The following is a 1,153,433-nucleotide window of genomic DNA, read 5'->3' on the forward strand; positions in this document are numbered from 1 at the left end:
GTCAGTGTTAACTCTTGTCCCATGGGACTTGCACTCCAAAACTCAACTCACATGAAGCAAACTAAATTTGCAGGCACTCAGGCCAGCCTCTCTATTAAGTTAGTTTACTGGTTAAGAAGTAGACAGATGACTTGTTTTCTGCTTTGACTTTGTCATCATGTCCTCATTATCATATTCAATTAATTAGCATATAAAGGTTATATTCCAGCATGCACACCTCCCTTGGAAACACTACTGAGCTCCACTAAATAAAGTAGACTTGCAACAGATTAGGGGGATTAAAAAAGAAAGATTTAGGGGCTTGTATTCACACAAAATGGCACTCTTAGGAAAAGGGTATTATATAGTAAAATTATACTAGTTTTCTTTAAGTGAACTAGAAAGAAAAGAGGAAAAGAAGATAAAAAACCTGAAAACAGATAAAACCGAGGAAAGCTACATACCTACTGAAAAGTGCAGTTGTTTTTGCTTCACCTTGACCTCATTATAAATAAAAAGATCAGGGAAATAGGAAATGAGCATGTATTAAAGCCATATATTCCTTTCCCCTGTCTCAAAGAAACAAACAAATGTTTTTGTCACAATTTTGGGGGATAGTCAGGGATTAACTGCTGTATTACTTTTAATCAAAAGTCTCAAATCTATTCATAAGGGGAAAACAGACAGTAAAAACAAGAGACACTGCATTAGTTCTAAGAATAAGCCAAATTAGATGGCTTGTACCTATAGCTTCTCTAGCTTGGTTGAAGGATGCTTTTTGAAAAAAAACCTGATTGACTCCATTTTCTGTATTTTGGTTTTCTCTCTGAAATGGTTTCAAAGCACATGATTTGGGAACCTTCCATATTAAAAAAAAAAAAAAAACAAAACCTACACCAAAAAACAAACAAACAACAAACAAAACCACAAAAAAAACCCCACCCAGAACAAAAACAAAACTACCCAAAACAAAAACAAACTAAAACCAAACAAGCAAGTAAATATATAAATGTAAGAGTGATTGGTGTGGATATTGAGTCCCCAGCAAAACTGACAAAACTGTTTTCTAAAGATCATGTCCTGTTAATGTGTACTACTTGGCAGTGTATTTGGAATGGAACAGAGTATTTTTAATTGGAAGATGCCTCTAATCATCTAGTCCAAGCGCCTGACCACTCTGGAGTGACCAGAAGCTAAAAGCATGCCTTTAAGGCCATTGTCCAAATGCCTTAAGCAATGTCAGACTTGAGGCATTGAAGAAACAAAATTCTGCTCATATTGCACAACATGAAGGGAACTGCAAAGACATAAATCTTCTTTTAGACAGTGATATAAACCCAACAGACTGAACAGGGTGATGTTTAGCACATGCTCTTACCAGCTTCTGAGTTCAAAAGTCTCCAGATCTCTGTGTTTTAAGTTTTACCATGATGATTTTCAGTGGTGTTTTGCACAGTAGGTGACTAAATTGCTTTTCTCTTAGTTGGTTTCCTCATTCTAGTGGTAAAGAGGATGATTTTGGTTTTCATCAGTAAACAGTCTCAGCCCTTTTTCTTACATATTTTTCAAATTAAGTGAAATATATATGATGCCACTCTTTTACATTAAGCACTTCCAAATCTCATTAACTGCAGCATAATAAATGTAATCCTGCTACTGGTACTATTTGCTTTCAGGGAGGTAAAAAATTATATGTTTCTAATGCAGACAAATTGCTTTCAGATACAACATATGACCCAGCATACTCAGGATACAGAATAATCACTAAAAAGCTATTTGCTCTGCTTTTCCCTACAATCTTTTACCAGAATATCAATGTTGTACTGGAAGTAATAGAAATACAGCACAACACATTGATCTCATTGGGGTTTGCTGCTGCAAAGAAGTTATACATATATTTCCTAAGGGTTCTTCTAAAATTCTTTTTCTCACTCTTCCTCTGTCAGAAGACCTTGTTTCAACATTGTTGCAAGAATTATCACTACATGAAGCTTGGCCTGATATTACAAATACATTTCCAGTTCCTCGGTTGGGAAAGTATTCAAAACTTTAGTAGCTCACATTAAAAAAAAGGCTCAAGTGCTCAGAAAGAAAAAAATACTGTACATACTCATATAAGGCATTTGGACAACTACAGATATTTCTCTTAACAGCATATTCCCTGAACTGAAGCACTAAATTCTACTTGTACCTAAACCCATTTATTTTATGCTCTGCTCAGTTGCAGGTGCATTTATTACATTAATATTAATGGCAGTATTGATTCTGCGCTTGGACAGATCCATCACAAATGAAAGTTTCTGTCACTAATATCCAATAATCCCAGAAGCTGTGGTCCTATCTGAGCTACCAGATGCCAAAGTAATGCACACACCCCAAACACATCAGAGTTGTCATGCACATCTGTAACAGTGAACGGTATCTTCCAAAAATGACCAGTTGCTGAGTTTAGAAAACAGCAACTGTCAATAGAAAATAGTCACCAAGAGGCACCACTTTTTCAGTTAAAAGCTGTGGATTTATCTAATTTTTTGCTCTTCTTTGTACCACAAATATTCACCTATTTGATTTTTCACAAAAAATGTTGAGTGTGGAATCAGAATTTCTGGATTTTATAGATATATTTATAGATTTTAAGTTGGACACTGATCACTTTCACTGGGATGAATAAATAAATTAGCCTGCATTGTGCACCTTCTTTTTCTCCTAGCTAAGCTACCTGTGCTTGCTGCAGTTGCCTGATTAAAAGACGTGTCAAACATCAGCTGAGAGTTGATCACACGAGGTCTGTCAGCCGCTTTCATTGTTACTACTTGGAGCTAACATTAAGAGATGTTTATCTTAGAGATTAGTCTTTCTTTGCAACTCATTTCTTGCAATCCTATTCTGCTCATTTTAAGTATCATACTTCTGACACCATCTTCTCACTAACTTTGCCTTTTACTTTCATCAGAAGGTGACAGTTTTGTACGGCTTGATTTTCTAGTACTGATAGTTCTAGAAGATCAAGGATATTTGATATATTGCTCAGGCAGAAAAAAAAATCATGTTAGGCATTTGTTTATCTATCTCTTGTTTGAATAGACAACATTGCATTTCCAGTCTTTATCACAATTTCTTCTTTTGGGAAGAAAAATAAAATTATGATCTTCTAAATGAACTCATCTTCTTGAAAATAATTCAGTTATCATCCTTTAAGGCTTGCAAAGAAAATTTCTTCCTTATATACTTAGACTGGCTTATCAACAGCAACTCGAGCTGTACCGCTGCTAAATGTCTGCTGCTGGTTGGTAGTAAATCAAGTTTGCATTTTACAGCTGACATAAATGTTCTTTTATTTTTCTGAAATAAAACTTACAGCTATACTTTCACTGACAAGCATGCAAGATTTTCACTTCAGCTTCACCGTGTGAAATTTGAAGTTATTTTAGATAACTTCATATGTCAAGGTAGCACAAGCTGAGGGCCAAAATGGATTGCTCCACAGGCACTAATTGTCTTACCAAGACGAAGCAATATAGTGCTTTACTGTAGTGAATTGTTGTCCTGAAACACATTTTTATGCATTATGTTCAAGGTTTCTTTTAACTTTAGAGATTAGAGACAAAAAAAAGGAAAAAAATCTCGTTATTGTTACATTTTAAAACAAAACTGAGATTTTTTTTATATGTTGTGATGATAAAAATCAATGTAGTATAATTGCACTTTTAGTGCAATTTTAACAATAAGTATACTTCAGTATATAATAGCAACTAGAAGACAATTTATAAACACCATGAAGCAGAAATCCTCTTCTTAGATTTGTATTCCAATCTGTCAAGACCTTTCCATACCTCAAAAGTAAATAAATGAATATCTTATAAACAGCTTCAGACACACTAGTTTAATAAAACTAACAACGGAGATTATATTGATTGAAATCATTGGAATGCAACAAAATAAATTCAAAATAGTTTGTAGACTAATTTCCATGCCTCAGAATACTTTAATATTGTTCCTATCGAAAATAAAAATTTCTGATGAAAAGCTCTAAATACGCAAAGGAAATATATATATAGGCATTATGAAAACAAACTGGAAATATGTAGATGTATAAACAATACTTTTTTCAGAGATAAGATTTAAAAGATATGGTAGTTACTCCAGTAAAAAGACTGTTCAAGAACACTTGATAAAACAGAGTATACAGTCTTACTACCTGTCAATTGACAGCAAGTGTTAATGATAATTGTGAAACTAAAATGTAAAGTAATTGAAATACAGAATTAAGGCCTAACAGATTTTCACTTCTCTGTGGTTCAATTCAAAGCAGTTCTGAACTTGCATTAGACATAAAAATAAAATTAGTCTAAACCCTAAAAAAACTGATCAAATATCAGTAATGGATATAATGAATAAGCAAATAAGTAAAACAAGAACCTTTCAAATATCTGTTTTAGCCAACTATTAAAAAATAATTCAGCTGAAGAGTAACCTGTTGAATGCTAGTGCCTGAAAATGGCAAATAAAATAGATGCCTCTGGTACTATAAAACTTATAACCTCTGACTGTGTGCTACTTCCTGTTATGAGGCGTCTAAATCATTGGAGACAAATCCTTCTCCAATAAAGTTAAAAAACTTCCAACACATTAATAAAAAATAAAACAAAAAAACATACCACTCCCCTGCTGTTGCCACAGTTCTCATTTTGAATTCACACTATTTTCACCAACAGAAAAGCTAAACTTATTTCCCTTCCTGAAATACATAAAGAACCACCAACAAAATGCTGAAATTGGATTCAAAAGGGCAACACCTTGCATGTAACAAGGAAGTTTTCCTTTAACTAATTCTCAGCATAAGTTGATTTTTCTATACAGGACATATTGCTCCACTAGACAGGCAAAATGTGAAAATTTTTTCAGCAGATTGAAAGGCCACTGAGTAATATCTCTCTGGTTAAAAAAAAAAAAAAAAAAACACACCAAACATCATCATAAACTGAAATGGTCACGCAAGCTCTATCTTAATATCTCCATTTGTTAGCAACCTCAAGCTTTGTAATTTAGCAAGGAAAGTCTTAACTTCTGGTAAAACATAGTACGTCTGTTGTGACAACAACTTTAGAAATAAATTTTTTAATAATCTAAGTACAAAAGTAGAAAATCACTTAAAGTGGTGGGAATTAATAAATCCATAAGGGTTGGTACAAATCACTTTTCAGAAAGTGCAATTTAGTTAAAAACAATGCCGGCTTTTTATTTTGAATAAACTATTAAGCTGTCCTTCACAGCTTTCTCAGATTTGAATGCAGCTTTGCAAATAAAGAATTCTTACCAAAAGAAAAATGTGAATTAAATTTGGTCTTCATATTAATTGCACAGATTAAAGTACAGAAATACAAAAAGTTTGCATTGTTATGTTTATGTACTTGGCTTGTAAAGCTTTTATTTTCTCAAGAAAATGGCTTTTCTACTTTTAGTATTGTTGCCAATTTAAATTTTGTCTGAGGCAAAAACTAAATCAAATTTTGTCTCCAGCCTAACTAGCTAGAAAACAAAACTGCTGCCAACTTGCATGGTTTTATAAAAGCTGCAGAACAAATGGTGGATTTCCTCCAAGGTGAGGATCAGAGACTTATGTGAGTTCCCACTTTCCCTAAAGTGCCAAAGACAAAACCATCAGAGCAAAACACAAGGGTTTGAAAAGCCACATGATTTTCCAGTGCTTGGGAGTCAGCAATGCTCATGTGAAGTTTTATGAAACAGGAAAACATAGACAACAGTTGTTGTCTATTTCTGGAAATAGAAATTACTCCTTTTAGGAAAATCATAGTATTATACAGCAGCTAAACAAATTCCCTGTGCAGATGAACCATTTACCAGTTTTTCCTTGCCTTGTATTATTATAAACCACCACTAAAGCTGAATGATTTAATATAAGGTTTATGTTAGACCATCTAAAAGTATCACTTGGCCTTCTTGAGTGTCAAGCATTATCACACTTATTTTTCTTGTTTCTCTCCGCAAATATAAGTTAAATTAAGTTGCATCTGCAAATTTAAGATGCATTTGTAATGAACATAAACCAAGAAATTGGAACCAAGTTAATTTTCCTCATTGTACACCTAGCACCTCCTTCCTCACTCTGTGTTCCTGATTTTATGGCTCAGAGTTGTCTCATTTATGCATGTCATTGAATGGCACCTCCTCAGCCCCAGAATCCTGCTGTGCATGCACAACAATATTTACTGCACTTGACCTACTAGGCATTCTTTAACTGATAAAAAGATAATTCAGATCTATCTTGCATTTGTGAAGAAACAATTTTTGTTAATCCTATTAGAAGAGACTTCAAAGGCCCATGAGAAAAAGAGAAAAATCAATGGAATCCGCATTCTCAGCACACCTTGATTTCTTGGAAAAAAATTCCCCTAGTGTTATCTTTACTTAAATAATTATTTCCATCTATATTTATTATAAATATTTATTTGTTTTATATTTATGAAGTAATCTAGACTACAGGAATTCACTATTCCTTACTTCCTTCTCAAAGATGTTGCACACAGCCCTGTAGCTGAGGTCCGGTTTGAGGTTCCTCATTAACACATCCTTAGTTGTCTCATAATGCCACCATATATTTCAAATACTTGTACTCATTTAAAGCAGAGACAGACGTCTTCATTGCTATTTCAAAGGAATCTTTCTCTATTCAGTTCTATTGCACTGAATTACTAAACTACAGTTTGAGTGTTTGCAGGTTTGCTGAGAATATTTCTCTCCGTTCTCACCTAAAATGAGATGAAGAAACCTTTTGGGGTTTTTTTGGTCCAGTCCTCTCAAGGCCTGTATTCAAAGCAGTTGGCTATTTCTTGCTTTACACTGATACTGAATGTAAGTGATACTAAATATATTATATATTGGCTTAGACTATCCTTCCCCAGGGTGTCCCTGCTTGTTTCTTCCATAATGTGTCCTATGCTTTCCTTAGGCTCCATTTCTTCCCTCTTAAGTGTTAGTTTTCTTTGCCAAGATTCTTTAATCTTCAGCCTTGTAATTCTCTTTCAGTCTTGAGAAGGGTGTTTAATGTTTACGAAACTTGATGGATTTTTTTTCTCTGACTTCAGAGAGGTTTAGAGACAGCAGCTTTTTTAGTAGTGTGAGAGTTGCCAGGTACCTCAAGCACAAAAAAAACCCAAAAAATTGTTTGCACTTTAGAAGGGTTTACAGATGTACTTCAAATTCAGTAATGCACATTAGATGTCAGAAATTACCAGAAATTGTCCTCTAACACCTTTGCAGCCGAGTGCAAGAAGTATAAAATCATAAAGGTGTGGGCCTACTGGAATTAAACTTTTTCCACATCTCAGGTCCATCAGAAGAACATAGTCAAATTATCATTCATCATTTTGTGATGAAGTTATGAAAGTAACTAAATAAGTATTTCTAATAATTCAGAGTTATATCATCTTATTTCCATTCAGTTATTTGCTTTCAGTGGAATTCAACAGTACTTAAGATATCAGTATTAGCTACCTGAACCCAGCCTCACAAAAAATTACCAAACTTATAATTCCATGGCAGTCAGCACTATTAAGAGATTGGTGAAAGGCTCTTTTTTTTTTTTTTTAAGTGCTACTAAAATACGAATAACTTAAACATGAATATAAACAGTACAGATACCACATTCCCTGTCTCAAAAGGATAATATTCATATGACAGAACTGGGTTAAAAACCTAGAGTTTACTCAAGAAAAAATAATAACACATCAGCAATCTCTTCACTGACTCTCAGTATTCACATTTTAGACAAGAAATACTATTTCTTCACTTATGTCATGCTTGAAAACAATGTACAAAATATGCATGAACAACAGTGAAAAATAAAATAACAAAATATTCTATGCCACACATCTCTTTCCTCTCCTTTACACATCACATGGAAATAATATATTTATTAGAGAACTTTAGAAGCATCATAGTTTATACCTCGATTTTCAGATCCTTTAAAGACTTTTGAAATATCTAGTTCTAAATCACATGGATATTATTCTGTTAGCTGATATGAATGCAAGTGGAAAATGTAATATTTTTTGGTGGCTGGTTTTATCATATTCTGCTGTATAGAAACTGTGGGAGTGTGTCATTTCCAGACATGTTTACAGTGTCTTCAAGACATGAAGATAATCTTAATATCACAGATAAATGCTTACTGAGTGAACCAGGGGAAATTTAATTCTTCAATACCAACAGTGGTAAGGTATTAATTGTTCCTTGGGTTAGAGGTCTTGATTAACAGATTTGGTTTCCTAGATGAAAGTATTACTGCATTCAGTCTATTTCTTTGAAATATCCAATTTTCACTGATCCCAGAAAAAAAGCATTTTTCTAGCCACCGCTCCTTCTCCAGATGCCTTCCAATTTCTCTTTCCTCTGTACTTGAGCAGCTTTTTTATTTGCACGAGTACCTATGCACACATTAATTCCTGAAGTCCCAATTTTACTCCTCTGTTCCTACCCTCTCATTTTATCTAGTCCATTTGACAGAGTGGAAAATTTCATTCTCGAACTTTTTATCTTCCTTGAACACCTTCCTGGGCGTTCTTTAAGATGATTAAATTTCTTCTCCTTTCCTCCAAGTTGCTCTCATCCTTTTTTATTTTTTTCAACATATGATCTCATTCACTTTGAAAACTGCATCAGCATCAGAAGTCCTACTCACAAATGCTCTTTCATTGGTAATCTGCCTTCTAATATTGTTTTTCTTTTTGCCCTTAGTTGCTAAATTTAGCAACAGCAACAAGTCAAATACATTAAATCAACATGTTCCTTTCTTCGTAAAAAACTTTGATAAATCCAGATGAGTTACCTTCTTTCATACTTTTAAGTTTACCAACTATATATCTCCACATATATTGTCCATACTTTAGTGCAAAATTCATGTATTTGCTCTGAAGAGGTAGTTTTAACTCTAGTTTTGACATTTTTATGCTCTTGTTTTCTCCTGGTTTTGCAGTGTCAAAAAGTTGCAAGCAATCAATAAACATTGCTGCTCCTTGTATCATGCTTTGCTCAGATCTAAGAGATTCGCGCTTCAGCTTACACTCTTTGTCTAAATGTCTGTGGGTGGGAGTGGAAGACAGAGAAAGCTATGTGAGCATTAAACAGGCAAAGAAATGTACTGTATAGCATAAGATAACCCTTATTTATGCCTAACAAGGGCCTAATCACCATGCATCACTGAAATTAGTTCTTATTCTTTACATGCTAAATATGCAATGTATTTAAGGGAAAACCAAAGTCGTGTAACAAGTGCACGTCGAGTTACACCAATTCAGCATACGGTAGACACTTTAAATTGGGTATACAGCAACTGCCACTGATTTGAGATCCTGTCAGGCTGTTAGGAATAGCAGAAACAGGCACTAAACAGGGAAGTTTCTGTTTTATTATTATGCCTTCCTGATGTCTGCCTTCGCTACTCTATCCATTTTTCAGACCTACTGTATGCTAAACAAATATAAGCTGTATTTCTGTATGTGCCCACTTTTATGATCAGCTTAAGCCATTCTTTATGCAATGGCTGAATTTGACCTGAGGCTTTCAGGGGAATTTCAACCTATTCCATGAGGTAACTGGACAAAATTGTCAGTGCTTTGAGCTTCAGGATTGAACGACGTCATTATTGCTCATTCCAACTGGTTCCAACTACTTCTGCTACAAATCCCTAGTTTTTACATGTAGCTTACTTGAGGGCCTATAATTTCTTTAAAAATATGGTAGCATTACAGAATTATGTCCAACTATTTATTCTGATATGCTTACAGTACTGTCTGAGAAGACATTCTGGAACAGATATTTATCACTCCAGTGATGACAGTTTCATTAAGTCTTTAATACTTTAGGCTATGTATAACATTTTTTGGTAGAACTTCCATATAATTAGCCAACAGTCACAAAGTTATTACTGTTTCCATGGCTGTCCCATCAAATTCTGGAGCCACAACAGGCACATTTTTCTGTTCAAATGAACATTATATACTGATCTCTCATTGTTGAAAATCTTACGTCACTTTGTTTTCCTTTATCTATATTAACTTTTGGGGTGGTTTTGACACCTTTAACTCACTTTGTTGCCAATATTAGAAACACAAATGTACCTTCCACTTCCAAAACACTGCAGTACAATTTATTTTTGTTTGCTCTTTAAGGTTTTTATAATTTCTTTCTTTTTAACCAAATAGGAAGCTAGGAAGCACTACACTAACCAAAGCATCCTGAGCAAGAATTCAAGAATAATAATAACAATAATAATAAAAAATCCAATATGATCAGTTCCAAACAAATACCAGTAGAGGAAAAAAAAAAAGTTTCTGAATATTTCATTCTGTCCCATATCTGTGATCTCAACCAAAGCTCAACCAAAAACTGTGAGCAACCCACAGAACCACAGAAAATAATGTTTGCAGAGATGGGCTGCACAGAAACACAGAAAAGTCAGAATCCATGCACTGGTTAACCCTACTGCTACAGCACAGACACTGCCTACCAATTTTATTTGAAACAAACAAACAAAAAAAATTAAGGCTAATCTTACAAACCACAAATATTAGGGATTCTCTATGAGGGAATATCAGATGTTACAGCTGAAAACAACAGAATGACAATGTGAAAAAGAAAAGAGTCACAACCATAGTATTTTGAAACACTTTCAGTAGTATCTTGTAGCAAAACCAAAAATTGTTACTATGCTTACAAGCCCTTGACTCTTGTCCTTCATTTCAGACCCTCATTGTCTAAGTGAGATTACTCTGCAGTTTGGTGGACGTAGTTGAGAAGGCAGAGTCAAACCACAGCAAGACATCTGAACAATGTGTGTCATATCCTTTTCATTTCAGGTGTTTGCTTAATGGAAGTCCTGACAACTGGATTTATCCAGCTGTTGTGGTTTTGAAAACAAACCAAGTGAGAGGCTCTAAGTCAGAAATAAAATTTAATGAGAAGAAAAGGAAAATAAAATAGAATAAAATAAAATAAATACAAAAAGAAAAACCACTGACAGAGTCAGAATACAACCTGATCAGGGTGATGGAAACAGTCCAGACGAGGTGGTCTTCCTGAAACAGAAATCTTGTAGAAAGGTCTGGTAGCTCCGGTCCTCTGGGAATCCAGTAGGTGAGGGCTGCTTCTACTGTCCCAAATCCCAGCTTATATCCAGGTGAGAATGCTTGGCTCTTCCCCATGGGCGGAGCATCTCACAATGGGATGATGAGTCATGGAAGAGAGCCTTAATGGCCCATTAAAGAGAGAGATAACTCCCAGAGGGAGTCATGCAGAAGGCATTGATGGGCCATTAACTGAAGATGGTGATAGAATACATCCTAAACTACAACCCAGGACACCAGCTTATGGAGCATATTTTAAATTATATCAAGATGATACACAAGAAAGGTATGAGAGGAGAAATAGATTTTTCTTGTAAGTAACTGAACAACTAGAAATTGAAGTTTCATGGGAAATCAATGCAACTTCAAGTCTTCAGTGAACTTCCATAGGAAGGCTGAGAAACTTACTTTTCAAAATTTTGTCTGCTATGTTCAGTCTATCCAGATTATTACAAAATAGGTCTGCAGTTTGAATCACTGTAGTGGGTATAGTTTTTGTCTAAAATGCATATGGAGAACATTACTGTTAAAAGAAATCATCATTTTACAGGCAGTATAACAACAACAACAACAACAAAAAAAAAACCTCTTGAAATTATTCCTTTCCTATGACCTGAATATGAGACATACAAATTTGCCTGTTTTCTCAAGCTTTTATCTTGAAGAAATATTGCCTCACATTGCATGATAGAATCACTCTAGTTCTGTTGTTTTAGAAATCTTATGTAGTCCTTTGAAGAGAGAAAGTAGGGGGAAAAAAAAGCCTTATGGTTATGGAACATGTACTGCATGAGCTTAAGTGTGATAGATGTACAACACCTGCTATGTCTAATCATCTCACATCATCTGTGTGACCCTGGTCCTTCTCTCCCATCTCATTTTGAGACAAGAACATTGGACTTTACATCTCAGCAGTGCTGAACATGGCATCATCTAAACCAAGGAAAGAAATACATTTTGTCAATGTGGCAGAAAATGTCACTTAGAATGTTCCTGTCTCAATGCAATAAATCCTTCCAACAAGATGAATAAAGTATAATCTCTTAACTTCTTTGATGAAGGACAACAAAACTTCCACCTTTTTGCTAGATTTTCAATAGTACTATAAATAGAATACTAATAAAATAAACTAGCTATCCACCTGCATTTTTAAACTAATCACTCCAGGCTTCCTTCTCAAGTGGAGAAGAAGTGAGGAGATGGAAGAAGGGTACCTGGAGTGATTGAGTTTCATAAACTAAAAGGATTTTTCTATGGCTACCAAATTACTACAATGACAAATTTCTTGAACTTTGTTCATAAGTTTTACAAATTTAACTAATTTACAAATTTAACTATCCACTCTACGCTACCTATTGCCTTCTTCCCAATGCAGACACTTTGGCCTTCATCACTAGAAATGTGTTGGTAGTACTACCCACAAAAATAAAACGCTGTATTAGTCTGGACACAAAGTCCTGCTGAACAAAACACCAGCCAACTGAACCTATCCCTATCTTCAAAATGTTTTCTGTCATAAATTTAGTATTTGAAAACACCCTTCATAACAGCAATCCTGCTGTGGAAAGCAATTTTGTTAGTGATTGGAGTTTGTAACCTATAAAGAAATTCTGACAGTTTGTATTCTGACTCTGACATGCTCTGAAAGATCTTTCACTTTTAAAACATTTTTTTCAATACAATGTCTAAGGAAACTTAAAAACAACTGTTAAACATTTCACAGCCCCTAATTTCTCCAAGAATTGGATTCAGTTGAGCCTTAAAAATTCTATAAGACACAATAGGAGAAAACTATTTTCTTCTGTTATTTTATGGGAAAGAAAAAACTTCAATGCATCCAGTACTTCTGTTTTTGCTATGGGGACAACTCCTATAATCCACTTTTTGTCATCTGAGAACAGCAGAAGACTTTTTAAAAGGTAGATTTTGGGGGGGGGGGGCTTATATTTTATTTTGCTTAGATAATTTAAAAAAAGGAAGTTATTCTTGCTTGGCTCTGTAGATTATATAACAGTTTTATATAAAGTAGCTTTTAATATTTAGTAAGTCCTACATAATAGCTTTTAGTACTTTTTAATGAGAGAATAGATATTGGTCTCTTTTACTGTCATTCCAGCAGCATTGGTGATTTCTTGTGTATCTCTGAAATGTGTCAACAGAATTAAGAGAGAGAGCTGCTATACACAGTATGCTCTATTATTAAAATGTAGTGATGTTCAAAAGCTTACCGCTTTATAAAAATACTGCAAGAATTTCTGCAGTATATTTTCTATCTTGTTGCTTTTCAATGAGATGCTCATACTTTATAAAAGTGTTAAAGCTGTTGTAGATATTTATGCATCCCTTGAGTTTTGTCTGATGTATTTATAAATAAATTTATTAATAAATAAATTTGAAAACGGATGGAGTTCATTTCAATTGCTCTAATCTATATTATTTGCCAAGGGTCTAACAGGTATTCTCAAGTATATTCATGATTAAGTAGTTAACAGAATTAGAACCGGATTCTTTTGAGTGCAGACCTGTGCATAGAACAAATCATCATATACAAAAAAAAAAATCCATGGAAAAAATCATATTCTCTTGTGACAAAAAGCAGATGAGCTTAGTAGATATCACTCTTTGATATGTTTGTCCCAAGATCTTTCCTGTATATCAGGTTTTTATGGTATTGGGCCTTCAGACTGCTGAAATGTGGCAAAGCTATCTCTTAAGTACCTGAAGCTGTTGACAACTGTAGCTAAATATTTCCTTCCTTTTATTTCACCTACATCAAGTCCTCAGGCTTTATCAGCTTCTGTATGGCAGCTAATGAAATATTCCAAACTGTGACAGGCTACAGAAAGCTCTACAGAACCACTTACATGCCTATGCCATGGAAATACCAGTGTTCTCATCTTCATTTCCTGACCACACTTCACATGGGGAAGGTTTAACCAGGAAGATTTCTTGGGAAGGTCCCTGTAGCCCTGGTTCCGTGCCTGAGATGTTTTTGCCTGAGATTCTTTTCTCAGAGAATTTTCTGTAAACTAGAGAAGTGTTTTTGTAACTGTACTATGTTATTCATTCCTTTTCCTAGGACTTCTTGATGTCCCTCTGGTCTGACCAATGTGAGTGAAGAGGTTTGCCTTCTTGTCACCAATCGAACTTGTGTGTGTAAAATAGTATATAAGGGAGACACATCCCAAAAATAAAGGAGCAATTTACAGCCTTCTGAAGCTTGGAGTTTGTGTCATTGTGGGGTAAAACAGTCAGGTCTCCTTACTGACACAACTAGAATCAGGTAGGTTTTCATGGTTCTGAGCAAACTGGCACTGAGGAGGATTCCTGAGATAAGGTTTTGGTTCTCCCTGATGAGCCTCTGAGTCACTTTGCAGGGCACCCCTGAGGGGCAATCAGCACAATAGCATGCCCTCTTAAATATTCCTTGAAGAGATTGTGACAGGCTGCTCACTTTTCACTGAAGCACTGAGTTGGAAGAGACCTTTAAGATCATCCAGTCCAAGGCAGCCCTAACACCTCAAACTATGGCACCGAGTGCCACGTCCAGTCTTTTTTAAAACACATCCAGGGATGATGACTCCACCAACTCCCTGGCCAGACCATTCCAGTACTTTATCACTCTTACTATAAAAAACTTTTCACTAATATCCAACCTAAATTTCCCTTGGTGCAGCTTAAGACTGTGTCATCTCATTCTGTCTGCTGCTGCCTCAGAAAGAGACCAACCCTCACCTGACCACAATCAATTTTCAGGAAGTTGTAGAGAGTGACAAGGTCACCTCTGAGTCTCCTTTTCTCCAGGCTAAACAACCTTAGCTCCCTCAGTCGTTCCTACAGGGCTTGTGTTCCAAGCCCCTCACCAGCCTTCTTGCCTTCCTTTTTCCCCAAAGGACCCAGTGGTGAAAACCTGTCTCCTCTATGCTATCTATGCTAAACTCTCTCACTTCCCACCAGCATCCCAGTCATTAACTTACAAGGGTTTTATTTGTTTAATTATTCGGGGTTTTTTTCCCTGTTTTTAACAACAGTCATTGGAGAACAAGATCTCAGTCCTCTCCCTCCCATGTGAGTATACCAAAATCACATATCTGCCACATCAGCCATGGTATTAGCTTCAGGTCATGCAGAGCTCTTTTATTAGACTCCACTTCATCAATCATGAGCAATGCTGCTTGAATATTTCCTGTTTCCTACACAAAAATCACAGAGTTAAGATCAAGATCTGCTCTGCGTCAGGGAAATTCATATCAATTTGCACTCCCAAGGTGTTCAGAGAGCCTGAACAACAAGAAGTCAGGAAAACACGTGGCCTCAATATTGTGCCATAAAGCTCTAGTGATTAATTTTTCCCTTGCCTTACTGCCTGTGTTTCTCAAAGCCTTTTCTGATGATCCAGTGTTTTTAGTAAAGAGAAGACCTCTGGGGTAATTCTCACATCCAATTTTCACCTTTAGTGCAAAAAGGCACACTCTAGATGGAGTAAACTGATCCTGAGTCATCCGCAGATGGCTTCAGCTGCCTGACATGCTGTTTCAATAGGGCATCCCATAATACTCACCTCTTAATAACAGCACCTATTAGCAGTTATCATTTCAGATAGCCATGATAATTTCAAAACCAAGTGGTTTCTCTCTGTTAAAAGCTGTTTGTAATGGTTCCAGGAACGGGCTTTCTCAATTTCTGAGACTGTTCAAAAGCTACACTACTTTTAAGAAGTTTATATGATAGTCACTGAATCATTCTGAGTAGCAGTCTTCCAGAATTCCTTATTAACTGTGCTCCTCTTGAAGCTGGACATATGTCCATTCCTTTGTAAGGAAATCGAGTTGTTTCTGTCACAGCAGGCAGTTCTCAGCAAGCTTTAGATGCTCTTCCCCACCCTCACTGTATGCTAGACAATTTAACATGTTTCTCTCACAGCGACTGTACACAAGGATAATAAATGACTAGCCAGTCCAAATCCTGCCGTGCCTCTGGCATTTTGCTCTCGATGATCTCAAGAGCACTATTAGCACCAAATACACACCTGTGGCTAAAAGATAAAAGAGCAAAGTACCTTCTCTTCTCTTGGAAGAATGCCTTGCAGCATAAGACTCATTAATCTCCCAACTATTTTGTTTGGGTGCTCCCAACCACACATTTAAGAACTACTCTACACTTCATCTGAGCACAGAGCAACACTCAGTGTGAACTGGTTCTCTGTGCAACTGCCCCCCTCCCTTTCTAAATCTTCTGGACCTGCATTATAAAACATTTAGTTAATCTTAATCCAGCTTCAACCAAGGTATGACAGGAGCACCATTTCCCTGAGATCACCAAGACCAGCACTTCCCAAGTCCCGTTTGAGAGAAGTGCCAAGTTATAAATTTCTTGGTATGGCCAGGCAGTCCCAGATCATCCCCGACCCCCCTCAGCACTGACAAAGTACCAGGTATCAACTTTGCTATTTTCTTGTTACAGGGAATGCTTTTGCACTTCTAGCATGCTGGGCAACATCTGCTGAAGCTGCTTCTGACTCTCTCATGTGCCACAATAATCTGCTTCCTATGGAAAAGTTAATGCCAAACAGAGTGAAAGCAGGACAGATCAAAAGGGTGAAAATGGGGAAAATTTGTGTAATGGGCTCAAATTGAACACAAGTGAAGATGAAAAAACAGGCAAGCAGATGAGCACCTCTGTTATGGGTCTTACCAATGCTGTTTGTGTCTCTGCCAACTTGCTCAACTAATCTTCCCTCCATTCTGCAGGCTTACACCAAACACAAATAACAGCAGCTGCAAAGTAGGCATAAAAATTCTGGAATTCAAATCTCTAGATGATGATTCAGTACAGTGGCATGGTCTTGATTTTTCCTCTTGTCTATTTATTGTGGCAAGGCTAGCAAGAAACCATTCCAAGCAGACAGACTTGGAGGGCAGAGTTAAATAAAATTTAATAAACTGAGCCAGTTAGAAAAAAACCCAGAAGGATGAAGGTGAAAGGCAGCAATTTTTGATGACGATTAGAATCAATCAGAAAAAACCCTGCTATCGTTTGGAAAGCAGTTGAGAAAAACTAAGGTAATTCAGTCAGGTGAGGACTTCTGTTTCACCCTGCTGTTCAGGTCTGCAAATTTCTTCACAGAACTTGCCAGTGTCCTTTATAGTTTGCTTTCACAATTCAAATATGCTTTTACAGTTCCAGTCTAAAAAATACTGCCAGAACTGTGACCATTCAACCAGTTTACCTCTCAGTGACCCAGGTGAAGTGTGAAGCTAGGAAAGGGAGATAAATGCAAATACAGTAAAATATACTGTAGTTTATAGAACTGCATCTCTCACATGGCATGCTGCATACCTGTACCCAGCCTTAACTCAAAAAAACTTTCTTCCAATTCATTAAATTTCAAACAACATGTAAATTATCTTCTTTTGTGTCTATGTCAAGCAGATTAAATCCCTCTTTTGCTGTATATTGGTCCTTCAACTGGCTATAGTCAGCTTGACTCTGCTCAGTTTGGATCAGTGCCAACAATTGCTCACAATGCCAACTTTGCCTGCAAACACAACAATTTCACCAGCCTCAGTGCAGCTCCCAGCATGGCACTGCCTCCCATGACTCTGCTCTGCCCCTGGTCATACGTCAAGTTTCCTCCCCTTGACTAAGCAGCTCCAGCACCACTATTCATTCTTGAAGGAATTGTATTGCAGATCTTTATCACCTGTCCCAGGAGTCTATCTTTACTATTTCATCCCAACATTTCTCCCCATGAGACCAAATACACTTAGGGATTCCATCCTGGCAAGTTCAGTTACATTATATTCTGATTAATATTTAGTCCCTTTAGCCCATTTGAAGACTAATCCTTTGGGCACCTCTCTATAATGAAACCATGTTACAGATAGAGGTGGAATGATAAAGGTGGAACGATAACTTGCAGATTTGGACCAAGAGTGAAGTCACATGCAATTAAAGAGTTTATTTGGTTAAAAAACATCACCACACACACAAATCTTCTACTCTCAGTTCCTGTATCAAACAAAAATTAGACACCACTATGCTCATTAGCATATAAAATTTAATTCAGCTCCACTTACTAGCAGAAGTAACAATCAATTCACAGAGGTTTTTCAAACTACAGTCATTTTTCCCAATTTCATTCACTTTCATATGGCTAATAACTACAAAATATGCTACTGTAAAACTTGTTGAATTTGGGTCTCTCCATGTACATTTTTCTCAGCACACTTGATGACCTTGATGCTGATTATTATTTCACTCCTCTGTAAAAGACAAAGATTTAAAAATACTGTATGTATTTGTGATTATTTATTCCATGTCTTCTCCGTTCTTATCAAGTATACTTAATGATTTATTCCCCCTTGATTAACTTGAAAACTATTATTAGCTAGCTATATTAGCTACCTATCTCATTACATGTTAGGAAGGTTTAGCACTGAAGAAAACAGGGACTCAATTGTCCTTGATGCACTCCTGTTTATCATTCTCAGATTTGTAATAATTCCTGCCAGACCAGCCTTTCTTGGTTCCCTGAGCTTTTAGCTTTTTAGTACAAAGTGTTCTCACCAATTTTGCTTCATCTGGGGATAAAATATTCATCAAACTATCAAACCATTACTATTTCACAGCAATTTACACTATCTCCACATTTAAATGCTAAGGTTTAAAGGGTTTTTTGTTTGGTTGGGGTTTTTTGTGTCTGTCCCTCTTGACATACCTATCTGCCTTTTCAGTCCCTGTGTTTTTTGCTATGTGAACATGTACCAAGCAGATCAAACATTCCCAGTAGAGCAAGCTCCTGAACGGTCAAACACAAATCCTTCTCAATGATCCATTTCTTCTTTCATACTAGATATAAACTTACATCCTTGTTTTGCAAACCAATTCATTTTGGACATACATATGACTTGGTAACTAACATTTCAGCTTACAAAACCTCCAGGTTCCACAGATGCACTTTCTCATTGAATTCTACTGAAGTGGAAAATACTCATTGCCACTGCATTGTCCTTATAGGGGGAAAATACCCAAACAAAACACCATTCTGCTTAAACTCAAATAATTAGTTAACTAAAAAAAACAAAACAAAACAAAAAGCCTATACATTCACACAAACACACACCAAAAACATTTCCATGGAGTGCTGTTTGTCTGTCTGGAAGTGTCTAGCTAGTTAACTGACTGTCTCAGTCGTAAAATTTTCATAAGGAACAAATCCCACTCTAAAACTCAGAGCTTTCTCAGCTCTATCAATGATGCTTCTTCACAATGGTACTTCAGAACCACCACTTTAGCAGTCACAAAAATTCATTTCATGAGTTCTTCACTGCTTCTACACATATATGTCTTAATTTATCTAAAAGAGAACTTAGCTCATGCAAGAGTGGCCTCTTTTAAGGCTCTAGTAAATTATGCTTAGCCTTTCTGTAGATAATTTGACTAGATTCAAATGTCCTTTCCAAGAAACCAAACAGACCCTCATTCATTCATGAACTGAGATTCAGCATGCACTTTTTGGCAGATAAGCACAGATGAAACAAATGGAGATTAAAAAAAAAAAAAAAAAAAAAAAAAAAAAAAAAAAAAAAAAAAGGAAGCTTGACTTTGTATTTCTCCAGGAACCTGTTCAACCAGATTTTTGTGGATTTCCTCACAGTTGTTTTGCTGAGATACTATTGTCCACAACCATTGAGAGTAGTCAAAATAATCCTCATCCATAATAGGCTTAATGTCTGAGCCAAAACGTGACTCCTCTAAGTGGTAGTTAATATCACTGAGCAGCAGAATAATTCAGGATACAACTTGCTGGGGTTGTACTTCGATGAGCACAGGTGATTATTTCTCTGTGTGTGCTCACACAAACCCATGCTCACAAACAGAGTCCTAGACACAGAAATCCTTCTTTCCCTTCCCAATCCACAATACATTCCTCCTTCCTCTCTCTGTCTGCTTCAAGTTTTAAAATTTCATCTTGGCCAAGATGAGAGACACAAGGGTGCACACCAAATGGGCACAAAGCAACACGCCCTTACTTGACTCTCTCTGTATATAATTTTCAAGCTGGCAGTCATGTGAATTGGTAGCACACTGACACAGAGGCTCTGCCCCATGAACAGCATCTGCTCTTAGGTATTTGAAGATGGGTGTCTCACTCAGCAGCAGAGCTCACTGTGTTCCTGCACGAACAATGAAAAAGGTGTCACTTTATCGTGCCTGAAAGAGGCGTGGATGGGAGAACATGGGAGAACAATGCACAAATATGCATTGGATTTCCAAGTCTTTTTGGATGTACAGGGAAAAAAGTTTCAATTTTCTTTGAATCCTAGAACACTTACTGTGCTCCATTTGCTGGTCTTCTTCCTTGCAACAGTGATGCATAAAAATATTATCATAAGAATACACTACAGTATGTAGCTGCTCTTACAATACAAAATGAGTACCAAACACCGAAAATTCATACATCCAAAACAATTTTTTAAAAGTTCTTTTAGTTCAAGGGATAACTCGAAAGAAGCCATAGGATCTACAAAGTAAAACTCTAAAGGAAAAACTAAGGGCACTCGATACTTTTTTTATTAACTTTTCATCCTTCTCACAAAAAATATTAAGGTATTATTGCACTTACAAAGTGAATTTAAATTTGCAACACCACTTAAACCCAAATCTGATCTTCTTCTATCCCAAAAGATTTCTTCCTTAAAGGTTTTGTCGTTGGAGGGCAGGGAGGGGAATGTTTGTTTATTTGGGGGGTTTAGAGGGCTCTTTTTAACAATATTTGGCTTGTGCTGTGAAAGTGAAATAAAATCAATTCTAGGTATACATCGAAAAATACTTTCAAACATATGTGGATGTGTGTTTCCCCTTCTGCAAGTTCAGGAATGCTTAATTTTCAATTTTCCCATCAGTGCAATAAAAATACAGTTAGTGGCTAAAGCCACAAATATTTTACTTTTTTACACAGTGTCAACAATTTTCTTTTTCTTTTTTTTTTTTTTTCTTTTTTTTAAACACTGTAGGTTTCATGTGTAAGAAAAAATTATACAAACCCATCAGGTGTATCACATACTTCAGTTCAACTTAAAAACAGTCTCACTTCTAATGTCCTATATCATATGAAAAATGCTGAACTGTATAGTTTTGCCAAGGTTATTCTACTGTGAAAAGCTAATTAATTCAGAAGATTGACAAAAACCCACTTGGTTTTCTTCTAACAAGGTAATTGATAACAATTCATTTACAGATTTAGACTTACAACTTACCAGATGTTTAAAAAGAAAAGTATCAGAAAATGTACTTCAAGAGAGGAACAATCTTGAAGAATAAAATAATAAAAAAAATTAAAAAAAAGAAAGAAAGAAAGAAAAGGAGAATAGATGAAGGATAAGAAGAGTATTGGCTTTGACTGGAAGAACTTATGTTCATCATCACCTGTATTTTATCTACTAGTCAGCCCAGGGGTTTGATTCCCAGAGGTATGTCTGTCTCTCTCAACATCATGCTACAAGGCAGTAGATAATACAAAGTAGAACTGTAGTTAAAATTCTTATTATGTGCTGGTTTCCCTACTGTTGCCTCTAAGGCAAAAAGAGACCACTGAGCCCTATAGTATTGAAGCTTTCAAATGCAATTTCAGCCTAATGCTTTGCATTAATATGTGGCATCTCTGAGTGCTCTGCTCTACGGCTGAAGGAAAGAATGACTCAGGTACTGTGAGAGGCACATCTATGATTAAAAATGGCAGTGGTATTTATGCTGCAAAGCCACTGGCAAAACAGCTTAAATATTAATGAGAAGAAGGTTCCACCACAAAAATTGGTGGAGCCAATTTATGGAGACAGATTGACAGTACCCCAAAGAAAGAGAAAACAGAAATTAGTCTACCACACATACCTCTGCACATATTGCTAAGTTGTCCTTAATAAATAGAGATGTACACAGACTTTAATCTCTACCATGAACATACAGCTTACTTATTCAGCTATGTTGTGCTATATAACTTGGAGAGGATGAGATCTCCCAAACAGATATTGAACTGGTTTAGACCTACATGTCTTCCAGCAGCTGATTATACTATTTGTGAGTACAAACTTATAAATTTGTCTCCAGAGTAGAAAATGTTCTATTTTCTTTTTCCTTCCCACAAATTTAAAATTTTTAGGTTAGCCTTTATGACTAACTAAATTTAGTATTACTGAATGTGAGGGCTCTCCTAAAGCTATCCCACTACACAAATGCAGACATAGACATACTTGTTGCTAAAAATGCTGTATATTAAAAGAGAGAGTGCTAAGACAGCAATAAGAATGATGTAAAGAAAATTGCAGCTCTTTATCCTAAAAGCCTAGCTAATGTAGTTTAAAAGTTATAAAATGGGAATTAAAAGACACTCAGAGTTTAATATTTTTGACAACTTTTTTTCTAAAGTGTTACCAATCCCCTACCAATAATAACACTTACACAAAACACTACAGCTGTTTCCAGAACAGCATTTTCTTTACTGTTACCAGCTTCCTTTTCATGAATTACACTAGGGAAATTTAGAAGATTTTTAGTACAAAACATAAAAAACTATTTTTAAGTTATACAACTTTAATTTAAAAAGAACTGCACTCCAGAGTTTGAATTTTGGTACCAGAGAACCATAGCAAAATAAAAGATTACTTGATGGCTAAGAATGATTTCTTGTATAAACTATTCAATATTCCTATGCATATACATCACTTTGGGCCCCATTTCTAAAACCCATCTTATGGCAGAAATCCAGATGGAAAGAGTATTAAATGCTGATCCGAATTAAGATAAAAGCCAAATTTCCATTCAAAACTTCACCAGTGAGATTTGGGGTTATTTTTATTATCTTGTACCCTATCTTATCCTTCAAAATCCATTAAAGACAAACTTGGTTTTCGCATATATATATATATATATATAATCCAAGCTGAGACTGAAAGACTCTAAACTTAGCATTCATATTTTGGTTCACAGAGAGTAGATGTACATCTGTCATTCTTTGCATCAATCTCTGTGCTCCTCTGCAATGACCCTTCACATAGATCTCTTCTGATCAAATTAAGTTACTACTTCTACTTCTCCTCCCCATCCCAGCCCAGCCTCACCATGGTTCTCCAGGCTCATGTGGAAAGGCACACAAACGTGGTGAAGGAGTGTGTGTTTGTTTTTCAGAAGGTGAAAAGGTAAGGGTTCATATCAATTGGACAAGATGCCTGTTAGAATTGTCACAGGCTCTCTATACCAATCAGAGTGCGTTAAAATTGTCAGGCAAGTGGGCAATTAGCACAATATACCACCCTCCTCATCTGGTAGGGCACAAGATTGTCACTTTACACCTCATTGTTAACCTGGTCAGACAAAAGCCTTCCCAATTTTTTTTTTTTTTTTTCTTGAACAAAACCAAAACTGGGTTATGAACCACTAATTATCTTGGTTTAAAAACTGCTGAAACTGAAATGGCCCCTCAGCTTCTGAGCAAGCCTGTTTGCTCCTGCACCAATATTTAATGAGAAAAAGAAAGGAGAGGTGCATTATTTATTTGGGATTGTAAGGGGTTTGTTTGTTTCTTTCTTTGTTTTTGGTTTTGGGTTTTTTTGGTTTTTTGGGAGGGTGGTTCTTTTTGTAGTTTTGGGGTTTGTTTTGTTTTGTTTTTTAATTCTGGCCACCTTTGTTACAGATCTCAAGAAAAGGGTCTGTGAGCTCAGGGCCACAGTGAACAGATATCACAGATGAGTAGGCTGGAGTGGTCAGGCAGCCAAGGCACAGCTGTGGGGAACAGGACACTTGTATTCCTGCCTCTGGTCTTGCAGACACTTCAGGAAAGATAAAAGGCCAGGGTAAACGAATTCGGCTTTATACTGAATCAGCTCTATTCTCAAAGCACATAAAAAGGGCCAAATCAGCAGCAGAAAAGAAAATGCATTGTTTATTAGGAACTATGTGATATGCTAATAACCTTGAAAAAGTAGCTGGGGATATGGGAAACAGCCTCCTCAGGCTCCTGTAAGATGTGTATGTCAGGTCTATTCCACATAAATGAGCAGGGAACACAGAAATAGCTCTTTTTTGGTTTGTTTTAATAAGATGAGCTTTCTCAGCTCTATTTTTGCCCAATGAGGTTAGTTTATAATCTTGCAGCAGAATTTCCCACAAATTTGAGCAAATAGGAACCCAAAATCTGGTCCTATTTGAAACAACAGAGTCACTTTTCCTGTTAGAGCAGGTTGGATTTACTTTTCAGTTGAATGCTACATAAGGATGCTGGTATTTTGAAAGAGATACTCATTCATTCAGTCCCTGCCAGATTAGAATAAAACAAAGCATTTCAGATGTAAGGGACCTACAGTGATCACCTGGTACAAGTCAGGGGACCAGAAGTTAGAGCACATTATTAAGGGTGTTGTCCAAATCCTCCTAAACATTGACAGAGATGGGGCCACCATCTACTGCCTCTCCAGGAAGTCTGTTTCAAAGTCTGACCACTCTCTCGGTAAAAAAAAAAAAAAAAAAAAAAATATTTAACAAAACTAGGGAATGCACTGTGCATAATAAAACAAAACAGCAAATGATTAAACACAAAAACCAAATCATTAAATCTTGATGCTACAGTATGGACTTGTATCATCATTTGGCCTGCTCAGTTTTTTCCTGACCTATGTAAACGTGGTCGAAAGTGCCTGCAGATCTGTTTGCAGATTGCTTTTCAATGAAAATTATTGAGCCCCTGTATCATATGAAATAAGATTTTTGGCATTTGCTGAGTTTTTAATTAATTTTTACTTCTAGCTCCAGGAAGGAGCTGTCTTGCACAGTAACTCATAGATAGAGATGAAGATATTAATATTCACTTCTCAAAAGCATCAATATTTCACTCATGCTTACAAGACTGGAGGAATTCTGCAAACTAAAGCATTATATTTGTTGTTTTAAAGACTCCTTTCAGCTGCTTCTAGTACAGAAATACTTCTGAATTTTGTAGGTATGAGATGTCAAAGATGAAGTGTTATACCTATTCATGTCAATGTGCACATCATATTATCCTCTATAACCATTCCAAGGATTCATGCCAAGAATTATATATAAGAATATGTAACTCACTATAAACTGCAGTTGCAAACACCCTGTTCTCCAATACACTGCTCAGAATGGGAATGACTCCCTGTATTAGGGTACTGCTTTGTTATTATCATTTTTATTTTTATTCCGGCAAATTCACAGCCCTTAATGATTTGAGCTTGCAGCACAAACTTGCCTCAAGCATTTTGTAGCTGGGATGGGAAAAACTGGACAGAACCCGCTGTATTCATTATTTTCAATTTATTTTAAGGCGAGGGCATTAGAATTTCACTGAGAAGTAAGAAGGGTTTTCCAACAAATGGGGCTGACTATGCAATTCCAGCCTTTTCCTGCGGTGTTTTCTTTATTAGCAGTGGGCAAACATGTTATTTTAAATGATTTGTTACATGGCTCAAGTTGCAACTCACCTTTACAGGAGAAGCAAAATGCCACAAACCAAGGGCAGAGGCGGAGTGTGATTTAATTTCCTAAGTGTTTTCTGGATGTGAGTTATAGCACTAGAGAGGAACTCGAAAAATCCTTCGGTTCCTTCACTTGTAGTAAGGCAACTTCATCTACCTTTATCCTAACCAAGCTGGTTTTATGTAACTGCATAAACTTCAGTTTGCCAGGAAACCTGTGCAGAATTCCAGTCCCCTTTCCATGACTTATTTATTTTTCCCATAGTATTCAATGCTCAGTCTTTATTGTAATTTAAACCTAGATTTCTTGGGTCCCCTACATGCACAAAGAGAAAATAAACAAATAAACAAATAAATAAAGCCACAACCAAAAGAACTGCATTTACCGTGCAGTAAAAATACAGTCTGGCATAGCTCAGGAGTTTTCACTAAGAATTACCAGATCTCTTATCACACCTGAATATGCTGCAACCTTCTTTCTCAAGGCGAGGCTGCAGCTGTTGGAAATTGCACAAAGTCTAATTTTTTTTTCATGTAATTTTAGTTTGTTTTATTGCTTTTGTCTCTGGGGAGGGAATTAAAGTTTCTTACAGGGGACCAGGCAAGGTCTAAGGAGCTCAACATGCCAACAGACTGGGAGTAGCACAGAAGATACACAAAAGATAACGACCATTAATGACCATGAACAAACATCAGCTCCAAGCATCACCCCTGGCATGGTCAGAGACAACTGGTCTGGGAAAAGAGAGATAAGAATGAGCACCTAATTAGCATCGGAGGCAAAGAAATCCCCAACCAGTAGGAACCCAAATACTAAAGAACTGTGCAACTTGGGACCAATGAACACCGAACCAATGAATTTCTATGTGTTTTGACTGTAAAAAACATGTGAAAAATCGAGTTAAATTTATCTATGATGAAATGATTTTCACTGCACAGCTTGGGCAACGTGTGGATGAAATTGTTTCTGTTGCACATCTTGGCCAGAATGAAGTAATGCCTTGAATTCTCAAACACTATAACTGTTGTTGGAGGGGGTTTTTTTGTTTTTCCCACACTTTTGGTTACACAGCCAAACTCTTTAATCATTGCTAGAATTACTGTCAGCAAACGGTCTCTCTAACAAAGATGCCATGAAGAGTTGCTGCAACCTTCAGCTTTTGCTGAACCACCAGCCAGGAATTTTCCCTCTTTAGAGTAGTGGACCACCACACAACTCAGGTTACACAGACACTAAGTTAAAGACAATTACTTAAAACTTAGAAGAGGACTATCCCAGCAACTAACTCACTTACTGGCTTTTATGAAGAAATTATGTTTTATTAAAAAAAAAAAAAAAAAAAAAAAAAAAAAAAAAAAACAAAAAAAAAAAAAAAAAACCCAAACTTGACAAGCAGACAAATTTGGAGTGAAATATAAAGGGAGTGTAGAAGAAAACTTGCTGCTCCTGGCTGCTTCCTAGCTTTGCATAACTGCTGGAGGTGCACAGTGAAAAGGAGCATTACATATCCAATCACCCAGACTGTTCCCAGATCTAAAATATTAGGGGTGCTGTTCTGCTTGTCACACAGCCAGACGCCCACAAAAGAGTCCCATATTCACCAGGGGCTAAGATAACATGAAACACTAGGCTAGAGCTCCTTAAATGTAATTTTGACGTTACAATGACAGGGTGAGTTTATGAACTCAGACAGGGAGGACTTAATCCCCTCCTTAGGGCATTAAATAGTAAAAATGTTACCCTTAATTGCATCCCGGAGCATTTGTGTGTTGCAGAAAGATGACTGATATTTTAGCTTTTGAAAGATGTAAAATACTTGGGAGTTCTTGCCCTTTTTGGAGGTGTTAGCCTCAGAGTAGTTAGCCATGAGGCACTCTGCATTCAAATCACAGGGACAGCAGAAATGCCTTGATCTTGGGTAGAGAAAAGGAGGCTGCCTGCAACTTGACCTGCTCTTTTCCACTTAATCGTGGGCGAAGCCTCATGCTGGCAGCCCATCAGATACTGACAGTAGCTCAGTGTTTTAGTCAGCAAGAAGGAAAATAAAGTAAGGAAAAAAAAAATCAAGACGTTTGGAGCTCTTATTCCGTGCACACTAACAAGTGCTAGCATTTGCATAGGACAGGTTTTACCCTGGCTGATCAGTCCTCGGAGCCCAAGTGATCCTGCAGGAGCCAGGAGGGCAGCCTAGGGAGCAGGGCTGTGCTTCCCCATGGATCTTGTCGTTACAGATTATTTCACACTCCATGTCATACATGGGAGTCGGGAGCAAGCTTAATGAACACGGGCCCCGACAACCAGGATTAGCAGCAGGAAGTTATAGAACATTAGATTAATGAGCTAGAGCTACCAGGCCCAGAACAGGAACAATTGGTAAGAATCCAAGATTCACAGCCAAGCGTCAGAGTCCTACAGAACCAGCTGCCAGAAATAAATGCTTATTGTACCAACACAAAGGGAATAGAGAAGAAGTTAGGTTTCAAGGCACATGACTGGAGGTCTAAAGAAAAAAAAAAAAAAAAAAAAAAAAAAAAAAAAAAGGCAACATAGAAACAAAAATAAGCAAACCAAGAAAAGAAAAAAGTAGGAATCACAGCCTCTCGCTCAGAAACAACAGTAAATAAGACACTAATGCACAAGCAAGAAGAATTTACTGAAGCTTTTTTAAAAAAAAAAAAAAAAAAAGAAAATAGTGCCGATTCCAGCTGAGGGATACCCACAGAGCCATAAAATAAAGTTGATAGAAGTTCCCAATATTTTTTCTTTTATTCTGACAAAACTCTTTCTCCTGCTTAAAGCTGCTGATGTAGATACCTTTTGAAAGTGGCACTCTGGCATTGCCTCAAACAGGGCCTGGGTAAGATCTGGATGCAGAGAAGTAAACAGACATTTTAGTGCATTTGTTTCCTGTTGCTTGCACAAATCTAAACAGCTCTCTTTTCTGTTTCACTGTTAAACTTTGATTCCAGTAAGGGATTATCACGGGGGGAGGGGAGGATATATTTTTTGCTTATTAGTTTGTTTTTACAGGACAGTAGTTTCAAAGAGGGGCATATGGGTAAAAAAAAAATCAAATTTAAAAAACATGCTAGATTTTCCATGGCTGTGGATAATTTTATTATCCGAGGTTTTTGATACTAAAACAGTAAAAGGTGTCTTGCACAAGGTGAAATCCACCTCAAGCCAGGAGTCAAAATTTCAATTTCTTCTCAATTCATCAAAAAATTAAAAAGCTCCAAAGCAACAGTACCAAACATATCCAGAAAAAAGTATCTTCAACATTCCATCATGGATACAAAGAATTTCAACGTAAGCAAGAAAAGGTGGTAGGATTATCATTCCTTGCAGAGGTCTCACATTTCCAGCTCTACTTTAGTTTTTCCTTTATGCATGAAATTTTGGGGTTTCTTACACAAACTTATGAAACAATAAGCATTCTTGTTTATTTAGTAAGTCTTGGTGTATTATATGCACAACTGTAAGAGATGACCAGAGCACAAGACATTTGTCTGTGTCTATATTTTTTTTTAACTGCAAATAAAACAGAAGAGACAGATTGTTAAAACTGAGGGTCTAGAAGACAGACCTATAAAGATGATTCATTATTTGGTAATTCTTCAGAAATATAAGTGCCCACAAGTGAACCTATCCTCTCCTGTAGAACTTAATATAACACAGAATTCCTACAAGGAATCTACTCATAGATTAAAATGTGGAAGACAGGAGCAGCTCATTGTGCCATCCTCATGACAGATACTCTGAACGGTCTCCTTTTTCTGGAGATGGGATACTGGAGGGAACACTCTGTCTCAGTACGTTACTGGTGTACATCTGCCATGCACACAAGCCATGAGAAAGGAAAGAGAAGCAAGAAAGATTAAAAAGTAAAAGGATGAAATAGTTTCTTTGCTGTGCAGCAGATTCCCTTTAAAATGACTCGCCTTCCAGATGCTCCCCAACTACAGCAATTGGCAGATGGCAATGACTGCAGATGGATGGGCACAGCTGAGACACAGATACAGCTGCAAATAGCTGGCTCTGCAGTGTTTGCTTTTCCTCCTGCCAGCCACAGTCACAGCACTTCTAGAGAGTGGGTGGCAAAATAGGGAGAGGATTTCCCAAATTCATGGCAGAGGAAAAAGCCTTCTGTTAACATCACTGTCTTTCTTATTATCCTGAGTGCATGATATTATAAAGCATTTTTTCTTATTCATTACCAAGAAAAGATATACTTTGCCATCTATTAATTAATGCCTATGATTAATATGGAGAATATTTATTCAATGCAAATCTGATGTTAATTTACCCTCTTTCTTATAGCTTACGTTCTTATGAGGCCACAAATTGTTACACATTTTATCCTACTTCTGCACTAACTGCTTTATTAAGAGCAAATAGCAAGCTGTAAAACAAAAATCCACTAAAATCAACTTTACCTTCGTGGTCACATACTAAGTTACACTGTGGAAAACAATAACAAAGAGATCAGAACTGTAAACCATATAAATGCCTGTGCAAATCTATTTTCTTAATCCATAAAAACTTGCTGCAGAATTTTTTTATCCCTCTGATTTCTAATTTATTGCAGCTCTTGTGTCAGTTTTGTCTTTATAATCAATTTTACTGAATTCTCTGCATCATCAAGATATTTTAGTCTAGGGAAGGCCTCAGCCTAGCAGGCTAATGATTCTCCAGTAAGAGAGACATTAACAACCATTTCTACCTGGAGTACTAATGCATTGAATATCATTTAAAAGCCAAACAGTAATTAAGATCTATAGCATAAGAAAATATTTTAATAGCATAAGAAAATGGCCCAGCACATTATCTCATGTTTTGAAAGAGCATTCTGAGTAATGACCATAGGAGAGTACTCTTACAGACTGGTAATTTAAGGTTAAGGGTTCTTATTTGCATGGTTAGCTTACACAGACAAACTTCAATCCTCAAGTGTATGTATGTGCTGATAGACATGTGCCCCCTTCACCTGCCTTCCTAATTATGGTGACTGCAAATATGGGTAGTAAAAATGTGTAATTTACATTCATTCTGTTACAATGGCTACAGTCATCTATCCTACAAAAAAGTGCAGCTGATAGAGCTTGTTAATGTCCAGGCTACTTCAAGAGCTGTTTTCTTCATCTTTTTCCCTACCTCCTTCAATAACATCCAACTGCTGGAGTCTCAGTCTGTCATAACTGAGAGCACTTTCCCCTCCCTCTTTAATAAAATCTCATTTAGACAGAAATGTTCTGTTGGTGGACATGACTACTAATGCCACATTTAAAAAGGCAGGATATCCCCTTTCAGAAAAGGGATGGCAAGGTTTTTTTTGGTGCCAGCCTAAGTGCAGAGAGGCAATTTTCATTAAATTGGGGTCATTCATTAAGATGGGAAAAGGCTACATGATAGAGAGGGCCACATATGTCCATCTGCAAATTGCAATACTAGCCTGTTTGTTCTATGTATCAGAAGGCATAGGGAGCAATTTCAGAGGAAAAATGGAACAACATTAATATAACCCTTAAAGATTAAGCTCTTTTTCTTGGTAATAAATACACATTTCTAAGGCTGTTATAATCCCTAAGATGTTCTCTAAGAACCATATCCAAAACAAAATGCTCAGGGAAGATGCTATAGCACACAATTATCATGTTCAGCGCTCTACATAAAGAATGAGGGAATGGGAGGAGTGGAATCTGTTGATATCTTTAGTTATAATTTAGTGACACACACTCATAGTGGTGTTTTAAACATACAGAGAATATCTCTAACAAGTTCCAATGAACAAGTCTATAAACTGTTAAATTGGTTTGGTTAATAAATGAGATTACTAAACAAGCTTGCCAGACAGATTTGTCAGTGATTTATGCACCTCTGAGAGTATATAAAACTTTGTCTCTGGGGATGTTCTTATATAAAAGGCTTTTATTGGTATCCTGTAAATCCATCCATGGTGCTATTTCCACCTCTTTGAGTATGGAGTCACATTTGTGACAAATTTTTTTCAGGTAGTTCATGGGAGATTCCACTGATGTTCGGTTTTTGACTGCTCATTTGAATATTTTTATATAAAAGGGAAAATTAGTCAGAACTTAAAAATCTAGAGAAAACTAAACAGATGACTTAACTAAACCAATTCAAATACAGACAAAACACTTCCATGAAGTCAATGTATGCACTATTCTGGAATCATATTTGGCCTTATAAATTCAGATGAAATAATCTTGTGATTTTACCAAGGGTGTATTTCATAAAACCAGCTAAAACATATTTGATGACCTACACCAATATATTTAATGAGGCAAAAGTAAAGCATAAACAAGAACTGTAAGCTTGCTCAATGAAACACTTAAAAATTCTTCAGTATGAACCTATTACTTCCTCCTCCCTTCGGTAGGCTTCTTCATTCTTTCCTTCCTTTTCAAAGTGATCCTTTAAAAAACAACACAGTGGTTTTATGATGCTTTTAGCTCCCTTCCCCACAAAACTCTCAAGTCAGAATGAGTTGTAAATTAGTTTTTGGAAATTGTCTGTTCATGGTGGCTCTGTTAAGCCACTTAATTAGATGGGGACAAATTCAGACTATGAGAAACAAGATAATTTCTGTCTGTTGGAAACATATTTTGATATTGTTCTCTACAGAGACGCAATCAGCATACTATTGGCAGCATCATATCCAGGCTGTTTTCCTTTCCTTGCACAACTGGGCACCCATTCTGACATTTAACAACCCTTTTCATGGAGACATTCCTTCCAAGGTCCAACCTAAACCTCCCCAGGCACAACTTGAAGCCATTTTCTCATCCTGTCTCTGGCTGCCTGGGAGAAGAGCTAGATGCCCACCTAGCTACAATTTCCTTTCAGGTAATTGTAGAAAGCAGTGTCCACTGAGGCTCCTTTTCTCCAGCCCCAACACCCCCAGCTCCTCCTCACTGGATTTGTGCTCCAAATCCTTCCCCAGTTCTGTTGTCCACCTCTGGCCATCCATAATTTTTTTAAAGGTACTTAAAGGGAGGTAGGTATTTTATGTCAGGACGTTGAACAAGCACAGGAGAGTTAAGAAAACCCAAACAAAAAAACAAAAAACCCTCAACAAATACCCCTATAATAGTTTCTTTCAAGTAAGATTTTTTTTTTTAACTGCATATATTTGGTACTCATGCTTTTGTTCAAAACTCAAGTCTACATTAAAGCAGAGCTGAGCAGTTGGAATTATACAGGTTGCATCTCCTATTTCCATACTTCTTTTTTCTTCTCAAACTAAACAATCACACTGTCCTGTATTTCAACTTGAACTTGTTCAACAAGTTCAACTTGAACAACTTCAACTTCAACTTAGTCTTGAACTTTTGAGCAAACAATGGTTGTATGTTCTTATAACTCAATTCTGCAGCTCTTTGCAAGCGAGAAACTCAGCTCGTTGGAGAAATATTTGTGATGCCCTGAGCCCATGTGCACACAGGCAGACGGTATGGATGTTTACAAATAGTCAGCTTCCCAAATAAATGCCTCTTTTTTTTTCTTTCCTTCAAAATCGCCTTTCTTCACCTTTTCATATTTACATTCCCAGCACACATTTGCCCCAACACAGCCCTTGGGTAAGTATTCCATGGGTAAGGAATGCTTAATTTACATCTCCATTCAGGATCTGTGAAGGATTTTTAGCATAATCTCATTATGTCTAACAAGTTCCATATGATCCAGGGGACTGAAGTGACTACCCTGACCTTTTTCACCAAGAGAAAAGCTAAGGGATATTCCATACCATATGATGGCAGCTCAGGTATAAAAACAAGGAAAAGGAGGAGGAAGAGAGGACATTTCTTATGTACAATAATTCCCTCCAGCCTTGTTTCCCAGGAAGTGGCTACATATTTCTTGCTGATGGGAAGCCAAGGATAAAATCTTCCTTTGCTGGTGCATGCATAAACTCAGCTTTTGTTTCAGTAGATGGCCTTATCTCAGTCTATAATTGTTTACCAGCTTATCTTCACTCCCTGGCCAGCTGGCACTGGGGAGGGACAGCATGGCTTGGCAGCCTGGAGCTGAATCTGACTCCACTTGACCTGACCCAGGCACAGGGAGAGACGTAGACCTGGACATGGACCTGCCTTCACTTGACCTGATCTGCCTTACCTGGGCTCAGGGGCAGACCTAGACCTGGACCCGACAGGCCTGGACTTACTTGGACACAGACCAGACTTGACTGATCTGGACTCAACTGCACTTGGGTTCTAGGAGGAAAAAACAAACCAAAAGTCCACCAGACCAAGCTGATGTTTATCAGGAATTACACTTCTCCACAACAAGTCCCATGGATAGTCTGTACCAGAGCCAGCAGACAGACACTGAGCACTGTTACAATGCTTGAGTAGAATTTGGTTCTCACGGACTACAGTTATCTTCCTAATCTCTCTTGTTGTATTCACAGAACTTGAATTCTTCAGTCATTTCTGTAGCACGGTCCTTTTGTTTCACTAATTTTTTGTTTTGTTTTCTATATAAAATTCCCTCTTTTTTGCCAACAGATCTGAATTTACCCAGAAAATATGACTCAATTCAAATTTGCCTTAAGACTAAAAAGAAAGCATTCCAGGTCTGGAAGTCCTCCAATCCTCCCACAATTTTCAAGAAAAAGCATAGGAGAATAAAACCAGAAGAGATATGGACCACATATCACTTTTATCTTTCATTTCGTGATGCAGTCATGCATTATGCTCTTAACTGATTGTGAAGAGGGTGGAGCAGATGGTGAAGGCCATGTTTAAAATAATGCACCCATTAAAATCATCGTGATCGTTCACAGAACAGGTTATTTTCACATCTAGAGGAGTTTGGCTCTAATGAAATACTCTGCTTGCGAGATGGTTGGAGTTCAAAATCTGCTTGTTATAACATCACAACAATGAAACTTTGTGGTAACTCTAAAGATAATTTACCTGTTTTGAGTGTGTGTGTGTGAGTGTTTGTATACACATGCTTCTTTGGAATGCTTGCAGATTTAGAGAGGTGAGGCTATGGTTAAAATTAGATATAATGGCAAAAGCTACTCCTGCTCCTGGCTGCTTTATTTTGTGCACCTACAGTAGGAAAAAAATGTCCTTTTTTTGTATTTTCTTTTTTCTTCAGCATAGGATTATAGTACTAGGAGGCTTGCAAAAACACCTCTCCCATCCTCTTCCAGCATTAACATCATCCCAGCCCCAAACCACATCCTCTGTTTAAATGTGACAGATAGTGATAGAAGCTGCTACAACAAAATACACTAGAGTCACACAACAACTGACACAGAGAGTCAGAAGATTTAAGCCAACTGCTGCTGAAGAGAGATTTTATTTTTCCTGGTCCATTTTTGGCAACATGATTTTAAGGCTTGCAACAAAAATCATGGGCTCCATGGCATCTGAGGTCCTAGTTCAAGTCAGCAACTGGTTTATTTCCTAAGTGTAAAATATCTTACTCAATTAGGATGACATAATGACTCTTAGGGTCCCTTTAAATTTTTAAGCTCCTGAGCTGAAAACACACTGATGGAAGAGTCAAGTATTCCAGGGTTAAGTAGCCTGAGGTCTATTTAATATATGACAAACCTTTAAGGCAAAGCAGTTGCATCTGATCTTTGACAGCAATAATACAGAAAAACTTTATAGAAGAAACAAAGGAGATGGCACCTGATGTTTTGCTTCAAGACTGGAAGAAGGAGCTGTTTCAGTTTTGAGGCAGAAATATTCATTGCTCCCTTAGGCAAGAAAATATTCAACTGGAGTTCTGAAGAGAATTTTGCACTTCAGTTATAGTTTCTATTATCTCAACCTAACAAAAACAACAAAGGACAATAAAAAAAACCAATAAAAAATATTGAGTGCCCAGTAGTTCAACAAAAACTAATTTTTAGAATGTCATAATTTATATAAAAATGGCTATATGTGGAAATAGTGATCTGAACCAACTTGGAATTTAACTGTTGATAGAATGTATTGGTAGAAATTTATTTTTTCAGGCTTAGAGTATGAATTAGGAGATTTTTTAATATTTTTTTTTTTTTTTTACATAGCCCTCTCAACGTAACTGAAAATTTGCTGAGATTGTAAACACAAACCCAGGAGGATCAAATACAGCATATAGACACAGAACAGGGTCCTAAAATCAAACCTTGCCCAAATATTGCTTTTTTAAAAGCAGAGAGCAAAGGTACCTTTCCAAAAAGTATTTCTGGCTCTATCACATTCACAGAAAAGTAGATTTTACACTTCAGGAAAGAAAGTAGATAACATCAATCCTATTCTTGCTTTCTAATAAAGCTTCAAATGTAAAACATGCTACATTTGTGTAAGTTAATAATCATGAGTTTCAGAAGGAAATTCCATATTTTAAAGATTAATACACTATAAAGTTAAGACAAAAGTCTGTTATGAGACCCTGGATGCTGCTAAAGAGGAATGCTTTTTCATAAGCATCTCACTAAAAACCACAAACTTGGAATAATAGTATCTTACAAGCACACTGCCAATAATTTTGCAACCATCTTGTGGAAGATTAATCCTATAATCTAGGCATCTTTAAGAAAATAAGTATTCTCCATTGCTAAATGGAGAAGAAACAGAAACTAAAATGATGAAACAGGTAGGTTGCAGCAGGTCAAGTAGTCCAGTTTTACTATTAACTATCATCTTTACACATGAAAGCAACAGGAGGTTTTCTTATTAGCTGTAATACATAAATACATTTATTTCCATGTCCTTTTCTCCACTTTTCCACTTGCAGGTTTCAAACTGATGTAATGCTTAAAAGAGGAGAACAATACACAACTGAAATAATCTGGGAGATGCCAGAGAAATCACTCATTTTGCTAAACAAAAAAATCTATCCCAGGTTTGCTCCAAATGGCATTTTGTCACCTTGAGGTTGTGAGAAAGAAGTGATTTATCTCCACTTTTAGGATGAGGAAAATTTAGTTGACGCAGGTGACAAAACACTTGGTTTCCACACTCATGCTCTGACCACGCTTCTATGGCCTTTAAAAAAATTATTGTCTCATCAGTCATTGCTCAGCCAATTTTGTTTGAATCATTCTGCTCTGCTGGTGATCTCACCAGGACAGCAGCCAGACCTGCTCTGCCCACAGGTCCCCCAGTAGTCCTCTCGCTGGGAGTGCAGCATAATGCACCTCCACAATGGATGGCTGAATCAAAAAAACACCCCAGCTATTTTTTGGAAACGTTCATCTTAATGATTTCAGGGGCTTGCATAGGAGGCCTCTTACGGGGTTGTTGGAGATCCAAGGTAGGCAAGGCCAACAAATGCTCCTACAAACAAATGTCCCCACATGCATGTGGGCCTTAGGATGAGAAAGCCAGAAAGAAAAGCTAAAAAGGTTCTGTGTTCCAAGCATCCTCAAAGCAAAACGAGAATCCTTAACCCAAGATTCCTGATGTTATATAAAAATAATTTGTTTGCAAGACAGTAAGATAAAATCTTGCAAGCTTAAGTGTCTGGAGTTCAAAATTTCTCTGATGGTTGTACAAAAGAAATTATTTCCACGATATCCACACAAAAAATAATATATGAAACGAACTCCCAGATACGATGATTAAAAGCTACATCCTAAGAATTAGACTTTTTCACAAAAAAAAAAAAAAAAAAAAAAAAAAAAAGATTTACACTGTGCACTGTGCCAATCTGTTGTGGCAATGGGAATAAGACTAGCTGGTTCAAAGCACCCATGTATTTTCCTCAAAGAATATCAACCTCTTGATTTCAATCAAAGCGTTGGTGAGCACAAGTACTGCAACAATAAATAGAAAATACCTAAAAATGCTGTTTAATAAGCACAACATCCTTCAGTGTTTGTACACACTGGAACACACACACATACATAGAGCTGTCAGAAGATTTGTCCCAAGATGTTTGGGCAACTGCGGAGTTAATTGCATATCACAAAATGCTCATTATGTTGATTAGATACATGAAAAAGACTTTCAGTCATTGAGTAAATAACCTCACTAACATTTCTGGAGCTAAACAGAGGCCAAGTAGTGATTTCCTGCAAATCTATATGTCTTTTGTCCATAATATACCTTCACTGAGTTCGATCCCATAGATTATATCCACCAAGGTGTTTACAGTTTTGACTTCTTGGGGACTACAGAGTAGCAACCTCTTACTTTCTGGTGACTTGTCTCCTCTGGTGAATGATTTTAAGGGCTTGTGTGTCCTGGAAGGATATTGAAGGACAGTGCAGGGTTTGAATTTCCAGCACAGCACTAGGCAACAGAAAGCTATGGCAAATCAAAATTATATTAACGAACAAGAGTGTCCACATGGAAAATTAGCATGGAATTAGCAGCATGTTGTAAATTCACAGATATACTTATGTATAGTGTGCACTAACACTCTTGCCTCCTCATAAACAAGCTCTTCAGCTTGGTGAGAACAGTCCTAATTTTCTAGGGAAAGGAACAAGTACACACAGAATAAAGAGGCTTTAGGAATGGAAGTCAGAGTAAAGTACATGCACGAAATGAAGGTAGGATTTTAAGTCAGCATATTCAGATTGACTGGAGTTGTTTGAGGAGTCAATGAGAGCTGTCATCTCTTTTTCATGGTTAATTCTACCAAAAGTACAATATTTCTAATCCTTATCAAACATTGTATTTCAGCATAATATTAAATCAATATTCTCAGAAACAAAAATATGTTTTTGATCAATAAAGTGTTGTTTATTGAATCAATAAGAGAAAACTATATTTCACATTTTTATGTTATTTTATGGCACCAGACCTTTGAAATTAAAATCTAAAAGTTACTTTGATAATATAAAAGTGTTTGAAAAAGAAAAATCAATATAATGGGGCTTTGTTTTTTCCTCTAATCTTTTCATTTCAGTGGAAGCAATAGCCATCAACACTCAGCTTGAGACCTACTCTGCAGTAGACCTAAAAGCCTGACAGACACCTGACAGAGAAATTTGGCTGCATGAACATCATCACAAGAGAGTCTGCTGGATGGGCAGCGTCACACAGGCTTCAAATCCCTCTCTCCACCAGCCCAGCAGCAATAAAAGAGAAAATAGATCATTGGATCAAGCATCTCAACATCAGAGCAATACATAAAGGTATTTATCCGCATAAAGACAGGGCATGATGTCCCTTTCCCCCACTTGCAATTTCATGACGATAATCATTTGATTCATGAGTTTGTCTGCAGATTGTGCACTTCTCTGTCTGTACGCACCCACCCCGCCATATTTTCATGGCAATTCTGAACACCTTATACTTTCCCTAAAGTAAAAAGGAACAGTAATAATAATAAATTCTGATTCACAAGTGGAAAGGGTGCAGAGTACTACTGTTAGGAGAAAAGGCACTTACTACAGTGGGAAAAGGGCCTTAACTTAGTTCATGTAAAATAAAAGGCAAAAAAAACAGAAAGAAAAAAAAAAGGAGAAAAAGTTCTATGAAATTTGGAAAAGGCAGTGGAGATCTGTAAGAGCTCAAGTCAGAGTTTCAGCTTTGAAAATAGCTGATATTGCTAGCATTAACAACTGGCAGGAGAGTCATATTTGAGGGAATGATTTGTTCATTTTGGGAAGGAAATCAGCAACTCAGTAGAAATATTGATGTTATATTTTGAATTTAATGCAATGTAGCAATTCTATGATTACTTGCATATTAATAAGTGTATCTTATTTTATAGGCTAGTTTTGAATCATGCATTTAAGTATACAGCATATCCAGGAGAAAATGAGACATTATTACTCACACTCAGTATCCTGCTGGGGAAATACATGCTAGATACTCTATCAGAATTTACTGCAAGCTATCAAGACAAAAAGGCATTCAAATCAGTGGTAGCTTCAATCTGTACACAGTAGGCCTAAATCTAGACCAGTGCCTTTCACAATTAAGGGTGACTGGCTTGAATAGAAAATGCAGATGCTTTCTTAAATTTTGTCTCTATTTTTTTTTTTTTTTTTGTAATGAGATGAATTCTAATTGTTTAATGAAAGATCATTGCTGTAAATATATAACTAGAAAAAAAAGTTGTGCTTGTGGCAAATAAGATTTGTAATAATGTTTATGAAAACATCTTACAAAAATATCGTGCTTACTGAAAACAACTCTACCTAAACAAAGTGAAGGGTTTTTTGGATGGCTCGCAAGTGATGTGACAATGCCAGAACAAACTGGGAGATCTTTATCATTAAATCAGCTAAGCTTCTGAAGACTTTAGAAGTCCCATCAACTAGTAAATTCCAATGTGCCGAAAGCACATCAAATCCATGCAACCTCATAGCATTAAACAAGAAACCTAATGTCAAATTCACCAAGAACTTCCTTTCTTAAGGAGAAAAAAACCCAAAAAACCAGCTGACCAAAAACCCACATTTTCCAATCAGCTTGATGCTTGTCTTGGTGCTATTACCAAGTTCAGGTTCTTTCACATTAAGACAGCTAGTCTAATACCTAATTAAATTTTGCTCAGTGTGAACAGTGATTAACTGATTTATACATGAAGTATTTTAGTTTCCTGATCATCACCAACTCCAGCAAAAAAAAAAAAAAGGAAAAAAAAAAGAAAAAAAAATCAGCTTCCGAAATATGCAGGTTAAATTCTGAATGGTTTTTTCCTAATATGCATATTACTATAATTAAGACACATTTTATCAACTAAAAATAGAACTGCATTTTAGATTTCCCCATCTCCCTTTTGTTTGCCCAAGAGGTTTAAAAGACAGTCGTGTACACATGCACATAATCACAGAGTTACACAAGGTTTCCAAGTCCTTTCAGGTGGGCATTTTAAACACCTCCAGCTATGATGCACAGCTGATCAGATGAGCTCTGGGGCAGAGGAGTAGGTGGAGGCTATGACATAACTCAACCAGACCAAGCAAACCATAGTTATAATCTAACCTGAAGAAATAAATCAGCAGCACCAGTCTTATGCTGAGAAGCATCAGATGTGATGCTCTGCTAGCAAGCCCAAGTGAAAAGGCAACTTTTCAATACTTGTAAGATCGACAGAAGTGCAATCCACATGCAAAAACCAAACACCAGAGGAGAAAGTTCCTGCTTCTTCCAGCACTGAATGCCATTTCCTGCATCTGAAGAGGGATGGCTGGAAAGACAAGAGAAGCCAGGCAGCAGTGAGCTCTGGAGAGTCCAGTGCCTCTTGGGGAGCTTTCCAGGCAGGCACACCACACTGCGGTGCCCCAGGGGCACTTTTATCAGCCTCTAGGCAGGTTAGACAGGTAACTGCTAGGAGGTTTGAGTCCTCCTTGAAAGCATAATTGTAGTGCAATAATATCCCCATTATCTCTGAGAACTGAGGAGCCAGTCTGGTCCATTCACGGTGGCAATGGAGCAGAGAAAGGGCAGATCCAACATCCATTGGAATGCTGCCATTAGCAGTTGGGTGCAAAGCAAACACCGGGAAAGATGCACAGAGTGTTTTGCAACAGAGGACATCCTCTAAAATTAGTTCTCTAGCATGAAGTGCTTCTCCGGAGTTGATTTCATAGCCGGGCTTGAATTGCTTGTAACAAATGTTGTAACAGTGTTCTGAAATATTAAACATGTACTCACTTGAAGAACAAGATTATTCATGAACTTAAATGCTTGTTCCTACATTAACTTGAGTTATTCCGTGGATAACTGACTGAAGTTATTTACAATAAAAATAACAGCCAAGGCACTAAACTGTGTCCTGGGATAAGCATTAATGAAATGTAAACACCAGCCATATGAGATATAGGCTAACATTTAAGTATCAGCTAGGTTTAATAAAACTATTTAAAAGTCCAAACACAGAATTAACAAGCACAAGCATAAAAAGGCTATACTGAAATAAAATAGAAGATGTCTCATCATTATCTTGAAGATTTTAGCTCCTACTAAAACTAATTATATGAATAGAACCTAATTCATTCTCCCAGGATTTTTGTCTGAAAAAAAACCCCAAAAACCAAAACACACAACAAACAAAGAAACAAACCCCAGCACTGTGAGAGGTCATCATAGAGTCTATGAATATGCAAATAATAAATTTAAATAAAATTTCCTGCATCTACATTGTTCCCCTTAAAAGTAAAATTTATTTTATAAATGGTATTCAAAAAAGTAAATTAAAAAGAGGGATCTAATTTTGTGTCTGGGTAAAATACTGATAATTATTATTGGTCAAAATTTCCATAATTTTCTTCAGGAAATTCAGAACTACTTTGTGCTCAGATACCAAAAATAAAAAATCATGTGCTAAAAATGCAATTTTCACCAAATCTATGACCAAATTACTAAAACTGATATCAAAAACAATCTAGAAAAAACAAATTATTTTTTTTTAAAACTTCCTTATATTACAGAACTAACATAATTAGCAATTTGGAGAAAAAATAAAATAATCACTTAAAATATATAGCAGTGGTATCTCTGAAATAGTGCACTAAAGTCTAAGATTGTTTTACCTTTTTTTCTGAAAAAAGAAAAGAAAACATGCATACATGAAGTTATTTTCCCTCCTGAGTCTCATTTTGCTGGATATGTCCATTCTTTAGCTTTGTCTGCCTTCCTGACTTTTGAACAACCTCACCTGTCAACCTGACTTTTGAACAGAGCTGCTTTGTTGGAGATCGTTCACACTGGGACCATTTTAAGTTGCCTTCAGTGATGAGAAAGAAAAATCAGGACATGATTTCATTGAGCAGATGAAGTCTCAGAGTTGTGATTTATAGTCCAGCTTAAATTATATCACTTTTCAATAATACAAGGGCACTACATGCTAAAAAACACAGAACAAGTAAATCAGTACCTATTTAAGAGAGAACTGAAAAATTTCTCTTCACAACTACTTTGTGCAAAGATGTGACAAACAGAGGATTAAGTCACCTTTAAGATGTCACAAAAGCTTATTTTTTTGTAAAATATCTGCCTATCACAGAATATGCAAGTGAATTAGACTTTTGAGTCATCACAGTAGCCCAAGTTTAGTTCTTATGATGTGCTTATTTTATGCTGTTTTAATTGTTGCCAATAGTAGATTTAAGAAAAAGTCCTTGTTTAAGGTTTTGGATTTTTTTGTTTGGGGTTTTTCAGCAGCATTTCGGTTTAATCCTGTTACATGTTTGCATACACGTTTTCTCTGAGTAAAGGCAATATATAAATATAATGAAAATACATGGAAAACACATTACAAAAATATCAATGAAAAGCATTTCGTTAAAAACAGTTTGTTAGGTAAATAGCTCTGAAGTGCTGGTCTGGAAACTAATATGATACTCAAATCAAGTTTGCACTTAATTTCAGTATCTTTGTCCTGGCATATCGATTTCTGTTCCAACAGATAGCAAAAGGCTCTAAAATTGTTTAAGTAATGATTTTCTGTTAAAAGCGTATTGTCTTTAAAGGACTTCTTCTGAGATAAAAATACATCACTATCCAATATTCCAAGGACAAACCCTTCCCAAACTCTCACGTAAATATATTAAGTGGGAGAGAGGTGAATGAAATATCTGCCACAGCTTTTGAAGAAAATCACAAGTTCTAACTGGCCAAAGCAACACCTGTCTAGTTCAGTCTATTACATGAACGTCCTTACAAAAGTCTGCAAAGAGTTGCAATACAATGCCTAAATCACTACATCTATTTATATGTGCCACTCCTGGACAGTGTTGCAAGCTATCCAAGAAAATAAGTATTGGAATAGAAATCAATAGCTCTGGTGTGTTAGGAATTAGGTCTGACCAGTTAATCAAATAATCTGAGAGCAACAGTATCCAATATAGGTTCAAATATCCTTCTTTGGAATTGGATTCATTATTGAATATGTCTGGATAACCACAAGTAAGTGCTCCCAACATCTGGTAACAGATGGCCAGGTGTTTAACTGCCAAATTCTCTTCTTAATTGTTCAATGTACTCTATATCTTAGGACTATTATGTTAAAAAGACAACACCTACTGCCCTTGTTTCCTCTACACCTCTTCAAGAACAACATACTTAACTCATCATCTTTGTTGTGCCTGTCCGAAATGAGCCATTCTTCAGATAGGTTGAAAATGGAGATAACTATTTCTTTACAAAGATCTTTCTTTAAAAAAATTAAATTAAATTAAATTTAAAAAAAAAAAAAAAAAAAAAAAAGAAAAAGAGAAGCAGCAGCAGCAGTTCCCTGTCTCATCTATTTATTTTGTTCTTTTCAGAGGAATTTTCTTTTTCAATAGAGGTGTAATTTACACATGGAAGGGCAGCATGGCCAAGAAGAAAGTTTTGCTACATTGCCAGGTAGCAGCACAAATTGAGTCCCCACAACCAAGTTCACATATCGTGTTATCTAAATAAATAACCACTATATTGCACTTTCAATGCTTAAGTTAAAGAAATGTCTCACTGGGTGAATGGAACGCTGCCTTCCTTCATCACCCCACACTGCAGACCTGCCTCTGTGCAGAACGAGGTGACAAACCAAGTGTTTATAGCCACTTCCAAGCCAGCAAAATCCTCTCCCCATAATTTTGAGAAGTTCCTGAGGCACTTTGTAATTCCAGGTGACAAAACACTCAGCATAAGAAGGACTCAACTGATAATCCCTCAGTTATTTCAAGGATCTGGTCCACCGAAACAATTCACTCGCCAACAATTATCCACCTTCACTACTGCAAGAGCCCAAAAAACCCTCATCAGCTTCTTTCAGCTATTCCATGTTTGAAAGGTGCAACTTTTACTATTCCCAGTGTCTCCAGGAAGGAATATATGGGTGAAGCTAGTTCAAACCTGCAGCTCTAATAATTATCCAGTTTTCATACTCTATTAGGTGGAAGAAGTATTTACAGACCTCCTGCCGGTCTGGCTGACTCAGGGAGACATTTGCATCACAAGGTGATCCATTCAGGTGTTGATAGCTGTTTGTCTAAAACAAAGGCCACCCTCTGGTCTCCTTGTTGTTGGGATACTCAGCTTCTTAACCTTACTCCCTGAGTTTAGTGGGCACTTTACCCTGTCCCTCTTCGCTAAGCTTTCTCCCATTGTAGGGTTTATTTAGTGAGTCACAACCCACACTTTTGGATTTAGACAGGCACAAGTACAAGGCAGGTCAGTGGTCACCATGCCATTTGTGTCTTTTTTTTTTTTTTTTCCCCCCCAAGAGAAGGCAGGAGGCTTTACACAATAAATTAGTGAGAAAAATCCAGGTTTCCATGGGTGGCAGTAGCTGTTCCAGTGCAGAAAATCATTAATATGAGGACTTGATTGAATCTCACTACTAATCCATGATTCTGAGGACAGTGTACACGAGTCCTTAGCAGTGTTACTGAGGGAAATGAAATATATGCACAGCTACCAGATGGGTTTAGAGAAAAAAGGGGGGGAAATGCCTGTTGCTCAATATTGCCACAGAGTCACTCCTAACTGAAGAAGCCCAACAAAACACCTCTCCCTAAGACCCTGGTTTCAAGCTGTACAAGTCACCATCTGATGAGAGGTGTTTATAAACTCTAGCTCTTCAGGATTCTTTGTCAGGATTCTTACGCCAGGATAAACTTCTGCTGCCAAATTCATTTGGTTTCTGAATCAGTACTTTGCTACTGCTTGGATGTCAAAGGAGTCTCCTTGAGGTGAGGGGCTTTTCATCAGTTCACAAACACTTTGTGATTTTTCTGACAGTGCTAAACTTACTTCTCCTTACAGAGAAGCAGTAGCCAATAATCACCTTCCCAAGTATGACTAAAGGAATAACAGGTTTTGATGTCGAAATGGGAGAAAGGAGGAAATACAAACCCCTGGCAACACTAATGTTTGATTATTCTTAGCTGATAACTGGTGTAGACTTTTCACAAGCTTCTGTATATGAGGAAGTTGAGTTTTTTGGTTTGTTGTTTTTGTGGGTTTTGTTTGTTTGTTTTTTAATCAGACTTTCTCCTAAAGAAAGAAGCGACTTTCTTCTAAAGCAGCAACTGTAATCTAATTAATCTTCCTCTCCTCCAGGTGAGAGATCTTACCACACACCTCCTTCTTACTCACTCTCTTATGTATTCTGTACAGTGAAAGATTGCCTGAAGCTATATTTAAAAGGCCCTCTAGGAGCAGGTGATCAGAAAGTCTCCAAATCACGGGTAGAAGTTTGAGGTCCTCTCAATCAGTCCTCTCTGAAGTTTGTCAGAGAGGACTGATTTATTTAATGAGTGTCTCATTTCATCAATAGGTTAGCAACAGAAATTAAAGCTGCAGGGTTATTTGGGTGGTTTTTGTTGTTTCTGTTCCCCCCACACCCTTACTTTGTGGGTTTTTTAAATGTAGACCTTATTTTTATAAGGCTAAAGTTATTATGCCTTCCAAAAGTCATAATAACATTAAAATTTTAGATTTTAAAAATTCATTTTCCAGTTGTAAAAAGCTTGGAAATGTTTTAGCATAATTTTCTTTAATATCAAGATTGGATCTCATTCTAAACTTAGCATAGATTTGTTCACCACAGTGAAGACTGAAATGAAGACTGAAAAAAATTCCATTTTCACATGCTAAGGAGATGTCATTTATTGAGCTTAGCAGAAAATAACCCAAGTCACTTTAAATCCTGTCAGATTTTCTATCTGTTCTATCCCAGATCTGTAGGATTTCAGTAGGACTACCTCTCAAATTAAAAGAGACTGATGCTGTGACTTCTGTAACACCTGCACTGGCACTAAACAAGAAAGCCATCTCTGTTATTCTTCACGTGTGCTTTTCCCCTCATTCCACTGCACCACTCTGTCTTTTGGAAACTGTCACCTTTGCAGAAGGAAGATGCAGAGCACAGGTCACAAGAGCACATTCTCAGAGCAAGTCGGAACGAAACCCAAATTCTTGAGTTTTATCATCTTCCTGTTACAAATATTTTGCCAATAGGTTTCAGAGGTTTATCTTGCACCCTTATTACAGCAGCTGGTCTTTGCAAAGGCCTGAGTGCTACTATCATCAGTCAGTTGGAACATACTGTAGGTGACAGAAATAAGTATGATTGGTTTCCACAGTTACAAAATTGCTGTTGACTTGTATCGGTAGCAATACAGTTCCACATAATAGAATTTCTAGGAGGGATTAGTTTGCTTTCCTAAGCAATGAAATAACACATATTTGAGTGTCCAAAGAAAGTCTTGCACTTGGAGCTCAAAGCTACTTTTCCCTCCTATATGTGTACTTGTCTGTCAATACAGATTTTTTTTTTTTTTTTTTCCTTTTTTAAGCCACTGTTCGAAAACTGGCAAAAACTGAAGACAACTTACAGAAAGTTTCAATACTATGTAAGATCAGTTACATACTTTTCTATATTCCTACCAATGAGAGTTGCTACAGACCAACTCCACATATTCAACAATACAAACTCATAATGAAATTTCACAAATTTTTATTTCTAGATTGCAATCTTATTTGCCATAGAGCTTGGCTTGCCAACAAGTTACTATGAAATGATAAATTATCATCAGATTCCTCAGCCGTTCCCTAAAATAAAGAAAGCAGACAATACCAAAGTACCATAAAGTAACCATCCATACTACAGACAGATTTCAGCAGCCAAGAGCTAATAATCAACACCATGATTTCCACATGCAAATGAAAGTTAGGATTCACTCAGTCAAAGTTGGAGGAGCAACAGCTCCTTTTCTATTTCTTTCATGTCTGGAAGCCAGCGTGGTAAAATGTAGTACTTAAAATTATAAAGATCCAAAAGATCTCCCCAAGTCCAACAAATTAGTCTGATTTTCATAAATCAGGGGACTTCATAGGCACAACAGCCAGGGCAACCATGGCAACAGTGAGTTACATATTTCCATATTTGTATTTCCATATTGTCTCAAGGTGTCATAAGGTGTCCAATCATTTGGGCCTTTTTCTTATAGAAATGTTTATATGGAAGCCAGTTAGAAGAAATTCAACCTGTTATTTAATCATTTATATTTAACAGTACTTGAAGTTAAGTAGACAGAAGTAGCTGTGTTGTATCCCTCACAAATGAAATGGTTAGACATCATGACCAGTTCTTGGAAAAAAAACCAAAAAAAACAAACCTCACCAAACTCCTGATGCCATATGCCATACTTCTTCTGCCAGGAGGAATACTGTGCTTTCTAAAAATTAATATTTCGGTTGGGCATCAACACAACATACCCTGCACTTCTGTAGAAGGTTTGAGTTTTTTAACCCTAATTTTTATAGCCTAATTCCATTCTTTTCTCTTCTTCTTTCCATTATCTTCAACCAAGTTTTCAGTGTATTTTTGTTTTTCTCTTTAGAGCAAGTGAACAAGCAAAGCCTGCCAGAGAGCCTGCCCTTTGAAATGGGCAGTGCTGTAAGTCTAATTTGGATTAGTCATGCATCCATTCCAAACTAAAAGCAATGTACATGCTCTTTTTTTTTTTTTTTTTTTAATCATGCTTTGGCTCTCCAGGAAGTTCCATATTCATTAACACAAGCTGACAGACTGGAATTTTGGCTGGTGTGGGATTTATTCAGGAAACAGACGCCGTATGAGCATGAGGGAACATTTATTTCTTGTAAATGTTGTGCACACCTTCTCATGTGGATTTGTGAGACATTTTATTTGCATAAACAGCTGTCTTCTTACCTCATTTCTGCAGCAACAAATAGTGTCATTCAAGAAAGCTACCATAAGATATCCTGCTCTTATTCTTCAAAGTATTCCTTCCACTTCCCTTTGCAGCTGGATCTTCAGACTTTAAAAAAAAAACAAAAACAAAAAAAAAACAAAAACACACCACCCAAAAATAAAACAACAACCAACACCCGCACAACCAAGAATTACATTATTTTTCAATTCTATTATAGCCTGTATTGCAAGAATGAGGTATTGGTATGTAATTCCAGCAGATATTTTGAAGCCAAACATGAGTATATTTTTAATTTTTGGTCATGCCAAAAGATACTGTGTCAACTGTAATTGAGAAACTAGAATAGCTTGCTAATAATCATCAGGGAGAGATCCTATTAGTTAAACAGGTGAATTCTAGAAGATCAAAATACTACAGAACACTTTGAGATTTCAAAGAGATATAAAAATAGGAAGTGTAGGTTAGTACTCCATCTCTGTAAAGAACATTTCAGAGGAAAATAAAATAGATGTATGGTAGTATATTTCAGAGAATAGAAGAGAATGGAAAAATCTTCCAGGCCAACAAAAGGCAACAATAATAAATTTACTCTGTTTCTCTAAAATATTTTAATTAATTTGCCTCCCCAAATTTTCTTTCATCTCAGGAACTAAGATAAACAATCTTCATGAGTGTTGTTATAAAACTCACTTCTACAGAGCACAGATCAAATATTCCTGAAAAAAAAAAATCCTCATTCTTGTATCTCAGTATGTGAGTATCTCAGTCTTTGATGGGAAACAGCCAATGGCATCTAACACTTCAGCTGACATGAGCCATAGAATCCCAGTTTATGTTCAGAGGGACATTAAAAGTCATCTGGTTCTAATGCCCCTGCCATGGGCAGGAATTAAATCACTTTGCACCATTCACTGCTAAGAGTCCTGAAAAAAAAAAAAAAAATCTGTTTTAAAAAAGCAGACTAAAAAGTCCTCAAGGAGGAGAAGAAAGAAGTGCTCATTCATGCATTGATGAATCAAAATCAGCAAAGCACCCCTAATATCACAGAATACTGAAGGTGGCTTAAATTGAGATCAAGTCAGAAGGAATGTTAAAAATACAGATTTCTTTTTCCAATTATAAAGTAAACTCCAAATATTTTCACATGAAAACAAAAATAAATTTGTTATCTTTCCTGAAAATTTTCTTATGACAATTGATATTTTTTTACATTTCAGATGTTAAATGACTATAAGAGCACCCAAGAGACTAAGGTACATAGACTCCAATGAACTACTGGCATGTTCAAACTAGTTCTCTCCTTTTACAGACAAGAGAAACAATATTTAACAATTTCATCAGCATCTTACCTGAATGTAAGATAATCGCAAATACCTTGTTTAGGCAGAGGCAAAATCCCAAAATATATAAAAGCAGGTATGTGTACTAACATTCTGATGGAAGTAATACTTACAAAGCAGCCTCAAAGACAAGCATGTATGTCAAATTTCTAAAACACAACTGTGAAAGTCCTTCAGTTAAAAAAAAATAATCCCACAACTTCCTATGAAGGTCTCTTGTATTTCTGGTTCTGTGCCCACTCCTACATTGTGTAGCTATTGGCTGGGACTAAAAATGGCATTTTAGGTATGCTCTGTATTCAGGACAAGCCTCACGAGACAGTTGCAGGTGCCAAAGGAGCACAACAATTCTCTTTTGAGGCAAAGAGCTTGGACTTAGCCAGTTACCCTGGAGCTTCCAGACTGGTACTACACACCAAAGCTGAGCTATTTGATTTGCTTTCAGTCACAAAGAGTTCCACCCCATATAATTTGTCAATGGCTTCACCCCCCACCCCCCCCCCACTCCTCCCCCCCCCCCCCCAAATCGGAGTGGATATCTTAAGACCTGTTCAATTTCAGACAAGTGTTATTTGTGAATTAGACAGCCTTAAAAGTTTATTTGCCTCAATTCAAAGTCACATTTCCTCTCTTGCAGCCAGTCCAACTTGGTGTGAACATCTCAAACAGAAGGTAGTTGCTTCATTCATTTTTAGCTGTATTGGAAACCATCATATCCTAGGCATGGGCAAGAAACCCAGGCAAGACTGTCACAGCCCAAAAGTCTCCTTCAGAAGTGCTCTCTGTGGCATTAAAGTGGTGTGACATTAAAGACACACTGAAGGGAAGCCAGTTGAAAGTGTCATCCAAAAAAGGTAATAAACAGATAACAACACATTCTGCCGCAAAGGGGAGCTACCAGGAAGCCTGCTGAAACCTTAGAGTTGCAGATCTGTCTTTCCTGACAGACCTCATTGACTCTTGCAAAAAAACCCACAAAAAGATCCACAGCAGCAATTATTTTTTTCATCAAGTATCGATAGTGTAACATCCACATAAGATCTTTGGAAATAACCCAGTATCCTCTATTCCATTAGATTTTCTTTTTTATCCTTCCCCCTCTTCCAAAGACAGAGGAAGAAGCTCGAAGAAACAGGACTTACAGATGACAACCTTCATGCCTCACCAGGAAAATTTCTCATGCTTTATTTCACTGACATTCAGATTTCTCTGCCACCTGCCATAGACTCTAATGACATTTTCAACAGAGATGGATGAATGATCTTTCATATTCTGAACAAAATGGGCACAAATGTTCTAAGTTATTCGCTGTCAAACTTTCTCTGATCTTCATAGAATCAGGTGTCGAAATTACAGTGTCTACTGTTCCAATATTTCTTATTGCTACCCAATTTTTTCTCTAATAGATTACTGTTTAAGGACTGAGATCTGGTTATGATTAACTTCTAGAAGACTTAATGTCATTTAACTATAATACTCTTTCTATCATCTCCTGCATCTTGAATCTTAACACTGATGTTAAATTATGACATCTGGTTTAAGCTTCCACAAGTTTTCTGTCCTTCCCTCTTATTATTTCTTCCCTCTCTCATTCAACATTTGTACACTACCCTTGGGATACAGATTTGATCTGGCTTCTCCTTTCATGTTAGTATTTTTACTCATTACTGCATCTGAATTGTTTGATAAACACATCACTGGCACAGAGATAATTTTAAATCAACTCACTTTTTTGAGCCTCACATTTGCCGTGGCTTTTGTTAGTGCAGTACCTAATTCTAATTGAAACCGCTGATAAACATGAATCTCTTCTGCTAAGAGCTATCCTCTTATTAGCTTTTCTTTCAACATTCTATGTTTGCAATGCTCAGCAAAGCTGAACTGCAGCAATAAAGCCTTCAGCTGTTTCCCCTTTTTCCCAAGATCTGTGAAATCCACTCCAGATTTCTTGTACATTCATCTATATACATAACTGCAGACATATAGATCTGGATATACAATAATTTGTCTATGATAAATTATTAGAACTCGCTTTCATTTACATCTTTTGGCCTTTTTTTCTCTCCACAGGAAGGGGGAAAAAACACACTTCAGCCTATCATTTCCTGAAGTTCCTCTGCGTAACTTCAACCCAAATGGACAGTTAATAACCACTCCCTGTTTGTACAACATTCAAACAACCTAAAAGGAACTTAAAGGGACATCTTGGGGTAAATTAGGTGCAATTTGAAGACTTGAAAGTAATTCCTTTCACACTGAGTCTACAAAGAAAAATATTCTCATTTCCATATTAGAAAGAGTAGCCCAAACAATCTAAGGGATTTTTGTGTATGTGTATATGCACACACAGAGGGAAAAGATATACATAGGGTGGCACTCTGCTCTATAAGTTTAGTGAGTTATTTTTTAAGTGTTCTCAGTGATTCAGTCTGGTAATGCATGAGTGAGTTCCTTTATTCAAGGAGTTTCTCTTTTCTCGGTATCTTTTTGTTCTTGGAGGGCTGCAGCACAGAGAGCAGCAGCACTCAACAGAGTAGTGAATTGTTCTATTAAAAAGGAGCTTTCAGAGCCAAATGGCTGTTTTGTTAACGTTTTAGACCAGCACATTGACCTTGCAATATAAAAAGATTAAAACAGACAAATATTTTTAAACATTTTGTTTTATGAGTTTCAGCACCAAAATAACCACTCTTCATGAAGTCCACATCTGAATGAGTCAGTCAGTATTCCCACAGTGCTTTCAAATTTGCTGGAATGTTACATTTCATACTGCTTAGTTTTTAATGCCTCATTCTGCTCCCAAGTCCAATGACAGAAGTCACTTGGATCCATGTAATGATTTTATTATAGGCACCTCTGTTCTTGCATTTCTCATTATTCCTCTTATTTGTTTGTTACAGTCAATTGTTACACATTGCTTCAAATTAAATTGTAAGCAATTTGGGGAAGTACCACAGTGGATATTCACAGAATGAATTAACATAAGGAAACTAAACCCTCTGTATTTCCCCTGTTGTCAGTGAAAAGGTAGAAATGGTTTCAATTTCCTTCCCTCTCTGGAACTAACACCAAACTTCACCACAGCTGTAGCCTCTCCTTTCACTGGCAATAGGAGAAGCCTGTGGAAATAAATTGCCTCAGAGTGAGATTACTAAAATGCAAATAAGAAAATAAATACACACGGGAATAGCCAAAAGAGTCAGTTCAAAAACCTATCCAGCACAGTATGCTGCCTCTCATGTAAAATCGTAGAGACTAGACAGGGAAGCAAAAAACAAAACAAAACAAAAAAAAACCCCACAAAAACAAACAAACAAAAACAAACAAACAAACAAACAACAGTTGTAGGAAAATATTTTCTTCAAGTATTCCCTGAGCTTGGAACAGAGACACCTCCACAATGGAATGTGGCATCTCTGTATTCAGGGCCTTTGATGGATTCTTTCATCCCAGGAATTTCCCGTTTCTCCTACTTGGCTCATTGCTAACTTTAGCATTCAGAGCGCTCTGTGCTCCTTGCTACCTTTGCCTGAAGAACCACCTCCACTCCTTTGGCTGAGCATGCCATGTATCTGGTCCATGTAACATTCTATCTCTAGTCCCCTCAAATTTGCAAATTTCCATAAGTACATCTTTAGGCTAGAGGCAAATTTTCAGATACTTCATGTTTACTTCAGAACCATGATTTAGGTGTTTTACAAAGAGGGTATTCTGCATAGGCAAAAGCACAACTCTGAGAAACTTGACACTAATTCAAAGAAAAGAGGATGGAGAGAAGAGCTTAGCCAACTAAGCAGACAGAGTTTTCCTTGACCAAGTAGAAAATCAACAAATGGCAAACAGCACTGCTTATGATGGAAAAATTGATAAGCCAAGTCAGAAGCATAAGTTTCTCTACTACCACTGAAAAAAACCTCAGTACTTTTAGTACTGTGTTAAACCAGTGTTATGACACCCAGCTCCTTCTTGTGACAGTTTCTTGTGTTTCTTGTGACAGTCAAAATTGCTTTGATCTGATCATAATGAACTCAATACTTTTTAACATTGGATAGAAAAAGTCAGCAAGCAGGTGGTTTTGGAATAAAAGCAAACAACTAGCTCTTAAGTAAAGAGCACCAACAGTTTTCTGCTCCTCAGCATCCCCTAAAATATGTCAGTTTGGTATTTGATGCTTAAAAACTATTCCAAAATACTTACTCACCAACCGTTTTGGATAAGAGCATTTGTTGATTTTATTTCCAGGAAGAGGAGCCTAACATCCATGACAAAAGAGTATAAATAACACAATGCAAATATAAAGCAGGAATTTTGGTATTACTACAGCATTTTTTCATGCTTAGCGATGGAAAAATAGTACCAAAATGTTCCTGAAAGTAGAAAAAGGAAAATAGTTCCCAGCTGTTGACAATATTTTCTGATGCTAGTATAAGACAGAGGGAGTAGAACAAAGACTTGAAGGAGTGATAGACAAAGATGATCTGGGAAAAAAAAAAAAAAAAAAAAAAGAAAAGTAGATGTCCTAAGAAAACTATTTATTACCACTTTTTACTTTGTCATTAGTATCAGTCATATGAAGAAAGTAGTTTTATACTCTATTAATGAAACAAATGAGCGCATAGATTAATGCTCATGGAACACTAGAAGAGTGCACCAGAGGAGTGCTCTTTATTTCCAGTTACCGATGTGCAGACAGAGAAATCTTTCCTGACCCAATAAATATGTCTCAAAACCTGAAGGACATCTAAAATGACACCAGCACAACTTGGCTGAACTTAGTAATTTCCTAGAAAAATCCTTCAATTTATGCAATTTCTTGTGTGTCTGGGGATTTTTTTTATTGTGAATAATTAGAAAAGGTCAGACAAGTTCTTTCAAGAAAAACTTGAAGGCTCCTGACCCTGAAAACACTGTATGTATGCCCAACATCAGCATGTCAGTGCTGATTCAAACCAGTGGTACTACTATGATGCTTTAATTACAGACTGGAAAGAGATATCTGCAACGTCAGAGCCTCAGCTTCTAAAAAGTTTCTTCTTTATACAGGCTCGATTTTCTCTTCTAGCAATTGTGAGAGACAATGTTTAGGAACAGTGAACAAAGTTCATGATCGTTTTGGTGCTTTTTTGGGGGGGTTTTGTGGGGTTTTTTGATTTTTTTTAAATAGCAGAATCAGAAAAGTGTCAACACTGTAACAAGGGAGCTGATGTGGAACCAAGGATAAAATAATGTGAAAGAAAGCCCAACTCCTCCCTCCTGAAAAATGTAAAACAGGCAAAGAAAGAAAAAAAGTCAGCTTAAAGGGAATTCACAGACCAGAAGAAATACCTCATGACAAACTGCCTGAGGAGGAAGTGGAGATTCTTAAAGAGATGCTGATGTTTTCAGAGATAGAAGAAAAAAGGGTTGAAAGTTGTGCATCTGAATCCCTGAAGGGAACATTAAGCTAAAAAAGTCTATTCAAGCACATTAAGGCAGAGCGTATTTGTACATTCTGCAGCTGAAGCAAATATTCAGAATCAAGGAAGATTGCTACTATTTAAAATGTTATAAAGACAACCTCATATGGACTTGTCAAGTAAGACAAGAAAAGACAAGACCAAGAAAATGAGGATTTTATTGATCAAAATTTCAAGCTAATGTTCTAATCACCAACTCCCCCTTCAATTCCTTCCTCTTCCGTAGAGCAATTGGCTAAGTGATAGAATGAGGCAAGTTTCCCAAACGGTCACACTTTTACCTGAAGGAACATTCCATTGACTGTATGTTTTATGTTAAGTACAAGTGGTTTTATGTTAAAAGGATCCTCTAGGGCTTCTGTGATGAAAGACTCCAAGATTACCTGCTACTTCTCTCCCTCGCCCCCAAGCACTTATCTAAGAATACTCTGAGACATACAGGTGCACGAACTCCTGCCAAACAGTGCACAGGAGAGTCAATCTCGAGGCAGAGGGAAAAAGAAAGAAAAACACTACTACCTCCAAGTACCAATATCAAGCCTGCCTCTAAGGAATGTACTATGAAATTATAAATTCACTCCCATCCATATCCCTTATCCCAGAATCAAATAAGTAGACAAGGTCTGTGTGCACTGTACTAAAAAGCAGGACACCCTGTTGGCAAGGGTGAAAGATGGGGTGCCCAGATGGGACAGTTCTCAACCTTGTTGTTGAACAAAAGCAATCATTCAGTGCTCCAGGTAAATACCAGACTAATAACCAAGAAGGAGGGGCAGATAAAACCTTCCTAGGGCAGCTGGGAAAAGTCTCACCATCTCAGGAGCTGTCTCTCCTGAGCCTCTGTTGAGCATCTGGGTTAGAGGAAACCCAGATGCTCAAGATACCAAGAGGAATGAGTAGGATCAACAGCATTGCAGCCCTGGAATGCAAAGAGAAGATTTTCAGCCTCTGCAGGGACTTGCTTGGAAGGATCTCATGGGAAACTGCCTGCCAGGGCAAAGGGACCCAGGAGAGCTGGCTGAAGTTCAAGGTCAGCTTTATCAGAGCAAGAGAACAGTTCATCCCACTTTGCAGAAATCCAGCAAGGCCAGCACAGATGAAAAGGAGAGGTCCTGGATGAGTTCAGGCACAAAACAAAAGGACACAACCCAAAAGCAGGGACAGCTGCTTGGGAGAAATAGACACTAGCTCATGGGTGGGAGTAGAATCAGCAATGCATAGCTGGAGTTCAAAGTAGCAAAAGAGAAGATGGGCAAGAAGAAGAGTTTCTGCATGTACACTGCAAACAAAAGGAAAGCTAAGGAGAGGGCTGGCCCTGCTCAGTGAGGCTGCAATCCCAGTAACAAGCAACAATATTGCAGAACTCAGTGCCTTTTTTACTTTTAACAAGTCTCAACCACAGGACAGGTACTAATATACAAACCAATTCCTTCTGGAGTTCTTCACAGAGGAAATATTTTCATCCATTTTCTGTCATTTACCACATGCCAACACATGGCACAGAGCCTTGTCATCAACACTTAAAAATAACCTCTCCTCATTAATGCTACCACATAAAATTTGTTTGCAAAGTCATGGCCATTGACTTAACAGATGCCTTCTGGTCACATCAAAGCATGCCCAGAGTTGTTTTCTGTATTAAAAAACTCCCAAATTTATTAAAAAGCATTTCACAGTTCTAATTAGGTGGTCTGTATCTGCCAACCTATTGCTCAAGAGACAGATGTAATTCAGTAATTTGAATTACTTACTAAGCTGATCTCCCACCACACGACCAGAAGGAGAGCCATGCTTGGACTGGCAATTCACTGGTGCAGTGGTCTGCTCAAGACACCCAGAAAGGCCAGACAGGACTGATAACAAAGGCATCTAGGGATCAGTTTTGTTTCCTCTTTGATCATGTGGTAGTGACATTAGGAGGCCGTTGCCACCTCTGTTTAACAAGGGCAAATCAGTCCCACGGCTCTCAGCAGCCATTTTACTAATTTGGTATTGAAATTTTGGAATTGCGTTCAATCCTTTTCCTCTACCATTTCTATACTGATTATACATATATATATATATACTTATATATATATAATTATATATATATATTTAGTATCACTGTAATTATTTGTTTATTTACATATATATATTAAAAAAAAAAAAAAAAACAAAACCCAACACGTTTAAAACCAAAAGGCCCAAATCCTTCTGATTTTAATACATTCTTGCCTGTTTTGTGTTCCAAAACTCAGTTTCAGCACCCAAGAAGCACACCAGCTGTAGCAGCATAGGGTCTGACGGGAAGCACTGACAACGACTAGCAAGATTTTCCAAGTGGACAAGTTCATCCTGTGTTCAATATCCCAGCTCCTGACATTTCTTTTCAGAACTAATACACCATACAAGCTATACATAGCAGAGAGAAGTCATATCAACATAGCCAGATATGCAAATCAAAATTTTATACCAACACACATTTCTGACAACAGCCCAAATACTTTGTGGACCTGGGGAGAAAGACAAATGTTTTAACTTCTTTCTGATTCAGAAAGATCACTCGTGAAATGTATTCTCTCTCACTCATCTGTAGATATAAGTAGCTTTTTTTGGTTGCTTGCCTCTTTTTTATTGACACATTTTGATACTGATTCAAGTCTAGAAGAATGCAATGGAAAAAACTAGTACTGTGAGAGTGTCTCACGGTTCCTTCCCTTCTTTTCTGGGAATAAAGCATTATATCACAGAGAAGGCTTAAAATGACAGAGGTTGAACTTGAAATGGAGGAAAAATTACACATTGGCCTTCTGAACATGGATGGATTTCAGCTCTACAATTTGCTTTAAGTGTTTTCATTCACACATATGACTGATCCTTAAAGTATCAGTTCTGTTCTATTGCTGGATGTCTCTGACCCATAGGAAGTGCACAAAGTAATACTTCCTGAAAATTACTGACACTGATAACATTTTCACTGTGAATATAACCTTTCATGGGTGAGAAAGGTGCAGTGCGTTACCAAATGTAAAAAAAAAAAAAAAAAAAAAAAACCCAAAAAAAAAAAAAACCAACAAAAAAAAAAAAAAACAATAACAAACCACATATCCCAAGGATAATATGATAATATAATCCCTCAAATATTAACAAGAGAAATTCATAGCCATGAGACCTAAAATATCCTACAGCACAGTTTTTTCTGTTTCCTGTAGGGAAACCTCTATCATAGTTTGAGGTCTCCACACCAACTGACATGTGAATAAAACAAACATTTACTGTTTTCCTTTGAGAAATGTTTATCACTATTAAGAATTAAATTAACATTAAGTACATTTAAAAGTTCTTTGAGGCTAGATCAGAGTACAAAAGTATTCTTGAATCAATTTTACACAAATGTTATTGTAGGGATACAGCACAGTCTTACATGTGTAAGAAATCCAGCATCAAATATAGTCTGACACATCTACTTGAAATAATCGTGAATTTCTGATTTTAGTGAAATTAAAACCTAGGGTCTTTTTATTGCTAAGTACCTGACTGCACTATGACTCCCCATTTTTCATTTCACCAACCTACAGAATCTTCTGGGCTTCATTGCTTCAGCAACAGTTTCTGCATCTCCTCTTAAAGGATATTTTTTTTTTTTTCACTTCCCCCAACTGAAAACACCAACCATACTACAAACAGGAGACCTGTAATTACTCTGCTTCTGAAACCTGTATTCTACTCATAGATAGTCCTCTGCTTAGCACAATCATCTTATTTACAGACATTCTTGGTGAATATTAAGTTTAGGCACCAGCTCTTTATTTGGTTTCTGTTTGGCATGAAGCAGTCGACATTTGAGATCCAGGCACTCCAGAGATGGAATAATATCCAGCTAAGCTCTGCAAACCCCATACTTTTGCACTGATAAACCCTAATATCTTCCTAGTTAAGGAAAAGAATAAATAAATAAATAAATAAATATGGTATATCTCTTTTGTGGTTTGAAAATGGTGGAGGATAAAATGAGAGCAATAATATCCATTTAACTTCACAAATGAAATAAACTATACAGCATTAAGTGTCATTATTTTAATTAATTAGCAGAGTGATTAATCTTCCTCTAGATACCAGTTCCTGCGAGACAGATATTCATTCCCTCCTAAACAAATATGATGCTCTCACTGTGGACATACAGAACATTAGATCTGGCAAGAAACAAGAACGGATTGTTTTGTAATTAATTAACATATACACTTAGATTTGATGTATAAGAGCCAGAACTACTCAGCTGTTCCTCAAGCATATCTCATAGGACCATCCTTTTGTACCATCCAAGTGTGTCTTATGGTAAGCATTAATTTATATTGGCAGGAAATGCTGGAAGAGAGCCATGTGTCAGCTTTTCAAATGCAGGCTTGCACCTCTGATATTACAGCAGCAGCTACATAAAAAGAGCAACTTGGGTGTTAGAATGAAGGAATATTTCTGGAGTCTTTGCCTCCCCTTTCTAACAGACACCCAATGGCAACAATCATGACTGCTTAGGGATCTCATCAATATTTAAACTAAATTCCCTTATACTTTAAGATATAACTATTTAGCATTAAGTTATATATTTTCCTGATCCTGAAATATAACTCCAAGTTAATTTCTTTTTTTATGAAAGAAGGACTAAATTCATATAGGAAACACTCAAGAGCTGTAATCAATCTAGGGAGAAGTGCAAATTACCTTGCTTAGCAAAACTCTAAATTTTTATTCTATAGATTTGCCTAAAGGCAACAATAAGTGTTAATGTCTTGTTGATGGTAGTGCATTCTTTTGTCAGTGTATGAGTACTCAGAACTTAGGAGACAATTACTTTAGAAAAACCTGGCATTCCACAGTTAGATATAGTTGCCAAATTTCTATTTAATCACCTTTGAATAGCGAGTTTTTCTCTTGGTTTGCTTATTTATGTTTTCTAGGGGTTTGTCTAGCTTAGAAAACACTAAATTTTCACTCAACAACCAGGAAGCCCAGAGAGTCCCACATTAAGACCCTAATAGTGCCACAAAAATGAAAGATTTACTTTAGCAGCTAACAATCATTCTTTCTTTGGGATCCATAGATGCAGAATTCATGAGAGGGAAACGGAATTAAAACCGTGAATTAGATCAACTGAGATGGAAGCATCACAGGGGTAGATTTAAGGCAGCGATATGCAAGATACTATATTGATGAGGGACCTTGTTCAAGAGGTCCCTAAATACAGATCAGCTTCAATTCAGTTTGCCAGTAATTCCCCTAATTTAATTAGGGACCAATAAGAATTTTAAGTTCATGAAGATTTAATTGAGTGAAGCTTTTGAATAATGCTGGGCTTTTCATTTATACATAATGAATGTGAAATATAATTAACCCATTTTAGCTGTTCGTAATTTTCCCCATTCCTAGCCAATTTTATTTAAGGCAAGAAATCATACTATGCATTAATACACAGATATGTGCTTTTATAATTTCGCCAGTAATATTCTGTCCTTTTGACAATTGTGCTGCCAGCCTCTAGCGGGGACAAACATGTGTTTTTGACTTGGGACTTACTACCCAGTCAGGCAATGGCACAGCTTCAGATTCTCAAGCAACAGCAATCTTGCAGCCTCAAAATTATTAGCTTATGGTATAGGCTGTGGCCACTTCTACCATCACACAGAAGGAAAATAATATATAGTAGAAGGTCTGCAAAAGAAAACATGCTGCTGTCCCTTGCAGCAAGAAAGAAAAAGGACCAATGAAGTTCAAAGATAACAAATCAAGATTAACATTTTAAAATAAGTTGCAATTCCTGATTATATTAACACATTCCCCTCTTTTCCTGCTCTTCTTCCTCCACAGCTATAGAGGCAAAAGCAGTGGAGGTCTTTGATAATTATTAATTTTCTAATGCTAAAGCTTTGAATCTTGAGGCTAACACTGGATTTACTATTAGCCTAAATTTCCAGTCTCAGAGAGGAACAATTCTTTTTCAAAAGACTACCAGCTTCATACAGGGAATACTTATCTTGTGTCCTAGATAATAATCTAACATTTCAAAAATGGGACTTTGAAGTGAAATAAGATTTTAGAGCACACTGAGGATGATTTAGCAGTTCTCTGAGGAACAAACATTATACTTATGACTGTTTAACACAGTGTGAAATAATGAAATTAGAAAAGGAGAATTCAAATGTGAATTATAAGACATCTATTAAAAATACCTACATCTAGCTCTTTACTCAATACAGGGAATGTGTTTCAACTTGAGCCCAAAATTAGCTTATAATATAGTGGCAGAGCTCCCCTACAGGCAGCTTATGTAATCAAGTATGGAAAAGTGGGAAGTTTATTAATAGTCCAATTCCCAAATCTGGAACAGGAATTGGAATTCCCAAATTCCCATACAGTATCATGGACTATCTTCAGATCAAACCCAAAGGAGTGAAGAATAAAACAAAGTTTTCAAGACTGATCATTATTCTGCCTTATTAATTGCTTAATGCAAGCAAACTTTTTCAGAATGCAACAACAGGGGGTGAGAAGAACTCAGTCTTTAAAAGGAAAACAAAACAAAACAAAAACAAAAATAAAAAAAAAACAAACAAAAAAAAAAAAAAAAAAAAAACAAAAAAAAAAAAAACAAAAAACAGGTGCATTCATCCACAACTACAGAAAACATCACCAAGTCAGCTCAGACAAAGCAACAAATTAGTTTGTAAGATACATTAGCATTGAAAAATAAGTGAAGTTACACAGTAATGCAACAGTGTGACCAGGCAACGCTGCTTGGGATGACATAAAAAAACCCCTCTGTTCTGCCCTTTCTAAAAGCTGTGCTGTGAAAAGGAAGCCCAGGGTGCCTGTTCATTCTCCAAGGGAGCTATCTTGTTTGAGTAATAAAAGGCATTAAGTTCAAACTAGAAGCAGCTGCTAGCCAAAATGCTCAAGCATTAATGGTAGCTTGCAAGTGGAAGCTCAGAAACATGCTGCTATTTTACCTCAGTGCTACATTATTGCAACCACGTCAAACATATCAACATTACATTTTATCTCATGGTAAAATTGACCAGGCTTCTCCAGTTCTGCAGGTGCTTTTTAAAGGCTACTCCATCTCTTTAAAGTCGTCTTCAAAGCCGTGGTGGGAAATTGTCCCTCCTCCATTCTGTATTCATCCTTTCTTTGTGCAACACCGCTGGCTGTGCCATTAGACATTGTTGGGAGGAAAGGATGAAAAAGCAGAAGTCTGGTCAGGAGGATTGTAAATGGCTCAAGTGACCTTGCAGCTGGGAATAACCCTGGACAAACCTGTGGGAACAGCAGGACAGGCACCTTCCAGCAAGGATGAAGTGCAACAGTACCTGTGTCTCTGCTGATGTGCCTCTGACCAGGTGTTGCCTCAGGGATGTCCCTGCTAACAAGGTGACAGAAATAAATTTACTGTTTGTGTTCTTGCTATGGGTTTGTGGGTGTTCTGGCTGCCTATGTTGACTCAGAGACACCAGCAGAGAAACAGGCCAAAATCTTGTCCTGATCTGAGTAATGAGGTTATAAGGCTCAACGCTGCACGACTCAAGACTTAAACAGAAAGAAAACCAAACCCCAACATACAAAATATATGGAAGCCCAGCTGGTTTGTCACAATGTTCATTCACATTCAGCTTATTGAATGAAATGTAGCAGCCAAAACAGGTTTACAGGGCAAAGACTACAGCTCTCTAAGGCAGGGCAGGCATTTCTCATTCATGCTGTGATATGGTCAGACTTATTAGCCAGTTTGGTGACAGCTTTAGCAATTTCCAAGTGACAAAGATAAGAGCTCAGTATGCCACCCCAATTCTTGCTAAGTCTATGTAAGAGCTGGCATTAAACATTCAATGTTACATATTAAAAGGAAATTTGTAAGCAGGAGGCAACGATATTTTTTCATTTTACATATGAATACACTTGTTATTTTTAATAGCTGGGGTACCCAGATCGAAATTTACCTTCTGAGGAGGTCTGTGATATGTTTCTGAAGAGGCCTTTGAATTTTGTCTCCATTTTCTCCTATCAACTTGGGTATGCTGAACACCCTCCTTGAAATCCACTTCTTGTACTGTCTTCTTCAGCAAACAGTTGGTAATAAGAGATGCCACACTTCCCTTTCATACTACACCTGAAAGTGTTACTAGAAGTACTGAACAAATAGAGAGGAATAAATATTGATGGAAGGCTTTTTTCTCTGTTTAACCAGACTTACAACCTTTTGTCCCTTGCGTCATGAAAACAAATTCAGTCTACCCATAACAGAGCTTTCTTTTGTTGAGAAAGGTGAAGAGTAACACTTTTTCCCAGTGTGATAATAAAAGGCAACACACACACACAAAAATTCTTTCATCTTGAACTGTTGAATTACTTGATTAATTACATGAACATCTTTGGTGGGCGAGTTTCAAGCCAAATAATATATTACTATACTCAGAATATATCTGATCAAGTTCCAATTCTGTTTCATACTGTTCTGCAATACAAAAAATTAATTTATTAATCTTTCATCATTCCAGAACTTTCCTGCAGGGGCAGGAACACATTCAACTCTGTTGAAGGATTTTCCCACACCCAGATGCTGTCACCTCCGGCACAGAGACACTGTGGATTTTGTACGGAGTGTCCTGGGGAACCGTGGGGCTGAACAAGGCCGGGGGTACGTGATGTAGTGCAGGCTATCAAGGGCCCATTCACTGGCAGCACAGCAGAGCACAAGGCAGCTGCTCCTTTTTTGTGTGCAGGCTTCAGAGAAAATACTGCAAAGCACACAGCAAAACCAGGCTAAGGACAGAATGCTACTTCAGGACAGCCACTTATTAAACTGGCGGTCATTCCCCTTCTGTCTTCTCCTTTTAAAATAGAGAGTAAAGGGGAAAAAAAAAGAAAACTAAATAAAAATTAATTAAAATGTACTTTCATGACTTCAGGTGCTCTAGAAATGCAAGGATAGCAAATTTGTCATGCTTTAAATACAGTAATATCTTTTCAAAGTGATGCGGTGAGTACTACAGGGGATAGAGGCATGTGAAACTCTAAACTAAAGAGCTTTAAAGGATTCTGAGAGATTGATTAAAAGATATAGCTATTTACAGAAGAGACTATTTAAGAAACTGGAATAAAATGTGAGAATTCAAATGAATAGCAGAAATGCAAACACAAATCTATGGAACTTAAATCTGAATATATTTACCCGATATCAAGTAAGAGGCTAACCAATTATGGTTTTTTTTTTTTTTGATTGTTTTTCTCTGTGTGGGTTTTTTTTTTGTTGTTTTTTTAATAACACTTAACAGAATAAGGAGTCAAGGTTGAAGTTTCAAAGTTAGTAGAAAAAGTGGACCAAATATTTAAGTCACATGATATAACCTCATCACAAAAATTAATGTAGTCCTGACATCTAGAGCAAACCACTGTTTCAAGCAATAAGGAAAAAAAATTCGAATTACTAACAAAAATTGAGACCATTCAGCCATACTAATGGCAGGAGGAGGAGAAGGAAGAAAAATATTTGAAGTTTGGCAATAAATGAGGTAGAAATGAGTATGAACAAAATAGAAATACTTGCAGAGAGCAAGCAAAAAAATAGTCAAAAAAGCACAATAAGGTATCATGATATTAAAACAAAATGTCAGATAGCATGTTGTTTCCCAAATAATATCACCTTTTGTTCATCATTGTTATTCTTTTAAATAAACCTTGAAACCTGTCTCCTCTTCCTTCTTTCTAACTGTTGTACATTTACAACTTAACAATTTTGATTTTTTTAGATAATGAATTTTTTTCCCCACTTACACTTGTCTCAGATGGTAAAGGTCTTTCAAATATCTGTTTAGCCATCAAACCTTCTGGTCTGTTTAGCCATCTCCTGAGCAACAGCCTGCTAAGGCACTGCGGAGTAGACCAACATTTAGGAACTTGCCCTAATATTACAGAGTCAGAAGTTTTGTTTGACTTCCAATTCTCTTGCTCTCTGTGCTGTGGTTATGGCACTGCCCACAGATGTTTCCCTCTAACAGATGTATATGATGGGAATGCAATGGCAAAGGGAAAAAAAGAAACCAGTTTAAAATGTACTGTGCCTCTCTGATTATAATTAGATTTGCACATGTAGAAATCTAAATATGATGCATATGTCTCTGCATCTCTACTCCCACGTGTGTGCCTATGATAGCAGGCAACCTTCACAGAATGTGTGTGTAATGAGAATGTGTAGCATCTGTCAGATGCTCCAGAGTTTCACTAAAGGAATAGTCCTAAGAGCAGGCCCAAAAAGAAGCTCTGTAGGATTTTCAGGATGCTTGCCTGATGTACCTAGATCTTCTCAGCTAAACATGGTTTGGTTTTCAGTCTTCTGTTGACTGAACAGCAGGAAAACGGTTCAGAACAAAGCAGATATGAGCTTGAAGCTCTACCAGTGAAAGATCAGATAGAGCAGCCACAAGTTCCCTGCATCGATCCCTTCAGTTTCTGTTAAAAGGCCTTTCCAACTTTCACCATCTGTTTTGCTGCTTTTTTATTTTAACCTCCCATTTCAGACTATAAATCAGTCTACAAGCATATATTTTGAAGCTAAAGAAGCACTGAAACGTGCACAAAAAGATAAATAAAAACAATAATTTCATCTAAGTATTCCTGTATCATTCCACACATTTATCTCCCTAGCAAGCTATTCTTGAAGTTAACAATTTTTCCGTGTAGACATCCCCTGTTAAAGACACCTGAATTATATTCTTACAGCCACAATCAGCTTTACACGCATAAATGTGCCTCTGACATACTTACACCCAAACTGAAGACTGGATCAAATACTTGAAGAAGTTACTTCTTCTTTTCCTCATTATTATTTTATCCTAAGGCCTAGTCACACCAGAAGCATTTGTATAGAAGAGTTCATTTGAGGTTTACTTGTGTGAAAGGGGCCAGCAGCCCAACTGCATGCCCATGGAAAACCTGACATTCCAATCCTAAAAAAGCTCCACACTGGCATCTCAATGTAACCATCATATCAATTCCACTATCTACCTGACAGCAGTGCACAATCATTCTTTCAAATTGAACCAAACAGTAATATTCTGGTATTCATAGGTGGTAAGATTAAAAAAAAAAAAAAAAAGGCACTTCAGAGGTTTAAAGTGAAAACTATGCTACACTAACAGTAGCTTTTAAACTGTCAGAGAAATTAAAAAAAAAGGAAAATAATATCTGTTTATATTAGATATTTTGGTGTTAAGCCTATTCCTAGAATTTTTTTTTTCCTTTTCTAATATGCATTTCATAAACTAACTGTGCAAACACACACAAGGTAAAAAGAATTAGATTTTGTGGTTTCTGTTATGCAAGAGAGAAACATCCTTGCAAATACAGGTAAGTACTGACATTCATACTGTATTTTCCTGAGAGTAACACACCAAATAGACAGTGGTCTGCATAAGAAAATCCTGTCACATTTAGCTCAGCCACAGTAGAAACGAAAATAAAATTTTCTGAAGGTTACATATTAGAATAAAGGTCTGGAAAATTTGATAACATTTTTCACTTGAATAGGATAATAGAGGTCTTAAGCGAATGCAAAATTGAATTACATACACACTAGAATAAGTTCTGGTAGGAAGAGCGGCAGAACCAAATAAATGCAGCCTCTCTATCCCCCACTTGTAACTTTATCAGTCACCATAGCCAAAATACATCCTTCTTCCCCCTTGAGCTGCATTCATTGACTGATCCAATGTGAATAATGACACAAGAAAACCTTCCCTCCTCTTCCTCACATCTCTGACATTTACCACTCAATCATTGTGACATTTGGACCTTGGTCGACACAAAGTCTTTTTAGTTCTTTTTAGACATAAATTTTGTTTCCATTTTGATTTCAACTCATCTGAAAATCTCCAGATGTCTTACTGATAGTGCATGCAAACAAGTACAGAAAGAAGGACTCTCTTTTGGCTCTTTCCAGCAACTTTCTGAGTTTAAAGCCAACAAAGACCCTTGGAAACCAAGGGCATACAATAAATTACAACAGGATAGCATGGACTAGACCTGATTAGGTAATAGGATAAGATAGGTTTGTTATGTTATTGCTTACTGGAAACAATTCAAATATTATTGAATTCAGATACTATATCGCTACATTGCAGAGAAGTTTGGTATGGATTCATTTGTTGCTCCCCATTGTATGTTTGGCTGTTGAAAAGAGGCCTATCTTTCTTATTTGGTCTTCAGTCAACTGAATATTGCACTGAAAATGGAGGCTCTTTTTTTTCTGATTAATGAACTTTAACTACTATCCTGAATAGGGAAGCAAAAGAGAGACGAAAGGCAAGTCACAATAAGGCTTCTGTGACCCAAAAATGAACATTGGATAAGGGAGCACATTCTTCTAGCCAGAGTGGGAAAATTAGTAGTTTCCATCAGCATCAGAAATGCTTGAAGATGCTAAATGGCAGATTACTGAAGTACAACCAGAATACAGGGACAAATACAAGTCCTCCTTTCGTGGATTAAGAGTTTCTTTGAGTATCTAATTGTACTTCAAGCAACAGGGATACACTGTTTATAGAAAAGGGTGGGATAGGAGGCACACAGGCCAGTTCATTTAATCAAGCTAGACCACAGAACACAAAAGAATCCGTGCCTGACACATAGAGAGTATTTTAGTCATAGAGGCTGGCCCTGCCTTTTACAGGGACTTGATTTAATTAAAACACATTTCCATTTTTGAGGAACTTCCTTCTTGTTTTTTACTACCACAGTTACCAAAATAGATGAGGCAAGAGTGGTGTCTTAAACATTCCAAGGAAAATGGGGAAAATATTTGGAGTTACATACAGAGCCTACCCTATCTGACAAGCCAGACTTGCCCACCACATAGGGGTTTTCCACATCACCACGGTATTATTTATCCTGCAGTAACCACTGAAGGCTTTACCTATGGATTGGGTCATTGTTATGTAGTACACTGGGCAATGTCCCACATGGAATTCCTGCTACAAAGTGCTTTCCATCGTTTTATAAAAGATGCAAAAGGCAAGCACTAAGCTATGGAAGTATACCTAAGTAACGTATTAAAAACTATTCATAATTGAAACAGATAATCCTGCTCTCAAACCACAAAATTCCCCACAGTGACAATATTTTAGCCTAATAGATGCATCAATAAATAACAAAGCACCCTGCCTCCACTTCCTCAATCAGCACAGAATCCCCAAGAACCACATTCACCTCTACCTGCTGGCTTGGAAGAGGAGCACTACTTCACCTGCTACTGTTAAAAAGGATCAAAATTAATAAACTTCTCAGTGGAGAATGCTTTTTATCACCAAAAAAGAACAATTTAGTACATGAGGGATGGGGACAGGTGGTGGTGCAACAATAGTTAATGCAATGCCTCTAGAACAATGCATTTCCTAGCTATTTCAAATGCAAAAGATGATCCCCCTCAGAAGAGTTAATAAAGACTTGCAGTTGGGTTGGCAATAGGAGAGATCAAACCCACCTTTGAAAGTGCCTCCTGAAATTCAAAAATATGCTGTGGTTACTGGCAAAGCATTTTCACTGTCTGTGTGTGGGTAGCAGCATGTGTGCACTCTCTCAAAATTTCAGCAAAGAAACATTTTAGGATTTTAGACCATCTCAGATGTACCATCAGCCATACCAGTCCCATTAATAAAAGTATTGAAAACAAGCACTAGATTAAATTTGTTCTCTCTTATTATAGGAAAATTTAAATATATATATTTTTATTATTATTATGAATGCAAAAAACCCTTTGACCATGAATGTATTTCGAGTCAGGGTGAGTAGACTTAGTAAGATCTTAAATCAAGGAAACATACAAATTACTACCTACTACTCTTAATTTATCTGCTTATTCTCTCACCTTTTCCTGCTACACCCTGTACTCTCACAGCCTTAAAAACAGATCCCAACAGACACATAAAATTTCTTCCACTTCAAAACTTTCTCCCAATTCCTGAAAAGTAGTGGGGAAAAAAAAAAATCTGCTCTTGCTCCATGATATTTCACTAGTTCTCACAATTAGTGTTACCAATATGAAGGACACTCATTATACATATTTATTTTGTGGTGTTTTACTGAGGCTATAATAAAGCTTGGCTTATATCTTCCTTAACCAAATTGAATGCTCAAGTTCTCTTTAATGGTTTATTTGGTACCTGAGCTCACATAAGTACTTCATTAGAATATAGGATGAAAAGCATTTTGACAATTCTCTTTAAAATATGGTAACTGTCAGGTGAGGAAGGGGAAAAAAAAAACAAACAAAAAAACAAAAACACCACCCTTGCAGTAATCTCAGATGTTTCAGAATTCTACTTGGAAACACATAATACATTTCTTAAACCACTGTTGTTTCTTCTTACTGTAAGTTTTTAGGATCACCCACTGTACCAAATAAATATGTCTCAAGAGCCATCACTAATATCTTCATGTTATGATAGCCTTTGAATTTTCTACTACCAGGCAAAGCATTTTGGATTATTGCCTTGCCTTATTCAAGACAGACACTTTAATCTCTAAGGCCTGTTTTAAACCAGATTTTTTTTACTCATAGTAACTTTCCAGCAAGAGCTTTGTACTGACTTTGGAGCTTTCAAGCTCCAAATTTTGACATATCAAAAAGTCATTTTTAGGTCAAAAAATTTTCAGCAGAGAACTTTGTGCCTAATCATAGCTATTTTTAGGTCTAGTTATTTGTTCCTTTGAACTACCTCAATAATTACCCCATAAGCAAAATAATGCAGGCTGCTTAGTCACTGCTGCCATATCATACTTTGCTGTTATTCCCAATTATCCCAGCGTAGAGCTTGATTAACTTACTTCTCCCTGAGTTCCAAACGAAAGTAAAGATATAGAAAGTCAACTCAAAACAGCCATAAGCTTGCCTAATTTATGTGAATACAACAGACATTCTCCCATCTACAGGCAGGAGAGAGATGAGAAACTAAAGAGCATCTTACTTGACTTCAGTATTTCAGAAAGTGAAGTTATTTACCTTTTTCTGCAAATAATACCTCACAAAAATATTTCCCACTTTTAATATAGCACTCAGTCTCTTAAAAGAAAAAAATCAAGTGGTGAAGCAGACAAGACAAAAAGTAATTGTTTAATTTGGTTAATTATCAAACTGAAATTTACTGAAGGAGCAAGGTTAAGTTTTCCAAAATACCCATTCCATAACCAGAAGTGAAGTTTTAGGTAAGACAACTCTGTATAGCTGAAATCATCACAAATATTTAGGCAAACAAAGTCTCTGTCTCCAACTAGTACAGAAATTGTACAAAATTTGTGAGCTAAGTAATGCAATCCAAGGTTATTGTCTCATTTAACTCCCTTTCTTTCTTAATGATACAAGTGAAGAATTGTTATTTATGTAGTCTATTGCTATTCAGGAATCCATGCAGAGCAATAGAGTCACATTAAAACAGAGGAAAGCTGACAAACTTGAGAAGTTTTTTTATTCTGAGGCATTTTATTGTGAAGGTTTGAGAATTGGACCATGATCTCTGGGTAATATTTCAGGAAAAATGGCATTCCATAGTAAATAGCATTGGTAGATAACAAACATTTAAGATTTCCATCCCTACAATTACCTTTCTAAACTAAGTTTTGAGGCCGTGTGTTAGGACTTCAGAGTGGATTCTCCAGTCAGTCACAGGACAGTTTAATGTCATATTAACCTGCTTGTCTAAGCTGAAAGCAACTCAGCTCTGCCCAACAACAACTGAGTGCACTTCTTGTCCTTCATTCCCAGCTTTAAAGACCTGTTGGATTCTAGAGGTGTGTGAGTGTAATGTTGAGTGCTCCCAAGGAGACACAAGAAACAAAAACAGAAGTGGTAGACTAAACTTGCTTCTGTCTGCTGAGAAGCAGCAGGTTCATGTCATAAACTTAAAGAAAGATGCCAGACATTTGCTTTAAAGCTCATGATGTATAATCATGATGTATAATCCTCTCCCTTTTTTCTTTCCTATATTAAAAGTTTTGACAATTAATTTTGATCCTCACAAAGAATTTTACACCAAAATTTGCAAAGAAGCAGGCCTGCCTTAAATACTTGAAAAAGGAAAGAATTTCATTTAACTTTTCTACATAGCTTAACATAAAAATCACAAAAGCAGACGAAAATATGACAGAACTCATGAGATTTTATCTGCTGATGGAAAACTAACTTTTTCCATCAGTACTCACATAATTTTCCATTACAATAAATAATAAGTCGAAGTAGACCATCCATTTTCAGAATGAAACAAGAACATCTTAATTGCAGTTCTTCAATTTAACATCCACACTTTTGAATACTTCTGTAACTATTAGGCATTTTTGTTTCTTAAGTGACCTGAGATAAGAGTCAAACCGCAAGATAAAACATTTAATCTGCTGACCAAGTTTCCAATTCTGTTGAATACATAAAGGAATCAAAGAGAAAGTCCAAGAAGTCAAAATGTTTAACCATTAGCATGTATTGTGGGCAAAATTATTTCAGCTGGGGATTTTTTACAATATCTAATTTGTCCACCCCATCTCCCTGAAGCCTCTCCAACCATGATGCTTGGCACAAACACCCCAAGCAAAATTTGGTTTTCCCCTTACTTAAGTCTGAGGGTAGGGGGAAAAAAGCGTATTTCACTGTCTAACAGAAAAAAGGTAGTTTTAATTTTTATGAGCTGAATTAAGTGTTGGGAGAGAGCAGGTATCTGCTGTCTTCACACAGCAGTTTTTTTGACTGTGGCCACAGTATGAATATTTTATAACTGAAAGGAAAAGTCTGCTTGGTATTTTGTTATTTTACCCTATAGTTCCCAACAGTTGAAATATCTCGTCTTGCTAGTTAGGATCCAAACCTTGTTTATTTTCTTATTGTTGTTATGTCATACCCAGAAAATACAGTGTACATGATAGTATTTTCTTTTGTAAATGGCTGTGTACCAGGAAGCCTACAAAATATCTCTGCACATATTGAGACAATTTTTAGAAGCCATTATCCTAGCCAGTAGGTCCTCACCACTGCAGACATACCAGTAGGTCATCTCTTTTCTGGCATAGCTGAAACAGTTCTAGTGATTTCAGTATTTAAAGGAAAAGCTATATATTTTTTGTGAAATAATTAGATATAGAAAAACATGCACCTATTCCTATAGATTTATATCACTTTGGTGAAAATTTAGCTATGCAGGTATACAGAAGTAAAAATTTAAAATTAATATTAATGTTACTCATTCTTAAGAGAAATAACATACAAGAAATAAGCTAATATTATCACAGATAACATTATCAAGTCAGGGTATTAAATTTATCAATTTCAAGAAACCAGTTCATCTGTTTAGATAACTCCAATCACACCCAAAGAAGAGTCCAAACCCTGTTTCTCATATCAGGATGGAATTTGAAAAACAGGTTTCTGATCTGTTCTTGTTGAGACCGACAGTACTATTTAGCACGCCATGATTTAAGTTAAATTGCAATCTGTAAAGAGGATTATTTTCCCACTGTTCCTGCCATGGATCCTTAACGGCCACTCTACAGACTTCAAGGCTCATCCAAGATAAGAGAATAACTTGATAAATAAATTTACTCTGAGTAAATACTACTCTCAGTTCAGCTGCAGTCTCATCTCTTCCATCTCCAGTGTTTGTTTTTGTGGTTTTGGTTGTTGGGGTTGCTTTTTTTTTTTTTTTTTTCCTAATATGGCTGTAGACAATTTTGACCTCACCAGTACCTTAAACCTTCACTTCCCACACTGGTCCCTCACAACATGCAAAAGTCTCACTGAACAGCAGAGACCAGTGAGGGCATTCACAGCTCCATGTGAAAACATGCTGCCTTTAGAAGAAGTAAAAGGTCAGGCATAGCCCTAGGACCCCAAAAGTGGCATTACAGCATAACAGAACAAATTTCTGCCTGTTCCAGAGCTGCTCTGGACCTTTTGAAACAGAAAACAAAGCAAACCTGTGGGCCTGTGGAGCTGTCTGAACGTGACAGATTGTGAGTGTCCAACACTACCTCCTGAACCTGGTGCAGGTGAGGAGCTGCAAGAAAGCAAACAGGGTGTGCTGCCAGCAGAGGAGCAGAGTTGCTGGGTGACAGGGCTTTGAGAGGAAAGAGATGAGCTGTATGGGAGAGTCCCACATCCAGCAGAGCATCCAGGAACCCTGCTGCCATCTCCAGAAATCACAGGAGGATTCCAGAGCTTTGATTACATGAGATCAGGAATAAAATCAGAGCCAAAGCTTTCCTTTCAGCTCTGCTAACTTCTTGGTCTTATGGGCCAGAACCAACAAGCCCAAAATGCTACAGAGACACTGATGCCATGGGTAAGGCAGTAAGGGTTATTGTGTAAGGAAGTGAGGCAGATAACCTAGAGCAGAACAGATCTATATCTCTTATCTATTCATAAAACGACATGAAATCAATCCCATTCAATGATTAATCTTTCTGCTCCGAGGCTGTTATTGCCCCTGCATCCTTTTGATTAGACAAGTCATTTATAGGGAATCTTATAGCCAAGGTATAGCATTTGTTTTCAGTTGTTAAACCAAATTAAATAAGACTGTTCAAAATATTTGAATTCAATGTTTCTTTGTACTTTCTGAAATGAAGACATACTTTTTTATTTGAAAATATATTTGCTTCCTTCCAATATTTGTTAATGATTTTTACTTGCCTTTGACTGTTCAGTCTACTTCTAGAGAAATATCTCATTGGAGCAGGTGCTAGATTCATCATCTAAAAATAGGATCCTCGCTTTGTTTTCCAGCAAACTTCTGAGAGCAAAAGAGGAGCAAGCCTGCAAACACCATCTCATTTGGACACTATTGCTAGTGACAAATACAGATTTTGAGCACAGCTTCATCAGGTAGGAAAGAAACACCTTTTCTCCTCATGAAATATTCATTCCTATATGGTGGTCAAAGTAAAAAAAGGAAAGCCTTTAGTAAAGTTAGACCAACCTTACAGTTCTTAGACTTGGTACATCATGAAAGGAGGGTAAGAAAAGCTTAAATTCAGAGAGTTATTAAAAGATCTAAGAAATCCTGCTGGCTCAACTTCTATAGCACTATTAATAAAGATGCTTTTGTAGGTAAAATAAAGAAAAAAGATTAAAAGGCGCAATGGATGAGGGGATGATTTTAAACTGTATGAAATGTAAGAGGTGAAACTTATTCTCTGAATACTAGCATATTAAAGGGCATTTTGCTAATATTAGATGTGATGACAAAATCTGATTTTCTGATTGTCAGAAAGTGACTTCTGGTATATATTTAATTTTCTTCTTAAAGATGGATTTGCTTTACACTGTCAGATGCACAGTTAATCAAACATAAAATGTGAAAACCATTTCCCCAGTTTCCCAATTTCTTTATCAGGTCTGGATAAATTTGGTTTGCTAATGTTTTAAGCACACGCAAGATAAATCCTGAGCTGTTATTTTCAAATCAATCTAAATGTCAAGGCTCTCTGCTTGTTCGTGAATGAGTGGAATATATTTTTAGTGTTGTTATATGTCCAATCTAAACTCTTCAGATGAATACCTACAATTTTTTTTTTTTTTTTAATATTAGATGGGTGAGTGATCAGAGCCCTATTTTAGTCCTATAGGGTCTTTGTCATCTGCCTTTGCTTGAAAGGTGTCTGTTGTCCCATGTTCTTTGATCAGATAAGTCTTCCTTCTTTGCTCATTTTCTTGTTTTCCAAGGAGATTTTTTAAAAAAAAACATGAAGACTAAATCATCCTCAGCTTACAAAACCACACTTCAGTTATGATTTTTATTGTGCACTACTGCAAAGAAACTAGAGAGAATGGAAAGCAATATGTTACATTTCTGCAGAGACTTTCTCCTGCCCCATTTTTTTTATAACTTACAAGAAATCTTCTACAACAGAAAGGATAAGGGACATAAATAAGCCAATGCTGAGTAACAGAGAAACCATGACTCAGGGACAAGTTTCCACAAAACAATAAGATCAGAGAGAAGAAGGAAAAAAAAAAGGTAGCTACAGAGTGAAACAACAAAGCCAAAACTTATGCGCATTTAGCCAGAAGCCTCAATTTACTGCAGTCATCTCACACTGTCCTGCAAGCAGAGAGAAGCATCCAATTCACCTAAAACTGACCTTTTACTGCAGATGGTTTGATTAACTCTGGCTGAGTTGATAAGTGCCTCACTCAGGGCCTATAGCTGCTTGTATCTCCTGGCTCACACTCTCAGTGTCTCCATTGGGTGAATTTGGAGGACCAGGACACACCAGCTCCCTGCCTCAAGCACTCCACCAGCACATGACAGAAGGGTGTCACCATCTTAGGGACAGAGAATAAAACCACTGAGGAAAGGAACACCCTCCAAACCATGCCAGTAGTGGTGCCAAAGTCAAATCTGCAAGTGGAAAAACAAAACTAGTTATAAATAGGTATTTACTAATAGAATTAGGACGGAGACATCAGTGTGAAAATTAGGAAAGCACTGTGACATAAGTAATACATATTTGTCCTGATTTGGAAGCTATTTTCAGCATCCAATATAATAAAAATCCGACTTTTTCTGTTATTGAGTTGACATCTGTTTTGCTGGTCTGGGCTGTGTCTGAGTTAGTTTTCTTCACAGTGGTTGGCACAAGGCTGTGTTTCTGATTCATGCTGAACACAGGATTGATAATATAGGGATGATTTTGTTATTGCTGAGCAGGGCTTATACTGAGCCAAAGTCTTTTTCTGCTTTTCATACAGCCATGCTGGCAGAGAGCATGGGGGTTCTTGTCAGGAGACAGAGCCAGGACAGGTGATCCAAACTGGCCAAAGGCATATTCCAGACCATATGACATCCTGCTCACTGTATAAAGTGGGGGGAATGGGGGAGGTTTGTGTGATGGCATTTGCCTTCCAAAGTAACCATTACATGAGATAGGTGCCTGCTCTCCTGGGGGTGGGGATGCCCATGGGAAGCAGAGAACTCATTCCCTGCTTTGCTTGTATGCATGACTTTTGTTTTCCGTATTAAACTATCTCAAATCACCAGTTTTCCAGTTTTTAGCCTTTCAATTTTTTCTCTGTTCCCCTTGGTGTGGAAGTGAATGAGCTGCTGCCTGGGGCTTAACCACACCACCTGTCCAGGGTCTTGGTATATCCTTAAATTTCCCCTTCTACTACCTGCAGTAAATCTGAGTGAGACATAAGGGAATGCAGGACAGACTACTGTCATCTTCAACATATTGATTTACCAAAGGAAAAAAGAAAGACCAAATATGAAACAAGATTCCATTTTTTAGAGTAACTAAACTGAAAATGCAGGTTAGATGAGGCTTTCTCTTAAACCTGTGGAGAATGAAGGCAAACAAGCATTCCTTCTCTGGCATCTCCCATAATGTTTCTACTGTTTTGCCTTCAAAGCATCATGGTATAACTTATAACTTTGGGCAAGTCCTCAGTCATTACAAGAAATGGTTGTACCCAAAGGTCAGAAAAAACAAAGTTCCCACATTAGCAGTTCTAGCCAAGTACTTTGAAGAAGCAGCTGTTGGAGAATGGGGGAGCAGTGATCAGTAGGGCAGGGAAATTTAGGCAGGACTTTCTTTGCCACTGAGGTATTAGTGAGTCTTGCAGGCCCACTCTCCAAAGCATCATCATGTTACCAGCTCCAACTTACTTTACCTGTTAACTGCAGAGAAGCAACACACCCACATGCACACATCCAGGTCAGGAATCAAAGAATCATTAATGTTGGAAAAGACCTGTAAGCTTATTGAGACCAACCATTAACCCAACACTGCCATGCCCACCACTAAACTACGACTCCGAGCAAAACATTTCAACTTTGCTGAAGATCTTATGTGACTATCACCAAGGAGATCCAAACCTGGCAGCTGCTAGAGCTCCATGCTTCAGTTTCATCCATGCAGTTCTCAGCCTGACAAGGAGTTTTCCTTCACTACCTGCTACTGCCACACTAAAGGCAGTGGAAGGGAGAGCCCATTAACTCCATCAATGTCCTGACCAGTTCTGATATTTTTTAGAAGACTTGGTAGGGTTTTCTTTTTTGTTTCTTTTATTAAAATTTATTTCCATTAAATAAATATTAGGCAGTATTTTTGAATGTCAATTCAATTTTTTTTTTCAAGAAATAATGCAGTCATACAAATTCACAGAGAGGAATAGTACAGCACACCTCTGTTTCCACGTGTACAAAAGCCCCACTTCAGATTAGACTTTCCCAAGCTCAGCAATCTGAAACAGCTCCCACATTTGTCTTCTGCTTTATGGTTTATTCCTCTGCTATACTGCAGAATTATTCTGAAAGAACCAAGAGAGATTAATCAGTATGTTATGAATATTGATTTTCAAAGTATGCTACCTCATGATTCTACAAGCCTAGCAGATCTATTCCTAACTTCTTCCTGAGTAACCATCCTTAATTTAAAAGGATTTTAAAATTTAAAATCTAAACAGAAGTTTCATTCATTTGAAATATTGTCAGAACTTTGGCGTTCTTACCTGCCAGCTTCTTTCAGCTGTTTAATAGCCTGAGACCCTCTGAAACCACAGCTGTCATTAAATGCTAAATAAGTGTTGTGTTTGGTTTGGTTTTTCCCTCCACTCTCCCTGCCCATGCACTGACATTTGTCCTGTTCTTAGGCCACAGAGTGAAAGCAAATCTATTAAGCTGTAACAAAGAAAATATAAGGGGAAAAAAAATCTCATACAGAATCGGCCCTGAAAAGTGGAATAAAAATATTTTTTCTTCTGAGATTATATAAAGTCATTACTAAATATTTTTGGGAGGAAGATTTGTAAAAAGCATTCACAAATGTACATCTCCTTTTTAATTAATCTCATGTTTTAAAAGATGTCCTTCAGATATAGGTATGTGATAGCTTGTCACTTATTTTATCAGCTAGATTCTTCAGTCAGACTCTTGTTCTGTTGCATGTTGTAAAAGGGGGTATGTTCTTGCTGGATTTTCAAGACCAGAGTAATAGCAATAAGTAAATAAATACACACAATAGAAACAGAAGGAGGAACATCCATAAAAACCCCAAAGCTTACTTCTACTATGCCAACTTGCCAAATATGAATCATCTGGTTAGTCTTGAATAGAAAATGTAGTTTAGGACTAAGACTAACTGCAAATGTCAGAACAGCACAGATGAAAATATTTTGATAGACCAATAAACACATTTAGGACCTTATGCTGTGGTTAATTTTAGCAATTTTGCCTCAATCAGAAGCAGCACTTGGTTTACAAATATTTAGTAGGTCAAGCATGAAGTGTCCTTTGGAAAATTCTGTGTAGAACATTGTAATAATAAACTAGATATTTTGTGGTAATCTTATTCTAAATAAACACACGAAGACAACATAATCCTTCAGAATTAACCTTTGATCAATTACAAATACTCAGTAAAAAAGGAATGGCTCTTTCTCAGCTCATTTTCTTTGCCTTAGGGTATTACTTAGCAGAGTTTTTTTAAATTTAGTTTAGACTCAAAAGATGCATTCAATTCCAAGTTCTTCTCGATCAAAACATACCAGGGAGTTGCCCCCATTCTTCAGCATGAAAACAGAAGAAGAAACAGATGTGTGCCCTAAAAACCGTAGGTGCCAAAAGTTGTTCCTAATATACCACCCCAGATGTCTCCATGCCTGACTTGAGTCATCACAATGAATATTTCTGAATGGAAATCATTCTGTTTGGAAGGAACAAGTTCTGAGTAAGGACCACACAGAAGTCACTTAAATTGGAAGGAAAAAGAAGTTATTAAAGTGGCACTAATTAGGTGTTTTTTTTTCCCAGAGATGCCAGGGACAAGGTTCCTTAAGTAAACACAGAACAAAAGCCAAGCACTAAATAGTGGTACTACAAAGCTCTTCCAAGATGATTATGAATCGCCTTTCTTCTTAGACAGTGACAGAATAAATTCAGATAAGCCTGAAAATTTCCTCTTTTCTCAACTTCCCATTCTATTTTCTAATTTCCTTGTACTAATATGGCCATGGAGATCCGCCTTTCCAAGAAACAGATAATAGGGGCTCAACTGAAATGCCACCTCCCTTCCCATTGCTGCTGAAGCTGGGGGTGTGTGCACATTATCCCATTACCCAAGCAGATGGGAGGCTTATTCCAGTTCTTGCAAGCCTATTACATAGGTGGCATGCAGGGAAAGCCAATCAGAGGATGCTTTCTGCTAAGTGAATCCTGGCTCATGGTTGACAATAGAGTGAAATCAGCAGCACAGAGATGGACTTCCAGAAGCTTGTTCTACTAATAATGACAATCTGTGGGTTATAAAGCAGAACTGTACTAAAAATGCCCAAGAGATTAACTGAAAGAGAGGAAATATTAGCTATGAACTCCATGGCTTTTTTCAATAAGTGTCAAAACCTCAAAGCTATTGAAACATTGATTTTTGCATTTAATATTTACAATGCTGTCATAGTAGCAATGAGATAATTATAGCACTTCTGCTACCAAGGCATTCACCAAAGCCAAACATCAAGTCATTATTTCTGTCATTCCACTAGAAGGGGTGAGGAGGGCTAAAGGGAAGAGAAGAGCAATGTAGGCATTTTCCTTTGAGATACTGCTTATAGAAGCAGAATATTTGTTTCCAGCACAAAGCACTTTGCATCTTGTGCAACCGAATCACTGAGGATTTTTTGTTATCTCCATCCTACCTTTATTTTTTTCCTCCCAACATCTTGTTAATGATCAACTCAAAAGACCAGTGCAATGAGAAAGAAGGCACAAGAAGGGCACAGTCAAGATGTCGATTTGTGAGGTGCCCTGGTTTTTCCACCTGGAATACTGCAGGCTCTGTGGGATTATTTGGCTATTTCGCAATGCTAAAGCACAGTATAACATATCATGTGGTGAAGCTAATAATGACATAGCTTTGGGAATTTTTATGGGGCATCTGTGATACCTATGTAGTTATAGGGGAACCTTGCTTTCCAAACATCATCCATGCCTTTCAGAGATGTGGCATTTTAGACTACCCTGAAAACCCCTTAAGTAAGGATTGTGGTCTGGGATCTCTCAAGTATTTTTGCTCAAGACAAATCAAGCAGTTTCTCGGCAGCATCATAAATTAAACGGATACATTCCGTTGATCACAATTGTCCAAAAATTTAGCAACAATCTGGAATAATCTATTTTTCAGAAAGCATTTTCTCAAGTTAATTGGAAACAAACTCTTCCCTTCCATATTATCTGAATGATGTTCCAGAAAACAGATAGGCAACTTTACTATTTGTTAGTCCAAGGCAATCAAATCTCTCTCCTCTTTTCTATTGCTATGCTTGCAAAATATAAAGTACAGTTATAGACTGTAAGAGACATGAAGAAATTTTTTAGTGGCATCACTTGCTGGTAAAGCTCCAAAGCAATCACCATTCTGTGTTTGGGCACCAAGGAAAATACTAAACAGCTGGGATCAGAGGGGAGAAAAATTTTAAGAGGAGTAGCAAGCATGATCAAGGTTGAAAAGAAATTATATCACTTAGTCTAACAACAACTGAAGGGAGATGCATGCAACAACTTCTTTATCTTTTGCACTTTAAATCATTAATTAGTAAAAAATAAACATTTCTTCACATCTGATGAAGATAAGGAAAGTAGTAGTGGGTTTAATAGCAGCAAGAGACTTGCAGGTGAAGTGCATAGCACTACAGATGGCTAAGTACTGGAAGAGAGTGCCTAGGGAGACAGAAAAATTTTCATTATTATATTTAGAACAAACTAGATAAATATGCATCAAAAATAACATAGGAAGACCCAATTCTACCTTGGGGCTGAAAGTGAAAAATGACCTCTTCAAAATTTCTTCCAACAAGTTTATTTTACAGGATTTATGCTAGGATTCTTTGCTATCTGCCCTTCTCAGACCCCAGAAAGCTCCCTGCTTGAATGCACGACAGGTTTTTGCTGTTATCCAGATGAGAAACTAGCAATTGACTCAGGTCCTGCCATGCTGAGATGCCAGGAGTTTGCTGGAAAGTCAGCACTATTAGTGAAAAAAATCCTTTGAGAGTTCTGAAGTAATATAAGATTTAAAAGCTTGAATTTACGGACAGTGCTGTCCAGTTGTAGATGTGGACTTGCTGTGTTTACAACACTTCAACGTGTTTTTTGTCAAAGTACATAAGGCCCATTTCAGGCCACTAATCCTCATTACATAAGGCAATTTAATTCAAAACAATTAGTAATATGCATCCCATGTGTTCAGCTGGATGGGATTTTTTTTTAATATTTGGTTTGTTTGTAATCATATAGATGGAAGTAACTGGGTCACACACGAAAGTAACACTATGCCACACTGGATCACAAACAGAACCTAAGTAGGGCTTGCATAATATTCTTTACTACTTTTGTTATCTTCTCATAGGTATTCTATGCAGAAAATCCATAATTATTTCAAAACCTGTTTTTATAGTCATAGTCCTTCATTGCCTGAACTAGTAGACAGCTTTCTCATGAGCAAATATGAAAAAGCAATATAACCCTTTCTTAAGAAACCAGAACATCACAAATCCCACTGTTCTTCAAGTGCAAACTTCATCTCCTCACTTAGTAATTAAGTACATAAATCAGTATTAATACATTAAAAAAAGTAATAACCTGAAATGTTACTGAAGAGACACTTTTTGTATTTTCCAGCTGTGAAGAGAATGGCCAAATTACACTGTTCCAAATACTTGTGCTGCTTAATGCCTTGATTGAAAAAAGCAGTAATAGATAGTAGCTAAGCAGGCTGGGGAACATAAAGAATTTTCTAAAATCCTGGTCACAATTTTGAATTCTATTGGGCGCATTCTTGACTCCAAAGGGATTAATTCATCCAAGTATGCTCCAAATTCCTGAAAAAAAGCCTGGGGGAAATGGTACTAGTATTTCCACAAAAAGGGCTAACTCTGAAAAGGAATCTCACCTCAAAGAAGCCAAACACATGAAAGGCTTAAGAGCTTTAGCCTCTGGTTGAAAGAATGTCTGCCTTGAACTTTAATCTCCAGCAGGAAAATGGGCTTAGAAGAACCTTCCAGTATATTGAAAGTTGTTGATTAAGTTCAAGACAAAAGCTAGCAAATTTGAACAAGTTACGAGAAGGTCAACTCAAAGATATGCAGAGCATTGACAAATACAGACCAACAAGGATATCTTAAGGTATGAACTGCTATGACTCATAAAGGTGGCTATATTAGCTAAAAGAAATAATTACTCTGTGGAGTAATTCAGCTTGGATAGAACATTACAGTGTTGTGGCAAACAGTTCCAATACCCCAAACTAGCTCACAGCAATCAAACCATATCTACATGGTACAATTTTATGCCATAGGAATGTGTCTTAAATGACCTTGAGTCTTGTAGCCTAGCAACAGGAAACAAGAAAGGATACTTCTCTTTAGCATGGAAGATGTAGGAGGACTAATTACAACAACAACAACAACAACAAAAAAATTCCAACATGACCAACCTACAGAAGACAAAAGAAGAGGACAGAACAAAAAAAAATATCTGGGAGCACATTGCCTGCGAAAAAGTCACAAGTTTAACTGTATTTAGAAGACTGGAATGAGAATTAAAACAGCCTTTCAGCAAGGATGAAGGGGAGCAGACAGTAATGCTAGTTTCTTTAGCAGGTTACTCCAAATGAAGAACTTTAATGCTGACTACATACTGCTGACACCTTTGCTTGGATAGGCCAAGCAGTGATGGGATCCCCAAATGATATTATTATGATTATTTTTCTAGACTATTCTTTGAATTCTTAGAAGCAATTTTGAGCTACCCTCCACCTACTTCATACAAAACCCTGCAGGGTAATTGAAATTGGAGTGGCCACACTCCCTAAGGAATCAACCTGTATAAAAGTTCCATAATTTCTGTGTCAAAAAAAATAAAGACTGGCTTAAGCAAATTACTTTTAATTCCAGTCTCACTACTTCACTTCACTTTATATCCCCTTCACTTTGAGAAACAGTGGTTTAACTCTTCCATCACAGAAAGAAGCTGAGGTGATAAAGACGGGGAAAGAAAGTTCTGACAAATAGCATCTTTCCAGATGGAGAAAACACCGCATTGAACTGAGAAGAAAAATAAGAAACTGCCTTCAATTAGCAGCCTCAGCTTGAGAAACACTGACTTACACTAAGCAATGTGAATAGATTCTAACTAAAAGGCCTGAAGTTACCAATTGCTTACATCTTTACTATTTTCCCTAAGCTAAGGAAGATTTTTGGTTGAGTTCACAAGAGACACTACAAACCAGACATCTCTTCAAAATGGTTGGTTTGTTATTAGAATAGAATATGGTAACTTATCTTTTTTTTCAGTGAAGATCACAACTTGTCATTTTCAGATTCAACCATGATATTTACGTTAAAAAAGCACGATTTCACAGCTTTGTATATCAAGTGTAAAATAAATAATAATGATTAAAAAACCCTAAAAAAAAAAAAAAAAGGCAAAAAGAACCAACCAACCAACAACAACAACAACAACAAAAAAAAAAAACAAAAACAAAAAAAAAAAAAAAAAAAAAAAAAAAAAAAAAAACACAAAGCAACAAGAAAAGCCACACAAAACAGTATAATATATTTGATACATCACTAAGTGGTGAACTTTATACAGGTAAAAAAAAATTATCTGCCATAGCGGTGAGTGCATTTTCAGGGAATTTACTAATTTTAATGGAAGTTCATGCTATTTACTACACTGCAGAAGTCAACCAAACTGAATGTCACCACTAGATTTTCTCATCTTTATTTTCACTATGTTAACTGATAAATGTTTGTGATCATTTTCACTTGAGCAGAGTCCATCAATAATTTAAGAAGAAATAACTTGCTGTTAAAAATTAACTTCATTCTCAGAGACTTTTCCCTTCATCTCCTCCATGATAAAACTGGCATATCACAAAGTGACAGATGAATTTTATGAGGATTGATTCATGCCAGTCTCTGAAAAGTAATTAAGTTCAATAAAGGCCTGTCAATATCATTTGGTATCAGTTGTCACTTTATATCACACATAAAAGTACAGATGCACACAGAGATGGACAAAAACTGCAAGGACAGAAAGTACAATTCAGCTAGGACAGGGAGGTGGTAAATATTACACACTTACTAGGACTGAAATCAGTGCCTCACCTTAAAAACTGTTGTGAACTACCCCTAAAGGCCAGTCCTCAGTCAAAAGCACAAATACTCCCAAAATGAAAAGTCAAAACTCATTATGTTCCTCTCTTCAAAGGACATACAATCCATGCTTGCCCATCTGCAGATCCAAGCCTCATGGAACTTCTTAAGGTATTGGAAGAGGATAAGAGAAAGAAAACACATAAAAGGAATAATCGTCCTCTTTTCCCTCAAGTAAGCATATGCTTTCATGCATAACACAGGCACCTACACAGTGAGAGCTGTAAACCCAAATTCACACTCATTCACAAATTCACAAGCTTTAGGGTAGTTATCTTATCTCCTGGATGAAGGGTTTCACATAAGAAACCGGCAGATGAAAAGAATCCAAGGCAACAGTCTTTTTAAAACTGTTTTGAAAACAAGAAGAGCATCCTATTCCATCAGCAAGCCAGAGATTCTATGCAGTTAAAAAGGACATAAACACTTACATCAAGATGAAGCAGTGCTGCAAGCCACTAGTAGCAGAACTCCATGTGCTTTAATCCCAGCAAGAACACCAAGCAAAGAGAGATAAAACTCAACCTCCATCCTTTGCTCCATAGCACTTGCCCATTAACCAATCCCAGCGAGATGGAGTCAGAGACTTTTCTGGAGAAAGCTGCTTGTGAACATGCTCCACCCTTCCCCTGAGTTTTAATTCACACTCTCTGATTAATACATCTGCACCAGAGGCTGAGGACTACATGGCCTAGTGGGGAGCAGCTGCCCTTTCAAGGTTAAATCAGTTAAAGTTAATTGAACATAAGAAACTCAAACTGCAAGTGGATGGCTCATGCAGGGATGTTAAGAAAAGAGAGGATATGTTAAGTTTTTTTTTTTTTTAAAAAAAAAAGGCTTTACATAAGGAAACATAGTGTCCTCTATAGGACACATAGACCTGAACATTTAACAAAATAGTAGGTGCCCAAGGATGAATTTAGGGGAAGATTGTTACATTTGAAGTTTCAGAGCAGGAGCAGTGGGTGCTGATAAAGAATAGCTGATAGCTAAGAGACTTTGGTATGTGGCAGGTGATCCAAGAGAAAATGAGAGTAGGTTTCAGCTTTTGGAGAAAGAGTGATGGGTCTGTGAAATACAGTGGAATCTGGGTATTTCATGGGCTGCTAGGTGGCTCAGTCATACTGTCATGACAGACAGGAGCTAAACACTCTTAAAATCCTGATGTTAAGTGCCTGACTCCCTTATGTCCTTTTTTTTTCCTTTCCTACCTAAGAACAGATCTTCTGGCGAAATTGTGATTGGGCCCAGATGAACAATCTGAATTGGAATTACTTTATTATGTAGGATATTCATCTCATAATGAACCATTACTCACCATTTTACATTCTCATATTCCTATCAATGATCTAGAAAAGAAAGGTTTATCTACAGCCTGTCCATTTCATCTAGGATGTAGTTGTCAAGCTTCCATTTGCAGATCACTGGAGGCACAGAGCATAGTTCTTTGTTTTTTTAAGGGAATCATTGTTCTGCACATACTGAGGTTTTCTAAGAGTCATACTTCATAATGACTTTTAGAAGTTTTTAGGTGATTTCATGACCAATTAATCTGAAATCCCTGTACAGTTTCTTTTTTCCTGGGCTTGGAATAGCAGCTCCACATCTGTTGCTGGTAACTTTACAGTGATTATTCACCTTTGACCACAACTTAAAAAACTGTAGGAAATAAAATAACAGAGCCCAAAGTGAAATAAAAAGGAATAGTTTGGTCTGTGACATTTTCAGGCAACAGGGGAGATTCCATACTAGTAAATGAAAAACTTGATGGTCAAGAAAATGGAAGAATACATACAGAAAGAAGCAAGCATCATAATCAAAGTAAATTAAAACACAGCAAGGAAATTTCTTTTCTTTTCTTTTCTTTTTTTTATGGCAGAAAGAGTTTAAATCCAATAGGTTTTCAAAAATTGTTGGTTCTTTGGAAGATTCTTCTGCCTGTTATAGAACCTACAGGGGTAAATTCTACACAAAATCTTAATGTCTTCATTAAGGCATTTTCGATTCTAAGAACATTCTCAATTATCATGATCATCATTAGCATGTTTTATAGCATGTTCATTTGTTTTTCCTCCTTCTTAAATGTTAATCAAAAATTAAATTTACTGTAAATCAGTCAAAGATATTTTCTTCATTTTAATTTTAATCACAAAGTGTTGTAGTGTTTAATAAATGAAATACAAAAATACTGAGTCATTGTTTTTGGTCCTTTTAGTAATAATAATGTGAAAAACCTTGGCCTTTATTGCACTACTAATTTGAGCATAACTCTAAGTTACTTTTATATTTTTTAACTAATATATTTTGTAAAAATATTACTTCTTTAAAACTTTCTACCTCACCAACTTAATAATATACCTGAAAGCTTAAAACCTTGTATATTAGAAGTTTTTCCTAACCACAAAAGATATACTAAAAGACCACTGAATTAAAATGAGCAGGCTAGTTCGTGGACAGTTTCCCTAAAGGAAGAAACTAATCTAAAAATCAACTTTAAACAAAATTCATTTCAGTTACTCTTCTGACTGCAAAGTTAGAAGTATTTGGTAAAATATCATAATATTATTCTTCCACTTGGAAAAAAAAAACCAACCTTTTACATAAATCAGGCACAAATTTCCTGATACCCAAGTATTCTGAACACTCCTCAGATTCCAATGTTGTCATGCATATAAACATTTAGCCAGAGTGTGCACAGAGAAGACTCGAATCCAACTTCAATAATATTGCCACAGTTTTGGAAAGTGAAAGTGTTCTTTAGATTAATTTCATGACAACAACGTTAAGTTTATGGCCTCAGAAGGAGAGAGCAGATTCTGAGTGACAGTAAATTTTAATTGCCTTTGAAAGTGTGGTGAGCTGACCTTGTCTGACCGGCAGATGCCCACCCAGCCAGCACAGGAGGAGAAAATATGGAAATGCTCATAGGTGAAGATGAAAACAGGAAAGATTGCTTACGAGTTACCACTATAAGCAAAACACACTTCATTTGGAGGAAATTAATTTAATGTATCACTTATGGGATAACAAATGGACTAGGAGAAATAAACTCAAAACCACATCACCTCTACCATTATCTCTTCCTCCTTCCTTGGCTCGGCTTCATTCCTTTGTGGAATCTTCTGTCTCTTCATTCCTTTGTGGAATCTCCTGTCTCCTCCTCCTCTCTCTGAGTGATGCAGGGAGACAGGACAAGGAGAATTGTGGTTAATTCATAACAATTTGACTCTGCTGCTCCTTTTTTCCTCATTTAGGTCCCATGCTCCTCCCACTGGAGCCAGACCTTCACAAACTACTCCAAGGTTCAACAGGCTGCAGCTCTTCAAGAACTGCTTCAGCATGGATCCTCTCACAGGGGAAAAATCAATCAGGCAAAGAGAACCTCAGCGTGGTTCTCTCACGGGCTGCAAGAAAACCAACTCCTGTATGGGCTCCTTCTGTGCCAGGAGCTTGCTCCAGAGTGGGGTACTCTGTGGCCTTTTATCTACTCTCCAGTGGTTACAGGGAATCACTAGGCTCTCAAAGGCTGCATGGACATCTGCAGCACCTCCTGCCCCTGCTCATTCTCTCATCACAGAGCTCAGAGAGCTGCTTCTCACACTTTCCCCTCAGCTCTCGCTGATGGGCATCACTTTGTCCTTCCTTACTCTCTGCCCTGTCTCGGGGCTTTCCCTGAGGCACCACTGGTGTGACTGCAGGACTCAGCTGTGCCCTGGAGTCACTCTGGAGCCCTGTGTGTCTGGGGCACAGAAAGCATTTCCCTCTGTAGTCCTTGAATACACAGCACTCTAAGCCTTAACTTTCAGCCTTTTGATAGAATGGTAGAATGTTGTCAAATTAGACAGTTTCCTGGTAGTATAAAAATTATAAAAGAATTTTCCCACTCTATTTTTATCATATTGGTTTTTGTCGATGCTCATTTCAGCATAAAAGTGTTTCCTTTGTGCTACACTTTAGCTCCAAATTACCATCCAGCTTCAGCTAAGGAATTGGTAATCAATGCCTAAAACATTATATTGATGACAAATAAATGATAGGCAATTCACAACAAGCAAACTGAAAACTTTTGGACAGAAAATCAACATAAATGTTTGTGTATATAGCAATGGAAAATAAGCTACATTCTATGCTTCCTGAATTATATGCAGATTCTTATTTCAGAGTACAGAATAATTTGTGCAGGGAATACTTATTCTATTCCTACTAGGTGGATCAAGTGGCATAAAAATGTGAGATAACCTTGATTCAGACGCCTGATAAGTGGTTAGCACAAAATATAGATCTGAGAAAATCCTGTGTGGATGTTTGTTATCTTTTATGTCTTGGATCTGTTGATATGCTGAAATACAGACTGTGTTGGAAGACAATGAGCAAACAAAGAATTGTTTGTTGAACATGCTGATAGTATGATAAACAGATCAGTTATATACTAAAAATACTCTTACATAGGATATGCACAAAGCTCCTAAAAGGTAGAGGTGGAAGGAAAATACTTTTCCTGTTGTTTCCGTATTAAAATTTTCTACTCTCTGGATTTTTTTATATAGTTTAAGAAAGATGATGGGAAATATCTCTATTAATGAAAATATCAGAAAAATATCAGAGTAAATGTTACCCCTAGGTTTTGCCCATTGCCAGACATCCAGGCTGCAGAGGAAAAGTTAATGTACAAATAATATAATTGGCTGGACCTTGAGAACTGAGAACATTTTCTAGAGACAGAATTGTAGCTCCCCAAAGTTCATATCTAAGAGTCCAAGCAATGAAAGTACTGAGTGCTTGGTACATTAAAATATGGAAAGGGAATTATGTACCAAAAATTATATATCTGAAAAACTTCATAGCTGGAATTCACTTTTTCTTACCTGAAAAAGAGGTTTTGAAATAACAGAATGAGAAAAAAATTCAGTGTTTCCTTTTGTAAAATACTAATGAAGACAAAAAGCCTTAGTCATAAATACAAAGTTTGACCTGCTCTGCACAAGTCCTTTTTTTTTTTTTTTTTTCCCTCAGCAATGGAACAACACTTAGAACAAAAAGTTTCCACAGCCAATTGCCGAATTTGAGTGATCTGAAGAGTTCCTATAATACAGTTTGCATTTCTTCACACTTCAGTGTCTCATCATTTGTCAGTGAACACAATGAGCAGAGAGCAAAAGACAGCCAAGGCAGCAACATGCTCTGGCAGAGGAAAGGAGAGGTACAATTAGGTGGGATCCAGAGGCTGTTAGTAGAGGCAGCAAGGCAAATTAGTAGTGTGAAAAGGTGATCTATTATTCCTTAGTGAACAGTGCTGCAATTATTTTCTCTCTCTGTATGGCAGGTCTTCCCCACCACCCCTCACGGCTTTTTAATTTTGGCATAGCATTAACTGAGTGAAAGCTTTGTCACAGTTGCACCTAACATGGCTGGTGAACTTCTGTCCTATATTTCACAGACAGAAATTTGCTTTGCACTTGCTGTACATTGTTTGTGGAGACTTTCAGACATTTAGAATCAGTGAGTCCCGTTAGCAGAGTAGTAGGAGGCGCTGCCCCACCAGGTCACTGCAGTCAGAAAGATTCTCTAGGTCACAAAAAGTTTGCATGTATTTCTCTTTTCCTATGCAGACAAAGCTTGTGGGCAGAAAAAATATGAAAAATATTTTTGGTCCATTACTTCTATGACTTAAAAATAGGGTGGAAATGAAAGGAGTACTTGCTGGTAGGTTATCCTCTCCATTTTGCCATAAAGTTCAGTATCTGGGGACTTCTCCTGTGACAATGTAAATCACTTAGCAAATGCATGTTTCTAAAACTGCATGTTGCAATAAAAATAACAATACTCCTTAGGGGGTAGCAGGGAAAAAGAAAGATGGGAAGTCAATTTTTAACTATTTCTAGATGGAAAATGCAAAGTCACTGCAATATGACAAAATTAATGAGTTCCACTTAACTTGAGATAGCTGAGTGAGCCTGCTGCCTGACAGCCATTACTGAGTCTGGGCTGAAAATCCTTAGCTGGAGAAAACCATCTGGTAAGCACAAACAAAACTGAATGCCTTGGAGCACTTGGAGCACGTAGGCAACAGCAAGCAAGAGGCAAAACTGGTGTTTGGGAAATAGGCAGCATTTCAAGCCGAGTTATTTAGACTGAGTGACTCATTTCTATACACGCTTCAGCCTGGTAGAAACACCAGCACAGCCTTTCCTCAGGGATTTCTGGATAAAGAAAAAGTAAAGGAAGATAGGTCCTGTGTCCTGTAATCATACTGAGAAATGTAGTTCTCTATGAATAATTTAGGGAGTGAGATACTCGGTGAGAATCAGAGCAATGAACCTGACCTTAAGACAATCCTGAAACTGAATTAATCTCTTAAACATATCCAAAGGAAAATCAAAATATCAGATATGTTTATCAAATATTTCTAATCAGAGGATCTTACTTTGAGATATTTCCTATAATCTTCAATGGGTTACTCATGATAGCGATGAATATAGTAATAAATACGATAATAAATATGGTTTATTTTGATTTTTTTATTGATATGTTAAAGGGATGGGATAAGATCCCACTATCAAGCTGCACAGCTATGTATTATCTATTTTTAGTATCTTTGTATTTCTTAAGAGATTGTCACATGTAGAGCTTCACAATTCAAAGGATTATAAGCATAAATCCCCCAAAACTGGGGAAAAAAAAATTAAAAAAGAGAACAATTTCTTATTGCTAGATTATGTTTTATTTGCTTGGGTGTTTTAGGATTTTTTTTTTTTTTGTGATAAGGCTTTTCCAAGAAATGGAGGTAATACTTTCAAAATTATGCTACGGCCCAGGCTAAAGCTGACAAAGAGAAGTCTTTCTGAAAGGATTTAGACATAAAATCAACGGTTCTATATCTGTTAAGTTATTTGGTTTCTAGATTTATAAGTTTACTTATTTATATAATGCTTTACACATTCTTTCGTAAGTGACATCATCCAAAGTTAATGTTAAATGTTAAGTAAAACATATTACATGGGTTTTTTTGAGAATATTACATTTTTTTTTCCCCTGCATGAATAAACTCCCTTTCATAACTGCCAAACATTGCAGAAAGAATTCTACTCAAAATCATTTTTGGACAAAAGATACCACAGATGTGGCTATAATGATTTACTGTTATTCCAATTAACATTTTAACAGTCTAACGGTCCAAATAATTAACTAATATTTTTAAAAACTCCCTTTGGTAATAAAACTTCCTCATATTTGCCCTCTTGGTTTTTTTTTGATGATAAACCTGTTTTTCTTTGGAAAGGCTTCATTCTTGATCAACAACATTGGGAAAGGCAGGGACATAGAACAGTTTATCAGCAGCATCCAGAAGAAATGCCATGTCCATACTGTCAGTTTTTCCAGAAGGGAAGGAAAATACATATTATACCTACTTATTTCAGGACAGAAAACATGGAATCATCTAGGCCTTTGAAAGAGAATAATTGAGTAACCAAATTTTCTAATACTTGTTCAGCCAAAGTATATTTAATGGATTTTGTTTAGGATGTCACAGTAAAGTAAAGACACACTGGAGCAAGATGCAGATTTCACTACAGATCCACTCCATGGTCATTAAAATTTGCTTTACAACACACCATGATTTGCAAATTTTTTAAATGCTATTTATTCCATCTTCCAGATCAGGCCAGAATGCATTGAATAAAATGAATTTTAATGCACATGGTTTGAGTATCTGTCTACACTTCACCCCACATTAAAGTTCACTTTGTTCATTGTCTTTCATCCAGTTCTTCCTCCATGTAATAGCAATCATATTCAAGTGAATGTGGATCCTTTTTTTAAGATTTTCAAAGGCATGATCATACTTACTAAAATGCAAATATATCTGCTTCATATCCTTCACTCACTAATTTTGTAAGTCTATCAAAAAAGCAATCAAATTTGAATGGCATGACATGTTTTTTTCTTTTCTTTTTGTTTATACTCATACTGATTTAAAAAAATTAATGGTTTTCATTATAGCACTAAGATAATTCAATATAATGAAATAAGTATCCTATAATAGTGAAATACAGAATAAATACAGAATGTAAGAACTGGAAATTCATTTTAAGACTGTGGGTAGCATTCAAATATTTCTTTATACTTTAGGAAAGCAAATTAAATAAGGCCATGCATAAAGATATTTCCAACTAACAAAGAAGAAATGAGCTGGTGGATGCATTTTAGCCTCATGGTAGGGTTCATCTGTTCTCCCACGCTAAGCCTGTTTGTCAAAATTCTTTTGAACAAAAATTATTCTGACAATGTCATGTGACATATGAAGGTGCTCAAGGTCAGGCTGGATGGACCTCTGAGCGCCCTGCTTTAGTGGAAGGTGAAAAAGTGTCCTCACCCATGGCAGAGAGGTTGGAATTAACTTATATTTAAGAACTCAGATTCACAGACTATTCTAAGTTGTACTCATCTGACCTAGACACTTCCAAGATTCTATACCAAATGAAAGCATAGTCCAGGCAAAATGAATACCTTGCATGCATTTTCTAAGATTTTTTAATATATATTCTGTTACTTTTGGCTGCTTAGTACCACAAAGATTTTAAAGTCAGGAGTAAATATAAAGCAGGCCAGAGTTTTTTTCAAAGGCTCTTTCCGAGAATTAAGGTTTCTTCTCCCTGCGTAATGATGACACAAAGTTCAGTAAGTTGCAGGTAAACTAAACTGTGCCCTCTCAAGGCATCTGTGATTTTAACTGTCAACCAACAGATTAATCGCTCCCTTGGCAAGTTGCTTCACTGGAATATAACCCTAATTTTGTACAACTGAATATTTCCCAAATTTGATTATTTTCAAACTTCAGTTTTTCAACTCTGTGTCTGTGGTTTTTTGTCTGTCAGTTTATGTGGCTTCCACTGGTCAATATCTTATTTCATGGTGGATATCTACTATCCATGATCAAATCCTCCCTTAACCTTCTCTGCACGAAGCAGAAACTACTGAAGTCTTTCAGTGAGAGGCAAATATTCCAAACTCCACCTACAGTTCTTTTGAACATTTTCCTATAACTGGCAGTGCTTTTAACTTAATGAATTAATCATCTGCTACAGATATTCCTGACCAGGTACTGAAGTCTGAGGAGGAAGTTAAAACAACTATAAGAATATGTAATATCATTTTGTGAAGCTTCGACTTCATGAACTGCTTCAGAGGGCTTCTAGCTCACATGTCACACATGCTGCAGCATCCAAAACATGAATGGGAATGCTCTCAGGATATTTCTTGTCCTTGTGAGACTGTCCTGAGTTGTAGTTTAGGATGTATTCTATCACCATCTTCAGTTAATGGCCCATCAGTGCCTTTTGCATGACTCAGAGATAACTCCCAGAGGGAGTTATCTCTCTCTTTAATGGGCCATCAAGGCCCTCTTCCATGACTCATCATCCCATTGTGAGATGCTCTGCCCATGGGGAAGAGCCAAGCATTCTCACCTGGATATAAGCTGGGATTTGGGACAGTAGAAGCAGCCCTCACCCACTGGATTCCCAGAGGACTGGAGCTACCAGACCTTTCTACAAGATTTCTGTTTCAGGAAGACCACCTCGTCTGGACTGTTTCCATCACCCTTATCAGGTTGTATTCTGACTCTGTCAGTGGTTTTTCTTTTTGTATTTATTTTATTTTATTTTATTCTATTTTATTTTCCTTCTCATTAAATTTTATTTCTGACTTAGAGCCTCTCACTTGGTTTGTTTTCAAAACCACAACAGAGACCTTGTGAGACCCCAAGCTGCAAAAAGATCTTTATCTTTTGATTGGCTGAAGATGAACAGACTAGTTGGAAGACAGAATTGTGTAGGAGATGAAATGGAAACAAAAGTATTAGTAATTTGCAGTTGTCATCCATAGCAATGAGATGAGCTGACAGTGCCAGGGCTGCAGCTGATCTCTTCTTTCATTGATGAGGAGTAACAGAGCTGCTTAAAAGTCAGGCATAAACAAAGAATTAACACTACCTCAGTACCTACTGCCTCAACTCTGCAGGCTCAGTTCAGCATCTCTGTATTTGTTACATTTCAGGATTGTCAACAGACAGGAAATGAGTGACATAATTCTTGCATACTCTGACCTTTCTGTAGTAATTTAATGTGTGGAAATCTTCATAATGGAGTTTGACTGCAATTTTCTGCTTTGGATTGTATTCTGAGGTCTGTTGTGGTAAAGGTCCTTGGTGGATCAGGCTGTGAGGGAAGTGTAGACAGCCATTGCTGCTCTCACATTGCAAAGAACATCCCATGAAAGATTGAAAACTGCAGTTTGCTTTTTATTTATTTATTTTCTTTCTTTCTGACTTGTGGAATAATACATGTAGTATTTATTAAGAATGTACCAGAAGAAGGAAATCAGACTGGAAAAAAACAGAAAAAGCTTAGCTGCAAAATCCATTGTAAGTTAGGTAGTGACCTCAGGAGCCTCAAAGTAAATCCCTTTTATTCGAAAATATCTAAATGAGGTTTCTACATATACATCTTGGTTTAGATTTAATTTTGTTTTTTAACAGATTGTAGAATAGGACAAGTTCCAAATTGAGATGAAGCATTCCTTTTTTGGATTTTGGGGAGAATATCTGTTCCAGCATGGATGGACAACTGTTCAATTGCTGCAGCTAACTATGAACTGAAGCCTTAACCTAAGAGTTCTTCTGAGTCAAAACAAGCAACTGGATTAATGAACACAAGATGTTGGACAACTACACAACCTTGAGACCCTTTCCAACCTAAATTATCATTACTATAAAATAAGATATACTACAGACATTAAATAAGACCCTTAACACTAGCTAGTCTAGGGAAGTGTACTCACAGATGTAGACACTGAATATTATACAGTTTTATTATACTTGCTTTATATTTTGAAATACTGAAAATTCATATTACAGTACAGAGTGTGATTTTTATTTCAAAATAAATTCTGTATTTGGGACCCCAAATTCACACATACAGAAAACTAGATTTACTCAAATATTATATATGAGGTATGAAGATCTCTTTTCCTACATAAAATACACACAGAAATCTCTGGAAGTTCACATTAGACCACCATGACAAAGAAAAAAGCCTTCAAAAGAACAGTGATGGTGTTTGCATTTATTTAGCCCATGCATTCCTCATATGAGATTCTGAGTCTTATTTCTTCCTTTAGACCAAATCAAAGAAAAATGAGAGTTTTGATGAAGTCTCGAAATCTCACTGATTTTTTTTAGACCAGATTAAAGAAGATGGTAGGGAATCACCTCTTAATTGTTACGAGTCTCTTAATTGACCAATTGAGCAAGAGTGTTCCCTTGTTTAAAAGTGTTCATTAGCCAGGAACCTTGAAGGAACAAAGGGTGTGTACAACAGCCCTGCTGGGAACATCAGCCTGGCTTTGCTTCAACAGATAGGATATCCATGATCATCTAACTCAATCAGTCACCAAAAAATGGAACACTCTAAACTTCCCCTTAAAGGCTGGATTTTGTTAATTGACCGCAAGTGATTGCAAAAGTTGAGGTAAGTAGGTCTTCCTGAAGAAAATAAAACATGAATAAAGGTGTAATGCAGTTAATTAGACAGCTAAGGTTGTTTCTTTGTGTTGACTTGATAACTGAAAACAGAACAATGTTCACTGGACTACCAAAGTTTCTCTCAGTTCTGCTGCTGAACTCCCCTGCCCTCTCTAGCTGGAGATTTTCTGGTCACTTTGGGCAGGAGAGTCTGCTTTAATGGGTTACACTGACCAACCCACAGGGTTTCGTGTTTGCACCAAAAGGAACCTAATTTCTTACAAAAGCCATGTGAAATCCCTTTTCTTCAGAGCAGAAAGAGTGAAGACAAGAAAAATGAAAACACACACTCTTTTTCAAAAACTTGTGTCCCTCTTACAGTATTTTTTATGCTAAAATAGCATTTTGGTTTGTGTCTATTTATCCTAATGTTTTCAAATATTGTCCTGATGGTCAAGGAATCCAAGTTGTACTGTATTTTAATTTTGAAAAAATAAATAAATTGTTCATTTATAATTTTGAAGAACATGAAGCAACAGAGTATTATATATAAATTCTAAATAGGAAACATAGAAAGGAATATTGAAATATTAATTCACTTTAAGCATTTTGCATCCCTGCTTTTAGCAAAAAAAACTTAAATTTACCTTGAATTTTAAAGACTTTAGACTTAAAATCTTTAAGATTTAGTGATAAATAGTCTTTTGCAGTCTATAAATGAAGCTTTTCCTGAATACATAATAGTGACAGGAGCCAAAGAGAGAATCTGAATTTGTGTGGGAATCCCAGTGGCAAGTGGAACTCAGATCCCCACATATACAGTTAAATAAATAAATAAATAAATAAAATGACATCTCATTATTCTGGACTACAAAGCAATAATGAAGAACACGAAATTCGGATAGTCTTGTGTATACCTGAAGAGCTATAAATATGTTCAAATTTAACTCTCAGCGGGATATTAATTAGCAATTCTGCTTTTTCTGTTTTTTGTATAGACAACAGTGTTTCTATACACTCCACCTTCAAGCAAGTACTTGTTCAAGCAGTACTAAATACTTCATATCAAAGAAACAAGTTTATTTTCAACGTATTGACACACTGTATTTTGAAAGCTTTGAAAATCTTTGCTGCACTGAAGGCTGCTCAGCACAAACACAGAACCCTTGAAAATCGAGCTGTAATTTTGGGTGCTCAGCCTTTGAAAAATCAATCAATGTTCCTCTCCAAAAAGATAGGTCTAAATAATCTATTCTAAATAATCTATACACTGAATGAGAAACAATCAACCAAAAAAAAACCCCAAAAAAGCAACACCAAAACCCACAGGAGAATAACCACCCTGCATATTAAATATCCATTCATCAGTCACTTCAAATGTGAAAAGCAACAATGACTCCTTTCTCATATTAAAACTGGGAAATTTTAAACTGGAAGTAAAAAGAACAGGTGGTAAAATATAATGGAGTAAAATAAATAGCTATTCTAAATAGCTAAAGCTATTCTAGTCACTAATTAACCTTGTCTCACTTGATAACAAGCTCAAGAACTGCTTTCCTGTACACATACATATCAGAATTACACTGCAGAGAGTTTGAATGAGTTTGGGCTAATTTCACAAGTTCATTATGTTCCAGACTTAAAGGTCTTTTCTTGCAAAATAGAAGGAAATAATGTCAAATTAAGGGTTATATTTCCTTCCTAATGGGAATGTCACATGCCTTGACTAGTCCAAGATGTACCACACGAATGCCATGGGTTTGAACATTTTTCTTCAGTATAGATTTCTGCCTAGCAAGCATGCAAAATAAAAATAAACCCTTTCCCAAAGCTGCCATTAGACTGCTTCGCTTCAAACACATCACAAAGAGATGATGATAAGACATGTCTTAGTAGTCCTGCTCATCTCCCCCTATATTTAAATACATATGACAGTATAGAACAGACACGTATTGAACTAAAAATTATCTTACTACAATTAAAATTTAGCTGTCATGTATACCCCAAAGAAACTGGAGGGCTGGAGGCATTGAACAAAGTTGTACAAAACCCTACTTCAAATTCTATTCTTAAACTTCTCAGGAGCAAGTTATAATTTGCCAAAATTATTTTTAATTAAAGAAATTTACAGATTAATTCCTGTAATTATTACTAGCTCTGTAAATTGTTTAGAAGCTTTAATTAAGAACATTTAATATTCAAAATTCAAGCTGAATTGTGATTAAATGTAGTCCTATTTCTGCTTCTCTGCTGGATGAAAATAACTCTTGGAATGAATGATTTCAGAGTATTAAAAATACACATTTAACAGTTAAAAAGTGTGAAACTGCCTGATATCTACCTAAAGTTCAATTTCTTCTTGTTTAACATTTTCTTACAGCTAAGAAATACTACTGGCAGAGGGCAAAAACTTCAGAAATTTGGAAAGAACTGAAAAGAGTTGCATAAGAAGGGCACGTGAAGATGAGAGATTTTTAGACTGAAAATCAAATGCATGGAAAGGGGTGTGTGAGCAAGTTTGTCTGTTCTATATCTTTGTGTTTCTACAAATCTTTACATAAAACACATAACTGCACACCAAATTTTGGTCAGGTATTAGCTGTGTACTCTTTAAGCTATTTTTTACTGTTATATAATAGCTAGAGTCCTTAAGTGATTTTGTATTTTCATGGTTTTCATTATGTTTGAAACAGATGTGTCCCAGGTAGGTGACACATGGATTACCTGATCCATGGGTTACCTGATCCAGACTTCAGATGATCAGTAACATCTCCTGAGGAGCAATCAGAAAAGTCCACGATTTGCTGCCACACATTCCTACCAAACAAGTTTAGAGAAGTTTACCAAGAGAGTAACAGGACTTTTCTCTTAAAAAAAAACCCAGGAAACAAAACAATAAAACTCACACTAATGACTATTGAAGCCAGTAATATTCTATAGAAAAATGAAATTCATTTCTTTCTCTCTATATGTATGAGTCAAGACAGTACAGTTCACTAAGGAATGTCCAATTACACAGGCACCTTTACCCTCTCTGAGTGTATATTCTAGAAAAAGACTGGGAGACGGGCAGTAAAAGGAAGACTTAATACTGTCTCATTCCTGATAGTTTTCTGTATTGCATTTCCCAACTAATTAACCTTTTGCTGCAGAAAATTCTGTATTAAGAAGCACGGCATAACAATCAAACCACTCATCATCATTGAAAGACTAGTTCTAATTTAAAATATTTCTATTCTTCAGAAAAACCACTAGATTTCACAAAAATCTTCTATTCTCTCCTCCCCTAAAAAAAATAAATCATACAGGTATGCAGAATATAAACTTAGATTTTATTTTTCTTTCTGTTTCCTGTTGTTAATGTCAAAAAATTATTGCCGCTCAGCAATACAGAAAGACAGCATTTTTCATACCACAAATTGCAAATAATATACGAAGGAAGTTTATTATGTTCAGACATGTCATAGGTTTAACCATGCATAACCTGCACTCCAAAGAAATAGTACTCAAAATGTACAGAAAGCATATGCACACACATGGGGTCTCCTTTTCTATAGGCACCCACACACCTTGTTTATGTATGAATGCACATGTGTGTGTGCGTGTGTATAAATATATTTTTTACAAGTATACATCCCTTCTTTGTGTATGAGATCAAACAGTAGATATAAAATGTGATATGCAGTGTTTTTATTGACTGAACAAAGTGAATGAGGTGAAGTTCCTCATCTCTCTCAGCCACAGACTGCCCAGAAATCTTTGTACACGGCAATCATCTCTGCCTTAGTAGAACACTAGGAGAGCTGACTCCAAATATATTTTAATTTAAAGAACACATAAGCTAAGACACTCTCAGAACTCGCCTCTCCTCAACATACTTCAAAACCAGCTACTCATAAAAGAGAAATATCTCCTTGGTGAGATGCTTTACTGCTGCTTTAATTTACCTGACAATCTATTTTGATTACTTCCTTAGTGACAGATATTCAAAAACTCCTCAATATGAATACACTTAATTTAAAATCAGTGAGCTAAAAATCTATAAAATGCATAATTTTAATAGTTTGAAAATCATAGTCAGTATTATATAGGAAGTTGGTATAACTAGACATGTTTGTTAAATGGATAACACATTATGGTTGAAAGATTCAAACAGGCTCATTATGCTGAAAACATTTCTGGAAATAGATTTCCCCCCCCTACACTTCTGCATTTTTATAAATGATATTTTTTTTCCACATTTCAAATGTTAGCTCTAACAGACAAGTGTATTTATGTGGAAATTTCAAAATTATTGAAATTGCCACTTCACAGCCAAGGAACCCTATTTGTGGCAAGTACTCTAACAACTTGTTCCCCATAGCTTTTTTTGCTATGTTCCTAAAGCCCAGCTCCTGGGTACATCCCATTGCCCATTTCCTTGCTGTCAAGGGCACAACCTATGCACTACCAATTTAGGTAAGAAAGAAGTGAAATTAGAGTATCTGATGCTGTTATTATGCAATACATTTGTCATCATCTGTAGATGCTTCCTCAACTCCTGATGAAGTCACCACAAGGACTTTCCTGGCTTTGAGAGCTGAATCAGGTCCTGCAGTTGCCTTCAGGCTGTAAAGACCTGCACAGTTTTATGAGGGGGGACAACTTTAAACAAAGTTCTCTAGAAAATCCCTTTCCTTATTGCCAGAGCTCAAGCCTACCAGGAGACATTTATCAGGCAAAAGCTTGGAGATGAGAGCAGGCACACAGAAGATGCAGCATCATAGAGGCTGTGAGACACAGTGAGAGCCTGGATTGACCATTCAATCCATGACAGATATGCCACAAGAAAAGAAAAAAGGGAAAAAAGGCAGGAATTCTCTAGTCCTTGTGCTGTGCCAGAGTACAGTGACATTGGGACAGCACCAGTTAGTGGCAGATGATACTGCTACAGTTCCTCATGTTCCTTGTCCTTAGCCATCTAAGAGATCACTAGAATCTCCTTCATAATTCATTTTGTTCCGTGCCACTGCCTAGGAATCTCCTGAAAATTCTACTTTATGATCCAATCCAGTTGTTTTTGGTGGGGTGGTTTTTTTTTTGTTGGTTTGGTTTGGTTGGTTGGGTTTTTTTATTATTATTATTATTTTATGGGTTACATTCAGCATCCTGGAAGATATGAACTCCATAGTCTGAAGGCAGGGTACGTATATATTCCATCTTACAAGCAGTGTAGCTCTCTCAGTATCTAATGAAACCAGCAGGGACTTAAGCATCCTTCAGGATACAGCTCTGTCCCTTCTTGCTGAAAAAAATGAGATGTAAGATGACTGCAAGGAAATAATTTATGCTACTCCTCCAGAAATCTCTGTAAGGATACTGAGGGAATACACTGACCACAGAATCTGAGTCTGCTACACTGAAACGCCATAAATGAAAGATTTTACACCAGTACAGTCAATTCCCAGGTAATATTATCAAGCTTTATTTTTTTTTAATAACTCATGCTTGCTGTTTTTTTAATAACTTATGCTTAATGTGTGTTAATGAAGAGAACATGTTTCTTCTTCTATTAGAGGACTCCGAGATCTAGTTTGGAAAGACATCAAAAGGGTAAATTTTATTTTAAAAAATATTAAAAAATGAGAGATTACTTTCTAAATTATTGTGTTCTACCTTCCTTTAATTGATTCTCTTACTCAGACTTGTTTGAAGTTTGACATCAGAGCCCCAGTAGAAACATAGCCATGGATTAAGCACCACTTTGACCTAAGTGCTACTGAACAAAATCTTTGCTGACTTGAAATACATACATAAGGTCTAAAATTCTGATTATAAAGAAAAAATTGAGTGTAGTGAGTGCCATAAAAATAGTGAATTGATTAATGAGCAATTTTTAAATTATAAGTTGAAGTGAATGAGTGCATACAGACTAATGTTTCTCTTGACAGCAAGGATTTGCCTGGATGAATGTGGTCAAATGTAGTAGGTTTTCTTGCTGCCCTTAGGAGGCAACATTCTCAACAGTGTCAAAGGATTACAAACTAACTTTCAAAGTACAGTGGTCTTGCAAACATTATCTTCAGTATTAATTGCAAACGTAACTTGTCTTTTGTTAGAAGCTCTTGTGTGTTTGCCAAGACACTTTGGAAAGCACACCCAAAATGGTATTTCTGCAAATAATAATTTTAAACAAAAAAGTTGGTTTCTTCCAACCTACAATAAAATAGGTTTTGTCTTTTGTAAGTTTAGAGCAATGTTCACACAGGTTCACACAATACCTAGCTCTTAATTAATAAATGACTTAAAAATTTCTGAGTAACATTTTTTAGGAAATTTATATACCAGAACCCCTTGGCTAAAAAACAAAACAAAATTAAAACAAACAAACAAACATAAAGCACCAACCAGGAGCAAAAGTCAACCAACAAACAACACCCACACAATCAATTAATTCTAGCAAAGCACATAAAATTATTAGTTCTGTTATGGATTAGGTCTTAAGCATGACTTAAAATGTACATTTCTGGATAATATATTTGTCTTTTCCCTTCCCAAAAGGATGGAGTGCATCTCGTCTAACAGGTGAATTTTCATAATGTAAAATGCAATGTGATCTTGTGGTTCCTCGAGATTCCTCAGAGGAAACACAAAATCTGATTCAGCTTTCTGCCACACATTTAAGGAAGCACTGAAAAGGATTCAAAAATCATAAACAGCAAATCCATTTTCCTTCCTGTGTTCTTTTCTCCCTGAGTTGATGTTCTACATCATCTGCTGGGAGACAAATGGCTCAAGTGGCCTGAAGTCTCACCCAGTAAACACTGACACTAATGAGAAAAAGAACCTGTTATTTCCATGAACTGGACTGAACCTTTAGCCATGGCTAGAGGAAAGCACTTGAGCTTATCCCTTAACGATGCTCAAAAGAGCACATTGTCATAAGCACTGCTAACACAAGTACACCCAGATAGTAAATTGACTTTCTGATTAAGGCAAGATTGCGGAAAAACAATGAAAACAGAAGAGATGAGGAAAAGGAAACTGCTAGAAGGTCAGGAGTTAGTGCTTTAAAGTCAGTTTTCCACAGAAGTGCTAAATAACATTAACACAGAAGAGAAGAGGCAGGCAAATGGAGAGCAGAAATCAAAAATAGATTCAATTCTTACACAACATTTAGAAAAGAGGTGTTTTTCTTCCCTACAGCTTCTGGGATTGTTTGCTTCTTCCAAATTCTATGGTAACTTAGAGCTCTGTATAAGTATTAATGTTTAGGGAGATTATAGCTCTCTCTCTCAGAGACTTGGTTATAAAATTATATAAACTGCAAATATGCAGTGCTCCTCGCACTGTGTATTTGTGGTATTAAAATATCAGTCTATGTTCAGTTCAAGCTTTCAGTGTAAGGCTCTAGAGAAAAAAATTCACCCTGTGCTGCGTCTTTATTTGAAGATAGCTCATGGAACCAGTCAGATTTGGCAGTGCCTTACAAATGCCCAGATCTCTTCCCCCTGCTGCTAGCTTAGTGTGTTTCCTTGGGAATCCCATGCCAGAGAGACAGCAAAGGCAAGGAGTGTAGGGACACAGGGAAAAGGGTTGCAGCCTGCAAGCCCAAAGCTCAGCAATCAAACTAACTCCTCCATCATGCCCTTGGGGCTTTGATAGATGATTAATAATAGTGGAAAATTCTAAATAAATCTGACTATATAGGACTTTGTGAAAGTTACATACTTGAAAAGTGTTCACAATTTGCAGAAGGTCAGACCCTGCTAATTATATCTTGTCTCCAAATGTTCTTCAAATCTTCTGTCAAAATGCTTGGAACTCTTTTTTTCCCTTGCTTGTTTTGTTCATCTGTTTAGAGTAGGTAATCATCTAGAAAGCATTTTTCATGTTGTGAATTTCAGACAGCATCCTCCCAAGAAATTGCTTTGAGTCATGGAAAGGTCACCTATGGGAATACAGAAATATAAATTAGTAAGAAAATTACTGGACTTTATATTTACTCTGATATTGACTTTTAACACATACTTTAAAGTTGAAGGAATTTTGTGCACAGAGATGAACTCAAATCAAGTGTTCTGATAGTGAGTTTTAAATTCCTACATGCATCTTACTGATCAGCACTCCAAATTAATTAATTGTAGATACAGTAATAGTTGTCCACAGGTCTATGTGCAAATCCACTCCATATTTTATTACCACAGTTTTTAAGGTCAATATAGCTCTTATTTAATTGAAAATATGAGTAAAAACAATAGTTAAATAACTAGAAATGTATTTAAATTTCAAGTCTAGTATGCAATTTGCAACAACCTCATCAAATAATTTAGAACCTGAAATAAAATAAAATAAAATTAAATAAATAAATAAATAAATTTAAAAAAAGGACTTGGTAGGACTATAGTGTGTTCAGATCTGGCCCAATATTTGTGATTATCTTATAGCTGCTCCCTTTTCCAAACTGATGGGGCACTTTTCTTTACAAATAGGTAGCTTGAATTATAAGGTCCTGTGCCCAACAGTTCTGAATTAGATCTGGTTTAAAAACAGTTTGGTAAACTTCTACTCCAACATAGCCATGGAGAGATTGAATTGCACATGTATACACTTAATTAGACTTTTCATCCATTAGGAATATGAGGAACAAGTGTGTCAGATAACTGCAAATTCTCTAGCGAGGCCAGCAAATAATATAGGACAAAGTCATGTCAGCTTTTAATGAGAGAAACAGTCCTGTAAAAGCTCTTTTGCCTCCAGGGAAACAGAACGCTAACACATTGCCTGTTCTTCTTTTGAATAGTTATCAAGTTTAAATTTCTCTTACCTCAATGAAATCACATTGACTTCATTACATCTAATTTCCTGATCCAGAACCACTTAAATTAATGCTGGTACTATGCATATACTTCATTGTGTCTACATTTTTCTTTTATTGAAAAACCAAAGGGTGATCTGGCATTGTAAGCTGCATATCAAATGCAAATCCACTACCTGACATTGTTTTCTCTCTACTATTTTTTTTTTTGAGCCACAAGGTTTTCATACCTTCTTAAGTAGAAATTTGTTGTTCCTGAAACACAGGGGTTCATGCTTTTTCCCCATACCTCTTACTCCACATGCATTATGCTGTATATACCTCTCAACAGTTTGTTGTTGGGTTTTTTTCTAGAGAACCAGAGTTCTCTAGGCTGCACAAAATCTCAGCACCTTTGATCTTTGATATCTTTGATGAATGCATCACTAAATAGATTGAAAAGGAAATTATAAGCTGATGTGGATTGCAAAGTCATACGGAATTCCTTGGAGAGGATTTTTCCTACATGGCAAACCTTTGTAAAATACTGCAAAACATTAGTTTTTTTAGGAATGATTTTGCAAATATGAGCACTATGAAAACAGTTTCCTTTTTTGTAGCTTTCCAAGATATGCTTTTTCCTTCAGTAACCATCTCACCTTCAATCACTGCTGTGAATTTTTTGGCCCTGTTTTTCTGTTGAATGTATATCTGAAAAAGGGGCTGGATTCTGACCTGGTTTAAGAAGGAATTTTTAAAGCAACCCCACTAAAATCAATGGAGTTTGTCATCACGTGTCTGGAAGTCAATCTGTTCCTTTCAAACCCTTCCTTAGGGGATGATGGGAATATTCCTATTTCTGGTGAGGTTTTATTTATTTATTTTAATGCATATCACTTGGTTATGTCTGGTATAATGAAAGACATCTGAATTAGATTATATATTTCATTTTTTTTTTTTTTTTTTAATGCTGCTGTTGTTTATGGAGTAGCACGGATGTCTCTCTGCCTTAAAAACCATGGCAAAATGCTTCATGCTGCTCTGTCCTAAGCTGTTTCCCCTAAGGGTGAACAGGGATTAAAGTTGGCTCAGGTAGCACCTCACTGTATTCAGTCACTGTCGTGTAGGTACAACGTGTGACAGCTTCCCTGGTTTTAATTTTGTCACCTACAGAGCTGCAGGAGCTGTTAAAATCTTCCCAGGATTTGCAGAGCTCTGTGTAGGATCTCTCTCATGCATACCGTCGGTGTGGGTGTTTACTGAGCATAACACAGCTCCAAACCACCAGTGCCTTTCACCCCCCACGCAGTCTGAAGGCGTCTGACAATGCCTTCCTCTTGCAAATGTGAGAAAAGAGAGATTTCTCTGTCTTCCCCATATCTTTAGCCACAGATTACTCACCCCAGTACAGAAACAACTATAATATTCTTACAAGTATGTTTTACTTTATCCTACAGTAAAACAAACAAACAAACAATTCAGCTACTCATACTAATCCAAGGAGTAGTTTCTACAAAAGGTAGTTGGTTTCAAGATCTGAGTCTGGTCTCATATTCATCCCAAAGTAATCAGAATATTTGTTTTAAATTACTTCCAAAACTAAATCCAAGACCAGCTAGTAACTTTGTCTTTCCTACGTTATAAATTAATTCTTGCCTATCAGGTTAAGCAATATTAGAACTCCATAACTTGATGTTGTCTCCCTCTCTTATCTTTTGGGATCAGAGGGTATGTGAACCACATTGTGAAGCCCCCATTTGCACCTGTAATGCCACAGTGTTTGAGGATCTGACTGTGGGGTGAGAATCTCCTTAGCACAATTTGCATACTCCTGCCCCTACACCAAGAGCTTTTATTCAGTCACAGACTTCCTGATATCTTTTACACCAGCTTAAAATTTATATTAATTTGCACAGTTTAATCTTTGAACAGATGTCTATATATGTGTGTATGTATGCCTGGAAAGTGTTGTATGGTGTTCCAGCTCTCAGAACCTCTTTCTTAGACAAAAGTTACATCCTGCTTGAAAGCTTCCTTGGAAATGCTGGAATTAATCGTATTATAAAAGTGTACAGTTTTGTTAGGATGCAAGGATTTCTGGCTGCATATTAATTTTGCTGTAAAGTGCACTGAGATGATAAGCTTCCAGCAACTCTGTCCAACACAATTATCTGCATCCTTCCAGGTGGAGACATCAGGACTTTATGCCATTTTTTGTCATTTCACTATTTTACAGTGAAACTTTTACATGGAGCCAGAGCAATCTAAAATTTTAAATGTCTATTAAACTTCCCACCCCTCTGGCAAACAATATGGCAGCTGCTCTACTGCATTTAGGACAAGCTTGCCCTCTTTTAGAAAATGGATTAATCCTTTTATACAATAACTTGCTTTAAACATGAGATAGAATGACCTAAGTTTTGATCTGTGCATGTTTGGTCTAGTCATGCAGCCTCATATCACTTTCACCTTTACTCAAAGGCTAGACAAATGACGATGGAACTTCTTCCTCTGAAAAAAACCTTTGTGCTTTAACTGTATTTCCCTCATGGAGGACTCCAGGAGGCAAAAATAATCCGAGGAGCAGAGTTTCCAGCTCAAGATCAAATAAGTGGAGAATGAGACATCTTTTGTGGAGACAACTTCATTCAAGTCTTTCCTCTGATGTTGATGCTACCAGAGCTCTGTGCCTTGGGATATGCTAACAGAAGCTGACATATGAAAGGGTGGAATCAATACCAAAATAAACCCTAATACCACAAATTTCAGTAGCATTCACTATTTTCTTAAAAAAATTAAATTTCAGGATGGTAAGGTTTTAACCACGGCATCAAAACTAACAACAAGAATAACAACAACAAACAACAACAATAATAATAACAACAACAAAATAAAAGTTCTCTTACCATGTACATAATGTCATAGGTACAGAATTTTATATAGAGAAATGCTAAGAGAGTTTGTGCATTACTAAAGTTTTGTAATTTAAAATAACTTCATGTTATCTTAAGAGACAGAGCTTAAACCTTAGAAGAGCAGTGACTCACGTGATCCATCTCACTTTTTGCACAGCTTGGGTGAAAACTATGCCTTTAGACATCTTGTGATATGACAAGTGCAATGTACATTTTCTTCCTTGAGACTCCTTTAAAGGAAAATTAGAGAGGGATATTTTTAGAAGTTTATTTTCATGAATGATCAGATAGTAATCTTTACTCCACTCTTCCTTTTCTTTATATATACTGTTCTCTAAAAGTGAAATATACTGTAAGAACCACCTAATATTTCAGTGTAAAATATAACTATTAACAGATATACTGAGAGAAAAAAACACTGGTTGCATAAGAACATTTTAAAGAATTTTGAAAATTTCAGAAACTTTTGCATTCCAGTCTCAAAATTGCCCCTACTTCCAAAGATATAAAACCTAAGTTTTATTTCCAAAGACACTTGCCAGTTTATGAACTAGGTAATAATTTTATTTCCAGTAAATATAATTGGAGAATGAAAATTGAGATTCAGGATCTACAATCAGTTGTCCAATAAATCTGAGGCATTGACGTAGGAAAGATTTTCATCTAATGTTCACTTCTTTTTATTCCTATTTTCTCGAATATATTGTCAGTTTTAAATATTATAGAAGCCTCTAATGGGAGGAATGTACTAGTACTATTTCTAGAAATTGGATATCTGAGGCCAGGAGAAAAAAAAAATCAGTTTTCATCTATGATAAGTACCAGGTTTCGTTCTAATGTTATTGTAATTTATAGAGTAATATCTCAGCAAGGTAATTAATTGATCAAAGATATTTTCCTAGAAAGGTAAAATAATTAATACACTTCAGCACCAAAGTGCTACATTCACTACAATATGATACAAATTAATGCTTCTGGGTCCCATTTGTCCCAGACTCCAGCAATACGTAAACATTAGGCCAAACTTACAGTGTGTCTATAATAAACAAACCTTATTAAGGAGGATAAATTCGAACCTCACTTTCAGTTGTTCGTCCTGTCAAAATTCTAATGCTTATTTTATTGTATCTATTGCTTTGACAAATGGTGAGGTTTCAGTGGTAGAGACAGCCCAGGAAACCCCTCCTTGCAGCTGCTCTTGTCCCACACGGTCACAGCATTTGCACATCCGTGCCTTTAGGCAAGTTCCTGACTGCACTTATCAGCATTTCCTAAGGCACTTATGTTTGTAAGACAAAGTAGGGACTTGAAGAATCACTGTAAAGGGTCCTTCAAAGAGGCACAGGAAACTCGATTGTCACTTTAGGAAATTATGTTTTCTTTAGAATACACAAGGTCACATGAGAAATTCTTCAAGGCTAGCAAAAGTCTTTGAAAACCTGGTTACACTGCATTAATGCTGATCAAATAGTTCTTAACAAGCACAGTGCAAAATCCAGCTCAGCTCTGGCAGGTGGCAAGGTGCTAGGAAAAGAGTTTTGCTGAAGGGCCCTTCTGGCATACAGGGTTAGGTGGAAAAAACTTCAAAAAACGGTGGGAAAGGTAGTAAAGGAGATTTGGGCACCTTAGGCAAGGTAGAAAGCAGACAAACTGCTAGAGATAAGGGTTAGAAAACTAGAATGTGCACAGAGGAAAAAAACTGTTAGAAAAAGAAAAAGGGTTAGAAAACCAGAATGGGAAACAGGAGGGCAAAAACTCTCAGTGGTGGAGTTCTCAGTAAAGTAGTAGATTTCACAGCTAGCTGTCAGAAGTTTAGAAGTGACTCATGGGAGAAGAGCACAATTTGTGTTTTAATTGCTAGAAAAGAAAATAATCATTATCTTGAAAGATGTTTTGTGGGGTGGTCAGATACAGACCAAAAAATACAGACAACGTCTCCCATGTAAAGTAACACCAACAAGGTGACCCACTTAGTTTATGGAGGCAAGGCTGCGCATGTCATCTCTCTGGACTTCAGTAAACCCTTTGACACCATTTTCCATGGCATTCTCTGGAGAAAATGGCATTTTATGACTTGGAAAAGTGCACTGCTCACTGTCTAAAACACTGTCTGGATGGTCAGAATGGCAGAGTTGTGGAAAATGAAGTTACATCCACCTGGCTGCTGGACATAAGTGATGTTCCCAAGGCTCAGTTTAGGGGTCAGTTGTGTTCGGTATGTTTATCCATGGTCTGAAACGAGGTCAGCAAGTGCACCCTCAGTCAGTTTGTAGATGACACCAAACTGGGTGGGAGTCTTGATCTGCAGGATGGTAGGAAGGCTCTTCAGAGGGATCTGGACAGGCTGGATTGATGGGTCAAGGTCAATCGTATGAGGTTCAACAAGTTAAAGTGCCAGGTCCCTCTCCTAAGTGACAGCAACCCCATGCAGCGCTCCAGACTGGGACAGAGTGGCTGGAAAGTTGCCCAGTAGAAAAAATCCTGGAGGTCCTGGTGGACAGCAGTTGAACAAGAGGCAGAGAGGCCAGGAAGGCCAGTGGCACCTGGCCTGGATCAGCAATAGTGTGGCCAGCAGGAGCAGGGCAGTGATTGTCCCCCTGTACCTCCAACATGGAAATTGAGGTGCTGGAGCATGTCCAGAGAAGGGCAATGGAGCTGGGAAAGGATCTAGAGCACAAATTGCTGGGGGAACTGGAGTTTAGAGAAAATGTGGCTCAGGGGGACCTTACCCTTCCCTACAACCCCCTGAAAGTAGATTGTAACAAGCTGGAGGTCAGTATTTTCTCCCATGTAGCAAGTGATAGGACGAGAGGAAATGGCCTCAAGTTGTGCCAGGGAATGTTCAGACTCAATATTATGAGAAATTTCTTCATGTAAAGAGTGACCAAGCAGTGGATCAGGGTGCCTAAGCAAGTGGTTGACTCACCAACCCTAGAGGTATTCAAAATACAAGTAGATATGGTGTTAGGGTCATGGTTCAGTGGTGAACCATGGTAGTGCTGGGTTCATGGTTGGACTGCAGAATCTTCAGAGCATTTTCCAACCTCAAAAATCCCATGAATCCATGACAGGATGCTTGAAATGGCTTAAGGACTCATAAGGGAACACGTTGGAATGTTTTTGAAAGTTGAAATGTTTTATCTAGTCAAGTCTTGGCTAAATTAAATTTTAAAATTCTATAGACTACAGAAAACGATAATTTCAAGTCACCAGGAACATGAAGAGGTGATGGTTTCGGGCACTGTAAACAGTTGATAAGAGAGAGGGCAAAAAATGTGCAGAGAAAATAGGTGACATGCAGGAGAAACAGACATCTCAGTTTTGCAGTGAAGGAAACTAAAACCATATAACCTACTGGCAAAGCACTTCAAAACTTGAAATATTTTTGTTTCTATTAAATTTAAGTATGTATTTATAAGTTATAATGATTTGTGTGAAGAAAGCAGAAACTTTGGTGTGCACCTCTAGCTAACAGAAGCCCAGATAGGAGGGGGAAGAATTCTCCTTCTTTCAGAGATTATCTGTGGTGCAACTCTTCCCAAAAAAGATATCAAAAACCCATAAATGGCAATATCTTTGCTGCAACAATGACCCCATAATTTTGTTGTTCTTGTTGTTTGGGGTTTTTTTTATGAAGGAGACTAGCTAGACTTAATACACTTACAAATCTGGTAGTTACATTAGAAAAAAAAAATTTAAAAATTACTCCCATCCTGAAATAGGAATATCCACATGGAAAACATAGTATTGAATAATTATTTCATGTAGACTGCTTCCATAATCGTACACAGATCAACAGTTATAGTCTGTGCATGCAGTATCTCAGGGAGAGGACTACTTTTCAGTTAAAAAAAATTTTCCTGGCAGTAAAGGTGTCAAAATTCTCCTGGCAGTAAACGTGTCAAAGAAGAAAAGATCTAAAAAAATTAATTAGAAAATTATATAAAAATTTTTTGAAATACAAAAATATATGGCTAAAAAGATGTATTCACTCAGATATCAGGTGATTTTAAAGTTTCAGCAATCATTCCTTATATTAGAATCTCCCTTAAACTGGAGTACTGACTTACAGGATGATTTGAGTGTGTCAGTATCATAAATGACATCTTAGCTAGCCTTTGTTGGAAATAAAAGGGACTCGTAAGCTAAATATTTTTCTTTGAAAGCAAATGATTTAAAATTAAACACTTAATCACATAATTTTTACTTAGTTACCTTCACTTAGTTACCTTAGTTACACCTTCACTTTTGTTATCTGTTACCCCACATGTAAACATATATAACAAAACATTTAAAATTCCATTCTGAAAGGCAGAACTTAGATATTCAGTAGTAAAACAATGGAACTGCAACAAATACAGAGTGAGCTTTTCTGTAATGTATCAAAATATAAATATTCTCACATTATTGTACTGTTTCATTGAATGTGCACTCAAAGAAAAAAAATGCACTTTGGTCAAAAAGATATCTAGTGTAATAAAACTTGCCACTTTAGGCTATGTCCAGTAACAATAAGAAACAAAATTACCTATTTATAATGATTATCTATGCTCATGTATTTTTAAATATCTTTTATTTTCTCAGGGAAATCTAATATTTTCTAGATAATATGCCACTTGAGCAATGAAATATTTAAGACAACAGATTATTTCCTGCTCAGGACAGAAATTGCTGTCGTTCAGAGAAGCTTCAAGTATTTGAAATCAAAAGCTTTTATTAACAAGTGCGGGTTGGAATTTTGTGATTGTTCATTATTTGTGAATTTCACAATTATACACTTGGAATTGGAAAAACACAGAAGGAGCTGATTTCTTTAGATTGTCTGATAAGCAGCAAAAATACCTAAAACTGAATGAAGAACTGTGGAGGCTCCCAAAGGCTATGCAGAAAGAGCAACGCTCCCAGCTCTCCCATGGAGGGTGACTAGCCCTTGAATTTCTCTAACCTAGTTGTCTAACCCCTTGCTGTTTGAAGTTGGCAGTTAAAGTTACTTGCTGATATGTTAATTACCCTACCCCTGATTGGTTGTTGTGTCTTCCCCTCAGTTCTGTATCCTGATTGGTTCTTTTTGGATCCCTTCTCCGATTGGCTAACTTTTCAATCTGTGCCACTATTGGTTGCTTTAGTAAACCCCACCCCCTGAGTTAAGAATAAAAATCCGGCTCCCAGGACCTTTGGGGTCCTTCCTTGGAGAGTCGTCGGAGAATAAAGAAGGCTCCTGAAGAAGACCCCCGGCTCCTGTAGTTTCTCCTGCGCCACCTGGGTAAACTCCTGCCTGGAAGGAAGCTGCTTCGGGCAGCTACAGCCTGGCGAGAGCTGACAGGCTTGATCGCTTCTGCGATCTCACAACTGAGCTGGTCACTCTAGAGGAGTGCCTGTGCCGCCTGGGTTGAGGCCGTCTCTCATTGGGCGACTCACTTGGGAAGGTTGCGGCACCCAGAAGACCCCTGCCAGGGAACTGGGTGGGCAGTGACAACTGGCGCCCAACGTGGGACTCCTTTTGGGTTCCCCTGGTGAGCCGTTCCCACTTGTGGGAAGAAGAAACGGCCTTGGGTTGTCCAGTTGCTCCGAGGGACCCTCCTGCGTTCTAGTAGAAGGTACCAAGGAGGCATCGATCGGGAACTGCCAGGAGCATCGGATGACAGCTGACCGAGCCAGGCGGCCACCCCCCTTTGGTTTTCTGTTGGCCCGTGCCATCAGGCGAAGAAAAGTCTTGAGTTTGTTGGGCCTTTTGATCCTTGTTTTTCCTTTTACCGTAGGGGAGGGAGTGGAGACAAAATGGGAAATAAGCTGAGCCGTCCATCGCTCACCCCATCGGAGTGGGAGTTTTATAACAAAGTTAAAGACACCCTTTTTGGGGCGGGTCTTAAGTTTCAAAAGGGAGGTTTGAAGGGTTTTGTTCGATGGATTTTTCAATCTTTTCCTGATCTTAAGTTGACATCGTTTAAGTCCAATCAGTTTTGGGATGCAGTGGGAACTAAGTTGACTGTTGCTCAGTTGGAAGGGAACATTTCGGTAGCGAGGTTTTTCCTTTATTTAAGTTAATAATAAAAGCAATTGAGGGAATTAGTTTGGGAGGAAATTCAGGGAATGTTCAGGAACCCCAGTTGAAAACCCATACCCCATTTCCCTCACCCCATGTCCCTCATTCCTCTTCCCTATCTGAGGGTGGGTCGGCGAGCGTGTCCTGCAGTACTGCACCGGGTAGCCACCCTCTCTCGGGCTCTCCCCAACCCGCTCTCTACCCTTCTCAGGACAGTGTTTGCCACACTGCCCTGGGCCTTCCCTGTAACCTCCTTCCTACACCTATCTATCCAGTTTAACCCTCTCCACAAATTTCAAGTTCACAGTTATCAGGTTCTATTAAGGCTCAAGATGGCACCGGTGAAGTGGCCAGCCCCGCCATTTCACCTCCTCCATTCCCAAGTTTTCCCGCCCTTAATCCACAAAATGGCCACCCACCTGTGTCGTCATCTCCTGTTCCTATTGTCGACTCCACCCCTAAGTACACTCCCCTCACAGATCCCACCTCCAACCACACCCCTGAAAAGTCCCCACCCCTTGTCATGCCCACAACACAGGCCACGCACACATCAAAGACCACACCCCCTGGACAGAGACACACCCCCATGCCTCCTCGGCGGAAAACCGGAAGGGAGGGTAGAAATGGCCGGAAGGAAGCCATCTTGGCTTCAGATACTACCCATGGTAAGGCTTCCCTTTCAGGCATTGTAAAAAGGCGATGCCATTGATACATTAAACCCCCTCCCTCCTCCTCAAAGGATGAAAGCAGCGAGTCTTCATTATCGGACATCGAATATGAGGACCGTTGGGCAAAAACTAGGGAAGAGGCAATAAAAGACAAGGACTGGGACATTGCTAATAAGATAACAGCTTTCCCAATAATGGTTAGGTAGGGCAAAAGACAAGCCCAAAAGGTAACCTGGCAAGCAATGCCTTTTAATGAGTTAAAAGAACTTAATAAAGCGGCAAAGGAACATGGTCGCGGTTCTCACTACTTCAGGCACCTGCTGGAAGCCACTTTTGCTGCGCATACGCTGTTGCCACATGACATCAGAAATATAATTGGATGTCTATTAACCCCAGTAGAATACCTATTTTTGGAGAGAAATTGGAAAAAACAATTGGCTACACTGGTGTCAGCGTTTCAAAATGACCTTGATAAACCAAATTTGATATTAGAACAAATTGCTGGGGAAGGAAATTATTTAAAACCTACTGAACAATTCAGCATTCCTGATTCAGCCTTGAGGGAAATTGCCAGTGCAGCAAAAGCATCTCTTCTTTTGGTGCCTGATGAAAATGTGCCTGTGCAAAGTTTCACCATCATCAAACAAGGGGTAGATGAATCATTTACCAAATTCGTAGACAGATTAAAGGCAGCTTTAGAAAAACAGCTGGAAAGTGCTGCTGCCAGAAAAGAAATGTTGGTAAGGATGGCTCTACTAAATGCTTATCCAGCTACAAAACCCATCCTCCAAGCCTTACCTCTTGATCCTGAACCAACCATAGATCAGATGATTGCAGCATGTGTAAAACATAATTCTACCGAAAATACTGTTGCACAGGCAGTCGCACCAGGCATTGCACAGGGCATGTCGGGGCTTTTGCGGTTATCATGTCTAAAGATAACCAATGATGTTTTAATTGTGGACAATTTGGACACTTTATTGCGGACTGTCCCGAGAAAGAGACAGTAGAGGACCACCGACATAATACTCATTGGATAAAAAGCAATCCTAATAAGTGGTGGAAGTCGGGAAACGCCAGGTTGAGCGCAGATCGGCGCCGCGCGACGACAACAAATTTTCAGCCGGCTCCACTGGGTCACAGTCCTCGTCTACTGGAAGAGGATGGCAAGGACCAGTTTCCTCACAGAAAGTAGACACCAGCTTCAGAGGTTCCCTCACAGATGAAGATCAATCGGTTTACACCAAGATACAGGTGGGAATCTGGCATGAGCTGGTAAGCGACCTATCAATTCAATTTGACTGTGACTCTATATATAGGATTGCTACGGCCATGAGGGCACCTCTGAGAGGACCAGTTGATATTTTGATCATAGGCGATCCTATTCATAAACCAGCTGAGTTAGCAATAATCCCAGAGGTGTGGACTCTAAAGCCGGGGGAGGAGATTTTTATTTCTGTTATGCGTCTGGACTATCCTTATTTCTTGCCAGCGGGAGTCCCTCTTGCTCAAGCATTCCTACTGCCAGAGGATTTATCAGATACTGTGCCACAGAACCCAGCTGTTTTATGGGTTCACTTAATGGGGGCAAGAAAACCTATAGTTAAATGTACTTTGTTCTCCAGAGGAGAAAAGATCAGAAGGTTGGGAATGACGGACACTGGGGCAGATGTAACCCTCATAGCAAAATCTGAATGGCCTTCCGATCGTGAGCTGGAACCAGTTTCAGGATTTATTTCTGGTATCGGAGGGGTGGCAACATCGTGGAGGGCTAAGAAGAATGTAGTCGTTAGTGGCCTGGAAGGTAAAGTGGCAAAGGTAAGACCTTTTGTAGTCAGAGCTCCAATTACTTTATGGGGGAGAGATGTCTTGTCGCAATGGGGGGGCTACCCTTACTATGAATTCCAGGGATTTTTAGTAGGGGCCACTGAAGAGCACGCCTTAGATATCCCCTGGCTCAACTGGAAGCAAGATCATCCAGTTTGGGTCGATCAGTGGCCCTTACCTGAAGAAAAATTGCGCGCACTGGAAATCTTAGTAGAGGAACAGCTGTCCAAAGGGCACATTGTTCCCTCAAATAGTCCCTGGAATACCCCCGTCTTTGTAATTATAAAACCTGGGAAAGATAAAGGGACACTGCTACAAGACCTTAGGAGGGTTAATGAGGTAATTGAAGACTTCGGGCCCTTACAGTCAGGAATGCCCTCCCCCATGATGTTGCCCAGGAACTGGCCACTTGCGGTCATTGACATCAAAAACTGCTTTTTTATCATCCTGCTTCATCCAGCGGATGCTCCCCAGTTTGGATTTTCTGTTCCGTCCTTAAACCGGCAAGCTCCCTTGAAGCATTATCATTGGCTGGTTCTCCCTCAGGGGATGAAGAATAGTCCATCCATATGTCAGTGGTATGTCGCTTCAATACTATCCCCAATAAGGGAAAGATTCCCAGACAGTATTATTCTGCACTATATGGATGATGTACTTTTATGTGCTAAGGATCAGACAGACTTAGAAGATGTTCTTAAAGCTACCATGAATGCCATCGAGGAAGCGGGCTTTGAAATCCAGCCAGAAAAGATCCAGCTCACCAGCCCCTGGAACTACTTGGGCCTCTGAGTACGTGAGAGGACAGTAACACCACAGCAAGTAGTCATTAATACTAACCCCCGGACACTCAAGGAGGTGCAGCAATTTTGTGGATACATCAACTGGGTAAGACCTCTTCTGGGAATCTCCTCTGAAGACCTAGTCCCACTGTTCAACCTGCTTAGAGGAGACAGCGTGCTCAGTTCACCCAGAGACATGACGCCGGAGGCACGAGATGCTGTTATCCGAGTGCAAGAGGCCCTGTCTGCTCGGAAAGCACACAGGTATGAGCCAAGTTTGCCATTTTTCTTGGCTATTCTAGGTAATACCCCTCATTTTTATGGACTGCTTTTCCAATGGGACCCTGAGCTGAAAGACCCCTTGCTGATCCTTGAATGGATTTTCCTCCACTCCCAACCCCAAAAGACTGTAACTATCCCCCACAAGCCATAGCTTCAGTCATCCACAAAGGTAGATCACGCGTTTGCTCTCTTGCAGGGTGTGATTTCACATGCATATATGTCCCATTGGCAAATACCAAAGAACTGGAGTTTCTGCTCCAAAGAAATGATAATCTCCAGTTCTCTCTCGATAACTACTCCAGTAAAATCTCAATTCATTATCCTGGACACAAATTGTTCAAAACCAATTTTTATCTCATTCCAAATTTTGTTCAAAGTAGATTCCCTCTTCAAGCTGTGACAGTCTTTACTGACAGCTCAGGATCTTCCCATAAGTCAGTGATGACCTGGAAAGATCCGAGGACTTAGAAGTGGGAGTCTGATGTCCGAGTGGTGGAAGGATCCCCACAAATTGCAGAACTCGCAGCCGTCGTCAGAGCTTTTGAAAAGTTCAAAGACCAACCTCTTAATCTGGTTACTGATTTAGCCTATGTAGCCGGAGTGATAATGAGAGCAGAGCACGCTTTTCTGAAGGAGGTATCCAACAAAATTTTATATTCCTTGCTTTCTAAATTGATTTTTCTTATCTCCCACAGAAAGCAACCATATCATATCATGCATGTTAGATCACACACTGACCTCCCCGGAGCTATCGTTGAAGGCAATAGAAGAGCAGATGCCTTGGCAATGGCAGCACAGACTCCTAATTTGCCGGATACCTTCCAACAGGCAAAGCTTTCACATCAATTCTACAACCAAAATATACATGCTTTGGTTAAAATGTTCCATCTGTCACAAGAACAAGCCAAGGCAATTGTGGGATCATGCCCACAGTGTCAGTCCTACCAAGTCCCATTCCTCGAAAGAGGAGTCAATCCAAGGGGACTGAATAGTAATGAACTATGGCAGACTGATGTTACCCATGTCCCATCTTTTGGACGACTTAAGTATGTACATGTGTCTGTGGATACCTTTTCAGGGGCAGTCTTTGCGTCAGCACATACAGGAGAAAATATTTCTTTTGTTAAGAGACATTTCTTACTGGCATTTGCAACTCTGGGACAAAAATTAAGACTGATAATGGGCCCGCCTATCTATCCAGGCAGCTGAAAACCTTGCAGGAATGGGGAATCCAACATGACACGGGCATACCATATTCTCCAACAGGACAATCCGTTGTTGAAAGGACTCATCAAACGATCAAACGGGTTCTTCATCAACAGCGGGGGGGAACAGAGACGTTATCTCCCATTGAGACACTCTGTAAAGCTCTATAAGTAATTAATTTCCTAAATTGTTCTAGTGCAGAGCCCAATCCCCCCGTGAGCAAAGCTTGATGAGAAACTGCCTGTGTTGATCAAGGACCCAGAGTCCCATCAGATATCTGGGCCTCATCAACTGATTACTTGGGGGATAGGGTATGCATGTGTATCGACCCCTTCAGGTCCGAGATGGCTCCCAGCCAAAAACATCAAACCAAAACATCAAAGAAAGACAGTAGTGTGACTGATACTACTAGAGACACTACATTTTAAAATTTTATGAAAGACCATGATATCTGGTCCCTTTGTTCTTGATCCTAATCCCTTGTACCTCTTCCTTGTCCCCAGGTTAAAAGAGTTTGTAAATGTCAAAATTATTTCAAAAGGATGGATGCTAACCTTAAATTTCTATTTGTGAAATATCCTAGGGCCAAGATGAGTCATTGAATAATCGTTGCATGGATGCTTTTTGTAATCCGGACGCTCTTCCTGGTCATGCTGAATCAGACCTGGATCATCAAACAGCCGCAGGAGAATGTTTGGGTTACCCTCGCAAAGTCCCTCCAACAGCAGAGTATGTGCCTATCCATGGGCAATGCTCACAATCCACTGTCAACCTGCCTTGTAGGAGTCCCACTGCAGCCATATGAATACCGCTTTACGGGAAAAACACCAAACCTGGTGGACACCTGGGATGAGTGGACAGGAATCCTACCGCATGCACCAGAAGAACCCCAAGAATAGGACCTTTTGGGGTCTTCCCCAGCCACTTATTGTATAAATTTTTACTACAGACAAAATAGAAGAGATTGGGTAATGAGAGAGCAGTCTAGATCAGTGTTTCGAAAAGATGTGTCCCCAAATAACAAAATTTATAAAAGAAAAGATTGGTGCAATTATACCGCGAACATACCTTCTATGTCCACTCGACACCCCAAAGTGTGTTACCAAAAGGAGTATTCCTGATCTGTGGGGATAGGGTGTGGGCAGGGATCCCTGCTCGTCTTCAAGGAGGACCCTGCACTCTAGGTAAGCTCACCATTTTGGCCCCAAAAATTACACTATTACATGATTGGCAAAATAAGAAAAAAGATTCGGGTTGAGGAAAAAGAGATTTGGGAACCCTTCAGGAGGATTGTGACAGCCAAATCACTGACTGGTCTCAACAAAAGCAGATACTCATGTCAATATTTCTGCCATGGGTAGCTGCAGCAAAAGCATTAGGTGAACTATCACACCTGGAGTGCTGGATGGGCAAGCAAGCGAATTTGACATCTGCTGTGCTCAGTGATCTCCTTGAGGATGAAGAAACAATCCGAAAAGCCACCCTCCAGAATAGATTGATCTTTTGCTGCTAGCCCATGGACACGGATGTGAAGAATTTGAAGGACTGTGTTGTTTCAACCTATCATCCCATGGAGAAAGCATCCAGGAAAAGATTAAAGTGATCCAGGACACTGTTAAGGAACTTAAGGTGGAAAGGGCTGTGGAATGGTCGGACAATCTTTTCAAAAACTGAGGACTGAAGGGATGGGTTGCATCCTTCCTCAATGGGTTTATATGGGTTCTGGTTATTATCTTGATTGTTTTAGTTACTTTTGCAAGTGCATTGAAGTGTTTGAAAAAATTTTCAAAAAAGGTTTTCATATTAAATAAAGAAGGGGGTGTTGTGAAGGCTCCCAAAGACTATGCAGAAAGAGCAACGCTCCCAGCTCTCCCATGGAGGGTGACTAGCCCTTGAATTTCTCTAACCTAGTTGTCTAACCCCTTGCTGTTTGAAGTTGGCAGTTAAAGTTACTTGCTGATATGTTAATTACCCTACCCCTGATTGGTTGTTGTGTCTTCCCCTCAGTTCTGTATCCTGATTGGTTCTTTTTGGATCCCTTCTCCGATTGGCTAACTTTTCAATCTGTGCCACTATTGGTTGCTTTAGTAAACCCCACCCCCTGAGTTAAGAATAAAAATCCGGCTCCCAGGACCTTTGGGGTCCTTCCTTGGAGAGTCGTCGGAGAATAAAGAAGGCTCCTGAAGAAGACCCCCGGCTCCTGTAGTTTCTCCTGCGCCACCTGGGTAAACTCCTGCCTGGAAGGAAGCTGCTTCGGGCAGCTACAGCCTGGCGAGAGCTGACAGGCTTGATCGCTTCTGCGATCTCACAACTGAGCTGGTCACTCTAGAGGAGTGCCTGTGCCGCCTGGGTTGAGGCCGTCTCTCATTGGGCGACTCACTTGGGAAGGTCGTGGCACCCAGAAGACCCCTGCCAGGGAACTGGGCGGGCGACGACAACGAACTTATGCTGAAAAAATACCAGCTTGGTGTTTGGCAAACTTAACGTGTATTTTCTGCTACAATTTTCTTTTGCTTGCATGAAAAAATAATTTAGGGCAGAAGCCTTACTGCACTGAAATCAATGGCAAACTCTTATTGACCTACTCCATTTAAACTTGTTGTTTGATTTTTGTTAGCAAAATCGAGAGAGAGTTTCACACCCCTTCTATTCCTGATTTAAATTGTAAGGACCTTAGTGCCTGGACTGTCTTTTGGACACAACACAATCTTAAGTATTTTAAATGTAATTTTTTACTTTATTCTTTTTATCTTCTTGATTTGCATGGGTTTTTTTTAGAACACATATATTTATGCAGTGTTGAGTTAATAAAGATATAGCTGCATGTGCAACATTCATTTCCCACACACAGGTTTTGATATGTCTACTCTTTGATGCACATGTGTTATCAGTACCCAGTCACATGGATCCAGACCCTCATTTTAACTTTTAAAATCCACTAAAATGTGAAGGTGCTAACAGATCTGAGATGGTGTGCCTATAGACCAGGCCAGAAATGAGGTACCACAGCAGAAAGCTGCCAGAGCATATCCAAACAAATTACCCAAACTGAACAAATATGTTCAGTTTACAGCTGCATGTTCTCTGAATCAGCTTCTCTCTGTCTCCAAACACATCCACCTACCTCTAAATTCTTTCTTATAGCCATGATCTTCAGTATTGCTATAAATTATAATAATCGAGTCCATTAGCATACTATCATATTCACATATTTCCTGAATCACATTTTTTCCCTTCTCTTTGACATTATTAAAAAATAACATAGATTTATTGCATTTTCCTATGCAGCGAAAAGGAAGATTTTCCCAACAGTTTAAACTGAGAATCAAATCCAATATTACTGTGAAGTTTTCCTATGTGCTCTCTTGTTATTTTATTCTTGCATAATCTTTACAATTAAATGCTTAATAATTTTTATTTTATTTTTTCATATTTTCTTTCCTCACCAAAATTAGGGACTAGTCTTTTCCTGTTTTTCCTCCTTTAAGTAAAGAGGAGGTAGGTAAGACCTATGGGATTGATTTCTTCAACAGGTCTGCAGAGATTATTTTATCATTTTGTTCTGTTTGAAGGTTTGAGGAAGTAAAGCATAATGACCACAAAACCACTCTGTAGTCTTAATGTATGTCATCTCCCTAATGCCCCCCAGGAAAAAGACATCATGTGTTATATATTTAAACCTCCTTCTCCAATGAGGTTGCTGTTTCGTTGTTCTAAATTCTGAAAAATCACAGGAGGTATGTTCACAAAGCCCATTAACAAATAAGATTTGTGCTCACACTTCCTGCACACTGTTTTGAAAATTGATCCCTGAAGGCTTAATTAGCCATTATGCGCTTTTCCTACTGGAAAAGAAGAAGGAACTTTTATGCTTAAAATAACTTAGCAACCAAAATCTTCCAGAAGATGGATTCCAGAGATTATCTCTTAGTCAGTATCTCTCCTCCAAATTCAGGGAATCCCACAGGGCTCCATCCCAGCCCCCAGTGAAAGGACCACACAGAACTACCACACTGGATATCAGCATTTGCATGAAAAGCAACCAACAGGGCTTCGTGTTTGCACCAAAAGAAACCTAATTTCTTACAAAAGCCATGTGAAATCCCTTTTCTTCAGAGCAGAAAGAGTGAAGACAAGAAAAATGAAAACACTCTTTTTCACAAACTTGTGTCCCTCTTACAGTATTTTTTATGCTAAAATAGCATTTTGGTTTGTGTCTATTTATCCTAATGTTTTCAAATATTGTCCTGATGGTCAAGAAATCCAAGCTGTACTGTATTTTAATTTTGAAAAAATAAATAAATTGTTCATTTATAATTTTGAAAAGCAGGAGCATTGTCATATCTTAATTCTGACAGACTCTAAGTTCTCCTGACTTGCAAGGAAATTCAAGATGTGAAAGAAGCAGCTGCAGCCCTCAAAAGAATGAGCTGAAAGTGTGGATGGTTGTGTAGAACACTGGGATACAAGGGGATGCCAGAGCAGAAAATGAGTGCAGAGAAGTGTGCTATGATTATAAAGACTTGGATGCTTCACTTTGAGACCTTCACGAGTGCAGCAATGGGCATCTTAATTATTTCCTTCTCTCAAGCATGCCACTAATTTGTCCACAGCATTTAGCAATCAAGTGGCATTTAGCAAACAAATGCTCAGCACTACATAAAATAAACAATGTCCCTCACTGAAATGTTTACATGTGGGGAGAGTCTGGTTAGAAAATTACTCATTATGCTTGGGACAGTATTTTTCCTGGTCTCCAATATTCTTTTACTCCCACTGGCTTGCACTTCTGATTTATGCTGTAGAACCATGAAGTGACCTGCACAACTGAGTTCTGCCACAAATGGCAGAATTCTTGCCCTTCAGAGATCCATCAAAAATTTTGCAGACAGAATCCTCCAATTTGGAATTGCTTTAAGTCAGCTATCTTCATAAAATTAAATTTTACCACACTATCTTAGAATCCAATTATCTGTTCGACAAATGCTGGACTTTGTGATGTTTACTGCCCAGTCAGAAGAAAAACAAAATTAAAAACATCTTATTTAAAAAGTAAGAATAAGACTAATTCAGTGCTTAATTCTGATATGATACTTTTTAGAAAATGAATAGACAGCAATTTTTTATTGTGATACAGACTTCACAGATAATATTATACCATTTTAAAACTACTGCAGAATGAAAATGATTACAAACATACAAACATATTGTTCTTCAAAGAAAAAAAAAATCCATTCCAAAAAAGTTCAAATTGAGTGTCTTGGCCTTAGGAATATTAAAAAAAAATCTGAAAAAAACTCTGCCAGAATGTGTATATTTCTTAGCTTGGTTTTGTTGTTGTTGTTGTTGTTGTTTTTACTTTCAACAAATCATTATTTTCCATAAAGACTATTTTTGGGAAAATTTAAATGATCAAAATTGGATGAAGCACATCTAGTGTTATACTAAGAAATATTAACATATACCTTTATCTGAATGTGAGTGTTCCTAAGGATGGATAAAAAAGAAAACCCTATATAAAGCAGCATAGTGTTTTCCATTTTCAAGGCTAAACCTTTGTTTTGATCAAGAAGTCAACCAGCAAAATTTTAGAGAAAGAGACCAATGAAAGTAATTATTTTGAGTGGCTTAATTAGGAAGTCAACAGTAGCTGAAATGGTAGATGAATTATATGTTTTCTAGAATGGTTCTAGTTAAACAGAAGACTTGCCAAATACAGATGCTTAGTGACATCTAAAGACACAAAATGATTAATTACTGTTAATAGCAATGGAAATGTTCAAAGACTAAATGACTGGGGTTTTTTAAATTTCCATAATCACACAGAAAAAATTCTAAGAGTAGCACTGAAGTAGCATAACTACAAAATGCTAATGCGTTATGTGTGATCATCCCAATTTGACTATCTCACTCTCAGCATTTCAGCATGATTTACTTTTTTGATTAAATCACATTAAAATGAAGAACAGCCATTCTGAGTGCAAGTATTTTTGAAGTAAAGTTAAAAGATTATGACAAAACAGAATTGAAGCATAATCCATTACCAATTCGTTTCTATTGTTGACTCATCCACAATAGACATAAATTTGGTATTTTGCAATAATGGTTGCAAAAGGCACTCTGTGTTAATTTGTAAAGCACATTGTGAAAAAAAAAAAATCAGCAATAAAGAAATTTTTAATGTGGTTTCCTGATATTAATGTTTCTTCTACAAATCTCCCAAGCTAAATTAATACCTTGGTATTTCCACCAATTTCAACAGACTTCAGACATGAAGAACTTCAGTATTTTTCTTTTCTTTTTTCTTTTTTTTTCACAAGGAATTTTGTTCTAATGCCAATGCTGTATGATATTATTGCTATGAGAAAAAGCAAAGCAGTGGGAGAGATGACTCCACCATACTGCGGAATCACATGTCCTATAAGCACTAGGGGACCAAAGGGCAGTCTGGTTTTCGTAATAGAAATTCAGATAACATAAAATATATAGAACAGCATTTTACTAGAGCTTACGTAGTTTTCCATTTAATTTCAGACTAACTTCACATTTTATATTCTATAACTAACAAGGATTTTAAATAACTTGCACTTGTTTTGTGTTTTGCAATTATAATAAGGTTAGGTAATTATACAGAGAGCATTTTTGCCATTTATTTCTAATTTGAAACTTCCCCGAAAACATGGAATCCAAAAAAAGTATTTGCAATTCCAAAAGAAATAGCTATTTATAAATAGGCAAAAATTACCAAGGTCTCTTATCAAGCTGCCGTCATTTTAAGAAAGGACCATGCTGGCATAAAACAGTAAAAAAGCTCAATAAATGCCAGCAGTATTCAACAAAACAAAACAAAAAAGATTAAATTATGTTAAATATCTATAGCATACATATTTATAGTGGCAGCGAAAGTGGCTAAAGAGTTGACAACTTGAACCCCTTTTCTTTACTCCTTCCCTCATTCCTAAAATAAATAAAATAATTATTTGATCAAAAAGACTCAGAGAATGGAGAAGGGATGTCAGTAATTCAAAAAACTTTATATGTGTGATGGTACAAACAATACATGGGCAGTAATCAAAGGACGGGTGCAGTTATTTGTACTTTGGCATAGAGTTCTTATTTTGAAAATTGGAAAGTACAAGTCAGATAAATTATATTCTTTTATTAAAGAATATACTTTACACTAAAATACTTGGATCGTTAGGAGACCTAATTTGAAAAAGTTCTATAAAATTAATCACATATGTCTGCTGGATTTTTGGATGTAGATTTTTTTTCTTTAATTTTAACTATTTATAGGAGTTGTCTTTAAGACTTTAATAGTTTTGTCTACCATGACCAAACAGTATTTCCTGAGATTTACAGAATTTAAAAATACTGTGTTTCTATCTAAAGCTTTGGATAGTTGCCTCATTTTTTTGCTATAACAATGTGGATAAATGAATAATGAACTTGCTCTGTAATGATTAAAAAAACATGTTTAAGATGGAAAATTAATTATGAAGGTACTTTCTAAAATAAATTTTAAAAAAATTAAAATCCAGCTGTTTGCAATATATTGCAGCAGCGCCAAGCTCCTGGCTGTGAAACATCCATCAGGCTGTAAATTAACAGGTAAGAAAACTGCTGTCCATTTTCTTCTTTAATTTTTCCCACTATTTGACTTGCCTTTGGGAAATTTTTATGGATGGAGCACAAAGAATAAAGGTGCACAGCATGTTTTTGGCTCACAGGATTTAGAAAATGGATATTCACTTTTCTGATGGAGTAACTCAGACTCAGGAGAAAAATAAACCTCTAAAGAGAGCAGAGCCACTGTTTCTGGCTATGGCAAAACAGTATGAAAATTTAACTGGAAAGATCTCTTTTTTTGTGAGCTGTTGATAAGGGAGGGTTGATTTTCTTTGGGGATGGTGGTTTTTTCATATATTTATCTGATTATGTCATAAGTTTCGTCTAGATTGTGCAAAGAACTTGGGCACTGTGAAGAAAGGTTACTCAGTTCTAAATGTACCCTTACTTAATATGTTATGATTGTATTACAAATTCTATAGCACCCAGAGCCTGAATTCTAGAAGAAAGTACAAATTCAAACAAATTAGTTTTATTTCTTGAAAATCTAGAAGCAAGGTTTAACTGCATTCAAATTAGGCACTTACACTGGTAGACATCATCTCCAAGGACTCAAAACTGATTCCGGTACTTACTAAACAGTAAGCATAATTGGCAACTTCCAGAGTTTGCCTTATCATTTTGAGGTAAACCTTGACAAACAAAAAGCACTCGAAAAACAAGGGAAAAAAAAAAAAAAGCAGTTAGCACCTTGACCTGCTCAGCATCCTCCCAGAAGTCAGGATGCAATATGAGCTATAGGAAGATCACACAGTTCTCCTCTTACCCTTTTAGTGATGCAAGAAGTGTGCTGAAGGCTGCATTCAGAGTTGCCATCCACAGTGAGACAAGGTCTTTAACACATGACATCTGGCCTCCTGCCTCATTTCCTATGCTCCCTGAATAGCAGACGGACCTCAGTGCCACAAGTGTGACCAAGTTACTGGATCAAGCAACACCCCCTTCAAAATTTTGCAGTGGTTAGCACATGCCCTCCAAAAGTGAAGCTGAAGAAGCCTCCTGCAGAGTGGAGGGGAATATTATTTGTAGTTCTAGACCTGAGCATTAATCACAACAAGGTCAGACACATGAACAAACCCTATACATTTAAATGATTCGAAGCTATTAATCTGAGCTTGTAATACTACATTTTCACCACAGCTATCCATGCTTTCCCTCTCACAGTTTGTAACACTTGCAGACTTGTTTTATCTTTGAGTACCAGCCCTTGCTAGCAGTAATAGGTTTTTCCTATATGATTGTACACCATCTCCCACAAGGAATTTCTAATGCTTACTGGGCAGGTGGGTCACTACCTGTAAATTTGGTTTGCATAGCACAGAATGTTGAAGGAAATGAAAATAAAAGCAACAAACATTCTCAGTAAAGGTCATCCGAAAACTCATGCAAAGGATTCAAAGTAAAACTTTACAAAAAGTAAAATCAGATTTTGATAGAAATCTTTTATTCTCACAAAATATTTGCTCAACTCAGATGAAAGCAGATTTTTTTCCTCACCAAATGTCCATTAAAATATCAATCGCTTACTTAAAACAAGCTCAGATGGAATTGTTTGAGTAGCTCCAGCCAATCTTCTTTACATTTTACCATGTACGAACAAAGTACATACCTCACGCACTTCAGAGTGGTACAGAAAGGGAGAATTGAACAATCTCGAAATTTGGAAACATAGAATCTCACAAACATGGCCATCTATCGATATTGAACAAATAATTTGAACATGGTGAGTAAAAAATGCATTAATATGTCACCAGAATGAGTTCTCAGTCTGTAGGAAAAAAGGTCATTTTTGATGCTGAAGGACTGAGTGATTGAGGGGATTAGTGAGCATTAAAAGCAACAAAAACCAGTTCATTTGATTATTCTGAACATCAGATAAGGTTAATAAATGGTCTTAGCATAGTTCTCAAAGTGCAAGGACCACACCATAAAACTGTTAACATTAACTGATACTTTTTACGGGTAGTCTCAGCTGAAAGGTCACACGACGGGAACACTTCCAGATCAAAAGCACATCACAGAGGCCTGAAGCTTATACACATTCTGCCTTTCTGTGCCCCCAGAGCTAGAGGTTTTATGCTCAAGGACTGCTCATTTGGATCTTTCTGTGAGCACTAAAACTTAAAAATATTTGCTAGCCTCTTCTACCTATAAATCTAAAAATGGAAGCTTGGAAGGAAAAAGTCATTAAAATTTACAGTTGCCTTCCACTTTTAAGGGAAAGTATTACCAACAGAGAGTGGGAGGAGGATGAGTAATCCTGGCACCTATTCTATATTTCAGCTTTCTACATCCTTTATTGTTTGCCTAGCTGTTGCATAAATTCAGAAACTTACTATTTTCAAAAGTATATATCAACACAATATATATAGTGCAGTACATGCTAACCACTGAATTGTGTGAGCAACATAAACAAAAGGCCAGGTTCTTCTCTGGTGCCCCTGAACACAACCTGGTATGCTCTCAGAACTCTGAATGCCACCTCACATCAGACTTGGAGTCAGAGAAGTATCAGTTATTCAAAATATTTCCCCTAAAAGAGGCAGCCTGGGAGCAGTGCCTGTAGGAACTGAATACAGATTTCAGCCTCCTCGCTCTCGTGCCCGTGGGAGGCTGCAGGCTGCACACACACAGTGTGTTCTCTCCATGTGGGCAGCAATCCCACACATGGAGCAGCAATCCCATCCCTTCACACACCAACCCACCCTCCCATTTTAATCCCTCTCCCAAGCACTGCCATCCTGGAGAAGAGGTGAAGGGGGAGAGGACAGGCACAGCTCAGTCTGGCTGCTGTGCTGAGTACTGTGAGGGGAAAGAAATGACAGTATAAAGAATGTTCTTCTGTTTGGAGTGAAAGGTGCTAGGCGGAGTGGAAGACAAGGCTACCACTGAGCTGAGCCTGTTCTGCTCAGCCCAGCTCGGGCTTCCCACCAGGAGTGGCAGCAGCAGCAAACAAACCCAAACTGTGCCTGTGCAGCCAATCTTTGTGCACTCTGTACATTTCATTCTGTTTGATAGGTTGAAGGGTTTCCCTCTGGGCCTACTAAGCATTATATCCATCTGTGCACTCACCCAAGTCCTCTAGGGGGACAGGATTGCATTTGGTTCTTCTTACCCATCATGGCTTAACCCCAGCCGTCAGCTAAGCCCCACATGGGCACTTGTTCAAACCAACCCCTCACCCTGCCAGCTGGGAGGAGAACTGAAGTGAAGAAAAGGCAAACCTTTTGCGCTGAGATAAGGACTGCTTAAAAACTGAAACAAAATAAGGTAGAAAAATAATTATAGTAATGAAAGGGAATGAGAGGTAACACTTGAGAAAGAAGTGCTCAATACAACCTCTTCACCACCCACTGACTGGTGCTACATCCCTGGGCAGCAATCACCCCCTCCAGGCAACTCCACCCAGTTTGCACACCATCTTTTATGGAATAAAATCAAGGAATATTCCTTTGGCCAGTTCAGGTCAGTTGTCCTTGCCATGCTCCCCTTCCAGGCTCTTGTGCCCCTCTTCACAAGCAGAGCGTGACACACTGAAGAGTCGTTGACTTAGGGCAAACACTGTTCAGCACCAAAACATCAGTGTGTTTTCAACATCAGTTTTCACACTGAATCCAAAACTCAGCACTGCACCGGCTATCCCAGAGAAAATTAATTCTATCCCACCAAAACCAGGATACCTACTGAAACAGATTGTTCTGCCTCTTCCCTAGACAAGGACAATACCTGGCGATGGTACTTAGAGAAATGTTTATGAAAAAAACAGATTAGACACCAGGAGCACTGAGGAAAAAACTTCTGAGAGCAGAACACAAACTAGATACTAATTCTCAAACCCTGTTGTTAAGGTTCTCCTGCACAAAGTAGACATCAATCTGAAATGTGACAAACAGTTGTGTGACGTGGGTATTGAAAGATGCTTTCTTGCAAAAATGGAGCAGGTGGTAATTCATAGTACATGAGGCTGTTTATTAGCTCTGAATTGTCATATGAATTGTTCATAAATGACCTTCAGATGCCATCATTTAAAAAATTCAGAGGACTATGTTTGGAAAAGTGAGTAGTATTCGAAAGATAATTAACATGTTCTGTATGTTATGTACTGATTGTTATTTTCAAAACTTCAGAGGCATTAAAATGTTAATTACTCTTAGGATAATTCTGAGTATAAACAAGCATTTGTCAGTCCATTTCTGACCTCTTAAAAAAAAAAGTAGAATTGATGAATTGAAATCAATGTTTACATCAAGCAAGAAATTCACTCTCCCTCTGTGCATTGTCAATTTATTGACAATTTTCATTTTACTATTTCTATTTGATATTATGCTAGTCCAGTTCCTGTGCATGACACAGCCATGAAATATTTCTTCTACTGTTTAGAAATAGATAAGGGACATGGATTTCTGTCTAAATGGCAGTGACACCTTGACAGCACACAACATTCCAGCCTTACAAACAAATACTAGCTTGATTAGAGATACCAAAATCCAGGTACCATATTTTTGGTCATATCATTTGACATTATCTTCCTCCAACTCCTAAAAAAATATTCCTTTAAGAAACTCATCCTAAAGTGAGTTAGGATGAAGTTAGAATAAGAGCTCTTCAATTCTGGAAGAAGTAATAAGCAACAGAATGAAAGAAGCTTTACTACAGCTTAAATACCCCCAGTTTCCTTAATCCATATCATGAAGATTTTCTTTTCCCTGTAGTCTTCAAGAGAGTCATGGAGTAACCTATACAGGTTTTCTAAACCTATCAAATTTTAACCACTGAAAAGTAAGGTTTTGAATTTAGGATAGGTTGGGGGGTTTTTTTTGGTTTGCTTTGGGGTTTTAAGTGGGGATTTTTTAGTGATGGATTTTTTTCCTTTTTTTTTTAAATTGGGAAGCACATATAATGGTCTTGCAATAAAAGGCCTACAGTTTAATACATATCAGCATCAGTTTTCACCAGGGGTATGAATATATCTGCATGTGAAACTGTTTTCTATAGATTGATTACAGCTTCATTTTACTGCTTTGTTTTAGGATAATAGTCATAACTTCTATAACTACAAGGACAGGAATTGTTTTATTAAAGTAAATGCGCTTTTCTGTAAATGCCAGTGTCACACCAGCAACGTCTGCATAAAATACAAAACTGCTGACAAGAAGGGTTAAGCATCCAAAATATATCAATGCTAAGTCTCAACATAATTGTCTAAATGTCAGCTGAACCTTAGAGGACTACCTTTCCAAATCTTAAAACTAAATATGATTAATAGAAAAAAAGTTAAATATCAATCTCTAGACACAGAATAATGTTTTAAAAGGCTGGGTTTAGAGATAATTAACTAAGGATCCATTTGAGAAAGGTTATAAGTCTCAAGTAGCACAGTCAACATTTTGAATGTTATTAATCCTAAGATTTTAAGCTATTTAAACATTTAGATCTCATTTAAATACCTCTCTTACATGTGATTTGCCATATTAGCAAGGCCATTTGACAACAGTTTTGCACAATTGATGTAAATTACATTACAGATTAAACTCCACTACCAGCAATGTGATTAAAGTCAAAAATGAATAACAAGAAAGGTCCAAATACTGTACAAGCCAAAGCTTGATAATATCTTGATACCTCTGAAACATGTAACAATGCCTTAGAGTTGAAAAAAGTATTAACGGATAGGTGGGTATGATTTGTAACTGCATCTGTCAACATATGTGCGTAGGCACGAATGCCTATGTACATACCCATAAAACAATGTTAAAAGTAATATTGGCTTACATTGCAAATTATTTGAAGACCACATATGAGCCATTGAAATTTAGTCCTCATGCTTATGGTACTCTTCAGACATAAGATCACAAGCATGAAAAGCTAATGAATCTCCTATCTCCTCGTGCAATGCACAGCTTGGATGAAAATCATTTATGAAAAGCTTTTCCATTTTTTTATTCCTCCTCATTTTTTATGTGTAGTTCCAGCTATTATTAGTGGCACACTCTTACAACACTGTTCTAAAAACAGAAACTTAATTCACACATTTCTACTATGTGATGGCTTCCCAAATACCAATTTATTTCCCCAACCTCTCACCCCTCCAAAATGACAGGGATGTATTCATTATTATATTCATTTTAAAGAGGGTTTCTGCATCACAGGGAGTTTAAGGTCAAAAGCATCAAGTGATTTTGCATGTGAAGTTTGAGAGGTGGTTAGAAACTGATTTTTCAGCATTCCTAATGTTAGATAGCACTTTTTATGTTTATGGATTTATTGACTACAATTTTAGTTCTGGTTTATAAACATTTGTCCCAAGCCAGGCAGGATTAATTTTTGCAGACAAGGAGGCACAGGCAGGACCTGGAGGTTGTTCTATACCACCTGACAGCATTGCCAGAAGTGTGGGGAAGGGAGTCTTTCCAGAGGAAAGTCTCTCTTGCTATTGCAGAGGCTGCAGTCGAGTCATGGGCTCCATGGTGAACATTTTGGCATGTGAATCATTTTGTACATTTTTGCTACTAGTGTTGCTGTTCATGTTTGTTTTCTTATCTCACTGCTGTTTCCAGCAAACTGTTCTCATCTCAGCCCTTGAGGGGTGAGTGGCTCATGGTTTTAGTGGGAATACTTATTTGGAAAACACCGTTCCTAATATATGACAACACTTTTGCACATAAGACGCAAGGGAAATGAAGAATCTTGTTTACGACTGAGAAAAGTCAGGTTGAAGTTATTTGATAGAATAAAATAACTTTCCTTGTCATAGACAGGAGTAAACTTCAGTTTCTCAAAAAGATCCAGCTACTTTCATTGTCAGACCTTCCTTCACTTCACTGCAATCACTTGCCTCATTCAAAATTCCCCAGTAACACCTCAGCATGGGTCTCAGGGTGAGCAATGGCCTTCTCACCCTGATTAACCCATAGAACAGTTCTGCTCTAGGCACTGGCTGGGATGGAATCCTGAGAAAAAAGCTGGTTGTGTTCATTGACTTTTGTCAGGGTCATCATACCTAGGCACAAGAAATAAGTCAAGAATTTACTCCTCCTAAACAACTCACCTGGCCTACTGCCTTGCCCTTTCCACTACAGATACAGACTGCCTGCTCTTCCAACAAACCCTGAAGTCCCTCCCCTCCTGCAGTACATGATGCAAATTAAACCTGAAAAAAACTGGCAAGTACCAGGCCACTCAGATCACCAGAGAGGCTGGGTTAAAATAAAGTAGTTTTAAAGCACCTTACAGCTAGCAATAAGAAACAGAATTCAAAGAGAAGAAAAAAAAATAAAAAAGAGTGGAAGAGAAACAAATGTAGGAAAGCCTTAGTTGTAGTTTGGGGAATATCAAGAGAAATGGTTGGGGCTATTTACAGTTTGATTATAAGAGCACTGGAGAAAAAATTCAGAGGGTAATGAAGTTAAAATGAGGGAATGGAAAACTAGCAGCCTATATCAGAGATTTACTCACAAAACTTTAATACCCCTCACACCTTAAAATCAAACCGAAGTGCTAATACATAAAGTAGATAGTATGCCATACAGTTCCACTTCTTCAAAAGAATGGTAGACTTATCAATGCTTCACACCAAACTTGATGGGAAATGTGCTGTTTGAATTATAACTCTGGTCGTGGTGCAAGCTGGGAGTAAATGGTGATGAATGGTGGTCAAATAAAAATTAAAGAAAATTGCAGTACAATGTAGTGGGCATGTTTGTCAGGAAAAAAAAAAAAAAAAAAAAGTCTGTGAACTCCTCTCTTTGCAAATCACAGCAAAACCACCATGGAGTAGCTGAACCACGAAGCTTTCCCTTGATTAATCAACCAGAGAAACAGCTTTCTCACTTAAATACACACTGCATTCCTACAACTGCTTAGTCAGAGCTTCTAATCAGACAGTGAGCTTTACTCAAACAAACTGTAAAGTCCTCAATTTTATTTTTCTTTTAATTGGCTTCAAGTGAGCTAGTGGAAGAAACCCTCTAAGACAGAATCATAAGGTTCTTCTTTTTAGATTCAGTTACTTTTCAGAGATGTAGGTCAAATCTTTCCAATTTTTTTTTTGTTCCTTTGATTGCATGCCACACAAGCATAAAGAACTATCAAGGTGAGATAGAAAGGTTGACATTCACCCAAATACAGACCCAAGCTTCTTTTCAAGTAAATCATCAAAACATGATGTGTAATCCTCATTCTGTCACCTGCAAAAGAGTGAACCCCAGGCGTTTCAAGACATTAAATGGACTAAAATGCACCACTTCATCTGATAAAATATCACAGACAGAAATTCAGGCTTTTGTCTCAGTTCTATCTGTATATACTCCAGGAGGCAAGAAAACTAAGATATAAAAATTAGAGAAGTATCCAAGAGGAATGTGGGTAAGGAAGAAAGAAAGGTGATGCATTCCAATATCAGTGCAATATTTTTTTAATCATCCTAGAAGCCAGATCTAATCACAGCACGAGCCTTCATAGAATGTGATCCAGTACTGCTCTCACAGTGCTTTCACTTGAGTCTATGAAATTAAAACGATTGTTTTATTTATGGGCAGTAGTGGATCATTTACTGCAGAGTGTAGTCATTGAATAAGAGGTGAAAAGAATCAATTGCTTGTGAAGTCTTCACCTCTTATCACTACAGCTGAGCATCTAAAATAATTTAGGTGATATTAATAATGATATTCTGACTTTTGCCTACAAAACCACATAAATTTCATTGGATTTGACCAGGCAACCTTAAATGTAGATGGTGTGATATATCACCAAGGAGTAACCATTATGAATCAAAGCTTTGGAACTTTCAAGTAACTGGATTCTTTTGTTCTCTCTGTGTAGTACAACCTAGTACAATGTTTCCAAAAATCACATCATGTTGATTTATTCCTAAATACAAAAGTTCTCAGGTATTCATTCCCTGATCATATGCAGGCTGGAAAACTCCACTCAGAATCACTGAAGCAAAGATTTTCAAGACAGTTATTCCTCATTCCTTGACTTGGCAAAGGAACTACAAAGGAAATAAAGGTCCTACCTGTAGCCACTTAGGGTTCTCCACACATGTTCCAAATCTTAGCTGCCTCTCTGCTGATGGACAGAAAGATGCTTGAAATGCCAGTAGATAGATTGGTATCAATGATATTTTTCTTTCTTTCCAAAAATCCAAATACCTCTTATCTTGTAGGGACACACCCTTAATTTGTTCAACATGTAGCTGAACAAATTAAGAGGGAGGGAACTATCTGGCTACCACTTAAAGCAAGACAAAAAAAAGTGAGAAATTCTCACTCTCACCATTCTATCACAGGTTCACAGTCTCTGGGCACCTTGCCAGTGTGCAGGACCATACTTATATGTGAGACAGCCTTGTGTTTCAAACAGATTAGTAGCCAGAATCAAAGCATCTGGTGTTGGCTGTGCAGAACCACTCTTCATAATTAGTTTAATATTTTACACCAGAACATATTTCATGTCTCTTAGCCTACTAATCCACTATTATGCTCCATGATCCTACTGATCTGTGTTCCTCATTCATCCATTCACTGTGACTGAAGGACATCAGTTTTATTGTTTTAGTGTTCACAGCCTTTGCCTGATGGAGATGGAGGAATGTAGGCTGACCATGTGACATGATAAATCCATAGGGATTAGTGATGATGTATATCACTTTCATGCTTGTGAGAGCACTGACACTGTGATATTACTCACTGATAATGATCCAGCATCTGCACCTCGTTTCTGTGGAATATTTCTCTACATCAGCTTTTTCCACTAACTAGAACAACTGTTTGGGGAGGCGTGTTTCCAGTTTTCTCCTGGTATTTTCAAAGTTACGCACAGTTTGGGGATTGCTGCAGCCAGCAGCTTCAGCATATTGACCAATATTTCTTTGGCTTCACATTTGCTGTATCACAGCTTTCATTTTACACTTGATGTGCTGTGAATCTCCCTCTGCATATGTGACCATGTGGGCTTTGATGATAGCACTTTGCCAATTACTGCTCACAGCTGCAGATCTTTCCCAATGGCGTTTTCTTGATGCACAGCATCTTAGGCTCTTTTTCAGGGCTTGCCTCACGCCAGTTTTGTTCCAAACATGTTATTGGAAGAACTAATGGACACATCCCAATTTTGGCTAATGTTTCTGTAAGTCTTTGCCAATTGCATCACTTTTTTTAATTATTAATTACAATGGTCAGGCATTCCCTAAGGGTCAAGAAGAGGTATGAGAAAGGTATTACATATAATTCCTGTCTAAGTGTTTAACTAGAATTGCCAGTGCTGCCTTTACAGTGAGAAATCATGGAGAGGGGCAGAAGAGCTTTTAAGAATGATCCAGCTTTCTATTTTTATAGTCAACTGCAAGGCTTTTCCAAAGCCATGAGATGAAGCATAGAGGGGAAGATGAGGAGCTTGTTTTCAGTGATTTCTGCCAAAGAATTCATAGTATTTGAGAACCTTGAGGGCAAATCTTCAGTGACTGTGAAGAGGTAGCACCCCGCAGCCTGTTCCCAGATTGATTCTTCTCCCAGTCTTTAGTGCAAAGACAGTTCCTTACTTCAGACTGGGAGACCTTGACTCCCTGATTCCAAGCAGATTCATGTTAACTGTTTTCAGCTATTGCTTTAAGTGTAGCCAGAGGTTTAACACATGGGATACGATTTATGTTCCTGATCTTTCAGCCGACCTGGGTACAAGACAGGGAAAGCCATGGCGTGGTTTTATCTCCTTCCAGGAGTCAGATATCCTCACGTATTTACATCTGCAAATCTGAGGTTTTCTCCTGCCAGAGGAACACTGATTGTCTCAAAGCAGGTTATAGAGGTATGTTTGGAAGAGCTCTCTGAATATGCATGGTGAGAGAGCAAATATGAAATGCATGTGAATGGCCTGAATTTTCATAAGGGAGCAGTAAGATTGCAGGTTGTGGTGTAGTGCATAAATTCACAAAGAAGAAAAGTCATTGTTAGAGAAAATATGTATATGCAAAAATAAAATTGACAAGTTTTATTCTGTCAGTTACAGACGACCATTGACAGATTATGTTATGGAAGAAAATGCTTCACTAATGCAGTTAATGTGGTATTATCCCAGATGTATCTAAATTGCTTTCATTATTCTACACCACAGAGCCTGAATGCTCCTATTTTGTCATGTTCTTTGTTGCTGGGCTGTTTTTAACTTGCATCCAGAGAGACCAAGAACTAGCAATGAAATTCTCTAACACTAGTAGATGGTGTATAAGCAGGTGCCTCCATTTTCTCCTGCTTACAAATGGGAATATTTTCATATTAGCTGGATTTGAAGAATTATTTAGGCAGGTATTTGCAGTCCTTTGAAGGTAGCTGGTAGCTTGTTCAGTATCTGAGTTTTTCTAAGATGTATTTATCTTATAATGTCAGGGAAAGTAATGAGTCTCGATGAATTCTTTTTTAAATGCATTGCACAAGTTGAAACATGTAACACCTACAAGTGGAATAAAAATCTTCTGTCCTGTTTATATCAACTCTGGTTCCATTTTCAGAGGATTTTTTTTTTTCAGTTGGAGCTATTGCCTTCCAAACTACACCAGAGGATGGTACAAAAGCTCCAACAGAGATTGGATAGAAGGAAGAGCTCATAGCTTAGAAAACAAGTAGAAGCATCAGCACTTCAGCCTCTAAATACTGAATGGCCAAGGAATCTATTACATTGGCATATTACAAATCCTATCTGCTTCTCGGCTATTTTAACCTAAAATAATAAATCTGCTCTGGGTCTGAAGCAATAGAAGGACACACTAAAAATACAATAATTTCAGAATTGAAATAACTTAGAGTGTAGAACTGAATCTTTATAAACATTCATGGCCAATATTTTGCAAAAGCAAACAATCCTTTATCACTCTTACCTTTCCATAATCCAGCTCCTGAGATGCACAAAAGAGTTGTGTAAGGAAGCCTCTAGCTGAGAGGGGAGCTGGTGGTGGGAAAAGTGCTCCTTCTCTTCCCTGTCTGCCCAGCTGCTGCACACGCAGCCCTGCCAGCAGGGAGGCAAGACTGAGAATGGCTCCAGGTGTGTGGAGGTGAAAAGAACACACTTTGCTGTTCTGTTTCTCTTCAAAGTCGTGAACAGGAAAAGAAGCAGCAAGAGCCATAGAAACCCCCTAGGCTGCTTTTTCCTAGCAGTTTTTAAATTCCTTTTAGCATCTAAACCCAACAAAGCAATTCCCTGATGCATTGCATTTGAGGTTGTCTCTTGCTACAGCATGGCTCACATCATAGTGCACTGGCTAAGTCACTTACTTATCAGTGTCAATCACTTTCCCCACCTATTAAATAGAGCTTCTTCACCTGTTTTGCAGAGGAAATGGTGATTGTGTTGAAAAGGACAAAAGAAACAAAACCAACAAACTCAGAGTCACTATAGTATATTTATTTAGAAACAGAAACAAATATTGTCTAGTTACAGTACACTTTTTTACCAAGAACACTGTAGCCTCAGCTCAGTTGTTTGTGTTATTCATCTTTGTGTACTCATTAAAGTGAAATATGGGTAAATGGATGTAATGGCAGCCCATAATGACAGCTGATGTGTGAGGAAGGGTAATAGACCCTTTTACCCTTTATGCCTCAATCCCTCATATGCGCATTTAGGGGGGATAGAGTGTTTAATTGTCTCCCTAGATACTGAATAATCCATCATATGGCTCCTTATCACCCCATTCTGAGGATTTTGCTCTTCTGAAATCTTCTTCACCTGTAGAATCATCAGCTCTCCCTTTCTCCTTGAGATAATAACATTTACCCCTAAACCACCATGGTTTCATTTCTCTATTTGCTCTTTATCTCACAGGACTTCTTTTTTTCCTTTTCTTTTCTTTTTGTTTTTAAAATCCTTCTATTTAGAAATAGATATTAACCAGTAAATTAACAGAACATTAAACCAATCTAAGGATTTTGAAGATACCAATAAAATAATTTATTTATAATTTAAGTCCTATATATTTTTTCTTTGCTCACTTCTCTTTTATAAAAATTCTGTTCTGTGAAATTAATTTCTGTTCTAAACTTATGTACAACCAGTGTAAATAATTTTTGTAGTTGCAGAGATTTGTACACGATAGCACAACTCTAAATTTTTAACCTTTTCAAGCTATATACAGGTCATAATAAAGCCTTGGTTTTTTAGTCACTGGATAATAATTTAAACTTGTAAAGAGTGTTACTTTTACTGTGGAGTTTATAGGAAATATTCAAAAAATAAATCTTTTTGACTTTTGGGTTTTTACAAACATTTAGTTGGAAAATCAACAAGCCCCTATTACAGGAGAAAGTAAATTACTGACAGAATTGGAGGACAAAAATCTTGTAACTGAAAAAACTTATTTAAACCTACCACCCCAAATGAAATTATTATAATGTTCCAGTCCTGAGAACTGGTAGTCTTGTGCTTAATGACAGATTTGCATTAGTTTGTTGGTCTGGGTTTGACCCATAGAGTAATTTGATAGTCCTCCACTTTTTGTTTCAGAAATGTTATGAGTGTAGGATGAAAGGGTATCAGATATTGGCATTAATTCCTCTGGTGGTTTGGGATCTATTTTAAAAGACTCTGACTACTGACATTACTAGTGAATTAATTGTTTCTACTGTGTCTCTTCATAGACAATTATGTAGGATTGCCTCTCAGAAGTCTGTAATGAAAGCAGTGCTGAAACCCCAGCACTGCTAAAAGCATTTTACTGGTTTTGCCCCAAAACACAGAGCATTTTAAATGTAAAGGAAGAGCTTTTTAAGGCTTACCTTTAAATTTAGAAAATTTTATATTGCATCTATAAAGAAATATGTTGGAGCTAAACCAAGCAATTTAAAATTCAGTTTATTTGTTTCAGGTGTTGCATGCACACACATGCATATATATTTTACAGATTTTATGAGATACTGTCTGTATTTATGAATATTCCATACATTTATTGGAATTAATACAATAGTTTTTCTACAGTTATAAAAAATAATAATTATGAATTGGACCATCTTTTAATTACTAATCAAAAGGCATAGAGATTATTTCTAGTAGGAGGGTACCTACAATGAACATAACCCAACAATATCTACTCTTCCTAATGTGGCAGCTCACTTCATTAATGTGCCAAAACTAGATGAATCATAGGTCTATAATTATGCTATTGAAGACAACTAGAAGTGGATAGATCATATATGCCTCAAAGACTCCATCTTTTAAAACAAAGAGGAAAAAAAAAATAATACAGGAAGATCAGAGTATGAGACAGAGATATAATAATAACAGTATTATAGTTATATATTAACAATAACTGTATTATTATTATTATTATCATTAACTGTATTATAATTAATAATACAGTAATATCAGAGTTAGATACAGGATAGTCTTAATGTGCAAATATCCATGGCTGAAGGAAATTGAGCAAAGGCAAGTATCTGCCCTTATTTCATCATGGATCCTGGAACCTTCATAATATTATGTACGGTGCTAGTAAAATAACGCAAAAAATTTTTTAAATGTATCAAAGATTTTATTTATTTATGTATCTTTAAGTTGGAAGAGGGAGTAAAAGAAAGCACAGGGGAAAGAAGCACAAAAGAAAGAAGCACAGAGGAAAGTATAGGCAGCAAAATTTGATATCCACCATAGCAACAGGATTGAAGATTGTGAAAAATGAAATTAACAAAGGCAACTTCTAAATGAGAAATTAAAAAACTGCAGACTTGATTCATAAATATCTAGTTTCTGAAATCAAAATTATTTAGCAGCATAGTTTAGTTTAATGTTGATATTCATTTAAGAAAACTCCTGATTCAGGGTCTCACTAAGGATAATAAATAGGACTAGAAAGAAACCATGATTAGCCAAATAAGTATTCTTGAAAGGAAGCAAAAGGTGTACTGAAATAACACAGTAAGAAGATTGTGGATGAAACAAATGAGAATTTAAAAAATATAGTATGTACAAGTTCAGCAAAAAGGCCTTATGCTGTGCTTGGAATTACCCACTAGCAAAATGTTTGGCTATACTGCTCCCCTGATGCTGAAAAATTACTTTGCATGGGAGAAAAAAAAGTTTAAAATAAGAGAAAAATCAATCCCAGATAGCAGAGGAACAATAATAAATTGAAAATAGGACCGTCTCTTATGTTAAGAAACCTCTGTAGAGCTGTGAAGGAATAAAGAAGCTTTAGTCCTAATAAGGATAAAGCTTTTTAAGAAAAAGCTGATGACTGAGAAAATGCGGAGAAGATGCTTGCCTCTCCAGCTTCTCTGAAAACCCAGTCAAACAAAATAAACCTTGATAAAATGTTATATGTCACGAGGGATGTTTACACACCAGAAAACAGGACACAGCTTGTGTCTCACATATGACAGATCCCTGAGAGCACACGTGTGTTTCCTGTGTATCTCCAAAACACAGCAGGTTGGATGGAAACAATAGCATCTGGAAACTTTGCTGGCTCCAGCAAAACTTGGTGTAAGTATGAACAGCTTGGATGGCTTCAGATGACAAATAAATTCCTCAGGCAAGGCAACAATAGGTACCAGGATTATCCAACTAAAGTTTTGGGACACCACTGTCATGGTCCAACTCCAACCAGCCACTCTCTCTCTCTCTCTCTCTCTCTCCCCCCTGGTGGGAAGCGGGAGAGAATCAGGAGAGTGAAAGTGAGAAGACTTGTGGGTGAATTTTAATAGTTAAAGCAAAAGTCAGGCATGTAAGTAAAACAAAAGGGGGAATTCATTCCCATGGTTCAGCTATCCCTAGGAGAGCTGGGCTCTCACATGTATAATAGTGACTTAGGAAAAGGAATATGATCACTCCAAACATCCCAACCTTCCTCCTTCCTTATGTGCTAAGTGTCATGACATATGATCTGGGACATCCCTTGTGACAGATCAGGTCAGCAGTCCTGGCTGACACCCTTCCCAATTCCTTGTGGACCCCCAGTGCCTTCACGCTGGGATGGTGTGAGAAGCAGAAAAGTCCTTGGCTCTGTGTAGGCACTGCTCAGCAGTAGGGAAAGCATCTCTGTATTATCAGTACAAATCCAAATCACAGCCTCATGCTGCCTGCTGAGAAGAAGCTGAACTCTATCCCACCCCCAAACCAGTACAATTGTACATTGCAAATGGAAGTACTGCTTCCAATGTATTCCTTTAGATTCTCTGTTCACATCTTGACAAAAAAATCCTGAATCATTTGCTAAACGGCAGTGTATACATGATGTAGGTCATTCAGGAGAATCTAAGTGGAATTTTCAGAATCATAGAAATTTATTGTTTAAAAATAAGTCATTTGGGCCACTCCTGTTAAAAACACTCATGATTAAGACACAGAGATGGACTCAACTGAATACCTAATGTGGTTATTCTAGTAGAGAAGTGACCATATGAAAGGTTATTAACAGGAGTAGCAAATACTTGTCAACTACTCAAAGAGCCACATATATGGATAATGATTAATAATCATATAGTATAAAACAGAGAAATACATAACAGAGCTAGATGACTAATCAGTTTTTCCACCACATCAATAAAACTAGGTCAAATTTTGCAGAGTATTCTGAGATGAAGTTAGGGTGTAAGGTTAAAAGAAATCAAGAAACATTAGATGAGATAATGCAAATGGTTAGAGCAGAATAATTTAATATTATGTCTTTGCCAAATAGCTCAAATTATCTCATTGCCTTTCTCAGAAGGATTTCTGGTAAGTCTGCAGATTTTAAAAAGGAACAAAATAAGAACTCTGAAAATCCATACAATTTCCAAGTGACAGAGAACCTTTCTGAAGTTTTTCTTTTTAATCATCCTGTTAGATGTTACAGAGGACACATTTTTCCTGTGTTACATTTTGTGGGATACAGATTAAAAATTGGCAGGAGAGAGCTTTGTGCAAAGAGCACTGCTCTTGCTTCCATGCACCTCGCCTTTAAGGTTGCCCTTTTGCTTGGCTGAAGAACCACTCCTGAAAACTGGTCATCTCAACATCAGCACCAGTTTTCAGCATAAAGCAATGGGCAACTGCAGAGACTCCTCCTAGTCTGGGGAAGGTGGAAAGAATCACAGTTTTATTATTTAATAAATATTAATGTTATTAATATTAGTGCTAACATTATTATATATGTTATTTTAAGAAATAAATGTACAGCCAGCTATCAAACAATTGGGTGATTAAATATACATATATGTGAAGCCTGGAACGAATATGGTTTTTTAAAAGACAGTAAGAAATAAAAGCATTGATCATGTTACACTGCCAGCAGTCTCAAGTCTGTGTGATTAGAAGGTCAGTATGTCTGTAGCAGCAAAAAAGTATATATTGTGAGAAATTATAGAAGGTGCATTGTCATGTCAATCCCCTTCATGCAGTGAAAGGTCAGTGCTCCACTGTGGAAGAAAGATGACAATTTCTTTGTAAGACTGAGTGACAGCACAGGTGCTGTTGGACATCGTGTCTGGTGTCAGAAGACCAGTGGAAAATAAAGCAGTTTTAGCTTTATTTTAAATTTTAGAGCCAAGAGCAAAGTAAAGTCATGTCTGACTTCCATGAAAAATGGCACCTGAAACACCTCATTATATATTTATGACCCCTAATAACCCTTGGAATTAACTGTGTCAATAACCCTTTCAGAGAAAACGGACAGGGTTGATTTCTGTACACAGTTTAGGCCCTGTAGCTTTCAGTGTAGCCATTGACAGGCTCGAAGAAAACCCCTGGCTGTCAGAGCAGTTTACACTGGCCAACTGGAACAGAAAAGAATAATTGTGAGCAACATAATGAACCATACTATGTCCTGCTTTACCTCACTTTCTATGGGATTGGGGTGGAAGGATTTGATTTCACCTGTAAATTTCTGAAGAGTTTGCTCTCCCAAACACAAAAGTCCTGATTCTCTTTAGATATATGTTACATGACAAGTAACTCCACTGATGCAAAATAGGTTTAAGCAGAATCAACTCCTTGCTTTCCAGCTATCCCTGGCACTTGGATAAAACGCAGTTCATAATTTTCTTTTTACCTGAGAATGAACCTCATAAACAAAGTGCCTTGCTACTGTCCTTGAGGAATGTTCTAGAGCTCCATCAGGCTTATTCAAACAATGCATAAGAGTCCTCAAGCAGATCTCAATTACTGTTCAAGAGGAAGAATAGGTAATTGGACAACACTCATCAGTTTTGGAATAGATGATATTAGGTGCCAGATCTGAAAACTAAACCTTTGGGTTATAATAGAAAAGGGAGATTAATTTAATGCAAGACAAAAAATTCCAGTTCTCACAGGTTAGAAATAATGAAACAAAAACTTTTCACTGTATTTCAGGTAGTAGTAAAAGAGAAGGTGCATGTACACTTGGCATTTTAAATTATCTAAGCTCAATTCAAACGAGAAAAGGAAACATGGTTAGAAGTTTCTCAAATTATTCTTGTATCAAAAAGGTTTCATCCGTATGTAACCTTTATCAAGCTGTGACTCAGAAGTATTACTATGAAGTTTTATGAGTGCAGATGGGAAACTGAAATCTATTCACTAATTTTATTCTACTTTAAATTAATTTCTAAATTGAAGTATTGATACAAACATACACGAATGAAGATGTGTGCATATATTTTCTTAAATGTACTTTTTTAGGGGGTAACTTTTCCATAAGTATCATTAGAATGTCTAAAAGTAATATGGACAACTGATTTTTAAAAGAAGTAATAGGGGACAAATAGGGATTCCTAAACTGTTTGTAGAAAGAAGAGACAAAGTTATAAGAGAAATTTAGTCTGTATTTCCATATTTAATCAATAGATAACACATAGTTACTAAAATAGAAGGGATATAGTGTGTGATTTTTTTTTCTTTTATATATACTAAAGCTGAAATGTTAATCAAATCCCCCAAAATCTAGAATATGGTACCTGAATTAACCTGAAGTTCACATACTGAAATACAGAAATAAAATATTTCCAAGGAAGCCAAAGTCAATGAAAAGTAGTGGTGATATGCAGAAGGTCACAGCTAATTTTTGTGAAAATAATATTCAGAATAAAGACAAGATTCATTGTGCAACTAAAATGGCCCTATAATTAAGTATATTTGACCCTGCATTTTTTTTATTCAGAAATAATGCAGCTTCTGAGACAACCAATTTACTTTTTAATGAATTCAGAGTCCTAGTGGAGCCATGTTGCCAAGACTATATACTGTGCATATATATAAAATATATATAATCAAACTGTATAGATAAATGTTTGATATAGATTTCCAGGTTTAAATAATGACACTGATAATTAAAGAAAATATAAAAGCTACAGGTAATTGAAACATATACATTTTACAATAATCAGTTTAGGAGCATAACATTAATATGGTCAAATTTTTTTGAAAAAAAAAAAAAACAAAACAACAACAACACATGAATTTAAAGAATTTTAGAGTCAACGTAGTGCAGGCTGCTTTTTGCTGTTGCAGATGCTGTTACATTTTTGCATGATACAGTGAAATATTCATTGCCTGTACTGAGGACTGGATCTGACCTTGGAGTCTAATGGCTTGTGCAGTTACCCAGGCTGAGGAAAAATGGGGTTTCAGTTCCTGCACTAATGAATCCTCGTGTTCTATATTCAACAATAATTGTTCAAAATGCATAAATATTCATAGGTGTTGAGACTCTCTCTCCTTGCAGATGAGTGTTCTCATGCTCAGGTGAAAGCCAGGCTCGATTTTCTTGTCAATGTGTGACTTGACCTCACTGTTTCTCTGGTGACGAGGTGGGAGAGGTCAGCGCTTTGGCCACTCTTCAGTTCACTGCTCATTTAGATTGGGCTTTGTCAGAGGAGAAAATGCACATAGATTTACATGTGCCCTCTTCCTTAATATGTCTTTAGCTATTCCACCTTAGAAGGATGTTTCATTTCCAACACCCTATTGATCCTACAAGACTTCGGGCCTTTGAAGGTATGGATCAAATTTTAAGAGAGATCTAAATAAAGAAAAGGAAGACACATCAGAGAAAATATGTTCATGTGAGTGAGATGAAGACCAAATCACAGTGTTCACAGTCACCAAGTATATCTTGCATTTAATCTATTTTTCACAGTCCACAGCTCATTTTGCAAATTGCGAGAAAATTAATCTGGTTTTACTGGAAGCAAAACTGAAGTAAAAGTTCTTAACTTTTTAAAGTTTATAAACCATTTTCCCCTATACAACTACTGAGAAAGCAAGTTACAGCTTAGCTTTTACCCCCTTCATAAGAGAGGTTTCTGAGTTAACAAAGTTAACTTTTAAGTTGCTAAGCTAACTTTAGCAGCAGGGTCAGTAACATTGCTATATTGATCAATAACAGTGTCTCGCTTCTTTTTATTCCTTTTTCTATGATCATTCAGAAGTGTCACTCCCCATCCATTACATTTTTCACAAAAATTGTTTGCTGACTCTAGAAAAACACACATTTGTGCATCATTTATCAGTACAGTTCCTAGAAGATGTTGCAAAGGCTGTGAGAAGCAAGACACTGACCCTTCTTGAGCTCTTCATTTTAGCCTATTTTCTAACTTCCTTTTCTAAGAATCATCTACTAGAGTTGCTCTCTTAACTGGTATCAACTTCATCTACTTCTTGTATTCGGTTTAATCTGTCCCCAATCTTTGTTGGCAGCTGTAAAATGTTCCACGTTTTTTGAGGATAGCAAGTTTAAAAGGGGGATGGAGAAGGTTAATTACAACAGCATAATTAATATAATTCCTATTGAAGTAAATAGCAGTTCTGTCATTTTCTGTAACACAAGCAGGATTACACTAATTATAATTTCATAATCTCCCCATTAGAGAAGCACAACAGCAGCTCCATTAAAACATGTTGCTTAACATTACATTCCCCGCTGATAGGATCCATAAAATTGAACTTTAGATGTTCAAAACATGAGATATGTAATGTGATGTTATGTCAGGCAGTAGCCATGCTCTTTTGGAGCTATTTTCATCATTTCCATTATGTAAAATTCTTTTTTTTTTTCCCTGTTTTGATCTCAAAAAACTCCCCACACCCTATCTCAACCCTTTTCTCAAATATACTGAATGGAGTGCTCAGCTTGATTTTTTCCATTTGGAATGCAGGAATTTCAGCCTAGAAAAAAAAGAAAGAGCTCAGCATTAATTTGGCACATGAAAATTTGAAACTGTGAGGATAAACAGACTACTGAAAAGTGCAGTCTTCTAAACCATTACCAATTATTTAAAAAAAATTAACCTCTATTTCACATAAATAAAGAAAGAAATTAATGTATTATCATGGCATTGAAAAAAACCTTACTTCCAAAACTAGACTTTGTATTACTGATCCACAAGGAGGCCTGTGATGCCCTTCTAAAGCACTGAAGAGCTGTGATTTCTACATGTTTGAGGAGCTACATTTTCACTGAAGTTAACAACACTAACTCAGCACAAAACCTGATGACAGATTCCGAACACCTGTGGGAAGTAGGTCAGAACTAGAACTCACATTAAAAAAAAATCACCCAACCAACCAACAAGCAAATGCTCCTCTCTGCAAACCTAATTTAATTATGTCAGCTACCAAAGTGATGCCAAAAGTAGGACAGTTTTTGTAACGTTTTTTAAATTAAAAAAGATGCTGAGGAAAGATTTTCAGGAGATGGATCAGCCCATCTACAGCACTTTCACTTCAATGAAAATTTGCCAGGATCTATAGACTTGGAAGGAATCACATCTTTTCTGATGTATAGCCATATAAAGATTTCTCCTATTCTGCTAGTCCTTCACATTAATTCATTAATGTGGATATTTTTACACAGATTTTATTCCTTCTTTAGCTACAGTATCAGTAACACCTTTTATATTTTCCCTTCTAACCTGGATTTAGCAATTTCATTCTTTCTTTTCAGAATCACAAGGTTTTACAAACAAAATAGGTAATTTAAAAATAAAAACTGTCAGGAGTTTTGTAGGTAGCCACTGTTTAAGTATTTCTTCTTGCTTACATTCAAGCCACTGTTTTTTTTTCTGTGTGTTTACTTTGTAATTTCTCCCTGTAAATGTATGGATCCTATGATGAGTACTCCTGGAAAGCTGCAGCTCTTTAGAAGTCCTATAACACTGCAGAAACATAAAACCAAGGGACCTCTTCCTCTCCATTGCCAAAATATGCAATTCTCGGTAATTAAAAACCAGCAAATCTGTTTATTGTTAATTGCCCAAAAGGAACCAAGAAGCCTGCAAGAGCATGGGCAGGAACTAAAAAGCCTGCAAGAGCTTTCACATTGGTGCCTGGCAGAAGGAGATTGCCAATGATAGAAGTTACCTGTCCTTCAGAAACACAAAGTCAGATAGGTTTTAGTGAAAGCTGAACATTTAGATAACGGGGAAAGTCGGCAAGGCAGCCCTGGGGGATTGCTGTTATTCAAATCCACCCATCCATCCACCTGTCCATCCATCTATCCTTTAAATACCCTCCCTAAGCAAGTCACTTAGCAATAATCTCCTAAATTCTGCCAGATTACAGTAAAAGTAAATTGATGTCTTACTACAGCTCCCCAACAAGCAAAGGAAATACTTCTCTGAGACTACACCTTACAAAAAATTCCATGTTTAGAGTCTGGCATGCTCAGAAAACTTATTAATGAAGATTCCTTTCATTAAAAGTTCTCAAAGTATCATGGGAGAGTAGGAGAAAGAGTTTGAAAAACAAATGACATCATATCTTGATCACATATTTAAACCAGAAGACAAAGTTTCATTTCTTGTGTTGAGTGATGGAAAAAAGGTCTTGGAACAGGGTCTTTGACATCTCTGGTAATATCTATGGTGACTCCCTCTTTTGCTTACCCCAATTATCTTCAAAAAGTGAAATCAGAATTAGCTTGTTGGGTTGGTTTTTTTGGTTGGTTGGTTCTTGTTTGTTTGTTTGTTTTGAAGACACAAATATATATCATCTAACCTTATCAGTAGCTCAGTGGAATTTCAGAGAGGCTAAACTTAAACCGACCAATAGAGCTGTGGAAAACACAAAATCATAGTAATCTGTCCCAAAAATGTTATCTGTTACCCATTACAGCTCTCACCATGACAGTCCTGTGAGTATTGCCTTCAGGATGTTTTCTGCCTGGCCAAATATATTTCATTTTTTTCTGTTGGTGTTGAAGATATATTATGAGCATCTGGTGGTATTTATATGTCTAATTTTTCTAACATATTAATTGCATTTAAAAATAAAGAGACTACCATGACTAGAAAAGTTCCTTTTAAATACTTCCAGTTATCTCTCATCTTTCCCCATGACTCTCAACATGCTTTTGTAGTGGGCTTTAGATCTAAAACATTTAAGTCTTGGAAGGCAAATTTATGTGCATTCATAATACTAAGCAGTGCATAATTAGATTTAAAGAATGCAACTGATAAAGCACATCTACTTTCTGTGTTGTTGCTGATACATAAGGCTGGCACATGGAATTTAACATGGATCATTACTTTCTTGGGATTTTACACATTAGCTATGGTTATGGCATTACACCAGTACTTCATGATGTTGAATATTTTTGAGTTGAACACATTAGAAAAACTCTTTTCATCACATTTGTCTTACCTTAATAGAAGAAGACGAAGTTTTACATCACCATAGCAATGCATTAATTTCTGTGCTGTACTTATCTGTCTTTCAATATGATTCTAATATCAGGCACAATGCATCATTTCTATTGAGCCAACCATCTCCAGTATGGAAACATCTGCAAATCATTCATAGGTTTTAAATAGCAGCCCATTTGTGTTTATTGCTTCGTAACATTTCATGCCATCACTTATTTAAAAGCAAGCCCTCAAGTAGAATTAAAATATTATTTCATTTAAAAAAGAATTCAAACTCAACCCCCTCCACTGACACTGTTTGCATTACTTGTAGGCCCTTGAATTTTAAAAAATACTTAATCTAGCCAAGCTAAACCAATATGCTACATCTTTCAGATCTCATCTTTGATAAATTTCATAATTTTTACTGTAATTTCTCAGAGATTTGTGCCCATCTCTTAGAATTTTAAATATAAAACATATTACCAAAGTCATTGGAAATAGTAACATTGATTAATAAAAGATAGCAAATAATTTTTGATAGAAATGTTCACATGGATGTAGCAAGATTGCTATACTCATAAAAATATAACCGCTCCCAAAATACTTATAACATCTTAGAATTTAAATATGTCCTTCAAAATGTTTCTTTAGTACACTCTCTAACCCATTGTTGGAGATATATATAAAAATTTTTTAACTTATCTGAGTAACTAAGGATTCTTCTTTCTCTAGGACTCATTTAAAAGGGGGGCTTCATCTTTTCCATAATCACACAAAATTTTATGTTAATTATTCTATGTGGTGACAATTTTTATTTTTTCTTTGTTACAACTAGATATATTTTACAGTATGAAAAATTATGGGAGAACAGGGTGCAGAAATCTTCCTGCCTGATAGAGTCCTCAAAGTTGCATATAAAATAAGGAGGGGGAAAAAAAAAAAAAAGAGAGAGAGAATAAAAGCCTTCAACTCCTTCAGGCTTAATGATATATGTGCTACACTAAGGACTTTTCTTTAACATGTTTTCTTTTCAATATGCAGCACTGAATAATACTTTCCACTATTTAAACATCTAAGCATTGTGAAAATTGTTGAAAGAAGAAAATACACAAAGCTAACTAAGCAGATAAGGCTGTGATGACTGAAAGTATTCATAGAGAGGAAAAACACCCATCTTAGTAGCATGCTTTATAAACACCATGCATTTTTTTCCAGATGGGCTCCTTCCTTTTAACTAGAAAATTGTACATAACTTGCACTCATCTTCCTCCTAGTCAGACTTGCTCATGACAGAAATATTCAACTTGCACTACATGCACTAGTCCTGAAACTGAAATAAATAAATATATTTTTAAAAAAGGTTAAAAAATTTATTTGCAATCTCCAATAAAATCTATATAAACATCAGTGATGACTCAAATAAATTGTTGTGAATAGCGTTCTTGAAAGCAGAACAAAGAAGTTTGAGGGCTGTTAATATTAGATGCTAACAACTCTTCCAAGCTGTGAACGTATAGTAGTGACAGAAATTAAAAAGCAGATGTCCTCCCACATTGAAATTCCCCCCAACTCACTTCAAGATTAGGTGGTTGATGAAAGTACAGCAAGTTCGAATTTCTAGAGGGAGTAATGACTTGTAGTTGCCATTACAATTTGAATTTATATTCATTTTGAAGGAGACTTATTTAATATTGTGCATTGATCATGATTAATGCCTTTGGAACTGCCAAAAACTATTAGGGGTGTTTACAGTCTTTTGAAGCCACCAAAAGTCAATTATGCCACTGACTAGTGATTCTCAGCAATTCCTTCCTTTTGAAGCGGTGGTTTGGCCAGTGCAAATTGTTTAACCATGCAAAAGTTAATATCAGTTTGGCCATATATTTTAATACTTATCTTTTTCATATTGAATGAAAGTAGGAAATATTTCTTCTGCCTATTGTGCATAGCTTTTTATTTATAGAATGTCATTGCAAATTAAGGAGTAAATTAATTGGAATACTTTGGCTAACTTAGCCACTGAGCATCACTGAATGATTATATTTTTATTAAACAAAATTTTCACTTAAATGCCAATAATTTGTCCACATCTTATGTGAGCTAACGGAACAAGGAGAAGCTTTAGTAAGAGGAGAAAATTCTTTTTTGTTGTAAGACTGCAGGTAATCTATTTCAAAATGAAGGATTGTATGGAATAGCCCAGAGAGCCCACAGACAAAAAATTGTGGCATGGGAGAAAAAAACACAGAAGAGGAAACCTGGCTCCTAAATAATGCATGAATCAAAGTTTCCAAAGGTAAAATTATGGTCAGTGTAATCCTTCAAATTTCTATTCACACTTTGGACTTGATGATGCTGTCTGCCTCCACAGCCTCCTAGGACAGGGAGTCCCAATGTCATTGCTTAAAGGACAGCCACTAAAAAATGTGGTTTATTGTGATTTCCTACTGAATAGCCTTACTTGCCTAAGCATAAAGACTCAGCATCTTTGGGATGCCCTGTGGTGTGGTCTCTGGACTTAAGTTTCCTCTCCTGAGGGGTCCTCACCATTCCAGTGCAGATATTTGCCAGCCACCCATGGATTTCTTAGATATCATAGTGGATCTAATACAGCAGAAGATGCCTTTATTTAGATAATGGCTTTAAGCCAAAACGTTTACATGTGTCAGAGAACCTGCCATAAAATGTATTTCCCCGGAGATGACAGTGTGTCAATTTCTGAAATTCCTAGTGCTGAGTAGCTGATTTGATTTACACTTCTGAACAGAAAACATGTCAGGGTAACCTCGGCTCCTCTTTACAACAATATATTCCAAGTAGAGGATTTATTTGTAATTTGTTAAGATCAGATACAGATAGAAATAAGTCACATACAAATCCTACTCAAAGACTTTTGGCCAATTTCTAAGATGATGGTAGAGCAAATTGATCTTTAACGCCAAAAACAAGACAGCATAGTAATCAGTTACATGGCACTTTTGAGCAAGATAAATATATGTTCTACACTCTGAGCTAAAAAAGCATCATTAAAATGTAAGAAAAACATGCAGTGTTGTTTGCTTCAAGCACAGCAATTCCATTTGGCTTTTGGAAGGAAATTTTCTCAAACCCAGGGCCCAATTCTAAAGGTTTCCTTTGGAAAACCACAGTATGAAAACGCTCTGATTCTTGCATGGACCACTAAAAGTCAAACTAGACATCAAGTTTTCACGTGATATGTGAAGAAATGACCCTTGGCATTTGATGTTTTGAATACTGAGGACTCAACATAGGGTGGCAGAACAAATGAAAAGAAGAAAAATTCAATCAGGATGCTGGCAGAGAAAATCCCAGAGTCAAAAATTTTTGGAGACTGAGAAAAAGTTCTTGGGTTTAATGCTACAGGGGTGTGTTATCCTTACAGACTTCCCTTGGCATTTGGTCTTGGACAAAGTCATATGAACTCTTTGTCAGCAATAAACTAAGAGAGGTGCTGCCAGTGTTCCCTTTCCCACAATAAATGTTAAACTCTGGCTTTTCTTCCTGAGATGGGTTGAATTTTTTTTTTTATTTTCCACATGTAACATTTGCAATTAATGCCAAATTGCTCATATGTTCCATCCTTACGTGGAATCCAGCACAACTCAGCACTCCCAGTGCTCCTTTAGAACTATTTCATCAGCTTCCCTGAAAAATTCTTCAAATTCATGAACAATTCAAGTTCTTCAAAAACAGACAATGTCAAAAATAACAGCCTTCTGAATGTTTTCCTTCCTATTAACAGCAAATTTTGAGAGAAAAACTGTTTGAACTTGCCCAGGTTGCTGTCTTTAATTAGGAGTTCCAACAATGGAGGAGTTTTTAATTGCTTGAATCCATTTCTCAGGATAAATAAATAAATAATAATATCTTTGTACTCCTGATAGTGTATGGTCCTAAGCTGTACTCCAAGAAAAGGCGTCCTCAGGAGGTATCTGCTTCCTTCTGTACTTCACTTTTTATTGATGTGGAGTAAAAAAATGCATTGTAATGGCCATTTCTAGATGTGCTTTCTCAGAAATTAGGGCAGGAAGCATAGAATTCCAGATACATAGGTACAATCACAAACAACCAATTAAAAATTTATCTAGCAAAAGAAGTGTTCTGCTGCAAACAGAAGAATCTGTTCCCTAGCTTGCATGATCATTGCTTCTGTGATCAATCAGTGAAAAATAGCAATGTGTTCTGAAACACAGAAAAGTGTATAAAATTTTAAAAGATTTATATCCACCCAGATGTAAGGAGAATTTTTTCTTCCTCCCTCTAAGCACAATAAAATATTGGAGCAACTGCCCTGAGATGCTGCAGGAAGCTTCTCTGGAGGTTTTCAAAATCCGTCTGAATCAAACCCTGAGCAGCATAAACTGACCCCAAAGCTACTAAGGCATAAGCACAAGATTGGACAAGAGACTTCCTGAGGTCCCTTTATCCTATGAAAGTATATGTGTATGTCTTAGGTTGCTGTAAATTCATATGTAAATAAATAAATGAATGGAGCAAAAGCCATTTCAAAAATTTTTTGAAGTTTTTTTCCCAGTAGTCCTCAGATAGAATCTTTTTTTTTTTCCTTTGTTGAGAATACAACAGGGAGTGGCTTTGGCAAATTATTACAGCCCTGAACTATATTTACCAAGACCTTGCTTTGTCAGCAATTTTCTTATCTTAGCTTCCCTGCTGTACATCAAAATTGAAAATAAAGATATTGGCAAAAGGGTAATTGCTGTGTATTTCCTGAAATTTTTTCCATTTTTGAAATTTTATTCCTGCAAATAAAAGGAATAAAAGATAAAGAAATATGAAAATTGATAAATTGGAACAGTATATTGTTAGTATTTTCTTAGTCAGCTGATGACTATGGATGTTTATTACAATGGACTAAAAAGTTGCTAGCTTACAACAAACAACAAAATAATTGGACATTTTTGTACAGGTCCCTTGATGAATCTCCTGACTTATTTTCTAATTTTGGATGTTGAATTATTTGCCTGCAAAGCTTGATATATTTTGAGTAATTATTCTCAAAGTGGAAGCAACAAGTTTCCACAAGAGTTCTGTAAAATTTTAACCTTAATATCTCTGAAATCCTTTCATGCATTCCATAAGAACATTGACAAGGTTAAACACATAGTAAGGGGAATATTTTTAGGTAAACAGGAGCCTTTCTGTAGATCTAGCTGAGACTTATAGGTCAAAAGGAGGGTATTCTTAATTGGTAATGATTCTTTTTCCCTCACATAAAACCACATATGAAAAATGCACTATGGGAGGTCTTCTGAGGAAAGAGGCAATTTGTGTGTAAGTATATAAATGTGAATAGACATGCATATATGTGTATAGCTATGTAAATATAGCTGCACACAGTGGGCCAATAAAAACAAAGTATGATGTAGTGACATTCTGTATGATGAAAAAGACCATTAAATTCACGAAGGAATAATGGACATGGTAAATCTTTGCTACAAAGGATTCACAAAAAAAAGGAAAGAGTGGTGTGAGAAGATATCTTTGTTATACCTCTTTTTAATAAAAATTTTCAAGATTTCTAGTTAATTGATCTCTGGAGAATACAGAGTAAATTGTTTTATACTTCCCATTTATTTCAGCTTACTCTAATTGAGCATAAATTGAGAGAAAACACTTTCCCTCTCTCACACTCTGCTATTTATTTCAAAGGGCCACCACCACAGATGAAGGACCTTTGGATCTCTCCAACGGCTCACTCTTCTCAGGGCATCCTCAGAACCTGCTTGTACAGATATAGACACGTCTCGATTCATTGATGAACTCAATCTGCAATAGATCCTGCTGGTATCTCCTGTACTCTGTGTAGCTCACTAGTTCAACACTATTCATAAAATTCCTATTAAAGGACACACGTTTGGAGTTCCTGCCTGCCCAGTACATCAGCACTGGCCATGTGCCCCCTTTGCTGTCACCAAAACACTCCCAGGCCCAGCAGAGCAGGGTGATCAGCAGCACAGCTCTGCAGCAAGCAGTGAAACCAAATATTAGCCCCTAACAAGCAGCAAACTCTCATAATCAGGCAAAGGAGCCCCATGGCAAGCACAGAAGCTGCCCATTAATCGCTGAACTGCATTAACAGCTATGGGTTCTATCCAGCACATTCCAATCAGACCTGTCATTGCCTTGAACCCCTTGTCCCACACTGAGTGCCCAAAAGGGCTCTCATGGTTTAACCCCGGTCAGTAGCTCAGCCTTGCCCAGCTGTGCACCCTCTCCCCAAGAGGGTAAGAGCTGGAAAACTCATGGGTTGGGATAAAGAAAGTTTATCAGGGAAAGCAAAAGTTCTGCACCCAAGCAAAGCAAAGCAAAACAAGGAATTCACTCCCCACTTCCCATGGGCAGGCAGGTGTTCAGCCATCCCAAGGAGAGCAGCGTTCCTTCACGTCTAGTGGTGACTTAGAGTCACAAATCACTCTGAAGGTCACCCTGCTCCTGCTTCTTCCCCCAGCTTTATATGCTGAGTAGGGTGCTACACAGTCTGGGATGTCCCTTGAGGTCCCTGTCCTGGCTGTGCTCTCTCCCAACTCCTTGTGCCCCCTACCCCAAGCCCACTTGCTGATGAGGTGGGAAGCAGAAAAGGCCTCGTCAGTGTGCAACTGCTGTTCAGCAGTAATGAGAACATCCCTGAATTACCAACACTGTTTCCAGCAAATCCATAATACAGCCAGTTATAAGCCACTGTAAAGGAAATTAGCTCTCCCCCACCCAAAACTAGCACAATATCTCATGTAAATATTTAATCCATCTCTAAAAATATTAGTAGAAGAACTGTAATCCCAACTGAGTGAACAAAACAGTCATTAACATGCACAAGGAGAGAATTACCTTAAGGAGATCTACAGTTTCATTTAGAAACACATGAAACTACAGTTCAGAAAACTCTTCCTACATATTACTAGATTCCCTTTTTGGAAGGGTCAGGTATTTGAGATGACAGTGATTCAAAAGGAAGACCTCAGATACATATTCCCTAGCAAAACATACAGATCACTGAGTTACTGATTTAAAAAAAACCCAAACAAATCCTGCCTTTACACTTGGAAGAGACCTCTATTTTTTCATTAAGTGCTTTCTAGAATACCCAGGAACTTCTTTTCCCTGGAGTCTGAGTGTAATGAAGTCTAAAGTGTCCAAGGAGGTGTTGGTACAAAAACATATAAACTACAATTAATTTTTCAGATGCAGCTTTCTCAACTGTCATGTTCTATTTTCTTTATTTGTGAATGAATTACAATTTCCTCTTTTTTTTTTTTTTTTCTTTTGATTGTTTGTTTGCTTGTTTGCCTTGTATTATGAAACTGTTTCCTAACTAAAAAAATATAGGGTTTTTTTATGGGAATGAATTTTCTGAGGTTTCTTATAGTTTGAAATAATATCCCAGATTCAGGGAAGAAACATTTGCACCCTCTAAAACTGCTTAATATAAGACAGTGCCTCATGACCTAATAGATATATACTTTAACTCTTACAACTGCCTTTTTTTTTTTTTTTCCCTTGCCTTAGCTTTTTCCTCTTATTCCCCCATAGCAATATCAACTCAGAGTATGACACTCTTATAATTTCCCTTTAGATTTGAATCCAATGGCTGGACAGATCTATTAGTACAGAAAGCAAATTTGCCCACCTTTCAGATTAATCTTTTTAAAGGCTTTTTATTGACAGCATCATTAGATATTACATAAACAAATTTTATGTAAGGATTTCACCAGTGACACTCCTGGAACAAAATCTTACTAAAAGTTTATTTCTTTCCTTGTTCCATATAATCAATATTTCTGATAATCAGACTGATTCAGGACACTGAACTCATTCCTTGTTGCCCTGCATATCCTCAGGTTTTGGGACACTAAAAAAGCTTATATTCTCTGACACATACAAAAGTGAAAGAACAGAATATGTCTTTTCCTCCACTCCATCCAGCCTCCCATTAATTACATATCACTCCAACTATTTGGGTTTTTGTGATTTTCCCAAACTGCGTAGGGAACACAGTACTTACAAATGTGGGCTCATGCTAGCCAGGAAAGGCAGGTGATAGATGATCCCTCCACCAATGACTAGACTGAGAAAATGCATATTTTCTTCTCAGAGAAAACTAAAAATGAAACAGAAAATAACGTTAAAAAGTTTATGATTTTTCACAAAGCTTCCCAAGCCTTCCAGTTTTCAATAAAACTGATGTCCTTGTCAGGTTCATTGTTAAGAGCACTGGATATTTGCTCAGCTGTAGAAATCTGGAGCAAAAGATTGTGGGTTCGCTGAAATGGCATTTTCCAATTAAACTGTGTTTTGCTGGAAGTTCCCCAAGCTCTACCAAACACCATGGTTATACATCCTATGTAAACTACAGATTTGCATCATTTTTGCATAACAGATTTTTGAATACCTAACTCTTGGGGGAACAAAGCTTTGCAAGGTGAATATTACAAAATGCCCAGTGATTTTTCCCTTCTCCCACAGGCTTTTCTGCAGGCATGCATAATAGGGACATTAGTTATTAAATTGGCACTGGGTCTTTCTCTATCATTTTCAAACAGGTTAATTCAAGCTCATTTATATGCCAGTTAAATAGAAGGTAACTTGAGACAGAGGAAACATCGGGACACATTTTATCATAAATCCTTCTGAACTTATAAATTAATTCAACGACTTTCAATATCTGCCTCATCTTCGTTTTTTTGTGGTTTTTTTTGGTTTTTTGTTTTTTTGTTTTTTTGTTGTTTTTTTTTTTTTTTTTTTTTAAAAACCAAAGCAAATTCTTTTGTTGTTTTTGTTTTTGTGGGGTTTTGTTTGTTTGTTTGTTTTTGTTTTGTTTTGTGGTGGGTTTTTTGGTTTTTGGTTTTGGTTTGGTTTAGGTTTTTGGAGGGGTTTGGGGTTTTGTTTGTTTGTTTGTTTGTTTGCATTTGGGTTTGGGTTTTTTTTTGTTTTATGTGAGACTTCCTTTCACAGAATCCTGCATTGTAACTGTAACAATCCTGCATTGTCAATAGGCTCAAAGGAAGAAATCATATCGCAGTTACCATTCATGAAGAATGAGAAGGAAAAATAAAATATTCTCCTGAGATGAAAAACAAAGTAACAGCTTACCACGTAGTTCATTGGCTGACATGGAAATGCACCAGCATTGGGCACTTCAATACAGGAACTTAGGCACTTTTTATAGGCAATATACCTAAATATAGACACTCAATATAGGCACTGAGTGAGATGCAGGTAAACAAAGCCAGCATTTCATCCTCATCCTCTCAGTTCCTTTGGAGACAGATGTTGACACAGTTGCAAGCACAATTTCTCTGTACAGATCTATCAGTGACGGAAAGCCCCAGGTACTGCTGGCATACAAAAAATGTAATTAGTCACAAAACTTGGTCGTATCTGTTTGTGCTGCTCAAGGCTCAAACCCAGAATGTTAGGGCTCACTTGTATCAAGGTACAATTTCTGTTTCCTTTGTGTGTGCTCCTCACCAACAGCAGAACATGACAGAACCATGTGCCTCAATCTTCTCTCACAGTGTCAAGCTAGCAGATAATGTTTTAATGTGAGTGTGTACATAGGTATTTTGGAGCATCAGGAGCAAGGGGTATTAACTTGCCAGGTAGGGTGCTTGCAAACCCTCTTACAGTCATAAAACTCTTAAATTCTACAGATTTGGTTATATACATTTTCTTAGATTTTTCTTTTCCCTTTAATCTGCTAAGCTCCATGAAACTCTCTCACTGAAAAATCATAAAAACAATGTGTCTGTGAAGCTAATACACAGAATTGCTTTTTTCTATTGTATCCCCAAAGATTGTCATAGAATATTCTAGAATAAAGCAACTTGGATCATATGTAACCATTGATTTTTAGTCATAGTTCCTCATTGATTTCAGTGGGGAGTTCTTATTAGGCATCCCTGGCATGAAACAGCCACTTGTATTAGATTTTGCAGGAAAAAAAAAAAAAAAAAAAAAAAAAAAAAAAAAAAAAAAAAAAAAAAAAAAAAAACCATAGTTGGCTAAAATAATCAAAACAGGCATCAAGACATTTGCCCCATATTGTGAGCAATGGCAATAACAAAGTTATCTATCCTACACCACAGAATAATTGCAGCATAAAAAAAAACCCAAAACTTTTTTTTCCCTTTTTTTTTAATAAACATCAATCCTCAGGAGCTAAGAGTAGACAGATTAGACCATATGATTTGGGATTAGTTTCTGAAGAATTAAAAAAAGAAATCTTCAGAGCCTGGAGTTTCTCACTGTGGGAGCTATCTTGTAGAGGGAAATTATTTTCCCTGTGATAGCATAAAAGCAGATTTGCTTTCCTCTAATTGGAAAAATATAGATGGGATGTAAAAGGCACACAGTACTAAGTATATCTCCCTTTCACAGCTTTAAGAGAAAAAAAATAGACAGATGACTCAGGGAAATGTTTTTTGGGGTTTTTTTTTTACACTCATTATGTAATGTCCATTCCCTAAACGTTTCTCTACATGATCCCAGATATACTCGAGGGACGTTTTTAAATTCTGAGATTATTTTTTTTTTTTCAAAAAAATATAATGTTTAAGTCTTTAGAATTTGGATAGGAATGTTTCTTATGCCATATTGTAAAAAATCTTATGAAATGCAGTTCATGACTTTCATCACTGTCTTATTTTCTGAAGAGTTATTATACCTAATAGACATTTTTACTTGCATGTGGCAAGTTATTACCTTATTACTTGTCCCTATTTCCTAGATAGCAAAGAGGATCAAAATAGGGCATATAAGAAATTTGTGGAAAATGCTGGAGTCAACCTGGACAAGTTTTCCCACTTCTTACACCACGAGCTGAAATGTTGAGCTGAGCTGTTTTTAACATCAGCAATTACAATGTTTATGCAATTACTCAATCTGTTATTCCCTCAACAATTCCCCCAACAATATAGCTCAAAAATCCATGAGAAATACACTTGATCTGACTGGCAGTTCTGGCTGCAGGACTTTACAAGCTCCTTTTCTTTCACAGCAGGACTTGGAGTTGTTTGGTTTTTTTTTCCCAGTCAGTCAAGCATCACTGGAAAGCATCGTGTCAGTCCTGGTTGCCTTTGCTCCAGCAAAAGTGTGCATTTGATCTGAACCTCTTTCCTCTTGATCCCTCCCTTTTGCTGGTAAGTGCTTTGCTTCTTCAGTGAGCTTATTCCAGCTGCAGTTTCCACGGGTCATGTTGGGATCTGAGGTTGTTATTCAGTCTTGGTGAGCTGGAATCCACTCCTGCAGAAAAGACAGCCCTAGTGTCTCACTTCTGTCCTGCCAAGTTCATTTCTTTAATAACATTGGCCTTCATTTCTGCCTCTGCAGGCTGACCTGGAGCCTCACTCCTGCTGCCTGAGGAGAGAGAGAGGGTCCTGCTGCTTCTGGAAGGAGCTGGGTAAGGATGGCCACTCTGTTAGGAAAACAGCTTTCTCTTCCTGACAGATTATTCTTTTATCCTGGGTGCATTTATCCCATCTCTCTCACCTTGCAGACACAGGCTTTCCATGGGAAATTTTGCCAAGAATTGTGAAGCATTGCTCTTTGGGCTACTCTACTGTCTCTGACATCATCTTTCTAGAACACCCAAAAAGTTTTAGAATCCCTTTCATCTCCAGATTTTGTTCAGTGTTGTCAATAGACTTGAATTTTTTAAGTGGAAAATATAACACCAGAAGTCATAAAATTCAACTGATTTCCCATGGGGCAATGTTAGGTAGCACTTCATTTTTGAAAATTATCAGCAAAAAAAAGAATCATTGGAAAGTTTTACAAAACTATGAAATAATATTAAAAATTAGTTCAGTAATGTTCCAGAGAATTGAGTTTTGGATTTTTCTAAGTTTTGTCAAGTGTTTTGTGCTTGGTTCAACATCTGTTTTCTTTTTTATATTATACCATCAAAGCAAGTCAATTTCACAATATCTTCTTTACTCTTTTGCTCTGTCACTGACTTTGATATTCTCATTGTAGGGTCAGCCCTAAGAACTCAGAGCTTTCCCCAAAGGCAAAATTTTGTCATTTCTTCTAGGTTTCCTGACCCAGAAAAATTCTAAAACAGCAAGTAATATGAACAAAGCAGACATTTAGTCCACAGGAAATAAAAAAGTACAGATCTCAAGACAGAAATGCAGTCAAGGACAGACACATTGCTAAGGAACAAGGAGAAATGAATTGCTGGGAAAAAAAATTATGTCCCAAACAGTCAAGGCCTGCAGATTAAGCAGGAGGTGAAGTAAAAGAAGAGATATTTTTGGAAAGATTTCATCCCTGCATCTCCCACCCACGCTGTTCTGTAATGTTGCAAAATAGAATGTAGTAACAAATACACATTAATCTTTCATTAAAAAAAATCTCTGACCAAGCAGAAAAGTCTTTCAATAAAGTTTATGTTCTTGAGATTATAAAGTGTTAAAAATCTCTTCCCAAAGCCTGTAATTTCTGCTTCATGGATAAAAGTGGCACTGATGTTTTCACTTTTCCTGTTAACATACTCAGTTTGAGACAGCTTTCTGTCCACTTGACTTCTTTCAAAGTCTTTTATTTCATTTAAACAGGCAAGAGAACCCAGGCACTTCTTACAGATTTAGTTACTTAATATATGATACTTCATCATCTTAAGCAGGCTACTCACTGTAGTTAAAGAATGTTGTTGATTTTTCAGTGTTTGTGCAGCCACAGTAGATCTGACCTAAAACTCATTTAGATGAAAGACATCTATGGAATCCATGGGCTTCAGGGCATAAACCAGTCAGCCTTTCACTGACTCAGTGAAATGCTGTAGTCAGATTTATGACTGATGTCTCCTTCCAATGCCTTGGACTTGAATGTGGTTGTTCAAGGGGTTAGTAATCACCAGGCCTACGTTTTATAAGCTATGAATGTTATAAGAATGCAGATATATCAACCCAGTACTGTTCTTTCTGAAAAAGATGGGTTTTTTTCACAGTTCAACACAGATTCAAAAAGAAATGTAAGGAAAAAAATCAGAAGGACAGGTAAAAGCTGTGTTAAACTTGCTGTTCAAAATGGGAATTTCCAAGTGGTCCCTTTCACAACAATTGATATTAGGAAAACAAGAAAGGTAGAAAAGGTGTTTGCTTGCAAAAAGTGTCAAAGGGATTTAAATAGAGAAGAAATCTATGGACCACGTTTTTTATTAAATTGGTGTTTACTGACCCGACCACTAGGATTTACTTGCTAGATTTGTAAAAAAGTGACAGCAGATCTGGTAATTGTGGGTATAGATTATTTTCAAAAGGGTATACTAATAGGATATGTAGGGAAAAAACAACCACAAACCACAAAGATGAAAATCCCAATTGTATAAAAACTGTCATTAATTTTAACAAATAAATGGATAGTTTATCTAGTTATGGTTATATGAAGACAAATATCAATGAAGGAACAGACATCTACTTGCCTTTTATTGATTTGTAACACTCTCTCTCCAGCTTACTAGAAAAATATTTTTTCTTAGTTATTGTTCATTAATATACCTTTATGCATTGATTAACTGAATTGCTAAATTTAGCAAGTAATTCAATCCCTAATTAAAAAAAAAATCCTGCCTTTAAATAAGGACAATATATTTTAGAAAATGGCTAAATTTTTCATTTTTTCAGCCTGAGTCTGTGTTTATCAGAAGTTGCTTCAACAGCATCATTCAAGAGTTTTATGTTGTTAAACTAAACTCTAGTGCTGAAAGGATTGGTGGAGTTGCATAATGCGTGTGACAAGCATTTCCCTGAGAATTATTACAGAACACAAGAAGATCTTTCCTCTCTTACTTGGCTTTCAGGAATTTCACTCGGGTCCCCTTAACTCTGTAGAAGGAAAAGAAAGTTGAATTACAGCAGCAGATAAAGAGGTCTTCAAGTTTATAGAGCAGATTTCACTCCTTCCTTGCTAGACAGCTAATGTGAGGAATGATTGCCATCTGTGAAACCTCTAATCTGCCCCACCAAGATAAATAAAATGTGAAGCAATCAAAATTTTCAGGATACCCTTCACACTGTATCACCCATGGCCAAATTACCTGTTCTCATGAGATTAAACCACACTTTAGGATATTTCTGAAAGGATGTGATAGAAACACACTGTCCAGCCAGGGTACGAGGCACTGGTATTTTTGACTTCTATAGAGTAAAGCTTTAAACTGACATTTTTTTCCCTGTCAGAGGAAGGAAATGATGAACCAAGAAATCTGTCTCTGCAATGTGTCAAAAGGTGATCCCAAGGGGGAGAAGTATTAGGAGAATAAGGAGCTCTGCCTTGGTTTCTTAAATATATACAAGTAGCATTGCTGGAGGACAATTTCATACCCCTGTGAAGAAACCTGAGTAGAAAACTCATGTCACAATTAGCAGCAGAGTTTCTGTGAACTGCTCAAGTTGCAGCAAAAGGAACTAAACTTGGGTGCACTCTCTTTCCACTGGAAATAAAAAGGAGTCTTTGAATCTATTTTCCTTGGAAACCTTGCAAACAAATTTTTCAACACCAGCTTGAGCTTTCTGTGTGTGACAATGATTTCCTTGTTTCAAGGCCACTGAATGATGGCTTGGCTTCTTCTGTCACTGTCACACACTTGACCATCATTCTTACACCTTGTTTTTAAGCATGTAACATCATGGAAGGCCAAATCCATCCCCAGTTGAAGGTGTGTGTCACAGAAAGCCCCTCCTTCCTAATCAGCCAGAATGGCACTGTTGGATATTTTCCCTCAAGTTCCAGATGTGCCTAAAATTCCTTCCAGAAAAGGGGTTGCCAATTAGGAGAGGAAAGGGCTGGTGCATTCCCAGATCTCACTTCAAGAAGGAGTCAGGATGTAGTTAGGGCATGGGGTTTGACATGAAGGCTCAGAAATGTAGAGGTGGACAGTTAAGATATAGTCCCACAGTCTGCAGGATAGTGACCTGAACATTGTAAATCACTTAATCCTTAAAAATAGGAAAAAATAGGATGTTTTCATTTTCTGCCATATTAATGGATCATAAATACCCTTTCTGTCAATTCTCCATGCTCACTACAACTGCAAATTGTATTTTTTTTAAATATATTGGAGATTTTTTGAAATCAATTATTGCTACTAATGAAGCAGAAGCTAAAGATTTCAACTGTCTTATTTTGCTATTCACTTTCTTGCAAAACTATGTAGTTTGAATAAGATAAACTGAGTATTTGTGTAGATATATATATATATATATATAAAATACACATCAAAGATAGATATTTCTTCTTTTTGTTGAGTAATTGTAGGACAGAGACTTGACACCTAGCCAGAGTGTACATACAAAAATCACAATATTACCCTTCTCAGTTCCAAGAGTCCACCTGTTGATGCTCTCTAAAATATGCAAGAGCACATTATTGTCCCGTATGAATCACTACTTGTTCCCCACAGGAATTTGCTGTGTCCCTTCCCCACCAGTCAGCATGCAGGTCATTACGTACTGGTTTTTTGTTGTTTTTTTGTTTTGTTTTGTTTTGTTTGTTTTTTTGGTTTTTTTTTTTTTTCTTTTTTCTCTTTTTTTTTTTTTTTTTAACTCTGAAGTAAGATGGAGAATTTCAATGCAGAAAAAGTAACAGACTAAAATGGCTGAAATGGTTTTATGAGCAGTTACCTGGCAGTTTTTCTTTCAGCAGGCTAGGCAAAGAGTATGAAGGTTAGAGAGGAGGACAGAAAGAATATTAACAGGAAAACTAATAATTTTATGAGTTTTGCAGGACTTGGGCTGTAGTGCTGTAGTGCTGGTGCACACTGAGATGTGCGGTACCTACCGAAAGTCATAGTCAATGGTTAGGAGTAGATAATATTTAACATTTATATAGTGTTACACAGCTTCAAAGAACTATGCAAATATAAATTAATTAATCCTCAGGATTTTAAGATCTCTATTTAGATAGGTAGATTCCACTCAGAAAGTTCTGTGTAACACAGATGATTACATCTACTTACAAAATAGGACAAACAACAGCAATAATATCACTGGCTTTGTGATTCAGTTAAGCACTGTTATCCCTCTTTTGCTGGTGGAAAAGCTGAGGTTTAGCTATCAGGACATTTCTGTGAGGCATGTCAATGAGAGAGCTGAAATTAAATTTTTGGAATGGCCTATCTTTTGACTCTTATTTTCTGCCTCCTGAGTAAATCTAGTGAACAATATAGTTTAGTGATGTGAGGCAGATAAATAAATTTAAATTAAAAAGTTTAGAGTTATGATTTCTTTTCTCATAAGATTTCCATCCCAATAGTGCAGTTTCATGATTTTTCTTTTTTTAACTTACATCAAAATTAATGTTGAGGTATGGGAAAAGATATAGGAAAAACATTCATCATGATATGGTCAGATTCTGACCACTGCAAAGAACAGACTTGTATTCGAGGGCCCTATTAATTTATCTGTTTGATGGCTTTGAAAATTTCTTTCTTTATTGTCCATTGTTCCAGATTTTCAAATACAGCTAACACACAAATGTTCAGTAAAGTCTGATGTGATGCAGAAATGTCCACCAGAGTCTGCAGAGATCCTGTAATAACACTGATCCCACTTAGGAGTTAACTCAGAGGCCTGACAATAATTAAAAATGTCAACATCATTAAATATTTCATTTCTCAAATATGAAAGAAGAGGCTGAGTCTCGTATTTGCATAATTTACATAACAGCCGCCTAATTTTGGTGATTGAATTGATGACACCTGAGAGGTCTAATCTTTTGGGTCTTAAGTCCTCAAAGTGTCATACTCAGAGAACTTCTTCAATCCTGTCAGTGTATTCAAGTTCCACCACAGGTATTGAAATCAAAAAAATCTGAGGAACACAATCTTATTAGGGCTGTTCACATAATTTGTTTTAAGTATGATGTCAGCTGATATGGATGGAGCACAGAGAGCTTTTCTTGCTTTATTGTTCTCACTTGGCTCCTGCTAGGAAGATAAATGGCAACGTTGTCAGTCAATATTTTAATATTAAGTTTTCTCTCTCAAGTGGGACCAAACGGCATTATATCTTTGCATCAATTATCTTACTATCAGCTTTTAGGAACTGTAAATTGTGTTTTCCAAAATGAACTCAGTTCTACAGAACCAACCGATAATATCGCAGCTGGTAACTTCCTGTCTTACTTTAATTTGTCTCTAATTTACAGAAAAATATCCCACTGGTAAACCAAAAATAACCCAGGAGTACATCCAAGAAGACCCTTCATGATATAGGTAACTAACTTAGATTCCCTTTTGAACCTTTGCCATATAATTTAAAATGCTAAATCGTTCAAGGTTTATATTATAAATGTTTTCTGGTGTTATCAGCTGGTGTTTGGGGGAGGGAGGTGGCTGCTTTTTATTTTTACATTAATATTGTAATACATAGGCTGAGAATTTTGATATTAAGAACTAAATTGTTTTGTTAGGGTTGCTGTAAAGAATTTAAAACCACTGTGGCCTAGGATAATATCTCAACTCACAGAAAATTCAGCTGTGATGGGATGAGAGGGGAGGTCTTCTCATGAATTAATAAATAGCTTAAATAGTAGGATTAAGTGATCAGCTTCAACAAAAGTAGAGGTTTAACAGCAGAGTCCCTCAGGGAGCTCTGCTGGGATATCTACTGCTTAACATAAATGATCTAGAAAAAGAAAGGAATAATGAGGTGACTAAGTGTCCTGATGATATAAAATTCTTCAAAATAATAGTGATGAAAACTGACTGCCAGGAGCTGCAGGTGGATTTCAAGGTATCAATCAACTATGGGACAAGGAGCAAATGAACATCACTGTAGATAGGAGTAAGATAATGTAAAAGAAAGGGGGGAAATCTCTCTATTACAAACATAGAATGACGGTCACTAACCAAGCTATCATTCAGAAGAGGTATTTAATTGTCATTGCCCATAATCCTCGGAAAACATTAATACCCTCACACTCAGTGACAGGCAAAGGCTAAGTAGAATAAGAGAAAAGCAGCTAAGGGAAAGAACAGAGAGTAAAAGAGATCATCATTATGTCATCATGTACAGTCATGGCACAGTCATATCCTGAATTACAGATTCATTTCAGTCTCCTCAGCTAAAAGCCAAGACTGTCAAAAAGGCAGGGATAAAAAAGCCCCAAAAGTATGGATTGCTCTCAATACTCACCAACCCTGACATACTGGCTTGGCAAAGTGAACTCTTAGATATTTAAAATCATGGATAGAGAACAAAGAATGATTGTTTATATTATTTTCACATCAAAATTGAGAAAACCAAAGTTAGCAGACAGAAGCATTAATACCAAAATACATTCTTTTTTCAGTATAATTGCAGAGTTTGTTGCCATTTGTTGCAATGCTTTGGATCTGCAATGGGCTTAAAATCTTCATCATGGAAAAGGGGTCCTGACAGGCTATTCTTGCAATGCTCAAATACAGTCTCTACCTCAAATGCAGGGTGAGAAAAGGCATAAGAAACAACCAGAGAGGTCCCACTCTGTCCTTTCTCATGCATCAGAAGCAAAAAGGTCTGCTAGATGAAAATTTCAGTCAAAGTGGTTTTATTATCTTGTGTGGTTTCTTTCTAATTACAGAATGTCTGCTTCTCATCTGTGAAATTGGGCTAAAAATACATGCTTACTTTGGAAACATGTTAAGATTTGAGATTTTCTGTGACGTCCTTAAAGGTATGTGAGGTACAGAAGTGACGGGTTTTGTTTGATTGCAAAAATGCCCTGACATTTGCTTGTAATTAAATGATTTTAAACATCTTCTAAATAGCTTGGAGACAGCCTAATCTAGTTATAGTGACTTCTAAGGAGAAATGACTTTGAATAAAAGTTGTATTGGCATGCTCATTCTACACTCCATCATTTGTGTTTATTGAGGTGAGGGCTGTTAATGTTCTCTTTGGGCCGACTTCTGCCTACATATGCAGAAATCTATAAAATCACGATTAAACTGCGTTTTGGTATAAATAAATGGCAAGCATTCTGCTGTTCCCAGGACACTTTAACTCAAGCGTTTTTCAGACTCCTGTTTTTCCCGTGTCCTTAGCGCAGAGGTAATGGACCTGAAGAAACGCCCTCTGCAGCTGGAACAACTGCAGAATTTTCCAGGGCTTCTTTTTGCAGTAGTTGTTCAAATATCTGCTTGGTGAGTTCTTTTCTAACTCACCTGTTAATGAAGGAGGTGGAGGAAGAAGCCACCATGTCTATTACTCAGCATGCAAGCATCACTTTCAAGGAAGTGATGCCTTGACCTGCGGAAGTAAGATGTCCATATTCCCTCTAAAATGTGGCTGCTGCAGCCGTGTTCAGAGGTATTCACCTCTGATAAAAGCTTCTGGAATTTACTCTCTAGGCAGCTTGAAGGCTATTGAACAACGAGATTTTCTAATACATCATCATTACACAAACACCTGTGCTGAGCAACCTTGTGCTGAGATACCCAAATTTTTTTTCAGCTCTTCACTAATGCTCGACACTCCTCATCAGCAATTTGGTGGTCTAATGGCCGAGCATAGGAGACAGTGAAGTACAGATGGGAATTCCTGATCAAAGACATTTTAAAAAAGTGCCCAGATATACCTGTTCACATTATTGATTTTGATATAATTTTGTAAGATGCTGTGTAACCTAAAACTGCTTAATTTCAATGTAAGGGCAGAACTAGAACTAGACATCATGTCATTTACAGCTGTTCTCTTCATATTTTGTAAAAAAACCTTCACAGATTATTTGTTTGACTCAGTATATGAATGCCATCTTCTACAGTACTGTATGCAGAGTGTCTTTTTAAAGGTTTTGTTTACTTTTCCAACCTGTTCAGATGGCTTTTAGAGTCAAACAAATTCTAGAGTTTCCAAATCTCAAAGCTATTCTTTACCAAAGATATTCCTGGTATCTCATTCTGTTGTGAAGTCATCTTTAAAAATATAGATATTCAACACTGGATTTGAAATCTGAAATGGTTTTGGAGAATGTATTTAATGACCCATTGTCTCTTCAGCCACCAACTAGAATCCATTATTAGATAACTCTTTCCCTAGGTTTGAACTTCTTTCTAAAGCTTACTAAGAACAGCAACTTCTTAACAAATTACTATAGTCTCAGTTTTTATCACATTAACATTATCTGGTATCATCAACATAGGTTAATCAAACACTTTTAATGAAATTAACACGGGAGATGTCCTTCTCTTCACACCAACTTCCAGTATAAGTTTTTCATTTTTTACTGTGGTTCAAATTGTTTGAAAATCTAAGCCTATCCCTGAGTTTAAACATTGGGATTATTCAAAGAGCAGGATCTTTCAATTCAGCATTAATTTCATTTTCTTTTAAGAACAACATCAGTACGAGAAGTCAGAACGTTCAAAATTCTCACAACATTAAAACAATTAAATATCTAAGTATTGACATAAAGTTTCTGACCTGAAGCTGGTGTGAAATTGGAGAGATTACTTCAAATCATGTCAGAATTTGTGACAACATATCTAAGAGAAATTATAGGAATAAAAGGAAACAGACCATCCTGCCCAGATTTCTCTCTACACCAGTATATTCCTCCAGAATAAAAGGCCAAAACCAGATTGATAATTTTCCAGGATACTCTTACAACCTCCTACACCACAAAGTATTTCCAATGCTAAGGTGGTCCCTTTGTACTTAGCTTGCTTCATTTGATGTTTTCCACCCAGATTTGCCCAGGTTCTTTTTGAATCCAATGAAAACATTTTAGAAAATTATGTGTAATCACAAATCCTAGATGTTTGGCTCAATTTTCTCTGTCTCAGTTTTTAATCTGTTTAGTAAACAATCTGCCTACTACGAACCATGGGGATAGAGAATATCATTACAAAAACCCAAGCTGTTATACCATGAGGCTGACAAGGGATTAATTCTTAAAAATTGCCTAAGGCTTGCGGAGGAATTTAACAGTTTGGAATTAAAGACTGATGGAGTGGTTGCAGCTCAGCCATGATGTGTTTTGTCCCAGAATGTGACTTGTACCAAACTGCAGTCAGAGAAGGGTGACACTAAGCTAAAGAAGAGGAAGTTTCCTTAAGTTTTCTTCCAGAGTTTCAGATCTCACAGAAAGTCAACCTTCCTGTTCAGGTCAGAAAAAATAAGCAAAATATTTCCATGTTGTACTCATTGTACTTAACAAAGACATGTTTTTTAATGCATGTGGAAGAAACTGGAAACACTCTTTGTCTTGTTCTCACAATTCCTTTTAGTTTTAGGATCCTGCATTCAGATTTACTGTTCTCTGCACCCTTTATTATTCAATGAAATATTCAATGACTATTTTAGACCACCATATAGACACAAATCTTCTAGAATGCCTTTCATAATTCTTAAAAACGTGTTCTGAAAACCCACACACCTATTAAGACAAAAGTCTAGAATAAATAACATCAGTCACAGCACTATGCAACAATAAGACAAAGCAATACTCAATATTGGACTATGGGGGTTTGCATTGTTGGGGTTTCTTTAAAATACAAGTCTGCACTCAAAAGTGTTATGATTTCAAATGCATGTTTGCAAAGCATAGAATCACTGTGCACGAGAAATACTATGACATTGACCTAAGGGTTATGTTATTTAAATTAAAATAGCAGTTACAAAATCTATCTTCCTTGGTTTTTGGGTTTTTTCATGTGGGATTTTTACTTACTTTATTCTCATATTATCTTTCTTAACATCACATGGAAAATACATTTTTCTCCTGGTAGAATTCTAGGCTAGATACTTGATTTCCAGTTTAACAGTACTCTGCAGTAAGATAGCAACACCTGCGAACTTCCACTTGAGTTGTATATATTTTTCCTTTAAATGCTAAATCTCTTTGAGCAGATCTGCAGATTTTGCAGAAAATCTTGCAGATTTTCTCTTCCTCTCAGCTTGCTACTACTTGACTCTTGAACTGAATAAGTTTGAAGAATTTGCATATGCTGTAAAAAGACTTTGTGATTGATATTTAATTCAGAATCATGTGTAGCATTCAGAAACAGAATTATTTTGCAATTTGATAACTGTCCAAATGAGATTTTTAAATACCATTAATTAATTTTCTTACTTTATTTAACCTACATTATGAATTATCTTATCTCAGTACCAGCATTATATGTACACATAATACACTAAAGAAATTTTATTTCCTTTTGACAGCAAAACTTTTTTGTTTTGGGTATTGGAAGGGTATTATTTTTTAATTATTATTTTAAACAATAATATATCTAATAAACAAACAAACAAACAAAATCTATTAAACTTTGACACTTCATTTCACCAGCTTGGATTTGACTGGAAGACAAGTTTTGAAATAGACATCTCCTTTCATTAAGAGTGTCCGTAAGTTAATTCATGTGTAACCCTGTAATTAGGCTATAAAAGATGCTTGTGCTCACAACAGAGTAAGCTTTTCTGAGCAAGAATCCTTCATTTTGTCACTGATAGTTTTCTAGGTTTTAGGGACCAGCACTTTGGGCTGCTTACCTGTAGGAAAAAAATAAAAATACTCATAAAGAAGAACAGCAGAATTAACTCATGTTTATGACACTCTGAAATTTTCAAATGGAAGGAGATATCAAAAAATGAAGATGTTCTAGATATAAGAACACTGGTGGACATTGTTCCTTTTTTGACTTTAAATAGTAGGTCTTTCTAATCTGAAGGGAAGTGATGATGCTTTTAGCAGCAGATGGGAAAAGACGGACAGTAGTATTTCAGAGCAGTACAGCTTGTGCTGCGTGCTTGCAGCACAGCTTGTTCCACAGCACTGGGGGCAAAATTGTTCTACGTCCTAAAGATCTTCAGCCCTTTAGGAACAACATGCCAGATCTCCAAGAAAAAGAGATTGCCTAAGAAGAAATATACTGGGGTGTTGGGAAAGCAGATACAGGTCAGATAGTCAAAGATGAGGAGGAAATCTGGGTGATTTAACTCTTCTGTAGTGAGAATATCCCAAAGACACCAGCTAACTACTCTTTGGTAATTTGTATTTATATATTTTGTCGAAACAAAACATTTCTGACCCCCTTGAAAAACAGCATAAATGTTACAAATAATACAAAAGTCACTATAGGGTTACAAAACTGTAGAAGTGAGTAAAAAAATTGTATCACAAGTTTTCTGTCCATAAAAATATCCTTTGATCATAATTATCTTCTGAATCATCAACATGGGCTTATATCTAGCAACAATTTTACAAAATACAATCAGCCTTCAAAATCTCAAATTTCATACCAAGAGACCTTGTCTATCAAAAAATAAAGTACTAGAGGGAACAAATAGTATGTACCTCACTTGGAGTCTATCACAACTTGACAGACGTTTCTGTAAGACAGATATATTAAACACAAACCTAGATTCATTTCTCATGAGGACATAGAAATTAAATTAAACAATTTGATCTCATTAAAAGTTCTATGCCACAATAAATATATGCAACCACATCATATTTAAAAAGGTAACAAAATCCTCCTCACAGAGTCTGCTCTGAAACTAGATGAAAATTAGTAACTTAAGTTTTTTTATAACAATCCTTGCTGAATCATTGTTAAACCATTGCTTACTCTCATTAAAGGGTTCAAACATATTCTGTCAAAAGCACTTTCTCCTCTGTGTCATTTGAGGTCATAACACATTAATTTATGCTACTTCTGTAAGCAATACTCAGGCTAGGAGAATTAAAGCTAAGAGAAGTCATGTCTCATAAGATACTTTTGAGGAGATTGGGGAACAGGAACAGATCTGACCGTCTAGGAAAAAAAACAGGAGACTTGCTTCTTTTAAGTAAAATTTAGCCAGCAAACTACAGTTAACAATTTTGCATAAGTCAAATTTTCTACAGAGATTCCTTGTATTTAAAGAGTAGACTCAAGCTGTACAATGAATTTATACGTATAAGCTGTGTTTTCAGTGCCCTTTGATTGACCGACACATTTGACCTCTAGATTATCCTGACTTGGAAGGAACCCATCAGGATCACTGAGTCCAGTTCCTGGTCCTACACAGGACACCCCAGGAGTCACATTGCGTGCTTGAGAGTGTTGTCCAAACGCTTGAGCTCTGTCAGGCTGGTGCTGTGATCACTGCCCTGGGGAGCCTCTTCCAGTGCCCAACCACCCTCAGGGTGAAGAACCTTTACCCAATATCCAACCTAAACCTGCCCTGAAACAGCCTCATGCCACTGCTTAGGCAACCAGGATGCAGATCAATTAATTTTAGAGGGGCTGTATAATTATGAAACAGCTACATCTACTTTTATATTTTTTTCTTATTTTCTTTCAATTGTTATACAAATGTATAAAATATCTGAGAAAAGAACTCGGGGAAAAACTCAGTCTCTACAACAATGACATTAACAGCTCCTGTATTTCTAATGTGTAGGCTATAAATATTAGAGTTATAATTCCTCTATTCATCATTAATTGCTGTTAAATCAATTTCAATTAATAAACAACTATTTTTAATAATTATCATTAATAAGTAAAGTACCAAATATTGATAATATTGTGGCTTGCCTCTTTTCCACACCTTTGCAAGACTATCACAGTGAAGTAATTGCTTGCAAAGGACCCAATTACAAGTTCTGAAGCAGATGTAATAATTTTGAGGAAAAATCAAATAACATATGTTTGCATTTCTTGAATTTGAATTTGTAGAACAATTTAACATTTGGATGTTTAAAAAAAATATTCTGAAATACCTAATTAATATGCCCTGGGTTTCACTCATGAAGTTCAAAACACTAAGGAAAACATAATTGCCTTTCTAGAAGTGAGAAAAGTGTGGGATGGCATAGGAAATACATACTGAACACCTCCCATAGCTTGGAAGGGGAAACAACCAAATATAACCATAAGTACTAGTTCAGAATTTTGTACTTCAGAGCACATTGCCTTTTTCTTTTAAGGAAGAGGAAATATTACTATTACTAAAATTACTATTCCCTCTTCAATAGAAGATTTGTATGGGATATCTGCATTATATCTTACTGGACTGAGACTCTGGCTTGAATTGGTTAAAAGAGTCTTGTTGCACTGAAAGAGACAAAAATGCAATTTTCAGTTTTGAGAAGTTTTTTGCTGTTGCTGTTTGGGTGTTTCAAGGTCTAAAAATTCATTAGAAACAAATACTTGTTTCAATGACTAAGATAGTTCTGCCCTCAATAACAGCAAAGGAAGAAACTTTGCCAGCTAGAAGTGATGATGAATAAGTTTGTAACAATGACATTTGAATCTCTTGTGAGTGAATGGTATCTCTAGCAGTTAATAAGGGGTAGATCATGGAGAAAGTTTGTTAGTATTAAGTTATGGATGAAAAAGATTTATGAATGTGGTTCCTATCCCTGTATTTAGGCACCACAGTCACAATAAATTTAGTTTAAAATTCTTTAATAAATGACCTGTAAAACACAGTTTTGTGTATTCTGCCTCTATGAACAAGAAGGGGAAAAGTAGAAACTAAACTGTTTGAAACAACTAGACTTATCTTTCCTATAAATGTAAGCACAATAAACAGCCATTATAGCCCTTCATTAAAACATTAATATTATTTATTTCAATGTATCTACACAAAAATATAGTTTGTTTTATATTGTTTTGTCAGTGCAATGTTTATTCCCTGTATCTTGAGTTACAAATTATAAATGTATTTTAGCAGTACATTGTATTTTATCTATGCAGTAGAGGCATTTTATTGAAGGCATATATAAACTTTTTTTTCTTTTGTTGGTTATGACTTTAAAAATAGTTGCTATAAAACTTGGAACCTGAATTTTAGGTGCATGGGCTAGTCCTTCCATTACTTTCCTTTCTAGTTAAACATTTTCTATTTTTCAATGTACTACAGGAGACAGATGAAATGAGACAATGCCAAGGTAAAAAGAAAGGAAGGAAATTAAAATTAATTGAGCAACAATTCATTGTCTGTTTAAGTAGCCACAAATGGGTATATTTTATTTCAAAGCAAAGGTAAAAATATATTTGCATTGAGTTTCTGCATTCAAGAGCAGGAAATTAACAGAGGCACCTGGATGCACCTCTGAAGATTTAAATTGTTCTTCCTGTGTTTATACCTGCACTTGAAAATTGTCTTGCTGAAGTTCATGAGGAGTCACAGGATGAAAATGTAAACCTTCAAGTGTGTCAGGCACACTAAGTAATGCTGTAACAACAGATAGCATTTTCATTCTAAAGATTTTTCTTTAACCATCGCAAGTTAAACCTACCAGAGGTATGTGATTTCATAAGAGTACAAAAAAGAAATTCAGTTTGGCAATTAGATTCATACAGAATTGTGGTGGTGTGTCTATTTATGTTTAATGTTCATGATCTGTTGAATATGATTTTCTGTAAGGGTTCGTTCTTTGTAACCCCCCATGTTCCTCCCAATGTGGTTTTCCCCAGTCTCGGTCATATGTCCATCATTGGTTATGTAACCTCCTGGTCCTGTCTGTCACTCTGGGGCCTCTCTCTGCATCCAGAAAGTTCCAGGGAAGGCGTCGAGTGATTGGGCTGGATCCAGGCTTCCCCCTCCTATTGTCCCCTGTGTGGTTGTTTCACCTGTCTTTTATGTTAAGAGCCATACCATTACTGTACCCCATTGGACCCTGGCTGAACCCTCCCCTGTGTCACACCCCCTGTTAAAAGTTGCTGCACAGAGACCCTCGGGGTCTCTCTGAGGCTGGTGTCCCGAGGTGAGGACTCCACGTCCGTGCCTCCAATAAACTCGTTTGGATCTACCCCTCGAGAGTCCCTCCTTTCGTTCCTCCTGCCACAGCCACGCTTCACTCCTGGCAAGCCAAGACCACTGTGTTGCTGTGGTGCCAGGGCTGGCCGGACTGGCGACACAGGCACCGCCGCACAGAAAAGTATTTAATTCTGTTGAAACATATTGACACCACGCAGTTTAACTTCTCATATACCTTTGCTGATTCAGGAATAAGATACTGCAGAAGTTATCATTTATGATTAAGGTTTTCATAGCTGCTGAGGACATTTAGTCACATTTATTTCCCTTCACTGAAATGTATGGCTGAAGTCCCTTAACTAGCATTAAAAACATTTTTAAAAAACTATCAATACCTAATTTATACCTATGCAATAGTCCAAACAAGAAAATGCAAATAGATGAAAATAGCACTTTATCATTTGCACTATCATGCCGACATGTATATTTGTATAAACGCAGTCTTCTTCTCTGCAACTGTATTTATTTTATTGTATAAAGGTTATGTATTAACCACTATAATATAATGAGAGATTCCTGAAGACCTGGGTTATTTTTCAATTAAATCTCCTAATGATATGCACAAAGCAAGCAGAAATGCTGGTTATGTTACTGTAGGGAGATTGAGAAAGCTGATTCTCCCCCTCTATTCAGCCCTAGTGAGGTCATGCCTCAAATGCTGTGTCTAGTTCTGGTCTCTACAGTTCAAGAGAGGCAAGGAGCTACTGGGGAGAGTCCAGCAGAAGCCACAAAATGATTAAAAGGACTGGAACACCTCTCTTATGAGGAGAGACTGTGGGAACTGTTCAGTCTGGAGAAGACAAGCCTGAGAGGGGATCTCATCAGTGCACATAAATGTCTCAAAGGCAGGGGCCAAGCGGGTTGTGCCAGACTTCTCACTGGTGCCCAGCAACAGGACAGGGGGCAACAGGCATAAAACATGACTCACGATGTTTCACATCAACATGAGGAAGAACTTCTTTATATTGGGATTTGAAAAGCACAGGAATTTGCTTCCCAGGGAAGCCATGGCATCTCCCTGTCTGGAGACTTTCAAATCCACCTGGACACATTCCTGTGTCACCTGTTCCAGATGATCCTGCCTTGGCAGCAGGAGGATCTCCAGAGGTCGCTTCCAACTTGAACTTTCCTGTGATTCAGTTTCTGAGTGTTAAAATGAAACAGAGATGGACCCAATTGGGAAGGCACAAACCAGAATTACTAAAATCAGTAGAGTTTTACCAACAATTCTGAAGCTGTGAGTCCTCAGGTAGCACCACATCGCAATTGCACCTTTGGAGTACCAACTCGTGAATTACTCTGAACAGAGCATCATCATAACAGAGTTTAACTCTCGTGCGGATAAGTGGCATCTGTAGTAAAATCAAGAAGAACACAACGAGTTTCATTTTACATGAGGTGCTTTTGCAGTGCTGTTAGCAATTGTTTAAGCACTCCGGTTTCCAGAAGGGCCACTTACAGGAAGGACAACTGTGAGCAAAGGGAGAGTGCATTTGACTTTTCAACTTAAAAGCAATTTGTCTAATGAATTATTCTAAATGGGAAACAATGAAGTTACACAAAATGAAGAGAATAAACAGAAAATTAATGTGACTTGAAATCTGCTGTTGCAAAACAGAGGATATGACTGATAAAATATATACAATTTTACATGTAAATGACATGTAATCTTGCTATGTGCACAAAATGTGTATAAATTTATAATATTCCATATTATTAAAAATTAGTTTAATAACATTTTACTTGTTCTTCATATACTTTCAAAGTTAAAAAATTTATCTCATACCTAACCAGGATAACGACAAGACATTTTCACAAATAAAATGTGCAGAGAATCCCATCCTAAATTTACTTCAAATTTAACATATCACCAAAAATATATATAACTGACTGAAACAGTGATGTTCATTTTTCCTAACTTTAACAAACAATATAAAATGTACAGTATAAGCTACTTGGCCAGAATTCAGGTTATCAGCAGAAAGACTGTGTGTGCACAATTCTCCCCATCCTTCAGAACTGAAGAAATACCTTTCTCCTCTGAATAAAAAAGAAACTCAAATTTAGCCATTTTAGTTCTTAGAGAAGTTTTACTTATTAAGATTCCTTATTTACATTTTTCCTCATCATGAATTTCAGAGACATTCCTCAAATTTTAATTATTGTAAACCGAGCTTTATATGTCATTAAAAATAATATCTCTGAAAAAATTGTTTCTGGACCTCTCAGATAAGCCAGAGGAATCAATGATTCTCGCTCTGAGTATGGAATGTGCTACTGGATCCTCATTTTTGTACATATCTTCAATTCTCACTCTCCATGTTTCCATTAATGAGCGAAGACCTGTCATGTTAGCCAGAAAATGGAGCTACATTTCATGCATTGCTCTGAAATCTTTGAAATTACAATCACAGACTGATATTATATACAGGTTTGGAGAATTAAATCTGCCCATTTCTTGGTACCATCCCTGCATTTCAGTTTAGTTTTAGTTTTCAGGTATTACTGTGTGGAGGTGGGCGGACCCCCGGCTGCTCTGCCCTGGAGGGAGCCAAGCTGAGGAGTCAAGGAAGAATTTCGCAACTTCACCCTGAGCCCCTAGGACAGACAGGCCTCCTAGCTACGGCGACCTGTCCGGAGACCCACAAGCCCCCTCGAGATTTTATGTAGATCTGTTACAATTGATTGGTTCTGTACCCTTTTCCTCCCACCCTGGTGTCCCATAAAAACCCCTGAGTTTCCTCTGGTCGGCAGAGGTTCCTCGTCCCTGGACCGCTTTCGCTGGTACCCTCTCAATAAAGTACCACCTGCGGAAATTCCATACGAGACCTCTCTCTCTCTCACTACGGCCGGCTAAAAGAGGGGCTAACTCACAAGGGCATGAGCTAAGAGCACTGAGCTGAAATCACTGAAAGCTGAAATCACTGAGCTGAAAAATCACTGCTCTGCCCGATGCTGAGAGGCCCCTCTGTCCAGCTGAGGAGTGCCCTGACCCCCCAAGGAGCAGTTTCTAGCGAGACATCCTTTGGGGTGGCTGTGGCTCTCTGGGTCCCAAGCGGCGGACCCCATCCTCCAGCTGGCATATTACTGCTTATCTCATAACATTTTTTAGATGCATTAATCACTATAGAAACTATTTTCTTCAGCATTGTTTCAAATGTTTTTCTTTTTCCTAAATTAATTGACAATGAAATGACCATGGGTGTGCAAAGCCATGTTTCAAGAAAATAATAAAAACTGAAGCTTCAATAATAATCCTACAACAAATTTCCAATCAATAAACCACTTTTCTTCCAAGTAAGCATTAGCACTAAACTAGCAGAGCCTTTATAGTTTATGATAGCTATAACCCTTTTAACTAAGACTTATTATTTGTTCTTAGCTGACCATTTCTTCCTCCATATCAGTTGAGACAACTTTTAGTGTAACCAGAAAATGTCTCATGTACAAGAAATATTGAATAAGAGAAGCTTTAGACACAGCTTTGTTTCATTTAAAAATGTTCAGCTTTCCAGCTTAACAGATTCACTGCTATAATTGACATAGTAGGAAAAAAAACCTCAAAAACTGTCATGTCTGGGGCACTGGCCACCTCTCTCTCTCTGCTGGGAGCCTGTCCTAGTGTTTGACCATTTTCTCTCTAAATAAATGTTTCCTCTTGTCCAGTCTGAGCCTCCCTTAAAGCAACTCAGAAGTTCAGCACCTAAGGCCTCTAATACAGAACATACCAGGAGACACTGAAGTCCGAAGTTTTCTCTGCATGGTTGATTGACTGTCAATGGGGTGTGGGAAGAGAGGGAGTGCTGGGGACAATTTTTTTGGGGGGGGGAGATTTTTTGTTTTTTTAAAGGTGGCCATTAACAAAATTGTAGGGCAGACTTACTTGGCCTGGAATAAATGTGAAGGGATAGCACTTCTGTGTACAAGACTTTCAGCTAACACATATTATTTGCCTTTGAACATGTGTTCAGTTAAATAAAAATCAGAAGGTGGATAATAATGTGTCCTTGGTATTATTCAATAACCTTATTACTGGCCTGTAGTACATTAAAATAAAAAAAAAGGCAAACAAAAACAAGGAATATGTCAGTCTTTTTCATAACAGTGATCTTTAATCCTCTGTGGGCCAATTTCCCTATCTTCCCCTCTCTGTCCTTCCCCAAAAGGGATATTACGAAAGAAATTATAATACTGTAGTTTTATTCCAAGTACGCCTTTTTTTCTTTAGCACTTCTATGTGCTTAGCCTAAGGGGTGCCTTCACACATGCCATGACAAGCAAATTCTACAAGGACAGTAACAAAAATACTGCTCCTTTTGAGGGTTTAATCTCCTTCATCTTAAAAGACAAAACTCCTACCCAAATATCAGTCACGTATCCACACACCATTCTGAGAAGCCCCACAAAATTAATTCGAAAAATCCACTACAAATGTTATGCTAGCACAGTGCAGTTCTATGCCACATCATTTACATCGCCCCAAATCAATTACAAGTAATAGAAAAGCAAAAAAGTGCAACATAAATCTTAAGCTGTCTAAGGTTAAACCTACATGCTTTTTCATGAAAAAAATATAAATGGACACAAATTTTACTATCTCATGCTAGGGCAGATGTGATTTCCCATAAGTAACACTGCTTGTCAGTTTTTCTTACTTAAAAAGATAAATATATATTTCCTCTACTGAGTTACTATTAAAAAATCATGACCACCTAACAAACAGCTATTCATGTTAAGCTGAATCTGTGCAATCATTTATTTATGAAAGAATTCATAATCATTTCATTCTCTAGCTGGATTTTATAACTTGTTCCCAAGGTTTTGAAATAAAAAGAAGGAAACAGTTATGAGCAAACTAAACAGCAATAGCAATGTCTTCCACAACTACCAATTTGTCAAAAATATTGTAAATCTCAAAAGGTGTCCACTTTTTACTGTCAAAATCATCAAAATACTTCTGATTTCAAGTGGATTTTGGTTTGGTTTTTAATTCTAAGAAAAACATTTCCTTTATTTGAAGATTTGAGCTCATTTTCAAAGATGACAAGGTTGGTAGAGACAATAGGCTCTAATTCTCTGAATCCAGGATCACTTGAAAGAATGGGCACTAAGTACAGAAATATTGTTTTGCTGTACTTCAGTCCAAAAACCCCATAACAGCACAACCACATTTACTTTTTATGACTGAAAATGTTTTCAAATGAGGTCCACGCTTCAATACCCTTGCACTACTCCAAGGAAAGGAGAATTGGATGTTAAAGATGCACCTGGAGTTCAGGATGCTCACCTTCTTGGAAGGAAGGAATTTATTAATTATTATTATTATTTATTTAATATTCCATTTTAAAAGGGAAGAAAGCCTGATAGCATAGCTAATCACATATTATACACCCTAGATAAATTTGATACAGAGATGCACACCTTGCTAAGACCACTTTCCCATTCATTATCCAATCCATTATGGCTTTATAGTTTCATCATGAGTCAGGGAGTCACTTATTGCCAGTTCTGGAGGAACACACTGAGTGATACTCCCTGGCTAAAGCAGGGAGTAAATGTCCAAGATACTTCAGGTGTATAAAGCAATTAGAACTTTCCAGGAGTAAATTGTGGTTCAAATGGTGGTTTAAACATTTTCATTAAGGTTAGAGGAGCTGTGTTCAATCACTGGAATTTTAAGAAGTAGAAAGCTGGAGTGCACCAGTCAACTAGCCAAAATAACGTGAGCAAAAGTCCCTGCACATTCAGAATTCTTCATTCAGCATAACTTTCATTATACAATTTAAAAAAATTATAGTAGTGAGAGGCTCAAAAGACACAGTCCTTCTTCTCATTTTTTTTGCAAGAAAAATTTCACCAAAATAAGAGAAGCTTCATGATATTTAAAATTATTGAAAGAATTTTTCTATTAGTATTAACATTGAAAAACTTTTAAATATTTCCTTTTTTTGAAAGCTTGCCACAGAGCAGAAAGTGGAACAAATATTTTAGAAGAAAGAAGCTTGTAGGAATTTACATGAGCTCCTGGACTGTGTAAGTTATAACAAGTTCTAGCAAAGTGAAGCCTGAGGGAATCTCCTCAGAAGGAAAAAACAAAACAAAACAAAACAAAAACAAACAAACAAAAAAAAAAAAAAAAAAAAAAAAAAAAAAAACAACAAAACAAACAAAAAAAAAAAAAACCACGAAAAAATAACAACAACAACCAAAACCCCAGAAACATAATTAATTTAACATACAGTGAGGAAAAATCTCCAGTTTATACAAACAAAAGGTATGGTCTTTTTAGTTAATAGGAATGCGGAAATCTTGGGTTTGGATGCACTGCTCTTAAAGCTTGTTTACAAGAACTTTCAGTCTTGACAAGGAGCATGATCCCTTTGCAGCAACTGCTACTCCTTATGTACTCCAGGTGCTGTAAAGAACTGACTGCACAGGACCAGACTAGGCATAAACTCTCCAGTAATTCCACGCCTCATAGCTGGAAGCAGTTTCATTCCTCTCTTCTCCCTCTTCTTTCCACTGAGTGGAAAGGCAAATGACAGAAACTGTGTAAATCATTTTTTGTTGAGTTCTCTGCACTAAATCTTTTTTAAATGCTAGAGTACTGAAGCTCTTTGTTGTCTCTTGTCATGCACACCAAATTAGCAAACTTCCTTTCTCAAAAGTTGTTATCATAGCCATACTCTGACTTTGGAAATTAAAGGAATGAAATACTCATTATAAAAATGAGCTTCCTACATGTGTTACTCATTTTTACTGTAATCTTGGTATCGGAGCTGACAAAGTTGCCTGACTTCAGATTACCAGCCCTGCTAATGCTCAATCTCTTGTAAACAATTATAAAACTTATTATTAATAATGAAATAGTACACTAGATGTAGATTTGATATCAGCATCGTAGTTCCATTAGGAAGTACTCAAAAAATAGCCCTTTCTAGAAAAACCAGCTTACAAAAAGCCAAAAACATGAAGATCTGTTTTTAAGTCAGACTTCTGTCAAACAGCTGAAGGATAGCTCCTATAATAAATTCCCAGCTATATCCCTGCTGACGTTTTTAAAATTGAGCGCCAGGAATTCACCTACAAAAAAATTAATGTGTTGTTCATTAACCTAGGTATCAACAAGCAATGGTTTTAGAAAAAAACATCTTAGGAACCTCAGTAGAACTTCTGTCAGTATCATAGCTCCCTGCAATCCTAGTGATAGAGGGGAAAAAAAATTGAAAGACATTCTGTCTAACCATGAAGCAATTTGATCTAATATAGAAGTGCTTGGGTACAACTGAAGAACAATTCCATTCATCCTGCTAATAGAAACAGACTAGATTTTCATCCACATCTGTGGTAAAGACATGAAATAGATGAAAAAATCTTAGAGAAGGTCATAGTCATGAACAGAGAATAAAGCAAAACTGCTTTTTTCTCAGGGCTAAGGCTTTCTGTAATAATGAAAAACTGGCAGCTGGACTGGTGCTATGAGAGACAACAGGTTTTGTGGGGATAGCAAATAAAAGTGGGGAAAGAAGGCACGAAAGCAAAAGTTTGCTGAATGCTGATTTAAAAGAAACTGATCACTTTCATTGTTACCTCAAGACTCTCTACCTGCAACACAACCAGTATTTACTGAATCCATAAATCTCTACCTGCAACACAACCAAGAATGAAGCAAGAATGTTTACCACAGGAGCCATTAATTCACAAACTCTCTTAAAAAAAGAAGAAGGAATCCAATGGTCAGCTGTTCAGGTGCGCTGGAAAGTATTTATCCCTTCCTCATATGAAATAAGAGGAGTGTCTAGAGCCGTCTAATTTTTTTTTTTTTCAGTATTTTCAGAGAACTCGAACTCTAATTTTGTGGTGGCTGAGTCCTATTGGAAAAATGTGCAATATTGCACTGGTCAATAAAACAGTTGGTTACAGAACAGAATCTAAACTAACACACAAAAGATAGTGAGCTTTGAATTTTATCAATATAAATCAATATATATATATTAATACCTGCTACCCTGAGAGGAGAAAAAAATAAAGGAAGTTTATTTATTTATGGGTGAGGACAAAATGAAGTAATACAGAATTAAAAATAAATTAATAATAAATGATGAAATAATACTGGTTATAGAAAAGACAAAAGTGAATAGAATGTAATTATTTTGTTGAAAGCAAGCTGAAGAGGTTTGATTCACAGCAAGTAAGCAATATGCAGGAAGAGGTGATAAAGAGGAAATGGAAGTCCTTGATGAGAAAGAATAAAAGAAATAGTGAAAAGAAAGAAACAGAGTGGTCTTTTCTTCTCTTATTTCTTGAGGATATTTTGTACTCTCAGTTTACATCTTCTGCTGCATATTTTTACCTTCAAATGCAAAGCCCTGAATTAAAGAAGAATGATATTTCAACACTTAAATTATTCATAATCAAGGTGAAGAGAGGATAAGTACAATAGGCGTGGGTGATATTTTGGTTGACAGATGATAAAAAACTTAGAACAAACAGCTCTAATTCAGTGAATCTGGTAGGCACATATTTATTAAATTCTTTCAGAGTGGAAGAAAACTCTTCCATATTTATTTATAATTGCTGCATAATTTGTGTATGTTGGCACATACTTCAGGAAGTTCAGAATGAAGGTTGAATTCTTAAATGATGTAGACTATTGAAAAACCCTCTGGTGGATTTGACACTTTTAGATTTGCAGAGATGTCTATAAAAGTTCCAGAAATGAGAGAAATCTTAGAAGCACAGATATAAGGAAATTGAGGGAGGTACATTTTGTGCATGCCATAGGGACAGAAGTTCCAACTTTGTTTCTTTTTATAACATATAACGAACCAATATTTAAATAATTACTTTATAATACCATCTCAAGTCCATGACTTTCCTTGAGCCTTGAGAACCTTCAACCATGTTACCAATTTGACCTTTATGTAATAGCTGGAAAAAAAAAAATTGCAGGATCACAAAGTAAGGGAAGGGAGGAAAAATGCCAATAAGGAAACTGCAAGATAATTAATTTTTAAAAAATATCCACATTGAGTATTTGGAATATTATACTTTAGGAGAAAATCCACACCTACACACTGGATTCCAAAAATCTGTATTTGCAGCCAGGCCTAGAATATTATATAACAAATGTTCTTAAAAATCACCGAAGAAATCCAACAAATGGCACACAAGACTGATGACATGCCAAAATTGCCAATACACAATTTTAAAGACAATAGAGAATACTTTAAATAATGCATAGGATATGCTGCCTTGCACAAGTAGTCTGATAACTGTTAGGGTGTAAAAGTTTGGGGTTTTTTTAATACTATTAATTCCTCTTTTTTGTTTGCTTCACTTTGAAGAAATTTGGTCTGCAATAGCAAAATATACTTCTCACAGAGACTGAGCTGGTTAAAATGGACTTATCAACATCCAGATAGAACAGGGAGAGCCTACAAACTGATACAGCCCATCTATGGGGGGGACTGGCTACTCAAATGCATGCCAAAAAGGAGTAATCAGGAGAACAAGCATCAGCTGCTGTCAGGAAACCACCAATCCTCAGCCAGCGTTTATTAAACATGCCAGGTCAAAGTTTAGACCGAGTAAAAGAGTTCTGATCAGAAAAAAGGGCATTCACTATTAACTTGGTTTTCAATAAGAAAAGAACTTTCAGAGCTCAGTAACACATGAAGGTTTATGAAAATTAGGATTGGGACATGGCAGACAGATTGAATTTCATGTACAGAAAATGTGTTTTATTCCTACCATTGTATATCATCCTCAAAACTGGACACTGGGGGCATGAGTACCATGCACAGATAATGTTGTTTTTTTTTTTTTCTTCTCTTCCCATTTATAAATATGCAAGTACTTCTGCTTCAAAAGAAACTGAATATTAAGTATTAAGTAGATAAACAGTAACAAAAAATATTAAGGAGATGTCTATAGAGAAAACCGTATCTAAAATGCTCTACTTAATCATGAACTCAGAAATAAACCCAAAATTAATATTATTTAACAAGTTATCATTCCAAGGCAACCTTGAGTATCTTTGGCATGAGTTTGGATAAAGCTTTCCTTATTGCTTTGGGACAATATTTACATATAGGAGTTCCTTGTCCAGAGTTGATTCAAACAAATCTCCAGGATATTTTAATGACTATTAATCAGCTATTCTGGGACTTTTGTAATCAGGGGATTTTTCTGTGTTCAAAAAAGTTGCATAAATCCATCAAATGTGCTAAGATAAAATGCATAACTTTGGAGTGTTAAATCCCTGTCTAAGGTTGCTAAGCAGAAAATAATTTAGTTCACAATGCACACATTTGTTCTCTTGTCTCAACTTGCACATATTTTCAGCTTCTACTCCTTACTGAAGAGGTAAAAGAGCAGTAACATCTACTATTATAAATACATTTTTAAGGCAAAGCAGTCTAAACCTTTCCCTTAATGAAGAAAAGAAATAATGCTTGCAACTTATCACATATCTGTGATATGTATTCCAGGATTTGAATGAATACAGGAACTGTGAAACAAAAATCACCACATTTTTAAATTTATTTGATATTACCACCAGAATAAGTCTTGAAACTGTTACTTTAACCTTTTTTTTAAAAAAAATGACATTTCTGAACCTTTTGTCCCTGTAAGCCAACAAAACATAGTTTGGGGTGGAGGGGGGATAACAAAAACCCAAAAAGGGAGGGGGCAAGGGGGACATGTAGTTCAAGGAGAAATATTGGAAATTCAGCTTTCACATTGTTTCACTCTCTGGAAACCAGTTGTTTCACACTGAATCTGCAGATGTATTTAAAAAATATATATCACAGGTAAGGATGAATGGCACTAGGCATTTTTTTGCCGATATAGGCTCTTCTAAATTGAATGCATTATATTTTAAAGTGAAATTTCTCCAGATCTCTACAGAATTTCACCTGCTTCTGAACACTTTTGTAGATAGACTTAGATGAAGAAATAGAAAATTAACCACTATGCCTAATGCTCACACAAAAGAAAAAAATTCAGGGAGGTAGGGAGAAAAAATTCACCTTCATTCCTCACACTGAGCTTATGAATGATACGGATGCCTTATATAGTTGACAAAGTAAAAGAAAAGTAGAAGAAAACAGAAAGAAAAGAAAAAAGCAGAATAAATTCTAAGGAAGCTCTAATGTTTAAAATCCATAAATCAGTTAGAGATCCATTGGTTCTGTGCAGAGCCCATCACATGCCCCTCCACATCCTCTGGACTGATACAAGATTTAGATAACAGCTTGATGTTTCACCCCACCATTGAGGAGTCTTAAGCTGTAAAAATTCTTAGTTTCCTTCAAGTCATTAGGTTTGTTTAAACCCTACTGGAAACCCATCTACTGTTCTTCCACATAACAGTTGTAATATTAAACAGAGAAGGTTTCTACCACCAATTGTAAGGGGAAATGGGCTTTAGGTCACTAATTCCTTTGAGTCTGTCCACAGTTTTAATATGTTGAACAAATTTGTACCAACTAATAGAAAAAAACACTCAAATTATGTGAACATAGGCCACGTCTTCTATTTCAAGCATTGGTGCTTCCTCGGTTTGTCTTAAGCCAAAGAAGATAAGAGCAAATAAATAAAGTCTGATGAGTTGCAAGTCTCATAATATACAGAGTTGGGTTTTTATTATTTCTAAGTATTTTTAAAAGACTTAATTCCAGAAATCACTCTGCTCAAAATGTCTCACCTTTTCCATGACACTGGCTTACTGAGGGCTGCAGGCACATGTGAGTGATTAGAGACCAACACTGCTGCACCTCAGGTAAGACATCCACCCTCTCAAAGGGAGTGTCATAAAAACAACAAAAAAATCACAGGAAGTCTGTGCTAAGTGCCACCTTTTCAAAGCCGATGTTTTTTCAAATTCTTTATGGCATTATGAATAAAAACGAAGACTGAAAAACAAAGACTGAAAATTAGAAATGAAAATTTTGCTGAAATATATTAGGCAGGACAGATCTCCAATAAAGGCCTACAGCTATGTGGTATTGAGGCTCTGATTTGATAACATTTTACATGATTAACATACAAAACTGTGAGAAATTATAAAGTGTTTATTTGTAGGCAAAAGTCTTCACTTTTCTATTAACATTGTGGACATATTCAGGAAGTGCAGTAACATTAACACAAAAGGATATTTTTTTCTTATTCCAAAAAAGAGTAACTGCAACAGATTTTCAAAACACAAACTGCAGACAAGCATCTTCTATAATAAATAATCATATATTGTCTGAGATCTACAGTTAACTAGATTTAAGACACTTGGTACAAAACGTGAATTTTTACAAGCAAAAATATTTTGATAACTGGCGTATTTAAATGTAAATTAATTCTGTTTAAAATGCACAGTCTGTTCCTCTGCTTGGTTTTAGAGTTGCACTAAAGAAACAATAACCTTGAAACACAAAATGTGAGCATCAGAGATGGCCTTCATGGCCCTGTTATCCTTTCCTGACATTACAAATAAAAACATAACATATTTGCATTTCTTTGTCTTGCCATGCTTCTGAAGAGTAAATGTACACTCAGGCAAAAAACTAAATGCAGAAAAAATCCATTGGAAACACTGCTGAAACAAGTCAAGCTGAAGAGATTAGACACTTTGCTTAAGGAGGGTTCTGACTTTGCATTTTAAACTGGCCTAAAACTTCAGGCTTTCTAGAGCACTGTTGACAGGGTTACCTGAAAATGATACCTTGAAGGAAAAACAGTGCCACAATATCCATGAGAAGTAAGAATTCGTTTTTGAAAAATATTGAATACCATAGACACGAGCAGTTTAGCATTCAATTTCCATGCTTCAAGGTCCATTTTATTAATTGGAAGAAATAGTTTGCAAACATTTGAGTTTTAGAAGAGGAAGGTAAAGAAAACATTATTTTTCTTTTTCTGTTTCCACCAGATTTTTTGTGAAGCACCCCAAGTGCTGTTACACAGGTGCTGAGTGTGATCAAGCATTTGACATAACTTAAGGAAATTGTGTTATGGGTGACAGAGAGCTGGTTTGCCTCCTCTGAAGGAACAAGGGTGTGGCTTTATTGATAGCAAGACATTTCTAGGTGTTTCTAAGACATAAATGCATTAAAAATATGCTGGTACTCACCTGAGTGTGATTTATGGTCAAACTATAGTGAAGTACTGAAATACTCACACAGATGATACTCCAGAAATGCAAATGAGTGAGTGTATCTGCATTTATATATTTATATAAATAATGAATAGGTGGATATATTTCAAACAAAATACATTTCCCTTTTAATCAAGACATTTTTACTTCCTCCAATATGTGTTCTACAAGGCTTTTGGTGCTTTTTTCTCTCGTGGTTGTTGTTGGCCCTTTGGCCATCAAAACAATTCCCCACAGCCTCCAAACACAGACTAATTGTACTAGTCAGTGTTACAAAATGGGCATAGGCTAACTAACAAATATCTTTACTTTTAAGTTCTTGTTCCCAAATGGGTGTAACTTCTTGGTATTCCAGGGGAAATGCTAAAAGCTTCATGTCCTTGATAGCCAGCCAGTTCCTCTTCTATTGTACTGAAGCATAAAGAAATTCACACTGCTGGGAGGCAAATCGCTGCAGAGTCACTATACTTTTTTCCCTTTTAGAAGCTTTTTTCCTAAATGTTTCATGCATGTAGCATTTGTGAATGGCAGTCTGATGAAGAAGATGCATTTTATTTATTGAAACAGTTTCAATCGTCGAAGTACTCTCTCTCCCTCTAAGCTGTTTTTATGCACCAGTCCTGGTGGCCTGAGGAATTAGTTTTATCTCCAAAATCTGTTCAGTTGTTTTGCCTGATGTTGCCATCTCAGGTCCTGTACAGTGCCCCTTGTGCTGTTGAAAAAATTATGCCCTGACATTTCCTAGAACTAAGCCTACTTTATTTTTAAGTGTGAATAGTAAATGTTCAAAAGGCATCTGAACATGGCACTTGGCTATGTGGGTTGGACTTGAAGATTGTGCCCTTCTAATAAACTTTTTTATTACTAATAGTTGTTGCTTACTACTTTGTGATCAATCATATCCAAAGCAACCACAGTACTGACCCCCTTATAGAGACTCTACACACGCTCACCAGATAAAGAGCAGCCAGCTCCAAAAAACAACCTTTCCACAGAATTTTGGCCAGCAGATAAACAGAGAAGTGTCTGCAAGACACCTGGTACTCCAGTATTTCACCAGTTTTATTTTACCAATCTCAGCCCTATGGACTGAAACTGATTATGCCAGTGACAGCTTCAGACTGTGGACTTTTGGAACATATAATTCAAAGCAGTTTGGCAGTTCCTCAAAAGAAGAAACCACACCCTTCTGCATATGTTAAATAATTCACTGTCTGTTCATTTTCCCCATAAATTCAGTAGGAAGTGTTTCCATGCTGGAGAAATAGACTCTACAGTTTAAACAGAAGACTGTGGTTTGCACTTCACCCATCCACTTAAATATTTTACCATAACAAGAGTTTCTGAAGCATCTCTCCCTATCACCCATGTACTGTGCCTCGTGTCACTCTGTGGAGAGGCCTAGGAGTAAGCAAACTGGATTCCTTTTCAGGAAAAAAAAATTTGAAGATATCTTCCATGAAAACATCAGATACACTCCAAATGTTAATAGTCCCTCAGTTCACAATCCTGACTACAGCTGGTTTGAAGTAAGACTCCTGAAATGTACATGGGATTGGCATTAAGTGCAGCTCCCCAGTAAATCTGCCATCCTGCTCTGTACAACCAGGAATCAAGTATTTGTTTTTCTAAGTTATCAACATGAGCTGGAGCTGGCTAAGAACACAATGTGGAAGTACCTGGAGAGAGACTTGCAGAGAAGAAAATAAATATGATAATGGGTCTTGTTCCCCTTAGAGCTTCAGCAAGCTAAAATAACTTCCCAAGGAAAAGAGGAGGGTACCCTTATTTCTGTTCCCCATGATGTGACAATGATGTCCAAAAGGTAAGAAAGAAACATTCATTTTAGTCAGGCCCACCACAGCAAAAAAGAAAACAAAAAGGAGAAAGCATTCTTGGCATCCTGCAGGAAGCTTGCTGTCTCTCCAAAAAGCTACTCATTTCTGAAATGGCAGAATTCAGCCAGTCACAAGGCATGGAAACAGTTGTTATTGCCCACACTGTAAAGCTTTGTTTGCTTTGCTTTGTTTTTATTTGAACAGACTGTTTTAACCAAAATCCTATATACATGAGGATGGCTGCTCAGGCACCATGGACTAAAACACAGAATAAACAAAAAATAAAATTTAGCCAACATTGTCCAGCCAGCTCCATAAGTGAACTGAGGATTTTGCAGAGGGAAGGGATTCCTGGAAGAAAGAAATTACCACTGAAAAACTGTATTCAAAATTTTTTTGAACCAGAAAACAAAATTTAATTATGTAGGCAATCTCAGTTTTGGCTTACAATATTAAATAAGAATTTCAAATAGACACTTCTTTTAATAGATGTGGTGTCCTGACCATAGAAAACCCCTTGATCACTTCAGTCTGCATGACTGCTTTTCCTTCACTTGATGAACTGCTAAAGAATACCTTTCTTAGAGTTTTCGTTACACCTTCTTCTAAAGTGTGTTTAAAATATTGCCAGGTATTTTGTAATAAGGCTTTTTAACTTGCTCAGATCCTTACAATACTCAATATTTCTCAGTACAGAGCCTCTACTGAAGCCAGCTGAACCTGTTATTCCCCCACATAATTTTACTGGTCTTTTTCTCTACTTTTGCAGCACACTAAAAATCAATGATTTCTATAAATGCTCAGCTTAGATTTGCAATGGCAGCAAGTAGTCTGTTTCCTTGTTAATTCTTTTTTTCTTTTAACACTTAAGTGAAGGATAGTATGTATTTACACATTTCTTAATTTGTGTTAGGTTTTCTACCCCTCCTGTCTCTCATATCATCTTGCTCCCTAAGGAAGGGAGAATAAATGAGTAAATTAAAACCCTTCAGTAGGGTAAAACACATCCATGCCAAGAATCATTCAGATTTTCACATCTGTCAGAAAAGTTGACAGGACTTTTAACACATTTGTTCATTATGAATAGAAAAAACAGTTTTATCACTCAAAAATAAGAAAAGAAGGGGGGGAAACCCCATATAAGCTGTTTTCTGACAGGCTTTGACAACTACAAAGAGATTAAAAAAAACTTAAAAAGTGAGAAGAGCATTCAGCAACAAAAAAAACCATATCAGTTTGTGAAACTTCACATAAAACTTGAAATTTAGGAAAAAAGTGAAAAGGTAAGTTATTACTTAAACTGGAAAGCAAAAAGTAAAAAGAAAAGCAGAATGCAATTTGTAAACCTTCCCACAAACAATTACAGAAATAATCATCAAAATAAACCTAGTGCTAAGAACAAATCTACTTCCCACTGGAAGGAAAAGATCATCTTCTATTTTATCATGTTCATGTGCTAAGGCATTATCATCTCAATTAATTATGACAGTTCTGAACACCAACCAGTTTAAAATCAAGGAGCCTTCAAGTTCTTCATATTTCCAAGGTCTCTACTTTTTATGTCAGTGCCTATCCAAAAGATCAGCTGCAAGTTGTCATCTCTGAGCTTCTCCTAAATTGCATCATTTCATTCCCTGAATCAAACACACATAGGTGTGAAAAAATTAACGTCAGGACAAAGGGAGCCTCACACTCCAAAGATAAAAAATGCCACGTGTCAGTTTGTCAGTTTTCTTCCTATCCCACTTCTCTTTCTGTTCCTCTTGTTACTTTCACAAAAGACTGTCATGAAACCTTTTTTTAAAATACTTCATACATCTGGGACTAAAGTTTTTAATATGAAGTTAAAGTGCGTTCATATGCACTTATATATTTTATATGCATTATATATAAATATATAATAGAAAACATGTATATTATGCATAAATTAATACATAAAGTGCATAATTAAAAAAAAAACTTTTTTAAAAGAAAAAAAAGCCACATAGGCCTTTGCAACAACTTAAGACATTCAAGAGGCTTTCTCACAACAGAGTTTTTGGAGATATTTTTGTCTAATTCTACCCATGAAGGAAGGTTTCTATGGTGTTTCTTATCGTGTTTCTTCTATTGTGTTTCTTAAAAGATCAATTAATATTTTTTGCTAAATATTAAAAAAGCTTGTGGTTGCAATATTTTACTCTTTTCTCAGGTTAACATAAAAAGTAGAAATTTCAAAATATGAACAAATTTCAAGCAGTTATTCTAAATTTACCTTTGTTATGTTGCTCAAACAAGATTTTTTTCACATTGGGAAAAGCAGGTTATCAATTTTGGGATCCCTAAACCGTTATTCAGTGCTGTAACTGTAAAATATGTCATTGGTTTGGTTATTTAGTTTATAGGGGGTTATTTTTCAGGGCTGAAATGGGTCTCTCATCATGCACACTGCAAGAAAATTGAAATTATAAAGTTCATGTAAAAACTTACTCCTTCCTTTCTTCTGTCGCTATTCTCTCCCTTTTAGAGTGCTCCTAATAAAGATGCTGCTTTTCCTTTTAGCTTTGATTACTTGGTTTGCTTGTGCTGTACTTGTAGAACTACTTGTGCTATGACCTCAGCTTGTCAAATGATTGAAAGACTTCTATAACAACCTAAACTGCCCATTTCAAACCACCTCTGAAGATATCAATATTATCCATTCTTTGATCAATGATACCAATTAAATCCCAAACACAAAAGCCATAGGGGAAATAATTTCTTCACTGGGAGACATTAAGTTCCTGCAGGCATTATTCCTGTTGCTGACACTATCGGGGTGCATAGGAAAGGAAATGAGAAATAGCTGCTCCTGTAGCCATTACAAGACGCCTAATTGTTCCTCAACACTTCATTTGCAGCTTATATCCCAAACCATCATTCTCACAAAAGCTGTTTTCATCCTCATTTTGATCTATTTAACAGTAAAATATTGTCTAAGATATTAGACATTGTCATTTTTACTACATTCCTGTTGCACCTAGTTCCAGTTGGCCTAATTCTATTTACATTTAGTAGTCAGGCAGGCTTATTCTCCTCTCTGTAATCTTTTCTTTGAGAAATTTAACGAATTGCACCTCTTTCAAATCTTTTCAAAAGGCTTTGACATTTCTTTTACAACATTTGACCCTGAAATAGAGAATACTTTTCATCTCTTCTGACAAAACCGACTTTTGCATGTTGCAAAGATAGGTATAACAAAGTGATGTTTGGTTTTTTGATTCAATCCTATTTTTCTAATTAGCACCAAAAAGGGGAAGACAGTCCTTTCACTCAGCCTAAAGACCCAAAAAGCAACAACATGTCAAAGCTACAGTGGAAAAGAAGTGAGAAAGTAAGTGACATCTAATTAAAGCCAAATCCAATCATAACGCAGGTCTCTAACAAAACCTTTCATCAGTAAAATGAAGCTGAGTGAAGAACACATTTAAATGGTGCTTACAGTGGTTGCAGCAAAAAATATAGAGAGCTTTCACAGCTAGCAAGGCAAAGGAGACTACTTGGGAGTTTATGAGATAATCTGCCACTATTGTGGGGCACATGAGGAATGCCAGGAAAGTGGCTGTCCAGGGGCCTAGCAGGGAAGTGATGGCAAATATTGTTACTTACCAGCTGGGACCAAAAGTGATTTCTTAGAACCAGAAAACAAGTTTATAGGAAGAGGAGAAAGAGTCTGAGGGAATCTTGAAAGTGGAATCAAAACAGTCATGTTAAAAAGGCAGAGGTAGTGGAAGAGACATAAAAGTTCTCAAAACTAATCCAAGCAAAATGACAAAGCAGGAAAGAGATCCTTGCTGTTGAAGTCAGGATGAATGTGAGTGAGGCAAAGGCGCCCTTTACAAGGTCAAAAGGAATAGAATTACTAAAGTCATTTACATTGCTTTAGTGGATGCCTCTGTTACTGTGTAAACATTAATTGTTAGACACATTGAAAAGTCACTCCTGTGAGTGCAGGTAAAGGAGGGTTTGAAGCCAAAGGCAGAAAATAAATAATTCCAATTTCCTGTGCTTGGCTCTGCTCCTGTTTCAGAGCAGACACAACCCGTGCCTGTTACTGTGCTCACCTCCTGCTTTCCAACCAGAGCATCCAGCTCCTGGGGCTGCTGCACTGCAAAGCTCCCTCTTGGTACTCAGAACCTCTTCCCACGCCTCAGCCTTCTGCCTTCTTGGGTGGCACAGACAAAGGCACCCCTCAGTTCGGATCCTGCAGCCGTCAGTTTCCATTGGTTGCTATTTTTTCACTTCTGCTCTAAAAACGGTATTAGCCTTTTTCTTTTTTTTTCCCCCACTGGGTGGTTTGGTTAATGTTTATGCATGAGTTTGTGCATAGCCACATATGCTGAGCTAAAAAAGTTAACTCGGTGCTTGTCACTCCCTAATTGAAGCTCAGCAAGTAATGCTAGAATTGGAATATCTGAAAGCAGAATACATCTGAAATAAAAATGCATGTACAAAAAAGGACAATAAATGGATGCAGGAGAGCAATTACTCTGCTGTTCCATTAACTTACTCAAAATTCCTTTTCCTTTTTTTTTTCCTGTGACACAAATGTCGAAAACTTCTAACACTTTTTCTTAAATCTTGAGGTGATGGAGAGGTGTTTTTCTCATTCTGCAACAACTAAGGGACTATAAAATATTTATTGCCCAGATGGAAAAATTTATCTTCAGTCCATTTCTTGACTCACTGGGAGCAAAATCAATGTTTAAGCTTCATAAAAAATGTTAGCGCTAAATTTACACCCCCCACCCCCCAAAAAAAAAAAAAAAAAAAAAAAAGGAAAATAGGTATTGTCTTGAAGATATCAAGCCAAAATGGTGAATTAGGAGAAAGGAAACTTTTCACAACTGTGTTACACAACTTATAAAAACCACCCAATGCATATGAAGTTGAGGTTGAGCACCAGTCTTGAATTAGAATGAAGAAAATCCTCTAACAGTGCATACTAATTTCTCTTTGGAATTAATTCAGATCAATTATATTTACTTACTAAGGTGTACAGGCCACAGAAAGAGAATTCAGGAAGCTCTGCTCTAGAAACCTCTTAGGCTGGGCAGTGCAATGTCCACTTGAACTTTCAAGGACTAAGTCATTATCCCAGACTTGCTCAGTACTGCAATACCTCTGTCTGCTTCTCTACCATTATCAGAGCAGAAGTTCCCTCTCAAATGTAAGAAACCACCACTACTTACATTTTATCTGTACTAATATTTTTCTACAAAAGCATCTCTGCATTCATTAAATAACATTTCTCATAAAAAGAAAGATAACATTGTGAAGGACAAAAATCATCTTTTCTTTATGTAGAACACATAAAAGGGCTGAGAATATATCAAGTGTGGTTGTAAGGTAGATCTAACTCTTGAAACAAGGGTTATTTTTGTCCTATTTGTCTTGCATAAAATCCACAATACCTTTGTTGCATAGTACCAAATTATGTGTTTCATATGCTAGAAGAATCACTAGAGCTGTAAGGATCAGATAATTTGCAACTACTATCTCTGCTACCAAGAACACTAACTGCTGCCTGTATCCAAACGGACATGACATCCAATGATCCTTATGGGTTCAATTTTATATTTGCCTTCAATCTTAAAAAAAAAAAAAAAAAAAAAAAAGCTCCATACCCAGTTGTTTTCTCCTCTCCTCTGTCATTTTATTTCTGCATCTTCAAATCATTCTTTAGAAATGAAGACATTTCAAGGAAAAGCTCTGAAGGTATTTTCCCACATGCAAGACTTGTCATAACCTCGCCATTAACAGAGGCTATAAAAAGAGATTTAAGTGAGCAAACGTTCAGGAAACAAGTGGAAAAAACATCCAGAGATCCCACTGGTATTAAGGATGAAGGGAAAGGGTTGGAAGCAAGTATCACGTACTGTTCTGGCCATGTTTTGCAGCAAACATGACAGCTGCCTTGGTGTTTTGTGAGAGCTGTGCCCTTGTCGTGGTATGTTCTACATACTCTGACTGCACCTCCAGGATTCCAACCCTCAGGGGAAGCTCATGCAAGAAATGCAATATTGTGGAGTCTCGTGATGTCTGACCGTGAGACAGCAGTCTGTCTCAGCTGGGCATTTGATTCCCCAGGCTCAGATATTTCTGAGATGCTGTCTTTACATCTCGTGTACAGAGAAAAGGGTATGAGCTTGTGCTGACATACAGATGAAAGCCCAAACATCTAAATTCCGCTTTGGGGCCTTGATAAGTTAATGCAGCACTTAAAGACATGCATTTAATGCAAGCAATACCCATGTCAAAAATGAGGGCAAATGGCAGGAAAGCAAAAAAGATATGTGGAGCTGTCTAGGGGATGTTTAAAGAACTGCACAATGCTGATTCCATCAGGGCAATATGGAAGAGGTTGAGGATAGCATAAAGAAAGTTGGGACTGCATTCTCCAGGATTACACCCTCTGGAAGAAGAGGAATGGGGAAAGTTTTAAAGGAAACACATTTTTCCTGTTTCCATTTCTTCTCTTTTGCATCCTGTTTCATGGAAGTGTAGCTGCATAGTGCCATCTTTGTATCATGCCACCTGTCCCAGTGCAATAATATTTCCTGAAAAAGAAATGTCCTTTTTGAAATTTTGAAATTCCAGGGATTTTATTTTAGTAGTTTGTGTTTCGATTATGAAACACACAGCAAATTATTTTCAGTCTTTTCACCCAACGTATACCTGTCCTGCAAATAGAAATTCCAGACTGCTTGTGGATTTTGTGAATTCAGAACAAGGGTTGAGTTCTTCTGGTGGACTCATTACTTTTTTTAACTTCTTTTTTAAAATATAAATCTTCCAGCAAAAATCAACTTTTATAACAGATACTCAGCATTTGTCAGAGTTTAACATTCCACACGAAAAGTCAGGAACTGAGATTTGACTGTCAGACTAAAAAACTATGTCTGGAAGAATATTTCACAGACAAGTTTGCTTTTACCTTTAGGGCTAGCTGTATCATGAATTTATAATTAGGACATGCTAGAAAACTTCAGAAATCTTATTCTGTGGTCAAATATTAAAAAAATAATAATTAAGAATCTGTACCCTTGATGGCAGCCAACCCACCACAGTTTTCTTAGTGGTAATGTTCCTCCTGCTCTGGCCATTGTCACAGGCACTGTTTCTCTCATTTGAAATGAGAAATAAAAATTATTCCCCACCTGTTACATCTTCAGCTCCCTTGGCCAGCTGGAGAGGCATGGTGGTGGTTTAGCAGCTCCCACACCAGGAACTTCTCCCACATTTTGTACTGGCTGGATGAGTGTTTTGAGGAGCATTGAAAAACATCATAGTTCTAGGTGTTTTGCTAACTTCACATTCTTGGTTTAACATTTGAGTAGGAATATTTATGGGGTAGGAAATAAAACCCTGAAGATCTCTAAGCACTTACCACAAAAATTATTTCACGCAGGAATGCTTGCTCTAGCAGGATTGCCTACTGCTAAGGCTGGCCTGAATAATGGTGCTCAAAATACTTGGGGTTTTGCTTAAGCTGAAGTCACAAAGGCCAAGAAAATATGAAATATCAATTAATTCTTTTTTTGTATGTCTTCCATTGCTAGCATATCAGTCAACAACTATCTTCACTATGCACGAAGTGAAATATTTCCCCATACATCTTGGCATCATCATATTCTATTTTATTACCATCAGATTTGTGCTGTGCCACAATATAATCAATAAATGCAACAATAAAATAATGCATCACCACCTGTGTGCTCAAAACAATTTATAGTAGATTTACTGCCTAGATCTGGGTTGAGGAATTTTGCTGGAATATCCAAACATATTTTAGGTGTATTATTACTATACATGACAATTACAGGCTATGTTACTTAACTACATACTATTTATGAAGTATTACACAGGAACTATAAATTACATAGGTAGGTATATAGTTCAGTCTATATTATTATATAAAAATCGATTTTTTTTTCATATTTTCAAGACTCAAGAAATTTCTCTTTTGATGACCTAAGTTTTGCACGTATGCTCAAAAAACAGACCTTGTCAGTGAGAAAAAACTTATACACACGACCAAGCAGGTAAAACATTTTTAAATTAATTTCAATCTTAGCATCCTTAGACTTATGATCAATATATTAATTAGAATTACCTAAATATTATTTTCTCTTACGTGTACCCTTCCAAAGATTACCAGAAATTACTATAATAACTAATATGAAGAATCCTAACATAATTTTAACAGGAAGTTATTGCCAATTTGTTTGTGATTTTTGCCAGGTGTTTGCAGTCCATTTTCTATCTGAGCTGGCTACTCAGGAAAAAATAGTCTTATCTTTTGAGGGGCTGTTTGATTAACTGGAATTATTAAGCTAATTACTGTAATTTTGGTCACTGCTTTTTTTTTTTTTAAATCCTATCTTATTTCTTTATTTCAAAGAGAAATAAACTCTCTTTGGGCATTAAACTGTATTTGCTTTGATGTAAATGTGTTTATAAAGAAAATAGAAGACATTTCTAGCATGTATGGTGCTATAACAATATTTTGTGTGTTGTTTTGAAATATACATAATACTAAAGATCACATTAATTTTTATTAAATATTTTACATGGAATCTTTAAATGAAAACGGTAAATGGTATAAATAATAGCATGCAATAGTAAAAGCCTTTTATGAAAAGAGAAAGAGATTCACCACTTAGGTTATCTTTAACTAATAAAAAATACTATTTTGTTATTATATTTATTCAGTAGTTCTATGGCAAGTAAAAAAATTGTTCAATTTCAAGCAGATTTTAGTATGGATAATTTAGAGAAATATAAAATTCAGGGAATATTCTAACAAAGGCTATAAACGTTACTGTAAAAGCAGGGCATTTTCACCCTATATACCAACAAAAAATAGTTTAAAACAATTATATGAATAATTATATTTTAGAGAATTTCTTATATAAAGGCTTTGTAAAGCATCCACCTATTTAACATTAAATGGTTATTTTAACTTTGGAAGATGTTTAGGTTATTGCAAATGTGTTCTTTCTTAATGGTGAAAAAAATGCAAATATTTAAATATTCAAAGCATAAACCTCTCAAATGGTACACTTAATAACATTTTGTTTGTAAATTCAGATAACTGGTAATAACATCTTAATATTGCTGCTATGCAAACAATAAAATACTTTATATTCCAGTATGTAGGACAGTGGCTGCATTACAACTTGTTATGAGTTTAAAGAAGCCATTTGAGTATAAAGCATTTATCTTAATTATTAAGTTAATTAGGTATTTAGAAATGTGTAAGTAGCTTAGTGCAAAAGCAAAAAGAACAGAGGACAATGATCTAAAAATTATTAAGGAAAAGAAGGGCTTCCTGGGTGACTCTGTGAAGTCTATAACTTGTTTTCTAAGTTCAAAAAGTTTATTCTCAGATCAGGTAAACTTTTCTAGTTAATAAAATTTTCCTGAGTTCTGACAAATACTGAAAGATTTTCTCATTAAATGTGTCTACCAAGGTTATAAAACAAACTAAATATTAGAGAAGTTCCTGCAGTTCTATCTCCAAAAAAGAAAAAGAATACTGATAGTTTATCTATTCTGATCCTTCTAATGCCATACTCCACACCCTCATTTTATTGCATTTTTCATTTCTTTTTTTCTTTTTAAGTAGCTTTCTCCTTCCAAACCTAATCCAAAGTAATTTCTTAGTGACGTTTTGCAAGTGTGCATTAAATAAATTATTCTGGTTTTATTTATTTCATGGTTTTTGGTCTAAAATGGTCGTTTTTGTTGAGTTTGGTGAGAGGAGAGGGAGAGGCAGAGGTGCATTACTGGTTTTCTGGACTAAGGCAATGCCATTCTATGCAAAAAACAATATTCCCACCTAATAACCCTCACACTGTACACAAAAAGAGAACCTCAAGGGCTCAATGGCAATAACCTTTAAATCTGATCCAAACTTTTATTAAGAATCATACCAAAGTCACACAACAGCAAATTACAAATACTGCAGAAAAGTGCCACTTGCATAAGTCATCACATGAGGTCAATATTCACAAAATTAAAATGTCTCTAATGTTCAACATTGGCTCTGAAGAAATAAGTTTCAGATTTCACTTCTCACCTGTGACAAAATCACCTGGACTAGAGCACCCATCAGTGAAACAAAAAACTACTAAAGCATAGCTAAAGAAAAGGAATGTCTTTTATTCTTATAACAAAATTAATTCAATAGAAAATTTCAGTTCTGTCGTGATTAGAAATTTAGGATGATAATTGTGTCTTGCACAACAGCAGCAAATTACAAATGTTAAGTTAGGTTATGATGGCAAGGAGGCATTAATTAATTTTGGTAAACCGAGAGAAACAGTTTAACTTAACTACATTTCAAGGCCATTTTCTACTCCATAATTGTTTGTTGCAAGAATACACCTTTAATGACTTCTTTTAAATAACTGGTCTAAATTCTTAATTTGGTTACATGGACTAGATAAGATGGCTCACTAGTCCACCTACATATACATTTTTTAGGCTATTCATTACAAATTGAAGAGAATTCTCCAACCATTAAGCAAAACTCTTTAGCCTGTGAACAACTTGCACTAAATTGCCTGAGGCATAAGAAGAGAGGACATATTGATTTCAGAGAAAAATTTTGTTTAAATTTAATTTACTTACAAAGGAGATACTCGATTCAGTGCATTCTTGCCTCTAAATATGATATATCCATGTTGATAAAGAAACACACAGGTGAAGAAACCAGCATTTATTCTATGTGGTCCCTGTTGCTTTCCTTTTTCCTGCATTTATTTTAAGTCATTACAGCTATTTTGCTTGTCTTCAATTAGATTGTTCTCTAAGACAGCAAACATTAATCTAATGTGAATAAAGTACTGAGAGCCAACCTCTGTGTGACTAAAGGACACTATTGTTGAGCTTTACCCTGTGTATTTACTGGTTTTTTAGGACCACGCATATTACTAACGTCAGAACAAATCCTTGGGGGAAAAAAAAAACTGCCTGTAATGGATTTGACAATGTATCCACAGCCTCTTTGCAACTTTCTGTTTCAGTGTTCTTATATTTTTTCCTGCTGCAGCACAAAAACAAAAATATGTGAATATTTTGTTCAGTTCCTGAAGAGGAATCTTTAGAACAGCTTCAGGGGATTTCATATTGTTTACAGGAGGCAGAACAAGTGTTGGAAAAGAGCAACTCTAAACATCATTCAAGAAAGAGTTCAAAGCGCTCATTCTAAATTGAAGAAGAGTCAGATCTACACACTTGGAAGCAGGATTATTGTGTGCTCTTCTGCCACAGTTCACACACGAGGCAGTTTTTCACAGGGATGTTATTTTTTGGTAGCAAAATCTTTCCACCATACCTTCACTAACTGATGGGAATTTGTAAAATCTCTCATTCTCACCAAACTGGGTGTTGTGGTGGTGAACAGGATTAGTATTTCTGTGTACAGTTCACTTTCAATACCTCAGTAAAGTGCATAGTTTGAATTTTACTTTACTTATTATATCATGTCCCAGTACAGCTAATGCTGAACAAGGCTCAAGAACTTGGTCTTTTGAAAAGAATAAGGTCTTCAGCTCCTTCATTAGTGTAAAAGAGCAAGGTTTGCTGATTCCAAAATGGTAAAAATAACTTCGTAAATGTCACTTGCACTGGGTCTGGGTCACCCCCTTCTTGTGGCTCTTATCCAAAATATTTCTCCTTTCTGTTTCAATACCCAACTTTTCTTCTTAAATTTGTACAGAGTAGAGTACAGACTGTACTCATTATACTGCAAATAATATATTACCAAAAGAACCCCCCACCCAAAACCACAAAAGAAACTCCCAAAAAACCCAAACTAAAAAACCACCAGCACCACAACCAAACAAAAAAAAAACAGACAAACAAAAATCCAACCCACATATGCACAGTCCAGTTCCCAATGCTTGCTTGCCACTCTGTAAAAATACCAGGAATTACTGATAGCAATACTACAAATTTAGTGAAAAACAAGTTTAATTTCCTGTCTTTCAAAGGTCATTATATTTAATGTTTATTCTATGAAAAAATCTCCCGTGTAAAAACAAATGTACTCCAAAATTCAAATCCTGTGGTATTAACTGATACTTTCATTTACCATACATAATTGTGTATAACTGTTTTTAGGATCATTCATATGCAAGAGAAAAAATTAAAATTAAATTAAAATAAAAAAGGTTTTCAAATCAAGAGTTTTCCTCATAGCTTTTTTCTTAGTATCTGGTCTGGTGGGCAAGGGCTTAAAATGTAACAGAATTCATTTTTCACATTTTTAAAGTTGTCTCCATGCTTGAAATGTCATATCCCATATTTTTTGCCTGAATTAGGAAAAAAACAAAGGAGAGAACTCAGACATTTATTATAATTAGCATGGGACACGTTAAAAATACATGACAACCAATTGTGGAGATGATACCTTGAAATTCTATCCTGCTGCATTGTAACTTAGCACAAACATGAGAAATTCACTACGTGTGAAAACTAGAATTACTTTCTAAACAATATTTCATTCTTTTTATATTAAAATGAAGTTTATCATTATAGAAGGTATTCTATGTCACTTGAAAGCTCTCACTGACAAGTATTAGAAAGAAGCAAGTAAAAATTGAATGCAAGCAGGAGATGACAAAATATTTTCACAAAGCACTTTTTAAAGATTTGAAAGTTCAAAAGCAAAACAAAATTTGTGTTGAAAATGGCTAAGAGTAAATGGATATATGGTAAATTAAAAAATTAAACCTAAGTTAAATAAATAAAATCAGATTAGTTTTGTGGTAAAGACCAAAAAATAAAACCAACAATAAATAGATTATGTTGGAAAAAGGTAAAGAGGGAAATAAGCAGTCTTTAGGAAGCATTTTTGAGAAGAAAAGCAGTTAAAAAATATAACAAACAATGGGAAAAAATCAGCAGTACTTTTACAGTAACAATGTTGAATGGATAACCAAGAAAAAAACATCTTTTTAGCAGTCATCCAGGATTTTATGCCAGTTTTCATCTTAATCATCCCTATGAAGAAATCTTTCACCCTCTGCTTGCAAAGAAGTGTTCCCAGATTTCTAATAGTCTATCCCAAAGTCATCTTTATTTTAGAAGTAGAGAAAATAGAAATTACAGAGCATCACGTCTGCACACCAAGTGTTCATGATAGAATTATAACACTGTTATTTTCTACGCTATTTTTAAAAACATTCTGACGATTGTATATATTTTTTTAATGTGATAGCGTCACCATACACCAAGGAGAGGTTTTCACTGAGGTAAATTTCACTGAGGTAAATAATTTCCTTATCTGCTTGCTGTTTGTGGGGTTTTTTCCACTCAGTATCCCTAAGCTATTTTTATAATAAAACTCAAACTTGTATGAATAGATGAAATTATTGATGTGGTTGGATATTTTCCTGCTTGCATCAAAATCCAATTGACAATTATTTTTAGTTAACATTTCAGTTATGTTCATGATTCTTCAAACAGCACACAAAATTTCTTCTGATTTCACTTATCTAAAATTTTATCACATTTTCTAGTCCTTCATATTATTGATCTTGAAATATGCATTAAATTACCTCAAATTTTAAATATTGGGCAACTTTCTATCATCAGGCCATATTTATAAGCAAACAAAACTACACACACACAAAAAAAAATCAGATTTTTTATTATTTCAATTTTTGCAATATTTTGTATATTTAGTTTCTTTGGTCTTAAACATCAGTTAACTCTTATTTTAAAAATAGAGACCAAATTTCACATCTGCATAATTTATCACCTATCAATGCCACAGTGATAGATTCACAATAGAGAACATTAAAAACAGCCTTTGAAGGATAAGAAGTTAAGTTCCCATGATGGATTTTTGTGGAGGGTTTTGCCAGAGTCTTTCATCTGTGTGGACTGCTATTAATACCTTTGAATATACCAATTAACATTTTGTTGATATAATCACAACATTGTGTTGCATTGAGGGTACCTCTTCACTTTTAGATAGAAACACTGTTTCATTTATTCACTGATTCATTCCTATAAAATTTCTCTGGAACAAATCAAACCAACTTTCCTTTTCCTAGTAAGTAATTTTATACTTTGATTAGGGCTAAATAGCCCGAAGTTACCCAAGTGTCAAGCATGACAATTAATTAGAAATATTGATTATATAGCAAATTTCTTTAGATCTGAGGGAAGGCTTTTGTTCTGATAAAACACTTTGAGAATCTTTTTGAAAAAGTTAGTTGAAACATCATGTCCTGCATAGCCAAGACTTACCTGTGTGAGCATTGTGCCACATGTGACATACACACACCTGGGGGGAACCAGGAGTTTTCATGGTATGAAATAAAAGCTTGACAGTCTCCATTTGTGTTTACATAAGTTAAGCATTTTAACTCCTCTTATGGTTTAGTCAAACTATTGCAAAAATACCTTATTGCCCTGGATGCAGTCAGAAAGGTAATTTCTGACCCAGAACAAGGACACTTGGCTTGCCAATTTCACAAACAGCTGCCACTGCAAGAATGTGTGTCATCCAAAAATCTACAGCAAGATATTTTGGAAGAAAAAAAAAAATCAAACATACAAAATGTTTCCTCCTGGTTTACTGTCTTGACAGCAGGCTCTGAAGATTCATGTTTTCACAGCACAGAATGGGGCACAATTGCACGGCCAAGGGTGAGGAGTGGGGAGCAGAATCCCTCCTTCCAGCAGCTGTTAGCCAACATTTTAGCTGGTGAAATCAAACAGCACTATAAATTAATTCCGATAGTGAATCATTTCACCATTCAGATTGATTTCCTATTGCTTCCATCTGGAAAGCCTTTTATTTTATGCAAAACAGGTGATAAATGCTACCAAATGCAATCCTACTGTTACACTCATTATTAAATGGAATAGGCACCTATACAGAGTACAAGGAAGTGGAGATTTAAATTAATTTAAATTAATGGTATGGGAACAGAATGTATCCTGTATTCACGTCTTCAGCTCATCTTTACAAAACACCACCACACTCTTCCAAGTGTGCCAAAGTTTGTTTTTTGGTTTTCTTTTTACTCATGTGAAAAGCTCTTTTAAAATAAAGCTCTCCTTTAGAAGCGTGAGCAGTTCTTAGATATTTACTGCAATTCGCTGCAATATTCAGGAGCCCAGGGGTTTTCTGCTGTTATCTGTTTCATGGTAGTGACTACTACTTCTGTACTGCTTTGCTGCAATTATTGTGGATGACAACCATGTAAAGGTTGTTCAGACTGAAAGCATTGCACTGGACATGTCCACTGCTTAGATATGCTGCCTTGGAAGAAAAAGGGACCTACATTGTTTTCTTGCTGACAGTAAAAACTACCACACTAACTTTTTCATTAACATTGTGACCTCGTTGCAAAATTGTTTTGCTTTGTATTTCTTCCAACAGTTATATTCCATACCAGAGAAATGAAATAAATATGAGAGGGGAAAAAAAAAAAAAAAAGTTGAGAAATTAAATGTTAGCAAGGAACAGCTCAATGTTTGTGTTAAAAACAGTTAAGGCTTAAAAAAACATTTGTTAATTTTCTGTTGATGTTTTCTGGTAAAATGTTCATTTTCCTCTAAAACTGAATTTTTCTGTGGACTTAAAAACCAGAATGCATGGAAATTCCAGGAATTATACACATGCACTAAACACAAGAAATGAGAGGCAACCACTCTGCACCAGTACGAAGTTTGAGCTGTGAGAGAAGCTTGATTCTGCTCTGTGAGAGCAAATAGCAAATTCTGTCACAGCCCTCCTCTTCCACCACCTCACAAGAGAGAAGCTGCTCCTCCTGGATGCTCCCCTGTGCACAGCCACAACCACCAGTTCCATGCAGACTTTTGGATCTACAAGGCAGAGACGCACCATACAACAAATTCGCTCTGAGGACACATTTAGCCTTTGTTTTCAGAAACCCTCTAAGCAACACAGCATATTGCCAAACACTGATACCAAGTTTGCTGATTTGCATGATACATGTAGCATAAAGGATGTTTCTCAGAAGAGACTTGACTCTCTGGTAGTGGAGCTGTCATAACAAGGCTGAAACACAAGTCTGGATACAACACTTGTCTTCTCCAGCATTGCAAAAAACACACTCAAGGTTCATACATACCCATCTGTGTCTGATTCCAGACCAGATGCCCTGATTCTTCTTGGATATGGTACTGCAGTTTTTCCCACATGTAATTGCATGGAAGTTCATTACACACTGTAAATGGAAACAGCAGCAGGAATTAAAACTAATCTTAGTACAACCACTGAAATGTAAAATGTGTTTCTGATTCTGTAACATTGTCTGAAGACACAGACACATCTGAGAACAGAACTAAACTCCAAAAAAGATGGAGCTAATCCTCAGTTACCTTTTTAGGAGAAAAAAGTAACTCTCCTAACTGTTAGGAGAAATGATTTTCTGGAGCATCCATATGAGATATGTGTGAAAGAACATTAGACATTTCTAAAGTCTCATGGACTAAAGCATCTTATGGTAGATATATTGTAACTAACAGCACTTATTTTGGACTGCGAATTAATCTTTATGGTGAACCTAGTCAAGAAAGTGTTTGAATTCTAATACAAGAAAGAAATGCAGTTTTACTGTTTAGGAAGCTATAGTCTGCAAACCAAGAAACACAATTTTAAAACTTAAAAAAATTCAAGCAAAAAGTGATTGACAAAAATATAATTTAATACTCTCTTTAAATGCATAAACAGCTGAATGATGAGCAGAAAATCTAGCAATTTTATCTTCATTAAGAGTGGTGGTGAAAGTGACAATGGAAGATTACATCCAGCTGCACGTGCCTGGATTTTAAAATGGCCATTTAAAACATGGAGTGTGTGTCACATAAATGACAAGTGAAAAAAAAAAAAAAAAAAAAAAAAAAAAAAACAAACAAAAAAAAACAAACAAAAAAACAAACCCTTGCATACAGTACAAAACTTTACACTTCTTGTGAAATAAAATAGTGATGACAACTTTAAAAACTTGGGACTGGTCATAAATATTTACTGAGGAAAAATGATGCATCACCATGAACTTTTTACTCCAGCAAAGAGTCATGCCAAGAAGCTGTGGATATTAGGGTTAGGCACATATCACTGATGTTGAGACAATTATTCATCAGAACAAGCTGCTCTGCAATATTAAGGATTTTCCCTGTTGTGATGAGGTGCACTTAAGCTTAGAAGTCCTTCTAGAAATCTTGGGTCTGCTGTGTACAAACGGTTGAACCTAATGTGTTAATTACATGAAAACAGATGGCTTTAGCCTACAGTCACACTATACAACCCTCATTTTTTATGGATTTAAAAGAGAAATAATAAAGTGACCAAAGAATGCTATATGAGGGATTATTTGCATTGAGACTGAGAAAGAAGTGCTATCTGGGTAATTAATATTATTAAAATTCTTTCTTTGGCTAATTGCTTTCCCTATAAAGGATGCAATAAGACATAGTAAGTGCAACTGCTGAGTTATTTTTCAAGTTTAAATATGTCTTCATTTGAATTGGACAAACGATTCCAGGTAGAAGATATTAAAATTCTAGAACTACTATCTCTCTGTATGATATCTGAAATCATATTTTATAGCATCTCTCTCAAACAGGTCTAATCTATCTCTGTGTAGTTGTTTCAAGCCGACACTATATTTCTTACAGGCCAAAATAACTGATGTTGTTAAAATTGCCACCTAAACAATATTTTGCCATCTAAATCCATATTTTTCATTCTGCATTTTAACACTTTTTAAATAATTAGAGGTTGCAACTACTCCTTCTTTTAATAAAGGGGATATTTAGTATTATTAACAAAGGGGACTAACTAAAAAAAGAATATTTCAGTCCTCTATTAAATGCATGATTGCTGCAACCTCTTCTGACAACACATATCACAATTCTGCTAAAACCCCACATGATTTACATGGAGTTTCTATCATTAAACTTGCTGTTGGCTTCATTTCTAATCCTATATCTTCTGCCAGTCACCACAATTTAAATTGATCAGCTAGATGATGGGGATTTTTTTATTGGAGCAGGATAGGAAGGTTAATGACACATGGAGTTTTATTCTCTAAGGTACTGTGCCAGGTACCAAGTCTGGATTTTAAAAGCACATAAGGCCATGCTTGAATCCACTCCTATGCAGAACATTAAGCAAATGCTTTAAGAGTTGTTCCAGTTGGAAATGTTTTCATGTGTCAGTGCCCAGGCCATTTATTTTACAGGGAAGGGTGTTATCTACAAGGAAAAAATCTCAGACATGTCATATTAAGTCAAAAATACAGTATGTCTGGAAAGAGGCCTCCCAGTGCTCTGCAAGCAAAAACTTAAAGATTAAGAAACCTTAAAAAGTAAAGGATAACAAATTAGACATTTTTACTGATGCTATCAGAAAGGTCCTGTGCTACCAAATAATTTATTTGGATGTGTATAAGTAGGATTTTTTTTTAAAGTTGAATTGTATAGCTAGAGTTCAAATTAAACTCTTCTAGTTAAAGGACTAGCAAAATACATTACCACAGCCCTTCTCCCTTAGGCTGGCTCTTCTGCCCAAAGTCAAAGTGAATTTCAAAGAGGTTAATTCAGGCTACATTCAGAGATCCCCCTGATTCCTGGGGCATCAATTACTACTTTGCTTATTATTTTGTTTTTCAAACAAAAAATACTACATCTATGTGCTCACAGTTCCTGGGAGCAGACTATACCCCACACTAGGGTGATATTGAAGGAAAGGAGTTGGTTAGACACTAGTTACTGTGGAAATTTTACAAATTAATGGACAATATTACTGCAGTTATGTAAGTATAGAATCAGTATTTTATTCTGCAATCAGCAGAATAAATACCTGTCACATTTTTTTCCTGATAAATATTAAATGACTACTGTAACAGGCTGAATTTTAACTTTACTATGTTATTCTATTAGGCACTGGGCTCTAACAGATACAGTTCATAGAGCAAAACTATGTACAATTTTAGAATTGTCTGCTCAAAGTTTTTTGGTTTTTTAGGTTTTTTAACTGAAAAATACCTTTTAAGTAGGCTAAATAATTTATTATGTGTTTACAATCCAATGAAGATACTTGAAAATTGTATTCTTCAATATTTATCAAGATTAAATTCATTGGGACTCTGAGCCTTTTCTGAGTTTTAGGGAAATATTTACAATCTATAAGAGTCTAAAGTTTTATAAAAGCCTAGATTCACCTACTTGGCATTTCTTAATCCCTAATCCATACAATTTTCTTAATATTAGCCAAAGGTGCTTTTTTACACTTCTTACTTAATTCATATTCCCTTATATATTTATCCTAGTTATCATAAAATATTTGTTCTCTATTTTAGATGCCAGAAGTGGTCTTCTCTAATTTCCAGAGGGAGTGATTCAAAAATATTCAGGTTTTTTTTAGTAGCACCTCTGTTCATTTGATTGGCCTCATGAGAGGCTTTGGGCTTTGCTCTTCCTACAACCTGCAGTTCTACCAAGGAAAAAAAAAATTTCTTGTATGGCTGTATAAACACTAAATTCAGAAGAAATTTGACATACATGCTCTAATTCCCCTGTTCAGGGCTGTGTTCTTTTACAAACTATCTGATTTCAGAGCTTTCTGACTTGATAGATGCACAAGTGACCTCATGGTCAAAGATATTTGCCTGATCTGGCATAATATGGGGGTGATATGGTGCCCATATCCAGGATTATCTGCAATCATTAATTTCCTGAGAGCCAGAGTTAGAATCAGGCTTTTTATGTGGTGCTATTCTTAAAAATCCTGTTACCCTACTTGAGAAAATGAAGAATAATAATTTTGATAACATATAAGAAGAAAGGCCCATTCCAGTTTTCAGTGTCTGAACTCACTGAATGCATGGGTGTAAATTTGTGCAGCAGTTATATTAGAAATGTCTGTGTAGGAATCCTGTTATTACTTAACACCCACATTTCTTGTAAACTAATAACAGGATTTGTGTTGTCTTTTGTACACTATTCAGAAAATTTACCCTACATCCTCCAGTTTACCCTTTAAAAATTTAATCACGGATCTGTCATTTCATACCCTGCTCAAAACCCTCTATGTTGCTGCAAAGCATCCAGATTATTCTGTGATTATTAGGAGGAACAGGTTGCATCACAGTTTAGTTTGCCTCAACATGAAGAATCTCTCAGCTAACATCTGAAAATACAATAAATGCACCATGTGTATATATGTGTAAGGGGGTAAGTGAAAAGGAGCGAGAAGAGATAAAAAACCATACAAATCTTTCTGCAACAACTCTTTATGCCTTTTTCCCCCCTGTGTATGCAACAAGCATCATCAGAACCTGGATTCACTTTTTCTCTCTACTGGGTAAGCCTGGATATGCTTGATCATGTGACTAAACATTACCTAGATGAGTGATCTGAAGTCATTTTCTTGCACAATCAAGAGGATTTTCACACTTCCCTTCCAAAATGCTCTCCACCTTTTCAGAAGTCAGTCATGCCTGAGTTCATATGGCTCCCATTCCTACTATATTGGATATATCCATAAGTCCTCTCCATGCATATTTCCAGTGTTCTAAAAATCAAAGTCACATGAGAAAGGGCTTCCACTTCTCGACACACTGTGGAGAGGATGTGGGAAAATTATCTGCTGAAAACCATGATGATAATTTAGGAGTCAATGAGACTTAAGTAGAAGCAGCTGTACTACTATGGTGGGTGACAGGATCCAGAGAGATGAGCAAACACCTGCTACCCACCTCACAAGATATTGTTAGACTTAATTAGTCAGTGTTGAAAAGTACTTTAAAATCTACTGAAAAAAGGGCAAGTATTATTAATTATTATTGTAATTACCGTTATTATCTTTATTATTGTTATGTGAAATGCACTGTGTGAGAAGGCACATGATTACAACAAGCGCCTTTCATAGAAGATACAAAATATTGGTTTCAAAATTCTCTAAATTATAGCCACGACTATGCTGTCAATTTGGCTAATGTCTCATTTTAGTCTTTGGTCCCACTTTTCTGACACTCTCATGGATGAGAGTTTGCTCCTGGGCTGATGTTTGAAGAAAATCTTGTGAAAACACGTTGCCAGCCACATCAGCTCAAACCACAGAAGTGCCTGAAGATGAGATCATTGATCAGAGGTCTGGAGCAGCCTGGCAGACACACCAGAGCAGGACCTTGGGCACCATCACGGAAAAAGATTTTGCGGCAAATGCTCAGCCTTGCTTATGTCTGACTGAGGACAGAGAGCAACGAGGGAAGAGGCAGGGGGCACTGATTGTGTTTGGGGGCAGACAAGGTATGACAGGGGGCAGGGTAAAACAGGCAGGGCACAGGTGACACAAAGGAACAACAGCTTCTGTACCTGGTAACCTCCCATCACCTGCTCACCTGACAGCAAGTCTGGGTGACAGAAAGATGCATCACAGCCTTGGCCAGGAACAGAGAGGGAGGCTGATAAATCACAGCCATACACATTCATGAACATCAAGAACAGACAGGCATCTACAAACAGTGGAAAAACACAAACTGCCAGGCATCCCCTCTGCACAGGTCAGGAAACAAGTGCAAATTTCACATCAACACTCAGATAGAAAAAAAAAAAAAAAAAAAAAAAAAAAAAAAAAAAAAAAAAGCATTCACTGAATTTTGAATTTTATCCTGCCTTAGACTGTGCTCACTGGTTTCACAGAGCCCCATCCTGTGAGGGAAATATACACAACCCTATCATCTGCTTTACATGACCTTTACTCTCTCCCTATTTCCCCTGGTGATACATCCTCCACCACAGGCTAAGATGTCATATTCTGACATCTCTTCTGTGTCCCCCCACCTCATAAACAACACATGGAGGTTCAGGTTCACCTCTGTGGCTACCCCTCTCAGAGATTTGAATAGTTGATACATGGTCACAGAAGCATCTCTGATTTGCCAAAATGGAGGGGAAATGGTATTTTGAGGCACCCAAGCATCCAATACCAGGGCAGCCACTTATTCACTCATGACTCTTCCATGGAAGTCTCTGACTTCTTGCTTGATATACAGGGAGGGTAGGGTATTTGAGCTCTTTATATGGATGCCATGTGGGAATCTAAATCCCATAGATGGCCACAGTTCTCCAAAGCCCTGAAAGGCACCTGGAGAAATTGCTGAAGAATTCTACTCATGGAGCAGGCAGTCTGGTAGAGCTTTCCAGACCTCTACTCTGCTCACACCTGTGGATGAATGGTTTCACAAGTAGCCAGTAAAAGCTGTGCTCGAAAAGCATCAGAGGTTCAGCAGTGAGCCTTTGTCCAGCTGTCACTGGGGCCTAAGAGAAGGATGCACTCCCAGCTTGATTGTGATGCTAATCTTGACATAGAGTCTTGAATGTGATCCTCTGAGTATAAAAGATGCACACACAACATCATTCTCCCTAGGGTTATGTCCCAGTGTCTTGTAAGGAGGATCCCCTCCCATATTGGAAAGTCTCCTGGGCAGAGGAGGAAGCAGCACACCCAGCAATGTGGTCAAGATGGTGCCCTGACCCCCAGAACAGCAACAGCAGCAAATACAACAGTAGAGAGGGAGCACAGATTAACATGCAAATACAGGCCTGTAAATGAAACGGGTTTGGGAAGGGTTCTGATTTCTCTTGTAGATCCTGACAATGCAGAGTGGGAGGAAGAAGAGTGCTGAGTGCTGTTATCCCACACTGGGGCATCCATAGTGAGCTGCAAAGAGCTTAGAGCAGCTGCTGAGCCAGGCAGGATTAGGGAGAAGAGGCCAGGCCTGCCTGTCAGAGCATTTGTCCTGAGCAGTGTGAACACAAGCTGTCTCATATCTATCACTACAGCAAGGGAAATCTCTCTTGTATAAATTCCATCCCTATGGCCTGAATCCCCTTAAACATGACTGATTTTCACCTCATCCAATGCCTCTGTTCCCTCGGATTTTAATACTATTTGATAAAGTTATCAAATAATCAAACAGCTAGCATATTGTAACTTCATGGCTCATGCATAAAATTTTCTAGCAACCATAAGTGAGAGTTTCAGAAAAAAAATTATTTGTTTTCTAAAAATGAATCAAAAATACCTCTCTGCAGAAGTCTGGATCTGTTACTGGGCTAGTTAATGAACAGCAACATATAGATGCACAATATATGTATTTATTTACTGTAGGAGGATCTACCACAGATCCATCAATCAAAATGTTAAGTACCCACTGTACCTAAATGGAATGGTTGTTAAAATCTACCTGTCATTTCCTCCCCCATCTGAATGAGAACAGATGCCTCTAGGAAGTTCTCCTAATTATTATTTTTTTAATGTACCTATTGGCTTTCATTAGCCAATTAGTGAAATTCCCAAATCTCACCCTATATGCCCCATTACAGTTTAACTCTTATTTAAGATAAAGGTAAACCAAATACTGCAAATTTCGTTATATTATTCTTCTAAACAAGTAGCTAGTCAGGTTTACTAGTAGGCTAGTAGTCCTTGCCAGCTAAGGCTAATCCTTACTAGCAGGTTTCCCATATGATTTCATTCCCTTAGGGACTATGATCTCAAGATGCTAGTGTTCCAGGCTCCCATAGTGGGATTGTCTCCTGCCTGATAAAGCTTTGATTTTTTTTTTTTTTCTCCTTGTTGTGGTTTGAAAACAAACCAAGTGAGAGGCTCTAAGTCAGAAATAAAATTTTATGAGAAGAAAAGGAAAAAAATAAAATAAAATAAATGCAACAATACAAAAAGAAAAACCACTGACAGAGTCAGAATACAACCTGATCAGGGTGATGGAAGCAGTCCAGATGAGGTGGTCTTCCTGAAGCAGTGATATCGTAGAAAGGTCTGGTAGCTCCGGTCGTCTGGGAATCCAGTGGGTGAAGGCTGCTTCTACTGTCCCAAATCCCAGCTTATATCCAGGTGAGAATGCTTGTCTCCTCCCCATGGGCGGAGCATCTCACAATGGGATGATGAGTCGTGGAATAGGGCCTTGATGGCCCATTAAAGAGAGATAACTCCCAGAGGGAGTTATCCGTGAGTGATGCACAAGACACTGATGGGATATTAACTGAAGATGGTGATAGAATACATCCTAAACTACAACCCAGGACAATCCACCTCTTATTCTATTACCATCTACAACATGCCTAAATCAATACATTCTTACAGAGGAATGCATATATACATACAGAATGAAACCTTACACACTGCTCTCACTTAAAATTATGTCTCCCTGTGGTACACAACGGGTTTCTCCATCTTTCTGCATTACCCACCAAGTGTAGCCAGGTCCTTGAGCAAAGACAATCCCATGGACAGGTCTGCCTTTCCCTGAAGTGGGATTAATCCAAACACTCTTTCCTAAAATGCCCTTCATGTGCACCACAGGTACTTTGTCTCCATCCACTGTGTGTAAGGGTTCAGACTGGGCAGGACCACCTCGATTAATAGACCCTCAGGTGTTAACCATCCATGTGGCTTTGGCCAAGTTTAGTTCCCAATTCTTGAAGGTCCCCCCACCAAGTGCCTTCAGGGCAGTCTTTAATAGTCCGTTGCACCGTTCAACTTTCCCGGCAGCTGGTGCATGATAAAGAATGTGGTATATCCATTCAATACCATGTTCTCTAGCCCAGGTGTTTATAAGGCTGTTCTTGAAATGGGTCCCATTGTCCGACTCAATTCTCTCAGGGGTGCCGTGTCTCCACAGGATTTGTTTTTCAAGGCCCAGGATGGTGTTCCGGGCAGTGGCATGAGGCACAGGATGGGTTTCCAGCCATCCAGTGGTGACTTCCACCACGGTCAGCACGTACCTCTTTCCTTGGCGTGTTTGGGGAAGGGTGACATAGTCAATTTGCCAGGCTTCCCCATAACCTGTACTTCAGCCATCGTCCACCATACCACAGAAGCTTCATTTGCTTGGCCTGTTTGATTGCAGCGCAGGTCTCACAGTTGTGGATGACCTGTGAGATGCTGTCCATAGTGAGGTCCACCCCTCGGTCACGGGCACATCGATATGTTGCATCTCTTCCCTGATGACCAGAGGCATCATGGGCCAAACGAGCTAGGAATAATTCTCCCTTGTTCTGCCAGTCTAGATCCACTTGTGATACTTTCACCTTGGCAGCTTTGTCTACCTGCTCATTGTTGCGATGCTCCTCATTAGCCCAGCTCTTGGGTATATGCGCATCCACGTGTTGAACGTTCACGGTCAGCCTCTCTACTCGGGCGGCGATGTCTTGCCAAATGTCAGCGGCCCAGATGGGTTTTCCTCTGCGCTGGCAATTGACCTTTTTCCAGCGATTCAGTCATCCCCACAGAGCATTAGCTACCATCCATGAGTCAGTGAAGAGATAAAGCCTCAGCCACTTTTCTCGTTCAGCAATTTCTAAAGCCAGCTGGACAGCTTTAAGCTCTGCAACTTGACTCGATCCACCTTGTCCCTCGGTAGCCTGTGCAACTTGTCGTGTGGGGCTCCATGCTGCAGCTTTCCATTTCCGGTTAGCTCCTACAGTTCGGCAGAAGCCGTCAGTGAATAGAGCGTATCATCTTTCAGTCTCCGGTAGCTCATTATATGGTGGGGCTTCCTCAGCACGTGTTACTTGCTTGTCTTCTTCTTCTTCTTCAGATGATAATCCAAAAGTCTCACCTTCCGGCCAGTTTGTTATAACTTCCAGAATCCCAGGGCGATTTGGGTTTCTAAAGCGGGCGGGCTGTGTAATGAGGGCAATCCATTTGCTCCATGTGGTATCGGTGGCATGATGCGTGGAAGGAACCTTTCCCTTAAACATCCACCCCAGCACTGGTAGTCGGGGTGCCAAAAGCAGCTGTGTTTCAGTGCCAATCACTTCTGAGGTGGCTTGAACTCCATAGGTGCCCAAGATGTCATTCTCTGTGGGAGTGTAGTTGGCCTCGGAGCCTCTGTAACTTCTGCTCCAGAATCCCAATGGTCGGCCTCGAGTCTCCCCAGGCACTTTCTGCCAGAGGCTCCAAGACAAACCATTGTTCCCAGCTGCGGACTAAAGCACATTCCTCACATCTAGTCCCGTCCTGACTGGACCCAGGGCTCCTGCATGAGCAATCTCCTGCTTGATCTGAACAAAAGCTTGTTGCTGTTCAGGGCCCCAGTGGAAATTGTTCTTCTTGCAGGTCACCAAGTAGAGAGGGCTCACAATCCGACTGTACTCAGAAATGTGCATCCTCCAAAAGCCTATGGCGCCTAGGAAAGCTTGTGTTTCCTTTTTGTTGGTAGGTGGGGACATGGCAGTGATCTTGTTGATTATCTCTGTGGGGATTTGGAGATGACCATCTTGCCATTTGACTCCCAGGAACTGGATTTCTTGAGCTGGTCCCTTAGCCCTGCTTCTTTTAATGGCAAAACCAGCTTTCAGCAGAATTTGGATAATCTTCTCTCCTTTCTTGAAGGCCTCCTCTGGTGTATTCCCCCATATGATGATGTCATCAATGTACTGCAGATGCTCTGGAGCCTCACCCTTTTCCAGTGCAGATTGGATCAGTCTATGGCAGATGGTGGGGCTGTGTTTCCACCCCTGGGGCAGTCAATTCCAGGTGTACTGCACGCCCCTCCAGGTGAAGGCAAACTGAGGTCTGCACTCCGCTGCCAAAAGAATGGAGAAGAAGGCATTGGCGATATCAATGGTTGCATACCACTTTGCTGCTTTGGACTCCAGCTCGTACTGAAGCTCTAACATGTCTGGCACAGCAGCACTCAGTGGTGGTGTGACTTCATTCAGACCACAATAATCCACTGTCAGTCTCCATTCTCCACTGGACTTACACACCGGCCAAACTGGGCTGTTGGAAGGTGAACGGGCCTTACTGACCACTCCTTGGCTTTCCAGTTTACAGATCATCTCATGTATGGGAATCACAGAGTCTCTGTCAGTGTGGTATTGCCGACAGTGTACTGTTGCTGTGGCAATTGGTACCTGTTGTTCTTCAACTTTCAGCAGTCCCACAGCAGAGGGTTCATCTGAGAGACCAGGCAAAGTATTCAACTGTCTGATGTCTTCTTTCACCACTGCGGCTATCCCAAAAGCCCAACGATATCCTTTTGGATCTTTGAAATATCCGTTCCTGAGATAGTCTATGCCGAGGATGCATGGGGCCTCTGGGTCAGTTGCGATGGGGTGTTTTTGCCGCTCGTTCCTGGTTAAACTCACTTCAGCCTCTAATACAGTCAGTTCCTGGGACCCACCTGTTACTCCTGTAATAGAAATGGGTTCTGTTCCTATATATCTTGATGACATCATGGAACATTGGGCCCCAGCGTCAACCAATGCCATATATTTTTGTGGGTCAGATGTGCCAGGCCATCGGATCCACACAGTCCAGTAGATCCAATGGTTCCTTTCCTCTTCCTGGCTAGATGCAGGGCCCCCCTATTCCTGGTCATTGCATACGTTGTTCTCCTCCTGTAAATGTGTTGCTGAGGTCCCTTCAAGAGGATCAGTCATATCATCATTCCTATACCGTCTGGAGTCCTGTGCATGAGAGACCAGAGCCACACTGATTCTAGATGAGCCTTTTGTGGTAGGTGTTTCTCTTTTCAGTTCACGTACCCGGGCTGCTAAGGAGGAGGTGGGTTTTCCATCCCACTTCTTCATATCTTCTCCATGCTCCCGAAGAAAAGACCAAAGGTTACCTCGGGGTGTGTATCCTCTCTCCCTGGCTGGGGGACGCCTGCTCCTAATCGCAGAGACTCTCGTCGGCTCTGGTGAGATATCGTAAATTTCTCCCTTAAGTTCTTTTTTCAGTTTCTGATGGCCTTCTTCAATTAAGTTCCTGACTTGCTCAGCCAGTCTTGTTTCCACAGACAAGACATGGGTATGAACTGGGGCGGTGACAGTCTCCTCGTAAATCCTTAGTTTGTTAGCCAGGACACCCACCTTGTCCTCACCTTCTCTCCATTGCAGTGTTGCCAGGTAACATGAGTATATCTGTGGTCCAAGCCGTGCAAATCTCAGCCACATCTGTGATGTGCACTGGACATCATCTGGGCTCTTAGGAAATCTCTCGTCTTCTGCAAAAACGATCTCCAGCACAGCCAATTCCCTTAGGCATCGGATACCTTGTTCTATTGTGTTCCATTTTCCTTGGTGCACTAGGAGGTCTTCTTTACAAAAGGTATCTGTCTTTCACACTTGTTAGCAGTCGCTGCCAGAGGCTGAGAGTTTCTTGGGTTTTTCCAATTCCCTGGTCAATGACCACATCCCGAGACAGTGATCCCAGTTGTCTGGCCTCAGTTCCATCCATAATGGTGTCATTGGCTGCAGCGTCCCAGATGTGGAGCAGCCAGGTGAGGATGGACTCGTTGGTCTGGCGGGTGAATTCCCTTCGCAGGTCCCGCAGCTCACCCAGAGATAGAGAGCGGGTGATGATCTCTGTCTCTGTCTCTTCAGCTGAGTGCGAAGGTCCTGCTCCATCCTTGTCAGTCGCTATGCGGACTGATTTGGTCCTTGATTTCTTCTTCTGAGTGGTGGCAACTGCTACTGGTTTAGGCTGTTCCAGTTCAGTGACAGTTTGTGTGGAGATGCTGACAGCACTTTTGGTTCTTTTCTCCTCTATAAGGGTCTGCATAGATGTGGACACTGTTACCTCACTTTCGGCTTCTTTCTCTTCTGTGACAGTCTGTGTGGAAGTTGATGCTGTTGCTTTGCTTCTTTGTACCTCTTCTACTTCTTTATGTAGTGTTTTGATTCTAAGCATGGTGCGGGCCGTACAGAGAAAACAAAACAGGACTAACAAGAACATCATGCTGTCCTTGGCATCCAGAGGGTACTCAACATTTTCAAAAACTGCTGTGTCATTCCTGAAAAGCTAGAAAAAAATCATTCTTTACTCCTCCCCACAGGGGCTGGGTGAGATTGTTGAGGCCCCAGACGTAGCATCCTAGACTAGAACAAGAATACAAAACTGGGTATATATTCTGAATGATGTTCATTGCCTCTGGGTTTGTCAAGCAATGGACATAATAGACCAGTAAAGCAATTTTAGTACCATATCCTGGTCTACGCAGGAGTATTAAGGCTGGCAGATAGTACCCCACATTCAGAAAAATAGAGAGATAGGTATAAGACACATGTAAGCATGTTGAGCATCATAATAGACAGGTGTCTTCTTCAATAAAATTGTAATTCTGACTTTTCTTATTGCCTCTGCCTCACGTTGGGCGCCAAAAAATAAGTTGTGGTTTGAAAACAAACCAAGTGAGAGGATCTAAGTCAGAAATAAAATTTAATGAGAAGAAAAGGAAAAAATAAAATAAAATAAATGCAACAATACAAAAAGAAAAAACCACTGACAGAGTCAGAATACAACCTGATCAGGGTGATGGAAGCAGTCCAGACGAGGTGGTCTTCCTGAAGCAGTGATATCGTAGAAAGGTCTGGTAGCTCCAGTCCTCTGGGAATCCAGTGGGTGAAGGCTGCTTCTACTGTCCCAAATCCCAGCTTATATCCAGGTGAGAATGCTTGACTCCTCCCTGTGGGCGGAGCATCTCACAATGGGATGATGAATCATGGAAGAGGGCCTTGATGGCCCATTAAACGGCACAAGGCATTGATGGGCCATTAACTGAAGATGGTGATAGAATACATCCTAAACTACAACCCAGGACATTCCTGTCTAAAGACAGATATAGGATTATGAAAATTTACTTACAAGTCAAACAGTGACAAAATATTTAGGCCTGAAATACACAGACTCAAAATTCACTGTTGGAATAAGCTGAGAAAACACATAGAAACACATCATCATCATCTTAGGTCTACCTGCAATAACACACTGTAGAGCACACTGGACTCCAGGTGTGAGCTTCCACTTGGACAGTTTGGGGCACGAAACGCAGCACAAGCCAGTCTAACTGCTAGTTGCTGATTGAAAATGTGATGCGTCCTTTAGCATCCATAGAGCTGAAACAAGGAAATACACCTTTTTTAATAGAACAGCCAGGAAATCCAAACTATCTGGTGCTTCTGTGGTGGTAAGTGAATCTTTTCCATATTCATATCTGAAACGAATCCCCCGCAGCCCCCCTGGGGCTAGCTCAGTTTCTTGGGAGGCTTTGGGGGAATATTTTAAGGATTGGGCAAAAGATCCAAAAGAGGCTCTTACCCCCAGGGTTGATCCAAGACATTTATTCCAAGAGGGGAAATGAGGGTGGGAGGCCCAGAGGGCAAGGGAGGTCCAGAAGGATGGAAAGAGGGCTGGAGCCTTGGAGAGCCGGAGGGCAAGAGGAAGAAAGAGGAAGAACAGACCCTTATCAAGGCTTCTGCCCAGGGCGGATGGCTGGATCTCAGCCAATTGGGTCAAGAAAGGAAGGAAGGGTAAAACTACATGGTTACAGGCTTCAGGGGTCCTGGGGAAAAACCATTCCCCAGAGAAATACAACACATATCTAGACAGAGTTACCAAGCAAGGACACTTGTGGCTGAATTTGTTCAGATTAAAGGTCCATTTATTCTATGATACTGTCTCTGGAAATGACTAGCAGTGATGAATTAATCAATTAAGATTATTTAATTAGAGAATAAAAACAGGATAGAGAGATATTTACTGTATTGGCAGCCTTTCACCCCAGCTACCTGAAGTGAGGATTTTTTCTGAGCTAGAAGAACATCTTGACCATATGTTTGAACTTTCAAAAACTATTCTATTGCATTAGTTAATTTCATCATTTTTAAAGTGCACTTTGACATTTATTACATTCTGGGGCAAATGTTCTGGGAAGAATTCTTACATTAAGCAAAAAAAATTATTATCTTAATTCTGTTTTAATAAAATTATAGAAATTGCAAAGAATTGTCTTTTCTCAAGACTTGGATTCCAGCTATTTTGACTCTGATGTTACAACAGCTGCATATTAATTTAGTAAATTAAAGTAATTTAATAAAACATTAGTGGGATGTGTCATGTCATATATACATATTATAAACAGGTCGCACTTTGATAATGCTTTAAAACAACATTATCGAGTTGACAATTAAGAGGTTTTGAAAGGAAAAAATATTTCCAAAACCATCACATGTACAACTAGCTTCATTATTTGAAGTACTTTCTGACAAGACAAAGCCAGTATAGATGTAATTTCTGTAGAATTTTGCAACATTAAAAAAAAAACCCAAGATGGTCATAAATGGCTTGTAACAATTTTTCACATTCCCTCCAGACCTGTTCTGCAAAGTGAAACTTCAAGGCTCTTCGTCCTGAGATGAGGCTTTAAAGTGATAGGATGTCACACGTGCTGGTGAATGAAGGTAGGAAAAGCCAGTGTGCACCCTGATGCTCTGAACTCCTCATCCCACCTGTCCCATATCAGAGCCCTGCCAGCCAGGGCAATTGACAACCCTCATCCTAAAGTCTTTTCTTGTGGAATTATGCAGCTGCTTTTCTTCCTGGATGGAAATCTGTGAAAACCAAAACCCCCTGGCTGTGCAGATACTCCTGCTGTGTCAGTCCTGTTTGCACCAGAAGGAAAATAGAAGAGTGAAACAGCATCTCTGAAGAACTGCTCCACCACACATCTGGAGAGAACCATAAAGAGAAGCAAGACATTTCCATCTTTGAGCTATGTATATCAATGCTTGACATATATCTTAGAGCTTGATAATACCCATGTAATATTTAGGAAATTTGTTCATACCTTTCCTTATTGCAAAGTTCAGTCTATCCTAGAGTACTCTATTAGACTTTGATTTTTACCCACCTGCTTTTGTGTACCCACACAAATGCAAGAAAGGCTGCTTATAATAAAATTCTGGAAGCACAGGTAGGAAAACTTGATGTTACTAAGATCTTCCTACTTAAACGTATGCTTTGAATTCCATGTTTTCTACTACATGGCTGCATAGTCTAATTTCTGGCTTGTACTTTGTAAAAATACTAATTTTGCCTTTTTAGGTACTGATCTCATGATCTGTGACTTCAAAAAAATAAAAAAAAAATGTATAATGCATTTTTAATGGAGAGAAAAGGGAATTTTTTTTCAATTTAAACTTCCAGTGCTTCAAATTAATTATTCCAGTTGCCTATACTAAACTAGAAAAATAGTCTGTAATCCTTCAAGGTAATAAAGGAAATCCACACTCTAAACGCTGAACTGAATAGATTACTAAAAATCAAAACCAATCAAAGCTGACTACTCATCAGAGCTGATGCTCATGAAGTATTAGCTGCTCCTTCTCTTGTAAGGTTCACAAACATGTTGTGATGTCTAGGAACATCTTTCAGATCCAAGGCTTTGGGTTTAATCTCACCACACTTTGAAGAAATTCAGATTTTTCAAAGCTCGCCACTTTTATGGTTATGTGACCTAGTTATGCTCAAGTGACAAAAAACATGCTGCTCATGAAGAATTTAGATGCCTCTGTTGTAAGACTCACTGGAACTCTTGGCTTTGCCCCTAATTTTATTTGCTACAGGGGATCATAACTCCCAACTCCAGCTGTATCTGCATACACAGCTCTCTGCCTCGGAAGGGGGCTAAAAATTGTGAATATAACAGCTGACATCCTTGGAGGTTGATTAAGACTTTGGGTTCTCATGGTGAGTTAATTCAGGCCACCTGGAAAGAAGTTTCTAGTGCTTATATCAGCTTTTGGCATATGTGACATGTGCTGTTGTACAGCAATCTCAAAAAAAAAAAAAAAATTATGGCCACTTTTAAGAACAGGTCATAGAGACATTGTTCTACGAGAGTCATTTTTTGCCACAACTTTTGGACAGCTTCAAAATGATCACCAGTATGAAGGTAGACAGGGGGTTGTTTTATTACTGCTATTATGATTCTTTTTTAATTTTAAATGCATTCCAGAATAATTTCCTTCTCTAGGATTCCATTTCTTGCATTGTTGATTCAAGTCACAGGGTTATTGTTAGTTTTTGGTGCAGGGTTTTCTGGGTTTGGGGTCTTTTTTCAAGAATTCAAAACTGTCAATTACCATTTGGTGGCTAATCCATTTCTGTCTCCAGAAATGGAAGGTAATGTATTTGTTGCAATATGGACCTTTTTGTTAGAAAAAGAAAAGCCAAGTAAATCATGTAAAGAAATCAACTTCTGAAACATGGGGTTAGAAACTAGAGGATATTAATCATAAAAATTAGAAGAATACTAATTAAAGGATAGGCATTCAGATGGTGTGTATTGCTGCTCTTCAAAAGAGGAGACAGGGCTGTGTGCAAGAACAGAAAGAGGAATACAAAGATGCCTTATAAAAGGGGGATTGTTTACCAGAACAAAAGACAAGAATGCAAGATTACCAGAGACACTGAGATAGTAAAGTGCCTTGAGCCCTCAGGACCAGATAAACCTGGCCTTAGAGCCTGGACTATAACCAGAGGATTAGTGGGCATGCGCAAGGCAGCAGAGTCAGTTCATCTCTGAGGAAGATTATCCTTCTTCATCTCTGAGATCCCCAGGACAACCACCAGAGACACCTGCGCAGGTGCAAAGGATGGATAAGACAATTAACATGCGAAGCAGAGAGAGGAGGAGCCAAGGAATGTATAGGTGTATTGCAAAACTTGATGCATATGTAACATTCTAGAGGTTAAAAGAGAATGGGAGTGAGTGAGGGGCACGGATGCCTTTAGGAGCTATCCCGCATCGTGCCCAGAGCTGAATAAATCACATACCTACTTTAAAATTCACGTTGTCTCTGAGTTTTAGAGTCTTTCCACGTGTCACTTCACCCTTTCTTAAACTGATTTTACAGTTGAATGGCTTCAAACGTAGTGTAAACAAAGCTCCATGACAAATCTATCATCTGCTATAATGCTTTATACAAGTCAATGTACAGTAAATGTAAGCTATGTGGGAAAATTTGGTAGTAACTATTTTTCTCTGGAGAAATTACAGGTGCAGATTTTAAAATTAACAAATTTATAAGAAAGGACATTCTCTGTTTCCTTCGATTCATCAATAAACATCAAAAATTAATACCTGATATTGGTACTTAAACAGAACATGACTAAGTCCTTGTGCAGAAGACTTTAAGCTTCTAGCCTGCCCTTCACGAAGCTGCATCATGACAAAGATGTGCATTTTGTGATGCTGCTTCAGTAAAAAGTTTTTAATATTCCAAAGAACAAACAAAAAAATATATATTTGAAAGAACAAACTTGAAATTAATACAAATAAATAAATAAAATGAGATTATATAGTATGAAAAGGATAAAAATCACTTAATAGGTATTTCCCCTTCTTAAATTTACAGTTAGACCCCAAGATCCTTCAAACCTTATTTAATTTGCATATCATTCATTGCCCATCTGCTGTATTTCCAATTTCTTCTTTGCCATCTGGTTTTCTAATGCTGCATCTACCACATAAATTTTTCTGGATGTATGGCCTCTAAATTGTTGCTGATTGATTAAAACATATTACAAAATAAATATGTTTAGGCTTCTTCTAAGGTCTAGCTCGCTGTTTAGAATTAATTACACACCCTAAATCACCCTTGGTAGCTGATAAGGTGAAAAATGACTGCAGAGTTGACTTCTACAAAGAATGGAAAAAAGAAGCAGCTAAAGCAAAAGACATAACCAGAGAAATCAAAGGAGAGGTCCCAGAAAGGTTATGAAAAGAAAAGATAAATCCCAAAGCAGTCCAGCAGAATGGAGGTGCTGATGAGAATACATGGCTGGGAGGAAATGTGACAGTCCCAAAATGTGCCACACAGTGTGATAAGGGAAGCAGCAGCAGCTGGTGCATGTTAAACAGCACTTAACTCTGCAATTGGTCCCACTAATTTTAATAGGATAGATTCCTATTCACTGACGTCTCATAATCTGTCCTTTGTGATGCAGCCAACATTTTTGTTTCTTCATACACCCCAGGACTCAGACTGTTCTGGTTGTCTGTTTCAGCTGCTGTAATATTTGTATAACTGTTGCACACTTTCCCCAGCAGACTCTCCAATTCCTTCAATCCAACAGCTGCCACAAACACTTCTATTTTTGGCACAGCAGCCCAACAATTTCAAGAGGTTTACTCGAGGAGTAGCTGGGTTAGGATCTATATTTCTGTAAAGCGTGAGACACATCTGATCTGACACAATATTTGGGGTGGGACACAAAAGACTGTTCTGTTTCGTAAGGGTCCTGAAAGCACCCTAATTTTGATATATATTTTTCATTTCTATGGAGGAACTCATCCAAAGATGGGTAAGTCATTGCAAAGTGGCATAAATACATTATTTGCGTGACTGGGCATGTAAATAGGCAGTGGGATAGTGAACAGACTGTCAGCTTGCTTTCTAGGAGTGTTAAATGAAAATAAAGCTCTGAATTGAGAGAAACAGTACCGCACCAGTAGTAAGCCATTGTAAAGATACTTTGGAAGGAAGTAAAGGAGCATTATCAAGGTTAAAGAGTCCAGAAATTACATAGAAAGTCTTTTAAGAGAGACATTCAGAAAGAACACTTAGTGTAAACATCAGCAAAGGTTTTTTTCAGAATTAGAAAGGTATATTCAGATCTCTAATTTCTACCTCTACCACTTGAAAAGTACTAAAACAAAACCCTAAACTGCCTCCTGTTCCTTATTCCAACATCTCACTAAAAAAATTCCATTTAGCTGTCTCAAAAATGAAGTTAAAACTGCCCATTTCTAACAATTTATTAGGACTTTCTGGCAAGAAATGCTAATTACAGAGCAACTCCATTCAGCTACCTTTTCTCATGTTGCATAACACTTTGTCAATAATCCCTGCTGCAAGTTTTTTCATGGAGAGTTTGAAGACTGTTTTTAAGAGCTTTTATTTCCTCCTGATTTCTGTGATAAAAAATACATATAGCTTACAGCAATGCATAAGTCCACATGAAACATTTAAAATTTTTTTTTCAGTAAATCTTGGCAAATTTAAGATATTTTCTTGCAGATACTAAAAAGAAAAAAAAAAAAAAAACAAAACAAAAAAAAAAAAAAAAAAAAAAAAAACAAACAAACAAACAAACAAACACCAACCACACTCTAAATTGCTCCAGGAAAACAGCAATCATCATATGACACCTACTGTACTCATTGTAAAGTACTTTTTCTACAACAATCCCCTCATATAAGGATGCTGACATCAGAAGGAATGCTTGTTTACACCAGAACAGCAGTCTAAGACAGATACATTAAAAACACAGTAATTCTGGATTGGAATAGGAAAATTAGTCAAAAAAAGGAAGGAAATATTTCTGCTCAATGATGGCATAAATTTGCATCATGATGCAACAGAGCTCAGTATTTCTGGTGTCAACTTATACAGCTGAGACTTAGACTGGAGATCATCCTGTTTTAGGGAATGGAAAAGAAAGGGGCAAACTAAAATACCTCAAGGATGATAAGCCGTATCCTTCAGATAGAATTACATCTGATATTAGGAGACCTTTCTAAAAACATTAATCATGTCAAGATATGTTTTCATTAACACACACAGAGCTGAAAGTTTCTTTTAATTGTCCCTTGAAATGCAAATATTCAGTCACAACATAATTTACTATGAAGATTATATTAAAATATTTTCAGAGAAATAACATGTAAAAGTTACCAGACTACTCCATAATCCATGGATTACAAACCAGCAGCAATTATTGTTTTTCTTCGCAAAGAAACACGTTGCTTGCAGAGATGCTATTTATACACGCTTAGTAAGGGCTTCTTTCAAAGCATATTTACAAGGCAAATTGTACAACACAATTGCAGTGTTAGCTACACAACACTTTCCTGTTGGGCTGGGGAGAGACTGATCCTTTTTGATGTCAATTAACTCCAGTTTAATGAATTGGCATTTGCCAAACATTCACCAAATACATTCAGGAGTGGAAGAAAGCAATAAACCTTAAAATTCAGAGAAAAAAGATGCATAATTCCATTGGAATTTCATGCCTCAGGGACCTGATGTAATAAATATACTTCTGGATTACATTATTGATTAAATAAATTAAGCGTCCCAAACTTTCATGCACATACATGAAAATGATATGCTTTCCCACACAGCACTTGTTTTCTTATTCCAAATCATTTGCCCAAAACACAGGACCTCTCAGTACATGTTCATCATAAAATCACACACAAATTCACTTTCATATTCATGTTCCAGATTATGTGTGTCCTGATTAACAAACAAATAGAAAGAGCTGCAAGTACAAAAACTAGAATATTATATGTATTTCTAGAGACTTCTACTGCCATTTCCGAAAACAATGGCAGTAGAACAACAACATCTTTCAACAACATTGTCTTTTCCAATTTCTATAATAAAATAGATTGCTATGGACTGGAAAACTAAACTTCACTGTCCCACTGGCTCACAGTCTATGATAAAGTGTTCCTAGGACACTAGTTAATTCTCAGACGAATCTGATTAGTGCAGCCTCTGGACTGCAAAGCCTTGTCTTGTACAAGTTACAACTGAAAGCACAAAGTATTGGATGGGGGAATAAAATGCCTCCTTTGGTTTCTCCTCCATTCAAAGATATGGATGTGTCATCCAGAACAATATGCCACTAACTTACCTCTGCTTATGTCTTGATACAGATCTACTGCAACTTCTACAGGCCAATGACATGTAAGCTAATTTATAAATAATAAATCATATTAAAATACACTCAAGTAGTAAATGTGCATGCTTACATAGAAAACATTTGCTTAAAAACACTAAATATTGGCAACAAAATAGTATTTTCTCCTTTTTTGACAATATCTCGATCAAAGAAAATACACACTACGACTAAGCTCTTGATTTTGAAGGCTAAAATGGATTTGACAGTAAGGGTCAATGACACCTGGCACTTGTTTAGTCTTGAAATCTCTTTAACAAGATGCAATCTCTGTCTGCTAACTTCTTCGCTATTAGAAATTAGCAGAACTCCTGCACTGCCACAGTGACTGCAACATGTTCATAGTTTGTGGGGACCTAAAACCTCTCAGCTTTCCTCTCCCCCCCCCCCCCCCCCACACACACACACAATATTCATGGCTTTTTCTCCCCAAATCTTTGATATCTGTCCTCTCAGTATAAAAAATTTTCTTCTGTCCTAAAGTCTGGGTGATGTTTTAAATGGCCAGATTCAAAGGGGGATGAAAATTCCACTCCTACCTATCACCAAAATTCAGAAAACAGTTTTCCTGACTCCCTTCCACTGCCTATAACTTCATTGTTATTGATTAGTCAGAATCCTCACGGCAAAGGTTAATTTAACAAGGACACAGAGAGCAGAACTGCACCTTCATTGCCTAGACTAGAAATTAACTGAAATTTCCTGGTTATCACAATTGGATGACACTGGCAGAAGCTGTTTTAAACTGGCTTTATTATCAAGACAAAAAGAGGGAGGATGATAGCATGAAAACAGGGGAAAAAATCAGAACTTGCTGAACTCAATGTAAACAGAGTGCAGTTCAGATCAACTCCCTGGCTAGAGGTGCTGAGGGACAGATGTCTGAATTTGGCTGATCAGAATGAAAAAAACTGGCACAAAGAGAAAAATGTCTAAAAGTATCTAAGAGAAGAATTCTTTGCTTTAAAGGCATCCATTGGAAGTTATCAAGACACTTTCTTCCTGTCATTATTCCACCTTATAATCCCAGCTGATAGAAAGCAAAGTGCTATATTTAAAAATTAATTCATTTATTCTGAACACATTCCTTCCTTCACCTTTGTCTTCAACTTTGCTATTAAAAGCTTTAACATACTTTTTTCACTTGACATTAAGCTTCCATTTTTTCCCTCCAGGGTTATGGCAGCTCCCCATGTGATACACAGATATGTTCAAGTCAGTGCATGTTTTGAATCTGCAAATCACAGAATGCCATGCTCTTAGCACATGCTTTCCCTGAGACTTTGCTCTTGCATGTGCACCAGAAAGCAACCAGGGCCCATTTTGCCATTGAATACCAAAAAAGGTTACTGCTGTGACAGGGAAAAAAGAAAAAGTAAATTGTTAAGTTACAGGCAACATAAAACACGCAACACAGCATCAAATGCCATGGAATGATGATCACAGCTTGTGTGGGACAACTGTCAAAGCCAAGACTTTACTGATGATTTCAGTACATTTCATATTAAATTTCAAATTTCAAGCAATATTTAGTTCTTTAAAGGATACGTTCAAAAGGAAATAATTCAGTAGCTACAAAGACAAAATTATACAGTTTTCACTGAATAATGACTTTCCTTGGATGTTTTTTACTAACTTTTAGATCTTAATTTTTTTAAAAAAAATATATGGAAATAAAATTTAAAACCCTCTCAAATACCTCTGAAATCCAATACCTAAATATTTAGATATATCTGTGCTCTTCCACATAAAACATTGTTCAAATTTACTTGCTACTATAATTGAGTTACGTCATACTTCATAAAATGTTGCAATCACTTCAATAACTTTTTCATTTTATTTTAGAAGCATTGAAACAGAATCCCTGTTGTACAAAAATTCGGGTTTCACTTTCATGCAGAGGATCCAATACAAAGACAATTAGAAAATTAGCATATTAACAAATTAGCTACTTTGCAGAGTGATTGCACAAACCCCTAGAGGATCAAGTTCTATTCAACAATTCATTTTGATGACAAATCATGATCTACAATTCCTTTTATTTCACATTTTGATTTCAATTTACCTACACGCATGGAGAAACAGTCTTGCTAGGAATATATAGGATGAAGGTCAATATGTTCGTATTGGTATAGGAACAATTTGATGCCTGTCTTTATTAGAGGGGAAAATGCATATGTTTGCAATAATTATGGCAAACAATGTGCTTTTGTAGAAAATTCTTGCCATCTGGAAGGGTGCTAAATGAACACTTTGTTAGGTTATTGTTTTGTTTTGTTGATAGCCAGAGCACTTATTTTCTATCTTTGGCATTTATTGTTCTTTGCAAATTGCTTTCCTCAGCCCCTATAACAATACAATTTAACACTACTTAAAACATACCCTGACTTGTGATTGGAAAACATTGACAAAGAAATGAATAAATTAATAATCACAGATTCCTCAAAGTCATTAGGATGGAACTTACTCTCCTATATCAGGGCTCACTTGTCTGCTAGAAATACAGCAAGAAAAATTTAGCACAAGCAACTTTAAATGTTTATCCTTTGCTCTGTAGTTGTCTTCAGGCCAGATGACACACTGTTAACATGGTAAGTGGGCCATTGTATTGATTACAAAATAAAGCACAAGAAAATTTTATACACTTATATAGATTTGACCTGTATTTACACTCACTATTAAATGCTTTCTGCCAAAAAGAAGAAACTATAAGGGAAAAAAAAAACCCCTATTAAAGTGAAATAAATAACTTAGATAAAAGCCAGGTTATGATAGATGGGACACATACCGAAGTTTTTCACATGGGCAGATCTATTACTCAGCACTTCAGACCTGAATGTGAGCTTTGGCCCAGCACAGCTTGGTAGAACACCAGGCTAAATTTGGGATCTCAAGCTAAGAAACAACCAGCTATATTTTCATTCTTTATTTTCTGTACAGGGAGTACCAACTATGCTGCTTTAACATTTTTCCTTAGGGATAAGCATGGGTGTTTAGCTCTTTGCAGAGTGATACAACTTCAACAGAAGCACCTTACCAAGCAGTTCATTTTAACCACAGCATTAATCTAATTGGAGCCAAATGAGTATCAGCACATTTCAGCTTAAATGGTTTAATAAATCCTTTGTTACAAGCTGAGAGTTTCTGCAATTAAGTGGACTAGCAGGAAAAGAACAATGTAAGTTTACATCTACTCATCTGCAGGTTTAGTCCAAAATAAGTTGCAAGAGCTGGATTTAGTTTTCCACCCAACCTGTCACATTTTTCACTCAAGGAGTTCGGATATCTCAAACCTCAATGTCATAAATCAGATTTGCAGTTTGATTCCAGTAAGTGGCTTCAAATATAATAAATTATATCACAATTAACAGAATTAAAGAAACTTGGTGTGTATTCTGTCTAAATTCATCTGTCTATGGATAGGCATTCTCATCTCAGGGATTCACAATAACATCAGACTCACAGTTCACATGCAATTCTTTGTTTTATTGTTAGACTAAAAACATGTGTGCCATGTAGAGTTGCAGCTTCTGTACATTCAGGATTTAGCATAAATTATGTTCTCCTTCAATGACAAGTAATCATTTTCTAGTCCTCTTTCCTACTCTGAAATGAAAAAGCTCTAAAATACAGTTGGACCAATAAAACCTGATGATACAGCACCTACTGCATGTTTCCAGGTGGAGCAGCATATGCAATTATCAGGAGTAAAAATATCTGTAATTCTACTATGCAATACTCTCATATGTATATCAGTATATAAACACAGTGTCCTACAAATCTCTTTAAAATAAGAAAAATTGTTGCATGTTCTAAAAAAATACTTCCAGACTGCCAAAACTTATAAAGTTTTACAATTAAAAATGGGGGTTTATGAAATTATTTTACATATTTTTAATTATATTCTGAAATGGTATAACACTTACTTTGAGAAAAAGGAAAATCTGCAATGCAGCAAAAATAATTTTTTATCTGTCACTAAGTGTAAGATGAGCTATTCAAATCTTTCCTGGAAAAAAAACATATACCTTTTGGCTAAAGTACTCACTCTGCTCTATTCCTATTCATGCTGTGAAATACATGAGGAAGTAGAACCAGACAAGAAATTAAAAAACTAACCACACTACTTTGTATTCTGAAGTTCTTGGTCACTGTTGTGTCTCTATAATTCACACCTTGAATTTCTCAAAAATCTACACTCAAAACACCTGTAACAAAGTATATATATATACTGAAATAAATTCTGAAATATTTTTTCTTAAAAAGACCTCTTGGCTAGCATGGGTTTGAGGAGCTAAAAAATTTGTCTATAAACAGTCGGTAATTTTTTCAATATAAAATATATAATATGCTCAAATCTTATTACTATTAGAAAATATTGCTCATATAAATAAATACTAACTCTATTGAATATTAATTTTTCTGCCCCAAGATCGTAAACACTGATTAACCAATACTACTTGAGATACTTGATTTTTTTTCCCCTCTTTCAAGCATCTAAACCAGTTTTGAGTCTTCTGTGTTTCCAAGTTGAGTATTGGACTTTCAGCCTGGCCATGTAAAAATGGAGCATATTTTAGTCCGTGACGAAATCAATATGGCTGTTCTAACATGAAAGGAAAATTGCTCTATCAGCAAGGACTGAGAAAGAGGCCAGCCCTGCACATATCCAGAAGAATGGAGGATGTGGTTTCAAGTCACTGCTGTGACTTACCTTTGCAGAAATTGAAATCCATTTGAGGCATCCCAAGCTAAACACATGGTCATCATCCTATTGTTAGTTACCTGATTTTCTATAAACCTTGCTTTTTTGGACCAGAAATTCCAACCTGAAGTGAAACACTCACTGTTTTCTTGTTGAATTTCTTTAGAGTTCTGATGTCATGAATTTACACATGAGAACAGACATGTGAGCATGAGCATTTTCTGTTAAAATTGTAGAGTAAATCCATTGCAGGAAAATTTCACTAACTCGTAAACCTGAAACCAAATTTTAAGTTAACTTAACCTGAAAACCAGCTTGATGTCAGCAATTGAGGCACCAGATTCTGCTCAGACTCCCAGTAAATCAGCACCAATGCAAGTTCCAACTTTTCCATGCTGTTTCAAGGTAGTTGAATGTCTATTGCAACATTTTGTGAGTTAGTAGAAATGACCACCACAATAGGCATGTGCTAGAGACTTACACATTTGAGTTGCAGAAAAATCTCTTTCAAAGCATTGAATTTTCATGTCCTGTTAAAAACAAAATTTCTGGACATAAAAATCAGTGACAGAAGTTTTATTTAAATTAGGCAGCTGAAGAATTGGGAGTTACTTCCCTATCTCTTACTGTGGCTGATACAAGAGGCTCCAAATACCTGATAAGAAGAGAATCTGTTTGTGCAGTTTTGTTTTCACTCAGTTGTTTAAACTTCAGTGCCAATGGGATTCATTTCCTCAGTGGTTATAATTACTTTTTGCTGCCAGAGGTATGAAAAAGTCTCATCACTCCTTCCAGTTAGGATTTCCTTGCATCTGTTAGGAGTGAATTACATTACCTGTCCAACTGCCTATTCATCTAACCTTGCTATTACTTCAGAATGTTTTCAGGCTTCATTATACTTGACTACTCTCAATAATTTAGTGTCAACTCTAAATTTTTTTCTTATCTGAGGTCCTTTCTTCAATTTTCACATCATATAATTATCGAGAGAAAAATTGACATGGGAAATATCCTAACAACTGTTAGCCTTTATACAAACTAAATATATGATTTACACTCACATTTTCTGGTGTCTGCTTTCAATTTCTCATTTGTAATCATTACCATTAATTTACTTCTCACTATTTGACAGTCTTTCCCAACTAAAACCATGGAAAGGATTAGCTTTGAAACAGTTAAATAATAAATTATTTGATTTTTAAAGACAAATACATGGTCATGATGAAAGAGTTTTAAAGAGTATATCTATATCTAAACCCAAACATAAGCTGTAATTTTTATGTTTTAAAAATGACAGCTTTACCTCCTCTTCCTTGAAAGCTGCTCACCATTCGTGTGTGTACAAGTATACATGTGTACATACATACAAAAATTCAGCTTTGCATACTTCAGGTCAAGCTCACACAGTATCTCTGTGCTTGTCCGGTGAATCATGCAAGTCTCATCCTGTCCCAAGTTTTTTAAGACAAACCAAAATTATATTACCCAATAGGAACCCCTGACCATCTCCAATTTAATATGCAATATTTTACTTATCCATATTGCTATGGACTCAAATATTCCTGTCCAACAATGAATAAGGCAGATTTAATTATTATAGCCATAGAGAGGACTGAAACATGAAGTATTGATGACAATTTAATAACTACCCTCAGAAGTTCAGTATGCACCAAAGCATTGGATCACCTTGTGAGACAAGGTTGTTTTATTTAAACTTTTTTTCAGTTTGGTCACAATTTTCTTGGCTTTCCGCTTTGCCATAACATGTTAAAATTTTGTTATGTATGAATAGTTCCTACTTAAGTTTTCCTGTAATGGAACTACAATTCCTGCCCAACCCTTTGCTAGATATTTTTGTACAATATTTCTGAAGGAATTTATCTTTTGAAACTTGCAATTTAACCACACTAAATATTTGGTCTTTCTCAAGTTTTAATCAAATCTTTATACTTTTGCTGATGATAAACTGAACCTTCCCAAATCTAAGGATTTCTAGTTTTACACTTGGCTTTGAAGCTTACGTATTAAGAGTTGGACTTAGCCTGTTATTTACCCATTTTTTTCTCCTTAAGCATCCAGTGTTGTATTTCTAGGTTGTTTTTTATACATGCACATTTTAGCCACTAGTAAGATAAAATTAATTCTATTGTGGCCATCTCAACTGCTACAAGCAAGTGTTATTTGAACTTTCAGGAGCATTTCTTTACAATGCTATAAAATCTAAGGAGTTGCTTTCTTATATAACTTGATAAGAAAACAATGGATAATTTTATTTTAGTCTGAGCTTCCTATGAATGATAATCAAGTGACATTTGAAGCATTTTTTAATATTTTTTCAACTTCCCTATGGATCTTAACCTGTATTTTCTCTAGCAAAATTCAACTGTTAGACAGCCTCCTCCATGCTCTGAGTGTTTTCAAAACTTTGGAAGCTACCCAATAGGCAATACACAGAGGGAAATACTAGAAAATTTACCATACAATGCTCTAGACTGAAAGACTTAAGTAATACAGGCTTCAGATTGCAGTGGAAAAAAGCAAAACTTGAAACACCTAATTTTGTTTGTATTGCTGGTACAATGGGCAAAGTTATGAAAGTCCCTCTTTGTTTACAATCACAGAAAAAAAGAAAAAAAAAAAAAAAAAAAGGATGTTTCTATAAATTTTATAATATAGTGAAATAAGATTTGTTATCGGTATGTGAAGAGCCTTGGAGGCCACCGTACACTCAGACCTTGACAAAAATAAGCAGTTTCACACATCCTGAACTCTGATGGATCTCTGAGCTCACCCAAAGTAGTACACATACAAATACCCACACATTGACACTGCAGGATATGTCACACAGATATCTCTGGGTGCCACAGAACTCTCTTCTTATTACAAAAACACGGCAGGGTACATAACACAAATACCTATAGGTGCCACAGAATCCTGTTCTCATTACAAAAAGTTCTTTGGACTGTTTCACCATGGCTGCACTAAGGGAGCACTTCAGAGCCAATTTGAAAAAAGCAGGGCTCACAGTACATTAACAAAGATCAGCCTCATGAGGTTATTATCTTTTTTTTTTTGAACTGCAGCCTAACAGGGCAGACACGAAGCTTAGATCCCATTTCATAATGAAATAACAAGGTTGTGTTATAGCTGCTCAGAGGGAACACTTCAAATGTGACCAAACTGCTAATTCTGCTATAACTGTCCAAAGTGCCTAAAGGGCCATTTATTAAAAATAAAAAAATAAATTGCTTCTGCCACTGAATAAATCCCCAAATGTACAAGGTCTGAGGGCAGCATTTTGAAGGAGAAATACTTAAATGTTTGAAGCAAAATTTGCTTAATAAGAGACATTGGATTTTCATTTGTTTGTAACAGAGCTACACGTGCCCATCTCAAATTATGCTAATATGCAGTTGAAGTCAAAAATGAGTATCATAAAAGATAAAATCCACAGTACATCTGAACAGTACGTAGACACACTCCATTTGGAAATCACTTTATTTATTACAGCTAGTAATCATCCCAGTTGCCAAGGGGGAAAAGATGCTTTTTATTGAAAAATTTCATTCTCTCAGCTCCACATTGCAGCTAAAGCAGATAATAAGATCCTTTCCTTGGAAATTCAAACAATTAATTCAAGTTGGTTAATTAATTAGTTAATTGAAGACTGGAAAACTACAAAACTTTCTAGTGGTCATTTCACTGCTGTCATCCAGCATAACTTCTTACATTGTAAAAGGCTACTTCATGCAGGACCAGTGTAGGCCAGACTTTGCTTGAATTATAAATTAATGCAATTTTAAAGTACTTCCATGTAACTAATGAAACATGTACAATATTTGTGCTAAAAAATTGCAGAATTTTATAAATTAATCCTTGTCCTTCTCTGGAGCTGTGTTGACATTTATCAAAACACATGACACTAATATGTTAAAAACCTGGTGATAAACATCTTGCAAGTGTCTATAAAGAAAGCAGTAAATAAAAAACATTTTAAATATGGAACAGCATCACTAGTCTCATGAAATATACACAAATGTGTTCAGCCCTGCCTCTTATTTGCAGTGTCAAAAATATCATGCAGTGGTATTTTATTATGTTATAGCAGCACTTCTGGTTTTGACAAAAGAGATTATATGTTGTGAATATATGTGGAAAGACAGCACCCACTCCGAAATAACCTCATATTTTAAAAGCCATGGTAGAAAACTTATTATCCACTGATTCTCAAGTCTCAGTTCAGTCCTCAAGCAATAATATTTGCTTTTTTATTCCCCTTAGACAGACTGTTCTAATTATAAAGTTGTTACAAATACACTCATAAAAATATTCGCAATTACATTCCCTTCCCAAACAAAAGGAAATGTGATTAATATGAGAACACAGGGAAGAGGAAAACACTGACTAAAGCCTCTTTTGCTGTAGCAGTCCTAGGGGCTGTACACTGCATGCTGAAGAGTTCTTTAACTCAAAGGAAAAAATACCATTCTATTTGTCAAAGACTTCTATAAACCACATTTTGCCCTCTCTCAGTTCCTTCCCTTTTACTGCTTCATCCTACAGAAAAAAAAAAAATTATGCTGGATTTGTGACATAATTTTCAGGACTGCAATGCTACGCATAGGATTACGACTTAACCGAAGGATCAGGCAGAAAGTAGGCTGTGAGGAGAGGCTGTGAGCTTTTCTGCTGCATTAAAGCACAAATCTTCAACAGTAGTGCAAAGAACATAGATATTGCTAACCAAGGACATTGCTTTTGCTGTGAACATTCTCACCCAAACTTGCTCCACTGTGACAGCTCACTTGATCACCATCCAGACAGACAAAACTGGAAATGCCACAGACAGCCTGACTATACCCATGGGTTTTTTCTCTTGTTATGTTGTTTTGGTCCATCTGACAAAGGGTAGTTCTCGCTCTCCAGGCCAGAGACACTCCTTCACCTGCTAGTTCTTCCTTTACCTTGAAATTAGTGTATATTTGGGATCTTCAAGCACCTCCCATCCTTGTACTTCACCAAAGATTAAAACCTGGACTTCAGCACTGGATAACTAATAAAGAAACCATAACAAATTACCTGCCTGCCTGTATCATTTGTCAAAAAGTACCATCCACAGAGATTTAAATGTTTACCTCCATCTTTAAAAAAAAAGAAAAAAATAATCTGAAGTCTTCATTTGAAAGTGAAAGCAAACTGTGCTCACAGTTAAGGATGTTCTATGTTATGAATACCTGTGCAAGTAGTTAGCCAGACTTTACACACCTATTATTCTCTTTCACAGGAGCAAGAACAGAAGAGCTGTGGGTCCAGAGACACTCTCCCAGGCTGTTACAAGTAAGAATAGGTGCTGACGTTGAAAATAGGTGCTTTACAGACTACAGCATTTAGGTTTAGTATGAGTTCCCAGAACCTCCTTTGTTAGTGTCAGAAAGGACAGCACAGTCCCATTTCTAATGGTAAAATCTTCGTGTGCAAGTGGCTGCTTATCACATTGTGAAAAAGTCTGTATACTGAGAATTTAAAAGGAGGCATCCAATAGCAAGCTGAGGTTTTTTGCTATGTAGGATTACAGGTGCATTGGGATAGAGGAGGCTGAGCAGGGTGATAAAAAGGAGAAAAGAACCTACAGAGAAAAATGGAGGTAAAATGTTTGATTTTATAATATATATTCTGAAGGTTCCACTGTGATCCCAAAACATTTCTGCAGTGTCAAGTCAACAGCTAAAGGACATTTGTTTGGGTTTTGGGGTGTTTTATTAGATTTAGGAGGGAAAATTTAAGGGAGATGAATGATAAACTTTTAAGACTCCAAATTACCCAAAGAAGGTAGTAAGAACACGGCAAAAAACTGTCTGTTTTTCACTAAACAGCATTAAACTACTATGGAAGACTTATTTAGGCAAGTCACTATTAGGCAGAGCAGAAGTACCATAAATTAACAGCCCTATTGTTAAATTCACATTTGGAAGAAATTCTAGTTCTGAGCTAATAGAGTCAGTTGGAAGTCATCAAAAACTGTGAATTGCTGCAGAGGAGAAGAGTTTTTTGTACCCCTTACCTAGTACCAAGGAAAGTGAGGTCTCCCCAATGAGATATTTATAGATTACTACTGTGATATGAGTCTTATTTGCAAGGAAGGAAACTGCTGTTAGAGCTCCTAGGGTCATTCTAAAAATCTCAGATGAAAAACTCACAGTCAATTCTAAAGGAGCCACCAGTAGAAATACCGAACTCATTTTAAGTATCATGCAGTGCATGAGTAAGTAGGAAGGAAAAACAGAGAAAGAGTAAATTATTACCCATTGAAAACTATACAAAACAAGAGGCATAAGTTGACCACATCTAAAAAATGAATTGCTTCTAAATGGTGACAGATATTAAAACAACAGTCCTGAGTTTATGCACCTCAGAATTTCAATATTTTAAAAATCTACTAAAGAAAACCAAACAAACAGCAATAACAGCAACAAGACACAAGGATTAAAAACTTCCCTGTGAATAGAAATATGCACTTTATGGGAGTTTTTAGTTTTGGTTTCAAAGATTTTACTTACTCCCAAATGAAGAGTCCACAGCAGCTTTCATCCGGAAAGAATCTCCAGGAGCAGTCCAAGTTATCCTTGTAAACTTTTAACCACAAGGGGTTCTGAAAGCCCAGTTACAGTAACTCAAAACAGCAGCTCATTTGCGCTAACCATGACCTTTTCTATCCTATTGTACACCGATACAACATAAATGCACAGCCTAAAGTCTTTCACTGCATCCTCCCCTTCCCAAAGGTTTTGGCCGCCCCAGCTCATGAAAAATAAAAAAAGAGACAAGAGAAGGTAACTAAATACTAAGGAAAATCCACAGCCTTTCCCTGGGATCTGCTTTTAAACTCAGGCTCTCAAGATTGGCTTCAGCTGTAGACAATAGGCTACATCTGTGCAGCAGACTTGCTGCACGCTAGCACTGCTCCATCCATGCATCCATCCATCTGACTCTGCCCCTGACCCACAGAGTGGCTTGTCCTTGACTCTGTCTTATCACTCTAACCTTGCTCCCCACCCTGGAAATGTGTCTGACCATTCCCTCCCCTGATGCTGTCCCAGCCCAGGGGCTTCTCTCATGGTTCAGCTCAGGGCCATCAGCACCCCTGGCCCAGCCTAGGTCCCCTCCCTTCACTGGGGGCTGTCTGGGGAGGGTGGTCTCTGCACTGTCCCCAGGCTTGGCACAGCAGCCCATGGTGTGGACCCTGGCACAGTGGGTCAAATTCTGAGCACTTCTCATCTCCAAATCATCTTTTGTCATGGTCTGAAACTGCACCTAAACATAAAAACTGAAAATAAGAATCTTGCAAAGGTTTCAGATTTATCCCTTATAACGAGGAAATGTCCCAAAAGAATTGCTCCTTAAGTCCCTGTGAATACATATTTGCCTCATCCAGCAGCTGGACTGACAGGAAACCATTTTTCCACTTTCTTCAGCAAAGAAAGAGTGCCACTGTCATAAAACTGATAAACCAGGATTTCCCTGGGTTTTTTTAATACTGAACCACAACTGCAGACCTAATAAAAGCCACACAGATGTACTTGACAGCATGATAGTGAGTTAGTGCACCATTGTCCTATCTCCAGAAACTTCAGGGAATGCCACAAGGCTTATGATGCAAGTTAAATGAGGACAGTGAATTCATCCTTGTCTGCTCTAACTCACATGATGCATTTCTCCTTGTACATCTATTTAAACTCATGTACCTCCATTGGCTTCAGTAGATTTCCTCCAGAATCAGAACAGTGGATGTCCAGGCTGCAGGACTGAATAGAAATGTCAACAAACGCAGTCATCGTAGCCAGTATATTATGAGAGCGCTCCCAATGACAGTGTTCAAAAACGAGCTACAGTGGTTCATCTCATTGTGGTATAAACTAGAGGGCATTCAGCTTGCATTAGAGTTGAATTTGTCTGTCAGATTTATAAAAATATTCAAAGAAAGATGACATGCAGTTGCTGAAAGACATTGCTTGTAACTCCTGAGAAACTGAGTGATGCTGATCTCACAACAATTTATCTGAAAGAAGAATTTGATCTGTAACTTCCACAGTTAATAAGAAAAGCATCACCAGTAGCTATTATATTGCAGCATTTATTCCCATTAATTTGATGAAACAATTCATTATAGCACATCAAATAAAAAAATCCAAAAGTTCATATTTTAAAGCTTAAATACTTTAAAATAGACTTCCAATTTATTTCATAGGAAGAAATTTTAGGCAGATTTGAAGTGCTAGTTAAAGGTAATTCCATGCAGAAGCCTTTTGGTACTAATATGCCATTTAAAACATATGCTCTATAAGCTTCAGTAAGACTGGGTTTTGAAACAGAGCACAGGCATTTTGTTTTTCTTCCAATTAACCTTTTATGTAGGTATTTGGTTGCAAAGCTCAATATGTTAGAAGAGTTTTGTGTCTAGAAGAGGATAAAATAAAATGGCAGCAATGTAAATTCATATATTTAGATATTAGTTTGGGTGATTCCTATGTCAAATGAGTTGAGGAAATTATTGTATTGCTTTTGGGGCTAATAAGATCAATTCCAGGCAATCATGTCTTCTGTTCCATTGTAGAATGAGTTGTTTTTCCATGCTGAGTCTTTGCACAAGGTGTGAGAGATGCTGACACAATCAATAGTCTGTTCTCTACAAAAAAATAGTTCAAAGGCTCTATGTGAATAACATTATCCTATTTTCTCAAAATCCTTCCTAGCATCAAATAGTATGGCCATAGAAAGGGATTCCATCTGATTTATAAGATTAGGAAAAAAAAAAAAAGAATAAAAATTATGAGGCCTCAGCAGACCAGCAGATAGCAGAGAATTATGCACTCTTTCCTGAAACTAAGTTGAATAAAGTCAATAATCTCAGAAAATTTAGGATAACTAAGCCCTAACTTCTTAGCAATTCTTCTTGAAGAGGTCTTCACTCCTAAAAAACCACATAATGTCTGTCATTGCTGAAAAAATGAGAAGGAATGAAAACTGTTTCTTTTTGTTTGCTTTAATATGGTTGTAGAGGGTGTTTTTTGTTTGTTTTCTAATGGAAAAATAAATCATAAAAAAATCATAAAAATAAATCTCCTCTGATTGTTTTTTAAATGTAGGCACTCAACTTTCCTGTCAATAATTTATATTTAATATTTTATTTTGCTGTAGGTTATTTTAATTATTGTTTTGCTATAATTTTTAATTAGATATGTTGTAGAGCAAATTTTTATTCTGAAGCGAACAAGTGCTTGCTGCTATACCCCTGTGTGCATCTGGACTTAAGTGCTTTGTGAAAGTACATGGGCTGATATTCCAAGTTAAATAGGTCAATATTTAGTTTAAGTCTAAATCTATATGTTCTTTTAATTGAAAATGTTTGCCATATTCATTGCTAAAGCATGACATGATTTGTCCAATGAAATTTTTTATTGATTTCATTAAAAAAAGTCATAAAGAGTCATCCAAAGTAAGTTTCAAAGCTACTTAAAACACAATAGGGGTTTTTGGGAAGAAAAGGAAAGACAGAAATTTCTACCTATGGAAGATTTTATTTGGTTTGAATTTTTTCCCCCCCAAAAGAAATTTGTCATGTTTCCAGTTCAGCAGAAACATAAAATTAGATACGTAAGTTCATTTTAAGACATAGAAAATGTGCAACTTTCCACTGCACACAGTGACAATTTTCAGTAACAAATGACAATTATGCCTACAACTAAAACTATTTTAATGCTCATGGGATGGATACCGTATTTGGGAGTTTATTTTGTGCACAGGTATGGCTATTCCTTCTGTATTCTCATATTTCTCTAAATAAATAACAAGACAACCTGGACAGAGATGCTCAGGGGGAGAATATTTCAGAGAGCAAATGGCTGAGCAGGCTCACATCAAGATGCTTGTACTAACAGGGCCTTGAAAGGGACATGAAGAGCTTCTTAGGAATGAAAGGGAATTAGGAGCTCCTTGTTGGAGCTTGAAAATCATTGATTTTCTGAGAGTAAGGATTCATTGGGTAGGGCAAACTATGCATTATTACCCTATATCCATTATTACTCTAGTTTTCTCTTCCCGAATAGATGAGCATTTTCTGTTTGAAAAGCTTAAATACTCAACCTAATTTTCTAGTATAAATTTTTAAAGTATTTAGCAAGCCTTTGCTCATCAGTGATTCATTTTCCAGAGGACTGTAAACACAACTAGACATATCTTTCTCAAAGCTTTGACCAACTTAGGTATTAACAGGAGCTACAAAATCACATTAGAAAAAAGATCGTTAACATTTTAGTAGCTCTTTCCAAATGAATTCCAAGGCCCCAAACAAACCCCAAGGTCCCAGGATAGTTTCAAACCTAAAGTAAGGTTTCTCAGTGTGTGATGTCATGGTTTAGCCCCAGCCAGTAAGTAAACCCCTTTGCTCCTCCCTGGTGGCGTGGGGGAGAGAATAAGAGCTAAAGTGAGAAAACTTGTGTGTTGAGATAAAGACAGCTCAATAGAGATAGCAAAAATCTATAGGTGCAAAGTAAAGGAAAGCAAGGAATTCATTCACCACTTACCATGGGCATGCACCTGTTCAAGCATCCCCATGACTGGGAAGACAAATGCCATCACTCTGAGCCTCTCCTCTGCTTTCCTCTTGTTCCCCAGCTCTATACCCTGAACACAATGCCACATGGTCTGGGATATCCCTGGGGTCAGTTGGAGTCACCTGTCCCTTCTGTGTCCCCTCTGAAGTCCTTGTGCTCCCTCAGCCACTCGCTGGTGGCCTTGGCTCTGTGTAAGTGCTCCTCAGCAGAAACAAAAATATCCCTGAATTATTCATGCTATTTCCATTAAAAAACAAAAAGCACAGCCCCACACTAGCTACTGTGAAGGAAATTAACTCTATCCCAACAAAACCAGCACAGATGATAAATTCTAGAGTTAACATGCAGTTTAAAAAAATGTTCCATCAAAACTCAAACAAACAACAAAAAAAAGACCAGAGTTAACACTACTTTTCATATCCAAGCTACAAAAGCTGTGTCACTTCACTTTCAAAAAACAAAATTACACAAGACAGCTTGAGCCAATCTAACACCTTGTCATTGCTCCCTACTGCATGCTGTCTCTGTTTACCTTGCTTTAGCTGCAACATATATCAGGCCTCCCCATGTGGCGATTTCAGATGGTTTTCTGCTGGGATAGTGCAATCGGTCTTTTGAGCAATGATCTGGGGTAGAGCCTGAAAAGGAGCAGAATGACACCATGTGAAGGGAGGAGGAAGAGCTGCTCCTGCAGCCATAGAAGAGGAAACCTCCCTATCTAGCAGTGGTCAGTTGTGGGACCGACTCGGGGTCTCACATAATTCCAGCTGGAGAGGAACCAGGTTAAAATTATTTGGGCATCTTTAGTGCTTAGAATTTACAAGCTTGAGAAAGACTAAAACAGGTATAATGATGTTGATATAAATAGTGACATAATGATATAGATATGATGGATATAGTGTTCATTCTGATGACTAAATTAGGTAGGATTTGTCATTTTACTGGTTGATCATAGCATACCAAAAGACCATCAGATGTCAGGTTTCATTGCCAAAATTTCAAGAACTTGCGAAGACTGCTGTTGGTTAGGAGTAATATGATCTCAGAAGAGCAAAAAGTTAATTTTTATGAGAGCATAGTAGAAATTGTGCTGCCTCTATCATCTGCAGCTCTCAAAGGGCAAAAGGATCCTCTGTTTTTTAACCATCAGACTGTCTCATGTGCACAAACAGTAGGTTGAACTGCATTCTTGCAATGCCACAATGTACAACCTCTGTCATCTTCCTACAGTTCTATACAGAGACCCAGCTGTGGAGAAATCATGAGAGGAATTAAATTTAAAAAATGTGCTAGTAGAAAAAAAAAATCGAAGAAAGGAGTATCTATCTGTATATATTTATGTCTAGGTATGCCTTTCATTGCTAAATTGCCAACATTATTTTTTAAGATTATCTAGATTTTTTTGTAAGTGAAAATGAAAATAATTCGTTTGATGTTATGCAAATGCTGTATTTATTATTAGTGAAATCACAGTTTTATTAGAGTTCTATTGGTACAGGGAAGGCAAACTCACTAAATTCATATGACATTATTTAAAAGCTCTTAAAGGATTCATGATAGATTTCAGAGGAGTTTAGCTTCAGAATTTTAAAATGTTCTTACAGTGTAGAAAAGCTGCAACAAGCAAAGATAGAAGATTATACTGAAATGGATTTCACTGAAGAGGTTAAATCACAGATTCCCATACTAATATATTTACCTCATATCAGCACAGCTGAGGGTATACCTCTTTAGATTATGTCAGATCATGCATATCTCAAAAGCAAAGCTTCTCTCACAGACCAGAGGACTGATCTTTTCAAAAATGCAAAATAAAATAATATGAATATGTCTGGGCATAGAGTGGGATAAAGAAGGCCAGTAACTGATGCTGGAAATAGTAATTGTAACTATGCATTTTATTCACTTTCTCAGTGGTTACTTATTAAGATATTTACACACTGAAAAGAAAGTAATGGGAACAAAGACACGGAAAGTCAGATTCTTTAATATGTCCTTGTTTTCTGAATCTCATGTTTATTGGGATACATACACAACATTCCAAAAAAAAAAAAAAACAACAGCCCAAACACTTGATTTATAGGAAAAAAAAATCTCATTTTCTTTATGCATTATGGTCTTGATCCCATATAAATCCAAATAACATCTGCTGGAGTATAGTGCAGAAATATTTCATAGGGAAGGTCACCTTTCGTACGTGACTCTTGGAGATACACATAAAAAAAAAGACACAAAGAAATCTCAAAATCCACTGCTTAATCAACCATTTTGCTTCACAGGAACAATCAAATCTGAAAATCACCATGTCTATTTCAATCACCAGGTGGATGTAGCAGTTGCCAAAGGCAGAGTCAGTCCTCTTTCTCTCTCCATGGAACTCCATAACATGCAACAGTTTCCTGGCATAAAGCTCCAGAACATTCTGACACTGACATATTTGTAAAAAATGAAGTAACCCCCACTTCCCAGCTGGGAAACACAATTTCAAGGTTTTCAGAATTCTACAAAGGCTTATTTTCTCATTTAAAGCTGTGAATAGCTAAGTAACATGCATCTTGGCAAGTGGAGACTTTTGCATTTTTTTAACACCACCTGCAAAAAGAAAGAGAAAAATGACAAACTAAAGTATGTGTGGGTTGATCAGATGTTAGAGGAATGGGTTTACATCCACTGTATGATTTTTCAGAAATGAATTCATTTTGATTTAAAGTGGTAAAAACTTCTTTCAAAGAAAATTTTGGCAGAAAATATCATTTAGATTTCCATGTTCCAAAGTTATTTTACTCGGAGCTACTTCTCTGCAAAGTTACTGCAAACAGCATATTACAGTAACCTGAACTAAAATATTTATTATGTACAGCTGATAGTTTGTGACCTATTTCTATATAGGTCTTCACTTTGTTCACCTATCACCTTAAGATAAATCAAGAATTTTTTTCCTTTTATCTTTCACTGAACATGCCTTAAACCAAAAGGCAGTTATATAAATCAGAATAATCAAGAAATATGTTTGAAGTTCGACATTTTTAGCATCTCTGACATAGTTTGTCCGTATTAATATTAAAATGAAACAATCTCAGTGAAGTACAGTTCAATTTATGGAATAATTATACTCTATAAATATTTCAGCAAACACATTATTAGGTCCCATATGTAGCTTATGTGTGTGTGTGATTTAATTAAGTATAATGCTCTGGAAAAATCTGTGGCCTCCTGAAATGAATGATTGGTCCTGTTTAATGAAATATTGTATATTATGGAAATATAACCACCTCTATTTTTTCCCTTAAAAAGAAGGCAAGGATTCACTGCCAGTATGCAATTGCTTTGCTATGTCAGTAACCTAAATCTGAAACATAAATTGTTCCAGATGTTTAGTCCACAAGTTGCTCTAAATCTAGAGCACAGAGTATTAAATATGCAGGTGGAAAATTTCTGATGTACTAGACTAGGAGTCGAGAGATTCAGGTTCTGCCTGTTTCTGGGTCATTTCAGAGGTTTTCCTGATTTGTCATGTCACTTTCCTGACATGTCTTCTTCATGTATATGACAAGAATCATGCTAGCTCATCAGGAAGGAACCTTGATGTCATTTATTATTGCTGATTCCAAAATAGGAATGTTACACAAGCATCTCAGATACCAAAAAACCCAAAAAAATCCCCCAAACATTCAAAAAAATCCTACAACTGTAAATCAAAATGTGATATCTGTTTAGACAGCATGTTTTATTTGACACTGTCATATTTACCTTTCTTCCATAACTCATCAGGCAATCAATAATTAAAGAGATACATAAATCAGTACGTTCTTCTCAGTGAAGCATTAGCCCATTACCCTTTTTTTTAAACTTAATTTCATTTATCTCCACTTGGAAGACCTTTTTCTTTCTGTCACTAACTTTAGGCTCCTGAAAGTGATGTTTCTTTCATTTACTAATCTGATATATGGACAAATAGATGCTATGATAATTGCTAGGATGCTCCAAGGAAAGCGCATGAATTCTGAAACAAAACAACAGGGTAAAAGAACTCCTAAATGTCTGTCTGCTTAATATCCTTGGCAATAAAAAGGACACATTACAAACCAGAAAATTTTGATATGAGAATTGTTTTTGCACAATGCTTTTGGTTCTACTTGTGTTCCATATCCTTTCCTAAAGCTATCAGCTATTTAACACTTAGAAGTGTCACAGTCCAGTTCCAGACAGCCTGCAGAGTCATAAAAATGTGGAATGGTTTGGGTTGGAAAGAATTTTAGAGATCATCCTCTCCCAATCCCCCTGCCATGGGCAGGGACACCTTCCACTAGCCCAGGCTGCTCAGAGCCCCACCCAACCCAACCCTGAACTCTTCCACGGATGGAAAAGCCACAGCTTCCCTGGACAGCTTGTTGCAGTGCCTCACTGCCCTCACTCTAAATATCTTTTTCCTAATATCTAATCTAAACCAACCCTCTTTCTCTTTAAAACTGTTCCCCCCTTCCCCTACCACTGCAGGACCTTATAAAAAGTCCCTCTCCAGCCCCCTTTAAAGCCCACTTCAGATACTGGAATGCCATAAGGTCTCCTCTGAGCCTTCTCTTCTCCAGGATGAAGAGCACCAAGTGTTTCAGCCTTTCCTCACAGGAGAGATTCTCAATCCCTCTGTGACTTCCTCTGAACTCACTCCATCAGGTCCACATCTGTCCTGTGCCAAAGATCTCAGAGTTGGATGCTACTAGTACTCCAGCCAGGCTGCTCATGAGAGCAGAGGGACAAAGAACTACTGCTCACACTTCTTTTAATGCCATAAAAAAGCCTCTTTTAAACTGGAAAACCATCAGCAGTGACAACCATCAGAAATATATCATCTTCAGATGAAACTTCAAGGGCAGAAGGAGGGACAGTTGCAGTTCTAGCATTCCTTCAATCATCGTGGAAGATTCTCCTCACCTAATTTACAGTCATTCCAAACCTCCCTTGACTTATTACCTTTGTGGAGTTTTTCTCAGGGGCTGCCTGGGAAAGGTCAGTCCCTGCATCTGACAACCAGCTGTTCAGCAACAGAGAACAAATGAGATGGGCTTAGCTGGTGCTTGAATGAGTTATCCTGAAAGTAAACTGGAAGGGAAGAAAAATGTCACTCACTGGTGTGCATAAACCACTTCTGCCCATCCATCCCAAGTGGTGAAAAAGGAAGGAGGAAAACTCTATCTCTCCTCCAAGGTTCAGTGGTTCCCCCACCTCCTTTGCCCAGCTGAGGAGAATGTCAGTGCTGCCAGTGCTACTACACTGTAGATGGCAAGCGGAATAATAAAGCTGCCCACTTCTCCTCCACATGCCAGATAGTGAACTTAAGCCTAGATCACCTCAAAGTACCTCAGCAAGGCTGTGTGTTACACCCATTGCTATAACCTCCCTCAGAATGGATTTTAGCAAAAAATGCTGCAGCTACTGCTGAACTACCACCTTGGAAGTAGTCTTCCTGGATCCATGGGAGTGAGAGGTTTTTCATAAACTCTAACAGTAGTTTTCTTTTTGTACAGCAGCTGATGGCTCACCTAATCAATTCCCTGTCAAACACAGCTCTGTGAATGGGATCTTACTTCTAAAGTCACCAGGAAAAATCTCTCTTAGCTTTAGACTTTCTCTGACAGTGAAGGTTTTTCTCTTCACAGTATCTGCAGCACTTGTTACACAAACAGAAAGTCACTGATTGATAAGACTTGACTTATTAATTGTGCATAGGGACCAATTATAACAGATTATTAGGATGAACCTTTGTCCCTGAAGATGTTGAGACTAGAATCACAGGAAGTCAAATATTATGACAACTACTCTTTTGGGGTTAGATAGGAGCTTGAAAGTTATTGAAATAAAATATCAATGGCTAGACATGCATATAATGTAATTAAATGTATTAAAATAATGCAGAAGTTCCCAAAATATGACTCATACTTCCGAGCTACCAACAAAAGAAAAGATCTGCTGCTGCTGGAAGGAGCAGTCTGCAAAAAGAGTCAGTATACAAAAACAACCCAAATAAACAGATAATCTTCTCAAACAAGAAAGCATGCAGCTGGATTCTTCTATCATTTCATGACTAAGTAGCATAATAGGGATGAGAAATGTGATACAGAATTCTTTGGCTTATACTTCAAAATCCAAGGAAGGATTTCAAATACTTAAGAGATATTGCTGAGATGAAAGAAGCCTGTACTCTGTATTATCATAATGCATCAAATAAAAAAGCCATAGGTTATTACATGTCATAATTAAAGTCAAAACCAATCCCACAGCTCACCTGACTCCTTGTAATTGGATAAAATATCACAAACATAAACTGATTTTTCTAATGTAAATCTTAAGTGTGTGGAATCAAAAACCAGTGTGGTTCCAGAAGGCATGTTCAGTCTGTAACACCATGACCACCTAATGCCAAGCAATACACAAAACATTACTCCCAGTACAGTTTTATTTTGATACAGAGTGTGCATTCATGCCTTTCTTTAATTAATGAAATATTTTCAGTACAAAGACTTTACCAATACTTGTGTTTCAATGGCTCAATATGCATTTTTCTTCCTTTGTGGTTGCCTTGCTTCCATTTAAGTGACATTTCATGGTTACACAAGTCCAAAAAGCAAAGATTTCTATGTAAAACTCTGTGATGGAAAAAGAAAAAAAAAAAGAAAAAAAATACTATCTCTATGGTAAAATAGACAAGGAAAGCTAGAAAGATGTAAATATAACCAGAATGTGGCATAAATTTATTGGACCCTGCCATGTAATTCCTGTCAACAGTTTGAACATACATTCCAATGTCATAAAAGGTCCAGTAGCAGCATCTGCTTTCAACTGTTTTACTCAACAGACCTATAAATGCATTTCTGAATAGGAAGCTACTATTTTTTTTGCTATTACTTTTTCTCATATGCAAATATTTCTGAGAAACAGGCTGCATTCTGAAAATAACATTTGTTTAGTGCCTTGTAAAAATTATCTCTAAAATGCAAAGGAAGAATCTGATTAATCTTAAGACTATTTATGAATATTTTCTTAAGTATTTTTCTTTCTTATTGCTAACTGTAAGCTTTAGTGGCCATTAATTATTCATCTAAAAGTAAGGCCTTAAAGTTGCAGCTTTACTCTGACTTAAAATTTTATCAAAATTGAATTTGAGGATTTCTGAAGAAACTGCATGGATAAATGTAGCACAATCTTTTATTAGGAAATGATAATGAATATAGTATAATCTTTTCTCATTCATCTTGATGTTCTTGTACCTTTTTTCTGCTCCCATGTATGTGACAATTACCTTTTGTTATTGCTGTTGCTGTGGGTAAGACAATAGAGGTCACTGCTGATGGTGTAAGTTGAGAGCTGGCCTGAGGTTCCCTTCTGGAGGAGACACTATCATCTGTCCTTTTCAGAAAAAAGGAAATGCTGACATTTTGTAAACAAAATCAACTGGCTAAGCTGACAGGCCCTACAGCGCTCTGTATTCAAAGATGCTTAAAAGCTGTTATCTGATGAACATTTGTGAGAAAATAAATATGACGTTATGTAACATTGTGTTACCGTTTCAGTGAGGGCATTTGCATGTGGCGGAGATGGGGAGGTTTGTACACAATGTGAAGCTGGCATGTTGGCATCCCTGAAAAGATAGGGACTAGTCACTTTTGAAAGGTCATTCTTCAAAGGAAATTATTTTTCTCTGTTATCTCACACGCAATTGTTTAGTTTTCAAACTTTCCAAAGGCATTCAGATTTCAGTGTAATCACAATAGTGCATTCCATTAACTATGAAAAAGATTAAGAATGACCTTTCATCAGGCAAAAGAAACAGCAAAACTGGCAGCTTTATGTATTTATTTTCAATTAGATATAAAAATGCATCAATGTTCCAATTTTCAGCTATGTTCTTGCACAAAGGTGAGCATTTCAGACTATGCAGGTACTAAGAAAGTGTGAACATTGAATGATAAACAAATGTATATGAATAAGTGAAGAATATTTAGAGAAAAAGCAAAACTTGGTTGCAGCAGCAGTGGGAAGATACAGTGTACTTAAGCAAAGAAAGCAAAAATGTGAACATTTCTTTATGGTCATTGACTACAGAACTTTCCTGTTTTTGTCAAGATGTTTCCTTTTTTACATCTTTTTAGGTACATGTATCATTCAAGTAGGAAAAGCCTAGCCTGACCAACGAATACCCTTTATTTGTGCTCCATCAGAACACACGCTTGATTAGTCATGGTATACAAGCAAAGTTTATCAGCTGCTCCTAAAATACAGATTTGGTGAGGCATGGGCTGAGGGTTCCCATTTTGGCACCTTGATCTACATGACCTCTTCTTGCCCCCTAGGGTTTCTTTATGGTTGATACCTGTCTGGGAGAGGTTAGCAACCCAGTGGGGAAATGGAGGAAATGGTTTACACCCAGCTCTTGTCACACAGGTGGCCAGTCACAGCTTCCAGTTTCAGGTTATATCTGCAGAGCAACAGCTGCTCCCAGCCTTCTCCAAAACCTCTCAGATAACACTGAGTACTCAGACAATCATCTGTGGTGGCATGACATTCCTCTTTGGCAATACTCAAAATTTCATTGATCTTTGCTCTATAATCAGCTATCATGGCAGCCAAGACATACTAAAGGGTTTGGCTATGAAATTCTTCTGGAGCCCATCAGATTCATCTCATCCAGCCCTCTCTCCAGTTCTCAGCTTTGTCTTCCTTATTGAAGAGTTCAGCCATAGACAGTGTAGGGAGATTACTCGGTTAATATAATTTGGGTTAGTCTGTAGCTCCAACCTTTTCTGGAAGAGACTCTACAGCCATTCAAAGAAGTGAATATTATTAGTAAATAAATCTCAATGAAATAGTGGCCAAATTGAATCTTGAGGCACAAAAAGGCCATGTACCATGACCTACACAGCAAGAATGACTCTAAACCTGCTGCACTTATTTGATTAATACCCCCCTGAAGACCATCAATGGCCTCTGCAAGGAGTTCTGCTCATTTTTTGGGTCTGCTCATTGTCTTTGGGTTCACGCAGAGTGATGAGCACATTCTGTGACATGGGGAGCCAACACCAGCCAGGTAGGACTTGTCACTGCTTCCTGCATTAATCTTGCAACATACTGAGATGTTCCTTGTGATATAATCATTCATCTGAAGTCATTATTCTTATCAAATTCTAAAAAAATCAACTGTGATATATTGTGAGTATTTCACATTATTACTATCGTAATACCTGTTTGGGCAGAATTATAGGATTACAGCTGATTCAAAAAAGGAGGAAAAATTCATCTCAGCTTGGGGGATTTGTTTCATAATAACTTCCTTTCTTTTCTGACAGATATCCAACAGAGAGGAATTCAAGTACTTTTTAAAGGATCTCTGTCAAAAATAAACTGATAAAAGCATACCATTTCCTGGATGACCTAACTTTAATTTTTCTTTTGTGAACTCTGCCTGTTTGCAGAGCTCTAAAAAGCTGTTCTGACACTTAGGTGGAGTGAGGACTGTTAGACTCATGCAAAAATACGTGCATCCTAGCTCCAAGGACTGGAATTCAAGCTGTTTGTAGAAGACAAAATTCTAAAAGTATTTTAATCACTGTAGTATTATGCCCAATGTCAATATCCTTATTATGTTATCATCCAGCACTAGCACAAATTAATTGTTATTTATCAGAAAAAAACCCCACAGATACCCAGCTCCTATATCAGACTATGGAAAACTTGGTTTTTTGCAAATAACCGTAGAAGGCAGTTTCAGAACTCGTATTCTAAGAGTTTCTACATAAACAAATTTAGTCGGTAAAAAAGAATGGCTCAAAAAGAACACAAATATTTAAAAAAATAATTTAAAAAAATTCCTAGTATCACTATCCCAGCAGTAGCCAGACATCTTCCATATAAAAGCAACCGCTGAAACAGATGCTGGCTTTCAGTCTGGCTTCTCACAATTAAACATTTACTTTACTTCAAGCAAGCTTTTGCTAAAAACCTTTTCTTTTTTTCTTTTTTTAATTTAGTCAACTTATTTGGTGGAGAAAGAGGGGAAAAATTGCTTGAAATTTGCAGGTTGAAGTGACAGTACTTGCAGTAGCAAGGCCTTATAGAAGGCTTTGTGTTTGCTCCCAAAACAAGTCAGAGTGGATTCATGTAGGGGCCTGGCAGAGTGTGTTCCCTGGCAACTTCTCTTTGTCTACAAAATAAATAAAGAAAAGAAAGTGCAGTGAAAGCCTTTATACTTTTAAATTTCAAATAATTTTTAAACTAATTTTGTTGTTGTTGTTGTTATATTAGTCTGTTTTCTATCTCTGCATATTTTCTATCTCTGCATATAGGAGCATTAGGCATACTCTTTAGTCAAGATAAACAAAATAGTGTATTTAGCCATTTTAGAAGATCTATAGAAAACTTTTTTGGTTAAAACTACAGGTAATAATGAATGGACTCTAATGTCCCCTAGAGACGAATTCCTTGCCTTGTGCCAGACCTTTTGTTGTAGCAGTTTGATATTTCGTCCAGTGGCACAAAGTTGGCAGGGTTGGATGGCTCTTTGCCCTGGACTGTGCATTTTGGGGCACAGTAACCAGGACAGCACAAAAGTCTGCTCTGCCAAGGCAGCCTTGGTGAAGAGTGAAACATACCCACTGAGGGTCTCACTGGCCTGGGAGTGTCAATAATATTAATATTAATAATAGTAACAGCTATATTCTATATGAAAATGCAGTGGAAATGGAGGTGTAACAGCCAGCTTCTTGCATGCCTACTGTCTCTTCCCAGACAAGAAATTATATCATGACACCGTTCTCAGCGTTGGAACATTTTTATGTTTATTTGTAAAAGTGTAGCATAAAATGCTCTTGCAGCACTGTCTAATATTTTGTGTATGTGTTAAGGCACAGAGACTTCTGCCCAGACATTCATCAGTTCCCGTTTCCTCCTGTTTTCTTTTCTTTCTTTGTCAAATTGAACTGGAATTTGATCATTCTTTAGGAATCCAAGTCCCCAATCAGGATTTTAGAAATATGACTTATTCCTATCATAACACCAAAATGATTATGTTTGTGTCCTTGAAATACACTTTTTCAGTATTACTAATAGTAGGACTCCTAGTTAATTCCATATTGTGCTCCATCAAATTATTCTGGTAATATTACAATTTCTACATATGTAATATTTTCATTTATATTTATGCAATATTACCATTTCTACTTCTATAAAATTTCCCAATATTCTGAAATCTTTTCCTCTCCTAACCACGGTTTCTTTTCTATTAAAACAGGACTGAAGGGCCAAATTTCCCTCAAAATGCAGTTAGTTTACACATCTGTGCAAAATAAGTAATGAGTAGTATTGGCATATACTGATTTTCATACAAATAGATGCACACACACGTAAGCAAAAAGGGAGGGTCAAACCCACAACACTTACAAAAAATGCAGGAAAATGTTACCAGGGACACAGCCACCTTATCTAGACTGATATGAAAAGACTCATCAGAATTAGCCAACAAACACTTTTATAACAGTAATCCCAGTCTAGACAAGGTCTTATAATTTAAAAGAAGATTTTCAGAAGCATCTAAGAGTTATTAGTCCTCTAGGTCTCAAGATGGGATCCCGGATGAAGCAGTTTCAGGCAAGAGCAAAACATGACAAAGCAGTTTAAAGAGGTCAGTTGCAGAAGACACAAAGTGGATTCATGTTCTAGACTCAAAAACACAAAAAGCCACCCAAAAACAAGCCAAAACCTGAAAGATTTAAGTATCATTAGAAAACTGGATTTTTAGAAAATCCTTGATATGTGTAAACATTTGAACCTATACTGAAGACATTTGAAAACAAAACCCCTGAAAATTCCTATAGGAGATTTAGTTTCCTAAAACAGATTAAAGAAAAAAAAAAAACAAAACAAAAAAAAAAAAAAAAAAAAAAAAACAAACCTGTATAAATCAAATTAAGACTAAAGAAATTATGAAAGACAATTTTTTCCCCCAAATAAGTTGCCAGTGCCTGACAGCTTTCCTATTGATTTTTATTTTAGAAACTGCTTAATTCCCCTCTAGCAGTCACAAGCAGAGAGATCTTATTCTCAGCATGTTTCCTAGATGCTTTTTGCTTCTGCTCTATTTTTTAAAAAGGCAAATCTACCAAGGAAAGCAATTCCTATAGGCTGATGTCCACAGTTAAAAGAAAATCTACATTCTTGCTAAAGTAAATTATACCATCAGAGACTTCTGTTTCTGGCAAGACCAGGAGAGATAAAAATAACTTTATTTAAAAAGAGAATACTTATATTAGATGGACATAGAAGATGATTCAATCTCCCTTCTACAAATGCATCCCTAGACACACTTGATTTAAATCTTACAGAGGATAAAAGAGTTATTGAAAATCATATTAACAATGAGATTTTCTTCAACATCTGCACTAAACTGCTTCAGAACAAAGCACTGATGAGTTTCAGAAAATCTGGTAATTTTTAATACAAACTGAGACTAACAAGTGCTGTGGTTAAGGATGGGTACAAACAATGTGCAAAAAGAAGGAACCAAGACAGAGTGTGGTCACGGTTTGTATCTCATCTTTTTGCTGCTCTTATGAAAAATGAGCATACTAGACCATTTTTTTCTGTCAGAAGTTTCTTGCTGCCACCTTGCTTTATAAAAGTACATTTATTTAGTCAGGCAGCTGACCTCAGGAGAAAGAGAAAAGACTTGTATAAATCCAAGCGTGAGGCAAATATTCCTTTTCTCACATTCCACAAAATATTTTCAATGAAATATTACTCTCAAATTATATTTTGGATAGCAAATTAATGTCATTGTGGTGCCCTTCACATTCCATCAGTTTATGCTATGTTGAATAGTAAAGCATTAAGCACAGGTCATTTATTTCAACAATAATCATCTGTGGAGCAGTTAAAGAGAATGTTACTTCTCTAACAATAGCAACAGGATAACACCTCCCACTTCCCTTTCATTTGGCTACTGAATTGTTGCACTGCACTAAAAGGATTAAGCATTGCATAAGAATCACAATATCAAGATAAATGTGGCTAAGGCAGAGCACATTAAGGCCGTTTCAAGGCACACTTTCTCATTTAATCTTTATACAGAGACTCAGCAGATCAGCTCTTGTAACACAGACAAAACTGGGAAAGTTTTTGATACACATAATAGAAAATATATAAATGTAAAATTTACATTATGCCATGTTAATTCCAGACATGCAAACAGCCTAAAAATTATTTCTGAAAAAAAAAAAAGTATTAATTAAAAATATATATATGTATAAATGTATAATTTTAATATACTACCTGATTTGATAGAACTGGAATATTTATTGCAAGCTTTTTGATCAGTGATCAATCCCGAGAGAAGCACTAGCAAAGTCAGAGGCTGAGTAACCTCTTTCACAAAACACTTTCCAATGGTTATTATTTCTCAAAAAAACAGGCTTTTGAATTTTAATTAAGTTCTTACGTGAGCAAAAAATACGCCTGCTTCTGAGATTTTCAGTAAGGTCAGTATAATGATTATATCATTGGCATGTTATTGCATTTCCTTTCAAACACCTCTTTACCTAAAAATCCAAATTTTCTCATGTTATCCCAATAGCTACATAATGCATTGTTGAAAAAATTGATCATTGTGTTTTTGTGACAGAAAACCCTACCTTTTTCTTGCAATCACATCATGTAAATAGAAAACAAAAAAGTGAGAAACCTGTTGAATCAGAATTTTTATGATTCGATATAAGAGGTTTGATTCAAATTTTCTTTAATTAAAATTACTATAATCTTATTATACTTAATCCAGTATATGCTTTGAATGGAACTATGAGCCAAAAATGTAGTTAAAATTGTGAAATTAATGATACATTAATGAGGGAATACTAACAAATTATAACCTTGTAAAAATCACTATCAGTCTATATTTTTATAATTATTTATTTCAAATTCTAGATTAAAACTTTTAAAATCTGCCATATAGGAATACAACATGTGGGAATATTGTTCTTTTTTTACCTGTTAACTATTTTATTTTATACACTCCTTAATATTGGGGTTTTGTTGCCTTTTTTTTTTTTTCTGAAGAGGGAGAATTCTTCAGGAGCCAGGGAACTTCATTGATGTAAAATTACAAATCTGGTATGACTGTGGAGCTATGATAAAATCCAATAGAAACCAATCCTTTGGTTAGCTAAGAACTTTTAAGGTTTGATATTGTTGTCATATTTTTGAAAAATATCTTTGTATAAGATCAAAAATACCTCTTCCTGTAAATTTTTAAGACAACAGCATTGAATATTTTCACTTAAAAGATTTGCCAGTTGCTTCAAATATAGCCATGAGCCTTTTGCTTTCAATGCCTCTGCAATACCAAAACCTTCCACAGTCAGTGCTGCATAATTTATTTCTATGTATGTGAGTTCTAAAGAAAAAAAAAATTATAGCAAACATTAGCAAACAGCTAAGTCTCCTGTAGGAATTTTAGGGGGTTCTTAGGAGGTTGTGGTGTGGAGAAATGGAGAGTCAGAGGGCAAAGGCAGCACCTGATGAGAAGGCCGTGGTGAGGAGCCCAGCACCAGCAGTGGTACCCAGGAAGGACTGGCCTCCAAGAGTACATGTGGACACTGGGGAGTTTGCTACAATGCAGAAAACAACAGCACTGAAGGACTAAAATGAGGCACAAGACACACAGGTAGACACAGTGGGTAGAAGGAGAGGAGTGTCTGAGCCCATTTTACTCTGATCTGGGCAATTTTCAATTTGAAATCTTACTTACTTTTATAAGAACAGCTGAGTTCCTGATTTTAAAAGTTCTTTGGTCTTCCTTGCAGATCCAGGACATTTAGTTCTCTTCATCTCAAAACAGGGACAAATTTCCCATCTCACCAGGCTGCATGTTTGACAATTTTTGGTGTTTTCTTTCTATAATATTTTAGCTTTACTTTCCATTTTGTCGGGGAGACTATTTCCTTCGTAATATAAATCCAGGAAGCAAAACACTCTTAAGCTATTAGCCAAGACTTTCAGAAAACTGTCCTAATGGTGCAGGACAGCACAGAGATATTCTTCTGTTAATTATTAACTGTAAATTCTTTGGGGAGGTGGGAAGGAAGATACTAATATTAAACTATAACCATCTATGAAATTTCAATATGTGTGCTGAATTTGGGCTAGACTTTTATTCGGTGTGATCAGCATAATTCTTCTGACTTCCCTCCAATCCATCCAGCATGTACAAGTTGATTAGTTTGTTCATTAGTTCTTTTATCCATGATTACATCTGCCAAGGACAGACTCCAACCACAGGCTCCATGCACTCCATGCTGGGTTATTTCCTATTCTCCAGGACTGGCCATTAAACCTCTAAGCTTATAAATCCATCAGTTTTGATGAGAAGTCACACAGGCATAGGGGACCATGTGCCCAAGTGTCTTTCTGGACCTGGAAGAGATTGTATGTTTATTCTTTTCAAAGTCAATACTTATCAAACTCTACAGATTGAGACTGTTTTGTTTTTCAGGGCAGCCCTTGTCACATTCGTCAAAGTAACTGACTACTTCTTCACTCTTTCATTCATCTTTTTCTGTTTTCCAGACTTTTCATTCCATTGTAGCAGTTGCAGTGGATCAGAGCCATATGGCTCTAACTTTTAACTGCTGCAGCAAGCTGCTCTACCACCTGGCAAAGGAGTGATACAGACTCTGCTCCTTATTTCCAGAATTTCCGTGTCTCCTTTCACAGTGACTAGGCTTTTCACAAAGCAGTGAAAGGAAAGAATTAATCTGAACGTACTTAACAGACAACATACAAATTTTTTATATTGATATTTATTGAAAATATGTATCTTTGAAGACTCCCTGCAATATGGGAATTAATTTCTTTTTAACTTCCTAACAGTGCAGAAGTCAAGGATAAACGTAATGATGACCAGAATGTGCTTTGTAGATTTTTCAAGTAATCTTGCATCCAAAAGCAGATGTGGCATTTGATCTTCAAATACCACATAATTCAAAAGATCAATGGCAACCTCTTAAGAAAAAAAAAGTCCTCTTCATTTCTTTTTTTCTTTATTTCTAAGACAGTGTAATAGAACCAATGTTTATCCCTTCACCTTAGCTACCTTTCCATATAACATGCAAAGGTTTTCCCATGTGGTCTGTCTCAAAATATTCAGTAATGTTTACACATTTTTCCCTTTAAAACTTCTAAGTGAAAACCGTGTGTCATTAGCATTTGTACTGTAACTTAGGACCAGCTTGAAGATCCACATGAATAAAAAACCCACCAAAAAACACCACAAGAGCACTTTAAAAAATAAGAATTAAATATAGGCTCAGTGTCCTTACCTGAGGGTGCACTTTGCTGCACATGGATCAGTGGTAAGCTTTACAAACAGCTTAAAATACATAAAGTGTGTCTACATGTATTGTGTTGCCAAAGCTTCACATTCATCAACACCAGCATTTTGTGGAAGTGCATTTTCACCCTTGGAAAATCTGGCTGATCTTTAATTTTATATTATGCAGATTCCTTGGGGCTTATTTTGTTTGCCATTCATTGGTCATAACCTAAAATAACTAAGTAACAATCTTACTGATTGAAATGCATGCCACATGAAGAGGAACTATTTGTTTGTTCTCCAAGATTCAACAAAACTGTCATTCCTTGTGAATAAGAGAATACTTGGTGAGGACACCTTCAAGGAGTTGTTGTTGAAGGTGAGGGTGAAAGAGTTCAATAAGATAAATCCTCACATTAGACCATAAATCACTGACTGCACATGTTTTATAACGAGCCATTTGGGGAAAGTAAAAAAAAAAGATGAAACATGGAAAGACAGAAAAAGCACTATGGAACAGAAGGAGTGTGAGGATAAATAAGGAAGGCAGGAAGGAAAGACTACACTTTCAAGAAATGGAGAGTATTGGCTTGCCCGTCCAAAAGGGAACTGTATATGTTCTAGAGTCTTGGTGAAGGAACAGAATATGGACTCTGGCATGAGCAATTTCGTGTAACCACACAAAAATGACATTACAGTGCCTTCTAACATCTCCAAGAAACTTCAGGTGTCTAAAAGAAAACATCATAAGATTGGAGAGGGGATGCAGGGGAAGTTAAACTTCTAAGAAAATTATGAGCCCCAATGATTCTGATTAACAACCCATCTTTCACTACTGCTTTGTCATGTGCTACTAAAGACCCTCTTAAATTTCAGCTCATTGGATTGCTACCAAGTTATGGCATGTTTTAAAGGGAACTTTGGCTTCAGTGAGGCCAAACAAACTCGGAAAGGTAGAACCCTCTCTAAGATACTGGGGAGATACATTACATGCTGCACAGTGAATTTCATCAGCTCCCCACTGTGTGCTGTTAAAAGACACAAAAAGAACTCAGGGTGCTTTTATACTCTGGAATCCAAGCTAAAATCCAGTATCTTTGTGAAACAAAATAGAATTAATCCAGTAGCATTGGGAAGTGAATACTTTTGTCTGCTATTCTGACACCTTCTGGTCATAAGTAGCCTTGACTTTCAGTCCTTGTCGATTTAAAGGGGTTAGATGTTATTTCTACTGTGACAGAGGATGAGTTTTTTAGAACTTGGTTTTAGTCTTCAGCACTGCAAAATGCCTATTTTAATGATGTCCCAATAGAATGAACTAGGCAATTAAAAGTTTTTGCTGAAAATCCTGCTATTAAATTATTAACACATGGAATTCTCAAGGAACAGTGTCATAAATTACCCTGCCCAGCGCCTGTCACTGACTTCACATGCACAACAAGTCGTTGTTGTTGTTCTGTATCATTCTTGGCTCTGATGGTCTCATTGCTAAGGAAGATGACTCACAAAACAAAGATTTCCCTCTTCTGCTCCACTTCCAATTTATTCCTTCCCACCATCCCACTGTCCTTTCCGGAAGCATCCAATTGATCCAGTGTGCAAATGCAACACACAAAAGATGAAGAGAGCTCAGGAGGAAAGGACTGCATTTCTGACTCATTTACACTCACTCATTAGCTATTTAATTGGCAATTTAAGAACTTTTTAGCTAATTTCAGTATTCGTGAGTTCTGTTGTGAAGCACATTATTGTGATGGGTACCATGCAGTTGATACCCCACACATACACCTCAATTTTTTACAAATTTTTGCCACATCTGGGAAAGAATATCAACAATAACAGATTGTTGTTCCAATCCAAAATACAGAAAATCCCTCAATACAGAAATGTTTCTCAGGTGAATTGTCTTCTAGCATCTGGTGACTACCCCACTTGTCGCAGTCAGTAAACAAATTATACATAACAGATGCTTCTTCAGAGTGTGAAATAGGTCCCTCCAAGTATATAGGTCACAGAGACTTTTGAAAATAATGGGCAAAAAATGCAGTAGGCCCAAACAACAGAAGAGACTATTTGTAAGTTGAAAGGCAAGAATATGGTGCTTGTGTAAAGCAAATGAAAGTCCTGCCATAACTGGGAGAAAGTGGGAAATGATAAACTAAGGGTTTTTTTTGTAAAGTCTCGACACTGTTATCAGGAGGAAAAAGATGCAGTAACATAAATTAGGGATTCATGATTATCACTGAGCTCTAATTAGGCCATGCATTTTCCCTCCTTTTTTTCCCTACTTTAGGCAGAGAGAAACACACATTGCAGTGTGAGAAGAATATACATTTAGAGGATAGAAGTTGCAAAATGTATGTCTAAATTTGCTGATGCAGGCAAAATACTAGGTGCTCATGCATCTCTCAGTTAGCAAAAGAGTTTGTTTTGGATTTTAAGAACACATTAGTGCGAGTATTTTAAAGGAGATATACAATATTTACTCAACTCATCTACAGCTTTAAATTGTAGCACATGAAAGCCAAATGATTTTTTAACATCTCGATGTCACTATAGCACTGAATTATGGTAGCAACCTGACAGATGAAAAATATACACACTTGCCTGAGTCAGTGAAATAAGGATATGATAAATATTAAAAATTATAGCAACTTCACATAAGCATGGGTTTATGGGTCGTTGATCAGAAGGGAGGAGAGGAAGCCAAATCCCCCATTTGATTATTAATAGGATAATAATTAATACACATTTTGAAACATAAAAGGAATAAAATCTCTCACCTTCAGAGATGGCTTCAAAGTGAACCTTATTCTTGTGTGTCCAATAAAAAGCAGATGCAATATAATTTAAAAACATAAGCATGTGATCTTGCATTGTTATCATAATCTGCTGCCTTAAGAGACAGTGAGGAGTTTTAATCATCCAACATGAAGCAAATTTGCTACTTTATTTTCTTGCTGATCAGTGCTTTTCCTTATACTGTCACTACCTCGTGCTTTAACTCCTCCTTCCTATTGCTTAGATTAGTGCACCAACCAAAAAAACAAACTATCCCATTCTGGGATAGAAATGCTGGTTTATGAGTTCCAGGTTCATACTTTGGTATAAGGAAAAGCGTCATTTTCTAGAGGTATGCCACTCTTTTTTTCCTGGTATCACTGTTGGGCTGTGAATGCAGTTAAAGAAAATTTTTTACCTTCTCATCAGACAGCAAAAATTTACTTCAGTACAGGTAGTGTCTTGTTCTTTTTTGTGAATTTTTCATCATTTCTTCATACTATATTGTGTCTAAGCTATGATTTGGGTTTGTGGCCTGTGTTCTCATAGCAGAAAAGCTCTGACCTGAAACTCAGAGAAGGTTCATAGATGGAAGATATGCCTGTCTTCTCAGATAACTTTTATATCCTTCATTCATGTCTGCAAAGATCCCAACACTATTTTGTTGGATGGTCATATCCTCAATCTTCTTTTTTTTTTTTCCTTAAATTTTCTTAGAGTTGCCTCCTCTGAGGCGTGGCGACCTGGTTCAGGAACAGCTCGGCGGTCAACCCCAGACCGCTTGGGCCATCAGCTCACAGACACCAGTGTGGTGGACGGCAAATGGCGTTTATTAGTGCGTTACCTGGGTCTATAAAACTTGTGTTAACTGCATCACTTCCTTCTGCTTACATTATAAACTAGGTGTTATTGACTAATTAGGGGTCAAGTGACCTTTGCTGAGGAGGAAAGGGGGGTTTTGCCTGCCTGTACAGCGCGACATCTTCCGATCGCCTATCCCTAATTATCTCGAACTCCCACACTTAGTGTTTTCAACTCTGTTCTTTACTGGGTCTTTGCTGAGTTACCTCTCCAAAATCTTGAGCTAGAATTTTACAAAATAATCCATTGGGCAGTTTCATCCAGAGTGTGCTTTTTTCCCCAATCTTTCTTTGAATCTACTGATTACTCAAGGATTAAAAGTTCCAAAACATCTTTATTTTTGAGAAAACTACTACCGGCTTGCCACACCCAACATTAAACAGTCCTTTGCCGTAATATCTAGCTTATCTCACAGAGCTTTGCTTTTGAAAAGAGTAGAAGACAGACCCGAGGACCATGTGGAGATTGATCTTATCTTTATTTTAAGGGCGCATAAAGTAAACCTAATTTGCTTTATAGTCTGGAATACAGTCTTCTGAATACCATGGAATTCTGCATGAAAATTTCTACATGGAGAAGCAAGGAATTCTATCAACAACTTTTTTTTTTTAAATCTTTTTAAACCAAGATCGTGTTAAAAATTCTCATAGAATTTTTTATATTGAATATACATCATCTATTAATAAAAATACCTTCTGAATGTAGGATGAGGCAAAGTTTTTGGTGAAAATGCTCTTGTATGTGCATATTTAGTATCTCAGCACAACCACATTCTCTCTTACTACCAGTTAGTGGTATGACAGTTTGAAGAATGTCAAACATGTTTAGAGAAGAGGGAATTTACCAGCTTTACAAAAGTGAAAGCTTGTTTTGCCAAAGGTCCGCACAAACAGGCATGAATTTACCAGCTTCGTTAAAAAAACTCATCCAATCAATCAGATATGAGCAGATCAATGATTCTTCTTCCCTTTTTGATAGAAGTCCAAGCTGCCACCTCTGCCAGGCTGGCTCCTACCTAAGCAATCTGCCAACCAGGACTAGGAAGAGGATGCAATTACAGCAAGTGAGAGGGTAAGGAAGATCTTGTTTTCGAGGCAAAATTATGGCTTATGTTTTCCTCACAGGCCAAAGTGCTATGAAAAGGTGAAATACACGGTACAACAATTGCGATATGCACTGAAAGAGAGCTGATGGACAGCAAACAATTCCTGCAGTAACCTCTTGAAGATTATATGTGAATGTAACCAACTCTTTCTCAGATTGCTCATTCTTCATTAATACAGCTATTCAATAATTTGATATATATTACAATTTGAATATTACCCCTATGAATCTTACCTATCTCTCTGATCTGCACAATGCAGAAGCTGAACTACTGTTTGAACAAGAACAGGTCTGGTTTTGAAGAAGTCCTACATTGGTGCCTTTCCATGTTTTCCAACTTCTCTTCATTGCAAGAGTACTTACATAAATAATAGAATCGTAATCAGCTCATGGACCATATCAAGAATACATTTTAAATACAATCAGCTAAAATTTTGCTTTCTCCTGCCTGTCAAGGCTTTTCTTTTCAAAATGAAAGCATTCACATGTGTTGGAACATCTGATTATCTTTCATAATTTAATTTGATGGGAACTTTCTCCAATCAATTATTATCCACAGAAAAGTCCTGTTTCTTCTCCCTCCACTTCTCACCCTAAGTATGGACAGTATGACAGATAGAGAGACGAGGATTTCGTCTACATCTAGAATAAAATACAGTACTTACAATTTATTGCTCCTAAAATTGTTTTGATTAGTGTGTTGATTATACTTGTTCTGGGTTGACCCTGCCCCCTATCCCATCATCTTGGACTACATTGTTATGTCTGGCAGCTGCCTTCTCCCTCCTTGGCAGGGCCTGCCGCTTTTTCTGCTTTCTCTCTCTGGCTCGGCTGCGCGCTTGCTGCTTCTGCTTCTCTCTCTCTCTCTCTGCCTCCCTGCCCCTGCCGCTGGCTTTTGCCACTTCTGTTTGTTTTTTTTCTTTCCTTTCTTTTCTTTTCCCTTCCCCCCCGCACCCCCCCCCGAGAAGATTTTGGACCGGCTCCAGACCTGACCTGACCTGAGAAGTCAGAGAACCTCCGGGGCCCGCGGAAGAAGCGCTGCACCCTCCCCCTCACAGGAACTCAAGTATTGTTTTCCTTTTCCTTGGTCTTGAGGAGTGGGTTTTTTTTTTTTCCATTAATCAATAAACCGGTTTTTTCCACTTTTCCTCCAAGGCATTTTCCTTCCCGAACCCAGAGCTGGGACGGGGGGAAGGGGTGATGGAGGTTCGTTTTTAGGGGACTCCTTTTAGAGGTTCTCCTCTAAATTATTCCAAACCAGGACAATACTAAACCTCCTCAATGCTTAATGTAATAAATAGACATCTTTTCTTCCAGTCTAGGGGGATATCTTAGCAAGCTGGTCTTTTTGCAAAACCTCATGGACCATGCTCAGCTTCCAAAACAGCTACCTAAGATACTGAAAACAGACACACAAATCCTAATCTAAATTTGCCTCTTAACAATAATCATGTCAAAGAGCACTTTTTGTAAATAACCTAGTTAGACTCACAACTACTCCAGTCAATACTACCTGATGGAACAGTCCTTTTAAGACACATGGAGAAGTAATTATTTGAGCCAAACAAATTAAAGGGAGTTAGACATCTTTAAGATCACTAGGAATTAGTGTTCGTACCATTACTGTTCTGTTGTGGTTTTTTTCCTTCAAGTGTTCTACATTCAATGGAAAAGGGGATTTATTTGTCAGCCTATAGCATCAAGGTTCCTCAGTCTATGAATATCTAACAGAAGATTGATTGCAGCTGGATGTACAGACTCATTACAGAGTGATGTTTAAAGAGGATCTTGATGAAAAAAGTCACTCAAAACAAACAGCAAAGTGAGGGAAAGAAGGATGTTAACAAGATAACCCACAGAACGCAACTATATGGGCACAAAATTAGAGGATCACAAATGCAGAAACGACTTTCATGTGTTGACACTCTTTTAAACACCAGTCGAATTAACCCCTACTTTCCAACTAACTGTGGAGCTTATTGACACCCGCTGACTCTGTGTAAGTACAGGTGGTTTTGCCTGGCCAAACAGAGGTTGAATATCCTGGTGCTGAAACTCCTACAAGCACAGTAAGGCTTTTAAAATCATACGAAATAAATTATGCAGAAAACCTGAGTAAAAAACAAAGGGTAGAAAAAAAACCAACTAATGTTTTCAATACATTAAGTACACTGAATTTCAGTAGATGATGACCAGAAAAGCTAAAGAAGGGGTTTTTAAAAATCACTCAAGATTTGAATGTCATGTATGTTCTGCATCTTTACCACTGTTAAAAGGCTGAAAAGTACCAAGGGTACTCTACAGCTATTTTCTCTACTTAACAGAGTGAATTGTTTATGTCTCATACCCTTTATCTTAGCATTATATTCTGGAAGTAATACTTTGAATTCATAAGACCTTTTTGGTACAAGGTCTCTCTCAATAGGAGTATGTCAAAGACCAGTCCTTACTTAATCAACACTGAATTACTAAAACTTTGTCCAGTATTGGAAACTACCATTTCTGCAATCAGAATAGACAGTGAAGGAAGGGACACTTGGTGTCTCAGAAAAACTAGCATTTGTCATGACCGATTTTTCAAAACAAATAATAAATGCAAGCTTTGGCAAGATTGGATGTCATTACATTTGCATAAACCAAGGATCTATGAACTAGATGGGCCAGTGTAAAAGTTTCTAGTTATGCAGATAAAACCTGTTAAAACAGCCAAACAAATCTTACAATGAAAGAGTATTTGTTAATTTAATTTAATGATATTTGGTCTTGTGAATACAGGAATTACATAGTGGGGTTTTTTTTAAGTAAGGTGTCTGAAATAATTTGCACATCATGGCTGCCTGTATCATCTAGGAACCTGAACTTGAAAATACAAAAGATTCTCTTCTGCCATAAAGTCCTTGGTATAATACTGTAGAATCCATGCCTTTACTGTGTCCGTTATGATCGTCTGTTTAAAACAACATCAATATAACTGTAACCATTTGGAGAACTGCAGGAGACCAAGTTTTACTGAATGTCCTTTATTTACACATTCTGAGAAGGTAATTATAGTCAAATTTCATATTAAAACTACCTCACATTCCCCACTTAAAAGTAGAAGGGTTCAGAACACACATATAAGCATGTCAACAGCTATAAACATATGGAAAACTGTTTCTCCTCAAAGATAAATCAGGTAATAGCTCTTAGAAAAATACATTTTTTCCCTCACTAGATATTAAACAATTGTGAGCCATTGTCTTGTACAGCAATGCCTTTCATGTGGTCAGCTGTGTACTACCTAGAATTGTTGGGAGCTCACACTGAGGTAATTATCCAGGATTACCCATATATCCATCAGTGAACCACTGAAGCTCCCAAAACAGACTATTCCATCCTCTTAGATTAACTGTGTCAGGTGCAAATGGCTAAATTATGGATGATTTCTTATATTTGGTCTTCTATCCATGTGACAGATTTCCCTGGCTTTCTACTATGTTTTATCCCACAGTTCTTTACTACCGCTGACCATCACAAACAGGATTGTGTAGCATCATATGGATCATTGAAAAAAAATCACACAGCAGACAAGCTCTGATTTCTGTGAACCCTACTTGTTAGGATTCTGTACATCCTCCTCAACAGCTACATCATGCTATCTGTCCAGTATTTAATCCATCTGACCCATTGCCTATGTATATATATGTAAATTCATGAACTTTCACATTACGTAGTATCAAGCTGCAAGTCAGGAGAGTCAAATACTGGATTAATACATTTTCTTTTTTAAATCAGACCTCATCTCAGTGGAAAACTTCAGACAATTCTATCTAACATTAATTATAATTTGGCTACTCTTTATTTTGTTTATAGACCTCAAAATTATGTTTTCGTGATTTTATGTGTCAGGATAATCTTTCTTGGTTGTCTACATTCTGTTTAAGAACTATTACAAGAGTTAATAATTTTCCAATTTTTAAAAAGTAGCTTCAGATGTTATTAATTCAGACTGTTTTGCAGGTGATTCTTTTGGTGAAATTTTTGTAAGCCAATTTATTTGGAATTTTAATGGTTTTGTCTTGAAACTTGAACAGTTATTAAGAAAACTTTTTAATTGACTCTAGAAAAAAACAAAAAGGAAAATAAAAATGAAGTTTTATGCTACCATCTCTATTCCTCATCAACCACATCTGAGCTACATGTATCTAATTTCAACCTGTAAGGAGAAGCTGGTCTCCCATTTAAGCCCATAATTCAATTGCGTCAAAAAAGTTTATAAGAAATTTATAAAAAATTGTGCATTTACTCCTTTTTCCATCATTACTTGGGAGGAAGAAATGGCAGCATTCCCAGCTTCTTTCATAGTGGCAATATTAAGAATACATTGAAGATACTGAAGACACTGTAAAATAACAGAATGTATTTAAGTCCTTCACTCCTCACCACCGTAAAAGAGCTTTATAACTTCTTATTCCATGTCTTTTGATCTAATAAGTCTTTCCTGTTCTTCTCCTAACCAAAATGCCTTACTCAGTGAAAATAGAAAGTGTCTTCTTTGTCTCTCCCATGCAGACACAAAACAAAGTATAAACTGATGATTAGATCACTGCCTAGAAGGAAAAATTTGAGTTTGGACACTACATCTTCTAGAGAAACTAAACTTCTACACACATGTGATGTCTATTCTGACTAGGTGAGACCTCTTGAGGGGTTCAGAGGGTCAAACATCTCTTTTCAGGAGCAGATTTAACTACTATCTAGCTCATCACTAAAAAGACTGAAGTAGTTTTAGGTCTGAAATTAAACTCTGTCTAAATCTCACTTTATGTAAAAAAGGTATATTATGTATCTATCTTATCTCCTCATTTTTAATTTTTTAATTCACTTTAGGCTGTAGCTTTACTTGCTTTGAAATCAGTACTAAAATCCTTAGATTGTACTACTAACCTGCTAAAATTAAACTAGGCCAGTAGAAGACAGCAATTTAGGCCTGATTTTCTGATCCTACATTATCAAGAAATCCTACTGTACTAAAAATGTTCTTTTGTCTAAGCATCAAGTGTTTTTAGATATGTATTCCACCTTGTAATCTGAAATCAGACGAAAAACATTGGTTATGATGCCTCAAGAATAAGGATCACATTTATCTCAGGTATAAATTCAGCCATTTATATTTGGCTTCATATGTTCTGTCTCAAGAGTTATTTAAAGAACCACTCCACTTTCTTCCATATTCCCAAAGAAAAGCATCATTTTGTGAGCAGGGGGTAGATTGCTTCCACATGGAAAAACTAGTGAAGCCTCTTGAAATTGCTGATTTACAAATTGTAGTGATTGAAAGTTAATCTCAATTATAGTACTAAGGTGTATTGTTACACAGTGTGATAATGGTATTTGCTACCTTGACGGGATTTTGAATCAAACATCAGCTTCAAATAAAGAAAAGAGGAGAGAGAAAAAAAAAAAAAAAAAAAAAAAAAAAAAAAAAAAAAAAAAAAAAAAAGAAGCAGACATTTATTATATGCTCATTGTAAACCTAGTAGACAGGGGGGTTTTATATTTACAGAAGGTGCAAGGATACCTGCATAGAAAGCAAGAACTTTTTTAATTTTTCAGGATATTTTATTAAACAACAAATTTAAATATTTTTAAGGAGGTCATGTTGTCATACTAAATTGAAACTAGTTTGTAGTCATATAAGAGCTATGTCTCAGTTAATTATTTGAAGAAACAGAAAATAATCTACTGATAGCTTGACTGTTGTTCACAGGGGTCATATAGAGGAAATAAAAATAAAAAAAGACTATGTCCTAGTCTAAGCTAAATGTAATTTCTAACTCTAACAGAAAAAGTTTTCAAAAGGAGAAACCTCAAGTGCAGTCCAGTAGCATTTCCAAAATAAGTGTTAAAATAAACGAGTGTTGAAAAGGGAGAACCTGGAAATGATGTTGTACTATAAAGTTTACTACAAGAGGAAATGTAGGAAATACTGCAGCAATCCAGATTACTACTTAATTTACAAATCCCCAGAGTAAATGGTCAAATAACCTACTACATAGAACAAGCATTCACCTATTTTTGGCCTTTTTCCCAGAGATTTTCTTTTGCAGTCACTGTCAGAGAAATAACATGGTTCTTGACATGTTTTTGGTTAAAATAATTATTTTACCAGAATATTTTAAACTGAGTGTAAAATCAAGTGTAGCTTTGCTTTTTGACACTCATTAGAGCATATTATACTATTCATCTTAAGCTCTGCCAGCAGACCCTCCTCTTGTCTTCTAAAGCACACCTGTCTTTTCTCTTTCTGACTGAATTTTTCCTCCTCATGAAGCGATATTTGGTATTTTTGAACCCGGTCCCAGACAGTGACAAGATGACTTGTTTAGACCCACAGAATCTCTCTGTAGCACTACTGCCACCATCAATGCTCTCATGCATTAACAGGTTTTAAAAGAGGAACACAGAGTAAGTGAATTAATTGAAATTTCACAACATGGATTTGTCTTCAGATGAGCAACCAGCGTATGAAACACACTCTGAATTTCTCTGCAAGTGTGAGTTAAGCAAGAGAATGGAAAAAGAACATTTTCAACCAGATTAATTCTGCTGGATACTGAGGTAGCTCCCAGCAATCCATCAAATGAGGCTTTGTTTCACCACATGAGGATCCATCCCCACAAATACAAAATTAAGGTACTTTAAATGTTACAACAAGGAGAATAAATTTGCAAAGGACAAAAGGGCAAATCATGGTCAGGAGAGAGAAGTGAGCCAGGTGTTTGAATTCCTGCAAAGGAGGCCTAATTATCCAGAGCAAGGAGTTTGTCTTAAATGTCAGCATTCATGAACCTGGAAATTCTGTGACTGAGGAACTCTTCAGAAGCCCTGTGGTTGAAACATAACCGGAGAAATGTGTCTGGAGAAGCAGATGTCATTTTATACAGAACTATATAGTTGGGGAAAGGAAATGCTGTTTATAGGAAATTAAATGCTAGAAAGTCTATCTCTAATATGTTTTTTGGTCTGCTTTGATTTATTCATTTTAATGCCATTATTCTATTTCTAAGGAATAGCAAACAAAATATTAAGTCACTAAACTCCATTGTTCTTAACAGAGAAGGATATAAAATTGATATTCCTCACTGAATTGAACATATTGTAGCTGATTATCACTGCCAGGCTGAAGTTTGCATTATTGTTCTAAGCAGATATATATTACCTTACCACCTTCACAGAAATTGCAGACAAAGAAATCCTATTTTACTAATTTTTTAAATAAAGCAGCATAAGAATCTAATATAAATGGTGTAACAAATATCAGAATTAAGTACAGTGATGCAGCCTTCACTTGCCCTGCTTTGCAAAGCCAAGACATTGTTGGGAATTGAGTCACATTCACAGTTAGAATCAAAACAGGCAAGGTCAGAGATCCAAAATTTTGATGCAAAATGTCAGTGGAATTGCTTGGAGAAGTCCTGACATATCAGAATCCTGCTTCTTGTCATGGGTAACTTCATCACATTTTAACTTTATCAGTGAGATAGGGCAGCACTAGGCTGGATCTTCCCAATTCCTTAATTGCAATTATAAGACTAACACAAGGCCATTTTCTTAACCAAGAAAATGGACAACATTTGGACAACAGCTAGAGGGACAGAATGCTCTTTCTGAACATTTAGCTGTGCATGGACTACATAGAAAACCTAGAGGAGTTTGGCAGAATTTTCTCTGAATCTGGCCTGTACCAAAGCGTTTGGTACTGGAGCAGCTTTACTGAGGATACAATGCTCAAAAAGGTCTTATCAGCTCCTGATAATGCTCTACTGAGCATGATAATTCTGATTTTTCAGAGGTTTATATCCCAGCCAAATTGAAAGGAATTTTCTTAGAGATAGCAAAAGTCTCATTCACCCAATAACTATTCTCCTGACAAATTTTGGGTACCTACTGCAAAGCCAAAGAGTCACACTTCAAATTTTTTTACAAAAATCTGATACTGGCAAAAGGGTCTACTTGGCTTAAGCTAATGGGCAAAGTACAATTGTAAACTATAATGACACAAGGCAGGCACACATTTTTACATCAGTTAAAGATTCACTGAAAATGGAAAGTTTTAAGGTGCAAAACCATCCACAATTTTATGTTTGACTTCTTAAACAAAAAAAAAAAAAAAAAGCCTGAGGAAAAATTAAACTCCAGTAATTTTAGTATTTCCTTTTCCCTTTTGATTGATAGCTTTACATTGCTATTTTGGGAATGTTTAAGTACAATCCATGTTTAACATCAAACTTTACAAGTAGGTTGAACAATATTAAATAATACCAACACAGAATTAAATAGTTGCTTCTTAGTTGTATTAAAAATCAGTTTAAAAAAAAAAAAAAAAAAAAAAAAAAAAAAAAAAAAAAAAAAAAAAACCACAAATTTTAATTTCTAAGAAAGAAAAAAGCTTCAATTTATTCTCTTGTGGTTTTTTTCCTTATATATTCAGATTATAAAGGAAGCTCACAATCTACTTTCCTGGCACCTGTACTAATGCTTTGGTACATAATTTCACTAGGCACTGAAAATTACCTTCTCTTGAAACTGGCAAAAAGTTGAGATCTTTTCCCTTTTCTTAAGCACATTGTTTACCTTTTGTTAGCCCTGGTCTTTGCCAGATTGCTGCACTACTCCATACACTTCATTAAAATGACATAATACAAACACATTGGGGGTGGGGAGAGGTGGGGAAAAATAGTGGTTTCCTACTCATTTAATGTGTAAAATAAACCATCACAGCAGCTGAGCGTGTAAGTTTAGGTTTTTATATTTTTTTCTGAACTAATTAAATTATAAGTTAAATTACATACATTCACTTGCAGATAAGTAAATTTATAGAACAAAATATGAAATTCCAGGTAAAAACAGGGTTATATTTTCCAAAAAATGTTTCCCAGAAAAGCAAGAAGCAAGTACTTATTTCTACACTTTGCCAGAAAATGCTTTCATATCTACTTAAAACATTCAAGTTACATATTGTGCTAAATTACAGCTCCTAAGAACTTTTTATATTTCTCACATTCTCATTGCAAATTTTCCCAAAATGAAGGGTGGCAAGCCTTTTTACTTCAGTAGGTCATAATTTCAGACACTTTATTTGCCGTGATTCAAATCTAAAGGATTTGAATTTGACGTGAATATCAGGCAGTGTATGCAAACCATCATATGTTCATCTGCCTGAACCAATAGTATCAGGCACTGTGTTGTGAATTTACCAGCTTCTGCAGTCTCAAATGAAAGATCTCTGTGCTGAAGTTGAGATTATACACTGTAAGGAGCACTAGGGATGATGAATGCTCAAGTGAGTACTTGCTGCTGGCTTTGGACTGTGAAGCTGCAAGAAACATTGATATGAACAAAGCTAATGCAATTTCTGCTACTTTAGGAGCATTCAGCTGTCTACTGATGTGAGCAGAAAGTTGATGGACACAACAATCTCTAGCTACTTGCTCCCAAGAGGCAAATAAACTTTATTTTCAGTTCTTTATTGTCCTAAATTTTTAATCTGAGAATAGTGGTATAGTCCAAGGATCCCCTGGAGGATAATGATTGAAAGCAAAAAAAGTGCAGCAAGTTTATTAATTGTTCAGCTGAGCTGGGATAGTTTTTGTTGTTACTGTTTTCTTACATCAAGAGTTTCCAATGAGTAGGAAAGTGACAGATGTTTACAGGAGCTGAACAACACCTCTTGCAATAGTTTAAAATTAAAGAATTCATCATGAAGTTGTTCCCACCTGAAGTACAGCAGCATTCTCTGTGTCTTTACTTATGGCTCATAATCCTGACAGCTAGAGGTTCACGATTTAGAGGATTAGTCCCCTGTCAAAGTCTTAAGGGAGTTTGCTCCTTTCAGCAGCCTTAGAGATTCTGAAAAAGCCCAAAGCCTAATTGCATTTAGGACCACAGCATCGTTATCTCCTTTCTGAGGAAAGAATAACTGTCTCAGCCTCCCACAGGTGAGCCACTAACAATAGTACCACAGATAGCACAAAATCCATGCTGCAAAATGCACAGAAACCATTCAGGCTTTCCCTTCCAGAAGGGAGCCATAGGGAGTCAAGTTCTCACCGTTTCTAGCATCAGCAGAGCCTGGATTATCCTTTTTACAGTCTCCCAGCAGTCTTTATTTGTTATAGGAATGGTTCACGAAAGTGAATTGAATGCAGAAATATATTAACCTCCATATGACTGAAAAATGTACATACATTATTAGAAATATTTTTGAAAATATTAATTTTCTCAGTTACTGTTTTGTAGGTGCTTGGGTGTGTTGCTGGTGTCTATCTGATGTAAGTGAGCAACTCATAAACAAATTATTTGATTTTACCATTTTCCCCTATAGAAAGTTTGTCTTGCACTGTGTTAAGTTTTAGCTATTGAACAGAAGTGTGGGGATTATTTTTTCACATGGTTTAATTATTACTCACAAATTATAGGTATGAGCCGTGGACCAATATAGTCAAAAAGATGACAATGCCTATTTTATGAAAGAGGAGATTAATTGGTGGCTGGTCATGTAGCTTTATCAAAGTCCAGTTATTCTTAGGATTTCAGAAGAGGATTTTGTGTGCCTTGGTTTGGAGATTTTTATTCAACCAAACTATGAACACTGAGCTCTTGTGTACCTCTTGCTACTTTTACCATTTTTCATTTGTTTGTTTGTTTTCCCCTTCTTTCTTGCTTTCTTTCTTAACTATATGGGTGATGTTGAAGCCGGAAGGACAGAAGACAAACACAAAGACACAATAAACTGCAAAGTGACCAAAACAGAGTGGAGAAAGACCATCTGCAAGCAAGGAAAAAATTTGGCCTTAGTAACTGTAAAACATACTGAGAGAAAATAAATAGCAGAGATACTGAATGAAAGAATATGAACAAGCTGCAGGAACAAGTGGATTTTCATTTACTTTCTTTGCTTAATTCTGTTTTAGTAATGCTTTTTTATGTCATCAAACACTACAAATCAGAGGTAAAAGTAGTTGCTGTTCATAAAAAGTTTTGCTCTTTACTTTCTATGAGAACAAAATACAGAAATAACAGAAGAGTTCACAGATCTTAGTACGGTTGAAATCTAGAAATTCATTCTTAATCCTGCAATATTATTTGTAGAAAACCAAGGTGCATAGTTAGGCCATTTTCATCAATGTGTTATTTTTTAGATATAAATAGCTTTCAGAAATGTACTGAATTTGTAAAAGTATTCAGAAGTTACACATAAAAGGAGGTTAGGCATTTCCAACATTATTCCATCTGTACATCCCGGGTCAGCAGGAAGAGTGTTCGGCTGCCAAGTTCATCAATTTTGTGCCTATTATACATCCTTGACAACCTTTCTGCGATTTCTGTGGTGTTGTGATAAAATGAATATACTTCCAGTAGGCAATATATTTATCTCAAATTTATTTACAGCATGGAGACTGGCAAACAGCTTTCTGATGATAGCAACATTTTATTCAATATAGCCTTGTGAAAAAGGTTAACAGCTTCCAGATAACTCAATGGCATTACTCCTGCAGATCTTGCATCCCAGGGGGTTATGAGTGAGTTTAGTAGATTTAAACTAGTACTTTTTCTTGGCCTTTCGAATATGTGCCTTATCACACAGATGCCTTTCCTAGATGTCTTCACTTACATGCCCTTAGTCATTTAGGCACTGCATTGTAGTCCCTGGAAGTAAAGACCCTAAATAACTGCATGATGGTGGTTTCTCTTAATGCCACTTTATACCCTTCTAATAGCAACAGAGCCATAAAAATAAGGTAGATATAAATTACTCCCATTTTAATACCTTTTTGTATAACCAGAGTGATGTGAAGGGCCCATTTTACAAATGAGAACAAGGCCTAAAGGAGGCTGAATTGATGTAACTCACATGCTGATTGATGAAACAATGGGAACGAGACGAGTCAATTTAAATCTCTCTATTTTGCTCAGGACTGGTTTAATGGGCACCTTCTCGTACTTTCCTTTGGCTTCTTGGGCAGTGCCTCAGGTGCCCTCATGCTCAGGCAGCTGCCCAAGGGGATGAGCCCTTCCCTCAGCCTCACCACCTAAACATGGCTGTGGTTGCAGCCCAGGCACCTCTTCCCCTGGTGCCAGAGGTACCAGGAGTAAAGCTGGCCATGAGAAAGTGCAAATTTCTCCGTGTTGAACCCAGTGTTTGCCTTTCCAGGGGCTGCAGAATGGGGAGGCTAGGCTGGGAGAGCAGGGTCCCCAAGCTCTCCTGATGGTGAGCTGTGATTTATCCCCTGAGGGATAAATCTGTCATCTTTTTCAGAAATGTGGTATATTTTGAGGAATTAGTTCATGTTTTATTGTAAAATGTGGTATAAAATCATTCATGTGTAAGAAATAAAGATGTTCGGGAACCATGCCGCCTCTGCTGGGAACAGGGGAAGCAGCCCATTTGCGATAGAAAGAAGGATGGCTCCAAAAGGAGATGGGTCTCCTCCAAAGATGGGACTGTCAATGATCCAGTGATCAACACCTGACAGAAATCTTATCTACATCGGCCTGGGTGTGCATCCCAATAGCGGGTTCCCGTAAATGCAATCAAGTGTCCATCCCTGACTGGAAAACTGCTCATCTGACCAGCAGCTAGGAGGAAAAGAAATGTGAATATGCAACGATGACAAGAAGGACAAAAGGATAAGGCAACCTACTATCCAGTTTAAAAACTGTATAAAAACCAACCCTGTACAGGGAGATTTGGTGCAATAGAGGCCGGATCTGAGGTTCACCCAGTACCGACCCCAGGCTCCATGCTGACCTTTGTTTGTGGTGTTCTCGGACTTTCATTTTGCAATTTTTCAATAAATTTCTTTATTGATAAAATTGGCTGATCATTTATTACAAGAAACTATTCTATTGTTACTTTCATTGAGAGAAATTGATTTCTTTTTCACTAAGAGCAACACTGAATATGTGTGTTCCAATACTCATTTTGCCAACATTCACCCTTTGTGTTTGCTTCTTGTTTAAGCATTTCAAAGACAGACAATATCTTTGGTCAAAAGTGCATTATATATTGATATTATATATTGATATTATAACAATATTAAAGGATGGCTGAGTGACTATCGAGCTGTAAACAAAAAAATGCAAGTATTTTAACTAGATAATTGAAGATTTTATTTCATGTAAAACTTTCCATTACAAATACAAGTTGCTATTAAATGTTTAATAAAACCAACCACAAACTCACAGGAAAACAGAAAATTTTGACACTTCTGCAAGTAGTAAAACATTTTTTTTTCCAAATCTCATAAATTTCAAAAGTATGGTACTTGTAAGTGTTGGTGAAATATCAACACATATTTTGATTGTCAAGTCCACTTGTGCAGTGTAAATATGCATCATTTACTATATATTAGTATTAGCCATCATTATAATCCCTTAAGAGATAAAAGCCCAGATAAATCAAGTCTGGCAAAGTAATGAACAGATAACATCACTTTTTCTGTTCAAACAGAATAAAGAATGATATCACATCAGTCTAATGCTAGAGAAATTTTGTTTCCTCTGAAATTGCCTGTCATAATCATTCTTTGAAACTCTTTCTTTTTCATAGAAATACCCTATGGTGTCACCACAATCTGCCTGGCATGCAGAGAGCAGCTCAGGAATCAGTGAATTTCTGTGCTTTTACCACATTCCACAGCTTTTACACAACAGCTTCAATATTGCAAATTAAACATGGCCTGTTTAAGCACTGAAAAACTTGGTTTCATACCATTAAGTAACTGTTCTCTTATCGCTCTTCTTTTAAGCAGTCACAAATCAAGAGACAACTATTCCAGCACATCATTTAGGAAAAGAAGACCTCCTATCTAAAAACGGTTGGTCTCAGTTCAATAATTTTAAAATATTGTTTCCATAAATCAAAAGTTATCTTTTATTTTTTAAAAATGTGGTGCTTTTAGTGCAAAGTACAGAAAGTTAATTTTTTTAAAGCATTTTCCAAGGGGCTGCAGTTCTGCCACTGTATTATGCAAAATATACTGGAGTTAAATGGAGTGTGTTCCTATGGATAAGTGAGTGTTTAATTAAATCAAGATATGAGGTACAGTGTTGCAGTCTGCAATGCTGGGCCTCATAGACATGGTAGGAATTCTGTGTTCATCTTATTTGACTATTTAGGCAAAATTCTAGTAGCCTATTAACAGTGGTATCCTAACATTATCAGATTCATGGAAGGGGAACAACAGTATTTCCTGTGCTCAGTCAAAAATTAGAGCAGACTTGGGTCAATCTCATTTTTTCATATTGTTTTCAGTGTCCGAAAAACTTGTAAAACATGCTTGGTTTTGTATCTTTGTGAAGACCAGAAAAGAAAGGCCACATTTCTCTTTTGTGACTGTTGTGTCTTCAGTCTGATCCAGAGAATAATGTGATGAAGCCTTTGGATTGCTGTAAGAGATATTTTTATAACAAAAAGTAAAATTCAATATAAATCAAATGTGTTCTGAGATTCTAAATTGTCTGTGTCTCTCAAATGCTTTTGTTTGTAAAATACCTTGAGCATGAAATGTTTCACTTTCAGTTTTGGAGATAGTATGTAAAATATTTAGGATGTCAAATGAAGACTAATTCTGGTTACTAACTATGGTACTTAATTTATTATCTGATGTGAGTTCTTAATTGGTCTCTAGACATGTCAGCCTGTAAAATTATATGGCAAAAACAGGAAAGTGTCAAACATGGAGAGCTCATCTTGAGATGTTTCAGGTCTAAGGCCTTGACAATGCAAACTTGTGCATTAGTAATTTATGAATCTTTGAAACTGCTCCTTGTCATCAAGGCCAGTTGGAATGGAGTAGACACTGCAGCACATTTTAAAGACTCTCACTCTCCACAGTAGCCTGGATGCCTCCAAAGTGTCATCTGAGAACATTCCTTGGTCCAGGCTAATGCCTGGGCTGTGCCTGGGGATCACTCAAGAGAGTGCTACATGGACAGAACCAAAACCTTGTTAGGGACAGGTTACAAATAGCATTGGCAGCTGAGATTCCCATGGTCAAGAAGGTTCCTTGCCATTTTTTAAAGTGCTCATATAACAATAAAAATTTATGCCAATAGCTTTACTTAAATCCTCGAAGAGAACAAAGAAGGTACATTTTGTATGACCATGTCTAAATCAATTGTTTAATAAAATTGCCATTTAACTTCTCTTTCATAAAATATGTGAATTATATTCCTTGGTACATTCATTTTAAGATACATTTTCCACTTCTGTATTCAATGCCTTAGCTTTTTCTGAAATTTCCTCAGGCTACTGGCTTTTTTTTTTTTTTTTTTTTTTTTCTGGAATCAATGAGAAACAAAAATTTATTCCTGAAGAATTACTTCAGTGTCAAATACAAACAAACAAACAAACAAACAGAAAAAAAAAAAAAAGCAAAGGAAGTCCAGATGGCTTTCATACAACTTGATGTCTCTTTCAGACTTCTAAGATACTGCGTTTGGCCCTTGAGTTGAGTTCAACTCATTATTTATCAAAAATGCAGAATTTTTTTGCAGTTTCCATCCTCCAGAAACTGTTACATTATTTATTCTTAAAGATATGGTTTTACACTTTGGATTACTAAAAAACTTATTGCTCCTTTGCAGCCATTTTACTAACAATGACACATTTGTGCCTTTTACTGCATGCTAGTCCTCTGACCCTTGTCCCATTCAGAGACGTCATCAAGAATGATATTTCCTTCTAATTTGCTGTTCAAATTTTAGATTGTGAAAATAAATGGACACACCCTTTTGGATCTTCTAGAAGTTTGCCTGGAAATTTTATTAAAAATTATAAAAACCGAGGGATATAGCTTATCTTTTCTGGATACAACGTGACCTTGGATATAGCTGTTTATTTCCTTTGACAGAAACTCTTTGTTGAAAATGGAAAAGTTATATGTATTAAAATATTAAAAAAAGTTAAAATACTATTAATATAAAAATATGTTTTAAAATGTTTATGCATAAAAACTATATGTAAAGCTTCTCTATCTTCAGTTTCTACATGTTGAAGACATAGTATTGATACCAGCTAGAAAGCTCACAAGAAAATTGTGGGTTATATTTTACAAAGTAAAGGAGAAAGTTCTATCATGTATTCAACTTAATTTCCATATGCAGAATAAATTGAGGACGTTTTTCAGATTACTTTCAAACAGGAAAAGCATAAAATCTACACTGAAATCTGATATTTATTTTAATAGTGTGTTGCTAAGAAAATTACCTGCTGGCATTATTTTTATGAGATATTATGGAAAATAAATTGAAGTTAGGTTGAGGAGTTTTGTGCAAATTGCAAAGCAAAACTAAGAAAACCAGAGGTTTTGAAGGTGTAAATAAGGGCTGTAATTTCACCACGTGTGCCACACCAGCTGCTCTGTAGGGGAAGGGCAGCCAGGGGACAATCAGGACAGGAGTGTGAATATCCAGTGATGCCTTGAGAAGGCTGACCTGGAACAGAGGATAGACAGAGCCTAAGAGAATAAAGTGGATATTTATTAAAAGGCTTGTAAGGATCCACCTTGGGCAGCATGGGAGCGTGGCCAGGGCTACACTCAAGACGGTCTTAAAATGGTCATAAAATGGAGGACCAGTCACAAGGTTTCACACTTTTATAAGTTTTGGTCCATTTGCATACTGGGTTTAATTGTCCAGTTACAGCTTCAGATTATGAAGTCCCATCCATTTGTTTGCTCTCTTCAGTTCCCCATTGTTTATACTTTTGGGCCTGAAACTTGTAACAGTAACACTTATTATGAAGATAGGGGCTACACACCTAGGCAGCACAAAATCTAAGAAACACGAAAGCTAAAATTTAAGGCATCACCAGGGCCAGCCAAGAGATCAGCGTGGGTCAGACAAAGCCCATGGGGATGAGGAAGAGCTCAGGGCAAGACAGCTGAGGGGGAAAGGGGCAGAAATGGAAAGAGGGAAGAGGGGGCACATCTCTTTCACACACCACTGAACCAAGGCTGAGGAGACATGGGCCAGCACTGACCTTGGGCAGGCAGCAGTGGAGCAGACATGACCTTGACTCAGGCAGCAGAGCCTTTGGGGTGTATTTGGGATCTTCCTGGGCAGTATAGACAAGACAGCCCTATTTTAGGAGGGAAAAAGGCTGTGGGGATGCAAGCTGTTGTCATGTCACTTGCCCTCTGGTGCAGCAATTGGTCACATGTTACTTACTGGCACAGACAGAGCCTCCAGTAGTTGTTTGCTGAAAAACTTATACAACAGAGCTCATGCTTAGCCTGTATCACAAAATGTACCTCCTGCCAATTAAAACAAGGTCTGTCCAGGTACTTGCTACAATTTCAGTATGCAGAGCACCTGTCTGATCTATTGAGCAGATTTAATTCTAGCACACAGTCAGGAGAAAATCTGCAAAAAGATGAGGTAATCATTTCACAGATTTCTTGCAGTTTGTTGCTAGTAGGATTTTCTAAAGAAATGCCTTCCAAACTGTGTGCCTTGCTATCCAGATGGACACAACTGCACTGTTCGTTTCATATACACTTGGCAGCTTACCTAAGGTGGAAATAGATATCTCAAGATATCTCACACACCTCAAGAGATGGATGTGTTGACAAAGAGAAGATGTTGAAAGGTACAATACCTTTTCATACCTTCACAATCTGTGATTTGTCTGTTTTTGTCTTTGGTTTTGATCTTCATTGTCATGTACCATATTGAGCAAGAAGATCAGCAAAGAGAAAGTGTGCATGGCTTTCATCAGCACATACCTGCAATTTGTCAGTGTTGGCATTTCAGGACTCATCTCTGCTCCAGGTTAATCTGATTAGACTGGGTGTCAAAGCTTCCTGTAAGTCAGCTTGCTGCTAATAGAGTCCAGCTGAGGAAGACTTCATTCCTGCAAAATGTTCGGCTTCTCTTTCAGCTGGAGCTTCAGTGTGTCATCATTGACATCAAATCAGTTTTCTTCTCCTCTGGATGAAAGTCAATAATGTGCATAAATAAGCACAAAAGACTTGCCAGTTTCTGAAGCAGAGTTTCAGTCTTTGACAAAACTTGGAATGGTTTTGAGCACACAATTATTTGAACATTTCCATGCTTTATGTTTTTCCAATTATACAGCTATTGTGATTGGTTTTGAGCAGATTGAGTGACCTGTGTAACACTCAGCTGAATCACAGCAGAAATTTAAAAGTCCCTCCCATGGGTGATAAGCAGGCACAATACAGATCTTCCCAATCCCTTTTTGTCTTGGCTGGCTGTTGGAACGTGATGCTGATGATGCTGGGCCACAGCTCGTATGGAAGATGATGAGGCAGATAACGCTGTCATCAGCACAATCTGCTCCTTATCTGCTCAGAAGGCAGAAGGCTCAGTTCCCCATATGCCCACTGAACTCTACCAGAATGAGAAACCCCTTATATATGAAGATATCCATCTCTTGTTATACAGACTTTCTCTTTTCTCTTCCAGGGGTAACATACTGCATAAATCACACTCAAATTCAGGAGGCACCTTGCAAAAAAAAAAAAAAAAAAAAAAAATCACATACATTCAATGGTGATTTAAACCTCAACATATTTTTATGGTGAAGTTTTACTTCCAATAATTAATTATATTCCATTTTAGAAAGCCAGACATGGGAAGATTATGTTCTTTAGAAGTGACTACCTCCACAAGAATTGCATGCTTATTCAACAAGTTTATTTTCCATCAGTACAGTAATGTTTATTACACTTGAAACTTGCTGTTTGCTAGGGAGATATAGAGATAGAGCTGGCTTTGGGCTAACCAGTACTCCTTAGGCATTCTAAGTCATGCCAGTTACTTCCTTTGGTCACCCTTGCAACATTTTAAATTTGGTTAAATCACATCATTATGTACATAGTGCACTATCCTCTTACTTCAAGTACGGTAAAATATCTTTTTTTAAAAAAATTAAGCCTACAATTCATTTTAACTGTTATGTCATACATGAAATCCTTAAAGTACCTAAAGAAGCAATAACATTATGTAGAATCATATCATTTCATGAAAAAAAAAAGAATGATAATGAGTGATAGATATAGAAAAGCTAAGAAATCACTTTGAAATGTAAGATAGAATAGAGTTCTAGAAACTATTGTTAATTTTTGGTGATTAATTGCTAAATTTATACCAAATTATAAAGCAAGAAGTAATTACTTTTCTACATTAGCTATTCTATATATATGTGTGTGTGTCATTTTTCCTAGTGTGTGGCTGATCCCATTCTCATCCTCATCCAGATCAATAGTAATTTTTCAACTTAGTTCAATGGGTGTTAGATAAGCTTTTCTGGGAAAAGTACCTTCCGCAAACCTACTGAAAACAAAGACATTTTCCATATTAAAAGACATCTACATAATTATCCATTAAAGTAACAATGAAATTCTAATGCTACAGGTCACAGTTCTAAGGACTTAACACCCAGAGTAGCTGCATTCTCCTGAGATATATCCTTTGCTTTTTTGCAATGCCCTTTTCTAACATTTCCTTGGTCTAAATGTACAAAAAATTTAGCAGCAGGAGTCACAGTGCTAGAAGTGTAGTGAACACGTTGTAGGGTTCTAATGGTAAAGTACCATTTTGCTTCTCAGTGGAGAAGCCACTTCAGTATATTCCATTATTAATTTTAAAATTAATTCAGATCAAGACATCTTCTCTGAAGGACTCTTAGTTGAAGCTATAAATTGGGGACTTGTTACATCTGTTAAAAAAAAACATTACTTCACTTTCATCAATTGCATCTTTCATAAAGTATATTTTTAGACTTAAAGAAAGAGAAAGGGAACTTATCTCTATGCATCCATCATCTCTTAGCATAACGTCTAGTATGTGGATTTCTAAAGCAGCATTTATCATAGAGCTGTGGAATGGTTTGAGTTGAAAGGGACCTTAAAAATTACCCAGTTCCAAACCCCCTGCCCTGGGTAGGCACAGCTTTCACCAGATCAGGTTGTTCAGAGACCCATCCAGAGTGGTCTTCAAAACTTCCAGAGATGGAGCATCCACAACTTCTCTGGGTTACCCCAACTCTTTCAGCCTGTCAAGTTCTTCCATCTACCTTTATTCCATGCTATTAGATTTATGTTTATATCTAACCATAGACCCACATTTTCTGCTGACTATCACTAACTTGGTGGACTTTAATATAAGACTTTGGTAAAATCACTGCCTTAAAATGAATATGTAAGAGTCAAGAGACTGACAGAGTCTTTGTGATGTTCATATAACAGCATTTGTAGTTGGATTTAATCGTAATATAATACCAGTCGCTGAAGCCTTAGGAAATTTTTTATCCAATACCAGGTGGGCAATGTGGTTTTGTTTTCTTTGATTTAAAAACTGAAACACTCCAGTATGTCTCCCCAGATGAAGAGGGAGGGTGATAATAAAATTACTTTGGCAGGCACCTGGTGTCCAGGTAAAGTCAACCCAACACATTGTTTTAAAATTGGAAGGCTATTTGGAACAGTCTGTCCAAATTCCTCTAGGCCCCAAACACACTCTTGAGCTCATCCTACTGTGAACCACAAGTCTGAGCAAAGTTATTCTCAGATTACTGTACCACTTTTTATCCAAAAAGAAGGAGAAATACAGTTTTCTTCAAGTGTCTGCAATCATATTTTCAACTAGATTCAGTAATACTGAAGCTTCTATTCAATTTTATCGTTAGCACCCTGAGTCAGAGGGGTAGGTTCAGTTGTTAGATCAGGAGACTGTGAAACCTAGGATTATAGCTTTGTTTATGGATTAAGTACTCCTGTACTTAGGGTGACATGAAAAAGGCCTTTGTGAAGTTAATGATTCATCCAGTGATTTCTGAAGCACAGAACACCACTGATAAGCACCTAAGAAAGGACAGTTCCAGACGATGAGGGAGTATTCATTGTGTAATAAAAAGCAAAGTGCAGTCTGGGGGGTTGTGTGGTGATATTTCTGTTGATATCACCTCTTCAGTGCCAAAATCCAGCTCCATAATCTACAGTGCTTTGAAGAAGCATTTTTTTATTTGGCATTTCAGTTTTGCATTCAATTAACAGGCCGTTTTACCCTGAAAGCCAGACAAAGCCGAGACATTGTCTCTGGAACCTGTAGGTTTTGATGTGATATATTTGATCCAAACTCCATTCCCCAAGCAGCATTATCGGTCTGAAAACAAAACAATCCAAAGTCACATACATGACAGAGAGATGTTTTCCTCTTATAATAAAGTGCACATCTTAAAACTTGCTGAGATGTTATTTGGTATTGTGAAAAAAAAAAAAGAAAACCAGAAAGCCAACACTGCAGCACAGTAGGCATCTCAAAGAGAAAAGGGACATTGAAGGGAAGAGAAAACTGTCTACAAAATCAATGAGACAAAAAGACAAACACTCCACCGAAGCACTGAATGTTCAGTGTGTCTTATACAATTCTTTTAATATAAAAACAGAAACTGACATTTGATTTAACTGAGGAATTAGATAATTCTGACTTCAAAGGAGGAGAAAAAAATTGAACTGACAGATGAAATCAGCTACAAAAGGGTGTTCTTTACCCATCATCAGTAGAAAAGGAACTGAGAATTGCAGTCTCTTCCCAGATATCACTGATGGCCAGAAAAACCCGGTTTATTAAGAACATTCTGATTTTGAAAGTGCCCTAGTGTAATGCTTAATCTCATTTAATTTTTTTTTTTCCTAAATCAGGACTGACACCACCACAGCTGTATGTTCTTGTCTGTTTCCAATCCAATCTCCCTGTTCATTTCTCTAATTTTCCAAAAAGCATTCAGCACCTAGCAGGTATCTACCTCAAGCTTTCTTTACCTGTCTCTGAAAAATGAAGAGTTGAAATTCATGAAGGTAACTCAGTGAGCTGTTACATTATCAGAATAATTATAAGAAAGTCAGCATAAGAATCAGATTTCTTCAATGCATGGAAGTAAGGAAAACTTAAATTCCCTGAGACATTTGATTTGCTGCAGCTGTAATGATTCTTAGCTAGGAAGAAAAAAGGACAGGATTTTTGTGTTTGGCAGCTATTTAGAAAACAATAATTCTACTTCAATTTTTTTTTAATGTTATTTAATTTCCAAGTCCTATATGAGCAGAAACAGACAGGAGGAAAGACAGTTAAAACTTTTTATTTATTCTGACTTCTGGCTTTATTGATTTTATTTTTATTTAAACACATGTACTTTCTTTTGATGCTAAAAAACTTCAACATAATCTTGGGAACTGATGCAGTGATTCAAAAAGAGCTATATTTTAACACATGCAAGAAGTAATCATATCTTAATTTTTCAGGTTGATGGTTAGTTGGCTTATATTTTCTATTTCCATAGCAAGCAGAGAAGATATTTTTCTCCACAGTTTCACTGACATCTGCTTTGTATGCATCACCTCCATGCATCTTTTTGATGTGTCATCTTTCTCCTCCTTGTCAGAGGTGAATAAAGGACCTGACCATAAACCTAACCTTAATATTAAATATTTGTACCAAGAGTCTGTGCTCTGTTTCCTGAGCACTGGAGTGACTAGTCGGCATCTAGGTCTTTTGAAAAGCAGTGTTGATTCTTCCCAGGCTGCAGAGTGTCAGGGCTGTTTGCCTACCTGGCTTTAAACAGCAGTTATATTTTCTTCTTCTTTTACTAAAAATTAAGCAGATCAGAAAGATGTAAAAAGCTCTGTTGTTCTAAATTGCTTCTAAAATATTTCCAGAAAGCAGTATGTGAGAAAGCCTTTTAGCAGCAGAAATATTGCTGTTTGAGAACCTAGAACCCACTTTCCAGAGGTGGTAATCACATTTCCCAGGAGAAAGAGAGAAAATGTTTGAGGAAATGTTCCTAATCAGATGATAGAAAATATGCACAAATGATCTGTAGATGATTTGTGTGATAAAGAGAATGAGAGAGGAGAGAACAATCCAGAGTAGGTACAGAGTAATACAGATAAAGCATTTCCTCCAAAGACTGGCAGCATTCAGAATTTGCGATCTTGTATAGACTATGTCATAGAGGAGGTTGCCCACAGCTCTTTCTTGATGGAAAACAGTTGGGGAGGATTTCATATCTCCTCCTATAAAGAAAGGTTTACTTCTTGGCATGAATTTTGACCACTAGAGAAGAAGAATGGAGTGCCTAACTTTACTGATTAGGAACAGTTTTATTAGTTACACTTGGAATTATTTTCAGTGGGTTTACAAAAAATATCCAACAAAGAAGATAGATGTTATACTGGAGATGAATGTGTTCTGTAATAAAAATCATATGATTTTTACATATGATAATAATTCAGGTTTCTTTATCCCTTAATTTCACACTAAATAGATGAGAGCATTTCTTTGTTTGGCACTGAGTAGTTTTATCAACAGCAACAATGAAAACTGTTCAGAATTTCCTTTGTGTTAAACTGTCAAATCAAAACAACTCTGGTCCATCACCAGGTCTAATCCATCCAGTGAAATTAATATACAGTATTTACTCACAGCAGTTCTGAATTTTTTATATTAATTTTAATTAGAAAATCAAATGTGAAGGCAGAGTCTTCATGATGCAAAGTAAACTGACCACAGTAATTAAGAAAACTGACATTTTATGCCCCATGTACAAGTCACAGAGGATAGGACAGAGAAATCCTCCTTAAAATAAAACTGAGAAAAGATGCTGTAAGAGAATGTAAGGAAGAGCCAGGAAACAATGTAAGAGCACTGTGCATCCTTCCCAACAGAAAGAAGCTAATTCCTGCAGATCTTCAATTATATCTCAAAACACAGTTCTTCAAGGAGAAGCACACTTTGAAAGATCCACAGAGGATGTTTCTGGGAGAAAAGATATCTAAGATCAAAGTTTTATCTTCATAAGGACACAGATAAGAATCTACAGGCAGAACACACAATTAGAAACAAACCTAAAGGTAAGCAAGCTGCTGTTTTTTGTTATGGGTGTTAATGACAAAGGAACTAGGATGGTTTAAAAATGTTTACAGATGAAAACCAAGTATCATGGTTTGCTGCACTGTTTCTGGTCTTCCTGAAAGTCTGATGGGGTTGGAAAAATCTAAATCATATTCATGTTCTTCCATGTTGAAGAAAACAAACTCCTGGTTTAAAAAAAAAAAAAAAAAAAAAAAAAGTTACATAGATAGATAGATAGATGGATAGCTCTTCAAATTACTGTTAATTGGATGTTTTCTTTGATGATAATGAATGACCAGGTTACATACAAAAGATATTGCCCCCATATTTAGCTTCAACATTTTACCACCAGAACAGGCAGCATTGACTTATACAAAAGATACCAAAGCAGTGCTTGGCTCCAACAACCCTGACCACTACTGAGATTTCTAAACATTAAATAAGAGCATGGTTTCTGTTCACAGGATGAAAAGTGCAACTTTTTCTTTTTTGCCTGGTTGATGACTTCGATTTTGCCTCCACACAAACATGAGCATTTTCATGATGTCTTGTCTTGCTTTTTCTGTGCTTAGAATTCAGAAAAAAGAAATACGAATTTTTAAGGAAATACAATCACAGAATAGTTTGATTTGGAAGAGACCTGTGGAGATCACCCTGCCAAGGAAGAGTCACCTCAAGTAAATGACATATGTCCATGTGGGTTTGGAATATTTCCAGAGAGGGAGAACCTTCAGGACCTCCCTGGGCAGGTGTTTCAGTGCTCTGCCACCATTCTTCCTCTTGCTGAGAGGATACTTCTTGTGTTTTATTTTTACAGTCATTGCTGCTCCTTCTGTCACTGGGCACCACCAAAAAGAGTCTGAAACCAACTTCTTGGCACCCACCTTGGAGATATTTATGTTCATTGGCGGGATCCCCTCTCAAGCTTCTCTTCTCCCAACTAAACAAGCCCAGTTTCCACATTCTCTCTGCATAAGAGAGACACTCAGGACAAGGATGAGTTTATTAATTTCTGTTAACTAATTGCAAAGCTTATGATATTAGGGAAATTTCTGTATTTTTTTCAAAGTTGAATTCTCACAGAAGAGCCTATTTTTATCAAAACTCAAACTTTCCATGGGAGAAAGCAATTTTAGGCTTCTTTTCCTTCCTGTGTTCCAAAATGACAGTTCAAAATTTTTTCCATCTTGATACATCAAAATGAAACAAAAAATGTCATAGGATTTTAAAGTGTATAATTTTGTTTCTTGTGGGGGAAAAAATCATATTTTGGTATTTTTAATTTGCATCCTGAAGGGAACAATGAAAAGGCAGCTACATTGAAGGAATTTACTGGACAAAGATTTCCAGGGGATTTTGAAGGAGCTCTGCAAGTGGCTCCAAATGAAGTTAGGATTTAGAAATCTTGGGGCTGGCACCTTCCAAAGAGGTTGGGTCAATAAGAGATTCAGGAAACTTGTAGTTCCTTTTTTAAACTGCATTAATTCAAATACAGGAACAAATACTTCAAACTAATTTCATAGAGCTCCATCAAGGAATGCTATCTTCAGACAGATTTATTTGGGCATTTAATAACACCAGAACCACCGTTGGTAAATCAATGATAATGGCAATTACACTGTCTTGACTCTTGTCACAGTTCAGTACCTTTCGTACAACCGCAATATGTCAGTCTCCTCACTAGAACAACTGTCACTGTTCTGTGCCTTACTGACTACAACTGTACTAAATATGGAATGAAAGCAGAGTCCATGTGGAAGTAAACAAGTGGCTGTGGAAGAACTCCAAACTGTTTAGCAGTTACTAAACAAATGACATTTTCATATGGAGTAAAAACCGAACAATAGCTCAGGATTAAGCTGTGTGAAAGTTTGTTACTATGCTGATATTATGTATCTACAGGATTTAAAACAAATTCAGTGTTGCAGAATGGCCAGTGAAATCCTTTGTTCCATGCTCTCATGACAGGATGGGAAACATTATCTATTCAGTTGCATAAATATATCTTACATACCCAACCAGATCCCAACATGGGAACAAAATGGTCTTTCCTGTTTCATTTATAAGTTTCTTTGTTTCATTTTCAGCACTAAGAATCCAATTTGAAGTATACATACTGTTCCTAACACCAGAAAATGTCTGCAGCAGCAGGCACAATTATAGAAACGTATTAAGAAAATTGTGTTTCAGAGCCAAAGTCACTGTTTCTTAAAAATTTCAGATTTTTATTTATTTTTTTCTTGAAAGTAAAACCTTGCTGGATCAAGGTTTTATTGAATGCATCTCTCCTAAGTATTGAATTTGGGACAGAGTAACCTATAAAAATAATGATCAAATATAGTTTACCCATTAAACGCATAAGACTAACTAACCAGAAAGGAATTTCCAGGTTGCTAATTTATTCTGAACTGGCAGTTCCAGGACAGCTGAAGTCATGGCACGTTCTGTGCTGTTCCACAGACCTGATGCATTTAAATAACCATAACGACACGTCAGATGTACCACTGTTGCACAAGGAGTGGTGCAACATTCTGCATCACACTCAGCTGCCTACATTCTCCTAAAACCAGGAACATTTGGTCTCAAGCATCTGAAAATGGCAAAAATCTACACAACAGGTTATGGCAGAGTGAAAAAGGTACCCAAAGATACAAATGAGCTGCTCCAAAACCTTTGGCAGCCTGGCTGCAGTGCTCAGTAGATCGCCGTAACTGAAGTTATCCTTTTTGTTTCCAGACAGCTCCTCTGAAAGCTCATAGAAAATCAAAGTGTCTCGGAGACATTTGCTTCAAAACAAGCCGTCTCCTCATACAAAGATCAATATAACATAAAGGAAGGAATGAAAACTTGTTTATAGGTATCAAAGATAGAATACGTATTTGTGTCTTTGCTGTATTTAAGGCACTCTTGCCAAGGTCTGAAAATCAGTTTCCTTCATTAATGGTTTGGGACTGAGGACTAATAATTGCAGGTTTTGTGCTTCTAGCTGGCAGGATCCTCTCTAGGCATCATGGGTCCAGATATTTTATTGTTCTTGTTCATACCTACTTCACCAAAATGTGAAAGCCTTTGAAAATAATTCAAAAAAATATTCAGTGTGATAGTTGTAGTACTGTTTTATTTGTATTTACTTTTGTTACAGTTTGAAAGGCCAAATAACATTTGAGGGTTTCCATATTAACAAATTCAACATATTTGGCCTGGATAACAAGGAACAAAAAACAAGGTAACACTGATTATGGCCTGGTGGATGAAAATGCCTTTGGCTGCCTTCAGCTAGAATAGCAAATGGTTGAATAGCCCCAGGCTCCGTTAAACAAATGACCAGCAAAACCTGTCATCACAAGTAGGTTGACTTTTGTTTTCAAATAATTAAGTATAGCAAAATAAAAATCAGTGGGCAGGTGGGCAACACTGTTTTCCTGATATCTTCAAAGGACCCAATTAAAAAGGATTGAAGAGAAGGAAGAAGAAACAAACAATGTATACCTCTTCAAAAACATTCAGTAGTAAAACCAAAATTTTTGGAAAAGAATGAAAGTGAGAGTGAAAAGTGGATTTTGCCCAAATGTCAGTCATATGTTAAGAGAAAATATAAGAACAACTGTGCAAACTTCAGGTTTCTTTTAACTTCAAGTCTGTGAAGGGGGGAGAACACAATGTGAGATAAAATTGTTTGCTAGGAAAAAGTTAACAATCAATCTGCAATAATAGTTTTCATGGGCTACAACTGAGAAACTGCAATCCCATTTGCAGCTTGTTTTCAAAAAAACAATCTCATTATGTCCTTCAGACAGAAGTACTGAACTTAAAACCCAAGACTGAACTCTTGGAGTGTATCAGGAAAAGTGCAGAAAGGAGAGTAGCATAAAAGTGGATGGATTAACAGATACACATCTTTCCTTTTGGTCTTTCATGTGTATCCTTCTATGTAAAGTATGTACTTTCAGACCAAATGGGATTTCAGTCTTCAGTCTTTCTATCCAGTGAATAGTTCACAAGCTGCTGGTTTTTGTTTTAAGGGAGAGTAAACAAATGAACAGACACAGAGCAGAATGATGAAGTTTTATTCACCGAGGATAGTGGTCAGCTTAAGATAAGTAATTTTGCATGAGAAAGATCTTGTGTTGCTCTGTGTATCCTAATACTTGAAAACTGTCAAACACAAGAACGGATCTTCTACTGTAACCTTGTTTCTTTCATTTTGAATTACCTGTCTGGATGAGGAAAAGCCACTTATTACAGATGTTGGTTCTTTGTGTGGGAACCCATGAAGTATTTTTGAAAGAACTAATTAATACTTACTGAGGGCAACATATAATTTGTATCATAATACTAATAATAGAGAAATAGAAAAAGAAACTAGAAATTAAAAATAAAGTAATTATTTTAGTGCACATTATTCCATTGAAAACCTTCATGATATTTCTAGACAGTGTGTTCATGTGTCATCAAAGAAAGTGTTTAAAACAGCTAATAAAAAATATGTTAATTTCCTTTAATACCCCAACAGCTTTTACATTGACTTTTTTTCTTGCCACCATACATTTCACTGTTTATGCCTCTCAGGAGTGATGCCTCAAGGTCAAAGTAGTGCAAATTCATACTCACTTCACTGCCAGTTTCGCTCCTCCAAGCAGTTCAGAGTAAGCTCCAATTCCATTTCCAATTTGTCTCTTGTGGGAAGGATGTTGAGTGTCATTTTTTTTCTCAGTACTGTGATGTGAAATAGATATGTGCTGTCATGCTTCTGAGAGATTTGAGGAAAGGAAGCAACTGATTTCTAAACCATCAACATGAAAGTCAGGGAAAAAATAAAAAGGAAATTAAAAGATATTGTTCTCCTTCAAAAACGCTGAAAATTCAACACACTCATCACAAGAATTTTGTGGTTTCCCAGTTAGTTAGTGTTTTATGAATTTCTTACCTTTTTTATTTAATAGCTATTTGGGGCAGGTACTGTTTTGCTCATTTTTGTGTGAAGGCAGTTGTTCAGTTTGAGTCTCTAAGAACTTTTCCTCAGAGCATTGTTCATTTATCAGATGTTTAAATGTTGGAACTATCAGCAGCCATATGCATTAGGATGATGGGTACTTTCTCTTTTGCTTTTAACTAGCTCCCCTCTTTTTCCAGTACATGTTTTTAGGCATTTTGCTCTTCAATGACCTCTGCCTGTCTTCTCCAGGAGGCAGCACAAACAGGATTTCCTAATAAATGGAAAACTCACAGAAATTATGTGAATATGCCCCAACAATTCACTTAGTCCAACAGGTAGGAAAATCACCGTTCCCCAGGGTAATAGAAAGCTGTCTTTGTCTTCGGTGTCAGATAATGAATGACTCCAAAAAATTGGTGTCAGGAAGGAATGTCATGGGATATTCAGGAATACTGATCTCAGTGGTCTCTTTTTTTGACTGATTCCTTTTAACAGCACAGCCTGATGTTCCTTCAAATGTTTTGGACAGAATTTACTCCAAATCATGGCACCTAAAAAGCTAAAAAAGCATAGAAAAGGGGACTTTAGGGTATTGGTAGACAGCAAGTTCAGCATGAGCCAACAGCATGCCCTGGCAGCCGAAAAGGCCTCCAGCACCCTAAGCAGCATTAACAGGAGCACAGCCAGCACAACACTGCCTGGAAAGAACCCCAAGCATTTATTACTATGGGGGAAAGAGGAGGGTTGGCAATAGCACAAGACAGTACATTCCCCCCGCAATTTGCTTTCTCAAAAAGCCTCCTGGATGTAAATCCCTGTTGTCATGCAAGACACATCCATGGATCTTGTCCTGCCCTGGTGCTCTGCTTTGCTGTTTCACCTGGTGCAACCTCTGTAGTTCTGATGGCATTTACATTCAAGAGTTAAATAACAAGTCATGTTTACATGGCCATTCTCACACATGTTCTTTACCAACTGAGAAACAAGAGGCTTTATGATACAAAGGCACTCATTTCTGCTGTTAGCATACGTAGGCAACAAAGAGGGTCAGAGTATCAGATCTTACAGATTTTATTTTAACTAGATCAGCTTGGATACAATCAGAAGAGAAATTTGAATAGGTAGAAGGCATAGCAACTGTAATTTGTATGTATATTTTCAAAAGCATTATAATGTATTTCTCAGAAATAGAGTATTACATAAAAATGGTATGAGATGATAACAGACAAAAAAGCTTTATCCTAAGATAAGAGATTCAGATAGAAATATCATCTTCCTCTGGTTACCAACACTGGCTTTTCCAGGTAGGATGCATGACTCAGACCCAAAAGGGGCCAAGAAGTACCTACACAAGCCAGTGGCGAGCTCAAAAGCCATAGTCTAACCTCCTAAAAAGATGTTAGGATATACCAATAAGAGTTCCTGCCTAGAAAATATTTTATAGCTTACATTCAATTCAACCTAAAAGTTCCAAGGACTGTTTGGGGCCAACTCTTCAACCCTCACTGGTAGCCATTTCTGATCATCTGGCTAATTATGCTGATAGTACCAAAAGCCCCTGCTTTTTAAATCAAGTTTAACTTTTAAAACTCACAGTACTTTGCAGACATAATTTTCTGGAAAGAAAAGGAAGCACAGTCAGCAGTGATTGCCATTCAAATTAAAGGTGAAATATGGCAGGAAATATTCTGGACATTACAAAACATCCTGACAGCAAAGATATCTGAAATTGTAGTAAATCCAGACATGCCATTAAACATATCTTTGTGATAAACAGAGTGAAACAATTACAATTTTCCATTTTAAAAGTGTCAGTATAAATTATTTTTTCTTTTCTGCATTGTCAGATTACCAAGTTCATCTCCTCAAACTACTACTTTAAAGTCTAGTTTTGGAGTTAAATCAGAATCTAGCCACAGTGACAATCTCACCGCATGAAAAATTTAAAGGCCATTTTAGCAAAGGATCTTGAGCAAATATTTAGCTTGAAAAAATACCAGAAATCATCATTCTTTCCAAGAAGCTGTATATTGTAAAGTGGTTTTAAGGAATATATTCTTGCAGACTGACTTCTGCCTCCTAAAGAAGATATGCACATATGGAATGTCTTATACAAATACCAGATTTGTGTGCACAGATGCAGCCACGAGTGTGTCTGCAAGCTCAGATCAGTCTTCAGCTTTCAAAATTCCAGCACTGGAAGTTGAGCATCTGATGGAACCTTTCCCATTTCTGCCATGCAGGGCTTCATTTCAGAAGTGGTTTTTTCTGTACCATTGTCCTGGTTTGGAATAATTTAGGGAGAACCTCTAAAAGGAATCCCCTAAAAACGAACCTCCACCACCCCTTCCCCCCCAGCCCTGGGCTCAGGAAGGAAAATGCCTTGGAGGAAAAGTGGAAAAAACCGGTTTATTGGCAAATGAAAAAGAGCAGTCCCCAACACAAAGAAAGAAAGGCAATTTACTGTGGGGGAGGGTGCAGCGCTTCTTTTCCGCGGGCCCCGGAGATTCTCCGACTTCTCAGGTCAGTTCGGGTCCGGAGCTGGTCCAAAATCTTCGGGGGGAGGGGGATGAAGGGAAAAGAAAAGGAAGGAAAGAAAAAAAAACAAACAGTAGCCGCGAAAGCCAGCGGCAGGGGCAGGCAGCAGGCAGGCAGAGAGAGAGAAGTAGCAGCAAGCAGCAGCAGGCCAAGCACGCAGCCAAGCCAGAGAGAGAGCGAGCAAGCAGCAAAAGCAGCAGGCCTCGCCAGAGAGGGAGGGGGCAGCTGCCAGACACAACAATGTAGTCCAAGATACGGGATAGGGGACAGCGTCAACCCAGAACAACCATTGTTCCTCTGACAGGTGTAGTGCTGACATAAATTAACTTTTTGCTCAGGTAATTTATGTCAGCACATTTGCTTCTTAGGAATAATTCATGGATGCAGTGTCTACTTTCCCCACTTGAATCACTGGTACTGCAATTAACATCTTGTTCTGAGAGAGTGTGGAATGGAATATTGTTTCTGGAAGAGCTGTCAGCAGCCCAGAGCACTTGAGAAAGACTCTGAAAAGATTACCCACAAGCTACAGTTTCATCCCAGGATACAAAGACCACTTCCAGTTCACACCCATTATGTGTCCTGGTGCTTCTTGACCTCTTCCTTTCAGCTCAGCTGTTCTGATCGATATGTTTCCATGGGTAGAGAGTTGGCTTGTCCATTCCCTTATGGATGGAAGAAAGAATGATTCCATTACTTACACCTGCCTGACAGGGCTGGTGATAAGATAGTCCCTGCACAGTCAGGTAAACAAAGATTCTTATTCTTCTATAGGGATTCCTATATCCCTTTGTGCAGATGATCAAGACAAATCTATTTTATTTAGCTTTCTATAAAATAAGTTCATATAAACTTTGGCAGAAAGGTTTCTTATTTTTCCCGTTTTCCTTTACCTTTGCACTTTTCAGTTTCCTAAATCCTAAATAGCACATCATAACACGAAGGGAGCTACAAATGTCATACATGCATGATCAGCTGGTGTATTTCTAAGCTAAAAACAGGTGATGCTATTAAATAGAATTGAAAGTTGTTTTATAACAGCTTCAGGCAAGCAAAGACATGGGGCATTAAGGAAATTCAGTGGACAGGGATCGAACCTTGCAGCTGGATGAGCAGGATAAATGGTAACAGCTTTAGTGAAAGCAAGACTAAACAGCAGCCTTCACCAAGGAAAAAATGTTCTGTATGTTATATGTCAGCAATACACAAAGTCACAGAACAGATTATCCAGGAGTTTAACAACAATAAAATTAGCTTTAGAACTCCAGAGCTTTACAAACAACATTATAATAAAAATAATAATAAAAAAAATCACAGATAAGGCATTTCTGCCTGTATATAAACAAGCAATGTTATATTACTCCTTTCTTAATTTAGAAGTTATGAATTATTGTAAAATAAGACAGAATCCATATTCATGGCAGTGGAAAGACTGCTATGCATATTATGAGAGAGAATTGTTTATTTAAATGGTGAAAAAAAGAAACAATCAAAGCTTATCCATGTAAGACATAATGCACACTGATAACTACTCAATATATCACATGCACCCAATACATCTGAACCATACAGAATAGTCTCTGCTGGTCAACCCTTCTTCTTTGTGGAAAGATATTTTTTAGTATCAGAGCCTGTTGATTCTCATTACAATGGCATTTCAGATAAACTAACTCAAATTAAACCACAAAGACATCAACCAGGACAGTCTTCTAATTCCTCTTTTGTGGTCTACATTAAATCTTTGTTGATCTAAAAACATATATAAAAGACAAAAGCTGTGACCAACTTGCATTTCCATTGATGAAGCCAAAGACTGTCAGGCAGTTTATTTTCACTCACACGATATTTTGCCTTCAAAAGCAAAGTACAGGTTGATTAAAACTTATACAAACCCCCCCTTAATTCTTGAGATATAGGTAATTACTCCAGAGCAGACTTAAGACTCATCAGTAGAACAGTGTACAAAAAAACCCCAGAATGTCATTACTTGAGTTCAGTGTACTAATTAAATAGAGAATTATGCTTTCCACATCTGTTACTGCAGTGCCTTTTCAATAGAACATTCAGCTCAGGTCTCTTAGGAGAAATAGCTACATTCACAAAGTATGATACTTAATTTCAGGAAAAAAAGTGATTCAAATATGTAAAAAAAATTAACTGTCCATTTGTATGATTCTTATCACAGTCCTTAAATAACAAAACCCAAGATTATCAGCAGAAGCTTGACTCTAGCTTTGAATTATTTTTTTAAATAGTAATCAGATAAAATTTCCAATTTTTCTACCTTTTAATTTGTAATCTGATTTCTTAGCTATGAGGTGGCATTTAAAGTTTTGCCTTTCACCTAGGCCACTAGTGTTAGTAGGTTTAGAGTGTTAAAAAATATATATATATATTTTCAGTGGAAAATGCAGGGGTTTTGCACAGTCATTGTCCTTATTTGCTAGACAATCTCATTGTGATACGATCACATCTTCTCTCTGAACTTTTCAGGGCATGAGATCATGTTGTAAATGCTTCCCATTTCAGTGTTGCAAAACCAAGTCAAAGGGATAAAGAATTTGTGGAAGCATAATAACACTCTCAACACACTAACAAGAACAGGATAAGAGATCTTAGAGTATGAACTATTTTTCTTCAACCCAGCAGCAATATTTTTTAAAGGAGCCATGTTCTAAAAATATACATCTTGAGAGGTTTCTGGTCTAGTTTCTAGTCTTCTTTTTTTCTCACAAACATTCTTACAAAAAGAATATTTTCTAGGTCACAAAAGAGATTTTAGGACTAAAAACTGAGTCATTTGTTTAACACTGCAGAAATCTTGCATTACTTTTCCAGAAAACATGCTTTGTAGGAGGTTTTCACTTACCTCATTACATACATAGAAAGAGCATCTTTGTTCTGATTTTCATTTGTATCTGAAAATATAGTTTGTAATTTCTAGCAAAACAACCTCTCCTCATCAAATCAGAGACATCACTTGTGGTTCTCCAGTTATTTGCCTAAAATAAAAGTTTGAAAATTATTACAGGAAGGTTGTAGCTGAAGATGTGTCCACAGAAAAAATGAAAAAGCAGAAACTGAAACAAGCAAAACTAAGTAGAGTAAGTAGTTGCAGTCACAGTGAGTTTTTCAGTTCTAGACTGAAAAAATAAGTATTAATATTAACGTAGATATTGATCTAGACTTAAAGGCAATTTTATTTTTTTATTTGCATAAAAATGGAGATTAGAAGAAATCAGAAGAAGGGAAGGGAAAATAGTCACAAAAGTAGGTTTACAGTTACTGATGGTATCCTCTCATAGGCTAAAGAATTCATTAGATATGAAAATACTATGGTGAAAAGACCAGAGTTCAAGTGTAATGAAAAACAAAATGTAATGTCCTAAGAACTTTGGAACACAAGTTCTGAAAAGTAGTGCTGCTTAAATGTTTCACCACTAGTTTCATTCCCACTACTACAAAATTATATCTAGAGATGTCCTTTATGAATTTAAGTCACATAATGCTATTAATAAAGTCATTTTACTTTCTTTTATATACTTGTTGTGCTTTGAAAACAAACCAAGTATGAGGATCTAAGTCAGAAATAAAATTTAATGAGAAGAAAAGGAAAATAAAATAAAATAAAATAAATGCAACAATACAAAAAGAAAAAAAAACCACTGACAGGGTCAGAATACAACCTGGTCAGGGTGATGGAATCAGTCCAGACAGGTGGTCTTCCTGAAGCAGTGATATCATAGAAAGGTCTGGGAGCTCCAGTCCTCTGGGAATCCAGTGGGTGGAGGCTGCCTCTACTGTCCAAAATCCCAGCTTATATCCAGGTGAGAATGCTTGACTCCTCCCCATGGGCGGAGCATCTCACAATGGGATGATGAGTCATAAAGGAGGTCCTTGATGGCCTATGAAAGAGAGATAGCTCCTAGAGGGAGTTATCCATGAGTCATGCACAAGGCATTGATGGGCCATTAACTGAAGATGGTGATAGAATACATCCTAAACCACAACACAGGACAATACTTTAAATAGCAACAGAAGGAAACATCTTGCTAATGGAGGAAAATAAATTATTTAAACGAGTAAGATTTTTTGTGTGTAAAAAACTCATAAAAATATAAATTTGTTTTAAAAAGAAAAAAAATCATTGATTTGAACTTTACAGGCAAGAAATCATACATAGCTTTCAGGGCTTAAACTGTTACCCTGTCTGGGGGTGTTACGGTGATCCCCACCTCCTTCCTGAGGTGATTCATGTCACAAAGCCTGGAGTCTTCCAAGCATCCTTGGGTACACCCTAAACTCTCACAGGAAAGCCCTGAGGAGCATTCACCTGTTTAGGAAAAGTTATATACAGCATGGGAATGTTCTCCGAGAAAGAGGCTCCATTTGGGATTATAAAAAGCTCCATTTGGGATAAAATTAAGTCTTTCTTATAACTCAAAGAGAGTGCAGGAGGCACCACTTTGAGCAGTCAAAAGATGCTGATAATTTTGGTTTTTCACCAGTTATAAGCCAACATTTGATTATGTTCTCTGTTATTTCAGAGCAATTTGATATTCCAGGCTATTTACCACTTGCTCAGATGATAAATTGTTCTAGCAGTTCCTTGTTTATGCACCTCTGGCGGTATCTCAGGGTGCCTCTGGCATCTAGATTCCCCATACTTGTCATTCCAAGTTCCAGATGTACTTTTCAAGAAGTTTCTGGTTCACAGAGCTACTTCCAGGCTCCAGGTTCCAAGCTGAGAGGCCTCCCTCTGGCACTGTTTTTTCAGGAGATCTTTTCCTCAAGATTTTTCCCTATTTAACCAGGCCACCTTATTGCTGCTCACATCAACCTGTCCTGGAGGGTTCAAGGATTTTTCTTTCAGTAAAGGCTTCAACCCTCAGCACTTGATACAGAATTTTCACAAACTTGGAATCCCACTGAACAAGACAATAGCCTATCAGATAAAATCTGCGTCAGCAAGTTTGAAAGAACGAAACTCTTCTGTAATCGTCTGAGAGTGAACAGATGCACGTTTGACAATTTGCAGACAGAATAAAGGACTAAGGAAATGGAGAAACAATTGGTCTACCATGCGTCATTTACCCAAGCAAGCTATTCCATTTAAATCAAAAAAAGCGTTGCTTACCTGAGCAAGTATTTCCCACCTACATAACAACTTGCAAAAATGGAGCAAAGTCATCCCAGTAAGTATTACTTCTGACAAAGGGAAAACAGGTGAATAATCTTTCAATGAGATTAGCAAAATTTTAACCAAATTTTATATTTGACAATATATTAAATGTATCACAGAGTGATCCTCCTGAGGAATCACATTTGAAATAATCTCTAGGCAATAGAGCACTTTCCCCTGCTGTAGTTATTGTAATGTCTAGGTTATGAGTTGTAGGTTTTTTGTTTGGACAATTAAATTAAAGAGCTGAGCTTGAAACAAACTTTTTTCCATTGTGAATTCTGTAGAGGATAAGATAAGTACTTTCTTGCCTTGAAAAGTCTATTTAGGAGCATAGCTGGAAAAAATATCTATATACCTTTTCAAGTTTATCTAAGCATATAGATGTTGACCTACTGAAGAGTCTCTAATGCTTCATGAAAACCATTTGTGTTAAAACAGTGAGGTAAGTGGGAATGTAACTCTGGCTTCTGGCAATGGTGTATTCTGGCAAGAAGTTTCATTTAATAGTATTCCCACAATACTTACATGATTAATAGTTAGCTTGAGACAAAAGATACTAATATTGAAAATATGGAATCTTGGGAGTTTCAGGCATAGGAACATTATGATATACTAACATTGAGGGATGAAAGTATGTTCTTTTCCCTGTCTTAGTTTCAAGAGGTTGAGGAAACCTGAAGGCTGCTTCTGGCAATTCACCTGGATGCCCTTTTTCCCTTTTATCAGTTCCACTGTGTTTACAGAATATACAATGGCCTGTGGGGCATAAGATCCCCCCACAGCACCTAAATCTGAGACCAGCAGTGCACAGCATACACATAGCAAGGCATCAATCTCAGGAGGGACAGGAAATAACTTCTTCAGAATTAGAAGTAGAAAGGCAGATTGTGACATTGGCCTACATTGGATAGGTGGTAGGAAATGGTACCTGCTTGTGGGAAAACACTCCAAGCCTTCCTGATTTCCACAGGGGGTTCCCAGTTCTTTTTAGATGGTGTGCTTATACCATCATGCTCTGGTATTTAGTCAGCTCTTCCCTAGATATCAAACCAACCACACATCACAAGGGAAACAAGAACAAAGAACAGCCTGAAGTGGTGTCACACACACAGGGTGGCAGAAGATCCCTTTTTGCCTTCTTCATTCCTGTAAGTATTCATCAGGCCAGGAACAATCTGTTGTTTCTCAGGTTCAGTTACAGTCTTAAAAAACAAAAAAAACAAAAAACAAACCCCAAAAAAACCCTACCTGCTAGAAATAAACCTCAGCAAACTAAGTCAACCTGAACTTTTTGCATCTGTTTGATATATAATAATGAAGTGCAGGGTGATGGAATTCCCTGATTTTGCCAAGTCATTAGTTACACTGGCAAAGATGATTCAGGGAAAGGCAATGGTGCTGGACTGAAGACAATATTTACTCTCTAGTTGTGTTACAATACTTTATTATTACCAAAGTAGTTCCTAAGCCTCTGATTTCTGTTGTCAGAAAACATACACGGACAAGTGGGATGGAGGTTGTTGTTCCTTGGGAAAAGTAGGGTTTGCTTCCACTGCAGAATGAAAGCATTGAGAGGAAAATCAAGGCAAATATATAACACCATAGAACTTCATGCTAGCAAATTTAGGAGGTTTAAAAGTAAACATAGATATCTTAACAGCTGTGTCTTTCTGATGAAAATTCTTGACTTCACTATGGTGATTCCTACTCAGCAAATCACAAAACTTGTGATTTTGTGGTTAAAAAAACCTCACGTGTTTTCATTTAGAACAAAAAAAGACAACCAAAAATGCTGATAAACAACAAAGAGATGAGAAAGTATGTACAAAGCAAAGTGCAGAACAAGGAAGCATGCAAAAAAATTCAATGGATTCCACATCTATTCAAAAACAGAGTAGGAATCCATTAAAAAACAGCTCTGAAGGGCAGAGGAGCTAAAAAATTGGCAGGTCTTTAAAAGACAACCTTCTATAAGTACAGGAAGAGTCCATTCAAACTAGCAATATGAATAGTGGGGCATTATGGGTTGTCATTGATCTGTAAATCAGTTCTAACAGAATGGATCATAATTACCTTTGTATTGTGTAAATAACCAATCTAATCAAGGGAATGACAGAAATATGGACAAGAATATACAATCTCTAAATCTAAATAATGAACAATTTCTTGCCATTCTACAAGGCAAGAATGTGGACACTGGATAATGTTACACTCTGGTCCTTTTCTCTACAATATTCCCCACAGAAACAGAGCTAAACTCTTCCAGCAATAGCTCTCCCACCTTTTCCCCCCAAAGTTTGCTCTCACTGTTGTGTTCTCCACCACCCCCATGCCCACAACCTGAGCTTGTCCACTCTTCCTGTGGTTGCCGTGACCCTGGGTGCTGTACCAGCTGCTTGTCCTGCCTCAGATCATTGACCATGGCTCCACAGTGTTACACTGACATGCTTGCAGGCAGAGCGTGTCTCCTCATTCCAGAGCCCTTCTTGCACCCATCACTTTCTTCTTAACTTCAAACAAGTTATTTGCAACCTTCAAACTGACTAAAATGAATTGTGTTCATCTTTGAAATCCAAATATGATGAAATATCTCAGAGTGAATCTTGATTTTCATTTGCAAGCTCCTAGACATGATGCCTTTTTTCAAGTGCCTTGCAAAACCTTGGGGTTTTTGGGGTTTGATTAATTGGACTTTTTGGTATCTAGTTTAACACTGACAGCTGAGACTTTTTTTTTTAGCACTGGACCTGAGAAAGTCCAGAGTTGTATAAGACCTGCTAATATTATGTTTTAAATGACTTTTGTCACTTGTATGTGCTCTAGGATTTTACAAAAGCAGACTTAAATGAGCACAAGATAAAAATTTCTTTATATGATGGCAATTAGAGTATATTAATAAAATGACATATTCCTATATTGAAGTTCCAGGAAGAGCACTCTGTTCCCCTCTATATTCTATATATAATACATGTTTAGATGAAATATATTCATATTTCTATAGGTTCAGAATTAAAATGTGTCCTCCATCTGAGGAAATTCACTCTAAGGGAATTTATCAATCAAAATAAAAAAGCCACACAGGAAGCCAGCCACAGCAAAACTTATACACCATTTGAAGCTGTTGTCTTTAGATAACAGTAACTTACGTGGATTAACATTTAGAGTTTGATTTTTAACAAGAAGAATTTTGGAAGAAATTGTTCAACTATTAAAAAAATCACTAATAAAAAAATCCCTATCACAGAACTCAAGGGGGGAATCAGCACAGAAATTTTGTAAGATGGTTTACACTGTGGGGAGGCAAGGGGCTAAGAAGTTAAAGACAGAAGAATAAGCTACTGTGACTCATAGACCTCTTCCTCCAAATCCATGTTTGATTCATTCAGTTCCCTCTCATCCAGGGAGAAGATAATGTCCCATATTATGCAAGCACTATGAGACCAATAAAAACATCCATTTTCCTAACCAAACTATCAAGACAGATGATGACAGCAGGAGCAGGAATGGAACAGCACTGTAAACAACCCAAGACTAGCAGAGAAAATAAATTACTGGGGGATTTGTTGCAAATCCTGTGCACTGACTTCTCTCTCAGTAAGGAAAGGATGAAAGCCAGGGTCTTGGAACTGGTTCTGATATTACTGGAAAGGGCAAGAGAGATAGTTACAAGGCAAGAAACAAGGTGCTGCAGAAGTTCCATCAAGGGAGGAACAAGCTTCAAGGAGTAACAAGAAACAAAAAAAGCTATAAGAAGAAATTAAACTATTCTATGTATAGCATGATAGCTAGAGAGTTTAACAAAGTGTTGGAAGAATAAATGTTTTTCCCTAAAGCAGAAATGTCAGTGTATCCTCTAGCACACACTAGACCTAGCTGTGTGCCAAGAGCTTCAGCAGTTCCAAGAAAGTGCACGACAGTATACAGTCTATCGTTTTAAATATAAGAAGGGATTTTCAATCACTGAGGCCAAATATTATAATCTGAAGGCCAAAAGATTAAAATTAAAAAAAAGGAACATACACTACTGCAAGTAAGAAGTCTGAAAAGGAAACAGGGAACGCAGAGAGAAAGGAACAGCACTATATTGATTGTTATGAATTTTCAGTATGAAATTACCAGTAAAGAAACAGCAAATTTATCTTGAGAAATTTTCTGTGACAGTAGTTCTCTCCAAGGCAGCAAATAGAAGGAAGGTGCACTTGTTGTGAAAAAGTTTACAGCCTAAATATTAACACTGTATTGTGTCAAAATCAAACATTGTACAAGTTATATGAGTTAACAGGAAAGACCACAGATAATTAATTTACTCTGGATATTAATAAAAGACTAAATATTCATGTATGCAAATGATTAATATTTAAAAACATGTTATTACCTGCTTAATTATCATAGATTAATCAATGATAATTAACAAGTGATTAATCAATGGATCTCTAAAGAATTAAAAGAAAACAGTTCCTGCCTGAAAACAAGAATGTAGATAGGCAAACTTCCCAGAAACAACTGAATGTACAGAGCTGTTGTTTGTCAAGAAATATAATTCAGCCCCAATCCACAGGGAAGTGTGAAGACTGACATCTTTCCAGAGACCTGTGGAGTGGAGAGGGCATGGCAGAGGCACTGTCAGAGTACCAGGCAGGGCTGAGATTGCACAGACTTTTATCAGTGGGTAGGTGGGAGCAGGACAGTAGAGACACAGGCAAAACTTAGTGCCTTTCAATGTGAAACTCAAATTGCATCACCCAATGGATGTCAAGTGTGCTCAGTGGGATGGTACAGTGGTGACTGTGACTCATTTCTCAAAAAAGGCACAAAGTGATCAATTTCCAGACAAATTTCTATTAAAAAGGAGTATTCAGGTTAAGCCATAATATCTGCGGAAGCAGCAAAACGGCTTCAGATATTCGAAATAGGTGCAGGTGTACAATTCAACAGCTTTCCTTTGAGGTGATACAGATGGTGGTTGGCAAAAACTCTGGCACGGTAGGCAAGGGGTCAGGTGAGACCAGATGTGAGCACACAGCAGCCCCAGGATGCAGGGGACACGTGCATAATGCCAACACCAGCTGGCAGGGAAAGCACTGAGTGCTGGAAAGGGGCAGCAGCTAACCAAAATTGCAATTGCTCTGGGGAAGCACACTGTGTGAAAGCACAGAGGACCCTAGGAGTCACTGCCAAATCAACAGCAGCCAGCTTACACTGCACCCCCTCCTTCTGACCAAAAGGAACAAACAAAAAAATTTCCTATGTAAAATCCAAATCAGGCAGAGAAAGCTGAGTGGGTCAAAATCAGTCATCTCAGTGATGGCCATAGCAAACAAATATAGAAAAGAAATTACATTTTTACAGATCCGAGTGTTTTAATAATAAACTGCTGTATGAATACAGCAGCCACCACTCAGGGCTGCTTGGTAGGACATTCAAGTTGCTTTCAGTGTCTAAGCTGAACAGGTGATGCACTGGCAAATGATACTGGATTAGAGATGCAGCCTGCTAACCTGCAGCACATCATTTGGCAGCTGCTGATCCTTCTAAATGCCCTTTGCATCTCATCTGCAGAATTCCCATTTCTTCTTGCTTTTCCAGAAGGAGGAAGTGAGGTGCTTAAAGGACTGCACAGAGCGAAAGTCATAACCGACAAAATTCCCAAGTATAAACTCACAAGTCAACAGTAGACAAAAAAATCATAGTACTGCCTAAAAATCTTGTATTTTGCTATGTACAGCTGAATCTGCAGTCATAAAAAGCAAAAGAGAATCACACACTTCAATAACATTTTAGGAAAGAAATCAGAGATGAAGCAGAAAATAATTGGCAGATTTCCCAGCACATTTATAGTTTTTCAGATATTTTGGGAGTAAAAATGCCCAGTGACATGAATTTGTCATGTAGAACTTACATTTGCCACAGCATCAATACTCAATTAATGAAAATGACTAGAACTTGAGCAGTTTGTGTGTCCTGTGGTCTGATGAACGTCATTCTCTCTCCAGGTGTGTGCTCCTTGCTTTTTGTTACTGCTATTCTACACATTGTATACAAGCAAGGTTTGAAGGCAGAAATGGCACTTCCACCTGTGCACTGCTATAACAGTGCCTTCAAAATACCTGGTATATTTTGGGGTAAAAAAAATCCCAACAAGTTATTTTTGTTAGGCTCCTCCTGCAGAAAAGACTACTACAACTCTGTTTTTCAAAGGTATAGAAGCTTAAAACATTTCAAAAGTCAGGAAATTTACAGAATTGGGATTCTGCCATTGCACAATTACTTTTCAGAGTCTTCATCTCAACTGTATTTTAAACTTAACCCTTATGCTTCCTAGATTAAATAAAATAGATTAATATGTCAGCCTTAGAGAAGATTTTTGAGCTTGTAAATCCCTTTAAATTAAACAATCTTTTTCAATGTATAACACAGTATTAGTGACTACAAAAAGAAGTATCAGTTGCTATGCAATAGATTTAAAATCATTTCAGAGGCTATAAAAATTAGCATAATCTTTCACTACTGAGCAAATCCATCATTGAAGGTAGCCTTAAAAACATGGTTGTAAATAAAAACTGGAAAAAATAGTGATTTTCAGTGAAATTCAGTTTTAAAAAAATAAAACCAGAAAAAAGATTTTTAAGAGAATTTGCATTTTCCTAAAGGAAAGGCATGAATTCATAATCAACATTTTCTGGGAAGATGGGGAAGTTAAAGGAATAATCGTCATTTACAGCAAAGACATACACAGGACATCAGGAGAAATATTTCCTAACAAGACCTGTTGGAATACAAAAGGGAGTGCATAGCTCGGGAAAAAAAACAAACCCACAGAGATCGGTTAGATAAGTTTTTATCATTGAATAGGCTAAGATAATCTCTTGAAGCAATTTTGAATCCTATGTTACTGTAATTCCCAGAAGAAATTCCAAGTTTGCTACATTTCCTTTCATTTTATAATTAAGTTTTAATAAGGCATTTCTTACTATATATTTGGGGATTTTTCCCTGCTTCTGATTAATGTGTCCCCTTTTTAGCTATATATTGAAACACAGATTATATTAGAGTTAAAATATATTTTTTGTGAATTTTCATGGTTTTTACCATCAAATTACTAATAAGTAATGCTACTTACTAAGTTTGTGACATTTCTTTCTGAAAAGGCCTCATATTTCTGAATAAAGTTTGCAAGTTCATCCACTTCTTATGACCTTTTACCTCCAAGGGCATTATTTCTAACTGTCTGAATATATTTTCTGTAAATCAGTTGCATATCCCTCAGGTTTTGGTTTCCTTTTTTGACAATTTAAATTATCATTTGTTTACTGGGAAAGAGAGAAAAAATATTTAATTGCCAGCCAAATCTTAATCTACTGCTGCACCTTTGTTAGACTGCGTAATAATGTGTGTACAGATTATATTTACTTGTCTTTTGAGTGCTTCTCAAATTCAGTATTCCAGTCATTCACTCAGAGTGTAAAATTATTTTAATGAATTTATTTTAGTGATACAAGTGTATATCTGGTCACAGAGCCTTGCTATTGCTGATCTTTTTTGTTGACATGCCACAGTACTTTGCAGAGATCTGGCACAGAAGAGAAATTTACAGAGGCAATTTTGTCTTCTTTATTTTCTTTTCGTATGTAAAACTAGTAAAACAGAGTAATCTCACTTGCAATAAAACTCTGTGTAGGAAGGTACAGCCACAAAATAAAAACTTTTTTGGAGTATCTAAGTAAGATCTTGCCTCCAGAGGAAAACAGAGAGCAAACACATCCTGTGCAGAGAATGGATGACACCAAAACAACAAATTCAGCAAGAACAGCTGCTATCCAGAGTGAACAGCAGAGTCAACACACAGTCTAAATCCAAAGAAAACAAAATGATAAAAGAAACAAAGTGTTTGTAGAGCCAAGGCTATTTTCAGGACTGTAAAAGAAAAGAAATGGATTAATAGTAGGTTTACTACAGTCATACTTAATGCTTTATTCTTGTCTATATAGAAGATTCTCTGGAATATGATGATCAAGCAATTGAATGAAGGATCATGTTATCTGTGTATTATGTTGAAAGTCAAATTCAATGTTCTGTGAACTTGTAAGATTCTTACCAATAGAATATATTGTGTGCTTAGAGCAAGTACAACCAGTACTGGGGCATGAACAGCTTCTGTGCTAGTCACAGGGGTTTTATCAGCCACAAATAGCTGCCAAACCTCAAATAACATCTGAACCACACTCAAAAACATGCAATAGGGCCATGCTGGTTTCAACAGCCCAAGGATATTAAAATTTTACAAATTCCCAAACGCTTCTGCAATTAGCCCGGAGAAGAAGGGAGACATAAAAAGAAACATTTCATGTAATACCTAAAATTACGATAACTTCAAACAATGTGTTACAGAATGGCAAATCCTTCAAGATTTATGCCTAATGAAATCAAAGATCCATAGGCTTAAAACCACTATTCACATTCAGTCAGCCATACAATTAACTTGGCTGGATTTTTCATGTTGAATAGATTCTACTCATAAATGTCACCACAGGGATATTTGTTCACCAGAACGCGTGTTAGCAATTTCAAACCTTTGAGCAAAGATCCCCTGTTGTGGCACTTCTGCTGCCATCAGGATGTCAGTGGGTTTGGGGATTGCAGCTAAAATCCTGGGTGGAGGTGAAGACTCATTTACCAGCTTTTAATAACTCAGAAAGGAAGGATGAAAAGACAGACTGACAGAAAGAAAGAGCAACTAGCTTTCTTCACCCAGCAATAAGGTATTCCATGAACCAGCAGATACATCTCAGCAGAATATACCAAAACCTCATGCATCTTTCATTTTGAAGCCAAATGACCCAGATATCCCATCATAAATAGGAATTGTCATTCAATTAATAATAGGTATAAAGAAACACAAGACTGTATAACAGTTACTACAATGCTTGATTTGTCTGATTTATTCTTTCTGTTTTCTAGTCAGTGTGGAATGATGAATGCTTTTTTCATTATTGTCTGCCTGAAGTTATGCTTCTAATTTTCTCTCTCGACAAAAGGTGAGGATTTGTGTTTGGCACAACTGAATTATCAAAAAAAAAATCAAACATGATTTTTAACTATAGATGAATGCATTATTCTTTTTTATTCCTACCTTCTTTCCTCCTGTGAATCCTTGCCAGCCTTCCCCCACAATGACAGCACCTTTTATGCATGAGCAAAATACAATAGAATGAGTTACAGTCTTTTTAATTTAGGGGCATTTCTAGTTACAGAAATACTTAAACCAGCTGTTTTAGATTAAGGTTTCATCTACTGTGAAGTTTATGTATTAAAGATTCTAACATGAAAGAAAAGGTTGATGCTTGGTCTTTTGGTCTATCTTTTCTGGTGATTTCACTGGATTATAAATTCTCTCACAAAGATGATATTTTTTATTCAAGTGACCCAGTTATTTGGAAACTTTTGTAGTCTTACAAATAATTTTACTTCCTGTCTATGTGTGGTTTCACAGGGCAGGCTTCATGCAAATTAGGTCAGTTTCCAAATTCTTCAAGTCAGCTTAACTAAAGATTTTAGTCTTGATCTTTTGATAAGCTTCATGCAATGAATTCTCTGCATATGCCAAGCCCCAGCAGCATTAGCCCTGGCTTTGGGGCTGTAGTTGTTCTTCAAACTGTTGTGCACTGCTTCCAATGAAATTCACTGAACTGAAATCAAGATGACATTTTGGGAAGTAGGTATGGTTTTCTGTGCTTCAGAAACCAAGTGAGAAATTCTGAGAAGGGTAAACAAATGAACAAAACACAGTGTGAGCAGCAGCAGTATTCATGATCTCCTCCTTCAGTTTTTCTCTTGGTGTTTCTACAGCGTGTCCAAACTCCCACATAATCCCTCTTTGACTTCAACGTTTCTGCCAACTGTCCCTGACCATGACATCTTTTATTTTATCAGCTCAGTCTCCAATTTTTGAAACAGAATATAATGCTGGAGTTGTAGCTTCAGTTTTAAAGGAAACCAAGGGAAATTATTCCTGCCTTCCTAGAACAACCTCAGTTGCCTCTTTAAAAAAAAGCAGAGTTAGGATTTGTCTGCCTAATGTCAAGGTGGCTTTGGTTCTGCTGAAAGCTGCTTACAGAAGAGGCAACATTCTGTGACTGTACCTCTCGACGTGGCTGCCAGCTTTGTGGGTGAGGTTGCCAGGGCTGCCTTGCAGTAAAGCTGGAGGAAAAAATCATGTAGATGTCAAAAGTTTAGGGGACATTTTCACTCCAGTTTCTTGAAATGGAATCCTTTACGCTTTTCCTTGATTCTTCTGCCACAGTCTCCACACCAGCACAGAAGGGCTGAAAGACCCCTATACATTTCCTGAGGTGTCCCATATGCAAAAAATACACTGATAACTCCATGTAGCCAATTTCACTGTCCGCCTCAAACACATACATACAATTAAAAAGTAGAAAATGTATATTTATAGCTAACTAAAAAAAAATATGTAGCAAGAATTCATTGTGTTTTTCTAATATCCATATCCATCCCAGCTGTTTTCCAATTACCCATGTCCACTATAATCTTTCTTAGTCTCATTTGCTCAGCCCTAGGCACATTATTACAGCATAAGTTACTTTTAATTTCTGCTTGTAGGACAGCTAGATAGTTACTGCTTTTTAAACTACTTTTACTCACTACTTCTAGTTCCCTTTTTGAAACACAACAGAAGTGAAAGCTTCCATCTTTGGTAAGGTTTAAACATCTGTAACTGCTGTGACTGCATTAAGACGTGTGACTGGCCCTGCTATTCCCTATCTTTTGTCCAGGACTATCATCTCTCCACCAGAGAGTGATCCCAAAAGACATGCTGCTGACAACAGGCCCATATTTAAGCATTTATGTATTAAATTACTGGTCTTAGAGGAGGCACAAATACAAACAGCATTATTTTATTAGAAAGATTAGCATTATTTGAAAGATGGATCTCAAGAAATTTCTTCCTGTCTGGATATAATAAGTCTGTCTCGGAATATAATGGCCAGGTGCATGGTTAAGAAACCAGAAGCAGTCATATAAATGGATGACAGCCACCTTGTGAGCATCTGTGATGTCCTACCTTTAAGGGAAATGGAGCACTCAAGATTCATAGAAGCTCAGGGTTGAAAGGAAAAAAAGAAGTCTGAGAGTCGCCCAGTAACTCACGAAGTTTTGTTTGCATGTTTAAATACACACTTGGCATGAAAATTGGTAGGTTAGCCCTGATGTGCAATATAAGGGGTTCGGATAAAGGGGTAGGGCAAAAGGGAAGAGAGTAAGGAAGGAAGAAAAACTTCAGGGGGTGGTCTTGTTACCTCCATACAGTTCATGCCTACTTCTTGATCTCATTCCTGTGCCTGTGCTGTTCTGTTCTGTGCTTATCTGTAGGAAGTAGAACAAGGGTGTTTGTCCTAGAAAAATGCTGCCTTACCTCCCCATCGCTCCTTTCTCCAGCCACATCCTGCTCTTTCTCACAGCATGCTACTACCAACAATCCTTGGCTGTTGATGCCAAAAATTCTTGTTTGGCTTCACAGCCATCCGGCTACTGCTGTTTGAGACATGCACAAAAGTCCCTTATCTTCTGTGCTTCTACAACATCTTTACAAGTTACATTGGTATTGAATACCAAAGACAGTGATCATGCTGCCACAAGAATTGTCAGTCTTGACTTTTCATATGATGAATCTCCCAGGCAGGTAATGTGTTTACATACACACTCCCACACAGTGAGCACACCATGCATGTAATGCAGTCCTGGAATTTAACTGAGGTTATATGCCAGCTTTTTAGCGATGCACACTATCACTATGAAAGCCATCTGTTAAAACCATGGTAAGATTATAGGCAGTTAAAGTGCTAAATGTTATTCCTCCGTCTTTTTTAGTCCCCCTTCTGTTCGCTGAGACTCACTGGAGCATGTGCAGGTGCTGTAACTCCCTGAGATAGGAGTAACTGCAATCAGACTACTTCTAGCAGGGAAACACTATTACTGTGTCATTTCCCCTAAGAATTTTCCATAAGTCTCAGAAAAAAATGATGCTACCTGGAGATCGCTTGACTCTCCAGCAATGGCCAGATCAGAATTTGAGAACTTATATGGCATTACCATTCCAAAGGTATGTTTGCCCTTGAGATATGAAGAAAGGGTTCCGTTAGCAAAGAAGAGCTGGTTCAAAACAAATCTGAACATTTGGATATCAATTCTGCTCATCTTATCAACATTTTATTCATATGGGGGTTCTCTAGAAAGATTGATATCATCTCCTTCAAGGAGGATATCCTTCAAGGTGACCATCTACTAATTAATCAAGGTAGCTTAACAAAACCAAACCAAGCTGGAAGGAAAGTAGCATTTCAAAAGGAAGGGAGAGCAATTCAAAACCAGCTCATTGTGAGTTTTCTTCTCTGTATTTCAAAGGAAAACTCTAAAACATAGAGAATAAAAGTTATGCAAAGAAGTGGTAACTCTAAGACTAAACTGAGTGATATCTCTAAAAACCAAGGGTACTTATGGAAATTATGCGGCCTTCTCACGTAAGAAACTTTAGGAGATTTTATTTATAGCCCATATAAATTACACTTGCAAGAAGTCATCACTCTTAAATGCCCATACTCCTTCTTGAATTCTTCTACAAGTCATGTGAAACATCCTTAAAAAACTGAAACCTCACTCTCTTTCAAGATATCAGCCAACCAATCTATAAGCCTAACACAGAATTCATAGTTTGTAGGTGAGATATCAAATGCTATGTGCCCAGGACAGGTTGTAAAATATAGAGCCCCACATTTTGAGTGTCATAATTAAAGTAAGCACTTTTAACATTACTAGCAAGTTGTTTTGGTTTTTGGGTTTTTTTTTGGTTTTTTTTTTTTTCAAAAACTTGCTATTCATGACATCCAGAACTGAAGGTTAGTGCAAGCCTGCACAAAATGCACTGAAATTAGTGCATTTTGTTTCTAACTGAGATTTAAAACCAAAAAAAGTTGCTTGCATTCATTTTCCTTTTAACTATGGAAAGAAAACAAATAATGTGAAATAAACATGGCTTCTTAAACTAATTTCAGATTGCTCTAGCTACCTCTTCAGGCATTGCAAACACCAGCCTTGCTTTAAATGTAGTCTGCAGACTACTTCTTACAATTAGGTCTTCAAACTGAAGCCGCTTCCACTGGAAACAAAAACCCATAAAATCATAGAGTATCTCAAGTAGGAAAAGACCTGCAAGGATCATGAGTCCAACACAATGTTCCTTACAGAACCCCTCAAAACTGAATCATAAACTAAGAGCATCATCCAGATGGTTCTTGAACTCTGACAGGTTAGTCCTGTGATGGCTTCCCTGTAGAGCCTGTAGTAAAATTATCGTGAGGTAAGTGTCACAAGGTAAACAAATGTGTCATTTAACTGACACAAACTTCAATATCTCAGAACATCTATCACAATATTAAGCAGAACATCAAACATATGGCCTGGGAAAAGAGCTGGGGGTTTTGAAATGAATAAGATACTGTTTACAAGAAGAAATACAGACAAATATACCATGAAAAAAAAATCAGATAAATGACAGTAGAGGGCAGAAAACAATTCCCCAAACAATAATATTGTAGCAGAAACAGACTCAGAAAGTAGGATACTCCAGGACTAACTGGAAGCAGAACATGGATATGATTTGCTTATGGAGGATAGGATGGGGGAATGATGTGGCAAAGCCCTTGCTGTTTCAAAATAGTCAGAAGAGGCAAAGCTAGAACAGATTCCTGACATTTACTGCAGTCTTACTGCCTACCTGATTCTCAAGCTACTTCCAGACATTTTAGCATCACTGCCCAGAGGGTGACTCTTAAAGCTGCTAAGGATGATTCTGTTAAATGTTAATTAAGGAACCTCAGTGTCATCTTAACGCTCTCCTATGAAGTTTCCAGCTCTGATATGACCAGAGAAAACAAGATGTTTTAGGAAAAGCAGGGAGGAAAAATGGAAAAGGAAAATATCTTGCAGTTCTCATTAGGGCTTTGTCTAACAAAATCAAGTAGAAAGCAGTAAAATGTATAGAAGTCATTGATCTGCTCTAAAACAGAACAAATCAGTAATCACATCTTGTAATTAGCCAAGTTTCTGGATGGTCTCTGGATATTACCTTGTATAAACTATGCAATCTTGAAAAACCCAAACAAATCCTATGCTGGCTTTGTTTTCTTCCTCTCTGGACATCCAGACACTGGAATTATTTGCTTTCATCCTTTAAGTGACCTCTGATTATGCAATGCAAATGAGAAAGTTTGGTCATAAATTCCTCTAGTTTGGAATTCAGCACTACAAATTATCTTTATTTCCACAGAAGACAAAATTAATTCAAATTGTTTATTTTGACTTAACCTATATAGTCACTTTTCATCATCTGGTTTTTTGGGGTTTTTTGAACGAAATTAAAATTCTGTTTGAGACAACTCCTATGAAAATACTAAGCAGGATGAAATTAAACAGTAGCTGTAACACTCATGCAAAATTTAATCTGCAAAGAGTTGAAGAATCTGATCTTTCCATTTCAATTTCTATCCCAAAAAATAAGCACAGTGGTTGAATGATGAAGTAATTGGGCTTTTGTGGTTTGATATGGAAAAAGTAAACATTTTTCCCTGTTTCTCTTGACTATTCCATATAACTAGTTGGGAAAGTAGGAAAAAGTTACTGAGAATGTATTATTTTATCTCATTTTCTCTCTATTACCTTTTGTCAGAACCTTGTTTGAAGGAATTAGGAGTATGGTCTCTCTGTTACACTAATTTATTTTTTGAGAAAGAGAAGTTTTGGTTGACTCAGAGACAGTGTAAAATATTTATGCCAGATTCTCTGCACAACCAGTGCCAGTGGTTACCTAGAGCCCCCATTCAGATTAACACAGGCTACATACTGGATTTCTGGCTGCAAAAAAGTTAATACCATCAATATTGAAAACAGTCCACAGCCAGCCCATATCTGTAGCATTTTCCTTTTCTGACTGAATTTCCCATGTACATCCCCATCCACACCAGGACTTAAATGTTTTTTAAATCCATACCCCATTTCTGACCACTGCTTGATCTTTAACTGGAGCAAAGGAAAACTCTCCTCAGAGGTGCAAGATGGAAAAGTAGCAACAATTGTGGCACTCACCTTTCCCTGGCTCTGGTTTCCCTTTTCCCACTAAATTCCAATACCAGCCTGGGGTTTGGTTTGGTGCCTTTTCCCCAGTCCCTGGCTCAGAGCTTGTGAAAGAATCACTCACAAACTGCTCCAGGTGTCTTGGGAGAAAGCTTTAGTGTTTTGCCATTTCTCAGAAATGCACCACTTGGCACCTGTGCCCCAGGCTCATCCCTGACATTGAGGCAAAGGGCTTGAACTCCACCTAAGCGGGATGAGGATTAAGACTCCAAAGAAACACGCATGGCTACAGAAATCAGCATTCATTCTTTTTTCCTGCCACTTACGGCCCTGGAAGCTCTGCTCTTCTGCAAAACCTTTGTCTCATCATCAGCCCCACCTCACCCTGAGCCCAGGGACATCTCTCAGAGCAGGTCTCAGCACTGGCCCATGTCCCTAAGTGCCGCATCCATGTGGTAGTTAACCCTCTTTCAGAACACTATTCTATGAGTGAAAAAAAATGTACTGAATTATGTACTACATCCACAGATGCATCACAGATAACACAGAAGAAATTCCTCTGCAATAGTATAATTTCAAAACTGAACCTGAATATTTTATATAGCCCTTGTCCCTTTTGCCAGAACTAAGAAATTCTGAAGGAAACAACTGGGATGCAGCGAATCAAAAATATTTTTCATTCAAATAGGTAAGAAATTTACATCTTCCTTAGGAAAAACCCCTAAAAATCAAGAAAAGAAGAGGCATCAGCTAGTGTATTAGTAAACCAGATGAATTTTCTTTTAATAATCCCCTTTCTGCCATGTACCACTGCATGACAGTGGCTCTAATTTTTAGACAATGCTTACTAATGAAGAGTCCTTCAGACTTGTAGGGGTCCTAAATAAGAAATCCTGCATGCCTGGTTTAGGAATGCATAATTTGCCCCAGTTTTATTATTCTCAGCTTTGGAAAGTACCAAAATCAACAGGAACTTTCACCAGTGAACACTAAAATAATTAGTTTCCTGGCACAGAATTTTTCGACTACAATACTATTTTGCATCATCTGTAGGGCTGGAATTTAAACACAACACATTCCTTCCACATGCTGAGATCCTCGGATGGGGAGCAGAGAAATTCTCCAGAAACATAAAAGAGCAATTTCATACGAAAAAAGTAAAATACTCAAAACCAGATGGGAAAAAAGCTGGTAAATCGAAATGACAGCTTGATCATGGACAAATGTATACCAAAAGAAGAGAGCATAGCAATTTCAGAGAAATTTCTGATTGTTTAAGCATGAACCTCAGTGAAATCGTGTGGAAGGTGAATGATACATCTGTGCATCGCTGACTACACATTGCTAAGCCTTTTTCAAGTGGGACAGATACTAAATGTCAGTTGTGTGATACAACAGCGCATTCAGGACATGCTTTAACAACCCTCTTGCATAACAGAAGGTCACAGAGACATAATTTCAAAAGGGAGGCTCTTCTTAAAACATTGTAGAGAAAAATCTACTCTGTCAATACAATAGACAAGCAACTGAGTTGCACGGTCCAGTGTGAAATAATGGCGCCTTATGCACCTGAGAATGCACATGTTAAACATTTAAACCCAGAAGTACATTTCCATAGCAATTGTTTCCTTCAACAAAACAAACAAACAAACAAAACCAACACTAATTCATATAGACTGGGAGTATCACCAGGAATATCATCACAGAACAACTAAATTGCTCAGTTGTGGACTATTTTTGTATCATATTCAATAAATGTTTCTCACTGTTTTTGTTACTGAATTAAAATATCTCAAATGTAATTTTAGTACTTCAATGTGAGGGAAGTTTATCAGTCTTAAGTTCTCAGTACAAATTACATACTGCCCTGAGGTCAATATATTTCAAGGCAATGGATTTACTTCATTTTATTCTATGAGCACATTCATGTCAATATTCATGCTTTCAAAAATTTGAAAAGTAGAAAGAAACAAAATTATATATACTAAAGGCTAGATTTTCTTAAGAAAAATCAGTATTTAACTACAGTAGTAACTACTAGTATGTAACTACTAGTTAACTACTAGTATCTAACTACAGACAGTTGGTTACTATTTAAGAATTAGTATACAGATAAAGCCTTGGTTCTTCTTTCTTTTTGCAATATCTAGGGTTAGTTGAATGGCTTTCAGTTCAGTAAATTGACTGGATTAACTTATTTTTCAGTGGTTTTTATGACCTGTTGTGTGGGGTTCCATACAGCTGCTTTTTATCTCTGATTTATCTTTATGATGCGGCAGGAACTGTCAGTGAATAAAACGTAACATGCTTTTTCTGCCGGCAGTTGGTTGTATGGTGGAGTTTCCTCAACCCGGGTCACTGGTTTTTGTTTTTCATCTGGAAAATCAAAACTTTTATCTTTGGGTTAGTTTGTAATTACTTCTGTAGTCTATAATTAGTTGGTTAGTCCGTCTTTGACAATTCAGGATGGCACTACAATTCTGGATGGCACTGAAGCAAAACATTTAGGCTCCCTGTCACATAATCCAGTTATTAACCAAGAAATAATGCAGGAGGTTACCCCTTGCAGTCTCTAGGAACAAATCCTGGGAAGCGTGGCACAAAAATATCTGTATGCAGACAATCTCTACATGCAGCAAACCCAGTAAAAACCATAAAACAAAAGATTCAATGCTTAAAAAAGATGGGAGTAGCAGAAATCATCTTCTCAAATGACCCAAACACTAAGAACCCAAACTCGATACCATGTACACCGTTAATGTAACAAAAACTTGTACAACTTGGGCCATCTGAATACGCTTCTGCTCTAGCAATAATAAAGCAGAAAAAAACATATAAAACTGTACTCGATATGGCAAAAAAGCTTCAAGCATATACTAATGCTGTACATAACCCAACTCATACCAGAACTGCAGCCATAGAAACACGACTGCAAAATTAGAAAACAAAATTAAATTAAAAAATCATAAAAAAACTCAAAGAAAAGATTAAGAAAAACTTCCTCCAAATCTTGGCTGTGGAAATTAAAAGCCCTGATATTCAACGCAGGAGCTCCTTTATTAGAAAAAGAAAATACACCCCACAAGCTGAGTTGTAGTTCTTTCTGCGTGAATCTAAAAAAACACATAAAAAAATAGAATAAAAAAACCACTACTGCTCTAGCACAACAGGTACGTAATTTGAAAAAAAAAATAAAATTCAAAGAAAAAGTCTCACTAAACAAAAGCAGCTCCAGTTGTTCACAGCCAAGATGTTAAGTATAATGACAATGATGACATATCCAATCCCCTTGAAAAAACCTCTAAACATATACCCCCAAAAAATAAGAATAATCATGCTTAGAGGGGCCCTGCCTCTAGCCAGGTAGAGGTTAGGGAAAATCATGTTTTTTGGACTGTGTGGGTTTGTTAGCCTAGCACATTAAAACCACAAAACTATAAAGCTTTGGTTAACACTGGCTCACAGTGTACATTAATCCCATTGAAATATGTAAAAGCAAAATCAGTTTCTATTACTAGTGTAACTGGAAAACCACAGAACCATACATTAGTAAAGGCAGATGTGAGCCTGACTAGAAATAAGTCAAAAAAACACCATATTGCAACTAGCCCAAAAGCCCCATCCATCTTGGGCATAGATTACCTACGAAGTGAATATTCTAAAAACCCAAAAAGGTTCAGGTGAACCTTCAAAATAACAACTGTGATAGCAAAAGCATTCAGCAATTGAACTCCTTACCTAAACTGTCCAAAAAAACAGATCACAGTAGAACTTTTAAAAAAAACTAAACAAATGATACCAATTGCTACTTCAATAGTGCATCGTCAACAATATAGAACAACTCAAAATGCCGTGATCCCCATCCACAAAATGATTCAAAAGCTAAAAAGCCAAAAAGTGATCAACAAAACCCACTCACCCTTCAACAGTGCCATCTGGCCAGTGCATAAATCTAAGGGAAAATAAAATTGACTGTAAATTATCATACGTTAAATGAAATAACTCCACCTCTGAGCACAGCCGTACCAAACATGCTAAAACTGCAATACAAGCTAGAATGCAAAGCAGCAAAGTGGTACACCACTATCAACATCGCCAATACATTTTTCTCTATTTCTCTGGCAATAAAATACCAGCCTCAGTTTACCTTTACATAAAAGAAAGTACAGTACACGTGAAACAAACTACCCCAAGGGTAAAAACACAGTCCTACCATATATCATTGTCGCGGTCGGCAGGAGAAATGCTGCAAATCGATATGACTGAACAGCAAGACTCAGTTTATTAGAAGTGTTTACAGAATTTATAGCACACCTAATAAGTTCATGCTTAGTACTAAAAGTAAGCATACTATTGGTTAAATGAAGAAGGCGAAACTAACTCCCACCTCTGCATTCCTATGGCTTCTGCTACACATTTGATGTTATCCATAATTTACACCCTCAAGGACACAGTGCCCCTGACTATATAGATAAGGGCTGACCAGCATCCTGTTGCTATCTAGCTGCAGATTGTTTACATGACCTCTCGCATTCTCCTACATATCACCTGTTTTTCTGTTGGGCATGGTTAAATGATTGGCTGGTAATTTTTATAAGTATTTTGCAAACATGATATCAAGTAAGGCAGTAACAGCAATATAAGTCAAATTATAAGCAAAATTAATAATTTCGCCTGTAATATTCCCTTCAGTCAACCGGTTATTCCCCATTGACCAAATTTTATTCTAAAAACCCATCATCTTGTTTCAAAAGCTGTACATGTTGTTGTAGATCTTGCAGCTTCCGGTGAATGGATTCTGATTGGGTTATCTATCAAAGGAATTATAATAATAGCACATATGAAGTTGGATGTTGTCAATTACCAAAATATTATCCCATTGTCCCAGATTCTGCAACAGCTGAAAAACTCCTTTTTAGGGAGGGCTTAGGTAGCCTCCTCGAGTAAGGCTCTCTAAGTTTACCTCAAAAGTCTATTCAGCTGTCATATGTATAATGTCAGATTGTCAAGTCCAAGTGACTTGTATTTAGGTTTTTGTTGTGCAGAAAACATCTGGATTTGCTGATGAAAACATCTTCTCTACTTAAAGTCAAAATGTGGCCAGGACTTTGGCTTTATCTTAGAGTGATATCTCTTAAAACATTTTTTAAAACAAAGCTCTAACAGTAGCAACAAAAATACTCAATCAATCAATAAGTCATGTCTTTTAACCAATTATTAAACTTAACGTACTTAACTTACTTCTTATCTTAAAACACAAAAACCTTACAAATAACTATAAATCTATTATCACTTAAACTTTAAAAACCTTAATCCTAAGTTATGCTTATCAAAGCCTAAACTTAAAATAAACTTTTTTTATTACTTAAGCTTAAATGTAATTTATACTTAACAAGCCTTAAACTAAAAACTTAAAAACCTTAAACCTTAAACCTAAAAGCCTTAAACCTAAAACAAACTACATAAAAATAATTTTTAATACCAATAAAATACTAAAACACAATCTAATTTGGATTTAAGTACATCAAATTATTACAATTAAAACTTCACTTTTATTTCAACAAAAATAAATGATTACTACATTTTCTTTTGTGTACTTTGCTTGTGATCATGGCACCTGCTCTGCAAGCATTTAGTGGTTTTCACATTTCTCCCTCTTCTGTATGAGGAGTGGGGGCTCAACGCTTGTGGTGCTGAAGCTGAAGAGCTGGAATTCTTCCATTCCACTGATCATAGTGGAGGAGGGAACACCATTTGCTGTTGCCTCTCTCGCTGCCGCCTCTCTCCCCCACTTTTGTCATGGTGCGGGGCTGTGCTGTGATTGAGGGGGTCGCGCCGCCGCCTCTCTCGCTGCCGCTGCTGTGGGAGATGCAGCCGCCACCTCTCCCCCTCCCGCGCTTCACCGCCTCTCTCGGTCTCCGCCTCCTGTGTTGTCCCCGCTGCCAGTCCCCCTTGTCGCTCTCAGCTCTGCCTGACGTCTCGTGTTTCACCATGCCCTCAGGGTCTGGTGGCTGTGCCACTTCCTGATCAGTCTGTTCATTCTCGGAGCTGGTGAGAGAACTTCCACTCCTAAAGCCACGAGGTCTATTGTCTAGCAAAATGCGGTAGGCATTGTGCCTTTCTCGGGACAGAGGTTAAAAAGACTGAAAAAGTTTGCAGTTTTGGAGGACTTTTGCATCTCTCTGCGTCATTCTTCGTTCCCTTAAAAGCCTGAATGACAATTTTAGCAGTCAGGCAGTCTCGGCAGCCTTTGTTTTTGGCCGAGAAAGTCCCCAGGTAATTAAACTTTTTTCCCAAACCACACCGAACCCCGAGCCGCTTTTCTGTCTTTTCCGCCTCCAAATGATACAGTCCCACAGTATTTCTCCTAGTTTCTCCACTCTGATTCACTACACATGAGCGATGGTCTGGATACTTTTCCTCTTTTGTTTTGTTAGCCCATAGGGCTAGTCATTGTTAATTGTTTCACCTCTCTTAGAGAGAATATTTGAGATGAGCCACGTAGCTGCCTGAAACTTTTTACCCATATCTTTCCCTTCTGTTTCTTTGTTTCACAAGCTCAGCTTACCACAGCCGTCTTCTCCACTCAATGCAAACTCCCGCAGCTCCACTTTTCAAACCGGGCGGTCCCGCCTCCAAACTCCAAACTCTCTGCTGTCCTTGTGTTGGCGCGCAGCGGCTGGATGCACTGGGCTTCCCGAACTTATCACCAAACCTGCACCACTCAGCTCATGGATTGTATGAGGATTCAGAAAGAACCCCTGTGCATCTCCGTAGGTTAGCACCTGGGAGCTCCTTACGGAGATCTATGTCCTTAATATGATACTATTCTAAAAAGCAAGAGAATAAATTATGTGCTGCTTGCCTCTCCATCCTTTTTGTCAGCACTGTTGCAGCTTTGCAAGGTTTTCGGCAGCACTTAACGGCCAAACCCTCCTCTGAGGTCGTCTGGGGCACGGCACCTTGATGCTTTTCACCGTCTTTGCTGCTAAAAGATCCGTCTCCCATCCGCCAACCAGCTGCGGTCCATGCATTTTTATCTCGTCAAGGTCACATTATGTCGTGGTCGGCGGGAGAAATGCCGCAAATCGATATGACTGAACAGCAAGACTCAGTTTATTAGAAGTGTTTACAGAATTTATAGCACACCTAATAAGTTCATGCTTAGTACTAAAAGTAAGCATACTATTGGTTAAATGAAGAAGGCGAAACTAACTCCCACCTCTGCATTCCTATGGCTTCTGCTACACATTTGATGTTATCCAGAATTTACACCCTCAAGAACACAGTGCCCCTGACTATATAGATAAGGGCTGACCAGCATCCTGTTGCTATCTAGCTGCAGATTGTTTACGTGACCTCTCGCATTCTCCTACATGTCATAAACTAATTCAAACCACACTAAAAAAGAATAAAGCTCCAAAACATTTACAATATATTAATAATATCATTGTGTGAAAAAACACAGCAACAGAAGTGTTTGAAACAAAAAAAGAAAATCATCCAAATTCTCCTAAAAGCCGGCTTTGCAATTAAAAAAATAAAGTTAAGGGACCTGCTAGAAAGATCCAGTTCCTAAAAGTGAAGTGGCAAGATAGACAGCATCAAATTCCTACAAATGTCATTAACAAAATCTCAGCTATGTCCCCCCCAACTGAAAAAAACCCACAAACTTTCTTAAATACCATAAGTTTCTGAAAAATGCACACTCCTAAGTACAATCAAATTGTAAACCCCCTTTATCTAGTTACCGCAAAAAGAATGATTTCTATTAAAACCCTGAGCAACAACAAACTTTCACTCAAATCAAGCAAGAAATTGCTCATACTGTAACCATCAGCCCAGTCAAGACAGAATCAAATATAAAGAACGTACTCTACTCTGCAGCCGGGAGCCATAATCTATCCTATAGCCTTTGAAAAAAATACCTAAAAACCTGAAACCGACCACTGGGATTCTAGAGTCGAAGCTACAAAGAATCTGAAAATAATTACACCCCAACAAAAAATAAAAAATCTTAGCCACCTATGAGAGAATCCAAACTGCTTCAAAAGTAATTGGTACAGAAACACAACTCCTCCTAATACCCCAACTACCAGTGCTAAAGTAAATATTTAAAAAAAAAATTCCCTCCACCCACCACACCACCAGTGCTACCTGGAACAAATAAATTGCCCTCATTGTACAACGCGCTCAAGTTAAAAAATTAAATCGCCCTAAAATTTTAAAAATAATTACAAACTAGCCCAAAAATAAAAGTTTTGATTTTCCAGATGAAAAACAAAAACCAGTGACCCGGGTTGAGGAAGCTCCACCATACAACCAACTGCCGGCAGAAAAAGCGTGTTACACTTTATTCACTGACAGTTCCTGCCGCATCATAAAGATAAATCAGAGATAAAAAGCAGCTGTATAGAACCCACACAACAGGTTATAAAAACCACTGAAAAATAAGTAAATCCCGTCAATTTACTGAACTCAAAGCCATTCAACTAACCCTAGATATTGCAAAAAGAAAGAAGTAGCCAAGGCTCGATATGTGTACTAATTCTTAAATAGTAACCAACGCTCTGTAAAAATAGCTAAAAGAATAAAAAAAAACAAACTAGCAATGTAGAGAAAAAAAAATTTAAACTACTGAAAAATAAAAAAATATCACTGCCCAGTTAAAAAACCTACCTATAAAAATTCACCATAAATACCCATATCCCCAAGAATAAAGCTAATGAAAAGCAGCAAAATAATCAACAAATAAATCAAGCTACAAAAATAAGAAAGTTGAAAATAAATCTTGACTAGGAAGACAAAAAAAAAGTTGTTCCTAGCACGATAAACCCATGATACTTCAAGTCACCAAAATAAAAATGCCACCTATAAGTGGGCACAAAACCAAAAAATGAATCTAACCATAAACAACATTACTCAAGTTATCCGTGACTATGAGACGTGCACTACCATTAAACAAACCAAGCAGATGAAATCCCTCTAGTACGGAGGGCAGTAGTCTAAGTACAAGTATAAGAAAACCTAGCAAATTGATTACATCACACTACCTCAAACCCACCAAAGCAAGCAACATGTGCTAACCATAGTAGAAGCCACCACGAGATGGTTAAAAACCTACCCTATTTCTTATGCTACAGCCCACAACACCATCCCGAACCTTAAAAAGTAAGTCCTTTGGAGGCACGGGACTCCCGAAAGAATTGAATCAAACAATAAAATTCATTTTAAAAATAATCTTATTAAAACCTGGGCTAGGGAACATAGCATTAAATAAGTATATCATCCCCTACCATGCACCAGCTGCAGATAAAATGAAAAAAATACAATAAATTATTAAAAACCACCCTAAAAGCATTAGGTGGGGGATCCTTAAAAAACTAGAAGCAGCATTTAGCAAAAACCACCTAGTTAATTAACACCCAAAATTCCAACAACCGAGCAAGTCCTGCTCAATCCCAGCTCCTTAATAACCAATGAAAATAACCCCCCAGTAACCCATGTTAAAAATTTGTTAAAAAAAGATATAAATCAACCCTACCTCAAATACAACCCACAAACTACTCCCATCTGTGTAATTATCTACTGTACTCAAAAAATCAAAATTTGAAATAAATTCATATGTACTAAATGTTACTACCATTGTCTGTATGTTAAATCAGTCAAACATAAAACAAAAAACCCCATACAAATATCAAGATCTAAACAAATAAAATGAACAAAAATGTATAAGAGTCAAAAGTCTAAATAAAATAAAAGTTTTTATTATGTATCCACAATATGGAATAAGGAGTAAATGTTCTAAGTTAACAGTATCTCCTATCCTATATCGTAGACTACATTGTTATGTCTAATAGCTACCCCCCCACCTTTGGCAGAAGCTGCAGCTTTGCTGCTCGCTCTCTGGCTCAACTGCTTCGCTCACTGCTGCTTAACTGCTGTTTTCTCTCTCTCTCTGCCTGCCTGCTGCCGCTCCTGCCTGATGGCTTTTGCCGCTTCTGTTTGTTTTTTCTTTTTTTTTCCCTCCCTTTTCTTTTCCCTTCCCCTTTCCACCCCTTCCCGAAAATTTTAAACCAGCTCTAAACCTAACCTAACTGAAAAGTCAAAAAAATCTCTAAAACCAATGAAAAAAGCTCTGCACCCTCCCCCTCACAGCAACTTGAGCATTTTTTTTCCTTTTCCTTTGTCTTAAAAAGTTTTTTTTCATTTATCAATAAACTGGTATTTTCACTTTTCCTCCAAAAAATTTTCCTTCCCAACCCAGAGCTGAAAAAAAAAGAAGTAGTAAAAATTTGTTTTTAAAAAACTCCTTTTAAAAGTTCTCCCCATATTTATTCCAAACCAAAACACCCACAACAAAGGAAAAAGCATTCCAAATCTTGACTTATTAAAACTGTTCTTAAAATTACAATCCAAGAAGGTTTGTTCTATTGCTGATTTAATGAGGCTTGTTTGAATTTGATAGAAATACTTACAGGCATATCAGCTGGTCCACTAAATGGACACAAGTATGTGGCAATATCTTGAGTATCTGAGAAAGAGAAATGAATTTAGGAGCAGAGAGAAAATGAGTACCCTAACAAGCATTTTGTAAATTCCTCAGTGGAGTGGCAGTCAGTCCCTGCTGTGAGGACTGTCACAATTTCTGCAGCAATGAGAGAAAGAGAGATGAGAGACACAGAAGGAGAGACAGCTGCCACCTGAGCTACAGGTCCTGTTAGATAATGTTTTCAGGAAATAAATGAGATTCCAAGCCATACGATCACAAAATTCCCAGTGTAACTGAAAGGGGGCTTTTCTAGATTCAAAGCCAAACTAAAGAAAAAGAGTTTTGCTTAAACTGCTCAGTGCCACAATATCAAAGCTCCTACCCCACAACAATCATCCAGGGTCATCCCACTCCCTGTGGGAAGATGCCAAGGTGAAAGACAGCATCAAGTAATGTGTTTTTCTTACAAATATTCAGTACTTTCACTTTAGCTTTAAATTCTTCCTCTATTGAGCTATTATGAGCATACATTTATTATCTGTTTGCTCTAAGTGATATTTATTAAAATTCTGTGTATTAGTCTTAATACCCCGGCCAGTTTGCAGGATTTTAATCAGTTTTCCAAGATGCTCTGCGTCTGGTCAAGTGATGGTTTTCCCCAAACAGAGTCCCAAGTAGAACTTAGTCACGACTTGGTCATGTAAAGAAAGAAAACTTTCCAACTTGTGATGATTCAAGCAGCACAGTGAGAAGAGGGCAAAAGCTTAGGTTAATTTCACTAGGTGAAGTAGCAAACTCTTTTCCTATTGAGACTGAAATGAATTTCAGCTGCTAAATGGAAAAATCCAGGATCTGATAATTCTTAATTTTCCTGTGCTGAAAATAAGGAAGAATGGAACTCTTTTACAAAGTCCCGTGGTCTGTGAAAAATAATAAACCACGGAAAAAACATTTTTGAAAAGAAATTTGTTTAGTACAAGTAACCTTGTGAAGGAAAAGTTCAATTCACAGTGAAGAAAGAAAATTTCCTACTAGGTCCCACAAAAATCTTTGCAAACCTAATGGGCTTTTTTGTTCCCCTCTGAATTTCTAAAAAGCACCAAAACCCCATTATGCTTTCAATTATAAAATTTATACAATTCAATTAATTTAAAGAAATCCTTGTTAGTAAGGATAGGGTTATGTCACCAAACAAGAAAACACAATAAGAATGGCTCTGCAGAACAAAACCATTCATTCTGAAAATGTCATAAGCACATGAATGCAGGGCGTGTTCCTTAGAATAACTGTGGTCTGGTTTTGTGTATTAAAAAACCCATGAGGCAGTGAAGTGTGTAAACTCTATTCTCAAGCTTGCATGTGATTTAGTTTCATAAAGATCCAGCTTTCATAATTCCAAAACCACTCTCGGAAGCTGCACAGAAGACAGTGACTGTGGATAATCTAGAAGTACACATAGGGTCAAAAATAAACCAAGGTAGAGCACACTCTAACATTTCCAGTCAGAATTTAGAAAGGAGTCTGCATGGTTTTAAGTACACAAATGGTCTCCATGGTCTTAGAAGTGCTTGGCTAGTTTATATCTATATGTTTAGTTGAAATACAGATTCAGTTGGATAAAATGGTTTTTACATTGCAAATCCATGTAGAATTTGAATCTAAATTATAGCTTTTGAGATTCAGAAACAACCTGCCCTTCTTAATACTATGTAGAACATTCATTTACTAGCTATTTGTTTCCCTTACAGTTCAGAAGTACTTTCAGGACAGAAGCCTTAATAAAAACCAGTATGGCAACACTCCTCATCTGCCCTCGAAATTGTTAAAAGCACAGAACAAAATATTTCAAGACGCTCAGGGAATGAGATAAGTTCCTTTTACTTCTCATTTTTCATCATCTATAGACTCATGCAGACTAGCACAGCCATCAGGGAGTATAGTCAGGTAATTCATCCAGTGCAGTTAGTTTCAAAATGGTAATATTCTGCTGGTGAATGTCTGTAGGCACAGAATATAGGTCTCCAGCTTTGTTACACCAAAAAAAGAGTGTTATTTTATACTAGTGGTCCATATAGCCAGACAATGAGATTATGGCAACACTACAAAATGAAAATAAAGACTGAGGGCGAGCCATTTCATGGTCACACTTGGAAGTGCAAATTATCATCTTTGAAGACAAACAAAACACTTTATTGGCACAATTCAAAGTGTCAGACACTTGATTTCCATATGATACGACACAATAAAAATTGTAAATCCTCAGCATTACTCATAACTGTAACCAACAGTGAGTGACTAATGCTAACACATTAACACCACAGTTTCAACTAAACTGACTTTATATGATAATTTATGTAGCTCAGATAAATGCATTGGCTAAATGTAAATCAAATGTTGCATGGCATTTGTCAAAGACCTAATGTTCACTGGAGCTTGCAAAGTTTTATCTGGGTCTCTTTTCAGAATACTGTCAAAAGGATTGTCAGAAGACCTTACAATTTTTATCAAATTAGACTGTATAACCTCTCAAAGAAGTGGTGGAGTCCCAACAGTCACAGGCTAGAAAGGTTAAACAGATTCCTAAACAGTATGAACTGCAAAATCTCACACAGAAAACATTTCCCTAAAATCCCTGGAGAAAACCAGACCAAAATATACCAGTGAGCATAGCCCTCATAAGGCCAAACCCCTGGAAACTCCTTTGCCTTTCTAATTTTCTTACTGTTCTCAATGTAAAAGAATAGTGAACAATGTACTTAAACTATCTAAAACTGCTGGATGTGGTAGCCTACACAAAAACTTAGATCAAAAGTTATGCTTTTGTAAGTATTCAGCTGTGAAGTCCAGGAAATTCATGAACATGCTTAAGACTGGAGAGAAAACTGGACTTAGCAGCTATAGGAAAATATATTTGCTTAGCAGCTGTCCCAGATTGTTCTGGTGCCTTCACTTGCAGAGTCTTTAGGGCATCTTGAAACAACAGAGATTTGAGTCTTGGTCTGTTACTCTATTTTGTTAACATCCTCAGAGTATGCCGGCAAACAGGAGTCACAAAAGGAAAGTATTGCATAATCCCAGATTCTGATGAGTCATTCAGTAAACTTCATTCCCATTCAATCCATCATCTCTCTTGGAAATGTATGTGAAAGCATTATGAAAAACAAAGAGAATCCCTTCTCCGCCAGTTTAATCTTCGTTAAATATCTGAAATAAAAATAATTACTTTTAAAAAAGATAAGCCTCACTCATAATGTTATAGTGATTCAATGAAGCATTTTCATATATAAAGCTATAACTGGAGTATGAATACTGGAAAAGTATCCAGTCTTACCTTCTATTTTGCACATATGAAAGATGCCTTAACAGCACATAAGACCTGAACATAAAGTTTCTTATTTTTCTTCTTCAACTTACCTTTTATATAGTAAATAGTTATTGTACACTGTTAAAGTGAAATATTGAAATTATTTAATTAACCTTTTTTGACCTCTGTAAAATGCAAAAGCTATAAATACGGAGCAAATCAAATTGAGTTGCTGTAGGCAAGAAACCAGCCTCCAGTGGATTGCCTGCTGCTCAGATAGCATTTGCTAATTTCAGTCTTTATATTTCCACAGGAAAAACTGAGGGTACACAGGCAGAATAGTTGTGTTCAGTGATTTTCCATAGTTTGGTGTTACAAAAATCATTCTGATCTTAAAAAATGAGACATAGCTTAATCCAATTAATTCAGGCACAGTTAAATTTCTGCTAAAAGTGAAAAGTTTCAGATAACTAAAATCCAGAAGAAGAAATTTTAAATGGCATTTTGTATGTGTCGCTACTTACCACCATTTCCATACACAGCCTCTAGAAAGGGATAATTTTCACTTCATTCTAATCTTATCATCTATCACTGAAAAAATTACTGGCAATGGCCTACAACACAGTCCTGATATTAAAAAAAAAACCTCAGGTCCCATAATTTAGAGCCATAAGAATCAAAAATCTTGCTTTACATGTCAGTAAAATTAGTACCATCCTAAAACAACTCAAATATTAATGGCAACTCAATGCACTTGCCAAAAACCAATTTTGTGATTATCAGAGAAATTAGACTTGCTTTAACAAGTACAAGCACCTTGAAAACCTTTTCATAGTTTTTCTGCTCCTCTGTCATAAATATGTTCCTTTATAACTCTTGAATCTCACTGCTTTGGAAACTTGAATTTTGGATGCTAATCCATCAAATATTCTGTATTATAGTTTTTATGGCCACAAGTAGTGTAAAATTCACTTTCTAAAAATTTTTAATTCTGTTTTTCACCTAGGAGCAAACTCTGATTTGTCCTGTATCAAAATGGCAAGAGATAGAATAAAACAATTTACTGCATTGGTATGTTTTAAAAGCATCCAAAACTATTCTGTGTTCACTTCTCAATATGCCATATCCATTAAACAACATATTAGGAGGTCTAGAACCACATTTCACAAAAAATAAATCTAGAAAACTTATAAATGTTTGTAATCCATAGATTTCTGTGATGCACATGCATTTCAATATGATAATGAATAACAATGTTTTGCTTTAAACAAAAAATAAAAGGTTTATTTACATGCAAAATAATGTAGCAATTACAGCAATAAACACCTCTCACCTACTCTGATACAACAGTTCAACAGACTGACAAGTTGTTGCATTTTGCATAATTCTTTCTGGTTTACTTCTTTTCCAATAGATTTGCACTATTTTTCTTCCAAAGACGGGTGAAGTCAGTTCCATAGTTTGAGCCAGAACCAAGTTGCAATGTAAGTCATTATTTTTCTTAGTAGTCATAATGTCTGTGTTCATTTGTGATTTATTGGCTTAATACAAGAGAGTCACACTCTTCAGGAGTGGAACTTTCACTGACTTCATTCATGATGACTACGCTTCTGAGATATAACAGATTTAAAGTGTTAGGCAAATATTTCTGAAGAGTAACTAAATCAAAGCTAGTAAGCTAATTAAAAAAAAGTAAATAACTGAATCCTAATAAATGACCACCAGATATAGAAAGCCATATTAACAGCACCAAAATTGAAAAAACAAAGACTTAAGAAACACCAAGATTCAGAATTGCCTATGCAACTTTAATTTGTCCTCGTTCTGCAGATACATTATAATGAAGTATTTAATTAAGATTAATGTCAAAGGTAGCCACTAATTCCAAGTGGACAATTTTCATTATACAGCCCTGCGTGTTCTTAGTCCAGTTCACACCGGCTTTAGGATGTCTGCAGTACTTCACATTTCTGCAGATTACACTCTGATGTGAAGTTGGGAACTGAGAAAATGAGCATTAATATCAATTTATTAGCACTGTAAAAACATTTGGTCTGAGTGACTTACCTAACCTCAGAGAGGAACTCTGAGGCATAGTGAAACATAATCCAATTCTCAAAGGCCTCATTTAGTTACTCAGAGACTGTCTTTTCCTCTTCTTTCAGACCTCTGCCATACTGAATACATATTTTCTGTTTTGCTTCAATTAATGAACTAGATATTCTATCTATCAGTGTCTTCCTTCTCCCCACACCCACAAATCACCCTCAGAGACTCTTCTTGGGCTGACTGAGCTCAAGGCGTTGTGTTATGTGGAGGAGGGGTAGAACAGGACAACAGATGGACAAGGCATGGGAGAAAACAGAAGGAAGAGCTGCCAGGCAGTTTTAGTTCATTATATAAAAATGCAAAAGCAACATAAAGTTTGTATAAGTAACAAGTTAATTTCTTTCATTATGACCATCTCCTAAAGTAAATCCTTGTGTACTGTTAATGTATGTATTTCCCTAAAATTTATAGAAGTGAATAAAGGAAAAAAATGGTACCACAGTGATATCTATGCAGATCACCAGAGGACATAGAGCCTTTACATCCACTTGACATCTTTTCATTTGAGCTCATCAGCTAGGGAGTGGTATAGAAAATTACGGTTTCCTAGAGGAGACAGTAAATTCATAAATATTTTATCATGAATCTCAGATATTTATGAAGATCAGATGCATTATGAAAGTGAGATACAATAAATTTCAAAACAGTTTGGGTACATTTCTTCCTTTTGTTTAAAGCCTGAAGTTTTGTTATTCTCCTCATTGGTCTCACCTATCAGGAGCTAGTTTTATCATTCCCCTTTCCATTCCTCTGGCTTCTCAGCTCATGCTGTGTAATTAATTTGTAGTATTTAAATATTGATTTTTTTTTTTTTTTTTATACTTTGAATCTTCTTTTTTATGCTCTCATCTTTTTTTACTGTTGGACTTTATTTTCTGGTTTTTCATCACAACACAGTTTCCCTTTGTTACCTATTTTCTGGTCTTGACTCATGCTCCCCATCCTGTAGTTCCTCAGTCCATTTTCTGGATTCAAGGATTCTATGTTCCTCTTTGAAGCTTTAGTCTGTCTTCAGATTTATCTCATCCTTCTTATTTCCCAGATAATCTGTTGGTCCTAAACTCATCACCTGGATGACCACAAACTCCTTCAATTCTAGGGTCTCAACATGTTCTCATCACTTTGGTTTTCCCTACTAACAATTTATCCTCCCTCAGATTTCAACCTCAGTGTTATGCCAGACTTTTTCATACATTCAACCTATAATTTTAAGTCCTTATTTTACCCTGACTTTCCATCACACCTGTACTTTTTCTAGAGCTAGTCTCCCAAAATAATTTGTCTGAATATTTGACCTCCCTCGTGGATTTTTCTCTGGTTCTCTTTTTTTTTTTTTTTTTTTTTTTTTTTTTTTTTTTTTTACCACATGACATCCTTTTGATTCTGCCTAGCATCAGCAGATCAAAAGATGACACAAATCTCTGAAGCCAAAGACCTGGATCTGTTTCAAACTCCTTGGGAACTGTGGTCTCTCAGACTACATCTGCTAGGAATTAACAAGGGCAGGGCTGCTTCCTAAGGAACACAGGGACACCCAGCCCATGAGGACAGAGGCCTCAGCAGTCTCACAGTGCTAAAACAAAGACAGACCCAGAGGTCATAGCAAAGTCCAGCCAGGAGTCCAGGCCATAAGGCAACATCCCAGTGCTGGAGCAGGTCAGAGATCACACTGCAAAGGCTAAGGTTAGGATCTGTGGTCACAGAATCAAGCAATCGAGTATTGGCTCAAAGTATTCCATAACCAAATAGGAGTAGGACCAAGCTAGAGACAGGCACTCTCCTAACACAGCTCAGCTTAAAGAGAGCTCCTGAGCCCATGGGGGTGTGTGGAGACCCAAGGTGAGCAGGATCCTTAGGGGTTAATAATGCCCTCAGCATCCTGACTGAACAGAAGAGCAAAAACTGGAGCACACAGTTTCTCATATTCCTTGGTTTCTTTGGTGTGCATGCCAGCACACAATACAGCAGGTCTTCAATAAGGATGATTGTGGCATCAGAACCGGTGAGAAACAGGTCAAGCAGAGTCTGCTCTTCCTGCATCTAGTTGTGGTATGTAACACCATCCATCTGACAGAATTACAATCATTCCCATTGCTGGAAAGAGCACTGCTGAACCAGTATAGTTGTACTTCACTGCTAGATCATCTCATTCTTAGGAGACTGTTGAGCAGAGACAGAATACATAGAAATCATAAAGGCTATAATCTTTAAAGTAGGTTGTGTGCTTTTTTATTTCCCTGAGGCATATGCTGTGGGCCAATTTTCATAGAGACAGCAAAAGAAATGCACTTTTCAGAAAAGTCCTCTGAATTCTCAGGGCCTTGTTTTAAAAATCATGGATGTGCCTGAACAAATATTTTAGGAGTCTTTAGTATGGGCAAACTGATGTATTTGTGCAATTCTATGAGTCTTACTCTGGATCAGTCCAAATACTTGGACTTGTATTTGAAAACATTATCAATATATGATGCACTAACGTGAAAATCTAAGTCTGAAAAATCCCGAATGTCGGATCTTAATGTTGAGACCTTCCTTTATATTATCAGAACATATGAGAAAATCATTGTACTGAGGCAGTAATCGAAGCCGTTCTTCAGAAACTAAAATGGATGACATGATGATCTACAGAAGGAATAACTCCCTTCTTACTGAGTTTTTGAATACTTTTTTGTCACTTCAGCTGAGTGGAAGACAGGTTTTGTGCAACACATCACATAATCTCTGCATAAGTAATAAAAGGCAAACCAATTAAAATTTACAAAATATTGGAAATATTAAAAAAATTTAGATAATTGTATAAATACATATCACACAGATGTTAGCTGGGATGTATTCTACGTAAATCTGTTCAAACACATTTAAAACACAATTAGTGTGATTTAATTCTACATATTAATATGTTTTTATAGACAACTGTAACATGCACGGCATAGAATCATAGGATTCTGCATTGGAAGGGCCCTGCAAGGATCACAGAATCAGAAAACCAGGGACTATCCTGAGTTGGAAGGGTGCCATCAGGGTCATTGAGTCCAGCTGCTGACCCTGAACAGGACACCCAAAGAGTCACACCATGTTCCCGAGAGACTTGTCCAAATGCTTCTTGAGTTCTGCCAGGCTTGGTGCTGTGACCACTGCCCTGGGCTTCCAGTGCCCAACCACCCTCTGGATTCCACAGTATGGCTGGAATATTTTAAAAATCATAAGGAAATTTTGTTTAAAAAGCTGCATAACTCCCCAATTCTGTAATTTTGGGTAGGGAACTGACATTTCTTCAAGTAGTTGCTTCTTGGCTGAGGGTTAGAAGGCGTAGGAAAGCACACACTTCTACTAATTATCAAACACTCTAGGAAGTGGGAGACCTAACTAGAATATATGGTGAATCATGTTAGCAGCACCATTTTTCTGTGTCTTCATTCCACAAATTACATGGATGAGAGGTCAGGTAATGAATAAGATAATTCTGCTTCCACTCATCATTGGTAATTCTCTTCTGTAATTATATTCACCAACTCAAAATGTAGATTAGGTTTTTCAATGAGAATGATACCAGTGAGGTTTGACCTTGGTTTACTTTGTATTAGCATTGACAGGGTTGTGTTATAGAATTTTTCTTCTCCAAAAGTCTGTGAAATATCTCACATTTATAATTGCTTTATAAATGGGACTTCATCCCACACATATTTATATGTAGTATTCACAGCATGCAATTCCTCTTACTTGCTTCATCTTACTAACTAACACAGAACAAAATTTCACTGAATTCATAATATTGCTCTGGAACTGATACATTCTGTATAATTACACACCAATATGTTTTATGGAAATGAACACATTTCTTCTCTGGAGCATATTTTCAAACTTCAATTGCTCTTTACTGAAGCCAATTTTCTTTTTTTCAAACAAAAAAAAAAGTGCAATGCGTTTCATGTCTATATATTTTTATTCACGCCAATATATTTCACAGTTGGATAGATTTAACTAAATTAGTAGTTACAGTATTTGTTCAAAGCATTGCATTTTTGCTGGCATCTGGTAAGTAAATGTTATCTGGGTTCTTTTTTTTTTCTAGTCATCAGCTTTCACCAAACCCAAACCACTAAAAAACAACAGTGACTTACCTCAACCACTCAAAACTTCTCACCTCAAAGAGCAACAAAAGCAAACAAAACCCCAGCTCTTCTGCTGCAGCTGCTGAAACACGGCAAAGGGCAGTGCAAAAGGGAAATGCACAGACTCCAGTGATGAACTCTGGTGCTGTCATTTCCACACAGGCCAGGAATGGTGCACTGGGCAGGGAAATCCACTTTCTGTGATCCCTCCTGGATCTAGGGATCCCCCACATGAGGGAAGCCATGGTGTCACTGTCAGGTGTGCTGGGGCATAGAGAAGTGTTAGGCACTCATTAAAGGACCAGTACAGGAGGCTGCTACACAGCCCCAGAGATTTCTTCAAAGCTAGGGGACAGCTGCACTGGAGTTTTCTCACAAGATTTTTTTTTTTTGTTTTAACTGAGTCATATAAATAAATCTCACTTTCCAAACTGCTGCTTTAAATGTCATCATGAGTGATTAGCAGTTTTGCAACTCCGGGTAGAATCTGTCTCTAACTTCTGTCACTAGCAGCTTGCCCTCCCTTGTTTCCTGTGGGACTTTTTTTAGTTGGTTTTGGTACTCTGCAACCATATTTTGACTACTTCTTCATTACCCTCTAGATTAAACAAAATTTATTTTAAAGGACATAGCACAGAACAATTGTTTCTAGAACTATGTTTCCCAGCTTGTAACAGTGGAAGTTTCTCCCTCAAAAAACTTTCTATGCATCTTCCACCCTTTGATGAATCCAACAAAACCATAATATTTTGCCAAATATATGTTTTCCTTGGGTTTCCCCTCCCTAACCACTGACCACTGAGGCTATCAAGGAGCATCATTAAAAAACATGATTATCCCTTCAGATTTTGCTTGTCTTTCAGGCCAAACTCTAGAGGTACCCAAACTCAGATGGCTCTGTTTAGATGAGGTGGAGATTAGCTGTTGTCTTGGGGTGATTTGATGGTAAACTGGAGAACTTGTAATTTACCAATTCAGTAAGAGGAAATACCTAAGGACTCTTTCTGAATCATGTTTTGGGATTAAATTATTTTGCTTTGTTTAGCATTAGGAATATGTGCACACAGGAATATTTGCATGTCACTTTCGTGAATAATGGGATTATGCAGAAGAAAATGTTTTGTGGTTCTGATAAAATGTTTGCCTTCTGCATTTGATTTTCAGCATTATCTCTTGTTGGTACTTTAGGGTATTGCTCTTTCCTCTTTTCTGAAATGTGTTTTTGAAGAATCCCTGCTGTCCTTTTGGTCTGGAAGCAACAAAGCTTCTGGCCATGCTGCTCATGAGCTCCAGCTCCACAAACCAATTGCAAAGTTCTGTGCTTGGTTTAGATATCAGCTGAATGTCACAGTGTCACAGCTACTATGTCTACAGAAATCACCAAATTAACACAGCTGAGTTCATCAGGAGAAGTATGACATCATATCTGGCAGTTGTAATGATTTTAATTACACATTTTTCAGATATATAGTTGATAAAAACGTTTTTTGTTGAGGACTTTTGTTGGGGACTTTTTCTTTTTTCTCTATCAACATGTTGCTAGCTCATTTCAGACCCACCTGAGCCAGAAAAGAATGGCAAGAACCAGTATTTTTGGTTCTGCTCCTGACATGGGGCATGACATGATGTCCATGTCACTGAATTCTGGGAAGAAAAGGCCAGCTGGTGTTTCTAAACACTCAGATCAGCTTTTCCGAGTGTGGCAAAGACTTGAAAATCCCACGATGGCTGTCAAAGACAGGCACTTCATTCCTACACCTGCCAGAGGACCTCTTTCCACAGCTTTTAATCACTGATCTAGGAAGACTCTCGTATCTTTACTAATATGTTTCCTGGAACAAGACTACAGCCAAAGTATATCTTGTCAAAAGTACGGAGCTATCAGCTGTCATAATTAATGCAAAAGCACTTCAGGATGGATTACAGTCCTGCCTTAGTGAAGGCTTTGTGGGAATTGCTTTTTTAATTTCCTCCAACAACAACCAAAAAATACCCCCACCAACATTTGTTGACATTTATAGGACTGCCTTAAAAATGATGACTTGATCCTTTCTGTAATTCTTCTAAAATACTTTGATAATCATTCCTCATTCATTACTGCTGCACCTGCACTGAACCCTAAGAGAACAGCCTTAGAGACACAACCTAGTCTCTTAGCCCTAAGAGACACAACCTTTTGCCTGTTGTGTTTTTTTTTCTAATAATAATAATAAAAAGGTAAAGCAAATATCTACTCATGCATTAAAGACAGACTGCAAATGTCCCCTGTCCTAGGGGACACTGTAGTGTGACATCCTCTGTAGTGTTAACATAACCCTCCTTTGGTGGTCCTTTGCTACCAAACCACACAAATGTCAGAACTCTAAAAGGTGATTCTTTAATTTCATTCTGTATTTTATGTGAACATCATTTGGAGATTGGGGATATTCAGTATAAATCCCGATGCAGTATAACTACTGCCAGGCATAATCATCACTTGCTAATTAGCAAAGTGAAGGCTGTGACTACAGAATGCATAACTTCCCTGATTCCACTCCTGTGCAAACTCTTCAAGGTGAAGTGGACAACTGATTGCACTTCCTTGATGATCTGAGACCGTGCCCACTCCAGAGAAATGAGTTTTTAAAGAGCTTCCCTCTCCTGCAGGTAAGACTATTTCACTTCTTATCTCCTCAAAGCTCTTTGCTGTCAAACACTTAAACATCAAGGTGGAAATTCAGAGTTACTGTGGGAAACATGATGTTGGAGAGAAAACTCCAACAGGAAGAGGATGGAACCAGAACTGGAGAAACACCTAGTCATTATGGGCATTTGAGTGCAGGGAAATCCTGCTTTCTACAGGATAAGGCAACAAAAATCCTCCACAGACTTTACAGACAGATCCAGCAACTCCAAGCCCAGGCATTCTGATTTCACTGAGAGGCTCATGCAAAAGGTGGCCCATACTGTGCTAAACACCAAACACACAAAGGTGAAGTGGCTGCCTGCCTTCTTGCATTTTCTCATGACGTTCAGTGCTCTATCCCAGAACACAAGCAATTCCGGACCATGAGCTCAGTGCTACCAACCCTCCCAAGAAACCCTCCAAGAAAAGAAAAAAAAAAAGAAAAAACTTTCTTCACGCCAACGCAGAGTCCGGACAACACCGCGAAAAGTCCAGGAGACGCTCTTTATCGCCATTGTCCGGGGGCCGATCTCATCGCCGCCGCGGTGAAGACGCCTGCAGGGGATTCGTTCCCACGAGCACGGAGACGCAGCCAGCCACTCTTTTATTCGCTGTATTCGGGGAGGAAAAGCAGAAGGAGGAGAGGGGGCTTTAGGCAAGGGCCAACCGAAGGGCTCGTGTCCTCCTCAGAGCCCGGCGCGGCCGCCGCTTCAGCACCGGCCCTGGACAGCGCCCGGCCCCGCCCCGCCGCTCTCGCCGCCCATTGGCTGCGGCGCCGCCGCGCGGCCGCTGCTCCCCGCGATTGCCTGGACCGGCTGTCACTCAGCGGCGCGCGAGGCGGGCCTGGCCCCGAGGCGCACCCCTTTGCTTTGAAACGCGGCTTCTTATTGGCCGCCCGGCCTACTGGCAACGGCTATTGGGCAGCACCCCGCGCCAGTCACGCGCCCGCCTGAAGGGCCGGGCCAGGGCTCCGAGGCGGAGCCAAAGGGACCGCTGGGGCGTGGCCACGGCGCAGGGAGGGCCGGGGTGTGGCGGGCGGGCGGTTCCGGGGGCGGGGCCAAACGCAGAAAGGGGCGGAGCGAGGGCGGGGGCGGGGCCGGGCCAGGGGAGCTTGGCGAGCGGAGGTTGCCCTTGTGTGTCGCGCCGGGAAGCGGCTGGAGCGGAGCGGCAGCGGAGTCCGTGTGCATCGCCCCTCCCCGCCTCCGCCGCCCGCGGCGGCACGGCACGGGCCAGCCCGGCGCAGGCGAGCGGAGAGACGGACGGACGGAACGCCGGCAGGGGCAAGGGGAGCCAGCGGGGGCACCTGGTACCGCTCCGCGGTGGGAACCTGAACCTGCCCAGCAGCGCCGGAGCCGGCGGAAAGAGCCGCTCTTTCCTCCTCCTCCTCCTCCTCCCTCCCCAGTCCACCCCCGCGACCCTGGTCCTCCTCCCCTCCTCCTCACCCCACTGGATACAGCGAGGGAGACACTGCGGCGGAGGCGGCGGCGGCGGCTCCTGCGGGGGGAAGGAAGCGCCCGGAGAGCGGAGCGGCGGGAGGCTGCGGATCTGCGTGCCTGGCGCCCACCCAGCCCGAGGGGAGCCCCCAGGATGCGGCTGAAGCCCGGCGCGCTCCTGCGCCTCTACAGTCTCTGCGGGATCCTCGTACAAGGTACCGCCTCCTCCCCACCCCTGCCCCACGCGTGGGGAGGGAGGGACGCCGGGGGGGCACCGCCGCCGCCCGAGGCATCCCAGATTTCCCCCCAAGCCCCACTCCTGACCCGCTCCCTCCCTCGCGCTTCTCCCGGCTTCCCCCCCTCGCTGTGCGCCCCCAGCCTCCCGCTCGGGTAGCGCTATCCAGCGCTGAAGCGCCGCACGGCTGTTAACCCTTCCTGCTCTTCCCTCGTCAGCCTCTTCCCCTCCTTCGCCCTCCGCGCTCCTTCCTCCACCTACCCCCCACCAGCCGCTCGCCGACCCCCGCAGCCGTCCCCCGACTCGCCGTCAGCTTCAGGCTCGCCCGCCGGGAACGTGCCCCGGAAAGTGCGAGTGCAGCCGCAGCAGCGGCGTGTGCGCTGCAACATCCCGGGGAAACGTGCGGGCTCCAGCCGGGCCCCCCCGGCGGGATGGGGGCTGCCCGCGCCTGGCTGCGCCGCCGCCGGGAGTGCCGTGTCTGTGTGTGAGGCATCGAATGTGCACGTAGGGTAATCGGATGAGCAGGGGGTTCAGCGGCGGATCCCTTCGCCATCCTGCTCCAGGCGGCTCATCCTGCAGCTAGTTTCCAGACTGAATGTATTCCCCTCTCCCTCTCCCCGCCGCCGCTCCCCCTCGTTCCCTTTATCCGGCCAAGTGGGATGGAGCGGCCGCCGCGCAGGGAAAGCCCCGCGACGCGCTGCGAGGTGACCGCCCGCCGCGGCTGCCTGCGGGGGAGCTTCCCCAGACCCCTCCCGCTCCAGCGGGAGCCGAGCCGGCAGCCCAGCCCTCTGCGCTGCGCTGCCGCCGGGAGTTTGCCCCCTCGCTCCCGGAGCGGCGGCGGGGACCCCACGGTGGGAGGCGGCGGTCGGGGAGCGGGCGGCGGCCCCGGACCGGCGGGTGCGGAGGGGCCGGGACCCACCCGGCTGCAACTCGCCGGCGGCCCCCGGTCCTCCGGGAGGATGCGCGGCATCTCCCTGCCCTTCCCTCGCTCGGCGTGCGGGGTGTTTCGGTGTGGGAGGAAGAAGCGAAGAGTCGATTAAACTAAGTGGCCTTGTAGATTTTTTTTTTTTCCGCCCGCTCGCCTCCGTCATGCCATTTCACGTCAAGTTTAATATATTTCGCGTTTCACATGGCTGCGTCATGTGTCGGGCGATCTCTCCGGAGGGAGCCGCGGCTGGCAGCCCCGAGCGGGGGCACAGGCAGCCACCCGAGCTCCCGAAACACGAGAGCCTCACCCCCCGATCTCCCATCGTCCAGAGCCCCCCGAGTGCCCCCGCTCCGCCTCGCGGGGAAGATCGCGGCCGAGGACGCGAGAAGGAATAGGAAGGGAAGGAAGTGCGCTGGGCAACTGCGAAGGACGGGTCCGTCGGGCGGATTATTTGTATTCTTGCCCGATGTGTATGGGTTGCCCGGTACGTCAGCGCACAAGGAGCTGCTGTGTTGGTGCTATACAGGATTATTTATGGGGGCATGTGCGGCGCGCTGCACCTGGGGGCTGGCTTCTCTCTGCCTTTTACATTTCCCCGTGAATTGTCAATTCATTGCCCTGCAACGGAGCTGGGGGTGGGAAGCTTCTGGACTGACTTTCTGTCACCAATAAAATCGGGGTTGCTGCTGGAGGGGGAGGATTTGCTCTTTCCTAAGATGCAATCAGCCGCATTCAGCGCGGCGCAGCTTTGAGAGTAAACCAGTGATTAAAAACAGTGATGTCTTTCACTGCAGTTTAGAGAGCGTGCCAGGCAGAATGTAACTCTGTGAACTGCAGAAGGTAAAAAACGTGTTGCAAGAAATGGGATGTAGTACAAATCTGACTGTGACTGTGTGAAAATAACCACACTGGGCCTATCCTTGCAGATGGGGAAAAGTGATGCTTAACACATTACCTAGCTTGCCCTCTGCGTGTGTAAAACATCTCCCCTCTCTTCAGTTTCTCACGCAATTATTTTTTTAGCTCCTGATTAAAACTTCAATCAGAAATGCTGAGGCTCTCTGTGCAACACAGTTCAGCAGAGTGTTCTTTCAAGGGGATATAAAGAACCTGTAACATTCAGGCAGAAGTGAGAGGAAGTAATTTCTCCAACCCTTGTGTCCTAAGGTAAAGGAGAATGGAGGAGATGAGAAACTGCATTCCCTAAAGACTGTCCTCAATGGCAGCTGTATTCAGCAGAATATCAAATTCTTTCAGTCCATCTTAAAGTGCAACTTCGTAAATCTTGTTTCTTAGTTTCAGCCATTCATTTTGACAGAAGCAGCAGACACTGTTACTATTAGACACATTTCTTGTTGATAGCTTAAGAACTGCATTTGAAAGTAGTTTTGCCTTTTGGCTTGATTTACTTCCCCAAACTATTGTGAAGTGACTCAATGGATTTATTAGATTCCTCCAATTTTCTGTTTGTGGCCTATGGGACGTGCAAGGTTTGTCTGTCAGCTCTGATGGGGATAACATCTTTGTTCTGAGGATTTGAAGCACTTCTGAACTGTAATTACCAATGGTTTCTGTTGGTGAAACTGAAATAATTAAAGACAAGGTGACGAAGAGTCAAGCTGACATGTGTCCTGTATGGAAGTTTGCCTTTCTGGCAAGATCTGTGAAGAGACTTGCTGAAGAATTCTGTCCTGAGTATTGATGAAGCATCAGCTGAGGGAAGAGGACACAGAATAATGTTTCTCAGCTTGTGCGTGGAATAGCATTAGCAGCAAGCAGTCCCTTCAGAGAGGAGGCAAACAAGAAGTAAAAGAGCCCAGTGTCAACTGCTTGCTGTGAAAGGGGGGCGAGGGAGGTGGGAGGGAGTATAACATGTGGAGCTGGGAAGCGGTTTGTCAGCTGAGTTCAGGGACAGTATTCATCTACTCTGCCCTCTTCAGCGTTTGCTGTGAAAATAGTGGGATCTCTGGCTGCTGTTGTTGTTAACTTGTGCGTTGTAATGAGCCTGGAGTACTTAAATGGTGTTCCGGGGGTTAACCTGTTACTTCTGTTTACAGCTAGCCTAATGTTTGTTTGTTGTTTTGTTTTGCTTTTTTTTCCATTCTGATTGTCTTTTGACTTCGTGAGTGTAGTCTTAGACAAAATGTAACAGTTGTAGGGGGGCATGCTTTTAGAATAAACTCAAGTGCTTCATACAGATACAGGTTAGGATTATCCTGGAATTGTAGCTGCTGTAGCCCCCTGCTGTGTGATAATGCAAATGGCATCTAATGCCTTAATGTGCATGGCTCCGAGGAGGCATTGGATAGTGCCATGAGTGGGAGCAAACGATGCACTTCCAAGATTTTGCCAACCCCGGGCAAATGTTCCCAGTGCAGTTGCTTCAGACACATCAAATTCATGTAAAACACATCAAGTATGTGCTTCAGACACATACTTGCAGCCTGTCTAATAATGCAAATAATGTGGGGACTCTTTAATTTGTCAGAAAGTGTGGTCACTGATGCAACAGATCAGCCAAGACAGGTAATTGTTTCTTGCGGGTAGGACTTTTCGTTAGCCCAGATCTCTTACAAGCAGAATTAAAGAAAAAACCACCTGCAAACAAACCTGGACAAACATGGATATGACTACTTATGTGATTATTGAAGCTGATTTAGGATGAAGTTGTTATGCATTGCTCATATCTTGTGTATTTAGACTTTGTTTTGAATTTTCAGTTGCATTTCTGTTAGCAAAACCTTGGCAACCCAAGGCTGCACAGGGGTTGTCTTGACAGCTGAGTGTTCATATGCTAATACAGTGTACAGAGAGTCAATGCATGTAGTTTTTAATTCTGCAGGTACTGTGAGGGCATACCCAATTACATAATAAAAGGCAATAGCTTTAGTACAGTCTCTATGTGGATTATTTTAGACACAAGTTGAAACATAACATTTTTCACTCTACTTGGTGGTGTCTGTCTTTATAGGACTTCCATCAGTCTAACCGAGCCTTGGTAGGCTTATTAGCTGCTTAGTTCTCTGGCTAGTTCATATTTTATGTATTATTTTGCTTGATTTCTTCATGATTTTTTTATTGATAGTCATCCTATAGCAGTTCAGGTTTTGAACAAGAAGTAACTAAACAATCCAGATTCCCATCGATGATGTCCTACAACTTCCCTATGGAGTACATGAATAGGGATCACTCACTCAAATATTTATCACTCCTGCACTCAAAGTATTTATCAAGTTTCTACCATCAAATCAACAGTAAACAGTTTTGAAGTTTGTAACCAAAGAGTAACTCCATGGAAATGCTGATCAACAGAAGCACCTGTTTTGAAGCAAATACATTTTTCTTGTCTACTTTCCTGTTAGTTTTATTCTTCTTTTTTATTTTTTATTTTATTTTAGAAATGTAGAATAGTCAATCTGCGTCTGCTTTTAAATTTACTTGTTAGTTGCAATTGCATGATAACATACTGTAAATGTCTCTTAAGTTACGGTTTATTATTATGGAACCCTTAGTTCTCATAATTAGCTTTCTCATCCCTCTGGCCTCATCCTGCTATTGACAAAATGTGTTGAGTGAGATTACCCTTACTCTTTCCACCAAAGAATTATTCTCTTAATAGGAGTTATTATTTTAATATTGCAATGTAAATTGAAGCTTGGATTTTGTGGTGGTTTTTTTGGTTTTTTCCCCTTTTTCTCTCTTGTGCATTACAAATGTTGATTGAATAACTGGTAACAGCAGTGATGTACATTATGGACGTGGACATCAGGTGCTTGCCAAAAAACAACTATATAAACAACCAGAGTGTGGTTGACTGAGCTAGAACAGTGACTGCCTCTACATCCAGCACTTAAAAATGTGTGAATAGGAGATGTTGTCACTGTCCTCTTAATGCCTTCTCCAGGAGAAAGAAGAATTACTCCAGTTTTGTTTTGACTGAGCTGAACAGCAGGCAGAAACTCTCAAAAGTTAGGCCCTCTCAAAATAATGCAGGGTCTTCTGTAGAGAGGGTGCCACTGACATCCTTACTTTTTAAAATACACATCCTAAAACAAGTGCAGAATAGTAAAACTGTTAGACGCAGTTTAGTGTGTGTATCCTCTGGGATTGCATCGATATTAAGTACAATCTTAATGAGCATATCCCTTCTTCCCAAGGAGTTTTTGAGGTGTGTTGAAAGGAAGAAAGGCAAATACCATGTTCCAGTGCCAAGGATAAATTGTAAAATCATGATTTCTCTCAGGAATTTGCCCTCTTCTACGTAATGAAAACATTTTGGAAAGAACAGAGTATTTTCAAAAATGAATGTGGGTGTCTTTGCAGGGGTTCCTAATGTTGTGTGTTTTTCCTCTCTCTCTCTCTCTCTCTCTCTCTCCTTTTTTTTTTTTTTCTTTTTTTTTTTTTTCCTCTGAAACTCTTTCAGAATCTTTCCCCTTCATTTTATAAATGAAAATTAAAGACAAAGCCCAAATGTTTGTGGTTTCTCTTATTATTCTCTTATGCTACTGAGCTCAGGATGGATGCTTTAAATACCAGTGCATAAGGCACTGTTGTAATTGCATCCTAAGGGGGTTGAAAGAAGGAGAGAACATTTATTTCAGTGACGAAACACTGGGGGCTGTGTAGCTGTTCTCCCAGTGCTCTCCTTTAATGCTGGAGTTTGGTGTGTAGGACTTTTTAGCATGTGGTACTTGGAACAGGCAACAGAGGGTTTAGTGAACAATGGAACAATGTAGGTGGCCTACCTGTTGTTCCATCTCCTTTTTCTTTAATCTGTAAATGTGAAAAATAAAATCATACTTGCATTCTTTGCTATCCTTTTATTTGAAAAATAGAGATCTTTTGTAAATCTTAGGAATGCTTTTGCTGTCTTGACGAGTTTGGGATTTCTGAGGGAAAGACAATTTCCTCCTAACAGTGAGTTGAGCTGTGTTTATTGCATTCTAGTTTAATCAAATGGCTCTTGGACAATGTGAGTGCTTTTGTAACTTTCATGTTTCAGGTAGCAGCAAATCAATTTTAATATAGTTTTACATTACTATAAATTAATGCATTTTTTGTTTTTTCCCTTTTGTAATACTGAATTTAAACTTATATTTTTTTTTCTTAAATAGATGATAAAGATTACTAACTGTCCATAGGCAGCTGCTCTTCAGTTTCAGAAAAACAATTATGGTGTATGTTCTTCAATTCAAACTCCTAAAGTTCTTTCAGAGCTGAAAATTTTGCTGTGTAAGTTTTGTTCATGTGGAGATACATTTCTGAACCACTCTACAGCTTTCTCTTTGTTCCATTCAAGCCCATATGAATGGACTTGTCAAGGTTCAGGTTTTTTTTGTAAAACAGTGAGTATCATCACATATTCATGTGTGGTGGTTGTTTAAATAACTTTGATACTTGATATTCCCTCTAACATCATCTTTGGGTAAAGAGTTTGGAAGGATAGTGCAGGAGAGACTGTTTTCTTCTGTTAGAGGTAAAAAATACCTGGTGATATTTTAAACCTCGTACATGCCACAGTACTAATTAAACAATGGTTCTAATCATGGTAATTCAATTACTAAAACTTAGGTGAAGGAACCAGAGTCTACTGCTACATGCAAAAATAATCTGTGGCCACTTATGAAGATGCAGTTACACCTTTACCATCAATAAATGATGCACTGCATATTGCTGGTTCTTCTGGCAGAAGCTGAACAGACAGCACAGCTGTACAGACCCATTGGTGCCTTAAAACTCTGTTTTGTCCAAAGTTCAGCACTGGAGATTCAAGAACTGCCACTGACTGACAGCTCTGAAGAGAGTAAGACCAAATTACTTCACAGCGGCACTTGTAGTAGGCATGGGCACTGTGGTATTTTCTGTCTGTTCTGATATTTATCCCAAACTGACCTACATCTGCTGGATTAACAGTGTAACCTGACCTGCTTTTATTCCTGCTATGCTATAAGGCAGGAAGGCTGTTCTGATTAGTCCCTAACCAGGGAAACGCTGTACTAGTTGAAGCAGAAGCAATCAGATTTCTTTTAATTAAAAGGTTGTAAAAAGTATCTCTCCTAGCATCAAGTTCATTTTATATTTGTCGCTTTTAAAGCATTTTTCTTTTTCTCTCTCTGAGTGTTAATGCGTTTTTAAATGAGAGGTCTAAATCTTGACATGCTAGTTGGTGCTTTATTGTGGTACACTGGAGAACAGTGAAGAATTCTCCATTGATTTACACAGTATTTGCACAGTTTATACAGAGAAAGTAAAACCTCATTTGATAAATAAAAAAAAATATATTTTCACTCTTGGATTTCTTTCAGTTGAATGACTTTTTTTTTTATGTTTTCAAATACATAAAAACATTGAACTGCAGCCATTTGCAAATTGGAGAATAAATGCAGTGTCTAGAAATATTACTAAACTGATTACTAATCAAGGATTAACAAAGTATCCCAAATCTGTGGCAGGTCATCAAATGGTATAATATACTGAAATATTCCATTTATATGAATTCTTTTGTTAACAACTCAAATAATAGTAGTGAGAATGAAGGAACTTCTTGTCTTGGGAGGAAACCTTAAACTAACATGCCAATTCTTAAATGACATGTGAAACATCTTTTGGCATTGCAGTTTTCTCTTAACTTTACAATTATTTTTTGGGTTTTCCATTACAGGTTTCTAATAATGTTACTGATGTCTTGAGGCTTGTATCATGTAGCCTTGTAATACTATGAAAAATACGTGAGATTTGGACTGATAGGGAGGAAGGTAGAAGTGATGATTTTGGTTAATGATAAATTATATGTGTGCAGACAAAATGGAATCCCTTCAATTTGAACTTAAAACCAGTTGTAGCAAAAGTGGCAACCCCTAGTACTGAGGAGCTTTTCAGAACTTAAATATCAAGTCAGACAATTGACAGGACATTGTGTATTTAAAAAGTATGTCTCATCTTTTGGTATAAAACCCAATTAACAGTGAATTAGCTTTAAATAGGTTGTGTTTTCTTTGAAGGCTGGAGTCTTCAGTCTAACATGTCCTAGGGCATGTCTTGACTGCTGCTTAAATAAACACAGTCAGGATGGTGTGGTTTTGAACACAGGCAGAGTATAAGTAATTTAAGTATGGGTTAGAACCTTGACTAGTTGCCCATCTTCAGAACTATTTGCTGTTCTTATTATATGGGGTTTTTTTGTCAATTATGTGGCATATCTCTCCTCAGTAAATGTAAAGTTTGTGGTTTACAAACTTATGGAAAATACTTCTTTCAAAAGAATACAAATTCAAAATTCATACAATTCTTAGACTGAATAAATCTCATTCCCTGCTTAAAGAATGGTCCAAAGCTCACATAATTTCAGTACTTTTCCCATAAAATAAGCTTGGATTTTAGAATTGGACCAGGATAAAATTAAAATGTTTCTGGCTTCCTAAGCCATCTTTGTTTTGCAAATTGTAAATCATTACTGCTTTGCTGTATTCTGTATGGTGAATTTGGGAGCCACTGGGAAAGCATATAATCAATAGAAATATATGGGCCATTTGTTTTTATTTATGATAGATAAAAAACCCTCACTGGCTTGTAGACTTATTTATGGGATTTTCACATATGCTTAACACATACGATTAATGTAATTTCAAAATAGCTTGGAATATAACATTGGTTTAAGTGACTAGGCTTTTATATATTTTGTGGAAGCCATATCTGGGGGTGAAGGGAGAAGTTTTTGAAAACAATGGAGTTGTAGAATTTCCCAAGCTGTCTTTGGATTTTGAGAAAAAGAGGTAAGCCAGATTTTGTACAGATCTGCTTTTGTCTGTTAGAAGAAAAAGTGATACTTCTGTTCTGCAAAAGGACAATTTCTTCCTGATCTGATGCAAAAGGGAGTAACAGGATATCTGGATAAAGAAGGCAGTGGAACATGTGCTATAACAGATAGTCTTCATTTACTGTGATATCTGTAGCACAGGATTTGCAAGTGCAGATGCACTTAGTGTTCATTAGACTATGTCTATTGCAAACTGAAATATACCATAAATCCCAACAGGAAAACAGAATCTACTAGTCTTTATCATTGCAAGTAATTTTCCTTTTAATTGGTCATTTAAAACCTATTATTTGAACTTTCTTTCAGAATGTAAATATGTTCAGAAATGAATTTCAAAATCTGTGACTAGCTGGTCACAGCTAAATGCAGAGTAATCTCCCTCTAGGCCTTGTCTACCCAGGATATTTACCAAGAGAAGAAAAAAAAAAGCACTTATTTTTTTTTTCCTTCTGCTCGCTGCCTCAAGGCTTATGGTGGGGAAACAGCAGTAGCCCTGCTCTGTATGCATGAGGGATTTGCTTTCTTAAGATTGTGAGGATAAAGGCCTCAAATTTGGATCCTGTCTAATCTGTTTATGTTGATGTGTCAATTCTGCAAGGAGTGAGCTGTGCCAGGACAGTGCCTGAGTGGCCTTCATGGATGGTAGCGATGTGGCTAGATGGAGGATGGGGCGTGTGGACAGATCATTTTCTCTGGGAATAAAACATCCCTTCTGGAGTTACCATTGAAGCCTTTGCTGTGGAAGACCAAGACATCTGTGAAGATCAGGCTGGAAACCCCTGTAAGACTGCGGTTTTGCAGGATGCAGTGGGACATTGTTTTCACCTGTCTCCTGCTGTGAACTTTCCACCTCGTGCTCTCCATAGCAAATGGAATGAAAGAAGTCAAGAGTTTAGGGGAAGTGCATTCTGTAGGAGCTGTGAGAGGACATCCTTCTTCCTACTTTGAGGAGAAAAATACCTGAGATAGATGTTATTAGAATTGTACCTTAGAATTATTTCCTTCTCCAAGTTTTTGTTTTTTTTTGGGGTGGGGGGAGGGGGTTTGGTTTACTTTTGGTTTATTTTTAATTATTAATTATTAGCATTTTCTTCCCACTACTTCTCTGCCTTCCTCAAATGTGCACTGACAGAGGTGAGGAGGAGAGCCAGTGGGAGTCAATTCCTGGAGCCTGCCTCCTGCCAGGGACACCAGCTTCAAATGGTTTTTACAGTGGTGGTCATAAAAGTGCCAGTCTCTTACGTCCATTCACCTGATTTTTTTGTGCCAGTAAAGCATGGAAGACTTCCCACAGGCATAAGCAGGACAGGGCAATTATGAGAGCTGAAAATACTTCAGAAGTCACCATAGGAAAAGCAGGACTTGAGATGAATTTCCACAGATTGGTACAAATGTACTGCATGAGAGCTTTCAGCGTGGCCCCATTTAATTTTCCTCATTTGGAGTTAAGAGAAATCAGTTGTTTGATTTGAGCATTTCATTCAAATGCAGCTAAAGCACGTTGTAGGTGCAGTTAACTCCCATTTTCTCTGTAATGCTACAAGACAGCCATTTCACTGCAGAATGCAATACTACCCAGAATACTCAAAGTATCAATGTCACTTGTGCTGTTTCAATTAAGAGGCTTACAGAAAAGATACAGTGAAATGTATATTAGTATGAGAAATTGGAGTTGACTCCTGAATATCACTGTCAAAACAGAAGATGCCTTTGGAAATACAGTTCCACTTCTATTATTATGTCCTCTTGATCTGAGTGGAAACTTAGGAAATCTGGCTTGTCTGGCAAAATGGAATAAAGGCTCTGCACGTGTTGCAGTGTGCTTACCAAAATTTAAACACTGGCAGCCATGCTGCTACAGCTTGGGTAAGATGTTTGCACAGTAGGGATAAGCAGCTTCTTAGGCTCTGCTCTTGCCTCCTGGTAAACCTCTGGATTGCCCCAATGCACACCTCTCATTCTCTAAAAGGGGAATTCTTCACGTGGGAACTTTCAGTCCAGCTGACACCTGAAATATCTACCCCATTTCTGAAAGCCTTCTGCTGCTTGCAGAATAGAAAAGTAACTGTGAAACAACTGGCTACAAGTTTTCTAAACACATTACTGAGGCTCCGAGGATGTCTGTATGGTGATATATTTTTCTTTGTATCTGGAACGTGTCAGGCTGTTGTAGAGGGGAATCAATATAAATACAGTGTTTTGGCTAAATTAGGGAAACAGTCCCAAGAGTGGAATTAAGAAAGACGAGCAATCCATCCAGTGTTCCTGGTGCTTCAGGACAAGATTTGTGTTATTGCAAGTCTCTGCCATTTTTGCATGTGCAAGTTGTTTTGATGTTTTTTTGTTTTGGTTCAGTTTTATTTCACAATATACCCTTGTAAAGCATCTACATCAGATGCTTTAATAGCTCCTGACAAACTTGTTAGTATTGTTTCCTGTGGCAATGTGACAGATTTTATTGCCAAATACACACGCATATGTGAATTTAGATTGCAAAAATAAATCAATGGATGATGATATTTGAAAACTTTTAAATAGAGAACTAGGTGGTGCTGTTCTTTCATCTTTGTTGCTTAGCTGAATTCTTAAGTATGGACTGAGAACACCAGGCTACTACTTTTCAAAACTGAATTTAGCTGTCTTAGAAGTTATAGTTTCAGATTTCATTGAGAGTGCTACTTTAACTGCTAATAATTGCACGATATGATATTTTATAGTCTATGGGAAAGAACTTTTTTCATTGAACACATAGTGTAGTTTTATTCAGTATGTTGATATAATTCCTTTATTTTCAGTTTGAATGACTTCAGAGTTAATTCAAATAACTTTTAGACTCTATGCTTTGTGTTCTATTTAGGATTATTTGTTGTAATCAGTTTAGCTTGCTTAGATGTGTGAACCTTTTAAATCCTTTTCCATTGTTGGTTTCTTCAGCACTTTGGGACTAATTTGCTAACAGCACAATGAGATCATCAATAATTGCTGGATGAAATTTGTTGTAATTCTGTAGTAGCAGTATATAAACCACAATTAATTAAACCAGAAAACCAATTTATTAAGTTTCATTCCACTTACAAAAATTATAAATTTTTAATCACTGTCTCGTCTCAATGCCATTAATGCTGCAATGAGAAATAGTGAAACTAGATTATAATGAACTGCCTAGGATCGAGATAGATTTGTTTTATTAGTGTTCAGTGTTGCAGCAGAATAATAAATGTCTAATTAGAATCCAACTCCAGTATGTAGCACTTCGGTAGAGAGTGGCTCTCATTGACCACTGCTTAAACAGAAATGTTGAAAGAACAGATGGAAGATAAAGAAATAAGGGGAAAATGTACTTCTGCCCTGAAAAAGAAATGAAAATGTGCTCTGGCTAGGTCAAAGTTATAAATCTGTTTGCTCTAAGTATGTAATTGCTTATTCAAAAAATAAGCTGCAGCTGTTAATGAAGGAGTGTGAAAACACTTTTTCAGGGAATTTGTTTCCCCTGTTCTTTCAGAAGTGCTGCAATACAGAGTGGAATCTGAAACAGAAAGTTGGGCTTGTACTTTATGCTTAATAATGCACAATCAAAAAATGCTTTTAATTGACACAAATTAGAGACCCAGTCAAATATCCAAATAATACCCATGCAACTGCAAATTTGTATCTAAAACTGTTAAAAGCAATAATTCAGTTTATGTTGATTTTCTGAGATTTCAGTATCACAGAAGTAGCTATTCCAGTGTTTGAAAAGCAGCAAAAGATATTTCAATTTTTTTGGAAACAGGAAAGAAACCCAAAACAACTTCAATTCACAAAGAATTTTTAAAAATCCCATTTTATTCCTGACAAGCAAATATTCTCAGCTCTGAAGCAGGAGTCACATTTTATTCTGCTCTATGTGGTAATGGACTTTGTACAGTGTTTTTGGTTTGTACCATTAAAAACTGTTAATAAAAACTCACTGCCAGAGTTACTTCAGTGCTTAGCACTTGCTTATTGCAGAATTTCATCTCAGAGACAGTGGTTCAGTTTGCATGGGTTAACACTATTTACTTTTAAAAGGGGTGTGTTGATAGATTGTTAATTGGGTACAAGTGTGCAGAAGATTTCTGCACGCATATTATAAATTGAAAATAATCAAACCAGCTACATTCAGAAGTTTCCACTTTCTCCCACAGCCCATAGTTTGGCCTGTGGATTAACAAATTCTCACCATTATTGCAAGTACTTAATTTTTGCAGCATTTTCCTCTTTTTCTCTGGAAGTATTGGACCCCTGAATTGAGTCCTTCTATGTGCAAGTGTCCTCCTAAAGAAATATTTGACTGGAAAGACAGAGAATTTATTACAAGTAGTTACTTATTTTCAAGTGTTGTGATTCAAAACCACTAAAAATGATCATTTATGTGTGGAGGTGGGCTGTCAATAAATAAATGAAGGACCACTTACAAGTCTTTCTGCACCAGCCCACTCCTTTCAGAACAGCTAAGCAGGAACATGTGAAGGAGGGAGCTGTTAGAACCAGAGCTGCTGTTGTTTTACTGATTTTTCTAAGTTACAGTTGCTATTTAAGAATCTAATTTAAGCCTGGTGCACTGCGAATGTCCTGTGATTTCTACAACGTTCTGCAGCGCTCCAAAATAACTTCTAGAAGATGCATGCTACTGGATCTTTAGATCTGAGGAAGAGAGAGAGGTGTTATTATTTCAAAACAGAGGAAATATGATAAAATTATCTTTATTTCTTTTGTTCTGCTTAGGTTCTGGGAAACACTGATTCCAAAAGCATGAAAGGTGTCCTTGCCCATGGCAGGGAGGTTGGAAACAGATGATCTTTCAAGTCACTTCCAACCCAGGCCATTCTCTGTTTCTGTCATTCTGTGATCACTAAAACTCAGATTTGCTTTCTTAGTACATTAAAAGTAATACTAAGTTCTTGATTTGTTTTCCCCCCCTACTGAGTATTACCAGTATCTGAATAAGGTACTGAGTTTTAGGTAACTTCTGTTAGAAATAATTTAGATTGGCACAGTAGGTTTTTCCCCTTGGCTTGCATTGCAATGAATAATTATACATGAAATGCAAGATGACACCATATATAAGGTTACTTTCTAATCCAGGAAAATGCCACAATGTAAAGGAGCCATAAAATACTTTGCATTTCTATTTGTGAGAAAATTATTTTTTCCCCAACCTTCTTTGATTTAGGCTTTGTAAAACACTTTCAGGTTTATTCTCTTTTAATCTGCAAATTCATTCATTTATTCTTTCTCCATTGTCTGGATTTTTATGTTTTTTTTTTTTTGTTCTTATGTCTGTGTGTTGCCCTAAGTCCTGACATTTGAAATTTATTAAATCAGCTGAAAAATAATTTTGAATAAGCAAGAAATTGTCTGTTTTGGACCAAAAGCATGAAGAACCTCTTGTCACCTGTCACCAGTTGGGTTTTGTTTTTTTTTTTTTTTTTTTTTTTGGTTGTAGGTGGTTGTTGTGGGGTTTTTCTGGGGGGTTGGGGTTTTTTGGGTGGGTTTTTTGGTTTGGTTTGGTTTGTGTGTTTTTTGGATTTTTTTCCTTTTGTTTGGATTGGGTAAGGATAATGGTAAACATTAGTGTGATTTAGTAAAAAAAGACAGCTACACCCAACTTAACTTCCATGGTATTTATGGAAGGGCTGTGAGAAGGGGGCAATAGAGAACTACCTTGTTTTCCATAGGAGTATCTCAGCTTTTGCTGCTGCAACACTTTTAAGTTCTTAGATAGTCTTTTTTTTTTTTAATATTTACAAGTAATTTCTATTTGCTTTCAACATATTTCAGTTACCACAGTTACAGTAACTGTTTATTTTCAAATATAGTCAAAGTAAGACTCTCTGGTATCATTTCAGTGTAGGGTGTGGCTTTGGTTTGTTTCTTCAGCACACCTTTAGACACCTCACACTTTAGAGCTCAGATGAAAACTAAACAGACGTGTACATGGAGAGAATTTAACCTGAAGTCTTCCTTCAAGTATGGAATTAAAGGAAATAACTAATATTTAGAGTAAACAGTGCTTGCTCCTCTTTTTCCCTGATAGTGGTATCTCAGAACCTAGAATTTAAATTTTTAAGTTACACCAACTAAATAAGCTCTAAGCTACTCAGGCTCATGATAATGAAACAAGGTTTTTTTGACAATTGTTTCGTAGTGTTGGTCAAGATTAATTCATCTTGAAGACCTCTATCTGTGTAACATTGCCAACATACCATAATTAAATGGAAATTATGAGATAGGCAAAGAACGTTTGTGTACATCTGTTTATAGCAGTACTGAAAATAAATGATCAGAAGATAGGCATTTTTACATGACATTTGATGAACCTAATTCAGTTAGTTACCTGACTCTATACAAATATTCCAAGTACCAGGAGAGCAGATTTCTGGTCTTTATTTTTTTTTTTTTTGCCAGCCACCCCTTCTGTCTCCCCACTTCCCTGAAGAATTTGAAGTGTGCATGAAACTTCGCTGGCAACACTTAAAAATACAAATGAAATTCCGAAGTCCAGCTCTTCTACCTTGAAACCTGTTACTTAAGCTGAAGCAAAGATGTTTGTGTTTTTTCATCTCTCTGGGACTGTATTATTTTGAATTTGTTTATTTTCATTGTGAAACACATAGGTAATTGGTTTCAATGTTCAGATAATATGAGGTGATTTTGTTACTGTAAGTTGTGTGCTCTCTTTGATTTTTTGCATTTGGAATTGTAGCATGCTCTGTACCTGCTTGTGAAAGTTCAAAGGTGCAGTCACAGCATGTGAAAAATCATTCAATCTCATAAGAGTGTTGGGTTTTTCTCAACTTGCTGAGTGCATAAGCTGTAAATTTTAAGTAATTTCCATGTAGAAACCTCGTGCATATAACAGGACCATTTTATCTCTCCCTATTTGTCAGCATCAGAATGTCAGAATGGATTTCTTAAGTAAGTACCACTGTTCTGCAGTCTGCACTTCTACGTGCCTTTAAGCTGTCTGATAATCTCAGCAAATCAAAAACTCTTCCCCCACCCCATCAAACAGTCTTCTGAGATTGTGGAAGTACTGAAATTTGTTCAGAAAGCTGATACAATAAATAAGACTTCCAGCCACCCAGAGGGTTGACTAAATTTTTGACTGTTGATTCATTAAATGTTTTGTCTTGTTGCTGGGTCTGATGGCAAATATCTTTCAAACATTTCATTTGGGGACTTTCTCATCATTACGTGCCAGTGAGAGACAAAATGTCAAGTAAAGGTGGTCTCTCTTCTGCAATTACCCTTTGAGTTGAGCCTGTCTTATTCCATATGAAGTGCATCTTCTGAGCAGTTGGAGTCCATCAGCTTATAGCAAGGCTAAGGGGGGTGAAAATGGAGTTCTCCAAAGTCCTTGAGCTGGAAACATCATGGGGCTGTGGCTGGGTTAATTAGCCTTGTGTAATTCATCTTCAATACACTGCTTTTCTTTACCCTTCTCTTTGCAAACACAACCATTTCACTTTTTTTAATACACGTCCCCCTTTTCTCAGTGAGAGTTTTTTAGTGTCATCTCATCCTAGCACTGTACAAAACCAGATCTAGTCATTGGTCTTGGTGTACACTGCTAAAAGTGCATGTTGAAATAGGGAGTTTGAGTTTTGATGAGAGTGTCACTTAAAAATATAACATCCACTGTGGTCAGTAGAAATTCATGTGCAGAAGTTTATGTGTATTTTTGCTCTCTGTAAATAGAAGCCACATCAAAAATGTGTTGTTTTTTGTTGTTTTATTTTTTTTTAAAGTGTTGATGTCAATGCAGCTGAGTTATGGAAGGCCTGGTAATGGCTGGTTCAACAGTCAGAATTACGCTGTTCCAGGTCATGTGGGTCATCTGGTTAATGCTGGATGTGAAAGGCTGTGCTACATTCCAGCCTTTGTCCCACTTTCATGAAACAGATGCTCTTTGCTGAGGAGACGTAATTAGTTTCTATGAAATGGGTTGGTGTCCCCTTGCCATTCCTTAAATGCAACCATTTCTGTTAGTTTGAGTTAAATTCTGTCTGGTTTGTGGCTGCATGTTTTGAGGTTGTGAATTTCTTAGACTCCAAAGACAAGCTGAACAAATGGAAATACAAACGCCTAATATAAATACGTTCAGTGTTTTTAAGCTTTTTGTTTATTTTGCAAGCATTTGAACTTACTAACCCTAAAAAAAAAAAATCTGAAGTGGTAACAAGTATAAGTGTTAATGCAACCTCCTCTTTCAGAAAAAGAACATGAAATTTGCAATGCCAGGTCATTTAAAAGACTCTAGATTCCCACTGAATGTGGGTTTAATGAAAATTTTCTTTCTTTCTTTGAGGGTTTTTTGTTAAGCAGTAATTCTCCTGTGGAAGATTAGGCTACTTACTAGCAGGACTAAAAAGCAATGCATCTAAGAAACATAGCATGGATTTCATTATGCATGTGAAGTACACTCACTAAATTTTCAGTGGCAGATGTGTTGCTTTTATTGTTGGGTTCCACAGCCTGTGGTGAGGGGAGCTGCCAAACCAGATCTTCTGGAGGCACCACCTTGCTGATCTCCATCACCTGCAGGCCTGAGTGTGGACTTTTGGATGGAGGGAAGGATCCAGGCAGGATTTGCAAGGCTGGGAGACACCGGTGCACTCATGTGGAAGAGGTTTCAGATGGGATCCAGACTTGGATTAGTTTTTGTAGCCCTTGTTTCTTGCCTAAGATGTTTTTGTTTTCTGAAATTCTTTTCCCAGGGAATTTTCTGTAAACAAGGGACATGTTTTTGTAACTGTAACTTTGTTTTCACTCCTTTTCCTAGGAGGGACCACTTCTTGATGTCCCTCTGGTCTGACCAATGTGAAGAGGTTGCCTTTGTTTCACCAATCAAATTGGTCTTGTGTAAAATGGTATGGAAGGGAGACTCATCCCAAAAATAAAGGAGTCATTTTCAGCCTTCTGAAGTCAGAGTCTGTCGTTGTGGTGTACAACAGCATCAGATGTTCTCTCTCCTGGGCAGCACAAAGCTGCATTCACATGGCAGCATAGGATGTTATAGTGAGCAGGGAAATGGGAGAGAGATCTGAAATGCTGGATAGAAAGGCGAGGGATAGGACTGATGGACAGTAATATGGCAGAAGGGAGAGATACAGGGCATGTGATTTAAGGCATGAAGGGTGGACTGCCTGCTGTAAAGCAGAGGAAAATAAGACAATTTCAGATGAATACAAAGATCTCTGGTTCAGCCTCACTACACAGTTTAATCCTAATCAAATTGCGACTTAAAATGTGTTCTGCATACTTTCTATAATAAGAGAATACAATGCCTATCAGGGCGAAACATTAAATACCAGTGTATGGTTATAAATTGATTTTCTTTAAAAATATTGTGCAAATTTACGTTATTTCATTTGTCCTTTTTTTTTTTGCCCTCTGTGGGATCTCTTTTATAATGATATTCTTGTTCCTGTGGTTGGTTCTTCCTGTGTCTGATTTCAGAAGAACAGCTTGAGTGACTTCCTCAATTCAGTTTTTTATATAGTGACAAGTATCTCATGCTTCTAATCCAAATGCTGTGTGCTTGACTAGCCTCAATCCAGAGGGTGATATCCCTCCTTGAACAAAGCCTATTCTAATAGTTTTCAGAATATATATCAGCGTTATTCTGCTATTCTGAGCTGCCACATGCTATAGTCCCTTTCATGAACCAAGAATTCATTTATAAATAAGAATTAGGAATTTAATGTTACTAATCCTTCCTTATTTTTAATGTCCACTGCTGCTGGATTACTCTGCTTGTCATTTAGAAGAACTGTAATGTTTGGAGCTCACATTTTTGATTTCTTGTTTGTTTATTTATTTTTAATTTCTTTTCTTTGCTTCCAAGTCTTAAACCAGAAACTAAAACCAGGGAACTCTCCATAACATGAAGAAGGAATGAATGGCTACCATTTCTCATTCAGGCTGCTGTACTGTGTTGCCTCAAAGTTGCCTGCTTTTCACTGTTTGCATTTTGTTCTCACGCAGCTTCAAGTAAACTATGTATATTATTAGAATTGTTTACATTCTTCCTCTCTAGGAGGAGAAGATGATTGATGGTGATGTTCACCACGAGGTCAAAGAGGTGGCTACCTGTGTAGCCAATCTTGGCCTGTCTGTAAAATTGTGTATAATATGGAGTCAGAGAAATAAAGTAGAAGCTTTCCTGCTTGATCTCCTGCTGCCTGTCTCATCCTTTCGTGCCCTTAACAGCAGCCGCACATGTGACCCTCTGTCACAGTACTGGTGCAGTGTTCTAAGTCATTAGGGTTTTTTAGCAGTTAAATTGTGCTTTTTCCCACACTGATAGTTCTTCCCAAGTCTATCATCAGTAAATTTGATTAGCACAGTCCTACTGATGTGGTAATTGTTGGTTATGGGAATGTTTAATGAATTTTGTCCAAAGATCAATCTGAGGGTGTCCAGAAATAAGCAGAAACAAGTAGAGTTTGATTTTCATTTTATATATGAAATATTTGTTGTCTTAGGAAGATCTGAGAATATTGATTTCTATTTGATATTCTATTTCTATTTGATAGTCTGAGAATATTCTATTTCTATTATCTTCTATTTGTGTAAAAAAAATCATAGGGGTGTGGTTTTTTTTTTTTTTTTAAATATGTCCAGTGTGGTATTTATTACAGTAAAAATACTTGTCTTCTGGTACAGAACTTGAAATTTGCCTTACTTTTTAATCAAAATCCCATTCATGTTTTCATTAGAAAAGAAATTATACAGGTGGAAATATGTTTCCTCCTTCAGCCTTCCTATATATTCATTGCCAGACCTTACTTGTTAACTGTTCTTTTCATCTTCCTTGTAAGCATTAATTTATTCTTGCCTTGTTTCATTTTTATGATTACATTTTTGGTAATGTTTCAACAGGTTTAGGTGAAAATTGATCAAAGAGGTCTCTTGATGTAGCTGTCTGTTCATTTAAGTCAGAAGCTTCTCAACAGCTTTTGGGTTTCTGCCCACGGATTAAGATTGGCTTTCCAGACAAACTCTTGTGAAAGTGCTGACTCTGAGTATTTGCTGCATTTCATTGTAGATGCTTCAAGTCTTCATTTTGTCTTTCTGAAATGAAAAGTTTGATTTTTTTTTTTCTATTTCATCAGAAATGTTTTTTTTTTTTAGTTGTGCAGTCCAAGGTTATATATTCTGGCCTCTGATTTAGCTACTTTGACAAAGCAGTGTTTTGAGATTATATGAAGTCTAGTTGATGCTTTGTGGCCAAAAAACCAGTAAATGCCATCTCAATCAGATTTCTGTGCTCACAATACTGGTACTCAATGTTCTGGAATGTATATCTGGAGAGTTGAAAATGTATTAATTTCTTGTGGTATCTGCTGATAGAGCAGACCCACGAAGCAGTCAAAAGAGATTGAACTTGAAAAGGAAACTTGATTGAACTTGAAAAGTTTTCCTACTGGACTTGCAGAGTTCTTCTCTGGGTTGAAGTCACAAAAGAGAGAAAACAGTTTGTGTTTTATTTTTAACTCTTCAATCAACTACAAACATGTATTTCTGCCTTTAAATAACGTTTTTAAATACAGCTTTTGCTGCCCTGCAAAATTATCACTTCGGAGCAACATGTAAAGTAATTTCACTGTAGAATGTAAAGTTATTTCACTGTAGAATAAAGAAATGACTGCTTAATATAATGTTAATCTTTTTACTAAACCAAACCACTTAGCCTGAAACATCACTTTGGCATTTCATTCATTTAACAAGACTTCACTGATTCTCCGTACACATAGTTTTGAGATTGATTCTTGACTGTCTATAGTTGTTCTGTGTAAAAAGAGTTGAGTGGTAAATTTTCTAAGCTTATGACAGAAATTGCATTAATGTGGTGCATATATGTGTGTGTGGTTAGGAATATGTGGTGTATTGAATGACACCTTTTTCATTTTCACTCTTCTTAAAAAGGAAAATATGGCCTTGCATCTCTTTACTCACAACAGTTTCATGAAATGTGACTGAGGCTGAAGTTATTTTGGCTTACACCTCTTCCCCTAAAAGTTCCCAACATTTCATTAAAAGTAACTTTTAGATAGCGAGTAGTGGACTTAAATAAATAACTCTGAAGGGCTTGTGTATCTTCGTAGCATACAGATATGCTGTAGAAGTGTGCATACGTATGTAAACTCTCTTAGGCTATTATGCAGGCATGTTATTGAACATTTAATTTAATAGGTATTCAGGAACAATCTTCTGTTTCTGCTTTGCGTAGTCATACTCTTAAAGTGCTTCCTCTGCAGAGCATACTACAGCAGATCTTTTGAAGTGTTTCATCAGAAGCTGCAGGTGCCTAAGACAAGTGAGACTCACAAATAGCCGCCTTATGAAATCTACTCATCATGTGGTATTCACACAGATTCATGTTTGTTTCCAAGTCAATTTAAAATTCAGTTCTTGTAGGAAGCTTGGAGACAATGGTTAAAGATTTCCTTCCCTCATAGTTACCAAATAAAGAGAAACCAATAGGATCAGCTAACTGATCTCTTTCCACTACACTGTTTTCAAAGATTCATTTTACTGTTGGAGCAGATGAGGAAGCAATAGCTAAAAAAAGGCTCCAAGTTGTCATTATTTGCTGTGTTTACCACAAAGGGCACATGCTAAAATCTCACTAAATCCAGGGGCACATTTAAGGAGTCACTTCGCTTAACCAATTCGTTGTTTATTTTCGCAGCATCAGTTGCCAGTGAAATTGCTATCCTCCTACGATGTTTCTAAACATTTTTCCTTGGGAGACTGACCAAATTTTTCATCATTTCTGACTTTGCCAGGATGCATTTGTTCTGCACCTTAAAGCTGTTAGATATGCTCTAAATACTCGGAGAATTATGGATCGCTTGGATGGGTGGCACTGTTAGTCAGCATCCTCAGCTGCCGTGGCTCCCAGGAGCTGTGTCAGGGTGATGGGTGGAGCACACAGCCATGCTCAGCTCTTGGCTTCGTTTGGCCCTGTGCCTCGATGGGGCTTTTCCTCCTGGCATCATCTTCTGTGTTGGCTGGCAGCTCTGATAAACACGGAGCTGTTTCTCGCTGTCCTGAGCGAGCAGCTTGCTCCATCTCTACAGGGGGAAGGTGATGGCACAGCCACCTTTGGGGAGTTGGGAAGGGTGGGAGAGGAGGTGTAACACCGTGGTGCCTTGCAGTAGTCAGAAATGATGAAAGATTGAGTCACTCTCCCATGAAAAGATGTTTAGAAACAATGTAGGAGGATAGCAATTTTTTTGGCAAATGATGCTGTGAAAATAAACAAGTCAGTTAAGTGCCTTCTTAAATGTGCCCCTAGATTTCGTAAGATTTTAGCATGTGCCCTTTGTGGTAAATACAGCAAATAATCACAACTTTGGGCCTTTTTTAGCTCACCATGGTGAGCAGTAGAAGAAAATGGAAGGACACCATGCTACCTGCAGTAGAGGAAAATGGAAGAGGAGAGGATATGGGAGGATGGGAGGAGAGCAAGAGGGAACAGGGTGTGGTGATGAGAGTCTGTGAGTGTAAGGAGGAGGAGGAAGCAATGGCCATGGGCCTCTTTAGAGAAAAGCAGAACAAATCACTCAAACACTGTCCTTAGAACAGTGTTAGAACCCTGTTCCTCTTGTGTGTTTCTTTACTGTTGCTGTCATCAGCATTTAAAGTCGTTCGTGCAAGAGCATACACAAAAATGATGATGTCTCTCTCCTTTGTCTATTCTGATGATGTAGCAACACAACCAGATAACCCCAGCATTGTTGAAAGTTGAATCCCTGAGTTTGGAGTTCAGGACACAGCCAGCCTGCTGTTGCCCTCTGTGTGTGTGTATGTGTGTGTCTTTGCACCTGGAGTGTTCTGGGATGGTTTTGCTCCAAGTTTAGGACATTTTAAATTGTCTCTTTTCCTTACAGCTGCCAACATTTGCATGCTAGACTGTGGGAAAACGGAGATAGTGCTAAAGACAATCCTGCCTCTGATATATCTGATATATTGCAGCTGTGTTAATTACCAAAGAGTGGGACCAGTCTTGACCTCGCAGCTGGGTGTAATAAAGGGTGAGTTAGTTGGTGGAGAGTTAGTTGGAGTCTGCTGGTTCTGCTGTGAGGAGGAAGGGGCAGGAGGTTGTGCAAGGAACAGATGTAGGTTAAGTAGCTGTATGAGGGACAGACAGGGTTAAGTGGTCGTGCTGGGAACAGGAGGTAGTGAGCTGGGACTGCAGAAGGAAGAGAGAAGAAGGAGAGAAAGAGCCAGAGCTGTGGGGAGCTGCCCATGGGAGGCTACATAGAAAAGGTATGAAAGACTCCTAGATAACATGGTGCTGGTACTTGAAGCCCCCTGAAGTTTTTGTTGAAGCACTGAGTGCAGTGGCCTCCTCAACTACGACAGGACAGCGTCATAGAATTTGTTTCACATGTGCATTAACCTCTAAAGTGTATCCTAACTAGAAATGCTAAAAGTTAGCATGTCTGTATGCCCTTCCTTTTTCGTTGTTTTGAATTGTGTTGCTTAGACTGTTCCAGACATTGCAAAAGAATCAATGCAAATGAGAAGTATAGTTGAATTGAGACTTTGGCAGTGTGCCAAATATGATTGAGTTGAAAAAGTATCAAACGTGTTTCAAATATGAATATTGTATTTATTTGAAAGAATATAATCCATAAAATAAAACAATATTCTTGTTTCACTAATGTATGCATAGAAATAGATTAATTGTATAAATATGTATTTATATAAGATTCTGAGACCCTATGTTTTTCTAAACCATGCAGTAAACACAGTCGTCCTGCAAAAATCAGGAATAATTTCTGTCTAGCTCTTTTTTCATCTTCATGTCTGGCTTTTGCCTCAGCTAAGGGTACTCTTCAGTTGGAAGCCTGTCTGAAATTGTCAATTTTAAAAGTTAAAAAACCTCAAAACATCCAAAGCTTACACTACTCTCTCCTTCCTTTTTTTGCATGTGTTAGATCATTTAGGTGAAAGTGAAAAATATAATGGTAGAAGACACAGCAAACTCCCATCACTGATTTTTCCCTCATTTATCAGTGTGATATTTGGGAAGGGACAGAGGGGAGCTTAATGTATCCTTCTGTGAATGCAGCTTCCTCATGGCTTATGAGAGCTATTTTTCCAGTTTTATTTCTTCTTTTAGCTGCCTCCAAGTTTATGGCCCATCTGTTGGCCATAAACAAGCCAGCAAGTTGTCTTGGGTTGCAAGAACTGCCTGATTCAGTGGCAGTTTGAAGCAGAGCCCACTGTTGGATGGAGGGAGGATGTTGTGTGCAAGGATTAGACATGTGCAGCATTGCAGAGGCTTTTGTAATGCAACAGCTATTGGGGAGTAGCAAATTTGAGTGACTTGTGGCTGGAAAAAAGGAGGAGTGACAGATCCTGCTGAGAGCTTATTCTTTCTTGCCATGGTCAGTTGTCAGAATCTCTAAATCAGCCATATGCACGCGTCCTTGCAAATGATTACTTATCTTGAAGGTCCTGCATGGAAATAATTGAAATATTTTATTCAGTTTAAGGACCTCAGAATTCAGCAGGTCCATAAGTTCAACAAAATCAAAGGGTTTTTTGCCATCACTTCCCAGTGTAAGGAATTGCATGGATTATCTGGAATTTAGCTGCAGCTCCAAGGCCCTGTCCTTCCCCATGCTGGCCTTGCAGACAGTGCTGAAACTGTTGGTGCTCCTTCTGCTGCATCTGTTGTCAGCTCCATGTCCCAGCACATTATTGGGCTGTAGTGCAAGGCCTGGAGGGTTTCATATATGAAATTTCAAGTCAACTTTGATAAGCTCAAGAACTAAGCTTATTAAGAAATTAAGCTCAATTTTAATGTCGGTGCTTACTTGATTCTCAAATTGTCTTCTTTTCATAATGATGGTTTTTTGTATAGTAAAGCTGCAGAGTAGTTTTATGTAGGAATATACTCCTTATTTGTAAGGATAAATTTATTCAGTATATCGATAATGACCACTATTAGCTTTGATAATGAACACTTTCAGCTTTGTTGCTGGACCACAGTGGTTGTAGTAAATGATCTTTTTGGACATTAGGCTCTTGTGTTTTGGGGTTTTAAGAAGCTTTCAAGGTTTTCTGATGACCTTAAAAAGTGCTTTGACATGCTATCAGTTGGTGAAATAAAATACAAAATACAAGTGAGTAAATTTAGTGCAAGTCTGGAACTTGCATGCCTTGGAGAGAGAGGTGAGTGTTTACATAATGTAAGAAATACCAGCTGCCTAAAGAAATGTGTCAAAGACTTGCTCTTGTATACTAGAATATGCACTGATTTCTCATAATTGTGGCTGAATTTGTAAATCTTCATTTGATGAAAAATGTTCAAGAACTATTTGCTTTTTCATACAAAGATGAGCTGCTGTTAGTGCAGTCTAGAAAAATCATTGGTTTAGGCTGATGTGCTCATTTTATCTACAGGTTTGAGGCAAATTCTGTGTTTCAGAAATTCCCTTATTTTCATTGGTTTTTTTTAGTTTGTTTGTTTGGTTGCTTAATTAGTTTCCTTCTTTTGAGGAATTTCTTCCTGTATAGCTGTAGTATTTAAGCAGATAAAAACTAACAAACAGGGACACTGTGGAATCTCAAGTTTTCTGTGTAAACCAGTTTCTTTGACCCACTTCCCAAGTAGTTAGATCTCTTACTTCTAGTGGGTTTGGGGGTTGTTTTTTTTTTGGTTTTTTGTTTTTTTTTAGTTTTAAAACTTGGCTTTACTATTCTGTACTATCACTTGCTTCTCAGCTACACTGGGAATCTTTTTAAACTACACTGTGCCAAAACAGAAGATCATGTTGATGGTATAAGTACAGAAGTAGTCTCTAATCTATACTTGCCACTGTCAAACTGGTGTCTGTAATGGTGTATTAATTCTCCTTCCCAGCTTTTGATATGGAGTTGACTGTGTAGCATGTTGAGTTGCTTTCTTCCATTTGCTTCTGTTTTCAATAATCCATTTAATTACTAGGCTTAGACTAATACATGGTTTTGTTCTTACATCCAGAAAGTATAGTTTTACTTTAATTGTTATATCTGATTTCACATTAGTGTGCAGTATCCTAGCAACTTAATTCTGTGGTAATTTTTCTTCGTTATTATTTCTGCAGCTTGACCAACCTTTTCTTTTCATTCTATTGCAATGTGAATCTAAATATGGTTCTGTCTAATCTGCCATTTGCTTTTTCAATAAAATGGAGAATATCCAGCTATAAGAAATGGAGTCTAGATTAGTCAAGGCTACTGAAAACTGATGCAATGTGGATCTTCTTGCTGTGTTAATGGATTTCTCTTCTTTATTGTTTATTCAGATAAGGTAAATGCAGCTTTTTGCCCTGACATCGCTCTTTGACCCTGAAAAATTGTTTTTTAATCTTGGGTGCATGCAGAATTATGTTTTGCAGAGTTGGCATTCACACCGGGGAGGTTGTCCTGACAAGTGTGTGTTTATATCTCCAAGGCTGTTAGTTTGGGAAACTAAATGGAAAGAACTCTTATTTCTGCATATACCTGATGGCGTAGCAAATAGGCTTTGTTTATTTGGTATCTAAATAGTTTTCTGTTGGACTCTGTGGGTTTTTTTTGTTTTGTTTTTGGTGTTTTTTTTTTTTTTTTTGTTTTTTTTTTTTTTTTTTTTTTTTTTCTTCTAGATTTTACGTGTTTGTGGTGATTGGATGTCTCTACTGCTAAAGTTAAATATAAATTATAATTTATTTAGCATCACTTTCCTTCTGGGCAGTCCCTTTATCAGAGCACATTTTGGGAAGAAGTTTGTTTACATTTTGGGGCCTTGCAATGGAAAGCAAACACCATCCTGGATGCAAGATTAGCATCAAGCTTGGAGAAAATAGGATTGGAGTGCTGTGCTGTTGGAATTATTTGAAAGTGTACTGGGCTGAGGAATTAAAGGACAGCTGTTCTTCCATGTAAGCTAATATGGATATATTAAATATGAGAGTAGTGTTGACATTTATAAAAATAAAAAGTACGCTTTATGTGTATCTTTATACTGAGCAGAATTTTGAACCTTTTCTGACATTACAAAGTTAAACACTAAAATGAATAAAATTTGTCAAACCTATGCATAATACTTGGTTACCAAAGTGCTCCCTAACATGGGGATCAGCTTCACAGCTGCAGCTTGATTTATTGAATCTCACTCTTTGGCTGTAAGGAATTTGTAAATGACAGAGGGGACAAAGCTATTGCTGGGAACAGGGAGAATGCCTATGCTACTTGATAATTTTGCTAAATAAAATTCAGAATATCTTTAGGGAAAAGAATGCCTTGTTGGAAAAAGCACGGTTGTAAATACCTGTTACCTCAGCTTACTTGTCGTGGAGGCTGTAAAGTCAGGAGACACAAGAAGACTGGAGTTGTTGAGAATCCCTATGGTCAGAAGTAGATGTACAGAGAGCCCAACTGCATCTTCTGGCTGCTGCAGGGCATTGGGAGTTCTTGGGAAAAGCAGTAAAGCAGATTTAAATCTCATCTCACAAATCTGCTGTGGAAGGGATAAGCCAGTGCTTCAGCTTGAGCTCTGCAATTTTGTGCTCTGGAAACTTACACATGACTATAGTTTGCCTTCCCTATGTCCCCACTTCTCTGAGATTCTGGATTTTTGTCTTTGTGTATAATATTTACTCAGTAATTCATCTTTTCAGTTGATGGATTGAATGCTTGTGCCAGTTAATGAGCAAAGTAACATTTTTTTAATCTCTCCAATGGAAGACTCCTCACCAGTCCCATCTCCTTATGCTTTCAGTACTAAGAGTATTAAGAAAATGTGTAGTTATTATTAGAAGTCCCAGGAAGAGCAAGAAAAGTTGATCTGCATATTAGATTAAGGATAGAAAATATTCAATAAAAATAATAGTAATCAGGATATTCAGCACATCCTAAATTGTGCCTTTTACTAATGAAATTTAATGTCATGTATCAACGTATTTTTCTAGGCACAAATGAAGAAAAATAGAGATCCAGTTTGTTTTAATCAATTTTTATTAATTCTGTCCTGAAGCTCCTCATGATTTCAGCATGGAACACAAGCATGCAGAGCAGCAGGCAGAGGGGAAATCTGTCTCATTAATCTCTTGGGCAGAGCATGGTGGAGAGTCATTTAGGATGCAGACAGGTTTTATGGATAACATGCTGTCTGTGTTTCCACCCAGGCCAGAAAGGCTCCTGTGTCCTGGTCCAAAAAGGTGCCAAGCTGTGAGTACAGAGAGTGCAGTCAGGGAAGGGGTAAGCAAAGTTTCCTGTCTTCAGCTTGGGAGGTTGGGGGAAAAGGCCAAAGTCTCAAGGTTTTTCTTCTATGAAGGAGTTAGTGATGTTAAACCACATAACTGGGTCTTATCAGAGGCCTTCAGTGCTGGTTTCAGGCATCTTTATTTCTAATTCATGAGAAATGTTTGTAAAATTGTAAATAGCTGATTTTAAAAGGTGGTGTGGGTGGGTTTTTTTTGTGGTTTTTTTTTTTTTTTTTTTTTTTTTTTTTTTTTTTTTTTTTTTTTTTTTAAAGTTTTGATTTTCCAGTTTAAAGAGATTAAACATTTTTCCTGGATTTGATTTTAGGATTAAAAACTCCAACAATAATTGAAAAAGAAAATATTATGGGAAATACCTTTAAAAGGACAGAGAATCAAACTCCATACAAACCCCCCATCCTGGAGGAGACAGCAGTCAGTGTTTTGATGAATAGCAGATTTTAATGTGCAGCAGATGGGAAGAACATGATGTACTGAATCAAGGCAGTTTGCTCAGAGTTATCTACAAACTCGAAGTCTCCCAATTCTTCAGCCAGGAGCTGGAAGTCTTCATATACCAGGCACCAGCTCTGAGCTTTCATGTGCTCTTGAGCAGAGGCAGTCTCAGATTTCTGTGCTCCGAAGTGCATTCAGGCTCCTTGTTCTGGAGAAAAGGGGCACGGGAACTTGGGTACAGAAGGGCTGTTGCCTGCCACTTCACACAAGCTGATAAATAATTGCTGATGTGATGGCACCATGGCCCGGAATTGCCAGCAGGGGAAGGCAGCCTCCCCAGCTCGTGTGCCCTGGTGTTTCTGATTTCATAAAAGGTTAATCACTTTTGAGATTTTTTTAATAGTATTTAGTGTTTTCGAGAAATCTATTAGAAAATAACCAGCTCTGTTTAGAATCAGTGTTGAAATGCAGCATATTACAGCTGTGCAAAATGAGGCACTAGCCTGTCTCTCTGATGTGGAATACAATTTAAATGACATTTTATAAGTTATTTTCTGAAAGAAACTAATACATGATGTAGCTACAGAAAGCGTATGTTCTGTAAGAGATGACAAAACTACTCCTGTTCTTACAAGGAAGTACAAATTGAAGCTTTGTGTAATGCAGTCTGTATGCCTAATCTCTCTCAAACCAAGAAAGTTTTGCTTCATTGAGTGTTAAGTGTTATTTTTTGGTAACTGCAGTGGCCATTCACTTTTCCTAATGATTCATATTTTAGAATCTGAAAGGGCTAATCTTTCCAAGAGAACAGGTTAGGAGAGGGAGAATCACATCTAGACAGCTAGCTCCCTTTGAGTTTGGCTTGATAAAGTGGCTCTAAAGTATCTGTCTGTTTCCCTCCTCTGGTGTTACTGAGTTAATTTTTATTGATGTGTGGGAGAAAAGAACCATAAGCAAAATAACATTACCTGGTTTGATAGAGGGCAACTGAGGTATGAAACACTGAGGATTTGCATGGAATTTGCATTTTCTTTTTTATATCCTCTGTGTTACACTTGCATTTTGGCTTTGGAGACTGAGAGTTTGCTGTCATAATCAGTCTTTTTTCTTTGTAATGTGTCTGTGTGCTAAGTCACCATTGTAAACCCTATTTTCTGCTACTCTTCCAAAAAGTTAATGTAAAGGAGGATTACAGCCATCATCTTTTGATGTTTCATGACATAATATTATAGAAATTCTTGGCTGAGTTCCCTAGATGTCTTTCCTGCCAGAGGAAAGTTATCAGGGAAGTTATGAGTACATTTTTGGTCTAATCTGCTGCCATCTCCTTCTGCGCAAGAAGCTTAAGCCTAGATTGGCAGAACAACGCTGTGTGGAAGGAAATATCTGAGGGATGATCTATAGTTACTTGTCCAGGAGTCTAGGTACAAAGGAAAATCAGTGTGCAGTAAACGAGCTTCCAAGACATTTCCTTTTGTATAAGAGAAAGGACCACCACTTTGTTCTCTGATCTGGCGTGAAAGAGATGATCAGATATCAAAGTCCCCCTTCAGCCATCAGGGGCTCCTGGCAGGTGTCACCAGGCTCAGATAAGTGCTTTAACCAGAGGGCTTGGAGGATGCTGCTCCATGAATTCCCTCTCTGGAACAGCAGGTTATAGAGTGTTAGCTACTCGGTGTTACAATTCTGATAAGAGTGTGAAGTAAAATAACTTGCTTCACTTGCTAAAAAAGTCTAATGTTCCCTTGGTGAGACAGGATGGATTCAAACTCTTCTGTCTGAGTAGTGGCTCTGTATTTCACCATTTTTTTTTACTTATTTAAACCACTGCACTTTTGGGATTCCATACATCCCACTTAAATGGTAGTGGATCAGCAATACTCTTTTACCTTTGGCTTTCTGGGATGGTGTTTTGAAATACAAAAAGCTTCCTCATTTTAAATTCCATCTCTATTGATGGCAAATTTTAGACCTGTTTATTTGACAATGTTAGATTCTCAAGATAGATGCTTAAATCTCCGAGACCTGAGGAATGAAATGAAGTGTTTGCTGTCATCCAACTTGTATATTTTCCTCCAAATTGCATCTTCTGCTCTTAAATTGCTCTTTTCTCTGAATGCTCTGTGCAAATTCGACCCTTCCTGTTGACTTGGATATGACAAGTAATTGCAGTGTAAATGCTGAGTAACTTTACTCTCAAGTACCATAGTTACTGGATTCTATTAAAGATGGATTTTGCTAGAATTAAGTTTTTAACCATTTGCTTTCGTTTGAACTTGAAAAATTCTTTGTAATGTCTTCATGCTCTTCTCAAAATCATACATTTTTCAGTTTTGTTTTATTTTTTTCCTGAAAAAGCTGATACCTGCAAAATGGAGTGGTGTGATTACTCATCACTCCTAGGGAAAAGACTTGTCTCAGTTCAGTGCAAACTCCAGGTAATATTTGTGCAAAGAGAGAAGCAACAAGAAAAATTAGGAGTTAAGATAATGGCAGTTCTGAATGGCGTTTGAAAATTTGGTCCACAGCTGTGATGTATTGGGAAAAACAAATCAATTTTCCATAGAGCCTGCTGTAAGGATATAGGTCTTTTCTTCTGACCAGCAAAGTGAATGTTCTGGGCTTATGTTGCAGCATGGATTCACTGGAATATAATTTTGCTTCTAGAGGTATTTTTTAATATTATTTAATAATTTTAATGCTTGCAGCCTAAAACTTACAAGCCAGTTCTAAGTGAGATTTCTGTGAAATTTTTCATTGTTCAGTACCTGCATTCTGCACAGGTTAGGTGTCCACCATGGTTTGTGCACAATGGAAGAACATTGAGCTGAAATCGCTTAAATGAGGGAGAAAGAAAAGCTCATGTGATTCTTCTTTGAGAGGAAGAAATTCCTATCCTTTGGAATTATTCTCCCTTTTCTTATGAGGCTCCTGATTACAAAAAACCCTTTCTCTAGCCAAAGAAGCAGTCAGTCAAGTTCTGAACTAAACTCAGAAGGCTTATTCCAATTTTCATTATTGTTCTCATTCTTATGTTTTCAGCAATGAATATTTGTCAGTAAGTATGTTTCAATAGAAATAATTTAACTGACTGTTAACTCTAGTCTTTTTTAGGTGTTCTAAAAACTAACTTACTGCACTAACTTACTGATGTGGCTTTAGAATTATATTTATTTTGTAATTCCATTTGATCTTGATGTATTCAGAACCCTCATAAACAATATCTTGGTATCCCAGTTGGCTGATTAAAAATAAATATGAATGAATATTGTCACTCTTCTCATATCCTTAATTCATACAACATTCTGAAACCATTCACCTGCTAAATATTTTTTAATTAGTTGGAACTTGCAAATTGTGTGTTAAGTTTATGCAACAAAGTCTTTTATATTAGAAATGCTCTATAATTATGTTTTTTCAGTCATGAAAAATGAATTAGTGCTGCATTTTATGCGATGACAAATTTTGCTGTTTGTTCTAATTTTACTGAATGGCATGCTGTAACTTCTTGGCACAGCCTAGAATAACTCTATTTAGCCATGAAAGTAGGAACTCTGTTTGGTACCAGAAAAGGCCAATATTGTGTGTAAACAATTAACTTATATGAAAGCAAAGCAAAAAAAGGATGACATGGGGAATTGGCCAGCAGACACCAGTACACTGGTTTGTCCAGATAACTGAAGCTTCAGCAGGACTGCTGGGCAAGTGGTGCTGAAATTTTCTCTTCTGGGAATATCAGTTTATCCCTGTCTAACTTTGTTTTGATAGTGTGGAAGTAGGCGATGGAAGACATCAGGGCTTTTTTTTTTTTTTTTTTTTCCTTCATTGCTGAAAAGTCTGATTAGACACATAACCAAGCTTAAGTTTTATTTTGTCCTATGGGAAAGTGTTGTTTTTGTTTTGGCCATTCTAGATGAAAATGGAAAACACCCGAGAGACAAACTCTCAAAAGAAAACACATTTTGGGTCTGTCAAAACACTTGGTTTTGATGAGTGTGCTCTCCTTTCTCGTATTGTTTTTAACCTTTATTAAAGATTGGTAATCAGGTTGCCTACTATTTGATATTTGATGTAGTTGGCTCTCTAGCCATTGTTTTCCCTGACGCTTCCTTGGTTCTTGTGAAGTGTCAGATGGAACCAACCAACCATGTTCTTGCTGAACTCCAGAGAATTAGGAAACACATCAAACAAACAAACAAACCTGGCAGCCTGGGTCCACCAAATCACCTCAGATTCGTGCAGCTTTCTGAACTAGATCTGGCTAATAAGTGAAAAGAAGGGTTTTATACACATGCCATGCCTGTGTATATTACTTGTAATGCCAGATGAATCTCTTGAGTCACTTAATTCAGCGTTTTTACTTGTCAACTGGAAGGCTTCCTTAGCTTCTAAATCTGAATGCTGTGTCAGATGTTCAAAAGCTTTCCAAAAGTCAATGTACATTGCATTCACAGTGCTTTCCTTATCTGCATAGACAGTCACTTTGTCACAGGGGGAAATTAGGTTGGTGATTTGCTTTTTGTAAATCCATGTTGACTGCTCCTGATTGACCTTTTTTAAACCTGTTTTGAAATGAATTGTGAGGATTTACGATCTGAGGCTTATGCCTTTCCTGTTATCTCAGGTGGTTGCCTGATTTCGTTTTAAAACACAACAAACCCAAACCCCATAATGAATGATTTTGGCTTTGTTTAAAAAGCCTTTGAAAATCTTTGTAAATTCCTTAGATGGAACATCATTAACCTTGTGCTGTTGTTCCTCACAGAACGGCATTATGTTTCCAGGCTTTTCTTCAAAGACTCACGTTGACTCTTCCAATATGAATCACGTTTATCCACACATTTTACTAACTCTGCTTTGTTTGTATTCCTTGCTGTTTTTGACTGATGTAGCCATCAGGAGCCTGGACCTACAGCTCCCTTAATAAGCTATGGAACTATTTATTTATTTATTTATTTATAATGATTTTTTAAACAACTGTCATTTCCACTTTATAGCTAGGAAGGTAATTTTAAATGTGATTTTATTGTGCAAGCTGTGATGTATTGCACACCAAGCAATACACTGTGCTAGATGGGTGGTTCTCTACCAACTTCAGTATTTGTGGGAGTATCTTTGTTGGGTTTTTAGAACTTTTAAACTGAAAACTATAGTTTGGACTGCCTTGAGGATCCATTATTAGTATCGTGCTGATGAAGATATTCATTTGATCCTGGCTAAATATGATTCCTAAAAAGCAGTTTCCATCTTAATTTAGCAGTTTCAGGCTGTTCCAGCATGCTGAAGGTAAAATATGTGATGCAGTTATCTAATATTTGTGACCAGCTGAGGACAAAAAGTGCTTTGGACAGGAAAGTTTATGATGTCCTGACTTCTCACAGATCAGGAGAGGTTGTCAACACATCAAACATCTCAAGCACTACAGAAGCAGAAATCTGTAGTACAGTACAAAACTTCTCACAAAATAATGCAGCAGGAGCAGTTTTGTAAATATACTAGCTAAAATAGCTGTTATTCTAATATTCTCCATTATTCTAATGTGTCCTCTCTACTAATATATACAGCTTAAACTGAGTCTAAATGAATTAGATAAGTAAGTAAATGATACAAGCTATTTGAAATTCCTTAAGTGTGGCAAAAGCAGTGTCTCACTGCAATAGGTGCCTGCCTCGCCCAAAGTAATTTTTTTTTATTATTTTTAAATGCCTTTTTTTTTTTTTTTTTTTAACAGTATGCATATTTCTAGCTGACTTTAATGGTTGGCCGCTTGGGAATTCGTGCTGCTTCAGCTGATGTGAATTCCGAGTCAGACTCTGTAAGGTGGTTTTTCCACCTGGAATGTAAGACTGGTTGTGCCCACAACAGAAGTAAGAAAAATGATGGTGAAAGAAAGTAAAAGTAAGGTGAACCTCTTTGGTGAAACTTCTTTGGAATATTATCCTAATCTCCAATAAAATATGATTAGGATAATACCTGTGTTACAGGTGATATTTCCTCTTTAATTAGGTGTTTGGTTCATGTTCAGTCATCTTATCTTCAATAGCTGACTTTTATCAGCAAACTTGATTACTTTCCTATTCATCACTTCTTTGAGATAATTTAATAATGGACTATCCAGTCCCCATCTTAGAGCACTTAATTGAATGTCTCCAATTTCAGTAACAATCCCTGCAGAGCTCCACCAGTGACTCCTCCTTGCTATGAACTGTGGCCATGTGCTACTGCACTGTTCCTTAGCCAGGAATTTCCTCCTGCTGGGTTTTACACCTGGTGGCAGCTTTGTTCCTTTAAGCACCTGGGGAAGGGGCATTTTTGAAAGCCTTTTGCACAAGTACACCCCTGTCCACGGCTTTTGGACACCTTGGCAAGACCCCAAAAACTTTCTGAACTATCAGTCCCCATTACAAAAGACAAGAATGTCAATTTTTAATCCTTAAAACTGTTTGGAATTACAGCTTCTATTAGTCTGCTCAAAACCACATCAGATTGATTGAGATAGTAGTGTTTGTTTGCCTCTCTACTGTCTGCAAAAATGAACTCTTTTGAGCCTCCTTTGAGCTGCCTTTTTTTTTTTTTTTTTTTTTTTTTTTTTTTTTTTTTTTTTTTTTTTTTTTTGTCAAGTGTCCTTGCTCCTTGAAAATAAACCCAACTGGAATATTGTTGATAAAAACCTAAGAAAAATACATAAACCCATAAACCACTCTTTTGGTGCTAATACTCGTAGTTCATCTGCTTAATACGTGTGGTGTTTAAATGGCATTTTATTTAAATAGTAATTAAACTCTGATGGACAGAAAGGTCCTTGTTTAAACAAATTTTGTCAAGACTGACTTTAATTTGTGGTGCGTGGAACAAGCCGGAAAAAGAAAAAAGTCTGTCAGGGCCCCAAGGACACTTACTTGCCCTTAACTGCCCTGACCAGCGTCACCTGGCACTGGAGCCACACTGGCCTTGGGTCATGGAGCTCTGTTTAAGCTCAGGCCAGGCAGCTGATCCTGCCCTGGGTCTGTTTCCAGCTTTGCTCCTGAGCATCTGTGAGTCTTTCCTGCGTGTTCCTGGCTCTTTCCTTTCCCTGCTGCTCCTAGGGATGTGTTGGTGGCACTTGTGACCAACACTTTGTGTCCCTGCTCGCCCTGTTCGGGGTCTTTCTCTGCCCAGGAGGCACCTTCTGTGCTGGGGTCACCCCCAGCTCCTTGCCTGGGAAGTAGCCCAGCTCTTGCTGCTTTCTGCCAGTGAGTTTGGGGAGTTTCATAGATTTTAAGTTTTATGGATTTTTATAGTTTTGAATTTAAAATAATTGAACTGCCCTTAGAGGTAGATTTTTTGGTTTTTTTTTTAATTATCAAGGAAGATAAAAAGCAATGATGTAGTGCGTGCTGGAAAAAAGCAGCAGTGGTAGAGTATCTGTGTCCTGTGGTTTGATTAGTCTCTTTTCATCTATTTCTCACCCTCAAGCTGTACGTTCTGAAGCTTTTTGGATTTGCCTTAGCACTGTTACAGTTTTGGTTTGGGCTTTTTTTTCCAGAAGTTTAACTGAAAGCGTATCATAAGTGTATCATTTTCAACGACTGCTATCAAGAGCTTCTGGTTTTGTTCTCTGCTTTTTCTTCCTTTTGTTGTCTGTGTTTACAGCTTCTGTAGATGAATGAAAAAGATCTTGTGCTATTCTCACACACACAGGCAATTGAATTCTGGGTTGTTCAGGTAACAAGCCATTGGACAAGACGAAACAGCCTCCAGTTGCACTAGGGAATTTAGATTGAATATTAGGAAAGCTTTTCACTGAAAGGTTGGTCAGACATGGGAACAGACTGCTCAGGGAAATAGGGATGATCCTTGTCCTTGGAAGTGTTCAGAAAATTGATGATGCTACACTTAAGGGCATGGGTCAGTGATGTATTTGGCAGTGTTAGGTTATGGTCAGGCTGGATCATCCTGGAGCTCTTTTCCAACCTAAATATTTATATGGTAATTTTTTTTTTTTAAACGTCTTTGCATTACACCTCTGGAGGGTTAGTGGTTACACAAAAGCCTCTGGACATCACTGAGAGTCCTATCTGATGTGGGAAAAGCAGGAGTGTGATATCTGTGGAGTCCTGTTAGCTGAACAGTGAGAGCAAGAGGCTCAACACTATGCCTTACTGAGAACAGGTGAGCAGAGGTGCTGATTCAGTCTGCATGTTACCTCCAGGCCTCTGCTGATAGTGCAGTGCAAGGACTGTTTCCCTCTTCATAAACACACCTTAGAAAAGCTTTCAGTTATGTAAAACTCACTACTAGTATTTCTGATTAGTATCTCTTAACATACCTTTTTCTTAGGCAACACTGTATAAATTGAGTTCCTGTGTTATGTATGTGATACTGGGTTGTGTATAATGACATTAATTAATGTCATGATGTATAGTTAGTTAATGACATGGTTGTATATTGAGGGCAGGGATGAGAGAGACTTTCCCTGCTCTTATAGTCAGCTGTGAGCAATGGATGTCTGAACTGATGTATCCTGTGTTTCAGCATGAATTACTGCTTTTGGTCTGACGTTATCCACGTGCTCAGTGGGCAAAGCTAACGCTGCCAGAGGAAGTAGGCTCATATCTGCCCACAAAAATCCGTTCTAGGCTGGACTGTTGGAATTGTGTTGTAAAAGTTGACAATGAGTTGAGAATAACTTTCTGTATTTTGCAGTAATTAAAAAAAAACCAAAAACAAAAGGCCCTTGGTTCTGTCATGATTGGTACATGGTCAGAAAATGCTGGAAAGAGTATACAGCTGCAAAAAATAAAGCTGCTGCTGTTAAAAACATGCAGGTGTGCTGCTTTGAGCAGCTTGGATGCACAGACATATCTGAAATTGAATTAAAAGGAGCGGAAGATAATGACACTGAAAAATTATGTTTCTCTTTACCTTTTTCCTTCTATTCCTTAGCTTTTAGCTCTGCAGATTTTTTTTGTCGAAGTTCTCTGACTTAACTAGGTCTCCTTCAATTTGGGAAGAATCTGCTCCTTTCTCTTAGTCCCAAGCTTCTTCCCTGGCTGCCTGTGGTGCTGCTCTGTGTGCTGGGTGAGAGCTGTGTCTGTGCACACTGAGGTCTCACAGCTGTTCCAGCTGAATGTGAGCAGTGCTGGCCTTGCCTGTGGGATTGTGTTTGCAGCAGCTCCCCACAGAGGGACATTGCACAGGCAGCAGCAGAGGAGTTTCTGGGAAACTTTTGCTGTGAATAATGCAGAATAGTCCTAACTGAATGTCCAGGCTGAAGCTGGTGAAGTTGCAAGCTGAAAATACCTTGATCTTTCATTGTAAACTGAACAATCTCCTTAGGTTGTTCTCAATAGTAATGAATTGGTCTGGGTTGCTGTAACCCTATAGTGATGCTATTTTTTGGGTCGATGTGTTTGTAAATTAAGTCTTACTGTTGATATTTTTGAAAAGAACACATCTTGGAAGAGTGTCACAAAATTGCCACAAGAATGGACTACAGAAGAGTTCACTTTGTTTCAAAAATTCTGTCATATGTTTGTGAGAAGTTAAGGAGTAAATCACTCTGAGAATAAATTTAAGGTGAAAATAAAAGTATCAAAGCAAATACACAATTAAAGAAATACAATAAAAAACAGTGCAACTTTAAATGAAGTTTGTTTCTATTTGTCGGAACTACTATGAATAGAACATACTTGTTCATACATGTTCTACTGTGTTAGAAAACATGAATAATTCTGCTTTTGAGGGCTTTAGACACTTACTGCAATTCACATTGCTTTCTCACTATGGCTCTGTCAAACTCTAAGTGGGATTACTTAAAATGGATTACTCAGAATAGCAGGGTACTTTTCATTTGTTTTCCTTCCACATGTAGTTGTCAGAGCTTCTCTTTGCATTGCAACCTCTGCTGCTTAGAGTTAATCTGTGCCAATTATTAAGGATTCAGTTGCCAGCAGGAACTGAAGTCAAACTGGTATTGCTCCAGATTCTTCACCACACTAGGGTTTGACATTCTGATAAAAGGCCAGCGGAAAATTCAAAGAAATTCAGTAGAAAATATAAGTGATTTCATGTACTAAGATGTGAAGAACTCTCTTAATTTATTCTAGCATCACCTTTTTTTTTTACTATCACCTACATTCTTCTCCACTTCCTTACAGCTCTAGAGAAATCCCTTCTTAAGCAAACTCTTTCTTTTTTTTTTTTTTAATTCAGGAGAGGTAGGGATTTTGAAAATACTGTATTATATTGCAAAATACTTTCTCTCTACAAACCCTTTAGGTTTTAGTCCTTATTTCAGCTAATGAGTGGAGTATTTACTGTCAGTACTCAGTGATGCTGTATCTGTTTACATATTTTTTAATGCAGGAGCTATTTATTAGGAGGGATTTTTTTGTTTTTCTCTGAGTCTGTTAAACTTCCCTGTTTAATAGGGGGGGCATTTCAGTACACATGAAGTAAAACCTTGTAGAACTCATGCTTTGTTTCTGTAGTGAGGGCCACAGATCGTGCTTATCTCAGAACCTTCAGGTGTGCTGATACTGTAGCTATGCAATTTTGACATCTGTGGTTTTGGAGGCTCATTTAGATGCCTATTTGAATTTGATTCATGATTCAGGGTTTTAAATGCAGAAGTTGAGAATCTGGAAGCCTTTGCTTCAAAGGCAGATTATTATGAAGTGATTTCATGTTTATTAGCAATTGTTTTTTGGCTGTCACTGTTGTGTTGTGGTATATAACACTGTCTTTGAAGATTATTTAATTTAATTGAACAGTTCTTCCCCTTCTCTTGAGTAGGTTTTTGGAGGTCTTTAAACCTATCATTGCTGCTTGTTTCAGTGGTTTATTTAATTTAAAGATGCTTGGTTTAGATCTGTTAGTGTATACAAGCAGGATGACTGAATATTCTAAGCATCAAATGCTGGGTGAGAAAATTTACTACTTTGTATGTGTACTTCAGGTTTTAAATGTGGGGGGAAAAAAAAATCTTGTTCCTTGTTGTCTTAGATTCATTGGAGGAGCAAATGCCATCCAAACGAATAGAGTTAGGACATGAAAACTTGCAAAATGTTATCTATGAAGCTGACTTTTTCCTCCCCCACTGCGTTCACAGACAATTGTTTTTGTTTTTTTAAGTAGAGTAGGTTTTTTTTAGGAAACATTTTTGGTTAGTGGTCCAACAGCAAGGCCAGAAAAAGTGTCTCTAATGTGATGGCGCAGGTTCTGAGAACTTGCAGATTAAAGCTGATCATTCTGCCAGGTTATTTTGTGTCTGGATCCTTTCCACAGTCCAGAAGCCAGCAGTCAGAGTGTAGGTGGCACAGCAACAGGAATGAACAAAATGGAATTACAGCGAGAGATGGAATTCTTTACAGTGTCTAAGTTGATGTGGAGTTACAAAGTAATGGAGACAGAGGAGCTCATCTGAAAGGGGATTACCTGCCAAGTCAATACTTTTGAAATATGACAATGGCTTACATTTCACCTTATTTTATTTTTTCTGCTTTTGAAGATTTTTGAAGAAATATTTAGTTTTTTCTTTGTTAGGGGCAGCTGGCAGCTTTGAATTTCAAACATCAGCTGAAGGTGTATTTCAGCACCTAATACTTTCAGTTAAATTAGGTTTTCATTTGGACAAGCATAAGTAAAGAGTTGGACATGTTCTCCTCTGATTACTGGTTGGTGTATTTTTTTTTTAGTTTATTATTTCTACTTCTTTATTTAAACAATGCAGCTGCATTTGAATTGTAAATACCCTGGAAAACATCCAGTTGAAGCAGATGTTTCTACTGTAATCTGTTTAATTACAAAAAAAAAAAAAAAAAGAGTTTAATTGATTTTTAAATTTGGGAATTCTGAAGTTTAAATTGGCCCGGTCATAGTTATTTACAAATACTTTGATTCAAAAAACAAACAAACATATCTAAAACAAGAAACAAAACACAAAAGTTTGGAAATATAAAAAAGAGCCACTGGAATATTTCTTGTTCATTTTCAACTACTTTAATGAGACTAGCCAAGAGAGGATGTCACTTCCTCCAGTTAGTCAGCAATTTCAATACTTGTAAATAAGAAATCACTATATTTAGTCATACTTAAAATGTCCTGCTCCTCAGGTATTGCAAGGTAATGGATAGATGACATTCAGTTGAGGGAAAAAAATGCATACAATTTCTAGTATGCTAGCACAGAAAAGGATACTTCTCATTGGAAGATTGCTTTGGAGAATTCTAACCCATTGTCCTGCTTTCAAAGCAGCTGTGATGTCTGGGCAGGTTACTCAGCTCTTGATCCAGTTGGAGCTTGAAAGCCTTCAAGGACTGAGATTGCACAGGTTTTTGGGCAACCTGCATTGCTGCCTGCCTGCCATCATGGGGAGGGAGATTCTCACTGTAGCCACTGTGGACCTTGTTGGAGTACTCCTTTTTCTGACTCAGGATGGGGCAACTGAAGGGCATTTTAAAACTTTTATCCCATTTTTCAGTCTCTTGAAGACAATACAGATGTTGAAATTTGTGCCATCACAATCAGGAGCCAAACTATATCCTAATTGCAATACATTGTGTTTCTTGGCCTGTCAGCATTTGCCACATAATGGTGTTAATGCCTTAAAGCCAATCATCCTCGTGACTCCTACTACAATGCATCTTTCATAGTTCTGTTTCTCCAAATAATCTAGTCTATTTGCAAGGCCATAATTTGAAACTTGTTTCTAGTTCCATTTCTCTCTCAACAATCTGTCCTATTCCATGGCGTTTCTAAGTCAGCATTTTCTATCTCAAAGTTTGCCTAGAGATACGTATTATGTGAGCCTTCTGTCAGGCTTTTGAGAATTCTCTACAAATCCATTTCCCACAGGACCTCCTTTATTTCAGCTTGTTCCCACCAGGCAGCACTGCCTGCTTTGGGCACCTGCCTGCTCTGGTGTGGGATCTTCCCTGGGCTGTGGGGGAATCTCTGCATCCCCATGACCCTCCTGGACTGTGGATGGCTCTCTGCATCCCCATGACCCTCCTGGGCTGTGGGTGGCTCTCTGCATCTCCATGACCCTCCTGGACTGTAGGTGGCTCTCTGCATCTCCATGATCCTCTCTGGGCTGTGGATGGATCTCTGCATCCCCATGACCCTCCTGGGCTGCAGGAGCACAGCTGCCTCACCATGGTCTCACCAGGGGCTGCAGGAGGATCTCAGCTCTGGCACCTTGGAGCAGCTCCTTCCCTTGGTGTCTGCAGGATCAGACCTGAGGTGTCCTCACCACCAGTTTCTTGTTGTCACTCCTCTCTCCCAGTTCTGATTGTATTGTGTAGGTTTTCCCCGCCTTCTCAGATCTGTTGCCTCAGAGCTGTCATTCCTGACTGGCTCAGCCTTGGAGCTGCCTGCCATTGGTTCTGTCACACCTTGGAAAAGAAGCTTCTGGCAGCTCCTCACAGCAGCCACACCTGTAGCGCACCAGGCTACCAAAACCTTGCCATGCAAACCCAGCACAGGCAGGTATTTGTTCAGGCCTGGTGGGTTGCTTTCCAAAAGGGGGCAGCTTGATAAAACTGCTGAACTCATTTTGTGTTGCTAGTTTAGAATGTACATCAGGAAAGGTGGTTTGTTGTTTTTCTAAGCATGTTTGGTGGTATCTGGGATTCTCTACCAGAGTTCTGTGAGGATAAGAACAAGAAAAAAAAACCTGCTCTGACTGTAATAATGGGGTAAAGTCTTGAAATACAAAACAAAATGAGGGTAACAATTACCCAAAAGAGGCACTGAAAACCAGGTTTGTCTAAAAGCTTGTCACAGCCTCTGGACAGGAGCTGCATCTCCCGTGGAGCGTATCTGGTGAACACTGCCTGTTAGAAAACAGTTGTTGTGTTGGAACTCCAGATAGGAATACCTGAATCTGTACTGTGAAGGATGATCATAAGTAGGCTCACTGTTCCCACAGCTGCTGCTTGGAAGATCAAGTGGCCCTATGAAGGTGGATTAATGGGGATGTTTGCTCTGGTTCTCCATTCCTTTTGCCTAGTGAGACAGCTTCATAATAGGACATTTGCCTGTAGCACTGTGGCCCCATGTCTATGTGATGGCAATGGCTCTCTGTGTTTGTCAGCCTTTTGGAAAACATCTATTTCTAAAATATCATGAAAAGTGATTTAAACAAGCTTTTTCAAGAAGCTGTGCTGCCCATTGCAAAAAAAAAAAAAAAAAAAAAAAAAAAAAAAAATAGTGACAAATGATTGTTTGGATTTCACACAAAACTGTTGAGATTTGTCTTGTGTGTTACCTCTTCTGAAAAGCAGAACTCTAACCTAAAATACAAGCAGTCAAATGTGGTTATATTTCATACTGCTTCATTTTCAAACTCAGTGAAAAATTTTATATCTGGTTCTCTTTATAAGAAGTTAGGTTTAGTGTGTGTGGATTATTATTTTTTTTTCTTCATAGTGTTTTACCACTTCACACTTTTTTTTACAATCACTTTTTTCCCCTCGCTCTTCCATATATGCAAAATTGCGTTGCCTTCATTGTTCCACACAAGTTTTCTCAATGAAAGTGATCTCTGAAGAGTTGATGAGGCAAAAAATGGCAAGGTTAGTTGTGAAACAGATGTGTTTATTGAAGTTTAAGGTCTTTTTTAGTTTCCCTGCCTTTTCAGTGGATGGATGTATTATTGGTTATCTTTCAGTATTATTGGATGGTGTGGGGGCAAGTTATGTTTCAGTCCCAGAGACACATTTTGCATAATTTATTTGATATTGAACAGTTGCTTTTGATCATAGAGAGGTAATTTGCTTTCTTTGACATAAACCAAAAAAACCCCTCTTTGTCAGTTTTCTCAGCTAGTTCCCAGTGGGCAGTTTTTCAACCATTTTGCACTGGATGCATGGTTCTGGGGTTTGATTTTTATTTTTTTAATTTGCTTCTGACAGTTCTTGAAGTGGTGTCTTAGTTTTCAACATGCTGAAATCACTGAGAAATAACTTTTTAAGGAATAAGAGGAGATAAGAAGGGCAAAAGGCAACCAGGGAAGGAGAGTCCTATCTCATTGCAGCGCTTGTCCAGATCTGGAAGTGCATGGAAGTGGTTGTGTTTTCCTAAAAGCCCTACCTCTGCTTTTGCTGCCAGCATCTGTGGATTTATGGCATTTGGATCTGTCAGCCTTCTTTATCAGTACTTCAGATCTCTGCCAGCAGAAAAGAAAGAAGGCTGTGTGGAGTTAAACCCTCTGCCAGTGGAGTATTTAGTTCAGATGAGCTCTGTGCCTGTCAGACATGCCCCGGAATCCTTTTGCCTGCTTGTGACCCCGGGTGCTTTTGGGCCAGGCTGGGTGCCCAGTCCCTCTCCACAGGGCTGGGGACAGCCTGGTCTGTCTGCCAGCTGAGAGAATAGCACAGCAGTCTGCACCTCAGACTTCTTCAGACTTAGTGCTGGCATTACCACAGAGAATTTGCTCCCATCCATGGAACAAGCTGCCAGTGGTGAACTGCTGTGGAAGCCTGAGGAGAAATGAAAAGCGGGGAAAGGGGAACAATGAGCGCTGCATTTTGGTGTCACTTCATTGTTATTGGGATGAGTTTTAAATTTCATAGAAATGCTGAAAGAAATTAAGTCAGGGTTGGGCTGGTGACATGAGAGGTAGGAGTCTGAAGGGTGTCAAGGCCACCTGCTTGCTGGCCGGGTTTGCCCTGTGCTGGACACAGCTGGTCCCAGCTGAGCTCACAGCCACAGTGGTCATTCCTCATGGACAGCTGGAGTAAGGGAGGGCAGCACTGCCTGGTGGTGAAGGGAAAAATGTGAGGAACAGCCCTGAGAGCCCCAAATGGACAGGGGGAACAGGAGATCCAGCTGCAGGAGCAGGGATTCCTCTGCAGCTCTCAGGCAAATGTTCCCTGGCAGCCTGTGACAGAACCATAGCAGAGCAAATCCCCCCACTGCATCCATGGAGGGCCCCCACAGGAATATTTTTATCCCAAAGGACTGCAGCCAGTGGGAGGGTCCCATGCTGGAGCAAGGAAAAAGTTCGAGGAGGAGGAAGCAGCAAAGAGGAGCTGGGGACTCAGGGAGGGTGGAGGAGATAGAGGAACCAGGAATGAGGGAGCAGAGGAGAGCAATGAGGAGGGGAAGATGTTTAGTTGTGTTCTTTTTTTCTCATTTTGTAACTCTAGTTTATTTGTTAGTAAATTAATTTTCCCCAGTCTATTTTTTATGACACTAATTTGCAAATGATCTCTCTGTCTTTATCTCAACCCATGGGCTTTTCCATCTTCTCCACTGGTGAGAAAGGAAAATGAAAGCAGCTGGGTGGGTGCCTGGCAGCTGGTCAGGGTCACATCATCAGGAAGTTCAAACCCATATGTGCTCTTGAGGGTATTTAGCACAAGGGTTTAATTTCAGTTGCTTTCCTGTGAACATATTTTCAGAATCTGTGTGTTCAAATGTAGGCACATCTGTGAGATCATCAAAATGTAAGTGATGTTTTATTTACAATTTGAAGAAGCTCTTTAACAATACATACTTTTTCATCTCAGGCATGGAAAAAGGCCATTCAGTTCTAGGGTGCCATGCCAGTTAAGTTGCTTCATTTGAACAAACTTTCTGGGTTCTCATAGCTAATTCCAACAAGATAAATTAATATTTGGCAAATGGAGAGAACTTGATGTGGTAAATAGTAAGCTTCTGGAGAGGTTTGAAATAAATATTGTAATAAAAAATATGTTGAGGCTCGTCCTAGAGTGTCTCCATTTACAGAGAACAGATGGCATGGAGATTATTAATGGCATACAAAGCTTTTTGCCTCTTGGTCGTGAGTTTGAGGCTGGACATGATTGAAAGTTGTGGCCATCTGTCTAATGGCCTCCCTGAAATGAGTTAGTTGTCTAAATCCAGTTACTAAAGAATATCACCTTTATCATCATGCAGATATCACAAATAATACCCATTTTTTGTCTTTAATCAGTTTGCCTTTTGAAAAGGAAACAGCTTTTCAAGAATAGCCAAATCTCCTATGGTTTGCAAATTGATTTTTGCCACAATGTAAATTTGCTTCGTTTTTCCGCAGATATGTGACTGAATGCATTAATTTAAAATATCCTGGTTTTAAGGAAATATTTTGATGTGCTGATTTATTATGTTGAAAGAAGCATTTTATTTCTGTTGGCAGCTGCCAAGAATCATAATATGACTCTGATCCCATAGTTAGGGCACTGCAGCACCTTTGCTGTGCTCTGTCTCCACACAGATGAAATGTTCCAAAGGTTTTAAGGCCAGTTTTATTAATTTTCAACTTAACTTTCTGACTCTCTGAAATTCAGAATGATATTAGCAAACTCTGTACTTGTTCACCTTGCAAAGCAAGTGTTGTTGTTTTTCTTTTAAACACTTGAATGATGTCGAACAAATAAAACCTTTTTTTCCAAGCAGATGTTTGTAAGAAAGCCTTATATAAAAATCTGAGCCCTTTGATTCTTTAGCATTTAGATCATAGACTTAATTTGCAGACAGGAAGAATTCATAAATGGGGAAAAAATACTGCCTTGGCAAGAAAACAAAAAAACCTTTGCACCCTCAAGTGTTGCCTTTGATGTGCCTACTGTATGCACTATTGAGAAATTTTACAGAGATGGAAAATTTATTAGGATATTTGACATATTTCATTATAAACAGCTTTTGGAAATGCTTGAAATGCTGACTGCTTTCTTTTAGAGTATTATAAAAACACAGCAGGTCATGCTGAGGATTCTGTGTTCTATCTGGAATCCTAATAAGCATGTGAAAGGAATCAATGGACTTCACTGCTCCTGTGCATCAGTCCTTGTGTGTTTTTCCTGTTCTTTTAGTGAGCAGCTTCTTGGTAGGTTACCACATAGTGAAGGGAAGAGAAATTATAAGGGGATAGTAAGATTAATCTGAATCCACTTTATCATAGCCAGATGCCTTTATTTCACTGAAAATATTTGAGAGTACTTGTTTTAATTCTGTTACATTAATGAGTAAAAAACACAGCTGAACTCAATAGATACAATCCCAAATAATTTGTTCTTTTTCAGTTTGATACTAACTAACTTGTGCTTTTTCACTCTCATTATGATTTTTCTGTAAAATACTTGTAGCATATTGAGTTTGGTTCAATAGGTTGATGTATGCATTGGCTGTGCATAGATGGAAGGAATTCTGAAATGACCAGACATTCTGCACCCTCAGTGTCTTCCCTTATTTAGAGATTAACTTGTACCATATCAAGTGAAAGGGAAGCTTTTCTGGTGTGCTGAATAACACCTCAGATAATATTGTAACTTTTGTAGCCACTCTGCATTATGGAACTGGGGATGAATTTGCTTTAATCATCAAAACTAAAATTGTTGCTGGACAAGACATGGTGAAGCAAGGGGTAATTGTGTTTTCCCCTGAAAGGTTGAAATACCTATTTCAAGGTTAACATTGCTCCAAGTGGGAAAGAACACTGATTAAAACCTAGGGAGAGGGATAGCTTTTTGTAGTCTGAAACCCTTTTTCTCTATTTTTTGTTTGGTCATAAGTCAGTCAAAAAACCTCCAAAATCAATGAAAGAGGAATTTGCTGAAGTTATAAAGCAATGCTGCTAAAATGCTGTTAGTTATATCCATTCACTTCTTCTTCTGAAACCATTCTGAATATTCAAATATTGCCAGGGCGAGGCAAAATGCTAGCTATTTTTTCTTTCGTAATAGATTTGGTAGCTGCAGCACCCTGGAAAGGAAACAAACAAAATAGTTGATTTTTGTACTGAGTGAAAGCCTGCGATGTCATTATCTTCTTTCTCTGCCATGATCCTCATGGTCAGACATGACGGTGGCAGATGCTTCCCTAGTTTTCCTTCAAGTTTTACTCTGGAATGGACATGAGAGGCACATGTTCCTCTCAACTCCAGAAGCATCAGTGAAATTGCCACAAACAGGACACTTCTCCCCTAGTCCATAACAGAATAAATCCTGTGTTAACTGCCTGGATTTAATATTGTTAGTACATTTAGTTTTAATGATCTGTTGGCAGATCAAGTCTACATGCTTTTCAAATGTTTGTTTTTAGTGGTTATTGATGGAACTACAGGCTGTTAGGGACTCTAGTGGAATTTTGGTATGTTGTGCTGAAGTGGAACACTCTGAGGAAAGGCAAATCTTAAAGGCTTCCTTCGGTTTGAGCATGGTGCTAATAACGCCAGGGTTGTGGGTTTGATCTCTGTATAGGCCATTCACTTAACAGCTGGACTTGATGATCCTTGTGGGTCTTTTCCAGCTGGGAACATTCTGTGATTTGTGGCAGGTAAACCCAACTGTGTGTGTGTTCTCTTCTTTGTTTACTCCTCCTGACTAGAATGGTGAAAGCAGAGTTTCCCTGTGATCACGGGCAGGATTTCTTTGACTTGGCTCTGACAGAGCTGTTGTGTCAGTGAGAAGCAGCTGTTGGAGTTTGCAGGAAGAAAATGTGTGTCATTATCTGGGAATGTTTGATGAGGCTTGTGGAGCAGCATTCAGCAGTGCCAGTCAGCGCTGTTCCTTGGTGCTGCTCTGCAGCTGCTGGGATTGTCAGCCTTTAAGCACACTCTAACTTCATATCTGCTGCTGGGGTTGCAGTAGCATGGCTTGGTTTTTGCAGATTGGCCATTAATATGCAAGCAGATACCCAGTTGTTATTTCTCCTGCTGTTTCGGATTCAGGCAGGCTGTCAGTGCTGGGGTGGGGAACAAGCTCCGTGGTGTGAAAGGTCTCTCTGGTTTCTGAGCAGCTCTGACATGCACACTGACTTTCTAAAGCTTCTTCAGTCATTAGGCAGTGTTAAATGTATTGCTTTTTTGGGTAATTTTCAGGATTTGAAATAATAGAGCTAATTTCCTTGAAGATACTTGATGTGTTGCTGTTTTTTTCAGTGACTTATTAAAGTATGCTGATAAAATTAATATAAACTAGGAACAATATAAGCTTCACAGGTAGCTGAAAAATGCAGTTGGGTTTTGGCTGAGTCTAAAAGCTACTTAATTAGAAGTAATGCAAGTTAATATTTTACTGTTCCATGTGAGCTGTGTCTACAGAATTATCAGCTTCTGTAAAAATGACAAACTTGGTGGTGGCAGGAAATACGGGTTAGCTTTTTAGAAACTGCTAGTGGGGAAAAAATAATCTGATGCAAAGCAAAACTACTTAGGCTGTAAAAAGGTGTAAAAAGCACATGTGAAAGGTTTCCATGTTATGCTGCCTCATTTCCAGTCTTGAGCTGAACTAGATGCATGTGGATTTTTTTTCATGTTTTTTCCTTTTTTCAGTGTTTTCACTGATGTTAAAACTTGTTTCCTTCATGCCAGCAACAGATTTACTGGGTAACAGAACCGGCCTTGTAGGTCTGTAAACATAGAGCTGACTATGTCCCTGTTAGAGGACGTTAGGCAAAGATAATTCTTTTCATTTTAAGTTCTTCAAGTAACTTTTTTTAAAAAATATTACTTAAAATGGATATTTGATTTTTTTTCTTTTTTTTTTTTTTTTTTTTTTTTTTTTTTTTTTTTTTTTTCCTTTTTTTTTTTGGTGAAGGATAAGAGCTATAGCTAATAAGAATGTTTGTTGCTCTTCTGTCAGCCCTTGTCTTGGACAGAAATGGCAGCCTGAGAGGATTTTCAGGGTCTGGAATATTCTCTGCATAAATGCACTGCCAGATGTGGATTTTACTTCTTGAGGAAAAGGTTGTAAATATATTTTATTTGGAAAGGAAGCTGATATGGCACTGGTAGTCATTTCAATTCAATGTATTCTTCTAGAGAGGAATCCTAGTATCACTCCTCTGACTGATTAATTTTGTCTTGGAAGAGTAGTTTTGTGGGAGAAGTTTGTCATGGTTTATTATCACACTTGCACGGAAGCTTTGGAGGGTATTTGGTGTATTTTGGGTTGATCCTGGATAATGACTGAAGCATCTGTCTCAGTGATTAAGCTTGCCAGACCTTCCTGCGAAAAGTGTATTTGTATTATCTTGCTCTGCTGAGGAGATGTACTTGTTGGGATCTTCCAAGTTTTTTTGAAATTTGAGATCCAATAGATTGATAGATAATTTTGGAGCTGAGGCTCTGCTGGGTTTTCTGCAGCCCTTAATGAATTAATGGGATCTCTGTTGATTTTGAATTCCATGGAAGCAGGTAGGCTGCTATTTGAGAAGGAACTCTGCTGTTTGGCAAGTACTCTCAAATGTGTCTAATGTTTTATTTTGAATAGTGTGGAGCGTCATCTGCTGTAAGAATGCATTCAGGTGGCAGGCTTTCACAATTCATGATGCTGTTTATGGTCCCCAGGTAGATCCTTAAAGAAATTTATTTTAAAGCGAAAGTAGATAATGTAATTTCCTTTCCCCTTGATGACTTTGATTCTTGTTAGAGCTGTGAAATGTAACCCTCTGCTACGAGATGTTTGATGTTAATCTGCACTCTTGATCACAGTATTTACAGCATTCCCAAACTATTTATAGTAGCAGATCTATTTATCACATTTTAAAGTATTTTTTTTTCCTTATCAAAGAGGTTCTTGAGGTTTTGCTGAAATGATCTGCAAGTGAAGCACTGGGAAGAACATTAAGTTCTCTCCTACCAAATGTGTTAAGGTGTTACCTCATGTATATAAAATGCTGTTAAGCAGATTTGGCTTACCATGTTGGGGTTGGCCCCATTTATTCTTCTTACAGGTTTCAGATTCAGAAGAAGCAGAATGTTAAATGTAACAGTGAATATCTTCTGAAATATGATAAAATTCAAGTGATAAAAGGCACTTTTTTGTGCCTTTTTGTGGTTACATTCCTTTTAAGCAGAATGTCCTCTAATTTATGTTATTTTTAAGCAAAAGTCTAAAATATACCACCACACAAACTCATGAATGAGATGATTTCTTGTTTTGTTGACATGGAGTGTTTTTGTGGGTTTTTGTGGTGTGTGGTGTTTTTTTGTTGTTGTTGTGGGTTTTGTTTGTTTGTTTGTTTGTTTTTTTCTTTGTAATAATGCTTTTTTTTCTTAATTACTTCAGAAACTTAGTTTTGTTCATAGAATGCAGGTCTAACTCAGATGCTGAAGGCTGTCTGATAATCTAATTCGATTTCTTCAGTTCCTCTCACAGTACTTAGTTTAATGGATATTTTTTTCTAATTTTGTTTTGAAAACAACAGAACAAAACTCAAAGTAATTATATCATTGCAGCTTTCTAGTTTAGAGAACTCATGAGTGGTGGTCTTATATAGTTCATAAATCTATAAAATATTACATTTGTCTAAATTTCATATCCCGAGATGGCATTGGGACAGAAGGTACACCGGTCTCTCTAGGCTGTTTCTGGGTAACCACATTTCTACCTCCAGTCCTCTGTGGTGAAAACCTTTCTATGACTGTCCTGTTTCAAGCCTTGCAATGAACAGCAGGCATCCTTAAATATCACCTTTGTATGGCTGGCATGTTTATCTTTGGTGTTTTTCCCCTGAAATTCCCCTGAAATCAATTCCAAATCAATTTCAAAAGGAGCTAAAATCACGTTGAAATTGGAAAGGATTTATTTTTCCTACTTCTCTTGTGCTGTCTCTTCTTCTGGGCAAAGAGGAATTCACCATGAGTATACAGGGCCAAGAATTTACTGTTAGTCCTGATAATATTTTTAACAGTTTAATTATCCAAATGACCTAATTAATACAGGAAGATTTAAAAAATAAATGCTGTCTTTATCTGTATCCATGTAACCAGTAGCCTACATGTATCAGAAAAGCAGCAGTGGATTTGGTTTTGGTGTGGTAAATGAATCTTCATCTTGCAGCTCTTTCAATGAGATTATTTTTACAGTTTGTATGCTGCTCTTGTGGGCTGAGGCAGAGAGGATTGAGAAGTTTGTGAACACTGGAAATTTACGAACGTTACAAATGATAGCTTGTGCCCCACTGTATGTAGCAGCAGCCTGAGAGCTGCAGCTCAGTGCAGCAAATATCCATATTCGAGGTGAAGAGGAGAGAATGATGGAAATAAAAGACATTCAGACACAAATTGGGTGGCTGGTCAGGTTCAGTCAGTCTGCAACCACAGAACATAATTTGGCAGGATTTCAGAGTGTGACTTGTTAAGCAGATGTTATTTCATAGGAGCACACCTTGTTTGGATGCTCTTGGGTCAGTTTAAAGTAGAATGTTTCAGTTTGGATTTAGGTCAAAATTAGTAAAATTTCTGTAATTTTTTCTGTTATGAAACTCCTAAACTTAACAAGGTTTGTGTATGATGAAGAAATACTGTTCTGTCAACTGTAGAGTGACATATCAATATAAAAAGGATAAAGTGGGTTTTTTTGGTTTGTGTGGTTGGTTTTTTGTTGTTGTGGTTTTGTTGTTGTTGTTTTGTCTTTTGTTTGTTTGTTTGTTTTTGTTTTTGTGGGGTTTTTTTGTTTTTGTTCTTTGAGCCATCCAAAATATAATTGAAACCTGTGCCAATGTATATTTCTCTTTCTTCCTTGAAAGAGTTTTGGCACAATAGGTTTAAATTATTTGGGGTGTAGGGTTCTAAGCTTTCTAGTTATGTGAAATTATTCAAACTTTGTCTAATGAATCCCTTGACAGCTGTAGAAGCTCTTTCTTTCAAGAAAGAATTAATATAAGAGTGGGATCTGAATGTTGTTCTACTTCCATTATTTAAGAGAATGAGTTAATAACCTTGTGGCAGGCCTTTCAAAAGCTTCATGTTTCCTGTCAGTTGTGATCCAAATGGATCTGAATTTCTCTGTAGCTCATCAGGATATAAAGGAACTTTTGAAAAGTATTAGATCTTGATAGTTCCTGAATGTTTTTGTTCTAATATAAAAGAAGAAAGAGGAATATTAGGTTAATTTCAGTTTGGGCTCTTTTTTCTTTTGAGTCTTTGGGACTTAGTCCTATGGTGTTTTTTTTACTTTCCACACCTGCATTTTATATTATGACCATTCCCCAAAACCACTAATACTCATGTGTTTATGTGCAATAGTTGTGTTTTCAGCCAATGATTAAAAAAAAAAAAAAAAAAAGTTCAATTTTAGTTATGGGCAAAGAATTATTAGTGAGAAAAGAAGAAAAAGTAGGAAATATCAAAATTTATTTCAGTAGTTATTGGAACTCATTTTCAAAGGGAATAAAATAGTCTGAAATAGAGGGATCAAATGACTGGAGCAGGTTTGTGACTTGGGGAAGAAAAGAGTTAAAATGTGTTGAATTGTGTGTATTTCAGAAAAACAGTCTACAGATGCATAGGTTGCAGCTTCAATTTCTGAAGTAAAGATGTATTATGCAAACTGAAATAACAGAGATCAGCAGAGGAAATACTAGGATTTTTGAGCTATAAAGAGTTCTCAAAGGCTTGTGTATGAACTTTCCTGCAAGGGAAATATTGTTAAGGGTGGCGTTATGCTGATTTGGAATTTATTTTTATGAAGCAGTGAGAAATACTTGCTGGGATCTGGACTTGTGAAGGAATTTATAATGACCAGTATCTACCCAGGCAGTGGCATCACACTCTGAATCTTAGCACATAACAGTATCAGTGCATGTGGGTACTGAGTTCGTAAAGGAGAGCTGGCAGAGTGTTCAATCTATAATTATTAGCTCCACTTCCTGAAGCTCAGGGACACACTGGTTTTGTTGGCTGTTAGCCTGCAGCCATAGTTAAGCTGACAGGAAGTACTCAGGGTAGTTGAGAAAGGCAGAGAAACTTGGTTTGTTCATCAGATAACACACTTTGTGTAATCTGTGCCACCGTGCTGCACTGAAAATCAGATCAGTGCTGCTGGCACCACTCTGTCAGGCAAGCACAGAGAACACTGACAGAGCTGGCACTTGGAGGCAGCTGGTGACTTGCTGCTTCATCTGAAATTTAAGTGAGTCACACACCAAGGAAAGTGTTGAGCATGTAGTTCTGTAAAACAGCCTCTGATGATGGGCTGCAGCATGCTGGGGAGCAGCTTCACAATAGCAGGTTCATCACTGTTTTACTGAACTAAAAATGCTAAGAAACATCAATCAGTCCAATTGCCTAAAGTTAGCTTTCGCAGCAAAGGTTGATGTCTTAAAATCTGCGTAGAAGATTTTAGGCCATTTACTATATAAGGTTATAGACTTAGTTGGCAGAGGATGCTCACATGAAAGCAGAAGACATTCAGTTTGGCTGTGTTCTGTCTCATCAGGCTTGTTCCTAATATTTGGAGATGCCAAGTTTCAGTCTGAATAATTCAGTGACTAACTCTTCAAATGCATCCCTGATGGGTTTATTTGTTTTATTGATTAAAAATATAAATGTTGGCTGAATCCAGTTAGCAAAAATTCTAAGATACTTTACATATAACAAACAATTACTGTCTTCTGATGATTGTTGCACAGCAAAAGTGATGATGTGCTTAAGGCTTAAAGCCAAAGTTGGAGTAAGGAACTTGTTTGTCTCAGCTGGAAAAGGTATGAAAGAGGTCATACTCTTCCTTTTTGGTGTGTGTGATTAGGTCGTAATGAAAAGATCACAGCTGAGATCTGGGGGGGGCTCCTCACAAACTAACCATGCTGCTCAATATTAGATCTTGAATTATATCAAGACATTCTAAGCAGAAAGAAAGGAAAGCTCATTTGATGTAATTAGTGACTACTAGGGAATGCTCACTGGAAAAGTTACTGTAGTACTACACCTACAGAAACTGTCTGGAACATTTGCCAAGCTTGCAGATGTTTTGCTGTGAAAGAAATGAGCCTAATGAGAGACTGTCTCAGCTGACTGAAAAAAAGGAAACTTCCCAGCAGGTAGCAATTGAGGCAAATAACAGGGTTAATGTGTGAGAAGTGTTTAGTAATGTTTGGTGGGTGAAATGAACCAGTGCAGTCTATTTCCGATTTTTCTGTTTTGCAAATTTTAAGCTGTGGTAGAAAAATACTGGGTTTTGCTTACCCGCCAGAAGTAGTATTTGTATGAATACAGTGAAGCTATAAGTACTGAAAGTAGTTTCTAAATTTAAAGAACATGGAGTTCTTAGGTATATGCTTTTTTTTTTTCCTGAATTGGTGTGGCCACAATACCAGCTAAATTAGGAATATAATGTTACAGAGTTGTCAAAAAATGCTATTATTCATTTTGTTTTTGAGTGTCTGTATATTATATTGAGCTAATTGTGGGAAACTTTAACAGAGGGTGTCTTTAGTTCGAGTTATGTTACCAGGTTACACAAAAATACAGCAAAAAAGGAAAGAGAAATGCAGAGATTCAATTCAACCTGCAGTGTTCCTTCAGCAACTCATCCCAGAACTCCTACAGAAGAAGAATCCAGATGACCTACATTTATTTGGAAGATGGAAAAGTAGGGCTTGTTAAATACCTTTTTGACCTAAATAGATTATAATATTGTCAAAGGAATCTTATACATTCTGGTTTGTTTGGTTGTTGTTGTTATTGGTGTTTTTTTTTTTTTTTTTCAGAGAACCTACACGACAGGTCTGAAGTAGTCAGGATGACACAAGTCTCCAAGGCCATATGTGGGAACTGGAAAAGCAGAGGACTTTGACAGTGTTGGAATAAGCTTACATAGATAGAAATTTGAAACAGAGTTGAATTTTAGGCCTTGAAATATTTGGAGCTTTTTCTGAGCTGCAAAAAATATAGAACAAGCAACTATTGTATGCTGTAAGGTGTATGTGTAGTGTTTAGTGATTGGCTTAAGTAGATGCTTATAATCTTTTAGCATTAGCCTATTGGCTAAAAAACTTTTAAAAGACCTTGTTACAAAGAGAATTTTGGCTTCTGTGTTGTTGTGGCAAGAGTTTTACCATCTGTTGTCTCCACCTTCACTAATACTGAAAATGAAATAAACTTCTAGAGACTCTCAGTTGCCTGGTCCCATTATTAGGAATACATCCAACAGTCATACCTAAATGTTTAAGGAAGAGAACTTGCTGGGCTATTCTTTCAACCAACATGTTTTGGAATACTTCTGCACTTGCTTCAAAAAAAGAGCTTCTAAAACAGAAGGCAAGCAAACTGACAAACTCTGTTTTCATGTGGTTCAAAAAGAGTTATTAGGGTTTTTTAGATAGATCAGACAAAGCTCTTTGGCCTGAAAATTGTGTGGATTTTTTTCAAATAAGGACAAATGGTTCTGTTTGTTGACAAGGACTCAGAAAGCAGCTATTTGGTGTACAGGGATGCTTTTGCTTGGTGATTTGTAAATACCAGCAAACTACAGAAGCTGAAAATTGTTTACTTTTCTGATTTTTTTACCTCATGTAGGAAAGTTTGTGGTTGAGGTGGCACATCAGTCTGCATTTCACTTGAGACAGGAGCTGATGCTGACTTACAGCTTAAATTTTTCATTGTGCTTTGAGTTCCTGGTTACCAAAGCACAGAATAGCTTTGGTATTGTAGCCCACATACAGAACAACATGTCTGGACTGAATCAGGTTTAAGGACCATACATCATTCTCCTGTTTCCACCGGTGAGCACAGTAGCCCAAGTGTTTTTGGTACTGCCCTTAACATCCCTATCTTAATTTTGTGAACTTCTGGAGCCAGATGTGGGGATTGTAGCATAATTGGCTACCCACATTTGATTGTTATTGTATGAGCTTGCCTAGCCCCTGGTGTAACATTGAGCTTTTACTTATCTTTTGGCAAGGAGGACAGCAGGTTTATCTCCCATTGCAAGCAAACTGCTTCCTTTTGTTTTAAATTACAAATTCATTTTGGTAAATACTGGCTAACATATTGCAGTGTACAGTGATACTTAACTGTGCTCTGTGCCACGGGTGACTGTGGAGAGTTGTAGTTATGGCCTTTAAATGAATTAGCTACTGCTGCATGATTCTGTCACTTCTGTTGTTCATGGAGTTTTTTTCCCAATATTTTTTTTCCCTCCGGTATCCTTGTAGATGAGGTGATCAGAACTTAAACTCAGTATTCAAGATGCAGACAAATTGGGTTTTTCTTATGGTTCAATTATGGCTTCTGTTTTGTTTAGTTTTCCTAATAATTACTACCATTTCATTTTTTTTGGGAAAAAAAGCCAAAACCAAACAAACCAACAAAATAATGGCTTGATTTTTATAGCATCATGTAGTATTCAGAGCATACTTAGCTTTTGGTTGAACTGAAAAACAAACTGGGATTAGAATTGTCAAGATAGAAATTTACAAACTGTTTATGGCATGGATCTCTGCCCATGGTGTCAAATAAAATATATTCCCTTTTGTTTAAGTCCCTGAGGTTGTTTTTCCTGGATGTTGCTGCTCAATATCAGGATTTCTCTTTGTCCTTTATACTAAGCCAGCTCCATTTCCTGGTTGTTTGCACTTCTAAACTTTTTCCCTCACTGTTCCTCAAGCGTGTGAGCAGCTCTCCACCAACATAAGCCAGCTGCTTCACAGCACTACTATCAGCTGCAGATAAGTGCAGTCCTTTTCCAGTGACTCTTGGGAAAACGGTCTTTGACTTGTTTCAAGTCATTACATCTTTATTCAGCTTCTGTGAAATTGCACTGAAGCCTCTGCCTGATGTTCTGTCCCTTTCTCCTCAGGCACAGTCTCTTTTCTGGTTTGTTGTTTTCTTTCTTTCCTTGGAGATGTGTTAAATTAGTAGGCATCGTAGTAGGAGCCTGGTCTGTGTATTATGAACTCTACTGCCACACGTAAATGAAGTTATACAGAAAGCAGCAGCTGCTACTGAATGTAGGGGAAGCCTTTCTCTATTCATGTGAATCAATAAGGATGCTTACTGTAGTTATGGGAAGTGAAATTTTTATTTTATCTCTGTTATGCCATTAGGCTTTCAGGTAAAGTTAAAAAAAAAAAACAAACCACCAAACTCTAAGTATTTCTTTTCTTTTTCTTCTAATTATTTCCGAGGAGATTGTAATGTGAGTTATGAGCAGTAAGCATAGCAGGAGATGGGTTTTATTTTCCTGCTCTCTCTTGTTTTTGGTTGGCTTTTTACTTGATCTGTATGCTTAAATGTTAATAGGATTCCTCAAAAGTTCCACATTCATTTGTAAAGAAATTCATCCATTTATGATCTGTATGTTGAACAGAGGAAGCAGGTGGACTGGAGTGAGGCTGCATTGATGTCTGAAGTCAGATCAGGTGATGGGGTGCTCTGCATTTGGGTGAGGAAATGGGCCTGTTGTGCTTAGCTGAAGTGGGAATTAGGGAACATAACGCAGAAGGGAGCAAGCCACTAGGAATTGAACCAAGATTATTTGGGAGGGATAATCTTCATTGAGAGAGGCAGGTGCAAAAGGTCTTGAACTGCTTGAAGAATCTGGAAGTGAATCCAGAATTCCTGAGTCTCAGACTTGGTCAGGTGTTGGGAAGTAGCCATGAAATCCACTAACAGCAAACACATGCTCCATTTTTCTCTTGCTGGTTCACACAGCTGCTGTAGGTTATAATCTTTTGTCAGGACTTGCAGCATTTATGTGACTTCTTCAATTTTAATTTGCTCCCCATTCTCCCTCTGAGTGTGTATTATAATTGTCTTTAATTACGTGTTCACATGCCGTCTTTCATTGGTTTCTTACATAATTTAATGGGTGATATTTGGAGAATGAGAGCTGTAGAGTTAATGAAACTGTTGTCTCCAGAACTTCTGCTGTAGCTTGCTGCAGAAATAAAGTCATGTAGCGAATGAAAGAGATGAATTAGGGAGAAGAAAAATAAATCTTCTAATGTAAATGATTCCAGAATATCACTCTTCTCATGGCTTCCAATTCTGAAGTTACTTAAACCAGTTTTTCATATGTCTCCAAAGCATTGCTCATAAAAATGAACTTAATATCTTGTCACTTCCGTGAAAGGTGTCTTGGAGTGGCTGTCCAGACACACCAGCACAGGAAGGAGGATGTGAGTTACCTTGTTGGATATCTGAAGGAAGAATATTCTTTGAATTTGCCACTGCAGGTGTTGCTATGTTGTGCCAGGGATCACAAACTTGTGGGATGCTGTTGAAACCATATCCTGCTTCAAGAAGGAAGAGGTCTTAAGAGATTCCTAAGCCAGAATTGTGTGAATACTGCTCTGTGGTGGTATTTTTTTTCCTATCGGTTTTGAGGAAAGCTTGGCAAAGTACCCCATCTGGTACCAGGCTGGTTTGTCTCACTGTCCTTGAGCTGGTTTTTCATATAAATCCAGTGGAAGGAAATGGCACACCTGTTGAGTACCCAGTTTATTCAATAATAGAGGGTATTTGTTGCCTTTATACTCCTTGTGAAATTAGTATATCTATAAGAGAATGGCACGAAAGCTAAATGGGGGATAGAATGACTCTTCTTGTCAGTGACAGCAGACTTAGCTATGCATGATAATAACATATTTCAGTACATATTTATGTACTGAAAATATTACATTTCAGTACATATTTATGTACTGAAAATAGATTCCTTAATATACCTTTGGCATTTTGTAGTAATTGTGCTTTTCTTCCAGAATGTTAGGTTTAGAAGTTCACAAGGCTAGCCAGAACTAATCCTTAGTTCTGTCCCTAGGTCCAAAACACTCATGGTCTGTAGCCTGGGTTCTTAGCATGGATCCAGCCCCTCTGGGCCTTTCTGGCTGTAGGACACTTGTTACTCTGGCCTGAAGGCATGCCATGCCTAGGGGAAACACAATTCCCTTCCTCACCATTCATATCTGATATTGGCTGAATTAAACTGAGCTGTGACTTGGCTGATATCCCAGCATAAGAAGGAACATAAAGTAAGAGTGGACTGTAAACTTCACCATGTTGTGAAATGATGCTGCATTTAAACTAGTCAGAGTGGTTGGGGTTTTTTTCCCTCACTCTTTGTGAATTATTTTTTTTAAACAATGTGTGGAAAAGTACCTTGCAACCAACCAAGCAGTCGTTAAGTCTCCCTGAAATGACCTTCAGAAAAGCCTTTTCTCTGGCAAATTTTTAATCACCAAACATTGTTAGAAATGGTAGCACATTTGTACCAATGCATTCTGAGTGTTCGTAACTTTAAAAAAGTTTAATCCAGGAAGAGGTTTGCTATGAACACAGAAAATAGGTTCTCTGCAGTGTTTCCATGTGAGGGATAGTTTGTGGTTGTGAGGTTACAGGAATTTTGAAGGGCCTCTGTAAACATCTTCTCCAGTATTCACTGTGATGTTTTATTTTCCCAATCTTTGAAGAAAGTTATAGCAACATACACCTTTACCTAATGGGAATTTTTTGGTAAAAAAAAATCCTAAATAAATGAAATTTTATAGAGTGCTGAGATACATTGATGAAGATGGATAAACACAAGTGCTTAATTCAGAGAAAGATATTTTTCAGTAAATGATTTATAGAAATGCATTTGAGGATGAGGAGAATTCTGAGGTAATAGTTCATCTACTTTATGGTCTGAACTTTCAAGGCTTTCCTATGTAATTGTCTTCTATTTTTAATAGTCTTCTTTTAATGTGTTATATGTAACACATGTAGGTGTTTGCCTTTTTGAGAGCTTTTTCTCTAAATTTGAGCTGAAAAAGTAACATTTTTGACTGTGGGTAGTTAGGCTTGATGGCATGCCATGATTGTAAAAGGAACATTAACAGAATGTATGCTTCTTAATGGTACTGTATATTATTCTTTTTGATATAATTTAGCAAATAATTTCGCCTCTTGTAGATGAAAAACTGGGGAAATTTTGCTTGCACATTTGCTTGTAAATTATTTTTCTCTATATAAAATTCTCAACTCTTTTTAACAAAGTTGGAACTTTTTTTTTTAGAATCATCCAGTCCCATGTTATTATCAGATAGACAATAGCCCATGAAGAATAAAAGCAATACAACAGAATGTGAATTTTAAAATATTTTCACAGACTTCAACTGCTCAATTATTAGGTGGCTTAGAATTCTTGAGGATGACCTTTAGTTGAGTTGTTAACCAGTTCTGTGGAGTTTTCTTTGAATTGAATGAAGAGCACTTGCAACCTGATATTTCGAAGTGTGAAAAAATATCAAAGCTAACCTTTTACCTTGTTTTAGGCTTTTTTTTTTTATCATTAATGATTTTTGCTTTTCTCAAATTGCCTTCTGAATCACTGGCTGTATTTTGAAGTGATAATACCATTGTGTATTGACAAACTGATTTCAACAGAGTTGGTGTTAACCTACTCTTTGTTAAAAGTTTGAAGAAAATGAATGGAGTAAAGGAAGTGGCTGTGGTATTTTGTGAAATGGAGCTTATTTTATGGAAGGAGCTGTACTTTTGGTAGGCTTTCCCTATTTCCCCCCAACAACCAGCAATGTGTTTGCATGCCCTGTCAAATACATGTGCAGCAAACATGGCTGTGCCTTTGCTGAAAAAATCATCTGTATAAAAGAATCCTCAAGGATTGCTTGATAATTTATCTTTTTTTTTAGCACAATCCACTTCAGTTCAAGTAACTGGAAGCTCTGGGCACAATAACCAAGCTGTACCTGCAGGTCCCCTGTGAAGTTGGTGGCGGGGGGCACCAGCAGTCCTTTGCCTGCATGAGCATTTCCAACAGGAGTTTTCAAACATCTTCATCCTCATAAGCCTTTACTGTTTACTACATCCTCTTACCTTTACTATTTCCCACAGCACAGGACTCTCTGATGCAGTTCCTGGGGAGATGGAAAGGGATATGTGTGATTTTTCTCAGTCACACGTGTATATTAGGCGCTGTATTTTAATTTTTCTGCAAGGCTCTCCCAGAGAAGAAGCACTTTGCATTTTGTAGCTGTCAAAGGATGCCTCATCTGAAGGTATGCTGGTTTTCCAAACCCTAGATCTTTATGGGGAGAAAGAAAGTGTTATTTATTCTTAAACTCAGAATCATGTGGTGGCCTTTTTGGTTTGTCATGGTTTTTTTCCGGCTGAAAGGTCAGTTATTTCTTCTACAGAAATAATTTGGTACTTTGTTAATCTTAAATATATTTCCAGTGCAGCTGCTGGAAGAACAAACTCTCATTTACTCTGCATCTTTGGTGGTCCAGATTTCAAGTACAAGTAGGGGGAAATGAGATTTAAGGCTTACCAATGCCTTTTAGCTCCAGGTGAAATCATCCATCATAACAATATATTTACCATTTCTTTTTCTTTCACACATCCCATTCAGGATATCACTGTGGATTCTGATCTAAGTCTTATCCACTGTGAACCAGATCCTGATGTGGTAAGACTGAATCTTTAGAGTTTGACTTGACCACAGTAATAGATTGGAAACAACACAGTAATTTTTGATCTGGAACTTAGTTTAACTCTGTTGCTTTTTCCACCTGTGAAAGACTGAATTTGCCACTCAGTACATTTTCCTTCCTGGGTTAAAGGCTTTTGAGATCAACATATGTTGTTCAGAGCCCTCCACAGAAGTGACTATCTAATAACCAGTGAAGCCCATAACAATCAGTATTTTTTTCCTGAAAAGTTACTACTGTACTTAAATGTATGATAGCATTTTGATTTGTGATGTTTTAGGAGAAATTGGAGGACAAAATATGAGACTGAAACGCTTTGTGATTCTGAAAAGAAGGTATACATAGACACTATACTGCTTCTGCTTTTGGAGTAGCAAGTAAACAGAAGGGAGGTCAAGGCAGTAAAGATGTCACCACATTTTGTGCTTTAAATATCAGTGTAATTGCTAGGTTTTTTTTGTTTGTTTGTTTTTTGTTTGATTTTTTTTCTGTACAATTGCAAGATGAAATTTAAGAGAAGATTTCTGAAACTATTCTTAATCTCTGCACTACCATCATTGTCATGTTGCTTTCCATTTCATAGTTTGCATTAGGACCAACAATTTGTAGAAGTAAACCATTTCCAATTTCACCATTTGCAAGGTCTCTGAACTGCTAGAAAATCAGATAAATGCAGTCTAACAGGACTAAAAAGAGGTTTTAAGCTTCCATGCAAGGTTCAGCTTTCTGGCTCTCCTGTATTGTATTAACATTTTAGTATCCAAATATTTGGGAGAGGTTAAATGTTCAGCGGGGGGGGGGGGGGGGGGGGTGTCTCATATCCATGTAGCATGTGTCAAACTATGAGGTTGTATCTCTTCTCAGCCACCTTCCTTCTAAACATCAGTGTAAAGATTGATTCTGGGAAGATTTACGAGCAAAACAAAATTTATGTAACACTAGGAATCAACTCTGAGGCAGGCTGGTAATTTTCATTAATCAATTTTCTTTTAAAAATCAAACTGCAATGTTTCTTCTATTAAAATTCTTTGGTTTTGTTTCATTTTTATCATGACTGTTATGCTCTGAAATAATTTCAATGTTCAAAATAATTTTAGTGAATCTGCAATTGAGCAAGTCAAATTTATCTCTTGTCCTGCAAACCAATTATAGTAAATTACAGTCATTCAGAACCTGAAAACTGTAATAACTCTGACAGAATTATGAGCAAACTAATGGGTCATTTATTATCAGATAAGTTTGCTTTCATTGAAAATGAATATATACTCGGCTATTTTTCCTTCTAACTCAAGAATGGCTATTAAACCAAAAAAAATTGAAAGATAGCCTGCTATATTGCTGTAATACAGTTCTACCTCATACTGTGCTAACAAAGATCTACTAGATTTGAATAATATTTCACCACTAGCAGAACTGACCAAGTTAATTTTTATTTCAATGGAGCACTTGTTAATACTTTATAGTTTTCTGTCAGCCTGGATAATAATACCCAGGGGAAAAAAAAAATATGATCCAGTTTTACTGTTGTTAAAAAGAGTATTAAAGACTGTTCTCACCATTTAAAGTTGTCTTCCTCACCAGAAAGGAGAGCACAATTTTCTGTGGGGTGAGCTATCAACAACAAACAGTCCTTATGGAGATACTAGGTAATTTCATTCACCAAATTTTAGGGGAATAACCATCATTGTGTTTGCAGATAAATTTAAAAATACGTATATTGATATCAGATATGAATGATTCATTGTTTTTATACAGCAACCATAGTAATATCCTGCAAGTCTGGATATGCATTCTCTAGCACTGGTTTGGTTTCTGTACAGAAAGCTAAAAGACTTTAGCTTTTTAGATTTAAAAAAGTTAAATTTTTTAAAAAAAGACTTTTTTTTAAATTTAGGTTTAGGTCTGAGTAATGTCAGTGTTTTTATACATGCTGCTTTTTGGGTTGTGGACTTTCCTAGATGCATATTAGTCTGTTACTTGCTATAAAATTCAAAAGTCTTTCTTAAATCTGTGATGCCTTCAGATACATGTCAGAGAAACCTGATGCTTCTTTGATCAATATATCTGGTCTAATTTGAAACTTAGTTTTGAGCGTTGTGTTTGTGTGCCTAGGAGGGGAAGAATATCAGTTGTCTATATCTAGAGGCTAGCGTTTTGAGAAATGTTTTAATAGGATGATTGATGGGATCAACCAGCCTAATCTATAAAATCTCAGGGAGATGGAAGAGGCTGTTTTAGTAAAGGATAGTTAACAGAAGGGTTCAAAAAGATCAGCCATCCTGATTAATATCAGTAAGTGCCAGGAGAATCTAAGCTGAGGAAATAGGTTGCTGAAGGCTGGTACTTCTGCTGAATTTAATCCAAGGGGACTTCAGGCAGAATGATAGAATTTGGAGTTGCTAATATTTTATGAGACAGCTGGAAACTAAATAGAGAATAGAGGGAGAAATTACCATGAAAGTATCAAAATACTTTTTATTCTTCAGAATTATTTGAAGAAATAAAATGCTTGGAAGCCCCAGACTATTGGGTATGGAATAATATCCAAACAGTGCTCAAAACTAAGGTGTCTCACCATGTCTCACTTCTGTCTAAGAGCAGGTGCGGAGGAAATGCAAGGCCTGCTTATTATTAATTGTGGCATTGAGACATCCAGTTTGGGAATGGGGTATGGTGCTGGACTTGGCAATGCAGGGTTAATGGTTGGGCTGCATCCTTAAAGGTCTTTTCCGATGTCATAATTCTGTGTATTGTGGATAAAAAGCTCAGTGAGACACTGTCAGTTTGCCAAGAGGAGGGAAGGAAAAACACCTCTGAGGAAAAGTAAATTTTATGAGATGCAAGGCCTGTGGTGAAATGGTTGTATTTGTCAGCTGGGCTCTTTTTGATGCTGTCTCACCTGACCTCATTTAACTTAGGCAGAGCAATTCTCTGGTACAGGTGTATCTGTAGTTCAGTTTTACTCAAAGTTCTTTCTCTCTTTTTTTTTTTTTTTCTTTGTTTTGGGTTTTTGTTGCTTTCTCGTTGTTGATTTTTATTTTCTTTTTATCTTCTATTGCACTTTAACAACTACAGTGTGTGGAAATGAATGCATATTTGATGTGCTCTGATTTGTGGGTAATAACTTTTTTCTTCCTCTTAGTTTTGTGTGACAGTGACCTATATCAGTGTCACATGGTGGTAAAGCTTTTTATATCATTCAGCATTTTTTTAATCACACTTTTTTTATTAGCATCATTAGCTGTTAATGATGTTGGTGGAAGAAACAAATCAGGAAAATTAGAGTTTAGATGGTAGTGATATTTAAGTATTTTTCATGAAAGTGTGGTAAAAAATCGTGTTACAGACCACTTTCATAAGAGATTTTATTTTTGAAAGAGAAAACGAAGTGGACAAAGTTTCAGAATTGATAAATCCCATCTTCAAATAAGTATAAAACACCAAACTTATCTGGTTAAATTCTTTCTTGCTGATAATTGGATATTTGCAATGGCTTGCTGATGACGCTTGAAAATTAATTTGACTGTAACTTTCTAATAACCCTGTAACTTTTTGTTACAATGATGATGAAACACTACCTTAGTCATCATTTAGTCATTCCATTAATTATGGACAATATAAAAAAGCAGAAAGGTAAGGCCAGATGAAGGCTATTTGAAAAATTTGTTATGCATGTATATATATTCTGTATAAAAAATTAAAATTAATAATTTAGCTTATAATGAAGGAACTGAGGTTGTGGGTTTTTTTTCTTTTTGCTCTTTGTTTCCATTCTTCAAGTTTTCATATAATTCACTGCTTAAAATACCTTAAAACCTCATTTCTGGCTATTACAGCTTTTTTTTTTTTTTTTTGGAATTTAGGTTTCCTTCACAAAAAACCCCAAATACTAAATACTATGCTCAGTTGCTAAATGGGTCTTGAATTTCATTGGCAAATCCTTTACTGAAATGTCTGCAAAAAATTTAGTCCTCAAATGCAGTGTAAGCCACAGGAGAGTATAAGCTTTGTGTCTTTTTCTGTGTTTTAAAGGAAGGCAGGAGGAATCTATTGCTACAGACAGGTTTTTAAAATACTGAATAGACAAACTGACAAGAATTCTGCTAGTGTAGGGACAATGGGTTAGAATGAAAAGATATCAATATATTAAATAGGTGATAGCAGATGTAAAGAGAAAATTAGGCTTTAAAGGAGAGCAAGGGCTCTTGCCCACTCAGACTCTTAGATTTTGCTGTTCAGAATTGTGCAAGCGTGTGTTATTTAATGATGAAAATGCTGCGTGGCTGAAAGGCAATTGAAGAAGATGAAGATACAAGAAATAATAATATAAGAAGTATTAACGGGATAGGAAGAATTAAAATTTTTACTAAGGGCTTAGGGTTTTTTGATGGAAATGGTTTCAAGTTTTTGAGAAGAACAAAAATAAAAGTGTCCAAAAGTCTCCACATGGGATCAATGTTATGCATATGTTTTGTGTTCATTCAATTGCTAAATTAATTGTCTTTTAAGTTTTTTGGGAGACTGGGTTAAGGATTCTACATACTGTAACTATTTCTCCACTCTTATTATTATATTTATTTTATTCTATCTATATACATATATAGCTAAATAAACATTAAATTGACCATTTTCTGTATGGGGAAGAAGCTAAGACATTATTCCAAGCTTGAAGCTAGTGTGTGGCTGCCTAAATTCAAAGTCCATGGACCAAACATTGGTGGTCATTGCCATCCTTGTCAGTGTTTGAGGCTTTTGGAAAATGCCCTTAATGTGTTTTAATCTTTGGTCAACCTGATGTGTTCAGGCAGTTGGACTAGGAGCTCACTTTCAGCTAAAGTATTCTTTTCTGTTCTAATTAACACTGGTGCTACCTAACTCATAGGTTGAGAACAACATTATGAGCCATGAATTACCTCTGAAAATAGAAGGGCATGCCCAAAGATCCTGACATGCCCCCAAAAGCCCCAGGCTTGCTTAGTTTTCTTTTTTACCTCATTCACAGTCAGTAATAATGTAATTGTGGTTGACTTAAGATGACAAACAATGTTCCTACTGAAGTGTTTTTTTCACTCAGGACTGCTTGCAGTGTTAATATAACTTTTGGTCACTCAAACTGTCTTTTTGCCGGAATCTAAAAATCCTTAATTGCAGGTTTTGTGCATAACAAAAGGCTTGCTTAAAAATGGAAGACTCTCACTGAGAGCAGGTATCAAATGCAAATTTTGTTTTCTGTGCTTTTGGTTTAAAATAGAAAGTGAACAAGTCCAGGACTTCTATAGACAAAACTTATTTTAGAGCAGAAGTGTAGAACTTTCTGCCCACACTAGATCAATACATACAATCAGAATCTCTGTTACGCCCCACTACAAACTAAATGTGAAATATTCTTTTTTTTATTAGTCTCTTCTGTTTGACTGTAAGCTGTTTTACTTTTTATACATGGCTGTTCTTCAGCAAATCTTTCTGCTATCAGGGACCCAGTTACATTTTCCTAGATGACTTGTACTCTTGTTTCTTTTTCAGAAATCTTTTTCCTTCATATTTATAGAGATAAAGTAGCATTAAATTTAAGTTATTATTTTGATGACAGTTTTATTTAGTTGAAGAATTTCTATTTTAAATATTCCCTTGCTGCTCTTGCTATTACTGAGAACACTATGCAGCCTGTCAGTAACTGATTATTTCTTGTCTCACATTGAAATAAGTATTACCCTTTTTGTGTGATTGAGTAATGAGTTGGGGCATTTTGTAGTCAAAGGCAAAAAGGAAAAGGTTTTCAGCAATGTTGAGTGTTGTTTTGTAGTAATTTGCTGAAGTTTGGCAAGACTTCTGTATTTCAAGTTCCTGGCACCATTCTCCTCTTTCTAGGTGTGTGCCATTGACTGGGTAAATATTTCCAATAAAGTTTTGGTGTGTGGATATATCTTTCTCTTTACGTAAAATATTTTCAGTTCATAAAATGGTGTTAAGAGCTTCAAACTAACTTTCTTTGGTCAGATCTGCTATGAAGGAGAAACATTGATGGACCTCAAATGGATGCTTCAGTGAGAGTTTAAAGCAATTATGCAAGACATTAAGCTCTAGATTACACCAAAATGCTGGTCATAACGTTGTAAGACATGTTCTGATTGCCAAAATAAAACCAGCTTCTGTTAGTCAACCACGAAATATTTTTAGAGAAAAGAAAGATGCACATTTAAACAAAGCCAAAGTCCCAGGAGAGATTGTGTGCATATAGAAAGGAGATCTGATATTTTTCTTTAAGAGCAGTAGATATGGTGTTTTGCAGTAACACTTATGCTTTTCTTAGTTGATTTACAATAGGTTAAAAAACTGCAGAAAAATATCGTGCTGTGGGGGTTTTTTGGTTTTTTTATGGTATCTTGTTTAATTCTAAGAACTGAGGTATTGTTCTGTGAACATGGGAAATACTGTATTCATTGTTTGGGTTCTTTTCTCCTCACCTAAACAACTTGCCTTTTTTTTTTTTTTTTTTTTTTTTTTTTTTTTTTTTAACAAGTCATCTACTCAAGTAGCCTTTTAGTTCTCCAGAAGATGGCAAAAAATTCAAGGGCTCATGGCGAAGTACTCTAGTGGTGAGAAAGAAAGGCTGCTGCTAATTGGCTGCATGAAACAGTTTTAGTGAAAGACATTTCTGTGAAAAAGCTGATGCCTTCTCCTGTGAGCATTTGGTTACCTGGATAAATGCCTGTTCTTTGCACTTAAGGCTGCAAAAGCTGGAAGTATATTTAATTACCCATTGACAGCGTCTAATGGCTATGCTAATATAATTAGGGAGAATTTGAAATTTTTAGTGGATTTTTAAATTTTTTTTGGCAGGGTTTTTGGGTTGGTGACTCACATGCTGTGACTGCATTACTTTTCTTTGGTTCCTTTGGTTTGGATTCCTTGAGAGGTCTCTGGCATTCACAGATTCAGTGCTGTTTGATTTTGCAGATCCCCTTTCCACCTTTCCACGTGTGTTTTTCACAGTTAACAGTGTAATGTGACCTTTACGTTCCTGCACATGCTGTTGCTGACACTGTTTGGGTTTCTCCTAGGCTGATCTTGAATTTCAAGGATTCTGCATAGGTAGCAATTCTCTCTGGAGTATGAAGTTGTGTATTATTAGCCAACAGAGCATGTTTGTCTGCAAAGTCCTGACACTTTTGCACAGTCAGCTGTTGTATTTTTTCCTCTGACCTGTCTCTCCACTATGCCTTAAAAAAAGAAGAGGTTAGAACACAAAACTGCTGGGTAGCACTCCCTTTGTGAAACCTGCTTTGTAAGTTTATTTTTTGCACTGTTTTGTTGCCTTTTGTATTGGCTTGCTTTTAGATCAGTTTGGATGCACACAGACTATTGTTTGTAGCCTGCTAACCATTCCCATGGAGCCCAAGTCCTGGGTGGAAGCTGCTCACATCATGTCAGCACAGCATTGGTGTGTATTTACTGCCCCATGGAGGCAGATATCTGGGACATTGCATTTGCCATGAGATTTTTCTGGTCTGAATTGTCTTAATGTCTTAACCTGGATGTGATTAAGTGATAAGCAGGTGCAGAACGAGTCCTGCTAAGAGGCACATTTAAAAGACTATTCTGATTCAGAAGCAACTAAGATATTTTGGTAGTTTTTTAAGGGCTACTTGTGTATTTTTGTCTGGTATATGTGTTACAGAAGGTCTTCAGCTCAGGCCTATTGTTTCCTTTAATCCAAATGCTTATTATAACTTCTGTGCTCTGTCCTGAATTTCTGGTTGGTTTTACATGGAAAGTATAATATTACAGGGAAAACATGCTGAAAAAAGGGCCATGTTAGTCTGATGCACAGTCTTCCTCCTCCTAAATTACTGGTTTTTGCTCCAAAGAAACTCTTACCATAAGATAACTCTTAGTTAATCTTACATAAACTCATGTCTCTTATTCAGAGACCTGTTTCTCATGTCCATATAGCCACTGAGGTGTCTTTAAGAGCAATTGTGAGACTTGTTAGAACAAAAGGCAAAGCAAGTACAAGCCATGTAGGCCATATTTTGGTAGGTCTGTCAGCTGCTGTTGTGCTTCAAAACAGATGCTGCTTCAGCAGGCAGCTCTTCTGAAAGAAATGCTTTTTAAAATGAAAGTAAAATGATGTGCTTGAAGTGAAAAAAAAAATAGAAGAAACACTAAGCATAATGCAGTTATGATGAAATTGCCTGAGAGCACTGGGAGAAAGCCAGGCATAAAAATTAAATGCCTATCTGCTTTTTGTCTTGGAGAAATACCTTAAAAGGTGATGTGCTAGAAATGACCAGAAAAATGATACAGGACCTCATTACCGACTTCCTACGAAAGAGCTGCTTTTCTCAAGCTCTGTTAAATTGTATCTTCTGTCATGCCTCAGCTGAAGTTCTAAATGAGTCAAGTCTGTGTGGCTTCTTTGGTTCTCAGCCTCCCACAAATGTTCCCTGCCTGGTGCAGAACAGTGACTTCTCCAGAGAAACAAGATTTTCTGGGTGACTTTGTACAGACCTCAAGCTGATATCATTTAGTTACATATAAATCTAACTCACAAAGAACCTTCAGTACTTCAGGAACATCTATCAAGCTGATTTGTAGAACATTACTGTAGTTTCGTGGGTACAAAGAAATCAGTTGTTGCACATCTATGATATACCTCAAAAAAATCATCTTGTAAAATGGCTTTACACTGTATGTCCAAGTGAACAGACTTTAAATTTCTTCTTGGTCTAGAGCAAATGTAAACACTTTTCAGATTCTTGCAACTATACCTATCTGTTTAATAAATAATAACTATGAATTCTCATTCGTAGTCCTGTGCTTCTCTATATGCTAACTTTTAGTTGTTCTTTTCTGCAATGAACTCTGCAGGCAATGTACAGCAGAGATGAACATTGTAGTTAAGGAATTTCTACATCCAGACTGAATATAACTCAGTTTTTCTGCCTAAGATGTATGCTGGGTAAGAGTACTACCAGAGTGTTTTAGGTTCCTAATTCTTAGTTGGACTTTTATTATTCATGATGTGTGAGTTGGAATTTGCCAGTGAGATCACAGTGTGGGGAATGTATCCAGATTACTTAAATAAAAAAAAAAAAAAAAAAAAAAAAGGACCAAACTTGTACAAAACATGTTCCACGCATTACACTGAAATCCAAGGTAATAGTTATCACAAAGGCTTTGCTTCAACTGAAACTACAAAAAAGGAAAAAAACCAAATCCTAAAACAAGATTAAAAAAACCACCCAAATCCCAAAAAGCCTGGGTAGATTAGTGTGGGTTTTGGTTAGTGGGTTTTTTGGTTGTTGTTGGTGGTTTTTTTGGGTTTTTTTTTTTGAGTTTTGATTTTGTCCTGTTTCGGGAGTATCATTTTGCTAGTGCTTTTTTTTTAAAACTTGAGGAGTTATTTGGTGGTGAGTGTTTTAATTTTCTTTTTTTTCCACCTTTGAAAGGCACACTTCAAGTTTAGTTCTTGCTTCTCTAATGAGCTGTGGTTCATGAGAAGGAAATTAATGCAAGGGTAATGTCCCAGCATTGAAGAGATGGGGGAAGACCCAGTCTAAACAAAACAAACCCAAAAAAAACCAACCAACAACAACAAAAAACCCCAAAAAACCCACAGCCAAACAAACAAAAAAACCCCTTTTAATTGTTGCATATACTCCAAAAGTTTGTTATAACCCTCTGTTTAAACATGCTTGTATTTGCCTGAGAAACATCAGATGTGGTGTGCTCTGAGATGGAGGGAGTCCTTAAAGGTTCTTCTCTTTAAAAAGTGGAGGAGAGGGAAGAAAGTAGCAGAGTGATGGAAAGGGTTTTCATTGACTCAGTCTGTGCAGTACTACCCCAGAATAATGTGATTTATGGTGGTAGAATTAAGGCTAAAGAAGATCACTTTTAGGTAGCTGAGGAGGAAAGTACAAAGGAAAATGTACAAAACTGTAGTGAAGACCAGCTCTAAACAGAGATCAAATGGAAATTCTGTCTCCAGTTGAGATGCTTTTGTAAATATTGGATTTTATAATCCCATGAAAATTTGTAGTAAAAATTAATTGGGAGAAGACATCATCAGCTGCTTCTGTTGGTAATGGTTGGCCATGATGTCTGCCTGAGTAAATGTATGCAAATTGTTTCATTCAGGGACTACTTAGTATTGTAAAATGTCCTCAAATGTGAACATGTATAAGAATATTTCTCCCTCACTTTGATGACTGATGAATTTTTTTTTTTTTTTTTTTTTTTTTTTTTTTTTTTTTTTTTATTACTGTGTGAAGTGTGTGATAGTGGCTGCTAAGATGTATCCAGTGCTCAGCATGAATGCTGAATTGGTCAATTACACTGTAAAATTTTCTGTGCTAATGACATTTTGAGGTTCTTACTCCATAAATTAGGGTATAAGAACACTGAAAACGGTAATTTTTTTTTCTCTTTCTTGAAAATAGGCAGAAGTCTAGTGTATTTCCTTTGCCAATTTTTATTGATTTTTTTTTTGTTATTTTTAGCAAGATCTACAAAATCAGTTATCTTTCTACAGTGGACTCAAACACCACTTTAGGCACTGAGAGGATTCCTATGTGTTGTGTGGACAACTTTGACTCAATAAGTGGAAAACAGCTTAAACATTTTTGAGTAAGAAAATGCAAAGCTTATTCTAAAGGAAACAAGTCTAAGGAGATTTCCATTTAGAATATTATAGTGGGTGATTGGTTTTGGATGATGGTGTGTTGTGGGGTTTTTTGCTGTTGGCTTTTTTGGGGGAGGGTTGGAGGTTTTTTGCTTCTTGTTTTCTGTTGGTTTCTTGTTTGATTGGTTTGGTTTTTTAGTTTGAATCATATTACATTTTTCCAATTCTATGTATACTGCAAGCCCTAGATTATCTCTTCTGGCCAAACTAGACATTACAATGAGCAAGGAGAAATAAAGAAATAGAGACACTCTCTTGTCTCTTTATCCTGCTGAAAAGTGGGCCTGGCAGTTTTTAAGTCATTTCCCAGCAGAGTTAGACTGTCCTTGCTTCTATCCCTTCTCAGCCTTTATTTTTATTTTTTCAGCTTTCAAAATCTGGTACATTCTGAGGTTTTTTTTTTTCTGTTTCAATAATGAAGTAATCAAGTGAATTCTTTAACGTATTGTAGATGCTGACTAAAATTAGCAATATTTGAGAAGTGTTACGCTGTTTAAACTAAAAAATATTAGTATAATGCTTGTAAATTTTAAATTATTATCCCTCACACAAATTTTCACATGAAGAGACTTAGTCTTTCAGTTTTTAAGTTTGGAGAATCAGCAAAAGACCCTAGAAGCACTGTAGTAAATGTGTGAATAAACATGTGAAGCATTTTGAATAGATGCTTAATTAAACTCTGTTACTTTATATCCATGGAGAGGATTTGTCAGCATTAATTAGTTCATTTGCATGACATTCATATTGGCAAATTATTCCTTTCTTTTTTATAGAGTCAGATGTTAAAATAGAAATAGGTGGGGAAGCCTAAGACTGTAGCAGTAGTTGAGCAGACCTGGTGTCAGACATGGTTTTGTGCATTTGCTGTTAGACCATAGCCCTGTGCATTGTTTTGGTAGTGAACTAATGATTGGAAAACTTTCCCTTTTTTCCAAGTAAGATGTAGAAAACAGAATTTAGTTCTGATGTGCTGAAAACATGAGCAGCACAGTTTTCTCATTCAGCACACACTTTATGGAACATCTGTACCAAATTCCTGGCATCAGATTAAGAAGCCTTGGGTATAAGTTTATAATAAAATAGGAGGAAACTGTTTCTTAGCTCATATTTGTAAGTCATTCATAGACTGCTAGAGGGAAATGAATCTGCTTTCTAATTTGGTGTTGTTGTTTGTTTGTTTGTTTGTGTTGTTTTGTTTTCCCCATCACATGATGTTTTAAAAGTAGGGTAGAATTCTAGGAGAAAGAAGAAACAGATTGCCTCTTCCTTCATTTATGGCTTAGCACATTTTTCCTTTAAATTCATTTGATATCTATTAATGTGTGTGTTAGTACACAAGTTAATGTGTGATGTAATTTGCCTTCCTACTTTTCACTGAGCCAACATGAGGTGTTCAGGTCAGAAGAAGCAGACTTCAGTTTGCCTTGAGCTCCTGAGTGCGTGGCTTCAGTCTGAATCTGATAACCTAAACCAACCTTTTCCATGTCGGCTCTTGCACATTGCTGCTTTGCAGTGGTAGTTTTTGGATTTGGGGCAGCAAACACCAAACACAAACACTTCCTTTCTCACTATCTTTATTACTTTTTCTTGTTGTCTTGTTTTCTTGTTCTCAAACATATCTCTTCCCTCCCCCCATAAATGCAGTATTATGTAAATAGCATAAGCACATGTAAAAGGAATGTTGTGTTGCAGCTGATTCTTCTTACTCGTTGCCTTTTTGATGTTGCTATTTCAGACCAGAGAAAATGAGATTAGTTAAGCAACACTGTGCTTTCATGATCAGATCTGTTTTAATTTTGAATATGATGGTTATTTGTCAGCATCCATTTTTTTTAAATAATAAAACCATGTTGGTTTTTTTTTTCCTTTTCTTTTCTTTTTTTCTTTTTTTTTTTTTTTGGGGGGGGGGGGGGGTTTGTTTTTTTTTTTTTTTTTTCTCTTTTCAGGCTTGCTGAGAGTCTAAATTTGTTTATAAACACTTGCCAAAATATTCACAAATTTTGGCACAAGGGGGAGATTAAGTGACTTGACCCAAGCGTCAGGCTAAGTATCTGCTAACAGCAAGCTCCACTCTTGGACACTATATGCCATTTCTTCATTTAATGCATACAAATACCAATTTATTACTAGAGACAACCTCAGACTGCTGGGAAAGAAAAATCCCCTATACAGAAAATGGAAGATGGATACATTTTTGTGCTGCCAGTGCTTTAAAGGGAGGGATGAAAGAAGCAGTGCATGCTAAGATCTGACAGCAGATGGTGTTTTTAAGCACAGCTGTAAAGGTTTTTTTCCCCTGTTGAAGTGTCAGTGGTAGGTTTGCTTTTCCGAGCTCAAACCTGCATGGCGCAGTGACTTGTAGAGCCAGGGCTGTGGAGTGCCACCACTCAGAGCTGTTCAGTCTTGGGAAAGCCTTTTCTTGCCTGGCACCTCAGAGTGGATGTAGCTGTTAACTAGTTAAATATAAGGTAACTATCAGGTTTTCTGTCCGCTGCAAGGCAGAAAATGGAAGTGGCCGGTAGCAGGTTACACAACATCAGCAAAAGCAAGTTAAAAGCCAATTAAATGAAATTTTGACCTTGAGGTAGGTCAAAAGTAAGGTGGGAAAAGAGGAGCCAGAATGAGCAAGAGAAAAATGGATGGGCTGCCATGTGGTCACTGGGCTCTCAGACTGAGGGGAGAAGTGTATGATGGAGCATTGCTCTGCTCTGAGATTGGCCTGTAATAAAGGTGTAATTAGCCAAGAACCTATTTTCTTTGTTCCTTCCATCATTTTGGCCTGGATTGACATTCTTCATGTGAAACTATTTCCTGTCATCTGCAGGAGTTCCTAGTGACCAGATCTGGTGGTCCTTTCCGGACTTCTAATTATAAAATATCTTACATCTAATGTGAATGTACATAAAGCAAATTAAGGGGCCTCAGTGGGATCGAAGAGTGCACTGGTGGTTATAGTAAGTATCAGACGTGAATGTTTGGGCTCCTTGAAATGTGATCTGTTGTGGCTTTAGCACTGCCATCTTCATGCACTCTGGTTCTGAATTCAGAAGGGTCACACAAGCATTCTCAAAATAATCGCAGCATCTCAGAATAATTTCGGGTCCCAAAGACCTGAAAACATCCCACTGTCAGTGTGTGTTTGGGAAGACTGAGCCCCTTCCCTGGTGTGCTGCTGGGGAATGCAGCGAGGGTTGCACCTCAAGGTTTTTGTGCGGTGCAGCTGCCACTCTTCCCTGGACTGCTGTTGGCAATGCTGGCTGTACCTCAGGGTTCCCTGCCTGGGGATGTCTGGGTGAGCAGGCTTGACTGACAACTTGCACAAGGTCATTCCAGGTAGAGGCTGGGAAAGAAGCCAAGCTGCATGCTGGCAGTGTGGCTGTGCATTCGCCCTCGGCAACTGCGCTGCCTATCAGCGTGTGACAGTGCTGCTGTTCCCCTGCAAGGGGATTTGTTTACTCCTTGGGCCCACGTCCACTCCTTCACTTGCCTTCAGCAGAGCTGCCGTTTTACGTAGCTGTGACAACTGAACCATGGGTCCTTCCAAGAGCTGAGGGAGATCCTGGAGTATACATTATTTAGGGTTTAGTTGTTGTGTTTGTTTGGCACCCTTTCATATAAGTTGGTGTTTCTCGTGCTCTCCAAAAGAAGAGCAGGACAAGTCCTTGTTGCTGCCTGGTATTACACCTGTAAATAAAATGATGTGTTTACACATGGAAGTTTCAACTTTCATGCTATAGCTTTAATATACTCTGTTTTATCTTGTAGCATTTTGTTAGTGTTGTGAGCTTGTGTTTCTTGGTTTTGTTTGTTTGGTCTAGGTTGTTTCGGAGGTTGTTTGTTTTGGTTATTTTCCCTTTTTTTGTTTTTCTTAAGTCAAGTACAAATGATGTTTCACTCTCTTGGGTCCCTTACCATGAAATTTCTCAGCTATAGCCAAAGTGATTTTACTTAACTTTCCTAAGACGGCAAAATTGTTGTCTAATGTACTTAACTAAGGATGGGGGAAAAAATTTTGTTTGCCACAGAAATAATACACCAGTAATTTAGTTTTGGGCATATTGAAGTCTTTTTGCCTAACTGATGATCAATCATTTCCATTTGGTTTTGAAAAAAATCAAACCATTCTAGATTAAAATACATAAAAATTCAAACAGAAAAAGAGAAATACAAAGTTTTAGCAAAATAATAAAGGCTAGTCGAGTGTTTGAAACTTAGTGTTTTCAAACTGTACTTGAACAAAACCAGTTTTGATAAAAATACCTTTTTTGATGAGAAAGTATGTCACTTTCTCTTACTCTTTTAAAGTCCTGAAGGCTGTATCACACAGAGATGAAAATGAGGTAGTTTAAACTGTTATCAGACACTTGTAGCTAGAAAGCAGTTGTAAAGGTGGGAGGCTGAAATGGCATTCTGCTTCTGCCACATTTCCATGTTGCTGCTGAGCATCAGAGTACCCATTTAAACAGGTCCAGCAGTTCTTGTGTGGCTCACAATAGACATCAGCTCCATGTTTTAAAGGACCTGACTTACAGCGTTGAACTGAAATTTTCCTGTCACAGCAAGAGATTCAATGGATGGCAATCAGGCTGCTTGTAGAGAAGTACACGCAGTTAAGAGTTTGTGTTTACATTTGTCTAAAACAGCTCGAGGTGAGGGAGTGCTTTTTTTGCCTAAGCAGCTTTCAAGGGATTAATGTAAGGAGATCTCCTGCAAAGCTGACTGCAGAAATGGCACAGAAACAATCAGTTCTCTGTTTGTATACTTTAGCATGGAGTTGTACTGTCAACAAAAGCAATAAAGCAGACTTTTCTGAATCTCAGAGAAACATGCAGAAATCGTACAGTGCTGGTGATAGACTTAATGAAATAGGTGAATACACGAATTAGAAGAGCAGGTTTTGTATACTTGCTGTAGATATAGCAAAAAAAAAGAAAAAAAATAAATCCAGGCAAGACCAAGAATTCCTGCCTCTTGTTTCAAAACAAGGTTTTTTGTAATAGAAGATATCTTTAGGCAACAGGAAAGAAAAATACTTTAGAACCTTTCATAACAGTTCAAACTTTAATTTTTAGAGTAGCGCTTCAGAATATGTCTTGGGTTTTTTTGTACTTGTTTGTGTTGGGTTTTTTTTTGCCAAGATCCTTAACAGAACACGCTGGTGGGAAATAAACCATCAGGTTTATTGTTGATCTGTGTTAATCTCTCCATTCCAGTGAGGTTTCATTAATGTTTCTGTGCTTAAATTTTAGGGTACAATTTTTGGTAACTGTTGTTATAATTTGTAGTTTAAAGTTAAGACGACATTATATCTACTGATAATATCTACTTGTGTATAATCAGTGTGTGTGATTTCAGCCTATGTAACAGCAATCAGATACAAATTAAAGAAATTAAAATGCCCACAAATATTGACTTCCTTGTAACTTTGCTGTAGGTATTGTCTAAGCAAACAAATAACATCAGATAATGTTGATAGATGAGTGCTGGTGATGTCCTTTAGTCTTACCTAAGAGAAAAATTAGGCTGGTAGAGCCTTATTTCCCTTGTTTGAGAACACATCAATTGTTCTGAGTCATTGCCATGTTTATGAAGTAGTAAGCCTTATCAAAAATAGCATCAAATGCCAATAGTTGAAATATATTTCAAACATTGGAATGTACCCTAAAAATTAACATGGAGTCTTTATTGTGATTCAATTCCATATCAGGCTTTTTGGTGTGTTGGTTTCTGGGCAGGGAGAGATTCATGGTAAATTGATAAATTCTGTAGTTGGATTTCTAGAGAGCTTGTACTGTGGGTAAGGTGAGTAGTATTAAGGTGATGAATGATGTTTGTTTATATTCTTCTCTAATTTCTCCTGACTTTAATAAATTAATATGTTCACCTAACAAACAAGGCAAGCTGCCGATCCTTACCATGAACGCAGAGATGCAGTGTTCATAATGTTTTTATCAATTTCAAAAGATAGGTAAAGGTCAAAAAAATTGTTTTGCCCTGGGAGATACCTTTATTTATTATGTGGTAGGCAACATTACAGTTCAGTTCTTTCAAGAATCTGTCTTTGATTATTGTTGTGGAGTTCTTAGAGAGCAAGGACATGATTTATACTTGGAGTGAAGGTTGAGCAATTCCTGGCTGGGCCCTTTGGCGTGCAGGGCCTGTGTGCCTCTGGGGCCCGTGGAGCCTGCAGGCCTCGATGGCACAGCAAGAATTCACATTTCACATTAAGGTGTCCCAGGGAACAACAGGTTTCTAAATGTAGAATTGTAGCACTGACAACTTAGCCATCTTAAGACTAAGATAAATAAGGCTAACTTGCATTCTTTGTATACCCTGTAATTGTAAACTATGTTGTGAATCTATATAACTCACTGTCTGAAAACAATAAATCAGAGAACGTCATGGTAGCCAAATCAGTTGGGATGTGTCATTGCTCTGTCCAGCCTCCTATTAATTAGGGTCCCTTGCAACAGATTTTAGTAGTGATTATACTCATTTCAGGAAGAAAATACACTATTGAAGAAGACATTTATATAATACATATAAAAGAAGTGGTGCTTTACTGTGTTTTCTCAATAATTAACCAGTTTTCTCAGAATGTTACTGAATCTTTCCCAGAACACTAAAACATATAAACTCAGTGTAAGTTCATTTATAGAGCTCTTGTTCATTCAGGGACAATCTCTTAAGATTTAATTGCTGTCAAATAATTATAAAAAATTATCAGTTGATGATTTATAAGTAAAGACAGCATTTATTCCTGAGTTTATTTATATTTTTAGGCATCTTAGGAAGGTTTTTAAAAGACAGCAATTATTTTAAAGTTAGCGTCTGTGGTTGTAGATTCCCTAAAGAGGAGGGTATATTAATCTCAGTCTCTTTGACTGTTTTATTTTTCTGTTCAGAAATTCAAGTTTTGAGAGCCTGTTTCTCCTGAAACATTCAGGTAATTCTGCAGAGATAGTTTAGTGATAATCCAAGTCCTCTTCCTAGCTGACTTCTTTTTTTTCTTTCATTGTGAAAACCTTGATTCTGAGTGGAGGTTTAACCTTCCAACATGGGAGATGTTAAGTGATTCAGCCACAGTCTGACTTTTATTTTCTCAATAGAAGTAAAACCCTTAAGTAAATAGTAGGAATAGTATTAATATATTGGAAAGCCCACTAATACTTTTGGATTTTTCTGAACCTTAATATTTTGAATAGCCTGGCCTTCAAACAGTTTTCATACTCTGTCGAGCCATTATGAAATTCAAGAGTGTTTATTCTGTGTATATAATTTTGCATAGGAATAGCTAAAATTTTTCGGTGTGATCGTCACACTTCTTAAGTAAATTGGACTTTTAATTGAAGCTCTTTTTCACTGCCAATGCTGTTCTTCCCAAGAGATGTAGAGATAGAGGAGATAAAAGTTTGTACTAGATCTTTTACTCTCTAGGATAGGTTGTATCAAAAGTGTTGTTTTAGATGTATTTTGCGAGTAAATGCTTTTAGTTTATTAGCTTTCATGCATTTTGCTTGTTCCACAGTCACACCTGTACTACCACAATCATACTGAACATGTGGAAAGCACTGATATTTTGTGTGGTTTGGTTTTCATTCTTTTGATTGTTTGTTTACTGAGTCCCACTGCAAAATTGAGCAGGGCCATGAAATTGTAGTAGTTAGGGTGTGACACATTTGTGGCCTTGTTGATGATGCTGCCGAGGACACTGCACTGCTTGAGAAGTCAGACTGATGTGTTGTGATTCTGTTTGATGGTGACCCATGAAGGATGGAGGTGGTTGGACTGTGAGCAGACAGGAGTAAACATACTGTTTCCGCTTTACCTAAATTACAGTATTATATGTATTTATTGCTATTATTGTTACATTATAATGTCTGAAAGTGGTAAATATGTCATAGCTGGGTCCTTATCATGGAGGAAGGGACACTCACTCTGAAAAATGTGATTTTTGCAGCATCTTTGGAAGGAAGATTGTATTTTACAGTGATTTCTTTTTTCTTATGCTACGTTAGCAACTGGGCTTCCTGTTAACCACAGAAACCTTAGATGTTTTTCTCCTGCTTTACTAAAATGTACTTGTGTGCTGGGAGGTTGAGGTTAACTTGATTTCTGACTTGAATTGAAAATCAATTCGACTACCTCTTAGTCATAATGCTATAAACTACATTTGAGAAGCTGATCTAGTGTTGAATTATATGTGAGTTTATGCTGGGAATTGAGTCCTAGCTTCCTGAAATGACAGGCTTTTTTTTTTTTTTTTTTTCCTTTTTTGTTTCAATAGCATCTCTTTTAATGAGAAGTAACTATAAATTATATTTTTCTGGAAGATGGAGGAGGTAGAATTCTGCTGGCTGTGCTTAGTTGTAGTTTGTGGGATTTTAGTTGTTTTTTGGTTTTGCTTGTATGGGTTTTGCTTGTATGGATTTTGCTTGCATGGATACAGCATAATGCATTTTTTTAAATATATGTGTGTGAGACTTCCGAGGGTCTTTTCATTAAGTGCTTGTGGTCAGGTTGCAGTCATGAAGACAAATTCAGTAAACAAGCAGAAATTCTACATGGAAGAATAATACTTAGTTGTCTATAATACAGACATTTTTAGTTTTGAGGGGGTTCCTTGTTTTTATTATGCTCAGACTTCGTTAAGGTGAATTCGTCAGATGATGAATTTTTTTGTTACTTGTAGAACAAATCTAAAAACATCCATTAGTTCTGTTAGTTTTTGTTCTTTCTTTAGTCTCATCTACCAATAACTCTGGAAGTGAAGTTTATGCAATTCAACCATTTGAGTCCTTTCTCCTTCATGCCTTGGTTGGTGGTGTTTTTTGGGGTTTTTTCTCATTTTGTGAACTGGTGTAAATTTGAAAGAAATTAAATACTCCCCTTAGTTTTAGCAGAGATCATACTTGTTGGCTGTGTTTGCTGCTGGCTAATTGCATCCATGATTCAACATGATTCTGCACATCTGTTTTTTGAAGTTAACTGTGGCAGGCAGCTGGTCCTGTAGTTCAGGGTGTGATGGTGAGTGGTGGAACAGACATGGAAGCTGGTGGAAATGAAGGTGTTTTGAGGTGGAAGAGTTCATAGAAGTTGTCAGGTTTTTGAGTGGAAATACAGGGTTCAAATCCAGAGAGACTGAATTACTTCAGTTTGATGGCTCAGCTGGATATTTTGTGCTTTACACTGGGATGGAACTGCGCAGTACCTCTGGAGAAGTTACCAAGTCTGTGTGATAGCAGACATCTTATGGTTTGGGTACTCTGCAGAAAGTCTAATTTTTTATAAATATGTGGCAGTGAGAAGCATGGAGAACTTAAAAGGGAACAGTATATTCAATTTGCTTTTTAATGACGTCATGCTTACATTAATATAAATGCATCACAAGTTTATTGAAGAAATGTGAGTTTCATGACAGTCTTTAAGGATATATTCTGTTTTTTGCTTAAGTGCATTCATAGTCAGCTATGATATAGAATATTATTTTCTGCTGATTTTTTTTTTTATTAATTTGGGGAGAAGAGAACAAAAATTTAAAGCAGTGAAGTTTGCAGCCAAGTGTTTGGGTGTGACCTGTTTTTTTTCACTTGATTTCTTTAAACTGTGGCCTAGAAACTTCAATGTTACCTCATAGACCACAGTGAACTCACACTATTAAAAAAGAAATGAATGTCAGTATTATCATTACATTTTTCTGCTGTTGAATGAATCTGTTTTTCTCTAATATTGTAGCTGTGGCAGCCAAGAATTTGGTTTTGTTAAATATGGATCTCATTACCAGAGACCCAAGCAGGTTTGAAGGCACTAGAAGTTATGCAAGCATATAAACTACAGGTTTAGCATTTCTTTCCCAAAAAATCCCCAAAATCTACCAAACTGGCGAAAGCAAAAGACCAAGTGATTATTTTAATTTTCTAATGGCTGTTTTGTCCATGTTAAATTTTTACTGAATCTCTTTTATGGTCAGTTCTGTTCTATTGTTTGTGAATTTAATAGCAAGTAGTAAAAAAAAAAAAAAAAGTTTAAAAAAATTGCTACCCCAGATACATTAAGATTTGCTTTGATCTGTTGTAAATGAGGACAGTTTAGTCTCTGATTAGGAAAAAAACATTTGATCTTTTTTGGTTTCCCATCTGTTAAGGGGACATCGCTGCCTTTTATCACCTGCAGGACAGTAATACTTGAAATATGCCCTAAAACATGTGCCTTTAAAGTATTCTATGAACTGCTGTGTTTTGTGATTTCAAGCACCATCAAAATGAAACTCAGTTATAGTACTTATAAGAATGAGAAGTAAATAGATTTATAATATCTGCAGCATATGATTAATTTAGAGCAGTGAGTAGCTTCAGTTTTTTAAATAGATTGCAATACTCACTTGGCATAAACTATGTAATATCCACCACTTTCATGGATAATCTTTATCCAGCTGCATGAAATACCAATATTAAGGGTAATTATTTCATCTTGCCCTTTCATGATTTTGTTCATATTAATAAAAACCATAACCACATCTCAGTATGCTTTTCAGAGTGAGAAAAACCTTCAAGTAGTTTTAGGGTTTTTTTGTCTTTGTAGGTTAGTCAGGACTTTTTGGTTGCTGTTTCCATTGTCTTTGCTGAGTAATCTTCAATGCAGCTCTGAGGTTTTGTGGGCCTTAAAATTTTTTGTGTACACAGTTTTGATTGGAAAGCCCCTTCCGTTCATGAAATAAGAATAAAAAAAAGACAACTGATATGTTACTGTATATGCTTGCCTGTTAAAAAGAGATTGTATTGGTAAACAACCAGTGTAATGATTTTCTGCTTTATTACCCGTTTTGGCTCAGTAATGTTGATTCTATCCCCATGCAATCTTCTTGATTACCTTTTTAGGACATATAATAAACACAGAAAGCTATTTGCTATAGAATTTTATAAGGAAACACTTGTGGTAGTGGTATGTAATACCACTTCAAGTACTGTTTACTGCATAAAGCATGAGATTGATTCTTTTAAATCTCATAGTAAGTAGAAAATGTAAGTGATAACAAAACTGCATCTTTATCATACATCAGAAAGTGACAAGTTCTAAAAAGACCAAATTTTAGGATTTTATTTTTCTGAAATTTAAAAGTAGTTTGTGTGCAGTATCTTGGTTTAAGCCTTCTTGGTAGAACTGAAATAACTGGCAATGTTAGAATTTTCTCAGGTTTACATGCTTTTAGAGGAGTTATGTGAAATATCTCTTTTACTTTTGTTAATGAAAAAATTAATCTTACTCGTTTTTTTTTTTTTTTTTTTAAAGAATGGTGTTCTCCTCTTTCCCAAAGGAGAACAGAGCCTACTAGGAATTGGAAGGAAGAAAGCAATTGAGCCAAAGTAACCTTCTTTCATATGGTTCACGTGAATTCTGATTCTTTTGTCCCAATTATCAGTGACAATCAATGACAACAGTAGTCAAGTTAGATTACCTTTTGGAAAGTGGTGGGGGGTTTTGGTGGTTTTCATTCGGTTGTGGGGTTTGGTTTTTTTTTTTTTTCCTAGAAGAAAATGTAGGCCATATTTATTTTTAGGAATATTAAAAAAATAATGCAAAATGCTGTTGAGCACAATGTGCAGTTGTGTCCTCTTAATTTTAAGAAGGAACTGGTGAAATTAGAGGAAATGAGGAGAAGCTGATAATATTATCAAGGGTGTGAAGTAGCTGCCAATGAAGAGAGGACTCTTAATATTTTAGTGTGGAGTGAGCGACAGATAGGACTGAAGATACTAAAAAAAAAAAAAAAAACTAGTGATAAGTCAAATGCAGAACTGATTGGGAAATAACGATGAAATGAGCAGAGATATGTAAGACAGATAAAAAAAAAGTATTTGTTTACACTGGTTAGTGACCTTCTAGAAGCTGCTGCCACAGGATGTTGGTGGGAAATGGTACCAGTGTGTTCAAAAATGATTAGAGAATTTGTGGGCAATGGGCAAAGAGGGATACCAAAAGACTTGGGCAGGGGGATGTACCTCCTACTACACCACAGAATCATTAAGTTTGGAAAAGACCTCACCATGCACATTGAGAATGTTGTGGAGTGCTGTGTTTATTTGGTTTTTGAACACTTCCAGGTGAGGAGCTGAGTATAAAAGACAGGGTTGAGGTCAAGTTGGTGTGCTTTCACTGGTGTCCCCCTTTGCTGACAGAACAGGGTTAGCTGAGCTGTTGCCTTGATCCAAGAGAGGATGTCATAGGTAATCATGAATTCATAACAAAACTTTGAGAATGAGCCCAAATTCTTCTATCTGTAATGATATACAGAAGGCTTTTCAGCATGAGACTGACTATTCTGTCATATTGAATATTAAGACATAAATATAATACTAAGACATAAATAAGGCCTTAAAGGAAAATTGCTAATGTTTGGGACAGAAGGCTCTGAAACAAACCAAACCTGCTGTTGATTCAGTAGGAGACTTTTTAAACCTTTTTTCTAACAATCCTGCTTGGTGAGATGGAGGGACACTAGTTTGGGATTTTACAGTAGGCCTCATTGAAGTTCAAGTGTTGGGAGGTGAAATTACTTCTCCCTCTTTCCTTCTCCTATTTTGAGGCTTTGATGTGTGAAAGTCTTGACCTTGGAACCCTGTGAGCTTCTATTTACTAGTTCGGTAAACTAACCAGTGGGGAAAGAAGAGTGCTCTTCATAACTCCAAACTGCAGTCTTCTTACAGTACACAACATTTCCTCCTTTTGGGTGATTGGCTCTTACAGAGGTGGTGTGGTTTATTTCCTCCTTTTGGGTGGTTGGTTCTTACAGAGGTGGTGTGGTTTTACCCAGGCAGCCACTTGCTTCTTCCCCCACCAGTGGGATCAATCTTAAGGGTAAAAACTGGAAAACTCACGGGTTGAGATGAGGGCAGTTTAATGGAGCGAGCCACAGCTTCTCACACCAGAAGAACAAAACAAAGAATTGATTCCTCATTTCCCATGGCTGGGTAGGTGTTCAGCCATCTCCAGAAGAGCAGATCCCATCACACATGAGGGTAACTTGGGCAGACAAATGTCATCATTCCAAATGTCCCCCACTTCCTCTTTCTTTCCCCTGCTTATATACTGAACATGATGTCACATGGTCTGGAATATCCTTGTGGGTCATCTCTCCTGGCTGTGTCTCCTCCCAGGCACCCCAGATGGCTGGATGAGGAACAGAAAAGGCCTTGGCTGTGTGCAAGCTCTGCACAGCAACAACAAAACCCATCTCTACATTATCAACCCTGTGCTCAGCACAAAATCAAAACACAGCCCCATACAGCCACTGTGAAGAAATCTAACTCTACCCAAGCTGAAGCCAGCACATGAGGCCCTTTTTATGGGTATAATGAGGACAACAGCCCCTTATTGTGTGTCCCTTGCCTGTCAGATTAATTTTGGATGTATTAAAGCAGACCTATTAGTTTCTCCATTAAAGTGGAGCCCAGGAGCTGCAGAGAAGGATAGAAAGAATTCTTGCTAAGATGGATTAGCAGTAGGCTATTTATTGATTGATGCTTCTGTGTGGTACCTTATTTAAGTTAAACTGCATCCATACTATTGTCTGCCAATGTGGTGTTCAAGACAATGGCTAAATTGAACCACTTGCAAATATGTGGTTTGAATTTATTAGTAGTACTTTGCTTGAATATAAAAGGATTCCTGACTCAAATAGGCTTTGTTTGAGAAACTGTGTAACTGTTTTGTTCGTAGAACAGTACATCCTATTTGACTTTATTTCCTTTCAGTGTCTTTTGAAAACCTTTTCAGGTGCTCAGTAGGAACACAGCCAAATCCCACCAGACAGGAACAGTAGTTGAGTGCACTTCTACTTGTTGTTGTGTGCAGTACATCAAATATAATGGGAACATGACAATACACTGTTGTATACAGTCTTGTGGTTTTTTTTGGTTTTTTTTTTTTAGTCAGCTTCTTTAATAATAACTTTTAATGTTGTGGTTTTCATAACTCATAGTTTGCTGTACTATTCTTTTTATAAGTCTAATACTTGGTTCCCCTGTAATTTCAAGAATCTGAAATTGCATGCTGTGTTCCTTTTTCTTTCCCTTACTTGTTTCCCTCAAGTAATAACAGCAGCTAATTTAGAGACTCTGATTACTATAGAATTTTGTTATTAAGCTTACTTTTAACATCATTTGGTGTTACTTTTTTTTTTTTTTTTAACAAAACCTTTTTGTGTGAACAAGTTATTAAAGTTATGGAGGTAGGTGTGACGTATTAGTGTTGTCCCTATTTGATTATTTTTTGTATTCCAAGTGCCCTAATGAAAGTGATAAAGGAGAAATACTCATTTTGAAAGAGGGGTTAATAATGCCAAATGTGGCCTCCATTCTTCTGTCACAGCCATGAGCCATTGGGAGCAGAATTGATATCAGAACTGTGGCAGTTGGCTGCTTACATGGAGATCACTGAAGAAATGGAGCCATGATGTTTATTCAGTCTTCTCACTTTTTCTTGTTTTATATGGGTTTATTATTTATTTTAAGTCAAATGTGGTTCTTCAATGTTTTGTGTCATGCGTTGTCAAAATCTGTTGTACATTACTGTAACGTTTTGCTCACTTAAAAGCAGCTTGCTTTGGGGACTAGATTTTTTTTTTTAATCGCATTAAATCATTCTAGAATGCTGCCACTACAACACTAATGTGAGCATTGACTTTCCATAGGTTTTTTTTTTAAACTTCAATTGATTTTGGATGACTTTTCTTGCTGCTTCTTAATTAATGTTTCCTTTATGTTTCAGATTATATTTTTCCTCATTTTGAGATTGTTAATTTTCTATGAGTTGGTTTTGTAACAGAGGCATTCAAAAGCATTTCTAATCATCTTTCTTCAGATTTACCAGAGGAACCCTTAGTTGTGAAGGGAAGTCACAAATAGGAAGCTGTTTATTTCAGCCTGGATTTTAAGGCTTGGTTTCATGCAAAACAGAGAAGTATGATTGCTTATATCCATTCCTGCATTAAGCATGCTCCAATATTTAACTCAGCTAAAAGACCCAGATGTGTTTGTGTGACTGAGCAGGGGGTAATTTAGGCTGTTTATGTGGGAGGTAACCTGCATGTGCCAGAGATCCCAAAATGGGATTCTGGCTGTGGCCTTGGAAGCGGGTTTTCTGTCTCTTCCAGAGGCACGCACTTTCAAACTGTGTGAATTGTAAACTTCAAGGGAGTGGTCAATTACAGACAGAGCTGCTTTGATCTTTTTAACTGGAGTTTTTTTCTCTGAATGCCACAGTTCTGAAGGCAACGGGGAAAACTGTTTCATTGTGTGATAAAGTAAATTCTATTAGTGTTGAGACCTTGGGTAGTTAAGCCTTAAGGCTGGATCATGAAAAAAAATGGACATGACTGAGAACTTGAAAGAAAAATTCATTTTTGGTGTTTTATAATTTTTATTCTAATGGTGAAGTTAAACTGCTGGGAAAACTGCAAAGTTATTAGACTATGGGAACATTAAAATGTTACATTACTAATGCAGAAGCAATTCACATGTGCTCAGTGGGGTTTTTTTGAGTCATACAACAGTTAGGCCTGATTTTAGAGGTGGCTCCAAGATGGACCTGCTGCTGGCCAAGGTCGTGTCCATCGGTGAGGGTGGCAGTGTCTCTAGGATAACATATTTGAGAAAGGAGAGGTAAAAAAAAACATGTTAAAAGTAAGCTTGATAATAAAATACTGTAGTATATACTATATTTTCTAAGTGAGCTACTCCTACTGCTTGAGGGAAACAAAAAACACCTTCACAGAGACGTTATAGATAGTTGTCCAAAAACATCAACATAGTGTTTAGCTCCTCTTACTCGATTTCAGACAGGAAATGGAATCAAGAACAAGGAAGGAAAGATGAGTATGTCATTGGAAATTCATGAATTGGAAATTCCAACACTATCTTGGAAAGTCATAAATTAAAAATAGGGAAGTTGCACAGCAGGGTAATGAAGATGATAATTTTGGGAAGGTTTCCATTTCAGGTGAGATTAAATGTACCTGGCAGAGAGGCAACTGAGAAGAGTGTAACGGTAGCATGCAACTATGAAGTACATGAAAAAGAGGAACAAAGAAATTTTATTCACAAAATAATACCTTAGCTATAATAGAAATAGAATCTCAGGAACCTGGCTTAAGTTTACAAGTGCCTATTCACAAATTATGCAATTACTGTGAGCATGACAGAATACTGTGGTTTCCCAAACACAAACTCAAAAGCTGTTACAGAAATCAACACACACATCCTCTTTATGAGTGTTCATACCAATTACATGTGTGTAACTCCAAGCACTTGAGCTGAAAGTTGTTGTTAGTGGGGATAATATGGAGCCCTCTATCACAAAAGAAGCCTGTGTTTTAGTTTATTTCTTCTTTGGGCACCTGTCAAGGCATGGTTGAGAATATGGAGATTGGTTTTCAGCTGGCTGTATGTTCCTTATAGAGGAAATTATGCCACTTAAGAAGAATAACTGTTGCTTTGAATTCCCACTTCACCCATACTTTGACCACTTAGTCTAGATTGGTAGCTATTCAAAAGCAAAATCTATCCATTATTATACATTTGCAGTTTTTTGTAGGACTGTGATGCTTGAATTTTCTGTGCAGGAAAGCCAAGAAAGCTGAAGAAAATTTACTAAAGTCAAAATAGTATATGAACAGCGTAATTCAGTTGTAACCTGGTGAGCAGGACTGTCAGTCTTCAAAGAATTGCTTAATGAGTCTTAAAAGAGGCTGTTTTTCTTGTGCTAGATAAGTCTTTAGTAGGTTTTGTAGTTCTAAAGCATGCTGAAGTAAAAATAAAAATTGAAAATTTAATTTAGTAAGCAGAGAAAACAGTCATTTGCATGAAGTTTGTCTCAAAAAATTGTCTACTGGGTGAAAAAAGGTGGTTGGTTTCTATACTTGTTTAGTTGACTGATCCACAGTTGAAGTTTTATGCAATATAGTGTAAGATTAACTACTCTATCAGTTTTACTTCTTCATAATTGTCTCTGCATCTTTCTCTTCATGAATTCAGCTCTACAAAGTATTTTCACAGTTGAACGGTCACCCTGTTATCCATGCAGCAACTTTGCTTTCTCAAGTGCTAAGAAAATAAAATCAGAGAGCCCTTCAGTGTAAATACAATCCTGCTGTTGTGTGCTGGTACAGAACACAGCTATCAGAAGCAACAAGCTTCCTTCCTGAGTGGCAACCTGAAGTATTGGCAGAGCATGGATATCTATAATCACTCTTAAAAAAAAAAAAAAAAAAAATTAGTTATTATTTATTTTTTTATAAAGCTTCTAGAGATCCTGAGAAGCCTCTTTCTGAATATAGAAGAATATCTTTTCTTTGTTCCTTTATTGTTTCTTTTTATTGGTATGAACATGTTTATGAAATGTGAATATGAAAATCTGAATAACATTTGCCCTACTGAGTGATCAGAAAAAGCCTAATAGAATGCAGGAACATTTTAAGGCTAGGAGTGAGGCATTAAGAAGTAGTAGGTGGAGTGCTTTTTAAAATGTTTTAGCATCTGTCTTGTTAGCCTGGGTTACTATGATAATGGTAAGAAAATAGAAATAGAAGTATGACTTTTTGAGTTCTTGCAGCTCTGAGAGCAACTCTCCCTGTAAAGACGAAAACTTTTTATTGTTGCAAATACTTTAAAATGTATTTGCCTTGTTGTTGAAGGGAACTTACGCAACTCAGTAGGATTCATGAGAATAAAATAAAACTTGCAGCCAAGTTCTTAGAATGGAGGAAGGAATAAATAAAAGTATTAGAAAATCTAACTGATTTTCAAGGTCTTCAAAGACCTTAAAAATGATCTTCCCAGTTTCAGTTGGCTTCAGATTTCATCTTCAGCCCTTATGATGGTGGCTATGTTCTAATAAATCAAGCTTATATTTGTATTGATTAACTTTATTTTGTATTTTCAATATAATGAAGCCCCCAATGATTGCATACCTACCGCTGGTAGCAGATGTGATATGATAAGACTATAGACAAATTTGGTTTTGGTCTCTTAAGTGGAAAATGGGAGAAAATTTAATAGGCTTATCAGAATGAAGGAATTATGTGACTGCATTTTGGTATGCATACAAATTCTCACTTATCACCGATAAGACTTTGTAGGTATTTTTAATGTTCCTGCATTTCTGAAGATAAAGTGTTGTGGGGTTTTTGTACTTGATAATTGGAATGTAAAATGTGTTCCTGTTTTAAAAAAATACAAAATTAATTCATTTGTGTTACGTAAACTTGCAGTTGGAATGTATGTTTTCAAATTTGTTTTATAAATTTTTAATATGTTGTAATTTGCAAAAGGTGGTCTGTAAAGGTTTTTTCCAGATGATGCAAACAAAAATTATTCTTTCGGATTTAAATATTTAGCTTAGTAGAAATTGCATCGTGGATAGTGGCAGAGGATTAAAACATTAGAGGCTAAAGTCTGTCAGATTTGGTTAATCAACAAACTCATTTATTGAACCATGAAAACATGTTTATTTTCCATGACAGCATCGCTCATTAAAATTAACATTGTACATAAATAGACATGTCACACAGGAAGCTGTAAAATGTTTGTTCAATATGTAATGTTTTGTTCATAATTGTAGCATTCAGTCAAATATCATGTCACAATATAATTCCAAAAGAAGCACTGCTCCAAAATTTCTTACATCCAATGGGCCTTCCCACTTGTTTACAAAAAGGCTGTAAAATGAGTTCTCTTTCATTATATATGCATGCAGACATACTTACATATAATTTTCAAGAAAATAGAATGCAAAATGCTAGGCAATATAATAAATTAATATAAAATTTTCAATCACTGTCTTTTGAAATCATATCAACTTGTTTTTATGCCCAAGATTAATAGGTATATAGAAGTGCCAGAATATATTTAATTTGGCAGAAAAGAAGCTAATAATTAAAGATCATGTCCCCTAGTTTGCCAAGGGTAATTAAGGCAATCCAGATAATATCAACTTCTTGAAAAAGAAGTGCCAAACAAAACACCAAAAAAACCAAAGCGAAGCGGGGAGAAGGTCAACAAAACCCAAAGCCTTGCATAACTGAGAAACCAGTCTCCAGAAAATACCTTGTTCTATTCTGGTCAGTATCTGAGTGTTAATCAAGTTATATTTAACAAACTGCTTTGGTAAAACTACTCTTAATGATTTATGAAAGTGAATGACAAATTGTTCTGATTTTTGTTGTTGTTGGGTGGGTTGGGATTTTTGTTTGTTTGTTTTTGTTCTTGTTGTGTTTTGGTTGTGTTGTTGGTGGTGGTTTTTTTGTTGTGGTTTGGTTTGGTTTTTTTGGGTTTTTTGTCTTCTCAGAGTTTGCCATCACAGATCATTCCAGGGCGTTCTGGAAACATTTGTTCATAACTCCTCTTCATTAAGTTCTTTAAGAAGATTATTTTGCAGTGGGGACTTCGGGCTACCAGGAGCTGCTTTTGTTACCTAAGCATTTCATCTTTTCTCTCATGGGTTTTTTCTGGTGTCATCTCTGAAGTTCAGCTGTTACTGTGCAGGGAGTCCTGGGTCATTTTTGGATGCTGATTCAAAATGCCTTTTTCTTTGTTGCTGGGCAAACTGAAGAGGGGAAGAGCCCTTCAGTTTGGGAGTTCTGGGTGCTTCTCTCTTTTTCTCTGCAGAGGGATATGTGGGAAGTTGGAGATGTGGATTGGAAAGGGTTGGAGTGTGAGGCTCTAGGGAAGGGAGGTGAGGAGGGCACTTTGAGTGATGGATGCCTGGATAGGGGATTATTTTTAGGGCCTGCCTTTCTTGTCTGCTCACCAGACTCCTGTGGGTCTAATGGTGTACTGTCATTCTTCTGATTAGATCCCTCAGTGTGTGCATCCACCAGGACCATGTTGCTAATATTCGTGGAGCCAGGGGGCTTCAATTATCCTCATTTATTTCTATTCATTGCTTCACTGTGTTGGAATTTCAGGTGCCAGACTCTAATCTTGATTCAAATCAAGACTTCTCCAGAAGTTATAAGGCAAAAAAAGTTTTTCATAACATAAAATTGTATTTTTATTGGATTTTTTTTCTCATGGAAGGTGGCAAAATAGCACATTTCTGAAAAGCAAGTGCCTTGGGAGTTGTGGCATTCATTCATCATCACTAATGCCAACATTACAAGTAGGAACCATGAAACTGATATTAAAATAACCTTGATAATTCCTTTTTGTTAAAAACTACCGGGTTTTTCTCTATCTTAGAAATTATATGGCTTTTAACCTTTAAAAAGTAAAAGAAAAACTGGCTCTTAAGACAAATACTAAATAAAATCTCTATGGATTTGTGTTACCAGTATTGGTAACATTCTGTTAACTGAACTATGGCAGTGAGTTGAAAAATGTCCATTGTAATTTTGTGCATCTTGACTGTCAGGCACCCCTGTAGAGATCTGTTCACTTCCTGTTTGATTCCTTGGAGTTGGGTGTTTTAATCTTTTAGAACATTACATGCATGTAATAAAGAATAAATTATAAGAATGCTTGGGGAAGGTGTGACTAATTGTCTGTGGAGAAGATAAAAGATGACAAAATCCCACAACAAAAGAAATTAGGGGTGAATTTTCCTTTACACACATAAGACCTGGTAAAACAAGAGCCATCCAAGTGAGCAACTTGACACCTCTTTAGTAGTTCAAGTAAAACTACAAAACCGAAATGTGTTACTTATTAAAATATTAATCAGTAGAAATAATTCAGTATCACAATGTGCATGATTTTGGTGACAATGAGCAATCAGTTGTGTTATCAACATATATATATATGAGAAATCTGCACATGGGAGAAAATACCTTTTCCTTTACAAGTTACGTGATTTTATAACAGTAACACTATGGATGACCTTGAATACCAAATTACGTAATATTGTTCTGCCCGACCTATTAATGGATTTTGCTTCTCTAACATTTTGAGCCCCATGAACTAAGCCAGCGGCTTGTTGTAAAATGAAGTGTGATCCTTTTTCAGTACCACAAATCTGGAAGAGGTAGCAAGAAGAAAGTTAAATGAGCTGATTTTAAATTTCTAGAAAACCCCATAACCCAACAACAAAACATAACCAATGAAAAAGCCCCAAACAAACAAAAAAACCAATCCACAAAACAAAATTAAATGGCTATACAAGTAAAAGCCACTATTTAGAAGTATTTCAGGTCAGTTACAGATAGAAATTTTAAGTGATTAGTTAGTAGTCCAAACACAAAAGATATTATTATTTTTTCAGACTCATTAAAAAAATAGTAATGCCTGCTTTAATATAAGTGTTTATGTAATTTAGTAAAAAACCAACAGAGAATTTATAAAACTTAAGTTCAGCTTTTTTTCCTTAACTGTCCTAAGAAATCAGTTTATAGCACGTTGTGATTTGAAGTGATATGTGTTGTCTGATTTAGTTTAGAAAATCTCAGATGGTACTTTTAACTTTGTGTGTTAAAATCACTTATTATACATGGTTTTACTTCTGTGCATTGGTGTGTACTTATGGCTTGCAGGTGCACTATAGGAATTGAAGATTTAGTATTTTGGTAGCACATTTTTTCCCTCTCTCTGTAAACCATAAATACGTAGTAGTTGGAATAATTCATCATGGAATTTATCATAGAACGGGTTTTTTTGGTGTGGTTTTGTGGTGTTTTGTTTGTTTGTTTGTTTTTGGGGTTTTTTTGGTGGGGTTTTTTTTTTGGTTGGGTTTTTGTTTTGTTTTTGATTGTGATTGTTTTGTGGTTTTTTGTGTTTGTTTTTTAAATCTCAGGACTCTAAAGGAATGTGAATTCAGTTTTAGGCATGATGAGCCTTTGAATTATCTCTGTCATATCAGCATGTTAATGCAGTTAAACTTCTAATTTGAAGGCAAACAAATGTGTTTACTGGAGCTTGTTCTCACCTGTTGTAGTTACCAAACTGGAAATACATGGAATGCTTGCATGCTAAATGGCATAAAGACTTTGTGATAATTGAGATGCATAGAGTTTAACCCTTGAGCATGGTGAGTGCTTTGCAGGAAAGGCACAGATGCACAGAGGGTGTGTGCAACATCAGCTTTGCTTTGTCACAGTTGCTGTACACTGTCTTTTTAACAAAGTGAAAAAAAAAACAAGGTGGAGCTGGTGACATAGCTAGAAGTCTATATCTGGAATATTATGAAGGAAAAAAGCTCAGCTTACATTTTTGGGATGAGAAAAATCACTTTCAAGCCTAGAATATTAGAGGGAAGTTTTTAGGGACTTGGTATTTCTGCAGTTCCTGTTAAGAATAAAGAATAGCATCTAAGTTCAGATATGCAGATGTGTAATTTTAGACACAAAAAAGCCTGTGAACGAGTGAACCTCTTCCACTGAAAGTCAAATTTAGAGGAACATGGGAAAATACAGTTAAGAAAACAGAAGCAGAAATGTAGATTTGATCTAATACATGTAAAAGTATTTTTGCATTTTTTTTTATTTCTCCATTCTTGTAATTTTCCTCAAATACCATTGAATTAAGAAAGAGTGTGTATGCCTTCCTTTCTGCAGATATTTTGTGCATAAAATGTTGACTTCTTTTGGCAGAGATCTCATTATTCATAGAATCAAAGCATGATGTTTATTGCCTTTGAGTCATAGAGTATCTTAATGACTTATAGAAGTATTAAACAGAAAAATTATCAAAATTGAGAGTAATATATATTTAAAATCTATGTTTAATTTTTTATTTAATTTGACATGGCTTGACCATTAAAGGGCAGTGAATTTCTGTTGGTCCACTTGAATTAATTTGTTGGTATTCAGTGATTCAGACCCATTCAGTCTTAAAGTGCCTCTTCCCCTATGGCCTTTACTTCTATGACTTCACCTTTCAAATGGTGGAAGGAAATGAGAATTGGACAGGCAGTGATTAGTTTATTGCTTTACTTCATGGTTGAGTTGTTGGGGATTATAGATAGTTGGCATCCATGCTTATTTTCCTTGAACTGTGGATGGTTACTAATTTAGTAATTTTTTTGTGTGCGTATATGTATTGTGAAGGAATTTTTGATTCAGATTTGTCAGAATTTTCAATGAATTTGGCACAGAGCTAACAGTGTTTCATGGTGCTTCACTTGTACAGTTCCAACTTGATTTGGAGACTTTTTTGAAAAAGATTGTCCTCTTTGATTTTTAAATATACTTTATCTCTGTCTTTGGAATCTGTGTAGATATTTCAGAATGAAATCTTGTCATTCTTGCCTTTTTTTTTTTTTTAATCTTTTTAAACATACAAACATAGAATTGCACTCTGAAGATTCCTTTAGTTTTTAGTCACTGTTTATTGAAATTACAGACTCTCAGTTCTTGACAGAGGTGGTGTTTTTTTGGTGGTTTGTTTTGTTTGTTTGGATTTGGTTTGGTTTGGTTGTTTTTTGTGGGTTTTTTTTCGGGGGAGGGATGTTTGGGTTTTTTTGTGGGAGACACAATGTCATAAATAGCTTGAAATGAAAGTAACCATTGGAGAGTCAATTGTTTCTAAATGGCTGCCCTTATTGTGTTCTGAATATCATCCTGTAACTGCCCCAGGAACAAAGTGTGTTTTATTAGTGGCTCTCTGGTCTCCTGAGGGTCTTAAACGATGAGGCATTCCCTGCCTGAGCATGGGATCATGTTGTTCTTGCATGCCAAGGTGGAACCCTTATCCAATTTCTGCAGTGGTGGTTCTGATGTCCTGATTTAACTGCTGATGCTGAAGTTTTCCTTCTGCCTTTATCAAGATGTTTTTTGAATGGTCAGTCACATCAAGGTTTTAGTGATTTAGATGAGGAAAACCTCTGTTTACCAGAACTAGTAAAAATGCTTGAGCTCTGCCCTTGGAATTCTAAGCTACAGGAGTTGTGAATGCCTGGATTTTCCCCTCTGTTGGCTTGGTTCTTGTCAGAGCACCACACAGATGACCTTCTGGCCAACTGTGGGCAGTTGGCTCCGTTTTTCTCCTATTCCAGAGTGCTTTCTTTAATCCAGATTTGTACTTTGCTTGGTTCTTAGTGTGATATCTCAGGGGTGGACTTAAATATCCTTGTCTATAGTCATTACTTAGTCAGTAGATGGAAAAAAATCAAACCTCCTGTTATCAGTATATTTCTCCTTGCTGATTGACTCTTCATAAAACAGATTTGTAAATCCAGGGATTTTAGAAGCTTTCTACTGATAGTTATTGAGGCAATGAGATCTGCTCCAATATATTAAGAATTCTTGTTTTTTTAGAAATTCACCCCAAAGACCTAGATTCTCTTTTCCCATTTGGTGGGATTTTTTTTGTTTGTTTTGGTTTTTTTGTGGTTTTGATTTGATAAATTGACATATGAAGTCATAATCATGTTTCAGTTTGGACTGAGTTTCCAGCCTGAACCGACCCTATAGCTTTTAGTCCTGTTGTGTTTCACCCAAAATAAAATATAAATTAACCCTCCCCAAAAAATACCTTCAAAAACCCAAAAAAGAAGAAAAAAAAATCCCTCTAGAAAATCCCCAGGACTCAAACCCACTTGAATAATTTTTGAATGCCTAGAACTCTTGAAATATCGTAAAGAAAAAAAAAATTAAATGTGATGAAATTCTGAAAGCAATTTATCAACTCATCATACATTATTCAGTAACAATAAATAGAAGGAAGAGCTAATAAACATTTTCTTCATTAATGAAGGAGTAGCTCATGAGGCTCTGTGTTGAATAATGGACATTTAATTTAAATATCTGCATGTGCAGCAATGGCTTCAGAATATGAGATCAGCTGTGCTGTTTTTACATGTGCAGGGTGGTGTAGCCTGCCTGCTGTGAGTTCAACCACTGACTGATTGTACTTCAAGCCTCAATATGTCTACAGTAATTGTTTTAAATTCATCTTACGTTTTTTTGACTGTATTTTGCCATTTAGTGAGACAATCATCCTGCCAGGCAGCCTCTCCACATGGATATTTTAGTGACCCTTTTCAGCACTTTTGATGTGAAAATGCCCAGGATCTTAAGCTTAGAAAATGTGCGTACTCTTTTGTTATTTTTTTGATACCTCTCACAATGAGGGTTTTTTTTCTATGCCAAATAGAAGCCTGCAGAATTGACTTCAGCCCTTTTTTCTTGGTTTGGCATGGCAGAAACTTGAAGGTTATGTCAAGTTGCATTTTATCTGTGATAAATAAGTTCTTAAAAGTTTTCTGTTTGGATTTAGTACAGGAGACTTTCCAACTGGACACGTGGATCATGCAGGGTGGTTTTTGGACAGCATTTGTTGGACTTGTTATGAGGATAAAGTTCTTCTTGAATTCTTCTCCTGTGTGTGTGCTACTAAAAAAAAAATAAAAATTAATCAATTCTCTAGCCTAGAAACTCTCTAGCATTAAAACCTACCATCCCCAACCCCACAACAATTTGTCCTGCCTAAAGGAAGTTCTAGAGGAATAAACAAACCACAAGTAAAGACATCTGGGAGAGAGGCCAGAAGCAGTGTAGCAGGTTTATACATTTAATCTAAGGTTTCCAAGTCTCTCACGTGACTCTTGAACTTTTGCTGTTATTTTTTTCCCTACAATAATGGCTTTTAAGAGTTTATTAAAAAAGCTGGAGACTCTGTGTTTTATGGATCCAGATGAAGCGAGTTGTTCTATTTTTGAAGGCAATATGCTGTGGCAGAAATGAAATAAAACAATCAGCCTGGCTGCTTTTTGTGAGAGGCAGATGTGGGACAGGGAATAAACAAGGTGTTTGGTCCAATAGTCACTGCAGATGCAGTGGAAGAAAAGGTGGAGTTTTTACAGTAATTTTATGAGAGTGCAGGTAAGCATGATGGTAGCATCAAACAAGGCTGAAGTAATTAAAATTGCAGAAGAAAATACCAAATTTTAGATTGCTATTAAATTTGCATGTAAGCGAAGAGAACTAAAAGAAAAAGGATGATGTACTGCTTGTACATGGTGTGTTTCAGCTGTGACAGGCAGTGAGGGGAGAGAACCTCCTTCCTGAGTAGATTTTGCAATTCTCTTTCTCTAGTAGCTTTGGTTTGTTTTCTGGGAATTCTCTTGCTTGAGTTTTTCGGATAGAGATTTTATTTCAGCCTGTGATCTTCTTATAGAATGTTAATTCCCTTAGATTGAACATAGAGACTCGTAAACATATCAAGAAGAGCAAAAATAATGCCAACTAAATCTGTGTTAGGTCAACTCATCCATTGCAACAAATTTATTTTGGAAAATTCACAGGATATGTAAAGGTTATTTCCAAGTCGTCATATAGAGTCTATGGTGGTTCTTATTGAAGATCTGTTTTTATTTATGTTTACATTTCAGCCATTAAGATCTTCAATTCAAAAAGATCTTAAAATTAACCTGGCCAGTGATTGGAACCCAATTTTAACAATAGGAGGGGTGAGGAGGAGGGGTAGTTGCAGATATGTCAAGAATTTGGACAACAGAAAAGTGCAAAAATGTTTTAAATTGGAAAATAAGGAGTAAAATGTTAAGTGACAGGCATAAAGACAAAACTACCTTTTTTACTAGCTGGCTCACCAAAATGTTCACAAAGTAGAAAATTAATTCAGCAGAAAGGTAGGTTGGGTTTGTTTTTTTTGTTTTGGTTTGTTTTTTTTTTGTTTTGTTCTTCCTTTTCCATCTTGTTTTAAAATTAGGTTTGGACCCATTTAGTCATGTCTTCTCAACAATTTATACTTAACTGAAATGTTCATATGTGAAACCATTTGAAAGAAAGGACCTCAAATTTTAAGTTTATCTGTTGGAGCTATTTAACTGTATTAAAAAATTGTACAATTTGTTGGGGGTTTTTTTAGCCCTTGTGGTTTCACATTAGAACGTTTGAAAAGGTGTGAACTTTATAAAATGAGAACCAAACACAAGCAGAAGAGCAGCCAGCATATCTGGGCCTGCCGTGCTGTGGAAATGGTCAACAAGGAAATTGGGGCTGGTCTATGTAAAAAGGCATCAAACCAACAGCAGTAAAACCCAGGGTTGGCAGCAGAATGACATGAGCAAACAGGAGCAGTGTGATGTCTGTGAAGATATTGCTAGATTAATAATAAATAGCTATACACAAATAATTGCAGTTTTTGACAGTTTCAATGACAAGTCATCCAAGGGAAAAAAAAATCTGCATATTTGGAATGGAAAAATGACAAGTTGGAGATGACAGAGGGAAATAGGTGGTTTGGAACAGACAGGCAGCTTGTCTAAATATGTGTAATGCTAAATGCAGGTGATAATTTATTTGAAATCAAAAATAAGCCTTTGATTCAGTTATTTTTAAATTGTTAGGCCTTCTCAGCTGCAAATTTTGCCAGGTGCTAGAAGTTGCAACACCAAGCGCGTAACTTATTACTTAAAAGTGACATTTCTAGACATCCGTGGATCTTTCTATTAAAGAAATTCTGTTATTGTGGCGAAAAGCAAATTTCCCCTTTTTTCCCCATGTAATTTGAGATAATTTGTGGAACTCTGTGATTCAGAAGCAACAGCAAAGATTTTAAAATGTTGCCTTTTTCCAGTTAATATATTGATCAATTGGGTAACTTGTATGTGCTATGGAGATATATAAATATATATATATGTTTGTGGATATCTGAAGTTGAATGAAGAAATACCATTTTTAGCTTGCAGACAATGCAATTTTTAAAGCTTATAAATACCACAACAGCACAGAATATCCAGAGTTGGAAGGGGCCCACAAGGATCGTCAAGTCCATCTCCTGGCCCTGCCCAGGACCATCCCCAAGAGTCACGTCATGTGCCCAAGAGTATTGTCCAAGTGCTTCTGGAACTCTGCCAGGTTTGGTGCTCTGCCCACTTCCTTGGGGAGCCTGGGAATCTCACATAAATTTGTAAATAGGAATTTGTTTCCCATTATTTACCTCTGCATTCTCACTCATTTCACTGAAGCTAAAAGTACTATGAAAATCAATAGGCAAAACTAGAAACCTAATACCTAGTGTTGACACATTACTCCTAAAAGATATTAAATCTCAGTATGTACAGAACACTCTAAATATGTAAACCCTGCTTTGTTATTCCGTTGTTGGCTGTACCAGTGGGATAAATTGATCATTGATAGAAAGTTAAGCCAAGAAAGCCTCAGGAATCTGGCAGGAGATGCAGTTGTGCAGATCTAATGTCCATCATGGAGCCAGAAAAAGGCAGGTGGAGCAGTGGTAGTGGTTGTAGTTGCATCTGCCCCTCCTTAATTAACACTAATTAAGTATTATTACTTAATAATGCAAGGGGTGCCCAACTTTGCTGAGCCTAATGTGAGTCTGACAAAAAAAGGAGGAAGATTTTATTGTTGCCTGGAAGATTATCATACCACCTCTTGTTGCAGAAGGTGATGGTAAGAATCCTCTTCCAAATTATGTTTGAATCTTGGTATTGAAAAGGTAGAAGGCTTGTTAGGTCTATACTGAAATGAATAAAGAATATCTTAGAAATACTTAGATACTTACAAACTTGAAAAAGGTAGCTTTTAGGTAACGATGGGTGAATTTATCACAGTATGATGCAGTATTTCAGCATCTCATTATCTTAAGATGCTGGCCTCAGTTTTGATTGGCAGCAAGTATAAAGGTCTAATATACCATTTGTAAGCTATTTATCTGTTGTAATTTTTAGTAATGACTAGGCAAAGCTCAGCTCAGATAAGCTTGTTTAATTGTCATACATGTCAGGCCTCCAGTTATCTGAGGATTACTTAAAGAGGTTTGTTGTTTTACTTAGAGATGTGTCAAAAAATAAACCTGTGAAGATGATACTTCAAGAGCCACCACCCATAAACTTTAACGTGTTCTATTTTTGTCTTGATTTGAAATGTTACATGGTAAATACTAAGCTTAGGAAGAAAACCTGGGCTCCCTTTTAATATTTGACTTTAAATGCTGTCGACTTTCAGAGAGCAAAACCCATTGAATCTCTGTGTGTGTTTTGGTGTGGCACTGATCTCGCTGTGGTTGTCACTAGACTAAAGGTTTTATTCAGTGATACAGAGATCTTTTAGCTATCATATCTGGTGTGTTTTGAAGAGTCCCTCTGTAGCACTGGGTGTGTGTTCATCTTACTGTGTCTGATTATACATGAGCTCTTTTATATTTTTATATTTTTATATTGTAGAGTGTGTTTCCAAATAGATTTGAAAAAAATGTGAAAGCTTTGATCAATGCTTTAATTTTATCATATATTTGATCTTTTGATAATTGCAATTGCTTTCTAGTATACTCATATCCATATTCTGTAATGGATGAAAGAAGCACATTGTGTTTAGAAAAGACAGCACAAAAATACTCTTGAATCTATGAAGATTATAATTCAAAATATAAGGAGCTAATTAGTCCCAAAATTGTATTTCTTAATGGTTCTATTGCTTTTAACCAGTTCTTGGAAGGAGTTTTAATGTTTAGACAGTGAGTTAATGTAACTCAAATGCAAAACTTTCAACTTGGAATGGGTTTCTACTAGAGTTAAGTTAGTGTCTTTTATCTTAGATTTGTGTTGGTTTGTCCTACCACCTTGTAAACACTAGATGAACTGTCCACAGAATGAGTTAATTTTTTGATTCTGTCATTGATCACTAGCTTCTTGTGTCATAGCCAGCTCACCAAAGTGAAGCTTGTTTGTCATGGGCCACAGCAGGATCTGGCTTTTAATTCCTGGTTTTCACCTCAGCCCTGCTTGAGGAGGTTTCCTGCTTCCTAGGGTAGTGATCTGACATTACTACTGATGCTGTATTTCATGGATTCTGAATATCATATCAAACATGACGGCAGTTTCATTGTGTATCTTTACTGGTGATTTACCATGTTTCTTGTTTGAGTGAAAGAGGCACTACATCTGTAAGGCACTCACCACACCTGCTCTTTACTCAAAATTCCATGTTTGGTGTTTGATAGAAAATACTTAGTAGTTAATGAAAAAATCCCATCCTTGCTACTTGTTGCCATAAAAATTAGTATTACAAGCAGGTGAAATCAATAATTAAATTATGCTTGACCCAAGATGACATGCCAAGAGATATTATCCATTTTGGGAGAGCATTGGTGTGTGGAAGTTGTGTGAAGAATGTCACTGCTCAGCCTTTTGTGAAGGATATATGTTATCTGGGACAACTAAAATGATGCTCATTTGCCTTTAAATCATTAAAGTTTTCATTAAGCTTAATTGCACTGGAAGTTTGAAGAGTCTGTACAAAGATAATTAGAAAAGAAATGTACCTCAACAATTTTTCGCAGTCTTATAAAGAACTTACTTCAATTAGTTAAATGATTTCTTAAATATCTAATTGACTAGAAAGTTTTTGGGAATTAACCTTTGCCATTAATAAGCAACTGTCACATCATTTTTCATATACAGACAGCTGAATTCTGGCTTTAGGTGTGCACCTCAATCTAAATTCTGGATTTTTCTACAACTGAAGGCCACATAACACAGAATATTTTCTGTTTGAATTTCCACATAGGTTACATTGTCTGTTGAGTAGGTGACTTTTCTGGTTTTTGCACCAAGCAGATGTTTAGAGAAGGTACCCTAGTGCTTTAATGACTTCTTTAACTGCCACTGTACTTTATGTGAACCTAAAGTTTACAGATTGGTACCTGTAAAAAACCCAAAAAACCAAAAAACTGTCTGGTTCTGATCTACGTTACAGCAGAGAGGGAATACTATCTGCCTTGCTCTGACATGCTCAGGTTTTACTCGTAGTGTGATGCTTGTCTTGTCTGGCCTGGATTTTGAGCAAGAAAATGTAGCTAGAAGATGGTTAGATGCAAATAAAACCCCACCCCCAAACCGCACCCTAAATATCGTACACTTTAAGATGATGCTATTCTTAATTTTTTTTTTAATAATTTTTTTTAATTATTTATTTTCGGTTTTTTGAGATCAAAACTTGAAGTGTTGTTCTTTAACACTGCATACATTTACTTCTGGAAAAAAGTATTAATGTAAAACTTAAAGGGACTGTGTCATTAGAATTAAATAGAATGTTTCTTTACTGTTTGATTTAAATGCTCAATAATTATGAATACTGACCTTTAAAAAAAAATCTTAATTTCGTTTTAAGGAAATAGATGTTTTTGGCTTAAGCTGATTCAAGTATACTTTCGTTTGAAAGCTAATTGTAGATCTCTGGAACTGGAATTTATCATGATGGCAGTAAGATCAGCTGTAGATATGTGTATCTTCCTTCAGTGAACTTAGACAAGTAATACTTACTTACACACAGGAACACAGAGAAAAGTGCTAGATTGTCCAACCAAAAAAAAAAAAAAGTTTTCAGAGAATTCACGAAATGCATCTCTCCTCTCTGAAAAGTAACACAGACACAATTTTGTACTATCACAATTGTTTTTATTCATTTGCCCGTTTTCCTACTTGCCAAAGAAGGAAAGAAATAGTATTAGTCATTTGTGTAATGTTGTGTCCTCCTTTCCCCCCATCACATTCATCCACACAATGAATTAAAATTTTGATTAAGAAGACTGAAGTTCGGCCAGCTCTCTGGAATTTTTCCTTCCTGATAAGCGCTTTTGGAATTACAAGTCTTTTATATAGTATTCCAGTTAAAAATTGTATGAACAGTTGAAATTTTAAGGTATAATTATCCCATACTACAGCAATGCAATTGCTGTGTCTGTATACCAGTAGCATGGTCAATTTTCTTGACGATCTTTAAGTTTTCTGACTATTTTTCCCTGGCTACACATAAGTTCAGATTTCATATATAGTCCCACATACATTGGAAAGTAACAAGTGAGTATAGAATTAAACAATAAATTTGAGGTGTAATTTAGTTATTAAATTGAAGTATGATTTGATTTATTCAGGAGCAGTCATGAAACAGCAATTGTTTTGGCTATCAATATTGTACAAGACAGTCTCAAGGTCACTTTAAGCATGTAAACCATTTTATTCATTTTTTTTGACTAATGATTACAATTTGCTGTCACATTAATAGCCTGACACTGGGAAATCACAAAAGCATAACACTGGAAAATGCAGTTGCTTAGAAGATTTTTCACTGTTGCACTGATATAATTTGAAGGACTTTATGAAAAGTTAGGGAGTTTTGTCTCTAAATTACACTTCTGTATAGCAGTTGATTTTAAAAGAGTGATTTTTTTTATTTATTTAAAGCAATAAAAAAGTGTCTGTTCTTAATAATATTGCATCAACAAAAGCAATATTGCATGTATTAGAACCTCACAAACCCTTTCTTTGCTGGTGAATGACTTTATTTGCCCTTATGGAAACTCTTCATGATTTGTCTTTATAGTAGAAATTTGATGTATAACATTAAACCATGTGGTAATGGTGAAGAAATATTTTAAATGCCATTTGCATTGATTTTCAATTGCTTGTTTAGGAAAAAGCTTTTTCTCATTAGTGCTTTATACAGCTGCCATGAGTTTTTTTAGTGTTCTGAAGTTAAGTTATCATTATCTTTGCAGACTTAGATTACAAATATTGCTACTTTGGAATATAGACTGGAGGAGTCCACAATTATGCTGGAACTGACAGCATTTGAAGGATTTTTTTTACACATCGTATTAAACAAGTTACAAGGCGTAAATAAGTGGTTTATGGGTTACCTGATAAACTTGGGAGTTCCACAACCATCGGCAGAAATTAATCCTCTCTGCATGAACAACGCCAAGTTTTGTGCTCCATTGGATTGCCTGAGTATCCTGAGATACTCAGGACTTTATTCCCTGCACATTTTAAATCTGCTTAATAATTGCTTCAAGTTCTGCCTGGTGAGTTTCAGGTTGGATATTTGGAAAAATCGCTTCACTGAAAGAGTGGTTAAGCATTGGGACAGACCACCAAGGGAGGTGGTGGAGTCACCATCCTATGAAGTGTTCAAACAATGAGTGGATGCAGCACTTCAGGATGTGGTTTAGTGGCCATGGTGGTATTCAGCTGAGGGCTGGACTTGATGATTTTGGAGCTTTTTTCCCAACCATATTTCCATGATTCTCTCTTGGACCTTTACTCATGCATTTTTTTTCTGCAGTCTCTTCCTAAATGTTGGAATGGTGTGGACCTGATCTCATTCTAGACCTAACTTATGTACTTAGGTTTTGGAACTTGAGATGCATCATTATGAACCTCATTAAAGATTATCTGTTGCCCTGCAGGAGTATTTAAAATTTCTGTTGTGAAACATGCTGTGTATTTTTCCGTATGTTTACTACACTACTCCACTCAGCAGTTATGCTCTATAACAATGTAATATAAAAAAGAAACTGCTTTTCCTAAACCTTAGATACTTAAGAGCCTACAGTGACATCTAAGAGCTGCTATGATGTAAAATTTTGTGAAGTTATCCACAGTAAGATAGTCTAACCTTCTATTCATAATATTTGCAAGTGGTTTTTTTTCTGAAGAATTTGTTCAAGAGAACTGTGTTTGTACAATGAAGGGTGGCAGGGGTGTAGCAGGACCAGTTGTAACAGTCCTCTCCACACCACTGGAATTTCTTGTGGGTTATGGTAAGCCACAAGTAATCCACTTAGTCTTGATGGCTTTGCACCTCAGTCACTTCAGCAGTGTGGGTGCTAAAGTGAGATATGTGAGTGGCTTTTTATGCACTGAAATTTGTAACTGTGTCGCTAGTGTCACCTGAGAGGGCAGCTGGGATACTTTGGGGCTCTGTGAGTGACATTCTGAAGGACTGCATTTTAGATTGCCTATGGTTATGACTACACATTCCACTAATGTGGAGCAGTTAGGTTTCTCAGCTATGCTCAGTTTCCAGCAACTTTCATTTTATTACATCCTTTGAAGTTTAATTCATTGGCAAATCTCACAAATTGGAAGGCACAGCCTTTCCTGAAGCTCATGCAATCTTATGTAACACAGGAACATAAGATTTTTACTGTTTATTTTTTTTTTCCTACCTGTTGTAAACATTTGAGCTCTCAGACTTTTTTAGCACATGTAGCTTATGTGTATACACTGATGAGGAAGACTTTCATTCTGATATTCATAATTGTTTTCCATTCATGCTATTCATTTATAAATGCTGAATTCATTAAATCTCTAGAAAACATATCATCATTAATACTCATTTGGCATTACCTAAAACACAGTGTGATTGCTATTCTGCTAAAGAGAGGATATAATAAAATATATAAACGTGCCAGTTCAGAAAAGTTGTCTGATTTTATCAGGTAGAACTTCAGATCTTCCACTGGCTTCGCTGAAAACCTTGCAAGTGATCATGGTAGTCACAAAAGTTAATGACTTTTGAAACTGTGTTCTGTTAAAATGTTGCTTTAGGCAGTATATTCTGAGCTCAAAATCTTCATCCATTTTGGTTTTCAAAGTTTTTTACACTCCTCTTGTTGTAGGAGAACAGAATTGTGTCTGTCCTCCAGCTGAATGAGCTGCTTGGATTTTACACAAAAGTGACTTCTACCAAATTGTTGTTTTGTTTGATCCACTTTGCTGAGAAACATTTCCATCTCCATCGTTTTAGCCTGAATTTGAAGATATTTTGATTCAAAAATCTCATGAACATGGAAGCTAATGCACTTTACAAATTAACCCTGTTGTGTTCTTCCCCCCACTAAGTGTGCTTATCCCTTTCTCTTCGTTTTCCTAGGTGAGTAACTGAAGGTTAACAGAATTCCTGCTTGTCAAGTTTGCTTATTGCTTTTCTGTAGTACGTGGTGGGTAAGTAAGAAAGATGCTGTTTATAATTTGGTTGTGTTTTTTTTTTTTTTTTTTTTTTTTTATGAGCACACAAGCAAAAATGAATAGTTTATAATAATTCCTGCAATGGTGTTTTAATCCTCATTGGCGTGTGCCACAATTGGCTGCTGTATTAGCATACTATAAAAATGTGCAAAAGATTTCAAAATATGTTTTATATGGGGATACTTGGCTTGGATACTTAGTTTCATGGAATTGTTTGACTGTTGTGTCCTGTTGTTGTTTAACATATGTGTATGGGGCAGACTTGCAAACTTTTAGAATTGTAGATGTGAAAATGGTTTGTGTAGGAACAAGTGTTCCATGAAAGACTAAAATTCACAGTCATACAAACTAATTCAAAAAATGATTTCATAGATTTAGATAACTGTTTTGGGCATGTGGCTGCAAAACTTAAGAATAAATGTGTTGTATTTTGAATTTAATTAATGTACAGCATTATGCTTTGGTGTTATATTTCCTATGCAAAAGTTGCTAGGGAAAAAAATTGTTTATGGGTTAATACTTAACTTATATATTTCTTAGTTGGGATTTGCATCATTTACATTTGTTACAGCTGGAAAAAAAAAAGTACTTTTTTTCTGGAAGACTTTTAAAGCAAGGTGGCTTGCTTATGCTGGATTTACTTCTTATCGGCCACCAAGTGTATGATGGGAAGAACTGGCAGTCAAGACTTTTGCTGTAATCCAGCCGTACTGGAATGCTTTGCACAACATTACCAGCAATTCCAGTGGCAGCAGTTGTTTTCATTGGAAATATCTGTTCTATCAGTCAGAAAATAGAATTAACAGAAACATATCTGTACCAAAAAAACCCACTAAAACACTTCAAACTCATAAAAATAGTTCTGACTTCACATAAATTGGTGTTAATTTGAATGGTAGTTAAAATACTTTTGCAAAATTTAAAATTTGTCATGCTAATTTAGTGGTTCTTTTTTGTCTGAAAGTGTATTGTCAACGTGGATGCTTAAATTGTCAAATGCCCAGTTGGCTTAAATGATGGAAGAAGAAAGGAAGTGTTTAAAATAAGCCTCAGACATGGTTCTAGATTCTCTAGGAAGCCTGATATGTGTTCTACCAGTAATGGTTCTGGTAAAACTGTAAAGGGTTTTTTCTGTATATATCTGTTATATCTGTACATTGGCATTCAGGAAACATGAGAAGAGCATGTGTCAAGGAAATGAGAATTTTGAGGGGTGTGTTTAAACCTGGGAAACTTAGAAGCTTATTTTAAAAATGCTGAGTAGTCCCATGTGATGCCTATCATGTGTATAGAAGGATATGTGAGCAGAGCAAAGAGCACAGAAACACTCCATAATCATGAATTCAAAGCCTCAAGTCAGAAAATTTGTATTAAAAATGTAGTGAATGGGATAAATTCAGGATACCAGGGCCATTTTGTTCTGGCTTTCTTATTTGGGCTCTACCACTTTTTGTCACAGACATGACTTACTTGATTGTTACCCTGTTAAAATTTTCCTTTAAATGTTTAAAAAAACTTTTACAAAAGGTGGAAGAAAAGCTTTAGAGATGTTTTGTATCTGGTTTTAAATTCTTAGGTAGCTTAGGTTAACTTTTCAAGAATTGCTTAAACAGCCTCCAAGTTCAGATATCTTGCAGAAACAGTAAGCAGTGTTTTCCTGTAACTTGAAAACTCTTTTTTGTACAACTTATGCTACCAAATCTTAAATTGATGACTTCAATTGAAATACAGAGAAGCCAGTGATAAGCTTTATGCAACTGAATGGAAATCCTGATTTTGTGGGTCACTAATTCATCCCATATAAAAGTATTCAGTGGTTTTCACTATTAATTTCTTTATTTTTTCATTTGTTGATTCCTTAATAGCTACAAATGTATAGACTATGGATAGAACCAAAATTGATTCAAAGGTGATAGTAGTTTATAGACTTTAAAGGTATTTTTGAATAATTTCCATCTGCCTGGATATCTAATTCTACCAGATGAAGTAACTGAAGTGTAATTCATTGTCTGCTGTCTTATCAGTTCTGTTGGGAGCTAGTCACAGTTGCATGGCTCTTATGAACAAAATTAAAGCAAGTTCACAAAAGGAAATATTAAGGCCGTGGATTTATGTTCTCGGTTGAATTCTATTTGGAAGCTTTGAATATGGTAGTCTTGGAATAAGAAAATTAGTAAGGAACTAAAAGCTTCCTTGTTCTATGAGTAATTGCTAACCTAAAAGCAGGGCTTCAGATAACTTGGAGTTTTTATGTCAGCATTCATTAGCTGCTGGAGAAGCCTTTGAGAGTATAAGAATAGATCCAAATCTTGGTGACTTACAGCTCTTGAATGAAGAATAAACTGTACTGATCTTATATGCTGTCTAAAATAATGTGAATTGCATTAAATAAAGTGGAAAAGCTAGGCAAAATACATTGAAACTTTACCATAGATATGTTAATACACAGTATTAGGAACAGTCCTAGTTGGTGCAGAACACCAATGCCATTTTCATTTTAAGTAACTACTAAATGTGGATGGATACAGTGTGTCATACAAATATAGAATTTTGTACATAAGCTGAGATGCATTTTAAAATAATTGCTGCCTTAAAAAGTTTTTACAGGAATATTTCCTGACATCTTGATTAATTACATCAGCTTTGCTTACATACTAAAATAATTTTTGTTATCTTTCTTTGAGTGGGCTTGTGTTACTAATTATGGCAGTAATGGATTTTTTAAGTATTGGAGACACTTTATTGCACTATTTAAAAAAGAAAAAAAAGCTTTAACTCCCAGTTTTTGTAGCCAGGTTGCTATTTCTTTCTGTTTTACATAAAGCTTGATGTGAACACTTCATTGGTTTGTAGCTAAAGCTCTTAGGTCTTTGTTTCTACGAACCAGAGCATATCCATCCTTCCACCCGTGGTTCCTCTTCACCCTCCTCCGCCAGACCTTTAGGCTTGGCTTGTGGTATTAATTAAGCCATAAAATGCCTGAACGTGGGAATAACTGATGAATACAGGAGCATCTTCCTAAACCTCTTGATGAGCAGATTTAAAATTCAGCTGACACAGAAGCAGGCATAGCACTTGCTATCAAAATCCAGAGGCATTGCATTCATGCTGGATTTCCTGCAACTACAAAATCAAGGTGCAGACAAACTGCACAGTTCCCGAAGTACCTCAACAGTTTGAGCACTCAGGACCACGTCTAATGAAAGAGGTGTGTTTCAAATATACCTTGATATAAAGGATTTTGTCATCTCCAGGTAACTTTAATACTTCATTATTTGCCCTAGTCTGAGATGAAATTTGAATTTAATAGGCTTTTGAATGCTATGACTGCGCTTTGGTTTATTCTGACTGAAGGTAAAAGAAACTGAAGAAATAATGTTTTGATAAACTGTTACTTGTTCTTTTCCTCTTGGAGCTAGCTTTTTGTTGATTTTTATTTTGTTTGGGGGATGTTTTTTTGTATGTTGGTTGGAGGTTTTATTTTTCTCCCCCTTGGGCAAACAGCTTCTTTAGAATGCCTGCATTGTACTTTCAAGTGAAATAATAGAATAGGAAGTCTAACACTTCAGATTTGATAGTGGTTTTTCTGTATATGCAAGTGCTACTTGTGGAGCATTTTAGAGATCTCAGCAATTACCAAACAAATTATTTATTCAATAGTATCTGCAAGTCCTGTGAAACAAAGAACATTTTGAAGCTTCTCTATTTCATAAACACCGTAAGAGACAACTTTCATACAATTATGTTTGGGTATCACTAAATAAAAGTTGTTCTTTGGTTGTATTCTTTAAATGTTTTTTTGTTAGTTCATACATATACAGAAGAGGGGGTTTGTAGAGTGCTTAAAATCAGATTTTCTTCAGTTGTTACTTAGTGTGGTTTTCTTTTATTTTTTTTGTTTGTTTATTACCTTGATATGTTTTGTGTATACACTAGGTCGAATATGGTAATTCACTCACACACCTCAGCCTGCAGGTGGTTTTGTAGCTTTCTGCTGAAAGGTGAAAAAAATCAGTCTTAAACAGTGCTAAGTTTAAGATGAGTTGTTTGTGTAGTATTCCTTATTTGAAGTTGGCTCTGTCTGGGGTTTCATGGGTGTGATGTAAATAACCTAGGGGCAGTCCTGCTGGCCCCGGAAACACGAGATGAAAGAGCTGAGTGCAGCAGACTGTGCTGAACAACAAACTAAACAACCATTCAGTCCAACTGAAGGGCTGAAATTGTGGCAGTCACAAATGAAAATGAGTCAGCTGATGGAGGAGTGTGAGTCTGGAAAGCTGGGACATCCAGAATGAGGAATGGAAACAAGGCTTGGAGCAGCTGGTTAGGAGCAGGGCAGGGCACTGGGGTGGATGAGACAGAACTGAGGATCAAAATGCAGAAGGAGAAACTCAAACCAAGGTATGAACTGTCCTCTGCAAAATGGGGAATGAGGCAGCATCACATACCTGAGAGGCTGGGAATGCCTCCAAGGTTGAATTGTGATCAGCAGCACGGGATGACCTCCAGCTTGTTCCCAAGTGGGCCAGGTGGGGCAAAGAACGTGGAGTTCAAGTTTGAAGAGAAAAATACAGCTTGGTGTTTATAGTAGCTCTACTGAGAGAATCCATCATTGTTGGTGCAGCTTTTTGCATAGGTATGTATGACACTAAATATTTTTCCATATCAAAGCTGTGCTGTAATGAATTAAGCAGGGTAATTACTAAGAGAAACTTCACCAAGGTTTGTCATGACTGCAGCACTTTTCTCTGCACTGTATGGGAGGCGTTGCTCGTACTTTGTCTATGATCTGCGTCTTAATTGAACATCTTGTTATGTTTTTGTTTGATTACCTACAGTGCAGAAAATATGTTGTGTGACCTCTAATATAAATAAAATAATTATCCTTCCTTCAGCTTGCAAGATGCAGTGTAGGGCAGGAGTAAGGTGATAAAAAGAAGCCAGGGAAGGTAATATAGTGAAGCAGTATTCATTGGAAACTGAAAGTGTGTGTTGATAGAACTCTTGATTTGATGTTAAGTAAGTAAAAATCCTTGAGGTTTTTTTGGGTTTCAGAAGTTACATGTCTTCCAGAAGACAGATATTAACCTGGTCCATGTGTTAGCTCAGGAAAGGCAGCAGAGCAATTAAGCTGCCACAGAATATCTTGAATTGAAGTCGCTCCTTGTTCTTGCAGGTAACTTTAGTCCAGTTCATGCTATTTATCTGGATAGAATGAAAACTACTGATTAATGAAGTTACCAGAGGGTTTCTCTGGCTACCTGGATGCTCTTTTGCATGGTACTCATACATATTTTTGCAATGGAGACAGGTACAAAGACAAACTGTCTGACTGGTAAGACTGTGATAGTTAGGTGTCTGCTCAGTGATGGGGATTGAGTTATTTGCTCACATTCCTCACTCCAGCCTCTTCTAATTCTGTTTTAGCTTTCATCTAGTAAAACCCATGTTATGCCTTCTCTGCCTCCCATGCCTTATACATGCATTATTTAGTTGGCTTAGTTTGTTCTTAAGGGTTTTTTTTAAAGGAAGGTAGCATAAATTAATCTTTTCTGCAAGGAATGAGACAAGACTTCATTTTTGTCCAGAAATTTCATTCTCCGCTCTTTCTGTATAGTTAAAAACATGTGAGGCCACATAGGAATATGGATCAGATAAACAGTTTAGTAGTTTCCTTGTGTGTGTAAACTTGGAGATAAACACAGTTTTTCAGGAAGTGCCAGGTGCTTCAACAGGAATGAAAAAGGATTTTCAGAGAATAGTCAGCAGTTCCAGGTAACCTGTGTGTATATGGAGACCTGAGATCTTAATGCTCTTGTGCCCCTCAGAAGAGGAGCCAAGCATGGTTTTCCTAAATGCAAGATCAAGATCCTGAGCAATGTGCTGTTAATGCTGGTGTGAAGTAGTTCCGTTTGTGCTTTTGATCAGAGATTGACCAAATCTACTTTTAATTAGAGAAATATTTTTCAAACTGCTATATTTTATGAATAATAACAGCAGTAAAAATTATTAAATTTCAATAAGCTAGGTTTTTTTAATGAAAAATTCATGATTGATTCAATTCTCATGTTGCAACAGTGGTAGTAAAATTCTGCATGGAATTTATCTTCCTATTCTACTATACTATAGATATAGTATGTGGAATATTCTACACCTTTTGGCTTTTTAACATTAGAACACTTCTTAAATGTTTTTACTCTAAAATATTTTAGATTTTTCATGCCATTTTCAGTTGCTTACATTGATTTTTGTGTGTGTGTGTGTGTTTTTTGGTAGCGTGGTTTTTTTGGTGTTTGTTTTTGTTTGTTTGCTTGGGTTGTTTGTTTGTTTGTTTTAAGGCTTGCAACCATGATTTAAAAGTAGAAAACTATAAGTAACTTAATTCTGTCCCATCCAGGTCCCTGGTTTGTTACGTATAATCTTTGCTAAAAAGCAATTAGATATTGTCTTGTTCAAAATACTTAAAATGTATCTAGTAAGCATGACTGTAAAACCATAGTCAATGAGATGAGCTTTAATTTATTGGCAAATCAGTGACATATTTATGTTATGTAAGTTACTATTTAGGTTTATACATCTTCCAGGAAAAAAGAGTAATGAAAATCACTATCCAATATTTGAAAGAAAGAGACCTATGCTTTTACTTATGTGCAACAGACTTGTTTAAGGTCATTTTTTTTTCTCTGATACAGGTCTGCTTGGGTTTGTTGGTGGGTGGTTGTTTTTTTTTTTTTTTTTTTTTTTTTTTTCCTACTTCTATGTGTCAGGTGGCTTTTCTGACTCTTTTTGTCCCTGCTTAATAACCTAGATGAATGGCATGGTTTCACTTACTGCTATTTTAGGGAAGTAATAACAGGTTTCAGATGGGATTGTGGTCTCTTGAATATAGCCCATTAAACAGAATGAAAACCAGAACCCTTTCTGATAATATTATGAATGGTTTATTAATAAAATGTCACCCCTTTATTGTGAATATATTCAGGAAAATTGTTTTGAGCTCCATCTGGTTGAATAAAAGCGCCGACATAGCTTCAGATGCATTTACTGGACCGGATTTATCCTAATGAAATCCTCTGGTTTCATGGAACAGATGGGTAAAAAAACCTGAGTGACTTCATGTCAATCCAGGTTGTAATTAATTTGTATTCTTATACTTGATAGACTTATAATTCTTACTGGTTGGAGGAGGTCCTTTTGGAAGTGAATTATTACTCCTTCTTGTAAGGTAAATGATTCTAGACATTTTCTGGCTCTTCATTCAGACATGCACTATTTTGTTTTTGGCTTTGACATGACTGCACTTGATGCAGTGTTATAAATTTATGTATTGAAATCGTATTTTCTTGTGACATGTTGTAGCTTCTTAATCCAGTGTCTATATTCTTTTTTCTCTGTACAAATTCTGACATGTGCTTTCCTAGTTTTCTGAGTTCCTTCTTTTATGCTTTGTAACAATGATCTTTCTACTATTTGTTCATCATTGCTCCAACAGCAAATTTTCATTTTCCTTTCTCCTCTTCTATACATGGTGGCTTGATTTTTCTAAACTGCTTTGCAGATTCAGAGACTGTGAGGAAAATTAATTGAGACTTTGATCCTACAGTAAGCAATGCTCTTCTTCTTTGAGGGAATAAGTGACTCAGTACAGGATAAAGCTGTATAATATTGCATTTATTTCATGGATTAAGTACTGCTAAAATGTTAACTGCGGTAATACTAAAGATCGCTTTTAAATTCTTAGTTATTAGCTTGCTTGGTCCAATGTCAGCTGTCTATTTTTTAAAAATTATTTCAGTGGCAACAGTAATATTGAGACAGTTGGGAAGTCAAGTCTATCTTAAAATGTTTCTCATCACATTTTTGAGGCAGAGGTGATAATTTTCTGGTTTTGATTGTTGTATAATGTAAGACAAGTCTTTTGGAGTTCGTCTGGGTAGAAAAAAGTTAGTCACCATGAGGTATTTTTTTTTTCTGATCAATGATTGTTTCCTTGAAAGTAGAATAAGGCAAATTCATAAATATAAGATGATGTAGTTTTTATTTATGCCTATTGGCAGATTTATTTGTAACCTATTGGCAGATTCGCTTGGGTAGAGAAAGCTTAACACATGATTTTTACTACTCACTAAAAGCCAAGGCAGGCAGTTGCCAAGCTCAATCCATTTTAGAGTGCAGACTGATTATTTCCCTAGAAGTTAAATGGAGTTCTTTAAAATGTCTGCCACCTTACTCATGATTAGCACCTTTGCAGCTGAATTAACAGGTTGTCTGAATTTTGTTCCTCAAATCAGAGTACAGCTCCTAACAGGTCCAAATCACTTTGTCCTGAAGTGACCAGACTTGGTGATGAGCATCTGATGCAGTAAATTTTCAATCATCCCAGCTGGTTGTGCCAGAATTCATCTTTCTGTGCCCTTAGTCATTGATTTTGCTGGGCTTTTTGCTCATTGACTCATGGCAGCATTGCGATAGAAAGTCTTGACTGGCTAAATCAAAACTCTTTTTCAGAAAGCTAGTCATGGAATGAAAAGATGAAGAAAAGGAAAAAGAAAAAAGAGAAGAGATAAATGAAGGGGAATCTGAAAGAGGGCAGAAATGCTGGTGTTAAACTCCAAATCAGTTTCAGAAAGGAGCAGAAATCAATACGAGTTTCAAGTACTTTGAAAACCTCTGCATCCCTGTCTGGTTTGTTTGATCTGGACTAGCACAAAAGTGCCAAAGACAGAACAATTCTTCCTCAAATCCCAAAAGATGACTGGGTGGCAAGAAGTATCCTCTTTCTTCCTCATTTTAGGTATATTTCCTCAGTGCCAGCCTGGAGTAATTTTTCCTGTTTTACATCTAGGACAAAATGCCACATTCACAGGATGCAAAACCTATCCTACTCTTTCATCCCTTGACTCACTGCTTATTTTTTGCACACTTGTATCATGGATTTTTGCTATTATGCTGGTTTTGTTACAACACTTTTGTGTTAACTCAAACACAATGGTTTCATTAGGAAAAAAATTAATCTATCATTATTTTATTCTGATTGCTAATGGAGAATTTTGAGAAATGCAAAACTGATTTAGCACAGGTTAAGATCTGTGCAAGATCTCTGTGGAGTGACTTTTTCTACCAGCTTTGACAAGATTGTGCTGTGCATTCACCTCACGTGGTATCTCAGAGGTAAATGATGCCTTTCTCTTGCCTTCCTTTTCTTTGAAATGAAGATATACTCTACAAATCAAGTCAAAGGAGGCTGGTGCTTTCCATGCCATAGTGAAGTCTTTAAGCAGATTATTCTCTTACGATGTGATAATCTGTTTAGGATGAGATATTCAGTAAATAGTCTCTAATGCATCATACAGTTGGCAATGTCAAGTGTATTTTCAGCAGTTTGGGTTTTCTTTTGTTGTTAGATTTTTTTGTTTGTTTTCTATTGGAGTGTTTTTCTAATAATAGGTGACTGTTTCTAAGATCATGAATATGTTCTGTATAATCAAGAGCTGATTCAATCTTAAATTTTGTATAAATGCCTGCTATTGATTTGAATACTCCTGTATTCTGTTCTGAATGCACTGTCTGCCCTCACTGGAAAAATCTTGGTTCTCTGGGATATTCTTACTAAGGAATTGTCCTAAAATTGGAAATGTGAGGGAAACTAATGTTCTTAAATCAGGCAATTACCAAATTTGTCTATCACTGATGGAATAATCCTGAGATGTGTATTTTTTGCTTTTGTTTTTTACTTATGTAACAATGTCAGTGTGGTGTATATGTATGCATAGTGAGTTATACAAAGCATATTTTTTAAGGAGGCTCTTTATTCTCCTCTTTTTCACTCTTCATTTGGTGTACAGTAACAGCTACTAAAACACCTCTTCTATTCTTCGAAGTTGGTTTTGTTTTGTTTTTAGTAAATGAGAGAGAGAAGGAAGCTGGATGGTTTTGCAAATGCTGTGTTGACAAGATTAAAAAAAAAAAAAACACACGAAAAAACCCCACCCAAAGTTCTAAGTTTTTGTAACTTAAGCATTGCAAAAATAGCAGTTGTGCTTCCACTCCATTGTGTGAAAGAATTGCTGTCCAACACATGGATAGACTTCTCAGTTTCTTAAAAATCTGAGAAAACAAGTACTGAGTGGCTTCTTCCTGTAAGTACCTCCATGCATTCCACCCAGGAATATTGTTCAGCACACAGTGAGTGCTGCACTTCCTTTCAGGTGTCTTCATTTAACATCCAGCCCCCCAGAAATCAAGCAGTTTGACACATCCATCTAGAATTAAACTTTTATATACTTTTATATACAAACTTTTATATAACAATAGATGGCTGAGACTTCTTTGATGACTTCAGGGTACATTTAGTTTTGGATGAGTTGGTGCTATTATGGGCTAAAAGTTGCATTATTTGCTATGTCCATGAGAGGATGTATATGTTGATGGCTACACACTGAACCTCTTTTTCACTAATCATCTGAAAGGAATTTGCTTCCAAGACAGATGATCCCTCTGATTTACAGATTCTAAATGGCTAGAGAGTCCTTAAGTGTCATGGTCAGTATACCTCAGTGGCCTGTGGTTCAGTTTGTGAAAATAAAGGGGATATTAGGACAGCCTGAGGTCTCTTACTCTCCTGCATAGGCTTTGTTGTTGTATTTGAGAGACAAAATTGTATGGAAAAATGCCTCGTAAAATGTCTAAGGTGCACTGAAAGGATTCATCTGAAAACTGATCTGGCCCCAAGACTTGCTTGTCCTCCCAAGATGGGAAAGAAGCCAAATTATATATTGTTCTTGCAGAGTAATTTATTTAAGAAGAGCAGAGCTCCAGTATGTGGGGAAATTAATTTTCTGATGAGAAACTTCTCAATAAATATTTACATCTGATGGCTACTGAAAGTAGTTTTAGGTTCCTAAAATGTGCTATATTGTAAGTAATTGTTCAAAAGGAAGAGAGTATAAAAGTATGACTTAGAATTTTCAGTACTAAAGCTGCTGAGAGCCCTCTTCCTAAAGAGTAATACTGTTTTTATTGAGCAATGAATATTATTTCTGTATGCAGGACTTTATCTGCTCATTTTATCCTTCTTGGAGACCAGGTGTTCTTGATGGTCTTCTTTTTAGCAGTCCACATTTCCGTTAAGGAAAGCAAAGGAAAACTTCCTGTCATTCTGTTACCATGGTCAGTACTTGAGGCAAACAATGCTTTTATAAGCAGTAGAAAATCTGGCTGAGGGCTATTTGCCTGTGGGATTTAAAGGCTACTCCAGAGTGGATTGGCAGAGAACACAGGGAGCAATAACTGGAGTTGTAGAGGGAATTAGCTTGAAGACCACTCATCCTCTTGCTCAGCCAAGGTGTTTCTGCAGCTATTCCAGGTGAAGGAGTTTTATTCAGAAAAGTCCCTGAAACACTCGCAGTTCCTGAATCATCTAACATTGGCTTCACTCTGGTAACCCCTTGGGAAATCTAATTGCTAGCAGTTTCTTAGAGGTCAATATTATAGATTGCTTTTTACAGAAAGATCAAGGAAAAGATCAAGCTGTACTTCTTGTTTGAAGATGGGAGGGAGGAAGGACAGGTAGGAAAGGGCAGGGAGCTCAATAAGAGAATGTGATCTGTGCACTGGGGCACTGAAACAGCTTTTCATTGTAACCTTGTATTTGATTATGGTGCTTTAGAAGTAAAGCCCAGGGGTGAAAACAGGATGGAATGATAAAGCACCAGCTCTGTTAAACAAATAATTTCCCATGGAGAAAGAGTTTAATGGTAAAACTTTTATTATTATTATTATTATTATTATTATTATGCAAACAATTTTATTTTTATTTTCTGCATCCAAACTGTATTTTCAAGTTCAGTTACTATACGTTTTTAAATTAAAAGCAGTTAGGTCTTGTTAGTTTTTGAGGAAAGGACTCAACCATATAAATTCTGTTTGATGTGGCAAACATGGGACATACGTAGATGTATTGAACACTTTGAGTTCATTTTTGTTTTTATAATTTTCAATCTCCTTCTTGTTCTAAAATTATGAGAAATATCTTTCCCCGTAAGTTGAACATGGACTTTGTGTCTTATTTTCCTGTGTGTGATGTTTTGTTTTGTTTTTTTTTTTTAATCATCTTATCTGAGTTTTTCAGTCCATGTATTGTGGGAGTGCTTTAAGTAACCATGTTAGTTGAGCACACAGTATTGAGCAGTAGTGGCAAGCAGATAAAGTGAGTATGCTGCACAAATAAATAAGGCCACAGGATAGTGTTTTTTAAACCTACATTGTTAATGAGTGCCTTTACTTCTTAGCTGAGGCTGTATTAAAAGGTAAACCAAGTAGCAAACTGAAGCTATGAAAGTGGTTGCTTTGCACAATCTGTTGGCTGATTAAGTATTTCAAGAGTAAAGTATTAGATGAATATTTCAATTTATATAACCAAAATGCCAATATAATCTTCTGCTTAATAGAACAATAGAGCAGTTATGATACCAAGAGCAAAGTCTTTGAGTTCTTGCAGAATGACCAACTGCAGAGGTGAATCTGTTCTGCCAGAACCACAGGGTGATGGATGAAGGCAGGAGACCCCAGTTTTTGTACAGTTGTAATTTCAAAGGCTTCTCTGGATGTTTGCTATGCTTTGCTTTCACAGTTAGCACTGTGCTGTCTTGCCATTCCAAGCTTGATAAAATCTTTACTTGGGTGAACATTTTCCTATTTGCCATTTTGTTCCAATTATCTTTGAACAGTGCACCTTAAATGCTTCTCTGTAAGACAGATATTTTTCAGGTACAGTGATCTGTCAAAAAATGTTAGGATATCATAGTGTAAATTTTATCACAGGTGTCTTATATCCTGGCTTAACTAGTTTAGCATTTATTGTGCTGTAATGATTTCCATTTTCTGTTTGTTCAAATAAGCTTTGATATTTCATGCACCTAAGTTTTGACTGACACTGGATATTTACTCTAATATGCATTTTGATAAAGTATAGAGCAATTAGAAGGAAGATGACACTTATGAGGAAGACAAGTAGTTTTCACTAGACAATATAATTTATCATGCTTTTATTAGAAAAAGATAGAAAAGTTGTGTACAGTTCAGGACTGGGGGCAGTGGAGTGTAGAACCATGTGCCCCTGTCAAATTGATAGAGTAAAGATGTTGAGGGAGATAATGGAAACTTTTTATTCAGTGAGGAGTGGAATAAAGAAACCATTTCTAGTCATTCTTCAGCTTTGACTGCCTTCGTGCTTTAGGCTTAGATCAGAATTTGCACATAATAAAGAGGAAGTTGAACAAATATGGAGATCCCGTTTGGAAAATATGGTTAGATGAAGCTGATCCTTTGGTGTAGAGACATCAGGAAAATATTTAACATGGAAATTTAATGCAGATGATAACTACAGTGGTGATAATGCAAAGGAATAAGCTGCAGGCAGTTGCACTGATAAAAAGTAAAACAGTGTGTAGTGGAATAAATGGTCCAGTGCAAAACATATGGTTCCATATTTCTGGTTTGACCGTGTTGCAAGGAAACAAAGCTACAAAATAAACCTACACTTCAGCTGTAGCAATTCCTGGTGGTTCTTTATTTGCGTGTGTCAGGATTCACTTCAGTTTTCTTCACACCTGGCTGTAGCAGGCAAACAAACACTTGCATATTCTACACCTGCTTGTACCTTGCCTCTGCAATCACTTTGGCAGCAATAGGTATATTAAATTAAATCACTTAGCAATTTTATTGTGCAACCTTCTGAAGCTTTAGCGTGCTGTAATTTTAAAGCAGTGTCATTATGGTTACCTGCTGGGGCATTTTATGTTCTGTTTTTATGATGCCTTGATGTTCATTATTTGTAGTTTAGAGTTGTCCAGAAGACTGGATTTTGCAAGGCTTTATGGAGGAACAGAGGAGCATAGAGACTTGGGAGTCAGAACATGTGAAAGCAAATGACAGAAAAATAAGCAATCAGAACAGCTGCTGCTGTAACATGTACAAGAATTTGCTGTTCCTGCATTACACTTATGTTATTTGCAAAATATTAAGTCGCTATTAATTGATGCTGGTTTTATTAGTCTGGGGTCAGGAATGTTCATTACAACAAGAAGTGGTGATTGCTGTAGCTGAGAATAACCGAAAATGTCTGTTAGTCACACAGAGCAGATATTCATCAGTTTGGGATGCATTCTTCTACAGAAAAAAAATATTGGTGTATAAATGGAATAGGAAACCACCTTAGTGGTTTGTGAAAAAAACACCTTAATATTATGAAAAATGGTGTTGTTTTTTTTTTTTTTTTCACTAAAGAGTGGGGGGCTTGAAGCAGGATTAGAAGACAAAATTGCAGGTAGTGGGAAAAGAGTTTTTCAATAAAACTTGTTCCTAAATGGAGAAGGTTGTAAACTATAAAAAAAAAAAAGAGAAAAAAAAAAAGTAAAAAAAGTAATAAAAAAGGAAGTTTTCATCAGCAAATGATAATAATCTAGGAGTGAAATAAAAGTTGAATTATTCAAGTTGTGGTAATTCTTCTGAACTATTGGGGTTTTTCAGTGGAAACAACTCACCTGTTTTTTTGTGATCTTTCTTTTCGTTTTCTGGCAATATCCTCCTCTTACACACAAAAAGATTTTTTTAAATATTGTAGGAGATTACAAAATTATCCGTATCTGGTTATCCATAATTCAGTTTGTTAGTATGTTCACTAATAGATCCATTTTTATGTTGTTTATTTCAATCTGACATTGGAGGAAGGAAGGTAGAGAGGTGGATGGTCAGAGGAGTTTCCAGAATATCTGTTCTTCTTTAGCCTATGATTTAATGAGAAAACACATCATTTGCGTCAATCTGATTTTCTCAGCACACTTCCAATGGTTATTACTCATCAAAAGTTGAAGTTTAAAGTGTCTATTTCCCTCATTTTAGGAGCAACTATCTTTATTCCTGGCTTCAAGTCAGAATTGGGCCCTATCTCACTTGTATACTGGTATTTTTCTGAATTAATTTCAATATTTCCTCTTCGGCTTTGCAACATTTTTTTCCCATGTTTTCACATTTTGAATTTTAGGGTTTCTTCTCTAAATTTTAATTGAAAATTATCATGCTTCTAATAAGAGTCAGGCTACTGCAAACAAGCAGCATTTACAACATGCTTGTAAATGCAAATATCAGAAGGAAGGAATTTTCTCTTAAAATCTCTCATAACACAGCATGTTATATTATGGTAAAAACTGTTTCCTAACACTCTTTTATGTCTTGTTATGTATTCCCATTAATTAGTATTTTGTCATATGCTAGGGTTTTTCTGTATATATATATATGTTTGTGAAATGAAAGAAATTAGTAGCCTAAATCTAGTTAGTTCCTGTATCTGATATCTACTTGAGAAGAAATTATTTTAGGTTTAAAACAAGCGCTGAGAATCACAAGCCTTTTAAGTGTTATTGTGAATCGTGGCAATGAGACAAAATATTTGCTGAAGCTGTGATGCAAATTCTAAGCAAGTGGCAATATAGTAATGGCATCCAGTATGTTAGCCAGCAATATCCACTTCTTTGTACATTATAAAATTATTTTTTCTTAAGTACCTTTTGAATTTCAGCCATGTGTTTTTGTTTATCTGTTGCTTTGGTAGCATGCCCCTTCTACACTAAAGGTTAATCTGCAAGAGATTCGTAAGGTTAACCTTTATATAAGCCAAATTTGTGGAAAAGGTATTAATCTCTCATTAAAACAATCAAAATATATTAAGGAATAATACTTCACATTTCAGGTGTTTTCACTGAATAACTTCCTTGGAATGTTTCTTAATGTTTCCATCAGTGATGGCACTTGGTATTGTTGGAGTACTACTATATATTGAAGAGTAAAGTATAATAGAAAATTGATGTTTTATGAGATATTTGATGTGATTTTTGGTGTACTTACGATACAAAGAATCAGCTTCCTGTAATTTTTCAGCATGCAAGAAGGGGGGAATTTCAGTGTGCAACTAGGGGGACTTGTTATTTTTAATAGCCATTCAAGAATTAATTCAGTTACTAACAGTAAGAAAACAGCCAGAAACAGAAAAACAGAAAAACAGAAGGAGAAACAGGGAGGAAGAAGTAATACAATCTTGTCTTGTAGTAAGACTAGCTTTTTCATCAGTTTAATGGCTTTTATTGGCAGGCGTTATGTGTTGTGATAGTCTGAATACAGCATGTCTGTTGCTTGTAATGCCCATTACACCTGTCACAGTCTTAAATCTGAGTTGGTAAACTAGATAAAATATCCTTTACATAGGTATAAAGGAAAATTATATAGGTGTAAAAAGTTTAGAGCATGGGAAAAGGAAGGCAGATATACTGAACTGTGTTTTGTTTAGTTTTGCCCAGAGGAGGGGAGTACTGAGTTGTTAACAGTAGATTCTGTAAGAGTTTTAACAACTTAATACTAACAGTGTTTCTGACTATTAGAACATCTCCATTTCCTTGATTTGAGGGAAGGTCACTGTGACTATCATTTTGTTCTCTGGGATTTCTGAACTTTATCTGTTTCTAAGAAATTTGGTGAAAAATGTATTTGCTGATCTCCACTAAGATGTCATTTGCCTTTTTCTTTTCAATTTTGATGGGTTTTTAAAACTACCAAATGTATTTTATTGGACTCTCCTCTTCTGCTTACCTTATATTCTCTTACCGGACCTTTACTAGCCTGCCATGATCTTTATTGGATTACATTATTTTTAGCTTGAAAGTTTTTCTCTTGCTAAGGAAGCTGGGGAGATGGCAAGGGGGAACAACATTTTTAGCAGGATGAAGATGTGTCTGTCCTTGCATGTTGGGCTCTCCTGGAGCAGTAGATGAAAAGGACTTTACTCTTTATGTAAATTTAGTAATTTCCAGAAAAATAATGAGAAGTTATCTCTGATGTTCAGCAGAGCACATTGTCTAGTCCTGAGCTGCTTGTGACTTGAATGAGTCACAAATGCTGCTTGCCACCAGTCTTGGTGTGAGTTTAATGTCTTTTTCTGAGGCAACATGTCAGTGTATTCCACCTAATTGTCATTTGGAACTTAGACTAACAGAATACTTCATAAGACTCAAACTGTTAATTTATTAGTTTACATAAAGACTGATTACCTAAAGTTTGCTGTTCTGTATTTTTGAGACTTGTATTTGTGGAGATGACTAGATAGAGCCCTCTTAAAATAACTGGGAAGATGCTGGTAGCAGTGTGCAATTGTGAGAGACATCTGTCTTGAGGTTTTTCTGTCTTTATTCCACCAGTATCTGAATTTGTTAACCTGCTAGAACACAAGTTCACTCTCTCCCTTCCCTTGTCCCCATTTTCTCCTGCCCAGCACATGTAAATACTCTTTTCATGTGTTGTTGAGGAACAAGTTGCTTGAGAATATTCTTTGTTGTAGCTAAATTGCTTTGTGTCTCTACTTGTTTAATATAGTACCGACATGTCTTTAATGGCCATTTTTAATGGATTTGGGTAGCAACACAAACTTCTGAAGAAGGGAAAGGGCTGACTCCTTTCAATGTGAGGAACTGATTGTCTGGATTTGAGGAGGAGAAAAGAAGTGGCTTTCATATCTCTGCTGTCAATCTGATCACATTTTCAGTGGGTAATGAGTGACAGTTGTTACCCAGCTGATGGCTGTGTGGTGACCTGTGTGAAAGCAATTGCAATCGTGTTTGATTCCAGAGTCTACAAGTGCCTACACTGCAGAATAAACCAATAAAACTGACAGTAATTGGCATTGGGTTCAGCAGGCTCTGCAAAAGGTCAAGGACAATCCAGCATTCCAGGACATTACTGGGGCAGCTTGGAGCAGTTGTCTGAGAAAATTTCTGTGGTTTTCCCAAGCTGTAGCTGCAATTTGGATCATCAAGAGAGTTTTGGTTTCCAGTTCCAGAGTCTTCAGAAGGACTGTCTTTTATTAAAAAAAGCCATAAACAGTGTAAGGGAGGAGGGCAAAAGAATGATCTCATTATGAGAGTATTAATTCAAGAAGTACCCTATTGGAAGAGTATCTTTCCCTTTCCATTAAATGAAATTGGAAATTAGCTTCTACTAGTGGTTTTGATTTCCATCTTAATTAAGAAAAATGAGGAATAATAACTGTTTTTGTGAATGTGTGTATGTATGCATGTGTATATGTGCAAACACACGTGGGTTTTATGTACACCGATTAAGCTCAGCATATTGTGTGTAATTGATGAGTTACAACCGAAAGCAGCACAATTAATAACCATTAAATGCCAATAAATGCTTAATTGCGCCTTATGTTCTATATAATTGCTCAGTAGTTTCTTTTTGTATTTACTGAAGATTCAGCTATCAAGAAAACTTCTAAAATCCATGAACGTGTATTTTGTGGGTATAAAGTGATTTTGGGGATTTTCTTAATTTCTCTTGGGTTGGAGGGCCCTTGCTTTGAGTTTCTTTTCTGAAAGATGGTATCTTGGTTATTTTGATTAGAGAACAGCTTAGTGGATTTTAGCCTCTCCTTGGTTATCTTATTTAGTGATAGTTCAAGAAGTAGTAGCAGACGTTTGCCATTTTCATATTTAAATGTTGGACTTGTGGCAAGGACAGCTGGAAGAGACTCCTCTGGAGTCTAATATATCATTCTGGCTTCAAATATTTTCGTTCTTTGGAGAGAAAGACCGACAGTGGAAAGAGAAGTGAGGAATTTGCTCCTCTCCAGTATAAACCAAAGAGTTTCAATGAATGATTATATCAGGGTGCTGCTGGGTCGTATCTACTAACCCAAGTTCTTGCACAACCATAAAGCCTGGCATCTTTTCAGGCTGGGAAAATCATCCTCTTTTCCATATGTTTGGATTAGGGTTGAGCCTAATGGTTGCATCCCTCCCTCTTTGTGCAAGACTGTTATGGGTGCATTCCTTGCTCCCAGAATTTTTCTCTGATAAAATGGATGTGACATTTTAATAGCATCAGCAAAACAGATATATTAATTCAGATATATTAATTATTTCATTAGGCATTTATATTTTTTCTTTTTAGTGCTGAGTACCACAAATATTTAATCAGCTAACTGTAAGTACTCTTTAAATCAAAACTTGTGACAACTCTTAGAAATCAAAACATACTTTCAGTAAATAAAAAAAAAAAAAAAAACAAACAAAAAACCCAAAACGAAACCACTTTTGGAAATATAAGTTATATCTGTCATAACCATTAGCTTTTTTGGTTTACCTTTCCTCCGCAATTTAAAATCCCAGAGGTTATTGCTAGGTTGGCAGGGCTTTTTTAAATCCTTCTATGCTTTCTACTGTCAGAAATGTTTGGTGCATTTTCCCATCACATAAGTTGAAGATTTTAACTTGTAAATTTAGCATATAATTATGTATTTGTAAATAAAAGTATCAATACATAGTGCTAAAAAAGTAAGCTTTTTCTAAACCAGCATGTTACTCTGAAGAGAGTTTGATGCTTTGAGTCCTTCAGGGGCCTTACATAAATCTTAATGTAGCCATGTATTAATTTGGAAGCAGTAACTTCAATTTTCTTCCTCTTTCTTCCTTCTCGCAGATCCTTTCTGTCTTTGTCTTCTTTTTTTTCCCTTTGCACTTCTAACTGGAACATAGAAACATTGGTGGGCTTTTGTCATGAAAGGGCATCATTAGAAGGGATTTTATTAATTTCTAGTCCCATGGCATAGGAAACAGATATTTGTGCTAGATTGCAGTTGAGGCAATAAAGAAATTTTGGCACAGTCTGGATGCTTACTCAACTTTCCAGACCTGGCATGAACTTTATTTGTTGTTAGTTTAGTCAACTTAGGATGGTAACACAGTGCATCCAGGTTCTTCTCTCTATCGAAGTATTCACTGAAGAAGTACAAATAGCTATGGGTTGTCACTGTTGTTAAACTGTTGATGCATCTAATTAAAGTGATTCACATCAATGTTATCTCTCCCTTTGTGTCTCAGTGCTGAGCAACCTCTTATTTTCATTACTGTGCATTTACACAGAACCAATGAATGCCTTTTAGAAGTATATTAATGCTATGGTTTTGAAAGCTATTTTAAGAATTTATCCTCCTATGAACAGCTTATAAACAAAACAAAAAAGGTGCATGATAGAGAAGTGTTTTTTTGGGGGGGGGTTGTTTTGTTTTGTATTGTATTGTATTGTATTGTTTTTCTTTTTCTTGGTGTTACTACCTGTAGGAGATCTATTTTAAGATATTTGAGATTGACCCTGGGGGATAAAAGGAAAAAAGCAATGTATTGATGAATGAGAACAGAGATATTTCTGGAAATGTAAGGCAATGCTCTCAAGGCAAAAATAAGTAAGGAAAATGAAATATTTGGGAAATGCATAAAAAAAGTCATTGAAAGATAGCTGCTTTGGATGCACTTCCAGTCTGGTTTGTGTGCAGAACCAAGGTGATAAAGAAACTCTATTTCAGGGCTCAAGAGGAGGTTTGGGAAGCTAGGACAGACTGCAGGGTTTGGATAGTAGAATAGAATTCCATTCAATGGCAGTCCATTCAAAAAAAGCATTTTGAGAAGAGAGCAAGGAAGACTTTGTTAAATTGTTTTACTTAAAATTATGCATTTAGAAATCTGTTCCAAGCCTGAGTAGCTCACCCAAGAAGAGAACCTAAGGCATGCTAATCTTTTACTGGGGCTATTGGAGGAGAAAGTGGTATGAACATCCTTTGATTTCTACAGTTCAAGTAACCAGGCTCTCATTATGTGTGGATTAAAAAGGAATAGTTTTTCACGTAGGTTTGGAGCAAGGCTGATGCATGACTGACTTCATGGTGAGATGCATTAACTGCATATTACTTAATATGGAAAGTGAATTTAAAAGTAACCCAAATTTATTGCTGCCCATTTCTAATTGAACCATGTTTGCAGAAATTTCAGTCACAAAAGATGCAACACTCTTCTGATTATGAAGTGGCATATTATGAGCATATCATGGATCAGTAAAAAGTAATATACAATATAATTTGTAAATATGTGCTCTATCGTATTAAAAGGGAGCATCTCATTGCCTCATCTTTGCTGCCTCCTTTTTTGTCTTGAAAGTTAAAAAAAATAAATAAATTGTGTAACCTCTTTGCTTTGTAACTGGTTTTTTCTTTTTTTCAAGTTTTCTATATTTCTGTGTTACTTCACTCTTGAGTATTTTCCTGGTTTTTATTTTGCCAATTTCTTTTATGTTTCTGACCAGCTGATTTGATATGTGGCTTGTATTTCTATGTATTTCACTTGGGTTGGAGGAAACCCAGGTGAAACTCATTTTACTGCTCGCATGCAAAGGCATTTTGATTCTTTCTAAATTCCTTGAAATGAGTTGTATGTTTTTTCTCTGTTTGAATTTGATGCTACTTTTTACTGTAATATTTATAGATTACCTGAGAAATCTTTGATCAGTATCAATTTTGCTCCCTTGTGGAGTGCATTCTCTCTGAATGTACCACAAAATCAAACATTAAATGGAAAAGTCTTCTTGGTTTATATTTTCTGATGGTGGAAACTTTGACTGACTTTGTCACAATTGAGACAGACCTGATGACATTGTAAACTTGATTATGTTTATCCCCTTCTATTCATATGGAAAAATGTTGTTATTGTATGAAAAGTAGAATCCAAGTTTAAGACTAACGAGTTTATAACTTTGTTATGTTTCTAAATCTCTCTCTTATTATGGTAGAAATTAGGCATTCAGAGTTATATCTGTAGATGAAGAGATTTTGATTCAGTTGCAGCAGTCCAGTCTTTATTACCAGTCACCCACACTTTTGTGGTCTCTAGAGGGAGGTAACCCTTGTTTTAGAACAGAACAAGAGCTGCTGAACAGACCAGTAGATTTTTGAAGCAATTTAGGGTTTTAGTAACTGGATTTTTTTCCTGTGCTATGCCAATTTAGAAATTGGCTGCTACTTAGTTTTGTTTTACACAAGTGGTTTGATTTACATGGGTCTGTAGGGCTGGAGGGAAGAGTCAATACTGCCTTTTCTCTGTTAGGCAGCATCCTTAGAGGAAAAGCCAGTCTTCTGAAATCCATTTGAGTTTGTGTTCGAGGTTTTCCTTTTAATTTTATAAACCTGTACTGTTCATTATTTTACTTTGGATGAAATATCATGTGAGAAACATATGACAATTCCTCTTTTTTTTTTTTTTTTTTAATTTTAATTACATTGTGTGAAATTTCAAGTTGATTTACAGCAAGAAAATTAATCTAAGCTACAGAGGTTTATTCAGTTTCTTCATGCAGTATTCAAAGGAAAGTTTAACAGCTCCTTGTGCTGTTTGTGCATCTGAGTGTATGCAAATATTTTTATAAATATACATATTGTGTCCTACTGCCCAAATAGCTGGGAGGCTATAGAAGAAAGTATTTTTTGTAACCTCAAGTAAGATATGTCTTTAGACCATATGAAGATGATTCCTTATATTTTATTTATGCTCTTGACTGTAGCATTTTATGTGTAAGGCCCTTGATCATCCTCAGTTATATAAGATATAAGTGTAGGAATTAACTCTCCTCAAGCTGTGCCAGTTAAACATGAAGTGTACTGCAGATATTGCTAATTAGTCATTATTATTCTCAGATGTTACTGTCTTTTAATTATAGCAATACTTTGAAAAATTATGATTTCCCCAGTACAGTCATCCATCACTTTTTATGTATCATCTTCTTTCAGTGCAGTTGATTGTGACATGTTTACTGGGGTGTCTTAGTGTTGATTGGTGTTGTGCCCTACTTGTGAGATGATATATTTTATTGCACTGAAGATTCTTAGATTGCATGTTATAAATTACTAGCTTCTATTGAAATATTTCTTCTTTTAATTTCCATTTTTAATGTGAGTGCTCTGAAGGCTAGAAACAGCTGTTTGCAGGAAAGGACTGTGCACTTTGGTTTATTTCAAGACACGGCCCTCTAACTTCCTGACATGACTGCAGTCACCTCTGTGAGTGTGGCTTTGGACCAGATAACTTCTAAGTATCCCTTCCAGTTTAGTCTATCACCTTCTCCATGGTCAGAGAGTTGCCTAAATCCTTAGGGAATTTAAGCTCATAGAAACTCCTGTCAGTAAAAGTAAGGGGCAAAAGTTGGAATATTTCATCTAGTCCAGGTCAGTGCTCAATTGTTCTTGCTTCTAGACACTTTCCAAATTCTATGGAACAGTATTGTTTAATGTAGGAAATGTTTACATGCAAGTTTTTTTTTTTTTTTTTTACCATTCTTTGATATATTTGTCAGGATGCCCCAAATTTTTTGGGGGGGAGTGTTGTTTCAGCACTTTGATTTCTCTTTCATTGCTTGTTGTTTGTCATGTCATTGCTGTGATTGTGTATGGGACTCTGAGGAAAAGTTCAAATACATGAAATAATGCTTGTCTTTTAGCATGTGCTTTTTTCCTCCCTGCTAATAATTTTTGAAGTTTGAAATACAAGTTTCCTGCCCAAAATTTTAATTGATGACACTTAATATTTTATATGTGTTTTTAACTTGTTATCTGTATTTTATTTAGAGAGTGGTTAGTATAGCTACTGTAATATGCTAGGCTAACTGATTGAGAATATTTGAAATCTAAGATTTCCTTCATGGCCCATTTTAGAATAAAAACTGTTGGTGATAAGATATGATGGTCACTGCAATTTTCTTTTGACAAATAATACTTACTATAATGAGCCTGGAGGTCACTGTGTGTGAGGTACAATACTGTATAAATGTCTGCTATTATTTTTTATTACCGAGTAATTTACAATTCCCTTGTCAGTCAGTTACCCATGTATGAACATTTCTGTATACCAGTCAAAGCAGATTTTTCTTTCACAGGAAAAAAAAAAAATCCAGTGTCCTTGTTGCCTTACAATATTCTCTGACAAAAGACATTATCATGAAATAATTGATTGTGCTTGAGAATTACAAATGTTGCAGCACCACCAAGGTCATCTAACCCTCAGCAATGTGGGTTACTCAGTGATAAGAGAGCTTTGTTCAGAGATATTGCTATTGCAAAATGGTTTAATAGTAGCACAAAGAGGATGTTCAGAATTTGAAAAAGCTGTGTTTTGAGAGAATTGCTGCCCGGAAGCAAAACCCATGCTGACAGTGGTAATGCTTTAGTGGGACACTATGAGTGATAAAAATGTTAATGACTAGAAGTTAAGTATCCTATAGCAAGTCCATGCAGTTTGCACTATGATCTTTTTTTTTTTTAAACAACTTGGATTTATGAGGAACCGAAGCTGTATACCAAGGTGTTCTAGGAGCAGAACACATGCTTAAGCCTTCTAAATCTCAAATATTTAAATCCAGTGTGTCAATGATTCTAATAATAGTCTGATGACACTTAAGAGGTCAGAATAACTTTGTTTAATTGGCAGGATTTCTGTCATTCCTGAGTAGATAATTTACCCTAAGTATATTGTAATAGCAGTTCAAGCTGTGGCAGATTTATCTCTCTATCTATGGCAACAGAGAGCACAATGATTGATTTTAGTTGTGTCATTAGAATGTAGAGGTAAAAGAAAGTATTATAAACAGGACAAACTTTGTGTGGGAAGGCATGTGCCACAGGAAACCGGAGGACAGGTGCTGCAATTCATTTGTTTCTCTGTTCAAAGACAATTTGTCTACATTGCATATACTTACACTTGCAAATTAATTTAGATTGGAAAGAATATCCTTCTGTGTAACTAATACTGCTACTGCAATGAGCATCTCTAGTGGGATCCTGATTAATGCAAAAATGCATTAGCATCGAGAAGCTTATGCTGATAGCTGGAACTTGCATTCCATACTTTCTGCAGCAGGTGCTTCAGCAGTTTTGAAATCAAGTATTTATATTTAATATTTTTTAGGGTCCTTATTTATGCCCTTAGGACTCCAACACATTGATCTTGTATCCAGCAACCAATCATTTTCATTGAGCAGTTTTCAAAGCTGAGTGCTGAATTTGTTTCAGAGCATGTGTTTTCACTTTTAATGATCTGAAACCAGTACGTTTTTAGTAGTACATAATCTGCAGAATCTTTCCTAACAGAAATTATATCACTATTTAGTCCTCATATAAGACAATGTGTAGGTTTCCTGATGTTCCTTCACTGATTCAGTTTAGGATGTTGTGGGTAATCTCTCAGCCAATCCTGTGGAGACCTTTCTCGTTTGGTTGCTGTCCTGGAGGGTGTGGAGAAGAAGAAATTTATAGCATTGGGAAGTTTGTCTCATTGTGGGGGAAAAAAAAAAAAAAGAGAAAAGATGAACAGATCAAGCCAAGGAAAAATGACCAGACTGTGAAGCTAAGGTATAAACCATACATATATTAGCTTGTTTTTTAGTATAATTACTTAGTTTTGATTGTAAAGGCCATTTAAAGAGTTGTCTTTTTTTGTAAGCACTGTGGAACCATCTTTAAAAAAACTCAACCTTATCAGCATGTAGGTTGAATTTCTGTTATGAGAGATTTGATAAAAATAGTGGATTTACGTGGCAAAAAAAGTAGTCTCAGGCTTGAGGCCTCTGAGATGATTTCTGACAGAAGTAATGTTTGTGATGCACAGCCAAGTAGCGTTGCTGAGAGAGTGGTGACACACGACCTCAGAATTACAGCAGTTACTGTTGAGTCTGAGACCACTAATTTTTCTTGATGAGAACACTCATTTGGGTTACTCTCCATTCCCATTGTAGAAGCCTCCATTCCTCCTGATTTTCTACCTTGTAGGCTGTGGTTTGAAATTATTAATTTCATTAGTAAAATATTTTGATTAGCAAAATCTTGAAAACTATGATTAGTAGTAAAAAGTTATGAGTATTTGGTTCAGAGGATTTCTAGTAGTATTTTTAAAAACTGCTGCTTACTGAACTACTGTGGCACATCTACTCATATCAAACAATTTCTGGAGGTTTTTACAGATCCTTATTTGAACAATTCAAATTCTGTGCTGGGGGGAATTACACAACCAATATTGAAAACTGAAGTACAGAAGGGTCAAAAGACACTATTGTGATTAAGGACAGATCAAAGAATCACAGAATGGTTTGACTTGGAAAGAATCCTAAAGGTCATCTTGTTTTGACTCACCTGCCATCATCAAGGACCCCTTTCTCTAGACCAGGTCACTCCAAGTCCCGTCCAGTCTGGCCTTGGACACTTCCAGGAATGGGTCAGCTGCAGCTTCTCTGGGCAACTTCTCCAGAGCCTCACAGTAAAGAATTTCCTCCTAATATCTAATCCAAACCTACTCTCTTCCAGTTTAAAGCCCTTTCTCCTTGTCCTTGCAAAAAGTCCATCCCTAAACTCTCTTGTAGGTCCCTTGAGGAAATGGAAGGTGCTTTGAGGCCTCCCTGAACATCTCCAGGCTAAACAGCCCCAACTCTCTCGTCTTCAGATGAGAGCAACTCCAGCCCTCTGATTAATTCAGGCTGTGTTTGAACACTAGGCTGGTTTTATGCCTGAGAGAATATGGCAAGTGTTGTTTTTATTCCTCACAACAAGAAGTGTTCACTAGATCACAGTATTTTGAGGTAACCACTAATACTGTGCTTCTTCACTATGGCATTTTAAATGTCAGTCATTTCAGTCAGTTTTAGTTCCTCACTGCCATGAACGAGTTTTCATTTTATCTGAATATTTGGCACTGTGCAGGGTAGCTTCAAAGAAATAAAATTCATAGGAGGTTTTTTTGGTTTTGATTTTTTGGGGCTTGTTGGTTTTGGTTTTGGGATTTTTGGGGGATTTGGTTTGTTTTTTGTTTGTTAGTTTGTTTTCTTAATATGCATAACAGGATATGAATCTCTATCAGTGTGGGAATGTCAAAGGGTCACTGCCATGTGCTGATAGATGCAAGGGTTACATTGCTTATGTATAATCAGATGTCAGATGATAACTTGAGTTTGCAATGAATGACAGGAGTTTAGAAGTCATTTCACTGACTGGAATCTGAAGGATAAACTGGCATTATTTTGTTCCTTGTCATCTTTAATTTACTTTTTTAATGCTGTTCTCCCTCATATATCATTCTTGCACCGTTACAGAGGTACTCAAGTTGAATTCTCTTGTTTCTCAAATTTTAATTACAATAGAAAACTGAGGATTTTGTTGTTGTTAATTATAAAAACACCCTTTTGATATTACTTGGGGTTTATTTATTTTCTCTTGTTAGGCTCAGTTTTGCTCTTCTGGCTGTTCGTCTTCCTCTAAATAATCATTAGCGTTGCTTCACCAAAATGATTAACTTTATCTAACTTCTTGAATATATGTTCACCTTTACTTTCACTTAGTTTAATTTTGGTCTTTTTTTAGTTTGAGTTGAGGGCTCAGGTTTGAAGTTAAGGATAGGGGTGGTCTGCTCTGTTGGAGCAGGGTTGGAGTCTCATTCTCATTGCCATTTACCCTGCTAGGGTGAGATGCATTTCTGTCAGGTCTGTATTTAGTAAACAGGTGAGTGGGTTTTGGTCAGCTGACCCTATAGCCAGTCCTGCATCCTTCCCATTTGAAGGGAGGGTGTAGGAGATCGTGGATTTCAGTTTCTCTGTCAGAACTGCTGCTTGCAAAGCTGATACCAATGCTAGCTAGCTGTGTATTGCTCTGTAGGCCAGGACACACTTATCATTTAATGCTAGAATTTCTGGTCTGGTTCCCAGTATTACGTGGATTTTTGGATTTTGGTAAACCTTTTGCTTCTGTCTGTCACAGGATCCTTCTGGACACCATGTCCATCTCCCAGCTGGACAGCAATTGGCTCATGGATTGTGCACAAAGAGTTGCAGTGGCCGGGGTGACATCAGACTGGTTGCCTGCCACCAGTGGGGTCCCACAGGGCTGCATCCTCTGCCTTGAGCTCTTCAAGATTTCGTAAACAACTTGGACACACACAGGCTTCAAAGATATTGTAAGAAGCTTTGCTGATAATACTGAATTGGCAGGAGCTGCTGCCTCCCTAGAGGACAGGAGTGCCCTGCAGAGAGACAAATCACGTGACTGGGCCATCACCAGCCTTAGGAAATGTAACCAGGGCAAGTGCTGGATTCTGCACCTGAGATGGGACAACCCTGGGTGTGTGAATATCCTGGGGAATGAGAGGCTGGGGAGTCAGCAGTGCCGTGGCAGCCAGGAGGGACATTCCTGTTCTGGGGGACAAAGGAGAGGATTGTCCTGGGACAGCCTCCCATCCAGTCCTGGGGGGCAGTTTTGGCTGCCACAATATAAGGATATAAATCTATTGGAGAGTGTCCAAGGAGAGCAACAAAGATGGTGAAGGGTCTAGAGGGGAGGCAGTATGAGAAGCACCTGAGGTCGCTTGTTCTGTTTATCCTGGAGGAGACTAAGGAGAGACCTCACTGCGGTTACAGCTTCCTTGTGAAGGGAAGAGGAGGGGCAGGCACTGATCTCTGCTCTCTGCTGACTAGTGACAGGGCACGTGAGAATAGTGTGAATCTGGGTCAGGAGGGGTCTAGGTGGCATGTTAGGACAAGGCTCTTTATCCAGAGGGTGACTGGGCTCTGGAGCAGGCTCCACAGGGCACTGGTCATCAGCCTGTCTGAGTTCAAGAAGTGTTTGGGACAATGCCCTCAATGGTGTCCTGTGCAGAGCCAGGAACTGGACTTTGATCCCTGTGGGTCCCTTCCAACTCAGGATATTCTATGATTCTATAATGATGTTGATCTTCTCTCTCCCTGTTTCACAGGTAAAATTTGGACTGTCTCATATCCATATTATTTCCTGCTTTCATTTTTCTAGAAAACCTTTACTTACTCTTGGAAAGTCTTACTCTGAATTTTTAACAGAATAACATTTTTTTTTACAGTTATTATAGATATATTTCTTTAAACATCTTGACCATGTAAGTTGAATCTTCATATCTGTTTTAACTTTGATGTTTAATCTTACTTGATTATCCCAAATATTGTGAATCCTTTTAAAGATATTTCCTACTCTCGTTTTTCTGATGGGCAGAAGTTGCTAGAAGATAAATCTCCAGAGATTATTCTACTTAGTTACTATACATGTTGCCTGATATATTATTTTCTTTATTCTTATTCATGGCAGTGCTTGACATCACTTACTGCAGACACCAAGGGAGCTAAGCCTGTCTTTTAAAAGATGACCCAATATAACATATGTCTTCATATGTAGTGATCCACTGGAGTGGAATTTCATCCTCTAATATTCTATGATTACACAGTACTTCCCAGAGCACTTTCTATCTGGAGAGTTCAGTGGGAATCCAGCCATGCTCATTGCCCTCTTGCTAGAAAAGCTTTCAAGTGAAGATGGCTTTTCACAACAACTAACAGAAAGCAATATTGCTTTTGCCCTCAATATTACTGAACCTTTGGCAGAGAATCAACACTTCTGAGAAGAGCTGCTAAACGTGCTTTATCTTCTGCCAGAAGAGGAAGGGAAAGGGTAGGAAGTTGTCCAGATTGATTGAAGCTCCTTAGAAATGACATGCACATCAATAAGACTGGGAAGTCTCCTGCCAGCTAGCCAGGTGGTCAGAGTCTGTGCCAAGCCATCCAGATGACCACATGGATCCACCTTTACCAATGCCAAGTCAGTGTGAGTTTTGTGGAATTAATCCTCTGGTTTTTTCTGCAGTTCTTGAGGGACAGCAGCCTTTGCTGAGTCGGACTGGAGGTTTCTGAATAGCAGCCTTTGTGACCTCTGTCAGTCAGTCTAACATAAACACCTGGGGGCTTCTGCCTTCCTGTGCTCTGACTCCCCAATCTTACCACATCAAAGTAAAGCTGTCCTTTATGGGGAAAAATAGTCCTGAATCTACTTACTTAAACAGGATTTCTTTTCTCCAAACACTTTGAGGCTACAAATAAATGCCTTTTCAGTAGCTGAAATCTGCTGCTATTGTGCAACAAAGCTTTAGCCTTTATTGTGACTTTCCTCTCGTTTTTCTCCACAAGCTGGAGAAAACCAGGTGAGTTTGCAGGGCTACTATCTCGTGATGGGCCACCATCATTCCTTGTGGAGGACGTAAGGCTCTCACTGCAAACCTGTCACTTATCATGTTCTCCTAAGCTTGTGGTAAGTTATCAAAACACAACATAGCTCCTAGCCTTGAGATTAATTCTTTTGCCCACAAAGTGTTTTAGAGCAAAAAAACCCTTTTAAAATAGACTACTAACAGTTTACTTTTCTTATTGAAGCTTATCCTTCCCTTTTGCAGGGACAGGGAAATGTTTAAAAATATTTGTAGACTGCCACAAGAAGCAATGTTAAAAATGCTTCTCAAAACTTGAAAAGAACCTTAAATACTGTCATTCAATGATATAAAGCAGAGAGTGACTTTTAGTACAGACAGTTTCCCAGAAGTGGTGGTATATCTGTTGTTCATGTTTGCTGTTTTGTTAATGTGAGAACTATCAACTTGTCTTAGATTCTTCCTTTTCCTTAATGAAAGTGAGCAAAGAGTCACAAATGTATTGTTGCATTGATTCTCATGTGTACTCTACCTAGAGGGCAGCAATTCATCCTAGAAAGAGAAGTTCTTTTTTATAGAATGTTTTACTCAGTAATTGATACTGTATTTTTAGAAACTGAGAAATGTAACAAATACTGAAATTAAAAATATAGAACTCAGTTTAAAGTCAAATTTCAATGTTAATCAAAAATAACTTTTATTTTGGCAATATACTTAATGTCAGTGAATGTGGGAAAAGATGTGTTTGACCCATTCAAGGATTTTTTTTATTACACACATTCAAATAGTAATCTCTCTAAGCAAAGATTAGGTTCTCAAATAAACATCATGTTATATGGATATAATAGCTTTCATTCAAAGCAAATTATCACTTGTCTAGAGAGGAGGACAAGAAAATGAGACAAAAGAAAACCTGAGATGCAGGCAAAAATAGCATTTAGACCATTTTAGCTGATTAAGAGACTATGAGAACCTATTTCCTGAGCTGAAATCTGCCATCAGTGAAATAACACCCCTACACATGAACTAGACTTGCATTCCCATGTTAAGATACGGTTAAGAATTTCTGTGGCCACAAAGCTGGGAATAGAACCTCAGCTTCACTGCAACCAGGACGTTGCTTCCATTGTTCCAACCAAATCAAGTGTAACTTTGCCTGGGTAATCGGGAGGAGGGGGTGGGGGTGGGGGGGAGGAAAGATTGGGATAATTTGTACTTAGAAATAAAGCTATCCTTTACTAGGTTGGGTGAAACTGTACCTAATCATCATAAGATAGATGATATAATTGTAACGATTGTTAGTAGTTGAGCGTGATTATTATCTTAAACTAGAATCATGAGACTCACAAGGGAAGATATTTACCAAAATTCATGCTTGGGTGAATACAATAGAACAATGGAGTTTAATGATTAACATAGAGTTGTGTAATGGAGGGGTATAATATTGGAGCCTTCTTGGACCCTTGTCGGAGTTGGATTTGGGTTTGTACCCCGGCTCCCAGAGCTCTTATCAATAAAGCACCCGTGTAATCATTTCCCTGATTGTGTGTTTTCCTCGCTAACACCCAGAACTGTCAGATCAGATGTAACAGGTGCTTCCAGATACCTGGTTCTCAGGGAGCAGAGGGGAAAGCATTTATTCCAGCTTTGCAGGACAGAAGTCAGCATAGATCATTATTAAATTTAGAGGGCAACACATAATGAAAACCTACTGATTCAGAAATCCTTAAGACTAGGAGGCAAATGAAGCATTTTTTCTTGTGTAAGTTTCACTCCAGACAGGTTTTATTCCCTTGTTCTTGAAAAATGGATGTCTCATGTGTCACCTTTCTCTCTTCTGTCTCGTAGTTTTGCTTATTTAACAAAAAAGAATCTGAAGTTGCCAGTCTTTTTGCCTTGTTTTTGTTGCTTCAGCTTTGGATCCGCTAAGTATTTTCTTCATCCTCAAAATATCTGTAGTTTGCACAGAGGGACAAGTTCTTCCTTTCTCAGTGTATTAGTAAATGAAGCCCGTGAGAGGACATGATTCACTGTAAGAAAGGGCCTTTGGATTCTGAGAGAAATTACCCTTCATCTTGAATTTCTATTGGATTGTGCTGCTGCTCCCTAGGAGCAATGTGGGAGCACCTAGAAAATGCTTGTGTAGTGTAGTTAAGGACTTCATTCTTAAGCCAGTTTGGGTCCCTTTGTTCTATTTGATTTGTCCCAGATCTCAGCCTGAAAACAGCAGGAGTTGCTCATGGGAGACACTCATCCAGATAAATGCCTGTTTGAGAAAAGCAAAATCCCCACAAATCACTCCTACACCAACCATCCCTCGTTGCTGCTAGAAATAAAGTTGTATTTTGCAGCTCTTGGAAGTCGTTTTGCATGGAGCAAATGCAATGAAGTTCATCCATAATTTAAAATTTCTCCTATTACTTCCATCACAAAGTCAGAATCAAAAAGAAGCAGCCTTTGGATTAGGATTAGTGAGCATAAAAAGGAACAGAAATGAATCTGCAAGTAATATCAGGATAACAGTAAAGCTTCCCTTTTTTACTGGAGTTGGAAATACAGCTGTAACTTTTCACATTTATTTGAATTATAGCTGGATTCTGTATTATGTAGCTGCAGAATTGTAATTCTCCTAGCTCCAAAACAGTAACTTCAAAAGTTTGGTTGTCTGTATTATCATATGATATCATGGACAGTTTTTAAGGAATAAAGTATAATTGAGACAGATTCTCTGATGCAACATGTATCAGTTGATGAAAATATTTTTTGTGCATGGATGCTTTGCATGAACCACGCAGAGGACTAATAAATCTTTTTTTTTATTTTCCTCATTATTTGAGTGATATATATATATGTATCCATACTGAAAAAAATATTATGGAGAGTTTCAGGGTTGTTTTTTCTCTAATTTTTTCCCCCCCTCCAGAAAATGGCTGGCATTTAGCCTACCATATGAAACATTAAAGCTAGAAAAAATACCTAAGGGAAGAAAAAAACCTGGGATTTTTTAACATACTTTAATTATTGAATTTTGTAGCCAATATACTGTCACAGGATGAAATCTTTAGAATATAAAGGCATTACAACAAAGTGGTGTAATATGCATTATGTTGATGTTCATACGCCTTCGTATAACAGACACTTAATTTTCATTCTATTTCTCCATGCATCTCAATTCAGAGTTTCACATATTTTTTATATCAGGATAAATTGCCCAAAATAGTGATTTACAGCCTTTACTAGCTATGATTTATTTCCCTTAAATTTAATTTCAGTGGAATGATGTGCTGTAATGTGGCATTTAGTGTTATCTAAAAGATCTGCTTTATTTGGGTTGGAGAAATAACATTTTCTCTATATGAAGTTGGTTTGGTTTGGTTTGGTTTTTTTGTTGTGGTTTTTTTGTTTTTGTTTTGTTTTTTTGTTTTGGTTTGGTTTGGTTTTTTTTGTGGGTTTTTTTTTTTTTTTTTAGTAGCTTAAGTGTTAAAGCCTGAAAGGATTTAGAAAGCTGCAGTGAATGTGTTAAGACTGTTAATGAAGCCTCTGAATCTAAGGGACAAAATTAGCTCTCACACCCACACTGCGCAAAGTACAGCAACTGTCTGATAGAAATGCATCATGACTTTTACCTGGGGACACGGGTATTGTTTTCACTTAAAATGATGACATTGGGAAGACAGATGTCCCCAACGGATACTTTAAGGAGTTTGTACCTACATAAATTGCTCGACAAAAATCCCTGAAATTTGAACATGAAACCTATGTAAAAATGCTTAGCGAGTGTGAGCAGTGGATAATACTTCGTGCAGTACCTGCTTTTAAGTGTGTACAGGAATATATTTATGATGCAGAATAACCTGAGAAGAAAGAGAACAAAAAAAAAAACTTTTGACAGCAAGGACTTAGAACTACTTAAGTTTGGAGGGAAAGATAGATCTGCACATTCAGATTTATCAGAATCGATCTCTGGAGAATGAAGAAGGGGAAGCTTCTCGTTTCCTCCATTTCAGTGGGTGGCTGTAGTCATGGAGAAGGAGAATCTCCAAGATCTAGAATAACCTGTTCTTCTCACCTCTCAGCTCACACAAGTTCCTTCTTTCAGGTGTAGCACAACCATCAGGCCCAGGAGATTTGTGGAAAACAAGACCAGGAGAACTGGTATTCCGTTGAGAGCACAATGCTGGTCCTATGGTGCTGATTTATCTATTTGTTCTTGATTGTATAGGAAATGTTTGTGCAAGATCATGACTGAATAGCAGGTGGCATGATCCTGCAATGTAGGCTTGGAATAGGATGAGAAAATGAGACGTGCTCTACAGGAGGAAGCAAGAGAGAGCAGGGAGGAAGGGATAGGATCAGATTCCCACAGAGAGCACTGAAATCAAAATATTTTGGATAGAGGTCAGTGATGGAAAATGTATGTGGGCGTGCCAGTGGATGTAGCTGGCAGTATAAACGCACAAAAAGCAAAAAATTACAATTGCAATGTGTTTGTACCATACATTCTTTTGCAGTAAGTGGAGTGGTCTCTTTTCATCCACCTAACCCAGAAATAAAGGAAATGATCTGCAGATCAGATGCTTGCCAGCAACACATTGGTGCATGTTGTCCAGCAGAAGCTCACTGATACTCAGAAGTTGTAAACTCATTTTTCCCTTCTTTTAACAGAAAACTTCTTAGAATAGGAGTCTTAAGCAGGCAGTAATTGAGAAAAACCTTAGTATCAATTTAAAAAAAAAAAAAAAAAAAAGGGATATTTGTAGGCACTTAATAATATTAAGCGAGTAAGCTTGGAATCTTCAGCCTTCAAGATTAAGTATAATTTTTTCATAACTTTTGAGGGTTACTAAGTATGCTGATGACAAGAAGGGAGCACTTGATAAAGGGTTTACATATTTCTTCAAGAAGCGTGTTGACTCCAATAGCACAGAACTAAACATTACTGTATCACTCCTCCTCAACATATCTTTAACTTCCACAGCACTGAAAAATCCACTGGATGCTTCCTCCTTGAAAGAGAAAATATGTTGCTTTTAATAAAACTAGCTGTATTTTGTGTCCATTCTTTTGTTAATTCTTATAGAGTCTTATGTGTATCAAGATAATATCAGCCATTTGCTTTATTAAAGTGAATCTTATTAAAGCCACATAGCCCATCGTGATAAGACTGGAGTTTTATATCTGATTCTTGTGCCTCTTCTTAAAACCCTGTATAAAATTAAAATGTGTTTGGAGCTACTGAATGCTGTCTGTTTGCAGCCATCAAAATTCAGGGTGATTTTTCATAATGCAATAATACAAGGACATCAAAGTTTAGAAATTTAGTTTTGAAGGATTTTAGAAATAAGGATTTTTAGGGCATGAGAGAAGAGTAAAACTCTTACATTCTTGAAGAAGCTGATAAATTGACTGTTATCACTGCTTTTTGGATGTAGTGCTTGATAAACATGACAATAAGGTGAAGTCAACTAAAAATCTTTAAAGATCCATTTTACAACTGTGGGTTAAGGTATGTGCACACAAAATAACCAGACAAGTTATTAAATGTAGGAGATCAGTTGCCTGGGATACTGAAATCAATTTTAAGTAGGACTCTTTGACAAGGCAAATTGAGGAAAAGCATTTATTATTAGAAAATTAGTAAGTTTAAATCCTGTAAAATAATTCATAATTACAGATAAAAAAAGCAAGAAATTATATAACTTCAAAGTGTCTTTAACTACATGAACTACACAGGAAGGTTCAGATATTCCTTATTTACTATTTACTCAGCAATTGACATATGACTTTTGATGTTTATGAAGGCTGCATCTTGTTTATGTTGAAAGTGGATTAGTTTGGTCTTAACTCCATTTCTATAGAACTGCAGTATTCTACAGCTTATTCAGAAATCCTGTCAATGGTCGTACAGATTAATTTCCTAGATAAACCTATTTTTGCTTTCTTTGTAGAGCCTGAGGCTATACTCCTTGCCACGTTTTAGTCATCAGATCAGTACTTGGCAAGGCAGTGTCTACTACAGCACTGCCTATCACTTCTGGAATATGAGAAACTATGAAGGAAATGTAAAATACAAAAAAAAAAAAAGCAGATGTAGTACTAAAAATTGTATAAAATTTTCGAAGGATATGATCAAATACTTAGCATATAGCTGTCAATTAATTTGGTAAATAAAGCTTACTCTTTTAGTTGATTCAAATCCTACAAAACTTGGGAGAGGGGAATGTGGAAGAAATCAGTGTAGTAATTTTGTATTTTTGCAAACGGGTTGGCTGTTGCTTTGCTTAGCCTGACTTGCAAAATTAATTCAAATTGGCTTTGATGAGAGCACTGTCATGTGGATTAAAAGCTGGCTGAAACACTACAAACAAAGGGTGTCTTGAGGGTACCACAGGGATCACTGCTAGAACCAGTCATTTTTAATGTCTTTATTAATGATCTAGGAGAGAATGTTAAACAACATGCTCCTAAAATTTATGTGTAATACTAAACTATGAGGAGATGGAAATACTTGAAAGTTTAGAAAAAAGAAAAACATGCAAGGTCCAAAGAGAGATTAGAAACACTGCAGCAGTGTCCCAGTGAGCTTCAGCTTCAAGGAAATGGAGTCCAATTAGATCTCACAAGGAGAATTTGGAAGATGGATAACATACTTAAAGAAACTTGGAAGCAGTTAGGTAGGGGGAAACACAAAAGGCTTGAAAGGAAAAGTGATAATCAACAGCAAACCAAATGTGCATAAACTGTATAAGAGGGTGGCAAAGGAGGGTGAGGGCAGCTGGAGCAGCCCAGGAGCCCATGGGGATGTGGGTTGGGCTCTCAGCCCAACTAAGTTGGAAATTTTTGTTAGAGCAGGCAACTGGTAAATGCTGCTGTGGGGAATAACCATAAAATGACAGGTTAGTTGTTTATGTGTTTTCTTCCGGATTTCTTCAGATCTGGCATGATGTTCTAAGGGGCACATTGCTTAAGTATTGCAGCTTTAAATATGAGCATTTGAGCTAATGCTGAATAGTGATGGAGCTAAATTATTACTCCTAAAGTACCCATGGTAAGTATTTGGCAGAATCTTCAAGTAATAAATCCAATCACAAATAAATAATGGAAAATAAAATAGTGTGGAATACCCCTGGGAGTGAAACCAATTTTGTGCACATAGAGCAGCAACTAAACAATCTTCAGATCTCAAGAATTTGATACTTCTCTAAGTGAAATGTAAACACTTCTTATATCGGAATAAATGCTGACTGAGGGTTACATGGCATACTTAGTGCTAAATTCTTGAAGAAATAGATCGGCTTTCTTAATATGTTATTCAGATCACCTCAACTACTAATGGATTGCTTTTGAAAATCTTCATTTCCAGTTTACAAATGTATAAGTCTTAAAAATTGTATTGTAAAAATATCTCCCCCCACTTCAACTGTGTTAATGTGATCAGGCAGCTTTTGTTCTATTTTAGTACATATTTCTAAAATTTGTCTTTAGAATTGGGTAAAATAACTTGGTGTTTTGGAGGCTTAACTATCTATCATATAAAGATGTATCATATAAATTATTGTATCTGCATTGATCATTTAACTAATAATGACTTTGAGACCTTAATTTTTATTTAAGTGCAATTCTGCTTTGTTTTCAGCTGGAATAACTTGCCCACGCATTGACAATGTGCTTTGCTTGATGGAAGCAGGTGCTTCTTGCTGGTTGTTTCCTTAGTTAGGTTTAAGGAAAGTTTTCCAAACTGGTTGTTTTCTCTCACGGAACTCCACAAAAGTTTGAGCATTCTGGGTTCTCCTTATTTGTAGCCATTTTAAATCAGAGAATCAACCCATCTATGTTAGGAATCTATCACATGTTTTAAAAATAATCATTTTCTTATTTCTATTTGAAAGAATCTTTCTAACAAGTTGTAGAGTTGCAAGTTGTAGAGTAACAAGAATCTGTATAATCCTTTAGCAATGTTCAGTGTGGCTTTTTAACTTCCAGTAGCTGATGAGAGGCAAGATTTGCTTTTTTTTCTATTTTGTGGAAATGTGTTAGACACAGGTAGCAGATCTTCTTTGCCAGTTGTTTCTTCTTATATATCTGCTTCCAGTTGGGCCACACTTCTTGTTCTGGACATCACCAAACAGCCCACATTGCTAGAAAAGCATTTGCATTGATTTTTGAAGCTGTTCATTCAGGAAGAATGTTTGAAGCAGCAGTGATATGCTGGGAAACCTTTACTGCCGTAATTGTTTGTGGAACTAAAGATGAAATACATTGGAAAATTGATCTGTCTGAACAGTAACCATTTTTTATTTTATTTTAAAGCTGCTTATGTAGCATGATTATATGTGAGATATGGCTTCAGAAAGAGAGCATCTCTTGTAGCTCTGTTGCTCTGATTGAGAAGGAGCTGGAAAGGTCTCTGTCATCTCTGATGGGATCTATATATGTAGCATCCAATGAGGCTTTTTGGGCTACAGGGATGTAATTCTAAGGATTTTGTTACACATGGATTACTGTGAAATATCTAACAGAACCTAGAGAAGAAAATGCTAGGGACAAACATGAATGCTAACTTATTTATCAGCTCTTTGTGAAATAACACAAGTTCCCATCTTGTACAACACCCTGAGAATGAGGTCGGCACTGCTTGTGAGTGGTGTTGGTTGTGGTTCCAGTAATCTGTTTAGTATTCTGCTGAACCCTGGGGCTGTCTGAGTGCTCTCTATCAATAACAAAGGTTCAGTTGTTTTATTTGCTTAGCAGTTTGCGCCAGCTTTAGTCAGCATATTGAAATCTACATTTTGAGTGCTTTTTTGAAACATTTGTGAAATAGATTTTTGCCTTCTGTTGTTGATTAAAGTAACATGGTACAGTTCCAGACTGCAAAAAAATGCAGTGGGTTTTATTTGTGATTAAATAGATGCAAATCTGCATATATACTTTATTCCCTTATTTTTTATCTTCAAACTGTGAGGCTACTTGGTCTGTGGGCATATTTATTCCACTGTAGTACCGGTATAAGCAAATAAAAAGCTCGGCATGAAATTAGATTTTGATCAGAAAATTGAGTTCTGGTTATGTATTTTTTATATGTGCAGTAGTATTATAGATTTACAATATTTGAGGGGACAAATATAATATGCATCCTAATTTTCAAAGACTGAAGTATATCTTTGTCACACCTGTAAACATAAACAAATTGAGTTCATGAAGTGAAGTTTGTAAACAACTCAAACTTGCAAGGTCACTTTGCAAGGCTTTTAGAAGTTTTTTAATCTTTTAAAGGTTTTAAAATATCAGCTATCTAATCCTTTCAAAAGCTCAGTGAGGAAAGCAGTGAGTACAGTCACACTGCTGAGCTCCAGGCAGCCTGAGTGAGGTTCCACCACAGCACACAGGACTTGCTTGGTTCTGGATTGAAGCCCTGACTCTGAGTTGGTCCAGGCTCACTTTGGCATGGCATGGTTTTGAGGAGATTTCTTGGGTTTGAGTCTTGCCTGACTCAGGATTCAAGCCTGTGCCCTGATTCTGCGTTTGGTCTAGGCCCACTTTGGTTTTGAGGAGGACCAACACTCCTCTCAGTTGGCAAAGGCTGTGGAACATCCTCCAGAGAGCACCACAAGCTCTTCCTGCCCTGGAGCCTCATTCTGGCTTAATCCTTACACAGAGCAGACCAGAGACAGCCAGCAAAATCATGTGCCATTATCCCTGTTCCAGTGGAGGGGCTTTTTTATCCAAATGTTTAAGCAAGGAAGCAGTCATTAGAATGTTCTGCTTGTTAGCAGCAGTGATTGCTCTTTCTTGAGGACTGTGTATTGCTCATATTTATTGACATACTCTAGAAGTATGACCTGGCATTAATGAAAAGACACTCAGCAGAATCAATTAACACATATGTTTGTTTGATTTATTATTGTTGCTCTTTGTCATTCTATCAGTTATTCACTGAACGTGGTTGATTAGCCTGTTCTCCTTTGTTTCCATTTACAGTGGTGAAATCTTCTGAAGAGTTTGCTTAAACCTTTCACTTTGACGCATAAAGCTAATAAAACTAAGAACATGCACTGTGCAAGATCTCTTCAGAAAACTCTCAGCAGTGCTGTAGTACAGAGTTGAACAAGGCAGGTTAAACCATCTGATTTTGCATTTAGTTCACAAAGGAGTGTGCCAGACATTGGTGGTTGTCTGGAGAACTGATGATAAAAATAGGATGATATTGCAACTAATGTGCCAGATAAAATAAAACATAGGAAGACTAAGACTGGCATCTCTAGAAGGGAATATAGATTACCTAGTTTATCACTGGAAAAGACACCATCTGTTTTCTCTTTTCCCTGCAAAGCGGTGGGAACATTGTAGTTGTGGATTGTATTTTTATAGTTTTATATATGTGAAAAGCTTTTTTTTTTTTTTTTTTAAACGAGGTAATATCAAGCCTCAATAAGGGAAGAGAAAAAAATTACCATTGCTTTAGCTGAAATTGGTAATAGAGCACTGCTTTGATCATTTCTGTAATGTGAAGACTTGTACTGTGGGTACACACGTGCCAGAATGTTTGGATTTAGGGAATCTCAATAACTTATCCACTGTGTGCAAGGTATGTTGTTGCTCTTAACAAGTTTTCATAGTTTTCAATTTGTTGTTTGAAAGCATTTGCTAGTCATTTCTTATGGTTTAAAAAGCTGTGTAGCATAAAAGCACTTCATATTGTAGCCTTTAATTGACTATAACCAACAATTTACTACACATTGTTTGAAAGGGACTATTGTATCCTTTAATTGACTATAACCAACAATTTACTACACATTGTTTGAAAGGGACTAAGCTAAGAATATTGCTTATAGGATGAAGCTCCTGCACAGATTGCTTTCTCAAACAAAAAATGTAATTGGTTTTAAATACCTACAACAAATTTTATGAAATTATGTGATGTTGTGCTCACTGCATTATAACAGCAAGCGCCTTATTTAAATGAGTGGGATATTTGAATGTTGATAACACCTCGTGGGGAACTTTATTGCAGAGTAGTTGAGAACTTAAGGGGTAAGTGGAATTTCAAATAATAATTAAGATACTGTCAAAAAATGATGGCTATGTTTGAAAAACAATCAAAGTTATCCACATGGATAACTTGTGGACAGCCCTGTTATCCATAAGCTGCTCAGGCTATGGTTCATGTGGGAGAGACTGGAAAATTTTACTTTTTAGTATCTAACCTGTGTTTGGTACCTCCTGGATGCTGCTGGGTGGGGACCAGGGGGCACCGGGCCTGTCCCGCCATCCCTCCAGGTTCTGTGCTGTGCCAGAGGTGGCTGCTCCCAGGGGTGAACAAATTGTAGGAGAACAAAATGTCTTAAATACTCCTAAGCTTAAAATAACGAAATGCAACAGGATTTAACCAGGGCAATCTCAGCATTTTGTGCTTCATTCACTTTACAGGGCTGCTGAATTCTTTTTATGAGGGTGGGTGGTTATAAAACAAAAGGTAATGTCTTCAAACTTAAGGGAGGTGGGCTTATATATTAGGTATTAAGAAGAAATTCTTCACTGTGAGAGTGGTAAGGCACTGGAATAGGTTGCCCAGAGAAGCTGTGGATTCCCAGTCCCTGAAGGTGTTACATGGAGTTCTGAGCAGCCTGGTCTAGTGGAAGGTGTCCCTGCCCATGGCAGGGGGTTTTGGAACGAGATGATCTTTAAAGTCCCTTCCAGCCCAAACCATTCTGTGATTGTGTAATTTGTGTCCTGTTTGGATGAGGGCTGCTCTTTAGCCCTTGGTGGTCAGTACCAGCATAATTTTGTAAGCAGTGCACTGTAAATAAGAAGAGGAAATAATTTCATTTCCTTCAGGTCTTTGTTTTATGGATTCTGTTGGTCCTATCATGCCACAGCAGGCAGTTCCATGAATTTATGTGTGTTCCTCTCATGCATGTCTTGGAATAAGATAAATAACACTCTAAATCCTGGATGGGAAATTACTCATTGCTCCTTGCCACTTCCAGCAGCCTTTGGTAGAAGTGTCATGTTGCCTCCTCCATCCACTGTATTGCTCCTTGCTGCTGCATTCAGTCACAACAGATTCACCAGTGACTTTTTCCTTCTGTCATGTTCAGCAGCGGAACAATTAATGCTGACTTTAAAATCGTTATCATTTTGCATTTTCGTTAGCACCTGCTTTGACAAACAGGATCGGTTCACACCTCAGAGTGGCCGTGTCAGCCTGTCTGCAGCCCTCTGCAGGTACCACTGTAAACCAAGCCCTGGGATTGTTGCTGCCTCTGGTGTACAGACGGGAGAATTTGGGATTGGTGCATCCAAGAGCAGTGGAGTTATGAAGGAACCTAAACTGGAAAGGATAATTAAGCAGGGCTTTTCTGCAGCTGCTTAATTGCTCTGTACAGCAGGTCATGACTGTGCTGCAGTAATTAATTGTAATGTTGTCCATGCTTTTTAAAATGTTATCTTTGCTTTTGCATGCGAGGAAATAACAAATAAGATGCATTCAAATTTGCAGGTAATCCAGCTCATTTAATTCTAGTTTGCATACATCACATTTTAGTTGAATTTATCACTGCTACCAAAATCAACTCTTAGAAGGCAAAGTCTGAGTAATTCTGACTAATCTTGGCAATGCAAGCAATGCTTTTGTTTGCATTTGGTTTTGTTGCCATGTCTAACTTCTCAATTTTTAACATAAATATTTATTCAAGATGATTTATTTATATATTTCTGCAGCTTACAGAATCAATCACCGATTCACAATAAACCCTGTTTTCTTAGAACTGTTGTTTTTAGGATGTTTGGAGCAGTTCATTAACAGAATGTTAAAAGCAAAAACCCATAAGGTTCCATGCCACCCATGACAGCATAATTTTAGATGTAAAAAATTCACTGTAATTTGAATTATTTTAATACGTATTTTAGAATAGTCTTACCGATCACTTCTGTGATATTTTTCTTTTCTAAAAGTGAAATTGTTCCTTTTATTTTAATGGAATTTTAACTGTTTATCAAATGCTTTTTCAGATCTTATTACTGAACATTTGATTCAAAGCTTTGCTTTAGTCTCAAAGTTAATAAAGCTCTGAAAGAACTGAATTTAAATATGAAATGAAATTTCTTAATACATGACTGTTCAGTTTTCACTGAAGAACCAAACACTGGAAAAGTAAAGTATGTTGGATTATCATGTGTAATTTAAAGCCAAATCTATCTCTAAATCTTGTCTTGTGGCATTTAATCAGAGCTAATGTCTGTGCACTTCCCTTGACAAACTGTATCAGAAGAACCAACAGGGATTTCAGTCGAAGCATGCAGGAAATGTTTCTGCTGAGGGGGGCAAAAATAGGGTTTTGTTTGGGTTTTATTTGTGTGTTGGATCTTTTTCTCTTTGGTTGGTTTTTTTGTTTGTTTGTTTTGTTTGTTTGTTTGCTTTATTGTTGTTATTTTGGTGTTGGTTTTTTTTGTTTTGTTCTTGTTTTGTATTTTGGGTTTTTTTTTGTTTTTTGGTTGGTTGTGTTTGGCTTGGGTTTGTTTTTTTTGTTTTTGGTTTTGGGTTTTTTTTTGTAATTTTGGGGTATTTTTTTGTTTTGTTGGTTTCATGTACATGTCATCACTCTTTTCTGTCATCTCATTAGTAATTTCAAGTATTTAGTTAAAATTTTTCTGTTATTAGGTTACAATAAGCTTTTCCCATATCAATGGAACCTCAAACCTTTATTGGAGTGAAGCAAAGACTATGTTTGGTTAAGACTATGTTTGGTTAAAAACTAAGAAATGAACCCCCCCAAACTGAAATGCAAGTCTTTCTAAATGGATAAACAATTGCCCTGGGGTAAATGCCAAGTTTTTTTTTGCCTAAATACTGAGCACTGTGTGGTAACAAATAGTGATAATTTCTGCAATTCTATAGCGTGAGTAGACTTATGATTGTGTAGATGTAAATGTGCCACTGTCTTATCTTTCTTCCTGTACCTATGCTAAGTCTTATCTCTCTCTTACCAATTAAATAAAACAATAACCCAAGTTACTTTTCTTGGACTTAAAAGAAGCTCTGTCCTTTCTTCTTGTCTCCTTAGTATCTGATGTTAATGTTTTAAGTTTGCATGTTTCCACTAATCAAGTGAAAAGCAAATTTAATGTGAAAACATGAGATTTTTTTTTGTCCATTCTTGAAGTACTTAATGGATTTAGTAACTCTGCTCTAAACACACTGCCCGTTTTCCAGGGGCTTTCAACTTTCTTTCCCCCTTGAAGGGCAAACACAAACTTTCCTCCCTCCCTTGGCAAAGACTCAAGTGTAAGTGCTTAGATTCAAACTGTTTTATTTGTTATTTTGTTGTTGTTTTTTGGGTTTTTTTCCCTGCAGTTTTAATAAAAGTCATGAAAGTTTGAGGTCTTCTGCCCTGCTGTAGTCTCCAGGTTTTCCCAAAACGTGGCAGACCAACCTCTTGCCAAAGATACGCGCATCTATGAAATTGATTGTTAATTTGCTTGCTTTGCCACAATTGTCTTAGAAAAAGCCTCATCTTTGCAGAACTGTCATTTCTGTGGGTGAAGGTCAAATCAAATTGCACTTCTACATGTAAAATCATCAGTTTATCTGCAGCTTAAATTTTGTTCAGCTGTAATGCCAGGAAGCCAGAACTGTGGAAGAAAGCAACTTTTTTTTTTGTCCTCCTCTTATTACTAAATTTTCTGTTCTTCTATCTATTCACTACACTATTTCAGATGCTGAATATAGGAGACTATCTTCCTTCACACTAAGAAATAAACAATTAATTTTTTGCAGTTTATATAGTGGCTTTGTCACTGAGTAATTGAATCTGAATTATTCATATGCCAACTAGTGACATGAAGTGTGTTACAAGTTTTCCAAGTACGTATAAAATATTTTTTCCAAGCTGTATTGTATTAATTTGTGGTGAAGGTAACAAATTCAATTTGCCTCACCGAGAAAACAAACCAGAAAGTTAATTCCGTTTTCAGTTAGCATGTGAAATCAGTGGAATAATAAAACACAGGAAGGAGAAGCAAATCTAAAAACTTGATTCAGAACTAGAGAAAATGCCTGAGGGAGCACAACTTTGGGGTTACATGGCTAGAGAAAGTATGACATTAAAATGTATGACATATAATATGACATAAAATAAAAAGTGAGGGGATTTTGGTCAAGGCACTTGATGCCCATGGTGTTGGGGTTGCAGTATTGATGCTTGTGGAGCAGTGACAGCAGCCCAGCCCATCTGTGTGGCTGCTGGGCCACGTGTGTGGTGGCCAAGGGATGCTGAAACAACACTTGACAGTCCTGAATTGTGATCAGCAGAAATCAAGGACTGAAGCCAGAGAAAGAAACTGTCTTGTCCAGAAGAGATTCCAGAAATGCTGATTTGGAGACAACTGATGTAAATAAATGTTCTTTCAGAAATTTGGTATAAACTCCATTGTTGTTGCTCAGAAGTCCTCTTTCTCTCCTTGATAAGACCTTATAGGGGTTGATAAAGATTCATCTCTTTCATAGAGGAAAAAAATGCACAGCTTTGTTGATCCTAGGATTTTTGTTGTCTTGCTTAGTTTCTTGGACAAAGTGAAAGAAAGGGATAGTTAACAATGTGCAAGAGTGGAATGGACTTTCTGAACTAACAGAATTGATACTGTAACATACCCTGAGCATGGGGAAAAGGGAATCTCAGTCAAAAGCAGTGAAAGCCTGACAAAGAATCAATGCATGTGCAAGGTACTTCAGGGACTAAATGGATCTGCATAAAGGGATCCATTCTTTCGACTAAAGAACAAGACAGAATTTTGGAAGGCCTGTAAGGCCAGCTCTAAGAACAAATGGTAGTTTATATCCAGATTGTTTCTCCTTCAGATTTCCCTCTTGAAAAATGCTGGGAAAAAAATGTTAATTTAAGCTATGCTAGGATCTCTCACAATGATTAAAGAAGAGAAATTCCCAGAGTTAAGAACCTCTGGTCAAAATTTATAGCTTTAAATGAGGTTTTACACTTATATCTAAGGAAAGGTTTGCTTTTGATAAATGCAGAGCAGGCTGTTAGGAGAGACAGCTATTTATAAGTAGAAAGTTGGAAATGTTCTAAAATGGAGAAAATAAGTGCTTTTATTGTCAATGAAATCTAAAATGTAAATCGTTGCAAGAATTCCCTTATTTTTTTTTCCTGATTTTCATGTTTGGACCTGAAACTTTACAAGTGTTGCCGTTTTCCTGTCCTTCTAGGCAGGTAGATGTTTAACAGAAGTAAGAAATTAAGCAAACTAAACTCATTCAATACTGGATTGAACGCTTTTGTGCCTGTCTCCTCTGCAGCAGCTAAAGTAAAACAAATGAAGTGTTCCTGATCCCACTCAGTTTGTCAAGCATAACAAACTTGTATTTCAAGTAAAATAAAGCTGGCACCAGAACACTGTAAGCCAGGATGATGCTTGTCTTGAGCTCCATGACATTAATTCTAGTTCAGAGGCATTGTCAGTTCAGAGGTCCTTAAAATAACCTCTTTGCTTGTGTCTTTGACTAGATAAAGCTGCATCTGCTTATTAGTTTCAGCACAGCAAAACAAACAAAAGCTAGGCCAGAATTTGTTTCGGCAGTTAGCTGTCAAACACTTCAACTGTATTCTGTCTTCCCTCCACCATAAGCACTGCTGGAAGCTGAGGCATCTTGATTGCAAAACTCCTGAGAGGGCAGCAGAGGTCAGGTAGATCATCACATCAAAATCAAGGGAATTAGAATTCAAGAGCTAATAATTTTTGTAAGTGCACAGACCATTTATTTGTTTTGTCCATGGTGGTATGAGGTGTACCAGGTATTTAAGCCATCCTAGAAATTGGATGTGATTGACTTGACCTTATTCTACCCTGGTGGTTTAAATAGAACTTCAGTTGTGTACTTGACAGGCGGTGACTGTTGGGACACACAGGCTTGTCTAAGTACAAGCAATCTGCCCATAATACTCTAGGCAAAGTAATTGGCATTTCCCTCTGTCTGCTCAGGCTTGTTACTGCTGGGCCCAAAGATCCATCAGCACAAGCAGCAATTATGTGAATGCCTGGAATCCTTCCTGCCCAAAGTATTTTTAATCAGCATGCAAATGGTGTAACTAAATGCAAACGTGAACCACTCAAGAAAAGAAGCCTCGCCTCACTTTTTTTTTTTTTCCCATTAATTTATTATGCCTGTGTTTATGCCATTATGTATCCGTATCATAACATTCCTTTATTCTTTTTGATTTTGAATGCTTTAAATTTGGCAAGACAACTTTGTGCACAAATTGCAAAACCAGTATGACCTGAACTAATAAATTTTCTATGAGCTGGACTCACTTTCTTATTTAGCTGTAAGAAATCTACTCAAAATATGCTTTTTTGTGTGTGCGTGTTGTGCTTAAGTAAGCCTTTGATCAGACAGTACATGAATAAGGAATGCTGTTTTTCTGAATTAAGTGGAAATGAGGCCTAAGGCAGCCCGCTGTTAGGATTGTAACTACTAAATAAAATATAAACTAGTTAAACTTTGCAACCTTCCAAGGACAGGCATAATTTCATATATTGAAAGAAATATTATATAATGAATTATAAGTTTAATCTTAGAAGTATTAAAAATATTTCATTCTTAGTACAAAACTTTCAAACTAATAAGTAGAAACTGGTGCAGTTGCTCCATCTCACTGGAGATAAGTCTAACTTTTGTCCTGTTTTTATTCTGTGCACCATTTAGATAAATTGTTATTCCACCCCTTATACGTGTGTTATTTTAAAAGATCAGTAAATATGTGCAATATTTTCTTGTGCTGCATTATTAGTTCATAGAAAGTGTTTCCCATTTTGTATTGGAGCTTTTAAAGTTTCAGTCTCCATGAAAACATAGCCCATACTGTTGTAGCACATAGCAAGTTTAGTATTTTTCGAATGACAGAGATGTTAAAAGGTTTTAATTTGCTTAGAAGCTTTGCTTGCTTAATCTAATAATCCCACCTTAATAAAATACAAAACCATTTGAGACAGGGCTTCATCACATAAAAGAAAATAAGATAGCTTAGTATTGAATAATTTTCCTGTGTAGCTGTCAATAATGCCACAAAAGGACTACAAACTAGCTTACCATCTTTAGGTGTAACTGCCATTTATTATGATCTCTGAAATGGCTATCACAGCTATTTTATTTTATTTCAACATTATTACAGTCATTATACTCTGGGAGATTTTCTGTGTGTAGAGAATAAAACACATGTGGTTGCAAAGATGGTGACAGTGACAGGGCTGCCTGACCTTCCTGCCCAGGATTTCTTCTGCTGCTGCTCCTCTGTGGAGTTTCGTACTGTGGTGGCAGAACAGTGTGGGGCAGGAGACCAAAACCTCTGCAGATTTTCATGAAAACCTAAAATACTGCCTTTATTTATTGTTTTGATCTTGTTCAAACCAGTACAAATTGATTTAAACAAGTTCAAACTGGTTTGAACAGTTGGATCTGGTCAAAAGCTGTTCAAACTGATTGGATCTGGTTGAAACTGGATTGAACCATTCAGAACTGGTTGGATGTGGTCTAAACTGGCTGGATCTGGATCAGGTCAAAACCTGTAGAACTGGATGGATCAGGTCAAAACCATTTTGAACCTGTTAGAACTGTTTCAAATCAGCTGAAAGCTGTCTGAAGCAGTCAGAAACGTCAGATGGAGTTCAAACTGGTTTCAACCAGTCAGAACCAATTTGTTCTGGGCTGAACTGGTTCAGTAGTGTTCAGACCACTCTGAACCATTTTGAACTTGTTGGCACTGGTTGGAACCAATGGGATCCAGTTGAAACTGTTCAGTTTTTCTTTACTAAATCTGTCAAGGAAGAGAGACATAGTTTTTTGGTCACTGTTACTGATGTGTCTCTCAAGGAAGGTGTTCTGGAGAGCAGCCATCAGCTTTTTGTTCTAATTGATTAATTTGTAGTCAAAAAGATAAATAAATATGCAAGTGAGACTTCTAGGCAAGTTTATCTTACCTCAAGCCACAACTCTGAATCTTTTAACTACAATGTTTAAGGGCAGGGTACATGTCAAGCACTTTGTGTTAGTGTGGCCTAAACAAACACACTGTATATGCAAAACCAGCATTTGTTCTTAATCTCATTAAAGTCTTGAGTCTACTCAGAGAATTACTTGTGTTGGTATAATGATATTAATTCTTACAGACCAAATTATGCAACTATTACAAGTCATTTCCAATAATGGGCCAATGAGAACTGATAGAAACAAACATTCTATGTGTACTTTCTCTAGTGTTAACCTTACCCTTTGTAAAAAAAGTCTCAGCGCTAAGACTGATGGTGATAACTCACTAGAAAAGCAGTATAGGGTTATGGGGAGTGGTCAGCACCTCGCCTTCTACACCAGAAATCACTGATATTAATCATTCTTTCTTCTCTTGGTTGGGAAAAGTGGGATGTTGACTTAGAGTGTTTCTTCCTCCACAGTTGGAGGCTGCTTCAGTTCATTTTTATTGTTTGGCAAACACAGTTTACTAACTTAATCTTTATTAACTTCTAAAACCATTCTTTCTTTTCTTCTGCTCACAAACCTGAGCTCACTTAGTGAGTATAATTGACCATTTCTGATTTGTGTTTGTAGCCCTCCCAGCTTTGTTATCATCCTTGTGCTCCCTCTCTCATGGCTTTTGCTGTCCATCTGGTGTTTGTAACTTTGGGAAACCTGTGCTTAAATATTCTGCTTTTCTTCAAGGCATGGTTTTCTGACAGCCTGAATAAGGTGTCATTGTCACAGACTAATCACATGTACATCTTTTGTTCTAACACCATGGGAGGAACCAATCTATTTATGCCTCAGCATATGTTTAAAAAAAACGTTTGAAGCTCTGACGTGACTTTGAGATACATTGATATATAAGAAAACTATGAACAGTGAGAAGTAAACTAGAACAGCAAGAAATACAATGTGAGAATAATTTTTCTTTTTTTGTTTTTTAGTGGCAAAAGGATAATTTTGCATGTTTACTTTTTGTTCTTTTTCTAGGTCCATGTATTCCTTTATGCTATGAGGTAAAGCTGTACTGAGTTTTATAGGTATTGTGTTTTCTTTCACACTGAACCTCAAGTAGATGTGGAACAGAAATTCTTGTGTGTTGCTAGGAATAAGGTCAACACTGGTCTTGGAGGCCTAAAACAGTTTTACTTTTGGACTGTTTTCCTGTCGAATATTAATAGGCAGATGTCACAGCCAGGAAATACGCCAAGAGGCTCAGGGACTGAACAGGGGGACAGCTTAATATAGTAATCTTGCCCACTGTGAGACAGCTTTGGAGTTGGAGGCATTGTAGCTTCAGGAGTTTTATCTTCAGACGAAATTATGGCTGTGCAGCCTGAACTAAGTAGCCTTGCTGGCAGCAGGGCTTACTGGCTTCTCAGAGCACTGGAAGGCCACATTGTGCTGTGGCCTGGCCATTCCTGCAGGACTTGTGTGGGAATTGAACTTGAACTGGCAGGAAGGCACACACTCAGTGCCTGCAGTCTGCAGAAACTTCAGCAGTTGTGTGTATCAGACATTGCACTGGAGCAGCTCATCCATCTGCTTTTTGTGTTAAAAGGAGAAAAGGAAACAAATGAAGGTCTTGTTTGGTTCTGCTCAGCATTTTTCTTCCAGCTTGTACAGGTTCAGGCAGATGTGACTGCAACAGTGCAGTTGCACTGTGTCTTCAACCAGCTCTACGTTAGCTTTATTTGTGACCAAGGAACCTTTGAACATGTTTGCAGTGTTTGTTTTTGCTGAGGAATATATTTGATGCTAGTAACTTGATTTGTAACCTGCAGATTGAGGTGCAGTTTGAGCTCTGGCTGTGAGAGCTCAAGACAAAAGGCTTGAAAACAGAGGGCATGAAGATGGGTGTCACCAGCCAGGTGGTTGGACACTGGGAGACAGAACAGGAGGGGGCAACTTGGGAAGAAGAGTGAGACCTTGGCATTCTTGGACTGTGATGAGATAAAAGCCCAGAGGTTCCTTTGGAATCTCTCCTCAGAGGAATCAGCTCAGGCTGTTTCTGTCTTACTGCAGCTTTATGGAATGAGACATGTGAGACTCTGCTTTGGGAAACCTGGGATAGAGCTGGTGAAGAAACCTGGCCTATGTGAGTGGGGAGTCCAGTGGGAACCTGCCAGTGGGGACCTGACCTCTGGGGTCACCACTGTGAAGGGGCTTTGGTCCCAGCATTGAAAATCTGTGGCCCTGGGAGTGTGAGTGTCAGAGAGTCTTGTGAATGGTCACACTGGGAACTTTCCTTTACAGTTTTGTTGTGTTTTCTGGTGTTTTTTTTTTTTGTGGTTTTTTGGTTGGTTGTTTTTTTTCCCAAAAGCAGGATTTTTAGCATTTTTCAATGTCTATGTAATCTGAAAGTTTTTCTAAAACCTGCTCCTACATCAAAATTCACACACACGTGTGTATGAAGTGTGTCACTTTGAACAGCCAGTTTGTGGCTGTCCCTGTGGGACAGAACCACTTCTCCCCACTTGCTGCTTTGAACCACAGCAACACCAGTAACTACAGGTCACAGTGTGGAGACCTAACATCATAGCTGTCTTTGCATGTAGAGTGATTATAACTAAATCACAGGTAATGCTGGGAATATGCTTGAATACTTTCTGGAGAAAATTACAAAAAAACAATCTGAGGAATATATAAAAAACTTTTTGGTTTTTGCTTTGGTAAATTCTTCCACATTCTTCTTTTTCTTTCTCAGAAATTTCAATTAGCTGATGTTAAATGGGACACAGTATTATTTTTTGTGCTCATTCAGTATCTTTCAGGCAAAGATTTTAAAGTGCATCACACATTTGTGGTGTAACCCATGACTAAAACTCAAATTTCCTGGCACATTTAGCATCTAATTAGTGACCTTGATTTCAAGTGGATGCATGTGGACAGGTCAAAACATGTGTGTTAAACTCTGTAGAGCAAAACAGAACTGAGCTGAGTATTTGTATATGCAGGAGCAGGTTCCAAATTTGCTTTTATTTTCTCAAATATTGTATGACAGCCACTGAGAATGGGAGAAGTGATTCGATATGATTAACCTGTCATTGTGTTAATTATATACGGTGCAAGGTTGGGATGGCAGCAACAACTCATCGGTTTTGTTTCAAACACAGGTCTTCCTGGCAAGTGAGGATTTAGTAAGTTTTAATTCCATCACGTATGCTGAGGTTAAGCTCAGTTGGAAGAACTTTATCCCTGAAATTTTTAGTCAAAGCTTAATCACTCGATTAACTTCCTGAAACTAGAGGATTGACCTCAAATCCTCATCCTTAATAAGAACTTTGCAGTAGATAAGATTCAGTAGAAAACACTTCTCTATCTCCAGAAAGGCTTTTCTTTACATTTTTTAATGAAACTGGAAGGATGCAGTTACCCTTCCCTTATCAAATCAACCTTCACTGGAATTCAAACTTCGTGACTGGTACCACTGAAATTGAATTCCACTTGTTATTTGACTTTTCAGACTTCTTACTTCTTCTCAGTGTTAAAAATATAATTACTTTTTACCAGTTAATGGCTGCCTACCTCAGTTCAGTTAAATGCATGCAGCATCCACACTGCTGTTAGTCACTAATCTCTTATTGAGACTGAAACATTGCTATAAATGTTCTTGTGGTGCCCCACAATAATCATCATTACTAGACATTATTGGGATGCTTTTTTGTGGAAAAAAAAATTCCAAACTATTAGCCACCTTCAAACAAAGTGTCAGAATAGGTATTTGCATGTATTTTGTATTGTTATTTCCTCAACTGAACTGATTCTCCAGGGTCAGATGAGGCTTTATTCAACTGAAGCTTTCTCAGATTTGATGGCATGGCTGGGGATGCTCCTTCATATTGAGATTCGCAGAGTGGCATCTTGGAATTCATTTGACAGTTTGGTAAATAATTACTTTGTTTACAAAATAGCAGAAGGGTCGCTTGACTTGAGTTGCCAGTCAGATAGTTTTGTAGTATTATCCAGATTTCCATTTGCCTTGTTGGTTTTTGTTGGTGTTTTGGTTTTTGGTGGGGTTTTTTTGTGGCATTTGTTGGTTTTGTTTTGTTTTGTTTTTTGGTTTTTGTTCAGAATATTCTTGCTATTTTACCTGAAGTTAAAACTTAGTCTTAAAAGTACTTAGTTTGCAATTAGGTTTAAGTGCACTTACATTCTCTTCTTTCCTCTCTCTATAACAGTTCTACTGAATCTTTCTGGTTTGATGATCTGTTACTTCTAAAATGCAGAAAGGGAGAGCAAGATCTCTCTCCTTTGTTTACTTATCCTTCTTTGGAGTTACACTGGCAGCTTTTTCCTGCCACCCTATGCAATGAGGTGTAACATTTGGAATGATCAAAAATCCTGAACTGTTAGGTACTTGGATTCCACTTAATTACAGTGAGATTTATATTCCTAAATCACATAGTACAGATTGCCATATTCCCAGTCAGCAGTCAGCGTACCTGAAGGAGCATCTACTGGGCAAGAAATTGGACTTTTTCCAGCCAATTACCAAATGCTAATTAGAAGATGAAGTAGGTCAAATGAGAATGAATAACTTCTCCTGCTCGTCTTTGCTCAAGTTCTTCGAGTGAGCTCATAGGTAAGGCTTGGGAGGTATGGCAGCTTCCACAGGCAGATGTTTTATGTGCCGTGGCTCATTTCACTTCAGCTCTTCTGTACCATGTGCTTCCTGTCACTGGAGCTTGCCTGATTTTTGTGTGATGGATAGTTCCTCCTGGGGGCCCTTAATTCACACTTCCTTTTAGTGTGGCACTGGTATTTCTATAGGTCATTCCTAAATGCCTCCCAAAAGTTGAGCCAGACTAGAACTGCTATTGGAAACCAAATTTAGATAATTTTAGAAAATAATATGTAAACTTATGTGGTAGTAAATGAGACAAAGCACACTTCTGTGGTTTGTGGGCTATGTATAGTTTTAGGAAAATCTTCTTGATACATCCAGTTGAATGATATTCAACAGTACAATTTGAAGTGTGTAATGCTGAGGTTGCCATAGAATTTAGGGTATTTAAATATTTTTATGTTTGCAGGTAGTCTGGTTGTATAAAAATGTTTGAATTTCACTCATCTGTATTTACGGAGAGAAGGAGTGCAGAAGGTGTCAGAGTTCTGTAAACAACAGAAGTTTTCAAGATGTTGTCTAGAAAGTATGATAAAAAATTAGAATATGTTTTTAAGCTTTAGTTTAGATTCCAGTATCTGAATTTTATTTTCATAGTACTATGGGTGTTTTCTGCTAATTGTTACTATGTGATGCCATTTCAATAAATTACACAATTTCTACAGTGTTGTCCCACTTTTATTTATGGTAACTCCTCAGAGAGGCAAGACCTCCCAGAAGGAATACAAAAATGTAGATTCTTTCTTTTTCCTTCTGCTGTTCTTAAATCCTGATCTTTTGAATTCTTTTGAGGGTTGTGTTTTGTTGTTTGTTTGGTTTTTTGTGTGGTTTTGTTTGTTTTTTTGGTTTTTTTTTTCATTTTAAATGTAGTAGTTCTAACATAGAATTTAAATTTGATCAACTTTATAGTAATATTCTAAAAGAATGGTTTTGAAGGGCAAATGAAACAGACAAGAACATGTTAAATTTCAAAAATGAGATAATTGAACTCTAATTTTTTTTAAGAGAAAGAATGACATCTGCTAGGTGCCTGGAGTTGGGAAGAAATCTCCCCTTGAGACTTTCTTATGTCTTCTGAAGCACCTTATTATGTCAGTGTCACAGATGGAGCATCCTATTAGGCTACTTATACTGTAATTTTTATATTTTATCTGTGAAGTGCTACTGTAAAGGAATCATGGCAGGAGAAAAAAAAAAGCACGTCTTGAAATACAATGAGCTCATCAGTGAGTAAGCCTTTAATAAGATTAGAAATATGCATAAATAACTTCCTAAATCAAGTCCCTGGTATGTAGAATAATGAAAAAATCCTATTGAAATCCTTCCTTCATGCACAGAGAATATTTTTTTATTTAGCACTTGACTTTTTTTTTTTGGTTGGCACTGTTGAAATATCTCTGGTTTTTAATTTGAGCACTTTTGAAGGGGTATTTTGGAGCATTTTGGAGCATTTTATTGTGTTAAAGTAGGTGGGGAAATTAGTCTTCCTACAAGTTCTGTCATAACAAAATTACAAAATTACTACATTTTTTACATCTGGATGTCTAAAAGAAAGGACTGAAGCTTTCTGCTTTTATGATGAAAGGCAAATGAGTTGTTTTCTAATTATAAATTTAAAATATCAATAGAAGTACTAAGTAGCAATAAACATCTCTCTTTAAATTTCCTGTTATATCGATTGTATCTCATATGATAATGCATTAACTGATTGCTGTTGATCAGCAAAATGAAGTGAGATTGTATTTATTACTTTTTACTGATGGCTCTCATAATAGATTATTATGGTAAACATGAAAGGCAAAAAAGAGTAATTGCTGCTTCATTTACATTAAGTATTCATTTTTTAATATCAAGCTTTTAAAACATATACATGGAATAAATAAAACCTCCAGTTTATTGTTGTACAATTAAAATGCAACAATCGTTTGCTTGTTTGAGGATTTGAAAACAACTGATTTTTTCAGTGATTTTGCTTCTTCCAGTTCTGCAGCTCTCACATTACAGGATAGTTTAACTTTCTTCCTATGTGAACAAACAAATACAGAAAATGGTAGTGCAGATGCTGTGCATATGTGTAATTGTTGGCTTTGGTGACACTTTAGTTTTGCATTGACAATCCCAGCTTAGAAGGTCAGCAGGCTAATTTCCAACACGAATAGAGCATAAACTTACTCTGAGCTTTCTCAACTACTTTATTAGCAGGCTGATTTGTGGAAGAGGCTCTGTTGCCTTGATGGATCCCTTTTTCTGTTTTGCTCAGTCTATTTTATGTGCCATTGCTGTCGTTGCAGTCTGCAAAGATCCTTATATTACCCTCACCTCTGTCACCTGAATGTCACCAGTCACATTGCCAGAGTAGCCTGTTTTCCAGGCACTGAACTCTAATGCAAATGCAAAATACTAAAGTATTTTCTTGGCTTTTTGTATTCAGGTCAACGTCCTGCAATTGGCAACAGGAAAATACATGACCAGGCCAGAGTGAATTTAACTTGTAATTTCAGTGTTGTGCATTCATCCTTGCCTGATGTATCAAAAATCATTTTGGGTACTGCAAATTACCATATTAATAAGATCTTTTAGAATGGAAACCAGTGGCTAGGTCTTCCTTGTCATCTGACCTGGTTCTGAAGCTTTTCACAGTGAGCACTAAAACTGTTATTTATGTCTTTATCTTCTATTGGAACTAGATGATCTTTAATGCCCCTTGAGTTGTGTGTAAAAGTGAAGCATAATTCCTATATTTCACAATGTAACCAGTGTGCCTGTACCTTTCTGACAAACAGAACAAACAAATAAAACCATCACTTATGTTGAATTAGCACTTACCCCAGTGGCAGCCAAAGGTAAGCATAGTTTTATGTCAGCTCTAGGAAATCCCTCTCTGTGTGAACAGCAGTACACAATGGGCTGTAATGGGAGTTTTACAAATCCCTCCCTGCAGGGATTTGCATTGTCCGTATGTCTCCCACATATAATATGCTGTAATTGAAAGTCCATTTTCCCCCTCCTAATTATACAATAACATTGTTTTACATCTCATGTAAAAGTATGTATTTTCTTAGTTTTATGTATATCTACTTTCAGCAAATCAGAAACATGGTAATTTCTTTTTTTTTTCTTTTTTTTTGGATGATAAGTATGGTTTGCTGCTTTTTTAAAACAATGTTTCATGCTAGGAGGTTGTTTCCCATAGCCTAGTGGCATTCTAGCTGAGTCAGAAACAGGTATAGCGCTGAAACCAATGTTGGCTGGACTGAAAAGAATGGACTATCACACAGCAAAATTTTAGTGAAGTGTGGGTAAAGGTCTTTATTTCTGGCAGAAATGGATATTTCAGAGGCACTGATGTAATAGCTGGATTTCTTAAGTAGCCTGTATTACATATACTCACAGATTATAAAGGTATCTTAACAAACTGGGTAAACCAAAACAAGAATAAAAATTCCAAGAAATTACTGTAGAGGTTGGAAACCTTGACATTTGTGGTGATCACAGAGATCGAAGTCTTGGGTTGGCCAGTCGAGGCAAAATAATTTTGCGACTTTAATAACATGTCCTGAAAATCGAATTAGTGTTGGGCCACGTGGCCCTTTGGTTTGTCATCAGTAATTTCATTAACAGTTTTTTCTGCTGCTGAAACCCCAGGAAATAATGTGAAATTTGCTCAGCTTCCAATGAGGAAGAAAATCTCCATGGTGCAATCTACCCACACACCTCTGAGGACCAAAAGTTGAGACCTAAGCACTGGGAAGTCATCTCCAGCAAGCTGTGGTGGTCTGCAAGTGTGAAGGTTTGGAGGACACAGGTTACAACTGTCCTGCAGGAATATGAGCTGGACGGATGCTCCACAGTTCTGGGAAAACCCTCTGGTGCCAGATGTGGCTTGAAACAGTAGAGTTAGGAGAGGTAATGTTGATATGATGCGATTCTAGTGTGAACCCCCTCAAGGGCAGCTGAAAGGGGTTTGGGAGAAAAGAGACACAGAAGATCTGAGCAGAAATCTAAAGTTTTGATCTTGGCATTTTTCTAAAAATTCCTAAGAAAAAAATTAGGCCAGATCTTGGATTTTCTCCTGGCTTGTGAATAAAGGGTATAGATGATGGCAATAAAGGAAACAAACTTCTCAGATGTCTGAGTTTTAGCTGTTTGAAGTTTCATCAGGGGTCCCCATCCAATGAGGCAGATTGTTATTGTTCTGCTGGATAGCCCACTGTGAGCCTCTGACACAGCTTTAATTATATGATATACAAGCTGAAGGCTGGTAGATGGAAATTAGGAAGGTAGCGTTGATTTTGCAGGTAACTGCTAAAGCACCTGTTGTAATAGACCTGTATTTCAGTATCTACTCTTAAAAGCCTAAAGAAATTGGAAAGGTGTCAGAACCGAGTTACGGGGAATGTTTCAAGAATGGAATTCAGTCAACTGCAGTCTAAGAAAACTCCATACTCACAATTTATCAAGGGAGAGGACAAAACATCCCTTTCATAACAATTGTTCTGTGTATTCTGTGGCACTGTCTGCATAGACTGCAGTTGTCTTCCATGGATTTAAGATTTTATGAATTTCATTTAAGTCAAAAAGACCTTATGGCAGAAAGCAGAGTTTGTATAAAACTACCTGTGGGAGTATTTCCTGACTTTTAAGGTGAGCTTTTCCTTGTGTATTGAAATTGCCTGTTGAAGGCTGAGTGGAGGTGCTTATGAGTGTATTAATGAAATAACTTTGGAGTAAGAATCATGCTAACAGAGGGCTGGAAGCTGCAAGGTTTGCTCTGTCATTTCTCATCTGCTTCCCTGGCCTTCTGCAGAGCAACATTTCAGTTTTTGCACATAAATGGTCATATTTTCTTCAGCAGTTTATAAGTTGATATTACTTTCTTAATTTGCTGGCTTTGCATATGATATTCATTTTAATGCAACACTCAAGGCAAAGAAAATACAACTTTTTTAAGCCTTAGGAGTTCAGTTTTGTTGAATTTTAGCTTCAAGTTTGTGATTCATGGAAGGGAGACCTTTCAAAAAGTCTTCAGTCAAAATGGGTATTGCATATGCTGTTAATTTCTATAGCACTTCTCCGCAGGGTCTCGTTTTTAGATTGCATTAGTCTCCTTTCCAAATAGGGAATCAGAAAACCATAGAATCATTTGGGGTGACAAAAATCATTGAGTCCAGCCATTAATTCAGCATTTCCATGTCCACCAATAAACCATGTCCATATATGACTTGTTTATACATCTTTTAAATATCTTCAGGAATGGTGTTTAAGACTTCAGGACTCACTCCCCTCCCTTGGCAGCCTGTTCCAACTCTTGACAACCTTTTCTGGTGAAGAAGTTTCTCCTCATGGCAAATCTAAATTTTCTCTGGCACAGTTTGACACCATTTAGTCTTGTTACCAAAGCCCCATCTTATGATGAAAATAGGAGTGTTGAGCAGTGAAGTATGCAGTACAATAATTCCATATTGGGGAAAAAGTATAAAATTGAACTCAGCTGCATATGACTTCCAAAAGCAATATATCTGTTCTAAAATGTATTGTAAGAATAATTGGATTTCCAGGCATTAATTAGATAAACTTCGCCATAAAACAAACAAAAAAAAAAGTTTATAGCTCAGATGGAGGCTTATAAGATTTAGAAGATGAGTTGTCATATCTTGTGCGCTTACCTCAAGATCTGTACTCCAGTAAAGGAAACCCACTATTTTTGCCCCAAAGTAAAAATAAAGCAGAAGTTGTGGCAGGTTTTTAACAGTATTTTATAATCTTAGAAATGAGAGGATTGTGATACATTTTCTACAAAATCTCTATTTCCTCACAGTAAAGTTTTTTTAATTCACCAGAGCATATTTTGTATAAACTCATTTAACATAGGGATTACTTTAAGTAAAAATAAAATGAAAATGCCGTTTGTACTTTTCAAACACTGGAGTATTTTACTTTTAAAATGGTAATAAGTGTATGCTACAGGCAGAAGCAACTTTCAAAATGCTGATATGCAGTCACAGAAAAAAAAGAAAAAGCTTTTTTTTTTTTAATGTCCAAATCTTTCTTCCTTAATGCCAGGAGCAGCCAAATTATATGTGTGGGAGACCTTTCCATATTTCTCCCCTACAGTTTGCTGTTTTAGGGTCAGACTAATGTGGTGGCATGCCAGGCAGTCAGCAAGAAAACAGTGGATAATGGAAAAAAAAAAACCCTTAAAAATGCCCACACTGTTGGGATGTGCAGCACAGCCCAGCACGAAAGCTGTCATATGGGCCCAGCTTATTAGTGCTGGCTGCCTTCCATGCCAGCAAGACCTAGGCTGGCTCCTGCTGGCTCGTCCCCCTGTTCCCTCGGTGTCTTGCATCCAGAAGGAGCTTATTAGCTCAGGTGCATCGCCTTGCAGGGCCAGGTTTTGCCTGGGATTAAGGGGAGGCTAATAGGAGCCCGGAGCTCCCCGGGGTCAGCTGAAGCCTTGCCAGGAGCAGCTGTGCTGCTGACCTGGCCCAGGCACCTGCTCAGAGCTGTGCTGAGGCATCCTCCTCCTGCGCAGGGGCTGCCTCTGCACGCTGCCAGCTTGGGGATCTCAGCATCTGTGCTGCACTGCATCCTCAGCCCAGATCAACTGGGTATTTCTGGGCTGAAGGTGTATTGGTTTCAGTTTTTTTTAAAGACTGACCCCGCCACTAAAGCATCCCTGGCTCTTTGGTACCTTATCCATTCCCTCTGTTTGCAGTGCTGGGAGGGAAGTGAAGGTTGAGCTGGGGATCAAGCGGGCCTTGGTCAGCTCCTAATTACCAGGTAGTTCATAATTACTCCAGACCTGTCTCTAGCTGGGAGCACTTTTTCATGTTTGAAGGCTAAAATTCATGTCTAATCTGGATATTGCCATGGGCTGTCTGCTTCAAACCATTTTAAAATCAATAAAGTTAAAGGTGTATTCAGGTGCAATCTGCTAAATCACCGTGTGTGAATTAATGTGTCTACATATCTTTCTGATACATTGTAGTAGTTTAATTACTTCAGTAAATCTGTGGTTCAGAAATTAAGCCTATCTCAGTTAAATTAATAGTCTTGTCCTGCCACTTTGGTAAACTCGTCAGCTCTCAAATTTGGATGTTAATAGAGAGAAGAGCAAATAACAGTGTTCCATGACTTCAGTAATGAAAAGATTGGGAAACTGGATGTCTTCTACTCTTTCAATAATTTAGGATCGTCCTGTCATAACATTATGTATTATTATTGGCATACAATAATAATATTGTATATTATTATAGAGGCCTAATAATAATTACTAAAACCAAGGTAAGTTACAGAAGACTAAAAATAGCTTATAATAATGTTAAAAAATATTTTTGTTTTTTTTTAAAGCGCTATGAAAATCAGCTGAAATTTACTAGTTAAAAGTACGAACAACCATTTTTACTTTCCTCAGCTTGTCTTCCAGATACCATTATCCTGCTGCCTTTAGGGAACATTAGCTTTGAGAGTGATTTGCTCATTTTTCTCTGCTTTCTGTGCTTTTGAGAGTACCATGAGACATTAAACACAGGGCTGATCACAGCAGTTAACGTTTATATTGGTGGTTTCTGTTGTCCTGCCAAGTCTTGCTGAATCCACAGGTGGCCTGCAAGTTTGGACAGTTTTCATTTTTTTTAACAAATTAAATGTATTATACTAATGAATGCATAAAATAATGTGATTTATTATCAGCATCCTGCTAATTATTTCTGTTTCCTCTAAAGATACTTAAATTTTCCAAGGCATGCCTAAAAATAGACGTGCCCAAAAAACATATTGAGGGAAGCCAAGTCGTTATTTTCCTTTGATGTGGAGATTTGCTCTATACAAAGTGTTTTCTGTTTCTGGTCATAGCTGTGGGATTCTTACAAGGGAAATCATCTATTTCAGAGAAGACAGTAAAAAAACCTGTCCCTTGTTTTCAAAATTAAATGTTATTACCCTAGACATCAGTACAACTCTCATTAGCAGATTTTCAAGCCAATTTGCCCATTTTTGTTTTGTGGAACCTGTACATCCTCGTTGTCATTATCAGTAATTTTGGAAGAGAGTCCTTTGAAAAGGAGGGAGGAAAAAGCAATTTTATTTTAAAGTGTGATTCCTAGTAACATTTCTGCAGGATTTTTTTCTTTTTTTTTTGATATCTTCTGATGTTATACATTTATTGTAATCTGAGTGCCTGTTACTGCTTCATTCTCTTTTCTCTTCCTTCCACCCTTCATTATCTAGTCTGCTTTTGTGAACATAAATTTCCCTCTCTGCAAAAGCAGTCATGTCAAAACACTTCCTACTAGCCACTGATCTGTGGTGGGATTCTATTACAATCCAAGGGATTGATCTTTTAAGAATCTCATTAAAGTCTGAACAAACAATATGAAATGAAAAATCTTTCCCCAAGGCACAGAGGCTATAGACAATACTGCATTGCAAAGCTAGATAGGTGAGATGATATTAGACAGGCGATAATGAAAATATCAGAAAGATTTCATAGCTAAAAATGTGTAACAATTAAGGTCAAGAAAGTGGCCCATTTTCTGATTTTAAAACTTAAATATAATTCACAGATGAGAGAGCATAAACACACAAAATCTTTCCTCATAGGACATTGGTCAGAGGGGATGTTTCTCATAGACTTTTTGTACATCTACTCAAAATTTTAGTCATCTTTACTTTAAAGATCCCCACCAAAAAACATACCAATTTTTTAATATGTTTTTAAAAGGAAAATAGTTTGAGGCAAAAAATGTAATTATACCAGTATGCTTTAAAGTTAACATTCTATAAATATTAATTATTAATGCATTAGTACTAATTTTCTAAGGCATGGACATACTATAGGAGATCTTGCCAATCTGTGGGTAACTTCTGTTACTTTTTGAAATATTTGTACTTAAACACATAGAGACTGGTCTATAACTGAGTATAATAATAAATAATATTTTAATCTGGATCAGGGTTTAACTCAATTTGTCTTTCCAAAGAGTTTTCCTTATGATGGCTGAGCAGTTTGTTACTGTAGTTGTCTCCTGAGAAGGAAAGAAGAGCTTGAAAGCTCTTATTCCTGGAACGGTGATGGGATTAGAGGGATGCTCCAGAGACAGTGGAGCAAAAAAAAGAAAAGTGTTTTCTAAATTAGACCCTTTGAAAATCTTTGTATTCTCTTGGTACTGAGACTGTTAGCTGTGGGGTTCATGGCAATTTCTGAACTCTCCTGGGTGGCCAGGATCTTGCACTGTTCAGAGCAGACTTGAGTTGTGCATTTTTCTTCTGTCTGCGTTTTTTTGGGTGGAAGGCTGAGCGGTTTTCTTTTAGATACAGTCCTCATTATGAGTATTCATTGCCTCTATCATCTCCATGTACAATATGCTCTTGGTTCGGTAGCTGTATATTTGCCACGAAGACCCGAAGGGAAGGTAATCCAATGTAATTGTCCCTAAATTAACACTTGAAAAACGAGGTAATTAATGTAAAAATCCATATCTTTTGAATAGGGGTACATGCAGCTTGCTTTTGTGTGCTTTGGACAGTTAGGATTTTTATTTTGGGGTAGGGTGCTGTTTGTCTCCATATCCCACTAAGGTGTAATTTTTAGATTTACTCTAAAGACCTTAACAAAGGGTTTATGAACAGAATTCATTCATCTGAAGAAGAAGGTTCAGCTGTTTGAGGATTATACACTGTCAATTAAGATAAATAGTTATTGGCTGGTGGGAAGCTTGTGAGCAAGTAATTACAAGAGATGTTCCCTGTTGAACCACCAGATATAATCCATCAGATTTCACCTGATGTGGATTAGGCTGATAAATTTAGTTGCATCATTTGTACTTTTCTCCATCAAGGGCTCTTGCACGTTTTAAATTTTGTTTGCTTTTGCAGGTGGGGAAGAAATTTATTTAAAAAAAAAAAAAAAAGTCATTTAAGTCATTATGAACTGAGCTGAGAAAATGATACGGAATCCAAGTTCCTACTTAACTACTTAACACCTGGTTGGAGGCTGGGCTGCCCACCTGTGGCTGGGAAATGTCATTTGCTCCCATCTCCTGTAGACCAGAGCAAGGGCTGCAGAATAATCAAGATGTGGTAATTGCCTCCTTCTTTAATTACTTACCAAGTAGCACAAGGCAGGCAGTCCAGGGAAGGCAATTCCAAGAGGGAGGCCATAGGTGGCAGTGACTTGTTCAAAATCCCTGTGAAAGTGGTGGGGTGGGTTTTTTTGGGTTTTGTTTGTTTGTTTCTGCTATTCAGGGAGAAAAGGTGCAAGTAGAGTTTTGAATCTGCACTGTTAAGAGACAAGCTTTCACACCACACATCCATGTTTCCACAACCACATACATTAAAATTATTCTCTATATTTTAAATAAAAAAGTAAGGGAAATATTGGAAATATTGAAGACATACAGATCAGAAAAGTCACTGAAAGTGCGGAATTGTGATTTTTTTTCTATGCTCTGACACAATTTTTTTCTATTTAGATAGAAATCACTGGCCATATAGAATTTGGACATAAGCATATCAACAAACATTATCAATCCGATAGGAAAGAGAAGATACAATGGCATTAAATGCTTTAGCACAAAGGTTATTTCTTTAGTGTTCATTGTTGTAGCTATAAATGGAAGTAAAAATAAACTTATGTTCATTCATGTTGTGGAATAAATGGAGTAAATATTAAAAACTAGAATTTTAAAAAGCAGAGGACAAAAAAAATCAAGTGACAGTATATGGACACATCTGGGCCCTAATGGGTTAGAAGTAATTTATTTTTGTTTGCAGTTCCTAGTTAAAACCCAGACACTACCAGGCACTCTTCTAAGTGACTGTTCCTTCTCCACATCTCACACCACATGTGAACACAACATACAGGAAAAGGAAATGTACAATTATATGGTCAGGATAAGAAGTCTTAGGCCAGACTGGAGCCTTTGTACCTTTTTTTTTCTTTTTAATTAGTGTCTAGAGCTATGGGGACAATATAGAGAAGAGAAACACAGGCAGAAACTTGTAGCACACCTCTTGGCTTCAAAGGGCTGTTGTATTTTCCATAGATAACTTGGGTTTGATTCAGGGTGCATTCACCCAAATTGTTGGGGCTGTTAATCTTTAATGGCCTAATCATAAAGTTTTAATTATTGTTTCTGACTACTAACTACTTTCTCTGTGGGTTGTTTGTTTGTTTCTTTCTTTCTTGGGTTGTTTTGTTTTGTTTTGTTTTGAAGGGTAAGTTTGTACTCAGGCTGTTATGATGCCAGCTCAAGCTGTGGTGTCTTGTTAGATGCAGATTTGTTTGCATATGCCTGATTAGGAACACATGAGTAAGGACAAATACAGAATTTCCTTTCTATTCTTCCTTTTCTATTTCTTCCTTTCTATTAAGTAGATGCTTTTGTTATAAATCTGTTTCAGGAACATTATTCTGAACTCTGTGGACCATATAATACTGGATTATTTGCATGGTATACAAAATATCTGGATTTTTCAGGCAGAAATCCTGTAGGCGTTTGATTTAAAGGGGTGATTTTCTAGAAAGAAAACTCACAGAAGGATCCATCTGCGCAGGCATATTTTGTGCCTAATAATGCAGTACAGTATCAATATATCTGATTTTTAGTGAGGATGAGCTGTACTTTGTGTTTAGGCCAATCTCTAAACATATATATCTTTCCTCTCTGAGCAGTCCTGTTTACTACGGGAAGTTGGGTTTCATAAATGCAATGCAGTGGATCCACCAGCAAGCCATACTGAAGCAGTTTGTAGCTTCTGGTTTGTTTGGGTTTTTTAATTTCTGATATTTTATTGCCTAGATAAACTGATGCAATTTGGTTGAGTTAGAAACACCCAGAACTAAAAGGTAGCACATGTTGGATAACTGAGAAATGAGGCTGTTCCTACTTCTTGAGTGAGATTTATTAAAGTTTCACTGCAGCATTCCTGGGGCTTTTCCTGTGGTTTTGGGAGCCTTGGCTGATTTTAGTTCTGGAGGAGCTGAAACCAGAGCCTTGTTACAAAAAACAGAGCCTTCTAAATCATCTGCCACACTGATAATTAAATTTAAGGCACTCTGATGCTGTCCTAGGGTGCTGAGCCACCCCAGCACTTTTCCCTCCCCATGTTTTTTGAGTACATTAAAAGATAACAAAAAACATTTTCTCAACATGTGATAGCAATAGCATCTCTCCATTTACTGTAGATACTTACATTTTAAAAGTATTTTTATCTATCAAGTGAGTTTTCTTCCCTGCCACCCCTAGAAGTTATATTGTAAAGTGAATTTGTGTATGAGTACATCATCAGCATGATGTTTAGGGGTTTTTTTAATTAAAACCTTAGTCAGTCAGATCTCATTAGGCATCTTACCTGTCATTAATTTATAAATAAAATACCAAATGTAATTCTGCTTAATGCATAACAACTAAAATTATTAATGATTTTTTCTGATAGTTGTTACTTTTCAAACCTCTTTCTCTATGGAAATCTGCAGCAGCTGAAGCACAATATCAATCAGAAATTACTGAGGGCGTGCCACAACAATGACAAACATTTGTGATAAAGCTCCACCATCTCTGTTTCTGCTTCAGCAATGCAGGCAAACATCTGTACAGTGCTTTTGGTGCATTTATTTGGATGTGTATGAGAGCAGAGTGCTTTGCACACGGCTAGATACAAATGCATTTAGGAAAATACAGATGAAACTTGGGACTGCAGTTTGGTGGAAAATAGGCTGATGGAGAAGTATGCAGATGAGGAAGAAAATTATTCTATTCGAGAGTGTTACCATCATAGTTCACTCTCTGAGGTGTAAATTCAGTTTAGATTAAAGCTAAGATACATAGATATAAAAAGATACAGAAATAAACCCAGCTTCTTCCAGGCTGCATTCCACAAGTAAAATACAGAATATCCTGTCCTCTTTGTGCAACCCCTTGAATTGTTTCAAAATTTTTAACTTCAACCAGGCTCTGTTCTGTAGTTCCTGGTGGAGTTGTTCCTAACACCAGCACTGACTTCAGCAGTCCAAGTGACATCTCCTGCCTCCTGTCTGGAGATAAAACGTTGTTCCAGCTGCTCACTTGGAACCAGGAGATTACTCCTGCAAAAACAGGCTATCAGCACTTATTAGCATGACTTTCTTCACAAGCCTAAGACAAATGAAACATTTAGAAGGAGTGGAGCATGTTGGATTGTTGGTCCCCGTTTCTCCTGAGAGGGAGGGGATGTTTTTCTCTTTGACTTGTGCAGACATATGTGCTTCCATGTACATGCAGACCATGAAAAACTTCATGTTTACAAACTGAGATTTTCTTGTTGGTGGGTTTAACTAAGTCAGAATTGTAACATTGTTACATTTAAACACTTTGAGGTTGACAGTAGTTTTGAAATTAACAGTGCATAACTTCTGGTAAGGAAGCAAAGGGAGTTTATTGCCATAATTGCAGTGTAATGTTCATATTAAATATATTTATATTTTAAAATTCCAGTCTTAAGGAGATTTTAATAGAAACTGGAGCTGATGAGGCAAAGCAATGCAAAAAGGCTGTTCCAGATGGCATTCATCCATAGGGACACATTTGTGTATTGACAATGGTGGAAATATATGAAAAGAGAAATAAGCAGCGAGTATGAGACTAGTGAAGAGAATCTGAGTGAGAATAGTCCAGGACTCAATCTGTTGTTGCAAGGAAAGGAGTAGCACTATTCTCTACATGCTGTAATGTCATCGCAGGGAAAGACCCTGAAAATAGTATTTCAGTCAAGCAGCAGGGGAGTTGAGGAGTGAGTCAGCAGGACAACCATAGCTGAAATTCCAGAGTGGGAGAATAAAGTTTTGCAAACATGGGAGAAAAGAGGTAAGATGTATTTATAGTGAAGGCCAGTCTTGAGGTAATGATAGAACTGTAAGGATCATTTTTATGGATTAAAAACTGAAAGGATACATTGTATAGGGCTTTAGTTACTCTCATGGGTTATTTGGTGAACCAGGGATCTAATCGGGCATAATGGTGATTCTTCCTTGTGTCAGAGGATACTTTTTTTCAAGGGAACCTCTCTGCGAAAAAAAATGTTTACATTTGACTAACTGCGTGTAGTTCCAAAATTAATTGAAAGAAATACAAAAAATATATTCAGTGTTTAAAGTCTTTCCCATTCGTTTTTAATGTTGTTTAGAGTGACACCATCAATTCTAGGAAATACCTTATAACTAGCTCAGGCAAAGGTTAGAACTAAATATTGTGTCAAGAAATGCAGGCTTTTTAGTTAAAAGCAAATTCCATCTGCTGCCTTTGATTTTAGAGGAGAGCTTTTCTTGCTAAATGCCTCATTATAGTGTTGTGTATCTGCTCCCCTTCCATGCAACATTTGTTCAGGCTCCTTATTCTGAAGTTCCTTTAGAATTTATTATTTAGTTTTTAGCCCAGTTCTGTTTGGATATTTTGCTTTAGGTATCCATTTATTCCTCATGTCCTTATTTCCCTCTGCTGTAGACAGTCTTCAGTGTCATGCCATAGGCACAGTGCACTAAGGAAGGCTTTTTTTTCACCTCCCCAGATACCAGCCAAGCAAATGCTCCCTGGGAGGACTCCTGGGAACATGGAGAGTTTTATAAATTGCAAATTAATTAAGAATTGGGAAAATAGATGTGCTGTCTTGTACTTCATAGCTTCCATCTGCTGTCTCCTATCCAGCAGGGCAGCATCCTCACGTTGACTCCGCTGCCCAGAATATTGGGCTCTGCTTGGCTGACCAATTGTCCTTTCCAATTCAGATTAAAAGGAGAACATGGAGTTTTTGTAGCCACCTTCTGCAAGTATTAGAGGTTTTAGTTCTGCAGTGGAAAGCAGGTTCACTTTGTTAAGTTGAATATTTGAAAGAGTAAATGCAGTGAATTAAAGTCTGCTGTTTGTAACTTGGAAATTAAAAATGACTGGAGCTTCTTTTTCTCTGCCAGAAAGAGTAACAGTTATGTCCTTTATGAAGTTAAAGCAAGTCTGTTTTATGATGAAGCTTGTGTGAGATGGTAGGGACATGGCTCAGTGGCTGTATCATTGCCATCTTACCAACTTTCTGAAGGTGCCATACATCCGTCAGCTGCTAATTCATTTTTCCATTATTAAAATCACACACAAGACAAAAAAGAGAATTATATCTTAAACAGAAAATCTGCTGCGCTTTTTTTAATCAGAAAATGTTGATTTTGTGTTTAGAGTTTTTGTGGTATATTTATTGTAGTATATGTTATATAGTATTCCTGAGTTTTTTAGCACGTATTTTTAGTACAAGAAATATGAAATGCAGCAAGACTTAGTTGCCAGGGTTTTTGCAGAGAACGGCAGAGAGCTGTTTGAGGAACCATTCTGAGCTGTGAGGCAATGCATGAACTTAATGCATTGAGATTTTGAAGGGGAAATGATTCAAGGGCACAAAGGGAAGGGAAGGTGCCCGTCTGCTCTGCCATCAAAGAGGTCTGGTTGAATGGTTGTGGGAGGGTTGCAGGTACTGCCCCAAGTCCTGAAATTGTTTCAGCTCCACTTGGGAGCCCCAGGGATGCTGGTGGAGCAGACATGGGAAGGAAAAAGGAGGGACAGAAACAGTATGAGTGAAGAAAAAACCTAAAGGAAAATATTTTTGTTGATACTTGCTTAAACAGAGCTATTTCTTAGAGGACGATGTCTTCAGTGTCATGGCATGTTGGATATGACTTTTGGTTTACACTGGTGTAAGCTGCAGGGTCTAAATTATTATTGCTTTGTCGTACAACAAAGATGGAACTGCCCTCCAAAAAGAACCTGCTAATGCAAGCTTGTAATTTCAATTTTTCACACATTTTTCATTCTATGTTTCACTAAAAATCAAATCTACCCAATTGCTGCTTTAGGCTAATAGCCTATAATACAGTATAGTGCCACAAATGTCAAACTTAATGAAAAAAAAAGGGAGGAATCATGAATGTTTACTGAAACCACTTCTTTGAGTACTTTTTTCCAGAAGATCTGGGTTTTGTGGAATATGTACTAATCAAATCTGAAATAAAAAATGGAAAGCTGTACAGCCATGAGACTCCTCCATGGCTAAGGTATGAATTAAAGCTATAAATCTATTAAATATATTTTTGAGAAATCATTGGCATAAAGCCTAGTAGAAGGTTTTATGGTGTGCATGTCAGGTATATTTTGCTGTATCCCCATTGAGACTTCTACTTGACCTTATTAAAACAAAAACCTTAAATTTTTTGCTATCTGTTGGGCAAGGGGGTCAAATTCTTTGCTTTTAAAACACTTAAAAATTTCTGTTGGAAATTTAGAAGGGGAGAAGGAGTAGATTCTAGAGTATTCATGCTATTTAATTGCAACAAATAGTTTAATTACACGACTCAGCCGTGTATGACAAACCCCTGAAGTCTCCGAGGTGCTGTGATGGTCCGTGTGAGATGAAACACCTGCATGCCAATAGTTGAGTCAATTTGCATAACTCCCTTAAACAGGGAGGCCATGGAAAATCAGCAGCAGTGATTTAGCAAGTCTTTGTGTTCATTGCTGTCCTTCCATCTCTCACATTAATATTTGTTTTGTTTTTCTCCTTCATGCTACAGCAGTAATGCTGATGATGCAACCCCAGACAGTCATTTGTATAATAGCTTTGGGCATGAAATGCTTGATTTGCACTCCTGAGCAGCGACCACGAGCTCTGCTCTCCAGGTTTGGATGGATGAGGCATCAAGGAAATGAGGAATTTTCATAAACTTAAGGGTGGAGGATGTAATGCACAGAATAAAAAAAGGAATAGAGCAAATGAGTAATGCCACCACAGTACAACTGAAAACAGGAGTAAGAAACTTTTTGCTCAAACTAAGAGATTTATTTGATTCTACTCTTGGAGAAAAATAAGCAGGAATGTGATACAAAAAAAAAAAAAAAAAAAAAAAGAAACAGAATATTCTTAGTCTACCCTGCTATATCTAAACTCGTAAAAAACCAAAACAAAAAAAACACTAGACTGTACAGATAAATAAAGAATAAATTTTTATCTTCTGGAGAAGGACTGTCTGGACACATCAGCTTTCTCCTTAGTTATTTAGGTAGCAAATGCAGAAGAGACTATTATATGCCAATATATTAAATATTTTACTTTTGAAAACTCCCAGAAAGGTCAAGAATTATAGCATTGACACTTCTGGCTTTTCTTTCATTTAGAATTTCACAACTTCCTCCCCTTTCCCCCTTCTGCATATGTGTTCAAGAGATTTTAAAACTTTCCTTTAAATCCTCTGTAATGGTCTTAGCTAATACAATATATGTCAAGTATCTTTGAAAAAATTCTGAAAAACTTGTGTCACAAAATGAATCTGGGACTGAGCAGTTTGAATCTTTTTTGTTTGTATAACTGAAACTTCAGTGGAAAAAAATTCCATAAATAAAAATTAAATTTGCTGTTGCAATACACAAAGTCATTTGACCTTGGTGAAAAATAGTCCATGTGCAGAGGAAAGAACACCTGTCATTTTCCTTGTGGGTCAGAAATAAGGCATAATAACTCAGAGTGTGCTAGTAAAATATGTTACTGCCCTTATGCCACTCTACTTCAATACTAATAGCTTACAAATACAGCTTTGCTGTATTCCCAAAATGCCCAAATCAGCATTCAGCAAAATTTAGTTAGATTTGCCCTAGTGTTTTCAGGTTTGGGGTTTTTTTGTTTTTTTTTTTTTTTTTGTTTTTTTTTGGTTTTTTTTTTTTTTTTTTTTTTTTTTTTTTTTTTTTTTGCCAAAAAGTAAAGAGTAGTATTTTGAAGCACATAAATAAGTGAAAATGTTCAGTATATAGAGTCAAGCCATGGGAGTAATACAGTATACAGACACCAGTAATGCCAATATTCTCCACTGTTGGCATTTCCAAATGCACTTTGTGTTGGTGTTTGTTTGTTTGGTTTTTGTTTGTTTGTTTGTTTTTGTTTTTTGGTTTTTTGTTTGGTTTTTTGGTTTTTTTGTTTTTTGGGTTTTTTTAATGAGCTTATCTCCAGTCCCCATCCCCATCATTAGTTCATCACTAATTGGAAGAGTTGTGAAAGAGTCAGTGATGAGGTTATTCTTAACCATCTGCCCAAAGTGTCTCTTCCCTGGAAGTTCATATGTGCATGCACCAACACACACACCACAGGGTCACTGTCCTTTTATAACAAGCTACTTAGGCACAACTGATTGAACAGGATTAACTGCATTTCTCTGCAGACATTTATTCATGCTTGAAGTTAGATGCAAACTCAACTCGTGTCTTTATGAATTTAGTTCAGTACTGCTGGGTTTCCACAGTGAAAAGTTTTTGTTTGCTTTAAAATAGACCTGACAGCATTTTCTGTAATTTTAAAAAAATGTTTTTATTTGGGTAAAGGACACACTTTTGAGTAGGAGTTTTTTGGGGGGACTATTGTTCCAACAGTGTTGCTTCATCATTTGAAGGTATCCCACCTTCTTACCCAACAGGCATTCACCTGTTAAATAAGTAAGTTGATGGTCACTAGACTACCAAGTAAATTGCCTGGTTTGTGGTTTTAATGACAGATTTCCCTTTGGCCTTTGCTGAAAAGGGTGGGGTTGACGGAATAATTTCTACATCTTTTTCTTTCAGTATATTCAGTTGTTAGCTGATACTCAGATACCACTTTACAGCATTGCTTACAGCAGTATCAAAAGGTTATATTAATTAAGAAGTGCTTAATAAATTCCTTTGACTTCAGGGAAAGTCAGGGTGACTTTGCATCTGTGGCAAACTGGCTCTAAAATGTGTTTATGGCTGTGTATTTATGTATGGCATGTGAAAAACCCAGTCCATGCCAAATCCATGAATCATTAGATGATGGTATTTTAACCTATTTTCTACTAATCAGGACATGAGCATTTCTACATGAAATGCATCTTTGAGGTGAAATCAATATACCAGAGTCTATTATAGAACACCAAAGAAGAAAGAAAAAAAACAAAGGTTACTGTGGGGTTTTTAACTTGTGGTTTTTTGTTTGCTTGTTTGAGAAATTGAGGTCAAAAATGAAGAGCCTCTTTCCAGTATAGTTCTTAATAGCAGGAATGGGGGGAAAAAAAAAATGAAAGAACTGGGAGGTTCATGTTTTGACTGAGCCAAAAGCTTCACGTTTTTCTTAACAACAACAACAACAACAACTCAAACTAGTGTGAATAAAAATTAATTTGATCCTAAATCAAAATTTTAATATTATACTTTGAAGGTTTAAAATTTAAGAAAACTTAAAAAAACCCCTTAATTTTTAAAATTTAAGAAAACTTAAAAAGGAATTTTTATTTTAAAAAGATATTTGTCATTTTTCTTACATTGGTTTGAAGAGTTGATATGACGGGTTAAAAGCAAGGGGTAACTTTCTGTTTATTAAGGATAACTTAATTCTCATCAGAATTATCTTAGTCTCATGAGACAATTATAATTATCACTGAATTCCTGTCCATACATTTCTTGAAGAATGTTGATGCTTTTCAGTCTATTCATAGTCCTTTCTAGTTCTTCATGGAATTTCTTTCAAGTATAATCACATATATATGATGACACCATACATAACTCTGTTGCAACGTAGAAAAACCTGAGAATAGAAATAACTAATTCTTCAAATTTTCCCCAGCTGTGAACAGCGGTAACAAAACAATTAAACTATGATATCAATAGCGTGTCCAGCAAAAGAATCAATCAAAGGTTGATCAGCACTGATATGTTTGTATGTATATTGTCAGTGTTTCAATAGAAAAATGAAACTTTGTGTATTTATACATATCCTTACTCTAGGAGGACGTTTTTGTGCTGCAACCATTGCGTTGTTGGGAAGAACATCTGAAATTAAGTTTGCAGGTATGGATGTATTCAAAACCTGAGCTAAGAATATAATTTTCCTTCTCAACCTAAAAATAAAAAACAAACAACAAAACGAACCCCAAACAAACAAAACCACCAAAAAACAAGTAAAGAAAAGGTCGGAACAGTTGGTGTTATGGATTATAAAGTACTAATTAAGTTTACTGTTAAAGATGGACTCAAATGCAGCTTGAGAATGTCTTCAGTCATTTTTCTGAAATCACTGTTGCAAAGACATGGATGTTTCCTACTGGTTCTTCTGTTCAAAAATATTTTTGAGTTAAGTTTTGAATTAAGTTTCGGCCTTAGACGAGGGAAGTTAGTTTACTATCTAAAGTACAAGATGCAGAGTATAGGCTCTGGTGGGGTTTTTTTATAACAACTTGCATGATATGGTTTGACTTGATAGTCATTCCAACAAGATGCCATTTATAGTTATTTAGAAGTCACTTTACAATACTAAAATCTTGGTACAGAACCACATAATTTCAAGAAGAAAGGCTCAGAAGTGCTGTGGCATGTTCTTTTCACTATGTGTGATACATAAAATGTCAAATAAATTCTTATGTATAATAAAGTATGTTATGGAGTACAAATTGTATTTGCAATTTGGTGTATAAGTATCATGATGTGGGTCTGTTCTGGAGAATAGGAGTGATGAATTTTTTTTTATTTGGTTCAGTCATGATCCCTGAGTGGGAGACTTGAGGTGAGGATAAGATGCTGCAATGCCTTTGTGTGTTTTGGGGTATTGGAGACTTGGTTGAGGTGTTCTCAGCCTTGGATCAATTGAGTAATTCTCCTGCAAAAGTGTTGGCAGAATATGAGCTTAAAGGCAGGCTGAGATATGTTACATGAAATTGCAAGTAATTTTACCACTAATTAAATCAATTATCACATCCAGCGATTTTGAAATCCTATTGTTCTATTGATTTCAAGGACATTGATGGAATACTGTGTTCAAAAAACAACACCCTGGGAACAAACCTACAATATATTCAGGTGCTTTTCACTTTTAAGGATAAACTATTTTGTAAACTGAGGGATTAAGGCAAAAAATTTCTTTATTTCTCTCAGGTCTTCATTTGTATCATCTAAAAGAGAGAGCATTATAAATTTATTGTAACTGTTAAGATGCATTAAATTAACCAGTAATTTCTCTCTTGATCACAATAATTTTATTTATCTCGTTCAACTGTGATTAAACCTGAAATTTAATTTTTTAATAAGTAAATAAACATAGTTTTTTAAGATTTGTAATTTTTTGGGTACTGTTGTGTTTGATGCAACGTATTTCAAGCTGTTTTAAAAGGCTTGGTGTTTTTAAATTTTCATTTTTCAGACAGTGCTTTCAAAAATACATGTTACATGCCCAAATGCACATAAGAAATGGATGAGAAATATTTTTACTTTTTCATGAGGATGGGCTCTGAAATATTTATAATTGAAGTTTTTATACCAGACATGCACAATGTGGTTTATTTGTTTTTTTTTTTTTTTTACTCTTATGAAATATGTAATGCACTAAATTTTTGGTGTCAGAAATTATAAAAGACCAGACATCATTAGATTGACAAAAATGGCAAACCACAGGTTTTGGGAAGTCTTCAGTTCTGGGAAAAATGATCTTCTTTGCGTAGAACTGGAACTCATTCTGGGAAGAATGATCCAATTGTTTCTTCTCTTCTGAACTTCCACTGTTTGATATTTTGAATGATATTAAGAAATTAGTCTCTGTATACAGCATTAGAATTAGGGATAAAAAATATAGTAGAACAACATTAGAAAGCCAGGTGATAGGGGCTTGTGTGTGAGGGAGAGTCTTAGATGAAGTGAGGAAACTCAGGATTTTTGTCACATTCTTGATTTTATTCAGTCATCTTCCCAATTCTGGTATTTTATGGCTTCTATGGTGTTACTATTTATTTATATATTGTTTTATAAGCATAAGGGCTACCTGAAAGTTGCCTGAAGATGAGCATAGAGACATGCAGTGAAAGCATAATTAGGCTATAGGATAAATAAAATTTTACATGCTCTTACATTACATATGAATAAACAAAATCTGTGTTTCTGTAACACATCTATGAACCTGAATAGTCCGCACAGTGTTGAATCATTGAGGTCGATTTTTTTCCTCATAACAGTACCCTGTTTTGTATGAATTCTCATTCTCTCTGTGACCAATGCATGCATTGGTCATTCTTTTTTTGAGATTTTGCAGAGATAAAAAGGGTATTGCTGAGATAGACAAAAATGAAAAGTGTTAGAAAAATTTGTGGAATTTCAGGGCTCTAGAACAGCCTCTCGAAACTCCAGGAAGATTGAAGTTGAAAAAAAAATATAAATCGTAATCTGGTTTCATCCCAACATTTCCTGTGGTAAAGCACTGAGAAGCATTTCAAAATAATGTTTGAGTCTTGTGGCTGCCCTCTAGTCTCCTAAAGATGAATCATGAACATTTGTGGCTCTTGCTAAAATTAAAGAATTGGTGCTATTTTGTTCAACAAAGAAATAGTTTGGGCATTTTCTTCTGGTCGTAGATAGTTTAGAAATAGCATATTCGGGCTCCATTTTTCCTATACCTCAAGTTTGCTTATAAAAAAAGAGTACAGAGCAAATGACGAATTCATAAAATCTGTTGGATGCTTTTTATACCCTGTCTTCTCTGCCTCCTGTTTTCTTTTTTGTGTGTTTGCTCTTTTCCTCCTACAGGTATCCTACATGTCAAGCTACATTAGAGTGTCTGCTAGGAAACATCAGAAGAACAATCCTGAATGCTTGTTGAGCCAGGTTAAAAATTGTTTCAGTGGGGCTGCAGTAGCCTCAGGTCAGCTCCTCCTGATGAGATTTCAGGGATGGTTCTGAGCTCGCTGCATGCTCCCTGCATGCTCACTGCATGCTCCCCGGCTTCTCAATTTCTCTGAAAACAAAGAATTGCAGGCAAAGTCTTTGAGATAAGACAGAATAACTGTTTGGGTGAAGTGATGCCAGATAAGGCCAAAAGTGTCTTTCTTCAGGCTAGCAGTATTGATTAGCATTTTTAGAGTTGGACAGATAATAGTTAAGCTTTTTTTTTTTTTTTTTTTTTTTTTTTTTTTTTTTTTTTTTTTTTTTAGCACAAATCCTCGGATTTAACATGACAGCCACATTGTTAATTAACAGAAATTGGAATGAGTGACTTCAACTAACTGCTAGATGCCTAATTTATTAATTTATATACAGTATAAATAGTTCTGGGTGTATGCCAAAAGAATTAATAATCATAGGAATAATATCACGGAACATTCATATCAAGGAGACATGGTAATACTTCATTACAGCATTTGAATTAATGTGAAAAATGAACATCCTCATTGTATGCTATGTTTATTATAATTTAGAGAGAAACTGATAGCGTTACAGACCTGGAATCAGGAGACTGCAAGTCTGGAAAACACACACAGATTTAAAGGTTGCCTTTCACTTTGCAATTGTGGAATATTTGTAGTGGAAGGAAGCCTTTGGTTGGATGCCTGATGATTAAAAAAGAAATAAAACCTAAACCCAAACCCAAACCTGCAATGAATGACCTGTATTTTCCCTTTTTGAGCTCCTAGATATCTCATAACTTTGAGTATAAGGGAAGAAAGTTAATATTTTGCCACATGTGCTTAGCTGATAATTATGCTAATAATATTTGTTATTTAACGGGGGGAGATCAGCATATTTTTGTTGTGTTTTGCATTCTCTGATGTTTGAATTTGTGACACTTGAATATTCTAATGAGTTCTGGTTGTTCATTTCTGCTGTCCAGATTCAAATACCTCACTTTGACTGTTTAATTATTACTTCTCCAAGTCGACTATATGTAGAAACAGGGCATGTTGAAGGCAGACATCACCTGGGCTTCTACTCTCTGTTTTCTTATATTAAATCATTATTTTGCTCTCTTTTGATGATGCACAACTTTTCACATTCTGATATTGTCTGCTCTGCCTCTGGGCTCTCTAATTTCGGCCACACCAGAGGCCACACAATAGGGCTGATACCATATGTTAAAGTTGTGTTTCATCAGCATCAGAAATAATGGCAAATAGTGGCTGCCAGGGCAGTCCTAGGAGGGTTATAGACTATCTGTGGTCAGAACAAAGTCAGTATATGATGGTCTAATGAAAATCTACTTTTCAGAAGTCACCTGCATGTTCCTTTTCCAGCTGTTATCTAATGGATGGGTGAGGTTTCTTTGGAAGAAAGGATTTCTAAGTTTTTATATTGAGTTTCTAAGAAAATCCTGTTATGAGGTATCTATGCAATCTTTTTCTTTGTCAAAGACTTGAGAAATCTACCCTTATTAGGTGGATTTTCATTTTCAAATGCCATTTCTTCTGTAGAGCGTGACTTTTACCTTTTCTCCTATTATGCTGTGGTTTTACTGTGCTTTTTTATAAATTTTAGTTTTTCTCTATAGATTAATTACTTTTGTTTCAGCCATGTTTAGTGCTGTATTTTAACTGTACTATTTCCTTAATATTGATTGAATCCTTGTGTGAAGTGTAATTGTGGCAATATTATTTGAAGTTTGTGGGTTTCCAAGAGTAGCAAATAAAATAGCTTTTGTTAGTTGACCGTCTTTTAAATTCCCTCAGACTGACAACATTAGAATTCATGTAAAGCACCAAAGTCCTGCCATTTTAAAGAAGATTTTTTTTAAAAAATACAGAATTCTTAATAAAGAATCAGGTACGTCTTTTTTGTTCAGAGGTCTGGTGCTTCTGAAGCTGATAGAAATAAAGAGAGAGGCAGGGGCATTCAGAAGACATCAATCTATTGCTCAGCCAGGGCAGCACACAGTGATGCTCCTCTGCATGGCTCACTCAAACCTAATTATTAAATCACCAACAGCTTTGCAATTAAAAAGACTTCTAATAGACCCTTTGCTTAGTTAATCCTCATCTAGTAAAGAACAATGCTGAAGTTTGCACAGTCCTTCTAACCTTCCTCTTATGGTTGATTTGTTTGGCTTATTCCTTCTGATAATCATGGAACACCATCCTTGGAGCATCATCTGCTCCAGTGTTTCTTGGCAAAAGCTCTGTCTAGACAACTTTGGCTCAGCCCCTTGTCCAGCTGGATTTGGAGGCTTTGGCGCAGGGGAAATCCAGCATTTCCCTGGGGAGATTTTTGCCGTAGCTGATTGGACTCTTTTTGAATAATTGGCCTCTTGTGCCCAACTGGAAGTCTCCCCAGAAGTAACTTGCACCCATTACCCTTCATCTTCTCCGTGGGACTCCCTGTAAAAAGGATTTCTATCTTTTCAGGCACTCTTTGAACATGGTGCCAAGGTCTCCTCTAAGCCCTCTTATCTCAAGGCTGATCAAACCCAGTTCTCTCACTCTCTCACATGCCAGGCTTCCCAGCCATTGCTCATCCTTGTAATTATTCTTTTATCTTTGTGATAATGTTGTTTTATTATGATCAGGAAGATGATTTTATTTTTGCTCTATAGCAATGGTTTTGACTGAGCCTTCAGCAAAAATGTGTTTTCCATGGCTTTATGTTACATTGCAATTACTCATTTTGTTCTGATGAGTATTTTGAAGCTGTGAATATCAGGTTTATAAGTGAACATTGCAATTAGGTTTATAATTTCCAAGGGAAAATGGAAATGTTTACAGTACTACTTCAGTCTTCTTTTAAGATAAGAATATTTAGTCTCAAAGTTAAGAAGCTATGCTTTTGAAGTTGAAATTTCAAACTAAACACCAAAGGTTCAAGGAAAATAGCACTTGGGTAGGGAGCAAAACACTCTCAAAATGCTTATAAAATACAGTGTATTGTAGAAATAAGTATTATTTTGGGGTTTCTCTCTGGTTCTTTTTTTCAGTTGTAAAGAACTTGTAATTGTAACCTGAACTTTACCTCTTCTTCAGTGTGTTCTGTGCTACTTTTAGACAGGTAATCACAGAAACAATTAGGATGTTGTCCTGAGGCTCCTGTACTGCAGGTGCAACTGTGTGATTGCTGTTTTGTAATTACTGTATAATTCTAACCATGCATATGCATCAGATAAATTGTACAGTGTACTTCAAATAAGTGAAAGCCCCTTTTCAAGCTCAAGTACTTAATAATTTAGGTTACTCTGTTATTAAGTCTCAGATCTACTGCTTGGTACGTTATTTCATTTGTGAGTCTCAGCTAATGGAGAATTTGTCATGCAATTGGTTAAATTGTTGCAGAAAACTGTTGAATAACAGTGCTGATTAAAACATTGAAATTAAAATTCCTTGAAATATGCAAAAAAGCTTTAAGTTATTACAGAGACAATGCCAACTTTAGTATTTTTGTTTTTGAAGTCTTTGAAGTCTGACTTTGCAAAACAGATTGTGAATCCCTGGCCCATTACACACCTGAAGAGATTTTGGTGTTTTATTTCTCTTGGGTGAAACAGCAGAAGCCCAAACCGTGTTAATCACTGTCAGAACCAGTTGTATAAAATGCCAAAATGCAATGAACCAGGAACTTTATAATAAATATGACAATACAGTTTAAAGTGTTGTTTTGTTAGGCTTGCAATTTATTGTAATTTATCACCTATGATAGTGCTGGAAGGGGAAAATATCTGGGACTTTCAAGTGAGCCTTTCCTGTATCTCAACGCTGTTTTAAAGATGAAGGAAAAAGGAAGAGCAGCTTAGAGATATTAACACATATACTTAAAGTAGATAAAATTAAAATGCACTACAATTACCTGTTAATATCTACTTAACACATGGGTTCTATTTGAGATAGGATAGATAAATTGCATCTTGTTTATTGAAAGAGACCTATATTCTGTTATCCTTTTAAACAATCAGCAGCTTTACCATATGAGAATGTTGGATTTTATATTACAGAAATGACACTACTAAAAGCTGAAGAGAGGAATGGTTCTCAGCTACGTGAACAGAATCTGCTATCTTTTGTAGTTTCAGTATCTGTACTTCTCTGTATGACTTCTCTGTTAAGTCAATAATTTTAACAAAAGCTACTTCCTAATGTACTTTTTGAGCAAATTTATAAAATTCTTTTCAGAAGATTTTCTGGAAAAGAAATTGCTCCATTTCAGCTGCCTTGACAGGGAGTGACAGTGTTGTTCTAGAACAGAACAGGATTGTTTTCTATTACACTGCCATACATACAAGTATAGTTCTTATCCTCTGGCCTGGTGGGTTCCTGAGTTGCCCAGGGGTTTACCCAGGGTTTACTCAGGGGTAAGTTATCCAGGGGTGACACATCCCTCTAAAACAGATTTAATTGAAAGTACAGATGCATTATGGCTGATTCTAACAATTGAGATTTGGATTCTGATCTTTAACATGCACAAGTTTATGCAGATGTTTAACCTAAAGCACAAGAGTGAGCAGGTTTACTTCACTGGAACTATATCTGCTTAGGTAAAACTTTGCCAGATTAAATTTCTGACACCCTTTTACCCATGCCTTTGCTATTGTCTGTTGGCTGCACATTCCAAAGGTACCTTGTAGGCAGTTGTTGAAGAGGGTTCTTGCTTTTTTGCTACAGGAAATTCTCGCTGCTTCTGGCATAATTCTAGTGGAACTGCTGACCACAGAAGAATTGCCTCTGACTATGTCTCTGTTTGTTGTTCCTCCTGCTGTGACAGCTTTTTCCATCGTGTGTTATGCTCCTGCTGAATCCCTCTGATGCCTCTTGGCATCACTGTAGCCCCTGCACCACATCCCTGGCAGTTTACACACTGGGGTATGACTTAATTTCAGAGGTACTTGTGGCTCCTGCTCTCAAATAAGTGATCAATTACATGTTTTTAAAGTAATTTTCAGTAGGGAATCCTGATACAATAAGAATAGGGTAAACATGTCTTGAGGAAGAGCACACATGATCGCCCTGGAAGGGAATCAGAAGAGGAAAAATCACCCAAAACCTACCCTTGAAATATCAAGTTGGATGATTTTCCTGGGTTTGGTTTGGATTTAGTTTTTTTGTTGTTGTTTTTTGCCTGAGAGGGTTTTCCCAATTAGAGGTAAATCAACTGATACGTTTCTCTGCAAGGCAAATAAGAAGATTTTTTAAAATTGTTAGAATTAATTTTTAGTTTTCATACTGGTCATTTCCACAGACTATATCCCAGACAGAACTTTGAAATAGATATAATGATTTATTGCCTCCTGAGTTGGCTAGGAAGGATATGTCCCTTGGAAAGGTGGTGAAGTAAGTTCCCATATCTATCATACTTCCCAGTGGATCTGTATTCGTCATGCAGCAGAATCCATCATGCTTCAAAACCTCATGCCAGTATTATAGCCATAATACTATTTATGATACTTAACAGAGTTTCTTTCCTGGAACTCTCCTGAAATCACTGGTACTTGATGACAATATGGATAAGAGTTTGCACTGTGAGCATTCTTGCCAAGTCCTAATTCAGAGTTTTAGGTCAAAAAACAATGCAGATTGAACAGTTGACCTCACTTAACTACATTTGATATCTACCACTTTTTCCAATATATCTCTGTAGTAGAATAATCTATTTGGGTTGCTGTCTAACAGCTCTGGCTTTTAATGCAAGAGATTGGCAAGAAATTTGTCACACTCCGTTCTTGAAAAAATTTTCTCCTCATGAGAAACTTTGTTGGTTTTCGCATGTTGCTAACTTAAAAACTTTCTTTTCCCACAAGAATAGTTTGGAACAGTGCTGGATTTTCTCTCTGTCAGGCCCTAGAAGAACCAGCCTGTCTTCTCTAAGGAGTGGTCCAAGAAATTCCCCCTAAGGAAGGCATTGCTAGTGATCTGACTCTGTCTGAGGCACGTGGCTTTTATCCAGTTGCCTCTATTAGTGTCACCCATCATGATTTTTTAATAGTTTCCTTCCTTGAGAAATAAGTTTTTTCTAAACCTATAATTTATGACCAAAAGTATCTGAATTTACTCTGAACAGGCAAAATTTTGATTGTATAAAGATTCCACATTCACATTCATTTTCTCCGTTTTCCTACAAGGGTGGGATCTACCCTTACTTCATTCAGTCTGGTGAAAGTAAAATGTGTTTCTGTTGTTTCTCAGAAATTCTTAACAGAATAATAGGGCAGACCATTCACATCTTTCCTGAACATCTGTTTTGGTATGGCAGGTTCTTTGTGATTTCTCCTGAAAGCCAGAGAAGATTTTGCTGTGAAGTAGATCTCTGCTGAAGGGATCTGAGTTGTAACAAGGTCTCAAGATAGTGACTTTAATCTGTTCCCTGTTTGCTTCTTGTTATCTACTTTTATCTCCCATTTTGTCAGAGGTGTGATTTTTCCCCCCTTTTTTCTGTTACATCTGCTGCACCTGTGTGATAAGGTCTCTTATGTTTGTTTATCTTTTGATGAATGAGTTCTAAAAGCCTTTTGCTTGAAAGTCAAACAACAGTCTTGTTTGAAAGTGTCTTGTCTGAAATGCCATTTTGGGATCCTGCTGTTCTCTTTGAATTTGGCTTTAAATGAACTCAGGAAAGGATTGCATATCTATGTGAATGGCTGACTGAGTTTTTACTTGCTTTTTCTGAATCTTTCACTGTTTAAATCCCTCACTTCACAGGGGGGTAAAAAATCGCTCTGTGTGATATGCTTATGAAGTATGCATGCAGTCTAGGATTTACATGTTTAGAAAGTATACCTGTATGACAGAAAGCATGAACCTCTTTGGCTCTGTAACCAGGAAGATGAAAAGGGAAATGGGCATAAGGTCGTGGACTTGTCTAACTTGGGCTCCTCTTCAGGAATCTCCCTCTTTTCAGAGGGTTCTCTCCTCAGCATGGGCTATCAAAGTGAAGCTGAATTGCAACTCTGCAGCAGAAATCTGTCTTTAAATAAGCAGACCACAGGTGTGAGGAACTGCTTGCTGCAGGATTTTGTAGATGCTGAAAAGTTTGTGCAAACTAAAAATGCAGCAATTGAGTCAGGAGATGGGAAAAGATTCTCAGAGCCATTAGATTGAAAGATGCAAGCACCAGCACAGCATATCCTTGAGTGACACCTTTCTGTAGGACGCCTGAAAATTCTGGGAAAGCTTAAAAATTTTAATTCTTATTCAAACAAAAAGCATTGTTTTCATTCTCAGGTGTGTATCCCTGTGTACCTCTAGAAATCTGCAATGATGGTGGGAGTGCTCATGCTTCATTTTGAATGATAAGTTTTAAACATGTGACCAATTCATACCACTATAAAGTCTGCCTTGTGTTCCCTGCTTTCCAATAATAAATCAGTAACAAATAATATAAAAATGTAATTATTTACTGTATGGTATGTAAAAATGGATTTGATTTAATTTAATTTATTCTGAATGAATTAATACATATGAAAGAATCATCCAACTGAAGATCAATTTGAATGTATCCCTAAATGCATTTGCATCTTAATTCTGACTTTCTAATACAATGTTGAAGTGATTATTTAAATACAACTTTTCATTTCAACCACATGTCTTGAATACTGTTAATGTTCAGGTTTCTCACCTGCACTCAAGTTAGGGGGTTATAAATCCACTGTTGAGCTATGACAGGACTATTGTGCCCTTCACAGGCCACTAGCTCCTGATAATCTCATTTTATCTTCAGTGCTTGTGTACAAGAAGAATCACATTAATGTGGTGCTGTTGAGTGATTGTTGGGAAGAACGTGTTTGGACCCAGGCTGGTGTTCCAGCAGAAGAGTGGGAAATGCTCCTGTGGAAGGAGGGCTGAGGTGGAGGTTTTCCAATTGCTTTTTCAGACTTGATTGTCTCAGGCTGTTCTCCCAGCACACCCAAAGGGCTTCACATACATGGCCTCTCTAGTAAAGCTTCACCACAGCCTCTTTTGGAGGCAGCCTGTGCACCTTTCCTGCACAGTGACAATGGTGGAGTGTCTGGTCACGTTAGCCTGACATTACTGTTCTCCTTTCCCAAAGAAGAGCAGGGAGTTGTAGCCAGGCTTTGGTACAGAGAGGGCTGATGAATGGGGGGAAAGTGACAACAGCTTGTCCAAGCATAGGCAAGGGTTTAAGGCAACTAAAGGTGAAAAAGGCAGTTTACTTGGGTGTAAAACTATATTTAGATTAGTTATAGCATGTTTTGAGAGAGTGGAGTTCTCTCACTCAAATGTTTTTGTTCTTTTTTTTCTTTCTAATCCTTTGCCAAGTATTTGTGTAACAAAAGTATTGCTGGTATACTTGAGTTTTTAGACCTAAGCACATGTCCCCATAGACATTGAAACACTGGTGGCAGGTTAAGTCCATTTAATAATCTGGTTTTAAAGGAATATTTGACAGTTTATGGTAGGGATGATTTCATCTAGTTCTTGAAAAAAACAAAACAAAACAAACCCAACAAAACCAAACCAAAACAAACAAACAAACAAAAAAACCCACCACCACCAACAACAACAAAAAAACCCCACAAAAAACATTACTGTGGGTCTGGGGTCAAAAAGAAACAGGACAGAGTATCCTGATATGCCCTCAACCTAGAGGAAAAATAATTTAAAAAAAAAAAAAAAAGCTTAGGTGAGGGAAAAAAAAAAAAAGGAATAAAAATACAACCAATAAGGGTAAATATAGACCAAAACCAAATTTTACCCATCAATTTCTGGGTAAAACAAAAAGCTGAACAACATATAGGCTATAAAATTGTTGATGTAAACATCTTTCAACCTTGAACTAAAAACAGGGCAAACAAAAATCCCTATTCTGTAAATATTAAATGCTGAGTACATAATATATTAAACCTCTCAATCAGGGATTTTTTTTAATGTGTTTTCTCCCTTACGCCCCCTTGACACTATAATAATGAGCAAGTTATTCAGTTAATGAAGAAAGAATCTTGTATTTAAAGATCTACATATTAATGTGACCTTCCTTTGTTCATAGCTGTTAATATTTATTGCCTTTTCTCATTGAGATTTTATTTGGTGTTCTGTGACAAACAAGAGTATGATTAGTGAAGCTGTAAAGTTCTCATGGTGGTTGCCTGTGTTCCCAAGATAGCAGCATTAGTGTCTGCAGATGCAGTTAATGCTGTTTATCATTAGTGACAGAGGCTGGGAAGGGCCTTCTGTAGCTTTTATCTTTCACCTTGCCAACAGAAGTTGATGAGCTCTGTGATTTAAATTCATAGGTGATGTTGTAATATTTATTTTCATTTCACATAGACAAGAGCACAGGTAAACTGGTCTTGTTGATGGAGATTAATTAAAACCATGTTGCTGTACAACTGGACAGGCTACAAATTGATATACTTGGGAAAAAATACCCATCAGCACTTTATTTGCCTTTTTTATTATTATTATTAAGCTATTGTTTTCAGAATTTGTAAAAAAGACATGCAGATTTGGATTTTATACCTGTTTTTTCTATTGGTTTTGAGTTTAGAACCTTGAACTCTACATCTCCCATCCCCAATTTAGAACAAAAGAATTTTAGCAACTTGTTGGAATGGACTCTACTTTGGAAAATAGACAAAATGTCATGCAAAATTCTGTGCCTTATGAACATTCATATTCAGAGTTTCTATTGTATGTACATATTCGGGGACCTTGCATTTCCTCTATTTCCAGCTCTCCATACAGGATCTTTCAATGTTCACCTTGTCCAATATTTAATTGTGAATATCTGGGAAATAGGTGATAAACACTGCTATTGTGCCAGAGTCTCATCATATAATTCTGCTTAAAGAAAAAGTTGACGTTTACTAGCCTTATATTTTACTCCTGAAATTCCACTTCAAAGTAGAGTAAGTTTGCTGTCTACATTTTGTAGGATATAATTTTCAAAGGAAAACTTGTAATAAAAAATAAACAGAAACAAAACAAAAACAGCAACAACAACAACAAAACAAAACCAAACCTTGGATAACAGAAATAGTTGCATTATTTGTATACATGTCAATGTAGACTTTAAAATAATCCTCTAGCTCTAAGCATTTCAAAAATGCTTATTTGGAGAGGAAAATTCAAGAGGTAGTCTTTCTTAGGCTGCCCAAAGGAGGTACAGACTGCTAACTTTGCTGTGATCCTTATTCGGATGTTGGGAAGAGTAGGAGATTTTATTGGTTCCACAGTAATGTAAAAAGATAAAAGGTGATACAGAAGTGATAAAAGGTAACATCATCCATAGGAAATGTTCTGAGCTCAGCTCCTTACCAAAAGCTAAGCATAAACAAGTATGAAGTACTTGGGCCTTTCCTATCAGCTCAGAGAATATGCCAGGGTATGAGACCCCTTTTATACAAAGTACCTTTTTCTGGTGATAGTTATCCTTCTTTTTCTGGATGCAAGTGCTTAAAACATGGATGATTTACAAGTATTTATAGTTTGGTGATTATAATATGAATAATAGGGTATGTCTTGTGTTCTTTTCCCTAATTATTTTAAACAGATTACAGATGAATTATTTAGCCACATAAATAATGTATAGCTGCCTATAAAATTTTTGTGTCTAGCTGGCTGTAGCTGCTTTGATGGTCAAGGTGAAAAGGAATGAAAGGGAAGCATGGGGTGGAGGATTTAGTGATATATGAAGCAGCAGCTACTTAAAAATTAAAATTAGTACTAATGTTTCTTGCCAGTTTACATTATTACAATATTTCTGAATTTGTGTGAAGGACAAATTTTAAGGGCCAAATAGTACATCTGTTTGTAGCAGCTCACTAGGCAAAGTATAACAAAAATGAGAGAGGTATGAGGTGAAATACACACCTAAATATGCTTGCTTATGTAATGTATTATTACAGATACTTTATACTCATTTGTTCTTGCTTCAAAGTGTTAGTATTTTAAGAGGTAATGTTTTAATTGCCTGTTCTGTGGCTTTCACAAGGTAGAAATAAGGCTGGCTTATCTACTACATCCCTGTAGCTGCAGAAGCAATGCAAGATTCCCAGCTTGACATCCATAAATCAGAGTCTGATCTTTGCTTAAATGATATAATTCTTATGTTTTGGCGGGGAGGAAACAAAATTTTCTACTTTCCTCCTTCTTCTGTTAAATATCCTTGATTCTACACAGACTTCCAAGTTTTGCATTTCTTGTAAGGGTAGATTAGGCAAGAAGCAAAATGTGTTTGCAGAAGCTCATTTCCACCAAGAATGCCACTTCCTGCACTCCTCTTGCAGTCGGTGGTGAAGTGGAAGCTTCTCCATTGAACTACTTAAAATATTTGAGTTATGCCATCACCTGGACATTATCTGGGTGGTTTTTTTTTTTTTTTCTCTTTGGGGAAGACAGCTCAGTTAACCTGTCACCATATTCAAAACTCAGAGGCAAGAAGAGAATGATGCTTACTTATCTTAAATATGTTGATAAAGCATGTAAAGGCTGATAAAATACATGTAAAACCAAGACTGCGCTTACAGTAATAGTAATCTATCACTACAAAGGCAGTCACAAAGATTTGAAATGTTATATTCTAAGCTTTGAAACTTACCTGGATGCCAGATGACCATTCTTTTAAGGGAAGAAGTGATACTGACCTCACCTGAACATACAAATTAAATTGCAAAGTAGGTCATAAAGTATTTGCAGGTGGAAACCTTTGCGTTAATCTATCTTTGATATAGGAGGAGCAGAATATCAAGGGAAAGCCTATTTAAATGATCATGTCACTAGTATTAAATTGTCAAAATTTTATACACAGGGCAACCCAATGTTACTATGAGAAGCTTTCACAATGAGCATCTTGGCTCAGTCAGCTTTCCTGTTTTCATATTTTCATTTTGGTTTTTTTGATTTCTGAGATTTATTTTTTTTTCCAAGCCATCATCTGTATTCCTTTTAATCTTTTTCCAGTGTTATTTTATGCTGTCTAATAAGCCAAGGATAAAAGATTAAGGTTAAGAAAGTTCCGTGCTGCTCTGCAGTTTGGTTTTTCACACTGAATCTTCTTCTAGACAGAAGAGGGGAAAAATCTCAGTCAGTTATCTTTTTTTGAGTATCCCCACTTGTGGACTCATACTGTCATGAATCCATTAGCTGCAAAAAAAAAAAAAAAGTAAATTCTTTCCAAGTGGTAGAAGACCTTTGATCATCCCAGCCACTTCCTTCAGCTTGCAAGAAAAGACCAGTAGTGATGGAGGATGTTTTGTTCTTTGTTTGATATAAAGAGGACTGAGGATTCCTAATAGCTAAGAATTAAAAGACCATTGTGATAATTTATTGAGGTTTAACTGGAAAATGAATTATTGGCATTTGCAAGTTTAGATAATGTTTGAGTTTACTGAGGATAAATAAATGTAATAAATTTGCTCCATAACTCATATAACTAATAACAGCTAATTTATCTGATAACTAATATAAAATACCCATCTGGAAGAAAAAATATCATGGTCTTACTGCATTTTCTCACAAATGTTTTTCATTAGGCTAAAGATAAAAGTCTGTGCCCATATGCCACAATACATTTAGCTGCCAAAGATTCCAGGTATTTTGCCATCCAGAGCAGAGGCAAATCAAAAAGGACATTACTCTCTGTTTTCAATTTTTTTTCCCTGTTGTAACATGGAAACATTTGATTCTGTCTCTGCCAGTGAACTGTATTAATAAGGGTAATTATTTCATAAAGCATTTCCATGATCTGTGTAATTCACCTCCCTATTCCACACAAAGAAATCTTTGTTTCTTTCCAACATACGAAATCACCTAAGTTGTTGCTGGTGGAGCACAGAGAAGGACTTCCTAAACTTTGCTCAGTCATATGACTGAAGAGTTTAGGGAAAAAAAGTTAGTCATTTGGTCTTCATGTAGAACTCTTTAATCACTTTATATTCCATTGTTGTAACATGGATTTAAGATCTTTAATTATATCAACATTTTTTAATAAATTGCCTCTGCTCTAATCTAATTTAATAGACTTTATGTGGTATGTGGGGGATTTGTAGATAACAATTAGTCTAGGTAACATCAAATTTAATGGTAAGAGGAATGGAATTCTTTAAGGTCAGTGCTAATGCTGCATTAGTTATGCCTGAAATTGATACATAAGGGGAAAACATTAAATGAAATTTTAATGTCGGTTATCACCAGTAATAGATTGATTGTTGATGCTTAGTGCAAGTAACACTGAAAAGCTGAGAAGTCTGGGCTAAAATAATTTATCAATTAATATTTCAGCCTGTTGTATTTGTTTATGACTTGAGAACATTTTAAACCCTAGACCAAACATAAGCAAATTTTAATTCAGCAAGGAGAAGGAAGGGAGTTGATGCTTGAGCTTCTCAGTGTACATTTATTTAACTATTTTTAATACAATCAGGATTATAAATAATGGTTTAAAGACACATTTCTACATCATATGGGAAAAGTCAATGCTCTGAAGGTGATACGTTTTTATTTAAGTACTAGCCTACTGCTTCTCCACAAAGAAATCAAGATGTAGCTAATGTTGCTTTGTTCGAAATTATCTCATTTCTTCATCTGGCAGTGACTTTGGCAGTACATTGTAGGATGAATTTCATCTCACTTCTGTTTGTATTGTGAACCCCTCTGTCACTTTTCCTTTTTTGACAATCTCTAAAGCCATGCTAGAGTCCATAGCATTTTTTTAAAAAAATATGGCTATATGGTGCTTTTATTGTTCTTTCTACATCTCTCCTTTGTATGAGATGTTATAAATAACAGCCTGCTGCTCCTTGGCTGTTTTAAGGAAGGCTCTGTGGAAGCCTCCACCATCTCATCACCTGGAAGAGCTTGTGCTCACTTCCCTGGTGTATTTGCTCAGGACACTGACCTGCTATGGAGGAGATGGCAAAGCTCCTCTGTCCTAAAAAGCTGCTATTGATGTAAATGATTTCTTAGCTAAAATGCAAAAGGGTGCTGGTAGATAGAGGAGCATTTGTGGTCTGGAGTCTAAGGAAGTTTCTCGTCAGTTCTATCAGGATTTGTTTTTCACTCGTGTTTTCATGGGAGTTGACTGTAGCACTTATTTAAGGAATTAGAGAGGAAGGAGGAAAAGAACTGTTAATTTTCAGATATTAATAAGTTTCTTTAGAAATATTTTTTAAAAAAAATAAATGGGAGAGGATGATGATGTCTCAGTGAGAAAAATGCGTTTTATATGTGAACATTTAAAGTTACCAAATTGTTGCTGTTTATGGTAGGATGTACTCTCTTTAAGAGGAAGCTTTCTTCCATATTAAACCAGTGTCTTACGTTTTTTCTGCTAATTCTCCGCAGGATACTCTTGGAACAATGTTGAACTTCATATTTTCCATTAAGTAAACAATTTCCTTTGTGCACAGGATTAGTAGAATGCCAATTAGGAAGAGTTCTTCAGTGGGAATCTTTTTTTTTTCCCTCTGCATCTTTTTGAACCTGTCATTGCCTAAACACAGCTGCTTTTTGATGTAAATAACTTTTGTTTAAAATGATTGTATAAAACTGCCAGTCAGCAACATTGTGATCAAAGAATAAGCCTGAGCTCTGGGTTTTATTCCTGTCATCTCTTTAAATGGCAGATATGAGTAGCTCCAAGCAGTTCTGGATGCTGATTTTTGTTTGTGCAATCTCCTTCAAAAATCAAATACTTCTTAATTTTAAAAATTGTGCGTTAGAGGAGGCCTTGTATTAGCACATGTTAAATTAAGTAATTCGTGGTATAGTTAAATTTCATTTGGTTATGTCATGTTAAGAAACAAAAAGTTTTCAGAACCATATGAACCACTTGATGAAAAGAGACTGTAGAGTTGGGTGCAGAGTAAGATGAAGACTTATAAATTATTGTAATCCTCTTGTCTGCATGGAGTATAACTCCTTTTAGGCATGAGACTGTTTTGGGAATGCCTGTAATTGATATATATAACCAAAGCTGACTTCTTGGTTTGTATTTTGAAAGTGAAATAATTTTTTAGCAACATACAGTTCTTCAGAAGCTGATACCAATACATTATTTGATGTTTTATCCAATAATTATTTTAATGCAGAATTATAGAGCAATATCAGTTGGATAGGGGAGACCTCAGGAAGTTTCCAGTTAAATCTCCTACTCAGGCAGGGTTGGTCATGGAGTCAGATCAGGCTGCTCAGGGGGTTCTTCAGTCTGGACTTGAAAATCTCAGGCTGAAGGTTGTACAGCCTCTTTGGATAACTGCCTTCACTGTCTGATTGTCCTCATAAGCGGTTTGTTGTGGGTTTTTTTTCACCTCGCTTCTAGTTGGAATTCCTCAATTAAATTTATGCCTGTGGGGAAAAACAAAACAAAACAAAAACCCTGAAAACAAAACTCAGACATAATTTAAAAATCTCATGTTGAAAGTGTTTCTATTTAATTGTAGATGTGAAGAATGCAGGAATCAGTTCTAGGGATATGTGGGGTTTGTTTGAGATTTTTCTTTTTGCCGTGTGGTGTTTGGGGCTTTGGTGTTTTTTTGGGGTTTGATTGTTTTGTTTTGCTAGTTGTGTGTTTTTATGGAAAGGCAATATTGTACTATGCTCTTCTAATGTTTGGTAAGACTGTATTGAGTACAAACACATGGATGTAGATTTCTGTTTGCTAAATGGAATGACATTTTGGGACTGTTTCCTCAAGTTTCTTGTTGACCACAAACCCTCTAGAACCATTTAGTGATGTCTTTCAATATATGTTATTTTGTATTGGTACAGCTGAGAGCTTTACAGATTCATTAGAGTTCATAGGCTGGTCCTTCCATGTTGGAAAGCTTTGGTGTATGTGGCAGAAATGATTATTTTAAAGACAATAAAAAAAAAATTCAGGGATCTCAGTATATTTTAGGATTCCTGGTGGAAATAAAATAGTGAATAGAATTTAATGAGATTAGGCTGTCAAAAAAATATTTTACAAACTCATGAATGAAACTGCTGTTTATTTGCTAAATGCTAGGGAAAGAGTTTATCATGATCATATTAGACACAGAGTTGTTGGTTGTTTGGGGTTTTTTTTCCAATTTTTTGTGGCAATTTTTTATTGGTTGTCCTATGTTTTATTGTTTGTGAACATTTCTTTGACTTAATATCTTAAGCAAAATGCATCTCTCATATAATTAGAATTTGGGTTTTTACTGTGGAGTGTGAGGAAGTTGAAACAAATCCAGACTTGCATTTGTTTTCTTTCCTAATAAAAGGGTCATGATAAATCTTGGGTGAAGCTAACAGCTATAATTTTCTGACATTAGTTCATTCATTTGAAGCCTAAATACTGTCCTAGTTTTTCATGATGATCTATTAGCTGTCTATACCATATTTTATTTCAGTGTGTATTTTTTCTCAATTAGATTCAGATCATTTGATCTTGAATAATATTTATGGATCTATGGTACCTATTGCTGTCTGTTTCCTGGAATGCATGTCTGAAGACAAACCAAAGCAATTAAAACCACAAAAGAAAAATACTAGCAGTCCCTCTGAATTTGAGAATAATTGTTCAAGGGAGCCTCACATTTAAAAATGTTCTCTTCAGGAGAGAAAAATGTTAAAGCTTCTAAGTAAAAATAAGTGGATTCAATTATTACATATTACCAACTAAAAAGGATGCTGAGCGTTTGCCCTCACCTCCCAAATGTGCAGGATCTACCTACACCTGTTATGGTAAAATCTCTTTTTTACTATAGCCAAATGTAGAGGATGCTTAGAAAATACCAGGGGAAAACAGCCAAATGACATCTGTTTACAAGCTCAGATTCCTGGGATGCTGCACTTTAGGTAGAAGACATTTGCCTGCCTTGGAGAGGTTTTTATGCCATGACCTTAAATCAATTCTCTTATGGAATCTGTGTCTGTGGTTTGTCATCCAGACCTGTGTGAATGATAAAGACTTACCGAGTTTGGCTACACATTGTGCAGAAAAAGGACTCACTCCCACCCTCCATTCCTTGTTGATTTCTTATAATGGTTTCCAGTTTTGCATTGTGAGCAATAGTGAGTTGCTTATTTACTCATTCAGTAATAAAGATGATATACTCTTCCATATTCAGCATTAAAAATATGAAAAAAAAAGAAAAAAAAAAAAAAAAAAGAGGCTATGTTAAGCATACCAGGCTTTGAAATGAAAAGACCTTCATCATATGAAGGCTAAGTGTAAAGTAAGTATGCTTGATTATTTTTGAAAAACCAATTCATCTAGTTTATTATTATTATGCATTGTTTTTAGACAATGGTGAACTCAGCAAAATGTGTGATTAACTTGGAGCTGACAGCCATTATTTATATGAAAATCTACTTGTATTCAGGAGTGGTATCATCTCTCATTGTTACTGGGATAAATGCTGCTTCAGCAAGACTCAGCAAATGAGAATTGCCAAAATTTTGCAGAGCACCGAGTGCCCATTGTCGTGGTTGTGCTTTTGTTTCTGCTAGCTCTAAGTGTTGAATTAAATGAGTTTACATTTGGAACAGGATGAGATCTTTTACCCCCATCAGTTGCAGAGCTCCAGGTGACAGGTGGTAATTTCTGAAGCAATAGGAAGTTGTATGCCTTTGATCCATAACCTTTGCCTCCCTAACTGCTGTGGTCCTTGTTAGAGTCCTCACAATTTCAGATGCCTGTAAAGCACCCATTTCTCACCCTCAAATCACAGTCTGCCTTTCCCTGTCCAGCTGTGCATGGACTGTAAGTCCTTATGTACTATGCAAAACTTATTCAGAAAGTCTAATTTTGGTTCAGGACTGCTTCTTTCTGGAGGATTGTGTTAACTCAAAAACTGTTGCAAAGACTAAACCATGTATTAGGAAGACAGATTATTTTGGAGAAAACATAGCTTGAAAAACCAAGAAACTAAATTATTCTGTACAGACACCAACACCTAGACAATGACCTGTTCTGCATGAAGAAACTGGAGAAATTGAAATACAGGGATATAGGGATAGTAGGGTATTTAATATATCTAAAATTAAGAGACACATCTTGTCTCATGATGTCTTAACTTTTTATAAGCTTTTCTTCAGTGTTTTCCCAGTTCAGCTCTTCTTTCTCAAAATTGACAAAAATGCCCTAGAAAGATAATTCCCCTTCCTTGGCAAGGATTTGTGTAATTGAACGTTTCTCCATCCTTATGCTTTTTAATCTAACAAAAACCTTACTGGTTTAATGCATAGCTAAGAAAAATGATGTTGTCTTTCAAATCTGTGCTTGTCAGTTGTTTTCTGGGAAGAGGTGGCAGTGTCTTCCTGAGCAGATTGCATTCTTTTTAAGAATTATAGGCATATGGTGAGCATCCCAACTGTTTTAGCATAACATATTTAAACCGAAAGTGTTGCTGCCTCATCACAGTCACATAATTATCTCACGAACTACATTCGTAAAATTGTTATATTTCAGTATTCATAATGCTGCTACAATGTTCATGTCTATTATCTTTCTATATAATACAGTTTACAAGAATCCTGTTTTCTATATCAGTGGAGAGGCTTTTAATGTTTCTGATAAAAGTATAAAGGTAAAATGAAAGTCTAGAGATTTATCTTCATGGAACTATGCAAGACAGCCAAAAAACCTCAACAAAACTAAGACTGCAGTTGTTTTTTCTTTTCAATGAGAGGGAAATTTCTGAACATTTACACATGCCATTTTGGAGAGGGAGACAGTAAAAACAACAAGCTGTATTTGTTTTTAGAAACTGGTTTTAGTTCTGTTTCTCAGGGGGGTGTTTCTGGTTTGAATGAAGCTTTCATTGCAGTATCACATGGCCTATGGCTGCTTCTCTGGAAGGGTTGGAAGGCTTAAGAGTTCGCTACAGTCCTTTTATCATGGACAACAGAGGGCAAATCCCAGGCTGGTGTCAGCAAAGGGAGGTTGATGCCTACAGTTCAGGCAGCTGAATTCCAGCTCTAGCACTGCTTCAGGCTGTTTGTCAGCAATTCATCTCAAGAACATTACCTGTAAACGTTTGGGTTTTTTTAAATTATTTTTTTCACGTTGGGTGTTACAACGGAACACAGTCCCTCCATCCTAATTCACTGCAGGAAAATTGAGAATATTTCAGCAAGTTACTCAGTTGTGACAAATGTACACAGCAGATGTTGTGTGAATTCTCACAGAACAAAAGGAGGTTGTCATGTTTATAAAATCATAGTATCTTGTAGATGACCTGTAGATGCATGAGTTCAGTTTTAGAAGTGTGTATCAATTTTAAATATCCCATTTCTTCGTTGTAGAATAATCCAATAATTCTGTTCTACATTAATTACCTGTGTATTTATCCAGTAGTTTCTATATTAACAACCTACAACTTCTCAGCCATTAGGAAAAAAAAAAAAAAAAAAGGCAGGAAAGACTTTTGTAATTTTAAGTCTGGTGAAGAGTACACAAACTTTGGTATAGTCAAAATTCTGAGCTACAATATTTGGAATTCTTTCAGCACAGGGGCCACCTCTGACTGATTGGGTGATTTAAAGGAGTCAAGAGCAGGGATTCAACATGTAGAACAAATTGCAGTACTCTAGTGCTGGGGCAGAGAAGAAAACTTCAAGTGTCAAGATTTGCTGTGGAAACAAGTATCTAAAGAACCAAGAAGCTTTGTTTCAGGACAGCTGCCCAGCACAAGAGATGATTTCTCAAGTTGTGTCTCATCATGTAAAACATGATTGTTGATTATGTTTTTAGGCCCTGTAAAAATAAGAACAGTTATTGCTAGGTATTCACCCAGAAGTGGATCACAACAGTGTTGAACCTGAAAAGCAGGCAGACTGTTTCATGAGTTCTTGTTTCTCTGCCTCTTTGAAAAGCAAAACAGTGCACGAGTCTTAAACAAATTGAATCTGACATTGCTATCCATCCTCCTTTTTCTCCTTAAGTCTAGTTCATGTGAACTATTGATGTTCAGCAGCTTTATGAATTCAGAAATTTGTAAAACCCCTGCAGAGTGCTTTCTCTTTAATTCACCGACAATCTTCCAACAGTAATGCAAAGGTTATTTGAAACCTGGAGCATCAGAATTGAATTAAAGTTCTGAATCAGGCTGTGGTTGCTTTCCCTCCTCCTTCATCACTGGGACATCACCACTTCATTTGTGACTGAGAGCAGAAGTTACCAGCATCCTTCTGGAATTAGAGCAGAGCTGTTTGCAGAGCCCTCTGAAATGCACAGTTTCCACAGGTCTCTCAGGAATGTGTTCAAGAGAAGGTTTTGTTGGCAGTACTAACTGCATTAATATTCTATTCCTTTAACGTTTTCCAAAGGCAGGAGACCAAATCACTGAACTTTCTTCATTAGTGAGGGGAGCCATTGAGCTAAATGGAAGAAATGAGGCAAAAATTGTTCCCAAAGGATTTCTAAATGGGAGAGGGTTTAGAAAAATAACAAAGCGTAAGTTCACACCCCAGTGTCCTCAACTGACCCCAGTGGTGTGAATTAACAACATTCAGTTAACATGAACATAGACGCTTGGTTACTTATTTCGAAGTTCTCTTCTTTTAATCCCCATCACTGGCATTTTGTAACACAGGGAAGTTTAAATGAAGTTTAGAATCAAAGTTTCTGTGAGTATATAAATCTAGATCCTACAGGATTCCTTAGAGGCCTGCAACTATTCCCCTCTGGAGTCCTGCTGCTCCTGTGACTCCACATGACAGTAGCATATCTACCCCCCCAGCTGGTGGGGATGAAGCCTTATTCCATTCCAAGAGGGAATTTTTAAAGTGAGACAGGACTATTAACCTTTTACTCCTGCTGTGCTGAGCCACCCTCCCCTCTCACCATGACTCCTTTTTCCATTTCTCGTTTTCTTGTTCTCTAGTCCCAAGGAACTCATCACCTTCAGCTTCCTCCTCTGTGTGCAGGAAAACAAAAAATCCTAAATCAATCAATCTACAACCAAAACAAAATCAACCCAAAGCAATCAATGTGGACTCTGAGCGGGGAAAGGGAGAGAGAAAAGGATAGTAAAGGGTAAGAATTAAAAAGGAATATGGAGGATTCTCCTGTTGAGTCACAAAGTTCAGAGTAGACCACTGGGCTAAACTGGCCCCACGCTTGACCAACAGTTTATGCCTGAAGTCCCAACAGCACTTAAAACTTACCAGGAATGCGGAGGTGTCAGCCCAGGATCCATGAGAGTCAAAGGAAGGTAATGCCTCATTTATGGAATTTGATTATTTCTGCAAAGCTCTTCCTGGGCTGCTGTTCACAACTTCCACTTAGCTGATCAAAATTCCTTCTGACATGCTAGTTTTAAGAAAATGGCTTTAAAATTCTATTTGTAAGTTGTAATCTCTTCTGGTCTTTCTTGGAAGTCTAGTCTTAGCAGCTCATTTGAAGAGACCCTGATAGGCAGAGGGTGCTTTGAAACTGAGAGCAGGAGAGTTTTCAGATACACTATTTAGTGTGACAGGAATTCATTTCATTATGTCAGAAAAATAAAACTTTGAAAAGAATACATTGCAAGAGGCATACTTATGAATTCACAAATTGATGAATTATTGATTATGCCTATCAATGCAGAAAACAAATTAAAGATAAGAGGAAAAATATTTGGAAAGCATATTCATTCCAAATGCATTATAATCATGGTGTAAATACTTAGAGAAAACCTCAAATAATTTTTAAAGGCAAAACAGTCACACTGCTTCAGATCCATCTTTCTGGCAGTTGTTAAAACAGCTGCTCTACATGAAAATGCATTTTGAAATGGTGCATGGTTATTTGACAGGAGAAAAGGCTTAATGTTAAAAAACAGAATACAAGGCTACGGGAGTATAAAATTAATTAAAAGTGCTAAAAAAGGTGGCTCTTTCTAAACAGGCATGCATGAGAACAAAGTGTGTCTGCAGCTTTCAGTCCCCAAAGAATTTGGTTATGGAAAGAGGCAGGCTATGAACATTTGAAAAGTGAACTCTGGAAGTGATTTAAGTGTTCAGTGCAGTGTGATTGGGGCCCACTCAGGAATAAAATTATTACAGTGGGAAACTACACCAGTCCAAAGAAAAAAGGTAACCTCATCTATTATTTGTAATAATTTCCTAAAGTTCCATCATTATCACTTTTTTAAACCAAATATTTTAAGTGAAATACTTTTAATATAGCTGACATAGCTTCATTTTAGTACTATGTGTTAACTAGAAATGTCATTTATAATTAATATATTTGGAACAAATCCTTCTTTTCACAGTCAAAATGTGCTTTTAAATATGTCCATTTGTCTAACAAAGTCTTTCTAAGCAATGTTAACTAAACTGATTGGAAATCTTGTCAAAAAAGAAAATACCTTATATTAGTCTGTATTTAATTTAATTCTATTTGCACAGAAGCTGCTAGATCATGTGATGGTTTTAAGAGTGGAAAGTTTATGACACATCTGCAAATTATTATGCATAAAATCCATCTCTTAACTAATTAGCAGTCTCAACATGTTTCCTGAAGTATAAATGAATTATTAGATGTTGACTCTGATGAGGAGTGATTGAAGAGAGAGAATTATTTCTTTAGCCATTATGGATGAGGATCAGAAAAAAGGGAAGCTAATTCTACATCAATAAATAAATAAAAGGAGAAGTGTAGATCAGTTTGATTTTCTTGATTTCCAGCTGTGCTCTGCAAAAGATGCATCCTACACCTGTTCCTTTGACAATTCTGTCCAAAGAAATGACAGAATTTCCACAGAAATAAAATTACAAAATTCTGAGTTCATACCATACCAATCAAACTCATCTTTACATATTTTCTCTTAGAAAAGGAACTTTTCATAATGGTCAAGAGGTGTTTCAGGTATAAAAAGTAATAATTTGACCCCTGCTATTTTTTTTGCCCATCTTTGGGAAGCAAAAACATGTAAAACCCCATAGCTTTGGATTTTGACTTTGTGGTTGTGCTGTGCAAGGCTGTGCTTCACATTTTGTGCTTATTTGGTCACAGGAGCATATTTTTCTCAGTGAAAGGCTGAGCTCTGGCATAAAATGATACTTTTTATTAAAGTCATAAAATGAAGGGCCAGACTGTGGCCGGGAAACAATGTCAGGACAAATTATGCCTCTACACTTTGAGCCTGGTATCTCACCAGAGGTTGTTGTTAGGGCCAAGTTCACCTCAAAAGGCACACTGGCTTTGAAGTAACATCACTTGATGTCCTCACCTGTGCCAGTGGCTCTGATCAAAAATCTCTTTGTCACTGTGTATTTGGTGAAACAATCAAGCTGAATCCCTTGAGGGGTGATCTTTTGGAAGAAACAGTGTTCCATCACTAGTAAAGGGTGCTGTAAATGGATGTTTACAAATGGATGGTGTTCTAGGGCAAAGAGAAAGATTCACCCTTAAAAATTATCCATGCTGAAAAATACATTTCAGGAGAGAAAGATGTGTTTGGAGGCATAGTTTCAGCTTTGTTATAATTTCAGATAAATACTATATATTTTAAGGTAATGACTATAAGTGGCACTACCTATTTTAGTTCCTTATCCTTGTTTTTACTAAACTTACTTGATATTTCGTATTGATTTGGTCATTTATTCTCACCCTCTTTAGTCTGCATCCTTATGCTGTTTATCAGTATTGCTTTTACATATGATTTGCTTTAAGAGGAAGCGGTGGAAACAACACAGTTCCTCTAAAGTAATTCTTAATTCATTATGCATCTTAAGGAACTCAAGGCTGTGCATTTTTAAAATTTTTGTTACCTATGTACTTCCATGCAAACCATATGTGAACTGTGTTCATTTTGCAGAGGTTCTGGATTGCCTAAGGATGATAGGAAATAATCTTACTTGCACTAGAGACTTGTAGAGAGTTTCTCTCAACTTAATATGGAGATACTAAAAGTTTAGGGGGATGTTGATATAAATCATGAAGTTTAATTTTCTTCTTGACTTGATAAAAGGATGTATTTTATATTTTGGCAACTTTATTAAAGGTGCAAGAGGTCTCTAAAAATAATGTAGTAAATGTTATTTTATTTCGCTCTTATTTCCAGTCAGTTCTGTCATAATCTGTGTGAATCAGGAATAGTTATCTAATGCCACTTAAGCACCTAGGCTTAGTTAAGAAGGACATTGTGTGAAATAGAAATTCAGCATAGCTGTTACAACGATCATGTGAAAATTGAAAATTGAAATTTTTGGATTGTTTAATGTTTTTGGTGATTTTCCTTTCTAATAAATCTAAGCAGTAGATGCAAAGTATTTTTATTTGTTCTCATTTATTAGTCAAACACTTTCAATACAGTTTTTCAGTTCATAGGTTCTAGCAAACATTTAGCTTAATTTTATACTATTGTGAATGAGGATTATTAAATATGCTGTTGGGTCATGGTAGAAATTTATTTAAAATACTCATATACATTTCAAGCACACATCTAAGTTTCAGAGTACTTTTTTTGTTTTGTTGTTTTTACTTTTTTCCTATTAATAATTATATTTGGAGTCATAGTATATATATTTTTATATAATAATTATATATGGATTTTGCATTTAATCCTAGTTTGATTACTTGGATACTGTTACAACAGCACGGTTGCTTGTATAGAAGAGTAATTTTGTCAGTCCTGAGCACATTTATAGGGAATTATTGAATTCAGCATCATCAATTTGAGATTGATACATGGCTGTGGATGGGGTTGTGCTGTTCACAGATGAACAAAATAGAGCGGAGTATCCACTTTGGCCTATGGAAATCCTTGATGTACACCCCACAAAATATGTACAAAAGGTACCACAGACAACAAAGAGGTTCTGTCTGTAGTTCTGTTATTCACATGAACTTCTTATTCAAGGAAAGTAATCAAAATGGAAAGAAAAAAAAAAAAAAAGAAATGAGTAGTCCTCATTATCACAGACGGGGGCATGTTTTCATGTTCTTCTTCAAAGGTTTTGCATTGAGTGCTTTATCTTGGTGAGCTGAGGTGAGGTGTTTGTAGGGCCATGGGAAAAGCATGTGTTCAAGTAGCAGAGAAGAAGTGTGCAGCATTTTCTGTATTTTGTCCATTCACAGAGTAATTTGGCTTTTGACCACCTTGTGAGGGCTGTTTTTTGTGGGGTTTTTTGACATTTGAAAATAAATTTTCAGCCTTAAGATTTTGGGGTTTTTTTGTTTGGTTTTTAGAAACTGAAGGTTGCTTTAATTTTTAAACTTTCTAACGTTTTTACATTTTTGTACTAAAGTGCTCACGCTTGTAACAAAAACAAAACCTGATATTTTGTAAATAATACATTCCTTCCAAAAGGAAGGACAAATTGATAAACTTCTAAGTCGACCACTGGGTCAGAGAGGCGTTAACCTCGTCCCCCAATCCTTGATCAAATTCCAAAGACTATATAAGTCAAAGTCTCCAAATAAACCTTCCTTCTCATCTCACATCCTGACGGGTGAGTGTAGTTGTTTTTGTGTCCTCTAGTAACAAAAGAAGATAAACTGATGACAAGGAAATCATATCTTGCTTTCTCACCACCTGATAAACATTGTCATATTTGGGAACTTCAGGACAAAGTGTAATTTTCTTTTAGCTTTTGAGGTATTACTATTTCTCCATAAGCAGTATAAACACCAAAAGGCAAAATATCTTTTTAGATTCTCTTAGCTGTTAATGACCAAGGGATTATAAAATATAAATACACCCTCTATTTAAATTGTAGAGTTTGATTTGGGAACAGTAATAATCTCTTAACCAGATTACATAATATTTATTTTTACATTAAGGATTTTTTGTTTGGTTAGTTTGTTTTTAATTACATTAGGAAGGAAAATTCTGTAAAATCTGAGCTAGAATCTTAGTTCTTTATACGTTTTCATTTCAAACGTGAATGCTTTCTATCTATGGAAATTAATTATATTCTTTTTTAGCTTGTGCATGATCAGCAACTCTGTTCTTATTCAGTCTTTTTTTATTGTAAGCCCTGCTTAAATGAGAAAGATAAAAACTTGTTTTCAAATCATTTGTCAATGAATTAAAATAAAAAAAACAGACAAAACCCCGAAGGACAAATCAACACAAAATGAACACTACACCACCAGCAATCTGCTCACCTGGGTTTACTTTGAGTAGAGAAATAAACCATCCACTCCCTCAGATGGGAGACATCTATTGATGTCTCTGCATTTGGGTCCAGAGTGAATTAGACCCTCAGAAACCCATGGGTAAAAAAAAAAAAAAAAAAAGAAAAAAAAAAGAAAAAAGAAAAAAGTATTTGAGGAAATCCTTCTCTTATTGAGCTCATTAATTTATCTTTGGCTTTCTTTGGCAGCCCCTGCCTCTGTCCCCAGCCACTATGGGAGTGGTGAGGCTGGTCTCAGCTTAGGACATTCAGGTGAAACTATGCTTCCCTGAGAATTTAGTAATTACAGCAGGAAAAAGAAAGCTACGGTAGAAGAAAATAATTAAGAAAAAAAAAAAAAAGCAAAACCAAATAACAACACAAAGTTTTATACGTATTTTCAGAATTTCTTCTATGATAATTTTATACACTAAAATTAGAGTAATTTTGTGGCTCGTGGATCTTTCCTATTGTAAATGATGTAGTGAATCAGGATAGATTTATGTGCTTTATCAGCACACTCCTATCTTTAGTGGGAATTTATGATGCAGCTGTTAAGCCTCAGACTGCTTGCAAATTTCCTGTGAATAAAGGATTAGTTTTTGTGGTGGAAGTTATTCCATCCCAATACAAGCAAACCTTTATTCAGTGATTCTGTTTGTGGAGCCCTGCATAAAAGATTAAAAAATGTTTACAGTGAGATCTTTTTTGGAGAATTTGCATTTTTTTGTCTTCTCAAAAAACTGTTAAGCTCCTGACTGGTGAGGCAACACCCCCAAAGCAAAAGAAGTTTTCTGATTATTGGTTTGTCTCTGTGCAACCGTTTCAGGGATGGGGTGGCAATCAGCCTGCTGCAAGAAGTTGTTGTTCTTTTGAACCATTGCTTAATGTGACACTGTATCACACCATCTGTTTTATGGGCAGGAGCTCCAGTAGAGCAGACTGTGAAGGTACTGAGTGGTTAGGGTTGTTCAGAGATGGTAAAAAAAAAAAAAAAAAAAAAAAACAAAACAAAACTTAAGTTTTGATCTCTTGGGGGTTAATCTGCAGGTGCTGTGAAATCTGTTTATTCTTTGGACTTTAGTGGAGCTCTGAGGATGTCTATCAGTTCAGGATCTTGCTCCCTTCCCCGTCTGTATTTTGACCAAGTCAAGTGAGGAATAAATGGTTGCTGAAGAAGCGAGCAATTCCCTTTTGCTCATCTCTTGATTTGGATAAGATCTGGCACTTTGAAGAGTTTGTTAGATTTACAATGTCCTTTGGTTCTCTTTTTATGTATGGCAAGAAAGGCATCATTTCACCTCTGCTCCCGTTTCTGTCATTTTTTTTTCCTTATTATAAAGGATCTGTGTACTTATTACTAGATTAAATTTAACCTGAGATGAATATTTTCTTGCCAGTGTGTTCTGTTGTTTGACCGGTGTTGAAAAACAGAAAAATCCTCATCTAACCTCCAACTTCAGAAAGAGGAAATAGTGTATAAAGAATTGCATCAAGCAGAAAGCCTACTTTGACAACAAATTATTCCTAACTGCAAGAGTGTTATAAAAGAAGATTTTTCACACTGTAAAATATATTCACAATTAAAATTATGTGGTTGGTCAAAGTCAAAAACTAACCTTTGCATTCAGGGAGGAAAATTATAGACAAAATGCTTAAAGACAAAACAAACTGCATTTTTAAGGGAAGTATATAGTAAGTGTTTATATCTTCTGTCATTAAAAACAAAACAAGCAAAGAAAAAAAAGAAAGAAATGTGGAATTTTCTATTGGCAGTATCCATTTAAACATTTTTAAGTTGCTTAAAATAGGGTATCTAAGTCCGCATAGGATGCTTTACTGTAGCCAAGAGATGTGCCTGGAGTAGATTAACATGACACAACATCTTTGTGAGCCTTGAGACTGTCTGGGTCTGTTGTATGGCTCAGGACACTTGTGTTTGAGCAGCAGAACCACTCCCAGCATAACCAAACAACTGGATCCCTGTTGTTTTTATTAGTTTTCATTATAAAGAAATTACTGTTATAAGCCATTGAATGAGGAGTAGCCCTTTGTTATCTCTGTAATTTAATTTCCAGAATATTAAATAGTAATTTGTGTGGTTTTTAACACATTCGACTTTTATCATGTATTCTGACTTTGACTTTCTTGTAGTCTCAGAGTTCAAAAAGCTTTGGAAGTCTCTGGATTTCTCAGAAACCCGGCTATTGAGGAAGCTGTTTAGATAAAAGAAAACACACAGTTAAAAACAATGCTATCAGAACAGAAAGGCACAGCAAACATTGTATCAATCTTGAATGAGCTGATAATAGTGCTCCCTGTGACGGGGATGACTCATTTGCAAAATAAAATAATTAAAAAAAAAAAAAATAGAGGGATGAGCCCAAAGATGTGTTCTTCTGCTATCAGACAACGGTTCCTCAATATCTCTGTGAAGATACAGCTTTTGAAAAAATCATAGCCCACTTAACAAATTTTGAGGTTTGCAGGCAATTTTCATGCTAAATGGTGCCTAAATGGTGTTGTTCATTCATTAATGGACATTGTGAAAACCAAACAATTGCACTTTCATATGAGGGATTTTTTCCCAATCCAGATTTCCTAATGTCCTAGAAAGCATCATAAAGTTTCCTGGAAGTTTAGACACATGAAAAGTGTCTATTTACATGGGAAGTGATACATCATCTGCATTAGCTGTAGTCGAGCAATAGGTAAAAAAAAAAAAAAAAAAAAAAAGCTGATGTCAGAGCAGTTTCTCACCACTAAAAATCAGTATATGAATTACAGCTGCGTGATGACATGTAATTGGGTCTGGACACACATTGTAGAAGTAGTCATATATCTCTCTCCTAGAAAAGAGGTTCTCCTACAATGCAGCTCTTCCTTTCTCAAAACTTGGCAATGTTAGGCCCCCTCTACAGGTAATATATTCTAAATCTGTTTTTCAATTCCACAAAGCATAATTCTTATGAAACCTGGCACTTTCTTCCCCCAAAACATTTTCTTCTAAAGTATTGTTGTACTTCTAATAACTGTCATTTGTTTCTCATGTAAAATCTTCTTTTTCCTTTATATTACATTGAAATATTGATGAAATAGCATTAACTGGAAGGATAACATTTCTCCTTACAATAGTTTTAAGTTTTCATGTTCAGTCAGAACTTACTGTGTCCTCCCCTAATTTTTTTTTGTTTTCAGAAGAAAGAAGTAAGACTTAAGTCTGGTTTAAAGCAATGCTTTTCTGTAAATGCATTATACTTTTTCTAACTTGTTTTAAGATAAACCAGGTAATACTTTTGCTTCCTTGGTCATAAAGAAATGTGTGTATTTGTGTCAAACTGGTATTTGTGTCTAAGTGTGAATGTGGGAGCCAGCATGTATGTCCGTGAGCAACAGGAATTGTGCCTAGTCTCTCTATCCTGGTATCCTGTTTTGTTGATTCTTCAATCATTATGTGCAGTCAAATAACCAGAGAAGTTAATTAACTAACTGTCTGTAGAGAGTGATTATAACAGTGATCAGGAAAAAGAAATAGAAAAGTGTATTTTTTTTATTCTTTAATTACTGCTTTGCCTAGTTTACCATTCCTTTACAAAATGGTTTTATTTTCTGTTTTAATTTCAAGTGTTATGTTTCTGCAGAAAATGTTTTTGGATTGCTTGATGTGTCGTGGTTATTATCCACCTGTCTCTTTCCTGCCTGAGCAGGGAGATTCCAGAAACATACTTGACTCTAAACTTTTTCCTACAAAACCCTTCACTCTTAATGGTAACCAGGCCCAGGAGCTTTCATTTTCGAGCTTTCATTTTCATTCTCTTGGAGACCCCTTTTTTACTTTGGGTTGACTTGGTCTTACTTTATTTCCTCTGCTGGAATGTTTTATAGATGACATCAGACTACATCACAGAATCAATTAGGCTGGAATAAAGCTCTGAGATCAGTCCCACCCATGGCCAAACACCCCATGTCAATGAAACCAAGGCACTGAGTGCCACATCCAGTCTTTCCTTAAACATCCCCTGGGACAGTGACTTCAACACTCCCTGGGCAGCTTATTCCAATATCTGATCGCCTTTTCTCTGAACAAATTCTTCCTAGTGTCCAGCCAAAACCTCCCCTGCCATAGCTGGGCGTGATATCCTCTCATCCTGATTTTCTGACAAATGATCAATTCTGCTTTGGGAAAATATTTGAGTAGCAAGCACAATAGATTCCTCATGCAGAGTGAAAAGAAATGAGGAGAATAAACTGAATTTGTGGCACCTTCTGGTATGATTCTGAAGGTTCACGTGCAAGCCTGGAGAAATATGTAGGGAGCAGTCGATTGTCTGAGCATCACTCTCAGGAAGCCACTGAGACAGACAACCAGCAAAGAGTATAAACCCAAGGGAGTGCCAGAGACTGCTCATCCCTTGATGATTTGTATTTCAAAAATGAACATTCTATCTCTGCTTGGCATCTTTAGTCAATTCAGTGCAAATAGCCCATGAATATGAGTATGCAAGACTGTATATATATCTACATAAAGCCTTACGAAAATGTGCCCTGCTCTTTCCTTTTTTTCTTTTTAATGATACAGTTTATGCCTTTAACAGAATAGAGGAAAAGGTTCTTTATGTATCTTTATTATGCCTTCCATTTTAATGTAGCACTTACAACATTAATCCTTCTTTCTGGAAAAAAAATACAAACCTATGCAAATCTTTTTTTCTCTGTGTCTCTCTTCAGATCTTTCTGGTTTTAGGGCTAACAGGTCCATTTCTTAGCCTTGTACTTTATTTTCATAAGCTATTACTTTTGTCTTGATTATTACGTTATTGTAAACTAATGTACCCTTATCATCAACAGGACGTATCAATAATTCCTCTGTCACTTTGGCCTTGGAGACACTAGTGCCAGGATCTGTAGTCACAAACTGACTGACTTTCTCCTGGGGTCAGCACCTCTGGTCTCCATAACGTGCTGTCACAACTGGGCCCTGAAAAATTATTTGGAGCACCCTATAGCAATGATTTCATAAGAATTATGCTTGAAAGATGCTCTTCCTGAGCATTGTTGTTGTTTACAAAGAAGATTGTGTTCAGAACTGAGGGAATCACCACAGGAGGAAATATAATTTAGGTGTGAGGGACAAAGGCATCTCTCCTATCTGTTCCACCTATCTTTGGAAGGGTGGAGAGATGTTTCTCATAAAGTTTCTATTGTTTTTTGGTGGCTTTTTTTCCCTCTGGACCAAGCTGATTGTTAGCCTGATAACAGTTCTATGATCTGATTTTTAGAGTTTATATCTCCCCTTCATACCACCAGCCTTTTCAGAGTTTATCCGCACATGTGTGCACGCCCCACAACCCCTAGGGCTGACACCAGAAAATCCTCTTGTCGCCGGAGTTCAATTTCCAAAAAAAAGAGCATCTCAGACTGCAAGGCCAGTGAAGTCCATCTCCCTCCTTCCTCAGGCTGCAGAAAGGCCATGAAAATGATAGGAAGGAAATACTGCCCCACAGCTCTGTCAGCTGTTACAAGGGAGGGCTTGTTGATGTTGACAGGTCTTGGAGGAGCTGATAGATTTGATGCAGGTCATTTCCCAGCTCAGGCTTCAAAGTTCTCTACACACCAGCACTGCTTGATGGAGCAGCCTGAAAGAATTCAGCTCAAAAAGAAATCAACCAAAACAACATTTCAACCTAAAAAAAAGGAAAAAAAAAAAAAAGGGTAAATATCGAGAGCACTCTCTGGAATGCTCTTGATTATTTCAGAAATATAAAGGAATGCTATCACTATTTCAGCTTCTGCTTTTCAAAGGCAATTCAAAATTATGCTGCAATTTGGAGGATGGATTTATTAGGTAAATTGAAAAATAAACATAAAGTTTAACGCGTTGAGCAGGGGGAAGTCTTTATCAACTCCTTCAAAGCTAAAGAAATATGTGTAAGTTTGGCCTGAGTAATTAATAAACATTATTTTTAGGCATTATGAAAAGTGAATTTAAGGCAGTGAATACAGTGAATTTAAAATTGGGTCTCCAACAAAGCAAATTAATCAGTCTTTTTAGTCTAGCTCTAGAATTCAGATTGTTACAATGCTACACAGAGGGTCCAGCTGCGGGAAGCTTTTGTTGAATACATTTTCTTTAAATTGTAATCCTATATGAACTCCCTGTAAACTGTAACGAGAGTAGATTCAATCATCAATTATTTGGGGGGTGTGGGGGGGGGAGGCACCTTTTACTGGTTGTCTGCAGGTCATTATTTTGTCAAAATGAGCAGACATGAAGGAAAAGGGGGTAATTTTGATGCCTTCCGGTAGTGCTGCAGCCTGTCTTGCTGTGCGTGGCTGTGAGCTGAAGAGGTTAACATGAAAAGCAAATTACTGTGCCTTTCTGTAGTCTTCATTAATGATGTACTTCACCAGAAAAAAAGAAAAGAGACAACAAGTGGGAATGGTAGCAGCTTTGCAGTCTGAATTGGTATTCTGCTGTGCACAGTGCTTTTTACTCACTGGCAGCAAGAGGACTTTTTTTTTCCAATTTTTGGTGGTAAAGGGTCAGGAAACAGTATTAACTAAGGCAAGTGATTAGAAAGAATTAAATGGAAAACTTTTTCTCTGCCCAGCAGAAGTCAGCTTGAAAACTTTCTTACTTTGCTTAAGAGTGATTTATCATTTCTTCCTCTCCCCTACCCCCACGATGATAAAACCCAAATGCCACATGCACAAAGAATCTAATTTGATCCTCAACTTTTTGCTTTTTATTCAGGTAGGAAAATATTTCTTAAAGCTTTTTTTGAGGTGTTTCAAGTGTTTATTTTCATATGTGCAATAAGCTTTGCTCTAGCCTTTATAATTTTTAAGGAATGGATTTAGATACACGAGGAATGATAAAGTATATTTTTTGTGACCTCTATATTGTCCAACAACTTAGCATTCTGAAGACTATTTTGGGAAGTCAGTATGACAGCAGATACAGAAGAATAGCAGCATTGGCTTTCTTACTACAATACTGTTTCTTTTCTGTCCTCAGCTTGCCAAGACTGATACAAAATTTTGTTTCTGTCCTCCTGACAGTACTTGATATCAGACATTTTCAAGTTTCCATTGTCCCAGATCCTCTTTAATGATGGTCTTATTAAAGAAAAACTCCAGGAATTTTGATTATTTATTTTTTCAGTCAATGTCAGTATTTTGGTCCTCTCTTTAAGGTGTAAAATGCACAGGTGATTTACATTTTGGCTTTTCCAAACTTCTCTCTTCTTGTATAATGAATGGCAAGGTTATTAAGAAATATTGAATTAATGCCAGTGAATCCTTTTGAAGTCTTTATGTGACAGGTTGTATTGGGGTGCGAATTTCACCTTTACAAATTACAATATTTTGATTTCTCTGTTTTCTAGGAAAATACTGTTAATGAAATTACTTTTTTTCATGTAATTTCAGTAATTTCAGCTCTTCTAAAATGCAGTATAGAAACAACTAATCTGCTTGTTGTTTTTAACTGAATACACTATCTAGTTTTTAAAATTATTTTATTGGCACCCACCTCCAACACACATGCCCCAAATGCGCATTTTACAAAATTAAAGCATACAATGGAGGAAGAAATAGTTAATCCTGTCAGTCTTAACACTTTTAAGAACATGAAATTTTAAGGAACATTTGTGCTATCAAATAGAGACTTTTTCAGTAACCATGGGAACTAGAACTGTGCAGTATTCCCCTTAATGCATTTGGGGGTGTCCACTATGGGCAAAGAATAGATCAATAATTATGTACATGAGTTGTTCTTGTAAAATAAAATATATTGCTATTGTTTTGTTCAGAAGAGTCCTCAAGACATTTACTTCTCCAGTGATTTTGCAAATCAAAATTTTCATTTTCATTCTATAGTCAAAAATTTTAACAGGATTTTAGGGAGGAATGCATGACTGGAAAAAAAGAAAAAGTTTTCAATTGATGATGAATGCTTGTTTAGAAAAAAAATAGTCTGTCCTCTTTCTTTGGATTATATGGGTGCTTTGGAAGCATATTGCTGTAAAAACATTTATTTACTTTTAAAATTTACATTTATAGATTACTGAAGATGCTGTTTCCTCATCAGTTTTCCTGTATAATTGACCAGAACTTGAAACTTGAAAGATGATTTTATCAAAAACTGGTCAAAGAAACATTTTGACAGACTGTGTAAAACAAAAACATGGGTACATTCTTTAGAAAATAAGATTTCACCAGCTTCTCTTTTTAATGCTTTTTGTCACAGATTTGTTTTTAAAATGCAGAACTGTTTTGCTGGCTTGTCTCTTTATAAACACGTTGCTTTTAAAAATTCAAAGCTGAGGAACTTCATCTCCTTACTTCTGTTTTATCCCCAAATATAACCTACAATGGATTCTGTAAAAAGAAAGTTTTCCAAGCAGCCCACGTCACCTCATGGATCGTGAGCTCACAGCAGATCTTTGTGCTGCCAGTGGAAATGAGGCTTGTTTACTTGCTATTTATACTTTGCTTTCACATTTAGTGCTGCTTACTAAGGGGTTCCTGAACACCTCACAGGCACAAATATATAAAGATAAATAGAGAGGGGAGTTAGTTAATGCTAAGTTCCATTTAAGTAGTTTCCGCCTGTTAAAATTAGTATCAAGTGGTAAAATAAATTCAGCAGAGTCCTTCTGGAGCATTACATCTTGCAATTAAACCGTGAGGTTTGTTAAGACTTGCAAATACAATCGATTTTCTTTTACTAGCACGTATTAAGGACTTTTCTATTATATTGCATTTATTAATAATCCATTTGACACATTTCTAATAAGAATTTGCATCCTTTAGCCTTAAGCTCTCCTCACTGTGGTTAAGCAAACTACCTCTAAATAGGAAAAGCACTCAAGTGTCAGGAGAGAATGCTGAACCCAAATTTGCTCCATTTCCCCCTCTGTCTCTTGAGACCCTTGATGACTGTTCTCAGGCACTTAAGCCATTTTTCTTTCACTGTTTTGCCCTATTTAAGGAAATAAATCACCTTGCACAGCCTATGCAGACATACCATTTTAACTTGGGATTCTTTTTTTCTCATCCAACGTTTCAGAATTTAATAGAATTATCTACTGAGTGTTTTCCCAAGAAAATTAAATTCTGGGAAGGCTTCCAGTTCTCGTCACCTTCTACTTGTGGTGGCTACCACTACTGAGAAGAAGGGTAACATTACTAATTTTGTGCCGGTCTTGGCAAGCTTCCATTAGTTCTAATGTAGTCATGAGATTGTTGTGGATACATGAGCTGGTTTGTACTTCCCTTTGTAGTCTTTTGCTCTTTGTGTCTCTTTCCTTCCTCCTTTCCTTCTTTCCCACCCTCTCCTCCCCCCTCTCCTCTCCCCTTTTTGCCAGGTAAATTCAAATTACAGCTATTATGATATTCAAGCTGTGCTTTTCAGGTGGCTGTGTCTATTAAACTGTTTCATTCAAAACTGCCACATACAAATCCCTTCACAGTAAAATTCATGCCTTTCCCCATTATGGAAATATTTTTTTGCCCAGATTACTTTATCTAAGGATGTGAAGATACTAGAGAGTTGACATGTTTGTTTTGGCAGTCTAACTCTGTGATGCAAGTTTTCACTCATGAGGTGCAGATGTAAAAAACATTAGTCAAACTAAGTATTCTCTCTATGTTGTCAGTACAAACACTGTTTTTTTCAGGCATTCTTGTTTTCCAGAAGCTGTATTACTTGTGAGTTTGGTTTGATACATAATGCCTGTATTTTCAACCCATATTTGTTGTTAGTGAAAAAAATAATACAATAGTCTTCCTTATATATACGGCTTTTGTCATGCAAACTGTAAATATTATCAGATAGTGCAGAAGATACAGAGAAATGAGTTTTGTAATGAGGTTGTGGAATTTCTTGCAGTAAACCTGAGTTTTGAATTCATATTTGTAATTTTAAAATATTGTAACTGGAATGTACAGAACTAAATTTTGAAGCAAAGTTTTAGCCTGCCTCTTTTCCAGTGTGTTCTGTATGACTTCCACATCTTCTGCATAAGACTGAGGGACATGAAAAGAAATTCTTAGCCAACAAGGTATCATTTTTGTGTGACTTGAGAGCTCACAGGGACAGATGTCATGTGTGATTTCAAACACATGCAGGCTTTTAGGGAAACTTAGCAAAAAAATATATAAATATTTATTTTGAAGGAAAACCTAGTGGATTTTGGAAAAAAGCTTTTCCATTTCTGCTGCAGCAAGATAATACATCATGTTATTTTAGAGAATCTGGGAAAATTTATGATTTAAAAATAGTCACATTTTGACCGTTCTGCTGATCCATTTTCATCTCTTTTTAAAATCAGTTCAATGAATTGGATATGAACACTCTCTACTACTATTGTGCAGAAACTGCAATGTCAGGAAAGTTATCAAACAGGTGGAGTCTGTGGTTAGAGGTGGAGATTCTCTTCCAAAACCAGATCTGGATCACTAAGGTGATAAAAGAAGCTGAAACACAAAATGTTGAAGTTACCCTAAAATCAAAGTAAGAATCCACTGTACTTTTATCTGGTGTGCTGAGAAGTGAAAGAAGAGATTTAAGGCTTCTGGACGAATGTGATTGCACTTTATCACCTGCTGGTCCTAAAGACAGAGTTCAACATGTAATTAACACTTAGTACCACAGAATGAGCTTTTGGAACTGTGTTTGGGGTGGTAGGAGCTGAATTAACACAGAAGTGACAAACGAGTAGATTGCAGTTAAGTTTTAAACTCTGACAGTAAATTTATGTCTCTTTAGATTTTCTCAAATATGCTTGAGCATGAGGTTTACCCACCTAGTAATAATATGTATGTAAGAAGAATAAGGTAAATTAAACCTTTTTCTTTTCCCGCAGCTACTCTTCCAGGTAGCTTTATTTTAACAGTACAGTGACTATAAACTTGCATAGAGTAAAGTAAGTTCTGTCTCCTCAGAGGTGTCAGCTCTTCATCTCCTCTTGGCAGAGAACTTCTCTTCCCCTCTTCAAACTTGTCACTATGTCAAGCACTCTTTTAATATTTAGATGTCTTCACTTCATACATCACCAAAATTTTTGCCCCAAATGTATCAAAGGTCTGCAATGCTATGTAGAAGAGACCAAAAAAAAACCAAAACAAAAAGACAACAACAAAAAAATCAAAACAACAAAAATAATGTAAACAAACAGTGCATGTTTATGTTACTCCATTTTTTGTCAGGTGGAGTACAGATGTGTAAAAATGAAATGTTTTGGGTTTTTTCCTAAACCTAGAGTGTACAAAGAACATCCTGGAGATAATCTCATGAATAAAGGCGATTCATATATATTTTTGTTACACCCTTAGGAAAATGCATTGCACAGGCATCCTTCTAGAAGGAAAACTGCAGCACTGCTTAATGAGACTTTTGAATATACAGACACAGCATTAAAATAAAATAGGACTGTTAGCATTCCCTGTTTTACTTCAGAGACAGAATAATGGTACACTTTAAGCCATCATCAAATACGCATTTTCTGCTTGGCAGCTGGAGATACCAGGCTGTGTAGAGTTGGTGAGGTGCACTTGGGAATGATTTGTCTGGATGCAGAAGCCAGCTACACAGCCAAGGGTAGTAAGCCAGCTACACAGCCAAGGGGAGTTTGTGGCTGGATAAAAGAGGGAGCTGGGGGACAGGACCAAAAGCCTGGGGAGGAGGAAGGCAGGGGGAGATGGAGGAATAGCTCAGCAACTTAACAGAGGGAAGATGCAAATGTGATGATAAAATTCATACCCCAAAAAGAGTGGGTGAAAAGTTGTTGCTGTCCCTGAAAGTTAAAAAGCAAAACAAAAACGTAAATGATGCAATTTCTTCAGATATTTCTAGTAACAAATAAAACTATTAAGGTTCCAGAATCAAATTACTGTGCTTGTTTGTGGAACTGAATTATGCCATATAATTGTGTTTTGGTTTGCATATGTTTTTGAACAAGAGTAAAGTGCATAGCAAAAGTCTTGTCCTGGCCAGCAGAGTAGATAATATCCTTCTCTTGAACAATCCTCATGAAGCCTAGCTTACTTTCTCCTTAAGAGTTCTTTGGGTTTTTCAGTAACTCTCATATTTATAATTTTCCTGCCCTTTGGAAGATATATAAAACCTTTCTTAGAGGACAGTTATGAGAGAATGTTTCCTATTCATGTTCTCAGTCACAGACTGAGAGGCACAGTTATCTAAAATAATGTTCAGCCTCTGGACAGCTCCAGATTTTTGTCTGCAATGGCAAATTACCTATCATTATAGATGTCTCTCTCTTAAAATTGTTGGGGGAATACTTTTATTTGCAGCATTATGAAAGTATTGGTTATAACGTGCAAGTTAAACTGTGATTTTGGCACAGATTAAAGTTTGTCACTGACATTATGCCAGAGTTGCTTTTGTTCTGTTTTTCCAGTATAGCCATGCTAGATTAAGCAGTTCCTCATTTCGCAAATGGTACTAGGTGAAGATAAAGCATATCTGTTCCAGCTTCTACAAAACTTGAATATTTGCACCCAGTGAAAATTGTTGATAGTTTCAGCAAACAGAATTTAATACATTATTAATTTGCTGTAATTACCTGGCTGATATCCAGTGATGAAAGCAAGAGATCAGATAGCTTACAATGTTAAAATTTTGCTTTATTTCAGTTAATAACTTTGGTAAACAAGCATTTTATACAGCAGTTTAGGACTCAAAATATTTCCCTTACTTTTTGGTGCTTCACAGCCTAACAGGAGATTCATAAGGTTACTTCCTTTCTCTAAAAGAATAACAGCTCTTCTTGGCCCTGCTTTCTGGATACTGCCAAAATCTGATATATAACAGTTTTGATGTACTTGCATTCCATTACTCCCTGAACGTGCAATCCCTTTCAAGACTCTGTTGGGAAATATTGGAACTGGATTAAGTTAAATGGTCAAGTGTATCATCACATGTTTTTAGTAACATCTCTTGACTGGCACCAAAAATTGGTATGGGCAAACAAAGTTCTAGAGATAAAGGATGAAATAAAACAGTATGGGATTGTGATCTATTCGTGACCCAGAACTGTGTTCTTGTCTCTGAAGCAGGAGATCATTGCATTTATGTTATGATTTGTATTAGGGTGCTTTCTTGAAGTCACAGAGATAAAATTGAAGAAGTACTTCAAAGAGTTCATAGCAACAGAAATTAGATTTGTTTTCTGTAGGACAGAATAGAGACCTGTCCGTACCAGCTGGAAAATAGGAATATTCCCAACCTTCACCTACAGTGGGTGATATGGGATTAGGACATGTGTGCCTTGCAAATCACTGTCATCTCCTGTGGCAGGCACCTCTGTCCCTTTGCTTAAGTAGATCTTCAGCAGCAGATTTCTCTGAGCTGCCTGCTATTCCTTGCAGCTTTTTCTACAGCTGCAGCAAGAATAAGAGGTATTGAATTGTCCCTTTGTTCTTCCTCTTGTCATACCCTCTATATCAAATGTCTGGGGTAATGCCTGCCTGACTTCCTTTGCTGCTAAAGAATCCCTCCTGTGGGAGATCTTATTTTCATTATACAATATCTTCTTAAAGCAAGCAGCATGCATACTAACCCCTCCACTTTCCCTAAAACCTGGAAGTTGTTAACAAACTGTTCTTTCCTAAAAAGAAAATGAGACTGCATTGCAGAGGAAAAACCAACCCAACTTTGATGCAGTGATATATGGGATATTTTTGTTTTAATTATGTGTTGTCATGGAAAAAACGAACAGTCCTAATGATATTCAGGCCTCCAAAATGCAAGATCAGCCCCACATTTCATCTCAGTTATGCCAATTCTGTTTTCAGTACCTCTGTCTGAACCCTGCAACAGAGATTTTGGAAATCCCAGGTCAAGCAGGCTGCAGAAAGCACTGGCATAATTGTGACAAGATTTTTGTGACCATGTCTGATGAACTCTCTGCAGAGTGCCTGTGAGGAAGTCCCACCCTGGCCTACCAGGTATGGAGATCTGATAGTGAGAGCACAAACCAAGGCTACACATGATTCCAGTATACACACAATTCCAATATTAGGAGATTGATTTCCCGACATGGTATTTGCCTTTCAGACTTCTGCCTATTTTGTCTAAATTAAAATGCATTTAATATCCAAATAATTAGAATACAAGAAAACTCTGGAAGTCTGAGCTTTTTGCTTTAGCTTCAGATTACTAAGCAGTGACCTTGAAAGGAAATAAATCTGGCTTATCTGTTCTCCTCAGTATTCCATAAATATGTGAAGGAATAAAATGGCTGTCAGAGTTACAAGATTCTACCAGCAGTATTAAATGCACATAGAAAGCAAGGAAAGAGGTTTTGCAGCTTTGTTTTTGCTCTCTCCTTGGCTTTTTGAGGGAGTGAGGGTTCAGAGTTGGATCTTAGTGATGTTATAGTTCCTTTTGTTGGACAGTCTTGCCCAATGCCTATATAAATTATGGTTTTTAATGACTAATAGAAAGAATAGTATTTATACGATTTAAATGTTTTTTTACTCTGATGTAGATTTTAAATGATTAATGCTACTTTAACTGTATCTCCACATAGTGGGATGAATACGGAATGAGCAAGGAGGTGAATTTAAGGTTCAACATCTATGCTGCATTTACAGGGTAGATTAACCCAAAGGAGATAAAGCGCTTCTGAGTCAGAGTAGGAGCTTTGAGCCATGAGCTCTGTTGATTCCTGCTGAGCAGATGAAGAGGATCTGGCTGGTGTCTGTCCTTCTTGTCCCACAGCTGAGAGTTCTTTCCCAGGAGTGGGGTTGAGGGAACAGTGACATTTCTGCTCCAGAGCCATGGTAGCATTAAGGTAAACCAATGGACATTTCAGTTTATATGTGAGATGTTGAGCCATGGCACCTGAGAGGGCTGATTCATAGTCCCTGCAGGATTTAGCTGCAACAAGGTAAGAAATTAAGTTCTGCATACTCTTCATTTATTTTAATTGCCTGATTGGGATGGGACAGCAACCTCTTCAACTGCTGCAACTTAATCAGGCATGAGTCGTGAATCAAAACCACAGAGCTGCTCTCCTGGGAATTAGGGAAGTGGGGTACATTTACATTCTGTTTCATTCACCCAGACTTTTTGTTTGACACCCTTGGGTGGACTTGCCCCAGATCCACAGTACCAAGTTGCTGGCTCAGGAAGCAGGAGCTCCCTCATGAAGCAAAACTTGCTAGCCTGTCATCCATGCCAGATTCCAGTCCTGCAGGAGAAGAGGGATGCAAGTTGTACCAGCTTCAGTGGGCCAGGAGCAGGCACACAGGGGGAAGTGCACACTTTCTGTCTCCCATGGTTTTGAGTGCTCTGGGTTCTCCTGGAGGGGCCCTGTGGTTTTGTCTGAGCTTTGTGGAAGATCAATCGTACAACCACCTCTGAAATCAGTGAGTCCAGCCAGAACCAAGCACTGCCATGTTTACCTCTAACTCACATCCCCTTGCACCACATCTACACATCTGTTCAACCCCTCCAGGGATGGTGATCCCACCACTTCCCAGGGCAGCCTGCTCCAGTGCCTGATCACCCTCAAGTGTCCAGTGAAGATATTTTTCTCAATACCTAACCTGAACATCCCCTAGTGCAACTTGAGGCCATTTCCTCAATGACAAGGCCATTTTCAGTTCTGACTGGGCTATTGACTGCCTGCCAGAGTTGAGTGAGACCTGTTTCAGTGAAGCAGTTCAATCAAGAATCCTTAAAGAATAGTCTTCTATCTACTGTAGAATGCCTTAAGCCTACAAAGTGGTTTTCTTATTCTGTACATGCATGCTGAGTGTGTCTGAAAGAAAGATTTGTTTAGAAATTAAATGTTTGGGGGTTGTTTTAAATGATTTTGTTTGTATCATACAAAGACAGTATAGACTCAGGTGCTGTAAATTTCACATCAAATGATTCTGAGGTTGACTCTCTTCTGTATCATACAATCTTTATTTTTTTTTAGTGTGTTTAGATGGGTTCTTGACATGGCATTAAGGAAATGTCAAAGTAGACATCTACTCCTAGTCTATAAGTCATTATTTAACAACTTCAAAGGTTTGACAACTACAAAGAAATGAAGCACAAACACCTTGGTATTGATTTTGTCTTTTGCTTTGTATCTACTCCATTAAATTCTATTGGCATTGACAACTGCTGAACTCTTCTTCAAAATTCTGTGAGCTTTCAGTCTTTAAGGACAGCTTTATTTCATTTTCAACACCTTTTTCCTTCTGAAAGCTCTCTGTCATTAAACTATTACTGCAATCTCAAGAAGAACTCCTTGACATGAAAACTCTTGAAGTTTATCCTTCCCTTATGTCTGTGCCAAAAGATAATGCTATGGTAACATGTCATTGATGAGTTTAAGGGTGCTTGCTATCAATGGAGTTTTGATATTAGATTTAGTTACCCAATGTAAGGACTAATCATCTGTCACAAATGTCTGGTTTTATTTAAAGTAGATGATATAAGAATAGTTCCTTAAGAGAGATGTATTCCAAAGTGCATATAGATATACTAGCTGGGGGAAAAAATGTTATACTTAACTAGAAATCATTACAGTAGTTTATAGATTGCTAGCTGGAATGATATGTAATTTTAAAATGAAGATTAAAGACATATCAGTAAGCACTTTCAGAAATGTATCATCTCTCAGTGCAAAATAAGATGACCATCAAAAACTAGCAAAGGCCTTGTACACGCTGCAAGTCACTTTGGTCTGCGTCTCCTCCACAATTTACAGTGTCTGAATCCAGAGAGAGAGCTGGTTTTTTTCCTGCTTAAGGTCCTACTGCATAAAATATCAGGTCTCTTTTGCACTGACCAACCTTTTTATTATGTAGTATGAATATCAAAGTATGTGATGCTCTGTGCTGTGGCTGGAGTCAGAATGCAAAATGTGCCAAGTTGGTTTTGAGAGATTCTCTTGGGTGATGGGAGGCAGTTGCTTGTGATGTTGCCTGTGCTGTGTGCTGAGAGCAGAGCTGGGAATAAATTGTCTGAAAACATGGACAGAGGTTTTGCTTTGTGAATAGCTGGGCTGTTTGTTCCAGAATAGAGTCTGGGATAAAAGTAACAAGCAGTGTGAATGACCAGGGATGATTCAGTGCTCAGTGTCAGTTCTAGACATGTTTTATGTTCAGTGCAGATGGCCCTTCAGGGAAGTCTAGAAATAATTTTGATGTGGAGGAACTCAGAGATTGCTGCAAACTACTGCTAAAACAAGCGTAAACTAGGGAGAGTCTGGAAGCTGTGGTTGTATTTTATTTCTTCTTGTTTTAGGAGAAACTAGACATGGTTTTGCATTAAGCATGAGTCCCATAATATACATGTTATTTCAGAAACCTTGAGCTCCATGAACAGGAAACCCCACGCCAGTCTCACTGAGTTGTTCTCACACTGTCCACTTTTGGAATAAGGAGTATGGTGCAGAGCCAGAAGGAAAACCAGAGATTTTTCATTCTGAGAGGGAAAGAGAGATGAGATGTATGTTAAGGTGAGCAAAAGTAATGTTTCATCTTGGGGGGTGAGAAGAAAAGAAATAGCAGGAGCTGGTATTTGCAGGTTATATTTTAACTGCCAAGTTCAAGAACTGTGTCTGATTTTAATTTTCCCAGCCCTGGAGATACTTCAAATAATCTTTCTCTAGTTTTGTGAATCCAGACCCTTACTGCCTTTGCTTCCATTTTTCATATTTAATTTCGTATCAACTGGAACATATTAGGAAGGGATAAGCCTTTACTTTGGAAAGGTTAGGATGAGAAGAAAGAAATTAGAACTTTTAAACCTAAGTTTGATCTGATCAAAAATTATAATTGAAGTTTTTTATTTGGTTGCAGATGAAAAAGTAATAAACAGAGATCTTCTTAGAGCTGTAGTTTCAAAATGCCTTCCAAGTTTCTTTTGGGTCAAGATTTAAGTTCTGCTTATGAATTTTATCTGTATGTTTATTTTCTGAAACGAAGTTGGAGTCACTGAGGAAACACTGTAGAATAGCACCGTAAGCTGTGTTTTGAATTACAAACTAATTTTTAAGGGGGTTGTTTTTGTGATAGTAATATTGATGTGCAATAAGAAACACTTGAATTTCAGCCAAGCACTGACTGAATTTCAACACTCTCCGGCCGTAAGGAATGTAGTAAGTATTATCATTCCTGTTTTAGGTGAGGTTTCTGTGAGCATGGATAAAAAAGCAATGCCTTTTTTTAACTGTGTATTGCCTGCATTCCAGCCAGAATGAAGCAAAGTAATGGAATGAAGACTATAATGTCTATTTTATATACCTACTTATATAATTAAAACACTATGAATGAAAATAAAGACCTTATTTATTTATTTGTATGGAAATGACCATCATTTTCCAGTTCCTGATGATCTTTTTCTGATGATAATCTGTAAGGGCTCAATAGATTTCTTAGCAGACATTTCTGAGAGGAAGTTTGCATTGGATATTGAGGTGTCAAAAACTGTTTGAAATGCTTCTAGTAGTTTAGGACCTAGGCACTTCTGTGTGCATTTTAATTACATCAAATTGAGTAAGACAAGTAGTTTTGAATCTAACTGAAGCCATTGGGTTATCTCAGATTTTATTCTTTTTATTTATTTCTGAAAAGAGCAGCTAGCTAACATAATGCAATTTCTGGTATTGGCAGCTATATGGAGAGTGTAAGTTATTTCAATGATTTTTTTTTTTTTTTAATTTTAGAGGAGAATCTGACAATCTTTCCTTATTTTGCCTATTATTTTAATTATTCTTCAATTTAATAATTGATGAGGTGACAAAATCTAATTTGGATGTTGTCATAAAGTAGTAAGCAGTTCAATGATTCTGCCCAATTCGTGTGTCCTTTCAGAAGGTGCCATATTTTGGATTGCCAGAAAGGAGGGAACTGTAAGCTGAGAAGCAGAAGTTTTTTCAGCTGTCAAATTGAAACCCTAAACGTAAAATCTCTTTGACCAGATTCACAATAATTTAGGTTGAAAAAAACCTCTGAGATCACCAAATCCAAGTAAATCTAACACTGATGAGTCTGCTGCTAAACTGCATCCCTAAAAGCATCACTTGAGAAACATTAGTGTGAAGATAAAAGACAGACTTTCATGAAAGATGTATCAAAGTTTAAAAAGAGAACTATGAGACCTGAAAGTAACCTAAACTTGATTTTGTGATTTCAGATAGTTAATTTGAAACGAACCTGTAGGAATTAAATGCTCCCCAGGTGAGAGTTATTGTCAAGTTGGTTGACAGGGTGCTTGTTTTGGGAGGCAGGAAGGAAGAACCAAACACAAAGTTTTTAGGGAGGGCTCGTTCTGATTTGCTCCCAGTGGCTTGCCTAGAAGGACAGGCACTTCTGTGTTGATCTGGCTTGAGTTGCTGCTTTCTACTTACACCTCAAACCCCTGCCTGTATCTCATTCTGCTGGAAAGATGCAGAATTTGCTTGCAAGCAATGAGCAGCATGAAATTGCCTCTTAAAGCAATGTTGTTCTGGCATTTACTTTTTAGGGACCTGGGGGACAAATACTAATACATGTCACACCATCTAGAAAGCAGTTCACACACCACTTGATAGACTGCCTCATTAACAGGGACTTTTGCTGCTGTTCCACTAATGAGAAACGTCATCTCTTCTTAGACCCAAAATCTAAACCAACAGCAGGGCTTGTTTCCTTTAAAACATGTAGCTTTGCACTTGCTTCTCTGCTGTACAATGTTCACAATCAAAGAGATGCTTTTTTTCACCCTAAACAAATTTGTTCTAATTGTGTATGAATATTTTCTGCTTATGGAGTCTGAAAGAATAGCATTAAATGTTACTGTGCTTTATTTTGGTATCACACTTTTGTTAAAAGTGACTCTACTACCTATAAGAATTAAAAAGGGATAGTCTTAATTAAGCTGCTAAAAATATCAGCCTCAGTTTTAACATCGAAAAGCTTCCTTCAGTTTTCTAGTAGAGAAAGCAACCTGATGATATTACAGAAAGTCAGTAAATCCAGGCTAGGGAGCTAAAGGGACATTCAATTTTCGAGTCAAGGGGCTTTGACAGTGAATGCCCTTTTAGGAGGTCCCTAAAATTGACAGAACTTCTGCACAAATTTCTCTGCACAACCACACAACAGAGAAAATGTCCCTCAAGTATCCTTTTTGTAGTCATTTAAAGGTCAAAACTAACTCCTTTGGTTTCATTTGAAAGCCCACAGGTGTGGTAAGCAGCTTAGGTTACAAAGCTAATGACTGATAAAGTTGATTCTGCATGACAGAAGGAATACAGAGATTTCTCAAACAAGATTTAGTTTGTTATCTCTATTGCTAGCCCCGCTATTTTGACCTCTGGTAATTATGTGACAGCCGTCCAGATTTGCTAACAGATGTGTGGAAGTAAAGCAACTTCATGCACTTAAGGCTTGGCAATTCAAACGAGGTGGGGGCGTGGGGAGGATTAGGGAAAGAGATACCACTTTCTTTCTAGCCCTAAATAGGAGTCATACAAAGCTGTGCAAGGCAGATAGTTTTCCTCTCCTCCATCTGGGCTTCTCTGTTTTCTGTTATGGTTGGATTGCCACAGGGCCACTCACCATGGTTTTGTACTTAAAAAAAATAAAAAGGGAAAGCCTGAAGGAGAAGAGAAATCTTTCTGTAAAAATGAAGTGATTCCTGCTCCTGACTCCTCTGGTGAGGCTGGGACACCTGGGGACCTCACCTCTGTGCTGCCATAGGAGGCTCAGAGCTTGGGAGCTGACCACTTCCACTCTGTGACTGTCAGCAGAGCTGAGGGATTTTTATAAGACTGGGAACTGAAATTCCTCAGGGGCTGGATAGACACACTGTCAAAGGAGCAGAGAGGATAACTGTCAGGAATGGCCCAACACAGTATTTCATCTTGACAACTGAGTACCTTGGCTCAGTTGTGAGTGACCTGCAGGGTCTGGCAGGGAAACTCTCTGGTGGAAAATTCATGACCGGTTCCAGCAGAGATAAATAGGTGGGGAGCGTTCCCCACTTGTAGAAGTGGTAACTCTGCAAAGCCTCTCCTCTCTCTCTAGCTACGGTAGTGTTGTAGGGGTGGTCTGGAAAGCTAAGATCTCACTAAAATTCACTGAGTCACGGCTAGGCAGGAAGGGTACCATGAAATTTCACCAGGTAAGCAAGTTCACTTCTTAATTAGGGATTGTGATGGAAGAGATTTGTTAAAAGCAGTCTAAGACAAAGGCAAAAAGAGGCAGAAGTTGCTTGGTGAATGGATGAAAACAGGAGCAGAAAACTGGAAGAGGGAGGGCCAAGCTGCAGGTAAGGAGGCAATCTGAGTCTCCTCTTGTCTCTTTGTATTTGCATAAAAAAAGTACTTCTTTGTCCTTTAAAAGTTGTTCCCTTATTTTTTTTCTAGAGTACTACGGCCACTAAAATGGCATGCCGCACAATGAATACAGAAACTAATCTTTCTAGTAATTTTCCATTTTGTTAATGCTTTAAGTGATTAGCAGACTACTTTGTTTTCTGGAGACAGTATTTTAAGTTGAATTTATTTGTATTTGAACAAAGCTGATTTTTTTTTTTTAATATTAAATCCTTTTGTTGTTGGTGGTGATTGGACATTTGAGATTAGGAAACTGCAATAACAGTGTCACTTTTTTTTTAGTTAGCATCATTGTTTTTTTCTTCATTGCAATGCAATTTCATTGAGGGCACTTGCTTAGAATTGTGACCATCTCAGATGATCAATAACCAGAAGTGGTGACTGATCAAATTAACATGTAGAAAATCACTATATTGTAAATACATTGAAGTATTCTTATCATGGGAGGTTTTTAAACATAATAAAATGACTCACAAGGCAACAGCCAAAAGCACTATAGTAAATTAAAATGTAGCATTAACAAGAAAGTGTACCCTAGAGCTGTCTGTATGGAAAATCAAGACTCACTAGAGCAACACTAACCACTTAAATTACTCCTCACAGATTTCAAGCATTCAGATATGACAACCAAATTGTTTTCATCATGTTGTATTTTTGAGTAGAGTTCATGGTTTATCCGTATCTGAGAAGCATGAGGCTGAGAGGGAATCGCCATCTTTATAGCTGCCTTTACCTAGTGTGAAGGCTTGAAATCCATAATGCTGGGCTTTAATGCATATGTGTATTTCCTACTTTTTTTATATACATTTTATTGGTTGGGGTTTGTTCTGGGTTGGTTTGTTTGGTTGATTGGTTGTTTTTTTTTAATATTCTGATAATTCTTCTTTGATTCTGAAAGAGAAGCGTGAGGAGCATGAAGAATTTGTACCCTTATATTTAATTTATTTAATTCAAAGGGCTATAGTCTATTGGAGATGTTCTGATGATGAGAACATCAGAAGTTCTTTAAGTAATGGCTGGGAATCCCATATGAAATAGAACACAGTGGCCTAGCATTCTTACATTTGCACATAACTTAGATTTTTGTTGAAGATTGCAGTCTAAGTAGAATGATGTGAAAGATAAGAATGAATGTCAGCTGAAGCCAAGAAAATGAATAACTCTTGGTCAAGATCATGGAATAACACAATTCTTCATATGCTACTCTAATGCATATATGTGTGCATAAAATGTTTGTGTGCACTGTATTAATGTGTATCAGAAATGGATTAAATGCACATAGAAATGCAAGAGTTTTATTTTTATAATGACATTAAAAGTAGTATGGAAGAGGGATCAGTCAACCTTTATAAAGATTTGTGTCTCTAGGCTGAGTATTCTTTCTGTTCTATTTCTGAATTAAGACAAGGGGAATGTTTCAGCTTTTTTAATTTCCTCTCCTCCTTCCCTTACCGTTGTTTGCACTGATGTACAGCAATCAATTTTCCCTGTTTAGGAAAATCCTGTGTGGTCTGTGTGGTCATGACACTTGTTCCCAGATGATTCAGTGGTGCCTTTCCATGAGGAATATCTTCACATCTCTTATTTAGCAACACTGGCTATCCCACATTGCCTTTCCTAAAAAGTTCTGACTTCTGAGGTAAAACCAGCCATTTGTTGACCTCTCACCTCTCATTCTCCATGTCAAGGACTGGGAAGCTGTCTAGAGCCATGGTGATTAATTGAGGTGGACGAGATTGGATGGGAATATTCCGAGGGAATTTTTTCAAGGGAATGTGGGTTTGCTGGATAGCAAAGCATGAGAATTAAACAAGAAACTCTGGAAGCATTGAAGAAGCCAGAAACAGAGCTCATCAGCATGCTGCTCATCAGGGGGAGCAGGGGTGGCCCTGCAGCTCTTGGCCAATGCCAGGGCTGCCAAGAAAGGTGATAATTGTGATGTTTTCCTCGATGGCATGGACTGTCCACCAACACCAGTGGACAAGCAGCTGCCACACAGGAAGGCTTTTAGGTAACTTACACCTGTGGCCCATTTGAAATTACAGTTAGCTGCGTCGTTGGAAAGTGCTTCCCAATTCCAAGGGATATCTACTTCTTTTTCTTTTTTTCTCCTACAATTTCTGACATGGTTTTATCACGTAATTTTTCTGAAATTTGTTTTTGTTTATCAGTGCATGATACTCATTTACTAGGTATGCTTTAGAGGGGCTAGGAAACTTTTTTCTCTGGCTGTTGAACTTGGGTTTGATTTTTCAGTGGCCTCTGTGATTAGCATGAATTCAGATGTATTTTTTTGTTGTTAGCCCGCTTGAATCCTCTTTTCTCAGGCCATGAAGCATGAACACTTGTGACAGAATTGTTCCATTTCAGAGAATTAACACATGATTAAAATATGATAAGTACATACAATGAACTATAGGCAGGCTATAGACTTTCTGTTTTTCTCACTGCAACATCTACAAAAGGAAAAAAGGAGGGAAGAGAAAAGCAGTATTTTCTCCCCTGCAATGTGTACTCTTTAAATAAGGGCTAAAAATGAAGGCACAGTAGCTGAAATGTCCACAATTCTGGCACTGAAGGAAACAGGTGGGTTTGATAAACTGTAATGAGGGAGTTTCCCAGTTAGACCAATTGACTTAGCAATATGTTTGTTTGGTTTTGAGTTGTTGCTGGCACATTTCCACTTGATGTCTAGTGATTTGTTAAGATGCAAAGAATTTTCCAGCAAGTAAGCATTTCGCCAGGTGGTGGGATTGTCTTCTAATGGAGGGAAAACTTGAAGGTACTGTCAAGCAGCTGAAAGCAACAGCTACTCTGAGATGAAGTCTGCTCTCATATTTCTTCATCAGCTTCTGAAATTAACTTAGAGCTACTTCAGAGTTCCCATGCAATTTCTTGTGCGTTCCTGAGTGAGCTGTGGCAGGCTCTGTACCTGGGCTGAACTCAGTGGGACCTTGGAGCTCCAAAGGCTCCTAATGGGTGAGGAGCTGCAAGGAACCATGGAATAAAATGGAGAAGTCCTCACTCTGGAACTTACTGAGCTTCCAAAAAGATTGGGTTTTTTCCCCTCACTGGGGCAAATGATGCCTTTTCATGTGTGTGAGTTTATGGGTGGAAATGTCGTTTCTAGTTCTGTTTTGATATGAAGCAAGAAAATAAAGGAAATCCCCTGCTTGAACTGTGAATTCATACAGCAGAAGTGGTAACAAATGTTTAACCAAGTTCTATCTTAAACACAGTTTGCTTCCGATTAGATGTGGGTCTCCCCTTTTGAATTTGAGCTTCTTAATCATTTGGAGATAGTAAGTAAGAAATTAGTCTTTAGAAAATCAGAGGTATTAAATAACATAATTGTTTCTATAGTAGCAGCCCTATTTTAAAAAGTGTGGTATTTATCCAGACTTAATAATGGTGTGGAGCGTGAGAAGTTCTTTAAAATGAAACTTTTGTGATTTGAAACAAATACAAAGCAGTTTTGATGTTGTTTTTATCTCTGTGCTCTGTCTTTGGGAAAAGAAAGTGGAAAACAAACATGACAGTACCTTAATTCATTGTTTCAGTAAAATATCAGATACATTCAAAATGCACATTTGTTTTCCTTCTTTGATTTTAGTCAGTGCAATGGAGGAAAAGACCAGCTTTCTGGTAGTAGATGAATGTTGCAAGTACATAATAAACCCAGATCTCTAAACACATCAGTCATGTGTCATCTGAAATATGCATTGTGTCTCACATTGCAATTACTTCCCCAATATTCATGAAATATTCATGGTGAATATATGCAGTACGTGCCACATGGATGGATGTGACACGAAGCAGCAACAATAATCAAGGCTTCCATAGAAGGAGGCCAAAGTAGCAGCAGAACAGCTTCCTCCATTTCACCTTTGCATAAGGTATGAGGAAGAAAATAGGCTAGGAATGAAGTATGGAAGGCTTCTCTTCTCACACCTGTGTGTGCACACACGAGCATACAGGTAGAGGTGCACAGAGGTGCCTCTGCACACCAGGGCTCTCTCTTCTCTATCAATCAGTCAAGTCAGTGAAGAGTTCAGTGTCTAGCAAGCATTTTCTTCCCCTTACTAAAAGGGGATGATTTGGCTCTTTAATCATGGAGCAATCTTGATTATTAATGGTGAGTTTAGCTTCTTAAGCTCCTGGAGCAATTGGATGTAGAAGAACATTCACACCTTAAGACCACTATTTGAATTACAACTCTCTTTTTCCTGTTCACTTAGTCTGTGCTGTTTATTTTGCTTGGGAGCTGAAAAGAGAAATGAGCCTGTGCTATGTTTTGTCATCACCCATAAATCCTGGGGAGGATGGAGTAATAAATTTCATTTCATAGGTAGATGCTGGAGTTTGTTTTTATTTAAATTATTTTCATATAGCTTCATGCCTAGATGCTGGGCAGATTTGGATGACCTGAAAGAATTTCCAGACCTCAAGGTCTGGTCAGATTCTATAGAAAGATCCCAGGGGAGCTTGACTCAGCCCAGAGGGGTTGCAATCTTTGCAGGTGTTTTCAGTTATAAATTTCTTGTTTTGTTTTAGAAAACCAGAAAATAAATCCTAACACTGAAGAAGAGCTCTGAGTCATGGCATTTTATTATCCATAGCGCTGTTGCCTTCCTTGAGTGTTCAAATATTTTCTCTGGTTTTATCAAGTGATCCAGGAACTAGAACTCTGAGCTACTTGTGAAGTACTTGAAATGATTACATCCCATTTTAATCCTTTTTGCAGCTAAAATAGTGAAATGGGATAGGATTGGAAATGTCTCTAACAGTGACAGCTGATGGGCACAAAACATGACCGTCTTAAAAGGGGCTTTGGAACCATCACGGGTGACCTTCCAGAAGAGAAATGCAACACTTCCTAACCAAACTTTTCTTGGTGGCACATGGCATTTTGAATGCCAGGTGACATGGAGGGCCACCCAAGGTTTCAGCTGTTCAGTTGTCTGCATTGTGCAGTCCTTATCCTCACAGCACAGGTAATGCTAAGTGTAGGCTTTTAGCACAGTCTATAATCTAATCCCCAAATCCACATTTAATAAGAATTATTACAGATTTTACCTTGCAGCCATGAATAACAAAATAACAAATAATAGAATACTTGCAAGGCATTACTGCAACAACAGAATTTTTTTTTTTTTTTCCAAGAGAGAAGTGTTAATATGGCTTTTTCAGATTTATTTGGTTAACCCAGCCACTGATTTTTACTCCCACAGTGGACAAGCAAAAGAGATGTTTGCTCATTCATACCACTGAATTCATAGTAAGGGTCTTCCTTCTCTGTGGAAAAAAAGTTTTCTAAATGGTGAGTGCTTGTCAGTCCTTAACTGACTTAGAGAAGGCATTATTTTGAAAATTACCGTGTCAATTTAACTGTGACAGTAACAGAGGCAGGTACCAGCAGTTTTCTTCTGATTATGTTAAAATCTCATCTATTATTTAGTTTTAAACTGACAGCATATATTAAGGCTTAATGAAGGCTTTCAGTAATTTAAAAGATGAGATTTATCTTTGCAGATTTGGGGATGTTTCTGTTATTTATGAGCTCTAGGATTCTAACAAAACCTAATCTTAGGAGGAGTTTCAGCCAAATTATTTTTATTTTGAAATAAGGAACTTTGAATTTACTATCAAAAAAAAAAAAAGAAAAACAACAAAAAAACCCCAACCAAAACCCAACATTTTTTGAAAACTACTACCTCTAGTCTGGTTTAAAAAGCCATCAGAATGGTGGGATTTTTAATCTTTTTTTTTTTTTCTTTCTCTTTTTAAGGAATATATTAAAATGGCATTAAAAAGTAATAGAACATCATGAGCAAAAGTTGGAAGTTCAGACTGGTTTATGAAAATGAATCTTCTACAGACACTTTTCATAGTGCTCATTAAAATTGACTGAATTTAAATGGATCTGTCTCCTGTAGCAAGGAGAATTTTTGAATTTCTTACTTCTGAAGCATATCTTAGAGGCAAGACAGTTTTCATTTTATTTGTTAAGGTAACATTGGTTTTGTTTACTTTGTTGGTTTGGAGTTTTTTAGTGGGGTTTTGGTTTTCAAAGGAAGAGTTGTACAGCTTTTCAGTGTTTGTAATTTTGCATGGCTCTCTCTGCCTCTGAAAATATCTAAAGCTTTTGGTTGGTTTCAGCCAAATTTGACAGAAGGCTGCAGGTCCCCAAGGTAATTACGTTTATTTCGATTTCATAAAGACAGTCAGAAAAAAGAATGAGCTTTGAACTGTAATAAATTTGCCTCAAGAACTTTTGTTCTTGTTTTGGGAGAGCAATTTTAGGGAAATAGGAAGTAATTATATTGGGAAAAGGAATGAAATGTATAAGCATATGCAAAATTGATGAAAAATCTTTACACGATAAAGTGAAAATGAAAATCAAACAGAAGTCATAAAGTGTTAGGAAAGCAGGGTGGGGTTTTTTTCTCATTCTACTGCATTGCCTTATTTTAGCAAAGGGAAGGGAAAAGTTAGTGCAGCTGCCATAAAACATCATTAACTCATCTTATGAGAGAGATAAGAACTGAGATATAGAGAGGATGACTTTTTATGAGCTACATTTCTAAACTAACACAGTACTTGACAGAAAAATAAATTCCGCTTTTGAAGAGTGTTACCTTTCTTCAAACACTCAGAATTCGATATTTTTTCTAATTGCATACTTTGTATGATGGCAGACATATGTATTAATCTTTAAAATTGAGCAAGAATTACAATTCGTATTTAATTTTTGCTGTCAGCTGGGGAGAAAAGGAGCCACAAATGGTTATGAATCTTTAAGTACATTTTATAAATAAGCAATTTCGAGATTAATATCTGGGAAGAAGTGAAATTTGCATTTATGTTGTATTTCTGTATATATTTCTGGCATTAGCACTTCTCCTTTTGCAGAGCAACACGCAACTGAATTTCAGCCTTCCAGACACTGATGAATCATCAGTATTGACCTTGCAGGACAGGTTGAGTGTTGTAATTAATGTGTGGCCAGCACACTATTTTTTTAATTTTTTTTTTTCCTTTCCTTCTTCTTTTTTTTTTTTTTTTTTTCTTTTGTTTTGTTTTCTTTTGTTTTGTTTTTTTGTAAGCAAAGCAGAAATTCCTTGGGAGTTTGTGGAGTCTCAAACCTTGGAAACAGTCAAAAAGCCATCTGAACAGAGTCCTGAGCAATTAGCCCTAAGTGGTGCTGTTTGAGAGAAGGGGTTGGACCAGATGACCTCCAAAGATCAAAGAAATTCTGTGATTCTGTAAAACTTATGGTTTTTTTTTTTCTTCTCTTGCAACAGTTTCATTTTTGCTATTAGTCAATGAAGGAATCTGCCATCAAATGCCTGTAATATTGGAGATTTGAAAGGGAAGTAGTAGCAGCCAAGAGGAGCTGCGGCTTATTATGTGGATTGTGTAAGGTCATTTGTTAATCCTGCTGGTAGCAGGTATCTGGCAAGTAAATATGGGTTAAATATGCTGAAATATCTGTAGAATGAATGCAGAAACAATGAATTTCACTCACATGGTAAGAAAGTATGTAGGGCAGATATTGCATTGATCTATTTTATCTTATTTACTGTACACAGTAAAACTGTGAAGTTCAATGTTTCATTTGTTTTGTGAAATGAGAGAGATGGTTAATAATTGAGTTCTATAGTGGAACTTCTTAATGAAAGGGCAGCCCCTCTCCCAGAACTGGGAACATCAGCTACTCACAGGTAGCATTCACACCATGCCAAGCCTCAGTGAGATGGCAGCTCTCTTTCCCAAAGGCTCCCTGTGTCTTCTGAGGGATTAGGAGAAATAAAAAGGATATCATCCTCTGGTAGGGAGCAGTTAATCCCTGCCAAAATTGCCTGTGGACAAGCTACTGCCTTCCTTGATCGCAGACAGGAGTGGCATAACTATTATTTCAAGAAAGTCAAAATTCTGGCTGTAATAAGGGAAAAATATTTTTAATTTTATTTTTCCTAAGTTCATAAGTTATTTCAAATTATGCAGAACACTGGAAAACTAGCAATTAGTTATTGAAAGAAATAAGGCAGAAGTGAGCAGGCGCAGAACCACAATTCTTATGAGACCCTATGTTTAATTATTTTTAATTCATAAGCTAAGTGACAGATTTAGTTAAAATCCTGAGAAAATTCAATCTTTAATTACAGTGTGTCCTTTGAGCAGGGAAGGTGTTATAATATATCCTTCAAATAAAACAAAGAGGATAATTCCTTTTTTTTTTTTTTTTTTTTTTTTAATACAAATGTCTGAAGTCAGCCTTTATACAGGGGTTGTTTATATAATATGACATTAGAAGGAATGCAAATTAACATATGCCAAGGCTACTTCAAGGTGGCAAGGCAAGCTCTGGCAGCCTAGGAAACATTGATGAGGATTGCCCATGCAACCCTGATTTGTCCCCTGCAGGCAGGGACACTAATACAGGCTTTAATTACCTGCTCACAGGCTGGTGTCACCTCACAAACGTTTAACTTCTGCTGAGGACTGCGTGAACTGCTACTCAGAATTTCCTTCCAGCTTCCCCATTCCCTTCCTGCATGTAATATTTACAGCACACAGTCCAGCCTTCCCACTGAACACAGACGGAATTATTGATTTTCTCATGTGCGGTTTTTTTTTTCCCCAAGTATTTCAGCTTTTATGTCTTACGACTAGAACCTCACAGGGACAGAGGTATTTTGCCTAATTTGTAGGTGTCTGGCTCTCAGCTTAGCTTGTACAACCCCGACTTAAATTCCCTTTTCAGCACACGGACGCCTCAGGGTATTGCTGCTACAGGCTTTTCCACAGAGCAGGGAATCCTCGGCTTGACTGAGGTGACAGGAATACTTGCACTGGTGCAGGCTCATCAGCACACATCCAGCTTCTTCTGGCATCCTTAGATTTAGCTCCTGGTGCCCAGTGAGGGGTTGGGAGGCAATCTGTCACTGTATAGGTTGACCATTGGTGTTTGTACGTGTAAGGGGTGGTAATGTGTCGGGTCTGAACCCAGGTGTCTTTAGCTACTCCTGGCTCACTGAGACATAACACATGCAGGGCTGATTGCCTAAAGTCTTTATCTGTATTACAGATTGCCCAGGGAGGTTGTGGATCCCCCAGCCTTGGCAGTGTTCAGGACCAAGTTGTTTAAGGCCTTGAGCAAACTGGTCTGGTGAAAGGCTATGGCAAAGAGGGCTGGGACTAGATGATCTTTAAGGTTATCCTTAACATTTTGTGATTCCATTTCTGCAGGAAGGAAGGGTGATTCTGGCTCTTTTCCTGTGGGGATGTTAAAACCTCTGTCCTCTTGCTCGCCCCTAACATGATGGCTCCTAGTTAGACACTCAAACTGCAGGACCCCAAGATTTACTTCTCACCTTTTTTGGATGAGCTTTCCTATCTGCAAATACAGCCCTTTTGGAATAACCTTGGAGTGAGAACCCTGCCAACACCTCCTGCCAGGTGCCACCAGAGATCACTGCTAGACCTGAATGGAGTTGGGTGTCACTTGCAACCTGGGATGGGGTAGGTGTAGTAGTTGAGGGACAGCAACCAAAAGCTGGAGGGAACTGGGGAGTAGGGTCTGGGGGGGATGCTTGGGGTCCAGCCTGGTGGTTCTGGGGTTGAGGGATGCTCCTGGGTCACAGCCCAGGACTGGGGGCAGCACAGCAGGCAGGGCAGTGCTCTCAGCAGCTGCAGCCCTATCCCACAGCAGCCATCTGGGCAAGCCAGGCAGGCCTAGGGATGGTGAGAACATCCAGCCAAGGGTCCTGAACATGTGCTGTGGCTGTAGGAACCAGGAGGGCCAGGGCTGGGTCAGGGTTCAGCTCAGCAGGAATCATGGCCAGGCACTTGGTACAGCTCAGACAGAGATCTTGGATAAGAGGCTTGGTATAAAAGCAGCTCCCAGGGGAATGGGGAGCAGTCCCAGCTGAGGTTTATTCTCTATTCACAATGGCTGTCTCCAGGGTCACCAGCTGTGCTTTGTGTTGGCTTTCAGTCCAGCTAGACAAAGCCCATGAAGGTGAGATGGCCTTGGGGTTCTGACAGCTTTGTTCCCCCTGAAAAGCTTCAAAGGGTCAGAAGGGAGAGGAGAGATCATAAGCACCTCATTGCTTGCAGGGAAACAAACCTGAGCTTTCCTGTTGCAAGTGAATTTTGTTGTAAAATACATATCCATATGACATATGCAGTTTTAAGCCACCTCTGTGATTTAAAGCCATATTAATATTATTAAACTGTGTAGGGAAAACACAGGCATGTACAATGTATGTCCAGCAATTTAAAAGCATGACTTGGGTCTTCATTTGGACACTCCCAGCCTATGCATAGAGTTTTATGTGCTGACAGCAGCATTCTCCTTGTTTGTGGTGGTGTTGTGAGTGCTTGCTTCTGCAGATTGTCCCAGGTGTCTCAGATTAATTGCCCTCAAATACAGAATGGACAATTAGTAGCCACGAGGAGGACTTTGATTTAATATTTTTGATTGCAGTGTAGAGGTATGTTGTGGTCGGCAGTAGAATAGACTGCTGCTTTCAGCCATAAGATGATTCTTTTGTGGTTATGGCTTCTGTCCTCCTCACTGGACAGCTTTGAGCTCCCATATAGATGTGAGGTGGATGGTAGAGGTTCAGTTGTTCCCAGGTCATAGTTCTGCTATAAATGGGCAGAATTCCATGTAGGGAATGGATGACTTGAACAGAGACAGTCCCGCTCTTGAGGGAGCTGACCCGTGACTGTGCAAAGGAGCATAATGCTGATTTTTAAGTCAATAACCACATGTTGTTTAAAAATAGTTGTTTTACATGACAGTAGGCACTGTCTTCTGTGTATAACAGCAATCTGTTTCTGTTTCATTACTGATATCCTTTTGGGGGGCAATTGTATAAAGAGACTTACATACTTCAACATAGATATATATAGAGAGAGACAGAGACATATAAAGAAGAAAGTTTCAGAGGTGCAAATAGAAGATTCACTCATCACGAAGACTTACACACCCCCACCTGCATTTTACAGGCTAAAAACATAACTGCTCTGTCGAGACCTACAGGTCTGTCGAGCGCTGTCTGTAAAAGTCTGAGATGATGTAAAAACAAGGATTTTCAGAGGGGTTAAAATGTTAATTGCATTACAATAAGAAGGGAGAGTGGGAGAATTGGAAATGCCCTAGGCAGGTATAACGAGCGAGTAATGGGAAAGACTGAAATGCATTAATATTAAACCTTCACTATAGAACTCATCCTTATTGGACACAGCTGTCGATAAAATATGCCCTTACTCTTGACAAGTAGCTCCTGTGTTTTGCTTGTAGATTAGCTTGCAGTCCTGCTCTGTATTCTTAATCTTCATCACTGCACCAGTCCTTTAATTAGGCAGTGAAATCTTCTGCATAGTGATTAGGAAATCACAGTTAAGAAGGTGTTACAAAGAGAGGCTCTGGAAGCTGCTCAAAATAGCTTTCAGGTTTGGAAATTCCTCCATCTACTGTGGGAAGGAAGTGTATGTAGGATCCAGAATGGTGTGAAGACTAACCTTTGCTTGGCTGCTGCAGAAATTTGTTGGCCTTTAGTATAAGATAATTTTATATAAAATTATCTTCATGTGAGAAGCTAACAGTTTCTCACTCAGAATTTAATAATCTTGGAAATTTTACTGAGGTTGCATATAGGAATTAAAGATGTGTTTAACAGCTTCATGCTGATGAAGATTTTTTGATTTCAAGAGAAATTTTCTGGCATTCTGTCCAGATGTATTCAGAACTTCAGCTGGTGGTACTTACGTAAAATCTAGATTTGTTTTTCATAGCACTGCTTTTCGTAATGCAACCCACTGTTATTGGTTGGGTTTATTTTTTTTGCTTTTGGTAACATTTGTACTTCAGCTCCTGACAATTGGCTTTTGTTAGCTTTCTCATTCCCCAGCCTAAATCATTGCCTGCTGCATATGAAAATTTACATGGAGAAGCAAAAGCAAAGGAGTGGGATTTAAAAAAAAAAAAGAAGAATAATATTATAAAACGTCTTTCCTGTTGAGCTTCATGCTCATGTTTTGAAGAAAAAGGCTTTCTAACACACCTGTGTGGAGGCAGAAGATGATGGAGATCATCTGTTGAGGGAGAGATTGATGTTCTTGCTATAAATATATGTGCAGAAAAGGAGGAAACCACCATTTTACAAGGCATCTCCTATCTTACTTTGTCTCATGTTCTTATATTTACATGTTCCCTGTGATAAGGAACATATACATGTCTGACTTTACACTTACTCCTATTCTATGCCAGTATATCTTAAATCAGAAACTAGAATGCTAAAATGCATACTTATCGGTAGAGAATTCTGGGATCCTCTGGCTTAATCATATCTGGGATTAAACATATACTTTGCCACATAAAGATATTCTAAATTCTGTCACATTAAATGGGGAAGTTGGACAATACAGAGTCAAATTCAAAGAAAGCAACATGCTGAGCAATAAAGTGCAGCTCAGAGCCAGTGCATAAGAGGGATATTTCTGTGCTGAAGAGGAAAATATGAAAAAGAGGTGAGTGAAATAGGACAAAAGAAAATGGAGAAGGTTCTGATATTTTTCTCCATTCCTGGGATAAGTGCCAATTTCAAGATTCCCTCCCTCCCTTCTTTCCTTCCTCCCTTCCTACTTCCCTCCCTCTTTTTTTCTTTTCCTTCCTTCCCATTCCCTGCATTATTAGAGCTATAGTAAGTAAGTTGCATTTCAAAGGAAGTGCTCATTTCTATGATTTTCCATAGAACATGCTATTTTTTTTTCAAAAATACTACCAGTAGAATACATTACAATGTAGCTACCAGGAGTTATGAACTGAAACTTTATATTTAGGTTTCTGAATAATAGTGATTGCATCCTCCAGAAAATGTTGATTTCTGGTATTTGCATTTACTTAACACAGTGTGTGTTGCAAAACTTCAAAAATTCTTAAGAAAAGGAGAAAAAAAATCCGATTTTTGAGGCCATTGTTAAAACTTTGACTTTTTCTCTGAAGTTGCACAATAACTTGTGGCAATTCTACATTTTGTTTTTGCTAACCTCTTGACCAGGAATGTTAAACACCTGAAATATCTTTGTGTGGGCATAGGGGTGTAAATGATGTTCTGTTGTTTTACAGCTTGAAAACATAAGATGTTGAGATATGATGGCTTCACCAAGAACTGGTTTTTCACACTGGCATTTTAGGATGGTGGTTTCTTTTTGAAAAGAGGACAATCAGTGCCAGACTGCCTCAAAGCTTGATTGCCTATATGGAGTCTGTTGCAGGAAGTGTAGGGCAAATAGGGCAGAGTAATTCTGCATACACTTCATGACAACACTTATAAGTTTTTCCTTTGGAATAATGCATTAGTTGGACAACCTGGAAGTATCTTTTTTGTGTTGCTGCTTTCCTTTGGAGAAACATTAGAAAACAAATTAAGGAATAGTTCATGGCAATGTATGTTTCTTTGTTGAATTAATTTCACTTTCTCTCTGAGACTGAAAAGAAGATAGTGGTAGTGTAGCCTTGTAACAGACATATATATTAGCAAAGAGGAAACTGTGAGAAATTCAATATTCCTAAAAAACCCCCTTCCTTGTACTGTCTGTCCTTGAATTAATGCACAGATTTTCTTAGACATAGCATTCACACTCATATATTCACAAATATGCTGTAGGGCTGTGGGTTTTTTCCACCTTTCCTATCAATATTACTCCTTTTGAAGCTTGTCCCACCTGCTGTTTTCTCTTGTAGGTACATATGTGGGGTGAGAAGGAAAGAGCCTGATCTTCTCATCTTCCTTTTACGATGCACATTAGACCTCAATCACATTAGTCAAACTTGATCACATTTCTAAGACAGCCTAATAAAAACATTTTTTGCTACTTGTTCGGCTTGATAAAATTTGACCCTTCAAATATATTAAAACCACATTGTGTACAATAGATCCTCCATGTAAAAGATTCAGTTGTCTTGTCATACTCACCTGCAGCAGTATTTTATTTTAGAATTTACGGGGCTTTTTGAACGCACTGTATGAAACAAAATAAATGTCTCTTAATTGGGCTTTGCAAAGTTCGGATTTTCCCAATGACAGAAAAATAACTTCATTTGCACTCTAAAAAATACTAAATTGTAGCAGCCAACTGCTCTGCTGAGTTATAAAAAATGATGTGAAAATGAATTTTGACTGTGTGGCCTCTAGCAGGCAACACTGGAAAATGGATTTGTAACTCAGTGAATTAAGACTTTTTGCCTAAAGGCACAGCTATTAGGTGTGCATTTTGCCTGCGTCTAAGGGTGGGTACCCTGTCACTCTGCTCCTTTCTTTACTAATGGCTGGGGTGTACAACTTCAAGTTTACTTTTTAAAGTTTTGTTTCCAATAGTTGTTGATTGTCCAGTTTTATTTGCCTGGTTTAATTTTTCCAGCTATTTCAATAATATAATTTTAACTCTTTTGTCCCTACATGTCTTGACAAAATAAACGTAGCAGAAAAAAAAGACATTTTTCTTAAAAACTTTGGAAAACTAATTAAAAATAAGCCTTTTTTTTTTTTTTTTTTTTTTTTTTTTTTTTTTTTTTTTTTAATTGCAGTGTGCCAGTCACTGCTGTTTCTCATTGCTCTATAGCTCTTCTAGATAAAAGATCCACATGGAGTAGTCATTGGGCAAGAGTACATTGAGTTTCTAGCACTGCAGGATGCACTGAATGGCTTAATAGCTTCTGGAGAATGCTTTAGGGGCACTTTCAATAGTGCCATTAAAAGAATTTTATGTTTAAAGTGAATTGCACTCCACACATCAGATTTTAACCCTGAGTTATTCCCACATTTGGAATGCAAGCCTGTTTTGAAAGCCTGAAGCTGGACAGCAGAGATTTTTCCTGGATCAAGTAAAAAGTGTTGGTGATAAAGCCAAGTCATTGTGGAGGAATTATTTTCAGTAGATCATGAGAAAGATGTGGACATTATTGTAAAAAGAAAGGGTGGTGAAGGAGAATAGATGATGCCATGACTATTCTTAGTCCTAGTTCATAGTCCTGGTGCACAGTTGACATAATTGGCAGAACAAATCGCTAAAATGGCTTCCTGGTGGATTCAACTCCTTATCCTAAATCTGGAGGTGAAGATGTTGCATTAATGAGGAGAATAGATAATTTATTTGCATATTTTTAGCAAAGTGGTTTTGACAATTAAGACTGGAACTAAGTGCAGCTGAAATTAAATATTCATGTACATTTAATGGCTTGATCATTATTGTTACAGAAATTATTTAACCCTTGGGACTTCAGGTATTTCTGGCATTTCCATTACCAGCCAACAGCAGCAGTCAGCTTCCACTGCAAAATAGTTGTGTGTGCCAGAGACAGGATTTATTTGGTGCAGACATAAATATCTGGAAGTCACTTCCTGGGCTTTTTAGGTAGGTGGAGACTTCTCTGACCACTGAGATACAAAAATGCAAGCCTAAGTTATTTTACTTCCTCCTTTCCCCCTCCCTAAAGGTACTGGTTCCCTATTGAGCACTGCAGGATGAATTCAGATATTTTGAATAATGCTCATTTTTTTAACAATAAGCAGAGAACCTTGGCTGTACAGAGATATGTAATAAGCATTTGCTCCTGGAAGAGGCTTAGCTCCAATGGTTGATGGTAAAGCATCTTGTGCGGTGCCCTAAAATCTTGCTTTTTATTCTAGGTGTGGTGGATATATGTGTCCAAGTCATCGGCAAATTAGAAGCAGATTGCCTTGAAAACTTGTTAGGGTACATTTAATGTGATGTACCTGTTAGTGTCTATTCCATGCTCCTAAATCACCCCAGAAGCCATTTAGGGTTTTCTGGGGGGAAAAGCACTGCACTATTAGGTGGTGGATGTGTCTATGCCGTGCTGGAGGTTTTGTGCTGCCAGTTATTCCTTCTCAAAACCTGGTGACTCCTGTTACAACCTCAACTGCTGCCTCCATGAGCAGTTTGCTGTCAACATAAGGGCCAGAATGGAGAGAGAAGCGACAATTGAAACAGGTATTTGCTCCCAAAAGCCACCACGTTTCTTAACAATTAAGCCCATAAATCCATATCTAAGTACTTGTGCAGATGCATTTACAAAAGAAGTATTTAAAGAAACTAGCATGTGTCGTGAGGAAAACAAACTTTTAACAATGGAGAGAGAAGAAGAAGAAAGAAGAAGAAATTCACTGCACTAATTTTGTATCCTGAATATAATTATAATTCATTAAAGTGTTCTCATGGTGTATCATGGTGGCATTACATGTGAATCCCAAATATCAAAACTCTAAACTGTAAAACCCACAATCTGTGTTCATAAAGACACAATTCCACAATCTGGAAGGAGGGGAGGGGCAGGGAAGAGACAAGATCCGTCATCATGGTAGGATTCTTGGTATGTCTTGCATGAGGCCAGGAGTTGGACTTCATGACCCTGATGGGTCCCTTCAAACTCACTGTATTCTATGTTTCTGTGTTTTGTTGTTGTTTTTTTTTTAAGTCTGGGCCAGTGAAAAGAAATAAAATTAGTTGCTGAACTAGAGAGAAAAAGGAGTTTTTTGCTAAAGGCGATATATCCAAAGCTAGCCATGGTGAAAAATTTATAGAGAAAATCTTTAACCAGCAGCCAGCAAGGACAGTCGAGAAGGAGTTTAAATATATTAGTAGCAAAAGGAATCTTAATGATTTTTATTATAAATAGTAACCTGTTAAGAAGGATATGGAAGTGATACGAGAACTAGATAATGTATTTGCATTTGGGGAAGAAAAGCAGACAGCTAATGCAGTCGCATTACATAATGCTGAAATACTTCGTATTCTAGAAGGAAAGGAATGCCAATGACTGTTCCTGTAAAACCATACTGGGTATTGCTTCAGCATGCCTTAAGACAAGATGGAGGTTGGTCATGTATTCATGAAGCCAGCATCTCTCCATTTCCTTCATTCCTGTGCTGCTTTGCTCAGGTAATTCTTCCCAAGACCTCCTGGTCTCTGGAAAGAAACAGACAGAAATCTCTCTGCCTCTCTCTCTTCTGCTCTTTCTCTCTCCTGCACACTCGTTTTATCCACCTCTGTGCGAGTTCATCCAGCTTCTCCAGTCCCAGCCCGGGTCTCTAATTGACAATTAGTTTGCATCTATCAATCTCATTGTTAGGAAGATTGGCAGTTGAGACAGATGTCCGAGCTTAGTCAATTAAAGCTCCAGTTGTATCCATTGCCAACCTTATGTCAGGTCAGTCCCTTCAAATGCAATTTGCAAGGCTTCAAGCAGAAGCTTTTTACATGCACTCCCAAACCTGTTCTGTAAAAATGTTTTTTACAATTTTCCCTTAATTTTTCTGAGTGTGGTTGGAATCTAATTTTATATTTGTCTTCATTCTGTTCTGTGCTGGTCTAAAGCATAGACTCATATTTTTACAGCATGAACTCATTTAAGTGTGCCAGGTTAATGCTTCATGATTCAGTAGTCAATATCCATAGATGGCATTTCTAAAGGTATTATTACCTACTGCAGGTAAACAATTCCTTTTATTTATTTTTAAATTGAAGTCCTTTATATGAGTTCCACAAAAGAGATTAGTTTCTCATTGAAATAAATTAATCTCTAGCCAGATAAAATCTACTTGCAGTGTGACTATTAAGGTGGTGAGTAAATGCCTTTTGTACATAAGAAGGATTTCATTAACAGGTCAGAAAGGGCATTTTGATTTGTTTCCAGTTTGCTGAAAGTCTTTTTCATTCTCACTGATCAACACAAAGACAAGCAAGAGATTTTTCTTCATAGTGTTGAGAAAGCGACAATGAAAAGATGTGTGTGTGTGGTGGTGTTTGTTTGTGGGGTTTTTTTATTATTATTATTAATTACATTAGAAGAGAAGTGGAAGATGAATCTAGTTCAGTTTTGTCTCCTGAAAAAATCTTAGTTATTTCAAAAGCACTGGAATTCTTTTGCAAAGGTTTTGTTACAAGTGCCCTCATGAGCAGTCTATTGATGTCATTAGCCCTCTTTGTGAGCTGGAAGGAAGCTATACCTCAAAAGAAGCTGAAAAGGATTAAAAATGCCAAAAGAAAAATAAGTAGAGATTAGATCACCTATGATTCTTCTTTCTTTGTAGAATGCTGGAGTGCTACAATTGATGAAAGTAAAAGGTGCAGCATAACATTTCATAACTCTGAGGGAAGTGATCTAGCAGGTAGCTGAACTGAGAATAATCATTCCATCCAGAGGCATTCATATCACCATTTTAATTTTTCTTTCTGTGTTCACTGTAGCACCATCACATTGTTATATTACCAGAAACAACAAAAAGCCACATTTTGATTCATTCTTTTTGCCTTCTTTACTACTGCCCTTTCTTCACTCAGAGGGGCTGCATATAAGCAGAGTGCCTGCATATGTAATTTATTTTAAGGGCTTGAGTCCCCAAAAGAGGGAAAAGGAGTTGAGAGAGATATGTAATTTCATCATTATACTAGTACCAGGCAGTTCAGCTGTGTCTGTAGTCACTGGCACGTCTATGTTGGATAATTGAAATGCTCAGTGTAAAATCTTCTGCACAATGTATTTGCAGGTATTTCATTTGCCTTTATCACAGTTCCTTGAAAATCCAGTTTCATTTTGTGTTGGTATTCTAGTTTGGGTTTATGGGTATATCTGCTTTTTCTTTTATGTGATACAAGTGTTCTATTTTTGGAGACTCATTTTTCCTTAGACTGAGCTGGAGCTCTAATTGGTTCCATAGCTCATATCTAGGAACATCTTTCAAAACTACCACAGAAGTTATGGCTATAGCCTAAAATGCTACATGCTGGACTTTAATCAAACTAATTTTAAATGTATTAAAAATACAATATGTATCATGCCTTAGCCTATTTAGCTTTTTAAGTTGTATCAGTAATAGTGTCTGGATGAGTTTAAAAAACCCAAACCAACAAGAATCACTTCATTGTTGACGCGAATGAGTCTTTTTCCTCATGAGAAGAAGGGTTTTGGTTTGTTTTTTTTTTTTTTTTGTTCTTCACTTTCAAAATAACCTTGAAAATTTATAGGCTGAACAAATAGGGCATACTTAGTTCAGGGTCAGAAACTGAAAACTCATTGTTTTATAGCGTCCCAGGAGTTTATGTAGAAGTTTCATGTCTTCATTTATTTCAGGCACACAAGGCTGCCTGAGTTTTCTGTAACAGAATAACAGCATCAGATTTTTGTCATTTTTTTTAATCCTTGTGCACAAACAAAGCCTCAAAAGCGAAGGAGATTTCTTTGGATTAGTTTTATGAAACACCATGAATTGGTTTATCTGGTCATTTTGTGCACATGTGCTTCTAACCTTTTCCTATGATGTTCACTATTTGCATGGGCATTGTTTATGACAGGCACTACCTGGATAGGGACAGTGAAGAGGTTAAAAAAGCTCTTTGGCATTTGAATAGGTCCGCATGGGCACTATAGTGGATATAGGGAAGAAGCTGGCCAAGCAAGGCAACAGTTTTGCCAAGTGGGCTGGTGACCAGCTGAGGGTTCATCTAGTGTGTTTTGACAAGAAGCATTCTAACAAACTGACTGCCAGGTTATTTGACAGGGACTGGACACCCACAGTTTGGGGAGGGCAGAATGCTGGACACACGCAGAGGTGCTAAGAGAGCCTTCTTCTTAGAAGAGAAGCCAGGATCTGCACCAAAATGAGGAGAGTGAGCACATTTACTGATTTTGACCACGTACTGCACTGCAGTCAAGAGTAATGAGTGACACCAAGGAAGCACTTGTAGGTGTGATATGGTTTGACCACATCTGAGCAGTGGGGCTGCATTAAATACGACTGAAATGAGAAAATATGAAAATTACTCTCTTTAGCTTTAATAGAGGCTTAGAAAATTTAGCTTCAAACTCAGAACTCTTATTTGTGGTGCTTAAGTTGCTAGGGTGTGTAAGTAAACACAGAAGAGTCTAGAAAAGCTATAGCTGTGTTAGCTGTGTGGTTCTTTTTTTTTTTTTTTTTTTTTTTTTTTTTTTTTTTTTTCGTTTGTTTGGGTGGTTTTTTTTTTTTTTTTTTTTTTTTTTTTTTGTGGTATTCTTTTCTGAGAGAATTTCTTCGTAAAAAATTTTCTGGAAATCCTGAAAATCCTGAAGTCAGAGAGCTAGAGACTGCATCTGATCTCTTTTCACACTGAGGAAGCTTAGCAAAAACTGGATTCTGTCAGGGGCATAGGCATAGCAGCACAGCCAGATTCAATCACAGGAAAGCTTTACTAGAACTAATGTCCAGCAGAGGCAGAATTAAGCTGCTTGTTTCTGCCCTGGAACAGAACATTCCAAAACACAAGATTTAAGACTTGTCAATTTCTGACCCAAGTTGAGTCACTTATTTTATCCAGTTACACTCAGGGCATTCTAATTTCAAAAGGTTTATTGGCACAGCAGAACAGCATGCTAATGAGGCTAGACTGCTTCCAGAACAGGACAGATCATTTCCAGCAGTGCTGTGTGGACTTGCTATTCTGAGACCTCTTTCTTGATCTTCCTTCCATGCTCTAATTACATAGCCACTAATTCATCTGCATCCTTCATTCCGAGAAGAGCTTTGTCATGCCACTAATTTAATAATATACACTGCCTCCTTATAATGTTTAAGGTGCTTCAGTCACTACTTCAGGATATAAGTAACTGAAATTAATCATTGTAACTAGAAACGTGATCATTTTTATTGGTTTATTTGGGGTTTGTTCAGGCTGGGGCTAGGAAGGAGAACCTGAGGTGCTGGTCAGGTTGCATGTCAGCAAACTAGAGCTGCAGGTGGTCAGTCTGTTGATACACAGGTGACAGCATAAAGGTCTAGGAGTTTAGCTCTAGGCCCTGTATTTTGTATTTCTCTGTGTCACTATTTTCTGTGTCAGTTCTAAATGAGAACACAATGACATAATTCCCTGGAATATTAATGCCAAATTCAGGGATGCTTTTCAGTGACAGTGACAAGTAGCAAGGACAGTGAAGTGTCTAAGTAAATATATATAACTTTTGAGCACTGTCTGCTCTTCTAGAACAAGAGGGCACTTCCATTACATGAACTTGTGTTATAGCTGACACTATGTACAACTAAAGTTCAAGATGGTTCCAGTCACCACTGACTGAGTGGTTAATGGCCACATGAAAAAATAGCATTAATTTCTCTCAAAGAAATCATCAGCTTAGACTTTAAGTATGTTTTTAGTTCAAGTCAGGGAGGGTACATGTATTAGAAATAAGGTCTAATTTCTTTTGTAAGCAAATTGAGTTTTTCTCCTTTTTTCTTCAGACTGCTTGAGTTCTTGTAATATCTTGCCACCAATGAAATCTTTCATTTAAAAAAAACCCACATGGATGCAAGAGTGGAATTCTATAGGACGGTGCCAAGATAATTTTGTTATTTATATGTTTTTGCACTGCACGTATGATAGAGTTCACAACTAAGAAGTGAAGCATTTCACCTGTGGTAAAAATCTAGTAAGACTGAACTGTGAGTTTCTGGGTTTCTGTGACTGAGCTGGGCCAGAGCCAAAGAAAGAGCTTGTTTTGCATTTATGTCTTCCTACTGTTCATAATGCCAGCTTCACAGATCCTCTGAAGAGAACTGTGTAAATGGTAAAATGCTAATGGTATGGTGGTAAAACAGGCTCTTGTATCTGAAAATTGCTCACACTTTTTATAGTGGAGATTTCCAGATGTATAAGATCACACAGGTTTGAAACAAAGATTTATGATGGTACTGTTTTTAAAAGAACAGTATTTTGAGGGGGAAATGTATTTTTCCCTATTAAACCCAGCACCTCTTGCTGCATGGAAGTTCTCATTTATTTTTGGTCCATGATTTACACACAGCCAGGTATAAGGCAAAAAAAAATGCATAGCTTCCTCTAAAGGTGATTGTGGATAGGTCCACGAATCTCATTATGGTAATTTTCTATTTAATAGACCATTTTCAGCAAGCTTGTATTGTGAATAATAGGTAGAAGTGGCAACTGCTGAATGTCTGTTGTCACTTCTGCTTCAGTCCTGAAGAAGGTGCAGTCTATGCCAGCTTTATTGGATACCAGAGGAGGTTTGACTTTAGAGTTTCTGGCTCTTTTCCAGATCACTGCACACCCACTCGTTCTCTATATTCATGCCCCATGGAAAGTGGTTGCTGCCTCAGGCACTCCAGCCCTGCATAACGACTTGCCTTGAGGTAGAGGGAGTGTTTATGAGGTAAGGCTGTGAACGGAATGCAAGGTTGCTGTGCAGCTGAATTAGTCCCCTAGTATTCGTCTGCAGCCACACAAGTGCTCGTTTTGATGCAGAGTAAGTGGTGCTATGGGGGCAAGAAGAAACAGGAACAGCAACTCCTTTTGAAGAGTTAATTGGGAAAAGAGCAGTTTCAGCTATCACACTAGAAGGGTTATTACTATAGTAATTAGTTTACTGTTAGCATTTCCTTTTCTTCTGTCTTCTTAAAACAGCGCTGAAACTGTTCTTGTTCTGTGGTCTGGCAATGTGGTACTGGTGGTTATCCACGAATCCTCGTCGTCCGCTGCCCAAACCACCTCCACATCTGTCTAATGTGTTTGGCTTCTGCCTAATTACTCAACACTTCTAGTGGTCCTCCTCCAGCACCTCCAGAAATCCAGCTTCTTACCATAAGCTCCTGCTTTACCTTAGTATGTCCAGACCCTCTCAAGAAACAAAAAATACCTTGCTTCTGCTTCTTTTTCTCATTTTGCCTGCAGAATTTCAGCCTTTCCTGAAAGCTGCTCTTCATTATGCAAGTTCACTGTGCTCATTGCCTCAGCCTCTCACCTCATCTAACAAGCTGGCATCCATTTACTCCTTAGACACCTGCAGCTTCCACTTGCTACATCCAGCACAGCTTGAAGCACTTTGTTTTGCTATAAATTGGAGTTTTATGGTAACATACAATGCATTTCTAAATGTCACAATATTTAAATAACAAACTTCTAACTCATAAATAACTAAAATAACTATAAGCAGTGGTAACAATAGGACTCTGTTTCTGCAGCCTTAATGATTTACATAGGTCTTTGTAACTGAAATCTCTTTAGGAAACCATAAATTTTGGATTTATATCTTAGGTCTTAGATCAGGCCATATGGTTTTAGACAGGCTTCCAGACCACCCACTATCATCCATCTTCATCTCCTATTTATTTGTATTGTGACAACTTCAAATTACATTTTTCCTATTTTTTTTCCTCAGAATTTACTTTCCAACAATCTCTTTAGACAAAGTATTTGCAAGGAAACAACAGATGGTGATCTTATTTTCTGTGCTGTGGAAGGACAGCATTTCTCAGTTTAGTGAGCAGAATGAGATCCTTGTGCATTTAGAAGGATAAATCCCTGGAAGTGTTCAAGGCCAGGCTGGGTGGGGCTCTGAGCAACTCTGGGACAGTGGAAGGTGTCCCTGCCCATGGCAAGGGGTTGAAACAAGATGTTCTTTAATGTCTCTTCCAACCCAGGCAATTCCATGATGATTTATTACTCTTCTATTTCCTATGCTGGGAGCACAAAGCATAAAATACCAGTTTACCATTGGGTAAAGCACCTTGTGTTGTATAGTATCTTTACAGATGACTGGGTTATTTCTGATAATTTCTGATGTTTTCTTTATCTTAAATTGCATCTAGGAGAATAAGGATCTCTCTGATTTTGAAATATAGCTCAATAAGAATGCTATTTCTGAAAGTCTGTTCTGTAAGAGGAAGGTCTAGGGAGATACTTGATCCTTTTTTTCCAATCAAATCACTTAGATGTTTACTCATACTAAATAAACTATGTTGCAGGGTTTCTTTCTGCTCTTATTAACTGCTATTCCACATCTTGAGGTGATATACTTCATAATAACTAGGACATGGTGGTTTTTTTATTCTTGCTTTCTTCTGAAGAGTCCCCCTCTTAATCATAAATCTCAAAGATGAAAAGACCTAACACTCTTCATGTTTTGACACATATATAATGGTATATGAAAGCCTAACATGTCTATTTTTTTGTCAGATTACGTGTTTTAGAAGTCACACCAAGGGCAGCTTGTTAAGTAAAGTGCAGTTCCCAAGTGTCTGAAATTTAAAAAGAAAACTTAGGAAAAGGTCTTTCTTTATAAAAAGAAATATTTAAAACCAGTTTAAAGTTAAGCATGAGCTTCTGTGATTGTGAATGTGAAGTTTAGTAACTGCAGGTGATAAAAATAATAACTGTTTTGCATAGTTATATGTGATGAGAGATGTAATAAATATCCCAGCACATTCAATAACAACAGTACATGTTATCCTTGAAATAGTTGCTCCTTCTTTCTTCAAGGTGAGATTTAAGAGCAGTGTAAATATGAGTTAGTGCAACAAAGAACTGTGTTTGCTAACCCAGAAGATGTGTTTGTGTCAGTGTAAAGTCAGTAAGATTTTGTATTTTGTTTTAGTAAAGATCATGAAAGGGAAATTTTGCAAAATCATGGCTTATGACTGTAGCAGTTCTGACTACTGTTACCTATCTGATGAGTACTGCAACAATTGCTAAACATGATATTAAATTGAAATACATTCACAGTGGTTTATTTCCTTCCTGTTTGCAGATCTTTTATTATATATATATGTGTGTCTTTTTTGCTGTAATTCAAGACTACTGCAAGGCAACAGATACATTTTAGAATAAACATCTGATTTTTGTGCTTATGTGCCCACGTGTTATTACTGAGTATGGTTCTTCTGCTGAATGTGGCTGACGAAGTTATAGGCTTGTTTTTTTCCCATAGTCAGAACTATTTATACAGACCAAATCCTTTTGTGCATGTCTAGTTTTATAGTAAAATTACAGTGATCTGCTGCCCCTCTACCTGAGAATTTGCAGAAAAACTCCTCTGAAATTATTTTTTAAGGTGTGTGGGGTTTTTGGTTTTTTGGGGTGGTTTGTTGTTTTTTTTTTGGTGGATGTTGTAGTTTCAGTTTGGTTTTCCCAGCCAATGCACCATTTGTATCGTGGTTTGACATTTGTCAAATTTCGTTTATCAGCTGGGAGATAGGACTTTGGGAGAAAAAGGCAAAACAGGCACAACTTAAAAGTAAAAGCAGATAGATTTTATTAATATACACTAAAGAAAAAGAGAGGAGAAAAAAAAAAGAGACCTGCTGAGACATTCAAACACCTTTTCCCCCCCCAGCTGTTCACTTTCCCACTCACCACAGAGAGAAAACTATGATTTTTCAGTCAGTCACCACCATCTAAACACGATCCTACATCACCTTGGGAGAGGAGCCTCTCTAGGGTTATGGAGAACACTCCACAAGAAAAAAAAAATATCTAGTGGCTTTCACAGTCTGCAACCACCCGGAGTTTCTGCAGATTCTGTGCAGTCTCACCCATATAACAGTTTTTCACACTGTTTATGGGCTTCCACATGTTTGGGGTATCATTTTAAGAATGCTTTTCTAGTACAAAACAGGGATTCTCTTCCATCTCTAAATTCACTTCTATCTCAAAAGAAATCGAAACCTCCTTATTCTTTCCCAGGAGCTGGGGACATATTCTAATGAAAATTCTTAATTAAAACCCATGTATATCAATACACACAACCCTTTGGCTAGAACTTGCATTCCCTCCAGCAGCATTAGGATATTACAAAACCAGTCCATTTCCCCATAATTCACATCTACAGAAGTCTGGTCAGAAATGTCCACTTCCTCCATCTCATCTTCTAAATAGTCTTTTTTAGTTCTTTCACTGACTTTGTCTCAATGCTCTCTCTCTACATTTCAACACTTTGTCCTCCCCGGAGGAGGGAAAAGGGTTAAAGTCTTCGCCCAGAGTTTTTTTTTTTTTTTCTCTCCAGCGGCTTCTCGGTGCCTCAAGGCCACAGGTGATGGTGGGGGGAGGAAAGGCGGGGGGAGAGAGAGAGAGCACAGGCTCAGGAACGCTGATGGACGAAATCTCCTCCACCCCTGGTCACATCTAAAGCGAATCAAACCTGGATCCCTTTAGCTCCAGAGATAAGTTCTTAAAAGTCTCTCGCCCTTCGGCCCAGCGGCTCTGACAGCCAAGGCCCAGCGCACGGCCACCGTGTCCTGGCGCAGGGCCAGACTCTGGTCTGCACTCCTCCTCCTCTGCCATCGGAGGGGCCGGGAGGGGACAGAGGGGACACGGCCAGCCTCAATCGCTCTCCCACAGGCAGGGCCCACCCCCGAGGCCAGCAGGTCTGTCCCCGAGGGACCAGCCTGACCCCGACTCACAAGAGATGTTACCTTCTCCATGACCGGAAAAGGAAGGGGCAGAGTCACCTAAAAACTTGTGATTTAAGACTGTATTTCCAGAGACGTAGAAACAGTCCCATTCCTCAGCCACCCTGTCAATCACAATCCATGCTAAAACATCACAGTGGGTGTGTGTGTGTATGTGTGTGTGTGTGTGTTGTTTGTTTGTTTGGGTTTTTGTATTTGGGGTTTTTTTGTGCGTAGTTATGGACTCTGTATAGACTTCTATAAACTGCTGCCAGTAATGGCTGGATAATTATTTCTGAGCATTTAGTTCAAATGTCGATTGACAACATAAGGGAATAAGAAAAGAAGGTATAAAATAGCTTGGAATTTTATTTCATGTTTGTCTACATGGTATTAATTATTCATCTAAATATGTTGACACGTTATGTTTTATGTCTGACAGCAGAAATGAAACTTATCTCAGAATAGGGCTGGGTACCGAGAGACCTGCAGCCACAATTCGCACGTGAAGGCAGCACTGTTCTGCTGCCTGTATTGAGCTGCCTGGTATTGTAATTCATTTTATGAAAGCATGTCAAATAACACTTAATGCAAAGTCCGGCAATGACAAAGTGGCAACATAATCACCTCGTTACAATATATGGTGTAGCTGGTGGCCCCAGGAGAAATGTAACCAGTTAATTTTGCTTAATGTGTTTTTCTGACAAAAAGATCCGCGGGAGTTCTGCTGAAGAAATTTAGGGGTGGTAAAAGGTGCTAAAAGATCGCAGAAAATGAACTCAGTGCTCTTGGCATGCTGAAGCTTTTGTCAGCTGGAAGTATGATGATATTTACTGTAACATTTTATTTCTTGACCATCTTTTACATTTCTGGAGCAAGACTGGACTTGATTTGCCAGTCAGTAAAACTGCTCAAAATGTTACCTCGAGATGTCTGTATATGCAGCTTAGAAAAGAGGTATTGTATGAATATTGCCAAAAGAAGGTAGACAATTTACTTCAAACAGTAGAAAATTCAGTACTGATTTGCTTATTTTATGCTACTTTATATTTATACAGATGGGTGCATATATCTACAGCATTGCTTAGTAAATGCATTATGTGTAGAAATAGGGAGAAAACAGACTATTTTAATGTATCAGTGGGGATTTTTTGTAAAATGTGCTGATACATTAGTAGTTCATAAGACAGTATTTCTCCGAGGAAAGTGGTTTACATTTTTTTTTGCACTCTTCTGCTTTTACCCACTGAGTTGTAGTTTTGAATATAATAATAAATTATCTTGTACTTATTTTGTAGAATATGAAAATATAATTTATAATCTTCTGCCAATTAGCTTTTCTCCTTAGTTATATTTCAGAGGCATTCATGGCTGTTCTAAAATTCTATTAAGATAAAACAATACAGACTGTTGGACTCCTTTGCTTAGTTTTCCTTAAGACTATCACACAGTGCTTCTCCCAGTAAGCCAGAAGGAGAGAGAATGTAATTTGTACTTTCCAATGCTTTTGATTTGAGCTGATTGGTATATTCTTTGCAAAAAAGCTGAGTAAGTTTTATTACAGTACAAACACGACCTTCAGGGGAAAGTTAAGTATAACTTTATCAAACTTCTTTTCCAAGCACTCATAAAGAAACAGTTGAGAAATGACTGTGCTCAGCTCCTCAGTAAGTACCCCTCCTTGGTTGGCTGGTACTGGCATGATCATTCTTATTGGACAGTTGCTGTTTTCAAATCTGGAACAAGAGCACACTATCAACTAATGAAACTGAAATGCCAGAATTAAGATGTTGCTAGTTAGTTTTTATAGCTAATGAGGAGATTTTTGTGGTCGCACTGGTAGTTGCAAGTGGTTTAATGGGATCCTTTCTGGGGTTTTATAGTTATAAGATCATGTGGTTAATTTATTTTAAGCATGTTAATGCAATCTTTGTTCTTTTCACCTTTCACACAAGGAAACTCAATACGTTTCTCCAGGGATCCAGTATGATAGACAAAATGTCAGAAATAATTAAAACTGATGATTGCCACAGACAGAGAAATGTTGAGTAGGAATTCAGTCTATCTGGTGTCAAGAATTCTCCCTGGAAATTTGAAACTAAATTCTTCCCAGTTGAATTTGGATACTTTCATCAGCCTCATGGTTTCATCAGTTTGATTGTGTTATGCTTCTTTGGCACCCTGATTTATTGTCTTGTGGGAAAGAGGTCAAACACTTCATGCCCTTGCACTGTTTAGGCTGTTTTTATAACTCCCTGGACAGAATGATTGTTTTGTGAAAGGAGTGCCTCCAGTTTAAAATCCAGCATCCTGAAATTTGCTGTCATGGTCCCCAGGTCCCTTTGGCAATAAGAACTATGCTTCTCTGTGCTGTAACTTTGAAAGGGCATTTATATAAAAAATTAATATTATTTTAAAACATAAAGTGGGATTATTGGCAATTCTGACTTGTATGTACTGCAGCAGTTTTACCTTCATTAAGACTCTGGGCAGATTTTCATAACAGCCATATAAGCAATAAGGTTTTCTCTAATAGTAAGTAGTTACATCATAGCACTCCACATACACAAAATTTTGACTCTAGATTTTCTATTCCAAATATGAAGGAGCTGTAATCAGATATTGTCTTCAAGTGGAATATGAACACGCGGCCCTTAGACTTTAGAAATCTTTCCCTGAAATTACTGATTCTGTTTCTTAGCACTGCTTGTAACTCAGGCAAACTGTGATTGTTAAGGGCTACTAGATTAATAAAACCAACCAAAAAAACCCCTATGAATTGAAAATGAGAGGCTCTGCCATTTTTAGGTGGATATGTTGGGCAAAGGCCATTCACACACAGCCAGGCACTGCTTTCATTTGCACCTCTGAACTTTTTCCTCACCTGTGAGGGGCATATGATATTTCATTTGGTCATGGGATAGGGAAGAGCTGCCAAGGTTTTCAGAACATCTGCTTATCTGCCACATCTGTTTGCTTCAGATGGAACCACAGTGTGGGCAAGGAGTGATCCAGCTGTGTAACTAGGAGTGGGAGAACAGAAATATCCAGTTCTGCTGAAACTCTGAGATAAATTGTGTCCCTCAAATTGTAAATGCTGGATGGTGTAGTTAGATCGATTTGGAATTAATATTAACAATATGAGCTGCATTCTTCAATGCATAATTGTTTCAGGATCTTCACTGGAAATCTTGTTTCTGTAAAATTTTAGCCGATGTGAAAAGTCTACGGAAAAGAATTAAGCATGATACTACTTCAGTATTGGTTTTGAAAATAATGTTTGCTTTAGCTTCTGAATCTCCCGTTTCAGGGACCAAAGTTGAGAAACTCTCAATCCAGGTGAAATGGTTACAAATGTTCTTATTTCCAAATGCATGAGAATCTCTGAGTGCGTAAGTCTACTTCTGTCTTTTTAAAATCCATTTCTCCTGTTTCATATGAGACGCATGCAAACAAAGCTTGGAAGGTGGGGTGTTTTGAAGACTGAAATATTACTGACTTGGTTCCTTGCATACTTAGACTTCTTATTTGTATTATATGTCATTTTTATTGAAGACTTGCTAATACAAGTGAAGTGAGCATTAAGAATGCTCCTTGCTTCACCTGAGATATCAGGGCTCCTTCCCTTTTCCAGTATTAGGAGTAGTACTCATTTATCTTGTGGGCTGAATCCCCATCTTTCACACTTGGTGAAGCCTTGGTTCAGGATAGATCTTGTGTCACGCTATTTCGTCTCATAAATGAAATGCTGTTAATAAACCAAGTGCACACAGATTGCAGGGCATTGCTAGCAATCTACCCTGTGTACCTGTGGGTTTAACTGATGTTACTTTTAATTTTGCTTATCAGATCTCACTTCTCTCCCTATCTTTCTGATGGCTGTGACTGCAGTGGAAATTGATTCTAGCTTTTAAGATCACTTTGTCATTAGGCTTGTGTTGCTATATTGAAAAGCCACAGATAAAAGGGGCTGATGGACGAGGTGCAAGGATTAAAACTATGCCCTGTTTGTGTCTGTGTGTGAGGCAATAGATCTGCAAGATTGAGTTTATTTTCTCCTTTATTTTCTCCTATTCTAAACGCTGTTCTGGAAGATGAAAATAGAACTGACTTCTTTCTCAGTAGATTTTTTTCTTCAGTGCATTTCCATTTGTGAGATTGTTCACCAGTGCTAAAATTTCATGCCCTATTTTTTTATTTTTTATGGTGAACAAAAAGCAGACTTTTTTTTTTATTTTTTTTTTTTTAAATATTTTTATCCACAGAGCACTACTAGAGAAATGTAAGAGAAAATACAGGATGAGTACATGAAGTTTAACACTCAACATGGAGGTGAAGTGCCAAGCTTGCAAAAAAAAAAAAAAAGAAAATTAATTTTTGACTAGAGAATATACAAAAGCATTAAGCATTTGGAAACCTTTTCTTCCATTTGGAAGAAAACCATTCTTCCATTTGGAAACCTAAAATCTTAGCTCGCTTTGCCTTCAAGTAAATCTTTTGCCACTGCAGTGCTGAAGAACAGATTGTGAGATGTGGTTGAGTTCAGACCTTGAAAAGAAAACAAAATTGTTCAATTAGACCCCCCAGAACAGGTTCATTTGTTATAGTGAATTACACTGGTTACTGGCTATGGTCAGGAAAGGAAAGGGGAAGGAAGAAGGGATCACACGTTTAGAGCAGGTCAGATTAAACCGGGCAGAAAGGTTCATGGTGTCATAAACATTGCAGAGAGTGAAAAAAAGGCACTGATAGCTGATAACTTAATTATCTGCCACTATCAGTTTGGAAGGGCTTTTAAACATGTCCAAAGTGTCTACCAAAATTTCCAGCAGGAGTGACAGTAGATTTTTAAGTAAGGATAAAAATGCAGCAGTCTTCCTGGAATAAGAGTCTGGCAGACTATGATGAATTACCTTATTATAGTTGTTCGCATGACAAATGTACTTGATCAGTGTTTCTTCATGGGAATAGCTGAGCTTATCCAGAGGCAAAAGTTGAAAGGAAATGGAAACTAACTAATAATCCTAAGTGTAATACATCAGAATTTCTAGCAACAGAAGCTGAGAAACCTAATCAATTATTGTGTATGTCAATAACAAAACAATCTTCATGTCCCCCACGGTGTTACTTCTTCCTTCATCTGTTTGGTATTATTGAGAGGAATTTCACATGCACATACTTTTATAATTGACTCAGAGGTCTACTTAAAGCAAAATGCTGGATAAGTAGCAAGATTTAGCCTTTTTCTCAGCTGCAGGAGCAGTCACAGCACTAACTCAGAGTACCTACCTTGTGCACAGAGGCTGACAGAGAAATTAAGATGGGGCACATCTGCCTAATGACAAATTACAGCTGACTGTGTTGCCCAGCTTCCCCAGAAAATTTACAGCCTTGAGAACCCTGGTTATGATGACAGTTTGGGGGTTCTGCAGGGGTGCAGGTGCCCAGGCTGTGGCAGCCAGAGCCGCTCCTTGCTGGACACAGTAGGATCAGGCTGAGCCCACAGCCAGGATTGCGAGGAAAATGGCAGAAAGAGTCCTGAGACCCCCAAGGGGAGAGCAGGAGGAGGTGATCCAGGTTCCCATGCAGAGCCCCCCATGCTGGAGCCAGGGAAAAACCTGAGGAGGAAAGAGTGGCAGAGAGGAATTGTAGACTGACCACAGCTCCCATTCCCCAGCTTTGCTCCGGTGGCCGATGCAGAGGATTTGGGATTGACAAAGTGAAAGTGTTTTGTGGGTTTTGTTTCTTGCCATCCAACTCTGTTTTTAAAGGCAATAAATTAAATTAATTTTCCCCGAGTTTTTGTTTGTGGGGAAAAAAACCTGAGCATTTTCATCTTATCCTTTCCTCCTTGTCCTGTTTAGGACATTGTCAGCTGGATGGGCATCTGGCAGCCAGCCAAGGTCACCTCACCACAGCTTCTCTGTGTTTTTTATGTCTTGGTATAGCATCTCCAGGCCTGTATCTAGCACACACACATTTCTTCTTATTTTTTTCTAGGTGTTTCTACATTAACATATGGCATAGTGTGTAGTCTAGAATCATATTCAGACTTTATAGCTACCATTTTGCAAAATAACTTAAGTTTTAGAAATGAGACACAGTAGTTGCCACTGTTTAAATTTCTACATCATTTCAGAAGAAACTCATGGCATAGGACCCAATAAGATTATTTACCCAGTGTATTAGAGTTATCCTAAACTGTAGTTTTACAATTTGCCTACCTCACAATTTAAGCAATGATGTAATGGAGAACCTACTCCTGATTTTAGAGTTTGCAAACAAGCTTTTCATCACTGATTTCTCTAAAGGTATATAAATTAGGTTGTTACCCCAAATTACAGTTGAGAGCCTACATCTGGCCCATCTGCCTTTGAGAAACAAGGCTACAATCATGTCTGTCAGGAAACAGAATCTATGTAACAGAAGTCTGAAGTTCACACAGAGAGAAATCCCAGTATTTTGGACAAACTAGGTATTTTGGGTTGATTCTACAGGTTTTTTTTCTTTGTTGGTTTTTTTTTTTTGGTTTTTTGGTTGGTTGGTTGGTGTTTTTTTTGAGGTTTTTTTGGGGGGTGGTTTTTGTTTTGTTTTGGGGTTTTTGGGGGGTTGTTTGTTTTTGGGTTTTGTTGTTGGTTTGGTTTGGTTTTTTGGTTTGTGGGTGGGGTTTTTTCTTTTTTTGGTTGGGATTTGTAGCTTGACATATGCATTTAAAACACTCTCAACTTTTTTGTTTGGTTAGTCCTTAAGCAAAGAATATCTGGTTCTGATATCTCCTAACACATCTTACAAGATCAATGTAATGGAACTTAGACACAAGTAAAACTGAAGGTACATTTTTTGTGATGCTTATATCTTTGATGTTTGGGATTTTTCTTAATATATTATTACTATTCTTCTGAATTAGTCATTGGCAATGTTTTTCCTGATAGCTTCTAGCCAGGGGACATTTTCCTATGTTTCTAGTTACATATAATTATTAGTTTGTTCGAAGGCATGATTTGAAAATCAACCATGCATTCATGCAAAAAACCCCAAAAAAACCAACAAAAGCCTGCACTGTGGTTTATCTTGGCTTTAGAGGACAGATAAGTGTATCTGCATCCAAGCTTTCAAAACTCGTCAGAAAATAGTTTCATAAAGAAGAATTACTTCTGTTAATGCTTACATGGAAATTGTGGAAAACAGGAGTTTGTTATTGTATGTGCTTTGTAATACTGCTTACATAAAGTGCTCAGCACACTTTATTGTCCTTGATTACATTAAAATAATGTAGTTAATGGGAGATGTAGTCAGCTGTTTTGAGAGTAACACTGATGATATAACATTATTTTTCTCATTGTTTACTTTGACTTGTTCTAGTGTTTCTGGGATTTAGAAGACAGGAGTGGAACAGTATTTGGATCAAAAGACGTATTTTTTAAAAGCCCATGAGTATCTGTCCAGATTTTGCATGAATATGATGCCTCTGAGAAAATTAGCACCTGTCACCTTTTTCAGGAATTGACCAGCTATAGGTTTTACTAAGTTAGCTTGATTACTGGAAGAATCTCTCCACAACCATAAGGAATTCTGTGGGAATATAAGTAGAAAGTGTTTACTTAAAGCACACTGTGTTTTTTCCTTATGGGGAGGGTCAAAAACAAAGAAGCAGAGAGCAAAGTACATTTGTCTCCACAGGACCCCAGACTGATCAGCACCCTTCTATATAAACATACTCCTAAAGGCTTATTGATCATCTTCTTTAGACTTACCCAACATGTTTTGTCTTAATGCTTTTCCTCTTACTCTAGTAGCTTTGTGAAATGAGAAGTGGGTTCTTGCATTCTTTGGTTAGAAAAGCACAGTTGCAGTAGCTATCATCTCTACTGAGAACTTACATATCCATAACAATTTTTAAAAAATCTATATGAAAATTAAAATGTTCTGTAGTTTCTATACCTACATTTTATTGGTGTTCTTTTTGTCTGTTTTTTTTTTTTTTTGATCCGTCTGTATATCAAGCAGAATTTAAGGTGGAAAACTGGATTGAAAGGTTGAGAAGGCAGACAGGGGTTTCTTGAAGTAGCTAAGGACAAAGCTGCAGCACTTTACTCTGTTTAGGACTGATTTCATCTTATTTGAGTTCACGTTATTTGGATTGAATTCTACCAGAGTACAACAACAACAACAACAACAAGAGTTGTTAGTTTCCTGCAAGGTCTCCCATGCCTTTTTCCCAGGAAGACTTTTATAATTTATGCATTTGCTCTTTCTTTTAATTCTTGAATATTTTCCTGTCTCTTTATGAGAGTTTTATTCCTATATTCACAAAATAACTTTTAAAATTGCCAGTAAAGAGCAAATGCATACATTTAAAAGTAAACTAGAAAAATATTGAATAAGTTGGTTTGTTTTGGTGTTTTGGGTTTTTTACTAGGTCTTGTTATGCAGAATTATTTATTTTGTCCTTTATTTCAGATATTTATCTTACTGATGTGTGTAGCATAAATTCAGTCATGTGGTGCTTCTGTCAAAATTTTGACAAAGCAGTTAAACAGAAGAGTGGATAAAACTGCAAATTAATTGAATGGATAGACTTAGGTCTAATGCGTCTTTAGCTGTCATTTGCTTGTTTTGTTCTGCTTAATTTAGCTGCTTTTCAGCTCATAAACTTCAAAGTCAACTCAAAGTTGAGCTCAAGGAGAATTCATATGATGCAAGCAGGCCTGTTCAGCCTGAGAGCTGTGAGCAAGGCTTGTATCTGTGCAGTTTGCATAACTGTGGGGAAGATATAAATTTGTTTTCTTTTTGTTTTGTGTGTTTAAGCACAAAGAATTAATTTACAGAATGAAATTAAGGAGGTTGCTAAGATTGACTATATAAAATCACTAGTTTTAAGATTTTAAATGTCATCCGTTTTAAGGGAAGGTAATTTAGTAGTTTGACTCATCAGTAGTGATTATGACTTAATATCGTGAGTTTTTTCCATTACTGTGGATTATTTCATAATGGATTTTCCCAGCTGGGATTTTAGAATAATGTATCTGTTTATTCAAGGCTACTCTTATACTCTGCTCTTGGTGTAGTACTGGTGTTGATTTCTAAGTGGTCAGATATTTGTTGTACTCAGATTATTCCTGGATCATTGATCATAAAATTTGTAACTTTCAAATTACACCTCAGTTGTAAATTTGTAAACCTCTTTAAATCATTCAGAAATGAACTATAAACCTTTATAAAAATCTCTGGTGATGCTTTTTCCTTATGCCATTCCCTGTTTCTTCAGTGTACATGGCACAGAATTCTTCTTTGGTCTACTTTTGTCTGTTCCCTTTGTGTCAAACCAGAGCGTGTCAGTGCCATTTTGCTATCCCACTCTGAACCAACTTTCTTTACTAATTATTACATTTAAATCTCTTGTAGCTCATGAACATCTGCTGCTCAGTTTCACAACTTAAAATACAGGATATAATATTATACCCTTTTTTTTTTTTTTTTTCTTTAACATGTGTTCCAGCTACTGAAACCTGATGACAGCGATAAATCCCTGTATATGCCCTTAGAATCTGTTTCTCTTTTCCAGAGACCATTTTAAGTTTTCTCTCACATGACATGAAAGAGGCTGTGCTGGTGGCTGCAGTTGTGAAACAGTATAGAAACAGAATAATACACATAAATCCTAAGTTAAACACATTTTGGTTCTGCACATTGATAAGAGGAGTAGAAAGGAACAAGTAGAGAAATGCAACAGAAAGAGTCCAGCTCTGGAGCTCCTCTTTTTCTGTCCTAGACAAATGGCATGAGCACTGAATAGGGAGGATTTTTACAACTGTGATTATGCTGGTAGTAGTAGGACTTCCACATGGCAAAGTCTTCCTTTCTCAGAAACTGCTTGGCTTGCCCTGATGGAAGCAAATTTTTTTTTTTTTGGTGGTTGTTTTGTTTTGTTTTTTTTTTTTAAATCTTGAAATATTTTCAATTACAGTACTTTTGCATCCTTCTTCAAAGTGTTTCACAATCTCAAATAAAATACATTAACCTTTGAAGATCTAAATACTTTGTTGTGTAACAAAACCTAAGAGTTGATATTCTTACCTGAATATTCTATAATTCTTCAAGTGTAATAAAATCTTTACTGGAAGTTGTGACGATGAAGCCAAGCAGCTTTTCTCCAGAATAAAATCTGATGGACACTAGAAACCATTTACCATTGGGAATGTTACCTTTTTTTTTCCCCATCCTCTCTACACCAAGATCATCACTTAGCCCAACTGAGTCATAAATATCAAAGAAAGTCTACAAAAATAGCCAAGTTAAAGTTAGTTAAAAAGATAATGAGCTCAATAGAGGGAACTGGAAAATAATTGGTTTTAAAGAAAGCTCTGTTCCACAGGATTCAATAATAGGGGAGAAGAAAAAGTTAGTTTTGCCATCCCATAACTGTTCACTGAGAAAATCACTTAGGTTGCCTAATGGATAAACAGAATTAGGTTAAAGGAAAGGTTGGGATCCTTTGCCAGCAAAGCTTTCTCCACTGAGAGTTATCACACTCTCTGTTGTGCCATTTCAAGCATTTCTATTACCAGAAACTAACCCAGACCTGTCTGAATGATCTAGTTTAAAAAGTAAACAGAAAACTGTTTTTCAAGTTTAAATGGTTTGAAGTTTAGAAGTGGGGAATGTCACCAAGAAGTTTTGGGTCAGTGCATGGCTACACAAACAGAGCATGAAGAAACTGCAGCATCTAGGAGGAGAAAGAAAAAAGCAGATCCACAGTTGTTTGTGCTGGAAAAAAAAATGTACCCAACGTGTGCTTGCTGGATGTGTCAGTGATACTGGGCCAGGTCCACTGAGAGATATTGTACTGGTGGATTTCAAGTTAGCTGAAAACCTTTGTGCATTGAGAACATACTAAGTGGATTTGTGTTCATTTTTGCTGTGTTGCTCATAAAAAGTTAAACTAAATTTCAAAGCTAACATTTAAAGTCATAAATATGATAGCTAATGGTTTATGGCTCCAAACTGAGACATATTTTGTTTCCTTTTTGTCATAAGGAAAACTTTGGTGAAAAGTGAACAGTTCTGTAGTCTTGTCTGAGACTTCAATAATCCACAAAAGTGTTAATAAACAGCTTGAAGGAACAAACTTTCAGTTGTCCCAGGAATTCATTTATTCCATAGCTCAAGCAGTTGACAGAACTTGTAATTTCTTTTTTGTTGTTGGCATAATTAAGGTGAAGTTATTTTGCTTAAAGGATTGTATATCATTTAAATGTTAGATTGTTTGAAAACATGCATATTTACTAGTTTATAAACATTTTATAAACAGAAGGTACCACTCCAAAGTCAGACATTACTTGAGCAAAAAAAGTGTGTATGTGTGTATATTTGTACCAGCGGTGCACACTGGACAAAGCTTGAAAGTTGAGAACCTGTATCAGACCAAGATAAATGCAAACATGAAACTTGGAGTTTTGCATGGGTTTTTAAACCTTCCTTGACTGAAAAGACAGAGTTTTTAGTCATCTAAGGAGAGAAAATGATAAATCTGTGAAAGAAGGTTATACCAAATCTTTTGGATTGATTTAATACTGAAGACTATTTACCACTAAATAGTCTAAACCGAATTTGTTGGCAGTATGTAGTTCTTCTTTAATTTGCAAAATGTGTGATTTCAACAATGCTATGAATTAATCTCAAACAATTACTCTTCTGTGTTCTAGGTAAGAGAATACCAGGTTTCTCACACTATAATCAGACTACAGCAAGGTAACTTATTTAAGGTATCTGAAGCCTATGATGGGACTATAATTTGTGTGTGTGTGAACATCAGATTCCCTTCCATATGAAAAGTGTCTGAATCAGTAAAATATTTGGTTGCCAAAGTAGAGGTAGCCAACCTTAGCAGATCTTTAACAAACCTTGAAAATGTAATAGAAAAAATTATATTCTGAGCTACTATTCTGCTTTTCCTCTGTGAAAACTATTTAATTCATGTTGTTACTGTACTGGATGTATTTTGTATGTCTGTATATTTACATAGCAAGGCTCAGACAACAAGATTGACACTTTGTGAAGGGATTTTAAAAATTTAAAGGAAAAAAAGAAGAAAAAAGTAGTTTGATGCAAATTGTAACAAAGTGTGGAGTTGCACATATAGTTCACTATATCAAGATTAATCTCCAAAGATCCTGAAATACCATTGTACCATAAGGATACTTCATACTAATTTCTGCTTGTAGATAGTATTTATAAGCTAAGATTTGCTAAGAGGTGGGATTGACACAGCTTGGCTGTGCTGCATAGACTGATGTGCTCAAGCAGCCAAAATATTTTTTATTTGATTATAAGTTAATATTGGATATGGACAACTCTAAAAATAAACCAAACGAGCTTGTTTTCCCTTTACATCCTTGGTGTTAATCAAGATTTATGGATATTACTTCTATAAGAGTCTTGTATTTTAAATAGACAACTGAATGATATTTATTAATTAACCTGTGATTGTTGACACAAAATACGATGTGTTACATTAGCTTCAGCCAAGATCCAGTACTAGATACTAGAATGCCTGTCATCTACAGATTTCTAAGAGTCTCCTGGACAATTTAATTAAAATTGTTTCATGGTTTTCCCCTCACCAATAACCTGTGTTTTTGTGGTCCTTGATGTGGCTGTTTTCCAGCAAGAGTAGAGTGTAGCCTCTTGAAAACCACTTGAACATTTTAGAGGCCTTTGTTTCCTTGATTGCATCCTGCCTTTAAAAATGCAACTTTGAAATGAATTATAGTCTGGGGTATCCTTAATAATGTTGCAGCCACATTTGAGAACTAATTTTTTTGTTGCTGCCAGTATCTGCACTGTTGGATACTGGGATACATAAAGTCCTGCAGCTACACAGAAACAAGTAAACAACATAAATCCTTTACTGCTGGACAGAACGGTGTGATGAATTTAAATGGCTTTTTAAAGGTAAGGTTTGCTGAGATGTCCAGAGATTTCAAGATTATTTTGCTAAATCACCCAAAGTTCTGTGAATAACTTTGTGATAAGAGGGCCTTGCCTTGTCCAGCTGCATTTTGGATGCCTTGTCAGTGCCACTGGATCAGCATAAGATTGATAGTGATTTGGCATGGTACTATCTGTTGTTCTGCAGTGTACCTCCAGCAGATGCTGTTGCTTTAAATGTAATATGCTATTTACTTTCCTCTTGGAGCAAGTTACCTGTAACAGATGGATGGTACTAAAGTTGAGGTGCAGGTTTCGAAACCATGGATTGTGTATGTCAGGTCAGATTGGTACCTGTGAATTGTGCAGAGCATCATTAAGTTTGATAAGGATGACAATTGGGACAATTTCTGATTTATTCCTCAAACTGCCAAACGGTATTCTTTGGACTGTGGGGCAATTTGTGCTTTTATCCTTTTTTAATTCTTTTACTTCTCTCCCTTCCATCTCACCCTGCCTCTAGTAGCCATCCTTTTTTTGTTCCTAGTGAATTCATGAAACTGCATAGGCACAAATTTGTCACTGTTTTTCCCTCTCACATTGTATGAAGGGTTTTAATGAGAGAAATGTTAAGTGCTCAAATCTGTAACGTAACTGACTTTGCATGTATAGCATGCTGGCAAGTGGTCTAGACTAAGATCATTTTAAGATAATCAGTGTTTCCTACTTTATGTAAATACATGATAGTGCATATGTATTTAAGATAAAATGGGGATGATGCCAAGCATTTCTGTAGTAAAAGGAAAATTTTTGGTTTAAAAAAATGACCCTTTTCCAGCAGGAACACTTCAGGTAGAATATTTTACAATGCAGTGCTCTTAAATAAGTTTGCACAGCAGGCATCCCATATTTCTGGGTGTTAACAAGTCCACTTGGAAGTACCATTTCCTTTTTCCGAGGAGTGGCTTGCTATTACTTGTATGCAAATCTTGTTTTCTGTTGCAGAGTTACAGCAATCAAGAGATTCTCACATAATGATGGCATCTGCTGAATGTTGTTAGAATTCTTCTTACAAGCACAGACAAAAAAAATTGGGTTGCTGTAGATGTTTCTTTGCATGTTGCTGGCTATTTCACCATTGAGCAACCTGAAGTTACTTTCCTGTTTAATTTTTTTCTAGTGACTGAAAAATTATTAGCTATAATAACTACATGATTGTGTTTTACCCAAAGAGAATGTACAAAGTTGTCTAAGGCAATTTAGCAGTTCCTTTTCCCATGTCTTTCTCCACCCTGAAATTTTTGCCCAGTACATTTGCAAGACCTGTTTTGAAAATTTGGTCTCCTTTAGGGCTCTGTGGGGAAGGAGAAAACTCTAGAATTTCTTGGACTGTAGGTATCTCAGTGCAGGCTTTATATGGGGTTTGCTTTGGGTTTCGTCTTTTGTGGTTTGTTTGTTTGTTTTTGTTTTTGACAAATATTACCTCTGCTTCTCTGTCAAGTAGATATTAATATTATAAATACATATGATCCTATATTATAAGATCTGTCTTCTTGGGCTAAATAGCCATCTGCTATGTTGTAGTGTAACCCCAGCCAGCATCTAAACACCAAGCAATCATTCATACACTCCTTCCTTCCCTCTCAGCAAGATGGAGGGAGAGAATCAAAAGGGTAAAAGTGGGGAAACTCATGGGAGTTGAGAAAAAAAGAGTTTAACAATTGAAATTATATAAAAATAATAATCAGATCATCTGTAAATTAAAGGGGAATAACAAACTCAGATAAATAAAGCCCAAAGAAGATACGTGATGCAAATAAGAGTAGTTGTTCACCTCTACCTGACTGGTGTATCCTCTCCCAATTTCTTGTGCACCTCACCCAGCCAGCTCCCTGGAGTGGGAAGCAGAAAAGGCCTTGGCTCTGTGCAAGCCCAGCAGTAAGAAAAAACATATCTGCATTATCAGGACTGCTTCCAGCACAAATCCAAAACACAGCCCTGTAATAGCTACTGTGAAGAAAATTAACTCTATTCCAGCCACAACCAACACACCTATACCAGAAGTGGTGTTATCAAAGTTCTGAGGAGATCTATTTCTTAGGCTCCATTAAAATTAATAGAGGTTTTTGAGCAGTTTGATGAAATAGCATATTAATGCAGTATAATGTTATATAAAGCTACATGATGCTTAACCAAAACTACTCAGGATAATTTGTGACAAAGACTATTATAATCTTTAACCATAATTTCCAAGGCAATTTTCAGTCACTTTAAAGTTATGACAACAATGTGTGCTGTAAATTGTTATCTGAAATGTAAAGATTCTTGGGTTTTTTATCATTTTCACAAATAACTGTGCTGTAACCACTGTTTTTATAGGTGAGGTTACCTTAGGGCAACTTGGATTTTTGTCTCTCCACCTATTGTGAATGGAGGTATAGTCTCTTTGTGATAAAAATGGGTAGGGATAATAGATAATCCCTCCTTTTAAGCTGCATCTCCAGTTTAGGAAAAAGTCGTTAAATATAAGGCTTGAATTCACAAGTAAAATAAAATACCTTCAGTCTATAAGACTTCTTGCCAGTGCAGGGCTTAAATGAAATTTAGGACCATGAATAGATTTATAGATTTATGAGGTTAAAAGCACACTGAATTTCCACCCTCCCATCCCCCCCCCCCCCCCCCCACCCCCCCCCCCAGTAAACTGCCTTTGCCATGAATGAAGAGGGAGTTGTGCAGAAACACTAAGATAAGATTAAATTGTTAAAGCACACACCTGTATTAAATATGCATGTGGTACCACAGGAAAGATTATGGGGAAATTGTAGGGCTTCTTTTTGCAAACTTTCTTTTTGTGCTTGATTTTTCAACATTTAACATTTTGCATGATGGTTTCTGTGCACGTTGCTTAAATTGATCTCCAAGGTTTTCTTACAGAAGATGAGCAATTTAAAAGGAAAAGAACAAAGTTCTAAACTGCCTGTGATATCATTTACAGGAAAAAAAAAATCCTTAAAAGTGTATTTCATTGGATCACAGAATAGCTGGGGTTGGAAGGGACCTGTGGAGATCATCCAGCCCAAACCTCCTGCCAAGGCAGGGTCACCTCAAGTGGGTGACACAGGAACGTTTCCAGCTGGCTTTAATGTCTCCAGAGAGGGAGAATCCATACACTCCCTGGGTAGCTGTTCCAGTCCCCTGCCACCCTCAATATAAAAAAGTTCTTCCTCCTGTTGAAGGGAACTTCTGGTGTTTTATTTTATGGTCATTGTTCCTCCCCCTGTTGCTGGGCACCACCAAAAAGGGTCTGGCACCATCCTCCTGATGGGCAATAATCTGGAATGGTTTGTCTGCTCTTTAGATTGCTGGCAGGGTAACCAAAAATCCTCTGCCAGAATGTCTCCAAAAGCAATGCCCCATTGCATTGTCCTTGACACGGGAAACATCACTGTATTACATTTTAGCTTTTAGTGAAAGACCATAAAAACCTAATGCGTGTACACACAAATCAAAAGCAAGCTGATGTAAAGCTCATTTCTATAGTGATCAAATTATTCAGTAGAAAAGCTGGCAAAATTACTGTGCTGTTGTGATAATAAATTAAAGAAAAATATATTACTTTTCAAATTCTAGAGTTTTGGTAGAAACAAAGCTAGAAAGCTAAATCAAAACTGTTTCCCTATCAATCGAGCAGCAGTTAGTTTTTAACAAGATTATTTAAGAAGAAAACTTCACAATTAAGCTGCTATTAATGCATTAAAAAGTAAATGCAAATATGTTGCTTTCCAGATCATAGGGTTTCAAACCAGAAAGCAAATTCTAGTGGAATGCAGTCAACTAATTTTTCCTCATCTGAGTCACTCAACTTTTCATCAGCATTCTTTTTGTTCCCCTTGATTTGACTATTCAAAAATTCTGTTGCTGTCACCCAGGCATAATTTTTTTTTCTTTTTCCTCTTTTTTTAAAATTTGTTTGAAGAAGTTCAGTGTTGTAAAGAGCAATGCCATGTTGTGTTTTGTCATGCCTGCTGGATGTTCCCACGCAGGTGACACTGGAATTGAAGGCACAGATCTCTGATGAAACTTCTCAAGCCAAAATTCTCGTGCAATGTGGGTAGGGATTTTTTGGTTTAGATCAGTACAAAATTATTTGTGAATGAATACATAAAGTATCTTAGCAGTCTTGTCTAAGGATGTTTTCTTGTACAATTATTGCTACTCATGTGGAGGATGAGTTAGACAGTAAAATGACCTACAAACAAAAAGGTGAATTAAATGCTCTAAGAGACCCAACCCATAATTTTTTTATGTTATATTTCAGTATCTAAATCTGTATACCCAGACTTTCTGTTCCAGAATGTTGCTAATTTTTTTTGTTGAAAAATTGTCCAAATATTTCAGTTATTGAACAGAAATGTATCAGGCTCCAGGGAAACCTACCAATAATTCTTGTATTGGTAGAAGAAAATCTGATGAGTTGCTCACTATTACCACTTGACTAAGTAAAAGGAATTATTTTTCTTTTCTTTACTTTATTTTTCTCCTTTTTTTTTTTCTCTTATGTTCTACTCTGAAAATTCCAGGACAACTCTGCTGAAAGCTCTTTTGTGAAATGCTGTTCGTTTCTTCAGTTCTCTTTGGAAGGAAATCATCTACAAAGAGTTGAGTTGTGGCATAATATGAAATATAAGGAATTGAAACTTGGAAGATGCCTACTGCTCCCTGAGATGTAAAATTTGCATTGGGAACTAATAGCAATTGTTCCACATTATGGTGCAAAACTCCTCAAATAGTTCTACTCTCCTCCAGTTACCTTTCTTCATGAAGTATTCTTCGTTAGTATTTGCAGAGCAGAATGATCCTGGCCCTGTGCTTCAGCGAAGGAGCGAATGACAGCTCCTCAATGATTTTCAGTTAATCAGTCTAATTACCTTTCACTCCATTGCAGTGACAACATCGAGCTCATGAAGGAAAACTCTTCAAGAAATATCCAGGTTTCTCCTGTTGTGTTTTCTTCATGCAGGCTCTGTTGGAACAATTCATTTTAGCATTTACTTCACCCCATTAAAGTAACTCCTCGAGGTCACAGGACGTAGCAGCCTGTTTTGATGTCCTCTGAAAGAATGGAGCTGTGTACTGAAGAGCTTCCCTGAACTGCAGTCTAGTAGTGAGGAGGAATTAAAACCTTTGCTTTACAAGTCAAAAGCTTCTGTGGGTCAGTACAGGATCAGGGAATTGTAGAACATCTCAAGTTGGAAGGAACTCATGAGGATTATTCAGTCCAAGCCCCTGCTTCTCACTGGTGTCATCTTGTCCTAATGTCCCCTTATCTTCACAGAGGATGAGTCTGAGGCAGTCTGGTACTGACCTGGCACTTCTTAAATTCAACCACCAGTAATTTAAGTCCACATTTTTACATTAGACTTCCCCAGAGGTGATGAGAGAGAGTTTTTTGAGTCTGAGCTGTCTGTTCTGGCTTTGGCCACGTTTTGTTTTTATGGATGCACACAGTGAAGCCTCCTCACATGGCAGCCATTGGTTAATATGTCTGTAGATGTATTATCTACGTTTTATCTTTTTTCATATAACTCTACAACCTTAATTGGTATCTCCTGGTTCAGGGACAGCTCATAACATTTTATTTCATCCTTTTTTACTTCTGTGGCCCTCACTGTTCTTTCACGAATCCAGCAGATTGTGTATTGCTCCCTTATATCTGTCTTTTTCTGTCATTTTAATTTTGCTGTAATTCAATTCAGTGAAAATAGGCAGAAAGGAAGTAAATTTTTTGATAACAGTTCAAACCATCATAGGATTAAAGCTGGCCACAGTAAACACAATTACATAATTTGTGATTTCAGACAAAAGTTGGAAGATTAGTGTATAAGCCTGCAATCAGAGATCCTTCTCTTTATCATCACCTGGCCTTATCCAGATTATTAATTATTTTTAACATTTATTTTTGAAAGTTGGTTTTCTAGATGACTAAAAAAGCCTAGGCCAGAAACCAAATTATTTGTTTTCTCCCAAGTGATGTATTAGATTGTCCCCATTTGTAAAGTCTTTGCTTTGACCCATTTATTCTGATTCTCTTCTCAGCATGTTTTCACAGGCACATAAACAATTCAAATAGCAATAACATGTGTAAAGAAAGTGCACCAAGATATCTCAGGTGCTCTGTTTAGATAGAATATGCATCTAAATTGATTCAGGAGTAATATGCACTTTGGCAAAGTGCCATGACTTTCAGACTTATCTGTAGGAAGAATCAGAAATGAAAAATAACCAAGACAAAGAGAAGACAAAGAAGTCCAGGTTGTCTTTTTGTGCATGCTGAATTAAAAAAAAAAAAAAAAAAAAAAAAAAAAAAAAAAAAAAAAAAAAACAACAACAACAAACAAACACCCAACACTCAGTATTGTGGAATTTTATTGGAAATGCAGAATGTTGCAAACCAGCATATTCTGTTAACCATCAGCATTATTAATTCAGGCTTTTTGTGTGATGCCTTCTGTTCTCTGGATTTGAGTCAGTGGTGGCCAGTTTGAACATGTAGATGCAGGGAAATACCCATCTATATGTAGATGTGTGTTTGGGAATATCCCACCCAGCGTGCAGGTTGTGCGTCACACTGGACCTGGCACTTCTGCCCTTAACATCCCATAATTTCCAATTAGAAACTAAGGATGGTGCCAGTCCCAGAGTCACCATGGGAGAACAGTTCTGCAGCAGCATTGCCCCTGTGCCTGTTTATAAACTGATGTCTGAGACCACATTCTTCCAAAGCTGTTCAACACCCCATGGGATGGACAACTATCTGTCTTTCCTCAGAGACCCTCAGATTCCCATTCCTTCTGTTTTTTACCTCTTTGGCTTCCTTGGGAGTAGAATATAAACCTCTGCCAAAACCTGGAGGATTTACCAACTCTGCCACTGACTTAAAAGAGGGAGTGAGTCCTTGGGAGCAGGAGGAAACCTGAGAATAAAAATCTGTCAAAAGAATAATGTTCTTTTTAAAGAGTTCTATGCACATGACAATGTGATAACTTGCTCTGTCGTGCACATTTGTGTATATTGTCTGTCATATTTGTTATACACTTTAAATGTTGCAGAATATTCTTGTTTCCCAAGGAGCTCTTTAAAATGCTAACAATATTTTTAATTTAAATTTTTGAGCTAAAACATCATCGTTTAGGTACTATATTAAATGATAATTGTCTTAGCTTTGTGAGGCCTCTTAATTCAGAATAGAATCATAAACATTATTTTTTTTTCCCAGTTCATATATTTGTGTAATTCTGCAAAAAAATCCTGGTAGTTTTTTTGAATGCTGTTGGATCTGCCAGACATATGCATCATAAACAATGCAGAAGGACAAAAATCTCATTTTTTTATTGATTTTTATTGATTGTCACGGCTTAAGTGAAGCTAGAGAAGGAAGTGGCAGCATGAGGTGTGGCCCAACCATTCTAACAAAGCAGCTTGTATTTCAATGATCTGTATAAAAATGGATGGATCACTTCTCTTACTCTATAGTCAATATTGCTGATGTTTTAAAGCTTTACTTGAAAATAAAGTTGGGTAGAATGTACTTCAGGCACTGATCAGTAGACAAAAATAAAGCCCCCTAATTTTTTGCCTTCAAATTGAAGCATGCAAAGGATTCTTTTGATGCTCTTACTTTTTCTTTTTTTTTTAACTCAGTGAACAGTGAAAAAATTATTACAGTCTGTAAAAGTGCAGTATTCACTGAGAGAATATCTGTATCTTGAAGTGTTTCTCAGTTGAGATTATTACCTCTAATTTGTGATTTTTTGCAGTAGTTGTCAACTACAAGATAATCATATATTAACATAAAACTAGGCTATAATTTCTAAGAAATTGTAAAGGATTTAGGTCATTCTTGTTTGCAGATGTCTAATTCTGAAGAAATTAACTTAGACATCCTGCTTACTGGTGTTTGCAGTACCTCGTGTCTTCAGTGCATGTGGTGAAGCATTTTTCTCCTCCCCTAAAGGTAAAGCTTGATATAAAATGGAGTGGAGTTCATTAAACTTCTATAATGAATTGTTTCTCTTGAAAACAAGAGAAAATTGGTGTGTCCTGAATACAAATTACATCTTACATACCTAGAAACAAGCTTAGGTTCAATCAGAGGTTTCACTCGAGTAATTTTTTTCATTATTCAAGCTAAGGAAGATTTAAAGGGTCGATTTTTTAGTAAGTACCTTGATTTGGCTTTAACAGAGGTCAGCTGTCTTGTCATTCTGTTTTCCAGATTTGTTTGTTGTTCATGCTGCTTTCCCTGTATTACCTAAGCGACACCCCTCCATTTCTAGAAATACTGAAGAAATCAATTCCTCACATGCAGAGCATTTAATGTATCACAAGTCCCTGCTTTAGCAGCAGAACTCTTGTTATTTATAAAGAAAATGAGTTTTATATTTTGCAACTTTTACTGCCATTCTTTTAGGTTATAAAGTGCCCACGTGCACATGGAGAAGGACATGCACATTCCCTATTATGTGTTTTATTGGCCAGACTCTGCTCCTTTGACCCTTTTAACGCTGAAAAATTGGTACTGTGGGAGAAGCTGGATATTCTGAAGCATGCATGGACATTCAAGAACACATTTTTATCACAACTGAATCATTTGCCTTTTATATAGCATTCAGCTCTCATTCATTAGGTCATTTGTTTCCGTGTTAAGCCTGGCACCAGGCATTAGTGATAAAAACAAACTGAAGGTGAGCAATCAAAGAAACATAGGTGCATGTAGCTAAAGCAGCAACTTTGCTCTCTGAAAAAAGTGATGTGACTTTGTAATGGCAGATTTAGCGTGTCTGCTCAGTAAAACAAAGTGACTCCTGCAGTGAGAAGTCCTCTGTTGGTAATGAATGGTGTTTGCTTTTGAGGGCTCTTTGTTTTCACTGTGGGGCTGGACTGCTTGTTGAGGTACCCAGGATGGCTGAGCACCTTGTGAGTGCATGCCTGCTCCTGGGGGAAGGAAACAGGAGTCTGCTTAACGGGAATGTTTACTTCATTTTCTCAGTCAGACACTTCTGTGGAAGAAAGTGTTGGAGGTTGAGCTGTTCAGACCTTGACAGGTTATATATCCCCTCAGCTCCCATTTAATTAACAGAAAAGAACTCCCAACAATATTTTGGTTTGAGAACATTGACAAGAAGAGGTGTCTGAAGCGAAGCCTATTATCCACCTTATCTCCTCTCTAATCTTCTGTCTCCCCTGCCCATCAAGCACAGATTCAGTGCCTCATCATTGCCTTTGGTGCATCCTTCTGACCCACAGGGTCTGCTTCCATCCTGATATGGGTCAATCAGTCATGGATGGATTGCTGACTGCGCTGCAGGAGGTTAAAATGTTTCCCAGGGTTCAGTGGTGGGATGAGAGAGAGGAGGCAGGGGAAGTCTCAGGTAACATACATTAGTGCAGAATTTCACTCAAAGGGGTGTTTTAATTTAAATACTTCTATTAAGAGTTTAATAGAGTTGTAGCTTCTCTCCCCACTGTGCTGACACATAACTATTTTTCTCCCCCTGTCTCTTCACAGAGACACTGTTTACACTCACTTCTTCTCATAAAACCTCTTTTTCCTTGGATTAATAGAGATATACTTGAGTTGCTGTATAACTCTTATAAGAATTAAAATCATAATAAGAAATATTTTTGCTTTCAGAAACAAGCATGTGGAAGAGTGATGCTTAAAAATGAAAGAGAAATTTGTAGTCTTCAAGGACAACTCTGTGAGGGCAAGCAGTATGCAAAATTGTGTCAACTGGAAGGAATAGAATGAAAAATATTAAAGACAAAGATAAAGAATAAACATTCCTCAGAGCTCCCTGAAAATAGAGTCAGTTACCTCTCATTCAAAAGAAGCCTGAAATTAAATTGAGCTTTGCTGTAAAGAAAATAGCTGAAATGATAAGTAGGTACTGCAGAAAACATGACTTGGAGGTAGCAGTGAGATAGTATGGAAATGCAGAGGAAAATACTGGCAGAGAAATATAAATTGTAGAAAGAAGTAGTAAGAACCTAGTAAAGAAGCCAGTCAAAGTGTCGCAGAAACACTTGTACCATTACTGTAAGCATATTGAAACAATTCTGCCAATTAACATTTCCTGGTATATACATGTTTTCTCTTAACCAAATCTGAGATTCCTGTTTTTCATAGGCTCCCTTTGCATAGCAATGGCCTCTGTAGAAGTTACAAAGAAATAGTGACTGGATCCTCAGCTTCTCCTCCAAGCATGAACTGTCTGAAAGATCCCAAGTGTCCCCTAACAGTCTGGCTCAGATGGATCAGCAAATTCCCAACCACTTGTACATTCAGTTGCTGTTTTCGAAGTTTGTTTTTGCTGTTGGATAATCTCCTCCACAAACATTATGCTGATACTTACACCCATACAGTACCCTTAAAAAGAAGGTGTGTGAGAGAGACTAAGTTTGTTCCTGTTCCTGTAACAATTCTGAAGCAAGCAGGGAATTCAACTTCCAAGTGCCTTGCCTAGTGTATCTGGCCAAATTCTGAACAATTATAAGGCACAACAATTATAAGGCTGACATGGGGCATTTAAATTCATTTGCTTTGTGTCCCTGTGATGTTTCAGTGTGATCAGGTAGATTATAGAATGAAGTTTTTTCAGTCTTCTGCCCTGTTTGACAGAGGTTATCAAATGTATATCCTTAAGGAGAATTTGTTTATGGTATAAATTTGGTGAGTATTCATTCTACTAAACCAGTAGTGTCCCTGGCATGCTGAGAAATAGGAATTACAGGCCAAAGTCCTCTTCTGCCACCAGGGGGAAAATGAGGGCTGCTCATTTTGAAGCAGAGGAATAGTGGGGCAAATTGTCATATAGACTTGGGTCTTTTAAGCAGACTGTTAACACAGAATCTGTGCAGAAGGAGTTGTGCATGCAGTTGAGAAGAAAATGTGGAATTTTTTTAAAGATCTACAAGTGATGTTAGAACACCAGGTTTCCTGCAGGTAGCCTGTGGTTGCAGGCACTGCCTACTATTTTGCAACCTAAAACTTGCCTTTGTTTTTCTTTTTGTACTTCCCTGTAATATTTGTTACCTCTTTGCTCATTTTTTCTTCTTTTTGACAGCACTATTATGACTTGTAAAGAAGTTATGTGTGTATCATGTGAATGGCCACGTGCACTTGAACAAAAATGCTGGTAACTCTTGAACCCCCCGTGCAAAGCCAAACCCATGCAGTTAGCACTGTAGCTCAGCTCCATCTGGCTAAAATGTCTGTATTTATGTGAATTCGTAGTGCATGCTAGAGTTCCTATTTCCTAGCTTTATGTTGCATTTTTAATTAGTCCTAGCTGTCTTCAATTCATAAATTAAAGGCTGTTCTTTCTTCTGCCGACAGGAGCACCAGTTACAAATTTCAGTAGCTGAATCCTGTTGTACTGTAAATCAACTTTAAGCAAATAGATTTTTCAATTCTTGTCTGACCAAATCAGTATTTTGCTTTGCTGTATTGTTTCACACACTGGCAGCATCATTAAATTGGAATGAGCTGGTAGCCTTGAAACTCTTACTGCTTAATTTGTAAATGTGTTTCCTGTGGTATATTTCAACAGAGCAGTGTTTTTATTCTTTATTCTTGGTAGATATGTTAATTTGCTGTCTTTTTTATATGGAGACCCATGCCATGTTTGCCTTCCTTTCAGTATGACTGCAAAGTGGTCAAATGGTAAGATCCTGTCCTCTCTACCAGCTTTTCAGTGATCTCCATGGAATTCCATGTGTCATAGGGATATTGTCTCACTCCTTTTACACAATCAGACCTGCATTCACCCTTGGAAAATACTTTGGGCATTGTAAGAGCATTTCTCTCTTCTCAAGGGCAGATCAGGGGCTGCCTTTGCAACTGATACATAAGGAGCTCTGTAGGTCCCCTACAGAATGCTGCAGTCTGGTATCTCATGTGCCGTGATCCATGGAGGAGGAAATCATTATCTCTTGCTCAATGTAAACTGCTGCATAAAATAGCAAGAATTTCAGGGATTTAAAATCTTTCTCTGCAGTATGTGTATACATATATATATTTATATGTGTGTATATATATATATATATACACATAAAAGAAATGGAGTCTATGATGTCCTCAAGAATTTGGAGTTCATTTTATATTTACAGACTCTTACATTTTATATGCAAATGACTCATTATTTAGAAAATGAATATATTAATTTGATTAATTTCTTATCTTATTTAAATCTTTGGAAATGCCAGCTGCCATTCAATCTACATGGCAGTTATGACAAAACAACAAATCTTACAAAGAGGTGAAGCATTAAATTTCTCCTAATCACAAGACAGACATGACAGGTCTCAGTTTATGCACACAGACATTGCTGAGTGTGCTGAAAATATGGAGATATTTTGCTCCTTTTACAAAACTCATTAGAATAAAACCTTTGGTTTTAAATCTGTAACTGAAAATGCTTTTTTTCCTGTGTCATAGAGAACAAACACAGAGTTCTATAAACTTTCTGGTGAGACTGTCAACTACATTTGCGGGGTTTTTAGATAAAGCAAAATATAAACAAACTACTGAATTATCTGGAAAGCTGGGGAGAGGATTGTGTGGTTTGGAGTTTTTTTAAGTGGATGCTTTGCTGTGGGCTCTTAGAAATTTTGTGTCTGAAGTTTGTTCTGTTCTAAGAAGAAATAAATTCCTCCATGCCTTTATTACATAGTAAAATACTGTATCCTTGTAACTTTCCTGGGGTATCCAGTGGGTAGCCTGTCAGTTCCATTATTGCAAGAAGGCTTAGCCCAGCAGTCATTAGCTGTCCCTCATGCTTTGCTGTAGAATTCTGTTTAAAACCACTTGAATTCCACAGCATCTTCTCTGTAAGGAAACCATATTTTTAATTGGTAGTCCAGTATTTGGAGGTTTAACATCTAGATGCAGTTTAGCACGCTGGTTTGACATAGGGCAGATCCACTCTTCTATTCCAAAGCTTTACTTACTAGGGCATAAATTACTGCAGCCTTTCTAGGACTTTTGTGAGACATAATGACTTTTAATGTTTTCAAATTAGTTTGCTTTCTTCTAATGCAAGTGATGCACAATTCTAGTGTGATAATAGTATTATTGTGATGAGTTCTTTACTCCACTGGAGACTTGCAAATAGATGCTTGTGGTGCTAAACCTCACTGCAATATTCTGTTCAAGACATTTGCATCACCAAATGTTTCTTTAGACTGGCAAAACCCAACATGAACTTGCATTTAAGCTTCATATGTGCATATAGAGATTTCTAACCACATATAAAACACAGCTGCTGACTGGAACAATCTCAGATTTTTTTAAGGAAGTGATTCTAGGTTTTAGTGTTTTATGCATTATTTTCTTTCTTGAACAACTTGCTTCCAACCCTGAAAATATGAGAAGGTAAAATGACCTTGAGTAGAAAACATGCAATGTCTTCTTAGTTAAATATGCATTTGAAAAAGTTTACTTCAAAAACTACTCCATGTGAAAGTAATGTCTACCTACATTAATAATTTTATTATTAATGGCTTTGGACTATATTATATAATTTAATTGGTGTTTATAAATAGCTTCCTTCCCTGTGGTTATGAAATATAACATTTACCAAACTTCTTCTTTGATGGAATTTACATATGGCACATCATGATGATTAAAAGCCAGCCGTCTTTTCACAGCATGGCAAGAAATAGGATTTGATTTATCTGCGTTGCTTGCCTACCACTTGCTGTGACTGTACTTTTGAAATTTTAATATTCTCATTTCTCAAAAGGAGCTTGTTATGTAAAGTATTATGTAAATATTTTTTAGGCTTTGTTTTTGCCTTTCTATGTAAAAAAAAAAAAAAAAAAAAAAAAAAAATAGAAATTTTAATGTGATGAGCAAACAAAGCATGAAGGTGGGAATGAAAAGTCTCAGCCAAAGAGATTTTGTGTCAAAAGAGGGAGATTTATTTATACTTTGAAATCTGAAATAATTTAAGTACAGTATAATCTGAGCCATTTTGAATCCCTTTCATATGAACTGTTGATAGGTAATCATTTGAAATGTGTCACTTCCAGATTCCACATCCTTTTATAGCTCAGTACAGGCACACTGTGGTTTTCCAAGACAAACAAGGGAGTACAAACCTGCTGTTGACAGATCCCTTTTCCTGCCCTCCTTCCTCATGCTCCCTTCTCACAAATGACTATCCAGCAGCAAATCTGTGAGGTGCAGACTCAGGCTGGTCAGGCAGTGGTGATAGGATCTTTATGGGATGGAGATGCAGCAGCTCCATCTGCATCTGCTACAGGAAAGCACATTCAGAAGTGTAGGGACTGTGTATTCCTGTTGCATCTGCTCAGATTTTAACACCCTCTCTTTTAATGTTGACCTTCCCAGCATAAGAGATTTGATCAAGGTGTTCTCCAAAATTCAGCAGCACACTGGGAAAATCTAGTATAAACCTATTGTCTGTCACCTCCTAATTCTTTTTAAGCAATTAAGCACCTGCTGATTCTCTGAGGTTACACCAGGATTTTTACTTTGATTTTTCTTCATATTTTAGCTCAGTTTTTTTTTCTGCTGTTCAGTTCAGCAAAGGAGCTAAAACAACTTTGACTCTCCTTTCCATTTCTTCTGAGGCAGCCTGTGCCTACTAAACATCTGTTCCTTAGAAAAATTAAAATAGGGATAAATTAAATGTACTCAGTACTCCAGTTTAGAAAAGTGAATACAGAACTTTGTACCCAATTCAAATAGAATGTTGTCTAAAACTGCACACAAGAAAGAGAATTAACCAATGCCTGCACCAAAGGTTTGAAACAGGAGGTGCACAGTGGGTGGTTCATATTAAATGCAACCCACTGAGAAATTTGGTTTATTTTTTTTTTTCAATGGGTGGGATTTTTTCAGGGTTTTGGGTTTGGTCTTTTTTGGTTTTGTTTGTGCAGGGGTTTTTTTGGTGGTTTTCTTTTTGTTGTTGTTGTTGGGGTTTCATTTTATTTTATTTTTTTTTAAGACAATCTCCTAAAAACTTTCAAGGTATTTAATGTGCCAAGGAAGAAGGAATAAGTAGACCAAGGGCAAATTATATATATATATATATATATATATATATATATATATATATATATATATATACACTGACACTTTGAACTGGTGAAGCTGAAGAAATACTGTCCTCTGTAGAAAACAGTCCTACTCTGATACACTACTAGAAAAGAAGAGGAAGCAATCATATCTCTCTCCTGATTTTTAATAGAATATTTCACATACTTGTCAGTTTTATTTGCCAGTTTTGAGAAATTAGTATGTCAGAATGAATAATTATCAGTTCTAAAAATAACAGATAAAATCATCCCAGAAGTGGAGCCCTGCTGGGGCTGCAAAGCTGGTTAAGATGGGGTTTGTCTTGGAATGCTCTCAGGCCCTGCCCCATGAGATGTTGTACGTCCTTAAATCCTGTTGGATCCGAATGGTAAAAAAGGATTAAATGTTCTGCAAAGCAGAGTAAATGACTTCACATCTCAGGAAAAATAAACATATAAAACTAGTGCAAAATGTATTTTTCTTGCTCTGTGCATTGTTATAAATGCTATTTGTTGTGATAAACAATATATACAAATAGATTGTAACCACATTACCTTGACTGAGATTTGTTTGATAGCTATAGAAGAAAAAAAAAAAAGAGGATTAGGTAGGACTCCTTGGGATTTAGTTTATAGACTGTAAACTGTAGCAAATCTCCATTTTAATAATTCTTGAAGAAAGCATGACACTCAAGAATTTCAAATTCAGAAGTTTCTCACTTGCTAGCTGGGTTTGCAGTAGAATACTAAAGGCTTCCAATCTCTAATATGCTAATTTCAGACACTTCAGGTTTGGTTTTTTCTGTATCTTTTCAATTAAATAATGGTGTATAAGACTGTAATTAAGCAAGTACCCATGAGCTGAACTGTTTACTAATTAAGCTAATAAATAGATTGTCATTTCTTGTCTTCAATACACACTTTCATATCGTGGTGAAGACTTCCAAGGGGTTGGTTGTGTAATGGTAACTTACAAGGCAAATAAATAATTTTCTGTGTCCAAAGGGTATGCTATGATGGAAATAAAACGGTATGAATGATCTGTGGTTGATGTTTTGTAGCCTTTAAAGAGTATTGTGACAAATAAGAAAAGCCTTTCTTTTGTCTCCATTGTAGTTTTATAAGATGACTGTTAGGATGCTGAACTGGAAAACATTCAATTTCCGTGCCAGCATTTCAAAAGTTGTTATATAATCCTAACATTCCTAACATTTAACCTGGGATAAATATCTTTTTATGCCAATCATACTTTTTTTATTATTATTATTTTTTAAACATAAAAATGAACTTATCTTTTTCTTGCAGAACAGAATAATTTGTATTTACCAGTATTGAGGAGGGCTGTAATTATACTTGTGCAGATTAAGACCCTGATGAAGAATGAAGGGCCTTTTCATTGCACATGCCAGGTAGGGCATAGACTGCACAAACTGTGTTCCACTCCTGATCTCAGACATGCTCTGTTCCAACAGAGGATTTCTTCTTTCTACAGAAGGGAAAAAAAAGGTGCTGCAGCATGTCTGATAATTCTGTGCTTTGTACGTGGGAAACAATGAAGTGTCTGTGGTCTCACAGTGGCAGGAATAGTAACAAACAGATGGCTTTAGTTTACCCCTGCAGTGGCTACCCTGTGAGCAGAAGTGAGTTATACTTTGCATTGTTTTCATAAATCTGTTTCGCTGCACTTATTCAAGATGTGAGTGGGCTCAGAATAGCAGTAACAATAAGTGTATAAACAAAGCTAAGAACAAAACAAAACAATCAAAGAACAGTCCTCCAGACTTATTATTTCTAACTTTGGATTGTTAAATGGTTGTAAAGAAGTGGACAGTGCTTCTCAGGACATCTGTACAGTGCTATTGAAAAAAAAAAAAAAAAAAAAAAAAAGTATTGCCTGGCTTAGTCATGGGGTCTGGATTCATCGCAGCCATGAGCTATGCTGACACTTGAATGTATCCCTTGGGTGTAGCAAAGCATGTTTATATTTCATTGCTTTGCTTTGGGATTGAAGCATTGAGTGTTCTGACCTTACAGACACGTGTTTCAATCTGAGATGTTTAGCTACAATGAAAATGGTTTATCCTATGGCTCAGCTTACAGGCAAATGCATGCCCCAAGAGAGCTCAGAATTGTTTAAAAGGCAGAGAGAGGAAGGAGGAAAAATACTTCCCCTACTCTTGGAAGCCTGTGAGACACAGGTAGTGTCTAACAGTTGTCTCTAAATCAAGATTATCTCTGGCAATTTGTTGTAAGAGTTTTGCATTGCAGTCTCAGCAGTCATATGTGTTAAATGGTGACACTTCCTACACCTTCTGCTGTACTCTGATGGGACATTTGCCATCCGCTTTCTCTCTGGGGATGTGACAGGTTCAGGCAGGAGTGGAGGGAAGAGTGAGCTGCAGTGAGTCACCAATATTCTGTGCCCTTTACTAGGACAAGTGTACTATATATGCTTTATTTCCCCTCTCTAGAGATCATTGAGGCTGATTCAACTTCTTGCTGCAACATGCTGTACACCTTATTCCTTTTTCCACTGGTTTACAGTCCCCTGGTACATCCTAGCTGATATGTTTTACAAATGTGGGTTTGGTTTTTTTGGTGGTTTTGTTTTGGTTTGGTTGGTTTTGGTTTGTTGTTGTTGTTGTGTTTTGGTATTGGGGGGGGGGGGTGTTTGTTTTGGGGTTTTTTGGGGGGGTTTTTTGGGATGTGGGGGGGGGTTCGTGTGTGTGTGTGTTTTGGTGTTTTTTTCTCTTATCCTCCAGATCTCAAGGTTGCATCCATTAGTGACCAGTAATTGACTACCAATTTTTTTTTTCTAAAGTTTTGGCTGTTCTGTCTACTTTGAAAGCCTCTGCACTCACTTCATAACTTCACTCTTCTATCTGGATTTTTATGCTAGGTTCATAAGTAGCTTGCTAGATGAGGACTAACAACTAGCTACTGTTTTGCATTATTACTAAAAATATTTCAAGGTATCAGTAACGGCGAGGTTTACATGCTACCACTGTACAAAGCTAAATCAAATCAAGTGGGAGTTACCTGATAATTAGAGGGCTGCTGTCGCTGTTTGTTATGCTAAAATAATACTCTAGGTGAGCCTAAAACAAGCTTAGACAAAAGCTGTGAGTCCCTGTCTTGAGTCCTTGCAGAGTCACCCAGCAGTGGTGACAGCTTCACTGTGTTAGAGAGCTGCACAGCAGCTTCATGACTTGAAGCCAATGTTGCCATTCTGTACTTCTATTCATTATTTCATCATGAAATCACATAATGAGAGTCTTCCTTCTCTCCCTTTCTAATTTTTTCGTGTTGCGTTTCTATATTTGGAATTTCAGATTGTATTATGTTTGTTCTCATCTTATTCTGAAAACACTAGATAGCAAGTCAACCTAGAAATATCTCTGCTGTGCCTTAAATATTTTGGGGGATATGTTTGGTTTTGTTTTACTTCAAATTGGTGTATTACAAGCTAAATCAAGGTAGTAATACCTTGAAAAGGTAGTGCCTCCATGGAATGTCAAAAAAACTGTGATTGGGGGTTGCCTTCTCAGGTGTTTTCAGTTACCTCAAGCTGAGTGGTAATTGAGCTACAGCTCTTCTCCTTTCCCCCCAAACAGGCCAAAAACTTCCCCTGTGGAAATTCTCTTAAAATGTTGGTCAGAAAATACCCAGACAAAAATCCTAACTTCAGCTTTCACCAAGACAGCGTCTAAGTTGCCTGATTTCCTTACACAGTTTCTCAGGATGTAGGTCAGTAAAAACTCAACATCAGGAAGAAATAAAAGGGCAAAAGCAGAAAAGAAAACCCACAAAAAAAAAACCCACAAAAAAACAACTTTTAACAGTTGTCTCTTGAAGATTATAGGATGCACCTGTGAGCAATCCAGCCTGGTATGTGTAGGGGATTCCAGTCCACCATTCCAGGGGGGAATTAGAACACCTTGGCAAATCAGGATGTGATAGGAAACCTGAGAGAATGGTGCCCTAGTGTATGGTCACCCCAAACACCTCTTTGCCCCCAAGACAGATTCATTAGCTCTTTTGCACACCTGCTTTGTGTGTGTTCGGCCATGGGCTCAGCCTGTTGTCACCTTAAGAGCTTTCCAGCAATTAATCTGTGCATTCTGGAGGTTTAATGCTTGGTAAGTGAAATTATAGCTTTACATGGATTATGTGCTTATGGCCAAGGGAGATGTAGAATGGGGAAAAAATACTTGGAAAATATCATTTGTGTGGGCTGGAGTGGGCTGGAAATGAAAGATGACTGAGGGAGGAGCTGTAACACAGAGGACTATTAAAATAGCAAGTCCTTAAGAAAACGTAATGATGTTAGAATGAAATTTTATGGTTTACTTCAGGTGCTGAATAATGGTTATTTAGGAAATAAGTAAATTAGGAAAAAAAAAACAAAAACAAAAGAGAGTACTTTTTTCAGATTTAAGTAAAATTCTTACAACTTGTTGCTATAGAGCATTGAGGATGGTCAAAATCTGGCTGTATTGAAAAAAAATAAATATGGAAAAAAGATAATGGAAAAGGTAATTACTTTGGAAAGGTAATGGAAAAGAAACCCTAACAACTCACCAGGGATTTCTTGACAGAAAAAAACTGTCCTTTGTTCTGGAGAATCCTTAGACCTCAGGCTGTGTAAAAGGTACTAAAAGCTGTGCTATTCTTACAGTCCTCCCCTTCTTGTTACTTGTGGGTATCAAAGACTGACAGCTCCTTGTTCACATGGGGAAAACTGAGATGCAGCCAGCTATTCTGAAAGGGGCCTGTATCTCTGTCCACCAAGGAGAGGGAAATGTAGGTCTTAAGATCCCCCACTCTTTATTTTTTAACCTTTATTTATCCTCTCTTTCCAGATTCATTCTTTATTCCCTAGTCCCTCTCCACAGAAGCCACGTTCACCTATAATCTTCTCTCTCATTGCAGCTTTCTAAGTGCCCTTCCTTTTTTGCCTGCCTGTGTCCAACTCCTGATTAATGCCTGTACAAATGAGAGCTATTTCCTTGCAAGTAACCTAATGAAAATTAGCTATGGTTTCTTTGAAAGAAACTGTGTGGACCTCTTACTTTAACGGGGAAAAAAAAAAAACAAAAAAAAAAAAAAAAAAAAAAAAAAAAAAAACCATACAAAACATTTGTGGAGTAGGGCCCGCACTTATCCCCAAACCAAGAATTCTTTCATCAAGACTTCCAGAGTATTTTCATAGGGGCTGAAATCTGTACAAGCAGGTTTTCAATCTTTGGCACCTGTTGCAAGATTTATGAAGTAGGTTTCCATTTCCTTTTAGAAATGACTGCCAAAGGTAAGGCTTGGGTAGAAACTTTTTTTTTTTTTTCCTGAAGTAAGCTGGGACACATCAATGTGTGTGGGTGAAGCAATTTATACTATTAAACTTTTACAGAACAGCATTGAAAGCAGAAGAATTTTGAGACACACAGTTTATTTTTTATTCTGCCCTGGGCCTCCTTCTTTTGGTAATTAGCTGAATCTCTCTGCTGTAATCAATAGACTTGTTAAAGAATAATTATCCACATCCATGTTAATGTACTTTGAGCTACTTGTGTATTTGTTATAGGTGCCACAGTATTGATGTCTCTACTATATTAAACACAGGAAAACTAAAAGCATGAACTAGCCTTTATTAATAAATAGGCAGTGTTTTAACAGGAATTGGGATTTCGCTGACATCAGGAGAGCAGAAAAATCCTCCAATACAGTGCTAAAGTAACAAGGCCTCATTACTGTGTATTTGAGTGCTGACAGTTATTGTTTAGACAATTATTATTAGAGGAGTACATTATATACTGTAGGATTAACTTGTCAGTTGCATGTACAGCATATTACTTTTGCTTATTACTTATGCCAAAAATAAAGACAGAAGCAGCATTAAATATCAAGTTAGGATTTTTTTTTTTCAAATATAAATTGCTTTATATTTGGAGATATATGCAGAGATTTTGTGTGTTCAGCTTAGGCACAAAGGTAGTCTGCTTAACCCACTTCTACAGGTGATGTATGTGGACAATCAAATGGTTGGCTCTAAGAGAAAATACTAATCCATCAAATAAAAGGCCTAATTTTTTGAACAATAAACTTTTTTTTTATTATCTCCCCTTGCTGGCTGTCATTCAGAGAATTCACAGATAGGCATGGCTGCTTGCAGAGACTGTGTGGAAAAAGTGAGAGGAAGGGCTCTAGTACCTGTATGGTTTTGCAAAGTGATTCTTCAGTGTTTCTCCTTCATACAAGGCTGCAAACAAGCAAGGTTTATAACTCTTGAAATGTTGTAGCTGTTGAGAAGTTGTATCAAGCTTGACAAGTAACTCTGAGTCTTTTGTTTGTGAAATGAGCTGTTAATTAAAAGTGCTGTTTCAAGGTATATGTAAATAGAGGAATGCACCTTTTCCAAATCAAAAATAGGAACTAATCTTCTAGTATATACTTGATTACCAGTCTTACAAGTTTGAACCTGGAGTTGGAGCTGAGTAAAAATTGCTTGTGTTACTCTGTGATGTTTCTGAGATTTTGGAGCTTGCAGAGCCTGTTCTCTCACGCTAAGTGAGGAAGGCTGTCAGGCCATTAAAAACAATTTCTCTGTCTAGCTATTGTTATCATTGATTTGGGTTTTTATTTTGGGCTCCCTTTTTAGAAAGAAAGCTGGAAGAGCTCCTTATGATGTAGTGGACAAAGTCACTGGAGGTTCTAAGTGTGTCTTTATTTGTTATGATAGTTAAGCATAATCTTTAACGATGGGGTTAGTATGTTGTCATGCCTTTTTCTTGTAGCTCACACTTAGGTTTAAATGATTTTTTTTTAATTAATAATTTTTTTTCATTAAGTGTTTACTGACAAAGATAGGTCTGAGTAATGGCTGTGATATCCTTTATCTGGGGGGCACATACATGATTTGGAATCAAGGTATCTGCTACCTGCTGGCTTATGCTATCCCCAGGAACTCATTATGAAGATTTCAACAAGATGCCAAAAAATGTCAGGTCTTGGTGAGCAGCAGAGTTCACCAATGCAACTGAAATTTGGCTGAAATAGGAGTTTCTTCCCAACCTAACAAATCAGGAAAAATTTTGGGCATGATCCTTGAGCCGCTGCTTCTATTTGGATATGTCTGGTTCCCCAGAGCTCTCTCATTGCTTCTCTGCTCAGCAGTGAAGTTTTTGACTGGGTCAGTTTTGTCTCATTTCTGCAGCCTCTTCACCCAGGTTTTTCTGGCCTGGTTGCCAGTTTACACATCTTGGCATCATTTCACACGTGAACACATCATCCCAACTTCTGAACATCCCTCTCTCCCTCTTCTCTCTCCCACCTACTTCTGACTGCAGCAATGTTGTACAAAACTTAGGATGGTAAATTCCACAAAGGGGATTTCTAACGTGTATTAGTTTTCACTGTCTTCTAATCCTAGAGGACTAGCAGAAAAATGACTTTTTGTGCCGTCATCTGTGCAAATATGTACTTACTGCATCTCCTTCCTGTGCTTGCTCCCTCAGTTCTGAATTCCCTGGGTTCATTTATGACCATGTGCTCTGTGCTGCTGTTACAACACATCCTAGGCCCTTCAAGGGATCAGCCTGTGTTTGAACATCTGTTGGCACAACCAGGATCTAGACCTGATCAGAACTTTGTGCACTTGCAGAATGTAATCTGGTAGGCAGGTTTTTTTAGGCCATTTTTCTCAGCAAAATGTTGAGTGAATAAGTCAATTATTTTTTGTTTCCCTCCATGTATTTTTCAACTTTTCATGTCTTTAACTGTATAAAGAAAAAATGGAGGGGATAAAGCCATGCTGATATTGAATGTGTCTTGCACTCTGAGATTTTGATAGTACTGTACACAGAAGAGTATTTTAGTAAACCAAATCTCAGATCTATTGCATGGTGGGTGGTGAAAAAAACAAACAAACAAAACCCAAAAAAACCACAAAACAAAACAGAAAAACTCCACAAACATTTAACCTGTTTGTTATGTTGAAGAATTTCAAGGCATATTAAAACAAAACATTTACTTCTATTAGGCAGCAACTAAAACCTGCATAGTATATACATGTATAGTGTTAAATGTTAAAAAATGGAAGTTGTAATAAGTTTAAATTCTTTTTAAAATAAAAACCCAAGGCCTAGTCTCATTGAGATGTTACTAATGACTTGACCAATTGTTCTTATCAGTTCAGTAAATATTTTTTTACTCTCTGACTGTCTGAAGTTATTTGCTACACTTCAGTGCCCAGCATCAGAATAGTGCAGCTCCAGATAGCACTGATAGGAGCTGAAAATTGGTTTCAATGAGTTTCATCAATTTAAGGACACTGGTGTGTTGTCTGACAACACAGGAACATAAATTGACAGCTATCATTTCAGCTATAGCCCATCCTGCTGCTGAACTGTGAAATCCTGCAGAATATTAGTTGCTGTTTTGTTTTTCCAACTGGCTTTGCTTACAGCTTTGAGTATTATGAGAGTGGAATATATTTCTCCAACTCTAATTCAGCAGAAGAACAGCATAAAACCAGTCTCTGTTACACTGATAAGTGAAGTTACCAGCTAAAATCATTATGTGGAAAGGCAGCAGACGTGCAGTTCTAGCAGGGCTCATATCTGTTTAAAAGGTTTGGTTATTTTTTTGTTGTTTTGGGTTGGTTTGTTTGTTTGTTTTTGTGCTTGGAATTTTTGGGAAGGTTATTTGGTTGGTTTGGAGCTTTTTTTTTAGTATTTGGGTTTTTATTTGCTGTAACTTTTTCCACCTGGAATGTCAGGAAAGAGAGAGATCACCTGAATCTTATTTTTCTTATGTGTTCTGTGCTAAGGCTTTGTTATGAATGAGTAGATCTACACGGCTTTACAGAATACACCTGCCACTGAACATAAATATGAATATTGCATGGTAGATATTCCAGAATGCAAATGACACTTTAATGCAATGAACATAGATCATGCTGATATAGTCCCTCATATTTTATTAAAATCTTAGACAAATTGATATAATGAGTACTTCTTTTAAAATTATCAAAGTGTGCACTATTAAAACCAGGAAGTTCTTCTAGAGAGAATTCAATACTAAATTGGCTTTCATCAAAACTCTGCAAAAAAAGAAAATCAATTAAAGCAATCATATTAGCTTTTAAGTATGTCCAATAAAGTCAGTTAATGGATATAATTTATTCTTTATGGAATTACTCTTTAAATGTACTGGAAAGCACTTAAACACAGGAAACACTAAGGCTATTAAGATTTCACTTTGTATGAAATTCTCAGTTTATGAATGCGTAAACAGCCTAAACTGGATTTAAGAGTTCTAACAAAGAAACTTTTTTCAGAACAAAAAAAGCCCCACAAAAACAAAACAATACAAAAAAACCCCAACCAACCAAAAAAAAAAAAAAAAACCAACAAAAAAACCCCAACCCCCCCCAAAAAACAAACACCAAGCATGCCCCCCCCCCCAAAAAAAACCAAAACCAAAAAAAAAAAACAACAAAAAAAACCCACCAAAAAACCCACACCAATACAATATGTAGCTACCACTTCATTTGCTTGATTAAATATCTTTAATTATTATATATTGCCTGAGGTAATAGATTTTGACGGTTTTTCCCACTTGCACTCTTCTCAGTCTTCCTTTTTTTTCTGAAATAATGCAGTAGACATGTATTTATCCAAGTATGTCAGCCAGTAAACTACTTAAATCTTTTGCAGATTTCTCCTTTTTCTGCCCCACACCTCTTTTTCCAGGTAAACTGGGAATAAAATGAAATTAGGTACTCTCTTGTACCAATCAGGTTTGTATTGGAAGGTAGGAAGTGGATGAAAGTCCGGCATACTCTCTGCTTTTCTGGGGGGAATGTGTTCGAACTGATTCTTTGCTTATCTCACTTGAAATATTTTCTAGATAGTATAACAGTTGTTTTCAGGAAGTGTGCAAAATTACGATTTAACATGAAGTGACCACTCTTGAAATGTGATATTCTCTTGTGTGAACAATAAAGTCAGACAGTTGAAAGGCAAAGCTTCAGCGAGGAAAATAATATTGAGAACAGGATAGGGGTTATTGAGAAATAGTAGGAGGAAAGGTGAGAAATGAGACAAGCTCATCAGGCTGTAAGCAGGAGTACAATGTTGCAACCTCCACCTTAGCTTCCTGTTTTTATGTTCATTCTTAAAAACATATATATTCATAATTATAAACAGGTAATAATAAATGTTCTCAAGCAATGAAGTCCAAATTTAATGAAAATATTATTTTTTCTTATTGTTTTATACTCTGTTGACAATATATGCCTCACATGGTCCCTTGTGTAGAAGGTAAAGTGGCGAACACACATAGCAGAAATGCGTTAGTTTAAATTTTTCATTCTTCTGCTGGAACATATCACTGATTCTGCTCAAATCCTGGGAGCTTTGCAGTTCACAGAGAGGCCTTGATACCTGTTTATGCACGGAAGTTTGCCTGGAGATTTACAAATCAAGATAGGCATTGACATTTCCAGCCTTAGAAAATTGCTGCTCTGTGTCCATGTGAATAAATTTTGACCTACTTTCCAAGAACAAACTTAGTCCAATGAAGCAAGGTTTTTATTCATGAATACACTTCATCACTGCTCAAGAAATATGCCTATTTGGTTGAAATATGGGCAACTTGGTTGGTATTTCAGCTTTCTTATCCTCATGTAGTTCTATAATGTGCTGCTGACTGCACAAATCATGTAACTCTCAAGGGGCAGGAAGAGAAAAAAATTCCAGTAAATAAGTGGCGGGGGTTTGGGTTGTTTTGGGGGGTTTGTTTTTGGAGTTTTTTTATCTATATAAAAGTTGTGGGGTTTTATTATTAATTTTTTTTCTATCCATGTTCTGCAGTACAGATTACTTGTTGAATAAATTTATATTACCTGTCCAGACTGTTAAGCAACAAGAGTGTATAGGGACAAAAAGTCATTGAAGTTGGTAATCTGCCCCATGGTTTGGTTTTGCTTCACAGTAGAGTATTACTATCACATGGTCCTAGCATTAAATATAAGAATTTAAAAATGAAGGATATATAGTCTCAATTATAGCTTTTGAGTGGGATATTTTGGTTAGTTTGTTTGTTTCAGTGGGTTTTTAAAAATCTTATAGGGGACAATAGTTTGTATGAGCATTTCTGGAGAAATAAAAGCAAAACATGTAAAAGATACAATTGGACAAAGTAGAATTGCTCTTCTGTTTCAGTAGGCTTAGTATTCTGTATAAGGCCTTCGTTTTTAGTATTTGCAGTGAAATATACCATTAAACAGAAAGATGTTTACAGTGTCTCATGTAGTGTAAAGATGGCATCTTTACCCCGATCTGTATGCCTTGTTCTTTCAAGGATATCCCTCTAGGTGCATTGCCTTCATAGAAACCAATTCATTTCTGGAAAGAGGTGGTCTTTAAAATTTAATTTTAATCAAAATAAATTGGATCACTTGAATGCAAACTGTCTGCCAGAAACGAGTTTTATTCATTTTTCATTCAATTTGGGTTTTTTTATTATTTTTCATTTTGTGGCCAGGCCTGTTTGTAAAGGCCAAGTAAACAATTGCTAACTGTTCATGATATAAGAGTTGGATGGAAGTACCATTCCTGTTTTGGCTGTGGAGTGTTTTGGCCCTAATCCTCCCATGAATTCCAAATAGATGGACAGCTATTTCCTCACAGTAGAAAATGAGCCTGGGGGAAAGTGAGGTCAAGTTACTTACAGTTCATTTCTGTGTCATGGTTTGTTTTTTGGGTTTTCTTTTTTGCATGTGTGGCTTGGCGAAGTTGGGTTTGCTTTCTTTCCCTTTTATTATCCTGTCATGATGTGGTAATAGATTTCAATGCTTTGAGATTCCAATATGCTAAGGTTATTCTCAACTGTTTTTAGCAGGATGCAGGTCTGTAAATTTTACTTCAGTTAAGTGAGGAAATAGGATACAACAGGAGAAGCAGGCAACTTCTCTATTTAATAGGCAAATATTGAGTACCTAGAGCTCTTTCATCCTTAGAAGAAATAACTTTTGAGATGTATTCTGGTCTGGTGCTGGTTAAAGTGACAGAGAAGACCAAAAAATGACTTTATAAAAGGGATTAACTCTTACCTGCAGTATTTTGAGTTCAGGACTGCTTAAGGTGCAAAGACACACAATGGCAAAAAGGCTATGAAGTATCATGGACTTCTGGGACTGTGAGGACTTGTTTGGACCAGTGATGAAATGCTAAACAAGAGAAATTTTTGTCAAGGAAGGACCAGCAGACCTACAGTGTTGAGGTTTGCGGGAAGAATCTTATGGCTACCAAATGTATCACATTCCTGCTTGCCCCAGTAAAAGTAAAGTAAAAGACCAAGAACCATATGTGGGAGTACTGAAGGTGAAATGATCCAAGCCATGAATATAAGGAAGTGGGGTCAAATAAGTGGTGATTTTTAATTTTTTTTTTCAAAGAAGCATCTTTTTTTTTTTTTAATTTCTGCCTCAAGCTCTCCTCAGCAATTCAGCTTTATTTACTGAACTATGTTTCCATTTCTGAAAATGTCGCTGGTGAAGAAAATGCAGTTGCTCTCAGATGCTTTTTTCTTGATACTGAATACATGTGTAACAATCAGTGTACTCTTAGAAAAGAAGCATGTAGCTTCCATTTTCTGGAACAATGTTCTCTAACCTTGTTGGAGGTGCAGTTGCTGCTGATGCAGGAATAGAGCTCGTACACTATATATTCTTTTGCCCTCCTGAATAATTTAATTTTTCATTAAGTAGAGTTTGTTAAATCAACTTCGCTTTTTATGTGAAGGACAGTAAAGTCCTATTTGATGAAAATTAGCCTCTTTATGCTGAAAGAAATTTTAGTGCTAGGAGGTGAAATAATAAATCCACAAACGCCACATGAATGCTTATGTTTGTGCATAACCATAGCACTGCAAAACTATTGAAAAAATGCTTTGTAGGAGAACAGATTTCTCCCACTATGATTTTATGTATGTTACAGGAGTTTAGTTATTCAGATGTAAAGGCACAAAAAACACTAATAAATCTATTCGGCTTTTCTTCTTTTGGAACTGTTCTGCTCTCAGTTCTTAGAGAGAATGGGCTTCAAATTGAAAGGAAACTTAGCATCAAAAGCTGTGGACTGGACTAAACTCTTGGGGTTACTGTCCTTCATGGCTGGGAAAAGTGAAAGGCTTACTGTGGGCTTGGTCATTTCTTTCTCTAGAGAATTAATATGCTAAAAATAAATTTTCCATGCCAGGAAATACAGAGAATCTGGGATGGGCTTTAGTAAAACTCTTGTGTCTGCACTTATTTCTTTGCTTAGTGCTGCTCTGAACTATCCCACAACCTTGGCATAGGTGCTTGCCTTTGTTACTCTTCTGTGTCTCACATACTGAGACCATATTATAAGGTTGTGGTGTTTTTTTTGTTGCTAATGCTTGTTTGGTTTGGTTTTGTGTTTGTTGGTTTGGGGTGGTTTCTTGGGGTATTTTTTGGGGTTGTTTTGTTTGTTTAACTGCATTATCAAATTATAGGATGTGGCTTAGTTTTTTTCTTCTTAGTCAAAATTTGCACTTTTACAATATAAATGACAATAAAAAATTACAATATAAATTTGTATAATTTATATTTTTAATTTTTTAAAATATTATTAATTAAATATTATTTTAAAATAATTTTACAATATATATTTACAATATAGATCTTTACACATTTAGTGTTTGTACCATATATGCAATGTGTGGGCGGTTTTGCATTTGACATATTATATTGAAAAATTGTTTTGGATGGAAAAACTCACACAGAAAAATGTGTCAAAAAGGGGCTGGAGTTTCAGGCCCTGTGGCTGCAGAATATGTCAGTACAGTAAGCATTTGTAAATTTATAATGCTTCTGTTTTCAGCATAGGTTATTTAATTGACTTTTTTTAATATACAGGTGCCAAAAAAATTATTTTGACACTCCTGGTGTTAGACAGCAGAAGTGAGTTTTCTGTACAGTGCAGCAAAGGCCAATGGTGCCTCTCTTGTCTTGCTATCCCCCTGCAATCTTCCTGCACAGCAGTTCTGGGATCAGTACCTAGCACACCCTAACACAAAAAGGGATTAGGACCTGCTACTGCTTCTCTTTCTTGACAGCCTTGGAGTAAAAGTTAGTTTATCCAAAAAAAGTTCCTTCTGAGAACTGTAAACTGCACTGATTTTACACTCAAACCAGCTCTGTTTTGCTTAAGATAGGAATAAGTAGCACTCCTGGATGGAAGGAGGGTGGGGGAAAGATTAAATGTGTTTTATCTCCACTTTTAACTGACAAAATGCAGAGGCGGTGTAGGTGCAGCTGGAGATCAAGTGCCCATTCCCTGGTAGGATCCTGTTCACTGGTCTAAAGAATTATTTTTGGTCTCTGGTAAAATGCGAAGACTCCCATCAGAGTCCTGTTTCTCATTATGTTTTGCTAAACTTTCTACCAAAAGAAAGTACCAAATTCAGGGTCTACTTCTGGGAGAAATCAGATTCCAGGTTGTCTGCTACCCATCAGGCGTGTCTCTTCATTATTGGTCCATAGGACATTCAAAGTTGAATCCTCTTTCATTCCTGTTCATCTTCTGCTTTTCTCCATCCTCAACTGGCTTACAGTTACAGTGTTCTCAGTAAACAGAGAGACTGAGTCTCTTATCAATTTGGAATCACTTTTAAAATGTGGGTACAGAAGAGGAAAAATTCTGGTGTCTTTCCAAGGCTTCATAAAATTACACAAGTGAATGTAGATGTTTTAAGGTCTCAGGAGTGAGTTCTGTGGTGGTGACCCTGAGAGAATGCTGTAGTGTTCTGGGTGTGTTTTAAGCCGTAACACTTAATGCAGTTTTCATTATTGCCAAACAAAATGGCTTTTTCTGTCCTTGACAATCAAATGTCAGCTATAAAATAAAAATAACCACTTCTAGGGAAGGCCTTCTATCTGCCACACTTTATCTACAGTCCAGAAATTGAAATAATAGGGCCATAATGGCTAGTTTGGGAGGGAGTGAAAATATGAAGAGTAAAGTTATATATACAGAGCAAGTGGGGGTCTGGGGCCTCCCTTGTTTTTCTAGTGCCAGTATGGTTCAGTATCTTGGAAAATTTTTAGCAGATATGACTTTACAGCAGGAAGAAATACTCCTCCTGCTAGAATCTCCTGTAAAGTTGTTCAATTGTTTGCTACTTTTACTGTCAAATATGGCGGCCAAATGATGTATACGCTATAAGGCTATTAGTTTGATCCATCCTTCTGACTGCTTGTTACAGGCTTTTGGAAAGAGTAGTATTTACTCTTTACTGCTTGGTAAATGGAAGCAGTCAATGGATAATGTTTCTAGATGTGAGGGGATAGATGTTTGTATCAGGAAGGCAAATCTAGGAAAAATCAACAATGCACAGTGAAGTTATTATTTTTTATATATGGAAAATACATAGACTCTCTGAGACAAATATTTAAACCTGCCCAGGCTATGGGTTTTCTTTCTTTCCATAGTAAGTATGAAAATGCAGATAATTAATTCTTCTTTATTTAGCCATGTTTTCCAAAGAGGCCAGATGAGCTCAATCACTGGAAGGCAGTGCTTGTAATTTCTGTCAAGATGTTGCCTGAAACCTGTGGAATGTTGAATTATTCTTTGCTGGCTGAAATGCTTTCTTCCTTTGCTTGAAATGATAGCAACAAAGGTCAAATGATGAGCTGCAAGTAACCATCTCTTTGTGTATCATATGAAAAACCAAATGCAGGTTTGTTTTTAATGAAGGCATGGTTGTCAACTCTGCTATGTCTGCTCTGTGTTTGTCCATCTAATTGCAAATTTGTTTTTACTTCAGACTGTTGCAAAACACTTTGGTCTGAGGTCTTTGGTCTGAGGTTTATATGTGGTAAGAAAAGAGAGAAGATAATACCCTCTAGAGAACCTGCCCATAAAAATAAAATGTTACTGAATTTTATTTAATTCCTCTTCTATCTTTGTATGCAAAGCCAATTATAAGAGAATTACAATCGGTTTATTATAAAATAATAAATAATGAACGTATCCATATGATCAATGAAAAATCAGTAATAATTGCTAATGCAAATATACATGAGAATGTAACAAATACCAGTAGCAGAGCATGGGAGGAAGAATGATTCAGATTTGCTTTCTTATGCTCTTAAATACAAATGATACATTCAGTCTTATAATGCAAGGGTAGGATTTTTTTTGTTTGTTTCTTTTTCCTTCATAGCTGTTCACTCTTTCTTTCTTAGAGAGCTTGAAAAATTAATTTTTAATCACTTCCACTGCTACCTAGGTCAGGTAGCTTGACCTTCTTAGTAACTTCCTAGTGGAATGCGTGTTAGCAGTACACCAATTTCCACATAGTTATTTTGGTGTCATGATGGACATGGTTTGATGCAAGGCCACCTCAAGTACAAAAAGGTCTTGTCATGAACTGCAGACAATGAAAGTGTTTTTTTGTTGTTGTTTTTTGTTTTTTGGGGTTTTTTTTAAGATGAATCATTTCAGGAGCTTGTCTCTTGGCAACAGTTGTAATGGATCTTCCTGGAAAAAAAGGGTAGAATTTTCTTAGGTTGTAACTGGCATAAATAGTTTAAAGCAGTCATTTGGGTGAAGTTGAGGGGGCTGCGAGAATTTAAGATATTTGACAGTTTCCTAAAACTTCCAAATGAACTTAAATAATTTGTTTTGTATTTGTGTGTTTTGATGCATATTAGTTGGAATTCCTTTTCACAACTTGTCCTGTGTTCTATTTAGCAATGAAATTGTATGGAATGCATCATGAGAAAAATGCCTGGACAGAAATAAAAACAATCCTCTTAATATAAGCAAAGGTGAATTAGTTGTATTAAGTTCATATTGGCCAATGTCCTAGTTTTTTTGGGAAAATGGCTCTTCCTTGGTGATCACCAAGCGTTGGTTTCCATTTTTCCAGCGCTATGTACTTTAGGAACTCCAATGCACAGGACATATATTTTAAGTGAGGAGGTGGAAATTGGAAAGCTTTTCTCTCGCATTGTATAGGGAAGACCAAACTAAAAATACGTGTACATTATTGCTGTGAAATCAAAGGCCATCTCTGCCTTATCAAGTGGCATTAGAGGAAGGGGGCAGTTGATTGGAAGGGTCGGTACTGAGAACCTGATTTGTGCCTTTTTGAAAGCTTTTGTGTGGGCTGGAGCATCTCTTAGAGGCTGGAGAGCACTACAGGTGTTGATGGAGTATATCCAGTTTAAATTCATCTTCAGGCAATCTATTTGCGCCTCTCAGGACTGTTGATAGATGTGAACCAAAACAGTGAGTGATCAGATTTGTCCTGAGAAAGTGTTGCTCACATAAACTAACACAGTTGCATAGGACTCATTCAGAGACAGGCACGTATGAAATCTGGTTCTAATCCAATTCTGTATTCAAATTACGAGCAACTTCTTGCAAACAGGTGAACAAATATCTGAGCTTGAATTTCTGCCTGGAGGAAGCAGCTTGCTAGCCAGGACATTTTCTCAGCCCATCCAGATAAAGACCACTTCTAGAAGAATTGTCCTAATTATTTTTGTGCTTTCAGTGAGCAGAAGCTTCAGAACAAAGGATGTGTTGTGCTTGACTTTGCCCAAGTCAGCTGTGAACTATTGTTGACTTGAGAGGCTTGTTCTGGGAGATGAGTTCTGCCCTTTCCCCATCTGCTGTGGTTTCAACTGCCAGGAAACAGTCTTGGTGGCTGACTGGCCCCATTTCAGATGTTCTGGGGGCTTTGCTTTCACAGTCCTGATGGAATTACGGAACCATTCCTCTTGTCTACTAGAATCTAAGATTTATCCTTCCCCTTGCATTTCTAAACTTTAAATAATTTGAATTTACTTGCTGTTGTTTCTACCATTTTTCATTTTGAGTCTTGGCTTTCTTTTTTCTCTCCCTTCTTTTTCTCTCATATTATAATGAAAGTTTTTTGCTAAGGGGAATATGCTGTGGTCTTGGGCTTTTTTTTTCCTTGGGTTTTTGGGGGGGTTTTTTGTGGTTTATTTTTGTTGTCGGGTTTTTTACACCTGGAACAGGTATCAAATCTCAAAGGCAGTGTAACTAGATAAAGACAAAATGCTGCCCCTGCACTCCATGTCAGTTTACATAATACAAGAGTAGATGATTAGAGGGAAGAGGCTTTTGGCTTCTTTACCACTTCCTATATTTTGCATCCAATTTTGGCTACATCAAGACTTGTGGAAGAATCGAATCCAAGATAATGGAGAAGAATCTGCTCCCAGTTTCCCAGGGGCAGAAACTGAGCTCAGGCAGGATTGTTCCAAGTAATGTTTGACCCAGGGATCCGATGATGTAAGGGATATTTCTCAGGGCCTCAGTATGATGGGAAATAGTTTCCTCTGATTATAGGACTCAGTCACTGATGTGTGACATGACAGTATCATTGGATCAGGCTTCTTTTTCAGAGGAGATAATATTAGGAAAGTTCAAAATCAATCTTCTTTAGTGCATTGTCCATAAGCATTTAGGAAGAATGGGCTTTCTTCCAATTGCATCTTCAAATACGAGAAGTTTCTATAAATTGTGAATGTAAAATTTGTATTTCTGAATGAATACAGAACACAGGCAGTTGTCAGCCTGAGCATGCTTCAGGGAGGCCTTGTATTCACATTTTGGTTCTAAGGATTGGAGGAGCTTGCAGAAAGTCAGTCTCACTGGGTGCTAATAATAAACAGTGGAGCCTACAAGGACACTGATCTCTGAAGACAACCTGAAACCCAGAGGGAATACACCCATGTTAGCTGCATGGCAGTGCCAGCAGGATCTCTGTCATGAGAAAACTGAAACTTCCCAGATGTTTGTATATGAAACACACACTTAAAGCATCAGAATGATTATTGTGTCAGAGCAAACGCCTTTGCAGTACATGAAATATGCTTTTTCCGTACAGGTAGAGGTATTTCAAGAAAGTGTAACTAATTCAAGTGGGGTCAAGTTGCATTTTCTCACCTTGTAGGAAGGATGGCAGTAGAAATGGATGCCCTCTAGAATCAGACTCACCAACTAAAAGCTGACCTTCCATGTATTCTGAGGTGTGTGCTGCTAGGACACACAGTTGGTGATGTGGAGACTAAACGGAGACTGGTACCAAACACTTGGATTGCATATGCTGACTTTTACAAGTTAAAGGATTTCTGTGCCTTGCAGGAGAAGAGGTGGTATGGTAGAGTTGTGCATGTCAGCAGAAGGATTTTACCCAGAGTATGCTCAGCCTGACTTCAGGGCTTCAGGGTCCCCTGGGCCATACCCATTTGCTTTTTCTCTTTCAGAGTCCCTTTTGTTCTTGCTGTGTACCCTGGGAATCTTAGCTATCCCAAGTTTAGCTGAAGTTGTTCCCTCTGTGTGTCTCCAGGAATATTTTCCAGAGTGCCTACCCAGTTTTTCTCCTCGGGAACCTCTTTCCTCCATCTGTTTCCCCTGTGGTGGCTGCTGTCACTTGCCCATCTGGGTCCTGTGGTACCATGACAGTCCTTTTCTGGTTTTGATATCATGACTAAAAACTGGGAACAGTGCTGGCTTTGGCAGTGGTGATGAGATGCCCTGGCAGCAGCTGGCTCTTTCCTTGGGGCTCCTGTTGCAAGGGATCATGGTGGCTGATTCAGTTTGAGAATCAGATTCACATCCCCTCCTGCTTCACTTGTGACAGTCATGCTCCTCCAGGTTTTCTATGAGGTAGTTGTAAGCAAGAGCACTTTGAGTCACACAAGTGAAATGGCTCAGGATCTGTATGGAACCTGAGAGCATTTTCAGGAAGAGGGAAGCTAATGGAAGATAAGAGTGCCTCTCACTGAATTCATTGTGCATTGAAAAGGAATGCTATTCAGTTTATTTTTTTTATGTATGTAAAACATCTGTGAAGGCATAATGCTACTAGCAGGTATTAAAGTGCTATCAATAGCCAAGGTTCAGTTATTTAATCCCCTTTATGGAATTTTCAGTAATTTAGTTCAGAACTGTTGACCGTTTTCCATCAGTGACTGACTTGTTACAATGTACCCATAAGTGTGCATTTTTTTGTTGATACATGAGCGAAATAAAAGCTCTTTAATAAAACAATTTCACATGTTAGGCCTCTTTAAAATTATTAGGCCTCTTTAAATTATTAGACCTCTTTAAAAATATAAAATTAATTATTATTAAATTATTACAGTTACTTAGTTGAAAAATGGTAGGAAAATTAACAAACTGAAGTACAGGCTGAAGGTGGTTCTGCTTGGTCCTGGTCTTCTGTCAGTATAGCAACAGTTGCATTGCAAATGCAAGTGACTGAAGCGAAGTGTGAAAGTAATACCAGTTACAATGGTATGATTTAGAAACTGATAGTGTGTGTTTATGCCTCTTTTATCTTTGGTTCAAAGGGTCATACACTATCTCTGTAGTTGTGTCTTGAACAGTTTCGAAATATATTTCAAAACTCTTGGAAAAGGGGGTCCTTTGAATTTATATGAAAGTCTTGTTATTTATTGTGACTGATACAGTGGGGGTTTTTTTCACTATCCAAAATAGAACTTCAAGAGAGCTCTGCCGTAAAACTTATTTTTCAGTGTTGTGTATTTTGAAATTATTTTGTTTTCTGCCATTTGATTTAAAACAAGATTAAATCATCCATGATATTGCAATTAAATAATGAGACAGAGAAAGAATAAAGGCAAAATGAGGTAATCAACATGTATAAACAGTTAATCATGCAGGTGTCTTATAGGCACTGACATGGAGGATTTCTGCTTTGGGTGGCTGTGGCTCACAAAGAAGGTTTCCAGGGTTGAATTGGTGTGGTATTGTGTATGTTGCATTCAGGTGAATTTCCCACTGTAGTGCTTTGATCACAGCCCAGCAGCCAAATACCTCAAAGCCACTTATTCCTCCCTACAAGACAGCTGAGCTGTGCTGGTGGTGCTCCCTTCCAGCTCCTTCTGTCCTTTCTCACTGGCAGAGCCTGGGAAACTGAAAAGTCCTGACTTAGGTTAAGCGCTGCTTACTAACGACTAAAACGTCAGCATGCTATCAACATTATTCTAAATTCAATATGCAGCACTGTACCAGCTACTAGGATGAAAATTAACTCTATCCAGGTGAAACCAGGACACCCCACATATGTTCCATGTGGCTGCCAGACACTGGGACTCAGAGCACAGTTGTAACACAGATTCAAGAAAGCTTAACTCTGTAAAGACATTTTTTGAATGTGAATTTATGAGGTTTGTAAAGTTCTTAAATACATCAGCAAGCATGGTAGAAATGTTCCTAAGGAATATGTTTCTTTTTATGTACCAGATAATAGATACAGGTTTGTGTTATCAGGCACAGGACTGTACAGTTAAGCATAAGGATGAAAGTAAGCTTGTGATGATCTCTTTCATTGCAACATGCAGGAGTCCTGGTGGTGAAAGGTAATATTTGACTCCTCAAATAAGAATGATATACAAGAACTATAGTATACGAGGATTTTTCAGGCTACCTTGAGTCTGGCATTTCCTCCTTTTGTATACTTTCCTTAGCAACCATTTCTTTATATGATTTTGTGGAGGTGATTTAATATTTATGTAATGATGGTGCCCATGGGCTTGATCATGATCAAAGACTTCTTGTAGTAACATGCATATAGACACAATTTCTTTGCTGTTAACTGTTTCTCAACTGGAACTTCTAATTCACTGTCATCATGTTAAAGCTCCAGGGAAAATATGTCACATTACAGCTGTTGTTTAAGTTAGAAAAACTGCATTATGACTTTTTAGAGAGTAATGTTTACATTCTGTAGAAGAGACTTGGGACACATGAACTTCCCTGAAGGTGAAATAAAGGAGTGTTGGAAATGAAGGTTCCGCATAAGAATAAAAATTACTTTTTTTCCCCAGAGTTGAATAGGGACAATTATGGATAAATATCTGCTTTAAAATCTTTCTTTCCTATAAGATAGTTAACTGGGAGGTAATGGGCTGCAGATTTTCAACAAAATGGCTGTGAGTTTGGGTTTTTTCTTTTCTTTGCCCACTTGGTGTACAGCATGAGATCTGTATAAAGAACCATATTATTGCAAGTAGAGAGAAAAAGGGCGTTTGAGCATTATCCACATTCAAAAGATCGAATTCTTAGCTTTTTGGGTGCAATGTTTAGACCAAATCCCATGCTGAAGTTTTCTTCAATCTGATTCTTAGATAATTTCTCTTCAGTAATCAAATAGAAGAAACAAAAAATTATACCAGGCTTCAAAGATTTAATTTATGAAGAAAGATTAAGAGGCTGACTGAAAAAGAATATATTTTATGGGGATTTTTGTGAAATTCATGTGTTTGAGGGGAGGATGGCTAATGTGAAATGAATTCTTTATTGATGCAGAAAGAAAAAGGGGAGGAATCAAAAGAGATTAGGAAAGCTGAGAAAAAGCTTAAGCGGCACATTTTTACTCATAGAGGAATAAATGTATGGAAAAATACTGGAAGATTTATTGAAGTTTAAAGCATTGATGGATTCTGAAGGTGTTTAGTTTCTGTGGATAAGAATATATGGAAGTGAAACAGTTGAATAGAAGTGAGGAAAGCATAAATACAATGCCACTTTAGTTGTGTTGGGTCTTTTGTGTGTTTTGTTTGGTTGTGTTTTTTTCCCATATATTCTTGAAATTTGCTTGAGAAGTATTTGAGGTAAAAGGAATGTATTTTAAAGCAAATTCTTCTGTTTGTCTCTCTTTCAAATGCCCTTTTAAAGATGAAAGCAAGATTCGAACATCTTGTTCAAATTAAGGTTCTTTGAACCATACTTCTAAATCTTCATAACTACCATAAAATATTATGAGAAATTACAACACAAAATCTAATGCAGTACAATTTAGAGTATATTTTAAATTAGCTAAATGTGTTTAGTGGCTTTCAAGCTCTATGTGAATGGAGTCCAGTCAAAGTTTTCTATATTGTAATAACACATGTAGGCCCATTACACCGAGAACCTGAAAATGCAAAGAACCACAAAATGCTTAAAAATGTGCTGCAATCAAAACAAAGGAACATACTGAAGCAAGTAGTGGCATTTCTATGTGAAATATTAGCACTTGAAAATACTTTTGTTGAAACAAGATACATCAGTGCAAGATTTTAATCATTGGAGGTTTTCTTGCTTCTCTTTTTGTTTGTAGCAACACCGATTTCAAAAACGTGATGCTTTCTTTTCCACTTGGTAGACCAACAGGGTGATGTAGATCTCAGTTCATAGTCAGATGCTTTGTTAGTCAGGAAGTGCTTTTTGTTTGGAATGGGGTGTGTCTGAACAGCAGAGCATGTTTGAGGTCACACCTTGTGAGGAAACTCATTACATTTTTGAACTTGCTGCCTGACTTGTGTCTTCCAGGGGCTTGTGTAATAAGGCTCTTTTTTTCCTATGGAGAATTCCCAGATTACAATCTCATGGTTTTAGACTTTTGAAGGGCCCTCCAAGTGTTTTGCCAGCTATTCAGATGTACTGGAAATCCGTACTTAAACCAGCATCTTCTAGTCACGGTGTGAATTTTGGACCAGACTTTACCTTTCCTGCACATAGTGCTGAGGTAATCCATCATCACACTAAAGCCAGGGAATTTCAATCCATCACTGCTGGATTCTGATACAGGGCTGTAAGGGGGATGCAAGTCATCTTCCCAGTAGTAATCAAACAGCTGTGATACATGCCACTTTAAGCTTGTATCATCCCATAATAGATGGGTTTCTTCTACATGGGAGCCTGCTGCAAAATCTTCTGACAGATGGACTGTCTTGCAGAGGTTTCTTTTTTGCAGAATTTAAGGCTGTGAACTAGTTATTGACAAATACTACATCATCAGTTCCAGCTGAAGACACAGACTAATAAGTAGAACATTGGCACTAATCCTTATTTAATCAGCCTTAAAATGGTAATTTTAAATTGATGAGGGCATAGGGAATAGATTTTATACTTTTGAAGTGTTTCTAAAAATACCAGGAATGTGTGTATACAACCCCAAGGATGAAATTAAAGTGCATTCTGCATGTGCAAAAAAACTTCTTGTTTTAAAGACAATGCATTACCACTCCAGATTTCGCGGAGTGTCTGAGGGAGCACTGTTGGTTTCTTTTTGTTCTGTGGCTTTGTTAATTTACTCAAGACCTTTCAGAACCTGTTAAAGCATGCTAAATCATTAACAAACTTCAATATAAAAAACCCCCAATTTGCAACAAGCTAAATCATCAGAACTCATTAATCTGAATTTAGTTATCTATCTAATCTAGCCTCAGTATTGACAATATTGACATTAATTTCCCAGTTGTCTTTAGTGTATATTTAGAGAACCTGAGGCTGATAGCTAAACCTTAGATTTTTACAACATAACACACTGATTTCTACAATGTTTTTTGTTGTTTAATAGTGGCTATTATTATTAAATATGACCATTAATTATTCATATGAAAGCAGAAATAATTTGTAGCCATTTTGAGAGTTTCAACACAAAGAAACACAGTAGTGCAGCAGGAGAAGATTTGCTGTTCAGGTGGAGTAATACAAATATTTAATATGCCTTCCTGAGTGAATTACTCTGCAAACATCAATCTCAGTCTATTTTGGAACTAAGGAAGGTAAGCCTGGGAACATGTATCAAGCATGCAAATGCTTTGGTTGTTTTTTGGAGTTTACTAACTTGACTGTTTTTCAGATGTGAGATTTATCAAAGTACAGTTAACTAATCATCAAATGATGGAAAGTAGCTTTGTGAAAACTGAGACCAGGAATGTTAACAGGCACCAAATAAAAGGTGTCCACAAGCTATTTAAAGTATGATATTTGTCATGGTATGAGCCTGAGCTATTTGAGTGCAAGTATTCACCTAACTAGAGCAGAAAAACACTCTGGGCTGACTTGCTCTGGGGTCAATTCATCCAGTGCTGAGGTCTATGCCCCTTAAAGACTGCTCTTGGCACTTGCATTCTTTAATCTAGGCTAGAAGAGCTTGTTACACTGCAGCCCAGAGTCATTCTGGGGCAAGGATGGAGAATGCAGTGTCTAGAAATTACCTCAGTGTTTTTATTGGGTATAGTTATATGGATAATAGATCATATTGCTGTGGACAGTGTTTTGCCTGTTTTGTAAGAAAATCAGACTAAATCAGTAGAAACTTTTGCAACCTTTATATTTAGCTGCAGTTCAAAACAAAGAATTAAGGAAAATAATTTGAAAAAGCAGCAAAGAAATGTGGTTGTATTAATGAACTGGACCCTCTGTTTTCCATTTTAGTTCTTGCTCCAAACCAGCAAGCAGAGTTAGAGCATTTTTCTAAAGCTTCTGGTAGTTGGTACAGAAAATCTGTTAGAGATCATACTGCACTCTTCAAATATATTTAAACTATGCCTCTCTTCTTCAGTGAAATAACCAGTAGATTTACTTGCATAGATTTTTATCTATTTGATAATCTCTTCATCCAGCACTTCTGGAGTTACCTTATAGACACAATTACAAAAAGAAAGAGCAAGAAGTACACCTGAAGCTTATTTTCAAACGATTATACAAGCAATACTGGGAGATATAGAAAGCCTAAAGCAATTGGTGTGACACCTGGACTACTGAAGATAACCAAAGAAGATAGAGAGGAATGGGTTATGCCCCTTGGTAAGCAGTAGAATTTTGAAGGCCTGTTATAAGCTTATGATCTGCTTTTCTCCCTTTCTCTTTTGAAAATACTTCAAACCTAACAAACATCCAGTATGCATGTAAAACAAGATCAAACCACAAAAACTCTTGGGATGTACTGGATATGTACATCCATACATGTAGTGTGTTGTGTGAGTAAAACCAGATAAATGCTGGCTAGAAACAAATATAAAACCTCTTTGTTGTTGTGATTGTATATTTTAAAAGTATTTTAGAAGTACAGCCCTTGTGTAGCCATTTAGACCATTACCATGCACAGCAATTTCACCCCTACCTCTGATGTCACCTCATGACAGGCAACTTGAGGCACTATGTAGTATTATCCTGCTTAGGGTATTATCCTTGTAGAAAACAGGAATTTATACTTGATAATTGCTTTCAAATCTTTGAGGTGAAAATTGATTGTGTGTCCTTCCAAATACTAAATAGATCAGATAGCTTATGGAAGCAGAGAGAAAGGGCAAGGAAGTAAAAATGTGATATATCAACCTTGTGTTTTACAGAATATTTACCACTTTAGTAGTGGTTCTGGTAGAACATCAGAAATAGAGTGGCAAACAATTCTGAAAATGTTTCAGTACATAGTGGATAACAAAAAACAGAATAAACAGAAGATGGTTTGTAAGAGCAGATTCAGACTTAAAGTGAGAGCAATTTAGGCAAAATATTCATATTGAGTAAGCCTCCAGAACTAACAAATATAAACTATGGAATATCTTTATCAATAGTACAGTTAGGTAAGAGATATGCAGTATTTCATATTCATAGGTTGGAGTTCAGGAGTCCTGGAAATCATACTTTTCCACACTGAAAAAAATTAAACAAGTGTGTGAGCCATTTCTTCTGGGGCTTTTCTGAAATATGTTGATTGATGAAAGCTAAGGCTTTATAGTATATTATGCAATATTAATGATTTTTATTTTCAAGGGACAGTTTTCATTAATATTTTTCATCAGTTGTCATTGCATTTTTCCCAACACAGATTTATAAAATAGTAACTAAAAGTATTGTGTAATAAACATGATAGAGCAGTTCTAGTTCTTTTTTTTCTAGCTCTGTTTGTTTAAGCCCGAGGACCAAAATTTTAGTGAATTGGTTAGATACAGGAAAGTGTGGTAAGGGGCTTTATTTTGATGTGGTCCAGCATGAGTTTATATGAGCACTGTAGAGGTTGGCATTTATCCATCTTCTGTCCAAAACACTTGAAGTCACATGATGTGGAACACTAAACAAAGAGACCTTGTTGCTTCATACGACACTTCAAGGATGTTATGAAGATTGATTTGTTCATACCAGTCTCCAGTTCCAAGTATTTGTGTATTAAAAGGTTGGTTTCAGCACAGAAAAGGGCAAATTAGCTTTTTATCAGAGGAAATATGCCAGAAGCTGTAACAATTTGCTCACAGAAAGGTAGACCTAGGCTTGGCCCTGATCCTACTTTGTTGTTTTGGGTTTTGTGGTCAACAAGTAAAAACTGTTTCCAAAGGTAGGTTGTTAAAGGTCTGTGGTCCTCAGAGGACACATTTGAATTCAGTGACAATTTTTAAGATCTTGTGTTTTATTTTTTGAGGGCATCTTTGAGGTAGGAAGTCAAGTTGTGTGGCAAAAAATATTTGGGCTTTGTGTTGAAAATAAAAGTATGTATTTTTGTCCTTTGCTGCAACACCTTTTTGTAACCATTCCAGGTTGTGAAGTCAGTTGATCACATTTTTTTGTGTATGTGTCCAGACACTTAAAAGGCACTGTCTCTCTAATAAAAAAGACAGGAAAGCTTCTTCCAGAGTCTTTTGAGTTACTCTGACATGTCATTTATAAACATTAAGCCTTATTTAGTAGGTCTAAAAGTTCAAGCTTTTGAGAAAGCTTCCAAATTGCTTCCATGCCTAACTCACGAAAGACTTCTTATAATCTAGAACAGATAAAACAGCCGCAGGAAGGGCAGCACAGAGCCTGCCAGTAAGGGGAAGGGTTTTGTTCCAGATAATGTACTTTATGGGAGCTGCCACAGATCTGGCTCCCCTCCATCAGGAAAGATCTCGATCAAGAAAAGATCGTGATAGTCAGTCTTTGAGCCTGCCAGGGGAAGGTTACTGGCTCTGCTTATTCATCTTTAGAAGGAATAACTTCCAAGAGCTGCAAATGTTTCAGATTAGCTATAATGGAGCAGTAGTGTGCTCTTGCTGCAATTTCCCTGTTATCGCTGTGTAAGTCAGCAATCAAATTCATTTAAAATTTCCATGTCTTCATAGTGGAAGCAAAGAAGCTGGAGAGGTTCTTTACCTACTTCGGTGGGGGTGTGTTTACAATCTTAAAAGTAAATTCATAGAAGCTACTAATATCTTCAGTAGGAATCCTTTAATATTAGCAAAGTTTGTTCTTGCTTCCTCTAATCTCTTAGTGTTTGGCTCAACTGTGTTTTGAGAACTTTCCTATGGTAAATCTAGACAAGGGAGTCTGAAAAATACTAATGAGCCCTGCTTATCTGTACTAAAGATAGGTTGAATTTAGATGAAAATATCAGCACAAAGTTTGAGTGGTAAATAAATTCACTTTTCCTAAGCAAACTCACTTCCAGCTGCTGTTTGATGAAGGAGAGATTGGATAACAGATGAAATATAAGTGCAGAGATGGCTTGTTAGGAGCAGCATTCATTTCAGGTGTCAGTGTAACTAATGCTCTAAAGCTTTTGCTTTCATGTAAGACATGCATGTCTTCAGCTGATACCTTAGCTCTAATGGCACAAAGAACCCTCAGTAATTAGAGGGGGTGAAACTTGAGCATTCTGAAAAATGAATTTGGTTTATATAGAAACTCTGGTCTCTTACTGAGAGTTGTTTTCTATGCTAATTCATATAAGCACGTGTTCCTGTTGCAAAAGGTGAAGATAGTAATTGTTGATGGGGAGAAGATTGGTTAATTTGTTTCACTGATGCTTAAAAGTACTCATCATCTTTCTCAGGAGCACCAGTACAGTATTTATATAACCAGATGTCTTACAAGAGCCTGACTGTCAGTCCTGTATTATTGAACAGATAATTTAAATATTAACTGGGATTGTTTGGGGTTTTTTTTTTTTAATCCAAGTTGCTCAGTATAAAACTGGAAACTATCTAGGTGGGATCTCAAATAGGCAATATGGTTTTGCAGAATTTCCATTTAGAGCTTCTAATTTTCTTTGGGAGGTCCTGCCCAAAATCTCCTCAGGCCCTCCGACATTTGGGCTGTTTACACCACTGCAACTGTATTGAGATTGTGCAGGAAGTGCCAATAGTTGCACTGTAACTAAACCTGCATAAAAAGTAAGAAAAGGTTGGAGAGGGGAGAGAGAAATTTTAGATGAGAATTCAAATGGAAAAAAAGTTATTTGTAATATTTTTACTTCACTTAATATCAATATTAATATTTTTTACTTCACTTATTTATACATTCTGTGAAATAAACGAGGAAGAGGGAACTAACTTCCACAGTATGCTATTTGATGAGCTGATATTTCAGTGCTGGATTCCCTTTCTGACCCTTTCCCCTGGTCACACAGCAAATCTCTGACTACTGCATGTTCCTTCAGACTTGCATACCAAATTGGTGATGACATTTTATCTGAATGATGGAAGTCAGGAGAAACAAATCACAGAGGAAACTGATGATTGTGTCTGTCACACAACCACTGACTTTTCTTTCCTAGTATTGGGTTTTCTTTACACTTCTGAACTAAAGCAGCTTTCTGAGCTGAAAGGCCGAGGACTGGGATCAGCTGCCAGGTATCTGACAGCTCTTGAGGTAGAAAATGAGAACTGCAAAAGAGGAGGAGGAGGAGGAGGAGGAGGAGGAGGAGGATCTAACTTAGCATGATCTATAAGTCTTCTGGAAATACAAGTTTAAAATTACGTATTCTTGCTCCATACTGACTGATACCCAGTTTGGATTTTAGAAAATTAATATCCTAATTTTAAGATCATTTGGAGCAATATGGAGACATATGGAGAAACTTCAGGCACTGGAAATCTCTTGAGCAGCAATCTATTGGTAGCTTAGTGCTTGGTTACTTCTCACTGGCTTTCACTGGATGTAGAAAATGTGCACGGTGGAAATTACATTACAAAAAGGGATAGCCATTTATTAAGTGCCTGTTTTAAATAAGTTTACGCACTCAAACAAAGGAAAACTGTCTTCATTTAAACAAAGGAAAATTATATAGTATAGTTATATTAATCCTTAGCTTTTTTATTAAGCCACTGCTTTGAAGGTCTAAAGAGCTGTCACGTCCATTTTCTTAATTAGCAAAATTTTTGGCCTTTAACAGTCTTAGAAATGTTTAGTATATGTATATGAATAATATTGTGTGTATATATTGATTATGCACACGAGTTTTAGAAAGTCTAAAGCCAAGAGGAAATATCTGCTACCAGTAAAATGCACAAACCCCAACATTATTTCTACTGGGAAATGTATCTTAGTTTATTAAGTTGTTGGGGTCTGTCAACTCATTTTTTTTACCTCCTTTGAGAGTCAAGTTCGAGGGGGGACACTGTGTTCATCCATGTGGGATTAGAGTCCTTCATTAAATCAGAAGTGTGTAGGATGATCTTCAAAGCAGAACAGCAAAAAGACAAGAAAATGAGATGTAGTTAACCAAAGGTACAGTGGTAAAAGTCTTGTTCTGTATGCTCCAGCTAAGGATATATCTTAACTCCAAAGGGTTCCTTTCCCTTTCTCCTCCCCTGAAACTGCTTTTTTGTGTTATCTCTGCCTCAAACCTCTTATCTCTGCTCCTTAAGCTTCAGCATGAAAATCATAAAAAAGGCAGAAAGCTGTGGTTGGAGAAGCTTCAAAAGAAGTGTAAGAGAATGAGACTAATGCTGTCATAGGGACAGAAAGAAATTATTTCTTGGGGGGCTGTGAGCCTTGCCCCATGTTTATTCTTCAGTTTTAGATGATGCAATAACTTACTGGTAACAGTTTTATTACCTAAGACTTAAAAATGAATATTTATTACTTTCAATAATGTTCTATTAGAGATTGTGGTTGGGTTTTTTTGATAGGGGGTGCATTTCTTTTTCCCCAGATAAAAAAGATGTGGCATCTCTGTGTGCTCTTTTTATTAAGAACTTGTTGACAGTTAAAAGTCAGAAAATCCAGATCCAGAGGGTTGTTTTGATTTTTATCTTGTTTCTCTGGGGAAAATAAAACATTTAAAAAAAAACTTTACTTAGTTTCTTTATGTGCAGATCATCACTGCACAACTTAGTTATCCTCCTGCAATGCAGCAGAAGCAAATATGACCCTGTGTGTAGTCCATGGTGTTAAAACACTCATTTGCATCTTTTGAGAACAGCACAAATATTACCAGAAATTAATGTGTAGGATGAGCTGAATTACAAAGTAAAAAATTGTTTCCATTTTAGTTTGAGGGTTTTGTTCAATCCTGTTTTTAATGCAGTTTTTAATGCAACTTCTAAAATAATCATTTGCTTTTAGGTAACTCAAGTTGTAAATTTGTAAAGGTATAATGACTATAAACAGATTACCTGATATTTACTGTTAGATTTATCTAACAGTAGTAGTTCAAAAGGAATAATCTGATTTGTTAAAAGTGCTGTTTAATATAACTAGTTTGTGATTGTTTGTTGACCCAACTCTTCCATATAATGATCATGGGAAAAGCTTTAACCATTTTTTCCCATCTACCTAGTTCCAGGAAAGGAGAGGTTTTGCTAAATGAAAATTTTCTGTAGTCTAAAACCACCCTTAGATTATGTGTGTTACATTTATATGTATATGTCTACATTATATGTAGAGATCTGAATACGAAGACTATAACAACAACATAAAGAAGATTGCATAACAGTAACATAAAGAGGATTTTGATAACTCTCCTTAAAAAAATAGATTAAAAAATAGAGAGAAACCAAAAATTGCAAGCAGTTAGAGCTGGAAATGAAAACTTATTAGTCTCACTGCCTTTCAGCATTCTTAATAATGAATGGTAAATTGTGCTTTTCCATTAATTTCCAAATAAAGCTGATTTAAACAGCTGTTCCAGGAGGTAAATTTGCAATTTGTGGTGCATGATGTCATCATTCAAAAAAAAAAAATTGCCACGTGGAATCTTCTTTCTTGAATCATCTTCACCAGGCAATCCCAACTCAATATTACTTGTTTATTTTGCTGACACATTATTTTGAGAGGGAGCAAATATCAACACAGAGATAAAGTGCTTGCTTCAGTCTGTGTTCTGCAATAGCTAAAACCCAAATTTTGTGTTTTAGAAATTAAAATTAAGATTTTCTTTAGTGGATAGATCTCAGTGAATGACAGAATATATTTCAACAACAAAAGTACCTCAAAGAATTTTTAATCAGATAATATTAGAAGATCTTGGTAGTTCTCCAGTCATTAAAGAAAATTGAAAACACAAAACCAGCATTTAAAGTATTTTTGGTACTAAAAAACAATCTGGCAAGAGAAATATGGCCCTGTATACAAATTTTGAGCTTGCTCAGCAAATGACCTATTATACAATTTCTTTCAACGAGATCAAGGAAATTAAGTGTGAAGTGATTAGAACAGCACACACTGTGGGTATAAAACAGGTACAATAACCAATATTAATGTGCTGACTTAGATCAAAACAAAAATATGGCAAATTTAAAAGTTTTTCATTTTGACACATGAAAGCTTTTTCATTCCCAGTAAGTGTTGTTTCCTGTTTTGCACTAATCATCACTTCCACAGCATTTTAAAATTTATTATTATTTCTTTTGAAAAAAGCTTAAAATAATAGTAGCCAACAGATATTCATATAATTGCAAGTGTCAGTCATGTTGTTATGTGTATCAAATGCATTTTGAATCCAGAAAACTGTTTTGAAGTTTTAGATTTAATTCTCCTGTGTCTTTTTCTCTTACTGCAGTTCTGCTGAACCCAGCTACAATATACAGGATTCAGAATTTGTGTGTTGTTGAATCCACAATGTGCTTAAAAACAAAAAAACTTTTGCAGATAAAAACTGTTATTGAGCAAGTAGTAACTTTGGCAGATTATTAGTATATCAAAAATGTAGCAGATGTTAATTACTGACCTGGCCTACTTCTCAATTTCAGCCCCCAAAAAAGGAAGAGTAGCTTGTAAATAGGGAAAAAATTTAAAATCTGCATTTTCTTTTTAAGCTTTAAAATTGCATGAAAGAAAAAAAAAATAGTTGTTCTAGTCAGTTTAATCTACTTTCTTTCATGTTTGCTTAGGAAGGTTTCTGTTTCTGCAGATTGTAAGGGATCGCAGTGCGACTAGGAAACAAACCTAGAGAAACTGGTGGGCAGAGGTAAATACAGATTAATAAGAATAAATATATGTAAAAAAGGGTAATTTTAGAATCATTGTGCATGCCTCTGATATTGTGTCAGGAAAATTGAGATTTGTTAAAAAATTTATGCTTGTATTTTTTTCAGATATGGTGCTCAGACTTTGTCCATTTTTTTTATATTTTGTCTTTCTTTTAAGGGTTTTATGAAATAAAATAATAATAGATAGTGGTTATTTCTGAAATGGCAATTTTCATTGTGTGAAAATTAAATATATTCATTTAGCCTGATGATAAAGTGTCTGTACAGCACACTGCCCATAGGGAGACCAGCTGCCACATGAATTATCTGTCTCTCTTTCCCTCTTCTGGGGAAAGCAAAGCAAAGCTGTTCTATGACTGGCCAAGGAGTCTGAAAAGATTTCATCTCCAGTTCAGTGAACACTTCTCAGTCTTGAAATGGCAATCAGAGATATAAGTGAGGATCTTGAAACGCTGGGGAAAGGTTTATGTAAATTTTTCCTGAAAATTATTATTTTTTATATTGGGAATCCAGAGAATTGTGCCAGTAGTGCAGGGAGCAACAGAAATGCAAGGCAAACATTAAAAGCAAAAAAAAAAAATCTGTATTTCTCTCAGTAAGTGTCCCTCTTTCCTGATGGAGATTAGTTCCAAAGAAAAAGGGTTTTATGAGCTTTCAAAATGCTGAAGAGATAATCTGCTCTCTAGCCAAGGACTGTCATGTAACAGTGCCACATATAGATGGAAAATGGAAAAAATATATCTATATAGGACTTCTTTTAGTAAACCTTAATATATATAAATTTTATATGTATATATATAATGCATATATGTATTAAATAGCATTGTGTGCTAGAGGAAGAACAGAGACTTTCCCCATGCCTATCCGTTTGGATCTACAGCAAGCTGATTCACTTGTGTTTGCTCAATCCTCTGGTAATCCTGGAGATTATCACAGCCTCCATTATGGAAAAGTGATTTTCTTTAAGTTAGTGATGTAATGTGATGTGATTTAAATGGGTGCTGGTTTTTAAAACAGTCTGGGAATGCATGAGCCAGAAGATTCATAACTGTTGGACAAAAAAGGTTAGAGGTCTTCAAAATAGTGCCCAGAATGCCATGAAAGCAGCCAAGGCACAAAAATTGTGGTACCTGACTGTGGCTGAGGAGAAAAAAATCCTTCTTTGTATTGTGTTTGAAAGCAGCTGCCTCACTGGTCAGTACAAATATCCCAGGTAGAAAATCAGCTCCTGTCTAACCAGGGCATGTGTTGGACCTCTCTTCCAGCAGGTATTCCATGGATGTAGAAATTTCTACATCAGAGGAAGGAGATTTAGTAAGACAAAAACAATTCTGTAGGAATACAGTTAGTTTCTCTCCCCCCAAAAAAACTTTATTTAAATCCTTAGTGTATTGGAACCCTCTGGAAAATTGTATTTTGATGATGTTTTAGGAGAAGGGTAGAGTCATAATTTAATTTGGAAGGAACTCCCAATGGCCATGAAGTCAAGTGCCTGTTCCCAGTATCTCATTAGGTCAGGTTGCTTGGGGTCATGATCAGGGGCAGCCTTGTGGCCCAGCACTGATGTTCATTGCAGTGTGACAGCATTTTCTTATGCTGGGAGACTTAAGGAGCATCTTTGTTTGGCCTCACATAGGGAAGCAGGCTCACTGCATTTAGAATTCTCTAGATGTTAAAAAAAATAGCCCATGCTATATTTAAACAAGAAATAATAGAAAATGGAAGTCAGTTCTCTTTTTTTTTAAATTAGGTGAAGAGGAGCTTGGACAGATTTTGTATTTCTTGTTTTTAATTCTGCACATTTGACTTGTTTAAATTAAATTTCTGATAAATTTCACCCTATCAGTTTGTTGGTGGAATATAGTTTGTATTCTAGAATGATCACCTGCGGGCATGTGGGAGATTTTTAATTTTTTTTTTTTTTAATATTCTTTCACCCCAGTGTGGGATGTAAGAACATTACAGTGTGTTCTGTTTTAGATCACAGGAGCAGTAAATTACTTTTAAGTTCATGCTGGACACTAGTTTGTTTTTTAACCTAAAAATTGCTTACTTTATTTGCTTAAGAAAATCAGAAAATACTTCCAGTGAAATCATGTTCTATGTCTGATGATATTTTTTTCTTTTTTTCTTTTCTCATTATTTTTACCTATTCATTAAAATCACCAGCTGGGTAGCTTCTTTAATTTACTTCTGAATCTCTTCAGAAAGCTCTTCTAACAGTAATACTTCACCTCATGCATATATAAAACCAGCTGCTGACCAGAGAGCAGCTTATGGCTGACAGAGTGTCAGCCTTATGTGCAACACCTGCCTCAGCTTTTTATGTGCTGTAAACAACAAGGTGAGAAATAAGCACACTATGGAGCAATTGGAATGCAGAAGGAATTCTAATGCAGTGCCAACATGCTTAACTCAGTTTGGGGAAAATAAAAAAAAATCAGAACGCAAAGGTGCGAAATAAAGCAAAAGGAATGTTTTGTGCATTCTCCACCTGCATTTTCCACTGTAATGGCCAAGTTAGTTTATTACATCTGTTAATCCTGATATATAGATAGAAGACTAATTAAAATTCATTTTTCTAACAACAAATGTTACTGCTGTTTGTCGGTATTATTTGATTTTTTTTTTTTTCCAAACGTGGATACTCTTCCTGAATCACAAAAAGAAAGGGTTGGATGGGGCTTAAGTGTTTACTTGTCTTAACCCCCTACATAAACATGAAACCTCTGCGTTGGTTGTCAAGAACATTCAGTAAGAGAGATTGTGCAGTGGGTTGAGATCATCTCTTTGATTGCTTTAGTTATTTTATAAATAGATTTTCCTTCTCATGTCTACCAGACAGTCAAAAGGGAATCTTTCATTGCAAACAAAGTCCATCTCCTTGTGCCCTCCAAAACATGAAAGGGCAAAGAATTGAATAACTGTTCTCACAACTATTTGTGTATCAGGAACCTTTAAGTACAAAAAGCAAACATATTATGAGACACACACACACACAAAAATGTTTCCTTTACGTTTCCTGAAAATCATACATTCTGAACATGTAATTTGAAAGCTTTTTCCTATGAAAATTTGCATTTGAGTTTAGATAGTGTTATGTGTTCTTCAAGGAAATCCATGTAGAATAAGTATCTGTTCTGTGTTGGTCAAAATATGGTAAAATTGATGATGGTTTTTTACATGTTGTGCTCCACATGGTAATGAACTGTTAGGAAACTACAAATAAAGAATATTTAAGGCTGACTGCTACCTTGAGAATCCAGATCAGATTCAGAAGTTTTGTTGTGATTGGTGCAAGTGCCAGCCTGTTGAATTTGAAATTTCTTGCTTGAAGAAATGTTTGTTGATGTTTCAGTCTGCTCAATTCCAAACTTACACTGCCTGATTAAAAGTGCCCTGTTTGTGTAGCATGGATATGTAACTGAAGCACTCCCCCGCAGCCCCCCGGGGCTAGCTCTGTTTCTTGGGAGGCTTTGGGGGAAATGCTTCGAGGGGACCAGGGCAAAAGATTCCAAAAGAGGCTCTTACCCCCAGGGTTGATCCAAGACGTTTATTCCATGCGGGGAGGCGAAGGCAGGAGGGCCAAGAGGCAAGGGCCCAAAGGGTAGGAGGCAAGAGAAGGCCCCAGGAGGTAAGAGAGGACCCCAGGAAGTAAGAGCGCGAGAAGAGGAAGAGCAGGACCTTATCAAGGCTCCTGCCAAGGGGGATGGCTGGAACTCAGCCAATTAGGTCCAGAAAGGAAGGAAGGGTCAAACTAGAGGGTTGCAAGCTCCAGGGGCTCTGGGGAAAAAACCATTCCCCAGAGAAATACAACATGTAACCACAAATATCTTGCCTGGTTTTTCTTTCACCAGTTTAAATTATTGTAGTTCTTTTGTTTTCTTTCTGTCTTTAAAGCATTTTGTCTGAATATGCTTTTTTGGAGGCAGTGCTGGGGGTTGTTCTTTTTCTATATGCAGGTGCTACCTCTGTTTAAAAGTAATTCTAGTAAAATTCCTAGTTCTAAAAGCCTACTTGAAAAAATATAATTTCTTATAAACTTTTTCTTCATGTATATGTGTAACTTGTGCCATTGAGCCAGACTTCTCTTTTGAATTAATTTCCATATCAGAATCATCATTCAGGCTTTCAGTGTAATGGGGACAACACCAAAATCAGTGATGCATTGCTAGTCAGAAGGTAGTGTGACCTATCCAGCTGCTGCATATCTAAGCTGTTAAAATTAGCTCCTGTCTAGCCATTTTGGCAGGTGTGTGGAAATAACAAAACAAGTTCTGACTCCTTCTGGGTCTGTGGTACAACTTCCCTTCTTGTGACAGTATTGCAGACTGTCACTGATGCTTATGTTTCTCTCTGTTTCACTGGAGATGCCATGTTAAAGAGTATAGGTTATTAATTTAAGGAATTTATTTATGTGCAGTCTAATTAGCCATTATTTCTTGCAGAAATCTCTGTACCTCAAATAAACCTGATTAGAGAGGCATTTAAGAAAGCCTGTAAGATTTCTTAGTGCCTCTGCTCAAGTCTGAAAACTCTGATCAGTGTGAAATTTACCTTATTTCTGCCAAAAATCAGGTATTTCACATTTTACTGTTACTATTATATTCATTTTTCCACTAAAACATTTTGTGTCAGTACCAGCTTAAGTGTTTCTAGGAAACAAAAACACATGAAGAACTTGAGAAGCACAGGGTTTTCAGAACTTTCACTGATTCTTTTTTTTCATGTCATTCGTGTTATCTCCAGATATTTGCTAATGGAAGTTCTCCAAGAGCTCGTGAGGGCCTGAAAAGCTCTTAGGATTTTTCTGTGTTCTCAATTATTATTTCAAGGTTAAGAAATATACAATGGCAAAATTTTTTTACAAAATACACTCAAAGCCTTTTCCTTTCACTGCTAGGATAATTACAACATTTTGCATGCTGATTCATATTTTAGCAAAATATGTCATTATATGTCTTCTATAAAATGTTCTAAATCAGTCTTAGTGCTTTTAGCTCCAAATCTAAGATGTTTTAGTGTACATTTCTCTAATGAGTTGCCAAAATCTGGCACCTGCCTTTCTTCTATTACAGCACATTTTTTTTCAAAGTTCACCCTTCCACTTCTCCACTGAAGATTTTCTTGGCCCTGAAGTAACCAGGAATTTCTTTGATTACTTCAGAATCCCTGTTGATCATCAGGCTGTGTTTTCCCTTTCCTTGTAGGGATTTACTGTTGAAGTTTTGCTGCATTTAGAAGCAACAATACTGGGAGAAAAAAAGAAAAAAAAATGAAAACTTCATAGAGATTTTGCAGTTTTGTTTAAACAATTAATCAGTTTTATTGAAAGTAATATAAAGTGACAATTAATTCTATCATATTTGGCTAATATGTAACTCAGCTGTCATGCACCCACAGAGATTCTTTAGGGTGTTCAGCTGTCATGTGTAATTTATAAAACAATTTAGTTGTATGAGAGAGACAAATTTCAAGCTGAGTATATTTGGTTTTCTTTCTCTGAATGGAGGAGAAGGGTCTGATAACAGTCTTTTTAAAACTGGTCTTTCGTATACTTGCTTTGATACTATTGACCTTGGACAACAACAACACAAAAGATTAAAATAATCAACAAAAAAAAAAGAGAATTCTTGCAAAAACATTCTCTGAGATGCCTGTTACATGCCCGTTGTTGGGAAGAAGAGGTTGGAAACAGTAGAAGAGATCAGATTATATCAGAGTAACAACTGACCCAGTGAAATAATGATAAACACAGTAATTCATGTCATTCACTGATAGTTGTATCCCTTGGCCAACTTTCTTAGTAGGTTTTCCCAGGTGTCCCCTCCTGTACTTGGTACTCAAAATATTGATTTAAAGAGTATAAATTATGATCAAAAGAAATCAATCTCAGTGGTGTCCTGGGTTGTAGTTTAGGATGTATTCTATCACCATCTTCAGTTAATGGCCCATCAATGCCTTGTGCATGACTCATAGATAACTCCCTCCGGGAGTTATCTCTCTTTAATGGGCCATCAAGGACCTCCTCTATGACTCATTATCCCATTGTGAGATGCTCCGCCCACGGGGAGGAGCCAAGCATTCTCACCTGGATGTACGCTGGGATTTGGGACAGTAGAAGCAGCCCTGGATTCCCAGAGGACTGGAGCTACCAGACCTTTCTACAAGATTACTGCTTCAGGAAGACCACCTCGTCTGGACTGCTTCCATCACCCGGATCAGGTTGTATTCTGACTCTGTCAGTGGTGGTTTTTGGTTTGTTGCTTTTTTTGTTTGTTTTTTTTGTTTTTTTTTTTTTTTTTGTATTGTTGCATTTATTTTATTTTATTTTTTTCCTTCTCTTCTCATTAAATTTTATTTCTGACTTAGAGCCTCTCACTTGGTTTGTTTTCAAACCACAGCAAGTGGAATACATCAAATATGTCACTCATGAAGGGTAATCATCTTTAATTTTCTCAGCTATAGTTTCATCCTAGATTTCTTCCTTCTCATACTTGTGAAGTAACAGATGCTACTTCTATATACGGTAAAATAAACTTTTCAGTATTTTTGAACATACTAAAATTATGTTGGATAAGGAGAACTGATAGCAGAGTTTTTACAACAACTTTATTGTTACAATGACTAGCCAGCATTATTTATAAAACCTTCTTTTTTGGTTTTTACTTTCTAGGTGATTTTTCAGCACAAATAAGCCAAAGTCTCAAAGTAATATATTTCAAGTTTTCTCATTCCTCTGTTGTGGTTTTAACAATTTATCTAACCTCAAGAACAATGTCTGTAGCAGTACCATGAGCAGCAAACCCTTTATTTGGATATGATGATTTATCAGTTGACTTGCTGGGGCTTTTTATATGAAGTGTTGTGCAAAGGACAATGAGGTCAAAATAAATAAAACAAAAAAAGAGGAAAAAAAAAGGAAAAACCAAACCAAAACAAACAATCTTTCATCCTTTAACTGCAGACTTTCTGTTGCTCAACAAGTGAGTCAAACATAGCTTATTTAAGTTTTTTTATCAAACATCTTAAGCAGGCTGTGGTTGCCTCATTCCTACATGCAACTTTTCCTCTCCTGCAGAAAATCTTTATGACTCCCTCCAGAAGTTACAGGGACACAGGAGAGATTTTGATTAACGCTGCTTGGAGCTTTTCTTGCTTCTTGTCTTTCAGTAAATGCTGTGCATCTATCTTTAATTGCCTGCCTGATGCTTTTTTCAGACCATTCATAGCACTTTCATTATAGCCTGGCTATTTGAAGGTGATAACTTTAAAATGGCATAATTTTCTCATAAAGCCTCAAAGCTCTAATGATTCTTTCCGTTAATTTATCTAAAATATGTGAACGCTAATGTCATATGTGAAACTGCTTCAATATAAAGGAACCTTTTCTCCTGACGCATCTATTGTTTTGAAACATTTGCAAGAAGAAAAACAACTTAAACTTTTGGCTGATACGTTCTTTGTTCTCACTATACTATTACACCACCAGGGCAGTTTTATATTCCATAATGTGTACCAACTAGAGAGAGACAAATTGCTAAAAAATATAAACAATTGAATGATGAACTAAGAAACTGCATTTCATGTGTCTTTCAAATCATTCCTGTTAAGCAAGTCTGGTTTTACTGAGATCACACCACATGGTGTGTTCCTGGAATGGCAGGTGTAGCATCTGAGTGATGGCTTCCCTGACCCTCCATACTCTGCTCTAAAAGATCTTTGCTTCTTAATCAGGAAAACGAACAAAAAGCCCCTAACCCATCCCCACCCCCCCCCAAAAAAAAAAAAAAAAAAAAAAAAAAAAAAACCAACAAACAATACCAAAAAAAAGTCAGACCTCTGAAGAAATAATGGTAATACCCCAGTTATAGAGAAATAAAAATATAATATAGGACATGTTTAGTAATATTTGCATTGAAAGTTTTATTATTTGCCTGAAAACCTTTGTGTCATGTTAGTCAGATTTTTAAATGTTGTATTTGCACTGTTATTCAGACAGAAAACACAGACATCATGCATCATTAATTGAATATGGCAGGGTTTTTTCAGTTGTGTATTCCCTATGTCGAGGGAAAAAATAAAGGGTATTTTTGACAGCATTTTAATAGTGAGTTGATATTCATTCTATATTTTATGAAGGCAATTCATAAAATATAGAATTTGGGACAGTAGAAGCAGCCTATACATCGAAGTCTATCGAATCTATACATCGAATCTATACATCGAAAGTATAGATTTCTGTGGGATTTCCAGGATAGATTGTGGCCGAATTTTTTTGCTGATGTTTAATGTTAAAATGTGATTTCAGTTTGCATCTTTGTGTATATAGTTCTTTTTTACTTTTTGTCCATTTATAAGCTGTTTGTAATTCATAATATGTGTACTCTCTGAAGTGTCTCTTGTCTACTGTGTTTTTAAGTATGTTTAGCTTGGGTGATCTTCACTTAAAACTTCTACATTCTTGCAGATAAAAATCAGTGATGCAGAAATTGTTATAACTTCTGATTTGGTGCCACTAACTGCAGGATGAAAAAACCTTTCCATTTACTTGATTTATGCATCAAAAATTGTTTATGTATTTTGTATACAGGGGAATAATTACAGCAGGTTTCAACTCAGAATGTCTTCACACATGTTAATTAGGACAATTACTTGACTGATTACTCAGACCTTTATGTGTCTGTTAAATTAAAAGCAAAGATGTGATATTTTTTGCAAAGTTAAAATATTTGTGGTGCTTTCCAATAATATTTTCGATGGGGACTTAATTATACAATGAGATTGTTTTGACATGAGGCATCTTGCTAGATACTTGAAAGATTAACATGGATGTGAGCAGGCAATTTATACAGCTGCTAAGAGCTGGGTGACTTATCTGTGTTAAAAAGTGTGGTAAAAAATTAATTTGGAAAGGAGGCAAGGATCTGTTAGAGGAGGAGATCCTTAGCTTGCTTTCAATATCACAGCATCGTGTTCTGCCACACTACACAAGAGGTAAACAAGAACAGAATGAGATCTGATTGGAAACTAACTGCTTCACCAGAAGTAAAAGTATTTAGAATTTTCTCCCTAATTTCCTGCTACTTTGAACCTGGGATTTCTGAGTAGAATTGCCTTATGTGGAACAAAAAACCCATGACCCAGTAAAAGGTGTAAGGATTGATTATTTACTTCTGTTCAAATCTTGCTCACAACTTCATTGTTACTACTTTGATTGCTATTGGGCAAAATAATTCTTTGTGTCTTCCTAATATTCTTGAGCTCCATGCTCTGCTTTTTCCTCCAAATTCCTGAAGTGAAATCTTACAGATTAGGTTTAGAGGCTTTGTATGAACTTCTTGTATGCTTATGGCCATATATTAGCAATGTATCTCTTAAATATAAACTTTCTGTTTGGTTAGTTTAGGCTATTAGTGCAAAACTTGTTTTTAACTAACTCTGAATTTGACAATGATTCATTGGGAAGCAAGGATTTCAGTTTGAAAATTTGAAAAAGTCACTTTGCCTCAAAGGATGTGCAAGTGTTTAATGTGAGAAAGTACCTGAGGCACTGCAGAATCTGAATGTTTTTTTTAAATGCAGGTAAAGTTTCAGAACCACCGGAAATATTCATCCAACAAATGTATCAACAAATGTGCAGTAACATTAAAAACAGTTCCACCATGATTTTTATGACCACAGATGCATAAAAATTAAATTTTAGCAAACTTCTACTCACTGCAGTTTGGTTGCTAATAAGTAGAGTATTCATCTGAAGATAAGGGAATGACAGCAAGCTTCTCTACTTCTAAGTTTCTTATGAAATCTGATGTATAATGCATGATAAAGGGTCTGAAGTTCGTATCTTTCGGTAGCATAATTTCTTTGTTCTTCACAAGTAAGCTTGTCAACATCCTGATTCCTCACTTCATTTAAGTTATGATATTTTTTATTAAATTATAGATACAAATCATTCCAGTGATTTGTTATTTGAACTGGCAGAGGCAATTATTGGAGCAATGGCTAGAACGAAGACTGAGAGAACTGTTTTTCTCAACAAATAAATTGAATTGGCTGGGAAAATTTGTTTCCCCAAGAAATACAGCCTGTGCTTTGCTGTTGTATTCTGACTTTCTACAAGAAAAGAAAGCCTAAACCCTGTCTGTTAGTGGTTTGCTGGTTTGACACCAGGTTTTCTTATTTTGTCTTTTTAAAATTTCTTTGTAGAGTAAGTCCTTGTTTTTCAGAACACGTTTGTTTTTTGTAAAGAAGGAATAAAGTTGCAGAAACCAAATAGATGGATTGAGATAAACCACTGGTGTTTGGCACTTGATCACTTAATACTCCAACTGAATTGTAGAGTCATTTTCCTCTTTGATGGACAAGAGTGGCCGTGTTCTAATTTCAGACAGATACAATCTTTAGTTTTATTTCCTTGACATTTGAAAAGTAGCTGATTTAATATATATCATTTCAACTATGTGTTTCAAGTGCTTTGAAAACTGTGTTTCTCTCTGGAAAATTAATTTCTTCATCAAGTTTTACTTCAGTAAACATTAAGTTTTTAAGTAATACTTTAAGTGTATATCTAATTTATACTATAACTTAAGTTTGAAAAGACACATTTCTTCATTAGTTGGCTTAGGCCAGGGAGTTCAGGTGAATGCAGAATGTTTCATCAATAGAATCACAGCAAAGGAGTTTATGGGAACAGCATTTCTTGAAGAGCACTGCTGGCAAAAATAAGCGGTTCCTTCTCATGTGAATTCCATTGAAATGCCTAAATAATTTTCTGACTGTGCTTTTGAAATAACTGCCAAAATCACAATAGCCAAGTTTAGACTGTGCCTGTGATATTACCAAAATTAAAGATTAGGTATTGTTTCCAAATTCCTTTCATCTTATGTTTTTAAGGATGTTTTGGAAAGCTTCTGGTATTTTTTGTTTGGAATGTTAGATGGGAAACACATACTTGATTAAAAACAAATGTCATATTCAATACTCTCTAATGGACAACACCTATAACATTCTATCAGAGGGAAAATGTTTGATCCATTTTGCTTGCACTTTCAACTAGGATATAGCTTGTGTTTTTTGTTGTAGAATATAAGATAAGATATATCAAATGCCACAAAGTCTGCATTTCCATGTTTTGGAACGGTTTCAGAGTTACCTTTATTAGTTTCTTGTCCCAAATTCAGTTTCAGGAAAATATTAATACATTTTATGCATAATTATTTTACAAAGAAAAATTGAAGAGCAGGCAGGAAGAATGTGCTTGTTATGTTTCATGGCAGCTGGTAAAGAGAATAAAGAATTCCTAACCTTTTAGATTTTGATTTTCATTAAGATTTGATGGATACTGTATTGCTGAAGCTTCAATGACAGTTTTTTTTTCCTATAATTATTATACTAATGATGAACTTGTAAAACTTTTGACAGTAATAATGGTTCTGAGTAATCAGTCATTTTTGTAATGAGAGACTCTAGAGCAATGGTGCTACTCAAAATTGGAAATCCATGACACCAAAGATTTGATGGCACTGTTAATGTCTTTTGTATTTATCATCCTCTGCCAAAACCCTTCCACTTCTAATGTTCCAGCATTCAGCTGAAAATCAGAATGGATAGATGAGAGGGAAAAAACAAAGGATTAGTAGCAATTCAATTAAATCAGCAACTTTTAGAAAAATAAGAAAGAAATATTATAGAAAGTGGTGACACTTTTTATATCCAAATATCAGCTATTTTTGTTTGCTAGTTACAGCTGGCTAGATAATTTATTCCAGGGAGGATCTACAAAAAATTATTCAAGTTTGTAACAAAGCCTCGCCATTTGAATTTCTTCATCAAATGATTTATAAATGAAGTATTTAAAATTTCTTTGCAAAGAATCACTGTACATTTTTGGGGCTTAATGCCATCTTTCAAAATTCTATAATACAAAAAATAATGTTTAAAAATGAGAAGTAATGGTATAAGAAAAAAGCCAAGTGTTTTGTAGGAAAAGCTCCAAGAAAAATGTTTTTTACAGGCTCTGAGGGTGTTTTTCTCTGAAATGTGTTTTTGCTAAAATCAACCTTTTTTTTTTTTTTTTTTTTTTTTTTTTTTAATAGAAGCTGCACTTCATTTAAGGCTGTGCCTCAGTTGTTTCTGACTCCTTTTTTGTCCCGATATCTTCAGCAGGGTATTTAGACCATGCTGATTTTTAGTAAATCAGGTATCAATGGCTGTTGGTGTGTCTCTCCCTTTCCAAGGGAGCTGAAGCAATGCCTCCTTGTGCCACTTTGTCCTTTTCCAATTCCCTGACTGCTGTGGTTCTGTTCTCATGGTGCAGACCTGCACATCTGGAAGGGGGAAGCTGGAAAGGAAGGAGGACAGCTGTGCTTCAGGGTTTCACTTCATGTTCTGTTCCTTCTCTGCAGTGCCTCTCAAATGTTTTAAAGCTGTCCTCAGAGCTGCTGTTTGTTCTCTGGTGTTGCTTCCCTGCTCATGCTCTCCCAAGGTGTTGTGTTGGAACTGGAGGAAGTGTGCATTGCACAAGAAACTGCATAGAAGGCATGGCTGGGGGGAGATGGGGAACTGGAATGATAATCCTTGAAGACATTGGATGACCTGAATAATGACAGTCTGGTGCCTGCATCAAATTTAAGCCAGAGGAAACATAAACAAGGAAATAGAGACTATATTATGGCCTCAAGATGCACCAGGGAAAGTTTAGGTAAGACATCAGGAAAGAATCCTTCATGGAAGAGTGATTGGGCACTGGAATGCTATGTGTCCAGGGAGTCACCATCCCTGGATGTGTTTAAAAGCAGACTGGATGTGGCACTCAGTGTCATGGTTTAGTTAATGAGATGTAATGAGGTCATAGATTGGATTTGATGATCTCAAAGGTCTTTTCACAATGAGCTGATTCTGTGATTCTTTTGTAGGGAAGGGATTTTGCAGGGATATGTCTAATCTGAGTTTTGTCTATCAAAGCAGTGTTTGGACTATACTCTGACCAGAAACTGCTGGTGTGATAGCTGTAATGATATATTTTTGAGGGCATTAACTTTCCATCCCTCCCTTAGTGAAACTCATGTAGGAAGGCACTGCAGTAGCCAGGCAGTGAGGAGAAGCAGAGGGTTAGTGGGTTTAGAAGTCTGCCCTCGAGTGAGATAAGGAAATACATAGGTAGATACTGCATGCTAAGAATTTCACAGAAATAAAAGAGAGCACAGCTCCATTCTCTTTCCTATTTCTCTGTTACTTCAGAAAAAAATGAAACGACATAGTCTTAATTTCTTGATTCCTGTTGAACTTGTTTATCCTACATAATGCATTTTTTGTCTTTTTTTTTTTTTTTAATGGGGTGAAGTCCTACTTCTGCAAGCTTACTCTGAAGATGCTGGTTGTCAAAATTCTGTGTTTCTTTGTTCATCCTTTTCCAATATATTTTTTTTCCTATGAAGACTTACACTTTTAAATTGCATTGTATTTGTTTAATGTAGCATTGCATACTCCTTGAACTTTAATGTTAGTAGTACTAGGACTTCTGTCAATGTTCCCTCTCAGGCCACATACAATTCAGTGGAATTCTTATTCAGAGTGCTGCCACAATAATGAAAATTAGGATTGTTGTTAAAAGCATTGAAATATGAAAAAAATAATTATGAGGAGGTAATGCACAGTATCAGTTTCTTTACACTAAAATCCCGATTTGCAAATGTGAGTGAAAGATTGACTTTATGTTTCCAGAGATGATTAGCTGCCAGCTCTAATCAAATTGAAAAGTAATTAGCAAATCAAAACTTGATTAGCTCTTTGCTTGATTTACTAAAATTACAGTTTATGCAGTTTAAATGATGGGGGAGGGGAAATGTCTCTTCCCTGCATGCCTCCCACTGCTCTGTACTAGGGGAGCAGGAGAGAGGGATCATTGCTTCTGGTGCTCAGCTGTCAATTCCCAGCACCAATACTTGTGTGAAAGTCATGCTGGAGAAGCAAAGATTTCATCCCTTTCCATCTGTGAAATAAATGTGTCATGAGGAGCTGTTGAAAGCTGCTTGGGATAGAGATGACCCAAAGAACCTGAATTTGCATTGCCAGTGCTCTTCTTCCTTCATGAAGTGCTTCAGTGGTCTTACAGAATTATTAAAATGTGAAACCTGTGCACGTGATTCTGCAATGAAATAAGCTATCTAATTGATGCATGTGGTGGAACAATACAGGCAAGGTTGAAAATGACAACAACTCATTTGATTGTATGAAAATTCAGTTTTCATCTCTGTCGCCCACTGGCTGTGGGACATTCACCTTTGCCTAATTTCTGTTATTCCTCTCCGTGGAGCAAGTATCATGCATTTTGTTCTTTCACCTTGTTGAACTTTGAGTTTCTGATGAAAAACTAAATGATCTAAATATAATCTAAAATGTTCTAATAGGTGCCCCTCTTGCTACATAAATCAAACACAAAATATTATATTTTTATCTTCATGAGACCAAAACTATAGCTGGTTTTTAAAGTATGCAGTTTGTTAGAGTCTTCCTTGTCTGTTTTCTCCTCGAGATTACATGGCTGTAATGCTCTATGCATTTACATTGGGACCAAGACACGTTTTAATGCATCTTTTGTACTTGAGTCTTATTTGTTACTGAAGTAACTGCAGTGGAGAGCTTCTCAGAATTAATTTAATGGCAGAATTAGCAGGCAGGCTGTAATCCCATTGAAGTACCTAAAAGCTGCACTTTTTGAAGGTAGCTTTATTGAAAAGCAAGAAGTTTAAAACAGATTCAGAATAGAGTGTAAGATGCTATTTTTTTATCCTCTAGAACTGCCGTGCCAAAATCTTAAAAATAAAAAGTACAGTTTAATTAAATAGAAGACTAGAAAGATAAGCCTAGCTATATTACAGTATAGAGTATTGCAGGACTGCTGCTAGAGAGCCCAATTCTGCTCTTAAATGCTAGGTTTGAAACACTAATTAAAGCAAATTGAATCTTCGCTGTGTTTGTATATCTGAAAGCCAAATGGATTTCTTGTATAGTCTACATTTCAGAGTACATTCCAGCAAAGTTGAAGAAAAAAATGGATGCTCTTTTCGATTTTTTTTTCTTTTAGTTTTTAGGGCACTTTATTTTCAGACATGGGTTGTTTATATAGCAACTTAATATATTGAGTATTTTTGCCTCAGGCTGCAAGGTTGTGGCATGGCAGCTGATCTATTTCTCTTTTGGATTAAGTGTTTAATCCATAAAATTTTCCTTACTCTAGGGGACTTCAATAGCTTTAAACATTACTCTTTGAATTTCCAGCTTGTATAGACTATTAAATGAACCATTGTGTAATTTTTCAACAAAATCTTTATTTACTTTTCTTGAGCTCTCAGGAACAGCACTGCACTTATTTTCTCTGACTCCTTTCTTCCTGTAGGCTCAACCTGCTGTTAGGTACATTTTGTCTTTCCCTGCATCTGCTGATAAGGAAACCTTTTTCCCATTGGGCTGAAGAGTGGCACCACCATCAGCTGGCAGCGGTTGCCACAGGATGTCACCTCCAGTGCAGCCATGGCACACAAATGAAACACAACTTCTTTACCTTGAGCTGAAATGTGCTGAAATCAGGAGGAGCAGGAGTGGCAGGAATCCTTGACAAACAAAGCTGATGGTTGATAGCTCTGTGAATGGGGTTTATACGATGTGTTTTGAGATAGGGGAGAGATTAAGCTCATCTCTCTGATGTCCTATCCAATGCTCAGTTCAGGTGTCTGATAGCTGGCATTTCAAGCTGAGAGAATTTGTACACTTAGAAGCAGAAGATTTCACTTAATAATTTTCAGTCTAAGTTCTTAAAGGAGTAAGCAGAAAAAAAAATAGAACACTATTTTTGTGTAAAGGCAATGGATCTGATGCAACTGTGTTGCTGTCAAGGCTGATTTTAGTTACAGAAAACTGAGTTTTCATTTTAACGGGTGTGGAGTTTGTTTTTTTACTTGGAAGTGTTGTGATGGGAGACAGCAACATTGGATAAAAATATGTATTTGTCAAAGAATAGAAGATATTGTTTTGACAATGAGAATAAAGAATATGTAACTGAAACTAATTTTCAAAATGGTTTGCTATTGTTTTCTCTCAGCTAGAGTTTTTATTTGCTTGCATTTCCAACTGCTTACAGCTTTTGCCCTGAATTACATTGTTTGCACTCATTGTTTGGCTGATAGAATTTTGCTTTTTAATAAAAAGAATATTTTAAGTAATTTAACTTTTTTTTTTTTTTTCTATAAAAGGATTGTCAGAAAAGCTTTGGAATGAATCTTAAGTTTTCTTCCAGGCAGTAGGTTTATAGGCTGTGATAGAGATCTATTGCAGCCTGTAAAAGGCATTATATTATGTATATATAATCTCATACATATATATGATATTTTATATAAGTATACATAATTATTTTTATCTATATAGGTGTTGAAATATAATATATATAAGAATATATATAAATAATATATAATGCCTATAAAAGGCATTAAGAGACCTAAGGAATCTTTTTGTCTCATGGCTGTCTTGGTTTGGGACATTTGTACCACAGAAAATCACAATCTTTTAAGCTGATTTTTGGCATTGTTTTTGTATGTTGTGGGGGTTTGGGGTGAAATTACTGTGTTTTCCATTAAATTTGTACTGGGATGAATAGCTTTCTTTAGAGCAGCTCATATGGTGCTATGGCTAAAGCAGTATTGGTAACACAGCAACGTTTTCGTGTTGCTCAGTAGTGCCAAACCTCGTTTTTATCCAGTGCCACAGAGACTCAGAGGCTGGGAGTTGACACAGGACAGCAGGGCCTGGCTCACCCAGAGGATATGCCATCCCATCATGTGTTGTGCTCAGACATAAAAGCTCAAGGCAGGAGGCAGAAGGGACATTCAGGGTTCAGGTGTTTGTTTTCCTGAGCAGCCATTACTGTGCTCTGAGTCTCTGCTTGCCTGGGAGGTGGTGAAAATCTGCCTCCCCATGGGGAGCAAGGGGTTTTGCTGTGCACACAGCTTGTGCTTTTCCCTATTAACCTGCCATGGTCTCCTTCCACCAGTCTTCTGGCCTTCCTTCTGTTTTCTCCCTACCTCACAAAAGAGTGGAGTGAGCAAGAGGCAAGGGTGGGCATTTGGCTGCTGGTCAGGGTCAGGATCCTGCATAAATTATGGAGGTGAAAGAAGTTACTCTCCTTGGTTGGCTTAAAGGAGCTACCCACAAGCCTCAAGGGGAAATCCCTGGGAACTTCAAGGTCCTTTCCTGAATCTCTAACTCTTTTTTTCATTCTAGTATGTTATCAGTTTGTACTTCACAGTATAAACTTGAGTTCCCGGCCAGAAAATCAACCACAGTCAGCACCAGCTGTAGCTGCAGCCATGAGGTTGTGCTTTCAGAAAAGGTCTGGTCTGTTCTTGCTGGCCCTCAGGCAGATACTGCTATAGCAGTGCTGTGGCAATCCTTTTCCCTGGCTGTTCTGTGGTTCCAGTGGGAATTCTCTGTGAAATAAGATGACTCTTTGGTAAACAATCCAGGGTTAGGGAAATGCCATCTCCCATTTATAAGTATTGGATTAAAAGACTAATTGTAAAGGCATCCCAAATTTTCAATGTGAGCAGTAGTTGAGTAGGTAGATAAAAGTCTGAGAGGTTTTATCCTTATAAACATTGTGTCTCAACAGACATGATGCTGCTTCATATTGTGAGTTGCCATAATTAAGAAGCAGAGGCTGTTTCTCTTTCAGAGATTTCAGACATGTTCTTGTGATTCAAATTTTACTGAAGATCATAACCTGTACTCCAATAGCACAATTAAGGTAATTGACAAAGGCAAAACTAGTTTGCAGAGTTAATTAGATTTTTCCATCTCCTCACTTTCAATTAAGCTTGTTGGTCTGATGCATTTCTTCCTGTTTAATTGCCATTTTTTTACACAGTATACAGTATACAGGTTGTAGTAGTCAGGTAAATAGTGGTTATTGAAATAATCATGAAGCTGGACTTTATTTTCCAAGTTGTGATTGTCCTCCTCTGTTTGAGCCAGCAGTTTCATAATTAATATTTACTTCATTTACGTAGCAGTTTTGATTTGTGCTTTGAAGTACATTAGGTTTTTTGTTGTGAGCAGATTTTTTTCCAGACAACATGAATCCTACTGCATTGCAGAAACAGATATAGCACATTAAAATAACTATAATTACAGCAGATGAAATATTAAGAGACTAAAAATCCTTTAAACTGTTCACGGATTAGGTTAGAAATTATAACAGTGCTGGATATTAAACCTGATAGTGTCAGAAAAATATTTATGGCTTGGGTAGCACAGGAGTATTAAAAGATGGATTGCTGCCCTGCAGATCATACAGTTCTGTCAAACACTTTTCATGGGCAACTATGTTAGGATTCAGCTGAATAATTCACTCCTTTCAGAATATATAGTGGTTTGCAACACCATTGATAAATTTATTCTTTCGATTGTCATGTAGGTGAAAAGAGGACAAATACAGCTAAAGCAAGATTAGATGCCGATCATAGCTAGTGTTCACAGAGCGTGTATAAATACATATTTTAAAACCCAAATGTTTGTTCAATGTGTGCATACAAGCATCTGTCCAGTCCCTGCAGTCATGAGATACCAGAGTCCCTTGGTTCAGTTAGGCACCTTGCAGAAATTGAAAAGTAAAAATTTCTGGTTCTCTTGAATATGACAGTATTTGTGCATTTTAGTGGAAGTCTGTGGTTTGACAACTTTGAGAACAGAAGCAGCAACTCATATGGCAATATTCTCCACTGTACTCTTCCCTCCTGTACTTGACAGCTCATGAGCTCGGATGAGCTTCCCTACATGCTGTCATCCTTTCCTTTGCTCCAGCAGGAAGGGATATTTACCCTCCCACAGCTGGCACCCACACGTCTCCATCCAAGGGGTCCCTCAGCAGTAGTGCTGTGGCTGCAGCTGTCCTGGCTGTGCCATAGGCCAAGTGAACCAGCTCTGAGGCTGCAAGATGCAGTCCTGTCATGTCAGCTGTATTCCACAGGAGTCTGTGGGCTGTGATCCTTGCCATCCCAATGGGACATGAGGTGGCTCTCTGCTGACAGGCTGGAGTTCTCACAAGGGGTGTGAACTGCAGCTGGGCAAATTAATTCTTGTCATACTGTTGTGTGGCGTAAGATCCTAATGGAAAGCACAGCTGCATCTTCATGGTTTATCACTAATTTTTTTATTAATTTTTTTAAATGAACCTGGCTTTCTGTTGTTTTGTTTGTAAACCCTCCCAGTCCAGCTCCATAAAAACGTACATATTTCTATTGTGCACGTTAGTCCAGGAGTCAGGACATGTGGAATTTAATAATCTTGTGAAAGTTCCTTGATTTTTGAGAATTATGCCCATTTCATTGTCTGAATCTGAATAGTTTCTGAGTCTAATTTTCGCTAATAGAAAATTATTTCTTTCTTTGAGACCAGTCCTCTACTCCAGGTCATGTAAGAACATGTTAGGGCGCATGCTCTTCACGGGCATTTGCAGTGAAACATAGATGTTTAAAATGATTGAGAGTTGGCTAGGCAGCTAGATTTGTATTTCAGCTGTTGTTCAGTAAAATATAAGGGTCTGCATTGCTTCTTTGTTCAGTAGAGAACTCAAGGGACTGCATAAGACAATAGGAGGGCTGATGGTTTTATGTCTGTGTTTCCCTAGATAAGATGGGTGAAAACAGAAAGCTTGATATTTTCTGTACTGATGTATGCAGAGGTTTTTCTCAGTGACATTGTTAATATTCATGGTGATCCATTAGGCAATTGTCTTGCCTGAATATGTTTCAAATATGTCTTGACATGTCAAAAATATTTAGCTTTCATCTTACATATATTCAGCTTTCCGAAGCTGAATCCCCACTGGGAGGATGAACTGGTGAAATTAAAAGGACCAAGAATGGTGGTTTTGGAAAACAATTGGGAAGTGTCCCAACTGGGACCTTGCAGAATGCTCTGCAAGTCTTTTGGTCTATAGGGTTTTTGGTTTCCAACAAGTATGTTTGGCTTTCCATGCCAAAAGGTTAATAGAGAGTCCTCAGAGAATTAAATGTATAAGTAGGAGGAGCTGGGAAACCTTGGAAATTTTTTCAGCCTTTTGAGCTCCTCTTGGACAGCAGTGAGAGCTCAGAATTGAGTTGATCTGGGGCATGAAGGAGGGAATGTGTTCCTTAAATTAAATGTTTTGTGGGGTAAGAACCTAATCTGTTTGATTTTGGGGTATGTGAAGGTGAGAGGGCACATCTCCTGCCCATAACACAAGTCAAGTGTGCATTCTTTTCTGCTACTGTTACCAGCTGTATCTATTCCAGCTGGTTTTTAAAGCTGAATTAGTCATGCCATGTATCTGTGCTGTTCAGATGGCTGGTTTTGTTTTCTTTTTAGCATTGATTAGATGATAAGTTGAAACTCCATAAAGATCAGCAAAATGAAAACCATTATTTCTCAAGCAATCCCTATAAATGTGGAATGCAGGGATTCTGAATGCTCAAGCTGTAATGCAGGTAATACACTGGGTAGAACAGTCTCTTTCCTCTGCGGGCACAATAAATGGACTGTGCTTCTGTGTCCTGCAGAAGAGACCATTCCAGAGATTCCAAACAGAATATTTTCCTCCTGTTATCGAGATATCAATCTGTTTACCTCACTTAAAAAGGCTTATCAGTGTCTGGTTCATTTACTATTTTTCCTCAGAATTTACCTGGCACACACTGCTGCTTTTTTATGGGTTGAAGGAAGAAACACCAGCTTCTACACATTCCTCTGGTGGTTTAGTTTATTAGGGAAATGATGCATTTAACACCCCTACAAACAAATCGGCTGTGTCATGGGATATTAACTTTCTCTTGCCTGAATTAATGAAATCTGTTTGAGGACTTTTTTTTTTTTTTTTTTTTACCCAACGTCAAGTGCCTTAAATAGAAGGTTATTTTCTGTCAGAAGAAAATGCAGTTCAGAGACGCAATAAACTGCAAGGTCTAGTGACTGAACCACAAAATATTAAAGTTAAAATGATGTTGAATTTTAATTCAGGATTCTCCTCTATGGAATAATTCCATGGCAATCAGGCAGCCATGTCAATAGTTTGTTTCTCTGTGCAACAGTTTTAGAAGAACCTAACTTCAAAAAAGGCAGCCTGGACGGAGGGGGAAATAAGGCAGAAGGGGATAAATCTGTTGATTTTCAGGCAGACAAATGCAAATATCCAGAAAACAAAGCATAAATTTTGGGTTTAACACTGCCTTCTGCACCAGCCACTGCCCAGGGAACCAGGGTAGGAGAGAGCTGGCTTCTTGTACTTCTCATTGATATTCCTGGGTGTTACTCATGCTTGTAGGTCAAGTAAAAGGTCACTCAGCCAAAGCAGAAGAGAAGATGCCTGCCAGCCTCAGGTTAGTGCTGCCTCTGGAGGTTTATATGTCAGCTACTTGGATTTCACTGTATACCTTTATTAAATACTAGAGCTGCTATGTAGTCATTCAGGAATTAATGGAAACTGTGTAAATGCTTGTAAATATGCCAGGAATATCACAGTTTTGATGTATGTGCCTGAGAAGGTGTCTGATGTTTGAACTGCAGGAATTCTGTGTATCTTTGTCTCTTTCTCAAGAGCTAAACCAGAGATACATATTTAAATATCAGTCTGAAACTTGTTAACCAAATTTCTCCCGGGGTGGGGGGTGGGGGGTGTGGGACGGGACGGAACGGATGAAAAAGCAACTCCAAATTGAGTATTAAGTATGAGATATCAGCAAAGCCACAGAACTGACTTTTTGTTTTGTTGCTGCCGTATTGTGCACTTAACACTGCTGGGAAATAGATGGAGCAGTCAGCTGCCAGCAGAAACCTCCAAAGGATCACTTGTGCTTGCTTCCTCAGCTGCTGCCAGTGTGGTATTTTCCAGTTGGCCTCTATAGGAAAAGGTTCAGAAATGGTGTGAGAAGAGGAGCTGGTGTGAACAATGACCTGTTTGGGTTCTATTCCATTGAAAATCAAGGCCTCCGTCTTTTATATTTAAAAGCTTCTGCATTAAAACCAGAGAAAACATACAAAAACATGGCAAAAAAAAGGTCATGCTTTTAATAAGCATTTGAGAGATTTAAGGATAGCCTCCACTGTTGTGAAAAAATACAATGAATTTTTAACTATTCTTTTTTATGAGCCTCATTATTCATAAGTGCTTTTGACAAACTTGGAAATAAATTTTAAAATCTCTGGTAATGTGTTTATGAGTAAAGTCAAACTGATTTTTCTTTTCTTTATTAACTTTAGAGGCTCTAAGTAGTGAGTGAATGGAGGAAAAAAAAAAAAAAAGGATCAACACAATAAAGGAAATAGAGGAAAGCTAAAGGCTGTGTTCTAATGTACCATTGCAAAGTGTAGGTTTTGGTGCTTCCACTACAGAATGAAAACAACAGTATCAGTGGAGAGATTTCCCTCAAGTATTCCTGTGATGATATTTGCTGTCCTTGGGAGGTACAGAATTATATGGGAAATAGGAAAAAGAATTATAGCTGTTATGATAGAATTGCTTAAGGTGATGAGAAGGAGTGTCTTTGCCTTTGCATCTTTTCTAGTTCTTTAAGTCCTTTATGGAATTTCTATCTCTGTATGTTAGCTTTGTCGTCAGGATTTTTTCCCTTCGTTCTGGTTTCAACCAAGAAAAAAAAAAAAAAAGAAAATCCAGCTTATCTGAGAATTATTGATACCATATTAAAAAGAAGAGAAGAGGAGGAGAAGGAAGCATAATAAAGTAGTACACAACTTTGGGTTGCCTGCAGAGGCCCCACCTCTCAGCTTTCAAAAATCCACTTTCAATTTAATTTGTGAAATAAGGTTTTAAGTATCTGTTTTTTCTGTTCTCTTGATAAAAAAAATCTTTAAACCTGCCTTTTCAGATATACAGAATTTGAGAATCAATTAGATTATTGTCCTTGTTAATGGATAACACCATTTCAGCATAGATGTGCATTATATGTTTTATAAACTTACTTCTTGTTGTATCAGCTCAGATTATACTGATTGCCGTAAAAAATAGGATACATTTATGGTTCAGTAAGAAAGAAGATATAGATGGTACAGAAGATGGACTTCCCTCAGTTTTTCAATTACTTGGATTCATTTCAGTTTTCTTTTATTCTTTTAATGGCAATGCTTGTTTTCTGTAGCTAAAGTGTTAGCTCAATCCTAGTTTTGCTGCTATATTCATTAAACAATGTTTATTTTGAATTTTTGTTCACCATGACTCTTATCCCCATCAACACCAAGAGCCTCTTATTAGTATTCTTACCATACTAAATAGAAGAGTATTTCCTCAATAATTGAGAAGATAAAAAAATGTAATGTTCTGCAACTATCCCATTTTTCCTCATTTGGCTCCCTTATAAAGATGCTGTGCAGCCATCTTCCTAAGCAGAGAGCACATTCCTTGCCTAGGGCCAAAACAATTATCTGCCATCATAAAGAAGTTAAACCAGTGTGGACGAGGGAAAGAAAAGGCTTGAAGTGCTACTTATAAATTCTAGCAGCAAATCTGCAGGAAAGTGAAAAGAATCCATAAGTGTTCCTCTTGAAAGTAAAGGCATGTCCCATTTGGCATAAAAAGCTCTGGGCTGCAGAGTTAGGACAAGCTGAAAGGGTAAGCGTGCTGCAAGGCCTTTGCATGTTTGCTGTTTTAAATGACTTGAGAAATAGCCTGGCTGATGATAGATATGTTTTTAGATCTCTCTGTCTAGTTAGACATATAAAAGGGTAGCATTGCCAGTGAGAAACTGTGTCTTGATGTATTATGAGGGAGTATTTTGGCTTATGAATCAATTTGTCCTTTACTGGTTTAAGTTGCTGTGTTGATTTTTGTTTCTTTTTTCAGTTAAAGCATTTGAAATAATGCCTTTGTCACTGCTATTAGACCTAGACTTGTGTCTTAATGAGCAGTACTTTGTGAAGCAGCAGAGTTACCAAAAATACAGTGTTGCTTTCTTCCATATGATTGCAGAAACTGAGGCCTTAAGAGACGTTTGTGTTCTTGCACAATTTGTCCGCTTTCCTTTAAGCCATGTATAAGCATGCTAATCAACTTTTTTTGTTCTTTCTTTCTTTTTTTTGTGAAGGATATTTCTCAGGGGTCCATTAATTTTTGTGACACATAACTGATCTCATGGATAAACTGCTTTTTTATGGATGCTGAATATCTAAATAACCAACAGACCAAAATATAAAATACATGACAAAGAACTTTTCTCTTTTCTTCTTCCTTGGGATAGAAAGTTCTCTTATGAGCATAAATATTAACTGTTGGCTACACTGTGAGCTAGACATGGCTTTTAAGTGAAAATATTTAAGAACCATTTTGCTACAGAAGAATGCTGATCCCCCTTCCTGCTCTCACCTGCTTTTTCTTATATAGATGTGCCTAATATTTTGATACAGCTTTTCTTTTTTAAAAAAGTGGTTGCAAAATATAAGCCATGCTCTAGCTGTTTCTCAAAACTGGCTGTATTCTTATTGAGATTAAGAAAGGTGTTGTCACAGTCAGGTTTTTAGTTATTTTAAATTAATGTTTCCCTTTCATTCCCTCTGTAAGTTATAAGACTGTGGTGTACTACTTGATCTGTAAGCACAAAAAGGTAATAGATATGTCTTGCAAGAATAGAAAAGCTAACTATAAAGGAAAAAAAAAAATCAAACAGAGGAACAGACTCAGTAAGATGGTGTTCCAGTCCTGTTTGGCACAGTGGGCTGTAGGTTGAGTGTTGTAAGAGCTTTTGTTGTGATCCTGGCAGTATGAGGAAGGTGGATTTGAGGGGCTGTTTCAAGAAGATCAATGCTTTAGGTGTGTAGAATTCCCTTTCTATTGCAATGGGCTTTGGAGACTTCCAGCTTTGGTTGAGAAGTAGAAACTGGTATCAATGTTGAGGTGTGTTGCCTCCTGCGAGGCGTGACGACCTGGTTCAAGAACAGCACGGCGGCCAACCCCAGACCGCTCGGGCCATCAGCTCACAGACACCAGTGTGGTGGATGGCAAATGGCGTTTATTAGTGTGTAGCATGGGTTTACATAACTTGTGTTAACTGCATCACTTCCTTCTGCTTACGTTATAAACTAGGTGTTATTGGCTAATTAGGGGTCAAGTGACCTTTACTAAGGAGGAAAGGGGGGTTCTGCCTGCCCGTACAGCGCGACATCTTCCGATCGCCTATCCTTAACTATCTTGAACTGCTACATTTACCCCCTCCCTCATGACTATTTTAAAACTATACGAAGTATAAAGTTATAAAAAATGTAAAAGTAAGAGCTACATAGTATGTTAAAAAAGCAATACAAAATATATGTGATGAAGCAATATAAAATGTACGTAATAAGTGCACTTTAAAGCAGCTGTCTGCGGTTAACTAGCAAAATGTTAACTTTTTCTAAACGGCTTTTAACAAACGACACTACTTTGTTTAGCATGCAAGGCCCAAGGATTAACATCAGGAGTATTATGGTAAGTGGGCCGATTAGAGAGGAAACAAGGGTGGTTAGCCATGGAGACTGGTTGAACCAAGATTCGAACCATCCTTGTTGGGCTTCTCTCTCTCTTTTTTTCTGAGCCAACCTTTCTCTTAATTCAGCCATGGAGTCTCGTACGACTCCAGTATGATCTGCATAGAATCAGCATTCTTCTTTCAAGGCAGCACAGAGGCCTCCTTGCTGCAGTAGCAAGAGGTCCAGTCCTCGCCTGTTTTCGAGGACGACCTCTGAGAGAGAGGAAACAGATTTTTCTAGAAAGGAAATGGATTTTTCAATTCTCTGTAAGTCTTCGTCGATGGTCATCTGCAGCTCAGAAAGGCTTTGGTGTTGGTTCACGAGGGCCGAAATGCGTGTGGCTGCACCGGTAGCTCCTAGGCCAAGCAGCATCGCAATGGTGATGCCTGTTATTACTTCTCTTTTGTGGAGCCGGTTAGGATTTTCGAAAAGGTGGTAGACTTCTTTTTCTTGGTGGTACAGGACTCTAGGAACAATCAGAACTTGGACACAAAAGTCAGCAGAGTAATTAGATTTGTTAAGGAACACACAGGGACTCACACCTGGACTGGTGACAGACCCACATTACTGATGCAGATGGGATCACCCATTTTTTGTTGGTTGATTTATCAAGTTTGATAATTTCTGTACAAACATTACCTTTTTGCTTTGCCAAGGCTGCATTGCCAAAGCACTTACCTTGGCCTGTGATCTGACTCAGAGTGATTCCTCTCTGGGGGGTGTCCCATCTACACTGGTGTGGGTTTGGTTCTGCTGAGTAACTAAAAGGAGCATTGAGGGCAACACCTTCGTAGAAAGGAGGTTCTATATCATAGCACAGCCAGCATGAACTTAGTAAGGTTTGGGTTCGATTGGTTCAAGGACGCAAAGGTAGCATTTAACACGCTAAAAAACGGATTGTAAGGAGTTGGATTTAGAGATTTGATACTGAGCTGCAAGCTCGGGTGGTGCTAAGGGTAAAGGTAGGAATTAGGTGTGGACCTTTTCTTGAGTTTAGGTTACTGCAGAAATTCAGACTGAGTCTGGCTGATCGAGGTGCTGGCAGTGGGAACTTGATGATTTGAATCTTTACCCAGAAGTCAGGAAAGGCGCGAACAAACACTGACCATACTTTGCCTGTCTCCCAACCTTTATGGGTTGGCTGCAAAACGGTTATTGTGTAGTTTTTACAAGTGTGTTTCATTCCATATAAGGGTGTGTATATTTGCTTGTTCGCTCTAAATTTTGGTTCGCGACAGTTTTGGGGAGCATACCTGACTTGCAGGAACTCATCACGTCGTATGCGGTTGCCGTCTATCGCTTGTCACAATTGTCTCACAACCCCAATACCCACAGTATCCATACCCTGGGTAATTACAGTAACTTTTACCTGGGTTAGAGGCAGGACACCTGTAAGTTTGTTTCAGCATGAAATCACCAAGACTGGGAAATCCTAATTGTGGGGGAAATAAGTCTTTTAGCTTAAACTCAAAAGATGGGCTGTCTGGTGTGATGGTTTCTTTGATTACCTTTTCACTCGAAAGATGGTGTAGGACCCACCGGAATGGTTGATGAGGGTAATGGTTTGCATCTGCTTGCCCTTTGCTAATGAATCCTAAAAGCAAGATTACACAAAGATGTAGTTGCTGCTTGGATTTCAATGATGTGCGACTCTTGGGTGTTGTCGGGCTGCTCGATGATTTGCTGCTTTTTTCGGGCACTGTGGTGAACGAGTCACGAAGGCATCCAAAGATCCAGCCCTGTAAACAGAACTTCACAGTTTTCATTAGTTTTATTCTGAAGGTTTGGTTTGATTGACTTAATTGGACACCATTTAATTCTACCATCTTTTTTAACAGCCGCGTACCCTCGCCCTGTGAGTACTAGTCTCCAGCCTTGTTCCCACTCCCCTAGCTCATTTCTAATTACAACCGGTGGGCCTTCCTCCAGTGCTCGAGTGTCCCAGTGTTTCTGAGCGGGGCTGTTTGTTTCGTCTCCCCTGGGGAATTGTTTAGTGCCAGCAAAGCAGTTGCCAGTATGAGTGCTTGGTCTCCTGGGGGAATGGAGCTAGAAAAGCCTTTTGATTTTGCTAATACTTCTAATTTAGCTTTCAGGGTTTGGTTTGCTCGCTCAACAATGGCTTGCCCAGTGCTATTGTAGGGGATGCCATGTATTAAAGTGATGCCCCATTTTGAAACAAATGTTTGGCTCAATTTTGAAATAAAGTTTGGGCCATTGTCTGTTTTGATTTGTTTTGGGACACCAAGCCACGCCATGGCTGTCAGCCAATGTTGGATGGTTGCTTTGGAGTTAGTTTTAAGGTGTTGTGTGGCTACGATTACTCCGCTATATGTGTCTACAGTTACTGCGAGCCATACTTGGGGTTTTAACAGCTGACATAGTGTAAAGTCTGTTTGCCATATTTCTGAGGCTTTAAGGCCTCTGGGATTGACTCCGCAGGACCACAGCGGTGACTTTTGACAGTGGGGGCATGTGGCTACAATGTGTTTTGCATCAGTGGTGGAGATTCCGCACTTTTTCGCTAGTGCTTTAGCTCCTATGTGGAGAGATTCACGTAGCTGACGGGCATCTCTTAGCATCCACAGTCCTTTAGCGGCGGCGTCTGCCTTGTCGTTGCCACTTTGAAAGTACCCTTTGGTGGGATTGTGACTGTTAACATGGATAACAGAAATGGTGCCTTTTCGTGAGAAAAGTGCTTCTTCAAGCATCACGGCCGCTGTGGATGTTGACACGCCGGGCCCTGCCATGGCTAGACAAAGCTTGGCTACAAATACAGAGTCAGTTACGATGTTGAGGTGCTCTTCTGGGAACAGTCCGCACGCCAGCACCACAGCTGCTGCCTCAAGCTGCTGGACCGAGAGCGTTGGGTCGGTTGTTTTGATGCACTGCCACTTGTTTTCTGATTCCCACACTGCTACTGCGGTTGAGGTTAGCGAGGATGCGTCTGTGAAGATTGTTGGCCCTGGCTGTGGTCGGTCGATGACTTTTGGTGGGAGGTCGATGTCAACGATTGCAAGCAGTTGAGTCCAAGGAGGTTTTGTTGTGTTACAAATTTCTCCTCCAAAACCAGCAAGGGCTAGGGCCAGATGCTCTGACACTATCGTTGATTGCGTGGAGATTTGTTTGCGGAAGGTCAGGTATATTTTGGCGGGTTCAATGCCTAGGTGCCTTAGGGCGAGTTTTCTGCCTTTCATGATGAGGTTGCTGAGACATTCAATTCCTGGGGAGAATGCACGTGATGGTTTTCCCAGGACTACCCATTGTATTGGTCGGGCTTTGTCGGGGGGTCCTTGGGCTAGTGCTCCCACTCCTCCTTTTTTTGTAAAATGGACATATAAATCAAGTGGTGCGCTCGGGTTCCATCTGCTGAGTGTACTTACAGACATTTGTTGCTCGATAAAATCGAGTGAGTTTGCTGCTTCTGGTGTTAGAATTTTTTGCTCCCATGGGTGTTTTCCTTTCAAGAGGTCATTTAGGGGTTCCATGATCTCAGGAGGAATCAGGACAATGTTGCGGAGCCACTGCAGGGATCCTACTAGTTGTTGCACGTCATAAAGCGTCTCGATGTCTCGACGGATTTTTATCTGGGGAGGGGTTATGTAGAGGCTTGTGATTCCACTCCTAGAAGGGTTACAAATGGTCCCCTTTTTATTTTTGCACTTGCAATTTCAAAGCCATTTGTTTTCAGAGTCTCTGAGATTGTTGACACTAGTTGATTCCGCTTGGTCCTCTGCTGGTGCAGAGATCAGGATGTCATCCATGTATTGGATAATAGTTGCAGCTGGGTTGCTGTGTAGGACAGGTGTGAAGTGCTCAGGTCTACGGTGATCTGCAGATGGTAGGAGAGTTGAGCATCCCTTGAGGCAGGACTTTCCACTGGAAGCGCAGGCTGGGCTGTTGGCTGTTCGGAAAAACAACGGAAAAGGCAAACTTCTCCTTGTCTTCATCATGTAGGGGTATGGAAAAGAAACAGTCTTTAATGTCAAGCACTGCACAGGGCTGCCCTTCTGGTATCATTGAGTTCATGGGCAGTAAAGTTTGGACAGAGCCCATTGGCTGGATTTTTTTGTTTACTTCTCGCAGGTCATGCAAAAGGCGGAAGCCTTCACCAGATCGTTTGGGTGTTACAAAACCGGGGTGTTCCATGCACTTGTGGAGGGTTCTATGTGATTTTGCTGTAATTCACGGCTAATTAATTCAAGGAGGACAGTCATTCGAGGCTTTGACAAGGGCCACTGCTCGACCCATACAGGATCAAGCGATTTCCATGTTAATTTGATGGGTGACTGTGGGTACGCAGCAGTGGCCCTTAGAAGAAATTTGTCAATCTGACGTTCAGCTGGGCTAGGGCATCCCTACCTAACAGGGGTGGTGGGCATTTTGACATAACATATGGGAAAAGGGTAACAGTTTTTTCTGGTTCTTCTTTAGTGAGAAGTGTTATTGCTATTAATTGAGTGCCTTTGAGGGCCCGAGACAACCCCCCGATCCCACCTACCATGGGGGCTTCTTTTACTTCCCAATGTGAGGGCCAATACATTTCTGGGACAACAGTTACATCCGAGCCAGTATCAACCCAAAAAGCAAGAGGGATAGCAGTGATGTCAGCGCTTTTAGGAAGATAACAAAATCCTCGGACTATCAGTGGGTGCTTGTCTACTTTCATAACCAAGGCCACCCAGGGGTCTTGTTCCCAGGGGCTTGTTCTTGGCATTCTTGGGGCACGGATAGGTTTGGCTGATCTATTGGCTGAGCTGCAAAGTTGGTCATTTCTCGAGGGGGCAGTGGGTATGGGAGCTCGCCGCCCCATTGAGAATTGGCATAGTTGGGCCGCTTCATATTCCAAGTGGGAGGGAGCTGTGTGCGGCCCAGCCGCCCTCTCCCCCTCCTGTTTCCCTGAGGCTTGGACCTGCATTCTTTGGCAAAGTGCCCTTTCTTGCCACACCCCCAGCATGGCCCCTTGGATCGTGTCTGGTGTGGAGGCACTGCTGCTGGTGGGTGCACTAATTGGGGGCAATTTATTGCAATGGCCTGCCTGGCCACACTTAAAGCATGCCATTACACTAGTTATTGCAGTATGAACGGCTGCATGGATTGGGCTAACTGTTCTTCTTTGGCGACATGCTTATCATGTCTGCGATGCTGGACCCTGCTGGTAGTGACCGCAAAATGTCTTTGGCAGTTGAATTGCACTGTTGGCAGCAAACACTCTGCTAGCACAGGGCCCTTTGCTTCTGAGGGTAAAACTGAGGAATCGACTGCAGCTTGAGGCGAATCTACAAATTGTGTAAAAGTCTCACTGTTGCCTTGCTTTATTGTGGCCCATGGTGATGGTTTAGCAATAACTCAGGAAGCAGAGCGGATTGCTTCTCTAGCAGCACGGGTAGTTATCATGACCTCGTGGGCCCGTAGGCCCTCGGCCTGTGCCTGGGGGGTGATCATGGTCGGGTCTGTGCCCATTAACCGCTGCAGGCTGGAGCCGTGTAGTGGATGGCCTGTCCCAGTTACCGAGGCTAGTTGCTTTGCACAATTGTCCTCCCATTCTTGTTTAAAGACAATCATTCCCGCCCCATCAAAAATTAATCTGCAGGTTTGTTTAATGTCAAATGGAATCATGTCATCCCCCCCAAAAACACTGTCAATGAGGGTGGAAACCATAGCTGAATTGATCCCTCTGTCCGCAATCGCTTTGACAATTGCCTGCACATCTTTAGGGTTTACTGGTGAATAAGTTCTCTGATTGCCACCTTGCCCCCCTACTCGGACCAGAAAGGCTAATTTGGCTGAAGGGGCCCAGCCGGCACACGCTACTGTTATTTTCTTCCAGTCCGTAAGTGGGGTTTGCTCTTTCCCTTTGACCCAAGCAGGAGCATTAAGGTTATTGGTTTTATTTGTTTTTACTATCTCTTTGTCAGAGTCAGAGCCCGAGTCACTTATTGAACACTCCCGAAACCACTCGTCCCAGCTGTTGTCTGACTCAGAGCCGGAAGTCGACTGACCAGAGGCTTCTGGGCTCCAGTACCTTTTTGTCAGGCTTCGACCCTGCCCCTTTCTCTTAGGGTCGGCCCACTCCCTCCCCCTCAGCTCACCCCGCCTCCTGCTAGAGGAGGCTCTTGCCTTGCAGGATGCTTTTTGATAAGAGTTTGAGCTGACCTTGTACTTCTCTGGGTTCTCCCCCGAACTTTGCTTGCAAGTATCCACATTGTCTAACAGACCTTCTTTGTTCTCTCTAGCCACGGCTGCGCCTTTCTCATCTTTCTGTAGTTCAACCCCATTTTGTGGTGCATAGGGTGGGGGTCTCTCCCAGGCCCCCTCTCACCCTGTCTTAACTGCGGCGCTCCTGGCCTCTTCCGCCAACCCTCCACAACATACCTATGCCTTCTCCTTTCCCTCTATAAGTTGATCAGAGCTCTGAGGCTGTAAAACGGGCTTTTGCCCTTGCAAGTTTTCACACTCAATAAAATCACTTTCGTCTGTGGTCTGTGTGGCTGCCCCAACCCCCAGCGGGGGTGTGACCATCAGACAGTTCTGTGCAGCTTTCCAGGTCTCTTGCTCTTGCAGAGCCTTTTGCAAAGCCTGCACAACTTTTCCCCACGCCTTAAGATGCTTTCCTGAGCCTGAGGACATTGTTTCCTCGGCCAGAGCATTAGTACATTTACCCCATATTTCTGGGTGGAGCACCTCCACCGGACAATCAATGACCCCCAATTGCATCAACCTCGCAATAGCGAGAGTAAAATCTTTTAGTTTGCACACAATTCCCCATTGCTTATGAATCTGAGATACGACCTTCGCGAGAGATTCCATCCTCCTCGCGGCTCCAGGGGCGTCCCCCTCACCGAGCTCGACCAGCTGCTCGGCCGCTGTTCACTCGTCCAGCTGACTCCCGTCTTCCAGGATGATTTCCTGGGTTTTGGCACCACTTGTTGCCTCCTGCGAGGCGTGACGACCTGGTTCAAGAACAGCACGGCGGCCAACCCCAGGCCGCTCGGGCCATCAGCTCACAGACACCAGTGTGGTGGATGGCAAATGGCGTTTATTAGTGTGTAGCATGGGTTTACATAACTTGTGTTAACTGCATCACTTCCTTCTGCTTACGTTATAAACTAGGTGTTATTGGCTAATTAGGGGTCAAGTGACCTTTACTAAGGAGGAAAGGGGGGTTCTGCCTGCCCGTACAGCGCGACATCTTCCGATCGCCTATCCCTAACTATCTTGAACTGCTACAGAGGTGGAGAAGGGGATAGGACAAAAAGACTGAGAAAATGAAGAAAGCTTACATTTACGCAATAGAGTTATGCAAATGTCTTTTAAATGTGTTGATTCTAAGGTGAGATTCCTTGGGGTTCTACACAGCTGTAGTGGGGTTTAGAATGCAAGAGTGTGCTACTTCCCTGAGGTGATCCAGAGGATTCACACTGGAGCAGCCACTGCTAATGGGATTCTGCAGTATTTATCTGCACTGGTAAATGTTTTCTCTGGTGGTAACCACATCTGGGACAAATTTGAACCCAGCAAAACTGCACTTGTATAGGCCAAAACAAGGAATGCAGCCATGCAGAAGACAGCATGACTTTCCCTTCCCTTTCCCTTCCCTTTCCCTTCCCTTTCCCTTCCCTTTCCCTTCCCTTTCCCTTCCCTTTCCCTTCCCTTTCCCTTCCCTTTCCCTTCCCTTTCCCTTCCCTTTCCCTTCCCTTTCCCTTCCCTTTCCCTTCCCTTTCCCTTCCCTTTCCCTTCCCTTTCCCTTCCCTTTCCCTTCCCCTCCCCTCCCCCAAAAGATTAGAAGGGCTATATTTCACAGACACTATGCAAGAAGCATCTGTGGAAGAAAATGACGAAGGATTTATCAGAGGGTATAATGAGGATAGTGATTTAAGTTAAGTTTAGAAGGCTGAGATGCAGGTGGTTATTACCATAGAAAATACCCATGAAAGAGACTTTTAAAGGGAGGGGTAGGAAGGAAAGGATGGTGCAGAATTAAATGCTTCATATATCTGAATATATCAGCTGTAATATATCTGAAATACATGCTGGACATCCATAACAAAAGGCCAGAGGAAGAGGCTAATGAGATTTTAATTTGGACATGGTAGAATAGAAGGAGAATAAAGAGGTAGATTGGTGAGACAGGTAGTTAAAGCTATTACATTCACTCATGCTGTATGAGTTTGTGGGTGGGATTATGCACAGGAGGGCTCTGTTAAGGCCAGTGGTCTTGGAGAATCTTGAAGAGAGCTGTGGGAAATGAGGAGACTCTGATGAAGGCCACTATAAAAAAAAACCACAGAAGTGATGCAGTGAAAAAAACAAGGGGATGACAAAAGTTTGGGTGGTTTTGGGTTTGGCTTTTTTTTTTAACATGAAATTTAGATTAGCTAGACTTCAAAAACTTGGAGAAAAGTTGTGTGGCTGGAATTAAAATAAAATGGGAAGGGGCAGTAGTTGATTAAGTAATTCTAAATGTTTTGAATTTGTTCTTTAAAATTTTTGAAAGGACAAAAGGAAATTTGAAAGGAGAGAGAGAGAGAGAGACTGAGTAGTTACCTATATTTTTTCTGTGAAGACCACAGATAGAAAATAGCTTCTTTCAGAGGCAAGAATTGGAGCTCTTCAGTGGCCCTCTGAATTCAGGATAAATGTATGAGGAACAAAGGCCCTGCCAAGGAAGTATTTTCCGTGGTATTGGAGTGAGTCTCATGTTTTTAAAGTAATAAATACTTGGGGTTTGTTTGGTTTAGGAAGCAAAAGGATTATTCTGAATTTAATATTTATATACCTATAATAAATTTCCATAATTATTTTCATTAGCATCTTATTTTATACACAGCTTCTCTAACTGCTGTAGAGAATCTTGCTTATATAATGAAAAGATTCCTCTAAGTAACTTGGCTATGACTAATAAGAATTTTGCTTGTTTTCATGTTACACTCTTTTAAATAATCTTTTAAAATTCAGTTGCACAAGGCTTTGCAAATTTATGGAAGCCCATATATCCACTAGGTTATAAATATAAAGCAAACATTAAAAAAGTTTTATCTTTTTTTTTTTATTCACTTTTTAATGGGCTTCATAAAACCCATCAATAATAATGAAGTCCAGAATTTGTTTTGGAAAGTCTTCCTTAAGGTTCAGCTGTGAATTCATTACTCACTATTCTGAAAGCTCTAAAAATTTTGTAACTGCAGCTCTTTACATTGGAGCCACACATATTTATGTATATATATCTCTCTGTATAAATATATGCATTTATGTAGCATTCTTAATGTATAAAAAGTCTGTCCCATTTAAAGACAAAGACTACAAAGATAAATATCAGATTTTCAGTTTAATACTTTCCTCCCAAATGTGAATGTTTCAGCATTGTCACCTGGAATACATCATATATTAAAAAGTGAGAATTTTAGAAGACAAAGATGAAATAGTGAATAAATGTAAGATGTCTGTTGTTCTCATCTGTCAGGAAAAAGCAATTTGAAGTATGACAGTGATTGAATTTTTAATATGCACTTAATTCAGTAACTTGTGTTAATGTGTCCAAAATGCATGTCAGACAAGGCAACAAGCATGATTATATCAAATTTGGTTACAATAAACATTTCCCACCACCCTAATAAAACTGACATTATGTAAGCCTGGTGCTTTTGAAACTCCTGCTTTGTGAAAATGTCTTTTCACATAAAATACCTGCACCTGGAGTTGTTCACCTAAGATTTTGACAGCAATTTTACATCAGAGTTTCTAGGACAGATTTGCTGTTTTTAAAGTCATTGTTTGGTTTAATATGTTAATAACATATGTTTGTGGGTTTTACATTATTTCTATAAAATTATCAAAACCTGTGTCTAAAGCATTATCCATCCCTATCTCTCCCTTTCTCAAAGCTGGTGTTTTGCTTTCCAGCTATTTCAGCAGTTTAGGGTCATCAGTACCATATTATCAGGTCACCAAGATTTCTGGTTTTATAGTTTTAGGGGTATTTTGGCTTGTTATTGTCGTTGTTTTGTGGGTTTTGTTTTTTTGTTTGTTTGGTTTTGGGTTTGGTATTTTGTTTGTGGGGTTTTTTTAGGGGGGTTGGGGTTTTCTTGTTTTGTTTGTTTGTTTGTTTTTGTTTGTTTGTTTTTGTTTGTTTGGGGTTTTTTGCTGGGGGTGGGGGGTTTTTTTTGTTTGTTTTGGGGGTTTTTTTTGCCCCAATTTATTCTTCTGTTTGCAAATTAAATTTCGTTTTTGGGCATGAAGATTACTACATCACCTGATGCTGTCTTGAGGCAAATCATTTGCTGGTGATGTCCAGTTGTTCAGTAGTGTGGCTGAAAATGTCATTTTTTTCCTTTCATCAGCACAAACTCCTATTTTTCATTAATAAACATGATTAAGACACAACATTAATTTAAATGCCTTTTCCAGTTTTGTTCACTTAACACAGGTAGAGCAATCTCACATACACAGCAGTGCTGAATGCTCTTTGCTAGGGAATGGAGACCTGATTTTCTCTCTCATTGCACTAGTAGAGGGAGGCTGCGTGTTGGCCCAATGTTTTTTACCCCTCGTTATGTTTTCCTCTGTCAGTGGAAAAAAATGGAGCTGCTCCAAGAACATTATTTTCCCCAACTTAGAGGAGGAAAACATAGAGCTGTGCTTCATTCCTCCAGGGGTTCATTAAAATGCATTTTATATGACTGTAGTGGTTAAATATTCCTGTTTCAGTAAGTGAAAGTTTATACTGCCTTTGGAAACTTTCAGGTGATAAAAATCTCTACTCTGAAATATCCTTCTTTAGTTCTGAGTATGAAGTTCAAAGACCTTTATTGCAAGCATAGTGCTCCTGAAGGGAATTTGTTAGAGCTCAGAACCTGGCTGCTGAAGAATTAAAAACTCCTTTTGTTTGGTGGGCATATAACAGGTGGGGATCGTGTGTGACCCCTCAGCCTAAGCTTGGCCAGGACCCCATGTCCTGGCTGCCATAAAGCTAGCAGAAAAAAATAAAAAATAAAAATAAATTCCTACTTGTTATTTCAAGCTTGCTATGAGGAGTTAGTTTGCAGGAGAAAACATAAAATTAATACCCAAACTAGGTTTTATAGCTTCCCTCCAGCTTCTGAAGTGTTTGCATGTAGATGAGAGTGGGATATACATTTTCAGCAGTCAGCTTCCTGTCACTCATAAATATTTTTCCCCCCCTCAGGGTATCCTCAATCAGTGTATCTTTTTATTGAAAAGCTTGCTGTGGATGTCTGAGCAGGAATGTCAGGCTTAGTCAGAAAAATCTGATGCCTGTTGATTTTGATGTCAGAAGGAAAAAGCAAACTTATCTGTAGATGCTCTTACCAAGTCCATCTGATAGTTTTGGATTCAGAGTTCCTGAGCTGGATGGATTTTATTTTGTGATATGTTAATGGGTTTCCTGGTGTCAGCCATAGATGATAATGCCATTGCAAATTAGAGTTCAATTTCCTTAACTAAGATTGTGAGAATATCAGTGTCTAACTCTGTTTTGTTTTTGTTGTGTTTTTTTTTTTTGTTTGTTTGTTTTTTCTTGCAGATATATATATTTTTAACACTTAACAGAAATGTATATTTTAAAAATGCTAATTGCAAACTGATCTAGGTAATAGTACTGGTAATAGTATTCTTGGGAATATCTTACTAAACAAACTATCAAGTGACTAGAGCTCTTATATCAGTAGTCAATTTACTGAGAAAAAAAAACCCAGATAATTCACAGTATACTATAATATTGCAATCTTTGTTAAATCTGTGCAAATAGTTGTCAAATTTTTTTGTATTATTAAAATCTGCTTTGAATCTATGTGTCTTTCAGGGGGAAAAAATGATCAATTTTTTACTCTATGTAAGAATCCTTTGCCAGAAGCCATTTAATATCACCTTTTGACTAACTCTGAGCTTTGTATGTATTTTCTACCCAGTGAAATTCTGCTGGCTTGCTGCTTGTGGTGTTTCAGAAGTACAGGGGGAGAAAAATCTCTTTTTTTGTCAGACCTGTAAGAACAGGAATCAGTAGCAACAAAATCTTTTGGTGACCAGACGCTGGTTGCTGAAAAAGAGATCATGTAGCTTATTTCTAGGTCTCATAAAGGTTTGGTTTAATGGAATAATTAAAGGTCTGTGTACAAGGTGGTCCCAAGGGGCAGGAGTACTGGTGTGGGCATAAATGGATAGCACTGAAGAAAAAACAGAAGACTAGAATCTCTTAGGCAGGAGATACTGGGAAGAGTTGAGTAAGGAGCTGAAATCAGAAGCATAATTCTGTGACATCTTGAATAATGAAATAGGCAGCCTAACTATGAGATTAATATGAGAATTTATTGTGATTAGAATTGATTTTATACACCTGGAGAAGGCTTTGCCCTCAAGGGAGAGAGAAGTTCCTGTATTAAAATGTGGTGCAAGCAGAGTGTAGATATTGCCATTAGAATAAGGTCATTCTTTCTGGTTTCCTCATGTCAGTGAGAAGCAAAGCAAAGAGTAGAATTAATATTGTAAGCCCAGCAGTCTTTATGGAGCAGATTGGTGTCTTTCCACTGATCAGATGGCTTTTCACTTTGCACAGTGCATCAGTGTTGAAAAATTAAACTGTGATTTTGGACCCTTTTGTTGTCAGTCTGGCTTCACATGAAATGTATTCGGACTTTAAATGTGAAGAGAAGAATTAGACAATTATGGCATCACCATCTCACATTACTTTCTAGTATCAGATTTATACAATAATGACTAACTTCTGAAGTGGTAAAGTACTGCTACCTTATATTTTTATTATATTCTCATCTTCCTCCTCTTTACATTGTATGAGTAAGAGCAAAGCCAATAAGTAATTTGATTTATTACCTTCAATTTGTGTGTCGGTATCTTTTGCCTCATTTCCAGTAATGAATATATTTAAGTCTTGCCCTAATTTGACTGAACTAAACCAAAAAAACCACACTGTGGCTTCCTCATTCAGAATTTTTGAGGTGGAATTATGACAGATTAAATATTATTTGTTCTACAAAAGAGAAATCCTCCACAGCCTGTTCCTTTGGTGAATTTCACCCAATGAAATCTCTTTCCAAGTCATTATTTTGCGTGCTGTCCTTTTGTTATTAGATGTTTCAGTGGGGCCTAGCTGTTAAGGCTCTGAGATTTTTCCAGTTTCAGTAATTCTTAGTTCCATTTAGCTTTTTTCTTGACAAAAGATTGATAGTTTGGCTGTACATAGACCCTTGCACAGACTCTGCCTGGTGTGGAGTTAATTTTCTTTATAGCAGCCTGTGAGGTGCTGTGCTTGGGTTTGTGACTGAGTTTGTTGGCTCCTACTGAGCAGTGCCTGGCCTGCAGTTTTTCTACTTTTCTCTAATTCATTTGGAGTTTGGTTAGTTAATTTGTTTTTTCTTTCCTAGAATTCCTTTATCTCAATTCATTTTTTTCCCCTTTCTCTTGGCTATCTTTTTCTCTCCCCCATCCTGCCGAGAAAGAGTGAGCTGGATGGAGGCTTAGGTGCTGCTTGGGGTCAACCCATCTCACCATTCTTCAGATGTTAGGTATAAAAGATGATTATGGTGTCAGAATCTGGAAAATCCATCCATTTGTCTTTTCTTTGGAGAACAGTTTATCCTGCAATCATATTTAAGAACAAAGCATATCTTCGGTTATTTGGTGGTGTCCTTCATCTTACTCGTTAAGATGGCTGATACATTTGCCTTGTATTGTGGTCATTTGTTTGAATAAATGTCATCATTATACTGATTAATATCCTGCCTTTTATAAAACCCATAAAATTTCCTGTCTAAAATCTCAGTCCTATTGTCAGTGATGCAGAGCTACTATTTTTCATATTTAACACACCAAAAATCAGCTTGGGCAAAGGACTAAAGAAATGGAACAAGCTTTTGAAAAATCGCTTTGTTCTTTCTTAGGAGATAGTAAAATAAGGCCAAAAGGTCGTGCAAGAATCTAGGCAGCTGCTTAAATCTGGGTAGCAGAGGTTTTCCCTCTATTGCCTGGTGGAATCATGATGGAACACCCACAAACTCGCTGAAGGTGGAAGCGCCTGGTGTTGCTGAGCAAAGATTTCAGCAGACCTGAGCTAAGCTGCAGGTTTGGGCACAGAGTGGTTGATGTCAAATTGGCATGGAGTTGTTCGTGCCCCATTTTGCTGGCTGTGCTATTATTTCCACGGAGCATATCTGACAAGAGACATAAAGTCTAAGGTGTCATTTCAGTCCAGCTCTCCGGCCCTTCTGCAGTAGAGCAGCTCTGGAATTTCGTGTCAGGAGAACCTAGAGTACCATAATCAAGCAGGAGAGGAGTATAAAACAACTCCAAACCTGTCTTTGAAGTGCTTGTAGCAAAGGGGCTAAACTGTTTACATCTCTTGATACAACCACGTTTTGTCAGATCATCTGGATGACATGATTGGTTAGGACAGTTTCAGCAAACACCTTGATCAATTTGTTGTTCTCTGCAGAGGGTAAGATTTTAATGTTTTCTGTCTCTTCTCAAGGACTTCTGCTAAGGACTGAGCCCTGAGTCCTTTGTATCTCATGCCCTACTTTCTACTGTCCAAATATATAAATGAAGAGAGAGCTTTAGATGACACCTGATCTGTTTTAACTTCGGCAGACCCTCACTGATCTAAAGTTCTCTATGATCCTTTAGTCCTAAGATGTCTTTTCAGTTTTTGTTTGCTTTTGTAGCACAGTGGGACAACTGGGTCTCATGACTTACAGATGGCAGCAGCAAATGGTTTTCCTGCTTCAGGGAATGGCTGCTGACTGTCACTCCTGGGTCAGCTGCTAAGTAAGTCCAATAGCTCGGACAAGGACTTTTCCCAGCAGCTTCTGCTCTTTGGGCTGAGCTCCAGTGGTGCTGAACTCCTTTCCAGGGCTTTGTCAGCACAGGCTGGAGATTGCTCTGCAGAGGTGTCAGTCAAATTTTGCACGGCAGCTCTTGCTGCTCCTCTCTCGTGGCTGGGTGCATGGGCCCAGGTGCTGTCAGCACTTGTTTAAAGCACTGCTGTTTGAGCTCCTGCTAAAAGCTATGTGAGCTCCTCTATCTGTCAGAAGGGCAGGGACACCCCTTCACACCCCTCTGGAACATTTCCATGCTGTTACCTTTGAAAGTTGCTCCTCAGCCCTCCACCTGGCTGTGGGCTTCCACCTTTAACGCCAATTAACCATTTTCTCTCTGCTTTGCTCATATTCCCACTACCGTTTTAAGGCTGATGGTTCTTGCACTATTTCTTAGCTTTCTATTTCTTTGCTTATTGCTTCTCCATAATGTGCCTCTCTTATAATGTGTGCCTACTTTTTTCTGATGAAATTGGAGCCCTTCTCTTTCAGACCAGGATATATAACAATATGATGGAATTGGGGACTTATTATGATTATAGCTACTAAATTAATTATTTTGCTTTTTTCTTTCATGAAAAGCCCTCCAGTACAGAATATGGTTTCATAAATATAAGGATGATTGTAGTTATTCTGAGGATAAAAAATTTTCCACCTATTTATTGAAACAGAAAGATATCCTTGTTTGCTCCCTTAAGAATGGTGAAAATGTATTCTAGATCATATGGTTTTAAAGAAAGTAAGAATGACTTGAAATTTCAGAACTTCCGAGTCTGAAAATTAATAGCCCTATGATGGATTTCTTTTCCTGAGCAGATAACCTGCTCGTGTCTTTGGTAGTGACTCTTAATTTGTGCCACTTACTTATACCTGCTAATTATTTTGTATATGTCTGTCAGTGAGAGTGTGTATGAATGTGCACTATCTTCCTCAGACTCAAAAGCTTTGAATATTCTGGTTTTGTTAGCTAATACCTTTGTTATTGTAGTTTGCAATCAGTTAAGTGTACTTTACAAATTCAGGATGTCATTTTTGGCATCTTGCTTTGAGTCTTGTCTCATAAAAATTACTTGGCTGAGTGGAGATATTAAATAATTCCTCAAAATATCATAAATAATTACTGCTGCATATGGGGATCATTTAGGAACATTCATACATGAAATAGTGATTTTCATAAAAGTGTATCATAAATAAATAATTGCACTAACAGCAAGTCCATATGAAGAAATATCAATCACAGTCAGTGTTATTACAGTGTGTTGTGTTCAGGAAAGTGGCAAGAAGTGCATTACAAATGCTGATTAAGGTGGGAAATAAACTAATAGGAAAGCTCAAAGCTGAATGCCACTGCAAGCATATTTATTTGAGCATTTGATTGAATCTTGTCCACTAAGTGCTGCAGGTGAAGCAAGAGGAGCTTCCACCAGTAAAGTTATAGTGATACATTGGTGTTTTGGTCAGTGGAAGTCGAATGAATTTCAGTGTATTAGTCTTTATAAAACAGAGCTTCCAGGTGTCTCCATGTTGTAGGTCTTGCAAAGCAGTCATTGAAAGGCTCTTTAAAAAAATTCAAAATATTCAAGGATGGTTTTAAATATATTTTTAATTTCACAGACTTTTTTTTTTTCTATACATAAATTTTATTTTCCTTCTTGTGGATAGTTAAAATATCAGATTTGGCAAAGTATGTTTTTGTAAGTGCAGAAGCTTACTTGAGCCACTTTAGAGAGATCCATCAACACGTACCACTATGCTACAAATAATATTTGTAAATAAAAAGTATTCTTCAGCCTGCTGCCACTGTAAGTGGTATAACTAGCTTCAGCTTCCAGTGAATCTGATTTTTGTCAGGCAGGAGTAAAGGAAGAGCCTTTTGTCTCCTGTTCTAACCACTTAATTCCCTGTGCATATCTGATGGACATATGCAGACAGGCTGACAACAGATTTGTTATCTACAGGCCAGCCGAAAAATTAAATAATATGAGTAGGAGTCTAAAGAGGAGTGAGTGTACAATAAAAAACTGACAAGCCCTTAAAAAAGAACTGAATGAAAAGGGGAGCTCTTTGTTAATCCTGGCCTTTGTTGGCTTACATTTTCTTTCTATGATAGAACAAATACTTAAATTAAAAATCCATATAAAATGTTTTATAGTTCTAGAACAAGTATGTGGGTTTTTTTTCTTTTCTCTTTCTTATGTGCTGTTTGGAAAAATCTTAAGTTTCATTAATACATTTAGATATTTTTAACCTCTGGGCTTTCTGTGCGGTAAAGGAAGGATGACCAACAAAATGGGGATGTGCTTATATTCAGTTGTTGTTAATCCTGGGACTAGTGACCTTTATCTGGTCTAAGGGTCAGTCTGTGTAGATCTGTGCAAGGAGCTGCTCCCTAACTTGAAAGGAGGCTGAACTGTCCTTAGAGTGTTGTAGTTGTCGTGATTATTGCTCAATTTTATTACATTATTTCTTAAGTAATATAATACCTTTTTTCCAAATAATAGCGGGTTAAAGCAGTCTTTGTGTATATCTTGTTACATCTACAGAGGTAAAGCATACACTTGTTTCCTGAGGTTTTTTTCCCAGTTTCTATTAAATATTCCTTTTCCAGACATAGGAAAAAAAAAAAAAAAAAAAGAGAGTTCATGGAGAGATGACAAAGGATTTCAATAAAGAAATTGCAGATGAGTGTCAAAGATGAACTTTTGTCTGTTGCTTTTGATAATTTTGTAGTAGCAGCCTAACTAAGCGAAGACAGGCTGGCTGTGGTTTTTAAGTTTAACACATGGTTCAGGTGAAAATTGACTTGGAAAATATGGAATCACCATCACTTAGATTTGTATTTATTACTTTTGTGCAATTTCTCAGGAGTTTCAAGAATGTCATGACCCCTCTTTATTAAGTTAATTTGTGCAAGGTGTACAAATCACCTCGATAACGCACAGAACAAGTCATATCTTTGAACATAAGATTGTTGTTTTCATGCTTTGATACTGCTCTGGCTTCCTCTGATCAGAGTTGAAGGTGTTGTCAGGAAGCTAAGTAAAAAGTAAAAACTGTATGGAGCATTATCTGATATTGTTCAGACCTCTGTTTTCTACCTTGCTCACCCTTGTTCCTCCCAAGAAGAATAAAGAGGAAATGTTGAGAGTCACTCAAGAGAGGCTTAGACTTGTCAGAAACATGGTTGGGGGGTGAGCTTCTGGAGCCTGAAGGAACCTTCCAGACATTGTTCAATCCAACCCCAGTCCAGGATTTCGTTAAGGGGTTTTATTAACTCTCATTTGTTTGGTCGCTATTGACTCTGAATGCTGTTGAGTCTGTCTGTTTTGATTTATTTTTTTTCCTAGTCCATTTACCAGAATATCCTCAGCCATATTTATCCTGCTTATTTTCTCTCTCCTCTTATGTTCTTCTCTGCTTTGTTTTATGGCAATCCTCTGCTATTTTCCTCTCCTCCTGAAGTTTTTTCTCAGAAATACCCTTCTCATTGCCTGAGTCATGCATTCTGCTCCTTTCTTGTAAAGAAAAGTGCTAATGCCCTACAGAACTTTTTTGATGACTTGGCTGTCTTGTGCAGCGCTAATAGTTCTTAACAGGGATTAACAGTTCTATGGACAGGGATTTTATGCCCTGGTGTTTGTATAGTGGTCAGAGTAGTAAGATTTGTAACCATAGTGAGATCCTTACCCTCTGCTGCTCTGCACTTTGCAGAAGTGTGCATCCAAAATCCAGTTTACGGTCTGGCCATTTGTTGCTGTTTTAAAGAAAATTAACAAGTTTCAGCCTGTTTTAACCAGACAGTTCAGCTGCATGCATGCGTTTCTTGTAGTTTGATGTGGAGACCATGTGATGGGCATTTTTGCAAGTTCTTTCTTCTTTCCTATAAATTGGTATTGAATGGTGGAGTCTTCAGAGTCTTAAAAAAACAAACAACAACAACAAAAAAAAACCAAACCAAAAAAAACGCCAAAAACAAATGAATAAGCAAACACAAAAAAACCCCAGACAAACAAAAAAACTCCCACAAAAAACCACAAAGCAAACCAAAGAAAAAAAATAAAAATAAAATAAAATAAAATAAAAAAAAAAACCAAACCAACCCAACCTCCCCCCAACACCACACCCCCCAAAGAAAAGAAATAAAATAAACAACCCACCACCAAAAATCTCCCTTTAATTTAATGCCATAAGCACATTTGAGGAAATATCCATGTCACCTGTGAATAAGCAGAAGTTTTAAGGGATCCTTTAATAGACTGAGACACTGATTCTTCTAAAGGGCCAGTTGGAGAGGAAGCCTAAACTAAGACTCTGTTTTTCCATGAATTAAGACATCTTTGATTTGGGTTTTTTGGGGTTTTGTTTGTTTCGTTTTGAAAGTGTTTTGAAAGTCAGGAATCTCAGTAAGGTGACTGAGTCTGAGTGGCAAAATGTTCCCCTTTCTACATCTTTCCATCCTGCTCACCCAAAGGGTGCCAAGCCTGGCCCCTCATTCCAGAGCAGCCAGAATTACATTGGATGAGGATGAGTAAGAAGCAGGACGAGGATGAGTAAGAAGCAGGGCAAGGATGAAGCACAGGTTGTGCTCAGTGCTGGAAGCCTGTCTTTACACCCAACAGTGCAATTCCCCAATCTGCAAAGAAAATAAGCAGATTCATCTTGCATTGATTTCTACAGTCAGGAGACTTTTCTGTCAGGTTCCAGCATATTCCTGGTGCTTAATCAATATCAGTGTTAAACTGCCACCCATAGCCATTGCCAGGGATATTTTTCTTTGCTTTTCTGGCTTACTCACATAATGCCACATGTGTCTTTAGTGGACTAAAAATTGGGAGAATACATGTGTAGATGGTTTTGATGAATAGGATCTTTAATAGAAATTTAATAACCTCAGACGTAAAATACTGATCTTGTTCTTGCTCTTATAAACTCCTCTAAAACTAAGTTTTTTGGGTTTTGTTTGTGTGTGTTTGTTTTTGTCTTCTGGTTTGTTTGGGGTTTTTTGTTTGGTTTTTTTTGTTGTTTGTTTGTGATTTTTGTTTTGTTTTGTTTTTTTTGGTTTTTTGGGGTTTTTTTTCAATTGCATAGTAAGACAAACACAGGTTAGGTTACTACTTATAATCTAACATGTGTCTTGATGCAATACACATTTTGCAGCCCTGAAGGTCAGGAACTGGAATCTTATTTATTAGGGAGAGAGAACATTTCAGGAGAGTGTATTTTTAGAAAAAAATGGAACAACAGGGAGAGAATTCATGACATTTTCAATGCCATAGAACTTGTGAAGTGGCCATGGAAATTAAGTACATTGATGAGTTTTAGCAAAAGCATTGACAGAAACATTAAGAAATACTTGAGTTGTCTGTGTCACATATACTGTGGAAGCATCTGATGATAAGCATAACCTCTATAAAATTGCTAATAAAAGGCATTGTTAAGCAATGCTGTTTTCTGAGCGGCTGCTGGTCCTGATGTGACATGAGGAGAGTCTCTGGATGTATCTGAGATGGTCTGACTGGATCAAGTCAGCCTGTGAAACAGTGGAGAGCATATTCTGCTGTGACAGTGTAACAGAGTTTTTGCCATTAGAACAGGGGGTGTAGGTAAACTTTGCTGGAGTTTGCTTTGTTTGGTTTTTTTACTACACCACAGAATGCAGCTGTTTCAGGCCTCTGTAGATGTAGAGCTCTCCTGGCTAAGTCTTACCACCTTCCTAGCAGAATTCTCCGTTACCTGTGTCCAAAATGGCTTGCTAGCACCCTTTTATACATGGCTACTCTGAGGAACAGCTAAAGGCACTGCAAGACTGTTCAGTCTCTTGGGTCTTCAGATTGCCAAACTCTTGGGTTTGAGAACCCTCAGTGTTTATTTAGTACCCTAAGTCACCCTTAATATAAGCTAGTTTGCAATTTTGTGTAAAATGAATAAGCAGTCTAAAAGTTCAAACTATAGGGAACATAGTTACAATTTAATGGAGCAAATACTGTTCTTATCTCTTTCTGATCTACTGAAACTGGGTATCATCTCTCTAATAAGCTGTTTGTAATTCAAGAGAAAAAGCTGCTTCTTACAAAAATTCTTAATTTGCTACCAGAGGGGAAAAAATTCGTTTTATACACAACCCGACTTGAGGTTCTGTGCCTATTCAAATCTTAATTCCATCAAGAATAATATCTCTAAATTCTAATACAATTCAGGCATGGCTTTTTTTTTTTTTTTTTTTTTTTTTTTTTTTTTTTTTTTTTTTTTCCTTTTCTCTCTCTCTCTAAGTGCTCACAAATCATGACAATTAGTAAATATTAGAAGAACTGTAATTGCATAGGGAGATAAAGTATTCCTTTTCTACTGTGATCAAAAGTCCTCTTAGTGTTTCTATGTACCCGCTATGTAATTTATTAATAAAATACCCAAGGTGAAGTTGAGAAGTGGAGAGTTGAAGGTGAGTTCATTGCGTGTAAAATGGAGTGTCTCCAAGACACTGAGATTCTTGAGTTCCTCTTGCAGCCTGTCCTAGTGTTCAGCTGCCCTCATGGAGAAAGTTTTCCACCTGCTTTGAGAACAGCCTATGATAATGACGTTTTGTGAAGTGAAGATTGCCTGGAGTACCCAGCTCCTCTCACCCAAGGATTCCATGGTAGCACATCTGCAAAATTTATTGAAGAAAAACAGCCAGCAGTGATGGTTCCAATGCTCTCAGGCAGTGAGCAGCTTCCCTGCCCTGGGTCTTCCTGTGCCTGGCTTGGAGCTGGCACGTCTGCACTCACACTTAGTGCAAGAAACAGTGCTTAGATTTTAAAGGGATTATAAAACCCAGATGTAGATTAATGGATGACAGTGTTTTTTCTGATGAGCCACTACCACACTCTGCTGACTGCACACTGATTGTTTTTTTACAGCCCTCACAGCCTTAGGAACAGCAAGAATGAAAATTCTGACCTAGCCCCACTTTTATTTCCTGGTCCTTTCTTTACATTGATGGTAAATTCATGTTACTTTTTTCCATGTCTACAAACTGATTTAATAAAAGATTTTTCCTCCACCTACAAATTAGAGGAAGTTCCTCTTGGCATTGTAACAGGAACTTCAGCGGAGTTACGGAACAGTTTAAGTTGGGAGAGACCTCAGGAGTCATTTGGTCTAATTCCTGGTCAAAACATTTGCAGTTATGCAGCTGTCATCAGAGACATATGAAATTAAACGCTAAAAATAAATGTGTGTATGTTTTTCTTCTACATGTGACATAAAATAATTTATAATCCCTAGAATAAAATTAAATAGCCAGCTGCTATAACAGAAAATGTTTTGACCAAGCTCCTGAATTTCAGTCTGGTGAATGGAGTGAACAAAGCTCTGAATCTGGGTATCTGCTGAAAACTGTCTTTTGTATAGATCTGTTAATAATTCTGAAGGTCACTCTGAAGCCCAAATAGATAGGATAACTATGTATCTGTTAGAACTAAACCTGTCATTATTGCTTTCAACATTTAGAGGGAGGTGGAATTTTAGATTTTTTTTGCTGTTATTGTAGATAACTGCTTTTAATTCTCGAGTAAAAAACCAAAACTGTTTCAAAAAGCTCTTGATTAAGTTCTCCAATTTTTGTCGTGTTTCTATAGTTGAGTTGAAAATTCCTCAGGAAGAAGGTGAGTTCCTGTGATTTTTCTTTTCTTTTGGTTTTGTTTGGTGGGATTTTGAGGAGGTTGTTTTTGTTTGTTTGTTTGCTTTCTTTTGGGGGTTTTGTTTGTTTTATTTTTATTTTACTATCTGGACTCTGGATGATATAACTTACAGAGGACAGAAACTGCAGGCAGAGTAACTCGGGCACATTGTGCTGATGTGGCTGTGGATGGCAACTTCTGAAAGCCTTGGGGACATGGGAGAATATTGAATCTAACTTGAAATGCACTTACTCAGGCCCTTGTTACAGGGGTTCTGCAAACTGTAGTGAATGCTGTTGCTGTCACTTGTTTGTGAGAGCAGACAGTGCCCGAGGTTGAGGAAGCACATGGCCTTGCTCCCAGAATGAGCAGCTCTCTCTCTCTCCTGGCTGCTCTGTGCAGTAATTGGGACAAAAGCAGCAAAGTGCCGGTTCTGAGCAGTCTCACTGACACAGCCCAGTGGCACCTCAGGAGTCAGGGATTTTCAGCTTTGCCGCCTCAGTGATCAATGTCTTACCAGCAGTGATGAAGGGAGAATCAATAATGCAGCCACCTGGATTTCAGGTGTGGGGCAGCTGCCAGTGGGTTGCGGTTCTTTGCAGGCTGTCCTTGGAATTATTACATTGCAAAGTACGAAAAATTCTCATCATGAAGTATAGCATGGACTTCACCTACTTTATTGGCTTTGTGCTGTTTTACTCACCATTTCTTTTAGGAGTGGTGTTTGCCACTTTTGGGAATGTATACTCCTAGGGCTTAGTGGTTTCAAACAATATTGTTAAACTGCTTTTGCTATTTTAATTTTAGTGTATATTCATGAAAATAGGTGCCTAAAAGTGATCAGGATTTTACACCATATTTTTTTGGATCAAATTTCAAAGTTCTCCACTTGTTTATAACTAAGTACAAGATCCTAATAACTTTGTAGGTTTTTCTTGTCCTTTTAAGACACTTACTGTGAAGTATTATGAGATGTGTTGTCTGGACTCATTATTTTTTCTGCTAAATATGTGGACAATGAAAGGACACTCAAATTTTGTACAATTTTATGACCTTAAACATATGTGTCCTTTCTTCCCCTTTATCTCCTTTTTATTGTTTTTTGTTTGTTTTGGTTTTTTTGTTTTGTTTTTGTTGTTGTTGTTGTGGTTTTATTTGTTTGTTTGTTTTGTTTTGTTTTTTTCAGGATTAATGGCTTTTATTCACATTTTCTAAGGTTTTAGTTTATTTAAGTGTTTTAGCACAGAAGAAGATGTAGAAATATTACAGCAGGCAATAATGCATAAATGTTACACTGCCAGTGCCCAAATATATTTAAAAAAATGGAAACACAGCCACTTCCATACTGAGTTAACCTATGGATTTCTCTTGGCAGTGGCTAACAGGTTCAAAAGTTGCCAAGTAACCCAGCTGATGTAAGAGTTTACATTTTTGGGTTGAAGAAAATGCTGCTTGTAATAGTTCATGCTGGACTTGAGGCAAAGGGATTCTATTTTGTACCCTGAAGCATGAGATTTAATTACTCTTGCAATCATTGTGCTTAAAAAGCTGCTACTCTTGTTTATCATCAGAAAATTATCCAACCCTTTTAAAAAACAGCTTTAGTATTTGTCTCAATGAACTTTCACAGCAGTAACTCCATAAATTAGTTAAACACTGCCTTGGAAATTGGCTCCTTTTTGCAGTTGAAAGTTTAGCATGATTTCATAGAAGCAGATTTTTCACAGTCAGGTAATAAAGTTCAAAAGAAATTGGACAATTTAACTATGTCCTTCGTTATTTTATTGTATTTTTTTTCACAGTTGATAAATTAATTGATCAATTGCATGCAATAAGTGGCCTTCATCCTCCCATACCCCCCCAGTCCCTCACCTTCTTTTTGGTCCACTTCAGTCCAAATATGCAAAAAGTCTATGAAGTATAGGAATCTTGTGATCTGTCTTAAATTGCTGTATTACTGATACCATATTTATGTTTTACTGATACCATATCATCTTTATGATCTGTCAGAAGTATGTTCTTTTAAAGCTAAAACTTGAAAGTTAACCTTCAATCAAATTCAGCAGATTCACTGAGTTAATTAACATAATCTTAAACATCTCCTGTTTGTGGATGCTGAAAGTTTCAAGTTGTGTGCTATTTTTCTTTATTTTTCTCATATTAGCGTCACCTTTTATTTATGAGACAAGGTATAGATGATATCTGAAAGCTATTCAGTGTTTCTGATATTAACTGTAATGCATTTTATAAAATATTTTCTAATTAAAGATGTGGGAAGGGGTTAGTATGTGTTTTTGTGAGAGTGAATTACATCACAGTTATAGTCAAGTACAGTGAAGGAATTTAGATGCTGATTAAATTCAAAAAGAGAACTGAAGCCACAACAGAAATGCCAAGAAATGAGTTTCAGCTACATTAGTTCCTTCATTAAATTCTCCACGTAGTTTGAAATGTACTGGCATAAAAGGGAGGGGGAGTCATAAGTGCTTGGGGGTTGGACAGAGGAAAGGAACATTCACCCAGATTTATGGTCACTTAATTCAAAATGGTCCCAGTGTAAAAAGGCTTAATGTTAAAAAAATGTATGATGTCAAGATGATTATCTTCTGTATTTAATGCTCCTTATTACTATTATACTTTTATGTCTTTAATGTCTTCTCCAGTGCCTTGAGTTTCATGTTTTTAAATTACCTGGGATTGTTGTTAATATGGATTTTCATGGAATTTTGATGACTGTGCACTCAGAATGGCACTAAGCTTGAAGAGGACCTTCATCTGTCTTATATAATTAAATACATATAAAAGCATGTGCTTTAACCCTTCCCAAAATCTGGCATAACAAAGGGTTTTCTACACTTGAATGAACTACACAGCTTTTAGAAACTTAATTCCCTGATAAAACTGCATGCCCCTTCTCAATAAATGCATTCTTGGGTTTTAGGGTGAAAGTATGAAATGGCATGTGACACTTTTGGGGAGTAGAATCATGGTATTGACAGCCAAGGGATCACCTTCCTGGAGGTTCCCTTTTTAGCTGCCTGCTCTGTTTCTTACAGATTCCATTTAATTATGTTTTTCTTCTGTCAGCTTTGTGAGGTGGCTCTTTGCTGTGACAGTGCTGGTTGTTTGTTGATTCCTGGATTTTACCGTGTGAGTCCCCACCTTGTTGGGCAGCAGGTCTTTGAAGAAATTTGGTTTATTTGTCGTGAATATTCTCCCCTGATAACATTTCTCGGTTAATTTATTTTATCAGTAGTCTATAATGTGCAGTAATCATCCATCTTGGCCGCTAAGTATATAATAATATGTGCATGTGACTACTGATAATTGCAGCATTACAGGATGCTAAAAAATGCAATTTCACCTAGCCAAGGTTGATATCAGATTATACCACTTATTCTAGGGCTATTTCCTTTTTTCCATTTATTTTTCCTAAATCACTGTTATTTTTCTTTCAGTAATCTAATGGTATAATTATTGTTTGATTCATAGCTTACTAAAGTCAATAGAAATATCCCTGTCATGTTCAGTGGGTATTGGACTTTTTTAGCCTGAATTTGCTTCTTACATGCAATACTTTTTGTTAAAATACTTTTTCATTCATTGATGCTGCACAGGCCAATTTTTTTTTCCTTTTTCACCTTTCTCTTTGAATGGCAGATTCCAGCTCTGATTGAAAACCATGTAAAATCAATTAAAAGACTGGTTGTTTTCTTTTGCTTAGAAGAGAAAACAAAAAATAATTGAAAATTTAACATCGTTAAAAGAAACAAAATGCTAGAATTTTAGAAGGAAAACATACATTGACTAAAATTGCTAGTTTTCAACAAATAGATGTATATAAATGTACTTAATAATATATTCATTGTAGGGGGATTTGTTCATTGCCTCCAACAAATTTTCTGGGTAACTGTAATTGAGATGTACTTTATCCGTATGTTCCATATTTCAGCTTACGTAGAGGAATACTTGGTAGCAAAAATATCTCTGGAATTGTTTGACGTATGATGAAATATGGAAGGTCATGCAATGTTACCTCTGTGCAAATGATATTTGTGTTCCTAGTTACAGTATTAGAAATGCAGAATAAACAAAAAAAAGCCCAAAAGCTGAGTCTGATATGGATTTAGCACTTGTGTGTTTGCCATAAGCTGTTTTAGAGCCCAAATATTTATACTTGTGTTACTTTCTGGTTGACAGCTTCTCACAAAACTGATACCAGCATTTTACCTTGAGTGACACTTTTTTCTCAGCATTCTTTTTGTTTCTTTGAAAGGAAACTAATTTTAAATTGCAGTTTTAAACAGTATTCAGATTAGGGTACTTGATTCTCAGTGTTGCTTGGTAGACAATGGGCTGACTATAGGAGCTGTTTTGTTTTTCTTCTTGAAATCATTTTTGTAAACTGAAACTTGTCCAAAAAATGGTTAAGCAAAGAAAATACCATGGTAATCTCTCTTTTGTTGAGTTGTGAGTTAAAGCAGAGAAGAAAGGTGGAATCAGCTAATGTTTCTGTAGGTTTCAGAAATCGTGCTTTGAAGCATCATCTTTTCCCTGTTATTCTTTCTTTCCTAGAGCTACTTTTTTCCTTACTGGGAATCAGTACTAAAATACATGAGAATGCATTTTAATGTTAATGTAATGTTAAAGTAATGTGCCATCTGACAGTTCAACCAGGTATTTATGTGGTCTTTGTAGTGAAATGAGGGGAGAAATTAGAAATGTTTATCTTTCAGGGTGTCAAGCTGCTGTGTCTGTCTTGATCCATTCCCTGACTTCAGAACAATATCATCAAGCTTGGCTTAAGTAGTTTTTGTCAGTCTCTTCTTAGGCAGACCTGATACACATATTTAGAACACCAGTGTTTGGTGTTCACCTTATTTGCCTGTTTTCAGAACATCCCTTATCAGTTGTACTAAGGTGATCATCAAAAACTAAACTGAATGGACAAAAGAATATTTCTAAAAGTTTATTTTTAGCTGTAAATATTCCTGATTGACTAGAAAGGTGTAAGGCTGGGTTTTGCCTGAAGAACACAGTCTTATTATCCTCCTTTAAAAAACGAACAAAACTAGTCAAAGAAAACCTTTAAACTGTTAATTTTGTGGTGTATGCAGAACAAGTTATAGCACTACAGTATTTGCTTTGCTGTTTTACTTTTTATATGTAAATTTTGATCATGTGTTTCACAAAGTTCAGTTTTATAACACTTAATAAATTATTCAGTCTTTCTGACTAAAATTGCAGTCAGCCACTATTTTTGCTTTGCCAGTGGTATTGGCTGTAATCATTTGGTAATCTGATTATGCTCTTTCCATGCTTTCTCAATTACAATCCTACACTTAAATTACAAAATAGTAAAAACAATAAGAGAATTTGCTGACAGAAATCTTAAAGAATATGGATAGAAATATCCATAGGTAGCAGCTTTTCTGGTGCTAAAACACCTTTTTCATTCAATTGATATATTTGTCTTGTAATAAGACAGTATTTGTTTTATTTTTAAAGTGATGGAGGAATGGGCAAGTTAGCTTTTGGCATGGTAAAAGCATAACAAAACATCTCTGAAACAGAACTGGACAAAATAATGTATCAAAAGTTCATTTCTTGACACTCTTGGAGCTCATAAATCCAAAGTATTGTTTTCCTTTATTTAAATAATTCTAACATACAGGTTCTTTGCCACTGTTTAGCTGTAAATCTAATAATATGATTGAAATTGCTCAATAATCCTCTGTCTCAAGCTTTTCTTCATTTCGTATTCATTGTGTCTATTATTAAACCCAGCTGTTGATGCTTTTGAACAAACTGATTTCTGAATTAACTCTGCATTGTGTTGTATAATAACACCACTTCTGAATTATCATGGGCTGCTCCCAATTTACTTTTAGATAATTAAAGGCTGTCGTTATTTCTATCCAAGTTGCCTGTTTTATTTCCCAGAACACAAGGATGTGATTTCATTCGTGCTGCTCTAGGGGGTCTGAAGTTGATAATCATTTTTCTACATCTGCCCCCATCACTGTCATCTTCCAATATCTGATGCTCCAGCATTTTTCCTTGGCTTTACTCGATAGCATTCACAGAGTTGGTGCTGTGTTGTGCTAGTCTGCCACAAGCCATTCCCTGTTGTTTTCCTGAGAAGTCTGTAGAGGACCTGTGGAATAGTCTCATTCCTAGAGTACATTCCTCTTCTTTTTATTACCTTTTGTTCACATAAACTCTTCCTTTCCAAATTAGAGTTACCTTAAAATCATGCATTACTTAAGTATTTAAAGAAATTGTGTATTAATTAATATGAGTATCACCAGGCTCTTTTCAGAGTGTCTCATGTATGGTGCATATATTAATTACTAAATTAAATTTAAGGACTTTAAAATTAAGATCTCAATAGAATATATTTTGGAGAACTGATTCATGTGCTTCTTATATCTGCAAATAAAAATGATTTTTTTTCTTACTTAAAAAAAAAAATTAGTAAACCCAACTAAATAGAAAAAACCTCCAAACATGATGGACTTCAAATAAAAATACAGGTCATGTCACTGACCTGTGACATGTTTCAGTGTGAGGTCAAACATAATATTTTGCTTCTTTTTTTCACCAACTTATGTCATTGTTAAATAAACTAAGAGGAGTCTCACAAAAATTTAGGAAAAAAAAAAAAAAGGAAAAACGTAAAGGATTTACAGTAAACCCCCATGACAATTTAAAAGAATTGTCTTGTTTATCCCCACTAAGGTTCATTTCAGGACATTCTAGGGTCTTAATAATCTTTTTAAAATTGGTATTGACCTCAATTTATGAGAGTTGCATAGATTTCCCCTTGGCAAGAGCAAGAATTTTAATCTGATCCTACAGCTTTTTCCCTTGCTGACGTAAAATTCTTCTCCATTTGCTAATTGAGATCTTTGAGGACTTTTTTTTTTTTTTTTTTTAAATTCTTTTGAGGGACTCTTGTGGTAGTTTTCAGTGTAGTAGCAAACCTGAGCAATGGACCTTGCAAACAGTGATCCTCACTTTACTAGCCAGTAGGATTAATAAAACAGGGTGAAAATTTGGTGTCCAAGGTGTACCTATATGCTTAAAAGCACAGTGGCAAGATCTTTCATGTTGGCATTGCCTTCACAGAGCAACTGCTTTTATCTACTTGATTTTGAAGGCTGGGCTCAATGATCTCAGAGGTCTTTTCCAACCTACATTCTGTTCTGTTCTGTGATTTCACATAGCCGTGTATGAGTAGCTTAAACCTTTGCACTACTTGCCAGTGGGTTTTCTGTTTACTTCCTTCCTTTTCATTTTGGACTTTCCTCTATTATCCCTCAAGAGGCAGCACTGTTAGGATGCTGTGTAAAATTTTCAGACAAGTGATGAGGCTCGCTTAACAAAAACATGCCTCTTATTTATGATGTGTCAAATTACTGTTCTGAGAGTAGACCTTTTAGGTTGCATTCAGCCTTTAATTTGACTGAATTTAAATAGCATAAAATGCCTTTTAGTTGGAACTTGGCTTGCATATTACGTCTTTCATTTCAATGAGAAACATTGAGATGCAAATACGGTTTGTTTGGACTGAGTACAAATGCCACTGTCATGACTGATGAAGGCTTTTGATCACACATCTACAAACTGAAACCTTAAAAAGGAAGAGGCTATTTGGACTGGCATCTGCAGTGCCATGAATTATTTAGTTCCCATTATTCATAAATCTCTTTGAAAAGAAGGAGTATGAGGTTTTTAAGGAGGAGTAGTCATATTTGTGTTGCCAATTTCTATTTATGCTGTGACTGACTGCATGTGCAAACTTCTTCTCAACTGCAAGGATTATGCTAAATGGGGAAGGGTTGTGTGGCTGAAATGATCAGGAATGTCCCTGAAAGACTTCTTTAGGTTCCTGGCATGTTCTGTTGTTCGTGTCTGTTTTGGTGGGCTCCAAGAGGTGTGCGAGGCAAGAACATGCCTCGCATGAGCATTTGGTGAGCTATGCACTTAGTTGTCAAGGACCTGGTTGACTCTTGTTAACATCCAGAGTTTCCTCTGTACTCCTTCGCCGAACTACAAATATCTTTGGGCTGTACCCTCACAGCCAGGCAAAAATAGCAACACCACCCTCCTTTTTGCGTTCTTTCACTTGGTACCTTTTGTTGTGCAATGTTTGTGTTACAAACAGGTGGCCTCCCAAAACATTTCCTCTCTTTCCAGTGATGATTGAAGCTCAACACTGTATATAAACACTACCCTGCTCCAAAGGCAGTCTGTGTGTTTAGCTCAGGATAATTGTGTAATAATGTTGTCCAGAAGATGCATGTTGGCAGAGATGTCAATGAACATGTTAGAAATACCCAATAGTGTTTTTTTGCCCTGCAGGCTAGTTTGGTGTCTGGGGGATTGAGGGATATGGGAGGGATGTGTGTATCAATTTTTGGGATTAGTTTGTTTGTTTTTTCAGTGGGATTTCAGACTGCGTTACTAAAGAATACCTTGAGTAATGATTTGCCTGGCATATGTCCTTCCAGGGCGCTTTCAAACTCACACTGGGAGTCAAAGTTGTGTGAAGACTCAACATGCAGCTGCCATGCAGTTCAGAAATGTACAGAGTTCACAAACTATCTCTTTACCATAACACATTCATCATTGTAGGAGTAGTAAGAATAGTTGAGTTCCTAAGTCTTAATTAAGAGGATTACCCAAAGAATCACATAGTTATCTGTAAATAATCACTCTGACTATACTTATTCTTTAATTGCCTAAAATGGTGGTTTTTCTGATATTATTCAATAGTTTTTCAAAAGTATTCCATCTTATCATCTTTCCATAATATCACTTTTAATTTTTAATTGACTGTACACTTTATTTTTTACCTCCCTGTTCTTCAGTTTTTAATTTTTCTTGTTGGCTTTGACAAACTGGTTGTTTGGGGGTTTTTTGGTCATCTCTAATGTTCAACTTACCTTAGTATGTTGACTCTCCATCTGTTCTAGGCTCAGCTTTTAAAGACCCTGTGCTATATACAAGCCATAATCCTTTGGTCTTTTCTTTTTCATTCCTCCAAAGCAGCAAAACCTGCAGAGTGTTGTTTTTCTCCCTTCATTTGTTTCCAGCAGTCACTTGTTTGGTGCTGCATCTACAGTGGTCCACGGACCATTATTGATGTGTCTGTTTGCCAGCTGCTTGTGCTGAATACACACCGTGCTAAAGATCTCCTCTAATAAGTCCTTATTTTGATGACTCTCTGGCAAATCTGAGCTGTTCATGAAATGTGTCTGGACTGGTTTTGAGATATGGCCAATCTGTACAACTGCTGTAAATACGGAGCAGTTCTTAAATGATTCTTGCCTGCAAACAATTTCAGTACAGTGGCAGCATAATTCAAGATGGAATAGAAATGTGTTTAGTGCTCAGAGCAAATCAAAATGGGGTTACAGAGATACCAAGGGGTATAATTTAAAATAAATAAATAGGGAAAGGTACCATGCAAAAAAGCATCAGCTGCCTTTTGATAACCATCTTGGAGCTTCCAGTATATGATTCAGTTATAAGCAGAGGTCATATGAGCAGAGCCCCAGCTGTTTGCCTGCATTGCTCCTTGCTCTAGATGAGATTTTGGGTGGGGTTTTTTCGTTTGTTTATTGCTTCGGTTTTTGTGGTTGGTTGGGTTTTTTTGGTGGAGGTTGTTATTTTTTGGGGTTTTTACTTTTTTTTTTTTTTCATGCAGGTGGCATAGGATCTTATTTTCAAGTACAAGAACGCTTAAACTTTTGTGGGTTATCAGACCTGTGGACTGTGACCAGAAAGGAATGTATATGAGCCTAGTAGACCCAGGAAATTTCTATTTGTAGTAATGTAGGATAGCATATACCTTATCAAAAAACAAACCTATGTGAGACTTGAATGTCACAAGTTGCTCCTGGACTGACTAAAATGGACAAGGCATTGTTTGAGGTGTTTTGAATGTATTGATCTGCAGATGTGAAAAGAAAAAAGCTGACTGCTTACAGCTGTTTGTGCACGGTCACAGTTACCTGATGACAAACAATTAAGTACTTTGTTAAGTGTTTCTAAGGAGAATCTTTTCCTTTCTCTTTATTCTGGATACCTGACAAAAACAGAAGAGCTGGGGGGAGTTTGTGTGTATGCACAACCTGTATGACTAACAATTTTGATAGCTGTTTTGAGGGGATGAATGAATATTAAATCTTTTCAACTATTTGGTTTAAGTTCTGAAATAACTGTGAAAGAGATCTGAGAGCAGAACTGAGAACTTGTATCTCTGCCTGACACAACCCTGCTTACAGCCTATCACAGAGCTTAATTCTGCTACTCCAGAGTTCTCTTTATACGTACTTCTTAAAACATTCTGTTACCTTAGTAAAATTAAATTTAAAAATTATATTTACTCTTCTTCATGAACTAAATTACTGATTTGCAAGTGAAATTTCTCTGAAACCCAGCTTATGATAAAATTGCTTAGTTGCAACTTGTATCGCTTGTAGAAGTTACAGGACCTAGTTGTATTGAGACATGCATAAAGTTAGAATTTTGGGGTGGGCAGATAGTCTTACCTCAGTATTTTTAAGAGGACCCTTTAGGGCATGATTATATTCATCTTCTCTTTTCACTCTCCTGTAATATATTGTGTTATGTGCTTCCAGCTTCTAATGTGAATCAGCTACAGCTGGAATCCCAAACTCTAGTGATGTTTAGATTATAACATGCTTCTGCTGATCTCCAATGTGCCAGTCATAATGAGTATTGAAAGCAAAATTACTATATTTATACCCTACTTTTCAGAAAGAAAATGGAACTGTGTTCTTTTCAATAGTTTGTGATTATTATTGCATAATAAATGTTGTTGGATGTGATAATCTAGTCACAGTTTTAAAACTGAGGAAGGCAATAAAGTGAAAGTGAAAAACTTGTACTGAGAAAGTTTAGATTTCTTTTAACCATACAAGAGGAATAATACATCTTCAGGTTTGCAAAGAGGTGCATTAAAGAAATATGCATTCTGTAATTTAAACTCCTGGAAGATATGAGAAGGGTGAAGGAATTGCACCAGTCTCCTACATATAATGGTTAAGTTATATATAGCAAAACAATTTACTGTTGAGAGGAACAACTGTGCATAGAAAGAAGTGTTCTGGAGAGCTTTTGAAGTCCCCAACACCAAAGGTTGTAGGCAATATTAGGCAATCTGTTAGGAGAGGTCCAAAGACAACTCATGATGCGTCAAACCCACAGGATGCACTGGCTGACATCCTCACAATCCTCCCAGTTCCAATTTTTGTCCCTTTTTCAGTTGTGTCTTCAAGACTGTCTTATGTTTCTGAGGGAAATTACCTGATGTCATTTTGGGAACTTGTGTTGTAGATACAATGTTGCAGAGACAGGACACAGAATTAATAGAATAGAAGAAGGTCACATGTTTGAATTCCATTTAGTTACATATGCATGACTGCACAGATTTTTTATGGTTATATACATAAAGAGGGGAAGGCTTATCTAGGAATAGATGCATTCTGATTATATCTGCAAAGGCCACTATCTGATATTTTAGGAATCTCCATGAGAAGAGTGTGCAGAACTTATGTATAAAAAATAATATACACTATAAAGGGCAAAGGCATAGCAATAAAAGCAATCAAGGAAAAGATCAGAAAATCAGAAGCAAACAAATTTATCTATGCCAATGTATCCAGGTTTTTTTAAACTATATTTTTTTTAAATAAAAGAGCTCCCAAGATCCCATGTTTTTGTGTCATCTGTTGGCCACTCTTCAAGTCTAAGCAGCAATGTCTTCCTGAATTCAGGAGCCTCAAATTCCCACCATGAATATCAGGTGATGGTAGTGGTTTGTTTCTCCTTCAGTGGCTTTTGGAAAATGCTGGTTTTCAAAAGGAGTGTGGGAAAGGTTCTGCATTGCAGCACATGTGGGTATCTTTGTTTGAATGGGTCTCTAGTCTGTGAGAGCTTAATAATTTGCATTATTTTCTGGAGGAAATGATCTTGATAAGGCCTTCTGTCACACTGAGGAGCTTTTCCAGTCGGAGATTCAGAGCTGGCATTTAGGTGACCTAAATGATCAGTGATAATCCATCAGTTTATCCAAAGGGAAAAAAATGCAGTAACTGTAATTATCATCATCCTAAAATTAAAATAAAATTCTAAATGTAGACAGTGTAAAAATTAGTAGGGTGGGGTTTTTTTTTGTTGTTTTATTGTTTTGTTTTGTTTTGTTTTTTAAACAGACCTAGAAATCTGAATTATATATTGGATGTGTTGGGGAGCAGGGTTGTGTAGTTATTGTGTGTTCCTTCCTACTTTGTGGGGTGGAGGATGTTTATTTATACTGCTTCTCTGATCATTTTTCATAGTCCATGATCGTAAAAGATTTTAAGGCTGGAGTAAAAATACAGATGAATAAATGTGTCCATATGACTGGTGATGTGTTAATTTTTTATTGAAGATGAGAAGACATCCAGAATTGCTGGAACTGCAGGTTACTGTATTTGGTAGAAAATCAGTGCAATGTACTTTATGAATGTGAGTTTCATCTTGGTATTTTTTCTTGAATAGAATATTTAGTCATTATAAAATTTAAATATTTTGTTATTTATTCCTCTATCTGCAATCTTAATGCATCTAATAGGTGAAATGGGAACAAGACTGACCTCAAACCTTCCAGTTTCTTTTTTCTTTCCCCTTATTTTTTGAAATAAAAGGTTAGGTTAGCTGGATATCTGGGGGAAATGCTTTTTCCCTTTTTTTTATTTTTATTGAGCTATTGAAGTAATTAGACGGATGTGGTTTTCCCCAAAGACAAACGACAAAACTCAAAATCGAATAATAAATCACATATAAGAGAAAAATAAAATAAAAGCTATATCAAATCTGTCTAAAAGTGTCTACAAAATTGAACAGTGTAGAGAGGGCTGAATGTGGAGAAAATATTGAACAACTTGTAGCCACCATTTATCAAAGAATGTAATTTAACAATTGTTGGCATACAAAAAGCAAAAAGTCAGAAAGATATATCACAGAAAATAAAGCACAATATATTGTTGATATTTGAGAGCAAGGGTATATTAGGGTTTTTCAAATTTGAATCTAGGTTTTTACATTCAGGCAGGGATTTTTAAAAAGATTGTTTCAACGATAGGGTTACCGTAGGCAGGATTGCTTTTCTGATTTAAAAATGCCCTAAAAACATAATTTCTGTGAAATTTAGCTGCACCTGGTACAGTTTTCCTCCCCTTTCTAGATCCCTCATAGTGGGACTCCCCTGAGATCACTGACCTTGGGCTCTTGCTGTTCTGTGATCCCCCCCTCACAGACCTTTCCCTGGTGGGCAGCCCTTTTGTTTTACATATGCTGTGACACAAGAGCCTTCAGAAAATACCATACTGTTTAACCTTGCTAGAGGAAATAGAAGAGATTTATTTCTCGGTCTTACCTAGAAATCTAGTAGCTCTGTCATGCCTTTCAACCTGACTTCTGAAAAATATGGTCTTTCTTCCTACTTTGTCTTTCTTTCTTCACTGGTCTTTAAAAATTTCCCTTAAATTCCAAAAAGGTAACTGTTCACATTTTCTGTAGTATGCCTCCCTGTCCAGAATAATTTTCCTAAGAAAGACAAGACAGGAAAAGAAAAATGCCCTTACAAATGTTCTTTCTTTTACAGATATCCCTGAACATAGGGAAATATCAGAAGTCATTCCTTTTTATCCATTTACTGATTGCCTTCTTAATTTAGATAAAGAAAGTATGCCAGCCATATACAGCAAATTCCAGATTTTAGGTTACATTGTGCCCAAAAATGATTACTGGCCAGTCATAAACAGTTTTATTTGTATTACAGAAGTTTCAAATCAGTGTCCTGATATAGTAGTATATACATATATTACTTTAAGGTGAGGTAGACTCACTGCCTTGAGGAGTTTTTCTTTTGTTAGCAAGCAAGGAAGTCTAGGTGGGAAAAAAGAGAATGTGATGTGAAATGTGGATAAATCAATTGACTCACTGAAGATTTAAAGTAAAAGTGGATTCTTTGCCTGTAATGTTGTTTGTTGAAACCTGCAGTCTTTTGTCACTGACATCAGTGGCATAACAAGCTGAGTTTTCCCATATCTGATGCTCCAACAAAAATCTCAGCTTCCCTCTACTAAATTTCTGTCTTGATGATGCTCATTTAAAACATTTGTCTATGCTTGTCTTCTGTGGCTTTTCATGTAATAATAAGAGGTGGGTAAAACTTTTCAAGCATAATGGATATAGGCTGAAAATAGTCTTCTCTTTACAGAGTGGCAAGGAGGGTAAAGAGGGAAGAGAGGAAAATTCTTTCAGCTTTGAAAAAAAGAGAAACTTACCTCAGTGATAACAATGAAAGAGAACTTTCCCTCATGCTAAGTATCAGAAGGATGGAAACAGATGCAGCTAGTTGCCTTCTGTAGGCAGAATTATATTTTGAAAGACCATTTTCAGCTAATTTGGCTGTTGTGCAGTTTGAACTTTATGAATTGACTTGTAATTGGTCTATGCTGTCAATGAGAAAACCTACAAGTATTGAACATGACATTTTTAAGAAGGTTACTGTCATCTAGTCCTCCATTAGTGGCTTTGCAGAGAGTTATAATTGGCCTAACAAACCTAGTAACCTGTCGTACTTCCAATTATAATGTACAATCTCATTTATATCTTTTCTTTATTTACTGATAGGTAATAATTCTCTGTCTAGTGCACACGCTTCAAAATAAAGCTGTCTCATCATGGAATGTGTGGGTTCTTTTGATATACATGCATATATGTGCCCATACACAAATTATATCACTTACATATGCATATAACTGTGTTTATATATATTCTGAAGAGTTCATGTACATATGTTTTTAAAATATACACACACACACACACACACACACACACACACACACACACACACACACATATATCTTCTTATTCTGTTTAATTAAGTACAAAGTCTCCTGTTGCTTTTAAATTTCTGGGGGGACAGGGAGATGTAGGATTTCTCCAGACCTTTGTTAGGTTTATGTGATTATTCTGGCTAGAAGTGATAATACATTCATGTAGATGTAATTCTCAGGACTGGAAAAGGAGGGGAAGTGTAAGAAAACTAGCAGGCTGATGAACTCAGTGCATTCATTATCAACTTAGATTTGCATGAAGGAGAAGCTGTTGGCTTCTTATAAATTTAGAATGGCATCATTAATTTTGTTTACTACACAAGCAATTTTTAGCGTGTGTGAGATTTACGGGCAGTTTGCAGGTTAACATCTCTTGTTAAACAGCACTGTGGAAAGAGCTCTGCAGAAGCATCTGCACTTGTTGTACCCCCGCCCCAAAGCAGAATTTCTGTGTTGTGTTCACTACAAGGAGAAAGTTGGAAAGTCGCAATGGTGAACCCTGAAGTAAAGGAGGGATCAGTGATGAAAAAAAAAAAAAAAAAAAAAAAGAACCAGCGGGGGAACTGATATTTTAATGCATTCATAAAGCTAAAAGTTTCAGGTTTCAATGATTTCTTCATATATGGCAACTTGGTTTTCACTGCTATGCACTCCTTGCTTGTTTTAGTAAAGGCTGACTGGTGAGACAGTGAGACGCCAGACCAAAAACAAAAAGAAAAAAACCCCAAAACAACAAAAAACAAAACCAAACCAAGCAAAGAAACCTTTTAGATATGCACAAGAGGAGCAAAACACCAGAAAAGGGTTTGGTCTTTCTCCTTTTCTTTCATGTCTTTTGGTCTCAAGCATGGCTGCCTTTGAATTGTTAATGTAGTTCTGCCCTATAAGAAGAGCCAGCAGAGGAGGAATTACATATTTTGTTGTTTGTTTTTTTCATGGAGATGCTCTTGAGTGAACACCTTCTCAGAGTGTCCTTGTGAATTTAGAGAGGTGTGGATAGCATTTTTTGACTAATTTAATTAATTCCATTAACAGAGTGATTCCATTCTAATTGGGTTCTGAATAATATTTTATTTCAATAAAATTATCCCTGAGCCTCAGAAAACAACAGTTCTGTTTATTTTGGTGATAGAGTGGTTGTTAGCAAAACATTTTAAACTATAATCTTGGTTTTTGTTACCCAGCTGGGCATGAAGAGCTACCAGCATAAATTATTCAGGATACTTGAGGAAGGCTGTAGTGTCTGTCCTTGTTTCTCTGAGTTCGAGCATTGGTCACTGCTGGTTGAAATACCATCTGTTCCTTTTGGTCTGCATGCTCCATTAGGGTGCAAGAACAATCTGAAGATCTAGGCTTCAATGAAGAAAAACAGTGATCACATAGCAGATTTTAAATCATTGGGGTATCTGCAGATTAACTGGTGCTTATTTGCATCAGCTTGACAGAAGAGTGATATTTCAAGAAGTAGGAGCAAGGGAACAACATAAGATTTAGGTTCTTCAGAACGTAGTTTTTGGCAAGACAAATTGTGCATTAAGTTTTAGAATTCACTAATGTGTGTGCACGTGTTCTCACCTACTTGTGACTAATGATCCATGATTTTTCTTCCCTCCTCACCATGCCTATTTGAATGTGTATTCTGATGTATTTTCCAGCTTCTCAACACAGGCTTTCTGACAGAATCATAGATCTGAACTCTCTCACAGCACAGCAGTGTCTCTAATAAATAGGTCAAATAATCTTAGAAACAGTGTTTGTTAGCTTTGAATCGATAGTGATGAAGTTTCTCTGTGTTCTTGCTTGCTCAAACTTCTGTCTAATCTATCTTTGTTCTCTTCTTCTTGTGCAATCTTTTCCTTGCTTCCAGTGGCTGCTACAAAGAACAAAGCTAGAGGTGAGTTTCTGCCTGCACCGTTCAATTTGCATTGCATGGTTCTGCAGCCCACGCGTTTTCTCCCAAGGTTGTTTCTGCTTCTCCAAAGGAAAATATCTTAAGTCCTATGGTGTGATAGATTAGTTCTTTACAATTTTCTAATTGCACCAAAGTGCATTGTTTATCAATCAGCGCCGCTCATGCTGTATTTTGTTAATTGCTTTAATTTGGGAAGTTTTGTAGGAAAAAAAGATAAAACTAAGTGCTTTGTAGTTAGATTTCTGACTTGCATTATAGTAATGTAGGGATATTGATGGCATTTTAATCGAAATGAAGATATTGCATTAAAACGCTCATAAATATGTAAATGTAATTTATTTTTTTTATCTCCAGTCATAGTCATAAATATCTGAACAGAGAACAATGAACTCCTAAGTGTCTCCTAAGCATTCCCTGTCTTTTCACCCTAGTATAAATGATCATCACTGTTCCTGATAGCATGCCAATATATAGAAAAGCATACCATGATATCTGCAGAGATTTATGGCTTCAGAGCAGCAAGGTGATTGCCATAAATCAGTGTGACAAAGAAGTAAACCTTTCAGAACTAATCATGTAAGGTCAGCAGTGCTGTAAACCATTTCCTGAATTTCAATGAAGCAGTGATGTACCAAATGTAACCTGAGGGATGTATTTTGACTTACAGATGCACATAAATTGATGCATACATGTTTATATATACAGATGCATGTGCATTTATGTGTATGAACATATATTTTCATAGAAAATCATGAAAATTTATGTTTCGCTATAATTTTAATATTATTTCTGGTGGATGAATTTGAGTTGTCTGATAATTAAACATCAGATTTTAAGGCAAAAATCCATGCTAGTTTACATGTATTTTGGAATTTAAGATTCACAGTGTTTGCAAAGTTCAATTCCATACGTTGTTTAGCTTGAGGTTGTAGAGCAATAATAATAATCAAAGAAAACACAGCCAGTTGAAGGTGTTTATTATTATTATTATTATTATGTAATTAGAATAATTAAACAAATAATTAAAATACAGCACAGGGTGGGGTTTTTTTTGACCCTTGCATGGCTTTTTCTACGCTCTTTTTCTCAGAAACTTTGCATGCATTGGGTGACATGAATGAGGGGAGTGAATAAAATCAAACTGATCTATTTGCCAATGCATGCTTTGAAATTTGCTGTACTCCTTTCTGTATTGTTATGTGTTCAGCTGTGATGCTGTGTAACAGCGGTCAAGACTTTGAGACCTTCGCAATTAACAAAAAAACCAAGGCCAAACCCATCCACAGAAGCGACTTTTCAGCACAAATAAACACCATCTCATGGTATTCAGTGATTAGCTGATATTCCCATATATTGCCATTCAAACAGAAACTCCCCCGGAGGCACAGGAATTGTAGGATGAGTCAGAATTACTCATGGGTACCACTCATCTGGGGGCATTAGCACACCCTTATTTCAGGATTGCACATGCATGTTGACTGCACAGCTGAAACTCCATAGACTGAATGAGGTTTGACAGACTCTGTGATCTGCATTGTCTTTGGAGATCTCTTGCTCAGCTGCACAGTGCCTTCAAGAAATCCTCAGCTTTTCCTTTGGAGCTGAACAGCCCTGTGATGAAAGCACCCAGTATCCACAAGGATTTCAGTCCTGCAATAGTTCTGTCTTTTCCCAAAATCATAGGACCTATTTTATAATCTCTTGTGGTGGAAGACATGAAGTAGATGATACCTTCCTGCTTTTCTCATTACTCTGTCTAAGCAGTAAAGAAAGGTCTATTCCTCCTTTCAAGCCTAATACTTAACTGGCAAACAGTTCTCTAATATTGCACTGGAAACATCAATTCACAATGGAGAGAATTCTCAGGAGGAGTTTCTCTTTTGGCACTTATAATATAAAATCCAGCAGTCCTTTATGTCTTTACTCTTATGTATGGATGTTCATCTTTCCTTTCTGAAAGTCTGGAATTTGTGCTGCCATTTTCAGCAAGGCACATGACCTCATGCCTGCCCTAAGATCTGAGGGTTCCAGAGCACATTATTAAGTGATATTCTCTGGGATTACCTGTCTTCTGTTTTTGCATTGTTGGCATGGGAAAACTGCTGGTCTCCACTTCCCTTCCCCTCCTTGTGGAATTGTCTGTAAACTGAACACCAGAGCCTTTGCTCTTAAACATTGCATTCAGTGCTATTTCCTGAAGTATTTTCTCAGTTTTGGTTGAGGACTGCTTGTATTAAGTGCTGTAAAGCAGCTGTTGAACTCTCTACTTTAGCCTTGCTTTGAGGCACTTAGAATCAATTTAGGTTGAAAGGTCATCTGGTCTGCAGGTCATTTGGACTGAGCTACCACATAAGTAAAACCCACTTAAACCTGTTTGCTCACAGCCTTCCAGTCAAATTGAGGTATCTCAAGGATTTCACAGCTCCAGGACAGAATTGCACTATGATTGCTTGATTTTACCATGGTTTTCTTTCTTAGACTTTTTATTACCTAGAAGAAGCCACATGGAGTTTTTTGTGGTCTCCAGAGTGGGCAAATACTTGGATTTCTCACAGAAGGACAGATCTTCCTTTGGACTCCTGGGCAGATGCTGCCACAGGATGCTTATGGGCAGAATACTTGGGACATGTCCAAGAAGTCTAATTCAAAAGGGTTTGAAAGGGTGGGGTTTAAAACACAAAAATGCTTATTTATAGCACTTAATTCGATGAAGCAGATACTGAAGATGCCACCTGAAAATCTCAGACTATCAGAGTGGGTTTTTTTCAGTGCATGAATATTTTAGGGACTATTTCTTAATGCACCAGATGAGATTTGTTTAACTTGATCTCTATAAATGAACATTTCCTCTGGCAAAGCACCTGTTTGAAGACTGCTTGACCTCTTAAGAAGCACTATTGTGACAATTTTGCGACAATATTCTTGCAGACATCTTCTGGCAGCACTTAACAAACGTTTCCAGACTCAATGATCTTACCAGGTCTGCTAATGATGTGTCAATTTTCAGCCAGCAAGTGGAGGAGAGGGCCAAGTGTCTTCTTTCAAATGTAATTAGTTGTGGAATGGAGTTCTGTGCTCCTCATTTTCACTTCTTTGATACATTTGGGGTCATCTACTATTGAAAAGTTATTGCCAGCGCTGTCCCAAACCTGTAGTTAGGCAATTGGTTTTTAAACCCTTTAAAGTATAAATCGGAGTTTCTGTTAATTTTGGTTGTGGAGGTTTTGGTTTTTTGTTTGTTTGATGGCACTTTTTGTTGTTGTTACTTTTTTTTTTTTTTTTTTTTTTTTTTTAATTGAGAATACTGAGGATGACTGTGGCAACTTCTTATAAAGAAAAAAGAATATAAAGGCCAACTTCTATTGCAGAAGCAAGCTCTCCAGAGCAATCTCTTACCGTCTGCTTGTTGACAAGTACATTCCTTCCTGTTCCTAAGGCTCCTGTGGCCCACAGGTTAGAAATGGTGACATTGCTAAGAAGATTCTTAAGTCCCCAAGAAGACGGAAGATGTGACTGCTTTAAGGATTCATACTATCCAATTATTTATAGGATTCATGCTATCCAGACTATATTAAAACCCTATTGGATTGGTAGCTATTTCTGCCATGCTTCTTTCCCCCATTTGAGCTGTGTATGATGCTCTATTTTTAATTTCTTTTCGGGGTGGAAATTCCATTTGTCTCATAGTGCCATTGCTTCTCATTTGCAAAGTACTGCTGTAGTACCCACACAATGCTATACTCTCTCTCAAAAACTGGCATAAAAACTTCTGAAGGTTCTAGGGGATGTCCTTTTAATGGGAGATACCTTCAAACTTTTTTTTTTTTAGTGTTACAGTTTTAAGTACTGTAAGTGCCTTGAGCTCTATCTCACTTGCCTCACAAGTTAGATAAAACAGGACTATGTGACCTGTTGGATAGCCAGGGGATTTTTGAGTTGTGTCTGATTCCTGACTTTTATTGCATCTCTATCCCAAAGAAACTCCATTTTTGAGAACCATGGAAAACCTTGCATGTAAGGGCATTCATGGACGGCAGGGACAAGGAACTCTGCAGACCTGAGATATTCTAGAAACACGTGGTTTTATTGCAAGGGTCGTGGGTAAAGAGGGCCTGCTTTCAGCCACCAGCCTTGGTTGAAGGGAAGCCCTTAAAGAGAGAGGGAGAGAGAGGGGGTATAAGGTAAGGGAGGTAAAAAAGCTAAGAAGGGTAAGAAGAGGTAAGAGGGTCAGGGCAGTAGGAGAGAGGAAGGGAAAAGAAGCAGAGAGAGAGAGCAGGCAAGAGAAGAGGCAAAGAGGCAAGAGAGGGAGAGGAGAGGAGAGGAGAGGAGAGGAGAGGAGAGGAGAGGAGAGGAGAGGAGAGGAGAGGAGAGGAGAGGAGAGGAGAGGAGAGGAGAGGAGAGGAGAGGAGAGGAGAGGAGAGGAGAGGAGAGGAGAGGAGAGGAGAGGAGAGGAGAGGAGAGGAGAGGAGAGGAGAGGAGAGGAGAGGAGAGGAGAGGAGAGGAGAGGAGAGGAGAGGAGAGGAGAGGAGAGGAGAGGAGAGGAGAGGAGAGAGCGGCAAGACGGGAAGGAGCAAGAGAGTGAGGACCTTGTTCCAACAAAAAGGTTCCTTTTGTGTTGAATATTCTAATTTACAGTGACCAACCAGTGCAAGACACAAAACCTACAAACTTTGCATGCATCCTATGAGAACTACTAAATTACCGTATCATCCTATATTCTAAACTCTAAATACTACTACTCCTATCTACTTTTTCTTGATGCCTTGGCAGGGTGGAGAGGGACTGTGTTCTTGGGTCCTTTTGTTTTCTGTCCTTCAACCTATCTCCAGCTAATCACTGTCTTCCTGCCTGCCATGCCTACATCTCAAAGATGGCCTTCATTTCTATTTCACTCACAGATTTTATATCTCGAGTATTTCTTAGCAGACAATCATATCCATAAGCCCTTCCTGTCCCATCTTTCCCAACACTTGCAGAAGTATATTGTTTCTGCCTTACTTTTAAAAGAGGAGACTGATTCTCCTTCAGAAACATGAGATTAAATTTAGCTTTAACAATGCTACTTAGTGCTTACATTACAGTCTGTAATATGAATCATCACAGCAGTTGATGCACTGTCTGAAAGCATCTTATCCAGGAGGCAAAGATCACTCTGGACTTTATTCACTTGATTTATTTTGTTTGTTCTCATTATGTCAATGAAATTGGTATCAGCTTATTTAAAGCTTAAGTCAGGAGGGATCGTGTGAAGAGTGTTGTACCAACATACTCTGTTATTGCCTGGATAGTTGTGCAGTTACGTTATCTTTTAGTTAAGAATTTTTTTTTTCCTCAGGACTTCACCTGATCTTCATCATTTTTTATATTCTACCCAGCCATCTTGATATTCTTACAGCATATGATAGTTCATTGTGTATGTTCTACATAAGTATATTTGTAAATACATAGGTGAAGAATAGGTTTCATTCATAGCAGAGTTTTGACTGAAAAACATACAAATGAGGAGAAATTGTGTTAGCCAGAACTTGTCAACACAATTGCATGACCTACAGGTATAAACCTGCCTTTTAAGTACTCTTTTCAGTACATGTGCCAGCCAAGGATATTTCTTCTTTAGAAAAATATCACAGAATTAAGTCAGTAACACAGCAGCTGTCCATGTAAGGAGCAGGATAAAATAGATGTACACAAAGGAGACCCAGACACTGCTATTCTTCTTTTTCACGTTATCTTCTCAAAGTTCTCAGCTATTCAGTTACTGACATCAGTCAGGCATTAGCTTTTCTGGGGGTTTTTTTGGGTTTTTTGTTTTGTTTTGTTTTGGGGGGGAGGGTTGTGGGTTTGTTTGGTTTTGGGTTTTGGTTGGTTGGTTGGTTGGGTTTTTTTTGTTTTTTGTTGAGGAATAGATAACTCTGGGTATCATCTGCAGAAATGACACTCTGCAACATATTATGGCAAAAGTTGTGAACAAGTGGAAGTGTATAGATGTTGAAAGTGTGAATCCAATATAGAGCCTAGGGAAACTCCATAAATCAGTAGTTTGGAAGAGCATTTATTTATGGTTATAAGCTTTCACCCCTGAGACACGTAGGTATAAAAACCTGTCATATTCCACCTTTACTACAAGGTCATTACAAAAAGCTTGCCAAGACTGTTGTAGTAGCATAGCAAGGTCTGAAGCCAAATTGAAATTTTTCAGATATTCTTGTGCTACTGAAGTAGAAGAGCTCTGCTTTGTAAAATCTTATGATGTTTTTATTCAAAATACAGTTTCCACTTCTAAAGGTAGAATTTTCATATGTCACTTTAAGGTATTAAAAGCACCTTTAGTATTTGTAAGTGATTGTACTTTCAGAGAGAATAACAAAGCCAATGTAGCCTTAATAACCGTTTCTTTACTGTCTCTTTGGTTGTACCTCCCCTGTAGTTTAGTCACTGCTTCCACTATATAAAGCCTGTGCTTTCCTCCAATGATTAAATTCTGTCCACTGGTTAAACTTGTGAGGCTGAAACATAGGGATTTCAGTTTTTCTCCATGATTTCTCATGGACGCTAAGGGTCAGAGTTTTCTCATATTGAGCATTTCTGATGAGGAGGAAAGTGGTGATGTAGAACCAAATTTCATGCTTGTCTGTGAAGACTGTCCACAGAGAAACAAAAAACCAGAAAAGTTTGGAAGTGAAAAAGTTTTGAAAATGACCATGTTAAGGGTGCAGAAGGACTGTGAAGGTTTAAATTTAAAATTGTGTTGGATTTTGTTGAATTTTTTTAATAGCCTCTTAAATGCAAAAGTTCACATTAGATCCAGATACTAGATTATTTCACAGCTTAGTTTTCCATTAGATAATGTAAAACATTATAATTATATCTCAAAAAATCATGCGTATCTACTTAAGTATATTATATATATGCCATTTGTCCTAAGAGATTTGGGAGAGAAAGCAGTTGCCTGACTTCTGGAGTATTTTTGAGAAAACTCACAAAATATGTTCCTGTCCTTTTTTTTCTTCCTTACAAACTGCAGCTGTGATCCTCCAGGGGAAAAGCTGGAATCATAGTGATGATAATAGTTCTAAACAAAGTTGCTGACTTCTCCTTACTCTTTGTAATTATACTTGGGAAATACTTGGCCCTAACATCTGTAAGATCTTTCCCATATGGAGAGAGCTGAGATTTCCACATGATGTGGTGTGTATGCAGTTGAAATGCTCATCATTGTAGTTCCTGCCAGAATTCTTCTGCCATTCAAGGTACCAAGTCCTGCTACATAATAAGGAGACAAAAAAAGACATGAATCGGCTTTTCATTTTTTAAATGGAACAGCACTGGAAGAAGCAGTTTGACAAACCTGTGTGTTTTCTTTACTGCTTTCAACACATTTTATTCTGTTTTCCAGAACATATGCAGAAAGAAAAAAAGTATTAATGGTTGAGCTCGTATAACACACTCACTAAAGTTCCAGGTCATTATTGAATAGAGCTGCTCTAACAGCACAGAAATACCAAAGGAAGGTACAAAGGTCTGTAGAGGCAGGCTGTTGCCGTCAACATGTCCTTTTTATTTGGGAAGCGCCTACACTGAGCTGATGGGTCAGTCATTTAGAGCAGAAGAATTTGGGATGGAATAAGGACAGTGTCTGCTTTCACACTTGAGAAGTGCAACGCAGCTGTGGGAGAGGGAATTGGGAGGAAGTTCTATTCTGAGGTGGACCTGGTTATCATTGACTAAAGCACTTTATCAGTTCTTATTCCTCACCTTTCAGATAGGCCACTCTTCCCTTCACAATGGTTAGTACAAATTCTGATTGCCTATTTTTATTTTTATTTTTCAATTTGTTTGTGCTCATTTGGGTGTTGAGCATGTGAGACTGTCAAAAGTAGTGTGTTAGGAGAGTGTGCCATACTTGAATAGAACTCTGCTGGAAATTTGGTTGCTTTATTTGCTATTTGAATGGATGTACTGCTGTAAATCTGGTCATGGTTTTGAGCATTGAGCCTTTATGACTTTCTGCAAAGAATTTCTGAAGGCAGGACATTGCATTTCAGACAGATATTGCTGTTTGCTGGCTCAGTTAGGTAATTTTGTCAGATTCCAGGCAGACAAAACACTTTGCTTCAGAGTCTAGACTGTTGTTTTAGGCACAATCAAAAGGATATAGTGAGTTCCCAAGATGTGTTCATCATATTTTCTACATCCTGTGGAACTGTTAGGCACAAGTGCCTAATATCTGGCAGTTGCATGGACCTGCTGCTCTGAGGCAGGTTGTCAGCTTCTTTGTCCTAAATATCTAAATTTTCCAACCTCTATTGAGATTGGGGTGGGCTTTTTCAAAATTTCTTATAGAGAAGAGAGAATTGATAATAATACCTAAATACAGGAGAAAAGGTAACAGTTGGTGTACAGGTTAAACCCATGGTCACTGATTTTGATTTTTCTGAAGATATAGACCCTTTTAAAAATACAGGCTTTTCTTTCAGGCTTGGTTTTGTTCCAGTGTACTTTTATAACAAAAGGAAGTGGGAAAAGTGCTGTAAGTACAAGGAGGTTTTTTTTTTTTCCCTCAAATGCTCTTTTGAAAACCAGAGGACTTATAATGATTCTACACATTAAGTCAGATCTCAAGATTTGTTCCTTAAATCTCTGTATGAGGTCAGATCTTCAGAGAATTTATTTTGCTTTAGTGGTCAGTGAAACACACGGTGTTTAAATGGCTGAGGATTCACTGTCACTGCTACCATTTGTGGTTTTATGTTAATTCTAACTTAGTTTTTTGATTGAAGTATAAAGGCCTAAATCAGCTAAGGCTTTTTCATGTGTTCTATTATAGTTTCATAGGGAGCTCCAGTTTTTTGTAAGTAAGCAATATGTTTAGCATTCTTCTGGGATTCTTTCGAGGGCTAATAACTTCAAGGTCTTCCTCACATTTTAATTATGGGCTGCATATCAAGGAAAGGTAATGGAAAATACTTTGGCAGAGTACTTTATAGGGATTTTTGTTCGTGTGCTGTTCATACACTACCATTTTAAAAAAATCTGCTGTGATTAGAGATGGTTGTGGGATGATTTATGTTGATCTGTTGACCACAAGACCTGATGGATCATTAGAGATAAAGTAGAGAGAAATACTCAGTGCTTTTTTACCATACACCTTAAATTCGTGATTCTGAATGAACATCCTCAATCATTCCTCACACAGTTGCAGAGCGCCCAACTCCTTCTCTGTTAAGCTGATAAAATGAATAATATCTCTTATAAAAACTAGCTGGCAACATCACATTGTCTTTATGCAGCTTCTCAGCTCATATAAAAGGAACAGAGCTCCATTTGGAATATTATAAATAATTGCAGATTTCAGAAGAAACTTCTGCCATTTGTTTTGGAAGCTGTTGCAGGTTCCCAGGAAGCTCAACAGATGAATGAGTCTATTCTTGTTCTTCAGAGGTTGCTGCAACTCAAAGTATGTCAGTACCAGCCCTCCAGGAAAGAAAAAGTCTCAGGCTTTCCTTTACAGGATCCTGATTCTATGAATCTATTATTCTATGAAATCAGATCTGGAAGCTAAATAGATTAATAACATAATCTGTTATGTTATTTATTAGTAAATAATAAAATAAAAACCACAGAAAAAGACCCATTGTAACTATTGGATCTTTTCATTTGTTATTTCAGCATTCTATTCATGTCTCTAGGCTCCCTAGAGACCTGATAACTAAAAGCCATGATTCCAACTTAAGTCTTCTAAATTGAAAGAATATGATACAAATCTTTAAAATGTTTTAACTTGACAAAAATCATTCAAAGGGAAATGAGCAAGAGAATTAAAGAATTTGAAATAAAATTAAGTGTAGTTCTCAGGAGGGAATGAAACCCTGGAGAGAAGGCCATGGAAAGGAATGGTGCAGTCAGCCTTTGCAACAGCCAGAAGTGGAGGTTCTTTTGAGGTTTTGCAGGTCCCCATTTGTCTTATAGAAGTCACTATCAGCTTGCCAAAATCTAGTTTAAAGGGTGCAAGCTAAGATAAGACTACAAACTCCTGATTTATGTTAGTACCTGAGCACATAGAATGCATCCCTCTGGTTTCCCATAGACCCACTCTTCTTTTGTTAACTGGTACTGAGAATACTGCAGCCCTTTTTCTTTTGTGAACAGTGACTCCTCTATTTGTTTGTGGTTTCTAATAGTTATTCTTATTTCTGTATGCATACATTATATGTGCTGTGTGTGGTGTATCAGGAGAAAAAGGGTTTGGTTTAGTTGATGGAGAAACAATTCTACATAACTAAGTTTTTCAAGGTAGAATTTTTTTTTGCCTTTTGTGCAGTTTCCCTTTTCAATCAAAAAGCCTGTCATTGGAAATCCCTTTGTTTCATTACCTAATTTCCTTCAGAAGTAGCTATTTTCATTTGTTTTGGGGAGCAGTACTTATTTTGTTTATTCATCATTGATTTCTGGAAATGTGAAGTGTATCATCTAATGCTTTCCAAATAGAAGCTCTGAAATGAGGGGAGAATATCAATCCCTGCATTAACATCCATTTGCATTTTGGGAATTTACAAGTTTGTAACACTAATTAGGTAATAATTCAGTGTTCTTTCAGATAATGTTATGTACAGAAATGAATAGAATGAATGGGCTTCTCTACCGTGGTTGTGCTTCTCTTACAGAATTTAATTTTTATAGTGATTATCGTAATGGACTACCCATCCCACTCCAACAATAAATACTCCCCAGAAGGCAGATTAGTAAAAAATGCTTTTCCAGAGCAGACATAGTAGAATTCCCCTGATCTTTGGCTTTTCCTCTCTTCAAAAGCCCAGGAGAAAAAGCAGGCCTTGGAGCTCTGTTGAGATAAGTTTCTGGGGTTTGGGGCACCAGCAGTGAGCAAGGTCCAGTATTTCTCCCTAATATCGGATCTAAACCTACTGTCTTTTAATTTGAAGCCATTCCTCCTTGTCCTGTCTCTATATGCTCTTGTAAATAGTCTTCCTTTATTCAGCTGCCATTTTATGCTTGATCAAAATATATCCAGTCACTTCTGTTGGTTGGTGACAACTATTTTAATAACTTTACATTTTAAAAAATAAATTCTTCTTTATTTAGTGCTGCTGTGAAGAGCAAGGTGTTATTTCCTGTGACAATTGCTCTAAATAAGATGTCATATCAGTGATTTTGGGTGTAAAACTGTCATTCTTACCTGAAAAATATTAACGTGTTTCCCAAAAAATGTGAATTTGGTTGAGTTCTTGAAGTACAGTATTCAAGCCTTTTGGCTGTTTTAAAATGCAGGCTGTTCATGGTATTCAGGAACATGAACAGCTATGAGAGGTGTTCTTGATCATCAAGATCAGTCTCTATAGGAATTATGCATTTCCTCCTCGCTCTTCATTCCTCTGAAAAGCTGTGAACTTTGTGGATTTGTTGTATTTTGTTTGGTTGTGGTTGGCTGGTCTGGTTTTGGTTTGTCTTCCTCCTCAGCTGGTTATTCTATTAGGGAAGCTCTGAATCCTTCCCTTACAACTGACAGGTCTACTCTTCTACTTTCCAGAAGCAGCATGTTCACATAACTTCTTTATTTTGTCAAGACTATCTTTAATTATAAGCATCTTCTCCCGTGTAATTTTTTTTAATCTCTGTGAATAATACACATGACTATAATTTCTTCTCCCAGTCTTTGTTTCGGTAGACAGATATTTTTCAGGCTCTTCTATTTCCAGTGTGACATTTTTCCAGTGTCTCATGGTGTGAATTGGCTGCTGTTGACTGAAGGGAACAGAAAAGTCACCAGTGTTCTACCTGGGGTTCACCCTATCTTTTTTATCCAGCCTTCCTAACTCTACCAGAAATATTTCATCTGCCTTACAACTGCTTCCTTTGAAGCTGCTCCATATTGGTCATTCATACTCATCCAGTGATAGATTAGAAAATGTGTCTTCTTCCTGCTTGGTTGTTCTCAGCTAATGAGATTCTAAAGTATAGCTGAAGTTTCAATTTTTAATCCTCAAGTGCATGGGGATTTTTTCTCATTTCTTTTACTGCAGTCCTAAAGGTTGTCCAGCACTTTCTGTGAGATGTATCAGCCCTCTTCTGTATGAATGATACTTTTAGTTTTCCCTCTTCCTGGTCATTTGCAGGGAACAAATTCACTTATCCTTCCCAATCTACACAAGGTGACTTGGCAGTTTGTTGACTGGGATATTTTGGTCAGGACACTGATATTTTGCAAGTGAAATGCTACTTAGTAATGGTAAAAAGGCAAGCAGTGAGATACAGAAAAAAAATCTAATCTCACATAAGTTATATCTATACTACCTACATAATAATTTCCTGATAGGTGGGTTTTTTGTGATTTTCTTACTATAATTTTCTGCATTTTCATGAACTTTGTAGTCATATTGTTACTTCACCTGTATCCAAAGTACATAAAATAACTGTGCTCTGTACCTGCAGAATTGTATTTGGTTTAGCCACATATCCTTAAAAGACTTTATTGGACATTTCCTGGATTTTGCACCATTTTATGTCTAATTCCTGAGGTGTCTTATGTCTATCTTCTAGAGCATTTCTAGAGCATTCCAATCTGCTTACAGGTATTGTAAATCCTATTCCATAGTTCCTGTTTGCTTGTTGATTACACTCTCTGGCTTATCAGTACCTCATTGATGGACTTTAAAATGATTATAAATTTTTTCTCTCCCTCTCTTTTTTTCTTTCTTCCCCAGGCATTCATGGCATTATTTCACATTATAAAAGCTTTCCATTGGGAATTCTTGGTATTCAGGCACGTTCCTTGTTTTTGCAGTGATACATGACAACCAGGGAACAATATTTTTTTTTTTCTCTTTGAATATGTGCAGCATCACTCAGTACCAGGCTTGCTGCTTCTGTAGAGGCACAACTTGTTACTCTGTCAGCTGCTTGGTGTAGTGTCATGGGGAGCTCAACACCTGTTCCAGTGACCAGCAGAGATTAACATTTTCCATGTCAGGTCGTTTACTTGGCTTTTCAGAGTGCAAGATTATGGCTGAAAGGGTATAGTGACTTGAAAACATAAGGTTTTTGAATTTATGGAACAAAGCTGCAAAAGTACGAAGCATAATATAGTTTTGAGGTACAGTATAAATGTAACAAAGTCTCTTTGCATCCCTCATTGGCAATAAATGAATCTGTTATGATCTTGACATAGGGTTTCTTCTGATTAGATTGGTTTTAAGATGTTTTCTCCATGCTTGATGCAGAAAAGAGGCCTTTTAATATCTTAGAATTTAACTAGTTGGATGTTTCTTTTCTAATATCCTGTTGTGGTTTGAAAACAAACCGAGTGACAGGCTCCATGTCAGAAATACAGTTTAATGAGAAGAAAGGGGAAAAATAAAATAAAATAAAATAAAATAAAATAAAATAAAATAATAAAAAAAAAAAAAAAAAAAAACACAAAACAACCACAAAAACAAAAACCACCACTGACAGAGTCAGAATACAACCTGATCAGGGTGATGGAAGCAGTTCAGGTGAGGTGGTCTTCCTGAAGCAGTGATCTCATAGGAAGGTCTGGTAGCTCTGGTCCTTTGGGAATCCAGTGAGTAAGGGCTGCTTGTACTGTCCCAATTCTCTGCTTATATCCAGGTGAGAATGCTTGGCTCCTCCCCTTGGGCAGAGCATCTCACAATGGGATGATGAGTCATGCAGGGGCTCCTTGATGGCCCATTAAAGAGAGATAACTCCTGGAGCGAGTTATCTATGAGTCATGCACAAGGCATTGATGGGCCATTAACTGAAGATGGTAATAGAATACATCCTAAAATACAACCCAGGATATATCCCAAGTTACTTCCTAAGAAAACAGATTCTGTATCTTCCTGTTGTGGTGTGGTTTGTGGTTTTTTTGTTGTTGTTTTTGTTTTTGTTTTCCATGAGACAGGGTTGTCCAACCCCTTTCCCTGGATTCTGGTCAAAGCCTGTTACAGAAAAGAAGGCAAAACAATGTTTTTTTACTTGAGGCCTGTGTGAAGGGTGATGGTAGGAAGGAACTCCTGACAGGAAAAAGATGGCACTGAATTATGTGGGAAAGGACTTTTAATTGAAGACCTACAGAAATTTTACATATCAGTTAAACTAAACCATATTTCTAGTGCCCAGCTTCCATAGTGATTTGAATTTCAGAATTTTTTTCTGGTAAGCCATCCCCCAGCCTTAAGATGTGTGTGGGAAAAGTAGGGATCCTTGGTGCTGGAGGAGAGATCTGGGCTGGTGACAGGAGGGTGCCAAGTAAAGGACAGACAAAGCTTCTCAACTAGTGGTTTGTGATTGAAATTAACCATTTAGACTCAAAACCTATTGAGCTTTGAGTTTCAGCCATTGCTGTTCCCTTGTCTACAGTAATAGGGATGAAATGTCTACAGAATAATAAACTAGGCATTTCTAAACAAAAATTCTCATTGTTCCTCTCTGCACTTTAAAGTGATTAGGCTTTGTGTGGCTGTTGGATGCATTACAGTAAGAAGTCAGATTGCATCATGGAAGTTCATTAAAATAAGTTTGCATTTTCTCTAAATCAGTGTGAAACTAAGCAGAATTTTTTTTGGCTCTTGAACTCTGTGAGTCTCCAAAATGCACAGATGCTGCCTTAGATACCTTTAGATTCATTCTTGAAGAGGAGAGACTGGCAGCTGAGACATGCTTGGGCAGCCTAGGAAGCCTGGAAAATTGATATGAAACAGAAGCTGGAGAGAAGCAGTACCTCCAACTTAGTTTATTTTCCATTGATTTAAATTTTCTATCAAAAAGTAATGATCACAGTGTTTTCTAGTGGGGATTGACATCTATTTTTCTAAGAATAAAGGGCAAAAATGACATTTGGATTCCAGAAGAAATGTCATTTAGCTGTGTCAAAGAAAGTATCTGGGACTCTAATGACCTACTTTCCGTTAAGTCTCTAGGCCATTGCTGAAGTTAGGAGCATAGGGAAAATACATTTCATCTTCAAAGACTTCAAGATGAGGTTTATAACTTTCTTAAAGAGAAGAAAAAAATGAATCCTCTCTCCTGAATTGAGACAGATAAAGTTTGAGCCCAAGATGGATATTTTTCCCTGAAGATCTGAAAATTCAACCACCTGCTTTAAATGGGAAGTTTAAAAAAATGCACTGTGTTAAACCAGTGTACTCAGTTTGAAAAGATGGTGAAAATTATATAATTTTACTTCTCTATAGGTCTAAATAAATAGAAAAGGCTTTGGATAACACAGCACAAGGACTGAGAAATACTTTTATGTATCCATGGGTCCTAAGGATATAGGCTGATGAAGTGGCTAAATCATTATATTTTAGAAGTTGTGGCAAGGTGGTGAAGTTCCCACTGGCTGTAAAAAAGGAAACATAACCCTCATTTTTAGAAAAAAAAGGAAAGAGCTCTTAGGCTGTAATCTGAAAGAGGGTAGTTTTAGAGTAGATGTTAGGAGGAAGTTCTTTACTGTCAGAGAGAAGCTGTGGATGTTCCATCCCTGGAAATGCTCAAGCCCAGGATGGATGGGGATTTGAGCAACCTGGTCTGGTGGAAAGTGTCCTGCCTGTGGCAGAGTTGCTGGGACCAGATGATCCTTAGGTCCCTTCCAGCCCAAAACATTCTGTGCTGTGTTTATTATTTTAACTGGAATCAGAACCACTTTTGAGTATTTGTGGGAAAATTACGCTTTGTATTTTCCTGACATATTATATTGAGGCAGGTTGAGTGTCAAGTGTATTTTACCATATTTACAGCTGAATCTGATAGCTTCCCTACAGACTTTAATCCCTCTGCCTTAGAAAATAATAAAGTGCTCACAGCCACGAGTCCACACATGTAACCAAGCAGGCTCACAGTGTCTGTGTGTGTGGGGATTTCAGTTGGTTTCCCAGTCCTCTGGAAGGAGCCAGATGACAGACTGCTCTCTCCTCATGTTCTTCCGATTTGGATGGCAAAACCTGCACTTGGTTTTGATTGTGCCTACTAAAAATCCCTGCTCTCACTCCAGTTTGTGGACTTCAGTGAGGCAACCAGAGAGAGATGCTAACTTAGGTCTTCCGTCAGAAACATTGCAGCTAGGGCATAGCTGTGCATCATAGTCCAGACACAGGGATAGAAATGGAGCAGATGGCTCCTGGATCTCACTGCGTTAAAGCTGGGAAGAGCATTGTGCCTCAGTGGGCCACAAAGATATTCCCCACACTTCACTGCTATTTCAGATTCTTTGGAGCTTTTACTAATAATGAACCTGTTCTGAAATCATCTTTTTTTTTTTTTTTTCTTTTTTTTTTCTTTTTTTTTTTTTTCATATATACCATCCTGGATCTTGAATTCTCAAATGCCTTTTTTTGTTCATGAAATTTAGTGCATCACTGCAATCAGTACTTCACAGCTTTATGTAGCTGTATCACTTGAGGAAGGGTTATGTGGTGAGTGGAGGTAGGTGAGAAGAAAAAAAATGGTAGGAGAAGACAATCTTTTTTTCTGATTTTTCAGTATATTAATTTTTTGTGTTAGTGGCAGTTACTCTTCACAAAATGTTGAACCTGAGTAAAATGAAAAAGGAAAAAAGGTAATATTTTTATCTCCCACTTATTCAATGGCTCTCACGCCCTCCTGTTCATGAACTCCAGCACCTTAGCAAAGTTGTATTGGAGCTTCCTGCATAATTCATCATAAAAGAACATGAGGCATTCAGCAGTTAGTGCTCATCCAGAGATATTCTGCATAACTAGAAGCACTGGTAAATATGCCTGCTCCATACATAATTTATGGTTCTCAGCAGAGATAGTTTTATGCTTCATAATAGGCTAGCTTTGATCCCTTAAAATTTGTTTCTTCAACTTAGGGGTTGGGTGCAAAACAAAGACTTGAAAATATCTTTCTTGCATTGCTTATTTCAACAGTCGTCATTTCCCCATCCCATTAACAAGGTTGAAATTGTTTCTAACCCACTTTTGGGAAAATGAGCCTTCCTGTAATGGATTTTGTGTGTAAGACTTTTTATTAGCCAATTCCCTCCACACACAACTTGAAGTAGAATGAAAATTGGTTTGGAAACCTTAGTATAGTCTATTCTGTGCTTCTGCTTAAAGAATTTATTATTTCTTGTGACCTGTAGGAGGAAAATGTAGATAGACCTCATGTTCTCTGAATCCCTCTTTGAATGCTGTGATACAGCTAGAGAGTAGATATAAATGTGTATATGAATGTGTTGGAACTCATTGAGACAATTCCATTCAAATTCAGTAAATTCTTAAGGTTAAAAAAAAAAAAGGTTTTAAATGTTTCTATTTCCAGCAATATTTCAAAACAAAATAACAAACTATGCATTTCTAAAATTAAAATTTTTATTGTTCCTCTCTGTATCTGTATTTTAAAGACTGTAAAGTTTGGGGATTTTGTTAAACAGAATACCATTAGAATTGATCCATTTCTGTGCCATGTATCAATTTGTCATTTAAGCAGTTTCTGATGGAGTTTGTTCCTTCATCTTTCCTATGCTTGATGTAATTTTCCATGTCCTGTTCTCTGTTTTGTTTGATTGGGTGTTTTCCCAGTGATTGCTATACTTTAACCTATTATCATTCTTTGTTTTTAAAAGCCTTGTTTACACCCAAGCTGTTTCAGCTATAAAATTCCAGAATTGCTAAGTGGTTTTCATTTCTTCAGCAAATAGTAAGACCTGCCTTTTGGAAACTGGGTCCCTTTTATACATGTCAAGTTAGGCATGTTAAAGACTGATTAAAAGTTGCTTGTCAGTGTTCAGACTTCTTGACATAAGCCTTTTCTTTTTTTTTCAAGTTTCTTGATGTTTCAGTCTTCTGCAGGTAGTCTGCCCAAAGGAATGATTTAAATATTCTCTATTTCTACAGTTCAATTTGGTTTTCTTGTTTCTCTCCCCACTAGTTCAGTATTATGATCCTTGCTGCATCAGGTTCCAGTTGTGTAGTGTCATCTGCAAGGTGTAACATTGTTTTAGTCCCTCCTTCCTTTCTACTGTTACACCTTGGTGTTTTAAATGTTGGGGTTTTTTTACACGATGTGGAATCTTGGCTATTTTTAATGATTTAAATGAAGCCTACATATACACCATAAATTCAAGGTGGAGAATGAGGTAGAACAAGCTTTTTTGCATCCTTTTGACTTCTCTTCTGTAGTGATGAACCTGTGTGCAATCACACACTGGCAGAGTTTTTTCCTGACTTTTTAGGAGTGTGTTTGCTTTGAGAATGGGCATACCTTTTCTACCTCATCTTTCATAGCACAGTCACACTAGAAAAGCTACCTTCTACTTTTTACCTCCATTTGCTATTTCAATACTTTTGGCCAAGTCATCTGCAAGTATATGAGGGAGAACAAATAAGAAATTTACTTTCTGGTCTTACTTTCTTGTCTAGCAGAGCTAGCAAATGTTGCTTGTAGCAGTGAGGGGGAGTAGTCACTTGGAACAGGTGTTGTGAGATGTCATGATCTATATCATTAAATGTCTACGGTTTCTGTAATTTTGGAGCAAAAATTTGATTTAATCTCTCTCTCGCAGTAATACCTGTGTTTGCATTTATTCATGGAGCATGTGCTGCACGGGCTCCAAGGGCTTTCTGCAAGCACAGAAAGGAGTTTTGGGTTTGCCGTACATTTTGTTCCAGTCTAGAGGAACAGAACTTCCCATATCCAAACAAATGTGATATTGCTTTGGGGAGTGAGAGGGGATGCTGCTTTTGTTGATTTTGTTTGTTTGTTTGTTTTTCTTTCCCTTCTTCCCCACAATGTTTGCCTTCTGTACACTAAGCCTGAAGCAAAAGTATTTGTAACATCAGTAGTTAGAGCAGTCAAAAGCAAGTGAGTTTTCTGTATCATTGTACTAGTTCTCAAATATAGACTGGGATAGAACTTTTGGACTTTTCCTTGCCCTTGTACCCGCGTCTTAGTGCATTTGATGTGGCTTTTGGAACAGAAGAATCAGATTGCAGCAGCATTACAACATAAAATTGTTTCTTTCACTTTTTCATTTGTATCTGAAAAAAAAAATCTTATCTCTTGCTGCTCTGTGACAAGTTTCATGTTGTTTGGCATTCCATTTGTTTTCTTAATTAAAGATCCAAGTCTCAGAATTGCTGGATTATCTATATTTTTTTTTCCCAAATGGCACTGCATAAAAAATTGGAAATACAGAAATGGAAATCAAATGGAAAGCAAATGGAAAATCATAATTTTAGTGGTTGGTTTTGTAACCTTATTTTCATCCTTTCTTGGAGCAGATTCATTTGCTTTAAAGTTTTTTGTTGTTTTCTTTCTTGATAGAATAATTGGGTAGAGCTATTCTACCTGTGTTAAAGTAAATGAGTAAAAAGAAAAATACTCTTTATGGTCTAGTGCAAGTCTGCAAGAACTGTATATGGTTCTTACTGAAAACATAAGGAGGATCTAGTTTTGGGTTTGTTTTTTTTTAGTTCACTCTTATCCCAACACAAAACCATTAAAAGCTATTTTTACAGAGGGCATCCTCTAAGAACCTGTATATATTCCTAGAAAAGAAGGTTTTTATGCATGGGGAATGAGATGCTCTAGCTACAGTGAATTTATTATTTTGAAATAATTGCCCAGAAGCACTGTAAATAGTGTTAGAGTCTTTCAGGGAAACAGACACTGCAGTGTTGGCTGGTTTGGTGATTGTAACAGTTACCTTGGTTTTGTTTTTTTCTGTGAAAACACAGAGGCAGAATTATGTTTAATTAAACACAACCAATTATTCTTGGCCTTTTAAATAAGTAAACTTCCTTTTTGAAATGTTATTGGAAATATTTCTGTAAGTGAGCTTAGTGTAGTATTTAGGAGAACTCTGGCCAAGTTTTGGCTTATTTTTTGTAATCCTACTGCATTGCTATTCAGCCCCATGCATCTGTTTGCGTATAAGTATTTCTTGCATACAAGAAACCAGAGATATGTGCTTCAGTAATGATTTTCTTTCTTAGAAGCTGATATTAGAGAAGTCTTTCCCAGTGCTCATGACCTGGGTTGCACTGATTCAGCTGTTTGCCATCCAGCCTGGGTCAGCTGAAACCCAGTCATTTCACACGTTCAGTTCAGGGTCTGGCCAGCACACAGGGTGAGGGAAGCAGCATTGGAAAAGGGAAATAAGCATCTGGAGGAAAGCAGCACAGCAGAGATATTCTAGACTCTGCTGCCAGTGACAGAGAAAGATAGATTTACCAATTCAAGTCTCTCATACAGGAGAAGCATGCTTGACAAAAGGCTTCAAGGCAACTGGTTTCCATGGCAGAAAGTATAAATTCTAAATGTGAGGATGTCTAAATTAGGCATGATTTAATTATACATCAAATTAATTGAGAAGATCAACTTTTCTTTTATGCTTCTGATTTTTTTAGACATGGTTTATTTTACAGCAAGCTACACATTTAACTTTTGACTCATACTGGCATTACTGTGCTGATAAATCCATTTTCATCATTCAGGGAGAACTGAAGAATGGAAAGTCCAACAAATGCTATAAGAAAGATTTATAAGTGCATGTAATAGCCTTTAATTCCATGGCGCTCAGGAGAACTCGCTCAGGCTTTTTATACAGTGCATGATGGTAAAAGATGTCTTCACTGCTATCATTCTTTCTGTTCCTTTGATTCTCAGAGTCGAGCACAAGGAGCAACATCTAAAAGTGAGTAAAACAGCACTTGAAAGTTAGGTTTTTACTGAGGGTTTGGAAAGAATTTGTTATGGATTTTCTGTACCTTCTCACAGTGGGGATACATAACTGTTGGAATTAAGATTGAAAAAGCAATATAATGATGTTACAGAGGGCAGTGATCTCTATTCCACAACTGCCTGGCCCAAAGGAGAGATATGGAAGATATACACTGGTGATAGAATTTAACTTATCTCAGTTATTTAGGTGATACGATTTTTTTTTTTTCCTTGTGGTTCTGTGAAAGAAACTCAGGAAGATCAGTAAAAGTGATGGTTACACTGGGAATTGGGGTATAGTGTAGAGATAGCTGTGCTTGCTCTAAGTCAGAAATGGAGAAAGTCTCAGTGAACCCTTGAAGGACTTGTCCTGTGGCCACTTTCCACTGCCTGTTTTGAAGAGAATGCTCTAAGTGCTGGTCTATAGTGCTAAAAAGAAAAAAAGAGTCCAAGTGTGACAGATGCCTCGAGGCTGAGTATTGACTGAGAAGAGATTTGAATCATGGGCAAAGTCACCTCTTCTGCTGTTTTTTTGTGCTCTGTGCTCAGAGATGTGGAACTTTCTTCACTCTTTTTAAGCTGTATGTCTTCATCACAGAAAACCCCGATCAGCTCCCCTTTCCAAATAAATCATTTTTCAAATCTTTATAATCTTAACTAACCACTCCACAACAAAAGCAGTTACTCTGCAATGGCTGCAAAGGAGTCTACATCTACAGACAGTGTTAATAAAGCACAGTGTGCTCTAAGCACTTGCTCATTTTGCTTTGTCAGTGTTCATAAACAAGTGCACAGTCTTGAGATTACAGAAATCTTGATACTCCAAACAAAGGCACTTGGTGAACAGGATCAGTTCTCTTGCCTTCCTGTCATATATGGTGTTTCAAGCAGGGATTCGATAGCTCAGTGGAAGAATGCCAAGAATGAGATGCTTTTTGCAAACTGAAATGAAAACAAATTAGTTGAATGTAAGCAGGCAAAAAGACATTGAAATATCCATGCTGCATTTTCATCTCTGTAGGTTTAAAAAACTACCAAAGACCAGCTAAGGAAAAAAAAAAGGAAATTAAGACTTGTTTTACTCAAATATAGGACAGACTGTAATTCAAAGTTAGTAAAATTACTATGCTCATTCTGAGGACCTAAACTCAAGAGCTGTTGTATGTTATGTATTTTCAAAACTTACCTTAAAATTTCTAAGTTCAGAAACTCCCAGTTAACTTACATTACTCCACTTTGAAATGCATTAATTCACTGTAATGCTCTTTCATTTCTTTGCCTGAGAAATGCACTCTGCTGTCTGGAAAAAGTCTTGTTATCTCAATCTGTTCAACAGATGTTAGTCATTTTGTCTCCTCCTCCCCTCTCCTGCCCTCCCCTATATGCAAATACAGTCTTTGACATTTATATTTCCCTAATGGTGAAATATATTTCCCTGTTTAGGGTAGGTGTTGTAACTGTTTAAGAAAAAATTAAATCTCTATATGGAAGCTAGTAAATCAGTTTTGTAAATTTTATCAGACATCCTCTTCTGCCATGTAATTAATTCTTTACTGAGTGGGAGATTTATGTTTTGTAAGCCCCTACGTTTTTAAAATTATTTTGTACTATACTATAAGGCATTTTAATTTGTGCTTGCTCTGTTTACTTTTCCTTCTTATGAATTGACACATCACCACTCAGGACTAATGTGACTAACACTGGCTAGAACAGGGAGAAGCCTATGAACATTGCTTGTATTTGTGGAGCTCACAAGCTGACAGCTATCCAGTTAGAGACTACATTGAGAAATCCTTCTTTTCTCTGCATTTCCTAATTGCATGGCGGTGTTTTTGTGAGTATTTGGAGTAGTTCACGCCTTGGGGTGATTAGGAAATGGCAGAGCTGTGACTGCCCCATGTGTTCCCTCCTTGGGTGTTGCTGCTGCTAACTCCACACTCCTCAGAGATAGGGGCTGCTTATGATGTGATTTAATCCTGAAAAATAGCATTTTTGTACCGATTTATTATTGGTACAAAATAATTGGTAAAATGCAGGAGGTGAGGTAATGTCAGAATGGAACTTTTGTCTATCCTGCAAATTTGACCAGAGCAGGCATTTTCTCAAGCACGAAGACAGTTAAGTGGGTTTTTTCTGTTTTCTAGAAGACAACATTACGTTAGGTATCAAATAACCTTTGTAGTAATTCAATAAATTATAAAATAAAAGGCTTCAACTAAAATATTCCTACAAGCCAAGTAAGGAATCTAGTCAACCATTGCTGGCATTGATTCACTGACCTAGAAAATTACTTTAATGCACATATCAATTTACTTGCTGATTTCTTATATTACAGTGGATTCAAAAAATATATCTTTTTTGAAAAACTGTTACTGTTGAGAGCCCTTGTGGATGATGCATTATAAAATTCACTAAAATTTTCTATACTAAATCAATTATAGGTTTATTGTAGCCTCTTAATTTTTTTTTTTAATTATTTGAATTTAGCTGTACAGATATGAGGGTATTTATATGGAGCTGGTTAATTTTTTTCTTTGCCTTTTGAATACAGTCAATTTAACTGTGATTCTCATTCCAGATCAGGAAGGGATTCTTTATGCAAGAGGACATACCTAAATATGATTTTAAGGAAGAGAAAAAAATTTCCTAAGAAAGATGAAGTTTCCTAATTGAAATTAATTGATGAATAAAGTTATTCTGTCAGCCTGTTGGACAGAAATTAGGCTTTTTTGTTAAAAAAAGACAAAGACTTCAGCCCAGATGAAACCGAAACTATTGCTTATATTCCTTGTGGAAATTCAGAAGTCACTTCTGAGTTACTGATTCTGCCACTGGCCTCACACTGATGCCCCTGTCCTGTCCCTTTTTGTACTTTCTGAGGAGTCAGAATTTAATTGGCTATGAGAGAGGAATAATGAATGCCTATATCTAAAAATATGTGTCATGAATGCCTAAAGGAAAGGAATTTGGAAAATGGGTTTTTTTAGCTGATCCCTATTGTTAAACCAAATTATTACCTTTAAGAGCAGAAAGGGCAAGAATTTCAGGCAAATATGATATTTAGGTTGAAGCTTTTTATTCGTAGACAACTGGAAACGACAGACTCCATGTTGAATTCTCACAAATAAAAGGGATCCAAAGGTCACAATAAAAAAAAAGGCACATTCTAGAATAAGAACTTAGAGATTTTGAATAAGAGACTGTTCCTACCACCCACTGCTAAAGTGAGGTCAAGTGATGAAAAAATTAGGTTTCAAAAAGCAGTTTTTGAGGACAGCTAGAGAATTCAGGAATATAATTTCCTTTAAATTACCATAGAATCATAGAAACACAGAATAGTTTGGGCTCAAAGGGACCTTAAAGTTATTCCAGTTCCAGCCACCTGCCATGGGCAGGGATGCTTTTCACTAGACCTGGTTGCTCAAAACCCCACCCAGGCTGGCCTTGAACACTTCCAGAGAAGGGGCATCCACAGTTTCTCTGGGCAACCTGTTCCACATTTTAAATTAATTTTTTAAAAGTTTAGATTGTTGATGTCCTAAATCCCTTTAACAGTTTCCATTGTCACAGTCTGCACAATCTGTTAGGGGCACGATGCTGAATGCAACTTGCATTTAGGCATTTTTAAATTTATATTGGCAGGGAAATAGAAGACCAAGATACAAATGTATCTTTCTAATTTATATCTATGTATTAATGTAAGGTTCAATAGCACAACAGGGGAAGTTTAGGGAATGTTTTAAAGAACCCAGGTTTATGTTTAGCTACACATGAGAAGCATGACATTTGTAAATAACCCTCTTAAGAAAGGACTGGAAAAAAAAATAAAATTGTTATACAGCACCACGCTCAGCAAAGCCACAGCAGCTTTTTCTTGTCTCTGCTGCTACATGGCACACATCCAGTTATCTGCTGTACTAACATTTGCTCCTGGGAGGAGATAAAGAAAAAAGGGTCCATAAGGTTTCCATTGGCCTAGACAGCTGAAACATCTGCTGGATTCATGAGCAGCTTGCTGGCCCAAGTCAGCAAGGAGAACTGCTGCGGATCAGCACTGCCATATCAATGGATATTTCATAGACCACAGGGAGGAAAACAGAAAGTCAGGAGAGTAAGTGAATTTACTTCAAAGTACACCCAAGTCTAATGCAGTTCTGCATAGAGTGATATCTAAATTGCACAAAATTAGAGCCACATCTACAACTGATCTGCATCTTCATTAGGAAGAAACAGGTACATGAAAAAATAGCAGGGTCCAATCCTAGTCTTCTAATGTCTGCTAATAGGAACGATTCACCTGGTTCCCAGATGAAATTTGGCAAAAAGCAATCCCCTGAGAAAACATTCTTTTCACTCAGAAGGCTGCAGAGGAAGAAGCCTCCTCTGCCTTTCTTTTTGCCTTTTTCAACCACTAAATTTATTATTTTCGATTTGCATAAACGCAAATAGTGTTGTTGGAAGGGAAAGGGCCATTCTTTGTTGGGACACACAGCAGAGGGAAAGAGCAAATGTTGAAGCAACAAGGGGAGAGGGCAGAGTGGAAACACATCCTTGTTTGGTGTAAACTGTTTTTCATTTCTGTAGGTCTGGCTTCTGATGCCTGAAAGTGTGGTCTGGTCTAAGTAATTTTGTTGTTCATAGTTTGGTGCTACTTAGGCTCAAGAAGGCTGCTAGAATTGTAAAAAGCAATTCTTCTCCAAACCAATTCCTGGCCTTATTTTATTCTGTAAACCAAAAGAAGGGAAAACAACCCATCAAGTACAAAGTCAGTTTCAAAACAGCTGTTTTGTACTTGAACTTTCATGAGCTTAAACAGAACTGTGATCTCCCCTCCACAAGAAAAAGAGTCAAACATCAAAAGAAGGTAGATATTGACAGGGTAGGAGAAATCATCAGTAGTGAAAACTTTGTGAATATACAGATGATCACAAGTGGAAAACAGTTTATTAATCATTCTGACTTTTCCTTTTTGAGAATCAGAGCTGATTTCTTCAGGGAACATTCCCAGCTGGCCAGGATGTGTTTAGGTATTGATCAACACAAGGTCGTTAGGGAAAGTGCCTCTTCAGATCAAACTATCTGCATTCCCCACCTTTAAGACACTGTTTCTTTTGTGTGTTAAAACACAACTCTTCACACTAGTTTTTATATTTTTGAAAGGGATTTTTTCAAAAGTAAGTTTAAGTTGTCCATATTTTGTTCCATTGACAGAATTCAAAGATCTGACTCCTGCATATTGATCCCTATTTACTGCTAGGATGGTTTTATCAGTACTATTTACAACTACAGAGTATTTCACTGAAAAACACCAGTGATGTAGTAATCAGAACAGATTAGTCTCTGACCAAAATCTATTTTTTCCACCTTTGCTTTTTTCTTTATTTACTGTTGAGGATGGCATGTCACCTGAAGCAAACTGAGCAGTGAAATTGTTTGAAGTCCAGGTAGCAAAGATTTATTTAGTGTACTGGTGCAATGACAGGTTGTTTCCAAAATTGATTTGTTTCCAAACCAGAGGTAGTGAAAACAGTGTTTAAATGTGTTGTTTTAGTATCATTAAAATATGCTGAAGTAAAAAGAAGTTAAATTTACAGAAACAAGCTGGGGTTTATTAGCAATTTTTTCACTGTTTTTCGTTCTCCTCTCCTGTGTGGGCTTATGTGTACAAATATGTACATGACATGTTTAGTTATCTTTTTTTAACAGTAATAAAGTTACTGTGTGGGCAAATATTAAGGCAAACCTAGAACAGTTTTAATTTTCACTTTTACTGAGCTGTTCAATACAGTGAAAAGTTCAGGCTTCCATTTAAACACAGGAGGTTCCATTTGGTGAGTGAGCTCTTCCCATGCAGGTTTATAACTGTTATAACTAACAATAAGCAGTGCATTTATATTGTTTATATTGTTATAACTAACAATAAGCAGTGCATTTGAGGGGATTTCTGAATGCTTTTTGAGATCACAAACATTCAAACACCAGCTCTACTTGCCTCTTCTTTGTCCTTTGACTTCTCTTTGAATGACATTTCAGAAGTTGGTGAGACAAAGTTAAAAATGGAAAGATTTTAAACCTTGGTTGTGTTCTGCTCAGATAGGAAGAAAATGGTCAAACAGAGAATGAAAATAAAGAGGTGTACAATAAGAAAGTCCTTGCTGGGTGAGTTACCTGCATGTTGAATGTCAAATAAAAAAAAATGTCTTGAAGAATGAAGGAAGGAGGAAAAGTGTATTCTTGGAGAGATGCAAGTATATTTTCTTTATAGAACTCAGTGGCTGGAAAGCCTACGAAAGCATTTTTTTCCAATAGATATGAATTTTTTTGCAAATATGAGAAGTCATGAAAGGGATTGTAGCAAAATGAAGAAGGAAAAATGAATCAAATCTACTGACACATTTTTTTCTTTGTATAATTACCTTTCAGTGGAATGTTTAATTTGCGAAAATGAAAACTGAAGTACTTTGATTTTTTTTCTGAAGAAAAATTGTTTTCTTTTAATACTGTGTGAAAAGTTAATATTTCTAATGATATCAGTCCATCTTTTCTTCTAGCCAAAATTTTCTTAATTACTTTGGAATTTCTAGTAATTTCCATCTTTTTTACACATTATTTATTTTCAATAAAAGTATTACTTTTCAAAATATTTTTCCACAGTATTAATGTTAAATGCTTTTATATAGACCCAGAGTATTTCAAACCAGGATTGAAATAGAGGAGAATTGTGGGAAAGGCTGTGGTTTGCCATCTGCACAACTGTGAGATTAGTGAAGGTATCTTTGGTTTATGTTACAGATTAGGAATAGAAATATGGTGACAATGAGGCCCAGATGCTCAAAGAAATTAAAGCGTCCAATTCCTTACTCTTTATCTTAGGATTGGATGCTGTCCTGCTTTTAGAGAAAAAGGACTTTTCAATTTGTTAAGGCACAAAGAATTCAGCATAATGCTTTAAAGGTGGCAAGTGACACAAAGCTCTGAGCCATATTTGCAATTATGACAACCAGAAAATTAATCAGTTTGTTACAACTTCTGTGGGAGGATGAGGTTCACTTCAATTATGTTTGGATTTTTAACTTCTTCAGGAATTCAGAGTGGTTGAAGAGTATCTTTCAATAAATAATAACTGAATAAAGTCATTGGATACTCTTCTCTATTCACAGCAAGTAATACCATGGTGATAGCCTGAAAAGAGTAAAAAATAGTCACTTAGGCAAGGTTCCTAGGAAACAGCACTGTTTGTGCCTACTTTTTCCCCCCCCCCTATTGTCTATCTCATACTTTTTCTTGTTAATCGTTGTGGAATAGTTTTACTTCAATATGTTGTTTTTTTCTCTTTTTTTTCCTATTTATATCTGCAATCTCTTTCACTATAATATAGTCCAAATTAATGATATTCGAGTTAGCTGTTGGTTTGGAGACATACACCTGAAACATGGAATGAAGGAAGGAAGAAGCAGCTTTTTTCTTTTCTATTTTTGCTGTCAGATGTAAAATTCATAGTCTGAAATCAGAGGCTGTACTGGTGCACTCGTGTCCTTGTCCTTTGCATTATTTTAGTATTGCTAAAACATTTAAAAAGGCTCAGTGACCTTGAATGCACGGTCTGGGGTTAACAGTTATTCTGTGCATTATTCCTTCTCTCTCTCCTAAACCTGTCATTCTGTAGGAAGTTTCTGCAGTGTTCTCATTAATTCCAGTGTTCTCTGCAAGAGGTTTTGTTACCAGAGTATGTAGCAATTATTAGAAGACACAATTTTGTTTGGTTGTTTTTTTGGGTCTTTTTTAAAATAATGTTTCTTAAGTGAGCAAACTATTTACAGTATATTCTCTCTGGGCATAAACTGAAAAAAGTATTTACAATCCAGATATGGGACAAAGTTCCTGCTATTTAAAACAGCAAGTTCAGAAAGGTGAATCCACTCAGTCAAGGACTCTGTGTATCAAATAATGCCCAGGCAGGTTTTTTTGTTCTTTAAAACTGCTGTGTGAATGCAGTTTAACATGCAAGCACATTGCTTTATTTTCTTTCAGAATAAAGCAAAGCAGGTAGTTATGCATCAAGAGTTAAACTGTCTTTTTTAATCTGTCATCGGTATTTTTACCACACTCTCTAAGACTGTTCTAAAAATTTTTTTAAAAATAGTAGAGGCAACAACTTGCCTCAAATTTTCCTGCTTCAGAATTTCCAGGGCACTAACCTCCAATCTGTCGTCCTTGCTGACGAAACAGAGGAGGAGATTCGTTCCCATTGCAAAGTCAGAAGAAGCTCACAGTTGCACAGTGCTGTTAATGTTTATGCTCTGTTTATGCCTGCTGAAATGAAGTTCACAATATCATTGCTCTTTAAATTAGGTAAAGACAAGCTAATAACATTTTGTCTCCTTGGAGAGATGTTTGCATTATTTAATGTATAAATTAAGTGAGAAAGCCAGGAAAGTGATCCAGTATATTAGATATTTCATCATAATGGCTTTTCTTTTCCTAATGTTTTAGTTTCTTTACGAACAAAGAAGGCCAAAATTAATGTAGTCTCCCTATAGATGCAAGCTGCTATTTGAAGTAGTAAACTGCTTGCCCTCTCACCCAAATATTTACTTTGGTTTTAGGGCCTGGTCCTGTTAAAATCAATATTAAAAAATAGATTGTTTTGAAAACTAATTTGCTGGTGATTTTTTTCCTTCTTCTGCTAAACCTTTGCATTTTTCAGGGCTCTGGTTTTGGCTGACACCATGCTATAGAGGTATCAAATAAAAAGCCCATGGCTTTGTAGTTCCATGCAAGACTGGAAAGGAAAAATCTCTGCTATAGAACTGTAGACATTACTTTTTCCCCTTTTACATGCAAATAAACTTAATTTACCTCACAGGAAAAGTGGTCAGCCAGGCTCTCAAAAGTAGAGCCAATGTGGCAAAATATTGATAATTTCCTGCTGTCTCTCTCACCTCTTTTCCGGGCCATCCTCTCTACCCAAACCCATTTTTTTGTGGCTTCCTGATACGCAGTGACATTAGTAGGCAAAGCTTCCTGCACTGATACTGTGAAATGCTCTTAATTTGTGACATAACTGTTTACTTTACAAAAAGAGACCTTTGCAGAAGCAAAAGTAAGGAGAGGATTATGTTTTCTCAGTGCTTACAGCCAGCTAGTCACATTTATAATTGGCCTGGTAAATTGATTAAAAGGTATCACCTCAGCATATAGTGGAAATGTTGAACTCATTAAAGAGCTTTCATTGTAATTGCAAAAAGTTAAAAACAGCAACAAAAACAACCAAAAACCAAAAACAAAGCCACATAACCAAGCAAAAAACCTAACCTAAACATAAACAGAAAAACATGAGAGGAACTCACATGATGAATGTTTACAAACTGGACCAAATAATTATAATTATTCTACATAGACTTGTTACATACTGAGATAAAAATCAGTGTTAAATGTAAAAGCGTTTATCCGTGATTTCTGGGTGGGAAAAATGATAGAAAAAACCCTTTCTTGACAGGAAACAGTTTGTGGTTAATGAGATATGAATATTGGTCCTCCACAAAGCATTGCAGAAACAACTTCTGGTAGAATATTCTTAACCATAGCTCCGTCTAGTCCAGAAAGTTGAAATAATGTTGCTAAGAAAGCTTCTAAAATGAGCAGAGAGGCTGGGATACAACATGATGACAATGATGTTTCGATGCAGATGCCTTTCTGCAGTAATATCATTGCTTTTTGTAATTTACCTTTGCATAACCTTGTAGTGTTTTCCTTTTCAGAGGCAATGGAATTATTAATGTGGGCTATCAGTTTTTGATATTTTTTTTTAACTCTTTATTAGTGTACTCCATACAGACAGTAAAATTGTTTGTCCTCCCTCTAGATTTGGTTTTGGAACAGAATGTAATTTTACATATTTTAGTGGAACTTTGGTGGAGATATATATATATATATTTATGTGTTTGATTGACTTCACCTGCTGGAGGAGGTTAGAAATGTCATTCATTCCCAGCCATTTGTTGGGAGGAAAGCAAGTAAGCTGGATGGTTAGCCCTGTCTTTAGGGCGTTTAGCATCCAAGTCATATTTATTATCTCAATTATACCTGTCAATCACCTGAGTTAATAGTAAAGTAGGAAATAAATTGCGCTGGACTTACTTAAAAAGCTGAATTCTGTGCAGTGAAATACAGGGCTGTATAAATAGGAGAAGTGGAAGAGTGCCTGAGGAAAAACACCAGCCCCATGGTAAACCTTCAGTCACTCCTGGGTCTGACCCTGGGGCCAAGGGACTCTTTTAAGTGTGCAAACAATACACAAAAACTGGCAGAGAAGTGGCATCACCTCTGTATTTCTGCCTCCTGTGACTGCAGCTGTGGGGCTTGCAGGTCTGGGCTGCACCCTTCAGAAAGGAGAGGACACAGGGAAGAGGGCACAGAGAAGAGCCACAGGCTAATTAAAGGATTAGAAAAATGTGATTTCTGCAGACAGACTTAGGAGCTCAATTTATTTAGATTATCAAAAGGAAGGTTAATGGGTGATATGATCACAGTCAGTGCCTACAAGAGAAATTTGATAAGAGAGAGCTCTTCAGAGCAAGGGAAAAGATACAAGAGCTGGTGGAAGCTGGGTGCTATAGCAAGATGAATTCAGAGCAGGACTAAATGTTGTGGTTGTGTTTGAACAGTGATGACTGTTACTCTCCAAAATAAGTTACTGAAGGGGCCACTAAATTTTCCATTGCTGGACTTGTTAAGTCAAGATGGAATGCTGCTGATGCTTTGTTTAGTATTAGTATTTATTTATTATTTAGTATTAGTATTAGAGGGCTTTACAACCTTGTCCTGTCCTTCCAGCCCTACTTCAGTGTTCCAAGTTAGATGCAAACAGTAAAGTAGATCTCATAAGTTTTTCTTTTTCTTAGTTTTCTCATCACTTGCTAATAATTTTTGTCTTTATTAAGAGCTATGCAGTATGAATGGGTATTCATTTGGACTTGGTTTATATGGTTTTCTTTGTCCTGCAAAGGCTCTGTTCTTTCTACTCAGGCTACTTTCCAGCTTAAATTTTCTCTCATTTTCTCTCTACCTCCTTCTTCAGTCCTGACTTCCCATGAAGCTCTGTGCATCTTCTCCAGAACCATACAGATTCTCTGCTGGCAAGAGATAAGATGAATTTTTTGGTATTCTTTTTATATTCTGAATTAACTCTTGTTTCCAAATCATCAGCAATCACTAGGGTGGCCAGAGAAAAGAAAAGTCTTCTGACCTTTTCAGGTTATGACATCTACAGTTTACATTTTTATGGCTGATCAGAATAGTTTACCTCCTGACCAGAGATGAGTCTGTGACTTGGAAGTGGTTAACAAATGACAGAGTGCATGTACACTGACACCTTCATGATAAGAGCTGTAATATCAGACAGAGAATACAGGGTAATTATGGGGAGATCTCCTAAACTGTGTTAATAGGGTCCTAAATCATTACAGCAGGTTCTTTCTTAAACTACCTCCCATTTCAGTGCTTTAATGTGACAGATTTCACTGTGCTAACCTCTGGCACTAGGTTCTGTTTAAATGCTTCTTATAGGCAAAAAGTGGTTTAGCCCACATAGCCTCCTATTCACAGCTCTTACTTTAGAAGGTTATTTCTTTGGTAAGTTGCCTGTAATTTAGTGGAAGTAATAAGAGACTATGTGCATTTTTTCTGGATTTACAAAATTCTAAGTTAAATGATAAGCAATTTATGCAATATCTTGAGGTTCCTTGACACACTGGAATTGAAAGAGGAGAAATGGAAGGGAATGACAAATCTTTCCTGTTTTTTTTTTTTTTTTCTCTTTTCCATCCTAGTTTATTATGATTTTTCTCTCGTAATATATTTTTCAATGTGTGGTTTTCAAGAAGCAGGGTTTGATTAATGAAGTGTCAGACACAGAGGATGTCATGAGAATTTTGGCATTTATTATTTCCAGTATTCAAATTAGCTATGATATTTTTAGTATTCCTTATTTTTTATTTACTATATCTGTTATCCTGTTGATAGTAAATACCTTCTTAGAGTAAATATCAGTACATGGTGAATCTTGAACTTTAGACAGCTGTATTTGATATTTATACCAAAAATTATACTAGTTACTCAGATCTGCATTTTGATGGAAATATTTTATTTATTTACTTCATTGATGTAGGTGATTTTGTTCCATGTGTAAGGCTATTTGGATTGTTTTGCACAGGGAAATCTAAATCTGGCTAGAATTATGGTTTTGGCAATATCAGTATATAAATATCCTATATTATATTTTATACAAATAGAAGTTCAGTTGTTAATATTTTATTTAGTACTTCCTTACTCTGGTCATCTGCAAGCCTGTGTCCTAGATAATAGATTTTCATATTATCATGCTTTTGTACAGAAGACATAACTTGGTTTGACTTTGCTGGGAACAAGTCAGATGAGAGCCACTAAAATAGGATGTTTCTCTGAAGGTTTTATGCTGGGTTTGTGATTATGGATTGTATCATTAATGGGTACTGTATATGTTATTTCCTTGATGCACTTGTGACATCTCTATGAGCTTTTTCCCTCCTGTAGGACTGTAGAGAGGTTTTTAATTTCTGACACATCCCACTTGAGTGTCAATCTCAGCATTATACTTCTTATGCAAGCATCTCTACCTACTCTTCAGTGCTTCTTTTAATAGAACCTGTACCAAATGAGGAGAAGAAAGAAGCATATATTTCATTTGGAGTATTAGGTTGTCTTTCTTTTTCATTGTACCGTTAAATAAATAATATATCTTCTAGATAACAATCATATGTTCAGTGATGTGTCTTGCTTATTATTGAAGATTTTTTTCTTTCCCCACCCATGTTAAAAACGGGTTCCATGTTTTTTTCCTGAGCTGCCTTCTTTCTGTGCTGTTACTGAAATGCTAGTGCTGTTTGTCAGAATGTGCTGTGCTGTTTGACAAGGGGTGTGCTCTCCTCACACTACATAAACACTTTGGCCTTACCATGGTATTGGAAATGCTTGTGATTCAGGAACCTGACTGATACTGCTCCTGCATTGTGTAGAGGCATTGGCAAATCTTCCCAGTGACTTTTCAGCAAGCACTTAATGTGATTCATAATGCTATGGGATGGAATCACAGATGTGAAAGAGACCTACTGCATCATCTCTTCCATTTTCATATGAGATCAGGTTATATTCCCCCAACAGAGTATGCATCAAGTGTTAGATTCACACTACATTTGTTCTCCAACAGCTTTCCACACCTGACACAGAAAGCATCATCCTGAGAGGCCTTTAAAATGCATAAAAAAGAAACAGGGAGTCAAGGTTGCCCCATCCATCTGTGTTAAAAAGTGTGGATTTCTATGTTATGCTTTCAGTGATGTTTTCAACAATGATTTAACTGTATTGCCTGCACTGAGTTTTCTTTGGTCTGTCTGAAGAGAAAAAACTGCAGAGTATTTCTTTGGAACTAAATAGTATGACATACAGAGGGGGAAAAAGAAAGGGACAAAACCCTTATTTCTTGTCATCTAGCTGTTTCTCAGATAAAGGGAATATGTTGTAAATGCAGTTTTTAAAAATTTACTGTACTACCTTTCTTTGGTCATTGAATTGAATTCCAAGTCAGTCATCTGTAGGAAGCTGCTGCTATAAGTTCAATCCTGCAACTTAAATTTTTTCTGTTTTTTCTTTTTGTTGTTGTTGTGGTTTTTTGTTTGTTTGTTTGTTTTGGTTTGGTTTTTTGTTTTGTGGTTTTTTTTTTCTCTTATTCTCTTCCTTTCTGCATCCCTTCCCTCCCTCCTCAGGCAGCCAAGGGCAGTTCCCACTAACACAGAACGTCACAGTTGTTGAAGGGGGAACAGCAAATTTGACCTGCAGGGTCGATCAAAATGATAACACCTCCCTCCAGTGGTCAAATCCAGCTCAACAGACACTCTACTTCGATGACAAAAAAGGTAAGTTGTTCCCTGAACTTATGCTTCTGCACTGTTTTTTATAACAAAGAAATGTTTAAAACCATTTCTCTATAATACTCAGATGTTCATGTATTTCCTGAATGTTCTAGAAATAGATGTCTTTCATTATAATTAGTATATATATTTTTTTAACTGGGATTCGATGAAATACTCACTTTCATTATATTATATTTAAACCTTGAAAGAAAAGGAATAGGATTTGAAAGCCTTATTGTAAGATAATTTGGAAAATATTGTTGCAAAATATCTTGGAAGAGCATTTATGATTGGCAAGAGAAGTAGTAGCCCATAAAACTTGTGACTCATTTTTATTAGTGTGTATACATAAACATATATTCTGTGTATTTTTACATTTATGTATATAATCTCACAGTTTGCCACTAGTGTACAGCAGTCTGGTTATTGGTGCAATGCACAGTTGCTGTGGTAACTGTTCTTAACAGCTAATAAAAATGTTAAGATTTTGTGTCCTGATGTTTCCAGTACTTCCATGTGCAGATTTTTTACATTTTAGTTAAATTAGAGAAGAAAAAGAGACTGGAAAACATCCATTCCTTACAAAAATAAGGATATTATTTTGCAGTGGTCTATATATTTGTAGACATCAATCTGAACTGAAAAAGCATTGCATTTTACATGATAGAACATCAACATAAAGATTGCAGTAGATTCTGTAAATAAATTAGAGTCAGGAGTAATAAATTCATCACTTGGCTTTAAAAAATGTAAAAGCTTTGGTGTTGAGTGGTACAAAAGTTCAACAATTATATTTAATTCGGGCGCTTGAATTTATTTTGAAAGGTGCTACATAGTCTAGAACATATTTTAACAAGTGCAGTTATTACTCTGCTCAGAATTAAAGAACTGCTGTCCAAATGCTTTGCTGAATGATTACAAGAGATTAAAACACCTTGTAGAACTGAAAACCCTTTGTGATCTGTGCACTTCAATAAAGGAGAGTCTAAAACCTGTCATTTTATACCTGCAAAAGCTGTAATCAAAATATGTTTTTTTTTACTATTAATATAATAGCTGAATAGAATCTCTTGATGGTGTTGAAGTGGTTCCTTTCTCTTTTATCTAATTTCCTGTAGTGTGTAATCATTTGATTTGCAATTTCTTTGAAATCATAAGTACCTTTTGAATGTAGGATTGAAGATGAGAGGTTTATAACGTGCAAACTTTCCAGCTCTAAGTCCTGTACTGTCCTTTGCCCACATGCACCCCTTCATTTTAGCTTCAGTCATTAGTGATTTGGGGTGGGTAAGTAATGTCTGCAGAACTAAAAGCAGAGAGACCTTGTCTGTTGATAGGGCACATCAATACTCAGAAAATCTATATATTTTATAAAATAAGAGACATTTTAAAGGATGCTGAGAAAGATGTGTGAAGCAAATATATTAATTGGAGCATTGCAGTCATTTTGGTGTGAATTGAATTTCCTGTGTGCTTTAGCAAAATCTCTACTTTTACAACAAATAATTGAAATTTGCATTACTTTTTAATATAATGAATTAAAGCAACAGAATTTGAATGGCAGGCAAAGTAGTAAGTACTTGAAGCAATTTATATTCCTCACAGGAAATGTGCAGAGCTCAAGTGTGTAAATTTAAGGGACCGCAGTCTTTATTGAACTTTTAGCTGGTCCCAAGACTTGAAGGAGTATTTGATTATTAATTTTATGGAGGAATTACTCTGCATCCATTACACATGAAAATGTCTTCATGTGGTGAAGAAAAAAACTTCAGATCCTTTAGCTGGAGCTATTAAGTCTTATGTTAGCAGCAGTTTGCACTCTGTGTGGTATTTCCAGTCTCAAGTATATTGAGGGGAGGGCGCAATACATCCAATTCCTGTATGGAAAAAAAACACTTTCTGCCACTTCTGAAAGGGAAGTTACAGCTTTCACTGGCAATTTTTCCTGTTTGTATATGTATGGGTTTCTGTAAGAAAGGTATTTCCTTCACATGCTTTTGACGCTTCCATTATTGAGCCGAAATGGAGAGAGAGATTTATTAGTGGTTTTGTCAGGAAATGTTGGCAAGTGAAACTGTAAAGGTTTCCCCTTTTTTCCCCTCCTCGTTTCCCACTTCTCCCAGCCAGGCATACAATTTGGCTATAAAAAAGCAACTTTCTACTAGAATCAGTCATTGCATTTAATTTATTGACAACAGTGCCTCTGCCAGAGTTTATTCAAACCTGTCTCTTATTGTTAGCCAAAACCAACCTCCAAGTCTTACTTTCAACACCATGAGCATTGCTTTTTAATAGCTGTTTTTCTCAAACCCTGAAAATTAATGGAAGCTTGAATAGCTATAGAGTAATGTTCTGTGTAGAAAACAGAGGCTTAGACAAGCAGCATCACCAGCAGCCTTTATATCCATCAGAGCTGAATAACTCTGGATGTTTCCATGTTCAGAAATAAATCAAATATGCTTACTTTGAACTTTACTTCCCCTCAATAGGTTATTTTCTTCTTATACAAATGGCACATACAGGAGTGAGAGTGTATTTCTTTCACATCTGTAAGCATAAAACAAATTCAAGAAATCTTTTTTTTTATAGGTAAGTATTTTAATAATTATAAGAGAGTCATATAGTAAAATGAAGGAACACATGTAAGTGTCAAAAGAGGGTTGAGAGTCCAGAAAGGGTTGAGGATATGAGAGCGGTGAGAGCTGTCAGTATATATAATAACTAAGGTTAGAAAAAGCCTTTAAGGTCATTAAGTCCAACCATCCACCTTAGGACCACCATCACATGGCAGAATAGATGCCAAAAATAGAGGAAATTGTCCATGCAGTGAAAAGCTCTCCCCTTCTGTGCTCATGCTTCTTTCTCAATCAGGTTGGTTCCCCTGCCTTGCGAAGCCATTTTCTAACCAAAATAGAATTTCTTGTGAAAAAGGAAAAAAGAGTCAGTCACCTGGAAGGAATGAGCCTTTTAAATTCCTGTTGCCTTTCCACAAGGAGTTAATTATTAGTCTCCAGTTTATTAAAAATGGATGACATATATAGTATGAAAATCACGTTCATGTAGTTTTGCATTCTTCTGAACTGTAATGCAATCACTGATGTTGAAGTTAGGAGTCATTCTTCCTTTTCTGTTCTAAATATTCTAAAGTACAGAAGTGCAATGAGGCAAACACACTAATACCAAAACCACATTATTAAAATTACTCTTCTGTTTCCCCTCACATACTGCTTTGGCCACCTCTTTCTAAGGACAGATTTTTCTCAGTTAGGACTGTGTGAAGGTAAAGAACACTTCCACCCCAACCTTCACATTAGTTTAATATTTATTTATTATTTATGAAGGAGACAAGAACTCTTTGTAACTTGGGACATTTCTGGCACTTGGCTTATACAGTCTTAAAGTGATATAGACAAAAAAATCACAAGACCCTTGTTTCAGAAAAGGCAACACTGAATTTAGTGAACATGACATCGCAGTTCAGAGGTTGTTTCCAGGTCTTCATCACTTGCGGTACATCTACTTTGTTTTTGTTGTAAATTTAGGCCTAAAATGTGTTTGACTCATTGTGGTGATGCAAATAAGGATGAAAAAGAAACCCTATTTTCCTACAGGAAATTAAGTTATAGCTTTATTTTATTAGCCAACCAAGGTAAAACTGTTGCTTCCCACAAACTCTTTCTTTGACACTAAAATAAATCGAGACCTGAAATAACTTTGTCTTCATTATTATTCTAACACAGTGCTGCTAAAATATATGAAAATAGAAATGTTTGAGCTGGTGGTCTTGGTCTTACTGATGACATGTCTCCTTGCTGCCCTTTTTGGTACTTCTGTCTTTCTTCTGGTTCCTGTACATCAGAGATTCAAGGACATTGTTTCAATTCTATTTTTAGTTCTTTCTCTTTCATTTAAAATATCAAAACTTTACCAGACAGAAAAAAATATTGCAGTGAATAAGTGGGTACATGTTCCTGAATGTAAATAAGCTAAACAACCTTACCTTGATCTCCAACCCCCTCCTCCCCCAAGAGAATTTTAAAGATTGTGTCCTCCCAAAAAATAGGAATTCACAGCTCACCCTAAGGAAATTCAGATTTTCTAGAAACAAATGCAAATTGCATGCTGCACTTGAAATGAGTCTTTCCCTACACAATTTTCAATTAAAATGAATAATTGCCATAGAAACCTCCGTATCACTTTATGCACCCAAGTACCTATAATTGCATAGCTGCCTTTGGAAGTAGTACAATATGCAACAATGTAGAACTGGCAGATATTATTTTAAATTAATATAGGTTATTTTAGTTTATCTTCACTGGTGTCACTTCTTAAGGATTTTGAGAGGGCAATAAATGAAGGGAGACATAAATATGAATGCAGAGCTATAAGAAAAAGGCCATAGCATGGAAACACAGAGATACTTGATAAAGAGAAGACTGAAAAGAACCTTTATGCAACCTTCCTATGGCATCCATCTTCTCATATTCCCATTTAGTAGGGAATATAGATAAATATGAAGCAGGATATTGGGTTATAAAGGAGTGTACAACTGAACAATGGCTGTTGATGTCAAAGGTGTCTAACCTCCTCAGTATAAAGATGTGCAATCAGACTATCAAAAGGAAGAGAATCTGTACCCGGTGTGTACATACCAGTTTTGCTCGATCAGGCAAGTGCAAGTGTAAAATACCTGGTCTCCACCTTAACAGGGAAGTTTGCAGGTCTGCTGATAGTAAAACAAGGGTGTGTTGACATTGACCATGATAAGTTTGCCACAAACTGGCACAGATTTTGACGAGATGTGCCTGATGCTAATCAACAGTGGGTACATGTCCCCTATGCTTTCATCAAGTAGTAGCACTTTCATGTCTTACTGAAAAATTAGAAAGGCTATTCCAGCCTCAGAATTATTCATCCCGCAGCAGCAGAATATGTTTATTTAGATGACCTTTGATTTTTCACTTTTAAGAGTGCTTGGCATTTATGTAGCTCCCTATCATGCCCAAAGCTTGCAGAGATAGCGGTGCACGAGGCAAGAGTTGTGAGAGGGCACTGCTCTTGCAAAGCTCTCGAGAGCTTCCCTGATAGGCACAGTGCCTCGGGTGATCTGGTGGGAACATGTTTGGCTACAGCAGCAGCTCCCTCTCGGGGATGGCAATATTGTGTTGGAACTTGCATGTGAGTTTGGAGAATTTAGGCCGTGTCTCCAATCAAACCCTCATGACTGTTGGGACGCTCAGCTGTGCTCTCAGTTCTGTGAAAACAACTCCTGACCTTTTTCTTTCTCAATAGAAAGATATTTGGAGGGAGACTGTGTACAAGGCATGGGATTTTAATTCCAGTGTCACGTATGTCAGTTTAGAAGGATTCATTAGTGCAGAGAACTCTTTTACTCCAACACTAAAATGGAGATTGGATTGTCATCCAAAAGCCTGATCCTTTCAGGCATGAAGATCCTGTCTTTTTGATGTTATAGATAGAGAACTTGGTCCTGGTTATCTGTATTTATCCTTTGACTTGTTTTGTGGCAGCCAGGCTCCAGCTATTGAATTGAAGTATAAACCAAATCTACGCCATTCTCTGGCGATTCAGCCTCAGATTCTAATCTGCATAAACAAGTAGAGGTACTTGTGAGTTAAAAAGTAATTTGAGGATATTTTTGACTGGGGAGAAATGGCGAACTTACCTCTTGTAGACATTTAATGATCTAGCAAGCAGTTGAATTTAAGATGCAGGTGAGCATGTAGACGAAAGGAATAGGCTTGTACAAAACATGAGTCAGAGAAGCAAAGAAAATAATGTTTCTTTTTGCAGTAGAAAGAAAAGCAGAACATACATGGTTTTAATTAGTTATGCAAGACAGGGAGGCAGACAAGCTGTATTGTTGGGGGGATGGAGAGCATTAGCATTTAGGTAATGTGAAATCGAGTAGCAATGATGAATGGACTTATGTCTCCACCTTCACATGCTCTGTTTCCTGTTACATAATTGAGTGGAGATGGCATCAGACAGGAGATGATGACCAAGCTTAACCCCATCCTAGGGTACACATATAAATTAGAGATTCATTGTTACTTAAAGTTTAATAGACCCTTTCAAGGAGAGAATACCTTGTAGTCAAACTATGAAGTAGCATGAAAAGCAATGGGAAAAATGCAAGAAAGCTATGCATATAATTATTGAAGGGTTATTTTACAGCCAGATAAGTTTGGGAGAAGTGATACAGAAGAACAGGATTTTATTTTGTTTTATTTTTTTCTACCTGACCTGTATAGCAATCGTTTGTAAATGCTTATAAAGCATATTGTAAATATTTAGGAAGTTTCTAGCACTTAACAAAAAAAATTGTATTGAGGGAGAAATATGATTTTCTCTACAAGTTTTCCATAAAGGTCTTTTAGAGTAGTTGTTCCACGGTATGTAGTTGAGTTCATTTTTTTTTCTGTCCATCAGGTCTGTTGATTTCACAACTATGCCAGACAAATATCAGTTGCTGTCTGGCCGGCTCTTATCTTTCCTTGAGACCCACAGTATGGTATACAGGGACAGACAACCTGGGTTAAGTTATTCAGCTACAATTTTGTTTCTTACTTACGGGTTCTTGTTCTCTCTCACTACCCTGCAAGAGGGTAGGGGAGAGAATGAGAACGGCAAAACCAAGAAAAACTTAGAGATCAAGGTTGAGAGAGTTAAATAAGTGAAGGAAATATGAATAAAAATTTCCAAGTAATGGAAAGGTGGTCACTCACTCTGTCCCACCATCAGTGTGATGCACCAGCCAGTCTCCAAGCAATCCCTGCTTGGGCAAAACAACTCCCAAGCTTTTTATTGCTGTATTTTATGGAATATTCCGTGGTCAGATTGAGTGAGCAGTCCCAGCCTCTTGGCCACCTCCATCCTTTTCATTGTGGGTGCAGAGTGAGAAACAGAGAAGATCTTGACACAGCTCAGTGGTATTCAGTGCATTGATTTGTTTTACAAACTGTTTTGATCATGAACCCAAAACACAGAACCATTCGGGCTGCTATGAAGAAAATTAATTCCATCCCTACCAAACACAGTACAGCTTTGCTCTGGGTCAGGGGTAGGAAACAAGCTGAAATCATTTTGCATAGTAGTTTTTTAGTGTTCTGGGGAAGAAAAGAAGCTGTTTTAGAGCTTTTGAGATCAAGTGTCTCGCTGTATCCTTAAACCCCATGGTTTCAAAACAGATTGCCACTTCTGAAACCTGGAATGCTTGTGTTCATGCAGCTTAAAAAACATAACATGATGAAAGGGATCAGGAGTCTGTTAAAATACCTTGACAGTTATTGTCTGCATGAATATGAAAATTACATTTTAAAAATGTATTACAATGCATTAGAATATTATTTCATTGCAATAAATTAATAGAACTGCTCCCACTTACAGCATTTATTTTTCCATTTCTTAGCAGAATTAAGGGAGTAAATGGCTGTATTGTAGACATGGTTAGAAAGTGTAGGAGTTTGCATTATATTGTGTTGAAGTGTGGGTATGTGCAGAAATTGAGTTTACCAGCACTCAAGCTAAATGGAGAATGAAGCTGATACATTGGAATATGATGAATTGAAGCAGTAGTTGTGATGACACTGTTAAGATTACTCTGTAATGAAGTTTCATGACACTCAGGCTGCTGGCTATTTTTGTTTTAAATGGCAAAGAATCTTTTACGACTGAGAATTCCTTTTTTTTTTGGGGGGGGGGAGGGGGGAACGACAAAGTTGAAAAGAGGTGCCAAGAGAAATTTCATATATCTGCCCTCTCTGCACTAGTTGTTTACATGGATGAACCAAACTTCCTGGGATTTCTAAAGAAAATAGGCCTGTTACATTAAATTCTAAACCTGTTGGGGGTTTTTTCAGGCAACTCTGAGAGCAAATGATGGCGAGGAACAATTTCAGTGCAGAGAAGGGCAAGTGGGACAATAGACTCTCTATGATAAGCAGTAGATCCCAGAGCAGTGGAGCTCAGCATTGTACATCATAAGAAACATGAAGGTAGGCAAAAAAGAGACATTTTGTTTTTAATCAGGAACACAGCAAACAGTGTTCCTTGGGGAAGGTGAAGGTTATCTTTTTTGGAGGAACTAGGTGACAGGCAGGAGTGCTGATTGTTGTATCACAGTGCATTCAGTGCAGTGGAGTCGTAGGAATAAGAGAGTCACCAGACAGGCCAGAACGTGAAAGTTTTGTCATATAAGTGATTGTTAAATCCAAGAAAACTCAACTATGGAGAACAAAAAGAGCTGACTTTGCTAGGGATAACTGATATTTGCAGCTCTGGTGACAATTATGCTTCTCAGAGGAAAATGGCAGCACTCGAAAATGTTGAAGTGCAAATATTTAGAAATGGCACATCGGTATATAAATGAATAGCTTTAGAATAATAGCATAAGGATATTTATGATTAAAAGGGAAAGAAAATCATGAAACACTCAGATATTGCCTGGACAGAAATTTGTGATGTTGGATATAGAAATAAGAAAAAATCCACACCACAAGCATAGTCATGACTGCATCCGGAGGATAAAACTCTTCCAAGGGCAAACCCCTAAAAACATGACAGTATCTGCATGGCACAGTGCCATGAAGAGACTTTTGAGCTAGCTAAGATATTGCAGACAGGTCTGTCCAGATTCCACAGGGTTTCTCCAAGCAAATTAGATCAACTGAAAAGAACATTTTTAGGATAGCTTATAGACATGGATGTAACTTAACACATTTAAAATTTCAGATTCTGAGCTACTCTGGGTAGTGGTACTGGAAGCAGTCAGTCAAAAGCTGACTTTGGAACAGGAACTGACATTAAATGCAATATAATCTCAGCAGCTCTACACTAGCAGCAGGTAGTACAGCCACTGCCATTCCAGCTGCTTTTAGAAGGGTTAATGTTGAGATCAGCTATCAGTCAGTAAATGCTGGAGGAATAAAAACACAGCAGGTCAAAGAGAAATGTAGTTCAGAAGAACGAACCAACAACATATTTTTAGAGAATTACCCAAGTGGATGAAAAAGAACGCCAAAGGATATGGGTGAAGGACATTGACTGCCAGGTAGGAAAATAGTAATGGAATAGGAAAAGCCTCTTCTATCAGCACAATTCAGAATTCCCACTCTGCCCTACCTAGGCCTGAGACAACTGGATTGATTCCAGACCCATCCCAGAACCCAGTTTGATAACAGAGATGTACCTGTGGGCTCCAGCCTTGTGCCCTCTGAAATTACAGCCTCTCTGAGGAGATGGAGGCTTGCCAGATTATGGAGACATTTCCATCTTGCTCAGGCAAACAAGGCAGAGACGTCCCAGAGATGTTCTGTCCCCACAATGTTAAATTAGCAGGGTTTAGAAGTCTGGTGGCTCAGGGAGATAAATCCTCTCCGAGTTAGAGCTGGCTGGAATACAGTGAGTATGAACATCTCTGTAGCAGATTTGTCTCTGCACATTCAGCAAGAGTGAAGACAGCTTGGGTCTCTCTTCACTTGGTATGTTAAATATGTGTGTAATATAATATGTGTATAATATACCCACTAGAACAAACATATACTGAACTTAATTGAAATTTTTGAGCGCCTCCTGTGTATTGTGTGAATAGAAATTCTGCTGTATTACCAAAAATAGAATATCATAGTTAAATTTCTGTCAGTGGGAAATAAATTAAAGGCCATTTTTACCAAATCTAACATCAGATGTTATGAAGCCAGTCCAAAAGCCAGATGAGTGGCTTACAGGTTGATCGTAGTATTATGGTTAGGCTAACTGAGGATCTTAATATATCCAAATATTTAATTAAAGGCAGTAAATGTATGCTTTCATAGTGCCTGGATGTGCCTAAAAATAATATTGTTTTCAATTTCTGAGGTGGAAGCCTGGAATCTACCATTATTAGAAATGCTCGTCTTTCCTCCCCCTTTCTGGTGAAAACTTATTTAAGAAACATGATTGTTTCAGCACAGAAATTATAACAAATCATCATGTCCTGGATCTTTAGGGATCTGTGTGGAGAAAAGTAATGGCTGATGAGCTGCTGAAATGGGGTGAAAATCCTCGATACCTCAGTGAGAGACTCTGCAATGTTCTGCTGTGAGCCAAAGAAAATAACTTTAAATTTAACTGAAATGAGAACTGAATCAACCTGAATGAGATTACTTTCAGAGGCATGTTCTCTGGGTAAAAGGAGCTTGAGGAAACAGAAAAACCAAAAGGCAATTGTGTAAATGGAGAAGAGGAAAAAGCAAACCAAAACCCAGTAGCACAGAGAGTTTAATCTCATGTCAACAGGTGTAAAAAAAAAAAATTAATTAAAATGCCTGTTACAGTTAATTTACAGTAACTAACAGGTTATGGATATTTGTATATTCACTGTCAAATATCAGTAAGTTTTCAGTATGCTGTTTAGGTAATAAAAATAATTAGAAAGCTGGGTAGAAGAATTAAGCTTCTGAAATCTAAAGTAAAACCAAGATGTATGAGAAGTGAATAGACAGTAACGAAAGAATTATTTGAAAGAAAAATTGCAGATGAGAATTTCCATCGTGGAGTCTGAGATGGTAAAAAGCATTTCTTGTGTGTGACATCTGTATTAAGTCTGGAGCAGCATCCCAAGTGCTTTCTAGTTCACTGAGATACATCCAAAGTGTTGGAACAACCATTATCTTTTCCTTCCTTGAACCTCAGCTTAGCTTTGGAAGCAAAGGCCCATTGATCAGTCTGATCAAACATTTTAAGTGTAACCTGTCACAAGCTATTACTATTTTATTTCTATCTGTAGCTCTATTGTCCAGCAGCAGCCTAAGAGAATAATAATGCCATGCAATTACACTGACAGCTCAAGTGTGTATGTTAGATGGAAGCAAAGCAACTTAAATAGAATTTCTCATTATCTAAAACAACATTTAGAAGCAAGAAATACAAAACATCTTACTAGATGGTTCTTCCTGTAAGGTTATCTGGTCATGATTTAGTTATTGATACTATAAAGGAATAAAAGAAGCTATTACTGTAGCTTTAGTAAACAAAAGCTTAGTTTATAAAATGTACAATACAATGTAGAGTCTTAGCATACGTATATTTATGGTTTTTTTCTTCATACAGGATGTGTTATCTCTCCTGATATTCTTCAGACTTTTTCAGTAGATTTTTTTCCCCCTAAAAATAAAATAGGTATCATTTGTTTCCTCCCCATCCTGAAGTTTTCTATTTTAATATTATGGTTGTGCTGCTTATTAGCACAGAGGAGAAAACCTGTCTGCATTGAACTATGTTCAGAAAAGACATCAAACTTATATGATAGGGGTGCAGAGAATTAGTACTCATATTAATTGTAAATAATTAAATGCAAAAAAGACTTAAAATCTGCGTCATTCAAAGGAAGAAAAAAACCCCAATGACTTGCAAATTGATTCATAGCATGTGATTCTCAGAACAGTACCCTGAAACCCTTTTTACCTCAGTTACAGAGACAGTAAGTTGTGTCAGCCACTACAACAGCAGAAAAAAAAACCAGTGGCACTGTTTACACTGGAATCAAACAGTTTTGAGTTTATGTGCTATTTGAGCAATTGAGTGGTGAGCAGCTTTAAAAATGTTGTTATATTATTAAAAATACATATGAATAATTCAATCTCTTCATTGTCAAAGGTTGCTAAAGGGAATCAGAACAGTCACATTCCATTTCTTTTAACAGCATGATAGAAAGTTTTTGTGCACAATTAATGCAATGCTTATCTGAAAATGAGAGATATGGTCTGAGAAGTAAAGAATTGCCTCTGTTGAGTTGAACCATGGGGAATTTCTGGAAGATTTACAATTGTAATGGCTCATTGCTTAATCGGATGGCAGAAAGATGTTCTCAGTATGTATTCCTTTCTTTAATGAAAGAGGTGATTAACCCATGCCAAGTGCTATCTTAAAAGACTTTTTTCCCCAACTACCTAGCAAAATTATATTTAATCCATCTACAGATGCACAGTATGTTCTGCTGATGTAGTTGATAAGAGGCATTTTTGATAATTTTTTAATTTTTGAAGGATAAATGTTTATCACAGTCACATCTTGTGAGAAAAGCAGAAGAGACATGAAGGACTCTATACAGCTGAGCTCTTGGCAGGTCTAGTAGCAGCACTTTGAAATGCTCCTGTCTCCAGTTGTCTGCTCTGCCCCACTGCCAGATGTTATTTAATGGCATTGTGAAAGCAGCAGCAGAAGGGAATTTGCTCTTTGCCAGCTCGCTTCTATCTGATTTTGTTCCTTTGTTCTGATTCTGTTATGGGAGTGGTAATTGCTAGTGCTGGGAATAGAATCCAAGGCTGTTTCTTAAACCACCATTACTAATTCCATCAAAGCACTTATGCCACAACTCAGACTGCTACAGAATAACTCTGCTCTGCAATCCTCTGCTCTGCCTGGGGAACTCTCCTGACAGTTCGGATATACTGGAAAAGTAGAAATGTCAACTTAAAAAGTCAGACTTGTATCTGCATTAGTCAGAGCTTTCTTAGCAACTGACTCACACATGTGGAATTTTCTCTCTGTGCAGATAAGCCAGGATTGTGAATGGGTATTTCTTTTCTGACCTGTTGAAGGCTTCAGTTTCCCCTTATTAGCATAGAAACATTTTCTTATCATTTTCTTCCCCAGTGCCTTGATGCTGCCTGGTCAATATTTTGAATTTTAAATGGCTGTATCCCCATGCATGAGCATCTGTTGGGGCGGGCTGGGTGGTGGGGCAGGGCAAGGGGAGAGGGCTTGTTCCTTTTTTTTGTTTTGTTGCAGTGTACAGGTTCATACTGGAGTTATACATGCACTTGATATGTTGGGAAGGCTGACCTGAAACAGACTGGACAGAGCTAGTGAATAAAGTAGGTGTTTATTGAAAGGCCTCCAGGATCCACCTTGGGCAGAACAGGGCTACATCCAGGGTGGACTAAGAATGGTCACAAAATGGATTACTGGTCACAAGGTCTCACACTTTTATAAGTTTTGGTACATTTGCATGTTGGGGTTTAATTGTCCAATTGCAGCTTCTGGTTGTGAGGTCCCATCCTTCTTCAGTCCACCTTTGTCTGTGCTTTTGGGCCTGAAAGTTGCCCCTGGTCTTCAGCAGGAAAAGGATTTGTTTTGTCTCCCTACTCTGTGATGAGAGCTTACCAGCACTTAATATGAGGCTCAGAATTGCACCCCTAGGCAGCACAGAATCTGAAAAACATGGAATCTAAAACTTAAAGCATCACACTCAGCTAGAAGGGTCACCTTAGAGCTAAGGCAAGTAGGAGCCCTGAAATCACGCAAGATGATGCTCCTCTCAGTCAGGAGGCTGAGCACCAGCTGAGGTATTCTTGTTAGAATACCTGTGTCAGCCTCTGTTCACCAGTTCTTGGTGAAGTGTCAGAGAAGCCTCACAGGTGCCACTTCCTTCTGTCTGACAAGGATCCCTCCTGTGTGTTTTTCAGGTAAATTGGTTGCTCATCAGTTACAGTAAGAAATTGTTGTAAACAAAGTATCAAGGCTTCACAGGAATGACACCTGCCTGGTCTTTCACCCTGAATTAACTTCTGGAAAAGGCTATTAAAAGATGACATTTTTGACAGTGAAGGACAGAAAATATTTCAAAAAAGAGTATTAGATTGTACCTACACTTTCTGTAACAGGCATCCTTAGTCATCAAGACACCTTTATTTATCTTTCAGGCATAGCTGTGGATTGATGCTTAACAAACTTCTTTACTGAAGTTTTTCAGCGTTAATAAGGGAAACTTCATGTCTCTTTTAAAGCTGTTCTCCTTCAGAACTTAACTGCAGTGAGACCTGGACTTGCTGTTTTGCAGGAAATATCCCCACTTTAATATCCTTCTCTTCAAAATGCATTAAGTATCAAACTTGATCTGGGGGAGAGGAAAGAAATTGCTTGATATAAACATATTATCTTTTAAAAGAATTTAAAAATGTATATTTTAGTTCAGCTTTATAGGTATGGAATGGAAACTTGTTCTGAAATGTAAAAATCTTTGGTTTCTTTTTATATCTGTTTCTGGTGGGATTTGTTCCTAGGAGAAGCAGAAGCAGAAAAGATGTCTCCTGCTTTCTCTCTGGGGCATTTTGAGTTTTTAATTCTTGTTTTCAGAAAGTGAGCAGACTCAATGGGGACCAAAAAAAAGGCACAGTTCACAAGTCCATTCTCTAAACATTTTTTCCTTGCTTATTAAAAACTCTGCACACCCATCCCATGAAATAGGAGGGTAAACTTCAGCCCTGCATTTTGCTGAAGTTTTCAACTCCAGATTAAATGAAAACTATGGTATGAAAACTATGTTGTGGCTTTGTGTAAAAGAATCCACTTCTGTAGTGAGTTAGGCTTTTCAAATCCAGCCTGGTTTGAGTGTTGAAGTTACCAAAGACATGAATACTTTTAGCCATTTATAGATGAAAGTGTGCTAAGCAGAGTATTTTACCCATTCTTGCCAGCTACATCCTTGCTTTATTATTCACATTATTCTCTGACTGACTGTTTTGCAGTTGAAGTGATGTAAGAAAAGTTTATTCCAAGCTTGTTTCTCTCTGTTCTGTCTTGCTCCTTGAGCCAGAGTTCATCATGCCAGGATGATGCAGGGCCACATCAGCACACAATGCAGAGGCTCCTGATGACAGCTGTAAATGCTTTCCTATCATGTTATGTTTGAACCACTTCTTTTGAGAGCCTATAGAGGAATTCAGAAAAGTTAATGCAACTCAGGTCAGCCTGTGCTATTTCCAAGGTTTTTAAGCCTGGATGAGCTTGGACTCATCCTCCAGATCAATGTGTCCTAAAGTGTATATCATTGCTTTTTCAAAAATGAGAGGATTTGCTGTCCAAAAAATGTCAGCCTTGCTGCTGAAGGCTTTAAGAGGTGCAGTTCATCCGTGTTTAACACAATCTGCTGGCAATGATGATGTCAGTTTGTAATGAGGTAAAGTAAGGGGTCTGTGTACAGTCTATCAGTGCCCTGCAGCTTCCTGAGAGGATAGTTTTCACACTGGTCAGTAATAAACTCTTTTTGCAGAAAACAAACCCCAAACCCCACACCTTTATTAACACAGATCTTCAGATTGCGACAGAATCTTCCCTTTTCTCCTAAGGTAGTCAGCCTGCATCTGTATTTATGTTTTCAAACACAGGAGAGAGTAGCAAAGGAAAAGATCAAATGGCAGTGATAAAAAAATGTCCTTATTCATTTCATGTGCTTTGTAGCAATTTTGAAGAAAGTTATTTCAGCAGTCATATTTTTTAGCAAATTCTTTTCCTTTTTTTTATCTAAAGTAATAAGTCGGTATTTTTTTACATCAAACTGATGAAGGCACACTGGATCAGAATTGTCCTTCAAGTTGTTACAGAGGCGATAAGGATTAATTTCTTATTTTAAAATGTGCATATTACTCTCCTTGTCTGAGAGCAGTATGTCACCTAACCATCCCCCCATTACCACGGTTTAACTTATGATAAAAGGGCCTTGCATCTCACTGTACGGGCATGACATGAAGGAGACCTATTAGTAAAGATTTAATAGGCTTGGAATAGAGGGTAATAGAAATTGAATTGATGTAATTTATGTTGTACTGAAAACAATATGATCTGAGAATCTTCAAAGGTCTCCCTTTTCTCAGTGACTAGAGATGATCACGCATTTTCAAGTCATGTTCCTGTGAGGGCTGTACTATCAGTGTGGTTTCTTCAGACTTGTTCTGGAATTTTGTGAGTGTGCATTTAATCTGAAGTGCTGGAAGAAAAACCATTTTTAGCTGATGTTTGTAGTGAATTGTACCATATGATTGCACCATCACTGAACTCATATTTTCTCCCTCCAAATGCTCCTTCATTAATATGTTGTCCATTTCCAATCTGTTTTAAAGAAAGTATGCATGTCAAATATCTATAAATTCATGGGTGTTAGAAACATTGAAAAAGTGATCTAAATATATTCTGCAACTGCAAGAAAAGCAGGTAGACTTTTTTTTTCTTCTGCACTTGAAGAGGCAGAGACTGACCAGGCAGCTGAGAGAAGAGAATGAGGCAGCTCTAGATCAGGAGTCTAAGTCCCATTTCTTTCTTACCCGGCAGGAAAAGATGGAGAAAAAAGCTGAGAATTTTTGTAAAAGGGGCAAATTATAAAAACAGGTGTGAATTCCTGAGCTTTCATGTTTCATAAGCTCTTTGATGAAGAATTGACTAAAAAAACACAAAGAGCTATTTCTTTAAAAACCTTGTGTCGTCGAGAAGTTAAAATATAGTTTATCACTCCCAACAGTTGCCTTCTAGGCAGGTTCTGTCTGTGACAGACCAAATTATGGCACAGAGTGGCAGATACAGCTCTGTCCTCTGCAGTCACTTTAACTTGCTTATGTAAGGAGTTAATGTGGTGCTGCAATTTTAAGTGTAAAGAAGTTCTGCACCAGGCTGCTGAAGTCTATAATAAAGTCACAAATATGAAAATGTTATCTTTGCTGGAGCTCTGCTGGAGCTATTGAAGTGAATATAAACAAGTGCTCCCTGCAAGATAGTGTTTATTTCCAAGACTAAGAAGAGTTTAACATCTTGACTTTCATTCTGAAATTTTAAACAATTTCAGAGCAGAGTAGGAAAAAAGGATCCATTAAATATCCAGGTTAATGATATAATCTGTCTCTGAAAGTAAAATGGATATTTTGATAATGTAAGGCTGAGCATTATAAAAAGGAGTATGGTTGAAAGATTGTGTAAGTAATGAGGATTTCACTCACTGCTAAAAATTCCTTTGGGGTAAAATAGGAAATCAGAACCGTTGAACAGACTAACCCACTACTTTATGCCTAAAAACGCTCGAAACCTACCTTACCTATGTCACTAATACCAGATTGCAGCTCTTTGGAACTGATTACCACACTTAAGACATCGCTTTTTGATATGCCCTACACCAGAAACAGGTAGATTTTTTTTATTATTATTCTTTTTTTGGTTTTAATTTGCCTAGGAAGTGGGAACTTAAAATCATTATATGAATTATGGGAACTTAAAATTATTATACGAGTTATGGGAAAGTCACCTTCTCAGCTGAGGATATTATCTTTGTGAGATTAAAATAACAAACCAAATCTGATTGTTTTGGATCTGTGGTACACTTGGCTGTGATATCATGTTTTACAAGACAGACTTTTATTTCATCATTGCATGAATGGGAGCCTTGTGATAGTTTTTAGGAGGAGGAGGAGGAGAATGATAATGTTGGAGATTTACTAGGAAGAGTTTTGAAGGCCTATAGGGCTCACCAGTTTAAAATCCAAATTGGTTTTAAATGTTTATTACAGAATAAAGGTACTGGAAGTTGGGTATTTTGGATGAGATTGATATTATTGGGACCCTGACTGTGACCGTTCCTACAGCATTTACAAGGTGCAATTTTACTTAAACAGAAAGCTGTTAACATACTTTAGAAGCTGTGAACACCTATTTTTGTCTGATATTTTTTTTTATAAATCTGAGACCGTGCTACAAAAGATGTACAACTGCAGTGGGAAAATTGAAGTGCCTCGCTCTCACTGCAGACAGATCCACTTCACTATTCCCCACCAAGACCTTCTATAAGAAAAGAATTTCTGGCAGTTAGCCATACTTTAAATGGTGCTTGACGTCTGGAATTGAGTTTTGCATTCTAATCCTAAAACAAATGGAGTCCTAGATGATAATTACTTGCCCCAGGCACTGAGGCAATGAGTTTCAGAGATAGGATGAAAAACCAGGAGTCCCTGCCTTGTAAGTACCCTGTTACACAAGGTATTCTCCCAAATATTTGTCAGCTATTAGTTTATAGAAGTAATTGATATGACAATAGCAGTGCATTGTTTTTGATTGATGAATCATATTTGTTTATATGCAAGACCTAGGAATTACTTAGAAAGTTTCTGTATTAAGGCCCTTTTCTTCACAGGCAGTTTAACACAGCATGTCAGTCCTTTTGTCTTTTGAGGTAATGACTTGAATCTTATTCTGTAAGTGTCATCCAGAGAATAATTATCTTTGTGTAACTATTCAAAAACAGAGTTTGGTTGATTTCTTTTAACTTGACAGCCATGTTTCTTTGGTTCAATAAATGTTATCAGGCATTCTTTGGTTGCTCCTATTGCATCAACTTTAATTAGTTTTTGATTGCTGTTAATTTCACAGCTTTTTCTCCTTAATAAATTGCATCAAAAATGCTTAAGTTTTTTGTTGCATCAAGTTTAAATAGTTTTGTGTTTTGCTTACTCTATTTTGCTAGCTCTTTTTGAAGAAACTCCCCCACAGCTTCTCCCTCTGAATATATCTGAGTCACTGATTCTGATGTCGATGATTAAAGGAGATTTTAGAACTTCTGATCATTGACCCTGTCTCTCTGCAGAACAATGAGAGCTCTCCTGTCCCACCAGTTTGTGCAGATGTGTCACAGAAGGGTCACCAAAGGGCTTTGCACACTGGTGCCATTCGCAGTGACATTCTCACAGCAGAGTTCTTAGGTTCCTGAACTCAACAAATTCATACTGTAAACTTCAAGTTGTTTATTCTGAATAACTCAGAAGGAAAGAAACGCCATCAAATTGAAACCTGCAAGGGAACTGCTTCACTAACTTGTGCCAGTGACAGGCTCATGCTCCAATCCTTTAGATATAATCAGGGGCTTTTGGAAGGCCATGTTTGGTGGGACTGATAGGATATTTCATGAGAACTATCAATACCCACCCTAATGTTCTAGTCCTAAGCATTTTAAGTTCAAATGCATAGACTTGGAATTAGATTCTTGGCACTCTCTACTTTTTTAACTCATCACTTTATGTATAAAGTTTAGTTCTCACTAAGCTCCATTTAACCCACTTTAAAGATTGTCTTTTTAATCTCACATCATCTGGAATTCTCTGTACTTCTTGTTGCGCTCTTCATTTTTGCGCGGTTTCACTGAAGATTTCTCTAGGACACAAGATTTTAAGTAGTAAGTGTCCAAATAGTCCTCAAAGAACATCAGGAGGTGAGGTTTCAGTACTCTGCTTCTTTAGGCTGATTCTTTCTGTAGAAGAAGGTAGGGATTTCAAAGAGAAAAGGGTGTCAGAAACCATTTCTTGTAAGTAAAATGGGAAATGAAGAAGGAACATAGATGACTTCAAAGGAGATCAGAAGAACATCTAAAGGAACACTATCAGAAAGAGAAAAAAACTCATCTTAAATCACTTTGTGTTACTTTAGGTATCAGTGGAAGAATGACTTCTCAGTATGACACTGTGAGGGCAGAAACTGTCTGAGGGGAAACTGGTAATTACAGAAAAATTATTTTTATGCCTGAAATACTGGGTTAGGAGTCACGAAATGTGGTGTTGATTTCTCTTTCAATCAGAGTTTTCTTATGTAGCCTTTGGTAAATATGGTGGACTATCATCCATCTCTAAGGATGGATGGAACTACTCATGTTTCACCTGTTTTTGTTTGTTTGTTTTAAAAAAGGCAGTAGTAACTTTTAGCCATATTTCTGCAGCATTTCGCTGGTTCAAACATGAATAAGCACTAAAAGAAATCCTACTTCGATGATTTTATATTCAATGCCATCTTCTATCTAAAAGTTTCCAAATTTGCATTTCTAATTACACAGAAAATATCCTTGACCATCAGATAAAAGATTTTGAGGGCTTTGATCACTTCCTAAAGAAACATATTGTCTCGTTTTCAATAAAAAGTGCTTTTTGCATCTGTCCCTTATAATATTGTGGTCTAAAAAAATGAATTTTCAGGATTTTTCATAAATTTTTGGGGGGTGATGGGAATTTGACAAACAATGATGAACCCTTGCCTCTCTGAAAACCTATGGAGATGGTCAGGTGAGGGTTTTGTTTAGTCAAATAAGCAGTTTTGCAAGTATGGTCATCAATCTCTTTCAGCTTCTATATGCAGCCCTTGCTTTGGAGGATTTAAATGTCCCTCCTTTCTCTGCTCTGCCTCATACACATGTTACAGCTTTGAGGACAGGGTATCTTCATCTTTGTTAGTGTCCAGTGACTCTAAATTGAAGATACGGGTTTAGGTATCATGTAACAACCAGAGCAAGTAGTAATTGTTGTTTTCCTAGCAGCTGGCTTTGAGACTTGTTTGTGTTATTCAAGTGGAAAGTGTGTAAATATATTGGATAGCCCACAGCAAATGTGCTAGTATGGGTTATCTTTCATATGAAGGTTCTTTCAGAGTTTCTGAGTACTTTCAGAGAGGACAGATTCTATTTCACATATGAGGCTTTACAAGTAAGCTTTTCTCCTTGTGAATTTATGTGTTTCCATGTCAGTCTTTCCCTTATCAACATCACTTATAAAATTATCACCAGTGTTTAAATTGCTGACTTATTCTGAACAATGCTAACAAGACCAAATATTTAAAGAATAGAACTGTAATTCTGGAAGTCATACTATTACCATAAAGCTCAGTTGGTGTTTCTAGCATCCAGAGTTCAAGAGCATTTTGTTACAGGCTTCTGTTAGAAATGAATGGGTTGCTCACAGGAGCATTCAGTATGTGTCTTGCAACACTCCTATGAATCAAGTCAGGGAGTAATCAGATGTGTGGGATTGACCTTACAGTGCCTGAAAGCAGTGTAGATTCTTCCTGAGTTAGCTGACCAGTAGATGTAGAAGAAAATTCACAATAAATCTGTAAATAAAAGAATTACCATTATTATTATTAATAATGATAATAATAGTAATAATAATAATAATCATAACAAATGTACTCTATGTTTAAAGTTCCTTCTCAGAATTCTAATTCCAGGCTTCTGGCTCCTAATGTGTTCTGATGCCACAGAGGAATTGCTTAATGATGGTTTCTCTGTCACAACCTTTTTGAAATGTGATCACTTTCTATCAGTGAGGTTTTCAGGCTCAGCCATTGCACTTTTCATTTACTTTCCACTGTTTCCCCCTCATGAACTCAACTGCCCTGTGACCAGACTCAGCATGCTGTCTTTTCTTCAGAAGTATTTTGGCTGTGTCACAGAAATTCTCTTTTGTTAATGAAATTGGGTAAAAAATTTGTAGCAATTTTAATGCAGCAGTTTGATAAAGTTGTTAATTGAAATGCTTCCTGTAATTTTGCAGCAGATGTTAAAGGTCACAGCTGCTTCCATATCAGAGATTTTTTTCTTTATATATATATGATTAATGTTTCCTTTTCCAAAGGCACTGCAGATCTTCCCAGCCATAAGCAAATATTTTCCCAAGGTAAAAAGAAATTTTCAGGTCACATATAAGTAAGGTGGTTATAAGCTAACCTACTGTTTGATGGAAACAAATCACACAGTAGCTGAATATTGAAGGTGCATATTTTGATATTTGCGGATTATTATTTATGGTATTTTGCATTAAAAACAAACAAACAAACGTTAAAAAGTGATAAGTAAAAAGTGGTCTAGGGAGTTTTCTTTTTTGTCTAACTTGCAAGTTGTATGTTTTTGCATGATGTGCCTAGAAAAACAAAACAGCATTCTTTACAAACTCCTAATATTTTCATCCCTGAAAATACCAAACCGCAGTTTAAAATCCTATCTCTCTGAGACTTTTTTAAATTCTAAAATTAAAAAACTAGAATTTTGATATTGTCAGACCATCACCAGGTTTAAAAGCTTTTGCATGAAATTTGCGTGGAGCACTCCATTCCAACAATGTGTCATTAAGTAATGATAAATAGCAGGAGGAGAAGAGTGATGCTTATCAAATAATTTCAAATGTACTTTTGAAAGAGCTCTTTAGTAGTTGGTTTCCTATGCAAGGTTGGTTGTAGTGTGTTTTTTTTTTTTTTTCCCTCTCATACTTTTGAGATGGGTAATAACTTGAGATAAGAAACACTCAAAGAAACTGTAAATACTGTGGGAAAAGTATTAATACAAACAAAGGTGTGTTTATTTTCCTGAAGGCTGTTTCTGGGGGTTATTGTGACATCCTTTCTTCCTTTGACCAGTCATAATGTGTGGAGTTTATCTTTCCCCCTCCACTTCTAAGCTTTGGCATTATATACAATTTCTTGTACAAACCGGATCAGAAAGATTTTCTTGGGTTTTATTTGTAATGGAAAGTTTATCCTTTTTTATTACTTTCACTATTGACTTCTTGGTGTGTTCTTGCCTCTACAAATACTGCTGAAATAGCTGTTGTCATCCATTCCGTGATGTGTTTTGGCTGGACAGGTGCTTCAGGGCCAGATGATAGCTCATTCAGTCAAAACTGTGGTAGCAACAATTGCCAGCCTCAGGCCAGCTCCTGAAGTTTTACATTTTCAGGGTTGCAACCCATGATTGCTTGTAGTTCTGAAACTTCCACCAGAGTGTTACTTTTTGTTAATTTTATATATATATCTAAAGAGCTCTCTAAAGAGCTCTGGTGATAACCTTCCATCCCTCCTCTAAACCAGAGGATGAATATGACATGGCATAAAGTAGCTGTCAGGAACTGATTAAACTTCAGCGACTTCTAGGATCTCAGGGTTCAAACCAACACCTGGTATTTTCAGCTGCTGTTTTTGGGATTAATTCAGGAATGAAGTCATTCATTCTGGAAGATGAATCCGTAGGAGATGACAGTTTCACAAACTCAAATACATATTGTGTGTTTTCTTGTTAGGCTGGCAAATTCCCTTCTTCATTAGAATATACTATGTTAAAATTTTATAGTGTATTCATTTTAACATTTTTAATAATATCAATATTCTTAATACAATTTCCAAAAGTCAAGAGTTGTTTTTTTTTTGTTTTTAGAAAATGAGGAGGCCCAAATGGCCTTGTAGGTACTTCAAAATTTTGTAGTTAGATTCTAATATTAACTCATTCTTTGGATAGTTCATCAAGTAGTTTCAAGGGAAGTTGTATCCACCAAAATCAATAGAATTACACGTTGATACCCTAACCCTGTGAACTTAGTTGATAAAATCCTGGCCTATTTTCGATTGCAGTTCTAGAATTCTGAAATCTCTAAATTGTCAGATCAAACAAGACCAGAATATAGTCAAGTGTATGCAATTTTTGTCTCTGAACTTCTTTTTTTAGAAGTGTCAAAAGAAACTTCATCTTATCTATCCTCTTATCCACTTCCCCTTACAAAATGCTTTCAAATTTTGTACCAACAGTGTACAGATGATAAAGCTTTGCTTCTCTACTGTGAGTCACTGTTCTATTTTTCCACTAAGTCACATAAACAGGATAATATTTTTACACTCATTAATATTTTGATAAAAGTTTCATAATTATATGGACCATTTTGTTTTCATACAATATGCATTTCCTTAAGGTTTGTTATTGACACTTACTCAAGTAGATAAAAGAAAGTAATATAACTCACAAGGAATATTTGAGAAATTTACAACTCGAATTAGCATCCGTTGTCATAATATTGCTTAGCTTTACTGAATGTTGTTTATTGTTTTTTCCACTTTTATTAAGTTATTTTTTCATAAAATGTGGTTATTGTTGTCACTTCCAAGATTAACACACACTAAAAGTAGGCATTTAACAGTGACATAAGACTTGCTGTGAGAGGTGCTGAAGGATTTTGTGACTCAGTTATCATCCTGGGGTAGGGCTTTTTCTAGAACTTTAATATTTCAGGTTTATGTGCCAATTTTCATGTTCTTTACAGTGATAATAAGATATCATCCATGTGAGTAAGTGTTTGTATGATGTGCTTAGAAAAACTGGCACAGCTGGCTTGGACCTCATCCTCTGCCATGAAATAGCTTTTAAAACATCTGCTTCCCAGCTGACTGAGATTAAAAGGGAAGACTTTTCCATAGCCTTTTCCAAAGCTTCATTCTTTCCATTCTCTGAATGGGCCTAATGTACTTCAGTTGAAAATATGGATCCCTGAAGCACTCAGGAACAATACCTTTAATTTTTGTGATGAATTTAAAAATTTTTGTGTCAAGCATTAATAAACCCCATGTGACTAATTTATGACTTTAAAATATAGCAGCCATTGTTGTAATGGATGTTTTTGCTTCTAAATACAGATAAAATAGTAATATTTTATATTGTTCCCTCCATTATTTTTGTACTTTGCACCCTCATTTATCTTTTTTACAGAAGTTAGGTGTGCTTTTAACTTGGATAGACCTACAATTTTACAGGGAAAAGAAATCCAGTTGGATCATAGATAAATCTAGGTATTCTACCTTCTCAATAAGCACTGGAACAGTTTAGTATTAATGGCAAATGCAAAAAGAACTTCCCTCCCTCCTTTTCAGAAACAGGTCTGATAGTATCTTAACCCTTTTTGTCTACTTCTCAAAGCCCCAGAATCACAGAAGGGGTAGGGAAGGGACCACAGTGGCTCGTCTGGTCCAATGTCCCTGTTTGAGCAGGGCCACCCCAGAGCACATGGCACAGGATTATGTCCAGAGAATCCTTGAATATCTCCAGTGAGGGAGACAGACTAACACGAGAGTGAAAAATTATTCTACATCAGCAAGACACTGGTACCTCTTTGAACTGCCTCTAAAACATATGTCTCAAATCTCTGAGTCATAATTTTAGAATATCTGGCATCCATAACAAAATTCAGCAAACTCTATGTTGGCTCAAGGACAAGTTAAAAGCATTGGGTTTTATTGGTTTTTCGACAATCACACTGTAATTTTCAAGAACAAAAGACTGCTAGCCCCCTTCCATTCCATGAACAATCCTTGTGACATTATCCAACTGCTCTTTGAAGGGTCCTGCATCCACCTGAGGTCTGCCTGCCTGGAGTCAGAAAGATAGGATTTATACCTTTATTCTTTCTTGGGAAGAACAGGTGAGGCACTTCACAGCAGGTGTTAAACCAAGCAAGATATTAAGGATTTACTCACCTTTTGTAGGGAAATACATATAGATCGATGGATTGATTGATTGATAGGTATGTTGAAAGAGAGCAGGACTGTGCATAGGAGAGCATGCGAGGTAGAAATTGTCTCTATAAAATTGTCTTGTCATTGCTTCAGAGAAATAAGCCATTAAATACTAGCCAACTGCAATGGTAATTGATAAACAGCCTAGCTGGTGAGCTCTCCTCATCTATGTGAAAAGAAGCAGTATAAAAGAGCACATGCCTTTCATTATGTTTAGAAGCAAATCTGCAGTAGCAGAAAGGCTGAGGAGAAAATGATGAGTCCAAATACTGACTTTTTTTTCTCTTGTAACAATTTTTAATAGCAAAACTAGGAGCCAGGGTTATTATAAATACATAGAAATCCCATGCTCATACTTTGCCATTCTCAGTGCAGTAAAACAGTGCTGTTATACAGATTATGGGACAGGAGCTAGCCTTCCACAGATTTTGCGGCACTGGCATGTTACGAATTCCTGGGTCCTGGGTAATACCTAGGAAAAAGTCTTAAGTTGAGGATCAAGCATCCAAATGACTTGATGAAGGGAAGCTATGCAAGTCATGTGAGCTTCTGCACTGCAATCCTCATGGTATTCCCAAGCAGATCAACTGTTCATTTAGAGTACTTGCATGAAAGGAGATTTCTCGCATAAGAATTAAATTTAGGGAAAATGAAAAGAATTCATTCTTTCTCTCTCTGCCTTTTGGAGCACTTCATACGAAAGAATAAGGAGATGCTAACATATGCATCAAATGTCACCTCTGTTTCAATTCTCCCATCTGCTTAATGCATAATACTTACCATTAGGTGAAGCATTAGGGAAAGGGTTCCATGTATGGAGATGGACTTTTTCATCTTCTTTCATTTGGCAGTGTGGAGCAGGAATGCTCGATGCCCAAGTGTGTCATTCATCTGACAGGTTTTGCTGACATGGAATGAATGAAGGCTGCCTCATCACAAAACAATTCTGGAGGATAGCAGTTCATTCAGTGTTCTGTGATTCCAGTGTTTTCTTTAATCACATCTGAGGATGCTCCTCTTGGCTGCTTTTATTTCTTTTTCTTGATAGATGCTTTTAATAGCCCAGTGCAGATTGCTGTGACCATATGCTGTGTGATATCCTGAGGCAGCTGCACATTTCATCTGAGAGCATGACAGTCTTATCCTCAGCTCCATCTTATTTCCATGGATTATCCTGTTGGTTTGGTGATGGCTTTCAGAGTCTTAGGCACAAGGAAAAGGTGTCATGTATTCAGTAGTTGGTGGGGCTTTTTATAGTCTTAGGCCAAATTTGGTGTTAGCTGCAAAAACATCTTCACAGAACCATTTAGGTTGGAAAAGACCTCCAGGATCATCAAGTCCAGCTTCAACCAATCACCCCCTTGCCAGCCAGACCATAGCACTGAGAGCCACATCCTGTCATTTCTTGAGCACCTCCAGGAATGTTAACTCAGCCTTGGACAACCTGAAGTCTTTTCCCACAAAAATATGACATTTGGGTACTCATAAAATATCAGGAATCTGTTTCTTCACTGAAGGCTGCCTCCTTTCTGGTTCAAGACTTTTTTATTATTTTTAATAGTTTCCTAGTGTTTTATTCAGTTTAATTTTGGGTTTTACCCACACATCATCTGGTGTTTTTCTACAGATATATTCTCTTGCCAAAGTCCTTTCTTTTATTTAGGAAACCTTCTATTCTTACTTAGGCTAAAGATGTAGCTCATCCCAGAAAATGGCCCTCATTTTAGCGATGGTTAGCTAAAACAAGAAACTGACTAAGAGTAGAGTGAAAGGAATGTTATCAGCTTGTCATTCTGTACAATCCCAGTGTCACCAGCTAGAAGAGCCTCCATTATCACACATCCTGTCTGGTATGCTGGGTGTTTAGGAGAACAGACCAAAGGTTCAGCTGAAAATGCATCCCTGAGCTCCTTCATCCTTCTACAGTTGTGGACACTAGAAATATGATAAAAAAATGAATAAGAATCAAGTGTGCATTTTTATTCTAAAACAGGGCATTTAATTTATTTCTGATTAAATTTTGTCTGAGCCAATGATAAAAATGCAATATGATTGGCAGGGAACATCTCAGAGACTGTGTTGTGATGTAAGATTTTACTTTCATACACTCAATATCTTACAGTAAAATGAAGGTTTTATTAATTAGTAAGATTTTTATAAATATTCAAAAAAAGAAAAAGAAAAAGCTGGCACTTTTTCTATTTGTTACAGAGAATGCTTTGTTACAGAGAATGCTTTTTCTCTTATTTTTAATATACTAAACTTTATGAAGAAACAAAAATAACAATTTGACAGAACATGCTGGTTTTGTGCCATAATATAATTGCAATACAGTCACAGAACAGGGAGAAGTAATTAGATTACTAGTATAAGTATCATCAGAAATAGGAAACTTGTCAATTTTCATAACATTTTGAGAGTAACTGAAAAGACTGTAGACAATTATTAAGTGTAAGAGAGAACTGGGACTTTGCCTCTCACAGTTATTTTGCACTCTAATGGAACTATGGATTCATAGCATTAGCAAAACAATTATCATCAGAAAAGGAGGTAAGAGTTGAGAACCTTGAGTAAAAAAAAAAAAAAAGGAAATGGTTCAATAAACTGATTAGCAAGCTATTTTTTTCACTATTTGGTATATTAAATATGGATTTTAGAATTGGACCTCTGAGATGGTGTTATTAAAAAAATTCAGAACAAAGCCCTGCTACTTTATTTATAATTATGAAATCAGAGCCAGGCAGAAGTGAATTATTTGCCACTCAGTATTCTACTCATGGGGATCAGTTTCATGTACAGAATTTTTTTATGTGTAAAAACAGACAGTTTAGAGCGGAAATATGTTTGCAGGGGGAAGGAGGGATGGGAAAAAAGAAAACAAAACAAAAACAGGTGGGAGAAAAACAGGAGTAAATAAATATTCCTTAAAATACCGGCCATGAAATTATTTGCTCCTGTTCTTGTTGTCGTTTAGGAAATTGTTGGCTTTTGCAAATTCTGAAGATGATGAGGGGTAAGGAAATTAATTTTTTAAGGTATCTAAAGGTCTAAAGAGGAAATTCAGCAATAGTAACACAGGCCTACCAGACACACATTCTTATATAGAGGAGGAGACTGGGCATCTCGCCTTGCAGTGCAGTCACTGTGTCTGTATCTCCTGCAGGCAGCATTGCTCTGAATTCATTGCTTCATCTCCTTCCCATGTCATACCACCAGAAATTTGATTTACATCTAAAATATTCCACTTTAAATTTTAGACAGTTGGTTGTTAGAGTGTTTTAGTTGTTAAAGAGTATTTCCATGGAATTGTATTTTCAACATAACTATTGAAATAAAGCAGAAAAAAGAACTTATGGAAAATATGAGGAGAAAGAGGCAAGGAATCTGAGCCATGACAGTTTATGTGCTTTTCAAATGTCTTTAATGCAAGTGTCCCAGAAAACATGCAGTTATTTACTATTTAGTTCCCTTTGTGTTAGCTTTCTTCCTAATGTGCTTGTCACTCTAGCGTGATCAAACAGCAATTTGCATTGTATTTAAATTGTATGAAAGCCATGGCCATCATTGTCTTGGCCACCACTGTTTTACAAACCTTGCAATGATTATTAAAAGGAAAGGCTAATGTTGTAATAGTGCAATTAAACTGAAAGCACAATTGAGTAATTACTTTTTACTAAAGGGAAAAAAAAAAAAAAAAAAAAAGCCCAGATTAGGGCTGAATCCTTCCTCTTCTAAATTCAGACACTCCCCTTAGAATGCATGGTGGCTTCACTCCTACTCTGTATTTCAGCACACTGTAACAGTACAGAGACATGAAAGTAGATAAAGGGAAAACAAAAGGAATAAAAGAAGCAGAAGATAATAATAAAGAGGCAGAATAAAAGCCAGGCTAGCAAAACTCTGTAAAACAAAGCACATTTATGAAGTATGGTGACATAAGAAAGGAAAAGAGCATGAAAACATAAGGCAGAAAAATAGTATGTGGAAAGGAGGCTTGAAACGACTGGAATAATCATAAAATTTTTAGGGCTTGATTTATCTAATCTAAAATGGTGTGCCAGCCACTGAGAGCAAAGAAGAAGAAGAGGCATTATTATTCAAGGAAAAAGTACCTCAAAAGCTTTTGAGCAGCATAAATTGCATTGGAATAGAACAGGACTACTCTAAGATTACTGATGAAGGATTTTATATCACTAACTTCCTATTCAATGAAAGTAATATAGTCTAGTATACCATTGAGATGTGTTTTGAAGAATATTTCTTGCAAAATCAGTGCTACCAATACTTAATGTGAATTAGGGAAGTCATGATTTTAACTCCAAGAAAAAATTAAAAAAAGTTGTTTTAAGCACACCTACAGGTACTTGAGGGGTTTTTATGTATTTATATATCCATCTTAGAGATTGCATGTCTACTGTGCCTTGGAGTTTGAAAGATAATGTCATGTTTATGATTTTTTTTCCTCCTAAGCACTTCCTCAGTGGCCCAGAGCATTTGCATCGTGCAGGTCTCTGTCTTAGATAAAAACTAAGTAGATCTTGCAAATTATCCTGATCCATCAGTTAATCTAATGATAGTTCATTAAAACCATGCCTTTATCTTAACCCTTATCCATTCATTACTTTGCCCTTATCCTACCCTCACTAAAAAATGCTTCAATCCTCACAATACAGTTTTCTCTTCCATTCAGCTTAAAAAAAGGAGAACAACCTCAGCAGATAAATGAAGAACCATGTAGGCTCCCATGAATATAATTTCTAAGTAAAAATGCCCTGTCTCTGCTTCTATGTGGGTTAGGCCACCTTAGGATGCAAAAGGGAAAATCCTGCACAAAGCTTCCTGCCATTGGACTAATATGCCCAAGGATCTGCTGCTTGAGCTGTGAGTCCTTGAGGATATGTGTTATGCTGAAATTGTCCCGTTGGGAGCAGGAGGTGAGTGAAGGTGTCCCTCCCAGGCAAACTGTGACATGCTTGGACCAAAGGCTGCCACAGGCAGGAATTGCCTGGTAATTGATTGCAGCAGAGCTTCCTGATGATTAAGATGCTTCTTGATGTGAATAATAGTGACAGATTGTCTTTGACTGAAAGAGTGTTGCATTGTAAATGTTCAGTGTCAGTTTTAGAGGGCTCTTGCTGGTCGTAGTCTTCCACCAGGTCATAGAGAAATAGGAAATGCTGTGTTGGAAGGGACCCATCAGGGTCATCGACTCCAATTCCTGGCCTTGCACAGGACACCTGAAAAATCACACCATGTGCCTCAGAGCGTTGTCCAAGTGATCCCTGAAGTCAGGCTGATGCTGTGCCCACATCCCTAGTTCAACTACCTTTTCCTGATATCCAACCTAGGCATCCCCTGACTCAGCTTCATGCTGTTTCCTGTCACAAGTGAAGAGAGTGGTGCCTGCCCCTCTGCTTCCCCTCATGAGGATGTTGAAGACCACAGTGAGGTCTCCCATCAGTCTTCTCCAGGCTGAACAGAACAAGTGACCTCAGCCATGTAGCAGAAGGCTTCCCCTCCAGTCCCTTCACCATCTTTGTGGCCTCCTTTGGACACTCCAGTGGCTTCATGACTTTTTTATATTGTGGCACCCAAAACTGCCCCCAGGACTGGAGGTGAGGCCACCCCAGGATAATCCCCTCCCTTGCCCAGCTGGCAATGCCCAGGACAGGGATGTCCCTCCTGGCTGCCAGGGCACTGCTGACTCAGATCCAATTTACCATCAGCCAGGGCCTCCAGGGCCCTTCCCATGGCACTGCTCTCCAGCCTCTCATTCCCCAGGCTATACACACAACAAGATGTCCCAGGTGCACAATCTGGCACTTGCCCTTCTAAATCTTCATACAGCCGGTGATCACCCATCTCTGATTTCTCAAGGTCTCTCTTGCCTTGAAGGAGTTGACAGCTCCTGCCAGTTTAGAATTGTTGGCAAACTTAGTGTTCCTGTGAGTCCTGCATCCAGGACATCGATGAAGATATTGAAGAGAACTGGGCCTGAGCCCTATAGACCCCCCCTCCCCAGAGCCCAGATCCACTAGTGTGGGCTAAAAAGTGAGAAAAACACTGGATCCAGCACTGCTGCAGTGGGTAACTTGCCTGTGCCTGGCAGAACTTGTGTAAAATAGAGCTGCAGAATAGCAGCAATCAGCTCTGTCTGCTTGTGTCAGGTCAATATGAGACCTGTCTGCTCTTTCACAGTGCAGTTTTCTTTCCCCTTTGAAAAGTAATTAAGCTTATCTGTGATGTATATTCTCTGTGCCAAACGATCTTTCATGGCACATTGGCTCACGTGGTCTGATTAGCAAAAACATCACCTTGCAATGAAAAATGTATAATAATTTCTGCTTTATCTTTCTGGTTATAGACCTAAGAGTGACTTCTTATTCTATGCTGCAAAAACTTATTTGAAGAACTATTCCCAATATGATTTGCTGAGATAACAAGCATAAGAAAACTACTTAAATCTAAAATAAATATTGCAATAGATGAATGGTAGAGACTGATCAAATATTTAGGCAATTAATGGTCCTGTAAATCATTACTGTGAATTCTGATGCACTCTTGCTAATCCTGCTGGACAATTATAATCCACTTTGTAATGGCATAGTACAGTATCTGAAGAATAAAATGGTTCCTTAACATGAAGGTTACACATAATTAGTTACAAGAATAAAACAGTTCTCTGTCTTGTGGGGTTTTTTCGACAATCAATGTGCCAGTAAAATCAGATTCAACTCAGTAAACAGGAAAAAACTTGGAAATTTCCCACAGTGAATTACAGCATTGCTGTGTTAGTGAAACAAATGCCTTGCAAAGAGCCTTGGAAAATATCTGTATGTCAGTCAGGAGGCAGAGATACCAGCAGAGATATGCAGCCAAGGGCAGGACTGTGCAGAAATGCCAGCACAGGTCCTTGGGTGGTATAACCACTTCACCCTGCTTGCGTTGCTGTTGCTGAATTCAGCTGGTGCAGCTGGACTGATATCAGATCCCTCTGCCCCCTGCTATTAGTGGCATGCTGGGTCTGAGATTCCTCTTGTGATACTGCATTTTTCACTGCAGAACCAGCTTTGGTGAGGAGTGTACTGCTGTTTATTCTTATATCTAATGCATTCTTTGTGGCACCTCAGTTTGAGGCTGTTCCAAAGGTCATTAACTCAAGCTGTAACCACCAAGAATTACATTTAGATGCAGAAACACACTTCTATTGTGTGTTACATCCTGTTTCCCCTTCACTTCTGCATCCAGCTTAGCCTGGACTTCTCTTTTAGTCCATCCCTATGCAGTGGCACTCCTGTGTCCAGTGATATTCCACATTTGCAAGTGTGTGTTGTTCTTGTGCATCCACAAGGGACCCACAGATAGTACCTGCTTTAGCCAGGTAACAAATGCAGGCTTCAGTAAAAAACTGCTTCCCAAGTGCTTCCTTCTCATCATTTTGGGCATTTCAGATGCCAGGTATGCTCAAACAAGGAAAGAAATGTGAGTTTCTTATCTTCTTTTCTGTTAGAGCCAGGATTAAATGCTTGAGGGATGATTTTCATGTTTGGACTCTGGTGTTTACTAATCCTTATCTATGTTACAATCTCACAAGTTGTGAGTTCTAGCTAACAAGAGGGAAAATGGCTCATTCTGTATTTCTTTCGAAGGTCTTTTAGGAACAAACTGTCCAACTATGAAATGACATCTAAATTATTTTCACTTTTAACCCAATAACCAACCACTTGTGTTCTGCAATGCAGATTTTGCTACCCAATTACAAAATATCACCCAGACCCATGAAGAAGAAGGTGAAAAAGAAAGACATAGCCAACACCCTAAAACCTTTGGCTCAACAACAGCATGCAAATTTGTGGCAATTGCAGTTTATAGTTATATTCAGGCACAGGCCATGGAAAAATCAAATATAGTTGTCTCGATTTTCCCCAAGGAACTTCTGGCCATGGAAACTGCTGCCAATTTTTATTAGAAAAAATGCAAGCCTACCAGTCCTTAAAACATCATAAATGGTGAGGGGGTTTTTATTATTATCTGTTGGGGTATTTTGTTTGTTTGATTTTTGTTTGTTTTATGGTTGGGTTTTTTTTACCCTGTGAGATAATAAGTTGTAGAACTCTGAGATAGTTGTGATACAATGGTTTTTTTCCTGCTTTGAGTCAGGTGTTGCTAATTTACTCGAATTTAAACACATTCTCAGATTATTTGATTGGCAATAAATTGAAATAATTTCCCCAGGCCAAGCCTATTTTGCCCATGTTTTGGCGATGATGGCAGTTGCTGAGTCGTTTCTCCCAGCCCTTATCCTGACCCATGAGCCTTATGCTATATATCCTCTTCCCATGAATAGAATGAAACTTTTTATTATTATTATTAATATTATAACAAGAAAATATGCTTTCTTTAGCTCTTTCCTCTTTTTACATAAATGGAGTCAGTATCTCTTGGGCTGCTAGTAAACATCATTTGCTTTTCTGAAATAGGAGGAGAAGGTAAAACCTAGGTTTATCAAAGACTTAAGAGTCTGGTATAAATTCTGCCTCCTAAGCATTCCGTTCATGTCTCGTGTTTCTCAAAACCTTTTAGTCCAGTTTAGAGCTAATTTCTTCCCAGTACCAGTGTTTGCTTACACCTTGCACGTTGCACGTGTTTCCATTTGATATTGTAAAAGTTTCAAATCAAATTTCCATTTGATATTGTAAAAGTTGTTAATGTTACTTTAGCAAAGCACTTAAAATTTTGAGCTAGAAACTTAACTGATACAATGTCATCTGAGAATCTGTTTATGATGAGCAATGTGTTAGAGCAGGAATTACATCTGAGAAGTTCTGACTGAGTGATTCCCTTCATTGTTATTTTGGTCAAGATCACATTCTTTCATAGTCAGAATAAAGCTACTTTGACAGGAGGCTGACACCAGGGTGTAAAGAACATGGTGCTTTCAGGCTACCTTGCAATATTTTTAGGCTGCCCTTAAAACCACAGGTTTGTTTAAATGCCTTAATTTAATTGTTGCTAAGTTTCACTGTGGAGTGTGGCAGAGAGAGAAGTAGAAAAGAAGTAAACTGGTTTGTGGCTGTATGTTTAAATGATAGTGCATCATGTTACTGCTTTAAATACAGGAGACTGAAAAGTGTTATCAGAAGGTTTGTTGTTACACTATTAAAAATAACAAGAAGTACCTATTTTCTGGAAGAAAATGCAGACAAAGTAAGGACAGATCTTCATATTAAAGGGCAGAAGTCTCTTTATTAAGTTTCTGGGGATGTGCTTGTAAGAGCTGCTGATCTCTTAAGAAGGTTAATGACTATGCTACAGTAGGAAGAAGCAGTTCAGCTAATGCACACTTCAGTAAATTAAAAACCCCTCTACTGCATTCAGGTATTTTATTCACATATTTTCCTCTTGCCTTGTCCCAAGGAAGACAAACTTCAGCATATTCCTGCACCTGAAATAACAATAAAAACCTCTGTTGCCCCCAGAAGCATGTAAGTGGAATGCAGGAAAATGCAGGAGAGGAGTCACTTTGCTGCTATGTTCAGTGGCTAGACAGGTTTTCTACATTACTGAGGTAATAAGACAAAATGAGGTGTGCATTTCTGAGCTTTGGGAGGGTTTTTAGGTACTGTGAGAGAGAGATAGAGTGCCAGAGAGAAATAACTTCAACAGCTGCAATAAGGTGCCTGTAGCACAGTGGTGCACATTGACACATGTCTTATTAAAATATATATAACTGCATTGTGATGCAGGTGTGGTACAGGAAAGAGAGGGGAGTTTCTTCATTGTCCTTCACTTTCTGAATTGTTCTATTTATGTTGCCCAGTGGTAAGTATAGTGCTACAGCACAACCTTAAAGCAAAATGATTTGTTGGAGGTTGTAAAATAAGAACATTATCAGTCAAAATCACAGAAATAAGGAAGAGGAGGATGCACTGGTTTGTAGTCAGTGAGGAGACTGGAATTGAATCCATCTCAAATGCCACAGTAGCAAGCACATAGACATAAAGCAGTGGGACTTAAAAGTGTTTTCAAATGCCTGTTCAGTTCAGCTGTTCCAGACAAACACTTTGTTCCTGTTCTTTTGTTGCTACTGCCCCAGCACTCAGCAACCAAGAGATGAACAGAGCTGTTAACACTCAGCCAATTTGTGTTTCTGTGTCAATAAAGGAATGTTTTTCAGTCCACTCTGGAATGAGAGCTCAATCTCCACCTTGCTTGGTTACCTTGCCTTTTCTGCAATAACACTTAACAGCAAATGTGTGGATCGAAGAAGAAGTCACTGTGACTGCATGGGGTTAGAAATCATGAGCTCAGTGAGGTAAAAGTGACTCCAGACAAGGTCAAATCACAAGCCAGTAACCAATGTAGAAGCAGGAACACATTCAGTGCTTTAGAGAGGAGCATGCCAGCCTCAGTGGGAAATAGAGTCCTCAGGATTGTGCCTCTCAGTGCTAGTTTCTATATGACAGGTGGAGTGAATCAGGAATTAAAGGTCCTGTGTATTTGCTTTTAGATGAGAAAATATCTCTTGCAAGTCATAAAGGTATACCTTGCTGGTATAGGTCTGTGCAACCCTTCCAGTGAAAGGAATGAAGTGCAAGATACTGTGGCTTTATAGGATCCCTTCCTCAACTGTATGATGTTCTTGACTAATAAAGAAGAGTAATTTGAGTTTCACTGGCATTGCATCCTTGTGTGGGAAAATTTTGGAAATGCTGTCTCCTGTGGTTTTGATAACAGAGACTTGCTTCCTCCTTGAGTTATTCTGCACAACTCTGAAAGATACTTGGTTCATCTCAGAGTACTTTCTGAGGTGTTTCTTACAAAGTCAGTGGCGGAGTAACCAGAAAAGTCACTTTTTTTTCACCAACACTTCACTGTGCAGATTGTTCTTTGTTCCTCTCTTTGTGATTTTACCTGCCTTACAAGATATATGTGCTAAAATTAAATAGTGCTGCTTCAGTGTTGTGCTCTACAGAGACCTGTGTCACCATTTTTAGTAGTTAGGAGCTGATGTGGCAGGATACATTTAGACTTTGTTTTCTGAGACAGGTGAGAATAGATTTGATAATATTCCATTATTCACCCTGATGCTACCTAAGGGGCTATGCAAAACTTAGCTTTGTTTTCAACTAAGTTGGACAATTGTCCAGAAGCTAATACCTAATAAATTACTAGGGCATTTCAATATCAGCAAATATAACTACTAAACATGAATTTGAAAAAGCAATGATAGCTTAAAAAAAGTACATCAAAAGTTTGTGGGAGCTCACAAAGACAATGCAGAAAAAGGCAATAACAAATAAGCCACCCCTAAATCCATCAATACATTTTTCAGAGTGCAAACTGAATGCCTAGGACTGTCCCTGTGTCTGTTCTGTCAGTGTCCAACCTCCTTTTATTAGTCTTAGATAGAAGATAAACAACAAGACTGACAGCTTTGTGTCCTTTGGCATTTTTGTGTCACCATCACAGACTAAGAGGGTATTATGTCATCACTCAAGCCTGTCAGGTTTAGTTGAGTCTGCTGTTTGTCTTAACGATTGTTTTCCTCATTTTTTCCCCTCACTTGATACACATACCCTGTATAGATTGTATATTGTTTATGTTACCAGAATCCATTTTTCAGAGGAGGGGTGTTTTTAACTTCAGCCGTGGAAATGTCACCCTTTTTTTTTCCTGTACACTGAAATAGAAATTAGAAAGAGAAGCATCTTCTGCACTCCATCAGTTCTGGTCTGTGCAGAACTTTTTCATAACTCACAAATGTTATTTGTATTAGTATGACAAGCAACAAGGACTCTTTGATTTTTATTTTTTTAAGGTTTTGTTAGGAAAGTTCATTATGTACAACTGTTGTGGAATCTCTACAGGTTTCAGCACTGTACATTGATAACTAGTGCCCAGTACCCACCTTTAATTGTATCATTTATGGATGAAATAGAATCTTAGCTGGGCTTTGTCTTTTGAAAACAGTCAAATAGGTGTGATGGGAGGCTGAAGAGTCAACATTTGTTCTTTCAGAATGACTTTGTAGCATGTGGAAAGTGGTGTTTTTCATCACAAGGGAAGCCATAGGCTACTTCAAAAGAAGCAGAGGTAACTTTAGGAAGTATCTGCCTCACATAACACATTCAAACTCTCTGAGAAATGTCTGAAAAGAGCAAGAAAAATTAGGAACAGGCTACTCTTAAGATAGCAAGCTGAAGAAGACGACATATAAACTAAACATTATGAACTCATGGACAAACAACATCGACCTGAAGGATTCCATTCAGTGCTTCTTGGGACTCTCCATTTTTCTCAAAAAGTGATGCATAAACCAGGTCAGATCTTGCTCACGCTGAAACAAAGAGGCTGCTGTGTGTAGCTGGTAGCCAGACAGATGGATTCAGTCAGTGTTATGGGATGGAAAGGAAGAGACAAATTTTTAGTCACAGTCCCTAATGCAAGCTAGTATTAAGACCTTTTGTCCACCAGTCTTCTCAGAGAATATCATAACTATCTGGGCCTTGCACTTTCTTTGCTCACACCTTTACCTACCAAAACTATGCCACTGCAAATATTCACAGTAGGGAGCAGGAAAAAAATTAAGCCCAGCAGGTAGGAAACACAGGAAAATACTTAAACTTTTCTTTCAGTTAGCATGTATTTATATTTATATGTGTAACGTCTGTATTTGCATAAAGTAGGACAATTTCAAAGGGGACTTTCCATAACAGATGCCCCAAAGTCCAGCAGTGATGGCACACAAACAGATGGTCGTGTGAGGTGGAAACTCTGGAATCTGCCCCTTCTGAGCAGGGCTGTTTAACCAGGCCCTTGTGGGTCACAGTGGATAGGCAGGTTTGGGACAATCACAGTTTGCCAGAGGAAATCTAGCAGGTAATTCTGGGTATGTCTAGTGGCTGAGCTCCTGAGTAAAATCAGTGCAAAGCACTTTCTTTGGGCAGGAGAATTCAGGCAGTTGCCTGGAGGCATTTGTACCTTCTGAGAGACTTGAGCTCAACAACTCAGCTAGGTGCTTTCCACTGCATAATTGAAGAATTTCAGCAGTGCCCAAAGGTTTTCCTTAGGCACAAGGATTCATGTTTCTGATATTTACTGTAGGGTTTTTTGTGTATTAAGTTCATCCCCAGCTAGAACTAGGAGCCATTCCTTAATAAATTGCCAGAAATATCCAAGACCAAATAACGGCTCAGAATGCCAGTGAGCCTCCCTAGGTATTGTTGTAGTGGCTTTTTAACACATCTGTCTCTGCTGTCAAATTTATTCCAGTAGAGATCACCTTATAAGATGATACTTGATTTGCATTACCTGATTTGTTCTGTAATGGGGGAGATCAGAGTCGAGTCCTTGATTTCATTTTCACAGGGAACAATATATCTTTAATTTTAAAATGGATGATCAGTGCCTACATTCAGGGAAGTTGGCTACTGCAATCCCCATTGCAGAGCACTGCAATCATCATTCCCATCCTACTTTGTCTCTCCCTGTCAGAAACGTTTCATCTTGGGTCTTTTCCAGCTCTCTGTCTTGGATCTAGATATACACACCTGGGCCAGATCCTCAAGTAGTCCCACAGTCTTTCCCCCTCCCTTTCCTCTCCTCCTAATTTAGGCAGTCTCCAAGGAATCTTATCCTCTAAGTGCTGCTGGGGAAGACAAAGGCATTTTTTTGCCCCTTTTTTTGGCTTTAATCCACTTGTTGTTTTATGTCTGCTGGCAGAATTAGGAAGAGAGATTTGCACATGAGGCTAAAATTTTTCTTCATCCCCTGGAGATAAACCTGGTTGCAGGTTATCTTCTAATTATTGGTGTAAAGCTCATGATCAAGATTTTGCAGTAGGTAGCTCCCCATGGTCTCCTATACAGCTTTAGAATGCCTTTGAGTTAGTGTTAATCCATATGGCTCTGATTACCCTTCATCTAACTGTGAAATTAAATCTGCTGCTACTCTTAAATTTATAGGATTGTAGTTTTCTGTGCAAGAAAGGATTGATAATTTTTATTTTATTTTATTTGGTTTTTTGGTGGCAGTGGTGGTAAATGGTTTTATTCCAATCTCTCACTGTTTGGTGATACTTTCTAGGATTTGACTAGACAAAATTTAATCTGCAAAAGAAGTTTAAAATTTAGGAGACACTAGAAAAATTAGCTCTGAGCATTTTTCTATCAAGTTTTTGTTTGTTTGTTTGTTCATTTTTTAAAATTCTACTTTTAAGCAAGGTTTTAGGAAGTTCTGTATAATTAATTTTTCTTTTCCTGATCTCAGAATGGGCATCTAGGAATAAAAGTAATACATTATGATTCTTGTCTATTCAGGCATAGAGGGTTCAAAAATGTATTCAGTAAGTCAGCATTTGAAGACCTGAGTTGCCAGAGCTTCCAAACTCAATGGTGATTGTAATTTCTGTCCAGGACACTGTAATTCAATGTTGATGCAGAAGTTTTCTTGTGAAGCTCGAGCTTGTGCTGCCCTGCAAGTGGCAAAATCAGCTTAGACCAGATGACAAGCCCATTGAGCAGGATCCTGGAGGATATGAGAGCTCACCTGTATGTACTCAGACAAATATCAGGGTCCTTTTTTTCATTCTGCTGTTCTATCTGGAAAGATTTTCACTTATTCAATCAGATGTTTTTAAAATTCTTTTTATTCTGGGAAAGACATGAGGTGGGAGGGCCTACCCAGATCAGCATTCAATTCCAGAGGCAATCACCTTAATCTGTCAACATTTTCCTTGTACCAGGTTGGACTTATTTCTGTGGATGGATGGTCTTCAGTTTTCTTTATTACAGTTCAGCAGAGCACTCTGCAGGGTATCAGTTTTTAATTATACACAAAGCAATTTCAAAGCCAAAAAGGTGGAGGAGAGTAGTGCATGAGAACTTTTTATTTGTTTTATTTTCCTGTAGTATTATGATACAGGTAAAAGCTGTATGAATCAGAGAATCCTCGAATAGCTGTGGTTGGAGGGAATCTCTGGAGATCATGCAGTCCAACTGCCCTGCTCAAGCTGGATCAGCCAGGATAGGTTGCCCCAGACCACATCCAGTCAGACTTTGAGTATGTAGAGCTGGAGACTTTACACCTTTTGGGGATCCTGTGCAGTAAAATACAGTAGCATAGTTCTTTCTGTGGTTAAGTTTTAAGTTTGTGGAGGGCTATCTCCAGTGCTGGAGCAGAAGAGTGTGAGAATCCCTCCCACTGAGGAGGAAGCACAGCACAAACACTGAGTGATGAACTGACCATAGCCCCTGTTCTGTGTCCCTTTACATTTGCTGGGAAAGAAGAGTTAAGGGAATATTGGGAGTAAAATTTAGCCTGGAAAAAAGGGAGGGTTGAAAAGATAGGTGTTTTAATATTTTATTTTATTTCTCATTATGCAACTCTGATTTGATTTGTAATAACTTCATTTTGCCAAGTCAAGTCTGTTTTGCCCATGATAGTAACTCTTGAGTAATTTCTCCCATCTAATCCTGACCCATGAGCCTTTCATTTCTATTTTTTTCCTCCTCAGTCCAGCAGAGGAGGGGATTGATAGAGCAGCTTTGCTGGGCACCTGGCACTCAGGTCAAGCCACCAAAATTATTGGTGCTCCAGTCTCTTGCCTTTATGGCCCTACTCCAGTGTGACCCTGGCTCAGTTCTGCTGGGTGATCCCAGAACTGGGCACAACCCTTCAGGTATGATCTCTGTAGGGCTGAGGAGACTGCAGGGATCATCTGCTTGACCTGCTGGTGATGCTCTTCCTAGTACAGCTCAGGATGCTGATAAGTGTAAAGTAATTTAAATTCACAATTTTTACATTTTTGAACTTCTGCTATGGGAAAGATAAAGTGTGCTTGGGAGTTTATATTTGGAATACAAGTAATAAGTTAATTTGAAGTACTCTTCCCTTTTAAAGAGTTGCTGATCAGTATTCCTGATGTATATTGTGTATGCAATTGGTTTAGCCCATTCTTATTTTACTTTTTTTTCCCCAGTGGCCTCATTCTTATAGAGAACCTGTCTAGTACCCAGAGGGAATAAAATTATTACTATATAAAATAGGAAAAAAATGGTTACTAACAGAGATGCCAGCAGAGTTTTTGATCAATTAAAGATGATGAGGAGAAGAGGATGAGACTACATGGATTAGAAACTGGACCAAAGAACAGTTTATTTCCAAAGACTGGCAAGACCCACATATGTGCAATCAGGAAAGATTTCAAAGAAAGGAACGATGATGAAGAGTAAGAAGAATGAAAAAAATGAGGAAAGGATGAAATCAGTGAGGCAGGAAAAATATTTTCTGTTTGAAAATAAATGTGCATCGAGTATAATAAAGACTGTGACAGGGGAAAATCATTAAATACAAAATTTTATTCAGTTTTTGTTAGAAAATTTAAAATATTTACAAATATAAAAAATAGCCACATGAATCAATCACTATTAGAAGAACTCCTTGTGTCTTTTAATTATTAATCGCTTCCTTTCATATGACAATCATGATGTGCAAATCTGTTTTTCATAGGTAGTAAACTGAAGACAGGTTAGTTATGGTGGTTTCTTAGTGAGTCTTCCAACTGTATCAGTTAAAACGCAGTGTGAGAACCAATAACAATAATTAATTTGTGCAAGTGGGAAGAGTTAGTAACATTCTCTGTAAATGGTTAATACCCTCCATATTTCTTTCTTCAAACTAATGTCTTCTGTCCTTTACCTCTTGCTACAATTTGAACTGCAAAACAAACAGGGAAGAAACAACAAGAAAGAACCAACAGCCGGTTTTCCCAACCCATTAAAAAAGCAAATCTCTTCAATAAATGTTTAATTGAAAATGTTGGGATGCATTCAGCTGTATTTTGTCTAGACATACATGCTAAGCATGGACAGGTTTCTTCTGGTAAACTCAAATATATCTGGTGTGTGTGAATGGCCCAAAAAAAGTCAGATCTTGGGGGATAAATAGTACCAATGGCAGCAGGACTTCCCACATATGTTACTGTCAGTATCAACTGTTAGTAAAATAATGCATTTATTCACAATTGAGTTTTTTATTCTGTGCCTCTATCAGTACTTGGTATGCCATCATATGTCAGGTGTTTGCTTTTATTTCTTTTCTAAATAATATTCTGCAGTACTTGGTGAATATATCTGGCCATCGCTATGGAGTCCAAATATTTTATTGCTGCACTTGTGTCACCACATTCTTGGAATATAGCTGCAAGATCAATGCATTTACACAAACTAAAGTTAGCCTAGAAAATTTAATCTTTATCTTCCTCTCTCTCTTTTGCTTGGATTTTTTTTTGTTGTGTTTTTTTGTCCATTGACTATAGAGGGGAGAGACGGACAGCCTCTTCTTCACAGGGACTTGAATCCACATCCTCCATGAGGGGGAAAAATGCTTAGGAAAAGCCAAAGTTTAATCTTCATGAATATCTACCAAAGGGTTTTTTAGTTGGCACTTCAGGATTGGTCACATTCCTGAATTTTGTGATATGCAGATTCTTTACCCCAAAAACATCCAGAATGACAAGATCCCAGAATGTTTAACGTTGAAAAAGCCTCTGCAGGTCATCTAGTTCAGCTTGGTTGTCTATGTTAGACTAGTTTCCTATGAAAATTAGAGGTCTAGATCTGCTGCAATGTTGGGTTTTTTTCTTTTGAATTTGGGTTAACTTCGGGATTATCTGGTTCTTCATGCTAAACAATCCCAAGTCTCTTAGCCTCACTTGTATGAGAGAAGCTCCAATCCTTTAATTATCTTTGATTAGTGGTGGTTTGATACCATTTCTCACTAACAGGTTCCTTCACAGCACATCTGCATCTGGAAAACTGTGACAAAACAGAGGGAGCATCTGTGTACTTGTGGTGGAGAGACAGATCGTCTGCTGCTCAGCTGCATGAGAGACATCATAAAACTTTAAGGGCTCCATCATAAAAGATGTTGCAGCCATCAAAGAGCTTTCTGAGAATCCTCCCTGGAATTGCACTAGGCTCATCTCAGCTCTCTCCTGATACTTGCTCCATATTTCAATTCACTCCATAGTGAGATGTGCTAGTCATCCCTAACAGCACTAACATCTTCAGTATTGATGTGTACATTATTAGGTTTTGACTCTTCATTGGTACTGGGATCAATTGCTAGGTTGATTGCAGATCCATTCATCAACTGTAAATGATTTCTTGGCTTTTTGTCCAGGTTCTGTAATATTTTCAGGGCAGTGACCTGTTCTTAATTGACCTCTGGAGGAAGCTAGCTTGCTCCACTGGCTGCAGCAGGAGTTTAGGGAGTCTGACTGCTTAATGTAGTTAGAAGAATGAGTATTCCTGTGTTGGCATCTGTAGCCAGCACAGCCATCTGCTACAGGAAGGATGATGTTAATTTCTGTATCTACGTGATCAAGAAGTGCAGGAAGAACAGGGGCATCTTATATCTGTTCTCAGGTAGAGAAAAATTTCTTTTAGATCAAAAAGTTAGAAAGTCTCTCCGTATTCTGGTGAAATGACATGTTTGAACAGGACTGCACTCTTTAGGAATTAGAAGACTCTGACTTTCCAAGGAAACATGAAGCAGTACCATAAACATGACTCTACCGTGGGTAACACTCATTCATGCCGCAGAAGACATTTCCAATGTCCATGGGATCATTAGGCTGAGCTGGTGAATGGGCAGAACTGTAATGTCACAGTCTGCAAGGTCAGGGAAATACAGCCCTTCAGCTTCCTTGAGGCATGGTCAGCTGCAGACACACACAAAAACTGTTGCATTTGGGCAGGCCTGAGTAGAACCTGGTTGTACAGAAATGCTAGAAGTGTAAAGTCTGCCTGAGTTATTCTGTGCTCCCTGTCCTTTAGGGCTCCTTTCATTCATAGCTGACTAAAGCCAGTGCATGAAGGTCACCAGCAGCAACTGTAAAGACCAGTCTCTTGGCAAGGAAAAAGAGTATTATATGACTGATGCTTTTTAAAATACAGAGATGGCCTTGGTAGAGCTCTGTGCAGTTTGGCCAGACAGTTCTTAATACCTTCACTTGGTCAGGAATCTTTTAAGTACACCTAACACAGTGACTAGTATCCACAACAGTAGCATGAGGAAAAATGACCTAGTCTGATCTTTGCAGAAGAGCAAACTTGGAAATCTGTGTCACTTTGATTTGGCTTGCAACAGGATTAGTATTTATTTCTCTCCTCTACTTCAAGAAAGTATTATCTAATATTCCTCATTCACATGAAGTCTCATTTAACCTGAAATATAGTGTTTTCTCTTTCAATATTACCCTCAATATTATAGAAAAAAATATAAAATTCTAATTTCTATTAGTCTTTTCTTAGGTACATGTGGACTTATTACAGCTCTCCATTGTATTATTTTCATTTTCTTAATATTATTTTTTGCTGCAATAGTCTATGAGTAGACCTTCAGAAATTATCTTCCCAACCGAGAGACTGTTTCTGTCTGTAATTTACAATATATGGCACAGTGCGATGTATGCTATTTTGGAATGTTGTAGCATTTTCTTTCACCATAATTGCAAGGATCAGTACAACCCAGATTAGGATTCATCTTTTTGGAGTGGTGCTGCATTTGAACATACAGTTAAATAATTTCCTCTGTAATCCTCAGGGCTTCTTTCCTGCATTACTGTTTTCAAAACATTCATCTCCAACTTGGTACATAAGACTACCAATTACTTTTATCTATTGAATCTCATTTATTTTAATTGTGTCTATCTCTAACCTGCCAGATCATTTTGCAATTTTAATTTTTGCAGCTGTATATTTGAGAAGTATGATTTTTAAATATTTTCTAGGCTACTGTGCTGTGGTACATGTCCAGTTGCATTAGGATAATAGGAAATCTTGTCATTCCCTGTTGAACAGGGAACCAGATGAACAGACCTTGTAGAACAATGTTTCATCCTGACTAATGTGATTTTTGTTTTATTATTTGGAGGTACAGTTACATGTTATTTCAACAGAGTGAACAGTAAAGCATTCTGATAGTTCAAAGCCTGTATGTTTTGCAAGATTTGAAACTTAAATTTCTTATGGGAAAGAGAGCCAGGCCTCAGACCTTCTCAGACAATAAATATCATCCTTAAGATTCTCAAAAGACAAGAAGAAATAAGTTCACTGCTTCTTTAATACAAGAGACAGGCATTATAAACACCCTAGAAGGCAAGTTTTTTCCTCTCTTTTTGCATATTGCCGTATTTCTTGAGTGCTCTGGAAAGAGAGAAGCCAATACAGAGCATGATTGTGAGAGAAAGGTACCTCAGTGCAGAAAAGCTGCCATGCAGGAAAGTTTTCTTATTCCATCCATGAAGGGCATGTAGTCATCTTGGCCTTCATTTGTCAGTAGTTGGTGAGACCTCAACCTAGTAGCTGTGTTCAAGATCATAAGTCATTGTAAGTCACCTTAAACTCCTTTCATTTTATCCAGACTGCAGGAAATGGAGAATTATTGTTTCACTGAAGAAATTACCTTTCGTTTGGGTTTTCCTCATAAGCATCTAAGGCTGTGAGCTCTGATAATAATAGATAAGGTTGTACAGACAGGTTCTGAGTCCCCAGTGCTTTGGCCTTTTCAAGGCAAGCACAGAGTAGATGCCTCTTTTAGTGAGGCTGTAAGCACCTCTCCTGGTGAAGGGAGTTTGCTGCCAATATCTTGGCAGATACATTACGCAACATGCAAAAATTCTGAAAATTTTGAAAAGGAGAAGCAGCTTGCTGTTGAACGTTGCTCTCTAAATAAGCTAATCAAATATTCAGCAGGGTATCTCCATTGAAAACAATCTAGTCTTTTCTATTAGTCTGCAAGTCACAGTAAAAAATAGAAGATGGCCAGATGATTAGAGGTGGGAGAAGTATATTTCTATTGACCCCATTGTTTCTTTCTTTGATCACCAAATACTTCAGAATGCACTGGAATGAAAGCAAAACCTATCTCCAAGGTCCTCTTACGTAGGTCTTCCATTTCTAAACCCTTAGTACCTTTTATGAAGCTCCGAATTTATGATGCTCCAAAGTTATTAAGTGCATGAATGGGTTTAAAAATCCAGTGATATTGAAGTATCTCAGCCACCAAGTGACTGAAACTGTGAAAGACACTGCTTGGAATGTGTGTTTGAACTCATCTGTGTTAGCGATCACTTCCCTAATGGGGGAAAAACCATCATGCATCTGCAAATCAGTCAGACTGTTCCACAGCCCATTAGCCAAAGATCCCTCCACAGTATTGCGGCCTTCTGTTTTTGTGATTTCCACTGATTTTACTTACAAATGATGCCGCCTTTAAAGGATGCCAGTGGTACATATGTCAGCCAAGTTGATAGGTTGCATAGAAATTCCTAATTCTTTTCCCTCTACATTAGCATTACCTGTGAAGGTAGACTCAGTTTGAAGACTCCTGTCTTTTTTTTTTTTTTTTTTTTCAGGGGAAAAAAATGATAATTTCACAAATGCAGTGCTGTGGGCAGGTAAGAATTGTCCCAGCTGAGATGTAAAAACAGCCTCAGCACATACAGAAATAGAAAACATGGGTTTACTAAATATTCACACTGCCACCCTTGTGTACTTGAATGAAGTAATCAACTTGCATGACTAGAAATGAAAGAGGAAGGAAATTAATTTTCTTTCCACGTGAAAAACAACTGAGAAGTTTTAAAATCTTGGGAATTCAGATACCATGCAAGTGTGGACTAGATAGGTTAGGCATGAACAGAACAACTGTGTATAAGTCCTTCTTCTTTAAAGGAAATGTGAATGTTTTGAAAAGATATGTGAATGCTTAGAAGACACAGAATAACAATACTAGTTTGGTTTGTTCCATTTATTCCCCTTCTGTTTCTCATTTTCTTGCTCTGGTGGTGGTGCTTGATGTACAACTGTAAGCAAATTCTGTAGATATTCCTATGGGACCTTGGTATATTGATTCATTAGAAACAAAGAAAAAAGGGTCTTCTCAAGTATATCCAGAAACACACATAAATGCCTTTAAATCTGTTTCAGATCATGGTACTGCATTCAGAAAGTTGGGACCTGAAAATCAGAGGGATTGTTTCAGTTTCACAAGTATTAGAATTCTGGGAGTTTAGCGTGACCTGTAGAGTATCAGAAATCCTTCTGGTTGCAACTAATGGTGATGTTATTCCATGAGAGAGGGAAGAGCTCCAACATAGGGAAGAAAATTGTTGTAGTGAATCCCAGCATGTCAGCATATGTCAAGTTAGTATTCTCTCAAACTATCAGCAAATTACTCTAAAGAATTGGGGGATTTGATGTTTGTTTCTCCCCCTGTTCTTCAAAATATGGCTCAAAATACTCCAAAGATGTCGTCATTTTAGATGAAATTACATTAGAAATGCTGCTGTGTGGCTACTACATCTAAGAGGTCCAACTGCCTTTTCTTCATGGTATGAATGTGGAAATTTTTTTTCCATTTTGGCAAATTTCTAAGGTTCTTTTGTCTTTTTGTTATAATTCTTGTTGCATGATTCTCAATAATAACATACGATCATTATATTATTATTTTTTTCAAAACTATAAAGTACAGCTTTATTTACTGAAGTAATGTACCTAGGGCATATCGGAATTTACTATGTAATTATATTCTTGTTGATTTTTCTATTTTTCAAACAGCTTGCAACATGAGACTCCAGCAAAGTGATGCCAGTGCTGGTATTCCCTGTTACTGCTTTGGCATATGTGTATTTCCCAGAAGTCGAATAAGTTTTCTGTTTATTTACCCTTTTTCTAGTATGGAAAAAGCTATGGATAGGGTAATGACTAAGCAGTGCAGGTTAAAATTCCCAGGAAGAGGCCAGAAGGGTCTGTTCGGCTTCTAACAAAGTGAAATGTTAAAACAAAGAGTTTCCAAAGGAAGTTCCAAAAGAGAGTGTTCTACTTTTTTGTGTTCAAATGCTAATTAAATGTAATGGAACATTTTGTGTTTACTTTATGGAACTTTATTTGAACTTCTCTGGTGAAGCTGCTTGCCACTTGGTACCTTTCAGTAGCTGCCTTCTGTCCAGGCTCCCTGGGCTGCTTTGCTCCATCAGCCAGGCTTGGCAAGGTTTTCTGCCATGAGCAAGGCCCTGCTCCACTCACTCTCAATGCCTGGATATCATCAGTTGCTAGAATTATCCCTGATTTCTCCATTGTTGCTGGTTGTTTCCATCACCCTTTATGCACCTAAGACAGAAAAATGGAAACAAACCAGTTCTGGTGTCCATCAGAGATATCAATTTCATGAAGAGAAACCGGTATATTTCTAAACAGAGTGAGGATGTAAACAGTTACAGGAATACAATTGGAAAATAAGATTCTAAAACATCTCTGTGTAAGCACTCATCTTGTGTAAGCTATAGCAGTAAAATTTGGTTTGTCTGTCATCTGCATAGACAGAAAACTTACAGATATTTCAGATCTGAAAATGATGGAAGAGATAATTGTTTTTTGACCCAGCACTTACAAAACTGCTTCTGACAAACAGCTTTCCTGCAAAGGGAGTATTATGTTGGTGCTATTTGCAGCATTTTATTGCAAGGGCTGTGTCGGTATTTCCATGACAAAACTTCCTTGCAGTTGCTCAATAAAAATCTCACTCTGTAGTGAGACATGAACATCTGATCTCATATTCTTGACCAGTGCCTGTTTTCACCTGCTTTCCACAAAATCGACTGAGCTGAGGTTTTTATGTTGTACCAAGGTTTAAAAAAGTTGTGGAGGGGGAGAAGGTGAGGGAGCGGAGGAGTAGGAATGTAGTTGATAGGAATGGTTTGTAGTTCAGTTGTGGGATCAAATGATGTGCTGTTGGCATCATCTGTAGGCCAGTTGTGCTGTAGTAGAATTCATTGCTGTCCTTCTTAGGCGTGAAATTCTACACATTGTCCAATCTGTAGGGAAAAATATTTCAATGGATACATAATCTTTATCATGAGGCAGTAACAACTGAAAGTTATATCAAACTAAAATACTAGGTAAGATGATATAGTGTGTGGCGGTGCCTGTGTCGCCAGTCCGGCCAGCCCTGGCACCACAGCAACACAGTGGTCTTGGCTTGCCGGAGTGAAGCGTGGCTGTGGCAGGAGGAACGAAAGGAGGGACTCCTCGAGGGGTAGATCCAACGAGTTTATTGGAGGCACGGACGTGGAGTCCTCACCTCGGGACACCAGCCTCAGAGCAGACCCCGAGGGTCTCTGTGCAGCAACTTTTAACAGGGGGTGTGACACAGGGGAGGGTTCAGCCAGGGTCCAATGGGGTACAGTAATGGTATGGCTCTTAACATAAAAGACAGGTGAAACAACCACACAGGGGACAATGGGAGGGGGAAGCCTGGATCCAGCCCAATCACTCGACGCCTTCCCTGGAACTTTCAGGACGCAGAGAGAGGCCCCAGAGTGACAGACAGGACCAGGAGGTTACCTAACCAATGATGGACATATGACCGAGACTGGGGAAAACCACATTGGGAGGAACATGGGGGGTTACAAAGAAAGAACCATTACAGAAAATCATATTCAACAGATCATGAACATTAACATAAATAAACACACCACCACAATAGTGCATTATTTTTAAATAATTTCAATTAAGGGGAGGGAAAATAACCACTTCCAAATTATGGAGTGCTAAGAGGCTTTTTGTTTATGATGTGTTTGTTTGGTTGTTTTGGGTTTTTTAAATATTTTTTCTGCTGTTGCCATATATATAAACAGGTGTGGTGTGATCAAACCATTTGGAAGAACTGAATAATTCTTTAATTTTTTTTTTTTTTGGAAGATCAATAATATGAAATAAGCTGCTATTCTTATATCTGCTCATTTGCATCTGAATAGAATTGACAAGCTGAGAAAGGAATTGAGTCCCCATCTACTTACTCAGAGATAGCAACAGCTTTCACTGTTGTGAAGAGTTTTGGCTGCTAAAGCCACAGTGATTAACTTTGCTTCTGTTTGGGTTGGTAGACACTTGCTTTATGTGCCTTTTTGTTTCTTGAGATTGTTTTTTCTCAGCTATTCTGTCAGCTTCACATTTTTTTTTGGCTTCTGGCTTGCTTGCTCGTTGCTTTAAGGTTACTGCTATTTTCATCATTATATGGGTTTGATATTATAAACTAAATAATTGTGGGTTTGTTGGTGTTTTTGTTTTGGTTTTGGTTTGTTTTTGTTTTTGTTTTTTTCTTGTTATGGCTGGCCAGATGAGATTTCAGTTCTGTTTGGAATGTGTCCACTACACACCTCAGTCCCTTTGATGTGCCATGAAGAAGTCCATGGCCATTACCTGATACGTTAGGCTACCTTTCAGTCCTCAGACGTGCAGAAGAAGCTTCATTTGGGCTACCCTAAAGTAATTCGCAATTCAGCTGAAATTTCCTGGTGAGAACAAACCTAAATGGCAGCCTTAGAAGAAGACAAAATCATGTGACATTTTTTGCTGACTCTTCACTGTATCTTCTATTTTGGTGTAAATCTACCTGGATCAACTTGGACAGCAATTTAGGTAGAAACAGCTAGGTTAGCAACGAAAGAACCACAGTACAAAGTTTTGATTTATTTTATCCTTGGAGAGATATACTAGACAAATCTAAGAGTCTTTGGTAAACTTTATAAAGAGGTGAGAGGAGAACAGCATTAGGAATTGAACATTTTTGTTCTTCTCACAAGTGCAAACTGTCTTGATAATATCATAGTCCTTCTTACTTTTCACTTTCAGAGGCTTGCTGTGAAACTCACTGAAATTTCATACACTGTCAGGCTAGATATTTTGATCAAGAGGTATACAGCTAAATTCTTGAGTTACAAAGGCTTTTTTATTGTTTGCTTAGAGAATTACCGTGCTTGCTCAACCTTATGAGGTTGGTATTTCTGTGCTGTGAAAAGGCTTGGATAATATATGCAGATTCCTGAAGCAACTTACTACAGAAAAATAGAATTTTTGGGAATGTTTTGTCAGTCTTTCAATAGAAAATGTGGGTTCATCTTAGTAGGCTATAAAATACTTTAAATTATAAAGCATTAACTAAAGTGACATTTTGAATTCAATCTACATGCTCCTTCTCCCTCATTGCTTTCATGCAAACATAAAAGATTATTTTTATTCATAATCAAAAAGGAAAGCCACTCAATTACCTCAAATAGTTCAATGTACTGCATATGGATGTATAAGTGGAATTTTCAGTCTTTTGGTAATAAGAAATATTATTTGTTTAAATTTTTATTAGATAAGTAAATAAATAAAACAAATAAATAAATATTAATAAATAATTATTATATTAGAATTTGAGAAATCTGATATTCCAGTTCCATATTAGTAGTAATGGACATGAGAAAAATCTGTAGGCAAACTATGCAGGGCTAGATACAGGATTCTCAACATCTCTAAATACATGAAACACAGGCTGGTTTTGGGAGGGATTTATTTTAGGCACTGAACAAAGCCGTGAGGGGGCAGAAATCAAAGTCATTGTTGGGATTTTTCAGAGGAAGGCCAGAGATAACTCAAGTCCTGTAGTTTCTAGCTGTACATACCTCCAAATCACTCAATACACCACTTGGAAACTTGCTCAACTCTCTTACTTTATTCCACAGAGAAAACAAACTGCTCTGCACAGACAACTGTGTCCACACCAGGCCTGGTTTCTCTAGGAACCTTCACCGAGCCTCTTGTACAACACCCCATGCTTTGTTCAAGTGCTGGATCCAACCTTGACGTGGAATTTTTTTTGTTTGTGTGTTTGTTTTCCAGCTCTGAGGGACAACAGGATCGAGCTAGTGAGAGCGTCGTGGCATGAGCTGAGCATCAGCGTCAGCGACGTGTCGCTGTCAGACGAGGGGCAGTACACCTGCTCCTTGTTCACCATGCCCGTCAAAACCTCCAAGGCTTTCCTCACCGTCCTCGGTAAGTACACCGCAGGCAGAAGCAGGGTGAAACTCCTCAGGCTCTGGGAAATGATGATGAGAATGAACTTTTCTGAGGCTTGGCAGAAGATGGATGTGAATGTCTGATCTGGTTTCCCCTGATGTTCATTGATTCACGTAGCTGTGCTGAAGAGTAACGTGCCTCTTGCTGTTGATGCCGGGGCAGGATAATGAGTTGGGGAGCACACAAACACCACAGAACAAGTGTCCCATGAAACAGGCATAACCCTTACATCCCAAGCATCACCAGTGCAGGGAAGGTGCATGTTCATCTCCTGACAATCTATTGGCCAGGGCAAAGGGGAGAAAATCAGAAAACATGAAATCACAACGGGCTTTAGAGCTTTTTCGTTTTTCCTTAGCTGTGCTTTTTTTTTTTTTTTTTTTTTTTTTTTTTTTTTTTTTTTCCCCTGTCTATAAAGTGCAAATTTTCCCTGGGTTTGCTGCTTCTTTTATGTTTATCCTCTAAGTGCTCTGCTGTTTTCCCAAAGGTTATAGATACACATAGAAAAGCAATAGATTTCAAGAGATGCCCAGGAAATAAAGTTTCTGCTTGAAGCTTTATATGATTATATGAATGTCAGTAGCCCAATCAGCCAAAATTGCTATAGTTCATTGAAAGACAGGTGTGAACCTAAGAGGTTATGTGATTTTAGAGATTGATTTTATTCTTTTTTTTCTTTTTTTCTGTCCCTGAACATGTGTCCTGGTTTGGAGTAAATTAGGGAAGAACCTCCAAAAGGAGTCCCCTAAACCAAACCTCCACCATCCCTTCCCGCTCCCCCCAGCCCGGGTTCGGGAAGGCAAATACCTCGGAGGGAAGTGGAAAAACCGTTTTATTGACAAAAATACACTCCCCAACACCGAATAGTGGGAAAAGACGGTTACTGTGACGATGGGGAGGGTGCTGACGCGTCCTCTGTCTGGCCCGGGTCTTCTCCAACTTCTCAGGTCAGGTCAGGTCCGGAGCCGGTTCAAACCTTGGGGCGGGGGGAGAGAAAGGAAGGAGGGAAAAAAAAAAACCAAACAGAAGCAGCGGGGGGGGAAGAAAAAACGGCGGCAGGGGCAGCCGGAGAGCAGAGCGAGCGAAGTGAAGAAGGCAAAAGCAGCTGAGCTAGCTGAAGCAAGAGCCGAAAGCAGGCCAAGAAGGAAAAAAGGAGACAGGAACTGCAGGCTCCCGCCCAAGAGGGCGGGATTCAGCTGCGAGACATAACAACATATCCAAGATATGGGATGGATATATGGGATAGGAGGCAGCTCAACCCAGAAAAACATGTCTTTCTTTTTGTTTTATTTTTATATGTGGATGGGCAAACAGTTGAATTTAATAGGACTAATGTAAGATATTCTCTGTGGCAGTAATATTCACATTAATCCAGCCAGGAAATTGGTTTGTGCTTAGGATATGAAGTACATCTCCCTTTTAGTCCTGTGCGACTATTTTACAAAAATCTTCACAAGTTTGCCATTAAGGACAAAAAGTACCCACTCAAAGCAGAATATTTTGGAATAGCAATTGCCTATGCTCAATCTTTTGTGGAGAGGCATTTCATGATCTAAACAATTAGAGGAGTGCACCAGTTTGACCTTTAAAAAGGCAGAAAGACACAGAAGGATGTTACAATGACAAGAAAACCCTCAAAATATCCAGCCAATATTATTAACAAAAGTAACTTTAACAGTCCTTTAAATTTTACCTTCATTTTAGAGGAGGGTTTTATGAAGTTCCCCAACATTGTTTATTTACCTTCCAGGAGAGAAAGCTGCACAATTTAAGATTCCTGCCTTTTTTCATTTAGTATTTGTATTTTCTATTTCAAAGTAATAACATTTTAAACTCTTAAAACATTTTCTGCTGGAGAGGAGGATCTTTGCCACTGAGTTGTATTGCATTTTTAATTAGATAAACCATCCTTTTATGTACTAATAATCTCTTTATTGACTGCTCTACTTTTGATTAGAAAATTTAAGTGTCAAGGTATTGTAGTAGATACGATTTTATGTCCTGAAAAGGAGTATTGGATTTATTAAAGAGATGTACTATGCAGTAGGTGATGCTGCTTTGCTTTTATGTACATAATCTACCATTTGGGAAAAGAGATGTAGAAAAATTGAATTATTAAATGCAGGGCAAGGGATCAATTACTGTGACTGAGCCCTTTACATTGCCACAAATGTGAATGCATCAAAGCACTGTAGCTGCAAGTTATAACTGGTATTTTTGAGATTTTAAATTGCTGTTGTCATCAGCTTATTTTAAAATAAGCTATTCTTGTGTCTTCATAAGTTAAACAGATGTATGCACCCAGTGATCAAAATTTTCCCAAGCTTCTTCATGTTTTGTTTTTTGGGTTTGTTTTTTTTAAATCTTCCATGGTTCATTGAAAAACAGCCATTTCCAAATTGAATATTATGTGTGTGATAGGTACAAAGTACGTGATCTCCTTTGAAGAACTTGTATTCAAGAGCTGAAGAACTCTCCATAGTCAGTGGAGCTGTGATTATACCTCTTGGTGTTTTGGTTTTGCTTTCTCTGAAGATAAAATGACTCCAGTATTTATTTTCACCCTTCCTTTTTCCTGTCCTCATTATTTAGGTGTAAATATCTGTTCTGAACTTAGGTCAGTTCAGCTTTTTGTTGCCAGTAGTGTTTAATTTTCACAGCTGTGCTTCTAATGCACTTTGTCATCGTGCTTGCTGTGCTGAGCAGTTTAAATATTGTAACAAGTCAGACTAGACCTGCATGCAGAATACACAGAGATAAGGCTTTTATTTAAATGCAATCTATTTCTCTTAGAAAATTAGGAAACTCCTGCTTGTTATTTGTTTAGAACCAGGTTAATTTACAATAGGAAAAATGTTTAACTGGCAAGGCACAAGGAATTAATTGTCCTGTTTCCAGAATTTAGGGCATATGAAGAAGTGAACTTTAAGTTGGTCATGCATTCATGGCAGCAGCTGACACCATAATTTTGAAATCAAATTCACTAAAATTTTGCTTGTTTGCTTGTTAGGTGTTCCTGAGAAGCCACAAATTACTGGATTTACCTCACCAGTTATGGAGGGAGAGAGGATGCAGCTCACTTGCAAGACATCTGGTAGTAAGCCAGCAGCTGATATCAGATGGTTCAAGAATGACAAAGAAGTTAAAGGTATTTAAGGGGATTTTGGTGTCATTTGGTCCAATTGTCAAAACTTTACATTCTGTAGAATTGTGTATTTTTAACCTGTGTTTGTAAAGTTGCTCCTTTTGGGTCATGGAATGAATAGGGGATATTACACAGATGAAGAATTGATTGTAATTACTGTAGTGGTCACATAACCATCTTTTATTGTTTCTTCAGATGATAAAAACTGATGGTTTGGATTGCTCAGAACTCTGTGCAGCATAGTGAACTCAGCTGTGAGGCTTCATAGAGAAATGTTTTCTGGATTGTTATCACAGTCAGACCACTCATCCCTGATATTTTCCTTTTTCATTTCTCTTGTGCCATTCCAGCGTGGGGTATCTCTGATTCAGTTAATTCCCAGATTTAAGTTACACTCCCCTGAAAACTGTGACCGGGTGAGGCAGAACCATCTGGAGGAGACAGGAGAATGCACTTCCCAGAGGAGAGCTATGGAGCCTGCTCTGGTGAGGAAGAGTCAGGGTGCAGCAAATGAGGGAATCTCAGCTGGGAAACTCAGAATCTCCAGCTGAGGCAAGGACAACCTGCAGTGAGGAGAAGATAGATTTTAAAGGGGATCGGGAAAACTTCACAGGGGCTGGGAGGAGTTGGACAAAGTCAGCTGTAACTGAAGAGCCATTGAGTGACTAAAGCCAAAGCTGACAGCAAGGATTTGCCTTCAAGGATGCAGTGAGATAGGAAAAAGCTTCATATAAAAAGCTATTTATTTCTTTCCATCTTCTCTTTTCACTTGTGAAAACCCTAGTTTTCACACTCCATATTTTTAAAAATGCTGGAATAGTTTTAAATCCTCATTGGTGAATAAGTGAATGAAGAGAGCTTCCTGGTGCAGAAGGTTTTCACACCTCCAAGCCAGTTGAGGGGCCCATTATACAGTAGATTGATAAAAGGGATGAATTATTGGTATTTATTCATGTCACCTCTACTCATTCTGCAATAAGACCACATGAATAAATGATTGAAAATCCACCGTTTCTGTGTAGCTTAAAAAACCAAAACCAATCAAACAAAAAAACACCCTTCATTTATCTGATTTATCTAATATTTTGAATTTCATTAACTCAATAAACTGCCTCAAGCAAAGTTACAGAGTTAATTACAGAATCATTTATCTTCCTTTACTATTCTCTACCACAGTTTAATCTGAAAAAGCAGAGCTGTGGTATAAAATTGGTAAATAAAGGCAATTTCAAATGATTGCCTAAGTAATCCTGTCCATTCTAGAGATGTCCTTATTTCTAATGAAAATGAGAATAGTGTTGAAAGATACTAGCATTTTAGACTGGAATAATTTGAAATGTTTTACAAGGATATAAAATGCAGAAATAGAGAATAATTCTTTTCAGTCCTGGGAAATTTGAGGAAATTGGTGAAAGAAATGCAGCATCTAATCAAATATAAGTAAAAAGAAGAATTAAACAGCACAGCTAACACACATGGCACAGCATAGATCGTGTCCTCCAGAACATATGGCAGGATGAATATACATATTCAAGGCATGTAAAGATTGGAAGTATCTCCAAGCCATGTCAATACTATAAGAGAAACACTGATACAGTTGGCCTAACAGCAAGGCAGCATATTTGAAAATATCTTATTTTAAAAATTATGTTGTGTAATACCTTTGCCTTTCCTTCAGCTGACATGTAATTGAAGCCAGAAGCAATTTGGTGATTTGACTTTAATTTGTTCTTCTCAAGAGTTCCTTAAGAGATTAAAAAAAAAAAAAAAAAAAAAAAAAAAAAAAAAAGGTGATGAAATAAAGGTGTATGAAACAGAACAGTGAAGGGGGAAAGAAACACCAACAACCAAAAATAGGAGGAAAGTACTGAGCACATTCATTTCAGTTTAGTTTTCTAGGTCTTCTGAAGAGCACATTGCCATTTCTCAAAGGTTAGAAATAAAATAACCTAACCAGTCTGCAGTGGCATCAGCAGAAGTTACATTAGCTTTGTGCAATGTAAAAGATAAATGATAAATCTGAGAAAATAGACATGAAAATATGCTAATGCAGCTGACATTAAAGGTTAGAAGTTCGTCTGTCTAGCACCAGTAAATCCAATTGTGTTACACTGTATTATACATGGTGCAAACGAATAAAATGATGCACTGAGATCAGAGTTGCAGCAGAGGGGAAAAAGCCACTCTAAAATTGTAGCTGCATTGCTATTACTCAAAAAAGGAATCATCGTCTGGTAAAAGAATAGTGTTTGATAAAATAAGTGTTAGTAGTGAGAGAGACTGAATGTGAAGCACTGGGTGCCACACCTTTCCCTATAGTGTTCTGTCACTCATATATGCACCAATTTAACAAAGGGGTCTGCAGTTCAGTATTCTGGTGACATTTCTGGAAGGTAATTAAGAACAGAAAATACTGGAGAATCTAGATGCAAATTTTTCATTTTGAAATTGCCTATTTTTCAAACAGAATTTGTTACATGCTCTTTCAACAAAAATATATAAAGAATTTTTTTAGGCTTCAGGAATATTTTTAATGCATTTTCTTTCTTTTTTTTTCCTAGGTAGATTGGATTTTAAAACTAAATAAGTTCATTTTGTTGCAACAGGTTGAGATACTTTGAGTAAGTTTCTGTCATTTTAGTATACACAAAGATTTCAGATTTCAGAAAGGCATTGATCATTTTGTTGTGATATACCTCTAAAGCAATGGTGTTTTTTTTAGATAATAAGGCCATTTCATGTCAGAACTTGAGTTTAAAGGTAAACAAAAATCATATCTGCCATGTAAAACCAGAAAAATTGTCTTTTTAAAAGATAAGTATTTCTATCTGTTACAGGTATGTGCTTTTACAAATAGCTTGCAATGAGCAGTGCATGATGGTCATTCCATAATTTCTGTTTATTATTTTCCCTATCAAACATCTATAATTATGAGATATAAACCTGTATGTGTTGATACCGGCAAATCTGTATGTGCACCTGTCTGAAAGTCATGGAAATGCACCCGAAGCTGATGCCCAGGTTTCATTTGGCCCAAAATCTATTCCAAGGGTAAATGAAGTGGCTAAAAGTCTTCTCCAATTCAGGTTTGAAAAGCCTCCCAGGACAGAGATCCCACAGAAACATTTCTGTCTGGGCTAGATTTTCAGCATCTGAAAGCCCTTTTGAGGAGTGTTTTTATAATTTGTAGATATTTCATGATACATAATCTGAATTTGTCATGGTATAACTTGTGTTTGTTGCCCCTTAATTTTGCTTTACACCTCTGAGGGGAATCTGGCTTTTTTCCTCTATGGCCATAATTTATGTACTTTAAGGCAGCAGTCTGATTGGGTTTTTTAGTCTTCTTTTCCTCAGGCTAGATAATATTACCTTTCTTAAGATGTCCTTGTACAGCTCCACTGAGCACAGTGTTTTTCAACAGGTTTATTGTACATTTTTTTTCTTCAGAAAGCCCAAAACTGGGCTTGGTACTCTCAGTGTATCCATGCATGTGCCAGAGAGAGAAGGATCACTCCCCTTGACTTTGTGGCTGTGCTTTTACTGGAACAAAGCTGTGGGTTTCAGCTTTCAGCCCTGCAGGGGCAGGCTGTTGACTAATGATCAGCATGTCCTACAACCGCTAGGCCATCCTCTCTGAAGCTATATCCCTCCAGCCTGTTCATTACAGCATTTCCCACACAAAATGCTTGTGCAACGGATTTCTTTTCAACCTTTCTTCAAGGGAATATTAGGAGAGAGAGGAGCAGCCAGAAAATAATAAAACAATAGGCTACAACTGACATATTTAAAAGTTGTGTAAAATATTCCAGTCAATGGTGTGTACCCAGCACCTGATCTCCACCATTCTGACGTCCAGTTGGGTTTGCGCTCAATTAGCACATATTACAATCACCTTCTTTTTGCTATGAAGAAACATCTAAGAAAATACACCTGATGAGGAGAAGCTAAAAATTTCTGTTGGTGAGGATGCCAGCAGTTTATACAATATTATCACTGCCCTTTTTGCAGAGGAAGTTAATTCTAAGAGTTGAACTCTTTCACACAGTAGATACCTAGAGAGAGACTTCTAAACATCAATTTAGGAATTAAACTGCTTTTGTTTTTCTGAAGCATTAAGAATCCACAACATCTCAATAAAATTGAAGTTGTTGATGTTTTCAGGAGTCTTCTATCCCCCACATGAAGTCAGTAAGCAAAGGGATGTGCACATTACTTATGAGCAGAATGTTACCTATAGATGCTTATTATTAAATTTGGAAACCTAACTCTGGGAACAAAATCATATGTTTGCTTTAAATACCAGCAAAGACATTTGTTGTTTGATTATAATAACTTTGTTTTAGCTCTGGTCAATGTTTCTCTCACCTACTAATCCCTAAATATTAATATTGACCATGGCAGAAATTGAAATTTTATACCTTAGCAGCAGACAGGCAGAAAAATTCTTGCATGCAAGATATAACTACTTTTTAGGGGAAAATGGAAATTGTATCACTACATGGTGTCCTTGTCTGTCTGGAGACAATGATAAAGACCACCTCCTGATGTCAGAGGTATTTTTAATCTAAAAAGATGTAGCTTAAGCCATTGAAGATTTGCTTTCTAAAATTGATATTTCATGGAAATTTTATTTAGGTCATTCTGTTCTCTAATGGGATTTAGTATAATTTGAAAAACTGAAACCTCTCACTTTTTTAGGGCACAGAGGACATATGAAATCTCAGTGTAATTTAATATATATATTAAGTATTTATAGATGTCTTTTCAAGCTTTCATTGCAATAAATCAATATAACAAGCTTACCATTTTTCTAAAATAAACTAAAATCGATAAGTATCACGAGTAGTTTGGAACCAAGTAAAACAATTCTAAAGTATGTGTAAGAAGATCTCATGTTCCAGTTAATACATTCAAACATTTTAACACAAATGCTCAGTCTTTGGGATCTTCTTTCTGACCTGGCATGTATTTCTTACAACAAAATGTCCTGAATGTGAATTTCAACCTTGAGCTGAGATGATGTTTTCTAAGCGTGCTGAAAGCTCCCTCCACTGCACTGTCTGTTCTGAAAACTCTCAGATATTTAACTGGATCTGCACATAATTATCAGCTCGGTTTACAATGATGTAAAGCAGTGAGTGAAAGTTCACTGCAGTAGTCTTATTTCTGGTCTTCTTGGGACTAATCTGTATGTTCCAGATATGTAAATACAGATACATAAATACTATGACATGCTCTATTTATAGTTGTTTGTTACCACTGATGACTATACCTGGGTTTAGTTTTATTAGTAAATTAGCATAATTCTAACCAAGCAACAGAGTAAGCAATAAAGTATAATAAAGTATAAAGTAAGCACAGGAATTAATCTGAGTGTGTGCACATGGCTTCAGTAATGTCCATATATTGCATTACTATGAGAGGCTACAAGAATGAACTTGGGAAATTTAATATTTAGTGACACTGTGAATACATAAGGTAATGAGGGTGGGACAAGATTAAAATCTTTTTCAGATGACCTACAGAGAAGTTATATCAAATATGGACCTAAACATTCAAGAGGTAATAATAAATGGCATTTCTATTTGAATGCAGTATCAGGGAACCAGTTTTAAATTTTTCTCTTTCAATTTCCTACTCTGACAATGAGAGCAAATTGAGGAATAACTGCAGTCTAATTATTTTTTGTGTTAAAGAGATCAGTACAGATATGAAAGATGTGCTTTTTCCAACAATAGATAGAAAATTCATACCCTGTGATAGAAAATTTAGCTGTCTAATGCTGGACTAGTTTTTTTTCAAAAATACTGGAAAGATAACTGACTGTTTATTCTTTCTTTCAGATGTTAAATATTTAAAAGAAGAAGATGCAGTTCGTAAAACATTCACAGTCAGCAGCACGCTGGATTTCCTAGCAGATCGCAGTGATGATGGTGCAGTTGTAAGTTGCAGAGTAGATCATGAGTCCCTAAACTCTACACCTCAGATAGCAATGCAGGTTCTAGAAATACACTGTAAGTAATACACATTATACATGCTTGCTTTTATAGTTTTGTTTTGTTTCAGAGTGTCTGTTGGAGCAAAATTCTCTGGTGTTGTGCAGATAGATAACACCTTTCTTTTAACCAGCTTCTGTGGTTTGTATTTGGTTGGTTGGGTGTGTTTTCTATAAAATTTTTACAGGAGTGACTCAAAAATGTTTGCTGAAAGCTTTACCATTGAGAGCACTGTGGGACTGAGTTCTTGGTTTTCTTTGAGAGGTAGTGGAGAGAGAAAGCATTTGTCTTTTTTGGTTATCATTTAAGCAATGTCAATGTGTTATTAAACATCAAGAGCATCCTAATTTTGAACATTTCTAGAAACTTGAAACAAGGTATAAATAAGCAAAGTTTGTGTCAGATTGCCTCAATAATGCTGAACCCTGCTAATGAAACTCAGTAGTGTTGTTAATAGCACAAATTCAGGAGGAAAAACTCTTTAAGATTTATTTTTAGGCCTGGTCTACACAAGTTGTTAGTCTAGCTAATCCAAATTTCAGTTGTATTGAATCTTTATATTGGCTATTTCTTTTCTTTCAAATGGCATTTCTGGACATGATGTTTTCCACGGTGCATTGTTTCAAAGTTGAATGAATCTGGTTTTCTATCTGTGTGCTTTATTCTGAAATCAGGTTATTCTTTGAGTCAGTGGGGTTCTGTCACTTACAAACTGTGAGACACACCAGAGACACACTGTGAGACACACTCTTCACCATCAGCTGACATTTTCATACACACTTGTGTTATATCCAGCATTTTTCAGAGTCCAGCTGTTTGGTTTTCTGGAGAACACCTGTACATCTCATTGCCTAGATGGCAACAACAGGCACCTGCAAAATGTCATTCTAGTGGAAGGGAAAAGACCTTTGATGAATCTCTATCTAGACCAGGTGCAATCAACCTGTTATAAACAAGGGAAGGTTGCCCCTGAAGCAGGCAAGCATTCAGTGATTGCAGCCAGTTCCTGAAGGACCATGTCAAGGACTGGCTATATGTAACTTGTTTATAACACGGATATTTCTATAAGCATCTGAGACTTGCAGCACATATAACATGCAGGAATGGCAGAAGCACTCTGTGCACAGAAGCTGACAATTTTGCTAAAAATGCCATCTGCAAAAAAGTCTGAAAATTAAGAGAATGTGGATTAGCACATGTGCTAAAAACGTTTTCTGAAACATTCTGGCCATCATTTTAGTGAGCGAGATCAGGTCTTCCCCAAATGGCTACTAACACCTCTTCTAATATATTCAAATGCATCTGTGCTGGAAACATAATCTCAACAACTTCTTTCCTCAAATTCTAAATTGCACAGCCATCAGCCACTGAACTTGCCCGTGCCTTCACTTCCAAATTCTTTGCTCTTTCTTCAGTGGCTTGCTCAAGATGTTGGCACTACAGGAGATGAACCAAATTGAATGGAACAGTAGATGCAGAAATTGGACAGCTAAAAAAGGTTTAGAATGGCTGCAGTGTAATGTAATGTGACTGAAAGTAAAGGCAGGGCTCTGGTTTGCATGAGCATCATAAGGCAAAAAAGCCTTTTTTGGCCTCTTATATAAAATCTACTGAATATTTGTTATTTCTTTCCAATTTGCGCCCTTGTAGCAAGGCTAAATAGCAGTGAGGTGCATCCTCCTCTGTGCTTGTTTCTCCAGGTTTTGAACAAGACCTTTCTCCCTCTTCTCTGGCCTCACTGAAGTTCTCTAACAAGGTCAGGCTGCAACTGGGCATTTCCATTGTTGGTGTGCTTTATGTTTGTGCCCCTCAGACTGCCAGCTTATCAAAAGCCATAATGCACAAGTAATTGTTCTCTATCATTCCTGCTTGCTCCATTAGTTTTCCACCAATCAATTTAATACTCTCCAGCACTGGTACAGAGTCATTATACACAGAAAGAGAACTGATAAAGGTGTGTTGTGGTTTTGAAAACAAACCAAGTGAGAGGCTCTAAGTCAGAAATAAAATTTAATGAGAAGAAAAGGAAAATAAAATAGAATAAAATAAAATAAATACAAAAAGAAAAACCACTGACAGAGTCAGAATACAACCTGATCAGGGTGATGGAAACAGTCCAGACGAGGTGGTCTTCCTGAAACAGAATCTTGTAGAAAGGTCTGGTAGCTCCAGTCCTCTGGGAATCCAGTGGGAGAGGGCTGCTTCTACTGTCCCAAATCCCAGCTTATATCCAGGTGAGAATGCTTGGCTCTTCCCATGGGCGGAGCATCTCACAATGGGATGATGAGTCATGGAAGAGGGCCTTGATGGCTCATTAAAGGGAGAGATAACTCCTGGAGGGAGTTATCTCTGAGTCATGCAGAAGGCATTGATGGGCCATTAACTGAAGATGGTGATAGAATACATCCTAAACTACAACCCAGGACAAGGTGCTAAAAGAAGCTGAAGTTTAGGGCAGAGAGTGGAAGTACCATTTAAAGCTATGGCGAAAGTATTGTGTTATTGGTGATGAGAAGACTAAAATAGTCTTTGTTGTCCTTGTCCTTGCCACCTATATTTCCATGATCAGCATACTCAGAAGTGTTAATGCTGGTCAAATTTTGAAAGGAAACTTCAGAAAAAGAGAAGAAGATTCAAGGAACTGATGATATGGTTCATCAGAGAGCCTTAAAGGAAAAAAAGAGGAGTGAAAAGATTCACTGGAGCAATCCCAAATACTTCAAATGGGGTACATTACACTGGAACTGAGCTCCTTGATTTTACTCTCCTCATGTTGCCATGTTGGCTCACCCTTGTTGTGGATATTGCTGCAATCACTGAAAGCTTGCCTTTTTTTTTTTTTTTTTTTTTTTTTTTTTTTTTTTTTCCCTCATCAGTCCATAAGATTTCCAACATAAGAAAGACATCCTGTTGATATTAACAAGAATCATGCTCACAGGACCCTGTGGAAGCTGATCCAACATATATTCTCAATGCCACCTTGCAGCAGGGCAAAAATGCTGGCAAAATGGATGAATTATGGGACCTCAAAGTCAGGTGAATTTGTTAACCTGACAACTTGTAGGCTCCAAAATCACAACCAAGTTAGTGTGGCATTGCCACATGCTTTTAATGTCCCTGAGATCTACAAAATTAGCAGACCACTGTGAGAGAATGATTAGAAAATCTCTTAAAATGGTCAAACAGAACAGTGCAGGTGAGCATCAGTTTGGCAGAGAATGAATGTACAAAGATGAGGCATCACTCACTAGAACTGCACTTGAGTTTTAAACACCTTCTTAAAATCTGAACTGTTTTAATTGTGGTAACAGATGCTCCTCATGAACTATCAGTGTATCATCACCAGTTTGAAGAAAAGGGCAAAAAAGACCTTGTCTAAGCATTTCTGCCCTGCATAATTGTGCTTGAAAGTTGAAAAGTTCTTTGTTTAAAGCAACTGGCCCTTGACAATGGAAAAAAAAATTGTGGCTCCATCTAAACAAGCAAACAAACCAAAAAGCAAAGAAACATAAAAGAGAACAGTAGGAATTACAGGGGTGTTTGCATACAGTGAATGATAGGTAGGGAAAAAGGAAAGCAAACAATAGACTGGAATGACAGGTTTTGATATATGCCTAGTGAAGATAGAATAAAATTAAACCTGCTTTAGATGCTGGGACTGTATGAAACAGATTTGTAATTAGTCCATGGAGAGATGTAAATAGAAGTGCTTATGAGTCCACACAGCTTTTATTATCAAACTTTAGTATGAAGTAAACTTAACAAAATGAAAGCCATCAGATACAGAATGTGTTTATTCCCTCTTCTTCTCCTTACACAAATCTTAGTTTATTATTCTGATAGAGAAATCAAATAAGCTTCCCAGTAGTGCTACAGTGTATGAAATGAAGCTGAAGACTAAACTTTTACACTCAAAGTATGTTATGTTCTATTATTCATATTTACGTGTATGCGATAGAAATAGTGCCTAAATCCTTCTGCTGCTCTTTTCTTTCCTTTCCATCTTGTAGTTCAGTCAGGTAGTTGAGATTACCTAAATTATATTTGAAGGAGACTGTGGTCAATCCTTCTTTTTTCAGGGGTTCACAGATTAATTTTGCAAACTTGAAATATTAAAATAATAGGGGAAAGTATAACATACCCCACTCCAGGATAATTAGCTTCTCCAATCTTTTGATTTATTGGTCTGTAATTTATGTTATATCTCACTTGTGCTTAATCCTGTATCTGTATGTGTGCTCTGTGCACTGCAGGGCAGCCCAATTGCCAAATCTTTTGCTGTGCTGAAAGGTTTGGCTGTAATTTAGTTTCTGCTTGGCCAGCAGAGGTTTGTGGTAGCATGACACTGCTTGCTGAGTTTATTTTTCCTCTGACCCTTAATGTCAATAGCAAACCTAAAATAGACTTGTATCCCCTTGGCTTTGCTCTGAAGTTTGTTTGTCAGCCTAGCTGCCATGGTTATTAGGAAGTGCTTCTTGCAAGTGATAAACACAAATCTCAAAGGGATATTTAATTTCATTGTTTATTCTGTGTTCAGACTAAACAAAGAATGCATTGTTTCTGTATTAAAGAATCATGGGTACAATGGTTCAATTTGAAAGTTTTAAGTTCAGTGTTTAAGAGATTGTCTAAGTCCTTAAGTGCTTTCCTGAAAAGACATTTTGAGAGCATGTATAACTTCTGGTTCACATCTGGGAAGTCAGTGACTTCTTCTCATCCCTCTTCAGTGTGCAGGTGTGTTGTGATTCCCAAAAGCAGCATCTCTTCCTTCCAGGTCTTATTGAGTAGAAACCAGCCAACATTTTGCTTCATACTAAACAGAGTGCCATAAAATTACCCAGTGGTAATTACCTTACCTTAGTGAAGATTCTCTGGCTACAGAATTACCAGCAGACTCAGTAAAAATTAATTGTGTAAATCTAAGAGGCTGCTTTTGAAGCCTTAAAGTGAAATCAAATAATTTGAACTTCAAACTTAATCATCGTGCTTCTAAAATGGCAGCCGCAATGTGATCCGCGCTAATGGACTCAGTGAGATTTTGCTCAAAAGCTGACCACACTCTCAAAAGACAGCACTAATCAGCTAAATATGTGCTATGTAAGAAGTGTCTAGAGAGGCAATTTGAGTAAATTATATTGGCAGACACAGATGTGCACTGGATTGTCGGCCTGACCAATCTATAGCCATCAACTAACTTGCTTCCCCAGGCTTCCAATGTGTTTGTGTGATAGGCACACTTTTCTTTGGTGGGCTATAGATTCCTTTGCCATGAACATCTGGACTTGACTTTAAAATCGGGCAGCTATTCCATGAGAATGCTGGAACCGTTGTCCTGGAAATAAGGGTATTGATTTGCATTAAGTAAACAAAGCCCTGGGAGCACAGCAGGCGGTGGATCAGATCAGGCACGCATGTGCACCGTGTAGAACACGGGGTGTCTGTGTGTGCATGTGTGCCTGACAGCACTGTGCCTCTCTCAGTCCTCATGTGCCAACAAATGGAGCCTTCCCTGATGACAAGATGGCCCAGAATTTCTGCTGGTGTAAACTGAGTAATTTCATCAAAGAGCTTCATTCGTTGATGTAGCTAACCTAGGAGGATTTAGCTCATTTTTTCTACTTGGCTGCTTTCAAGTTTCTGTTGGAGCAGAGTTTCTAAAATGCACATTCTGAACAAAAATGAGTAAAAATGTGTGTGAATATATAAAAAGTACTAAATATTTTTAATATACACCTTCATATAGCACTACGTGAAATAAGGCATTCTAAAATAAAGGCAAGAGAAGAGTTGTGCATAGTTGGGTGCTAGACTCTGTGTCTGTGATCAATGTCTAAAAGACTCGGAGGCCCATCAGAACAGCATATAGAGACAAAAAAAATCTGTCTTCTTTAAGTCTTAATGTTCATTTCTGATGAATTAGTCACATGTTAAATATCTTATTGGCTCTTCAAGGTGTCTGTCTCTACCCAGACTTGCTGACTTTTTGTAGCTCAAAAAGGGCAGATGTGTGCCCATGCAAAAGCACACAAAAATGGGACATTTCTTAGCTATGATGAAATAGGAAAGGAAATGAAAATTTTTCCCTGCTGTCTACATATGGTCCTTCTGTACTGTAGATGAGTAAAATATGTGTCACTCATTCATTCATTTTGAGCTGTTGTGGCCGTTTGTCTTTTGACGTTGATTCTAATTTTCTTTATGTTCTCCTTTCTTTTACTTACTTCAGTTGTTTCCCCCAATTTTGTGCTTAAAAAAACATCTTTGCTTTTGCACTTTGGCATATCTCATTTTCTCTTTTGCTCTAGAGTTATTTACCTGGTTTTTTTTTTTTTTTTTTTTTTTTTTGTCCTGACTTGTGGCATGTCTCTCAGAACTATCCCAGAGTTAAGTGGCACCTGTGCTTTAGGAACAAGGGCACATCTCCCTTTTTTTGGAAATTGCTTCTACTTTCTAGGCAGAGAATATGTTTTCTGAAGTGAAGAAAATATAAGAGTTAAAAGAAATTTCCTTCTCTGGTGCTGATCTCTTTGGTTTCTGATCAGTCGACAGAGTTGTTGGTCATTCTCGTTTGCTTGTGACCATCTTTCCATTACACTGTGTGAAAACCTGACAGACACACTGGCTAGAAGTAAAATCTGGTAGCATTTGGTGTGATTACACACTGCCACAATCTTTGTGTGGACAATCTGGCAAGAGATGCATCCCCAGAGTCAGAAAATGCTTTGTTAACAAGGATAATAAGGTGTCATAGAATAATATTCCAATTTTTTTTTTTTAACAGGGCCCCAGGTATACTAGGTAAACTCAAACAGATACCCTGAGTATTGAGTCAGAAGTGAAAATAGTTGTAATTCTTGTGAGAATTGGAACTTGTTTTGATGTTGCCAAAAGAGAAAATGTCTGTGTAATGGTAACTTCAATCAATAATTTTAACCACACAATTCTATAACTTCTGATACAGTGAAAAGACCTGGATTTTCCAGGGGCAAAATTCCCTAGAGTCACAGAAAAAAAAAAAAAAAAAAAAAAAAAAAAAAAACTGAGATTTGCACATCCAGGGCTTTTCAGATCTCTATTTCTAACTAGCATGCTTTGCTCTTTTCCTATAATCATTTATCATGATATACTTTGAGTGGTTTGGAGCTGTGATACCTTAGAGACCTCTGGAACTTGTGGAGGGAGGCCGATATTTGAAGCTTGGTCTTACTGATTAAAGTACATTTTGTTCCAGCTTAAGAAGCAAGAGGGGGCTGCCTTTTCTGTCTAATGTGCAGACAGGACCTCGGTGTCTCACAAAGCCTCTGCTTCTGATCCTGGACAATCTCTGTAAGCCTGAGAAAGCAGGGATGTCCTTCCCTTCAGTGAAAACCTTCAGTGAAAGCTGCTGAGGTCCTGTAGAAACTCATGAGGAAAAGCTGGATGTTTTCATAAATGGCTCCCTGAATCTGAAAGGGAGGCATTGTCTCTTGGACTGATGAGATCCTCTAGAGATCAGCTCTCTGAGTGCTGTTCCTGCTTTTCTTTTTCATTGAAGATGTTCTACGGGATTGAGGAGAGAGTTCCAGTGTCTTCCAGCTGACTCTCTCTTATCCTTCTTACACATTCAAAGTTTATCCTATTCACACATTCAGGTCCCCAGCCAAGACTCACCCATGCTGTGATATTCAACCAGCCCAAACAGGTTTGGAGTTTGTTTTGTTATTTGTTCCTGAATTTACCCTCTGAACGTTAAAATGGAAAATAAATATATCTCAACACAATCCTTTGAGTACCAGCTTTCCATTCTATCTCCCTTAAAGGAGGGATGTTTCTATACTTACCAGTGTAAGATGCAGATAAAACCAGTAATAATAGGAATGCCATTTAAAAGCTAGGGCTTCAGTACTCTACATCTCTTCATGCTGAATGAAAATTAAGTAAGAAGTTAAATATAGCTCAATAATTATGTAAGCACTGTGTTAATTAGTACAGTTATACTTTTTAAGCTTTTCATATTGGTGAATGTTTGAAATAAATTAAACTTAAAGGATAGTTACTGTAAACAGTAAAGGATGATATGTGAACAAGAAAGTTCACTGCTACAATTTGCATGTTTAAATGAGATCAATTAGGTTAATGATGGAAAATAAGAAATCCATTATTTAAATGTGAAATAATTCTTAAACTTGTAAGTCCATTTACTGCCAAACTTTCATGTTTCAAAGGGGATATCCAGTTCAGAGGGTTAATGTACAATCCTGACCTTACCATCTGGAGGTTTATGTTCAAATATAGTTTACAAGTGAAATATAATCTAATTTTTTTCTCTGTAAAATCTTATGTAGAAGTCCAGAGGGTGACTTGTCTACTCTGCATAAAAACTTTGAAATCTGGTGTGGGCAGGATATTCCATGTGCTTGTTGTGTGACTAAGAGATGGATCCAGAAGATTTCAAAGGAAGTTTGGGAGGGAGAGTTAATAATATTAAAAGTAGGAAAGACTATCGAGCAGGTGAGACTGGAGGAAAAGACACAAGACATACGTAGAGATCATTACCAGAACCTCCCAAGGAAGAGAAGTTTGCCGTTCACGAGGGTGAATATTTCAAGAAACCAGTCAAATTTTCATTTCCTGATGCTACTACTTAATTATTTTTATATAGACTTAACTTTCATAGTGTCCAATATCTGGCATGAATGTCAGAGAAAGGACTGAAGAGATATTTGGGAATTCTGAGCATCCACAGCCCTCATTTAACGCCTTCAACAGTTATGGATGTGCTACAGTTCTTTGGCCATATTCAAGGTAATTTAAGTCAGGCACAACAGAGCAATGAAGGCTTTAAACCAAAGAATCTGAGAAAGCAGAAGATAAAGTTACACTGAAAGGTCATAGGCGCTCTCAAAGTTCAGCATTTCTTTATAATTAGGTTTAGGCAGAAGACTTTTCTTTGCCTTTTCCTTTTTTCTCTTAGAAGCAAAAGTGAGCTAAAACAAGTTGGAGAGAGCACAGTGTAAGGCAATGGAGATGCTAAATGGAACAGCTTGTTTATTCTGAAGAAGTCGCATGGCAAAAATAATTAAACAAGATGAAAGTTGTAAAATTAAGCTTCATTGCTTGCATTCACTGGAGAAAACAAAACTGATTTGCAAAGAAAATATTGTTTCTACTGTATCCTTCTTGTGTGTATGTGACTTAATGCATAATTCAGAAACCAATGACCCATTCTGCAAAGCCACGTAAAGGGGAGTGGCTGTCACCTGGTGCTGTCTCCATGGAGTGGCACAAACTCAGACCTGGAGTGACAGTGCCACTCTGTCCTCCTTAATTCAGCAAGGGCTGCTGATGTGCTCACATTTATCTCTGCCTATTTCAAGGCCAAGCGTAAAGTGGTAAGAATGATCAATGAACATATTACATGGCAAAGGCAGGGTAAGGTTGTAAACATTTGAAATGGAGCAGGGGGAAACAGTGGAGCTTTGGTGATGTACTTCCAGCTTCTTTTCCATCCTCCCAAAACCCCAAGCCACAAGTTATTTACTACCACGTTTTACTTCCTTTATTGTGTTTTAGTAATTGTGGTGAAGGGGCCTGGCATGACCAGCAGGTGAGGTGCTGAAACAAGTCCAGTGGATATCTTTAACAAAGTACCACATAATCAATGCCCACAGAATTAGTTAGCTAATTTGTTTCCTGCCAGGTCAGTGCTTGAATTCAGGCACTCATGTAATATGAGTGCCAGGAGGGGATATTTGATCAATCTTTCTTTTCCCCTACACTTTGGCATCCATGAGAGTGTTTTTGCACTCTTCTGTTACAAGCTGTTATTATTCTTTCCTACAACAAACATAATTGTAAAATAAATCGGATGAGATTAAGGATGACGTAATGGTCATCAAAGAACCTCAGGTAACAAAGGGACCATATGCTGTTTCTGGTCCTGCTTAACTGTAAAGCAGTTTTAAAGGAGTAAAATATTCATATGGATATTCCAATTAATACCAAGTATTCAACCTCTATCAAACCTAAGTATTTAAGTGTTATCATAAAGCTTAATTTCTCAGTGTTGTTGAATACTTTTATTGAAATGAAACACCATTGCCGTGGCAAAGTTGCTTGAACTAGATTGACTCACCCACAAATACTACTAATTAAATGATTTTTCAGATACATAATATTGATTTTCTTTCTCTCTCATTCATTTAAGCAATGAGTTATTCATTCTTTTCTGAAGCAGAGCATCAAACTTACTATGTCTGCCAGGCTACTTTGGTGAAGTTACTAAGGCTGACTTGCACCTAAGTGCTTATTCAAGGCAGTAATGCATAGACAGTAGCCATGCTGCTTGCCATTTACAAAATAAGCCAAATTTGGGGAAATGCTGATTCACAGCTGCAGGGTGCACAGCTGGTAAGTGTAAAAGCTATTAAAAATTGTAAGCACTTGCACAGAGCTGATTAAAGTGCTCCTCTCTCCTGTTTCTCGTCTCATTTTAGATATCCAATCTGATGTTTATTTTGTTTATGCTGGAGTGGTTTGTCCTTGGAATTTGCTTTTAAAGTCTCTTTTTTCCTAAGTTTATTTTCTTACATTTTTTAGAAATAGGAATAAAATTATGTAGTACTACAGAATTTTCAATGAGCTTTGGAATTGCTATTCATATATGAAAATTATGATCTCACGGTTTCTGATGAAAAAAGGGAGTTCCTGAAATGGTCCTGTGCTTACTCCAGTGCTAATTAATTTAGAAAGTAGATACATCATCATTTTCAGAGGTATCTGCTTATTTTATCTTTGCATCTGGAAATGATGGAAAGGTTCCAAGGAAATAAAGAGAGAGAAAAAATGTGATGAAAAATGTAGAAGGCTGTGACATAGATAGATTTCACAGACATGCATTTTAAAAGAACAGACAAAAATGGGTAGAAAATAAATGAATTAGTCTCTCAGGAAAAACTTTAAAAATCTTATCATCTGGCAGCCATTTATTACCAGGTAGTAATAATCTTTATTATCAGACTGTTAGATTTTTATAACATTTTTTAAAATTATAGCACCAGAATTGCTGTTGTTCACTGCCACACTAAATATCTGAGAAATTTATTTTCAATATTCAGAAGGTTTGGGCTCATAAAATAAAACCATGAAGTAAAGACATGTTGGTAGCTCATAATTTAGCTAAACCCATAAGAAGAACAATGTGTTGTAATGAACCAGTTATAGTAATTTGCACTCTGGTACAAAGAGGAAATGGTGGTTTGTGTTCAAAGGAAAAAAAAAAAACAAAAAACAAAAACACCAAGGTAAATATATTGATTAAAAATGGCAGAGTGAATCTGAGTATTATAGATCCAGGCAGGAGGTGCTGCTGCGCAAGATGAAGTGAATAATTCTGAACTTGGAGTGGTCTGGAAGCAGTCAGTGGGTAATAGGAGGAAAGTGGGGGTTATCCTTTTCCTTGCCAGATGATGTGGCAGCCATGACATGGATTCTACACTATAGGAAAGGTCTGTGTGCATTATCTGGGCTGCCTGGAGCTCAGCTGAGTGTATGCTAAACTGGCAAGCAATTAATAAAGCATGCTCCCTGTGTTGCTTAGGGTCCAGGAAAGTAAAACCTGGTTTCCATGGGGTGATCCCTGATCACAGTGGGAAGAACTGCTCTGTCACACAAGCATAGCTTTTTTCCTGAATGGATCCTTTATCATATTCCGTGCTGTTGGATCCAATGCTCAGCTAAGTTGTTAAACAAAGCCTTCTCTTACTAGCAGTACTGTTAAGGCTTTTTAAATCATCGAGTATAGGAGAAAATTTCTAGTGACAAAAGGTAATTAAAACCATCTACTCATCATCCTAAAAGATTAAATAAGAAAGTAGTATCAATGCTTTTAGCAGGAGGATTTTAAGTAACATTTGTAGCACATCCTGATGGATTGTGAGTGCTCGTTTCCCCTGACAAACACAGCCAGTGAAGTGTTTGCCCCTGGATCTTTCCCATGTCTTTCCTTTTACTGTTAACATAATTTGCACTCAAACAGCAAGTCCAGCAAGGATCACAGGTTTCATTACAACAAACTCAGCTTCTTACTGCAGCTGGAGAGACATTCATAACATAAACTACAGAGAGAGAATGACTTTCAAAGGAAGGATGCATCAGAATCAAAGTATTCCTGAGGAGGCCTAGGGTCGAATTATGTTAATGAGCTGCTTTCAATTATTTATAACACAATCAGGGACGGGATTGTGTCTGGGCTGGTTTTGAGATAGGCACCTGACAATTTGGCTGCATGGAAACTAATAATTTAGGAGAGCCTTGTTTTGGACGTTTAATATATTTGTTGTAGTGATATAAGTTGTGATGTAGTGATGTAAGTTTTGTTCATCACGTGCGAATGTTGACCAGCTGTGCCTCCTTTTTTTCTACCATTTCACAAGATAGAGCTCTTTTAACTTGTTGGAACTCTCAAGACTAAGTAGGACATTGTGAAAAGAAAAAAAAAAAAAAAGTAGAGAATCCCTTAAGGAAGAGAGATTTAGGCTGCATATATCACACTGATGTGTGCCATGCATACAGGAAAGAAGCCGACCAATGGATTTTTTTCCTTTTGAACCTCAAAGACTCATAAGCTAAAATAATTCAAAAGATTTATCTTTCTCTATGTGCCTTGTGTATATTGAACCTTATATGTTACTGTCACCAAATGGGACACTTTTGTGCCAGGTCTTTTAAAATTCTACAAACTAGAAAAAAAAATGCTTTCTTTGGTGAAGGAAAAACAGAAGTCGTCAAGAGAAATGTGGTTTCTGCTTGACGCTATTACCCATGTCCTTAAAACTTTGTGAACCAACCTACCCAAAACTAAAAGCTGAGAGCAATACTACTTTATGAATTGATTGGTACTTAAACAGTTAATTACTTGTTTTGGTTTTAAATATTAATTATTGGATTGCTTTGATCATGAGAAAGTCACATTAACCTGTACAAAGAGAACATCTAAACATTAGGCAAAATCACTGTATAGCTTGTGAAACCTTGAATGGATAATACTATGGGAGATTTTAATTGAAATGTGGTAGAACCCACATGTTCTGTGATGCCATTTTACTTTGGGAAGTAGGAATCACAGACTTCATGCAATAAACTAGTTTAAAAAGCCAAAAATTTGAAGGGACATTGCACTTTATATGAAATAATAGTGTGTAAACATAATTGCCCTAGCGGAGTGTATTTGTTACCAGTTTGGACAAGTTTTTTAAGTTTGTGTTGGTATTAGTAAAATATCTAAGATCTGCTTATGTCATGGTGTTTACATTTAATTATTTTATTTTAAAAAGTAATTATTTCAGCATTCAAAAATACTGCCATCTTTGACATGTAAGAAGGCTATTCTGAGGCCACCACCTCAAAAAGTACTTTAAGAAAAATATTAAGTAAATTTTTTGCATGTAAAACCCAAGAATGGAGGTGCCAAACCCCCTTTATGCTAAGGATTGACACATTCCTAGGAAATAGGTGGGGATTTTTAAAGTTTTTTTACGTTTGGGGTTTTTTTGTGAATATCCTGATCTGGTTCTAGAAAACTTTCCTAAATGTAAAATGAAGGATATATTCTGTGTTATGTTGGCACTGAATGTAAATAGAAACAATTTGCACAGCACTGAATTGCTTGAGGAATTCTAACTCATGATGTGCATTGGGCTAAGAATTTCATACCTGGGGGGTTTTTAGTGTTTCGGAATATCCTGGTTTATCCAACCCAGGAAAGAGAAAAGCAAAAAAGCCTTTTCAGTTTCAAAGTGAAATCTTAGGTCTAAATCTGGCTGGGAGGGAGACCTTAGCATTCCTAGCTGACCTCTGCTGTTGCATGGGAGGTCCTTGCACTCTGAACCACACCACTTTATCCACAAACTCCAAAAGTTGAATGTTCTAATCTCTAAATTACTGCCAAATAAGTATTTTGCTGGATCTGATCAACATAGTGTGAATATTTCAGTACTCAATGGAGTAAGCAACCTCTTCTTCTCATAAATCACTGCATGGGGTCTAATAACTGATCTTGATGGATTGATTAGCACTTCTCACAAAAATCAAATTATGTCTAAGTGAGGGGATGTAGGAATGGCTTCCTGAGACACGGAGGTAGAGCAGGCCCCTAAAATGTCGGCTGCCGAAGTACAGGACTCTTGGGATTAGTGATTCTGTCCTTGTAAAGGAGAAGATGGAGGTGTCCTTGTTCTGTTCTGCTTTCTAAAGATTCAGCTACACTAAGAGCTATTTGAGGTGCTAAGTTTAAACTTCATAGTAAGTGATCTAATTTATTTTTTTTTAATCCATAATTCAGCAGAAAAATTGCAAATTAGGAGCCCTGACTTGGATCTGTATATCTGATACAATATACCTATGTAAATTTCTGCAGAGGAGAACCACTAAGATTTTTTCTGTTAATCTTCCTTTCACTGGAACACCAATAAAGGCTGAGATTTACCTTTTAACAAATTGTGTGGAGAAATCTAGTGGCAAGAAGTGTATATTACAGCTAAAGTAATGCATATATCAAAATTATCTGGGGGAAAGACTGCTACATGGTTCTTTGCATAGGTGCATTTTCCTCATCTTGGAATTCTGATGACTACAAGATCATGAATATTCTACCCCTGAGTAGTTTACTGCTTCCAGTCATTGTTTCGTACAGTGCAATGATGGGGGGGGGACTTTAAAAAAAAAAAAAAAAAAATATGTGTCCCTCAACGTCTTTCCAAGAAAGAAGGTGTCTTATTTCTTTATGGGATTGTAATTACATTGACTGAAGTTGATTACATTAGAGAGGGATTATTTGATAAAATAGCATATTCCTATCATAATGACTTCATGATAATGCTACCCCTTTGTCTCACAAAATGATTTCTCATTCCTACACACTGTTGCTGATTAATGCCCTAGGATATAAAGGGTTATGCTTTGATTTACTCAGTCAGTGCTGTGAGTTCCATGAAAGGTTTCACTAAGAACTGATGGGACCTGAAGATATGTGTGAAAAATAGGCCAAATTACATTTTACTATCTTGGCAACAAGAAGAAACTAGTAGAAATTAGTTGTCTGATTCTATTGTTGGCCTGTTTCACGATCCCAGCGAGTTTCGTTTTTTTTATGAATTCAGTTTTCCACTTTTACACTATGTTTTTCAGGGGTTTGCACCTGAAGTATAACATAACTTATCACACAGGATTTTTCCAGCAGCTTTCATGTGATTACTTTGTATGAGCAAATTTATGTGAAGGAATGTAATCCTGCATGTAGCCTTTTAAAGGCTTGGTGATGAAATAATAAATACATACTGAAGTCCATTTTACTTCAAGCAATCTAAAAGCAACGAGCACATTCTAAAGGCAAGCACACACACTTTTAAGCATAGAAGATCTGATTAAGAGCAAAGATCTGGTGACTGATAAGAACCACCTTTATTTTGAAAATAGCTTAAAAGAGATTAAATCAATCAATAATGAAGTTCTACAAGATATAAATGTTGCCATTAGTTGCTGCTAAAAGTACAACAGAAGTCAGGTGTTTAATTTCTTGATGTATCAAACCAGATTTTTTACTGGTGTTAGCTGGTATCAATTTTCCACGTATGTTTACTGATTTGTGTGTTGCTGAAGATGACATAGCCTGATCAAAAATAGATAAATCTTCTCAAAGCTTTGGAATGGGTTTCCCAGGCTTTGTGAGATGAGATGAGATGAACCCAAATCCTAGAAAGATGGATGAAGCAGGATCACTCAGTGGAACTTTTGCCTATGGTCTGCTGAGTCACAAAAGGTTATATAGAAAAAGCCCCATGCAATAATTCTTACCTGTAGCTGGTATGTCCAGAAAAAAATGAGCAGATTCTGTGCTCACAGAGGGTAGAAGATGCATAAAGATATGTTTGAACCTCGATTCAGCTCGGTGGTAGCAATCAAATGCAGCTCACAAGTACGTCATTACTCAAACTAAAGACTGGGGGGCCAAAGAAGCTCTCGCTGCTGGAGATGGATGTAAATAAAAAAGTCACTGGGTGCTGAAATCAGTGTATTTTACTGACAAAACTTGCTGTGGTGCTTACACCCACATAAATCACTGGGTTTTTAATAGAATTAGACTTTCCCAAAGTTTATTCATTATGGAATACTTACTCCTCCATAATATTCTTAGAACTCAGGATAAAGACATATTTGAAGATACTGTAAAGCAACTGTAGTCACCACTCCACTCTCTTTTTCAGAAGAATTCTGCTTTGAATACTGGTCCATGATATTTTACTGTCATGAAATTGCTGGGGTAAATACTAAAAAATATGCGAATTATTAAAGTTCTGGTAAGTTCAGCTGGTACTCCTTGGCATATTTTTATATTGAGTTTAGAGGAGGAGGAATAGATCTGACCCACATTAAACCCTTGACTCTACTCCTTTTGTTTATTTTGGTTGTAGGAGGAGATTTTTTTGGACATATCTACATTATTATAACAAGCTGATAAACATATCTGAAAAGAAATCAATCTCTTACTGTATTACAGTTCTTGATTTTTTTCTTCTTCTGTTTCCTAATGTTGGTGTTTGCTAGAGATCATGTGATGTTCCAGTTGTAATGATTAATACTTTTAAGTGTGACAGGTCAAAACTCAAAGTATTGATGGAGTACATTTATATTTTCAGTTTCTTCTAAAAGGAGCAGTCACAGTGGGAGGTAGTATTTGTAATAGCATTTTGTGTTCTGGAAAAGTGCCAGTCAGCAGGGTTCTATCATCTTTGTTAAAATAAGATATTTAGCTTAGTTTTGACTCAATTCAATTATCTGAAGATTTCTTCTCATTTAAAGTATTGATGTGAATGTGAAAATAGAGGGCAGGTTCATCTCAAATGTATTGCCTTTTTAAGTGTACACTTTAATTCTGGAGAGAAATCAAGCATGGCTTAAAAAGAAAAAATGGAAACAGTAATACTGAGAATAAAGCACTCAAAATAGAATATCTAGTTTTTGAAAAAGAATCATTAATAAAATGCAAAAATTTTCCACTGTTAGTTTCCATAAAAATTATGTATTGAATTAAACCCTGTGTTTCCTGCTTTAGAGAAACAAGTAGTTACTGTTTAAGTCAATTAACAGGGAAAACCACTAGGGAATATATTTCCTACACCAATTTGTTGTGCCTTAGAGAGTAAAATATAAATATAAGACCTTTCTTATTCTGTGTTAGTAAGCTCTGTTCAGAAGTGCATAGAGAACAGAGACCTGCCTGGTATACTAAAGGAGGAATGAGAACTTCAAGTGGGGGGAAACAGCACTGCATTGATCCATCCAAATGAAAGCTTAATTTTCTGGAATCCTCTCTTCAATTTTATTTGGGTCATTTACAGTATTGCATAAAATGCTGATAATTTTTTAACTTATTTAAGCCAGGAATAATAGCTAGATGGGCTTTTAATTTCTTCCTTTGCTGTGGCTATCGGGATTACTTCCATCAAAGTTTTGCTCTTTTTCATATTTGTCTGGAAACCTCTTGATCTCATTGAATTAGTTGTCTCCCTCCCTCAGTTAAATGCTTCATGTATTCCTATCTGATACTAATTTGCTCCTTGGTTCAATGTATAGTCAAGAGAGTAATTTATTCATCTTCAACAGCACCACTGAAATCACAGAAGCACTTGATGCCCTGATTTATTAAGGCACTTGAGGTCAGTGCCTTAAGCATGTGCTAAAAATGGAGCAGATGCCAGCCTGGCCTCCAAAGGATGAGTCACCTGCAGAATGGTTGCAGGGTCCTTAAAAATGTGAACCTGTGGAAGAGATTGCTGCTGGTGTAAGGTTAGTGTAGCTGCTCTGGAAAGCAGAATGATGCTGAAAATACTTTCAGTGGAATTGCAGAGAGTCTGCACAGAGCCTTTCCCTCTTCTTGTCTTGCGCCATGCTGGTACTCTGTGGTGTGTAAAAATAAAAACTCAGAAATTAGAAAAATGTTTCCGTGATTTTAATTGTTCAGATGCCATTTAGGATCCAACAAGACTATTGGCATTTCAATAAGAAAATATATGTTACAGCATATCCTTTTTATTATTATTATTTATTTGTTTGATTTTGTGGGGTCATATTGTCATGCTATTCCACATTTGCTTGGTAACAGGACATCTGTGGTGTCACTGGTAAGGAAAACAGCAACTTCCAATTGAATGAGACAAAACTTAGGTACCCTAGATTTGCAGGATAAAGTGGTTTGTATTAGGAAGCTATAGAGAAAGAAACCGTAAGGAAAAATAGCAATTTTTCTACTCAATCTGATTTTTTTTCCCTGTGACAATGAACTTCGTTTTTTTTCTTCCTAAGGTCAAAATGCATTGCATTCCTTTCTCTATCATCTTCTTTTTGTTCCTTATTAAGGTCCCTCTCTAAGTCATATGTTGACTACGAAAATATATTTTGCAAGCCAGGTGGCAACATTTTTTATAAGTTAAAGATCTACTTCAAATGCTCTATTTGGCATGAATTCATAGTAGCTATATTGTGTATCTTTCTGCAATTAAAACTATAAAACTAATCCTGTCACATTGGACAGATCGCAGATTCTTCTGTAGTGCTTTTTGCAGATATTTGAAACATTCTCTTTGCAAATTCTGTTTAAGTTTCTTATGGTTTAGGGGCAGCTTTATTGCATTTCAGAAATAATATCCTGTAAAATGTCTGTAACAAGGTGTTTATATGAAAGCCCATTGTAACTTTCTTATTATGAGTTTCAAGCTTCTGCAACAGCAAAAGGGCTCTTATTCAAATGCACACTATTGCATTCGTTCCTCTAATAGCAGCATTCCATCATATCAGCCTAAAAATAGGCAAACAATTGCATGGAGTACTTGTTATTCGTCCTTGATGTTTTGGGTTTTTTATTATTATTTTGTTGTTCGATATCAGACTTTCGGATAGTCATATGGAGTATTTGCATCATATACAGGAGTAAAAAATTGTTTTCTCTTAGTATACACGCTTTCTGTCTGTGTCTCCTAAAAAGTTACTGGTTTAGTTACATTGGTCAATTTATTGCCTTCCTGAAGACAATGGAAATTGCACAAGGCTCCATATGAAACTGTCTCCAAGTGTTAATTAAATCTGTGGTTTAGTATGTTGTAAATAGAGAAAAATGTACTCTTATATAATAAATCTTTTTGTGTATATCAACAAGTTGTCTATTTTTTTCTTCCTAGATACACCTTTAGTTAAAATCATTTCTTCCAATTCATGGCCTGAAGAAGGACAATCTATAGTTTTGACTTGTGAATCCAAAGGAAAACCAGTGTAAGTGATTTAACAAGTAATATGTTTTTTGTTATTTTATTTATTCTGCTGTGACTGCAATCCTCAGCTGCAGAAATCTGCTGGCTTTGTCTCCTCCTGGGGTGAAAAGTACTCACTGGTATAGAAAACCCCTTGAAGCCTATCTTCATTAAGTGTTTGTAGAAGATTGGTCTTTTACTTTGTCATCTATTTTAGTTTTCAGGAAGAATTCCAACTGTGAGATTTTTGGTGGGGTTTTTTTGGGTTTTTTTTTTTCCCAGTCAGGTATATCAACCTGAAAGGTGTGCAGGTTTAACCTATCTGTTTACATCATTGAATTGATGATAGAAAAAAAAAAACTTCTCATGAAAATCTTCCTACATCAACCAGCTTCAGAAAAAGTATATTGAACTTTAGCTGCCATTTATAGAGGAATTTGAAGTTTAATTGTATGTGCAAATGGGCTGCCTGTTTCTACTAGGATTTGGAAAGGTATAGTCTGCTTTAAGAATATAAATTGTTTTCCTTGGGAATTAAAATCTTTGCTATAAATATCTTTAAAGACAAATCTGCAGAGGTTAACCCTTGCGCAGAATCTACTACTTAAATAGATTTGACTCTTGAAAACAGTAACTGCTCAGAGGAGCTGTTATATATTTACTCATAAATATGTATTTAAAAGATCCAATTGCTTCATATTAAGTTGTTATGGATCAGTTTTCTTAAATATTGACCTTTTGCTCAAAAGATCAATATACAGTGTAGTGATCAGATACACAGATTTAGAATGGTTTTGAAAATGGTGATGGAATAATATTTTGAATCCAGAAAGGGTGCAAATTGCAAGACAAAAACCATGTCACTTATGGCTGAGTTGCTCCCTGGCGTAACTTTAGTACATGGAATTGCTTTATGTAGGAGCCTGAAGTGAGATTTAGGTCAAGTAAGGCATTTAAATCCAAAATTTCTATATGGGAAATCTCTTCTGAGTTACGCCTGGCATAATTTAAGCTCCATAAGTACTTTTCTTTTTTATAATGTGTGTCTGCATCATTTTAAAACAACTCCTCCATTCAGATCTTGACTGGGTGAGCACCTAGATCATGCTTCTTCCCTTCTTAAGACCAAAACACTGTAAGTCCATCTAATTAGTATGACCTGATGCTCAGTGTAATTGATCTTCTGTGTACCTGTGTACTTTTGATGTGTTTGTGTTTCTGAGAAAAATACTTCTGTAGGTAACACAAAAATCCCGTGTGAGCCATTTCTTACTTTTATAATGTACCTGAAGGGGAAGGAGTTATCCTTTTATCTCATATCCCTTGAGCATTCCCCTGAGCATGAAGAGGTAGAGTCTGTTTCCCCCTTATTTTCAAAATCTGCTGAGAATGTGTAAGTGCTTAATTTTAGGAAAGAGGTCAGCACTGATTGCCCTGAGTGCACCATTGGCTGGGTGATATTTAGCATTTCTTTATCTCAGTGTTTTCCTCATGACTTAACAGGTGACAGCTACATGTGAAGTGCTCTTATTAGCTTTGGCTAATAGACTTGAGGCATTCTAGCCCTACTCATCCCTTCTCTCACTAGCAGGATCAGGGAAAGAATCAGAGGACTGAAAGTGAGATACTTTGACATGCACAATTTTCTATTTGGTGCATATAATATTCTGGACATAGTTTATACTATTAGGAGGCACTAGTTTAAACTTAGTAATTAAAAGAGAACTTCAATTTAGGTGTTTACCGATTTATTTATTTTAAGTAAAGCTGTGTTCTGTTCTTAAAGGATTCAAATGCAAAATTTACATGTGGTTTTGAAAGGGGAAAAAATCTTTACATTAAACAATTATCAAAACTGGGAACCTGTATGTGGTAGCCTTTGAGGCACAAATATTTTGCCAGTGAATGCACTTCTAATTGTCCAGGCCACAGGCACTGCCAACATCAGCTGCTCTGTATTGCTTCATTAGGTCAGTCTTTCATGGCACAGGGCCAGTAATAAATAGACATCCTCCTGAGAGCAGTTTGCGGTAGCTCATGAGAGAGAAGGAATCTCATGTTTCCAACCTGCATTGTGAGTACCTCTGGCTGGGAGAGAGAGGAATTGGAGAGGTTCACAGAGCCCAGATGTGTCAGTGCCACAAGGTAAATGATGGACTCTGGGATTCATGGAGAGCTCAGGGCCAGCCATGGTTCCTCACAACCCTTTGCACAATATGGGTGAATTTCTGTATACTTCATGTCACAGAGACAGCAGTCTCTCCTGTTTCCTGTAGGCAGCAGCAAATGAAAACTTACTTAGGGGTGCATTCCTCTTGCATCCCAGAGCAATTCTCACAAGCTTCAAAATGATATTTGAGATGAAAACTGAGAAAGGGTGAAGCCAGGTGGTGACTGTGGTGACAATTGATGATACTGATAGCTGCTGCTGAGTAAATCTTTCCCATCTTACAGCTCATCACCAAGCCCTTCCTGGAAGGGGATTCTGCCTGTCAAACGATCTGCATTGTCATTACCCTGATACTGTGTTTCCAGTCTACAACACAGTCCTGAGGAAAAGCCCTTCCTAACTTACAGTCCTGTGACAGGAAATGGGAAGGAGGACTTGGCTGAAACCAACCCCTGCATCTCTTGCTGAAACAGCATCCTCCAGAGATACAGCAGAGGGACAAAGAGTAACTACAAAGAACTGTACTAAGGGTTAGATCTAGGGTCCTGCTGAGCTTTCACAATTTAGGGTATAAGATTTCTCTTGGCATTATCCATGACTTTGGACAGGAGAAAAAATATCTCAGATCCGTCCTCAGACCCTTGGATGTGAGCAGCATCAGTTGTCACAGCGTGTGAGTTGGGCTGGGATTATCCCAGCCTCTGAGGTTTCCAGTGGCTGTGGGTGGGTTCCTGTCACCCCACATTTGTGCAGAGATCCCAGTGTTGGAACAGGGATGCTGAGAGTGGGGCTAAGGGGGAAAAGCTGGGGGCATGAAAGTGGAGAGGAAGATAGAAATGTGATTGAGTGAGACAACATAAGAGGGTGTGAGACAGACTGCACAAATTCTGTAACTGTGCTGTTCTACCCTCTGCTTGTCACTGGGAGGCTGAGGATGGCTCTGGCTCCAGTCAGATCCTGTGCTGATTTCTGTTACTTTGAGGGAGGAGCTGAAAATTACCTTCTTTTGGGCAACCACTGTGTGCTGCTGTGGAAGTGGGACAATACCAATAAAAAGAGCACCCAGGCTTCCTGCCTATTCTGGGGTGGTCTTGCAGAGGCAGGCCACATGGATTTGATGATGTTCTTCAGGCAGCAGCTCTAAGAAACAGCAGGAGAAGGCTGGTGTTTAGAGTATTTTATGAATATGTCTATGACAATTAAATTAAAGATTTCTGTTGATGTGAAGGAAAAAATAAATCTATTCATCATTTTACCACAGATAAGCATCACACTCTAGGATTATACTCTATTTATGTAATATTTTAAGAGAACTTGAGGTACAGCATTTATGAGGATTTTGTCCAATTGATGAACCCGCCAGTTGGTAGAACAAATTTAAGAGTTTACTTTTGGAAAACTTTGAATAGGTGTTAGATTAGTCTTTCCTTTTTCAAGACTCAGTCACGAGTTTCTTCACCCTGTTGACAATTTTGATAATATTGATGTCCAGGGTTGTTGTGTTTGTTTGGTTGGTTGGGTTTTTTTCCTCCAAATTGCAGGTAAAAATGTTTTTAGCCATTTCTCTGACAAGACACTCTGTACTTGATATCACTATTCAACAACACTCCTTCTTTGAAGTTACTGTTGTGTGGTTTCAAACCATGTTGAATCTCTTATCTTTTCAATTCCTTAACACTGTTTACTTTTCCAGTGTTTTTGGCTGCATCCCTGGACAGTTGTCAGTCTGTAACATTTTAATCAATGAATTTGCCTAATATGTCTGTAAGGTGTTGTTGAATTTTCTTAATTAATTTCTTCTTTTAGCATAATATAGTTTTACCAATATTTTGTTTATTTTCCAAAGAAGGAAATTTAATTAAACTTCAGAAATCATAGACATCCTTTTCATGTAATGTCTAGACTTTTCTGAAGTCATATGCCCTGGCAGCATTTTGAGTATTTTAAAATAAACATGAGGTAGCTGTAAAAAAATATAAAAAGTAAAGAACAAAATGATCCTTTACAGTCATCCATGCTTACAAATTTTTTAAATGTCCATGTTTTCTTATTGCAAGCTGGAACTTCTTTACATTGTTGTGTCTTTACAATATAGTCTAGTGACTCAAAACTGCCCCAAAAGTAAATTCAAAAGCTGACCCATAATGAAAGAAAGGTTCAATATTTAATATTCTTAGTCAGTACTCTCATCAAGCATGCATGAAATATGTGGGTTTTTTAGTCAGTGTTATTTCAGGAGAAAGGATGTCAAAATATAATGGAATAATTAGGGCACAGGAAACAAAGAGAGAGTTAGCCGTCTCCTATGTGCTTTAGAGAAATGCCTTTCCATTCCATGCAGCACAGGAGAATCATAGTACAGTTGGTTGGCTAATGTAAAGTGAATATTTGGCCTTGCTTGAGATAAATAGGGAAGATTTTTATTTCAGAAAACTCACGTAGATAGCCTTCTTGAGCTCATGAAGGTTATACAGAAAAGCACAACCAAAACCAAATACTAATATGTATGGAGTAGTATAAAGTATGGAAAAATAAACATTGTAATGTAACAAAAGGTGTTCACTTTTAATAATGAGTGCACACCAAAGAGCCAGGCTTGGGCTATAAAGTCATTGTAAATTATGTGGTGGTATCTCCACACAGTGACCTGTTTTCTAGCATCTGTTTAAAGAAGACTCCTTTGAGTGAGACACACATTTTCCAAAGGCTGGTGGAAACAAATACTGATGATAACAGGAACCACACAACCCAGGGAACCCAGAGAGAGGGAGAGAGGCTGATTCATTTGAGGAGGACCTGCCGGCTCTAGGTGAGACAGAGGAAAGCCAGTGAAGGGAGTTAACTCATATCTAGTCCCCTGAAAGCTGCAGAGCTGGACTCAAGCTGGCACTAGTTAAACCTGCTGTTAGCCACAACTTCCAGGTTCTCAGCTTAGATACTGGATTTATATCCTTGCTGAAGTTCCCTGCCTCCTGGGGAAGCTGCTGGCCCTTTCCTCCAGGCCCCTCTGAACAGTGGCCTCCCCTCAGATGTATCAGTACAGCCAGCTTAATGAACACATCCCACCCCTTCATCAGGTCTTTGGTATTAAAGAGTTGAACAGGACCCAGCATAGACTCCTGGAGAAATCTGCTTTTAACCATCCCCTGGGTAGAGTGTACCTTCAGCTGCATCCATGGTCCAGCCAGTTTTTCACGCATGGAGTGGAAAAAACATCCAGCTGACAGTGACATCCCAGCCTAGGTTACAGTAAAGTCATTGGACACAGTCACTGAAGTCTTGCTAGAGCCAGAGTAGACAACGTGCACTGTCTTCTGCACCTACAGATCCTGCCATTTCTGCAGAGTTTTCACATGTTTGGGAGTTGAAAAAAACTAGAGAAACATTTCTCTTGTGGACCATTTTGTCACAGACTTAAAGATGGAAGGTATTGTAAAGAAAAGAGCAGAAAATCTCTTCCTTCCTCTAAGATGGAAGGTATTGTAAAGAAAAGAGCAGAAAATCTCTTCCTTCCTCTAAATACTTGCTTTAGTTTTCAAACCAAATCCAAGTGCTAATTATGAATGGTACTATGAATGATCTGTATGTTTTATTTAATGCATGCCCTCAGAAGAGAGAATTAGAGTTCCTTCATACTGCTCATACTTTTATTTTCCCCATAGTATCTGAGAACTTAGCAAATATTTAAATGTTTATTTTTACCACACCTTTGTATGATTAGATTATTCGCTTACCTCAAGTTTACAGGAGGGAACTGATGCAGCAAAAAGTCCTAAGTTCAAAATTGACAAATAGGTGGTGTATATTTTATGTCTGACATTGATCACAGTCCCTATTTCCCAAGAGTATTTTGGAGTGACACAGCATCCCACTCAGGAAATAGCATCTTGGTTGAATTGTGAGTTCTTAGCACGCTTACAAACCTGTTTCAAGAGTGAAATCAGAAATCAGACAGAAAACTGTGGAAATTCACTTGACATTCAGCTGTTAACATTTTGATGTAAGCAGTTTCCCAATGTTGCTTTGAAACTGCATCCTAATGGCAGGTTTAGCCTCTGAATCACTAGTCTAATGGCCAGCCTTTTGTCCATAGACAAATTTTTCTGTCCTGCTTTGATACAATGCACTTCCTGGCTTCTCTGGCAGGTGAGGTAAATCTCGTTTTCTACGTAGATTTTTATTCACTGTTGTCTGGGTTTGTGTCCTGAGTGCCTAGCAGCCTAGAAAGGAATGCTGGTATGAATTCTGCCTGTATGAATTATCATAATGAATCTGGAAAAGTATCCATGTTTCTGTGTTTATAAATCACCATGCAGAGTGAATCCACAGCTCAAACTAGAAGCTCAGGCAGTATCAATAAATATTAATGATTTGGAAAATTGGATGGATTTGTCCATATCCATGATGAAATATCTTGCAAAACATGAATGTGGTATCAACGTATTTCTCCCTTAAGCTTCATACACATTTGTACATAAGAAATCCTGAATTGTAAGAGTCTCTGGTTTCTCTGGAAAGGACCATCTACAATTGAAATCAAGGGGAGGGGGGGGGGGCGGGGAAGAAAAAAAAAAAAAAAAAAAGAAGAAAAAAAGGAACTTAGGTACTAGGTACTGGAGTTTCACTGCTTTATGTTTAGATTTTGTCTTAGCAGAAAGGTGGATGGTTTTGAACAAAACTGCTGTGTGTTTAACTAACCAGGAGCTTCCCTGGTATTCTTTGCCCTGATCCCAGAACTAGCATTAGCTGAAGTATCTTTATCTGATTTATCCCTTCTGAACACTCTGAGTTTGCAGTGAAGCTTCCAGAGAGACATCACACACAGATTTGGGCAAGGTTCTGTAAATGTATGTTTGACTGAATGCCTGCATATATAGGACAGTGTTTTGTACTGTGGATATAGACTTGGAGAAGGGTAAGAAACCCTCCTCACAGTTCTCAGCCCTGTGTTCCTTGTCACTGGGAACAGCTCTCAGGATAGCTCAGGCTCCCCTAGTCCTGTGTTTTGTCTTGCTCTCTGTCCATTCCAAGTTGTCTTTCTTTGAATTTGGCTTGTTCAGCACCTGGATAGAGCCTGTCTTCTGCCAATACTGCTGGTATCTCTGTCTTGCCTGTCTCTTTGCCCTTGTTACAGTTTCTTTAAATGTTCTTTGTCTTTTTTTTTTTTTTAACATTGCTTTTCATCTCTGTACCTCTATCCCATTTAGGCTGTCTGTATACTTTTTTCTGTTTGGAAAAGTGTGAGCTTCTATTTGTATAGAAGGAACTTACTCTGTTTGAGTAGGTGACTGGTGGCTCAAGCCCAGCCCCCCGTTAATTTGATCTGATGTGATGTATCCCATGTCAGCTGATGTCAATCACTCTGTTTCCTGTGATTATTGCCAACCACAGAGAAATGTTGACCAATTGTTGAATTATTGTCATTTTGAAGGAGTTCATGCTGATGATATCTCCTGTCTTGATTTAGTTACATTTAATGAGTGCTCATTTTCAGCAAAATCTTATGAAGGATATCATATGAATTGTAGGAAAAAATCTGCCTGGTAAAACTTTCCAGATAGGTAGTTTGTCTTTGCAGGTAAAAGCCAATTATTTTAAGGGATTGTGTAAATATTCAGCTTGAGACTTTCTACACCAGTATTTCATTGACATTACACCTCCACTGTAGAATTATGCCATGATATAGTAGATAACACATTATGAAGCAGATAACATTTTTGCTGAGATACAGTATGTATATTCAAGATTAAATTTGAGGTTGTACACAGCATCCTGTCCTTCTGGGAGCTTGTAGCTTCTTTTTACAGCTGGGACATTCTACACTTTTTTGTAATTTTTCTTTTCCCTAGTATTTTTCAGAAAGCAGGGAAATTGGTGTTATAAAAAGTGTGACACAAAAAGAAGCAGGTAGGAGCATTAGTGGCTGTCTGAAAATTACACTTTACAGTAAAGCCTCCTGCAGTGCTTAAGAACTTCCCCTTTAGTGTTCTGTAAAATGATCACATTGCCTAATAGGCTCAATTCAATAATTGCTTTTCCTCTTTTTTAAGCATCCCTTTTTGCAGCGTTTACCCATAAAAGTGTAGAAAGTACAGTATGAAAAACAACTGCACGCAGCACTCTTAGTGCTCATTAAATCCATTTTGCATGTGTATGGCTTTTGAAATAATTCTTTTCCTTGCTCTCAGGTGGAAACACATGCTAAAATAAAAAGGCCTGTGGAATAGAATAATAGATAAAATTGAAATACAGAACAAGTAACTCTAAGTAAGTGCCAGACTGCAAGTTAAAACATGAGAAAGAAGCTTTGGGAGAGGATGTGATGTTCAGATACTTTTAGATACTTCAGTTTCTGTATACAAGTGTTTAGCTACAGTTGTACATAAAATTACAGAGTTTTTGAATCAACTTCTAGCAGTAGAACACAAAAAGGCACATTAGTATAACTTTTTCAGTGTAAATCATGCTGATGATACTGATTATGTTTCACAATTCAGGAATATGTGTAGCAGATGTTATGTGGAGCACCCAATGTCACGGGGAGCACCAGCTCATTGAATATCTGAATTTCTACCCCATATTCACAACAGCAGAGTACCCTGAGAACATGCATGTGGTGGAAGCTGGCAGGGTAAAACACTGACCTTCTAGAGGAGCTTAACACTGCTCTTTGTTGAGCATAACCTCAGAAAAAGTTGAGATGGCAAGATAAATGGGGTTGTGGTTCTGACTGGCATGACAGTAAACAGTTAAGAGAAATAATATGGATTGTGTTAATTTATTATTAATGTAACAAATTATTTGTCATTTGGCTGAGGTGGCCTTTGACTTGATATTGCAAGGAAGATCCTGTAGATTTCTCAGACTCAGGTTTGAGTTTGGATGGCTAAAAATGAAATTACCACATCCATACTATCCTAAGCACCATGGTAAACCGTTTCCAAAACTTACATTATTTAAGAGCCAAGGAAAGACTGAGGCTGAGATTTGCAATCTTGCACAGGAGAGTGCCGCTCCAGAGTATTTTCCTCCAGGGGCTGCAGGACAACCCCTGCTCCTGCACCTGAGTCACCTCTTCCCGTTGTTTTGGTTTATCCTTCTTTAGGAACACTGGCTTGGTCACTTTTAAGATGGAATTGTGAAGGTTTACCAAGGATTAAGAAGTGCTGGTGGGATGGATTGTATTATCCCTGCAGTAGGAGGGGTGTGGGTGTCCCTGGGGGATAGTGGGAAAGAGGTAAGTTGGAGACAGATCAATGTTTCTACTTATTATTGCTTTTTGATTTTATTTTTTTGTTGGGTTTGTTTGGTGTTTTGTGGGGGGTTTTGTTTGGTTTTTTTTCGTTTTTACTTTCTATTGCTCCCAAATATCCCTAAGCTACCTTTCTACCTCGTACACACAATTTCTAGAATCTTCCGAAGGGTGTCACAGACTGAGGGAGCTGTCAGCACCATCTTCATTCAGCTCCTCCTTTAAAAAGTATTTATTTGCTGTTTGCAGCTAGAAGCAAAAAAATAAAGTCTGTGCAATTATATGGTATTAAGCATCAAAAAGGGGAACTACATAAAAATGAAGAATCTTGTTAAACAGGAGATATAAGGGGCAACTAAGAGAATTAAATCTTTCCAGGCAGCCTGAGGAGTATGTTAGAAAAATAAAAATAGAGTTTAGAACCACAGGTCAATACATATCATCTAGCAGAATCCCTTGAGAAGAAGAAGTTGGTGAGGCTAAACAGAAGAGAAATCAAAGTAATAAGAAGGGCAAAGCTATAATTTGAAAAGCTGAAGTTGTTTTCAAAAGAAAGGAGAAGATTCTTAGATCTTGGCAGATTAAATATAAAACTTCAGTAAGTCAAACAACCGAAAAAGCAGGAGTATTTACAAAATTACTAGAAAAGCAACTTGAAAATAAAGGGGCTTTTTAAAATTAAATAATGGAAAGTTTGTCAGTGCATTTTTGGGATCAGCTGAGAATCAAGGTTTACAGGGAAGCCAGATGGATTTGCAACATCTGTGTTTTCTGTGGCAGAGGAAACTGGGTACATTACGGACTGAGTCCCTCTTTTCTTAGGTGCTCACCAGCAAAATTTAAGTGGACTATAGAGGTAACTGTGGAACAAACAGGCAAAATGTGCCATAGGAAGTCAGCAGGACCAGAAGGTTTTACCCCAGTGTTCAAAGGGAATTCAAGGATGAGACTGATGAATTATGAGCTGTGACGGGAAACTTCATGCTTAAGGTTGAACTTCAGGAGATCGCAGAATATCCATGTCTGTGAACTGACATCTGAGCTTCTCAAATACTAAAATTCATAAAAAGGACTAGGATTAGCAGACATCTGAATAAAGGCAAAACTTCATGGGGTTGGAATTCTTTTTGCATTGGGAAAAGCTTGTTTTATAAACATTCTGTACACAATCCTTGAAAGGCACAGAAAATAGACCTTGTGGTGGTCTATTTGGTATAAAAAGAAAACATTACAGATCTTTCCAAAATTGTAAATGGTACAGAGGTATTTGTTAAGGACTGCTAGTTCATTCTCTCTACAAATAGAAATGCTTAAGAGTAAGTTAATCTAAAAAGAACCAGCTTTGTTGCCAAGCAAGGACATAATTTTTCATAAAATTACTGGGAAACTTTGGGAGTCTGTAGTCGATGCATAGGACAGATGGTGAAAATTCACAGTAATTCAAGGGAAAACTGCCTAAGTTCATGAAAAGGCAAGTCCTTAAGGTTTACAGGGTATTTTTAAACTTTCTGTATATCAGAAATATCTGAGATCTGTGCTTGGCCTGCTCCCTAGACATCTGCTTATCCCTGGTGTTGGAGATAAGGGTCTGGGCTAGCTGAACTTTTTGTCTAACTCAGTACAGCTGTTTCTTCTCTGCTAAGCACTGAGCATAGGCTGTTGGGGCTTGCTGGGACTAGATGCTAATGGAGCTGGATCCCATGGAGAGCTTGAGGATATCTCCTTTACAGTGCTAAAATTATTACCATGAAGGTACTAATGAATAATTTTCTGTGTGAGAGGAGTTTGTGTGAACTAAAGCACTCCCCTCTGTCTGGAGATAATAACACATTTGGGAAAAGAAAACAAACTTCTCTAAGTAAATAATGTTTGTCTCTTTTCCCCTTTATTGTATTACCATTTCAGAAGTTATTTTTAGATGCAAAAGAAATTGACACAAACCATGGTTTAGAACTCTGAAATACAAATGCTTGTAAGTTCACAGTGTATTATTGTTAGGATATTTTTAAATGATCTTGAAAGCATAAAACATTATATTATTTATTGTGATTTAATACAGTGTGCTTTAACATCTGCTTTTTTCAATGCTGGTGATAAAAGTAACTGAGGTACAAAAAATTTATAGTGCATTTCATTCCTTTGGTGCTCCTATAAACTGTTGCATATAGCAACAAATATTTACTTGCTGAGAAGATACAATTCAACAGAAAATCTTAGAAATAGCTAGTTAATAATGCTTTCTTATCTGGTGAAAAGAGGATATTTTGCTTCATCTCCCAAAGTTCAAGATCTTCTTACATGCATTGAAAGTCAAGAAGTGCATACCTTGGTTAATGAGAGTTGGCACTGAAGTCCTTGCTTGTCATCCAAGATGCAGCACTGGTGCTTTTATCTGCTCTCTGGGTGTTGTCACTGCACCTGAAGTGCAGGAAGGAATTTTAGTTTAATGAGGCTTCTCCTTGACTGTCTTACACCAACAGCAAATGATTTCAAACAAGTAGTATTTGGACAAATAAATAACTTGTGAATGAGATTTTCAACTGTTTACTTAATGGAAAAAGAGGAAATGAATCAGCCACTCTTCATTTTCCTCTTTGATTCTTGTGCCAGCAAGCATTTGGCCTTAGCTCAGAAAATGCAGCTGGCGTTTCTTAGATGGGATTTCTCAGCTTATTGTAGTAACAGAGACAAAGTTTCTTGTAAACAGTGGGGCACAGTGAAGGCAAATTCAAAAACAGTGCAAATTAGGCATGTGAACATCCGTCAGTTTGGCAGCCTGAAATATCTAAGCAGTTGAAAATCAGGACTTGTCAAAGGGGGGAAAAACCCCTTGTAATAATTTTTGCTCATTAATTCCATGATATACCCTTCAGACCTTAACTGGCATTGAGGATATGACCAACAGACATAATGAAAAAGGAACTGGAATTGTGACAGCAGTTACTGCCTGCTTCTTGTTTTTCTGCAGTCCCAACCATTATCTCTATGTGGCACTTCAGCATAACTTATGCAAACCAAGCTATCTTAAGAAAATGTACCTTTCTTAATCCTGTGGCATGAAAATGTAAAGCATTTAAAGTCAGCAGTGCAGAAGCTCTTTCTACTATTTTTCCTCTGTTATTTCTGATAAATCAGTATTTTCAGTGCTTGCTCCCCTGGCCAGAGATGCAGCTTGCTTGTAAACTGGTATGAGGAGACACGGTATTAGAAATGGGTCTGCAGATGTGCCTGATGAGAAGATGTTATTTTCCTCTGTTCTCTGACATCCATAGTAACTAAGGTGTGCACATCCTATCATTATGCTTTGCTGCAGCTTTCCTATCCCCAGCAGTACTTCATTAACATTAAGAACATAGTTCCTGGTTAATCCCAGTAACTTTCGGCAGCCGTTCTGATGCATCCACTTGAGCACCATATTATCTTAATACTGCTGACATTTGCATGTCTTTGAAATACATTTTTTCCAGATGCTGTTCATTTAATCCATGGCAGTTTCCATCATCCTTTGTTCTTATAGTCATGCTTTATCTACAGCTGATGAGAAAGAATAATCTAGTAATTTCTCAATAGCTATTAAGGGTGAAGAAGGAATCAACAGAGTGCAAACAGCAGCACAGGAAGCCCAAAGATTTAGCTGTTTCAATACTGACTACATAATTAGAAACATATAGAGCTAGAATTATAGTGAAACCAGGCCATTAAGATTTCAATATTTAATCAACAACTTTTCGTGTGATTAAAATTGTTACATGCCATTTATCATTTCAGCTGTGCTCTGACAGGAAAGAAAAAAGCCTTTAGGAACAGCGGTAAAATATTTAAGGAAGGTGTGACAATAATTCTTTATATTCACTTATCTGTATATAGTTTCTCCTCTCTTCCCTTCCCTGCTCTTATCTGAGAGTGTAGGTCTCAGCTTATGAGACTGAAAGGAAAGGGATTTGTCTTTGTAATTTGCACATCAATATATGGCACCAATCCCAGGCAGAACAGGGGAAGGGCGTATATTATCAACGTGCTCCAGTGCTGATCCACAGTACTTTCAGCTCCAGAATTTTAAAGAAGCTTTCAAGGCATCATTGTTTTCTGTGAGTGGACCTCACTTCTCCTGTGTGAGATTGCCTGGCCACCAGTTTGGTGCTTGGCTATGCTGGATTTCCATTCTCTGGATGAGGGAGCAGCTTCACAGTTCTTCTTCTGCTGCCTTCCCCCACTGCAGCAAGAAGGGAGATGCACCTTCTAGAGGTCTCAGTCCCCTTGTTTTCTTGCAGTCCCTTAAAAACAAGGCTGTCACTTTTCTTTAATTACTGATATGTCATTAGGTGTGTCTTATCCATTGTATACATTGTGCATCCTCCTGAGCAGGTGCAGCATTGTGCAACCTGCCCATATCAGGCTTTGAATACAAGACCTCTGATACAAAATCAGTGTCCCTGCTACTTTGTAGGAATTGGAAAACACCTCATCTAATCTGTGACTGAGTGCAGGCCAAGCTGGAGATGTTTCCTGTGAAGTGTTGCCTCCTGCTTTGTCCTTGAGCTATTGCCAGTTAGCTCACAGGGCCATCACTCCTGCAAGGCCTCTCACTCCCCAGCAAGTGAGGCAGGATTTATGATATAAGATTGTTTAATGTGGTTTGGGTTTTTTGTTTGCTTGTTTTTTATTTTTGGTTGTTCTTTTCCTCTTTCCTGCTGCTCTACTGCTTGCACCTCTCCTTCTGGCCTTTGTAGCCTCAGGAATCTTTTTTTGAAAGGACACGTTATACTTCTGGGAGGACTTTTCCTTTTTCCTGGTTAAAATTAAAAGAATATAAATTATTTATAAACTGGTGATATAAAATGAACAGTATAGCCATATAAGCCATTGTTTTTTTAAAAGACAAAGTTTTAAAGATTTCCTATTAAAGCTGTTCATAAACTGTAGAGGGTTATAGTGTTTTCTCTGAACTTAAAATATACATAAAAAAATTGTGGTTATTAGCTGGCTACTAAACGTGTTTCCAAAATACTTGGCATTTTGATTTGAACTACTAAAAATGCATTAAAATGTCCAGGGTTTTTTCCAGATTTATTGTGGAAAAAAAAATACGTCAGTGCCTATTCCATGATGGTGTATTTAAAAGGATAGTTAACCTGTCTTGTTTATAGTATACGTGAGTTGAACAGTATTCTTCAGTTTTGTTATTCCTAAGTAAGGTGGCCTGGCCTTGAAAATTTGGGAAATATGGCTACCTCTTCCTCCTCCATTTTTTGCTTCTAGATTCATAAGCACTAGAAGGCATAAATGAATGAGTTCAGCAAATTTTGCCTTTCGTGATGCAAGTGCTTGCCTGGTGCAGAAATGTCTTGAGAAGTAATGAAGGAGTAGAAGTGCCCAATCTGTTGTTTCGAGAAAGTTGGTCATATTCAGAGAAAGAAAGAAAAAAACAAAAACAAACCCACAACCATGGAGGTGGGATGAAATGAGACACCAGAAGTTTAGAAAGCAGGTTAGTGTAATGACAAATGTGGGGAGAGGAGATTTGTATGAATGGGATACAAGACAGGTTATAGAATGGTATCTCCCTCACAAACTCTGTTGGTTTGTTTATTTTTTTTTTTTAGGCAATTTTTTTTCCATTTTTAGCCCTCCCTGCTGCTTACAATAGTAGAATACAAGGAATATTTCTGATGCAATTCACTGATAAAGTCGGTCCTGTGATTTCCATAAAGTTCTCTTGTTGATCTGTCTCATGACTATGAAAGCCATTCCCCGAAAATGTTATTCACAGCAGGGTTTTATATACTTCTCTGAGAAAATTGGTGAATAATACTGGAATTAGGTAAGAAGCTTCACATATATATAGTATATATATATTCTCCATATATAGTTGGATTAGACACTTTTCAGAATATTAGTCTGGTATTGCTCTGCCTCTTGAAATGACTAGCAAAGGAAATTTTTGTTTTGTGGGAGTTTCTTTTTTGGCTGGAGGGAGTACATGATATGCACAAAGGTAAAAACTTTGTAAGGTAAGTAGTTTCAAAGAATTGCAATTTGATTAGCTCAAGGATCAGTTGGGAAAATCTCTCCAGACGAGAGCAGCAGCATTGCACAGTTGTGTTGAAAGTGGAAAGCCTGAGGTCAAAGGGTGTCCTAGACTCTAAGGGTACTAAAAGATAAAAAGGAATGGATTTTTTACCTGATCAGAGCAGATTAAAAAAAAAAAAAAAAAAAAAAAAAAGAGAGAGAGAGAATTAATGGATAGATGCAGAAACAAAATAGTCAACTTCCCACAGGCAAAGGGTTTAGACCTGAAAGGAGCCTTAATGCCAGTTGCAAGGAAATATTAGAGTGTAGATAGGATAAAATATGAATATGAAAAATTACCTCTTTTACCCTCTAACAAGATATACTTTGTATCTTTGCTTTGAGTCACTTTAATCAGTTGCTGTCATAATCTGCTGAGGGATAAGGACTTTCAGCTTCAAATTAGTCTACCGTATCAGCATGGTTAGCACCTGTAATCCAGCAAGAGTGAGAGGACTGCCTGATTTATCCACAGCAAGATACAGGCAGGGAGGTCTGTCACCTGAGTATAGTTGTGATGAACAAAGCAAAGGTTTCATCTGTCTAGGACAAAAGGTAAGGAATGAAGGGTGTTTGGGTTTTGGCTGCTTTGGGTTTTTGTTTGCTTGGTTGCTTTTCTCTTCTGCTATCTTTTTCTCTTTTTTTCTATTTTTTGGTGTTCTCTTTTTTTCCCCTGCAGATGATGCATATTAGCACCATTTGAGATTCTTTTTGCCTCTTTATGTTCATTATTTATACACTTTTCAAAGACATAATACACTGCAGCTCTCTTTAACACTTTGTGTTCCTGTTGTTCCTGTTGTCTTTCTAGCAGTAATTCTTGTCAAATGTTTATGATATAGTAAGTTGAAATCTATATTAGTTGACATGTCATTTTTTTAATATATTTTGGTAATTTAATTCTTGACCGTTAAAAAGCATTAGTATAGAACATTATAAGTATTTTTATGCTTAATTATGTCTGCTGAGATGCTTAAAGAGAAAAGTAGAGGCAAATATAATAATAGTCAACTCAGATGTTCAAAGCTTCTTTCTTAAAAATAAGAAAACTTCGTGAAAGCTGCTTAGGATATTCTTTACTAATTCCTTCTGGGTGAGAAAAAGACTCTGTCAAGGTTACGCAGGTTTTGCAGAACTAGAAAAATCAGAGAGAGTTCTTATCTCATGAAATAAAATCCATCAATCCAAGCTTTTTATGAAAGGCTAGAGACTGCGGATATTGATGTTTTTGGTAGATGAAATGCTCCCAAACCAGCTCATCCCAATATGACTTCTCAGACTGAGACTTTATATAAACAAGAAGTTCCCCCAAGGTTTAGACTTTCAAGTGGATGATTAACTGACAAAGCTAAAAAACCCAGTTTCTTGATACAAAGAACTGTAAGTTTCAATTAATGAAGCAATCATTCCCTAGATGACTTTAACATTGCACCAGGTTTCCAACAACAAACACTGATAAATCTTGTGATACTTTTTCCATTACTCATTTGAACATATCCACTAGATTATGTTTTTTATGGGCTTCAGAGAATACAAGTGTACCCCTGTTTTGGAGAACTAAAAGATACTGTTGGAGAGGGCCCTATTCAAAATAATGATTTACTTATCTTGTTAGTGTTCCTCAATTATTCTCTGCCATCTTTCCTTTACCCACATTGGCTACAGAATTTTGACAGGATGCTTAAATACCTAGCTGGATGATAATATCCCTGATGAGACTGGTATATAAAGGGTGGCATTGGGGTTTTATTTGTTGGGTGTTTTTTTTTTTTTGTTTTTGTTTTGTTTTTGGTTGGTCAGGGGTTTTTTTTGAGTGTGATCTTATGAGAATGAAAAGGTTATTCTGCACTATTATCATGGGCCAATAGTTTGTCCAAGTGTTGTTTACTAAGACTCAGTGAAGAACGCTTTATACATGACCTTTGTGTACACAAAAATTAGAAAAGGGCAATAAAAATGCATAGAGCCAAGAAGTTTCAAGTGAAAATGGATTGCATTGCTTAAATTCACTTCATTCAAAGGAAAACATAATACAATAGATAGATGTGTAATTTTTAAATGAAAGGTAAGTTAACTGTTGCAGTTAAAGATCTCACTAAAGAGGAGAATTACAAGAAGGCTCTGAAGCATCACTGTCCTTTGGCTAAGGATGGAGAAAGGAAAAAAAAATAACAAACTTGTCTTAAAATACTCCTGTGAAATTTCAAAGGCCTCAGCTAAAATATAAAAAAAAAAACCCAGCAAACTTTGTAGACAAATGTAACTGTTGACTTTCATGTTCTGTAAACACTTGTTGAAATGTAAGTTGGTGCCTAGGTGTTCTTTTCTAATCAAGCATATGTTTTTTAATTTATTTTTTCCCAACATATATCAGTTTGCCCTTACCTTTCTTTCCGACTTGTTTGAAAGAAAAGGTTTTCTAGTCTCAAGTCCAGAAAATAGTTTTGCTGTATTTAAAATATTTATTTTGCTATATTTGCTGTATATTACAAAATAATTTTGCTGTATTTCTTTATATATATTGTTCAGTTACTTGTAAGAAAAGTACCACAATATAGAATATGAATATTTGTGGAACTTCCCACCAGTGTTTTATACCTTCATTTCAATCCCATTTAATTCTGACTGGAAAAGAATACCAAAGTTCATTGGTTGTATGTCAGGTTTTGAGGCTAACATGAAGACAGTTAACAGACTCAGATTTCTGTACCAAAAACCAGTTCTTTTTTCTAAGGCTTTCCCTAAATGCACAAACAGAAGGTACTGTTTTTACAAACATCCCTATTTGATGCAGTCAACATAGGAATTGACAGCATTGTGGCAACTCATTGGTATTAAAAACAACCCACTGAAATTCTGCAATGTTAGAGATGGATGCAGTAGAGAAAATGTGCAATATTAGGAGTGGACGTAATTGCCACGTGTTCTAGCATATCAAACCTAGGTATCCCGTTCAAAATGTTGGGTGAGAGCAAGAACCTCTGTCTGGGTCTGCACCTATGGAAGTGTTTCAGTAAGGTAAGCTGTGGGGAATTCACACTTGTCTGTGCCTTCTGACAGAAGGAAAGCTGTTTCAATGTTTCAGCTTTCGACTATAAAGATACTAAGGCAATTACCAAAGAATACCAATGTGCTCTGAAGTTAAGATTCCTTTGCCCCTTTTTTGTGTAACTTTTTCCCTGCTGTTAAGCTCAGAAGGTATCAAATTCCAGCAAACAGAGAAAAAGAGGGAGAGACAGGCCTGCTAAATGCTAGACTGTCATAACTTCAGGGTTATAATAGGAAGGAGTGTTACTTGCCACATCCTGCAATATTCATTGCCTCTTCTAGGAGATCAGTGCAAGACAGATGAAAGTAAATACCATTTTGTCTGGCAAGTAGGGAACTTCCAGAATTCATTGCTACAGGAGGTGGGGTTGGCATACACCATAAGCAGATTCCAGAAGATATTTTATAGGCAGCAGGTCTAAACAATGAGTAGATACAAAAGACAAGAAGAGATGTGGCCCTGCAGCACCCCTGACAGAATGGCTGTGGGTGCTGGCAGAGTGCAGGAGGAACGGACAGCAGGAAATGGATGTACTCCCATGCCTCCCTTCAACAGCCATCCCAGTGTTGCTGACCGCAGCAGCAGGCTGGCCTGGGTGCACGAGCACATCTCCTGTTCTTAGCTCACTTCTGCCTCACCAGGGAATTGTTTAGACCAAGTGTCTTGAAGCTTCCCAGCAGTGGCAGGCAGAATTTACTTCTGTGGTTTGACAGAGTTGCTGCTTAGGCAGCATGGTGAGATGAGGTGGAGGGAGAGCTGTGCCCGGCCACCAGGATGGGCTGGCTGTGGGCCTGCTGCCCAGGAACTGCTCTTCTGCTGCCACAAATACAGCACAGCATGGCTGAATATTCACTCTTGATTAGCAGCTTTCGAGCACCCAGAGAATGCAGATCTGCCTCTCTCTAAGCCCTGGCTTTTCTACCACACATCACTTTGCAACTACAGCTAAGTGCTCTGTATAAGACTAGAGTTGGTGTATTACAATGTGACAGAGCTCCCTGAATAATTTATATATACGGCTCCGTTTCATACTTATTTGTTATCCTATAGGATTTCCCCTAGGATATGCCATCTAGTTTCAATTTAAAACCTAAGTTCCATAAATTACCACCGCACAGAAGTGGCTTTAACACACCTTTTATGCAGGTAATGGTGCACATTGCAGCAGAAGTGTTTCAGAGTCCCCACTGCTGGGATTACAGATCTACAGTAAGCTGGTAAATGGGAAACAATGCGGAGTTGGCTGGAAAATTGAGCAAATCCACCTTCACCTATCACAGCAAATCACACCTTAATGCTGGGAGCTCTGTAGGGCAATGTTTCTACACCAGCGTGGACATCTGGATTCTCTGCTTGCATTAAACAGAAAGAGTGTACATTGTGTGTGATGTGTGCGTGGATACAAGTTCATGAAAATGAATTTAGGAAGAGGATTAAGATATACTTATGGTAAGGCATAAATTGGGCCCATGACACCATTGGTTCCTAATCTGTGGTTTTATTCACTAAGCTTATGATTTTCTGGAAAAAACTGAAATTTCAGAGAATAGCCGCTCAAAATACTAAGTTTTGACAACATTTTAACAGGGTGTCATCCAAAATTTTACTAAAATATGTGTATATCTAGTCTATTTCAGAATAAATATTTTTTTCAAGACTAACTTGAATTTTATACAAGTGCATTTCTGAAAAATTCTCTCTGTTTACATGTGTTGCCTAACTCAAAAGAAAATCAGGTCATTACAGTTATTAGAACTATTTTTCTGCTTATGAAGCCACATTTTGGCTAAATGTTTCTCCTTAAGTATTTAGATTTATTTCTTCTTCTCAGCGCTTATTATATCTAATAGGCTTTAAACACCTGCTTCATATTAGTGAAATTAAGTGTTTCTTGAGTAAGACTAGTGACTAACCTGGCAACTGCTAATTTTATAACAGTGTATTATATTTTGGTTTCTTACTGAGTCATACAAGTGGCATGTTTGGGTAGAGATTGATATGTGGCTTATACTGCACAAAGCTACAAGCAAGGTAGCACTGAATCCTCAGGCTGGGAATATCCTGCTGAAGTGACTGGTGTAAAAGGGCCTGAGATGTTCAATGTCTCCTCATTGCATAGGCAAGATTCAGTAAACCAACCTTTCATTCCCAGCTACAGACCTGTCTTTTTGGTGATTTCCCTCATGTAAATTCTAAAGTATATCTTGTTACACACAAGTAAAGGCTGCATGTCAGTAATAAATACATCCTGCTGTCTGTTAGGCAGATCTCATGGACTGTGGAGCTGCTGGAGAGTCTCTAGGAAGGAGTTAGGTCTGCATTGCCAGTGGGAAGATGTGTGTGAACCTTCAGGACTGTCAGTTCCCTGCTCTGTCGTGCCCTTACCCTGCCTAGGGGGTTATCACTGCCAGGGCATTGCCTTTGGCTTGTTTGATGTGAGCGCATCAGGCACAAGAGAAAAGGTTTCACAAGAGAAACCTTTCACACAGGATTTCAGGTTAAATCTTACAGTGCTTGTGATAACATGTGGAACAAGGAATTATTTAAGGGAAGGATGAAGAAAAGGTGGAGAAAGGGATGGGCTGTGTCACAATGTGGCAAGAGAAACAACCTTAGGTTTTGTGTAACAGGTGCTACTTTGGGAATGATATGTCTGTTTCATGAAAAATACTCAGTGCTTTCAAGTTCACTCGTGAATATGAATGGTCTAAGTATTTTAAGAATTACACCCACATCATCCTATTTGCACTTACCTTGCCAAGCATCTGTGGGCCCTGAAACCTCACGAGAACTATTTTTTTTTTTTTTTAACTTAGGAAAGATCTTGGCCTGTTACAGTACCATTCTGCCCTCTTTTTTATTTGTCTTCTTTCTTATTTCTCTTCTTGTTCTTTCACTTTCTTTAGCAGTTCACATCCTGCTGGTAAGGATGGTAAGGTTGTAACAGTGACAGTTCATTAGATCCAGTAATTCAAATATTCTTGGGGTGGTGGGTAACTGTTCGTAAGTTGCTGCTATTTTTGATGTTCACGTTGCATGTATGTGTTTCATGTGTCTAAATAAATGCCGTACTCTGATCCAACAGGCCAGAACCAGTACTGTGGACAAAGGATGGTGGAGAGCTGCCAGATCCAGAGAGAATGGTTGTCAATGGCAGGGTTCTGAGCATCAGCTTCCTAAACAAAACAGACAACGGCACATACCGATGTGAAGCAAAAAACCCCATTGGCCGGAACAGCACAGAATATGTCCTGATAGTACATGGTGAGTGTGCTCTCTTGGTACATTCCATGCAGATTTAACACCTCGAGCTGATACAATCAGGTGCCTATGGCCATCATTGAAAGAATAGCAAGAAAATTTGGAAGTGTAATTGTACTTTTATTGATGCTGTCCTCTAGCTGTGGGGAGTGTGTTGTCTTCCTTTTACTGGCATGCCTCTCTTCACACAGTTTAAACAAAATATATTCACTTACACTGTGAACTTTTTGCTAAGTAAGCCCTTGTTTTGCACACTATTTTATAAATACTTGCCTCAAGCCCAGCTGTTATGATAAAGCTATATATAAAGGATATATGGAGAAATATCAGACAGATGTGTGCTTGAGGTTTTCTGCTTAGCTTTTTATAGACCACCAAAGACAGGACATTGCATACTTCACTCAAGTTATAGGCTGCTACTGAGAAAATTCATCTCATACAAGTTAGCTGATGTCACCTGGCCCATCATTACAGTCAAACCTCAAAACAGTGTCATGTCCTAAATGCATTGTAACATTTCCAATAAAATGGAAAAACAGGAAGGTTCACATTAAATTACAATAGTTGTGGGTTTTTTCCCTAATAAATTAGGCAACAATATGTGTAATATGAAAGATCTAGCTGCCCTCTACACTGATCATGAAATAGATTGATATAACTCAGCTGTAGGCGAAACTATAATATAAAATTAGCATTTGCCTTCAATACAGCCTGACAATTTGGGTCTAGGAGTCTCAAAACATGATGCTGTCTTATCACAGGTAATTCCTGGAAGGTTATGACTTCCATAATTTGAATTTTAATATAAGAGAATATAGAGGCAGGACTTCAGTTCATGATGGTACTTTTTTCCCTCTATTTTTTTAAATGCAATTTCTTAGAACTATGACAAAATAAAATGAAAAAATCTAATGTAAATTTTAATCTTTATGCGATTTATGTAGGTTTTATTTGCTCGTGATGAACTCAGTTACAAGTATACATTTTCTTGGTGGTTGTAAGGTATCAGAAACGTTTTTTGCTACAGGTTTACCTGCCTCTAGGTATTTGGCATAAAACTTCTATTAAGTGCTCCTTTCAGTAATAAGATATTTATTGGCACTGTTCATGAAATGTCATTTATCAAAAGAAACATTTAAGTTACTTTTTGTTTTTCTTAAAGTTCACCATTAGTTTATATAGGTTTATAGGTTTATATTAGTTTATATAGGTGACACAAATAAGGAGGAGATCTTTGCATGAGGAACACAGAGCCTGTACTGCTGCGTGAGTATTTCTGTGTTAAAGACAAATAAAAACTAAACCCTCTAACCTCGATTTACATTGGCTGCTACAAGAAGAGGAAAAGAAAAGATGTCTTTTGCATCCCAGAGGAAGTGGTGTGGTGGTTGTTGGCTGCAGGCACAAAGTGCTCTGCCTCTGATGAGCTAACGGCTTCTGCACTTACCATATGTTGAAACTTCTGTCATTTGTGTTTTCTGCCCAATTTATTTATGTGATTATTTCTGAAAATATGGCCTTTTATATTGAGGGATCTTTTTCCATCAGCAATAGAACTCTATCAAAGAATATTTTAGCATTCCCACTCTTGCACAGTGGTGTGTCCCCTGTTGATCTGATTATCTTGCATCAACTTCCTGGCAGTCTGTAAAATCATTCATTATCAGGGAGGCATTCGGTTATGTTTGGCAGCACATTAGGCATGTTATCAGGTTTAGCTTGCTCATTGCTGACCTTTTCTGTTATGAGTACTTGAATTTTCCTAATTGCATTTCTGCGATTCCAGTGCTGGAACTAGAGAAGGTAAATGTCAGGTGCTTGCCAGGTTTCTGAAACAATCAGAGTTATGTGACAGAGCATGAGATGCTGTTTAGTACTTAACAATTTACTGGGGTTCAGAGTTGTAAGGTTTATTTTAAGTACAAAGGAGACTGACGCAATTATTTTATCAAGTGTGGCACAATCTGTTGTATAGATAAATTTAAGCAGCCTTACCCCTTCTTTAGCTCATTACATTCATGAATGTCTCTAGTGAACCATAATCCTCCTAAAATTATACAATTTTTTTTCTCTCTCTCTGGGGGCTAGAAAACCTACTTTTTATCATTTTCTGAGATGCATCCTTCTACTTAATAGAAGATTTTTTTTTTAATCTTCCTAAATATATCTGGAACCATCCTTTGATTTCTCCTCTCTTCGCCTGAGCTTAAGGTGTTGATGTAATTTTTTTTGTCCTACTCCTTTGTTGGAGCTCATTAATCATATGACTTCTTACCTTGAATATCAGGTTTCCAAGACAAGGGATGTGCTAGATTTCCCACACCAGCTTGTGTGAAGAAACAGGGGGCATCAGTGGAAGGGTATCTTCCACTGCACAGGCAGGGAAGGGCAACATGATTCACAGCTTTCCTTTTCTTATATATACACTGTGGTTTCCATACATTTTATTCCTTTCTTTTTTCACTTCAACAGGGTTTTATCTCTTTCTGTGTGTTAATGGTGTAAGAGCTTCATCTGGCTTCTCTGGTTTTTTTTTTTTCCTCCCACTAAGAAATCTCCCCATCTTGTGTGGTACTCAATCTACTAATTCTCTCAATTTTTTTTAAGTTATCTTCCTAACTCAGAGAAGATTTAGGCAGCTTTAGTGTAGAGAGAACATTGGCTAAAAATGGAAAATATAGTTTATCGTGATTAGAGATTAGGTGTAAGCAAAGTGTTTATACATATTAATTCTGCAAACCAAGCAAAGAGTGTCTCATGCCTTTAACTGGTCTGGCCTAAACACAAAATTATACAGAAGAATAGGTTTTTTCCCCTTTGAATGGTAATGATGAGGTAACACTGTTTTGATGTTAAGTGATGGCAGAAAAAATAAATATTACTGTAAGCAGATGAATGGAAATCTGTCCAATACAATTAGTGTCTGACAACATAAACATTATTTTAGATTTTTTTTTGTATAATTAAAGAAAACAGACTTCAGAGAAATTGAATCTATTTGAATAAGGTTAAAGGCTTGGGCTATTAAATATGCTCCTGCTGCTTTGCTGAATCAATGTGACTGCTAATTTCATTTTTCTTAACATTTATTCTTAATAATAAATGTCAGAGAGTACTCTGTGAAGCAGGAAGGTGGATACAAAGTCGGAGTTTACAGGCAGAAACACAAAGGCAAGACACGTAGTTTGCTCAAACATTTGTTTCAAGCAGTAACAAAGGCACAGGCTTTAATGCCTGTAGCTGTTGTCATTTCTGTATTCTAATTGGCAAGCTTAGTGCTTTAGAAGTGCACATTCTGGCTAGATATATTACACCCTTTCTTTGGTAATGGGCCCCAGGCAATTTTCACTCTCTTCCAATTTATTAAGAATTTTTGTTTACCTTTGTCCAAGTACTCATCATTAATCACCAGCAAACAGAGTAAATTGTCAAACTCATGTTGCTCAACCCAAAAGCATAGACTCTGCTTGCAGAGCTCTGGTAATAACCACAGTGATTTAGCTGGAGCTGAGGAAGGAGGTGTTCCATTATAATCAACCTGAAGACACACAGCTGCTGTGCTTGGAGGAGTAGTTCACAACCTCTGGGTGTCACTGCCAAAGACACAGTTCGACACCACCTTGGAGTGAGTGACAGAACATCCTCGAGAAACCTCCTTTATGCAAAGAGCAGCAGCTGATCATTTGCAGGCCTATTTGAAAAAGGAGTTCCTTGGTGAAATATTCTGATCTCCCAGTCTACTGCCAGGCATTAAATTAATTGAAATATTCAGAGCTATAATGTGTTGTGCAGCAATTGTCTAGGAGAGCAGTATGGAAATGAACGTGAGTCAGCAGTTGTGGATGGTCAAGGCAGTTCTTATTGCCCAGATTTTAACTAGGAGAGCATTTGAGCCGGTTACTGAGGATCTCTGGGGAATAAAAGGTGGCATGACATATTCCTTTTTCTTTAGCCTCTCAATTTTGCATTTTTTTCCTTGGGCAAGCTGTTTTTTGCAAATAAAGGCAACTGAAAGACCGAGTTACAACCTCATTAGTATTTTGAATGCTTTCAAACAGAAGATCTCCTATAATGTGTAAGACCAGAAGTCTCAGTGCACCTTTCCCAACTGCAGCATTATTTATATCCCACCTACTTGTCCAGTCCCATTTCAAAACATTTGTCATCTTAGCTTCCAGCAGTAACCTGTGGCAACAAGATTCTGAATTTAGTTATGTGCTTTCAGGGAAAAGTATTCTCTTTTGTTTGTTTAAGCCTGGTGCCTGATCTCTTCACTTTTCAACCTTACAATCTGTTTGGCCTTGTTTGCTGTTTGTGCTGGAAGTTTGCATTTAAAATTACATTTGCTGCTTCCTTTCAATAGATTCTAAAGTATTTCCACATTGGTCTCTACTTCTCATTAATTGTGATTTTAAATTCTGCATTTCCTGGAGTTCTTTCCCATGTATCCATTCTCTTTCTTACAAGGTCTCTTTTTCTCCCGCTTTTTTCTTCATTTTTTGGTCTAGTTCTAAATCTCTGTGATTGACTGTTCTGCATATCTGGAGCAGCACTATGCCAAATCTGCACCAGACACCTTAGTTTATTAAATCCTATCTCTAAATATATTTATAGAGATTCACCTCCTGTGCCCAACAATAATTCCAGCACCACGCACTTGTACATCTGTATAAGTGTGTTGGGTTGTTTGTTTGTTTGTTTTAATTGGAGGAAACTCTGTGGAATCCAAAACACAAGAACTAAAACAAGCTTTTCTACCTCTATCTGTTAATAGATTATTATGTCTTTGTCAGTCTATTTGCTTGCAATCAGATTTTTTATTATATTTCTTTTCTGTTTTGATGTCCTTATAGGGGGCCTTCTCTTTCCTGTATTTCTCTAACTCACTTGTGCATATCTCTCTATAAATGTAGAAACTAAATAGAGCAGAAAATTGAAAGAAAACCTGAGGAGGTGAGGATATATTCTGCTTTCTTTCAAAATTAACCTTAATGAATAGGCAATAGATCTTTCAGTTTACAAATATTTTTACTACAGACCTCTGGTAAATCTTGTGCAGTATTTTGGAACACCTTATCTTTATAAACATATAGAAAAACCACGTAAAAAATTTGGGAAAGAAAGCAAGCAGCATCCTTGTGGGGCAGCACACTCATCAGTAATCTTGGCTGCTTCATGTTTTGGTGCTAAGATCCTACAAGTTGAGGTGACTGGACGTTTTTTAAAAATTTCCTCCATTAAAGTTTTCTGAACTGAAATGTCACATTTAGACACACACCTCAGAGAAAAGGCTTTCTTTGCCTATGGGAATGCCTTGCATTTATGTGAGCAAAGCTTGGGCTTTGCAGAAAGAGAATTGAGCAGATCTGTGGTGTGATGTAAACAATAATAACATTTATAGCTGCAATAATGGGTGAATTTTGTAAAAATAAATAAATAAATAAACCAGCATTTCCCTTACAGCAATCAGGGTATATCAAGAATATGAGACTCAGAACAGGTCTTAGGACTTAATTAGAAATTTACTGCATGTGACTACGTGTGCCTTTTAGTTTTGAAAATTTTTTCTCTGTTGTATCTTTGTTTGAATTAAAAGAAAGGAGTCAGTATTGAGTATTTAAAACAAAGGTGAGAAGTTTTTTCTATTCCCATTTTATATGAAGTAAAAATAAATTTAAAAATACGGAAGATAACTTGCAGAAAAAAAGAGCCTGGGCTTTCAGCTGGAAACGAAATAAAAGCATGCTCATGAATACTTGCTCAGTCTCAAAAGCCTTCCCTCTCCCCAAGCTATCTTTTTCAAAGCATAGCCCTTCAAATTGTGTTGAAATACTCCAGTTTTACATCAGTGTTGTAAAATGACATTAAGACATTTTATCATTACCACAACATTAAAGCTGACTTCTCCAGAAGACTTTTTGGTTAGGTTAGAAGAGGTGGTCCAGACTTTAAAGCACAATGCAGTTGAATTTCCTGCAGTCAGATGAATTAAGAAATTGTGCAATAGAGCTTTTGTTATTTGGCTGAAGAAGAATAGTGTTTAGTTGACATTTTCAGATATGAGAAGTCTGTCAAGAAACTTGTCGTAGAGTTGTTGGCTTAATTTTATGGATGAGTTGTCCAGCTATTATCCCTGAACACTCTCAGGGTAGCAACTTTGAAATTGCTTTTTGTTGATAAATACTTGAATAGTGGGGTGTATAGTTGAGCTGTATGAACTGATCTTTCTTCATTTATGGTAACTTTAGAAAAATAAGATTTTTTTTTTCCACATAATCTTAAAAGTATTTTGGGAAGGTCAAGAAAATGACATTCCAAACCACACTAACACTTTGGGGGAATATGTTTGGCACGTCTACATTTTTACATTAAAATACTGTTTCTCATTAAAGAAAACTTCTTAAATGAAGTAGTTTTGTAATATGACATATAAGAGATTTGGTTGGTTGTTTTTGATTTTTTTTTTTTTTTAAGTTTCATACTGGAGTAATCATTGAAATTGAATGCAGAGTATTTCAGCAGCAGAGAATCTCCCCCCTGGCCCTCTCACAATGGAAAGATAGCAATATATAAAATATATCAGTATAAACTTTAATAATATATTCTAATATGTAAAGCTCCTTCCTATTTGAATACATACTGTATTTGTTATAAAGCTGTGCTTTTGAATAATGTCTTTAATTTAAACACACTACAATTGAAAATATTTGATTTTCTTTGTGCACATATTATTGGCTGATATGATAGTTCTAATGGGATTTCTGAAAAGGAAAAGATTGTCACTCTTGCTTTTTTGACTGTTTTAGCTGACCTTCAGTACTGTTGAGTTTATCATCACTGATATGCTGTAGTAGCAAAGATTGCTCTCTAATTTTTCACCTTTTACTATTGCTTGTACCCACAGTTTTCCTGAACTTTACTTCAATTTACCTTTTTTTCTCTTTTGAGATGCCAGCTTGTAAAATTGCCATGTTTGTGAGCATCATATGCAATCTTTATGAAGAAAATATTAACTCAATAATTTCATTTGAGACTGATGGTAAAGTTATAATCTAGCAGTTGTTAATGACCTTCTGTTTCCATCTAGATCATTTATTCAGGAAACTCAAACCATAAAGACAATATTAAAGTGATTTAGTGATTTTTCTAAATTGAAGACTTTCCTGCACTATGAAGTGGTGGAATGCAGATAAGGATGTCTTGTCTCTGTCTTTCTCATATGTTGCTTCCATAACTTACCTTTCTTTTAAGAATAGGTTCCTCAGTGTTTCACTCCATCCAGGAAAGAAAATAGAACATTATCTGCATGATATTCCTTAAGATGACCACTGGTCATGCCAGGTGATACATCAGAACTGTGCTTTGCTCCAACTGAGATTGTGAATCCTCTTGGAGATAGATGTAAATGCCTTGGAGGAGGGGTAGAGAAAACCTTCTTCAAAGAATGTGCATCTTTCTCAGAGAGCTCTGAGAACTTTTGTATCTGAGGGCTCTGATCACGTATGAAGATGAGCATGGAGGCTCGGAGAAAAACAGATAATTAGCTTATCTCAAACTGTTAATATGTCTAACATCCATAATTTTGTATTAATAATTATTAGTACTGATTATTCCACTTTTTCTCTTTAAAATTTTAATTATTAATTACTTGGCAAATGTTTCTGGAGTTTATCGTAGCCTGCATTTCTGTGTTATATAAAGGAGAAATCTTCAGTAGCATGTTTCTTAAAGTACTCTATTAGCATTTTTTCTTAAAGCAAATGAAGTATTTCTCCACTTGTTTTCAGTATTCTTTCAGAGCAAACCAACGAGAATTTGAAGTTTCACCAAACAAAATTTAAAAATCTTCCTATCATCGTTCTTCGCAGCATAGGTTCAATCTAAATTTGTGTTGGGACCTAACATGTCTTTATCCCCTCCTCCAAAATGGGATCCTCTATGCTGCAATCACAAGCTATTTTCTCTAGCTCTTACTGCTTGAGTTCTTGATGCAATATAATAAAATTCTCTTAGCTTTGTAATTAAAGTCACGTTTTTTAATGTTGAACCCTATCACAGACTTTCTGCTTTGGGTCTTACTCTGAGTTCCTCTGCCTTAATGTAAATCACTTTGACTTTGTCTCAGGGATTCCAGAGTGTTCTGGCAGCTTTCAAAAGAGCTCATGGCATCAGTCTCTCTCTATGATTCCCACAGAAAGGGAAGCAGACAGCAAAAGCAACCAGGAGCACAGTAAGGGTGTATCTCAAAACCATCCTCATGTGCAAGGCCAAAAAAAACACCCAAAAAAAAAAAGCAAAGACCCATTAAAACTATTGCTACCAAAGCAGATGAAGCTTGGAATCTGCCATGTGAGGATGTCCCGCAATGCCCTAACTTCTTTCACCAGGCTGTAGTTCTTTCACAAGCTCTGAGAAGGTTCTAACCCCATGTGAAAGAACTTTCCTGGCAGGTGCTTGGGAAGAGGTCTCCAAATATGTGGTGTAAGCTGATGTGTCATTTGTGATAGTGACCCCAACAATTTTCAGCCAGGAGCCTTTGCCTTCCCTTCCCTGGGATCCACACAGCTTGTTTACTCCCTTGGAGAAAAAAAATTGCTTTTCTTGGTAAACTCATGCCTGAGGTAGATTATCTTCCATCTGAAACTGCCCTTATTAATCCTCACAGCAAGTGTAAAAACAAACAAATCAAAAGAGAGCAGGAGGGACAGAAGAAAGTTTGATGGGGAAAAACTCAAGGAGCAGACAAAGTGTTTATTCTTCAGATATTACTGTGGGTCATTGCACCAATGGTTTTGTTTCCCCCCCAGTGGTTTTGTAGTTGACATTTTCTGCAGGTTTCCCAACTCTTGATTGGTGGGGAAGCAGGGGGAGTTGGATGCTGACATGTTGAAGTGCTTGATGGAGGAGAGTTCATGATGATGGCTTTCATCATTTTGGAACAGGAACTGAAATCTCCTTGCACTGCTTTGTGTATCACTTTGTTTAAAGTAAATTAGCAGATATGATCAATAGTTCTTTATATAAAAAATCCTTGTGGTTTCCACTAGTTGAACTATCCTGCTTGATGGCATGATAGTCAAGACACTAAATATGTGCTAGCCTGAAGGAAAACTGGGTAATTTTAACAAAATTAGGTCTTGACAGTATTGCATAGATCCCACCATTCATAGCGATGTGTTATACAAAGCCAAAGAATCATGGCAGTAATCCATGTAATCCAGTAAAACATGTCTAGAACTCTTTTGAGGACAAAAAACCCCAAAACACAGAGCATAAAAGATTGACAGCTGTAAGACAGGGACTTTTTTCCTCAGGTAGTGTCCTTTGGTGATAGGAATATGAGAATTAAGTTTATTAGTCAGAGGAAGTGCAGTGAAGTGCAAAAATCTATGTTTTAGGTTGCACAGTGCCTGTCACTTTCCCAAGGTGATTTTCAATAAGATACAGCAATCCCACTGGGATAAAGTGTTTCAGATTAGTGTTGGACCCTTTGATTTTATTTTGAACTAAACTTATTTAAAATAAATGACAGTCCCTGTTATCTCTCTTTACTAACCTTGGAATTATTGCTGGGAGTTTGGAGTTGCTTAAGCAACTTCAGTGATTTGCCCTGAATTTCTCAGAAAAATGAAAGTAGCAACTTTAATAAAATAGAGATCAACAATCTCTTTACCTCCATTTAGTCTCAACACCTGTCCCCATCCCATAAAAAAGGAAATTTTAGAAAATTCACTTTACTGACTTCTCAATGCAGTTCTGGCTGAGCTTTTTTAATTTTTTTTTTTTTTTTTTTTTTTTTTTTTTTGGGGGGGTGGGGTGGGGTGTGCACAGAAGGAGTCAAGTGTCACTCTGAGCAAGCTGTCATCAAGGCTGCTGGTGTCTGAATTTGTACTGTGCGTTAGCTTTTCCTTACAGGTTTTCAAGGGCCAGCTGTCAGTACTTTATTTCATTTAATTTTGAATACTCCTATTTTATGGTTGGAAAAACAAGAAAATATGGCTTGTCTGCTTACTTAAAAAGAATAAAAATGAACATCACAGCCCTAATGTGATTTTTAAGCAGTGACAATGGGCCTAGAACACCATATTAATAGTGATAGAATGGTGTGCTTCTTGGGAAAATTGTGCTGGCTTTATTCATGCAAGATGTTTGCTGGCTTTTGTGGCAACATTTTGTCCTGAATGCAGTGAAATTGGCACTGCAGGTATAAGGAGAACTGCTCTTTTAAATGCAATCTTGAGAGGTTTTGTTTTCTTTTGTGGGTTTTTTGGTTGTTGATTTGGGGTTTTTTTGTTTGGTTGGTTTTGGGTTTGGTTTTTTTTGTTTATTTGGGTTTTTTTGGTTTGTTTGGTTGGTTGGTTGGTTGGTTGGTTTGTTTTGGGGTTTTTTTTTTTTGGTTTTTTGGGGTTTTTTGGGTTTTTTTTTTTGGCAGACGATTAAAATGAGCCTCAGGAAATCTGTTCAGAACTCCCCTGTCAGGCTCAGGAGTCTGTAAAATATAAGACATTCCACTTAATTCGTCTGTGTTCATTTCCTCAGTTGTGGAATGGGAATAATACTCTCTTTTCTTCCTAAAGTTTGGTCTCTACTGCTCAAGAAATGATCTTACAGATCTTCAAGGCAGAAATCCATTCTTTCCTGTTTCTGTCTTTGTTAATGTAGAGCTAAGAACAAAATCAAGACATACATATGTGTATATTTGCCTTTTTATAAATAAAGTGTCTTCATTGGAGGCTGTGTTCTCAAAAAATGCTCTAAAACTTTTTCTTCATATTTATTTAAAATGTTGAATTGCCAAATTCTTTTTCTTATCCTGTTCCATGCCCTGCAAATTTTACTTAGTTTCTTTCAGACAAGTTACATAAGCTTCAGTGCAGTATTTGTAGCTACTTTAATAAAAAAGGTGAGCTTTTATACAACACAAATTAACTCCTTTAAAACAATAGGCTTTGTTATTATTACTACTATTGAATTGGAAAGAATTTTCGTTAACTCCTTGCAAAACTTGTGCTAAGTTTGGGGGAAAAAAAAGGTCTTACAGTACTTCTGTAGTAAATTGAAGTATGCATTATATTCCTATAACTCCAGAACATTGGAGCTTAATCTTTCTGTTTAATACTTGGTTTGATTTGTCCTTAGAGGTTAAATCTCGCACTAATAAGCATTAACAAAGTAAAACTTAGACGGCTTGAAAACAGATTCTTCAGGATGAAATAATTTTCCTACGAAAACATTGCAATTTTTCCTGCACTAAAATAATTTTCAATATCCAATTACCTGGTTAAGTTCTTATTTTGTTAAATTTATCCTTTTTAGAAGATCTCTGTGTGTCAGCTGGTTCTAGCAGAAATAGAAATTAAGAAATAAGGCATTACAGCCTACTGGCTTCCTACAGTCCAAATGTTGCAGATGATACAATCTTCCCCACCAAAACTGAGCAGCAATAGGTAAATATATTGTGAGACAGTGCATTATGTCACATTTTATTCTTCTGGTTCACTGGGAGCAGGGACAGGGAGCTTTGTAAATGGCTGGGCTGATGACAAACAATGAGTGTGACGGGCAGTGAAATGGGAGCATGTTCCAGCATCTCCAGGCCTTCATTGCAAACTTCTCCCTCTGTTCCAAGGGAGCTGCAGTCAGAGTGCTTTTACTGATAGCAGATTCAGTGGAGTGCTGTGGGGAGCAAAATGATCCCTTATGTAAACACTGAGGGCTTCAAAGGGCTGACCCGACATTTTGAGAGCTATGAGCCACCAGTGAAGTACTCAAATGTTCATGTTAGATGATTTTCATGTGAAATACTTGATTCAGGTGTCCTGGAGTCCCTCTGTGCAGCCCCACCAACTGTGAGTGCAGCAGACTGCTCCAGTCTCCAGGTGACAAAGCCAAATTTGTGGCAACATCTGGTTCTGTGCAGAAAGGTCGTGTTTTAACAGCCATTAAAAAAACATCAAACAAACGAGCAAAAAACCAACAAAACCCAAAACATCCAAACCCTTTCCTTTCTGTGTTTACTGTTACTCTTAGAATTTTTAGCAAGTACCCATGAGCATTATAAAGCCCACAGTCCCAGTGTCTACTAAATCCTGGATTCTGATTTTGCAAGCAATGGGTGGATGCTGCCTCTGCTCAGCATATTCTGCTTGTTAGAGTGCTCACAGAAGGTGGCAGAGATGAGTTTTTACCTAAATACCCCAAATCCCTCTCCTGCCTTCCTGGGTCCTGGGTCCCACAGCTCTGCTGAGACCTGACCTGGATCTGGGCAGATGCGCCTTGAGGGAGGAGAGAAGTCAGGTCCAGTCACTGATCTCAGCCCTGCAAGCTTGTTCTCCTGTGCCATGTCTTCCTGCCACCACAATGAGGAAATTCCATCCCACTGCTTCTTCCTCCTCACCTGCCTGAGATGCACAGCTGCGTGTTTGCTGGCAGCTCTCACATCTGTCCTGAGCCTGACCTGCTCTACTTGTGGGAAATCAGCCTTTCACACACCTGTGGTCTTTGTGAGTCCTGCTGTTGCTCTGGTGCACAAATAAATGAGATATTCACTACAGGAGTTCTTTCTAGACAATTTAGGGCAGCTAACTTCTTCATATATCAGTGTCAAATGGGATGGCATAATCAGAAATAACTTGCTGCTACACCTTGTTTTTTCATATTCATCGCATTTTTTATTTTGTCATAAGCAGTTCTGGTCAGAGTGAGTGTTGTAAAATGTGCCACAGTGTGATATCAGGCCCTCATTTGAAGAGATTTGGGATGACCCCATACTGCCAGTACTAAATAATAATATTGAAATGGACTTCATTCTTTTGTGTTACATTCTTAACTTTCTAATGACAGAATTTGGGCCAGGGATGTGCAGATTCGAAGGTTTTGCTTGGCACTTTGAGAATTGAAGGAAATGGGCTTGCTTGTGGGGTTTTTTTTTTGTTTTGTTTTGTTTTGGTGTGGGTTTTTGGTTTTTGTTTTTGGGTTTTTGTTGGGTTTTTTTGTTTGTTTGTTTGTTTGTTTGTTTGTTTTTTCCCCTGTACTCTCTAACGCTTCATTTGCTACTGAAACCTATTGCTTTTGAAATAGGGGGAAAAAACCTAAAAACAAACCAATGATTTTGATACAGCAAGTTCTAAATCTTTCTATAAGAAGAGAAAACTATTTTTCTCTCCAGTTCCTGATTTGTTCTTTCCAGTTCCTAATTTCTAGTCATTTTAGTCTGACTGTATGTCTTGCAATATGAACTCGTCCACTAGAAGACTTTATTGGTATAACTAAAGATACAGATCTACATGGAGCTTTTGTTAAAAGGGTTTGGATATTTTTAATGGCATCTGATTTGCTAGCAAAAATGTCAAGCACATAATTGCCATTTCAGAGTTTCATAAATCTGAATCAATTAGTAAAAAGAACCCCTTGACCTCATGTCCATGAGCATTCATGATCATTCAGTCTAAGTGCTAAGGAGCTATTGGCACATGATGTTCAAGCTGAGTGATCCTTTTGTTCATTCCCATTTTCTTGGTGCAAGGTAAATGCAGCTCCCTTTGAATTTAAAACCTTGCTAAATTATTTAGGGCTACATACCACAGGCTGATTAAATTTTTCACAGAGTAGTGAGATTGTTTCTCAGGTAGGTCATCACTCAGTTTAGTTTACCACTTAAAATTTTATTCATTCTCAGTCAAAATACAGCAAGGACCATCCATCATTATCACTCTGTCCTTTAATTTTTCTGTCAGCTTTTGTCAGGCTTGAAACAAAAGCCTTTACATTTTTATCAACTCCAGCTATTGTTGTCTGATTTGTGCTCAGTCATGTCAAAATATCGGTTGTGTTTTTTACCAAAAAAGTCAAATATTTTCAATAGGTCAGATCTATCTTTCACTTAAGCCTGCTAAACCAAACAGAACCATTTCTCATTTCTTTTGAAATGGAGAGTAAAAATGCTCAGGGCCAAATTGGCAGGGAGACTAAATTATCCAGGCTCCCTACACTTAAATGGATGGATGTCTTCTGCCTGAGCAAGGAGAATGCGGCATCAATTCAAGGAAGAAGTAGAAGCAAACAGGAAATTTTGAGCTGGTGGGCCTGGACACTGCTTAGAGATGATCTGGCACAACACTGCCCTGCCATTCCTAAGCAGTTTTCATCTGTGCCCCTGCTAAAGAGCAGCTTCCACAGCAAGCCCAGTTTGCCTGTTTTTCCACTGTCTAGTGGGAATCAGGCTTCGGGCTGCGTGCTGGCTGCTCTCCCCAGCTCCTGCCTGTGGGATGTTAGCAGGCAGCAGTGCTGTGAGGAATACCTTTTCAGAGCCTTCCTCAGTCTCCTCCCTGCAGTACTGAGCTCTGACTTCATGTCAGGTCCCCACTGGAATGAGTGTTCTTGGCAGAGCATTTGCAACTCAGCTCAAACCTCCTTGTGCCACCTGGGAGAGGTCAGGAGCCCATCTCTCTCATTGAATGTCCAGTTCGAGCCTCACCTCTATAACCTGTGGAACAGAAGTGACAAAAAGTCCATGAGCATCCCTTGGCATGAAGGTCAACCCCTTTTCTATTTCCAACAGCTTTTATAGAAACAATTTGTTCTCCATGAGTTGTTTGCATTTCAAAGCTAGCAAGATGATTAAGTTAATACCAGCTTAATTACATTATTGGATTTTTGACTGAACATCTGCCTGTCAACAAACATCGAATTTAGAAGTGAGGTTTCAAAATTAATGGAGACAATTATTGCTTGAATTCTAGATCTCCTGAGCATGGCTTTTCTATCTCCTTTGGTTCCCCATCTGCAAAATATAGCTATTTTCTGCTTCACAGGAGGCTAAGGATTAATACCTTAGTATTATTGAAACAGCAGTCTCGTGCAGTGATTTGGGTAGGGCTACTTGAATTAAAAAGTTCTGCTCTGTAAGGTCTCTTGGTCATAATGATCCTTGGTATTTAGAGGCATGAGAGGCATAAACAAAAATTCATTTTCAGCTGAATGTTGTGTACAAGTAGATCCAGAAATTGCAAGACAAGGAAGTGGAATTTAGTTTCTTTCCAGCACAGATTTCTTGGGCAGAAATCTGCAAATCCATTTTCTGTTAAGATCCTCTGTACATAAGCCCTTCCTCTCCCATCTTTCCCAACAATCCTCCCTGATAGAAAGCTCTAGAGGACAAATCTACAGTGTCTTTTTGATACCATGTTCTGAGTAGCTGCCAGGAGGGAGCTCTGGGTGATGACGTATCCCTCTCTAGGGAAATAAGATAGGTTTGCCTTGCATTAAAAAAAAAAAAATGACCAAAAGTCCTGCAGGACTAGAAACAGGTCGAATTGTAATTCCCTTTTCTGGTGTGCAGTGGAGCAGCACATCCTCTATGAAGCACAGTGATCCATCTGGCTTGAACAGAAGCCTGTGGGTTAAGTATCAATTTTTTATATATACAGAGTACATGTGCTTTTGGGAACTTCCAAACCCATTTACCTCCTACACCTGCAATGCAAGCTGAGAGTCTGAGCAGCACTGGACATTATTTCTAGTTTATTTCTTGAACTGAATAGTCTTAAGTATTAAGTATTAGTCTAAGTATTCTCTTATGCAAAAGCCTTTTCAAGGCAAAGTTTTGATGACAATCCATAGATCTTGGAAGAACTGATAGGAGCCTTTCTGTCAGACTCAGCAGGCACCATACACACAAGTCTTTTCAATGTGGGGATCATCGCAGAATGCTGTGCTTCGATCTGGGCTGTCCAGAGTAGAATCTGAGGATGAGACATGGTCCAGGCATTCCAAAAAGTGTTGTCTGGAGAGCTGTGAGCTATTTGATTATTTTGCATGTTCCTGTTGCATACTCTCATGTTGTTAATGAAGTAGTTCCACTGGGCAGAGACTCGAACCTAAGCTGGTACCAACCAAATGTTTCTAGAGTCTCTTCTAGACTCAGATTTCATTGCTTGGGTAATGTGATGCTCCTCAGGCTGCTGATTCCTGGTTTCTCTCTTGTGTTGGGATATTTGGGAGCAGGTCCTGGTGTTGCTGTGAGCAAAGCAGACAGACGGCAGTCGTTCACATGGCGAAATTCACCTCACTCTGCAAAGAAAGAAACCAAATGCTATTCCTTGGTTTTGCATCCCTATTGAGAAGTTATATTTTCTTTAAGGCTTCTGCCAGACTTCCATTTTGATGATTTGCATCAGAGTTTATGACATTCATTAGGAAACAAATTTCTGCACAAGTTTTCATTATTCTTAATGAATCTTCTGATGAGATCACATCTGTATTAAAACACTGGCGTATCCTAGTTCACGTTAGCTAGAATGTTTCCTAGATAGCCTTTAATCTAAAATAAGAAATCTTGTTTAAAATGCTTTGTTTAGAAGAGAAACCAGAAAGTTCTAAGTTCACCAGTGACTCATATAAGCTGTTATTTGGTAAAACAGGTAAACAGCGTGCTTGCAGATTGGATAGCACTGTCATAAAACCAAAACTTGTCATTGCAGTCTTAAGTAATTGGTATTTAAGAAAGATAATGAATGGAACCATGAGTCACACTGATTGTTTTTATGTACAAGAAGGATATAAAGCTTTCCTAATAAACAAGGTTTTGCTCTCCTTATGAATTAGGTGGGGTTTTTTTCTCTTTGATTTAATTTTTAACAGATACTTATTAGGGAAGGTTTTTCCTTTATGAGAAGAAATTGCATAGATCAGTACATGTGACATGTATCTTTTTAACATGTTAATTTATTTCTAATGCTTGTTATACTCAGTTCTATTGCATTATTGTGGTACTCCCACTCCAGGTAATATTATCATTATTTCTGGTGATTAATATGGCAAAAACTGTGAGGGGTTTTAAAAACCTATTTTAATTTTTCTGTCTTGAGAATATTTTATACTGGGAATTAGACTAAATATCAGTGTGCATTAGATTAAAAATCAGTGTACAGATGAAAGATGAATCTTACACTGTTTTCTGATGGCTTCAGAAGTAGAACGTCACACAAGTATAGATTCCAGAGACCATAGTGGTGTTTTTTATCAAAACCAGAGGAATACAGTAGGTGACTTACAGATATTAACTAACGAGGAGACTTTTAAACTTGGAAAGTAGTCTGTCATCCAGTATGGAAATAAGGTAAGCTTGCTACTTAGAAGTCTTAAGAGAGTAATTATGCAATGCTGAACTCAAGGACCATGTGTCTGAAGTGTGTTCTGTAGGGCCCAATACTGAGAAGCTCTGAGCTGCTCAGCTTCTATTGATTTCAGTCAGAATTGATGGCACTCAGGGACCAATTGCATTTCTTTCCACAGCAAGGGAAGACAGATTATGGGTCAGATTTTTTTCTCTTTTATTGCACTGAATAGCACCCTTCAGAAATATTTTCAGTGAAATCAGTATGGAATGGGTTACTCACCATAAACTGCTGAGAAATGAGTCTTTCCCTTTCAAACCTGCAAGAGAAATAATCTGAAAAATGCCAGATGCTTTTTATGTGTTCTCAGGAGTGCTTTTCTCTGCTTCTCTTCAGAGCTTTTGTTTGTTTGTTCTTTAAAATCTGCAATCACCTTATAAACAAAGTCCTATTGGTCTTTATTGCTTTTGGCAGTGTAATCGAAGTATTTTCTATGTGTACATCTGGTCGTGTTCTGCTCTGTACTGTAGCATTCTGCATCAGGCATTGTTGGTTCCTCTGCAGAGAAGCAGTCATGCTCCTAATGCTGGCAGCACCTGCACTTTCTTGAGAAAAACCTGAAGGGTTTTATAGGATGCTGTTGTCATTTTTTGTATGGACTTTTTCTGACTTACATGCATGCTTTTTTATCAGTAATGTTATTGTCATTTCTGGTTTTTAATCTGAACGTGTTTTATAAAAATACTGATGTGTACTAAGAATAAATTGTAAGCATTAAGGATGACTGAAAGATGACTGTGCCTGCTAATTAGGGTAAAGATTTTGAAATATATTCTGCTCTGGATCTTAGCAGACAACTGTGTCTTAAGCAAATGTGTGAGAAGAAGAAAAGCAATCCGGAAAAAGCAGCTCTTATAGTTAGTAGCATTTTCTCCCCTTTTTCCCTTCATCGAGTCTGTCTGAAAGTGGGTGTTTTAACATACAGCCATTTCTTGTTAACATGTGTGTGTTTATTTTAGCATGATGGTGTTGTTTTTTTCCATTTCCCACTCTGACACAGCATGTTTCATCTGTATATGGTTTCTACTGTGTGAGACATTTAAAATGGCTCAGCGAAGAAATGGATTCTTGTCACTTAAACTGTCACTCTCTGCTTCTGTGGAAATGTGGTCATTTCAACAATTTTAAATTCTGTGTACTCAAAGATTGACTATAAAAATTGAGAGTGATAAATGTCAAGAATTTAAAGGTACTCTGTTGTACCTGTAATAATTTATGCTAATCATGTTTTAATTTAGCCATTTTCAACATGCTTGTATTTACATATTAAACCACTATTATGATTCTCCTTTGTTTGCATGATATGATTTTATTTTATTTTTTTTCCACTCACCAGATGTTTTCAACACTTTGCTTCCCACTACTGTCATCCCCTCCCTTACCACTGCAACAGTCACAACCAATGTAGCCTTAACAGCCAGCACAACCACATCGGCAGCAGCCACCAGCATCAGAGGTACAGTATCCTTCTTTGTTATGGCCTGGGAAGCACATGATAAATAGGAAATTAGAGCTTTGATTTTGAGGTTTTAGTTGTGGGTTTTTTGTTTTGTTTTGTTTTTTTTAAACAAGGATAGAAATTGCTAAAGAGAGGGTGCAAACGTTTCAGTTCAGTCTATATTTAAAAAAATAATCCACGTGTGTTAAGAAAGATTTCGTATGACCTTGAATGTTGTCATTGCTCTAGCAGTGTGTATGTGAACTTTGACCGGATGCTTAAATTATTGGTATACATTTGCATTTAATTTTTTTAAGGTTAGTAAATTAACTTTAATGTAAAATGTAAGCAAGCTATTTTTAAATAAATACAACCTTTTAAGACTGGTTATCTTGGGTGCTACCATTTAAAACAAGCTAGATGTCTCAGCACTGGAATTTCTGTTGATGAAATCTTGCTTCATAAGCTTGATAACAGAGGCATTGCATTGCATCACCCTTGTTAGCCTTTTAGAGTTTAAGGCATTCCTGATTTAGGGGTGTTATCTCACCACAAGAACTAGAGTAAATGAGCTAAAAGTTCTCTCTCCCCTTCCTGACCCCCATCTGTTGGGGTTTTTTTCTGTTATAGCTTTTCAAATGTTTCTAGTAATGCTTCATTTCTTTATGAGCAAAATATAAAGGTTATTTTTACTCTTTTATTCAGTGGCTGATAAGATAACTGTTAAATAGGGAAGATGTGTGCAGAAGGTTTTACAGATTATCATCTTCTGGGTAGCTACAAATCTCTCGTGGCAAATGAAATGGCAGAAAGTTCTTATGTGGTCCCTTGAAATCTTTCATTGCACAAGAAGAGAGCAAATAATATTCTCTTACCACACTGCAAGTACTGACATGATGAGGTGCAGTTAGGCTAAAACAGAACAGAAAGTTAAGACAGTTATGAAATATTTTCTTTCTGAAAAGTTATTAGTCAATTGTAGTGACCTGCCTAACTTGCAAGAGTAAAGATTGTGATCGTGTCAGATTACCGAGATTCTTCCTCCACAGGGCACAGATATTTTAATAATGTGGCCTTCATGTGATGAACTGACATCAAACCTAAAATTGTATTTTTTAATCTTTAATATTACTTTTAATGTGAAATTGCTATTATTTTAATGAAAAGAGGAAGTGTTGTAGTAGTCCTTTTCCTTCAGAAAGAGAAAGCTAGACCACAGAAAACAGCCAGGTGTTCATGGGTCTTAGAGATTGCAAGAGGAGCATTTCCTGAAAAGGAGCAGAATTACCGGAATTACCATGTCTTTATAAAAGAGTGGTTTGTGTAAAGCATAGAAGCTTCCAATTTTCTGAGGGCTCACATCCTGGAAGTACGATGCTGTTGGTGTGCTGTGCTGAAGTTTGCTGCCCTTCATGAATTGTTTTCTTCTGCTTGTTTATGTGGTCATAACTATGTCATTGTTGTGATTGTACTGATGTTTTTAATGCACTGTCTCACCTCCTGAGTGTGGTTTAGGACCTCATTTTCTTTCCTGTGGGGTGTTCATTTTCACTGTTCATGCATCCAGCATCAAATAGAAAGGTCTGAAACCGAAAACTCTCTTCTAAGTTTCAGCTCTAACACATGGGAGAATGCATGTAATTTGATGCTACACTTACAGAGATGCTGCTTTAATAGGAAGTCAAAGAGGGGAAATTGGGTGATCAACTGCTGAAACATGAGCACTCCCTTTTCCCAGAAAGAAGGAAGTGAATACTGCAGCAAAATGGCTGAAAAGATGAGACCACTTCAACCTCAAGGAAGTGGTATGTGGAGTCTGTTGGGAGGTAATAGAAGGGACAAATGAGCATGGGAAGTCCATTTCCTCAAAATCTTGTATTGAAAGGAAAATGATAGTTTATCCCAATGCAGAGAAAAAATAGGAGACATTTAATAAATTAATGAAGTTGGTTTTTTAACAGTCTAAGATATGAAGCCTCACTAAAGCAAAAAGAAGAGTTTACTATGTGGAAGAAACAGGAAAATGGGCATCAAACTGGGTGCAAAATGAAATGAGCAAGTTGTGGGAAATTTAACAAAACAGTGTTAAGAAATACAATAGATTAATAACAAAAATAAAGAAATTAATTGTGAATAATGAGGATAAGGCTGAAGTAATTGGATGTTTTAGCCTACAGTGGAAGACAACTGGATTGCTGTTTCTAATGGGGGGTAGAAGGGGATGTCACAGTGAAAAATGACCACAAATGGAGAGAGATGAAAGGGCAAGGACTGAAAACTTACAGATATGCTCTGCAAAAAAGCCAAAGGCACCAGCTTGTTTGGTTTTGCTTTCCAAACAGAAGTCAGTATGACTCTGATGGAGAGTTATTTTCCCAGTTCAATGGGAAAATGATTCCTTAAATTAGTGGCAAAGACATTTAGCAGAGACTTTGTAAATGCATGTGAGACAGTGACTCAGCTGTTTAAGTTCTATGGCTTCCTTCATCCTGACTTTCTTTCAAAGTGCTTGATTCCCATGGCAGAGGGAATTAGACAAGGTGCATCTCCTTGGGTCTCCTCATCCCCTATCTTTCTTGGACCTGTAAACAAATAATGTTCAGACTTTCAGTGCCTGCTGTGGAGTTCTGCCATCCTGAAGTACAAGACTGAACCTCATCTCCAATGTCAGAGGTACAAATGACATAAGAGCCATTTCTGAGAAGGTCAGATTTTTCAGTACTATCTGTCGCTTGCTGAGCAAAAGGTACCATGTGAACATATTTCCTTTTGATACCTCTGCTCCGTATTACAATAAGATTTTTGACATGGAAGACTATATAAGGGCATTAAGTTGAGAAACTATCTACATATTCTCAAACATCAAAACTTTCTTGGTTTTTTCTTTGTTTTGCTTTTGTTGGTTCATGCCTTAAAGAAACGTGTTTTCCCAACATTTAGGGTAGTATATGCTGTTTAATAATATCTTTGAACTGGGTTCCCCATAGGTGGCATAATAAACTTTCTAGGCAGATTTCAAAAATTTTGTTCTAAAATTAGTGCCTAATACTTAAGAATCTCCTCAGGTAAGTTTCACAAGACATTCCTCTGTTCTGCATGACTTTTGCATAGTCCACTTTGAGTATGTGCTGCTTCACATCCAGACGCAGGAAATGTCTTTACAGGCATAAGATACAGGGTATAAAAAGCCAATGGAATCTGTGAATCCAAGGCATTTGGCATTCTGATTATTGTGCCTTCTCATTACCAAAAGCCTTAATTCATGGGGAAAAAAAATTCTCCTAAAGTCATCAGTTAATTCTGGAACCATGTGATTCATGGCTGTCCTAATTTGCCTGGAATTTAGTAAACAACTTGAAAAAGGCTACTGATCCAGTTGGATGACAGCATGATAATTCATAAACTTTCTGTTTAGTCAAACTTTTCACTTTCTCAGGCAAACGTATGCTTGTTTTTGTGCTCACTCCTTCAGGAATTAATTACTCTTTTACTGGTACATTACCTTCTAACTCAGAAAACCCTAAACATAATTTGATGCCAGTGAGGAATATTGCCCTTTATATATTTGTCAAGGGTATCTTAAAGCCTAATAACCATGATGAGGAATGTACGACAAAATGAGACTAAAATGGATGAGAAGAAACAAATCTGGGGGACTACTGAAGGAATAATTATACACTGTATGAGTAGATGTCTTTCTGTCAGATTAATGTAATGTTATTTGTGGGGGTTGTGCATGGATCCATGCAATTTTCCCTTTTATGATTGGGAAGAGGCACAAGAGGATTGTGGATTTGTCCCAACAGTGAAACAAGGGAGGCTTCCATTGGAGAAATCCTTTGTTAGTGTAATTTGGGTGGTGCTGTGCCAATCTTTCCAAGTCCTGTAGGTGGAGAGAGAGTGTGATTAGCAGTCTAGGAGAAGCCACCACAAGTCAGAACAGCTCTCTGTTTCTGGGTTCACAGAGGGGAAAAAGCTTATGCACACAAATGTACATAAAACCTTCCCATGGGCTCCCATTATGTTAATCACACGCACACACAAACAGAACTTTTGTTCAAATCCTATTTCTGTCAAGGAACAAAAAAAATCAAAGAGGTTATAAAACTTGTTTACTTTGACTTATTACTGAAGACTGACATCTCACCTCCGCCACCACCCAAACAGGTGGAAATGTAACAATGCCAGAGCATCCCAGACTCAAAAGACAGATCCATTCAGTTGTATCTCATGTATCAGAGTGATTCAGGCTCAGCTGACTCACTTGGGTGATGACTGTACCAGAAGGCTCAAACCTTTATATAGCAACACCTAAAAACATCTCCAGAAGTTGTTGTGTGCAGCACAGACACGATGCTGCTCCCAGGCAGCTGCACTGGGGAGATCAAGAATTTGTTTGTCAGAATGACCACAAAGCCAGAAAAATGCACACATTATGTGTCAGTGAAATCCCTGCCTTATTATAACCCACTTTTCTTTTATTGGGTTTGACTGTGGTATAAAATAAAGATTTCTTAAAGGAAATCTCTGGAGCTAAACTTAGGTGTTTACAGTGGCATAAGGAGATGTTTGAGGATGTAATCATTTTGACAGCTATTGTGACTTTAAGGGTGAATACTTCTATGTAATAGCATAAATGACAACCATCCTAGCTAAAGAATTTTTACTTTCCTTTTTTTCCTAGTTTTACCTTGAAGTCTCTATTAAAATTTTTAAAAAACCAACCAAAACTCCAACCCTACTAGAATAACTGTGTCATTATAGGCAGCTTAAATTAAGAAACTACTTGGACTGTACTTGTAGTCCTCATACTTTTTCCTGTCAGAAAATTCTAAACATTACCAGATCTTTCCTTGTGATTTTTTTTTCTTTCCTGTAATTTGATTAATACAACTTGGCAGGCTGAGATATTGGCAAAGAAAGAAAAATAAAGCAAGGAGAAGCTGTAGAATAAGTGAGGGGCAAAGGAGATAAGGGAATACCCACACTTTAAATGTAGTTGTGTGTGCTTACTTGCATTCAGCTCTGATAAAAAAATTATCGTTGTCTAATGTTAAAAGCAGTTTCCTATGACAGCTAGCTAAAATCTGGCATTGATATACCACTTTACAGCTGGAGCAGTAACCTAAAATCTAATTTGTGGCTGGGTTTGTTCAAACTGTGTTGGAAAATTAGAACTGTCTAGGTATTGTTTCCTCTTCCTACTTTTACACTTGTCTCCTACTGGCTTACCCAAGGTCTAGGTTTGTCACAAGGCTGAACAATTTGAGATTCAAACAACAGTGCCGTAGATTTTTTTTTTCCTATTACCCATTCAAGTCTTCATCATCCATCTTTCAAGAACTTCCATCTCTTGATTTTATTTTGATTTTTTTAATTACCATTATTTTTACAGTCTACTTGTTCCTCAGCTGTATAGATGGTGTGTTAAAAAATTACAATAAACCTATGTTAGACCATGATGAGATCTCAAACTTGTTTTCCATGCTTCTTTTCCAAAAAATCTCTAAACAGGACTGTCTTGGTCAGAGCCATTGCCCAGGTGAAACATCCACAAGATCCAGCTGAGTAATAGCTGGAAAACCTTCCCTAGCATCTGCAACCAGCTGGTAGACAAAATCGTTGGAATTTTTTTAAATCAAAATATACCTGTTGTGAACAGGACTTGGAGTTTCTTAAGTTCTACAACAATATTTTCGTGAGGCTTAGTCATCCACAGTGCCCATTTTAGGGGTTACTCAGTATTTGTTCCTTTTCTGAAGCACCATTTAATTAGGGTTTCATTCCACTAGTCAGGCTTGGTGGTGAAATTAGTGCTGTGAATTCTCAAAGCTCACAGATTTAAGATCAACAGAGGAGATTGTAACATCTGTTCTAACTCAAAGAGCTCTTTGGTTTTCAGGTCTGGTAGATACAGAGCCAGGAAAACCTTCTTTTAACATAATCTGAAAAAAAAAAAAAAATCCCTTCCTTCATCACCCCTCCCCAAAAAAATAAACAACACAAAACAAGCAACAAGATTAAAAAAAAAAACTCAAGTGTTTCATACTTTATTGGCTGGACACCTACAGATTTCCGTGTCCCCTTAGAATTAGAATAATGGCAAACAACGCGTGTTCACATGCATGGTGATCACAGACCAAAACCACGCCAGCTCCAAGAAAGAGGCTGTACAAACATAGTATAAAAAAACACCTTTTTTTTTCTTTCTTTCTTTCTTTCTTTTTTTTTTTTTTTTTTTTTTTTTTTTTTTTTTTTTTTTCTTTTTTTAAAGGCTAGGAATTTTGGATACTGGTGCATCCACACAAGATATCTTCCTGTGTCTCAGAGGCAACAGGGCAGTAAGTACCAGCAGAACATGGTTATGGAAGGAGAAAATTTTTTCATGTAGTGTGAAACTAAATATAAAACTGCATTATTAATACATGCTAAAAAATGGAAATACCCTAATGTCTGTTGTGAGCAGACCAAAATCAGACTGAGACGCTTCTGTGTGGAATTTCCAGTTCTCAGATACTTTTAAAAGATGTTTCGTAGTTGTAATATCAATCCAAGAGTAATTGTCAAGGCAACATGGACATCACTAATGTAGTCTAACCACCAAAAAAAAAAATTCTGGCAACGTGACCCACATGAGGCTGTTTTCCTCCACTGCCATGAAAAGTACCTGTGCTTCACAGTTTTTACCTTTGCAAACTAAAGCAGAGACCTGTGCCGTTTATAAAATGGCAATTTTCTCTGCTTAACAGCTGTTATGATGTAAGATGAAGACCACTGTCATTATTACACATTATTTGGTCATATTATTCATGAAATGAGGCTGTTGCATTCTGGAACAAATAAAGATAGATTTCATGATCTGAATAGTTTGTGAAGTAAATGAACATTATAAATGAGATGTAGATTAAACTACAGGCATGCTGAATACATGAAAGAAAATATTATAATATCATATATTAGGAACCTGCTCTTTGTGTCTGGGACAAATATTTCTAGTGCTAACAAATCCATCCAGCTGTCAGCTTGCAGTAATGAAGTAGGCAACTTAAAAAGTACACAATGATTTCCAGCCTTGATGGATTATCACTTAACCCAAAATGCAAGGCTGTGCAGATAAGGATCACAATTGGTTGATGGTCTGATAAAGATTCCATTATATAGCTGAGCTCTAGAGAGGCTTCAGCAATGCATCAGGAATTCAAACCTGCCTAAGCTCCGATCACACTGGGGTTTTTTGGTGTTGTGTTTTTTGGTTTGATTTTTTTTTTCCTATTGCATATGAATTATGCAGTCTGACAGTGCAAGAGGTTTTCCAAATTAAGAGTCCCTTCTGCTCGAAGCATTTTTACTGCCTGCCAAGAGCATCCTTTGCTCTGAGTTCAGCCTCACAACTCCCCTCAGGTGCCACAGGCTATAAGGTATTAGCAGTCCTTCTGCCTCCACATGGCAGCTAGTGAGGAAACACAGGCATTTCGAGAAGAAATCCCTGGGGAGAAGGACTGAAGTCATCTGTGTCACCACCTCTGTCTAAAGTGCTGCACCAGAGTCAGTGTGTACTGATGTCACACTGACCATTTTCATCTGACCTCTAGTTGAGTGCTGATCTCAAGTGGTTTTTCAGCATTCAGGTGTAAACAGGGTATGAAAACTATATTATTCATGCTAACGTTATACTCTGTTCAGGCTTAAAATGCAATTTTCAAAATAATCACTTTTTAATATGCAGGGGTTTGTCCCTCTTGCTTTCAAAGTCAGAATTCTACTGATGGTAAGAGGTTTTGGTGGCCTAGTATTTACATCCATCCCCACAAGCATTTGGTTAAATGAGTTTGTCCCATCTCATTCACAGGTAGTTCTGAAGTGGAGGTATCTGGATTTTCCAGTCCAGAGAGAGACAGGCTATTTTTAGTGCTGTCAGTGCTGTCCCGTAAGCTTGACAATGGCCTGCAGATATCCAAAGTGTTTCCTCTGCAGAAAAACAGGCTGCACTTTCCTTTCTTCCAGGTAAAACTTCACATATAGATAAGCTCATTAATTTTCAGTGGGGCTGTATATGGTTTGGTGTGATATTCACAGATAAAATCTGTGATCTGCTCAGTCCAGAGGGACCTGCTGGGTCCCTAATGTAAACTGTTGTATGGTTTCCAGTCTCATAGATTTATGATGGCACAGAAACCTTTATTTTATTAAAGAGCACCCAACAGAACCTATGTAGACTTAATTTAGGACCTAAGGAAAGAGAGAATCCACAATTCCCCTTGGTGTTTCTCTTCAGCACTTATCCTCAGTGTTGCAAACTTGAGCCTTACTTCTCACTTAAATGTCTTTGAGATTAACAACCATAGATTGGTTCTTGAAGGCTTCATATTCTGTATGCATTTTCTTCTTCAAAGTGAATATTTATTGTAAAGAAGACTCTGTAAATATGCTTTGAAATTAATTCTTGAATTTCATTTGAAAGAATTGAATCTATGATCTTTAGGATCTTATTAAGACTCTGTTTTGTTTCAAAGGCGTTGCCAAGCACATCTTTAACGATAAGTTTTAGGGACAATAAGCTGAATTTCTTACAGCAGGGAGAAAGATTAAGGAAATGGTTGCTGTTGAATATCCTTCACTGTGGCTGTGTTTATATGGGATCACAAAGTTTAGTTTTACTTCATTTAGAGAGGTTTTATGGTGTTTTAAAGGCAAGCAGCAAAAACTGATACCTTTTTTAAAATATTTTTTTCTGGGTAAGGCAGATTTTGGCAAGTTCTTGCTGTCAGGGTATTGATGAAGTGCTTCACTGTTAAAAAGTATACAACTAAAGTATACAAAAAGTATACAACTAAATATTGTTACAGCTAACAACAAGGACATCTAAAGCAACTGTTTCAGTGCCATGTGGGATGTTAAAATAAGACTAAAGTGCTGCCAAGTTCTAAAAACGAGAAAAGGAAAGAAAAAAGAGAGGAAAATGCTTATAGTTCCAAATGTACTGCTAACACCTTTAATAAAAAATGCATGTCTTTCTCACTAACCAGTGAACTAAAATCATCAGCTGTGCCTTTGAAGCTGAAAAGATTACTCTCTCTGCCCTTCGTTTCTCTGACATTCCACTTGAAACACAGTTAATAACTTCCAGTGTCAGCCTCACAAAATGCAGAATTGATACTAATTATATTAAATTTTTTTGGATGAAAGATGACCTTGGTGAAACTTGAAGCTATAGCATTCCCCAGAACAAAAAGAAAATAAAAGCAAAATCTATAGAGAGTGACTTTGGAGATTGTTTAACCCGACCTATTAATATTTGCATGTGAAGTTATTCAGGCTGTGAATATAAAAAGGGGTATTCTTAAGGTTGTTTTTTTGGGGTTTTTTTTAGGATTTTTCAGAGCATTGAAATAAGTTGCTGAATCACACCCCTGGGGTTTTTTTCTGTGTTATTTGGGATGTTGTTTCAGTGTCAGATTCAGTGAGTGCACCCTGGAGAAGAGGGAGTGCCACAATGCTTGGAGGGGCTGGCACGTGTGTGTGAGAGCAGTCAACAAAGGCAAATAAAAATCAAACACCAGTGTTTTAAAAGATTGCCTTCAAACACACCTTTAAGGAAAAGGAGTGAAAGAGAAATCTGGTTTGAAGTCCACAGTCTCATAATCACAGCTGAGTTCATTTTTTGTCGCTGCAAAATTGAGAAAAAGAAAGAATTACAAACTCATCTACTCTGAGAAATACAGGGTGAAAAACCTTTTTCAGTAACACTTGACTCACTGTTTGACTGACTATAAAAGACCGAACAGGGAAGCAGAACTGGAATTGCCTGAAAAAATGAAATTCAGAACCAACACAAGGAAGTACTTTTCAATGAAAAAGAAATACAATTTTTCAATAGCCTACTGAGCCAAGTTTGGAATTGAAGGCACTGGGGTCATTAAAGAAGAAGGGAGATATTATTCTAGAAGAACTGTGTTAACCAGGATGACTTGCAATGGGCTGAATGGCCTTTTCCTTCTCCCCAAATTTATGTTCTTTTTGAAAAACTTTGATTACAAGTCATCCTGCTGTGATTTAGATAGCATGAATTTGAAAAGAATGTATCAAATATTTTCAATCAAGATGCTTGGGTTTCTTTCCAGTCTGAATTCTTGCAAGCCTGTAATAGAAAACCATCAGTCAAGGGAAAGAAGTATCAGGAGTGGCAATTTACCTTAATGTTCAATTTCCTTTTCTAGCATAAAGGATAAGAGACCACGATCCCAGACAACAAAGGCCAGAATATAAATCTTTATGGGAATATATTTTTAAAAAATAATCCCCCAGACTGATGATTTGAGGAAGACATTTTATTTCTTTGTATGCGTCTTTCCTCGTGGCTAACAAGTCCGTACTGTATACACATCAGGTCATGGAGTGCATTCAGTACTCAACAGAGAAAAGACAAGTTTCATTTTAATGAATTCAAACTGCAGTAATGGGCTTTAGCATTGACTTTGGACAAGGTCCCTGGACATACTTGACAGAAGTTGGCTTTTGAAACTATATTAATTTGTTAGAAAATGGAAATGGCCCAGAAAATTAAATGCGAAGAGTTTGGTGCGGTTTTTTGGTTTGATTGGGTTTTTTGGTTTTGGTTTGGTTTTGGTTTTTTGTGAAATTTTCTGTAGAGAGGAGTATTTCTGATGTTTAGGTGTGAATTTTACTCAATTATTGTATCCATTGCAGGAATCCACTCTGTTACTGGGCTAAATTGCAAATATTGGGCACACTTTGGGATTCTTTGACACAATTACTGCTATCAATCCTGAACTCGTTTATCACCTACAATGCAGTTCTGTTGGTGTGAATGCTGGGTTGCTATTGTGTGTGTGAACATCCATATGTCAGACTGTCATCATGGGGCTTTGGGATAAACTGTGTGGTTTCGAAGACAATAGCAGCCCTGGGTTATTTAAGGGTTGCCTAATTCCAGAGCCTTATTCCTCCAGTTCATCTCAGAAGCATCTGTTCCAAATATTTCTGGAGTTAGACATGCAAAGAAGAAATTAGTCTTTTGATGCATTCAGGTTGGCTCTCCTCCACAATATGACCTTGTGCCAAGTAATTTGTGAGTGGTTTTATAGATTCCCAGTCCCTATGGGATTTTGTTGTTGTTGTTGTTTTTATTGCAGGTCCCTGTATTATAGCATAACTGTGGGGAGGTGTGTTAATTGTTTTTATCTGACAAAAATATCCACCTTTTTTACTTCCTGGTGTTTTTGAGTAGTATTCACTAATTCTTACCAAATCCTTTCTGTGGAAAAATTTACTTCAAATTACTACTGTGACACTCAGAGATTTCAGTCTTGTTTTCCTTTGCAGAATGTGCCTCTTTATATTTATTAAGAAATGTGAGTGAACTGTAGGATTTCTGCATAATTGTACTCAACCAAATAAACATTCAGGAGAATAATTCACACACAACAGAAATGCACAGTAGCTTGCCTTCAATCCTGTAATAAAATAGATGACTTGTATGCAGTCTGAAACATCTTGCTCCTGTTGTGTTTTCAGTGTTATGGAGAAATTAAAAATATTCGTTAAGTTCAAGGGCAGGAAACTTTTTCCTGATTTCTTGTTTTGTTTTTTCATATAGGCAATGCCCACATGCACTTGTATATAATAACAGAAAAAAATAATGCCCATAATATGAACAACACATGGGTCAGTCTAAAACAGATTTTCAAATGTGTCTGTTTTATTAAAAAAGTGATGAACTGTTAAGCTGCCTTCTGAAGACAGAACATAAGGAGCAGATTCAAGGGCTTTGGAAGTTAATGCTGTTCAAATACATTCAGAGGGTTTTTTTAATTGTTTTTTACTGTTGACAGTGTGTTGTCTTTTTTTTAGGCTTCTAAACCTGTTAGTAACTGTCTTGGTTTCTAGACAGAACGACTTTCAAAATCCTACCGTATTAAACCATTTTGTGAAGAATTCTTTTAACCTGTGATTGGTTGATACATGACAGCCTTTGAGTTTAGTTCATTATTCAAACACACTTTTGTCTCTCAATGTAAATGAAATTAAATATACTCAACGTCTAGCATTTAAACAGAGATCCTATAAAACAGTCTTCATGCCTTTTGGGGTCATATGACATAGGTTTTGTAGGATTGAACGTGTCTTAAACCCTTCTCTGTCTTTTGTTGGCTGCAGAATGGTGCTGCTAATTCTTCATGCTTTCACAAACTCTAGTAAAGAACCCAGAGTAAACTCCTATTTAAACTCACAAGTGTCTAGGATTCAATGGGTCTGTCATAGGCCAAACATGGTTGAGGAAGGCAATAGGAAAAAAATCTAGATAAAAGAAAATTGGTGGCTTATTCTGTGCATTGTAACCCCTTCAATTTCCCTATTGTTGCCCATTTCAACCTCATATTTCCCTATCACCCTTTTTCTTATTTTCGCTCACTTTTTATTTATCTCACTTTTTACTATTGATTAAGTAATTTTAAAAAGGAATTTACTCAGGGTAATATTTTGGATATGCCATATTTAAATTGCCCTCTTCAATCAGAGTCAGAATTGGCATTAATCCACTGAATTGAACTCTGGGCTTATGTAGTCTGGAGAAAAAGAGGCTGATCCTGAGGAGGGAAAGTGGAGAGGGAAGTGCAGATCTCTTCCTTGACGTCCAGTGACAGGAGTGGTTCAGAGCTTGCACCAGGACAGATTCAGACTGAACTTTAGGAAACATTTCTTTACCAAGAGTGGTCAAGCACTCAAACAGCCTTCCTGGAGAGGGAGGTGGTAAATGCCTCGTCCCTGTCAGTGTTTAGGAAGCTTTGGACAATCCCATCCATAGAGAGATCTTTGAGTGTCAGGCCTGAAGCAGTCAGGCAATTGAGCTGGATGATCACCATGGGTCCCTTTCACTGTGGCTGTTCTGTTCTATTCTGTGCCATTGTATTCTATTCATCCCTAGCATTTATAACATGGCAGCCACAGCAGATGCCTAATGTTGCACTGGAACACTGGAACTTGCAAGCCCTCAGCTGAGAGAGGTTCCTGAAGAGATCTGAGCTTTACATTTCATATCACACGTGAAAATTTAGGTCACCTTGCCTTCCAAATAAATTATAATCAAAGGATTCAAGCTATGCGATAATATAATTTTTTTAACAGGCACACAACCGTTCAGAAGAGTTACAGTCATACATTTCCCCATCTGTTGCTGGATCCCTTCAATAAATGGTTTTTTAATGCTTGAAAAAGCTGTTTTAATTCCCTTTGTAATGGTTAGAAGAGGGTCTTTTGTACTGTGTTCAAAAGACCGGTGTTGGAAAAGGGCAGTTTTTTAGCCATATTGTAATATTAAAAGTATGTTAAAAGAATGGAAAAACGAAAATGGCAGTCAAATAATCTCAGAGTCTTGGTCAGTTGAGAGTTCCAAGATACAGCTTCATTAGTCCTGAACATCAACTAAAACCTATCTTCAGACATCAGATCTAGGTCAAAAATTACTGTGGATAAGCTATTTATTAGCAAATGTAGAAAATGGGATTTGCCAAATGGAGTGGAGACACTTTTTCTGCCAAAAAGCACCTGTTCAATTATTTAACTTTTAGTGACTTGACCTATGTCAAGAAATTTATTCTTTCCATCAACATGTTATATCTTAATATCTCAGTTTACTCCACTGATATTTCATTAGCATCAATTATTGTCTTTGCATTGCCTGTACCATAGTGAAAGAAAAGTACAGATAAAAACATAAAATGAAAATATGTAGGAGTGAAAAAAGTGGGGTTTTAGGACTGTGAGGTGGAAAGTCCCACAAAACACATTATGCCCCCTCACTGTTGTAGGAATGTGAGCTAATCCTGACTGCATTCCACAGCTCTTCTTTCAGCAATCAAAAGGAAAATGATGTATCAGCAGCAGAGCTGTGCTGCATTGGCAGCACCCTTTACATACATAGCAGGGCAAGAGTGTGGCAGGGAATGGGACCTGCAATCCAGCAGAGTGTTAATCAGCCTGAACTTTACAGATGGTGCAATTTTGTCAGGCCTGAACTAAAATGTAAGAACTTTTTTTTTGTCAGCTTTGCATGACATTCAGCATACATTATGATTGCATATTAATTGAATTAGTTCATGACTACATAAAAATGCAAAATATTCTTAACATTAAGACTTTTTAGGTGCCTTCCCATGACCTGATTTCTTGTCTTCTGGACCAGGGACAGTGGTCAGGCTGCAGATACTGCCCTGATCCTGCAAACCCACCCACTTGGTGCTGTATCAGCAATCCCAGGGAAATCAGGGAAGCTCCATCTGGGTTTTAAGTCAAATGCATGTGTGTCTGTGGGAAATTAGGACCGTGTTTGACATTAGGGGTAAACCCCATTCTTTGAACTTTACTTAAGAGAGTTTATTTGGAAGGTTGTGTAGAAGGCACCGTGGCGTAATTATGCTCAAATATTTCATTAATTTGATTTTTTTTCCACTTACTCACTGCATACTGAGACGAGTAGAACAAAACTGAGGGATTTTGGTTTGTTCTTTTTTCTTGGCACCCAGTCTGTATTATTATAGATAAATAATTTTTGTGATAAGTTTAAAGCATTTATATTGTTATGCACTTATCAACCATTTACTCCATTTGCTCATTGTATGTAGTATTTCACAACTTTGATAAGGTGTGAATATTGAGATAAGACCCAATTTCTGTCAGAAGTGTCCGCAGAACCTGCTTCAAAGAAAGAAAAATAATCAGACTTCAAATTTTTATTCATTCTCCAAATATATATCTGAACATCTGCAGTGCCGTAGTAGATAGTGCTAAATATTACTGCTGCTAGAGAGGAGTCATACAACTAGATGTTTAAGGCAGAAATTTAAAACTAATTAAAAGTATTTACTAGTACACTGAATATTCCCCTTTTCTATACAACAGATTTTTATTTTTTTTTAATGTAGTGAGAGTATTTAGCAGAAAGGCAAGGTGCAGAAAGGCACCTTGCCATTCATGTAACATTTGAAATCACTTTTATGGTTAACTTAGGAAAGGTTCATGATTTTCAGTGTCAAAGTATTTATAGAGGTCTACCAGAGATGTTTATTTTTTTCTTTGCATACTAAAGGGGATAATTCCCCCTCTTATTCCTCCTGGCCAGTAAAGCTATTTTCACAAGCTATTTGAAAAATAACTTGAGATATTTCAGGACTGTGAAGAGGTCAAAAATCTTTCATTTTATACCTGAAGTGGTATTAATTATTTCACTACCAGGAAACGAGTGATAGAGCCCTCCAGTGTCACTTGACCCTTTTGCTGGAGAGAAAGGATGATTTTCAAGCAAGGAGAGGGGCAGAAACCCAAACAGAAATCATTGCTTTGTCACTTCATAAATGTGGGGTGGACCTTAAGGGATGCACCTTGGGGTGTGCTTTCCATGCTTTGGAAATATTTCACCTCTTCTTTGGAAGTGCAGCATGGAGTTCTGATCATCCAGCAGCAAAAAAGAAAATGTGATAGAAATGAGCCGGGGGGGGGGGGGGGCGGAAATGTGAGAAGGATGGCTGATCTTTGAAAATGGTGTCTGTGCTAAGAGGGATTAAACACACCAGCACTCTTCACCTTGGGAAAGAGATAGCTGGAGAGAGAGGTGGCAGCAGTTAAATTAAATTAGAAATGACATGAAAAACGTGAATTATGTGAATACAGTCACCAATGCAGAAAGTTTCTAGACTCTGGAGTCAAAAAATGGGTGAGTGAGCAAGGGAAACCTTATATATTCCATTTTTCATTTTGGTTGTAAATTAAATTGGACTAAATGGTGGTGTTTTCCCATCTAGTACCGACATTCCTATGTTCTCAGATTGTACAGGAAAAAAAATTCAAATGTCCTATTTGTCGTCATTTAAATGGAAAAAAAAAATCATAGCATTAATTAATATTAGAAACAATAAAATTCATCAAAATGAGCCTTTCTAAATGTTGACTAACTGTAGACTACAAGGCTATTTTTGTTGTAGTGTTCTGAAAAGTAAATATATTAATTTAATAACCACAGATAAAAATACAAAAAAATGCAAGATGACTAAATCACAACCATAATATACCTCTACCTTCATCTAATCTAGTTAAAGTAAATCTTGTTAAAGTACAATTTATTATTAAAGCACTTCTGGTGTACAGGCAATGTAAATATGCTGCTGTCCATAACAGAGTTCACATAACCACAGCAAAAATAGGTAAAAATCACTTGATAGAGATCTTAAAAAATCAGACCAAGTCAAGTGATCATTACAAAAATCATCAACATTTTCAAACACCACTGTGTCCTTCTTTTTCCCATTAATTCAACCCTCAGAAGTTTGTCCTGACTTAGGATTTTTTTTAAAGAGTCTTCTATCATTTTTGGCAGTGTGAGGTTTAGCAGGGAGAGACAAGAAAAGTGAGAGAGACATGCTGGAGAAAAGTCTCCATGCAACATGAGAACACTTTTGTCAACATGCCCACTGTGTCTCTAGCACTACCTGGAGAATGTGATCTCAGTACATGGTTTGGAACTCTAAACTAAAACCATTTCTCTCCTAGTTGTCTGGTGAAAAAAAAATAAAATTGCAGTCTCAATTGGATTCTGTCCTGTTATAAACCAGTAAAGCTCCTTTGTTTAAGTAGTCTGTAATATTTTGAAAGATTATTTTTACAGAGTTACGTTTTATTTGCTTGTGTAAAATTTAAAGGCTAGGACATGGCTAGGATTGAAAAATAGCAGATGCTGGAACTTTTTGTCACAGAAAATAATTTCTCAAAGGTGCCATAGTTAATTTTAATTTGGTCTCAACCCTGAAAACATAAAAGTACGCAGGCAACTGATTATGCATCTAGTCACAAAAGTCTTTTGTCCTTTCCTAAAGGATGTTTTTGAATAAGGTATATTTTCTTTTTCTGTTACAGAATTTGTGAGTTTTTCCCCTAAATTTAAGATTATATTTGTGAGCTAAATAATAGTCTGATGGTTGTGAGGGAGACAAAGATGCTTGAGAGTGCAGATTAATCCCCCCCCCCATTATTGCCATAAATAATAGTGATGTAATACATCTTAACAAAAAGAATTACTAATTTGGACTCTTTATTGCCAAATCACTTGGTTTTAAAGACATTATAAAATCATAAAAGCAAGTTATAAATTTTCCTCCTTCCAAAAAATGCAAATAAAAATTACAGATGAAAAAGGCATTTACTCATCCTTCAATATAATTCACTTTATCAGGAAAAAGAAAAGATAGCATCTAATGAGAATGCTCATCACTTGTGAGTCTTATTGTTCTAAAGGACGTAATAATTTCTCTCTATGGCCAGCTACTGTGTGAGTTCAGTGAAAAAATTATTATCAAACTATTTGGCAATTGCACTGGTGGTGTGTGCAAAGAAATACTGTCTGGGTGGCTCAAGGTTGTAATAGCAGTAATGGCTCCACTATTAACAAAAGTGATAGAGGAAATCCAAAGAGCATCTGTTACAATAATGGTAAGAATAAGGGACATAAAGCAGACAGAGGGGTAATACAAATTCACATTTTATAACCGCAGATAAAAATACAGAAAATTGTGAGATGATTAAATCACAACTGTTACAACCCTCTACCTTAATCTGACATAGTTAACTTAAATCTTCTAGCAGTAAAATTTACTGCTAAAATTTTCCTAATGTACAAACCATGTAAACATGGTGCTGTGTAAGTCACAGTTCATTTGCCACAGCAAACACAGGTAAAAATTTGGGTGTAGTTTTTTACAGAATTAAGTTAGTGAATATTAGACAAATCTAAATTTAAGCCTAGTACCAATGAAGGAAGATTTATATGATCTCAATGAAGGAAGATTTATATGATCATGAAGTACATTGTGAATAATTTATACATATGCATTGTTTTTCCTGCCAAAAAAAGCCCCACATTTTTCAATATGCAGAAGTAACAAAATCCATGAATGGAACCATAAAAATAAGGATTTTATGTAGTGGTTGAAGGAAACAATACTGTAAGTTTTCTTTGGGTTTTGATTTTGGTTTTGGTTTTTCTTCAGGAAAACATGCTGTGTCATTATGGACTTTTTACTGCTCTTTTTTCCTCTGTTGATACACATAAATTCAAGCTGCTTTTTATTTTCAGGAAGGTCACGAAGCACATGTGAAGCTGTGCTCTGCTTCTTTGGGCAGAGAAAAGAGAGCCATGCTGTTGTGCAGCTGCCTCTGCTGGAGACCAGCAGTGATGCTGCTGGGGTTCTCTCCTCAGCTAGAATTTCATTTCTGATTCTGCAATTCCTGGTAAAGAACTCTAGCTGCCAAGAGGATACACATCCCAGCCAGTTACACCTCTCCCTCTGGTACATAGGCAGGGGGAAAGCACAGCCAGCATGAATCAGAAACACTGATTTTAGCCCTGAACATCTAAAAGTGTGTGGATTTTTACTCTTGTTTTTTTGCCAATCCTCACCCGTTTATGAGTGAGAGAAAAATTACAGGAAACAACTAGAGAGGTGTCAATGGGTAGAAGTTCATGATCTGTGGAGACATTTTCTTCCAAGTTATTTTGTTTTACGTACCCTGAACAGGCTCTTAGCTTCTACACATCAGTGAAGGCTGTTAAAGGACAGTGGCTTGGAGTGCTCAAGCCCTGTGTGTCTAACCTAGTAATTCCATGTATAAAATATTCCATGTATAGAGTTGTGCATGTTACACTGAATATATAAGGGAATATTCAGGATTGGATAGTTTGGGGGAGTTGGGGTGGGTGGGTGAAGAAGGTATTCAGTTGATTCTGTGCCCATCCGTTAAATGTATCCCAGTTGTATCTCCTGGTGCCAAAGGAAAAACAAAAGTGATCCCTCAGCTTAATGCAGTGCTTAATAGAGCTCTCCTAATACGTAGGGTGCTTGAGCTATGTTAAGGGATATATAACAAACATTAACCAGCACTTCTCCGCTGGGTGATGCAGAGAAGGCTGTGCCTCTGTATGTGTGTTCAGGCAATTGAACTGTGCACACACTCTCAAAGGCAGGCTTTTGTTTGCAATAGGGATGTTAAAGTTTCATTTCACCAATATCTTGCCTGCTTCAGGCAAAAATTGGAATCCTGGCTTGGTCCCAGCAACTTGAAAAGAGTCTGATGCCTACACAAATATACATAATGGCAGTCTTAATCATTAGGAATTATGTTATTTTTCTGTTTCTCCAGTAGTGTTTCATAATGAATCAAAATGAGCTAGATGGTTCGCTATCAGTTGGAATGCTAATTAAATGGAGACCTTCAGCAGTTTGTGACCACTTCTATTGATTCTAATTTCTGTTTGTTTATATTTCTGTTTATCACCGGGGCTTGTGTTCTAGAAAACCCCAGCATAACAGAAGAATCTTAATTTCTTGCTTTCCCTTTTTTTTTTTTTTTTTTTTTTAAGAAGCAAAGCTTCCAAATCCACAGTAAACTCTTCCTACTCAGACATCAGTGCAACTCACACTATGCCAACAGGGTTTTTTATCTCCCTGAAGTAGGGATTTGGAATATTAAGCAGTTTGGAGTAAGATTTACAAGGATTTTACCTGCCTAGTTGCCCCATCATTTTCTCACTTCTTTTCCTCAGTTTTGCTTCAGTGGACAGAAAATTAAATTCTTTGAAAACAAAAGGAATTTAGCAACAGCAAAGCAACCAACTAATTGAGGGGGAAAGAGAAGAAGAAAAAGGGAAAGCATCCTAAAATAGGTGTTATTTGCCCTTCTGGTTTTTGCTAATTATGCAACAGTGACTAGAGCATTGGCTGGTATTCTGCCTTGAAATCTGGTTTTGCTGGTTTAAGTTTCTTGCTGACCTAACAAGGGCTGCATTTGACCATTGGAGCTATTCCCATCCTCACTCTTCTCAGAGAGGATGTTATTCTATGTTTCAGCACTCTCTCATTATATTTAGATAATACTAAATACTTGGGCACACACAGCAAATCCAAAGCAGAGCCTCTCCTCCTTCCTTGAATTTTATTTCTTCGTTGGTATTCTTCTGTCTTTAAATGCATTCAGGATGGAAAGGGGCAGTAGTGAAATCCAGGGAAAGTTACATATTTTATTTCCTATCACTATTTAAAGAACCCTTCATAGTTTATTTTTAATGGTGGGCAAAGAGGCAGCATTTGGAGGAAGCAAGCCCAGGGCCAGTTTCTAACACTAATTCTGATTTTCCCAAATGGTAAAGAGATATTAAATAAAACTGGTAGTCCTACTCCTGCTGCTAATAATAACAGCAATTACTAGGAGAAGGGCATGCTGATTTTAATTCATAAGTCTAAGGAACTTCTGAAAATCTGCCTTGCCTTTCCCCAACTCTGCCAAATAGAGAGAACAAATGTACCCAGCACTTTTTCTTGGTCCTGGTTGGTTTCACCCATGAAGGGACAGTAAGTCTTTCTGCTGAATTTCAGTGTGTTCTGTCATATAGGAAGCACCAAAAGTCATGGCTACATCTCTGTGATTCAACAGTGTTTATGAACTAAAGTGAAGAAAAATGGACAGAAAGAGGTTTGCATTCTTAGGGCAGATTCTTTTCCCCTTTTCATAGTCTTTCCAGTCTCTTCTGTTTCTTTAAAATATCTTTTTGTTTATTTTCCTCTAGCAAAAATGTTAATAAGCACAAAATGCTGGGAAGAAAAACATACTTTGCTTTTTACAAAATTTCCACAACCAGTGTAACATTTCTTTTGTTATAATTGATTTTCAAGTTTGTTTAAAATGTTTCACATATAGAAATGAATCATCCAGTTTTCAGGGTGTTCTTGGAACAAAAGGTTACTGTACATGCTGGGTATAAAAACACTATTAAAATGTTAGCAGTAGAATAACTCTCCCTAAACATGTTGAAAATGGTTTGATTTTTTTTTTCTTATTAGAAAGAACTGTTCAACTCACCATCAATTACACTTAGAGCTCATTATGTTTGTGCTGTTATAATTATCAGTCCTTTTATGTTCTGGGCCTTTCTTGTAGCTCCTTGGAAGAATATTTTGGTTTTGATGCACAGCTGCTTGTTTCACACAGGTCCTGCCTCAAAAAGCCAGATCTGATATCAAATGCTGTTGTCAGTTACAAAAAGTAATCACAGCCCCCATTTTTTATGTTTCCGCAGAAGACACATATGAGACATTTCAAAGTGTATTGGAGTGCTTGACAACATTCTTTTCTCTTTAAGCAACCCACTGAACGTGTACTTTTGTAGTGTCATGGATCCCCCCACACACTGTTGCTCCTTTAAAGGACGATGCTCTGGAGCTCTTTTACCCCTCCAGTAACCCTGTCCATCCTGTTGGCACATGAAGCGATGGAATAATTTAAAGTCAGATTCTGAGGACTGATAATTAGGAGAAGAGATTTTATCTGGCACTTTCCTTGGTATTTCCTTCTCTGTGTGAGTCTATGGACTAAAAAATTATTATTTCTTCTAAATTTTCTTTTATGTGTCAGCATTTTCAACAAGGATTTATGTAATTGATGATTATAAAGCTTGTCTCTAAAAAAAAAAAAAAAAAAAAAAAAACCAACCAAAATGACTCATCCTCATAACAGTGTTATGTTAAAATACGTGATTTGAAATTATCAATATGATCTTTCCTGAAGGTTCTGCTTAGACCTGGGGGTTTACCAGCACAAGGTGGTTCCTTCCCACCGGGCTGGAGACAATTCAAGAGTTTGTTCTTTGCTCTAACAAGACAGGCTCTCATTAAAGATTCCACATCTGGTTCAAGGACCGTTCTCAGGGACACTGTGTTTATATTCATATCAGGCCGCCACATAAATATGAGCATGAGAAAAATACCTGCTCAGTGCTTTGTAGAATGACATGTGTATTCTCCATACAAAGAAACACATCTCTGAGCACTTCACACTAAGAAAGTCCCAGAAGTAGTTTGGACTGGATGAAGACCATCTTTGTCAGCCAACAGCTCTTAGTGGTAGTTTTTAGTTGTTTTAAATTTTTAAAAGCTTGAAATGTGTATTGAGTCAGACGGGACAAGAGTGTATCCTTAGATACTGTAAGTAAAGCAAGCATGAAGCATAGACAATGTAAAACTGTTCAGTGCTAAGTCTCTGATGAGGGACTCAGTCATGATAGTATTTGTTTAACGAGTTGGCTGGTGTAGTTCCTTTTGGATATGAAGGAAAAATAAACTGTCTGTTTTGTTTGGGCAAGGGTTTTTTTTGGGTTTTTTTTTTGTTTGTTTGTTTGTTTGTTTTGTTTTGTTTTTTGGTTTTTTTGTGGTGGTTGGTTTTTTTTTTTTTTCTCCAGCATATTTCAGAAAAAGGGAAGTCAACTTCTTTTCATTTCATCTGTTCTGTGAAATGACAGAAATCTCTTCAGGCAAAAAAAATCTTGCTGTAATTTGTCTGACTCTCTGCAGACAGGTAAATACAGCTTGAAAAGCAGATGTTTCAAAGAACAAATTTAAGCAACACTAGACAATGTGATTTACATTTAACTGTGCATCTTGGCCTCTACTGATTTCCTACTGATAACTGGAAAATAAATTCTGTGAAAAAGCAGTGCTTACAAGAAAACCTCCCAAGGTTTCACATACACTGCTTTCTTCTGTGTTCTCATAAAAATGTTAAGATGTTAATAGTATAGAAAATCAGTCAATTAACTATAAATTCCTGTCATAAGATGCTAAAAGTTTAAACTAAATAGAGGTGAATGCAAATGAGTTATATACTCTATCAACTAAATGTACATGTGCTTAAAACATGATGTTTTAAATCAACAGCTGGGACAGAAATGCACACCCCTGAAGAGACGTAGGATGGAGAGAGAGGGAGGCTTTTACCTGATTGTATTCTCATGAGTGTACAGTGAGGCACCAAACTAATCAGTGCAGAAAGGAGATGAACACATTAATGATGCCACATGCTTCACATATGATTTCTTCAAAGACAGAGTTCCACGTTCAACTTCATTCACAGATGGACTTAAGGGTGTTAAGGATGTTATTAAGGAACTCCTCTGCTGGCTGTAGTTTATATCTTGTTAAGAGTTCTGGAACATTTTGGTCATGGGCAGGACTAAATCGCACAATTGCTGGTCAGTGTGCACTTGCTCACACATGAAAGGGAGATGAGACAGGAGTTGTGTTACTGCATCCATCTTCTGAGTCATCTTCCCAAGAGGGATTTGCCTCTCTAGGTGCCCCACCAGTCAAAACAGGACAAAGCCAAGGAGTCTGATATTCAGTGCCTGATGCCAGGCAGCCAGCTAGAGAGGGGCCGGTCAGTGCTGAATGAGGCATTTCAAAGTGGTCTTTGGATACAGTAACTCCTGTGTTTATCCACTGCTCCAAGACAAATGCTCCACTCAAAAGGTTTTTGTTTGGGTTTGTTTGGGTTTTTTTTTAATTAAAGTCAAAAAGCCCTGCTTCTCCCAAAACATCACTGTCCACTCCTGGGGACTTCATTTCTGTCTCTAAGTGCAAAGGTAGTAATAGCCTTGACATGTACTTTTGTTGTGCTGGTTCCCTTACTATTTCAGGTGGTTTCACCTTCTTCTGTGCATGGAGGAATTGTATTTATTTTAGTATTTTTTGTTAACTTCTACATCCCCAGGAAAGCATAATGATTCTCTTCCCCTTCATGTTGCATCTTGAATAAAATAACTGTGGTTAGGACATTTTGGTTTGAATTCAGTGTTTTCAAGTGTGTATTTAACACTCTTGAGGTAAAACAAATTGCTTGGGCCCTCAGGCAACTTAGGGCTGGAGACACTTACTTTGTGAATTTAAAGCAACTTTTTTTGGGCCGGGCAGGTCCACAGATGTAAAAACAGGCATGCTGCCTCTAGGCATGTGCAGTACAGCATATTGGTTATCCAAGGATGTATTTTTAGAGATGCATTTGTCTTGCTGTCCTTTAAATGCCTTAAGCCACTCTTCTGTGAACACGCTTCATGACTTTGCTGCTCAAATTTGCCTTAAAATGTACTAAAGATACTTAAATGTTCATTTGGTTCTAATCTCAAGTACACATTCACATTGAGCTGAAAAACAAATTGCCAGAGGTCTCATGGAGCCTACTTTTGTGGGACAAGGAAAAGTTCTTCACTTCCAAAGCAATAGCAGAAAGAAACAGAAACAAAATAATAAGGCAATGACAGGATTTGTGGAGATGCTTATGACACTGGTGAAGTCATTTGAAATGACACCTTTGCTGAAGCTGTATGAGCTTCTTTCGTGGAAAAGTAGCAGAGGAAAAGGAGGGTGAGAGAGCTGATGAAGGCAGAAGACACAGGAAACTGTGTGTAAGCACACTCCTAGATAGGGTTGGGACAAAATATCATTAACAGATGTTCTGAGAAATTTTCTACTCCTTGAAGTTATGTCACCAGAGATGAAGGGATATGGGGAAGTGGAAGGAAAAGAGAGGTGGGTGATGCTCTCCAGAATGTTTTCCCACAGGAAACCCAGGGGCAGAGAAAAATTTCAGGCCAGAATTTTTGCAGCAGGATTTTTATCTCATCAGGTTTGGGGAGAAGATTTGGGCCATTTGTTTAGTTGTCAGATTGTTGGATGAGGGCTTCTATGTGGTGGTTCCATCGGAGGCCCCACTGTGCTTGGGGTCTGCAGTGTACTTTGAAAAACATGTTCTCACTTTTATTACATGGTGATAAGGTTCAGTATATTTTTATCTACAAAATGTTTTGTGCATTGAATATCAACTCTGACAGGCAGACAAGCAATTTGTGTGGTTGCTGGTTCTTACTCCCCACTATTACAGAGGAACACCACCATCCAGAGTTTTACTTGCATGACAATTTCTCTGCTGCATAAAGAGGTACAAGATATTTCAAATTGAGTTGACCTTGGTATAAATAAACCTAGCTGTACATGAGGAAAACAGAATTACACTAGTTTTGTCATAGCTGGCCATAAAACTGAAATCCTGACTGAAAATACTGCAATTGCCACAGAATGCTGAAATGTCAGCTCATTTCTTTGCAAATCTAAACTCTCAGTAATTGTAAACATAATTTGACAGTAAGTCCATTGGGACAATTTGCTGATCTTCAACATTCTCATTATACATAATGCTTTGTAAAACATTCTCTGAAATAGTCTAGTGTAGAATTTACAGTTTGGTTTCTTTGGGTTTTTTTTTTCTTAGAATTCTGAGACGCTGTTTGTGAGATTAAAACCAGATTATTTTGAGGAAAAAAAATTGTAACAGGAAGACAAGGCCCTTTATATAACACAGAGTTTTCCTCTACTAACATACACCTGCGTTCTGTGCTATAATTTCTAAGGTTTTGTGTGAACTTCTGCTCTAGTGGTGTGTCACACTACTAGAAGGTAGGAAAAAAGTAATTGTGGGCCCTTGTGAATTTTTGCGGTATGGATATGACAGTGGTAGCAACAATGTAAGACAACACAGAATGAACAGCATGACCTAAAGCAGTAGCAGGATCTTGGCATCCTCCTGGGTGCTGGTTTATTATTAACTGTTCATTTTAGGGTGCAGAAAACTGCAAAACTTATTATTATAATTATTATTGTTGTTGTTCTTTATTATTATTATTATTATTATTATTATTATTATTATTATTATTATTATTATTTTGCATGTATTCTTCATTTTGGTGGCTTACAGCCTATTTCCTGGAACTGTAGAATGATAAAAGTTTTGATAGATCTCTGGAGATCAGCTGGTCTAAGCCCAGCTTTGAGCAGGGCCATGATGCATCAGGTTTTTCAGGGCCTTGTTCAGATGAATTTTTTCATATGTGCATTCATGGAAAACCCACAGCATTTCTAGGTAACTTGTTTTTGACCATCCTAGTTGTGAATAAGAATTTCTTGATAGCTAGTTTGAACTTTTTATATCCCAGCCTGTGTCCATTGCCTCCTTTGCACATCTCTAAGGAAAGCCTGGCTCCATCATCTCTTCTCCTTCCCCTGTAGTAAAAGGCAGTAAGAGTGTTCCCTCCTTCAGCTCTCTCTTCTTCAGCATGTAATTATCCTAGCATCTCCTCATTCTTTGTGTGAAATACATTTTATTATGGCTTACACCTGCAGATCCATGGTACATTTTAGAACACTAGTGGTTTATGAAGATTATCCATGAAGATTTAACCCTGTGGCAACAATGAAAGGCACAATGGTCCCTGTAAATACCTAACTTGTTCATGCTATTACTTATTAAAAGAAGTCACTCTACCTGTATACACATTATTCTAAAGCATTAACATTTTATGGCTCTGTTTTTGTGACTGCTGTGGCTGCTTTTGTTGCTTAGTGATGACAAAAATGGTAAGATAACCTAATTATTGTTCCCTGAAACCTTGACCATTAGATGCAGGTTTGATTGCTTCATGTAATTTTAAAGTTCCAATCTGTTTTGTTGCATTTGATTAGCATACAAATAAAGCATTTAATATTTTATTGCTCTCCTGAGATGTTAGGTAACTATGTGTAACTAAATATAAAGACGTTTTAGTCATAATTTTCAAAGTTTAGTTGTAATGCATGAATTATTGGCACCTGTAGGAAAGTAGACATTACTGGGGTGAAAAAGAAAACTGAAGCCAGGAGAGTATAGGTGTTCAATTTTTAAGCATTAATTCTACGGTACCTTCTTGTATCAGCTGACATACATCTTCAGTGATTCTATTATTAAAATGGAACGTACTTTCCTATTAAATTCATGGTTGTTTATGAACCCAAGGGTTCATGTTGACCTGTTTAACAATGTTTAACAGCATCCCTAATACTTCTCTGGTGCCATAATCGGGAAGTAGAGTCATCCTATTTCTGGCTTATTCTCATATTTCTGTTTATTTTTATCAGTTACCTGGTGTGAATTACTTCCAGTGACTGCGTAAGGCTGTCCTGTTCAGTCTCACCTTTCTGAAATAAAAGCATTTAGCTTTTCATTTCTTCATTATGCAAATTCATATTAATAAATACTCAGTTTCCTTTTAGACAAGAAAATAAAGATAGATAGCTAGATAGATAGATAGCTAGATAGATATCTCCAACAAAAAGCTTAGTAAAAAATTAAACCCACAGAAGTCCATTTAAAATGTTTTGAAATACTATTATGCAGAATATTGTGTGCAAAGACAGGTGAAGTGCCTACCTTACCAGTACTACTGTGATATCTAAAATCATTCTGTTATAATTCCTTCTGTGAATCAAGGTAATACCTTGTTCCTGACCCTCACTTTATTTCAGAGGAACTGAGGCTCAGATAAAGACAACACTTTGCCAAAGCACACGTCAAGGCATTTGTTGAATGGCAAGGATTTAAATCTGATTTTCCATGCTTAATCCCTGGAAAAGCTTTGCTGTCAAAGGGTGCCACCAGCATGATGTCCTGCAGGAGCACCTCTCCAACCTCTGGGCCTCAGGTGTTGCTGTGAGCAGACCAAGCACAAGCTTTCATGACTTTGCTAGGCCGTGAGGTGCAAAAAAACCTCTTTCCACCTTAATTATCAAATGGGATATTGAAGGAGCAGGCCCCATGCTGCCTCCTTGGCCCAGGTGACAGGAGCAGGGATTTGATGAGAGGCTGCTCCCAGCCAGGGGGACTCTGTGATCCTGCTCTGCCCAGCACCACGGGCTCACTGCTGCCGCTGGCGCCCGACCCAGATGTGCTGGTGTCAGAGAGAAACTGTCACAGTGGGCTCTGAATTCAGGAGTCTCACCTCCACAGGAGGCGGAGAAGCCTGCTAAAGGTTTCCAGAAGGCAAGGAAGGCTAAAACACTGCTTCTCACAGATAGGTAGCTCAAGAAGTCCTAGCTGTTTCTTTAACTTGCCTGTGTCTCCTCTGGTAGCCAGCATCTTGTGAACTGGATCTGGGATCTAACAGCCCAGTTCCAAATCAACAAAATCATGTCTTAAGTCTCACTTGTTGCATGCTCACAGATTTTACTGAATTAGGGGCTGTAACACCTTTGAAACATCCACAGTTGGCTTCAGCGCTCTCAGAAACAATCTCTGTTTTTCAGCTGAATGAAGTGTGTACTAGCATGTTGAGAGTGGTATTGTTAGAGATGTTGGTTAGATAGTCATATCCAGAATTTTGCTCACTTACAGAGGTTTCTGCATCAAAGAGGGTATCATCATGGTTTTGAAGGGCATCTTTATTTTTAATCAGTTTCAGCATTCAGAATACGTCAGAGAGAAATATCATGTCCCTTACGTGTAAAGGCAACAAACTTATTAGGAAGGAAAGAAGTAAAGAAAAGTTGCTCAGCGGTGGCATTTGGAAATGTATTAATTTGAGATTTCAGAACGCTGTTTTCTTTGTTCACAAAGACTTCCTAAAGGGAGGACTAAATTTTTAGAAGTCTTTTAAAAGGAAGTGTCATTTAATGAACCACTTCAGTTAAGTAAGAGTAGATGCTAAGTGATGCAGGCTAAGGAGAAAATTTAAGGTGAAGGGTTTATATGGCAAATCTCATGCAGTTAAAACAGAATAAGAACTGAGTAGGGAAAGAAAAGAAAGTTGTTGGAGTGATCACACAGGAGATGAGAAGAATATTTCTAGATTTTTCTTAGGCTCATAATGCTTCTAAGAACCTTTTTCCAGACATGTCTAAGGGGAAACAAATTTTAACCACTGCAGTATAATGATGCTGTTCTTTAAAGAGCTGTAGAACAGCAAGGGTGTTTTGCTCAGCTTTAGAGAATTTACAAGGCCAAAACTCTCCTTGATTCACACGGAGTGTCCTGGTACAGTTTCTGGGCAGAATGAATGTGCAATAAGAACCATGACAATATAGTAGGGTAGACCAGAAATATCCATCCTTTGACTAGGAGATATTTCCTTTTTTTTTTTTTTTTTTAATAAGCCTTGTAGTCTCAATTTTGAATTAATTTTGTTGTTGATGTGTGAGCTGTAAAGCTCAAGAAGCTATAAATCATAAGAAAAGCCCTTCAAACCACAATTAGTTGTTCTATGAATATCCTCCAGACATTTTCCCCAACCTTTCTTTCTTACCATAAATTTTTAAAAGACCTTCAGTAATGCACTAAATTTTGACTCTGCACATGTTGCAGCCACCATTGCAAACAGAGCTATAATGTAAATCACAAAATGGCAGTGTAATTGTCTATTTTTTCCTTGAAATTTGTGTGATTTTATTTTTGGGGTTTCTGGTTGAGATTTTTCTTAAATTGAAGGTCTTGAATTACTGAATTTTTTTTTTTTTCTGCAGATAGTGTATAATTTGAAACTCTTTCACAGGATTTTTCTGATTTTTAAAGTTCTCCTCTAGAACACTATTGATACTTACTCCCCCAGTGTTAGACTTTCTGCAGCTTTCCAGCATCTGGAAGAAGCTCAATGGGTCTGCCATCTTCAAACAGCCTGAGAACAATCAGCATTTAGCAAAATAAGCATGGCCCCATTATTTCTTAATGCCTTGCTTAACAACTTTAAGATTAGACTACGTCTCCCATGCTCCCAGTAGGCAGCATTTTAACAGTGAGTAATATTTCTGTCTGCTGTAGTGGAGTAATCCCAAATGTAAGTAATTTACAGGCTGGCATTGGGGACGGTTACAAGAGACATATTGTAATATGTCACTGAAAATCAGCCTGCCTCTGCACATTTGATCAACAGCCAGATGGAGGCTTTTATCACATTTATTTAATCTGAAATGTACATAGTAATTACAGTGGACCTCTGGTTTCTCGGTCCTCGTCGCTGTCTCCGGAGAAGGTAGGAAATGAATCTGTCAGTTGCAAACTGGTGGGGATGTGACCCCCTTGGTAGAATCTGGGTGTGCTGCAGCTAGAATCTGTGTGACAGTGGAGATCATGCTGCTGGAAATTAATGCATGTTGCCAAGATAAAAAAAAAAAAAAAAAAAAAAAAAAAAAACCACCATAAACCAAAGGCTGTGTAACTGTTTATTTTATGAATATAGAAAGCCTTTAGGAAAGCAGAGACCAATGTTATTCTTAGCAAAACCCATTACCAATCGATGGCTTTAAAAGCAAACAATCTCTTACTAATAGCTGGATGGTATTTAACTTAAAGGCATCTGAGAACAACAGGCTTAATGTTCCCAGAGGAGAATTTGGTTAAGATATTGAATTCCATCAAGCATGTCATTATTAAAAAGGGAAAATATTGTTGTTTCCATTAGTACAGGGTTGGCATAAAGAATGGATAACATTCATTTGAACCACAGGAAAAGAATTCAAACAAATTGAAGGTAGATTTATCTCTTGGACAGGAACTTCACAAATGGATGTTGCCATTGTCACAAAGAATTTAATAAGATTTTGTGCCCTAATTAGAGCAGCTGTAGAAGATGCCTCACATATTAACAGTGGTGCTGACCTTATCAATAATTTACCTGTTACTCTGTGCATTACAGCAGGCTATCTCTGCTAATGTCTCTACATCTCTCTTTCTGAGATGAGCTGGATAAGTCAGCATCCTCTTTTGGATCATTTACTGCCCTAACCATGAGTATGCCTGGCTAATCTGGAGATACGTTGACAGATAAGATATACTATTAACTGCCAAAGAGGCTCTTCTATTACAGTTACTCATACTGAGCAGTCCCATTACAGATTAAATTGCTGTTCAGCCTGAGTAAGGTGTCAGATTCTGGCTGTAAGTGGCTGGTTTACTGGGGTGTTTTGATGTCATTATAGGCTTGATTACTCTAATCTGATTTGGTAAGAAAAAAATTAGTATGATGAGCATAAAGAATTCATTTGAACAATAGAAAAACTTAGAACTAAGTTTTAATTAGAGCTGTTCTTCAGTTAAATTAAATGCCCTTCTTGATGTTAAAACTCCCATGAACATATTCAGCAGAATGTACCTTGTACTACTGTGGTTCTGTTGCTTCCTCTCTGATCTTCACCAATCCTTACCTGTTCTCAACTAACTTTACATGTGTGGCTCTGCCTTACTGATCACAAAAACCTTCCCCTCCCCAGCTTCTGCCATCAGGAACAACTTTCTCTCTCTCTCTCTCTAACATGATCCTCCCCATCCATTTGTTTCTTGACTGAAAGTGTGTCTTTCTCTCACTGCTTACTTGTGGTGGTATTTATTATTTCAGCTCTGCAGTGATACTGATTATCTCTGAGATGCAGTCAGTGAGGGACTTCATGTAACAAATAGCATGGAAAACAAGGTAGCAGAAAAGCCACAGTGGAAATATTTATGCCAGTTTCCAGTGGGTTTAAGCTCTTGGGGCTTCCTTCAGTTAGCAGAGGAAGCTTTGAGCGATCCCTTCAATGCTTTGAGTGATCACTCTCTCAGCAATCTCCCTGTAATACCTAACGTGTTATGGCGATAATGGGTTGTTTTCTCCTGGAATGTGAATGCTGAGACTGCCAGAGACTATCTGAGTCTGTCCCTAGCCCCTGTGATGACAGCCAGCAGCAGGTGCCCATGCTCAGCCACAGGTGCCACACTCCCGTCCCACACAGTCCTGTTTTCTCCAGCCAAGCAAAGTCTATGGGAAGCAACCAAAACCACAAATTAAAGGTACTCTGAGAAAGGGAGAAGAAACTGGCATCTCCAATTTCTGTATTAATGAGAGAATGGTTTAATGTTTCTATAGATAATTAACTTCTGGTGACTGGAAAAGGGGCTGTGAGCACATTAAGTCCATCTGGTCTCTGGCCTTTTTTGACAAAGAAAAGCAAGAGCAGGGACCTTCCTGTATTAATTGATGAAAAGTCATCAAAAGAAAGATGACATTTCTGAAATGTGTTTTTTTTCTCCCAAAGTAGGAAGTTTATGAATCTCATTTTTCTAGGTAGAGATAGGTTTGTTTGGTTTTTTGGGGGGGTTTTTTGTTGGGTTTTTTTTTGGTGGTTGTTGTTGTTGTTGTTGTTTTGTTTGTTTGTTTTTTTAAGTATCTAATAGGTGGTGGATGTTTCCAAAGTTCAGTCTTTTTTTACTGCAATGAAGGAGTTGAGCATTCTGGAACTTCATAGGAAAAATGAAAATTAAAATGCTGAAACAGTTGACTCATTCAGCTTAATAGGGAAATTCTTATGTCATCCGTGCCAGTTGTCTCTTTCCCCACAGCCTACTGTTTCAGTAGACAGAAGCCATAGCTGGACAGATAAGAATTTCTTGAAACTGAGATTTTACTTAATTATCCTCTACAGAAAATGAGATGAAGGCAAAATGTTGCAGATTTCAGTTCTTTTTTTCCTAAGACAAAGTCTGAAGCAATTAATGGGTTTATTGACAGCCAAAAATATAATGTTGTCAATAAGAAAAGACTTTCTTTTTCCAATAAGAAAAGTCTTTTATGTGCTCTAATTAGAGGAACTGTTCGCTTCAGGAGACTGGAGTGTTTTAAGCAGCATTAAGGAAAAAAAGAAGAGAAAGGGAAAAGAATCTTAAGAAAAAAGTGTCAATGACACAGGCACAGAATATGGAACAAGGCTCTAAGGACCCTGAAAAATATTGTTAAACTTTTCATCTTAATGTTGTAGGTATACAGGTCTCTCCAAAGCATTTAAAGAAAAATAGATTTACAAAATAAATAGGTATGGGTCAGGCTTTTATTCACTTTTACAAGGGCTACCTACTCACAAATACATATAAGGAGATATTTGCATTTTTCTCTCCGCTGAAAGAAGTCTTGGCTTCATGAGAACAACATGAGCTCTTTGAAAGGAGCCATAGTTTCAGCTGCTGAAACATTTGTGTGGGACTTTTGTCTTTCTGGGATGTAGGCTCTTCTTAATAGGAATATATATAAAATTCAGTACTGTGGGGAAAAAAAAAACCACTTAGAGGCAAAATGGGCCAAATGTGCTACTGCAGTAGCACAGGAACAAAAGGCTATCAATTCTTTTGAAAGTTTAGAACTATTTTTTTCTGCCTGTCTTTGCTGTGGTTGATGATGTTCTACTGTTAAAATAGCAGTTTATATGTGCTGCATATTAGTACACTGTTTTGTTCTTCTTTGCTTCAGGCACTGAAGGATAAAGAAGCTTGTCACGTATTTTAAGTTCAGAATTGGTTAATAATAAAATGCATTTTCCAGGAATTTCACAGCCAGCCCCTTTGGGCCACTACTCTTTGCAATTTAAATGAAGGTGCAGAAAGTTTCTTTTCCCTCTTAACAATAGTTTCACAAGTTTGGCATACATGTATTTTGGTGGTTAGTAGTATATTACAAAAAGAGATTAAAAATGCCTGTTTCAGCCTTCCAGGCCATGCAAGAGGAACTGAACTCTAGGGTGCCCAAATTAAGATGCTAAAATGGGTTAGTTCTATTTACCAGCATTTATCACAGACAGCACTACTGCCACTTTTCCTAAGGCAAATACTTCGTCAGCTATCACTTCAGTCTAACCTTCTATCCATATTGTGGGACAATTCCCACTTTAGTCCTTTTTTCTACTGATGTAAAACCACATCTTTGAGGTTCTGTTTTGAGGTTTTGGTTTTGAGGTTTTTGCTTTGGAGTTTTTTTAGTTTATTTGCTTTGATTTTTTTTTTAAGTTTTACTTTTTTCCCCCAAACTCACATTGGTGGAACAATTAAATATTTTATAAACCCTATGGCTAAATCTTGGCAATGAAATTAGTCTGAATACATTTGAAAACCCAAGTTTGTGTCGTAAGATGCAGAAACAAATCTCTAGTTTCCCTGAGATTGTGCCTCATGGCTTTTTAACTGAATTATAGAAATACTGCAGTGTGAGCTGAGACAAGAAGGAAGAGAAGCATGAAGGGTGAGCTTTGGGGAAAGGAAAAAAGGTGAGGAGGGAAAGGCTTAAAGGTTATAAATGCCACCTAACCTTGTAAAAAGCTTCAAGCAGGACCTGTGCCACTGGACACCAAAGTATTTGCAATGGAGACAAACCCCTAAAAAAATTGATTCTTGGGCAGAGATTTTGATGGAAGTTTTGTCTCTATTAGGGCTTTTATAAAGGCATCCTTCCTGCATGTTCTCTGGTATCTAATAAGCTCTGAGCCCCTTCTGCAACCTGCCCTCTCAGGTTAGTTACAAGAAAATAAGACTCCTACTATCTCTTAAAACTTGTTGTAATGGAATCACAGTTCATAATTTGAACAGAGTAAAAGAATGATTACACAAACTCTTGTCTCCTTGAGAAATTAAGCTGATATGAAGAAAAAAATCACTGGGGAATATTTCTAATATAATTTACATTCACTGATGGACTTCAGAAATCCTCAAACTACTCTCTCCCCCCAGTTGTTGCAGTTTGGTCTCTGCTGCTGGTTAGGACTCTTCAAAGCAGTGCAGGTTTAGATAGCTCATGATTTGAGGGGCCTCCTTTTCTTCAGAAATCTTCACAGTCTTCCACCACTCATTTTCACACTCAACCTGCACCACTTCAACAGCCTTTCAAATAAGACAGAGCTATTTATTTAATTTTTTTTACTTTTTGGATTTTCCTGCCCTAAAATGCACATTGCTTTACTGATCTGATTTGAGCAAAGCCCTTAAAACAATAGCTTTTGCAAAAGTATCAAATATTGGTGAGTTGTGCTGTGGGTTATAACAAGTCCCTGAATATGGGGAAAGAATCAGGAGTCATTTGAAGAGATTTTTCTGCCATAGAAATTGTAATACAGAGCCATGCCCCAGGATCCCCTATTGGAGCAAGTCTACTTTGCCACAGAATTTGATCACTCATGAAATCAGTAAAAGTGACTGTAAGCCGGTGGGTTTAGTACTTCTGTGAGAAATGGGACAGCCCTTTCCTTCCCCAGCCTTAAGGAACAGTAATTTATGAATAATTCATATACTTAATAACTCTTCATTTTGTGAATGCTGTTTAAGCTCCACAGCAACTTAGGATATTTCCAATTTTACGTATCATAGAAATGGTCAAAACAAATCATTCTTTTGAATGCCTCAAAACCTAGGACATCTCATGCTCTGAGTGATTTTTTTTAAACTTCAGCATATGAGCAAAAAAAAGACATTGATAAAGTTCTGCAAAAAAGAGAGCTACTTCAGCACATATTCCCCAAAATATGCCATTTCAGCATTTACAAATCTTGTTTTGATTTTGCTCAGTAAAGGGTTATCTGACCCTTTCCTGCAGCCTGCTCAATCAAGTCAACTCTGCATAAATAAGAAGGAAACTTATGCATGAAGGAACTGAAATTAGGTGAATAATTAACATATACTTTATGCAAAAGCATGAAAAACTATTCCAAAATTTATTTGCTTAACCAAAGTGTGAATTCATACTTAAATATTCTACACTCAAGCTTTATCAGAAGGTCATAAAAAGTGCATATCTACTTATTTATTAGGTCTAAGGTTTATCTGATGTGTTTCATCTCTTAAAAAATTAGGCTTTTTTTTTTTTCCTAAGTCATTTTAAGAATGTTATTAAAGTGTGTGTTATTTCATTTGAGTGTATTCACACTTCGTGTGCAAGCAGTAACAGGGAAATCCCAAAAGTTGAAAATGGGTACATTTTCACAACATTGGCAATCAGTATTTTGAAGAAGCTTTCTAAATTTAGGAAAAAAAGAGCAAGTAAAGGAGAATTATGAGGGTTTGTGCAATTACGTTTTTATATGATTTTCTTAGTTTCATCAAAGGATGAAATAAGCATGATAGATGAAATAAGAATGATATCTGAAGATCTAGTCTGACTGCAAAATTGTAGTTGCACTGTTTCAGGCCATGACTATTGTAGCTGCCTGTGCTCATGCAGTAAAAAACAGTATGCATTAAGACAGTAACAGTGTGAGCTTTTTTTTTTAATGGAAACAGCTGAATTATAAGTATTTATTGCACAGTTGCATACCTAAGGTTTCATTTGCTGGAGTTGTGTGTATGGCAGGGTAGGATTTACTTGGTAAAGTCCATGAAGCTTAAAACGTGAATCTAAAAAAAAAAAATCTGAATAGTATTCTGCTTTTTTGGAAAGCAAACTGTGGAATGGCCAGCGGTTTCAGGAACTTTAATGGCAGTTGCTGGCACTTGTGCCCAGAACACTTGAATGATTATGAATGTTTGCTGTATAAATACCTAAAATACAAAAAAGTGTAGTTTCCAAATCCCTGTGTTTCTGTCTTTCAGATCCTGCTCAGGCACATTTTGAAATAGTAATTATTTATACCACGATAGAAAGCCCCAGATCTATAATTCATTCGTGGGGCTTAGATCATTTCATGAAAGGCAAAAGTATAGCGCATTACTCTGTATGCATAATGTAGAGCATGTTTATATTTAATGCTACCATTATTTTTCTATGAGGAGAGGTATGCTTTTCTATTCATGAGGTACGCTTCCTGTTCAGAATGTTGTTTATGTTGTACAGATTTTCATTTTGAGATGGAAAAAAGGTATGTTTCCCAAGAAGATACTGGCCACTTTTAGGAATCTTTCTTTATTTCCTTTGCTTCCTTCTTTTCCTTTCTCCCCTTCCATTCCTTTTCCCTTTTCAAAAAAGGAATAGTTCACTGGTAATAAAACGGTAATAGGTCATGTATAAAGTTTTTTTTCTGGACAAACTTCTCCAGCAATACCAACCAATATAATCTGGCTTTGATAGCAAGGTTGAGATTAGAGCAAAAAATATACTGCTACTTTTGCAGTCCAATGAATACCTACTTTAATTTTAATGTTGAAAAATTCAGGCTATAGCAGTATTAGAGTCTCATTAATCCACTCTAATAGGTGGAAACCTTGTACTTAGGCTGGCTTTGGGTCACTTGTAGTCACATCAGGTATGTCAGAGGAGGAGTGAGTCACTCTATGTTGGAAATCACCAGAGGATAAAAACACAGAGATGTGTTTATCTCAGTGTATTGTGAGGATTTTTATCTGTAATGTTTATTAAAGCTCACAGAGGGCATGCGTTGTAAGTCTGGGTATTGAGCTAAGGCTGTGAACTTCAATCAGCTTTGCAAAAATGCCTGTAGATAAAGTGTCTGTGCTAACCCTTCTCTGGATTATGCTCTGCATCAGGAATTATATTATCCCTTAAAAGATCTCCTTTTATTCTTCAGTGTTAATGGCAGCATACCAGCAAGGAGCCAATTTTGAGTGGGAAGACACATTCCTGCTCCTCCTGTCCCAGTGCTGTGAAAGAGCATCTCCTGCAGGTCACACACAGGGCTTGGGGACATGGGTGGTCCTCAGAGTCCAAATGGGCCCTGCCCTTTTGCTGCAGGGAGGAGCTTTACTCAATATTGCCCCAGGCACCACAAAAGAAGGAATTTCCTAGATGACTCAAGCAGTCTGACATTCCTGAAGAAAGCTGTCACCTTCCATCTCCTCAAGTGAGCAGCCACCTCCTCTGTGCTCCACTCAGAATGCAAAGCCCCTGCAAGGCAAGGGAGAGGAAGGCTGGATGCTCCAATCTCTTGCTTTGGGAAGGCAATGCTTCAGCACTCTTGCTTTCCCCTGTGAGTTTGCTGGTGCACAGGATTTGGGGTCGGATTTAATGTCCAAAATGGAGCCTGTGTCCCACTGGACTGGTGATGTGTGCTCAACATGGTGCCACCACCAGCAGCACCATGCCAGGAGGATGTGGAGGTGGAAGAGGATCCAAGGGAGCTGACTTAATAAGGTGTTTCTAGCTTCTTTGAGGCTGAATACCTATTATTTGCCATCATGTCCACAGAAAGTGCTATGATCAGCACTCATGGAAGCCAGAAGAGAAAGGTATGGGAGCTTGGAAAGCCAGCAATAAGTGACAAAGCCCTGCCTGATGAGTCTAGTGATTGTTAAGAGCAGAACTGAATCTGCACCACACCACTCTGTGCTCCAGCAAGCCTGAAAATGTAGTTTCAGAATGCTTCACAGTTTGCAAAAGGAAGGGGAAATAGGATTGTTTTCTTTCATCTGTGGAACATTGTATTTATATACATGTGCATTTGTGGATCTTGCAGTCATAGAATGGCTTGAGTTGGAAGGGACCTTAAAGATCATCCAGATCCATAGGCAGGAACACTTTCCACTACACCAGGTTTCTCAGAGCTTCATCCAGCCTGGCCTTGAACACTTCCAGGGATGGTGCAGCCACAGCTTCTCTGGGCACCCTGTGCCAGACCCTCACTGCACACACAGTGAAAAATTTCTTCCTAAAATCTACTCTAAAATTTCTCTTAGTTTAAAATTATTTCTCCTTGTCCTATCATTACATACCCTTGTAAATAGTCTCTCTCCATCTTTCTTGCAGGCTCCCTTCAGGTACTGAAAGGCCAAAACTAGGCCACCTGAAAGCCATGTCTTCTCCAGGCTGAACAATCCCAGTCCTGTCAGCCTTTCATAGATGAGGTCTCCTCACATCAACTTGGTGGCCTCCTCTGGATTCACTCCAACAGGTCCCTGTCCTTTCTGTGCTGGAAACTCCAGAACTGGATGCAGTTCTCTAGATGAGGTCTCAGAAGAGTGGCTCAGAGTGACAGAATCCCCTCCCTTGTCAGCTGCCTAAGATGCTTTGGGTGAAGCCCAGGACACATTTGGCTTTCTGGGCTGCAAGAGCACAAAGCCAGCTCATGTCCAGCCTCTCACCCACCAGCACCCCCCAAGTCCTTCTTAGCCAGCCTGCTCTGGATCTGTTCATCCCCCAGCCTGGACTGAGAGCAGGATTTGCCCTCACCTGGGTGCAGCACCAGCTCTTGGCCTTGTTGCACCTCATGAGACTGCCATACCAGATGTATCCATACGTCTTACTGCCATATAACAATCCTGGTCAGCAGAATATAATTATGGTATTATGGAATCACGCCTCCTCAGCATTATCAGTGGCCTTTCTGTATCTTCGCAGACTTGCCCTCTTCTCTCTGTAAATATTTTTCCTGCCTTTCCCTTTTGCAAAGCAAAGGAGTTGTTTGCAAACTATTTGAAGAATATAAACAGCTCCTACAAGAGAAATGTCCTTGAAGCAGTGAGAGTGGAATGATTGTGGCATACAGCACACGCTAATAACATCTTCAGAGAATTATTCTTACTTCATAGCAGAGGCGTTTTCATTATAATAGGAGCCATGTCATGATCCTCGGATTAAAATTTTAACTTCTGCATTTATCTGTTGGGTCAACAGTCACAGTTACTGGTTTATTGTTAAAAGCTCTGAAGAATTACTCACCCCAAAGTAGTGCTATTTCCCACGATTGTCTCTTGGCAACTTCTGTGATGCATCAGGCAACAGAACAGGGATATGACTAGCACAGAACATTTGGATCTGACAGTATTCCAAGTGCTCTGCCCGGAGCTGGAAAAAGGAACCTGCTGATTCACTCTGCCATTAGCAAATGTGCAGATGACACCAAGTTGTGGGAGGATGTTGATCTGTTGGAGGGTAGGAGGGCTCTGCAGAGCGACCTGGATGGGCTGGATCGATGGGCTGAATGAATACAACAGCATGAGGTTTAACAACACCGAAGTGCAAGCTGTGCCAGAGGAGGATTAAGTTGGACCCTGGGAAGAAGTTTGTGATTGGTATGGGCTGGGCAGGGACGTGGTGGAGTCACCATCCCTGGAGGTGTTCAAGAAGCGACTGGATGTGCCATGGACTGGTTGACAACGTGATGTTATTTCATTGGTTGGGCTTGATGATCTGAAAGGCTATTTCCATCCCAGCTGACTGTGATTCTGTGATATCTATTACAGCTTCCTTACACTGGGTGTTGATCAAGCGTTTGTAATAAATTCACAAACTGATGCTTGAGTCTGAATGATGAGTTTCAGGCTGCTTGATACCTTTATCTGACCAAATCCATGCAGACTCAGCCATGTGCAGAGGAACTTGGCATGGCTGCACTTTATCTGCCTTTTTAGTTCTGGTGCAAGAGGGTAGGAATGAGAGCAAGAGAACTTGGAAGGGTTCCCCACTGAGAATCAATGCTATAAATTATGTATTATGCAGATACTATTCTGCTGATGCTGTTTGATCCCCAATCCTCACTTCCTTGTTTTTCCTTCTATAAATAGCTATGGCCAGGTTTTCAGTTGTAAAATGACGAGGGCAAAGCTAGAAACCTTTTCCATTTAATAACCTCTGCCAAAGAAGAATAATATTTTATTTCTCATAACTGTGATGTCCTCAGCGTTTTAACAGTCTGGGAATACAAGCAGCACTGTGTTGTTGATAAGATTCTGGGAGTAAAAGTGGGAATAACAGTGCTGAATATTAAAGAGATATGCCCTATTTTAAGGATGATCAGTATAAAACTTGGTATTGTGTATTTTTTCCCTGTCATTTTTCTTTTTCATCTGTGTAGGACCACATTTGCTTTTTTGTCTCTCCCTCTAGATCCAAATGGTTTAACACAGACCGGACCTGACCATGCTCTTATAGGAGGAATAGTGGCTGTAGTTGTCTTTGTAACACTATGTTCTATAATTCTCCTTGGTCGATACCTGGCAAGACATAAAGGTAGGACACGCTCAGTGGAAGTTCAGTCACTCTTGGAAGCAAGGCATGATTTCACCTGGGAGTACCATTCCCTTTCGCCTTCCCCCCTCTGCTAAATGATTCGAACAAAAAAATAGTTTTCAGTCCAGTTGCAGATAAAGTCCCCGTGAATTTTAACTAGTTTTCCAGTGGGCTGGCTAAGTCAAAGGACATGGAGTTACTGTGTGCCCAAGGTCATCTTGTAAGTCAGTGGTTTAGAGAGACCGGGGGTAAGATTGCCCCTTGGTTTTGGACCATAACTCCTGATACTTGATTACATGTTCTCATCATGTTCTCAGAGTTTAAACTAGCATATCAATTCAGCAGAATTTATATGTTTTGAGTGAGCAAGATTCTTCATTTTAATTTGTTATACCAATATTTTAAGTGCATGTTTAAAAGATAATAGAATCCAGTGGTGAGTTTTCAAATCAGTTTATCAATGATCCCACTGGAATAAGGGTTTCATTCCTGGGGCTAGCTTTACTTTATTCTCTGGTTTTACCTTAATAATTCTGGTCCCTTCATTTTCAGTCCCCTCTGCCACTAAAGATAACAGGAATGGAGTGACACTGACTTCTGACTTATCTATGATTTGATTTTGACCTAGTTAGTTCCAAAATCATGCCTTGAGATTTAACCTCTGTACAGCTTGTAGGCCTATTGCTCAAACTCAGTTGATTCCTGTTCCACACCTCTCAAAAAAAAAAAGAAAAAAGGAGGATGAGAGTTGGTATTAATTCAGTAACTCTAATTTTTAGATAGTATAATCATACACATAGCAAACATAAATTGATAAAAAACATCTTTTCAATTTTATTGGACTACATGGGAGAAAATCAGAATTTTTTTTAATAAGCCAGTGAAAGTCTGTCTCTTTTGTTTTACTTTAATGAATGAACAATTGTACATCTTATGCCAGCATAAATAATGCTTTACACAAAGGGAAATTTGACTATTGTACACATTTCTTTTTTCATTCATATCCAGAGCATAAAAATAGCTGTGATAGTGTAATAAGAGTTGGTTCAGTTAATAAAACTACCTCAATTTTGTAATTCTTGGAGCCTACTATGATACAATTCTGTAAAATTAAAGCATAGATACAATCAAGGAAAAACAGTAATACAAATGATCAGTGGCCACTAAAAAAAAAAAAAAAAAAGCACATTTATGAATATCTACATCTTAAGAATTGCTTTGTTTTTGATGAATAGCTATTTCATGAAATATCTATCATTGAAAACTATATTGGATATTACTGCAGTTAGATAAAGTGGAGCTTTATTTAAAATTTTCCTTAATTTGTTGTGGATTTACTAGCATTTATATATGTGCCTTTCCCAGTATAGGAATCAGTGTAAACATTTCTTAACAAATTAGAAAGCTGAGCATACCTTTATGATGTATATTAAAACTGTGTAAAAATATTTTTCATTAATTAAAAAATTGAAGCACATTGTTTGAAATGTACTACCTATAATGCGGTGTAAAAAAACCACCCTAATCTTTCTCCTTTTTTTTTTCTTTTCTCTTGTACTGATTCCTACAGGAACATATTTAACAAATGAAGCAAAAGGAGCTGAAGATGCCCCTGATGCCGACACAGCCATTATCAATGCAGAAGGCAGCCAAGTCAATGCAGAGGAGAAAAAAGAGTATTTCATTTAGATGCAGAGCTAGAATCTTGGAGTTTTACTTATCAGGCTGACTGCTGGAGAAAACTGGCTATCATTTCTCAGAATTCATTTCTGCCATCTTCTGCTATCTTTATTAATTCACATACCTGCTACAAGTAGCCAGTTTATGCCAACAATCAGCTGTTGACATCATCATTCTATAATTACAGTATCATGCGTAAAACAGGACATTTCTTATTGCCTAAAAATCATATCCACTGCTCTCTTAACATACAGTGCTTGAATATACAGCCTTAACAATGTTAATGATCATCTTAATCCAAGTTTTCTACATATTTAAGTGTTACACAGCTTTCTTTTCCAGTTTTATTTAATCATGTCCCTACTAGTATGTCATAGAACAAAAATTCATAACAAGTACTATTAGGTAAGGTCCTAATTTACTTACAGAAAACGTTAAGTCTAAGATTAGAGGTTTACAAAGAATATTTTAATTCAAGAAGCAACTTGTTTTTGAAATGTGTGCCCTTGGAAACTCGAATTGAAATCTCTTTAGTATAGTTTCCTGTATGTTTGGATTTGGTGGGAAAAAAGATCAGTCCAGTGATTTTTTTTGTTTCATTTTGCTTTGTTTTGTTATGATTTAAATGGTACCTTGACAACAGTGCCATGTTTCCGTGGTGAAAACGTGCTGAGTAGCTATACAGATTCTGCAAAGTTAGGTAATAGAGCTTCTTTTGAAACAATTTATCCTGCCCTTTTCCTCACTTTTGAGGTTCACCAAGATTAGAGAACTTTCTGAGTAATTTATGTTTTTATAATTTATTTGCTAAACATGAACTCACCTGCCTACTCAAATTTGATGTGTTCATGGGGCACAATTGCAAGGCATTTTAGTATCTGTATATAGTGCATATAATAAATTCAATTAAACATTATTTGATACATATTCAACTTTTTTTGGCAGTAGCTAAGTCAGTCACAAGTAAGCATTTTCTAATGTCCATTCTATCCCTTTAGATATGACTCAAAATCAATATTCTGAGTAGATAACATGTGTTAGTATTTTTTTGTCTGTATGTCCTAGCACTGTTCAGCAGCAAACTTTTCTAGTTCTTGTTAATTTTTTCTTTCTTATACAATGGAAGCACAATGTTATATGGAAAGGTAGTTTTAAGCTAACAACCAGTGCACAGCCTCAGGTTTTAAATTACAACCACATTTGATTACTATCCTTAAAAAGTACTATTGAGTTGCTAAAATTCTCAGTTTTTAATTTGGCAGTTCCAGAGCTGCTTCTCTATGTTGGTTTGCCAAAAAAAAAAAAAAAAAAAAAAAAAAAAAAAAAAAAAAAAAAACCCACAAAAAAAAAATAGAAGTGTTAAAACAAAAGATATATGTTTTGTGTATACAGTAAATGGACTAATTCTTTATATTAAATTCCTGTCTATGCATTTTGTGAGGTACAAACTTATGTCACCGTGGATGATAGAGAATTCCTGCCATGCTTTTAGCTCCACAGTGAAGGTCTCTGTTTGGATTATTCCTGATTTTTTTTTGTGTGTGTAATTGACAGCTGAAAAATCACATGCTCTTAAATATGACAACAAAACACTGTAAGCCCATCGGCTTATTTCCTCTTCCAATGAAAAGAAAAGGTTGCCATAACAGGTCTTGGAAATGATTCTGCACTGGAGAATGCAAGTTAGTCTAGTTGGAGCTCGCTTTACTCCTGTGGTTTTGCACCTTTGACAAAAGAATTATTTCTCACTGGTTGATGTATTTGTGAAGCATAAAAGCATGATGGTCTGCTGTAAAGGACTTTCTCCTGGGATTTTATTTTTGTGTGGGAAAGGGAGAATTTGGAATAGGACATCATGTGGTATGGTAAAATGGAAGATAAAGGTGCTGTGACAGATTATTTATCAGAAGAATATAAACCTTTTAAGGACAATATTAGAGTATTTTAATTGTTTTTGTTGAAGCATTTATCTTGTTAATTTCTAAGAAAAAAGGGTGACGTCAATCAAAGCAGCACTTTTTTTCAAAATATACAGACATAAATAATATGATGTGGTTGAGTGTTAACATAATAAATCATATACAGTATGACATTTTAAAGAAATAAGTCTGCATTGATGTGATTGCATGCTTGTTTTACAGTTCACGCCATACCCATCTGTGGAAAAATGCAATAATATGTTAATATAATATGGTAGTTTGAGAGAACCAGGTAGGTGCTACTAGACACATTGAAAACTAGTATAGGTTTACAAGATATTCATGTCTTTCAAAACATAAACATGTAAAAAGGCTGGCAAAGGAAGTCATTCATTTTAATACCAAAAATATGGGTTCTTATCACTGCAGTAAGGTACATTAGCTATAGTACAGTATCAAAGTTTTATTTCAGGACCTGGGGCCCAGTTCCACGAAGCTTTTAAGCACATAGTCAGCTTCAGGCATCAGAGAAGTTCCCTTGGAGTATAAGGCACTGTTCATATGCTTATAAACAAAGTGCTTCCCTGGATGAGGGCCTTATTTGTTCAAGTGGAATTCCCCACCAGCGTGGTTTTTACGCCTTCTTTCATCCTTCCTAACTCCAGCTCTCTTCAATAGTAGGGTTGTTACTTGAACCATTACCCAGCCAAGGTCAGGTAGGACCTCCAAAAGCAGGATTGGGCTTGTGGTAACTGTTTCACACCATATTCTCCAGCGACATAGAAACAGCATTTCAATTTGGCAAAATACCCACATGTAAATTGTACTATTAAAACAGTTTGTTGTTTTTTGGGTGTTGTTTTTTTTTAATTGCCTTTCAATTAAAACTCCTCGCATGTGCTCATTTTTAACCCATCTGATCTTCATTAACTTGCACCTAGTGATGTCCCTTGCAGCTGTGCACAGCAGGTGTGGAAAGCCCCATGCAGAGCATTCTACCTGGATAGCACTTTTCAGGCCTGTCTGGTCTCCACAGGTTCAAATTACTGCACTGGGTACAAAGAATCATCCCTCTTTTCTGTAAGCAGAATCATGGCTCAACACTAATGACATTAAGTAGGCTAAAAGCCAGTTGTCCATACCTTTTGCCCAAGTTCCCATTCTGGGGAAAAAAAAAAAAAAAAAAAGAAGAAGTTTTGATGATGGTGTGAGGCACCCAGCAAGTGTGTAAAGTGAAGGCTCTGAATGGGAACCACCTTCATTAGGATGTATGTGACATCCTCTCCCTCACTCACTTGCAGTTTTCTCCAGACCAGGTAGCTAGTTTCTGCCAGTGTACTGTTTACAGTGTTGATTGATTATTTTTAAACTTTTTGATGTAGATTTTTTTTTTTTAACACTTCAAGAACATTCTCATAATGTGGACAAGAAAGCGGTTCATCAGAAGACAAGGGGTGCATCATCCCACTCTTTTAGTGTCATCTGACAAACCAAGAGACAGTTTAAGGAACCTGATGTTTAACTTGAGGCTCAGAGTTTAAGCTAGAACATCTCAAAAAGTTTCCACATTACTTAAGGATGGTTCGTCTTGCACTGAGACTCCCTCTCTGAAGGAACACATGAAGAACACCAACTTTTTTCTAAGTGAGACATGAAAGTTAACATCTTGTGTGTTTTCATTGCAGTATAATATATATATAAATATATATAGCTATTTCAATGAAAAGAAAGGACAGAATCATCTGTAATTATGTAATTCATGATTGTAACAGCACTGAAGTTACCATGTACGCACATGTACAGTAGCTCTTTCAACAGTTACAGTGTAGTTACATGTAATTCCCTGTAACATAGCAGTTCTAGTGTAATTTAGTGCCACTTATTGTAAAGTGTTACCAAAAGGAAAATGGACTTCTTACCTTTAGAATTCCATTCAATTTAAAGGTAAGTTTATTAAATTAGCATCATTAAATCTGATACTGCATTTCTTAATTAAAGAGGTGATTTAAAACTTTAATGTTCACACTGCAGCTTCCCCCACCACTTACCCAGACTCCTCCAAATGTCTGATCTCTACACTCCTAGGAACTGGTAATCTGTGATGAACATACCAAAAATCCCAGCTACTCCAACTTTAATTGAACAAGTTGTCTAATAAAGAAAAGCAGCAACCACAAAAAATGTTGAGTAATGCTTTTTATTAAGTGGCACAAAGTACACACTAAAAACTATGCAAAAATATAGGTAAATACAGTGTACTTACATGTAAGTATCTTGTACTTGCTGTGTATGGATATTGGAAAACCATGTAATTATAATATGCATTTTGATTATTTTAAGCAGGGGGTGACCCCTAGCAGTCACAAGGTAAAAGTGGAAGGTACATCTACAAGCAGTGGATATACTAATGCAATATGTGTAATTCCTCTACTTGCAATGACAACTAATTTATAAAAAATGCTTATACCACTCCTCATTCTCACCAGCTTTGCTTTCCATTTCTTGGAGCGCCATTAAATACCGCTGAAACACCTTTAGACAAAGTAAGACACTGACTACTCTAATGGCTTTGCTACCAGCACTCTGACTATCTGGCAACACTGTTCTGTAATCTTATTTCTGGCTCAACAGCACAAGTTTCATCTTTTTTTCTGTCCTCAAGGGAGCCTAGTATGTTAAGATGCTTGATTATGCTGCCATATGCCCTGGTATTTTTAGCATGAACAACAGAGACAGAGAGAGAGAGAGAGCTGCATCCTTCTGACCCCTATTTTGCTGAATCACCTCACCTGGAATTTCCACTATTTGCTCAATAATGCCAGGTAATCTTAAACTGTAAGTACAAAATGCTTCCATTACAGTACAGAAAATGCCTTTAAAGATAAAGGTTTTTGTAAACATGAAGTTTTGTATTGTAGATCTTTTTACTTCTTGACACTTTTCCATCATGCCCTTCCAGAAGAAATGCACCGAAAGACAGATAACCTAGAATAGCAAAAGACAAGAATCTTTTTGTAAGCCTTCTTCTGGTTGCCATTGCTATCACCCTCCTGTATGTCCTGTGTAACAGGCAAATAAATGTATTTAGCAGCTGCCATTAACATCATTCCACACTATACTCTATTCCTAGAATATGACATCTACCTCTTAGTCTAAAAACTAGCTATGATATATTTGTATACATTTAAAATACTATTGAATCTTTGCTTTAGTCTTGAAATAAAATCACTGTATTTTTTTTCTGTTAAAAATAGGTTAAAATATTGCATGAGTTCATAATTCTTGCCCTGTTCTTATTAATTTTGCTGCAGTTTTAGCTTTTTAACAGGGCATAAGGACACAGCCTCAGCTGGTATAAATCAGCTTCACTCAGTTGCCTTAAATGTGGGCCAATTTACACTGGCTGGGGATTCATCCCAGAGAGCTTAAAAATAAACTGCTATAACACATCAATATTTAGTCAACTCTAGATAATAATTTGCAATCCAACTGCAACACGGTTCTTCCTAGTAAGGCATGCACGTATGAAGGGAAACCTTAAAAAGCACATGCAAGCTTTTGAATTAAATATGCAATATCAACACTGTCGAGATATCCTGACTTGTCTCTTACTTATTTAAACATAATATTGCCAGGGCATGTTTACATTAAAAACACTCAATGCATGGGGAACAGGGAAGGACTATTGCAAACAGCAGGAGAAAAATTAGTAGAGTAGTCTTTGATGTCAACAGAACAGAGTAGAAACTCTTTTGAGAGTAGGACTTCCTACAGGGTTTTCCAGGGTGGACCTAAGACCTCTAAAACACATGAAAGTTGTTCACTTGGCATTAAGAGAAGCTAGCACAGTTCCTTCTTGCTATCGAGGAACCTTACCCAGCACTCTGCACTTCTTTTAACTCAGGAGAAAATAAGGGTACAAACATGGTTGAACAGCACACTTCTGTATCACTCCACATCCTCAGGATGCTCCAAGCCTCATGCGCTTCCAGCAGCCCTTAAGGGAATTCTTCCAGCATCTAGGAATCATCCTGTTGCGGAGCTGTGTTCATTTCCTTCACCAATATTTAATGTGTCCACAACCAGACAGAAGATGTGAAGCCAATTTGAATGAGTCTGCAGTTCTAGGGGCTTCTAGAGCCTTGCAGTAGATGGGGGAAATTTTTTTTAAAAAAAAATTCTTCATGGCTTCTGTGTTTACTGTTGGTCTGCCCTCCACATTGTGTGTCTTAAGTCATTTATTCTCTGCTGGGCTGAAAGCAACAGTCTAATTGGAAAGGAGGAAGGAAAAGTATCTCCTCTAAAAGGACCAGTCTGTGCTATTATTAAAGGAAAGTTCAAAGTTTTTTGTTTCTTCCTTTTTTTTTAAGATTTCGGGTGCAAAACCAAGCCTGTTGGGGTCGGCACTTTAAGCACTTTCCCTGTGTTCTGGGTCAAGCCAGCAGTGTTTCATGTGTGAGCTCTGATCTCATGTTTCAGCACAAATACAGAGAGCCTTAGCCTGCCCTTATGCATAGTGCTGAAAATCACCAATGCTATTTTCTTCTAAACATAATAATTTTCTCAGTCTTGTTCTAAAATGAAATATTTAGGGGTTTTTATAATAGGTGTAAAGGGAGTAAAGGGAGGGAGTTCAAAGTAATAGCTTGTAAAGAAGATTGTAAGGATGATCATCAACCCTTTATGTTGATTATAAAAAGGAGGATAGTCTTTAATTGCTGGGGTGATTTCTTTATCGTTTCCTCTTTCTCTCCTTTCTATGCATATTGATTAATGTTAGTAAATATGCAGTTGCACATGTTGTCCTTTTTGTCTGAATGCAGATTTGCTTATACCCCTATATAGCTTTCATAGGAATATGCAAATATAACCTCCATTCTTCTGCTTCTGCTAAAACAGTGAGCCAAGAGAGTGAACTCATGGATTACTGGATTCATATATGTCCTGCTTCCATCAAAATTGAGTACAGTACGCCTATTGATTTCAAAAGAGCAAGGCTCAAGTCCTTAATGCACATGTTTGAGTTGCTATTTAACTCTTTTTCAAAAGAATTATAAAGCAATCCTTGTGCACCCTTTACTTTTAGCCTAGATATTTTATAACTACAAAACCCCTTCAGTTCAGCAGGAAGTTTCCTGGAATAAATAATAAGGCATAATTTGTGAAAGGACTATAACAACTTCATCTATTCATGGTCAGTGTGAGTGTATTCTCCTAGGAACTCTGATGTGTTTCACCCTTACACTGGCAGTTTATGGCTCTCAGAAAGATATATTTGAATGGTTCAGAAATGCAACCACTAACCTGTAAAAAAAAATCCATGGGAATTAAACATATTGCACTGATGATAAGACACAACAATTTCATTTTATTTCCTCATTAATAACTTTAAGCAGACAAAATGCATATTGTAATGTTGGGTACATGACACTTGCATGTTGCTATGCCTATATACTTACAAAGTATTCAATGTGTACTTGGTGGCGCTTAAATATGTCATGTACAGTTCTTCTAAACATTCTTACAGGGTTCCCATTTGCACTTCATCTTTCAGAAAAGTCTTGTCAGAAAAATTGTCTGATGAATATTATTGAAAAAAAAAATAAAATTTCAATTTTAGTTATCTGTTGGACATTTCTGAATTGTCTATTCATTTTATACATTACCTGGCACTTGCCAGTTTGACAGTGGAGTTGATTTAGACCAGTGGCTGTACACACAGACTGTTCACTGAGCAGATTTTGGGTAGAATTGTTGCAATCATATTCTTCTTGAAATATTATTTCTGAAATTTTAAGCAGTACTCCAAGGAAATTATATGCAAGACAGAAATACAAATTCTGTTCTTTGATTTGATGTTTATATACTATTTATTGTGTATTGCTTTATAGTTTCTTCTGACTGACAAAGTAACAGCTGTCAAATGCCATTCTCACTGTAGGGGAAGTTCATCCTTATGAAGAGGTCAAGTGATGAAAAGCATTTAAGCCTCTGGGACTTAAATGGTGGATTAGCCCTCTTAAAGGAGTTGAGGAATTCATGCAATGTTTTCTGCACCACTTACCCTCTTTGAGTTGATGTTGTAAAGGGCAAGAAGGCCACCAGCCTGAAGGGGAGAGGGACAAATGTCAGAGGGGAGAGGAAATTCTGAGTGTGTCTGTGTTTATGAAAAAGAAACCAGTCCCAGGTTGGTATCCTCATGCAGAGTGCTCTTGCACGGTGCATCTCAGTTTTCCTGTGACCTAAACTAACCACCATTTGACAAATGAAGAGTTCTGTTGGATTCAGTGGGTTTCTTCTTACCTTTATTGCTTCTTTTCACTAAACCTAAATATGTCCTGTTCACTGGTTTTTAAAGTGCAATAAAGAGCTTTTTAAATATAGCAGCAATACAGATTTTCACATTTTCCTCAGTCACATGCCCATGATTTTTAGGGCAAAGCATGCTGGAAGTCTATAGTGTACCCAAGCAAAATGACGCAATCCAGAAAGTGACACAGTCCAGCAAATGATGCAATTCACCCATGGATTAATAGATTTCTGCTAGATTCAAGCTGTAATTTTAGTACCTTCCTGGTTTATGTCACCAGCCAAAAATTTACCCATAGGCAACAGCACTTTGCTCTGTGCCTTTCCCTGGCTGAGAATAGATTTTTACAGTTATCTCTCCAACCTGGTGTGTCCTTCATGTGGTTCCTCTAAAAAAAGAGCCTTAAATCTGTATATGCTGCTAACAAGTTTCTTTTTCCATCAACAGCTGACAAAATCCCAGCCCTCTTTCCCATTTTCTGTAGTGATAAACAATGAGAGTCCTCTTTTATATGGGTTTTTTTGTTTGATTAGGTTTGTGTTTGGTTTGGTTGGTTTTTAGTTTAGAGTTTTGTGGGGTTTTGTTTGTTTGTCTGTTTTCAAACGGGTAAACAAACAGGCTTTATTTTAAACGATAAAGACTGCCTGAAATTATACTGAATACTGAGAATAATTTCATTGAATACAGAGTCTCTGTACTAGTCTGTCACGGCATTATACACATTAAACACTGACATGTAGGAGGGGCTCCTTGTCCCTTTTTACAGTCATCAGGCACCTGCAAGAAGATCCACAGAGTTTTTCAAAAGTAATGTTGTAGAGGAACACTTGGCCCAGCCCTTTTGCTAAGTGTAAGGTAAAGGTAAGTGCAATTAGTGAAATGCAGAGATAATTAAATGGGGTTAATGAGGATGATGCCTTGCTTGACAAAGAGTCATAGTGTGTTGCCTTCTGGTCCTGCTCCAAGCACTTGGCAACATCCTGAGTCATGGGAGGGCACTTTTGATTATCTCTGGGCTCCTTGCTTGCCTAGTTCTTCCTCCTGCTGAGTTTGCAGCAATAGCTTCTCTGCTGCTCAGGTCTGAGAGGCTGGGGCCTCATTGATTCTGCAAGCTGCACACAGGAAGAAAAGACAAGAGAGTGTTTTTAAGCAAGCCAGAAAGGTTTTTTAGAAAGAGGGTCTCTCCTTTATTCTGTGGCAACTTACAGGAAATTAGCACTGATGTCAGCTGGTGAGGATAGCAACCATCCCTGCTCCAAGTATTGCGGGGGAGGACATCCTCCGGGCTGGCTGGGCAGGGGAAAGAGGGAGCAGAGAGATGGGAAAACTGCACGTGGCAGGATCATGGGAGATAGGTTTGTCTCTCTCTAGGTGTAGGACCAAAGTGGGGGCCTATTGTTTTTCTTTTTAGCTTGTATTCGTGGCTAGAGGTGCAAAAAAGAAGGTGATCCAGCCGGGAGGTTTGCAAAGCCGTGGAGCAGCAAGAAACATCTCAAGTGCTGATGCCATCACCTAGCAAGGGAGCAGTGCTTCCCACTTCAAGGGTTTTGAGTCAATTGAACATAGGGAGAGGTGGGAATTTATAAGAGACAAAGGAAAGAAGAGGAGAGAAGAAAAGCAGAATTTGAACCTTGACAGATAAGGTTGAGTGGAAAAGAAAATAATACTATTTGCAAGGGCTTTAGTCCTTGTATCATGGCATTAGCCAGCCTAGTCTCAGGACAAAATAAATATTTTATATAATTCTGTTATTTTTCCAGTGCATTTTCTTTTTTTCTGGAGCATCTAATGGTAACCTCGGAGACAAAAGCACATGTAGCTGTGATCCAGTTAAAGTAGATCATTGTACTGCACTTACTCGCATGGGATGAGATTACCCTCCAGAACAGCAGTAAGCAACATGACTAAGAGCTGTCATATCTATTTCCTCATCCACACCCCATGAAGGAATGTGTGTGCAATGAAGCGCTGTGCTTTAGTTTTTTAAAATTTATTTATCTATCTTCATATTTCCCCAATGTTTATGTAAGAACTTTATATTTTGAAAAGCACTTTGTACTTGAAAATTAAACCAATGCAGTTTGTGATCGTACCTTCTTCATGTGAGATTCGATGCTCCAGTTTTAGCAAATTCTTCCTGTAAAGCCTTCAGCAGGATAGAGGAATACTTTTCTTGATGATGATCTACATTTATGATCTCTAGCAGGACTTTCAACTACTCAAATCCAGCCTTTAAAGTAAAGCCCAGGACCTTGGAATTAATTCTGTAAAGCTGATGCAGGCTGTGGAAAGGAGGCTGAGCCTGTTTATTAAGAAGATGCATCCAAGTTTTCCATGCCTTTGAGGGTGCATGAGGACTTTTCTCATGGAAAACCATCCTGCACAGCTCTAACCCACCTGAGATGTGACACAGATTAATTGCTGCCATCATCTTCATGTTAATTTATTGCCTGAAGGTGGTAACAAGTCATAGCTGCTGGAGAGGAGGGCAGCAATCCTCCTGTTGGGAGTGTTGCAATGTCTCTGTGTCAGTTTGAGGCTGGTTTTGGCATTCCCTGGGAGAAGACTGACTCCTAAATTTTATTTAGGAGTCTGGACACAGTGGTGCCCTCTTCATGCAGGTAGCACAGGGTTGCAGTGCTTTTGATCAAGCCTTGTCTGCACAGGGCAGCTGAAGGTGATGTGTGAGAGGTGATATATGTGTTAATCCCATGGGACTGAACGGCTTCATTTACTGAAATATGAATACTAGGTCATCTTCTAGTTCTTCATGAAATTAGTGTTTGGCTCTAAGTTAGGGGGTTTATTTTTCAGGTTGATGAGTTCACAAACAACAGGCACAGCTGCACAGAAATCAGCACACACAGAAGCACAATACCTTCTATATTTTTCTATGCCTATTTCTTGCCCTAGTAGACAACTTCTACATTCTCTACATGATATTTTAACTACCATGGTCTCTTAGGACACAACTCCCTCTTTTTCCTATTTGTTTTATGCCTAGTGATGCTTTGTGTGGCACAGGCAAACTAACTCCAAGTTTACTCATTGATCAACAAGTTTGGCTCTAAGTTTTTCAGCTTGTATTCAAAGCATACTGAGGCTTTCTAAGGGAAGCCGTAATATATAAAAAGTGGGAGGTGGTGATGCCATTTGGGTTTTGCCTTTTTCTTTTGTATGTTCTCTGCATTCTACACACATATATTTGTAGCTCTGTAGCCTATTGTATTAACAGCTAGTTTTCCATGGCCTTTCCCCAGGCAAAAAAACCAAAACAAATTCCAGAGCTCCAAGCCCCAGGAGGTAAAAGGCCCCAATGCTCTCTTGTTTCTTCTTGGGAACCAAGGCCGAAAACAACTCTCTGAGATGCATTTCATGGTCACAGTATAACTGGTGCTGAAGGGGAGCTCCAGAGAAGGGACTTGACCTGGGGGGAATTGCATCACCACTTGTCCTCATAATTGGTGCCTATTAAGAATTATGCTAATTTCCTAAAACCTATGAAATATACTCACTCTTGGGTGGGGGGTGGGCTTTTGTGGAACATCTTTCCATAACTGCTCCTGAAGGCCTTCATTAAAGATCCCCTTTAACATTAACTCCTTATTGAAATTATCTCAAATTTCATTTCCAGGTTGGGAAAAACAGTGGAAAATATTATGTATTTTCCCACTATACTCAGCACAGGAAGGCAGTGTCCACTGAAGCAGGAGGGAGATTCAGCATCTGCTCCTGAAGGTGCTGGTGCTGAACTGAGGATGGGAAGGAAACTGGTGTGTGGTCGGTTTGGGTTTGCTGCAGAGTGTGTATGTAAGCAGATCAGGGCATTATATGATCACCAAATCACACATCTTTCCCTGCCAAGAGCATTCTTTATTTCTTTCAAAGTGGGAGGGAAGTAGCAAAGGTTTTTCAATGCCCCTGTACACTGAATCTGCATTTTCATTCAGGAAATGAATCATAATCGTCATGCCCTTTTGTAGGGCAAAACCAGACAAAATGGTGTTTCCCTTTAATGCTCAAAGCTAACAAATACAGAACTTGTAAGGAGCTAGGAATAGGAGGAGGAAAATTATATTGGCTGTGTGGGGTGGAGAAGAACGAGAAATGCAACAAAAGTGAGAAAAAAGAAAGGTGTTGGCAGGAGGAAATGCTGCAATACCTCTCCCAGCACTGAAAGTCTCACAGTTGAATTGTGAATGTGAGGTTCACAATGAAAGGAGGGGGGGTATAGCTAAAGATTCAGATACAACTGCAAAAACTATTCAGGGTTCAGGGAGGCAATGAAAGAAATTTCAAAGCAAAGCCCGAGAGAGAAAAAGGCCTCTCTGGAAGAAGATGATGGCAGACTGAGAAAGTGTCGCTTTGACACTGCCGAGGTGCCCTCAAGTCCCCAGAACTGAGACTGAGGAGGCATCATATCAGATTCTGAACAGAAAGGACTTCCACTGTCACTCACAGGCAGCCTTGAGCTGATCAAAGGGTACTGCCAAAAAGCCACATTGAAGTCAGGAGCTCAAGAGAGAGCAGATTGCCTACAGGCAACACCCTGAGCATAAAATCTGGAGGAGACAATAAGGTGAAAGGGAATAACTTGAGGTTCCTGTAGCCCACAGAAGCCCTCTCCCCATAACTAATGGGAAATGATGGCATGGTCTAAAGCATTCCCTACTCTTTAGGGGGGAAAGTATTCAACCAGCAGCTTCAACGGGAACGGGAATATTTGATATAAATATTTACATCTGCATAACTCCTCTCTCAAAGCTGTACAGGAGACATAAGGAAGTCAGCAGCAACTGCTTCAGGCCAAAGCTCTGCCCCAGCTATCACAAGGAAATGGCAAGTGCAGTCATGGCCCTTGTCGTCAGCTGCCACCCACTAACTCGGGTGCTTGCCAGAAAGAATGACAGACAGATACTCTCTGACAATGGCATTCTCCTCACCTTCACGGCTAAAAGGAGCTCTAAAACCCCTCTGTACAATTCATATTGAAAGAGGCTAAACCTTCATGTGCTATTATAGGCTCAAGAGACAAAACTTGGAAATCTCTCACCTGCTTATATACCTCGGGCAGGAACTTCCTTCTCAGAAATAATCTCCTTTATAACCAGCCAATGAAATTTGTTACAATTAACCAAAAGAAAGGGGTGAAGGCCATTGTCAGAGTTTCATGAGCTTCAGAGTTCATTGTACAAGCCATGAAATTCTCTTGCAAATGGAAATGAAGTACTCTGTAGAAACAAGGATCATTATATAAGGAGATAAAGGAAAGCCCTTGCTGCCCTATATCCCTAACAAGCCAGCTAATTTATGGTTTCAGTTTTTCTAATGACCAATAGTGATTTGGCAGACATCGCCTATGTATGGAGCAAGGTGAAACTGCGAACCATAGAAATAAGGCTGAGTTATAGCAAAGCTAGTTCGGTTTAAAATCAGCCTAACTCCCCCAGGCCTCTGTGAAATTACTCCTGATTCATTTGGATGTACTTAAGCATAGAGCCCAATGATTGGTTTTGCGAAGTGTTGAGTGTTGTGTCATGCTGGGGTAGGAATGAAGAAAGGTTTGTTTCAGCCTTTTTTTCTTTTCTCATTGCTTTTTTCTCTTTTTTTTTTCCCCTTTGAATGACCTCTCATGCCAAAGTTCTCATTAGGCAGCATCAGAAATGTCCAAAGAAACTGCATGAAGTGTTACAGTAGTGACTCAAACCTCATCTAGCCTCTGTAAAAATCAGTAGCATGTTAATGCATTGACCTCTGCCAAGAAGCGGGACAACTCTACAGCTTGTTTCTAAGCTAATGCATAGAAATTGGAGTGGGAGGATATTGGGAAGGATCAGTGTCTTGCACAGCCATTTACTGGTAGTGAATTGCCCGTGCATCAAGTTAGAAAATGTGCAATTACAGCTAGAGAGAAAAAAAATGTGAAAATAATGGAGGGACTTGGTATTTATTATTTTGTTTGTTTTCTCTGAAGGCGTATATATTTACTAGAAGTCATAGGAAAGCAGGATGAGTGTATTTTCCTTTTTTTTTTTTTTTTTTTTTTTTTTTTTTTTTTTCATGAAAGGCTACAGGAGGATTTGTCAAATATGACAAGGGAAAACCACGAGCAGATATTCCCAAGAAGTCGTTATGTGAGTGAAATGTGGGCCTGCAGGGAAAGGCCTGGGAATTAAATGTCCTCATAAAATTCACTGGGCACAGCTGCTTTCAGTAACTGTGCTAAGCTGCAAGAAATGCAAATGACTGATTTCTAAATAAGCAGAGCCCCCAGTAGAGTGTGGGGCTTACCACATAACCCACATCTCCTTGCTGGCCACTCACTCAAGTGCTCAGCTTGCTGGGAAAAACCAACCCCTTTGCTGGTATAGAGCTGGCACCAAGATCCAGCTAAAGTTGTTGGGGTTTTTTGGATGTTTTCCTAATGGGACTGATCCAGCAGTTTCATCTCGCTGGTACAGGATAACAGCAGCATTTCCTCAGTGGAGAACTGGCCTTTAAACCAAAAGCAGAAGTGTCTGTAAGACTGTGTGAAAAGTCATTTCTTACCAGAAGACTTGCTTTTTTCCATGAATTGATAAAAAAAATACTAAGAAAAAATATAAAACTTTATTGAGGTGATCCCTTAATTTCCTGAAATTGCCTATTCTTTCCTAAATTTATTTGTGCCTGATAACATTCTTTAGGAAAGTTCTGATAATCAAAAATGAAAAAATACCAAAACCAAACAAAAACAAAACCTACCAAGAAAAAGGGTAGGAAAGAAGGATTTGAACAGTATTCAAAGTTTTGCTTTATTTGTTTTTTTAAACACAGTCTGGAAGTACCTGAGTTTCCTACTACCTCCTACTGTAATGAATTAGAAAGTTGAAACCTGTCTTGCAAACCAACGTTTCAGATGTTACTTGGTCATGATGAGTGAGGATTGCTTCTCTTAGAGCGTGCCTGTGCCTCTTGTTAACCAAAAGTCCCATGACAACATGACTAAAGAATACAGATCTGCATCTGGGCTGATTCCAAATATATCTGAGATATAAAGGTATTGATATAGATATAGATATAGATATAGATATAGATATAGATATAGATATAGATATATAGATATATACACTGGCATCTCTAAATATATTTATTCAAATCCCTGGGCACCTTTTGTCTCTGACTCTCTCTGTGTCAATACAAATCTATTATGTTGTCAACATGTTTGGGTCGGGAGGAGTTACTTTGGGAGGTGTTCTCTTCCCCAGATCCCTTTAGCTGATAGGAGCAAAATCAACATCAGCTTACCTAGGTTTCACTGCCTTTGGAGCAAGTCTCATATCCAATCCGTGTTTCCCATGTATGAAGTTAATATTTAAGGCACATTTTTAAAACCCTTCCGAGATTGCCATGTTAAAAATTAGCCTTTGCCTCTTACTAATATGTCAGTTTAACATGTATTAGAAATCCCATTAGATTTGCACTTACATGGTCTCAGGAGAGCAAATGTCTGTGACAGCCACTGATGTAGGAATAAACTGAATTCAGCAGCATCTACTGAATTTGCTAATAAACCCAACTCTTTGGGTTGACACCTGTCAGAGCTGGGATGGCAGCGCCTAGTCTGGAAATAAGCAGGCATCTCTGAATCCTGACACTAGAGAAGGATGTTCTCCGCAGGACAGCTCGGCTCTATGTCTTCAGCAATGCAGAGCAAAACAACTTTGGAAACACATGTGCTATGTGACAGTCAGTTGTGTCAGTAACTTGACTCAAGAGAATAATTAAGTTTTTGCTTTAGTGCAGGAGCTTTAATAGCATAGATTTTTTTTTTTTTGCTGGTATTTATTTCAAACAGAAATCAGTAACTTACAGGGAGCTGACAGTAGTGACAGGAATTGAAGAGACAAAAACTACTGGAGACTTTCCCTCCAACTTTTGCTGCTTCTATAAAATGTTTGCATAGTCTGGGTATAGTGTAATGCAACCCTCTTTGTCCATTCAAGAAAGCTAAATTATTGTGTGAGTTAATTAATAATAATACTGCTATTAATAATTTAAGGATGTTATCTGATACTAAGGTACAACCTGGCTGCATAAAGTACAAGTTCCTGTACATACAAATTTCTCTGCTTTTTTACTTTAGCACTAGATCTTTATTTTAAAATAGCAAAATTACTGTTTTCTACTCTGTCTGTGCTCTGATATGAACTAAACAACTTAATAGAAAATATGGTATTATAACAATACATCCTTATTTGAGGTATTGCCAAGTTAGAAACCCTGCATCAACACTTCTATCACACTCTTAAAACTTGAAAAGTAGTGCTTCAGCCTCTGTGGTTAGTTCAAAAATTGCAAAAGCAAAGTTTACAGAAGAGTGTGACAATGATATATTTGCCAGCAGCAAATTAGTCCAAGTGAGTTGTAAAGCTTGCTCTGACATATATAATTCTTAGCAGGTTTCAAACTGTCTCCTCCAGGCTGTGATTAATTTCATTAGCTATTCTTAAAGTTAAGAAAAAAAAAGGAAGAGTAATAAGGTAGTCTGTCAATCACAAGTTCTAAAGCAAGAAAATATATCTCAGATTAAGTAATTGTTCCATTCTGTGGAATTGATACTCGTCTCACTGACATGTAAATGGTTCTGCTGCACTCATAACCCACGCATATAAGCAGATGAAGATTTAATTTTAGCACCAAGCACTGATATCTGATGTGTTTATCTCAAAAGGTCTCCCCCAAAATGGAGATTATGCAACAAAGTGTTTTAAATTTACCTGTGCCATTAAATGTGAAATGCCACATAAATGACAAAATTATGTGCCCATAGGAAAATGCCATTACTTCACTAAAATGGAAAACTATTCAAATTTATTGGAAAACTATTTATGCGTAAGTGAAAGAGCTAAACAGTAATTTAAAGCCAGAATTATGCTTTTTTATGGTCCAGTTGTGAAGCAAATTTTTACATTCATCACAAAGATACCACGATGACAGAATTTATGTGGGAAAGCAATTTGCAACCTGAGTACCTAACAATAGGGATCATTAAGATGGCTCGTGGCTAATGACAACATGGCTTTTGTTAATCCTTGATGATTAAATATTACTTTTTTTCCCTCTGGTGATTCCATCACTGATTTGAATTCCCAAAAGAAGCTTGATCTGGTGACAAGAGTGTTATTTTTTAAAGAAAAGGGACACCATTTCTCTGTCTCCTGCACAGGTTTTGCTTATCACTTTCTGACGAGGCAGATTTTCTTCTGTGCTCAGGACACAGAGCTCTGAGTTTGCCCCGGTGATATGCGGCACCTGGCTATCACTGGCCTCAGCTGTGGCCGTTTCACTGACCCTTCAGTGAGTGTGAGAGGAGAGAGGAAGTCAGATTGCCTATTTCTTACTTCTGCCCACAGTCTGTTCTTTCCTAAGTGCTGCTTCCCAGAGCTTCCAGCTCCCCCTTCTGAAGGCAGACAACAGCACTGTGGCAGTGAGTACCAAAAACCTTTATTTGGTACAGCATCCACGTTTTCTAGAGTACTGCTTTTATTGTTGCAGGACATTTGTGATAAAGGGTGGGTAATGATTTTATGTCACAGAGAGGAATCTGAGAACAAAGAGGTGGATTGGTAAAGGGGCTTAAGGATTGAAATCCTGTGTTTTGATATCAAACCTTTAGTGCCCCTCTGCCACAGCTGAGTCCAGAGCTCTGTTTTAAATGTGTGTGTGCCTAAGGCATGGATTTGGGTGTCTAGGATGTAGCTCCTTAGCCCACTGGAACGGGATTAATTTAAAATAGTTGTGGAGAGTTGGATGGCATGAGATGCTCACAAAAGGGGTAATTCTGAACTTTCACCTTTCTCTGAGGCTTTGCCAAGTGAGCTGACTGTATCATAAATCAGATATTCTTTTGGGTTCAGTACTGGAACCTGTTACCTGAACTTTTTCCAGAAAGCAGGTCAACCAGCAGGCTTAGCAGGAATGGTAATGGGGCTGTGTGGTCCCTGGTGTCAGTGTTTTCAGGTCTAGCATGAGTGCTCTTCTGTGAAGTGATATGGCTGCAGAGACGCCCACGTTTGCTTCAGGGTTTGTTTGTCACCACTCCTAACTCTCAGAAGAATAAGATCACAGCTTTACTGGGTCAGTGATGATGAGAGTAACTCTTAAGATTAACAGCTAGGGACCTAACCCATTCTTTTGCAAAGTCAAATCACCTAAGAAAGATGGGGAAGAGCACATTCCTCCTCGCCCTTCCAACACAGCTTTTTTTCAGCCCTGTCCTAGTGGTGCAGGAGCTTGTAGATGCAGCCTGGAATTACCCCAGGCAGAGTGGCCTTCTCCCAGGTCTTTTCTGAAGAAAAACGAGATCTTTTTCACAGCAGGTGACTTCTTTACCTTCTTAGACCTATGTAAGACAGGAAGGCACTGTTGCTGCTGCTTTCTGTCTGTTTTCTGAGGCCAGATGAGACCTGAGAGTTGTTCACATTAAAACATACAAAGCACAAGGCTATCCATTCTTTTGCCATCAGATGACGGTCTCTATTGTGAATAGCTTAAGGATGACCAGAGTGTTTCTTACATGGGAAACACACCAGCCAGCCCAGAAGGAAGTTTTATACACCCAGCTGAGACAAGCTGCAATTTTCCACTTGGCACTGCTCGCTTGGGAGTTGCCACTAGTGCCAGCATCAGCTTGGGGACTGGCTCAGGAAAGGGGCTCTACTTTGTACATTTGCACCCCTACTCAGGCCCTTCTCATTGCAGCAGAGGCTTTTCAGTCACCCCTGGATGCTGTCACATGGGTAACAGCACAAGCAAATTCTTTTTGTTCCTGTGTAGGCCTAGAGTAAAGCAGAAAAACAGGAGCTAATAGAAATGCTTGAGCAGAAAAATGGGAGTTGGGCTTTTTGCCACTTTCTCACTCCAGTTCCTCTCATGCCTCCCACTCCTGCTTTGCAATAACCCCTGCTGCTCCCATCACGTGTATCTCAACCAGAGTCTGTCAGTCATGGTTTCAGGGTGCCAGCTGTGATGTTATGTTGTGCCAAGTGTGGCCTGAACTGAGTTGCTAGTGTGACTCACTATCAAATCATTTTCTCCTGTGAGACAAACAAGATTTTAATAATTACATTAAGAAATTAAGAAAAAAAAAAAAAGGCAGCAGGGGAATGGTGATTTTAAACCGTACTGTTTTGTTGGGTCTGTTGGCTTAGCTCCCATGAGAGTCAAAAATAAGTATATTTACTAGCCTTTGTTTTCACACAAGTTAGCAGTGAGAGGCCTGAAATAATATGGGAGGAAAATAGCCTGAAATGAGGATTTTTTTATTGTAAAAGCACATGGATTTTTGTGGTTGTCTGGAGCAATTTCACAGAAACAAGAGCAGATTAAAGGAGGTAATGACATGTTTGTAATTTCATTCCTAAGGCTCATGGTGTCTTTGCCTCTGTCTAGTTTTCAGCCTGGAGATAAATCAAGGGCTTTGATTTATTTTATTATAAATTTCCAAATCTGTCATAGAAGCTTCACAAATAAAAATGCTGACAAAAAATATCTGCTTTTAAATGGCTACTTGCAAGTACTGACAACTAGCAGTCTATAGATCTTTCACCTTACAGGGAGGAGAAGCAGTGTGCCTTGCCAGGAAAAATGAAGTGCAGAAATGCACTGCTCCTAAAGTTAAAGTAATCTAAAAGTATGACAATAATAAACCATTTACAGTCATGTTTTGAATGCTAGATGAAAATAGATTTCAGGTGGTATATTAACAAAGTCTCACAGCTGCCTGGTGTGTAAAAAGAATGAATGTGGCATTGGAACAAGAAGTAGAGGGGCCATGTAGGCAAGAAAAATTCCTTTCCAGCTGCTATGGCTGTTCCACACGTGCTCCTCTGTGCCCACAGAGCACTTGTAAGTGACTGGGGAGGAGTGGGAAACAGGCGTCATGAAAACCAGTGCAGATTATGCTGATTAATGCTGAATAGTTTGCCGTACCTGTTAGCTGCAGGCTCTAGATTTTGCAGGATCTGAATTCCAATTATAAGTCAGGGCTAGAGCAGGTGATAGTAAGAAGCAAACTAGGCCAGTTACTTTGTTGAAACTTGGGGTGATGGAGCTGAGGAGTGCTTCTCCTGGAGCACTGAAGAGTCCCTGACCCCACAAAAAGTCCCCACACAGGGATTGGTGTCTGCTGCTCGCACCCATAGTCTCTTTGGTCTGTGGGATTTAGTTCTGTAGACAAAATTGCATGGCCACGTTGTGGTTTTGAATACCCCCACAAAACTCTTGCTGATTTCAGAGGCAGAATAGGATGAGTCAGCCCCCCCCATGCTGTGGCTTCCTGACATGTTGGACCTGCTCCAGCCTAAAGCCAGAGGATAACCTGGTATGCAGACTATGTGAGGCTCTGCTCTGAGTGCAAGACCTGAGCTCCTGTGGCAGAATAATTGCACTCACACACCCTCCTTTACCAGGAAAGTGCTCTTCTTTTACCCTCTGCTAACATGTACATGTGTGCATTTGCTGCCTTTGCTGTGTACATGCTGCATTTGCTACATGTGTGCATTTGAGTCAACTCATCTCTTCAAGGCTTAAGCCTGGTAAATTCTGAAAAGAGATGTCCAGCAGTTTCCATATCCAGGGGCTGGGATGAATGAAACATGCTTTAGGCATTTCAAGTACCTTATGTAAATTTTTTTCATGCATAAGCATGTGGTCCTTGTGCAGTGTGACCCCCAGGATTTGCTGTGGGTAGGCTCTGTGGTGGCTGCAATCCCTGTTGCAGCAGGAGCAGTGCTCGTGTCCTGCCGAACAGGCAAATGGCCACAGCTGGCCTGAAGGTGATCTGTAAGGCAGAAAAAGAGAAAATGCCAAGGGAAACTTCTGTCTAATGTAGCCCTACAAGGGAGAAAGGATGAGATATGAAAGATAGAGGATCATGTTGTCTAGCTAAAATAGGAAAATTTTTTTTTAAAATGCATGAGAACTGTCTGTAGGACATAATAGCTTTCTAGGGCAGGGAACTTTACACATACCTCTGCAATCCATCGATGGGGATATAGCATCTGCTCAAGACAATTATTGTCTTCATCATTATAGCCTTTGTCAGCTGGCTGGGATCAAAATAAGTCTGGAGAATGTGGATGCTCTCATTTTGCTCTTCACAATTTATGCTTCAGGGTCAGCTGAGCACTGTGAACCTCACTGCTCTAATTTTGCTTCTGGTTTTATCACATTTGTAAAAGGAAAGGTTAGAAAAAGTTTTTACTTCTAGTCGAGGACTTGCCACCCCAGAGCCACGGAGAGAAGAGTCTCAGTAAGCAGCTACCACTGAGGTTTTTATTTCAGGAAAAGTTTTGGAAAAGGAGTTCTTTATCTGTTGGTCTGGAAAGTCATCTGAGAATAAGGGCAAAAAGGGTTAGTATTTTTAGGACATATATGTTCAAAGAGCTGTGCACAGTGCTAATGCACAGCCATTAACAAATTGATCTCCAGCCCTTGTGCACAGCTAAGCAGGAACATTTTTACAGCTGGGGAGACCAAGACAAAGCATCTTGCTCCAGGCTGCCCAGCAACAGAACTGGCTTTAGAAGTCAGCATCTCCTGTCTCCCTGTGTCATTCCCTCAGACAGCACTGCCATACAGCAAAAAGCTGAATCAGAGGCACCTTTCTGTCAGGCTTAAAGAGCATGACCATGAAATAAATATTGGACATTTAAAGCAAAAGGTAGTCCAAACATTGCTGCTGCATTTTGAGTGTCATTTTGCAGAGTAAAACCACTGATAATTTGGTAAAACTAACACCAAAGACATTAAGTTTTATTATCAATATCAGATCATTGCCCATCTTGGTAATCACTGGACTATATGTTTGATAAAAGAATGTTTGAGAACAGCTAGGGTGTTATTATATATAATTGCTCTTTACAATGACTGGGTATCTCTGGTGAAAATGAATCAGTGATCTCCACTATAGCAGAATCTATTAAATAATTGGAGAGCATGGCTGGTGCCTTTGATGTTGAAAGGAAGAAATTCAATAAGCAGTCTCGTCAGGCTTTCTAACACAGCAGAAAAAAGGGCTGCAGGCAAGAACATACTGACACTACAGGTCAGTGAAGGTTTATGGATTTGTTTGCCTCAGAAAGGAGGCAGAACCTACTGTACAGGACTGTTGAACCTTTAGATACCTCAGGGTGTCGGAGTATTGTTGTGTAGCCTTCTAAAAATATAAATGGTAGGGCCAGACTTCAAAAGTCTCTCCCCTGCCCACGTTTTATGAGAATATCATGTGTCCTAAGGAGATGTCAGAACGGTGCTTCAGCTGTTTTTCTATTTGACAGTGGCACATTATCCTTAGAAGATTCATTTTCACATTTATTAACCTGTCTCTGCCTCACAGACTCTCATCTCTCCCATCAAAGAAGAGCCTGTTTGTCTTTGAATTAATATCTTACATGTATGTAGTGGCCTTCATTGCAAAAAAAAAAAAGGCATTCAGCTCCCTCTGCCAAATGCAAAACAGCTGGCAGGTACTTAGTACATCACCCTGGGAGGAGAGCTGGCAGAAGAAAGCACAAAAAGGTCCTTATTATCTTCTAACCAGAGGTACCCAGGGACATTTAATGTGACCATGGGACCAGCTTTTACGGCCCCCTCTGACAAAACTGCTCACAATGCACCTCATGATGCACTTTTTATCTGCAAGGCTGAAGGAGGGAGAGGGATCAAGGGGCTTTGAGGATCAAATTATACCTCTCTAACATTCATAGCAGCATTTATGCTGGCATTAGGCCATAGAGGGGGTATTTGGGAAAAACAGTTGACAAGATCAGGTTGGCTGGTCATTTCCTCTGCAGAGATTTGCAGTAAAAGGGAGCTGAGGGCCCCAGGAGCAGTCGGTTAATGCTTCTGCAATGCAGTGCACTGGGGATAGCTGGTGCACCATTTTGGGGCAGTGTCAGTGGCCTGCCCCACTGTGGGTGGCCCATTCCTCAGCACAGCTCATTTCTCCCACCTGAGGGGCCAGCAAAGGTGAAGGGAACTGGCCAGGAGAAAGCACAAACACTCTGTGGTGACTTCTCAGTCTCTAGGGCAGAAAGCCAATGTCCCTTGTGATGCTGACCTGTGCCCAGGGCCAGTGGGGACACAGTGACAAATGTGCTGTTGCCAGGGTGTGTGAGAGATTGGAGAGCTGGAGAGATTTATCATTTTTAAATCCCTTTATCAATCCCAAAGCTGTGTGGCACAGGTTTGGGTGCAGGCAATAAAATGGGGTCATCCCAGTTCCTTCCTAGGCAGACATCCAAATTCTCTGACCTACAGGCTGTTTGTGGAGCTGCTGTCTCAATTGAAAATCCTCTGGACAGCACGATGCAAATCTATTACACAGCATTTTTCAATGTCTCAAGGAGTCCATATTGTTATTTGTCCATATCTCACATGCATTGCCTGTTTTTTGAAAAGTTTGTTTCATAAATACACAGCAAATGTTGAGCAAAGATTTTTCAGTAATAGAGTCTAAATTTTTTATCTTATTGAAAAGGTTTTCACCTTTAGTGAGACACATCTGTATGATGTGATGATTCAAGTTCACTTTATATTGAACTGTGGGAAAGGTCTAGAATATAGATTTATTATATATGAGTTAATACCTTTTCAGAAGTCTCAAACAAAGTTGGTTTGCTGTGAAACAGTTTTTCCTCATAAAAATTTCTTCTCTTCGTTGTCCACTTTTTCAAGCTTAAGCGAATTAAATGAAGAGTTCATACACAGATCAAAGAGAATGTTAAAGAGTAACTTTCCTGATCTACTTTCTCTTTTAGGATCAGTAATTTTACATTTCAGATTTAGTGTCTTGATTAGCGGTTTTTTTTTCTCACCTCTATGCTGTGCTACAGTATTGCTATTAAAATATCTTTGCAGCTTCATAACTCCTCAGTACAGTAAGCAGCTCCATGATGTAGAAGTGAAGTTTTGCTTGGAGTATTGTGATTAAAAAGCTGATGAGTGCAAGGTGAAAGCAAGGTGATAACAAGGCCATACCGAGCTTCAGAGACTGATCCATGCTTTGGACACTTCATAAGACATCTTTTACAGCTGTTGGATTCTGTAGGAAAAGGATAATAAATTTGTATTTTTGGACTTTGTATTTGTATTTTTATTTTCCAAACTCTCCCAATATTCACACACTTTTCTGGCATGCACTCAGCCAAAACAGGGCTGATAATCTGTGTTAGAGTGTGGCTGTAGATTAATTTGGGATTCAGAGCCTGCAGTTCTTGAGGGTTAGGGCTTTAAACCTCCTGTGAGTCTGAGCTGAGCACAGAGCCAGGAATTGGCCTGCGCATGCTTAGCTTGTCCAGCAGTGGCCTGCTGGGACACTGTAGTGCCCAGTGGCTTTGAGGCATCCGTGCTCACTGCTATACTCAGCATTCCAGCTGCTCGCTCTCTCAAACAGCATGCCCTAATTATATTTCTATCTTTTATCACCTCTGCTGTGTCTTTCAACTGAAAGAAAGGATGGCCTGCATTTTTTAATTTGTACTTAGGCGTGTATTTTCCTTTGATGCCAAACAATGGATTCTTTCCTGTCAGTTCCAATTTATGAAAACTGAAAACCAGATTTTTTGATTCCTGTTTGAGCTGTGCCACCTCAGTGTCATGCAATCTTCACCTCTCTGTCCTGGGGTCCTCCAAGGGTTTGACACCAACCCCCAGCAGCATTGGATTAAGAACAGGACAAAAGAGATGGAGCTCCACCCATGCACCACAGGGCCCCTGCCATTCCCCCAGGAGGATATTTTGGTCCCACATTGCTATTGCCACTTGCAATGAGCCCGAGTGTCTCACGTTGTAATGATGACAAGACTGCTCTTGTTCAAAAGCTGCTCTTGCTCCTGTGCCCCAGATACAAAAGCAGACCAAGGACCTTGTGATGCCTTGGCTGATGGAGAAAATAAGCTTGTGTAAAATGGCTTTTCTCTCCTCGGCTTAGAAGATCACTAAGCAAAAATTGTTTTAATAATTTCTTAGAGGTACCTTTTCTAAAAGCCAGTGCTTTCTGTAGTTCAGATGTGCTTTTTATCTCATCAGCACTTCAGTACAAAGACCATCAATGTTTTAAATTGGCTCATTTTATGTTTATGAAGGCTTTCTATATTTTAAAAAAAGTCAATTAGAAAGCTCACTGGTATATACTGCTGCTTCAAAAGGAGTAGAGAAAGATGTATGTTTTAGATGGTCAGGACTCCTGGAGTGAGTTGGGTTTAATATTTTGACAGGGAGAGTTTCCATTAAATCCATATATTTATCATGAAAAAACAAGGATTTTCTCCTTTATTAAAAAACTTAACATTCTGTCACATTTAACATGAAGGTGGATTTTTTTTTTCTGATGGCATCCATTGTATAATTAGACTATTGAATGCGTAGTCCTTGCTATACCCTGCTGCTGTAACATTAATGTGCATCCTCAATTTATCAGAGGGCATCTTGTTTTCCTAGATCTCAGTTCATTTACCTAACTTAGATGCTTTGCTGTTGGGATTTCATGATTATCATTCATTCTTGTCAGCTCATTGTATAATTCTAAGGACATAATAATGTGAAAAATCAGTATTAAAAGTCTCCTGATCTTTTTTTTTTATGTTTTCAATTTTATGAAAATTGAAATTAATTAGAGTAGATTCACAGCTCTATCGAGACATCCCTGAAAATGAGCATCACCAGCTGACCTTGATGTATATTCAAAATGCCATGTAGCCAGTTTTTGGTCAGTGATACAATTCCATTATGTGGAAAATATGGAGCTGCAACATGTGCTCAGCTGGCTCCTGGTTCACGGGTACAGTAATGTTGGCTCTGCTTCTGGCTGCCACAAAGCTCCTGAAAATTAACCAGTCAGGGTGGGAAGAGCTTGGCCCTTTGGAATGATTTAAGATAAAGAAAAGTAGAAAGGCGACTTTAAGCCCCAAGCAATTTAGAATCTGATTTTAGAAGAATATGATACACAGGATAAGAGTAGAATTGTAAGATAAGGTGTGATACTGACAGCATTTAGAGCACTACTGTCAATCTCACTGAAATGTAGGTTATATGGAGGGATTTGAAGGTAGAAAATGGGAGTGCTTTGCTGACAAGGGAGAAGGGTGGTTTTTTAAGTAAAAGAACTTTGCTTTGAAGAGGACAGCAAGTTTAGAAAAGGAATAGACAGAAAAAAGGAAGATGTATGAATGGTGGTATTATGATGATGTTAATATCTGTAACGTGTAAGAAATAATGAGCTTAATGGCATATTTGAACATTTTTTTGAAAAGTATTGCAGGAAAACTTAACAATATGTTTTTAATGGTTAGCAGTTGCTAAATCCTACTCTCTGCCTCAGAGTTTCCTTTAATGGGTTACAGAATCAACTACTGCCCAGAATGTATTTGGAGATTAAATAATACTTGTTCATTATTTTCTCTGTTTAAGAAGGGAATGACTAAGGAAAAAGTAAAGGCATTTTGGAAATTATTTTAGGTTTGTATTTTCAAAATAGTTAAACATAGGACTGCATAGAAGTGCTGTGTGCTTACTCATCTACTTCATCAAATAACTATATTAGCTTGTTTTTCTGATTGAATTTAAATTCTCTCGGGGTGGACCCTTAAACAGAGTAATGAGGGAGAGAGAAAGCTACATTTGTATTGTATTTTTGTATCAGAACACAGAAGTTCTTTGCTTGTTTCTCTGCTTAAGAGACCTTTCCTCAGTTGCGCTCGTTACTCACAATGATGCAGCAAACAGAAATAGGGTGAGCTAGAAGTATTTTTCACCTGGTTAAGTTGGACAGGGAACCCTGAAGAGTGTGAGAAGGGTAGGATTCTGGAGAGGCAGCTTTAGAAGCCACAGTCAGTCCTAGGCAACCGCTCAGACACTTTGTCTCTTTGCACCTTTGCAATATGTGATGCTTGCCCTCTCTCCATTTGTTCAGAGAGAAACTTATTTTCTCTGATCCTGTCTCCTCCAGCTCAAGTTTTATGCATTTTGGTTTGCATTTGTAGCATTATTCATGCTATTAATGCATGCTATTAATGCATTTGCATTTATTGCATTAATTATGCTATAAAACCTCAGAAAGCCAAGAGCTAGTTAAGAGGAAGTAGCAGACACGTGTGACCTATGGGAGCTTGGAATTCAAAATCATGTAGAGAATTTCCAATTGTGAGCCAGAGCTGACCCTGCAAACCTGCTGAGCTCTTTCTGGCACACTCTGGTGTAGTGAAAAGAGCAGAAAAACTTTGGCTTCACCAGTTAAATATGTGCTGGTGAGACAGGCATTATGTCTTCGTGGCACAAAAGAGCCAGAACTATTGTCACTTGTTCAGCTGCTCCTGGTCAGGGTTAGAGGACTGCAGAGTGAGCCCAGGAGTAGAAAACCTCTTAGGAATACAAATAACTTAATCACGGCTTCTTCCTGCCTGACAAGTGTAGTGGCCAGCGTGGAACAAATGGGTGATACAAAACCCTTCAATTATGCCCGGGCAGTTGCTCCCTTAGGGGAAAATGGGATGTAAATATGGGACAATGAGAGGATCCTGTTAATTCTGTCGGGATACAAAAGTCTCTCCCTCAAAATGCTATCAAGCCAAAAAGTAGGAGCTCAGCTAGTTTTGAAGACACACATTTCATAGAGTTGAAAGCAAAAAACACATTGTGGCTTTCTTACAGTGATTTCTGTGAATGTTTCTCACTAATTACTCTGATTTAATGTGCTTCAATCCACCTGTGCACAGGTCTGCAAATGCTGAGCTTGTACTCATTCTTCAGCCATTGTTTATTTCTTATTTGTTCCTCCTTGTGATTTGATACTGGAAAGATCAATCTGCTTCATTAATTTCTGCATTTCAGAAGATCTCTGTTTCTGAGCAGATTTGTTTTAGATATGGGTGAAGTTTTATGCAGGAATAAGTTTGAAAAGCAGTCAAAATGTTTTAAGAAAGAGTTATTCTCTTGCTTCCTAGACTGAATGTAACAACACACCAGAGGAAAATAATTGTGTGTAATTATTAACCCCCTTTTTCTGACTTTTTTTTTTTTTTTTTGCATGCAGGTGTGGCAATTGACCTACTTGAACAAACACTTTGAAAATTTTTTATAGAAACACACAGAATTTTTTCAACAGTTAATATTTTGTTGCTTTTGAGTGACATGTTTTTAAGTGGGTTAATGTTTTTTTCCTAGTCCTAAATGGCTTTAAACGTGTCATCCTAGTTTTGCCTCTAAATATGAGGGGAAAATCCACTCTGACCTTGAAACCAGCAAAAGCATTGGTTTTAAGAATTTATTTTTATTTCAATTTGTCAGTTATTTATTTATAGAAATATGCTTATAGTGCCTTCCTGTATGTTGCCTTTTAAATCTGTAAATTTTCCTGTTTCTTTTCTCTTCTTTTGATTCAAATGAATTTTATTCTTCTGAGCATAAATTCTCCTCTTGGAGAATGCTGACTGAGTTTGCTGTTCCCCCCTAAAAATTTTGCCTTGCTACTACCTAAATAGTCCTCACTTTCTCTGCAAGGGATGCTGTGTCCCAGCAATTACTCTAATTTCTGATATCCCTTTTTACTCACAAAGAAAATGAAGGCTAAACCAAACAAATAACTGATGTACCTGAGAATTAAGCACATTTTCTCCTCAGCTTTGACTTTATAAACCAGAATTCCGTGGTGGGTGCACAGGCAGGATTGCCTTTGTGGTAAATGTAATGGATAAATTCCTGTATCAAAGATTTGGTCTATTAAAAAGCTACTCCAGGGCATCTCTGAGATTCCAAGGCCTATGGTGCAAGCTGTGAAACCACAACATTTGCAAAAGAAGTGACATGGCTGGACTGGAGATGGCCCATTCATCAAGGATGGGCCTCTACTTAGCAGCTGCTGGACATCTGATATCAGTCTTGATAGGGGATCCGGAGGATGATCAAATCAGCACCCCAAAGACGAGGGGCAGGAAGACTATCAACATCTTTTCATACTTACAGGAACCCCTTTCAAAACCTCGCTTGGAAATAAAGAGATACATGAATATTTGGACTTTCAATAGACTTAGCCTCTGGGCAAATAAACTGTATAAAAACTGTATGCCGAGACCCAGTGGTGTGTGGTTGAGGTTGGATGGTACCGTTGTTACTGTCACTCTGCCCACCCAGCATTCGATCAATGTTGTCCAAATTTATTGTGGCTTTTTAATTTGGTCTTTTTTTGAAATTAGCTAAATAAATTCTGTTCTTTTGAATTGGCTCCTTATCATTTATAACATCTTCTTTCAGGTTACACAGAGCCAGGTATGCATTTTATAGCCAATTGTCATGCTGGACATCTAGCTGCCTTTTACAAGTAAATGGAAAGCTCAGGGGATGTGATCAGCCCTCCTATGACATGTGGAGCAAAAGGGATGGTTTGAATGCAAGCCACCAAGTCCCATTTCCTCAAACCTTTAGTTTACAGCTCTGGACTAAGGCTGGACTAGATGCTCTTTAATAGGCATCTACTGGAAGAGGTGTGGAGGAGGTGGAGGGTATAATTTCCTATTATCCAGTAATAGAATGTGCTATCATCCTCTGTCTGAGGGAATGAAAATGGATGCTTACCTTCTACCTGAATGTTGCTTTAGTAACTGCTCTCCTTTTCTAATTCATTTTCACACACCTCCAAAATCCTCTGGGACAGGGGAGGAAAAAAAAAAAGAAGCCTTGTCACTCAGTGCAAAAATGTTTTGTGGAAGTGGAAGAACTGAGGCTTGTAATGCAGCTGTTTGCTCTTTGAGGTGTATTATATGATCTGTAGAACTCTTCTGAGAAATATTGAAAGAGACAAATCATTCATCATCTTCCTCTCCCTCTGCTAAAGGGCACAGATGGGCTTTCCCTTGCCCACACGCCTGAGTTCATCCCTGAATTTACAGAAGACTGGCTATTTGTAGCTTCCTTCCATTAACTCCAAGTTTTGGGGAGTTTTTTTGGGTTTTTTTTATGAAAAGGTGGTGTGGAACCCTTTAAATGCTTTAGCCACTGGCCGAATGCATCTCTTCCTACACCTCTTTTTTTTTAGTAAACGGAGACTAATGCTTAAGGCAATTTTTCAAGGCTGAATTTCATGCCTACAGTTTGAGTTTGGGGTTTTTTATGTTCAATTGGCTCATCAGGACTTTCTCTTTTCCAGTAATTATTTTATTTACATGTTTATATTTCATGCTTTGAAAGATATATCTGACCTCAAATTGCGTCTTCTCTGACCTATAAAAATTGCTCCTCTGTGTAACAACGTTTTTTTCCTTTTTGTTCTTGCAGCTTCATATATTCATGATGTTTTGAGGATTGCATTTTAAGTGCACAAATAACCTACAGGAAGTCAGATGGGAAGTCTTAATAAAAAAATTCCCTTTTAAACTTCTTTTTGAAGTTTAGCTAGTTTTATTTTATAGGAGTGAAAGGAAGAGCAGGGATTTATTGAGTAAATGTGCTGTTAAGCTCCTACATCTTAAGAATATATCTGATGTTTACTGTGTTGACCAATTTGTTCTGGCAGCTCTAATTCCCGGGTCATAAGGTATTTTGGCTTTACCCTTTGGAGAAAAAGCTAGGACAGAAAGGCTTACTACTGGTGCATGGTCAGTAAATATCAATTAATATTATTCTTGAAGATTTTTGACTTTTGTTTTGCACCCTTGACAATCAGATTGACATGAAAGACTATAATGGCTCCTGAGCAGCTGTTAAATTCCATTGCACTGATGATCTGTGAACTAAACAGAAGCTGACTGATAGACTGTAACTTTATTTGAAGGAACCATCATGGGCCATTGGGTCAAAAATGATCTGTTAAGAAGGAGCCTAAATATGAATTCATAACTCCTTGAAAAGAAAATTAGACTGCCTCAGGCCTATTTGGATTGTGTTTCAAAACTTTAAATGCTTTTCAGAGTGAAAAGCCTTAGAAATGGTACCTGTAAAGCACCGAGCACATCTAAAGTGAACAATTATCATCCACCCTAGTGGTGTGTGAGTGTGCACACCGCAGCTACAGCTCTAAGAGGGACTGGTGCCTCACCCCAGGGCTGTGTGGTATCCCCCAGTTCATGTCTGCAGGAGCAGATGAGCCAAATCTGTACTTAGGTGGTGCTTTGACCTGGGATTCCTCTGGGTTCCCAAGACATCTTTGCTACAAAATATTTGCGTGGTTTTCTCAGTCTGCAACGTCTCCTATCGCATGCATTTGTAGTAGTCTGGACAACTGGGGTTTTTTTTGTCATGAACCTTCCCACTAATAAATAACTGTGTAGAGAAAAATTCTACATTCCAGGTCCTGTGAAATGCCATCTTTCTCACCTCTGGAGTGGGCTCTATCCCTGGATGTACTTGGGCAGTGTGATGGATGTGTATAGCTGAAATACCCAAACCAGATGGGAAAGAACCTGTCTGGATGGTCAGGGTCCAGTGCCCAAACTTGTTTCCTGGTCCATTTTTAGGGAATGACAGAGCCACAGTTGTGTGTCTCTTTGTGCCACCCCACTGCCTGTACAGTAACAGCAATAAAGTTCAATTCAGAGATCTGCATTACTGTAGGATTTTTATTTGTTTCTCTATATTACTGAGTAAAGCACTTAGTGAGTGTCTGCTGTCATACACTCTGCACACCTGGCCTATTGCACAAGCCAGCTAAAGAAATGCCCCTTCAGGACTCTCTTGGGAAGGTGTAGGAAGGAAACAGCTGCCTGTGACAGACAGTGTTTTCTGTGCTTCTGAAAGGTGCTAAGCATTACAGACAGAGCAAGGATTGTAGAGCAGGGGGAGAATCACAAATTGGATACTTTGCTAAATGAGGATAACAAAAGGAGTTTTGCCTTTGGCTGTTCCAATATTCTTCTAGGTACATAAACTAAGCCAGGGGTAAGGCTGTTGGAAAACTGGCAGCAGGGCTCTGTGGCAGTCACTGTCATAACACCAGGAACCCTATGCCTCTGCAGCTGTTACAGACCTATAGAACTGTGGTAAATGTAATGCATAAATTCATGTATATAATATTTAATCAAAGGTTTAGTCTACTAAAAGCTACTCAAGAGTGTCTCCAAGAGTCCAACGCCTATTGTGCAAGCTGTGAGACCACAACATTGCCAACAGAAATGACATAGCCGGACTGGAGATGGCCCATTCATCAAGGATGGGCCTCCACGGCTGCTCAACATTCGATATCAATCTTGATAGGGGATCCAGAGGATGATCAAATCAGCACCCCAAAGACTAGATCCAGGAAGACTCCTGAATGGCCTTTTCATACTTAAGGGAACCCCTTTCAAAACCTCGCTTGGAAATAAAGAAATATATGAATATTTGGACTCTCAATGGACTTAGCCTCAGGACAAATAAACTGTATAAAACCCGTACACCGAGACCCAGTGTGTATGGTTGAGGTTGGATGGTACCTTTGTTACTGTCTCTCTGCCCGCTCAGCATTCAATCAATGTTGTCCGAATTTATTGTGGCCTTTCAATTTGATTTTGGAAAAATTGCTAAATAAATTCTTTTTATTTTGAATTGGCTTCTAATAATTTATAACAAAAGATTAGTATAGTGTGCTTCTGTGTCAGATTATTCCCTACCCCAACAAAATTGATGAGTTCCTTTTTTTGCCCTGTTACCTGTCATTTTTTTTCTAGCCTGGGGTTAGAGAACTGGGAATGTGAGGGCAATGAGGATGTTCTGCTGACCTGTAGCAAGTGCAGTTTAAATTACTTCAGCTGTGTTTGATGCAAATCCTCAAATCAGGCTCTTCCCCTCTGCTATATGTGGTTTGTAGTGGCTGTAGAGAATGCACTTCCCACACTTAAATGTCCTTCTGAATAGGAATAAGGCTGGAATAATTGTCCAAAAGACCAGAGTTATTTATTCCTAAGTAAATTGTTGTGAATTAGAAGGAAAAAAGTTAGTAAGATTAATAGTCCTAATTACCGACTCTAATTAATAACCACAGGGAAGTTTTTCCTAGCTACTGGCACAAAATTTGTTTCAAATATGGAAGATCTCCTCATAATGTTAATTGGTTATGAGTTTATGCACCCAGAGTTTCTCATCCTTGGACCTATAATGAGGTTGCATCTGTGTGTTGAAAAGTGGAGCAAGCACTTCCTTTTTTTAGTAGAACCACATAAAGCTGATGAATGGTGAGTGATTTGCTCATGAAAAATATCCTGAAGTATGAAAACTGACAAACAAAACTTTCTTTCCTCGAGTCCTGTGGAGAAATCTGAGGAGCTATGAATGCATGCATCCATGACAATGTATTAAAAAAGGAAGCTGCTGAATACCAAGAACAATTTTCTCCTGAAGACATAGAGAGAAAGCTGACAAATGCCAATTGGATTCTTTTGTTATAATGAGATGAGAAAAAGCTAAATGCTACAGCATAGATAGTCTTCCCTATGCTTATTAAAATTTATAGAGGAGAAACTAATTGTTCACTTGCAGAGACTTAGTCAATGGGCCAAAGTTATTTGCATGATTATGAATATTCTTGAGCATGTGGTGTTAGTGCGAACTCCTTGGTTAGGCTAAGGATCCTGACTGGCTCTTTGTTTGCCAAAAGAAGGGATGCAACTGTTTTTGCTCTTGGTTATGCAAAGATGTTGCAGGAGCACCTCACTAATAAAGCTTTTTTACTAACAGATAGTACTTGTTGCTTGGCTGAGCTAGAGCAGTATGAAGGCATAATAATGTTAAAGAGTCACAAGCCTGGATTAGAGCAAACCACCTGATTTATACAGGGTTTACGCAGCTTTGTTTGACCAATACTGTTAGGGTAGTTTGACGAGTATTGAGGGGGATGGAAAAGGATTTTCCAGAAATGGTTGGAATTGTTCATTGCTGTGGGTTTGACAATGAAAAATCCTCCATGAATCTCTGGTATTAAAGTCACTGCAGTCTATAGCACAGATGTGTCAGATGAGAAACAAGGATTGCTGAAGATGAAAGGGCAGGATAGGAAGTTGAGTCCTGCCTGTAGTACCCCTTCATCCCTTGGAGCAGACTAGATTTGACTTCTCTGCTCCACAGCAGATCTGTGACTTCAGGGAAGGCATTAAGTGATTTAAGAGTTCAGGCTTATCTCTTTCTGGGTAGCATTTACTTCTTTACTCTGGGGTTCTGCTAGAAGTCTTTTCATTTTTGGATGTTCACAATTTATTTGGGACCACAAGAGAGGATATTGTTTTTACTTTGCCCACTCTTTATTTTGCATTCTGGGAAGGGTCTCGTTGTGGCCAGTGTGGATTTTGGGGGGTATGTGGGAGGCTGGTTTCACTGCAGTGAGCAGCATATGGACCATGGGGGGACAAAGCAGGAGGCAGCCAGAGGAAGAAAGCAGAATAAAAACAAGGATGTTAATTAGGGGAGCAGAAACAGAGTTGTGCCAGCAGCCTAGCCCAATAGGATGTAGAGTGCAGGAGAAGCAAAAAGAAAATTTCTTTTGCTAACCAGTCTCTCACTGGCAGGTCTGAGCTGTTAGAGGTAGTGTTTGCTCTGATAAAACATTCTGTTAGCACTTGCTGTTAAGGAGAAGCTTTCATGCCTCAGAACTGTTAACTGAGGATAGCAGTACTGCAGCATTTAAGCTCTTTCAGGCAGAAAGAAGACCTTTTTTTTTTGTTCTTCCCTTAATTTATCTATTGACTTGTTTATGATACTATATTAATTTTTGAGTTAAAGCAAATAGAGAACACTTGGAGCATTCCACAATTCAGCTAGATTTTTGAGGTAATTTCCAAATTATTCAAGACGTGCTTTAAGAGTGAAAAGGAGAGTGGGAAATGCCATAAAATATTCTTTTAAAAGCAAAGGTGAATTTTGTCTTTTGGTCCCTATTCTTGGCTTACCTCAGAATGATAATTGTCCAGAATAAAGGATCTCCACCACCATCTTTGATCCAGAGCTTGTATCCTTGTTTCAGATAGTCACCCGCGCTGTGCAGCTAGGAAAGGGATGTGTCTTGTGTTGTGCCTCAGCTGTCGGATGGTAGAGCAGTGTCTACTATTCAGATGTAAAATCTGATAGAACAATAGTGATAATAGTGTTTGATCACAATTTTGTCATAAAATATGGATTGCATAACTAAAACAAGTAGTCACAGCTCTGCTTTTCAGACTGAGACTCAGCTGCTCTTAAACGCACAGTGACTTGACATAAGTATCTGCATTTCTTTTTCTTCCTTGCTAAAAATGAGACCATTTATATAAGGCACAGCCCATCCCTTCCTCCACCATCTTAATGTCAACTTTTAAGTCTCCCCTCATATGGGGTCTGGGGTTAGGTCCTGCTATGTGACTGTGGCTTCTTCAGTCACCAGTCTGCTTTTCTAATGACATATTTTGGCTGTGCCTTAGGGAGACTCATGAGGGCGCTGGTTACTGGTGCCAGCTCCCTCTGATGCTGTGAGTTAGGGAGGAGAGGGATTTGTGTCCTTCACTGGGAGAGGAGGATGGCCTGGTGTCACTGCACTGCCCTGGCCTGTTTAGAGCAGCTATAGCCTTCAGAGGCTCCAAGATCATCTTTGCCGTGTGCAAGAGCCATATTCAAGCAGATATTTCTCTTAGCACGTTCTGGACTGTGCTTTCAGCCTCTTCTACCTACCACTTTTTGGCTGCAGCACAACAGCCCTGAGTCACCAGCCTAGGAATGTACACTAGGGTGACTTCTTGTAAGAAGAAAATCATCAGGCAGCCTCCCATCCTGCAAAATCATGTGCCTCCCTCACAGTCCCCAGGGACACCATCTTTTCCTAAAAGCATCTGTTTCACTTCTAGTTTCTCTTTCATAGGTACTGAAGAGGATATTTCTGTGCAGAGCTCTTATGCATAATTCAATTTCCAGTGTTGGTTTAGAACCTGCCTTTAAATCTGCAGGCAAAAAGGTTGCTTTTTCTTTGCCCCACCTGCAAGGAGAATTTAAATTTCCTCTAGAAGAAACTGCATCCACTGGATTGGGGTAACTCCTGCCTTATTATTCTCTCATCTATGTCTCTGCAAAAGCACATAAGGGGAGCTGCATTAGGAGAAGCCTGTAATCCAAGCCCCATCACAGAAATCTTCAGTGAGTCAGTCTCATTCTAGGCAGCTCCTGGTATTTGGTCATTTATTTCCTTTATTCTCCCTCCTGAAATCACACATAATGGATGCACCTGTCCTGTCATGCAGAGAAAATGAGGGCAGTGCTTGTAAGTTAAGTAATGATTCTCTCACCCTAAATGTTTCCCCCAGCACTTTGGTCCCCAGCATGTGAAGGTACATATTTTGTTTTTGTCTCTCTCTTTTAAAGCAAGACTCAATTTAATTCTCTCTGAAGTGTCAACTGCTGTGATTGCTTTATTACACAATCCTATACCACTCATAGCTTATCAGATTTTAAATTACCATATAAATCTACATAGTTTGACAATACCAGAAACATCTAATATAATTTTCAAAGTTAGATAAGAAACAATCAACACTTTAGAATGAAAGTGATACCCCTAAGCTAGAAAACAGCAACCTAACAAAATTATCTATACTAATCATCATTAATAATACTTGCAAAACAAAAAGCATTGGTATAATTAATTGCAACACCTAGCAGGCATAAAGTACCAGACAAAAACCAAAATACTTGGATTACATGCTGTTTGCTGATTCTACAGCATGGTAATATGAGAGTTTCCTAATTATATATCTTAATATTGCTGAAGCTTTAGTAGAATATCTGTAGTGTACTGCATGTATTTTAATGTAGTAGATGTAGAAGGCACAGCACAACCTTTGTGAATTTGAACTCCCCAAGTGGAGGGAAAAAATACCCAAGCCAGCAATGAGGTTTGGCTGAAAATCTGTCTACAATTTCCTTGTGGTCAGCGAAAAGCAAGCCTGCTGCAAGACCTGGGAGTAATGTTTAATTAATATGTGGGAGGAAGATGGTTTGGAAGAAACTTTTGCCTGCCTTGGGGAGGGGAGCTTTGGCAGAAGCTGAACAGGGAATACTGTACCAAAGAAACAAATCAGGAAGCCTTGTTTTGAATTTTATTAGCTGTTAGAAAGCAAGCTCTCTCAGAAGTCCCATTACTGAGGAAGGAATTGGTCTGAATGCCGAGGCAAGGAAGGGAACAGAGAAACACAGGCCTGGGGCAAGAGCAGCCAAGATGTCATACAGTCAACATGACTTGGGCCAACTAGGCTTGGGTCTCAGAGGGCTGGGAGCTCCATAGACCACAGAAGTGGTTGCCTGGTGAAACTTGACCTCCTGTGATCCCAGAGGGGCTGTGCAGGTGCAGCTTTGCCTGCCCAGTGCCATCAGTTTCCCTCTGCCTCAAGTGCTCGCTCGCAGCCATGGTGCTTGGGGAGCATTTCTGGCTGCTTTTCCATGAACTCCTGCTCTGAGCACGCAGCCAGGAGATTGCTGTGCTTCCTCAACTGCTTTCAGGGCTTTGCCCACCTTGGTTCTGGTTCTTAAGCATTCAGTGTGTGTCTGGGCCTGCAAACCTTTCTTCTGTTAAAAGGGACTGCTCAGCTGTGTGAATAAGAATTGACATGGGTGATTGAAGCTTAAAATAATGTGGCTCGGCCCAGTACATATGACATGACATATAAGTAAGCTGAAAGGGACTTCTGAGGAGAGCCAGTAGTGCTGTCCATCAGTTGCATGGGCGTCTTTGTGCTAGAAAAGCCTGTTTTCACCTGCATATAACTTCTGGTTTTAGGTGTCATGCAAAAGGTTTCTAAGACCTCCATCTGCTTTAGTGTGATTAATGTGTGTGACTGCATTTAGAAGTTTCAAATGGTCTATATTTTGCCAAACAAGGAGAAACACATTGTTTTTCTCTACCTGAGTTAAAGATGAGAGCCTGACTGAGATGCTGCAAAGCCCTATGGTGAAAGGAATAAACCTGCTGGGTTTACTCAGGGAAATTTCTGAATTATGTGGCTGATGCTCCAGACAAGATCAGCTTATGGTCAGATGTCTGCCTCTTGAGCCCTGGGAGCTGAATCTGCAGCAGATTGCATTGGGGGCTGATTGCTCCCAGTTAACTGCATGGGAAGGGAACTGGGAATGGGAATGCCAGGTTCTCATGCTTCAGGCTTGGCTGATTAGAGTGACTGCGCTACACAAAATCAGCCTGTTCTTTCTCTCTTTCCCCACCTCTGCCTCCTGGAGCTGCATCTGGGGTGTGAAACGCCAGACAGTCCCTGCCCGCAGAAGGGAGAAGAAAGGAAGGAAGGAAATGGCCAGTCATGCCTGACAGAAGCTGTCAGCTCTTGCCTCTCTGCTCTCCTCCACTGGCACCCGCAAAGCCTGTGGGCAAACACTGCTCCCTACCCTGCTGGCTGCTGTCAGGGAAGGTGGGAGAGATCCCTCTGCCATCCCCACTTGCCAGCGCCTCACTGGGGCTGGGGATTTTGCCAGGCCCTGATGCTGCCTCTTCCTGAACAAAAAATGTCACCAACCACTTCTGGAAGAGGATTCATGAGGGTGGCTTGGTCAAGCCTCCAAAGGTAATTGGGAAAAATCCCACATCTCTTCCTGATTTTCACAGCATGAGGCAAAGTCCCTAGTGGCTCTAACCTCATTGAGATCTACTACTTTATTTAAGTTGTGCTGGTTCATCTGGGCAGATGGACTCATTCATATATAGATAGTGGCCAAGTTTCAAATTACTAGGCTTGTAAACAGTTGGAAAGCACAGGTAGTTATGGTGGGGAACACTTCGAATCAGTTTTAATTGCAAGAACTTAGAATCTATGCTCTGCATTTTAGCCATTTGTTTTGGCTGTGGTTTCCCAGCACTGCCAAATTGGTTTCCTTTTGACAGGATGCATTTCATAAAGTCAAGCATAGTTACTGTATTTTTTGTTTATTTTTCAAAAATAAGGAGACCCTCTCCTTCCCTAACACCCCCCCCCTTTACTGTTTCCCTTTATTCCCCTCTCCCCTTATAGTGGAAATTCTGTGTATAAATTGCTGTTTTACAAAAGTAATTCTGGCTGACTCCATCCTTTTTTTCACTTATGATTATGCACTGTGTTTGAAAATGCAAACCTACTACAAAGCGAATAGGAAGCTGGGCACTTTTTACTTTGATGCTAGTTCTGCTTTTTGGAAAACTTGCAGAACATGAGCTCAATCTGTCTAGCATGCAAAATTCAGTGTGATATATGTATAAATTTGTATAATGTTTCTACTGAAACCTAGTACAACTTATGACCTGCGAACTGGTCAGCCCTGTGTTACCTCTAAATATTGGTGTTGATTAAACATTCTGAGATGAAAATTAAAAGGCAGATATAGAGGGATGTCTAATAGAAATAATAAGTTATTAAAGGGATGGTTTCAGCAGAATAAAGTGGGATAAGTTCCTATTTGAAATGTGGCATGTCTGCTACTTGGCATCTGATGAATGTTTCATTCGCATCTTGTTCACTGTCTTTCTGGTCATCATGAATCATTGGATTTTTTTGTTGTTGTTCTTGTTCTTGGATTGTTGCTTTTTTTGTTCCCCGTTTCTGACTAGCTCAGATGACCAGCCTCAGAACTCAAGAGAGGAAGAAAATCAGGGATATGTATTGCTCTAGTCGCTTCTATTCTGTATTGTGACAGATTTTCTTTCTGATCTTCATTTTCTGACACTTTATGAGATTACTGCAACTTATTTTTAGCCTGAGAAATTGAATGAAAAGTTGAAGCCACTGTGTGTAGCCCTGCTTTTTCACCGATAGTAGGTGGAAGAGGCACTTGCTATCATGTAAATAATGTAAGTTGCCTGAACTGCTCATGCCATTTTTCATCTTGTCGGTCCCCAGGCTCTGCTGCTGACTGGAGTTATTTTCTTCCTTAAGAAGTTTCCTTATGTCCTTGTTAAACTTCCTGAATTTTCCTGTTGGCCAGTCCCCCTGTGCCGATGCTCGTGGGTAAGGATATTTAACACTGTCACGTCAGAAGTCAGCAAAGATCAAAGGATGGCAGAAGGGTCCTTGCAAGCTGGCTCTGAAAGCAAGCCTGGGAAGAACATCTCAGAAAAAAGAAACTGTCTCATTGTTTGAGTCTATTTTACTGCTTAGGCAGGGAAACTTGTTCTGTCTCTTGTGAAGCACACACAACTTAAAACTTGAAAGCAATCAAGCCAAAATTTCAGCAAGCTTTTTCTCAAGTCCCTTCCTGAACTTTATGGGTCTGAATAAGTGTCCTGGTTTGGAATAAATTAGGGAAGAACCTCCAAAAGGAGTTCCCTAAACCAAACCTCCACCACCCCTTCCCGCCCCAGCCCTGGGTTCGGGAAGGAAAACACCTTGGAGGAAAAGTGGAAAAACCGGTTTATTGACAATGAAAAAGAACACTCCCCAACACTGAAAGTGGGAAAAGGTTACTGTGAATGAGGAGGGTGCGACGCCTCTCTTGCAGACCCGGGACTTCTCCAACTTCTCAGGTCAGGTCCGGAGCCGGTTCAAACCTTGGGGGGGGGGGGAAGGAAGGAGGGGAAAAAAACTCAAACAGAAGCAGCAGAAAAGCCAGCGGCAGGAGAGAGAGAGAAAGAGAGAGAAAGCAGCAGAAAAAACAACAGCAGCGATGCAAGGCAGCCAAGCTAGAAAGCCGAAGCAGAAAAAGCCGGCAGCAGCAGCAAAAGCAAAAAAAAAACCAGCAGGCCCCGCCAGGGGGGGTGGGGGGCAGCTGCCAGACACAACAATGTATCCAAGATATGGGATATATAGGATAGGAGGCAGGTCAACCCAGAACAATAAGTAATTCTTTAATTTTCTTTCCCCACTCTTCCTTCTTTACCTTCCCTCCTGCTTCCCTTCTGTTGTTGTCGTTTTTGTCTTTTGTTTTTGTTTGAGATCAATGCATAGAGAATGTTGTTCTGTGCTGCTCAGGTGAAGTGGGACCAAAGTAGTTTTATATCAGCATTCATCTGCATCCCCGGCAGGGAAGACGAGTGGGTTGCTCTGATGTGTTCTTGCTGTTCTCAGTTACCAAAATTGACATTTTGGGCACAAACCAAGGCTGTTCCCTACAACTCTCAACAAGGAAGGGAGAGAAAATGAAAGTAATATTTCAGGTTAGGCTGATAAAGAGGTGCTTATCACTTTCTTGGTGTTTTTCTTGTGGGTTTTTTTTTCCCCTTTTAATAGTTCATTCTATTTTAGAAAGGTCTCTTAAATACCTAAAATGATTGTAACTGTGAAGTAATTCACACTAATTTTGTCAATAACGAACTAAAACAAAAGTGTATGTTTTGATATTTTTTGTTTCTTAGAGGATTCCTTTCTTTAGTTTTTTTGCTGGGTTTTCTGGTTTGCATTTTTTCCATTTTCTTTCCCCCTTCCTCCAGGTTCTAGAACTTCATTTAATCTCTTTTAAACCTAAAAATGCAACTTTTGGAATTGTAACAATACACTTAATTGCAGATTCTTTTCCACAAACTGAGGTTACCAACCTGAATTGTAATTGCAAGAGTAGTGAACCTCCAGAATGGCTATGTAATCAAGAATAAATTTCAAGCTACAGATGAGATTTTTTTACCTTGCAATAGAAATTTTTATTCGGAGTTAGGCTTGGGTATTTTGCATTATAGTGTGTAACATAACACATAATACGGAAAAATATATTTTGAAAGGTTTGTTTTTTTTTTTGTTGTTTTTTGTTTTTTTTTGTGTTTTTTTTTTTTTTTTTTTTTGTGGAATTATGGATTAGGGAACTCCTGTTTCTGGCCTTTTCATCCAATTGCAATTAGTACCAGGTGCAATGCTATTTTTTTCCCCTGCAATATATTGCTTTAACTCTAATTGATTTCCAGATTGACTTTTATTCTACAGGTTTTTTTAATTGTACAGAGATGTTTCAGATTAGTGAACACATGCTTGCATTTTGCATTTAACCAAGTTCTGACTATCTCTGATATGGTCAAAGAGGGTGGGAGGTTTGCTTATGGAATTCTCTGCCAGATTTCATTAGAAGTTTCACAGAAAGCAATACAAATAACCCTGTTGCTGTTGTTTCATTGGTTTGCCTTCTTTTTTTTTTTTTCCTCACAGAGAATATTCTGATTATTGATATTTATACTATCAAAAGAGAGATAATTTCATTTTGACATTTTGATGTTTGAGGAAACATGTTCTCTTTTCTTTGTAGTCAGTTTTTGGTTTTTTTTGGGTTTTTTTTTTGTTTTTTTTTTTTTTTTTTCTTTGTAAACTGTTAGCAATGTGGCTGGTCTTTCAGCACATCTCTTTTCTCTCTGACTTCATGGAATCACAGGAGGGCTTGGGTTGGAAGGGACCTCCAAGCAAAGTACCAGCAATGAAGGTCTCATATTGACTCCAGTCAACTGTGACTTATTGATTGTTTTTAAAGATTATATGCCATGGCTGTGCAAAAAAAAGCAAAATGCTCCTACCCTAACCTCTACTCCTAGAGTTTGAGGGACAAACCCTTGCTGTTGTTAGCCTGGCTGCATGAATGGTTTTGGCTTGTTGTAGTTCTGAAGGCCGAATAGGAAATGGCAAAGTGGTCTCATTCTTCCAGGCAAAAGAAAATGCCTGACCAATATTTTGCAGCTTTGTAGGTTTTTCAGGTGAAACACTGCCAGGCTCTTCTGCAGTGTTAATGCAATTGGAGTCTCCTTTCCCAGCATGGAAAGGTGAATGGAAATTCAGGCATGTATTTCTAGTGATCAGGAAGGGAAAGTTCTGTGTGCTGCACATACCAATTTTTCTCTTGTTGCCTGGCGAGATGACAATTGCCATGCTTGCTCTTGGAGCTGATTTTGAATAATAAGACTTCATGCCTTTTTTTTTTTTTTTTTTTAACCTGAAGGTTAAATGTTAATGTGCTCTACATGGGACTGTGCTTCCAGGTCATTTGTAAGCTGAATACAAGCTCCAAACCTGTGGCTTATTATGAATCACTCTGCCCACATCTGAAGATTTGTCAAGAATTATGTCAACTATTTTGATGTTAAGGTTTAAGCTAAGCCTCTAAGATTTGACTTAATGCAATTTTAGGCCTCCCTTTGTATTAAAAGTAACAGAAAAGTGGAAGATCTCAAAGGACCTGTGACATGACAAACAATATCAGTTTTTCCAGAGCCATTATCATTTCTCATGTCACTGCAAACAAATAAGGAGCCTTTAATCTGAGGGCAAACATCATGTAACACTTTTATCTGTCATCTCAATATACATTTTCATATTTAAAAGTATCACTCAGCATTAGCAAGCTATTGTACTGCATCCTAAAAATCTTGCCAAAAAGTCATCAGGGCATACATTAATTGGCTGTGAAGACTCATTGCTTTAAGTTTAGTTAATATTTCTAATTGTAGTTGATTGTTAATTTCTCTTGTTCTGTTGTTTTAAGGGAGATCTACCTGTACAGGTGACTTACAACATTGTATGTTATGTAATACAACAAATAAAAAACTTCCTCAAGACAAAATAACATCTTAATCACAGATTGAACAAATGAAGAAAAATGTCTTTTTTTTTTAGCAGAGAAAAAACTTGCTACTGCATTTGAGATTTGTTTCCCCTTACTGTACAAATAAACATAAGGAAATTGTTTAGTGTTTTCAAAAAAAGGCAAAGATACACGTTCAATAATCTCTTAAACTCCTTTGGCATCCCAGTGATGACCTCAGATTCACAGCTTGTTGAGGGATATAGTGTTTTCTTTTACTAAACAATGGCCTGGGTCAAGAAATTAAAGAACTCATTTGCCCATCTCAGCTGGAGAGAGCAGCAATGGAGTTGATATCGACATTGAGCAAAAAACAGCAGCATTTTAGAGGTAGCCTGAAATACTGTATGACTAAGAAGGTCCAGAAGTCACTGTGATCTAGAACATTCTCTGAATCATTGCTTATCCTACTCATTTGGAAGGGGCAAGAATTTACTGTTACCCTAGTGAAGTAAATTGCAAACCTTTTTTCCCCAGTCTTGTTTGCTCAGCTGCTTCCATCAGTGAGTTGGAGGAGGGATGCGAAGGAGATAGTCAGCAAGTACTCTTTTTCTCTTCTAAAACATGCTGATAAGCCACGTAGCTTGAGGTTGATTTCCCTTGTGTGACTGTACAACCTGAGACAGAATTGAGTCTGACTAAAGCTGTTCTCAAGAACAGAAATTATTTACTCTGGTTTTTCCAAAAACAAGCAGAGCTGAAAATGCACAGTGGATTATCTTTTTCCTACTGAATTTGTTTGTTGGGTTCTGGTGTTTGTTTGGGGTTTTTTTTTTCCTCAGTTAAAGAGAAAATTCCCTTCTGCATCTCTACACTTCTGCTTAGCCTCTAGGAAATGGAGTGTAAAGATATCCATCACAGTACTTTCAACATTTTCAACAATTTTAGCCATGCAAATTCCTATCCATTGCATGATTGCAGCTGAGGAGCTGGGGTTTGTGCTCTTGGACCTTAGTGTGCAGATAACGTCTACCGTCACACAAACCACTTCACATCAGCGGAGTCATTTTTAGCCTAAATGCTTGTAGTTAGTAAAAAGGGAGGTAAAAAAGTCCTGAACCACAAGTGCATTCCATCAGTTTATTTTTCACTATCTGCTTTTAACAAAGGCTTGTTTTAGTCTTTCCTACCTTTTTTTTTTTTTTTTTTTTTTTTTTTTTTTTTTTTTTTTTTTTTTTTTTTTTTTTTTTTTATGTTGTGGCATTTAGTTTGCTCCCACTCAGTCTCCCAACTATTTTTCCTCCAGTAATAATTTTGTTAAAACCAGAAAAAATGGGTGGAATAAGGAGCAGTCTTTGACACTCTTAAACACTTTAATCATCAGATTCTTCATTTTCTTCTCCCAAGTCTCACCCTTTTTCTTCAAAAGCCTTATTCCCACCCCTGTTTTCCCCTCATTCTCACTCAGTTTATCCTTTGCTCTTTCTCTCACAGGTCTCAGCGTTCTTTCCACTCACTGTCCTTCCCCTGTCATCAATCCCTTTCCCACCTTTTCTTTCCCCCGAGATTTTCCACTTGCTCACTGTAGATTTGCCGATGCCCTGAGTGTGGATCTGCAGGCACCAGCCCCCACAAGGAGCTCTGGGAGGGCTCAGAGGTGCAGGGAGAGGGCAGTAGGGACCTGCAGGGCTCTCTGCAGCCGCCTGGCATCTCTAGAGTGCAGCGTCACTCCAGCAGCCAAAGCGGGAAGAAAGAGTTGCTTGGTTCATCCCACAGCTTCTATCTTCTTCCCAAATCCCTCTTTTCCCAGCCAGCAGGAGTAGGCATTCATTCCTCTGAAGCAGAAAAGGTTGTGTGGGCAGAGGAAAGAATTTTTTCCTCTCAGCTTGATTCCCTGTCGTGGTATTTAGACTGTTAATATATTTTTCTGTGATAAACAGTGTGCAGTTCCTAGGGAGAGGGAGAAGAGCTGTGAGAACATTATTTTTTACTTCCCTGGAGTAGAGTTTGTCCTCTATTGGTCTTGTGCATGAATATATGATGCAACATGGGGAATAACACTTCAGACAAACAGAAAAATTATTTCCCTTTGTTAGACACTTGGCTGAGAACTGGCTGGCTGAGGAGAATGAGCCACTCTTTCACTTCTAAGTGGGTACCTCCAGCTGCACAGGAAAGGAACCTGTGCTATATTAATTCTGCACAAAGATAAAGGGCCTCACTCTTCAAGAGCCTTTATAATTGTTTAAAAGTGGTTTGGCATCCTGAAAAGCGGAGAAAAAAGGAAGGAGAAAGGAAAAGAAACCAAGCCCAACCCCCAAAGCAGCAAAAGATGAAGTACATTTGAAGGGAATGATGGAATGCAAAATGAAGGAAAACAGGAGTTAAGTTTTGCTTGTTGCCAAACTGGGCAGTATGTAGATAGTGTAAGTATCTGTAACATGGAGTTTCATGTTCCCTGCTCTCCCTATCCCTGGAGAACTAAAGTGTTACCCTCTACTAAGAAGTAAAGCAAAAGTTAAGCTAAATGTCAATTCTAATTAATCACTGAGAGTTTTGCTGTTGGCTTTCATGATAGCAGAATGTCACTCCATGTGCTTCATCACAGGAGCAGACCTTCCAGAGCTCTAGAGAGAGAGAAGAGACTTTACAGAAGAGAGAGAAAGAGAAAAAAAAACCACCTAGTTTCTAGTCAAGGTCAGGAACCATTCTTAGGGAGCTTGCCCAGCACAGCGTGGCACCCAGATATTCCCAGCTCCATCACCTTGATAAATTCATTGCTGGGCAATAGGATCAGGAGGGTTTAGTCTCTTCCAGGTGACATTTTTTCAGCATCCTCATAGATGTTAGAGTGAAGTCCCTATGCTGGGCAATGCAGACTCAGAGTTCTAACAAAACGCAAGTTTTCTCTGGGAGTGTTTTGCCAGCGGAAGGGTTTTGTGGAAAAAAGGATGAGTTGGCTCATGATGGGGGGAGGTCAGGCATCTCACCTGGGACCAAGATACTGGTGTGAGACAGCAAGAGGTGATGGATCTCACCTGAATTCTGAGTGGGGTTGTTTTAAACTGAAAATCCATGGAACAAAAAGTATAATTTGTTATAGCTGTGTGCACTGCTTCAAGCACTGCACAGTGAAAGACAGACAACAGCAGAGCCCAGCACTATATCTGGTAAAATACAGCCTGCTGAAGAAATCTGTGCCCTGTGGTTGACTCAGACTACACTCCAATAAATCAAAATCTGGCACGTTTTTGTAAAAGTTGAATTTTACTTTGGGAAGGATGAGTTTTTTACCTCTTTTAGGACATTCTGTAGTGTGTGATTCTTTGAGGGAAGGAGGAGGGAGAGTCAGGGCATCATGCTGAAATGAATAGAATGTGAGAAACTCCCATTTTTGACACAGTCTGTCATTTGTTAGGAAGGTTATGCTGTTCAAATCGTTATGCCAGTTGTACCCTGTCTGTTAAGAAAGTTATGCTGTTTGTACCAAAATTTGTACCCTCAAAACCTTATTCCAAGTTGTACACCTCCCCTAAAACCCCAGGTTCCCTTCACCTCCCATCGGGCTAGACTATCGCCATTCCCGCTGGTCCTCAAACTGCTGGCCCCACCTAATAGGAAAATCCAAGGACTCCCATGGTGCTCCGCTCCAAGTGGAAGTGCAGTTGCCAGCAAATGGACCCAAAAGCCGCGACCCAGCACAAAATCCAGATAAAAGAGAGACACTACAACACCAAGAGGACCCTCAGCTACCTAGGGACTGATTCTGTTTCTGCCACTGCGCCATGACCACAAAAAGACTGGGCAAAGGTGACACCCCTAGACCACCCGAGCCCAGTGAGTTCCTGGAGACTCCCGCAAGGCCGGAACTCCCGACTCTGCAGCGAGATTCGACTGGCACCTCCTCCTCAGCAGCAGCTGGAGCAGCGACGGCGCAGGCCACCCCTCGAGTTCCCCCTTGAAAGAGCTGACTAATAAAGGCCTTTCAAAGCAGCAGGTCTCCTGGCCCATTTTTAACAACGCAAACCTCAGTCCTGAGGCTGAGAGTAATGACACTGAATAAATCCTTGACTCCTTAAAACGATAAATGGATATGAGAATGCTTGATCTGAAATTACATGCCTAAATGTATGATCCCACCTCTGTGAAAATGGAGGTAGCTAGCTGAATGAAATGTCCTGTCTCATAGCATTTATTTTTTCTGCCTCAAAAATATACTGAAATAGAAGAACCACACAGGTGGTGTCCACTTCTTTTATTTCTGTGACAGAAGACCTCATGAAATACAGAAAGAAACAAGATGAAGCAAAGATGAGTATGGTCCTTTTGTTCCACAAATTGCACCTCTCCTGTACCTTTTCTGTTCAATAACTGGACTTAGAACAATCTGCCTTCTGTATTTGAGCAGTTTTAGTATTTTAAGTCACATTCAGTAGAAAAAATGTGAAATAAAGAAACCTACTGAAGGCTGAGTAAGTCAGACCCTGTTCTCACCACCTTGAGAAACAGAAGCATGCACCAAGGTTTTTCTTGAATTATGTGGAGCAAACTTCATGTACAGCCTTGTGAGGTTCCTCTTTCTGTTTCCAGAGTTTCCATGTTCAAGTTCTCGAAATTGTCATAGGAAAGGTTTGTCCATTATGAACTTGGCATAAAAGGAAAGGAATGCTGTCAGGAAGCACCCTCTTGTCTCTTTCTTTTAGTTTTTCCTTTGTGTTTTGTGAGCATGGGTCCTAGCACTTGTTGACTGAAAAAGGGCTGCAATTTGAATTGTTCCCAGCAGCACCTGTGAAGGATGCTGGCTTCAGAAGCAGGAGCACAAAGCTCGGAATGAAGTCTTCTCACTGGTAGCTGCTGACTTGTCAACAACTGGTAAAGTGATGGAGAAAAATAACATTTACATTTTCTCTCTGATTTAATGAGCGATGAAAAGGCAAGGAGAGGGAGAGCTTGGTTAATTTTCCATTCAGCATTGACTTCAGTGCTTTTACAAGGACAAGCTAAGAAAGGCAGGAAACCATAGAGGGTAATAAATCTAGAGCTGTTTGGGTAGCTGGGAGAGGATTCTGTGGTGCTGAGTTCTGGAGTATAATCCTGTAATTCAGCGGCTCCAGTCCAGTGAGTGCCACATTGCTTTCCAAGAAGCTCATTTACAATCCCAAAGAAGCTCCTCACTGTCAGTTCCTATTTGCATCTTCTCCTCACCTCTTTTTTTCCTTTCTTTCCCATGTCCCCTGTCACATTTCATCTTAATTCTGTTATCTCGTCATCTTTTCTTGAGCTGTTTCAACTTTTTTTTCTGCTATCACCCACCATTTCCATCATGCTAACAAAGCAAACCACCTTTAGCACCAGCACAGTCCCCAGCTCAGAGTTTTTCTCTTTTCCTCTGCCTCAAGGCAAGCACACGTTCTTTGTGCACTTGATCTTTCTCAACAGCCTAATTTTTGCAGCTTAACCAGGACCTCTGCTTCCTTCTCACATCAAGCTTCCAATAAGGGTTGGAATTATTATAGGTGTCAATGGAGCCCCACAGCCAGAAAATGTTCTGGCACTGGCACAACTGGTCTCCCTTTTCTGTTTAATACTTTTATATTCTTGAAGCAGTCAGATTAATCTTCATCTCTGTCATCTGCAGCTTCTTGAGGCTGGGCACTCATTGCAAATTGATTTTTATCTGAGTGTCTTTGTGTTATTTGGCTTCATCTTCTATATAAACAAGTAATAAATTGTCAGTTGGTTGGTGTTTTTCTGAGCCTGCAACTTGAACAGGTGTGTGCCATTGCTGTCTTCCATAATTTCCTGCTAGCTTTACACTGTTCCTCTTGAGCAAATTCCATTCCCATTCCTGCATTAGTCGTGTTTAATCTTATCACCATGAAACTTTCCCTTGGTTTGGTCAGTGACCCAGCCATTTAATTCTCCCTGGCAATCCTGTCACTCACTGTTTCAACAAGCACACCCTTTCAGATAATATATTCTTCTGTCAGAATCTTCTGGTGTTTTTCCACCACATCTCACTCAGAGGTTTCACAAATTTTCACATTATCTCATCCCAGTCTAGCTGTCAGCACCTTTGCAGTCCTGCTGATCCTTCATGCCTTTGCATTCCAGCAAATGTTCTGTGCCATAAGGTACAACGAGGTACAGCAATAGCAGGAGAATGGAGTTGGGGTGGGTTTTTTTATGTAGATATCCCCATTATCTGTGGAATACTGCTGTGTGTGGGAGCTGATGGGCAGGAGGCACAGTCTCTGAATCCTGATGGTACTTTTGCTCTGGTGGGAATGACCAGCTGAAGAGTTAGTTACAAGGAGTGGAGATTGCTAGGAGTGCATCATTTTCAGGATCTCTTCCTCAAAAACCTCCCATTTCAGTGGGAGGGTAAGACATTTTCCAGCAGTTAGCACCACCGTGGAGTCATCCTGCATATCTGACCTCTCACTGACTGCATCATCAGAATGCATTTCATTTCCATTCAACAAAATATTTTGTTACAGTTAGGTGGGACATTTTGGTTTTGTTAAAGTACTTCTAAAGGGTTTTGGGATGACATTGTTTCAAGTAAATTTTGTGCACAGATTAGTACAATATGTTTTTAGGGATGTGGTGTGTTTGTGGGTAAACTGTGAAAGGGTCACCTTTCTATAATATTTAGGGAAGTAGGTACTCGGGAAGAGTTTCATGCTGATGCTACTGGTTGTATATTCTCTTCACCTTATAAGAAAACATTGTATGTGAGAAATTTGTCCCAAATCTCTAAATTCAGGAATTCTTTAAGAGCATGAACATGGGATCTGCTCTTGTAGGAAAGTTACTCCTTCTTGTGTAAAGAGCCAACTCTTTAGGTTTTACTCTTTCAAGTAAAAATTATTTTGGATATATGCTCTTGAGATGTTTCCCAAGTGTATTGAGACAACATTCAGGGGAGGGTGGAGAAAATTTAAAATATTTAGAATCTGTGAATGCAACATCTCAAACAAGGAAATGTGCTGAGTGATTTAGTAGACTGTTTGGTAACATGTATATATATTTTTTTCATTCTTTTCAAATTTGATATAGTTTTTTTTTTTGCCAGATCTTTCAGTAGCCAGCAGTGGTATGCTCTGGTTGGCCCTGTCTTAGGATTCTGCATATGAATATCTTTAAAAAACCAACCAAATAAAATCAAAACAAAACACTTTGGGTATTGCTTTAACCTAAGTGTTAGGAAATAGAAAATATACTCCCATTTAGGCAATATCTCTGACTGCATGAAATGTTCAGGGCTGTGTGATGATTACTACAAGGTAGAATATAGGAGATTTTAATCAATTTATAAGAAAAAGAAGACATTTCATTGATTATAAGCTATTTCCTGCAACAGATAACCATGCCTCTTGCTTTTGTAAGAAACAAAAATCATTCTGAGGCAAATATGGTTGATGTATGAAAACTGCTACTGTTTTTCACTTTTTTTTCATTAGTATTATTTTTTATAGTGTTGGTGGTTTTTTTTTTTTTTTTTTTGTGAGTTTTTTGTTTGGTTGGTTAAGTTTGGGGGTTTTGTTGTTGCTTTGTGGTTGGTTGGTTTGTTTTTTAACTAGTAAATGTCACAGTAGAAGTGGAAAGCCTCATCATAAGCACACTATGACCCAAATCACTCCAGCAAATCTTGTCTTACTCCTATCTGACAATCACACTAATTGGAGCAGTTACCAAAAATTATGGCCTTTTAAAAGTGCTTCCATCAGAGTTTTTCAGGGTAGCAAATGGAAATATGTGACTTAGTAAATTCTTTGTGTGGTCAGGGAACTGACTTCAAATCATAGATTATAAGTTTTAAAGGGATTTCAGAATGCCCTGAGGGAAGACAGTGAAGAAAATGACAAGACGAATTTTGTCTGCATTTCCTGAAAAATGCTTCTCTTGCCTGCTCTTAAAAAATTCTGGTGATGGAAAGTGGATTTCCCTGGCTGCAGTTTCGACCTGTTATTTCTTGTTTTTTCCGTTGTGGACACAGAGAATAAATTATTCCTTCTTTCTCTGCAAAAACCCATAATTTACTTGAAGACTTTTTCAGTTAGCAACCCAAATTTGTTTGGCCTTTCCTTGTAGGTTATGAGAATCAGACCTCTGATCCTCAGGAATCTCTGCAATCAACCCACACTTTTTTTGTTGGGTGATACCCAAAGCTGAACCTATTGCTCCAGCAAAACTGCTGAAAGCTGGGGAAGGCAGAAGCAGTGCAGTTCATGTGGTTGTCTCTAATCCTGCTTCTATGTCCACCTTTTTTTGCTAGAGAATAACATTTTTGATTCATGTTCCCTCTGTGATCCAGTATAATACCATGCATTTGTCTGGCTTTTAGCAGGTTGCTCTCTAGGCTGAGTTTGTGCAATTATTTTATATATATATATATATATATATTTTTTTTTTTTAAATTCTATTCTACTTTAACTGTACCTGTCTGTGTAGAAAGCCATTCTCAAGGGGGCAAAAAAGGCCCTCATATATATATATATATATATGTGTGTGTATATACACACACACACATATATGTATATATATATATATGCAAAATAATTTCTTGGCATTTCTTATGACTTCCCCATAAATAGCACCAAGTCAGTGAGTGATTTACCAGTGTCCCTGTCATAGAAAAGTTAAGATCAGAAGACCTGTTATGTCACCAGATAAATATATTGGATAGATTTGATAAGAATTGTTCTTCCCAATTTCTCTTGTCCTTGTTTCCTTGCTGGATCTTAGAAGTTGTTTGATTGTGCTGATAGGTTTTCAGGTAGTACGTTAAGGTGACTGATAAACAATTTCTACCATTTTTCTATTCCATCTCAGAAATACATTTTATATTTTATGTCCTCTGGTTTTCTAGAGTCATGCCATTTCCCCAAGATCCAGAAAAAAGAGCCATTAATGGGAAACTTCTTTGGATGTTTTAACATCTTGAAAATGTTTTAAAGAACAACTTTCAGATGTTTTAAATTCCTCAAAATTAAGTTTATCAGGTTCATGAATTCTGAGCCCAAATCATAAGTCTCTCTGAGCTTTTCTAGCTCTTTGCAGGCTGCTTCAATTGTGGATCATTTTTCTAGTGAAGATTGACAGCCAAAAAGGCATGCAGCACTTCAGCTCTGTGGGCAGCCTCACTATGGAAAGGACAATATTTTTTTGGTTTTTTTTAAGCTCATGTTGATGTATTCTAGGATGATTTCTTGTTACCTTTTATATTCTTTGCTAGTAAGTTGGGCTTCACAATCGCCCTATGTATTAAAACTCTTCTTTTTTTACCATCCTCAGTAATCTTGTGTAGCTTCATCTAAAATGAAGTCAATGCAAGAACTTTTGATTTACACTACAGGGGTCTGATTTAATTTTATGTCCTTCCTTCATATTGGTTTTCTGCTTTTGTTATAATTTCTTTAAGGAATTCTTAGCTCTCTAGAATTTCTTGAGGTTTATCTCATCCTTATGAGTGGATGATCTACCAGTTCTCTGAGTATTTTACTCTTCTTTATCAAATTTACTATCCTAATTTTCTTTGTCCTTATCAAAATTATGTTTCTAAGAACAGTTAATTTTTCAATTTTCAGTCCCAAATTACACTCTATTTATCTGCTTTTTTTTTTCCTTGCTGAATAGAGTTGTATTTAAATCACTCAACTTTTCTCCATGTTCTATAAAGAAAATCAAGAATTCTCAAAAGTAACTGTAAGGAATGTACTGATCTCCCTTAATACTCAGCAGCTCACAGGATTCAGTGTCAAGCTGCTTATACAGTTTCTGCAGGCTTTGATAAATTCCTTGTGTCTGGAAAAAAACCCAAAGACCTGAAGCAAAATATGGTCTGTGACCTTAAGGTTTTGACATCATGTTGCCAAGCAGAGATACTACGAGATTCTTTAAACATATATATATATATATATATATATATATATATATATATATATATATATTTACCCTCTATTCTAGTACTGCCATCTAAGATGCTGCTCTTATTTCTCTCCTGTGTATTTTTTATTCATATCATGGAATCCCAGAATGATTTGGGTTTGAAGGGACCCTAAAGGTTATTTACTTTCAACCTGCCTGCCATGGGCAGAGGCAATTCCCACTAGAGCAGTGTTTTCCAAGCTCCATCCAGCCTGGCCTAGGAATATTTCCAGGGACGGGGCATCCACAGCTTCTCTGGGCAAACTGTCCTAGTGCCTCACCACCCTTATGGGAAAGAATTTCTTCATACAGTGTAATCTGAATCTACCCTCTTTTAGTTTAAGGCCATCCTGCCTTGTCCAATCCCTCCCTGCCCTTGGGAAAAGTCCCTCTCCAGCTTTGTTGTAAATCCTCTTAAGGGACTGGAAGGGTGCAGTGTGGTTTTCATGGAGCTTTCTCTTCTCCAGGCTGAGCACCCCCAGCTCTCCCAGCCTGTTCTCACAGCAGAGGTGCTCCAGTTCTCAGATGACTTTTTTGTCCACCACAGCAGCTCCATGAATTTTCTGTGGTGAGGATCCCAGAGCTGGATGCAGCACTGCAGGTGGGGACTCATGGAAGAGCAGAGGGGCAGAATCCCCTCCCTCATGTGCTAGCCACACTGCTTTGGATGCAGCCTAGGATCTTTTTGGCTTTCTGGGCTGTGATCACACACTGCCAGTTCATGGTGAGGTCCTCATCAACCAACAGCCCCAGTCAGGGCTGCCCTCAAGCCATTGTCCTCCCAGTATGTTTAGAAAAACTTCATATCACTGGTTAATTTAAAAAGAGTAAGTGTTGTGGTTTGAAAACAAACCAAGTGAGAGGCTCTAAGTCAGAAATAAAATTTAATGAGAAGAAAAGGAAGATAAAATAGAATAAAATAAAATAAAATAAATACAACAAGAAAAACCACTGACAGAGTCAGAATACAACCTGATCAGGGTGATGGAAACAGTCCAGACGAGGTGGTCTTCCTGAAACAGAAATCTTGTAGAAAGGTCTGGTAGCTCCACTCCTCTGGGAATCCAATGGGTGAAGGCTGCCTCTACTGTCCCAAATCCCAGCTTATATCCAGGTGAGAATGCTTGACTCCTCCCCATGGGCGGAGCATCTCACAATGGGATGATGAGTCATAGAAGAGGGCCTTGATGGCTCATTAAAGAGAGAGATAACTCCTGGAGGGAGTTATCTATGAGTCATTCACAAGGCACTGATCGGCCATTAACTGAAGATGGTGATAGAATACATCCTAAACTACAACCCAGGACAGTAAGTAACACTGTAACATCTCTAAATCTATTCAGTCCCAAAGACAATTTCCAGCTGCATTTCCCACATATATTTTTCAAAGACAAGATCTTTTAACTTTCTTGATTTTCTCATGTACACACATGTACCATGATAAGCAGTCTTCAGTAGGATTGGGTCAGTGATGAGGACATAAGTAATAAATTTCTTTATCTCTGGATTTAATGGAAACAACACCTTTTAAAATATTTCTTTTCTCTTGATTTCTTTCATGCTGTGTTGCTGATAGATTTAGGCAATGGAACGCTGTGGTCAATTGAATCTCCCGAATTCTAATATTAAAAATGGAAGGGAAGGACCTTTATGTCAGCAAAATAAACTCAGAAGTGTTCAGGAAGCACTAGTAATTGTCTCTGAGAAAAGCAGAAAAATGTATTTGCACTTTAATATTTTCTTCCAATGCTTGTTACTGACTTTGATTCATCAATGCTACAGCTTTTTTTTTCCTAATGAAGATGGTGTCTTTTCTAGATACTTTTGATTTGAATGGTAGAAATATTTAGTAGAGCCACATTTCTATATTGATAAAGACCTTCTATTAAAGTATATTAGCTTGCCTCATATAAAGAGAAAGAGAACCCAACATTGCTCAAGTGAAAATAAATTTGAGATAAGAATGAAAATTATATATCTTCTATAGCAACTAGAGAAAGCTAATTTCCACTTTACTTGCAGTTTCAACCTATTACTGAAATTTTCCCACATTGCCTCCCTTCTAAGTGCGCTGATAGTGTAATAAGGGTCTGGTGTGCTCCTCACACGTCGTAGGCAGAATTTTTGTAGTTACTGCCAGCAGAGATATTAGAACAAATCACAGAATCATAGAAAATTCTGAGTTGGATGGGACCTGTCAGGATCATCAAATCCAACCTCTGGGCCTGCACAGCACACCCCAAGAATCACACCATGTCCCTGATTGTCCAAAAGCTTCTTGAACTCTGTCAGGCTAGGTGCTGTGACCACTGCCCTGGGGAGCCTGTTCAGTGCCCAACCACTCTCTTGGTGCCAGTCTGGTTTGATACTCAGTTTTGGCATTGAGAAAGCTTCTTATTTTAATATTGAATTACTAAAGGTTCTTCTGTGCAGACAAAACAGATCCAAGAAACTCAACATACAAAAGCCTCCAATTTCTCTGATTAGCCTTGCATCAAAAGCAGTGTTTCATCTCTCTTTATCCATTTCAGGCTGATGAGTCTTTCATATACACTTCTCTTATGCCATTGTGTGTAGATAAGAGCCTACATTTTTGTCTCTACTGTAAAGATATTAGCAGAACAGCTTGGTGAACTTTTGCATTTTTCACAGAATTTGCTCATAGGGCTACTGCAAAGTCATTTTGTCACTTGTTTCTGTTTAGTTGGATTTTTGCTTGTTTGGGGTTTTTTTTGTTGGGGGATTTTTGGGTTTCTTGTTTGTTTGGGGTTTTGTTTGTTTTGTTTTGTTTTTCGTTTTGTTTGGTTTTTTGAGGAGGGGGGTTGTTGTTGGCCTTATAGTCTTCAGGGTTAGTCGTGTCAGCACATAAATTGGTATTGTAGAATAAATTACTTCATTTATCCCTTACTTTCTTGCAAAGCAGAGTCCAGGTTTGGTTCCTATTTAGTGTTGATGCTTAAAATGTGACACTATTTTAAAATAATAGCAGTGATTTCTGTATATATTTCTTCTTTGATGAAAAGAGAGGTGTAATAGGCTAGGATGTGTATTTCCTGCAGGCACTGAAGCACATATTTTCTGACACATCAGGGCAGCAGTGTAGAGAAGTTTCATACTAACAAGAAGTTTCCAGCAGATGATTTCTGCCTGTGACCCTGGTGCAGAGTGCAGGCAGGTTCTGTGTCACTTTTTCAAATCTATGTACATCAGCTGGGAATAAGAAAGCATTTGCTGATTCTCCTGGCAACTCCATCCTGATGGAGTTCAGCTTCCAGTTTATAAGCCTGATACATTGGATGAGTTTTTAGATAGGGCTTCTAAGTCCTTTAAAACAGAGAGTTATATTGGAAGGATGGGATCTTCATCCCTCCAGTCCTAAAACCAAGAAAACATCTTATTTGTTGTATGAGTGCTCTTGGTCCCTGCAGTCAGTAACTGCTGACAGCATGAATGAAGAATATCCTTTTCCAAACAAATATGAACAGAAGATTTATTGTAATTCTTACTGTGCACCTTGTCTATGCCAGTATTATTTTTGGTGCAAAGACATCCTATTTATATACATTGGTGCAGTGGCAACACGGAATGTAGGATCTCTTGGAGAGGTTGTGCCTTGGGGAAGAATAATTCCTACCAGACCTCTCTGAGACATCCCCTGTCAGGGTGAGGCTCCACGGTGTCCCACAGACAATTAATTCTGGGCAACCCTAGGCTGTGAAATGAAGATTCATTCTCACATTCCTCAGCAGAGCCCTGCTTTCCTTTTGGGTAGTTGACCTTGCTTTGGTAAGAGGTAGGTGGCAGCTTCAAGGGCTTTGCTGTTACATTTCTGTGAGTGCAGAGCCTGTAGTTGTGACTCTTGCACGAAGGGAATGCATCAGGGGCTGGTGCCTTTCCCTGCTCCTCTGCTTCCCTTCACCTGGGTCCCAGGACAGTCCCTCGAGGGTCGTTCTTGCTGTGGGCCCCAGGATCTGCTCCCAGCACTGCCCTCTGAGCACAGAGGTGCTGTATTTGTGCATGCCAAGGAGTTATGGTTATGCATTAGAGCAGATGCTTTATGGTAGTTCTGTAATTAGCACTCTGCACCATTATGCCAGAGGCACAGATTTGATCTCTTGCTCTCTGAGCTGGCAGGGGATGGGAGCACTTCTTAGGCAGTGTGTAAAACCCCCAGATGGGCAGGGAAAAGGAATATTTTTCCATTGCTCTGCAGTAGCCCTTATAGCTAATGATGATGGTATTTTGTGCTCTTATGCTTTTCATTTAAGGATCTCTGAGTGCTCTGCAGGCATTAAGCAAGACATTCTGTTCCCCAGCGGAACAGCCAGCGCGGGCAGCAGGGGGATCTCCCCATCAGTTACCTCTGGGCCACAGCACAGCAGAATCAGTCAATATTTTAGGATGGACAGTGAGCAATACAGCTTTCAATTAAAGCTGCAGGGAAAATAGAGGTAGGAAGGAGAAAATTTGAGGAACTCACTCTTAGCCAGAGCATTTGGGCCAATGTATCTATTTTGAGGGAAAATTGCTGCATTTCTTAATTCAAACACACGTCTTTCATCAGCAGCAGCCCCTCCCAGCCCCTGACACGATGATGGCTTAGTGATTCAGTGAGAAAAATGCTGTTCCTTGCTGATCAGGGGCCCAGACTGGCAGTGGGAATTTCAAAAGAGCCAGACAAACGATCTGACACTCCACTACTCAGAATTTAAGATTTGCTTCAGCAAATATGGATTAAGGCTCTTGTGCTGCAGCCATCTCATCAAGCTTCCAGCTTCATTTAGCAGCTCCTTACAGGACTTAGTTTGCATTTTGTTGAGTTTTTGTTGGCTTCCTCTACTACATTCTTCACACTATTTAGGCCTGTAATATACTTCTTATGCTCAGCTTGGAAGTTTTTTTTTCAACTCAGATGTTCAGCAGCGCTTCTTTGGTAAATTTAGAAAACTCCAAGATGTTCATTAAATTTACTGAGCTGTAAGATCCGCGTGAAGGGTTTTGATTTAACCTGTTTTTCATTTATCACCCTCTTCTCTCATCTATTATATGGCTGTCTTCATTTCTCTCCTTGGTTCTGTTTCCTTTACTTCCATAAATTATTTTATTGTGTTAAGTTATACTCTTATGTGTTAGCCACAGGTCAAAAACAATTATCTAATTCACTTTGTTTTTATCTGGGATCAATGCAGAAACATTTTATACCAGCCATGTTCTTTTCTCCTATATAACAGATTTTTTGACTGTGTTGATGCAGCCATTCATGTTGCTCTGTTTTGTGATTCAGGATTTTTAGGCCTTTTTTCTATTTCTGAAGGATTTTTTTTTTTTTTTTTTTTAATGCAGCAGTTGGATGTACAGCTTCACTTCTGTGTTGCTACTGTGTGATGACAAGTGCCAGGGTTGATTCTTTGTTGATCTCTCCTGTTCAACAAGTGCAGCAGCTGCAAGCAGGTTGGAATTTTCATCTCAAATGCGCAAAATCCAATACTAACTGTGGTAAATGTAATGTATAAATTCGTGTATCAAAGATTTGGTTTATTAAAAGCTACTCCACGGCATCTCCGAGATTCCAAGACCTGTGGTGCCAGCCGCAAAACCACAAGGATGGGCCGTCACTTAACAGCTGCTTGACATTTGATGCCAATCTTGATAGAGGATCCTGGAGGATGACCAAATCAGCACCCCAAAGATGAGATCCAGGAAGACTATCAACATCTTTTTATACTTACGGGAACCCCTTTCAAAACCTCGCTTGGAAATAAAGAGATACATGAATATTTGGACTTTCAATGGACTTAGCCTCAGGAAAAATAAACCTTATAAAAACCCTTACACCAGGACATAGGGTGTGTGGTTGAGGTTGGACGGTACCGTTGTTACTGTCACTCTGCCCACCCAACATTCGGTCAATGTTGTCCAATTTTATTGTGGCTTTTTAATTGTTTTTTTTTTTTTTTTTTAAACAATAATTTTTAATTTGTTAAATAAATTCTGTTATTTTTAATTGGCTTCTTCTCATTTATAACAAAACTGTAGATTGAAAAGCCAGTGTATCATTTATTTAGCTAAGTTGTTCACTACTTCTCCAGAAACAATCAGCAATCGGAGGACATTGCAGAATTGGAGTCTGGGAACTCTGAAATGCTAAATGACAAATGTGACCATTCAGCATGGCACATCAGAATCATATTACCACTGGCTACCACCAAATTTTCCTCCTGTGTGTCTAAAGCCTTGCGAGGTGGTCCAAATTGTCCACACTTGATTTGTTTGGATTATAATATGAGCTAATATCAAGCTTGCTGTCTTCTGAAATAGCCTTGTTGTCTTCATTGCAAAGTGATGATGCTGTAGCATTTCCCTCCTTTGGCGTCTCGCTTGCTAGCGCTGGGGTCTGGTGAAAACAGAACACAGATGCTTTCTTTGCACTTGGATGATTTGGGAATAACTCCATTGGAACCTCATGTCAGTTGTAGATCAGCAATTGTACCAACAACAAAAGTGCCTCTGCCAGGTTCCTCTGCAGGGAAAAAAAAAAGGCACTGTGACATTTTAACCTTAACCTTTACTTTCTGTAGTCATCTGAAGAAATCAGAGATATTACTGTGTCTCTTTCCACCTCTTCTGCATGCTGTCATGAATGCATTTCTCAGTCAGAGAATATGACATTGTAAAATCACAATACCAATATATTTTTACTTTGTAGCTCTGCTCTTAGCCCTATTGGTACAATTGCCTGGCAAGTTCTCCTGCCATTCTTTCAAGAAAATGTATACACACCTCTTCGAAGGCAGCCAGCTTTCATTCTCTTGTCTGCCTGTTATTTTTCCTACAAAAGCACAGCAAGGTCTCAAAGTGCTGCTTGAGATACTGATACAAAATATGCAGAACACTGTGGCTATCCCATTAATTCTTTCTGCTATTTCCAATTGAAAGGTGACAAGCTAATAAATACAAAATCTACTACGTGTTTAGCCATCTCACACGTCCAGTTCATGATGTGCAATGGAAATGGAGTGACTGTATTTGGAGCGCCTTTTTCCTTCCTTCACCACACATCATGGCTGGCAGGCTGCACAGAACTGGACTTAAGCACTGTATCTAATTGCCACATGCTGTTGTGCACCACTCAAATTTCTCTGAACAGAAAACACCTAGGCATGGTGTTAAATGGTGTCTTGTTTCCATGGATGGTGGATCACTTCCAAGAGAATGCTGTTACTGCTGTTGAAGCTTTATCAGTCCAGGAAAATTGATGACTTTTTCTTTGGTGCCTGTTGTGGTTCTGTTGAAAGGGATAAGAACAGGAATTTTTGAGAGAAAGGTGTCCTCTGTTGTGCTGTGCTATAAGGTTCTGATCCAGCTTTGCAGGGTTCTGGCACTGAGGCACAACATTTGTAGGGGCTGATGGGTTGGGCTTGGTGAGCAGCAGCTCATCAGCCACCAACAGGGACTCGACCTGCAGGTGGGCTGGCACCAGCAAGCTCATTCTTGTCCTAGAGATCAAGGAGGTATTTTGGGTTTCTGGATCCTATATATAGATACCAAAGCCTGTCGTGGTCCTTGGCATGCACAAATGATTGCTTGTCAATATTTTGGTAATTTCACTATATTGATCAGGGCTCTTCTGGGTTCCTCTATGTGAAAGTGGGCCATGCTCCACAAGGAGAAACTGAGTTGTTTTGCTCCAGAGTGTGATTGCTTTATAAACACACATGACTTTAATGTTCCACCACTGCTACCTTTGACATGCTACAAAGATAACTTGCAAATATTGCCGACTTGTAATGAAATTACTTCTTTCCCTAACGCAGCATCACAAGCTAGATAAGTAAGGGTTAAACAGCATAAATACAGGTTTATCCCTTCTTTCAGGTTACCCATGTATTTGACTTCTTTCATGTTATTCTTTCTTTTCCTTGCATGTTTATTTATATCTGGCTTAGAAGCCAGAGCTTCAGTGTTCTCGGCATAGCACAAATACAGAACAAAGGCAAAGCCCCCGTGACAGAGGCTTTGCTTTTATTTCATCTGTTTGTTGTAGCCTCTCATGGAAAGGCTGCCTTTTGACAACTAAAGACAAAGTGTGTGTGCACCTGGAAATTAAATGGACATATGCGTTCCTCCCACACCCTATTTCAGCCCTCACCAAAGTAATTTGCTTTAACTTTAGATACAAAGAGAACAAACTTTCTTGGCATTTTTCAAATTAAATTACACAAGATGTTTCATTCTCTTGTTCGCTTTTACAAGGAAATAATTAGGAGACATTTCTGTTTTCCAATGGATCTTAGTATTCTGCAAAGAAGATGACATTATACCTGGGTAAACAGCAAAGTGATTATCAAAACAAAGTCAAATAAAACAAAGGAGACTTTCCCTTGCTTTCAGAAATTCCTGGTACTCTGCAGCAGCATTTAATGTGTAACTGAATCTCTTCTTCTCAGATTAATTTCTGTTGTTGTACATGTGGCTAAATATAGAATAATTGAAGTAGTTTTAAGAGTAGTAATTTATTTACAATAATTTTATTTTGTCTTAATTCCTTTGTGATTGCATTGGGTTGAATTTGTGCAACAGCAGCCTGCATGCAGAAAAATAGCTTTAATGATTTTTCATTACAGAGCTCTATTTTACAGCATGCTTTGTTCTTTGGAATTTGGCAACGACCGCTCCTCCTCTTCCTAAGGTCAGAGTGATTTGAGCTTCAACTAGCTATTTAGAGAGATCTGATAAAGAAATTTCATCTCTGTGGGCGCTGGCCATTGATGAACGGAACTCTGGGTTTCAATAGAGACTAATCTTAACTCAGGAGGGAAAACTGGGGAGGGGAAAAACAATCTGCTCTTCGGTGACAGATCACTGACAATTTGCTTCCACTAGCCACCTCTCTCTTCCTGCTTAAACTGTCAGAGTGCCGTGGAAGAAAAAGCCCTTTGTGCCTGTCTGCAGAAAGTGACTGTCATCACCATTATGAATGGTATTTTGCATAGGGCTTGTAAAGATCAGCAATTACTTCATCCTTCCTGCCTCTTTGTGCCGGTTTCTCTTCGTGCTGCACCCAGCTGAGGTTCGGCCCAAAGCACATCTGCTTCCCTGCCCAGCAGGGAACATCTAAGGGTTTGCCTTGTACTCCAGGTCCTTCATTCTACTCATCTTCCCAAATCTTCAGGCAGGAACAAGCTTTCCCTTCTGTCTCAGTGGGCTGGGACCAAGATTTGTACCTCTGTTTTTGACTTAGAGCCCTACCTTGGACAGAGGTGCAGTGGTAGCTGCTGCCCACGGTTTCTTCAACCCCCAGGTATTCCTGCTGGGATAGGAGGGATGACAAGTGGGAGAAGTGACAATGGGGAGGATAAAGGAATGGAAAAGGATGAGTGTGTTAAGGGACACTGTGATCTGCTATAGGGGCATAAAAGTTGGATGGTACCCAAAGTGGTGTGGAATAGCTTGAAAATCGTGAATTCAAACTCTCATTTTTTTCCTGGATTAAGAGAAAAATATTTTTTTCCTTAGAGTGGAAAACTCTAAAAAAATTGAACTTTGAAAAGTTTTTAGGCCGGATGGTGCACTGTGCTTGTCTGAGTGGGGCCAGTGCCTCATGAAAATTAAAACTCAGCTACTTGTCTACTTTGGCTCAGATTTGGGCTCGAACTACATCCTCTCTCAGGCATTCAAGTGTAATGAGTCAGACAGTGTGTTTAAGAGTCTAATCGGAGAGGTCGCTGTAGTGTGGAAATGTAGTTGAAGCTCTGTAAAGGTACCTGCAGGGAAAAGGTGAGCTCTAGAATGAGCAAATTTCTCTGGTGAGGTGTCCTGGCAACTCTGGGAAATTGAATATTGGTGAATCCAGTCCAAAATGAAAGGCTGTGGTTTGCTTTAAAAACACAATAGTATTTTGTTTCAGATCAATTTGTCTCCTAAGTACTCCTTTCTTCCTTCTATCTTGAAATAGAAAACATGAAACATTGACATGATAAAGATTTTCCTGTATAAAGCATCTGGGTTAGGCAAGACACTTTGGTTTCCATTGAATAGGCTTGTCACAGTAAAATTCCCAGTCCCTGCTAGTCAGTGAGTCAGACAAATCAGGTGAGTAGGGGTGAGTCAGGGGTTTGATGACACAGCAGTGAGTGAAGATTGATGTGATGAAGGTACCTCTGGTGTGGGTGAAATGGGTGCTGAAATCACTTTGTGTAGACAAAACTTGTTATGAGGAGAAGATTGTCTGTCCCAGAGATACCAGGAATAGATTTTTGTATGAGAAAAGACAGTCCTTGTGAAGAGCCAGGGAAGATTTTGACTGCTCACCTTTTTCAGTGCTTCCTTCTCACACTTACTTTAAACTTCATGAATTTTAAAATAACATTTTTTCTTGTTTTCAAAAAATCATTTATTTTGTGGGTGATTTTTTCGATTTTAACCAGAAGATAGCCAGTATATTTACAGTTGGTTGATGGAGACCCTCTTAGTTACATGAACAAATTGTTTCCCAGGGTCTGTGTATTGAAAAGAGAAAGTATTGAAAGCTCAGATTATCATATAATTTTAATAAAAATGTTACAAACTAGAAAGCAGCACATTAAAACCCCAGAGGATAGGAAATCATTTGATTGCACCTTTGGGTGGAATTCCTACAGATAAGAAAAGTGAGATCTTATCAGTCAGGCTGTTTACCCATGAGAGTCAGGGTTTTACTGATGCTTCATGTTTTTCTGTTATTGTAGTAAATGGATTTTGCATTATTTTTCCCTGATTTAAATTTCATCTCTTTCTGCTTTCTGTATTTTATTCAGTCTGTGATATTTATCTCATTTCCTTTTTATTTATTGAACAATTTGAACAATTGTCCTTCTAAATATTCTTCTTGTTGTTTTAATTTCTTTGAATTGTTTAATGTTGGTGTCTGTGCTCTTTACTGGTTGTTTCCAAGGAGATAATTAGTTTCACTCTCCCGCAAGTTTTCTGGACTTTTCTTACTAATTTGTAATACAAACATAATTATTTTTTAAGTGTTCTATGAGACTACTTACTTTTTTTAAATTTGCAAAATAAATTACTGTTCACATTTATAAAGTGCCTTAACAAGCCCTCTGAAGTAAGGATGGAGTCTAGAGGAGGAAAGAGGTATCTTAAACAGTCTCAGAACTGGTAAATTTGCTAGACTGCAGCATCAAAACAAGTTCCACTGTGTAGAGTTTTAAATAGAGAGAAGGATTTTAGAGAAGAAAAAAAAAATATTATTTGTATGTACTTAGCACATGAGGAAATGGTGGTGTCACTCTTCAGCCTAAAACAATTCCCTGTGGGGTTTGCGTTGGTCGGGGTGTTTGTTTGTTGGGTTTGGAGTTTTGTAATGGACTCTGTGACTTTGGGCAAAGCAGTGAGCTCTCTGTCCTGAGGTTTTAAGTCTGCAAAACTTAGACGACTAGCAGTATGCTTCCTGAAGCTTGGGGGATTCTTGATTTTAAGGAAAGTATGATTATTTAATGTTGTATCATATAATCTTATAAGTTCTTATTGTTTATTGCAGTAACACCAGGTCTCATGATATTCATATTCCTTTTTCTCCTAACATCCCAGACGCATGGCTGTATAAAAACTTCAGCTTTAGCTAGAATAAGTTTCTAGCTCTTCTGATTGTCAAGGAAAAAAAAAAAAAAAAAAAAAAAAAGCCTTGATAAAGTATCACCCTGAAGACTAACAGAAAAACCAGGACAGAAATGAAGAGAACCCAAACTCTTCCTTCCTGAAATTAGGGACACGTTGGGAGTCTAAGCTGTGGTGTGTGTGTGTGTCAGGTCTGGCAGCATTACAAACATGAACAGCAAGGTGGGACTGTAAATGTTAAGTGTGTGCAGCCAGGCTGATAATTAGAGGGTTCTCAGCAATTTGTCTTCAATTCAGAGGAAACATTTCTTGATCAGAGAGTGTAACCAAACGAAGTTCCAGGAAAGGGAAGCAACATAAAGGTTGCTTTTCCCCACTCTTCTTCCTGTCTACCCCCTTAGCATATTATATCAGAGGTGTTAAGTGCAACATTTTCTCTCCTTTTTTAATGTAACTTTGCATTCTTACTAGTAATTAGAAATTAATAGACTTAGTTTACCTCCAGTATTTAAATTTTTCAATTTGCTCAGCATTATTTCAAAACCACATGTATGTGACCTCGGTAACCTTGCAAATAGTTAAAAAAAAACAGTGTATCTTTACTGTGGCTGCCAAAGAAGTAGCTGTTGTAATGCTGATTTCACAGCATTACTTTTTGTCTTCCTTTTTTCCCCCCAATCCTCTGTCTGGACAAGACCTCACATGTTTTAGATGATAACTCAGAAAAATACCTCTATCCTTGTATGTCCACTAGTATTTTCATGGTCATCCTGTCAACATAATTTGTAAAATGGAGCAAATAATATCCTGATATTTAACAAAACAATGTTAAAAATAACAATCTCCTGCACACATCATTAAAAAGAAAAGGAGTATAAATGACTTTGCAACGTTGCCTTTAAAACATATTAAATTAAAGGGACAAATCCCTGTGTGGGATGAATTGAAGATGTACCATTGAAATCAATGGAGCTACACAGATTTAAAGCAATTTGGTATCTGGCACTCTATTGGAAATGCTAGATTAAGCTGGAGAGACACGTACTTGAAAAAGCACACCTTTCACTTGGTAATCTATAATGATCCTAAAAAAGCTGAAATACTCCTCAAAATGTGATTTGCACAAACTCCAACCAACTCTGTTTTATTTCTTTGCACTGCTTTTACCTGGAAAGATATACTTCAAGTAGTTCTCAAAATGACTGAAGCAAATCTGACAGTTTATCATAATTGAAAGTGTCTTAGGAAAATATCTTGGAGGCTCAATTTCCTGCTGAGAAAGGGAATGTCACTGTTGTCACTGACCTGTGGCTGTAAGAGGCACATGATCAGGACTTACTAATTACAGCATTAAATGCCAAATATATGAGACACCACAGACATTTTATTGGATGTGGGAACTAATCAACTTGCAACTGAAGTAATTCAATTCCATGCAAGTTTATTATTCAAGCACTTTAAAGCTCAAGGAATGACAGCTGATATATATGGAGGAAAACTAAGAGAGACAGCAATAGTTCCTTTTAATTGTATTTATTGTATTGGATAGAAGTGATATACAGCTTTTCTTTCTGGTCTTGAAGTGATTTGTCTCACGCTTAATTATCACTTAACTATCAATGACCAGGATGGAGAAAGAACACCAAACTGAAAACCACGGAGCTCAGACTGAGTGGGTCATAAGGCACAGGTGTCCTGCCAGCTTTAGGTTACCCAGCTCCAGTTCCTACAATTTTCCAGGGCTCAGCAGAGCAAGGAAGGAGGTGAGGTGAGGTGTGTCCTCAGTGCTATTCCAGGCAGCAACTGGGCTCTCCAGGCAGGGGCTGAGCACTGAATGTTTAACTTAGCTCCCGGCACTCTGGGAAAAGCGAGTGTGTGCTTTTGCCTCCTTGCACATGAGAAATTCCTGCAGCTTAATTTGCATTTGGCTACCCAGAGATGAGTGCTGTGTGCTGATGGGACCAGCCAGCCTGGCAAGCTGGAGCCCTCTAGTCAGCTGAAACAGTGTTTTCCACAGGCTTTGTTTGCTCATGAAGCATATGGGATTTGGGTAGGTACACACAAGGAAAACCTGCTACACAAGGAAAACCTGCTGAATTATATACCTGTGCAAGTATAAAGCTCTCTAGTTCGTGGAGCACAGGTGACCATCTCAGTAGGACAGGATTCTTGGTGGTAGATTTTTTTTTTTTCTTTTCCCACCGTGGAAATGTATTACATGGCATATGTGGGAAACCGTGCAACTTTGTGAAAATGGAAAAATGCTCATGTTCTGGAAGGGTGAACTAGATGGAGTCCTCACAGATGATGCATCTCCTTCAAATGGGAATAATATGGCTTTATAATAGACTAAATCAGACAAACTGATTCTTTCCCAGTCCCTAGGGACTGGATGGTTATGATCTGAATTCATTAAAAACATTTCTTACTTGTGCTTTAGGTTGTGCAAGATATGTCCTTGGCTCAGGAACTAAACTTAGCAGGAGAACATGCATTTACTTACCCTCTGAGGCTGAAATTTTATGCAAAATTTGTTTTGTGCTTTGCTTTTGATTTTGAAATGCAGACTTCATTTCTGTTTACCCAAAGTTCACTCAATCATGATCATATTGATACAAGAACTGAAGCTATGGAAACAGAGGCAGTTTGGGGTCTTTTTTAATGTAACATGAAAAGACCCTGTTGTTTTTCTATTGAGGTAGGTAGAAGAAAGAACGAAGTTTTGTTAAAGGTGTTTTTTGGTTTGGGGTTTTGGGGGGGTTTTTTGGGGTTGGTTGGCTGGGAATATTTTGTTTATTGGGATTTTGGTTTGCTTTTTTGCTTTACTTTTTTTTTTTTCTTTTCTTTTCTTTTTTTCTTTTTAATGCAGCAGCCACTCTAAACAAAAATTCCTGTGGGATTTTTTTTCTTATTTTATGGCTGCTCATCTCTATTAATATGGAATGTCCATTTATTTTCTGCCCAAATATTTTTTAAAACAAAATAATTATGGTATTTGTAGATTTATTTTCATTCTTTTTATACTCGTTTGACTATAACACCCCTTTTTGAAACACTTACAAAGTTCTTTGTGTTTAAAATGGATTACCAAATTATTCCTTGTGCTAGTACCTGAAGCCTTACCTGTAGATCAGGTAGGAGCTGGGAAAGAAGACAAATATTCACAGTAGTTTTTAGGGCTGCATAAAATACTTGTGGCAGTTAAGTCATATGCTTGCACAGATTAGCAATGTTAAAAATAAACTAAAGGATGATAAGCAAATTATTTTTAAACTTCTTTTTACAAGTGATTTAACCACAGGAAATAAGGAGGAAAGGCTAGCATAATTAGATAAGCACTTCCTTGTAGTTAACAGTGATAAACACAGCGATACCAGCTACATTTTGAGTTGGAATTTTAGGCAGAGTGCTAGCAAGGGCAAGTGTGCCCACAGGGTTATTTCTGTTACTCCTTCCTAATGGAGCTTGGCTAAGGCAAGGCAGTGGATGTCATCTTCATGGAGTGCCTCCCAGGCAGGACCAGCAATAAAAATACACAATAGATTTCATGCAGCTTGGCTGTCCTGTGACCAGCAAGTTGGCCACAGGCAGGGGCAAAAATTACACTGAAATTCTTCAGCCTTAGTCTTCAGGTTTTTCTCACCATAGTCTTATGCAGTGGACATAAGCTGGGCTGAATATGTACATATGAAAATGCAGAACAGAAAAATGGTGAGAGAGCATGAGCACTAGCAGAAATGTAAGCAGTCTTGCACTGAAATAGAATTCAATAATGCGTTTGTAAATTTAATATCCTGTTCTTAAGGATATGATTATCTACTCCCCAAGTGATTATTATTTGACAGTGTCATAACTTTGCTTTTTTTGAAGAGAGTGGGAAGGCAAAAAGTTCTGGCCTCACTCTGAGATATTTAACCAAGACAGAGATCTTGATGATATTACCATGGAGTAGTGTTGTTGTAGCCATGAATGCGTGAAACTGATTACAGGAAAATTTAATAGCTGAAGAAATCTAGCAATAAACTCTTTAGATTCCAACCATCAGCATTTAATGAGTAAATTACAAATGAATTTGAATGAAAAAGATAGACCTTAGTCACCCATCCAAGGAGTACATCCAAAATCCCTCTCTAACACCAAAATCAGAACAACCATGCAGATTTCTCTTTTATACAGTGTTAGTTTCTTTTTAAATGGAAATGAGATTATTTCTGATTTATGCTGGTGATGTCTTGAGCAGGTTTTTGCCTATTTGCTTACCTGGTTTACAAGAGGTGTATTTTTCCTCTGGGCCAAATGTTGTACTCCCTGTAAAACAAAGGTTATGGCACTAACACAAGCTATTTCCTTGAGGCCAAACTCTACCCACAGCTTCCTGAATGCAAATCACTGGCATTACACACAGGTAACTGAAATCTGAATTTACCCTTGAGTGCTTGGTTCAGTCAAAATTATTTTGCAGCTTCCCTCCTGATGGCTAAGAAATCATCCAACCCCAGTAGTATAGCTACCTTTTATTCAGAATTCTCTTCACAGATATAGCATAAGGGTTGTTTATAAATATACATGCCGTTGTTGAAAATTGCTGTTGAAATTCATTGCTTTGCAAACTACAGATATAGAGAAAGAAATATCTGAAAGCTCATAATTAAACACTCCTTTTATTCAGACAATGCAAAGTGAGGTAAATTCTCAGACGTTATATGCAAGATGCCATTTCCAAATTGTTTTCAGCTATTCTTCACACAGTTTTGATTGGTTAAGGGCAGAGCTGTGCTAGTTAAAATTCCTGGTCATCCTCATCACTGCCAATGCTTTGTCGTGTGCTTCAGATCAAATCCTGCCTTGCTCTGAGCACAAATAATTCAACTCCCCACTGTAAATCTTTTCTAATGAGGTTATTTTTGTCTTTTAATCTCTTACTTTGAGAGCCAATAATGATTTTGAACTGAGACATGTATAATCTGTAACAATTTAGTTTATCTGTCTTTTTAAGACCATTTATTTTGCTTTTAATCTTTAAGAACCCTGTTTGGGTTTAAGACTGTGTGAGCTAAAATGACAGAAGTAGAAATAGTTTTGTCATCATTATGCAATTCTTAACCTAGTGCTGAGGCCTGCAGCTGCAAGGTTTATGATGCCATCCATGAATTAATTAAAAAAAATTAAAAAATTATTTACATTTAAAAGAGGAAAAAAGATTGAAATCCTAGATGATAAAGACAATAGCATGTGATATGCTCGTTACTTGTTATGCTGCTGTATCAAATATCAAATATCAAACTTGCTTGTTTTCTCTTGCCTATTTGACCTGGTAGCTTTAGTCTGATTTTCCATGATGAAATAGTGTGGATTATCAGAATTTTTTTGAATCTAACTTTTCAGAGATCTTTATGGACTTCAGGCTAAATCAAACAAACTGCTATTAGTGTACCTTGTTTGATTAGCAATGCAGGAATTGGTTTTAGTGGAAAACAATAGTGAATTACCTCAGTCATATATGAGAATATGATCACTACCCTGGACAGTAATTGGAAATCAGAGTAGAAAGACCAAGAAGATTTAATTAATTTTCATGATTCTACCACATTTTGTTGCTAGATGCTCCTCTACAATATGAAATATGGATATGGCAGTCAAATAGAGTTTAAAAGCCCTGGAAATATGTAATATGTTTTAAAAGGATGAGTAGAATTATTTTACAATGCATTGTATGCTACTCTCTAGTGCATGTCTGGGATGTTACTGTGCTACAAACAGTTTGATTAATCAACCATTGCTGTTAAGATGGGATATTTCGCAAAGCTGAGTAAATACCTCAACTATGGAAGGCTCTTTACTAAAATGAGCTGTAGAAGTATGTTCACAGCTGTAAAAGAATCAGTCAACCAGTGATTATTTTCATGAAAGGCTTGGTTACATCTAAGAGGAGACAGGGGGGTTTTTGTTACAGTGAAATGCAACAAGGGAAGAGAAGTTTCACATGTGTTTGGTTTATTTAACCTTCCCACCACTTCTGCTCTGCACAGTCAGACAAATGCATGCTCATGAAACTTCAAGAGCTATGAAGAGTGCCAGTTCACATGAAACAGCAATCAGACATGTGCTCAATCCCACTGGGTTTCAATTCAAGCTTGGGATGGATGAGCAGTTTTCTGTTGCAGTTGCCCCCTGGCTTCCTGCAAAGGACAATTTTACACACCAGTCAAATAGAGTGGCGGAATGTAAAGCAACCTGAGGAAAAGCAATATAAGATATGACATAATGAGTTACTCATGCTCATCAGTCAGAAATCTATTGATCTAGATAACTAAATCCCAAATAAGTAGGAAAAAAACCCCAATGCTTTGTAATTAAGCACAGGTTTAGATATTTAAACTGTATGCAAAACCAGATTTAACAGTAAAAAGAAAGAGCTTTTCCTTTTATAAAAAGGTAATTTCTCTTTTTCTTTTGCTATGGCAAGTCTGTTAAGTGTTAACATAGACTAAATCCCTGTTGTTAGTAATTTCACAAAGGCCTTGAACTAACTGGGATTGAGCACTGTAGGAAGTGTGACAATGTCAGGCACAAGGGTGTGGTGTGCTCCTTCTTTACCAGTCCTGTCCTACAGCTCCTGGCCAGGCAAGCTGAATTGCCACTGATCAGGGAGTGGAAAATTATGTTAGAATGTCTTTCTGGGCTGGAGAAAACCTGGAGGAAAATAGGTTTGTAAGAGGATAAATGGATCTGTCCATTACCCCGCTGCTTTCTTCTCAATGATTATCACAAAACACAAATTGCTTCTCATCCCGAATCCATGTTATTGCAGGCTTTCACTGGATCAATTCCTTCAAATGCCAGATCTTGCTGGAGTTTTAAGGTGACAGAAATAGGAAAAAAAAAGACAGAAAGCTTTTTGGGTTTGGGGTCTTGTTAGGTTTTTTGGTTTTTGGTTTTTTCTTTATCAACAGGGAAGCCTGATGATAATTCTGGTTCATTGGGGTGCAGAGTCAGAGTACACATGGATATAAACCCCCCTGAGTACTGCCTTGAACCTAGAGGAAGACAAGGATACATCCTTCATGCTTGACAGTTCAGAGAAAATGATCTGTGCTGGTGACAACCACTGATTCCTCAGCCCTTTGGGCACCTCTGCAGGCTCCAGCAGGGCATGGTGCTTCCACTGTCACCACACGTCATGCTTTCTCTCTCCCTCTCCATCCAATTTGATTTGCCTGTATGGCAGAGGCTTTTCTGAGAACTGAAGTCCTCTTATAAATGGCAGCTTTTCTCCTCCTTGCAATCTAAGAAGGAGCTTAACTGCTGCCTTCTGTGCCCAGTCTCTTAACAAAGAAAACAAGCCTTATTGCGAAAATCTCCTTTTTTGCTTCAAGGTCCAAAGTGTTAAAATCCTCTGAGTTAATATCATCTTTGGTCAAAGCTTAGTGCCTAAATTTGCTGGAAATAAGCAGAAAGACCCTTCTTTTAAATGGGAAGAAAGGTGGCTTAAGAAGTAGACCTTAATATTCTAGAGTCCTTTTTTATTAACTTCACATTTGAGGAAAAAAAAAAAGTCTTATGACTTATGTCAGGATCTTTTGTTCACTTAATGAATTTTTCAAGGTATTAAAAATAATTTGTGCAATGTGATGACTATTAAGCTAGTAGGTGAGGATGGGAGTGGAATATAATTTCAATGAATATCCCATCTGAAATAAAAAGAACATTATTAAAGATTTAAAAAAAAAAAAGAAATCTTTAGTGATGCACAAAAGAGCCTCATCTTTGTTGGAAACTAAGCCACACGACATGGCAATAACAGCTCCACAGGAAGAGTGGGAAGCATGTTGAAGATCAGCCTTTACATTTAACACTTCAAAAAAGGAACCTCAGTGAAGCACCAGGGAGCCATGCTCCTCGTGCACACTCATAATAAACGTGTAAGGAGATATACATATATATATATACACACACACCTCACTCCTCCTCATCTTGCTGATTTCTGTGGGTGTTATAACTACAGACCAGGAGGAGATTAAACCCCGAGCACAGCCACACGGTGGCTCTAAGTGAGTTTACTTCGGAAGTGTTAAATGGGTGAAGTGATCTCCAATGGATGCAAATTAAAAGCTTTTGGGAGTGTTGTGCATGCAAGGAAAAGAAAATATAGCCTTCTGCAGATGGAAAAAGCTATCTTATTAGGAATTAATAGCTGTCTCAAGTCCTAGGGAAATAAGAGAAAATAGTGCATCTATTTCTCACCACAGCAAAATGTAATTAACATGAAGGTCAGAGGGCAAGGACATAGCATGCAATTAAGCCTTCCTCAATCTTGCATTACACAGGTAAACACAATATAAGTTTAATAATGAACAAATCCTCTGGTATCTAGCACACATTTGTAGAGCTCTCATTTACATGAACTCTGTGGGGAATCTTGTTTCTTGCTATAGCTTATTTTGCGGTTCTTCATAGAAAATTTAGGAGGACTCTAAGGACATTTCCCTCACATCTTTCTTGAGGTTTCTTCTGATCCCCCTACCAGTGAAGTATTGCTGTAGCTCATTTTTCTGCAGCTACCTGAGATTTTGTGCTACTGCAGATAAGGCAAAGCTGTAAGAAGGCTGCTGTTAACGTGAAAGCTGTGCTTTGAAGTGATAGTGTAATGAGTACCTATGTTAGTTACTGCTGGATGCATCCTTTACCTTGCAGATGTCAAGCTACTTTAGGATGTGATTTTTTATTTATTTTTTTCTTCGACCAGGACACTTGCTTGAGGATATGATATTCATTACATGCCTGTTCACAAATGCAGAGTGGGAATGGATTCAGCTCTGACCGTGCTTTGAGCTGGAGGTTGGAGCAGATGACCTCCCAAGGTCACTTCCAACCTGAATTAATCTATAGGCCTAAGATTTGCATGCAGATCTCCGTTAGTTTTTTGCAGTTCTTTCAGGGAAGAAAAATATTTCTGCTAAATATTGGATTTTCCCTGCAGTATTTTCAAGTTCTCAGAAGAGGTCTGGTTTTTATTCACGCCCCTCTGCCCCAACTTTACTTTCTCTTGTCTCATTTTCTGCCAAGAGCTTCCAGACTTGCCCTTGATTTCTGCCTCATAGCAAATCTGAGTAAGACCCACTTCCCCTTTGGTTTCTAAACTCTCTTTTCTCCATGGCTCTGAGCCCAGGGAGTAATGCATGAAATGCTGCCAACCACGGCACAGAGAGCCAGCCCCTGGCAGGCACAGAAAGGGGATGCAGCGTGATGAAACAGCCCCATCAGAAGGGACTGATGTACTGTGAGCCTACCTTTCTGGGCAGCATCAGATAAGATTTATGAAGAGGGGCTCTCTGGACTTGGAAACATCAAGAAACAAATCAAAAGGGCAAATACATACACTAAATCATCCCCTAGCCCCTCACGTCAGACCTCCCAACCTTATGCTGTGTATCACTGGGAATGGCAAGATAGAACCTAATCTGAAAACTCTGTAGTCAGATGAAGGAGGAATGCAAAACCAACCTGGTTCATCTCTTTTGTCATCAGCAGAGAAGGCCCTTCCCATAAGTGCTACAGGATTCCCCCCCCCCCCCCATGGACGGGATTCCTTGGGAGAAGAAAGGTGCCTACAGTAGGGTCGATGCCTACTGTAAAAATCTGTGAAAATCACTACCTGAAAAAGAAGGGGGCGAAGATAAAAAGTTAAATAGAGACAAGTACATGGATTGATTAGAAAATTAGTGCAGATAATATGATTTTTCTCAAAATAGTTCTGGTTTTTGAGCTCTCAACTTGTAACCTTGGAGAAACAGTAGATGATCATTTTGAAAATTGAGGAAATTCCTGTTCAGTCTGAATCCACCTGAGATGAGAATAAAAAGCCTCTGCAGAAAACAATTTTGGCCTCAATTAAGATGGAAACACAGGGAGAAGAAGGACATTTTTGTCTCTTTTGAAAAAGACAAGCCTGAAATTCGGGTAAGTAGGTCCTATTCTGCCAGGTGTATGGGATGTAAGGCAGCAGAATAAGTGCCAGTGTGTGATATGAGCTTACCCCCTCCACACTCCCTTTTTCCAAAGGATCAGTTGTGAACCGAATTTCGTGCACTCTGCTGCTAAAAAAGGTGGAGTTCTCTTTCCCAGTTAGTTGTACTTTCTGCTGCTTCAAAGCAGGAAGAAATGAAGGGCTGACGTAGCAGCCAGCAAGGAGCAGTGCAGAGGTTGAACTGGGGTTACTTTTTGAGAAAAGGCCACAGAAACCCTGTGCAGCAGATCCACCTCTACCCTGGCCCCATCCTCACAGCCTTGCACCTGCCTGTGCTGTCTTGGATCTTTGGAGGGGCTTGTCTTCGCTTTTTTGGCTGCCAAAGGGGGCCAGTGCTGGAGGCCATGTCCCTTCCTGTGCAGGGTATGCCCTGGCTGACCTTTCACTGGCAAGGCTGCAGGAGCTGTCAGAGGGGCACAGCAGCTTAGAGAATACAGCCCAAAATGAGGCAAGAGCTCTGCAAAACCTCTCTTTCTTCTTTAACTTTCAAACTCATTTTCTCTTTCCATACATGTCAAAACATGTCAGATATTTTGAGCGTGATCTCTTGGGAACATGCTAATTCATGACTCTCTTAATATTCCAGCTCTTTTTATTGAATGATTGTGGTATATTTTACCCTCATCTTTTGCTCACTTGCTTCCTCTGGTATAAGTCGAGGTTATGTTTGTTTTCAGGGATATGACTGTATTTTGTCTGACAGAAAATGGGTGGTTAGTTTGAAATATCTGTTATTCTGCACATCCCTCTTTTCTCCCAGAGAAAAATAGGGAGGTAGAAGATGATTGTACTGCAGTGCTTGCATTAGCAGGGGCAAGAGTAGAGGTACTCTTGGTTTACTGACTACAGCATATAGGAAGGATAAAAAACCTCCAAATGAATCATAAGTAATTTATAAACAGAATCGGAGTAAAATTATAATGAGCTTGAGCAATCCAAGAGAAGGTAGCACAGATGGATTCAGTATTTTAAAATTAATGTGAGAAAATGTTTCCTTGAGTTTGTGGATTTGGTGGTGAAAATGAGATGCTTTAATATTAATAATCCCCACATAGCTCCATAGAACAAACGGTGATAGGGGAAATAACCTTACCAATACTTGGCAATGCATATAATGAGACTGATATTTACAGTTCTTTAGACCTATATTCATTTTATAGAGGAAACTTTGTCCTTTTTTTCCTTTTGTGTTGGTATTTACAATTTATTACGATCACTAAGGGGAAAATGAGACTCCTACACATATGTTTTTCTTGTGAATCTCCTAGATGAAGAATGATGGAGATAATCTGACCAATTTTTAATTTTTTGCACACAATCAAAGCTCAGTTTCAGGCATTTTACTCATGAAATGAACACTGATATTAGGGAATGTATTTTCTTCATTATGGCTCAGACATCATTCTGAGATAGCTGTACAGCAGTGTACTGCACTTCTTATCTGAATGTAGTGACTCAGAGAAGACATTAATAATAACTGAGCAGTTTTCTTCTTATACTAACTGTGAGGGATTTGTGCCTTTTTGTTTTATCAGAAAGAAAGAAAGGAAAAAAAACCTTCATCTGACTGGTAGAAATTTTGCCTGAGCAAAAAGTACAGGTTGCAGTCCAAATAACATTATTTCTTTCAATGCACATTGGTTTCATTTTCTGAAGTTTCTATATTTTGATAGCACCTATGGGACTGTCTTTAATTTGTGGCTTAAAATTACTGCTTCAGGAGACCAAGCTGCTGCAGTGATTGTTGAGCTCTTAAGCATTTGTTAAGGCTCTGCTCTGTTATCTACCTGAACTCTTGGAAGTCGCTAGTGTTTATCTCAAGTCCTGGTGAAATAGCTGGGAGGTTTTTATGCAACAGAGAGGAGGAAAAAATAGCAGCTGCATTCATGGAAACTTTTCCTTCACATCAGGGCATTCACTCATGACAGCCATCCTCCACTCTGGCACAGGACAAAGGTCTTGCTAATGATGCTCCTACCCAGGGTACTGAAGGCTTTGGGCACGCTGCACGCTGCACAACAACTATTAACCAAAGCTGTCTCTCACATCTCAGCTGACCTCAACACCAGAGTGGAACTTGCAGCGAGCCCTTGCTCCCTTTGGACGCTGGTCAGTTCTCTTGAAGTGTGTGGGAATGCAGAGTTTCCTGTAGCACAATTCACAAAATGAGTTACCCAATACAGCGAAATTGAAGAGAACTGCGCAGAATGCTGGATTTAAGACAAAGGAGTGCTTCATCACTTAAGTATTTTCTTTTAACATACATATGCGTATAAGTATGTGCATGTACATGATATATCTTTATATGTATAGATATTTCTGGCACATTATCTTAACTAGTTCATGCAAATCTCGGCAAAAGATATTAAAAATGGCTGTTTATAAATATAAATAGCTGAAGCAGATATTTGCTTTACCATTACTCCACCTACTGGTATTGTTCTAAACTGACTGAGGTCTCAGAGCTTACTCAATAAAATTAAAGAAATACATGTATCCCCAGAGAATGGACACTGAGTGATTAATTAAACAGCAATTTTGGAGAATGATGGTTTTAAGGAATAAATCATGATTTATTTTGGACGGATGGAGGTCGCACTACACCCTTCTATCCTGAAATACATATCAGTAGTTTCCTTGCCATTAAAAATATTTAAAACTTAATTGGAGAAGAGTCAATATTATAACACATGTATCTGATGATAGATTTATAACAGAAATGTATGCACATATATTATTTGAATAACGGTGTAGAACTACCTTAGAACAGTAAAATATCAATTAAAATTAAGTCTTCCTAAAAGCCACAGCAATGTGAGTAAATAGAGTATGACAGTGTCTGAAAAATTACAGCAGAGAAAACAAACACTGTCAGCAGCTACTTGGGGTTGAAGTTTACAAGAGATGATTTCTTATCACAGTGTAATTGCTGGAGGAGCCTGAGCTCCAAGATGTATTTCAGGCAGCCCGTGGAAGCTGTCAGTGCTGTGCGTCACATGGCCTCGGTTCAAGGGCAGTGGCTGCTGGCGACGTCTCAGTTCAGTCAGGTAAATCAGGCACAACTGGAAGGACACCCTGGGCTCTGCAGCAGAAAAGAAAATGCAGCACTGTTTTGCTTTCAGGGAGTCTGTAACTCCAAGGTAGCCTGATGCTTGCTTGGTTTTTCTTTCTTTTCACCTCCCCTGCACTGAAGTAACACATTGTTTTGCTGGAGCTATCACAGAGCCCACCATACACTGAGAGCTCTGGGAACCTACTTCATCAGCAAATTTCCTGGACAAGCTTATCTGGTTTTTAATGTTTAAAAAAGAATTAATCCACTGTTGTTTGGCAATCCTGCCTGTGTTATATGTGCCCATCACAAAATGTACATGATAGATGTGCTCATGACCACTGTCCTCAATTGCTTTGTGTAGGTTACCATTTTGATAGTCGCATTTTCTTAGTAGGTGCTAAGAAAATGGCTTTTTTTTAGCAAATTTTGTAGCACTGTAAATATGCAAAACAAAAGCTCTTCATCTCTGTGGCATAGTTTCCTGCAAAGACCTGGTAATGAAACTTTTCCTCTTTTTTTTTGTAATTGAAAGGGTGATGAGAGCACTGTCACCTTTACCCTGCTGTACCTCCTGACACCAACTCTAAAAGAGTATTTTTAGAACTGGTTTAAGGACTATTTGTTTTCCTTTTCTGCAGAGGACTGCATGCATGCAATGTAAAGAAAACCCTGATCCCTCCTCCAAAGGGACCTGGAATCCATGATGGATTCCCACTGCGAGATGTAGCCAGGCACTTCATTAAAACCAGGCTTCTCAGTTCAGCCTAAATCAAGGGTGAGGGGGAGAGGACATTCTCCCTGTTGTGCCTCTGTGTGCATTGGCCTTCTGAGTACTGATGGACAGTAGAGAAAAGCAGGTATCTGGAGTAAATAGCAGGTTTGGGTTCTCACCCATATGACAAATGCCCAGGACACTGGAACATGCTGTGGTGCTGTATTCTCCTCTTCTTCCCAGCTTCTCATGTATTCCTTTAGCTTCCTTCTCCTTATTTTCCTTTAACTTGTCTGGAGCCTTTGGACAGGAACTGGAACTCAATTACCCTGGAAAGCTGCCTAGGGAGGGTCAGGGAAAGAAAGACCTGAGAAGAAGAGTGCACAATGACTCCTTTGTAGTGGGAAAATGTCCCTCCTTTACCCCTGGGAGGAACAGAGCAGGCTGAGCCTCAAGGAGGGAGCAGTGCTTTGGGAGATGTCATTAGAGGAAGAAGCATGGAGGGCTAATTAGGTGAGTTTGCTCCTGTTCCATGCTGCAGTGCTGCAGAGGTGAAGAGGTACAGGTCTGAGTGGTCATCCAAGGGATGTGCAGTTAGCTCCTATGCAGGGCAAAACCAAAGCCAGAGAGCTCACACCTGTGGATTCCTCATGGAAAAACATTCTTGGCTGACCATGGCTTGAAGTGAAATATTTTTCTGCAGAGCACAGGAATGCTGTGCACTGAATATAAGAGGGTCAACACAGCTGGTTGCTAGCATCTTGATTAAGGATGGATGAGCTAGTTTGGATTAAACAGCAACTGGTCTGACTGTGCACAGACCACTAGCAGAGCCTGAATTTGGAAGGGTCAAAGCAATACAAAGCTTATATTATTATTATTTTCATTCTTACATGTTGCCATTTGTCTGTAGTTCCTGGCTGCAGCAACACTGCTGACAGACAAAGGAAGGATGGCACATTCCTTGGCTGACAGGAAGGAAAGAGGTTGCTTGGTCTCCTTATCACCAGACACGTTTCTAGGCAAGAGATTTTTTTTTCTCCATCCAAGCACACATCAAAAAATGTCAGTATTTGCGCATTTGTGTTATATTCAACCTGTAGCAGTCAAGAGAGTAGTTCCTATCTCTGATAGGTTTTCTTCTGAGGTGTCTGTGAATTTCCTGTAGAGGAGGTTTGTCAGCACTGAAAATCTCCATGTGGGCCCTTGCCAGTGCGTTCTCAACAAGATCAGAATGCACAAGGCACTTGGGATGTCGCAGCCAAGGGGAGGTGGAGCTTCTTGCTCAGCCATGTGATTGACATCTTGGCTGCGGGTTTGTGGGAGCGCTGTGCAAATGTTTGGATTCTGATTTAAAGTGAGCAGCCACCTGGCAGTCGTGCTGGAACATGTGTTTTCTGAAAGCACATCTCAGTGTTTTGCACAATAACATGCTAGTTTTGTCCAAAGGACCCCTTAAAGCACAGTGATAGATAAAGTTTGGTATTCTTATTGAATATATACATGTATACCTTTTTTCAGAGTCTTTTTCAATTTCATGAAGACAGAACATAGGAAATCCTGTTCTGTAGCCCTTCATTTAAACCATGGTTAATCTTTGGAGAGCTATATTTTACAGTGAAAGCTGCTATTTAACATACATAATAAGATTTTTTTTCCATTTAATTGTGTAGAAGGGATTGTTTCCAGTAAATTAAAATTTCTTTGACACCAATTACTTGGCAATATAAAGATGTAGTATTTTGCTTTAATTTACTTTCCTCTAAATTAATCTAATGATGATTAGATTTAAATAATAAAAATAATGAGTTGTTTCCCTCTCTAAATTACTTCTTTGTCATGTGTGTTTCCCTTTGTATTGAATTTGGTGACTTATTTGCTTTTAGTAGTTCTGAAATATTCTGACACTAATTGCATTTTGAAATACAACTTTCCAACTATGTTGCTTCTGTTTTTCACTCATTTCAGATTGGTTTAGAAGCACTGACTTCTTATTTTATTGCTAAATATTGAAGCTGAGAGCCACATTACATCTATCAGTGTGCTTTCTTTTTCTTTAGCTTTGTTAATTAAATTCTGTATTCTCTATATTGCTCATGATTTGCAATGTTTGTTGCCAAATCCCAGGCACTGCAATGGGAAATCTATTCAATATAAATATTTTATTTGTCCAAATGTTTTTTAAAAATAGTTCAGCCATAATCTCTAGCATTTTCTTTCCTTGAAGTGTACTAAACAACCGTTACACTATCTAAAAAAATCAAAGGGAAATATTCTGACTGCAACATGCAAAAAATAAAAGACTAAGCATATATTTCTCCTGCTGCTAGTAAAAATGTAGAGAGATGTGTTATTAAGGTTTCTGGGCTATATATGACAGAAACGTAGCAAATTATATAGCATAAAACAGCCCAACAGGAGACCAGCGCTGCTTCTGGCTCAGCACTGGATATGGAACAGACCCCAGCATTAAGAATGGTAGGGAATTACAAATAAGTTTCCATTTTTCTCTTATAATATATTTAGTGCTCAGGTGAAAATATTAATGTGTTTCAGGTTCCATGCCTTGTAGCCTAAAGCCATAAATACGTAAAGACAATCACAGTGGGTCAGACCAAAAGTTCTGTGTTCTGACCCTGTAAGAGCCTATAAGTGGATGTTTAGGGAAGACATTCATTTAAAAGCAGAGTAGAGATGCAGGATGTTTCCATTCACTATTTCCTTTGGTCTCCAACTGTTTTCAGTCAGAAAAGTCTATATGCCAAGTCTGTCTCCTTCTGCCTTGTAGCTGTCAGTGGATTTCTCTTCTAGGTTTTGTCTCCCCTTGAACCCAGGTTTTGCATCCCACAGCGTGTGTGAGGAGTCTGTCTCCTGTTACCTTAATTTCATGCCCCTAGTTCTGATTCTATGAAGAAAAAATTCAACAGTTTACTCCTAGCCACTCTTTTCTTATCAGCAATGATACTGTAAATTTCTCTCATATTCTCACTCAGGTCACTTAATTTCCATGGCAGAGATTCTTGGCTTAATTGTGCCAGTTAGCTGTCAATTTGCCACAAAAGCTGTCCTATACATTTGATTTTCCCCTGATTTTTTTTTTTTCCTCCACGTATTTTATATTATTGTATTTGTTTTGAGGTTAAGGAATAGCCAACATTCAAGATATGGGTTACCATGGGTCTTTACAATGGAATAATGGAATTCTCCATTTCATTCTCTCTTCATTTTGAAATAGTTTCTAACTATAATTTGTCTTTTTCACTACCATTGAGCATTGAGCAGGCATTTTCAGGTCTTTGTCTATCACAATTGAAAGATCACACTCTGAAGCTGCAACGCTCAGCTCAGCAGCCATTACTTTAAATGTGGAGTTGAGATTATTTTTCTTCTGTCTGACTAACTGTAGTTTTACCTATATTGAACAGCATCTGACATTTTATTGCTCAGCCTCTTCCCAGCTCAGGCTCATAATATCCTTCTGCAATTTTTCATGAGTCTTGTCCTTCCCACTTTAATAACTCGGTATCGTCAGCAAACTTTGTCAGGTCACCACTGGCCCCCTTTGGGGTTTTGTATTTATGACCATATAAAACAGCAGGGGTCCCAGGGAAGTTTCACTGATGATTTACTTTCACTGCTTGAGACCCAGTCATATTACATCTTCTTCATCCCATCCTTAATCCTATTATCAAGCCAGGAGTTCTTCCCTTGCATGTGTCCATCTGGTTCTCCAACGAAATCTTTGAAAGACTTGGTTGCAAAAATTTTTGAAAGGCTAAATAGGTTATATATGATCTTTATCTGGATTTCTGCTGAAATCCAACAAAGAGAACCCAAAAAGGTTTTTAAGGCACTGACTCTTTGAAAAGATACATTGCTTTTTTCCAAGTAGATCATGTTTGTTCAAGTTTCTGTAAATCCTGTCCTTCACTGAGGCTTTTATTAATTGGCCATGTGCAGGCATCAGACTTCCATCTATTTTTTTTGACATATTTTCCTTTACTTAATTTTATTTTATTTTCTAATGACACCCTATTTTTATCTTCTCATATTAGCACAGTTTTATAACAATTTATAACCCACTGTTTGTCTGCTTCATCCTCGGGTTGCCTTGAAACTCCTGGGTGGACACCATCTGGTCCAGGTGAGCCCCTACTGTTCATGCTGTCCATTTGTGTGGTGACTTTTTCTGCAATGATTTCAATTTCATATGGATCCTCTGACAAGTCTCACAGTCAAAAGGACTTGAACATGGTGGTCTGGGGTGTTTTCCAAGTTAACAGTGGTTAAAAATTCATTTGGCTTCTCTGCTATTGAGTGTACTTTTTGTTGCCTTATCATTAATTGGACATGCAGTCATTTTGTTCATTTCGTGTCCCTGCTGGAGGAAGGATTTATTATTAGTTTTTTGTTGCATGTTCATATTGAGTCAGTCACTTTGTGTGAGTATATGTGTTTTCATTAGCAGGGCTCAGGCTGTTCAAAGGAAGCCTTATCTCAAGCCCTACTGCCTTTCTGCTCTTTTAGAGGTGTTTTTTTAAGAGGGCTTTATGTCTTCCAGAAAACTATATGTATTTGCTGGGATGTTCAGTTTCTTTGAAATGCAGTCACCACAACTGTTGAGTAATCTGTGACAAAATCTGCACCAATATACAGAGCAACCTATAAGTGGTGTTTATGTACTTTTTCAAATTAACCCATTTGTAGTAGAACTAGTGAGAAGTGTCTAGAATTCTAATAAGGTGATTTCTTGTTAATTTGAATCAGTATATAAACAAGCTTTAAATGAAAAGGGATGTGGAAATTATTCAGAGAGGAAGACCCACAGAGACTTCTATGATTGCTGTAAACATGAGGGATTCCAGATGGGGTTCCCCACAGGAGCTAATGTATGGAAACCTGAACACTGTGCAGGTTCTGTAAGAATTCAGTAGAGTGAAGATGCTGTTTTTTCCTCTCTTGCTTACCCATCACATTGCAACTTAAAAAAAAAAAAAAAAAAAAAAAAAAAAGAAGTTGAAAAGAGGATAAATATTGTCAGGGTTAAATTCCTGCCTTGTCACAACTGAAAAATTATTGAACACCTCTGGCAGCTCCATACAACATCTTTTTTACTAAGGTATGTGATGTGTAATGAGGTCATACTGTGGACTGCCTTTCCCTCTGTTTTGGGAGGCTGTTTTCTATTGGAATTTCACATTATGTTGTCAGTTACAGAAATCTTTCATGACGTCTCAGGAATGCAAATGGGATTGGTGTTTGGTTTTGATTTCAGGAGAGAGACTAGGGAAGAGGGATGGGAAGCAGTCCTGGAGTCCAACGTTGTGGGAACAAAGGTTTAAGAAAAAAATGAAATGGAAAGGAAGACTGTCCTATCCCCTCTGGGGAAAGAGAGACAGAGAACTCAGCCAAAACTCCTGAAAGTAGCACTGCTAATGAGGAAAGGGATGAGAGTGGGTGTGATAACAGCACCCACCCCATGTTATCTACAGCCATCTCTCAGAAAAGCACTTCAAAAAGGAGCTGGTTGTTCAGACTTCTTAGCCCTCAAAACAAATCAATGAGTCTTGCCTAATCTGAATGGATAAATCTGAAATCCAGATTATTTTTTAAATGTAGATACAAAAGCTTCCACAAACTGCAACCTGAGATTTGCTTAGTTTGTTCATTTACTTGACTTGTTCTCTTAAACAGAATAAAGCTACTTTCACCACTGTGAACAGGGACAGTACTCAGTGAGAAGTGAGTGCCTAAACTTCTACAGAGAAAATAGCAGCATCAATTACTCATTTCTGAATGTGTTGATTATTGAGCACCCAAGTATGAAAAAATCTTGACTGTGGCATGGGGATGAGCAGGTCTTCCCTGTAAAAAAAGTCGCCTTTAAAAATAGACATAATTGTCTTATTTTTTGGCCTGTAGGAAGTTGGATTCCCAAGTTGAATATTGTCAACGGCTGTCGTGTTCCCTCTGCAATGTGGGAGAAGACTGTAGATCATTAATTCAACTCTTAGCTGATGCTTCATTTTTATCTCTGGTTTGATTTTGTGTTTTGTTTGAGTGTAGTTGATACTATAAGCATTATGAGTTTTATAAATGGAACCATAGAGGTTTTAATTAGTCCTAACCACATCAAAACTAATTCCTATCAGGGCTTTTTTCCTTATCTCTGGAGAAAAGCTAAGCAGCATTAGTATCAAACCTGGAAATCAGCATGGAAAAAGACCTTGAAGCATAGGTTTTTATTGGACATTAGGAAAAAGATATTGTTCACTGAAAGGGTGGTCAGGCATTGGAACAGGCTGCCCAAGGAGGTGGGTGAGTCACCAGCTTGAAAAGGTTCAATAAATGACTGGACAAGGCACTTGGGGACATGGTTTAGTGGCAAGTTGGCAGTGCAAGCTGGATAACTGGACTTGATGATCTTAAAAGTTTTTCACACATGTAATGATTCTACGATTTCTGAAAATTTAAATGAGGTAAAGTGAGGGAAGCAAGGCAAGCAGAGACAAGCAAAATCATTCTCAAGGCAGTCAGTGAAGTGCCCATTAGTTATGTGCTAGCATGAAACCAGATACAGCATTTCACTGATTTTATTTTTTTGAATTGGTAAAAGGAAGCCTTGTGTATGCTGTAAACTACATTTCTGCAGGTTAATCTCGGAGATGTATATTTTTAAGACATATAATTATTGTGAGCATCTACGGACTGTAAAATCAGAAGAAATATAGATATTTCATAGAGAATAATTCTCACTCTTCTGCTATTCAAGAGATAAGAGCTGAAATTCAGCTTGGAGAGAGACCCAGGGGAGTAACGTGCCTTTATGTACTTTATGTACAGGAGCAAGAGCAAGTCCCATTTCAATGGAAAGTCCTCTTGCAAGGTTATGTTAAAGAATGAGGTCATTCCACATTTATTCAGGTTAACAGAGCACTCCAAATGCTCCTGAAGAACAAGAAGCATGAGATTAATTAAAATACTAGGGAGAGGTGCTTCTGTCTAGAACACTAATAGTGCAACTTATGCAGGGGCAGCAGCAGGCAGGCTGTCAGTTTTCCATCTGGAAAAGGAGTTTTCTCTGCATTTTCCAATTTTATAAACACCAGAGGTAACTGCGAAAGAGGAACAGTGCAGCAGCACCAGCAGATGCCTGCCTGCAATGGTGTGTTTGCATAGATTGAGGACGCCTTCTTGCCCTGTTGCTGGTAATGTGTTGATTTGTAGTTTAAGCTGACATTAGGCGCTGTTGGGGATTAGGTTTTGTTCCTTTTTACTCTAAAGAATTTTTTCCCCATAAGTTACCAAAGAGACTAAATATCGTACTTAAGACTATTTAACAAAACAAAGGGATGGTCGAAGCTCGGAGCGGGGTGGGGTTTTGGGGCAAAAAAAAAAAAAAAAAAGACAGAGTTTCAGGTAGCCAGGCTGTCTGGTTTTTGGTGTTCGGGGAGAAAGCACTGGTGCTCCTGCCGGAGGATTTCACTGCAGTCCAGTCTTGGGAAATCTATCATCATCTGGAATTCTGAGCTTCTCTGCTGCTCTGCGGGAGCTGGACCAGCCCTGCCCTGCCGTGGTAGTTCCATCAGCGCTGCTCGTCTGCTACAGCGTGATCCTGCATCCCCCTGCCTTGCCGGGACCCTGCCTCTGCTCTGCCAGAACATTTCTACCACTCTACAGTTACCAGCCCGAGACTTTTTTTCCACTATTCCCAGCTTGGTGCTCTGAGGATCCTACAAAGGCACCGAGACCAAAATGCCCTGGGTTTTTGTGAAGCAAAGTCCTTGAAGCTCTTGGTACTGATTTTGTTATCAATACTGTAGTTGTGTTTCTTTGTTTGTTTTGTTATATATTAGTAAAGAACTGCTATTTCTATTTCCAAAATCTTTTGCCTAAAAGCTTTTAACTGAAAAAATTATAATTGGGAAAAAAGGTGGTGGTGGTGGTAGTTTACATTCTCCATTCCAAGGGAAGCTCCGGCTTTCCCTGGCAGATACCTGTCTTCCCAAACCAAGACAGGCGCCCATTGGATCTCATGCGTAGATAATGAGGAATTCAGAGAATTGGCAGCTCAGAGAGATAACACCTCAGCTCCTCTGCAAAGGGCTCTCTGCTGGCTCTGCAGCTTGGCAGGCAGCACTGCTTTGGTGGAGAAGGGCTGCACAGCTGAAGCCTGGCTCCAGGTCCCTTGCTCCCATGCCTGGCAGGATGCACATGCACATGCACATGCACCTGCAGCAATGAAAATCAGGTTCTGAGGCTGCACTGGCAGCGCTGTCTCGGTGCTCAAAAGTAAGCTCCCCTGCCCAGTCTCTTGATAGGCTTCAGAGGAAGCTGCTTACTGACTTCTCCAGCAAAAAAACCGGCAGATTTCATGTTCATGCTAATCTAAATTTTTGGAGATGCAGCAGAGGGAAAGGGGTGGGAGAGAGAGAAGGTTCTCACATCACCTTCACACAGACTGTTGATAAGGAAAGACTGATAGACTAATCATAGCTGCCTTGCTGTTCTCTTCTGGAGGATGAGTTGATTAAAACCTTGTGTAATTACATTTCACCTTAAATTCTCTCTCTCCCTCCCTATAATATTTTTACATCTTCAGTGTCAAATTAGAGTTAGAAATTGCTCCTTTTCATACAGGATCAAAACAGTGTCTTGTCTTGTTTTGAACTTTCCTGCCTTAAATCTTGCTAGGATTAGTGTACCTGGTTTATGGGTCCCGTGAATACTGCTGGTCATAACATACCAGAATCTGATTTTAAGAAAATTAAAGCCAAGGGATTTGCTTGCTTTCAAATGTTGTGTTTCCATTGAATAAAAGATTCAAAGTTGCTTTGTAGGCTCTTTGATTTTCCCTTTTCTTTGTTTTTCTCTGCTTCTTTAAGAGGTCTTTAATTTGCCCTCTTCATCTCTGTATATCATACTTTCTATTTGCTGTCCTCTTTCCCCTTCTAAAAGGATCATTGGACATGGTTGGATTAGCCCCAAAATATTGCTGTTCCTTTTCATGTGGAGATTGCACACACAATCATTGAGTAATAGTCTCCTAAGCTTCCTCTAAGTGAGGTGTGGATGAGAATCACTGTGGTGACTGGAGTATGATTAGAGAACACTGTGTTCCTTACTGGTTGCAAAGAGAAGGATAAGAGATTGGAGTGTCTAGACCTGAACTTAGGAAAAGCCACTATATTTCTACATGTCTAGAAAATCATGTTCAACCTAAAGAGCTCTTATAAAATGGAAGGAGAAGGACCTTTTATACAGACAGATGGTGATTTAATGATTTTAAACTGCCAGAGGGCAGGTTTAGATTAGATGTTAGGAGGAAATTCTTTACACAGAGGTGGTGAGGCCCTGGCACAGGTTGCAGAGAGAAGTTGTGGCCGCTCCATCCCTGGAAGTCTTCAAGGCCAGGTTGGATGGGGTCCTGAACAACCTTATCTAGTGGAAGGTGGTCCTGCCCTTGGCAGGGGGATTGGAACTGGATGATCTTTTTTGTCCCTTCCAATCCAAACTGTTTTGTGATTCTGTGAGGATAGGTCTAAAAAAATAGATTGGGCTATAGCAGTGCTTTTGCTCAGCACTGATTTCAGCTCATATCTCACACATTTTGCTGGGAAATGAATCCAAGAGATTTGTTTTGCTAATCTTAAAAACAATATTTCAAACCACTGCTGCCATCTCTGAAAACAGGACATACATATTTATGACAGAAATAAGCACTGTCTGATTAATGGCTTACCTAATGCTAAGGGTGCTTGTCCGTGACTTTGTATGGGCTCCTCCCTCCTAAAAGGCTCCTTCTCTTCATGAACAAATAAATAAGTCCCCATCTGTATTATAAGGCAATTAATGGTGTTTTACCACTGAGGTCATTCATCAGCCTAGGAGCTTCTCAAAACTTCATATATTGATCCTTCTTTGTTCCATTTTCCTCTACATCTAATATCTTTCGCCCAGTAGCTAATTATTTATTTTGGTAAAAACACAAATGCTCCAGTGATCATTGCCAACAGTTCAGCACTAATGAGCAGCTCTCTTGTAACAAACAAACACTGTGTGCATCCAATATGAGAAGGCAAATTGGTAAGGAAAAAGCTTTAAGTGTTGTTGTAGATAATAGTAAGGAGGAAAACCCAACTTTGCAATTATTAAAAAGTATCCATCATCCTGAGAACTGAAACCTATCAGACTATAAATACTATCGTTACTGTTACTGTTATTATTGTTATTGGAGCAGCAATCTTTTGTTCATGGTGAAATAACAAAGGCAGTGGAGAAGCACTAACACTTCAGCAGGCACTTTCTGGCTGAACAAAGTATAAGGAAAGCTTTTATTTTGTCTTAAAAATACAGTTCAGGATAGCCTATAATTCCAACACATTTTTATCTCTGCCAGATATATCAGTCATGTCAGAACTATGTAGCAAATCTTTGAGAGGTGAGTAGAAATTTATAAATTTCCAGCCAGTTAATTAATTTAGCAGAGGAGAGATTCTGATAGCAAATGATTTATTCAGCTTCACTGGAACTTTCTTCTCCAGGGTCTGCATCAGAAATCAAGACCCCTTTATATCACCTGTTCTGACCACTCACACATCCTTAGAATTCAATGTTTTAACAATTTATACAATAAGGGGGTCCTGAGATAAGAATTCTTGTAAGCTATTGTAACTTGGAGCCAGATTTTGGCCTTTCAGCAGGAACATGGGAAGGACTGCATTCCTTGCTTCCTTGTTTTCACAGAAATTTCAAGAATGAATCCTTTTGAGATACATTAGCCAATTAATTTGAAAGGTCACACAATCCACACATCTTCATTTTGAGGTCTCTAGCATTCCTGTATCTGCCATGAATTATGCACTGGAGCTAGGTGCATGAATTCCAACATCTGTCTCATCCATGCTGGAACCACTTGTCTCCTCCTGTCTCCAAGGACTTCATTAGGGCTTTTAACAGTAATATTTTGTTCACAGTTGATGAACAGGCAATCTCTGACCTCATCTTCAACTGACTCATTATTTTCATGGCTGTGATTCCCAAATGTTTAAACTGCATCATGCAACACACATATCTGGGTATTACTCTGAATTTTTGGCTGACTGAAATATGCACTAATGGATGACTATTGTTTAACCAAGAGCTACATTTCACTCTTTAATACTCTGCTGCATCTCATTGTTACCCATTAATCCTTCTGTGCTCTGCAGAGTCTAGTGTTTATGCCCTTGTCCAATAATTATCATGGATGCTTATGATATTTTAAAAGTGTAGCTATTTAATTTCTTATTGTAATGTAGAAATCCTGTATCCCTGTACAGCACATTATTTCTTCAAATGTTCAAAGTTTGGTGTAACAGAGAACTCAAAACATAGATCTGAAGGTCCAGGATGAGGTGGGTTCTTGTCCCAAAAGAATTTCTATTTATTATTAATTCAAATATTCCTTATGTTTGTGTTTTACAAGAATGTGGCTACTGATATGCGCCCTCAGCCCAGTTCACTGATGAAGATGGCATATGAGTCATTCTTCAAGTCTTAGTGAAAACAGAGATTGAGATGTCTTGTTGTTGTTTTTGTTGTTGGCAACTTCATCCAATATTGAGATTCTTTCTGAGTGAATTTTTATGTATTCTACAGTTCAAAACTATTTATCTTATTGGGTTTTCAATGATTTGTTCTGCATCATTTTTGTTTCAAAATAAGTATTAATTTCAGTTAAATTAGACTGAATCTTTCATGACTAGGCATCTCATTAGTACATAAGCCTTACAACATCCCATCTTTGCTCAGATTATCTTATTTCATTCAGATGAAATAATGGCAACTCTGAATTTAGTCCCACTTTTTATGAATGTTATAACATAAAAATCTTTTCCAGCGTTGGTCTTTTCTCCTCCAGCCTGGATGCTAATGAGTGTGTCTTGTGATTAACAATGCTGTGGTTGCTCTGCAAAGAACTTCCTTCTCGCCTGCTCCCTCACCAGTGTCAGCAGCCACCTGTAGCCACTGGAAAGGTTACACTGTGCTCAGATAAGCAATTTTTCAGCCCCTCTGTGTGCTGTAGCTGCTGCATTCAGAGCTCCCCTGCTTTTGTTTATTAGCTGTGGTGTCATGGATGGGTTCACCCACACCCCTGCCTGCTCACAGACCCACAGGAGCCGCAATGGCCTGTGCAGAATGTGAATGCTTTGCTGAAGGTGTTAGTAGAGGAATCAGAAAGTTTAAAGGAATACAGTGATTGTAGGAAACAGCTTTGCAGATTTGTGCTGATAATGCACAGATTCTTTGTTGCAGACAACATTTCTAGAAATGATGCAGATAGGCCTTTTAAATGAAACCATCTTCCTCCCTACTCCATACCACCAAGGAACTACCCCCTAATCTCTGTGAAAGCAGTGGGTTTAAGGAGTTTAGGATAAAGGATGCTTGTTTATTCTGCTGGGTTACTGTGTGGCAGAAGTGACCCTCAGCATGATCCAGCCCCTTCCTGAGTATCATCACAGCTGTGGTACATGCTTTACCCACATCATCTCTGGGTGTTGGGCATCATTGTGGTTCAGCTGGCACTCAGCCATGCTCATACAGGGAATGAAGGCAGGGAAATCAGAATGTTCCTTGTAAACAATGGATTATAATGGTTTGGGGTGGGTGCTGACCTTGTGATTTCTGTCTGCTGTCATGAATGTTAAGGTGAGGAAATATATTTACACAGTAGTGAATGGATGTTGTAATTCAGATAGAAATGAAACTTAAGAATTATTTGGGAAAGGAGAGATGGTGCTTACCCCATTTACATCCATGTATTTTAGAAAGGGGAAAGCTGTAACATAAAGAAGAATTAAGATCAGATTAGGGTTTGCTTTGCAAGTTCTACAATGTCAGATAACATAATGTGTTTAGATATAAGAAATCATTTTTATGATCCAAGCAGCCTTTTGTCCACGTTCTCTTTGAACGACTTCCGGAATTTTCTAAGAATGCTTAATAGACTCCGTTAGGTTTTGTTAAATTGGTGTTTTAATAATTTAAATTGATTAGAGCTTAACATCAGCTTGTTGAAGTTGTTGCTGTGGAGAAATTGGTATGAAGAGGAATTCTTGCTCACCTTAGGCAAGGAGAAGTATTATAGGTTTTGGACCCAGCCCAAATCCATAAACTATTAATAGTTCAGATACAGACATTGGTATCTGAAATATATGTTAAAGTAAAAAAAACAGACTTGAAAGTTTTTAGATGAAGCAAAGAGACAAAAAATCTTTCTCAGGTCCTTTGCCATGCTTTTAGTCCACTGAGGCTTTTTGACCAAAACAGCTCCTATATTCTGTTAAGCTTCACATTAAAATAACCCTCAAGTGAAAGTATTGTAAGGAAAACATGTCCCTTTGTTAGAGACAGTTCCTGCTGAGGAGCAGTCTGGCTTGCTTCCTCCAGTAGCTTCTGTGGGCATACAGAAATGGAAGCATTCCCTGGAGTTTGAACAGGGTGGAGGACAGCAAGCGGTCACCTTCCCACCCTCTTTCAGCCCCTCACTCTCCACGTCCTTACCTATCCCCAGCTGGGAGCTCTCCCAGGGCTCGTTTAACTGAGCAGATAAGAGGGTTGATTCTCACTGATGAGGCCAAAACCTGGTTTTTGTAAGGTTTTCACTCTCAACCTCCTACCTTTACTGTAATATTTTCTGTCTTTTCAAAGTTGTAAGCACTATCAAGAAGCTTTTTTCAGTCTGTGCTCAGTCAGGGACTGTGGTAGCATCTGCCTGGATTCAAGAGCTCCCCTTGTGCCCTGCTGCATAGGCACATTGTCCAGTCTCTCCTCTGTGTTATGGAGGGAAGGCTGCCCCTGAGAGCTGTATTTCTGTGGCACTTTTCTTGTTTTCTGGTTGTCTGCTGCTGTGGGCTGCAGCATCACTTCACTCTGTGGCTTCTCCTGTGGTGGCTCAAAATCACAGAATCGTGGAACATCCTGAGTTGGAAAAGATCCATGGGAATCATTGAAGTCCAGCTCCTGGGATCCCTCTCAGGAGGATGGAATTAGGTTGAGCTACAGGAGGTGGTGTGAGCTTGGGGCTACAGTCTGGGGTGCAGTAGGAGGGAGAGGGGATATCCTGGCAGGAAGTGTAAAGTGAGGTGGGAGAAGGAGAAGAAGGCAACAAAGGTCTCCTCTTCTCCTTTTTGCACATCTACACAGAGCTAAGGGTGAGCACTGCCAGTGATTGTGCAATGTGCTACAGCCAGAGATACCCAAGCAAAGAAATCTGGGAAACCTCCTTTCCGAGCTTTTCTGTCTTTGTAGAAGAATTTCAATCCTGTTTCAGCCTGAACAAATTCAATTCTGTATTTCCCATCTCCTTGAGGAGAGTCAATTACAGGCTGTTCTGGAAAAAAAAAATCACACTACACTCTCCATAGTGAGGCTGTTCCAATTTTCAGAAAATACTGTAAGCTTTCTTAGGCCACAGAGAAAAAGAGAACGCTGTGTACAGCCTATTTGTTAGGCATTCCATGATAAAAAAGAGATAAAGGTTTTGGTCCCTGCTTCACAAACATCACTGCATTTCCAAGTACCTTAAAATAGATTAAAAAACCAAATCTTCAGGGTGAATCAGTTATTTCTAGTCAAGATAATTGATCTTGAAATACTGATCCCAATAGTTTACAGGGTTAATTGTTGATGTGTCAAGAGCTGCTGAGACTTCTTTTCATGCTAATGTCTTGGGCTTGTCTTTAAGTCGGTAGCATTTTAAAGCATATAGGGCTAGGGCAAAGGAACATGAATTCCTTGAAAAATGTTTTCTGAGAAACTTCTTAAGGCTCAGCATTAACAGTGCTCTGTTAGTTTTGCAGTATTTTTTTTTTCCTTTTTGTAATACTTCCTTCTGTGATACTTTGTTCTGTTTTCCTTCCAAAAAGATTATTTTCACTTTTTTTCCTTTGACTTGGATTATTTCCTCCCATAGAAATATTCAGCTGTGCTTGGCAGTGTATAAGCCTAACTTAGAAACTCTTTCAAGATGCATGACTTCTTCTACTGCATGTGTAGGAAGCTTGGGAGGGATTAGGGTTTCACCTCATCAAATTGCAGATTTCCACACTATCTAGGTCTGTGCTGGTTTTCTAGACCCCACTTATCATCAGGGGAGAGAAATGTCAGTATAAGAAGTTATTTGACTCATTCTAAGTGACAGAAACTGGATCAGAGGAGCCATTGACTGGAAGTAAATGCTTCTCTTTAGTGAGTGTGAATATTCCATGTCCATGTAGACCTGTATCAGGGTGTACTCCTTTGCCAAATATCTGAATATCTGTGCTTCCAGTCAGAACCAAGGGGAGAGGGCATAATTACCATCAGCCTTGCACAGGAGAACATGCCAGCTTTTGTCAGGAAAGGCAAGAGCTCCCCAGGTACAGGAACTCATCAGAAACCTGGAGCCAGGAGGAGCTGCCTCTTGCAGGATAAAATGCTGTTAATCACCACTTCTCTGGGCAGCCTCCTCGCTGTGCCCAGAGGAGCTCAGGAAGCTCCTAACTCTTATTTGGCTGTGCCTGTGAGAAAATAACTCTGTCTGAGCTCCTGCACGTGTTCCTCTCCTTCTCAAATTGTAATGCTTCTGGAAAAGTTCAATACTTTTTGTTTGTGTTTTCTTTTTAAAGCATGTCGGCAGTGCCTCTGTACTTGGTGTGTGTTGAACAAGCCCTCAAGAGTTGAAGCTGCAGGTGTTTTTAGGTTCTGATCTGACTTAAAGTCCTGCTGTGCTCTCAAGTGCAGACTGAGGTTTGGTTGTAAAAAGTTGAGTTCCTTCTGTGTCTAGGCTGAGGACAAAGACTGCATGTTTGAGGTTCTCTGGACATCTCAGCAGCCTTGCACTGCACATCCTGAGCAAGATTTAAGAAGCCATCATGTTGGCTGGTACCATGCAAAAGTATTAATTAGGATCCCAAAGCCCAAGAGGCTGTAACAGGCGCTGCGACTAAGAAACTTTTCCAGTTCCTATAGGATTTGTCATTCTGTTTCCAGTTGCAGACCCTGCAGCAGTCAGTGCCAGTACAACTGTGTGTGACCTTCCCACAGTAAGTGGCAAAGGGGAGCAAGGGACAAAAACTTCCAGGAGCATTCAAATATTGCTTTCAGGGCTTCAGAAAGCACAGAATGTTGTGTAACTAGCCATACAGTTTTTATGTAAGTGTTGCCAGGCTGAAGTGTTGTGGGCCAAAGTGCTGTTTGTGAGAATGATCTTGGAAAATTCCAAACAGGAGAGACTGATCTACCACAGTCTAAACTCATCTTCACTTGAGGATAGGGTGAATGGTAGAGTAGCCTAAGAATCTGCACTCACACAGGGAAAGAGAGAAATGGAATCTTACTGAGCGGCAAATTTAAACATATATCACGAGGAGGAAAAAAAACCAAAAAGGACCAAAGCCTCCCTAGAGACACATGCTATAAATCATAGAGTCCTTTGGATAGCATCAGTTCAATAACTACAACAACAACAAAGATTATTTTTTAATAACTTGGCCTCCAACTAGGCCAGTGTCTTGTAAAATCAAGAGAATGACTGACAGACATCACTGTCTTGGAAAAGAGACAGAGCTGCTTTTTAATAATGCAAGTTTAAATTATAAATCGTTTCTTGGTCTTTGTCCAGAGAAATCCCATGTCACAGGCCTCACTGAGAGCAGCCTGTGGCTCAACACCTATGCTGCCAACATAGCTGCTCAGAAAGGTTTCCCTTTCTTTGTGTGTGTAATTTCCCTACCATTTTTCCCTTTGTCAGTTTAATTGTTTGGAGACCTGATTCTGGATCAGATAGCCCTCATGGAAAAATACAGAGAAGTGGTGCTATCACTGCATGGAAGGAAATTATGGGAGCTACTTGTAGGAATTTCTCTTCTTCTTAAGGAACCCTTTAAAAGTTTGTCAGGATGCCTTTGGGCATTATCTGTGTCCTGTGGGGGGAGCAAACATCTGTGAAAGTAATGTTAACCTGGTATGTTGTCCAAGTCAGGGGAGTCACAACCTCTGAGCTTGACAATTCTGAGCTCGATAATTCCTCCAGCTGCCCCATGTCCCACTGCCAAAGGACACTGGGATTGTTTATGCTCTTCATGCACTCTCCATGGTCCCGGATAAAATAGGGCTTTCCCTCAGCCCACTGTGGCTATGCTGCACTTGTTTACTACCTGTGCCAACACTACCCAAAGAGGAACCATCTTGCATCCTCTCTTCTTTCAGAAGACCAGCTTCTAAGGAGCTCACATTCACCCTTCTTCCTTTTGGTTCCTCCTTAAAATGCTGTCTGAGGTGCTCAGTATGGAGGAGGAAGACCTGCAGAGAGGCAGTCCTTCCTGCAAGCCTGCTGCATGATTTGAGGAAAGCAAGGATGAGAGAGCATTTCCTTGTGTACTGTTGCTGGGAAGACAGCAGCATCTGTCAGCTGTGATATGCTTGAAGAAGGACATATGATCCTTCCTTGGCACATGAAAGCCAGATGAAGACTTGACAGTAAAAACAGCTGACAAAAGGATGAGGCAGATAATAAATGAGCAATTTTGCACACCTCAAGCATTAGCAAATCTGGAGGATATCATAAAGCATGAATGGTACCTTAAAATAATATTTTGAGATTTGTTTTATTTTTCTCTTTGCTCTTTATTTCTGTGTTGTTAGTTTGCATGATAATAGTGTTTTATTCTTGTTCTCAAAAATGTGTAGGCTGGAGATTTGTTTTAAAGAGCAAAGAAGATAGCTGACATAGTCATACATTCTGACAATGCTGGCACAGAGGACTACTTGGAGGAATAAAAGCAAAAGCAGCCAAAAGGAACAGAACTATCAGGACTTCATGAGACAATCAAGTTTCCAAGATTGTCAGTCTTCACTGAGTTCCCTCAGTTTACATTTCTAGAACCTTTTGCTGTCTTAGTGAAATCGTTGCCCAGCAGTAAAAGAATGACATATTTTTAGTTAGCAAGTGTTTGAAATAGCATGTCACTAACAAAATCTTTCTTGCCACTCTCAGCCAGTCCCTTTTTCCTTCTCTACTTAATGAACTTGAGACTTGCATGTAGTCAATTCCCTTTCATAAGATGGGAATGCCATTATGAGTAGAAGCACATTTTCTGCAATGACAAATTTTGATCCAGATTTTCCTGCACTTCTGAGATTAAATTGTCTATTTTCTGCCCTTAGCTGAGAACTGCAGTAGTTTGATTTCCTAAGTGTTGGTTTATCCAGCAATATTTAAACCCTTGTTGCGCATGTCTGTGTGAAAATGAGAATGTTGTGTTACACAACTAAAGGCTTTAAAGAAATTTAAAACCAAGAAACATACCGAATATACAAAATGCATGGATTTTTCTCCTGAGAGTGTCTTCAGCATTTCTGTAAAATACAGTCCCCTGAGAAAACCGCCCAGAAAAATGAGACACCACTTTGGAAATTTAGAGGTGTTGCCTGACTTGTATAGGGAAAAAAAAAAAGATACAGTGAGATGCTGTATTCCCTCAGCCAGCACATGTTTCTGAGATTTTTCTAGCGGGTAATAGTTTGTTAGTGGGATGATGTATGTTCCCTTGTGGAGGCAACAGTGCACTGTCATTTCTGCAGTTTGTCCAGAGAATTTTTGCCAACCATACTATTTTTCTGAGCTACCCATTCCACTGTGACAGGGCGGGATATGCTGATACAAATCACAGTGTGGTTCGTGAGCTCAGGTGAATCTCATAAAATGAGAGGATGGTCTGCTGTAATTAAATTGTGGAGCAATCCCTATAGAAAAACAGGCTTCCCTTAAGGTATAATATGCTTTTAATAAAAAGGATAGATCTCAATGCATCCTGTTCCTTCCCAGCTGCCTGACAGTGTTTAGGTATTCAGGCTGTTAAATCAAACCTTTGCAATAGCAAAATTGGAAGTCTGAGATGCTGTATTTCTTTTTGATGAGGAACTAATTGTACCATATCACTGATATGCTGAAAAAATGCTGCTGAAAGATCAAGTTCCAACATCAGTAAGCACTTTTTGAAGTCACAGGCTTTCGGCTGGGAGAAGAGGACCTGTTTGTGATCAACCTGTTGTGCTGGGTAGTGATTTTCAAAACTACAGGCAGAAATCTACTGAGATAACAACTGGAAATAACATTGGTCTTTTCCGGTCTGTTTGCCTTACTTAATAATTTTAAATTTTAATATTCAATCTACGGAATCATTGAAGGCAACTGATATAAAATAGTTCTTATAAAATAACCCGGCTAATTAGAAGCTGTAAAACCCCTACAAACAGCCCAGCCAATATCTTTCACCATCAGAGGCCTTAATGTCATGTAGAAGAAGCCCTCTAGTGAAATTCCAGTGGTGGCTGGCTAAGTGGACTCTTTAATTTACTTGTCTCCTTTGGCAGTTATCATAATGAATGCCACTCCAGCACCTGGAAATGCTGATTTGTGCTCATGTGACTACACACACACACGCACTTGAGAAAGCTCCACACAAGAAAGGACCTGGCCTTTGCCACCTGGAAACAACACATGGAATTATGCACTTAAACATGGCCCTTCTTGCTTGTATAAAGACCAAAACAAAAGCCATGTGTGCAGCTGCAAAGCAATTTTCCATTTTGACCGCTTGGTATGTTTTTCAGTTTTGTTCTTTCCTAGCAGGGCAGAGTAAAAGGCTGATTCACTCTTATCTGACTTGTCTGAATTGTAAACTGCATCAGGATGCCTCACTCTGGCTTCCTACAAGGTCATGTTTAAGGAACAGCACTGACTTATCTTCAGGTGGCAGCCCAGAGCGCCAATTCATTATCACAAACTACAAACCTGAGGGCAGGGTGGGGGCTGCCTATTTCCAGTTTTGTAGCCACTTTCTCTGCCTTTCTCATGGATTATACTTTCTGAGCATTACCAGTTGGAATAGGAAGGTGAACAGTTAGAAAGAAAGAACAATCCTGTAGACCTCTCTATATACCTATATGCTTCTCTATCACTGCTGTGGTGTCTGAGCAATTCCTATTCCCTACCACAGTTAAGTTCACAAAACTTTAGTGTGGAACATCCCCGTTAGCTGCATTTTACTGCCAGGAGCCAGTGCCTGTGTGCAGATGGACAGATTTCTGTTGGGGCTGCCTTTTATGCAGAAATGTTGTGTTTTGAGCAGTTTTATGGGTAATTCAGCCTAAAGAGACTGATTTTTCACCAATCTAGCTCTCCTGGGAGTACCACAAAGGCAGCACTTGGGGAGCTGGGCTGATACAGGAGCATGGGCTTTGTTCTCCTGCAGAAGGTGACACAGGGTGTACCATAAAGCAAAAAATTCAGGATTCTAGGGAAAGATATTAAGAAAACAGTTACCTGACATTGCAAACCAGTGAGGACTGGTCTCTCAGAAGTCTGAGGGTGTACTCTGTGCCTAGGGGACTGCACCAGAATTTTTCAATTTGAGCATCACTCAGTGAAATATATAAACTGGTCCCATTGCAGTGCTGAGAAGCAGGGATAGCTCAGCTTGAATCTATTTTAAATGAGGTTAAAAATAGGCTGGCCAAAATCAAAACTGAACTGGGGGTGTGTTATGATGGACTGCCTTCCACCTACTTTCCCATCAGGGTTCCTTGAGGAAAGAATTGAGGGAGTGGGTGCTTTTTACTTCATCATTGCTGTTGGTTTGTTTTTTGTGGTTTTAAACAGGAGTCCACATAGCCTTAAAGAGAGAGCTGTAGTGCCAATCAGTGAAGATCAAAAATACCTCAAACAGCAAAAGGACAAACCAAATTAGACACTGAGCAAATCCAGCAGAATTCATTCTGATCCGTGGTTTGTGAATATTCATCCTGGCTTTGCCCTTTCTGTCCCCTGTTTTCCAGCTGACTGTGAGGACTGTGCTCCAGTACTTCAGGGCCAGAGGGCCACTGAGCAATGCACTATTTATGCACTGTTATCCAAGGAACATTGTTCCATCAGGGCTTGTGATCTAAAGGACTGGTTTTGTCTTGTTTTTTGTTGGAGGAAAAAAGGGTGAGAGACCAGCTGTTGATGATTGATAAGCATAATTGTTTTGGGGGATTATTATTTACTTTACAACATGACGAGAACCACAGAATGTGTCTGTTACAAGATGCTGTCTCTCAGCTGAGAGAAAAGGCTGCATATCAATAAATATTGAGCTCAGTCTCATCCTGCTTCTCAAAACATACTCACAGGCTAGCCGCAATATTCTGTATATTTGATTAGTTGCTTTCAAGCTGCTTCATTTGTTATGGATTTTATTTTCTTTAATTGTGTGGGGACCTAACTTTGCAGACATGCTGATATGAATTCAAAAACCCTGAGGATTAAATCAACACTGATGCTGAGTTTCTGAAGTTGCAGCAGTCTTTTTTCTTCTCCTGTACTCTTGTGCAGCGATCCCTTGTGCTGCTAAACCTCTTCCAAAACTCATTGCAGCCATGTTTCAATTGTAGGTGAAATTATCCTTGCCTCCAGTTTGTTAAACACTTTGACATCCTTTTGATTTAAAGGTGTTAGAAAAATGTAAGATTATTATGTGACTTTAGATTCCCAAACATCTCCTATAAGTTTTTGAATATTGATAAACTCATGGCTTGAAAATGCTGCAATTGCAACTTCAGAAATTTCTCCTGTTCCAGTTTGTTTAACCAAAGCTTGTTTAACATTAAATATTTAACAAATTTCTTTGTTCAGATCAGCATACTCATTAATAACTTAAAATATAAACTATCATACATTAAAGATGCAAATCAGACGTTTTATTCAAACTGGATCCTCCATCTCCTACACATAGTTATGATAAATAGCACCTTCTGCAGTGAGTCACAGCACTGCTTCTGTCAGAAACTACTCCCTGAGCAAGAAATAAGACAGAATAAAGCAGCAGTCTGGCTGTATCCCTGGCCAGCGCTGACTGCCTGTCACAACACACCTTTAGACTTTTGCCCTCTGTTTCCAAGTTACCAGGCTCTAGGATTGTCCTATATTTAACTCACTCCAGGGTATCTTTACATGCGGACAATTATATATATACACATACATATTTATTTATTTATTTATTTATTATATGTATTTTTATATATTTTATTATGGGGTTTTTTTGGCAGCTTATGGGTTTTTGGTGGAATGTTCACCAAAATATTGCTACAAAAAGGCACATCCATTCTGGGAATACTGGAAGCTGAGGACCAGCCAGGCTGGTTCAAGCTGTAGTTTTGTTAGAAGTGACAGTGGACTATGTGGATGTCTTGGGGAAGGGGATTTCATGGTACTGGCAGAGTGCATGTGGGTACATATAAGACAAACTGACTGTCTTTGTCACTGGCACAGTAAGAGACCCCTGAGTGTTCAGAAAAGATGCCAACCTCACATAGAAATTGGAAGGGTCACAGTGAGATAAAATCAGAAACAAACTACACAGAGTTTCCCCTCTGAGTGAAGCATTTGTAATAGATTTTTGAAAAGGGTTCCCAAAGGACTGTGAAGGATTGGTAAAGACTACAGGAGTTATTCAACCCTTGGAGGACCTAGATATTGATGAAAATTGGGATAGACACCAAATGGTGCTGACTTTGAAATAAGCTGCTATTTTGTATCAACGAAGTAGATCCTGGAAAAAGTGAGTAAATCCATCCAAGCCTAATAAATAAAAATTGATTGATCTTTTTAGGGAAAAAGGAATTTCAAGGAGACATTTAGAACAATCTGCCAATTCTACTTGTTTTGGCCAGGGGGGAAACTGAGGCAAAGCATTACCCAGTTCTAAAATGAGCAAGGTCCTGGTCTCAGATTGAGGGCATTTGTGGTTTGTCTGACTAAGCCTCAGCAAAATGCTGAGATTTTTAATCACATCACTTCAGGATTTCACAAATATGCTGCTCCTCTGCCTTCAGCACAACCTCTCTGCTTCTATGCACAGCCAACAGGCCAATGGTGAAGACTAAACAGTTTCTTGCATAAAATGACTTAAAAAAGATAAATGTAGTTTCACAGACACCTTTTTTGTTAACATGAACAAAACATTATTCTAAAGTATTTTTAGCAAGAATTACCTTAAAAGACTAGGATTAGTTGAATATGAATATACTTGAATATTACTTGAATATAGTTATTTAATTCTGAAAATAACTTTTTTATTATTATTATTATTTTTAATATTTGTTTTGGTTGAGGCCCTGCTCTATCACAGAATCCTTATTTGCAGAAAATAATTTAATCAGCTTTAGCCAATGCTGCATCATATTCCTATTACACATTGTGTTTATGTTTGTATGGCCCAGGGTGGAAGACTAGGAGGCAGAGGAAAACTCATAAAAGGAAGGAAAATATTAGAAAGACATGAGCTGCATTAGATTCCACCCAGGATTGTAACTCAGATGTATTTTCTGGTAATTGGCAGCCTTAGTTTGACTCTGGAATGGTTCTGGAAAACAGCATCCTCTAAATTCTGAAAACTCTATTGTCTACAACACGGTGGCTTGATTTATATCTGAGCTCTCTGTTCTAAGCTATATGGATTTCATCTGGTTATCTTCTTCATCCTAGATTTCATACCAGTGTTATTTATTAAAACAGAAAGGATCTGAACATTGCTCTTCAGCTTCCAAAGCACTTGGCTAAATGGCTATCACACTACAGGTTGCCTGTTCTTTCAAGATTATTTGTATTGCAGCTGAGTATAGAAATTGCTTAGTGCTCTACAGCCATGTGAAAACTGTTGTTTTCCTTAATTCTTTATTTTCCTTCCATCCTAACTGATTACTCTGTCAGAATTTATCAGCACTGCTCTGTGCACTGGACTGTGTGACCTAAACTTTATGACCTTGAGTCTAAATCTAATTCTCTGGTACAAACTCATATTTCTCTGTAGATCTCTTAAAGACATTCTCCTCATTAGCATGGCAGGAAAACATGTGGAAGCCAAGTGAAACAATATGCAATTTTGCATTGCACTCAAATTCCTTGCTGCAGTGCACTCAACTAACCTTCTGATAAAATTGTATTTCCCCCACATATCCTTGCTTTCTCTTTTACCAACAAATAATCTGTCAATGCTAAAGAGTTATTTATTTTGTTCATCTTTGATTATTCCTGTTGCCTACCCGTCTTCAATTTGTCCACTTTTCTATGCCTACTCAAGTTATCACAGTGCCATCAAAGCCTTTCCAGGACTTGAAAAATCCTGGTAACGTGTTTCTACTGCAAGAATATCTTTATTTAAACAATATTAACAAGAAATTATATACAACAACAAAATAAATATAACTCTCAGTTGTGCAGAAATCTGATAAGTGATCAGTAAGTGGCAGGTTTTTTTTGTCCCCCACAAGCATTCTGCAAGAATTTAGATTATTTTAATCAATATGAAACTAATGCCTCTCCCAGGCATTTTTGTATCCATTCTAAAGCAAAAAAATGTTTTTGTATGTAGCTGTCAATGCAATTTTATTTGACCATGTCACGTCCTGATAGACACACAAATGCTCGTGGGTCATTAGCAAAGCTGTGTAGCAAATATCCCTCCAGAAATAGCCAGGATCATCAGCTGGACACTTCAGATAAAATGTAAGATGTTCCTTAACACACAATACCTCCTAAACCACACGCAGTCATGGAAAAAAGGGTTTGTACTTCAATTTATGCAGAAAAACCACCCCAGTAAAATTTAGAAATGAACAAAAAAAGAATTAAGGGCATTTAAAACATTTTGCTGAGAGACATGGGGCAAACTCAAGCTGATAGAATTTAATTTTTACTTCTTGGGGAATTTACTGGTGGTATTTGTATCTGATGCCAGTGTCACACCACCTTCAAAAACACTGAATTGGGAAAAAAGTGTTGCTACCCAGTCTTGTGTTCATATCTAAGGTATTGTCTGGCTCTGGAAAACAGCAAGTGCTATGATCCAAGTTTGGGTGGTTATTTTTTTTTTTTCCTTTCCTGTTCAATATGGCACAATTTGCAGGAAGAAAACACAGGTGAGGTTTATGCCCTCATTCATATAAGGAGACCACTTTACTTGTTCTGTGGTACTTACAGTATACATTTAGTAACTGGAAAATTATTGATATTAGAGCTGTTTGGGGGAGAGGAAAACACTGATCCTGAAAATACTTGATGTTTAGACATTTCCATGCTTTAGTTACAAAGACTTGGCAGATTCTGAGGCTCTCTTTAAGGTAATGTGGTCATTTTCTAGAGGAGTACAAGTTAGAAGGTTAGGGAAGCCTATAGCACAGCCCCCTTTTTTCCCCTTTTGTTTGCTGCCATTAAAAGATGTGCAGCTTTATGAGCTTCAGATAAACTTCTCACTGTTCACAGTTTATTCAGCAGATGATAATGCACTTGATTAGGTACTCAACTTCCTGTTAAATTCATTGACTCTTGCTGAATTAAGGAGGGTTGGCTCATGCACACGCTGAACTGGATACCTTTTTCTTGTGTTTTTAGTTATTTTTACTAAATAACTTCAATGTCCCAAGCTTTCCTGCTGTCACTCAGAAGTTACAAAAGCTCCTCCCATGTTCTTTGTCAGAAGTGGCCTGTGAGGCCCCCAGTTCCCATCATCTCTCTCATCTAGAAATGACCCTCCAGTATCTTGCCAACAACAGCATCCCAGGCAAGCTGCATAACACTACAGTGGTCAAAGGCAAGTCCTGGTTTAGCTGCCACACACTGGGTTGTGAATTCCAAGATCCACAGCATCGTTTCAGTCCCAAGAATGCAAATACCTCTGTTTTGAGATAATTGCCAACTGAAGCCTTCAAAGCATAAAAAATAACGAGACAATGCATAGTGTTTGCTATGGCAACATGAGTTCACAAGCCAGCAGTGCAGTAATGATGCCTCTGAAGAGAAAAATGTGGAATTGCTCTGGAAAAACAAGTGTCTCAGCACAGCTTAGAAGTTGTTCCAGACCTCCCCTGGGTGTCACAGTTGCACCTTAAACAAGGTTATTTGTATGTGAGTGGCTTCTTGTCTAATTCAAAATATCTGAAATACTGTTAAAGACTCTAAATGAAGTTTGTTAATTTTTTCCTAGTGTGAGAGCCAAAGGTCTGTCCTGCATGCTTTGGAACACAGCAGGAAAGGCAGATTTTAGGATGCAGTGGGTAATGAAATGTAGTATTGGACAACTACGCATAGTGAGGAGAACCAATGTGGCACAGTCTTATCCACAATGAAACGTAGCCAGCTGTACCTGGAGTAAAATATTTCAAACAACTCCATTCTGTTTTGGTGGAACCTGACTGGTTGACTTCAAAAACCTAAAGTTGAATTGATTTGTATTCAGTTTGGACAAGCAGGGTACCAGAACTCAGGGCTGAACTGTGAGGTTGATTACAAAGAAGACAAACTCTTGGTTGTGTTTCCTTCTCTGTTCAGCCATAGAAAGAAAGCATTTATATGCTCCTATATAAATTTCAGTCTGAGTGTTGCATTCACAAGAGGAACCATTTGCAAATGTTTTTATAAGCCTGGATAGAAATCAAAGGCCAAAAGCACATCAGAAGCTTCTGATGTATCATTCATAACTTCTAGGGCCACAGTATTTAGAGTGACAATAAAACATTATTTCAAACCCAGCTAACATCAGATCAGGAGTTTGTGCCACGAAAGAGAGTTGAACAAGTCAGATTGTTCTGATAGCTGAATGATCACAACCTCACTCGTGTTGACTAGCGTGGCATTTCAGAGAGATTTGAAAAAGTATTGTCAGAACCCATCTGCTTCCACAGATAGTGTGCTTCACGTGTTGACTGCAATTAAAGGAGCAGAGCTGTCCTCTCCTGTTAGATGCTTTACATACTCTCAGCTCACTGGCTGAAAAGGGCCTAAATATGCACCAGGTGAACCGTGTTTGCATGATTTCTCTGAAGCATCCACACAGCAAGAACTGCTGGAAAGAAAAAAAATAAAAACAGAGCAGCTCCTGCTGGCTGTTTACCAATGTAAATTAATAACAGATGTTCTAACAATGTTATGACATGTAATCTGGATAGTTGGAGCAACAATCAGCCATTAGTGCTGTCAAAACAGATCTGGAGACATGGATAAAACCCCATGACTTCTTTGAAGGTGATTTGACAGGAGTTGAAAGAGTCACCTAGATCCTAGAGTCCATCATTATAGTTCTTTGTGACAGAGGAATGCCTAAAGTTCTGGGGACATTACAAAATGATTTTTATGTTACTGAAAGTCACTAGCCCTGGTTTGGCAGCTTATTGGTAACAGCAGTGAATAGTCCAGAGTGGCTGAACACCCAGATATTGTGAGCTTTAATTGTTTTGTTTCTCTGGGGACACACACACACAGAGGGCGGTGGTGGGAAGGAAAAGATGTTCATTTCTTGCAGGGAGCTGTGTGTTCAATTCCAGATGCAAGATCTGTTCCCATGAGGAAGCCCAGAAAATTAAGGTTTATGGTGGATACTGTAATTCTGGGTCTATAATATGGCAGGGACAGAGAGACACACAGGTAGGGGGTAACAGCACTTCTGGTAAACCTTTAGAAGGCAAATCCTTGCAATTTACCCCCTACCTGTGAAGTCCTCAAGTGCAAGGATTTGAAAATGTGTGCTTGAGAAGATATTAGTGGGTGTTCTGGTATAAATCAGAGGGGTATTAAATATGCTGGTGTATGAGATTACCAGCTGAAAATTGAAGACAGCAAAATGTGATTCCCCCATGTGGTCAAAGCTGTGCAAAATTAGGTATTCATTACTGTCAGCACTAGCAGAGGAATACCTTACAATACCCAGCAATTTCAAATAGTTAATGAAAGAATCTGCTCAGCTGCCTGTGATATTATCAGTGTTCAGAAGTCTGCCCCTCTGGGGAGGATGTCAATCAACTCATTATCATTAAAGAAAGAAGTAGAGAGAAAAGTTTGAAATGTGGATTCCGCCACTCTAAATTTACCATGTTTTTGACATTGGCTTTGTTCATTAAAAACTGTTGATCTCCTTTTGTTGAAGCCAATTTAATTTTGAACCTGTTGCAAATATCTTGTTTTGTATAGAGACACATAGTTTATTGCAATAAGTGTAATATTTTTGGGGATACTTTTTTTGGCTAATTACCTTAATTCCAAAATTCACAGCAGTGCAAGGAGACATTGATTATTTTTAAAATGGACTCTCTGAAGCATGGTTAAGAGATGTGACCTTTGATCAAAAATATCATGGAGAAGAGGAGGAGGCTCATGATTACCAAAATGAAATCAGAATATGTGGCATATGCAAGAATATGTGCATGTTGCATGAAAGCTTTGTTTGATAAACTTTTGAGAGGAGCTAAAAAACTCCAAGATTAGGATACTTCTGAATGTGATAGCTGAGATCAAAGGGAAAATCATAATGCTATATAGACAAAAGCACTTCTATCTCTGGAATACATTAGTCATGGTAAGCAACCCACTTTAGATTCCGTGATTACTTGAAAAACACTTTGTGGCTTACACAGAGCAGACATAGCACTTGAGATATGCTGTCATTTATATATTGTAGGAAACAAGCTTGGAATTGCATAAAAATCTTGCACCTATTACATAGGAAATCAACTAGGAATCTTAATACCAGTAGAGATTGCATTAAGATGTCGAAGGCAGCCCTGTTCAAGGATATTTTAAGGGTTTTAATTTAAACTTCACAAAATTAGAGTTCTGAGACACGGAAGATAATGTGTGTTCTGCTGGCTTAATGACCTTGGTCAGGGACAGGAGGCATTGCAGTCCTTAATTTACATCCTCACAGCACTTGTTACAACAGCAGATAATAAAAAGTACAGAGAGAGTTCCCATTTGTATCTTTCTCCTTATGAAGAAATAGTTAGAGAATTAAAAGTAATAAGAATGACTAGGAAAAAAATAGATTTTTTTTCAGTGGCAATAGTAATAGTGAATGTTTAGTGATTTAAACACACTAAATAGATAATTTGTAGGACTTTTGAAGACCATGTCTATATAATTATGGGTGCAAGAGGAGAGAGTGGAAGGAAAAAACACCTCATTTTGTATAGTCAATGTTTAGGCAAAGCTATGCACTGATGGAGAAAGGAATAGCGTCATAGGGAGAGCAGCCAGTCATCTATGCTTACCTTTTATAAAGTGCTTTACAGGCTTAAATCATTAAATACTGAACAATCTGTATTAATAAAAGTGGTTTTAACTCCCCATGGCCTTCTGGATAGTGTTAATACATGTTATTGTTGTTGTGTTTTGTTTTGTTTGATGGTTTGGTGGTTTGTTTTGTTGTTGTTATTTTTTTTCCCCCTTACAATATTACAATCTCATAACCTTGAATGATTCTCTTGATCCATTTTATCAGCAGAAGTATTTTTTCACTCATGTCTGATTAGAAACATGATTTATAGAAACATGTTGACTGGTTCTTGTGATTGGAAAGTTCAGTTTGTCACTACTCTTTTCTTCTTTTCTGTCTTCTGGATTCTACCAATGAACTTCTCTTGTGGTTTCACACTTCAGTGGTAACTTGTGATGGATTTGGAGCTGCTTGGTAAGAAGGATGTGGTAGATTTGAAGCAAGATCTGGAGCTGTTCAGAAGTAATGTATTAGTTTAGTGAGGAGAGTAGAACCTCGTCTGCTTGATAAGAAAGTGTAGCCTCAGCTTCTCTCCATAGAAGGCACTGTAATGGTCCCTGACTCTGAAAACCTTTCCTCTATGGAACTGGCACATCCATTTTCAGTCTGGTGATTTCTTCTCTTGTCCTCAGCTATGAGAGGCTTTCTCAGAGGAACACAGCAATCAGTCTGCTTTTATACTGCATACTCTATCTCTTGCTACATTTTATTTATAAAATTATGAGCATTCACTGGTGTTTTTAAGACCAAAATCTGCATGAATAATTTCTTGTTTGCATTAGGTGTCAATTTTAACCCCAGAGTGGCAAAATGTTGCTGTTCCCTTCCTTTCCCTTCCTGGCAGATGTACTAAGAGGGGCCTATAGTCAATGCTAAGTGTGGCAATTCTTTGTTTCTTTTTATCCTTTCCTTAACCCTGATTATTGTTGTCTCTTTCACCATTTTCTGGATCTAGGGTTTTTTGTTGGTGGTTTTGGGTTTTTTTGTTTGGTTGGTTTTTGTTTTGTTTTTGTTTGTTTGTTTGTTGGTTGGTTGTGGGTGGGTTTTGTTTTTGGTTTTGTTTTTGGTTTTGGTTTTTTTTGTCTCCTGTCCTTTACCAGCTTCTCATCCTAAAAATTGTATATGGAAATTCTTTTTCTCCTCTGTTTGCTCTCCTTCAGCGCTACCTTGCACTACCAGCACTATTTCATATCCCTATCCAGAAATGTGCCTTCTATATCTTAGTTCAGAGGCAAACAGTGAATCATAACAGAATCTCTGCCTATAAATCTTTGGTTTATTTGAGTATCAGCGACATCTCCTGGCTTGGCAGATTCTATTCCATGTGGTCCATTAAGGAAAAGTTCATAGAGGAGCAGGAGGTTTCTGGCCATGTATGCTATTGTGCTCCAGAATTTCTGTTCTGAATCATTGACTTAAGAGCAGTGAACTCTTTTTAGATGTGACCAGAGGGTCGAGAAATCTAAGCAAGTGTCTCTGTAATGTTTTTTCTTCATGTAAACTTAAACTGAATTAGCAGTTCTGTGCAGCGGGTAGTATAACTCCTGAGACTGCATCTCTATCTTTAAGCAGTGCATGTGTGGACAGCTATGACTTATTTTCTACAGAGGGGTGTTTTCATATGGTTTAAATGTCTTGTGTATTTCCAAAAGGTGGTGCCTTTTTTTTTTTTTTTTTTCACATTTTTAATTCCCTTCGATACTGCAAAGTAAGCTACATGACAAAAAAACGCCCATTCCAGTGAAAAGTTTTATTTTAGATTAAAAACAACCTGTGTTTTTGCAGCTGAGTCAAAACAGAAAAATCCTGGAGAGGGGGTTCTCCCCATTAGGGAGTGAGTGTTTATAGGTATTTTCTCACATTGCAATCTGAAGCCAATTGTCATGCCTCAAACCATGACTATATGCCTTCACTTTGGCCTGGGGAATGGCATGACTCTTCAGTTTTGAACTGTTTCCCCTGTTTGCAGGGCTGAGGTTGCATAGGCTATTTAATTTCAAACAGTTCTGTATTTATGTGGCTAACCAGGGACAAAAAGGATTCTTTTGCAGGTATCTCACTAAAAACACAAGTGTTGCTGCAAACTGCAGTTCTAGTGAAGCCCCAGTGCCGTGGATAGTGGAAGTTTGTGTGATCAGTGTGTTGCAAGTTTGAAAGCTGCTGGGGTTTGCAGGTTTGCATGGCACAGAGACAACTTTTCAAAGTCACTGAACACTGAACTAGCTCAGCTCCCTCAGCTGCTGAGAGCCCTTTTCCATTCACTTGAAGCCGTGCTCAGTCAATACAAAGTGCCTTTAATAGCATCATACATTTCAAGTTTACCACCCATCCCACAGCTCCAGAATATCTCCTTTTCCCTTTTTTTTTTTTTTTTTTTTTTTTTTTTTTTTTTTTTTTTTTTTTTTTTTTTTTTTATGCACAAATGATACAAAAACTTTTGTGGCAGATTGAGGATAACAAGATCTCATATAAATGTCTGCATGTAATATGGCAGCAAATTACTTTGATTTACTGCAGTCTAATTGTATAGAAAGCCAATGAATTGACATGTCATATTGTCATATGCTCAAAGTAATACAGTTTAACTGCAACAGTTATGCAGCTAAGTAGAATTAGAACTTGATTGCTGGTCTATAATAACATCTCATAACAGGAAGATCTCTTATTTATCCTTTTTTAAGCAATAATGGAAGTTAAGATGGTTTCTTCACACTTCAGGGAGGGAAGGCAGAAGAAGAAAAAATGAAAGGAGAAGATGGACATTTGAACAACAAATCTATTATTATCTAGTGCTGTTTACTTTTTCTGTTTACATGGACAGATAAAACCAAACCAAATAAACCATGAAAACATGCCCCAAAACCAACCATAAACCCTCAAGAAAACCAAGCAAAATCCAAACAAACAAACAAAAAAACAAAATTCAAGCAAAAAATCCCTCCTAACAAAATCCAAAAATGAAAAACTGGATCTTTTTCCTCAATATTCTAGTTGAAGCCCAAGATGCATCCAAAAACTTCAGCTGTAATCTGAATGGATAATTCGCCTTATGTGCATCTTAATGCAAGGCTATACTAAATAGGTACTGACATTTCACTTAACTCAGGCTGAAGAGTCAAGAGTGTGCTGGTGAGAAAAACTGTATTGTGCAAAGCCTGCCACCATTTTGCTTAAAACTACAGGTTATGATTGTACTTTGCACTGGAGGAACAAAGGTGAGACAACTTGCTATACCAGGGACAGATTTTTTCCAAGGTATATTTTCAAGTTTCAGCAGCAATTGGGAAGTCTGTGTTTTATGTACTGACTTTTTGAGAAAGTGAACCTGGGGAAAATCACCAGGGCTAAAGCAGGAGACTGATGGACAGGAGTCCACGAAGTCCTTTACCTCACCAGGACATCAATTTGTGACTTCTGTGACTATGCCTCAGAAGCTAATTTCTGACTTGTGCTGTGCTGCTGTGTTGAGGGAAAACAGGTTGCAATTATTCACAGCTACTCCACAAAACACTCATTTAACAGGTTTTGAAAGGTGTAGGGTCCCTGCTGCTGTGTCACATGCATCCTACAGCATCAATTTTTAGGCTGGCTCTGTGATTTATGCAGTCCATCTGCAGGCCTTGATGCTGCAGGATCAAGGGGAGAAGGGCTGGGTGTGATGCAGTGAAACACACTGTCCTTGATTACACATCTTTTGTTGCAAAGCAACGTGTTTCACCCTCTACCTCTGGTAGGATGACAGGGAGGCAAGTTTTTTCTCCAGGCAGGGAACAGAGAGGCACCCAGGTTATAACATGCCATGACCCACAGATGGAAGGGTCCAGAATCTTTCTCCATATAAGTAAAATGAACACAAGAGGTGCCCTTTGCCAGCAGATTCCCACTGAGCCAGTGGAGTAGGAAGGAAGCAATTAACTGTCATGTACTCCCAGTAATAGCTGCTCTAGGCAGCACGTTAAGCAGTGCATTAATTGATGTATTAATTGATTTATAAACACCAGCTTCCTGATTAGCTTGACTATTGCTATTGTACTGGGATGATGAGGGTGGTGGGGGCCTCAGTAAGCCTTAGTGGCAGTGTGATTAAACATTTCTTTTGTTATATTCTCTGTGACTTTCACTAGAACAGCCCAGGAATGATGCATTTTTCTCTGCTGGAGTAAAGTGCTGGATTCATTTCAGCAAACTTCACAGTGCACGCACTTGCATAAGGGTTTCCTGACCTGTGACTTACCTAAAAAAGAAGGTGTTTTAGTGAAATGAACAATGAAAGGATGCAGGGGTCTGGGAGGCAGAGAATGGCTAAGAACCAGATGTTTAACTGTAATAAAATGTGTAAGGAAAGTTGTTCTGCTCGCTGTCACACCTGGACCTTAGAATGTCCTGATGAGGGGCTTTCCAGATCCCTCTTTTGAGATGAACATCAAGCTTCAGCTGGTCAAAAGGAACTAAATGATGGCTTTGTGCAGACAGATTCTGCTTCTGCTTGCTGTGCAGGTGCTGCCCTTCCACATTCTGGGAATTTCCACTGGCAACAGGCAAAGGCAAAACTGATATCCCTGATCAATCCCTTCTCTGATGCTGGGCTCAGGGACAACTGCAAGAGTGTAAATTGCACACTTCAAAGGCCTCAGGAGAGAGTATGTGTGAGACAACACAGCTGTCTATTTCTTCTCAGCAGGGGTTGTACCTCAAAATTTGGGCTAAATTCTGCTCTTTCTCTGCAGCATCCTTTGCTCACGTTCCCTCTGCAGGCTCTTCCTCACTATCTCTGCAGCCTGCTCTTCTCTTCCCTGTGGATCAGCAGGAGCTGTGAGTCATTCCACATCTATACTAAACTCAGAACAATATTTAATCCCTTGACATCTCCCTCAAATTGTTAATGGACTCTGTTCCTTCTCCTTTTGCCCTCTCATCACGGCAGGGGCATAGAAGCATCTCCAGGGTCTGTCAACGTTTTGCTCAGGCAGTTGATTGGGTATTGCCTCAGTGTCAGCAGCAGGAATTAGCACAGAATCCTGAGTGTGGGGAGCATTCTATTCCAGCTTTGAAGGGATGCAGTGTTGCAGCTTAAACACAGATGCTGTCCAGTCTGTAGATGGGATGTCATGGAGTCACTGGTAAGTGGGTGCTCCTAGGGAACTCAGAAAGAATTGTCTATGTACATCCCTCTGCCCCCCGTCCCAGACCACTTCAAACATCCCATTGATTGTTTTTGAGGTGAAGGGGTTTGTCATTTCCTGAAACATGATGATAAAAAGAAGCTGCAGTGGAAAAAGAATAATAATGTAAAAAAGGTTTTGTTCCAAGATTTTTCTTTGCTTGTCTTTTCAATTAGATGCCTTAAGCTAATTTTCACCAGTTCAAGATATGAGTGAGCTTCTTGGAAATGAAGGTCCAATGATCGTGCTCAGTGTTTTTATGAGCCAAGTGCACTGCCTGTATCAGGGAGGTGTCATTCTCATAGGCATTTGCATATTCCTCCCCCAAGGACAAATGCTCAAGGGCAGCTTAGTGTGCAGGACATGAAGCTGCTGGAGTTAATCTCTCCAAGTTTCTAGACTGTATTAATATCTGGGCAGTGTAGGAAGCTACCAAGTCTAATTGTACACTGGGAAATGCTGCAGACATTTGTAACTGAGGTACAAAAACGGTGAAAATAACTTTTTAGACTTAATGAGGAGAGTGGGAAGCAACTAGGAGCAAAAGTCCCATTCATTTCAGTGGAATTTGTGTTGCTGAGATCTCTTAGAAATTCTTGAAAATCCATTTCTAGCTTAACTAAAAATATTGAAAGGTGAAATATTAGATATGTTTCTATGCAAAATAACTGTGCAGAGTCTATCTTTCTACATTTATTGGAACTGACAATGAATAGTTTTTTGTTGCTTGTGTTAGGATAGGGTTAATAATTTCAGTTACCAGAGAAGCTGGGAATAGAGTCTCCGCTTCACTGCAAACAGGTGTTGCTTTCATTGTTTTAACCAAATCAAGTATAACTCTGCCTGGGTAATCAGGATGGGGGGAGAAGAAGAAGATCGAGACGGCTTGTATGTAGAAATAAAGTAGGTCAGGTGAAACTGTACCTAATCATCATAAGATAGATGATCGAATTGTAATGATTTTTGGTAGCTGAACATGATTATTATTTCAAACTAGAATCGTAAAGAAGGTATTTACAAAATTCATGCTTGGATGCATACAATAGAACAATGTAGGTTTAATGATTAACATAGAGTTATGTAACAAAATGGTATAATACGAGGCCCTTCTTGGACCCTCGTTGGAGTTGGATTTGGGTTTGTACCCCAGCTCCCAGAGCTCTTCAATAAAGCACCTCATAATCATTCCAATGGTTATGCATTTTCCTCACTAACACTTGGGTCGTTGGCACTGTCTGAATAATTTGGGGCAAGAAGTAGAATAACTTCAGTAATGTTTATCTTTTATTTACTTTCATAGGCTCTGTCCCCACAGGACTGCAAATAATGTAAGAGTTTGTTTCTTCTGTTACAGCAACACCATTAAGAGTCCACTGGGGGAAGACGGGTCCTGGATACTGAGGGAAAGTGGCTGGAAAGCAAGATTCACAGAGTAATGCCAGGGTTCAGCTTGAAATGGAAGCACAGGGATGACTCTCTGCTCTGTTTGCCATTTTGCTCCCCTTCAAACCTGGGCTATTTTTCCTGCATAATTTATATCTCTGTTTTCACATTAGTAAGAAAGCAATAGCTCGATCAGTGCAATCATCTGGGCCCTCAGTAAATGCACCATGACCCCTGATACTACAAATGAGTAAGACACAGAACAAACTGTGTGTAGCTCAATACCTTACACGAAGCATCTTGTCTCCAGACAGTTCAGTTCTGTCTCTGTTATTGCTGAGACAGTTTTTCTTTTGGCTCATCCTTTTTTTACAGGAGTCCTTCCCTGTAACAAATGGTAACTGTCCTCCAACTGCTCGCAACGATTTTGGTAGAAAACAAGTTTATTCTTTAAAAATGCCCAGAAGATAATGATAAGTTTAATCCTCTCGTATTGTACTACTTGATTGTTTTTTCCTAAATGCTCCAGAGGTCCTAAATTCTGGCTTTTCAATGCAACTAGAGTAGTTTATGTTGTTTTAATACTAATTACCTGTTAATACATTGTTTGACTGACAGTGTCACCTTAGAGTGGCAGCTTTCCTGACTGTGGACATACATGGAAAAGCTGATCTGATCCTAGGGGCAGGTGTGTGGATTAGTTGTTATTGTATGGACATCACATAAGTATTGCTGAAAAATGTTCATTCATGTCTCTTAAACTGAATGATTAATGTATCCAGTCTGCATTCCTGTGTTCTCTTACCTTAGGAGTAGCATTTCTGAAGTTGTTCCCTTTAATGTGTTAGTTGCTTATGGACTGTTGCTACTCTACACTTGCCATACAGGTCTGTTAATCTAAAGAACTGCTGGAATACCTCAGGGTCTTTTGAATCTGATGCTACAGTAATCACAATGCAGTTTCAACCTGCTTAGCAAGTGATCCCATCTGAGGCAACATGTGGATTCCTTACCTTCAGCAAAAGGAGAATGAGCAGATTAAAGACAGTCAGGGATTTAGGGATGATTGAAATGGGGTCTCTCAGGTGGTTCTGGAAAAGTGTAATACATTTCTTCTGTGCTACTGGGAATTAGCATTAGTGGCATTCCTTGACATCCAGTCTGTAAGTCCACTTAAGCCACAGAACAGGGACTGTGATTTTGGAGGGCCAAAGGTGGAGACAGGGTTGGTTGCTGGGGTCCAGTTTCCACCAAGAGCTTTGTTCCTGGCGGTACTCCATAGTAGTTTTCTGGAATTTTGGCCATTCTGGCATTTTTCCTGGTGTGTGGCAGAACAGTTGCTTACCTGAGCTGTCCTTAACAAACAGCAACACTGTTGGTATTTCAGGGGAATAAAGTCCAACAGTGATTGTTCAGCCCACCAGACACATTAATATGTTTTCTGATCATTAATTCAGTTTGCTGCAATACCAGCAGTCTCCTCTTGTGACAGCAGTCAGAGGCAAAAGCTCTGACTATAATTACAATTGAAATTGTAAATTAGCTCCTTGAGACTAAATGGGCATTAAACCAGGTACTCTTTGAGAGGTAAACAGCAAAGACTGAAGGGCCTGATTGATGTCTTATCTGGTTTTGTCTCATTTTGCTGTCTCTAAATCATTGCCATTGTTACGCTCCGATTTTCGCAGTCATGGGAAGATTTGAAAGCAGGATTCACTGAAGGTTCACTGGTATGATGGAGACTGCAGAAGCATATGCTGGTGAGTTAAGTTTTCCTTCTCTTGGCTAGTGATGCAGTATTGGAGATTGTAAAAATGTCAGTTTAGGGCATATAGCTCCAAATAATTACTCTTCTGTAAGTCTGGATAAAGCAATATAATGAAATTACTGCTAATACAGTGAATTATGGTTTAGATTAATGTTCACAGGCAATGTCTGTTGGGTTTTTTTCCTATATTTTTTCCTTGATTGTTTGTTTTTTTCTTGTTTCCCCTGTAAGCAAGGCACTTTGATTTCAGGTTTAATAATCTCTAATAGATTCCTTTTTAAGGTCTGCTAAACTAAGAGTGTGAAGTAACTACCATTGATCTTAGCTTGATTTATGGTCTATAGATGACCAAGCAAAGACTTGAAAAACTACTTTGCAATAAAGAATAGCTATAAACCCCACTTTTCCATCAGAATGAATTTTGTTAGTCTGAAGATTCTGGTAGAAAAAAACCTTGGTATCATGCTCACAGATAATAAATTATCTGCAACCTTTCCCAGCCTGCAATCAATATGTTATTCGCTATTTATTTCCCAATTTTAATCAGATCCAGAGAGAGAAAAATCAGAAAAGTCAACCCAGGACAAAACTGATGATAACAATGACATTTATTGACATTTCTGAGGCACAAGGAGATTTAAATGAAGTTAAAAAACCTCTCAGCAAATGACAAGGGGTCTAATGAAAACCCATTGAACACAGTAAAATATGCGCCGTCAGCTGCATGCAGGTCAAAGATGGAATTTACATAAAAGTAAGATAACTTTGCTTTTGTGGCAGTTTATCCTGCTCCTAGACAGCTCCTTGGTTGTTGCAAACCACAGCAATAACATTGTGCTGCCCAGGCCACACAGCCTTACCTCTGCTTTTGTAAGAGAGAAGGAAACTTAAAGGAGGGGTTGAGGGGCAGAAACCACCCAGCAGCTGAAACTCAAAGATCTTTAAGTTCTCTTTTATTTGTTTATGACATATATATTTAACTGGATTTCTATTTGCTAACAGATTTCTTTATTTACATCTCTGATTCTGGTGCACATGTGCATTTTAACATCCTACATGTTTGGCCTTTGCATTCATGGTACATTTTAAAATGTTTCACCTGGTCTTCTGCATGTACAGCAGTTAGCAAGCCCACTTTCAACCAAAGAAGTATTTTATTTCCGCAGTCCCACCAGAGACTTTGCTTTTGACATTGTTCTGCTCAGTGTAAAATCCTCAAAATGTCTGAAATGTTCCTTCCTGTGTTCCTGTGTCTGTTTTGGAGACACAGTCTTGGAGGCAAGGCTTGCAAACATCTGTAATCTAAAACACTTGTTGGATTGCTCTTTCAATTAATTTATTAGACAAATTTCATCCTGCTATTAAAAAAATCCCATGGCCAAAGAGAGAATCAAGCAGTATGAGGAGAAAATGGTGATTATTTTTTATTTGTGCATCAGAAAGCAGATAGTGTAACTGTTGACTCATGGAGTTGCTGATGAAGTGGAAGAGAATATGTGGGAGAGTGAGTTTGCAGCACTTTCAGAGGTCTGAGAGATCATTTTCAAAGAGAAGGCTTGCAAACAAGATATACACTGGACATTTGCACAACTTAGGTTTCAGTTTATGGACTGCTCAGAGCAGGTACTCTGACTTGACCTCCTGGTGCCTGAAGGTCTTAATTCTGGAACACCAGCAGTAATTTAGCAGTGTGCAGGAGTGGAGAGATCTTCTTGATCACATCTTATTTGAGGGCCTGCCACACAGCCATGGGGCATGCTTGAGTGAATCTGCAGGAGAGCCCAAAACTTCAAGCAGCTTTTAAATGGAACCAGGCAGAGCTGAATTTGCAACCATACTCAACTACCTCCAGACTGTACATCATAAGGCTCTGTCAAAAATTGCAAATACTATTGAAGTACGGCACAATAACAACTTTTATGTTACATCCCTCCAAACTGCTGTGAAACAGAACTGTAAGTCCACTAAGAAGTTTTTTTAAAAAAATATTATGTGAGCAGTTTCAATTTTTACAGCCTTATCATGGGTGATCAGAGAGATTCAGGTTTTACTTAGGAGTGCAGTGGTGTTTAGAAATGAGGTACTACAATTGCAAACCTGGATTACATGCTAAATAACAACTAAATAACAACTAAAATAAAAACAGGTCCTTTTCTGATCTTTAAATTCAAAATGACACAAAGAAATAGAGACAATATTACGATATTATATTGGTAGCTGATGCAAAAAAATGTTCAGTAGACTTTTTGAATATTGAATACATACAGCCACTCTCTTGTTCATCAGTCTTTGTAGCTGCTATTCTGAGTCTTATTCTGTTAGTATGAATTTTGTATGAATATGTAAAATAGAATTTGTATAATTACTCCTTTGCACATGGAGCAGAAAAATATACAATCAAGCAAAATTTTATTTTACCTTTTTTTCTAGGCTGGCGTAGAATGCATGATTTTGTCATTTCAGAGGTATGGTTTTGATATTCTTCCATACAAATGAAGCAAGCTGATGTAATTTAAATGACAGCTTCTGGTGGGGTACCTCCATTTACTTAATTCTGCCTATTTTTACTTTTTTCTTTTGTACAGTCGATGACTTGCTTTTAAAGCTACTACTTTGTATGAATTGTGTAAATACTTTTAGTGTTCCATGCAACTGCTGAATTATTTTTATAGTTAGGCAGCTGAGAGTGTTAGCTTTTCTTTTATTATAGGTGACTTTATTCTTCACCCTAGGACAATAGGTCAGGCTTTTGCATTTGTTTCTGGTACTGCATGCCCTCCTGCCATCTCTTTCTGTCCTGATAAGGGGGAAATCACAATTACAATCCAATAAAATTTATAAATATATAATAAAATTGATTTTAGATTTATACTCCTCATCTTACATCACACAGCTTGTCAAGAGAGCAGCTATGGTAAAGCTGCTGCTGTACCTACTAAAGTCATTACTCCACAGATCTGTTGTGCTGTTTTACAAGCCCATAATTTGCTTCTGTATGAGGCAACCAGATTAGTGCCTCATAAAAATGGCAGAAGCACCACTATTACTGTTCTACAAGTTTTTATGCTTTGCTGAATTTTATCATCATTATTATTGTTATTATGTTACTGTTAATATTGCCTAGTGAAGCTGTAGTCACGAGAGAGAATTCTTTATCTGAAAAGAACCTCCAACCCAGTAGCTTGAGAGAAGTGTGACTCTCTTGGACAGAAGCAGAAGTTTTATCCATAGGTTTGGGACAGGATACCTGCCCAACCTGCAAGTCATGTCCATGATGCTGTTCATTGGGAAAGGTGATTTTGTGAGGCCAAATAAATCTGCAAGTCTGAGTTTTGAAGTGGGGTGAAATAGTTGACATCAAAATTGTCGAAAAGATAAAAGGGAGATAATGTATCTCCTCATTTAGTTATTCAAATATCTAGAGCATTATTTGAATACTAAACACTTGTGGCTCTTATAAAGCCCCTTTCTTTTTCCTTTTGACACGCAAATTTACTGGCACCAGTAAATACCAGAGGCTTTAAAACTAAAACTTGTTTTTCAGTGTCTCTGTTTCCAGGTAACAGTCATGACAACAGAAAACTGAACTTGTGACAAATGGAGGGGCATCTTGCTTCTAGTTGGGGGCAAGCAAGCAGAATTATCACTTGTTTGGTCTGTGGAAATTCTCTAAGGAACTGAGGGAGTTTTATCTGTTTGTTTGCATATCTGTTGTATTGCTCTGGGAAAGTCAAGAACAATCTTTGTTTTCCCCTAAGTGTGCCCTCAACTTTAGTAAAACAGGATAATCACAAGAACAGGAATTCTCATTAACAGTTTTAATGAGAATTCCTGCAGATGCAGAATGTTTGAAATTATATCCCATGTGCCAGGGGAGGAAGAGAAATCCTTGGAATGAGAGTCCAGACAATTTATCTGTCCCTGCAGCTTTTGAGGCAGGAAGGTCCTCTCACAGTGTCAGAGAACTGCAGGTTCTGGTGGGCAGCCAGGCAGGGGGAGAGCTGAAACAGGAGCGCCTTGGGGGCAGGTGCTGATGCCCTTGGTCCCTTGCTTTGGGGACCTTTGCCAGGACACCGAGCTGGGAGCTTGACCCCTGCAAAGGCTTGACCCTTGCAAAGGCTTTTAGATGACAGAACCTGGGATAGCCCCAGTAAAATCCTTACTGCCACACAGATGACCCAAAATGAAAGAAATTTCTTTCTTTGTAGCTATTTGCTAACTGACAGGAACCTTTTAGTTATCCTCTGGTGCTGCTGGTTCTGAATATCTCACCTTTTAAAGTTCATTTTTCTTCTGTTCTCTCCAGTGCTATATATTGAGAATAAATTATAATTTCAAACACAAATAAGGATATTTATCTTGACATCACTTTAAGTGTATTTTAGCAGAGTGACTCCAGAGTGCCCATTCAGCAAAATACATCCTTTCAGGTGGGATCATTTGCCTCTCCTTAGCTTGTCAGACAGAAGACTATTTCAGCTTTTGTCCCAATAACTCAGGGCTCTCTTAATTTAAATTTATTAGAAGCCAGGGAAGGTGAACTGCTGCAGTATAACTTGGATGTCTTACAGGTTTTTCAGCTGCAGTATAAGGGCAATGCCCTGAGTAGATACAAATTTAACTAGACATGAGAAATTGCAAAATCGTTTTGTTTTTTTCCACCAGTTTTCAAGTCCCTTGATTCAACCATCAGAATATATTTTCTATGATCTCATAACTTCAAAAGATCTCCTTGCTCCCTTCTTCCCCCATCTGTTTAACCAAGAACCTATTCTCACAAACACTGAAAATCACATTATGAGCAAAGTTGTCTTGATGGCTCTGGAATGTACTGTGGATCCATGCTGAATTAAGTTATATGTGTGCTGAGGCTAGGCTAGAGAAGAAGTGGCTACCCTTTTTTTTTTTTTTCCCCTTAAAGGTAGACTTTCTAAGAAACTTTTTTTTTAAAAAAGATAATAATAATGGATTTGGGGCCAACTAAGAAAAATGGAGATGATATGTACAGCTGAAATTGAGGGGGGGTATTAAAAAAAAATTGTAAATGATCAGGGAATATGGAAGCAAGATTCTTCCCACCATTTCCTAGTGCTACTGGCAGGTCAGAATTGTAATTTTGGAGACTTATTTATATTGTTCCCCTAACTAATTTGAAGTGATGTTGCCAATTATCTCTCTCTTGAGAATAGAGGAACCAAAATCTGAATCCACTTGTAGGAAATGAGGTCAGTGTGGTGTTGTCAGAGATGGTGGTTATCATGAAGATCCCAATTTTAGGAACTGAAGGAGCCAATGAATTTTTTTTTTTTTTAATATGTTAGACCAAAGTTGCATTTAAAGAATGAGATTTTTGGGGGAAACACTTGTGTAGACCCACCTACTTCCCTTCTTCAGCAAGCCAGGGGAGGAGCATTAAATCCCTTGTGTCCTGACTTTAAGAAGTTTTCTGACCCAGTAGCCTCAAAAGTAAAGAAAGCACAGTCTGCAGAGATCTGTGACAGCATGTGCATGTGTGTAAAATTGCTTGAAACTTCTACACAGGAGGCAATTATCAGCTTTCCTACCACTAGAGTGGTGTTGGAGCTGCCCTAGGCTGCTGGTTGTCCATTAATGATCCCCACCCTCAAGGTGTGGGCAAGTTGAGAAAGGAGGAAACTGTGCACTGGGCAGCAAGAACAGAATTTGAAATGCTCTTTGCAACCAGGAGAATATGAGCTGAAGTGGAAGAGGGGGAGGTGCATGATCCTTCATGAAGGCAAGCTGAGTCAACTGCATAAATAAATAAGAGGAGCAGCTGGCTGGGAAGCTGTTATACAGAAAAGGGTCAGGGGTTGTGCTGAGCCACCAGCAAATATGTCTGAGTCATGAGTTAAAAATGTCATGCTGCTGTGGTGAATCCAAATACCATACTGGGAGGCAGCAGGGCACCTGAGGGACTGTCTCCATTCTGCTCAACTTTGATAAAGATCCCTGGGCCTCAAGGCTAAAGGGTTATACTGAATTTGGGGCACTTGCTTAAAGAAAGATCTGAATCAGATGCAGACGTTTTAGCAGGAAGTTCCAAGAATTATTTGATTCCTGGAAACTGTCGTCTGAAAACAGATCAAATTGAAATTGCATAGCCAAAACAAGAAAAGGAAGATGGAGGGAGCACATAATATTTTTTTAAAACTACAAAAATTTCTGGAACAGAGGAAAAATTACTCTCTTTTCCCTGCTTATAGGCTAAAACTCCCAGTATGTAGTGGGCTACAGCCATGTCAGAGTAAGCACAATTTACTGGAAGATGTAGAAATAAAAGAAGGACTCTGAGAAGGGGAAGTGTTCAGGAGTTTATTGACTGTGTAAATGAGGAATTGTTTGGATTGTCAGGCAAAAGGTAGCAAATACCACTGGCGACCAAGTAAGAAGGTGGGATGGTTAACCTCCATCTCTCCCACATGCATAAAAGTTCCAGGTAGAGTTCTGATGATGTGTAGAAGATGGGTGTTGACGATCTGGAATGTGACAGAAAGGAAAATGTGACAGGGAGCAACTTGTTAGATTAAATTAACCTGGAAAACTAGAAAAATAAAGGGCAGATTATCCATAGAAGAAGAAGAAACTCAGCTAAGGAAGGAATACGACTACATTGCAAACATGAAATGTTTATGTGGAGACTTGCTTTGAATGTCTCCCTGTTTTAAAAGATAAGGAATTAATGTGATGCTTTTGAGGTCTTAAGGAGCTTGAAGAAAATCAGAAGGGACTAGACCAGTCTCTGGCAACTTTTACTTCCTATTGAAAAAAGTAGTCACTGCACAACAATATGTATGTTCACACTCACTACAATTGCACCTTTGTTCTGCTTTGTAGATGTCCCCTGGTGGGGAGGCCAGTCCCAGTGTGCAGAAATAGGGGACCAGGCAAATATCTTCTGACAGATATAATCTTTAGTTTATATCCCACTCAAAAATCATTGTCTGTGTCTTGGCTTGTATTAGAGCAAATACCAAAGTCAGGAGGTGAAAACAAAATGTCAGGTTACACTGTCAAAGCAAACCAGAAAAATACAAGGGATAAACAAACCCCAAAAACTCAAAAAACAAAATTGTATCTGACTGATTCACCAAAACATTTCTGACTCTTTGGTTGAGTGGAGAGAAGAGAGATTAAAAATAAAGTTTGAGAGGAGAGATGGAAAAGTGAACAGGGAATACACTTTCTATATCCATCATGGACTATGGCTGGGATGGTGAGTAAGAGAATTTAGTCTGTGACTGCAGCAGGGAGCTCTCTCGTGTGAGATTTCTTCATTACCATCTATTACCATCAGCTATTGTTTATCTAAGCTTCTGTTTGGGAATGTGCCACTTGCTCTGTGTCCCATGCTGCTGCTTCCATGGCTCAGAAGAAAAAAAAATCATTGTCTAGCCAAGTTAGGATGGGTAAAAAACATAAAAATAAAACATATGGAGCCATCAGCTTGTGCTTTTTATGGAGACCAGACCTGACCCCACCAGAATCCTCAGTCCTGAACAGATTTTAATTCAGCTCTATAGCCCTGTAGGTTTTGTGATGGGCTGTTCTTTCTTTACTTAGATTTTTAAAAACAGTGTTATTTTAAAGTGCATGGACACTGCACATATCCATAAAGATTATGTTCTTGCTGAGATCAAGAAAGCTCTACAGTCTCCTAAAATAATGACTGAATTCTAAGCAAGTAAGACTGAGAAAGAAAAAGGGGAAAAAAGAAAAGTGAGCTTGTCACTTTCTTGAGATGAAGATGCCATTTGCCACAAAACTATAAAATTGTAGAATGGTTTAGATGGAAGGGACCATAAATATAATCTGTTTCCAAACCCTCCTGCCCATGGGCAGGCACACCTTCCACTAGACCAGATTGTTCAGAGCTCCATCCAACCTGGCCTCAAGCACTTCCAGGGATGGAGCATCTACAGCTTTTTTGGGCAACCTGTGCTTCACCAGTGCTCCATCCCCCTCACAGTAAAGAACTTCTTTTGAGCAGCTAATCTAAACCTGCATGCTGGTGGAAAAAGTCCCTCCCCATATTTCTTGTAGGCTTCCTTAAGGTACTGTGAAGCCACAATGAGTTCTTCCCTCCAGAGATGTTGAGCTGTTGACCACAACTTCGGGTGCAACTATCCAGCCAATTCCTTCTCCACTGGGTGGTCAATTCATTGGATCGAAGCCTCCACAGTTTACAGACAAACATGTCAATTAGGACACACTGTCAAATGCTTTGCACTACTCCAGGTAAATGATGTCTCTTGTTCTTCATTTATCTGCCAATGCTTTTTTAGGCCTCTAAATCTGGCAGGTATGATTTGCCCTAAGTGAAACCATGTTGGCAGTTACCAATCACTTCCTTATTTTCCATGTGCCTTAGCATAGCTTCCAGAGTGATATCAGTCCATCATTAATCTTCTCACACTGAGGAAGGGCTATGTGAAAAGTGGTAGCTCTTCAGCTCTTTCATTATCTCTTTAGCCATGTGTCTTCAGAGAAACTTCAGTGTTTTCCTGACCCAAACAGAGCAGTGAGTTAACCTCACTCGTTATTAGTGCTGACAGAGGTACCTTGTCTCCACAGACCCCACTGCTGCCTCTTCTTTTAGCATTGTACATCACAGAGTCCTTGCATGAGCATCTCAAGGATATGCAGCAGCCAGCTTTCAGCTGTGCCCTTTAAGGCTTTTCAATCTTTCATATCGCTACCTCAACCTTTGGAGAGATGATGTATTATCCAATTCCTTGCATTAAGATTTTACCATTCCTTGCGACGCCATGCTGGCATCCATCCCCTGTGGTGCTTAAAAAGACAGCACTATTTCATGGCTTTAGTCACTGTTAGAGTAACCTAGTTTCACACAATTTTAAATTGGAGTGAGCTTTAAAAATTATCTGAACTGATCCCCTGACCTGAATATTCACATTCTTGTCACATTAATCCATTTTGATATAATGATGTCATAACAAATTTTAGGAAGACTCAGGCAAGAGTCTTTTCAACTTAAGTAAGTCTGGAGAATTCTTTCTTCATAAGACCTAAAGCACAAGAAGGCACACAGTGCAGGAGCTGGGCAATGCAGCTCTGTGTGCTTAAAACAAAAGATTTAGCATTGAAAAGGCACTGGACGCAATGGAAAAGATGAGCTTTGGAAACAGTCTATACCACCCACTGAAGACAAGAAAAGGGTATTCAAGTCTCTAAAGTCTCTATTCTTGTGATAATAGTGTCTCTAGTGATAAAACCCAGATTATTTATCCACTTTTTCAATCAAAAATCCCAAGAAATAAAATGTGTCATGGAGGTGCAGAAAAATAATGGCATGCAAGTAAAGGATAAATATAGTAACCTAATCTTGGCTTTTTTTTTTTTTTTTTTTTTTTTTAACCAATATCCTGCCATTTAATTACTCAGTGTCAGTGTTCTTCACTGCCATACTAGTAATTTTGTTTTCTTTTGGGGTATTGTACTTTTTGTAGCTTATTGTAGGCTGCATTCTGCCATCCATGTCACTACTGTATAACTCACATTCTGCCCTCCCAGTTACAGCAGGAATATAAAGGGAGTGAGAGACTAATCAGAGCAAGCACAAAAGGAGACAGAATGTGTCCCTGAATGCTTAAACTCATCAAGAGAAGGCCTGCTGCCTTTTCTATCTTGAATGCACAGTTGGTGCCCCATATCAAATACTTTTCTTTTGGTAATGAGGTATGTGGTTGCCTGCACAGAAAGCATTATGATCCAAGCAATAATTCCTATTCCCTATTCTATTCTACTAGAAGTTGTCAGTGCTTGCATGCACCCATTGAAGTGGTTTAATCCTACTGCCTTTCTGACACCTGAATAAAACCAGATTCCCTGAATGGCTTAACAGGCTGATGTTTCCTGGAGGCAGAAATGAAAACAGGAATATTCAGGTCAATGGCATTGCAGAGACAGCAGCAAGGGCCATGAATGACATGAGGTGTAGACAGACACAAGTTAAAGGTCTCTGGAAGACCTACCAAATATATATATATGTATTTAAGTAAAGAGGTGAAGAAGGGTGTTTCCACACATTACATATAACTCTACCTATATTTGCACATGCAAAAGGAGGAGCATGCTCCCTCTTGGTCATTGCTATTAAAACACCAACGTACCACAAAAAGGTAACTCCACCAGAGACCAGGAAAAAGGATATATGCAATGGATCTCTTAGGCACTTGCAGTGCTCTGAAATTTAGCAGGATCAGACAAAGGAAAATCAGAAAAAGCCCAATAAATGAAGAAGTTAAGGTAGAGATAAAACACTTGATTATTTTCCCAAGCAAGAAAAAGAATGGAAACACTTTTCAAAATATGGTATTCACTTTATGAACAAAGGTATTGGGATATATTTTTAAAATAACATTTTCATTTGAAGACCTAGCAATAAAGGAAGAGAATATTAGAGTCATTAGTTATGCACCTCATCTTAGCATCGCTGGTAGAATTTCAGCTGTCATAAAGACACAACATCAGAAAATGAAGATAATGGCAACAAAAACAAACCTGCAGATCTAGGTAATTAAAATAAAACAGGCTGTATCAAGACTTGCTTCACCAACAGCAGTGATGACTCGGTCTGAGGTCCCAGCTTTTAAGAATAGTTCTCATAAGCCAGTCAAACACAGAGCATGTAAAAGTGCAGGAAGGTGCAGTCCCATGCTGAAATGCAATTTTGCCAGTTTCAGATGTCTCCCACCTGCACTGTACTTTTGCAGGGGTAAAGGAGCAGTTGTAATATCAGTGTACTTGATACATGCCTTCTGCTCTGTTGTCTTGGTGTTATGTGCCAAGGACAACTCATCTTTCTCTGTGAGATAGCTGTGTTCCTATGTTCAGAGAGGTCCATTTTATGCTTCATGTTAAAAATCATCCTTTTCCAGGAATAGCTCAAAAGCCCTTCCTGAGGTTTCTGTAAAGAAAGTTTTTTGATATCTGATACCCTGATCAGATATCTTCCTGCATCCTTCCCTTAGCTCCTGTTCACACAAATAACTGAGTAGAAGAGAGGCTCTCCTGCCTCCCTCAGGCCTTTTTCAACCTCCAGAGCAATATGTGAGCCACAGTCAGCATGTCTGGAGTGATTCAGTGACATCCTCTCTTCTGTTCCCTCACGATAACCCGAGCCCCCTTAAGAAGTTTGTTTCTTCTCTGCACTCTTGGCCTTCCTGTGGGATGAGTCTGATGTGAAAGACTCCTGAGGTACATTCCACAAAACACTTTCTCTTCTAATAATTTCTCAGAAAATACTGTAAGACTTGCTTCCTTCCCATTGAAATCTAAAAATTTGTGTTCTCTCTACCAGTTTGGGCTGGCAGGGGAATAACTCCCCAATTTTCTAGCAGGGTCACTGAGAGCCAGAGTACCTCTACTGCCCACAGGCTGCTTATGAAAAAGGCTTTTGCTGGCCTGAGAGGGAAGAGTGGTAAGGGACAAAAACAATGTTGAATTCTAAAGTGTTGGATGGTAGTACTGCAGATTATTATGGGCTAAAATCAGCTAAAGCCATAATCTCACCAATTTTTGGTGACAGACATACATGTCCATCATCCTTCTCTATTTCAAATGGATGGCAGTGAAAAATCAGGAAAGCTGTGACATTCCCTGTATCCCTAAATCATGCTGTCCAAGCACTGTCCCCAGTGAGGTCATGAATGACTATCTGCAGAACATACTGCTTCTTTCCTGTTTGCTCTGGAGTGCTTGCACCACTTCCTCCTCTAATGCTTGCCTTCAATGAAATACATAGACTTATTAATGTTGTAGTTTCAATTTGGTTTCCCGGTGATTTGTTAAAAAAATATGGATATTGATCTAATACCAATATCCAACTATGACGGACAAAGACTCTCTAACAGTTTGAAGTTAGAAAGTGGATGTTTATTACGACGCCGGGCAGTGTGCGGGATAGCTCCCAAATACACACGCGCAATTTACAGATGATCACAGGGTCTTTTTATGTACAAAAGTGTTGAATATCCAAAACACAAATGCATAGTCATAACTCTGGTACATCCCATTCCCCGCTTCGTATGGTAATTAGGCAAAAAGCAATTAAACATGCGTAGTTCGTTCTTTGAAATGGGTCAGCGGTCCTTCTTATGGGGTGGGGTCTCAAAATGATGAAGTAAGATGGGTCTTCCTCGCTTTGACTTTTTAACCTTTTAGTGTTGGTGACACCTGGATCCTGTTTTCTCAAGACTATCTGATTTATGATCACATTGTGTTCTTGGAGTCTATTGATTAAGTTGACAGGTCTCCTGATTTATCGGTTCCTTAAATCCGGCTCATGTTAAAAAAAGGGAAGTTTACCTCAACAATGTCTAGTTAGTAAAGGGAAGTCTACGTCAGCAATATCTAGTTTAAATAAAGTCCTTTATTCTTCAAAATTAATATCTCACCAGCCAATGCACCATTCATGTCATGGTTTAGCATTTGCCAGATTTTGTGTATCAGCTGGGAGATAGGACTTCGGGAGAAAAAGGCAAAACAGGAACAACTTAAAAGTAAAAGCAGATAAATTTTATTAATATACACTAAAGAAAAAGAGAGAAAGAAAAAAAAATGAGACATTCTGAGACATCCAAACACCTTCCCCCCGCCCCACCCCCCCCCGCACAAACTGTTCACTTTCCCACTCACCACAGAGAGAAAACTATGATTTTTCAGTCAGTCACCACCATCTAAACACGATCCTACATCACCTTGGGAGAGGAGCCTCTCTAGGGTTATGGAGAACACGCCACAAGAAAAGTGGCGTGTTCACAGATCCGCAAAAGCCCGGAATTTTTGCAGATTCTGTGCAGTCCCACCCATATAACAGTTTTTCACGCTGTTTATGGGCTTCCACGTTTGGGGTATCATTTTAAGAATGCTTTTCTAGTACAAAACAGGGATTCTCTTCCATCTCTAAATTCACTTCTATCTCAAAAGAAATTGAAACCTCTTTGTTCTTTCCCAGGAGCCAGGGACATATTCTAATCAAAATTCTTAATTAAAACCCATGTATATCAATACACACAACCCTTTGGCTAGAATTTGTATTACCCCAAGCAGCATTAGGATATTACAAAACCAGTCCATTTCCCCATAATTCATGTTAAAAATGGGCCAGGAGACCTGCTCCTTTGAAAGGCCTTTATTAGTCAGCTCTTTCAAGAGGGAACTCGAGGGGTCGCCTGCGCCGTTGCCGCTCCTATTGCCGTTCTCGCTCTTCTTGCCGTTCTCACCCTTTTCACCGTTCTCCTCGCCGTTCTCATCCAGGCCACCGCTGAGAATCAGCTACCAGTTGAATCTGCTGCTCTCGCTGCAGAGTCGTGAGTTCCGGCCTCACGGGAACCTTCAGGAACTCAACTGGGCTCGGGTGGTCTGGGAGTGTCACTGTTTCCCAGTCTCTTTGTGGTCATGGCGAGGTGGCAGAAGCAGAATTCAGTCCTTAGGTAGCTGAGGGTCTTCTTGTTGTTGTAGTGTCTCTCTTTTATCTGAATTTTGTGCTGGGTGGCGGCTTTTGGGTCCATTTGCCAGCAACTGCACTTCGGTTTGGAGCGGAGCACCATGGGAGTCCTTGGATTTTCCTATTAGGCGGGGCCGGCAGTTCGAGGAGCTGATGGGGAATGGGGACAGCCTAGCCCGACAGAAGGGGAAGGGAACCTGGGGGTTTAGAGGGGGTATACAACTTGGAATAAGGTTTTGAGGGTACAAATTTTGGTACAAAACAGCATAGCTTTCTTTACAGACAGGCTACAACTGGCATAACATTTTAAACAGCATAACCCTCCTAACAAATGACAGACTCTGTCAAAAATGGGAATTTCTTACATTTTATTCATTTCAATTCATTTCTAGAGAAGTCTGGTCAGAAATGTCCACTTCCTCCATCTCATCTTCTAAATAATCTTTCTTAGTTCTTTCACTGACTTTGTTTCAATGCTGTCTCTCTACATTTCAACACTTTGTCTTCCACAGGAAGGAGGAGGGAAAAGGGTTAAAGTCTTCGCCCAGAGTTGTTTTTTTTTTTCTCTCCAGCGGCTTCTCGGTGCCTCAAGGCCACAGGTGATGGTGGGGGGAGGAAAGGCGGGGGGAGAGAGAGAGAGCACAGGCTCAGGAACGCTGATGGACGAAATCTCCTCCACCCCTGGTCACATCTAAAGCGAATCAAACCTGGATCCCTTTAGCTCCAGAGATAAGTTCTTAAAAGTCTCTCGCCCTTCGGCCCAGCGGCTCTGACAGCCAAGGCCCAGCGCACGGCCACCGTGTCCTGGCGCAGGGCCAGACTCTGGTCTGCACTCCTCCTCCTCCTCTGCCATCGGAGGGGCCGGGAGGGGACAGAGGGGACACGGCCAGCCTCAATCGCTCTCCCACAGGCAGGGCCCACCCCCGAGGCCAGCAGGTCTGTCCCCGAGGGACCAGCCTGACCCCGACTCACAAGAGATGTTACCTTCTCCATGACCGGAAAAGGAAGGGGCAGAATCACCTGAAAACTTGTGATTTAAGACTGTGTTTCCAGAGACGTAGAAACACTCCCATTCGTCAGCCAACCTGTCAATCACAATCCATGCTAAAACATCACAGTTAACAAGCTCATTAGCAGATTGTAGGTGCTCAAACTCTTAATATCTTCTCTCCCAAACTCTTAATATAATTTGGTTTTATGTCAATTAATGGCAATATCCTAGCCATCACACTGTAAAAAAGAGGCAGTTCAGTACCAGATATACTGTTAAGATTTTGTAGGCCCTCCCTGATTTGATCAGACTCTTGGTAAATTTTCATAAACACCCTTGTATCTGGATGTTGAAAATTAACAAGAAAATTTTCTAATTTTAGTGTACTTTTAACCTCTGCTGCTAATAGTTACCTCAGCTTATGGAGATGATTGACTACACTGTACATAGCAATCAGAAACATTAACTTTGCTAATATCAGTCTGACTCAAGATACATTATAACATCCTTTCAGAAAGCTAAAAATATATTAAATCTGATCTGTTCGTGTTCTCAAATCTTTGATTCTTTGTGGTACTGCTCAGATATCTTTATTGGGGGGCCAAAAAATGAGAGAAGCAAAGAACAAAATTGCCCTTGATATTGCAATTCTAGAAAGGTAAAGAGCTTGGACAAGAAAAATAAAATCCTCACTTGCATCCTTATGTTTCTAAGGATGGTGTTAAACACCACTTTTGACCAGCCAACATGAAGATTCAGTGAAATGTTCCCACTTGAGACAGGTGCTGACACAACTGAATAAAATCAACAGCTTTCCTGTTTATGTAGTCACAGGGAAAGAAAATCTCATTACGCTATGAGTCCTGTCTCAGGCTGTACTACACTTCAGGAAGACATTTCCCTCTGACTTTGTACAGAAAAAGGGAAGTACTGGCCTTGCTTAGAGTGCATGCAGAGGCACCAAGGTGACACACCAAGGGTCCTTGCTAACTCATGATCAAAGGAATGAAAAGAGCAATTCACACACAAATGCTGTAATAATAGTGTCATGAGGCAGTAGTGGTTTGCGTTGAAGGGAAAGGAAATGAATGAAAATGGTTCTTAACTGATAAATGTGAACTTAGTTGAACTATTTAAAAGTAGAAAAAACATGTTTCAGGCCTTTTTTTCCTTTTTTTCCCCCTTTATTTTTTTAAAATCCTTTTGAAAGGAAACCGTGTACTTGTTCTAATCCTTTAAGATAGCAAAATTCTTTAACATAAATTGTCAGGAGAGATCAAAGAATGAGTCAGGGATGTAGGAAAGGCTATGTCATATCCAATAAACAATGAGCATGCTGCCAAAGGCAGCCAGGATCTGGTCTTTCACATAAAGCACTGGAAGTCTTGGTGTACGTGTTAGGTAAACAGGCTTGAAGAAACGAGGAGAGCAAAGTATAACCAAGGGAATTTTTAGCATCTTCTTTTGGTTATAGACTATTTTTCATAATCTGTTATTTGATCAGCTGCTGGGACTACTCAGACCTTATAGCAGATATTAACATGGATGGAAGAAATGCCACAGATGGGGAAGGAAGGAACAGTAGCAGCACAAAGATGACTCATCCATAAATAAGGCACAGGTAGAAGAGAGAACTGCTCGGCTGTACAGCTCAAATTAAAAAACATAAAAATATCAGGAGCAATCTCACCAGATCTCTCCTTTTTTTTTTTTTTTTCTTGCAGCTGAGAATTTTCTGGAGTTTTACAGTTGTTTTTCCTTCATCCTGTCACTTTCAGGTATCCCACCTCCAGCAGGCCAGCTGCTTTTCTGTGTGTCACATCTGACAATGCAGTGTTCTTGTGTAACAATGAGCGGCCTGGTCTCTGCCTCTTCCAACAAAGAGACATGATTTGAAACAAAATTTTCACACACCACCCCCACCCCATCCTCTCCCTTGCAAAAGGGCTCATCAAGTGGCAGCCCCAGAGGACCCTGTGGGCTGAAAGCAGACAGGATCATAGTACTAAGTTGGAAAATACTTTTGAGATCATCAAGTCTGTTGCAGCCTTGCAAATTTTTCTCTCTTTACCCCCTTACACATCAGCTTGTGTCTGTCAGGCACCCTGAGGAGACCCTTTGAAGGCTGCTGGTGGGCTACAGCATCACCTCTGTGCTTTGTGCCCAGTCAGGAGCTGGTAGAAATCCCCGTTGGTGCTGTCCCTAAAAGCCAAAGCTTAATGTCACCACTGGATGCCCTTCTGTCTGCTAAGATAAAACTGTTGATGTTAAGCCCAGCTTAAGCAGGGTAATATGAGGTGTGTGTATACCACAAGGCATTTAGTACAGAAAGATAACCTTGATTTAAATGACTGAATGCTCTGCTAAACACAGCTGGGCACCAGAACCAAGACATATCCAAAGCTTGGCCTTTAATATTTCTTTAGTATGCTCACCTATCACAGGATTAGAGTTGATTTGGGATGGGTACAAACAGAGTTTCTGTGGTTGCTGTGTTTCAGGAGTCTGGTGGATCATTGCATAGCAGAACAAGTCAGGAATTGTGATCTGTGCGTTTGTGGCAGGCTGCAGGGCTGGCAGGCTGCTGGGTGGGTGGGTGAAGAGCCTGGCAAACATAAATGGTGAGGTGGGAGTGAATGTTCCCATCTGATAATAGACACATCTAAGTGGGGACTTTAATTAGCTAAAAATATTAGTTCTTTTAGCACAATAAAAAAAGTATGTGAGCTGGTAAAAGAGAAAAGAGATGGATTAATGGAACACATTCCTATGAGTCAATGGCAATATCCATCTAGGTAGAGAGGATTGGTTTTGGTTTGGTTATTTTTTCCTTGATGAGATATCAGAAAGCCTTTCCTCATCTGATTTTCTTGGAAAAAACAGATCTTCCCATGGTGGGAACACAGATTATATATATATATATATATATATATATATATTTAAAGTTAGAAAAAATAGAAGAATGAATTAATACATCAATAGAGTTATATCTGGCTAAATAGTTTCATTTCAGAATATATATTTTGCTTAGAGTCTCATAGTTTAGTGCTGATTTTCCAGCAAGCAAGAGTATATGATCCTGTTTTGTCTGGGTGATGCTTCAACCTATTTCTGAAATTGTTATCCAGTTCAGCCAAGAATTAGATGGATTAGAGGATCTCAAAGATGAAAGTCCTATTTTGTAAAAACTCATTCAGGAGAAAAACTGGAGTTGTCGCTTCTGTGGGGGAAAATTCTCAGCACTGGGTCAATAGTTGATTGACCTGATGGCCTATTCTCAAACTAAATCCAGGGGTTAGGAGAATTGCTAAGGCTGACTCTGCAGAGAAAGAAAATAATAAGGCCTTGTTGACAGAGGGAATAGGGGTTCAGGTCGTATGCAGAATTAGAAGTATGATGGTAGCAGAGGGATATTGAAACCTGTCTCCAGAAAGATCTGCTCATCAAGGAGTTAGTTTTGTCATACTTTTCTTTTCAGCCCAGATGGTAAAGCCAGATCCCACATGGAGATAAAATTATATTTCTATTTCTTTTTTTATTTTTTTTCAAATGGTGCTAGTCCTACTTTACCGTGGATTTTGGAGTGGTGAATTGAGGTCTGTACTCCAGAACAATTCCCTCAATTCCCCCGGAGTTATTTCCATCTCCAATGTTTGTGCACCACACTGTGGTAGTGTCATACAAACAATACAACATTAAGCCTGTGAAGGAGTCTCAGTAGGAGGTGATTAATTTATAAGCATGAAGTTTTGTAACAAATTCATTTCCTATCCACCAAAGACAAGTTCCATTTTAATACATCCTCTATGTCACCTTTCTGATAATGGACTGCACTTTTCTGATATTCACTCTATCTTAAGTGGACAGAGGGATTTTTGGGTGCATCTCATTCATGTCCTGAGTGCCTGGAAGCAGGCAAGTGAATCTCCTGAAGGCAGGTGAGTGCAGGATGGTGGCAGGCTTATTTTTTATCTCATCTGCTCTGCTCCATGAGCTGCTGTCACATCACTGTGGTTGCTGCTGAGCTTTGGCCCAGGGTAGGACCTGCTCTGCCAGAGCCTTGCAGGCACAGATTGGAGGTGCTCCCTCAGCCATCAAGTGCAGGGAGAAACAGGGAGAGGAGCTTTAAAAAGCAAACGAACTAAGCAAACCCAGGGCTGGCTGCACCTGTGTATAAAAGAGGATGGGCAGGAATTTCCCTGCCCTATTAGGCCACGTGTCCAGGCTCAAATCCCAGCCAATGCCAGATAGTCCAAAGTGTGGCACAAGGCACAGTGCAGCAGGCAGCCATACTGGCAGGAGGTGTGACTATTAATACGCACTTGTTTCATTTTTTTCAACTTCTCCTCTAGGAGGCTTAACTCAATAATTTAATTTCAGCACATTCCTTTTCTCCTGACTTTGCCTCAAAAAAGGGTTTGATTCTCCCACTATAATGTCAGTTTTCCAGTCATCTTTGCTAAGAAGTTGAAGGATTCACTGTGTTGTCTTAATTGTAGTTTAATTCTGTGGGTGTTGATAGCTGGGGAAATTTATCTGCAGTTAAATCTGCTCTTTGGCTGTGTGTAGTAACTTCTCAGGCAGGTCATGTACTCCATTCCACTGCTATCTCCTGTTCCTCTCTATATTTTTCTGCATTTTGCATTATCATTTCTTAAATACATTCCAACCTGCAATTTATCTTAGTCAGCAGTTTTAGGACCTTTATGTCTCTCTGCACACCCAGGGAATTTAGAAATAAATCACTGCTCTTACTGGTTGTTTTTAATGCAAAAAATGTTTTAGAGAAAGTCAAGAAGGGCTTGGTCAGTATTGTCTGGACTCTCCCGTGCAATAAAACATTTTCCATATGCTCTCCCAAGTGATAGGAGAATCCTGATTCAATTCAGTTTTCTGTACTTGCTATTTTTAGTTTTTCATATGTATGTTTTTCATTGAATTCAAGCTCTGCTGGTTAAATTTCATATGTTGGAGATAATTCAGGCACTTGTCAAAATTATTATTCTACTACTTATGCATTGACTTCTGTTGGCAGATTTTACATAAAAAGAATCTTTCTGCAATATTTGGTAGGTTAGATAATGCAGAATAAGCTAAGAAAACAAGAAACAGCACAGCTTTGTTAGGCAGTGTTTCTTAGATATTTAAAGACAGAACCTGTTTTTAATAAGATGTTTCCTAAACTACATTCCTTTGCTGAGGTGGAAACTGCATTAATGCAAGATACACATGTCTCTTCTTTACAACCTGTCAGAAAATAGAGTTCTTTGAAATGAGAAGGATTTGCATACAGATCTAGGTCTCCCTTTTGCACTGTTGAAACAAGTGAAAGTCTTTGCGCATCCGAGTCTGATCTCATGGTGCTGTCAGGGTGCTGCAGTGCTCCCAGTGCAGTGAATTACCCTTGCTAGGCTTGCCTGCCTTCTCTAATTATTAGTCGAAGGTGTGAATGGGCTCCTTTGGTGCCCAGTGTGAGCTTTCCTTCCTCTTCGCTCCTCCGGATCAACGCCAGAGCACTTGGCACTGTCAGGGCTGTGCTGCGCCCATGGCCCTGATGTCCCTTGGCTGCTGTGTAGGGTTGGTGGAGCACCTCTCTCCTCATCACACACATTCCAGAGCCTTACCTGAGAATCTGTACGAGCAGAGGCTGTCTGCCCATCAATTTGTCTGCTGCTCTTAGCAGGGCGAGTCCTGCGCGGCGCTGGGGGTCACTGAGCGCTCGGGTAAAAACGCGTGATAAATGATCGCGGAGTGTAAGAATTGCGGGGAGGATTGGGTAGAATTGATTCAAATGGGAGGCAATTGTCATAACTTGTTTCAAAAACAAAAGCAGGGCTTTTAACAGAGCTGTGGCTATAATGGTCCATTATCACAATCAAGTTTCTGTCAAGAACTAAGAAAGGCTGGGAGCTCATGGGGACCCCTCTTGATGAAGAAGTAACACTCACTTTTTGTTTGCGCGATTGGTCTACAGGTTTAACAAATTATAAATAATTGCTGAAATTAAAAATTATTGAATAATGCATTCAAGGGACAGTTCTCATATTAACAAACTGGTCTGGTGTACATTCAGAGGAATTTTCTGCTGTGTTATTTAGCAGCAGGCATCAGAAATATTAATTTCCTCACAGTAAGATGCATCTAACAGTTTCCTTAATTTGGAGACAATTAAGACTGGAATGTGGGGGGACTGTTGCAGTGGAGTGACTCATGCCATACTTATTAGGGAACAATAAGATTACCTTCTGAAGCAAAACTAAATCTCCAAACTACTTATTTTTAAATAACTGCAGACTATATATGAACAGGGATAATCGGATTCGAGAGATTTTTCTGTTACTGAACCAACAAAAAACTGACACATCTATTCGCTGTGCCTGAACAAAGTCAAGAAAAAATCCAACAGTCTAGAGAAAATGACTTTGGCTTATAAGTACAACTGATCTTTGCATGTGTTAATATTTTTAGGGTGTTTTTTGAAGTTCTCCAAGCATTGGTAGATGAAGTTATTTCAGCTGAGGCAGAGGGCAGAACTTTGCAGCTTGTGCTTATCACTTCATCAAAAATACAGTCCTGATATGTGCAGGGAAATTCTGAAAGAGGGCAGCTGTTATCCTGCCAATGTGCCTACCCTTACCTATTTGTTATGGGGCAAGGCTGCTTAAATGTCAATTTATAATACACTGCTACCTCTGCCTCCAGCTGGATGGACATCCTCTCCTCCAACTTGTTCCCTGTTCAGACAGAAGCAAGATTTTCAAATGGTCATCTTTCTGCCTTATCTGTCTAAAGGTCATCATTATAAAAATATTTTGCTAGAAAGTCCATTTTGCTCAGAAATCTGTCAAGACATGCTTTTCGGGTTAAATAGATTTATTGACGCAAACCAAATTTCAAATAAAATTGTTCATGTGAGTTTCCAGGATAAAAATTTTACTAATAAAACTTCTCATGACAAAAACAGATTTTGGACAGAATTAGGGGAGTCACTGAAATAGGAGATGCCAGCAAAAATAGGGTTGAAAATCAGTGTGGGGCTGTCCTGTGCAGCCTTTGTGGTTTTCTTTGTCCTTTGTTAAACTTCGAGTGTAGTAAGAGAGTGGAAGGAAAGAAGAGGTGAGGTCTGGACAGAGGAAGAGATTTATAGAAATGTGAGGTCAGAGGGTATGAACTGGACAGGTGAGAGGGAGAGCGTGGGAAAAGGGTTCTGACCTTGCTGTAGCTACAGCAGGAAAGGAAGATGAGCTTGTCCTGGAGGCAGGGAGAGAAGAGGAACAGGGAAAGTGGGATGAGTAACCTTTGCATAATGAAGAGCAGGCTTAGCAGTAGGATTGTGATGAATGAGCAACTGTACAACCCAGAGACAGAGAGAGCTGCTAGGCAGAGGCTGTGCAGAGATAGCTACAGGGGGAGGAAGATGGAGAGATAATTACAGAGAAGTAAATCAAAAAGCAATATGTCTGTATAAAGAATGTAAGTAGGAATTCAGTAAATAATAGGAATATTTTAAATACATTTTCAGATGTATTTCAGATCAGATAGAATTGCTTTAGATATTTGCTTTATTTTAAGGATGAATGAAGAAGTTCCTTGCACCGTCCTTCTGAGGGAGGAGGGTTATTATGTTTGTTAAGAAGTACAATGATTTTTAGAAGATAGTTTGGCTGTTTACAGTCAAGGTCTTAAGAGAATCCGAAAGGTTTAAAGGCATCAGTACAGTAGCCAGTAGCACGTTGTTTGAATTCTCTCACCTTGAGGCATCATTTTTTGCAGATATAATGGTTGGACAGTGAACAGGTTTTGAAACTGTGTCCTACAGCAGTCACACCATGTAAAAATCAGCTCCTCTCCAAAAAAGCTCCTCCTTTTCTCCTGAGATTTTGGTCTTTTATAGTATCCATTTTGCCCAGTGACTTTAGGTGATAACACTCATTAGAGAATATTGATACATACCCAAAACCACACACTGGCAAAAATGGGATGGTTACCCGCTAAAAAGTAAATTCAACATGATCTCACAAAAGTTGTACAAACTGATAAGCTCTGAACACCACAATTGGATTTATTAGATTTAGGGATGCTTTGAAATCACAGGAGACTTGTTCATTGCTTTTAAAAACTGTATCAGCAAAAGAGCTTTATAGAACAACAACAGCTACAAAAAGCTATGAGTTACAGGAGCTTTGGAATAACTTCATTTAAGATTCCTTTTTACTTGTCTAGATGTGCTGATCACTGTGATCCTAAATGTAGAAGATTTTAGGAAAGCAATTCCTAATTAGCAATTATCCAATTCCTCAGGAAAAAAAAAAAAAAGGCACAAGAAAAATACTAAGGTTCAAAAACTAAAAATATAGGGAACTCATGACTCTGTTTGCAACCAGCTGTGAGCCATTACTCACATGAGTAGTCTCACTGATTGCAGAGGGTCTATTTGTGGATGCTGGAGCTTACACCTGGGAGTAAAGGCACAGGAATCAGGCACCAGTTTGGGGAGGCAGGCTGGAGCAGGAAAGGGCTGTTCTGACTGTGTTGGAGGATGTTCTTCTGCAATCCCAGGCTCTGATGACACCAACTTCCACAAGGTTTGAGGGCAGCTTGTGCTTTACTACTCTGAAGCCTCTGCTCTGCACCTCCTCGCTGGCCCAGAGATAACAGGAGCAATAAGCAAGGGATTGTGAGAGGGTTTATTTGGGGTTTGAGTATGGACAACAGAACAGAAGGGAGAACAACAGAAGATGAAGGTGGAATTCCCAAGCTGGTCTTTCTTCTCCCTCGCACTTATCTGGTTTTTCCTCCAACAACCCTCTGTTCCTTTCCTACTCTATTCACTCTTCTCCACACAGGCTTTTAACAGAGCTCTTTCTTTTCCACCTCACCTGCAAATCCCAGTCCTTTTTCCAATAACACTACAACTCTCTCACTCGCCTGTAGTCCTTTCTGCCACATGGAGAGACTCAAATTTTATTGCATTCCTGTTGCAACAGAAATATAATTTTCTGTCTCCTCTTGCCCTTCCTGCCCCTCCAAGCGCTGCTCTTCACTACAACACACACACACCTGTCAGCAGGTGACTCCTTCAAACCTGGCCTGCAGCTTCTGCTGCTGAATTGAATTTGCCTGAAGGATCTTTGGAAGGACAAAACTGAATTTGTAGATGAGAAGCCTTCAGCTTTCCCACCCGGAAAAGAAACTAAGGGAAGAATCAGATTTGATATCCAGGTTTTAGTGATTCATATGCAGGATAAGTTTTATGGAAATGTCTTAAGTGGGGTATGGAATAAAACTCGGAGATCTCAGTTAATAGCTCAAAGCCAAAAGAATGAGGCATGATGCGTTAAATCTCCATGCTAAAATCTACTTACCTATTCTAATTACAGAGATGTCTCATCAGGACACTGACATACAATATAGAACCTTCTCCTCCATTTTTATTTTTTTTATTGTGGAAGAAATTTATAGTGAGTTCACTGGAGAAGCAGTGTGACAGATGAAAAGGAATAAAAATGTCCTTTATCCTTGTCATATTTCTTCCCTTGGTTTAGGGCTTGGGGTGGGTCTGCTTTTGCAAAATATGCAGAGTAGAGTGGGCAGCTCCATGAATGCCAGCTCTCACATGACTGTGGAAAACTGACAGGAAAGTTGGCCTAAGGTTATTGTCTTTGACTTTCCTCTTTTTCACACAGCTCCCCCTGATGTTTCTTAAACAGCGTTTTTTGCCCAATATAGAATACAATTGAAAAGATGAAAAAGTGATATACAACCAAACACAGTTAGAAGTTTTGGCCAGCTTCAAAGTATCCCCTGGGAAACCAATATCCTGTTCTGGGAAAATACCTTCATTCAATACAATATTTACACAAATACTTAATTCTGTGATAAAAGAAATACTTTCATGGATTAGAGACCAAGATCATCATAAGCACCTAATTCTAAATTACTTTTTTTGTCTTTAAATGCTGAAAGTATATCTGCAGGGAATATGGATATTTTAAGATAGCTGTCACTTCATGTAAATTATGTGATTTTTAAAATTTTTTTTAAGATATCATCTAGATTGTTCTTTTTTGTTTCTGGAGTTTATTTCTCCATCTACAAAGGTAGAGTTGATCCATGATTCTGTTTTCTTGTTTAATGGCTATTTTGGCATTCAAGTCACTTCAGCTCAGTGCTCTGTCTCAGCCCTAGAAATTTTCTATTCTTTCAGAGGAGTGAATAGAGTCACCAGGACATGTGCATCTCTGTATTCATATTTGTTTTTGTAAGAGCAAGGTGCTTGGAGAGCCCTTCAGAAAGCATTGAATAGCTTCTTGAATGTCTAGATTATTAAAAGTGTGCTTCACAGAACATAATCCTGATGAGGTTTTAGCTCTGATCAGCTGTGTTACAGTCAACAAAGAAATCAACAGTTTCTTCACTGTCTTGCCTTGGTGCCCAAATCCACTGTGTGTCAAAGCAAATCTGCATGAGGCCTTCTTACACAAAAGATGGCAGATCATGGCAGACATGTTATTCCTTTTTTATTTTCCCTTACTATCAGGCTCAATAGTAACACCCTCTCAGGCTTCCTCCCTCCCTCCTTTTTTCAGACCCAGTTACCAGTTATTTATTCAATACAAACTGAACTGTTTCTAGCACTGAAAGTGAGTGCCTCTGATCACTCTTGAATACCTGTCACTCACTGCTAGAACACCTTCTTTGAAGCTAGAAAATATAGGTTCAAACAATCTCAAATGGCATTCCCCCTATTTCTGTTTATAAACTTGAGAATGTCTGCAGACCCACCAGGCTGTGCATCTGCTGAGCCCAGCAATCCCAGAATGTGTCGGATTTAATCTGTGTGGTATCCAGCATGTCTAAGACATGCTGAGCTCAGAGCACATTTGCTCCAAGTTGATCCTGAAATTACAGTGGCATTTGTCTGGCACTTTGGGGCATCCAGACTTATTGCTCAGATGTTCAAAATCCTCAGGTTCTGCTGGATGGAATAATAATTTCTCTGAAAAAAACCTCAAGTAGTTTGACTCAAAAGGAAAATTATTCTGGGTGTGCCAAAAGCCTCACTTTGCATATGCAAGGAGTTAAATATGTGTAAGGCTCTGACAGACAATGTAGTGGACTTTGGCAGAGAAATGCAGTCATTAATTACAGGGCAGCCATTAACCTTGTGACAAACAGCAGATCAGGACACCCGTAATTCCAAGATGAGGGAAAGAGTCTTAATCCCAGAGAGGCACCCCTCTGAAGGTCATTATAATGCACCTGCATGTCTTGGAAAAGGACAAATGTGTGTTTTGGGAGGCTTAGGTGATTCCTTCAGGAAACTGAGGTTGGTGAAAACCATATATTTATGCCAATTTCTTCCAACATCCTGCATGTACCTCTCACCTCGGGCAAGGGATTGCAGTACACAGCAAAGAACCTGAAGTTTGCAAAATTCAGCCTAAGGTTGGAATCTGTGGTCTTACAGGTGGCTCAGTTGATCTCATGCCTTTCATCCAAAAGGAAGTGAGGTAACTTTTTCCTCCTCTATACAGAACTTTGATACCTGCCCGGTGCTTTTGGAAGTAGTGTTTCACCTTTCACCTTTTGGTGAAAGAGGACTTTGAGAGCAAGTCAGTAAATGTCTTGTGGAGCTCTGCTTTGAGCTTCACAGTGTATGAACAGCTAGCTTTTCTTAATGGATGTCCACACTAAACAACCAAGAGCTCAGTTATTCCAGTAATGGAGATAATTTGCGGACAAAACTGGCTGGATTTTTATCTAAGCTAGATAAAATGCTTCAGACAACGTGTTAGGATTCTGAAATGCAACATCTTTAAATTTTTATGTTATGTGTTGATCATAGCTGATGGCAAATGAATGTATTGGCTGGACTGGGTACCCTTAGAAAAGCAGAATATTTTTACACAATTGTTGCATGCATTTGTGTACATCACGCAGATATTGGTAATCCTATATGTGCCCTCACATACCAGGTAAGTTTTCACATCTAAAAAGGGTTGTGCTCATCAGATGTAAATAAGACTTTCTATTGTTTTAGATTCCTTTGTTCTTACTAAGAATAATAAACCTTGTACTGAATATCATGCATTAAAATTTGTAATTTAAAATATGATACATGATATACTCAGTGAAACTTCTCCTGATGAGGGAAAAAAATTACCAAGAGATGATAAAAACTGTAAGTCACACATTAATTACCTGGAGAATAAAACTTCCTTCTATTGTTTATAACTTTTATAAAGATAGTGGTCCCACTGAAGATTTCCTATTGCTGGTTCTAAAATACAGTTGCTTACATGAGTTTATGATAATATAAAAATGTTGGAAGAGAAGTTAATTCACTCCTTCATAATGGTGAAGTTATTGAGCTATGATAATGATTTCTGTAGATTATGTATTTATTGGAGGGGGTGGGGGAATGTGCTCTGGATGGTTGCCCATTGGGCTGAGAAGGATCTGGGTTTATTCATTCTGGCAGTTCTCCCAGAAATAGATGGTTGACGTAGAAGATATTCAAATCCAAGGGGTTTTTTTGGAAAGAAGCCCATTTCAAACTGCAGACCTTGCTGGTGTCCTAGAGCTTGGTGAGAGGGAAGCCTTGACCAGTTGCCCAAATTGTGTCACTTCTTGCCCTGGATTGCGGGCTGTGTCCTGACAGTTCATGAAGGGCAGAGGAGTACATCTTGCCCAAGTCTAGTCTGAAGAAGAGATTTGCTCTTTGACTCAGAGCAACTACTTCTCCAATTTGTCAGTTTCCTTCTCTTTTTTTTTTTTTTTTTTTTTTTTTTGTCATTCACTCTATATCATTGGTATTTATGCGACAGCAAGTACAAGAGCACTCATGAAGCACCCTCAGCAGATTCCATCCCACCAGAGTCTTCAAGACACCACTCTTACACAGATAAGTCAATAATGACTTTAATAACCTCAGAGAAGTCATGACAAGGTGCTGAAAATCTGTAACCAAAATATCTAACCCAAGGTACCTGCTTGATTCATATTTGTGTTTGTGGTTTAGCTTACCACAGCAACATGAAAGTGCTGTGTTGCTCAAACATCATTCAGTTTGAGGGCTCTCCTCATGTAAAATATAGGCAAAGCCATTACCATTCCACATAGCTCAAAAGCTCCTTTTCCTCTCAATTTTCTTGCTGAAATTACCTTTGAGACATTTTACCCCTCACTCCTATTAAATAATTATACAGCAAGAGCTGTTCCTTAAGTGGGGTGAAGTCTGTGGATTTGCAGAGCTATTTTTTTCAGGTTGGGTTTGTTGGGGTTTTTTAGTAAATATTTAAAGTCCCTCATTTTGGAGTTTTGTCAGACATTATGCTACACATGTAGACTCTGGCAAGTTGAGGGCTGTGGGAGCAATTCTGATCTGAAACAGCCTTCTGGTAAACACAAAAATGAGTGCATACCAATTTCAGGACCTCTCTATCTCGAATTACCAAAACAAACAGCTTTGAAACTGGAAATGTGTTTACCCTGGCCCTTCAGTCTGGCAGAGCAATCTTGGCCTCATGGAATTGAAACAGTGCATTTGAAACATCACAGGCACTAGAAAGGTTTAGAGACCAAATATGGAGAAGGCTGTGAGCATTCTGGATTGAAATATGTAAGGAAGGGAGGAAAGAGCTGGCTGGATCCACAAGATAATGTGAGACCTTTCTCTTGTTAGCCACAGAGCTCTTCATTTCTCAAAGCAAACAATCACTGTTACTTTAATTGTCTGGAATTCCTTGAATTCTATAGCAATAGTAATTATTTAGGAGTGTTGCAAACATTGTGATAAGAGCTAGAGGATGATTTTGTCTATCCCCTCTGTTTCCTGGCAATAAAATAAGTGTCAGGATTCGTCTTTAACTCTACCGTTATCAATCTTGGAACTTTTGACAAAAACTAGTCTGCCATGCTTTGTAATTTAAATTATTAAAATGGAAGTTAGAATTGCCAAGTTTGCAAGTTAAGGACACACAGGGAAAAAAATCACGGCCACTTACTGTAATGACTAAATAATTTTATTAGATTTCCTAAAAGAATTATGGAAAATAGTAATAAAAATCTGAAATAGGTTACATTAGGAATTTTTGTGCATAGTTAAAACTTATGCTCTTGGCATAAATTTTAATTGTTGCATGGTTGTCAAGGGCTGACAACTATTTTACATTTGAAAATGTATGTAAAATAGTAAATATTTGAAAATAGTTTATCTTGATATTATCTATAGATTAACTAAAAGTATTGTAGTTAAATTCAATGTTTTTATGGGGATTTTAAGAAGTGTGGTAATTAGTGCATTGCAATTTTATTTCCAGCATCAGCAGCAATGAGTCTGTGAGCCAAATTCACAGATGGCATAGTCAACTTTAACTCCATTTATTTCATTGTGATATCCTTATTTAGTCCTCCAATTATTTCAGAATCAAACAATATTTCGGAATCAAGTCTATAATTTCATCTTTTTTCCCTTGTGATCTTGAGCCATTCTAGCCAGTGCTGTCCTACAGATTTGTATTCCCAATCTGGATTGCATTCAAGGTGCAGCTGGTCCTAAATCTCTGCAGATACATTTAGGTGCTGCAGAAAATTGTAGTCCTCCCCAAAGCTGTGTGTATCTTATCAGGATAAGTTACCCAGTGGAGAAGCAGATGTAGCTGAAGATCCAGCAGACATAACTCTCAGCATTCTCATGTTTGCCTACAGTCTGGCTCCAGACTGCTCCCATGGACTGAACACCATGGCTGAAGCATGTAAGGAGAGCTCACAATGCTTTAGATTAGTTTAATCCAGAAGGAACCACACTGGGTCTGCATTGGTATGCAGACCAAGGCATGGCAAATAGCAACTGCCAAAATTTAATAGCTGGCCTGAACCAAACTCTGTTGTAAGACATTCTGTAAAATATATTCAAAATCACTCCAAGCCTGGAGAGCAGTTTGGACAATTTCACCTTTTCAGTAGTCAGGTTTCAAGTCAGAATCTACAGCCTAACTTCTGTGTATGAGAGGTAACCCATGACACTTTTCTGGAATTCCTTCCAAAATGCTCCCATTATCCTTCCGCGTTTTTGTTTTACAATGTCCAGCCATGCCTCTCTTTAGAAAAGGAAAGGTGTACTGATTTGAGGTTTTTCTTTTCTTTAATACTATCCAAAAAAAAGACTAATATGTGAACATGATTTACTCCAAAATCCAGTGCAGTGAAGGAAAGAAAAGCAGTGAATTTCCCAAAGACATGATAATGCTATGGAAGAAAAATTGGATAGAAGAGACAGTAAGAACTACTCAGGGCTTCTCACCTAAGATTTTACAGTGTAGAGAAATCAATGGAGTACAGGATTTTTGTGTTTGTGATGATATCCAAGCTGAAATAATGTGCGGAGATGAGTTTGTAAGAAAAGCTTAGCCAGTCCTTGTCTTTGAATTAATTGCAGTGTTAATAAACAAGTCTTCACACATCTCTTACAAACACTTTAGCCTGATACATTCCAAACCCCTGCAAGGCTTTACTTTGTTGCAGTCAATGAGAACTTTAATAAAACATTGCCTGATACTTCTTCACTGAACCAGTTGTGAGAGCTTTGGAGTACCAACCCAGCTGATGCAGTGAAGAGCTAAATTTTTATCATGGACAAATGGTGTAAAGTCCTTGACTCAAGGCTTTTAGGTGAATAACATCTGAAGAACTTTCAGTGGCAGCTCCAGTATTCCTCCTTGTATGTTCTAGCATGACAGCATAATGGTTGCCCTCACCAGGGAAGGTAGGTGCCCCATTAGAGCATATACTGCCAAATCAAGCTTGTCATTTCCAATAGCTGTAAAACTTCTAGGATATTTTTTCAACTCCTTGAAAAAACTTTGGGCAGTGCTGGTAGAAGAAAGCGTGTAAAGCCAGTTCTTCAGTTGCAGTAAAGTTCCCATGTATACATCAAGCAAAACCACTCAGCTCTATGGTAACAATAGATTTATGAATCTCATAACCTGTAAGGAAAAATTATTTATATACAGTTGCTTGAAAAGTAATTTGAGTTGATATGTCATTTGGCACCTTGCAAAATCCTTTTCACAATTATATTATGTGAAAGCACAGTCCCATCAGATGTTATCTGCTTTTTCTTGGTCACTGTAATGTACATAATTCAGGTCATCTTTATATATATTGCATTTTATTTTCTTATACACGGTACATACAGGTATGTCTTTGTGTATATGTATCCTATCCATTATTTATCTACATCCACACACATATGTGTGTAAAAGTATCAATATATATAGAGAGAGAATCTGTGTGTGTCTCTGTGTAGAGAATGAATGAACCTCAAATTAATGTTTCATGGTGTGGTGATTGTTCTTTCTGGCACAAGGGATGATCACATAACACATTTGCCAAGATGCTGTGGAAGAATTTCTTTATGGGTTCTATGAAATGCTTCCCTGTATTAAACCTCTTGGTGAGTATATTCTTACAAACCAAACAGCCTGAAAAACACTGTAAACAAGATGTGGCTTTCACATACTCAATTAATTTTACTGCTTGCTGTAACATTATCCTTTAAAAAACAAATTGGTGATGTTTTGCTCTTTCTGTTCATGATTATAATATAATCTTCTAACAAAATTTGAAGTAACTTTCGGACATATACTTTGAGGCCCTGGCTACACTCTCCAAGGGTTTTTTGCCTTCCATAATTTTCTGCAGCATCATCAGTCACAGATGAGGTGAACCTTGCACTCCGCAGTGCCAGGCCTGCAGGCAGCTGTTAAGGATTTCTGCTGCTGTGACTACATGCAGAACTTTTCATCACTAGGTCTCTTCCTGACTGCAAATTGGTAATTTTTTGTTTTGTTTCCCTGCTTGAATTCTATTGCTTTGCAGATTTGTTTTCTGGGAGTGCCACACTGGTTTATAATTCTGTCTTTGAGACATGAGCTCTGTCACAGCTGAGCACATAGAGCATCCCTTGTGGTGTGTGAGACGTAGGATGGTCACTCCTGCTTTAAACTTGGAGAGCTAAAATAAATCCTCCGTCACTTTGTGCCTCTCTTTAGTTTCTTTGCAGAGAAGCAGCATTGAGAGAAAAACTGCCCACCGTGTCTGCAAACTACCAAAAAACCTGTAATAAGGCAAAATGAACTTAAATACTTCAGGATTACATATGACTAAGCTGTAGGAGTCTTCATCCATTACCTTTATAATTCTACAGGCTAATTAGTTCTGTGACTTGCTTCTGGACCAAAGTGCGGCCTATCAATGTTAATGAACCTTTATCACTTTTCATTTAAAAAGTTTGTCATCTGAGCCTTTGGGCTGGAGGAGTGTTGCTAAAACAGATGCTTTATAAAGAGCTCTTAGTCTTGTGCAGCCAAAGGTTTGACAACCTAAAGGGTTACTGAGACCATTTTCCAGTATCATTTCACATTCCTTAGGTGTCTCCCTCAGGCAAAAGGAAAGATATGATACCCAGCCTAGTTTTCTCACAAACCTGTGACACATTATGGAAAAAATATTTATTTTATTACAGGTCAGAACAGGACCTTTCATCTAAATGTTTCTTTAGAAATTATTTTTACACTATTGCATCTCAAGGCTGGCAAATATATCAGTATACAAACATGGTAGTTGACATAAAAATCCCTGCATTTGTGTTTCTTAGACAGGCTACCTAATCAGTTTAAAGAGTTGTTTATTCAAACACTTTCTCAGAAGCTGAAAAAATTTCAGCCTTGGAGATGCATTATTCTATGAGTTGAATTTAAAACTGCAGCTGACTTCACAGTGAGGTATGGGTCCCGGTTTAAAGAATGAGAAGAGGACTGTACTTTTTCCTGACATTTTTGATTGGATTAATGTTGAGTACAAATAAAATTATTCTGTGTCTCTGAGCACAGACATTTTTCAGAAGGACAAAAATGCATGCTGTTTAAATATTAGATATCCATGTCAAATGTTCCTTTTGTACATATTCTCCCAGTATATTGACATTACCCGAGTTTAACTTACTGCATTTCTACTTGAGGAATCTGAAAACCATTATTTGCCAGCTTCGGGTTTTTTTTAACATTGATAGTTTTGTCACATCATTGATTACAACTTTCTGCTTCTCTTTGGGAAGCATTACTCCGCTGGAAAGGAGCAATAGGATTTCATGACAGCAGCATGTTAGCCAAGACAGTCGATTACAATTGTAATTTCTCACAGATGTTTTAACCTGGTGGGTTTAAATTGATATACAAGGAAGATTTAAGAGACTTCAGGGAATGGATGTGCATTGCCACCCTACACACTGTTGTCTTCCTGACAGCACAACGTATTGTCTGTGAGGAAGCACCATATGGCTTCAGCTCAGAGGAGACAGCACCACTGTGTACCAGATGAATTCCTCTAAAGCTGAGCAGCAAAACTATAACGCACCGTGCTAAAGTGCATATGTGAGGAAAGCAAGAAAGAGTGTTATAAACACAGGTGACAGCCTGGCAGGCTTTTCTGGAAGCATCACCTGTCCTCTCAAGATGATGCATGATGAATAGATATTGGCTGTACATGTTCTTCGTCCTTCTTTGGTGCTTGGTAGTGTTTATGCTACTCATGCTCTTGGGTTCTTTGGTAATACAATTAATAATGTTGTCAGTTCTGAGCTCTAAAGGCCTCTCCAGTAAGTGACACTATTTTAGTCGGTTGACTCTAGATCTGTGGGAAATGCATGTATTATAGAGGAGGTTTCTTAAAAGTTGTGTTTCCCACTGGGCTGTCATAGCTGTTGACATATGGCCTCATGTTACGTGTAAAAGTTAGTGCTGCACAAAACCCACTCCAACTCACATGAAATCTATTAACAACTGGCTTAAATAAGAAATCTCACAAAGAAATTCCAGTCCAGGCATTTTTCCTGGGGTCATGAAGAGATTAGGATTTTGCTAATGTTGTTCAGTAAACTGCTCGTGCCTTGGCCTTTGCAAACTGGTGCCTTGCCACTTTTCACCAAAATATCCTGGTGGTTGATATTTTGCTGAAATATCTGGGGAAAATTTTGTCCAAGTGAGTTATGATGTAATGCTTCCACTGGGGAAATAAAGTATAAGAGAAAGAAGAAAATGGGTTTCTTATAAGAGACAATTTTCTTTTTAAAATGCAAGTACCAAGGTCACTGGAGGCAAGTTTAACACTTATTTCTGTTGAGCCTAGATGGTGACACTTTTGCAATGGCATGGGTGTCCAGGAGATATATACCTGCCTTCGCAAAAATAAGATTTTCTTGTGCTATTATCAAAAATATGCTATTTCTTTAACCCAGCTCATGGCTGTTGATTTATTTTGACTATTGATGGTTTTTCCCCCCCTAATTTTTTAATGTACACTAGAAGTGTTTGTTTTGTTGTTGTTGTTAGGGGTTTTTTTTGAATCCCGTATCAACTGTGATTTCTCAATGCTAGGACAACATTTTCCAGTAGACTGAACTTAACATTTTATAACTGGAGGTGAAAGCTGATCCAGTACCCAGGCTGTCAACTATCCAGTCCCAACACAACACACTGTCAAACAACTCTAATTTATGCAACCTTTGTGAGATGTGGTGGAAAAGTATCACTCAGACACATCTGTTACCATCATTCTCCTTTATCACTGATATCACCAGTGAAAAAACAGTCCAGAACTTCATTGTTCCCACTTTCTGCACGGAACAGATGCTAAGTCCATTTGTTGAGCAGGGAGAAATGGAGAAAAAAAAAATCCTAAAAGTAGTGAGACTGGCTGCTTTCCCATTCTTCCCTGGAGTGTTTCTTGAGAAAATGGTGTCATTATCCAGTATGTTAAAGCAGAAGTATAACCTAAAGTTGTTAACAATATGACACTGAAAATTAGGGTAGTGAAGACCTGACCTTGGCAGGTGTGAAACAGTTGTCCGGAAGGTCTGGCCAAGTCCATCTGTTCTCTGCTGAATATCCTAATATGGTCAAGAATTTTTTGAGCTTTCTTGTTTCCCTGCAGTCACTGAAGCAAAAGACCTCAGTACTCTTCTGAACAGCTCAATCATAAGAAGGCTTAGGTAGTATGGAAAGAAAAACAGATCTAGTAACACACAAAAAAAGTGGTTTATGCCCTTAGTGAATGCTGGCTATTCACCTCAAATGCTGTGTAGTTTTCATGCTGCCTGTTAAAAAACAGTTGAAAAAAAAATTGAGTTCATTGAGGAATAAACAAAAGTCACACTGAGTAAAGTAGTAGTACAAGATAAAATTTAATAAAAATTTATATATGTTTGGGGTTTTTATCATAGTGCTAAACTGACCTTAGTTTTCATTGCCACAGGATGAATAAACAGAGACATATTGACATATAAAAATATACAGACATTTAGATGGCATATTGTTGTTTTCTGCTTATAGTAGCATAAATTCCTATGAAGACTCTCTGGCTTCATGCTTCAAGAGAGGAAAAAATTCATGCCTTTATTTAAAATACTTGATACTCAGAAAACAGAAACAGATAATTGATTAGGTCCATGAGATGATTATGTTTTACTCTAGGCATTATTTTACTAATAATTCTAAAATATTTGAAGTGCCTCATTCAGGTTAGATGGGTTTTGATTTAATTGCACAGAATAATCTTAATGAGAATGTCTTAATCATCTTTTAATATCAAAAAATGAAGTAGAAATCATAATGACTTCATGTACAGCAATGAAGCTTTGTGATATCAGGATGTATATTTTCCATTTCTTCTAGTTGTTCTAGTAGTTCTCTGTTAGTTGGAGGTCAGCACTTACAGACAGTAAATTTGAAATTGTGTCCTCAGTCCTTAAAAAAAGCATTAAACCATATTTTCTTTTTCACAAAAGTAAGAGCACTAATTTAACAGCACTGGCTCCCTCAGTAGTAACAAGAAAAGAGCAGAACTCTCTGTCACAATAATTCCCACACAAACAACAGTGAGGAGCCAGAACTCTTCCTGTAGCTATATGTTTTTATGGCCATCCTTTGTGAAATGTTTCATGCTCCAAGATAATACATCAGGCAAACACAGTGACTAATAGCTGCACTTTTCTGACATTTTGGATTTATTTTGACTCATTTTGAAAGGTGTTATACAGTGCTCAATTTTAATGTTTTGGGTTTTCGTCACAGGGTTGGAATTTTCTCATTTGGCTTTTTTTTTTTTTTTTTTTTTTTTTTTTTTGGTAAGAATTTTATTTTTCTTATGCAGCTTCTTTCAATTAATTTTCAAAAAGATAAACATTTATATTGGATGTGATGTCTTCAGTATTAGTGCATTGACTGCCGTGACAATTGCAGAAATTGATCATGAGGTCTGTAAATTGAGAGATTGTGTTAGTGGTGCACTTTCCCTTTGGCTTTTAGACTCATGAAGATGAGCAAATTTCTCCACTGAGTTCCAAATAACAATATCTGCCTGCACTCTTGAGTAGTAACAATCTCAGAAAGCAACAGTGGTCATCTAGGCAGAGTTCCCTTGGTCTTCCAAGCGGACAGAATTTGCTGCCTGATATTTGTTTATCCATACACTCATCGATGAATGAAATATCTCTTAAATTATGAAGTTTTCTTGAGTATTGAAAATGCATAGAGGTTGTCTTATACATTCACAACTAACGTGTCTGGTAGTTCTTACAAAAAATGCTATTATCAGCCCTGTTAGGCCAAATATTGCCTAGGTAACTTGGTTAATTTGCAGCTATCACTGTGAGCAAAAGGGAATCATTTAAAGAGGGCTTAGATGGGCTGACCAAATAATCTGTATAAAATAAATAACTGCACACACTTCTTTAATCTGTTTTCCCTTCCTGCTGCCCCTCTCCTTCCAGTTCCTTGAGGTTCATTCCTTCATGTCTTTTTTCTTTAACATTTATTTGTAGCTTTCTCCACCAGTCTCTCCTCTCCTTTGCATCTCTCAGGTTTCCTCCAAGGACAGACTTCTTATGTTTAACCATCCTTTTTTCAAGGCACACACATCAAGAAACAGAAGAGCATATTTTACCTCCACTCTCTCTGCAGGCAAAATGAGTTCCATTTTCACATTGTCATTTATGTTTTTAAACCTCTCAGATTCTTCTCCACTCAGGTCTGCTTCCTTTTAGGATCCCTGGTAGAGCAGAAGAATGTGATTATTCGAGGGACTGCTATTCAGGTCAAAAGTGGAGACAAACACAAAAGATTTCTGTTGAGGGCAAAGAAAGTATAGAATGAAGAAAATCAAAGCAGGGAGTCAGGCTGAGGAGGCAAACACCAAGAACCAACCAAAAACCCAAAAATGGTCTGATTGAGAGACCGTTTGAGAGTTCTCTACATCATGCCTATGGCTGCATTTCTAGATGGTTAACCAGCACATGCATCCCATCTGAAATGTGAGCTTGTTCTCTTGTCATCTTTAACTTTTTACAGACCAACCTTTCATGAGCAATATATACTTTTTGTGCTTCCTCATCCATGATGCAGTAAAAAGCAGCTGGTAAATAGAGCTTGCCAAACAGTCCAAAATGGTTTCCAACAAAGCATTTTTAAACCACAAAGGGTTAAAATATCTCGTTTCTACACCACTGTCTCAAACAGTACTACTACCTTTCTTTTTTATATATTCCTTCTTTTTATTCCTCACAGCCTTATTTAGGTTTCAAGCCCTATTCAAGGTGGAAAATACTCCTAACAGGGAAGCTGATGTGAACAGACATTTAGGTAGCATGCCTATATAGGAGAAAAGAGCTGTAGCAGGTAAGAAAAACAAAGTGTAATATAATGCTAAAAAGTATCTTTTGTTCAGATTGTCCACACAATATAAAACACAATTAAATCAGTTTCATATGGCAATTTTATAGAAAAATTCCCTTTAACTACCATTATGTTTTACAGTGTTCTTCAGTATATTTTTGTTTTTCACTTTTGTGGTGGGAGGGTGTGTGGATTGCAATCTTCTTTTGACCATCGAACAGTATTTCCATTCTACTCTTGTTCATTTTAAACCCATTCCACTGTTCAGGTCTTTCACTAGCTCAATAAAATGTTTTAGATCTGAACTCTATCACTTCACTGACTGAACTTTCCAATTTAAAACTAATGTGCTGTTGCGCTGTCTGCAGGCACTCCTAATGGACAACTTTACCATTGTTTAGATGCCAGGTAATTTGTTACAACCTGAATTTCCTCTTCTACTTAATGGCTGAAAGTTAAATGTTTGCCATCAAAACCAGTGGTCTGTTGAACATTGATCCATGTGAGGACAGTGAACCTGTGTCTTTGCAAATTTGTAAGTCATCTAAGAGGCAAAGCAAAGCTGACCTCATAATGTCAAATCCCATTTAGAGCTGGTGAATAGGTTGGAAAGAAGGTACTTGATATCTTTTGCGCAGTATTAAAAATACACTACTGTGCAGAAGGATGATAGCTTCAGTAAATTAATGTAGGGAGTCTGGCCTTTCCAAATAATTTATAGTAGAATTTTGTATTTTAGGAGGAATGGGATGCAGTTAATAAGTGTTACGACTTCAGTAAACAGTTTCTGAGCACACAGGCTTCCAGATAAGTGTTAGAGGCTATAGCTTTGCCCTTCTGTGTGCACCATTTCATTTTAAATTGTCTTTCCTTAAACCTCATTAGTAATTGCACTTTCTAACTTCACTCAAAAGTGGTAACTCACATCACTTAGCTAAAGCATCTATTTGGAGTTAAAATATATACCTAACTGCATTTTAATAAAATATGAAGTTTTTATTTAGCCTATATTTTTTCCTAAATTCTTCTTATTAACTGGCTGCAGGCCACAGCAGCACCTAGGCATAGAGTCATGAGCCTGGGGCTGATGCCCCACTCAAGACTAGTTTTTCCATTTCCCTGCCAGGTGTCTGTGTTGTCCTTGCTTGGCAAAATCACTCTCCTGGATGTCAGCTATGAAACTTTTGGGACTTCCAGACTTGCACCTTTAAGATCTGACTCACACAGCTTGCAATTTTCAGCATAATTTACTAGATAGGTATCCACTTAATTTGGCCAAACTAGCAGGCATTGTTGTCGTTTAACATTAATATTTTGCATAATGGGAATGAATTTTTTTAAGGAGTTTTTTATTTAACAAGAGAAGTTTAATAACTGAAAATGAAAATGTTTAGGTCATAAAGCTTTCACTTGTAGGGCTTGCAAAGGCTCTGAGCAAATGCAAGGAAGATCTTCATCCAGTCTCTTTCCAGAGTGTCACTGCATTGTTTTAAACACATATACCTTGGCAACACCCAGGGCAGGATTTGAAATGGAAATCAAAAGTTCTTTTGAAGGGCAGTAGCAGTTTATCAGAATTGTCAGAAACCAGGGAAGAGGATGGTTGCTGGATATAAAAACAAGATGTGACTCTGATGGTTGTGTGTGCTAATATATTTATGAATTTGGACAGAAAGATGATCGGACACTTCATCTGTGCCTAATGCAATTTCATGCAGATTCTCACCAGTTGTGACCTCTTTGTGTTGCTCCAGAATGTTATGCCTGAAATAGCTTGCCCTCTTCAACCCAGTATTTTTTATTTGGCTTCTTCTGTGGCCAAAACCTACAAAATCTAACTATGCAGCCTGTGGAGTGCAATGCTTTCTGAGGAATTTAAGTGGAGCCAAAAACCAGGCTCCAATTAGACAGCTTGCTACATTCTCACCATGGAGAGGAGACAGCATGTAAACTACCCATATGCATTAATTATAATCTCCTCCCCTACTTTCCATTATTCAGTTTGCCAACTCCCGTTCTCTCTCCCAAAATGAATTCTCTTGCCCATCCTTTGTGGCTAAGATTAGGAGGTTTTGCCCCCTGACATTAAAAGGAGATGGGCACAGGCAAAAAATCCAATCTGTGGGGACCCAATCAACCTGGTGTGTGTGGCTTTGCGTTGGTTTTTTTTGTTTTCCTTTTTCACTGAGTCATGGGTGGTTAAGAGTGATGGCGGGGAACAATTAGTGTTTTCATAAAAGTTAGACCTAGGGCTGAGGAGAGAGCAGGAAGCAATATATCTGCGGTGAGTAAGCCTCAAGAGCCATAATTTCCCTGTTTGTTTCAGTTCAGAAGAGTGCCATCCTGTTGTTTGTCTTAAAAACTATTTAATTAACTGTAATGTTTATTAACAGTAATCCATTAAGATCATCTCCCTTGAGACCTTTTCTGTACAGTCAGTGCTCTGCACTTCAAAGAGGAGCCCAGTTTTACTTTCCTCTTGTTTCTTGTTTTGCACAAATTCAGAAAATTTAATTATTTTTTTCTGAACTTTTATACCATTCTGCATAGAGAAAGAGATCTTAAAGCTGTTTAGGCAACCTTTACCAGCTTCAGATGTGTCATACAGAAAAATAATGAAGTCTAAAATATGTGTATGTGAGCCCCATTGTCTGAAATTGTAACAGCTCAATTTCCTTGCTAGGATGTGGGAAAATAAGCTGTGCTATGTCATGTGGTGGATCAAGGTGGGAGGTAGCACATGTGGTCATAACAACTGCAAAGGTTTTATTACAGAATGCTCTGCTCATTTTTAATAAAATTGTCCTTGAAACCCAGCTAGCCAGAAATTAATAGGAAGCTTGCACTGACTTTTTTCCTCAGGAAAGCACTCTGAAGTTTCACATAGGGAAAATCACTTATCAGTGCATCTAAACTGAGTTTTATTTTGAAATACAATTTTTAATTAAAGTTTGCAATTCCAAGCCTGCTGCTAGTACCTGATATCTTGCTAAAAGGTCACAACACCGGTGGCATTAATGGCATGAGAATCTGATATAGGAGATTATGAATGTTCAAATTGTGTTTCAGTGCAGGTTTATCATTAGGAGGGGCTGTAGCCATTCTGGGCAGGTTGAGTGATAGAAGTGAGGTGCTTGTTCCTTGGCATGGCTGGTCCCACAGGAGCCAGAACTTTTCCTAGGGTGAGTGTGAGCAGGGAAGGGGAAAATGCTGGTCCATGGTCTCAGCTCCCTCCTTTGAGGAGGGTGTTGCTCCAGCAGCCCCAGAGGTATGGTGGGCATAGTGGGGATGGGGACTGGGGAGCAGTCATGCCCTAATGCCTGGACATAACAGGGGCAAAAAACACCACCTCCCTGCCCAGGCCTTAGGAGCAGTCCTTATCAAGAGGTACTTTATGAGGCTTGTGCCCCTCACTCTTCATGTGACAAAAGTCACTTTGCCTGTACTTCTGGAAAGCCTTGAATTGGGTTGGTTCCAGTTGTATCTTGAGATGTAAACAGAAGATCCTTGAGCTGCTTTACTGCAGCTGACAGTGATACAGGGGGGCTGTGGAGCTCTGGGTGCTTGCCAGAGGAGAGAGGAGATGCAGCTATTCTCAGAGTGGCATTGCAGAGAGCTAAAGAGAAGCAACTTTAATTTGGAAGCTGTGAAAGGACCAGAGGAAGTGAGGCAGAAGTAGATGTTTATTGCTGGGAGGGGCTAGCATTGCTGTATCAGGAGACACAGGAGTGTCACACCTCCTGCCTTTGGAGCGGATCCGAAGTAAAGCAGAACGATGAACTTTGTGCAGCAACTTGAGTAACTTTGCTGCTGCCTGTGCCAGCAACCTGAAGCAGCTGCTGTGCAGGGCAGGCAAAGGACAAGGCTTGAAAATCTTCCAGTTTGGCACGGAGGAAGATGCTAAGGAGGCCTTAGAGCCAATATTCTCCAGCAGTAAGCACAAGACTAAGCCATCTGCAAACAACCCCTAGGATAGATTGGGCACAGCCTTATTACTCTGGTCATAATTCTGAATTGCTGTTACTTTAAAAATATATTGGTCTAGTAAAAGCTGAAATTAAGTGGAACATATTGCCACTGCCCTCAGGGGTCTGGCGTGGAACCACCACTGAAAGCAGAAATGATCATTTGCTAACAGAACAGAAACCAAAGTTCTGAGAGTTTGAGGCACTTGCTTCAGAACATCTGCCAGATGAGGCATGGCATAAGCTGGAGCATCAGATTATGTGTGTTGGGCTATTGGGTTTTGTTGCTATTTTCTTTTAAAATTGCTGTTTGGTCTCCTATAAAGTCGGGAGTCTTTGCCAAAGACAGTGCTGAGGGTGAGGATCCAGATGAAGTGATTATGTCCAGCACAGGGTCTCTGAAAGAATGTATTTCCAGACTTGTGTTATCAATATGAAAGTCAGTTAGCAATAGCAGATTTTTATAAATAGTATGAAGGTGGTCAGGATGCTACAGAAAACAAACAACTAAAAGGACACTTTTAATAGGTTTTCATTAAGGAATGCAAAATCTGAGCCTTGGATTCAGCCATATTAAGGAAACCACCATGGCAAAAAATACTATCTGAAATAGCTAGAAGTATCTATAGAGTGAGATTTTTAAAAATGTTTACTTTTCTTGTATCAAGAAAAAACTGCTTGTTATAAATAATTACTCTTATTTTTATGAAGTATCATTTCTGTAAAACGATAAACCAAGTAAACTTTCTAATTTGGAGGCTTGGAAACTGCAACACTTTCCAAAGAAGAAGCCTCTGGAAATTGGTGGTGACAAGCAGAGGCCTTAGGTAGGCCACAGTGATATCAAAAAGGGATTTTTGTCATTGCAGAGAAATTCTTGCTCAGGCAGAAGACGTTATGTCAGTGTAAGGCAAAATGGGAGGGAAGCAAAGGTCTTTTCGCCCAAGACACTTTTATATGGGCAATAACCTCCCCTTGATGAGCTGGCTGAGCCTGGGGACGTGATTCCTCTGGTGCTAATGAGCTTTCTGCTGCCTCCAAACACATGAGACCGAAGAGGATGTCTCAGAGATTAGCTGACTACAGTCAGGAACTTGCTTTCTTGTGCTGGAGACTATTTATTATGCTGACTGCTGTTAGGGCTGTGTTTGGTTGAGAAAGGTGGAGAAAGTCGAAAACTGTTATTCTAAGAAGATCTTTGTGCAGAGGTCTGTGTTAGAGGTTCAAGGCCAAGCAATAGATCTTAGAAATTGAATGAGTTTCTCAACATAGCTTTTGTTTGGCTCAGCAGCTAGGAAAACAACCTAAGGATAATGGCTTTTGAGAAAGGTAAAGACTAAATAACTTTTGGTTTTCTCATTAAAATCTTCTCATTATTTACAAAGATATTCACCTAAGAAAGCAAGCTGCTGTTTTGTATTTCAGACTTCCTCTGAACTTGGGCCTCTGAAAAGTTTATGCTGTTAAGCAGACAGAAGGAGCAAAAAAATGGAAGGACCTGTTTGCTAAAGGTAACAAAGCCCACCCAGGAATTAAATCCAGGCTGCATCTTGCCCCCATCCTGCATGCAGTCTGAGGATGCTGATTTGGCCAGTACTAGGCTGCTCTGTATTGCTGAGTGACACATAGTCTTTATACTTATGGAAATAAAGTACCGTCACTGATAAGAGTCTGGATATGCTTTGTCCTTTTAACAGCAAAGTTAACCAGTGGATGAGGCTTTGCATGTAAATGAGGTTCCCCAGGTTTCAAATCTAATCGAAGTGGAATTCAACTTTCTTCTAAAGAATATGCAAACTATGTTGGTCAAACATCCTTCAGCCTCTTAGTTTATCACCAGTCTGACATCAGTCTGGAAATCCCAACGTTCTTAAGAGATGATAAATGTTATCTGCCAATCTCTTCCACTGAATAAACTCTGTTTGATCTGCATTAATCACACTTGGCAGAAGCTGTTCAAGCCTGCTAGCAGCAATCCTGGTGAACAGCTTGGCATCATTGCTTAATAATGAAGTGGAACAGTATAAAAAAAAAAAAAAAAACAAACCCAAAACATGAAGGAGCCTCCTTTTCATTGCCACCCCAAAGTTAATGAAACACACATTAAAATGTATGGTTTGAAATATTCAATAGATCTGAAACTGTTCCCTTGTAATCGTATCATTGCTCTCAAGGGCAAAACATATCCCTTTTTTTCACATTTCTGCTACAATGATATGTGTCAGAAGTGCACAGAAAGAGAAATACAAGATACTTCTGTAATTTTTGATACTTTTGATTATTTTAATAAATGAGCATTCGATACCCTGAATGAATCTTTACAAATTTTGACCAAGAATGTTTGAGTCATTATCGCTTTCACTCCAATATGATCAAGTACAGTTCAGAGCTCAGCAATTCCTCCTGCCATTTCCCTTGGTAAGGAGAGAGGGCCTGGGACAGGTCTGTGCATCACTTCAGCCCAGAAAACCCTATTTTGGGGTGGGCTTTTGGGGTATTAAGCAGTGACTGGAACACATGCTGAGAATTTCCACAAAAATGCTCTGTCTGGTTGCAGATTCTCATGCAGAAAATGCTTCAAAACCTTTTTCAGTGACTTTTAGTTGTGTGGCTGCCCTAAGCTCAGTGAGATCTTTGACATGGTGAAGGTCTAGCACAGAAATAAGGAATTGATAGAAACATCTATTGGGATGTTCTCACTCAGGGAGAGTGAGAAATGTATTCCTGGGGGGTTACGTGGCACCTGCCTTGGTTTTGAATAAATGGGAAGAGGGAGTAATAAAGAAAGTGAGTGGAGGGGGAAGTATAGAAAATGGAGTCACAGCACTGGAAAATGAGATGTAAGAAAGGAAGAGAAAAGAACTGTGGAGAAAAAGTGAAAACAGTGAAAATATGTAGTTTGCTTGTGGCTAGATGGGAAAAATAATGTTTTTTAAGATGGAAAATATCTTCTTCAAAACCTCCCATACGGTTTCTGGGTGTGTAGGTGCCGCTCAGCAATTACTTGCAATGTTCTACTGAGGAACCTCTCCTGTAAAAAAGAACATTGGCAAAGCTAATATGATTGACAAAGGAAAAAACACCAATTAACTCTTTCCCTCTAAAAGAGATAGTAGACTTCTCCAGAGATGTTTTGAATATTGAAAATATTTCCATGTTAGGAGAGTGCAGGAATGTAAGGATAAAATGGCTGATCTTTATAAACGTTCGTTCCTCTCAGCTTAAGCCTTGAATTTTTGAAACTAAAAGGCAACTTAAACACAGACTTTTTGAAGCATCATCATCATTTTGTGATCCTCTGGACCTTTTCCTAAACTTTTATTTCTGAAGCTCAAAGTTGCTTTAAAATATATTAATAAAGTAAGAAAAAGCATATGCCATCCTAGTATTCCAATCGATTCAATGAGTCCATCCTGTTAAAATATGAACTTCTTCCTCTAGCCTATAATATACACTACTATTGGTTCTTTTCCTAATTAAAAACTGTAATTTGAGTCCTGAGAGACACATGCTCTAGGAAATCATGTAACATTGTATTTAAAGTAACAATGAACCTTCCTCTTTTTCTCAGGAATTTATTGCATTGCGCCAAAGTTTTACAGAAGGGAAAGGCTTAGAAAGAATTTTAAAAAACAAGAAATGAAGGCATAAACATACAATAGATAATACATTAGCATGACCTGTGACATTTTTTCTGAAGCTTGTATATTTAGACAAGGAAATCAAGAAGAAATTACTGAAGTTATCATGTTTTGGAAGATAGGTCTAAATACTTCAATTTAGTGCTGGCCACAGAAGCTACTTTCACTCTTAAACAAACAAGTTAATTACTGAAATTTCACTTGGATACTTGAACTTTCACATTAGACACCTGGAAGTCTCCGAAAATATTTAATTAATTGCTAGTGGGCCAAAATATTCCTATAACTGGTAACATGGGTTTTCTTTCTTGTGGACACCTACACTGATGCCTCATTAATTTACAGGGATTTGCTACATATTCTTCACACTTTTGGCTATGCCCACAAATAAATTATGTTTTCAATTCTATTTCATTAAAGAATTGCTATATCCATATGGCAACATATGTGTAATGTATACTATATTAATTCAAATTACTCTCCTCTCTCTAAGAAACTGTTGGTTTAATGAGACATCGCAAATAAAGTTCAATCTAAAAAAAACCCTCTCATTTGTAATTGCTCAAAGCATGCATTCTCTCTCCAAGCTTCATTTTCCCTGCATGTGTAATGTTTTTAAAGTGGCGTTGAATGCAATGCATTTTACTCTGAACAGTCTTTACTTTCTGGCTCAAGTTTTCTTCTTGATATAAGAGGGAAAAGATGAAATTGCTTCTAGACATGATGGGAAAGCACTAGAATACGGATTAAATTCTTTACAAGGCTTTGATAAGTCAGGAGTCCACTATGTCAGAAGCAGTTAGGCTAATCAAATATGAGACAATGTAAATTAATTCATGTACTTGTACTGGGGCATCCTTTTACAAACCTATGAATAAATATATGTATGTATATGTATACATATAAAAAGATATGAAGTAATTAAGGCCACACCTTTTGTCTCTGTTATTCAAAGAAACATTTTCTAAAGAAAGTTTCTAAACATTTCTCTACAGAAAACTGAATGTGATCACATAAAACAGGAAGAATATAATAAAAGGAAAGAATGTATGAGAAAGAAATGCATGAAAGATCTATCAAAAAAGTATGGACCCAAAATAAAGGACATTATGAAAACAAAAAATTACGGATAAAATTTTCAAAAGCATTTTATTCCCAGGTTCCAAAAACGCAGACAACACTGAATTGAATTTTACATCCACCTCCTGGAATATTTGCTCTCAGAAACATTTAAAACCCAGAAGCCTAAAAGCAACTATTGCCCAAGTGCATTTTTGTTAGAAACTTCTGTATCTAAATGAAGATGGTGAGACAAAGAATAATTGATAATGGCATGATATATACATATTGGTAACCACAGTGTCTCAAATTCTTATTTTTCTTTTGATGTTTTCCTGGGGGTTGTGTAAATAGCAAGGTTCCTGTAATTTCAGTTCCCTTAAAACAGCTGTATGATTGGAAAAGGATAATTTATGAGCAGCGGTGTCGTTTTGAGAACATGCAGCTTTTAGTATCAATCTGAATTTTTCAGACAAAGGGTAAAAATTTTATTGAGTAATATAGAACACAGAAGACCTTTTCAAAGGTTAATGTAAGTAGCAGGAAACCATTTGGACCATTCTTTTTTATTATTATTTTGTTTATTAAGATTAAAGGACTTATTGCTGTTCTGAAATAGAACTTCAGTACCCCGGGGAAGGAAAAAACTTTGCTGAGGAATTCAGGTACTGCTTACAGACGCATGCTCTATAGTATAAAATATCTGAGGATACTGCTACATAGGATGCTTAAAAACTTGGAAGATGGTTGGCAAGTTAGAAACTTTTCCTTGCCTCAACACAGGATTTATTAGCCATGTAGTTATAAATTAGAGAAAATGGTTATTATTTATGAATAAATTCACTTAGCAAACCAAAATTAAAATGCTAAGTACTCTGCTGTCTTTTTTTCAAAACATCTCATCATTGCAGGGTTGCCAGGACTGTGAAATACCTGGAGATTAGGAGGTGATCTCAGGATCATGAACAATGAATGCATGTGCCTGCTGACTAGATGGACTTGATCAAGGTGTTATCAATATCATTGTCAAGGAGATGTAAAAGTGGTGTAAACACACTTTCAAAGATGGCTCATCAGGATTTCTTGTAAGCAAATTTTTTGGTTTCATTTTCTGCTGTAATACTTCATGTGGACAACCAAATCATTCCCTACATTTTAACTTTTTGGCTACAGGGAGCTGGAATGCTGAGGTAAATGTACTTATCTTTCCAAGGGTAGAAACCAGCCATTTCTAATGAGAACTCAAGGACTACCAGTCTGAATTTTCCTCCTGTATGGATTTGATTCCCTGGGTAACCTGCCAGATCTCTCTCCTCACCTGTCTTTCTCAAGTCTCAAGTTCGGTGTTGGTGTTCTCTTGTGCTTGTTAAAACCCTGCCACTCCTGGTGACCACAGCTGGGTTTTTACTATAAATTTATCTAGAACTTCTGACAGAACTTGCAGTGTAAACAAATAAACAAATAAGTTTGGTCAGAGTGATGGCAGATTCGTACTTGTCTTCCAGGTACCTGACAGTGACTCAGTCCTTTCCAAATAAATGCCAGCTTTCTTTGAGCTAAACTGCATTAGGGTGGATAAAACGATGTGAGAACTTTTAAAAAAACTAAGCCCAGCATAAAAGTGCAGTGTCACTTAAATATCCCAATTAAAAACTAAAAAGAAACAGATATAATATACTTGAGGTATTGGATCACACATGCCACAGATAAAACTAACAAAGCATCACCTGACTTGTGGAACAGAAAAGAAACCTGGTTTGAACATAAACAAATTAATCTGACAGGATTATTTTTAGCCTGTTTTTAGAGAAACAGATGTGCAGGCATCTGACTACAACAAATGCATTTAGAAGGAATGGCTAGAATCATTACTCTTGATAATTAGAAACAACTGCAATTTTTTTCAATATTTAGATACAATGACAAGCACCCAGGAGTAATATTTCCTTTTTTTTGACATATGGGAAATTTTTAATTTTTATTTTAAGAGTGAGAGTTATACTATGGCATCTAGAATTTGGAATAATGTGGATTTGAACATGTGCAAGTGCAGTTTTAATATTTCCTTTAATACAAGTAGCCAAAAATTCTTTTACCTCTTTGTTTAACCCTCACATATGGTCAGGGGTCTTCCTTGCAATTATTTTGTACCTTTATTACTTAGCGGGGGAAAAAAAAAAAAAAAACAAAGTACCAGGTTGCGAATCTGTCAGAGCTCTGATGGTGAATAGAGGGACTTGTCTTGTCAGTGCTACATGTTTGTAAAAATGCCTCCCAAAAAGATGTGATCATATTGCCACATCACATCCCTCAGTCAACAGAGATTCCCTTTAAGAACCTTGGCTACTCTTTCTTCAGGAGTTGATTTGATTGTTTATAGGTCTAGGAGCTCACACAACAGATCTTCCTCTGGTTTTACTCATGGGATTTTTAAATACTCCTCAGTTTTCTGGAGATAAACAAGACAGATATATGTAAGCTAATTTGATTATTTGCTATGACAAGGTTAACTTGGTTATTATGACTTTGGGGTTTTGAGATCCAACTCTGTCATCGTCTGTCTTGCCAGGTGATATTTTTTCCTAAAGCATTTCAGAAGTAGAACTAGTCCAGTGTAAACTCTATGGTTGCCTTCCCACAGTGTTTATTCCAATGTATCTCACTTAGGCATCTGACCACCACCAATCTGCTTTATTCCTGTAGCCTTCATCCCTTGTTGTGAGAACAGATTTATGAACTAAGGCCCTCGCCATTATTGGCTTAACAACTCTGAATTTAAGTTACAGTTTACAGTTGCTGTTGTCTCTCAGGGCTGACAGAGTTAATGGCAGCCTTCATAAAACCCATCAACGCTTTTCCTGAAGATAAAATAACTTCAAGGAAAAAAAACAGTGAAGTTAAGATTAAGCAAGCATCTTTAAACAAGGCATAATACGTAGCAGGCAATAGCTGTGAAACAATTCGACCTTGTTTAATAAAAACACATTTCTGCTTCATCTTCAGATGCATTTCCTGCTGTGAGCTTGTGGCTAATTGTTTAAAATATTTCCCTCTAGCCTCTTCCTTTATTTTTTTTCATTCCTTCTTTATTCATGACCAGTAACAGCTACTGCTTCACACTGGTACAAGCAGTGAAGTCTGAAGTAGCAAACTAAACCATTCCTTGTAATCCTTGTCCTATAGCAATGGGCATAGAGAAGTTTCATCTTTAACTGAATATGTGGAAAAGAGAACCAAATTTTCCATGGTGTATTTGCACCTGAGCTTTTTAATAGAGACAATGAAAGGAGCATACATTTGTTATTAACTGGGGAAGGAAAGCTAAATGCTCTGCCATCTGGGCATTTTACTGAGCAGCACTCTGAAATATTCGAAAGTGAAAGTGAGCAGCCTGATCCATGTGTTGGACAAGGAGAGAATGGTTTGAATTAAATTTGCTATTCTGAGCATTAAGACTGTATTGCTCATCATAACCTTGGAGGTAAAAGAGGTGTAATTGCTTTCCTTCAATTATATGTGGAGTTCGTATAGGAATAGCTCCTAAAAAAATGAGGGAAGTATCCACCAACAGCCAACTGTTGCAAGCCAAATTATCTGCCCACAGAAATAGATGCAACCCCACTGACACTAGAGGAGTTTTATCCACTTACAATAGCAAAGATCTGCCATCTTACTAAGGTTTGTTGTTGTACACATTCTATCCCAGGGTCATTCTGTAATTACTACAGAAAATAGTGTACTTACTGGACAACTTCTTCGAGCAGAAAAGCAATTAGCCTGGCAAGTGACTTGATGTTCCTATAGAGGTGCTGGAGTTTTGGAGGCTGGAGGTTTTAGCAGAAATAAGTGGAAGTGAAAGAGAGAAAAAGTCTGACTGGCAGAATACAAAGGAGAGGTCTGTCTAGGGAGATAGAGATTTAGGAATTACAGTTCCCAACAAAAAAATCAAAGCTTTGATGCAATACCAAACTCAGAAAAATACTTTGCGGCCAGCAAATGGTACAGGGCCCTTGCAATAGTGGGAAAAACAGCTGAAGATTCTGCCTGAACAATTTGCTTAGGCTCTGCTGGGCTGGTGAGCAGCAGTCACATTCTACAAGATCAATTGTCACATCTTTTTGGCTAAAATTCTATTGCTGCAAAAAGAAAAGAGATCCTTCTGTACGGAAGTGTTATTACCTTATGAATATCATTGCTAATGGGAAAAATGCTGCTTGACTGGTGCTTCAGCCGAAGTTTACTGGATTAGGATGGTGCTGGTGAAATCTCAGTGTATTGGGCACAAAGACAGAGATGGAAATGTTAGTGGGTATCTCAGATTGTCCCAGTATTGTCATCAAAATAGCACAAAGTGTTATTATTTTGTTATGGAAATCAAGACAATTTCTCTCAAACAGAAAATAGATGCCACACACAGACTGTGCAATGTCTGAAAAAGCTGCTTACATCGTTGGGAATTGAAGAATAAATTAAAGTGCAGCAACCCTAAAGAATAATAACCATTTTTTTACACTATTAGAGGGGAAAATGATTTTGTAAAGTGTGATTTACCTGTTTCCATAGAGCAGGCTGTATTGCAAGCCTCTATTGCATTTTTCTTTCTCTTTATAACTCTCAAAAAACAATTTTGAATCAATATGATGTGGAGTATTGGAATGTCAGTATCTATTGAAAATGAACTGTTTTATGCTGATCTGATCCAATTAAAATCAATGCAGATATCTTTAGAAAAATGTTTTCTTTTGGAGGATGAAGCCACATAGGGTTATTGTGTAAATAAAATGCTCCCAATTGTCTGCTTTTTTAGAGAAAATGTTTATGTGATTGAATCTCTGTTTATCAATAGCTAATATTCATTTTTATTCTGTGCAAACTAGATTAAAAATGAAAAAACTCATAATTCACAGCAAAATTTATCTTAAGACATGGCACTACATGTATATAAATATGTAAATTAATTTTTTTTTCAGGATGCACATTTCTGACATTATTTGGAACAAATAGAATGTTAAGTCCACATATTTCTAAAAGCTTTATGTTTTTGGAAGCAAGAGAAATATTAAGATTGTGTTTCCCCATCTACTTTCAAAAAATGAAAACAAAACACCAGCCACTTAATGACACAAACTCATTTTAAAATCCATATCAAGTTCCTTGAAGGTTCCTACCAGCCTGATTTGAGTTTTGTAAGTCACTGTAAAGAAAGTGAATCTGTGCAATGCAGTGCCTCTGAGGAGACAAGGAATGCAGACTACATCTAAGAAAAAGGAGAGTTAATTTTTACTTCAAAGTAGAATGCATATTATCTAAGTTCACATATTCTTCTTGAAACCTTCACTTTTTAGGGTAAAAAAAAAGGGGGGGGAGGTGTGGGAAACAGTTGAAAGTTGATATTTCTTAAGGGAAACTTTTAAAATTAATTTTCACTTTCATTTTAAAAGGAGAAGTATAGTTTTTGTGTTCAAGAAAGTAAATTCTGGTTAAATTTAAGTGGCCATCAAGCTCTGTGGTGACAATAACCCCAGTAAGAGCAGTTCCAAGACAGAATTCACTTCATGCATCATCTCAGAGGATTTATGACAGGAGTTCTCACTGCTCCTCAGAGACTGCAGCTGGTGGGAGGCTGCCTGAGGGAGCAGGAGAAACAGGAGCACAAGAAATGCAGAATGTCTCATAAGCACCAATGATTTTATCCTTTCCTATTTTCTAGCTTTTTGTTGGGACAAAGTCCTGCCAATTCCTGTGCAGGGATCCTACAAGTCTCACCTAAAAGAGTGAAATCTCCAAGGTAAGGAAAACACTTTCAGTCAGTTTTATAAGAGATGTGTATTTTTAAGCATACATCACTTTTCAGGGATATTAGATGTAAGAATAAATGTAATGAACTAGTTAAGTTCAAGTGTAATCCTGTCATTGCTGCAAGCTGGGAGTAAGAGTAGTGCCAGCAGAGTTCAGTCTGCAAGTATTTGACATCCATATGCAACGTCAAATAATTTTCTGGGGCCAGATAGTCACGAATAAAAGTTCATAGATTAATTCCACAGTTTTGTCTGCTGCAATTTTTAATAAGTTCTCTCACTTAGATAGAGATTTACATAAGGCAGCCTGTTAAAAATTAAATTGAGATGCTTCTACCATAAATCTGAACATGCTGTAGCATCAAACTCTATCTACTCATTTACTCAGGCAAAGTAAACTTTTAGAGGGGTTTTTTTAGCAACATTTAATTTTTGCATCAGTTTTGAAATGCAATTTAATGACCTTTTTTTTTTTTTTATCTTGTAAAAGTTCTTTAGATACCTTGAAGATAATACTGCTTTCAGTCTATACTCTGTTGTAAATTACTTTTACCTGTATTTGTCCTACATATTGCCCTCAGCCCCTTCACTCCAGTATAAAACATTTACTGGTGAAGCTTGTGAAAGGTAGGTTGTGTACATTCACAAGTAAAAATAGTTTTAATGCAATTAAGTCAGCTAATTGTGAGAGCACAACTTGGAGTAATACTCGTGCTGTCACTATAGAAAGACGTACCCAAGGGCAAAATGTCATGGGATTATCAGAGGTGACTTCTGAAACAAAGTGTCTCACCTGCTTTGATAATTTCCAGCTATGGGAGTTTCAAAAACTCACCCTCTTGTAAATCACTGTGCTTGCTTTCATGCATCTCCCGCTTTTGATAGTATTTACAGCAGCTTTTCTTCTCTCATTCCATATGCACTCAAATTACCCATCCTGGCATCTGTTTGCAGTGAGCCAGCATCACAGTTTTAATGAGCTTTGTGGAAGTTTTATTTTTTTTTGTTCCTCTGAAGACATATCAGGGGTTGCAGACCTCTAATTAGTGGTACTTATAGTTAAAGTTCAATAGTCAAGTCTTTTGAGGCATTAAGAGATTATATTCTTTAATAGCTCTGAAATTCATCAAAACCATCCCTTTTGTTTCTCATTTCTCAGCTTTACCGGTATCAGGATATAATTTGGTGTCATGGAATGTGTGCATTATATCTCCAAGGGGCTATACTGGTGCATTGGCATGTCACCAGAACAGGGAGAAAGCTCTTGTCTATCAAAGAACAATAAAACCCGAAAAACTGAGTGAATCAAAATGAGTTTGTGTGTGTGTGTGTGTGTGTTTGTGTTTGTTTCTGTCAGGGAGAACTACTACTTTTTTATCCTTGGCTATGATCTTGCAATAGATCAAGTTGTCCCTTCTCTTTCATTTGACTGACAGCAGAGCCAACACTTGCTGAAACTTTTTGTTTTTATTCCTCACCTTTCTTTTCCCCCTTTTTTTTTAACTTCATTTTTCTCTCTTCCTCTCCAGAGATCCATCACAGCAGCATGCAGCTCCCAAGTGTAATCTTTGATTTGTTTGGCAGTCTATGTCTAAATCAAAGAGAAGGGGCAGAAAGTAACCTGACTGATGTGAAACCTTGTAATGACTTTCCCTCACAGAGTGTCATTCAAGGAAAAGCTAAATAATTACTTTAAAACAAAACCTCAGAGTTTCATGATGATGTTCTGCATGTCAAAAGCTCATTCTGTATCTCCTGTATCTCAATTGCAAGGAATAGTCTATCTCGTCAGAGTCAGTCAAGTAAAGGAAAAAAAAAAAAAAAAAAAAAAAGAACAACTCAAAATCCAAAACCAAGAGAGCCCAAAACTTGAAATATTCCCTAACAAATCAGTGATCCCAGATAGTTAGAGGAGCCGTAAAAATTGATCCCAGATACCCCAAATATTCCTTTCTGTGATTAATGTGTTAGAGCAAAAGTCAATGAAGACTGCCTTGAGTTACTTTCCCACCAAATTAAGGGTATTGAGTTGTCAATACACATCAGGCTTTACAGATCTTATCAAACATAGCTAAAATCTGCAGTGTAAGAGCATTTTTTCTACTGTAGTGTTGAAATGAAGAGTGATTTTCAAGTGTTTGTTGTCAACATCAAAAACCTCCAGCAAATTTTAGACTCTTGTTTTTTAATGGAGTTGCTTATGTTCTGTAATTATGGAGTGTATTTATTTTTCTGTAAGGTTTGCAATTCTACTTCTAAAACATCTCTCTCTACTAGATATATCACTTTGCTTTACCCTATTGTAGCATATTTTGGCACATTTAAAGAAGTGCCTCAGTCCTTGAGGGAAGCTCTGCCAGGTTTTAAGCCAGTGTAAAGGAAACCTCCCAGTGCATCTGCATGAGCTACACTCCTGTGATAAACTTGTGGCAGAAGAACATGTAAACGTGCATTTCTTCAAAGGTGAATTCATTTTTTCTCTCTCTTGAGTTCTTTACATTTTTTAATATACTTTTGGCTTTGGTGATATACCATGCTGTACATCCTCAAGTGCTTTGTGAGAAGAACACTTGCAAGATACAGCCTGAGCCATAAATCCCCAAATTCCATTTTAGTCTGGAGACCTCCTTGGCACCCAAACTTCTGTCTTCTAAGCTGTTTGAGTTCTGTGAATACCCAGCAACACAGCCATCACACCTAAGCTAATACCAACAATTCCATGCCCTAAGACCATTTTCTACATTTTGAGAAATTTGTTCTGATGAGCAAATCCAGTGTATTGGCTTTTCAATTATAGCAATGATGGGCACTCCAAAACTGGAACTAGAGGAAATGATATCAGTCTCTAATTTTTGAACAACTTAATGATATGTCTCCCATCTGGGAAATGAAATACTTACTTTCTTAAATATTACCTTATATTGTTTTCCAACCAGGTAATTATCCTCATTAATAATTAGAATCAGAGTTGTCTTCATTTCCCCTTTCTTATCTGTTTGGCCCTCTGAATCTTGGATATTTTTGTAGGATGGTGGCAATGAAGTGTTTCTTTGCCTCAGACTAGAGAACATCAGACTAGAGAACATCTGTCTGCATAGAACATCACACACGAAGGGCAAAGCTGTGAACTGAACCTACTTCTAACCAAGGAAGATCAAGAATTGTACTTCTGCTCTCAGGTAATTTTATCTTGGCATAATTGTAAGGTAGCATTGTTATAAGTCACATTGTTATCCTATTGTCCTAAAACCCTGTAATCCTCCTCAAAAATTCACTTTTTGTCCACCTGCAGGAATGCATTTCTTATACAGATTATATAGACTAGAGCCCTGAGTCAACATTTCAAATGCACATTTCTTTTGGGAGCACTTGTGCTGTTTGGGGTGTTGTGAATCTCCCTGTTAATTGGAAGTTTTGTTGTCCTTGTTCACTTAGGAGAGAGTTTTGGCCCTAGGCTGAATTTATGAACACGGAATATGGTGATGGATTGCTCTGGCCTTTTATTTGCATGCATTGGCTGTAAATGCAGTGAGAAACCCAGACTGCTGAACTATGGACATGACCAACATTTCTGCCAGGCTTGATTGTGCTGTATTAAATAATTATGCAAACATGAAAATATAGCCATAGAGACAATGGTGAAAGACCTCAAAGTACCAAAGGAATGAAAGTTAATTTCATTCTCTTTTCTATTACAATATTCAGAAATATTCTGGAGTAGTTTATGAAATCATTAAAATACATACTTATTTTATGTCCACATACCATTTAAAATTATACAAAAACATAATTATCAGTTACTATTAATTTTTTTCATGATGTGCGTATGTGAGCTAGACTGCTGTTATTAGTACTTCAGCTGGTGTGTAAAATTATACAAGAGTGCATAAAAATAGAATACAGCTTGTTGTAATGCTTTTTGTGTTCAAATCATCCCGAAGTATTATATAGAATATGTTATTGCTAATATGTCATTAAACACCTTCCATTAACTTGGAAAAGCTGTTTGATGGCTTCAAAGATAATTGAGAAAAAGTTTCTTAACATTAAGACTAAAAAGAAAAAGCACTCTCAAACAAATTTATCCTACAGAGAAAAAGCTGGGGAGAGAACTGACTTTTGTCCTCTCTTGGTCAATAGATGCTATTAAATCTCTAAAATAATATTAAACAATATTTTAGGGAACTGACTTAAATCCACAAGGGGAATAAAAAAGAAAGAAGGCAAATATTTATTCTGAAGTTTCATACTGTTGCAACTATATTTCAGAGGCTGATGACATACCATGAGCATGTCATTATTCACTTAGGTCAGACAGCAAGGTTTAAGATAGGAATATCATCCCAGGCATTAGCCATTAATCTGGGTATCTCATTGCTTTACTAAGGTTTAGGTTATACAGATAATAACTCCAGGCCATATTCTGACACCTTTATTCATGCTGAATGGCATCTGAGGCGGCATCTGAGGCAGCATCAGGTCCCACAAAAATCAGAGGGCCATTTACAGGGAAATGCATTAGTCAATGTAGAAGAATATTGTCTTTTGGCAACATCTGCAGATGGAATTGCGCTGTAAAACATTACTGCACATGCCAGAGCAGAGTGTCATAATGGATTTGCATGCAAGTTTGAAACAGATTCTGGGATAGTGGCTCCTGATACTGTCATTTTTCTCTCCCTTTCAACGTGTGATTCCTCGCCACAGAGGTGTAATGACAGCACAACACTAACATTTTATCAAAGAATGACAGTCAAACCATGGATAGGAGTTATCAAAGTTATAACACTGAGACATGTTTGGGACTCAAAGTCAGGAAGAAATTTACTGTGTTGATCTTAAAAACTGTTTTACTTTAATGTAGACTTCTTTGTGATTCTGTGTCTTCTTTTCTTAGTTATATGGTACTATTGCTATATTCTGCAAAAATACCTCACTTTAAACTTTTTTTGGAAGTAAATTAGACTCTTATGGAGCCGTTTCAGTCTACTTGAATCTGTGTGATTGCCATAATATTGGAAAACATTATTGTAAGACTTCCAACTGTAGTATTTGCAAATGATGAGTCCCACTTTAATAACCTAGAAGAGCTACACTTACAAGAAACCGGCTGTTGGGGAAATTAAAATAGCAGAGAAAAGAAATGGCAAAAATTAGCAATGGAAAAACCTGCATTTCAAGAGACAACAGAAAGAACATTTTATTTGATTTAGTCAGATATCCAGTTTCAGCACAATGATAGTAGTCTGTGTAATCAAAATCCCTCCCATCAACAGCTAATAGTAAAACAACCAATTGTTATTGTGTTCTTCCTGATAGCACAAAAATGTGTGCACACCAAGTACTCTTGCAAGCAGATGATCAATTTTGACTTTAAAAACAGGAGCTGAAGGGAATTTTGGGCCTGACTTTAGGGATGTCTGCCACTTGGATCTCATGGTGCTACTTCTGTGTCTTCAGCAAGATTTCCAAGGGAGAGACAGGTGCCTGTGCATGTGAGAGCATCCCAGGATATCTTATAAGGTACTGAGGGGAATGAAGTAGAAAAAGTCCTGCACTGCTGCCTGTGTCTGTCAGAGGTTTCCAGCACTGCGAACACCATGGGGAGGAGCTGATCAGAGGTTGATGAGAGCTGCTCTGCTCTCCCAGGCAATAGTTGGCCCTATAGTGCTGTACAGCGTGTTATCAAGCTGCCAGGGTTAGTCCCAACACTGTCATTGTGGTGTTAATACACAGGACAAAGAGCTTGTATTGCTTTTAGAATCTGGGAAAACATTTCTGGAGCCTTTCCATCGTTTTTGACCCAAGGGGCCAGACCTTTCAGCCTGAGAGTGTTGAACCCTGTTAAGATGTGTGAGCTCCTAATAAGAGCTCTCTGGACAGAAGTTCGCAGTCCAAAAATTGAAGTATTTGAACTTTCCCCAGCTCCTTTTCAGGAGCTCCCAGTCCCTCTGTCCGGAGTAAAGATGGGTTCATGCTTCAAGGAGAGGAATACTGGGCATGAGGATTTCTCAAATGTGCTGAGGAGAGTCATCAGGCACTGAAACACTCCAGAGGACAACTCCCTTCTACTCAGACAAGAAAGTTTGGGGTTTGATAAGGTGTTTCAGTAGCACTGCTTTTTCCCATGCTGAGAACTTCTGCCCCACTTAGTTTATCAGTCATGGACAAAACAGATGTGGCCGTAAAATGTGATCTCATTCACACTCTCCTCCATCAGACAGCTCACCCAGCAGAACCTTTCATGGTTTACCTCCCTGGTTTTCCCATTCACATCATCTGTGAAGGGGATTTTAAGGGAAACTATTAGATGATCCTCAGAATGTTTATGTGCTCCTTGACTGTGCTGAGATCATGCTGTCAGCCTCTGTCACTCTCTTCCTCTGTTACCCAACAATTGCTGTCTCCTCTGCTGAAGGTCTTTTGTGCTTTCTGTTTCTATTGTTGCCTTCTTTTTCTTGTCTCCCCTTAAAACTGCTTACTTAGCATATGAAAATGAGATTTTTCAGAAGTTAAAACTTGTGTGGTTGTGGATCTCTTTCATGGAATAACATTGAACTGTCCATTACGTGAAGGTGACTGTATCTCTTGTCCCACTCTGTACCATCTGCTACTGCTGTCACTTGGCCAAGTTTCTGCAGAGCAAATAAAAGGTAGAGCTTTTCAACCAACGATGGGGAAGCCTTATCCTGCCTCTCAAAAGAGCTGAAACAATTTGTCTGAAAATCCCCTCTCAGGATAACCGAAGATGCCAATCTACATCAAAAATTAGTCCAAAGGAGACACAAGCAGTTTGGAAAATTTCATGTTAAGTGACAGGATGATGACAACATCCAAAACTGAGAAGAGTTGTGCAGCTATAAGATGGGCTGAAACTAAAGGCAGAACTATTAATTAGAATCTAGATAGTGAAAACAGCATAGCTACTGATTCCAGGGCTAAAATCCCCTCTTGGATAACTATTTTGTAAGAAGTTCCTATCAACTTTCCGCAGAAACATTTGCACAGATCCAGCTCTGAATTTCAGCTTGGATTTGCAGGAATTCAATTGTTTGATTTTGAATATGTCATCATTATCAGTTAGAACGGCCATAATTTCTGTTATTGTATTTTCCATGCTATGAGGAGAAAGCACCACATGTTAGGATGATAAAAAAGATGAGAAGTTTTAAGTATAATTACTTTACAATAAAATCAGATTGTACTATTGGGCATTATAATACTTCAGATATGCACAGTGCCACAGATGGAAATTTTAATTCTTACTACTGATAAATTATTACTTTATTATTTCCTTGAAATTTTTCATTCTCCTTATGGGAGAGGTCCAGGGAAACAAATGTGAACAGAGTTGAAATGTGCGGCATGGGTGGTGAAACAGCAAAGTTTATCACTTTGTTCTGGGTTTAGTGGTTGTAGACAATTCTTTTTGAATTATTAATAGTTAAGAATGCATATTAAAATAATTGAAACCCCAGTAAGTACAAGGGATGGGATTTCCTTTGGTAGACACAGAGGTACAAATACAATATTAATGCTTAGTATAGGTAAAGTAATAAATGGTCTGCTAAATAAATCTGACTGCATTGGGAATCTGAACCTTTCCAGGAATTGATACTAATGACAAGTCAATTTGTGATCTATCCATAACATGAGTAATAGGGGAAAAAAGCAAATTGAACACTTCTTTTGTGGCTTAGTAATTAAATTCTGTATCTTAAGACATTGTCCCACCACAAAAGTATTTTCAAATAAATGAGTAGGCCTATAAGTGCAGTTTTGATAACATTGACTTAGATACTTTCCAGCCTACTACTATATACCTGTGCTTTTTAAATTTAAGGCAATGCTTCTAGTTAATCCTCTTTAACACAATTGAAATTTCTAAAACATTTGTTCTGAGATCCTGCATTAAAGTTTAGTTGTTGAACTTTTGTCTGGCAATCAAAGAACCACTGCATCATATTGATTGCTGCTGCCAAGTACCTCTCAGTCCTTGGGACTGAGCAATTTTCTTGGGGAATTGGAGCTAACTAGGGCCAGTACCAGCTCACCTCTGTCTCACTCTCTGGCTGTTTGTGAAAGAAACTTCTCCAATGACTTGAAGTCTTTGATCTGCAGACTGCTCCTCACAGCAAGCAATAATTTAAGGGTTAATCTGGCTTATTTGTTGCCTCTCTTTAAGATGATCTCCAAATTCAGCTCACAGATTTAAGTCCAAGACTTCTCTGACTGCAAGGCTGTTCCACAATCTTAACCCTGCTTTTCCCCCTTTATTCTTCCAACAGATCTGCAGTGATTTGATTGTAGGACTTTTTAATAGGACCATCTCCATCCTGAGTGTAGTCCTCTAAGCTGTGACTTTATAAATATCTGTGATCTTTGTCTAAGGATATGGAAGTGCCTGCTCTCATCACAGCAGAAGAGCATATGCAATTCAAATCTGATCACTTTTATGCTACAATACTTTCCCCAATAAAACACATCCCCTCTCCCATCAGATCCTGCCAAGTTAAGGGTATTCTGGGCAACATAACTTCCTACAGCAGGGCTTTCTTCTCTGATCATCCATGTGAGGGAGCAGAGTGGCTATCAAGGAGAAGTTATATTCTGTACAATGCAGAGGCCAAATTAATCTTATGAGATGCAAGCCTCAACCTTGAGATGCCATGTTGAGAGCAACAACAATTTAGTCAAAGAAACAAATGATTTAGTCAGAGAAACAAATAATTTATTAAAAGAAACAATTAAACAATAAAGAAACATTTTAGTCAAGAAACAAACATATTTGTGAAGTCTTGGCCCTGTTGAAGTCAGTGGCAAATCTTCCATTAACTTTAGAGTATTCTCTTTTCAAATATTATAAATAGAGAAAAATGGGGCTGAGAAATAGCTGCGCCACCCAGACACAGAAAGCCAGCTGCTTCATTCCCCTTTAAGGGCAGTTTCTTGCATCCATCAGCCATGAACCTTCCAATTTGGAAGCTGTGCCCAAGATCACAGGTAACATTGCAAATGATGCTGTGTTTTCCTTCTGTTAAAGCTGGCTGCTTTTGAACTGCCTGCCTGCACAGCCTAAACCAGCCTAGGACAGAATAAAGCAGATGCTCCCAAAGGTACCTACTAGTCTCCAGTGATGAGGTGAAACAGGGATTGATTCCTTCCATGCACATCACTTATTTTTTGCTGTCCTTTGTGGCCAAGCCTCATAGCTCATGGGGTAAAGATGTTTGCAAGCAGCACAAGATCACCCCAACTGAATCCCTGTTCTTTAGCAGTGCTGTAAACTGTGCTTTTGGTAGAGTTTTGGTTGGTTGGTTTATTTGTATGTTTTCTTTTTCTTCACAGAGTGTTATTTTTAAATATCATATATGTGCTTGATCTCTTCTCCTTTTAAATAAATAGCAGTGGCACTTGGGAAGTCAGGTGGGAGAACAAACAAAGTTTGTTAGCACTAAAGCCTTTATTTTTGTCATCCTGTCAGCTCTACTACATGACAGAGGATAAGGTTTAGATGAAACAGCAGGACTGATCCTACATCAAAATAAGGAATAAACTCTTCTGCTTAAAACTGTGCTCATATGAATGCAACTGTTGAACGGTAAGTGGATCTTTGAAGCTGAAAGCTTAAAAATAAGATTGCAGGCATTTAAAAATACCCACACATATATGAGTCTCTCTGAGATTTGACACTTTATTCCTACTGCATTTTTGGTGACAACTGGATGGCCAACCAAGCACTCCAAACACAAACATCCAAAACAGTAAATCCATAAATAACTGCATCAACCAGAGAGGGCTCGGTAGTTCTCTTCTCTGCAGATCTCTCTAGTAGTTTAAAACAAACAAAAATCAAAAAAACATACCCTACTGGCTATTGAGAAGAACAAAGGATACATAAAGCAGTGAAAACACATTACAAGTATCTGAGTGAAATTTTGTAAGAGCTTTTTGGCCATGGGTGCTGATTACTCATCAGTGTTGTGACTTTCTTTAGAAGCTTCTTGTTGCATTTGGCTTGTTTATTTATTTAGTGCAACACATTTCATACAAAACTTCTTTTTTTTGTTGGCTATTTCAGTCCTTTCTTTGAAGTGTATAGCAGGGCAGTAAAGCAATAGATGTGCTGTTTATAATAATAAACACCATAATTAGCTCTACAATGAGGCAAATATAAGAGTTTTTATTAAAGGCATGGCTGAAGTGATAAGAAGCCATTGCTCCCATAATATCTAGTACAGGGTTTCATGTCTTTGTATCAGTTCTTAATCTCTGAAAACAAAACCAAAGAGGAACTAGGTGATCAACTCTGGTTTTAATATCACAGTAAAGAGGCTGCTTTTATTGGTAGGAGCTCTGCAAGGTTTATTGCTGTTATGCCAAAAGCCAACGCTAGTGTCACTACTGCCACATCTGCTCTGTGATGATTCAGTCACACAGCCATGGCCACAGCAGTGTATGGAAGTGGGAATGGATTTGGTTTGGAGTTCTACAGGCAGGATACAGGCAGTGGATGGAGAAGACAACAAAGGGGTAGAGAAGCCATGTCAGCCAAAAATGCTTGGGATGGCATAAAGCCTTGCATACAACCACATAAAATACCCCCCAAAAAGAGACACAGTAGAAGAAGCAGAGTCAGGTGAAAGTTGGATGAATTGAAAGGATCCAAAAAAAATCATATGTTGTGCCATTGTTAAAATTTCCATTTTCGTCTCTGCTTTTTTCCTGTTGCACTAGACTGGTTACTGACTGACAATATGATTAAGCTTTTGGTCTTTTGATGTCACAGCAGAGAATGCAAAGTTATCGCAATGCTTCTTATTTCCTGTCTCTCTCACTTCATGTCTTTTCAAGTTTAGGATTGTTTTGCATCCCTCCCTTCTTTTCATACCTTTCTCCATTATATTAATGGAGAAATATTAATATTTTGCATACTGCAGTTCTGTACCCCTCTGATGGGCAATCTGCAATAATATACATTTCAGTGACTTTTTACTCCTTTTTTTGGTAGTAAGATAAGATCTGTCTCATGATAATTTTTGTCTACTGCAACTGCAAGCATCCATGCTTGTTGTCTTTTGTAACAACAAGAAGAAATAACTGAAATCAGATTCAAAATTCTATCTTATGTTAGATACAACTAGGTCTCTTACATTCCTTCCGAGTTTTATCCATCCTTACCATGGGTCAAGAGATTGTGCTTCACAGATACATGATTCTGTAAATCTAAAGTTATTAAATCTTCAAGATGGAAAAGAAAAAAAGAAAGAAGAAATTAACTAAAATGAGAAGTCATCTCTTTCTCTAAAAGATTATTTTATATACAACTCCCAGCAATTTGTCACTGTGTCACATTCCACTTTTTTTTATATCTTTATAGGATTATTACTTAATATTTTTATCGAAATTTTTGATACAGCACAAAGACAAGTAAAGCCCAAGAGACAAAACATTTGATTTATGTATGCTTCTCTTGTGTGTGACAATAAACACACAAACGAAAAAAGCAAATACATTTCTCCACCAGATGTATGAAAGTAAACACAGAGGAAGAAGTTTCAAAGGAGAACAGCATTAATGGCAAGTTAAACATAACCAAACAATCAAAGGAATCTCTGGTGCAGTATTTCTTTAACAAGAATAGTGAAGAACTTTCTATAAGGAAAAAACCACCCAACTTCTTGTCACTGTGAAATGATGACAGAGCCTGCAGAGCATGCTAAAAGGAGCAAACTAAAGACAGTAATTACTTTTTGCTTGTCAGTGCAGCCTCTGAAGACTTAAGCAGCCTGAGCTAAAATATCAGACTAGATGAGAAATTGCCTGCAACAGCTATGATGGTGGAATGTCATTGGAACATGTTCAGGATTTAAGTTTTTGAGGGATTTTTTCCTATTTTTTACTAGAGTCCAAAGAGTTTATCTCTGTCCCCTGCTGCCATTGCCAGTATTTTGGGACATTTTGGCTCTGTGAATTGTGGTAGGCTCTCCAAGAGTGGCCTACACAAGCACAGCTCCCCATGCTGGGGACTGCTATGTGGAAATGTCATGATGTCACTGTTGCTTCAAACTAGTGGCCAGAGCAAACAGCTCGTTGTACACCTTTAAACAAGAGGACTGAGTTTTACTAGCAGCCATCTGGAATTTTGCCCAGCTTTGTATTCCACTAGAATAGTTCCCGTGGCACGGTGAGAGAGGTGACACCAAGTTTCTCAGTTATGTTTCCAGTTTAATGATCAAATCAAGGAGCCATTGCAACTTGCACCAACATATCTAAACTGGATCTTGAAATTTCAGTTATTCTGAGAGTAGCTTTCCACGTTCTGGTCATGATGATTATGTCACAGAGGCAGCTGCCCTCTGGTTGGAGAGTGAATCCCAAAGTGTTTGGTGGCAGCATTGATGTTCACCCTGGGTGACACACAGGTGCCCTGTGTACAGAGCCCTTCAACTGCTTGGAATGAATTCTGGTAAAAGTAATTTTTGCCATGAATTGTAAGAATGCTGAAAACATCTCTGCAATTTGTCAGGTTCTTGTTGCCAAGAGGATTTCTTATGTCAAGGACTGATCATGTAGTCTGTGTCACCATGGGCAGCTGATGTTTCTGCAGCAGCCTCAGAGCTTTGATGGAGTGACTCCCACCATGCTGAAACCTCGGGCCCAAGTGATTCAGCCACAGAGGGTACTGATGCTCCTGCTCTATATTTGCAGAGAATTTAGGTGATCAGGTACATTTTAAATATGTTTCTTCCTCTGATGTCCTGATATCCTTTGGGGCAGCTTTTCTCTCAATATTTCTCTGAGATGGCCCATGGTGTCAGCAGATTTTCACCATTTCACCATTAGCAGCCATTGCAGTCTCCTTCTTTGGATGTGCTGGGAATGCAGCCCTCCTCTCACCCCTCCTGCCAAGCCTGCTCAGGGCTCTCAGCCATCCTCCTTTGGACAGCAAAAATCGAGTGGAATCAAAGCTCAATAGGAACACATTGGCCTGCTTTATATTCCATTAGGTCTTTTTATTCCTTCATGGCTGTGTCTCTCTTCTGGCTCCTCACCCAACCAACTCAGCTCTTTTTTTATTTTTTTCTTTCCCCTTCTGTATTGTAGTGCCTCACAGCACTCTTCTTCCTCAACATAGGTTTTTTCACACGTGTGTGACTTCATCTGATTCTCTCAGGTCATATCAACCTATGAAAAGAGCTCCTGTTCCCTTTCCAACTCTCAGGCAGCAGAAGCTTCTTCCAGAGAGATCTGAAGCACTTCCCCACTTAACTTTAAATTGGTTTTCCATGTCTTGTTTTCAGTGAAGAACTTGGACAGGCAGGTGGAAATAAGAAGCATTAGCATTAAGAGAATTTACTGCTGTGATACTGGCCATAGAAACCCTGAGATAGTCCTCAGACTGGAGATTTCAAGTCACTATTTTACTGTTTAGAAAATGAAAGTAAACTATGAATAAATGTAGCAATCCATCATAGCAGAGTTAAGTATAAACTAAAGGCCACAATTATAGCAGAGTGAATTGTTTTTCTATCTTATCACTTCTGTCACACTCAAGAAGTTCATGAATTCTGAAGAAGTCTTCTCATTTAAAATAGAGAGAATATCTGCTATATACTGAGGCATTATTTTTGAGGACAGAGCTTACATGCGAACTGCTGAACATCTACAATGAAAAAAAGTCACATATTTCAAAATAATGATTTTTGGAATTAACCTAATCTGTAAAATTAAACAAAAGATGTTTATACAAGATCAAGGTATATGGTCATGTTCCCAGCTGCTTTTCTTGGGGATTGCAGTAATGTACCAGTCAGGTCTGTTTCTACAATTTTGGAACTGCTGCTTCTGATTTGTTCTGCTTTGATATAATCAATCTGAATTCATGGTCCCATCCTGTGCTGCCACAGAGATGACTCGTGAGACACAGAGGAAAATGCAACAGATCCTGCCCCAGTGCTAATGGCTGTGACATGGTCTCACTACAAGGCCAGTGAGTTAAGGCCCAAATGCCTCTGACCCTCCTCTTGCTTGTAAATGTAATTGCTTTCGTTTTTAGCTAATGTCCTGAAGAAAAAATAATGAGAAGGATGTAACTAGCTGGTTTATATTTATTCATTCTGTATCCGAATGTTTTTACCTATTAAGAAAGTCATTGCCTGAAATTGTGAGTGCTGCCCGAACAGGAATATTTGCAGTGCTGACACACCAGATTAGCTGAGTGTGATATTGCATTTCCAGTGGATTGTCTATGCATGTCCTTATTCAAGAATACATCAAACATTTGTGTCCTGACTGCCCATATATTTGGATGCTATTTATGTTTACACTTAAGCATGCTGTCCAGTGGTGGGATGAGCTTCTAAAAAACCTCCCTTAAAAACAAAACAGAAGCTGAGAGGCTTTAAAATTCAAATTATGGGATTCACATGGATTCAATTGCACTGGTGTGAAACTGTGTGGTTATGCATACTTTTTATGCCTCTTATGCAGATGGGCAGGAGGGCAAAGGAAGCACTGAGACTGTGATTTTAAAGCAGTTAGATTTAATCTTGGGGGTTTATCTTATTTCCTTTAAATTACTAAAAAAAAAAAAAAAAAAAAAAAAAAAAAAGTAGTGTGTGCTTCTCTCTTCCTAATTTATCTAGTCACTTGCAGTGAAACCAAGCACTAAGATATGTCTGGCCTGAAAATTGAACAATGAGATGTTTTAAATGCAACAGGAGATGGCCCAGAACTGTGTATTGGCTTTGTTTGCAAAATTTTGAATAGTCTTTGTTGAATAGTCTTGTACCCAGGCAGGAATGTTAGTGCCTTGACAATCACTGAAGCCAAGTTGCCCAAAACCTCTTCCAGCCACTTCTTGACTAAATGAAAATGTCGGTCACTCTCGTGACACTGTCAGGAAAAAAAATAAAAGTCACTCCAGAGGCACCCCAATAGATAGGAACTTCGTTAATTAGCAGTGAGAAATGGGAGTAAGAACAATTTTCTTTTCACAGGGAAGGCATTAGGTTTTTGTTTTTTATTTGGATATTAAAGCCATAGAGCCTTGATATGTTAATTTGTTGGATCTGAATGTGCTCAGGCTCTGTGATGCAGCTGTTTTGACATTGGATGATGGGGTTGTTTTGATAGTGCATTTCTGAGGTTGTGCTGTTTTGACACAAAAGGCTTTGACAAGATATTTGTAAGGTCACTGTGACCTACCACTGCTGTTATGTGCAAGTGATGGAAATGTAAATGCACTGATGTCTAATCAATGGAATGAAGCATTCTAAATTGAGATGTAGATCAGCTAGTTTGGATTATAAATGAGCATGATAGAAAAATGTTTCATGGAAGCATTCTTGGCCATCTTGGTTTTCTAGTCTTGTGGGTAGAGGAGTATTTAACTCTAAAAATATTTAACTTCTAAAAACCTTATGAGGCTTTATGGTGGCCTTCCAACAGAAAAGATGGGGAAGGATGGTTTATCAGGAAGTCTGCTGATAGGAAAAGAGGCAGGAGGTTTAAATTGAAATACATAGATTTAGAGAAGATATAAAGAATTTTTTTACTGTGAGGGTGGTGAGGGCACTGGAACAGATTGACCAAAGAAGTTGTGGCTGCTCCATCCCTAGAAGTGTTCAATGCCATGTTGGATGGGGCTTTGAGCAACCTAGGAGAATGGAAGGTGCCTCTGCCCATGGCAGGAAAATTAGAACTGAATGCTCTCTAAGGATCCCTCTAACCCAAAAGTTTCTTTGATTCTATGATAGTAAGAAAGAAATGTTTGGCTTTTCACAGCTGCCTCTTTCCACTGATTAGGGCAGAAAAAATAAAGATTTTTTTTCCATTTAAGAAAGATTGTGACTGTAATAACGTAATAACAACTCTGAATTGACAAAAGCAACCAGCTTTAACAAGGCCTTGCATAATCTCAGCCTAATTTCTGGCCAGCCCCCGTGGGAAAGCTGCTGATTTAGTGATGTAGAATCCACATCACAAAACTCATTTTCCCTCTCACAGGGAAGAGGCTGCTGTCTGTTCTGCTCCTGAGATGACACTTGGATGAAGCAGGCAGAGTCAGCAGCACAAACTGCTGGGCTGGCAAAGCAGGGGGAGGCAGGGAGGCAACCTCTGGTGAAAGGATGCTGCCCTGGGCTGTGGGATGTTCGTGGCAGTCTTTTCTTTCACTGTTTTGGGCCAGGCCAGAGAACGGTTGGGGAATTAACAAGAGGCTGCCACACAAATAGAACAGCCTGTTGTACTGTGTAGTGTGGAATTTAATGCCCTAACAGGAGATGGATCAATATCATTGAGGAGAGGTAAGAAGACTAAGAACAGTCAGAGAAGGTGAAAAGATAGAAAATGTTAGAAGACGAATGAAGAAAAGCTCCTCCTTTCCTTCAGAAATAATAGTATTCCAAATTATTTTTTTCTTTTCAATTTGGTCTGTGTGCCTGTATATATATGGGATTTGCTGGAGGGCTTTTGCCAGCATCTTTTATTGTTTGTTTTTAGGGTCTGGTTTTTTGGGGTTTTGTTTTTTTGTTGTTCTTTTTTTTTAATTTTTGTTATCATGTGTCTGCTTTATTGCTCTAAAATTTGCCAGAGCTTGATGTCAAAGAACTGCTGCCCGAAGAGCTTGTACTGGCCTCTATTTCCAATCCTGTACAATCTCAGTTTAATCACTATGTCAGTCATCTCAGAAGTGCCTGTAGGTGGAAAACATCACTATAACATGATGCAGTTGATTTTGCTTCAGCATGGCCTTGAGACAAGCCACTCTGGCCCGTGGAATGTGTGCAGTAACTCCTCTTTCTCTGTACCAATTCACATACTTGGAGATATAAATTTGCCCTTTCTGAAAGCACTGCTTTAGAAAATGTACAAGAAGCCACCATTTTTAGATGATACGAGGAAATATTAAACAGATTGCAAACAAGGCAGCCTGACAGAGAAACTTAAGATATCCCATTAAGCAAACATGTCATTCCTTTCTCCCTTTTGTGCCCTTTCACCAATCTTATCACTTCCATCAATCTTCAATAACTCTAATCATCCCTTTCCAGCCTCTGCAACTTGCAAAGAGTTTAAAAATCCCTGCACTGGCTTTGTGGTTTCATTTCTCTTCTCTTTGCTCCCAGCAATACAAATAAGTGATTTCATAATCATTGGGAAGGGAGAGCAGAGGGAAAAAAGATTTAACCTACCTCATCTAATCAGAAGCTCCTAACAGATCGAGGGAAACTTCTCCCTGAGCCCAACAAGGATCTGAGCCAGGGCCCTTCCCTCATCACCAACTGCTGCCAGCTAAACATCTGAATTTCCTCTCTTCTGGAAGCTTACAAAAGCTCTAATTCAAGAAATGGAGCCTCATTCTCTCCTCTTCCCTCCCCTCATGCCATCTCCTTCTCCCGCAGCACATGGTGCTACACCCTTCCAGACAGATGAGTTTCAACACTGTCTGAGTCACCATGTTCCACCCACTGTCAAATCCACTGAAAAAAGAAAAAGCACCCAAAAACTCAGAACAAAAATCAACTCCATAGGAAAAAAAAAAAAAAAAAAAAAAAAAAAAAAAACTGTTAACACTTCCTGTTTCTACATGTCCTCTCAAGGAATTTTGTCCAAATGGTTCAGAGCACCACTGAGGACCATAGTTTCTGGCATATCATGAAGAACCACATTTTACATTAGGCAGGTAAAATTCAAGTGTCTCTCTGGCAAAAGGCAGAACCTATTAACCAACCTCTTGCATTTTTGCAGGCTTACCTTTCCTTGTTGGAACAGGAATTTCATCCTGCACTTGACTAACCTCCAAAGTGAAGGTGGTGCCATGGTTCCTGTCAGAGCTCCAGCTTTAGCTGCCAAAATCAAATCGCCTATTACACCAATTATTCATTTCCAGCCATGTGCTGTGTCTGGGCTGAGGGGAAGGTGTACATGTTAGCATATTTCAAAGAGCAGCTCCTGCCTGGCCATCCAGATGGGAAACACAGCCAGTGCTCCTTGGCTCCTTTCAGATAAAACATCACTGTGTGTAGAGGATGGGGCTGTTGGATTACCCAAATGAGGGGCCAAGAGTACTCAGCCCCAAAGGCTGGGAAGGCTGCAGAAGTCCCCAGGTGGGACACAGCTTTCCAAGTCATAGTAAGGAAAGGTTTGTAGACAATAGAAGGAAATATCAGTATTGAGTCCCAGGGAGGTCAGTGAGTTGTTAACTCATCTGCCTTTAACATAAAACTCAGCTGTACCTTCTGACCAGGTAGGATCTCTGGGCCTTTATTGAAAAAATCTGCCCAGTGCAATCCACCTGCGGAAGTTAAACAGAATGATCCTTGATAGAAATTCAGGTACAATTCACTTCTTTAGACAGATGACCAGTATTTTGTATTTCATCTTCATTAAAGGAAGGAGAACCCCTTGAATACCTTAGGGTCAGCTAGGCCCTAGGGACTTTCTGATGAAGAGACCAGAAAGAATGGGTGTGAAATCATGGAAGTTCACCAAGTTTTAGTTTTGCAGTTATTTGAGTGTGATAATATTTTGGTAGTTGGCACAATGCTGCTGTTCAAATGCTGTACCAGAGACTCCTCCTGGGTTCTCTCATGTTCAGATTCGAGACTCAAATACAAAATTCTTCCATGTTTTATCTGTGTTTTCTCCAGAGACCTAATGTGCATGCAACTCTACACATGTGCACCTCTCACTTGGAAGGAATCTAAGAGTAGGAACCAAACAAATAAATTATCCTAGAGTTTTAGAAGAAGGCACAAGAACAATACTATCATTTCTCTCTTAATAGCCACTATGATATAAATTATTCTATGGCTTTTATGCCAACCTTGATTGGCAAATAATTCCTTGATTTCTGTGCATAGCAGGTGTATCTGTCACGTGCATGGAAGTGAATGAGACACTGTTTTAGTTTCATAAGGATCTTGATATGTCCAGTAGTACAAATATCTAGGTTGGTGTTACAAGTGCAGTTTGTCACCTTCTGCAGAAAAACAGGTGCACTTTTTTCTAGCTGATTTACTTTTCCTGCAGAGTATACCTTGGCAAGAAATCTGTTTTGTGAGTGTAATGAGATGTGACTTTCAAAAGTAGTAAATGGGCACAAATTGAAGTAAAAAACATTCTTGTTTAACAAAAAGAAAGTCACTTTGGGTTAGTGAGGAGTTTTTTTATATTCACTGTGAGAGTGCTCGAGCCCTGTCACAGGCTCCCCAGAAAGGCTGTTCAGTCTCTGTCATTGGAGATATTCAAACCTCAACTGGGCATGGCCCCGAGCAACCTATCTGTAGGTGACTGCTTTGAGCTGAGGGTTGGACTTGACAACTTCCAGATATATTCCTTCCAGCCTTCCAGCTGCTCTGTGGATCTAAAAAGTTGCGTTTTCTATGTGGTCACAGAGGGGAAAATTCTTTTTAGATAGTTGCATAAATTCCTCCCCTTGTCAGTTTCAATATCATCAGTCATCTCTCCGTTGTGATGGGTGAAGCTTATCAGAAATAAGAATTTACAGGTGATTTCTACCTTTCCAGGAGAGAGGGCTGAAATACAGATTAGCTGTGAAGCTATTGCAAATTATGGACACTGAGTTAGAGATGACAGTGTACCCCTCGTTTAAGTGGGAATTATTTACAGTCTTTCATGTTAATAGTTCTTCTTCTTAATGTTTAAAGACTCTCCATCCTTTGAATGAAAAAATCTTCCAGGTAAATTAGAAACAGGGAGAGTTAATGAACTAAATGATTGAGACAAAAAAAGTCAAAATTAAGAACTGTGTTTCTCAAACTGCATCCTAACCTGACATTCTACAAAGGGATGAAACTAAAAAGAAAATAAAATGTGCTTGGATCAGAAGTATAACTCCTGAGTGAAAGAAGCCATTGAAAGAGAATATGATAAACTGTGAGGGTTAATTATTAATATTAATTAAATAGAAAGGGGAACTCTGGAGTTTGTAATGATTCAATCCAGCTTGCTTAGGGGACTGTTGCCACACATCTGCTTTATGACAAGTACAGCAAAATTAGTTATGGATCATCAAAGAGATTCCTAACACTTAAAAAATGAGACCAAAAAGTGCCTTTTTTCCCAGGTTCAGACATCTGGGAGAACATTATTCAAACCCACAGACTCAGTGGGAGGAAAAAATTGGAAAACAGCAATGTTGAAAAAGACTGAGTGGATAATACTGGCAGAAATTAGATGTGAATGTGCAATGCAGCATTACAGCAAAAGAGCCCTTTTTGCATCTTATTTTATTTTTATTTTTATTTTTACAGGCTGTCTATGAAGAACCATCATACTCCTACTCAGGAAGGAACAATAATGCTGTTCTGTTCAAGAATGATGAAATGGAAAATCTTGGATGATTCTGCAAGATGTTTAATGTTTCCTGCTAAATGCCCTTGGGTGATGCAGAAGGGAGCTGGCCCTTAGAGTATGGGGCTGGACAGCCCCACAGCTAGATGGTGCAGAGCAGTTGGAAAAGAAATCGAAGAAATGAAATGCTGGTGATTGCTGAGGGGACAGGCTTACAAGAAAAATTAAAACTTGTCTGATTACATCTGTGCCTGGTGGGAGGCAGTGAGGATCTTCCTAAGAACTAGACAGGAATAAAAAGTTCTATGATATTGGGCACTGCATAAAACCTGATTCCTCATTTGAAATCAAATTTGGAAGAGAGTTGGCTCTCCTTTCTCTAATGTGTGGAGGCAATCTCTTGGGCAGAAATTTCATTTTGGTTTTCATCTAATTTGCTTTTATCTTATCTTGGACACTTCTTCCTTAGCTAATTTAAATTGGCAAATTTTAGGATCTGGATTTTTTTTTTTAAATCTATTTATTCCATTTATTATTATTTTTAGTGAGTAGCAGATGATACCAAACAATAAGCAGTTACATGTATAAAATATGGGAGAAGAATCAATGCGCAAATGCGTATGAGGGAGAGCAAGGGAATAATGCTCAAAAAGGGACAGTTGGCTTTGAATAACAGCAGAAATAGATTCTCCCAGGCCTGCCTACATGACCTGCTTGGTTTGCACAAAAGTGTGACCCCGTTAGCAGTTGCATATTCAGCACTGCACTATATCTGTCTCAGTGCACTTGCTTCCACCTCCCCACCCACTCTGATCTATTTTTTGTGTGTAGGCAATAAGCATTGTGATTTCTTTTTTTTTCCTTTCTTCGGTGTGCTATGAATCCTCCTCTCGGCAACTGCAGTTCTGGGACAAAATTCACACATAACCATTCCTTAGATCTGCCCATTTGACAGTTTGGTGGTTTTGTCAGCTATTTTGAATGAAAAGTGTTCAGCATGGCACTGCTGGCCTCTACCAGTGCCTGTCAGGCAGGGAGGATGGGATGTATTTGACTCCTTGCCATCTGCTGGCCTCAGCTCTGCAATCCAGAGCTCAGTCAGACCAGCCGGGGTAAGAACTTTGGCCTTGTGCTTCATCATGGCCTTGCACTTCCTCACAGTCCCAGTGGGATGAGTAGCACGAGCGCAAGGTGCACTTCTGGCTGCCAAGCCAGACCTGTTTCCTTCAGTGAAACAGCAGCATTACCACCACCTTGATCACATTAATAGAGATGACTGAATCTTTATCCTAGCAGACCCTGCTGACTCTCTCTTGCCTTTTTCTAAAGAATAAAAACCACAGGCAGGAGCGATTTAGCTATCACCTGCACTAGTGAAGGGTGATGGAAGGTTTTGGAAGCTGAGGGCAGGTGACATGGCACTGTAAGTAGGTTACCAGCTGCTGGGCAGCACCTGCCCTTCTCACATAATTGTATCCCATCTTTTGAACAGCTAAGAGAGCAGAGAAATGAAGAGAAACTCCTTCTTCAATATCACATTTTTCCTGGGAACTTAATCAGAGAAGACTCTTGTCTATCTACATGGAAAATGATAAAAAATTCAGAGGTATGTGATTTCCCTTCCTTTTTATTTTCTTTTTCGTGTGTAGCATATTTGTGCATTTCATCTAACTTTAGTAAGTTATTACTTAAAGAGTTCACAGGCTGTTTTGTGAGTGTGCAGGAGTATTGAAAAAAGAGCTTTTAAAGTGGGGGAATACTGCCTTAATTGTGTATGATGTGGCTATATTTCCACTGTTATCCCACTTTGTTTTAATATTAGCCTGTTGGACCATGAAAAAATCTAAAGTATGAGAAACGTACTTTTACTTTTATGTAGCTACTATTATGAGCTTCATAAAAAACATATTTCAGATTTTGCGAAACAATTAGGAAGATATAACTATTTAGAAGATATAACTTCTTCAAGAAACTGTGCAAAATTACACAGGTTGCAACCACCGTGTTGTTCCATATCCATGAGTAGAAATGAGGCTGGGTTTCCCAAAGACTTATGCACAAAGGCTGTGGACCGAGCCACCCTGTCCTTCAGCAGGTTTCAATCTTCCACCAGCTCTGCATATTCCCAAAGTGGCTGCTTTTTTGAAACCTCATATTCTTTGCCAAATTTGGCTGCAATGCTACTGTGTCAATTCAAAGACTGTGCAAAGGGAAAAAGAAAAGACAGGCATGAAGGTGGAAAGAAAATTTCCTTGTATGAACCTCCTTTCCAAAGGAAACCACTGAAGGTAAGAAAGGATTGCAGGGGCCGTAACAGAGCCACATTTCAAAACTATCAATTCACAAAGAAAAGAGAGAAAAGATGCAGCCTTTATGCCTCCTGTTGCCATAAACTCTTCTCCTTCTCACCTTGGATTTGCTGTCCAAGACAGTTCGTGTTACACCTCTCAAGGACAGACACAAAACGACACAGAAGCAGCAACTGTGGTGTTTGGAAATGACTGTCAGAACACCAGGGGTTAATGATGCCCAGAGCCTCCTGCATCTCTGCTCCCTAAGTCTGTGCATTTCTTATGCAGAGCTGATTTTCAGCTGCACTGCTAAGTTTTATGCTGGGAAAAAGCCTCAAAAATATGTTTCTGCTACAGCAATTCTGCCCTTTGTAATTGGGGAAGATAATGCCTATGAAATATGTCATAGAGTTCTGTGGTGCTGCATTCTGAAATGTATTTCATTGCATGCCATGAAAGCTAGAACTTCAAAACCCATTGATTAAAATGAGAGCATTACTGTACTCTGCTAATTAGGATATAGTACTTAACACTATTCTTAGTTTGAACTGTGCACAGGATGTACACTTCTATTAATAGTTTTTGAGGGAGTAGGGAGACAGTGTTTATCTATTTCTTTTTTTTTTTTTGTAACTGCATGAAAAGGCAGGAGCCAGAAGTCACATTCTAAGAATGCTCTGGTAAGAGAAGATTTCCTGCTGGGAGAAGCCAAACCAATGGAAGGAGAAAAAAATATGTCAGATGGCAGAAGCGAGGAGCAGAGCTGTTGAGGAGGGATGGATATCTGAGATACAGTGAACTACTGCATTCTCACCATCTTTTTTAACCGGTATTTCTGGGTTAGAACAGGGAAAATGCTTACCCTTTTGAACATTTAGGGAATTGGTTATCATCATGCATGAAATCAAATAGAGTTTGTGCAAATCCATACAACAATCCATTTGATATTCAGAGTGGGGGCAGGAAATTTTGAAAACACACAACAAGCAGCAAGTCTAAATAGAGTTTTCTCTTCCACAGTCACTGAGGAAAGGTTAAAACTTCAAACAGCTACAAGTCTCCAGCAGATACATGGGAAAACAGGTCTTGGAGGTGTGTCAAAATATCTAATATTTGCTACATCGAGATAGAAACATAAGGAAAGTTGAAAGAAAGAAAAGTATGGGGGAAAAATAGCCACAATCCCTGATCAGTTTCTTGGTACTAACAAGCTGCCTATGAAAAGTGCTGACAGCTTTTATTCCAGAGGTGTAAAAAGATTCATGCTGGGCTCTCATTTGAGTGTAGATGAGTAGAAAAATCTTGTGGTGACCCTTCAGCAAATCAGCCACCTGAAGAAAGAGCCTTGCAGCCATGTTTCCTCACCCAGCATCCTGAACCTTCCCCGTTTCCCCTCTGGGGAGGCTGTCCCCACTGCAGGCAGGTGATGCCCATGTGCAAGGCACAGTCACATTAATGCATGAGGTCACTGTCTTGGGTTCAATGCAAGATTTATTCTATTCCCATCTGTTGAAACTGGTTGGGGAGGTGTAGTGTTTTAGGCTTTTTCTTTACCTCTATGACCATTTCTTGTGTCTCTGATGGAGAGGGGCCAGTTGTCTTCTCTTAATGGCCAGGTGTTAAAACCAGGTGGAGCAGTGTTCTTATCTCTTCCATGACCCATCCTCCCTCCAGGGGGATATCCGTTGGAACCCTGGATGCTGAAAATATCAGGCTTTTGGCTTTGACGGGTAGTGACCGTCAGAGGGGTACTACCTTTGACTTGAGGCCCTGGGAATGGCTTCCAAAGCTGAGTGATAACACTGGGAGTGTGTGTGTGTGTATTTGTGTAGAAGTGTGTAATGTCACAGGGTGAAATATTTAAGGTTTGGGGTTTTGGGATATAGAATATATATATATATATATATATATATAAGGGACAATATAGAGGGATTTGGGTATTGCCTGAGTCCTCCTTCACTTTCATCTTCCTCCTTCTCGGGTTTGGGTGATCTTTTCTAATTGGTTAGTGGAAGTCCACATTGTGGACATTGAGTGATCTTTAATTGGGTTATAAATAAAAAATAACTTAGGTGTCAGGTTTTAATTGTTTTTTCTTATTGTTTAAAAGTCCTTGAAACAAGTTAGAAGTAGCCATCTTTCTAGTCTTGTTAGACAGAGCTCATACCGCGTGAGACTGTAACTTAGATCCAAATCCAAACGAGATACCAGCATGTCTAGCATCTTCTGTCCAGACCTGGCTGGAGCTAACACTGCCACAGATATCCTCTGTTAATGGGCCAGAGAGCCTCACTGCATGACTTATAACATTACATCATCCCATTTTCAGATGCTCCACCCAGTGGGAGGAGCCAAGTATTCCTACCTGGATAAAACCTGAATGTCAGAACACCAGGACAGCCTGTTGCCACTGGATTCCCAGAGGAAGACTAGACCCATCTCAGCACCACTGGATCCTTCTGCAGGATCATCTCTGCTCCAACAGAACCACATCTGCCACTGCATGAGGACTTAACTGGACTGCCACCAACACCCTGACCCACAGGATGTAAGTTTGTATTCTGACTCTGTCAGTTTTTGGGTTTTGTTCATTTGACTTTTTGTTCTTTTACTTTTTCAATATTCCTAGTAAAGAACTGTTATTCCTATCCCCATATCTTTGCCTGAAAGCCCCTTAATCTCAAAATTATAATAATTCAGAGGGAGGGGGTTTACATTCTCCATTCCAAGGGAAGCTTCAGCTTTTCCCTGGGAGACACCTGCCTTCCCAAACTAAGACAATCACCAAGGTGTCCCCTGGGTTGTGTTTCCCCCAGCCAAGGGCTTGCCCTGGCTGCTCTCTGGCATTCCAAGAGGAATTCCAAGAGGAGTGCCTGTGGCCCAGCTGCACCCAAGGAACATTAGCATGCTTTCATATGATGCACTCTGGATCTACCACAGTTCCAAAAGAAGCACAGAATATATTTTCTCTCAGCAGTTAAAGTGTGCTGAGATTTGGGCTGTGCGAATGCAGGGTCATCTGAACGTGCAGAAACCAAAACAGAAAGAATATGAAGGGAGTGAGTCCCTGCTCCCCTGTGTAAACAAGTTCTTAATCTTTTCAGGCTCTACCTGAGAAAGGATTTAGGATGCTGATCCTCAATTTTTTCAGTCTCCTCTCCATCATCTGTGGTGTTTACCAAAGCACCACTTTGGTTACATAAATTTCACATTATTCTCACAGGCTGTCCAATGTATGAAGTCGGTCCTTTATTGAAGTTTTTATTTGCATGCTTCACAACCCTTAAAATATTCTGCTTGGGATGTCAGATGAGGTTAATTGAGGACCCTCTTGATGATGGTATTATTGTAATTCGAGCTTGGAGAATCCAATATTAATTCTAGGAGGATTCTGTAAGATTCATTTTTCCTCTTTAGGTTTTATCTTTGTATTGAGGATTAGTTTGCAGTTTAAATTCTAAACGATTTCCAATATAGTGAAATTCATAATTTTCTCATGAACTGTAGAAATTATTCTATTCCTAGAAATTGCAAAATAGCCTTGCATTTAAATATTACTATTTGGATTCTACCACATAGGAGACTGCATTATACCCTTTTTTGGCTGGTATGATCTCAGGAATTTTTATTTCCTCTTTTCTATGTGCAAGGAGCTATTTCTCAAACTTGGCTGAGATCAGCTGTAATTACTCTACTCGGCTGTTGCCTCCCTGTGCCTGGAGTTGTATATTACTTTTGGAAAACTGACTATAAAAGTAGTTTTTTACCTAACAATAATGTTGTTTAGGAATATTTTCTAAACATGAAATATTTTCATGTTTAGAAAATATTCCTAAACAACATTCATGTTTAGCCTGTTTTCTCTTTTTCTTGCCATTTTTTAGCAGAAAGGATATTCCATGAGGAAAGGTGTTTGCCCCAGTTTAAAATACAGAATAACACGACAGCAACCTCAGTGAACGGCACCTTGTTCAGAGAATTGAGGCATCCATTCAGATCTGTAAATGAAAATTTTATCACTCAAAGGTTGTAGAAATTTTTTGTTTCCCCTAAGAATATCTTTGCATCCATTTTTTTTACCATCATAGTAAGCTCATGTCCTGTTGAAGAATTTTTACCTTCTGTTGGCAATGTTTCCCATGTTCACACTGGATAAAGTTATACAAATTCTGTAATACAGGGAAAGCAACCGCACACCATATAAACCTAAAATATTTATCCTAATTAAAACTAAAAATTACAGTGATTTCAAAGAGTATGTGTAACAACTTTTGGTCCAGAGTTTTGTGACATCATTTAAAGCCTGATACAACAGATGTTTTAAACAACGCTTTAAAGAAGAAACCACTAACTTAATATCAACACATTCACTTCAGAGTTTCAAAATCCTGTGATATCAATTGATTCATTTTAGAAGGGAAACTGAATATTTGTTTTGTAGCACATCATACTCTGCTTCCATAGAATTCCATTGAATGGAATTTGGATACAGCTATGATATCTTTTCACTGAGTCATTAGGAGGCTTTAAAAATCAGTATTTCAGGTGGTACCCAACACAGATTTGTTATTTCAGGTTCTGTGTCTGATACCTCAGGAAGAGAGAGGCAGACTTGTACCTCCATATGGAGTCAATGGCTGTATTCTAAGGGTCATCTGCAGGAGATTGTTTCAAAACACCAATTTCATGCTCATGCTCATATAGGTTCTTGAACCGATGTTCACGTTCCTATCAATTTTATGCAGTATGGCTTTTCTTTGCTCTGCTGGACTGTTCAACAAACTATCTTTTTTTGCTTTTTAAGTTAATATTCTGGCCTTTCAGTTTTACTCCTCTGCACATCTGGATTTGAGTCATGCATGGAGAAGAAATGAGACAATATTTTATTGTAGCAGCATCCACAGAGTTCTCCTGCTGCCCAGCCATTCCTGTTGTTTCTGTGCAGAGAGTACTAATTATCCAGCATGTGAAATTACAATGGCAGAAAATAGTGAACATCTCAAACAGAGAAGTAATTACAATGTAAGACAAATTATAAGGTTCCGTTTGTTTTTAAAAGAATGTTGCGAAAAGTTTTTAGGTTTTTTTTTTATTATTATTATTATTATTATTTTAAACTTTATTTCCTTTTTCCTTTTCTGCTAAAAGCTCTGTGCTCGCCTCTGTTTCATTACACTGGGAACAGCAAGCTCAGAATACTCAGATCCCCATGGGCCACAATCCTCCTGGTATTAAGTACAGATAACCCTGGAACATGTCTAGCCAGGAGCAAGAGGAGCTGTGGTAAGGGGCAGGCATCCATATGGATCTCTCTGTTCTTTATGCATATGCGGAACACTTCCCTGCAGATTTTCCAGCTGCTTCTTATCCTTCTCCCTTCAGATGGGAATTTACATTTGTCTTCCTCTGCTGACCCTCTCCCTAAGGTGTTACAGCAGAGGGAAGTGATTTGTCCACAAGTTATTAGAGCAGACACCACATATACTAGGAATTCCCAGTGCATAAATAATGTCCTTGCTAATTAATTTATTTTTGTTTTAGCCTATCCTCCTGTCCTGTTACTGGCACTTGTGGTTATTAGAACAGAAAGCCCAAGTCCTTTCCCAGTCCTTTGTCAGATGGCTGCCTCTTGTGTTAACTGGTGGGCTGCTCTGTGCACCATCCTTGGAATGAAAATTAGCTGCTCTGCAAAAAGGCAACAGTGGGGAAAGAACAGAAATTATGGAGTTTGAAACTCCACAAAAAATAAAATTTTAAAAAAAATATTGCTGTCATGGTAAACCTGGAGACTTAACAAGGAAGTCATACAAAACACCAAACAAAGGTGGCCCCTTGTCCTTGGCCAACCCCTTCCCAGGCAGGCCTGAGCAGTCAGGAGACAAGAGCTTCACTGAGATGGGACATAGAAACAGGACACTAAGGATTGGCAATGCTTCTCTGACCACAGTTGTCACTGCTAGGGACTGCCACTGTATGGATTTCCAGTAGCTACAAGAAATGCAGCTAGATCTGGTCTGGCAGGTGTTCCAAGCACTGTAACATAGTTTTGTCCAGGTAAAAAGGACAAAAATAAATATTTATCAAAGAGTTCTGATTGCTAAGGAATTGTCCTCCTAGCTCCTAATGAAAAGTTACATTTTGCAGAACCATCCATAGATTCTATCGCACGGCTGTCACAGTGAAATTACCTTCAGAGGAGTGACAGGAGTCTGCTAGGAGTCACAGAATGTGCAAATGTCCTAAATCCGTGTGCCTCAGAGGTGCAGTTATATCTCACCTTCATCAAAAAAGGTGCAGTGGGGAAGATTTCACATCATTCTTTTAGATAACATGTAAACCACATCAATTCAGGACTGTAACATTCTTATTCTACCCAAAGGTAATAATTTCTTTCCTATGTGTAAGCAGAGCTGTTATTTCCTTTTGTGCATCCTCAGAAGTACGCGTTTTGTTTCCTGCTCAACAGAAAGTCTGAGTGAAAGCAAATATATAAACTACCTCTACCTCTGTAAAGTACCTATGTAGAGTGCCTGACCTACAGTTCAGAAGCATGAGAAAAAAATGCTCTTTGTTTTATACTTGTGGTTTGTTTGTTTGTTTGTTTCTGAACAGTGTCTATGCTGAAAGCTATGGAAATAATCAACAATCTAAAGAGACAAGCAACAAAACAATAGCCACCACAGGAAGTTCAGAAGACAGTGAGTGCATTTTCCCTCTTTATTTTCTGTGATAAGCAGAATGATGCAAAAATATGTGACTTGGAATTTTTGTTTTCCCAGGGGCTGGACACGTGCAAGAAGCAAAAATGGCTTAAAATAAGGGTGAAAATGAGTAGTGGAAAGCATTTTGTAACAGTGAAAATTGTTAGGGAAGTAAAAAAACCCTAGCTATTGAATGTAAAACTGCACACAAACTAAAATTCCGTACAAAGCCCAGAAGAATTTGTATCCAGAAGCCACAAGTGTTGGCTTGAGATTTTTAATCTAAAAGCAGAAGAATTTTTTTCCACTTATCCAGCAATATACAGATTAAAGTGATATTCACTGTATCACATACTCTAAAAGACATTCCCAAATAGCAAATATATATATATGTATATAATATATATATATATACACACACACACACACACACATATATATATATAAAAGCTGTATATAATGTATGTTCCTGAAAAGTCCAGACCTGGAGAAGGACATGTTTATTTGCTGGTCAGATACAAAAGAACAAAATTCCTTTCCTTGGTTTAAGAGCAAAACTGCAATATTTAAAGTTGTTTTAGGAGGCAATTTCTGAATTTGCTGTACCTGAATGAAGAGTTGTCAGTATGAGGTTAATACTCAATTTTTTGCTGCTTTGGGCAGAATATTCAAAAGATAGACAAGTTCTGACAGCCAGTAATCCTGTTTTTATACCCCAAGTATTTAGATGCTTCAAGATATTTATCATGACTGCCAAATCTTCACAATGTCTGGGTTTCAAAAAGAGAGAGAGATTTTGCCTGTTCTAGCTTTGGGAAAAGGGGCAAATGCTTTCTTCCCTTTCTTTGCCTGCATCTTTTTCACCTGCTTCTGACTGGACACAGCTCAGTGATAAAGCATCCACAAGAGCAGCAAGGGCTCCCTGTGGCTCTCTCCTAGTGAGGAAGCTGTGCTGAAGCCGCACCTCCTTGTAAAATGCACGCAGCAATTTTGTGGTCCAAAATGGAGCTTTCCTAGTCCAAAATTATTATTCCAAAAGCCAAAAATGGAGCTTTCCTATCAGCCACCTGCATCTCCAGCCATTCCCTGCTGGCAAATGACAGACAGGGCTGCAGAGTGTCTAGAGGGGAGGAAGGGAGAGGAGACAATGCTTCGTTTAATTATCCCACTTCAGCCTGATTGCTGCAGTGTTATCTTAAAAGATTTTGGAAACTAGATCTCTGGTAATGAGCGTTGTGATGCCAGCACGCAGCACCTTCCACGGAGGGTTTACTTGCTCCAGGATGACAAAGCCAGGCTCTCGCATCCTCTGACCTCACACATGCTGGCAGCCAGGATCCCCAGGTTCAGGATCAGAGGAACCAGAGAGCGAGGAGAGGACTCGGTGTCTGTCGGGGCTGCGGCAGCTCCATCAAGCCGGCGGCCCACGCTGCCTGTGCTACACCCGAGCGTTTGCAGGCGCTGCTTTCGCCGCATCCCTGTGCCAGATGAAACGCTGCTGTCATTTGGCTGAGGCTGGAGCCCAGCACACACAACAGAAGGGAGCTTTAAGCGAGTAGTCAAGAATGAAGGGAGCAAGAGTGTCAGATATTGATGATGTAGTGTGCCCAGTCTGCAGCTGCACTGCAGGGGGAGACCAAAAGAAAATATCACAAAAGCAATAGGCATCACAGATTGCCTTTCACAGTGGTAGGTGAGCAGCACTCTTACCTGGACAAAGGATGCATTTAGGTAATAATTCACAAAGAATCAGACTGTAGGGACACCCCTGAGGGACTCTGCGTGAGCCAATGGCAAAATATCAGCAAAAGGTGCAACTATCTCAGCAGCATACACTGTCTGAGACAGAGCAGAAAAAACTACTTGGATCCCCAAAATAACTGCTCAAGTGAGACCACAGCCTTCTGATCACTCCCTAGGTTTGTGCCCATTTCAGGTACAAACCTAGGGAGCACATCTTGGAGTATATCTTGGCACAGGCAAGGATATGCATCAAAACCAAGGAGTTTGCCAAACAGAAATGGAGGAAACTTGCTGCCCACCAGCTGTGATGCTGGCCAGGAGCTTGGGCAATAGCACAGAAACACCTGTTTTCATTTGCTGAGGGGTGCTGTGACGCTGGGGTAAGTGGTGACACAAAGCTTTTCAGATGGCCCTGATCTGTTTTCAAAGCTCTGTAAACAGCTCTCAGGCTGAAAATATCATGTCACTTTTTTTTTTTTCCCCTCCTAGTTGCATGCAGTTCATCCTCAGAGGAAGAAGAGCTCCTGTGCTCATCTGGGCTTGGGAACAGCAGCTTGAACACAGCAGGCATTCAACCTGAGGCTGAGCAGGTTCAGGCACTGAGCCACGAAGCTGTAAGTGTGCAGGCTTGCCTTGCATAAGGATGGAATTATGAGTTGTGGAATTAAGGATGGAGATAGTTGCTAGTTGGAAATAAAAGAAAATGGATTAATAGAAATTCAATTTTAGAGAGAAAAAAAAAAAAAAAAAAGGAGACTAACCTAGATAATTTCATAAGGATTCATGAGTCGAAATGTAAGACCTTTAGTTAGGAAATAATTGCACACTTATGACCTGGGGCAACAGTCAGAACTTGCTGGGAAAAAAATGGCACGTGTCATTAAATTTAATAATGTTTAATTATAGAATCATAAATATTTGAGATTGGAAAGGCCCAGCAAGTCACTCAAGTCCCCCTCTTTATCAATGCAAGACTGTTCCCTATTGCACACATGCTGGTATGTTTTCTGCAGATTATTAGAACTCATTGTCAGGAGGATTTGCCTTAAATTCCTCAGTTTTCTATTTCTTAATTTCACTCCATTACTCCCTGATATACCTGCTTGTTTCCTGCTAAGTAGTTCCTTTTCTTCCATTCCCTAGAGTGTGAGTCAGTCAAATATTTGTAGATGGTTGGAATGCCTCTCCTTAGTTATCACTTAGCCAGACTAGACATATTTATTTAGCTCTTTTAATCTTCCTCATAGGCAAATCCCTCCAGTCCCTCAATTATTTTGTTGCTCTTTTCTGAACTCTCTTTTACCCACCTTTCTTGTAGTCACGTTAAATGCAGTATTCTAGTTCCTGTCATCCAGAACCATGGAAAAATCAGGGGTGCTGTTGTACCTCCACTGCAAAGTGATGTGTCTTTGTGTCTACCCCACTATAATATTTTTTTCCCCTGACGTATCATGCTGAACACCTTGCAAGGCTGGAGAGAGGTCAAGACAACCCCTGTTTTTAAAATTCTGCCCTGCAGCTATTCCTTACGGTGCTGTCAGCAGGGAAGACATTTCGTCTTCTACAACCTTACTTCTGATAGTTTTTCCATCTAAAGGTGTTGTAACTTGAACCTTTCTTATGCATTGGGCAATAACTTCATTTACACTTCTCTCTCTCTGTGCTTCTTTACTGTCCTCAGCTCCATGTGCTTCAGAGGAGATCAGTCAGAAAGGCAGAACAGACAGAGCAAGAACAGAAAACCCCAAAATGTAGCTTACTGCACAAAAAGCTTTGTCTCCTGGGTTAATCATCCACAGATTCGTAACCCACGACGAGTAAAAGGCCCTAGGGATACACTATGATAAAAATTCAAGGATGAAGACTAAAGTAAGGAGACAGAGTAGTACTACTCTGTACAGAAATAACTTAGAGGGCCAAGCTGACAGGGGAGGTGAAAACAGGAAAAACAGATCATGTATTATCTCCCTAACCAGCACCCAGCAGCAGATTCTATTCTTGAATAATTGGTGCTATGCTGATTGCTTTGGAGGACTCTGTTTCAGCTTTTCCTTGTCAGCTTTGGTATTTCCATTTACACTGAAACATTTCCTTCTTCCTCAGAGCCTGCTTCCATGGAGTTGAAAGGTGGACTTTCCCTGCAGACTCCGACTTTGCTTTCCTGGCAGGCCCTCTGCCCTTGTCACAAGGTCCCCAAATAGTGACATCCTTCTCTTTAGTGTGTAATCAACAGAGCATGGTTTCTAACAGCACACCGAAGAAAATTTAGGGGCTTTAGGATAGCCTGGTTGATGCCCAGGGTTAGAAAGAGACTAGTCAGCATCCATTCTCTTGAGAGTTTACCTGCTTAAATGAAACTAAATATAAAATAAAAAATATTAAATAGTAAGTAAATATTGCCCAAGAAGCACTAGATTAAAATAATAATAAGTTATATCGGTGTTCAAGCCAAGGGATTTTGTAGTGTTTGCTTTATCCTTATCTTTTACACTTTTCATTTTGTCTTGTAAAATCATGGCAATTGGCAGAGCTGTGCATGAATGCAAAAATAAATGTAAAAATCTACAGATGTAAAGGTATATATGTAAATATTCCAACAAAGGAATGAGTATCTACATAAAATACACCATATTTCTTCTTTTCTGGAAGTTCTCATCTGGTTTGCTTTGTTGTGGTTTTTGATTCCTTGAAAATAATGAAACTTTTGAATCTCATACTTTTTAAACAGCTATTCATATGACAGTTGCCATGATATTTGTTAGAATTAACAGGAAATACCTTTTTTAAAATTATTTTTCATGTAGCTGCCAATGATATCATATATCTGATAAATCATTATCAGAGTAACTCTCTGAAATCATTCCAGGGGAACAAACTTACCCTTGAGAGAAACTTATTTCAAACAACAGACGACAAACACGAACAAGAAACATTTTCACCTTTAACACAATAGTCTTCAACCCAGCCATCAACTTTTTATGCATCCAGCCCTACACAAAAGAGTGCCTGTTTAGATGAATAACGAGTGCCTGAAGCTGACAGGGTTCATGGAAGCCATCACCTGCCTGTGGAAATCATGGTGCTTGTAGAAATAAGCCATTAAACAACGGCTCCTGAAGAGCTCTCCTCACCAAAACATTTTACAGTTGCACATGAACAAGCAGTAGCTATGCTGGCAGAGAGGCAAGGAGAGGAGGGTGCTGTGAGATCATGTTTTTCCAGCACGGGCTTGGCTCTGGTTGTCCACAATCCCAGCAGGATTCTCCTCCTGTTCTTTCTGGGTGCTACAGGAACATAAATGAAGTTGAAAACTGAAGTTCTGATACAAATTCAAATGATGGATCTTGAAAGTTTCTGCCTTTCTCTGACTTATCTAATATGTCAGGTAGCCAGCATGACACGGACACAAGGGGGTTTATGCAGCATTTTTCCCAACTCACATCATTTTCTCAGCCTATGTCTAAAATATTCTGACACTTTAAGTTGTTTCTTCTCCCCTTAAAACGGTTTTGAGACATTTTTGGGAGAAAAAGAAAGTATGCAAAACATGCAGAGTTTGAACTCCAGTCTGCAAATCTTCGTATTTTTGATCTTCGAGAGCTATTGGCTCTTGGATTATGTAAACTGACATGGTACATTTAGTTTCATTTTCTTCTGAGTGTATGCACCTACTTACCCAGAAAGTATTGATTGCAGAGGGTTGAAGCTGTCTGCAAGTGCTAGCTGATTTTAGAAGAGATTTTATTTGCAATTCTGCCTCAAAAGCAAGGTGTGGCTGTTGCTTATAATAGAAATTACGTGGTGTTGAAGACATGCAGGTGTCTGTGGGAGAGGGGTTTGCACTCCACTGCCCAAGTTTGTGTCCTTATGCACAATATTTGCGAAAACATGAGTAAGTCCTCACACTTGAGTCATCCCTCTGGGGCAAAATTGCCTTCAAAGCTTTGTTTTCTCCACATCTGCTGTACTGCTTGCTCTCTCTGCTTTCCACACTTCTATATCTGCAAGGGATTTCCCAGGCAGAAACACATAGTTATGTGCCAAATCCTTGTTCTGTGCACAAACAGAAGATAATGTTTCAGGGATGGATCACATGCTGAGCTCACTCTCAGCAGATGCAGCAGAGGTGGAAGGCTCATCCTGGGCAAACAGAGCTCCCTGGCACAGCCACAGAGACCCTGAGCCCCTCAATGCCTGCTTGTCCATGGGCACAACAGGGACCTAACACAGCTGGGGGCACCAGAGCTGTGGCAGAGCCTCCATACAGCTCACCATCTGACTTCTGGGCAAACCTGCAAAGTCTTTGGTAGGAGCTGGATGAAACTTCCTCTGATAAAAGGCTGTTTCTAAGAGATCCACAGCCACTACATGGATTTTGATACAAGAGGGATTTGATACAAGAAGGGATTGGACCTATCCTATAATTTTCTTGAGGAGAGGGCCGACAATGCTGCCTCCAACTCTTGCTTTGGGGTCACAGGAGGTGTATAGACAGATCCATGGTTTTATCTTTGTACAGAACAGTCAAGCCGCCTGATCCAGGACACCGGGTGGCCTCAGAGCCGCGCTGGCAGAGCTGGTCCCTGCTCCCCTCTCCCCCATCCCGTTTGAAATTCTTGTAGTCCTTTACTATATTCCTTCATTATATTTGGGCTAGCTGGCCCTGGCGGCCTCCTCATCCCGCAGTGTGGGACAGGCAGGAGCACAAAGCACCCCGCGGGGGCTCCTGCACCCAGCAGCTGATGCCGGCGGGACGCTATTAGCCGGGGGCGGGGACCGGGATGGGTGCTGCTGTCCCGCCGCTCCCCGCCCGCCAAAGGATGCTCACACCGCAGCTCCCAAACAGCTCCCTAACGTTTCAAACAGTCTTTTAAACGCCGCAATGATTTCCTACCTGCATTCAGGACGGGTCAGACTTTTCCCTACTGAGATAAACGCGCTCTTGCCTGACTTCCAAAAGGCGCTGAGCTTTTCCGAAGTTTCGGAGCGCTGCCGGGGATTGTGTTAGAGGCCGACTGGCCATGGCTGTGTGATGGATTTTCCTCGTTCTGGCAGTCGTTTCGCTGCCTTGTGGCTCCTCGGAGCGGCGGGCGGCGGCAGTGCCTCCCGGCCGGGGCGGGAGGGCCCGGCTGACCGTCATTGCCCCAAAAAAGAGACAGCGCCAATTAGTCCTGATGACTGGAGTAGCAAACCGCTCATGTAGAGAAGTGTCTGTGAGTTTTGCTGTGTCTCTGTGGGCTGTTTCTGTGCTTTATGTCTTGCTCTTTCTCTGTGTGGAGCATAGGGTTTAATTTTATTTTCTGCATCTTAATTTGTCACACCTATGCCTCACTTTTTAAAAAAGGATTTCTCAGTGCCAGAGTGGTCTAGGTGATTAATGAAACTCACATATTCTTTAATGAAAGTGTAATTCAGAGCTTACTAGCACCAGGTTGCAGCAGCTTCTTGTGCTCCTGTTTCAGGGAGTCAGTGTTTGCTCCATGACAGACAGCATCAGTCACTCCCTCAGATTTTGTAGCCCATCTGCCCTGCACTGGAGATCCCTGGAGATATCATTACTGAGGTGATGAGACATTCTGGTTTAAGTGCTCAATGGTGTCTGCAGAGCGGATTTGGAATTAAGCATGCATCTTCTGAACAGTAGTGCAGAACAGCATCAATAAATGACTATTCTCCTTAATGTTTACTTTTAGATTCAGGGGGACTAGAAGAAACTACTGCCAGGCCAGAACTCCTGATTTTTAATTCCTGCTCAGTCCTGGATTGGTACTGCTGAACTCCATTGTGCCTTTGGGAAATGGACACAATATTTGCATTTATCATTGAGCTCTTTTGCTGACCAGGTACTGCCCAGGAAGTTCCTGGAGTGTAGAAGTACTATAAGGGAATAAAGGTTAGTAGTTGTAATGGAATGGTGCTTCAGTAATGATTCTTGCCTGGGGTGAGACTGCCAGCCCTACCCAGTGAAACCCTGGGTAGTTTGCCCGTTGCCTCAGGTGGAGAATTATTCTATTTTTTCATGTTATTTCTTTCACTGCAAATACATCTGTTTTTTTCTACCAACATGTGCAACAAAGCAAGTAAACATGTCAGTGCATGCTACGCAGCAGGTTCTACAATTTGGGTTTTATTTTTGTTTGGATCACACCTTAAAACACAGAGGAGTGATCTGACAGCAAGGAAAGCTTTGTGTTGAGGTTAGCACTAATATATAGCAAGAACTACTTGTGCTTAAAACACAGCTACAGTAGCTGAATTATTGTCCCTGTGCAGTTTTCACAGTTATTACTTGGTAGGTTGCCTCTTCAGTGTCAAATTAGAAGTCATTCGGCCAGAACCATTGCAGTGGTGCCTCTTGAGGTTTGTAGGTCCACATACTCGAGGTATATTACATATTTTTCCGAACAGTTGTGCTTTCACAGGGGTCTGTATTAGAACAGCATGAAATCTGCTGCTGTTTACACGGGTTTCATCTAAGCCTCACTGGTGGGTTTGTTTGTGCAGTGTCAGCAGCACTGAGAGTGAAACTCTGTTTCAGACTAACTTGAAACTTAAAAGAAAACCTGGACTCAGCTGCCTCAATCTCTTCAAGTATCTTTTTCCTTTCCATTCTTTTCTTCAAGGGCAAATTTGCTTTTAGCTTTCTGATATTGTGTGAACGCCAAGCAGCTTATTTTCCTACTTTTCAAGAGCTGTTTCATATTGCAGGGTACAGAAAGCAGGATGGGAAAGAAGTATAGATTTAATTTGTCTTTTTTTTTTTTTTTTAATATTTCTGGCCATGGAGGATGTTCAAGTGTTTGTTAAAATGCTGGCTGTGGAGACTGTAAGAAAGTGGAAAGAATAGAAGAGTTGATGAAAACATTCAAGGAACCAGCTGCCTTATCCAGGTGAAGAGGAATTTCAGGGAAGAAATCCTTACACATTATACTGAGCATAAATTTAGAAAGTCTTTTTCTGTGCCTTAGTAATTAATAATTGAACTGTTTGGTGAAGCAGAGAGGTGTTGTGGTCTCCTCATTGCACTATTAAGGAATCTACAGCTGCAAAAATTGAACGCAGATATCAGAGAGATATCTAAACATTTTAAATTTGTGTAAAAACATAACAAAAGAGTTAGGCTCCAAATTAAATGTGGAGTTCAGCAAAATAGTGATGATTTTTCTTTTTTTTAGGTGCTTCTGCTTTTATTAATTTTATTTGATCTCACCCACTTTTTAAAAAAATATTCTTTAATAAAAAATACAAGCACTGTCTTGTCTTTTACATTCGACTGAAAACCAGCTTTATTTTTCTTGTGGAGCTTTTGTCTGAAAATTGTCACTACAGTGTCTTCTGGCAAATGAGAGATTTGAGTATGGTAAAAGACAAATCTGTGTGTGGATTAAAACAGAGAAGATTTCCATAAGTCCATAAGATTTCCATAAGATTTCCATTAAGTCTCCCCATAGGGTTCTTAATCTTAAACAGAAAAAGGCAGATGAGATTAAAAGGAATTATGTGGCAAATTGAGGTAATGCTTTTATCTAATATACAAAAGGAAAAAAATATTTTAGATGTAGACAATTACTTCAAGTTAAAATTATTAAAACTAAGCATTTTATATATACGTATATATGTTTCCTATTTTATAATGCATGTTAAGATGGAGTCTCCAGGGAGCCTCTTAAAGTTCAAGAATCAAACTAAAAAAGTGACTGAAAATCCAGCCTTGTTCATGGTTACAGTTGAGTTCTTTTGTCTTTGTGTAAGAAGAAGAACTGTCATAAACTTGGTTTGATGCTTTCTTATCTTTTCTGGAGAACAGATGATAACATTTCCTTCTACTGCAGCTTGTATTTGCAAAGAATTATGGATAAGTGGGTTCAAAGTGACCAAGATCCACTAAAATAACTCCATTATATATTAGGAGTAATTTTTTAATGTGAAATCATGACAGATGGTAACAATCTGGAAAGAATCCTTATAATTCCTTTTCCATGAAAAGGAGAGGCATAAATGTGGCAGTTGCTTTATTTGTCAGACACAAGAATTTATAAAAGCAGCATCTCCTCTTATTTCTTTGTCTATACAACCACAGCCATACACATCCAGGTACACACATCACATCTTTCTTCAAAAGGCCTTTCTTCAGTACTGCCCAACATTTTCTTTGCATATATTTCAATGAACTTGTTTAATTTTACTGCCAGGAAGTAATATTACTTCTGGATTATAAAGAGATGTCTACAGAGTAGGGATGGAGTTGTGATGGACAAGACTGGTTAATATGAAATGAGACTCTTGGGACAATCTTTTCAGAGTTTCTCTTTGGGTACACCCACACACCAGTGCATCAAAGAGAAAGAAGAATATCCATGAAGCACCAACCATTCTGCTGTTGGAGCTTGAATTGCCAGGCAGGGAAAGTCTGGAGTTCCCTAAAGCCCCAGTGCAAGTTCAGCAGGAATTACAGGAGACTGGGCACTCTAGCCAAAAGGCTTTGGCACACCCTTTGGCTTTGGGAGTGTGTGGCTGCTGCTACACCTCTGAAACTCGCCCAGAGACATTTTCGTACATAACATATGATGTGCTGGCCCAAATCTTGGAAGTTTTACCAAGCACCTGCTCAGGCTTCCCAACAGGGAAGTTGTGCTTGCACGAGAAGGTGCTGGGCAGAGTCTCTTGTGAGATCAATGAGGGCAAATGGAAGGTTTAACAGAAATGACAAAAAAGAATTATCAAATGAAATCTTCTCCGGGCCTCTTCTGTCTGCAAAGTGTAGCTCAAACCCCTCAGCAACATAAGAAACAAAAATAAATTCTTTCTAGGTCATTTTATTTTTGGAGATTAACTTGAGATCAGAGACTCATTTGATGCTGTGCCAGTGCCTCTGTATTTTGCAATATAGTTATTGGTACAGATTTTTGAGGACTAAATTGTCAAAATAGCTCAGCAGTTGTGTGAAATCTAATAATTTTGTGGAGATTACAGTACCTCTGGGTTTGTAATGGATTTTTAAATTCCAGTTGCTGAGACTGCATCTTTAGTTGTTCTCTGATTGTTTGTAGATATTGTGAATGACTTTGGATCATGCCAGAGCAATAATGACTTCGAGCATAGAAATGGACTTGCAGCTGGATTCCCAGGGGAGCTTTCCACACAGGGTAATAGCTCACATATTGAAATGTGCTCACCAAAGAGGTGTTAGGGAAGCAGTAAAGAGAACCCAGATTTGCCTGCAAAATGGGGATTAGAAACAAGAGGAGATGAATCTGTTTCTATTTAAAATTAATCTAATTTCTCATAGAAGTTCTGGTTAAAAAAAACAAAACAAAACAATGTTTTTGTCACTAATTATAGGCCAGGATCTGCTACCACTGCTGAAGGTACCCATTACCTTGTTCCCAGTACAATTCCATTTATTAGAGTATGTGTCGAAAAAATATGTCCAATTGTTCTTCCCAGGCTAAGCTGCTGCATAACACAAGTGTCAGAATTGTTGAGACTTTACTGATGAAGATTCTTTGTATGATATAACCAGCCAAAACAGAAATAGCCAATGTGCTGAAAGGCAGTAGATTTTATTTGCAAAAAGAACAGCGTGAAAGGATCTGTACTGCAGTGATGTCTTGTTTTCTTTACAGTTGCTGTGGAGTTGAAAGCCCATCTGTCCTCCTTATCATCTTAAATTCATTCTGGAGCCACTTAACTGAAGTATCCTTAACCTAGTGCTTCTCCAAACTAGTATATCCACATAGAAAATAGTTATTAAAATAAACATCTAATTATCAGCAGCTTAATGCAGTACCATTGTGAGTAATCAATGAGGTCTCTGGCAATCATGAGAATTATACAATATAATTGAGTTATTTGTAATAAAATTGCTGCTGAAGAGTTGCTGACTTCCCCAGTTAAACATTTTTTTCTTTCTTTTGTACAGTCTGCTGATCTTGCTCTGAGTTTTCAACACACTATATTTTCTTTTTATCCTGTCATAATTTTAGAATGGAAATCTATTAGGCCAAGCACAGGTTTATAAAAGATCATGAAATTGCATAACAGAAACACATTGTGTTCCTCTAGCTTTAAAAACGTCGCTTCAGGTAAGAATTTTATGCTATCTTCCAAAATGAAATAGAGGCTGAAGAGATACAGTATGAAATATTTTATGTGTTGCTTCCAGCTCATATAAACTGACCGTTTATATTTTGCCCCTTCTGCTTTAGACTCAGAAGCAGCCATGCAGTAAAATGGGTTTGAATCCTCTGCACACTCATTACAGAGAGCATGTAAGAGTCAGGGTAGTGCTGAAGCCTCAGCTCTGAGTAAATAAATACAGGAATAAGAAGCCTCCAGTAGATACCATGAAGGCATACAAATGCCTTTGCTTTGCAAGCTTCTTTTTTCTCTTCTTTTTTCTCTTCTTTTTTCTCTTCTTTTTTCTCTTCTCTTCCACTGGTCATTACCCACAGACAGAAGCCTTGGTAGAAAGTAGCTACTCCTCCCCTCAGATGCTTCCACCTTAGCTTAAACTGATGATGAGGGTGATGTAAAATAACCTTGCAGATTTAATCCAAAAATGAATGAAAGAACATTCATGTTCTTCAGTTTCAGGAGCAATCTCTACACAGGGGGGTGTTGGTAATCATCTGGAAGTAGTAAAGTTATTAACTACATCCAACACTGGGTGTTGGCCCACTCCTAGCTGGAAAGGGAAGGGATATACAGGCAGCTGTGATCTTGCCCTCTAGACTGTCTGACAATATAGAACATGAATGCACTGGATATCTTTACATTTATCACAAATATTTTCTTCTCTCTATCAGATGCTTTGGCGAATATTTGGACCCTCAGACCAAGATGGACATTAAAATTCATAGTCCACGTTTTCATCAGCACAACTCGGGTGTGAGACCATTGATATCAGGGGGCTTTTTTTAAGGAGATAATAGGCTTGTCCCCTTTCCTGTGGGTACAAGATTTGCAGTGCTGTGCTCTGGTTCAAGATTGAGAGGTTAGAAGACATACAAGCCACGAGAGTGAAAATGAAAGGAATCAAATTCAGAGACCCTTTTCTGTGCCAAGAAAAATATCCAGAGAGTAACAAATGAAGCTTATGTGTTTATGAGGGAGATGAATTTGAGGGTGAGCTGACTCCAAGCTGCACAGGAGTTGGGGAGCTTTTCTGTTGAGTGACAGCAATGAGCTGAGGACACCTCAGAAGTCAGGTGCGAAAAAAACTGCTCTCTGCAGGCTCCATAGTCCTTCTCAACAGAGGACACCATGCGTCTGTGGGAGGATGATAGGAGAGTTAAAACATAGTCATTACAACTATAAAACAAAAGTTAGACCTAAATTCCCCCAAGTCTTCATTCAACCTGAGAGTCAGACAAGGAAAAATCAAATCAAAGCTTGCAGGAGACGCTGCCTTGTACCTTTTTTAATACACAGGAGTGATGATGGAGAAAGGGTCTTGCCAGCTTTTTCCCCTCATTTAAAAAGCTGTACTGCTGTGCTTAATTTTACTTAATGCAAAAGTGGCAGAAGGAGGGTGGCAGAAGAAAAGCATCTATATCAGACACAACAGAAGGAAATATGGGAGGAGGGTGGGGAGGTGGGTTGGTGGTGTCTGGTTTATGGCCCTTCTGTGCCATCCAAATGGTACAAAAGGCTAAAAAACTGCCTGAGCATCTGTGTTGCTCTCTGCACCACTATGATAATGAAAATCCACAATTGCTTAGAGGAATCAACATTTTAAGTTTCCTGAGGTTATATAAAAGAAATATTTATTCTATCTGAAGAGGACTATGCAGAGAAGCATTGGAGTTAAAAAAGAAATGAAAATCATAATGTGTTCACAATGTGAGGGAGAAGAGCAGCACAGCATCAACCTTAACTTGCCTGTTTCCAAACTTTTGACTGTCTAACCATGCAGCCTTAATGCTCTGTTACCATATTTGTCATGCACACAGTATTATATAAATATATATAATACCAACTGTCTGGCCAGATATAGATATCTTTTTTTAATTGGAATTTTATCCTCAGTCTCCTCTCTGCTTCTCTTTTCACAGTTTTTCTTAAGCAGAATGTGAAACTAATACTTTCAAATTTCAGCTGCACTTTTGAACTCGTGATATTTGAAAGCAATTTTTTTCTCATCACAGCCTGAAACTGATATGTTGTTACACAGGAAATGTTGCACATCTCAAAACTCTCCACTCACAGAAGAGGCGGAATGTATCCTTTTGAAGGTGTGGGATGCATGTGAAAAAAGTATCAAGATTGCTCTGCTCCTTGGAAATTATCACTGCAACTCTTTTCTCTGCCTTTTTCTTTACACAGATGCCAAAATTTTCTCCTAAAAATGCATAAAATTCATCTTCTGTCCTGTAGATGCTGTAGGTTATTTTGAAATGCAAGCTTGGCTAAGAAAGCTGTATTATGCATGAGTTTATGCTAAGTAAAAATATTAACATAAAGTAAATCCAAACTCAGCTCCATAATTAGTCTAAGAAAGAAATTAGTAAAGCACTTAAATGATCTCCAAGGTTAAATCCTACCTGTCCTATGAAAGCCAGTGACACTGGAGCAAGACATGTGATGATCAAAGGATCTTAGCACCCAAGTAGTCTCATAAATTTAGATGCCTAAATCTGCCATCTCTAGATGGACAACATCTTCCTATTTTATTACAAAATAATTTGATTTTGGTGACAAAAAGAAGGGACAGAAAATGGAGAGCAGTCCTCCAGCCCAGAGAGCTCCACCTCTTGAATCTGTGGCAGTTAAATGAAACTACAAGACCATCTTCAAAGCAAAGACAATCCTCATCCAGAAGGGAATATTATCAGAAGAGAGATTGCTTTTTGCCACTTCTGGGCAGGATCAGATGCAAGGTGGGAGCACCAAGGAACTTCCTGGTGCACATCCAAGTATCTTTATTCTTTTGTATGCCAGGGAGGTTAAGAAAGGGTTTTATGAATTGTGGGTTTGGATTCAATACCTAAATCTCACATAAAACCTACCGAGGATATGTAACTGCCTCTGCTGAATTGATTTTGTTTCCTACTGGTTTTTTGTGATTACTTTTATATATATATATATATATATATATATAAACATGTGTGCATTTTAACCCTGTAACTGCTACTGTGTTATGTGGCAAATCAAATAATGATAAAGGTGAGACCAAACTCCTCATTTCTTTTCAGTCCTAGAGTTCAGTAACTGTGGATAGGAAGCATTTGTCATGCATAGAAGTGTTGATTCCATCTCCAGTAATCACCCACCCATCTAATCCATCACACTCATCCATATTATATGCAAATCTGATTAGCTCACGTAAGAATGTAAAGGGGTTTCTTACTCCCTTTGCTAAGCACATCAGTCCAATAACCTGGACATCAACAGAAAGAAGCTTTACACTTTATGGGGTAGAATCAATAATCCTGAGGATATGCTGATTTAAAGTGCTCACAACAACCAAGAAGGTTGTAGGCAGTTTATGAGAGAAATCCTTCATCTCTTAAACTGCTCAGACCCATAGATTTGCTTGGTTAGCTGATCATGCTTTCTGCAGAAGACCTATCTGCTTAATGGAAGAGCTCAATAACACAGCATTAATCTTAATTAATAAATTGCTTGTACACCTACAGCTCTATCATATTGTTGCTGTAGCTGGGGTTAGGAAATTGTCCAAAGAAAACATATTTGAAGCAGCTCAAGCACAGGTAAATGGCCTGTTATTATCCATGAACCATTGTCATTATGATAATTTCTGAAAAATCATGTGTTTCCTATGGTTCATTAAATATGTTTTACTGCCTGGATAAATGAGCTACTTTGAGGTGTCAGCAACAACCCCGAGCAGGAGGCTTTATTCTGTAAGAAAGACGGCAATCAGCAACAAGAAAGGCAATCCAGGAAGCATCTTATACAAAATTCTTGGGTTTATTAATTCATAATGTTAAATGGTTTTGGCAGCTAACTAGTCACAGAATTTCATCAACATGTGCACTTATAAACAAAGGGAAAGCAATAGCTTTTCTTTAGCAACTTTGCTCTGATACTTCTAGTCCTTCAGATTAAAAAAAAAGAAAAAAGTAGTATTCTCAATATGGAAATTTTCTATTTCACCAAGCTTGTCTACCACATTATCAGAACATGTCTTCAAAATGGCCAGCATGAGGCATCCACCAAGATTTATAAACAAATGAGACAGAAAAACCTCACACTGTAGAACCAGAAAAAGGTAAGAAAAGAGAAGGGGAGGAGACAATGTGCCCATTTCAGCCAGGGGTTTATGCTGCCCTTGCGACAAATAGATTTTAGAGCAGGCCAGGCTGGTTAATGTGACTTTGGTTTCTCAGCAGTCACATGGAACTTATTTCTTGTGGTACCATTACAGAAATTCTGTGAAGAGGGAGAGCAGAGACAAAGGCTGATGCTGGTGCTTGTGCTGTGAAGAGGAACACCCTAGAAATAAGAGAGGAAGGGGACACCTTCCATTAGAGCGTCCAAACAAGCCAGACTCCCAATTCCTCTGGAGGGAAGGGCAGGACAAGTGCAGTGGAGAAGAGGAAAGCAGGGAGAAGTCTAAAGGAGTGGGTATTGGAGAATTTCTGAGGGGAGCAAGATGTTACTGCAGAGGGGGGCAGATGGACAGCAAGCCTCAGAAATGGAAGAAATTGGCCTTGAGGACTGCGAAGAGAAGTCAGGGGAGGGTACACTTTGTCTCAAATACAAAAACACTGAAAGCTGCTAAGAATTTGAAAGAAAGCCTGGAGAAAAGGACCCATCCTTTTTAAGAGCAGTATTTGTCTTCCAGATTTAAATATATTTTATTCCTCACACTATAAGTTATGAATTTTTTATGCTTAGCCTACTATCTTGCTTCACTGTGTGTGGTGTGTTCAGAAATTTTCCCCCTAATTAATCCTGATTTAAAGGGCTACGAAACTATTAAGTTCAGATTAATAGGAAAAGTTTGCTTTTCATTTCAAGGCCCTGCTGGTGCAGGTATTGTGAGCCGGTAACCCTATGACACCAGCGGTCAGTACTGACAAACCCCACAAAAGCAGAGGATAGGTAAAGGATAATCTTGAATTACTTTAGGAGGGCTGCACAGTGACAAGGAGAGGAAATTCTTCCCCTCTTCCTCTCTCTAAAATCTGCAAGCAGATGTGTGCTTATATGCAGATATGTGGCTAAGTCACACCACCTAGCCTCTTGCATCTTTCAAAGAAAAAATCTTGGCTGGCCTTGGACATGTGCATGCAGTAGAATACTGATGATGAGGAGACAGGGTTGATAGAAATCTCTGAATGACAGCCCTAAAAGCTGTCTGTGACTTACTTGAAAGTGTACAGGGAAAAGATTCTTGTTGATGTGTATCCATATTACATGGTGGCCTTTTGTACCCTCCCCAGCAAAGCAGAAACCTGCCTGTGACCCAACACAGCCTGTGCGGCAGCCTGTCCTCCAAACCAGCCACACTCAGGATATTGAACATGCTTTTCCCCCCCCGAGTGCAACAGGGTACATGTGGAATATTATATTGGTTTCCAGCCACCTGCCAAAATTTGATGGCAGGAAATTTGCCCGGCTCTTGTTGTAGCCAAGTGACAGATAGTAAGTGAGAGGTACCATTGTTGGAATTACTACTATTAGATTTTCTAAGGCAACCCTCTTGTAATGAGATCATGCACATTGCTCAAGCTTCAATCAGAACTTCCACTGAAGGAACCAGCCTGAATAATAATAAAAGCAGAAAGCATTTTAAGTAAATAGAATTTCCCAGATACTACATAATGGTGTTTGTTATTGCTATCTTTTATGAGCCTCAAGAAATATTTTCTGTAAGAATGATTTCCATCAATATAAGCTGTTATCATGGAGGTCTCCTATGTCAATTCTTATTTAAAATATATTTCCTTCCAGTCCCAACATTATGCAAGCATAAATTAATACAGCCTCTTTGCTTCCATTCCATGTTCTTATAAAACCTCAATGCAGCTCTCCGAAGAACCTGCTGCATAGTACAAATGTAGTCTAAACACTCCAAATAATAAGATCCATTTTGGCAGTAAAAATTGATTCTGTGTACAACCTTCCGAGGTCTTTCAGTGAGGACTGCAAGGAGCTTTTTTTCCCTCAACTTGAGTGTTAAGGAGCGTGGAGCCAATATCCCGCTCCACTCTCCTGACGGAAAAACTCCACGAGCCTGAGTAAAAGCCACATTTTAAGAAGAAATTATCGGAGCACAAAGAGGGATCCTGACAGAGCAGGCAGCCAGTGCAACAACACCCCAGCAACTGTAGAAGGGAGGGCAGACTAGTTCCATCAGCTGCAGCAATGCATTCTTTCCCTCTTGCCTAAAGCTTGCTACTGGCAAAAGGATAAAGCCAAAACAAACTCCTAAAGTATGCACATTCCTGTTTAACATTTCCCTATTAAGACCATTTTCTCGTTTTGCACAGTTTGCTTTTTGTTTTGGTATGAATTCATTATTGTTGGCAGCAAATAAAAAATCATTATTTCATTTCATGAGATTCTGACCACTGAATCTCCATACACTGCGTTCTGCTAGAAGAGCTGTATGATTTCAAAATTTCTTCCTTAAGTAGTTAAAATCTTGTTTACAGGCCAAGAGGAATCATACCTTATACATAAAGTCAAAATTTATCATTAATACAGCTGAAATCCTAAGTGGCTCATCCAATAATTTTTGTTATTCCATATATAATTGTTATGGAAAGAGAAAGAATAAATCTGTGCAGAAAATGTTCAGTAATAAAAATAATAATGCAGTTAAATTTTTACACAAGCACTTAGTTTCTAACTCTTTTCATGATGTTCTGCTCACAATTGTCATGTTCCTCTTGCCCCTTGGTTGGGGCTTTCTTTCTCATGGTGGCTGTGTTCCCTTTGAGTTGTCAGCACCCAAAGCCCTTTGCCATGAGGAATACAATGTTCACTTTGAAGCTTTCCTCTGTCTCTATCTTGGATTCATCTGGGGTCTCTTTTATATGTCTGCTATCATGCTTTTGCCGCCAGGCTTTATTTGACTAATCTGCACTTCTGAGTTACAGCCATTTTTAAAGGCAGATTTACATGTGATTAGATACAATTTCTTTGTTTGCTTGCTTATCCTAAAAAGCAGAGTAGTCCAACTCCAGGTCTGCATTTCTCTACCTCTAGGAGCTTTGGTGTCAAGTCTGCATTCCATATTTCATCATCATAAGTCTCTACCCCTCCACGCTGAACTCTGTGTCTCTCTCATCCTGCCTTGCCCATATTTGCCAGTCGTGGTGAAACCATAGTGGCTCCACAGAAAGATTAACAGAAGTAATGCAAATTAATCAGAAAGTCCTAAAGAGTTGGAGGAACTGCTGTCACAACCAAACCAACTGAAAAAAAGGCTGCAGGCTGGTCAAGAAAAGGTCAGACAGAGCAAGTCCTGACACTTTGCAAACTCCATGCAAAATTTATGGCCACAGCAATACAGCATTACAGATCAATATAATGACAGCATGTACTTACATAATATTTTTCACTTTTCTTAGAGACATGAAGCAGATTTACCTTCTTTATGTTTTTATTGTAAAACATGAATTTCACTCCCCAAATAATTCTAGAATTTATTGTAGAAAAAAAGTCTATAATTCTACAATTTAGTATTTACAAGAAATACTTTGGGTTTTGATCTTCAGTAAAATGACAGAAATAAAAACATAGTTATATAATATAACATGTAGCTTGGTGAGATGTATCACAGGGGACAAAGTGCTAAATTTCCTTTCTAGACAATATTTCTCGCTATTTTAGCTTCCAGCATTTTTAATTCTATGATCCAATATGGCTCAGAACAAACCTAGAAATTCTGAGACAGAAAGAAATGAAAAAAGCTGATAGAGGATGAGCCTTGTATAAGCAAAGGCAACAACTAATGAGACTTTTCTGTACACTTTACTTTAAAAAGCAGCAAATGCCCAGAGCCCATCCATTATCCAGCACATATCCACCACAATTAAATTTAATGAAAATTTTTACTTTTGTTTCCTAAAGAATGGCATTTAAAATCATGGTACCTATATGAATACATTGCTTTGATCTGTTTCTTCTTCCTTCCAGAAAGGTTTTGGATGATTTCCCATAGTCCGTCTATTTCAAAACAGGGCAACTCATCTCAGAAACTACTCAATTCTTACTGAGCAAACATGGGTTTAATCCTTATAAAACACAAGAAAATCCCATAAAATACAAGAAAAAACCGGGCACAAATCTACATCTCTCTATTCTTTGCTGGGCTACTTCTCAAGGAACAGCTTGCTGGCCAGTTAATGGATTGCTGGGCAGAGTGTTCAGTACTAAATATTTTAACAATCCTTATCCAGCTGAAAAAAATTTACTACAGAAGTGCAAAGCCATGATGGATTTTTCAGTCATAAGTATCTCTTCTGTTTCCTTGGGGGTTTTGCTCCTGCCTAATGTCCACTATTTTTTTTAATTATGAGATTTCATACTCAAAAGCTGTTTTTTTTTTCTCTGTGGCAGATGCACAGATATCTTACCATCAAATACTATATTGGTGATCTGTTCTGAGTGAAGAAAACCAGTTCTTATTCTTTTGCTGCTTTTCTACTTCAACATGTTCTAGATGTCCCAGGCAGAGGGAGAGGACAACACTGCAAGATGCTCCCAACATATATAATGAGTAGCAGCTTCTGTTCTGATAAATTTATGATTATCCATTTCATTTATCTCAATGAGAAGTGAACTTTTAAATTTGCATGGTCCATTAGGGCCTCAAGTGAGCAAGGCATTTAAGCATATGCTTAAATCCATCTGTATTCAGGAAACCAATTAAGTACATGCTTAATTATAATGATGGATCCTGTACTGAGGCCTATAAAGCTAAACTGCCTTTAAACTTGGACAAAGTCCCCTTTCTCCTTATTTCGAAAGAAAACAGGGAAGTTCAATGCTAGAAGCAGTGTTGGTGCATAACAAGACTTTTCAATTTCAACTATCAGGAGCTGAAGGAGTGAGGATGAGCTGTAATAACTTTAACCCAGAACAAGTAGAGTTAATTCTCAAAAGCTCACTCTGCCTAATGAGGGCAGTTCTGAGTGGCAACAGGAGGCTTCTGCCTCTTCTCTGACTACAGAGGCAGCCTAGGGAGACCGGCACAACTCGAGTGGAGTTAGCAGTTGTTTTTTATTTGTGCAACTAGGCCTAAAATTCCACATTCTCCCACGGGAGACACTGTAAAAGCACAAAGCAAATTAGCTAAGGGAACATTTCTTCTCCTATGCATTTTCATCTGCAGCTTTAATCATTCCATTAACAGAATCATAGATGCCTTTATTTTGTTTTCTAAGTGCCGCTATCATCAGGCCCGACCAAAGCTCTAAAGTTGTTATTTCACACTGAGATATGTATGGTGCCTATTGATGTAGAAATAAAAGGTTTCTGAAGAAACAGTGCTGCAACATTATTGTTAGTTCACTAATTGCTCATCTGGTTTGAATTGACTATGACATTTCATAATATATTCTAATTCACCCTCTTTACCACACTATGCAAGGCAGCTAAGTACTTTGAAAGCTTTGAGGAAGTATTCCTATTTTTGAGAGCAAAGGCAATATGTAGACATTCCTTAATAAAGTTGGTATGAATCAGCATTTAAAAAAAAATAGTTGGAAATCAAGCAGCAGCTTGTTAAAAAGGAGCTTTAGTGACAGATGATTTTAGCAAAGACAACAGTATTTGAAATTACTAGGAAATACTCAGCAATACCACAAAATTACATGAGGAAACAAACACCACAGCCTATCTCTGCAGGTGAGAGAAGGAGCAGGCCAAGACTGGCCTATCCCTGGAGGACTAATTTTGACCTGTATTGACTGTTTAATCCAGAGAGTTCAGTTTAGCACCATTAGAAAAAGCAGAGCAAATATTTAACAAGTGAATAGATAAAAAAAAAAATCTCAAAGCTCCAGCTCAGCTTGTACTACTCAATACAGCTCTTAGAGCAACATTGGCCCCATGACAAGTGGTAGAATAAGAAGATAAAGAGGCCAGCAATACATTTACTGGTACTAACATTATAGTTTTGGACAGTATTTTGTGTTCCCTCCACAAATGTACACATTGGCAAAAAGGTAAAGATTGATTTCAGAACAGTGCATTGATGGGCTGATATTTTTTTTTTTTCCTCAGGAGAGAATTCTAATAAGAAGGACATTTTTAGTAGCATTGAGTGTGCCCAAAATTCTGCAACATGCGGATGTGCCATGGCAGGAAAATTCATCCTTCCTTTGCCCCTCCCCTGCCTCTTTGTTAACTTTTCCATTCTGTATCCAGATTCCATCTCCTTTTCCCAACCACCAAGCAAATTGATCCAGACCTACACACATGCTTTAGTCTCCTTACAAGTGTTTTATGCCCTTGGCAGCAGGAACTTGTAATGGCAGCCAGTGTGAGCCCATGTGTGCACTGGGGTCTTCAACTATCCCCCAGGAACCAGAAGAGCTCTCAAAATTCCTTTTTTTTTTTTTTTTTGTGGTGGTGTTTGTTGTGGTGGTTGTTGTTGTGGGGGGTTTTTTTGGTTTTTTTTGTTTTTGGGGTTTTTTTTCTGTGTTCAAGATTTTGCTGGGTTTGCAATGTGGCAAAATATTCCCAGGGAAATGGAAGAGACCCCACAATTCCCTTGGTAAGAAATAGTTAAATATTTACTGGGTCACAGATAGAAAGCGAATGTGCTGCATTTCTCTTAAATTAACCCAAGGTGCAGTGGGCCAGAAAATAAAGAGAAGGTTCGTTGTTTCCAAAGGTGCTTATCCACTGTTGGCTCATTCCAAAGCATAGAAAACAGTGCTGCAGCCTTGGGAGCAGGTCCTATTTCCTTGTCTGTTGGGTGGCTGCCCGTACAACAAGAATGCTGTGTGAAAACGGACCCCACCTCCCCTTCTGGCCACCTTCTAAAAGAAAACAACCTGTTGCCTCGGTACCCTCTACATGTCCTCCAAAAACCCATGGATCTATCCTCATTTGGAGGGAGGTTTTGTTTCCAGGCCCCAGCTGAGAGGAGCTTTGCTTTGAGCCTTTGAGAAGTGTAGCAGTTCTTTATATACCTACAGAGAGGTGAGAAAGTTGCCAGTGATGTTTGGGCAGGGCCAGAATTAGGATGCTATTCACTGGGTTTGCTCCAGGAGGTTTGGATGTGGGTTTGGATCATGTCCCTAAGCTTGCATGTAGGCAGGAGTTGTGTAGGCAGGAGAGCTCTCATCAGCATTTCTCACTGCAGGAAACTTCAGCCTTTGCCACAGAATCGCAGCTTTTTTTCATTTTGCCTTTTATATGTTTCTGAAATTGTCCTAAAACATATGCTTTTAATCTCCTTTTAGTCATCAAAGAGTTTAAAACAACACTTCTGAGAAACTGGGGACAGAAGTGATGCTGTGCCACCATGAAATCTGGCATTTGGCTAAGGTACCACAGGAGTCAGTGTTTTACTGCAGATTTAATTATTTTGGTACTATCAGAAGTCTGAATGCATTAACTTTTCAGAGCCCATTCTTTAGTGAGACTGGAGATGTCTGCATCTTGCTCTGCATTTTTCCCTTCTAAAGAGGATTAAATTGATGGTGGTGGGGACAGGAAAACCAAAGTTGTGTCACTGGGTCTAGGAGAAAAGGAGAGAGCACAGAAAGCAGAAATATCTTTCCACTAGCCCTATTTGGGCTTTGGTGAGAGAGATGATAGCCTGGCAAGCAGAGGAGAAAATACTCCTTAGCATCTGCCCTGACTGTAGGACAGTGAGAACAAAGAAAAAGCCTGTGTATCCTTGCCCATTGCCCTGTGTGCCCAGACTCATCCAGCGCCTGAATTCTGTTCTTTGAATGGTTTTTCCCTTGGGTAATAAAAAGCCCACATGTTTCTACGAGTAAGGTTTTATGCATGCCACTTCAGAACAGGGGCTAAATAATATTTACAACAATAAAAGGAAAATTTGATCCTGATAAAGTTATCCAATGGGCAAATGTCCTCAGAAATACACCCAGGAATATGTTGGACCTGCAGCCAGTTGAAAAGTGTGTGGGTGCAATCGCCTGCTAGTAGGTTGTGCTGTGGTGTTAAACTGCACTGGTGTTCATCACCTGTGGAGCTGCGCCAAGGTCAGGATAGAGGAGTCAGGGCAATAATTAGACATTCTGTTTTTCATTTAGAAACCACAGAATAATGACGAGCTTTCCAGAAGATCACATACTGTAATATTGGGTTGGTTTTTTTAATTGGCACTTAAAATGAATTCTGCTTAAGTGACTAACTGGACAGTCACTATTCAGCTTGGGAAGTGCAAACAGGTTGGGGTAACAAAAGCAAAGAAGATTGAATTGATTTTGATATTAATAAGAGAGTTCATTCTAGACAGAAAAAGTTAATTTCGTTTTCAGTGAGTTTATGGAGGAAGTGCTTGTGGTCACGGTGATAATTTATAGTGAAATCACATGTTTAAAGGCAAAAGTGATTACAGAATATCTAGGAGCAGCATTTCCAGTTTTATGCAATAAAACTGTCAACAATGTCTTCTGTGCTTTCTTCTTCCCCAGCACAAGGATTTGAGAAAGAAGCCAGCACAATAGCACTGTCATCTGTATCCTTATTTTTTCCTCTGCACATCAAATATCTTAACAAATGCAGAAGCAGGGACAGTGCTGTCTCACCCAGCTTTGATGCTGCTCTTGCTTAGGGTCTGGGAGTTCTCCTCAAATACACATGACTTTTGTTGGGCTTGTATTTCCAACAAAGGTGCTGTCTGTAGGTACTGAATTTTTAAATTATATTTTGTAAGTATGTTAATTCTTGGGATTTGTGTATTTTTGGAGATGCAAGTAAAACAATTTAAGCTTAATATGATGACTTGAGATAGATAAAATTAATGCAAACATGGATTGGGCTTTCTTTCTTTAATTTTATCCAAGAAGAACCTGTGATATATAAGCAACTGAGTATGAAATGGGCTAACTCCTTTCTTTGACACATGCATATTTTCCTGAGGGCTCCATCTGCAAGTTGATTGAGTCTGGTTAAATGGGGTACTTCAGACTAGAACTACTTCAGACTAGAACTACTCACCTTGTAGTACAGAAACATCCCTGGCACTTCTGAAGGAAAAACAAACAAACAAACAAAAACAAAGAAAAAAACAGACCTACACTTTATAGGCACTCTTGGATGGCATGTACAGAAGTGCATACAGGAATTTTCCCTATAAAAGAGAGAGTACAAATTTATCAAGAAATAGATAAAACCAGTAATCTTCAGGATGCTACCTGCAGTAAAGATTATATATTGCAGATTACAATCTATGCTAAAAAGGGTGTCTTCTTCGCTATGGCAAAAGACTGGTTGAACCTTCCACATTTCAAGGCTCACATGCAGGCAAGATAAAATCTTAACAACATGCCATTAAATATGCCTTTACAACATCTATTCTGCCTCAGCTAGATACATCTGGGAATCCACCCTTTGCACTGGAGATTAAAGAAACTTCCTGGACAGCTGAGAAGAATTAAAGTATAACCTAAGAGTTCCTCTGCTTGAAAATAATACTATCAGTTTGTGCTGTATCCAAGATACTGTTCTCTGGTCCATGCTCAGAAAACAGACATTGATGGGTTTAGCTGATTAACATCTTTATATTATTTGGCCTTTCAGTCTCAAAATACAGTTTCCAAAATGTTGCAGCCGGTGTTTTCTAGACTATGCACAGTGGTGCTCAATGCAAATATTTCTGTGTATCCCCTAGATAAAGCCTTGAAACTTTTTCCTGCTTTAGACAAACAGCAGTGCTGTCAAGTTTGGCCACTGGAGCCCAGCATTTTGACGAAGACAACGTTTGCACCTTGTAAGATCTGGGAAGGTTGTCTGACCATTCCAAGCCTCTCTCACAGGACACAACATCAACCTCTAGCTGGCCTAAATGCAGATATGCTGATACCCCAGTAATTTTGGATGAGGCATCCGGATGGGTGATAACACAGGGAAGGAACTCTTTGCTACATGCTTTGAGGCATATTGATGCTTCTTAAAAATAACCATGGTTCTACCTGTCACACAAGTAGAATACCTAAAATTTAGTCTAGTGTTCATCAAGTTGTGAGAAGGGAGAGGCTGTGAGTGTCCCTTTGGAAAAGCAGAATGGAAAGCTGCACACAGGGTTGCTCATGGGCTACAGCATGCTCCCTGCCTTGAGATGCCTAGGAGAAAATGTTTGCTCACACCTTGTTCATTTAGTAAAACCTTCAGACCCTCCATTTATTTAAGTTTTACACCAAAATCACAGCGAAATCCTTTAAAAACCAGTATTTTGTCAGTAAGTGAAAGGAGCAGGTAACTGCAATGCGTCCCACAGAAACCATCACTCACCTGAGGAGTGATGCTGAGGTGAGAGGAGGATGCAGATTTGGGGAAACCAAGCAGCTTCTGAGGAGAGATCACAGATGGATTTAACATCCATCACCTTCCTTATCGTAATCAGATGACCCAATCCCAAAAGTAAGGGAGTGCATCAGTTTTCAGAATGAGCATCTGTGTGCCAAAAGTAAAATTCACACTTCCCATGAGAAGAGAAATAGTGCGAGCACCCTCAGAATCTTCCCCTCCTCAACCAGTCTATGTAAAATGCGTGGAAATTCCAGGAAACAGGAAATAGGCAGCAAGAACAGTTTAACTGCCTCCAGCCCCCTGGATGGAGCAGAGCTGAAAATCAGAGCATCAGCCACTGATACCAGCTCAGCGTGACTCTGCAGGAGCTGAGGATGTAAGGCACAGCCATGAAATGCCCAGGCCCTGCACTGAGCACAGCACAGCTGGGGAGGAATTTGGGCACTGCTGAGACCCCTCCCAGCAGCAGCACTTGGCCCCAGACCTCCAGAGAGAGCCAGGGCAGAGAGTGAGGGAGGAGGCAGCTGTGCTGTTCTGGCTCCTGCTTGTTTTCACATTCTGGCCAGGAGGTTTGAGCTTCCTGGAGCCTCTGTGCCATGCAGATGGAACCTGCATGGAAAGCAGTGACAAGAGGATAAAGTAGCCACAAAGTGTGTGGTGGCATAACACAGCTAATGAAGTATAATCATGGTTGCATATGAACGGTCTATCTTCTAGTAGGTATGACAGTGAATTAAGGTTGGAATGAAAATAAATAAATTCCCTTATTTTAATTTTTTTTTAATTTTATGTTCATCTACTTCAGCTGACTTGGGAGCCATTCCTGTACACACTTCCAAACGCCATAAAGTAATTTATGCATCGCTGGGAATTATTTTAGACATTCAGGCTCATGTTACTACAAACTGCAAGTTGATGACCAAACTGTAGCTTTGGAATCCAATTTCAATTGGACATTTTAGCACAAAGCTACATACTTTGTTATTGGAAATGGATAGAAAAATATTTCTCCACTGTAAAGCAAAATTTATTTTGTTTATCTACCGTTTATATCTACAGTGTTAATGGAATTCTCCCTCTTGTGGCAGCCTGATGCTCTTTACACTGCTGCCTCTTCATGGTGTCATCAGTGAGTTTCATTTGTGCCCTTTGTGGTGCTCATCCTCATGCCAATCCTCCTGAAATGAATATTAAAATCGATATTTTAAAATATCTATTAAATAAAACCCGATCTGGTCTGCACTGCACTGCTTTATTAACAACCACAAAACCGAAGTGAGTCCATTCCTTTAACAAGGATGTTGAAGAAGAAAAGAGCTTAGCCAAGTACAGACATCCCTACAAGGGCCCATCTTGCCATGTCAGATCCAACCAGGGGAGCACCACCAGTGCTGGGAGGGCCCAGCAGCAGCAACCTCCCCTGGCTGCCAAGGGCAGGGCCAGCCTCCGGCAGCCACAGGGCACATGGGGGCAGTCAGAGAAGAAAACAGAGGCAGGGCATGGGTCCTCCAGGGGCTGAACACAACAGCTGTCTCAGCTTTTCATTTGGAGGATATTCAACTCCTCTTGCCCCTGGCCTGAAATCCCCATGTGCAGGAGGAACATCTTCATCCCCAGCTTTCTCCCTGGTCAGGGAGTACACACACTTGAATCTGAAGGAAGCCCAAGTGAGTGAAACTCTTATGACCTTTGCTTTTATTCTGAGCACCCCATGCAGGGTTTCTGAACAATGACTATTATAAAGATTATTCCAAGAAATTGGGGTCACCTGCTGCAGTGAACTGAACAGAAATGGGAAGTGCTGTAGATCATGTCTGTTTGGAAATGCATTGCATGAGGGTATGGCTGGGTCAGTTTGATGTGTGCCTCTGCCTTCCCAGGCTGTTTTCAAGAGCTGTAAATGGAGCAGGTCCTGCCCCCCTCCTTCCACTCTCTCTTCCTACTCCCTCATTTCTCATCTTAAAATTCAACTGGCTACAAACACTGGAACAAATTATTTTACCTCTATGTTATAAGAAGATAGGCATAGACAGAAGTTCAGAAACATACAGCATGGAGCACCTTTACAAGATAAGGTCAGCGCTGTGGCTTTCTGTCCCAGGGTTTGCCTTTAAAAATTTTAATCATCAGCTTGGAACGTTTATCATCCTGTGAGAGGGGTACTTGTACCTTTGCCTATGAAGAGAGATGTCTGTGATAAAAGATTTTCTTGATGCTTATCAGAACCTTTTAATTGCCCCCAGTGGTGAATCCTTGAGGATCTAAACTGTGGGCCTTACAGGCATTTAAACCAAGAAAAAAGAAAGATGTCACTCTCATTTGAGAAGATGTACGTGTTCAAAAGGATGCATCTCCTCTTGCCTAAATTTAAAAGTGGAAGTAAGAGGCTGCTGGCTTCCCCGGCTTTGTCCTCACAGGGGGGAGGAGCTGCTCTTTGCACTGCTGAGGCAAGTGCACCAGTGCTGGTTTGTTGGATCAGGAGACTGATAACAGCAGAGCAGACACCCCTCTTGTCTCCCCCAGCCTTTCACGAGTGTTTAGTTTCTAACTAATTTGTGCCAGATATTGCCTGTTTTGCAGAGCCAGATGCCAGCTGGGAACGGGATGTCCCAAACTCCACAAGTTAAATGTTCTTCTTGTGCCATTTCGTACAGAAAAAAGCACTGCACAGGAGATCCTCCTTTGAGGTGCAGAGAGTGCTCAGGGTGTCTTTAGAGCACAGGTTGAGTTGATTGCAGATTTTTGATGTAAATCAGACCTTCCAAGCAGCTGCAATATCTTCATAGCTCTCTCCTGAATTCTTGACTCTCTTTCTTCCATTTATCACAGGTCTCAGGACCATTTCCATGCTTCATCCAGGTGCTCAAGCCAAAGATTCAGGGTCTTACAATCTGTTTCATGCAAGAGAAGATATTGATGAGGGCATCAGATAACTTGGAGATGACTCTGCACCTTCTCAAAGAAAGCTCAAGTCTCCTTTTCTATCATTTAGGGGAATTGAGAAATGTCCACTCCAATTTCCTTTCTGGAAGGGCCTCGCAGGGCCTTTCCTTGGGCCAGACTCACTTCGCACATCTGGGCAGTGTTGGTGCAATAGTCAGTGACTGCCTGTGCTCTCTGTGTGTCACCTAAACACTCCAGTTCTTGTGGTTGTATAGGGACAGGCGGACCTGCGGAAGATTTCGGGCTGTAACGGTGAGGGAAAGAGAAAAGTCCCATCCCCCTCTCGAGATGAGCTACCCCTGAAAGGAATGTAGACCCCCTACTAACATGTGCCAGTACTTTTCCACTCCAACTACTAACCCGGAAAGTAGGGCTATATCCTGTCTGACGTAGTAGAAGACCCGAAAGTATTTAACCTGAAAACTTTACTTAATAAACGTCTTTTGTAACCGTCTGCCATATTGGTACAATGCGTCTGTTACAAGACCCGACCCACTCATGAAAGCAAAGTGGAAGTCGTGCTGTATGTCTAAATACCAAAGCCTCCACTGTAGCAAAAACTCCGGACTGCTACAAGTGGTGCCGTAAACCTGGGAACGATTACCTCGGAGGACGGGAGCCACGCTTTGGAAAAGACACAGCGGGCAGGAATCGGCCGGTCCGAATTTCTGCGGAGGAGAAGGAAAACGGGGGGACGCCCCCAAGGACCCCGCGGACAGCATGGACTCCATGACGAAGGTCGTGAGTAGGCTAGCAACCCACTCGGGAATTGCGTGGGACAAAAGAGATTTATTTCTTGCTATTGCAAGGTTATCAGATTTAGGCGCGATTTCACGCCCCATAGACATATTAAATTCAGAGGGGTGGGACAAATATACAGTTGCCCTGGCTGAAGATACAAAAGCCACCGGCAGCGGAAAAGTTTTAAAAGCATGGGGAAAAGTTGAAAAAGTGTTGCGAAAAGCAATGGAAGAACAGGAAGCTTGGAACGCTGCAAAAACGTGTTTATTCACGGCTAAGCAGCCGGGGAGAGGGGACCGAGGGGGTGCAGGACCCTACGGAGAAGCCCTAGAAGAGACGGGGGGGGGGGGCGCAGTGCGGCAGAAACCCCAGGGGAAAAGCGGGAATCAGACGCGTTAACCCCCTCCACAAATGCATGCATAAAAGCCGCGGAGCACGCGGGAAAACCCCAAATCCCCCCGCGAGAGCCCCCAGATCCGAACACCCCCGAAAAAACCGCGGCTTCCCCGATCGTTCCTCCCCGCCGCGTCCAGGGTCCGAGCGGCGACATTTCGCTAGGTCCGGCGGCGGCGCCGCCGCCCGCGCGGAGCGGCGGCTCCCCGGCGCGGTCCGAAACCGCGGTCTCTCCGGCCGCTGAGATGCGGCGCGGGCGGGCGGAGGAGCGTACGCGGTTCGTCTGGGAAGAACTCGCGCGGCAAGCGCGAGACGCAGAGAGATTGGCTATCGCCGCGGAGGGAATACACCCCCCGCCATATGGCCAATATGGTGCCGACGGTCCGGCGCGGGGGCGGGGCGACCAATCGCCGCTACCCCCCCCGCCATGTGGCCAAGATGGCGCCGGCCACGTGGAGCGCGCGAGGGGGAGGGCGCCACGTGGCGATGCGAACCCGGAAGTGCAAAACCCCGCGACCGAGCATGCGTGGGGGGTCGGCGGAAATCCGGAGCCACCGACCTACATGGCGCATGCGCGGGAGAGCGGGGGGGGGCGAACACGCGGACAAGGACCTTTACCAATGTCATCTACCAAGCGCGGGGGCGAGCAAAAAGGGGGAACGTGGGACTACCCCCGCGAAAGGCGCCGGCGTCACCCCCGGTCGGAAGGGGGGGGCCGGGCGCGGGAGGCGGAATGGAGTCAAAGTAGAGGGGACATCCGAGCCCACCCGCGGAAGGCGGAACGGGGGCGGAGTCCGGCGAAAAAGCATGGGAAACCGGAAGTTTACCACCAGTTCACTTCCGATACGGAAGTGAGTTACAGCTCCACGGCGAGCTCTACAGAGAGCTCCGAGTCCGATTTGGAAACGGAGATAACAGATTTTATAAAGTTTACAGCGAAACCGAGCAAAGCTTTTAACAATGTAAGGGAACAAATTCAGGGCAAATTAACCGATTGGGGGAAAATAAAATTAGCCTGTGCAGAGTGGGAACCTGCGGCTGCAATACATGCGTTCCCGGTACGGGTTTCTGGCACCCGGCAGAATCCAAGGCGAACTTACACCCCGCTTAGTACGAAAGAAGTGCAGATTGTGGTAAAAGCGGTGCAGGAAAAAGGAATTAATTCAGCCCTGGTGTCCACACTGATCGATGGTCTTTTTAGCAATGATGATATGCTGCCTTTTGATATCTCACAAATAACCCGTATGTTTTTTGATGGGGCAGGGTTGATTGTATTTCAGCAGGAGTGGTCCAATTCATGCGCAGCTGCCCTAGCTCAAGCCTCAGGGCAGGGACAGCCTCTCCATGGCTCTACCCTGTCCAGGCTGCTTGGCAAACATGACGATGTGGCCACGCCCCAAAACCAAGCTGCACACCTCACAGCAGAGGAGGTGAAAGCAACAACCAGGGCAGCTAGGGAGGCAATAAGGGCAGCCTCCCGGGTGGTGGACAAGCTCACGCCATGGTCAACATTCAAACAGGGGGAAAGTGAGAGTTTTACACATTTTGTGGACCGATTACAGGCTGCAATTGATTCATCTACCCTGCCTGCAGCTGCAAGGGGACCGGTGGTGACAGATTGTTTAAAACAGCAGTGTAATACTGTAACCAAGGAAATTTTACGGTCTCTCCCAGCAGGAGCCAGCTTAGCTGACATGATCAAACATGTGGTAAAGGAAGAACACCTAATACCCATGCAGGCAGCGGTTCATACCCTAACAAATGCAATGGCTTGCCTGAAGGGCGGTCAAGCAGGTCATGTAGCAGTAAGCTGTCCCCAGCCAGCACAGCGGCCAGTGGCAGCACCCCCGACCCAACAGCGCCAGAGACCCACCTGCTGGAATTGTGGAAAAAGGGGACACCTGGCCAAGGAGTGCAGATCCAGGCCTCAGGGAAACGGAAGGGGGAGGGGGCGTGCGGGCCATACTCAGCCTCCTCCCACTGCGAGATGGCCCAGCCTTCCCAATACCCAGTGGGGCAGGGGACCTTCATACCCCATATATATACAGGAACCAGTCACTATCTCATCCCCACCAGTCATTCAGTGGCCGAACAATGCACCACCACCAGCAGCCAATATGCACCTCTCACCACCACAAACTGCTCCAGTGTCACAGGGTCAACAGGGGACAAACCAGAGCGGAACCCCTGGGTGGCCTTGGTCATGAAAGTGGGGAAGGAGCCCTTGAGGGTGTGGGGGACATGTCAGCTCTATGGCAGCCAGGACCCTCACGTTTTAGGGCTTCAGTTTTTGGCAGACACTGGATCAGACTGCACCATTTTTCCTCAATCACACTGGCCCAGACATTGGCAAATTAAAGAAGTCCCTCCTGTGAACGGGGTGGGGGGACAATCCAGGGCATGGAAAAGCACCCAATTGGTGGCGATAACACTCCACACAAAAAAGGGGCCAGAACAAACAGTTGCCATTTACCCTTACATTTTACAGGATTCTCCACCCTTAATAGGAAGGGATGTCCTGGCTATGCTCGGAGTCAGGATTACAAATTTATAATGAGGGCCACTGCCTTACACCCTTTGCTGCCGATCAAATTGACTTGGAAATCATCAGACCCTGTATGGGTTGAGCAGTGGCCCCTATGCGAGCCTCGCTTGGCAGCCTTAATAGAACTGGTTGAGAGGGAACTGCAAAAGGATCATATAGAAGTCACTGTTAGTCCATGGAACACGCCCGTTTTTCCTGTTCCCAAAAGGTCAGGAGAGGGCTATCGCTTAGTCCATGACCTGAGAGAAGTGAATAAAACAATCCGACCCATAGGCCCAGTTCAGACACTGTTACCCATGAACTCAGCTATTCCTGAAGGACAGCCATGTGCAGTATTGGACATTAAAGACTGTTTCTTTTCAATACCTTTGCATCCTGAGGACAGGGAACGATTTGCCTTTTCCGTGGTTTTCCCGAATGGCAACCGGCCCAGCCTGCGTTTCCAGTGGAAAGTGCTACCTCAAGGTATGGTCGACAGCCCAACCATCTGCCAGATTACCGTGGACAAAGCACTGATGCCAGTCCGACACTCCTACCCGGCAGCCACCATCATCCAGTACATGGACGACATTTTGGTCTCAGCACCATCAGCGAGCCAAGTGGATCATCTGGTATCCAGGATCACAGAGACCCTCCAGGCCAACGGCTTCGAGATTGCGAGCGCGAAGATCAAGAAAGGACCCTGTGTCACCTTCCTAGGAGTGGGAATCACAAGCTCCTACGTGACACCTCCTAAGGTGAAAGTCCACCGAGATGTCAAGACGCTCCACGACGTGCAACGCCTGGTAGGATCACTGCAGTGGCTTCGCAACATCGTCCTGGTTCCTCCTGAGATCATGGACCCTCTGTACGACCTCCTGAAAGGAAAGCACCCCTGGGAACCCAAGGAGCTGACACCGCAAGCAGCGACCTCCCTCGACTTCATCGAACAGCAGATGTCCACTGGCACACTTGCCAGATGGAACCCAGCGATGCCCCTGGACTTATACGTGCACTTCACGCCAAAGGGGGGAGTGGGAGCATTGGCCCAAGGACCTTCTGAAAAGGCCCGACTGATCCAATGGGTGGTCCTTGGAAGGCCTGCTCGTGCATTTTCCCCAGCAGTAGAATGCATCGCTAACCTCATCATGAAAGGCAGGAAACTCGCCTTGAAACACTTAGGGACTGAGCCAACGAGAATCCACCTTCCTTTTCGCAAGCAACCGACCATAGAATCAACCACAATCTCGGAGCATCTAGCCCTTGCTCTCATCGGATTTGGAGGAGAAATCTCCTACTCCACCAGACCACCCTGGACTCAGCTGCTGACCATAGTCGACATAGACCTGCCACCAAAGGTTATGGACAGGCCACAGCCAGGACCAACAGCTTTCACAGACGCTTCCTCCACTACTTCTACTGCGACAGCAGTGTGGCAGGTAGGAGAGCAGTGGCATTGTATCAAAGCATGTGACCCCACACTGTCAGTGCAGCAGCTGGAAGCTACAGCAGTAGCCCTGGCCTGTGGACTCTTCCAAGAGGAGCACCTTAACATCGTAACAGACTCTATATTCGTGGCAAGGCTCTGCCTAGCCATGGCAGGACCAGGTGTGTCAACATCAGCAGCTGCCCTAATGCTAGAAGAGGCACTCTCTTCACGAAAGGGCACTGTATCAATCATTCACGTCAATAGCCA

The 1,153,433-nt window shown here is 37.8% G+C and overlaps 1 protein-coding gene and 1 long non-coding RNA gene across 3 annotated transcripts; one reads left to right on the forward strand and one right to left on the reverse strand.

Annotated features, from left to right (window-relative positions):
• Positions 1–237,152: 237,152 nt before the first annotated feature.
• Positions 237,153–240,325, reverse strand: LOC136373773 (uncharacterized). The gene is made up of 2 exons (XR_010745731.1): positions 240,050–240,325; positions 237,153–238,049 (listed from the first exon to the last, which is right to left on the reverse strand). It is a non-coding gene; the product is annotated as an uncharacterized lncRNA (long non-coding RNA).
• A 100,422-nt stretch (positions 240,326–340,747) lies between these two features.
• Positions 340,748–922,016, forward strand: CADM2 (cell adhesion molecule 2). 2 transcript variants are annotated; one of them, XM_066340913.1, is made up of 10 exons: positions 340,748–341,260; positions 758,698–758,847; positions 810,483–810,635; positions 813,670–813,807; positions 819,651–819,821; positions 839,015–839,105; positions 860,709–860,887; positions 879,398–879,517; positions 919,749–919,871; positions 921,442–922,016. In XM_066340913.1, the coding sequence occupies exons 1-10, from the start codon at positions 341,200–341,202 to the stop codon at positions 921,558–921,560; spliced, it is 1,305 nt and encodes a 434-aa protein (XP_066197010.1). In that variant the 5' UTR covers positions 340,748–341,199; the 3' UTR covers positions 921,561–922,016. The 2 variants fall into 2 exon arrangements, with proteins under 2 accessions (XP_066197010.1, XP_066197009.1); XM_066340912.1 differs by lacking the exon at positions 879,398–879,517 and having other exon boundaries at positions 340,875–341,260.
• The last annotated feature ends 231,417 nt before the right edge of the window (positions 922,017–1,153,433 follow it).

The sequence above is a fragment of the Sylvia atricapilla genome, chromosome 2, assembly GCF_009819655.1.
Source record: "Sylvia atricapilla isolate bSylAtr1 chromosome 2, bSylAtr1.pri, whole genome shotgun sequence".
Taxonomy (NCBI): domain Eukaryota; kingdom Metazoa; phylum Chordata; class Aves; order Passeriformes; family Sylviidae; genus Sylvia; species Sylvia atricapilla.

Excerpts from the sequence above, each read along its gene's own strand:
- CADM2 (XM_066340913.1), top strand. The coding sequence starts at position 341,200 with ATGCGGCTGAAGCCCGGCGCGCTCCTGCGCCTCTACAGTCTCTGCGGG. Across the intron at positions 839,106-860,708 it reads GAATCCAAAGGAAAACCAGT|GCCAGAACCAGTACTGTGGA; the intron begins GTAAGTGATTTA and ends CTGATCCAACAG. Across the intron at positions 919,872-921,441 it reads ATACCTGGCAAGACATAAAG|GAACATATTTAACAAATGAA; the intron begins GTAGGACACGCT and ends TGATTCCTACAG.